At 38.8% G+C, this 889,412-nt stretch overlaps 3 protein-coding genes and 3 long non-coding RNA genes across 7 annotated transcripts; 5 read left to right on the top strand and 1 right to left on the bottom strand.

Annotated features, from left to right (window-relative positions):
- Positions 1-23,208: 23,208 nt before the first annotated feature.
- Positions 23,209-831,074, bottom strand: lrba (LPS-responsive vesicle trafficking, beach and anchor containing). Of its 2 annotated transcripts, none has more exons than XM_073042906.1 (56): positions 830,437-831,074; positions 808,269-808,500; positions 807,605-807,705; positions 802,866-802,961; positions 789,489-789,610; positions 785,334-785,460; positions 767,805-767,924; positions 766,467-766,613; positions 762,834-763,031; positions 761,315-761,448; positions 751,838-751,946; positions 748,551-748,703; positions 739,073-739,241; positions 732,326-732,405; positions 716,258-716,320; positions 713,461-713,558; positions 708,025-708,117; positions 707,655-707,763; positions 701,882-701,963; positions 695,388-695,511; positions 682,672-682,864; positions 665,613-666,674; positions 663,757-663,938; positions 663,403-663,556; positions 657,082-657,262; positions 652,993-653,120; positions 650,412-650,519; positions 647,844-648,012; positions 644,255-644,693; positions 633,622-633,749; positions 625,020-625,098; positions 624,539-624,672; positions 620,100-620,161; positions 576,859-576,923; positions 556,210-556,318; positions 517,791-517,957; positions 443,467-443,591; positions 382,163-382,309; positions 378,707-378,843; positions 293,821-293,938; positions 292,740-292,842; positions 290,712-290,827; positions 285,638-285,750; positions 225,877-226,017; positions 217,960-218,079; positions 188,781-188,933; positions 131,878-132,045; positions 104,281-104,370; positions 101,568-101,760; positions 100,919-100,981; positions 100,163-100,318; positions 67,991-68,158; positions 37,710-37,811; positions 34,449-34,645; positions 28,370-28,521; positions 23,209-24,523 (listed from the first exon to the last, which is right to left on the bottom strand). In XM_073042906.1, the coding sequence occupies exons 1-56, from the start codon at positions 830,710-830,712 to the stop codon at positions 24,433-24,435; spliced, it is 8,646 nt and encodes a 2,881-aa protein (XP_072899007.1). In that variant the 5' UTR covers positions 830,713-831,074; the 3' UTR covers positions 23,209-24,432. The 2 variants fall into 2 exon arrangements, with proteins under 2 accessions (XP_072899007.1, XP_072899008.1); XM_073042907.1 differs by having other exon boundaries at positions 101,568-101,745.
- mab21l2 (mab-21-like 2) lies at positions 373,195-374,972 on the top strand. The gene has a single exon (XM_073042905.1). The coding sequence runs from the start codon at positions 373,585-373,587 to the stop codon at positions 374,662-374,664; it is 1,080 nt and encodes a 359-aa protein (XP_072899006.1). The 5' UTR covers positions 373,195-373,584; the 3' UTR covers positions 374,665-374,972.
- LOC140726480 (uncharacterized) lies at positions 380,241-382,741 on the top strand. Its single transcript, XR_012098648.1, has 2 exons — positions 380,241-381,704; positions 382,194-382,741. It is a non-coding gene; the product is annotated as an uncharacterized lncRNA (long non-coding RNA).
- A 65-nt stretch (positions 831,075-831,139) lies between the features above and the next one.
- Positions 831,140-840,587, top strand: LOC140726478 (uncharacterized). Its single transcript, XR_012098646.1, has 2 exons — positions 831,140-831,176; positions 837,654-840,587. It is a non-coding gene; the product is annotated as an uncharacterized lncRNA (long non-coding RNA).
- Positions 840,588-846,588: 6,001 nt separating this feature from the next.
- On the top strand, positions 846,589-859,767 carry LOC140726479 (uncharacterized). The gene is made up of 3 exons (XR_012098647.1): positions 846,589-846,702; positions 851,455-851,514; positions 856,590-859,767. It is a non-coding gene; the product is annotated as an uncharacterized lncRNA (long non-coding RNA).
- A 3,425-nt stretch (positions 859,768-863,192) lies between these two features.
- On the top strand, positions 863,193-877,119 carry rps3a (ribosomal protein S3A). Its single transcript, XM_073042904.1, has 6 exons — positions 863,193-863,347; positions 864,219-864,322; positions 864,761-864,948; positions 866,279-866,487; positions 872,272-872,381; positions 876,969-877,119. Exons 1-6 carry the CDS (start codon positions 863,286-863,288, stop codon positions 877,091-877,093), a joined length of 798 nt encoding a protein of 265 aa, XP_072899005.1. The 5' UTR covers positions 863,193-863,285; the 3' UTR covers positions 877,094-877,119.
- Positions 877,120-889,412: the final 12,293 nt, after the last annotated feature.

The raw sequence follows: 889,412 nt of genomic DNA, 5'->3' as shown, positions 1-889,412 counted from the left end.
ATACCACAGTGGCAAGCTAGCACAAATAACTGCAGAGGTGCATTGTTACAACCTACATATATTGGGTGTCAGAGGAAACAGATGGACAGGGTTTTTGCAGACTAAATGAAGCAACTGGTGAAACAATTTTATACTGAGGAAGGGAAGATGGTGTCGTTTCGAAGAAAGGCTTTGAGAAGTGCTTGCCAGAGTGGAAACCAATCAGCAGGCTGATGAGAGTCAGGCTGAAAGGGAAGCAAGTGAACTTGACTGTGATCCAATGCTGTGTTACAACTAACGACAGCGACATTGAAGAAAAGGATGTCTTCTATGAAGAGCTGGAATGGGAGGTAGAGTTAACCCCATGCCATGACATAATTATTATGATCTAAATGCCATTGTGGGAAATAACAACTCACACTTCACTAGGTTCATGGACATGCACGGATGTGGAAAAATGAATAACAGCAGTGAAAGACTGGTGGAATTCTGTGCATGGGAGGGATACTCTTTCCACACCACGAAATCCACAAACTGACATGGTGCTCACCCAATAGATATGACAAGAACCAAATTGACCACTTGATGATCAATGGTACACGGAGATGATCCTTGAAGGATGTAAAGGTGAAGAGAGGAAGTGAAGATCAACTTTTTGTTGCAGCGATGAAAGCCAAGCTGAGATGCTTTTGGACCAGAACACATATACAAGGACGATTTGATGTTGAGAAGCTCAGGGATACCAGTGTGAGATCTGCTGCGCCATTCAGCTTCAGAACAGATTCCAGGCCTTACAAGACGATGACAAGAATGTGTCAGTAGACAAGATCAACACCATATGGAAACAGATTGCCTAAATCTTCAAGAAGAGCAGCAAGATTTGTCTAGGATATAGAGTTAGAAAAAAGAACAAGGAATAGATGCAGCAGGAAACATGGGCTGCCATAGAAGAAAGACAGGAAATTAAGGAGGAAATGTTAGATGCAAAGTCAACACGAATTAAGATGAAACTTTAACTAGCATACACTGAAGCTAACAAGGAAGTGAAGAGACTTCTAAGAAAGCATGAAAGAGTCTACATGGAAGATATGCAAAGGAGGCTGAACAGCAGCCAATCAAAGTGATCAGGAAAATATATACAAGATTTCAAAATTGGTATGTGGAAAGTTCCAGGCCAGATCCAGTGATCCCATAAGAGATAAGAATGGTCTGCTTTTGACAACTGACAAAGAGCAAGAAGTTCAATGGACAGAGAACTTCAGAGAATTACTGAATAGACAACTAGATGAAGAACCTGACATACAAGAACAGCAGAGGACCTCAACATCAGCACAGATCCATCAAAGAAAGAAGGGTTACTGATGTGATTAAATCATTAAGGAAGAGCAAAGCTCCAGAACATGACCATTTGAATGCTGGACTGTTCAAAGCTGAACCAAAAGTTGCAGCAGCTATCTTGCAACCACTGTTTACTATAATCTGGGAATGGAGACAATACCCATGAACTGGACAAAGGGAGTTATTGTTTGGATCCCCCAGAAAGGAGCACTAAGTGATTGCAACAACTGGTGTCAGTGCCCAGCAAGATACTTGCCAATGTCATTGTCCAGTGGATTACAGGTATTGTTGATGTGTGCTTGAGGAAGGAGCAAGCTAGCTTCAGGAGCAACAGAGACTGTGTCAACCAGATCATCACACGGTGTAACATCATAGAACAGTGCACAGAATGGCAGAGACAACTCTATGCAAATTTCATAGACTTTGAAAAGGCTTTTGATAGCATCCATGGGGAGAGCCTCTGGTGAATTTTAGATCATACGGGATCCCGTCCAAAATTGTCCAGCTTATTCAAAGTTACTATGTTAATTTTAGCTGTACAGTTGGGTACTGCAGTTTGAGCTTTGATGTCAAGACGGGAGTCAGGCAAGGCTGTGTGATGTTGGTGATATTGTTTAACCTAGTGATTGACTGGGATATGAGGCAAGCAATGAAAGACAACCAGAGAGGCATTAGGTGGACTCTATTCTCCACTTTACAGATGACCTCTCATCTCTATCACCTACACACCAACACACGCAAGAGAAAACTCGCCAAATGTGTACCATTAGTGGGCAGGTTGGACTCAGAGTCAACTCAAGAAAGACTGAGACTGTGACTCTCTGTGTAGAGTCTCCTCCTCCCATCAAAGCACATGGCATTAATTTACTCATCACCGGCAGATTCAGCTACCTGGGCAGTTTGGTGGTACCAAGGACAACATCCAGTGCAGACTCAGCAAAGCTAGAAGTGTCTTCAGATCAATGAGCCATGAACGTGATCAACCAACTACGGCATCCACACCATGGTGAAGCTGTACCACAGCTGTGTTCTACCACACACTTGTATGGGACAGAATGCTAGCACAGGACAGAGAGTGACCTTGCTAAGCTGTCATTATTCCATACCATAAGCATCCAGAAGATCCCCCATATTTTCTGGCCAAGAAAATCTCTAAACATGCCCTACTCCTTCAGTATCATCAAGAGGACATGGCCACAATCATCATGAGGAAAGGCTGGAGATGGATTGGGCACGTGATGAGAAGAGAGGCCAACTCCATCATTAAGACAGCACTTCACTGGACCCCTGAAAGGAGGAGTAAATGTGTGAGACCAAAGACAACTTGGCACCGTACCATAGAGGCAGAAATGAGGACTGAACCACACCTGGGGCATAATAGGGAAGATGGCCAAGGAGAGACATTCATTGCTGCCCTAAAGACCAGTGGCATAAAAGGACAGTAAGTAAGAAAGTCATTTCAGCTGCTTTGGTTGGAGAAGTTAAATTTCTAAGCAAACTGTTTGCCTTCCCATCTATTGCACTCAGCCAACCAGGTAGTCATTTCTTACCAGCTATCCATTGTTTTAAAGTACTGTTCAATTCATTCAGTATACACGATCCAGTAATCTGTTATGCAATCAAAGGCATCTATCTTTCCGATGTAGCCAGCCAGTTCTGCTTCATTTGTTTATTATTATTATTATTATTATTATTATCACCCAGTACTCACTGTTTATGAAGTGTGATTATGGTTGGGATGTAGTAATGAAAAGAAGTACAGTAACTACTTTGTCCAACAAATGGAATGTGGTAAAGACTGGATAATCTGTTTGAATGATGTTAATTGAACTATAAAGTTTTGCTACATTGCAAAATGTAACTTTCCACAGGATCATCTCACAACTCCCAATTCTGAGTCAAACAATCATCTTCAAAATTGGACTTGGAACACTGACAGAGCCAAACTAGCAGATTTTACAGACTACAGTAATGCCCAACTATTATCCAACTTTCTTTACATGTTACACAGAAATATAATAATTTCTCCAGTGAGTCTAAATAAAATACTCAAGCACTACAAACCCTGGCTCTGGCTGTAAACCTGTCTACATTCCTGACACCCATTGTTCCAGTTTTGAACCCTGAATGCAGCCACACACTGGGCTGACCGCGTTGACCCTGGCCCTAGCTGCACATCTTTCATCATTCCAGAGTCCTGACCAATGAGTGAGCCAGATCCCAAGCCATCAGAATCCCCAAAAGATTAAATGCCAGATTAATCAAATATTTTATCCTATATCCCAAAAGGCCAAGTGAAAATATAAATCCTTTATTCACAGTGTGAAAACAATTGAAATATTTAGTTCCATTTCTTCAATCATTGGTTTTGGAAATGAAGATTGGTGAACAATGTTTGTACTTACACCTCAAGAGAGCACAGGCTGACAGTACTTAGAACAAGCTTCGACTGTTAAATTTCCATTAGCAGCCTAGGTATACTAACTCAATTTTAAACATAAACAATGGACTTTCTCTAATCATTGCCTGACTTTCTGACCACGAAATACAAACTTGTTTCTATTCCTTAACCTTCAGCTAATTTCTTACATTTCTTTCCTGTGTTTTGCTCTAAATTCTCATCTCTGCCATCATTCTCAGAGGCTGCTCATCTAAAACATTGAAGCACATTTTAACATAGAACATAGAACAATACAGCACGGTACAGGCCATTTGGCCCACAATGTTGCACCAACCCTTAAACACTGCCTCCCATATAACCCTCCACCTTAAATTCCTCCATATACCTGTCTAGTAGTCTCTTAAATTTCAGTCTCTTAAATTTCACTAGTGTATTTGCCTCCACCACTGACTCAGGCAGTGCATTCCACGCACCAATCACTCTCTGAGTAAAAAACCTTCCTCTAATATCCCCCTTGAACTTTCCTCCCCTTACCTTAAAGCCAAGTCCTCTTGTATTAAGCAGTGGTGCCCTGGGGAAGAGGTGCTGGCTGTCCACTCTAACTTATTATCTTGTATACCTCTATCATGTCCCCTCTCAACCTCCTTCTCTCCAGAGAGAAAAGCCCTAGCTCCCCTAATCTCTGATCATAATGCATACTCTCTAAACCAGGCAGCATCCTGGTAAATCTCCTCTGTACCCTTTCCAATGCTTCCACATCCGTCCTATAGTGAGGCGACCAGAACTGGACACATTACTACAAGTGTGGCCTAACCAGAGTTTTATAGAGTTGCATCATTACCCCACGTCTCTTAAACTCTGTCCCTCTAATTATGAAAACTAACACTCCATAAGCTTCTTAACTACCCTATCTACCTGTGAGGCAACTTTCAGGGATCTGTGGACATGTACCCCCAGATTCCTCTGCTCCTCCACACTACCAATTATCCTGCCATTTACTTTGTACTCTGCCTTGGAGTTTGTCCTTCCAAAGTGTACTGCCTCACACTTCTCTGGGTTGAACTCCATCTGCCACTTCTCAGCCCACTCCTGTATCTTATCAATGTCTCTCTGTAATCTTCAACAATCCTCAACACTTTCCACAACACTACCAACCTTTGTGTCATCCTCAAACTTGCCAACCCACCCTTCTACCCCCACATCCAGGTCGTTAATAAAAATCACAAAAAGTAGAGGTCCCAGAACAGATCCTTGTGGGACACCACTAGTCACAACCTCCAATCTGAATGTACTTCCTCCACCACAACCCTCTGCCTTCTGCAGGTAAGCCAATTCTGAATCCACCTGGCCAAACTTCCCTGGATCCCATGCCTTCTGACTTTCTGAATAAGCCTACCGTGTGGTACCTTGTCAAATGCCTTACTAAAATCCATGTAGATCACATCCACTGCACTACCCTCATCTATATGCCTGGTCACCTCCTCAAAGAACTCCATCAAGCTTGTTAGACACAATCTGCCCTTCACAAAGCCATGCTGACTGTCCCTGATCAGACCATGATTCTCTAAATGCCCATAGATCCTATATCTAAGAATATTTTCCAACAGCTTTCCCACCACAGACGCAAGGTTCACTGGTCTATAATTACCCAGACTATCCCTACTACCTTTTTTGAACAAGGGGACAACATTCACCTCCCTCCAATCCTTCGGTTCCATTCCCATGGTCAACGAGGACATAAAGATCCTAGCCAGAGGCTCAGCAATCTCCTCCCTCACCTCGTGGAGCAGCCTGGGGAATATTCCATCAGGCCCCAGAGACTTATCCATCCTAATGTATTTTAACAACTCCAACACCTCTTCTCCTTTAGTATCAACATGCTCCAGAACTTCAACCTCACTCATATTGTCCTCACCGTCATCAAGTTCCCTCTCATCGATGAATACCGAAGAGAAGTATTCATTGAGGACCTCGCTCACTTCCACAGCTTCCAGGCACATCTTCCCACCTTTATTTCTAATTGGTCCTATCTTCACTCCTGTCAACCTTTTTATCTTCACATAATTGAAGAATGCCTTGGGGTTTTCCTTTACCCTACTCGCCAAGGCCTTCTCATGCCCCCTTCTTGCTCTCCTCAGCCCCTTCTTAAGCTCCTTTCTTACTACCCTATATTCCTCAATAGACCCATCTGATCCTTGCTTCCTAAACCTCATGTATGCTGCCCTCTTCCACCTGACTAGATTTTCCACTTCACTTGTCACCCTTGGTTCCTTCACCCTACCATTCTTTATCTTCCTCACCGCGACAAATGTATCCCTAACATCTTGCAAGAGATCCTTAAACATCGACCACATGTCCATAGTACATTTCCCTGCAAAAACATCATCCCAATTCACACCTGCAATTTTTAGCCTTATAGCCTCATAATTTGCCCTTCCCCAATTAAAAATTTTCCTGGAAGTAAAATCACAGGATTCCTAATTTCTTTCAGTTATAATTTCCTCAAAAGTAATCTAAAGTTAACCAGATAATAGCTTCTCTTCTATATTGACTTATTATGCAAGAAAGAGATACTGGAATCTGGAGCAACATGGTAGCATGGTGGTTAGCACAACGGTTTATAGTACCAGCGATTAGGGTTCAATTCCCACTCCTGTCAGTCAGGAGTTTATATGTTCTCCTGATGACTGTGTGGATTTCCTCCGGGTGCTCTGATTTCCTCCCACATTCCAAAGGTGCCCTGAATAGGGATAGTGAGTTGTGGGCACATGTTATATTGGTTCCAGAAGCAGAGTGACACTCATGGGCCGCATCAACGGGCAACACTCATTGGTGTTGGCCATTGACGCAAACACTGCATGCTTCAGTGTCTCGAAGTGGTAAATAAAGCTAATCTTTTTTTCTTGCAAACAAGATACTGGAAGAACTTAGCCAGCATCTGTGGAGGGAAATGGACGGTTTGGATGAAGGATCTCTAGTCAAAACATGGTTTATTTTTCAAGAGGTCTTTCATACTTATGATAATATATGCTTCCCAAGCAATCTCAGAAGGATTAAACCTTCATTTCAGAAAATCAGCCTTTCCATTTGACAGCACAACAGTTCATCAAACTATAGCGTTAATTTTGATGATCTTTCCAAAATAATATAATGTCTGATCTATTGACTACCTGTAGCATTCCTTTTTATATCAGATTTCCAGTATTTGTTTTTCTCAAAATTTCAGCATTGTTCCCCCACCTTCATTTGTTTAATCTTATTTCCATATCCTAACAGATCATTTGCACAAGAAGTCTTTGTCACACTCTTTCTATGACCACTAACGTTGTTAATCTTGTTCAGTTTCTTTCTCTTTCCACCTTATCTCATTCATCCCCTTTATTCTCTACATTCTTCCCCTACTCTACAAATAAACATGTATTTCATTTCTAGTCTTTCCCAGAACTGATGAAGCAACAACAACATGAAACATCATCTGTTTCTCTTTCCACAGATACTGCCTGGCTTGAAGATTTTTTTTTTAGCTTTTATTCCAGTTTCCAGAATGTACAGGCTTTAGCTTTTTGCTCGAAGAAGAATCACCCTTCAAAACATTATTATGTTTTTCTTTCCACTTTCCACAGGATCATCTCACAACTCCCAATGCTGAGTCAGAATTGGCAAAATAGAAATTGGGTGAAAATCATCAAACAGGATTATTACAAATCTGAGAGAGCCTTTTAATACTTCAGCCTTTGGTGTATAGAAACCCAGAGGCCTGATCTGAAAGTAAGGAGTGCTTTTTAAAGATTTAATGTCATCCAAGTTGTGGAAAAGATGATAATTGCCTTTATTAAGCACCATATGTGCAAGTTAAACACCACCTTCAAGAGTCCAAACCCTAGGGCACCGATATCATCCTCATTCACATTCTCCAAAGAAAACGTACTTAACTGACTGCTGAGTTCAGGGCACTTATGTGATGCCCCCCCCCCCCCCCCCATGCCAATGATTGGAGCAAAGCTGCCACTCCTAATCTGTGAATGGTTAATGTATTGTAGGAGATCAGAGAAAATATGTTTGAGAAGTTTGCAGATCCTTAACATTAAACACATGGAGAAGTATAAACATCTTAAAGATTAAAAAACAAAATCTGAGCCTTCCTTAGCTAAATTAAAAACAGTTGGTTAATGTTGCTTTGATGGAAATGTTACAGTATGACTTTGATCAGCTAAGTGAAGGACTTCTGAATGAATACAGTAAAGTTAGGCTTCAGTATGGGCAATAAAAATACCTGAAGATTAGTGAACTTAATGTACCTTAAATACATTCTTAATTCATTTATAATATTTTAAATAATAAATTATGAAATAGAGATGTAAGCACTAATTGCTATAACTAGCAATATTTTATATGTCTTTTCCCCTTTAGCTTGCTGATGTTGCTTGGCTGGACCCTTTAGACTGATAGGACAGTTGTCCTTAACTATAATCCAAGTGATGGATGTACGATGGCTCTGGTCAAACTATGTCAACTAATGAGAGAACATTCACTATAAAAGAGGGATTTTAATATTGCCAACAACTGTTGTTTACTCTTCATCACAGTGGTTTTGTATATTGTTGCCACATTCTACTACACACCCTCATGCCCAAGTTATTTAATTCAAATGTAAAATGGTCTGGCTGCATCGCTTAGAAAACTCGGAGATATTTTAAACAGAAAGGTGGGGGGGGGGGGGGTCAGAAGCCAGGGGGAGTACTAAATAGGAGAATTGACTTCAATCAGTTAATTTATTACAAACAATGGAGTATTATTCCAAACTAAAGTCTAAGCAAAATGAAAAAAATCCACCTGGTTTTAAACCGTAAGTCAAATAGAAAAGAACAGCCTGAGTGGAGACATTTATTTTCAAGCCTTTTTAAAATTATCTAAATGAAGCACGCCTGTTCATTCAAATAATACTTCAAACTTCTGTTTATTATTTATCTTGTATATAAGACCTTAAGACAATAAGATATGGGAGCAGAATTAGGCCATTTGGCCTATCGAGTCTGCTCCACTATTCAATAATGGCTGACCCATTTCCCGTCTCAGCCCCAATCTCTTGCCTTCTCCCTGTAACCCTTTATGCCCTGATTAATCAAGACGCCTGATGAAACAGTCATATAATGACAAAATGTATAAGACAAATACTGTAGACATCAAACAAAACAATTAACTGTTCATGGACCTTCAGAGACTGAACGATCTGCAGCAGAATATTTGTACAAATACCTACTTGTAGATCTAAAAACAATTATTAAAGAGATATGTGGTACAATTAATATTGTTGTATATTTAAACAGACATAAATTGTATTTAGTGTGAATTTCAAAACACAATTTGAAAAAGAGAGATAGTTAAAGAATATCAGAACTGAAGTAATAAATACAGTAAGCGATGGCAGTCTGAGTACGGGAGGGAAATGATTGCTGGGCAGATCTTGTAGATGTTTCAGCCTGCAGCTAAGAAAAGCTTCATCTACCTGATCCCAAGATGCACAGCTGACTGAAGATGACCCTAGAGAAAATGAAGATTGTTTTTCTATTTTTTTTTTAAAAGCATAGTTTTGGAATGAAATGCTACAAACTGGGGCCAGTCTGGTTCTCATACATGAAAGCTGAGATTTATCATATCAACATGCAGAAATCCTAGTTACAATATAAATCATATTTGCACAGGAATGTCATCACAAAACAGTTTCAGCTGATTGTCCTGGGAAACATATTACTTTAATTATTTTCTTCCCCAAATAAAAATCAACAAATGTTATCAATATCGTGTATCGCAGCACCTTTGATTTTTATGGCAAATTTCCCTACCCAGTTATGAATTATCTGACCAGATTCAATATGCAGACATTCATCATTCAAAGCTAGGACAAGCCTCAGTCTCTTGAATCATGCGTTTGAAACAGAGATGTATGCCCTGTTCTTTCAGTAGGAAACCAATTGACCTTGTGCAAAATCATTGGATCAAAGTTTAAAATAAAAAATTCAGCCTTTACGGTACCTTTGAGAAGCAAAAATAAAATTTAAATGGCATACTTAGATATCACTATTATTTCCTATTGCTACAATTAGTCTAGATTCTGTTTTAAATGTGAAATCTTGTTCTTCCCCTCTAGTATCAAGGAGTCGATTGTTTTTAAATACAGAAAAACAATGAAATCAAGTTCTATGGAAAATAACAGCAACTCTACCAAGTCCATTATCTTCACAAAGAAATGTCGGGTTAGACTTCTAATAAATATATAAGTAAATACATCTTAAGCATCAATGGAAAAACAAAGTCACCATTTCTGATCAATGCTCTTGCATCATGGCTGGGGATCAAAAACAAACCGTGTCTGAGGTACAGCGATAGGGACAAGGGAATAGGGGACAATCAAGATCTGTGATTGAGTGGAAGGTGGGAGAAATTAAATGAGAAAAAAGATGAGGCAACGAGGAAAGATCTAAAGCAGGAATATTGAAGACGGCATTAATAAACTATAATAGTACATTCATGATCTGAGATCACTAAGTTTGGAAGGTAAATTGTGCCTCGTTGGGTGTTTTATCTGAAGTTCACATTCACCATTATTAGTCTTTGAACCTGACAGGAGCTTTGGCATTTCTGTTTTTGCAGTTAAATGCAGCAGTCTTGTAGCGATTTGCTTCTTCTTCCCCTCCCCAGTCTACTCCAGCAGAACCGGAAAAAAAATTGAACTGACATGAACTTCATTAATGAATTAGTTCTATTATATTTACTGCAAGTCAAATATAGGGACAGAATTAATTATTTGAATTTCCCAGTGAGGTTTCCATCCCTGCCATCAGACCAAAACTATGTTGAACAAAGTCACAAATGACATCCTGTACAATACAATACAATACCTTGAATGCAACCTGGCCGTAGGTTGACCATACTTCTCAAGTTGTAGGGTGATATACATCTTACCTGCTTCAATTATCATCTATCCAAACTTCACCAAAGAATCCCCCTCACTGGCTTCTCCCTCTGCACTTGTATCATTTTTTCTGATGTTCCTGTGGCTCTATCTGTGGTCTGGTCTCCTCCTAATTTTTTTCTTATCTAACTGTTGATCCTTAGCCCCACCAGCTGAAAGCATGGCATCAGTTATCACATGAACCATAATGCCACCCGATTTTAACTCAGCACCGTTTCCCCGACTCTGATATTGCAAACTCATTCCCAATCATACAGTATGGAATGGATGGGAATGCATTGAAAAACATGATAATCACCTTTGGCTCACATCACAGAATCAGTTCACTAGTCATAGCTTAGAAGTTCTCTTCTGTTCCTATCAAAAGTCCGAAACTGAACCAAACATTTCAAGATCTTCCCGTCACATTTACCCCAAGATTCGTTTTGAGCCTCGTTTCTGTTCCAACGTGAAATGAGGCCCAAAATCTTCTACTACTGCAACTCTGAACATGTTGCTTTCATTGCTGCCATTGAGACTAGACTAATTCAACAAGACCGAATATCATAATTATATTATAGCACTGCTGCCTCTTTTCATTTGGCTCTCTGTGAACTTAATGTCATCCAAAATTAGTCTTACTTTACCTCAGATCATATATAATTCAACATCTCCTTTTGCCTGCTGACCTGTGTTGTCTGAGCATTAATTAAACTTTGAATTCACACTTCTGTTTTCAATTCCATCCCAGGTTTTGCCCCTATTTCAATTATCTTCTCTGGTAAAACTACCCTCTGAAATAGCCCTGCTCTTCCAATGGTTCCATTTCTGCCAGTCGTTCCTTAGGCTGCAACAGCCTCAACTGTGGAATACCTTCCTAGTTCTCTCTACTTTTCAAGGCATCCTTAGAAACCTGATTAAGGCTATATTTTCTAACCTTACATCTTATGCAGCTCAAAATCACTGTTTTCTTTGATGATGTTTCTGTGAATTATCTTGGATACAATTTTTTGATTTTCCTTCCTGTTCCATTGTGCTTGAGAATTTACTCCACCAGCTTGAAAGCATCACAGTTGCTGAACACCAGAGATTCTCTTGATCTGATGCCCAACAGCAACAGATGTTGGAAAAGGGGGATTTCCATCAAAATCCCTTTGTTTTTGTAGGAGCTTCCTTTGAGGTCAGTGGTGAGCACTATCGCTTTACTGCTGACTACAAAAACTTCAGAACAATGTTGAACCAATCTACTTGAAAGATGAGTTACTGATATCTTGACCATATACTGACTCATGTCTTGGTGATTCAAGTTGCTTGCCTTTTTAATTCTCCATCCAAATGTGACTCTTATGCTCTCAGCCTTCTGCACAGTTCTAATAAAATCTCAATGGAGATTTGAAGAGTTACATTCAGCATTAACTCAGCCCAAGAATTTCAGCTAATTCTGCACATGAATACCTCTTCAGCTTCCTTATTTCTCCCTCCATTTTGCACAATATGATCATCCGTTTTATTTAGCCTCTCCTGCCTCCTATCCTATCACATTCCCTTTCATTCTTTCTTTTCTTCTCTCACAGCATCTTTAAATTTGTTTTGCTTCAAATATCTCCAGTCTGATGTACAGTCATCAATCTGAAACCTTAACTGTGCTTCTCATTCCAAAAATGCTGTCTTGTCTTGAGTATTTCCAGCAGTTTCAGTTTATTTTCAGCAGCTGCGATGTCTTGTTTTGTTATCCTTTGAGCATTGGAACTACTGTTGTCTGCATGATGTTCCAGTTTGTACTCTTTTCCCTCCCCCCCCCACCTTCTTATTCTGGCTTCTTCCCCCTTCCCATCTGTCCTGAAGAAGGGTGTCGGACTGAAATGCTGACTGCTTATTCCCCTCCACAGATGCTGGAGCAATTTGTATGTGCTGCTCTGGATTTCCAGCAACTGCAGAGCCTCATTTGTTCATGTTCAAATACTTTTCATATTTAACAATATAAAACGTGTTTGCTTTTGATTGGCCTACCTGGAATATTCTTCCATAGATAGGAACTGTGCATGAATGCTTTGTTTTCAAAAGTGCAAAATTCTTGCTACCTAGCTTCCATTCACAGTACAAAATAGTTGTCTTCAAATCAAAACAGGACTGCACAAGGCTGCACTCGGAGGACGATTATCCCATTGGAGCAGGAACAAATTTCTATCACTTTATTTATTTATTCACAGAGTGCGGATGTTGAATTATGATCCATCCCCGATTGTCCCTGAATTGAGAGGAAAGTGTGAATATAGCATCACGTATGTGGAAGAATAGCATATTTCCATCCTTGAAGAGTATTAGTGAATTTATTTGGTCCAGGGGATGGGAACCAGAGTATCAGGTATGAAAGTAGAGCAATGGAGAGGAACGTAGATGTCAGGGCCAGTAAAACCAGGCAGGAGCAAAGTTAAAGATATGATGGGATGGATAGTTTGAAGTGTGTGTATTTTAATGCTAGGAGCATTATGGGTCATGGATCAGTACATCAAGCTATGATGTTATGGCTATTATAGAGACTTGGTTAAAAGAGAGACAGGAATGGGTGCTTAATGTCCCAGGATTATGATCCTTTAGAAAAGATAGAGAGAGAAGTGAAAGGGGTGGGGGAGTTGCACTACTAATCAGGGACAATATCACGGCTGTACTCAGAGGGGACATAATGGAGGACTCGTCCACTGAGTCAAGAAAGGGAAGGGAGCGATCGGTCTGATGGAATTGTACTGCAGACCGTGCCATAGTCACCGGGACATTGAGGATCAATGAAGATGAAGCAAGCAGATGAAAGAAAGGTGTAAATGAGGTCGTGGGAGTCTTCAGCTTCACTAATATACACTGGAGCCTTATTAGTGCAAGAGGTTTGGATGGGGCAGAATTTGTTAGGTGCATCCAGAGGGTTTTTAAAATCAATATGTGCTGGGTAAGGAGCCTGGCTGGGTGACTGAACTTTCAGTGGGAGCATAATTAGGGAACAGTGACCACAGTCCTTATGTATTAAGATAGCCATAGATAAGGATAAGCATGGACCTTGTGGGAGAGTATTAAATTGGAGCAGGACAAATTATGAGAGCGTTAGGCAGGAGCTAGGGAGAGTTAATTGGGAACAGTTATTTTTGGGCATGAGGAGGGTGTTTAAAGACTAGCTGCACAGAGTACAGGACAGGTATGTCCCAGTCAGAAGGAAAGACAAGGATGGCAAGGTAAGAGAACTTTGGATGTTGAGAGAGATGATGAATTTAGTCAAGAAGGAAATGGAAAAGTATAGTGCAGATAAAGTGAAAGTTTTCATGTTTTATAACATTGAATCACCGTGGATTTAATTTGGCTTCTTTTGACACTGATCAACAGAAAAAGACTCTTTTGTGACAAAATGAAAACAGATCTTTACAAAATGATCTGAATTAATTACAAATATAAAACACAAAATAATTGATTGCATAAGGATTCACCCTTTCAAGTCAGTATTTAGTAGATGCACCTTTGGTATTAATTACAGCCTTGAGTCTGTGTGGATCGGTCTCTATCAGCTTTGCACATCTGGACACTGCAATTTTTTTCCCATTCGTCTTTACAAAACTACTCAAGCTCTGTCAGATTGCATAGGGATTGTGAGTGAACAGCTCTTTTCAAGTTCAGCCACAAATTCTCAATTGGATTGAGGTCTGGACTCTGACTTGGCCACTCTGGGACATTAACTTTGTTGTTTTTAAGCCATTCGTGTGTAGATTTGGCTTTATGCTTGGGATCATTGTCTTGTTGGAAAACAAATCTTTTCCTAAATCACAGTTCTCTTGTTGACTGCATCAGGTTTTCCTCCAGGATTTCCCTGTATTTTGCTGCATTCATTTTACACTCTACCTTCACAAGCCTTCCAGGACCTGGTGCAGTGAAGCATCCCCACAGCCTGATGCAGCCACCACCATGCTTCACGATAGGGATGGTGTGTTTTTGATTATGTACAGTGTATGGCTTACGCCAAACATAGCATTCAGTCTGATGGCCAACATTTTGGTTTCATCAGACCATAGAACCTTCTTCCAGTTGACTTCAGAGTCTCCCATGTGCCTTCTGGCAAATTCAGGCTGAGATTTCATGTGAGTCTTTTTCAACAGTGGCTTCCTCTTTGCTACTCTCCCATAACTGGTGATGCACCCAGGCAACAGTCGTTGTATCCCATCTCAGTTGTACCTGTACCTCCTCCAGAGCTGTCATAGGCCTATTGAAGGCCTCCGTCACTAGTCCCCTCCTTGCATAGTCACTCAGTTTTTTGAGGACGGCCTGCTCTAGGCAGATTTACAGCTGTGCCATATTCTTCCCATTTCTTGATGATTGACTTAACTCTACTCCAAGGGATATTCAGTGACTTGGAAATTTTCTTGTATGCATCTCCTGACTTGTGCTTTTCAATAACCTTTTTACAGAGCTGCTCAGAGTGTTCTTTTGTCTTCATGGTGTAGTTTTTGCCAGGATACTGACTCACCAGCAGTTGGACCTTCCAGATACAGGTGGAATTTTACTACAATCAATTGAAACACCTTGACTGCACAGGGTGATCTCTATTTAACTAATTATGTGACATCTAAAACCAATTGGCTGCACCAGTGACAATTTGGTGTGTCATATTACGGGGGGGGATGAATACTTATGCAATCAATTATCTGGTGTTTTATATTTGTAATTAATTTCGATCACTTTGCTGAGATCTGTTTTTACTTTGAAAAACATCCTTTTCTGTTGATTAATGTCAAAAAAGCCAAATTAAATCTACTGTGATTCAATGTTGTAAAACAATAAAACAGAAAAACTTTCAAGGTGGGTGAATACACTTCGTAGGCACTGTAGAAGCTAGAATCAAACAGCGCCCTTGAGGTTTATAAAGAAGCCAGAAAAAGACTCAAGAAGTGAAGCTGGAAAGCCAGAGGGGCTGTGGAAAGACCTTGGCCAGTAGGATTAATGAGAATCCCAATGCATTCTATACATATTGTACATCAAGAGTAAGAGGACAGCTCGGGAGAGGGTGCGACCACTCAAGGATAAAGGGTGGAACATTTGCTTGGATGTGGAGGATGAGGGTCTTTAATGAATACGTTACATCAGTACCAAGGAGATGGATATGGAGGATAGGGAGATCAGTGTGGAGAGTATTAATAGCTAAGGTATTTTGATGTAAAGGAGGAGGTAGTGTTGGGTCTCTTAAAGAGCATTCAGGTGGATAAGTCCCCAGGGCTGACAGGATATACCCCATGTTGTTAAGACTGGCAAGAGAAGAGATTGTCTGGTCCTTGACCAATATCTTTCTGTCCTTTCTAGCCATAGGTGAGTCCTGGAGGTCTGGCAAGTAGCTAATTTTGTTCTATCATTCAAGAAAGAAAACTGGGATAATCTTGAAAACTATAGAATGGTGAGTCTCTCATAATGGTAAGAAAGCTACTGGAGAGAATTATTAGAGACAGGATTTATGAGCATCGGGAAAACCATGGCTTTGTCTTACTAACAATGGAGTTTTTGGATGAGATGATGTGGGTGATTGATGAAGGTAGAGCTGTGGACTTTCATAAGGAGCTTGACAAGATCCCTCATGGGAGGCTTATCGATAAGATTGAGATGCATGGGATCACGGATGAATTGGCCATTTGGATTCAGAACTGGCTTGCCCATCGAAGACAGACTGTGATGGTCAAGGGGATCACCCAGCATGGTGATTATGGCATCCTTGCCTTTATTAAAATGACCCTGGACAGATAGTAATGAGGGATGATGAAATGGCAGATGAACTTAGTAAGTATTTTGTGTCAGTCTTCACTGTGCAGAATGCTAACAGTATACTAGAAATGTGAGAGTCTCAGGTGACAGAAGTGAATGTAGTTGGTATTACTAAGGAGAAGGTGCTTGAGAAGCTGAAAGGTCTGAAGGTAGACAAGTCATCTGCACCTGATGGACTGCACTTCAGTGTTCTAAAAGTGGCAGCTGAAGAGATTGTGGAGTCATTAGTAACGATCTTTCAAGAATCAATAGATTCTGGCATGGTTCCAAGTGACTGGAAAATTGTAAATGTCACTCCACTCTTCAAGAAGGGAGGGAGGCAGAAGAAAGGAAACTATAGGCCAGTTAGTCTGACCTCAGTGGCTGGGAAGATGTTGGAGTCGATTGTTTAGGATATGGTTTTGGGGTACCTGGAGGCACATGATAAAATAGGCCAAAATTAGAATGGGTTACTTCAGGGAAATTTTTCCCTAATAAATCTTTTGGAATTCTTTAAAGAAATTACAAGCAGGAAAGGCAAAGGAAAATCGGTGGATGTTGTACACTTGGGATTTTCAGGAGGCCTTTGACAAGATGATGCACACGAGGCTGCTAAACAAAATAAGAGCCGAGGGTATTACAGAAAAGATTCTTGCATAGTTAAAGCATAGCCTAGCATAGTAGGAGAACAAAAGCATAGACTATTTTCTAAACAGGGAGAAAATTAAAAAATCTGATGTGCAAAGGGATTTGGGAGTCCTCGTGCAGCATTCCCTAAAGGTTAATTTGCAGGTTGAATCAGTGGTGTGGAAGGTGAATGCAATGTTAGCATTTATTTCAAGAGGACTAGAATATAAAAACAAGGATGTAATGCTGAGGCTGTATAAGGCCCTGGTGAGGCCTCACTTGGAGCATTGCTAGTAGTTCTGGGCCCCTTATCTAAGAAAGGATGTGTTGACATTGGAGAGGGTTCAGAGGAGGTTCAGAAGAATGATTCTGGAAATGCAAGGTTCATCATAGAAGCAGCAATTGAAGGCTCTGGGCCTGTACTCACTGGAATTCAGGTGATTGGGGGGTATCTCTGTGAAACCAATCGAATGTTGAAAGGCCTTGATAGAGTAGATATGAAGAGGATGTTTCCTTTGGTGGAGAAGTCTAGGACCAGAGGACACAGCCTCAAAATAGAGAGACATCCATTTAGAACAGAGATGAGGAGGAATTTCTTTAGACAGAGGGTGTTGAATCTGTGAAATTTGTTGCCACGGGTAGCTGTGGAGGCCAGGTCACTGGGTGCATTTAAGGCGGAGATTGATAGGTTCTTGATTAGTCAGGGTGTGAAAGGTTATGGGGAGAAGATAGGACAATAGGATTAAGAGGGAAATAGATCAGCCATGGTGAAGTGGTAGAGCAGATTCAATGGACCAAATTGCCTAATTCTGCTCCTATGTCTTATGGATTCATTATCCAGAACTCTGGATCATTAACAAAACTGCAATGTTACTATATCCAGTTTGATAATGGGATACCTCTGCATGTGACTCAGTAGCGCACAGAAGTTACTGGGCACGTGGTGCTCATTTTTGGTTTGACATGGTTTGTGTAAAATATTGTTCCATGTTTGAGGCTCATGAATGCTGCAGGACTCAACATACTGAAGCTCATTTTGAATGGAAGACCAAAGGCTGCTTTGTCCTTTATTAAAGATCTGTAGGGACGGCACAGCTGTGCAGTGCTATCAACAACTCAGGTTCAATTCCCTCACCATCTATAAGGGGTTTGTACATTCTCCCCCGACCATGTGAGCTTCCTCTGGGTGCACCGGTTTCCAACCACATTTCAAAAGGTGTATGTTAGTGTGTTAAATGGTCACATGGGTGCAATTGGGCAGCGTGGGCGCATTGGGCCAGAGGGTTCTATTACCCTGTTGTAGTTCTAAATGATTAGGTTAGGTTAAGATTCAATTAGATTAGATTGATAAAGGACCCAAGCCTAACTGGACCATTGCCACCTCTCCCTCTACCTTCCTTCTAAACTCTCAGTTCGGATCCAGCATTCAGCTCAAAATGTCAACCATCATTTTTCCTCCACTAATTCTGCATGACCCACTGAGTTAGGGTCATAAAAACAGGCCCTTCAGTCCATCTAGCTTGTGCTGAACCATTTATCTGCCTAGTCCCATAGACCTCCTTACCCATCTCATCCATGTTCCTATCCAAATGGATCCCCCATACACCACTCATTCCACACTCTCACCACTCTCTGAGTGAAGAAAGATCCCCCTCATATTCCAATTAAACATTTCATCTTTCACACTAACCCATGACCTCTAGTTGTAGTCCCATCCTACCTCAATGGAAAAAGCCTGCTTACACTTACCCTATCTATACCACTCAATTTTGTGTACCTCTGCAAAATCTCCCCTCAACCTTCTATGTTCCAGGGAATAAAGTCTAAACCTATTCAGTCTTTCCCCTTAACTCTGGTCCTCAATTCCCAGCAACATCCTTGTACATTTTCTCTGTACTCTTTCAATCTTATTTACATCTTTCCTGTAGGCAGGCGACCAAACCTGCACACAATACTCCAAATTAGGCCTCACCTACATCTTTTACAATTTCAACATAACATCCCAACCCCTGTACTCAATACATTGATTTATGAAGGCCAATATGCCAAAAGCTTTTCCTACAACCCTACTAACTATGACACAACTTTCAAGGAACTATGCATCTGTATTCCCAAATTCCTCTGCCATACCGCTCACGGTGTAAGACCTACCCTGGTTGGTCCTCCCAAAGGTCAACACCTCACACCTGCCTGCATTAAATTTCATCTGTTGTTTTACAGCCCATTTTTCCAGCTAGTCCGGATCCCACTGCAATTTTAGATAGTCTTACTCGCTATCCACTACACCCCTCACTCTTGGTGCCATTCACAAATTTGCTGATCCAGTTAACCACATTATCATCCGCATTGTTAACATGGATGACAAACAGCAACAGACTCAGCACTGATCCCTGTGGCACATCACTAATCACAGGCCTCTACTCAGAGAGGCAACCACCTACTACCACTCTCTGGCTTCTCCCGCAAAGCCAATGTCTAACCCAGTTTACCACCTCACCTTGAATGCCAAGCAACTGAATCTACTTGACTAATCTCCATGCAGGATCTTGTCAAAGACCTTGTTAAAGTCTCTATAAGACTGGATAGACATGACATACTGCACACAAAACTGTCTTGATTATCCTTAGGGAGAAGCGCTGCTGTTGTTTCGGGCCGAGACCCTTCGTCAGGACTAACCGAAAGGAAAGATAGTAAGAGATTTGAAAGTAGTGGGGGGAGAGGGAAGTGTGAAATGATAGGAGAAGACCGGAGGGGGTGGGATGAAGCTAAGAGCTGGAAAGGTGATTGGCGAAAGTGATACAGAGCTGGAGAAGGGAAAGGATCATGGGACGGGAGGCCTCAGGAGAAAGAAAGGGGGACGGAGCACCAGAGGGAGATGGAGAACAGGCAAACAACTAAATATGTCAGGGATGGGGTAAGAAGGGGAGGAGGGGCATTAACGGAAGTTAGAGAAGTCAATGTTCATTCCATCAGGTTGGACGCTACCCAGCCGGTATATAAGGTGTTGTTCCTCCAACCTGAGTTTGGATTCATTTTGACAATAGAGGAGGCCATGGATAGACATATCAGAATGGGAATGGGACGTGGAATTAAAATGTGTGGCCACTGGGAGATCCTGCTTTTTCTGGTGGACCGAGCGTAGGTGTTCAGCGAAACAGTCTCCCAGTCTGCGTCGGGTCTCACCAATATATAAAAGGCCACACTAGGACCACCGGACGCAGTATACCACACCAGCCGACTCACAGGTGAAGTGTCGCCTCACCTGGAAGGACTGTCTGGGGCCCTGAATGGTGGTGAGGGGGGAAGTGTAAGGGCAGGTGTAGCACTTGCCTTTTATTCTAACAGGAACATACAAACTCTACACTCTCAAAATTTCACTTATGAAGGCCTCGAATTTACCAAGTACACATTTGCCAGAAAACAACCTATCCCAATCAACACCACCAGATCCTTTATGAAACCTACAAAATTGGCCTTTCTCCAATTTGGAACCTTAACCTGTGGACCAGACCTATCTCTCTCTCCATAATTACATTGAAACTAATGGCATTATGATCACTAGATGCAATACTCTACACAAACTTCTGTCACCTGCTCTCATTTCCTAATAGAACTACTATCGCTTTCTTTCTAGTTGGGACTTCTATGTATTGATTAAGACAACTTTCCCGAACATATTTGATAAACTCTTCCCCATCCAACCCTTTTACGATATGGTAGACCAGTCAATACCTGGAAAAATTACATACTATCACAACCTTATATTTCTTACAACAGTCTGACATCTCTGCACAAATCTGCTCTTCTAAATCCCACAGACTGTTGGCAGTCTATAATTTCTTATTCCTCAATTCTACCACAAAGCATCTCTAGTCAAGCTCTCCAGTCTGTTCTGGGGACTGCCGTGACATTTTCCCTGACCGGTAATGTTACCCTGCTCCCTTTACTTCCTGCTCTGTCACATCTAAACAACAGAACCACAAAACATTGAGTTGCAGCTCCTGCCTCTCCTGCAACCAAGTCTCACTAATGCCCCCACAAGCAACACTAGAAAACCTTCCTGCTAGGATATTAGTCCCCTTCCAATTCAGGTGCAAACTGTACAGGTCTCACCTTCCCTGAAAGAGAGCCCAATGATGCAAAAATCTGAAGCCCTCCCTGCTGCACCAACTCACTAGCATGCGGCACGGGTAGCAATCCTGAGATCACAATCCTGGAGATCCTTTCCTTTAACTTAGCACCTAACTCCCAGAATTCAATTTGCAGGACCTCATCACCCATCCTACCCATGTCATTGGTACCGACATGGACCACAACTTCTGACTGTTCACCCTCCCATTTAAGAATGCTGTTGACTTGATCAGAGATATCCCTGACCCTGGTATCTGGAAGGAAACAAACCATCTGGGAATCTCATTCTCTTCCACAAAACCTCCTTCTGTTCCTCTAACCGATAAATCCCCTATCACTATGGCTCACCTCTTCCCTTCTGAGCCACAGATCCAGAGGCAGTGCCAGAGATCTGCTCACTGTGGCTTCTCCCTTGTAGATCATCTCTGCCCCAAAAGTACCCAAAGCAGTATTCTTATTCCCTTTCCTTCTCCTGACAGTCACACAGATACTTGCCTCTTGCAACTTAGGGGTGACTACCTCCCTGTAGCTCCTATCATCGCCTCAGCAGTTTGATTTTTGAACCATTGCTAACGATTATTCGCCAACTTTTTTCCCTCATTCATTTTTCCTTCCCCACCCACCCTCACTAATCTCATGCAGGGCTTTGATGTGAAATGTTGACAATTCTTTTCCTCCCACAGATGTTGCTCAACCTGCCAAGTTCCTCCAGTAGATTGTCTGTTACTCCGGATTCCAGCTATAGTCACTTGTGTCTCCAACCTCGTCAATCTCCTTCACCTCATCACCTTGTCAATCTTCAGGCATTCTTTTCAAGTCTCATCTCAAAGATCTCAACTCTTTTCCTATGACAGTGTTTTGATCACAAATACTTGCCCTTAAGTGATCTGCAGGACATTTTAAACCAGTCATTTTAATTTTGGTCTGTTGGCATCTCTTCACTTGACCTCTTGAATAATTTACTAGGACCAGTGCACAAGGCCTTAAGCAGAGGAATAATAGTCTGAGAGGGGAATTGAGATATTCAGGGAGGAGAGCAGTTTTTCTATTTTGATGCGGCTGTAGGAATGCATTTTAACTTACACATTATGTTTATTCCTTTATTAAACTGGAAAGGAAAAGTTAAACATTTTGGAACTGTCTTATGTGGAAAAACTGAGTAGCTATAAGTTGTGAAAACAGAGCAGAAATTAGTATTTCAATTTAGTGGCAATGAAACATTTTCAATAACTGAAACAAAAAAAATCAATTTCCTTTTGTCTTTCAGATTACCACTGAAATGAAGCTGAAGTTAGCTGTCCACATGCACAAACTCTACCCTTCGGGTAGATTTTCCTTTCATTTAGTTTGGAATTATCATTAGCTTTCACATTAAGGATAACTTTTTAGTTGGCTGAACTTAAAACATTTAGTTTAAAGTAGAAGATGTAATAGTTCAGTGTCTTGGGTCTAGTTTTCAGAGTTCTGGTCTCGATCAAAACAATCTTTCCAATTTTTGGCTCACCACTACAGCAGGAAAGTGTGGAGTTCATTGATAAAACAGCTTGAACATGCCACGCATCAGAGGCATTTGAACTTATTCTTGAAAATGCATAAATATTCATGTGAAATGAAGCTGTCAATTACAAATCAGAGAGTCCAGTCAGATTTCCCTTTACGAAGCTGGTGATAACTAAAATGCAAAAAAGATCTTTGCTGATCTGAAACAGTTAAATCCAAGGAATCTAACTTTTAAGCAAAGCGTTTGTTCTATAATTAACTTCTTACAAAGGCTGGTATTATTTCTCCAGCTGAGATTTAGCTGTCTTTAAAGAGCTACAGATCTGCAGTTGCATAGCCTCAGGTGACTTTGAGTTCTGTTGCAGAAAAGGAAAACATGATCCATAAGTCATGCAAAGTCACGGTTTACATGAGGTGCTTAGAGATTTACTTGATATTACGTTATTTAAATAAACAGCAGCTGATCTTAAGGTTGGATTGTTTTAGTACTGTCAGTCAAATAAAAGTCTATTCAGTCTCAAGGTACAAGAGAACTTTATTTTTAATCTCATTACACAAACTGAAATAAACTCATTCCAAATAATCACCAAAAAGAGCTTTTCTGAGTGAGGTCTTGAAATACAGTATCTTGGTCCCTCTAGCAGGTTACTAATGTGCAACTAGACACCCATAAGATCCAAATTGTAGAAATGTTCACCCAGAAAGATGGAATGTTTTTAGCAATCTAGTTTATGAAGGTCTGTAGGTTGTCCACAACATCCCAAATGTAGGATTTCACACACACACCAAAAGCAGGACGGGAACTCAAATAGAACTTCACAATTACAAAGAGTCATCAGAATTTAGTATAACAATGCTGAGATTATAAACATGTTGAACAAAGGCTATAGAAATGAAATCAATAGATACGATTCTGTGAAATGCACACATTAGTGGAGAACAGACAAAACTTAATACACTGCATTGATTTACGGTTCATCTAAACTTTGAGGAAAGATCCCTTTTCCAGCCCAGCAGCATGCCAATGACAAGAACACAGTTTCCAACACATTGTTATAAAGATAAAAAAAATCTAGATCATAATTTAAATATTGCTTTTTGTTCCCAGTAATATCAGTGCTAAGCTACCATAACATTTAGGGAAATAATGCAGAAAAAAGAACCATGCCTTAGAAAGGATATATACACTTCCACGTGCAAACCTTCTGTGCAAAGAGAATTTTTTTAAAAATTTGATCTCTGCATATGGAATAATTAAATCACAGGTGTAAATATATTGCTTAATTCTAACATAATTATGAACATCTGATTTAAAAATTCAGTTTTACATTCTTTTAAATCAGTCATTTATTCTTCTTACAGAGATGAAGGTAAAGAAATAGTCTTGTATTTCTTATGAATGACAATTTTATAAAGAATCATGTAAAGATTTGTTCCTCCTAAAAAATAGACATTTTGTATTTCTGCATCAGACTTATATCCTCTGGTGATTTACTAATGATATGTCAAATTCCTTGTATTCTACAAAAATAGCAGTAAGCATTTCAAAATACTCTGCTTTCCTAGAGACTTTTAAGTTACATTCAAATTTATTAATGGATGCCATTATATACAGTGACAGGATTGTATGATTCCATTGATTAAAAACTGTCATTGCACCAATGATGGCTGTTCTTTCTTTTCGATGAAAGTCTCAAGATCTCCGCACGTGGTAGTGAGTTCCTGTGCCTTGAATCCACTATTAGTACCTTGTTTGATACTCATGATGCCATCGATTAAAATCTATGTAAAACAGTACTATGCTTCCAGATGCCATCCCAGTGATGATAACCCTAAATTTAAAGACACACCATTAATTACACAGAAATAAAGATAATATTTGAGGTAACAATGCAAGACATCTACTTGTTCAAAAGTGCTAGACATTTGGTGAATAATAGCATCTATGTCTTTTTCCTCATTTTGTTTTCAAGCAGGACAGTACAGCGCATTGCACGTAATGACAGCTGTTTTAATAACATTTTAAAGTTAACACAATGAAGCTCTTAGATTTGCCTGTTATATGTTAATAGAGATTTAGAGAGCCTACTTGGACAAAATACCTAAAATAGCAATTGATTGGTGCTGTGGATTTGATGCTAATTTCCTTGTGGTATTTTAGTGTAAATGCATCTCTGGGCCACAGAACATACATCATTTCCATGCTGTATGGATTCTAAACTGACTTTGAACCAGTTCTTTATGGCAATGAAACTACTGTAAGAAACTTCTCCTAAAGTAGAAGTAAACTGTTATCTCAAAAGATTTTAAAGGAAACATTATATCATCTTGATTAAGTAATGTTGCGCATCTGCAGACAGGAATGAGGCACCCTGTTTACCAGTGTTGGTTAGAACATAGTTCTCTGCATATAACCATGCCTTGCTGGTAAGTTTAATATCAACCATACTTGTTTTAAATCAAATGTTTTTCCTTCAGGATTAACAATTCATGTTCTGATATGCTTCAAAATAATCTTACAGCTACATTAAACAAAGATATTTAAAAATAAAATTTTCAAACTTAGTTATTAATTTTTATGACCGAAGATTCGTAAAGAAAATAATCTTGGAACACAAGAAACTGCAGATGCTGGAGCAAAAAAAACCAAACTGCTGTATGAACTGTATGCTGAATGAAGGTCGAGAGGCATCTGTGGAGGGGTTGGTGGGGTGAGAGAAGAATTGTTGGTATTTCAGATTGAGAACATTGTTTAGCCCAAGTTGGTGCATGAAAAGTGCAGAATCATTTCACAAAATGACTGTAGACCACTTAGTGAAAATACAAAATTACAATCGCTTAAAGCATTCATATCTTGCACTTTCAATCTGAAACAGTACATTCAGCAATAACTTGCATTAGACTGCTTTCAAAGCAATTATCTGGAATGGTTTCTCTTATAACACTTGTATTCCTGCCTCTGCCTCAAGAATCTTTTCTTGGTTTCCTCTTCCTTCTCATCTACAAAGGATGTTTTTCTACTATATCAATGCTGCCAACGCCCATCTCCACTCATTGCCGAGCTAATGCAATTATAAACATCATATGAGTTTCAATCACATACCAAAAATCTTCTTCTAAACTTTCTCCTCCAGAACACAGCTAAATTCAACTTTTTGTTACCTTTGGGCTTTTCAGGTTTCCTTCTCCTACTCTTCAAGAATCTTTCTAAAATCTGCTGCCAATGACCTAATTAGCAGAATTCCTTAGATTTGTCAATCCTGTAGTTGCTAACTAACATGGGTATATGGTAAAGTAAAGCACTAGTTTGAAAATACTTCATCCTCTCCTTCTATCTGTAATTTCCTCTTACTCTGTAATATTCCAATATCATGGACTCTCCATCAACTTCTGGTGCATCCTAATTTAATTGTACTGCCACAGTAACCAAAGCTTTGTGTAAACAAAATCCTCAGTTTCTCCCTCAACATTTATTGTTTTGCTTTTTATACTGAGAATGCTCCTTAAACCTATCTCTCTCTCTCTGTTGCAATTAAAATCTTATTTTGAAAATGGGTATTTAATTGCAGCATGTATTAATAACATTTTATTTTAATCTTCTCTCTCCTTTACTCTCTCCCCCTTAAATGACAGAGTAAATTTTCAGTAACTGTTCAGGAAAATTGTCTTTGGCAACTGAAAATGAAGAGACTGTAAGGATGGTGGAGTTTTGCTTGCTTCCCACAACCACGCAGGTATATTCACATGGAAATGAATAATACTATAAATATATCCTGAAAAGAAGTTACCATAAAAATCAAATTGATTTTGTCAGTTTAGCTTGTAACTATCTGGAATTTTAATATTATAAGCTTGGCATGGGATTTGATTCTAAACTTTACATAGTGATTTTAATAAAACTACACGATTGCCACTTTCCAGCTCCATATAACAGGTAGTGCTTAATCAAAAACACAAGAGATTCTGCAGATGCTGGAAATCCAGAGCAACACACACAAAATGCTGAAGGAACTCAGCAGGTCAGGGAGCATCTATGGAAGTGAAGGAACAGTTGACGTTTTGGGCCAAGACCCTTCTTCAGGTCTGGAAAGGAAAGGGGCAGATGTCAAAATAAAAAGGTGGAGCGAGGGGAAGAAGGACTTGCTAGAAGGTGAAAGATGAAGCCAGGTGGATGGGAAAAGTAAAGGGCTAGAGAAGGAGGAATCAGATAGGAGAGTGGATCATGGCATAAAGGGAAGGAGTGGCACGAGGGGAAGGTGATAGGCAGGTGAGAAGAGGTGAGAGGCCAAAGTGGGAAATAGAAAAAGAGGGAAGGCAGAGGGAACAAAAAATACTGTAAGGAGAAATTGATATTCATTCCATCAGGTTCAAGTTCAACCCATTAAGTGTGAAATGGTTCATTTCAGTAGGTCAAATTTGAAGACAGAATATAATATTAATGGTAAGACTCCTGGCAGTGTGAATGATCAGCAAGATCTTGGGGTCTGTGTCCGCAGGACACTCAAAGGTGCTATGCAGGTTGACAGTGTTGTTAAGAAGGCGTATGGTGTCAACAACCATGGGATTGAGTTCAAGAGCCGTGAGGTAATGTTACAGCTATATAAGACCTTGGTTAGACCCCACTTGGAGTACTGTGTTCAGTTTTGGTCACCTCATTACAGGAAGGATGTGGATGCTATAAAGAGGGTGCAGAGGAGTTTTACAAGGATGTTGCCGGGATTGGGGAGCATGCCTTACGAGTTTAGGTTGAGTGAACTTGGCCTACTAGGGTAATTCTATGGTCGGTACAACATTGTGAGCCGAAGGGCCTGTAACGTGCTGTAGATTTTCTATGTTTCTAGGTTGGATGCTACCCAGATGGAATATGAGGTTGCTCCTCCACCCTGATAGTGGCCTCATTGTGGGAGAAGAGGAAGCTATGGACTCACAAGACACAGAAATGGGCATAGGAATTAAAATGTTTGGCCACCGGGAAATTCCGCTCTGGCAGATGGAACAGTGGTGCTCGACAAAACGGTCCCCAATTATGTTGAGTGGCATTAATGTAGAGGAGGCTGAACTGGGAGCACAATAGACGTCTCACCTGAAAAGTTTGGAGCCCTGATTGGAGGTAAGGGGGGAGGTGAATGAATAGAGGTAGCATTTCTGTCACTTGTAAGAATATGTGGCACGTGAGAGATTAATGAGGAGGGCTGAATGGACAAAGGAATCATGAGGGAACAGTCCTGCAGAAAGTGGGGTGAGGGGTGTGATATGTTTGGTGCGAGCATCCCGTTGAAGATGGCAGAAATTGCAGAGAATGATACATTGGATGCACTGCTCATGGGGTGGTAGGTGAGGAAAAGAGGAAATCTATCCCTCTTTTAAGGTGGTGGGAAAATGGGGTGAGCTTGGCTGTCCAGGAAATGGAGGAGCTGTGGGCAAGAGCATCATCAAAGGTGGAAGAAAGGGAATATCCTGGAAAGGAAAACCTCATCCTGTGAAGAGATGCAGCAGAGATGAGGGAGCTGAGAAAAGAAAGTAGTATTTTTGCAGGAGACAGGGTGGGAAGAGGCATAGTCAACATAGCTGTGGGAATTGGTGGGTTTATAAAAGATATTGGTAGACAGTTTGCCTCTACAGATGGAGACAGAGATATCGAGAGTGCTTAATCAAGTAGTTTCTTTATAATTTCTTACCTCTGATCATGGGACAAAGCCATGGACCTAATACCAGCATCACAGCCTGGGTAGGTCATCAGCTGTTTGAGGTCCCAGACCTGCCACACAGCCACTACTCCGCTGTCTCCCCCAGTGATGAGGTATTGCCCATCACGACTCAGTAGCATAGCCTGGAGAAGAACAGCACATATTACAACATAGCTCTCAGCTCATATCCACTTAGTCAACTGCTACCTTTGGCTGCATCTCAACAGCTGGTATTTTTAAACAAGCCTATATATTAACAGTATCACCCAGGGCTTTCTCCAAGGACATAATGTTCTCACTTCTAGCACTAAACTGACAGCTTTACTTTTCCTAGTATGTCAGTTTGTCACAACTGTAAATCATTAAGCACACTGTCCATATCTTACAGCTTATACTTACTTTTAGAAAACATGTCATTTTAGATTCTACTGGCCAACAAATCAAAGACATGTACATTAACAGTGGGTGAGTTTCTTCAGTCAATGGCTGAATTATTTGACAAATGACATTGTTATCCAAGTTATGTTCATGATACTGCAGTGAAATTACATAGCTGAAAGATGCATTTGTTAATGGGTGACACAATTCCCACTTCAATATTGTTTAGAAGATGTAGGAAGTCTAGTGATTATGCTTGTTTAAGACATACATAAACAAGCAGAATCTATTTGCCACTAACCACAGCTTTTGTAGATCAAGAGCCTCTGTTGGCTTTCTGAAAATCATGGGCAGAATTTCAGTAACTTTTGAGGAGACCAGAGAAAGCATTTTGCTTTCACAACACTACCAAATTCTTTGCTAAATATCATACAAATTTTGAAAAATCAGAAGAAAGCTGAGCTAACATGTTTATTTAATCATCAAACTATGTTTCAATTCAAATTCACATCAAATTTGTAAAAGGATCTAGTGTTTTCCTGGCATAAATGACAAATGATCTCTTCTCAGGCTTCTAGCTGGGTACAGGTATTGATTATAACCAATGTTTCAATGACAAACTCTGCATTCAGCATCATCCCTGATGAAGATGGCAGGGTTTGTCATCAAAACGTCAGTTATAATCGATACCTGTACCCGGCTGGAAGCCCAAGAAGAGTTTTTGTTACATCAGATTTCTTCCTGTAATTCTGAGCATCAGCATTGTCAGGATATAGTTATGATATAAAAATGCACATAGGCAGGTGCTGAAGAAAATGATTATAGGCATAAAAATTCAAAAATAATTCAAAGGGCACTGTTCATTGCTGCCAAACTTACAGCTACTGTCATTAGACATATAACAGTGTGTTACAGTGACATCATAATAACTGAGAAAATTTAAATATTTACTTGTAATTCCTTGGAGTAATGAGGGAAATACAAACCACCCGCATCTATGGATTTTCAGTCCAAAATAAGGAAGAAATCCACCTCTATATGAGAGTCTTGTGTTAAATATGATTTCTATTCCTGCTATTTTCAAGTCACATTCCAGTTGATATGAACTGCTAAAAACAATTTGTAAGCCAAGTATTTCAAAATCTTGACAACTGCTCAGATACTGTATACGTTTTGATCAGATCACTGAATTTTGGCGAGGATACTGAATCCAAAATATTATACAAAAGGAATAAATCAAGTAAGATCAGAACAATTGCAACGATGGCCCCTGTTGTTTTTTCGAGATTTACCATCTGGGAGTTTCAGCTAGATTGTATCATTATTTTTTCCCAGCACAACTAGTCCAAACCTGGAGAAACCAGGAAAAACAGTAAGGAACTTTAATCCCAGATTACACTGTGTACAAACTTTTCATGGTCAATTGTTTTAGTTTAAAAACACCATATAAGATGGATCTAAGCACAAAACTGGTTTCCTACCAATGTCTACCGTAATTACCTACCCTTATACATCTGACATTTCATAGAAAGAACATTTTCTCCAAAATAACAATTTTTACCTACTACAGGAAAATACAATTTCATTTTCACCTAATTTCAAAACAAAATGAATATTCCTCTTCCTATTATGTGCATAGCTTCTTGACAAGAAATAGTAATTTTACTTTTGATGTAAATAGTGAGCTTTACCCACAATGCAAAAGAAAATGAGCAACAGAAGCAGCTTAGGATGCCTCAAGACCATTAAAGAAGCAATTTCAATGTAGATACAGCAGCATTTCTCTAGTAGATTCTGAATTCAATAATATGCACGGAAAGAAAATTCTTAAAATGTACTTTATGAAAACAACACGCCTTAAAGCAGCTCTTTCCGTAGAAATGAATTGACTGCACAAGCTAGGGCAGTGTTATGCCACCATAAACTAAATAAAAAACAGCTGCAAAACAGAACATTTGGCCAAAAATTATAATGTTTCCTCATTTTATTGGCTGTTTACCTTTTGATTGTCACAGGAAGAGGTTTAAAGCTACACAGGAATGTTTCTCCGAAAGGACCAGTCGGGAATAAAAAACATCAGAAAGAGACTAAGGAAATAGATCGCATGAAGAGAGAGAAAATCATAATGCAAGGATAGATTTCACCAATGACTCTTAATTTAAAATAAACTAACTAATGTTATAAGTGTCAGACTGATAACTTAGGACAGAAATTCAGGTTGCAAATCAGGTTGCAACTGCAAATCCTTGGTGAAAAAGTACATATTTCACAGACAGAATGGAAGTTTGCTTGTAATCTTTCTTTGCCATGTAAGATAAAAGTGAATTTGAATCCTGTCTTATGCTTGAAGATTGGCAGTGTTGCAGTTGTCAGCATTCTGGTATTCCTTTCATGACATCTGAAAGGTATCTCAAAGAATTTCTTGTACACAGTCCAATACCCAAAGGAGTCTGCATTACCCGATGAATTCTCTTCATTTCAAATACCACCAAAAATGTCATTTCACAGTCTTTGAGCAATCATTGTTTATCTCAAATAGTCTTTAATCATATAATTTTATTTGGCTTAAAGCATGGTAAACCTCAAAAGCTCAAGGCTGCTCAAAGCCAGACTTTCTAAGGGCACATCTGCAGATTCCTTCACAATTACATAAAGTAAAATTTCCAAAGTTTAAAACACTTTAAATACTTAAAATATGCAAGATGCTGAAGAAATTCAATGAAATTCATTGTGCTTTTTTTTAAAATCAGCAGTAAATATATTTGAGCAAACCAAATCTTTCCCTTCTCAAGGTTCAATACTTAGGAAAAACACAAACTCCCTGCTGACAGGAGAAAGTATTCAATCATGGCAAAGGAATCTGAGCGATAACAGCAATGAAAATAAAATTAAAAATATGCCTAATGCTTAATCACTTAGGGAAGTGCATTGCTTTACTTTTATTATACATAATTATTTCAAGCACTCCTTGTACTAGCACGAGGAGCGTACTGTGCTCTGTTTATACACAAGATGAGTCAGAGGCTTGGCTTAATGTCGCTGAGGGAGAAAGATGCCAACTCTAGCCCTCGAATCTGACCACAATACCAAAACTCAGACGAATGCAACATAGTAAGTGGTGCCACATTTTGAATGAAATATCAAACTGAAGCCCCATGAATCAATATAAATGACCATAAACAACTTCAGGCAGAGAATACTTGTGCAAGTAAATATTCTTTCCAAAGCCATTAAAAACATAAACTTGAAAAGAGAAAAATACTGCAGATGTTGGAGATCTGAAATAAAAACATGCTAGCTGAGGAAATACTCAGCACTTCCTTCAGGCAGTCTTTGTGGAGAATTAATAGCTATGACATTAAAAAAGCAGGAAATCTAAACTAAATGTAAAAAATATCTGAAATATGCAGCAGGTCAGGCCACATCTGGAAAATGAGAAACAGAGCTAATGGTTAGGTCAACAATTCTTCATCTAGAATAGAATTGTTATCTGAAATCAATGTTGAGCCAAGAAAGTTGAAATGTGCTCATTAGAAACTGTTCTTTGAACTTATGTAGGGCTTCTTTAGAATGGTGTAAGGGGCCAAGTGCTGACTAACTAGACACTCATCTCTTATACTGCGTATGAAACGTAGCCTGTAAATTTGCCCACACAAGAACAATTGTGGCTGTGTTGAGGAAGTTACTAATTAGCTGTGAAACACTTAGGGATGTCTCAACCACAGGAAATATAAAACTGATATACTGATTTTCTCTTTTTTCTTTCACAAATCTTGATCACAAAACAGTTTTGACTTGGGAGATAGAGAGGAAAAACTTAACTAATTTCCCTCCATTCAGGAACTTTACAAGCCTTTAACTGGATTGAATGGAGAGCTTAGGAGAAAAATCTTTTCAGAAAATGTGTATTCAAAGAAATTACTGCACAAAACCTGTAAGGTATTGTTCATTGGTCTGATGTTCGACATGGGAGTAATTCTTCTGGTATTTTTAACTGTAAGTACCAGTAAATGTTTAGGACTTCTGCATAAATTCAGAACTTGGGCTCCACCACTATTTTCCAAGCAGCACACAACTTTTGGATACCTCAAGGAGCCCAACAATGGAGCATGAGCTTGCTCAGATTCCACATCAATGATCTTGCAAGGTCATAATTTTAAGTAAAAATTGTGAGGTGATTTAGCCCTGGAGCTTATCAAAATAGTTTGGCGATTCCATGAAATTTCAAGGCCCTTCAGGTAGCATTTTGTCTGAAAAAGCAACATTGTCATTGAGTTGAATGGACTGAATCACAGCCAAAGGGAAGCACAAGCTGCCAACTGCTTGTGGCTCAGCACCTCTTGGACTTGTGTGTGAGTGTGTGCTGTGAAAGCCGTAAGTTTGAGGTGAGCTGGAGGCTGGACCATGGTACATCCACCAGACAAGCTGCTATTAGAGTCACCATTATGTCCTGCAGCTGAAGAACGATATATTGACAAAAGGGACCAGATTCATCTGTGGCCCTGCCCTCAGCTTTATCCCAGGGAAGCATGTCAGACAAATGGAATAAATAAACCTGTGCTCAATTTTATTAATATTTTTTCCAATTATGTTAATATCTTAATGTATTTCAATTAACATTTTAAAATGTTTAAACATTTTAACCATTTGGGGAACCAAGAGGGTGTGGTGCACTGTTTTTAATTATTTACACAGTGTTTTTAATTTGGTGTGAAATGATTTTTGAAATTTTCTGATCTTTTTAGCTCAATGTTCTAAAAATGCTATGAAAGGAACATTGAAAGGCTTTGACATCACAATAAGGAATAAAGCCAGAGGCCGAGTCAAGCTATCCATCAAAGCTTTTCAGGGAAGTTTATGAAAAGAGCTGGCCTTGGCCTGCACACATCTCCTTACAGCAGTGGAGCTCCTGCACCATTCATAGTCTCTCGGCCTGACTCCAGGATATCTAGTCCAGGGAAATCAGGCCTCTGGACTCAGGAAAAGTTTGGTTGAATGCAAAACATGGGCAAGAGGAAAATGTAGATAACTGTAGATCTTTCTATTACTGTTACCAGTTTTAGAACCCAACTTAGTATACACAAAGTGTTGTATTTTTGTTCTGGTGCTTCTAACCTAGTAACTTAGTGTCATGATTCAAATCCTCATGTGAGGCTATTAATCATTTTGGCTAGCCCTGCTCTCAAATAAATTCTCAAATGTGACAGTCCAGGCACATTTGATCCTGAAATTTCTCCTGACAAACATCTGAAGACTGATGTCTTTAATTGGAAGTAGAATTTCATTTGCCAAGTGTAAAGTTCAACATAGTTAAATCCAACATCCTGGATTTCTTCACGACTATATCTGGGTATGACCTATTCTACCTGTGGAACAAGCCTATCTGAGACTCCCATGGAGAAAGTGAAAGGGATCAAGGGTGGAAAGAGGACAGGGAAGAAGTGACAGTGGATAATGTGCTTTGGTTATGGGATTTATCAAAACTAAAAGGAGATTCTATGAAGTTTCATGGTTCATCATATTAAGCAAAGCCAAGAAAACCTTGAGGACAATCACCAATCTTGTCCCAGTTTCATCTTGGCTAACCATGGACAAATCAATACTTCTTCACGTTTAATACTGCTTGGAGAAAGCATCAAGAAGGATAGGGCACACAAAGCACCTTGAGTTCGAAATATAAACAATTGGTTACCTTTGCCGAATCCTCTGTCTCCATCTTCGTTAGCAGCTTTCCATTTACACTGAAGACACAAAATTGTCCCTTTTCAAAATAAATAACGCACTGGCCTTCAGGGGACAACTGGATTAATTTGGGATGCAAGCAGTTTTCGGGGCTTTCAAGGGCCTTCAGCAAGTCCCCATTCATTGTGTGGATCAGGCATGGACCCTCTATGAATTCAGAAGAAAAAAGACATTTTGGTGAATTTTTCAAAAACATATAATCAACATTTCTTTCTATACAGCACATTTAAATCACTTATTTAATACAGGGGAGAAGGAAGCCAATTAATTCATAAGTGCATACCAATTGACAGCAATCCACTCTCCTTATTTCCACATGCTCTTGCAATTTGTTCTCTCACATGCCCATCAACCACTTACTTACACTAAGGGGTGGTTTGCAGTACCTTTCATGAACTAGCAAGCTTTGGGATGTAGGAGGAAAAGGACCACTTAGATTAAAGGAAGAATTGTGCAAACTGTGCATATACAGTGCCCAAAGTCAGGATCAAACTCAGGTTCCTAGAGCAGTAAGGCACCAGCACCACTTCAGTTTTACTTTTTGCCCTAGGATTCCACTGGTATTGTATGCATTATTATTTATCAACCCAATCTACATAATGTCCTTTCTAGAATTGTCTTCTCAAAAAGAACATACTTTCTCATTGTATTTTTAAAACTAACAACAGCTCACACTTTCTCTTAGTTTTTCTTTTAAAAAAAGGTAAAACAGCAAATATCATGTGCAAAGTAGTTACAGATTCAAATGTGTCGTTTCAACATAGCCAGAGCCAACCTGAGTTGGTATGCTCTGCATGTCACAGGTTGAATCTCTAAGTCTGACCCAATGATCATCTTTTTAGACACAATGACAGATTTTGAAAAAGTTACTCAATTAAATAGAACTTTGTTTGGGTCAGACATCTGGTAATTCTTTTATAAAAACATATTTTAAAGCCTCTGGGAAAAGGTAATAAAATTTTTCTGGAGCAAAATCAGCAGTAGGTAGAGTTCATTAAAAAAAGGTTTCTGTTTTCACAGGAAATCACAAGCAGTGCAGGGATTTGGGACATACAAGAGTGTAAGCAAGAGCATTCAGACTGAGTAACAATTTTAGGTTTTTTTTGCACAGTGACACAAAACAGGACCAACATGATTAGAGCCTTTTGTATTAAATGACTTCCAAGTTTTACCTACTTTGACATTCCACATGGTGTATTATTTATGCGATTCATCTTCTAAAACTTTAACTATCCCCTTGCTTTCTGTACAACTGATCCAGTACCTTAATATTACTAGTAACACAGCTCACAAGACATCTATAGAATACCTAGCCTCAAGTTTTTTTCTTTCCATCTAAGCATATAGAAATTTACAATACTCAATCCAACAGTCCAAGCAAGAATATTTTATACTTTTGAATCCAATTCTCCCATCCTGTGCCCGTACTTCCCTACCATCTAAATCTTTCTCCCTGGAGCTGTTATTATGACCTGCTCGGCATATTAAAGCTATTTGCTGTATTCTCTCTGGAACAGTGTATTCTACATTCCCATTAGTCCTTAATCAATGAAATTTCTCCTAATTTCTACATTTGCTCAGTTGGTACCTTATATATCTATTTTATCTAGTAATTAAATGCCAAATTTATGATATTCCACAAATCAAAAATAACAAAAAGAGAATGTGTATGAAGATAGGGCTGCTAAATGATGGACAAGATAAACTCACAAGTAACAACACCAACAGTTTAGTTATGTTGGATAATGATTTCCCAGGATAGTAAACACAGTGTATATACACTAGAAAAATAATTTTAAATAAATGATTGAAATAGGAAATGGGGGAGATAAATGATCAACTTATCCAATGATGGGCTGGTGAAAAGTCAAAGGACATGCAGATGCTGGAAATCGAAAATAAAAACAGAAAATGCTGGAAATATTCAACAGAGCAGGCTGCATCTAATGATTTAACATTTCAGATTAAAACCCCTACATTAGAACTGGATGGATTATATATGTGAATATTAAAAACCTAAGGCTGAGGAAGAACTACTGCCTCAGTAGTAGTTCTATTGTAACTATATATATATATGTGTGTGTGTGTATAACTACTGTATACTCATCCTGTTACATCATACAAACATGTAAAATATGTGTGCAAGCATGAAGTGTGCAATTTTGATTTTCAGAATTGTTCAGTAACAATTCTATCATTTTTTTCCATCACTGATAAGCTTAAGTAATATACAGTTGCCTAGTCCAGGCACACACACTTTTGCATTTTTGTGAGATGCAGCAGAATGAGTGTACAACAGTTGTGCAAGAGATGCAATATATTTAGCATTTCCAAATGGCCTTTGATAACGTACTAACAATAAGCATGAAATGAGGAAATTAGGTTAAGTAGCAAAATGGACAGCATGCTGCATAGAGAAAGGAAAACAGGAGTTTTCAGACAAGGAAAGGTTCAAATGAGGCATTCCCCAAGATGGCATCACTGCTAATGACAGTTTGCAGAAATAGTTTGAATTTGAGAATTTAATATTTCTGCCTCAAAGAATTAACAATGCTGGTTAATACCAGATCTCAATAAGATGAAATATTAGGAAACTTGTAAAAATGTGCACACAATGTGAAATAATTTTAATATTTAGTGTCTTTCCAATTTACCTTTGAAAAATTTTAAGAACTTTTCAAAGTCATCCTTTTCTTTCTTACAGAAAAGAGCCTGAGGCAATTCATTCTTTTCACTTCAGTATATCACCAGCATATCTGGTTAATCTTGTTTGCACCTTGGGAAATTCAGGAGAACCTCAATCACTCAAGGAATGATTAGAATGTGAAATGTGTTACAAGCAGTGGTTAATGTTAAAAGTATAGGTGAAGCTGGATAAATACATGGGAAAGAAAAAAAAGATATATAGACAGGTTTATACATTTTGATGTGCATCTCCCAATCTAATTATAATGTTATTTGTCATAGCTCTCCTCCAGATATTTATATTTTCCCCTCATGTTAGATTGCCACAACCGTTGCCTCCAACTCTTTCTCATGAAATGACTCTTTACATAACCAATCTGTGAAAAGCATGATAAAATTGTATTAATGTAGGAATCGGGGAGTTTTTTTTAATATCAAGTAGGAAGATACGGCCCCTTAAATAATGAATAATTGCACTTTGCAATAAAATATGACAGTTCAATAAACATCCTTTTCCCATACCTACCTTTAGAACCACTGATAACTAGACCAAGTTCTGCACATACTGCAGCACAGCTAATCTCAAAGTCATGACCCGTTAGGATTGCCCGAGGAGCAGCATATTCATCTGAAAAATAAGATGAGTGGGAATTCAGTTTAAAATAAAAGATTTTAATAATGTAGGACTTGATGTGTAAGGACTGGCGCCAGTTAGCATTTAATGTTGAATACTCAATTAAGTTTTCTTTTAAACCCTGCTTTTACAAGAATATATAACCATAATGCATCTCATTTTAAATTCTGACCATTCAGATGCAGAACATTCAGCGTTTTTAGCTATTATTTAAGTTGCTTGAGGAGATTACTGCTGGAAAATTGCAATGTAATAATAATGTTAGAAATGTACTCCGTTGGTAACATATACTAAATATTTCCTGTTCCTTGCAGTTCATTATGTCATCATTATGCTTGCATAAGACTCTTAAGTTCACTCTTTACCAATCACTTTCTGTCAGTTTGCTCACATCCACATTTCGTTAATCCATTCATTAAAAAATCATATAATGAGCTTTTTATTTTAGAAGAGAAGGAAAGGTAATATGCTAAAAATAAGTAATTCAGTCGAAAGATTCCTGTTCCCAAGCTCAAAATATATTTGGCTTACTTTGTTCAAGTTCAAAAGTTCAAAGTAAATTATTATCAAAGTATGTATATGTTACTATATACTAACTTAAGATTCATTTTCTTGCAGGCAAATAAATACAATAAAATTTTACAAAAGAACTATATAAACAGACAATGACTGACAAACCCCAATGTGCAAAAGAAGATAAAGACAAATAAAAATAATACTGAGAACACAAGTTATAAAGAAAGTGAGCCTGTAGGTCATGGAATCATGGGGATTGAAGTTATCCACATTGGTTCAGGAGTCTGATCGTTGTCGGGTAGTAACTGTTCCTGAGCCTAATAGTGTGGGACCTAAGGCTTCTGTACCTCCTGCCCAATGGTAATAGAGAGAAGAGGGAATGGCCTGGTTGCCCACTTCTTGTTACTCATTCACAAGAAAACACCATCCATCATCAGGGACAATTTGAAAATAGATACTGCTTTCCTGCGGCAATACTCCTGCAATTCAATGGTGGGGAGGCCTTCTCCTGTGATGGAACTGGTATGATTTGTAAATCCAAAACTAATCAAAAGGAAAACACAGGAGCCCAGGAGAACAAGTATGCTTAGTTTTACCGTAGTGAGGCACTCACTCATAACATGGTGATGTAATGACAAATGCTATTCACATACTTCTATATATAACCCATAATTAATTATATAGACAGCAAATAATGTGTAATCAAAAATGTATTTATAATATTACTGAATACTTTTGAAATATTAAATACACACACTCCTCCCGGCTTAACTATAAACTCCAACTCAATACACAATGCATTTCAACTTACAGATACAGTATATAGCTACCAGGTTGAGTACCCCTTACCAAAAATTCCAAATTCCAAAAACCTATGAATACAATTTTCTTTGAGTGCTGACATGACGTCACAAATGGAAAATTCCACAGGGTGCTGGGAAAGTTCCCAGGTGATGCACACCACAGACAGCTCTGAGAAGTGACCTCACATACATAATGAACAGAAGTTAATGAAAAATAGAACAACACTGCATAAAGTGAAAATTGAAGTTCTTGATCATGTAGCATCAGTGTCAGTGTGAATATGTGCCACTTAACAGTGTGCTGATCTTGAAACAAGCAAAGATCTATCACAACGAACTGGAAATTGAAGGTAATTGCGAATATTCAGCAGGTTGGTTATAGATCTTTAAGAAAAGGCATGGTTTAAAGCAACTGCTGATCATGAAAATACAGTAACAGAACAAGTCTATGATGCTGATTGTTTTCCAGAACAAGTCCACAATGCTGATTGTTTTTATATTGTACATAAAACCTAAAAAAAATGTAAAATACAAATACAGTGTACAGTAACCTTTTAATCAAAACACTGCATTGTAGGTGGAGACTGAAAGCCTGCTGTAGTTTGTTGTTGCTAACAGCTGATTCTGTTGGTAGCGAGGAAGACTACTCCTCCTCACAATGACCAGGTGCTGTGTCTTACTGTGGCCGATGAGAGGAAAACTCTATGCAGGGTCAACCCACTGAAGGCTGCTGGACCAGACAATATTCCTGACAGAGTGCTCAGAGGGTGTGCAGACCAGCTGGCAGATGTTCTCACTGACATCTTCAACATCTCCCTGAGCAGCACCACCATTCCAATGTGCTTCAAGGCCGCCACCATCGTCCCCGTGCCAAAGAAATCTTCAGTGTCCTGCCTCAATGACTACCGTCCCGTTGCACTCACATCCATCATCATGAAGTGTTTCGGGAGGCTCGTCATGAGGCACATCAAGACCCTGCTACCCCCCTCACTGGATCCCCTGCAGATTGCGTATTGTCCCAACTGCTCAACAGACGACACATTACCACCTGGATAAAAAAGACACGTACGTTCGAATGCTGTTCATAGACTTCAGTTCAGCATTCAGCACAATCATTCCTCAGCACCTGACTGGAAAGCTGAAACTGCTGGGCCTGTACACCTTCTTCTGCAACTGGAACCTAGACTTCCTGACTGTGAGACCTCAGTCAGTCCGGATCGGGAGCAGCATCTCCAACACCATCACACTGAGCACAGGGGCCCCCCAGGGCTGTGTGCTCAGTCCATTGCTGTTCACTCTGCTGACCCACGACTGTGCTGCAACACACAGCTCAAATCACATCATCAAGTTCGCCAATGACATGACTGTGATGGGCCTCATCAGCAAAACCAATCAGTCAGCATACAGAGAGGAGGTGCAGCGGCTAATGGTCCCCCAACACCAACTCATAGCCAAGAAAGCCCAGCAGCGTCTCTACTTTCTGCAAAGCCTAAGAAAAGTCCATCTCCCACCCCCCCCATCCTCACCACATCCTACAGGGGTTGTATTGAGAGCATCCTGAGCAGCTGCATCACTGCCTGGTTCGGGAATTGCACCGTCTCAGATCGCAAGACTCTGCAGTGGATAGTGAGGTCAGCTGAGAAGATCATCGGGGTCTCTCTTCCCCCCATTACAGATATTTACACCAAATGCTGCACCCGCAAAGCTAACAACATTATGAAGGTCCCCACACACCCCTCATACAAACTCTTTTCCCTCCTGCCATCTGGCAAAAGGTACCAAAGCATTCAGGCTCTCACGACCAGACTGTGCAACAGTTTCTTCCCCCAAGCCATCAGACTCCTCAATACCCAGAGTCTAGACTGACATCTACATCATTAATGATTATATTGAAATTTGGCCTCTACTGTGCCTATTGTCTTGTTTATTATTAATTAATTAATTATTGTACTGCCCTGCACTGCTTTGTGCACTTTATGTAGTCCTGTGTAGGTCTGTAATCTAGTGCAGGTTTTGTGTTGTTTTACGTAGTCTAGTGTAGAACATAGAATAGTACAGCACATTACAGGCCCTTCGGCCCACAATGTTGTGCCGACCCTTAAACCCTGCCTCCCATATAAGCCCCCACCTTAAATTCCTCCATATACCTGTCTAGTAGTCTCTTAAATTTCACTAGTGTATCTGCCTCTACCACTGACTCAGGCAATGCATTCCACGCATCAACCACTCTCTGAGTGAAAAACCTTCCTCTAATATCCCCCTTGAACTTCCCTCCCCTTACCTTAAAGCCATGTCCTCTTGTACTGAGCAGTGGTGCCCTGGGGAAGAGGTACTGGCTGTCCACTCTGTCTATTCCTCTTAATATCTTGTACACCTCTATCATGTCTCCTCTCATCCTCCTCCTCTCCAAAGAGTAAAGCCCTAGCTCCCTTAATCTCTGATCATAATCCATACTCTCTAAACCAGGCAGCATCCTGGTAAATCTCCTATTCGTAGTTCTGTGTTGTTTCATGTAGCACCATGGTCCTGGAGGAATGTTGTTTCATTTTTACTGTGTACTGTACCAGCAGTTTATGGTCGAAATGACAATAAAAAGCAACTTGACTTGACTTCTCCCAATGCTGCGGTACTGCTTTTGTTACCCTGCACACATTATATTTTCATTATATACTCCAAGATCCAAAACACTTCCGGCTCCAAGCATTTCAGGTAAGCGGTACTCAACGTGTACTATACAGACATCCACAGCAAATTAAACTTTAAATTATCACACTCAGAACTATATATTTAATCGCTGTGGGGGATTTCTTACTCTCGTGGGATAATGTCTTTCCTGACAAGGTGGGGGGTCACTCTGTTTGGCAGGAGAGACATATGACCATGAAACAATCTCAGGTTCCAGGGCCTCCTTGGAGTGGTTGTTGGAGTTGACTTCTGGACTGCCAGAGTGATTCTGACAGCTCTGGACATCTTTCTTCTCTATCAGTTGAGGACTTTGTTCTCCTCAACTGATAGATGTGTCATCTCCAGATGACATTAGACACAATCTCCATTGAGGGTGGTCCTTTTCTGGTCTTAATCTTTCCAAGTACTCACTTTTGATCTCTTCTGTAGTTCCTCACCAGGACTGCTCATCCAAGAGTGAATCATTGAAGCTCCCTGTTTGAAGAGCCCTTCAGTTTGTCTCAGTTGTTTGTCCTGCTTACTCCTTCTGAGTGGGTTTGAAGAGATCCAATTGTGAATGCAAGGGAGGACCTAGGAATTTCATAGCTGGTGAGTTGCTGTTTGTGGAGTGTGTTGCATTGCGATATTCAGGAATTTGGCAAGCTTCTGATTCAGTGTCACTGCAGTGCATTCTGCTGACATTGCTTGCAATGCATTCTTTACGTTATGAATAAAACTTTCTACCAAGCCATTGACTAGCTGTGTGGTAATATGTCCTATTCCATTCATTTTCAGGAATGACTGAAACTGTTCCACAACTAACTGTGGTCTATTATCACTGACTCAGTGTTCTGAAACACCAGTCCTTGAGAAGAAGCTTCTCAACACATCAACAGAGTGCAAGGTTATCAGACTTTTCATCAAAAGCAGATTAGTGCTCTTTTTTGAACTACAACTTGACTTTCTTTTTCTCTTCCCTGTGCAGTCCGTTTATTTTTTTCTGCCCGATAGCTTTTTGTATGCGTCCTACTTTGTCACAGTTACTGCAAGTATCATCTTTAAACCTGCATTGCTCTAGTGTATGTGAGCTCCTGCCACAATCATAACACAATTTGTTCGGCCAGCCAGGTTTCTGATTTGAGGCTGCAATTTTGTTCATGCTCAGTTTTATTCCTGATTGCAACTCAATTGTGCCTCTAGCTGCAGTTTTCATTTATATGCGATTTCAGCTGTTCTTTTAAATGTTGTGTTTCAGTTAGAAACCATTTTTGAATGCTTTCTTGTAAGATTCCACAAACTAAACAATTTCTCAGTGAATCATTAAGCCTATGCTCAATTTCTTCAAATCAGCTACATATGCTGAAACAGACTCCCCTTTCCTTTGATTCCATTAAGAACCCTAAAGTGTTCTAAAATCAACAGTGGCTTCATTTCTAAATATTCCTGCATTATGTTCACAATATCAGCAAAACTCATTTTGGCTGGTTTGGTTGGAATAGTCAAACTTCTAAAGAAACTGCATTCTCTTCCAACAATTGCACTCAGCAAAACTGGCACTCGTTTTTCATCTGCTTTTAAATATTGCTTAATTTGTTCAGTGTACATCACCTAGTTATCCTTTGTGCAATTAAACACACTTATCTTTCCAATATAGCCAGCAATTCCTGCTTTTTAAAAAAAATTATTACTTAGTACTCACTGTTTATGAACCTGTGAATTTTGTTTGTTTTTTGCCTTTTGTTTTAACTCAGCCGTCTTTCTCTATCCCTTCTGAAGGAAAAAAAATACATGCTGCACTTTTTTTTAAAAACTCAAATGTCTCTTTCTCCCCTTCCAAAGAAAAATTATGCTGTGGTCGTTTTTATAAACTCAAACATTTCGCTGTGCTTCAACAGGTAGGAAGTCATTTCGGGTTCATTTAAAGACTTACTTGTCACCACCATAATCTTTTGTAACTCCAAAACTAATCAAAGGAAAAAACACAGGAGCCCAGGAGAATGTGTACACTTAGCTTTACTGTAGTGAGGTGCTCACTTATGATGTATGCCAATCATGTACCTTTACATATAACCCATAATGAATTATGTAAACAAAGTATGCGTAATCAAACAATATGTTTATAATATTACTCAAATATTACTGAAATATTGAATATACAACATGCTGGGCTGTACCATCATTTTCTTGGCCTTTTCCGTTGCTGGATATTGGTGTTTCCATACAGGCCGTGATGACCTAATAAGGGTACTGTCCACTGGACATTTATGTTTGTCAAAATTTTTGATGACATGCCAGATCTACGCAAACTTTTAAGAAAGCAGAGGTGTTGGTGTGACTTCTTTGTGATGACACTTATATGCTAGTCCCAGGATAGATCCTCTGATATGTTACTGCCAAGGTATTTATAGCTACTGAACCTCTCCGACTCTGTTTCCCTAATGAGAATTGGCTCAAAGAAACACAGAAAACCTACAGCACAATACAGGCCCTTCGGCCCACGAAGTTGTGCTGAATATGTCCCTACCTTAGAAATTACTAGGCTTACCCATAGCCCTCTATTTTACTAAACTCCAGGTACCTATTTAAATGTCTCTTAAAAGACCCTATCGCATCCGCCTCCACCATCGTTGCCGACAGCCCATTACACGCACTCACCACTCTCTGAGTAAAAAAACTTACCCCTGACATCTCCTCTGTACCTACTCCCCAACACCTTAAACCTGTGTCCTCTTGTGGCAACCATTTCAGCCCTGACTATCCACACGATCAATGCCTCTCATCATCCTCTACACCTCTATCAGGTCACCTCTCATCCTCCGTTGCTCCAAGGAGAAAAGGCTGAGTTCACTCAACTTATTCTCATAAGGCATGCTCCCCAATCCAGGCATCATCCTTGTAAATCTCCTCTGCACACTTTCTATGGCTTCCACATCCTTTTTGTAGTGAGGCAACCAGAACTGAGCACAGTACTCCAAGTGGGGTCTGACCAGGGTCCTATATAGCTGCAACATTACCTTTTGGCTCCTAAATTCAATTCCATGATTGATGAAGGTCAATACTCCGTACACCTTCTTAACCAGTGTCAATCTGCGCAGCTGCTTTGAGCATCCAATGGACTCGGACCCCAAGATCCCTCTGATCCTCTACTCTGCCAAGAGTCTTACCATTAATACTATATTCTGCCATCATATTTGACCTACCAAAATGAACCATTTCACACTTATCTGGGTTGAACTCCATCTACCACTTCTCAGCCCAGTTTTGCATCCTATCTATGTCCAGCTGTAACTTCTGACAGCCCTCCACACTATCCACAACACCTCCAACCTTAGTATCATCAGCAAACCATGGTGGTTCATGGACCACCAACTTCTTCCTCCAGTAGTCAATAACTCAGGACAACAAAGATTTTGCTTCCTGAATACTTTTAGCTCTATCTTATGGATCTTGGGCTGTTGATCATGAAAATTGCCATGAAATTTCCCAATCATGCACCATTTTTTGAAATTGCCTATATTTGTTATTTCAGTTCATAATTCAAGTCAGAATAACTGATGCCAAGATTAAGGAAAGCATTTTTGTTGGTCCACAAATCAAATATGTCATCAATGACAGGCAATTTGAAGAACTTCTTGTGGGACCAGAGAAAATTGCATGGAAGACATTCAAGGATGTTGCTGAAAATTTTCTTGGCAACTACAGAGCACTAAACTACATGCAGCTGGTTGATAACATGCTTCAAGCATACAAAACCATTAAGTGAAACATCACTAAAGATTCGTTTTTTGCATTCCCATCTTCCCTGCAAATCTTGGTGCTGTCAGTGACGAGCAGGGTGAAAGGTTTAACCAGCATATTGCGGTCATGGAGAAATGGTGTCAGGGTAACTGGAATCCATCAATACTGGCGAATTATTGTTGGGCACTTAAGTGAAAAGCCTCAGAAACTGAGTACAAATGAAAATCATCAACAAAACATTTTTAGCTTATTTGAACTGTTGCAATCCATCAGCACCATTATGCAATTAAATGCATTATATTCAATAAAAGTTAATTTCCTGTTTCCCCAAATTCCAGTGTGATACAAGTAGTCTGAAATTATGTTTGTGGTCAGCTTCAAGTAAATCTGAAGAAACAACACTTTTAAAAAATTTGTTGTCGAAAGTAATCAGCTCTTTTGTTCTGGTGTGGAGCGAGAGGTGGTTGTTGCGGCACTGCTCAACCAGATTTTCAATCTTTCTCCTATATACTGATTACCTGCTGATTCATCACCAGCTTTGATTCAGCCAACAACAGTGGGGTCATCAGCAAACTTTAAGACAGCATTGGAGCTGTACTTAGCCACATAATCAAAAGTATAAAGTGAGTAAAGCAGGGAGTTGCATCTGTGCTGACAGTGAGTACGGAGGAGATGTTGCCAATCCGTACTAATTGAGGTCTGGCAGTGAAGAAATCAAAGATCAGGTTGCATAGGAAGATACTGTGACCCAAGTCTTGCAGCTTAGTGATGAGTTTCGAGGGGATGATAGTTTTGAATGCTGAGCTGTAGACAATGAAAAGCATCCTGACGTATGCACCCTTATTGTCTAGATGTTCCCGAGCTGAGTGAAGAGCCAATGAAATGGCATCTGCTGTTGACCTGCACTGATGATAGGCAAATTGGAGAGGATCCAGGTCACCCCTCAGGTAGGAGTTGATATGCTTTTGCTTCATAACCAACCTTTCAAAGCATTTCATAACCATGGATGTAAGTGCTATTGGATGATCATCATTGCATTCCTGCTGACTTAATATCTAAATATCAAATTATGCTGTAATATTCTAGATTAATTTATAAACTCAATCAAAGCTGGGATGAAAATATATCAAATGAATAGTACTTCCATAAAGATTCTTAGCTTTTTCATACAGAGGCCTTGCTGTCAAAAATTTGCACTACGTGACTACTCCACATCCTTGGCAGCTCGATGGTCATTGTGTATAATTAACTTCCAGCTAAAGCAGGTGTGAGAGATTGGTTGCATGGTATTAGACTTTACTGAAAGCCATTGTGAGTGAAGAACACTTTCCAAATGGAATGTAGAAATATGGGCTGTTCTTGACTGACAATTCTGTCAATAAGTAATTAAATAACAGCTGCCGATATTGGGTTTTGTGGGATATGCTAAGTTTCAATTCAAAGATTTGTGCATCCAACCACAATCCAAAATTGTACCTGCTGGATTCAATAAGGCTGGGATGTTCTATTTTTTTTGATATTCCTGGCTGCCTGCCTTGGAAATTCTTGCGAATTTCTTTGGGGCAGACCTAGTATTCACTGAACCAATATAAAAGCAGCTGTGAACCACAAGACATTTCCAAGAATTATCTGCACTGGATAACAAAATACCTACATCTTACTCTAGATGAATATCAAGAGGTTATTTCTGGCTAGCAAAAATTTTGAATAGTGTAATATAGACACGACTTTGATCAGCCTTATTTCTAGTGGTAATGAGACAGCCTACAGAGCAGAGGTTGACACCTTGACACAGTGGTGACAGGATAATGACCTCTCCCTCAATGCCCAAAAGACAAAAGAGCTGACTGTGGATTACAGAAGGAACAGAGACAGGATCACCCCAACCAACATCAATAGGACTGCAGTTGAGAGGGTGAGTAGTTTCAAGTTCCTCGGTATACACATCACCAATGATCTCACCTGGCCTGTACACACTGGCTTTGAGGCAAAAAAAAAAGCACAATAGCATCTCTTCCACCTCAGGTGACTTAAGTAGTTCAGCATAGGCCCCAAATCCCCTCAAGACCTTCTACAGGGCCACCACTGAGAGCATACTAACTGGCTGTATCACTGCCTGGTACGGGAACTGCACCAACACAGAGTGGTACAGACAACCCAGTGCATCTGTGAATGTGAACTTCCCTCCACTGAGGACATATATAGCAAAAGTTGCAGAAAGAAGGCCTGGAAGATCATCAGGGACACCAGTCACCCCAACCATCAACTGTTTCAGCTGCTTCCATCTGGCAAATGCTGATGCAGCATTAAAACCAGGACCAACAGGCTACAGGACAGCTTCTTTCTACAAGCCATTAGACTATTAAATTCACATGTCTGTACATTGCAACAGAGTCATAACGCAAAGATTTTTACTCCCTCACATTGTGGGATGGATGTGAGATTTAAATAAATTCTAATTGTCTTACAACTTTGTTTAAAATTGTTCTCAATCACTATCAAACATACACAAGTATTTCTATACAAGCTTTCCATCATTTATTTTTGGTTAGGGCTTTGTGGCAATTTGATTAGATAAAGGTCAGAAAAAAATACTATATAGTCAAGGATTAGAAACTATGAGCAAATAGAAAAAGCTACTTTACACATTTCCACTTCAGTAAGAGGTTAGGTATATTATAAATTATTTCATTGAAATCACTGTTTCAAGCAGCACTCCATGGAAGAGTGTTGAAGTGAGCGACCAAACTTAAGTTTATTAGTACAACCTACAACTTTGTATAAATTGCATGTATTTTCTCACTGCTACTGGAATACTGTTTATCTTATTCCAAGGGAAAAATATGTTACACATTGTATATTTAACAGTGTCAGAAATGGTTAGCCCTGTGTAAAAACAGGGTCAATTTGTCATTTCAAATTTTACACATGCAAATGTTCACTTGCGTGTGATTCTACTTGATGTTCACCAATACAGTGGTTCAAATGTTTAAATTTCTACCAGTACTTCCCTGACTGTCAGATAACAATCTTAGTGGTATTTCTTACAGCAATTATGTTTATTAAGAAATGACAGAGGTCCACATCTTTTAATATCAATAGCAAAAGTAAATAGGCTAGCATTGGTGCTACAATCAGGAAATCTAGTACAAACAACTTGAATGACAGAATCAAATATAATACACAGAAGAAAATTCTACAAACAAATAGTCCCTTACTAAGCAGCTTTCTGAAAGAGCTAGCCACAAGTTACCTTCCTCATCCTTTCAAACTTTGTTTTCTTGTATTAACTTTGACTTTTTACATTAACCATGCAACTGTTACACTTTTCAAATGAGATTAAGCCATTATATTTACCAACCAAAAAGTACTGAACAATGTTATATTTTAGCTAGAACTCAGTGGCAGCACACCTAAAGCCAGAATCATTTACATTAGAGGCAAGTATAACTCCAGAACTGAGGACAGAATTCAGGGTGCAGTACCTAGGGAGTGCTGCACTGTCACAAGTACCATTTTCGGGAATGTTAAATGACTAAAGGCCCTCTAATCTCTCAAATGAACACATAATAACCCACAGTTGTAAGTTATTTATGTGCTGCATCTAAAGTTTAATCCTCAATCATCACTATAAACGATATGATCATCACCTCAATGAAATTTTCCTAACATTATAACAGTGCAACATAATTGGTTGTAAGTGATTTGTACTATCTGGAGGTTCCAAAAGGTGTGACATAAATGCAAGTATTTAATTCTATGGCATTGTTACTTTAGGAATCAAGTTCTTATAATGTTGTCAATTAACACATTACTGTAAATAGAATCTATAATGATGGGCACATTATGCCTGGCAATGGTGGGTAAAAATACTTGGCGACCTTTCGATACTATTGATATTACCAATGAAATAAAGAACTCTGTATAATTTAACTTCAATAAATTAGAAGCACAAACTATTTCAAAGTTTGATACCAATATGTACAAACTAAAATTAAGCTGGTGGCTTAATAATTATATCTTTTCAAAACAAAATGCTGGAGGAACTCAGCAGGTCAGACAGCGGTCTTAATGAAAAATAAACAGTCTACATTTTGGGATGAGATCTTTCATCAGGACTGATATCTTGGAAATTTCTCATTTAATAAAAGTGGCCCAGATGTGATATTATCAGCTGTTCCCATAAGTACCAACAAGCTACAAATTCCTAGATACTTGGCTGTAAATATTGATGTTCAAAATTTCCAAGAATTTGCTGATAATTCTCCAACTGCAATTGGCCACTTGACTCCCACAACCAACAAGGAAACACAAAGTTCAACCAACTCTCTAGCATCATGAGGCCCAACAAAAGAACAAAATATCTTTAAATTCAGAAAAGAGGGACAGCTTAGACCATAAGACATAGGAGCAGAATTAGGCCATTCAGCCCATTGAGTCTGCTCTGCCAGTTCATCATGGCTGACCCCGGATCCCACTCAACCCCATGCACCAGCCTTCTTGCCATATCCTTTGATGCCCTGACCGATCAGGAAACTATCAACTTCTGCTTTAATATACCCACGGATTTTGCCTCCACCACTGTCTATGGCAGAGCTTTCCACAGATTCACTACTCTCTGGCTAAAAAAATTCCTCCCTACCTCTGTTCTAAAAGGCCATCCCTGAATTTTGAAGCTGTGCCCTCTAGCTCTGGATATCTCCACTATAGGAAACATCCTCTCCACATCCACATCTTGAGGGAGAAGGGTTAATCAATTCATTTGTATTTTTCTGAATTCTCCAAATTAATGTTTTTAGTAAGTATTTTAATTTAATTTAATTTTATTTTGATTATCAATGTTTAATTTTTAAAAAATATTTTGAGACCTCCACAAACATTCAAAGCTTTTGACATAGTGGCAGGTGAGTTGTTCTGGTCAGTCATACTAATGTTATAGAAGGTCTTATCACAAGAGTTGGTTTGAGGATCGGCATAGTCCATCCAGGAAACTTCTGCTAGAGAGGGCAAATTAGATAAGATTTAGTTCATTAACTTAAGAGAAATTCAAAAAATTCCAACTTAAGTCTTTAGCTTCTTCGTGCCTGAAACTAAATGATCCATTTTCTCTCCAACATTTAGTTTTTTCTATTCACATTACACCCTTGTCTTCAGAATAAGTATTAACTTTGCCTTTGAAAAGATGGTGCAGCCAACTCCATAGGATCATTATTTCTTCTGGCTTAGGTGGTAATACAGGTAGAATGGTTGCTTGGCTGCAAGTGAGCATTCAGTCTATACTAGCTGAGTATGTACCATCCACATGAATATCAGTAGTTTCCTTTTCATCATCTCCCCAGCCACGAAAACCAACGGCAAAATTAAGGCGTCTCTGTTATTCTTTGCTTGTTGTTGTAACATCCATTCTATATAGGCTGAAATGAACAGTACCAAGGAAACAGATATTGAAAATAAATGTATTTAAATTTTTTGTCTGGTTAATAGTTTTAAACCATGATTCTTATCTGAGCATTATTAAGAACATCTTAACATGAAGAGGAATGAGATTATTGTATAAACTGAAAGTTTTTTTCCAATTAATATGCAGTACTATACAAAAGATGTAGGCACATGAACAGCATATAGCTAGGTTGCCTAAAACTTTCACATGGTATTATAGTAATTTTATGTATTGCACTGTACTGCTGCCACAAATAAAAAAAATTCATGACATATTAAGTGATGATAAACTTGATTCTAATATGGGTCTCTGTTATGGACTGAGAGTGGGAAGGGGGCAGGGAGAGGAAAATCATAGTTGGGAAAAGAGGAAGGGGGAGGGGAGTGGGAAGCACCAGAGAGACATTCTGTAATGGTCAATAAACCAATTGTTTGGAATCAAATGACCTTACTGGGTGTTTCAAGGCTGGTTGTGTCTGCACCCATGCTACACTTTGCCCCTGGCACTCCTCCTCTGCCTACATCCCTTCTGTGGCACTCCACCCTCACCATTCCCAACATACTTTGCTTCTGCCAGATTTACAAATTCACTCTTCGGTCCATGATGACAATGACAGTACTGTGCAAAAGTACTAAGCGTATATATCTAGCCAGGGTGCCCAATACTTTTGTACAGTACTGTACATGCATAAGAACTCTGAACTGTAGCCATACAGGTCATTTGAGACACATGCAGACTGAAAATCTTGGCTCCATTCCCAAATTTTGGAACTTTAACATAAAATGAGAGAAACCTTCTCTTGCTTTGATATATCCAGCTGTTGCTCTGATTTTTATGAACCGATAAAATGTAAACTGGCAGCCACCAAGAAATGACAGCAATATTCATGTCTTAGCAAACGTTGTTGAGGATAGAAGTATGGGCACAAAATATTTTTGTCTGGTTTAATAGCTAGGTCAACTAGTGAAAGCAGAGATTTCCAGATCTCTGCTCCCATTAAAAACTAAAATAACACTGCACTAAAGCCTTGAATATACAGTTCCCCACCTCACAGGAAACACCCTGCAGTGTATCAGCTATCCTACAATGTAACAGAAACCATTGAAAAGAAATGACAGAAAAGCTGCAACTACTCACTTCCTCTCTCCCTAATGACACAAATCTCAACATGCTTACATTGGCGCAAAATTTTCAATGGGACAAAGTTCATTTTTTTGTGTAATTATGGGTCTGCATAAAACAGAAGCATTTATAAACAACTGGTTTCAAACTAAGGAAATCTACAAACTACACAAATTAAACACTTGATTCTCAGTTAGAAACAACTAGAAGTCCACAGCAGCTTGTTATTTTAACTTGCTTAGTCAAATCCGGGCAGTTTTTCCAGCACATAATTTAAGATGACATAAAGAATCACCTGAAAAATGTGTGTGCGTGTTTGTGGGTGTGCATGTGCGCGTGTGCTAAGAATGTGAGACTGTGCACCTATATGCAGGAGGAATAAATGAACTCATTCTTCTTCATACTTAAACCATCTAACTGATGGTGCAAAAAAAATCTTGTGATCCCAGCTGACAAAATTCTCTGCTGAGTAACCAAATAAAATTTGAGACAAACAGGGGAGAAAGAAAACAATTTAAAAAAAGTAATTTTTAGTTCTATTGAGACAGAGGATTATATCAAGGGCAAATTATTTTTAACTGAAATGCAAATTTGAAATGCTTGTAGAAGACAAAGCTGTTACAAAGATTATCCATTGAAACAGCCTTGATTTAGATGTGGCATCACACTCACTTTATGAACAATTTAACACAGTACGAGACACAAATGAATCTGCAGGTCACAGCAATGAATCCGAGTTTCTTAGCGTTAATCACGGCATTTCAAATTTATGTGTTGTAGCCTAAGGGTGAAATGTGTAGTCAATTGTCCCATTAACCAAAAAGATAAATAAAATTGATGAATTGTTCTTTTGCTTAACTAGTGTGCACATGGTACATATTAAGGTTGTACACAGTTAACATCTGAATACAATCCATTTTATTATTCCTGCTAGCAAACTTGGTGAAGGGATGTAAAGCAGTAACTACAGAGAAACAACTTCTTGCAGTCTGTACATACATTTTAAAAATGCCTTCATTTATATTCTAGTTATATTCCCTTGAATTAATAAACCATAAAATGCTTCTTCCATAAATGTTATGTTTCTTTCCCCCAAGGTACTGCTTGAATAATGTTCTGTTCAGTTGACACAGTAGAAACATGATGCTGGTACAACAATATTGCAGAGATACAATCATCACGAGGTGCTTGAACCAGTGTCTGCAGCAATGCAGAAAACCTTATATAAAGGATATTATTTTGGAACTAAGACTAAAAGAAAAGCAACATGCAACATTTGGACTTGTACATTCATTTAAACAAAAGCCTTATCCAGCTGTGCACGTTTTAAAAGATTTGGCAAACAAACCCATTCCAGATTGTAGAAAAATAATTAATTAGAAAACTCAAGGAAGTCTAAATGCATGCAGATTGATTCCAAACATAGCATTTTATTACTTAATTCAATCACAACTTGGCAATTTTTCACCATATGATATGAAAAACAGCACCATGAGGTGGCACCCTTTCTTGCATACTATAAACATGCTTTAATAATTGATTGGCGCTCAGCTGGATAACCACAAATAGGAGAACTAAGAAATCCTTTATTCTGGAACGAATCAAGACAATTTTTAATTCAATCTGCAAGAACTATAACCAAGTTTGTAAAACATGCTCCCTGATAGCTTCTTTATTTCATCAGAAACCAAATCATACACAAGGAAGTGTTGCATTTCACTTTCCACTCATTGTTGAATTAAATATTCTTAACAGGACTGCTGGCAGCAACTACATTTGGCCACAGTGTTAATGATGGAATGTTTAGAGATAAAACATTAATGATATGTTGACATATTGTAAATACTTTAAATGTATTTATATTTTTAGTTTAGTGAATGAAAATTACGTGACACCCTTTTTGCAAGCTTTTATATTTTTTGATTAAAATATATTTTGTAGGAAAATCTTAGATTAAATCAGGAGAAATAGGGTAGGGATCATAATCATGATAACTATGCAGTATAGGTATGCTTGAACCTTCTGAAATGAACTGACCTGCTAACAGCCATCCGGAAGGATCAAACATGAACTACAACCTCTTGAATGATGCACTGGAGAGATAGAGTAGCTCAGAAAAGGGATGGACAAAAGGTTAAATAAATGCTGTGAATTGTAAAACACATATATACTGTAGTTTCCTCAAAAAAGGTTGAATTACAAATTACAATTGTTTATACTACCCAGCAGCAGAAACAACAAATAAAGCTGGACCTCCTGAAAAAGTGGCGACTTCCTACTGTACCACCACAACACAAAAAGATGGGTTGATAGAACTCACATGGACTGTCATTATTCATTGGTTGGAAAGAGAATGCTTGTGCCACCATTTCCCCCCCCCCCCCCCACCACTTTCCCCAGTTTATAGCTTTACACATCTGCAATTTCAGCAACAGATTGCAGACACAAAAGTTGCAATTTGACTTTTCAATAATTGCACTGAAAAGCACCATGGAATGCTGATAGTTTTAAACTATTTATGCTTCAGAATATTGCACAATTCCTTCATGTAATTTCTCTATTCAATCTTAACAATAAGCACTGCATTTATTGTGAGTTTGTGGAAATTTTGTTTATTTAACAGAATAAAAGTTAAAATCTCTTACTGTAAATAAGCTCTTAGAATGGAATATAATGTTTGCTTTTTTAAATTTGTATGATGTAATTTAGTTTAATAGGAAACACTGTCACTCTCTTTGGTATGTTAGTTTACCGGTTGTTTGAACTAAGGATAAGCACTTTTTTGAAAGTACAATATATTTCAGTGTAAATATGAAACATCTTGACTGCAGTTCCAGAAGTAGGCAAGGGTGGATTTATATGCCCATAGCTGAAGGCTGAGAGGATTACTGGGCAGTCAAGATTGCTTCTGTTAACCCAAGGGGACAATAGTTTGCCTTACAGCCTGTAAACTACCATCAGCATTGGTTTTATTACACCCTTATATTAACTTTAAAAACAGGAAATGTTTTCACTCATTTTGTGCAGTTTATAGCCTGTGCTTTGCAACATAAGTAGGCAGCAGTCTGTTCTGTTGTCCTATGATTTTGTCTGCAGATGTCAATTAACGGCTTGTAGTGAAAGCTTCCCATGAAGGCTTTCGGGTAGCCATCTTTAATGCTTCTAATACAAGTGTAAAGTAAATTAAAAATATATACAGCATATTTGTCATTTAGTAGGTTTTTATGTTCTTGGGTTTCTTGATGATTATGTTGATTTCTTCCCAACTTCATGAGCATACCTATCCTCTTAAGTAATGCATTTCCAGGGTATCATCTACTCCACTTAAGGTGAACAGGCAACCTCCTGCATAATCTCTATTTGCTACCTTCTGAAGTTTACAAGAATCTGTGGAAAAATATCTGGTAATGACTGCCTATAAAATATTGTCCTCAGGACAAGTTCTTTGGCTTGGTAATAATGAGACTATTAACTCAGTAGCCAGCTTTAATGCAGACACGATGAAAAAATGATATTTTAGAAAAATTAGTTGTACTGTTGAACCATTATTGCTTGGCCCCATATTAACAGACATGATCTTTAGCTGTTGAAGTAATCTGTACAAGTCAGGCAGGTTGCACCTCACCAGGACTGGGACCAAAATATCCTCGTGAGTATGTTCACCTTTTCCTTTTCTGAATTTAAACAATTTTGTCAGGAGGATGAGAAGCTGAGCAAAGATTCAGAAAGGAGAAAAGCAAAACTGGAAATGGAAGCCATAATGCTACAGTAATTATAAAAGTAAGCTGTGCTGTGAACTCAGTATTGAATTCTACAACTTCATTATCTTGATTTCTTGGTCTGTATCAAACGTTAGCGGAGCATGTTTAATTTTCTCTTTAAAAAGTGGAGGACATATTCAGCCTGAACAGCCAAGTATGTCTGCTTGCTTTACATTTCACAACTCCATGCAGTCTTTTGTCTATCTTCTCATGTTCTAACAGTTCCCATTCATTCCCCATAACTTTGTTTACAACTTATCTGAATGGACATCCCAGTTTCATTCCATCAGAAACACTGCCCCCATACCAATAGCCCAAATGGCCTAATTCTGCCCTTATGCTTTATGTATATAATCTGACAAGTTGGGTGGAAAATAAAAGACAGAATTTAATTCTTGGAAGTATGAGGTGTTGTATTTGGGGAGGTGCAACAAGGCAAGGGAACACTCAATAAATTAAAGGATATTGGGAAATACAGAGAAATAGAGAACGTGGAATGTATATATATGCAGATCATTAAAATTAGAATATTGGTCAATAAGGTGATTATGTAAGCAAATAGGATGTTTTTCTTTTAAGTCAAGATATTATATGCAAAACCAAGGAGATTATACAAGATCTGAGCACAGCAGCAACTATGCTACAGTTTTGCTCAGGGCATAACACAAAATGTGAGGCCAGAGAATGTAAAGGAGATTTAAGATAATTTTGCCAAGACTGGAAAATTGTATCAATATGGAGAAATGAATAAATTATGATAATTTCCTTTGGAACCAAAGAGGCTAAGATGACTTAATTGAGATAAATTAAATAATGTGGATCCTGGATAGTATAAATGGAAAATGCTAGTTGCTTTATCACTGGGAAAAAATTTAGAAGGATAAGGGATATTTTTCATCAAGAGGTTGGTAACAGAATTGGAAGGCAAAAGGGATAGTAAAGGCAGGACCCTCATCTTATTTAAATGGCACATGGCAGTGTATTTGAATAGCTGTACTTGACATGGCTATGAACATTATGCTGGAAGGGAGGATTAGTTGGAGATCTCTTTTTGATTAGCACAGACACAATGTTGTAAATTTTGTAAGGTTCTTCATGTCACCATCTAAAATATCTGTGAGGCTAATACAATGAGTGACAAGCTAGTTACAGGCATTCAATGAAAATATTAAATATATTTTAAAATCCCTCAGTATTCTGCAACACAAATGCAACATGCAATCATTTTATAATTCAATGTAAAACACAAATAAATGCACTTACTCAGATTATGAAGTTGGAAAAGGCCATAATCTGAGCTAACAGTATGTAAATTAATGTGCAGACGAAGCTAGAACAGTTGTCAGCATATATGACAATCCTATAATACATAGGTTGTTTGCTTTGGGGATAGTATTTAAAATTTATATAAACTTAAACTGAAACCATCACTTTACAGTGCCAGCATTGTCCCTTTGGCACTGTCTTACAGAATGCTTAATCTTAAGTGGTTTTATTGGTTACAAAGTCAGACCAGAGCTTACTAATACAAATCCATTACTCACAATAGTGCCTATGGTTATTCTCAAACCTGCTTATCTAACTGTGGAAGCTGTAGCCAGCTCCAGCAGCTGGGTCTGAATAGTGGCAGAGCCTCAGAGGATCCAACAGTACACCTAGCAACCTCCATCCATACAGCCTTAGATAGCTGCTAATACCTTCCCCCCAACACAGCAAAAACTAAAGCTGCAAGGAAATCATAAGAGTTTGGCAATTCTCTAGCATAAATGTCAGTAAATCTCATCATGCTGCAGTCAGGCTACTGAACTCCAAAGGGACTTCAGTCGTGTAGCAAACCAACAAATTTGGTATTCCAAATCAGTCAGTAACTCCAGGACTTCTGTGTTTGATTTGATTTAATTCCATTGAAACAGACAAATACTGTTCACAACCACTAGAATACAGCAGCAACATATGACCAATACTTCTCTTAAAACAGTCTGGTAGTCATCTGTGGCCAACATCTCTTTCATTCCTTAAGGCACTTGTTGCTCCAGCTATCTATAAGCTACTCATCACTGCCTACATGTTTGTGAGGTAAAATAATGCTAGTTTGAATAAAGCTAAATACATTATCAATTAGGTGGCTTTATTTTGTGTCAGAGAAGTACAAGAACTCTGCTCAGGAGCTATATGCAATGGCATGAATGGAGCCATATACTTAGTGGATTGAAAAGTGCAGTTCAGATTTCAATCCCATCACTCTGGGACAGCATGCCACAAAGAACAAGACATCACTTGCATTTGTGGAAAATGGCATTGAACCCTAGCTGGATAAAGTCTCAGTGAATGAAACACGAGAGGACAAATGCTCAGCTTTCAGATGCTCTCTTTATTTGGAAACAACCTCATAGAAAATCAAGTTTTGAAAAAGGGGGAAATTTTCCCACCACGAGGTGCTTGGGTGCAATAATCAGTTCTGTCATTTGAAAGGTAAAGGCCGCGTTATCTGCATCTATTTATCTTGTATCTAATTTGTCACAAATGCAATTGACATCTCCATGAAAATTTTATTGGTAGAAATAGTCAAGTTGGTCAAGGGAGACGAACCCAGTTTATTGTTATATAGACGTGCTTGCACTGCTGCAGTGAAAAACTTGTGCAGCAGCATCACAGGCCAATAGCATTAGAGACACAACACTCACAAGAAAATTATATAATATTTTACAGGAATGAACAAGTAGAACAAAAGAAAACAAAGAAAATAGTAGTGCAAAGTAGTTACAGTGTTACTATACTCAGCTAGCGATACGGATGTACAGGAAGTAATGTTCATTGTAAATAAATTGTGTTGAAAGTTCAAAAGGAATGGAGAACCAGAATACATTACTGGTCATTTATTTTAAATGTAAAATTTATCAACAAGTATGTTAAAACAATTAATATAATTAATATATAATTTGTAACCCTTCCACTTTTACCTCTAGAATCCCAATGAATTCCAGACTAGTTCATCTTCCACACTTAATGAACTTGACCATATGCTAAGATTTGATTTCTTTACTCTAAATCAAAATGCTCAATGTTTTAGCTAACACACACCAATGCCCATTTAAGCAAACCTCCGTTTTAAGATTCAATTTGCTCATGGCTCAGCCCTTCCTACAAAATATCTCTCCACATCAACTCAACCAAAATATATCTATGCTCCATCAATTCATTTCTTTTGCTAATTTCTGATTATTAATTGCACCTCCACTGGCAATTATGCCTTTAGCTGCTGTGCCTTTTGAACACTGAAGAGCCTTCATAAACATTTTCATCCCTGTACCTCCTTCCGGGTGCTTCTTAAAACCTTCTCTCATCTGTCCTAACTTCTCATATGGCTTAACTTTGTTTGCTAATTCCTAGTGGGGTACTTTAGGAGTGTACGAGGTGCTTTGTAATCAGTAGTATTATCTTGTTGCAATTAGATTTGTATCGAATTAAATGTATTAAAATCTCAATGCTGTTCATATGGTCGTCACCTGGCAGCTTTGTATTAGTTCTGTATGGACACTCAATAGTCCAGGAAGGGGAAAAATCTGAATTCCACAAAGTTTCAATCTATTAGTCATAACTACAACAAATAATGAGAACAATTTCAACAAAAATTTAACTGGACTAACGAAGCATTAATGTTGGCTTTACATTTAAAACTTAAAGCTTTAAGAATTGTCCCAATATATGTATACAGTGACTATACATATGTTACAAGACAACTATATAAAGTTTCATATGAAATAAATCATATAATCTTAAGCCCACGCTCAGTGCTCATGATTTTGTTTCTCCATTATTTTCTTTGCATCATCTTCATTTGTTAAAATACACATTGTTCTCTATTTAATCACACACATGGACAATGATGGCAAGTATATGACAAATCAGTATTTCAGGAATATTTATTTTTCTCCTTTTATCATTTATATGTATTTGTTAATACTCAGACATTTTAGCAAATATCTCAGGGTTACCTGTTACCATGAAGAATGAAATATAAATATTATTAGTGACTGGTGTACAGTAGCTGCCAAGTCTCCAATTTTCTTCTGGTGGCTGAAATGCTAAATTTATGCATGTAATCTGACCAATTTTCAAAACTAATGTTGAAATGCAATTCTGATATGACTAACTGCTACAGGTCAAATTTAAAACATCAGTAGGAAAAATGCAAATGTGTAGATGATTTGATTATTCTAGTTTTACAGAGTGTCTTTTAATAAAATTGAAAATGGGATAAAACTTTAAGCATATTCAAAACAGCTGAATGGAAGTGCTATACCATTTGACTGCCCACGAGTAATTTTAACGGTATTTCCACCTCTTTGAAAGTAAAACAAAAAAAGTACAATTTAATTCTACATGCAAAATATTCAGCTTATTTTAGGATTTGAAAAGACAAATAGTAATACCTTAACATCAATTTTCTCATGATGTATACAAAGTCAGATAAATTGCTTTTGTTACATGACAATTCCACCAATTTACATGCCTAAACTACTAAGATAAAGTGTTATAAAATAACTTCTCCTTGTGTCCCTTGCAAGAATATTTAGTAATACTCCAATAAAGAGCTTCCAAGAAGAGCAGCTATATACATAACATACAAACAATTTTCTACTTCATTGTAAAATCAAATGACTTGGGTCAAGTTCTCTTTATTAAAAAACATCACCATCTACACTTACAACAAAAGTTAAAAAAAGCTGTTCCCAGTTAAAGAAATTTGCAATTTGACACCACTGAAAAACAATATAACTACAATTTAAATATTGACGGTATGTACATACAAAATGGGGGAAATAAGTTGTAGACCCTATTTGGTATACTTCTTTAATGACTGCGAGGAAGTGACAAAAATTGTTTTGTCCTTGATCCAAAAAGCTTCTGTTAAAAAAGTCTGAATGGTACCATGATCCTGCAGTTTGGGTCTTTGACACTAGAGGCCCTTCATGAAATGCTTAATTATTAAAACTCTTTCCAAAGATAATACTACAGTATTACAGAACTACAGTATTTTAATTTGTCCCACACATCTCATGGATTGAACATTAAGACGCAACAGGTGCTGAATTAAGAAAAGCATAATCTAGACCTCTGATCTATGAAACTTTCCATTTGTTTTGTGTACACTGGTCATCTTCAAAAGAACTTTATTTCAAGTCAATTAAAGACAATCAAGGGTTAAACTTCTAATGCAGAAAACATCAAGGCAAAGCTTCATCCCCATACTTATGCAGACAAATTCAAACCAGCTGCACACTCTTACTGAAATCAATATAATATTCAGCAGCTGTTCCCCAAACTAATGTTTTAGCACAGAAGAGTGTGAACCTCAGAATATCTTTTTTTAAATTTTATTTTATTTTGAGATACAGCACAGAATTGGCCTTTCCAAGCGTTCGAAACGGACTGCCCAACAACCCCCGACAACACTGATTTAAGTCTAACCTAATCACTGGACAATTTACAATAACAAATTAGCCTATCCGTTACATCTAAGGACTGTGTAAGGGCCTGGAGAAAGCCTATGTATTCCATGGGGAGGACATACAGAGATGCTGGGATTGAACTCCGAACTCCAATGCCCTAATCACTGCACTACTGTGGCACCTCAAAGTCTTCCCCTGTAATCTTCTGATAAACTCACAACTTCTGGCAGCCTGCACACTATAGCACCATATTGCACAGTCCTCCAGTACAGAAGGATCTGAATCTCAATCTGCAAAATTACTTCAAACTTATTCACTTCAGTAGACGATCATAGCTTGCAATATTTCACAAATAGCAGGATTAAAAAAATAGGATTAGCTTCTGTGCAAAAGCAACTGCAATGCCAGTAAAAAAAAAAGAGAATAATGGTAGCTAAGTGGAAATATGTTGAAGATTGAGAAGAGACTAAAGTAATTGATAACACGATATTTAAAAGCTAAAACAAAACTAGTTTCTGACAAAATTCCAAACATATTTTATTAAAAATCCGTGTTTAAATATATTTAGAGGAACTGAACTAACTAGCATTTATACACATAATGTGAGCAAATTCAGGACCTTCACTGCACAATATTGGAACTTGCTGCAGATTCTTGCCTGAAAATTAATCAGCATGTATTACTGTAAGACACCAGAGGGTCAGGAACATTGGCAAAAGTAAGGAAATACCTTTGTCATCTATCAAAGGCATTGACTGTCATTTTGAATATGGGAGCTTGTTCTGCACCATCCAATTTTATCATCACTCAAGATCTCACTAAACTGGATGTAAAAGCTTTTAAACCAGCAAGTTTTCTTCCCTGATAGTTTATGTATGGGCAACGAATAGGCTAATTTATGTGAGCTTTGTGCAGGTAATACACTATAGTCTGTGAAATTTGGTCTATAAATTCCATTTGAATATTTCACCATAAAAATTGCAAATATGAACTTATAATCGTGCAGTGCTACCACTTATTTAATGGAGAAAAAGTCTCATCAATCTTTCAATGGGTGATTTGTGGGAAACAAAGTACTGAGTTCAGGAGATGGGATGTTGGGTGGGGCTATAACTGGAGGTCATGGATTAAGGTTGAAAGATGAAAAGTTTAAGGGGAACATGAAGGGAAACCTCTTTTCTTAGAGGGTCATGAGAGTGTGGAACGAGCTGCAAGCACAAGTGGTGCACATATGCTTGATTTTAAGCTTTAAGGGAAGCTTGCCTAGGAACATGGATGATAGGGGTATGGAGGGCTCTGGTCCCGGTGCAGGTCAATGGGAGTAGGTAGATTAAATGGCTTGGCACAAACCAGATGGGCTAAATGGTATGTTCCTGCACTGTACTTTTCTATGACTCTAAAGTGGTTAAAGATCCCCCCTCATGTTCCCCTTAAACATTTCACCTTTCACCCTTAACTCAAGACGTCTAGTTGTAGTATCACCCAACCTCAGTGGAAAAAGCATTTACTCTATCTATACCCCTCATAATTTTGTGTACCTCCATTAAATCTCCCTTCTATCTTCAATTTTCTAGGAAATAAAGTCCTTACCTATTTAAGCTTACCCTGTAACCCAGGTCCTCAGATCCCAGGACATCCTTGTAGATTTTCTCTGTATTTTACCAATTGTGTTTTAAACTTTCCTGCCAGTAGGTGACCAAAACTGCACACAATACTGCAAATTAGGCCTAAGCAACGTCTTATACAATTTCAACATACAGTAACATCCCAACTTCTGTACTTAGTACATTGATTTATGAAGGCTAATGTGGCAAAAAATTTCTTTATGACCCTATCTACCTGTGATGCCACTTTCAAGGAATTATGAACCAGATCCCTTTGTTCTACCACACTCCTCAGTGCCCTCCCGTTCACAGTAAGACCTACCCTGGTTGGTTGTCCCAAAGTGTAACACTCACACTTGTCTGCATTAAATTCTATCTGTTATTTTGCAGCCCAGTTTTCCAGCTGATCCAGGTTCCACTGCAAGCTTTGATAGTATTCTTCACTGTCCACTTCATCACCAATCTTGGTGCCATCTGCAAATTTGCTACCACATTATCATCCAGATCATTGATATAGATGACAAACAACAATTGACCCAGCACTGATCCCAGTGGCACACCACTAGTCATAGGACCCCAGTCAGAGAGGCAACCATCTACTACCACTCCTTGGTTTCTCCCACAACGCTAAAGTCTAATCCAATTTACCACCTCATTTGAATGCCAAATGACTTAACATTCTTGATCAACCTCCCATGCAGGACCTTGTCAAATGCCTTACTGAAGTCCACGTAGACAACATCCATTGCCTTGCCTTTATCAACTTTCCTGGTAACTTCCTCTAAAAACTCTTAAGATTGGTTAGACACTACCTACCACCATGTTGACTATTCCTAATCAGTTTCTATCTATTCAAATATTTATATATCCAGGCCCTTAAGAGTATCTTCCAATACTTTCCCACTACTCATGTCAGACTCACTGGTCAATGATTTCCTGGCTTATTCTTAGAACCTTTCTTAAACAACGGAACAACATTAGCTATCCTCCGTCACCTCACCTGTGGCTAAAGATGTTTTAAATATCTCTGCTGGGAGCCCTGCAATTTCTGCACTAGTCTCCCACAGGGTCCAAGGGAAAACCTTATCAGGCCCTGGGGATATATTCACTCTAATTTGTCTCAAAACAGCAAACACTTCCTCCTCTGTAACTTGAGTTCATGACCTTGCTGTTACTTTGCCTCACTTCTAGAACTCGTGTGTTCAGCTCCCAAGTAAATACAGATGCAAATACCAATTTAAGATCTTCCCTATCTCTTTCAGCTCTACACATAGATTACCACTCTGATCTTCTAAAGGACCAATTTTGTCATCTGGTATTCTTTTGCTCTTAATATATCTGTAGAAGCCATTAGGATTCTCCTTCACCTTGTCTGCTAGAGCAATCTCATGCCTTCTTTTAGCCCTCTTGATCTCCTTAAGTAATCTCTTGCATTTCTTATGCTCCTCAAGTACCTCATTTGTTCCTACCTGTCTTTGCACCATGTTCTTTTTCTTAGCCAGGTCTTCAATATCTCTCAAAGACCAAGGTTCCTTAAACCTCACCTTTTATTCTGACAGGAACATACAAATTATGTACTATGAAAATTTCACTTTTGAAGGCCTCCCACTTACCAAGTATATCTTTATCAGAAAACAAGTCTCAATCCACATTTGCCAGATACTTACTGATACTATCAAAATTGGCCTTTCTCCAGTTTGGAATCCCAACCCAAGGACCACACCTATCGTTTTCCATAATTCGCTTCAAACTAATGGCATTATGATCACTAGATGCAAAGAGTTCCCTTACACAAACTTCTGTCACCTGCCCTGACTCATTCCCTAATACATGATCTGGTATGTTACTAGGCAAACACGAGGAAATCTGAAGATGCTGGAAATTCAAGCAACACGCATAAAATGCTGGTGGAACGCAGCAGGTCAGGCAGCATCTATAGGGAGAAGCGCTGTCGATATTTTGGGAAAATGCGAAATGATAGGAGAAGACCGGAGGTTTCACCCCACCCCCTCCGGTCTTCTCCTATCATTTCACATTTTCCCCTCCCCCCTACTTTCAAATCTCTTACTATCTTTCCTTTCAGTTAGTCCTGACGAAGGGTCTCGGCCTGAAACATCGACAGCGCTTCTCCCTATAGATGCTGCCTGACCTGCTGTGTTCCACCAGCATTTTGTGTGTGTTGTCTGGTATGTTACTGTCTGTGGTTGGAACTTCTCTGAACACACTGAACAAGCTCTCCAGTCTATCCTGTCTCAGCACTGACACGACATTTTCACTGACTGGTAATGTCACTCCTCCCTCTTTAATGTCTCCCACTCTATCACGTCTAAAACAATGAAACCTCTGAACATTGAGCTGCCAGTACTGCCCCTCCTGCAAACGTCTCACTAATGGCTACAATGTCATAATTCCATGTGTTGATCCATGCCCTAGATTTATCGAACAGTTCTCCTTGTACTAAAATATATGCAGCTCAGAACATTACTCCTACAATGCTCAGCCTTTTGGTTCCTGACTTTGTGTGCAGGGTCAACAAAATCTTTCTCTAGAACCACTCCACCATTTGTGCTGGAGTTCAGGTGCAAATCATTCCTTCTGTACAGATCCCAGCTTCCCTGGAAGAGAGAGCAATGACATAAAAATTGGAAACCCTCATTGCTGTACCAACTCCTGAGCCACATGTTAAATTGTATAATCTTCCTATTTCTGGCCTCACTAGCACATGGCACAGGTAGCAATCCTGAGATCACAACCCCGGAGGTCCTGCCTTTTAACTTAGTACCTAACTCTGTTACCTCCCTTTGCAGAACCTCATCACTCCCCTTACCTATGTCATTAGTACATGAACCACAACCTCTGGCTGCTCACCCTCCCACTTAAAAATGCTGTGGACTCCATCCAAGATGTCCCTGACCTTGGCACCTGGGAGGCAACATACCATCTGGAAATATCGTTTCGGTCACAGAACCTCCCTTCTATTCCCTTAACCAACGAATCCCCTATTACTACAGCTTGCCTTTTCTCCCCTCTTGCCGACTTAGTGCTAGAGACATGACCGCTGTGTTTTTCCTCTGCTAGGTAATTTGCCTCAACAGTATTTAAAGTGATATACCTGTTGTTGAGGGGAACAGCCACAAGGGTACTCTGCACTGGCTACCTATCCCCTTTGCCTCTCCTGACAGTAACCCAGTCATCTGTGTCCTGCACCTTAGGGATAGCTACATCCCTGTATGTCCTGTCTATCAACTCCTCAGCCTCCTGAACGATCTGAAGTTGATCAAGTTCCAGCTTCAACTTCTTAATAATGTCTGATGGAAGCTGCAGCTGGATGCACCTCTTGCAGATGTAGTCATCAGTGACACTGGAGGTCTCCCTGCCTTCCCACATCCCAGAACAGGAGCATTTCAGCATTCTGCCCAGCATCCCTACAGCTCTAAATGTGCAAAAAGCTCTGTTCGCCAAAGCCTCAACTCCCCATTCTAACACTGGTCCACTCACACAATGGGCACTTTGCTCAAACCTAACTTCTTCATATTGGACCTTGTCAAGTGCCTAATTATGCATAATCCAATGTCTTCTCAAGAACTGTGGCGCACAAAATGTGTCATCTGCCTTGCTTGCTGCTTTTGAACTTTCTCTTCCTCTATGCAATCCAAAGTCAGATATGGTATGTCACTTGGTACAGCTCTTCCAGAAGTGTGGTAGGGACAAAAATCTGAGCAAAGGACTTAAACACCGAATTCAAAGAAAAATGACTACAGTTTGGTAAGTAACAGTACATTCAAACATTATGGAGAGAAAAAGGATGGTGAAAATGGGGCTGTCAATTTTAAGGTTAGAATTGCCATATGTATTGGATTCTGAAAGCAGAAACAATGAACACATATTTGAAGCAAAGATGATTGAACACTGTGATTTAACATGATGATAAGGAAAGGTGAGTGGTAAAAAGACAATTAAAGGAGAACTTTCCCATTAAGTTTTGTGGGAAAGTGCTGGAAAATTTACTCGTCAGTTTGCTAGGATTGGAGGAATTATACTTGATCCTGCTGGCTTGTAAACAAATTGAAAAAAAAGTGACATCATAATTTCTCTAGGGCAATTAGCAAAGCACCATAAAAGCTAGTCCAATCAAAGATACACTTATCTTCAAATGAACAAAAATCTAGCCAATTTTGATTGCTGTTAATTTTTAAAATCTCATTTTAAATTTCAGAGGAAAATTAAGAACTTTGTTTGGGAGATGGTCAAGAACTTGAGAGGGAAATGCATGTCTTTATATAGATGACAGCATTCTCAGGATTCCTGTGCACATATCTGGGGTTTTGCCAGTCCCAAACTAGCTGGCTTTTTTCTACCTGCTTTATTCTGAGTGCTTGTTCCACATTGGACCAAATCCATCAGTGGAGTGAAGGTGTGGCAGGTCCCCACCATTTAGGCTGGAGAACCTGCCTATTGTGCTATGTTGGACCAAGTGCACGAACATGGACTACATTTACACAAATGGAAAGGATCAATGTACGAGGCAATTCACGTTTTATTTTCTAAACAACTGAGTTAGTTATTTTTTATTTGTTTTTAAAAAGTGTTCCCATTTTTCAAATTGCTGAAATGATTTCTTTGGTTTAGATAAACCTTCTGCATGTTTTTAAACAACATGATTTCAGACATTCAGAAACATTTTTCATTTTTTAGTCAAATTCAACAGCTGGTTTATGTTCATTGTTTAGCCAACTGTCAAAGTTCTTTTCAACTGTTTAGCAGACAAGTTCTGTGCTGCCCACAGTACCATCCAACTGCCCTTTGAAGCTTATCATAGCAATTCACAGATCAAGGGGATGAAGATCAGGCTGGGTTGGTTTCAAAGTGACACCATCAAAATATGATTTTTTTAATGCAAGCCACAGAGGCCCACAGTAAGCATGAGTAGCTTACTGTTGGGTGAAAATTCTAGGCTATAACTTTCCTTTAGCATTACTGCAACCGAAATTTGAGTCATGAAACATTAATTGAAAGCAAAACAACAGAAATATTATAGAAATGGAACTTTATATTATTTTTCCTTTACTTACTGTTTGGGTATCCTCCAATACTATGGTTTTTCCCGTTCCAGTACCAGAGAAGTAGAGTTGCATCACGTGACCCTGACAGGATGTAACAGTCACCTCCAATGTATGACTCAGATCTGGCTAAACAGGTTACAACATCCCAGTGTCCAAAAATCACCTGAGTTAGTTTACCTAAAAAGAAATTTAAAATATCACCATTAACTCAATTTTAGATGAATATATTGTATTTCATGACCTACTAATGAAATTTTATTTTATTAAAACAATATTCTGCACCATGTCCTGAGAAGATAATGAATGGATTTAATGATTTCTAGATACATCTTACTAACATTCACATCATATATGAATTATTAGAATATTAGATCTTCTATTATCCCAATACAGTAGTTTTTTTATCCTATCACATATTTAACATAGAAAGTGAGAGCTAATAAATTTTCAGAGAAAAAAAATCAAACAACTGGAGTAGATAGCTGTAAAGGATGAGATAATAAATACTCAAGTACATAATTCTTTGATTTGAGGAGATTAAAAAGATCGACAGTGCTTTGGGACCATTTCTGTGCAATGATTTTGACAAGCAAATATATCTTAGCCACAGCATCTGTAAAATAAATAATCTTTTAATTGCAAAAAGATCTTACTGATGTCACAGAAAATGTTACCGTGGTCAGTATCTGCAGCCTTTTATGTAGATGGAGAAATCTTGGCTATAACAGTGGATAATGCATGTTTTTAAGATTGAGGAAAAGGAAATGCTTTCCTTTGATGTTATGTTATTTTAACTTCCTCATTCACTGCTTTATATCCTACCTGTACATCACTTACCATCCAGAAAAATAAAAAGTAAATGGTTTCAACTACCTATGGTTCTTTCACTTCCTCTCTTCACTAGTGCCACTACCTCCCAAATGGCAGATGAGAGCATACACCAATCTAGAAAAGCATTTGTTTTCCTTATCTGTGATTTTCTTTCTTCTGGTGAATCACTCAACTCTAAATGGTGACCTCTATATAGTCATTGAATCCGCTAGTGGAGATTAAAAGATCCAAGTCACATTTAATATACTATATTTAGCAGTGAAATGAATTATCTTTTCCTAACAATCTTTTATCCATCATCTTCAACTAGTTCAATGGTGTCCATTCATTTTTGAGGCCTTACAAAATTCAAAATGTTATAGTCTTTAAAAGGGGGGCATCTGGTTTTACATTTCGTATATTTATATGTATTTGAAACAAGGGTTAAATAATGATTTCAATCCAATCAGGATGTAGAAAAGTGCTCTGCACAGGAATACATATCATTGCACACATGCATTCACTTAAATGCTACATATGATTTGTATATAACTTTAAAAAGACCAGTCTGGAATGTACATGCCTAATAATAACCTCAAAGGTTTCACAATAGAAATGTTTGAAGTCGAGCACTAAGAAACTAGCTATGTTCATTTCAAATGCTGACAAGAAGCACTGGTGATATTTAAACAAAGGCATGAAATGGTGGATAATATGCTGAATTATGCTAGACCAATACTTAAAATGATTGTTTGCAACTTTCAATTAAAAAAACATTAAATGGTAACCAAGGCAATGACATTAGTTACCTCTAAACACAGAACTCTACATTTAAGCATCCTTCCATTATGATATGGATTTATCTATAGGGCTACAAAGCAGATGTATACATTTGACGTCAAGTAACATTGCCTCACATTTGTGCATTTACACCGAGACTACACCATTGGCAACAATTAAGTGGCTCAGTTAATGGAGGTAATCTTTACAGTTCTAAGGATATTGCAAGGCTAGAGTCAGCAAGTCTTGACTGCTGCGATTAAAATAGGCACCAACTAAATGCTCTGCTAGTTCTGTAAAAGGAAAGTTTTCCAAAGCCAACTGTAATTTAATACAGCAGAATTGCAAGAGCCTTGCCAGTTTTTTCCTGTTTGTGATGCGTTTGAGTGAAGTTACCAATATTTAGGAGTCCACTAATACAGAATGAATTGTGGTAACATAGTAAATAACTACCTAAAATGTTCTTGTGAAAGCCAAGTGCTGAAAAATATAACAGGATATAACCAAGTATTGAAATGTCAAGTGCAGAAATTTTCTACTACAGTCCACTTTGTATGAAATTAAAAGCATTGCCAATGATTATATAATTTTATTCATAGCATGAAAATGGGCACATTCAACTTTTGATTCAAGTATTAGCTTTTCAACCAATAGCTTGTATTCTTTTATGTTTAAAAAGTAGGCAACTTACTGATAAATTGGAATGCTTAAAATATATTACGTTTCCAGATTATGAGTACAGTATACTAAAGTATGACATGCAATTTAGTGATTAATATTAAACAGAAGGATACATCTCATGAACACTGAAATCAAAGTACCATAGAACATTTTTCTATATTGTATATAATAGAAATTGACACCCATTTCATTTTTAGCTTTTGGGGAAAAATATTTTTCATTCTCAAATTACAAACACGAAATGTTTTACAGAACATTTAAATTCACTTTAGGTAGATATAATTTAGAAACTAATACATATTCTGTAGGAAAAGACAGAGAACTTTATTCCAATACAAGCACACCAAATTACCTACATTGCTTTACATTAACTTGATATTTGATATTGCATTTTCCCTGACATACAGAACTGATTAAAAGGAATTTGTGCTCCCAGCATAGAGCAAAGCCTGTACAGGAAACAAATTTGGGGTGCACAAACCAGTTTTTCAAATCAATAGAACATTTCAGGGGACTTCTCAGCACAGTTTCCTGGTGAGCAAGGATATGTACAGAGAATGAAGATTTAAGAAATTAATTATTGCCACTGATGTCTTCAGGGTTGCAGTTCCATTGGGATCTCTGTGTGACTCTGAAACTGCAGCTCTTTTTTGAGCTATCTGTAAATATCTGTCACCAAAGCCAAATTTTAGGCTTCCAGTAATTAAACTCAGACACTTTAGAGATTGTGATTATGCAAACGAGTGGCTCATCGGGGTGCTTCAGGAGGAAATAAAAATCAACTGCATATCATAAAATTGAATTTATATTCAGGACCGGAGTGTATTTGGTGGTAGCAGTCTATTCTGATTCCTTGATAAACAAGTTCAAGTTACAAGATAACCCACACATTCTGTTTCAATGCCCTTGCACTGGATTCTTCTAACACAAATACTCTCATAGAATTGTAATGGACCAATGACGCTATGCCGAATATTTGCTTCTAAATTCATTAATGAGAGTTTCAAACCTATGTCGGTTATTATTTGTACTTAAAGATCATTCATGTTGACCATAACCACTTTATCCGGTTTAAGATGGTGCTGCATTTTCTGCATTTTCATAAACTGTGGAGAACCTTGTCCAACACCTTCAAGTGTTTCTGAACCATTTTAGGAAACATGTTATTCTGATTCTATAGACTTGTTAGGATCTCTTGCACCATTTTGCCTGTACCTGAAAGCAACATCTTAGGGGCTGACTTCATCTCATACAGTAATCAATGCTTATGGTTTGTTTTCTCATGTAGTTATTAGAATCTTTGGCTCTTGATTTACTTGTGTATAGGCATGAGACAAATTGCTGGGGTATTATGGACCTGACTCATCTCCAAATCAATCTTGAATGGGGGATAAGGATATTGCACATCTTCAGTGGCTCCTTTAAAGGTCACTACTTAGCCCCAGAAGAATCTCAGAATTTTACTTGCCATGAAGATCACAACCAACACAATCACTTAATGTATCAAAACTGCTGAGATGAAGGAATGTCAGATCTGTACTGATGGCCCATTTTGTTCCATCTTTCACAGCTTCTCCTTCATCTATTGGTTAAGTGCTCAAGAAACTTATCTGGGTTGACAACAAATAGGCTTGCCTCTCCAATGATGCAAATTTGAGCTTCATTTGGACCATGTTGCTGCACGTCTTGTTGGTATTGTACCAAGGATCACAGTAAGACTTTGGTTGCCTCACTCTCAGAATGAATGAGAATCCAATAACAATGCAGTGCCCCATAAATAGTTTCTATCCATCAACAACGGTAATTTTGACCAGATAGACTCAATGACTGGCAATTGTTTTTCAATGCCCTCGCACTGGATTCTTATAACACAAATACTCTCATAGAATTGTAATGGACCAATGAAGCTATGCCGAATATTTGCTTCTAAATTCATTAATGAGAGTTTCAAACCTATGTCAGTTATTATTTGTACTTAAAGATCATTTATGTTGACCATAAACACTTTATCCGGTTTAAGGTGGCGCTACCGAAGACGGTTCAACAGCTTACTGGTACGTCATAAGGCAAGAGAATTGACTAAAAACATTTCTTATAACATCTTTCATGAAGCAAATTGTAGTGAACTATCACCGTAGATAGTGAGGAGGCAGGTGGAGGTGAGGCTGGCTTGGGGGATGAGCCATGCTGGGACATTGTGAAGTGCACACAGAGACAGAGTTTGTATTGTTGCCAGAGATAGTGTGCGCGATTTGGAGAGGAGTCGACATGGAAGAGTTTCAATGCCCATCCACCTAACCTAGTGCGAGGAAGTGCTGAGCCGATTTGGTGTGATCGAGAATGGCTCCGGGCGGGGGCGGCCCAGGCATATTAGGGCACCTGGATCTGGATCCTGGAACATGGCACTACTTGGTGCTTGGACAATTTAAACACCAGCACAGCCAGACTGAAAGCCTGAGTATCGGGACCGGGGGCAAGGATTGGGCAGATTTTGCTTGCTGTCCTGTGAATGTTCATTCCTTTCTCTGCTGCACCGAGGCTGTGAACTGAGCGAGCTGCTGTGCGTTTCTGCCCCACTGGTGTGGAAACTGGGGACTGAGGCTAGGCTTGGGCCTACAACTGTTCAGGGAGTGGATCTGGGACTCAGTCTGGTTCGGGATGCTGTTGGCTTGCTTCTATTGTTTGCATGAGATGTGTGTTATTTTTTCCCTCTTTTTCTCTGTGCAGTGGTTTTTGGCCTTTTTAAAAATTGGGTTACTTGAGTATTTTGCTTTGTTGCTGCCTGTAAGTAGACAAATTTCAAGGTGTATAATTTATACATTATTTGATAATAAATGTGGTTTGAATCTTTATCATCAAGTATTGAAAAACACACATCCACCTTAGCAAATTTTCCATTACTCCTCAAGATCTTATTTCATGCCCAATTTGCTTTCTAGAAAGGCACATCACCATCATTGCCTCCAAAAGATTACTCACAGATCCAACATATGTTCTGGGCAAAAGTGGCACACATTTTTAAGTTCCATTTATGTACCAGTGGATTTCTAACATACTTGCCTGAGCATCAAGTCTACAATGTAATTTCAACTAGTCCCACAAGCCCTCTATTAAAGCCTGAAAATTACACATTCAATGTGATATTCTTTGCCCATTTTTTTAACCAATGAATTACACACCAATTTGCTTTTCTAGTCCCTTCTGCATTTACCAAACCTACACATTTCAAAGATTTCTGACAGCATTGGATTGAAATGCCTTTTTAAAGTTTTAACTGTATCTTTGTACAATACCTCTATAGTCGCCCATAACAACACAGTAAACTCACAACTGTTTTGAATGACTGGCAGCAGCTGGACCAATTCTTTGCTTCGCACATTGTCATGTTTCTGTGTTCCATGTTCTCTCCTGCAACACTGGCTATAAAGTACATCTCCACTCTTTCTAGATAAAGGGAAAATAGCTGGGTCTGCACATATTTTGAGACCCCAAAATAGTGAATCATTTGCCCTGCTGTTCCTACAATTCCCCACTCCACACATGCCCTTTCTCAGAATTTTGCTTCCTTATTCCTTCACGTTAAAAGTGCTGTATTGAAGCACCAAACCATCTTTGTCACCAACTGTGCTATGCTCTTCATTCAAGCTGCTGCAATGAAGACACATACCAGTTAAGGCAGAGCCTAATCAGAATATCTCTCATTCAGGGAATCAACTAATTACAGAGTTTGGACAAAACAATGTATTAAAGTCATGCAATTTTACATACTTCAATTTATACCTCATTCTGTACATGGCCCAGCAAATAAAATGTAACAATATTTTATTGGTAGGCCATTCTATTTGGCAAACTGTTGTAGAAAAATCTATAAGAATACAGTCAGCCCTCCTCATCGGCGAGGGATTGGTTCCAGGATCCCTCGCAGATAGCAAAAAACGTGGATGCCCAAGTCCCTTATTTAACCTGTTTCACTACAGTGGACCTTATTTAACCTGTCCCAGAGCGGTGGTCTTTAGGACCCAGCGGAGCTCTGAATCCGCCGTGTTTCTGTTCACGAAAATAATCACGATCACGATTGAAAATAAAGTGGAAATAATAAAGTAATCGGAAAGAGGTGAAACGCCATTGGTCATTAGAAATGCGTTAGACTACAGTCAGTCAACGATCAGAACAATCTTAAAGGATAAAGTGAGAAAGGCCCTGCCCCGATGAAAGCTACAATTATTATTAAGCAACGCAGTGGTTTAATTATTGAAATACATACGTTTCTTAAGTGTTTTAATATGCATAGAAAGGTAACACATACTATTTTCTAAGACAAACGTTTGACTAACTGACGCTAAATAATACTGGATGTAGCTGTTCTGACTTACTTAGTAAGAGAACTTAAGATTTTTTAAATCTCGATCCACGATAACCACGCACATCCTCCCGTATACTTTAAATCAACTCTGCATTACTTATAATACCAAATACAATGTAAATGCTATGTAAATAGTTGTTATACTGCATTGTTTAGGGAATAATGACAAGAAAAAATGTCTGTACATGCTCAAACAACGAGTGCTGGAAGATCACTTCTGGGTTCGATTCGCGGTTGGTTGAATTCGCGCATGCGGAACTTGTGGATAAGGAGGGCCGACTGTATTCCTCTGATTGGCAAAAGACCAATATTGTCACATATAAATGGGACAGGATGGGTATTGTAAGTAAATTGAATTTAGAATATGGTCTTCTTTAGAAAGAGATTCAGACTGACAATTCAAAACACCTTTGAGTGCTACTTTTGAACTTCCACTGCCTTTCTGATTGTGCTCCATGGCTAGATTTCTCATGGATTTCCCAGCAGGTACACTGGGAAATATGGTTGCTAAATGTTTATCAAATGCATTCAATTTCAATGACAGGAATGTTTCCAAGATAGCCAATTTTCAGATCATTTCCATGTTTTCAATAAATGGATTTACAAAATGTATTAAAAGTACTCAATTATTTTCAGGTATTCTAATTGCTTTAAATGTACACTTATATGATTTAAAAACCTGTAGCTTTTAATAGTATGATATCTTTAAAACATTTTAAATGCTTTTGAATGTTTGTGAATGGCATTGTTTCTCACTGGAGGCACGGTTTACCCAGTTGCTAAATATCCAAAGGACCTTGCTGAATAGGTCTCGACTTCAGAGACTCAACTATTATGTTAGTCAGAATTTCTTCCTCACAAAGATCACCACCTTCATACATTAACCATCAGGGACTGCTTGTTTCATTACTACAAAACCAAAAGCAAATTAAATCGCATTAAGATAAATTTCAACATTGTTTTCTACAGAAGATGCTATAACTGTTCCATTACACTTTCAATTTCATATACTTTGACAATAGTGAAATTTATGGGCACTTTGACATATAGCTCCATTATCAGCAATGGAAAATGCAATTGTCAATCTGTGCTATGACTTCATTTCCTTTCTTTAATGCAACATGGAAAGGATTTACCCTGAATTAAAAGCTAAGAATCTATTTTCTTGAGCTAGTATAGAAAAATATCAACTCTCCAGAAAATAATCATTTTTGTAACAGTTTTCCTTGCCTCTTACAAAGGCATCCATGTATAAGCAAGGCTCCCACACCTTACATTTAATTATTGTAGGATGGTGATTGGTCAGCAGTTGGTCATGTGGTCAAGACATCATCAAGATGATTGGCAAGACTTTAAGAAAACCTGTTTTTTAGACTTCATTAAGGATAAGTATGGTTGATTTGTGATTGTTAAGGCTTCAATATATGGAAAGGAATATGGTATTCTCAATGTTTACTGTCCTCCAGCTCATCCTCTCAAATTCCTAATAGATGCTTTTTCCAAACTTACAAGCTTTTCAATACAAAACATTATTGTAGGTGGGAATTTTAATTGTCTCATGGACCCAATGATGAACAAAGTGCATAGTGGTCCCCCATTGCTCTCCTCACAGTCCAAACAAATCATGGGTTTATGTGGAGAACTAGGACTTGTGAATATCTGGAGGTTGTTACATCCCTCAGACAAAGACTTCACATTTTTTTCTAATCCACACAAGTATTACACCAGAATAGACTTTTTACTAACCCCCAAAACGCTCCTAGATTTAGTTGTATTCTGCACAACTGGAAATATCGCTATTTCTGACCATGCAGCAGTATATTTAAATATTACGTAAGCCCAAAGATAATTCAGCACGATCTAGACATTGGAGCTGAATCCTTTTATTCTAAAAGTTAATAAATTTATAGACTACTTTACTTCCAAAATCAAAACTTTCCTATCTATTAATTCCAAGTCAGCGAGTAGTCCATCAATACTCTGGAAAACCTATGGCCTATGCAAGGGGATTAATTATCACCTGCTCTGCTAGTAAGAAGCGACAAGCTGCGGAACAGAAGTGCCTAGTGGAAGCAAGGCTTGCGGCAGCTGAAAAGGATTATATTAATAAGCCTTCTGCAGCCAAGTTACAGAATATCACAGCCCTACGCTGCACACTAAACTCTTTACTCACACAAGCAGCCAAAAGAAAATTGACATTTGCTAAACGATTGTTTGAACATGGTGAAAAACCACATAGGTATTTGGCTTACTTAGCTAGAAAAACAAAATGCCTCTCAGACTATTGCTTCAATTGGGGATGGGACAAGAGCCCTCACTAGTAATTCTAAAATTATTAATGTTGTGTTTAAGAATTTTTATTCTAAATTGTATCAATCTGAGCAATGTAATGATGGACAATCTAGGATGGAGTTCTTTTTCAGGAATTTAGATCTCCTAGGCATTTCCTCTGAACAAGAGTCCCTCCTCAATGCTCCGTTATCTATACATGAGATACAGGAAGTTGTGAGACAGCTCCAAAGTGGGATGGCCCCTGGTCCTGATGGACTCACTAATGAATTCTATAAAGTGTCCACAGGGTTATTATCAGAGCCTATGCTAAACATGTTCAATCATGCATTTAATTGTGGTCTTTTCCCACCATCACTGAGAGAAGCTAATATCTCCATAATTCTTAAGAAAGGAAAGATCCCTGAAGATTGTGCCTCCTACAGGCCTATTTCATTGTTAAATGTTGACTTTAAAATCTTATCTAAAACCTTAGCGTTGCGATTAGAAACTATGTTAGCTTTTATCATAAAAGAGGATCAAACAGGTTTTGTAAAAGACCGTAGATCATCTAACAATATCAGAAGATTTCTTAATGTGATTCAGGCACGTCAGCAACAGGCAGTGGACAGCTTGGTGGTTTCCTTAGATGCAGAAAAGGCCTTTGATCGTGTTGAATGGCCGTGTCTTTTATTCCACTTTAGAACGATTTGGTTTGGGCAATAATTTTATTAAATGGGTGAAAGTTCTTTATAATGACCCTTTGGCTGACTAATGGTATTAGGTCAGATAATTTTAGTATTCTGAGGAAGGGCTTCCCTTTATTATCACTATTTTTCACATTAGTGATCGAGCCATTGGCTGAGGCTATTCAGCGAGATGCCAAAATATCTGCTCCAGACATAAGACTAAAGTCACATAATATTACTTTGAATGCGGATGATGTTCTAATTTTCTTATCAAACCCTGCTATATCAGGGTTATACAACTTACACAATGCATCAATTAATTTAGTGCCTTTTCAGGTTATAAAATCAACATAACTAAATCAGGGGCTATGTCTCTGGGAAATCTGCAGCAGGTACCTAACACCCAGGGTGTTTTCCCCCTTTAAATGGTTGCAGACAGGTTTTGTTTACTTAGGCATATTTATCACACCTGTTTGATCAATTGCTCAAAGCTAACTTTACACAGTTATTTGACAAAATCAAACAGGATTTTGAGCGATGGAGCACTCTTCCCATTTCTTGGCTTGGCCTTATATCCTTGCTCAAAATGAATATTCTTCCTCGTCTGCTCTACCCAACACGAATGATTCCAGTCATTTTTACCCAACAAATACTTAAAAAAATAAACAGCTGGTTTGTTTCTTTCATCTGGAATAAAAAAAGACCCTGTATTAAAATGTCTAAGTTACAGCTTCCCAGTAGTCTAGGGGGGTCTGGATTTTCCAAATATCAAAAAATATCAATTAAATTCCTTTTTATCTTATGTGGTCGACTGGGTTTGCAGGGACCCCTCCTCAATTTGGCTAGACATTGAAGCTTCACAAGCAAAATGCCCTCTTATTAATTTGCTCTTCCTCAATAAGATGAAACTAGTTAAGGAATATTGTCACAATCCAATAAATATTCCTGGATTTAGTTGCTTCAGGTGTGATAGAATAGGAGGGGCCAGAGGAGGAGGTGTTGCATTGCTTGTCCGAGAAAATCTTATGGCGGTGCTTTGGAAGGATAGATTAGAGAGATCCTCTAGGGAAACTATTTGGGTGGAATTGAGGAATGGGAAAGATGTAGTAACACTGATAGGAGTGTATTATAGGCCACCTAATGGGGAGCGTGAGTTGGAAGAGCAAATGTGTAAGGAGATAGCAGATATTTGTAGTAAACACAAGGTGGTGATTGTGGGAGATTTTAATTTTCCACACATAGATTGGGAAGCTCATTCTGTAAAAGGGCTGGATGGTTTAGAGTTTGTGAAATGTGTGCAGGATAGTTTTTTGCAACAATACATAGAAGTACCGACTAGAGATGGGGCAGTGTTGGATCTCCTGTTAGGGAATGCGATAGGTCAGCTGACAGATGTATGTGTTGGGGAGCACTTCGGGTCCAGTGATCACAATAGCATTAGCTTCAATATAATTATGGAGAAGGACAGGACTGGACCTAGAGTTGAGATTTTCGATTGGAGAAAGGCTAACTTTGAGGAGATGCGAAGGGATTTAGAGAGAGTGGATTGGGTCAAGTTGTTTTATGGGAAGGATGTAATAGAGAAATGGAGGTCATTTAAAGGTGAAATTATGAGGGTACAGAATCTTTATGTTTCTGTTAGGTTGAAAGGAAAGGTTAAAGGTTTGAAAACGCCATGGTTTTCAAGGGATATTAGAAACTTGGTTCGGAAAAAGAGGGATGTCTACAATAGATATAGGCAGCATGGAGTAAAGGAATTGCTCGAGGAATATAAAGAATGTAAAAGGAATCTTAAGAAAGAGATTAGAAAAGCTAAAAGAAGATATGAGTTTGGTTTGGCAAATAAGGTGGAAGTAAATCCGAAAGGTTTCTACAGTTATATTAAAAGCAAGAGGATAGTGAGGGATAAAATTGGTCCCTTAGAGAATCAGGGTGGTCAGCTATGTGTGGAGCCGAGGGAGATGGGAGAAATTTTTAATGATTTCTTCTCTTCGGTATTCACTAAGGAGAAGGATATTGAATTGTGTAAGGTGTGGGAAACAAGTAAGGAAGTTATGGAACCTATGACAATTAAAGAGGTGGAAGTACTGGCGCTTTTAAGAAATTTAAAAGTGGATAAATCTCCGGGTCCTGACAGGATATTCCCCAGGACCTTGAGGGAAGTTTGTGTAGAGATAGCAGGAGCTCTGACGGAGATCTTTCAGATGTCATTAGAAACGGGGATTGTGCCGGAGGATTGGCGTATTGCTCATGTGGTTCCATTGTTTAAAAAGGGTTCTAGAAGTAAGCCTGGCAATTATAGACCTGTCAGTTTGACATCAGTGGTGGGTAAATTAATGGAAAGTATTCTTAGAGATAGTATTTATAATTATCTGGATAGACAGGATCTGATTAGGAGTAGCCAGCATGGATTTGTGCGTGGAAGGTCATGTTTGACAAACCTTAATGAATTTTTTGAAGAAGTTACGAGGAATGTTGACGAGGGTAAGGCAGTGGATGTAGTCTATATGGACTTCAGCAAGGCCTTTGACATGGAAGGTTAGTTAAGAAGGTTCAGTCGTTAGGTATTAATGCTGGAGTAATAAAATGGATTCAACAGTGGCTAGATGGGAGATGCCAGAGAGTAGTGGTGGATAATTGTTTATCGGGATGGAGGCCAGTGACTAGCGGGGTACCTCAGGGATCTGTTTTGGGCCCAATGTTGTTTGTAATATACATAAATGATCTGGATGATGGGGTGGTAAATTGGATTAGTAAGTATGCCGATGATACTAAGATAGGAGGTGTTGTGGGTAATGAGGTGGGTTTTCAAAGCTTGCAGGGAGATTTATGCCGGTTAGAAGAATGGGCTGAACGTTGGCAGATGGAGTTTAATGCTGAGAAGTGTGAGGTTCTACATTTTGGCAGGAATAATCCAAATAGAACATACAGGGTAAATGGTAGGGCATTGAGGAATGCAGTGGAACAGAGAGACCTAGGAATAACAGTGCATAGTTCCCTGAAGGTGGGAGTCTCATGTAGATAGGGTGGTGAAGAAGGCTTTTGGAACGCTGGCCTTTATAAATCAGAGCATTGAGTACAGAAGTTGGGATGTAATGTTAAAATTGTACAAGGCATTGGTAAGGCCAAATTTGGAATATTGTGTACAGTTCTGGTCACCGAATTATCGGAAAGATATCAATAAATTAGAGAGAGTGCAGAGACGATTTACTAGGATGTTACCTGGGTTTCAGCACTTAAATTACAGAGAAAGGTTGAACAAGTTAGGTCTCTATTCATTGGAGCGTAGAAGGTTGAGGGGGGATTTGATCGAGGTATTTAAAATTTTGAGAGGGATAGATAGAGTTGACGTGAATAGGCTGTTTCCATTGAGAGTAGGGGAGATTCAAACGAGAGGACATGATTTGAGAGTTAGGGGGCAAAAGTTTAAGGGAAACACGAGGGGGTATTTCTTTACTCAGAGAGTGATAGCTGTGTGGAATGAGCTTCCTGTAGAAGTAGTAGAGGCCAGTTCAGTTGTGTCATTTAAGGTAAAATTGGATAGGTATATGGACAGGAAAGGAGTGGAGGGTTATGGGCTGAGTGCGGGTAGGTGGGACTAGGTGAGATTAAGAGTTCGGCACGGACTAGGAGGGCCGAGATGGCCTGTTTCCGTGCTGTGATTGTTATATGGTTATATAATTAATACAGTCAGGGCTTGGAGGGCGGTGCAACAAATTGAGGGCAAGGAAAATATCACCCTTCACTCCAATAACCAGCAGTCCAGATTTTCAGCCTGGCATAATGGATTCTGGATTTAAACTTTGGATATCTAAGGGTATTTTCTATCTAGGAGATTTGTTTGTTGAAGGAACAATGATGTCTTTTAGTCAAATAGTACAGAAATTTAACATACCCAACAAGGATATTTTTCGTTTCTTTCAGATAAGAGATTATATACAGAAAAAAACATCATTGTTAACTGGTTTCTATAGTTCTGACATAGAAAAGAGGGTGTTTTGTTCTAAGGGTAAAGTCTCCATTAGTACTTTCTACAGCATCCTGAGGGAATGTTCTTGTGGAGAGGCTGAGCAGCTGGGAAGGGTCTGGGAGGAAGAGCTGGGAGTAGAAATTACAGCTGAAACATGGGAGGACATCTGTGAAAATGCAAAGAAGATTTCAGTTTGTAATAGAACTAAAGCATTGCAACTCAAAATTCTGCATAGAGCCCACCTGACTCCAGATCGTCTCTTGAAATTTAAGTCGAGGGTTTCTCCAATGTGTTCTAAATGTAAAGTAAATACTGGAACTTTCACCCACTGTTTTGGATGTCCCAAACTTCAGGCATTCTGGAGTGATATTTTGGGTGAAATGGAAAAGATTCTGAAGATGGAGCTTGAACTGGACCCAGTGTCTTTTCTCTTAGGCTTACCCAGCAGTTGTATTATTAATGCACATCAGAAAAAACTTTTTAACATCCTGAATTTTTGTGCGAGGAAGAACATTTTACTTTGTTGGATATCCAATAAGGCTCCTGGATTTTTTGGTTGGCATAAATTAATCATGGAATAAATTCCTTTGGACTTTTTGACATGTATGGTACACTCAAAAACAAATAGTTTTCATAAAACATGGCAACCTTTTCTGCAGTATGTAGATGCAAACCTGCCTGCTATACTAATAAGGGCTTTTGTATAGGATGTTGTCGTGATGCCTATATTTTGATGGAAGTGTTCTGATAGCTGATATCTATGAAGGGAAGAAATGTAAGTGTAAATGTATCTGGAAATTGAAAGTTTTGTTATGCTGAGCAAAAATTTTTTTTAAAAAGAAACACTATAATATACAAGTAGCCTATCAGATCGAAGTCACACGAAGTTATTAACACTCAAGTCACACCTTTTTTTATTAATACTAGGAATATAAGAACTTCTTTGTCAAAACTCTATGACATTATCATGCATTTATATAATTGCTCATGATATTCAGAAGAGCATAATCAAAATGAATGCTGAACCAAAGAAAAGGATGTAAAAGCTTGGTCAAATGGATATGTTTTAAAAAGTCGCTTAACCAAAGAAGAGAGAATGGCAATCATTCCAGACTGTATTACCTACATGTATATACATTGAATAACAAATGTTGGGAGAACTATTGAACAGAAAAGAACATGAGTTATAAGTAACATGAGATACAAAGCATAAGCCTTATATTTAACATCCACAAGGCACAGGTCCTTTACCAGCTCTAGCTATTGTACTGGCCTCTGATAATAACTGGCAGAACCATGGAAAATATGGACCACTTTCTGCTTCTCAGGAGTCACCTCTCAGAGGTGACACAAGACAATAAAATTCATTTTCTTCAGTGCAATTAACTCAAAGAGAGTTTGAAGCTTAAGATTTCAGACCTGGCACAGTGATCTGTGTCCTCTTATACAGTTCTAACACTTGGACCATCTAAAACAGCCCAAGGCACTAGAAAGATATGACCAATTCTTCTTTACAAAATCCTCCAAATCTGTTAAAGGGATAAGGGCACCAATACTAGAACCTCCCCTAGGCCAACATATCCAGCATTGAGACCCTAATTACATCCAGTTGGCTCCAGTGGTTAGATCATGCCTATTACTAAACTCAAAGCACTAACCATCTTAAGACAGAAGTGTGGAATTAACTTTTATCTCAAACTTGGTGCATTTATTTTCAATAATTATTTACCATTATGGTGATATTCTCTTGTTTGACACAATAGATGATTCTTCATTAACATTCACTGTGTTATAAGAGAGTACCAGTTAGGGTAATTGTTTACACTTGATATGTAGTGATGATCACTGCAGTTCATTTCTACAACCTGTATGCTGTAGACTCATACATACAATCATTTGTTACACGAGATGTCCCTTGCAATGGAGGATAGTTTACACAAATCCATTATTTAAAGCAATCCAAAATTCAAATATTTTGGACCCTAATTTTTACTTTGCTAGTAGAGAAGCTAGTAGGGAAACTATCAGAAAGCCTAACATGGATTTAAAGTTACTTGGAAAAATATGACATATTCAATGTATGAATAGATAAAGATGTAGTAAGGATTAACTTCAAAATAAAGGCAAAGTATTAGGTAGGTAATAGGAGATAATTAGATACCCTAGGAGTACAGAGCTTGTTATATTGAAAAAAGCAAATGCTCTGTTGGACTGTTTATAGGAGTATTGCTTTTCACTAGTTTTATTCATAATTAAATGACGGTGAAAACTGAACGACCAATTAACTCATGCACATTACACCAAAATATACTGAAAAGAGTAACCAAAAATGTGTTATATTGTACACTGAATTTGATAAAATCTAAAAATATGTGATAGATGGTATTGAAATGCAGTGCAATATACTTGTAATGAGATGATCCCAGGCAATTTTATTTCCATTTTAATTGTGGAGTGGAAAGGGGCATACGTGGCAAGTCTGAGGTGATCTTTTCACAGGTTTGTATTGAGTGGGATGTATGTGGCTAGTGGGAAGCCAGTAGTTCGTTTGGGACAAAGACAGGATGAGTGAAATGGAAAGATTGTTAGCTTAGGAAAGCAGCTGAGAATGTTAGACCAGGTAAAGAAGAGAGAAATAATCAGTATCAGAGGAAATGGAGGCAGGATCACACAGGTTAGATTGGATCAGTGTGTGGGGGCCACATTGTCTAAGGAACTTCTAATGACCATGTAGTCCAAATTCTCTTGCAAGGACTGTCACATAGAGAATGACATCATCCCATACACCTGACTCAAAAATCATGCCAGAGCTTCAAGTGGCTGGTGGAAGGAGGCAGGAAATGCTTGGCCTTCAATTGATATAAAAAGGCTAGTATCAGCTTTTTGTCTGGAAAAAGATCAATTTTCAATTACACAATGCTGGAAAGTAGAGTATAATGCAATTATTTTCAGGCTTTCTAATTTACTCCTTTATTCTTCCCTAATTCATGCAGCAGTACTGTTCCATAATGATTAGCAGCTCTCTAGTGCCTCATCTAAATGACACTATGTCACGTAAAACTGCTATAGAGAATGTTGGCAGGCAGTTCAGACAACCAAAGTCCCCACAAATACATCTTCCAGAAGTCATCATTGGATAGAAACCAGAAATAAGGACTTTGGCTGATTTGAACAAGCAATTAATTCAAAAAAACTTCCTGTGCCTTCACAGAATAGAAAAGGAGCAGATGGCCAGTCTTTGTTGGAGAATTAAAAGAGTTGACTGAAAGTTTAGTTGAAGTGTTTTTTTAAAAGCTTTTAATGCTGAAAAGGAGATAAGTAACAATGAAGAGAAAATTCCAGGCTTGTCCAAGGTGGTTGAATGCCACACTACTGCAGTTAGGGGTGGAGAGCAGATCATTCAGAGAACTGATGCATGCAAAGGGAAATATGGTACTGGAAAGGGAAATATAATTGGGCATATCGACAAATTCAAATAGGCAAATGCTGGTCCAATAAGATGCTAATTGTTTTTGTTAACAATCAATTGATTAGTTACATGCATAAATACACAGCTAGTAAAGCCACTGCCACACAAGACCAGGATCAGAGGTTCAATTCTGATTTCAGCTCCATCCGAGCAGAGGTGCAGGTTCTCCCGTATTCATGAGTTTCCCACAGGCACTCCAATTTCCTCCCATATCCCAAAAACATGCATGTTGGTTGATTAAATGGCTACTGTAAATTGCCCTTAGTGCATAGGTGAGCAGTAGGATTTGGGGGGAAATTGAAGAGAATATGAGGGTGAAGAAAAAAAGGCAGGAACATATGATTTGTGTAAATGAGTGATGGATGATCAGTGGGGACAGGGAACCAGAGGACATGATTCCATACTGTAATTCAACAGAGGCATCAATTGCATTATGGCTCAGAAATTATTCATTTCTGGAAAAATTCATTTTGTGGGTAGGTGGTGTTGGGTCAACGTGTTTCTTTCAAGATTCTACTGTTGTAAAATTCTAATGATACAAGAGCTAAGGTACAATAAATTGTTTACACTTTATGCATTCAATCACCTTTCTTCTGCTTGCTCCAGCACATAAAGCAAAAAAAGTAGATTGTAGATCTGGGTCTTGTGATATATGGGAAGGTTAAGAAGAGTTGTGAATTGGTTGGGAGACTCGAGGGAGAATTCCTGAGAGATTTTTTTAAAAGTGGATTTACTACAAGACAATGCCTAGCATTTGATTTTATAGATTAGGATTCTCTCAGGCAGGTCCATTGAACATGTTGAAAAAGGTCTCACATTACATGATGGCCTGCTTCAGCAAGTGAGGCTTCTACTGTTCTGAGCCCCAGAGGCACAAATGAAAATAACAGTTGAGCGTTCATGCATGTTGCACACCACTGACCAGATCTATTGTAGGAGGCCCAGAAGGAAAATCATGGCTTCATTGACCTTACAATAAATCACTGATTATACTTTGCAAATGATTTCTAAGAAATTTATCATGGAATCATATACAATTAAAATTTCTAGGATCTAGTTTTAAAGGAGTCACAAGTTCACTCTCTAGTCAATGTTAATTGACTTTTCTGATAAACGAGGAGGTATCTTACTGACTAAATGCAGCAAAAACAAACAGATTTACCCTGACCTATAGGTAACCAAGAAAAAAATTAAATAACTTCCTTATGCAGAACTATCTTGAATTAGCAAGCAAATCATGGCTGAAGAAATTTTATTTTCTGATTTTTTTCTGCAGTAGGCCACTATATAAATGTAAAAGTGCACTTAATAACAATGACAAAACAAATAATTCACAAAATGCTTTCTTTTTCATAAAATTGCAAATTTCCTATTGGAATCAACGGTGTTCTTCCACGGTCTACACTTTGTATAATGCATAGAAATGCCTCCTAGGCTTTGCACAAGTACAGGAATGGAATATACATCACAGAAGTCTGACTCAGCATTCCCTTTCTGTGTACAATGCTACCAGTGAGGTACTCATTCTGAATAATATTTTTCCTACATCAATTATTTATTTACCAACAATAGCTACTTTCTATTAAGAAATAACAGCAATTACATTAGCTATTGATCTTTTGTTGATAGAGGAAAGGAACAGATTGACAAGGACAGACCAATTATTTAGCTACTTATCTTTAGCTTCATTAAAAATTTACAAAAAAGGCTCAATCATTGTTGAACTTAAAAATAACTAGGAAACAGCAATCAATAAATGTTTGAACATTTTACAACTTAATTATTTCTTTATTCAATATTATGCAATTGAAAAGTCACACATTTAACTGACTGGTATGGACAATATTTTGGAAAAGAGTGAGGTCCTCAAGAAAGATAAGAACAATTACAAAAGCAGAATATGGATCTGAAATTCAAAGACAGAAAGCCACTTTGAACTCATTACCTTGGATTGTCCTCCTCAAAATATTTAGGCTCAAACAATCATTAATGTCACCAGGTTTCACTCTATTGAATCAAATCATACCTCCACTTTCAACATTCTTTACAAAACTTGATTCTCAAGTCACGTATACACATTCTCAAGTGTATTCACAATATACCCTTCCACTTCTAAAAGTGCTCTAATGCTCTGACCTCACACCATGCTCTTTCTATTGTATATAGATCTCTCTTGACATTGCCACATAATGGGCCAAATTTAGCTTCAATTGCCTGGAATGGAAGCAAAGGACAGATTAAGCTGATTTTGTGTACTCAGAAAGTGTTAGGTAAGGTATTGGGGGTGATTAGGAATGGGGCAGTCTGCTGCTGAGAATCCACTCTAGAATGTCTAACAGTCAGGGATAGGAAACAAACTGGGGGTGGAGTTCTGCTTTTTGTCAAAGTCAGGACTATAATTCAACAGCTATTGCTGCAAATCTTTTTTTAAAAAAAGTATTGAAAATACAAAGTAAAACATTGAAATAATTAAACCATTAAAATAAAATAAAAATGGCCTGATCTTCTCTTAATATCCAAGCAGAGAGTCACAATTCAAATACATGAGGGATTTGATCCAAGTCAAATCTGGAGAGGTGGATTCTTGAACAAGATGAAGAGGTGTGATCTTTATACATGAGCCTAGTTATGACTATGAAGCTACTAGTTTATTGCTCTGAAAGCTCGACACCTTTCTTGAGAAGTAAGTATGATGGCCTGTGTGTAATTCTAGAACCAAGGCAATGTGGTTGTCTTTGTAACACCCTGGGGAAGGTTTCACTGCTAATGTAATGGTCTTTCTGTAGAAGCAGTGTTTGGGTTATGGTTAGAGATAATGGGTGCTTTGGAATGTGAGTCGTCCAATGAAGGAAGTGTGATTTTGTGTTGTGTTCCTGACACTGGTGTGTGAGCTGGGTCTTTTGTTCAGTGGGAGATGAAGGGAGAAAACACCGGAGAGAAGAGGTTGTAGGACTCGACCCAGAGTGGGGGCATGATTCGACGAAGCCCGGGGAGATCGAAGGCGGATCGGCAAAAGGGAAACCATGAGGTCAACTTGTGTACATTGGACTGTTTCATTAAAATCGACCCTTTTGTTTTTTTTTTACTAACCCATTAGTCAAATTAAGAATTATAAAGCTAAATCATTTAATTGTATAGCGATATACTGTCTGTTATTTTGTGGTACTTATTTGTAACAGTAACGAATCACGCAGCATCCACACAAACAGGGGGTTTCAGGGTGGGCTTACACCTCAATCTCACACATTTGGTGGGGCCGGACGTTGTCTTCCCTAGACTTGTGCAGCTGACGGAATCAGAGTGTTTCAATTGTGAGGGCTCTTCCAGGATAGATTTAGTAGGAAGTTGTGAGATTGCGCTGAACATTGATTCAGTAGGTTGTGTGTTTAAGTCTGTGCTAAACTATTGCCCGGTAAAGTGATTACGGCACATGGTTATGGATGCTGCTAGGGTTGAGTGGTGATGCAAATTCACAGGGTTACTGGTAACGAATGTGTGCTTGTTGAGTGGGGTAGACATTCGTATCCCTGATGCATTGTTAATTTGAATTTTAAGTACTGTTAAAGCTGTAGGAAAAGTTACGATTGTGGGTACTATCGAAGGTTCATGAAGTACTATTTCAGGCTGAAGTACTGGCCGGGAAGTAGGAACATTGATGCTGATGTTTTGTCCCGACATGCGCATGAAGAGCTGGACAGGGATGAAGAGTGGGAGAGAACTCCTGCCCTAGGAGTGAAAGCCATGTGCCAGTTTTCCACCAAGGTGAAGGCAGAGGGAAGGCAAGGGCAGGATCGAGCGGTAAATCAATTGGGAGCTTCTGATGATGCCATTCCACAAGTTTACTGTAACCTGACTGCTCTGAAGACAAACTAGTTACCGGAATTGAGTCCTGGGGAAATGGTAGCTGCTCAGCGAGATGACCCAGGCATTGGTACCATTTGGTCAGTGGTCAAAAAGGGAGACATGGCCCAAGTGGAGAAGACAAAACACATTGCGGTGCCTCCATTACTGAGAGAATGGCCCAGATTGGAGTTGAGGAACTAGATTCTATAATCGGGTCACATCGCCTCCAGAATGGCCTCAGTGTTCCCAGCTGATTCTGCCTGAGAAGAATCGGAGGATTCTGTTGAAGTCACTTCTTGATGATTTTGGACATTTGGGAGTTGAAAAGACCTATGGATTGCTCAGAGATCGGTTCTACTGGCTCCAAATGAAGCGGGAGGTCAAAGAGTACTGCAAGTCGTGCATTCGATGCATATGGAAGAAGATGCTGCCAATGAGGGCTGCTCCATTGTCCCATTTGCAGAGTGCAGGGCCCCTTGGCCTGGTGTGTATGGATTTCTTGTCAACAGAGTCAGATGCCAGCAACATGGCAAATGTCTTAGTCATCACGGATCATTGCACCAGATATGCACAAGCCTTCCCTACCAAGGATCAGAAGGCACCCACTGTAGCCAAAGTGTTATGGCAGAAGTATTTCATTTATTATGGCCTCCCCAGGCAGATAAACAGTGATCAGGGATGGGATGGAATTTCAAGAGTAGGCTTATACATGAGTTACTGAACATGCTTGGAGTTGAGAAATTGAGGACTACGCCTTATCACCCACGAGTGATCCCCAGCCTGAGAGGTTTAATCAGACCTTGCTAGACATGCTCGGAATCTTGGAAATCAGCAAAAACAAGTGAGTCAACATATTGGACACTGCTACAACTGTACACAAAGACTTATCTTACCAAAGATTTATCTGAAGTATGTGTCTGATATGAGAAGGGAGCTGAAAAAGGCTTATGAATTAGCTGAGGTCACGGCTGCCAAGCAGAATCAAGGAAGTAAGAGGAGGTATGATCATAAGGTTAGGTTCTCCCAACTCATGCCAGGAGACCGAGTCATAATAAGGAATTTGGTCCTATCTGGGAAACACAAGTTGGCTGACCACTGGGCAGCTATGCCCTATGTAATGGAAAGTCAGATGCCAAACGTAATAGTTTTCTGGGTGAAACCAGAAGATGGGCATGGGCCTGTCATGGTTCTCCATTGCAGCCACCTTCTGCCTCTGGGACAAGAGGTGTGGGTTGACCCAGAGTCCAGCTTGGAGCCTACAGCTAGAAAGATGACTCTGTGGCGATGCAGAGCGACTGAAGAACCAACAGCAAGAGAAGTTAGATTGGACCCCGCCCCTGAAAGGGTTACTGACTCGGAGGATGAGGAAATGTGGGTGTGGTATTTGCTACCTTTTGCCTACTCCCTACTGATTGAGGAAGAGATTTCCCACCCTTCTCACACTGAGTCAGGTGAAATCGAGGGGACTATCTGTGGATAGACTGGGTTTCAGTGGGACCATGAAAGAGATGAAGCAGGGCTCAGCCAAGTGGCAGAGGGGTCTGAATTGCTGGAGGGCATGAGTGATACACTGGAGAGGCCTCGCCATGCAAACCAGAAGCATCCCAAGGAGTGTCTGAACCTGAAGCAGATGATGGGGTAAGGAGGTCTCAAAGAATCAGCAGACCACCAGATAGGCTGGCCTATATAGCACTGGGGGAACAGAGTGTGGCACCTATTGCCTTGGTAAGCAATGTCACTGTCATGAGGACATGACTAATTTTGGTAGGGGGAGAGTGTAACACCCTGGGAAAGGTTTCACTACTAACGTAATGGCCTTTCTGTAGAAGCAGTGCTTGGGTTATGGTTAGAGATAATGGGTGCTTTGGAATGTGAGCTATCCAATGAAAGGAGTGTACTTTTGTGTTGTGTGCCTGACACCAGTATCAGCTGAGTCTCTTGTTCAGCAGGAGATGAAGGGAGAAGATGCCGGAGAGAAGAGGTCGTAGGACACGACCTGGAGTGGGGCCATGATTCGCCAAAGCCTGGGGAGATCGAAGGAGGATTGGTGAAGGGGAAACTGTGAGCTCCAACTTGTGCACATCAGACCGTTTCATTAAAATAGGCCCTTTTCTTATTTTTTTGCTTTTTCTTTACTAACCCTTTAGTCAAATTAGGAATTATGAAGCTAAATCATTTAATTGTAAGTGGTGTACTGTGTATTATTTCATGGTACTTATTTGTAACAGTAACGAATCATGCAGCATCCGCACAAACGGGGGGTTTCAGGGTGGGCTTACACCTCAATCTCACACGTTCGGTGGGGCTGGAGATTGTCTTCCCTAGACTTACGCAGCTGACGGGATCAGAGTGTTTCACTCAGAAATGGCCTAGTAGCTACCTCTGCCAAATGCCACAATAAATTCTCAGAAAACTCAAGCACTCGCATGGTGTACCCTATTTAACCAACACTGCAAACTTTCCTCATAGACATTTGAGGATGTATATTTAAACAGGATGACATTTCTTTCAAATTACATCCCAGCCTTTCCATCAGCTGTCCTGGCATTGCAGTGTATACTCAGGAGAAAACTGCAATTAGGGCATTCAATGTTGACTGCAAGGTTGCATTTAATCACATGGCATCAGATTATGGATGGGCATAGAAACCACTTACTGATTATCATCTACCATCCTCTAAACTGATCAATCAAATATGAGCATTACTTGGAAGGAACTCTAGAGGGGCAGCAGAATCATGGACTGGTGGGAAATGGAGATGGCCATCATCAGTTTGCTCAGGAGCACTGTGGCTTACCAAGACAACCCAATCTCAAAGGATAGAGCTACAAAATTGCACCTGCAACATATTATAAGATCAACATGAGGAGATAAATCTACTTGACTTCATTCTTACCAATTTATCTGCTGTGGATGCACTGCTTGTGAATGGTAGACACAGGCATTGTGGAGACTTACATTAAAGGCTACCTTCTTTTGTACTCTGTCTCACTATCATGGTGTTAAATGGGTGTCTTCAGAAAAAAACCCTGTTAGCTCAAAACTGAGCAGACAATGATGGGGGGCCAATAGCAGCAGTTGAGCTATAGTCTATTACAATCTGTAACAGGTCGGTTAGTATATTCCTCACTTCACTATTATTATCAAATCTGCAACCCAAAGAAATGTAGAAGTCCAGGGTGCATTTCCATGCCAAAATGTCAAACCAGATTGAAACTGATACAGCAGAATTATAAACAAAATTAAGCAAATGACTCCATTACAGGATTAAATCTAAAGTTCTGCAGTCATGAAAGATGATGGAAATGTATACAAAGGAGGAAGAAGCTTCATTAATATTGCCACTTCACTGATGGCAGAGCCTAAAAATTTATGCCTAAAGATGCTGAAAGTGGATGATCCATCTCAACTCCTTTGAGATACTTAGTTAAAAAAATAGTCATCAAGCAATTTACTGATATCAAGAAAATGACTGAAGGCAATGAATACAGCAAAAGCTATGGATTCTACCAACATCTGACTGCTGAACTAATGATGTGTTCCAGAAGTAGCCATGTCTCTGTCCATACTTTTCCAGTATAGCTGTAATGCTGGCATTTGCCAAGTATCTATTGACAAATGCAAATTTTTCTAGGATAATCCTGCCTACAGAAAGATAGTGAAATCCAAACCAACCATTGCCCTATTGACTCTCACTTGCCAGTAAAATGATTGAAGATATTGTTTTCTTGTGTGTTTTTCCTTAAGTAACCTGCTCAATGATAGGGATTTTAGCTTCTATCAGGGCAACCTAGCTCCAGAATTCATTGGAGTCTTGGCTCAATCATGCAATAAAAAATCTGAATTCTACAGATAAACTGAGAACAACTGCTTTTCATATCAAGCCAGTATTTGCATCAATCACCACAAACAAAATTGAAAACAATGGGAATTATTCAACTCTCAGTTGGCTAAAGCTGCAGGAAGCACACAGGAAGACCATTCTTTCTAGAGGTCTTTGCCCAGGATGTCAAATTAGATCCCTGGGACAGCTCTCCTTAACTGTTTCTCCTGCCACCAGAACATTCCTGGGAACGTCTACGAACAAATGCAGTTTTCAAACCTATCTGCAATTCTTCAGATAATGAAGGATTTTCAGTTGAAATGTAGGATGTCCTGGACTATGTTCACACCTGGATTCCTAAGTGACAAGTCGCATTCTCAACTCCCATATGCTGGGCAGTGACCATTTCTAAGAAAAACCTAACTGATTCTCTTGACATTCAACAATATTACAAATCCAAAATCCCTTGAGTCTGTGGAGAGCAGGGGGTATAAAATATAAAATAAATGAAATCCTATGTCATTCTTTGAAAGAAAACTCCTGGTCTTCTTAATCATTCTTGTTTCTCGTGTAAGGTTTTGAACATTTATTTATTTTTAAAACAGCTCACAATTTAGCTTATCTTCTTTGCCTCAATACCTTCAAACTTTTTCTTTAAGGCTATTGTCAATGTCTCAAGAGCACATGTTCTTACTGTCAGCAAATTCCCTCCAAGACAGAGTTAATAGCTACATCTGTGTGTTCTGAATTTGTGCACCTTATAGAATTTCCCAGCATATAATCTTGGATGTATGCTATCTGCCTCCTCTTATTCTGTGACAACTTGAAATTTTCTACTTTTTGTAAAAGACAAACAAACTACAGAAAAATTCTTAAAGCTTTATTTCAAATGAGACTCGTGCTCAAAATATTAACAATAGTTGCTTTTCTATTCTGAATTGTTTACTGACACACATGATTAACAGCACCTGTAGTTTCTTTGTTTTCATTTAAAGAACAAAACTTGAAACAGCTGAAATGCATCACAGTAAAGGTATAGACTTCAGCAACATCCCAGCTGTAGTGCTGAAGACATTGTGCTCCTGAATATGTTGCACCCCAAGCCAAGCTGTTTCAGTACAGTGATAACATTCCCATTAGTAAGCAAATGGAAAATTGATCAGAAACACAGAAAACAGGTCAACTCCAGTCCAACTAATTCCAGCTCTGTTAGCAGTAAAAGGAATCATCAATAGTATGGTCAAGTGACACGAGCTCAGTGACAGTCAGTTAAGATTCTGCAAAAACAGTTTGATTCTAGACTTCATTGAATGGTTGGACCAAAAAAGGATAATTGAGCAGAGTTCCAGAGGAACATGTCAGTCTTTGACATCAAGAAACACTGAACAAGTGTGCAGTAAGAAACCAAAATTGGTTTCACATGGTGGCATAAAGCAACTCACTTCATGAGAGGGAAACATATCAAAAATGGCTGATATTGTTAGAGGTTCTGGAATGCTGCAAGAGTTCTAGGCTGTAAAGCACACCTAGGTTGTAAAGGAAAACTCTACACTTGCCAAGATGTGCATGGCTGTAGCCACACAGTCAGACATACAAGGTCATTGTTTTATCATCATTAGGTCAAAATCCTGGAATCCTTTATTGAACAACAACATCAACAGTAGAACAGGGGATGGAAAATAAATGCTGAACACATAACACATCAGCAATGCTCACATCCTGAAAATGAAAATAAAATCCCTGTACAGCTTGTCCTCTTAATTCACTGTCTCATCGACTTGTGCCTAGTGAACACTATTGCTGAACTCAACCTTATTCTTCTCCTGATCAATTAATTTTCATTTTTACAGTTTACAAGCATTAACCAGAAAAAATTATTTTAAGCAACATAACGTTTTAAAATATAAATGTAATATGTCTGGAGGATGTGGACATGTGCAATAAAAAAAACTGGAGTTCAAAACATGATTAGAGTTACACACAAAAATTTCTTTGTGACTAAGATTTATAGAGCAAAGAGCAAATCATAGGCTGAGCAGAAACTCATGGATAAATTTAAAGGCATCGGTGAGATCAGTGGGCGTTGTGGAGAGTTCTAACTGACCATGAAAATAATAGCAGGGATGAAGAATAATGATCACAACTGATGAAAAGATTAAAAAAAAGGTCCCTGCATCAAAAAAGACCAATGCTACAGATTCCGTAGGAGTGATTCTTAAACAACAAAGGTGGTCCTAATCATAGTTGAAGGCTGCTGCATGATTAAAGAGCTTATTTAAAGCAGTTGACAAGTATAAAAGGTGTGGTTCTTCGCTAAACTTTTCATCTGTGGTGTCTCCACAACCAATGATTTTATTCTTAACACCCTATCCAGCTTTTTGCTGTTCCCCACTTCTCACCACCTATTTCCTTCACAGATGCATAGGTCAGTTAATACTAACCCACTGATCATGCCCACAACTTGCAGTTCTCTGCAATTTGGGAAACAGTGGCAGAAAAAATACCCTGTACATTTTGTACGTGCATGTATATGCACGTACATTTTAAACATAAGAGCTACTGAGTATCAGAACCCCTGGACTAAAACGGTGCCATTTCCATGCTCTGTATGAATGGAAGGAGCGGTCATGAGATGCCTAGAGAAGGACAGAGGAGTCAAACAAGGATTGCTGGGTTTATTGGGTTGGGAACAATAAAAAGACTAATATAGATGGAGGAAAGAAAAAAATGTAGTCACATGATGATGGAAAGAGTCAGTGGAGAATGAATGCAAGATTAAGGTGGGCGGGAACAAAAAGGAGCAAGAGAGGATTGGAAACGTGTGTCTGGCAGATGGTTAAAAACAAAATTGCTTTGTTGTTGGGGAAGTATTGTGAACAATAGCAGCAAGAGAAAGCATTTCTCATAACAAAATTTAGTATACAAAGAAATCTGTAGCAGCAACCATAGTAGGGAAAACAAATGAGAGGTACTTTCCAAACAGATGATGTGACCTTCTAGGTGGCCCTTTTCAATATTTCATAATAAATATCTTTCAATTGAAAACAGCAATAAGGTAACAAGAGATAATACAGAAAAGATTGGCTTACATAAACCCTCATGTATGATGTGAAAGGTATTGGATGTTCAAGGTAAAAATGAAGCATGTACTTCAACAGTAGCATATGCAGTTCATATAGGAAAATTTCCAGACAATTGAAAAAAATATGAGCTAGAACACCTCAGAAAAAATGCAACTGATTTTGTGATAAAATGAAAACCGCTTGCAAATGAACCTTTTTCTCTTTTTGACATCCATGAAAGGGTTAATACTTTAAATACCAAACAAATGAATACTTTTACTATTAATGTTGCAGTTAATTTATTACTTTAAAGCATGAATAATTACTTACATACACAAGGGGAACAAAATGCTCAAAACTTTTTAAGCAATACTGGTACCACCAGTACTGATTGACCAATACTGGAACCACCCATTCATCCTATCAGGTTCTGGTCTGTTATTAATTGCTCAGAGGGCAGGACAAAATTCCTTCAATTCATAAATACAAAATATAACAAGTTTGAACAACCTACCTGCAGCTAATATTTGAAAATTCCAGCCAAATTGCAGTAAATTGCACATATTTTATCCTGAGAAAATTGAAGCAAGCCAAAGTCAACTGAAGGGCTTGGTATGTGGTCCAGTTCTCAAGCAGCTGTCCCTAATCTGTTCGCCTCGGCAGAATTCAGGCCTTTTAGATTATCACAATTCATTTTTCTTTAGGTTCTAACTAACCCACAACCTGGTCAATTGTTCTTTACCCATTTCCTTTAGAATAACTAGCTAAAAGCAGTGTAGATTTTTAAAATAAGCTGGTCTCGACCAGTTAATTGGTGCGCACACCTGATTGTGGTTAACTGACTGAGCCGAGGGAAGAAAGTATACATATTTTATTCCAATTGTTTAATAACATACTTTTGTTAGGAGCATTATTTTCTCTAAAAACATTAATAATAACACAAACAATGAAACAAAAATGTAAACCAATTTCTACAGAAATTATAGTTGATAGAAACAACTATCAGTATTGTTCTTGGGATTTCTTTCTCTGACCTGCAACAAATAATTTTGTTTTCATGAATGAATCATTAGCAGCATTTAGATTCTTCATTTTACATAATGCAGAAAAAAGTGCACAATATTGGTATTTAGGTTTGTCCTCATTTTAGCTCTTTGCAGCTTTGAATACATTGATAAGCAGAAGTTCTAACCACTATTACAAAATTCTCTTTTTCATAATCCTTTTTGTACCCATGCAGATAATGTTCCACATAATTTTTAGAAAGGCTAATTCAGCCTGCTTAACTTGAGTCATTATCTGAGTTAACAATAAACAATAATGAACTAATTACCCACTGTGTGGCCATTCAAATGCTATAACAAAATATGATGCACAACTAGAATTATAAAGCTAACAGTTTGGTAAATCAAAATAAATTATTAGAACACATCTGTCCAATTGTATAACAGTGAAATGCTTCCAGCCAAACTGAGGACAAATGCTCTGGCTGGTTTCACTATAGTGCAAAGGCATCAATTTCATTCTTCAGAATAAAAATAATTTCATTATCAAAGTACATTCAGTATATATCACCATATACACTATGATATATATATATATATATATATATATAGAGAGAGAGAGAGAGAGAGAGAGAGAGATTCACTTTCTTGCAGGCATTCACAGTAAATCTAAGAAACACAATAGAATCAATTAAAAACTGCACTTAACAGGATGGACAAAAATCAATGTGCAAAAAAACAAAAGACAAAAAGAAAAAAATAATAAACAAATAAGCAATAAATATTGAGAACATGAGAAGAAGAGTCCTTGAAAGTCAGTTCATAGATTGTGGGAACAGTTCAATGATGGGGTAAGTGAAGTTGAGTGAAGATAACCCCTCTGGTTCAAGAGCCTGTTGGTCGAGGGGTAATAACTATTCCTAAACTTGGTGATGTGGGTCCTGAGACTCCTCTACAGTCTTCTTGATGGCAGCAGCAAGAAGAGAGCATGGCCTAGATGTTGGAGTCATTAATGATGGACTTTGCTTTCCTGCAACAGCACTTCGTGTAGATATGCTCAATGGTGGGGACAGCTTTACCTGTGATGGGCTGGGTCTTATCCACTACTTTTTGTAAGATTTTCTGTTCAAGGACATTGGTGTTTCCATACTAGGCTGTGTGCAGCCAGTCAATATACTCTCCACTACATATCTATAGAAGTTTGTCAAAGTTTTAGATGACATGCTGAGTCTTTGTAAACCTCACCTGTGCTGATGGAGATTGTGGAAGAAATGTTGTTGCCAATCCGAAAGGACTGGGGTTTGCAAGTGAGGAAATCAAGGATCCAGTTGTATATGGAGGTATCAAGGCCAAGGTCTTAAAGCTTATTGATTAGTTTTGAGGGGAAGATAGCATTGTTGATGAAGAGATACTACATTGATTGGCCTTATCTCAAGTAATAACGAGGCAGCCTACAGAGAAGTCATCACCCTGACACAGTGGTGTCAAGAAAATAACCTCTCCCTCAATGTTGCAAAAACAAAGCAGCTGATTGTGGACTACAGGAGGAATGGAAACAGGCTAATCCCCGTTGACATCAATGGATCTGGGGTTGAGAGGGTGAGCAGCTTTAAGTTCTTCGGCATACACATCACTGGGGATCTCGTGGTCTGTACATACTGGCTATGTGGTGGGAAAAAAGCACAGCAGCGCCTCTTTCACCTCAGATGGTTGAAGAAGTTTCATATGAGTTCTCAAACTTTAAGGACCTTCTACAGGGGCACAAGTGAGAGCATCCTAACTGGATGTATCACTGTTTGGTATGGGAACCGTATTTCCCTCATTCACAGGACTCTGCAGAGAGTGGTGTGGACAGCCCAGCGCATCTGTAGATGTGAACTTCCCACTATTCAGGACATTTACAGAGACAGGTGTGTAAAACAGGTCCGAAGGATCATTGAGGATCCAAGTCACCCCAACCACAAACTGTTTCAGCTGCCACCATCCAGGAAACGGTACCGCAGCATAAAAGCCAGGACCAAAAGGCTCCGGGACAACTTCTTCCACCAGGCCATCAGACTGATTAATTCGCATGGATAAAATTGTATTTCTATGCTATAGTGACTGTCCTGTTGTACATACTATTTGTTATAAATTACTATAAATTGCACATTGCACATTTAGATGGAGACGTCAAGCAAAGATTTTTACTCCTCATGTATGTGAAGGAGTAAAAATACGTTAAGGGTACATCCCTCCCCACCATCTGCAGTGTGCACGTGAGGCACTGCCTCAAGAAGGCAACATCTACCATCAAAGACCCTCATCATCCAGGCAGTATCATTATCTCACATCTACATTTCGGCAAGAGGTACAGAATCCTTAAGTCCCACATTGTCAGGTTCAAAAACAACTACTTCCCTTCAACCATTCAGCTCCTAAACCATCTATATAACCCTAATCATTAGTTCAGTATAGCAACACTGACCACTTTCCACTCCAATCAATATTTTGCTCTAATTGTGCTTTTCTTACTTAAACAATGTATATAATTTATGCATGTTTTCTTATGAATGCCGTGTACCTGATACTATGTGCCTGGGATGCTGCTGCAAGTAAACTTCTCGTTGCCCCATGCAAATAACTGTACTTGCACATATGTCAACACTCAACATTGACATCTCTCTAAGCCCACTTGTTTCCAACACCTCTGCTAAAGGGAATCAATCTTTCCTATTTATTCTATCTAGGAGCCTCAATTTCTTCACTTTTCTTTTACACTTAATTCTTCCCTCAGGCTCCTTTTTCTCCAGAAAGCAACCTTACCTTATCCAATCTTTTATCATAGCTACATTTTCTAGACCTGGAAGCATTTTCATGAATGTCCTACGTACCAGCATCACTGCAATCATGTATTTCCTGAAATGTTATGCTGAGGCTTATCTGGTGTTATGTACAGTACAACTCTCCTGCTTTTATATGTGTTGTGACTAATAAAGGAATGCATCCTGTACGCCTCGGAAAATTGTAAAAGCCAAACTCAAAAATTTGTAAATAATCATCCCAGAAACAAGAAATCATGGCAATCTTGGAATCACTCAGTGTACTTAATAGATTAACAATGATAGATGTTCTAGGAGATGCAACATTTCAAATTAAATCAAATAATGAAAGGGTAAAGTAGAAAACTTAAGATTTATACAGTACATTAAATATGTTATATAGATTCAGGACTTAATCAAATGAGATATTTTAAGTTTACAAAAGGGGTTGTTTGTAGGGTTAATTCAAGTTCAGAAAAGAGATACTTGCTTCCTTTGCAGAGAAAAAGAGCAGATGGTGTAATACTAAAAAGAGAAAAAAAAATCAGACCCTGACCCCTGTGATTAACCATAGACTATGTCTGGTTCAGTGAATGTGCAGAGGAAAATGGCAATTACCAGTGTCGGTGGAGTAGACACGGAAACTCTTATCCCAGAAGCCACAAACCAGGATGAAGCGGTTATCGGCAGTGATCACGAAGCACTGGGAATTGACTTGAATGCTTTGATCCAAGGGGTCAGTAATTTGCCTTCTGTGCATGCCAGTGTTATTAGCTTAAAGTAAAAAAGAGAAACAGCATTAGTATTCTATCAGTAATGGAGAAATATAGGTTATAACTTGTGCTTGGAAATGTTATATTACTGTAATTTAGATTTCTGAACAGCAGGCTCATAAAGCCAAGATCTGATCGCCTTAATGATGAAATCTTGGCATCAGTTCAATATTTTTCACCACTCAATGTAATAAAGAACTCTGCTGTTATTATGAAAATTTCCTTTGCAATGGGGCCACTACATTACGGGGGCACCAATTTATCATAACCCAGCTCATTCACACTCATCAACAAGTCCAAGTGATGAAACGATCCAATATTATCCTGACAGTGCTTCATGCGCATTCTCAATCGCACATTATTACAGCATCCATATTAATTTTCACTGACACAGGTTCTATCCCTGTACAAATTAGGCAAACCAACGAGGGAGAGTTGATGAAATACCAGTGAATCCACAGCTCATTGCATTCCAATTTGCATGCAAATGGTTTATCAAGAAAATTCCATTCCCAACCACCATGAGTGAATAACAACAGTAATCTCCACTTCAGTCCACCACACGGCATGTAATGAATTGCAGAAAGAAAAGCTGACAGACCTATCAGAGGATCGATTTCAACTGGCAGCTGGTATGGCTGTTCTTGCATAGATCCATGAAGGCCTAAAATTGTAAATAAAAATTAAATTAGATGTTGTAAGAGCAGCTCTGTGGGGGAAAAAGTTATATATTTCTCCCTTAGCTTTGCAGAGATGTGTTTTCATGAATACAGGTATGCAATTTTGAAATTGCATTCCTCGCCACATAAATTTGATTCCAGTTAAAGATTTTGCCATTGAACCAAAATACATTGAGTGTTTCCTGCATAGTTTTCTGAAGGGGTTAAGAATTATTTTGGATTTTCTCTGATCAAAGCATCAGTTTTTTGTTTCATTCAGCAAACCTCATCTGGTTTCCAGCCCAATTTTCTTTTCTGTCTATTGACTGCTATCACCATGTAGAATATCTTAACATATAATAAATTTACACCAGACCAAAATTTACAGTTTTTAAAAAATGTAGAGTACACGTAGAAATAAAAATTTAAAATCTACATTGTTCTAATGCTCTAATTTAACTGTGTTAGGGCTGTTAGTAAACAAAATATTCCATTTAATCATTGCAGATGTTAGAGCATAGCTGTCTTTTAACATGTCAACACTCAGAAAATGATAAATCTAGCTGTTGTCACTAACATCTCTGCACTCACCGGTAACATTATGCCACTTGTTCACAGCAAACAGCCTGCTCGCAGTTACTGTAATAATGGCTGGTACAGCCAGGCCTGGCTGAGTGTTGGCAGCAACATGGGTGACCGGGGAGTTGGATGGGAACTTAAGTACCATGATGACATCTTGCTGCATCTGGTCTGTGAACATCAGAGGAGTCTGCAGGAGGAGATACTGTTCAGTGGCAAAACCCCAAATCAAATACAAATCAAAACAGAAAAGGTATGGGGAAAGAGAAGGAAGCAAATAAAGAGGAAAAAAGTGACAAACAGGAAGAAATAGGTTAGCAGCAGAGAACAGAGCAAAGATACAACTACATCCCTTGCAAACCCTTTTGATATGAGGTTCTGAGCATCATTAAACATAGTGCTCTCATGAGAAAAACAGCTTTAATTGTTTTAAATAAAGGAATCCAATTTAAACCAGAACTGAGTTGTTTTAATATAAAAAGCACAAACTATAAACAAAGATTGAAAGAGTAAGATATTTGTCTTGTAGGGGGAAAAAGTGATTTCAAAGAAGGAACATAACAAATAGTGTAAATGCATGAATTATAATTGTAGAGAAATTGAAATAAATAAAAGGCATTTCCATTTGTCATAATGAAACATTTCAAGATATTCTGTGTAAAATTACAATATCTTCAGTCGGCACATTGCTGCATCAAAGCTACAACTAGAAAACAGCCACTAACGACAAAATAGGAAACAGAATTCAACCAGATGTCGTCATGAGACAAAGCAAGAAATATTGCACTGCAACCATACTTTAATTGTTGAAGCAGCAATTCGATTTTTGGAGCATAAAGGAAGGTACAAAAATAATAAGGTGGATAATAAGCTTCAGTGACACCCTTCTGTGAGAGTGGCTAAAAGCCAATCAATATTATGAGTTAATCTTCCCCAGACACTCATTCAATTAAAGGTGTCAGTAATGCCTCATCTGATGTAGCCTCAATTAAATCCAACTATCTGATCCACTGAAAGCACTTGGGGATAGGGCAACAGAAATCTCAGCAGACAAATATGTATTGTGCATTTGTCTGCTAATTACTACACCTGGCATAAATTACCACTGATGCACTTTGCACAGCATGACACAACCTTATTTTCTAAAATCTGTGCCTCATTTCGAAGGCTAATTTGCTTGGTGAAACTAAATTAATTTTTATTAGGTGACTTAAACAATAAAAGGAAACTAGAAGTTTGGCATGGGGGTGGGAAAGGAAGAAAACACTCCATCTTTATAACGCATTTTTGTTAAAATATTTTCTCACTAGCAAAAAATATAACAGGCTCTCACCCTCCTTCCCAGGCTCAGTGGAAGACATTTTTTTCTAACTTAATGTTCCTCCATTTTATGTTGTTCCACATGAAAAAACATATATTTTGATGCTTGAATCCTCCCCAGGCTGCTGGAACGTGACATTAAGCTCTTGCCATATAGGTTTCTGCAAGAACTTGTACCGGTCTATTGCATGCATAGAGCTAATGAGTTCACCGTCCGGTCTCTCGGTTTTTTTCTTTCCCCCACAAGGAATATAAGAAATAGGGTGAGAATTTTAAACATTTTTATACTTGCATTTTGCAAATAAGTTATTTGTTTGGCCTTGAATCATACATAAAGATAGCTAGCCCATATACTTCGCCACGACTGAGCTAAAACCAATGCTATCCCACACGAAACTAAATTTTAAACCTATAGTATGCTAACATTTTCCTACCATTTCCCCATTTATCTGCTGTTGTATCTCAGTGCAATATAGTGGCTATGAGCACCTCATTGACGCAGTTATCCTTATATGAGAGCCTGATGCTTGCTGGCCATTAATTTCAAACTTTGGTTATTCTCTCCGAGCCACCACCAACCTATCATTCCTGTAAGGAATCACGGCATAGTGATCACTGGCCATTTTCTACTACCCACACTCAAGGCAAAGAAGGCCAACCATATTGTCTCTACTGTGCCTCAGTGACAAACATAGAAAATCAGACAATCCAGTTAGCACTCCCCCACCATCACCCTCTATTACCTCAGTCACTGCTTTCCACTGTGAATATTTCAAACCACTTTTACAATGCTGTTTATATTATAAATATATGCCTTTATGTACATTTTATTCCATACCTGTAATTTAACTAACTTTATTTTTTATATTATTCTTTATAATTGTTGTATGTTGATGTTTTTGTTGTATGTCACGCCAATACACCACAGCAAATTCTTACTACATGTAAATGTATATGGCGAATAAAATTGATTCTTGATCCTTGATATCATCACAGAATGACTTTTACAAAATCATACACTACATTTACTCACTTCCACCAAGTTATCAAGAGCCTTTGGTTCAGCTTTAAAATCATTCTCAAAGCTTTTTAGGTGTGCGCCAAGAATATTGGATCATTTCCAATATCCATAGAGCCTAATTACATTATTTTCTTTTAAGTCAATGTAACAAAAAAGGTGCACATTGACGCCCAACTATGATTGAGTAAATGATAGAGGAATAAAGGGCCAGAGAATTTCTTTTGATATACTGTATTAAAATAATTACAAAGGCATTCAAGGGCAAAAGAACATAAATGATTAAGCAAGAAAATTGTCGGATGTTTGTTCAGAGTGTGAACAAAATGCCACATTTGGAACCAGATCTAAAATGGAAGTGGAAACAAAAGCATGCGACATACTTACCACTTGCATGGCAGAGCTTCTGGGAGGATGTGGTTCTATTAAAAGTTGAGAAGGAGTTTGGCCAAAACTTCGGATCTGGGCTTCAACAGCCTGTAGGAAACATGTAAGTATATGATAAAGGCACCGATCACAAGCATCAGAAACTAAATGGTCACCTGAAAATGTCATGCAACACGTCTGGATTGCATCATAGTGAAAATCAAGCCCGTATGTTCACTATAGTTGGGAGCTTGGCACTAACACCTAGGATTATCTCATCACTTAACTGTACATGTTATTTCCACGAAACACTCTTAAAACATTCTCATTCCCTCCATTTGATAAGAAACAGAAACTGGCTGCTACAGCCATAATTCTGACCTTGCCTTTGTTTTGTCTCTCAAATCGAGGAGCCTTCTGGTTTTGCATTTCTCAGTAAATAAAAGCAGAACTAAACTTAGACATATATTAGCATTTTCTGTGCTGGATGCCTAATTACAAAATAACTGAGTGTGGCAATAGTAAAACACTAAGCAGTCTATCAATAGTGGCATTCCTAGTCAATCATACGTACAAGTTAAAGGAACTTATTTTTGTATTTTGTTTAACTTCTGCATTGATTCATAATTCTCTGGCATGGTACTGGCTATTGTAAATCTGACATTTATTTCCAGAAATTTTTTAACCACTTCAATACTGAAAACCTTCAGGCATTTTTCATACTGCATACAATTTCTCAAAATGTAGTTTGAGTATACATAAAGCAATGAGTATTACAGCAGTACCAAAATATTAAAGACCTGAAATTCAAATTAAAGTGTCTGACTATTTTACCCACACCCACAGAGAACAAGATAAGCATAATTAAAAGGGATATAGTGGGGAAAACAAATACAGGATGAAAATGTGTCCTTCAAATGCTTATTTTTTAGTTTAAAATGTTATTCAACATTTTTGAAAAGTATGTAATTTTACTTCCTCCAATGTAAATTTAAATCCAACAAAAAAAAAATCATCCGGGGAAGTTAATGGTGCCATTGATCAAAAGGTTTGTGTTAGAACTGAATAAATGGAGGGGGGGGGGAGAGAGAGAGAGAGAGAGAGAGAGGAGAGAGAGATTACACAGAGCACAGTTGGGTTTATTTTCCAAGTACAATAATTTATTGGGGGGGGGGGAGAGGAGAGAGGGAGAGAGGGAGAGAGGGAGAGAGGGAGAGAGGGAGAGAGGGAGAGAGGGAGAGAGGGAGAGAGGGAGAGAGGGAGAGAGGGAGAGAGGGAGAGAGAGAGAGAGAGAGAGAGAGAGAGAGATTACACAAACCTCTAATGTTGGATTTTAAAGCACAGTTGGGTTTATTTTCCAAGTACAATAAGTTATTGGGAGTTTAAGTTGAATGTTTGCTGGACAGAAGATTATAAAGTGCATTAAAGATCTCAAACAAATTTTTATAGGTAAACAGATGATCTTAAGAACAGAGAAGAATAAAAAGATAGGATGTAACACTGGAACCTCTAGAGATAATAAAGGAAAGCACATTACTTTTGCTAACCCCAGATTTTATCCAAAATGTATGTCTTAGACTAAGCCATGTGCAATGGGTATTGATTCAAAACAAAATCTAATCTTAAGAACAAGCAACATGTAATGGTTATTAAATTAATTTCTTGAAATGACCTGAGAATAGCTGCTATGTATCTTAGGTACAAATAACTTAATACTGAAGTGAAAAGGATGACCTTTCAAAAATAGGCTCATCAGGAAAAAACACTAGTAACAGATGCTATTCCAAAATAAATTCAAAATTGAAAGACAGTGGGAACTGTCACAAGATCATATGAAATTACAGATTTATCAAAATAGCAGTGAAAGAATGAGACATTTAGTTACACACACACACACACACACAAAGAGAAAACCAAATTGTTCCTGATTCAAGGTCCATCCAGTTCAGGAATAATTTTCAATACCAGAGCAAGTTATTTCAAATATGTACTATTAGCATTTAGATTAATACTATGACTAGTTGTTGATCCGGGAATATGCTTGTGTTGAAATTATGGTAGAATCTTACATAAGGGTGCATATTCTGGCACAACAACAGAAAAATAAAAAGGAAGCAACCTCTCAATGCACTGAATGCAGTCCATTTACATTCAACGATCAGAACAAAATGTAAATTACTTATTTTAAACTAAAGCAAATGATGAAAATACTTATTGAATGTCATTTCAAAATGTTGAAATTTAAGTTGTTCAATTTCGGAATATAGTTCACTGAAAACATGCTGCTGTTCTCCAAAATGGTTATTATTAACACTCATTCTTAATATTCAGATAGAAGTTATATTGCTTTCAGATGAAATACAGGTGGTAAACTTTATTATACATCAAAACTGTCAATTGTACAGTAAGGATTGCTAAAGAAATACAGAGGATGGAGAGTTCAAGCAACAAAAAGAAACCTTTTTTCTCCACCTTTGTCTTTGCAGGATTTAACAGTACAATGTGTTTTACTGAAAGTGGACATGGTATTAGAAGCACTGTGAAAACTTTGCTCTTTGAGCTGCCAATCTGACAGACAGCTAAAACAGAACTCACCTAACTTCAGAAAAATGGTATAACCCAGACCTCATATCTGGAGGTCACCTCCTTCACCATACTGTCTGGACTACAAACAGTAGTAAACAAATTAAAGACCTTTTTAATGGCCAATAGTTCTGCTAACTCCAGGGGTTTAGGGAGAGAGACTGGATTTCTCTGTTTAAACAATTCACAAATTAAAACACTTTTACAAAATAATGTTCAGACAAGCAAATCTATTGCTAAGAAATTAATACTAATGCAGACATTCCTTAAATAAAAAATAAGTTACACACAATTACCTTATAAATGCTATGTTCAGAAGCCAAATAGAACTAAATTAAATTCCCAAAATGGAAGATTATGCCCCAAATGTTGACTCTTGATTTTGAATGATTCCAAGCTCAATCCCTCATAATTCTTTGGACATTCACCCTTGTCCTGATATCACTGAGATCTGAGATTCTCTGTCATAAATCACTGATCATTTCTATCTGCTCTTTTGCCGCCCCATTTTCTCCTACCTTTTCTCCAGATTTTTCTTTTACTCTGCAAATCACTTACATTGGTGATCAATGTCTTCCAGTTAGCTCACCTTCTACATCCCTCAAAACCACTGTCATTAAGCAACTCTTTGAAAAGAAATTACGTAACACTTCCAAATTCAATTGTTATTCTCTTTTGTTAATTTTGGAATACATTGGTTTGCATTTCAGATACATTCATAAATACCAAGGTCAGGAAGTTGCTGTATCAAGTGTTGTGTACTTAATTTATCAGTAATATTTGAATGTTATTGTAAATATATTGTTTAATTAAGCCTTCTTTGTTGTTTAAATAATTCATTATGCATTATATACAAGAACTACGTGAATGGCATATGTCATTACACCACCATGTCATATGTGCGCATCTTGCTAAAAGTAAAATAAAACTATGACATGCATCTCCTGAATCTGTAATTTTCTTTCAATGAGTTTCATGTTTCTGAATTACAAAATATAACACCAAGTTGCCCAAAAGTTTTGCTCTAACAGTTTCCCAGCAAAATTAATTGAACCACTAAAACAGGATGGCCAAACACAAAGGGAAGGCCATCCTCTTCTATGTGTGCATCTGTTATGCATATAAAAAAACCCATCAAATGGAATAGCACCCATTCCAATATGCATAAACATTGTTTACCTTGGAATAACCCTCATACTCTACAAAGACCATATTCAGATGATAAAAAGTAAAATCAATGTCCATTACATCATCACTTGCAAGATTACAAACTCAAAATGAGTGGCCAGGGCCCATCGATTACAGCTTTCATATTCACCATATGCAATCCAGTAACAGATAAGTTAGTCTGCCATAGGACTGCTCGTCCATACAATTAAACTGAAATTGTCATCACTGGCTGTCTTAAGCCAACAAAAGTCAGCAGCTTGTATATTCTCACTGGAATACTATCACCAGGTGTCTAGGAGTTGTGACCAGCCAAGGAAAAAGAAAATAATAATCTAAGAATATCAGATACCTTCTACGTTGTAAACCAGTGCAGATAAATGTCACTCAGGAGCTTTCTTATGCCAGGCAGTCAGCTTTATCACTGTATTTACCCATGATGGCTCAGGATAGATAAGACTTGCAAGGCAGTATGCGGGCTCAGCACGATTAGTAGGATGGCAGAGCAGCTCCCAAAGCGGGAAGAGGAGAACCACAAGCTATCTCTGAATCCAATGGACCAGTCAGGAACCAAGAAAGTAAAATGGGATTATGCCACAATATATGAGATCTGCAACTGTGGCAGGACACTACTGTGTCAGTTCACTTCCCAAGGAGAACCCCAGACACAACTGAGGATCCTGCTGAGACCAATACAAGCTCTACACTAAACTCATCCATGGAAAGTTTTTCACTTTTGTGGATGAACATATGAAGAACACAAGCCAGGGAAAGGTTGGAGCTTGTCCATTCAAGAGCAGACAAAGGTAGGTGAGTTGATTATTCTTAATTACAGCAGCTAATTAAGACCATGAGCATAATTAGGTCCTTTGGTCCATTGTATCTGTGCTGTCGTTTAATCACAGCTGAGTTATTTTCCCTCACAACCCTATTCTCCTGTCTTCTTCCTGTAACCTTTGATGCCCTTACTAAATCAAGAACTCATCAAACTCCACTTTAAATACACCCAATGACGACCTCCACAACCATCTGTGTCAATGAATTCTACAGAAACACTACTCACTGGCTAAAGACATTCCCCCTCATCTCTTTTCTAAAGAGATGCCCTTCTATTCTGAGGCTGTGCCCTCTGGCCTAAGACTCTCCCACTATTTGAAGCATCACCTTCACGTCCACTTTGTCTAGGTCTTTCAATATTCATTAGGTTTCAATGAGATCCCCTCATTCCTCTAAACTCCAGCAAGTACAGGTCCACCACCATCAAATGCTCCTCATATGGTAAATATCTCTGAAAATTTTATTCTACATACTTTAAGTCTCATTTCCTCAGATTTCAATTAATCTTTGAGATCTACCACAAAATTATTAAATGCTTTAAGGTTGTTTTCTTTGCTCTGCTTTCTTACCCAATGCAATCTAACCTTGTACCATATCATTTTTTGAACAATCTGGTCTGAAAAAAGTCAGAATTCCATTCCCCAATTAAAGAGATACTCAGTTTTTTTTTGTGTTTGTGAAAGGCCTAGATAGAGTAGATGTTAAAAGGATGTTTCCCATCATGGCAGAGTCTAGGACAGGAGGGCATAGCCTCAGGATAGAGGGGTGTCCATTTAAAACAGAGATGCAGAGAAATTTCTTTGGCCAGAGGGAGGTGAATTTGTGGAACTTATTACCACAGGCAGCTGTGGAGGCCAGGTCTTTGGGTGTATTTAAGGCAGAGCTTGATAGGTTCTTGATTGGACATGGCATCAAAGGTTATGGAGTGAAGGCCAGAAGAGTGGGGTTGAGGAGGAGAAAAAAGGATCAGCCATGACTGAATGGTGGAGCAGACTCAACAGGCCAAATGGCCTCATTCTGCTCCTATGTCTTATGGTCTAAGATCCCATAAAGAAGGTGATAACCACCTTTTGATTTCTAATAACTCTAAGTTCCAAAACAAAGAATAAAACTTAAGACCATAAGACACAGGAGCAGAATTAGGCCAATCAAGTCGGCTCTGCCGATGGCTGATCTCAGATTCCACTCAACCCCATACACCTGCCTTCTTGCCATATCCTTTGATCCCCTGACCGATCAGAAAATGATCAACTTCCACCTTAAATATATGCACAGGCTTGGCCTCCACTGAAGTCCGTGGCAGAGCATTCCACAGATTCACTAATCTCTGGCTAAAAAAAAAATTCCTCCTTACCTCTGTTATAAAGGGTTGCTCCTCAATTTTGGGGTTGTGCCCTCTAGTTCTGGACACCCCCACCATAAGAAACATCCTCTTCACATCCACCCCATCTAGTCCTGTCAACATTTGGTAAATTCCAATTCTTCTAAATTTCAGTGAGTACAGGCCCAAAGCTGCCAAAAGCTCCTCATATGTTAACCCCTTCATTCCCAGAATCATCCTTGTGAAACTGAGTATGATAAGTGCCTGGAATGCACTGCAGGCAGTGGTGGCTGAGGCTGACACATTACAGACATTAAACAGACTCTTAGAATGGCACATGGATGAAAGAAAAATGGGGGTTATGAGCTATGTTGGAGGGAAGGTTCAGATTGATTGTATATATATGTTAAATGGCCAGCTGATGGTTACCATAAATTCATTTTACTTGAGGTTGCAAGCATGTGCAATTTTTAAATTATCATTCCTTGGCCATTGGATGCAAAATCCAGTTAAGTGACGAATTGCTTTATCCAGTTTTCCTTCCTCGACGTTTAATTTATTTTCTTTCCCATATTACCATGCAGCTTTTCTTCTGATGCTCTTTTGCTTCGTTCTGAAATTCTTCCTTTTAACCATTTCCCTCCACTACTGCCCTTGACATCATAATCCTAAATAGTCACTGGTTTGAGTACACAATTAAAATATAACCTGAAGCCAATTTTTTTTCCACATCTGAATTAATCCAAATTAATTTGCTCAGACACCGCAGTGAGTCAGATGATGTCCATGTCTGAAAAAGCCTTGGTGAGATCATGTTTTCACTCTCCATGGCTAGGTGTCACCATCTGATCCTAGTGAATTTGATGCTGACACCCAGACAATGCTTTCTAATCTTAGCAGTGTTCCTTGCCAATTATCTGGCTAGATTTTACCATCTGACCAATGCATTGAGGCAAATTTATAACTGACACCAAACAAATCAGAGCATCGAATATGGTTCTATCTGTTCCTTGGTCAAATATCACAACTTGCTACCAGCACCAAGCCAAATTTGAGAACACCTCTAACAAGCTCCTTGACTTACCACCATCAGGAAGGAGGTACAGAAGCATCAAGACTAGGACTGCCAACTGGGTAACAACTTCTTCCCTTGAGCTGTGTGACTAATGAATACCCTGCCACCACTGAAGATGTTAGGACAGCGAGATGTTTACTGTTACTGTTCTGTTTACCTGTGTACATATATATAGATACACACAGACTTAAACACACACATATACAGTATCTTACAGACAGATGACAATACACTTGAACTTGAAGAAAATGCACTCCAAGCTCTGGATGAAGTTCTTTATTAAATCTTCATGGACAGTTGTAACGTGCAGAATTAACAAGGGGGAACAATTATCAGTGAATGTAGCATATCTGGATTTTCAGTTGGCCTTAAATAATGATTCCACAAAGGGGTTATTAAATAAACTTGGAACACAGGCTTTAAGGATAATATGTTGGTATGCAAATAACTTTTTGCAACAGTAACTAGCAGGGTAACATAAGCCTCCATGGTGTTGTCCTGGTTGTTCACAATTTATAATGAATGATTTAGATGAGCAGTCCAAGTGTAATATATCCAATCTGCTAATGATACTAGGCTGGGGGGAGGGGCAAAGCAAATTGCAAGGCATATAACAGAATAAGCAAACAGACAAAAAATAATTGATGGAATATACTGTGGAAAAAATACACTTTGGTAGAAAAAGTAGAAAGATAATATTTTTAAATGTTGCAAGATTGAAATATGTTGTTGTTTGGGATCCAAGTGTTCTCGTACACTGTAAGGTTAACATTCAGTTCAGGAAGCAATTATGAAAACAAATGATATGTTGGTCGGTGACACTCCCCTCAATAATAAGCATACCATTTTGGATACTGTTGTGGAGGATGACCTCCCAGGGGAATGCCATTGAGACCAGGATACAGGCACTGAGCATGAGTCTGTAGTGCAGAGGGACATCAGGGGAGTGGTAGTGATTGAGGACTCAATAGTCAGAAGAAGAGACATGAGATTCTGTGGCTGTGAACAGGACACTTATGTGGTATGTTGCATCCCAGGTGCTAGGATCAGGGATGCCTTGGATCGTGCCCACAGCATTTTGGAAGGGGAGTGAGAGCAGCCCGATGTGTTAGCCCATATTGGTACCAATAACATTGGAAGGAAAAGCAAAGAGGTCCAGAAGAGAGAATTTAAAGAGCTAGGCAGAAAGCTGAGAAGGAGGACCTCCAGGGTAGTAATTTCTGGATTGCTATGCACCAGTGATGATAGAAACATGATGATTTGGCAGATAAATGCGTGGCTGAGAAGCTGGTGCAGGGGGAAGGGCTTCAGGTTCTTGGATCATTGGGATCTCTTCTGAAGGAGGTATGACCTATAGAAAAGGGATGGGTTGCACCTGAACCCAAGGGGAACCAATATTCTCCCAGCCAGTTTGTTAGAGCTGTTGGGGAGGGTTTAATCTAATTTGCAGAGAGATGGGAACTGGAGTAAAGGGACTTGATAGATCGGATGGTAAAAAAGCAAAGAAAGCATACAGTCAGACTGTCAGGAAGGACAGGCAGATGACAGGACATAATTGCAGCCAGCAGGGTGAGTATCAGTGCATTAGGGATGCAGAATCAAAAAGGGTACCAAATACAGTACTCAAAGTGTTATATCTCAATGCATGAAATATAAAAAATAATGTAGATGATCTTGTTGCACTTTAAATATTGTCGGGTATGATTTTGTGGCCATCACTGAATTGTGACTGCAGGATGGTTGTAGTTGGGACCTGAATGTCCCAGGTTACACATTTTATCAGAAGGATAGGAAGGTAGGCAGAGGGATGGCGTGGCTCTACTGGTAAAGAATGGTATCAAATCATTAGAAAGATGTAGCATAGGATGGGAAAAGGTACCGAAGCATTCAGGCTCTCAAGATCAGACTGTGCAACAGTTTCTTCCCCCAAGCCATCAGACTCCTCAATACACAGAATCTAGACTGACATCTACATCATTTTTTATTATATTGAAATTTGTCCTCTACTGTGCCTATTGACTTGTTTACTAATTAATTAATTATTGTGCTGCCCTGCACTGTTTTGTGCACTTTATGTAGTCCTGTGCAGGTCTGTAGTCTAGTGTAGTTTTTGTGTTGTTTTACATAGTCTAGTGTATCCTTGAGTTGTCTCATATAGTCTAGTGTAGTTTTGTGTTGTTCCATGTAGCACCATGGTCCAGGAGGAACGTTGTTTCCTTTTTACTGTGTACTGTACCAGCAGTTTATGGTTGAAATGACAATAAAAACAACTTGACGACCTGGAAGACGTTGAATCCTTGTGGGTTGAGTTAAGAAACTGCAAGGGTAAAAGGACCCTGACAGTAGTTATATACAGGCTTCCGAACAGTATCTGGGATGTGGTCTACAGATTACAACAGGAACTAGAAAAGGTGTGCCAAAAGGGCAATAGGAGATTTTAACATACAGGTAGATTGGGGAAAATCAGGTTGGTAATGGATCTCAACAGAGAGAGTTTGCTGAATGCCTACAAGATGGTTTTTTAGAGCAGTTTGTTGTTGAGCCTACTTGATGATCAGCTATACTGGATTGAGTGTTAAATAATGAAATGGAAGTAATTAGGGAGCTTAAAGTAAAGAAACCCTTAGGAGACCGTGATCACAATATGATTGGGTTCAACTTGAAATTTGATTGGGAGAAAGTAAAGCCTTTCCATGGAGTAAAGGAAATTACAGTGGTATGAGAGACGAGTTAGCCAAAGTAAATTGGAAGGAGATGCTGGCAGGGATGACAGCAGAGCAGCAATGGTGTGAGTTTCTGGGAAAAAAATGAAGAAGGTGCAGGATAGATGTACTCGAAAAACAAAGAAATACTCAAATGGCAAAATAGTACAACCGTGGCTGACAAAGTAAGTCAAAGCTAATGTAAAAGTAATAGACAGGGCATATAACAAAACAAAAGTTAGCTGGAAGATAGAGGATTGGGAAGCTTTGAGAAACCTACAGAAAGCAACTAAAAGAAACATCAGGAGGGAAAAGATCACATATGAAGGCAACCTAGTAAACAATGTCAAGGTGGATAGAAAATGCTCCTTCAAGTGTATAAAAAAAATACAAGAAAGATGAGAGTAGATATAGGACCCCAGGAAATGAGGCCGGAGAAATATTAATGGGAGACAAGGAGGTTGCAGATGAACTAAATGAGTATTTTGCATCATTCTTTACTGTGGGAGGCACTAGCAATGTGCCAGGCGTTGAAGGGCGTGAGGGAAGAGAAGTGAGTGCAGTTATTATTACAAAGGAGAAGGTGCTTAAAAAGCTGAAAGACCTAAAGGTACATAAGTCACCTGGACCAGATGAAACACACCCTAGGGTCTGAAAGAGGTAGTGGTAGAGATTTTGGAGGCATTAGAAATTATCTTTCAAGAATCACTGGACTCTGGCATGGTTCCAGAAGACTGGAAAATTGCGAATGTCACTCCACTCTTTAATAAAGGATGGAGGCAGCAGAAAGGAAATTATAAACCAGTTAGCCTGATGTCAGTGGTTGGGAAGATGTTGGAGTCAATTGTTAAAGATGAGGTTATGGAGTACTTGGTGAACAGGACAAGATAGGACAAAGTCAGCATGGTTTCCTTAGGGAAAAATCTTGCCTGACGAACCTGTTGGAATTCTTTGAGAAAATTACAAGTAGGATGGATAAAGGGGATGCAATGGACATTGTATATTTGAATTTTCAGAAGGCCTTTGACAATGTGCAACACATGAGGCTGCTTACCAAGTTAAGAGCCCATGGTATTACAGGAAAGTTACTAGCATGGTTAGAGCATTGGCCGATTGGTAGGAGGCAGCGAGTGAGAATAAAAGGATCCTTTTCTGCTTGGCTGCCAGTGACTAGTGGTGTTCCACTGGGGTTGGTGTTGGAACCTCTTCTTTTTATGCTGTATATCAATGATTTAGATGATGGAATAGATGGCTTTGTTGCCAAGTTTGCAGATGATACAAAGATTGGTGGAGAAGCAAGTAGTGTTGAGGAAACAGGTAGGCTGCAAAGGGACTTAGATTAGGAGAATGGGCAAGAAATTGACAAATGAAATCCAATGTTGGAAAATGTACAGCCATGCACTTTGGTAGTAGAAATAAATGTGCGGACTATTTTCTAAACAGGGAGAAAATCCAAAAATCTGAGATGCAAAGGGACTTGGAAGTCCTTGTGCAGAACACCCTAAAGTTAACTTGAAGATTGAATCAGTGGTGAGGAAGGCAAATGCAACTTCAAGAGGTCTAGAATACAAGAGCAGGGATGTGATGGTGAGGCCTCACTTTGAGTACTGTGAACAGTTTTGGGCTCTTTAGCCCAAAGAAGAAGATATCTAAGAAAATATGTGCTGGCATTGGAGAGGGTTCAGCAGAGGTTCACAAGGATGATTCCAGGAATGAAAGGGTTATCGTACAAGGAACGTTTGATGCAAATACTTGCTGGACTTTAGAAGGATGAGGGGATGGGATCTCATTGAAACTTTTCAAATACTTAAAGGCCTAGACAGAGTCAATGTGGAAAGGAGTCTAAAACAAGAGGGCACAGCCTCAGGACAGAGAGGTGTCCATTTAAAACAGAACTGCAAAGAAATTTCTTTAACTAGAGGGTGGTGAATTTGTGGAATTTGTTACCACAGACAGTTGTAGAGGCCAGGTTGTTGGGTGTATTTAAGGTGAAAGACTGATAGGTTTTTGATTGGCCATGGCATCAAAGGTTATGGAGAGAAGGCTGGGGAGGGGGGCTTAGAAGACGAAAAAAGAATCAGCCATGACTGAATGGTGGAGCAGACTTGATGGACCAAATAGCCTAATTCTGCACCTATGTTTGATTGTCTTAATTGCAAAAGGTTTTGATAACAATAAAGGTTCGACAGATTTATTCTTAGCAAGGTGGTGGAGGATGTTTGCCTATAATTTAAGCAAATTGGATCTGCATGCTCCTGAGCTCAAGAGTATGCAAGGTGATCTTATTGAAATATACTGTTTATGGGGCTTGACAGAGTACATGTTAAGACAATGATTCTCCTGTCAGGGTTGTCCAGAACCAGAGGTTACAGTTTTTAAAATTACAGGATTACAGGTATTATAGGAAAGAAATGAAAAGCAATTTCTTTGCCCAGAAGGTATGAATCTTTGGGATTCTCTAACCAAGAAGGTTGTGGAGGCTCAGTCACTTGATACAATCAAGACAGAAACTGATGACTTTTTGGATACTGTGGGAATAAAGGGTGATGGTGTTAGTGCAGAAAATTGGCACAATGATGAAAGATAAGCTGCAATCTTAATGAATGGTGAAGCTAACACAAGAGGTTGAATAACTTATTTCTACCCTGTTTCATATGCTCTTACATTACCATCTGACTGTGTACCAGAGCAAACTTGAAACCAATAGCCAAGAATCATTGCCCTACATCCAGCCAACATTATTCATCCCATTCCTTACTGGGCAACACACCCACTGAAGTCAAGCTAAAATAACCTCTCATGAATAAGCTGAGTCCAGGAAAGCCTCCCCATCCATCTTTTCATACTAACACTAACAAAATGTCAAATTTGAAACTGACATCACAGAATCAGGTTTATCATCACCGGCATGTATTGTGAAATTTGTTAAGTTTCACTCTTCCATTCCCGGTCAAGTCCTTATTCCTTTCTGTGGTTAATAAGCACACACACTCGCTGACACAGAATCTAACTAAACTCGCTGTAGTAGTGTTAGGCCAGCTGGCATAATCTTGTCTGAGTTCGTTGGTAGAAAATAAACCTGTCAACAACCGAACCGTAACTCAATATGTGTCATTGGATTCAGGTTAGGGAATCTGGCACTATGCACACCTTCTAAAATGAGCTGACATATCCATCTAAACACACATTCAAATCCATAAGGAAACCTAAGCAAAAACAGTAAGGTCAAAATAATCAATAGTACCATCAATATTCAAAACAAATTACATTTTGCCATACCTTTACATAAATGAGACAAAATCTGAGATTTCAAAATCAGACACTACACTCTCTTCATGCCAATTAACTCATTACAGAAAGTCTGATTCTTATAACTGTGATGTAATTCCAAAAACAATGTCACTGAATTGGTATCATCATAATATATACATAAAAGGTAAACAAGAGATATTTTTTAAAAAGGTCTCAAGCAGGGGGTGGGGGGTGGCACACATGATGCAGCTGATATGATCTTTCTTGGAAACATACAAGGCACTTGAACAATGCTAGTTTAATGATGCATGTTTGGATTAGTTACACATGAAATGATCAGTACATTGCGAAAAAACTGGTTTCAAATACATTTTTGGCTTCTGGTTGATGTCATTTTTATCCAAGCACCAATGCAGCAAATAAAATTCCATTTGTAACATTGTGAATAATCTGTTTCAAGTGCAATACGTTGAAGCAAAATCTTCCTGAAGTAAATAATGATCCAGTTGGCAGGGCTTTTGTATAAATATTGAAGACACAAGTAAATCTTGCAATAGAATAAATAGATAGTGTGATATTTCTCACTCATGTACAAAATATTTAATCAGGAACTGCTGCTATTTTGGATTGGGTTCAACTTTTAGATAAGAGACTGAAGAGATTGGTATATTAAGGTTTGCCAATTGGCTACTTTTTTAAAGCTCCTGATTCATATAGAAAGCATTTCTTGGCAATAGAATTCTGCGTTCATCAAAACATAATTGTACCAAACTGTCAATTTTGGTCAATAAAGATAATTTTTTTTAACATATACTCTGAAACCAGGTCAAAATATGGCCTAAAATTACAAAAGAATGTTTTAAAAATTAAAATTGAATGTTCAAACTGATTGTGAGGAATAATAATATATAGTGAACTTTAAAAGTTGTGTTTCAAAATTAAACTGTCTAATTGGGACCTGACTAAAATGGATTAACTATTTTGCTTTTACAAAATATCTACACAATATATCAGATTCTACAACAAATTTCACTTTTTCCTGAGAATAGACATGAAAAAAAACTTTGCCTACAAATAAACTCCTGTTAGGTGCATGTTGATTGGAAATGCCAACCTTTCAAAAAGGCTCTAAAAAGAATAACACATGCTGGGTTAATTAGATTGTGACCCTTAAAATGAAAAAAACATATTCCTGATATAAACATTTTTAAGTGAACCCATCAACTTAAGAAAATGCTAACAATATTGTGGAAGCACGTGAACATTCAAAAGCAGATTCAAAACTAACCAGCCTTGTTGGTAAATTTTACAAGAAAATTGAGACCATCTATACTTAACAATATAAAATAGTGCAGTAAAATAAAACTTGTGTTCTTTATTTGTAACTTGCAGTAAGAAATTATATATTTTTAAAAAAATGTTGATATTTATATATTGGCCCTCCACTTTAAAGAGTGTAGGTAAATTGTCAAACAGAAAGGAAAGTCCCCACGGTCTGACCTGTTATTAGCACTACTCTATTAAACCTAATTTTTGTGGCTGCCAAGCAGAAAAACAGGAAATAATCATGGTCTGTAAAAACTTGCAATTGTTTCCCCACCAGGGCTCTTCTTACTAAAGTAATGTGAGGCAATACATTCCAAACCTATTAAAATGTAGACCTTGCCGGACATGCTCACTCTAGCTGCAGCCTTCCAGCTGTCTGTCTGCTATAATATATCCCAGCTGTCAATCCTGAAGGAAACCAGCCAGTTAGAAAAGAAACTATTTTATCCACAATTTTACAGACTTCTCCAGGTTTACAAATACATAGATAGTATTAGCAGGATGGGCTGAATCAAGTCTAGCAGGACAGTCAGAGGCAAATAAAAATTACAACCATCAGTTTGTTTCTGAAACTTTGAAGAAAAACAAACATTAATACTTCATGACAAAAGGTGTTTCTAGTCACAGGGAATGAAAGCAAAAAAGATAAAAATCAATTAATATAACATGAAATTTCATCTTTTCAAACGCTATATACAGCAGACCATGTTCAAAAAATTGAAAGGGCAACCTTCAGCATATAATCATTTCCTAAAATATATTAAGAGGATATAGACATAAGTACTGCCATTTTCGCATTTTGAATGCAAAATTGTGGAGTTTGGGCAGTAAATGGAAATATGTAGAATAAATGTAGAAATGTTAATGGTTTTTAACAGAGTGTACCTTGTCATAGCCAGTTAGATGTCCAAGTTATTTTTGATGAGTAAGATTATTTTTTTTTGGTTGAAGTACAACCATCCATTAATCGTGTGTAAAGTAGTAACAAAGCTTGACATACCCCAGTTCTTTCTTACCATTTTGGTTTAAAGTTTATTATTCTGCCCCATGCCTTAGAACATGCAGCCATCTGGACAACACTGATCCAGTAATTGTTTATAAATTCTACAAAGATTTCAGTAATCCCTATGATAGTAAGTATGATGAATTTACAACTCATTGACATTGTTTTCTAAATACTTGATTTCTATCTTTACTCTGGAGACTGCAACCTCGATTTCATGTCCACCTGTCCAACAAAAGGAAAGGTTCTTACATTGATGACACTTTCTAGAAGAATAAAAATTCATTGTGTTAATTAATTAAGCACTTCTATTCACTTTGATTTAACTTATATAATTCCAAGTTTAAATCTTTTGTATCAAGTTATGTCACACCCACAAATCATTACAAAGATCTCTAGGAACCCTGTCACATGCTCTCACAAAAACTTCTAATTATCTTTGATAACATGAATTAATAGCACCCAGGACCCTGGATTTTTGATCTGGGATCTCAAATCACACCAGGGCAGCTTCAGAATTTAAATTCAAGTAATAAAATAAATAAATTTGGAATTAAAAATCCAGGAACAATAACAATAGCCACAAAATTGCCAGATAATTATAATAACAAATATGCTTCAGAGAAGGAAATGTGCCATTCTCATCAAGTCTGGCCAATATATGATTCTATGCTGATGTGGCTGACTCTAACTACCCTCTGAAATGGTCTAACAATGCACTCAGTTCTGGAGCAATTAAAGATTAGCTTTATTTGTCACATGTATATTGAAAAATACAGTGAAATGTGTCAATTGCATCAAGGACTAACATAGTATAAGGATGTGCTGGAGGCAGATCACCAAATGTTACCATGCTTCTGGTACTAACATAGCATGCCCACAACTTACTAATCTATATGTCTTTGGATTGTGGGAAGAAACCAGAGCACCCAGAGGAAACACACGTGGCCATAGGAAGAACTTACAATTTTCTTACACATAGCAATGGGAATTGAACCCTGTAAAGCTACTGTGGACAATAAATACTGAGGTTGCCAGTGACATCCATATTCCATACAAGAATTAAGATAAAAGCAAAAGTCCACTGGAAGTAGTAAAACCCCAAATCTTGTAAAAGATGAATCAACTTACTAACATTCAGATTTTTTTTGGTGAGATTCAAAAATGGGAATCCATATACAGTTTGATTTGCATCATTAAGTCTACTAATTTAACAGTATGTTGTGTCTAGCAATCGCACCATGAAATTATTTTTGTTAAATATATGCTTTCTCTATTATATTCTCTATAAATGATTTGTAGTTCTTAATGCAATGAAGAGGAAAATAATTCTGCTTTGAAAAAAGACAAAGTAACTCTAATGTAACTAGCTCCTTTTTAAACTTAACCAAATATTATCATTTAAGATATACTTGATGATAGAAAAGATTCACTTCAGAATTCTAAATTATGAGGGAAAAAGCTGTCAGCTTAATCTTAAAAATTCTTATAAGGAAACTTGATTCCAATCATTTACTCAAGCCTGTTTCAACTGGGTTGAAAAGCAGTAGTCAATTTCCTGTAATTAATCTAATGTTGCTGATTACTGATCAACAATTGAGCAAATAGTTCAGAAGCTCATTTATCCAAGCATCATGATTGCTACCAAATGTTCTTAAGTTTTACTACAATGGTCAGAATCAGGTTTAATATCACCAGCATAAGTCGTGAAATTTAGTTTTACAGAAATAACATTATCAACTAAACTGACAAAGTTCTAACCAAGATACTCACAAAAGATCAGTAAAGAAATAGGAACAAAAAAGAGTAATCGCATTCAAGAATCCAGTTTCCAAAATATGGTTCAAAACATTTTGTTGCCTCTCTTTGTGTCCTGCATGCAGAAACTTATTTGTTTTAATCACACTAGAAATATGTGTATCGTCTTGCTCTGAAAATGGTACCTCCTGACTCTGTCAAGATACACACTTTAGTTTATAAAAGCAAAACCATTTTAATAAAATTGAAGCATCAGTATTGAGTTTATATAATTCTATATTTGAGGGGTTGTTTTGAAACAAAGTATATCAAAACCCACAAGGAAATAATAATGTTTCCTAGAATCTAGCCTTGAAGCCTCACTGTTTCTAATAGAAAAGCCATTAAACTGCAATTTGAAAAGCACTACATTTCTTCAAAGCCTATTAATGGAGTCCCTTGGAATAGGCACAATAATGGTTCGACTAGTTACTTCTCTGCTTAGCACAGTAACAGATTAGTAAAACAGTACATTCTCAGAAATTAAACCTTGCTCCCTGATGTAAAAGCCTTCTGATTAATTGAATTAGTGCAATCATCAGAAATAATATTTATATACATTCACATTCTGTCTTTTAGCTTAAACAACTAGCCATGTAGTACAAAATAAATACCTTCATTATGAAAAAGAGCACAGAAATGGTATATATGGGGCCCAAGCTAGGGGGAAGGAACAGGAGGCTCCAGCTGGAACCCACACTACAGAGTTCCCAGCTCACATCACTAATCATCCCCATCTTCACAGTATCAGCAATAGCCTGGGAATAGGGCAAGAGAATTTCTTATAAAAAGCATTGAACCAGTGACCTGAGTTGGGAGCAAGGCACCCCAGGCACTCTGTATGCCAACCATGCTGCCAAACAAACTCAGTTCCCTTGTACTTTCTTCATCAGTCTTCTCTAAATTTATCACCATTCTTATCATAGATGGTGAGAGAGAAGCAAAGCTAAATATGATAATTAATACCTAATAATGATTACAACAACTAATCAGCTCCTAGAGGCATCAAATAACAAAGTTGTTCAAATGGGAATTAACTCGGTGCATGGACCATGGGATCTGCCAAACTGAGAGTATCAGACTTTCTTTCAATGAATGGCTCTGAGCTTGGGCTAAGCATTCTCTGATATTCATTATGTCCAAGACCCAGCAATTCCTAATTGGTCAATAAAAAGAAATCATAGGTGCACCACTGACACTTTTCAACTTTATTTTGACAATCATTCTCAGTAGTTAGACACTGCAGGCAAGTCAGATATATATATTGTTTAAACTTAATCCACTATGGAAGATATTGGTGAGCCTTCATCTTAAAATGACAACAATTCATGTGTTCAAGGTATTTCTGTTATGTTATTAATGCAATTAACATACTAATAGCAGAATGTCTTTTGCAAATAAGGAGCTTGCTTACCAAGTAATGGAGATTGACACCATGCTTCTGTGGAAGAACAAAGCCATGCTTTGTAAAGTTAATGACATGTTAAGTGAAACAGAAATTACCCAATTTAACCCAACTTTGCAAGGGGTCTCAAAATAAAATCAGGGTAAAGCACGTTTAAGGAATATGCAGATTATTAAACTAGGCTACAAATTTAGAGTATAAAGACCAAATACTATAATTTTTTTTGTATTTTGTGAACTGGAAGTATACATTCAATATAAAAATGTTTAACAATTTTCATATTAAAAATCTCTCAAGTTGCCTTATGTTTGTTTTATTTATTTCTTTTAAGTGACAATGATTTCAAATTATAAATTGCTTCTTATCCTCATGATACAAAGTATAGACAATGCACTTTGTTTGGAATAGATCTTATTTCAGCTGGACTCAGGGATTAGTCATAGGCTCTTCCAATTTAAAATGATATTCACAGTAATAAAATTTGTCTATCTGGAGAAGACAAATATCAGAGTTGTATTGTATATGTATATTTTGACAAAATAAACCTTCGAACCTTTTGACCTTTCTTGAAGTAAATCAGAAAACACAGTGAAAATAAAAAGGAAAACAACAACTCTTGTGTAGAAAAAGAATGAAGCAGCAAAACTCCCAACTGCTTTGGATAATGTTAACAGAGGAGGTTTTTTGTACAAGCAATGTGGCTGTGCTCCTATCTCATTGTCCTCTATTCCTTCCAACTTCAAACTCTTAAATAATTCTTTTTTTTTTTAAAACTACAAATTTGACCTACTACCATCATACTGTCAGGTAGTGCATTCTACCACACTAGATGGAGAGATTTTTTTTAAATGTTCCTTTTAGGTTTTTTTGCCTATTACCTTAAATCATTGTTGTTTGCAACTCAATCCTCCCATCAATGGGAAAAGTTGCAGTTTATTTACTCAATCTAGACCCTGCAGGATTTTGAACATCACTGTCAAAAACTGCTCTTAACTTTTTCTGATCTTTCCATGTAGAAATCTCTCATCACTGGAACTATTCTCAGAAACCTTCATTGATTCCCTCTAAGGTGCTCAGAATGGAACACAATTCTATTGTTCTTTGCCAAATCAATCATTTCAAAGTGTCTCTTTACTCTTTGTACTCGATGCTGTTATTTAAAAGTTATGCACTCCATGTAAAACATTTATTTTCACAATGTAAGAAATGAAACAGTCGCATTTTTCAAACTAAAGAAGTGTATTATATTTCAAAATACAAAATATTACATTAAAGTTGTATCTGATATGCACATCAACATTTCTGCCATGAGCCACATCACCAACAGTGCACATTGTTGATCCTTATAGTAATATTATTTGTAGCTTACTGCTCCAGCTAATACTCTTTCTTAACAATAAGCAAGAGGAACAACACCACCTGCCCTATTTAGAGATTCAACTTCTTTCAGTTTAAATTTTGGCTAATTTATTATAGCTGTTAATGCAATTTTATAATCTGTTTAGTATTTTCATGGTTGTTTGAAACTGTGAAAGACTACAGTGTAGACTGTGCTGATTTTTTATTCCCCAGGCTTCAATTCAGTTTCTGCTACAGAGCAGAAATTTTGCATGTTTCGCCTGGGGAGAAAAAGCTTTTCTAGCAGATTAAGCAGAGGTCACAAAGGTGAGAAGGAGAAAAGAGAGTAAGAGGTAAAGAAAGGAAGGCAACAACTGTATTTGCCATTTTCTGCGGACACTGTATATGAAGAACTGTGTCAATTGAGATACCAGTGATTGGAAAACCCAAATTTCCCCATCATCAATAGTCCTACACTTTTTATCTTCATTCTGTCACCATCACATTGCCCATCTTGACCATAATGATAAAATGAAGAGTAGTGCAAATAAACATTGCAAATCAAGTTTCTAAATAATATCATACCACAACTGAAACAAATATATGCCCTGATTCCTCCCCTCTTGGAACTTCTACTTGCCTAAACACATGCAAAGCTACCAGCAATTGTGTCAGCATGGCAAGTGGAAAGATGTCAAATTGCGGAGATGGAAACTTCAGTTGACCTTGGAGAAGCATCTCTAGCAGTTCTGGATCTAGAGGCATGGCTTTATGTCACATCATCTTTGTATGAGCAGTAGTAGCCTTTGTTGTTTATCTCCCAGCTTAAAACGAGAGTAGAATGGTAGCAAGACAAAACAGAAATCTCAACAGAATACCTTTATACTCTCTGGAGCGAGAATCACTTATCACAATTTTACCGTAGCAATCCTAACAACCTGTGGGATATGTTGTTGAACTGCAGTAAAACTCTGACAATGTGTTGTTCTCCAAACTTATCTCCACATGAGATAGTGTTGGGACATGCCATGTGCTTACTGTTCACTCCTCCCCCTTCGGTCAAACAAATGGAAATCCATACTATGATAGGAAACATGTTGCAGTATTGTATAGCACTACTGCAAACTCTTAAAGGCTTCCATCAAAAGGTAACTGAAGGCTGAAAGTCATGATTGCTGCAGAGTGTGAACCCTAATAGTGGGGAGATAGGGTACTGGTGAGATCCCACCAATATAAGTGTTGCCTTGAGCCCCTGTGGTAAGACCCATTTCAAATTCTGCTGACCGCATATACTGCTTGAAGGTCCAAGGGAAGCTGATGTGATTCCATACATTGCACATTAAACCAGCTGGGCTACTAAATCATGAAACTGATCAAGAAAGACAATGACAATTGACTAACTGAATTATCCTATGATTACTGCTTGCAACTTTAAGTAATGATTATGAATTATAAGCTTTGGGTAATCTGTAGTCTTTTACTTAAGTATGGAATTACCTCATGGAGAAATTGGCTAATGAAATGCCAGTAGTGTTACGTGACATATACCAGGCCACTAAAGACATCACAGCTGAAACAGAGGCAAGCCGTACTATGGAACTTCAAAATTGATTAGCACTAGACTTCCTGTTGGCTGAGAAGGATGGTACTGTGCCATTATGTTGAATTTCCCCATGGGGATGAATAAAGTATCTATCTATCTATCTATCTATCTATTATTGGCCAGGAGTATTGAATGTACATCAATGATATTTATCTCAGAACACTGCATATTCAGTTGGAGCTGACAAGATCAGAAATATTAGGCAGGAGTTACATAGCACCCTATCTTCACCTTGGGGACCCATTAACTGGCTTCACTCCCTACTGGATTCCATTATACAGTAGGAAAGGGAGTTGTGATATTTGTTTTAATCTTGTTTGAAATTAATTTATGGGACGATAGCCCAAAGAACAGCTGCCTCCATTATAATTCAGCAACACTCCTCTCTTGACAAAGTAAATGACAGGGTCACTAAGGAGCTCCTTGTCACTAAAGAGCTTCAAAGGCTCTGTGCTATTGAACCTTGGCCAAGGCCCCTGTTCTTTGGAGGACAAAAAGGTGGGGGAGGGGGGGAAGAGCATGGAAGTTCAGTAAAGCAAGAGTCAAGATCACAAACTGACAGGGATGGTACACATACATAGTGTAGTCATCCAGCTAAACATGGCTTTTGAAAGCCTGACTCTCCTTAGTACAGTCTTCCTGTTAAAACCTGAGATGAAAGGTCAACAAGTATACCAAGATAAGATAAAGATGCCGAAGAAAGCTTGTTGACACTTGGTAGTTATTGGAGAGTCACTTCACTAATTCTGAAGATTGGCCTTTAATGCATAGATTTTATTGGCTATTAACACTTGTAATATGTGTTATGATTGGTACTTACATATGCAAATAATGGGATTTAGGTGCGCACAAAGTTTCTATTGGATCAATAGCTGTATAAAAATAGACAATTTTAAACTTGTTCATTTACAGACTTTGAACTGTTTTCCTTGAGCACAAGTAAGTGTAATTGAAGAATGAGTGCAAGTTGTCAAAGTCCTTTCTAATATTAACAACCTGAATTTGCATGACTACAGTACAAGGATAAACGGTGGCATCCATATTTCTAGTGGAAACTATCATTTGCTACCACAGAAGTGGAAACATACCATTCTCTAGCACTTTTGTGCTAAAACACAATGTGCTTCAAGTTTAGGTTAAATACCACAATGCCCCTCAGCATTTAATGCACCTAGCACTTCATTACTCGTACCTGACAGTTGGCATCTTTAGCTTGGTTTAGACATTCAGTGCAGGTCTGGATTGTTATAAACTGCTGGTAGGGGATTAATGAATTAAGAAACATGTGAGACCAGTGGTGTGATAATGCATCAAAATCCTAAAGCCTTGGCATTAACTCCTGTACGATACTAATGCGGTAATTTAGCAATTACTCTATTATCTCCATAGGGTGTTCACATGGTGAAGGGCTGGAGACCAAACAAGTGGCACAGTTGTCTGCTTTGTAATCACTGCTTATGACCATGCACTGTAATACCTTTTGAGTATAAACTGGATGGCTCTCTGGCCCTGTGGATAAAGTACACTATCTAACTTTGTACTTCTACTGAAAAATATTCTCTATTCTATTCTTTTATTATTATCTGAATGTTTGGTAATTTTCCTGATCATACTAGAATGAATAATTTCAAAATCAGTGACAGGATTGTATTGCATGATGAATCTGTGCCTTTTGATTACAAAACATGCTCCTTGACCAATTTGTGCTGCCTGCTCATTGTAATGGTGTCTGGGTGCCAACATGAACAGTGCAGTTGACTGGATGATCACATCAGCTGGAATCCAAAATCCTTTCAGTAGAAGCCGAACTGTATAATACTTCACCAACTAGCATGCCCCAGTGAAACCAGCTCTTGTCAAGTACAGTATCTGCTGGTCAAGAGAGCTTTTACCACAATAAGAAACAATGTGGGTTAGGCAGCAGCAAATGGGGAAAAAGTCATTGACAAAATCCTTACAGATGGTGCCATATTGAACTCCAAACTTAGATTGTAATAGACTTGAGCTAACTGCTATGCTATTGTGGCATCCAATTATTCAATAAGATAAAAAAAAGTTAAAATAAGTTTAACACAAGAAAATAATAGGGACTATTAAAGAACAGGATATGTAAATCATAATTAAAATTTACTTATCTACTTTCCTTTTCCCTAATTTACAGACTGATTATCCCCTTTTCTCATTAACAGAGTCAAAATTCCTACACCAAATCCAGTAAAATGTCAGGGCTTGTAAGTTCTCCACGTGACTGCATGGGTTTTCTCCAGGTGCTTTGGTTTCCTCCTACAGTTCAATGACATACCGTTTAGTAATTTAAATGGTCATTGTAAATTAGCCTATGATTAGGCTATGTTAAATAGATGGGTTGCTGTGTGGCTTGTTGGGGCGGAAGTGCCTGCTTTGCACTTTATCTCTAAATTGCAGAAACATTAAAAACTGCTGCCAAGCTTGGCAGACAGTGAGGCCCCCCCATCAGCTTCGTTCCTGTTGACAGCTGTCAGGGCATTTCAGGAGCAGGACCACAGCAGTGTGTTGCCTGAGCCTACTTGATGCCAGGGGTCAGCCTGTTTGGATTTTTGCCCCCAAGCCCAAGTTCAATGCTGGAATGTGGGAAGTAATGGCAGCAAGCCAAATCTGGCTTAATTTTGCACACAGAATTTAGAATAGTAAATTGTTCCAAGGTATATGACAGCAACGCAATAGTTAACAGCATGATTACGGATAAAATACAAGATGCCTTAGGCTGTCTGCTGTGAAATGATTAGATCAATACTCAGTAATTGTAATCAATGCTCCAAAACAAGCAAACCAAGAAAATACTAAGAGCATAATTTACCTCATTTGCTAATTTAAATACAAAATATGCATTCACTCAAATAAGTAAAAGATGGTTTGCATGAGGAACCAAAAAAAGTTAACTAATTCACTAATTTCAACCTGAAATCTTTATAACAAGATTTCACGTTCAAAAATTTTAGTTTTCACAAAATACAATTAACTAATTGATGTCAACAAAAGCTTTCCTTTTCCCCTCAAGATTATACCATTCAGGACAGAAGAAATTTCATAAAGAAAGCTTCATATAGCTTTTTCATTAATGAGGCACTCAATGGAAAAACATGGATATAGGAGAGAAGCCATTATTTTAGCCCCAGTAGGGCCCTATACTACTTATTGTACATATTTCCCAGTTCCAGTTTTACCAGGCATATGCTGCTGGGTTGCTTGAGAAACTACATGAAAACAAAAGTACTTCTAAGGTTAGGGATCAGTTGTGTTAACTGTCAGTTATTAGTTGGCAGGCAGTTTAATGTACAAGTCCAGTAACAATATTTAATGCTTAAGAAATTATATCTCCAAAGCCTCATCTCAGAGCTTCTGCACACGGCAAATGAAGCTTTCATGACAGACACAGAAGGGGTGAGAGGGGTGAGTGGCGTGAGAGGCAGGGGGGTGAGACAAAAGAGAATATTTTAGGAAATTTTACTATAAAGGGAATATGAAATGTGGAAAATTGACCTGAGATGCAGTTTTGCCAGTATCATGAGATTAAAACAGCTTTGAAATAATAACATATTTTTGATTTCTCTGCTTGTATAGAGGGCAATGGTAATTTAAAATGTTTTTCGAGATCAGGATTTTTTTCAAATCAGTTGCTGAACAGGTGCGTTCATATTCCCTTCCATTAACATGGACACATTCACTCCCCAGCAAGAAATTGAACAGGACTGCAGTTTCTGTAATCTGAATTTTAAAAAATGCTGTAAGAACTTACCCAGTCAAGCAGCATCTATGGAAAGAGAAACCACTTGGTGTTTCAGAACAAACATCCTTCATCAGAACTAATCATTTCTTTCCACACATGCTGGTTGACCGGCTGAGTTCTTTCAACATTTCTGTTTTCGATTTATTCAAACAACCCAACATAATTGTTACTAGTGAAACTTGCTTTGCATAATATAACAGTCAATTATATTAATCCTATTGCTTCTTTTTCAAAATACCAAATTAGTTGTAAAACATCCTGAATATTTTGAAAGGCATAATGTAGATGCAAATTCTGATTGTACAGCTAGTAAGAGTATTGCTGGGAACTGGCAGTACTTTTTCCATTTCAATCCTACAGCTGCATTTGTTACCAATTGTTGGATGTGATTGGAGCTGTTGTCTTCCTACTGTTGGCTACACAGTGCTCCCAGCCCAGAGGTTTCCTTTAGGTAATCACAACAGCCAGCAACCATAAAGACAGACATAGGAGACTGCAAGTGTTATAATATAGAACACCACACAAGATGCTGGAGTAACTCAGTGGGCCAGAGAAATGCTGTCTGACTGGCTGAGTTCCTTCAGCATCTTGTGTGAGGTCTTAATAGGCTTTAATTCTAGTTTTTTTTTGCATTTAAGAATCATTTTATTATAAATAAATGGTTCAAATCTTGGTATAATATTCACCCTATTGAATAAATTTAAATGCCTTGAATTACAATGTTTCAAGACACATGTAATTTTCTTTCTGGAACATACCCTTAGTGAAACTTGGGGTTTGATACTATTAACTCAATTGTGAATGTTACCTTTAAATTTATTAAATTTCTATGGCCCATCATACAGATAAATAAGAACATTGTGGAAAAATATCAACAATTGAAATAGCAGTGTAATATATCCAGTGGAGAACATTGTGACAAATGTACGAAAACAGCATGCATTTTTTCTTGCCTGCTGGATCTATTTTCCAAATGAACCCGAGGGCCAAAATGTCAGAAGGTTACCAAACTCTTAAAGAAACAGTAAAATCTATAATGGAAGATTAGAATAGGTTTCTCCACTATCTTTTTCTGTTCCAGTACTCAGTGCAGGTCCTTCCCAGTTTAAGAACACCTGACATACATACTGCCCATACATAAAGAGCAGGATTTTGGAAGACCAACTGGATGGATTTGTTGGCTGATGTGCAAGCATCTTTCGCTGAGTCGAGTGAGTTCAGCCATGATGGAATGGCATAGCAGACTTGATGGGCTGAATGACCTAATTCTGCTCCTATGTCTTATGGTCTTATTGGGGATCCCTGTTCATGGTCGCATTAGTGACTCGCAAAATGTCCTTGTTACAAACAGTTCACAGGAACGGAAACCTGCCAAAGGCTGAAAAGGACTTGAACTCAAAATGAGGGCAGAACGTTGAAGGTACTCGTGCTTGCAAAGGAAAACCATTTCCCAGATATATACTTAATTAATTTGATCTGCAAATTTTCCCTTTTGATAGATAATTAAAAACAAGTTAGTGGAAGTGGATGTTCTTATCCGGAATTTCACATCCTCGTTTTCCTCACTTGTCTAAGCCAGTTTTCTTTCAGGGACCAGCAATACTGACTATTGTTAAAAACGAGCAACAGGGAGAATAAAAACAAATAATGTTACTACTTTTAAAAAGGGTATAAAGTACTTAAACCTTCTCCTTATGTGTTTCAAAAACCCAGATAAGCACTTTAATAATGTGTTGGAGTACAGCAATCACAGATGTTGAAGTGTTACAAAGATTGTTAAAGCAGCTACCACAAGTAGTGTTTTACAGCTGAAATGACATTATATACATAAGAGCAGCATAAAAGTGCTTTGGAAGTTTCACTTAAAGAAAATGCATTAATGACTTTTTAGAACTTCTGGCAAGTCAACTACAACTGCTTAAGTGCATACAAACTGGTGCCTGGCTGCTGTGCATTGATATTTTTTCTGTCTCTAATATGGTTTCAATTATGAAAGATATATAGCTGCATGTTGAAAAAAAATCATTTGGAAGACTGAATGATTAAAAAGTTCCCTCTCTCATACTATGTTGAAGCCTGGTATGTAATGGTGTAGCTGTCATGCCTCATAATGTCTCTGAGGACAGTTAAGGTACCTCAGAAGTATCACCTTATGTACAGCAACTTGGCAGAAATAGATAATAAATCTTTTGGTGCTAGCTCTAATATTATTTTTGAAGCTATTACAATATAGATCCCACCATGAAAATATTTTAACTTTGATAGGGATTGGTAGCTTGGAACAAATAATCCTGCACTATGCCCAATAGGCTACTGAAAGTAAAATAGGAAAGAAAAGACAGATTATGCCAGTGACCCAACATTCTTGCTTGTTTCCCATGATTCCAGCAATTGCTGGTTCATTCAATGCTGCATCATGTCATCACATTTTGCCACTATTTACCTCTCTTAGCACTGGGTCATTGATGGAATTCAGGTTGACAGCTCCTTCATAGGTCAGGTAATAGAAGACATTGAGAGCTCGGACAGCCTCGGGGCCTTGCTGTTTATATCCAAAAATTAGATCAATCCACTGGTGAAGCTGGCAGGAAACAAACTCACTCTCCAGAGCCTATAAATCACAAAAGAAGATGAACATCAGTGCTGGACATCTTATCCAGTTTACTAAGGATTAATTTTACGTAACCCACTCCTAGGCCAAGATCCTTTTGGACAATCAACTAACTGGACAATCCATTATGCAAGAATTTATAAACTTGAATGTCCATTTTGCTTGTCTTTTCCTTGGATGATATCTAGTCTTCAAGTACAAAGGACACAACAAATGGAGTCAGCAACCTGTTATTTCAACTCTTTAAAACTTTTTCTGTCTCAGATTGAAAACAAAGTCATATAAGTAAACAAACCTAGACTGTCGGGGAGCCAAAATTTTAGCCACCACATTTCTAGCATAAAGTAAATGTCTTGAGTAAGAATTAAGTAGTTGCTTAGCCTTGAAAATCAAATATGGCTTGTGATTGTTTTGGAACTCTTTTGCTAGGCTATCAAGTGCAGTAACATGGGGAAGACTTCCATGGTGAACTCTAGCACCATAGATTTCCAGTTAAGTAGCACTAATCGTGACTTCGGAGATGATCACAGTAATGTACAAGATGTCCCAACTGATGAAAGTGTCATGGATAAAAGAAACCATGACAGCAAAATAGGCCAGCAGCCATGAGATTACATGAATAGTGACATCAGGTCAATTACAATATCATTGGCTCTTCAAAACATTGGAACAATTCACATATATAACTTGATAAAATTTGTAGTTTTTATTTAAAGAATTTTATGTTAGTTTACAATTTATTTATTATACACCTTGGTTATATGCTATTTGAAGTATATACTAGTACATTGCTTTTATGAATAAGGTACACTTCTGTTCACTCCTGACCCTACAAAGTTATTTCCTTTCAATGCTTATCAGAGTCCTTTTTAATCACTGCAATTGAGTCTAACCTCTCTGATTTTGACAGCACAGTGCCTTAAAAAGATATTCAGCCCCAACAACTATTTTCACATTTTACTGTCTTATTTTCTAAATTTGAAATATATTGAAGTAGGATTTTTGAGCTAACCTACAGAACATTGTGCATCAAGTAAAATCAAAAGAAAATTTCTAAAACCTGTTAACAATTTAATCAAAATTAAAAATAAAAATTGTAAGGCTGAAATGTATTCATCCACTTTGTAATTACTGCATTGACTTTCCTCTGTAGCAATATATTACTTTTCCAATTCACCCAATTTGTTGATGTAGAAAATTGGAGGATCACCTGTTTTCAAAGAATTCCAAAGAATACTGTAAATACCTCCTCTCTCTGTAAGGTCCAATAGTACAGTAGAGTTTCAACAGACCAAACCAAAATGAAGACAAAAGTACATTCAATACAAGTCAGAGAAATGATAATCAAGAAGCCCAAATCCCCCGGGGAAGGGTACAACATCTTAAAGACATTGAACATACATCAGAACTCAGTTAAGTCCATCATGAAAAAGTGGAAAAAACATGAAACCACACTCACACTGCCTAGGTCAGGCTGCCCCCCTAAGCTTAAGTTGCCGGAGAAGAATAGCATTTGTAAGAGAGGCTACTGTGACACCAACAGTCACTCTGAGTAAGCTGCAGAAGTCAGTGACTGCAACTGGAGATGAATTCATGGCTCCACAATCTCTAAGGGCTTGCACTTAAAGTATATTTATGGAAGAGTGGCAAGGAAGAAACACTGGCTAAAAGAAGCATATCCTTGCCCGTAAAGGCTTTGGAAAGCATCACTTAGAAGATATTGTATTGATGTAGAAGAAGGTCATGTGGTTGGATGAGACTAAAGTGGAACTTTTTGGCCTCAACACTAAGCAGTACGTGTGGTCTAAATTTAACTGCACATCAGCCAGATAACACCATCCCTACTGTAAAGTATGGTAGAAGTAGTATCATGCTACGGGGAAGGTTTTCAGCAGCAGGGACTGGAAATCTGGTCATGGTCGATGGGTATATGATTACTGCTAAATTCAGAGAGATCCTAGATAACAACCTGTTAGCGTCTGCCAGTAAGCTTAAACTGGGGAGGACGCTCATCTTTCACAGGACAATGACCCAAGCACACTGCCAAAGCAAACATGGAGAGGCTTCAAACAAAGACAGTTCATGTCCTTGAGTGGGTCAGTCAGAGTCCTGACCTTAACCTGATCAAACATCTCCAGCAAGACCTCACGACCTTTCCCCAACTAACTTGGCACAGCTTGAGCAATTTTGCAATGAGGAATGGGCAAATATTGCACCATCATTTTGTGAAAAGCTTATAGAGATTTACCCTAAAAGACCATTGGCTGTAATAACTTTGAGAGGTAGTTCAACGAAGTATTGAGCAGAGGGGGACAAATACTTTTGAACTGCTGACATTTCAGTTTTTCAATTTTTAGTTTCTCATGCTTTACAATTTCCCTGTTTTTTGCGGCCCTACTATGAGAAAAAGAACATGTGATTCACAAATAAAAATCCCCAGTTAAATTGATCAAAATCCCTGGTTGCAGTACTCATCTACGAAAACAAAGGACTGGGGGTTGAATACTTTTTCAAAGCTCTGTACGTTCCAGATTCCAAATGTTTCTTATACCAAATATGGTATGTTTGCAAATCAACTTCATTCCATATTCTTTGCTTCTTGAACTTCCAATTGAAAAATACAAACTGTTTCTTCCCATCTACTGTCTAGTTCTTCCAAGACATAAAATACTTCCATCTGATCCCCTCTCGGTATCTTCTTATCTAAGGATAACAATTACAGCTTTTCTAGTCCAATATTAAGCCAGATTTTCTGGGAATAACTGGGGTTCTCATTCAGTAAGGAGCCACCAGCCATCTAGCACTCCAGTTGTGCCAAACCTTAATAGAGTTAGGCCTCATCTCCTGTGATGAAAAGGCCGAAAGATCCCAGCTCCAGTGACAGAGTGAGTGACAGCCCTTGTCGAAGAATGGGCCAGAAGTTGATTCAGCAGGCTTTTCTGATGATCCAGCCAGTTTACAACTGGAAACGAAGACAAGTTTTGACAATACACAAATAATTGCTTGTTGGTGGGTCAGATCAGCTAGCCCATTCTCCTTAATCAAGAATGCCACCACTTCTTCACCTCCTCTCTCTGTTTTCTGAATAATGCCAAAAAAATTAAATTTGATTTTTTGCTCATTTTTGGCAAATCTCCATTACTAATACCTTATCATAACACTGTGGCTAACTGTATCTCCAGCTCTTCAACTTTGTTTAATATACTATGCGTTGATGCACATACACCATAAACCTTTCTTAGACCTTCCTGCACATTCTCCTACTCTGTCCTACATAAACCCCACTCTATGTCTTGCTCTAGTTTGTTATACCTCTCTTTCTTCCCTCCCTCCTTCCTTTCTTTATGGTTTTGAGTTTCATTTTTAATGCTACAATGGAGGAACTTTTTCAGCCAGAAGGTGGCTAATCTGTAGAAACTATTGCTAAAGAGGGTGGTAGAGGTCAAGTCACTGTGTGGATTTCAGGCAGAGATTGAAACATTCTTGATTAGTAAGGGAGTGAAAAGTTATGGGGAGCAGACAAGAAAATAGGGTTGATAAAAGCCATGCTTAAATGGCAAAGCAGAGCCAATAGGCAGAGTGGCCTAATCTGTTCTTATGCTTTATGGCTATATTCTGGTATTCAATGCCTACCAATTTAATTTTAACCCTCCTTCAAACAATCCCTGTCCTCTCCCCACTAGGAAATGCACTGAGATACAACATGTCCTGTTTGTACAGATATGATCTCTCACAGAACCTGGTCTGATGCCCTAAGAATTTAAAACTCTCCATCCAACTATGCACTCATTTGCAATGTTCTTCAATTACTATGCATACCAATATATTCCAAAGGAAGTAATCCAGAAATAACCACCTCAGAGGTCTTCATTCTTGTACTCTGTTCTGACTTCTAATAATCCCTCTACATGATCTTATCCCCTTTTCTGCCTGCTTTTGGTACCAATGTGTACTACAATTTTGAGGTCCTAACCTCTCAGCTTCCTCTGGAGAATGTCATGCATACACTCAGTTGTGACATTTCCTGGGAACCAATGAGATATAAACAATGTATGGCTTATTTTCTAAGCTGTTGGAATGACTACCTATGGAATTTCCTATGATTACTGCATCTCTATGCTTTGATGTTTCCCTTTTATATTCCTTTGTCCCATAATGCAGCATGAGCATGGTAAAAAAACTTGAAGACCTCTGTGTTCCCTGCTCTTTTGGAGGGCCATCCCTTTGCTACCCTAAATTCTTTGTTTACACGTAGCTACCTACACAAGTATCTATCCTCAGAAATTCTAAGCATATGCTCAACAGAAAACATAGTGTGTCCTGAAATTACCAAAAAACAGAAGGCAATAGGTCACAGCTGGTTGTATATGACCTATGAAATCTGGCATTTCTTTGCTATTTTCTTTTTAGAAACAATTATTATTAATTTGTTATCCTGACTGAACCAACATATGACCTAACAGCCTGAGTATACCACTTAGCTTCTAACGTCTATTTAGTTAGATCATGGCTGATCTGATTATAACCTCAACCATACATTCACATCCACCCTAGTAACATTTCATCTCCTTGCTTGTCAAGTGCTTATCTATTTTGCCCTTAAGAATATTCAAAAACGTATACTTACTTTTGAAAACAGAGCTCCAAAGCATCTTAATGCTCTGACAGAAGACTTCTCCACTTTTGCCTCATCCCCATCACGACCCAACAATGTTGGTTGTTTCCTTACTTAATTGCTGTATCTACTCTACTTGTATCCTTAATTTTCTTATGTTTTAATTTAAATTTCTGATGAAGTAAGCATACAGCACCCTTTTCACTGAAATGCATTTCTTTATGATTGGTAAAAGATGCACCCTGTGCATTTGCACTCCATGTACATTTACTTCATCAGCCCCAAAATCCTCAATCAGCCACCACTAATTTGCTATACCTGCCCATTCACCTCCTCCCTCGCCTCCATTCAGGGCCCCAAACAGTCCTTCCAGATGAGGCAACACTACCTGTGAGTTCTATCAGGGTCATCTACTGCATTCAGTGCTCTTGGTGCAGCCTTTTCTGCGTTGGTGAGACTTGATGACAATTGGAGGACTGCTTTGGCAAGCGCCTCCGACTGCAATAAGCAGGATTTCCTGGTGGCCAACCATTTTAATTCCAAACCCCATTCCTATTCTGATATGTTGGTCCATGGCCTCCTCCACTGCCATGACGAGACCACTCTTAGGTTGGAGGAGTAACACCTCGTATTCTGTCTGGGTAGTTTCCAACCTGACGTCATAAACATTGATTTCTCTAACATCCGGTAATTTCTCCCCTCTCCTCCTTCTCTCATTTTCCATTCCCTATTCTGGCACACTTATACCTATTCTCTCCTCATTTGCCTATCTCCTCCCTCTGGTAACTCTCCACCTATCTTTCTCCCATGGTCTACTCTCCTGTCCTAAAAGATTCCTTCTTCTTCACTCTTTTACCTTTTCCACCTATCACCAACCAGGTTCTCTTTCATTCCCCCTCTCCTATCCACCTACTCTCCCCCTTGCCCGGCTTCACCTATCACTTTCTAGCATGTACTCCTTCTCCACTCCATCTTTTTGTTCTGGCTTCTTCGCCCTTCCCTTCCAGTCCCAATCAAGGGTCACAGCACGAAATGCCAACCCTTTATTCCTTTTCCTGACCTGCTGAGTTCCTCCAGTATTTTGTGTGTGTTGTCTTCATAATTTCAGGAAACCAGTTCTATTTACAATCAAATAGCTTTATAAATGAATGCTGCTGTGCTGCATGCAAGCATTTGATTATTTATTTATTTATTTAGAGGTACAGTAAGGTAACAAGCCTTTCTGAACCAACAAACTCACGCCGCGCAATTACACCCATGGACAAATTAACCGACTACCCTGTACATCTTTGGAGTGTAAGAGGTAACTGGTGCACCCAAAGGAAACCTATGCTATTACGTGGACAATGTACAAATTACAGGTGTCAGTGGAATTGAACCCGAGTCACTGGCACTGTAATAGTGTTACACTAACCGCTATTGCTAACATACCTTGATTGATCTTACTGGGTATCCTGTAATATGTAACTCTCCACTTGGCACCCTAAACCCCTCCAATCACTTGCAAGTCATAAGTCAGAAATGTATCAGAATGTCCAACATGTCAAGAACTCTCACATAATCCAGGAAATGGCAGCCCACTTGATCAGCAGCCCATGACTGCAATGTGCACCATTTACAAAACGCAATACAGCATAATATGTAAAATAGCTATAAATTAAAATAAGAATATAGATTAAATATAACTAAATAAATAATGCAAAAAGAGAGCAAAATAGTGAGGTAGTACTCATGGACTCATAGACTGAGCAGAGAGTATGCTGTTCCTAAAATGTTGAATGTGTGTCTTCATGCTAGTCATGAGAAGAGGAAATGTCCTCGATGGTATGGGTTCTTAGTGATACACGTCCACCACTGCAGCAAGATCTCCTCTAGTTCATACATAGCTCGACTCCCTTCTTTGTTAATGGTGAAAGACGAAAGGGTTTTAAGTATGGCTGATATCCAGAAATAATGACTACTAAACATGAACTAACTAATAACTTCTCAAAAATTACATGTTTTAAAAATAAACATTAAAAATCAAAACAGAAATAATTAAAACTCTAAACAGAAATAATGTTAAAGAGGAACCTACTATCCCCCTTGTTCTATTACATTCAGCCCTACAATCTCCACTGACAACAATAATGGTCATGAATCATCAGCTTGGTTGAACCTGACATAAGATCTCCAGTGTAAATGCATTCTCAATCAGCAATTACCACCTAAATCTGGGCCTTTCATGACACATGGAGTTTTACTTCTAATAAAAAAAATAGTCTATCAGTGATCTTTGACTGACAACTTCAAATAACAATTAAGATCCAAAACATAGCCAGAGGATTCACTTGAAATTCTCTACCAGCTAAGTCATAAAATAATAATTAAAATAATGCCAAAGGTTCATACATTTTAAGCCTTCGATCATTGAATTAGTATCAGTTTAAATATGCTCAATGTTCTTCACTGAGTTTGTAATATTAAGAATTGATGTGAAGCAGTTTAATTGGGAAAAGTGCAACACATTCATGATTTAGTACGCGCTTAAAAACACAACCAATCTTTAATAAATGCTACCAGAATTCCAAACCGGTTCATTAAAAATAACATATTTTCAAAGGAAAGTGCAACACAACTAGATAGTACAATACAAAGTCACACAGAGGCAAAATTCCTTCAATATGTTCATATGAAGACAAGCTGTTTGATTGCCACTGCAGTCTCATGTCACATTAAAGCATGACAAACATTAAACCATACACTTAAATGGCAATTTATATCATTTAAATGTTTACTGCTGAAGCAGCTCATCATTCATTTAAATGTGACTTTCTGACAGCTAATTTCAGTTAATTTTCTGTATCCACTTAATTAGAACTTTCAATCAAGAAAGAAGAAGGGCTTGTAAATGTTTTGTGGATGGGATGACATTTTCTTCTTGTTACAATGAGACTGTGAATTGTAAACCTTTCCCCATAATGAATTATCAGATAGTACATCATGCCAGAGCAAAAACTGACCATATGGAAATGTGTTCCAATGATTCTTCTAGACATATGCTTTGGACAGAATTTTATTTATGTTCACATATAAACTAGAACCACCACCATTCCTTGATATTAACAGATAATTTACAAACCCAGTCCTTCCAACAATAATAATGGTGCAATGAACTATATTGAATGACAACAGAATCTCTGGAAGTAACATTACAGCATTAAAAATTCAGTTCTATTTAGATATAAGCTTAAAAATGTCTTCATTTTTGCACTGATGGATTTATTATGAGTAATGGAACAACAAAATAAATAGAAATAAAATAATAAGGTAGAACCTGGAAATTAAGTAATCTGCCTAAGTACATTGATCATCGCTCCAGGCAGGGACAAGCTGATTTGTTTTCTTCCTAAATAATCAGATAAAATTATCAATGTTATTTTTTTCATGTTTCCCAATGAACAGTGTCTGTTCTGGTATCACCTTTAACTGAGATCTGTGCCATCTAAGTACATCTTTGATGGAATACAGATTTATTACTCCATCAAAAATTGAGGTACAAAAACACTTTAAAAATGTAATTATGATGTTACATTTTCAACTTAGTTCATTCTGATGACTGTTCGACATAACATCCTTAATTTTGCAGTGAACATCCATCTTGGCTTTCATTTCTTGATTTATGAAAGGGATGTATTTCTGGAAAATGTTACATTAAACGAAACTTTGTAAAGCAAAAAAGGCAGATTGATGCTAGGGGTATTTTGGTACAGTATATTATCAGTATATTATCAGTGTATTGTAGTACACCATTCATTAATGCAAGAAATATATTTGAAGTTGCATACCCCAGAGTCAATGGCATAAAGCTGAAAATTTGTAACTGTGACATACATAAGTCAAGAGTACCTGTACTCTACCTACAATCAGATGCCCCAAACACTGCAATTAATTAAACAATCCACCCTTTGAAAGGGCAGTTGTGACATCTCCACACAGGTCCTGGAGAATGGAGGGCTTACAACTAGATTGAAGAATCAAGAGTACACCAGAAGCAGGACTAGAATATGTGGGCACTTGGTGTGGTTTGCCAGTCAATAAAATTCTGTACCTTGAAACGGCTTTCTAACCTGATTCACAAATCACCTGATTGTCCCTGTAATCTAAAATCCAGTAAAAGGTTAAAGCATACTCAATAACTGACTATCTACTGTCTGCAAGAAGTCTGGGCATCTGTACATAAGATATGGAGAAAACATCCTTTTGTTGCTCACTGCGAAATTTAGATTCATATGTTATAACCAGAAATATGTATAATCCAAGTATAAAATGTAAAAGACTTACTACATCTTTTATAAAAATGTATTCCTTCACTTATATTTATGCATTTAATTCTGGACAGTAACATTCTCAAATCTATTGTCAGGGAATGGCTCATTATTAAGTTGTGAGGTCACATCTCAAACATTCATCATAAATGCCATGGATGAAATATTCCAAGGGGACACGTAGTTTGAGGCCAAAAGCTTAGAAAGATGATTCAGGAGACCTGACAGAAATGAAATGGTTTCAGTTTCACAGCCTTATGAGGCCAATGCAAACAAAAAATCACGTATTCTTCAAATATGATTCCTGATCACCCTTCTGCCACTTTTTCCTCACACACATGCTTCTCTTCCCTTTCTCAACCCCTTCTTCCTCACTCTGTTCTCTCTCACTGGCCCCCACCCACCCTTTTTCTTTATTGCCCCCTACCCTCATAAAGGGACAACATCATACAGGATATTTGAAACTTTCTCACTTGCCTCTTGGCCAAATGCACGACACCATTCTATTTAACTTGGGTGACTTCTTTGCATATGAAGATGGAATGATAGAAAATGCTTGCTGCTCACTGGGGCCATCTTTGGAGCCATAGAATTGTGCAGCATGGCAACAGGACCTTCAACCCAAATGATCTATGCTAACCAAGAGGTCTACCTGAGTTGGTCCCTCTTATGTGCCTGTGTTTGCCCCACATTCGTCTACACCTTGCTGATTAATCATGCTGACCAAAGATCTTTTAAACATTATAAGTACAGCCACCTCTACCATTCTTTGAGCAGCTCAATCCACCTATCCACAACCTCTGTGTAGAATGGTAGCCTTTAAGATCCCCTTTAAATATTTTCTTTCTCACCTTAAACCAATGCCTTGTAGTGCTCTACCATGGACAAAAGAGTATAACTATCCTCCTTATCAATACCTTCATAATATTATAGTAAATCTCTACAAGGTCACCCCTTAGACTCCTATGTTCCACTGAAAACAGTACCAGCTTATCCAATCTTAAATAACTCAAGCCCTCCAGCCCCGGGAATATCCTTGTGAATCTTTTCTACACTTTCTCTAGCTTAATCACACCTTCCCTAAAGAATTGTGAATGTAATTGTACACAATACTCCATGTGCGGTCTCACCTGTGTCTAGTACAACTGTAACTGTTTCATTCAATTGTAATTTACACGTCAGCTACTTGCTCAGACACATTTCCTAACAGGAGGTCTACTGTTTTCCCTGTCTACAGGACCATCTACAATATTGCTTGATAACATACAGATATACAGCCCAGTCTATCACATGTAAAACCTTCCCATCACTGAGCACATCTATAGGAAACACTGTCGCAGGAAAGCAGCATCCATCATCAGGGACCCCAAACACCCAGGACATGCTCTCTTCTCACTGCTGCCATCAGGAAGAAGGTACAGGGGCCTTAGGAATCACACTACCAGGTTCAGGAACAGTTATTACCCCTCAACCATCTGGCTCGCGAACCAAAGGGGATAACTTCACACAACTTCACTTGTCCCATTATCGAAATGTTTCCACAGCCAATGGACTCACTTTCAATGACTCTTCATCTCACGTTCTTGATATGTATTGCTTATTTATTATTATTTCTTCCTTTTGTATTTGCACAGTTTGTTGTGTTGTGCACTCTAGTTATACACCCAAGTTGGGTGGTCTTTCATTGACTCTGTTATGGTTATTCTTCTATAGATTTATTGAGTATGCCTACAAGAAAATGAATCCCAAGGTTGTATATGATGACATAAATGCCCTTTGATAATAAATTTACTTTGAATTTTGAACTTAAATTGTTGCTACTGCAATATCACTAATATACTTTATCGATTTTACATTGCTGCTCTGCAAACTGAATATTCGTATTTACAACTATTAATTTTATCATGATGTAAGTAAATCCTGTCCTTGAAATGCTGAATAATTTCCTGCAGAGACCCTTTGTATTGTTTGAAATTCTATCAAATTATGAAGATGGAAGATATTCAAATTGTAAACAGACTTGAAAAAGTTAAAACAGAAGACAGGCTTGTTCTGAAAGCTAAGAGTCAATGTCAGTAGTGTGTTCTCCCTTTCTTTGAGCAACTGCAATGTCATTTCTCAGCATTTTAATGGCACAGCTGAGACTGGTTAGCACAGGGGATATCATGGTCACAAATATGCATCCAGCAGGTCACAATGCTAGTGTACCAGGGTGCTCTGCCTTGATGTGGCTTCCTTGCAAATTTTTCTTATCTTCTTTCTCATTTCTTCTAAAACCAATAAAAATTATCAATTGTGAAATCAAATGTAACACACCTGTCACAAGAATAAGACATAAATGCTGGTTATAGTTTAGTCTGCTACACGGAGCATTCTATTATTATGATTATGCTATGCAAGTCTTTCATTCTCTGATGTTCATATGTTAAGAACATGATTAAACCTTGTAAGTACATTTCCATGAAGCCAAAGAGACAGACAGGTACTGTCAGTTCAATTCACTGAAACTCAAATTAGCCTTGATAAAGCACCTGAATGCCAGCATTGGGTTCATTAACAAGATACATTGGTTACACACTTTAGAAAACTGTTGACATTTCTCTAAAAAGTATACAAGTTCATACACATCAAAAACAGCATTTGGTCAATAATTTATAATAGTTATGACTAAATGACCAATATTTTGAGAGGGTGCTGCAGAGAAAATTTTCTATACCAAACAAATGAAATAAAAACTAAAAAAAATCTTTAATATTAGTATGTGACAGAAATAGATACCTGAATCAATAAATGGTACTTTCCACTTGTTTAGATACACTAAGGTCTAAGCATTGTAATTAAATGAGATGGGACAGAAATGGATCAGAGCTTCAGTTTCATTATGCTTAAAGATTTCCAGACGGCTGTAGTGAAATATTCAGAATACACTGCCTTTAAAATGGAATTGACTAATTTTCATATTGTTGCTGCAGCAGTCCATGCTTCACTTTATGTACAGAAAAGTATATGGAATATCTTCACAAGTACTTGAGATAGCTGGAATATTATGTAATTCCTTATTTTCACTCAGATTTTTACCTCATACACCTGTGTAAATGTTGATCGCAGTAAAATGGTGCAAATAAAACTAAAATAAAACAAAAGTGAGCCTAAACTGAATCACAATGTGCAATATAAATTCAATACATGCTGTGTTCAATGGGTACACTGGTGCAGAAATTATACAGTCCTCAATTTTATCACAGGGCTAAAAACTTATTTTCAAAGCTCCACTGACACTGCAGAAAAATAACTTCTACATCTTCTGTTGGCTAACTTATAACCCTCATAATAAAACTTGTTTAGAGAGCTTTGACTCAGATAGCAAAACAGTAATTATGACGGGATTGAAACTGGCAATTATTTGATTCATAACCAGCTAATTTCACTGCCTCACAAATCTTTATTTCCTTGGGGATACACAGACCTATGTTACCTTCAATGAAAGTTTTGTTTTGATACCATCTTCACAGTATGCCAAAGTCAAATGGTATGTAAGCAAATCACAAAAGGTGTGATTGGAGGTCAGGGAATTTGCGTTTTTCTGAAACATTTTGATTATTTGGAAATGCCACAAATTATTAACTTTGGACAACTATATCTACATTGGACTCCATACAAGTATATTTAATAGATTTTCACCTTATAGTCTTCAATGCAAGGGCTTGAATGCTTGAATCAAGACAGGCATTTCCAGTGATGTGGTCAACACAAAGCAAGGATCAAAATTTATTTGATCTGAATAGTCTGATTTAAGCAAGCTTTTGTGTCCTCTCTTCCCAAAATACTAGCTATAATTATTGGCATGGGAACATAAGAATAATGGAAGGAAGCCAATTGGTCTTTAGTGCCTACTCTGCCATTCATTAACATTGGCTTAAATTGCCAACCGTTTGGTTTGAGACTTTAAGGGTTTTAGATATCCAGTCAGGAGAAGCTTCATCTCCGAATCTTCCCTTACGATTTGTAATCATAAGAACACTACATCAGCTTGCAGACGTATTCCAATCATAACTTTACAATCAACCTGTGAAGCCTGGCACTAGGATTAGCAAGGATCTGTAAAAATTATGCATTGAAGGGACTTTACCACAAAGTTAAAAGAGCTAAGAATGTATTATTATTTCATATAAAATTGTTCCAAACTGAATTAAATTAAATTAAATTGAAAATAATTGTGGTCTCAATATAAAGAGCTCTGGTTTTACAAAATGCTTTTCATTATTTGAGATCTCTGAAAATTTTACAGTAAGAATCTCTATTGCTGACATGCTTATAGTGTTGGTGAAAAATTTTGTACAGGTTTGGTGCCTTTGTCCGAAGAAGTATCGAGGAAGGCAATGAAGGTACAATAAAGAAACTCCTGTGAAGACAACATTGACCTATATGGGAAGATCAGGCAGAATGGAACTAAACCCTCTCATAGACTGAGAGATGATTTCTTGAAACATTAAATTCCTACAAGGCTTGGTAGGGTAGATAACGGACAATGCTTCTCCAAGATAGCAAGTCTACAATCAGGGTTCACTGAGTCAAAATAATACATCAGCAATTTATAAATGAGATGTAGAGAAATCTGTTTATCTACAGCATAATGAATGTTTGGAATTTTATATCTAAGAGGGGTCTGAAGGATCTGCCAGACTATGGTCAAGGCAGAATGTTTAAATTATTAAGAAAGAAAAGGAAATATGATTAGTTCAGCAAAAGTGATATTAAGGTTAAAAAACAATCAGCCATTATATAATTGAATGGCTACGTAAGACACACTTTTCCTTCTATTTCCCATGTTCTTGTATCCTTGCAGCTGAATTAAAACTATACATAACCACAACCAGATATCCATCATCCATACATACCATATTTTGTACAAATTAAAGAGACTAGCTTTATTTGTCACATGCATATTGATACATGTGTGTATGGAGTTGGAGGAGGTAACGGAGGTACTTAATGAATACTTTGCTTCAGTATTCACCAGGGGAAAAGACCTTGGCAATTGTGGGGATGAATTATAGTGGACTGAAATGCCTGACCATATAGACATTAAGAAAGGGGATAGGCTGGAGCTTTTGAAAAGCATTAAGTTAGAGAAGTCATTGTGACCGGATGAGCTACACCCAGGCTACTATAGGAAGCGAGGGGGGAGATTGCTGAGCCTCTTGTGATGATCTTTACGTCATCAATAGGGACAGGAGAAGTACTGGACAATTGCAGGGTTGCAAATGTTGTTCCCTTTTTCAAGAAAGGGAGTAGAGATAACCCAGGAAATTATAGACCAGGGAGTCTGACTTCAGTGGTGGGCAAGTTGTTGGAGAAGATCCTGAGAGGCAGGATTTATGAGCATCTGGAGAGACATAATCTGATCAGGGATACTCTGCATGGCTCTGTCAAGGGCAGATCTTGCTTTATGAGCCTAATTGAGTTCTTTGAGGATGCAATAAAACACCTTGATGAAGGTAGAGCATTGGATGTAGTGTATATAGATTTCAATAAGGCATTTGATAAGGTTCCCCATGCCAGGCTCCTTCAGAAAGTAAGGAGGCATGGGATCCAGGGAGATCTTGCTTTGTGGATCCAGAACTGGCTTGCCCACAGAAGGCAAAGGGTGGTTGTAGATGGTTTGTATTCTACATGGGGGTTGGTGACCAGTGGTGTTCTGCAGGGATCTGTTCTCCTCTTTGTGATTTTTATAAATGACCTGGATGAAGAAGTAGAAGAGTGGGTTAGTAAGTTTGCTGATGACACAAAGGTTGGGGGTGTCGTGGATAGTCTGGAGAGTTGTCAGAGGTTACAGCAGGACATTGACAGGATGCAGAAATGGGCTGAGAAGTGGTAGTAGGACTTCAACCCAGATAAGTGTGAAGTGATTCATTTTGGTAGGTTAAATTTGAAAAAAGAATATATTATTAATGGTAAGACTCTTGGCAGTGTGGAGGATCAGTGAAATCTTGAGGTCCGTGTCCATAGGACATTCAAAGCTGCTGAGCAGGTTGACAGTGTTATTAAGAAGGCGTATGGTGCGTTGGCATTCATCAACCATGGGATTGAGTTTAAAAGCTGTGAAGTAATGTTACAGCAATATAAGACCTTGGTCAGACCTCTCTTGGAGTTCTGTGTTCAGTTCTGGTCACCTCACTACAGGAAGTATGTAGATACTATAGAGAAAGTGCAGAGGAGATTTACAAGGATGTTGCCTGGCCTGGATTGGAGGGCTTATCTGATGAGAATAAGTTGAGTGAACTTGGCCTTTTCTCCTTGGAGTGACAAGAGGATGAGAGGTGACCTGATAGAGGCATGTAAGATGATGAGGGACATTGATTATGTGGATAGCCAGAGGCTTTTTCCCAGGGCTGAAATGGCTTACACAAGGGGGCATAGTTTTAAGGTGCTTGGAAATAGGTACTCAGGGGATGTCAGAGGGAAGTTTTTCATACAGAGAGTGGCGGGTGCGTGGAATGCACTGCCAGCAGCGGTGGTGGAAGTGGATACAAAAGGGTCTTTTAAGAGCCTCTGAGATAGGTAAAGCTTAGAAAAATAGAAGGCTGTGCGATAGGGAAATTCTAGGCAGTTTCTAGTGTAGGCTGTATGATCAGCACAACTTTGTGGGCCAAAGGGCCTCCAATGTGCTGTAGATTTCTATGTTCTGGACAACCTGCAAGTGTTGTTTTGCTTCCGGTGCCAATATAGCATCCACACAACTTACTAATCCTAACCCCATATGTCTTTAGAACATGGAAGGAAACTGAAGAACCTGGAGGAAAGCATTGGGGTCAAGGGAGAACATACAAATCCTCAGAGACAGCGGCTCTCATAGCATTACACTATCCACGACACTACAGTGCCGCCCTAACATGTGAGAAAAGCAAAATGTGACTTCACCTATAATGTAAACATCTGAATTGTTACTCAATCCAAACTTGTGTTAGGATCACTACCTCTTTAAAAATGGTCAGAACATTTCAAAGAGAGAAGTTGCTGGGAGGTCAAGAAATAAAATTAGAACCTGGTGATATAGCTGATAGGAATCAAGGTAGAATAGGAACCAGGTAGGAATAAGATTTAAACACCATTAAACAGAGTTGATAAGGCTAAATAATCTTAGGTCAGATTATCTGATGAATAATATTGAAAACAATCTGAGATATTTGTCTAGCCTACAAAATAAAAATGAAATTTAAATCCATTTGTGTTCAAACATTATTTTTTTGCAGAACCATTGCAAAACTGTAGAAAAATTATTAAACTAGTCAATATTTTTTCCAGAAACATTAGAAAAGATGACTATTTATGAGTTTGTGCTCAGCTCTCACCATTACTGACTAGCATTTTGGACATCAATGACTACCTGTGAATTTAGTCTATTACAGTCACAAACTGCCTCTACTACCCATTTCATTTCTTTCCTGACCATATATTGAGAAGTGATGAGCTACTAAATATTTTTGTTTCACACTTGAATTATAGACAGCTATGTGGCAGACAAATAGAAACATCACCATCACAAAGCTTTCCTCTAGGTCATACTCCATCTGAAATAGGGTACTGTTTGCTTATTACAGCTGGGACAAAGTCCTAGAATTTGACTAGACGAGTACCATCTCTATAAAAGTAGTAGCTCAAAGAGGTCACTCACCATTCTCAAGGGAAATCATAGATAGATTATAGGTGCTGGCCTAGCCAGCTAAGTCCACTTCACATGAATTAAGAGTAGACAACAAGCTGTCCATTATAAAGAAATATGCTCACATTAAAAACTTCCTAGGGGAAATCATTTATATTAAGCTTCTAATTCATTCTATATTTTTGAATTATGCTTTCACATTTTGATTTCCTTCTCAAGAAGTTCTATTCCAATACCAGAAGTATTTCAATGGAAGTTTTTTTTCTCAACCAAAATCTTTATTTAGTGTGATTAATTATGTGACATCAGGAAGAACATTCTGTAATACAATGCAAGAGATTAAAAAAAACAATTAGGTTGTGAAAAGTACATTATAAACTTGAATGTTTGGATTTTTAAAATATTTTTGTTGCATGTGATAGGAATAGTGTTTCAGAAAGTACAGTTCAGGATTCAGGTGAGCTCTCTGCCAGGGTCAAGTACTTGCATGGGAAAGCATCAATGATTAGGTAAGGAGGAGATTAAGGGAATCAAAATACCTTGAGGGAAGAAATGGAAAGCGCACTTTTCATTAGACTGAGGATATGAAAATATAGGAGAAATGCATTATGCAAAATGAAAGGGTTAACAAAAGAGTATCAAAAGATGCCAGGGGTAAAAGAAATAAGGTCAAGGTCAAAGTGCAGAATTCACTAATTCTGATCAGATTTTGACCAGCCTGTGTATAGTCATAATTATCTACCAAAAATAAAATTGATTTTTCTGAAAAACCATCAAAAATAGAACATAAAAAGTCATCTGAATGAACACTTTAAATATCAGCAGTAACGTTAATAACTAGGCCATACAAGTACATGATATTATCTGAAGATGTTTTATTACCTAATTAGAATTCTTGCAAGACTGCACTGATATTATTTCTATAGGATTCATGTTCTGTTAATCTCTTTTTCTAAATTAGAGAGTATCTTCAATATATTTGACTGAATGCAAAAACATTTCATGTTTCAGATCATCATAATAAAGAGGAAAGAGGGAACTTTTCATAAAGTAACCACTTTAGAGAAAGCCAATATGTATTTAAAAAGTTCGACAAATTATTTACCTTTAGAATTTGAATTAGAATCAGATTTCATTATCTTGACATAGGTTGTGAAATTGTCATCCTGCAGCAGCAGTAAAGTGCAAAACATAAAATCTAGTTTCTACAAGTGCAGACAGATTTCCTGCCATTTTCTAGGGGTATTCTGCTGCATAAATTGAGTGATGGAGGTAGGAGGGGGGGTTGGGTGTTGGGGTTGGATAGTTAAGTAATGCTTCAGACAAGAGCTCAAGCCAGGCATGGATAGGCCTCGCTAATGAGCCTCAAGTACCCTGCAGTGGTTTTAAAAGTTGATGGCTTCAAATGATGCCACCACATGACAGAATGTGGCCAGCAATAGGAGGAGGGTGATTAGAATAAATGACTGAAGTAATTAACTCTGATTCTAAACCACTTAACTGGAAAGAGAAGCCAAGGGCTGTTTAGCTGATGGTCTGCCATGAACAATCAGTACTGAAAGTAGTTTCTGTTGTGTTATGTTACATCTGTGCATACACACACACAGTCACATTACATCTGTGCATATTGTATATATAGATGTGTGAAAGAGTGTGTAAACAAATGCAGTTCTGAAAGAAAATTTAAGAGAAAATGGATTTCTTGACAGACATTTTGTTATAGACAGAAAAAACCTCTGTTAGCTTAAATTCAGACCTCATTGCTTTTTACCTCTTCAAAGACAGACAAAAATGGACAGTAAAAGGAAAGTGATCTCAAATGGAATACAGTTAGCAATAAATAATTTTAACGTACATTTTAATCACTTATTCTTTTGAAATTAAAATAAACAGCCACATAATTAAAAATGCTCTCTGCTCTTAAAATGGTAGATTAGAGGATGGGTTAATAGTCTAGCTTAAAGGCCTTTGTTTCTGTAAACTTGACAGGCCATTTAGCTATAGTGAATTTTGCAAATAATTGTGATCTATATTAATTCAAATTTCACACCTTTGCCAGTAGGGGTCACTGGATAGTAAATAGATATAACCTGATTTTATTTCAGAACCTCTGCAACTAAGAAATGCCATCTTCAAAATGGCCAAGATCTGAGCATGCACATGAATTAAATCTAATAAATTTCTTGGTCCTTTATGCTGGAACAGCATTTAAATAAAGTGTTTAGAAAATAATCAAAATGTTTCTAATTACAAACACTAGTAAAAGACACTGTAAAATTTTGGGTGTGTAAAACCTTTTTTTTTCATTGTTCAGAACGACAAACTGAAAAAAATCAGTTGAAATATATATTAATGTAGAAACAAACTCAACTTTAATTTGAAAATTAGGCAAATTAAATAAATTTTCATTTAAAACACCCACACTGAAAAGACAGCTATTTTATAGAGTAATGAACAAATCCTCCCTCCTACCTGCTGAGTTACAAGCAGAACCTTAACGGAAAACGCCTACATTTTGCTACGTAAACCTGAATTTATTATTTAAAATGGGCAACACTGGGGCAACTACAAAAAGTACAACACATACTATCATCTAAATGTTTACTTTTAACAAGCGATTTATTTGACAGCTTTACACCTTCAGGCATCACATAATTAAATGTTTTGACAACCAAACAAAAACTGTATAACTTTACAAGCTGTAACAGTCTGCAGGATTTTAAACAGAAGTAAAACCCTGTTGTCACTGAACTGTACCAAGGCAACACTTCTAGAATCATCTGCAATACAGACTGTGCTCCACATAAAAACATTTCAGTAACGTACTGCTACTCTGTACCCAACCACAGAGCACTATAGTACAGAAACAGACACTTCAGCCCATCTAATCTATGCCAAACTGGTATTCTGCCTAGTCCCTTTTAACTGCACCTGGACCATACCTCTTCATATCCCTTCCATCTATGTGGTTACCCAAATTTCTCTTACTGTTGAAATCGAACCCGCATCCACCACTTCCACTGGCAGTTCATTCCACACTCGCACCACCCTCTGAAAGAAGTTGTTCCTTCTCAGGTTTCCCTTACATATTTCACCGTAACCTATGACTTCCAGTTCTAATCTCACTCAACCTCACTGGAAAAAATCTGCTTGCATTTATCCTATCTATATCCATCATAATTTTGTATACCTCTATTGAATCTCCTCTCATTCTCCTATGCTCCAGGAAATAAAGTCCTAATTTATTCACTCTTTCTCTGTAACTTAGGTCTTCATGCTCCAGCAACCTTGTTGTAAATTTTCTCTGCACTCTTTTAATTGTATTGATATTTTTCCTGTAGGCAGGTGAACAGAACTGCACATAATATTCCAAACTCCAACCAACGTCTTATTCAATTTCAACATTACATCCCATTTCCTGTACTCAATACATGAAGGTCAATGTCCCAAAAGCTCTCTTTATAATCCTATCTAATTGTGATGCCACTTTCAAGCAATTATAGATCTGTATTACCGAATTCCTCTGTTCTACCAAACTCCTCAGTGCTTTACCATTCACTATATAAGTTCTAATCTGTCTCCCAAAGTACAACACCTCAAACTTGTCTGCATAAAATTCCATCTACCGCTTGTCAGCCCCTTTTTCCAGCTGGCCCATATATATCCACTGCAAGCTTTTGTAACCTTCCTCACTGTCCAGCACACCCTAAATCTTGGTGTCATCTGCAAATTTGCTGATTCAGTTTACATCATTATTATCAAAATTGCTGATAGAGATGATAAACAACAACGGACCCAGCACTGATCCCTGCGGCACACCATTAGTCACAAGCCTCCAGAGAGACACCTTCTAATACCATTCTCTAGCTTCTTTTGCAAAGCCAATGTCAAATGGAATTTACTCCCTCATCCTGAATGCCAAGCGAATTAATCTTCTTGACCAGTCTCCCATGCAGGACTTTGTTAAAGGCCTTGCTAAAGTCCATGTAGACAACATCTATTGCCTTTTGTTCATTAACTTTCCTGGTAACCTCCTCAAAATTGGTTAGACACAAACTCTCATGAACAAAGCCATGCTGGCTAGCCCTAATCAGGTCCTGTCTATCCAAATACTGATATACTCATTTGCTTAGATTTACCCACTACTGACATCAAGCTCACCATCCCCATCCCAATTCTACATCAGACATTTAATATTTTGCAGATTTAAGATTTGCATTGTTTTCTCTTACCAAAAATGAAAGGCATAATTTTAAACCTGATTACTCCAGAATGTGGACTCTAAACGGTTGCTTGCAATGTCAGTATGGTGACTGAATCAAATATATTTTCTAAATGAAAGGTGATTTTAATGTTGCCATGGAAAATGGGGAAGCACAATTTCCTTGAGTTCTACACTGAGAATTTTCAATGTTTTTTTCTTGTTCTTAAGCCTTAATCCATACCTTCAACCTGAGATAATAAAAAAATTAGGTTTTAAGGGGAGAAGCTATTGAAAATTAATTTGATGATCTGTTACAAGTTGAATAAAGTGAACCACTTTCTGAGATAAGTGTGGATACTTAATTGCACCAAACTTACTAGAGAAAGGTTCACTATATGCTGCATACAAGTCAGGAAACATATCATCTCCATCTTGTATCCAATAATAACATCAAACAATTGTATGTCAGAAGTTTTCCATTAACCATAGGTTTGAAACTGTAGAGGAACTACAACTTTATACAGTTTGATTCCGTATCTGTTTTCCTTTGAGTGCCACTGAATAATGCTGAACTTGTACCTCTTGATGCCAAATTTTATGCAGTTTTACACCGTTAAACTTACGTTAATTGAAAATTAGATTATAACTAGTCAAGATAATTTCACTTGTGACCTTTGGAAAACCACCATCACCCCAGATTGAATGTGAAGACAAAAGTTATGGCAAATTAATATTATTCAAATTTCCAACACATTTGCTTACTGAATTTCACTAACAAGTGTTGCAGAGTTAAATTAGATTTTTAAAAATTTAAATAGTTTTCTCTGGGAGAATAGAAGCAGTTCATGTTCATTTAATGCTAAGTTACTAGCATATTTAATTCCTAACCAAAATTTACATTTGATTAACAAATTAAATTTAACTGTGGGTGATGTATGCTAAAAATGCTCTGGCGGAAAAACAAATTTTACATTTTAAGAGTAAGCAATGACTATTTTAAATTACAAGTATCTTTGGTTCTCATGTTGGAACATCTGATAGTATTTAGTGTTTTAAGCCTTTTGACTTGTATTTCCTGCCATGACCAATGTTTAAAACTCAGAAGTTGTCAGAAGTGACCGAACAGCTAAAAAAAGAAAGTCTCCCATGAGGTCTACAAATGTAACTGTTAAATGTAGAAAACAAGCCAGGAAACTTGGAACTAACTATTGGTCTGTGCAAATAAACTTCTCAGAGTCAAGCAGTTAAACTATTCTAATAACCAATCACTACCATTTTCCTATTTGCCTTGTAGGGGTTTTTTGATCAAAAAGAAACTGCGAAAAGTCATAAACCTGACTACCAGCAGCCTATAGTTACCACAAGTTCTGTCCCTTTGGGACCCATATCTATGTTCCAGAGGTGAGTTCAATTGGAATAAAGGAGTCCTTGAGGCCACTGTCCAAAACAAATTAGTCAACATGTTTTTTGGGTTCATTTCAGCTAGTCATCTTTATTTCTAACCAATTACATGTATTACCCACCCGCTGCCTGCCAACAGTATAATTAACTTCTAAGAGGTTGAAACTACATTTATAGCTCACTAAACTACAATCAAAATTTGAATGATCTGTTAGTTAAAATTGAAGGCATACTTGTAACTCCTCCTTTCTCCCTCTGTCAAAAGATAACAGTGGATTATTTTTCCAAAGAGTATGCAGAAAATAATACAAAGTCAGTTTTCAAAAACAAAGTTCTGCTACAAATACAGTTACAGGGAAAAGTGAGCACCAAACTATACAAAATGAAGGTTATGTATTGCATTGTACAAAAGGAAAATGAAAAGATAATACCAGATGATCTATAAAACAAAGTTTCCTTTGCTAGTAATTTAACTAGGTTCAAAACTAATGAAACACTAATTCTTCAATGTAAAGGGAGTTTGTGAGTAATTGTGTAAACTATTTAAATATAATTCTAAGATGATTTTTCTATCAATTATGGTTAGTCCTAACCTGATTAGAGAATTGCAACAAGATGCACATGAACAAAATATAGTAACTTTTTTTTAAAGGAAATACATGCATATACATGGATATGAGGCTAAGTGCAATGAAGAAGTGGTTAAGTAATCAATAACAAAACGGCAGAACTCATTTTTGGTAGGACAGCTGAAATCTGTTAATCTGAAAGGGACTTAGATGTAAATAAGCCTATTTCACTTCATAGTTACATTGTTTTTTCATGAGAACATGGAAGTAAATTTCACTATCAAATGCATATTATTGCCTATGTTATTCTTTTTAAAGAATTATTTTACAGCACACAGAATTAAAACATTATTTTTTATATGTAAAACTGGGAACTTTACAAGCTCGCGCCTGTATTTTTCTGCTTTATTTTCACACTATCAGGGTAGATATGATAAAGTATGCATGTACACCATTAACCATTCATACATAGCTCATATTTCCAGAGCCCAGTATCTCATTACAAATTTCTTATTCTGCTCCAGGAAGCAGATGACACCAGATAATGCCAGTTATCAGTCATTACAGAGGCTCTACTGCCTGAAGGTCCCCGCTGTTCCTAGATTATTTTCTCTAAAGCCTGTTTTGTACAGCTGTGCCAGAGGTTTGAACTAACTGCTCATACTGTTGTCCTAATGTTGCAGGAAATACCAAGGCTGTTAACTTAAACTACATTTTAAATATTAGATTTTATTCATGACATGCAGTACTTAACAGATGCCATTTCAAGTGATTTAGTTTAAAGCTTTCTGTTAAAAGTCACATTCAGTATTTTTGACAAGAAGTTTAAACTCTGTGATAGGCTTCCTATTCTAGAAACAAACCAATACAGCAAAGAAATTACAATGACTTTTTTATACAAATAATCTGTTAAAATATTTATGATGAATTCACTTCCATCTACATTCAAATTGTTAAATTTAAAATGACTTATTAACAAACAATAATTACCATTCTGATATTACCAAAGCATTATTTGCCACCCCCTAACAGTACTTGTAATGAGTTTCAGCTCCATTATTATTTTAAACCTCATGGGAGTCTTACAGTAGCATCCAAGTTTCCCAAATTGTATCTTCATACACATGCAACAATCAGCAAACTAGAAAATCATTTATTCTTTCTACAGATTGGAGGGAGAGCAATGGCATGAGAGGAATTCAAGCTTCGGACAATGAACCCTGCTTAAAAACAGCACAGCAACCGTGAATTTATAATGAGGATTAGCTACATGACAAGTTAATACCAATTGATTCATTAATAATGCTAAATATATACAGAAAGTACAAAATGCTCTATAGATAATTACTACTTCAACCAAGATAATCAGTTTAGAAGAGAACAAGTCCCTTCCATATTAGCAATCAAAAAAAATTAATGGTCAAGTGATCCACCATGCTGGTGTTCAGCTGCTAAGACCAGCAGGAGTTTGTCCTTCTTGTTATTACACACCTGGGTGTACCTGATTTCAGTCAGGGTGTCTGCTTGATGGTAGGCAAAAGCAAGATTTGTGATCGAGGACAGGAAAGCTTATAGATACTCTATATGAGCAAATCAAGTCTCCTCATTTAGTAATACTGAATTAAGAGTAGACCATTCAGCTCCTTAATCATGTTCCACCATTCATTTATATCATGGCTGATCTGTATCTTAATTTCACTTCCAGTAGGATGGTGGCACACTTTGATGCAACAGCTATTCTGGGTCTGATCAAAGGTGCATTTGTTCATCTTATATGTCTTTATTACGACTGCAAATCACTGCTGGATACTAAGGACATCAAGTACTGTAGGTCTATCCCATCAGCGAGTTGATTGATAGTAATGGAGCTGGACTTACTGCATTCTGTTGCTGTGTTGTTGTCTGGACTTGTTATGTACCATTGTGTGGAGAAGGTGCATGGTGCCAGTGATTTTTTTTTTTGGGATGTTTTTATTGGGATCGCAAGACCCTGTTGGACATTGGTAATACAGAATACTGCAAATCTGGTTCATCTGGCAAGTCCAATAGCGGGGAATTGCATTGCCTTGGCACTGGCAAGAACTAGGCCCACGCCGCAGGGTTGCCTGTACAGCCGCCCAGGAGAGGAGGCACAGAAGCAGTGTGGGGTTGGGGGGGCTCTGTGGGGCATGCTGAAATCTATACTGAGTTGGTGCTGCCCTCTGGTGTTAGCTTGGTGGCAGAACAAGCTACACCAGGACAACTTAACATAAATTCACAGTCATGCCGCTCAGGGACTTATTTCTTTATTTATTGAGATATAGCATGGACCTGGGCTATATTATTTTTTTCTTCATGACCATGTATTTTTTTGAAATCATAACCCTATGTGTTATTTGTGCTATGTGCTGTTGGTAATGTGTTTTTCACCTAGGCACCAGAGGAATGTTGTTTTATTTAGCTACATTCAGGTGTGGCTGAAGGATAATTAAATGAAGTTGAACTTGCTCACGTGGTTCTATCAGCTTTAATGTTTTTGCCTAATAAATATCTATTTCAGCTTTGAAATTGTCAAGCACTCTGCTTCTCTATGTCTCGACTTTGGTGAAGCACTTTCAGACATTAGCACTCAGTGGTTCATCTTTAATGTTATAACTGGCCTCCTGTTCTGCACTCTTTCAGCAGAGAAGATAGTTTTATCTCATTCCAGCCAATCAACTACTTTAATTATGTTTATAGTCTAAACTAGACAATCCTTTAAACTAAGGAATCTTCTCCTACCTCATGCCCTCACTGATGCTCTGATCCTCAGTTTCACTCTTGGTGGCAATGCATTCATCATGTGCCAGATCTTCTGGAAAGCTCCCAGAATTCCTCCATCATAACACATTTCAGTATAGGAATAGATGATGTTCTCTGCAGTCCTCTTCTTGACTACAATCCTTACATTCAATATCATGAATTTTGAATGTGGTTACATTTTAAAATGCTGATATTTTCCAAGGTAGGTTGCTGCATTCTTATTATTGTTCACATATTTGTTCCTTTAAGTGAAATGTGTATTAATGGAAGCTTTTTTTCTTGTGTGTTCCATGCATTGTCACCTTACAGTCACTGTAGGTAAGAAAGAATATTCTTCTCAATCTTCCTGCACTCTAGCAGTTAGAATTGTGCATGTAGTTCTAGTACTCTATCTCTTCCTACCTACCTGAAGATGATATTGCTTGCTGATACAACTATATATGTTAAAACCCAACATATTGTATATTCCACACAGTAAAATTCTGATGCCAGTGACTGTAGCAAATACCAACAGTCACATAAATTCCTTATTATAGCAACTAAGAACTCGCTCGTTAATCAAGCACGCTTTCATACACACACTCACACAGACACAGAAATGAAGGAGGGAAACTAAATATCATCTCACAATTTTGTTTTATCTTTTCTAACAAGCATATAGATATATTCAATCAGCAACAATAAGATTTCAATGTCAATATGATTCACATTTAAGAACAAGTATTGTCAAGACTGATTAATTTCTCTAAACTGCCATATAATTTTACTTTCATGAAAACCTTAATGTAGTACTAAAGAGCAAAGAAAATAATAATTGACTGTCTAGTGTTCTAAAACTTATTACCTGGAAGAGTGGTAGAAGGAAATTTAATAAACAGCTTTCAAAAACAAACTCCAAAAGGATGGTGGATAAAGAGCAAATACTTTAGTACATCTTCAAATGGACAGCATAACTGAAAATGGTATGAATCATTTAGTAGCAGGAAGACTTGGTTTCTAAAACAAAAGAGGCAAGGTAGTTCTTTTTAAATAGCAAAAGAAGAATTGATCTATCTCCAAACCCCAACTATCCCATCTTCCATTTCATTGAGACACAGAAATTGCAGAAGCTGGAATCTGGAGCAACACACAAAAAGTTGGAGGCAGCATCTTTGGTGTGAGCCTCGAGTTGTCTGAGATGAATTGCTGGGGAATACAGAACTGTGCAAGTCCTAGGCACTTACATATTGAGCCAGGGTGCCAAAGACTTTTGCATAGTACTGTAATAATTGTATGTATTGCATTGTACTGCTGCAAAAAACAAGACAAATTTCAGGACACATGTGAGTGATGATAAACACGATTCTGATATGGGTCTTTATCTGAGAGTGGAAAGGAGGCAGGGAAAGGGGAATCATGGTTAGAAAAAGGGAGAGGAGAAGGAATAGGAAGCACCAGAGGGACATTCTGCAATGTTCAATAAACCAATTGTTAGGAATTAAATAACCTTGCCTGGTGACTTAGGGCTGGGTGTATCTGCACCTGCACTACCACCCTGGCACACCTTCTCTGCCACCTGTCCCACACCTCTCCCAGGGCACTCCATTCTCAACATTCCCTACATCCTTTGCTCCTGACAAATTTGCAAACTCGTTCTCTGCTCTACATTGACAGATACAGTATTGTGTAAAATTCTTAAGCACCCTAACTCTATATACACATACACACACACACACACACACACACACACACATATACACACCTAAGACTTTTGTGCTGTACTGTATGGTTTAGTGTGGTTAATAATTTAAAATCAAAAATGGGGTATTGTTTGCATTAGTTCCTTGCATTAGTAAGTAAATTGTTAGTCATTTGTTTAGTTAATGTTTTACACTATCAAAAATACCTGTTTAATCATGGTTAAATAAAAAAAGTTTCAAAGGATTGAGATTAATATTGTTCTGCTCACAAAATACTGACAACTGAACTAATCAAACTGATCCTTTAGAGGTGACACAGACATGTCGAACCATAAGGCCTTCTTTTGTGTTGTATGGTTCCATTAAAAACACTAAATTGTCCAAACACTACGTTGTTACAGGTGTCGATTTTAACCAAAGTTTTGATGACAAACTGCCATCTTCATCAGAGATGATGCCTGGGTATGTCTAGTCCAATGGTATACATACTCCCGTCGTCTGTCTCTCCTGATTGGTCAGTCCTCATTCAATAAGGTTTCCGCTATGCCACCTTGTTTACAATCAAATTCTAGTTCTTACTTTGAGTGAGACCTTCGTCTTTGTTAAAATTCTTCTCCAGTTTTATTTCAATGGCTTCCTTCATCAGGCAATCCCAAAAGCTATTGGCGCAGCACGGTAGTTTTGTGCAGTTGAAATCAATCGTATGGCCATTACGAATGCAGTGTTCTGCTACCACTGATTTCTCTGGGTAACCCAAATGGACACATGTTCTACGCTCCTTGACGTGTGTTTCCAATGTGTATCCTGTCTGGTCGATATATGCTGATCCGCATTCACAGGGAATCCTGTAATCACTAGCCATCCTGAGTCCCAGGTCATCTTTGATAATATATGCTGGGAAAGCACTAGATCCTTTTTCATTATATTGTTTTTTATTTTAGTGTGAAGGACGTTTGTGTTTCTCAGATCTTGTAAACTTCCAGTATCAAATATGTATTCAACCAAGTTACTAGCTGATAGATCAACCTACCATGTATGAATAGAAACAGAAATAATTCAAATGTGCAAGGCAAATATTTTTTCTAACACAGAAGCATTATACCCAGGTAATTTCAACAAATATCAAATCAGCAAAAATGCCACAAATATATTATATTACAAGTATTGAATGCAATGTTCCATTGCAAATTCATTCTAATCACTTGGCAAGTTCCACTTGTATCAAAACTAAGATTTAAAATTTATTGCAACTGAACAATGTATCTATGGTGTCACTGAAGAGGCAGCCTTATGTTAAAAATGTCACAGGTTACTGCAGCACTGTGTTCAATCAAATTGATTGACACACAAGGGACAAAGGTAACCCCAAACATTCAAAATAAATGAGCGCATCTAAAATAAATGTTTTAATTAACTTTTCTTCTAACCAGTAAGCATAACATATTGCTACACATTGCCAATTGCCCCTCTATGAATTTTTGATTTCCCAGAGCCTAAAGTCCAAATTTCATGACGAGGGCTACTAATAAATGCATACATCAGTCTGGTGAGCCCATATTAGGATTGTTGCTGCATCCTATTTCTCTCCAGATCCAAAGCTAAAAAACTCTGAGGAATTCATACGGCAGAATTTTTCGCCCTCCCGATAGACCTCTCAATGTATTTCTTCTTCCTTCCATCTCTTTAAGGAGCAGAGCCTCCTTAAATCTACTATAATTTGTGCTGCACTTAAGCAATCTGTGATCAGTCCCACCAACCCACCAATGTTTTCATCTTTCTTCTCAGCATATGCATGCAGTTGGAATTGCAGCTCCCACTCTCATTCTTTTGTTGTCTCATAAGACTGTGAACCTTGCATTCTTTTCCCCATTATCTTCCTGTCAGAAATCTGATTTCTTTTTGGAACAGCTCTGGGGTGAGTTATGAGCCTGTCCTAAACCCCAGCCTTTTTCTCACAAACATTATCCCCAATTGACAGACAAGAGCTTTGGATATTTTGAGCAGCTATCATTTAATAAAGACCATGCCAACACTAACGTCTAAGATGTTGGCCCAATTCCCATCCCTCTTTCTCTACTTCCTATTTCTGCCAACTACAAGCTTCTCTTCTTTTAACCCCTATCTTTTCACAATCTCAGTATAATTATTAATTTCTCCATTATCTTGGTATTATCTATATTATATTTGAATGCTTATGCAGTGACATAGGGGATTGATTAGTATTAAATATTACAATTAACTGATCATTTTGCACCTCTCTACTTAAACCAATATTTTCTCGATTAACTTTACACGTTTTGTATTCCAATTCAATTTGGATTTTCCTCAGAGGAAAAAGTAAGAAATACAGCTTTGGTAAAGAAAAAGAAATCAGAACTCCCCTAATAAATAAGCAGGCTAACCCACAAATCTAAAATATTTTGATATGGCTATAGAAGTAATCTCATTTGCATTTTGGCTTCCTCAGGACACTCTTCTGCCAACGAAGTCCTGAAATTCTACATAGAAGTGAAACAAATTTAACTTATAGTACTGTTAATTAAAATTCCTCTCAAAATGTGAACAGGCTTCAAAATGTTACCTTTTTTGTACAGCCCTTCTGTGTTTTATTTTTAAGAAACTACTAAAATCTACATTTTGTCCAATATTTCAAATATATGATCAAATATGAGGAGATGTAACAATAAAAGTTAACAAATAATATTTTTCAGACTCATGACATATACTACATTTTTGGACATAATGTTGGTGAATGTGAATGTTCTGTTGCAATTAGCCATTGTAACTGGGACTTCAATGTTATGCATAGCCTATTGAGGGAATTCCAGACATGTTTAACAAGCGATGGCAGGGCGTTTATCGATACTTTCTATATTTAGTCTGCTTGATCTGAGCTCCAATGATTTTAATGTGAAAGATGGTTTACGGTTATAAGATGCAAAGAAACGTAAGTCACTTACTTCAGTTTAGTTTAACATTTATAATGACTTAAAAGACTGTTGAGATATTTTCAGATAACTTCCATTTCTGAATTTTTCCCAAATATTTAATTTAACAACTTTAAAAAATAATTATAGATGTCTCTAAATTTCAAAGCTTGAAAGAATATTTTAGGTCATGACCTCTTTCCTGCATTGCTGGAGGTTCAGGCCCAATTGCAGGAGTCAGGGATATTCTGGCTTCAACAAATAGACCATGAAAGCATGGGTGTGGAATGATCCTAGGAAGTAGGCGTGGGCCAACAGATTCAGTCCCAACAATTTTACATTGAAAGAGGCACTTACATGTCATATCAGTAAAATGGAAACAAATATCATATTTTGTGATTTCATGGTTTTACATAAAATATTTAGATGACCTTTAATACTTCTGTAATTTGCTCTTAAACTATTGGCCCTTCCCATCAACAGACTGCAGGGGAAGAATACTGTAGAACACAAACAGAAAGATCAGCATGATTTCTCTCTGACTAGTCTTCATGTCAATCAAAAAGCACAAATGCAAACTTGGAACTGAAAACTGCTATACTGAGCTAGATGATTAATTCCAAAATATTTCAAACCCAAGATATAGCATTCCAAATCATGACAGCCTATTCCCTCCCTGATGGAAAACCTTGTGGAGTCATACTGAAACAGGAAAAGCTCTCCAGAGATAATTTAATGAACTTCTCTTTTAGGTATTTTCTTCAATCATTAGAAGATCATAAGGCTGATCATATGGAAGATCATATGTAAAGTTAGTAGATACTGAAGAATTCAGCACAGTATTTCCTACTAATTTATAAACATGAAATTTCAATTAATGAGATTTAGTGTAGCATTTACTTTTCACATTAACACATAGCCTTTTCTGCTTTGTCATTTTTTGCTTAGTACTATAGAAACCTCATTTATCCAAAATGAATACTATGAAGGAAATACTCAACAAATCACGCAGCACCTCTGTGGAAACAGAATCAACCTTTCAGATCAATAACCTCTTGTCTATAATGGTATAGTTAGAAGTGAAACAAAATCTAAGTTACAAAGGAAGAGCAGTGGAGTGGAGAGGACATTAAGGAGGTTCTGTGATAGGGTGGAGACCACGAGAGATTGAATGACATCAATGTGCATGACAGTTCTGGGTGGTAAAGGTGTATGGAGGAGGTACAGGGAGATTCAAGATAACTTAAATCCCAGAAAAGGAGAAATAAATAAAAAAACTGAGTTTAGATATGTGAGATACAAGGCAGATTTATGAAACTGCTGAACTCAATATTGACTCCTGAAGAGTAACACACATAGTTGGTAGATGAGGTGCTATATTTCTTACGTGGGGCTTCATTGGAATAGTATAAGAAGCCAAAAACAAAAAGGTCAAAATGGGATTAAGAATTAAAGTGAGAAGCAGCTAAAACCTTACAGGCCTTCTGTTGTCACCCAATTTGAATCTGGATTTAATAATTCAGAAGAGATTCAATTAAATTTCTGCTTCATTGAGAAGGATTATTACGCGCCCTTGGATAATGAAAGGGAGGAGAATAGCAGAGTTTTGTCAGCTGCAGTTGCATGACCTGGTGAGACAAAGATATTGGTAAAGTGAAATAATGGATCAGTATTTCAAGGAGAGTACGGTCCTTTCTGAAAGCTAAAGGTTGACGGCAAAAAGGGTGAGGAGGAGTACATGTATCTGGTGATGACATCATGTATCAGAAATTGTGAAAGATGACCTGTTAAATAAGAAGACCGGTGGGTGAAAAACAAGGATAAGTGGAACAATACTCATATTCTCGAGGACAGAAGAAGGGCCTGGAAAAGAAATGAATGAGGTGCAACTAATGTGTTTGTGAAATGTGATGAAAAAATTGAGCTTAAATACAGTCTTCCTTGATTACCATTAGATATTTTTTCTACGGACCAGACTACCAGACAGGAGCTTATCAAATGCCCTATTTAGATCCATATAGAACTGCTTTAGTCAAATTAGTGAAGCAGTATTTCTCCCAGCAGAACACCCTGCCAACAATCCCTGATTAGCCCCTATTTACCAAACATGATAAATCCTTTTACTTCAAATTTTCTCTAATAATTTCCCAACTACTGATGTAAGTCTCACTGCTGTGTAGTTACATTGTTTATCAATGCTTGAATAAAGGAACAATGTTAACTATCCTCTAAAACCTCTGGCACCCCACAAAAATGCAAAAACCTTTGTTGGGATCCCACCTATTTCCTCCTATATTTTCCATGGTAAAGCTCTGGGGCTTTATCAACCCTACTATACATCCTCCTCTTCTTGATTCTCTATGTACCAGTTACTCAACTCACTAACTTCCATGCCCTTTCCCTTGGTAAATAGAGAGAGGTTTTAACTTAGGATCTTACCTTATCATCTGGCTCCACACACAGATCACCCCTTTGGCCCCTAGGGAGGCCTACTTTTTTTCTGGCTACCTTCTTGCTTCAGATATACTTACAGAACATAAGGGAATTCTCCTTAATCTTACTTGCTGAGAACATACCATTTTAATTTACTCCTTAAGATATCCTCTATACACATTATATTCCTTATAAACTCCCTTGATCTCAGTTGACTATATTTGCCATATGTTTCACTTTCATCTCTGATTAAACCTTCAGTATCCTTTATTATCCAATGTTACCTAATTCTTTTCTTTTTGCCTTTCACCTATGCTGACCCTGGACTCTTACTTTCTCTCCTTTAAAAGATTTCCACTTGTCAGCTGTTATTTCACCAGCAAGCATTTGCTTTTGCCACACCCTCTTTCAAGCTATTGAAGTCAGCCTTTTCCTAGTTCATGACCTTATCAGAATCAGGTTTATATCACTGGCATAGATCATGAAATTACCAACCTTATCCCTTTCCAAAAGGACCAACCATAGCCTTTTCCATCACTATCGTAAAACTTACAGAACTATGGTCACTGTTCCCAAGTGCTTCCCCACAACACTTCCTCATTTGCCCGTTTCATTTGCTAAAATAAAGTCAAGTAGGGCACATCCAAAAGGGCTCTCTAGATTTAGTCTCAAAGAAAAACTTTCTTGGAGCCATAAGAACATAAGAAATAGGAGCAGAAGTAGGCCATCTGGCCCATCAATCCTCCTCCACCATTCAATAAGATCATGACTGATCTGGCCATGGATTCATCTCCACCTATCTGCCTTTTCTCCATAATGCTTAGTTCCCCTACAATGCAAAAATTTATCCAACCTTGTCTTAAATATATTTACTGAGGTAGCCTACTGCTTCATTGGGCACAGAATCCCACAAATTCACCACTCTCTGGGAAAAGCAGTTCCTCCACATCTCCGTTCTAAATCTACGCCCCCCAAATCTTGAGACTATGTCCCCTAGTTCTAGTCTCACCTACCAGTGGAAACAATTTTCCCGCCCCTATCTGATCTATCCCTTTCATAATCTTTTTATGTTTCTCACTCTTCTGAATTCCAGTGAGTACAGTCCCAGGTGACTCAATCTCTCCTTATGGTCTAGCCCCCTCATCTCTGGAATCAACCTGGTGAACCTCCTCTGCACCATCTCCAAAGCCAGTATGTCCTTCTTCAAGTAAGGAGTCCAGAACTGCACGCAGTACTCCAGGTGCAGCCTCACCTGTACCCTGGACAGTTGTAGCATAACTCCCTGCTCTTAAATTCAATCCCTCTAGCAATGAAGACCAACATTCCATTTGCCTTCTTGATAGCCTGCTGTACCTGCAAACCAACCTTTCATGATTCATGCACAAGCACTCCCAAGTCCCTCTGCACAGCAGCATGCTGCAATTTTTTACCATTTATATTATAATCTACTCTTTCATATTTTCCTTACAAAATGGAAGACATCGCATTTACCAACATTATACTCCATCTGCCAGACCCTTCCCCACTCACTTAACCTATCTATATCTCTCTGCAGACTCTTCATTTCTTCTGTGCGATTTGTTTTTCCACTCAATTTAGTATCATCAGCAAGCTTAGATACACTACACTCGGTCCCCTCTTACAGATTTTTAATGTAGATCGTGAACAGTTGTGGGTCCAGCACCAACCCCTGCAGCACACTACTCTCCACTGATTGCCAACCAGAGTAACACCCATGTATCCCAACTCTCTACTTTCTATTAGTTAACAAATCCTCTGTTCATGCTAATACATCACCCCTAACTCTATGCATCCTTATCTTATGGATAAGTCTTTTATGTAGAAACATAGAAAACCTACAATATAATACAGGCCCTTCGGCCCACAAAGCTGTGCCGAACATGTCCTTACCTTAGAAATTACCTAGGGTTACCCATAGCCTCTAAGCTCCATGTACCTGTCCAGGAGTCTCTTAAAAGACCCTATCGTATCCACCTCCACCACCGTTGCCAGCAGACCATTACACACACTCACCACAATCTGCGTAAAAAAACTTACTCCTGACATCTCCTCTGTACCTACTTTCAAGCACCATAAAACTGTACCCTTTCGTGCTAGCCATTTCAGCCCTGGAAAAAAAGCCTCTGACTATCTATACGATCAATACCTCTCATTATCTTATACACCTCTATCAGGTCACCCCTCATCCTCTGTCGCTCCAGGAAAAAAAAGGCCAAGTTCACTCAACCTATTCTCATAAGGCATGCTCCCCAATCCAGGCAACATCCAACTGGAATGTGGCACCTATCGAACACCTTCTGGAAAACTAAGTAAATAACATCCATCTGTTCCCTCTATCCACTGCACTTGTCATATCCTCAAAGAACTCCAGTAAGATTGTCAAACATGACCTACCTTTGCTGAATCCATGCTACGTCTGCCTGATGGATCTATTTCTTTCCAGATGTCTTGCCATTTCTTCCTTAATGATAGCTTCAAGCATTTTCCCAACTGCAGATATTAAACTAACTGGCTTATAGTTATCTGTCCTTTGCCTACATCCTTTTTTGAACAGTGGTGTGACATTCACCACCTTCCAATCTGCCGGGACCTGCCCAGAGTCTAGAGAATTTTGGTAAATTATCACCAAAGGCTCTACTATAACTTCTGCCATTTCTTTCAGTACCCTGGGATGCATTCCATAAGGACCATGGGATTTATCAGTCTTCTGGCCCACAAGTTTGCTCAGCCTACCTCTTTAGTGATAGCTACTGTATCGAAGTCCTCACCTCCCATCACATCCATAATATCTCTCTTTGGCTCTTGCTCCGCCGTGAAGATTGACACAAAATAGTCATTCAAAGCCTCGGCCATTTCTTCATTACTCAATATCAAATCCCCTTCTCGTCCTCCAAGGGACCCACATTCACCTTAGCTGCTCTTTTCCACTTTATATAATTATAAAAACTTTTACTATCAGTTTTTATATTTTGTGCTAGTTTATGTTCATAATCTAGCTTCCCTTTCTTTATGCTTGCTTAGTGGTACTTAGTTGCTTTTTTAAGTTTTCCGAATCTTCCAGTTTCCCACTACTCTTGGCAACTTCGTATGCACAAGTTTTTAGTTTGATGCTTTCTTTTATTTCCTCAGTTATCCCAGGCTGGCTCTCCCCACCCATCCTTACTGTCCTTGCTTTTAACTGAAATATACTTTTGTGTGCACCATGAAAAACCTCTTTCAAAGTCTTCCACTGCTCCTCAACTGTTCCACCATATAATCTGTGTTCCCAGTCTACACCAACCAAATCCTCCCTCAGCCCATTGTAGTCTTCATTGTTTAGACATAATCCACTGGTTTTAGATTGAACTATTGCATCCTCACCTATTTGTATGAGAAATTCAATCATACTGTGATCACTCTTTCCAAGAGGATCCCCAACTACAAGATCACTAACACACACAAAATGCTGGTGGAACGCAGCAGGCCAGGCAGCATCTACAGGAAGAAATACAGTCAACATTTCCCGACGAAGGGACTCAACCTGAAATGTCGACTGTGCTTCTTCCTATAGATGCTGCCTGGCCTGCTGCGTTCCATCAGCATTTTGTGTGTGTTGCTTGAATTTCCAGCATCCGCAGATTTCCTCGTGTTTACAAGATCATTAATTTTACCTGTCTCATTGCACAAGACCAGATCTAAGATAGCATGTTCCCTTGTAGGTTCAGTAACATGCTGTTCAAGAAAGCCATCACAGATGCATTCTAGGAAGTCCTCCTCAAGGCTGCCTCGACCAGCTTGATTCACCTAACCTATATGCAAGTTAAAGTCCCCCATGATAACTGCTGCTCCATTCTTACATACCTCTGATATTTCTCTGTTTATTGCCTGTGCCACTGTAATGTTATTATTCGGTGGCCGATAGACAACTCCCACCAGTGATTTTTTCCCCTTTACTATTCCTAATCTCTACCCAGATGGATTCAACATTCTGCTCCTTAGATCTGATATTGTCTCTCACTATCGCCCTGATCTCATCTTTAATTAAGAGAGCCACCCCACCTCCCCTACCTTCCTGCCTAACCTTCTGTATTACTTGATATCGTCGGATATTTAATTCCCGGTCCTCTCTACACTGCAACCACGTCTCTGTAATGGCCATAAATCATACCTCTTTGTACTGATTTGAGCCACAAGTTCACTGACCTTGTTTCAAATACTATGGGCATTCAAATAAAGTGCCCTTACACTTCACACTGCTTTTAAAATCTTGTAACCTTTTACCCTTTTGCGCTTTGACTTTTCTTCACTTCACTCTTACTTTTCGCATTTTTTTAACCTTTTGTTTTTTCTTTACCTTTATCCACAATTTTCTTTTTTTTAAAAACTTTATCCATACTTCTCCAGTCTGTTGAACCCATAACAAATTCCACCCCATTAAGTCCCTTGCAATAAGGCAATCTCAATCAATAATGGAAACGTTAAAATCCTCCAGTACGATAACGCTGTTACTCTTACATCCTTTTGTGACTTGCTTGCATAACTGTTCCTGCTGATTATTGGGAAATCCAAAGTATAACTCCAGCAAAGCAACTTCCTCTCACATATTCCTGCTGATTATTGGGAAATCCAAAGTATAACTCCAGCAAAGCAACTTCCTCTCACATATTCCTAAATTCCACAGGTATAGCCTCTTTGGAAGTTCCTCCAAGATGCTCTAAGTACTGCTTTTATATTCTCATTACTCAAGTAGTGCGACTCACCCTCCTCTTTAGCACTCTCCTCTGTCACATCTGAAACTCATGAGACCAGAAGTATTAAGCTGCCAGCCCTATCTTTCCTTCAACAATGTTTCTATGATTGCAATAACATCATAATTCCAAGTGCTGACCCATGTTCTGAGCTCATCTAATTTATCAATAAAGGTCCTTGCTTAATGCAATAAATGCAATTTGACATGCCTCTTTCTGGTCTAGTCAATGGGTTTGCTTGACTTATCACTTTTTCACTTTACCTGCTGTACAGGTTCAATACTTTCCAACCTCCTGCCAAACTAGATTAAACACTCCTCAGTAGTATGAGCAAACCCCCTTACAAAGATTTTGGACCGCTCCAGTTTATGTGCAACTTACTGTTCTTCTAAGGAAGGAAGGCAGATTTAATGTTATCAACAGTGAAATCAAATACATGATTTATCTTGGATTCCTCTATAGATTTCCATCATGGAAGCTAGTCTTCAACAAATTTTTGTCACTTCACATGATATCAGGAAATTGATAGGAGCTCTGGATACAACAATGCCCAAGGATCCAGGCACTATCCCAGCCTTAATATTGAAGACTGATGTTTCAGAACTTACTTTGCCTCTTGCCAAGCAGCTCCAGTGAGGGTACAATAATGGTATCTACTTAATGCCTACCTAGGTTCTACTCACAAAAATGCAGAAAAACATACAACCTATCCTACCTAATTAGTCCAGTCTCAACAACATTCAGTATAACAGTATGTGTTGCTGAGAGTATTATCTAGCAGCTTTAATTAACAATAAATATGAATGGTTTAAGATGGTATTCGTGAACCTCACTGACTTCTGGCTAGTGGCTAATGAAACAAGGATGACAACTAAATACTTTGTCAACTGTACTTTTTCAGGCAAATAATCATCACAAGGAATAGTCTGTAACTTCCTTTTGGGCTTGGAAGCAATTTGATGTGGCAAAACTGAGGCAAGGTGAGGTGGTGGGCCTGTCGCCAAGAGCTTGAAAGACCGGGCACTGGCCAAATCAAAGCTGCAGGGTCCAGGCCCCAGACCATATTGATGCGACTGAACGTGATGTTCGGACAGAGATTTACAGGCCGGATCAAGGTGGTGAAGTCCAGCATATCCAAGTGGCAGAACCCGTTGTTCAGACAGAGATTCAAGTGCTGGGCCCGATTGAAAAGGTCAGGGTGTTGAGGCCTGAGATGAGGTGGGCCAGTTAAGATTGCTGTTCCACGATGTTTTACTTGGCTCTGTGGTGAACTATGAAACTCTCCTTGCAGAATTCAGTTCAGAACAGTAATTACTTGAGGTTACGAGTGGCATCAGCGCCAGACTTTGGAGTGAAGGCTCCCAAGTTCGAATCTAGCCGGCTCCCTTGCACGCTTTCCATCCGTGCTGGGTTGACTGTCGAGCTAGCAACTCAGCTTCATAGAAATAAGAAAGCCAGCTAAAAAAACACCATCATGACGGCGTCTCAATGACTCCACTTGGAGTTAAGGGTTTTCTTCTTCTTCTTCTTCATCACTGTTTACATGATTTTTTAAATCATTGCACACTGGGTGTTCAACGGTCTTTTAAAAAGAGTTATTTTATTCATTTATTTTTAATAGTTTTTTATGGATATGATGTGGTTTTTAGTCTCTGTACACCTGCACTTTGGGTGTTAAGATTAGACGCACATACACACACACGCGCGCATATACTGTATATGTTTTTTGGATGTCTTTGTTTTGTGACTGCCTGTTAGGAGGCGAATCTCAAGGTTGTATAATGTTTACATACATCAATAATAAATGTACTTTGACTTTTGACTTGATAACCAATGCCTTGCTTGGGTTTCACCATAACTACATAGCTCCAGAGTTCATCTACACTCAATTAATGACAACAAAGAAAAAAGCTCCACAAGGGCAGAATTTCAGATAAAGTAAAAGTTACTGACCTTGAAATCAGGCAGTATTTGATTAAATGTGGCATAAAGGAAATCTAGTATAACCAGAGGGTATTAAAGGAAAATCACTCCAAAGGTTGGAGTAAGACCTTATACAAAGAAGATGGTCTGTGCTTGTTGTAGGTCAGTCATCCCAGGAGATCACTGCAGGAATTCCTCTGAACAATTTCCTAAGACAAAATATCTTTAAGCTACTTCATCAGTGACCTTCCTACCTTCTTAAGGTCAGAAAAGGGAAAATTTGAAAATAATCGTACAACATTTAATTCTATTCCCAACTCCCCACAGAATGTAGACAACCGTTGGATGCAGCAGGCTAAATAACATTGAGGAATGGAGCAAATTAACAGTTATGCCTCAGAGGTGCCAGACAATTGCCATTTCCATCTACATTTGACATTCAATGGCATCACCATCACCAAATTCTCTTCCATTAACAGCCTGGAGGTCACCAATCCAGGCATTCAAATAGACTAGTCACATAAATACTGTGGGTACAAGAAGACAACAGAGGCCAGGTTTTCTGCAGCCAGCTCTCATCTCCTGACATATCAAAATCTTTTCTCTACCACTCAAGAGCATGATGGAATTATTTCCACTTGCCCGGAAGAGTAGAGATCATTGAATACCATCCAGGACAAAGCAACTACTGGATTGGTAGCATTTCCATCCCTCAAACATTCCTTTGCTCTAGCACTGATGGAGAATGATCATCTATAAAATGCAGAGCAGTTACTCCGTCATGTAACAATAAATCTAAAACCAGTGACCTCTACCACCAAGAACTTGATGCACTTGGGAACACCACCATCTGCAGATTCTTTTCAAGAGATATACCACCTAGGCATTGAAAGCTATCACCAATCTTTCATCATTGCTGGGCCTGAATTCTGTAAGTTCCCACCTAAAAATACCATGACCAAAGGTGTGCAATGGCTCCAGTTGGCAACTTACAACCACCTTTCCAAAGGTATTTAGGGATGGCCAGCAAATGCTGGCATTGATAGAAACACTCACATTCCCAAAAATGAATACAGTCAAAATCAAATCACACAACCAGCCAGTTACTTTACAGTAGTCTCCCAACACTCAATTAATTACAACAAAGAAAAATGCTCCCCTACAATTCCATCGGGATCCAGTAGGACATATTTAGTGACTGCATGTTATAATGGTCCCACCCAGTCATCTAGCATGCATGTCGCATATTCTAAATAACAAATTAATGACATATGAAACTGTAACAAACATTTCCCAATCTTTAAAATACTGAGACCTAACAACAATTTCACCCTTCACATTGACCTGCACTCAAATTGACTTTAAAATAGATAAGATTCACCTTCGTGAAATTAAATATTATGAAGACAGTCCTTTCTATCTTCACAAATTAACACACCACCATCCAACTTAAAGTGAGTAGCAAATATCTACAGCTTAAAGCAAGGTAGCATTAGTACTCACATCCATATTCATATGTGTAAGTAATTTTAATGATTGCTAATTGTTGCCATACAATTAAAAAATATGTCCCCACTTTGTCTAACTTCCATCTTCACTGCCAAATCAATAGTTATGAGGTAACAAAATAAATGCTAACATTTTTAAATGAATTAATCCTGCACTTGATTTCCCAGCACGGCTTGCTTTGAGGTTGAGTTTCCCTTAGCTAAAGGGGCATCATAGAAGATAACCCCATTCCACATTTTCTCACCAACAAGCTGAGTCACTGGCAAAACATTTCAGAATACATTTTATAATTTCATATAAAATTAATTTACATTAATGTTCTCTCACTGGAATAGAGTGCATAAAATTTGAATGAAAAATATATTTGATGTAGAAAAAGAAAATACAATTGCATCATGCCTGAGCATTGCTCATTCAAAATGACCAGAATTGAAAACTTAACAACCCCATAAAAATAACCACCATGGAGAGAGACAAAAACTAAAGGACAAAATGGTTTTGGTTTTCCCACTGATAGCTTATTAACATTTATCTGGCTCTGAAGGAACCATAGATTTAAAAAGATAAAGAAGTTATATTAAAATAATTCATCTGATAAAGTTGCAAACCATATTCATCTCATTATAAAGTAAGATGTGTATATTTTATTAATAGCCGAATGGTACACTCCCAAGGTAGTTGACTAGAAGAAATAATTTACCTACAACATAAATTAAAACCATTAATATTAGAATTAAAACTGTGGGTGCACATTAACTATCTATAAACCCTGTTCATTGAACTTCACCTTAATACACTTAAATATACCAAAATCTGTTAAATCAATAGTTTGCTTGAGGTCTGGTATACAAGATTTGAAAAGAAATAACAGGCTTTTAAAAAAATAACATGACTGTCATTCTAACACATACTATCAACATGAATTTCACACAGCATGTAGTTAATTAATGTTGTGTGCTGCAGCTCTGACCCGGTGGTGTACAATCTATAATTATACATCCTCCTATATATCATCTGCTCTCAGCTATGGTTTCATACAGAAGACAGACAGCTGCAACACAATATCCCTACTCAACCTAAAGACCATCTGACTTTAATTGTAGACACAGCTTGATGTGGCTCTGGTCATTTGAAGCCAAAGTATCACACCGTAATAATCTATGCAGCAGGAGCCTGCCAAGTTGGGGCTATAAACACTGGCTTGGGCTGTCTGGCTCTGTGGCGGGCTCCAGGAAATATGATTAATGAGAGTGGTATAATGATATCAGGAACCCGATTAGCACCACAAAAGGTCATAGATCAAAGTAGTGTGCATTTCATGAACTGCAATCATTGTGTAAAATTTTATTGGCAGATAGAGTTAAACCAAAGAGTTAAACCACAAAGCTGCTTACTTTCCAAAAGAGGTAGCAGAAGATAAATACAAGTATTCTGGTTTTAACCAAAATGCTTAAACTTAGCAAATATGCAGTGCCTACTGATTTCCTTTGCCGCTCTCCACAAATGATAGAATACAATTTCAAATTAATACAACAAACATGAAATATAATAGGGACAGAAATACAATAACATGTTAGTGGCAGGTTGAAATTGTAAATCTTCATTCAATATTTAAACATTTTAACAGAAAATGCAGAACTTCCACCAGCTGTTTAAAATATGTATGCTTAGATAAGTAAGATCAGTAAACCAATGAATGCTGGAATGGCATTTTGGTTATGAAGATTAGTTTTATGTGTGCTATTTATATCAAATTATATAATTTCCAAAGAGGTAGCACTCCAGTTAAAATGCCATGACATTCTGAGGATAAAATTACTGCAACATAAAATGATTGTCAAAATATCCTCAGATGTCAATTTTTATACTTCTGCGTTCTACTGAATGGAAAAAATTCTATGGAGCCTAAGGCCATTTTTTTGTATTTAGATACTAGCCAATAGAGATGACAACATCAGGACAAGGAAGAAAACGTACTAGAATAAAGGAAGATTTTCTTCTCTAGCCATTTCTCAAACACACTGAAATATTTTGGCACCTAATATTGCAGCTGCAGTCTTTGGACCTTCCATCTTTGGCCAACCTCCGGGCAAGCACAGACATCCTGGTCCACAGAAGTGCCAGCACAGGCCTTTATCTCACTTAACTTGGGCTGAATCAGTAATTCAGTGTCCAAATGACAAACAAAGCTGAAGCAAAAGGGTGGACTGTGAATGCCTTTGTTGTATCATTTAAGTGCGTTCACCATGCTTGTATCTCCTCTAACTACAGGTCTGAGAAAACTGTAAGAAATTGCACACTGAAATTCTCGGCCTCTTCACTTTTTCTTGCATTGTGCCTATGAAACATCAACTTCTCAGATGTAATAAAGAGGAAAATCTGCTCTATGAAGTTAATTTGCCCCCAAATTATCAAAACATTCGAAGAAAAATGAAATTAACATTATATATGGACAAAACACAATAAATACAGCAGTTCTACAAAACATGTTTTATTAATATCATTTATTTTTGAAGTATTTGTCTCATATTGGGAACTAATTATTCCCAATGTTATTAGTTCTATGCACAATGTTACTTTTAATACCATAGTGCTTCAATAACAACCTTTTCATACTAGGGAATACACCCATTCTTTGCATCTAATGACTGACAAGGTAAAGAGAAAGGCTGTTAGGATATTCTGAGATCATCATGGGTAAAGACTGCACATAAGACTGGATTGCAAAGTGGTAGCTTGCAGATTCATTTCTTGAAATAACCCAGTCATGTGACAGTTATGTAATAAACATATTCAGAGAATTCCAGGTACTTTCCCCACAGGATGTGTACAAATTTTAAACAATGGGAGAAAGATAAAGAAAAAGAAACAATAAAGAATAGAATGAAAATCACAGTTAGACACAAAGCCAGTAAGAGAAAGCGAAGTGAGATCATGACGAATGTGGGCAAGAGTGAGAATGCATGTGAATGAATGAATCGTAATTTGGATAATGGTTTAATTTCTTCCAAAGGTGAATCTTAAATTTTCTAAACAATTCTAATGCAAGCAAATGTGAAGGGTGTAATTATTTTTTGATCAAACTACTTTGCAGATTGGAAGTTGATTGTTTCAACTGATACATCATTGGTATCTTACTTAGGAAAAGTGACTCATTCCAGACAGCTGAGAAGGACAATCTTAATATACAGAATCATTTGATATTTAAATATTGACAGGTAATTCTTTAAAAAAAATGTAGTTGAAGAGTTAGTAAGAGCTAATGCAGTAAGTTTTCTTTCAAAATCAGGGTCTATTCCTGTTGCAACTTCAAACCTTCGAACGCAATACTCTACCATTTCACCATTTTTTGGTGATAAAGCAAGAACAACTCTGAAGGACTTCACACCCATAGTCAACCACTTAAGCACCATCTCCAGAAATGCTTTCCATAGCTTTTTACCTAAGATTAAAATCTTCCTTCCATCTATTTATCTATCTATCTTTTTTATCCAATCAATCAATCATTTGGGTTTCAAATGTATAACTTCATCCTCATTTTAGACTCCTCAGCTATCATAAAGTCTTTTTCTTTCTATCATGCCCTCTCATTATTCAACCAAATCTCAGCTATTCTAACTGGATTAGCCTAGCTTTTTATGTATTTATTTAATTTAATTTTAATTCCAGTAATAAAAGCAAAATTTCTGGAAAATCTTAGCAAAACAAGCAGCATTATGGAAAAATAAACAATCTATGTTTTTCTCTATTTATCCAAATGCTACCTGATCTTCTAAGTATACACAGCAATTTTTGGTCACCTTTATTGTTCTCACTGGCTATTTGTGGGATATCAACACAAAGACATTTTCAAAGAAAATAAATTTGCATCCCTTTGCCTTTCCACATCACCTATTCTTGTTCCATTCAAGTATAAATTATTAATTTCATATATTTCCAACCATGCAAGAAGGCAAGAGAATGGAACAGAGGAAAAATAGATCACCAATAATGGAATGGTGGAGCAGACTTCATTGGCCAAATGGCCTAATATGGCTCCTATGTCTTATAATATCATATTCTGATATTAGGACTGTCAGCCTGAATATTTAAACCAGTTCCTTCAAGTCTTAATCCAAGTTGCTGACAACAAGGACACTTTCCAGAAAAGGTTCCTATAAACATCCTCATCAGGTTTCAACAAATTTGAAAAAACACTTTTAACCTCCGCTTTGACTTCATCTTTTTCAACTAACTTTTAATTTGGTGACCTTTAACAATCCATAATTTCCTGTGTACATTAACCAAACGTCCATATCTACTACATTTAATTCATTTCGCCACAAAATCTCTGTTATTTGCTGGTAATTATATTCATCTAGATATTTAAAATTGAAAGATCACATTGTTTTTGCTATCATGGGTATTAAGCAAAAAGACCAGTAATCAAATGAACTAGATTTCTCTTCCTATAGGAAAATGTCATGTTACTCCTCCCTAAGACCTAGAGCACAGCCTTTCATTAATTATTCTTCTCACTTTCAAAAAATTCTCTTACTTCTTATGAAAGAGTAATTAAATTATCCTAAAATATGACTTGCGCTGTTCCTTATGTCCTTAAGAATCCAACAGAATTTCTTCCCAAGTTCACTTAAGAACATTAGATCAACAATGGACATGGAGCACCTCATTCCTGTACCACCATTCAATTACAGCAAGACTGTCAGTATCCAGACTTTACTAAATTATTTTAACCCCAAACCCTTAATACCAATGATTATCAAAAGCTATCAAGATGAAAATTTCAGTTTCAGTGATTCATCATTGTGTGAACAAAGAAAGTTCTCTTCAACTCAGTCCCAAATTGCCTACCCCTAATTCTATGGCTTGCCTCTGGTTGTAGATTTCTCAATAAGGGGAAATATCCTCCTTCCTTCTACTCTTTTAACCCTAGGAAGAATTTTGTAAGCTTCAACTTCATTGTTAGTCTCTATCTTACAGAATCTTTTTCTCAATACATTAACCCTCTCTTTAGACAGTAATTCCTCCTTCACCAAGTACCACCACAAGTCTTCTTATATTGATTCTACAATTCTACCCTGTCTACAAAGTGACTTGAATTTTATTTTCATGCCAAGAATTGGATACCTTGAAGTAGAAAGAGAAATTATGCTAAAAGGGGATTCCAGAATGACTCTATTGTTCAGATATTTGGTCTTAGACAATAGAACAGTACTGCAATGGACAAGCCATTCAGCCCATGTGGTTGTGCTGATCTTGATGCCAATTTATAGTAAATGTTCTCCTTCTGCGTATCATCCATATCCCTCCAATCCCTTCATGTTCATTCTGTATGTCGATCTAAAATGTGCCCAAATTCCACCAAATTAATTCCACTATTACCTCTAGTAACCTATTCCAGGCACCTACCACTCTATTGATAAAAAATCTTGCCCCTCATGTTGGCTTTAAACTTCCCACCAGCTAATCTTAAAAGCAAGCCTTCTAGAATTTGACATTTCAATCTTGAAGAAAATATTCTGACTATAATTCTTATCTATGCCGCTCATTTAAAAACATCAAGTCTCCCTTTAGTCCCCAATGTGCTAGGGAGAACAACCCATTCCTTAGAGCCCATACACCTAATCCAGCCATCATCCTAGTGAACCTCTTTTGCACCCTTTCCATATCTTTCCTATAATGGGGTGAACCATTACTACATGCAATGCTTCCAAGTGTGGTCTGATTAATGTTTTAAATAGCTGCAACATGACTATCTTACTCTTATATTCAATACTTCTACCAATGAAAGCAAGCATGCTGTATACCTCCACTGCCTTATCCAGTTGTGTAGCCACTTTCAGTGAATTATGGATCTGGACCCCAAAATCCCTCTGTTCTTCAATAATATTAACTGTCATTAACTGTATCCTTTCCCCTTTCATTCCTCCCAAAGCAAATACCTCACACTTGCCCAAATTAAACTCCATCTGTCTCTTTGCTGCCCTTCTCTGTAACTGATCTACCATCTTCAGCTCCACCAATCATGGTGCCATTTGCAAATTGTCAATCTATCTATTCACATATTCATTCAAGTCATTGACACATATCACAAACACAGAGGTCCCAGCATTGATCCTTGCAGAACAGCACTGATCATGGATCTCCAGCCTTCCACCCCTACTCTGTCTTCTATGAACAAGCCAATTCTGAATCCAAACTTGCAATTCATTTTGGAGCTCATGTATTTTTATTTTCTGAATCAATCTACCACGAAGGACTTTATGAAATACCTTACTGGTCCAAATAGATAATGCCCACTGTCTTACCCTCATCAAGCTCCTTTGTTACCTCCTGAAAAAACTCAATTAAGTTTGTAAGGCAAGACCTGCCCAGCACAAGGCCTTGCTGAACATCCCTAAGAAGGCCACCTCTTTCCGAACAGACATAAATACTATCCCTCAGTGTCCTCTCCGGTAGCGCCCTACCACTGATGTGAGGCTCGCTGGCTTATAACTACCTTGATTATCCCTACTTCCTTTCTTGAACAAAGGCACAACATTTGCTACTCTCCAGTCCTCTGGAATCCCACCTGTTGCTAGTGAGGATACAAAGATCTTTGTCAAAGCTCCATGAATCTCCTCATTTGAGCCTCTCAGTGTTCTGGGAAAAAAGGTCTTCAGGGCATGATGACATCCACCCAATGCTTTTCAGAAGATCCAGCACTACTTCCGCTTTAATAACAATTTGTCACAGCACTTCAATATAGCAATGGACTCTCAGAACAAGAGCTGCCTTTGTAGTGGTATGAAAATGAATATCAACCTCATGGGTTTCTTCCAGATGTCAGCACTGCTGACCACCATCCAGCATTTTTATGATCCTGCCTATTAACCATACTGCTGAAGTCACTGCTGTAGAGTTATCATCCAAGCCAAGCCAATCATAGCTTATAGCTTCTTGAAAGTTTTGGATAAGGACATTGTATTTGTCCAGATTATCAGGAGTCATCTATCTCATTTGCAACTTCTTTGGTTCTACTTCTACAAAGCATTAGGTTATTCAAGGGTATAAGTATGCCCATACGAAGCAATTAGAGTCAGAGTAATACAGGATGGATACAGGCCTTTTGGCCTAACAAGTCCATGCTAACTACAGTGCTCACCCAGCTGGTCCCAAATTTCCCTTCCCCTCTCTGTATCTATCCAAGGCTTTATCTAACTTAACTATCTCATTCCATACACTCACCATCCTCTGTGTGAAAATGTTGCCCCTCAGGTCCCTTTTAAATCATTCCCCTCTCATCCTACATCCATATGCTCTTGTTCTGGACTCCCCTGCTCTGGGGAAAAAGAGTGTTACCATGCATCTTATTTATACCTCCCATAATTTTAAATAGGCTTAAGTCTCTATGAGATTCTCTTATGCTCTAAGGAATAAAGACCTAGCCTGATCTACCTCTCCTGATAACTCAGTTCCTCTAGTACTGGCAACAACCAAAAATTGGTTTGATATCATTAAGCAATAAGCAATCCTGGTCTGTCATATCTGCATTTTTTTTCTGTTGATGCCTGGAAACTAGGTAATGGTGGAATGAGTGACCTCAATGCAAATGAATCTGATGGAAGGTAGCAACATTCATCTGTAGCCTGTTGTTGGAGCACTTCTTTTAAGAACGATTATTGATAATTATGCTATCCTCCTAGGTGAAGCCTCTCAACATGGAAGCTGCTACTGTTCCTCTTAACCCTCTTCCTCTTGTGGTTCCTGACCTTGACATTCTGGCACAATTGTAGGTTGTAATGGTTAGTGATCTTCCACGATTGTCATATTGTGCATTGTGCAACAAAGTACAAATATAGCAGCAATCTCTGTCACCTGTTGACCAGCCAAGATATACAAAACTCTGCTTGAGGACCCCAGTGGTTTGCTTAATCAACTCTTCATAGCTAGACCACTCTCATTTTATGATGCTATGCTGGGGGATTTCCAGTGTGGCATAGCATTACAGACTTTGTCTTGTCTCCCAGTATGCAGACACATATATTATTTTTGGGTTCAAAGATCTGTGGGTCAAATCACAGACTCAATATAAATGCATTGCGACAACTCCCTAGATAGCAGACATTTACCAGAATAAATTACCTCTGGTTGTACCAGACAAGCTGTATTCTGAGAGAATCTTACTTTACCTGAACCCCTTCAAGATTAAATGTGTGCAGTCAATGTCTTTCTATACCATGGGGAAATCTCACAATCTGTCAATTTCTAGTGCTCTTTACCTCTGGGTTTCTCTGGCAAGAGGGAATGAAATATAGTCAGCCCCAGGAATGAGTAACACCCCAGAGACGTTCCTAATGCAGAAGTTTGCAGAAGATTGTAAGATATGCCTTGTATCACTCAAGGCAGTCTGGATAATTCCAGTACCATTAAAGTTAAATGCTACTGTGACCTTGGGGTTGCCACAGGCAATACTGTGTTGCACATCTGAGTCTTCTTTCCATGAGGTGACAAATCATTGTAATGACCTTCATGGTAAAGGACAGCTTCCTCATACATGGGTCAAATGAATGTAAGACTAGTGCTTACCAAATACTCTGAGTGAACAGAGCCTCCTGCTGAGACACTCTCTTCCTTCCAACTACTACTGCTGTGTTAAGGCTCATCTTTTCTTCTAAACTGCCATGCAGAATAAGCTGAATCCATATCAAGATTCCCAACACTGCCATTGTCCTGTTAAATGTCGAATACGCACACTTTTTGAAGCTGAGGTCCTGAGAGAGAGTACCGAGAAAAATGTTGATAGAGTGCTGAAATTCTGACAAAGCGTCCCAGAAAGCCTCCCGATGTCTCTCAAAATTCTGTTTCAAAAGCAATGTGGCTGTCGATCTCAATCAGCAAGCGTACACTGAAAGCTGAGCATGGCTGTAAGTGATGCTTGAAATACTCAGCAAGGACTTGTTTTATCCTGTCCAGCAGTTTAGAGAAATTGTTAAATTAAGTATTATCCACCAAAATGGGTACTGCCTCTTTAATGGGCTCTAGTAGACACTTTAATTGTCAAATAGTTCTTAATAATTTGCTGGGTGGCCATTCCTAGTGACGATTTCAACTCATTTGCCATCATGGGATTCTGAGAATCATACTTCTTTAACTATTCTGCATCTAAAGTTTTATCTAAAATGATCCTCCTAGCTTCTCCTTTCCTGCATTATATTTATTCCCATAAGGACTCTAAGTGGTTGGTCCCTTTGGCTCTTACCCCCCACCTACAATCACAATAAAGCTTATTGAATGCCATTTACCTTACAGTCAACAGACCTGAACAAAATGTATCAAAACAAGATCTTCTTAAATACTTCAAGCTGCAGTAACTGCACTGAAGTGCTGCCAACCCACATTCTAACAAAGCCAAGGTAAAGTTTCCATCACCAATATAGATAATCCCGACTGCCTTTGCTCTGGAAGCATCAGATATTTAATAAGCACTGACAAAAATGGAACAACTTGCATCCTTGAATTTAAAACAGATAAGTAATGAACATAAGTAAAATAATTATAGGTCAAAGTATATAAACAAAACTTAACAAAATTATTATGGTGATGGAATTCTAATTCCAATAAAAGCAGGAAAACTCTAGAATGCCTTTCAATGAAAGTATATTTTAAAATGTTTGTAGAACATCAGCCCAGATGCTATTGAAAAGCAACAAAAAAATGCCAGAAATTTGAAATAAAAACAGAAATTTCATATAAATTGTACTTTTAAAAACATATTGGCTTCTTTGCACAAAACAGCTTCCATATTCTATAAATGGACAAAAAGCAAATGCAAATCAGATTAATTTCCTCTTTGCTTGGGTTATTCATCAATTCTGAATTACTTTGTTTAGAATTCAAATGTGTAACACAATATAAACTAAAATATAACAGAAAATTCAAGAAATGTCAATATGAATTTGCCAACAGTACAACTATTGCTGGTATAATTTCAGATGGTGATGAGGAGGTAAACAGGAACAAGATGGATCAGCTGCTGAGTGGTGTCGCAATAACAACCTTGAACTTAGTATCAGTAAGACCAAAGAATTAATTGTGGACTTCAGGAAGGGGAAGTCAAGGGAATACACACCAGTTCTCATTGAGGGATCAACAGTGGAAAGATTGACCAGGTTCAAGTTCCTAGGTGTCAACATATCTGAGGATCTATCCTGGGCCCAGTATATTAGAGCAATTACAAAGAAGGTATGACACGGATTATACTTCCTTAGGAGTTTGTGGGGATTTGGTATGTTACTAAAGACACTCGCAGATATCTACAAATGTACCCTGGAGAGCACCCTTACTGGTTTGCAGGGACCACTATCTGGTATGGAGGGGCCACTGCACAGGATTGGAAAAAGTTGTAAATTCAGTCAGCTCCATCATGACCACTAGCCTCCCCAGCTTTGAGGACCCTTTCAAAAAGTAATGCCTTACAAAGACTGCATCCATCTTTAAGGAACCCCATCACCCAGGACATGTCCTCTTCTCATAGCTACCATGAAAGAGGGGTACAGGAGCCTGAAGGCACACACTCAACGTTTCAGGGTACAGCTTCTATCCTTCTGCCATCAGATTTCTGAATGGACAATAATTCCATGTACACTACCTCACTATTTTTTCTTTTATTTTTGCTCTCGTTTTGTTCTACTTAATATATTTCTTATTGCAATTTATAGTTTTTCTACAATGATGTATTGCAATGTACTGCTGCTGCAAAACAACAAATTCACAACAACTGCCACTGACACTAAACCCGATTCTGATTCTCATTCTCAAAAGTAGTATTCCTGAAGAGAAATACTTCAGATTGATGATTTTTTTAATCATCACATGGATGCAATGGGACCTGCAGAATATTTCCAGCACTTTCTTTCTCTAAATCAGATTTTCTAGCACTAACTGCAATTTTCCCTCAGCCCATTTCAGCCAAACACACACAAAGGCAGTGCAAGATTTTCACACAGTGAGTAAATTTCATCATTTCCTTTTCTTAAAGTTGAGAGATTTAATTTCTTCCAAGACAAAGACTGATCATGTTTGAAAACTAAGACTTTATTCTCAATTTTTAACCAGGTCTATTAGCTAAGAACTAGCATCTACAATGCAAAAGCCAAGTTCTTAGACTCCAAATATTAAATTGGAGATCACACAAAACATGATTGTACACTTCGGGATTTATATGTAAAGTGGTGATTTGATTAGAATTCCCAATCTATTAACAAGAATTTACAGAGTAGTTTAATTGTAGAGATACAGCACAGTAAAAGGACCTTCCAGTCCAACGAGCCTATGCCACCCTATTAAACCCATTGTGACCAATTATACGACTAACCCAAAGATTACATTTTGGAATGTGAGAGAAAACTAGGGAACCTGGAGGAAAACAATCTGGTCATGGGGAGAATATACAAGCTCCTTACAGACAGCGGCGGGGAATTCAACCCAGTTGTTAGCACTATAAAGCATTACGCTAACAACAATGCTACTGTGCTGCCTAGCAGATTTGTGATTTTCTTCCCCCATTTATTAGGGATTCAAACACTAAGAAATATGAATTTTTTTTAATTAGAAAATATTTCTACATACACAAATGCATAGATGTCCCTCACCTTTCTCTTTTGAAAAATGTAATCAGTGCAACTTCATCCTATAATTTTAAATTTAAGATTTATAGACTTTATTAACCAAAGCTATTAATTAACACAACAAAAGCATGCACATGGATATAGGTCAGCCATCATCTCACTGAATGGGGAAGCAATGACAAAAAGGTAAAAGCCTTCACCTGTTCCTACATTTGCTGTAATTATTTCTTTTCCTTATCCACCCAGAAAAATCCTTATTTTAACTGCTTTCACACTAATGAATCAGGTTCTTATGCAAAATAAATTGGAGATGGGAGATACCAAAAATAGTAGTTGGGTCACTTCAGTAAGGAAGGGTGAAGGGCAGGGTGTCTGAGGCACAAAGATCTCTGCATAATTAATTATGACAATCCATCCAAAATTACCTGGCCTATGTCCCTTTTCATCATCTACTATCTTGCATTGGGATATATCATCTGGCGTTTCAACTAGAGAATTAGAAGAACATTTTATTTTTCAAGTCAGTGAAAAATATAAAGGCCTCCTGACTGTTCAATTAAAGTGGAGATGTTTCAGTTTCAGTCTCAGCGTATTCCCATGAGGGCACAGGGAAGGGAAATTAAAGCCAGAACTCCACAGATGACCATAAAGATGGAGTAAAATACAGCAGAAAAAAAAAGAGGATATGACAGATGCCAGGTTTCTAGCACAAGTGGGAACCAGACTGATTACAGAATGTTTGGAGGGGAAGTTTAAAAAAATAGAGGCAAAAAGAAAAAAATTGACAGAAAATACAAAAGAAAGAAACCAAAAAATTCTGGCATGTGAACAGGAAGATTATTCTAAGAGGAAAAGTGGGGATAATCAATTAGACAAACTGGAATATAGTCAGAGGCAGGGCACAAATGAGGTACTATTTTAATATTTTGCACCGTTCTTTACCTGGAAGCTGCTGTTGAAGCTTCTGCAAAGGAAGATGAAATTTTCCTATCAACGGACACAACATTGATAAAGAGAACCGATCAGAAAGGCTAACTGCATTTAAAATAGATGCATCACATGATGAGAATGGGAAACATCTGACACTGTAAAGGAAAGGAATAAATTTCACAGCTCTGCTCTTAATTTTACCATCTTATTTAGGTTCAGTGTTGGTATTTAAGGACTGAAAATTGCTGATGTTACGCCCTTGTTCTAGAATAGGTGTAGGAATATTAACTAAGTAGTACAGATCTGACAGTATAATCTGGTGATGGGGAAAGTTCCAGAAACAACAAAGAGGGATGGAATTAAGAGATCTTTGGAGATGCAATGTTAAAGGCATATGTCTAACACAATTTTCTCAATGATTTGAACTAAATTATGGGGCACAATTTTCAAACATGGGGTATTTGTAACATGGAGGCATAGTGAAACATGGGGAGGATAGTAACGACTCAGGCTTGGTGGAGTGGTTGAGCAAGTGGTAGATGAAATTTAACTTTGAGAATAATTAAGAGTTACAGTTTGGCATGAAGGGTGAGGCTAGGCAATAAAAACACGAGGGCAATATTCGAAATAAAAGTGCAAGAACAGAAAAAGGATGGCATGGTAGTAGATCAGTAAGCAAGACTGCCTCATGCCTCGGGTGACCAATCTTCAATCTACCTAGGTATATGAAGTTTGTGAGTTCTCCCCATAGTCACATGGATTTCCCCTACAGCTCTCATTTTCACCCAAATCCCAAAGATATGCTGGTTAGTTAATTCACTACTGTAAATTATTCTTTACTATATGCAACTAGTAAAGGAATCAAAGGGTGTTGATGGGCCTGGAAGAAAGAATAAACTAGCAGGGCTACAGGAAAATAAGGAGAGGAATGGGAGGAACATCACCCATTGCCTGTCCTGGTCCAACCACAAAGACATCAAGTACAAGAAAGCTCACAAGTACTTCTACAGAAGGCTGAAGAATTTGACTTGTCCTCTTTGACCTTCACGGGTTTTTATTGATGCAGCCCATCTGGATACATCACAGCTTGGTACAGCAACTGCGATAACTCATGACCACAAGAAACTGCAGAGAGTTGTGGACATAGATCAGCATGTCACAGAAACCGGTCTCCTATCCATGGAATCTGTCTACACTTCTCACTACCTTGGTAAAGTGGCTAGCATAATCAAGCCCCACCCAACCTGGTCATTTCCTCTCCTCTTCCCGAATTCCCCACCCCCCATTGGGTAGAAAATACAAAAGCCTGAAAGCATGTACCACTAAGCTCAAAGACAGCTTCTATCCTACTGTAATAAGCCTACCAAAAGGTCCCTCCTGGTATGATAAGATGGGCACTTGAACTCACAATCTACCTCATTATGGCCTTGCACCTTATTGTCTGCCTACACTGCACTTACTCTGCGGTTGTAACACTTTATTCTGCATTCCATTACTGTCCGCCTTCACACTATCTCAATTCACTGTTGTAATGAAATGATTTGTATGCAAGGCTGTCTAAATAAAGATTTTTACTGTGCTTCAGTACATGTTACAATAATAAACCAGTTTACTGATGTACCAATTGATATTGCTCTGGTGGAAGCCATCATGATAGAAAAAAAGGCCTTCCTTCTATGTCTTAGTAAGTGGTGCAGCTAGCTGAACTGCAACATGGGTTAAGTCTTGACCTCTGGTGCTCTGCCTGTGGACACTGTACATTATCCCTATCACATTTGTGCCTTTCCTCCAGTGCTCTGGCTTCCTACCTCACATTATGGCTTGGTAGTTGAAATGGCCACTGCTGTCCTAGATAAGTGGTAAAATCTGGGGGAAGTTGATGGGAATGTGAAGAGAATAAGCTGGGTCAAGGTAGTATTAGAATAAAAATGAGTCCTTGAATGTTGGTGTGTTGTCAGTGGGCTAGAAGACCTGTCTCTATGCTCTATCAGTCACTCTCTGATTGTAACTCCTTCAGAAAAAAGATCCTGGTGTGTATCATTTTAGTTGGTTGAAAGTGGCAAAACAAGTTAATAACATGGTTAAAATTACATGCTGGATCCAGGTTTTTAAAAGTACAGTCACAAAGCACAGAAAAGGCACTTTGATACAAACTATTCATGCTATCAGCTTCCCATCTATAGTACTCCTATAAACAGAAATAGTTTATAACCATCTATGCCTTGGCAAGGTAAATGCTCACAGAAGCACACCATTCAAGCACAAGGAAATTATGATGAACATTTTGGTTCAGCCCCAAATGGAGCATTATATAGTATTTCTGTAAAGATGTGGAGAATGTGCAGAGATTCACCAAAAAATTGTCTTTAGTTATGTGGATAGAATGGAGAGCCTGAGGTTGGAGTAGATTAATTTTCTAAGAAATGTTTTAAAATTATTTAAAATAATGAAGGGTAAAGACATAAGATAAATTGTTCCAACTGGTAGAAGGAATGAAGATTAAGGGGACACAATGTTAAGTGAATGATAAAAGAAATTAAAATGATCTGAGTGGCCATGGTCTGGAATGTGTTGTCAGTAGTGGTGGAGGAGGTAAAATTCAATTGTCAGCTAAATCTTGTCTGCCCATATGATAGCTGTTCTATGATACAGTAAAATCCTCAGAAAAATACATCCCACAATTTCTATCTTTTAAGCTGAAGTAAAATAAAGCTTAATCAACTTTCCAGTTTGACAGAATATTCTGAAACTTTACCACTGTTATTGTATCTGATGCAGGTTTCTGACTATCAAATAACCTGACTTCCAACATGTATGAAATAAAAACAATTTATTATCTTTATCAAAATAACTTTTACATAAAGCTTTTATACCACTTACTACTACTACTTCTTGAAAACGTTAAACAGAACCAAGCAATTCACATAAAAATGAGAATTGCTCTAATGAGGCAATTTTGAATGCCATCTGAGTATCAAATTTCAGTCCCTTTCAGCTTTTTTTTCTTTGGTAGTAGGCATTATTATCTTTTGTTCTTATTTTCATTTACAGTTTTGGGGGTTTGAATGCTCTGATTTATATTTCCTACATTTCGCAGTGGTTGGTCTGGAGTTGGATTTTTTTTCTGTGGGGGGGGAAGGATACTAACTTTACATGACGTTATTTTGGGTGCTTTTTCATTATTTTGAACCATATTATTGTATGTTTATCTTGCACTGTATTAATCTTTATTTTGTAGTTGGGTTTTTGTCGTAGCAATTGTAGAAATGCATTAAAAAATTAATTTAAAAATGTCATTGTTACATATTAAAAATCATTATGACAATTTCATACCATTGCTTCTCAGAAGTGTTCTATCATCCCATACATTAAACTAGTTTCCTAAGTCACAAACCCAAAACATAACATACACGAAAGAAATAATTTAAATCTCTCACCAGTCTGTTTATGCGAACAAACTCTTCAGGAGTCTTGGCCCACGGTGGAAGCTCTACATCAGACACCACAGTGCCATCGTCCATTACACCCAAATTGTAGTTGTTGGAATTCACAAACATCTCCGGAAGATAATAAAATTCAGGAATCAGCTCCTATGTAGGAAATAAATCATTATCCATTTCAGAAAATAAAGTACTTATAGCCAGAGCTTCCTTTATCATATTCTACGAAAAACTCAGAAATGAGATGCATATACGCATACTTTACTCGCACTATTTTAATCTGCTAAAAATCATATTTGTCAGCTTCAGTGAACTATGTTCTGAGAAAGAAAGAATTCAAATATAGCTGCTATAGGATTAACCATCTCAGATTCAACTGCTTAAAAATATATTTTACAACCCAAGCACAAATCAGTTAACAATGACTAATGTATTCATTACTATTTGAATAAACAAGACCAAATTGAAAATAAGCTGCTGAATAATTGATTAATTCACCCATAACTAAATATCTGACAACACAATTCACAAAAAGACTTAAAGCTCATGATTTCTGAAAAAAAATCACTGCTCCTAGAGAGAAAATAGAAAGTAAATAAGGATTGAGGTTGACTTGCTTCATTCGAGTGGGGAGGAGCGGATGAGGCTTGTGCATGAACTGTTTTAACATTTGGTGGCCTTTACATATCAGGAGCCACAAAGAACATGGTTCTAGTCCATGATGAATGAAGACTAGGCTTTGTTGCACAACCAGCATACAAAAATACATATCCACTGAGGATATGCAGACTTATTCTAGCCTCACACACACAATCTTGCCATCACCTTTTCCTCAGCCATTCTTTTCCAACAGCTATGTTTGTTCTGCTTCCTCTTTGTATCTCCCTACCTCTGTCCCCCTTTCCCAAACTGCTTCTCTTGGCTACCCATTTCCCTTGGTTCCCTCAGGCACTCTAACTTACCTTCATTCCTCTAAGATTCTCTTCCCTTTAGAAGACATTGCTGTTTGCTCCTTTCCTTCCCCAAATCTTTGCATGTGTTGTGCACTCACCTCAAGAGAGAGGTTACCTAATGGCTGCTGCCACTCGCTTGGAAATCCATTCTCAATAGCAATCAACACCCTCATCATACAGTCACTACAACTATATTTCCTAAAGCCTGTGGCATACCAGAACAGCCACTTGTTCAGTACTGCTCACGTTGGCAGTATGTAATCTCCCAGCAAACTAGTTTGGTCAAGCAATAAACATTGTCCAGAACAGAAGGAATACAGAGGGATCTATTAAACATGTACTATCTCAACCTAAAAACTCCATGCCCAGTAATATAGCATTCTCTCAGTACTACACTGATGTATTGGCCTACATTATGATGCTTAGATATACAGTTATCCTTGAAAAAAACTTTTGAATCTGGAGGTGAGAGTGCTATCACTGAGGAAAAAAAAAGACAAAATACATAAGAAAATCATTCATCTCCAAAAAACATTTTAAATGGTATTAACCTGCTGCACTGCATTTGAGAGGAGCATTTACAATGTTCCTTGATTATGATCAAGAAGAAGGGCAAAATCCTGACAGGATACATGGGCCAGAGCTTCCCAACTGTTCAAAGATACATAGCTAGGAAGCTGGAAGGGGAATAATATGACTCAGATTGTTACACACAATTCTCCAAGGCTTCTGAATCAAAGTATAAGGATTTAGAGATATTCAGGTGGTGCAGCTGTTTGCCTCTAATAAGAACATTTTGTCAAAGTCATCAAATTACTAAAGAGAACATTTGTTAGTAGCCCTGGATCTCCACTATCTGGATGTACTTATCATATATTGTAACTGCTTAATATCATATTTCACCTAAAACAAACACCTAAGGTATCTGCCTCTGCTATCACAATATTTAGCTTCATAAAATACAACATAGTTTTTAAAATGAACTAAAACTCATGTGAACTGCTAAACTGTAATGAAATATGAATGCACCATGGAGAGAAATAGAGTGAATGCATAATTCTGATGAGTTAAAGAAAATTAAAACTAAGAGAGACATTTAAAAGACAGCTAAGCTGTTATTGAGAACTTTATCACGATAGGTCAAAATTATCCTCAAAGAAAATAAATGAAAGCCAGTGCTTCTTTGATTACCTTAAATATTGGTGAGATTTGTTATGTGCAGTATTTCTACATTCTGTTAGAAACCATTTAAGATTATCTATAACTAATGCAATGTACCCTCTGGTTACCAATTATCAAATACTTACATAAGTACAGAAAAGCAATCCACTTTTGTAAATAATTGCTCCCTTATTTTCCCCCTGTATTCCTCGGGCACTTTAAAACCCTTCACCTTAACATTTCCCATTTCATTCATGGTAACTTCATGCTAATTATCTGCAACATTATTATTGCTGGTTAAAACAATTAAGAATGCTGCAAGCTATTTTGGGCCCCTTAAACAAAATAGGGGTAATGCTTGTAATTAGTGCTGCAAAAAAAAATCACAGCAAGCGTTTGATCTAAAATTTGTCTATCTCTTAACAAGCACAAAACACACGGCATTTAACAAGCAGAAAAATATAGGCCAGTCTGATGGCTATTATGTGCAATGGCCCAGCACAGCCATGTCAAAATCAACTGGCTCTGATCTCAATCCCTTGTTCTTATGGGTCAATGGACCAGTGGTTCCCAGGCATCCCTTAGGGCCACTTTCAACAGCAGCAGCCTTCCATACAACTGACAGCAACTGAGCAGGTCATCAGATGCTGAGCAAGGTCATGTTGGAGCAGTCAGTGCAGAGACAGCAAGGATCAAGAAAGGAATTAAGATATTATCTCTTCTATCACCAAGAACAATGTAGTAAACCACAAAATTGCAGATCTCAACAGAAATTTCACTTTTGACTCACATGATGGAAAGACAAGTGTCTTCAGTGGAGCTTCGTTCATATTAGAAATTAATTATCAAACAAACACAAGATAATTTTGTTAATTTATAGAGTGTAAATGATACAAAGCAAATGCATGATAATTGTTAACAGATGATATAATTTCTTGAAATAATTTGGTCAGCTACAATCTCACAATATATTTGAGTTTATTTGAACTTAAGATATATGATTATTATTTTATTTTTGCCAACTCATGCTTATAAATTATCATAAATTTAAATTCTTCAAACTACTGTCCTGTAGTAATGTTTCCTTTATAATTATGTCCTAAAATGCAAAGACTCAAAGTTCAAAGTAAATTTATTATCCAAGTACATATATGTTACCATTACTTGCTTGAGATTCAGTTTCTTGCAGGTATTTACAGCAAAAAAAAACAAAGAAATACAAAAAAAGTATACATAATCAGATAAAGACTGACAAACAACCAATGTGCAAAAGAACAAAAAAAGTACAGAGAACATCAATTGTACAGAGTTTTTAAAAGCTAGTTTACAGGTCATAGTACAGATTCATACTTAAAGAGTAATAACTTCTCCTGAACCTGGTGGTGTGAGACCTATAGCTTAGACACTATCTGCCTAATGGTAGTAGTGAGAAGAGAACATGGCCTGGATGGTGGGCATCTTTGATGATAGATGCTGCTTTATTGAGGCAGCGCTCCCTGTAAAAGTACTCAGTGGTGGGGAGAGGCTTTGCCTGTGATGGACTGAGCTATATCCACCTCTTTCTGTAATCTTTTCCAATCCATACTGGGCTGGGATGCAACCAGTTAAGGTACTCTCAATCGTGCATCTACAGAAGTCTGTCAAAGTTTTTGATGAAGTGCCAGACCAATGCAAACTTCTACGAAAAGAAACAATAACATGTCTTCAATTTGATGACACTTATGTGCTGGTCGCAGGATAGATCTTCTGATATGTCAGGTACTTCTTACAATAAAAAATCACACATTATTTTATAGTCACCTTTGAAGAAATATTAAAATTTGAATTTCTACAATTTTTTTTCACAACCTCTATGAATCGCAAAGTCACTCACAAAACAAGATTCAAGATTGTTTGATGTCATTTCCTGTACACAAGTGTAAGAAGAATGAAATAATTGTTACTCTGGATCTGATGCAGCACAGAAAAAAAACACGATGGATAAAGATCACAATAATAATAATAAAACACAATAAATATAAATACAATGGGAAATAATAAAGTATTCATGGAGTTAGTGGGTGTGGAGGTGTTGATCAGTCTTACTGCTCAGGGAAAGTAACTGTTTTTGAGTCCGGTGGCCCTGGTGTAAATGTGACATAGCTTCCTCCCTGACGATAGTGAGACAAACAGTCCATGAGTAAGATAGGAGATCCTTCATGATGCAACTCGCCATTTCTAGCACCTTTCTATACACAAGTCCTTAATGACGGGTAGGACGGTGCCAGTGATGCGTTGGGCAGTTTTGACTACCCATTGTGGAGCTTCCTGTACACTCCAGTGCAGTTTCTGTACCAAGCAGTGATTCAGCTTGTTAGGATGCTCTCCACTGAGCATCTGCAGAATGAAGTCATTATGGATGTGCAAACACCAGCTCTCTTAAACTGCTTCAGAAAGTAGAGACATTGGTGAGCTTTCTTGACTGTGCAGGATGTGTTCTGGGACCATGAGAGGTTGTGTGTGATATGCACTCACAGGAGTTTGAAACTGCTTGTATTTTCCACTGCTGTGCCACCAATGTAAAAGGACATAAGAGAGGTGCAACTTCTCTTGAAGTCAATAACTATTTCCTTTGTCTTGCTGACATTAAGGAAGAGGTTATTTGCTTATCAACAGGCCTCAAACTCTTCCATTTCCTCTCTGTAGGCCATCATTGTTGGTGATGAGCCCCACCGCTGTCATGTCACCAGCAAACCTGAAGATGTGATTGCTTGGGTGTTTGGCTATGCAGTCATGTGTGAGCAGTGGACAGCAATAGGCTCAACACATAGCCCTGGGGGGCACCCATGTTGAGGATGATGGGAAGGGAGAAGCGGTTGTTCGTCCTGACTGATATCTGTTCTTTAGGAACTCCAACACACAGTTGCACAGTGGTGCATTTAGATCGAGGAATCAGAGTTTGTTCACCAATGTCTGTGGGACAATAGCATTGAATACCGAACTAAAATTCAGACACAGCATTCTGACTTAAGAGCCTTTGTTTTCTAGGCGTTTCAGGGTCAGGTGGATGGCAGATACAATGCCATCTGTCATAGAGTGGTTTTGTCAGTAAGCATATTGGTGAGTGTCCACTGGGGCAGGAATGGAGTTTGTGATATGTGCCATTATCAACCATTCAAAGGACTTCATGATGATTGGCATCAGTGCCATTAGGCAGTTGTCATTTAGTTCTAAAGGTGCACAGTTCTTTGGTATGGGGATGATGGAGGCTGATTTGAAGCAGCCTGGATGAGTGAGGTGCTGAAGGTGTCAGTGAGCTGATGCACACGCTCCCTGAGTACTTGGCCTGTGATGTTGTCTAGCACTGGTACCTTATAGGGTTTGACACTCTGCAGAGTCCTTCTCACACCTGCTGCTGTTACAAACAGTGGCTGCTCACCTGGGGGTGGGGAAGCGGGAGCTTTTATGGCCAGCGTTGTATTGCATGCCTCAAAGCATGCATAGAACTTGATTAGAGCATCAGAGAGGGAAGCATCACAGGTACAATCGATGCTCTTTTTCCTGGCGCAGTCAGTAATGTCCTTGATGCCCAGCCACATACACTGGGGATTGTTATCAGACAGGTGTTCCTGAATTTCTTTGTGTATAGGTGGTCTTTGCCCTCTTGACGCCTAAGATGAAGTTTCTCCTGGCTGCTCGGACAGATATTGTGTCACTGGACTTGAAGGCAATGTCCCGGGCTTTTATTAGGGGTGCACCTCAGCGCTCAGCCAGAGCTTCTAGTTGGGCAGTGAGCTGACCATCCTTGAGGTACCAACATCGTCTACAGACTTACGGATGTAGCCAATGACAGATGAGGCATATTCCTTGAGGTCTGCATCTATTGTGTTTGTGGCAGCCACCTTCAACATCTGCCAGTTGGTCCACAAATAATATTGAAGTTGAATTACTCTTGTAGTGTACAGAAACCCAAGAGTTAATTGGCATAGACCAAAATCCAATAAAATACAATGTGATGATGACCAATTGAATTGTTTCACTGATGTTGGTTGAGAGATGCATATTGCCCAAGACATGAGGAAAACCTGCACTTTTCTTCTTGAAATATGCCACAGGACTTGATCATTTCACTCACCTAAGGAAGAAGAGGCTCAGCAGAATGTATTAACCAAAAGATAGTGCAGCAATCCCTGAGCACTTTGCTGACACATCAGCCTATATTTTTTGTTCTGGTCTTTGGAGTGTAACTTGAACCCAAAATATCCACCTATGGAAGAACTGAACCTGAGCTAAGTTTCTAAATTCACAATTACTTTTTAAATAATTTTATAAACTGTTATACTATCAAAATTGTTAATGCCAAATCAAAAAGGCATCCTGGATTATTATGGTTAAAGATTATCAACATGTGAATCAATATTTTATATATTTTGTTCACTTTGAACAGAAATGTACTTTATCTGATATCTGAACATTCAATCGATGCTCTTCTGTGAATTGAGACATTTTGACTAAGGAGAGAAGCAGAAGAAACAAAGGATATGCCTTCACTACCAAAGCACAATAATACAAGCTAAATTCAGTGGTGATTTGTTTGGAAGAGATTCATAAAAATATAAAGAAAATATGTCACTTTTGATTAATGCCTTATTATCATGCACAGAGTAACATTTCACCTAAAGTGACTAAAATTAAATGAGTAATACAGGCAGCAAAGTGTTCTCCAAATTCTTCTACGAAAGTGAAACATGATGTAATGCTGACATTTTGACTTACAAAACACTGCCACCTCAACCAGTCTTGGAAATAAATATGCTTGTAAACTACTTTTTAGTATTAATTTTATTGTATTAATTTTTTTAGTGGCCCAATCAAATTGGCAAATAGAAAGGAGGCAACTCACAGCTCTATGAGTGAGATTTAGAAAAGGAGCAATAGTGGACTTTCAGTGTTTTCTGGTGGCCCAATCAAATTCCGATTCAATAGCAAGGGCAAACAAAACTAAGACAAGCAGAGCAGCCAATGTTAGAGTGGCATTGTGTTAGAGTGGGGAGGCTTTGGTGAGAACAGGCTTGGGCAAAGTACGTGTCTGGTAAATTTCTTCTTCATTCTTTGTTAGTACATAGTTAGAGCAGCATGAATGGCTCCATGGGCTGTGCTATTCTCTTTGTGTGAGATGTCCAGCCTCTTGGATAATCACACGTGCACCGAGCTGCATCCCCTCAGAGAACATGTTAAGGAACTGAAGCTGCAGCTCAATGACCTTCAGCTCATACGGGAAACTGAGAAGATAATAGATTGGAGCTACAGGAAGGTAGTCACTCCTAAGTTACAGGAGGCAAGTAGCAAGGTGACTGTCAGAAGAGGGAAAAGAAATAAGCAGCCAGTGCAGAGCATCCATGTGGCTGTATTCCTCAATAAGTATACCATTTAGGATACTGTTGGGGGGAGGGGGGGTGGCAGGGGTTGGGATGACCTATAAGAGGGAAGCCGCAGGGTCTGGGTCTCTCGCACTGAGTCTGGTGCTATGGTTCAGAAGGAAAGGTGGAGAAGAGGACTACATTAGTGATTGGCGATTCCACAGTTAGAGCAGAAGACACAAGATTCTGTGGATGCAATAGAGACACCCAGATGGTACATTACCTCCCAGATGTCAGAGTCAAGGACATCTCGGATTGCATCCACAGTATTCTAAAGGGGGAGGGTGAGCAGCCAGAAGTCTTAGCACATATTGACACCAATGAATGTAGGAGAAGGGAGGAGGTCCTGAAATGAGAACTTAAGGAGCTAGGTAGAAAGCTGAAAAGCAGAACCTCCAGGGTGGTAGTCTCTGTATTGCTGCTTGTGCCACGTGCCTGTGAGGGTAAAAATAGGATGATTTGTCAGATGAACTAGTGGTTGAGGAACTGGTGCAGGGGGCAGGGTTCCAGATTTCCGGATCATTGGGAACCAGAAGATGATCTTGTAGTAGATTGGCAGTATGAAGTTGTGGGTATCACTGAGTCGTGGCCGAAAGAAGATTATAGTTGGGAACTTAACATCCAAAGATGCACAGGCACACGGGCAGAGGGGGTAGTGTGGCTCTGTTGGTTAAAAAAAAGAGATCAAATGCTTAGAAGGAGGTGACACAGGATCTGAAGATGTAGAATCAGTTAAGAATAGAGTTAAGAAACAGCAAGGGTTAAAAAAAACCTTGATGGGAGTTATATACAGGTCTCCAAACAATAGCCAGGAGATGGGCTACAAATAAAGCAGGAGGTAGAAAATCCATGTCTAAGAGGCAATGTTACAATAGTCGTGGGAGATTTTAATATGCAGGTAGATTGGGAAAAGCAAGTTGATGCTGATCTTGGATCCTGAGAGAGAGAGGGAATTTGTAGAACGCCGTTAAGATGCAGCACGTGGTTGAGCCCACTAGGGGATCAGCTATTCTGGATTGGGTGTTGTGCCTTAGAAAGCAGTGATCATAATACGATAGAATGCACACTGCAATCTGAGAGGGAGAAACTAAAGTCAAATGTATTAGTATTACAATGGTAATACAGAATTACAAAGACATGAGAGAGGAGCTGGCCAAAGTGATTTCATGGGGACACTAACAGGGATGACAGCTGAGCAGCAATGGCTGGTGGGGTTTCTGGGAGCAATCTGGATGGCACAAGATAGATATATCCCAAAGCAGAAGTATACTAAAGGCAGAATGACACAACCATGGCTGACATGGGAACACAAAGCTAATCTAAAAGCAAAAGAGAGGGCATATAACACAGCAAAAATTAGTGGGAAGTTAAAGGATTGGGAAGCTTTTAAAAACCACCAGAAGGCAACTAGAAAGCCATCATAAGGAGGGAAAAGATTAAATATGAAGGTAAGATTGCCAATAACATCAAAGAGGATATCAAAAGACGTTTCATATATATAAAGCGTAAAAGAGATGCAAGAGTAGATATCAGACTACTACAAAAGGCTAATGCCCTTCTCTTGGACAACATCGATGGCGTGGAGAGAGGAGACTTGCAGCTTGGTCAACTGCCTGTCTTCCATTAAAAAACCCTGCTCAGGCTTGTGCCCTGGAAACTTTCCAAGGTGCAAATCCATGGTCTATCGAGACTAACGGAGGCCTACACTACACACAAAAGGACGCTGGAGAAGTAGTAATGGGGGACAAGAAATGGTTTGAACAAGTGTTTTGTATCAGTCTTCACAGCAGAAGACACTAGCAGTATGCCAGAAGTTTGAGAGTGTCAGAGGGCAGAAGTGAGTGCAGCTGGTACTACTAGGGAGAAGGTGCTTGTGAACCTAAGACACCCAGAGCAGATGGACTACACCCCAGAGTTCTGAAAGAGGTAGCTGAGGAAGATGTGAAGACATCAAAAATCATAAGATTCTGGCATGGTTCTAGAGGGCTGGAAAATTGCAAATGTCACTCCACTCTTCAAAAAGAGGGGGAAGCAGAAGAAAGGAAATTATAGGCCAGTTAGCCTGACCTCAGTGGCTGGGAAGATATGGAGTCAATTAAGGATGAGGTTCCATGGTACTTGGCGGCACATGATAAAATAGGACAAAGTCAGCATGTTTTTAAAAAGGGGAAGTCTAGCCTGACAAATCTGTTGGAATCCTTTAAAGAAATAACAAGCAGGAGAGACAAAGAAGAATCAGTGGATGTTGTGTACTTGGATTTTAAAAAGGCCTTTGATAAGGTGCCACACATGAGGCTGCTTAGAAAGATAAGAGCCCATAATATTAAAGGAAAGATACTAGTATGGATAGAGTATTGGCTAATTGGCAGGAGGCAAAGAGCGAGAATAAAGGGAGCCTTTTCTGATTGTCTGCTGGTGACTAGCGATGTTCCACAGAGGTCAGTATTAGGACTGCTTCTTTTTATGTTTATGTCAATGATGGCTTTTGTGGCCAAGTTTGCAGGTAATATGAAGATAGGTGGAGGGACAGGTGGTGTTGAGGAAGCAGGGAGGCTGCAGAAGGGCTTAGACAGATTAGAAGAATGGGCAAAAAAGTGCCAGGAAATATATGGTCATGCACTTTTGTAGGAGGAATAAAAGTGTAGACTATTTTCTAAACAGGGAGAAAATTCAAAAGTCTGAGTTGCAAAAGGACTTAGGAGTCTCCCTGCAGGATTCCCTAAAAGTTAATTTGCAAGTTGAGGTGGTGGTGAAGAAAGCAAATGCAATGGCAACTTTCATTTTGAGAGGACTAGAATATAAAAACGAGGGTGCAATGCTGAGGCTTTATAATGCATTAGCATGGGCTAACCTGGAGTATTGAGAGCAGTTTTTGGGCCCCTTATCTAAGAAAAGATGTGGGATGACATTGGAAAGATTCACGAAAATTATTCTGAGAATGATAGGCTTATCGAATGAGAAGTGCTTGATGGCTCTGGGCTTGTATTCACTGGAATTTAGAAGAATGAGGAGGGGATCTCATTGAAACCTATTGAATGTTGAAAGGCCTAGATAGAGTAGATGTGGTGAGAATGTTTCCTGTAGTGGGGAAGTCAAGGACCAGAATGCATATTCTCAGAATAGAAGGATGTCCATTTAAAACAAAGATGAGCAGGAATTTCATTAGCCAGACCGTGGTAAATCTGTGGAATTAATTGCCACAGACGGTTGTGGAACCAGGGCATTGGGTGTATTTAAAACAGAGACAGATAATTCTTGATAAGTCAGGATGTGAAAGTTTATGGGGAGAAGGTGGGAGAATGGAGTTGAGAGGGGAATGGCCAGCCCTGATCAAATGGTAGAGAAGACTTGATGGGCCAAATGGTCTAATTAAGCTCCTACGGTTTATAGTTTTATGGTCTATCTTTTGTTTCTGACTTGAATGTTCTTGCAACCAAATAACACCACCCATCAGTTTCTCTGCTTATTGATATATTTGTTTTAATGAAGAACATGTGTGAAGTGGCATTGTTTTGCTTGAGTGGAGTTACCAAGAAGTACAATCATTTGTTGGCACCATTGTCAATACATGCTCTGTTCACCACCACAATTTAAAATCTTAACCATTGGAACAGAACAGATGTCAACTAAAACTACTTGGCTTTGTGGCACCTGGAAATTTCCTATTATATCTGGTATGGATTTCACATAGTTACGGATAAAACTGTAAGCGTTGGTTGTGGAGAGACCCATAATAGTGCCCCTTTCTATTTTAGCAACTGTTAAAAACATGTTTAATTACATGAATGCTAAAAGTTGCTACCAGTTTTTACCGAATTATGATTTAACAGTGATCAGAAACTAAAGACCTGGGGATATATTTTGCTACTACTGGTACTTGTACATAGTAGGCTTTCTGCATGCTAAATGTGTTGGCTCACTTAGTCACTGCACCCCCGTTTGGCAAAGGATCCCGGAACACATCAATTCCAATGGGAATCATGGGGCTGACTGTGAGTTAGTAAGGAATGCAAGTTCCTTTCATTTCTAATCATTGTGCTTTACTTAATTGATCTTAGATGCTCCTAGTTAACTTTACTTATCTTTACTTCCAAGAAGCTAAATAATTTAAATTTTAAAAACACATCTTTACATATTATGCCTTTGGGTGTTTCTGAACATTAGAAGCATTTTAAGGTTTTTAAACTACTTTCAGAATTCTTATAGGTAGCAAAGCTGAGATTATGGCTGTCTAATGGTTAAAGATTTTGGGAGTGGAGCTTCCTCGCTGAAGCAAGAGATGTCCTGCTACCCCCAGTTCAAATTGTTGGAGTTTGTGATGCTTCATGTCAGCAAGCTCTGCATCAAAACCAACTCAGTACTCACATGAAGCACCTGAGGTGATGATGTCAGGTAGGCTAGCAAGATCTGTTCCAAATTTCATTTGTATATTGGAGACTATTTTAACTTGGGATATGAGATAAGCACAGCACTACAGAATGAGCAAGAACCTCATTTAGACTTGTTGGCTTGGGCTTTGATCATTTGAACTCTCCATTTTCATTAATCTTGCCAAACCCAGTGAAAGTGACACAAGCCCAGCAGATAGTATAATGGTAGGAGCCCAGGACCCCCCTATTTTATGTTTTAGTGCAAGCCTTTCTAAATTGCAATTGGTCCATTGAAATAAAAGGCACCAACCGGTAAAGAAAAGGCAGTGAAGGTGTTGACAAGGAGAACCCCAAGGTTTAAGCATAATTTCCTGTAAGTGTAAATACCTTTCACTCTTTGGCCATTAAAAATACTCTGCTCTATTATTTTTCTTACCAAAGTCAATGACCTCACATTATTCCTCATTACACTGCATTCCTCAACATTTTGCCTGTTCAAATGACCTGCCTGGATCCCTCCAAAGCCTCATTACCACCTAGTTATGCATTGTTTGTCAAGAAAATCACTGAAAGACTGCAAAACATTCTGGAGGGGGAAGGTGAATAGCCAGAGGTCATGTATGTATTAACATCAAAACAAGTAGTTTGAGACCAAAAAAGTCTCCTGGGTCGGGGGTCGGGGGTGGTGGCGGGAGAGTGTGAGGACTGGAGAGTTTTGCAGTTGCATGGAAAACATTATCTGACGAGCCAGATGCTGAACTATCCAGACTTCCAAATGATCAGATGGTAGAGTATCTGCATATTTACCGTACTTTGGTCTAATCCATTGATTATTAGATTTCTAAGTTGCATTTATTTCATGCTTAAAAGCAAAAGCAGTATGTGTACAACTTCACCAGCTTGACAACTAATCTTTAGGTCCATCTTACCCCTCTGCACATGCTCTAGACCACAAATGATCCACCCCAACCCATCTTACCCCTCTGCACATGCTCTAGACCACAACTGACCCGCCCCTGACCCCTCCATCCCCCAGTTTAACAGTAATAGTAGATTAAGTGATATTAGCGCATCACAAATCTATAAATTTAGGTGTAATTCTGTTGAAGCTCTTCATTGCCAACTTGTAGAATTTCAATAGGCTTACCCCATCTGCTGCAAAGGCAGTTTTGGAGGGCATATCGCCTTGGATCATTATTCACATCAAGTCAAGTCACTTTTATTGTCATTTCGACCATAACTGCTGGTACAGTAAATAGTAAAAATGAGACGACGTTTTTCAGGACCATGGTGTTACATGAAACAGTACAAAAACTAGACCGAACTATGTAAAAAAAAAACACAGAGAAAGCTACACTAGACTACAGACCTACACTGGACTACATAAAGTGCACAAAAACAGTGCAGGCATTACAATAAATAATAAACAGGACAATAGGGCAAGGCGTCAGTCCAGGATCTGGGTATCAGGAGTCTGATAGCTTGGGGGAAGAAACTGTTGCATAGTTTGGTCGTGACAGCCTGAATGCTTCGGAGCCTTTTCCCAGATGGCAGGAGGGAGAAGAGATTGTATAAGGGGTGCATGGGGTCCTTCATAATGCTGTTTCCTTTGCAGATGCAGCGTGTAGTGTAAATGTCCATGATGGTGGGAAGAGAGACCCCGATGATCCTCAGCTGACCTCACTATCTGCTGCAGGGTCTTGCGATCCGAGATGGTGCAATTTCCAAACCAAGCAGTGATGCAACTGCTCAGGATGCTCTCAATACAACCCCTGTAGAATGTGATGAGGATGGTGGGTGGGAGATGGACTTCCCTCAGCCTTCACAGAAAGTAGAGATGCTGCTGGCCTTCCTTGGCTATGGAGCTGGTGTTGAGGGACCAGGTGGGATTCTCCGTCAGGTGAACACCAAGAAATTTGGTGCTCTTTACCATCTCTACCAAGGAGCCGTTGATGTTCAGTGGGGAGTGGTCGCTCCGTGCCCTCCTGAAGTCAACAACCATCACTTTTGTTTTGTTCACATTCAGAGATAGGTTGTTGGCTCTGCACCAGTCCGTTAGCCGCTGCACCACCTCTCTGTAAGCTGATTCGTCGTTCTTGCTGATGAGACCCACCATGGTCGTGTCATCAGCAAACTTGATGATGTGGTTCGAGCTGTGTGTTGCAGCACAGTCGTGGGTCAGCAGAGTGAACAGCAGTGGACTGAGCATGCAGCCCTGGGGGCCCCCGTGCTCAGTGTGATGGTGTTGGAGATGCTGCTCCCGATCCGGACTGACAGGTCTCCCAGTCAGGAAGTCTAGGATCCAGTTGCAGAGGGAGGTGTTCAGGCCCAGTAGGCTCAGCTTTCCAATCAGTTTCTGAGGGATGATTGTGTTGAATGCTGAACTGAAGTCTATGAACAGCATCTGAACGTATGTGTCTTTTTTGTCCAGGTGAGTTAGGGCCAGGTGGAGGGTGGTGGCAATGGCATCATCTGTTGAGCGGTTGGGACTGTACACAAACTGTAGGGGGTCCAGTGAGGGGGGCAGCAGGGTCTTGATATACCTCATGATGAGCCTCTCGAAACACTTCATGATGATGGATGTGAGTGCAACAGGACGGTAGTCATTGAGGCAGGACACTGAAGACTTCTTCGGCACGGGGATGATGGTGGAGGCCTTGAAGCGCTTTGGAATGGTGGCGCTGGTGCTATGAAGAGAAAGATGTACTGGGATATTATAGCATTGTCAGGAAAGGAGACGTTTGGCATTAGAAATTACAGACCCTTCTTACTGTTTGCCAGAAGGAAAGTCATCTTCAGAACAGTCTCTTCTCAGTCATTGACAAGCTGCTCCCCGAACTGCAGTGTCCATAGAAGTAAAATTCATCTTCACTGCACAACAAGATAAATGCTGGGAGCAGCACCAGTACATGGCCTTTCCAACCTCATCAAAGCTTTTTATCACTTTTGATCATGAGGGACTGTGGAATGCCCTTTTGAACTACAGCTGTCCACAAAATTTCATTTTTATCTTATGTTTCCTCCATGATGGGATCAAAGGGAAAATGTTCAAACCTATGGCTACTACATTCCAGCACCAAGATCTCATCAACTTCAATGGCTGAGCTGCAGTATGCAGATGATGTTTCTGTGCACGTGCTTACAGAATAAGCCCCAAATCTTCATCAACACTTTCAACGAAACATATGAAAAGATGGGGCTTATAGTCAATCTCCATAAGACAAAGAACATCAAACAATCCACCATATCTCAGAGGCCACCCTTTAACAAAGGCAGATGCTGCTGATGAAAGTAGCCACCCACAAAAACACACCAGCTAGGTCTTTTTTTTGGATCAAAACAAAAAGGGTATTTAAAGATCAAGACCACAAACAAAGTTCATGGTTGATTGGCAGCAGTAATCCTTGCTCTCCTACATGCTTCTGCAATTTGAACTACACACATCAGTTACCTCAAGGCATTGGAAAAATATCAGGAATGATATATGTGAAAGTACTTCCAAGTTCACAGGAGGGAAACAATATACCAATATCAGCTTCAAAACTCTAGTTACAAACCTCTATTTGGCCAGGCCACACTATATGCATGGCTGATACCAGACCACTGAAAAAAGATGAGCTTCATTGTGGCAAGAGATTACTGGGTGTACAAAAGATTCTGCACTTCATCAAGGAGGCTTCAACTATGCATTTATGCAACTATGCTCTGGGCCATGACTGCTTAAAGTAAATGAGCAACATCCAGGATGGTATAAAAAAAACCTGTGTCCTGGCACTGAGTGTATACTGATGTGCTGCAGGCATCTCTTGCCCAATCAGTGGAAGTGTCTGGTGTTCCTATATTGCCTTCACTAACCACCTCAGAACCTGGAAAACCAAAATGAAAGCAAATCATCCTCAATCCTGTGGGATTCTCAATGTTTCAGATCCATAACCCTTCATCAGAACTCGGAAAGAAAAATGAAGGCAAGGGAGGGTACTATATGTAGATCAAAAATTATTATCACTAGTTGAACTGACTTACTGGCAGCAATTACTACCACATTAAACTTCTTGGCCTGTGTGATGAGTTCTTAATTGTAAGGCGGTGATACCAATTCAACAAGCTAGAAAATTGAACCCGATGATTAAAACAAGACATAGACAGTGGAAAATGTTGGAAAACCTAAGGAGGTCAGGCAGCATCAGTGGAAAAAGAAATTGTTAATATTTCAATAAATAGGCTTTGGTGATGTTGTACTGAACTCAATTACAGTTTCAGAATCAGAATAAAGTTTATTATCATCAGCATTTGTCGTGAAATTTGTTAACTTAACAGCAGCAGTACAATACATAATATAGAAAGAAAAAAAAAGTAAATCAATTACAGTAAGTATATATGTATATTAAATAGTGCAAAACAGAAATAATATATTAAAACAAAAGTAAGGAATTGGATGGCAGAGGGAAAGAAGCTGTTTTTGAATCACTGAGTGTGTGCCTTCAGGCTTCTGTACCTCCTTCCCGATAGTAACAATGAGGTGAAGGCATGTCCTGGGTGATGGGGGTCCTTGATAATGGACACTACCTTTCTGAGTCACCGCTCCTTGAAGATATCAGAGGCTGATACCCAAGATGGAGCTGACGAATTTTACAACTTTTTGTAGCTTCTTTCAGTCCTGTACAAGAGCACCCCACCAATACCAGACAGTGATGTAGCCTGTCAGAATGCTCTCCATGGTTCCTCTATAGAAGTTTTCAAGTAACAAACCAAATCTCTCAACTCCTAATGAAATATAGCTGGTGCCTTGCATTCTTTTTGTAGCTGCGTCAATATGTTGGGACTAGGTTAGATCCTCAGAGATCTTGACACCCAGGAACTTGAAATTGCTCACTCTCTCCACTTTTGATCCCTCTACGAGGATAGGTTCCCTCGTCTGACCCTTTCTGAAGTCCACAATCAGCTCTTTCATCTTACTGATGTTGAGTTTGATCTCTGTATCACCAAAAAGTATATTTCATTAGGAGGTAGTGCAGCATAGACATATCCTTGAAAAGGATTGACAGGTAAGACCACATAGTAATACATACAAAATGCTGGAGGATCTCAGTGGATTAGATCAAAGTTTGATTACTATGATGAGATTACACGTAAGTAGATTTGTTTAGGAGTTGTCTTTTTAAGGTACTTCCTTTTCCATAACTCCGCCATCAACCACCTTTTTATACTCATACTCATCTTTTTTTTATTTCCCCACTTTAACATCAACTCCACCTAGATTCTATCATTCATCTTTATACTAGGGACAGCTTACAATGGCCAGTCAACCAACCACATGTTAGGATGTGGGAGGAAAGGAGATGAAGCCCAGCGGTCACAAGGAGACAGAAACAGAAAATGCTGGATATGCCCAGCAGGTCAGAGTGGATCTGCGGGTTGCAATCTGACAGATGCAGCCTGACCTGCTGATTATTTCCAGCATTCTCTGTTTTTGCCTTAGATTTCCAGCACCTGCAATTTTTTTCCCACTTTAGTCACAAACAGCATCCCAAGGTCAGGACTGAACCCAGGTCCCTGGTGTTGTGGGGCAACAGCTCTAGTAGCTGCATCACTGTGCCACCCTTTGGGCACAACAGTAGTTATATTACTGGACTAGAAAGCTGAGTTACTTTTCACTTGGTAAGGATTCTCCACAATTTTCCTATTGTTTAATAGCTACCTTAGGAATGCTTTGTCCTTCAGTGGAATCTAATCACCTGCCACAATCTGTGCAGGCCTGTTGCAGCTTTGACTTTGAACAATAGCCTTGGACTGTGAGAGACTACAAGTGAGAGCTACTCAAATATGGAGGCTTAGCAGTATAAGGTAAAAACCTGGAAAATTAATAACTCTTTGCATGAACAAAATTTTTTATGGGCTTGGAAACCACATTTCATACACTAGATGTGATTCATAGCAGCAAAATTTCATGTTCATCTAAAACCAGCTGAAATAAATATCAAGAAAAGAATGTAGAAGATTAATTGTCAGGTCAGAGACTAGCAATAACTCTTTGGCACACAGAAGCAAATTCAGTCAGCATGAAGGTGGTTTAAGACTCTATAGATTAATGTTACTGCATATACCTCTGACCTCCCTTGTCTTTGCTCCTTCCACAACAAGCCAAAGTTTAAGTGAAGAGACTGGCATTATGTCAAAGTATTCACTGGAGTGGATGTATTCAACTTAAATAGGAAGCAGCTTGAGTAATAACATCCAAGGAACCTGTTAGAACGTCATTCAACATGGAAATTTTTCACTGTATCATGCAACAGGCAAGATGCTTTAAAATTCCATTATACAGTGCCCTGAAAAAGTATTCAGCCCCGACAACTATGTTCACATTTTACTGTCTCATTTTCTAAATTTAAAATATATTGAGGTAGGATTTTGAGCTAATCGACAAAACATTGTGCATCATGTAAAATCAGAAGAAAAATTCCAAAATCTACAAATTCTTTAAAAAACGACAAAACTTGTGAGGCTGAAAACATATTCATCCCCATTGTAATTACTGCACTAACTTTCCTATTTTACCAATTCACCCAATTTGTTGATGTAGAAAATTGGAGGATCACCTGTTTTCAATGAATTCAAAAGAATAAATACCCCTTTTTTCTGTAAGTCCCAACACTATGGTAGATTTTCAACAGATCAAACCAAATTGAAGACTAAAGAGCATTCAAGACAAATCAGGGAAATGATAATAGAGAAGCACAGATCTGAGGAAGGGTACAAGATCATCTCAAAGGCTCTGAACATACCTTGGAGCTCAGTGCAATCCATTGTGAAAAAACTGAAAACATGTGAAACCACAGCCACACTGCCTAGATCAGGTCACCCCTCTAAACTTTGTCGCTGAAGAAGAATGGCATTTGTGAGAGAGGCTACTACGACACCAACAGTCACTCAGAGTGAGCTGCAACTGGACATAAAGGTCATGGTTCCACAATCTCTTAGGCCTAGAACAAAAAGGGTATTCATGGAAGAGTGGCAAAGAAGAAACCCTAGCAAAAAAAAACATATCCTTGCCCATAAAGACATTGGAAAATATCACTTAGAAGATACTGAAAAGTTGTGGAAGAAGGTCTTTGTGTTTATTTTATGGTGGATGATGAGTTCCCGTTCCTGGAGCTCGTTGGCTGACCATTTTCCAACATTCTCCAGGCATAGCTTAGAACATGGTGTCTCCAGGGTGTGGCCTTAAGTTTGACCAATTCCAGGCAGTGTTGCTGACTGAGATGTCACTGGAGGTGGAACATCAAGATTTCACTGCAACAGATGTATGGAAAAGCAACACAGCAGACTGTAATATCATAACTGTGACAGTCAGTCTCCCCTTTCGCGGTGAAAATGGTTGATTTCTCTCTGTGCTTCGTAGTGAGAGAGAGCCTGAGTCATGTCGAACTGTCAAATAAAGAATAGTTTCTGTTAACTGCAGGTCATGGTCTCTCTTTGGGTGCTTTGCTGTTGCTTGGTAGGTGGTGGGTGCTGATGCTTTTTGCTGAAATGGACAGTGGGGAATGAGGAGGTTGGTGCTTGCTGCTGCTTGCACAGGGGTGGGGAGAGAGGGGGCTCTAACGTTTTCTGTAATTCATTCTTTTGGAGTTCTTCTGTTTTTTGTGGATGTCTACAAAGACAAGTATTTCAGGTTGTCTTCATACATTTTCTGATAATAAACAGAACATTTGAAGCATTTGGTTGGATGAAACTAAAATGGAACTTTTTGGCCTCAACCCTAAGCAGTATGTGTGACGTAAATCTAATACTTCACATTAGCCAATTAACACCATCCCTACTACATAGTGTGGTGGAGGTCCCATCACGCTATGGGGATGCTTTTCAGCAGCAAGGACTGGTAATCTGGTCAGGATTGATGGAAAGATGAATGCAGCTAAATACAGAGAGATTCTGGATAAAAACCTGCTAGCCTCTGCCAGAAAGCTTAAACTAGGGAGGAAGTTCACCTTTCAGCAGGACAATGACCCACAAGAGCAACCATGAAGTGACTTCAAATGAAGATAATTGATGTCCTTGAGTGGCCCAATCAGAGTCCTGACCTTAACCCATTCGAACATCTCTGGCAAGACCTCAAGATTGCTGTACATTGCTGCTCCCCGACTAACATGACACAGCCTGAACAATTTTGCAAGGAGAAAGGGGCAAATCTTGTTCCATCACATAGTGCAAAGCTATCAGACATTTATCCAAAAAGACTACTGACTGTCATAGTTGCGAAAGGTGGTTAAAGTAAGTACCAAGCAAAGGGGGATGAATATTTCTGAACTGCTGACATTTCGGTTTTTGAAATTTAGTTTTTAGCCAAAATTTTTAGTTTTACAATTTCCTCTGGTTTTTGGGTCAACAGTGAAAAAGGAAGCATATGATCCACAAATAAAAATTCTCAAGTTAAATTGATCAAAATTTTGGTTGTAATACTCATTTATGTGAACGAAGGGTTGGGGCTGAATACTTTTTCAAGGCACTATATTTGCAGGAGTGCTGCATGTTGATAAGACTGTAATTCAACCAAAAAGAAAACAACCATACAGCCATTATGCTTCACTGTAATCACAGGGACCATTAAATTAACTAAAGTGAGAGCCTAAATATAGCAAATTTTATTTTCGAGGATGAAAATCATGTTAGTTTCTATGTCAAACTTTCCCTGCTGTGAAGTATATTTTATTAGAAACTGATTATGTGTATTAGTACATGCTCGGTAACTAGCAGAATGTATTTTTGGTAGAATGGTAAAGTAGTTATGCTACAGGACGAGCAATCCCAGATCTGGTCTCATGATCCATAGGTACTGAGCTCAACACTATGACATCTGGGAGTTTAAATTAATTTACAAGGAAGAAAATGGATTTTAAAAGTTATGATTAATAATAGTGGTCAGTGCTTTTGCAGGCTGATACTCCATTGAAAAGAAAATCAGTGACACTTCTGTGGTCAAAACAAGGCAGGAGCCACTTGAAAAGAACAAGTCTTGTCAGGAGTGAGTTTTATTTAAGCCACTAAAAAGGAGGAGGTATAAGCAGAGTAGTCATTGTTGGAACAGCCATCATTAGTGTGAGAGGCTACGGCTCAACAGGCTTCGGTGAGCACTGGCAGAGAATCTAAGTAAGTTTCTATTAAGTTTTATTCGTTCTCTTTCTTTGTCTATTAGTACACTCATAGTGCACTGAGAATATGTCCAGTATTAGTGGTACGCTCTATGCGGGACATGTGGGAACTCTGGGAGACCACCAGTCTACCTAATAACTACATCTGAATGAAGTGCTTTGAGCTGCAGCTCCTTAGAGACTGTTATGGAACTGGAGCTGCAGCTCAATAACCTTCAGCTCATGCAGGAGAATGAGGAGGTAACACACAGAAGCTACAGGGAGGTAGTCACCCTTAAGTTATACGAGGCAGGTATCTGGGTGACTGTCAGGAGAGAGAAAGGGAATAAGCAGCCAATGCCATGTGCCAGAGAGGGTAAGAATAGGATGATTTAGCAGATAAATGTGTAGCTGAGGAATTGGTGCATGGGGCAGGGCTTCAGATTTCTGGATCATTGAGATCTCTTCTGGGGCAGGTATGATCTGTATAAAAAGGACGGTTTACACTTGAACCCAAGGGAGACCAATATCCTTGTGGGCAGATTTGCTAGAACTGTCGGGGGAGTTGAAACTAATCTGGCAGGGGGATGGGAACTGAAGTGATAGGGCTGAGGATGGGGCAGTTGGTATACAAGTAGATGCAGTGTGTACTGAGACTGTAAGAAAGGACAGACAGATGATAGGGCAAAACTGCAGTCAGTGGGATGTGTTGAAGTGTAACATCAGGGTAAAACCAAAAAAGGTGATCAATATAGGACTGAAGGAGTTCTATTTTAATACACACAGTATATGGAATAAGGTAGATGATCCTGTAGTGCAGTTAGAGCCCGGTAGGTATGACGTTGTGGGCATCACTGAGTTTTGGCTGAAAGAAGATCACAGTTGGGAGTTTAAGATATAAGGATACACATTGCATCAAAAGGAATGGCAGATAGGCAGAGGTGGTGGGGTGGCTCTGTTGGCAAAAAATGAAAGCAAATCCTTAGAAAGAGGTGACATAGGATCAGAAGATGTAGAATCCTTATGGATAGAGTTAAGAAACCGAAAGGGTAAAAAGACCCTGACAGGAGTTATATACAGTCCTTTGTTCAAATAGTAGCCAAGATGTGGGTTACAAATTACAAAGAGAGATAGAAGAGGCATGTAAAAAGGGCAATGTTACAATAGTCATGGGGATTTCAAAATGCAGGTAGATTGGGAAAATCAAATTGAGGCTGGATCCCAAGAGAAGGAAGTTGGAGAATGCTTACAAGATGGCTTTTAGAGCAGCTTATGGTTGAGCCAACTGGGGAAAAGCAATTCTGGATTGGGTGTTGTGTTATGAACCATATTTGATTGGGGAGCTTAAGGTAAAAGAACTCTTAGGAGGCAGTGATCATAATTAATATGATAGAATCCACCCTGCAGTTTAAGAGGGAGAAAATAAAGTCAGATGTATCAGTATTACAGCGGAGTAAAGGGAATTATAGAGGCATGAGAGTGCAGCTGACCAAAGTTAATTGGAAGGGGACATCAGCAGGAATGATGGCAAGACAGCAATTGTTGGAGTATCTGGGGACAATTTGGAAGATGCAGGAAAGGTACATCCCAAAGATGAAGTAGTATTCTAAAGGGAGGATAAGGCAACCATGGCTGACAAGGGAAGACAGACAGCATAAAAGCAAAAGAGAATGGACATAATATAGCAAAAATTAGTGGGATGTTAGAGGATTGGGAAGCTTTTAAAAACCAACAGAAGGCAATTAATAAAGCCATATAGAGTGAAAAGAAGAAATATGAAGTTAAGATAGCCAATAACATAAAAGAAGATACCAATATTTTTTCAGATATGTAAACAATAAAGGAGAGGTGAGAGTGAATATCAGATCACTGGAAAATGATGCTGAAGAGGTGGTAATGGGGGAGGGGAGGGGGGTCAAAGAAATCATGTACCAACATAGTAAGTATTTTGCATCAGTGTTCACTGTGATAGACACCAGCAGTATGCCAGAAATTTAAGAGTTTCAGGAGGGCAGAAGTGAGCGTAATTGCCAAGTTCCTTGGGAAACTGAAAGGTGTGAAGGTTGTTAAGTCATCTGAACGAGATGAACTGCTCTCAGAGTTCTGAAAGAAGATGAAGAAATTGTGCAGGCATTAGTAATGATCTTTCAAGGATCACTAGATTCTTTCACCAGATACTATACTGGAAAATTCCCACTCTTTAAGAAGGAGGAAGAAAAAAGGAATGTATAGGCCAGTTAGCCTGACTTCAGTGATAAGGAAGACGTTGGGAGTCCATTACTGAGGATGAGGTTTTGGAGAATTATGAGCCACATGATAAAATAAGCCAAAGTCAGCTTGGTTTCCTTAAAGGAAAATCTTGCCTGTTGGAATTCTTTGAGGAAATAACAGGCAGGATAGACAAAGGAGAATTGGTGGATGTTGCTGCCTTAGATTTTCAGAAGGCCTTTGACAATGTGCCACATATGAAGCTGCTTAATAAGATTATAGCCCATGGTATTACAAGAAAGATACTAGCATGGATAGAAAATTGTCTGACTGGCAGAAGGAAAAGAGTTGTAATAAAGGGGGCCTATTCTGGTTGACTGACTGACAAGTGGTGTTCCGCAGGGGTTAGTGCTGGGACCTCTTCTTTTCATGATGTGTCAATGATTGCAATGATGGAATTGATAATGTTGTGGCTAAGACTGTGAACGTTACAAAGATAGGTGGAGGGACAAGTAGTTTTGAAGAAGCAGGGAGTCTACAGAAGGACTTAGACAGATTGTGAGATAAGGCAAAGAAATTGTAGATGGAATACAGTGTAAGGAAATGCAGGATCATGCACTTCAGTAGGAAGAATAAGGGTATTTTCTAAACAAGAAGAAAATTCAGAAATCAGAGGTACAATGGAACTTGGAAATCCTGTACAGGATTCCCAGAAGGTTAGCATGCAGGTTGAGTTGGTAGTAAGAAAGGCACATACAATGTTAGCATTCATTTTAAGAGGACTTGGAAATAAAAGCAAGGATGTAATGTTGAGACTTTATAAGGCATTGGTCAGATCTCACTTGGATATTGTGAGCAGTTCTGGACCCTTTAAGTAAGAAGTGATGTGCTGACTTTGGAGGGTCCAGAGGAGGTTCACAAGAATGAAAGGGTTAACATATGAGAAGCAATTAATGGCTCCGGGCCTGTACTTGCTGCAGTTTAGAATAAATGAGGGGGAATCTCACTGAAATCTATAGAATGTTGAAAGGCCTAAATAGAATGCATGTGGGGAGGATGCTTCCTATAGTGGACGAGTCTAGGACTAGAGGGCACAGCCTCAGAATAGAGGGACATCCATTTAGAACAGGGAAAAGACAGAATTTCTTCAGCCAGAAGGTAGTGAATCTGTGCAATTCATTGCCATTGACAACTGTGGAGCCATGTCATTGAGTGCTGATTCAATGGGCCAAATAGCCTAATTCTATTCCTATATCTTATGGTAATGCGGTCAGCTTTGAAATGTACTCAATAGGCATTTCCAGATTCATATAAACTACATCAAATTATGACAATAAATCCAATAAGAATAAAAACCCGGTATCAACTTGTGCACTATACAGCCACTGAGAAAAGTAAAGGGGATAGAATAAGATGATTACATCGAATTTTCACCATCATCTTGGACTCCTGGGATTCTTCAATACTACGATGGACAAACGCCACACACTTCAGGTTTGGCAAAAGGCGCTGACAATGACCCTGGGAAATCTGGGAATTCTGCAGTTGACACTGGAAGCTACAGAACCATCTTTATACTCTATATTCCTTGAAGGTTCTCAGAGAGGCTTAATCTAAGAATTTATCACACCATCCACTAATCACTCTCTCGAGAACTAACAGGTTTTAGACCCCAAAGCAGCTGATGTGAGTAAGTCTTTACTACAACCACAAAGAGAAGCAGACTTTTACCAGGATCTCAAGACTATGGCTATTTTTGTCGAGCCTTCCTCAACCTGTGATCCTGTGTTGAAATTTGAGCTCAATATGTGCATGTCCTGGCTATGTGTTATACACTTGCTCCTCTGGACATGGTTCAGTAACAGAAGGATAAAAGCTTACCAACATAACTACATAACCCCACTAAGAATACATAAAAATATCTCCCACACTGCAACTATGGTGTCTTCAGTACTAATTTTCTGAAAACACATAGATAAGATGCTAACCAGATTTTGACCTATAAAAATGTTATTGCTTTGACCATCCACACAAAATCCATTCAGACGTTAAGCCACAAACTGTCCTTTCATTTATCACCAATAAATGGCCACTTTCATCAATGGAAACCACATCCAAACCGCACCAATTCTATTGTCTCAGTTTTCTATCTTAACAACAGCCAGGCACACTTCACTTTCAAACTGGATTATTCTTTGATTTATGGGAGACAGTTAACAATCTGAATGATGCAACAGTGATACTTCGAACTATTAAAAATATAATGAACTTTGTTTTATCTTCATATATTATATGAAATATTTGCAAACTTTGGTATCCTGGTGTTATAAACTAAACATCTTTTTTGTTTCACTATTTTTCCAGAAAAAGATGATTTAAAAAAACTGTAATTTGCTTCATTTTTTATTTATTAATTTTTTCTACATTTGCTTTTTACATTATTTTTGTTGAGGGAGAAGTGAGTTAGTTTGGCTCCAAGAAATTTACTAGTATTTTTTTTAAATTGTATTCATGTCTTTGGAAGACACCCACCAAGATTTAAAAGGAGGGATAGAGGAGCAAGACCTTTAAGTGTTTTTGTAATTTACAGCCTGAAAGCCTTAATATTCTCTATGCAGCAAATCAGAAAGTCCAACCCTCAAAAAATATAGTGCATTTCAAGTTTTAAAATATTGAATAAGTAGCTATTTTAAGTTAAAATATATATAACAAGGGGTCTCCAGTAAAATCATATGATAAATGTTTAGTAAATTACTGTAAATCAAAGCAGCTTTCAAGAAAATTGAGCAACACAAAAAATTATAAAAACAATTAATTTGAATTTGTGAAAAGACACTAATACTAGAACATTCCAATAAGTTCAAACAAAGGTTATATCCCAGTGCAGCCATATAAGGATTAGATGTTTGCTTTGATCATGAACCCCAAGGCTTTCATGGTACGAAGACATGAATTGGTTGTGACCACACATATGCTTCAGCTTTCTTCATTAAAGTGTGATACCTACTGGCATGAACTCCTCCTGCAGCCAATTCATGTGATTCTCTGCAATGTTGATTACCACTGCCCTCCAGGCAAGCCAGCTAACTGATACTTGAACAAATCAAAATAATCAATCAATCCACTAGCCAGGAAGGTTTTTTTTGAAATTAAAAAAGACCACAGAAGATTCATCCCAATACCCATCAACTTTACATGAGCTGGATATGAGTTTATTTCTGTACACCCAGAAGTAAACTGGATATGCTACGAAAGTTGCTCCATTGCTGTGCATTACGCATATGCAACTTTATTCTGTGATTAAAATACAGATAGATTTTAAGTACAAATGAACATGATAATTACCTCTTCAGACGGTTTATATTATATGCCTCTTTTTAAAAATTGTGTTCTCCATACATTACACAAAAAATCATTTGAAGTTTGCAGCTGAATGCAGTTAGAATACACAGAGAATATTAAATTGTTCCACCTTTTTAGTCCTGTTTCTCAAAGCAAAGCAAATTAATACCAAAAATATTTTGTCAATTAATGAGTAGAGCATTTTGCTGCTATTTTTTCTATGTGTTCTCCTAATTCCACCGAAACTTTTCTATTGGCCTAGGAAAAAATCTTATCTGGATTCTAGATGTGGAGAAACTCCTACCTTTTGTGCTTAATGTGATAGGCATCAGTAGAGAATTAACCCATATATTTTCATTACACAGTACAGTACAGTTTCAATTAACAGTAAAAAGTGCCCACATATTTGCTAAGTTTAATTGTTGCATTTAAGTAAGTATTTTTTGCTTTTTATTTCTGAAATATGAAATCTTCTCCTCAGGTGGTTACAGACATTTAATTTTCAACTGACAATTGTACGTTTTTCTTTGTTCCAGAAACATCATCAATAGTACTCAAAAGAAAAGCAAGCTGGATGGCTATTAAATGGAGCATATCCAGGAACATGCACAATTCATACGACATAATGTTTTAATTCTGTAGTCCAGAAATCTGAGATCTGCTGAATACTCCAGTATGTCAGCCTCTGTTGCTAGATTTTATCCAATTCATGTTCTGTAAAGCAAGTAGCATTGCTACAACAAACTATTTTACCCAGGGGAAAGAGAGAACATGGATGGTCCTTATAGCACTCTTGCCATTATCAGACAGATAGCAATACAATGGTAATCATCTAATCTTCGAAAGCACTAGGAAAAATTATAACAACCGTGGAAAATTTTAATGACTGCTGAAATTGATAAATGTTTTTGTGTTAAATCAATGATGTAACAAAATATGTATATTGTTTGAAAACTTGACAGAAGATTTAAAAAAACAGATAAATTCGAAGAGTAGGAATGAGAAATGACTTAAGTTAAGTTTGACAAGTGGATCTCAATGAGGAATCTGAGGACATGGAGGAAAACTGCAAGATTTAAGGGCAACTCCTTTTTGGATACAAGAAGAGAGGATAGCAAAAAATTAATACTATAAGGCTCAAATGTGGAGTGTGTGTAAGGCAAATCGATTTGACAACTGGCTGGAGAACATCATAAAAGCCAGAATAAAGTCATTAGGTATTTTGTAATCTAAGTTCAGAGTTCAAAGTAAAAGTTATTATCAGAGTACATACATGTCTCCACATACAACCCTGAGATTATTTTTCTGCTGGCATACTCAGCAAATCTTTGGAACAGTAACTGTAAATTGTAAACATCAGGAACTGTCAACTGTAAACAAACTATGCAAAAGCAGATATAAATAAATAGCAGTAAATAACAAACATGAAATAACAATATAACAGAGTACTTAAATGAGTGTACCTAATTACTTTTGTTCAAGAGCCTGATGGTTGAAGAGATGTAACTGTTCTTGAACCTGGTGGTATGAGTCCTGAGGTACCTGTATCTTCTATGTGATTGCAACAGTAAGAATAGAGCATGGCCTAGACAGCGAGGATCTTTGATGATGGATGTAACTTATGCACGGCAACATTTCATGTAGATGTGCTCAATGGTTGGGAGGTTTTACTCGTGATGTACTGGGTCGAATCCACTACCTTTTGTAGGATTTTCTGCTCAAAGGCATTGGTGTTCCCATACCAGGCCATAATGCAGCCAGTCAGCACACTTCCCACCACACACCTATAGAAGTTTGCCAATGTTTTTTTTTGACATGCCAAATCTTCGCAGACTCCTGAACAAGTAGAGACCACACAGTCATAGGTGTAAAGTGAGTAGAACAGGGGGGCTAAGTACACATGCCTGCGGTACTCCTGTGTTGATGGAGATTGTGGACATGTTTTTGCCAATCCTGATAACAAAATTTAAAAATAGAGTTCTTTGGAATAAGTTGGCCAGTGGTAGTGAGTGTGAATGAGGATAAAAGGCAAGCAAAATTAAGCACCACACATGAATATAATCACAATCAGGATGAGTTAGTATTTGCGTAATATCATAAAACTAGTAATATTAAGTTTGGCAGTGAGGGCAGTATGTGTGAAGATGTCAGCTGTTCTGAGGATGAGAATGAGTTGAAATTTCTAGATGAATATGGGCTATCTTGAAGATAGACTGAATTTTGGTTTCAAAGATAAGCTCAGTGTCTAAGTAGTCAACGAGACTACTGAATTCAGAATTGCCAAAAGGGAGTTTGGATTTAAACATGTAGGTGCACAATTTCAAGTGAGAATGAATAAGCCATTAGGAAGTCAAATTTTACTAATATGATTAAAGATATTTGCTAAACATCCAAAAATCCTGACTTATCCAATTTAGTAAATCTGAGATGAAGGCAATAGTTATGGAAATGATGATACAATACACAAATTAGAATATCTATTCTGGCCATTGAATTTATAAAATTTCATCATAATGAGAAACAGCAAAGGAAATTACTTGCTGTACAGTAGATATCTCCAACAATGCTTAAGACCTTCAATACATAATTTTAGAATATATAAACATATTATCACATACCTTTACATCAGAAGTATCACGCTGGCAGTTACGCCATGCTCTGGACACTGCAGAAAATGTTCTATCAGCATGATCAAATTTTCCTCCTTGGAGGTTTAGAAATAAGGTAGTAAACGGCTCCTGTATGGGAAATGATTAAATTAAAATTTTTGATGAAAAACAACAGTCCTGTATTAAAAAACACAATTAACCATAAATAGTTGGTTGATGGAACACAATGTAGGTAAATGCAAGGTCATCCACTTTGGGAGGAAAAATAGATCAGATTATTATTTAAATGATGAAAGATTGCAGGACGCTGTTGTGCGGAGGAATTTGGGAGCGCTTGTGCATGAAGCACAGAAGGTTGGTTTGCAGGTGCAACAAGTTATGAAAAGGACAACTGGAATGTTGGCTTTCATTACTGCAGGGATTGATTTTAAGAACAAGAAGGTTATGCAACAACTGATGGGGCCATACCTGGAGTACTGCATGTGCTTCTGCTCTCTTTACTTAAGGAAACATATACTGGCTTTAGAGGTGGTTCAGAGGAGAATCATCAAAATGATTCCAGGGATGAGGGAGTTAGCCTATGAGGAGAGATTGAGCCACATGGACTATACTCAATGGATTTGAGTATAGAATGAGTAAGAATGAGAGAGAATATTATAGAACCAGGTAAAATTATGAATGAAAGATAGAGGCAGGGAAGTTGAAGTTGTTTCCACTGGTAGGTGAGACTAGAACTAGGGGGAATTACCTCAGATTTGGGGGAAGAGATTTAGGACACAGATTAGGAGAAACTGCTTCTCCTAGAGTGTAGTGGATCTGTGGAATTCTCTGCCCAGGAAAGCAGTACAGGTTGTATCATTAAATCTTCTTAAGACAAAATTAGACAGATTTTTGTATAGCAGGGGAATTAAGAGTTATAAGACCATAAAACCATAATACATAGGAGAAGAATTAGGCCATCTGGCCCATGAAGTCTGCTCAGCCATTCAATCATGGCTGATCCTTTTTTAAAAATCTCCTCCTCAACCCCAGTTTCCAGCCTTCTCCCCGTAACTTTTGATACCACGTCCAATCAAAAACCTATCAATCGCTGCCTTAAATATAGTACATCCAACAACCTGGCCTCCACAGCTGCATGTGGCAACAAATTCCACAGATTCACCACCTTTTGGCTAAAGAAATTTCTCCGCATCTCTGTTTTGAAAGGGCATCCCTCTATCCTGAGGCTGCGCCCTCATGTCCTGGGCTCTCCCACCATGGGAAACATCCTTTCCACATCTACTCTGTCTAGGCCTTTCAACATTTGAAAGGTTTAAATGAGATCCCCCCCAATCCTTCTCAATTCCATCAAGTACAGACCCAGAGCCATCAAAAGTTTCTCGTATGAAAACCCTTTCATTTCTGGAATCATCCTTGTGAACCTCCTCTGGACCCTTTCTCATCACTGATTCAACCTGCAAGGACTCCCAAGTCCCTCTGCATCTCAGATTCCTGGATTTTCTCCCTGTTTAGAAAATAGTCTGCACATTTCTTTCTACTACCAAAGTGCATGACCATGCATTTTCCAACACTGTATTTCATTCGCCACTTTCTTGCCCACTTTCCTAATCTGTCAAAGTCCTTCTGCAGCCTGTTTCCTCAACACTACCTGCCCCTCCACCAATCTTTGTAATTTTGAAAACTTGGCACAAAGCAATCTAATCCATCATCTAAATCATTGATATACAGCATAAAAAGAAGTGGTCCCGACACCGACCCCTGCGGAACACCACTAATCACTGGCAGCCAACCAGAAAAGGATCTTTTATTCCCACTCGCTGCCTCCTACCAATCAGACAGTGCTCTAACCATGTTAGTAACTTTCCTGTAATACCATGGGTTCTTAACTTGGTAAGCAGCCTCATGTGCGGCATCTTGTCAAAGGCCTTCTGACAGTAAAAAGTATACAACATCCACTGAATCCTCTTTATCTATCTTACTTGTAATCTCCACAAAGAATTCCAACAGATTTGTCAGGCAGGATTTTCCCTGAAGGAAACCATGCTGACTTTGTACTATCTTGTCCTGTGTCACCAAGTACTCCATCACCTCATCCCTAACAATTGACTCCAACATCTTCCCAACCACTGAGATCAGGCTAACTGGTCTATAATTTGCTTTCTTCTGCCTCCCTATTTCTTAAAGAGTGGAGTAACATTTGCAAATTTTCCAGTCCTCTGGCACCATGCTAGAGTCCAATGATTTTTGAAAAATCATCTCTAATGTCACCACAATCTTTAATGCTACCTCTTTCAGAACCCCAGGGTACAGTTCCTCTGGTCCAGGTGACTTATGTAACTTAAGGTCTTTCAGCTTTTTGAGCACCTTCTCTCTTATAACAGCAACTGTACCCACTTCTCTTCCTTAACACACAACGTCAGACATACTACTAGTGTCTTCCACAGTGAAGACTGATGCAAAATACTCATTTAGATCATCAGCCATCTCCTTGTCCCCCGCTATTATTTCTCCTGCCTCACTTTCTAGTGGTCCTATATTCACTCTCATTTCCCTTTTACTTTGAAGATATTTGAAAAAACTTTTACTATTCACTTTGATATCATTTGCTACTTTGCTTTCATATATCATCTTTTCCCTTCTAATGATTTTTTTAGCTGTCTCTGCAAGTTTTTAAAAACTTCCCAATCCTCTATCTTCCCACTAATTTTTGCTTTTACAATAGCTTTGATTTCCCTTGTGAGCCATGGTTGCACTATTTTACCATTTGAGTATTTCTTCATTTTTGGAATACACCTGTCCTGCACCTTCCTCATTTTTCTCAGAAACGCATACCATTGCTGTTCTGCTAGCAGCTCCATCCAATTTACTTTGGTCAACTCCTCTCTCATACCACTGTAATTTCCCTTACTCCACTGAAATACTGCTACATCAGACTTTACTTTCTCCCTATCAAATTTCAAGTTGAACATAATCATATTGTAATCACTGGTTCCTAAGGGTTCCCTTTACCTTCAGCTCCCTGATCGCCTCCAGTTCATTACATAACATCCAATTCAGTATAGCTGATCCCCTAGTAGGCTCAACGACAAACTGCTCTAAAAAGCTTTATCTTGAGAACCATTACCCACTGATTTTCCCAATCGACTTGCATGTTAAAACCTCCCATGACTGCCATAACATTGCCCTTTTGACTCGCCTTTTCTATTTTCTGTTGTAACCTATGGTCCACCTCCCAGCCACTGTTGGGAGGCCTGTATATAACTGCCATCAACGTCCTTTTACCCTTGCAGTTTCTTAACTCAACCCACAAGGATTCAACATCTTCCGATCCTATGTCACATCTTTCTACTGATTTGATGCCATTCTTTACCAGTAGAGCCACACCACCCACTCTGCCTACCTTCCTATCCCTCCAATATAACGTGTAACCTTGGACAAACAGCTCCCAACTACAACTATCCTTCAGCCACGATTCAGTGATGGCCACAACATCATACCTGACAATCTGTAATATTGTAACAAGATCATCCACCTTATTTCTTATAGTATGCACGTTTAGATACAACACCTTAAGTACCATATATGCTATCCTTTCTGATTCTGCATCCTTAATGATTTGATACTCAGGCTACATCTCAGTCCCATCACTTGTTGACAATCTGACTGCATGCTATCTTTACTTTTTTACCATCTGTCCTATCCTGAGTCCCGTCACTCCAGTTCCCACCCCACTGCCAAGTTAGTTTAAACCCTCCCCAACAGCTCTAACAAACCTGCCCGCGAGAATATTGGTCCCCCTTGGGTTCAGGTACAACCCGTAACTTTTGAACAGGTCATACCTTCCCCCAGAAGAGATTCCAATTATCCAAGAACTTGAAGCCCTGCCCCCTGCACCAGCTTCTCAGCCACGCATTTATCGGCCAAATCATCCTGTTTCTACCCTCACTGACGCGTGGCACAGGCAGCAATCCAGAAATTACTACCCAGGAGGTCCTGTTTCGCAGCTTTCTACCTGGCTCTCTAAATTCTCTTTTCAGGACTTCATTGTTTTTCTTTCCTATGTCATTGGTACCAAAATGTACCAAGACATCTGGCTGCTCCCACTCCCTTCTCCAAAATGAGAAGGGAAAAGGCGGGTAGGCCAGATCAGCCCTGATTCTACTGAATGGTAGAGAAGACCCCATAGCGAACTCCTGCTCCTATTTCTTATTGAAAAGCCTATGTATGATAGTCATTAAGCTCCAGCACCATTAAAAAGTTACAACTAACCAATAAGACAAAATCTTTGGACACTCCCAGAAAATATGAAAATGATCAGCCAACTACTTTGTCATATTGGTTAGATGTGGTAACAGAGATGAGGTCAATAATCAGCCCAGAGATTAATTTTGACTTTAACATTATTTATTTGGGTAATGTACCAAATGGGCTCAAAAAACATGAAAGATATTTGTTACAAATACTAAACATGAGGAAATCTACAGATGCTGGAAATTCAAGCAACACACACAAAATGTTGGTGGAACGCAGCAGTCCAGGCAACATCTATAGGAAGAAGCACTGTCAATGTTTCGGGCAGAGACCCTTCGTCAGGACTAATTGAAAGAAAAGATAGTAAGAGATTTGAAAGTAGGAGGGTGAGGGGGAAATGCAAAATGAAAGAAGACCAGAGGGGGTGGGGTGAAGTTAAGAGCTGGAAAGGTGATTGGCAAAAGGGATACAGAGCTGGAGAAAGGAAAGGATCATGGGACGGGAGGCCTAGGGAGAAAGAAAGGGGGAACGGAAGCACTACTGTCAAGACGAAGGCACACTCAGGTCGGAGGAATAACACCTTATATACCGTCTGGGTAGCCTCCAACCTGATGGCATGAACACTGACTTCTCTAACTTCTGTTAATGCCCCTCCTCCCCTTCTTACCCCATCCCTGATTTATTTATTTTCCCCCTTCCCCTTTTTGTTCTCTCTCTGCTCATCACTCTGCCTGTTCTCCATCTCCCTCTGGTGCTCCCCTCCCCCTTTCTTTCTCCCTAGGCCTCCCGTCCCATGATCCTTTCCCTTCTCTAGCTCTGTATCCCTTTTGCCAATCACCTTTCCAGCTCTTAGCTTCACCCCACCCCCACCAGTCTTCTCCTATCATTTCGCATTTCCCCCTCCCCCTCCTACTTTCAAATCTCTTACTATCTTTTCTTTCAGTTAGTCCTGACGAAGGGTCTCGGCCCGAAACGTCGACAGTGCTTCTCCCTATAGATGCTGCCTAGCCTGCTGCGTTCCACCAGCATTTTGTGCGTGTTGTTACAAATAGTACTAGCAGCCAGTAAGAAAGCAATTATCAGGAAATGGCTAAGCAAAGAGTCTCCTACAGTCCTGGAATGGATAGAAATAGTTCAATAAATTTATGTTATGGAATGATTGACTTTCTCTCTGAGACATGCCACCAAAAAATTTGAATGATACTGGGAAAATTGGACATTTTATTTGAGCCTGAAATGACTTCTTCACTGTACATTTTTTATTTGGTTTGAAGAACTTTGTTTTATTTATTCTTATGAGGGAACCTGCAGAATGTACTTTAAAGTTAATGGATCTTAAGGTCCCCTGAGACTTTGAAGGACAATTATGGACATAAGAGTTTGGTTAACCTTGATACAGCAATGCAATCTGTTTGTTTTTATCCTGTTTGTTTTGTTATTGGCAAAACAATAAAAAAAGTTTTTTTTAAAAAAGTCAAAACTAATTTTATGCACTCTGCAACACACACAAAATGCTGGAGCAACCCAGCAGGCCAGGCAGCATCTATATCTGTACTTTTTTGTACAGTCAACATTTCTGGCCTAGGCCTGACTCCTGCTGAAGGGTCTCGGCCCAAAACGTTGACAGTACTTTTTTCCATAGATGCTGCCTGGCCTGCTGAGTTCCACCAGCATTTTGTGTGTGTTGCTTGGATTTCCAGTATCTGAAGATTTTCCCATGTTTATGTACTATATGCCTCTTTTGTATGTGGTTTTACCTGATCTGTTTTTAATTGGACTGGTTTGTTAAACTTTTGCAATGCAAAAGCCTACTCATAATTCATCAAATGACTTTCAAGAAATTATTAAAAAATCATCTTAGCTGATCCATGTCTCACTTCCGAAAATTCCTGATGTCTTCATGCTGAATGATCATGATAGATAAACAGCTGTTGCTAATGACATAATGACTGGCTGCAAGGGATTTTATTTGCACAGGGCAGCAGTGACAATGCTGGATTTTTTCCCTCCATAAAGAATGCATTGTTACTGCACTACTGCTCCAATTAGCAGTCTGATTGAGAACTTGCAAAACCTACCCAAAGAGAAGGGAAATGACTGAGTTGATCAACAGTGAGACGGGACCTATTCAAATTCATTACCAAGCTTGAACAATTAGTCTGGCTGATCAGGAGCACAGTGAAATCAATTTAATGCAATTGCAGGTTATGTAAAGGTGTGAATTACAGTAGGTAGCTACAGAAAGTCAATTAAGATAAACGTGAGAATATATTGTTTAATTTAAATTGATATCTTTATCTCTAATTAAATGATTATCACTGTCCGGTTAATACAAATAAGAAACTTGTGTGTCTCAATAAATTAAGAAAATGAATAATTTATCTCAGTAATTCCACTTTTGATCTTTCATTCCCTCTTTTCCAATGTTTAAATCTGCAGTGCAAATATATCCATCTGTACTTGGTCTATCCATTATTTTCATTTTTAACGCTATTTCTATTTCCTCTGTCCCCCATTAAAAAATTCCCTCATCATTTCTCATTTCCCTTTACAATTTCCCATGCATCTTTCTTCCCAACAAGCCTTTTCCTCTCAAGCTAATGTGTTGGAGTGTTGGGGGAGGGGAGAAATTAACCGGCATTCCCACTCTTGATCACTATGTTCTTATGGATTTTGGATGAGGTCAGGATCAGGCTCAGCTGTAATGCATGCCACAATAATTACCTCAAATTAGTCTACATATTGCTGACACTTGGAGTTTAAGTTAATAAATTTATGGCCACTTGGTGAGGCACAAAAGGGTGACCAGGACCTTTATAGGAGAAGGGTAGATGTGCAAAATGTTTGGAAAGTAATAATTTCTGTATGTTATAATATTAAATTTTTGACTCATTTAAGATAAATCAATACTCAAAGAAAAAAGGTGAAATTAAAAATAAGCAGATACTTTAAAACAATTCACATAATTAATGCAGGACAGAAACAAGACCACAAATATTGGAAATCTGAAATAATCATGGGAAAAGGCAGAAGATCTAATAGAGGTTGCATAAACAATGAAATAAACATATCTTTTATTTTCACAGCAGCTGTCCCATCATGATCAGCCTGTACATACATTTATACATACAGCAAATCCATATGTTTTTAGTTCAAGTATAAAATTTTATGTGTATTGGGGGGAGGGGGGATTGAGGTTCATGGAAGCATCGTTGGATTATAACAATTTTCATTTGTAATTCTCAATGCTCAACTCTAACATTGTGTGTAAAAATGCTCCAATGTAAATGCACCTCATATCATAAAGAAAGCTGTTTTTCACATCTTTCTATAAGACACCACATCATAGAGAACTTTATTAACTGTAAATTATTTTATGGTTATACTTTATTACAGTGTTTTCAAATTATCACCTAATTATCCCCAATCTATGCTAAAATCAAGCTATGAAATTGATTTTAAATGATCTTAAAATATATTCTGATTTAGAAAAAAAAATCAAGTGCAAGTAATTACCTGGAATTAGCCTAAGTACTCCAGTTTATGTGTAAGATTTATGTCTCCTTTGTGCTGCATTATCCTGCCTCAATCAAGGGACTTTTTTTTCAAAGGAAGAGACACATTAATGTGCTGACTGGATGAAGCAGCTTTAAATTTTACAGCCATAGTACTTACTATTCTTAACAACCACGCGAGAGTGAAGCTACTCGTCGAATAATGAGTCCCATAGTGGAAAGCAGGAACCTGGTCATCTTCCCAGCTTTCATGACGTTCCAAAAAAAAGGCAGCTCTTTTTGGGTTAAGTGCTCCAATAGGCTAAAAGGAAAGATCAAAATAATTAGCTTGAAAATAAAAGTGATTCAGAGACAATGGTAGAAGGCTACTTTGCCCCAGAAATAACTCACTGCTGAAGTCCTTATGCATCTGGTCTGGATGCATATCATTAACCAAAGGTTAGTTATTAATGCATTGGAAAACTATTGTTGAATAATTCTCCTTTCATGCATCACTCTACTAGGAACTTAAAAGTCATAAGCTTGATTTCCCTCTACAACAGGGGTTTCCAACCTTTATTTATGCGATGGACCCCTATCATTAACCAAGGGATTCGTGGACTCCACGTTGGGAGCCCCTGTTCTACAATGTCAGAAGAAAACACTGTAATGAGGACCTTTTAGCTACATTGACAACATATAACATTTATTTGTTGATAACATGCACAAAAGATACAAACTAGAATAGCATGTCACATGAAAAATGTATTGCAGCAACACAGTGTGAAAGAAACATTGCTAACAAACAATCTTAACATTCTTTAGGATCCTTTCAAAATTTGCATTTATAGCTTGCCATGGTAAAATAAACACTACGTACTGCAAATAAATTATTCACCTTTACAATTTCAACTTCCATCAGCTGTACAAGTGGTTTTTTTAAAAGTATGAAACTAGTTTCAATGCAAAAGAGCAAACCTATTGTTTGCAATAGTTCTTTGTTTCAAATAATGATGGTTCAGAAGCACAAGAATCAAACACAATTTTAACAATGGCTATTTCAAACCAGTTACTGGTACTTTGAAGCTTCATACATCTTTCAACTAATACAAACGATATTTCTGAAATAGAATTAATTTCAGAAAATGCTATTTCTGAAATAGAATTAATTTCAGAAAATGCAAGAAGCCTGGTTAAACTGCAGTATTCCATTGCAGTGGAATGGTTTATATTTGTGATGAAGATCATAGAACCAGAAAATTAATCCCTTCTGTCAGATAACTGATGATTATGGATCTTCAAATAGAATATGAATTGATACTATCAACTAATTAAAGTAGTAATTTATATTGAGGCTTATGATGCTCAGGTAAACCTTTGCTTTAAATAATGCATTGGACACTGATCACTGAAGTACAAGGGAAACAATTAAATCGGTGATTTGCACGAGAAGAGAGTATTAGGAGTGTTATTCATTATCTCAAAAGTCCCAGCAATGTTCAAGTTACCAAAATTCAAATGCTTGAACTTAAATGGTGCTAAATACAACTGTTTTTTTAGATCTGAAGTAAAAGCCAAGACATTTTTCATATTAGGAGCACCAGGTAACAAACAATGAAAAAAACAATAAAAGGTAAGATCAGGACTACTAATAGGAAACTTCACAACACATAAAAATAAATGGAACTATCGTTTTGTGTGAGTTGATGGGGACAAAAACATTGCAGTCATTCTTGAGGCTGGTGGATGCTATATGTCATATAAGGGGATGGGCTGTGGCAGAATGTAGATTCATTTAGTGACATGCTTTTATTTCTAATTTTTTTTGCTACCCATTAACCAACACAAAATGATAGTTTGATTTCTAATTTCCAGGAAATGTTATTTTCTCCTCTTAAAACATTGGTAAATAATACTATTTGTTTGATAGATACACATGTTTTCAGCACAAAAAATTTACTAGGACCACAATTGGGTCACTGGGCCACTCATACCTACTCCTCATTCAACAGCATTATGGCTGATCTGACTGTTATGTCAACTCCACATTCTTTTTCCACTAAGTAACTTTGCCTTATTTACTCTAATACATCTACAATTAACTTAAAAATATAAGACATAGAAAGAAAATTAGGCTCTTTGGCCCATTGAGTCTTATCCAACATTCCATCATGGCTGATTTATTGTCCCTCTCAACCTCTCCTGCTTTCTTCCTGTAACCTTTGACTCCCTTACTAACAAAGAACCTATTAACCTCCATTTTAAATATACCCAATGACTTGGTCTCCACAGCCATCTGTAGCACAGATTCATCACCCTCATCTTTATCTCTGTTATAAAGGGATGTATTCTGTGCCTGTGTCCTCTGGTCCTAGACTCATCCACTAAGGAAACATCCTCTCAATGTCCTCTTTATCTAGGCCTTTCAACATTCAATAGGTTTCAATGAGATCCGTCCCTATTTTTCTAAACTTCAGCACGTACAGGCCCAGAGCCATCAACCACTCCTCGTACATTAACCCTTTTCACTCCCGGGATAGTTCTTGTAAATCTCCTCTGGACCTTCTCCAATGTCAACACATCCTTCCTTAGATATGTGACGCAAAACTGCTCACAATAGCCCAAATGTGGCCTGACCAATGCTTTATAAACCACAGCATTACATCCCTGCTTTTATATTCTAGTCCTCTCAAAATGAATGTTAACACTGCATTTAGCTTCCTTACCACTGACTCAACCTGCAAGCTGATCTTTATGGAATCCGGGAACACAAGGACTCCCAAGACCCTTTGTACCTTTGACTTTTGAATTTGGTCCTTGTTTAAAAAATAGTCTAGCCTATATTCCTTCTACCAAGATGCATAAGCATACACTTCCCTGCACTGTACTCCATCTGCCAGATCTTTGCTCATTCTCTTAATCTGTCCAAGTCCTTCTGCAGACTCACTGCTTCCTCAATACTACCTACCCCTCCACCTATCTTTGTATCATCCACAAATCTGGTCTCAAAGCCAGAAATTCTGTCATCCAAATTGTTAACCTATAATATGAAAAGTAGGCGACCCAACACTAACCACTGTGGAACACCACTCGACACCAGTGGCCAACTAGAAAAGCTTCCTTTATTCCCACTCTTTGCTTCTGCCAGACAGCCAAACTCTGTCCATGCTAGTATCTTTCCTGTAATAGCGTGGGCTCTTATCTTGTTTAGCAGCCTCATGAGTAGCATCTTGTCAAAGGCTTTGAGATAATCCACGTAAACAACATGCACTGACCTTCCTTTGTCTATCCTGCCTGTTATTTTTTCAAAGAATTCCAATGGATTTGTCGGGCAACATTACCTAAATTATCTTTTCTTTCCTCATTGTTTTTTTAGTTGCCTTCTATTGGTTTTTAAAAGCTTCCCAATCCTCTAACTTCACACCAGTTTTTACTATATTGCATGCCCTTTTTTTTTTGCTTTTATACTGTTCCTGGATATACTTTTATGCTTTTTCTGGATATTCCCACAAGAGAAACCATCTTCTCCAGATCTACCTGCAAATACCCCTCTGGGATCTCATATGTTACAATGAAGTCTCTTGTCAGTCTTCTAAACCGCAACAGATATATGTATAGCTTGTCCAACTTTCCTCATAAGACAACCTGCCTATTCCAGGCTATTAAATGAAAATCAAAAGAAAAAGAGATGTTGGAAATCTAAAATATAGACAAAAAGTGCTGGAAATGCTCAGCAGGCCAGATACTGTCTGAGGAAAACAAAACAGTTAACCTTTCATCAGAAGTTGACACTGCACCTGCACTCAATTAAGATGAGAAATAGTCATCTGGGAAAAGGAAGCAATCACATTGGAAGATAGTTGAAGCCATGTCTACTCCACCTTCTCAGAACTACCTATGATGCTTTTCCACCCTTCCTTTCATACAGAGGCTTAGTTTTCTGCTCAACAGAGTACTGCAAATATGAACCAAAACCTCCCAACTTTTGTATTTAATTCTCTGAACAACAAAGACTAGCATTGGTGGATTTCTTTTTTATTTGTTATACTTGCACAATAGTCTTCTCTGAATTAGAACACCCAGATCTCTCTGCATCTCAGAGCTCTATAATATCTCACCAACAGCAAAATTTAATTCTCTTGTATTTCCTTGTCAAAGTGAACAATTTCACATTCTCCCCATTCTATTTGCCAATTGTATTTATGCCAATAAGAATGCTAAGAACTTTATTTTATGAAATATTCTGGAGCATTCCTTATGGTCAAAATTTAAGAATATATCATGGAGAGAGTACAGAGCTCAAAGTTCCATGATGCACACATAACAGAATACCTAACCTGGTCCCACAACAGCTCCTCACTAGTCAAGAAGGCACAGCAGTGTCTAAATCTTCTGAGGAGATTGAGATGTGCAAGGCTCCCTGTCCCCATTCTAACAATTTTCTACAGGAGCACCACTGAGAGTGTCCTGTTTGGTTGCATCATTATATGGTAGCTGGAAGCTGCAAGGTATCTGACTACCAGACCCTACAGACCACAGTAAACCCTGAGAGGATCATTGGGGTTTCCCTCCCCCGCCCCCCCCAGTCGTGACACTATCAGGAGCATTGCAGAAGGAGGGCCATAAACATTGTGAGGATCCCTACCACCCATCACACAATCTCTTTGAGCAACTACGATCAGGAAGGAGGTACAGAGCATCAGGACTAAGACTGCCAGACTGGGTAACAGCTTCTTACCTCAGACTGAGAAAGCAATGAATATAGGTCTCGACACTAGGACAGCAAGACGTTTGCTGTTTACCTGTACTGTGCTTTACTACATACATTTTGAATTAAATTTTATTAACTTATTTACAGCATAATATTTTGGTTTATGTGCTGTGTGTGATGTATGTCATATCGGTGCACCATGTTTTGAAGGAATGTTGTTCTATTTGTTGGTATATTATATAGCCAGATGACAATAAACTTGAACTTGCACTTGATTTACAACAAGGCCAAATTGAACAAGGTTCACCATCCCTATTCCCTGCTTAGCCACTCTTAGCTCAGATGCCTGTTATCAGATATTAGCTTAGAAACAAGCTAACTGCCTGCCCTCAAGAATCAGCACTTATCTAGCACTCTGTCCTACAGATCTATGCCTGAAATGATCAAAGAACCTTTGATAGGAAGTAGGGTGGGGTTGTAACTTTGACTCTTGTCAAATTCAGGCAGTCTTTTTTAAAATACTTCTGTAAGTATCCATGATACTCAGATACATATTAAAATTGCAGTACATTATTTAAAATGTTACTGTTTTAAAAATAAAATGAAAATTAAATACATCATTCTTACAAGAAATAATTAAAAATGCTAAAATAAGCAAAAATACATGATTTAATATAGCTTTCTCTCCCTTCATCTGCAAAATAAGAATTTTCTTCCAAATCAGTGGGGTCAACATTCTCATGCTAGGTTTGACAGCTGTACTGCGACAAATTCCTGGGCATTATGCTGGAAATATCCAGCACATTAGGCTTTGCCTCTGGACTCCATGAGGAATATACTACTGTCATTATCTTTAAGGACAGCCTTCCCAGATGCATGTAGATCTGCTGTACTTCAGGATAACCAGATTTGCAATCCTCTTAGTCTCCCTTTCTTCCTTTCCTCATTCCTAAACCCTCCCTGACCACCAAAGAAAGACTGGGAAACAGATTCAAAAGTTCTGATAGATGCACAGAGGAATGACAGATTGTTCTGCATCCATCACTCAATTGGGCCCCAATACAGTTCCAGGACTTGGAATCTGTAGACTTTGTTTACAGGCACTAATTAAACTGCGAGCAACCTCAAAATGTGTTTACAACATTAATGTCTTTGATCTAATGCAGGGCACTACATGCCATACTACCTTGTTACTAAAATAATGACCATCACCTTTTTAGTGAATAACTGTATGGATAGCTACTGAAGCATAAGTTATTTATCTTTATGCGTAGCTCATTTCTGTTACATGTCATGTACAAATTATGTAAAAGCACAATAATGACACAAAAGGTAGTCATTATCAGTGCAGAATGAAATTCTCTGATAAAGTACAGTACCTACAGGATCTTAATTCACTTCTGATTTACACATAGAGGGTCTACAAATCAATATAGTCAAGTTACGCAAAAGGACAAGAATATGATAAATGGAGCAAAACATGGGAAAAATATGAGCTATTTACTTCGGCAGTATATTGTAAAAATACAATATACTACAATTAGTAAGGGAGTAATGATGAGGGAACATATGCCTGGTGCTTTGTGATACAAAAAGATGAAATACAATGAAAAAGCAAATTATAAGGCAAAGGGTACATTGCCTTTATTTTGTAAGGGGAATGGAATATCTTATCAGGAGGTCTTGCAGCATTTGCAAAGACTTTCATGAGACCATTCCTACACCTGGAATACTGTGTGTGCTGTTGATGTAATAGATTGATTCCAAGGACGAAAGCATTGCCCTAGGATGAGAGACTGAGTAAGATTCGCTTATAATTACTGGAATTTAGTTGAATTAAAGATAATTTAAATGAATTATATTAGGTTCTGAAAGGATTGACAGAATAGGTTACTGCCTCAGATTTACGGATTGATTCTCAATTCATTCATCACGTTAAGCCACAACTTTAGTTCTCAATATGTTACATGGACCGTAGTTGAAAATTATTTTCCAAGAATACGTATAAAAATGGATTTGAAAAAATATAGTATGGTGTACTGTGGTGACTGGGTTGTACTTGCTCTTGGACTGGAAGGATTTAAGGAAGCTTGGTCTACTTTCAATAGAATTAGAATTAATCCCCTTGTGACATACAAGGTTCTGGTATATTTGAATAGAATTGATACTGAAAGACTCTGTAGAAAGACTCTCCAGAACAGTCTCAATATTAGCCACTTGAAGCCAATGGAAGGAGAATTTTTTTTACTTAGAAAGTTCTATATTGGGGCATTCCTCACCCTTACAGGCTGATGATATAAATATGTAAGACTTGGATTTTTGGACACAAAAGTAATCAAGGGACTAGACTACAAAAATAGACAATGTTGAAATTACAAATGAATGAAGGGGGCAACTGCCTAAAACTGCATCCATTTGTTGTGAACTTGAAGCAGTATTTTGACCCTCATTCTATTAACATTCAAATAGACTCAGTGTTAGGGCTCACTCACCATTTAAAGCCTTTTAAACATGTTTGCAATTAGCAGCAAAATAGATGTCTTCACAGACATTAATGCAGAATGCTCAATCCACTTTTCCTGTGCAAAACAGCCAAGCCCATTTCAAACGCACAGAAATTACACTTAATTATTACTTTAAAGCAGATCAAGTTCAAGTCTATCATTTAACCAAACATGAATATAGCTGAATAAACCAGCATTCCTTTGAGGACCAAGTTACAATACACATCACCAACAGCACACAGCACAAATGGCACACACTGTATGATAATGATTTCAGAAAAACATATAGTCACAAAGGAAAAAAAAGCTACAGTCCAAGTCCTTGAGTGACATGATTATAGATTTATGGTGAATTGTCCTGGTCCAGTTTGTCCTTCCATCGAACAAACAATGGAGAGCAGCACCGACAGGACCCATACTACCTTGATGTTTCCTCTCCTGGTCAGCTGCAACAGGTGACCCCATGGTGTGGGCTTAGTTCTTGTCACAACCACGGCAACGTCACTCCCTCACAGTCAGTCTCACCAACGAACCGGACTGGCAGTATTCTAAGTTATTAATCTCCAACAGGGTCGTGTGATTCAAATTAAAACACCAAGGCAACCACTTGCAACACCGTGCACCTTCTCAGTACAATGGTACATAACAAGTCCAGATGACATCACAACAATGGCATGCAATATGTCTAGTTCCATACCTATCAAACAACTCATTAATGGATTGTGTTTCAGTACTTAATGTTCTTGGCATCCAGCATTGACATGTGACAATAAAAAAGATGTACAAAATTAATAAATACATTTTTGATTGGCCGCTGCATCTGAGAGGACTGCCATCTTACCAAATTCATACCCTCAAAATATAAAAATACTTAATAAATACTGACCTTCTCTCCTTGAAAATTTTATTCCTCACTTAAAGACAGTGATTCATCTTGACGCATATTCATAATCCTATCATACCTGACCTAAGATTTTGATTTAAGCAGAGTATTTTAACAAAAATCAGATCTGAACTTGACTGCCTGACAGCTGCTGAAATTCTGCATACTTATACACCCTCAAGTCACCAGAAGCAATCTTTTTAAGAACCCTGGCTGGTTTTTCCTTCCTAGATTCTTGACACAATGTTGCTATCCCAAATGGGATCACCCAACACGGCACAAACTTAAGCATTCATAAACTTCACGAAAATCAACAAAGGTTATTTTCCTCTAGTGAATATGGGGTTACAACAATGATTTGACAATACCTACACCTTAGTGCTGGAAAGCTTTTGCAGCATTAATATGTAGCTCAACACCTATACTGATTCCCCATCTGAAAGATATCACACTGCTCCTTCATCTTATGTGCTCTACTTTATTGTTGAATTTTTCTTCTTCCTTGCATTCTGATTATCCATTTTCTTATTTGTCGACTTCCATAATGCATTCTATTCTAGCTGCAATTTGTGGAGTATCTAGATTTGACAAAATGTTTGCCAAATTACAGATATGTAATTTCTGTAACAAATTTCCAACAATACCTACTTCATCTAAGTAGAGCATGTTAAAAACATTCATAAAATCAATATAGAGCAACATATTTATGTAAAAAAATGCCAGATGCTGAACATTGTTACAATACATTACAGCACTCACGTACCCTTAGCGTAGCAAATGCCAGGTATGGTGTCTGACTCATATACTTAATTTATTCTATAAACTACAAATCCTTTTCTTTATTCTTGATAATTCTACCCTGAAGGTTAACTACGTTACTTTGTGAAATACTATGACTGACTGAAGTGTAATCCCTCAAACATTTCTGCATTGATGTGCCACCTGATCTTTAAGATTCATTGTTTGACTATGTCCAGAATGTTACAAAATTGGTTGTGTAGAGGTTATATATTTACAGATTCAGTGAATTTTAGATTAACCATAATTAAAAAAATACACCAATAATATCAAAGTTACACCTCTGACCTGTGCTGCATTTTATTTAGGTAAATAGAAATATTAGATTTACTTTACAAAATATTGTTTTGCAATAACATTGAGTCAAAACACTTCAAAAAGAGTGCATTTTCTATATAAATAATGCATCCAAAGCAGGGTATATGCCTACTGCTAAAATTCAAAGTAAAATTTATTATCGGAGTACATACACATCACCACATACAACCCTGAGATTCTTTTTCTGCTGGCATTCTTAGCAAATCTACAGAACAGCAACTGTAAACAGGATCAATGGACAACAAACTGGGCAAATACAAACAGATAGCAATAAATAACAAGATAAAAAGAGACCCTAAAGTGAGACCATCGGTGGTGGGATGATCAGAAGTAGACTGAGTGAAGTTATCCCCTTTTGTTCCAGAGCCTGATGGTTGAGGGATAGTAACTGTGCTTGAACCTGGTGATGTGAGTCCTGAGGCATCCGTACCTTCTGAGGCAGCAAGTAAAGAGCATGGCTGGGTGGTGAGGATCTTTGGTGATAGATTCTGCTTTTTTACACCAACCTTTCATTTAGATGAGCTCAATGGTTGGGAGGGCTTTACCCATGAAGTACTGGGCAGAATCCACCAGCTTTTGTAGGGTTTTGCGCTCAACGGCATTGGTGTTCCCATATCAGGCCATAACGCAACCAGTCAGTACACTTTCCACCACACACCTATAAAAGATTGCCAAAGTTTTTGATTACATGCCGAATCTCCACAGTCTTCTGAGGAAGTAGACGTGCTGTTGTGCTTTATATTTACATGATGGTTCCAGGACAGGTCCTCTGAGATACTGATACCTTGGAACCTAAAGTTACTGACCCTCTCCATCTCTGATCATCTGATGATTAATGGCTTATGGAGCTTTGGTTTTCCTGTGCTAAAGTCTTATATCAATTTCTTGGTCTTACTGACATTAAGTGAGAAGTTGTTATTACACCACTCAGCCAAGTTTTCAATCTCCCTCCTGTGTGTTGATTCTCACCACCTTTGATACAGCCTGTAACAGTGGTGACATCAACAAACTTGTATATGATGTTGGGGCTGTACTTAGCCACACAGTCATAGGTGTAAAGCGAGTAGAGCAGGGGGCTAAGCATACTTCCCTGTGGTGCTCCAATGCTGATGGAGATTGTGGAGGAGATGGTTTTGCTAATCAGGACCAACTGTGGTCTACAAATAAGGAAATCCAGGATCTAATTGCACAAGGGGGTATTAAGGCCCATGTCTTGGAGTTTACTGATTGGTTTTGAGAGGATAATGGTATTAAATGCTAAGCTGTAATCAATAAAGAGCATCCTGATGTATGCATCTTTTCTGTCCAGATGTTCCAGTGTTGTGTGACGAGTCAATGCCTTGGTATCAGCTGTAGACCTGTTGCTTCATTAGGCAAATTGGAGCCATCCAAGTTCACTATTGTAAACCAGGTCTATGTTCCTGAGGCAAAACATGCATATTATAAACTCAATCCAATAACAACACTGCCTTAATAAACATCTTTGTTTGAGAAAAAATAGTTTGCTTAAAAGCTTGCTCATACGTTGGTACATTCTTCTATAGTCTCATTTAATCCTGGGGGAAAAACTCGCAATTTAGTAAATAAGTAGCTCTTTCATGGTAGAAAGTATCAACAGTGCAGTTTTGTGACATGGCTTACTATCAGAATCATGAAGGAGCTTGCAAATTCATTCTGATTCCCAGTTGGAAAGGGATTTCTCACAATATCCTAATTGATACTCATGAACATAATGGAAGCCCAGGTTTTAATCATCTAACTAGCAGAATATACTTAAGATGTTGAGTCAATGATGAAAAAGACTGTCAAAGATTTCCTCTCCTGATTACGATTCAGAAATATCACAATGTCTAAATTTGCATAGGTTCAAATGCAATATAATTGTTTTCTAATGCCCTGCATTATTAGCAGTCACTGTCTCAGCTTATGAATGAAAAAAACATCCAGGTAAGGCACTGCAAGAGTGCTTGGGGCAATGGAACTATAACATGAAACAATTTTTTAAGGAAAGAGGAAAAACAGAAAAAAAATCATTATAAAATTATTACAAACAAATTGATTTAAACAAAACACAGAATGAAAAGCAATTGTATCCATGGTATTGAAATAGACAGAGAAAATAATGATACACACAACAAAGGTGTAAAATGGTTTTCAAATATACTTCTTGTAATTCCTTTGGCTCAGATAAATAGGATAATGGGAATACATTCAGGAAATACAATTTGAACATCAATTTTTCCCTGTGTCACATATGCACATCATAATGTTATACCAGTAAGTCTACAATGACCTTTTCTCTTTGAAAATTAAACAAATTCCTTTCAGCTCACATTCTGGATAGGCCTCGTGAGGACTGACCCAGTATCCCATTCCTGCACTGCATGTGAAGACACATTCACTGTGGGCTGCTGTTGCATCTTCTCTCCTCTCTCCTCCAGGTCATCATCAAAATGTAAATTACACACTAAGATCACCTGTTTTATTTACAGTCCTTTTTACAGTTGGACAGCCTACAGTGGGTTCTCACATCGACACTTCAACTGTCCATCTGTGCCTATGGTATTTTACTTAGTCTAACATCCTTTACTGTTAACATTACAACTTAGAATGGAATGCTTTGTTTTTCACAACTTATATCATTAACCTATGTTAGACAAGATTTACAATTTAAAACCATAAGCTATAGGAGCAGAATTAGGCCATTTGGCTGATCCCTTTCCTTCTCAACCCAACCTCTTGCCCTCTATCCATATCCTTCCATGACCTGACTAATCAAGAATCTATCAACCGTTGCCTTAAATATGCCCAATGATTTGGCCTCCACAGCCACCTGGGACAATGAATTCCACAGATTCACCAACTTCTGGCTGAAGAAATCCCTCTTCACCTCCGTTCTAAATAGACGTCCCTCTATCTTGAGGCTGTGTAGACTCCTGGTACTAGACTCCTGAACCACAGGAAACATCCTCTCCACATCCACTCGATCAAGGCCATTCAACATTCAATAGGCTTCAATGAGATCCCACAACCTCCCCCCCCCACCCCATTCTTCTAAACTCCAGGAAGTATAGGCCCAGAGCCATGAAATCTTCCTCAAATGATAAGTTTTCAATCCCAGAATCATTGTGTACCTCTCCATAGTCAGCACATCCTTTCTTATACAAGGGGTCAAAAATTGCTCAATTAGTCCAAGTGAAGCCTCACCAATGCCTTAAAAAGCCTCAGCATTACATCCTTCCTTTTATATTCTTGTCCTCTCAGAATGAAAGCAAACACTGCATTTGTCTTCCTCACCACTGGTTTGAGCTGCAAATTAACTTCCAGGGAATCCTGCTCAAGGACTCTCAAATCCCTTTGCACATCAGATTTTTGAATTTTCTCTCCAATTAGAAAATAGTCTACCTTTTAATTTTTTTCTACCAAAGTGCGTGACCATACACTTCCCGGCACTCTATTCCATCTGGCACTTCTTTGCCCATTCTCCTAATCTTCTAAGTCCTGCTGCAGCCTCTCTACTGCCTCAACATTACCTGTGCCTCCACCTATCTTTGCACTGTCTGCAAACTTTGCAACAAAGCCATCAATTCCATTATCCACATCATTGACATATAATGTAAAAAGAATTCGTCCTAACACATACATACCCTTGTGGAACACCACTACTCACCGGCAGCCAACCACAAAAAAAGTTCCCTTTATTCCCACTCTTTGCCTCCTGTCAATCAGCCAAAGCTCTATCCATGCAAGTATCTTCCCTGTAATACCATGGGTTCTTAACCTTTAAGCAGCCTCATGTGTGGCACCTTGTCAAAGGCCTTTTGGAAATCCAAGTATACAACATCAACTGATTTCTCCTTTGCCTATCCTGCTTGTTATTCGTCAGACAAGATTTTCCTTTAAGGAAACCATGGTGACTTTGGCATATTTTATCATATGCCTCCAAGTACCCTGAAACCACATCCTAACAATCAACTCCAATATCTTCCCTAAACACTGAGGGTGGATTAACTGGCGTATAATTTCCATTCTTCTGCCTCTCTCCCTTCTTAAAGAGTGGATTGAAATTTGCAATTTTCCTGTCCTTTGGAACCATGCCAGAATCTATTGATTCTTGAAATATCATTAATAGTGCCTCCACAATCTCTTCAGCCACTTCTTTCAGAACCCTGGGCTGTAGACCATCTCATCCAGGTGACTTATCTACTTTTTAGACCTTTCAGTTCCAAGCACCTTCTCACTAGTAATGGTAACTTCACTCACTTCTGTACCACCACCCCCCCCCCCCCCGCCGATACTCTCAAACTTCCAGCATACTGCTAGTGTCTTTCACAGTGAAAACTGATACAAAATACTTATTCAGTTCATCCACAATTTCCTTGTCACTCATTACTACCTCCCCAGTATCATTTCCCAGTGGTCTGATATCCACTCTCACTCTCTTTTACTCTTTATATATTGGTATTATTTTTTATATTATTGGCTAGCTTACTTTCGTATTCCATCTTTTCCCTCTTTGTAACTTTTTTTGTTGCCTTCTGTTGGTTTTTAAAAGCTTCCCAATCCGCTAACTTAACACTAATTTTTTCCTCAATTATATGCTCTCTCTTTGGCTTTTGGCTTTGACTTCCCTTGTCAGCAATGGCTGCATCATCCTGCCTTTAAAATATTATTACTACCTTCCAAATTGCTCCCAGAAATTACTGCTCTGCCGTCATCCCTGCCAATCAATTTTGGGCAACTCCTTTGTAATTCCCCTTTCACCACTGTAATACTGATACATCTGACTTTAGCTTCTCCTTCTCAGATTTCAGGGTGAATTCTATCATATTATGATCACACTCTCCTAAGGGCTCCTTTACCTTAAGCTCCCTAATCAATTTCGGTTCAGTGAATGACACCCAATCCAGAATAGCCACACCCCTAGTTGGTTCAACCATGAGCTGCTCCAAAAAGCTATCTTGTTGGCATTCTACAAATTCCCCTTCCAAAACCAACCTGATTTTCTAAAATCTACTTCTACATTGAAATCCCCTGTGACTATCATAACATTTCCCTTTTGACGTGCATTTTCTATCTCCTCTTGTAATTTGTAGCCCACATCTTTGCTACTGTCTGGAGATCTGTTTGTAATTTCATCAGGGTCTTTTTAAACTTGCAGTTTTTTTTTACTGTAGCTCGACCCAGAAGGATTCTACACATTCTGATCCTATGTTAGCTCTTTCTAAGGATTAGATTTCATTCTTTTTAGCGACAGAGCCATACTTTCTGCTCTACCTATCTGCCTGTCCTTTCAATAGAATGTGTGCCCTTGGATGTAAAGCTCGCAGCTAAAATTTTCTTTCAGCCATGATTCAGTGATGCCCATAATGTCATATATTTTAATAGAAATAGTATTAACAGATATCTAACTTGAACAAATTGCTGCATGCTTTTTTATTTCAATTTGTTCTAATTTTTTGTACTCTTTATATTGTCACTGCTGTAAACCCTCAGCCTGCAGAATGATACAAGAATAGAGCAGCAAACAAGGCATTCATCAGTTAGTGACTTTGGCAGGTTAAACAGCAACAAGGTGCACAAATACTTCTCAGTATGCAGAACTGTATATGGTGAGGTATAATTTGTTCAAAATAAAATGAATAAACCCTTCAAGGCTGAATCTTAAAAGTTTGTTTCATTTTAACATTCTATTTAATATCTCTGGAACAAACAGGCTCAGTTTTCTTGTTTTTTTGGGCGTACTTTGAGGTTACTGGAAATGCAGAACTACAAGATGATAACTCATACACATGATAGACAGCCACCTTCTAACAGAATGCAACACTAGCTATCTTAATCAAAAGAGACAAGCATCCCAAAACATAACAACAGTTTTCTCAAACAATGGCATCTCTGCCCTGAAATATTTTGTTTGCATCGAAATCTATCTTACAGATAGAGATTCAAACGAAATATTGTAGGGCGAAGGCAACAGAAGTACATTAATGAAAATCATTTAGAGCAGGTTTTTCTGAATATACCATACATTATTTTTCCCAATCAGATTATGTATCACAATGAGTGCATATCAATTCACGTGCCTTAGAAAATGCAACTGAATTTCAAGTAGATCGATTCGAATTAGTATTTTTTTCCTTAGGGCCATATAGTTAAAACCAATTTGAATTGATTTTTAGTTGTTTTCAAAAGCAAGTGTGCATAAATCTGTGAAGACAATGCGCTTTATGGAACTACTGCAGAGGGATAATGCAATTTAAAAATTAAACACGTGGTGCAGCATTCTCATTGTATCTTAAATTGTGTTTATTTACAAGCAAATTAAAGAACATATTTAGCTACCAAGTGGGAGAATAGTCTGGAGCATTTTTGAGCTCAGGGCTGACATTGATACACTGTCGGCTTATTCAGTGAAGTTACAGTGGGAATACACACATTGAATTATACATTACAAGTTTGAACTGATTTATTGCAGTAATAACATCCACCTCATTAAAAAAAATCCACTTGGCTGCAGTGAGAGCAATACATATTGTTTACTGCAATAAATTAATTGCAGTGCATGAAGAACCTTGTGGAAACCCTCTAACAATACATCTGTAATGACAGTGCTATACATCACAGCTTCCACAGCAGGTTTATGACAAATGAAGACAGGGTGCAGTATTTGGAGAATACATTTCTTAAAAATATGACCATTAGCTCTTGACTACTAGTCGGACAATGTCTTGACTCATTACAGTTCCATGCCATACGGCAAGATACTGTAGCGTAAAATATTGGAATGTTTCTTTCTTCCCTCCACGCAAGTACATAGATACATCTAATACTGCAAAATACAGACATGTTCACATGAAACAGATAATATTTCTATATTTTTGAAACATCAGAACTAAGCAACAGTATAACTATGGTTTAGGAAATACCTACCTAATTCCATTTAGTATATACCTTACAGAGCAATTTTTCAAGGATGTAATGATCTTACATTTTTTAAAATAAAGACAAAATGATTGTAAAAAGCTTACACTGTGACAGATTTCACAGCTGCTGCAAAAACAAACGACAACAAAAAAATTCTAGTGAGTATAATAATAGTATTGTTACTGTAGTAAAATATTCCAGAATCTTCACAGGAATTAGTATTTTATCAAATACAAGTTTACATTGGGCCAAACGAGATTATTGGAGGAAATGCTCAAAATTTGATTGATCATTCGGGTGAAAAACAATTCTGAAAGAGAAGAGAGATATCAAGAAGTTCTGAAAGCCTATGGTGGAGCAATTAAAACAAAGAATATGCAACACACCAAAATTGGAAGATATTATATATCTCAGAAGCTTGCAAGTCTTGGAGAGGTTACAGATATTGTGAGAGATGGGCCACTGGAGAATCTGAAAATAAGGATAAGAAAATCAAACATAAAATTAAGGCATTCCTGCACAGAGGAATGTTGAGCATTAAGGAGAGCTGTGATGGATGTGGGAGAGATTCAAATTAAACTGGTCAGGATTCAGATTACTCTAAGCAATAGTCTACTGAGTAACACCAGAAATTAAAAGTATAGAACTACGAGTATAGAACAGCCTTGGACATCCTCTAAGGTTCTTTGGGTTAAGCTAAAAAGCTAAAGAAAGTAAGTCCTACTCTTCCTCTGTAAATGCTGCCTGCACTGTTTACTTCCAACGTTTGCAGTTTTAATTTCAGATTTTGAATATTTGAAGTTGTTTTGCTTTTCAAAAAGTAATAATCTACTCTTCCTTCGTAAATGCTGCCTGCACTGTTTATTTCCAACGTCTACAGTTTTAATTTCAGATTTTGAATATTTGAAGTTGTTTTGCTTTTCTAAAGGTAATAATCTATAACTATTTAATTAGAACAAGCTTGATCTGCAAATATACAGCTTTGGTTCCTTATTAACACACTTCAGCAGAGAAAGTGAGGGTTGAGGTAATAGGAGCCAAAGACAACAGCAGATCAGTGGCAGTAGCAATATTTGAGAAAGAATCAAAGGGTAATTACTGGGTTTATAAGTGGTAATGAAGGGTAATAAGATCATAAGATTTAGGAGCAGACCTAGGCCATTCGGCCCATTAAGTCTGCTCTGCCATTCCATTATGACTGATTTATTATCCCTCACAACCCTATTCTCCTGCCTTCTTTCCATAACATTTGACACCCTGACTAATTAAGAAACTATCAACCTTGGCTTTAAATATAATCAATGACTTGGCATTTACAGCTGTTTGTGGCAATCAATTCCACAGATTTACCACGCTCTGACTGAAGAAATATCTCCTCATTTCTATTCTAAAAGGATGTCCCTCTATTCTGAGGCTGTGCCTTTTGATCTTAAGACTACCCCACTCTAGGAAACTTCCTTTTCATATCCACTCTGTCTAGGCTCTTCAATGTTCAATAGGTTTTATTAAGTTATCTGCTCATTTTTCTAAACTCCAGTAAGTGAAGGCCCAGAGACATCAAATGCTCCTCATGTAGTAACCCTTTCATTCCCAGGATCATTCTCATATACCTCCTCTAGACCCTCTCCAATGCCAGCACATATTTTTTTTTAGATAAGATTCCCAAAACTACTCTCAATACTCCAAGTGTGGTCTGACCAATGCATTATAAAGCCTCAGCATTACATCCTTGCTTTTATATTCCAGTCCTCTAGCAAAATTAAATTAATGCTAACATTGCATTTGCCTTCCTTACCACTAACTCAACCTTCAAGTTAACCTTTAGGGAATCCCACACAAGTCTCTCTGAATGTCTGATTTTTAAAATTTTCTCCCTGTTTAGAAAATAGTCTATGCCTTTATTCCTTCTATCAAAGTGCATGACCATATGCTTCCCTACACTATATTTCATTTGCCACAACTTTGCCCATTCTCCTAACCTGTCAAAGTCTTTCTGCAGACTCCCTGCTTCCTTAACAATGCCTGCCCCTCCACCTATCTTTGTATTGTTTGCAAACTTGGCCACAAAGCCATCAATTCCATCATCTAAATCACTGACATATAATGTGAAAAGAAGTAGTCCCAACACTGATCTCTGCAGCACACCAGTAGTCACTAGCCCCCTTTAATCCCACTCTTTGCCTCCTGCTCAAATCCCCAGATTATTAGCCAGACCCTACCAGATCATCTGCCTGGGTTCTTTCGCCAACCAATCCACTTATTCATCTCAGTAGCTTCCTACCTGCACTCCAACAGCTCATCCCACAGAATGCTTTCCCTGATACCACACTGCAATAATGGTCACTCCAAACCATTACCCCCATCCCTTCCTCTCCCAACGTCATCCTCTCACTCAACCACCTGTTGCAATATTCAATGGTACATGCAAATATTCTTGCAAAACTACAAAGAGCAGATCAACTCTACTCATTGCTGCTATGTTGCAAAGTCTGGAAATTAAATGGGACCCTACTCCATCATCCATCCTTTTTTGAATGCACTGTCTGCTATGATTACATGTCATAAAACTGTAGCTGATCATCAGTTCTGGCTGAAATATTCTAATTACACAACAAAGGCAGTGACAAACTATGAGCATCCAGTAACTTATCTAAGGTGTGAGTGTTCCACTTAATTTAATAAGGAAAGAGACAAAATAATCATATTGGTCATAGAGTAACATTAAAAGAATCCTTTTTGACTATCTGTGTCAATCACCCTACGAACACAGATTCTCAAGAAGCTCTGCTTATGACAATGCAGCTAATGAAAAATTATCATTGTAGCTCTATTAAAATAGCTTCATGTTTTCTTTGGTATACTCAACTTCCATCCCACAGAATAATGAGTGATTTTCTTCCCCATCTGGGGTGCAGAGAAGTGAGGTCAAATGCAACATTCCTTTGGAATCAATGCAAACAAACCAGAAACCAAGTATAGGACATTTCCAGTCCTTATGAGAGCATTAAAATATAGATGACAACTGAAGCAATTATTAGAGCAGACATGTTAAATTCCTATCAGCATTATTTAAATTTGAAGAATAATCAATTCCCAAATTGGAATCCAATTGGGCGTGTGCTTTCAATTAGCATTGTCATCAAATTTAACAATCAGTGCTAATATAATTTTTATTAAACCTATACAAAGTAGTAAGTGATGAATATACTTGATAATTTAAAAAGGATATTTCTTTAAATGCTACTTCATGACCAGCATGATTATTTTGTCTCTTTTCTCTGTTTTTAGTTCAGTAGAAAGAAAACCTCCAAATTCCATGCTTCAAATCACATTCACATGTTCTCATGTACTTCAAAGTCAAAATCAAAGAACTGCTGTCCAGGCTTCAGTGATCAAACTCACATCATATTAGTGGCAGCAATCTGAATATTACAGCTCTATGTACTGAAAAATCTAATCAGGCTTCTGATATAGCTGAACAAGGCAGTGAACCATCCCTAGTGCAATAAGCCATCTTAACTCTCTTGGGCAAGGGAGCTTGACTGCTTGCAAGGACAAGACTGTCAAAACACAGCGAAAAAGCAGCTATTTGTGTCATATTTGAAGCAGAGCATCGTAAAATGATACAGAAAAACTAAAAGAAATCCCAGACCGTGGAAGTTTGGGAATAAGATACATAAGTCTCTTATATTGCTAGCAAGTGATATGAAATGATATGAAAAACATCAGACTATTGAAATGATTCTCTAGATTTGTAAGAACTCTCCCATGTGGATTTGAAGTTTCCTCAAAGACCAAATTTGTAAATTAAACATTTTCCATGTGTTCTAATGGGAAGAAGAGTGGATGAGGTTGCTTTCCCACCCACCTCCCCAGCCCCACCCCACATGCTAAAATCACAACAGCCAACATAAGATGTCTTTAATTCAGAGGCCAATTAAAATAGTGTGCAGTAGTTTAAAGCAAATTAATACATAGATTGCATGTGGAAATTGTACTTATAAGAAGTTGGATTTGTAGTATCAAATGAGTTGTATAGTTTTTTCTTCATTCTGAAAATTTTCAAAGAAATTCCAAAGAGAAGAAAAATCTTCATCTTACACCTATTGTACTGACACAAAAGAATAGCATAAATCTAATACAATTGTTAAAGCTGTTCAGTTAAATACTAAACATGACTTTTTAAGTTTAACTGTGAAACCAATTTCCATTACTATACTTTAAACATAGGGTCTGTGGAAAAGAATCACTCTAGTTACTTTCCTTTAATGCCAGATCCATGCCACTTATATTTCTAGGATTTCATTTTTGCTGTATGCATTCTTTCTTTCTCTGACAACCTCCTTCTTACCATTCCATCTCTACTCTCAATTTTCCTTTCCATGTTCAATGTCTACATGCCACTTTCTCATTTATTGCATTTTGCAATTTCTTCCTTGCCTCTCCAAGTGCCTCAATACTAAAAACATTAATGTCATTTGATATCATTAAATCATTAGGAAACTCAACTAGGAATCTGTGGAAAACAATCTGCAGCAGTCAAAAAGGAGTGGATTGTATTCAGAGTATGATAGGACTAAGATATATTTTCTATGCTATGAGAAAGCAGGCATATCAATGTAAATTCTCTAATATGGAGATACAGGAATACATATATATCAGCAGGAGCAGATAAATATGATCTCTTCAAAATCTACAATCAGATTACTGTGGCATTTGTGAATAGAATGTTTCCTTGCACATCTTCAAATCCAAAATTAAATAAATCAAAAAACTAAAATTAAGAATAATTACATTGAATACCCTAAACACACTAGATATACCTACTTGAAACCTGGAACTAACTGATTGAAGCAGTGGCGAGGCAGGTGCTTTCAGAACATTTAGTATTTCAATGTCATAGAAGGTAATGGGCCAACTGCTGAGAAATGGGAGTAGTCCCAATAATACTTGATGTTGCCCATGAGCACAGTGGGCTGAAGGGCCAGATTCTGTGATGAATATTCATGTCTCTATATCTTAATAAGCATTCTCAGATCTCTGCACACATCCCAGCCTCATGAAGAAAGCACAGGTGGCTTTTCTACAGATACCAGTATTGCTCTTTTATAACAAACATCGACTGTACTTTTCTCCATAGATGCTGCCTGGCCTGCTGAGTTCCTCCAGCATTTTGTGTGTGTAGCTGTTTTAGATTCAGCCAACAAGACGGGCTCTTCTCTCCACTACCGTTTCACTCCTCACCTTTTAGGAATGAACTTCAGGTTTGGCACTAAACCAACTAAATATGTTTAATAAAAGATTATTTTTACTGAGGGCAAATTAATTTTTAAAAATGTAGCAAAGAATAAACAGTCTTATTCAGAGTAATGTTCTCTGCCAAGAGCAAAATGTCCAAAATTTCTACACTGATGTTACTGGTTAAATTAACTCTTCAAGTAATGTATGCTTAATTAGTTGTATGATCAAAAGATAATTTGGCAAATTTCCCGTTAGCCTCTAAAAAGGACACAAGAGAAAACAGTCATGTGGGGACATAAGAAATTATGGAGAATTGCAAGATGTTGCAAACGTTATATTCAATTCAAGTTTTTGATTGAAGAAGATGTAAAATTATTGAATAATGATAAACATGTCTGAAAAATTAGCTCTATCCATGTAAGGCAGTAACAGAGAATTGATTACAACTTACATTTGAATACATATTTTTACAAGCATTCAGACAAACAATTGAAGTACCAGAATTAGGGAATGAAATATCAAAGTATTTTTTTGAATTTGAAAATATACATTTTAGATTTCTAATACTTTTGTTACTACCTTAACAATAATTGCTAGCAGTAGTAATGTAAATTTAAGAGTCATCACTGCCCATCACTTAAATCCCCTGCTTCAGTCACATGACTTTTATTGCTCTGATTTAACAACCACATGGAACAACAAGCAAAACAGTACAGTGTGAGGACAAAACTGACAATTCTTGCTTTCCACAGGGATAAAGGCATAGTGGCTAGTTACTTATATGGCAATTCAAAGACATGGACTAATGATTCAGACACAAGTTCAGATATTGTCTTGGCTGTTGGGCAATATAAATTCATTTAATTAGATAATTTAGAATCAATAACTTGAACATGCTTTAATGCCCTTCAGGGAAGGAAACCAGCTGTCCTTTCCCAATATAACAGATTCCAAATACACATCTATGTCGTTGACTTTTAACAGTCCAACTCTCAATTCAAGGGAAATAGGCAGCAGAAGGAAAGTCTTGCAATGGAACTCAATTCCAGGAAGCATGAACAATCAGTCTGATTCTGTTTAATATATTTAAGCTAATTGGCTACTTTTTGAAAAGGAAAATATACAAAAATGTTCTATGGCAAAAGTAAAATTGAAATTTTAGTAAGTTAATGCAGCAATAAACCTATTATTGGTTTTTCATTTTTTTGCCCTTTCTGTTACAAATTTCCATTTTCCTCTTTATAGCATATGCCTGTCACCTGGAAGATTAGTTAAGACTAGCTTTCATAAGCAAATAAAATTATATTACTTCCCTATCTTTTACTACTGAATGCAAATAAAAAGTGTTCAGTGCTATTATGTTAGGATGTTTCTGAGGAAAGCTAAGGATTGCTTTTTGAAATATATTTGAATTTTACAAATGTGCTCTAAAATTTGCAAAACCAGATAACTTGCAGTACCACGAGGAATGCAACAGTTTATTAAACATTCAGTTATTTCACTAATTCTTAAGTTGTATTAGCCTTTGCTATATTAAGAATTAATAGGGCTAAATTTAAAATCAATAGTAAGCCATGTACTTTTGCTGCTGTCCTAAGCAAAAGAAAAACTCCATACTTCCTTTATGGAGTGTGTTTACCATGAACTTGCAGAGAAAAGCTAGCCTAGACCTCAGTACTGGGGCCTGACAAGAATACAGCCTTCCACAGTATACATCCCATTCTGAATAAAATAGAAACCCTAAGACACAGGAGCAGAATTAAGCCATGCAGTCCATCAAGTCTGCTAGGATATTCAATCATGGCTGATTTATTTTCCTCACTCAACCATATTCTCTTGCTTTCTTCCCATGATCCTGGACAGCCTTACTAATCAAGAACCTATGAACTTCCAATTTAAATATACTTAATAACGTGGTCTCCACAGCCATTTCTAGCAATGAACTCTACAGATTCCCCACCCACTAGCTAAAGAAATTCCTCCTCGTCTCTGTTCTAAAGGAACATAATTTTATTCCGAGTCCGTGCCTTATGGTCCTAGACTCTAATCCCCATCATCCAGGGTCAGAACAAGCCCTGCCCTCAAAACCTCTTAAAAAATGGGGACATTTAAGTAACACTGCCTTATCTGGCTGTCCACCGGAGGTACAGGAGGTACCTAATAAAGTGGCCACTGAGTGTATTTTCCATTAGGCTAATTTAAGCTATAACTAGACTGAATTCCTTTACTTCACACCCAATGCTCCTCCACCTCCTGAAATTTCTATGGTGCACACTAACTCCATACAAAGTAGGACACATGATCATGACACCTCTTTTGTGCTGCAAGTTGTCTGTTCTTGCAAATTTCAGAATACTTTTGTAAAATTCAAATACATTTGAATAAACAATCCTTAGTTTTCCTCAGAAACATCCTAACATAATAGCACTGAATGCCAACATCACCACTTCCAAAACATACAGAAATGAAAAAGGCCATCAAAATTCAAAGCAGAGATATGGTATGGTTATACAAAAGACATCACCTATAGATAAATCAGTGCAGATCAAAAACAACAGTCGGTTCTTGCAAAAAATAAGGCTGCTTCCACCAACTGCACACTGCAGATGTATGACAACTTACCTATCCCTCATCAAAACAAACCATTTCACTAATGATGCAATCTGCTGCACACTACCATCAAAAGTAGAATTCTTTCTATGTCAATTATGGCATATTTATTCAATATTAACAACTTGTCCTTCTATGAAATCATATGGTTATATATTTATGTCCTGTCAGTGAATTATTCTGAAATAAATTGATATTTGAGTTCTACGAATTTAATACTTGAAATTCCCTCAGGGAGAAAGATCATGACCAACATCTGTGGAATGACAGCTCAGAAGACATAATGGGGAGTATTAAAGCGCCCTCTGTGATTGTAATAAGCTCCATTACAACTAGATATCAAGAAATAAGTAGATTAGGAGGCATTTTTGAATTAAGTTACATTTCACATAACATGCATAAGCTGCCTTTTAACCAGGCACCAAGGGAAAAGTTTCAATGACACATTTCCAAAACAATTTCCACCTTCTGCACTACATCTGAGTGCCACACCCAGGCAATTGTTTCTGATTGCCATAGGCAATAACATTAAATCAAAACTAACCGCAACAAATCCCTCATAGGTATGTGTGGGTGTCAGAGTGCACAAAGGGGCACCACTTGGTGAAATCTGCATGTTTACAATCAAATATATCATGCTAATTACTCAACTGAATGAATTTCTGTGCCTAGTGTCCTTCAGTATTATATGGGAACAGAGAGTCTGCACAACTCCTTGAAAATTTATCTGATTTCCAGTAAAGCTTCATACAGATCCTTTAATTTATATTTTGTTGAGATCTCTGATTCTCAGGTATTTACTCCACAAATTAAAAGCTGATCATTACTCTGCTTCTGAGTTAAATTTACTGACATATATGCAGGGAAAGAAATAAATATATTCAGGGAAAGAAATAAATATCCTTTGCACATCCAAATAAATACTTTATTACAATGAACAATGTGTAATGCCACTACTCAGATTTTGTCTAGCAATATTCTGGTACAGAGTCAGAACTGATTTCATTGAGTTGTACTTTCGAAAGGCATCTAAAAAGACACCACACAAAATTTTAAACAAAACTATAGTTGACAGAGGCAATTTAATGTCAATGACTGACATTTGTTAATGGACAGGAACAGGTAAATAGAATTCAATGGATTATTTTTCAGGTTGGAAAGTATTTCTGTGGTGAAATGCTACAGGAATCAATGCTACAGAGACCCCAGCTTTTTGTAAACTGATAATCAATGGATCAAGTGCAACGTATCCAAGTCTGCAGGTGATAGAAAGCTAAGTGGCAATGCTTGTTATGAGGAAGATGCAGTAAGCTTCAGAAAAGTACATGCAGAAAATACTGATGAGCAAAGACATAAAAAAATTGAATTTAATGTGGAAAAATGTGAGATTTTCCATCTTAGAATAAAATAGTTTCAAATAATAGGTTGTTTATTCATGATAACGATGAGAAAAAATGTCTTCATTCTGTGAGTGGTGAATCTTTGGAATTCTCTTGCCAAGCCAGTTGTGGTGACTTAGTCATTCAGTATATTCCAGACAGGTGCTGACTATTTAGAAATCAAGGGACACGGAGATATTTGGCATACAAAAGCAACCATGATTTACTGAATTAAGAAAAATGTACCTATTCCTATTACTTGTTATCTCACTTCTAAGATGCATTTGTGTTCTAAGATTAATAAGCAAAAAGTATATTCACTGACTTGAATCTCCCATTCAGAAGTTATGCTTGAGGGAAACTTGGGTCAGAGAACAGGTTCTGTAGATCACTCTCTAATTCAAACTATTCTGGAGCTCTCAATCATTAAACGTATTTACACATTTTCACACGGTCTTAAGTCAATATTTAGGTGCACACAAATTTGGCTTCTGGTTAAACTCATAGATAATTTGTACTGATTGTGAATAAGACCAGAAAGCAAAATTTAATACTGGAGATTAATTAAAATATCAAAAAAAAACATGTGAACACGAGGGAATCTACAGATGCTGGAAATTCAAGTAACACACACAAAATGCTGGTGGAAAGCAGCAGGCCAGGCAGCATCTATAGGAAGAAGTACAGTCGATGTTTCGGGCCAAGACCCTTCGTCAGGACTAACTGAAAGAAGAGATAGCAAGAGATTTTAAAGTGGGAGGGGGAGGGGAGATCTGAAATGATAGGAGAAGACAGGAGGGGGAAGGGTGAAGCTAAGAGTTGGAAAGTTGATTGGCAAAAGGGATAGAGAGCTGGAGAAGGGAAAGGATCATGGGACGAGAAGCCTAGGGAGAAAGAAAGGGGGAGGGGAACAGCAGAGAGAGATGGAGAACAGGTAAGGAATGATTGTGAGATGGACAGAGAGAGAAAAGAGAGAGAGAAAAAAGGAGGTGAATAATAAATAAATAAATCAAAATGAGATGGGGTAAGAAGGGGAGGAGGGGGCATTAAAGAAGTTAGAGAAATCAAAGTTAATGCCAAAAAGCATGTGACTACCTGACAATTATAACAAAGTAGGCAGTGTTGAGATCGTCTTCAATTAGTTCCCTAATGATTGCAATACATCAGGCTGATGATCACATTGAACTTATTTCTTTAAACATTGACAGTGACTGCCCTAAGAGGCTAGAAGATTGAAATTCAGGATCTGAATCTGCATAAATCTCACCTGATTAATACATTTATACTTTATTAGGAAAGAGTGGCAGAGTGATCAAATTACACAATTGATGATGCAGAGGCCTCAGTTAACAACTCAGCAACATGATCTTAAATCCCATTATAGCAGCTGGGAATTTAAGACAAAAAAGAAAATATGTTGAAAGTACTCAGCAGGTCAGTCTACACCTATGGGTAAAGAAACAGAGTCAATGTTTCAGATAGGTGACCCTTTGTCAGAAGATGTTCACATTTGGGAATTAAAATTCAGTTAACCAAATAATCTGATTTTTAACAATAGTCTCAATAATAGTGTCTTAAAATTACCAGACTGACATTATAACCCTGGCTATTTAAATAATTTGCTGCCATTACCAATCTAGATTATGTGTGACTGCAGATCTCCAGACCCACAATGATGATATTAACTATAAACTTTGAAATAGCCGAGAAAGCCTCTGACTTGTATTAAAACTGCCATGTTAAAACAGGAGAAGAATGAAACTAGACAGACCTTTCCATTCTGAAAGCTTCAAATCCAGGCATCATTATCCAGTTTCATTGGGGCAGTAATATTGATCAAGGTAAGTTAAAAACAATGCCATTAATGGATTTCTGGTATTGCAAACTTACTGTAGATATTCCTTGCATTTACTTGCATTTGTATGTAAGCCAAATTCCACTTCTTCATTTATATTAGAATTAATGACTGGTGCTTGCCAGCACTAATCATATATATTTCATGAACTATATGCATTCAAATTCTAACTGGAATAGCTGATGATTTTTTTTTAAAGAGAGATAGCACAGAAAAGGCCTTTCCTGCCCCATGAGCTGTACCAGCCAGGAATCCACTTACCGGTAGTTAAGCCTAGGACAATTTACAATGACCAATTAACTGGTATGCCTTTAGACTGTGAGAGGAAACCAGAGCACCTCAATGAACAATATGGTGACATACTAACATTACACAATGCAACTCAACAATTTACTATGACTGAACATTTTTTACACTGCAGGAAATAATTTCACAATTCATTACGTCTAAATATTGCTGTTAGGAAATCAGGAGAAGAAACAAATCAATAAACAAAGAAATCACCAGTTCAATGAAAATTATTTTCATAGTTCCTCATGACCTTCTCTGATTTATGGGTTAAAGTAGAAATTTTAACAGTTAAAAATGACACATAATCAGTCCAAAGGTTTTTTTCAGTAAATTGAGGTACTTCTCAACCAATACAATGAAAGAATATTTATTTGAGAATGGTCCACAAAATTACTGTGGGCCTTTGACAGATAGAGCAAAATGGAAAATACTTGGTTGATTTAAGAATTTGCATAGATTTCTCAATCCTCAACTATAAACAGTGGCCACTTTCCTCTGTAACCTTGAATCTGACCCTTCTAGTTTTAGTTTTTCTTCGTAGTTGTTTCTTTTCTCTTTGTAGGCTTTCCAAATGTTGTAACAAGTATGTAGATAATGGCTGGAGGAAAGGTGGTAGTCAAAATCCTCCCTCAAAGAGCTAATTATGGACTTCAGAAAGGGTAAAATGAGGGAGCACAAACCAATCCTCATAGGGATCAGAAGTGGAGAGAGCAAGCAATTTCAAGTTCCTGTGTGTCAATATCTCTGAGGGCCTAACCTGATCCAACCTATTGATGTAGGTTTTAAAAAGGCAAGGCAGCTGCTATAATAGAACATAGAACATAGAATAGTACAGCACATTACAGGCCCTTCGGCCCATAATGTTGTGCCGACCCTCAAACCCTGCCTCCCATATAACCGCCCACCTTAAATTCCTCCATATAATATACCTGTCTAGTAGTCTCTTAAACTTCACTAGTGTATCTGCCTCTACCACTGACTCAGGCAGTGCATTCCACGCACCAACTACTCTCTGAGTAAAAAACCTTCCTCTAATATCCCCCTTGAACTTCCCTCCCCTTACCTTAAAGCCATGTCCTCTTGTACTGAGCAGTGGTGTCCTGGGGAAGAGGCGCTGGCTGTCCACTCTGTCTATTCCTCTTAATATCTTGTACACCTCTATCATGTCTCCTCTCATCCTCCTCTTTCCAAAGAGTAAAGCCCTAATTCCCTTAATCTCTGATCATAATCCATACTCTCTAAATTAGGCAGCATCCTGGTAAATCTCCTCTGTACTCTTTCCAATGCTTCCACATCCTTCCTATAGTGAGGCGACTAGAACTGGACACAGTACTCCAAGTGTGGCCTAACCAGAGGTTTATAGAGCTACATCATTACATCACGACTCTTAAACTCTATCCCTCGATTTATGAAAGCTAACACCCCATAAGCTTTCTTAACTACCCTATCTACCTGTGAGGCAACTTTCAGGGATCTGTGGACATGTACCCCCCGATCCCTCTGCTCCTCCACACTACCAAGTATCCTGCCATTTATTTTGTACTCTGCCTTGGAGTTTGCCCTTCCAAAGTGTACCACTTCACAGTTTTCTGGCCACTTCTCAATCCTATCAATGTCTCTCTGCAATCTTCGACAATCCTCTACACTATCTACAATGCCACCAACCTATATCTTATTAGGAATTTGAGGAGATTTGGTTTGTCATCTAAAACAATCAAAAACTTCTACAGATGTACTGTGGAGAGCATTCTGACTGGCTGCATCACCATCTGCTATGAGAGGGCTTCTGTTTAGGATTGAAGGAAGTTGCAGAATGTTGCAAAATTAGTCAACTTCATCATGGGTACTAGCCTCCATAGAATCCAAGACATCTTCAATAAGCGGTGCCTCAGGAAGGTGGTATCCATCATTAGGGACTCCCACCACCCAGGACATGGCCTCTTCTCATTGTTACCGTCAGGAAGGCGGTGCAGAAGCCTGAAGGCACACACTCAGCGATTCAGGAACAGTTTCTTCCCTCTGCCATCTGATTTCTAAATGGAACACTGAAGCCATGAACACTACCTCACTACATTTTTTTAACTTCTTTTTCTTGTGCTACTTATTTTAACTTAACTATTTTTTATATATACACACACACAAACTGTAATTCAGTCTTTTCTATACTTATCATGTATTACTGTCACAAAAGTTAACAAATTTCATGACATACAGTATGCCAATGATATTAAACCCAATTCTGATTCAGTAATACCACAAAGAAAATGATAATCCTGATAACCCTCTCTAGCAAAAGTCATGCATACTCATGAAAGTTACAACACATGTTGGGACAACTAAAAATAAAACAATTCCTTTTCAATTCCAAAGATAATTGTAAAATCAGAATGAGAAACAGGTTTATTATCACTGACATATGTTGTGAAATGTGTTGTTTTGCAACAGCAGTACACTGCAATGCACAAAAAAATTGCTAAGTTACAATAAGAAATAGAGCATAATAATGAGATAATGTTTATGATTCATTCAGAAATCTGATGGCACAGGGTAAGAAGCTGTTCCTAAAATGTTCCATATGCTCTTCATGACTCCTGTATCTCTGCCTAATGGCGTAATGAGAAGAGGTCATATCGTAGGTGGTGAGGGTCCTGAATTATGGATGCTGCCTTCCTGAGGCATTGCCTTTTGAAGATATCCTCAGTGGTGGAGACACCAGCACCCATGATGGACTCGCTTAGTTTACAACCCTCTGCAGCTTTTACCAACCCTGTGCATTAGTGCCTCCATGCTCTCCACAGTACATCTATAGAGATTTTCAGGAGTCTTTGATGACATACCAAATCTCCACAAATACCTAATTAAATAATTGCTGGTGTGCCTTCTTTGTAAATGCATCAATATGTTGGACCCAGGATATATCTTCAGAAATGTTTACACCCAGGAACTTGAAGCTGGAGATTACATCAGAGTATGATGCAGTCATAGAGTAAAGTCAGCCAATTACACGTCATCATCCAACTACCTCAAAATTCTGTGATGTTTTCAGTTATTGCAAGTGGGCAACTTGCTGTAAAAGTTCTGCTTAAAGAAAACCCAACATATAGCCCACGATTTGTTTAAGAAACCATATGTTTTACCTTGTAACTCTCTTTAAACTTTGTACTTCAAATCCTCTGTCCACTTGACATAACCTTGACCCTTCATTATCTTGAATATCTCATTAAATCTTCATAAATTCCCACATTTCATAATAGTTATACAACTCCACCTGCCTATTGTGATAGCTAAGAAATTTCAACCATGAATCTTGTTAGTATCCCTCCTCTGAATATCATTCACCATACGATACACACATTTTAAGTGAGACTGAAGTAATATTCAGCCATAAGAGCATAAGACAAAGGAGTAGAATTAGACTATATGGCCCATCGAGTGTGCATTGCCACTAGATCATGGCTGATTCATTTTCCCTCAGCCCCATTATTCTGCCTTCTCTCCATATTGCTCACAATACTCCAAAGTGCTCTGACCAATGTCTTGTAAAGCCTTAACATTACATCTTTGTTTTTATATCCTAGTCCTCCGGAAATAAATTCTATTATTGCATTTGCCGTCCTCACTACCTACTAAACCTGCAAGGTAACCTTGAGGAAATCCTGCACTAGGAATCCCAAGTCCATTTGCTCTTCCAATTTCTGAATTTTCCCCTTTTACTCCTTCTACCAATGACCATACACATACCTATACTTCATTCTATTAGATTCTTCTTTGACCAGTCTCTTTATCAGTCCTTCTGCAAACTCACTTCCTCAACACTATCTGTCTATCTTTTAATCATCTGCAAATGGTTGTTCTGTAAATGCTACAGTACTTTTTATTTTACAGTGGATAATTCTAACAATAAACCATATCTTTTCATACATCACCATGGCAATTTTCATGAACATTTTCAGACACATAATGACACTGTAGGTTTCTTTCCTTCAACACATTTTCATTTAACACACTTTCATTTGAAACACATGTTCCATATTATTCCCATCCAAATGTTTAACGCTACATTTCTTGTTATCTGCCAAATGCGGGCTCAATTTCCTACTGCTTCTAGTAAACATCATCAAGGCCAGCAATGCCTTGAGACTCTGTGTTTCTCCCAGAAATTTGTTTACCAAGGCAATCAGAATACTGTTGTTAACTGTCTGATACTGAGAATCAGTGTCGGTGCGAGCAGCGGAGCGGGAGTAAGGAGTGCTCGTGATCGACATACGACTGGAGATTGGAGGATCAGCCGTTGTAGGTAGGCCGAGACCCTCAGACCTACCTGGAGAATACCTGAGGAGGAAGGTAAAGCTGCGCAAGTGCGGGTGACGTCAGCGGCGAGTGCGGGCTTTAAAAAGCGACCCACTTTCAGGAGTGCGCAGTAGCAGAGTGCTGGGCTTTGGCTCAGCGGGCTTCGGCGCAAGAGGACTTCGACAAGAAGCCTGTTTTTCATTTATTCTGACTAATCTAGGATCAGGTAATGGGGGAGACAGTTAGAGCAGTGGTGTGCTCCCTATGCAGTATGTGGGAGGTCAAGGTCAACACAGTTGTTCCTGATGACCACACCTGCAATAGGTGCATCCAGCTGCAGCTCCTATCAGACCGAGTTAGGGAATTGGAGCAGGAGCTGGATGAACTATGGATCATTCGGGAGGCAGAGGCAGAGATAGATAAGAGTTATCGGGAGGTAGTCACACCGAAAAGACAGGAGGTAGGCAAATGGGTGACAGTCAAGAGAGGCAGGGGGAGCAGACAGAGAGAGAAGAGCACCCCTGTGGCCATTCCCATCAAAAATAAGTATACCGTTTTGGATACTGTTGGTGGGGATGACCTACCAGGAACAAGCTGCAGTGGTCCTGTCTCTGGCACTGAGGTTGGACCCTCGACTAGGAAGGGGAGGAGGGAAGAGAAGAGAGCGGTATTGATCGGGTTCTTGACAGATAGACCTCAGTATGTGCGGTTGGGAGACTGTAGGTCTGACACGGTGGTCAGCAGCACAGGAGCGCCGCAGGGGCCCGTGCTCTCTCCGGTCCTGTTCACCCTGTACACATCAGACGTCCAATATAACTCGGAGTCCTGCCATGTGCAGAAGTTCGCTGATGACACGGCCATAGTGGGGTGTGTCAGGAATGGACAGGAGGAAGAGTATAGGAAACTGATACAGGACTTTGTGATATGGTGCAACTCAAAATACCTGCGTCTCAATATCACCAAGACCAAGGAGATGGTGGTGGACTTTAGGAGATCTAGGCCTCATATGGAGCCAGTGATCATTAATGGAGAATGTGTGGAGCACCTTAGAAGGTTGGCGTCATTCAATGTTTGTAGTGAGATGCTGAAGATGTTCTATAGGTCAGTTGTGGAGAGCGCCCTCTTCTTTGTGGTGGCGTGTTGGGGAGGCAGCATTAAGAAGAGGGACGCCTCATGTCTTAATAAGCTGGTAAGGAAGGCGGGCTCTGTCGTGGGCAAAGTACTGGAGAGTATAACATCGGTAGCAGAGCGAAGGGCGCTGAGTAGGCTACGGTCAATTATGGAAAACCCTGAACATCCTCTATATAGCACCATCCAGAGACAGAGAAGCAGTTTCAGCAACAGGTTGCTATCAATGCAATGCTCCTCAGACAGGATGAAGAGATCAATACTCCCCAATGCCATTCGGCTTTACAATTCAACCGCCAGGAGTAAGATATGTTAAAGTGCCGGGGTTAGGACTCAATGTATTTAAGTAAACTACTTAAGAACTTTTTGAAAGCTATTATTAATGCTTTTTGAGAGGGTGATTTTAGATGCATATCATATTTTTACTGAGTTAAGTATTGTATGTAATTAGTTTTGCTACAATAAGTGTATGGGACATTGGAAAAAATGTTGAATTTCCCCATGGGGATGAATAAAGTATCTATCTATCTATCTAGTCAGGGGGGCGGATAGGAGATTTTGTGGGGAAGATTGGGAGTCTCGGATGGTATGTTGCTTCCCTGGTGCCGGGGTCCAAGACATCTCAGATCGGGTGCAGGTTATTCTCAAGAGGGAGGGCAAGAATCCAGATGTTGTGGTCCATGTAGGGACCAATGACATGGGTAGGATGAGTGAGGGGGTCCTGCGTAGGGAGTTCAGGGAGTTAGGTGCGAAGCTGAAGAGCAGGACCTCCAGGGTAACAATCTCAGGATTGCTACCTGTGCCACGTGCAAGTGAGGCAAGGAACAGGAGGATTATAAAGATTAATACGTGGCTGAGAGGATGGTGCAGGAGGGAGGGCTTCAGGTTTGTAGATAATTGGGCCTTGTTCCAGGGAAGGTGAGATCTGTTCCGAAGGGATGGTTTACACCTGAACTGGAGCGGTACTAACATTCTTGCAGGGAAGTTTGCTAGAGCTTCTTGGGGGGGTTTAAACTAAATTTGCAGGGGTCGGGGATCCAGAATGTGAGAGAGGATAGCGAGAGGAAGAATAAAGGACAGGTGGGGACTACACGGTTCCGGAATATTAAGTGTGTAGTAGAGGAAGGTGGGGCGGAACAAGTGATAAGGAGGACTCGTGTACAGAGGGATGGCCTGACGGAACATGGAGTTAAATATGTTGAAAGAATAAGTAAATGTAGGAAGGACAACAAAATTCTAGGGGCGTATAGCCCGAAGGGAGTTCGGGGAGCTGGGTTAAGCACAATAGGCAGCGATTCAAACAGAGAGAGGAGAAATGGGTTAAAAATTCTATATCTGAATGCACTAAGTGTCAGAAATAAGGCGGATGAACTTGAAGCCCAGGTGCGAATGGGTAACTATGATGTTGTTGGGATAACGGAGACATGGCTGCAGGGAGATCAGACCTGGGAAATGAATGTACAAGGGTATATCGTAGGGACAGAAATGTGGGCAGAGGGGGTGGGGTGGCCCTGTTGGTGAGGAATGAGATTCTGTCCTTTGCAAGGGGGGACAGAGTCAGGAGAAGTAGAGTCTGTGTGGAGGAACAGTAAGGGCAAAAGGACCCAAATGGGTGTTGTCTACAGGCCACCAAACAGTAGCATGGATATTGGGTGCAAGTTGAATAGGGAGTTAACATTGGCATGTGGCAAAGGTAATGTCGCAGTAGTTATGGGGGATTTCAACATGTAGGTGAACTGGGAGAATCAGGTTGGTGCTGGACCACAGGATAGGGAGTTTGTAGAGTGCCTACGGGATGCATCCTTGGAACAGCTTGTACGAGAGCCGACCAGGGACAAGTCTATTCTGGATTTAGTGTTATGTAATGAACAGGATTTGATAAGAGATCTCGCAGTAAAGGAGCCATTAGGAGGTAGTGATCACAATATGATAAGCTTTTATCTGCAATTTGAGAAGGATAAGGGCAGCTCGGAGGTGTCAGTGTTGCAGATGAACAGGGGAAACTATGGAGCCATGAGGGAGCTGGCCAAAGTTGACTGGATGGATAGCCTAGCAGAAAAGACAGTGGAACAGCAATGGCAGGTATTCTTGGGGATAATGCACAAGGTGCAAAATCAGTTCATCTCCCAGAGAAGGAAGGATTCAAAGGGGGGAAAGGGGCCACAGTGGTTGACAAAGGAAGTCAGAGATTGCATAGCATTAAAAAAAAGGAAATATGACAGAGCTAAGGTGAGTGGGAGGACAGATGATTGGGAAGTTTTTAAGGAACAACAGAACTTAACTAAAAAGACAATACGGGGAGAAAAAATGAGGTACGAACGCAAGCTAGCCAGGAATATAAAGGAAGATAGCAAAAGCTTTTTTAGGTATGTGAAGAGAAAGAAGATAGTTAAGAACAATGTTGGGCCCTTGAAGAATGAATTGGTGAAATTGTTATGGGAAACAGAGAAATGGCAGAAGAATTTAATGAGTACTTTAGATCTGTTTTCACTAAGGAAGACACAAGCAATCTCCCAGATGTATGGATGGGCCAAGGACATAGGGTAACAGAGGAAATGAAACAGATTGACATTCAGAAGGAAACGGTGATGAGAAGACTGATGGGACTGAAGGCTGACAAATCCCCAGGTCCAGATGGTCTGCACCCTAGGGTACTAAAGGAGGTGGCCCTGGAAATTGCGGATGCATTGGTAATAATTTTCCAATGTTCCTTAGATTCAGGATCAGTTCCTGAGGATTGGAGAATGGCTAATGTTATCCCACTTTTTAAGAAAGGAGGGAGGGAGAAAACAGAGAACTATCGACCTGTCAGCCTGACATCGGTGGTGGGAAAGATGCTAGAGTCCATTATTAAGGATGAAATAGTGGCATATCTAGATAGCAGTGATAGGATTGGGCTGAGCCAGCATGGATTTACCAAGGGTAAAGGTAAATGCTTGACTAATCTGTTGGAGTTTTTCGAGGATGTAACCAGGAAGTTAGACGGAGGAGATCCAGTGGATGTAGTGTACCTCGATTTTCAGAAGGCATTTGATAAGGTCCCACATAGGAGATTGGTGGGTAAAATCAAAGCTCAGGGCGTCGGGGGGAAGGCATTGACATGGATAGAAAACTGGTTGGCAGATAGAAAGCAAAGGGTAGCGGTGAATGGGTGTTTCTCGGAATGGCAGGTGGTGACTAGTGGGGTGCCACAGGGCTCGGTATTGGGACCACAGCTGTTTACCATTTACGTTAACGATTTGGATGAAGGCATAGAAAATAACATCAGCAAATTTGCTGATGATACTAAGCTGGGTGGCAGTGTGACATGTGATGAGGATGTTAGGAGAATTCAGGGTGACTTGGATAGACTGGGTGAGTGGGCAGATACTTGACAGATGGCGTTTAATGTGAATAAGTGTGAGGTTATCCACTTTGGGAGTAAGAACAGGAAGGCAGATTATTATCTGAACGATGTAGAGTTGGGTAAGGGAGAAATACAAAGAGATCTCGGAGTCCTTGTTCATCAGTCACTGAAGGTGAATGAGCAAGTGCAGCAGGCAGTGAAGAAGGCTAATGGAATGTTGGCCTTTCTTACAAAGGGAATTGAGTACAAGAGCAAGGAAATCCTCTTGCATTTGTACAGAGCCCTGGTGAGACCACACCTGGAGTATTGTGTACAGTTTTGGTCTCCAGGGTTAAGGAAGGACATCCTGGCTGTAGAGGAAGTGCAGCGTAGATTCACGAGGTTAATTCCTGGGATGTCTGGACTGTCTTACGCAGAGAGGTTAAAGAGACTGGGCTTGTATACGCTGGAATTAAGGAGATTGAGAGGGGATCTGATTGAAACATATAAGGTTATTAAGGGATTGGACAAGATAGAGGCAGGAAATATGTTCCAGATGCTGGGAGAGTCCAGTCCCAGAGGGCATGGTTTGAGAATAAGGGGTAGGTCATTTAGGACAGAGTTAAGGAAAAACCTTCTCCCAGAGAGTTGTGGGGGTCTGGAATGCACTGCCTCGGAAGGTAGTGGAGGCCAATTCCCTGGATGCTTTCAAGAAGGAGCTAGATAGGTATCTTATGGATAGGGGAATCAAGGGATATGGGGACAAGGCAGGAACCGGGTATTGATAGGAATTGATCAGCCATGATCTCAAAATGGCGGTGCAGGCTCGAAGGGCCGAATGGTCTACTTCTGCACCTATTGTCTATTGTAATAGATTGTGGTCTAGATATTGAAGTAAAAAAAACAGACATTTAAAACATCGGTGATGTTGTGAAGATTTACGGGAATATGTTATCGGAATTATTTTCAGATTTTTTTTTAATACTTTAATTGTCATCAACAGTACAACAGACAAGAAGATTAACAGCATACTTTTATGCAGTTTCTCATTTTTTGCTGACATTAAAAATTCTCTTTAGTATTGGCATCTGCTTTTCAAAGTGGTTTGTACTGATATTTTGTTATTGTTGGGTGTTCGCTCATTGTTATTTGCTTTCTTTTGTTTGATGCAAGTTTCCTTGGGTAATCAGGAACAGTGTTTGTTCTCAGTAAAAACCTGCTGACCCTCATTTACTCAGCTTGTATATGGGGTTCATATACATTTAATATAAGAGAACCATTTTTTCTTCAAAGTTCACATTTCCATTATAGAGGATTCTGGCTAATTGGGACACATTGGGACCAGTACTTTTGGGTTCAAATAAATGACTGCTCCAATTATCTGAAGTTTCATAAAAATAGTTAAGAAAGGTATATTTAAAAAAACAAACCACCATTCAAATGAGTAACAAATTATGTATTTAAATGAATACACAACAAATTAGAATACTACCAACATTACTACTGGACAATAAAACTATGTATTAATTTGTAATGTTTACTGACGGAGGAATTCATCGAGTATGTGCTTCCATAATATTTGATTGATAAACTATCTATTCTTAGACCCTCAAAGCATCAAGGTTTAGCACTTTTCTCAATAATTAACAATTTCTTTTTATCAGTTCCTGACATACTTGAACATAACACAGATATGTAAATATAGCTTTCTTTGAAGCTGATAGCATTGTACATTTGTAGTAAAGGGTACGGCATGATATAAAAGGTCTGTTTCATCGGCATTGTAGATATCACCTGCACAAAATTTTTTGAAGCAACTCAGGGAGTTCTGTAGATTTCAATGCTTCTGCACTTGCAGCATCAGCACCACCTTTCTTCGTGTCCTTTCTTGAATTTAATGCCCACACTTCCATCGAGGTAACTAACCATCTGTTGCTTTAAAATCTTCACGACCCAACTTCTTAGCTAGAGTCCTGACGAAGGGTCTCGGCCCGAAACGTCGACATCGCTTCTCCCTCTGGATGCTGCCTGGCCTGCTGTGTTCTACCAGCATTTTGTGTGTGTTGTTGTTTGAATTTCCAGCATCTGCAGATTTCCTCGTGTTTGTTTTTAGCTAACTCCTCTGACTTGTTTTGTTTTAAAACATTTTGTTTTAAAACAGGCACACCTCATCCAGTTGCAATGGAAAACCATTGAGGGCCTCTTCAACATCTGGATCCTTACCTTCATGCTTTCGTTTTTGGGGTGATCCCTGTTGTCCCTTGCATACTGGCCATACTCTTGCAATTTACCTTACTGATATATCAAGTGTGCAATTGTAGATTTTAGCTCTCCAGCTATCTCTGCCTGCTGGTGATGAGTGGCGTTAGGTGGATTGCTTTTAATTTGGTCCAGTAGGATAATTTTTTTTTGGCTGGTGTCAAATCTTTACAGGGTAAGGGACTCAAAATTTTTTAAGTCAAAATAACAAAAATATTAACAATCACTGCTTTTTGAATCAGTGTCCGTTGGCTCAAATGGATAACATAACAAGCACCCACCACTGATGCAACTGCTTGCTCCAGGAACAGTGTAGTGTCTAACTGCCACACAAGTGTACGGGACTGACCATCTCCTGCCCCAATTAAGTGACAGTGTCCAAATGAATTAGGGGAATCCCAGCTATTTTCTTAATTTGTTTTTGTTCTTTAAGAGTTCTCCCAAATCAGTGACCACCCTGATTAATTGATGACCCAATTAAGTGGAATCTACTGAATTTTATGGTCATGACATACATTTCCTCAAACCATCTTACATTTCTTCTCTCTGACATTTGTTCTTCTCATTTTGAGATATGGTTAATTTAGAACATTTACTTAGTAGAAAGATAATCTGTTCCTGGTAGACATATGTATTTTGCATTAAGATAATAAATTAAAATTTAAAACTATTTACTATCATTTTTCTTCTTGACTAAGGACTTCAACAAAATGAATATCGCTATTCAGAGCTGGATCATCAGATTCAACACAGATAAAGGTTTAAACTCAAGAACTCTTAAGCTCTACCAAGGAAGACAACTGCCTTCAACTAAATCAATACATTAAAAAAAACTCTGATCTTAATTTCTGTAATGTTTTTAAAAGGAAACATGTCCTGATATTCAGCGATATCATGGTGGCTATACATACTGAGTCCCTTGACTTCTAACCATGCCAGAATAAATATTAACTAAACTAGTATCTACTATTTCTAATGGTGAAGTATCTAGGCCTCTGGCCTCAATTTGAGATACAGTACTTTATTTAAAACCTTACTTGAATAACCCAACATTGATGTTAAGATGATGTTACCTTGTCCGAGTTTCCATCAGTAGAAACACTCTCTCATTGTCTATACTCTATCAATTCTGTACCAAATTGTAACAAGCTGTCTTGCTATTAAATGCGAATTATATAAGATTCTGTCCAAGACTATTACTGATTGAATAAAGTGTAATTGGAGGCAGGTGATTCATCCAACCCTGTCAATCTTTAACAATTTTTATCAATCAACCATAAAAAGGAATCAGATGTTTCATGGCATGGTATGGTAACTGCTCTGTCCAAGACTGCAAGGAACTGCAAATACTGTGGAGCCAGCTCAGCACATCACAAAAAACACTTCCCCTCATGGACTCTCTCTATGCTTTCTGCTGCCTCAGTTCAAAGGTGAAAATTCAAAGTAAAATTTATTATCAGAGTATATACAAATCACCACATGGAACCCTGAGTCTTTTTCTGCGGGCATTCTTAGCAAATCTATAGAACAGTAACTGCAAACATTAGGAACTATAAACTGTAAACAAACTGTGCAAATGCAGATAATAAATAACGAGCATGAAATAACATGATAAAAGAGTCCTTAATTGAGTGTAGTTATCCTCTTTTGATAGAGAGCCTGAGGTTGAGGGGTAGTAACTATTCTTGAACCTGGTGTTGCAAGTTCTGAAGCACCTGTACCTTCTACCTGTTGGGAGCAGTGAATAAAGAGCACGGCCTGGGTGGTGAGGATCTTTGATGATGGATGCTGCTTTTCTACGGCAACATTTCATGCAGATGTGCTCAATGGTTGGGAGGGTTCTGCCTGTGATGTACTGGGTCGAATCCACTACCTTTTCAAAGATTTTCCGCTCAAAGGCATTGGTGTTCCCATACCAGGCCATAATGCAGCCAGTCAGCACACTTTCTACCACGTTTATAGAAGTTTGCCAAGGTTTTTGACGACATGCTGAACCTCCACAGACTCCTGAGATAGTGGCATCCGGGAATTTAAAGTTACTGACTCTTTCCACCTCTAACCCTCTGATGATTACTGGCCCATGGACCTCAGGTTTTCCTCTCCTGAAGCATACTTCCCTCTCCTGCAGTTCCTTGGTCTTAGTGACAATGAGTGAGAGGTTGTTGCTATTATACCACTGAGGCAAATTTTCAATCTCCTGTACGCTGGTTTACCACCGCCTTTGATACAGCCCACAACAGAGGTGTCATCACAAGCAGCCATCATAACCAAAGAACATGCCCATCCTGGATATTCTCTATTCTCCTCTCTTCCATAGGGCACAAGATACAAAACCTGAAAACAGGCACCACCATTCTCAAGGACAGCTTCTACCCTGCTGTAATAAGATGACTGCACGGTTGCCCAGTACAAACAAACAAACGCTTGACCTCACAACCTACCTCGTTATTACCCTGCACTTTATTGTCCGCCTGCACTGTGCTTTCTCTGTAGCTGTTGCAGTTTACTCCACATTCTGTTATTGTATTACCTTGTACTACCTTAATATACTGTGTAATGATTTGACTTCTATGAAGAGTATGCAAGACAAGAATTTCATTATAACCTGGTACATGTGACATAATAAACCAATTCTGAGTCCTTGTCGGTGGTTTGGGCCTTTATTCAGCCCAACTCGTTTCCATTCATCCATAAATGTGCAGCCTACATTTACATACAATGTCCCACATTTTCTATTGTTCTCTCCATTATTTGATGGTGAGCTTCCAAAACCTTAATGTCAAATTCCTCCAGAACTCCACAGTACTGTGCAAAAGTCTTAAGCACATATATATATATATATAGCTAGGATGCCTAAGACTTTTGCACAGTACTGTATATTACCTCATAAGAGAGTACTCATTCCGTTTCCCATCCCCCCCACATCCTAATCCACTCTCTAACCATGTTATCCATTGTTTATCAAAAGCTTTTGGTACACCCCACCTAACTCACTCTAGTTTGCCTTCTCCACCTTGCTGTGTTCAGTGTGTCAAAACTTCCCTTCAGCCAAACCTTTCCCTTTACTACACAACATCGATACTTTTATAGCTCCATATTCTTGTGAGATGAATGATGTGCAAATACACATTTTTTAAAAATACCACATATTATTTAAAAGCCATTGATCAAATACAAAGATTACAAATAATCCTGATGAACGACACAAACAGAATGTTAAAATTAACACCCTCAGCCATCATTCAAATAATAAGCATACCAATGCAATTACCCTGGAAGTTTCTCTGCTCGGTTATTTGAGATCTTGTTACAGCTGAGGTTATAAAGCAGTGATTCAAGATTTCCTAAACAAATCACTCTGCTTTAAGGTAGATAAGAAGTTGCCCAATTTAAATTTTGATAACATGCTTGTAAATTAAAATCTGGTTCCAAGACATCGAAAATTCTATTCCATGATACTGGAATTTGACAAAATAAGCATTAAAGCCTCTCCTTGCAATTGGCCAACTAGGAGACAACAGTGGACTAGTTTGTATTGGGTCAGGCCTTCTTCTCAAAGAGTACGACTAACTGCATACATTTTATCTATTTATGGAGGTGTGACCAGACTAAAACTGGAAGTCAGTATCACCCCTCACCACCACTGAGTCCTTCTGTAAATCAGAACAACTTTAAATATTGTATCCCAAGTCTCTATCCTTCAATTATCCAAAATAGTCAATGAGATCAAAATCAAAGCAATAATGACCTGCCAACACTTTTAAGGAACATGGAGATTCACCATGAATTACCATTTCCTAAACAGGAATTTGAATTAGATTTGATTCAAATGAAAAGTATGTAAGTGGATCAATTAATATATAACTTAGTAAAAGAAGTTTCACTTAAATAGGTTAAAATAAAATAGCAGTCAAGGTAACAATGAAAAAACAACAATGACATCCATAAAAATACATTCTGAAGAAACAAATCCACTAATGCATAAGGTAATAAAAGCTTATATTCAATGAACATACAAGGGGTCAAAATGAAGGATGCACTCTCTATCTCAATTGATCAAGCTATAGCAAGGTTTAGTAAAGACTTCAAGGAAATGAAATGTAATATGACTTACATCAGTAATGTCAATGAACCACATTTAATGGAAGGAAGTCGTCAAAATACAAAATAGAAAATGACTACTAGAGGTCAAAAAAATGTTGGAAACAGATTTAGAGTTTTTGAAAAACCTAGTAGATGATTGATAGATACTGAGTCAGAAAATAATCAATATTAATCAGTTGATAAGTGTAATTTTATTGGGTAAATATATTATTTTTAGACCGGTATTACAGTTAAACACTTTACCTTTTAAAATGTTCTTACTGCATACAATAAATCTATGTACTTTTAACATAGTAGAAAAGAATGAAATCAATAGCATAATTAAATAACCATTTGTAAAACTGCCTTTTCAGAAGTCAATTTGATGAATTAAGCAACTGCCCCTTTCATGATGAAAGTACATTATTATAATTATTTATCCTATTATATCAGAAATAAAGTAAAAACACTTTAAATGTATATTATCCTCAACAAAAAAAAATCAAAACTTGCAGCATTTTGCCAGCATTTATTTTCATTGCCTGCAAGTATTGTAGGAGGTTTCTTTCAGTTGAAATATGACACAGGGCCCAGCCTTTTACATGGATGCAAAAAAAGTTCCATGGTCTCATTCAAAATGAAGCTAAAGAACTCTCCTGATGTTGGAAGTAGTTGGAAAACCAGATGATAAACCAGAAACTCTAGAAAAGTAGCTGCCCTTAAGGTGGATAAATTACACATACTGAATTTGAGGCAGACTAGTTTGCTGAGGAAAGTAAGAACAAAACACACAAAAGTGCTGGCTATAAGCTTTCAAATAACTTTAGGTAAGGCAGTGATGCCTGAAAAATGGAGAATTGTATGTCATAGTCTAGTTCAAAAGGTGTGAAAAATAAATCCAGGAGCAACACATTAGTCAAGTTAACTTCACCAGAAGTTAAAAAAGAAATCAGTTTATTGAGGTTGAAAGAGGTTATATAGAGGAGACTTTCAGAAATAGTATTGAGGGGCACAATCTGTAGTTGCTTAGACAGGAATGGATTGATTGAGGAAAGTTGTCAAATGCAAATCATGTTTAATAACTATGAAAGTATTTATAGATTATGTAATTGAGACAGTACAGGAGAAATATGCAGTTGATATTGTGCATACCCACTTTCAAATGGGATTTAATAAAATGACAAATAACAGACATAATCAAGACTGTAACTAGTACGATAGAAGGGACAGTAGCAGCATGAATAGAAAATTAACTGAGTGACAGAAGATGTGAGATTGATATTTTTTGGACTAGAATTGTACAGTGGTACTCCCTAGGGCCAGTACCAGAATAACTGATTTTCTAAATGTTCAATAATGATTTAGAATTGGGAATAAATTTCTGAGACATGATGACACATAAACATGGAAGTACAATTAACTGAGAGAATGACAGGAATAAAGAGAATAGAGAGATTGATGGAATGGAGAATTGTATGTTATAGTCTAGTTCAAAAGGTGTGAAAAATAAATCCAGGAACAACACATTAGTCAAGTTAACTTCACCAGAAGTTAAAACAGAAATCAGTTTATTGAGGTTGAAAGAGGTTATATCTTAGAGATGGTATATATAATTATCTGGATAGACAGGGTCTGATTAGGAATAGTCAGCATGGATTTGTGCGTGAAAGGTCATGTTTGACAAATCTTAATGAATTTTTTGAAGAGGTTACGAGGAAAGCTGACGAGGGTAAAGCAGTGGATGTGGTCTATATGGACTTCAGTAAGGCTTTTGACAAGGTTCCACACGGAAGGTTAGTTAGGAAGGTTCAATCGTTAGGTATTAATATTGAAGTAGTAAAATGGATTCAACAGTGGCTGGATGGGGGATGCCAGAGAGTAGTTGTGGATAACTGTTTGTCAGGTTGGAGGCCGGTGACTAGTGGTGTGCCTCAGGGATCTGTATTGGGTCCAATGTTGTTTGTCATATACATTAATGATCTGGATGATGGGGTGGTAAGTTGGATTAGTAAGTATGCAGATGATGCTAAGGTAGGAGGCGTTGTGGATAATGAAGTAGGTTTTCAAAGCTTGCAGAGAGATTTAGGCCAGTTAGAAGAGTGGGCTGAATGATGGCAGATGGAGTTTAATGCTGATAAGTGAGAGGTGCTACATTTTGGTAGGAATAATCCAAATAGGACATACATGGTAAATGGTAGGGCATTGAAGAATGCAGTAGAACAGAGTGATCTAGGAATGATGGTGCATAGTTCCCTGAAGGTGGAATCTCATGTGGATTGGGTGGTGAGAAAGCTTTCGGTATGCTGGCCTTTATGAATCAGAGCATCGAGTATAGGAGTTGGGATGTAATGTTAAAATTGTACAAGGCATTGGTAAGGCTGAATTTGGAGTATTGTGTACAGTTCTGGTCACCAAATTATAGGAAAGATATCAACAAAATAGGGAGAGTACAGAGAAGATTTACTAGAATGTTACCTGGGTTTCAGCACCTAAGTTACAGGGAAAGGTTGAACAAGTTAGGTCTTTATTCTTTGGAGAGTAGAAGGATGAAGGGGAATTTGATAGAGGTATTTAAAATAATGACGGGGATAGATCGAGTTGACGTGGATAGGCTTTTTTCATTGAGAGTAGGGGAGATTCAAACAAGAGGACATGATTTGAGAGTTAGGGGGCAAAAGTTTAAGGGTAACACTAGGGGGGATTTCTTTACTCAGAGAGTGGTAGCTGTGTGGAATGAGCTTCCAGTAGAAGTGGTAGAGGCAGGTTCGGTACTGTCATTTAAAGTAAAATTGGATAGGTATATGGATAGGAAAGGAATGGAGGCTTATGGGCTGAGTGCGGGCCAGTGGGACTAGGTGAGTGTAAGCGTTGGCGCAGACTAGAAGGGCCGAGATGGCCTGTTTCTGTGCTGTAATTGTTATATGGTTATATGGAATGTAAGAATATATGCCAGATGAAATGTAATACTGGAAAACATGCAGTCAAATTTTGATAGGAAGAATAAAAAGATGCAATTCTAAATGGGGTACAACAGAGATCTGGGCATATTTATCACTGAAAATGGCAGGGCAGGTTGAGAAAGTAAAGAGCAGTAAGTAAAGAAAGTAAAGCGTGCTTTATAAACAGCAATATTAAGTACAACACCAAAAAAAAGTTATGGGACTTTATAAAACACTGCTTTGACTATATCTATTCTGTCCATTTCGAGGAAATTTGAAGAAAGATGTGAAGGTTTTACATTAGGTGCATTAGAGATCTGCTGGAATGATTAGAAGGATGATGGGAAAGGGAAAATGAGAGTTGTTGTCTTGGAACTCATAAAAATGACCAAGGAGGAGGTATTGGATGTCTTACAGTGCATTAAGGGGAATAAACCTCAGAAGTCTAATTTGGTGCATCCTTGAACCTTGCAGGCAGCTAGAGAATAAACTGTGGAGGTCCTTGCAGAGATTTTGCTTCACATCTGACTACAGATAAGGTTCCAGAGGACTGGAGATTTGCTAATGTGGCACCTTTTTTCCCCAAAAGGCCAGGAAACTATAGTTTATTCCAGCAACTTAACTACCAATGTTAGTAGGTCCAACATCATGGTGGGTAAATTGCTGGAGGGGATTACTCTGAAGGACAGGATCTACTAACATTTGGTGAGACATGGAACAATTTGGATAGTCAGGTTGGTTTTGTACATGGAAAGACATATCTGACAAATCTCTTGAAGTTCTTTCAGACAGTAACCAAAAGGACAAATGAGAGTAGGGCAGTGGATGTTGTCTAAATGGACTTTAGCAAGGGCTTTGACAAGGTACCCTATAGCAGGCTAGCTTGTAAGGTTAATTGGCTCAGTGGTAGGAAGTAGAAGGTGATGTTTGAGGGCTGTTTCTCAGACTGGAGGTCTATGTCTAGTGGTGTCCCATAGAGGTCAGTGTTAGGACCTTTGTTGTTTATAATTTACATTAAAAAATTGAATGTGAATGCCCCAGACACAGTAAGATTGCAAATGATACTAAAATAGGTGGTGAAGATTGTGTAGAATACAAAAAGTTACAGAGAGATTTTGATTAGCTAGGTATGTGGGTTGATGATTGGCAACTGGCCTTCAATCCACATAAATGTGAGACATTGCATTTTGAGAGTTCAAGTCAGAGTAGACTGATATAGTGAATGGAAGGCCCCTGAAGATGATTTTAGAAAACAGGGGCCTAGGAATGCAAGTCCATACTTTCAGTCATTCTCATATTAACAAAAGATGTTATTAAACTGAAAAGAGTGTAAAAAAGGTTTACCAGGATGTTGTCTGGACTTGGGAACCTGAGTTACAAGAAGAGGTTGTATAGACTAGGACTTTACTTCCTGGTATGGACAAAACTTTGGGGAACCAGATAATGGTATGCAAAATCATGAAGGACACAAACAGGGTGAAAGCATACACTTGTTTTCCCAGAGAAGGGGTCCTAAAAACAAGAAGGCATAAATTTAAGATCAGAGGCGAGAGATTTACAAGTGGTATGCACTTCAAAGGGTGGTGTGTATTTGAAACGAGCTGCCAGAGATAGAAGTTGAGGAGGCCTCATTTGCAACAAAAGCCATCTAGATAAATATGTGGATAGGAGAGTTTCAGGGTATTATAGGCCAAATGCTGGCAGATAGGACTAGCTCACTGGACAACACTTTCAGCATAGACGACTTGATCCAAAAGGCCTGTTCCCATATGGTATGACTATGAAGCATTTTAATTTTGTGGGTAGACTGATTTCTCTGGAAAAAACATGCACTGAGGCCTAAAATTTAAGGCTAGAGTAGTGACATCCTCTTTTAAGTGTTTCCTTTACATTTGCTCTCACTATCTCCCACTACACCTGTTCTTGCTGATATCTACAAGGTCTACCTTGATTGAGAAAAGATTTTCCATGCCTTCTGGCCCAATCATCCACCTATACAGTCCACTGGTTCCATTATATCATCTGTCAGTCCAACTCTCCATCCCAGACTCTGCTCTGATTACATGTATAGTCAATCTCTCACATAACCCTAGCAGGATATTCGTTTGATAGGCCACAGTCCCAGATAGACAATTGCCTGCTTGATCAAATCATCTTGCCAAGTGTCTCTTTCTTCACCCAATCCCAACATCCAGTCTTGTCTAAGCAATCACTACCCAAGTAACCAGCCCTCCACCCACCTTTCCCAAATCACAGCTTATTCCTCATTTCCTTCCCAATATTGCCTCTAGTCCAGTGACACTCTCTCAACTCCCAATCTCTCTCTCTACAAACTACTAATTCTTTCAATACTGCCATCCGACCCACTCCTTTTCAATTCACAGGTTAACTGGATTTCTCCACTTGTTCTAGTGCTGAAGGTGAGATCAGCTACTCTGCTTTGGGGCTTGCACACGACTGGATTTTACTAGCAATGCACCTAAAACGAAATCCAGCCCACTTCAATCTATTTATCTTATGGGACATCTCATACTTAACATCAACAGCACCTTTCCAACAATGACATCTCTTCTACTGAATGCGAAGTAATGGTCTCAGCTACTTGACTACAAACCTAATTTCTGTGGATCACAATTCTGAATAATGGTTTATGCTTGGAAGTAAAAGTTGGAAAATATTTCATTTAAATGCTAATACTTTATTACAATTTTAGAAATCAAAACCATAGATACGTGAAAAGAAAAAGATTGGTCAAGACAAATGTAGGTCCTTTACAGTCAGAAACAGGTGAATTGATCATAGGGAACAAAGACATGGCAGACCAATTGAATAACTACTTTGGTTCTGTCTTCACTAAGGAGGACATAAATAATCTTCCAGAAATAGTAGGGGACCGAGGGTCTAGTGAGATGGAGGAACTGAGGGAAATACATGTTAGTAGGGAAGTGGTGTTAGGTAAATTGAAGGGATTAAAGGCAGATAAATCCCCAAGGCCAGATGGTCTGCATCCCAGAGTGCTTAAGGAAGTAGCCCAAGAAATAGTGGATGCAATAGTGATAATTTTTCAAAACTCCTTAGATTCTGGATTAGTTCCTGAGGATTGGAGGGTGGCTAATGTAACCCCACTTTTTAAAAAAGGAGGGAGAGAGAAACCGGGGAATTATAGACCGGTTTGTCTGACATTGGTGGTGGGGAAAATGCTAGAGTTGGTTATCAATGATGTGATAACAGCACATTTGGAAAGAAGTGAAATCATCGGACAAAGTCAGCATGGATTTGTGAAAGGAAAATCATGTCTGACGAATCTCATAGAATTTTTTGAAGATGTAACTAGTAGAGTGGATAGGGGAGAGCCAGTGGATGTGGTATATTTAGATTTTCAAAAGGCTTTTGACAAGGTCCCACACAAGAGATTAGTGTGCAAATTTAAGGCACACGGTATTGGGGGTACGGTATTGATGTGGATAGAGAATTGGTTGGCAGACAGGACGCAAAGAGTGGGAGTAAACGGGACCTTTTCAGAATGGCAGGCAGTGACTAGTGGGGTACCGCAATGCTCAGTGCTGGGACCCCAGTTGTTTACAATATATATTAATGATTTAGTCGAGGGAATGAAATGCAGCATCTCTAATTTTGCGGATGACATGAAGCTGGGCGGCGGTGTTAGCCGTGATGAGGACGCTAAGAGGATGCAGGGTGACTTGGATAGGTTAGGTGAGTGGGCAAATTCATGGCAGATGCAATTTAATGTGGATAAATGTGAGGTTATCCACTTTGGTTGCAAGAACAGGAAAACAGATTATTATCTGAACGGTGGCCGATTAGGAAAAGGGGAGATGCAACGAGACCTGGGTGTCATTGTACACCAGTCATTGAAGGTGGGCATGCAGGTACAACAGGCGGTGAAAAAGGCAAATGGTATGTTGGCATTCATAGCAACAGGATTTGAGTACAGGAGCAGGGAGGTTCTACTACAGTTGTACAAGGCCTTGGTGAGACCACACCTAGAATATTGTGTGCAGTTTTGGTCCCCTAATCTGAGGAAAGACATTCTTGCCATAGAGGGAGTACAGAGAAGGTTCACCAGATTGATTCCTGGGATGGCAGGACTTTCATATGAAGAAAGACTGGATCGACTAAGCTTATACTCACTGGAATTTAAAAGATTGAGGAGGGATCTTATTGAAACGTATAAAATTCTAAAGGGATTGGACAGGCTAGATGCAGGAAGATTGTTTCCAATGTTGGGGAAGTCCAGAACGAGGAGTCACAGTTTAAGGATTAAAGGGAAAGCCTTTTAGGACCGAGATGAGGAAAAACTTCTTCACACAGAGAGTGGTGAATCTGTGGAATTCTCTGCCACAGGAAACAGTTGAGGCCGGTTCATTGGCTATATTTAAGAGGAAGTTAGATATGGCCCTTGTGGCTAAAGGGATCAGGGGGTATGGAGAGAAAGCAGGTACAGGGTTCTGAGTTGGATGATCAGCCATGACCATACTGAATGGCAGTGCAGGCTCGAAGGGCCGAATGGCCTACTCCTGCACCTATTTTCTATGTTTCTATATGGATTTGGAAAAAAATCGTTTGTTATTTTTTGTTCAGATTCAGATTGAAGTTTTTAATCAAACTAAGTATCTTACAAAAACTATACATTCAATAAAATGGTAACTTAAGTTGCTTGCTTTTGTCCTTTTATTTTTTTTAATAGTTTTACAGAAATTGATTTTCGTGCATCAATCTCAGAAAGATGGACTATTATGAGACCATTTCATTTCTAGGGTTGAAAAAAATTTCCAACTACAGGCATAGGGTATGAGTTGGGTAACTTGCATTACTTTTCCATTGTGAAATTAGACAATAACTTAAATTAAAAATTTTGTCCACTGAATGTAAGGATTTCAAGAAATTTTATTATTTGTTCCCCAAAATAAAATTGGAAACTAAATTCATATAGCATTATTTCAGATAACTTTCAATCACAAAGACTTCAACCACTTCTATGCATAAGTTTCTAAAAGATTGATGCAAACTTCTTTGATAAATTTCAGCTACCACAAAGCTTTACTTTTCATACCATTACCTGCTAGCTTGTGCCCCTCTCCTTCCCCCTTCCTTTGTTATTCTGGCTACCACTCTCTTCCTTTCCAGTCCTGATGAAGAATCTCAGTCCAAATCATCTTGTTTAACTGTCATTCCCTTCTGGATGACATTTAGTGGTTATTTTTCCCCAACGTCTCAAAGTTCAACCTCTCACCCTTGCATTTAAAGTTTGCACTTACAACATAATTATTACAACCTTCAATCCTTACCCCTGATATCACTGAAGAATGCTTGCCCCTTCACCCTACCATTGCACTTCCCTGAATAATGCTGAATGCTACTGTATCAGAACAATGCAAAATCTAGTTTGACATTTTATGCACCACAGATCCCGAGGAGACATTGGATTGCATAGAGGAAAAGAGAGTTTAAAAGAAGTGAATGGGGGAAGTCAGTACAATTTGTGTGCCACATTTTCCAAGCAGACATTGATTGCATAAAAGCAGAGAGAATTTATTGGAAGTGAGTGGAGGTAGTCAGCACATTTTTGAATATCAGAGTTCATGAGGAGATGCTGGATTACATAGAAGGGGAGAGTACTTAAAAGAAGCGAGTGGGGGGTGTTGGCACTTTTTGTGTGTAACAGTTCCCGAGGAAACATTGAATTGTTCATAAAAGGCACTGGTAAGGACCAATGAATAGGAGGAAGGTTTAAGCGGAGCATCCATAGTGAGAGTGGGCCAGAGTTAGAATGGGGAGTTCAGGCATTGGCTCATTGAGGCTTTGGTGAGGAGACAGGACACAGTGGTATTTAAAATTTATTCTTTCTTTCTTTTTTATTGCACGCTTAGAGCAGTGGGGATATCAGGCAGGATAATGGAATGCTCATCTTCTGGGATGTGGGAAGTCGGGAAGACTTCCAGTATCCCTGATGACTACACCTGCACTAAGTGCATTCAATTGCAGTTTCTTACAAACTGTGATAAGGAATTCAAGCTGGGACTGGATAAACTCTGGAACATTCAGGAGGCAAAGGGTTTGATCAACAGGACATACAGGGAGGTAGTTACACTCAAGGTGCCGGACACAAGTATCAGAAAGGATCTGGCGAGTGTGGATTGGGATAGATAGACTGTTGTCTAGCAAAGGTGTATTTGGTAAGTAGGAGGCCTTCAAAAGGGAAATTTTTAGAGTATGGAGTTTGTATGTTCCTGACTGAATAAAAGGCAATGAAAACAGGTTTAAAGAACCTTGGTTTTCGAGAGATATTGAGGCCATGGTTAAGAAGAAGGAGGGGGGTAGCAGGAAAATGGAGGTAGGAACAAATAAGGTACTTGAAGTATAAGAAATACAAGAGGACACTTAAGAAAGAAATCAAGAGGATTAAAGGAAAGCATCAGGTTGCTCTAGCAGACAAGGTGAAGGAAAATCCTAAGGGCTTCTACAGATATATTAAGAGGAAAAAGATAGCTAATGACAAAATTTGGAAGATCAGAGTGGTAATCTATGTATGGAGCCAAAAGAGATTGGGGTGATCTTAAATGGATTTTTTGCATATGTATTTATTTGGGAGGCAGACACAGAGTCTACATAAGTGAGGCAAGACAGCAGCAGGGTCATGGACCATATGCAGATTATAGAGGAGGAGGTACTTGCAGTCTTGAGATAAATCCCCAGGGCCTGACATGGTGTTCCTTAGACTCTGTAGGAGGTTAGTGCAGAAATTGCAAGAGTCCTACCAGACTTACTTCAGGTCAAAGAGAGAGATTGAAAAAGGAGCATTCACAAGCTTTCGATGTTGTTTCAGCAGCCCAATCAAATCACGATTCATTAACAAGGGCAAATAAAAAATAAGTCAGGGATAAGCAGAGTGGCGATTGTTGGAGTGGACCAGTGTTAGAGCTTTGGCTCTATAGGCTTGGGCAAGGTAATAATCTGGTAACTTTCTTTGTTAGTGCATATTAGAGTAGTAAGAATGGGTCCGGGGGCTGTGTTGTGTTCTTTGTGTGAGATGTGGGAATTCTGAGAGATCTCCAGTCTCCCAGATAATCACATCTGCACCAGGTAGACCAAGCTGCAGATTGTCAGAGAATGTGTTATGGAATTGGAGCTGGAGCTCGATGACCTTCGGCTCAAACTGGAAACTGGGTAAATGGTACTTAGGCACTACAGGGAGGTAGTCACCCCTAAGCTGCAGGAGGCAGTTACCAGGTGACTGTCAGGAGACGGAAAGGAATTGGGCAGCCAGTACAGATTGCCCCTGTGGCCAGTTCCCCTCAATAATAAGTATACCATTTTGGATACTGATGAGGGGAACAGCTGAAGGAAGCTGCAGTGGCCAGGTCTCTGGTACTGTGAATGGCTTTTATGCTGCGGTACTGTTTCCCGGATGGTAGTAGCTGGAATAGATTGTGGTTGGGGTGACTCAGGTCCCCAATGATCCTTCAGGCCCTTTTTTCACACCTGTCTGTAAATGTCCTGAATTGTGGGAAGTTCACAACTACAGGTGTGCTGGGCTGTCTGCACCACTCTGCAGAGTCCTGCAATTAAGGGAGGTACAGTGTCCATATCCGGCAGTGATGCAGCCAGTAAGGATGCATTCAATTGTGCCCCTGTAGAAAGTTCTTAGGAATTGGGGGCCCATACCAAACTTCCTCAACCATCTGAGGTGAAAGAGGCGCTCTTTCAGCATTATGAAGGACCCCATGCACCCCTCATACAATCTCTTCTCCCTCCTGCTGTCTGGGAAAAGCCTCCGAAGCATTCGGGCTCTCACGACCAGACTATATAACAGTTTCTTCCACCAAGCTATCAGACTCCTCAATACCCGAAGTCTGGACTGACACCTTGCCCTATTATCCTGTTTATTATTTATTGTAATGCCTGCACTGTTCTTGTGCACTTTATACAGTCCTGTGTAGGTCTGTAGTCTAGTGTAGCTTTCTCTGTGTTGTTTTTTTTACGTTGTTCAGTCTAGTTTTTGAACTGTGTCATGTAACACCATGGTCCTGAAAAACGTCGTCTCATTTTTACTATGTACTGTACCAGCAGTTATGGTCGAAATGACAATAAAAGTGACTTGACTTGACTTGTGTCTTTTTCAGCACACAGCTGTTGTGTACAGACCACATGAGGTCCTTGGTGATGTGGATGCCGAGGAACTTAAAGCTGTTTACCCTCTCAACCCCAGATCCATTGATGACAATAGGGGTTAGCCTGTCTCCATTCCTCCTGTAATCCATAACCAGCTCCTTTGCTTTTGCAGCATTGAGGGAGAGGTTGTTTTCTTCACACCACTGTGTCAGAGAGATGATTTCTTCCCTATAGGCCACCTGTTTGTTGTTTGAGATTAGGCCAATCAATGAAGTGTCATCGTCAAATTTAATTAGCAGATTAGAGCTGTGGGTGGCGACACAGTCATGAGTATACAGGGAGTAAAAGAGGAGACTTAGAACACAGCCCTGAAGGGCTCCTGTGTTGAGAGTCAGATGGGTGGAGGTGAGGGAGTCCACTCTTACCACTTGCCGGTGATCTGACAGGAAGTCCAGGATCCAGCTGCACAAGGCAGGGTGAAGGCTGAGGTCTCTGAGCTTCCTGTTGAGTCTGGATGGAACTATGGTGTTGAACTGTAGTCCAAGGATAGCATTCTCACATAGCCATCCTTCTTCTCCAGATGTGTAAAGACAGTATGTAGAGCAGTGGCTACTGCATCATCTGCCAATTGGTTGTGTCAGTAGGCGAACTGCAGAAGTTGACATAATCCCAACATTTGTGCACCAACGAAAATTAACTGAAAGCAAATGGTGCCACCTTTTTCCTTACCAGAGTTTGCGGTTTGATTCATTCTGAAAATCGTAAAACCTTCTGGTCGTATCACTGAATCCAGTGTATCCGCATTTAACCAAGTTTCAGTGCAACAAGCACTTGAGATCTGCCTCATCTGCCTCTGATACAGCAGCCTTGCCCTGAGATAATCAAACTTATTTTCTAGTGATGGCCATTCGCTACCAAGAGGAGGTCACATCCCTCTATTCTTCAGCCTGGTTTGAATTCTGCTTCTCCTGCCGCATTTTTGGCCATGGCATTGACCCTTGAAGGCTGTAGTTTATGACTTTTGCTCTACACTTAACCATTGAATCTGTGACTGACGTAATAACAAGCAGGCTAGACAAAGGAGAATTGGTGGATGTTGTGTACTTGGATTTTCAGAAGGCCTTTGACAAGGTGTTGCACATGAGGCAGATTAGCAAGGTAGAAACACATGGAACTGCAGGAAAGATACCAGCATGGATGGAGAATTGGCTGATTGAGATGAGGCCAAAAGTAGGAATAAACTGAGTCTTTTCTGATTGGCAGCTGGTGATTAGTGGAGTTTGGAGAGGAGTTCGGGACTGCTTCTTTTTACATTGTATGTGATTGATTTGGATAACAGAAGTAATGGTTTTATGGCCAAGTTTGCAGATGATATGAAGATAGGAGGAGGAGCAGGTAGCATTGAGAAGCAGGGTGGCTGCAGACAGACTTAAGACTGGACAAAGAATGGAGAATGGACAAAGAAATAGCAGATGTTGGTAAGTGTATGACCATGTACTTTGGTAGAAAGAATAAAAGCATAGACTATTTTCTAAATCGGGAGAAAATTCAGTAATCTGAGGCGCAAAGATACTTGGAAGTCATCTTGCAGGGCTCCTTAAAAGTTAACTTGCAGGTTGAATCAGTGATGAGGAAGGCAAATGCAATGTTTTCTTTCAATTTGAGAGAACTAGAATATAAAAGCAATTATAAGGCACTGTTAAGGCCTCACATGAAGTATTGTGAGCAGTTCTGGGTCCCTTAGCTAAGAAAGGATGTGCTGACATTGGAGAGGGTTCAGAGGAGGTTCTAGAATGATTTCAGGAATGAAAGGGTTATCATATGAGGGATGTTTGATGGCTCTGGGCCTGTACTGATAATGAGTCTATAATGAGTCAACCTATAGCCAGGGAAGTGATGACCCCCTCCTGTTACTCTGTTTGAAGCAACTTATTTTTTATTCTGTCTTACACTCTTCTAATATTTGTTTATCTGTGAACTCGTAATGCTACTGTGATACTGTAATTTCCTTGGGATCAATAAAGTATCTATCTATCTAGTTGCTGGAATTCAGAGAACAAAGTTGGGGGTGGGGATCGGGAGCTGGATATCAATAAAACCTATCAAATGTTAGAAGGCTTAGATACAGTGGGTGTGGAGTGGACATGGGTGAGCCCAGGATCAGAGGGCATAAACTCAGAATGCAGTGACGACCATTTAGAATGGAGATGAGGAAGAAATTATTTAGCCAGAGGGTGGTAAATCTGTAGAATTTTTTGCCACAGGTGGCTGTGGAGGCCAGGTCATTAGGTATATTTAAAACAGAGGCTGATAGGTTCTTGAGTAGTCAAGATGTGCAAGGTTACAGGGAGAATGCAGGAGAATGGGGTTAAGAGGGAAATCATCAGCCATGATGAAATGGCAGAGCAGACTTGATAGGCTGAATTGCCTAGTTCTGTTTCAATGTCTTATGTCTTGTATTTAAAACATTCTTAGCCAGTGGTGAGGTGCTGGAGGATTGGAGGACAGCCAATGCTGTTCTGTTGTTTGAGAAAGGCTCCAAAATAAGGCAAGGTATTTTTGGCCAATGTGCCTGACATTAGTCATGGGAAAGTTATTGGAAGGAATTCTAAGGGGTCAGATATTTAAGTATTTGGATAGACAGGGGCTGATGAGGGACAGTCAACATTGCTCTCTGCATGGTAGGTCATCCCTAACCGATCTTATAAAGTTTTTCAAGGAAGTTTCCAGGAAAGTCAGTGAAGGCAAGACAGTAGCTGTTGTCTAATGGACATTAGCAAGGCATTTGACAAGATCCCACTTGGGAGGTTAGCTAAGAAGGTTCAGTCGCTTGGCATTCAAGATGAATTAGTAAATTGCATTAGACATTGGCTTTGTGGGAGAAGACAGAGAGTGAATCTAGATGGTTGTCTATCTGACTGGACCCCTATGATTTGTGGTGTACCATGGGGATTGGTGCTGGGTCCGTTGTTGTTTGTCATCTACATCAATGATCTGGAAGAGAATCTGGTAAACTGGATGAGCAAATTTGTAGATGACACCATGAGAGTGTAGTGGACAGTGAGGAAGACCATCAAAGCTTGCAGTGGGTTCGAGACCAGCCTAAATAACGGGTTGAAAATGGCAGATGGAATTTGATGCAGACAAGTGTGAGGTGCACTTTTGGAGGACCAACCATGGTAGGTCTTTGACAGTAAGCAGTAGGGCCCAGAGGAGTGCAGTAGAACAGAAGGATCTGGGAATACAGGTCCATAATTCCTTGAAAGTGATGTCACAGGTTGATAGGACTGTAAAAAAAGCTTTTGGCAGATTGATTTATGAAGGCTAATGTATTGAGTACAGGACTTGGGATGTTATGTTGGAATTTTATAGGATGTTAGTGAAGCCTAATTGGAAGTATTGTTTGCAGTTTTGGTCACCTACCTACAGGAAAGATTGAAAGAGAGCAGAGAAAATTTGCAAGGATGTTTCCGGGACCTGAGGACCTGGGTTATAGGGCAAGTTTGAGTAGATTAGGACTTTATTCCCTTGAACATAGAAGAATGAGGGGATACTTGATGGAAGTATACAAAATAATGAGGGGTGTTGATAGGGTAAATGCAAGCAGGCTTTTTCCACTGAGGTTGGGTGATACTGCAACTAGAGGTTAAGGGTGAAAGGTGAAATGTTTAAGGAGGAGCATGCGGAGGAACTTCTTCATTCAGAAGGTGGTGAGAGTGTGGAATGAGCTGCCAGCACAAGTGGTGGATGCAGGTTAATTTCAACATTTAAGATAAATTTGGATAGGTACATGGACGGGAGAGGTATGGGGGGAGCTGGTCCAAGAGCAGGTTAATGAAATTAGGCAGATTAATGGTTCAGCACAGACTAGATGAGTGAAGACCATGTTTCTGTGCGTTAGTGTTCTATGACTTCATATTACGAAATAAACTAACCTAGTCCTTCGAGCCTCTAGGAACTACCTCCCTCTTCCCGTTGTAATTAGAATTACAGAATCAAAGTCATTGCCTCATCAGCCCACTGTATCCAAACTGACCGCTTTCCTTCAGTTTTAGGACCCATCTTAATGCTATACTGTACTCCAAGTGTACCTCAATTCCAAAACCACAAAGAGCTCCTTCCACCCCTGAAATCTTCTTCCTGATAAATCTGGATTCCAAAACCTCTACCTCAAGGATTTCAGAAAGTATATCCCACTCCAAAATAATTAAAAATTTACAGTCACAGCTCAGGTACTGTCCGAGCAGAAATCACTTTACTATGACTGCTGGAACTAGGTGATGTCCTGACTGTTGCTAAATCTGCACTTCTAATACCATTACTTGTACTTGTACAACTTTCCTTAAAACACTTGAATTCTCGTATCAACCATATATATCAAGTATTATACTTGTTATCAAAATAAATACATGGTCAAAGAATGATGGCGGGTAAAACATCAAAACACAATCAATATGCTTCTGTTAAAAGGTCATCAATCAGAAACATTAATTCTGTTTTCAGCTCCACAAATATTACTTGACCTGTTGAGTATTTTCAACATCTTCTATTATTAGTTCAATTTCGAGCACTCCTTCAGAAATAAAACACTGGTAATTGCCAAAAAAAATTAATAACCAAAATGGTGGATAATAGGAAATCCTGGCATGTACATATGTTAAAGAATATTTATCGAATCTAAAAGTGCATACCTACCATACTTCCTCAACTTTTTTTTTCTTTAATCATAGATAAGAAACAGATCAGAATAGAAAAGAAGACACCAGGAAACAGTCAAATATTAAAATAACTTGTGAATCTTTACAAAATGGCACCTAAATTGGAAGTTATTCTTGAAACATCCTCCTTTCCAGCCATCTCAGTTCAACATTCAGACTGGACCGAAAATCCCCAAAATTCTAAAATATATCTTTCTTTAAGAATTGACAGCATTTATAACTGAAAACTTCAAGTGAGGAGGAAAGCTGATCTGAAAGTTTAGCAGTGAAACTTTTTTTAGCTAATCAATGATTCTAAAATCCCTGCTACTAAGAAGCAGGGAAGAGACAAAAAGTAAGAATAATTGGAGGGATGGAGAAGTGGTCCATGTGTGAAAGGAAGGGCTGACTCGGGGGTGTGAAGGACAGGAAGGAAAGATGGGGAGCATGATCAGAGAGAAGGGAGGGGTAGTGTGAAGCAGCAGAGTGGGAAGAAGTAGGTTGTGAGATTGGTATTAAGCCATGGGACAGGAAGAGAACAAAACAAAGTGGACATGGGATTCAGCAAAACAGGAGGGAGGTACTGGAGTACTGAAGAGAATAGAAAAATAAAAATTGATTTATTAAGGTTGTAAAAGACTATGGAGGTAACATGCAGAAAAAGGGAAAAGATAGGAACAATATGGGAAAGATGCAAATCCAGCAATTTTTTTATTATAAGAAGCACTTAATAAGAAGCCAATAAATCTTACAAAATTTAATGGCCCATTAAGTTCAAATACTTCCCAATGAAGCTAAGCTAAAAAACAAAACGGCCAAACTAACAATAAAAGTATCCATGCAACACACACAAAATGCTGGTGGAACTCAGCAGGTCAGGTAGCATCTATGGAAAAGAGTACAGTCGACATTTTGGGCCAACATCTTTCACCAGGACTGGAGAAAAAAAGATGAGTAGTCAGAGTAAGAAGGTGGGGGGAGGGGAGAAAGACATACAAGGTGATAGGTGAACTGGGGGGGGAGGGGTGAAGTTGATTGGTGAAAGAGATACAGGGCTGGAGAAAGGGGAATCTGATAGGAGACAACAGAAGGCCATGGAAGAAAGGAAAGGAGAAGGAGCAGCAGAGGGAGAGAGGGAGGTGATAGGCAGGTAAGGAGATAAGGTGAGAGGGAATGGGAATGAGGAATGGTGGAAGAAGGGAGGCACTACCATTTTTTCCTCCTCTCTCCCCACCTTCTTACTGACATTATTTTCTCTCCATTCCTGATGAAGTGTCTCAGTCTGAAATGTTGGCTGTAATCTCTTCCATGGATGATGCCTGGCCTGCTGAGTTCCTCCAGCATTTTGTATGTGTTGCTTAGATTTCCAGCATCTGCAGATTTTGTCATTTGTGATAAAAGTATCTATATTCAAGATAACCAGCTTACAGAGGAATATTTAAAGGTGGGATGACGCATGAAAAAAAATTAACAAAAAATGTAAAAATGAAACCCAGAAGATATTTGAAGCTTCAGTGTATCACTTGATTCTGAATGTTCTAACTGATAGCACTGTTAAATTTAAGAGACAATACCTTGGACAAATCTCTGAAATTGCTTGGCAGAGTCAGATCCAGTTCTTCTGATTCATAATTAGTTATCACCCACGGAAAGACCGGATACTGATTTAAGTCACTGTAGGTTCGACCTCAACAGGAAAAGAAACAGAATTTAGTTCATGAGCTGGATATGCAGTAAATTGGGCATTAAAGCTTCCAAGCAGTTAAATTGCACATGGTAATATATTTTTAACATATGAAAACAAATATATATAATTTCAGCAGCACACATAAAAATACATATATATTACATTTCCTAAAGGAAGCCAACAAGTGGAAAAAACAAGATTCAGTTCCACCACAGCAGTGGAAAATTGTTACAATTGAAGAGGAGAACTGGAAGATTTTAAGATAATACGGAAATCAAGGAAAATGGAACTAGTGCAGGAAACTGGTGCAAATCTGTCATTGATTGTGATTTTATTAAGAGATGGAACAACTCATTATCTCTTATTCCTATAACAACCTGTATCAAATTAATACCATTGATATAATAAAATGTCTCAAGTTTCTTGATGTACATGAAAGCAGTGAACAAGAGTATGAGGGATAGAAAAAGAGGATTGCATTTTAAGTCTGAAAGAAAGTTCTGACCCATCAGAGTCAGTGGAGTAAACATTAAGGGAATGTGTCCTCAAGAGTAAAAAAATAAATTGCATCAATTAAAGACACTGTTAATGAATGTCAATCAAAATGCTGATGCTGGAAATTTGAAATAAAATTGGAAAAATCTGGAAACATTCAGCACATTAGGCATCACCAGTGTAAAGAGAGTTAGTTAATGTTTCAAATCAGATACCTTCATCAGATCCTGATTTCCAACAAAGAGACCTGGACCTGAAATATTAAGAGTTTTTCTTTCTACAGATACTGCCTAACCCTTTGAGTATTTTATCCCAGTGTTTCCTGTTTTTATTTTGTACTAGTAGTGAAGATGGAGCAGCATTTACATAACTGAAGCTCAGAGCACTGGCTAAAATGTACGGTCATTGCAGATTACGGAAGAAGAAAGTGAGTAAGACATGGAAATTTAAATGTGTAAATTTATTTTGTTTTGGAATAGCAATTAGAAGCAAATTTGCTGGGTGGAGGGCAGATTATCAAGTAGTTGAACTATAAATGAATTGTGATTTTGGAAGGATGAACCAAAGTTTTCAGCAAATACCACTAGAGTCTTCAGGTAACTAAGACTGAGATAAGAGATGATGTGTGTGATAAACAACTAGAAACAAGGGTTGTTGAAACAGTACAATGTTCTGCAATGTATCTCTCTGTGCATGGGCTGGTATCTAGAGGTTGTGCTCAGCTGACTACTAGACAAGGAACCTCTGCCATGCCCAGTTATACTTCTCAATTGAGTTTACAAGTCAGTACACACTTCTGTGGATTCTACAGTTCTCCGGCTAGGAAATCCAGAAGCACAACTAGTACTAGATTAACCAGGCATCACGTACAACAAATCTATTAAAATAAATGGGTGTGTGTGTTTGTGTGCATGGTCTGAATACTAATGCTTTTAAAAATAATTTTTGATGTATCCAACTTTCAATTTAAGCAACACACACAAAATGCTGGTGGAATGCAGCATCTATAGAAAGAAGCACTGTCGACGTTTCGGGCCGAGACCCTTCGTCAGGACTAACTGAAAGAAAAGATAGTAAGAGATTTGAAAGTAGGAGAGGGAGGGGGAAATGCGAAATGATAGGAGAAGACCAGAGCGGGTGGGGTGAAGCTAAGAGCTGGAAAGGTGATTGGCAAAAGGGATACAGAGCTGGAGAAGGGAAAGGATCATGAGACGAGAGGCCTAGGGAGAAAGAAATGGGAAAGGGGAGCACCAGAGGGAGATGGAGAGCAGGCAGAGTGATGGGCAGAGAGAGAAAAAAAAGGGGAGGGGGAAAAAAACTAAATAAATCAGGGATAGGGTAAAAAGAGGAGGAGGGGCATTAACAGAAGTTAGAGAAGTCAATGTTTATGCCATCAGGTTGGAGGCCACCCAGACGGTATATAAGGTGTTGTTCCTCCAAACTGAGCGTGGCTTCATCTTGACAGTAGAGGAGACCATGAATAGACATATCAGAATGGGAAAGGGACGTGTAATTAAAACGTGTGGCTACTGGGAGATCCTGCTTTCTCTGGCGGACAGAGCATAGGTGTTCAGCAAAACGGTCTCCCAGTCTGCATCGGGTCTCACCAATATATAAAAGGCCACGCCGGGACCACCGGACACAGTATACCACACCAGCCGACTCACAGGTGAAGTGTCGCCTCACCTGGAAGGACTGTCTGGGGCCCTGAATGGTGGTGAGGGAGGAAGTGTAAGGGCAGGTGTAGCACTTGTTCTGCTTACAAGGATAAGTGCCAGGAGGGAGATCGGTGGGAAGGGATGGGGGGACGAATGGACAAGGGAGTTGCGTAGGGAGCGATCCCTGTGGAAAGCAGAAGGGGAGGGGAGGGAAAGATGTGCTTGGTAGTGGGATCCTGTTGGAGGTGGCGGAAGTTATGGAGAATTATACATTGGACCTGGAGGCTGGTGGGGTGGTAGGTAAGGACAAGGGGAACCCTATCCCGAGTGGGGTGGCGGGCGGATGGGGTGAGGATAGATGTGCGGGAAATGGGAGAGATGCGTTTGAGAGCAGAATTGATGGTGGAAGAAGGGAAGCCCCTTTGTTTAAAAAAGGCTTCCCGTTGGAGGTGGTGGAAGTTACGGAGAATTATACTTTGGACCCAGAGGCTGGTGGGTTTCAATTTAAGCATCAGGTTTTACACCCGTTGTCAGTGATGTTTTTGTCACTACAGCCAGCTATTTGCCTCAGGAAGAGCCCATGCAGAACTGCCATCTGGACCATAAATTCAAGGTAGCTCTGTTTAATGGACTCACCTAATTCACTAAGAATAAGGATCAGACAAGAATACTGAATTATTGGTTGGATCCTAACAAAATTGTTTCACTTTTTTAGCAATATAGATCTAAAAGGTTCTGCCTTGAACAAAGTAATATTGTATTGTTGGTAATGGACATGGTAGTGAAATCTAAACCAGAAGAATAACATGGCTGATAAACTTTGTAACTTTAATGATAGCAATAAAAGAAGTGCTGCCACTGTGAGTAGCAGCAGTGTTATTGTGGATGGGGTAAGGATGTCTGGGCTGGAGTAACAGCTGAAGCAAGAGAAAAACATTTCTTTTCTGAGGCATTGAACATAATAATTACGAAGAAACAAGCAAGCAGTTGAGGATAGATAGTTTATGATGGAGCTGATATCATAACTAAAGTTGATGTCATCTATGAACAGAAAACTAGAGTTGATGATGATCTGGAAAGTGGAATGGCAATTGTCTATGAGGTGAGAGATTGAAAGCAGACCGCAGGACATCTATATTTTGCGGTTCTAAATCTGTTGGATTTTTTTTAAATTAGGTAGAAGAAGCACAAGTTACACTCCAACAGTAGGATTGGAATATAAATATTCTTGAAGTATACATTTCTTCTTATATTAAACTACGTACATCTTTTTGTATTTGCTCCAATAAATTGGTTTACAACTTGAAAACAATGTGTAAAAGAACTTGCTGAAAGTGACATGCTAATTTAGAAAGAGATACCAACAGCATTTCAAATTCCGCTTAAATTTGAAAATCTAAACATATGCGAATAATGCACGATGGAAATCATCTTTTAAATTACATCTAATGAGATAAAATTAACATAAATATTTCTGCTGTTTGTGAACTGATCAAACTCTTCCTTTCCCCCATTTCTGCTTAAATGTTCTCATTTCTAATCAAAACATTCATGCAAACCGGCATATAAACAGACCACATGCTCAAAGCTCAAGTATATTTTAATATTTAATAAGGTCTGAGTACCAGTCAAGGAAAATAATGTTACATGAATCAGCTAAAAGGAGATGCATTATAATGGGAATACAACAAATAGAATTTCAACTCCTATCCATTTATTTTTCCCCACAATAACCAGTTGAAATGTTGACAAAGCTTATACTCCACATTGATTAGTCCATTGGTGCATTTGTTTCCAATGAGAAATCAAGCTGCACTTTGTTATTAATTGAATGGTTCAGTGTGTACAGTGATGAATAACTAACAGGCTTTCTTAAATTCTAAATAACATTTGCACACACATTTTATAATTTCACTATTTGAACAAAATTAGAAATTAAATATTTCAAACTTGCAACAAAATAAAATTGAGGCAATGAAGAAAATCAGACAAATTTTGGCGTATAAGAATTAAGAAAGGGCACAAATTCCGAGAGCTGTTAATGAGTTCACAACAATGATAAGGCCATAACTGGAAAACGTTATCTTCAGCAAGCATTGCAATCTAAATGATACTTACCTTGCAACACCTGAGCTACGGGATAGCTGGCCTATCTGAAATTTCAAAATGTTAAAAGGGTCTGTTAAACCAAATCCAAATGATGTGCTTGAGATTGCTGGAACTCAAGAAGCAGGGCAGTCACAGCCACGATTTAAATTACAGTAAGTGTGATGTACGGTATGGATCATCCCGGAAGGAAAGAGATAGCAATTTAAAAAACTATGGAGTAATTATTTATTTTGGAACATATGTAACTAATCTATTTTATCTGTTCAACCAAATGAATAACTTCAAATCCCATTTCTTACTTCAGGTTTACAGAAAATTTGAATTTGGTTAAATGGTGATGAATAATAAAACTAAATTACTCAGTCCAATTAATTGAAATTTGTTACATTTCCTAAATCAATTTAAAGTTCAGATTAATCTCCAATTCCCTCTTCAAATAGTAGATTCTCAGCTATTATTCCTTTACCATCATTATTTTCATCACTTGTATGCTAGATGTTTTCCAGTAGGCTTGCAGAATCTGCTTTCAGAATAAATATGACTCAAGACATAAGCTTGCACCAGGTATTATATCATTAATTCCCCTACCAGTCACCTGCATTGCAAGCTTATAGAACCTTTGTCTAATGCCATGTATTTACAATTACTAGTAAGTTTTAAACAACACTATCTAAAAAAAAAGCTTCAATATTCCTTTACCAGCAATTGTGTTGAGAAACATGAGGTATTCGAAGTTGGAAATTTCTCGTCTCTGCCAACGCTGCATCATATTAGACGCTTTAAACAGTTGGCGGGGATTAGCCAGAGTGATTCGTCTGTAGATCATGCACAAAAAGAAATTTTAAATGCTCTTATTATTATGTTACAATAAATTTATTGATTACATTATTAAAAGACACTGTATAAATTTTCAAGTACAGTGGATTGCGGTTAATTAAGTTAACTGAGGCAGCCGCTTATTTGGGATAACTCTTAAAGAATAAGAACTAATTGAGAAAACAGAAGGGATTCCCTTCATTTAGTTAGGACACTCTGCCACTTAATTGGACCAGAAGACTGATGCCAAATATATTCTAACTAGCGTCAGTCGTTTGCACGCCATGTATCCGTTAAGACACTACACCCTGCTTAGAGCAAAAAATTTTTAAATAATGCCAGTTGCATGTTTGTGTTCAAAAAGCAGCAACTTTGCCACTGGTAGTTGGCAAATAATAAACAGTACGATAAATCAGAACTGTTATGCTCACTGTGGTTTCAAGCATTCAAGCTTGGAGATGCCAGAAGCAGACGGGCATGAGAATGAAACGATTTCATTACTTCAACAAGTTAGGAATTATGAAGAACTTGAAGGTATTAACAATCATCTTGAATCTTTAAATGAAAATAAAGATTTGGAGGATTCAATCGTTGAAAGTACTGTCTGAAGGCAGTCCACTATTTGCACTACATGTCAGCGTTTATTTTGTTAATTTACAGTTAATCAAAAGAATACAGAAGCGTACACTGAATGAATTCCTCCATCGATTAGGAACTAATGCAGCTTTATAGTACTGAAGTAGTTTGATCGTGTTCTGATTTGTTTCGTTTTTCACTTGACTATGCAATTCATTATTCAGTTAACAAGTAGTTTATCATTTTTAAAACCTTACTATTTTCATGAAACTTTAACTAATTAGGGCAGCCACTTAATTGGGCCAAAATGTACTGGTCCTGATGTGTCCCAATTAACCAGAATCCACTGTATTTAAATAACAACATACAATTTAATTTTCACAGAGAACTAATACAACCACTACCCTACTACAGTAAGAGTTTTTGGCTCCTATCCAAGTAGTATATAGAAAACAGATTGTAGAGACTAAATTTGTGCTTCTACCTTTCCTTTAAAAAGATTATTCAAAATGAGCAACAGCCTCATATGCCTGCCTGTACTTTGCGCAGAAAAATAAAACTTCACTTGTCTCAGGGAAAGAAACTGTAAATCTATTTCACTGCTTCTTTGAGATTAAGTAAAATGTGACAGACTCACTACTCAACACAGTTAGCAAAGTGACCTAGTTTCTCAATGCTTTACCAACAATCAACTACAGATTCACCAGATTTGTGAATTCATGTTCACAATGTAAATGAGCTTAATGAAAGTACCACAAGAGGAAATCACTAGAGCTTTTCATGGTTTTGCTCATTCTGTTTAACTTTCCCCAGCAGAGTTTTAATAGTCTTTTTCGTGGCATCTGAAAACATTCAACACAAACAGAATGGGTCTGACAAAAATTATAGTTGACAGCAACTGGATATTGTCATATGGCATGATTTGCATTCTTCTTTACTTTTAAAAGCCAGTTTGCTCAGTTTCACAGCTGTGCTAGTTCAATTAGTTCAACAAGACCAAGTTGACACAATGCAGTGCCATTTTAGCATTGATTTATGGATTTAGCATTACTACACTATATGACAAAATAAATGCATGTTGCATTTTAATGAATGAAATTTTTTGAGTAACAGAACAGAATCCCAGGGCATTGTGTGTGTTAATAATGTTTAAAGATGAACCTGGAGCACAAAAGCTGCTTTGGAGTTGAGAGCTGAATTTCTTTTTGTAACAATGAAAACAGCATATTCTTCACTATATACAGTATGCTAAAATAGAATAGGTCGTGAAAACAAAATCTCTAAAAATAACATCTCAGGAGAATAAGGAACATTTTTAATAATATAGCTACATACCTAGTTTGGGGTAACCCAAAACCTGTGCCAACTCCAACACGGGGCAAACTGTTAACGACTTTCTTCACTGTGGCTTGGTCTGGGAAGTTGAACATGACAGCAGCTGGCAAAGAAACAAACAATAAAAGTACATTTTTAACATGACATCACCTTCTGTGATTTATATTGTAGTTTTTTTTGTTTAATAGAACATCTCTTTGCAATTAGATATATAACAGATGCAGAATTGCAAGTCCCTTTGTCCACACATAAATCACAGTTTTCAATGGGCAACGGGTTATTTCCGTTTCTCTGCTGAAATCCATTCCCAAAAAAAGATTTTCTGCTGCAAACATGAACATGGATTTAAACAAACTTTACCGCATGGACATCATCACAAAATTGGAGTAGTCTACATCAGAGATTTTGTGGAAATATGTGTCACAATTTTAACCCATGCTAGGACAGCAAATACATGAACCATTTCACAGAACAGTTCAGTTACAATATTGTCTTTTTTGTGGTATTCCAATGCATGTGTTTAGAATGAAATGTATAGAGTGCAGCAGTTTTCTCATTAATTTTGGAAATTTAAAGTACTTCAGATATTTTTGAAGAACATTTTGATTATTTTGAAAGAAAAATAGGAGCACATAAGGATCGAAAATTAAGGTAGATTGCTGGTTATTAGCAATTGTTACTTACTGCTTTTGGATTATAATTAACACACTACAATTTTCTAGATATCAAAGAGTTTTAACAACTGGAGACGCAAAGTGTTGCTCTGATTTTAACAATTTCTCTCTCTCAATTCAATAGTTCTAAATAAAATGATGGGATCAGAAATTGAAAAAAATCGTTCCCATCTCCAAAGTGCAGTTCTTAATGTTACTTCTTTAGCAGGACAATTTTTACATTATATTTACTGAAAATAAATATCTTTTCTGAGTAAAGAATATTTTTTTCATCATTCTCCAAATTTCTCTAACAATGCTGCAAAGTTTGTTAATATATTGTAATAACTTCACACAGGTTAAATAATTAAGCAGAAATATGCCAGCAAAATAACTAATGACCATGTATCATTAAGAGAAGTACTTACTCCGATTGGCAATAAAAATTTCTAGTGCAGTATTTTGCAGCAAGTAGCGCCTGGAGAAAATAGCACGGATTTCGCTGAACAGCCATTTTCCATGAAGTCCTTCAGTATATGTCAAAATCTATGAACAAAGATAGAAATAAATGGCTATTCTTAAAGGGAGGAAGCTTGTGTCTGCCCAGTTGGTGCAGTCTTTCAGTGATTCTATTATCATAATTGGATTTATTGAGTATGCCCACAAGAATATGAATCTCAGGGTTGTTTACAGCAATATATATGTACTTTGTTAATAAATTTACTTTGAACTTTAATGAAAACATTCCTATAGCTTAAAAGAATTTAAATGAATTGCATAATCCCTTTCAAATGTGAGCATTATCACAGAAATAAATAGTTAAAAGAACATGATTTATTGATAAAGCTTTCAAGAAATTGTAAACATGAAAAACATTTTGGAAATTATATAACTTATTAAACAGATTTGTATGCTCATGTGCAAAATATATACATGGTTTAAAAACCTGTTTTTATATACTGAAAAATAGAATTGATTATATCATTTTAATAACATTTGCAACATTTGTAAGAGGTAATACTAATCTTGAAAATATAGTGCAACAATACTCTTACATAAAATATATACTCTGCTATATGTATGTACATATTTTACCTGTAATTATTGAAAATTTACTGACTTACTAATAGAAAATAATATGTCACACACCTATATATTTTTATTATTGGTGCAGAATATTTCATACAGAAATTTTAAAACTGCATATGTGCATGAGGTGGAGACAATGTTTCCCAATGAACTATTAGAAGTGAGTCACATTGATACACGTAGATTAGTGCAAAGACTTTATTTATTAAGGAAAAGTTAAAGATCATACTTATTAATGCATCTGTATTTATCAGTAGCTCTTTCCTTTACTAAAGAATGCAGTATCTAAAATAAATTTTCTTAAATTGCTTTGAAGAATGAAAGGCACTAGATCCTTATACTGATCAAAACCTTTTAATCCCATATACAGAACCGTTCAAAGCAATACGCTGCCTATGTAAAAGGTTAAGTATCATTTTGTCAGCTAAACCTAAACAAAAAACTGCAAATGAACTCGGCATAATCTCTCCATGGAATTAGTGGTTGTCAGAGTAACTCGTTACAATGCCTGTCATCTCAGCTGACAGACACAGATGCTTAGTCTGCCTGCACAATTCAAACTAATCCTATCCTTAGCCTGAAACCACTTTGTGTCTTTGTTGCTCTAGTTTTGCCTTTTATTTTAAAGCCTAATTATGAAGGTGTTAAGGGACAACCGGATTGGGCCACTTTTCTGCCACTGTGTAGAAGACAGCATTAATCAAAAATATTCAAATAGGACTAACAGGAGAAGAAGGCTCATGATAAGAGTTTCTTAAAGTACTCATTAAAACAAGGTGACAGTAGTGAGGAACAGCTGAGGCCTGGCTAAGCAAATCTGATTCCTCTCTGGAATAGTATCTGCCTGATCTGCAGCTTCACATCAAAGTCTCTGGAGTTCAATTAAAACTGGATTAGGTGGAAGCAGCCCATCTTTGGGACTTTTAGGTCTCTGGCACTCTCTCACTGACAGTACCCCAGATGATGGCCTCTGCCTCCACTGAACCAGTTGCCATAGAAACTGCATCTCTGCCTTTGCTCTGCAATGGCATGCACAAGATAACCATTTGAAAGGTGCAGCAAAGGGGGAAAAAAGCCACAACTTTTTTTTAAAGCATTTTGAGTCAGGACTCCTATGCTTCTAAATGCAGTTGGTTGTTGAATTGACCTGAGTGCTTGCATCCAGTTCTGCAGCAACATATTTTGTGCATTGTATCACAAATGCAGAAATTCATAAAATGAGGCGGAACCTCTCAGTTGAATACATGCTATTTTATACAACAGCTAGTCAAAGATTTAGTCCAATCTAGCTTGAATATCATCTTCACAATTCAAAGAAGAATATAGGATTTCAGAATTTGGTTACCTTTTTTCCAAAAGACAGCACTTTATTTCCTTTAAATATCTTAGACAGAGGACATGAAATCAGATGAACTGCAACTCTGGATTTGTCATGATAAGAGTAGAAGAATTAAAAAGACCAAGAGTTCAAATTGTTTCCTTATTTGCTCTGCATGATGTTAACAGATTGCATGAAAAAGATCAAAAGAAGGTTGAATAGAAGTACCCAAAAATAACTCCTTTTTTAAAAATGGCTCTTAGTAAATCTGCATGTAATTACTGTGTATGTGTATCAAGTTACATACTAACCAAATACTTTTGTGATTTTAGATTATCTCAGTTATCTGATGATTAAAGTAGTGTTTACTAGGGAGGTGTCAAAAAGAGGACCAACTCAAATTATATTTTCAAAATTTAGTCATTTTAGCTCTACCATCCTAAAGATATCTATTACTGGACTACTCATGAACATTGGTGTTGATTTTGATTTTTGTGAAATTATCAATGCATATCATATAAACTAAATACAAGCAGTTTTTATGATATGTATGATCTATTACTAAATATATGGCACATAATAAAAATAGCAATTCAATGGAATGAATGCAAAGAAAATTATTATCAGTAGTATTTTTGACATTTTCAAAGATATCCTGCATTTCAGCTTTGATGAGATGCATTGTACTAAAGTATCTTTGGCATTTTCAGTTATAAAACAGGATTGTGGAAAATGAGTGAATGCCTCCCCAGGCACAGCTTAAGGGCTAAATATTCACAGCAAAATTATAATTAGGCTACAAACTCAATTTATCCAAGTAATTATTTTAATTTACTCTCTTTGTCCAGACTGTTCAATGTCAGAAAAGGTAAAAAAAATAAAAACAATGTGCCCCATTTCCTCATTATGTAACCATTTTTAAAATCTTGTGTTTTCTCTTTCAATTACTGGTGGTGATGATAAACCAGCAACAAATGATATATCAAGTCATTTTATCTTATCGCTTAGAGGCTCAGTGACAATGAAGTTCATATTTCACTGGTTTCATTGAAGATTGTGAAAATTACTTGCCCCTTTGACCTCAAATTTCACTCTAAGACAGAAATTTCTCTTCTGCAAAGTAATGCAATTTTTCAGATGTCAACCTTTAGCCCAGCTTTAAAAATTAATTTCATTTATATTAACCATGATATTGATATTTTCATGGGTTCCCTTAAGAACACCCTTTGATACATGAAGCAGTGACTGGCAATTTGATGTCTCTAGGACGACCAAAACTATTTTATTCAATGCTGCCACATCAGACAGATTTATGACAGTCTGAAATTCTTATTTTGTAATGTAATATTTGTACTGGACGGATGCACCTCACAGCCCTTGCCTGTAAATAATTTAGAACGCCACTGGCTGGGACTTCCCTTTTTGCTCTATGCCTTCGCTTGAAATCCTGCTTAGAGAAAAAAATAGCTTCTAAAATGTGAATGCCACAGAGCTGCACTTGATTTGCATTTCTATGAGCAAACGAAGCTGATAAGGTTTGTCAGACAAGGTTCTCCGGCCTATACAAATGAAGTTTAGATAAGTACGTAGGTCCCTTCAGAGCTACTTTCACGAGGATCTCTTAAATCTAAAATACTGTCATCTCATCTCCCTGTTGGATTTTGATTGATTGCACCTCTTCCTTATGTTCATTAATCTCATCACCTTATCTTTTATACCACTTCATTTTACCAGAAAGGTAATAATAAAACTCTCATCCATTATCCTTTTACTGATCTATTCATGTGGAAATGGTTAATAACATGTTACAAATTGAGCTTCAATCACCTAATTTTCTCCTTTGTCAAAGGGATATTAGCCTAAAAGAGAAAAAACACAATTGCTTCATGAGGATGAAGATCATCAATGATGACATATGAAGCGAACATTTCAAAAGTTGCTTATTAAAATTATCCAAATACTATTGCATCTGTTGATATCAAATCATAAACTTCAATTCGCCAGCAGGTTTTGAGCAACAGTCCTGTCAAATTTTTAAAAACATGCTCTATACAGTGTCTTTAACATAGTAAAAATATACCAAGGCACTTCTGTGCGTCATCTTCAACTAAAATTTGTTATAGAATTTAATAAAAACAAATGAAAAACATTTATAATCAAGGCTCTGCTGAACCAGGAGACAAATCAGCACAGCAAACATAAAGACACTGGGATGCTGGAAATCTGAAATGAATACAGAAAATGCCAGAGGTACTCAGGTCAGAGAACCCTGAAACATTAACTGCGTTTTTCTTAAATGCTACCTGACCTACTGGGTGTTCCCAACACTTCTGCTTTTATAAAAGAGGCAATGTGTATGCATGACTTACTGCACATTAAGGTCAGATGGTTGTTTTAAGGGCATGACCAGAAACTACCAAACCGTGTATTGGAATAGTCAGTTCCAGATGTAACAAAAACATGGATGAGAAATATCACAGGAGTAGGGAAATGAACCAGTACTAGATGAAAATAGGGTATCTAGAAATTCGATGGATATAGGACCATCTCTATCTATCTCAGTCCTATTGCATTAAACTAACTCATCACTGAACCCTCCTTCCTGGCCTCAGCAGTTAGGTTATATCATCCTTGACTTTCTTTCCTCAAACACTGCCCCTTCTCTTCAAATAGATCATCAATGTCCTTCACTTTAATTTTAATTTGGATGTCACTTGCAAAACCAGCATTTATTGTCCCTCTCTAAAATACCTGATAAATTGAGTCACCATTTTGAATTTCTTGTGATGGCACTCCCACAGTGTTGCTGCAGGATTTAGTCCAAGCTGCGATAAACAAGCCAAGATAGTGTGCAACTTAGAGAAGAATCTGCAGATTTTGGTATTCCTCTCTGGTCTCCACTTGGTGATCATGGCTGCAAATGTGGGAGGAGCTTTTAGAATAAGCAAAGAGACAACCTGTAGGTGGTATGTATTGCAGTCATGGAGGGAGGTTTAGCAATGTTGGAATGGGTTAAATGCTGCTTTGTTATGGATGGTGTTATGTACTCACCCACACTAGCAGATAGCATTACATTACACTTCTGACCTGTGTCTTGCCATATAGAAAGGACATTGCGACTTTAGGAGGTAACGCCTTGTCTAGGATTTCACTTTTTTCTATGTGGCTGATCCAGCCTCTCATAACTGGTGGCCAACACCACCCTCCATCATACACAACTTACCAACACAATGCACCAGGATATTAATTCAGGGAATTTTATGATGTCAATTCAGAGGCAGGTGGTTAGATTCTCTCTTGTTAGAAGTGGTGGGTTTTCAACTTGTGTGGCACAAATATTATTTGCCTTTTCTAATAAGACATTGAGGCACAGGCTGATAAAGGTTATTGTATGTAATCATGGACTGCTGAAGGGAATGGAATTATCAGTTATGCAACCACCAGGAGACACCCCCACTCCTGACCTTGCAAAGAAGCAAGGTAACTGATGAAGCAGCTGAAGATGTTTGGGCTCAAGACAAGACAGCGAGGGTTCCCTGCAGTTAAATATGAGACAAGCATAACCAACCACAACCATCCTCCTTTCTGTGATGCACAACTTCAACCATTGACATGTTTTTCCTTCACTAATACTCACCGATCTCTGCTTTGCTAGGGTTTCTTGATGCCACACTCACTCAAATACTGCTTTAATGTCATTGGCAGTCATTCTCATCTTACATCTAAAATTCAACTTACAGTCCATGTGCAGACCAAGACAAGATCAAGGTTTGATACTATATAACCATGGTAGAACCTAACCAGTAGGTTATAGATGACTGAGGCATCTGACAATGCTGAAAATGGCACCTTCAACCATTTTTGTTGATAACTGAGAATAAACTGAATGGATGACAATTAGCTGGATTAGATTTATCCTAGATCCTAGATTTATTTGTGTAGCAGCTCATAATTTTGCAATTTTCTGTATTGTTGAGTATACTTCTGTTATAACTACTGAGACAGCTTGGTTCTTGCCATGGCTAAGAACATCAATAGAAAGAGAGGGCCATTTGGCCCTTTGTGCCTAATTAGGTCATGTTTCATCTTTTTAACCTCTGCACTCCTTAATATTCTTTAATATCCTATAATTTATTAACCGCTATCTTCAATATACAGAATGCCAGCCTTGGCAGCCCTCTTGATAGATAATTCCTACTCCATAAGGGAAGAAACTTCTTCTTATCTCAATTTTGAATGGCTGATAAATCTATTTTGAGACCCTTGGTTCTAGATAAACCAGCCAAGGGGAACATCATTCCTGTATCTACCCAGCTTAATCAACAGCAATTTTGTATGTTTGAAATGAGATCCCCCAGTTATTCTTCTAAACTCCAAAGAGTGAAAGGCAAGTCTGCCTTAACTGAACTTCCTCCACTAGAAATATATCTTTTGTTAGGTAAGGAGACTAAACTTACAATATTCTATGTGTGGTCTTACCATGACTATGTTAAATTGTGGTAAGGTGATTCTATTTTTGTACTCAAGTTCCCTTGCAAAAAGCCCATGGGGGTGATGTATCCTGCAAGTAAAAAAAGAAAATGATGGAAATACTCAAGGAGTAACATCTATAAGATGAGAAACAGAATTAACATTTTAAGTGAATGACCTTGCAGCTGGTTTTGAATAAAGGTCATGGACCTAAAACATTAACTCTGTTTCTTTCACCCTAGATGTCTAGTGACTGACTTGGTATTTCCAGGATTTTCTGGTGTCATTTCAGATTTCTAGTAACTGCAGTTTTATATTTTGAAATACAATTTCCCAATTTAAATGCTGACTGTACCTACACATTCATTTTTCAATGATTCGCGCGTGAACATCCAGATTCCTCTGAACACAAACACTTTTAAATTTATCACCATTTAAAATGTACTCTGATTTTCTATTTTTCTGCAAAGGTCAATGACTTCACATTTTACCACATTATTTTTCCCATTCATTTTGTCTATTTGCATCCAGCCATGCCATTCTGCACCCTCTTAACAACTCCACCTCCCACCATATATCACAAATGAACCCTTTATGCAAATTACTAATAAAGTTTGTGAATACCTATAGCCCAAATAGTGATCTCTGCAGCAACCCAATTATCCAGCCTTTCTAATGGATCATTTGGAGTAAATCAAATTGGTTCAAAAGTGGCATCTGTAATGACAGGTTCTTAGGAAGAAGGTAAGATAGATCAACTGTGTGGTGCTTCTGGGCTACAAATGTATCAATTTGGCTTTGGCACTCATGCTGGGACCCAACTTTTGAGGTGGTGATTTTAATACTGTATTCTTAAAGATTCCTCCTTCCAATAACCATTTAATTCTTAATCAGTATCCACAAAGTGGACATAGCAGGTCTGCAAAGTTTTGATCTGATCAGTTAGCTGTGGGATTGCTTAGTTTAGCCTATTGCATACTACACTTGTTGCTCACTTTGTACATAACTCCAATTTGCAATTTACTCATTATATACACATTGTTTTTACCAACATGCGCTGCTGCACCTCATTGTATCAGAGTTTGCTCTCCGGCTTGATAATAATGGTAGAATGAGGGATATACTGGGGTGCGATGTGACAGACTGTAGTGAAACATAATTCATAGTATCTCATGCCAGTTTTGAGCTGAATGGCAATGCTATTCAAGGTGGTATGTATCTCAAGATAGTATATAGTGACGGATACGTATTTTGATAAAAAATTACTTTGAATGCCACAAACATGATCAAGTGTTTTACATGCAAAGATTAGACTCTCTCTGCTAATATTGTTGCCAATGCTGCCAAAAAAGTTTGATCCCTTGTAAACAACTATCTCATTACCAACATCTCTATGTCCAAAGTCCGTTAATGTTCTGCAGCTACCACAGGTAACCCCCATCTTTCCTTACTTGATTTTTATCAGTCAGGTTTCTATATTGAACAGCATCCTAAAAATATTCTTATCTAAGAATCTAAATGACTGCGACATACCATCCTCTCGCTCTTAAACCTTTTGAGTAGGATCATACTCTTTCCATTCTTATCTATTCAGCTGGAACAAAAAACTTTTCTAACTGCATCTGGCCCTTGCTGTTATTTTCATTGTCAGCCATGATCTATACTTGGACCTCTCCTATGCCACACTTTGTCTCCACTCAGCAACCTTGGCTGGGAAAGATAATTTTATTTAGTGATACAGCGAGGGATAGGCACCTCAGGCCCTTTGAGCCACATGACCCCAGCAACCCCACACCCCCAATTAACCTTAACCTATTCATGAGACAATTTACAACGACCAATTAACCTACCCAAGTACATCTATGGATTGTGGGAGGAAATCTGAACACCCGTAGGAAACCCACACGTTTCACAGGGAGGATGTACTGAGATTCCTTACAGAACGATGCTAGAATTGAACTCCGAACTCCAGAATGCCCTGAGCTGTAATAGTGTTACGCAAACCACTATGCTACTGTAGCATGAGTTTCAATTCTCAGACATACACAAATATCCAGTTTATTTATTATATTTAGAGCAGTGGCGAGGTCCTTCAGGCCCAACGTACCCCTCTGCCCAGCAACCCATTCATTTAACCCTAACCTAATCACAGGACAATTTACAATGACCAATTACCCTCATAACCGGTACATCTTCGAACTGTGGGAGGAAACCGACTTGCTCACGGGAAGGATGTACAAACTTCTTACAGAAGATGCCAGAATTGAACCCCAAACTCTGACGCCCTGAGCTGTAATGGTGCTGTGCTAACCGCAATACTACCTTGGTACCCAATGAAATAATTTGTACAGTTCTATCATACAAATCCATCTGTGGGCCCCTCACAGCCTGTAATAAATCATTACATGAATGTAACACGTATTATCACACAAGCAGAAATATCCTTCATTAAATATTAGCAAGTTTGCAGATATTGACTTCAGTCCCTGCTGCTAACTTTCCTAATCACTGATACTAGAAGATCAACAACTGTAGACGTGTAGTTTTACAGAATGACTACGTTTCCTTTGTGAACACTTGTCAGAAAATGATTAACAAATAAAAACAGTAACCTTCATTCATATATCATATTTGTAAAATAGATGTATAGGTGTTATTAATGGTTCAACACAGAAGGTATAAACAGAGTTTGCAGGTGCATTTTAAACAATTTTCTACCCCTTTCATTTGAAATCTAGCTTCTATTTAAAGACCACTTCTCTTAATTCCTTTTCATTTAGTTGGAACAAATGAACAACCATTTTTAATCTGCAAAATACTCACTGCAATATTGAATGTAGCATTGAGGTTTTTATATTTAATAAAAATTTAAAAAATTAAGTACATGTACTGCTACAACATTTGGCTTCAAGCGGTCAAGAAATTTCAAATAATAACAAAACATAGGGATTCAGTAAAGCTCTGAGTGTGGAAAATTTGCATTTTGAACCTGTCGGTGCCCTTTTGATCTGCTCAACAAGAAAGCATCAATATGTACTGTGAAGCCTCTCTAGAGAGTTTGTTAGTGCTGGAAACAAAATGCACAAAGGAAAATATTTTTGCAATTTGCCTTTTTCAGAGCACTGACCAGATAATTGGTCAGAAGGTTAAACAGTATCAGCGCCTGCTGCTTCATTACATGCAACAGCCTTTCACTCATTATGCCACGTTTTTATAAAGTAAAGAGTTCCTATGTTACAGATCATTGGTTTGGTGCTGAAGTAACTGCATCTTTATCTAGTGCCACTGAATGGCCTCTCTATACTCCATATGCATTTCTTTACAATCAGAAATGTCATTTCTCATCAGCAAATGAGTTCATCAATTTAATGAGCATTCACACAAATCTAGCTTTTAATGAGAGCACGTACTACTGTGGCATGGGCTCTGCCCCAGTGCTGCCAAAATGCAGTTGATGAAACGATAACATATATTTGAGAATACATTTCTCTTTGTGTGTCTCCTTCATCCAATTAATTCACTATACAATGCTCTTACACCCATGTTATTTTTGTACAATCACTTCAAAACAGGAGAACAGCAGTGTACCTATCTAACAATATCAGCAAATTACTTACTCAGCAAATGATCACAACTAAATAAATAGCAAATCTAATTTAAGATTCAATTGGTTGGCCTTTGTTTAAATTTCTCATAAATGTTTTGAATTAGAAAAATCAGATGTCTCAAAAGACTTCATGCCCCTAAATGTTAACTACAATTTTTTTTCAATACAAGCTAGTTAAGGAAGAACTATCAAATTGTCCAAAGCAACCAAAAGTGTTGCAAACACAAAGTGAATTTTATTCTTTAAACTGGAATCACTTGCCTACATATTTCAATTTACTTGACAGAAGAGAAATTTAGTCATTACTTCACAGTGCCATTTCTGAAATTAATTCCTACCAGGTCAGTTCAGGCATAAAGCACTGGGGCCAATATGTTTGAAATAATTTGTTTCACTTTTATATGTTTTGTAGAAGCACATTTGTGTTTCAAGGTTTCTACAAATTTTAGGCAAGAGAAAAGTTCCCTGACTTCCTGAAGAAAAAGCATACATCCATTCAGACCAGTAAGAGGTACACTGGTTACAAAAGCTTAATTATTACAAACAAAGCATATAACAAAATAAAAAAAACTAACATATCATTATAAAATGAACTAACCAATATGATGTGATAAAATTAATGATTTCATTTACATATAAATATACACAATATATTTGAGAACGTATTTTAATGCACAACTGCACTGTATAAAATGGAAAATTTATAGAAGGCAAAGATATATGGGGGATTAGCGGTAATTAACTATAAATATTACTTTTTTAAAAATAGCTCAGAATAATTTTATCATTTTCTTTTCTGAACACAGACTTTATAAATGATCTCAATTTCTCATTTGTCTGTATTCTCTTTTGGCATCTGGTCATTTCACATTTGTAAATCTGAACAACAAGTGCCAAAAAGCACTGGACAATAGGGGATAACTAATTTTAAGCCATATTTCATCTAACATCTACAAGCACATCCCCTTTCTAACATTCATTGGTTTAGATCAGTATTGGAAACCATGGATTATTTATTCTTTTCTCTGTGCCAACTGCTGTTCAACTGTGATCAACTGGCCTAACAAAGACAACAAACAGAAACCACTCAGACCTGGTAAAGTCTGGCTGCCTTGAGTTATTAGACTTCTATGACGGGCCAAGAGAACAAGGACATTTGAGACCAAGCTGGAAATAGAACTCAAGAAATGAATGGCTGCTATATTCCTCTTCAAACACTGGCAGTACAAAAACTCTGTTGAATTCTAACAGTAAGTTAAATGCATCTATAACTACTTAGAAGTTTTTTAAATATATTGAACCTTTCCATTTCTTGGGGAGTCAATGGGTGCTATTTAAAACAGCAAGATACCAATGACTTCACTCTGGAATTAAGATCAAGTTGAACACAAAGCTGGAAAGAAAAACAAAAATCAAGTACTTTTTCATTGCCATCCTAGGATGTGTCAATACATCACGATACACTATATGGACGAGTAGTTTAAAGGTGGACAGGGGAAATTATACGAATAAAAGCTCACACAAAATTTGGCAAAAATATTCCAACCAGAAATATGCATTATTTTGCCATAATGATGCAAAGCAATAATGGCAAATGTAATCCTTTGAAATCCAGTGTCATAACATTGTCATGTGCTTGAATGGGCTGTCACAGTTATAAAATGTGAAAGGAAAAATCTTGATTGATAATGCATGTGAAGCACTTCAAAACATTTTGCTGTTAAATGTAATACATAAAAGTGTGGATGAGCATGTGCCTGAAGAGAGATGGCATGAATAATGACTAATAAATAAAATTTATTTGGAAAAATTCACTGACATTGTAGATTAAGAGTGGCTATGGATATCATCTGCAGGCTTCCAGAAGTTACTTAATAAAGCTTACAAAAATGAAAGTTAGCAAGCTTGAAAGGCCATGAAATTGGAGGTAGCTTTGTCACACAAAAATTGTTTGGGAGGAAAGGGACAGAGAGTAGAGATAAAAGAAGGTTCTCTGATTGGAGGACTATGACATTTAGAGATCTTCAGCAAACTATTGATGCGTCTGGTTTTCATCTTGTATAGTAATGACATATATGAATGAACAGAGTTTCCACTTATTATGACCAGTAAGTTACAAAAAAGGAAAACAAACTGAGTAACCATAATCAAGTAAGAAGATAGAATTCAATGCTCAGAAAATCAAATTGAGATGGTTCCTTAATGTCAAAAAATGGGCAAAAACAAAATAATCGAGGTATCCATAAGTCACTGAAACTCAGCACATTGGTACAAAAAATATGAGCTATTAAGAAAAAAAACAACAGCAGGAGTAACATAGCTGCTCCACCCCTCATTGAGAATATTGCTGATTTGATCATGAATTCATAAGTTTCAATTCTAAGTTCCAATCTGCACTCGATAACCTCAATTTCCACCTCGTTCAAAAATTTATCTTCGCATTGAATATACATAATAGCTCACTATCAAGGGCTCTGAAAGATTCACCACCTGTAGAGAACACCTTCATTTATCTTAAATGGGTGATTCTTTATTCCAAAAACTAAGCCCAATATTCTAGACTTACTCAAAATGTCCTCATTTATGCTTTCCAACCCATTTACAACAATGTTCCATTTGCCTTCCTAATTATTCCATGCTAATTTAGTGTTTTTCTAGAAGGAGAACAATCCAATCTCTCTGAATGGCAATATCAATAGATATTGATCTTAATTGCCCTGCTCACTACATCTCTCATTGTTTAGCTGTTTGTCTGCTCAGTTGTGCCTCCCAGCTTCTGTAATTCCTTTTCTTTGACCACCTTTTTAAAAACCTTTTTTATGCTTTTATATTCTTCAATTTTCTCCTAAGTGAGTGCTGAAGAAAACAGGGCAGAAGTGGCATAGAATTTGGTTTCTGGGAATACACAGCCATACTCTTGACTTCAATGAGAGATTCTGAATGTGGCTAGGCAGGGCTCATTATGTATGGAAGTAATAAGAAAAGGGTACATAAAATTTGAAATGATCAGTGGATGATAGATACAGCAATAATTTTGAAAATAATCAACAAATCAGGTAGTATTGGTGAAGAGATTTAACATTTCAAATCATTGAGCCAGAGCATCATAGACAGCCACAGTATGGAAACAGGCCTTTCAGCCTACTAAATCCACATTGACTATCAACCATGCATTTTCACTAATTATCCATTAATTAAAATTGTCTTTAATTTTCTCCACATTCCCATCAACTTTCCCCCATTCTACCACTAATGCACAGCAGGACAATTTAGTGGCAAATTAAACTACCACAACGCACATATTTGGCAAGTAGGAGGTAACTGGAGCACATGAAGGAAATTTATGTGCTCATAAAATGTGTAAATTCCACATTAACAACAGCGATGATCAGGATTAAACCCTGATCTCTGGCACTGAGGAAGTGGCTTCACCAGATGCACCATCGTGCTGTTTTATATTGATGATCTATCATCCGAAAAGATGGCAGAGTATGCCATGCTTTTCATAAGAGAGTGAAAGTCAAGAAAGTGGAGAAGGATGCAGTTCATGTATGTTTTCTTTAACTGTTCCAATGTGATAAATTCTGCATTGAGGCTACTTGGAAAGTTAATTCAGAAACTGTCAATAAACCTGTATCACAGATAAATTTGCTACAATTAGAGTAAACTAAAATTGAGTAAAATTTTGAATATACTAATTTGAAAATGATAACTAACAAAAACAACAGTTTTTTATTCAAAATTAATGTTCAAACAAGATATTAGATTTGATAAGTGAGTTGGAAGTTGATGTATTAGGATTCATTTACACACACACACACATTTTGAAACATGTACATTCGAAAAATAAATCCACTAACTTGTTGTTATGCTCATAGATGCTAGGCACTTCAATATCTTACACTGTCAATCTGTATTCTAGCCTAAAAGCGTCACAAAATCTTTTTTTTGAATGAGTGAGTTTGGATTTAATTGGAAGAGAAGCAAAGCCTTTAATGGATTGGCTCATTAAGCATTAAGCCTAGTACACTATTTTTCATCTAAAGTTAGAAAACTCTAATGGGATTGAAGCAACAATATTGTAGTATCTTATTGAAGATGACTATCTTAAAAATGTACTGAGCTTTTACTTGTTTTTAAACACATTAACAAAATTTTGGAGCCACAAAATAGTCAAAATTGTCTAGCCACTGCATCCAATCAAGTCTTTTTTTATTATTGAACAGAGATTCAAAAGAATAGATTTCCCACATAAACTGATCATGTTTTATGAGAGGGTTTCCCCTGAGGTCAACATATGCATTTTAAACTTTTACATTCAAACAGTTTTAACCTCCTGAGCTGGAGGGCAACATTGGTCAATTATGGATAAATCAGAATAAAAGGAGGATAAAGGTAACATAAGTGAGGAGGTGACGACCGTGAAATTTGAGAGACATACGCAAATTGGGTTATCTTATCCTGGCCTTAACCTTGTGATCTGTGAAATAATCACCACTTTGTAGGATGAAGGAATTTCACTCACACTACTACTTCTTGGATAACTGCAGTAGAAATAATTTCATAAATTTCTCTACTATTAGGAATGTGAGTATCAGCATCTTCTTAATGTTGTTCACTTTTTATCTGTGCTCACTCTTGCTGTCAACATGGGTTGCCTTTCCCTCCTCCTCGAGTTCCACAACTCCTAATAAGTAAACTTGTTCTAATCCTTGTATTATTAAGGCTTTAATTGGATTGGAGCCAAGGTGGGGTATAAAATAGACTCTTTTCAGTCAACGGGACTGTAGTCTTAGAGACAAGAATTTGAAAAGTATTCTTGAAAGAAAATCCACAGGGATTCAAAGATTAAAAGAGGACTTCGCTGAACCCACCAGATCCTCAACTTGTAACAAATTGTTTCTTTAAAAAGGTAACTTCTGCAATAAATTACCTTTGCAATTCAATGTTAACTTGAGCTGGTGAATTCTTTGTAACCAGGGAGGAAAACTGGCTGATTACACAAAAGTACTCAAAAGAAAGTCTGAACAAATGTTATATTTACTTGTCACAGTTAATGATACCGATTGTCTTCAACCATAATACTCAACACCACAAAACTGTTCTTTAACTAATCCAAATATCAGCTGAAGTAATAAAGTAATTCAAAATTATTCTTAGATTGAGAGAAAAGTAAACAAATACAATAACACGTACAACAATGTGTCATATATAACACGTGAAGTCAAAACGTGTAAAATACAGATTTAACAAATCCAGAAGAATTTATCAAGAAACTCCACTTAGCAACTGATTTACAACAGAATCTATAAGCGAGTCCTGAACTGGTCCTTTCAGGTACAGCTCAGAATTCTGCAACAATTTACTTGTAAAGCAGGGAGGAGAACCACAGTGACTACATACTGCATCAACACACTGTTGTTCCTGTTACTTCAAATTCACTATTTTCTGCTTGAAGACAACAGTGTAGATCAAAGAGAAACCACTGGTCTCAAACGCAGGCCGAATTTAAATTATGGTAATAGAAACAATTCACTATGCAATCCAAAACTGGGGACCAGCTTGTACTGGGAAGATACTTCTGTCAGAGGATTAAACTACAAAGTTCTGTTTGGAATGAAATCCATACTAAATTCATTTCAAAAGGATCTTTATGCTGTAAATGAGGTGGCAAATATTTCAGATACTGACAGCTGCTTGACACTACAAATGCTGAGTATAAAATGATTTATAATGTACTTCAAATTTTAGTCTGCCCGCCCAATAAAACCCTTTATTTGTGCAAAGAAACATACAAAAAAGGTTTTCCATAATAATTACAAAATTACAAAAGATTTACATAGATTGGCAATAATTACAAAGATTGGCAGTAGTTTACAACCACTATTACCAGTATCTATCTTCTCTATTTTCATGAAAGGTGGTCAAAAGTAATTTGTAATTATCTCCATTCAAACATAATATTTTTAGGCAAAGAGTTAAAAATGTAGGTTGATAACATTTACTTGTAACATTTGAGCAATAATATGGACATGCATAAATAACACAATAAAACAAAATTGGGGAAAAGCTATGGATATCAGAAATAAAAGCAGAAAATGCTGGAACATCAGCAAGTCAGGCAGAAACTTTCCACACATGTTGCCTGACCTGCTGAGTGTTTCCTGTATTTTTGGTACTTTATTGTAAAACAGGTAAAAACCTAGTTCAAGTACAATGAAGAAGAGATCAAGGAAATGAAGATCAGAAACAATACTTAAAATTGTGGGGATATCTGCTAGACTTAGTCTGCATGATTACATAAACAGCCTTATTCATAACATAACATATAAGCCAGTGTTTTCAACTGCTGAATTTCATCCATTCTCAAGCACACAAAAATTGACTTTACTATTACATCAGTTTGCAAGACTTTGGTACAGCTGGAGCTTTCCCTTCCTTTCCCTTGAATAAACCATGTAAAACTTGAACTCGATGGCCTTATGAGTGGTCTTTTTCCCACAACAATCTCCAAACATAGCAGCCACAAAACCAGTGAGAGATTTCCCTCTCACTGAGGCTGAACATCACAATTCAATCAAGCAGCCATTGTGATGCAAAACAGTGTGCTGGAGCTTGATTAGGATGCACTAAAAATGTTGTAATTCAAGCGTATGTTGACAGGTTTCCCTTCCAGAGAATGGAAACCTCCATTTATCTAAATGGAGAGAAACTGGAAAGTGCTTCTGTGCGAAGGGATCTGGGGGTCCTGGTGCAGGAAACACAAAAAGTTAGTATGCAAGTGCAGCAGGTGGTCAAGAAGGCCAATGGAATGCTGGCTTTTATTGCTAGGGGGATGGAGTATAAGAACAGGGAGGTCTTACTGCAGTTGTACCGGGTATTGGTGAGACCACACCTGGAGTACTGCGTGCAGTTCTGGTGTCCATATTTAAGAAAGGACATACTGGCTCTCGAGGCAGTGCAGAGAAGGTTCACTAGGTTAATTCTGGGGGATGGGTGGGTTGATGTATGATGAGAGGTTGAGTAGATTGGGACTCTACTCATTGGAGTTCCGAAGAATGAGAGGCGATCTTATTGAAACATATAAGATTGTGAAGGGGCTTGATCGGGTGGATGCGGGGAGAATGTTCCCAATGATGGGTGAAACTAGGACTAGGGGGCATAATCTTAAAATAAGGGGATGCCGTTCCAGGACTGAGATGCGGAGAAATTTCTTCACTCAGAGGGTAGTGGGGCTGTGGAATTTACTGCCCCAGAGAGCTGTGGAAGCTACTACACTCAATAAATTCAAAACGGAGATAGACATTTTCCTGGATAAAAATGGCATTAGGGGATACGGTGAGCGAGCAGGTAAGTGGACATGAGGCTAGGTTTAGATCAGCCATGTGATCTCCTGGACCAGTTTTCGATAGCCTGGATGGGTCGGAGAGGAATTTTCCAGATTTTTTCTCCTCAATTGGCAACTCTGTTTTTTCCCCCGGGTGATCACATGGGTTTGGGCGGGATGAATAATAAAATAAAATGGGCTGCATGGTGCCCTGTTGGTTGGCACTGTTGCCTTGTGGGATTCGGTGAAAACTAGAGTTAAGATCGGATCAGCCATGATTTTGTTGAATGGCAGAGCAGGCTTGAGGGGCTGATTGGCCTACTCCTATCTCTTATGTTCTTATGCAACTAACACCTTTAAGTGACCAATTACATAGAAGTTTGAGGAAAATGATACAAGACAGTGCAAAAAAGAACCTGAGAAAGTGGGATATTTGTTCAATAAATTAATATGTGTCATGCTGTTATAACACAGGACCATAAGGAATAGATGCAGAAACAAAGTTAGTCCATTTGGCTCCTAGTATCTGTTCTGCCTTCAGCAGGATCAGGAGTTTTATCTCACTGCCACTTCAAGCACTGACCCCTCATCCCTTGATTGCCTTTTTACCTAAAAATACATCGATGTCTATCTAGAATCCAGATTATAGTAATCAACTTGAACCAGACAACCTCCTTTAATAGATAATTGAAAAAATCTACCACCCTCAGGGTGAAGAATCTCAGTCTCTTATGGGCAACCCCTTATCTTAATACTTTGATCCGAGTTCCAGGCACCTCACTAAAATTAACATCAACACTGCAACTCCTCCATTATGTTTCATTGTGATCATGTTATTCTTTTGAACCCAAGAGTATAAAACCAGTATTCTTCAACTCTCTTCAGAGCATAAGCGCTCCCATCCCACAAATCAATCTGATGAACCTTCATTGCAGTTTATCTATCACAAACAAATCTAAAGCCATTCACAATTCCAGGTGCAAATTCACTAAGATGTTTACAAATGTTAAAGGTATCATTTAATTGCACTCAGAACCTCTTGTAATAATGAACCAACTGTATTTATTCCTACAAAACTTCACTAAAAGATGTCTGTTTCCAACTGTAAATAATGTTCAATAGCTAGAACTACAAAGTTAAATCATGTAAATACATAGCTCCAGCCTTTTTAGCAAATAATTTTGTTTTCCTAATAATGTAAAAAACATTGTTTTTCAGTGAAGATAAGGAACAAAACCACAAGTTATTATATACACAGTAATTTCAAAATGACATATTTTGTACATTTAATAGTTCAGTTATATTTGAATGATATTGTAAATATATCATTTGAGTGAGCATTCTTTGTTGTTTACATAATTCATTACAGGTTATATGTAAAAGTAAATGAATGGCATATGTCATGATGTCACCATGTTACAAGTGCATGCCTTGCCTAAATTAGAAATGAAACTCAGATATTCATCTCCCAACGTGTTTTTCTTTCAATTAGTTTTATGTTTTGGAAGTGACTAGTAACTTTTAATTGAATTCAAGATTATTACCTACCTATTGAAATACAGCGAGATGTTCAAAGGTGCAGTATACTTTCTTCACAAGAGGAGATGACGCTCGAGTTTCAAATAAAAAGCAGAAAATGGACTAATTCACAGATTCATAAACAGTATGCATGGAGTGATAATAATCATAAATAAATTTTTTAAAGTGCAGAAATCTAAAGGTTCATCCCTTCTTCCTTTCCTCTGCACATAATTCCCTGACTTTCAGCATTCTCCGGTAAAATTCTACAAACTCAGACGTGTAAACATACAACAGTTTATGTGTTAGGAAAATACACCTTCTCTATACCAATGCAGCTCTGTGGGGATAAAGGTTCTGTTTCACCCTTTTTGCTCATGCAATGAAGTCTTGGAGGTGGGAATTGGGAGGGGTAGGTCAGGGCAGGGAGGCAACCAAAGCATGATTGTACTATGGGTGCATCTCTTTCATAGGTGTGAATTGTACATTTATGTACTGCACAAATCTCCTTTGTACTATGCTTTCTTGATTTAAAAAAACAAGAAAAAGTGCAGAAATGGCTGGCTACATTGGAAAGATAGACACATTTGATTACATAATGGATAACCACATATTCTATACTGAGTGAATCGAGCAGTATTTTGAAGCAAATGCAATAGTCACTGAAAAGTGAGTGCCAGCTTTGCTGAGTGCATTGGATGGAAAAGCATAGAAGATTAACTGCTCCAACCAAGCCAGCCAAAATTAGCTTTGCTGATATTATGAAAGTAATTCAGGAATATTTAAAACCAAAAATATTGTTGACTGCAGAATGCTTTAGCATTTTGAAAGCAGAATCAAAGGACAGGAGAGTCCATTTCAGCTTACATGGCTGAATTCAAGAAATTGTCTGCGCATTGTCAGTTCAGTGATGGGCTTAATGATGCACTGAAAGATTGTTTAGCTTGTGATACCTTACAAAATTATTCCAAAATGGCTCTTAACTGAAGCATAACTCACATTTATAAGAGCAGTTGAAATTGGTGTATCAATGGAAACAGCAGACAGAGACGCAGTTAAATTGCACTCATGAATGTAAGTGAGCGCAAACAAAATTGCAATGTCAAAACAGAAACATGCCTGGTTGAACAAATTGTTACCATTGTAGCAGGGGCTCACATACACCAGACCAATGCAGGTTTAAAGGTGATCGTCAATAACTAGTGTGCATTTTCAATCCACAGAAGGGTGTTCCACTAACAGAAGCAGCATGAACACAGAAATAGGCTCTGTTTCTTGAAGGACACAATTATAAGATTGAATTCAAGAGGACAACTAATCATGGAAATGCTGACGGATTGTCCTGTTTACCCTTGGAAAAGGAAATAACTGAAAAATTTACGAAAGAGGACATTCCTCTTCATTGAAAATCTCCCTATTACGGCAGAGATGAACCAAAGGGAAGCCAGAAAAGATCCCACACTATTTCAGGTCCACATGGCAACTCAAAATGGCTGGAATGTACAGCAGAAATTCAAGTCCCCCAATTTTACCAATGCTGGGATGAACTTACCCTTGATGGGGTTGCCTGATGTGGGGATTGAGAGTTGTACCATCCAAGCTGAGAGCTAAAGTTTTGGCAGAGCTACATTGCAGACATCTAGGCATGGTCAAAATGAAAGTATTGGCTTGAAGCTTTGTTTGGTGTCATGAGATAGATCATCAGATTGAGCAGCTTGCCATGCACAGTTCGAGATGCCAATGCATCCAAAAGATAACAAAAGCATCTTGGAAAAGAAAGAAGAAAGGTGTCCAGGGCCATCAGAATTACTTCCTGCAGTCCCAGAGTCAAACTCTAAAACCATCACGGAAGAGGCCCCAGAAACTGAAATTGTTCCACAGCAACAACTCTCACTTGCCAAGCAGAGTGACTCCTCCACCACCCCCCCCACCACCTTTGTCAGGCAACACATTATCCTACAAAAGTAGGAAATTCTCCACAGTGAGTAAATCTTTAGTACAGAATGGGAGCGATAGTTTAAAAATTATTTTGCTGTACATGTCTATAAGTAGTTGTATCATATTGTATAAACATGTATGTTGAGATGCATTTGACTTGGAGTTTAAAGCTAAGCAGAGGAGTGTTATGTATTTAATATTTCAGTAATATTGCAAATGTATTTTTGATTAATCATTTTTTGTTATTGAAATAATTCACTGAAGGTTGTATGTAAAAGCACATGACCGGCACACGTCATTACACCTACCACATCATAAGTATGCGCCTCACCTAAAGTAGAAAGGAAACTAAGGCATGCATCTCCCAGCTCTGTGTTTTTCTTTCAATTAGTTCTATGCTTTGGCATTACAAAACAAATGCCACAGAACTGAAGATACTATTGACAGATTAAATTACAAATGGAATATATACGCATTTGATTTTATTTCTGCAAGTCTAACATGTTCTGAAGGTTTAAATCAAATTTCCCAGCAGAAAATTATATTTGCTTCATATACGAATTATTTCTCTGAGCTAAGAAAATTCATGTAATGCATTCTGCAGAGTCTGTTGTAAGGAGACTGTCTGCTCAACAATGTTGAAAGCAATCCATTATGGAGCAATTTGTTTCCTTTATAATTACACCATGAATTCAAAATTACATTCATTCTTTCTTATAATATTTTACAATATCAACATAACACATCCTTGAATGGTGAATTAATTTTGCTGGTGACAAAATTTGTTTTGTCACTTCACATGGTTACATGTCTACACAAATGCTTTGGTGTGCAAGGATGCCAGAAAGTGGAAGGGAGCAAAAGCTTCATTCCTAAAGACACTGTCCTTTCACATTTTCACATGTTCCATTAGAAGATCTATTATCAACTGACAGCATTTTCAATTTATTGTCCATTAAAATGATCTATAGAAGTTCTTTTTACTGTTTGATTATCTCAACATGCAAATTGTTTCTCTGGCTTAATGTCATGCAAAGGCAAAGACTCCAGGAGAAACAACTATTTACTTATAGTGTACCTCTTCCAAGTTTATATCTGCTCAGTGGTTTGGACTATGTTGGAAAAGCCAAATAAAAAAATCTTATTAAACACTTTTGTTGAACACATTAGGATGACCCTGGCTCTTTATTTCCTCACCACTGTAATTTGTACCAAAGTCCAATTTAATTCAGACTCGTTTGGTTACTGTTGGGGGGATGACCTGGCAGAGGAAAGCCACAATGGTCAGGTCTCTGACACTGAATCTATCTCTGTGGCTCAGAAGGGACAGTGAGGACAGGGTGAGTGAGATAGTGATAGAGAATTTATTAGTTCGGGGAACAGACATAAGTGTCTGTGAATGTGAAAGATTCCCGGATGTTGCCTCCCAGGTACCGGGGACCAGGGGCACTTCATAGCATTCTTAAGTAGGACAGTAAGCAGCCAGAGGTCATGTCAGTACCAATGCCATAGGTAGGAAGGGTGATGAGGACTTGCAAAGTGACTTCAAGGAGTTAGTTAAAGGACAGGTCCTCCAGGGTAGTGATCTCAGGATTGCTATCCAGGGCATGTTCTAGTGAGACCAGAAATAGGAAGATAATACAATTTAACACATGGCTAAGGAGATGGTGTGGGCTTCAGAATTTTGGATTGTTGGGCTCTATCGAGGGAAGATGGGACCTGTACAGATGTAACAATTTGCTCTTGAACCGGAGGGGACTAATATCCTTGTGGGAAAGTTTGCGAGTGTTGTTCCAGTGGGGGGGGGGGGGGTGTGGAGGGGTGGAGATGGCAGTGTTTAAACTCAAGATGCCTTAGTTCACATAGCACCAGGTTTAGAAACAGCAATTACCCCTCAACCATCAGGCTCTTGAACCAGAGTGGATAACTTCACTCACATCAACACTGAACTGATTCCACAACCTATGGACTTCACTTTCAAGGATATGTTATCAATATTTATTTATTTGTTTGTTTTTTAAAATAATTTTTCTTTTTTGTTTTTGCACAATTTGATGTCTTTTGCACATTGGTTGTTTGCAGTTTGAATTAATTCCATTATGTTTCTTTGTATTAAGTGTGTATTTTCTACAAGAAAATGAAGCTCAGGGTAGAATATGGTGACATTTATGCACTTCAATAATAAATATATTTTGAACTTGAACTTTGAACCCAATAGTGGGATTTAGAGGGGCAAATTTGTAGAGAGATCACATGCAGTTGCAAGAAACATAAGGTTGTGATAATAGGTGATTTTAACTTTCCACATCTTGACTGGGACTCCCAAACTGTAAAGGGATGGAATAGAGTTTGTCAAATGGGTACGTTGTATGTTCCTGTCAGAATAAAAGACAAGGGTGACAGAATTAGAAAACTTGGTTAAGGAAGTGTGGATGCATAGCAGGTATAGGCAACAAGGAATAAATGAAGTACATGAGTATAAGACATGCAAGCGAACACTTAAGAGGAACATTAGGAGGGCTAAAAGAAAAAATGAGGTTTCTCTAGCAAAGATAAAGGAGAATCCTAAGGACTTCTACAGATATATTAAGAGCAAAAGGACAGCAAGGGACAAAACTGGTCCTCTTGAAAAGCAATGCATGGAACTGAAAGAGATGGGGGTGGGAGAGATTTTAAATGGAGCTTTTGCATCTCTGTACTTACTTGGGAGACAGACACAGAGTCTACAGAACTAAGGCAAAACAACAGTGAGGTTATGGACCATAATTAGGGTAGGGAGAAGCACTGTCGATGTTTCGGGCCGAGACCCTTCGTCAGGACTAACTGAAAGGAGAGATACTAAGAGATTTGAAAGTAGTGGGGGGAGGGGGAAATGCGAAATGATAGGAGAAGACCGGAGGGGGTGGGATAAAGCTAAGAGCTGGAAAGTTGATTGGCAAAAGGGATACACAGCTGGAGAAGGGAAAGAATCATGGGACGGGAGGCCTAGGGAGAAAGAAAGGGGGAGGGGAGCACCAGAGGGAGATGGAGAATAGGCAAGGCGTGATTGTGAGAGGGGCAGGGGAGGGGCATTAACGGAAGTTAGAGAAATCAATGTTCATGCCTTCAGGTTGGAGCTCCCGGTGCGGCCTTCTATATATTGGTGAGACCTGACACAGACTGGGAGATCATTTCGCTGAAACCTACGCTCTGTCCGCAAGAGAAAGCAGGACCTCCCACACATTTTAATTCCACATCCCATTCTGATATGTCTATCCATGGCCTCCTCTATTGTCAAGATGAAGCCAAACTCAGGTTGGAGGAACAACACCTGATATTCGGTCTGGGTAGCCTCCAACCTGATGGCATGAACATTGATTCCTCTAACTTCTGTTAATGCCCCTCCTCCCCTTCTTACCCCACCCCTTGTTTATTTATTTATTTATTTATTTATTATGTTTTCCCCTTTTTTCTCTCTGCCCCTTTCACAATCACTCCTTGCCTGCTCTCCATCTCCCTCTGGTGCTCCCCTCCCCTTTTCTTTCTCCCTAGGCCTCCCATCCCATGATCCTTTCCCTTCTCCAGCTCTGTAACCCTTTTGCCAATCAACTTTCCAGCTCTTAGCTTCATCCCTCTCCCTCTTGTCTTCTCCTATCATTTCAAATCTCCCCCTCCCCCTTTCAAATCTCTTACTATCTCTTCTTTCAGTTACTCCTGACGAAGGGTCTCGGCCTGAAACGTCGACTGTACTTCTTCCTATAGATGCTGCCTGGCCTGCTGCGTTCCACCAACATTTTCTGTATGTTCCTCGTGTTTGCGTTTTTAAAACTAAAGGTCATGGGTTAAGGGTGAAAGATGAAATATGTAAGGGGCACACGAATGGGAACTTCTTCATTCAGAAGGTGACAAGATATTGGATAAGTACATGGGAAGCATATAGAGGACTGTGGTCCAGGTATAAGTCAATGGAACTAGGCAGAATAATAGTATGGCACAGTCTAGATGGGCTTAAGGGTCTGTTTCTGTGCTTCCATGCTCTATGATTCTATGCCTATGTATCAATAAAGCCTCGCAGAAAATTGATCACCTTATCTTTTAACTGACTTCAATAGAGCCTTCCACATTAACTTAAGATCCCATTTTCTTAGACACCAGTAGCTAGTAACAGATCTATTGTTACAATATAAACTTTTTTTCAACCCATCATTTAATTTCTTTATTGCCTCATTGCTATTCCCTATTCCCATTCACACACACACCTCCCAGACCATCATAGTTCTTATATTTCCCTTCCTCTCTTTTTCTCTGGCTCTTTATTTCCTTACCATTTGATACACCTTTCATAACTTCCATTTTTGATGTCTTGAATGTTCTATTACTGTCTGCTTATATTTAACAATGCACTCAAAACAAAAGAACACAAAAGAGATTAAAACAAATAAATCACAAATAATTTTTAAATTAATCTGGAGCAAATATTTAATTGAAAAGTATGTTGTATCATAATTACTAGTTAAAGGTATGGAGATTACTGAAGTCCACAAAGTGAAGACTGACCATCATCTAAAAAATAGGAAAGTTTGATCAAAGGGAGAAATATAATCTCTCTTGTTCATCTATTTAATTTTAACATGTAATTGCTAAGTGCGTTATTGGTCACACAAAAAATTGAAAATTTATCTCAAATTGTCTATACCTTGATGCCTATTGCACAGAATACAATAGATTAAGCTATGATGAAACAGAAAGAACAGGAGAATGGTACTTAAGCACATGGAAGACATCATGGTCCTTTTATACACTGGCCCCCTGGTCAGGCTGAAACAACTTTCTTTTTGCAACATCAGGCTTAAAGTTCTCACCAAAAGACAAGACAGTGTTGATAGCACACCACATAGAAAAAAAACCCCACAAAATTATCACTGACTTCAAAGGAAGTATTTAATGGCCCAGATTTTGTTGTCAGGAGTGAGGAAAAAAGCTGTTATCTATACATGTCTAGCCATCTTTGAGCCAAGGACATCTTATAATATACAACTTTGTCCAACCTTAGTTTAATTCATTCCTGCTGCCCACCATTCAAGATATTATCTGTCTAGTTCATCAACAAAATATTGGTGCTCTCAGAGAAAGGAAATTATGAAACAATAGATTATTAGCTTTGTAGGTATGATACTGTGTGAAAAAATAAAGCAAAAACGGAAACGAAGACCAAAATAGCCTAAACATCAAAAATTATTTCAAAATATTTATTGAGAAAATAAAATATACACAATCTCACAAACATAAATACATTTTGGGTCAATAGCTTCAAAGCAGTAATTATGGCCTACAGTCCATTAAGAACATACTAAGACCTCTTGTAAGTATAAGATTTTCAGTATATTTTATCACATTATTACTTAATAAATAGCTAAAGTTGACCTCAGGTCACGTAATTTCAGTTTAATTGCAGAGAACTCTACAAGCTGCACATCCAGTGAAAGTATTCTGAATCACTGACAGCAATATCAGAATTTCTGAATTAAGCTACCTATATGAAAAACCCAAAGTTAGTGTCAGTTACAGAGAGTAATGGTGACGATATGATGACAGTTTCACCATCGTTACTACCACAAAATCCAAAGAAATAAAGCAGCCCAGATTTCTCTGTCAGCAAAGTGACAACATTTGCCACTGACCTCGAAGAAAGCTGCCCACAAAGGTCTCATGATCCCTGTGGTGTGGATGTCTATTCTCCCAACATCCTCTGAGGGAATCTCTAGGTTCCAGAAACAATTATGTCACCAATTAGGCTGAACTGCCAATCACATTGAAGAATCAATTTACAAAGTGCAAAACAAAGACTGGAAAGACTAATACAATTAAGACAGAAATTGAAATATCAAACTTTTAACAAAGTAAAAATATGCATCATTTCATCATTTTAAAATAACATTTTTGAATTACTTCTGCAATAAAGGCTACCTACATGTATAACTTGGTTTATCATAAAAAAAAGCTTAGCTACATCTCAAGCATAACATACTCAGAGATCTTTCCGACAGTACAAGTGACTTTACATGTTAATCTGTGCATTCAGCACTTAACAGAGTGAAGGTATGAAAGAGATATGCATCATAAATTACTAAAGGTAGTAATAAATGATGATTTATTTATACAATTTTTGGAATATGGGTAGCATTAAAAAGGCCAGCATTTACATTCCATCCCAAATAGTCCTTGAACATGTGGTGGTGGTGTCACCATCTTGAACCACTCCAATCCTTTTGGTGAAAGCACTCTGACAATGCTGCTAAGGAGAAAGTTCCAGGATATATATCTAGCAACAATGAAAAAATTGCAATACGTTTATAACTTAGAAAGGAACATGTGGGTGCTGGAGATCCTTGTCCTCCTTAGTGATAAAAGCAATGAATTGGGAGGCAATGTCAGCAGAGCAAAAGCAAGTAACTGTGTTACACTTTGTAGATGGATGGATGGCATCCGTTAGTCTCGCGAGACCATGGATCTGCGCAGGAAAGTCTTGCTTCAGCCTCTCCAGGATGCAGGCCTAGGCAAGTTGTTTGGAAGACTGGCAGTTGCCCAAGCAGCAAGTCTGCCCTCTCCACGCCACTGATGTTGTCCAAGGGCAAGGGCCGATACAGCTTGGCACCAGTGACGTCGCAGGAGTTGCCAGAACAAGGCTGAAGGCAACATTGGACTGCCTTAGGGACTCCAGCTCCAGATTTGTCCTTAGGGTTTACTCCCAAAGCCTTTCCCATGAGTGGGTATGGCCGCAAGGCAGCAGAGGGTTGAAATCAGAGTTTTCCCTCTCTAAGATGGACTGCCTTCCCAGGCTGATGAGCTCCATCTACCTGAAGCACTGATTTTAGGTGCCAAGACCCACCTTCCCCCCTTCTCCTGTCAGTAGAAACAGTTCCGCCAGGCTTAGAGGCTAAGCCACACGAGAAGGCCAGAAGTTGGACTTGGTTGTCAGAGGCTATTTGAGGCACTTGCCGTGAGGAGCACTTTTAGGTAGTGGGAGCTTGTCCCCACTACCACTCCTCAGCTTGACAATGGTACATACCATAACCATTATACACTATTGGTGAAGGGAACAAACGTTAAGGCTGGTGCATGGTGTACCATTTAAGAAGCTGCTTTAGAGACACAAGAGATTCTGCATATGTTGGAAATCTTGAGCAACACATACAAGGTGCTGGCTGAATTCTTCCAGCATCTTGTGTGTGTTACTTCAGAAGCTGTTCTGTCCTTGGTGATATCAAATTTCCTTAATGTTGCTGGAGCTGCATTCAAACACATTCCTTTTGACACATCTTTGGTTTCTCTACTTGTTGCATTATCCACATTTTTTCATGGTATCTTTGTCCCTTTTGAGATTTTATCATTATTACCATTCATTCTAATATTTATCTTCATTTATGTTATTTTTAAATAGAGCACAAAACGTACAATGCTGTTTACATTTACCTAAGGCAGATCAAACAGGAATCTGGCCTCCAAGACTGTAATTCCTCATTATGGGCCTTACCACCATGAGTGGTGTGACCTGCTGCCAGAAATACTCTACTGATCAAGAAAGCCAGACACACAGGACTACCAACTATCAAAATGATTGTTGAATTTCAACAAGTCTAACCTAGCACAAATTCAGAGCATGATGTCAGTGCCCTTTTGCTGGTCTCAATGAGTCAGAGCAAAGAATCGGAGCTCTCGTGAGGTTTGGTACTTTCAATGAGTGGCCTAAGCCTGTTGTTTTAGTCCTATTCAATGAAGTGATGTGCATCTTGGCCCATTTTTGGAATATTGTGCAGAGCTGAGCTATCGAGGGAATCCCACATCCCAGTTACTTCATTCAAAAACACTCCCTTGATTACTTTTTTCTTCCAATCCTTAATCTTGTTGAACAAAAGGATGCACTGTTTGCTTTGTGGCTCACCAAGGCTTCAATTGTCTTTTGCCCGTACTTTGATGTTGTCAACCATGCTCTTCTAACAACTGGAGCAAATCTATTTTGAACTGAAGAGCAGAGAGACAAAAACGTTTGAGGGGTCCTGGCTAACGTAGGCTGAGTATAACGCACAACAATGCTGGCAGCTATCATCCCCAACAGCTGTAGGAAATGCACATTCTTCCAGACAACTGGGAAGTATGTAGCCACACTCATGAATTGTATACTAACTGTGGAAATGCTACAAAGTGTCAGAGAAAAGTTACTCACTTAGGATACCCAGTTTCTGACCTACTCCTGTAGCCACAACATTTAAGTCGATGGTGCAGATGAGACTGGTCAACTGTGACATCCAGAATATTGATACTGCAGTTATGGAATCAGTCAATGTCTCTACTTCCAACATTTAAATGGAAATGGTGTTATTAATAAAGCAGCCCATAATGGTTGACCTAGGAAAGTGCCCTGAAGAACTCCTATGGTGATGTACTGAGATTGAAACAAATTGTCTTTAATAACAACAACTTTACTTTCATAGAATACCGATAACACAGGATGCCATTCAACCCATCATGATATCAATAGTCCAGCAACTGAAATATATTTCAGAGTCACGAGAGATTCTGCTGATGCTGGAAATCTTGAGCAACACCTCCAGGGTTTTGTATGTGTTACTGAAACATATTTCCTTTGATGCCCAATGGCTTGACTTTTATTAAACTCAGATGCTGCCTTGATGTTAAGTGCAGTCATTCTCACCTCAGATCATCCCCAAATTTTGTCTTACTGCCTCCTCTTTCATTATTTTCTTCTTCAACCCAGGTCTCAAAAAGTCCCCCATTTTTTAAACGTTTTTTTTCATTAATTGGATTGTATGTTGATGTCAGTGCTTAGGGAAGTAGAATTGGATTAAGTAGAGAAGAGAGGCACTACATTAGTATTTTAAAAAGTAGCAGGAATGAACTATTAAGGACCAGCAGGAAGCCATATCAAGAGTTGAAGAATGGTCAGGGGGCTAGGGAAAGGGAGAAGGAGGAAAGAAATTAAGATGCTGTATGACAAGAATTGAGTAGCTATTGAATACTATACCTTTTGTTTTCTCTTTCTTAAAGTGACTCACTTTAATTTACATTTCAGATTAAAATTGCAACTAAAATTAGTATTTTTATCCATTTTATTAACCAGACTAAACCTAATTTAAAAAATATTAATAAGCAGTTGAAAAACAAATAATAGTGACAAATGTGGCAAAGTAGGTAATGTCCTTGTAGAAAGTGAGAATTGACAGAGCCCACTGTGTTTCTCAGCAATCATATTTGGATCCAGTTTCTACATCTCAAAGATCTTTGGCTCATTTCAGCCATTCAAGATAATCGTGGCTGCACTGCCCCAATCTCAAGACCTCTTCTGTGCAGGTTCCATTTAGCACTCAATTCCCAATCTTTCAAAAATATTTCTTTTTAAATAGCTCCAGTGTTCAAGGTCCTCTGGGATAGAGAATTCCAGAGCTTCACCACACTGTCCCGGAAGAAATTCCTACACACCTTTTAAATTACTAGCTTCTTTTAAACATGTTATCAATCTAGACTCTCCCACTAGTCTCAATATCTATATGGATATCGTATAATCACTAAGCAAACATCAAGAACTTAAATTTCAGTAAAAGTAAGTACAGTTGGCCCTCCTTATCCATGGGGGATTGGTTCTGGGACCCCCCCCCCTCCCCCCTGCAGATACCAAAATTCACGGATGCTCAAGTCCCTTATTTAACATGTATCAGTGCGGTGGTCTTTAGGACCCAGCAGAACCCCCCGGACTTTATTTAACATGTCTCCGTGCGCTGGACATTAGGACCTGGTGGTGCAGCTCTAAATCCGCAGTGTTTCTGTTCATGAAAATAATCACGATCGCGATTGAAAATAAGGTGGAAGTAATAACGCGATCGGAAAGAGGTGAAACGCCATCGGTCATTGGAAAATCGTTCGACTACAATTGGTCAACGATCAGAACAATTTTAATGGAGCATATGAAAGGCACTGCCCCAATGAAATCTACAATTTAAGCAACGCAGTGGTTAAATTATTGAAATACGTATGTTTCTTAAGTGTTTTATATGCATAGAAAGATAAAATATGTACTATATACTAAGAAAAACGTTTGACTGACGCTAAATAATACCGGATGTACCTGTTCCGACTTCAAATCTGACTTAAAGACAGACTCAGGAACGGAACTCATTCATAACCCGGGGACTGCCTGTAGTTCTAAGTCATTTCTAGATTACTTATAATACCTATTACAATGTAAATGCTATGTAAATAGTTGTTATTCTGTATTGTTTAGGAAATAATGACAAGACAAAATAGTCTGTACATGCTCAAGCAACAACTGCTGGAGAGAGAACTTACGGGTTTTCCCGATCCGCGGTTGGTTGAATCCGCGCATAAGGAGGGCTGACTGTAGCTGAAAACTCACTGGAAGGAACTGTTTGTAGACCACATAAAAATAACTGTACTGTACAAATAGCATAAAACCTACCAAAATGATGGGTATGTGAGAAAGGTTAAACAGTCACAAATCAAATTAGTAGAAATAGTCTTGGGGACAATGCCATAGCTGGTCTGATGATACCTATTTGAAAAATATATTGCAGAACCAATCAAGAAATAGTCCATATTGAGAGGATTCTGGTTAATTGGGCCATTGGTTAATCAGGGCAGCTGCTTATTGGGGACACTCTTAAAGAGCAAAAACTAATTGAGAAAATAGCTGGGATTCCCTTCATTTATTTGGGACATTATGCCACTTAATTTGGCAGGAAACTGTTGCCGAACAGTTTCTAACTAGCGCCAGTTGCGTACATTTGCATGACCATTAAGATACTACATCATGTTTAGAGTGAACAGGTTTTAAATAGCATCAGCTACTTAAGTTTATTCTAAACAAGCAGTGACTTTTGTAACTGATAGTCAGTGAGAAATAAACAGCAAGACAATTCAAAACTGGTTTGCTCACTGTGTTTTCAAGTATTCAAGGTTGGAGATGCCAGAAATAGCAGAAGCGAAAATGAAATGATTTCACTACTTCAACAAGTTAGGGACTATGAAGAATTTGAAGGTATTGACAATCATCTTGAATGTTACAATAAAAATGAAGGTGCCATTGTTGAAAAGACTGCATGACAGTAGTCCAATATCTACTCCAGATGTCTGCATTAATTTTGCTCATTTACAGTCCATCAAAAGAACACGACAGCTTACACTGGATTAATTCCTCCAGCAACAACCATTAGGAACTAATACACAGTTGTATAGTACTGTAATAGCAGTGATAGTGTTTTAATTTGTTCTATTTTTCATTGAAATACATAATTTGTTACTCAGTTAAATGGTATTTTATCTTTTTATACCTTTTTAACTATTTCCATGAAACTTCAGCTAATTGGGGCAGCTGTTTAATTGAGCCAAAATATACTGGTCCTGATGTGTCCTAATTAACCTGAATCCACAGTATAAGACACCATTAATGAATTATCATTCGGTAAATGATCTACGTGACAAAAATCTAGAATGAGATGGAATACTCTCCAGTTGCCTGTATAAGTGCAGGTCCAACAACACTAAAAGAGCTCTTTACTGGACAAAGCAATACAGTTAATTGTTATTCCATTCATCACACTAAACAATCATTTCCTCACACTACAGTCACAATAGTATGTACCATCGCTCTTACCACACAGGAGGCTATTCAGACACCATTTTGCTCCAAACAGAGCAATCTCACCAGTCCCACCCCTTCTTAATTTCCAGTAGCTCTTTCTCACATGTTAAACAATTTACCCTTACTGAGGGGTAATATAGCAGCCAATTACCCAACCAGCATATTTTTGTAATGTGGGAGGAAATCTGAATGCAAAGCAGAAATCCACACCATCATGAAGTGAATGTGCAAACTCCTTACAGGTAGCATCCAAGATCGGACTGAATACATATCCTAGAAACTGCGAGGCATCAGCAGTAAATACAGGGCCATGCCAACAGTGTACAACTTGTGCTACATATAATTAACTATTCTACTCCATTGCATCTTCCAAAACCATGATGTCTGCCAGCTAGGCTTCAGACACATGGGAATGCCAACACCTGCAGATTCAACTCACACATCAAATTTCTTTGAAAATATATGCCATTCCTTCAATATTGCTAGCCCTAAGTCACACACTAGCCAACAGCATTGACAGTTAGGAAATCCTATAAAATTAAGCAGAGTAAGCATCATTTTGAGGAAGAGAAACCACAGTTGAAAAATTTATTGGAGTCCTTCAAGGATGCAAAAAGCAGGTTGGCTAAAGATGAACCAGCAAAGTTGATAATTTTTCTCTTGGCAATTTCTACTCATGGAGCAACAGGAAGAATTAGTTTTGTAATATATTCATATTTCAGGACATGAACATCATAGGCAAGGCCAAGATTGATTGTCTATCATTTGCTAAAACGAGAGGCATAACTTTAAGGTGATTGGAGTAGAGTATAGAGAGGTTTTTTTTACACAAGAGTGGTAGAACGATACATTATGAACATTTAATAGACTCTTAGATAGGCACATGGACAAAAGAAAAATGGAGCGCTATATGGGAGGGAAAGGTTAGATTTACCTTGGAGTAGATTAAGAACTTGACACATTATGGGTCGAAGAGCCTGTATGTGCTGTAATGTTTTATGAATCTGTCTCCTTCTACCCTATTGGCTGCTTGTGAGTGGGCAGTGTTGAGCTGTCTAGTCAAACTGTAATAGTCCTTCTGGTGGTAAAAGGTACAACCAATTGAATTGGGCAAAGAGTTCCAGTTTTTAGACCTCTGGCCCTGAAAGACCAGCAATATATTTAAGTGGATCAGCCTGGATCTGATCAATTGGCTGTGAGATTGCTTAGCTCTGTCAATAGTGTGTTGCATTGCAGCTTCACTAGATATGCTTGGATCTGCTCCTGGCAAGCACTTCTGCATTCCTCATTGAAACAGGATTGATCCCTTTGGTTTGATAAAAAAAAAATGAACCTGGCTCAGAGCTTACAAATTGCAATAGTGTACAGTTCTACTGCTATTGATAGGCCACACAACCTCATGTCCATTTTTTGAGCTGTCAGATCTTTTGCTGTAACAATTCTATTTAGTACATTTGTAATTCCACAGAAGAGGACTTTATCAATATTATCATGTATCAGGTAAATTGGCAAGGATGCCATCGTGCATTACTTTGGTTCAGTTCTTATTGTCCTGCAGATCTAGTTTAGCAGGTGTTTGATGACCTAACCAATTCTGTCAATGGCGAAACTACCAAACTACCCTTGGTAATGGACACTAGAGACTAAGAGTGCATTCTACGTTCTTCTTATTTTCAGATTTTCTTCCAAATGTTGTTCAATATAGATGATGGCAGAGAGTTGGTGGTACTCAGGAAAAGCTCAAGTTTACTGTAATCTGACTGTACATATATATAACCAAATGAAACAATGTTCCTCCAAATCATGGTGAAGCCAACAAAACATACATCACACACAGCAAATAAACCAAAATATTAACAGAAACAAATTAATCAAATATAATTCAAAATGCATTAGTGCTCAGCACAGGTAAACAGTAAATAGCTCTTGTCCTAGTGATGAGACCTTGGTAGTGGCAAGGTATTCATTAGTCTCAGAGCCTGAGGGAAGAAGCTGTTACTCAGTCTAACAGTTGTAGTCCTTATGCTTCTGTACCTCTTTCCTGATTGCAGTGACACATCTACCAAAAACAAGCGACATGTGGTGTTGAATCTCACTGTGAAAGACGGTGTGTGTTTGTTCAGTTGCAGACTAGAAAAACTTAAACGACAGGCAGCTGTTGGCTTTCGCGCAGGAAGATTTAAAAGTAAAAAAAAACAAATATTGAAGCGTATCAAGGCAACTGACAGGGAGTTCAAGGACAGTATGACCTGGCTGACGACGAACATTGAAAAACTGACTAACTCTGTTGCATTAATAAAGTACCTTGTTAAATGTGTAAAACACATCTGCATCAATGTTATCTTGTATTTCCATACAATGTTACATTAGGCTGTTAGACATCTATTGTCAGAGAAGTACTTGCATAAATAGGTAAACCACCTTCATACGAGCAAGAACAGAAAACATGGCAAAGTGAGTATACTTATTTATTCAGTAAGTTATGGATCAAAGTATTTGGTGAGTACATTTCTAACTCTTGTGGCTTCAGTCTCGTTGCCGTCTGTTCTGAAATTGTTAGGTTGTGTTCAAGAAAACAATGAAATGGCACGCTGCCGTCTGACAGCGTTTTCAGATTTCTCCGGATACCCCGTCCACACTGATCTGCCCGAGCAGCATCTTGAAAAATACCCACCCTGGAAAGCGTTTCTGAAAAGCTCTGGTTTCAAGGGACAAAAATGCCGTTTTAGTGTGGACGGAGGATAAAAACAAAGAGAGAAAGCTTCGGTTACGGATTTATCCCGTGTAGTGCGGACGTAGCCTGAATGGTTTTCGCAGGCTGTATTGAAATGATTGACTAATCAATGAATTAGAATGTACAGCACAGAAATAGAACTTTCTGCACACCGCAATTCTGTTGACCTCCTTTCCCATCACCACTAATCCCATTTGCCCACATAGGTGTCTATTATATTTAGACAGATATTTAAATAGGCAAGTCAGAGAAGGTATGCCCATTACCTTCTATGCTCTGCCTATTTAAATATCTGTCTAAATGTCTCTTAAATGTAGTGATTCTATCTGTCAACTATTTCCTCTGACAGTACATTCAACATACCAACTACTCTCTGTAAAAAAGCTTTCTCTTCAAATCCCCTTTGAATCTCTTATCTCTCACTTTAAAACCTATGCCCTTTGTTTTTGATATCTCTATTGTGGAAAAAATATTCTGACTATCAATACTATCTATGCCTCTTATAAATTTATGTGCCTCTATCAGACACCCCTCAGTCTCCTCCACTCCATGAGAAACAAACTCATGCTTTTAAGTCATTCACCATAACTAAATTCCTTCAACTCGAGCAATATCCTGGTGCAACCACATCCTTTTTTTTTACTGTGGTAATCAAAACTGCATATAGTACTCCATACAGTCTGACCAATATTTTGTAAGTTGCAAAGTACTGTTCCAAATATTATATTCTATGCCCCGGCCTATAAATGTAAAAATATACTATTCCTTTTCACTGCATTATCTACCTGTGTTGCCACTATAGGGAACTTTGCACTTGCACCATAAGGTCTTCTGTTCGCCCACACTCCTTGGTATACAACAATTGACTAAATTCCCTATCCTTTTTAACTACCCAAAATGCACCAACTGGCACAACAGGATTAAATTCCATCTGCTAAGACCCCACCAAACTTTCCATCTGATTGATATCCTACTGTATCCTTAAGCAAACTTTCTCTGCTATCCACAACATCACCACTTTCAGGTTATCCACAGACGTAATTTTCATCTCTCCAAGTTATTCATATATAGCGCAAATAAGAAATCGAGCACTGAACACTATAGTATACCATCGTTCACAGACTTCCAATCAGAAACTGTGTGATTGAAACCACTACTCTCTACCTCCTATGGCCAAGCTAATTTTGGATCTAACACAAACCTGCCTGTCCAGGTAGACCTATTGTCTCAACTTGTTCCTGCCTCACCGAACTCATTTCTGCATACCTTGACACTGTCTTATCTCCCCTTGTTCAATCTCTTCCCACTTATGTCTGTGACACTTCTCACGTTTTCAATTTTTTCAATGATTTTAAGTTCCCTGGCCCCCACCACCTTATTTTCACCATGGACGTCCAGTCCCTATATACCTCCATCCCCCACCCAGACGGTCTCAAAGCTTTTTGCTTCTTTTTGGATTCCTGACCTAACCAATTCCCCTCTACCACCACTCTCCTCCGTCTAGCAGAATTAGTTCTTACTCTCAATAATTTCTCCTTTGGCTCCTCCCACTTCCTCCAAACCAAGGGTGTAGCCATGGGCACCCGCATGGGTCCCAGTTATGCCTGCCTTTTTGTTGGCTTTGTGGAACAGTCCATGTTCCAATTCTATACGGGTATCCGTCCCCCTCTTTTCCTTCGCTACATCGACGACTGCTTTGGTGCTGCCTCCTGCACGCATGCTGAGCTTGTTGACTTCATTAACTTTGCTTCCAACTTTCATCCTGCCCTCAAATTTACCTGGTCCATTTCCGACACCTCCCTCCCCTTTCTTGATCTTTTTGTCTCCATCTCTGGAGACGGCTTATCTACTGATATCTACTAAAAGCCTACAGACTCTCACAGCTACCTGGACTATTCCTCTTCCCATCCTGTCTCTTGCAAAAATGCTATCCCCTTCTCACAATTCCTCCGTCTCCACCGCATCTGCTCTCAGGATGAGGCTTTTCATTCCAAGATGAAGGAGATGTCTTCCTTTTTTAAACAAAGAGGCTTCCCTTCTTCCACCATCAACTTTGCTCTCAAACGCATCTCTCCCATTTCCTGCACATCTGCCCTCACCCCATCTGCCCGCCACCCCACTCAGGATAGGGTTCCCCTTGTCCTCACCTACCACTCCACCAGCCTCTGGGTCCAACGTATAATTCTCCATAACTTCCGCCACCTCCAATAGGATCCCACTACCAAGCACATCTTTCCCTCCCCTCCCTTTCAACTTTCCGCAGGGATCGCTCCCTACACGACTTCCTTGTCCACTCGTCATACCCCCATCCCTTCCAACCGATCTCCCTCCTGGCACTTATCCTTGTAAGCAGAACAAGTGCTACACCTGCCCTTACACTTCCTCCCTCACCACCATTCAGGGCCCCAGACAGTCCTTCCAGGTGAGGCGACACTTCACCTGTGAGTCGGCTGGTGTGGTATACTGTATCCGGTGCTCCTGGTGTGGCCTTTTATATATTGGTGAGACCCGACGCAGACTGGGAGACCGTTTTGCTGAACACCTACGCTCGGTCCGCCAGAGAAAGCAGGATCTCCCAGTGGCCAGACGTTTTAATTCCACATCCCATTCCCATTCTGACATGTCTATCCATGGTCTCCTCTACTGTCAAGATGAATCCACACTCAGGTTGGAGGAACAACACCTTATATACCGGCTGGGTAGCCTCCAACCTGATGGCATGAACATTGACTTCTCTAACTTCTGTTAATGCCCCTCCTCCCCTTCTTACCCCATCCCTGACATATTTAGTTGTTTGTTTTTTTTCTCTCTCTCTGCCCATCACCCTGCCTGTTGTCCATCTCCCTCTGGTGCTCCCCCCCCCCCTTTCTTTCTCTCTAGGCCTCCCGTCCCATGATCCTTTCCCTTCTCCAGCTCTGTATCACTTTCGCCAATCATCTTTCCAGCTCTTAGCTTCATCTCACCCCCTCCGGTCTTCTCCTATCATTTCGCATTTCCCCCTTCCCCCACTACTTTCAAATCTCTTACTACCTTTCCTTTCAGTTAGTCCTGACGAAGGGTCTCAGCCCGAAACGTCGACAGTGCTTCTCCCTATAGATGCTGCCTGGCCTGCTGTGTTCCACCAGCATTTTGTGTGTGTTGTTTGGACCTAATTGCCTTTTAAAGTCCATGCAAAGTCTACACACTGGTTTCTTGAGTTTTCTTACTTGCCTCCTCAAAAAGTCAATCAAATTAGTGATACAGTGTTCCCTTGCACAAAGGCTCACTGAGTATCCCCTGCCTTTCCCAAATGCTATCCCTTCAGATTTTCACTACAAATGACATAAGGCTCACTGGCCTTCAGTTACCTGGCTTATCTCTGCTGTCCTCCTTATGTAAAGAACAATATTTGCTACCCTCTACTTTTCCCAAATCTCCTCTATGGCTAATGAAGATACAAAAATCTTAATTAGACGTTGATCATCTCCTCCTTTGCTTTTAAAGGCAACATGAGAGATTTATCAGTCCTCATGCACCCCATGATATCTAATGGTTCCTTCTTCTTACTGAACTGCTCTGGATCATTCACTGTATTCCACACCCTTCTCCTCAGTGAATACAGATGAGAAGTATCATTTAGAACCTTACCCACATTGCCTGACTCCACTCACAGCTTACCGCTTGTGTTCGCAAGGAGAATCCACTCTCTCCCTAACTACTCTCATTCTGAAAACACTTAAGAATGTTTTGGGATTGTCCTACATCTCACTTGCCAAGGAGTTTGTGAGAGCTGATTTTACCAACTTCAGCTAAATAAATTTATAATGTAAAATTGAGTACAAACATTTGCTTTTGCCATTTATAAATCATGCACCATTTTCAAAGAGAAGTCCATTTTAAAATGCAGACTGAAGAGGTAAGAGATGAACTTTTTACAGCTGCATTTTAATGATTGGATAGAGAAATACTGACTGATTCAGTGGCTTAAAGAGTTGCTGCTCAGTAAATCCTACCCCCCTGGGTGTTTTCCCTTCAATCAGACTAGATGGCTCATTAGGTGTAATTACCACACACTATGCTATAGAAACTGCTGTGCTTGGTCTGATCTGTTTTTCAGCTCTTAAAAGTCCAGTATCTGAAGTGATGACTGCTCAAATAAGATTCCTTTTTTCATATAAATATGAACAGAGCTCAATGTTTACTTTGATTACCGGCACAGTGTGAACAACACAATTACAAAATATATTCATGCGATTGCAGTTCCCACTACTCTTACTAAATTATGGGTTATATAATTATATGGTATTATTCTAAGTGAGTAAATCTGCAAGTAGATCCATGCAATCCAATATAAATAACAGCAGGAAATTTAGATTGAAATCTATTACCATCCACATAATTGCATACTACCCCTTAGGATACAAAATAGATGCCAATATGCTGACATCTGATAATGAAAATGATATCAATTCTTGTTAATTTGGCCAGTTTGATTTCTGTATCATGTCAACAAATAAACCTCATTTTACAAACTGTATGTGAAATGTTTATTAGTAACCAGATAAGAAAACCTTAGAATGTTACCGTGTTTAACATTGTAAGCCTAACTTATGAGGCAGGACACTGTGAACCTGGAATTTAGTTACCATATTTGTGAAGGCAATAACAGCATCACTGTTATTGAAGAACTAAGCCTGAACACATTATCCAGAGATGAGAACTTGAATCCCACCACCACAGTCAGGAAATTTAACTCCAGTAATTTAAGTAGTAACCTGGAATAAAAAGTTAGTATCAGTCAAGGTGAACATAAAAGTTTGGGACTGTGGTAATAACATCTGGTTCAACAACATACTTCATGGACAGAAATCTGTTGCCCTTTTCCAGTCTAGCTTATATACAAGTCCAAATCCATAAAATTGCTTCAAAATAAAAATAAAATCAAATGAACTGCTGCTTACACATCCAGGCATAAACAAATATGCCACATTCATGTATGGTTATTCCAGATTATGTCTTCTCCCACAAGGGAGAGAACCTGGTGTTACACAATCAGGGAAGAACTACTCTAGGATATTTTACAGACAAGGAAATAATCCACACATTCCTCAGCCAATGATTCAGTCTTTCTCTTCTGCCAACAAAGGATGAGGCTGACTTACAGGAATAGAGAATAAGAGCTCCTGGTAGAGGATTATAATGACAGTTACCAAGAGTGTTTTGAAGCCCTGCCACCTACTAATTGACTCTTGAAGAATGTAATAATCAGACCAGGTATGATGAGAATAATGAGATAACAAAAATCAGTTTGACTTTACTCTCACCAATCTGTCTTGCAAATGCAACTATCTATAACAACTTTGATAAGAGTAATCACCACAAAATCTTTGTGGCAGGTCCAAACATCTAAGATGAGGTATTCACAGAGCATTGTGTGTCATCAAACTGCAAACTCGTGCCTTTATGCTTAGCATTAGACATGCAAAAATAAAGTTAAGTTGGTAAAGCCACAATGGTATACATATTAACTAGCAAGCTATGAACTCACACTTAATGGATTCAATCAAATCTCTGCAGTTGTTACATCCAGTCACAAATAGCAATATCCATTAAACAGCTACTAGGAAGAGTAAGGACCATGAATATCCATTCTCAACAATGGCAAAGCTAATCACATGTACAAAAGTTAAGGCTGAAATGCTTGCAGCCTTCTTCAGCCACAAATTCCTTTTCATCTCCAAAGCCAGCCTTCAGCCATATTATTTTAATATACACGATGCCAAGACTTGCAATGGTTAAAATAAAGGTAATAATCATCAACAACATTCAGGCTGGAGGGATGAAGAATTTTGCTTAACTAGCTGTATTTTTAGCAGTTGTCCAGCAAATCATAAGTTATTCAGCCAATTATTATTACTCAAAATGTGAATCTATTCAATCTGGCCAATTTTAAATTCCCTCTAAATCAAAAATATAGTCCCAAAAGGTAGCTGCAACAGTGCAGACAAACAACACATTCTTATGAATAACATGCAAAAATCACTCTACTACAGACCTCTTCAAAATCTTGATTCAAAAATGAATGAGAAACTTTATTCCATAAGTAAGATGTTGTTTCTTCACGTTAAGCAGCAATGCACCAATTGATAGAGTGTGGTAGCAAGGAGCTGAATGAAATCATCTGCTGGCTAGATGAGACCCAGCACATCAGAAAATGGTTGTGACTGTGATAGGCCGATTATCTCAATCCCAGGACATCACATCAATTCTTCAAGCAATACCCTACATTACTAAAATCAGCTCCCTCAAGATCGTCCTTCCTTTCATCATTCAGTTATACTTGCTAATAATTGCAGAGCATTAACTTCCTTTGGCTACTCTTCAGAAAATCCAAAAGGCAGCCTCTACATGCAAGTTAAAGACTGAGCGTACATGCAAGACATCATTGGATCTAATGCTAACGTATAGAAAGATGGCATTTCTTTCATACAATGACCACCTCTGAAAAAAAATAGCAAAAACAATCCTTGTATTGATCAGGAATATTATTACCACTAAATCCCTCTTAAATAACATCCAGCATAGTCATCACTAACCAGAATTTTATTTAAACTGGGAACAAAAATATTGTTGTTATAAATAAATGCAGATCAGAGCCTAGGTATATTGCAAAGACTGACACAATTCTTCAATCCCCAAAACTTTTCCACAGATATAAGCAAAATTCAGGAAAGCAAGTGTCATGTTTGTAATTCCAGTAAAATTCAAAAACCCACACAATTTAGAAGAAAACAGTCCTCATAACAGGTAATTTCTGTCATCCAGAATATTCACACTGTCTACTGCCAGTGAGCTGTGACCAAACTACAGGATTCATTTGAGCTAATCACTATGATTAATTTGACACCACCTCTTAAATACAGGACATCTACCAACTAAAAGGCTCCAAGCAGAAGGGCCATTGGTATGGCACCAGTAACATTTCTGCCATGTCACTCACAGCTTAACATGCAAATAAATTGCCATTTATCCTCCAACATTGGATTAAAATCCTGGAACACCCTACTTAACAGCACTGAGCAGGTGATAGTTCAAGAGGCCACCACACCAATGGCAGAGGTCCATGTTGACACACACCAACATAAACACTGGAGAAATATCTCAAAGATCCTGCACCAGGTTAGACCTGATACTGGACCCAAGACTACATTGCTTTCAATGAAGATTGCAGAGCTATGAATACAAGAGGAATTGGCTTTGTTAATTAAAAAAAAATTATTTACAGATGTTTTGGTTTATTTATACACATCTTAAAATATAAATAATTAAGATTTTATTCATTTATTTCATCTTTGTTTTTAAATGTGCCTGAATTAATTTGAGGGTTACATTAGAAACACATAGAAGCCTATGCAATATACACACTATAAAAACAAAATTATTTTGTTTTTAAAACTTTTTGCTCCAGTTTGAGCAATAGTGTGACTAGATTCTTAGTTCAAAACTTTTTCAATTTATGTTTACATATATCTAATTTTCTCCAATCCTCTCCAAGAGATCAAGATACCATGCATACTTAGATGTATTAAGAATGCCTTCTTTTTTTTTGTCTCTAGCTACATCATTACGAAGGAAGATGGCATCAGTGACCAAACACAACTCTTGCAGACAGCTTACTGAATCACCATATACTCACCTTCTGCCAAATATACTTCTGAACTACGAATGATTACAGCCACTTATTTCCCTTTTAAGAATGTATTTATGGACCAAGTGAACTATCTGGACCTTCTGCAATCTCCTGGGGGCATTCAGTGAAGAGTGCAACTATGGCCATTGCTGGCAGTGGCCTCGATTTCTAATGGAATAACACAAACCCTGTGGTCAACTCCTTTACACCGCGTCGACTAAAGCATCGAGAAAGATTAAAATCGACGGGGTCGAGAACGGATAACAAACAGAAGTTCAGTGCTATCTGCCTGTTTTTGACCAGTCTTCCTCTTGCTGCTGCTAGCAGAAGGTGCAGAAGGCTTGGATCCCATGTTATAAAGTTTGATCACCTCAGCAGCACATAACTGTGGACTCACTTTCAGCTGCAGTTTGATGTTTGATGCGTTCAGCACTGAACATGCTTTACTATTTAAGCAATTTGATTGAAGCACTTTGGCGCAGAACTGGATCAGTAGTTGTGGCCTGCAACCATTAACAGGCAAAGCGCTGAACTGACTGAATCGGTGGCTGTGGCCACAGCCATCGACTAACTTTTGGGGACTCTGTGGTTTAATGGTCTGTGTGTTACTTGTTCGCATGATTTGTTCTTTGTTTTGTATATTTAATTGACTTGTGTGTGAGTTTTTCTTTAAACGGGTTCTATGGTGTTTCTTTGTTTGGTGGCTGCCTGCAGGAAGATGAATCTCAGGATTGTATACTGTACAGTATACATCCTTGATAATAAATGTACCTTGAACATTACTATACACTAAAAAGAAATCAGAACAGATATTCAAAAAGTCTTTTTAAGATGTATTGGCTGCATGCCTTGGCTCAACAAAATTAAAAGTTATATGACCTTTCAAACCAGCGTCAAGTGATGAGAAAAACACAAAGTTACACATCAAGTATCAAATCCTTCAAAAGTAGCTTTTTAAATGTAGCTATTGTCACTGACAGCAATTTTCCTATTGCAAGGATCCACCACTGCCGTGATTAATAGCTGTTTAATATAATTATTATAGTAATTGTAAAATCTTTGGTCTAATTTTATTAGCTTGAGCAGAATTTCAAGTGTTAATAACAATCCTACAAAAGCAGTCAAAGTAGCACTGCTTTCATGAACTAGAACAAGAGATTTCAACAAATATCGCAAGTCATTGATGAAGTCTTTAGAGAAGAATTATCTTGCAATATTGCACTCACTAACCTTACAATCTGTGCCTGCAAAGGTATGAACAAAATAATGCACAAATTGCTTTTAGTTAGATGAAAAAACAAATGTTTCTTTTTGTAATCTATATTATTCTATCTTAAAGGAGATGATATGCAATGTTTACATCTATTTTAAACGGCACATATTATTTATTCATCAACCTAGAAAGAAGATGCAGTGGCATTTTTAGCACTATATTTGGAAGATGGAAGAGCAAATTTAAAGTCAACATAAAGATTTGGCAAGTTACATGTCATTCTCAATCTGTGCAAGTTGAATCAAAATATATTCATATGCTAGAATACAGTGATTTAGAAGATACCCTTCATGATAGATATAAATATGTGTGTGCACATGTGTGCGTGTGGGTGCGCGCCCACGTGCGCATACTCTGTTTTCCACAGTTCTAGACCTTTAACATTGTGGACAAAATTACATTGAAACAAACGAGTCCTACTTTGAGATTACAGGAATCTCAAAGGATTGATTCAGCTAGTTGAAGTGCTGCAAATGTTCCACATTAATAAGTGTTACTTGAAAGTGACAATATTCATGTTTGCATGGACTGTGAAATCAGCAAGATAGCCTGTACACTAGAGTGACAGGACGCTATAACAGCTTGCTTGGTTGACCCTCATCTTATAAGGGCATAAGCAACAAAGGCAGTTAAAAACCTAGATGAAATTCAATTTGTAAATTTTAACAAGTAAAGATTGAAATTCATGAAATACTACCATACCTTATTGATATTTGAAAACTGTGGCTTTGCCCATAAAATCCAGTTTAAACCCTTAACCCTTTGCTATTTGGGGAAAGAGTATGAAATTTAAAAAAACAAATGGAATCTATTGCTATAGGAATGTCATTTGAGTTCTTTGAGGATATTTTTTCTTTGATTGGTTTAAAACATTAATATGTAAAAAAACACACAGGAGTTTCACAATCAAATATAAAGTAGGTAATCAAATGGCCATTTCCAAAGGGATTCAAAAATTGAAAAATACACAGCAACTGGAGTATGAAATACGAGGGGTGATTGATAAGTTCGTGGTCTAAGGTAGAAGGAGATGAGTTATACTGCTCTTGTTACATGCACATGGAGTTCAACTCTCTGAGTGATTATGCAGAAAGTTTGAAGTTAATAACTCATCGGGGTGATTGATAGGTTCGTGGCCTAAGGTAGAAGGAGATGAGTTATTAACTTCAAACTTTCTGCATAATCACTCAAAGAATTGAACTGCATGTGCATGTAACGAGAGTAGTATAACTCATCTCCTTCTACCTTAGGTCACGAACTTATCAATCACCCATGCTGTGGACACTTTCTGGAAGTCCAAGATCTATATGCTCCACGACTGTGTGTAAATGTAGGAGGGGACTATGTTGAAAAATAAATGTGCTAGGTTTTCTAAAATTGACTCCTTCTACCTTTGGCCATGAACTTATCAATCTCCCCTCATACACTAAATTAAACTTAGGTGGAAATGAAGAATGATGTAAATAGATTAAAAGAGATACAGTAAAACATAATAATTATTCAGTTTCATATCTGCCTCATCAGGGTCGGTTTCCGTTGGTACTTTAAATTCACTTGAGCCCTATACCCATACTATTATTAAAATTATCAGAGCCTCATTTACAAAATCTATTTTAACCTCACAGCTGATTCTGGCACACCTTTTGAATTCACTGGGGCCATTTTCCTACACTCTCTGTACATTCAGTAGGTTTCAAAAGGTGCATTTAATGTCAGAGAAATGGATACAATATACATCCTGCAATTCTTTTTCTTCGCAGTCATCCATAAAAACAGAGAAGTGTCCCAAAGAATGAATGACAGTTACAACATCAGATCCCCAAAGCCGCTCCCCCCAGCTCACTCCTCCCCCGCACAAGGAGCGACCCCCACCCCCGGAAAAGCATCAGCATCCTCCAAGCACTCAAGTGCACAGCAAAGCATCAATAAAGACACAGACTTGGAGTACCCCAAAAACTACTTGTTCACCTGATAATTCGACATACCCCAGGCTCTCTATCTCCCTAATAAGGGAAAAAGAGGTATCTCTGTTTCATGGATACACTGGGAAATTTATTATGTATAACATCTCTAACATAGCAAATTCAAAGTGTACTGTACGCTAACAGAAGTAACATGCAATAGTCTGTGTCTCTTCAAGTGGCACCACAAAGTACTACCAGTATGACATATTATTAAGAGTTTTACCATAAGTAAAAGGAAAACAGAGGTAAAACTTAAAACAACATGTTTCCAAAATTCCCTGAAAATATAAGGACAGGGACTCTATACTTGTAGCAGTGTCAGACAAATTAATGTTATATTAAACAAATATTATATAATTAAAAGGGTACTGGCATTATTAATTATTAGTTACAGATTTCATCACCTACTATGAAAATACAGCGATTATATTAAGTCAGGAACTAAAACACCGATTTTACTAAGTAGGGCAGCTCATTTTGTTCAGCAACATTTGGACAACTGCATATAACTATATTGCAACTCTGTGCCTGAAGATGCTATATGAGCAAGCATCTTTGCCTTCACCATTCTTCTGACAGAATGTTCCACCCAACTGTAAAGGAAACAGTTTACAGAATACACAGGCACAGCCAAGTATTCAAGCAGTTTACCCAAAGCAGTGATGACTTCACAGGTAAACTTGCTGGAGAATTTATCAGAAAGGCATTGAGATGCAGGTGGTGTAACAGACGACTCAGAAAGCTGAAGAGCAATCCAGTGATAGTTGAGTAGTTGGAGTTATCTCTGCAAGTAGACACAAATCTCTGCCACAACTGTCTACAAAGTTTTATCTTCACTAGACATTGTTCCCTGCACTTCAACAAAGTTTGAGGTTGGGGTTTTTGGTTTTCAATAGCTCAGGGAGAAGGGAATTTGTGGTCATAAATTTGTCTTTCACAAACAAAAGAAAATCCACAGATGCTGGAAATCAAGGTAACATATGCAAAATGCTGGAGGAACTTAGCAAGCTAGGAGCATCTATGCAAAAGAGTAAACAGTCAATGTTTTGGACCAAAGCCCTTCATCAGGACTGGGAAAAAAAAGATATCAGAACTCAGGATAAGAAGGTGAGGAGAGGAGTGTAAGAAGTATAAGGTGAAACCAGGAGAGGGGAAGGGGAGAAATAAAGAGCTGGGAAGTGGATTGGTGAAAGAGATAAAGGTCTGGAGAAGGGGGAATTTGATAGGAGAGGACAAAAACCATGGAAGAAAGGGAAGGTGGAGAAACACCAGAGAGAGATGGTTAGCACGCAAGGAGATGGAAAGAGAGGGAAATGGGAATGGGAAATGGAGAAGTAGCTGCCGGGGGGTGGGGGGGGGTGGAATTACTAAAATCGAAGTTCATGCCATTAGAAGAAATACAAGACATTTCAGAATGGGAATGGGAATGAGAAGTAGAATTGAAATGGCTAGCCAATGAGAGATCCTGCTTTTTCAGTCGGATGGAACATAGGTGCTTGGCAAAGCAGCCTCCCACCTATGTTGGGTCTCGCCAATATACAGGAGGCCACATCGTATATGCAGTAGATGACCCCAAAAGACCCCAAAAGACTAACAGACAAAGTGTCGCCCTGAATGGTAGTGAGAGAGGAGGTGTAGGGGCAGGTGTGGCACTTGTTCTGCTGGCAAGGATCAGTACCAGCAGGGAGATCAATGGGGAGGAACTGGATAAGGGAGTTGTGTAGGAAACAATCCCTCTGGAAAGTGAAGGGGGAGAGAAAGATGTGCTTGGTGATGGGATCCCATTGGAGATGGCGGAAATTACAGAGAATTATGTCCTGGACATGGAGGCTGGTGGGCAGTAGGTGAGGCCAAGAGGAAACCTATCCCTGGTGGGATGGTGGGTGGATGGGGTGAGGACAGGAAGAGATGCAGGTGATGGCAGCATTGATGCTGGAGAAAGGAAAGCCCCTTCCTTTGAAGAAGGGCATTAGTTCCGGAATAAAAAGCCTCATCTTTGAGCAGACACGTGTAGACAGAGGTATTGAGAAAAGGGTTGGCAATTTTACAAATGACAGGATGGGAAAAGGTATCTTTCAGTCCAGATGCAGGGTCTAGACCTGAACTGTCGACTGTTCATTTTCCTCCATTGGTGCTGCTTGACCTGCTGGGTTCTTCCACCCTTTTAATATGCTGCTGTGATTCTAGCATCTGCAGTCACTTGCATCTCCATGAACATTCCCAGCTCTCTTCCCTCAGGTTTCCCAGCCACATCTCAACTACCTAGCTAACTCTCCAGTACATCTATCACAGAAGCAACTATACTAACATGATTTTATGTGAGGAGGGGGGAATGGCAGTGGGCACAGCAAACCATCTAATTTGTTTAGGAATGACGTTCAGAATCACCAGTCAACTGAGTTTTCTGAGGAAGACTAGGGAAGTGAGCACAATGCATTTAATACAGCCTGCTGCACAGAAAGTATTGTTATAAAAACCCAAATATTTACTGTGAGTGACTGAACACTGATCCACGATGGAGCAACATAAACCAATTTCTCCAAATAAACAATGTAATGTATTGATTTCATTAGATGCTCACCCCATATAAAAATAGGACATTGGCATAAGCATGAATCCTGAGGAGAAAAGGCCAGACTAATTTCTGAAGTGACACAATTCAGTCATTAAATCCATTCTCTCACATTCCATATGCTACTGAAAAATTCAGTGCTAAATGACAAAATTTCCGGGCAACAGTGCCTCCCCTAGAAGGTTCATTTAATTGAGCCTTCACCTATGCTGTTTCCATTGCAATTATGAAAAGTTACATTTAGAATAAATTAACATGGAGTGTATGAAGTTATAATTAAATGGTGCAATATCACAAAATTAAAAATTCTGATTTTCAGCTTCCAAAATCCCAATATTAACCAGGAATTGCAGTATTTTATCAGTGACGTCTGGAATTGATAGGTAATAATCAACCCCCCCCCCCCCCCCCCCCGACTATTCAACCCTCACTATTTATTTTCCTTTGGCCCATTTTCTTTTTAAAAAAATCTCCTTGTACCATTATGAGGTTGATGTTCAGACTTCTCATTACGACCAATACGATAACTTTTCCATGCCAAAATACTGCACAGAGTAACCAATAAGGGACAATATTGACCTACTAGGAAAAGAATACACGGAAATAACGTACAGATCTGTAAGAGACAAAAAAAAATGCAGCTACAAAACACGTGTGAAAATAACATTTCAGTGAATAAAGCAAACATTAAAGATATTCTGGAGCAGTGTGAACTATTGAAAATACTGAGATCACAAATGAAAATAATGGAACAGCGGATATGTTAGGTAATTCTTTACACTCTTTACAGTAAATAAAAAAGGATAGCATGTCAGATGTTCCAAGGATACTAATAATGAATCAGGACACAGACCTGCCATAGATAACATAAGCAAAAGATCAGTGATGAAGTCAATGATAGTATTAAAGAAAGACAAATTCTCAGGATCAACTGATTGTCTATCTGGAGGTTAAAGGGATGAAATCACTGCAGATACCTTGAGTCAACATTCCTTTGATCTGAGAATGACTTTTTTCCCCATTGAAAATTGCTTATAATGACTTAAGAAAGATAAATCAGGATAGACCAGCTAGCCCAGTATCTATAATCAAGATATTACTTGTATCTGTAACTAAGAACAACTGAGAATTTTTATCTGTGATCACTAAAGCCACTCACACTCCTCTCCATTTTCCCTCTTTTGTGTCATTCTTGTAACCTTGCTTCTTTTGTTCCTTGTATTATTTGAAATGTTAGCATTCCCAAGACTACAACTTCATATCCTCCATGTTGAATTTGCATTTAATTTGTTCCTAGAACTGGCAAATTTGTATAAACAACATGTATGTGGACAACACACTTTATCTGCCCAGCTTGATTTTTTTTTCATTTCTTTCTCTTGCTTTATTCCTTTTACATCCTTTAGATTTGTCTTTACTTATTGTATTTTCACTACAATTTCACAGTGTTATTGCTATCTGCTGAAAGAACTCAAAGTTGAGCATTTAGAAAAGAGTGAAGGGTGGATAGAAATTATGGGTGATGGGTAGAAAGTCTCCATATGAACTCAAGTTGCATTTTGACTCAAAAACAGCATTTCCTCCCCCTCACCCCTGAATGCAATGAGTTCCTTCAGCCAACTGTTTGCTGCTCAAAATTCCAATTTCTATACTTTCTAGTGTTTCCATTCTTATAATCTCCTCTATTTTGCTTCTGAACTAACATTAAGTTTTAGTCTACTTGTACATACTATATTAATCAACTATACCTGGACTGAAAATCCAACCCAGTGCAGATACATGGTATTCAGAGCAAACATGTTCTGCTGCCTCAGTACAAGTGCCAATGTCTGATGGCTTAGAAGCTGCTTGGTCAATATGACCTGGACAAAAGGGGCAGAGTTACACCTGAACCCGAGGGGGGCCAATATCCTTGCAGGCAGATTTGCTAGAGTTGTTGGGGAGGGTTTAAACTAATCTGGCAGGGGAATGGGAACTGGAATGATAGGGGTGAGGATAGGGCTGTTGGTTTACAAGCAGAGGCAGTGTATAGTGAGAATGACAAGGACAGACAGATGATAGGGCAAAACTGCAGTCAGTGGAATGAATTGCAGTGTAAATGGGGGACAAAATCAAAAAGAGTGACAGATACAGGACTGAAGGTATTATATTTGAATAAATGCAGTATATGGAATAAGGAAGATGATCTTGTGACACAGCAATTGGATGTTGTGGGTATCTCTGAGTCGTGGCTGAGAGTAGGTCACAGTCGAAAGCTTAACATCCAAGGGTACATATTGCATCAAAAGGGCAGCCAGGTAGGCAGAGGGGATGGTGTGGCTCTGTTGGTAAAAAATTAAATCAAATCTTTAGAAAGAGGTGACATAGGATCTGAAGAAGTAGAATCCTTGTGGGTAAAAAGTTAAGAAACAGCAAGGGTATAAAATACCTTGATGTGAGTTACGTTCAGGCCTCTGAACAGTAGTCAGAATCTGGTCTACAAATTATAACTGAAGACAGAAAATGCAAGTCCAAAGGGCAATATTATGATTGTCATGGGAAATTTCAGTATGCAGCTCAATTGGGAAAATCAGGTTAGTGCTGAATTCCAAGACAGAGAATTTTAGAATGCTTACAAGATGGCTTTTTCAATCAGTTTGAGATTGAGCCCACAAGGGGGTCAGCTATTCTGGATTTAGCATTATGTAATGAACTGGATTTGATTAGGGAGCTTAAGGTAAAGGAATCCTTAGGAGCAAGTAATCATCCCTGCAATTGGAAGAAGCTAAAATTAGATGTATCAGTATTATCGAGGAGTAAAGGAAATTACAGAAGCACGAGAGGAGAGCTGGCCAAAATTGATTGGAAGAGGACTCTGGCAGGGATGACAGCAGATCAACATCGGCTGGACATTCTGGGAAAAATTAAGAAGGCGCAGGATAGATACATTCCAAAGAAAATGTATTCTAAAGGCAGGATGAAACAACGATGGTTTACAAGGGTAGTCAAAGTCAACATAAAATCAAAAGAGAGGGCATATAATACAGCAAAAACTAGTGAGAAGTTACATGAATGGGAAACGTATATAATCAACAGAAGGCAGCTAAAAGAGCCATAAGGGGGGAAAATGAAATATGAAAGTAAGCCAGACAAAAATATCAGAGAATACCAAAGTTTTTTTTCAGATATACAATATAAAGAGTAAAAGAGAATACAGAGTGGATACTGGACTGCTGGAAAATTATGCTGGAGAGGTAGTAATGGAGAACAAGGAAATGGCAGACAAATTGAATAAGTATTTTGCAACAGTCTTCACTGTGGATGACACTAGCAGTATGCCGGAAGTTCAAGAGTGTCAGCAATGAGTGCAGTTTTTATTAGTAGGGAGAAGCTGCTTGGGAAACTGAAAGGTCTGAAGGTAGGTAAGTCACCTGGACTATACCCCAGGGTTTCAAAAGAGGTTGCTGAAGAGATTGTGGAGGCATTAATAGTAATCTTTCTAGAATCACTAGATTCTGGAATATTTCCAGAGGACTGGGAAAGAGTAAATGTCAGTCCACTGTAAGAAGGGATGGTAGAAGAAAGGAAATTCTAGGTCATTTAGCCTTTCCTCAGTGGTTGGGATTATGTTGGGAGTTGATTGTTAAGAATGTGGTTTTGGGGTACTTGGAGGCACGTGATAAAATACATCAAAGTCAGCACAGCTTCCTTTAGGGAAAATCTTGCCTGATAAATCTGTTGAAATTCTTTGAGAAAATAACAAGCAGGATAGACAAAGGAGAATCAGTAGATGTTGTGTACTTGGATTTTCACAAAACATTGTACAAGGTGCTGCATGTGAGGCTTAACAAGATAAGAGCCCATGGTATTACAGGAAAGATACTAGCATGGATAGAGCATTAGTTGATGGGCAGGAGGCAAAGACTGGGAAAAAAAGGGAGATTTTTCTGATTGGCTGCCAGTGATTAGTGGTGTTCCACAGGGTTCTGTGTGAGACGGCTTCTTCTTACATTGTATGAATGAATGAATGAAATTAGTTAATTTATTTCGGTCAGTACAAACATAAGAAAAAGCATCGTTTACAAAGATGATTTCATAGGACAAAATTACAACAAAAAACATAGATATTCTTTAAAACAGACCGAAAGGGTATAGGCTGAAGCTACAGCTTATTACGCCTACCCCTCTTACTTATACAACAACATATTTAGCGTCAATCATCACATCAAAAACAAAAAGTTTCATAATCTTTTAACACAAAATCCAATTCCAAATATCATTTATTTACATTACTCCCATTCATTTTAAATCATGTATTTCATATTTGTTCATTAAATAATTTTAAAATAATTTTTAAAACTTGTTAAGTGTAGCGCATGTTTTAAATTCTTACAACTGTTCCATAGATTCACCCCTCTGACTGAAATACAATAATTTTTTACATTTGTTCATATCCTTTGTTTTTGAAATATACATGGTCCTCTCAAATCATGTTGACTTTCCCTCATTTTAAACAACCTTTAGATACTTCGTGGTAGCTGTCCATATTTTACTTTACACATAATTTGTATTATTTTAAAATCTACGAAATCTCTGAATTTTGAAGTGTTTAGTTGAATAAATAGTAGATTGGTTGGCTCATAATAACTTGTCTTATTTACAATTCGTATAACTTTTTTGGAGTAGAAAAATTGAATTTGTATTTGTTTTGTATGTATTTCCCCATACCTCTACACAGTCAGTCATGTATGGGACTTCAAGTGAACAGTATAATGTATACAAAGATTCCTGATTTAAGAAATCTTGGGCTTTGTACAGTATTGCAATAGATTTTGACATTTTTGCTTTGACATAATTTACATATTTATGGTTTCCAGCTTAATTTACTATTACCACTCCTAAAACTTTTGTTTCAGATACCTTGTATGTCAGTCATTTGGATGATGGAACTTATGGTGTTGTAGCCAGATTTTTGGATGATACAAAAAGAGATGGAGGGGCAGGTAGTGTTGAAGAAGTACGGAGGCCGCAGAAGAATTTGGACAGAGTAGAGAATGGGCAAAGAAGTGGCAAATGGAATACGGTGTCAGAAAATGTATGCTCATGCACATTGGTAGATGATTAGAAGAATGGACTATTTTCGAAACAGGGAGAAAATCCAAATACCCAAGGTGCAAAGGGACATGGGAGTCCTCATGCAGGATTGCTTAAAGCAAGGGTTTCCAACTTGGGGTAAACGGACCCCTTGCTTAATGGTATTGGTCCATGGCATTAAAAAGGTTGGGAACCCCTGCCTGAAAGGTTAATTTGTAGGCTGAGTTGGTGATGAGGAAGGGAAATGGAATGTTAGCATTCATTTTGAGAAGACTAGAATATAAAAGCAAGGATGTAATGCTGAAGCGTTATAAGGCTTGAAAATTGAATATTCCTCACTGGGGGTATTCTGAGCTGTTTTGGGACCCTTATTTAAGAAAGGCAGTACTGACCTTGGAGAGAGTTCAGAGGTTGACAAAATAATTCTGGGAACAAAAGATTTGTATGAAGGGCAACTGATGGCTCTTGGCCTGTACTCACCGGATTTAGAATAATGAGGGGGAATCTAATTGAAACCTATCAAATGTTGAAAGGCCCAGATAGAGTGGACGAGGAAAGGATGTTTCCTTATGGTGAGTAGTCTAGGACCAGAAGGCACAGCCTCAGAATAGAAGGACGTCTATTTGGAATGGAGATGAGGAGGTATTTCTTCAGCCAGGCACTGGTGAATTTGTGGAATTCATTGCCACAGGTGGCTGTGGAGGTCAGGTCATCTGGTGTATATTAGAAAGAAGTTGATAGGATGTTGATTAGATAGGGTGTGAAAGCTTACGGGGAGAAGGCAGGAGACTAGGGTTGAGAGGAAAATAGATCAGCCATGTTGAAATGGCAGAGCAGATTCAATGGACCGAATGACCTGTGGCTTATTATGTGATTAATACAACCCCGAAATTTTAATCTGCAAGTCTCAGCTCTCTAAATTAGCCCTGAGAACCTTCTAAACTTGATAATTTGCCTTCTTGTTTCAATGCTGTTTGCTCTAATATCGATCTTATCTCCCCCTTTAATTCTTTTAATCCAATTTTTTAAAAATCTATCACCTTGGCACCTGCCAACATGCAAGGTGGGACTCTTGATACAGTTTTAAAAATCCATCATCTATCCTGCAATCTATAACATACCAAATACCCATTAAAATGTCTGCAACGGGGGATGCTACGGAGACCAGGTTACTAGCACTGAGCATAGGTCTGTGATGCAGAGGGAAAGAAGGAGAAGAGGGAAGCTGTAGTGATAGCGGACTCAATAGCAAGGGGAACAGACAGTACATTCTGTGGAGGTGAACGGGACACCCAGATGGCCTGTTGCCTTCCAGGTGCCAGGGTCAGGGACGTCTCGGATCCTGTTCACAACATCTTGGAGAGAAAGGGAGAGCAGACAGATGTCTTGGTACATATTAATAAAAGCAAAGAGGTCCTTCCAAATAGGTAGACAGCTGAGAAACAGGACTTTCCAGGTAGTAATTTCTGGATTGCTGTCTGTGCCATGCACCAGTGAGGGGTAGGAACAGGATGATTTGGCAAATTAACGTATGACTGAGAAGCTGGTGCAGGGGGCAGGTCTTCAGGTACTTGAATCATTGGGATCATTGGTATGACCAGTTTAAAATTGACAGGTTGCACCTGAACCCGAGGGGAACCAATATCCTCATGGGCAGGTTTATTAATGCTATTGGTGAGGGTTTAAACTAATTTGGCAGGGGGCTGGGAACTGCAATAAAGACACTCAGGATAGGGTGGATGGTAAAAAAGCAAAGATAGCATGCAGTCAGACTGTCAGGAAGGGCAGTCAGATGATTGGACAAATTTGCAGCCAGCAGAGTGAGTATCAGTGCATTAGGGATGCAGAATCAAAAAGGGCAGCAAATACAGTACTCAAAGTGTTATATCTCAATGCATGAAATATGAAAAATAAGGTAGATGATCTTTTTGCATTTTTATAGATTGTCAGGTCTGATTTTGTGGCCATCATTGAATTGTGACTGAAGGATGGTTGTAGTTGGGACCTGAATGTCCCAGGTTACACATTTTATCAGAAGGATAGGGAGGTAGACAGAGGGGAGGCGTGGCTCTGCTGGTAAAGAATGGTATCAAATCATGAGAAAGACGTGATATAGGATGGGAAGATGTTGAATCCTTGTGGGTTGAGTCAAAAAACTGCAAAGGTAAAAGGACCCTGATGGCAGTTATATACAGGCCTCCCAGCAGTAGCTGGGATGTGGACCACAGATTACAACAGGAAATAGAAAAACCGTGTCAAAAGGACAATGTTATTATAGTCATGGGAGATTTCAACATGCAGTTCAATTTGGGAAATTAGGTTGGAAATAGATTTCAAGAGAATGAGTCTGTTCAATGCCTATGAAATAGCTTTTTAGAGCAGTTTGTCGTTGACCCTACTAGGGGATCAGCTATACTGGATTGGGTGTTATGTAATGAACCAGAGGTGATGAGGAAGCTTATGGTAAAAGAATACTTAGTAGTCAGTGATCACAATATGATTGTGTTCAACTTGAAATTTGTTTGGGAGAAAGTAAAGTCTGACGTAGCAGTATTTCAGTGGAGTAAAGGAAATTACAGTGGTGTGAGAAAGGAGTTAGCCAAAGTAAATTGGAAGGAGATGCTGGCAGGGATGACAGCAGAGCAACAATGGTGTGAGTCTCTGGGAAAGATGAGGAAGGTGCAGGATAGTTGTATTCCAAAAACAAAGAAATACTTAAATGGCAAAATAGTACAATTGTGGCTAACAATGGACTGTCGAAGCTAATGTAAAAACAAAAGAAATGGCATACAACTAAGCAAAAACTAGTGCAAAGACAGGATTGGGAAGCTTTAAAAACCCTACTTAGAGCAACTAAAAGGATCATTAGGAGGGACAAGATGAAACATGAAAGTAAGCTAGCAAACAATATTGAAGTGGATAATAAAAGCTTTTTCAACTATGTTAAAAAATAAAAGGGAGATGAGAGTGGATATAGGACCGCTAGTAAATGAGGCCAGATAAATAACAACAGGAGACAAGGAGATGGCAGATGACCTAAGTGAGTATTTGCAATAGTCTTCACTGTGGAAGACAATAACAGTGTGCCAGATATTGAAGGGTGTGAGGGAAGAGAAGTGAGTGCAGTTACTATTACAAGGGAGAAGGTGCTCAAAAAGACTGTAAGACCTAAGGGTACATAAGTCACCCGGACCAGATGAACTGCACCCTAGGGTTCTGAAAGAGGTACCGGAAGAGATTGTGGAGGCATTAGCAATGATCTTTCAAAAATCATTGGACTCTGGTATGGTGCCAGAGGAGTGGAAATAGCAAATGTCACTCCACTCTTTAAGAAAGGAGGAAGGCAGCAGGAAGGAAATTATAAACCAGGAGTCCTGCTGAAAGGTTTTGACCTGAAAAGTCGACTATTTTTTTTCAATAGATGTTGCCTGGCCTGCTGAGTTCCTCCAGCATTCTGTATGTGTTAGCCTGACCTTAGTGGTTGGGAAGATATTGGAGTCAATTGTTAAGGATGAGGTTTTGGTGTACTTGGTGACACAGCACAATGTAGGACAAAGTCAGCAAGGTTTCCTGAAGGAAAATCTTGCCTGATGAACCTGTTGGAATGCTTTGAGGAATTTACACATAGGATAGATAAAGAGTACGCAGCATATGTCGTATATTTGGACTTTCAGAGAGCCTTTGACAAGGTGGCACACATGAGACTGCTTACCAAGTTAAGACCCCATAGTATGACAGGAAAATTACTGGGATAGTTAGAGCACAGGCTGATTGGTAGGAGGCAGTGAGTGGGAGTAAAAGGATCCTTTTTTGGTTGGTTGCCAGTGACTAGTGGTGTTCCACAGGGGTTGGTGTTGAGATGCTTCTTTTTATACTGTATATCAGTGATTTAGATGATGTAATGGATGGTTTTGTTGCCAAGATTGTAGATGATACAAAGATTGGTGGAAGGATAGGTAGTGCTGAGGAAACAAGCAGGCTGCAGAAGGACTTAGACAGATTAGGAGAATGGGCAAGAGAGCGGCAAATGAAATACAATGTTGGAAAATGTATGGTCATGCACTTTGGTAGTAAAAATAAATGTGCAGACTATTTTCAAAACATGGAAAAGATCCAAAAATCTGAGATACAAAGGAACTCACAGAACACCCCAAAGGTTAACTTGCAGGTAAAGCCGGTGGTGCGGAGGGCAAATGCAATGTTAGCCTTCATTTCAAGAAGTCTAGAATATAAGCAGAGGGATGTGATACTGAGGCATTATAAGGCACTGCTGAAACCTCTCCTTCAGTATTGTGAACAGTTTGGGCTCCTCAGCCCAAAGAAGAAAAGATGTACTGGCATTGAAGAGGGTTCACAGGAGATTCACAAGCATGATTCCAAGAATGAAAGGGTTATCATACGAGGAATATTTGATAGCTCTGGGTCTGTACTCGCTGGAATTTAGAAGGATGAGGGGGGAATCTCATTGAAAGGTTTTGAATGTGGAAAGGTTGTTTCCCATGTTGGGGGAAGTCTAGGACAAGACCGATCACTTCAGGACAGAGGGGCGTCCATTTAAAACAGAGATGCAAAGAAATCTCTTTACCCAGAGGGTGGTTACTTTGTGGAATTTATTACCACAGGCAGCCATTTGGTTGGGTGTATATAAGGCAGAGCTTGATAGGTTCTTGATTGGAAACTGCATCAAAGGTTACAGGGAGAAGGCCGGGCAGTGGGTCTGAAGAAGGGAAAAATGGATCATTCATAATTGAATGGTGGAGCAGACTTGATGAGCTAAGTGGCCTAATTCTGCTCCTATGTCTTGTGTTCTTATTGGTAACTTCCTTCTCCCACCCACCAACTTACAACAGTCTCCATAATGCCTTGTCAGTAGTTTGGGCATCCTTTCTAGCACTATCATAACTTTGACTGTATCTCTGACATCACAGGGGACACATATATTGTAACTGTAGGAGAGGATCTGTGGATCCTTGCTCTTGATCGCACTCAGGTTATTCTTATTCTGTACGCTATCAGTTAATAATATTAATCCCATTAAAATCAAGCACCACTCTGACAGATGAGGTTATTCTAGAGTAAGTTGCTCTGACACTCCTGCCCTTTCCTCATGTATTCACACCATCTCAATGAGTTAGAAACATCAATCACTCAGGATACACTTGATGTATACAAGCACTCATGGAAGGGTGTTCTTGAGTATTTCTCATCCCTCATCTTTTAAACATACGCTATGGTTTCAACAGATCAGAGAGCTATGCATATAATAACATTAAAAAAATTATAAAATCCCTCAAGTACGATCTAAAATTCAGAACCTACATGGAGTTTACTGAATTATAGCAGGCAGAAAAGATAAAGAATTTCATTAGTTATTTTCCTATTTTATAGTGTTAACATCATATTTTTGTGCCACGAATGACTCTGAGCAGCAGTAAGACTGAATTTATCAGCAAATTGGCATACCTATTCAAAATTTGTATTGTAATCATATGATAAAGGTATCAAGAAGTATGGACCTAAAAGAAATTTGTTCCTGCTAAAAAAAAATGTGAACAGGAACACTCAAAATGGAGCTGCCTGCTTCCACAGGGTGAGATCATTAATTGCCAAATAACCAAATATCACAGTGTCTGATTACGTCACCACAGCAAAAACCTATTTGTATATTAGTAGAATGCAGTGGCAAGACCTAAATTGAAAAATAAATATATTGAACAACTGCTTTGGCTGAACGATATTTTCATATGTTGGACTGGGCAAAAAATTTTGTGTCAACATGTGCTTCATCCAAGGCATTAGTCATCATTAGTAGCAGCAAAAACATCAAGTCTAACTGCTTCCCCACAATGACCGAACAGCAATCATCTCTCCCTTCCTGACCCAGATAATAAAACCTTCCTTTCCTGAAAACTCAAGTTATCTTTTTAATCTAAAACCATCATTTTTGGTTTACATTATAGATATTGCAATAGGCAAACCAAAATTTCTGAAATTCTTTCAGTAAAAAATAGTCAAAGCTTTAGATATTTTCATATCAAAATCTAGGCAAGTACAAACAATAGCGAAGGTCGTCAAAAATACTTAAACACAAACCTAAACATGAATAGGAGATTTATTAAAATTCAAACTCATTTGAAAACATGCAATTGCTTAATACATTATCAAATCAATGGCAAGGTAATTTGTCTTTTATGCTGTCATCACCAAAACATTATTTGCATGGCTACCTTATGCCTCAATGCTGCATTTTCTTAAAAACCAGTGTTACGTCCGGAATTGCACGGAAAATCAACCTTCTAAAGAAAGACTTGCATAACTGACCATCCTTGCTAAAGTGCCAATTATCTGTAACAGCTTGTAGTGTGCAATTTTAACAAGATAAAGCATTTTAATGCACCTCACAGGAATCTACACCATGCCTTGGGCTTCATGCCCAACAGAATTTTGTAATGGAGGCCCATCCAGTTAACATACTGTGGGTTGGACAAAAGAGTATTGTCCATCTTGTGTGGCTTTCTTGATACGGAATATTTTCTAGACCAGATTTATTTTGTATAATGGGTAAGGCTGCTATAGAGGGCAAACATATTATTTCTTCTTATTGAAGGTTTGACTGTTTTTATTTTAGCAGCACACTCCGCCAACACCACTCTGATCAATTATGAATAACTGAATAACTATCTGGGAATACTCAGTCGCTACATAGGGAAACATCTACTTCAGCATTTCTTTGTGGCAATGTAGTAATTTACCACACAACATCCTACTGCATGAAAACTGTCCCCTTAAAAAGGACAAACCAATTGCTTTTAAACTTAAAATTTCAAAGTACAATTTGACACTAACCATTTTAGCTAAAGCATTTATTGAAAAAGTAAGAAACTTCTATTGACATATGAACAAAAAAAAATCAGTGATAACAATACTTCTGCATCAGCAGTTTTAGTATAAAAGTTTAAACTTTGACAGAATCTTATTGAAATGAACAGAATGATCATTTTCTCTTTGAGATACTTATAACACATTTTCATGCCATTTAAAGTAAAGCTCTCCATAACTTTACTTAGCATTAAATTGGCACAGGTGCAACAAGTTTACCAATTATCACTTGCCGTAGCTATTCACTTCAAAGAAAAACTGGAAGCTAATATTGTGGAAAATCTCTCAAAAATGCTATATACATCTTTCAATAAATACACTTCAAAAATGGATAATCTAACACTTTGAATATTCACTTAGATTAAGATTGACAAAATTAAAAATTAGTATGATTTAAAAGACCCAAGAAACATGTAAGAAAGTGATATTAGAGGATTTTATTCCATTTCAACATATTACAGTAACATTCTGTTAATCTAGTATGTTAGGAGTGTGCCTAAACCACAAAATAAATTCCAAAGTATTATTAAATAACAAAAAATCGAGGTTAATTTGTGAAAATATTACAGCTGATTTTAGATAAGATCTAATACTGCCAGAAATTTGCAAAATAAAATTTTTGGGAGCATTTAATAATTATTGAGAACAATACCAGACATAAATCTGCCAGTTACTCAGCTGGTTCTTAATTACCAAATGAGGAATTTTATTTTGCTCTTAAGTGTTTGATACAGGTTTGTAGCATGTGTAAGGAAAAGCCCAACTGTACTGACTGACATGCAAATGCTTAGAAAATGGAACCATTTTTTCTTGTGTAAATAATGCATTAGTCCAAGGAACAGCACCAAAAAATCATTCTTCAACATCACAGACAAAATTAGTCCAGGCACTTTTAAGTGCTATTCATTTGCACAGAAAATGAATTTTGGTCATGATCTGTGTAGGCAGGGATATTACCATTGTGTGTGAATTCCTTTTATTGTTTTAATGTCATAAATTAGGCTTTATGAGTGCAACTTGCCAGCTTTGAGATACACTCACCACATAACTGTGGGCACGTCACTCTACTATGATTTAAAGATATGCTGTTGATGTCGGAACATCTGAATGACCATTTTCAGAAATAAGATTGGGCTAAAAAATGATTCATAGCTCATGACTGCTAAAACACTTCTGCTGAATTTAACAGCTGAAACACTCAACCAATGGGGTTTCTGTAGCCACAGAAATAAATGCAACCCATTTCTAGCTGAATTTATATATTGGCCAAGCAGATGTGTGAACTGCTCTGGAAAAACTAATTTATGCCATGTTCTTGCTCTAGGATTGCTCTCTCTGTGGAGGTCAAGGACATCTCACCTGTTAACCATAAGATCTCAGTTATGTCTCTACATTTTCTGTTCTCTGCATCACTTACAGAGGTACTTTACTCACAGAAAAATGATTTGATCTACTATGATGTCAAAATGAAAGAGGTAACCTGTCAGGGATATCCAAGATTCTTACAACTGGTACCAGTCAGTAACTACAATTATTATCCACTGAAATCTACTCAACAAACCTGACCTTCACATCAACAGAAAGGGCTTCCATTCTTTGCGGTGGTTTTCAGAAGCAGCCATTGATGGTTAATGCAATGTATCCCGGCAACACCAACAGCACAATGATCCTCAGGGATGGGGGTCGGCAGTGCTGGGCATGTCCCAGTGAACTGACAACACTGGGATCCAATGGACAATGTAGATAATGACATGTCCTATTCACAAAAAGGGCAAATCCAATAATCCTAAATACCTAGGAACTTCATCATGTAACCACTCTGCAAAAATTGATTTGTATTTGGGTGCCCCAGCATATTAAAATAATTCTGAATAATGTACGTCTTCAACATATAGACAATCAGATATATAATGTAAATGCTCACCTCTCATTTCTTCCTTTACAGGAAGCTATGACTCTATACACATCAGTGAAGAGATGTATTACTCATTTACTGTAATGGCATGCTATAGAATCTGTGGACCCTATAAAACATATGACCTTCAGATGCCTCTGTCTCTCTGTGGTCTAAATCGTTTTCAACATTTAAAGCTCTTTGTACTGCTGACATGCATGAAATAATTAAGAACCAGAACATCCGCAGCAATAGAATAATGCATATAACAGCAACATAATCTGACTTGCATTCAAAGTTTATGAAAATGCTCAGAGGAGGTAACTTTTTTTTGTGATTGAAGTCAAAACTCAGGCATCAGTGAGATTCTATGTGAGGAAGCACTACATCATTTCAACATATGGAGTATCCGATATATGGAGAGGTGGTTGGGGGTGAATACAAATGGATACAATTGTGGAAATTATTGGAAACAACTTATCGAATAATTTTAGTAGAGCTACGCAAAACATTAATGTATCAGTTGAAAATGGTTGGTTCAAGGACACTTATGATAAATTTCTCCCGCAATGTCCTGGGGTAGAGTTGGTTGACCTTCAAAAATAAGATTCAGCTTCATTTGAGCAAGACACAACTCCAATGACAGGAATATTTTCACTTTTATCCCCTTTAATATACAAGGGGCGTCATTCTCAAATCAGTGCTATAATATTGCCCTTTACACCAAGGTTGCAATGTGGTTGAGAGTAGATTGATTCTGGCATAATCCAACTGAGAATCAGTGGGCAGACTACAGGTGCTGGGTCAATGAGACCTTCTTCGATTATTTTAAATCAGTTAGAGTATAGGGAGAAGGTGAAGATCAGTTAGATTAAATTTGTCTTGTTTTAATAGAACAAATATTTAATAGAACAAAATATATAGACAGTTTTGAGTCTTCAAGTAAGCTGACGCCGTTGATTGTCCCGTTGTCCTCCGAAATCCTTTGAAAGTCACTGACTGTGACCACAACAAAGGGGACTGTTCTTCTGTAGTGGAATTATTAACCCAGGCAAGGGTTGGACACACGAGTAACTCCCCACCGGTCACACCCTTTTCACACTGCGAGAGCCACTGATTGATTCTCCTGATCGATCCTCCAAAACCCACCTTTTCTGTGGGCACAACAAAGCTCATTCAGTGTCCAAAACCATGTGTCTGTAGGTCCATCAGTGGACCTCCTATTATCTCACCGTGCTGAACACCAACTGTCCATCAAACAGCTCCTCCCTTCTCTCTCTGTAAGAATACAGAAGCTGACAGCGTCCTTGCAAAAGTGTAAACATGCTTGCAGAGAAACCATAACACCATCTCCGAGCAGTCTTTGCCTCTCTCTCTCTCTCCCTTAATAACAAGATGTCCGGTGTTGAACAACAACTCCCTCTCTCTTTTCAAAAACACAATTCATAGGGGTAATTCAGGACCCCGTCACAAATGAATGGAACAACATGTTATCAAGATATATATGGAAAGGTGAAAGGCCTAGAGTTCATCTCAAAACTTTGCAATTAGCCAAGAAGAGGGGATGGGGCCTACCTTCTCTTAAAGATTATTATTTTGCAGCACAGTTGAGAGCTGTGATATGCTGGTGTAACCCATTATATGACGGTCAATGGAAAAATATTGAAGAGAGGATACTTCCCATCCCCATACAGGCAATTTTGGCTGACAACAACCTACAAACTTACATAAATACTATTGATAACCCATGGCTGAAATGGACTCTTAAAATATGAAAAACTATTATAAAAGAATATAAACTAGAGGTTGACTGGATGCTAGATTTAAGGACTGGACAGCTAAAGGAATAACAGTTCTTTGCAACATAATGAAAAAATGAAATGCTTAAAGAAAAACAAGACTTTTATTGGTATTTGCAAATACGACAGTATGTTAATAGGAGGGTTAAAAATGTAACCAAGGTAAGTACATGTTTGATAGAGCTATTTAGAGAAGTATATAATTCAAATAATGGTAGTAGAATCATTTCAAGCGTGTATAAGGGTTTGTCAAATCTTAAAACACATTCCACTTCATACATTAAAACAAAATGGGAGAAGGAAGGAGGGATAATTATATCTGAGGAAGAATGGACAATAATATGGAGGTATCAGTGAAAGTGTACCAGTTCACAGAAATGGAGGGAGTTTGGATGGAAAAACTTGATAAGATATTTTATTACACCCTCTCAGAAATCCCATTATGATAGTAACCTCCCTGTTTGCTGGAGAAATTGTGGAAATCAAAAATGCAAACAATTACCATATTTTCTGGGATTGTCCCGTTATCAAAGACTACTGGAGTGGGATACACAATGCCCTACAAGACATTTTTAAATGTGAAATACCCTTAGAAAGTAAGACCATATATTTTGGGTATATACCTCAAGAATGGTTGAAAAGAGATAAATATTTAATGAATATACTGTTGGTGGCTGGTAAAAAGACTCTTATTAGGAAATGGTTATCACAGGCGAGGCCAACCTTAAATGCATGGATGGAAATTACAATGGACATTTACAAAATGGAGAAGATAACAGCATCTGTTAATCATAAGTTGGAACAATTTGATTCATAATGGGAAAAATGGTTTAACTGCAGAACACCTCATAGGCCTGACTTTATTCTCACAAATCAATGAATATGTTGTAAAAAAAATCACTCCCTACTTGTACATAGTTTTCTCCTTTTGCTTGTTCTTTCGTTCCTCTTTTCTCTATAAGTGTATACTTATAGTAGTGAGCTGGCTATGTGGCCAGAGACCTGAGTTTTTTGGCCACAGGGCTTCGGAAAAGCAACACAACAGACTTTTAACACCATAAATGAATGAGTTCTTTTGTTATGTCTTCCCTCTTGCTGTGAAATGGGGACACCTCTTTTTCCTTTATTAGGGAGAGAGGGGGGAGGGAGGGGGAGAGACAGTCTCGAATTATCGAATTACCGGGTAAACGAGTAGTCTTTGGGATACTGTAGGTCTGTATCTTTATTGATGCTTTGCTACACGCTTGAGAGCTCAGTGGTGGTGGGGGGGGGGGATGCTTTTTGCTGGTTCGGGAGGGGTGGCCATTGCTTTGCTGTTGCTTATGTGTGGGAGGGGGGAGTTGGGGGGATTTGGGGGTTCTAACATTTAACTATCATTCATTCTTTGGGGCACTCCTCTGTTTTTGTGGATGTTTGCCAAGAAAAAGAATTTCAGGATGTATATTGTATACATTTCTCTGACATTTAATGTACCTATTGACCCCACTTGGAGTACTGTGCTCAGTTCTGGTCACCTCACTACAGGAAGGATGTGGAAACTACAGAAAGGTGCAGTAGAGATTTACAAGGATGTTAGCTGGATTGGGGAGCATGCCTTACGAGAATAGGTTGAGTGAACTTGGCCTTTTCTCCTTGGAGCAACGGAGGATAAGAGGTGACCAGATAAAGGTGTACAAGATGATAAGAGGCTTTGATCGTGTGGATAGTCAGAGGCTTTTCCCCAGGGCTGAAATGACTAACATGAGAGGGCACAGTTTTAAGATGCTTGGAAGTAGGTACAGAGGGGATGTCAGGGGTAAGTTTTTTTTATGTAGAGAGTGGTGAGTATGTGGAATGGGCTGCCGGTGACTGTGGTGGAGGCAGATACCATAAGGTCTTTTAAGAGGTTCCTGGATAGGTACATGCTTAGTAAAATAGAGGGCTATGAGTAACCCTACGTAATTTCTAAAGTAAGTACATGCTCGGCACAGCATGTATTGTGCTGTAGGTTTTCTATGTTCCATGTTCTATGTTCTATTGAACATGGCTACATATGTCTCATACTTGTCTTTGGTATTCAGATGCCATGCCCAGCAAGAGCTAAAGATTATGGGCATTCTTGAATTTTCCTCCAATTCTCCTCCTATTAGCTTTTTAATTTCTGGTTATTGCGATCCTTTGGATCTGAAACCATTTAATTTTGAATTCTCCATGCTCTTCACCACAGTTGTGCTGCAACTTTGCCAAGTTAGCACCTTACTTCCAAATATACTTCCAAATGCATCCTTCAACCCAGTTGTGAGTTGCCAGATATTATCCGAATCCATCCCATTTAACAGGGGGTGATGTCACACAATATAGATGTAGAGGTACTCTGAGTGAGAAGATTATCAATGCAATAACCAATTTGTTTTTCTTTTCTGTGGAGGATTTCAAAACTCATCACTTGTAAAGATAGTAAGTTTCACTTTCTATCTACAATATTCCATTTTACCCAAAGAATATCAATATAAAAAGAATCAACATTTATCAAAGAAGTATTTTGATCTTATGAGTTAAAAATATAGACGCTTTAGCAAACAATCAAACAAATTAAATAATAGAAACAACTTTATTGGGAATTCTTTAGATGCTATACAAAGAAGAAATATAACATTTGAATGGGCACCTTGGATGGCATCATTAAGTTCTGCCAAAGGACCTGTTTCCATCGATTAGAAGGACATGAGCAGGTTTTGTATGGCATCATCAGGTTATAAATCACCTGATATGGAATAGTTTTGTCATTCATTACCCCTGATTAAAAGTCCTGAAATGCCCTACCTATGCTTCACCTCAAGGAAGCAACTCACCAATTCAGGATGATGTTCAATAACATAATCTTAATTCTTTGGACTGAAATTAATCACAGGCTGTACCTGCAATGACTTGGATAGCTGATTATGATTGCATTCACTCATGATTGCTCCAATAATGCATCAGCAGTTGGATAAAAATTTGCAGAGTAAAACAGAACAAAGAGCAACAACAAGTGATTAATTGGGTTACTGTACAACTGAGTTAGGGAAAGGCATGATGGATTAAATTGCTCTCTTACAGCCAAAATTTATGCAAATAACTGCACTCAAAGGCAGTTCAATTCATTCAGAAATGTTCATCTGAAATCAATTACCAGCCTAACAACATTATTTTTTTTTACACTATGGATATAACACACTTCTTTTATTATTCAGGATTTGCTAAGCACATTTGGCTGAAAAGCTGAAAGCAAATGAATGAAGATTCAGTTGCATTTCATTCTCATCAGCCATCAGGGAAAAAGGCATATGAAAATATAGATTTTGTCCTTTAACTCTAGATTATTAAAATGTTGCTCAGCAGCTTTCATCTCTAAAGGATTAATGATCAGAAATCTTAGGAAAATACAATAAAGCCAAAGCCAAGGCCCTTTGGAATTCTGCATAGATATATCAAGTTACTTCAGTACCTAAACAGACAATGACCCTTAAAGTTGGTGAATGTTATCTACATACTTTATACAAAGCCGACAATTTTCTCCCTATACTAGTCCACCACTGTGTTAATGCAAGCAAAAATAGAACTATTAATAAAGGAATCAATCCAAAATCCAAAAAATACTTTAAAATAATTGCATACCCAGCATTTAGGCATAAAATTAACACATTCAGCTAAAAAGATCATCCTTTTTACTGCAGGCCACAAGAACCTCCCCCATCTTTCTTCATCTCATTCATCAACTTATCCTTGTACTGTACTCATTTATACCTCAGGCAAGTGCGATTAGTCTCAACTGCTTCACATTATGGCAAGTTCCATATTCCCATTGTTCTCTAAGGAATTTAAGTTTCTATTGAATTTATTATCAAATTGAATAATGACTTTTTAAAAATTCTATATGGTTTAGTTTTGGATTTACATAGGAGTGAAAAAGTCATTAATTTCATCCATTAGAATTCCTTTAGAATTTTGAAAGATCCAAATGGCCTTGAGACCATAATGATCATGTGTGCAGACCACTGAGAAAACTCTCTGAAATATCTACTTATGTTGCTCAACTGGCTTTCATGAGGTACAAATCACATAAGCAACTTCCTTGGACAACATAAAAACCTACTTTTCTTTTCAGTCAAGCTTATAGCCTCACCTCCACATGAATAATAACTCTTGGAATAAGGGGTAGATCACCCATACCAGTACCACTATCCCACGCCAGAAAGCTTTGTACCACTGTAATATTAACAAGACCAGAATACTTTCTTGAATACCCATATTTGTAAACAAGATTTAGATTTTGTGTGCTACAGAAAAGCTTCAATTATTATAGAAACTTTAACAGCAGATCTTTAATATGTAAATATATATTAGATGGACTTCCTGTTTTTCTTGAGCTTCTAAGTGTTTTCCCCTGATTATTACCAAATCAATCAAAATCAACTGTAACTGAGGAAGAAACCAAGTAATAATAGAAAATGATAGAAATGACACATCAGACTAACATATTTGTAGAGCAAAATAGAAATGTCATTTCAGGGTGATGACCCTTCATCAGAACAACTTGGAAAAGAAATAAGCTTTAATTTGCTGAGAAAGGACAGGACAAAGAGAACAAAATGGGGAAAACTGTAATAGGGTGAAGACCAGGTAGCAATGCTAACTGCTAAAAAATGCTATAGACCACTTATTAATCAAAGATATATCTGAGGGAGGTGCAAATACAATTCAATTAAAGAAATCCAAATTTACCAGGAGAGAAAAAAATAAGGGCTGGAAATCAGGTGTGTGGTTAGTGTGATTGAGTATTTAAAATGCTGAATTCATATGCCCAGCTGGAAGATGAGGTGCTGTTCCTCAGGATTAATTTTTGTAAAAACAATGTAGGAGGCCTAAGACAGATAGATGTGAGTGTGAAGGAAAATTAAAAGTGACATGCGATTATAAGTTCAAGATTATCCTTAGGCAGTAAGCAGACGTGTACTAAAAGCAAACACACAATCAGCTTTTGGTTTCTATAAAAAGTAAGAGTAGGTAGACTGGGCTATATTAAAGGTAGAAGCCAATGATTCACTTTGAAAGTGGGTTTGGGTGTCCGAACAGAGGGAGGGAAAAAATAAAGAACAACCATTACATCTCTTGCAAATGGATGGGGAAATACAATGTGAAGGGGAGTGGAATTTGGTGGAAGTAAAAGGGTAACTACAGCTCTGTGGAGGAAATTGAGTCTTTCTAACATTGGAAAGGGAGAGGGAGAGAAGATGTAGAAAGTGAAGATGGATTTGGTAATGAGAGAGTAATTGGTCACATGTGTACAGAGCATGGGAGAACACATGTAGCTGGAGAAAAAGTTTGCAGTAATTTGAAATGATGTTTGTAATCTTATGAAGAATTCCATTCAAGAGGACTGATGTGTTCAAACAAAATCACAGAATGGAGCTAAGTAACAGTATTTCCAGTGAAAATGTAATGTGCCCATAAATCACAAAAATTGGCAATTGTTGTGAATTTCTTAATGTTGCATTATAGATAAATATCTCATCTAATGTGAAACCAGTTACTTTTATGTGCAGAAAATATCAATTTGACAAATCTGATCTGAATATATCAACACTGGAGATCATTGTTATTACCTTACTGAGATTTAAGAAACTCAAGAATGAAGAAGTATTTATCAGAAATTTACACAAATCGTATCGTCTTGACTTCATAATGGTAACGTTGAGACCCAACACTACACTTCTGTTCTGCATCATATCAAAATAAAATTTAAACAAGTACCCATAGTGATCGGTTATTTTAGGAAGTTTTTCAAAACATTTGCTCTTCTGTTTCATTTCAATCTGTCTAAGTTTTAATATTGTCAGTACAGACTAAGCACACCATCTGGCAGTTGGTGTTACTTTTGAAATTTAAATCCTGTTCGTCCTTTCCAAGAGTAACAGTTCCAAAAAGATTTAATATCTTACACAAATGATTATATTCAGTAAGAGTAACTTATTTACTTGAACATCTTTAAAATGCTTTATTCAATTTTCCTGTCCTCTCACAAAACAATGGCTCACATTTTTGAGGAAATGCCAACAGTTCCAATTGAGAGCTCCAGCGTATCCCCACATAAGTGGCACAAAATTAGGATTGTGAATGTGTACACTAACACTGAAGTCCTGATCTTGATGGCAACTGTTCCTAACTGCACTGACTTTGGACTGAAGAAGACCAACAACAAAGCAAATTATAAAATTGCAACATGTGCCATATAATAATGCTCAGAAACACACCAAAACAATCTGTGGCATTTAAGTCTTGGCAAAGGCAGGGACCATATCTTCATTCATTTGAAAAGCATAGGTAGCAGAAGAGGACCACATTAAATAAGTTTATTTAATTTTCAATTGTCTTTAATAAGGAGTACAATTTTTAATTTGTTTCCATTTCTTTAAAAATGTTAATAATATAAACATGTTAATACTCAGGACATTTTTGAATGCATCAGAAAATAACTTGTTTAAAACTTTCAGTTTTGGGATTTTCTCCCAGAAGGTCCTAACACTACATCAGGCTGCATAATTGAAAAGGGAACTGGATTTGTCAAAGAACTGGCCTCAGGAGATCTACACCAAGGGAATACAAGTATTTTCATAGGTCAGTATTCAGTGCAAATGACTTGGTGCTGTCTGCAAAATCAGGCCATTAATTCATTAACAAAAGTTCAACATTCCAATTTCTCCTTTATGTCATTAGAACATAACCTGGCTTGTGCTCAAGTACAGAGAGGTTCCAGTTAACAGCCCTGCTTCTGGTTAGCATCTCATTTCAAATAGCGAAGTAAAGTTGCATGTTGCTTCATGAAAAAAAAATGCAGGTAAGGGGGGTCTGATTCACTTAATAACTATTAATAACTAAAACTGTGGCATTCTGGATCTGAGGCTGCAAAACTGGTCCTAGCACTGACAGTGGGGCATATAGTAATATGGGATGGGAAATATTACCAGAACTGAAAGCATTAAGCGACAAATGCAGTAGTAACATTGGATAAACACTTCCCCAGCCTAAAAAAAATGTTTTTTTAATCATTAAAACAATTTTTGTCATTTGCAGTTAAAATACTGCATAATTTAAGGATATTGTTCTGTATAAAAATTATCATTCCTCTAGTTATTATATTTGTGTATTCTTTTCTAACGAAAACAGCTTTGCAAAAAACTCAAATACTGTAATGAAAGCCATTTCGCCCTTTATTCTGTACCTCACTCAGACTTTCAAATAAAATGCATTTGGTATTTTTTTTATATGCTTGTCACAAAAAGGTCAAACAATTTATTGACCATCATTGGATACTCTATGTCAATGTTGAAGGAAATATGAGGGAAGGTTATGGCTACTGTTGTGGAGTTCATTGATAATGACATACCTGCCTTCAACAACCATTATCCATAGTACAAACTACTTAAGGATAACTGAAAAATCAATATCCTCGGAGCACTGGCTCCTGCCTTTATCCTGTTTGATTGTCAGCTCCTGTCTAGGGCCCAATCTGACAAGAAAGGGGCAGCAACTACATGATGCCTTCAAATCATCCAACAATATGGAGAAGAACAGTAAATTTTGCTTCCATACCCTCCTTATCAATTAGCCTTAGGTGAAGTCTGTCTGTATAGAGTATGCTCTCCATTTTAGAATGAATACATGCAAACTAAACACACCACTGCTCTCAGCAGTAAACCAGGAAATCCAGTGACAGTTTAAACAAAACAGAAAGTTGTAACTGTCATAATCTGCATCACACTTTCACGCCAACAAGGGTCTTATCAGCCAGGGCAAGCCCTGGAACACATAGCTCAAGCATCCCTGAATCACCCAGTCATAAATTTTCATGCAAAGTGTGATAAAACACACAAAATAGTAATGAATTTTCAAGTTCCTTGCAAAACACACTGCACTTGGAAGCATAAAATGAGGGCAAGAAACCACGAAAGTGCTCAGAATTCTTTTAACAAGCTGAAAAGTTGCAGTTTGTGACATCTCACAGTAATTTGTGGAAGTTACCTTGTTGAAATGCATCAGTAAAACTGACTTCGAAGAGCAAAAACTATTCCAAACAGCGTAATAACTTAATGACAACTTTATTTCCTATAAATAATCTAAAATTGAATGGCAGCTAGATCATAGAAATCTTTAAAATGGGAAGTTTTACTAAGTATAGGGAGGGTGAGCTCACATTTTGTAAAGTGGCACCAATTTTATAAATAAATTCAAGTTCTTGAATCAAAAATTAGGAGCCATAAAATAATGTTCTTTTATACTCAAGAAAAGGCTTGGTATTTTCTAACAATGCACACCTTGAGGACAAGGGCAAGAGGATTAGGTCAAAAGAAATTAAGTTCTTACTGGACTGACCCGAAAACCAGGTCATCTTCACCTAACCATCTTCAACAATGCATCTTCATGGATCATGATCAAACTGATAATACAGGTTAGAGCTTTGTTTTTAACTGTTCTGAATGCTATTCAGGAACCAAATTTACGAAATCTAGAATTAATAGCACTTAACTAGACCAGCAGTTCCCCCAGCTCAAATTCACAGAAATCAGTACCCAAAAGAGAAAAATATGGAGATTAATCATTTATGAAGATGAAGGGATCTGTAGCTGTCATCACTGAATGATTCTCCCACAAGTTAGGAAAGACAAAATGATGAGTCTCTATAGTCTGGGAAATAACAGCTTCTTTTTAAAAAAAAACTTGTATCAGCCGAGTACTCCCCCTTCATTCAGCAGCTAAACTAGTAATATTAAATCAAGCAGTATATTCTATAGATTTGCTAAGGAAGCCACAGGAAAAAGAATCTCAGGGTTGTATGTGGTGACATGTATGTACTCTGATAGTAAATTCAACTTTAAACTTTGAAGTTTTGAATATAACTTTTCATTGCTATAATGACTCCTTAAAAATATTCAAATTTTATCTTACCTTACTACAATAAAAACACCACGGAAGTGTGGAGTGAAATGCTAATATAATCATTAGAGACTTTCAAAAATTGTTTTTGCAGTTGCAACTTAATGACAGGCTACGCTTCTGTTAAAATGTCATGGCCTTTTGTGTGAATGTCTGATAGTTAAGGCTATGGACAGTGTCCAGCCCAGCAGCCAGATCAGATCATTCTGAAGCAGTCACAGCCATAGATCAAAGATTTTCCATAAACTCCAGAATTTAGCACAAATCCCACCTACCCAGGCCTCACGGAGCAGACAAGGAAGTCTGTATTAAATGAAAGCTTTTGAAATCTGTGGATAGTAAGGAAACCAGAAAGGCAAAAAATCTAGAAAAATGTTAACAAGAGCACTTGTAAACTCTGGAATCCTACAGTGAAGAAGCTGCCTAACTGTAAAACAACCCATTTAAAAACATATATTGGAAACTTTATTAACAATTTTTTTTCCCTTTTACAACTTATGCTGCTAAATATTTCTTCCTAGGAAAATACTTTGTTAGTATAAAACTATTAGAGAATATTTAAACCAGCTATAGACAACAATGAAAACTTGTGTGTATATTACATTTGCTAGTAGACGTAACTATTAAAAGAAATTATTCTTCAGAAAAAACTTCTTGTAGATTAGTAAATACTTTGTACATTTCCGTAACAGCAGCCCATGGTTTTATAAAAAGATTTAAATGCAAGTTTAAAATGATTACATAAAGATTCTGATCCTAAACAGAAAACAATTCTGTGACAATGAACAAAGTTCCAATACTATTTATACACGTCTAATTGCGTTTTGTCATCTCCTTATAAAAATTCAAAAACACAAAGACCTCTAACTTAATGTATTATCAAAAATGATTATATATTTCCCCTGCTGCAAATTAGCTGTTTACAATAAAAATAATATACATTTAAATTGTTTCCATTTTTAAAAAAATACTTACTTATTCCCAGGTTATATAAAAATTACATCCAACATGCAAGTACAAGTGAAGTGGTTAAATAGACTACTCACAAACTAAACCATCAGACCAACAGATGGTTGCAAATATAACATATAAAATGAAGTGATAATTGAGCCTAAATAATCTACTGAGACATAATGAAAATTTAAAAAATTGGAGATGCTGGAAGAAGAAAAATACAAGGTGCCGAAAAATTCTCAGCAGGTCAAGCAGCATCTGTGAAAAGAGAGATAGGCTTCACATTTCAGGCCAAAGGCTCTTCAAAACTGGAAAAAGGAAAATTTGCAGCTGATCAAGAGGTCAGAATTGCTAAGGCACAGATATCTTGGAGAATGGCTGATGGATGAATAGAACTAGATCAGAGTTAACACATAGATAGTAACAGGCAAAACAATGCCAAGTTTATATTGGATAAAAAGGAGACAAGCCAATGGAATGAGGGAAAAACAGAGGAATCAAACACAGACTTAACTGAGGTAAAATACAAGTCTTCCCTTTCACACACAATTCAAGCCAATTATTGATTTCACCCAAAAACATTAAACAACTTGAATATACACAGCCCTCCACAACAGAGGATTTCAAAAGTTCTCAAATGCTTCTCATAATTTTCTGATGGCCCCAGTTCTAAATTCTCTAAACTGAAGAAACAAGTCTGTCAGCTTCTACCTTGCCAGCCCTCACAGAATCTTTTGTTTCCATGAATTTGTCTGTAGTTCACTTGAACTCAGTTCCAAATCTTTCCTTTTAAGACAACATTCTAATTCAAAGAACTTAAGTGGTAAATGTATACTTTATTGCCAAGTATACCTTTTCTTAGGAAAGGAATACTCCATGTGGTGTGTAGGCATGGTCTCACCTAAGAGCTGTACAGATTTTGGAAGACTCCCTTACTCTTAAACTTCAGCTCATTTGTAAAAAAAAATGGTTAAAATATCTTTCATCTTCATAATTGCTTTATGTATATACATAGCTTTTTCCATTTTATTCCCAGATGCAGGCATAGATATAGCTATATTGATCTATAATGTTATCGAGAGGACAAAAGATGGTCCTGATGAAGGTGCAGTGTGGTGAAAGCATATTCTAAATTCTTATATGACAACAAGACTGTAAACAATCCAACTCAGATTCATTCAGCTGCCAGGGTAAGGGATTGAACTGATAAAGATCATTTGTGCTGTTGACCAAAGACAATGTGAAACAAGTTGTCAACAAAGAGGTAGCAAAACTTTAACTCAAAAACAAATTATTCATCACTCATCACAGCTAATGCTATTCCTATTTTTAGTAAATCTGCATAAGATTACTTTGTTAACTCCAAATAATATGAGATTTTGCTACAAACCCAAAGGATAAAAACAAAAAGGAGAAATTCATTGTTTTGTTACAATTATGACTGAGAATTCAAATACAATGAAGTAAATGATGCAGAATGATTAATACAAAGACTTTAAAGCATACATGCAGTGAAAGATGTTTTCTCTCGTTAAAGTAAACAGGATTACAATTGTCAGACAGAGGTATCAACTGAAACCATTAACCACCCTGTCAATTAAGGAATACTACATGCATTACTAAATAATTGTGTTTCAAATCTATATCTTCCTTCCCTTTAGCAATTTGGTTTTCATCACTAGTGAACTGATTTATGAATGTGACAGGCTGAGACAATAGCCTTTCTCCATACTATGATGTTTGATTTTATTGTCTTTGTGTGCATCTCTAATAGCCTTAAATATTCTTTATGTTTGTTAGAATTGATTTAGTTATAACACAACCTTAATACTCATGCATTTTAAAAACACAAAGCTAAACTTATATGCAAGTTCAGACAAAGCACCACAACTAACTAACTGAAAATTTGTTACAAGTACAAATGTTATGGAAGTACAATAATTTGATGCTTCATGTGAAATTGTTTCACATTTTTCCATCCATTCAATTGTTCTAATGTAGCTACTCGTACTATAAATTGGTGTATGAATCATTGTGCAAGTATACCGCCCATACGACAGCATTAAAGTCAAAGTAATGAATCATCATCACATAATGCACCCATATTTACCAAAGATTAAAGCAGACAGTATGCTGCTGTACTATAAAATATTAGAACAATAATTTCTTTTCTGGAGTATTCTCAAAAATTACATGTCAGAAGATTGTAGAAGTATTCATACAGAGGAACCAGCTTAATAAAATGAGCACATAAATTCCAAAACCTATAAAAACAGAAAAGCAAAAAGTTGCCTGAAAATGCAAGAAAATATTTGCAAAATTATTAATAAAAGACTACAGAAGTTAAATAAGGTTAGTTTAATCCAAAAACATTAAAAAGTTTAATCCATGATAAACAAGTAGTCACAGAATGCAAGATTCTGATTTAATACTTTTTATACCTACATTTGTTCAGTTACTCTTAAATTCATAAAAATAGATTAATGTGCATTTAAACTGGTAAACTGGAATAATAATTCCAAGTTTTAGCGATCAAAAATTCCCAATGAAAATAGGAAGTAGGAATTCAATATTTTTAATTTTTTTTCAACATCCTTACTGTTGAATAATGAAATATCTTTAAAACAGGAGTGGTTTTAAGGTGATATAGGCCAAATGATTACACCCCTTTAAGCAGCACCTCAAAACTATTTATACAACATACTTTTTAACTGTTAGAAGCCCAGGGTCACTGCAATAAAAACATTTATATTTCCAAATTAAATCCAAGCAAGGTTGTAGTCATATTATACTTGAAATATTTGCTCATTAAACAAAGATAAATGCCAGCGTTCAAATTTCCTTCAATGATGGTCAAAAATAATTTAGTGTCATTGGTCACTTTATATTATACAATGTCACCAATGACCATCATTGCTAGATTAAAATAGAGCAGAAAAACCAGTTAAACTTAAATAATTTGAGAAATTGAGTGTGTGTTTGTGTATTTATGAAATGTGTGGGTCTGAGCATGTATGGAAAAGGGTGGGAAACGATGAAAATAGGTAAGTTACTTTGTTTACATGTAGCTTCATCTCACGCTTCTCTGGATTTCTAAGCATTTAAAGGTGCTGCTCACCCCTGCTTTAATACACACCATAAACACAGGGTAAACTAAACAAACACAATGTCGAACAATCAGAGGAAAAAGTCCAGCCTACCATAATGCACTTACTGTCAGGGAGCGGACCTACTCACTCCTCCCCAGGCTTATTAGTTGAAGTATGATGAGAGGTGGTAAAGAGTGAATGCAGTTCAATTCACTGAGGGCTTTCAAGTACCTCTCAAGATGGAGAGATTTTTCTGCTTCTGTCTTCTTCACTCATTCTTTGTAAACGGAATCCGCTCCTAGCGGCCTGACAATTTCTATTTAATGCACCCTCAAGGAAGTGCTGATGGACTCAAAAACCAACATCACACTAAGAGTGGCAAAGCACTTCAATTACAGCTTCTGATAGGGTCGCCTTTAATTATTCATGCTAAGACTGCTTTCCTAGGATTTGTACCGATGACTGTTTCATAGCAATATGGTAACAGTTCAAAGGGCAACACACCTTTAAAAAAAGAGGTTCATGTTATCAATGCTTTAAAGTGTTTTTTTATTTAGTTTGACGCATCAGCGTAATTCCGTGAATTTGGGGCTATTAAATGAAGTGCACTGAGCGGAGCCATTTATGTACCGTGGAAATCTGTAATGAAAAGTGCGATTAAGGATGGATACGTTGGTTGAAAGGCTCTTCAATTAATTGACGCTTCAATGAAAACGTTGGCCTAAATCGTTTGGATGTTAGTTGCAGTATCATGAGTAACGCCCAAAAATCACTGCGGAAATAAACTACAGCGACTAAAGCAAACCAGTGTAAATAATTCGTAGCAAATTTTCTTTCGTGACCAACATTGTCTATTTTAAAGCCCGTAATCTCGCATTTGAGGTGCAATTGTAGACCATCTTTAAAATCGAAAAGCACCCTTTGAAATTATTCCGCACCCGTCACTAAATCTGCTCATTTGCAGCGTGGGTTCCAAGCACCGCCGACTGTCGTCAGCTGGAAACATTCCGCGTCGCATCTTGCAGAAACAACGTGGCTTGAAAATGTAAAACAAATAATTTTATCAAAACCTTCATGAAAACAAGTCGGTGGAAACGATTTCAGATAAATTGAGAGAGCAAAGACAAGGTGGTTAGAAAGCGAAGCCCGTCGACCTGTTCCGGGTTAAGGGTATAACGAGAAAGCGTGGTATCGTTATTACGAACAGAAGGTACCAGCCCATTCTGGAAGGGAACGGGAAAGAGCTCTGCTGGATTAGTAAAGTTTGACCTTGATTAAAGCAGCAGGCGCGTCTCACTCAGTTCACTGCCAATATAAAATTCGTCAATGTACACTTCAACCACAAATATAAATTTTGCCTTAAACTTTATTTTGATGCACCCATTATATATACTACTACTTCATTACCAGGTTCAAACTAAAATAAAACCTCAAGTTTAATGTCATATGTACGAGCACGTATTTCCAATTTTTAAAAAAACGTTAATTGTATTTTCCGGACTACACCGATATTCACAGTAAAAGATGTAAATTGCAAACCCATCCAATGTAGCTGTCTTACGTCAGTTTAATTTTGAAGTCTGTACAAAAGAGAAAACGTATTTCCAAACTACACGATACCGAATTTAAACTCTGTTTCGTCACGTTTTCATTTGCGGTCGCATTCACGATATTTAGGTACTTTAGAATTCAACGTTTAGCTTTGCTATCGATATTCTCAATTTCTACAATAATATATCATTAGGAATGTTCCAAATGCCTATGTGCAAAATAAACATTGGTGTAAGATCGATATAAACGAGTAAATAGAACCCGTTCCTGCCCTGCCTGCCCTTGCCCCAGAGTGCAAGATGTGGCAGTCACAGCGAGTTGCCTTTTTTTTAACCCGCTGTATCCAATCTCCGAGTCCGCAATACCCATTGGTTCCAATATTGACAGATCACCGCGGATTGGGTGAAAGTAATAGCACGTGCACGTTAGGTTCGGCCTCTCGGTGTTGAGAACGCATGCTCAGCCCGGCGGGGACCATTCATAAACTAAACTCTTACACACTTCCTGAGCGTGGGGAAAAGTGGCCACAGGAATAAAAACAGTCAAACTCGGACTGAGAGAGCGAGCATTAGAGAAATGAACGCTAACAGACAAATTTCTCCACTTTTATCGTTTCACTACAACGACAATCGCCTCTGATGTAAACAAGATATTTTGAAGAAACCAGTTACTGATTTCGGAGGATATTGGTTGACATTTGTACTTTGTCTTTCTTCACTTCTCTCTCTCTCCCTCTAACCAATTAAATTCAATGCACTTGTTTCAAATTTGCGCCAGTTAAAAAGTGGGTGCCCACGGAACACCGGTAAGCGTTGGATCCATCAACCTATTGCGAGACTCCGGTATATAGTCCGGACCTGAGTCCCAACATGATTGCGGCTCAAGCCAAGCTGGTCTATCAGCTGAACAAGTACTACAACGAGCGGTGCCAGGCTAGGAAAGCCGCGATCGCTAAGACCATCCGAGAGGTGTGCAAAGTGGTCTCCGATGTCCTTAAAGAAGTGGAAGTCCAAGAGCCTCGCTTCATCAGCTCCCTTAGCGAAATCGAAACGCGCTTCGAAGGGTTGGAAGTGATCGCTCCAACAGAATTTGAAGTGGTCCTTTACCTGAACCAAATGGGGGTCTTCAACTTCGTGGACGATGGCTCACTGCCTGGCTGCGCTGTGCTAAAACTGAGCGATGGGCGCAAGAGGAGCATGTCCCTTTGGGTCGAATTTATTACAGCTTCGGGTTATCTGTCAGCCCGGAAGATCCGATCCAGATTTCAAACCCTGGTAGCACAGGCAGTGGACAAATGCAGTTATCGAGATGTGGTGAAGATGGTGGCGGATACGAGCGAGGTAAAACTAAGAATCAGGGAGCGTTACGTGGTGCAGATCACGCCAGCTTTCAAATGCACGGGCATCTGGCCCAGGAGTGCGGCTCAGTGGCCCATGCCACATATCCCCTGGCCCGGTCCAAATCGGGTGGCTGAAGTTAAGGCTGAAGGCTTTAACCTTCTGTCCAAAGAGTGCTACTCCCTGACGGGCAAGCAGAGCTCGGCCGAGAGCGACGCTTGGGTTTTACAGTTCGGCGAAGCGGAGAACAGGCTCCTGATGGGCGGCTGCAGAAAAAAGTGCTTATCCGTGTTGAAGACTTTGCGAGATCGACACCTCGAGTTGCCAGGGCAGCCCCTCAATAACTACCATATGAAGACACTACTGCTCTACGAATGCGAGAAACACCCCAGAGAAACCGATTGGGACGAGTCATGCCTCGGTGACCGCCTCAACGGCATTCTGCTCCAACTCATCTCCTGTCTCCAGTGCCGGAGATGTCCTCATTACTTTCTTCCAAACCTAGATCTTTTCCAAGGAAAGCCCCATTCCGCCCTGGAAAGCGCGGCTAAACAGACTTGGCGATTGGCAAGAGAAATCCTTACCAATGCAAAAAGCCTCGATAAGCTATAGTAGATCTTGCATTCCCAGCAAACCGATTTCAACGATTATTGCAAGGCACAAAAAATGAACTTACTAGATGATTAAAACAAAATACTTTAAAAGAAGCAAACGGACTTGACGTGAAACAGATTCAAGGTACATTTTAAACTAAATGTGACTGTTTTGTTTAGATGTTGTCAGCCTGTGAGGAACCTTTATTTAAGTATGCACCGTCTTTTAAAGGCCAAGAAAATTTCAGTTGTGAAATGTATTTTGCGTGCCAACCCCGTTCCCCTAAAAGAAACATGTAATAATGGTAATAAAATTATTTACCCTTACCTGCACTTTTTGTCAGTTAATTAACATCCGAATAGATTTGTTTGGTTATACCAGATTTTATTGTGCTTCTGAAATGGTTATTTCAATTATATTTTCTCCCGCAACGTATCTAGGAAAAAATATATAAAATGGCCTCTCTCAATCTTACCGACTTTTTAACTCCAAGAATTTAGGGAATGTTAATGATTCGATTTCCTCCAATATCAATTAAATTAATGCAGTTTATATCTAATACAATAATTAAAATGTGTATAATAAACCTTTTATTCCTCTTTTTGATATGTGGCAACTAGTTATTTAGGAATTATTCCAGAAGTTTTACGCTATCGGTAAACATTATAGAACAACGGCATGAAGCAATAGTTAAAGACATCACTGAGGATTTACATTCAAGAGGCGTTAGGTCGCGACTGCGAAGATTTTAAAGCACTAGCTTTTCTTGTCCGAAGATAGTCAAGTAGTTTTAAAGTTGGAGCTGAATTAAGAAGGGGAGTCATCAGTGAGCCTGCAGCTGTACAGTTTGAAAAAAAAATCAAGATAAAAACACCCCACAACAGAGCCACTAAAACGGTTATTTCGTTGGTATTGAAATGCCGACGAAACTACAATATAGACAAAATAAGCATCTTTAACAATGGCGCCAGTGAACAAATACGATCAACAAGGCCGAATCCTTCTAGTTGGGTCTTTATTCTTACAAAAAGAGCCTTACCTTGTCGGCGGTTACACGGAAAAGTGTAAACATTAAGTATTTTTACTAAAGAAATGAAAAATGAAAACTAATTCACCACTATTACGGCGCGATGAGTAATTTGATATTACAGGCCATACAGGCGCGGCGAATTAATTCTAATGTTACAGCTCTACTATACTGTCCACAGGTGTATTGATTAAAAACATCGGACTACGTTCATCTCAAGGAACATCTGAATTATGAAACGTTGGCACAGTATACTAAGCGATCAAAATTACAACTAACCACGTTACAACCCAAATACTTATTTTAAATAAAGCAATAAATACACTGAGCTTATTAAAATAATTTACTAATTGGCGAAAGGTCGGGGATATCGTTTAATACGACAAAGTCCTAAAATGTTCGAGGTTTATAAAACGAAGATTCATATTGAAATTTGATCACAGCGATTACCGCCTTAAATTCGGGTTTCAAGATTTTTGACATTCCTACGTCTGACTAATTTAGGACTTCACATTAAAACGTTTACGATTTTAAAAACTGAGAAAGGGCAGTCTTATTTTTTTAACTGAATTATCGCAAAACGTTTCCCTGTGTCAAAGGATCAACAAATGGGTAAACTCCATGTCAGAAATGTGCTTATTTCATCTGATTTAATGGAAGTGTTGCTACACAAGCAAAGGCCGTTTTGTGGCCTTTCAAAAAAACGAATCATTGATAAATTCGGCCATTCAACAGGCGTCAGAACTTGTCTTATCCCAGTTACGCAGCTACTGTCGGTAATTAAAACACCAAACTGGTGTAAATGTGAAGCCTGAGGTTATCTGCAAATCTTATCAGACTTGGATCTGGTAAAAGCTTGTCAGTCTGTTTTGGTTTCTGGTGTTACAAACAACAGCCTTTTTTTTACATGTTCAAAACGTCACGGTGGTGAAGCAAGGGGACCCTGCTTTGCGAATGGGCTTCAGGACATCATAGTTAAATATTACAATTCAATTTTTTATATTGGTGTTCCATGAGTTTCTCCTAACTACAATGAAATTAAGCCATCTTGATGACTGTAAAGCAGGATTACTATTTTATTACGTATTTCAAGGAGCAGAAAGGGCGCTGTGCACTTCATTTTAAATATTGGCTATATGCATGATTGAAGCTCATCTTGCGTTGTTATGTAAATTTCATCTGAAATCCAATTTAGATACCAGCCGGAAGACAGAGAGAAAAAAAATATCAATTACAACCTATCTCTGGAGCTGAGTTGTTAACTTCTCTTTCGACGATATGAACATTAAATTTTAGAAACAAAGGAAACAAACGAATGTGTCACAAAATATATGTCCCACTATGAAAATAGAGTATTAACGGAGACGCTAGAGTTCTTTCAGGCTCTGAAGAATATTTCTACTTTTCTAAGTTGCACACGTACACGTCCTCCCTCAAACCTAAAGGTAAACGTTAAGCATCAATAATGATCTCTGTGACATTAGACCCTTAAAAACAGGTGTCATCTTAAAAGATTTTTCTAAAATAATAGCCACTTGTTCCAAAGAGTAATATGGAAAGATTTGAAAATTAGCTCTCTTCCCCAATAGTTTATACTTCAGCCAACGTGTTCTACTAAACATGCCAATTTATGTGTGTGTGTGTGGGGGGGGGGGTGAAATATGAAATACCACAACACTTAGGCCAAATCTCAAACGTCATTGCTCCAGCCGGTGCAGCGTACAAGCTAAATAATTAAATGAATTTTAAAGGTACTATTCTCATTATTTGAGGTAACATTTATCTTTATTTCACGAGTTAACAGACTCCATATTTGACAACCCCCAAAGTAGACAATAAGAAACTACCTGTAACCCTGCGTAATAAACTTAAACATTTCCGATAGAAGGGTGTTTTCTCCTAACCAAAACGATACGAGGTATAATTTTCAAATCTACAAACGTAAATGAAGCTCACTAGTTTAACAACCCTTCTCCTTCCAAAATTAAGCACGTTAAATACTTTAAAAAATCAATCATGAGACTGAGCACCACTAACATACCAGTGAATTTCAAATCGCTAAATCCAAGATGCTGTTTTGTTTCTAGAAAACTAAAGGAAGACACAAAATGGAATAGGACTCCAAAATGACTAGAAAAAATAATGCGCAGATGCCAACTATATTAAAAAAGATCCATTGTGCCATGCAGTATTTCGCATTTTCATAAACCATAATCAGTGCTCATGCTTTTACAAAATGGAATACTAATAATCAGAAGGTCGGTACAATAAAATTAATTTTAAATTGATATATTAGAAACACGCATTTTATTCTTGTCATTGTCAGTCTTTTCCCACCACGCCGTTTAGTTTTAAGTCAATGAACAGAAACAGGCTTAAAATAAGAAAGATGACATTAATATTTGCTAAGAATTAAAATATGTTTTCGCGAAACCACAGCATTTTATTGCGTTTGTTGTGTGCACAAGATTCCGGAGGATTCTCAGGTCTTTTAAGGATCGAAATGGTAACTATTGCTAAATATTAATGCAAGTAAAGTTTACAAACTCTGGATTTATTTGTCATTGGATATTAGACGATAAATATTTGTTTTTCAAATCAGTAATTTAACCCGTAAAACTTACGACCGGTAAAAAAGGCGTTTTTTTAAACCAAAATAAAAACTAACAATTTCACGCACTCCATTTTTGCAGACCGTTGAAACATTTGAAAGGTTTCAAAAACTAGCAAAAGTGACGATATAGACTTTAAAAGTTGTACATTTTACAGATGGAATAGACCGACGTGCGTGGAAATCAAAATATATTAAATACACCTTGCAGTTTTAACATGTGCACGCACGAAAACAATCTTACTTATTATTTAACAGCAACATTATTATTTCGAAAAACAATTGTTAATTTCAGTTTTGTTATTGATGAATAAATGTAAAATATTCTGCTCTCTGACGTATCTGTGACTACTCATGTTAAAATTTGGTATATTTAAGAGCTCTTTCTTAAACTCTTCCCAAATATATCTATGGCCCCTTACCTTGGGGTCCAGTTTTTTATAACTGGGATCTTCGTCGTCCACTTCAAAGTACAGCTCGGAAGAGGTGATTGACAACGTCCCCTTAGCGACTACAGCTGGAGCTATAAGTTGGGCAGCCGTGGTCAAATTCACAGGTCCTAGAAATAGGTGATCAAGATAGCTTACTAACATCTTTTGGTTTCATGCAGACCAAATGAATCAAGCTTAATTAAAATATGTTTTTCCAGCAAATTTAGTTAAACAGTAAGAAAAACATGCACAATCAAATCTGAAAATGAAACAAATTAGGATACACCTCTATTTGCATTGCAAGATTGATGTGTTAGCCATTAAACATTGTCGATGTCGCGCTGCTGGAATAGTTTCAGTTTTCTTTTCTAACGGAATTCGCTGCAATTATAATCACTTGGTTTACTCATTCTGGTTTAATGCCCCGCAGGATGATTAGTTACGAGGGTTTTCAAACGTTTACTCGTGCTCAACACTCGCGTAACTGCTACTAAAATTGAATTAAATTTAATATATTTTTTAAAAATCGTACATTCAAATAAAACAACAGAACAGCTACCGAAGAAAGTAATACTGTAATCCTTACTCCTGTATTTATGTATGCATGGATGTAATGCATGCAAGCATGCATGCAGTGTAGCTTTTATGAGAATTGCCGTTGTTTTGATGTACTGGGAATCCACATTGCACAGCTGCTCGGCTGGTTTATGCTTGACTGCATTTCGTTGTAACAATCACGAAGTACAATGGGATTTCGAGAAGGATTATCATTTCGCAACAAGAGCACTGGGGCATTAGCTGTAAACATACAAAACTGATGGGTTTTGTCTGATATGCTCCAAATGACATAACTATGAAAGTTATGTTAAAGAAACGGTGTCGGGAAAAGGTAGATATAATAATGGCAACCCAATTAGGTCAGGATTTTCTTTTTAGGTAGGAAGTAATTTACACGTTTACACACAATCGGAAACCACTATTTGGTCCTACGTTTATTTTTAAGCTTTGATTTAGGAAACATAAACTATCTCTGACTAAGGTGATTGATTTCGTGAAATTTAATGAATACAACTTTCCGTAACACTTTAATAGAAATTCACGAAATGAAAATGAACCACTTGTCATATTTCGACGTGCAGATTTCAGAAGCGCTAAACTTTACCACCAGGCTACATTGAATATTTACATACATATATTATATAAGCGACATCAGATCAGGTTTACCCGTCCAAGTGGTGGAGGTAATCATTCTGTGAGTAATTGCCAAAAAATTTTCAAATTAATTGTCATTTTCATTGATTGCTTAGACCCGGGTAGTCTTTAATCTCTCATCAATCTTAATGTATGCCACCTCGACAATAGCGGGCGATTCTCATGTGAGATTACTGCAGGATTTGCCCTCTATTCCCAGTCTACAATATACTTGGTTTGCAGATGGTCAGTAGAGAGATACAAAACCGCCTTGATTTCCCCAAGCTCTTTCAAAAGTGGATGGAATCACCATCTCGTGTTCTCTGCCGTCTCTCAGAGACCTTAATGCATTAACATGTAATACAGGAGAGAAATAACATTTTTCAATCATGGTGAGACATTCAATTACAATGAGAACACAGCAGCCATCTGCAATGATCTGGCAATGCGCACAGCCCATGGGCTCTTATAGGAGACCCCAGATAACTTTCAGTTAATTTACACTACAGACTTTATTAGAAAGGATTACTGCTTAATCCTATTCCCAATGTCAAGATTTCATAATTAAACTCTGATCTCTCTACACTGCTGCGAATATCTGCGCTGTACTAGGAAGCTAGCTACATCGCAAAACAATTTCACACTTGTTACATTAGACGAAGGAGGGACTGAAAGGTTTAAATGCTAAATGATGCTATTTATGGCAACATCTATAGGTGAAATAATTTTAAAAGAACATCTCCAAAATAAATTAACGTGGCCGTTTCTGTTCCTGCTGTAATATAAAGAATCCCAAGTACATATTCTTTCCAAGATACATTAAAGCGCAGCAATGCATTTGGTGTTTATTTTTCATTTAAATGTGAATGCCATAAATTTGATTTCAAGCATCGTTTTCACCATATATCAAAATGCTACTAAATTGATAACCCCATTAACGCTTTAGAAACATTTTCATCTTTACCGCATGACGCCATGCTCCCTTTGGTTCAGGATAAGCAGCGCCCAGCGATCCAGGCGTTTCCCCCGAAAAGAGTTATTGGGGACATTATCCAAACCCACTCCACCCTTTCCAAACAGTGACAGTAACCCCTTTCGAAAACCATTCTTGTTGACAGAACATTTCTCCTCCCATGTCCCTCCCTGCGGCGGATATCCCATTCTCTCCCCAGCGCAGTTAGTTATCCTCTCCAATTTAAATGCAGTGATGTACGAGTTTTCTCCTCATTCTATCGAGATAATAGGTAGCAACAATCGTCGCCAACAAATTCTGTGAGAGAAGCGTTTTGGTCGCCTCGTATGAAGGCACCTGAAAGAATGCGATATCGCTGGCATACTTAAAAAAAAACATCTTTTGTATTCCTGAGAAACCTTATGACCAACCTCGCATTTGTCCCAAGCAAATCAAGAAGCAACTGCATTAATTTAAACTCTATTGCGATCTGAACTAAATTATTTAATTTTTGACATTATTTCCCTTAATTGATTGGCGCCAGGTAGTTAAGACACAACTCCGTATATAACTGATGAAAATGACGAATGTTAAAAGACAACGCTCATCAGATAGAGGGAAATTTCAGAATTAAGGTATCAGTTTTGATATTAAACAGCGAAAGAAAAGAAAACTATGCTGGAATTAGGGTCCACCTGGATTTTACAGAGGATAACTTGCAAATGTAATTTTATAATCGATTTTAATGCTCACATTTTGCGGATTGATGGTTCTTCGCCATATTCTGAACATCAGATTTGAACAAAATTAATTGTACTTTACAGTGATTGATACCAACAAAGTGAGGTAAATATTATGTGCTTATATATGTACAATGTGTGAATCTGAAACTCGTACCCTTTTCATGAATTTTTTTGTAAGACTGCTCTTGAAAAGTTGACCTCAGCCCCAAACATAGACTTATATTATAGGCAGTAAGACGTAAATTAGTAATGTCGTTTTAGGCACTGGGAAAAAAAGAATCTTCATGTCAAGTCATTTTTATTCCAAACTTTTCAAGGTGGCTAGAAATGATGTGGAAGAAAACAAACTAAAAACACAGGAAAATGTGAAACGTCAAATGCTCATGTGATGTTGGAGTTTTTGATTCAATTTCGAGGGAAAATGGTATTTTTATTGGCTTCATTAGAATTAAGTCAATCTATCACTGTCTCCACAAAAGTCTCTGTACTGAACCAGTGAAATTATACAGGGAGTTTTAGTTGTAACGTTAGGCTGGTGTAAAGAAAGACAAATTATTTTACCCGCCATGTTATCAATCTCCTTCTCTTCCAGTGAAGTGATGGTATCATCGTCTCCCTCCAGCACCATTTCGCTCTCGGAGTTCTGGCTGCTCACTGCTGGAGCCCGAATGGACTGCCTGCCTTTAACGAGCACATCATCTTCAGAACCTGCCAACACACACACAGCAGAGAGACCGGTGAGAAACTAAGATCGGCCCGAAGAGGATCGCTGTTAAAAATCAAATACAGTGTGCTAAAGAAATTGCTTATAGGCGATTGGCCCAACATTTCCTTTTCACCATTCCAGTTTCATATAGTTACTGGAAGCTGCAAATGTTCTGCGCATTTTTACAACTAGTAATACTGATGTAAATATAAAAGGTTGCTCGTATTAGATGTTTAGTTTTCACTGTGGTATCTTTTATCGTATTTATAAACGCATTTAAATGTACAACTTGTAGCTTTCCATGGTTAAATCACAATGCATCTTCATTTCTTACAACCACCGATGCTAATGGACGTTCTTATAAAAATATAGGAGCATCAGTCGCAATTCGCAAAAGTATCAAGGCAAAATAAAGTGAGTAACAGTTATTTCATACATGCAGAAGTGCAACAGTATTTCCTATTTTAATTACATAACTTTATCTCTCTACTCCAGGTAATATTTAATGTGTACAACTAAAGCCAAGAGTGTTCAACTTCAAAGCTGCCCTGTAACAGGGTTCCTTGGAACAAATCACCAAAAAACAATGAAGACCTTTATTCCCGCAGTTATTTCCAAATTCATCAACTCCAGTTGTTAAGTTTATACCTTTTGGACTTCCGATTTCAAAAATAAGTAATAAAAACAATTCAACACTACGGATATTAAGGGGTAAAGTTCGCCGACAATATTTAGAGTGGAGCAATACTTAGCATTATTTAGTGCTCTTTTTGGCAAAATCTGAAATCAAACTTCTAACTTCTGTCCGTACTCAGAATGATGATCGGAATAATACTTTCATATTAATACGCGGAAGTAAACCCTTCTTGGGATGAATAATTTTACGTAGTTCAAAAGACGATTATAGTTAAAGATGTAATTCTCAACAACTACCAGAAGAAACTTCTTTTTCATTGATGCAATATGAGTGAATTTTTAATCGATACAAATAAATATAATTAAACATTTTATTACGTATTTAATACTTCAATGAATTATGTTCGTGCAGCATTTTTAACCAAATCTATTTAAATGCAGACTTGATATCTTTCAGTTTTATAAACCCTTGAGCTAAAAGGTGTTCAAAACATTTAGGTTTCACAAATTATAACTCATAATCAGGAATTAAAATTATGCTCCTAAAACATGGATTTCCCATCGATAGTTTAATGATCATGACTGAAATAACTATTTGGGTGCTTTCTTGTCTTTGAATTTGAAAGTTCTAAAAAAGTACTAAAAAGTTTGCTGGATATAGTTCAGAAACCCTTTATATGTCTGAATACACCCTTTGGGAATTTAGACACTCTTCTTAAAAAAGCTCACAATTTCAGAAATACAATTACCATAATTTGATTAACAGCACAACCACAAAATTTCAAAATTCATAAATACATCTATATTCTGTAATTGAATTCTATATAAGCAAATTTTACTTAATATCTGTCCTTAACCCCTAACATTACCAGCTTTTTATACATATAACACTTTATTTTTATATAATTCTTTATACTTAATAATTGTTGAAAATGTTTTTTTTTGTTGTATGTCCTGTCCTGATTAACACCACTTCAAATTCTTAATCCATGTAAGTAAATGTATACGGTAAATAAAGCGGATCATTGATCCTTGAAAGTGGGATGGCCAATATTTTGCAAAACTAGAACACGTTTCCACTTCTTTCAAATACTATTTTACATTTCTAAAGTCCCTACAATAATAATTTTCAAGGATGACATAAGAACAACAATTACATAATGAAACGTTTCAAAAATCCACAACACATATAAAGTTCTATTTTCCTCTGTATATGTATCGTTTATCAAGTTTATTAAAAGGCCTCCCTTCAATTTTACATTTAATGCCAACTCTTCTACAGGAACAAACACAAATGTTTCAGCATGACATCATGCAAGAGCTATTACACTCCTTGTTAAAATATCAAATATTTAGCAATATCTTACATATTGCTACTCTACTGCAAATTATATAAAATATAAGAACAATCAAAAGAATTAACTGCTTTCCAGTATGGGTTCTTGATAGACCAAGCACACTCATTAGAGAAATACAAGGCTTTACGTCTGTGATATTTGTCTCTCATTAGGTCATGCAGTATTCATATATTATTACAAACAAAAGATATGTATTTATCAGCATCAGATGGCTATATAATTATTTTAAAAATAAGCATAGTTAAATTATATTTTAATATTAATATTATGTTCAATCATGGATTCTCCATTATATAAAAAAAATATCACCCCTAATTTGATTAACTCCAGTTAAGTTGATGCATGGGATCAGTTTTTCAAATGATGTCAAATCACTTGTTGGAAAGCAAACTATTTCTAAAGTCAGCCATAATGCATTAATGTAAAATAGTTCTACAAAATCTTTTTTCTACTGAAAATGCAGTACTATTTTACCATTATGAAATAGCTCTATAAATAGGAAAGCAAATAATACAAATCTATTTTATATCAGTTATTCGACCTGGATAAAGTATTTTGTTACATAAGTGGCTGAATATTTTCTATTTCGAGCTAGAAATATGAATGTGTTATTACAATAATACAGTTAGCCCTTTAACTGCCTCTGAAACACAACAAAAATATATTAAAGCAACACACACAAAATGCTGGAGGAACTCAGTAGATCACGCAGCATCTATAGAAATGAACAGTCAACATTTTTGGTTGAGACCCTTCTTCAGGACTGGGAAGAAAGGGGAACTCCTTAAGCAAATTTTACTTAATATCTGTCCTTAACCCCTAACATTACCAGCTTTTTATACATATAACACTTTATTTTTATATAATTCTTTATACTTAATAATTGTTGAAAATGTTTTTTTTTGTTGTATGTCCTGTCCTGATTAACACCACTTCAAATTCTTTCCAGTTCATTTTGGTGTGGCAAAGCTGTAGCTATTTCACTCAAAGCCATGCTTACCATAAATAAACTAAATTGGATTGTGATCTCAGGAAACAAAACAATTCAATTATTTAGCATACTACAGTAATGCAATCCCTTGTGGCATGCTAAATCAGTCATGTTTCAAATTTGTTTTCAAGTACAAAGCAGTTCTTTTTCCGCAGTGCTTCACAGCTTTCAAGAATGTATTAGAATATGATCTGCCTAATTACCATCTTAAATTGTCTCCAAAAGTTTACTCAGTTGCAAAATTAGCAATAAAAAATTAAACAATTCATAAAAGAATCATCAAATGTCTGAGTAAAAAAGAGAATAAGGCCAAAACTCTAACCCAGAGGCATGAAACCAAACTGCTTAGTTTGTGCAGGGAAGACAAATCATCAATTATCTTTGTAAATTGTTAATACAAAGAAAAAAATACACACACACACACACATATATATATATATATATATATAGCTAACTATGGGAAAAAGAAATCCTGTACAAATATTTAACATGGTTTTCCTGCAATTAACCCTCCCTTGAGGTTTTTCCAACTAACAGTGGTATTACTGCATCCCATTACACACACCAAAGAGTGAGTTATTATTCACAGCCCAACAGTACTTTTAATATTTTGTTACTTATAAATCTTGACCCATTCAGTTAGTGCAGGTAAAATTTGAGTAAGAATTCAGCTTTACTGTTATCTTGTTGACAGAGTTACCATATTCAAATTCTGACAACTTATGCGAAATGTATTGAAACAATCATTTCAAGTTCTACCAAATGATGTCAGCTGCAGTATTAGATTTACCAGGATACACAGAAAATTCAAAAACATAAAATAATAGTTCATCAGAAGGCTTTTTAATTCCCATTTTAAAACAGCATTAAGGAACACAGAATTTGGATAGGAGTGAACAAAGTTTCACAAAGACTCTGCTTCGTTAATTAAATGGAAATCCTGTCTTAGTAACTTACACTATTATTGTTTAGAGATACCCATACCTATAGATTAACTACTGTGGAACCGAATTCAGCATTAAGCAAATTCCAAAACATATGATAGCTAGGAAATCAATCTTAAAACAGATTTATACTGTGTGAAAGAGAAAATGTACAACATGGATAATGAAGTACAAAAAGCAGTAATAGTTGCAATATAAAAATATCCATGCAATCATTTTTACCAGATGCCTTTAAAAGGTCTTAAAATCAGCCCTGAAATAACGCAATTAAATTGTCAGAATTAACAAATTTGTTTTTAACAAGAGAGTAGCCTCAAGTACAATGGTGGGTCTGGTATTGATCGGCAGCACAGCGAACATTACTCTTCAGGTATTTACTCTGCCACCTCTACACCAGAGGCTTCAGTCCAAATCAATTCCAAGAAAAGATGGCCTTTTCCAGCAATAAATACATAACTAGCCTCAGCAGAACTACATTGCTCTGGGACATTTTATAGTAAACTGTTTTAAAGTTCTAGCCTGGTTTAAACAATTGCATATGTCCCAGGTCTATAGAATGAAAGGAATTCTCTCTAAAACCTGTTGTTAAATGGAGAAAATGAATTATAAAGAAAATGGAAGTTCAAGAGATCTTTTCCCCATTATTACACACGGAAAACAGGGTCTTGTTTCAAATGTCATGATTTCCATATCTGCAGATGGCAATATACTGCAATTCAGATGAGAAAGTTTTGGGAGGGAAACTGAAATAGTTCCTCTTTTAGAGTCATTGATATATACATTGCACAGAAACAGGCACTCAGCCCATTCGATCAATGCCAACCAAGGTGTCTTCCTGAGGTAGTCCCATTCACATGCACTTGGTCCATCTTCCTCCAAAGCTTTCCTATCCACTTATCTGTCTAAATCTTTTTTTAAGCATTGTAATTGTACCTGCCTCTCTCATTTCCTCCCATAGTTTGTTCCATATAGCCACCACCCTGTTTGTGGAAAAACTTATCTCTCAGGATCCCTTTAAATCTTTCACATGTATTACGTTCAGTTCTGGTCACTTCATTATAGGAAGAATAAGGATACAGAGGAGATTTACTGGGATGCTGCCTGGATTAGAGAATACATTTTATGAAGAAAGGTTGAGCAAGCTAGGGATTTCCTATTTGTAGTGAAGAAGGATGAGAGTTGATTTGATAGGTGTATAAGATTATCAGAGGCATAGGTAGAGCGGATAGCCAGCATCCTGTTCTGAGGGCCAATACCAAAGGATATCCTTTTAAAGTGAGTAGAGGAAAGTTTGGGGAGATGTCAGGGGTAGGCTTATACACAAAGAGTTCTGCCACTGGAACACAGTGCCAGAGGTAGTGGTAGGGGAGACGCAATAGGAACATTTAGAGACTCTTAGATTGGCACATAAATGTAAGAAAAATGGACAGTCATGGACAAGTAGGAGAGGAGGGCTAGATTGATCATGGAATGGGTTACATAGGTTGGCACAACATTGAAGGCTGAAGAGCCTGTACTATACTGTTCTATAATTTTTCATCATAAACTTGTGCCTATTCACAGACTGCCCAACCCAGTGAAAAAGACTGTGACCATCCATTTTCCTAATCCTCTCATGGTTTTAGAAAACTTATCAAGTCAACCGCAGCCTTCATTGCTCCTGGAAAAGCAGTCCCTGTCTACTCAGCCTCCTCACAACTCAAGACCTCCAGAACCAGCAATATCCTTGTGAACCTTTTCTGTATTCTCTTTAACTTAATCACAGCAGTCCAATATTATAGTAATCAGGACTGCACACAATATTCCAGATATGGTCACATCAATGTCTCATAGAGCTATAATAATATGTCCCAACTCTTGTACTGCTTGCCCTATCCGATGAAACCAAGCATTCTTCACCAACTTGTCAAACTGTGTACTTGCACCCCTAGGTTACTCAGTTCTACAAACTCCCCGGAACCTGTAATTCACTGTGACTATTTTGTCCTGGTTTAAAAACTAAAAATGTATCACTTTATTGAGTTAAACTTCATCTACCATTCTTTGGTCCAAATTCCCAGTTACCTAGATCTGTTTTAGCCTTAGACAATCTTCTTCAATGGCCATTATACCACCAAATAATAGAATCATTTCCGTTTCAAATTCAGACGGTCACTCCAGTCTACCAGTACATCACCCAGGACTAAGGATGATATAAAAGTCTCAACTATAGCCCAAGCAATTTCTTCCCCTGCTTTTCACAGCCTTCCAGGATATACATAGGTCCAGGGATTTATCCATCCTTATTCACTTCAATACTGCCAGAAACTCTTCTTTCATACTGTCAGAATTTTTCAGGACATCACCTGTTCCCTTTCCAAAGTCTCTAACTTCAATGACTCTCTCCATACAGATGAAAAATATTCATTTACGACCTTGCATATTTCCTGTGAAAACACCAATCCTTAAGGGAATTTATTTTCTCCCTAGTTGCTCTTTTGTTCTTGATATACCATTGGTATCTCTTAGGATTCTCCTTTACCCAGTCTGCCATGGATATCTCATATATCCTCTTTCTGCCCTAATCATCAGCTCATATATAGGCTGAAACAGTCAATTAATTTTAGGGTGCAGATTTTCCTTAGTGGGGTTTTCTTGCCCTACCTACTTCCTACATTCATTTGAATGAAAAAATAAGATCATAAGACATAAGAGTAGAACTAAGCCACTCTGCCCATTAAGTCTGATCCACCATTTGATCATGGCAGATATATTTTCCTTTTCTTAACCCCATTCTCCTGCCTTCTCCCTTACTAATCAGAAACCAATCAACCTCTGTTTTAAAATAACTTGGCCACGAGAGTCACCTGAGGCAATTAATTCCAGAGTCGGCACACTCTAGCTAAAGACTTTCCTCTTTTCTCTGTTCTAAAGGGACATTCTTCTACTCTGGTCCTAGACTCTTCCACTATTGGATATATCCTCTGCATGTTCATCCTATCAATATTTGGTAGGAATCAAGGAGAACCCTGCTCATTCTTCTAAACACCAATGTCTAAAGGCCCAGCCATCAAATACTCATCATATGTTAACCCTTTTAACCCCAGGAACATTTTTGTAAACCTCCTGTAGACCCCCTGCAATGCAAGCACATCCTTTCTTTGATTAGGGGCTCAAAACTGCTCACAATACTCCAAATGTGGTCAGATCAACACCTTATAATGGCTGAGCATTATGTCCTTATTTATACATTCTAGTCCTTCATTTATTCGAAATGAATGCTAATATTGCATTTGCCTTCCTTAGTACTGACTCAAACTGCAAGCTAAACATTAAGGAATCCTACACTAGGACTCACAAGTCCCTTTGCACTTCCAATGTCTGAATTCACTCCCATTCTTGTCTTTTGCCTCCCTCCCTTCTTTAAAAAGTGGACTGACATTTGCAATGTTCTAGAACCATTCCAGAATCTAGTGATTCTTGTAACATCATTACTAATGTCTTCACAATTTCTTCAACTACGTCATTCAGAACCCTGGGGTGAAGTTCCATCGGGTCCAAGTGACTTACCTACCTTCATACTTTTCAGCATCCCAAGCATTTTCTCCTTAGTAATGGGAACCGGACTCACTTCTGACACTTTTGAATTTCTGCCTTGTTGTGGGTGTCTTCCATAGTAAAGACTGATGCAAGATACACACAGCTCATCTGCCATTTCTTTGTTCCCCAATACAACCTCTCCAGTCTTGTTTTCCAGAGGTCCAATATCAAACTTCTCTTTTTGTCTTTATATATCTAAAATCTTTTGATATCATCTCTTATATTAATGGCTATCTTATCTTCATATTTCATCTTTTCTCTCCTTATTGCTTTCTTACTTGCCTTTTGGTGGCTCTTAAAAGCTTCCCACTAATTTTTACAAAGTAAGCTCTTTCTTTTGTTTTTATCCTGTCCTTGACTTCCCTTATCAGTCACGATTGCCTCATCCTCCCTTGAGATTAATTCTTTTTTTGGGATGAACTGAACTAGCATCTTTGAATTACCCCCAGAAACTTCAGACATTGCTGCTCAAACTTCATCCCTGCTAGCATCCCCTTCCAATCAACTTTGGCCAGCTCCTCTCTCATGACACTGTAGTTACCTTTATTCCACTGTAATACAGATGCAGCTGATTTAGGTTCTCCTTCACAAACTGCTGGATGAATTCTATCGCATTGTGATCACTATCTCCTTAAGCTCCCTAATCAAATCTGGTTCATTACACACACACACAGTTTAGAATTGCCTTCTCCCTAATGGGCACAACCACAAGATGCTTAAAAAGTCATCTCGTAGGCATTCTACAAATTCCATCTCTTGGGATCCCACACCAACCTGATTTTTCTAATCTACCCGAACTTTGAAATCCCCATGACCTCTGTAACATGGCCTTTTTACATGTTTTTTCTGTCACCCATTGTAATTTGTACCCCACATTCTGGCGACTGTTTGGGAGCCCATATAGAGCTCCTATCAGGGTCTTTTTACCCTTGTAGTTTCTTAACTCTACCCACAAGGATTCTATATCTTCTGATCCTATATCACTTTCTAAGCATTTGATTTCATTGTTTAACCAACAAAGCCACTTCAACCTCTCTGCGCACCTATCTGTCCTGTGATGTGATGCACATTCTTGAATGTTCCCAGCTGTGATATACATTCACCCATGACCCAGTGATGCCACAACATCATACCTGCTCATTTCTAACTATTGTACAAGATCATCTATCTTATTTCATATACTGCATGCATTCAAATGTAACATCTTCAGTCCTGTATTCATCACTCTTCTTTTCAATTTTGTCTCCATGTTGCTTGAAGTTAAATTCTTATCCCTTTCTGAACTTTTTGTCTAATTCTTAATTCTGGGGACTTCACTCTCCTTTTCTTTTACTTTTTCCCTACTTTCCAAGCCATGGACCTACTTTTTAGTTTAAAACCCAATCCACAGCCCTAATTATGCAATTTGCTAGGACCCTTGTCCCAGTATTGGTCAGGTGGAGACTGCCCATTAGAACAGCTCTCTCTTTCCCCAATACTGTTGCGAATGTCCTACAAATTCAAATCCACTTCTCCCACATCAATCTTCGAGCCACACATTTAGTTCTCTGATCTTATTAACCCTGAGGCTCAGCTATCAATCCGGAGATTTTTACCTTTTTGGTTCTGTGTTTCAATTTAGTGCCCAGCTGCTCAAATTCCCTCATCAGAACCTCTTTTCTTGTTCTTCTCATGCCACTGGTACTCACATGGACTACAACAACTGGATCTTTTCCCTTTCACTCCAAATTCCTCTGCAGATCAGATGAGATGTCTCAAACCTGGGTACCAGGTAGACAGTACTGCCTTCAGGACTCTCAATCCTTGTTACAGAGAACTGCATCTATTCCTCTGACTATACTGTTCCCAATTATAAGTACATTTATCTTTTCTTTTCACTCTTGGAATGGCTCCCAGAACCATGGTGCCATGGTTCAGTTGCTCATTCTTCCTACGCATCCTCACAGGGAGCAACAATCTTAGACCTGTTGGGCAGGATCAAAGGCTGAGGCTATTCCAGCAGAAATTTTTGGATCCTCGTACTTTCTTAATGCGTAGTCAGACCCTCTTGCCTTGGTAACAAACTTAACTTGAAGTAGTTAATCTAACAGGTGTGCATGACTCCTGAAACAGTGTGCAGGTAACTCTTCCCCTCCCTAATGCATCACAGTGTTTAAAGGTCAGATTCCAGGACATTGTTTTTGAGCCCGAGTTCCTTGAGCAAGCATTGATTGCTACAGATGTGGTCATCAAGAATCATAATGGGCTCAACCAGCTCCCACATCATACAGCCACAACATATCACCTGATCCTGCATCCCCGCTTTATTTAATTAGCAGTAATTTGGTATCATTTTAGTTAACTACTATAAAAAAATTACCTGTTCTCACCTGCTACTCACCTGTGCCTCCTTGTGAAAACTCTTGAACCAAAGCCTCAGACACCTATACTGACACACTTACACAATGACCAATCCAAAATGGTCTCCAGATCCTTGGCCTCTCTCTTCTAGGTGAAGCCCTTGAGCAGTTCCCTGAGCTAACCCTGTCCACTCCCACAATGGCCACTCCACTTAAACCTCACTTTTTACTAGCCCAAGTAAAACTCATATGCTACAACCTTTTCAATGGTTCTCACTCTCCCTACTCCAAAGTGACAATAAGTACTCCTGCCTGAGTAATGTTTGGGGGTGGGGGGGGGGGGGGGTTGCCTACCTGGGGAAAGCAACAGTGGCCACGCCTCTGGCACAGAGTCTGGCCCTGTGGCTCAGAAGGGTAGGGAAAGGAAGAGGATGACAGCAGTGATAGGCGACTCTATAGTTAGGGGGTCAGGCAATTCTATGGATGCAGGAAAGAAGCACGGATGGTAGTTTGCCTCCCAGGTGCCAGGGTCCAGGATGTTTCTGATTGTGTTCGCAATATCCTGAAGTGGGAAGGAGAACAACCGGAGGTTGTGGTACATATTGGTACCAACGACATAGGTAGGAAAAGGGAGGAGGTCCTAAAAACAGACTACCGGGAGTTAGGAAGGAAGTTGAGAAGCAGGAACACAAAGGTAGTCATCTCGGGATTATATGCCACGTGACAGTGAGTATAGGAATAGAATGAGGTGAAGGATAAATACGTGGTTGAGGAATTGGAGCAGGTGGCAGGGATTCAGATTTCTGGATCACTGGGACCTCTTTCGGTACAGGTGTGACCCGTACAAAAAGGATTGGTTGCACTTGAATCCCAGGGGGACCAATATCCCAGCCAGGAGGTTTGCAAAGGCTATTGGGGAGAGTTTAAACTAGAATTGCTGGGTGGTGGGAACCGAACTGAAGAGATAGAGGAAGAGACGGTTGGCTGATAAAGAAGGGACGCATTCAGACCGATGGTTTGATATGTGTCCATTTTAATGCATGTATTATGAACAAAGTGGATAAACTTAGAGTTTGGATCAGTACTTGGAGCTATGATGTGGTGGCCATTACAGAAACTTGGATGGCTCAGGGGCAGGAATGGTTACTTCGAGTGCCAGGCTTTAGATGTTTCAGAAAGGACAGGGAGGGAGGCAAAAGAGGTGGAGGTGTGGCACTGTTGATCAGAGATAGTGTCACGGCTGCAGAAAAAGAGGAAGTCATGGAGAGATTGTCTACGGAGTCTTTCTGGGTGGAAGTTAGGAACAGGATGGGGTCAATAATTCTACTGGGTGTTTTTTATAGACTACCCAATAGTAACAGGGGCATCAAGGAGCAGATAGGGAGACAAATTCTGGAAAGGTGTAATAATAACAGGGTTGTTGTGGGAGATTTTAATTTCCCAAATGTTGATTGGCATGTCCCTAGAGAGTGAGGGGTTTAGATGGGGTGGAGTATGTTAGGTGTGTTCAGGAAGGTTTCTTGACACAATACGTAGATAAGCCTACAAGAGGAGAGGCTGTACTTAATCTGGTATTGGGAAATGAACCTGGTCAGGTGTCAGATCTCTCAGTGGGAGAGCATTTTGGAGATAATGATCACAATTCTATCTCCTTTACCGTAGTTTTGGAGAGGTATAAGAACAGACAAGTTGGTAAAGTGTTTAATTGGAGTAAGGGGAAATGTAAGGCTATCAGGTAGGAACTTGGAAACATAAATTGGAAACAGATGTTCTCAGGGAAACTTATGGAAGAAATATGGCAAATGTTCAGGGGATATTTGTGTGGAGTTCTGCATAGGTACATTCCAATGAGACAGGGAAAGGCCAGTAGGGTGCAGGAACCGTGGTGTACAAAGGCTGTTGTAAATCTGGTCAAGAAGAAAGGTACAAAAAACTAGGTGATGACAGAGATCTAGAAGATTATACGGCTAGCAGGAAAAGTTTAAGAATGAAATTAGGAGAGCCAGAACAGGCCATGAGAAGGCCTTGGCAGACAGGATTACGGAAAACTCCAAGGCATTCTATAAGTATGTGAAGAGCAAGATGATAAGACGTTAAAGAATAGGACCAATCAAGTGTGACAGTGGAAAAGTGTGTATGGAACTGGAGGAGATAGCAAAGATGCTTAATGAATACTTTGCTTCAGTATTCACTACAGAAAAGGATCTTGGCGATTTTAGGGATGACTTACAGCGGACTGAAAAATTTGAGCATGTAGATATTAAGGAAGAGGGTGTGTTAGAGCTTTTGGAAAGTATCAAGTTGGATAAGTCACCGGGACTGGACGAGATATACCCCAGGCTACTGTGGGAGGCGATGTAGGAGATTGCTGAGCCTCTGGCAATGATCTCTGCATCACCAATGGGGATGGGAGAGGTTCCAGAGGATTGAAGGGTTGCGGATGTTGTTCCCTTATTCAAGAAAGGGAGTGGAGATAGCCCGGGAAATTATAGACCAGTGAGTCTTACTTCAGTGGTTGATAAGTTGATGGAGAAAATACTGAAAGACAGGATTTATGAATATTTGGAGAGGCATACTAGGATTAGGAATAGTCAGCGTGGCTTTGTCAAAGGCAGGCTGTGCCTTACAAGCTTGACTGAATTTTTTGAGGATGTGACTAAACACATTGATGAAGAGCAGTAGATGTAGTGTATATGGATTTCAGCAAGGCATTTGACAAGGTACCCCATGCAAGGCTTATTGATAAAGTAAGGAGGCATGGGATCCAAGGGAACATTGCTTTGTGGATCCAGAACTGGCTTACCCAAAGAAGGCAAAGAGTGGTTGTAGACAGGTCATATTCTGCATGGAGGTCAGTGACCAGTGGTGTGCCTCAGGGATCTGATCTGTGACCCCTACTCTTCGTGATTTTTATAAATGACCGGGATGAGGAAGTGGAGGGATCGGTTAGTAAATTTGCTGACGACACAAACGTTGGGGGTGTCGTGGATAGTGTAGAGGGCTGTCAAAGGTTACAGCGGGATATTGATACGATGCAAAACTGGGCTGAGAAGTGGCAGATGGAGTTCAACCCAGATAAGTGTGAGATGGTTCATTTTGGTAGGTCAAATATGATGGCAGAATATAGTATTATTGGTAAGACTCTTGGCAGTGTAGAGGATCAGAGGGATCTTGAGGTCCAAGTCCATAGGATACTCAAAGCTGCCGTGCAGGTTGACTCTGTGGTTAAGCCAGCATACGGTGCATTGGTCTTCATCAATTGTGGGATTGAGTTTAGGAGCCGAGAGGTATAGGACCCTGGTCAGACCCCACTTGGAGTACTGTGCTCAGTTCTGGTCACCTCATTACAGGAAGAATGTGGAAACCATAGAAAGGTTGCAGAGATTTACAAGGATGTTGCCTGGATTGGGGAGCATACCATATGAGAATAGGTTGAGTGAACTCGGCCTTTTCTCCTTGGAGCGAAGGAGGATGAGAGGTGACCTGACAGAGGTGTATAAGATGATAAGAGGCATTGATCGTGTGGATAGTCAGAGGCTTTTTCCCAGGGCTGAAATGGCTAGTATGAGAGGGCACAGTTTTAAGGTGCTTGGAAGTAGGCACAGAGGAGATGTCAGGGGTAAGTTTTTTACGCAGAGAGTGGTGAATACATGGAATGGGCTGCTGGCGACAGTGGTGGAGGCAGATATGATAGGGTCTTTTAAGAGACTCCTGGATAAGTACATGGAGCTTAGAAGCTATGGGTAACCCTAGGTAATTTCTAAGGTAAGGACATGTTTGACACAGCTTTGTGGGCTGAAGGGCCTGTATTTTGCTGTAGGTTTTCTATGTTTCTGTGAAAATGTTGGCCAAAGTGAGTGACCTATAACTGAGTGGCAAAGCCCTGAGTGGTGACGTGGCTTGGAACGAAATAATCAAGTATTTTAGGGGTCGCTGGGGGGTGGGGGGGGTGGGAAGTCCAAGCAAGAATCATCCCAAAGCTCCTTCAGAGTCCTCAGACAATCCCTCACATTCAGAAAAATGTTAAAATAAATTAAAATACCTCACATAGAAAGTAATAAAACAATCAAATAAACTGAAAATGAAGTTAAACCTTATTTTTAGTTTTCTCCCCTTTGCTTATATGTACACTGAGAAAAGCCTGTATTTACATATGAATCTGCAGGCAAGACATAAAATCTAGCACTGTACTTTCACTTAATGATCATTATTTGAATCAAGCCAAAGTACAGATGCAAAATCTTTCTTTGATGTTGGCTCTTTACAGTCATGAAAAATTAATATAGGTTGTCTTAAATCCAACTCCTAGTGGATGTAAAACTGCAAATAACTCACTGCTCACTGTGCAACTCCACTCAAGACTACAAGGATATACTGTATGAGAGATAAACATATTTTGCTGACTGCCTTAGTTAAAAAGCAACTATAGAGGCCAAGAATGAAGAACGTGACCTCTTCAAAGTCCTAACACTTCAACGAACATCTGTTTCGGAAATCACAGTCCATATAATACTGTTTGAGGAATAATTTACAAATTATCCAGAATATCCCAATTAAAATTATAAATAAATATATAATAGCATTTTATTTTTGTCTTATAAAAGATTTGCTTTTAAATCTAAGCTGTTTAAAATAATGTCATTTAAAATGGATCCAGTTAAATTGCTTAACTATTTACAGGGCAATGGGAGTGGGTTTTATTAGATAGTTTGACCACAGAGTAAGCTTAGGTATGGTAAACCCAGTGGCCTTCACAATGATGTATCCAATGATTCAACAAATAGCCAATTTCTGAGGGAAGGTCAACTTTATCACTGTACAGTTAGAGAACAGTTAAACAACGTAAGGTATACAGAACACAATCTAACTGAAAAGAAACAGAAAATTTCCGGAGAATATAACATGCTTAAAAGTTAACCAAGGATTAACAAGACTGACAAATTAAAGTTACATAACTAGAGTAAAAAGACCACAGTGAAGCTAAAATTACCAAACAAGGTAATACTTTAAAACAAGAGGGAGTGCAGACACTGTACATGGAGCAAAAAAAAAAATCACATTACTGGAGGAACTCAGTGGGTCAGGCAGAATCTGTGGAGACTCAAGGATGGTCAATATTCTGATGTGAGACCCTGCATCAGGACTGAGAGTGAAGAGGAGAGGTTGACAGATGAAAGATGTGGGAAGGAAGAGAAGCTGGGAGGGAATATGTGGAACCAGATGAAGAGGGATATAATGGACAGATTGGCCAGCTTCTAACCTTGCACTGGAGAATACCAGGGGACTAGGAGGGATGGGTGCATAGTGATGAGTGAATGGGTGTCGCACAGAGTTGTCTCTGCAGAAAGCAGATAGGAATGGGGAAAGGAAGATGTGACTGGCAAAAATGTTGAAGGACGATTTGCTGGATGTGTAGGGTGGAAGGGTGAATGGTGAGAACCAAGGAGAGTCTATCACTATTCTGGTTTGGGGAGAGGCAGAGTGAAGAAATGGATGAGGCAGAAGCCACATTTCATGGAAAATGATGGTTCAATTGCCCTTGAAAGAAAAGCCTTGTCTTGAGAACAAATGCAACGGACACAGAGAAAGAGAGGGAAAAGGATGGCATTCTTACAAGGCTGGGTGATCGCTGATGCAATCAAGGCTGAGCACTGCCCAGAGCCAGAGGTGGTAGAGCTCAACTTCATATCAACAGCACATTTTGATAGGAGTTAATGAAAGTTGGAACTTATGACAGATTAATTATTCACCAATCAAGATTGATGAATAACTTCAATATATACCAATAAAGGCATTATTGGCGATGCATTGCTAGAACATATAGACAATTACCAACATATAAGTTTATAAGTAACTGTAAACATTACATTTCAAGAAATTTCAAAGAACAAGTGCAATTTTGATACCATCTACGTGTCAATTAGCATTTTAAATCAGCCATGTTGACAAGTACCATTTGTAGTGCACAACAGGCAAACATTAACATCTAAAATCTGATAGTTTAACCACATACCAGCCAATGACAAAACAGAGAATCCAGATTTCACAGAGATTGTTAACAGATTCTGCATTAGTTCTTTATGATTACAGTATATGCTGCATCAAATCCAACTGTAGTGAAGTTTCTACTATTTTGTCCCTTCATTGCTCTTCAAAATAAAGACACCATAGTACATCCAATATATTTGGAACTGTATAAGGAAAAATACCTGCAAATAGCAGAATTTAATTTGATCTGAAATTCTGATTCTCAAAAGGTGAAGCAGTAAATGCAACTTTACTGAACTCAGCAGATATTAGGAGTAGCCAGCATGGATTTGTGCGTGGAAGGTCATGTTTGACAAACCTTATTGAATTTTTTGAAGTAGTTACGAGGAATGTTGACGAGGGTAAGGCAGTGGATGTAGTCTATATGGACTTCAGCAAGGCCTTTGACAAAGTTCCACATGGAAGGTTAGTTAAGAAGGTTCAGTCGTTAGGTATTAATGCTGGAGTAATAAAATGGATTCAACAGTGGCTAGATGGGAGATGCCAGAGAGTAGTGGTGGATAATTGTTTATCGGGATGGAGGCCGGTGACTAGCGGGGTGCCTCAGGGATCTGTTTTGGGCCCAATGTTGTTTGTAATATACATAAATGATCTGGATGATGGGGTGGTAAATTGGATTAGTAAGTATGCTGATGATACTAAGGTAGGAGGTGTTGTGGATAATGAGGTGGGTTTTCAAAGCTTGCAGGGAGATTTATGCCGGTTAGAAGAATGGGCTGAACGTTGGCAGATGGAGTTTAATGCTGAGAAGTGTGAGGTTCTACATTTTGGCAGGAATAATCCAAATAGAACATACAGGGTAAATGGTAGGGCATTGAGGAATGCAGTGGAACAGAGAGATCTAGGAATAACAGTGCATAGTTCCCTGAAGGTGGAGTCTCATGTAGATAGGGTGGTGAAGAAGGCTTTTGGAACGCTGGCCTTTATAAATCAGAGCATTGAGTACAGAAGTTGGGATGTAATGTTAAAATTGTACAAGGCATTGGTAAGGCCAAATTTGGAATATTGTGTACAGTTCTGGTCACCGAATTATAGGAAAGATATCAATAAATTAGAGAGAGTGCAGAGACGATTTACTAGGATGTTACCAGGGTTTCAGCACTTAAGTTACAGAGAAAGGTTGAACAAGTTAGGTCTCTATTCATTGGAGCGTAGAAGGTTGAGGGGGGATTTGATCGAGGTATTTAAAATGTTGAGAGGGATAGATAGAGTTGACGTGAATAGGCTGTTTCCATTGAGAGTAGGGGAGATTCAAACGAGAGGACATGATTTGAGAGTTAGGGGGCAAAAGTTTAAGGGAAACACGAGGGGGTATTTCTTTACTCAGAGAGTGATAGCTGTGTGGAATGAGCTTCCTGTAGAAGTAGTAAAGGCCAGTTCAGTTGTGTCATTTAAGGTAAAATTGGATAGGTATATGGATAGGAAAGGAGTGGAGGGTTATGGGCTGAGTGCGGGTAGGTGGGACTAGGTGAGATTAAGAGTTCGGCACGGACTAGGAGGGCCGGAATGGCCTGTTTCCGTGCTGTGATTGTTATATGGTTATATGGTTATATTGTGGTGTCTGCTGCCAATAAATATATCTTCATAATCTAGACAATTTCACTCTTTATTAGGAGGTCTACAATTTAGACATGCACTTCTATGACAAAAAACAGTATTTTTAAATGAAACATTAAGTGAAAGCTAAAAGACACACTAGGCCCGACAAGGGTGAAAACAGCCAAGAATATCACAAACAATTAATGGGATGTACACAGCAACAAACATTGAAAGCCTGCTAACTACAGCAGAGCAAAGAAATGACTGGCCAGAATTTCCACTGATTTGAATTGAGCATAGTTACATTGACGGAAAGAAGAACATAAACCACAGTTTAAAGAAAGTGAGGGATCTAAGATAGGAAATGAATATTTCAATTTAACTATGTCAATGAGAGTGAGATGGAAACAAAGTATAAATGTTAACATTCAGTGTTGAGGTTTGAGCAATATAACATGCTGAGATGGAATTTGGTCTTTTTGGATCAAGTTTTTCCAGTTTGTATCAAAATTGCCCAGTTCTGATGTAAGACCATCAACCTGTAATATGTATAGCGTTTGTTTTCTCCATCTCATAATCAGGATGGCACAGTAGCACAGCAGCTAGTGTATCCCATTACATCACCAGTGAACCGGGTTCCATTCCTGTCACCGTCTACTAGGGGTTTGTATGTTCTCCCTTTGACCGCATGTGTTTCCTCCAGATGCTCCAGTCTCCTCCCACATTCCAAAGATGTATGGATTAGTCGGGGTTAGTACAATGTGGGCATGCTATGTTGGCGCTGAATGCTATTCCCACCTTTCAGCTTATTCTCCCCACTGATAAACACTCCACTCTCCACAACAATCTTAACCAAAACTCTGTTTCCAATACCCAAATTTGCACTGGGTTTCACTCTGTTAGTTGAGCTATATGGGATCTCAGACCAACATACGCAAGATTTAAGAGTAATATTCTAATTTCAAATCACATCATGGCCTCACCTGCAGTTTCTATTTCTTTTAGCACTACATTCCTCCAATTCTGCCATAAAAGTTTAAAAAAATATATAACTGCAGAGACTGTACATCTAAACTAAAACTTTACTTTATTGTCACCAAACAATTGATACTAGAGCATACAATCATCACAGCGATATTTGATTCTGCGCTTCGCGCTCCCCGAAGTACAAATCGAAGTAAATATAACAAAAATTTAAATTATAAATCATAATTAGAAAATAGAAAAGGGAAAGTAAGGTAGTGCAAGTCAGGTCTGGATATTCGGAAGGTACGGCACAGATCCGGGTCAGGATCCGTTCAGCAGTCTTATCACAGTTGGAAAGAAGCTGTTCCCAAATCTGGCCATACGAATCTTTAAGCTCCTGAACCTTCTCACTGAGGGAAGAGGGACAAAAAGTGTGTTGGCTGGGTGGGTTGTGCCCTTGATTATCCTGACAGCACTGCTCCGACAGCATGCGGTGTAAAGTGAGTCCAAGGATGGAAGATTGGTTTGTGTGATGTGCTGGGCTATGTTCACAATCTTCTGCAGCTTCTTCCGGTCTTGGACAGGACAACTTCCATACCAGGTTGTGATGCACCCTAGAAGAATGCTTTCTACGGTGCATCTATAAAAATTAGTGAGGATTAACAGAAAATGCTGGAAATGCTCAAAAGGTCATAACACATTAGTGGCACGTTGAAGCTTTCTGAACTTAATATTGAATTCAAAAACTTCAGGTAATAATTTTTGAGTATGTATCAGTCACCCATTTGAGATAATGGCTCAGTTTGTTTATTTTTTCCTCTTCGGGAGTGGAGACAATGCCCAGCCTTATCTGCTGGACGTTAACCTGCATTTTGTACTCCTACATACTTCTGTCTTTGTTTTCATTAAGTGTTCCTATTCACTCCTCACCCAGATGTACACTCGTTTATTGCTTAGCCATATGGTCACCCCAATTTTAACATATCGGATGTTTCCTACCTCCCTGCAGTTTAGTGAGCTTCTTTTGTTTACACACCAGCTCCATCAAAGGGTATTCACTCTAAAACATACTCAATCTGAAACATTAACTCTATTTCCCTTCCCACTGATGGACCCTGACTAGCTGAGTATTTCCAGTATTTCCTGCTTTTATTTTCAACTCTGGCTTTTTTGTGAGGTCCTTAATGAACTTACAAATCAAAATAAGGTTTTAGATTTAAATCTACTCAGAATCATGCAGCCAACACCAAAGACTGGTGTGATGGGTGAATGAGATTTGGGATGGGAGCAATCAACTTTTGATTAGTAGCAATTTTCTATTTGTGTACACGAAGGGGATTATTTTATTTATCTACTTATTTTTATGAGAAAGATAATGGAGAAGTAAAATAAGTTATAGAAGTGTGGACAAGTGTTTCAATTGGCAATAGTGTGACATCCAGACAGGGATGCCAATGTTACAGCAGTTTCCTTTATATGATATGTTTGAAAATGTAACACGTTCTTTTTCCCAACAAGAGAAAATCTGCAGATGCTGGAGATCCAAGCAATACATACAAAATGCTGGAGGAACAGTCCTGATGAAGGGTCTCGACCCAATATGTTGACTGTACTCGTTTCCATAGATGTTGCCTGGCCTGCTGAGTTCCTCAAGCACTGTGTGTGTGACAGTTCTTTTTGACAGTGAATAGCATGACTGAGATTGGAAAAGATACCAATACAAAAATCAAGTTTATTTTAAAGTAATTGAAACAAATGAGACCTATCATATGCACGAATTTTAATAGATGTTATTTCAGTTAGTTCAGAAGCCTACTTCCAGACAATGATTATTTTTCGGCATTTTCCAGTGTGACAAACAAACTCAAATGATAGGTCAAGTTCATCAAGGGAGTTTCAAAGTTAATATTAGTAGGTTCTCAAAAGATTTCCCAACAAGAACCTCTTTCAGCTGATGCTCAAAACAAGCAAAGGTTTTGAAAGCTCAACTACAAACACTCAGAACCAACAATGATGAGTAACATTGTTGTTGAAGATACGACTTTTTGATTCTTTATTTGTTATTACTGCATTCTTTCACCTTGGTCCAAAAGCTCATCTTTCATGGCTTCTACCTGAATATAGTTCTTCCTTTTGTATCCCACTCTGCATTTATCTTGACTTTTTAAGATATTTCCCTAACTTTACCCATTTCTGATGAAAGGCATCTTCTAAAACAGAAGAACTGATTGTGAATTTCAAGAAGAGGAAGGCTAGGGAACATGTACCAGTCCTCATCAAAGAATCAAAAGTGGGAAGGGTGAGCAATTTCAAACTCCTGAGTGCCAATATCTTTGAAGATCTATCATGGGCACAACATATTGATGCAATTATAAAGAAGGCAACAAGGAGCTATATTTCATTAAGAGTTTGATGAGATTTGGTGTGTCACCCAAGACATTTGCAAATTTCTACAGGTGTATCACAGAGAACATTCTAACTGGCTGCATCAGCATCTGATATGGAGAGGCCACTGCACAGGATCAGAAAAAGCTGCAGAGGTTATAAGCTCAGCCAGCTCCATCATGGGCACCAGCCTCCCAGCCTTCCCACCAACAAGGACATCTTTAAAAGGTGATACCTCAAAAATGGCATCCATCATTAAGGACCCCCAGACCCAGGACACGTCCTCTGCTCATTACTACCAACAGAGAGAAGGTATAGGAGCCTAAAAACACAAATTCAATGTTTTAGGAACAGCTTCTACCCCTCCATCATCAAATTCCTGAATGGATATTGATTCCATGAACACCATCTTACTATTTGCTTCCTTTTTGCACTACTTATTTAATATATATATATAGTAATTTTTATGTACTGCATACTGTGTTGCTGCCGCAAAACAACAAATTTCACAACATATGCCAGTGATAATAAAACTAATTCTAAATGTGATTCTAAAACTGTAATTCTGTATTTCTCTTCACAGCCGCTGCCAAGCCTGCTAACTATTTACATCTTTATTTCATATTTTCAAAATTTGCGGTATTTCATTTTTAAAAATTTAGAAGTTTCTCTCAGAGATCACAACCACTTACTGCTGTTGGGAGATGGTGGCAGCAAATTGTATGTGGGTTTTCAAACTACCACTATAGATTTAAGTTTATGTAATTAAACTTGTGGAAACAAACAATAATTGTATTCAGAGATTTGAATAAATGTAATATCCCAATGTTACCAAAATAGCCATACAGAATTATCTCAAGGCAGAGAAAGATCTACATGAACTTCGAGGAAAGGTACTTCTCAGAAACTTTATATAATTTTATTCATGTTCTTCAAGTTGCAAATTAAAACAAAGGGTCATTACTGCTAGGCAAAACTGCTATGTAGTTGTCAAGTAATGAAAGGACACTGCAGAATACCAAATCACCATTGCCTTTAAAGATCTTGGGGACTTATTCATTTGACTAGGGTGGGAATGCAGAGTGGAGATAGAACAGCAGGTACAAGCTTTAGGTATTTTGTAGCAGAAGGGTATCACTGAATAAAAAAAATTAGCTTAATTTGTCACAATAGTGAAATCCATTGTTTTGTGTCAAAGACCAACACAGTTCAAGGATAAGTTGTGGGACAATGACAAGGGTCCCCAAGCTTCCAGTACCAACTTAGCATGCCCACAGCTTATGAGTCTCAGCATTCTTAAGCATGAGGGTGAAAAGCCAGAGGCTGTGTTCCATGTAGGTACCAAAGACATGGGCAGGACGAGTGATGAGGTTGTGCATAGGGAGTTCAGGGAGGTCCGAGCTAGTTAAAGAGAAGGACCTCCAGGGTATGATCTCAGGACTGGTACCCATACCACGTGCTAGTGAGGCCAGAACTCGAACAATTATACAGGGGTTGGTGCAGGAGGGAGAGAATAAGATTTTGAATCATTGGGCTTTCTTCTAAGGAAGGTGGAACCTGTACAGAAGGGATGGTTTGCAACTAAACTGGAGGAGGACTAACTTCCCAGTGGGAAAGTTTGTTGTTGCTGTACGGTGGGGTTTAAACTAGAGTTGCAGGGGTATGAGATCCAGATTTGAGAACAGTTAGTGGAGAGGTTGTGGAGGAAGATGTTGGTAAGACATAAGATAAAGTGTATATTTTAATGCAAACAGAATTGTAGGAAAGGCGGATGATAGTACTATAGATAAGGTGGCTGGTTTACAAACAGAGGCAGTGTGAGTGAAGTGAGCAGAGGCTGCTGAAAGGACAAAATTGCAGTCAACAGGATGAGCTGCAATGCAAAAGGTGGACAAAATCGAAAAGGATGAATAGAGGACTGAAGGTGTTATATTTTAATAAATGCAATATATGGAGTAAGGTAGATGATGATGCAGCACAGTTGCAGATTGCATGTATGATGTTGTAGGCATCACTGAAATGTGGCTGAAAGAAGATTATAGTAGGGAGCCTAATGTCCAAGGATACAGATTGTATTGAAAGGAGAGGCAGAAAGGCAGAAGGGGCAGCGTTGCTCTGTTGGTAAAAAATGAGATCAAATCATTAGAAAGAGGTGACATAGGGTTGGAAGGTGTTGAAAGAACTGCAAGGGGAAAAAAGACCCTGATGGGAGCTGTACACAGACCCTAAACAGTAATAAGGATATGGTCTACAAATTACAATGGGAGATAGATAGTGCATGCCCAAAGGACAATATTGCAATAGACATGAGGGATTTCAATATGAAGGTAGTTTGGCAAAATCAGGTTAGTGCTAGATTCCAAGAGGGGGAATTTCAAGAATGCTTACTAGATGGCTTTTTTGAGTAGCTCCTGGTTGAGCCCACTAGGAGATCAGCTATTCTGAATTGAATGTAGTTCAATGAATTAGAATTGATGAGAGAGCTTAAGGTATTAGAACCCTTAGGGGAAAGTGATCATAATATGACTGAATTCACCCTGAAATTTGAGAAGGAAAAGCTAAAGTCAGGTGTATCAGTATTACAATGGAGTAAAGGGAATTACAGAGGCATGAGAGAGGAGTTGGCCAGAATTGATTGGAAAGGAACACTGGCAGGAATGACAGCAAAGCTGCAATGGCTGGAATTTCTGGAAGCAATTTGGAAGGCACAGGATATATATAGTGCCTATTAAAAAGCATTCACACCCCCTTGGAAGTTTTCATGTATATTGTTTTACAACATTGAATCATGGTAATTTAATTTGACATTTTTGACAATGATCAACAGAAAAAGATTCTCATGTCAAAGTGAAAACAGATCCCTACAAAGTGATCTAAATTAATTACAAATATAAAATGTAAAATAATTGATTGCATAAGTGTTCACCCCCCCACCCCCTTTAAAATAACACACCAAATAATAATTACCGGTGCAGCCAATTGCTTTTAGAAGTCACATAATTAGTTAAATGGAGATCTATTTTTGGAGACCTGTATGGAGTCAAAGTGTTTCAATTGATTGTAGTAAAAATACACCTGCAACTGGAAGGTCCAACTGCTGGTGAGTCAGTATCCTGGCAAAAACTACACCATGAAGACAAAATAACACTCCAAGCAATGCCAGCAAGAGGTTATTGAAATGCACAAGTCAGGAGATGGATACAAAAATATTTCCAAGTCACTGAATATCCCTTGGAGTACAGTTAAGTCAATCATCATGAAAAGAATATGACACAACTGTAAATCTGCCTAGAGCTGGCCATCCTCAAGAGCTGAGTGACCATGCAAGAAGGGGATTAGTGATGGAGGCCAGCAAAAGACCTGTGACAACTTCAGTAGATGAGATGGAAGAGACTGCGCATACAACAACTGTTGCCCAGGTGCTTCCCAGGGCTAGAGTTTGGCAGAGGGATGCGGGAAACTCTGAAGCCAGCCATAAGAAGGTTCTATTGTCTGATGAAACCAAAATTGAGCTTTTTGGCCGAATACCGCACATCATCAAAAAAAAAACACCATCTCTACTGTGAAAGAAGGTGGGGGCTGCATCATGCTATGGGGATATTTTACTGCAGCTTGGAAAGTTTTTGAAGGTAGATGGCAAAATGAATTTCACAAAATACAGGGAAATCCTGGAGGAAAACCAGACACAGTCTGCAAGATAACTGCGACTTGGGAGAAGATTTATTTTCCAGCAGAATAATGATTCCAAGCATAAAGTCCAAGCTACACAGGAATGGCTTAAAAACAACAAAGTGAATGTCCTGGAGTGGCCATGTCAGAGTCCAGACCTCAATCCAATCGAGAATTTGTGGCTGGACTTGAAAAGGGCTGTTTCCTCACAATCCCCATGCAATCTGCCAAAGTCTGAGCAGTTTTGTAAAGAATGGGGAAAAATTGCAATGTCCAGATATGCACAAAGCTGATAGAAGCCTATCCACACAGACATTTTAATTGCTGCCAAACGTGCACCTACATGATACTGACTTGAAGGGGCTGAATACTTACTCAATCAATTACTTTGTGTTTTATATTTGTAATTAATTTAGATCACTTTGTAGAGATCTGTTTTCACTTTGACATGAAAGAGTCTTTTTCTGTTGATCATGTCAAAAAAAAGCCACATTAAATCCACTGTGATTCAATGTTGTAAAACAATAAAACATGGTAACTTCCAGAGGGAGAGGGTGAATACTTTTGATAGCATTGTATATCCCAATGAGCAAGACGTATTCTAAAGGAAAGATGGCATAACCATGCCTAACAAGAGAAGTCAAAGCAAACATAAAAGCCAAAGAGAGGGCACATAATAGAGCAAAATTAGTGGGAAGTTAGAGGATTGGGAAGCTTTTAAAAACCAAAAGAAGCCAATTTAAAAAGTCATTAAGAAGGTAAAGATGGAATGTGAAAGTAAGCTAACCAATAATATTAAAGAGGATACCAAAAAATTTTTTTTCGGATACATAAATTGTAAAAGAGAGGCATGACAGGTAGTAATGGGGAACAACAAAATAGCGGATGGACTGAATAAGTATTTTGCATCAGTTTTCACTGTGGAAGACACTAGCAGTATGGAGGAAGTTCCAGGTGTCAGAGGTCATGAAGTGTGTGGTTACCATTACTAGAGAGAAGGTTCATGGGAGACTGAAAGATCTGAAGATAGATAAGTCACCTGGACCACATGGTGTACACCCTAGGGCTCGGAAAGAGGTGGCTGAAGAGATTGTGGAGGCATTAGTAATGATCTTTCAAGAATCACTAGATTCTGGTATGGTTCTGAAAGACTGGAAACTGAAAATGCCACTCCACTCTTCAAGAGGAAGAGAAGCAGAAGAAAGGAAACTATAGGCCAGTTAGTCTGACCGCAGAGGTTGGGAAGATGTTGGAGTCAATTATTAAGGACGTGGTCTCAGGGTACTTGGAGGCACATGATAAAACAGTAGTCAGCATGGTTTCAAGGGAAAATCTTGCTTGTCAAATCTGCTGGAATTCTTTGAAGAAATAACAAGCAGGATAGACAAAGGAGAATGGGTCAATGTTGTGTACCTGGATTTTCAGAATGTCTTTGACAAGGTGCAACACATGAGGCTGCTTGACAAGCTACGAGCCCATGATATTGCTGGAAAGATTCTAGTATGGATAAAGCTGTGGCTCATTAGCAGGAAGCAAAGACTGGGAATAAAGGAAGCCTTTTTTGGTTGGCTGCCAGTGACTAGTGGTGTTCCACAGGGGTCTACATTGCGACTGATACTTCTTACGCTATATGTCAATGATCTGGATGATGGAATTGATGGCTTTGTTGCAAAGTTTGCAGATGATATGAAGGTAGCTGGAGGGGCAAGTAGTTTTAAGGAAATAGAGAGGCTACAGGAGGAGATAGACAAATTAGAGATTAGGTAAAGAAGTGGCATATTGAATACAGTGTTGGGAAGTTTATGGTCATGCACTTTGGTAGAAGAAATGAAAGGGTTGACTATTTTCTAAATGGAGAGAATATACAAACAACTGAGGTGCAAAAGGAGTTGGGAGTCCCTGTGCAGGATTCCCTAAAGGTTGATTTACAGGTTGAGTCTGTGGTGAGGAAGGCAAATACAATGTTAGCATTCATTTCAAGAGGACTAGAATATAAAAGCAAGGATGTAATGTTGAGACTTAATAAAGCACTGGTGAGGCCTCACTTGGAGTATTGTGAGCAGTTTTGTGGTCCCTAACTAAGAAAGAATGTGCTGTCATTGGAGAGATTTCAAAAGAGGTTCACAAAAATGATTCCAGGATTGAATGGCTTGTCATATGAAGAACATTTGATGGCTCTGAGCCTATATTCAGTAGAATTCAGAAGAATGAGATGTGACCTCATTGAAACCTATTGATTGGTGAAAGGTCTTGATGGAGCTGATGTGGAGAGGATGTTTCCTATTTTGGAAGGGTCTAACACCAGAAGACACAGTCTCAGAATAGAGAGGATCCTTCTAGAATGGAAATGAGGATATATTTCTTTTGCCAGAGTGGTGAACCTGTGTAATTCTTTGTCACAGGCAGCTGTGGAGACCAAGTTTTTACGTATATTTAACGCAGAGGTTGACAGATTCTTGATTGGTCAGGGCACGAAGGGATATGGGAAGAAGGCAACAGATGGGTCCAAGAGGAAAGTTAGATCAGCCATGTTGAAATGGCGGAGCAGACTCGATAGGCCAAGTGCTCCTATATCTTATAGTCTTACTAACCCTAACCCATATGCATTTGGAATGTGGTAAGAAACCAGAGCACCCAGAGGGAAGCTAGGAGTTCCTATCATATCCTTGGATGATAACAATTCTCTAACTGCATAGCAGTCATCTATGCAGATGTATATACTTAGAAGAGCTATTTAGCACAGAACAAAAGATTTTACGAGTTACGTGAAATTAATATGATGAACTTGGACTTTTTCCACATGTGAAAAAGTTATTTTTACTTATTAAAACATCTCTCACCGAGGGCATTGTCAACCTTTGTCTGTAAAATCTCAGGTTACTTGCTGTTAGATTGAAATATAAACAAAGCAATGGTATTATTTTTTTTAAAAAAGAGGGTCACTGAATCATGCATTTAACTAAAATTGGGATTGAATCATTTTCTTATTAAGCATGCTTATTATCAAAGTGTTCAGTTATTGATGAACACTAAACTCTAATGTGTATACCTGGCATGAGCCCAGTATTTGCAGCACTCCCGAAGAAGGGTGAAATGATGCATCTATCTCTATTGCTATACATATTTCATTTTAAAGGTAAGACTCTCTGTAGATGTGACTGATCTCAAAATGAATCCTGATGCAAGTCAGACAATTCAGTTGGTTGGACCATGACCGAGGCAGTAGACAGTAAGAAATTATCACCAGTTTGGAGGATTATAGCTTTCACAGTCAGGATTCTTCTTTAAATAGAAGTAATGACCTTTGCCAGAAAAACAATACAAATCTATGCTTTGCCTTTCATTTCAAAGTTATAATAAAACATATTTTGTGTTTTAATATCATAAAGTTATATAGAAACCACAGAGTCTTAGTCTTCTCTACATTGACAGAAGAGATTCTGGGGAAATGTCAATTTTTAAAGTATGATGAAAAGAGTCAATATCATGAAAAAGAGAAAATGTCTGTAAAACTAAACCATCATTCTGAGCTTGTGGTACTGACTTATGTACCACAATGGGTTAGGGTTAGTAAAACTATTACTGACTCTGATCATGTACTTCACTGTCTGTCAAAAAGAAAATTACTCTTGAAAAGCCAAATAGTGATCTCAATAAAGATTGGGTATTTTTATATTCCATGTAATGTGCTACAAAATTCTGCAAATAAGAAATTCTGTTCCAGATTAGAGCAGTTCAACCATGAACAGAACAATTCATCACATTGAATGCAAAAGTAATAAAATTCACAATAGTATGTTTAAATTAGTACAGCACCGTACAGCAATGAAATTTTACCAGTCTACCTCTAGTAGTTTTATGTCCTATAGCTTTGGCCCACTTGAGCATTATTTTTGTACAACAAAATTTAAATAAATGTGGCCACCATACTATACCAGTTAGCTAAAGTTCATCTCAGCTATACTATTGGGACAATGATAATATTGAGTTAATGCCCATTTGAAATTTCTCACAGAATAGTGCAGTATTTTCAAACTTTAAGACATTTTTGGTTGCAGAAAAAATATTCTGAATTTTACATGTTAAGTGTATTCGGTGTTTCTGGAAAACTTAGCACATGGAAATTATCTTGTGTGGCAACACTTTGGTATCCTTGGAAAGTTATCACCTGATTACAGAAGCAAAACATTATATTATGCAATACAGATTGATTACCAGTAGAGGGCTGTGTGTTATATTGCTGCATAATCCATTTTACACGTGCAATAGCTGTCTACATTGGATTTAATCTTGTTGGCCATAGTCAACACTTCTGAAGGGAACTGCACATGTTCAGTGATTCAAACAGATACAAGTCCCAGACTAGGGATATGTAGAATCTAAGAGTAACAGCCAATTCTTAAGAGATTCTTCAGCATCATGCTCAAGATCTTGCAGACACCATCTCCAACACAGATTTCCAAAGGAACTGTAGACCAATAGTGAGAACATATAGGCTAAGGTCATTGAATTTTTAAAAATGATTTTAAATTATCTTTAATTATTTTTGTGTCTTAACATTTTTCAATTTTCAAAAAATTACTTATCAATTTACTTCTATTTTAATGTTTCTTAAACGTCTATGAATCATAAACACAACTGGAAATCACAAAAATGCTGCAAATGCTGGAAATCTTAAGCAACACACAAAATGCTGGAGGAAATCAGCAGATCAGGCAGCATCTATGGAAGGGGAATAAATAGTCAATGTTTCAGGCCAATACCCTTCATAAAGACAATGATGGAAATACTCAGAAAGTCAGGCCAGGTCTTTGAGAAGGGGAACAGTTTATGTTTCTGCTTATTTATGTTGCAGTCTTCTGGACTCAATATTGAATTATGCAGAACTTCAGATAACGATTTCTCGCTTTGTATTAATTGTCTAACTGTAATTTTGGTATTAGGCTTAAGGTTTTTGTTACGTTTTCATTCTGGAAGTGGAAGACATCCCAGTATGACCTGCTGAACACATCACCAAGTTCTGCATTTCATAACTCTTACATTCTCATTCTCTCTTCTCATCTATTTATTAATTGACTAGATGACCTTGTTTATATTTTACCTCCATAGTCACTCTGATCTACCTTATCAGATATCTCTTCACCCCCACCCTTCTGCAGCTTAACAAGCTTCTTTTCCCTCTTCCCAATGCTGCCAAAGGGTCTTCAACCTGAAATATTAACTCTGTTTAATTTCACTGATCTGCTCATATATTCAGCATTTTCTATGGAGAAAAATGAAAACTGTTAGAATCATCTGCACGTTTGACAAAAAAAGACAAACAAACCTCTGCCTCCAGAGTATTACAGGGGCAGGAACCCTCCATAATGCCATTAAACTTCAGTTATTAGCTAACTGAAAAATACGAAGGGCCAGCAACATCAGCAGCTTGTCAAGTTAAGTGCATGTGCATGGGTCTGGGCAGCAAACTGGATCCAACAAGAAGCAGTCCTTGGCAGCACTTGAATAATCCAAAGTCAAAAAATCTTTTAAATTTGAACATACATATCTACACACACACACACACACACACACACACACACACACACACACACACACACACACACACACACACACACACACACACACACACACACACACACACACACACACACACACACACACACACACACACACACACACACACACACACACATAAATAAAATCATAGCATTTTTAATAAGCCAGTGGCATTTTGCCCAAGTTTAAGGCAGATACCAGAAAATGGCATAGACAATGCTCTGGTGACAGTAGGATTTTGACTGTGATGCTTCAGCTTTGATAATTATTGAAACAAGATTTTACATGAACCAGATGCTCCCCTTCCCTCTCTATTAATATTATATATAGGTAGGTTCATGGTTCTACTGTTCTCAGTAATGTGCAGCCATCCCATCCATGAATATGGGATGTCCACATGTTACAGGACAGTCAAAGAAAATGCTAATCTGTTCACGCTATTTCAGTAGAAATAAATAAGAAGGTTAACTATTTGTTTTTTTAGTTCTCTTGTGTAATCCACTGATTAATCCCGATAAGCTTAAACTGATTAAATAGTTTTCACTGAATACATATGGACACTATTGTAGTGTTTAAGCAAAGGATGATAACTTGATACACATCCATCTGCATTTTTTATTCTACCCTCTTTAATGTACTTTGAAAGAGACTAGGTAAGCCTTATGCTCAGCATTTACAATATGAAGATTCTCTACCAACTTGCCTCTGCTGTCTCACACTACCCTCCGATAAAAAGATTGAGAAAGAAATACTGGACAATGGACCATTTCACATATTTCAGAGCCACAAATACAGATACCAGTGATGAAGTTTACCGCTGCCTTCATTATCCCAGTATAGCCTATTATTGATTAGGCCACTGGATATTGAAAGATCAAGAGCTGAGCCTGAGGTAAAACTCATGGTACAAGCAGCACTGATCCTTGCCATCCTCTGAACTTCTGTAACCCTAGTTACTGATACTAGACACTGAAAAAAGTACCAACAACACAGTATCTGCAAAGTCTTTTAAATTTGCTGGGTGTTGTGGTTCAGTCCGAAGTCCGGTCAGCGGGCTCCGGACTCCGGGTTTTCTGGCGGTCCCTTGCTGAGGTTGGACTTAACTAGAAACACCTGAGGCTCATATTGGAACAGGGAATATAAGTGGCCCTGGGATTGAGTGTGGTTGGGGGATTGTCTTGTCAAGATACTCATGGCACAGATGGCTGGTGGAAGGCTAGAATGGACTCTTGCCATCCTTGGGGTCGTGTTGGAGAACCATGTCTTCTGGGAGCCTTGCTGGTAGTAGTCGGAGTGGTCATTGCAGTATGGATTCAGCTGTTTCCCAGGCCAGCTGGGTGGCTGTCAGCCAATCTGAGCTAGGTAGGGATCCAGTTGCTTCTGTAGCCAGCCAAGGCTGTGGGTTGTAACGGCTACTTGGAGCTACCCTGATGCAGAGGTGGAACTGTCTGTTGCTCCTTGGTGTTTGTCTCTTCCTGTTCTCGCCCCTGTGGGGTAAGTCAGGCCGTTCTGCCGTTGCCCTGCGGGGGGAATCTGTCTTGTGTTGTCTTTGCCTCTGTTGGGTAGGTTAGGCTGTTCTGCTGTTACCTGAGGGATGGTTCTGCCCCACCTTGGTGTGGAGTTATAGATCAGTCCTGGCTCTATGTTTGTGTACTGTCCTGTTTCATGTCAGTGTCCTGTTAAAGATGAGTCCTGGCTTGTTGGAGGATAAGTCCCGGCTCCATGTTGATGTACAGTTCCTAGTCTGCTCCTAGCTCCAGCCTCTAGCCTCAAGACCCCAAGTCCCTAGCCAAGCCTCATCACTTCCTCGTCTGGGTTTGGGGGTCCGAGCCCGAGGCAAGACCCAGGTTCTGGGTCCTTGTCCAGTCTTGGGCTCGGAGTCCACCCCAGGCTCCTTGTTTCCAGTCCCTTGTCCTGGTCCTGCTTCCCCTGCCTAGACTCATCCTGTCCCGTCCTTGGGTTCTGTCTCGTCCTGTTTCCGGGACTCCAGTATCTGTGCCCTGCAGTTGGGTCCTGATTCAACACCCGACTTATGACATTGGGAGGATAAGTGAACCACCACTGTATTTCCTCCAAGGCCAACATCTGAGTATTAAGGTCAGAGGCTACTTTAGATAGCTAACATTATTTGTCTAGCCAATACCAAATTCCTGAAACAAGTAAGCTATTCTTAATTCTGTCACAGGCAGATATTATCAGGCAGAGAAAGAGGTTCAAGTATATACTCAAAGCTTCCTTGAAGAAATGCAATACCCCAGCTGATTCCTGATAATCTCCCGCCCTCAACTCCCCTAAAGGGAGAAATATAATGGCATCAAGAAACTCTTCATCAAGAACACACAAAGAAGTGCTGAGAAAGCAGCTGAAGAAGCACAACACTTTCCCATCAGGTGGTTCCTGTCCCATATGTGTAAGAGTCTGTTGCTCCCTCAATACCTCATCCATTACCTTGGAAATTATAAAATTGGAAGCAAATCATCCTTAGTCCCAAAGAGACCTGAATGGAAAAACAGCAACAAATGCTGTTTCCATTGTACTGAAGTTTGGACTTTTTACATGACCTACATTTTAATCAGAGGGCTAGAAAATAGTAACTAAAAAAATATGGACCAGGATGAAAAAAAACTTACACACTGTATTGTTTTTGTGCTTTATCAACAAGTGCTAAAAAAGAAAAACTGAGCTTTTCATGAGGAAACCTGCAGAAGCTGGAAATTCAAGCAACACACACAAAATACTGGTGGAACGCAGCAGACCAGGCAGCATCTATAGGAAAAAGTACAGTTGTTGAAACGTCAACTGTACTTCTTCCTATAGATGCTGTCTGGCAAACTGAGCTTTTTGCTTATTTACTTGGGAAAAGCAGCAGGAACATGAAGTGCTCACGAAGCCTGTTTAGCCAAGGGATTTGTTTCAGACTTAGCTTAAAAAAAAGCATTTACGCCCAAGTTACATGTTTGGAAGGTTTAAGCACCATTTCAGAACATTACCTCAGGTGAAATTTCAAAGTAACACTGCACTATAAAACATGCAATCTCTTAGATGAAATATTAATGAGATTACTTATCTTCTCAGATGGATCTAATAGATTCCACAGCCAATTCAAAGTTAGTGACATCCTAGCCAAAAAATTATTGCTCAATCCAAACCAATTAAATAGTCATTATCTCACTACCACTTGGAGATCCTGCTGTGTACATGGATATCCAGTTGAATCACCCAACGTTAGTGATTTTCCTTCAGAAAACAATTCAAAGGGACATAACAAAGTCATAAAACAGCTATACAAGTATATTATGCATTCTTGCTCAGGTTTCTAATGATATTCTTAAATATTAATTGATCACTCTAGGATCATAGGATTTGAAACTATTGAAAGCATATAATCATTAACTTAATTGATGTTGTACATTAAGCCCTGAATCTCAAGATTCACAAATTTGTCTTGCATATCTACTGTATTCACCCATCGCCAGCAGATATCATCAACCTGAATCATCGGACTAGAATAGTACAAGAGAAAAAAATTTAAACCTGCAATTCTCATCGTTTGAGGACACCTGGCATGCAATTTTTTATAACTCTTCTGCTGCCTTGGAGTTATCTCTGCTAGAGAGCTAGACCGTCTTCTCATATCTGTTCCATTATTTGCACCAGCCCCACTGCTCATGTCACCTGATTGTGATATACATTGCTGTGCATTTCATGGGTCTTTATCAACATGTGCTGAATAGGGTACCATACTCTGTTCTAATACTCTATACAAGGCCTGTTTAGGAGAGTTACTACCTTTCCAGTAAGGGAAGAATTTGACTTTTGCAATATTTATGAAACTTCTCTTGGCTTGTGCAGCTGCTCTAGCTTTTGGATTTGTGTAGGTGAAATAGCTTCTGATTTTAGCAAACCTGCCTCTGTATAAAGAGGCATATTCGTACTTAACTTGAAAGTGTTTTAAAATTTATTTTATTTGTATTTCCTATCAATTTATAAAGAGATCTTTTTTTGACCATAAAAGCCACTGCACGTGGTTTCCCTGAACTGAGTTTTCATTTGCTTATAATCACTGGTGCACTAGACTGCTGCGTGCACAATGTGAAAAATGGATGGTAATATCTGACAAAGTGGTTTGATTTTAATTCCTAAACCACCAACCTGAATTAGCTAGAAAGACAAAGTGAGCAGGTACATGGGAATACCACTAATTTCAAGTTCCAATCCCTACATAAATTCCTGATACGGAATTGTATTGCAACTACTTTGTTGGGTCAAAATTCTGAAAAACCCCACAAAACACTTTGTGGGAGTTCTTGCAGCTAAAGAACTGAAAGACAGTGTTCCAGAATTAGCTGCATCTTTATGCAAGCTGTTCCAGTACATGTGCAAAGCTGGCATCTACTAGAGTGTGGAAAATTGCCCAGGTTTCCTTACATACAAAAACAAAATGTAACAGATGCAATCCAACAAATTACCTTCCAACCAGTCTGTTCTCAAATGGTGGAAGGTACTGCTGATAGTGCCAGTCGACCGCCTAGATTAAGCTATGCCAGGAGAACTTGTCTTTAGGCCTATGCAGTAAAGTATCAGAGTTGGATTCCAGAGTGAGGTAACGATGGCTGTCCTTGACAGCAGGGCTGCATTTCACCGTGGCATTTCTAAAATGCTTGGTAAAAATGACATCATTGAGCATGAAGAGAAAGGCAGTTCAATGGTTCAAGCCACTCCTGGAAAAGAGGTAAGTAGCTGTGACTGTTAATAATCTACTGGGATATTGCTGCAGGAGTTCTTCAGAGTCTTTGGTATAATATTCCATCTCACTTTGTGGTACTACAAACTTTCAAATGTAATTGTTTCAGTAGAGATCTGTAAATGAAGCATCCATGATGCACCATGAATCAGCAGCAGAAGACACGCACACTACCACGAACTGTAATCTCATAGCCCTTGCTCAACTACCATCATCAAGCCAGGGGATCAACTCTGATTCAATGAAAAGAACAGAAGAGTATGCCAAGAGCAGCACGGCATGTTTAAAGATGTTAAGATGCTAACCTGGTGAAGCTGCAAAGCATGATTACATGCATACAACAAACACCAAGTGATCTCAAATTGAAGGGATCAGATCAAAGCTATGTAGTTCTACCACATCTAGTCATGATGGACAATTAAGCAGCTAATGGGAGGAGGAGGCACCACGGGAAGCTCCTAGGAGCAATAATGAGAGGCCCCAGCTAAAAGTTGGTCACAATCATGTTCAGCCAAAAGGGCCAAATAAATTATCTATCTCCTCTGCATCGGTCTCTAATCAACATAATCAACATAAGCCCCAAGGTGCTCAAAGCCTGTGCCCCCCAGCTATGTGGAGTACTTCACCATGACTTCAACCTGAGCCTGAGTCTCCAGAGGGTTCCTGTGCTGTGGAAGACGTCCTGCCTCGTTCCTGTACCGAAGACGCTGCGCCCCAGTGGCTCCAATGACTACAGACCGATGGCATTGACCTCCCACATCATGAAGACCCTGGAGAAACTTGTTCTAGAGCAGCTCGGGCCTATGGTTAGGCCACACTTAGACCCCCTCCAGTTCGCCTATCAGCCCCGACTAGGAGTTGAGGATGCCATCGTCTACCTGCTGAACCATGTCTACGCCCACCTGGACAAGCCGGCGAGCACTGTGAGGGTCATGTTTTTTGACTTCTCCAGTGCGTTCAACACCATCCGACCTGCTCTGCAGGGTGAGAAGCTGACAGTGATGCAGGTGGATGCTTCCCTGGTGTCACGGATTATTGATTACCTGACTGGCAGACCACTGTACATGCGCTTGCAACACTGTGTGACAGACAGAGTGGTCAGCAGCACTGGGGCTCCACAGGGGACTGTCCTGTCTCCCTTTCTCTTCACCATCTACACCTCGGACTTCAACTACAACACAGAGTCTTGTCATCTTCAGAAGTTTTCTGATGACTCTGCCATAGTTGGATGCATCAGCAAGGGAGATGAGGCTGAATACAGGGCTACGATGAGAAACTTTGTCACATGGTGCGAGCAGAATCATCTGCAGCTTAATGTGAAAAAGACTAAGGAGCTGGTGGTGGACCTGAGGAGGGCTAAGGCACCGGTGACCCCTGTTTCCATCCAAGGGGTCAGTGTGGACATAGTGGAGGATTACATATACCTGGGGATACGAATGGACAATAAACTGGACTGGTCAAAGAACAGAGGCTGTCTACAAGAAGGGTCAGAGCCGTCTCTATTTCCTGAGGAGACTGAGGTCCTGTAACATCTGCTGGACGATGCTGAGGATGTTCTACGAGGCTGTGGTGGCCAGTGCTATCATGTTTGCTGTTGTGTGCTGGGGCAGCAGGCTGAGGGTAGCAGACACCAACAGAATCAACAAATTCATTCGTAAGGTCAGTGATGTTGTGGGGGTAGAACAGGACTCTCTGACGGTGGTGGCTGAAAAGAAGATGTTGTCCAAGTTGCATGCCATCTTGGACAATGACTCCATCCACTCCATAAGGTACTGCTTAGGCACAGGAGAACATTCAGTCAGAGACTCATTCCACCGAGATGTAACACTGAGCATCATAGGAAGTCATTCCAGCCTGTGGCCATCAAACTTTACAACTCCTCCCTCGGAGTGTCAGACACCCTGAGCCAATAGGCTGGTCCTGGACTTATTTCCACTTGGCATTATTAACTTATTATTATTTAATTATTTATGGTTTTATATTGCTATATTTCTTCACTATTCTTGGTTGGTGCGGCTGTAACGAAACCCAATTTCCCTCGGGATCAATAAAGTATGTCTGTCTGTCTGTAATTCACATAAAGCCATACAGATGCCATATCAGAACCACTGGCGTATGTCATGAAATTTGTTGTTTTGTGGCAGTAGTACATAATTTTTTAAAAACTGGCAATTACAATAATACATAAAAATAAATTAAATAAGTACTGCAAAAAGACAGCAACACATAGTAACGTTCATGGGTTCATTATCCATTCAGAAATACGATGGCAGAAGGGAAGAAGCTGTTCCTGAAACACTGAGTGTGTGTCTTCAGACTCCTGTACTTCTTTCTTGATAGCTTCAATGAGAAGAGTGCTTATCCATGATGATGGAGGTCCTTAATGATGGATGGCACCTTTTTGAGGCATTACTTTTTGAAGGTGTCTTCAATGTTGGGGAGGCTAGTGCCCATGGCAGAGATGGATGAGTTTACAACTTCATGCAGCTTTTTCTCATCCTGTGCAATGGCCTCTCCATACCAGATGGTGTTTCAACCAGTTAGTATGCTCTCCAAGGTACATGTGTGGAAATTTGTGAGTGTTTGATAACATATCAAGTCTCCTCAAAGTTTCTTTGCAATTATTCACCATTCTCAAAGAATGAGAGCAAAGTAAATAGGAAAGGCTATGGGACCAGTAACCATCCCAACTCTGTTACTTAAAACCTGCACCTCAGAACCAAATACCTTCCAAACTCCATTCAGTCTATCCTCAAAGATCAAGAAAATGATGGAAGCTCTCATTAACAATATTAATAACCTATTCGCTTATATCATACAACATTTAGCCTAAACATGGGCTAAACTGATGAATTCCAGACTTGAGGCAAGAGTAACTACCCTTTACATCAATGCACCTTGATATAATGTAATTCAACAAGAAAACACTCCATTAGAGGAGCCATACCTTGTACAAAAAAGACCACTGTTGTGCTTACTGGAGATCAATCTTCCCAATCCCAGGAGCTTATCGTAGGAGTTCCTCAGGATAGTGCACTGAGTTCAACCATCTTCAGCTACATTGTCAATAGCCTTTCTTCTATGATAAGTCCAAAAGCAGGGATATTGACTGACAATTGCACTATCTTTAATTCTATTAATTCTGTTTCCAACTCCACAGTAAATTAAAGAGTTCATCTTTGCACGTGGCAAAACCTAAGTGACATTCGGAGAAGAGCTTTTAAGTGCAAGTAACATTTGCATCACAAAATTACCAAGCATTGACCATCTCCAACAAGAGGTAATTCTCCTTTGAGATTCTTTAGCATCATGATTATAGTTTACCCCACCATCAACATCTTGGTGGTCAACAATAATCAGAAACTCAACTGGACCAGCTACATCAATTCCATGGCCACAAGAGCAGGTCAGTGGCTGAGTGTCCTGCAACTAATCACTCAACACAAAACATTATAAATCAAGATAACAGAATATTATCCACTTTGCTTAATACCTGCAATTCCAACAACTATCAAACAACTTGACACCATTCAAGACAAAGCAGTATCAATCAACATGGTCAATATTCAGTCCTCTCACTAATGCAACACAGTAGGTAAAGTTAATTTCATCCAGGGAATTAACTGTAATAACCCACACAGATTATTATTCCAACAGCACCTCGTGAACATGCAACCTCTTTCACCAAAAAAGAGGCTTCAAACTCATGGAAAAACAATCATTTGCAGGTTTTCCTCCACATTCCATACCATCTGAACTTGGAAATATATTGGTCTTTCTTCATCTTCATTGCAGAAGTCTCTCTCTAACAGCTGTGTGGAAGTGCCTTTGATTGAAGGCTCACCATCACCTTGAAGGGCAACTGGGGTGCACAATATATGCTTGCTTTGTTAAAGAAGCCTTGATACTGAAAAGTAAATAAGTGGGGTTGGATGGGGAAGAACTAGAAAAACCCAACCCTTTCAAAGACAAAGGGAGATGGGCGTTAAACGATGATTATGTCAGTGATGTCCAGATGATAAGAGTGATAACAAAAGAATTAACTGGTGAAGATTCTTCAACCTGAAACATTCACACTATTTCTCTTTCCAAAGGTGGTGGTGGTGGACCTCCTGAGCAATTCCAGTGTTTTCTCTTTTTATTACAAATGAACATTAACACTAACAGATAAGCAGTAGTTCTATATAGTTGTCCTCCAGAAGTACAGAAGACTTATAGTACTTGGTCCATCCAGCAAGGAGTGATATGCATCTTATAGTGAACAACTGGGATTAAAATTTAAATTCACAAACAATCAAAATAAAATCAAGCCTTGGCACTATACACCCTGACAAATAAAAGTTAAATTTGAAATATAAATGTGAAACAAATTACAGACTTATGAAATCTCATCCATTTGTTGCTATCCACAAAAGTCAACAAATATAATCACATATCATGGGGGTGGGGGTGTCTCAGAATATATTTAACATCCCTAAGCTTCACCACGTGTTTCTTTTTATCATCAACTGACACCTTATTTAGCAACACCAACAAAGATTTCATACTATGCATATAAAGATTTGCTTACATGTTAGCGACTTACTACTGGCAGCCACTGATCCCAGGGGATCATAGGTTTGCACCACTGGTGGACTGGGTTAAGCAACATCTGCTGTGACTGTGGAGTCCAATGAGGGAATGACAGTCCTTGCCACACTGTGAACAGCAAAATGCTGAGGCAGCTCTGACATCTTGGGCAGCTTGGGAACAGAGCTTTCAGTGGGCTCTCTTTTCCTCTGCTTGCTGCATCAGAATGGTCTGATACCTCAAGAGACCCTTTTTCAACTCCTGCTTCCACGCACACCTGTCTGAGGTAAGTGACTGCCACGTGTTGGTGCTAATACCAAGGGCCTTGAGGTTGCACTTGCAGGTGTCCTTGTAACACAGCTGGGGTCTTCCTGTTGGCCTCTTTTCAGACTCCAGCTCCCCAAAGAGAAGGTCCTTCAGTATGCACCCATCTGCCATGCACAAGACATGGCCTAACTAGCACATATGCCTCTGTTTGAGGAAGGTGAACACGGAAGTGGTGCCTGCTCCCTCGAGCACTGTGTTGTTGGTAATCTTGTCTTCCGAGGTGATACCAAGTACGTGTTTGAGGCAGCATGTATGGATGCGTTGTTTTGTGCACAGGATCCAAGTTTCGCTGGTGGAGATAAAAGTGCTCAGCACACAAGCTGTGTACACCTGGACTTTGGTGTCTATGGTGAGCCTGTTGTTGGCCCAAATTCTCTTGGTCAACTTTGATAAGGTTGTGGCTGTTTCTCCGATGCGATTGTTGATCTCCCTTTCGTCTGACTGGTTATCCAAGATCGTGGAGCCCAGGTATGTGAATTCATGGACAACTTCCAGCTCATACGTCAACAATGTTAATGGATGGCTTGTCATCAACGTCTTGCCCCATCACGTGTGTCTTCTTTAGGCTGATAGTCAGGCCGAACTCTCTGCAGGCTTCCACAAAGTGGGTCTTGAGATATGTAGCTTCTGCTGTGAGTGAATTGCGACAGTGGTGTCATCGGCAAACAGGAAGCCTCTGAGGAGTCTTATTTGTGCTTTGATCCTCGTTCTGAGTCATGACAGTTCGTTCTGAGTCATGAAAGTCCGAAGAGATTTCTGTCTGATCTTGAACAGAGATACATGCCCTCAGAGGCCTCTCCAAAGGCGGACTTGAGCCGGATTGCAAAGATGCCGAACAGCGTTGGAGCGAGTACACACCCCTATTTTACCCTGCTGAGGAAGTTAAAGGACTCTGATGTGGAGCCGTCAAACACTATGGTCCTCTTCATTTCATCATGAAATGATCTGATGATACTGAGTGGGATTGGGGGGTAGCCAATCTTGGCATGGATCTCAAAGAGGCCCTTTCTGCTGTTACGTACCCCGTAACTGGGTGTCTTACCAGCAAAGATAGAAGTGTCCATTGGAGTCTGGTACTATTTTCAAAACAGTGTTTATTAGTAAAATATACAAATCAATATCAACAATGCAAATACACAGATAATACACATTAGCAATACCTAAACCTAAAAGTGTGGGTATAATAATAATCAATAATAAACAAGCTCTATCGTTGTCTAGGGGATAAGGAATTATCATGGGAAAGTATAAAGTTCAGTTCAGTTCATGTAGGCTGAGGTAGTTGTTGGTTCTTTTGTTGTAACCGTTGGAGAGAGAGAGCGAGAGAGCGAGCGAGCGAGCAAACAGTAACAGCTATTGTCTTGCAAACCTTCCTTTACGATCTTGATCCGTCGATGTGTTGTTGTGGCCATTCAGGTATGACCCCTCTGTCCTTTAGCTAGACCGTTCTTCTATGGTGGACTCGTCACCCAGGCAAGGGTGGACACACACACACAAGCCCCCGCTGGCCTCGCTATAAACACTGTGAGTTAAAATTGACCGATCCTTCGTTCGGTCTCCGATGCCCCACACTTCCTCATGGGTTCCAATACTTAAGCAGTGCTCACTAGTGTGTCTCTTGGTGCGTCTCCCGGTGTGTCTGAGGGGTGTCTCCCCAGACCTCACTTTTATCCCTACTCACGGGGTCTCAGGTGTCAATCAGTTTTGAATGGCTTAGCCCATCAAACCAGCCCACTCCGGCTGTCCACTGAGGAATTTTAATGAACAGAATCGTACCAAGTAAACAGCCCTCTCCGGAGCCATGAGTCTTACAGGAGTCATAATATGGTCTCTCTCCCCCGGTGTTATCTCGCCCTTGTCTGAAGCAAATGTTCCAGTCCCAGTATGTTTTGTTTCATCTCTTGCTCTCTCATTAACAGCCTGGCAACAGTAACGGTTTGTAATTCTCCCAGGGGAGGGGGAAACATGGGCAACTCTGTACCCTTCTCCCCATCAGAGTTGTTCATCCTTCGTAACACTGCTCACAGGGTTGAACGCCTTAGTAAGATTGCGGAAGGCCATATAGAGTGGCTTCTACTGTTCTCTGCACTTTTCTTGCAGTTGCCTGAGGGAGAAGATCATGTCAATGGTGGACCGCTCAGCTCTGAACCTACACTGAGACTTGGGATAGACCCTTCCTGCGCGCAGCTGGATTTCTTCAGGGCAATTCAAGCAAAAAGCTTCCCCTCTACGCTGAGAAGAGAGGTAGTTGTTAAAGTCACTTCTGTCACCCTTGTTGTTGTAGAGAGACGATGTTTGCATCCCTCATGCCTTGGGGTACGCTGCCTTCTCTCCATCTCTGGCAGAGGATTTGGCGCAGCTCTGGGATGAGGGTGTCATTGACACATTCTAGAACCTCAGCAGGGATGCCATCTTTTCCTGGTGCTTTCCCAAACGAAAGTGCTTTCAGTGCCTTGCTGAATTCCTCCGGTGTGGGGCCTACATCAAGTTTGATCAGGGTGGACAAAGGTCCAATGGTTTTCACGGCTTTTTCTGTAACAACACAAACAGCTCTGAGTAACGTTCTACATGGTAATTATCTTCCATCTGTTGTGCTCTGTCCTTCATGACCTCTCCCGTTGATGATTTTAGTGGGACAGTCTTGCTCTGTGATGGACCAGTGGCTGCTTAATTCCGTCGTACATTCCTCTGACGTTGCCACTGTACGCAGCCTCCTGGATCTTGGAGCAGAGCTGGAGCCAGTAGTCACTGGCACACCACCTGGCAGCCTGTTGAACTTTGTTCCAGGTAGACTGGAGCACTTGCAAGTCCTTCTCGTTAGGGGAGGACTTGTATGCTGTCAGTGCTTTTCTCTTCTCAATCAGAAGCAACAGCACTTCAGAGTGGGCCTCAAACCAGTCAGCAGACTTGACTGTCCGAAGGTGGATATCGTAGTATTGTAGATGGTGTCTTGCAGGTTTTCCCATCTCCTGTTGACATTGTTGTTGGGAGAGCCAGGCAGAGCTTCCTCCAGGGCTTGCACAAACTCGGGTATTTTTATAGGGTCACGGGTATTGCTAGTGTCAATGCCCTTCTGGAATGAGGAGGTCTTCTCAGCTGAAGTTTTACCTTGCTGCACACAAGGGAGTGGTCAGTGTTGCAATCTGAACTCTGGTAACTGCACGTCACCTTGACAGTTTGAAGACTGCTGCATCTTGCGTGGATGAGATCAAGTCAGTGCCAATGTTTGGACCTTGGATGTCTCCATAACACCTTGCTGAGGCTTGGTGTTGAAGGTGTTAGTGGTACAGAGGTCATGTTGGCAGCAGAGTTCAAGGAGGCGCTGGCTGTTTTCATTCATCTTTCCAGACTATAATTACCTTAAGTCTAGGTTAAGACCATAAGATATTAGAGCATAATTGGGCCATATGGCCCAAAGAGTCTGCTCCACCATTTTATCATGGCTGAACCAATACCCTCTCAGCCCCAATCTCCTACGTTAACCCCATAACCCTTCATGCCCTGACTAATCAAGAACCTATCAACCTCTACCTCAAATACAGCCAAGAGCTTGGCCTCCACACTTGCCACTGTCAGATTTACCAATCTGTCTAAAGAAATTCCTCATTATCTCCGTTCTAAATGGACGTCCCTCTATTCTGAAACTGCTTCTAGTCCTAGACTCCTCCGCCACAAGAAACATTTTCTCCACATCCACTCTATCAAGGCCTTTCAACATTTCTTAGGTTTCAATAAGAATCCTCCCTCATTCTTTTGAATTCCAGCAAGTATAGACCCAAAGGCATCAAATGCTCCTCATATGACAAGGCTTTCAATCCTGGAATAATTTTTGTTAACCTGCTTTGAACACTCTATGCTTTCTCAGATAAAGTGCCCAAAACTGCTCACAATTCTCCAAACGAGACCTCACCATTGCATCCTGGCTTTTATATTCTAGTCCTCTCAAAATGAATGCTAAAATGGCATTTGCCTTCCTCACCACCAACTCAACCCGAAATTTACTTTTGGGGAATCCCAAGTCCCTTTGCACCTCAGACTTTTGCATTTTCTCTCCATTTAGAAAATAGTTAATGCTTTTAGTTCTTCTAGCAAAGTGCATGACCAGACACTTCCCAAAACACTGCATTCCATCTGCCACTTCTTTGCCCATTCTCCTCATCCAAGCCCTTCTGTAGCCACTTTGCTTCCTCAACAATAACTGCTCCTTCACCTAAAAGCAAGCATAAAAGCCAGGACCAACAGGCCCCAGGACAGCTTTTTCCACCAGGCCATCAGACTGATACTCATTCTGACACAACTGTATTTCTACATTATATACACTATCCTGTTGTACAATGCTATTTATTATAAATTGCACATTTAGATGGAGACATAACGTAAAGGATTTTACTCATGTATATGAAGGATCTGAGTAATAGTCAATTCAATTCAAAACCCATCTTTATATCATTTGCAAAGTTGACCACAAAGCTAACAATTACAAATCATTGACATATAACATAAAAATAAGTGGTGCCAATACAGACCCAGCAGCCAACCAGAAAAGGCTTTCTTTATTTCCACACCTTGCCTCCTGCCAGTCAGCCAATGCTCTGTCCATGCTAGTATCTTTTCTGTAATACCATGGGCTCTTAACTTGCTAAGCAACCTCATGTATGGCACCTTGTCGTAGACCTTCTGAAAATCCAAGTAAACAACATCAACAGATTCGCCTTTGTCAATCCTGCTTGTTATTTCTTTAAAGAATTCCAACAGATTTGTCAGGCAAGAATTTCCCTTAAGGAAACCATGATGTTTCAACCTATTTTATCATGCACCCCCAAAACAACATCCTTAACAATTGCTTCCCAACCACTGAGGTCAGACGAACTGGCCTATAAATTCCTTTCTTCTGCCTCCCTCCCTTCTTGAAGAGTGGAGTGACATATGCAATTTTCAAGTCCTTTAGAACCAATACCAGAATCTGTTGATTCTTTAAAGATCATTATCAATGCCTCCACAATATCTTCAGCCATCTCTTTCAGAACCCTGGGGTGTAGACTATCTGGTCCAGGTGACTTACCTACCTTCAGATCTTTCAATTTCCCAAGCACGTTCTCCCTAGTAATGGCAACTTCACTCACTTCTGTCCCCTGATATGTTCTAACTTCCAGCTCCAGCACTATATATATATATGTGTACACACACACACACACACACACACACACACACACACACACACACACACACACACACACACACACACACACACACACACACACACACACACACACACACACACACACACACACACACACACACACACACACACACACACACACACACACACACACACACACACACACACACACACACACACACACACACACACAGTGGCATGCATGCAAAAGTCCGGGCACCCCGATAAAAATTTCTGTTGATGCGAGTAGCTAAGCGAGTAAAAGATGACCTGACTTCCAAAAGGCATAAAGTTAAAGACGACACATTTCTTTAATATTTTAAGCAAGATTACTTTTTTATTTCCATCTTTTACAATTTCAAAATAACAAAAAAGGAAAAGAGCCCAAAGCAAGAGTTTGGGCACCCTGCATAGTCAGTACTTAGTAACACCCCCTTTGGTAAGTATCACAGCTTGTAAATGCTTTCAGTAGCCAGCTAAGTCTTTCAATTCTTGTTTGGGGGATTTTCACCCATTCTTCCTTCCAAAAGGCTTCTAGTTCGGTGAGATTCTTGGGCCCTCTTGCACATACTGCTCTTTAGAGGTCTATCCACAGATTTTTGATGATGTTTAGGTCAGGGGACTGTGAGAGCTATGCCAAAACCTTCACCTTGCGCCTCTTGAGGTAGTCCATTGTGGATTTTGAGGTGTGTTTAGGATTATTATCCTGTTGTAGAAGCCATCCTCTTTTCATCTTCAGTTTTTTTACAGATGGTGTGATGGTTGCTTCCACAATTTGCTGGTATTTATTTGAATTGATTCTTCCCTCTACCAGTGAAATGTTCCCCGTGCCACTGGCTGAAACACAAGCCCAAAGCATGATTGATCCACCCCCGTGCTTAACAGTTGGAGAGCTGTTCTTTTCATGAAATTTTGCACCTTTTTTCTCCAAACATACCTTTGCTCATTGCGGCCAAAAAGTTCTATTTTAACTTCATCAGTCCACAGGACTTGTTTCCAAAATACATCAGACTTGTTTATATGTTCCTTTCCAAATTTCTGGTGCTGAATTTTGTGGTGAGGTCACAGGAAAGATTTTCTTCTGATGACTCTTCCATGAAGGTCATATTTGTGCAGGTGTCGCTGCACAGTAGAACAGTGCACCACCACTCCAGAGCCTGCTAAATCTTCCTGAAGGTCTTTTGCAGTCAGACAGGGGTTTTGATTTGCCTTTCTAACAATCCAATGAGCAGTTCTCTTGGAAAGTTTACTTGGTCTTCCAGACCTCAACTTGACCTCCACCATTCCTGTTAACTGCCATTTCTTAATTACATTATGAACTGAGGAAACGGCTACCTGAAAACACTTTGCTATCTTCTTATAGTCTTCTCCTGCTTTGTGGGCATCATTTATTTTAATTTTCAGAGTGCTAGGCAGCTGCTTAGAGGAGCCCAAAGCTGCTGATTGTTGGGACAAGATTTAAGGAGTCAGGGTATTTATAAACCTTTGAAAGTTGCATCACATGGACTTTCCTAAAGACGATTGTGAACAACCCATAGCCCTAACAAGCTAGTTAAGGTCTGAGACCTTGGTAAAATTTATCTGAGAGATCAAATCTCTTGGGGTGCTCGAACTTTTGCATGGTGCTCCTTTCCTTGTTTTCCACTCTAAAATTGTACAAAACAAAAATAATACACTAGTCTTGCTTAAAATGTTGAAAAGAATGTTTTATCTTTAACTTTATGACTTTTGGAGATCAGTCCATCTTCCACTTACTTAACTATTCACAGTAAGAGAAATTTTGACCAGGAGTGCCCAAACGTGCGTCTGCATGTGCGTGGTATCCTCTTTAATATTATTGGCTAGTTTACCTTTGTATTCCATCTTTTCCTTCTTAATGACATTTTTAGTTGCCTTTTATTGGTTTTTATAAACTTCCTAATTCTTTAACACCCCACTGATCTTTGGCCTATTATATGCCCTCTCTGGGTTTTAAGTGGCTTTGACTTCCCTGTTCAGCCACGGTTGCATCATCCTGCCTTTAAAACATTACTTTTTCTTTGGGATGTATCTATTCTGCGCCTTCCAAATTGCTCCAAGAAACTCCAGCCATTGCTGCTCTGCTGTCATCCCTGCTAGAGTCCCCCTCCAATTAATTCTGGCCAGCTCCTCTCTCATGCCTCTGTAAATCCCTTTACTCCACTGTAATACTGATACATCCGACTTTAGCTTCGCCTTCTCAAACTGCAGGGAGAATTCTGTCATACTTTGATCACCCTCCCTTAAGGGTTCCTTTACCTTAAGCTCTCTAATCAATTCCAGGTCATTGCACAACACCAAATCCAAAATAGCTGATCCCCAAGGAGCTCAACTATTAGCAAGTCTAAAAAGCCAACTAAGTAGGCATTCTATAGATTCTCTCTTGGAATCCCGCACCAACCTGACTTTCCCAATCTACCTGCATATTGAAATCACCCATGACCATCATAACACTGCCCTTTTGACATGCATTTTCTATCTCCCATTTGTAATTTGTAGCACATACCATTGCCACTGTTCAGATTATAACTCCATCAGGGTCTTCTTACCCTTGCAGTATCTTAGCTCCACCCATGATTCTACACCTTCCGATCCCATGTCACCTCTTTCTAATGATATGACTTCATTTTTTTTTAAACCAACAGAGCCACCCCAGCCCCACTGCCTACCCGCCTGCCCTTTCAATGCAATATTTATCCTTGGATGTTAAGCTCCCAGCTATAATATTCTTTCAGCCACAATTCAGTGATGTCCATAACATCATAAATGCCAACCTGTAACTCTGCTACAAGTTCATCTACCTTATTCTGTATACTGTGTGCATTTAAATACAACACCTTCAGTTCTGTATTCATCACACTTTTCGATTTTGCCCCCTCTTACATCGCAACTCATCCTGTTGACTGCAACTCTGCCCTATCATGAGTCTGTCCTTGCTAGTAGTCTCATTACACCTTGCCTCTGTTTATAAATCAATAACCCCACCCTCAGCCCCATCTCTCTGGGTCTTAGCCTAATGCCAAATTAGTTTAAACCCTCCTGAACTGCTCTAGCAAACCTGCCAGTAAGGATATTGGTTCCCCTCAGATTCAGGTGTAACCCGTCCCTTCTCTACAGGTTGTACCTTCCCCAGATGAGGCCCCAATAATCTAGAAATCTGAACCCCTGCCCCAGCTCCTCAGCCACACTTTTATCTGCCAAATGCTCGTATTTTTATCCTTCACTGGCACATGGCACAGGCAGCAATCCAGAATTATTCAGACACCTACACAAGATTTCCTTTCTTTTACTAAACCTGAGACTAGAAGCACATTACTGTTATCTCAAATTTCTTCAGTTTAAGTTTTAATTACTTTTTTTTATTTGCGAAAAGATTTCAGAATGACAGCTTTTCTTTACCAGCAAAAATGACTGAGTGCAGAATTTAATAATTCCACATTTGATTTTATATTTCAAAAGGGTGTACAATTTGTTTGTAAAGCTAACTTGATTAGATAAACAATGCTACAATTTTTTAAAAAATTAATCTTTGTCCGTTATGGGATTTTTATCTTATAGATTACTCAGCTCTATTACTTTGGTTTTAAATGCATCATCTTTTAAGAAAGAGCAAAATAGTGCTCTTAAAAGGGAATTTTTTTTTCTTTAAATACAATATGTCTGATAAGTTTATTCATGCCCAATATTGGTTAAATCTGTATTGTGATCAAGAGAAAAAACATAGAAGAACTATAAAAAAGGAAATGCGCATTTATCAAGCTTTTATGCAAAAAATATACTGACATCAGTGTAATCCTAGCACTTAGAGTACTTATCACACAACAGTTGCAACACTTAGCTAAAGAGAGTAACAATGGGTTCAGGGCAATGAGGTTCTACAGGGTGATTTCAATCAAGCATTTTTAAATGCTATTCAATTCTGGCTTTGACAATGTTGCATAATTCTGAAGAGAAGTGTATCAATTAAAAATGGTAAAATTTAACTGTTATTATATTGCTGTAATCTTTATCAATTTCAAACTGAAGGTCTGCAAATAAAGACATCCAGAAAATTTTGTTAACTTCTGTCTTTGGTCTTTGCTCAAAAGTAAACACACTACGGCTACTTACAGGTGTTAACAATCTTTGTGTATCTTTTGATGAGTTTGCCTATTATGAGGTTGTGATACAACCAATATTAATGGTAACATAAGACTTGAGTGAAAATTTTACATAACTTCCATGGTATTTGGATTTATCAATTGTTTGTTCCTGGATGTTCTGCAATTAATTACTGGGGAGCTAATTTTTTGTTCAAAATTTATATAATAATTTAAATATATATATAATACTGATAACATCTCAGCTTTCAGCTACTGCCTCAGACAAATTCTATCTGTAACATTACTATCCCAAGTGTCTTCAAGGCAACTGTCTGATCTTTTTTGCTCTGTCAGTTACGCACTTCAATATCATCCCTTCCCACCATTGTCAGAGTCCAATGCTGAAACACTCATCTGTTATTTTTAATATTTTTAAACTTGATTACCCTAGTGCTCTTGTGATTGGTCTCACATTTCCTTTAATGCACAAATGTGAACTCATCTAAAATGCTGACTATTCTTTTAACCTGTACACCTCCAACTTATTTTGAATTGTTGAATTTTTGAATTGGCACCTGTTGTGTTCTTTATATGTACCGGGGGGTTACTAAGAACAAACCATATTCTGGGAGAATTAAAACTGGAACTTTTATTTAACAGCAAACAGCAACCACATTTTCACTATACAAGCTTCTCGATCATTCTGTCATTTCTGTGCATGCTCTGAACTCTGTCCAATCATGTTCTTACACGTGACACATGATATCACCACATCTTCCTTTCCTTAAAAAGAAAAACAATTAGCAACATTAATCAAATGCATAATTTAACATGACTATCAGTCTGGGGGGGTTACGATCACAAGTAGACCTTCTAAGTGGTTCACACAGTTCTTGTGTTTTGTTGTTATTTTCATGTTTTGTCTGGTCTACATCAGTTAACTGAAACTTTGAAGTTGGCTCTTTCTTGACGTCTTTGCAATTTCTTCTTAACACTGTTCCTTCTTCTGTTTGGACCATGTATGATCTAGGTTGTACTTCTTCAAGCACTGTAGCTTTCTTAATTCCTTCCACTTCCCTTTGTAATGAAATACGAATCTTCTTTTCTTCATCTAGTTCATTCATTAACTTTGTAATGTCTTTTTTATGCTGAGACTTCACCATTTCAATAAAACTTCTCAATTCCTTCACTTGTGCTTCCACTTCTTCAGTTGGACCCTGAGTTTTATCACCCTTTGGCTTGAGATCAGTATTGTACTGTATCAGCAAGTTTGCTTTCTGTGGCAAAGCTTTGTCAGATGCTGGTAACAAAGGAATGGGTCTGGGAGCTTTCTTTATGACTTCTTTTACTTTTGCCACGTTAGAATCAAATACTGTTCTCTTTTGCTCTTTCATCAAATCACTGTATTCTGACTCTGTGCCACTGCCCAGGACTAATACTCTTTTCACCAAATTCAGTTTCTCACAGGCAGATAAACACAGTATTGACTGTACATTTTTTGGCACTACCACAAATGAAAGCGTACACTTGATATTTTTGTGTGATACTTTTGCCACACATGTTCCTCTAACTGGAATGTCTGCACCTGAATACCCAGTCACTTTTATATTTGTCTGATGTAACTTTGGTCTTGGCTTTAATGCATTAAATTCAAATTCTGCAAGAACATTTACTTGTGCTCCAGTATCCAGTTTAAACAGAATATTGTTTTGGCTCACTTGCAATGGCATAGTCCAGTCATTCTTACTTTGTCTTCACAAAGCACATCGATATAAAACTCCTCATGTTCATTTTCAAGCATTGCATTTACGTGTTTTATTTCCTTTCTACTTCTGCAACAGTGTGAAAAATGATTACTCTTACCGCAGTGATTGCACATTTTTCCATACGCTGGACACATTTTAGGTCGGTGCTCCCACCCACAGCGATCATAAAGTTTGTTCTTTCAGACGACATCTTGTTCTCTGTCGGTTTTGTTGCTGTTTCATTATTTTTTCTAACATGCTCGCAGTTATTCACAGCATGTACGCTGCAGTTCTCAATAAAAAGCTCTTTAGCCTGCGACTTCACAGTTTCTGAAACTTTGCAGAGAATCAAAGCTTTTTCCAAATTTACGTCTGGTTCTCTTAAGTCTTTCTCTCAGAGCATTATCCAGAATGCCGCAATAATTCTGTCTTTAATGAGAGAGTCCATCAATCCTGCAAACTCACATGTTTTACTGTGGTTTCTCAATTCCGTAACAAATTGATCGTTTGACCCGTTTTCTGCTTACTGTAAAGAATTTATATCTCTCGTACGTCATGTTGCGCTTTGGTATACAAAATGCTTCAAACTTGTCGATTATCGCTTTTAGATTCAAATTATCTCCATTTTCAAAAGTAATACGGTTATATACCTCAACTGCATCATCACCAGTCACATGGAGTAGAATACCAGCTCTCGTTTTTTCTGATTTTTTATCTGCTCCAATCGCCAAGAGCCAAAACACTCTTTAATTTTTTTCCAATTTTCAGCTACGTTTCCAGTCAGCTGAAGTGTTTTCAGCGGTTGCAACCCTTCCATTTGTAAGGCTGTTAGCAAACACCAAAACTGTTTACGCGCTCTTTTTTTCTTCAATTATCTTTGATTCTTACGTTTCCGTATTATTCTTCCAGACCGACTTCTGACACCATGTTGTGTTCTTTTTACGTACCATGGGTTACTAAGAGCAAACCATATTCTGGAAGTAAAACTAGAACTTTTACTTAACAGCAAACAGCAACCACGTTTTAACACTGCCACACTTCTCGATCATTCTGTCATTTCTGTGCATGCTCCAAACTCTGTCCAATCATGTTCTTACGCGTGAGACGTGCTATCACCACAGCATTAATGCCTCAAAATTTAAATTTCCCATTCTCATATTTAAGTAATACCATGTTCTCACTTTCCTAACTTCACCTCCAAAACAATGACTGTTCCAACTATATACAAACTCAACATTCATCTGTCACTGGAGTCTTGCGAATTCAATATGTCTACTAACCACACTGTTAACGGAGATGGACCTGCTAGATCAAAAAGCATTTCATGCATTCACTAAAGGGGCATTGTCAATAAATGTTATTTTGTAAAGATTAATAAAACTAACTAAACCAACAGAATGTGATTCTAGAATTCCTTTTTGTCACTTCTACTTTTTAAATAATCACCTTTTTTCTGTCTAATGACCATCATCTGTTGTAGCATTACATAAGCATGTTAAATCAGGCCTTGGTTATCTGGATACCTTTGCCCAAAATCACAGTAGTAGAGTGAGGTAAATGAAAAAAATGACTATACTTAGTGAGTATAATCTTTTGAAATAATTCTGCTATTTGAACAGTAAAATGAATTAAAACAAAAACTATATGCAAATCTGCTTAAAAAAAAGCAATGCTGAATTTTTGCTCTAATAACTCCAATAAGGTTACAACAAATTGACAATGATTTTGACAAATAGAGATGCTTACCATAACAAAACAGCTGGAAGAATAAAAATACTGGACAGATACATGAGCAAAAACAATACAAACAACTGTTACTCTGCAACATTAGAGGAAATCAAATAGCTCACTAAAGATTTTTTTCAAAATAAAAATTACAACTTGTAATGCAAAGCATAATATTCTCAAGCCAAAATTTTATTCGGCCTTTGTCCAGATTAGATTTTGATCTCTGTTTCTAATATGCATTTGCGATGCCTGACCTGAATAAAGCAGGGAACATGTTATTTTGAAAGGATCAAAATTTGGATTTAATGGGGCTCCAGTATTCTTGTTAGTTCAGTGATTCTTTTTGAAAAAAGTACAATACAGAAATGTGCATTGGTCTCATGGGTCATGTGTACAAAGTTATTATTTTAATATAAACTACCATTGTCTGAAGAGATTCAGTAACCATGTAAAGAACACACAATTGCTCACAGCAAGAGTAGTTTGGGATAGGGATGCTGATTATATTAATGGATTTAAAGAACACAAGAAGCATGGAAGTTAAGAAATAGTCAATTTAGATGCATCCGTAACTTGTGGAGAATAATTTCTGGTAATGAAGGGGAGTGCATAGTCAAAATCAGTCAGGTATGTCAGATGCTATGACTCCTATTATAAGTGAGGGGATCAGCACAAGACTGGAAAATTTAGGTAGATCTTGACTATCACAGAAAAATTATGTGGCATAATTAAGTTAAATACAGAGATAGCTCTGTTAGAAAGGTGTAAGAAGGGTGGGAAGTGGGAAATTGGAATATTGACAAAAGAAACCAGCTAAAAATTCAGAAATCGGGATATGTACAGATGCTAAATATCATGGGGAACAGAGCAGAAATTTAATTTGTTTCTATACTCTGTCAACAAAAGTTGAGTAGTATTCAAACAATTTGCCAAGTTCAAATGAGATTAGTTAGTTTGAATGATCTACAATTGGTGCTAAAGTAAAGGTATTGGTAATCCTAGATTTTGCAATTATATGCAAATCTTTCAAAATGTCTTAGTTTATTAAATAAAAATGAATTAGGGTAAAGGGGACTGGATATATGAGTACTTGGATAGACAGAGACTGATTAGGGATAGTCAACATGGCTGTGTGTGGAGTGAGGTCATGTCTAACCAATCTTATAGAGTTTTTCAAGGAAGTTACCAGGAAAATTGATGAAGGCAAGGCTGTGAATATTGTCTACATGGATTTAGCAAGGTCCCACATGCGAGGTTGGTCAAGAAGGTTCAGTCACTTGGCATTTAGGATGAGATCATAAACTGGATTAGGCATTGGCTTTGCAGAAGCCAAGAAGTGGTAATAGATGGTTGCCTCTCTAACTGGAGGCCTGTGATTGGTGGTGTCCCACAGGGATCAGTGCTGGGTCTGCTTTTGTTTGTTATCTATATCAACAATGTGGATGATAATGTAGTATAACTGGATCAACAAATTTGTAGACGATACCAAGACTGAACAGCAAGGAAGGCTATCAAAGTTTGCAGTGGGACCTGGACCAGCAGGAAAAATAGGCTGAAAAATGGCAGATAGAATTTAATGCAGAGAAATGTGAAGTGTTGCACTTTTGGAACACAAACAAGGGAAGGACTTACACGGTAAGCAGTAGGGCACTGAGGAATGCCATAGAATGGAGGGATCTAGGAATAGAGATCCATAATTCCTTGAAAGTGGTGTGATAGATATATAGGGCTATAAAGAGAGCTTTTAGCACATTAGCCTTCATAAATCGAAGTATTCAGAACAGGAGTTGGGATGTTATGTTGAAGTTGTATAAAACATTGGTGAGGCCTAACTTGGAGTATTGTGTCCAGTTTTGGTCACTTACCTACAAGGAAAGGTACCAAATAGGAATGAAATAGAGCAGACAAAGTTTACAAGGATGTTGCCAGGACTTGATGACCTCAGTTATTGGGAAAGGTTGAATATGTTAGGAGCACAGAATCGGGTGATTTGATAAGAGTATGAGGGGCATAGATAGAGAAAATGTAAGCAGGCTTTTTCCACTGAGATTGGGTGACACTGAACTGAAGGCCATGGATTAAGGTTGAAAGGTGAAATACTTAAGGGTGACATGAGGAAGAACAACTTCGCTCAGGGGGTGGTAAGTTTGTGAAATGAGATGCCAGCAAAAGTGGAAGGCGTGGGTTTGATTTCAACATTTAAGTGAAATTTGGATAGGTACTTGGATGGGAGGGGTATGGAGTGCTATGGTCCAGGTGCAGCTTGATGGGCCAAGGCAAGTTAATAGCTTGGCACAGACTAGATCACGGATCACCAACCTTTTTTGCACCGCGGACCGGTTTAATATTGACAATATTCTTGCGGACCAGCCGACCGGGGGCGGGGGGGGGGGGGTGTTAATCACAACCGGAATATAGCTGATAAGTCAACTATAAGTCACTTATAAGTGGCTAATACACTCAATTTCGTTTCTAAAAGGGTTTTTCTAACGAATTTAATATTAAACACACAGCGCATATTTTCCTCGCATAAATATAGTGAAAAGTCAATTATAACTCATTTATAAGTCAATAGCATAACATTTTAAGTAACGCTTGGATATTAAACACACAGCACTTATTTTCTTCGTATGATCATATAAAATCATTGCAACACACCAATGTCGCAGAATCAGTGGGAGCCCTGGGCTTGTTTCCCTGCAACAAGACAGTCCCATTGAGGGGTGATGGGAGACAGCGATACTCGAAGGGGGTTCCTTATGTCCAGTCTATTCCGCAATTTAGTTTTCGTGGCTCTCAGCACTTGCTTCTGTCCCGCTTGCTCATGTTTTTTCCGCTCAAAAAAATTCAGCGGAGCAGGGTGCTTGGACTCAAGGTACCGAAGCAGTTCTGAAGGCTTCATTACCTCATTAGACAGCCTCCGGGCCTGAACTCCAGCTTCCATAACGCCCACCCGCCGCCAGACACCTTGCCCAGGTGTGGCTGGTTGTGGGTGGGATGAGAGGACAAGGTAAGGGCTGGAGGTCCCCGTGCTGGGGCCTTGGCGGTCGCAGTCCGGAGTGAGCGACCGACCGAGTGAAGAGTGCAACAGGGCCCCCACTCCCCCCGTAGGTAGGTAGGATCTATCGGCTGACAAAAGTTTGGCTCGAGGGATGACTTTCAGTATATCGCAGCAAGGTAGCTGCTCTGCTATTTACAAAACCCTGAGCCCCAATTAGGTCGCCTGCGAATATTTTAGCACCAGGTCCCCCACGAACATTCGGTGCGCTAAACAGGTTTGGATGCGGTCCCCATCTGTCCGTGCTCCAGGCCAGTAGCAACGGAACTTCTCTCCAGCCGGTTACCTGACACCAACCAGTGATCCCTGGCGCGAGGGTATCACTGTGTTTAGGCGACTGATGGCCTCGCGTGCATTCAAATTCAACAGTGGGCGTGACAGGGAATGAGGAAAGGTGCAACTGACAAATAAATACTTTATTGTCACCAAACAACTGATACTAGAGCGTACAATCATCACAATAATTGTTTCTGCGCTTTGCGCTCCCTGAAGTACAAATCGAAGTAAATATAATAAAAAAATTAATTATAAATCATAATTAGAAAATAGAAAAGGGAAAGTACGGTAGTGCAAGTCAGGTCCAGATATTTGGAAGGTACGGCCCAGATCCGGGTCAGGATTTGTTCAGCAGTCTTATCACAGTTGGAAAGAAGCTGTTCCCAAATCTGGCCGTACGTATCTTCATGCTCCTGAACCTTCACCCGGAGGGAAGTGGGACAAAAATTGTGTTAGCTGGGTGGGACTTATCCTTGATTATCCTGGCAGCACTGCTCCGACAGTGTGTGGTGTAGAGTTCAAGGATGGAAGATTGGTTTGTGTGATGTGCTGGGCTAGGTTCACGATCTTCTGCAGCTTCTTCCGGTCTTGGACAGGACAACTTCCATACCAGGTTGTGAAGCACCCTAGAAGAATGCCTTCTATGGTGCATGTATAAAAATTAGTGAGGGCTTTAGGGGACAGGCCAACTTTTTTCAGCTTTCACAGGAAGTAAAGGCGCTGGTGGGCCTTTTTGGCAGTGGACTCTGCTTGGTTAGACCAAGTCAGGTCATTTGTGATATTCACCCCGAGGAGCTTAAAGCTTTTGACCGGTTCCACCTGCGCACCACCAATGTAGATGAGGTCATGCGGTCCGCTACTCCTTCTGAAGTCAACAACCAATTCCTTCGTCCTGCTGACGTTGAGGGATAGGTTATTTTCTTTGCACCATGCCACCAGGTTCTTAATTTCCTCTCTGTATTCAGACTCATCATTACCCAAGATGCAGCCTACAACTGTGGTGTCATCAGCAAACTTGTATATTGAGTTTGATGGAAACTTGGCTACACAATCATGGGTGTACAGTGAGTACAGCAGAAGGCTGAGTACACAGCCTTGTGGGGCACCAGTGCTCAAAGTGATTGTAGAGGAGAGCTTGTCCCCTATCTTTACAGCCTGGGTCCTGTCTGTGAGGAAGTTGAAGATCCCGCTGCAGATCTGAGTGTTAAGACCCATATTGTTTGACTCATATCGTTTCATATCGCCAAATCATATCGTTTCCTCGTAGCCCAGTGGTTGGGAACCACTGGACTAGATGGGCAAAAATGCCTGTCTTTATGTTGCACTACTCAATGACTCTAAAAGGACAATCTTTATTCTGTCATAGAATATCAAAGCATAAAACTCATTCAGTGGAGCATGCTCTCACATTTGGAATGGTCCTGACAGAACAATGGGACAATGTTTTAATGGCAACATCTTAATAGACCACACAGAAAGGGAGAAAGATTATTTACTAATGACAAGAATGGCTGGAAGAAAATGCGAACAAGAGGAATCCTGCCGTTGGCCTCAAAGAGAAGGGAAATTGCTTAAAATGTGGATAATGACTTTGAAACGATGCATTACCTTCTCTTCCATATCCACTGAAATTCTCTAATTATTCCATCTGGATTATGTAGGATATTGTTGGAAGCATTAAGCTCATGGCTTCCTCATTGTACTTCGATCAATTTCTTTGATTTCATTCAATAGATCCCAATATGTTTATTTCAGTCTGCTAAGTTAGAATTTGACTCCCAATTGTAAAATCCACAATTTCAAAATGATCAACTCAATATTTTATTCAATCTTTCCTTTTACCATTCATCTTCCAGTTCAGTAAAAGTTATTTGCTTCTTTCTGATTCATTTGGTTTTATTCTTTAAAACATCAGCAACCACCACTGGCCTTAATCTCTTCCTCAGTTGAATACCTATTGCATATTCTTAAGAATATGGGACTAAAATAAACTTACTTTTGGGCAAAACTTTGGAAGAGAATTGCTAGTGAACTGTTGTCTGTACCCTCCTGACTTCCACGCCTGCAGAATGCAATGTGGAAGCACAGACAGTCAGGTGCCAGCACAGTTGATACCCCATTCCGTGCTGGGTCTGGAAGCAAAATCCAGAGGTAGAACACAAATGTCCTGAGTAGAGGGGCTGGATCTAAAATACATCCAACACCTCAACTGTACCATTACACTGGCTGTCACATCTGGCATTTTCTCACTCATGTGAATAGGGTCACTAATATGAATGGAAGGATAAGTGAGGGCAATGTTTTCCATTTCAATTAATATTAATATATTAATCAATATACATAAAATAAATCATTATTACGCATTTAAATTTTTAACTCTTTTCAATTTATTATTTACATTGTTTTTTTACTGTTTTCAGATGACTCTGATGATGAACATAAGCCATTAAGTGGCCTTCAAGGCACTTCACTGGTGGGGCTCAAGTTGGATCACATGAATCAACTTTCTTTGCAGGCTGTGCTTCTGCAGTTCAGCCACTGCAGCAGGCCTTGAGATACTTTAGACCCACAGTCACAAAAAAGGTTAATGTAGCTATCAGGTTGAGAAAAAAGGGAATTTGGTCAACAACAGTTATGCCCACAATCATCTCACTTCTTGGAAAGTATAACCATCAATGTGGCAGAAATTATGTACTGTACTAAAGCATCAAATGTGATACACAGATATGTACCATTTTCAGTTGCTCTGCATTCCATCAATACTGACAAATGTAGTTGGAAATAGAAATTCCTTTTATTTAAGCAACGTCCTCCAGAGTTGGTGATGAATTCTCTGATACTGGTTGACCAAGAAATACTAAGTTAACAAACATCTTGATACCACTGTTCTCACAGAGACCTGTTGGACAACATTATCACCAATAAAAATAGGTTTCAAATGATTAAGTATATGAACACAATAAATCTTGGATTGACTCAGCCATTCTACACAATCACTGACAGTTGTCATTAAGAGCTCCTTTTATCTACCAGGCTTTTAAAAAAAGAACATGGGCTGTCCCATCCAATCAACAGATAAAAGCAGATTAACTTATTGCCTTCAGATTAGAATTAAAATTTTAATGTACAGGTGCACACAAAAGTCACAGTATCAACAAAACAGCCAGTAATCTTTCAAATATGTAAATAGAAACAGATAAATTACCTAATTCATGCAACATTGCTATGTAAGCCATTTCATTACTGCACTTAAACGCAATATCATGTATAAACAGGACTTCAGTTTGAACTGGAAATGATTGCAATGAATAATGTTATAAAGATACAAAGCTTGCACTTAAGCTCTTACTTTAAGCAGATATTAGTAACAGACTATAATTTAAATAAATAGTTATTTTTGTGGACCAGAACAAAGCCTGAATTCATATTGTGATTTATAAAACAAAAATATCTATGCAGCTAAATAATTATAACAAATTTCTCTTACAAATTACCTACAATAGAAGTGCCAGTGGTGTTTCATAGAGGCAGTTTTAAAATTATTGTTAAACTCAAGACGGGATTATTTACAAATAGCATTGTGCCTGGATATTTAATAAATTATATTCAGGTAGCCTTACATATCAAAAATTGAAACAATTAGATTGGTTCTGAAAATCACAAGGCAGTGTTGAAAAATTCAGGTGCACTTGAACAGAAGAAAGAATTCAAGTTGAAGTGCTTTTAGTAGAGAGTATTTGGCATGTGTTCAGTAGCCAGTATTGATGCATTTGTAAATATTGCTCTTGTCCACATATTAACTGAAAAATTATATGAAATAAAGAGGAAAAATGTTTTATCTATCTAAATATATTCTGCTAATAAGATCAGTGCACTACATAAAAATCCCTTTGGCAGAAGCAGCCCAGCTGTGCACTTCACCTATATGGTCTTGATCGAGTCTCTGAGGATCTCCAGATTTGGTATAGTTATTGCTTTTAGATCACATTCTTATTGACTAGTGTCAGCCTGGTCATTCATCTTGAGTACAGATGTCACGAGTGCAGTGCTATCTTGTGACATATTGTGAACATTTTCTTCCAGAAATACCTCTTTAAGGCAGGGTGCAATAGGTTAAACTACTAGACAGAAACCAAAATACAACTCATTGTGCTATTCTATTCCCTTTGTTAGAAATACTTCTAAGACTTGAAATTATAAACTACAGTAATAATCAATTTCCTAAGCGTATGCCTGTAAAGTGAAAAAGCTTAAAGGTGAACAATGATGTTCCCTTTTATTAAAATTACAGTAAAATTGACGTTAGCATCTGTAGCATAACATAAAATAATGCTCCAATATTTGAAATTCAATGATATTTTTTTCTTTTACACTTGATCTCTAAGAATCATTATCAGAAAAGATGCCTTCAAGAAAAGGGAGTAGAGGTCTTCAAATGCACCCCAATGCGATAAGTGTTATGAACTAGTATTTTGAAGCTTTCATTCAGGTCACTTTTATAAGGTAATCAATGCTGGTTAATTAGTTTTCACTGCAGTTTAAAATGACCAAGTGCACGATCAAGTTAAATAAATCTGTTTCTGTAGAAGGAACAATCAATGTTATATCTCATTAAATTACAGCTGCAGTCCTGTGATCATTATAACACCAACCATGGTTTGGGAAAGGGCTTTGGGAATGAGGAGGAGAAAACAAAGAAAATATATTTTCATTCCTTTTCAAAACAATTGGAAGACTAGCCTTAGTTGATTTTTTTTAAAAACTGAATTATTTTATCTTGTGTGCCTTTATTACAATACTTAATTTATTTTGTCTTAGACTATTTTTGCCTCATTAAATGGGATAAAATCATTGACCTCATTCTGCTCCATAGTAGTTTACTTCCTTGGCCATCAAGTAATCAGTTTTGGTATTAATGCTTGAATTTCCAGCATCTGCAGATTTCCTCGTGTTGGTATTAATTCTATTTTCTTGTATATCAAATGGTGATTTAATTTACTCCAGATGAAATACAAATTCATTTTAGGCATATGTATTATTTTTTGTCCCTGACTTTTGAATGGTAGAATGCTTACATTCAAAGGGCATAAACTTAAAAATGGAATGGATTCTAAATGGACAAAATGGTGTCAATTTGTACAAAATTAAAATTCTCACCTGAATGACTCCTTTTCATTTTATGTACTTTGCTGTGCAATATGCAGAATAATTATAAACCAATCTGGAAGCAAATGCAGGTATACAGATCTTTTCCTAGTGAGACTACATGGTGCTATTCAGCAAATAAGTGTTTGCACTTCAAAATTGGTTATTTGATGTGCAAACAAGTGTTGTAGTACAATTTAAGTAATCTAACAAAGGTAGCTCTAATTTTGTATACTCATTGTCATTAGAAAAAACCAATTGTCTATGAAACTAACCGTGTTCAATTGCTGCTTTAAGTGTGGCTTCAGGATGTGTTGATCCAAATGAGTTGCGAACGAACCGGCGGCGGCGCCGCAAGTCATCCTCCCAGTAGTCAAGGCGCCAGAACTCACGAGGACAACTGCAATGAAACAGAGGCAGCACATATGTTAGCAATTATCAAACAGCATGGTGGCACATAAGTGCTGAATAAAGATCTCCTTGTTTGGTTGGTCATTTTTGCAGTCTGCAATCCTTAAGTTAGGTTTGTCCTTGAAAATAACAATATCACCTTCCAGACTAAGAAACCCCTTTCCCTTTTCTTCTTGGAAGGTGAAATGAGCACTAAATACATCATTTTGAAATGAATTGCTGACAGTGTGATCAGTTTCCCCACACTCTAGTGGCATGTGCTCTGATTTCAGCCTCATTTCAGCCTCAGCAGGACACCTTTAGCTGTGACTGCATTTATAAACCAGAATAGGGAAAAGGCCATTATAAATATGGTATAGCATTACCTATATTAATCAAAGTCTACTCCTTCATCATTTTTCTTCCCAATTTGTGTGCTTTCACACAAGGTCAGTAAATCATACCTTGCGTTCTCAGTTCAGAAAGTGTTAACTTTAATGAACAGTACTGTTATGCGCGTACATGAGAGATAATAAAATATTACTCTATTTAGACGTGCAGAAATTTAATTAAAATAATCTCTTAAAATATTCATTACATTTAGCCCGAGGCATAGAGTAACATAAGAAAATGCATTTCCTTTCTTTTACTGATATTTTAAGACCCATTCCTAAGAAGGTAGAACAAGGTAATGCAGTATATTTAAAACAGATGATGTTTGATGTTATTTCATATTAAAATTAGGAGTGCTTGACATTTCTCCTCTTAACAGGACTTAAAATCTTTCCTTTAAATCTGTTCATGTCAAATTGGAAGGATGCTACACTGTAGAGAATAAAAACTCCCTCTCTTACAGCTTTTTTCAACATGGGAAGATTTGTTAAATCATCATATAAATCTTATTTGAAGACATTTCTTAGTCTTAATATTAGTCTCTGATTCTAACTGGTATTATTAGTTTTTACAAGAAAGACAGATGCATTATATTAAGGACAATTACTGTAATATTAAAGCATTATTTCAAACACCAAGCTTCACACATCATTTGCAGTCGAGCCCATAAACACACTACAGAGAAACAGAAGAATTACCTTGAATACCAGTGGGATGCCTCTGATATAAAAGCACTCACTTTACAAAATATAATCTAAACAAATTCTAGTATTCAGTAAAACGTGGACTATTCTGTGTCAGTACTTTGCATTTCCCAGTAGTAAGTGAATTTATGTGTATTGCTTCATCAATGTAATTAAGCCATTAAATCACTTGTGATACTAATTCACTAATATGGTCTTAATCCTATTGTAAAATCTCCTACGCATTTGCTTGTAGCTAATAATTAAGTTTTTATCACCAAATACACATGCATCCTCTGTTCTCTTTATTTTTACAATGTAGACAGTGTTAAAGTTCAGGCAAAAATAAAGCGTGCTCTAAGATCAAGCTCAATCAAAAATATCCATTTCTTCTTTTATTTAAAATTGCTGTCCCCCCAGCAAAAATGTGAACACTAGGTCCATTACTCGATTTTTAGCCACATGCGACAGACTGTTATGTGTTTGGCTGCGATAGCTGCAGTGCCAGAACAGGCACTTCATCATCCGAGCTTCCAACGTTCAGCTATTAAAATTATTATCAAATATCTACTGAGATCCAGGCGTGAATCATAGACTGCACCCAGTCTTCTGGGGAAAGATACAATGAAGGTCTATTCATCAGTATGGCAATCGGCAGAAGTAATTAGTTCCCAAGACCTAGATTTCTTACAAAGCTTATTTCACACACTGCCACAAACAACATATGAATGTGAAAAGCTAATGAAAGCCTGTAAAATGTGTTAACCTCTCCAGCCATCAATCGTTCTGCTACTTTGTGTTAATATTTTTTAAAGCCAATAAATTTTTAATTTCTCATCCATCCCCGACAGTTTTTGACAGAATTACGTGGTCCCATTTTCTTTGAGATAACAACAATTACAATTACAAAAGGAATCTGCAGTATTCATTTATACACCATTTGTGTAATTAGTTCTCCAGCAACAAGATGCCCCACTCAAGAGTAATCTTGACAGAAAGCTCATGTTGTCCGTTTGCTTCCTTCCAATATGATTTGTATAATTGTTGAATAATTGTATAATTGTGCATCTTCTGGAGCTCCCTGAAAGGTCACAATTGAAAAGTTTTTTTGTCTATATAAAACAAAACTTCTAAGTCCTAGTCTCTGCTTGGAAGTCAATGATGAAGGGGTATAATTACGTTCAGTGCCTGAACCTTTGAGCAAGTCTAGGCTTTATAAATGTATGTAATTTACCCCTGATTGATAGGAGTCATTAACAAGATATCAACTCCTGATTCAATATGCTGCACAGCAGTATCTTCCAGAAACCAGGGCTACTTTAGAAAAACTGGAAATCTTACCGGAAAATAACGAGAAAGGAGAAACAAGAAATGTAATAGTTAAATTACATACACTTAAAACTGCATACTAGGTACACCTTTATGGTAGATTCCCAACTATTTGAAAGCTTTTATATTTACAAGTATGTACGCATGCCACCATCAGCTTGCATCATGTGTACATTTAAAAGTGATACCAGGAAAGTAGAAAATTTTCAAATTGCAATAATTCAAGAAAATGAAACAAACTATATTGAACCAAATTGTTATATACAGTGCCTTGAAAAAGTATTCAGCCACCACCCCTTTGTGCACATGAATTAGTATTACAATCAGGGATTTTGATCAATTTAACTGAAAATTTTTGTGTGAATCACATGTTCCTTAATTCACAGAAGAGCCCAACATACAGGGAAAATTGTAAAGTATGAAAATCTAAAAATTCAAAAACTGTAATATCAGCAATTTAAAAGTTTTCACTCTCCTTTGCCCAGTACTTAGTTGAACCACCTCTCAAAATTATTACAGCCAATAGTGTTTTTGGAGAAGTCTCTATTAGCTTTAGACAATGTGATAGTGTTAGATTTTCCCATTCCTCCTTACAAAATTGCTCAAGCTCAGCCAAGTTAGATGGGGAGCGGCAGTGGACAGCAGTCTTGAGGTCTTGCCAGAGATGTTCAATTAGGTTAAGACCAGGCCTCTGACTGGCCCATAAATTTTATTTGAAGCCACTCCATGCCATAGTTGATCCAGCAGTGTGCTTTGAGTCATTGCCCTGCTGAAAGACAAACTTCCTCTCCACTTTAAGCTTCCTGGCAGAAGCTAGCAGTTTTTTAAAAATCTAGGATCCTTCTGCATTTAGCAATATTCATCTTCCCATCAATCCTGACACGATTTCCAGTCCTTGGTGCTGAAAAGCATCCCCATAGCATGACACTGCCTCCATCATTCTTTACAGTAAGGATGATGTTACCTGGCAAATATGCAGTATTAGATTTACGCCACATGTACAGCTTAGTGTTGAGGCCAAAATGCTCCACTTTAGTCTCATCCAATCACAAGACCTTCTTCCACATCTTTACAGTATTTTCTAAGTGACACTTTGCAAAGTTTTTACAGGCAAGATATGCTTTTATATTTAGCCAGGGTTTCTTCCTTGCCACTCTTCCGTAAATACCCTTTTGGTGCAAGGACCTTAAGAGATTGTGGAACCATGAACTTCATCGCCAGTTGCAGCCACGGACTTCTGCAGCTCACTCTGAGTGACCGTTGGCATGACAGGAGCCTTCTTACAAGTGCCATTCTTCTCAGGCAACTAAGTTTAGAGGGGGAACCTGACCTAGACAATGTGGGTGTGGTTTCATATTCTTTCCACTTTTTCCACAATGGACTGCACTGAGCTCAGAAGTATGTTCAGTGCCTTTGAGGTGGTTTTGTACCCTTCGCAGATTTGTGCTTCTCTATCATTTCGCTGACTGGACTTGAATACTCTTTTGTCTTCACTTTGTTTTGGTCTGTTGAAAATCTACCATATTGTTGGATCTTACAAAGAAAGGGGATATTTGTTCTTATTAATTCATTGAAAACAGGAGATGCTCCAATTTTCTACATCAATAGGGTGAGTTTCTAAGGTAATATAGTATCTTGCACCTGAGGAAAGTTAGCGTTGCAATTACAAACGGGATGAATATTTTATCAGACTCACAATTTTGGTCTTTAATTTTTAGTAGATTGTTGATAGGTTTTGGAATTTTTCTTCAATTTAACATGAAGCACAATGTTTTGCAGATTAGCTCCAAAAAATCTTACTCCAATATATTTTCTGGGTGTTATCATTTCAGAGGACCTATCCTGGGCCCAGCACACAAGTGCAATTAACGTAGAAAGGAGGGTAGCACTTTTACTTCCTTAGAGGTTTGGAAGATTCAGCATGACAACTAAAACTTTGACAAACATCTATAGATGTGTGGTGGAGAGTGTACTAACTGTCTGCATCACAGTCTGGTAAGGAAAATGTACAGAAAATCTTAGAAAAACTAGTGGATACTGTTCAGTCTATCACGGGTAAACCCCTCTCCACTTTTCAGCACATGTACGCAGAGCACTTTCACAGGAAAGCAACATCCATCAGAGACCCACAACACACAGATCATGCTCTATTCTCACTGCTGCTATCTGGAAAGTGGTACAGCAGCCTCAGGACTCACACCACCAGGGTAAGGAACAGTTGTTACCCCTTCATCCATCAACCTCTTGAACCAAAGGAGATAACTTCACTTGCCTCATCACTGAAATGTTTCTACAACCCATGGACTCACTTTCAAGGACTCTTCATTCATTGTTCTCAATTTTTACTGTTGCTTATTTATTTTTTCCCTTTTTTTTATTTGCACAGAACTTGATGTCTTCTGCACACTGGTTGTACGCCTAGTTGGTGCAGTCTTCCATTAATTCTATTATGGTTACTGGGTCTATCGAGAGTGCCTGTAAGAAAATAAATCACAGGGCTATATATGATGACATATGTACTTTGATAATCAATTTACTTTGAACTTTTAAATTTAGAAAATGAGACAGTAAAATGTTAAAATAGTAGTGGGGGCTGAATACTTTTACAAGGCACTCTAAATATCGGAAGTTCTTGATTTACAAATTCCTACGAGAATGTTATTCTCTATGAGTCCTTGATTTATGAATGTGTTCAGTGCTGAAATGCATAGCCACCCAGTAGAATGCATTGTACCAACATACATTTCACCTAGCCTTTACATCTTCAGCTTAACTGAAGTTTTTCAAGGAATGCATCCATATTCGTAAATTAAGGAATACTTGAAAAAAATTTTAGACTAATTAATAACAATTTAACACATATGCTATATTTAAATACTTAAACCCTCTGTTTTTTGAATTACAAATTATAACTCAAGTTAGAGGAAAAACCTCAATGAAAATTGATTGGTTAATGAAATGAATGAACGTACCACAATTACCTATGGATGTTTCAGTTTGGCTCAGTTTGAATAAGAAGGTTATATGCTACAACACTACTTGACAATTTGCAAATATTCTTGACAGACATTTCAACATTGTCAAGTCCAATATTATCTGAGGTGATATAGTCTGAAAAAAACCTGAATTACAATCCTTTATCAGATGTTAAAAAAACACATGGTTTAGAAGAACAGGAAGGGGAAGCTGAGGGAACACACACCAGTCGCCATTGAGGGGTCAGCAGTTTCAAGTTTCTGGGTATCGTCATTTCTGAAAAGCTGACCTGGACTCAACATATTTTTAAAATTGCCAAGGTGGCACATCAACGACTATATTTTATTAGTAGTTTGAGGAGATTTGATATGTCATCAAACACTTTAGAAATTTTTTACATATGTACCATGATTCTGAATAGGCTTATATAAAGTACCTACAGAAAGTACATGAATCAATATAATGCCATTTACCTCTTCTGTGAGATCTGACATCAAACTATATAGCTCCTACATTTAGTGACACAACTATTACTACTTCCTGAGGTACTTAAAGGGCTTTTGGGACCTACCTGAACAGCAATAAAGACTAAACTGTCACTTTAGGGATACTGCTTTCACATATTAATGTCAGTTACTCAATAAATTTTTTAAAAGTGCAGAAAACTAGAAAGGTACACATGAATACAGAACTGAGTTTCTCCACTTCCTAGGAATCACATTTAATCCCTCTCTGCTCCCTGTTATTATTGATGGTGAAGATATGGATGTGGTGAGGACCTACAAGTTTCTGGGGTGCACCTGGATGACAGACTTAAGTGGAGCACAAACACAGAGATTGTGTACAAGAAGGGCCAGAGTCACCTCTACTTCCTGAAGAGACTGAGATCCTTTGGAGTATGCAGGTCTCTCCTTCATGTGTTCTACTAGTTTGTTGTCACCAGTATAATCTTCTATGCGGTGATGTGTTGGGAAAATGGCATCAACATGGGTGATAACAGCAGGCTCAATAAACTGATTAGAAAGGCTGGCTCTGTTATAGGAGTCAAACTGGACACACTGGAGGCTGTGACAGAACAATGGACCCTCCATAAAATCCTGGCAATTCTGGACAATGTTTCTCACCCTTTGCATGCCATCTTGGCTGAACAGAGGAGCACTTTTAGTAATAGACTAAGACAACTGCACTGCTCCAAAGAGTGCAATATGAGGTCATTCTTATCTACGGCCATTAGACTCTATAATAAGTCAACCTATAACGGGGGAAGTGTCACCTCATCTGGAAGAACTGTTTAAAGCCCTGAGTGGTAGTAAGGGAGGAAGTGTAGGGGCAGGTGTAGCACTTGTTCCACTTGGAAGGATAACTACTATAAGGGAGATCAGTGGGGAGAGACAAATAGACAAGGGAGTCGCATGGAGAGCGATCCATGAAGAAAACAGAAAATGGTGGGGAATGGAAAGATGGTGGTGGGAAATGGACCAGGTAAATTTGAGGGCAGGGTGAAGTTTGGAGGCAAAATTGATGAAGTCAACGAGCTGCACATGGGTTCAGGAAGCAGCACCAATGCAGTCGTCAATGTAGTATAGGAAAATTTGGGGAGTGATAATGGTGTAGGCTTGGAACATAGACTGGTCCATGTAGCTGACAAATGGGCAGGCATAGCTGGGACCCATGCGAAGGGGGGGGGGAGTGAAAGCGAGGGAGGAGATGGGTGAGAGGAAAGATCAGGAGTGGAACAGAAAGGGAAAAAAGCACCTGCTGGGTGGAAATAGTGCAGAGATGGAAATATTTTAGACGGACGAGGGGTGATCTTATTGAAAGGTCTAAAATCCTCAAGGTGCATGGCAGGATAAATGTTGAGATTTTACCATTAGTGGAAGTGTTTCAAAGAAAGAAACATAACTCCAAAATGAGGAGTGGCCAATTAAGAATGAGGTTTGTTGGAATTTCTTCAAGCAAAGGAAGTGAATCGCTTATTCTCTACCCTGGAGGGTTGTTATGGCTAGACTACTGGAGATATTTAAAGTGAAGATATTTCTGAAAAGAATAGAAATTAAAAAAGGAGAAAAGATATAAAAATAAATTTTTATGCAAAGCATTACATTTCTTGGCCAACTCAAAATCCTTTAATGGTTGAATGTGGGGTGGAACTCACAAGATTCTGATTTAGAGATAAAACTGGTGCCACAAAGTCAAGAGCTCAGACAACAAATCCAAACGTCCTTTCTTAAAGTCTCATGTGAAATGGATGGAAGATCTATTTTAGAGCACTTTCTCACAGCACAAAAGAAAGCCACAACCAAATTTTCTAAAAAAGCTAATATTTAAAGTGAGGCACATTAATATCCATTCAAAATTATAAAGCATAATAGCACAAACTAATTTAAAAGGGTTATGCTGATAAAAACATATTTTCAACTTCTATTAAAGTTCACCAAGTAGCACAAATCCATAAAGAGCAAAATAAATGCATCTAATAAGGGCTTTTTACTAAAAATCAGTTTAAGATGGCACTGCTGAATTTCAGTGACTTCTGGCTGGTGGCTAATGAAACAAGGAAAACAACTAAATTCCTTGTTAATCATACCTCTTCTGGCAAATGATCATCGCAAGTAACTTCCCTCTGGATTTGAAGGTAATTTGATGTGGCAGAGGGCAAGACAGCAGCCCTTCACTGATAACGAGAAGGACCTGAGGTTTGATTGATCTAAGTGTCGTGCCCAAGGCCGAATTGAGGTGGCAAAGTTCAGGCACCAGAACATACCGATTCGACTGAACTCAACGTTTCAGGACACTTACAGCAAAAGGTGCATAAGTAGGGCCCGATAAAACTGGTGCTACAAAGTCAAGAGCATTGGAGACTCGAGTCACCCCAACCACAAACTGTTCCAGCTACTACCATCCAGGAAATGGCACTGCAGCATAAAAGCCAGGACCAACAGTCTCTGGGACAGCTTCTTCCACCAGAACAGCAGACTGATTAATTCACTGACACAATTGTATTTCTATGCTATTTTGACTGCTCTGTTGTACATCATACTATACAAATTACTACAAATTGCACATTGCACATTCAGACAGAGATGTAACATAAAGATTTTTACTCCTCACACACATGAAGGATGTAAGAAATAAAGCCAATTCAATTCAATTTAGACAGAGATTTAAGCGTTGTGCCGAACTCGAAAGGTTGGTTATAGGCAGAATTGGGGCGGTGGGGACCAGGCCCCAGAGCATATCGAGGCAATTGAACCTTATGCTTGGACATCGATTTAGTCGCTGAACCAGATTGAAAAGGTCAGGGTGTCTGGGCACAAGGCAAGGGACGGGCCGGTTCAGATCGCTATTCCATGAGGTTTAATCGGTTCTGCACTAAACTATTGAATTCTTTTGCGTACTTCAATTCAAAACACTACTTGCTTGCGGATTTATTTTTCACCGCATTTTTTTTGTTACTATGGGTTTTAACATTTTTTTAATGGGCTGTTTTTTTATGGGCATGATGTTTTTTTTCCCTCTCTGCACATTGGGTGTTCTGACATTTTTTAAAAATACACCCTATCCTCGTTATATGCATTTTCAGACTATGCGGATTCACAAGTTATGCGAGGAACCTATTTTTACCAATGTCTCCTTACATGCACCCAAAACTCAGAGTTATGTGAGGAGCACTGCTTTCCCGCCAATACAAGTCACGTGCGCATGCCTCACAGTCTCACTGTTGGGATGAGAAGCACCACTTTCCCGCCAATACAAGTCAGGTGCACGCGCCTCACAGTCTCACTCCTGCCAGGCTTGCATTGGTTTGGGCAAGGTGTGGATGTGCGATCTCGCGCTCTTAAACTTTTGTTGGTTTTACCTAAAGTGCAGTGATTTTGTGCTTGAAATATTTAACTATGCCTCCTAAGCGTCCGATGTCGCGTTCTGGGCCATCAGCCGAGCGGCAGAGAACCGCTTTAACAGTTGAAAAAAAGTTGGAAATTATAAACAGCGCGGCATCAGGTGATGGTAACACAGCTCTGGGACGCTACTGCCGGGAACAGAATCTTGTCTTTAAAGTTCTTTTGTTGCTTGACAATGCGTCAGCCCATCCTAAACATTTGGACAGCATTTATCCTAATATAACAGTGTGTTTCCTACCACCTAACACATCACTGATTCAGCCACTCGACCAAGGTGTGATCCACATTCAAGGCGTATTTTTCTTTACGGTGAACTAACTTCTCAGATGCTGCAAGTAACAGATGATTTTGAAAATCCTGGGAGGTTACCAACGGTGAGGGAATGGTGAAAGTCGGAACACTTGGCACAAATGGTGATGGACATGGACCCAAGTTTAGAACTGAGTCAGCATTTCAGTCGTTCCCTGCCGTCAACCCTTCTTCCTTACAAGCAAATTTATGCTGAAAAACAAAATGCTGCCAAGCAAACAACCCTCACCACTTTCTTCAAACTGCTGCCGGCAGTTCTAAGAGTTCTGTGAGTCTTCCTTCACCCCTTGCTGTGCTTGCTATGATCCTGACGACCACAACCATCCATGCACCTTATCCACATAAAGCTGCCCGACACCACAACAACCACTCATCTCCTGGAGCAAACACACCTGCCACTGTTGGTGAGTACTGTACACCCTAGTATGTTAACTTTCTATAATTTATTACATTGAATATTACCTTAAATTGATGACATATAATATGAATGTGCCTTGTGGTACTGCTTTTGTGTCATATTGGTATGAAAATGTGAATAAATTACAGATAAAACATATTTAGGAAGCCCTCTGGAACACATCCCTATTTTCTCTATTTAAATAATTATTCACATTATGCGTTGACTGCGAGGAACGTATCCCTTGCATATAACGAGGATAGGGTGTATGGGTTCTTTGGGTTTCTTTGTTTTGTGGCTGCCTGTTAGGATACAAATCTCACGGTTGTGTAATATATACATACTTCAATAATAAATGTACTTTGAATTTTGAACTTAAAAACTGCTTCATAAGTGAAAAATATGCCTGTAAAATTGCATGTTGTAGTTACTACTTAAACATGTAACACACATTAGGTTTAATGAAATGAAATAAACAGAGAAAACACTCAGGTAGCTGTGCAGCCTTTTAAGAAAGAGAAATAGTGTTAACATTTCAGGTGAAAATTCATTCATCAAATGTAAGTCATAATGAAGAGTCTTTATCTCTGGGGTGGCAAGGTAGCACAGCAGATAACACAATTCTTTTACAGCATCAACTGTAAGATTGGGGTTTGATTCTCACCGCTGTCTGTGAGGAGTTTATATGTTCTCCATATGATCACATGGGGTTCCTTCCAGTGCTCCAGTTTCCTCCCACATTCCAAAGATATATGGTTAAGGTTAGCGAGTTGCAGGCATATTGGCACTTGAAGAGTGGCAATGCATGTAGGCTGCCAGCACAAACCTCACTGATTTGATTGACCGACCAACACACTTCAATCATGTTTCAATGTACATGTGACAAATACAGCTAATCTTTAATATTAAATTTATTTTTTCCCCAAGAACCTGTCAACCTTATGAGTATTTGCAGCAACTTTTCTCTTTGATTTCTAGTATCTAAAATATTTGATTTTAATTTTCCAAAATGGAAATCATCATATTCTCAAGTATATTGTCTACATTATGAAAGAATTCCCCTAACCATGCAATAAATACTGAGATTATATCTTGATTTTTGTAATTTATAAATCTGCATTAAGATGCCTGTCTAGAAACAATAACTGTAAATAGAAATGGATAGTGAATAGTGTATGGATAAACAGGGTTTATCACATTATAAACTTTATAACATTTTAATCATTGATTACTTCAAAGAACTAAATTAATTAATTTAAAACATGATTGCTTTTCAATTATTTTGGAACTATTTAAAGAAATTTCATAAATATATATCATACAATACTTCAATGTAAGACACAGTAATAGTAATAAACAACAGCAGAATCACCAACTTTGACTGGTCATCTCTGATGAAAGTCTCCCATAATGCTTTACTATTTGCCTTTGTAATTCAGCAATATCTCTCCAACTAAAGTATTTCCTCAGATTCAGAGTTTCTGGACATAAATCTCTACAAAGACGTTTGTTTTATATAAGTTTTACATCTCAGCACTAAATACAAATTGATGAAAGCAATATAATGTACTGTTAAATTTAAGTTCAATTGTGACACTGATAATTAATACTATTCATTTTCAAATACATAACAACAACATAAAGTGGCATCAAAAACACAAGAAATTCTGCAGATGCTGGAAATGCAAAGCAACACACACATAAAATGCTGGATAAACTCAGCAGGTCAGGTAGCATCCACGAAAATGAACAGCCAGTCAACATTTCAGGCCGAGACCCTTCTTCAGGTCTGGAAGGGAAGAGGTAAAATGAAGGATAGCTGGAAAGTGATAGGTGAAGCCAGGTGGGTAGGAAGAGTAAAGAGCTGGAGATGAAGGTATCTGATAGGAGAGAGGAGTGACCACAGGAGAAAGGGAAGGAGGAGGGGTTCTAGCAGAGGTGATAGGCAGGTGAGAAGAGGAAAGGGGCAGAGTGGGAAATAGAAGAGGAGAGAGGGAGAGAGGGAGAGAGGGAGGGAGGGAGGGATTTTTTTTTTACCGGAAGGAGAAATTATATTCATGCCATCAGCCTGAAGGCTACCTAGACAGAATACAAGGCGTTGCTCCTCCACCCTGAGGGTGGTCTCATTGTGGCACAAGAGCCATGGATGAACATATCAGAATGGGAATCAGAATTAAAATTTTGGACCACCAGGTAGTTCAACTCTTGGCGGATGGAGTGCAGGTGCTCGACAAAGCAGCCCCCCAATTTGCGACAGGTCTCAGCAATGTAGAGGACACAGTATTTGGAGTACTGGATACAACAGACAACCCCAGCAGATTCACTGGTGCAGTGTTGCCTCACCTGGGAGTACTGTTTGGGGCCCTGAATGGAGGTGAGGGAGGAGGTGAATGGGCAGGTGTAGCACATTGGCTACTTGCAGGGATAAGTGCTGGGAGGGAGATTAGTGGGAAGGGACAAATAGACAAGGGAACCATGGAGAGAGTGATCCCTGCTGAAAGCACAGAGTTGGGGGGTGGGGGCAGGGTAAGGTAAAGATGTGCTTGTTGGTAGGATCCCTTTAGTGATGGTGGAAGTTGCAGAGAATGCTATGTTGGATGTAGAGGCTCAGGGGGTGGTAAGGACAAGAGAAACTATACCTCTTAAGATGGTGGGAAAATGCGGTAAACACAGATGTCCAGGAAATGGAGGCATATTGTTTAATAATTGTGAAACACCAGGAAGTTTCATTCAAATGATACGTTACTTTACAGAAAATTGTACAGTGTTGCATTTGTCTTTGAATACATTTATACCTAGATGACTTTAGGGTTTGATTATTTTCTGTGTAAGAAAAACATACATATAAACAAATAACATTTTGAATAAACAAGCAGTCAAAATTCTTTACCACTTGTTACCATTGAAAAGATCTCTCGTTAGTAATGATCAAACTGGCTAGAGTTAATTCTTCCTTATAAAGAAGAATACTGAATGTATGAATAACTTTCAGATTTAGCTTATTTTAAATCTTCAACATACTTTAAATTGTAGTAAAATTATTACAACCATTTTCCTTTTAAAATAAAAAAGTAAAATATCTACTTTGTCCACTGCAGAAATCTAAGTTGTACCTTTCCTTGCAGACTGATTCTGAAGTCACTCTTAATTTTAAACAGTCTGAAACTGATGGCTGCAAGAACATGCCTGCAAATGGTATTTATTTCCAATTTGGTTTCAACTAAACAGCCTGACAGTTCATTTTACAGGTGAAGGGTCAACCACTTTGGCATGGGACTGGAGACTCAAACAAATGAGGCCAGGTAACCATGACAGGTTTCCTTGGGAAAAGAACATGAAGGAACCAAATGCAATTTTCCTTCTTTTAAACTCAAACCATCTGGATTGTTAGTCAAAGTTTCTACTTTGCTTGTCTAATATTGCAAGCATTATATGATCATAACTGGTGTCTGGTGAACATTTCAAACTTCACTGAAGAGTTAAGACTTTATAAAGATTTGGAAATATTTGAAATAGAAGAATAATCCATCAAGTCCCTTGTACATGCTCTATCAGTCAATAACACCATAGTTGATTTTTTTTACTTGCTGCTCACATCCCTTGATTTCCTTAAGATCCAAAAATCAATTTATATCTTAAATGCATTCAGTTACTGAGTACTCTTGGGTTCAGCATTCTGAAAAAACAAAATCACTTCCCTCAATTGAAGAAATTTCTTCTCATCTCAGACTACTTATTTGGAGACTGGTGGCTCTCCACTCCAGAAAAATTATTCCTGAAACCATCTGACAAATTTCAAAACCAGTCAACATTGTTCATTTGATGATCCTTTTTACTGCCCTTCCTTGGCATCACAGAAATTGACTTAGTTAACCAGTGTTGCTCTTCCTTGAATGCAAGCATGTCCTTCCTTTAATAGGGGGATTGACCTGCATACTGTATACTATGAATAGTGTCACCAGAGCTATATAAAACTGCAGTTAAGACAATTCTAGTATTGTACATGGAACACTTTTGCAAAATGCCACTTCTTTGCCTTCTAATTTCATATCATACAGATGACTCACAGATTACAGGGATATTTCATTCTTACAAAACAGTCCATAGCATGATCTTCCATTAGGCAAAGCATGCAAAAAAAATCATTTATTTACTTTTTGCATAAAATACAGGAGCGCGCATTTTATTTGATATCTCAAATTCTGGGTAGAGATTTGTGAAATCTGTTGAGGCAAATTTCCATTCTGCACAAGGCTGCTATATGCAGTGGGGAGAGTGGTGGTTGTTGGTTGCCTGTACTTATTGGCTGACTTTGCAAGGAGTCCTGCAACCCTCTGATTGTCAGCAACTTTCATTTTGCATACACATTATGCCTTATACTTTGCATGGATATTTAGCTGTTCAGAATGCAAGATTAAAGTAACCATTTGGTAACACTAGAAATCATAATATCATAAAAATTTCCATTAAAATCAATCCAGCAATTATCTTTGTGGAAATCTAAGAGAGATTTACTCAATTTCTGAATTCCATTTTCTTCAACTATTTCTGCACAGCTTTGTGTAATGGGAATGTGATAGCACATTAATAGTCCTTTCTACATGCATGAAAGATGCTGCCTCCTGCCATAGTTAGCTTCGAATGGAAAGCAAGATCTTCATTTGCATATCTAATGTCCATATCCTATTGGAAATTAATTTGTCAATGTTTTCAGCATTTTCAATTTATGACAGACCAGTAGGTCAAAATAAGTGACTTTGTCCCTCTATAGTTTCTTTGTATTTTCCTTTTTGTTTAATGTAAGAATGGACTGAAGGGGCTAAAGAGTACAATACTACTATGAGTACAAATATGATTATGATTAACATCTTGTCAAACCAAAAAATATGTTGGCTTACATTTGCATTGTAACATTCAACCACTTCAATTCTAAATTACTCACAAAAAATAGATGTTCTTCACTTTGCATATTTGGAACATAAAAATTCTGTTGTTCTTCCAAAAAATCCTACAATATATTATCATATTATTAGGGAATCTTGCTCAGAGATTTTGACCTTGTTTTGTGAGCAAGAAAGGCTATATAATTCGTTTAAAAAAGCCATCAGAAATTATACTAGCTTGTTTTTCCACACTGCTATTAAGATACTCCAAAAAGACAGAATACCATAAGTAAAATATTTAGGGAATTTTGTATGAACAGTCTTGAAGGAATTCAAATAAAATGAAGATTCATGGAAAAGAAATTTGAAAAATTAAACTAAACATCTGCTTGAATATAATTGTTTGCCAATACAGTATTGGTTCACAAACCATAGGAATGCTATGCAAGTCTTACTATAAACAATAATAGAATCTAGATATTCACATTATGGTTAATATTTGATCTGATACTGAATTTCATAGCTCCATCATAGATTTTGATTACTCATTAGTCAGTTCACTAAGCAACATTTTACATCAAATGTAATAGCTTTCAATAATCAATTTCAAGCTGAAAACAATATAGTATTACATCATTTATTTGTGATTTATAAAGCACAAATTCAGCAACTGTTTGAACATTAAGAAACAATATAAAGCTGCATTCAGTTGCTAACATACAAATTATTTGCATTTAGTACAAATTAATATTATTGTAATTACCATATTAAGATGCAACCTCATTCAAGAGAATCCCCAAAATATTTTCATTTTAGGTACTTTGATAATTTTAGGAAGTTTGATGACAATATTATTTCATTGTCTGATTTTCTTTCTTTTTTGACAAAGATAAATGATTGCCATCAATCTTGATCCAATCAGCAATGCACAATCTCAAGGAAATGCATCACTCTTTATACTAGTTTTTCCAGTTCTTCATGGGAACAGTACTTCAATTTTTTATGTAATGAATAAAAATATTCCAGCCAAGAAATATGTCATTCACACCCACTGCAAAATTAAATATCATAACTAATGATTGTATTTATCTTTAATGCATGAGGCATTATATTAGGGACAGGATCCTTTTTATCTCTATTGAAAATAAGGTAAATATTAGAAATTAAAGCTTCAGTGGGAGAACTTCCACCATATAACCAGTTTAATGGGAATTATTACATTTCCTAGAAGTAAATTAGCAAATTAGTTTAAAGAAAACTGATGATTTTTTTCAGCTATCTTTTCAAGTGAATGTAATGGACAGCCATTCAAAAATCAAACCTAGATGGGAAAATTTACTTACTTAAAAATGGATAATGAAAGGAATTAACCAGCAAGAAAGCCTGCAAGTTACAGCCTGTTGCTCATTTCTATTTGGATAAAACAAAATCTAATTAAAATCAAACCCACTTTCTCCAAGGTTTCAAATGTGCAATTCCTTATGTTATTCATGAAATTACTGCAGTCAAGGATGAATTTTTTAAAAACTTGAGATGACAACAAAGTTTCACAACAATGAAAGTCATGAAAAATGTTGAGACACAAGCTAAAAACTGTTTAGGAACTCAGAAAATATCATTTTACATGACTCGTCAGTTGAGAGTGCTTCATAAAAGCAGAGTATAATACTCTTGGACTACACAAATGTTGCTTGAAGAATGCATACTTTTAAGCATGATATAATGCCAAGTAAACAGTTCCAGAATTATTAAACTACATCATGAAGAATATTATTCTTTGTGATAATTAAGTGAAAGAACACTAAAGAACCAAATCCTAATGCAGGATTCTCAAAAGGCAAATTTAGGTTTTCAGGTCATTGTGATTTAAATTTTTAAAAATAGCATATTTTCCAAAGCACATCAAGATATTATACCAAAGAATTACAATGCATTCTTTTGTCACTTGCAGACATGGATACAAAACCTGAGTTTAACAACAAAAGCAAATATGTACATTTTACTCCAAATACTTTTATAATTTTGAATATCTTCTACTCTTTTTACAATGTGAAAAGAAAATCTCACTAAAACAATTACAATGATTTTTTATTTTATTCATTTATTAAAGGAGTCTGAGTTGTTAATGAAAAAGAAAATCAGAATCAGGTTTATTATCACCAGCATGTGACATAATATAGAAGAAAAAACAAAACAAAATTAATAATAATAAATAACTATATCAATTACAGTATACATTTTCAATAGAGTAAAAATTGTGCAAAAACAGAAATACTATATAATAAAAAAAGTGAGGTAGTGACCAAGGGTCCAATGTCCATTTAGGAATCTGATGATGGAGGGGAAGAAACTGTTCCTGAATCGCTGAGTGTGTGGCTTCAAGCTTCTGTACCTCCAACCCGATGGCAACAGTGAGAAAAGGGAATACCCTGGGTGCTGGAGGTCCTTAGCAATGGACGCTGCCTTTCTGAGACACCGCTCCTTGAAGCTGTCCTGGGTACTTTGCAGGCTAGTTTCCAAGATGGAACCAACTAAATTTACAATCCTCTGCGCAGCTTCTTTCCATCCTGTGCAGTAGCCCCACAACACCAGACAGTGATGCAGCCTGTCAGAATGCTCTCCACGGTACATTTACAGAAGTTTTTGAGTGTATTTGTTGACATACCAAATCTCTGGACTCCTCATGAAGCATAGTCACTATCTTGCCTTGTTTATAACTGCATTGATATAGATAGATAGATAGATAGATAGATACTTTATTCATCCCCATGGGGAAATTCAACATTTTTTCCAATGTCCCATACACTTGTTTTAGCAAAACTAATTACATAAATTACTCAGATATGTTGGGACTAGGTTAGATCCTCAGAGATTTTGACACCCAGGAACGTGAAACTGCTCACTCTCTCCACTTCTGAACTCTCTCTGGGGATTGGTATGTGTTCCTTCGTCTTACCCTTCCTGAAGTCCACAATCAGCTCTATCATGTTACTAATGTTCAGTGCCAGGTTGTTGCTGCAACACCACTCCACTAGTTGGCATATCTCACTCCTGGACGCCCTCTCGTCACCACCTAAGTTTCTACCAACAATGGTTGTATTATCAGCAAATTTATAGATAGTATTTGAGCTATGTCTAGCCACACAGATATGGGTATATATAGAGAGTAGAGCAGTGGGCTAAGCACATATCCCTGAGATGCACCAGTGTTAATCATCAGTGAGGAGGAGATGTTATCACAAATCTGCACAGATTTGATCTTCTGGTTAGGAATTAGATGATCAAATTGCAGAGGAAGGTACAGAGACCCAGGTTCTGCAACTTCTCAATCAGGATTGTGGGAATGATGGTATTAAATACTGAGCTATAGTCAATGAACAGCATCCTTTCATAGGTGTTTGTGTTGTCCAGGTGGTGTAAAGCTGTGTGAAGAGCCACTGAGATTACCTCTGCTGTTGACCTATTGTGGCTATAGGCAAAATGCAATGGGTCCAGGTCCTTGCTGAGGCAGGAGTTCAGTCTAGTCATAACCAAACTCTCTAAAGCATTTAATCACTGTAAATGTGAGTACTACCGGGTAATAGTCATTACGACAGCTCACATTATTCTTCTTAGGCATTGGTATAATTGCTGCCTTGTGAGGATTCACTCTCTTTAAATACAGTCTAACATCGGCATCTAAGACAGAGATCACAGGGTCATCAGGGAACTTCACAGCTGCAGTTGTATTCTCCCTTTCAAAGTGGGCATAGAAGGCACTGAGTTTATCTGGTAGTGAAGCATTGCTGCCATTCATGCTATTGGGTTTCATTTTGTAGGAAGTAATGTCTCGCAAACCCTGCCAGAGTTGTTATGCATCTGATGTTGCCTCCAACCTCGTTTGAAATTGTCTCTTCACCCTTGAAATAGCCCTCTGCAAATCAAACTTGGTTTTCTGGTACAGGTCTGGGTTGCCAGTCTTGAATGCCACAGATCTAGCCTTCAGCAGATGATGTACCTCCTGGTTCATCCACGGCTTTTGGCTTGAGAATGTACAGCAAGTCTTTGTAGGCACACACTCATCCTCACAGGTTTTAATGAAGTCGGTAACAACTGCAGCATACTCATCCAGGTTCGAAGATGAATCCCTGAATACAGTCCAGTCCACCCATTCAAAGCAGTCCTGTAGGCGCTCCTGTGCTTCCCTTGTCCATACCTTCTTAATCCTTACTACTGGTGCTGCAGTCCTCAGTCTCTGGCTATACTCAGGGAGTAGAAGTACAGCTAGGTGATCAGACTTCCTGAAGTGAGGGCGTGGAATAGCACGATAGGCATTCTTGATGGTGGTGTAGCAATGGTTCAGTGTGTTGTTTCCTCTGGTATTGTAAGTGATCCATTGATGCTAATTGCTTAGTGATTTTTTCAGACTGGCCTGGTTAAAATCTCCCAAAACGATGGTGAAGGCGTTAGGATGCACTGTTTCATGTGTGTTGATCCCATTGCTCAGATCATCTAAAGCCTGACTGACATTGGCCTGAAGTGGAATTTATACTGTTACCAAAATGACCCCAGAGAACTCTCATGGTAGGTAAAAAGTACGGCACTCAACTGCTGGATATTCCAGGTCTGGTGCACAGAATTGGGACAGCATTGATATATTTGTGCACCAAGAAGAATTTATCATGAGGCATACTCCTTCACTTCTGCTTTTGAGAGACTCTATAGATCTATCCTGATGGTGTATAGTAAACCTATCGATCATAATCGCTGCATCCGGTACAGAAGGGGTTAACCAGGATTTTGGAAACAAAGGACACACGCGGTCCTAATGACCCTTTGATTCAGCACCCTGGCTCTGAAATCATCGATTTTATTCACCAGAGACTGCACGCTTGCCAGCAAGGTAGTCGGTGTTGGGACTTTAAAACCCCGCTTCCTTAAACACACTTGCATCCCCGACCTGCAACCACATTTCCTACATGGAATCCTATGTGGACCCTTCCATCCACAATCAGTGTTGTTTCTGTCAGTTTTAAGTAGCGATAATTTGTTTAAATACATTAAGACATCTTTGTTGATTGTACTAACCTTGGAAGCAGTTGTGTGTTTTAGCTGTATCAGGTTGAAATGAGAATATATAATCGCATCCATTGAGAGTTCTACTACTATTTGAGTCACCCCAAGGCACCCCAATAAGGGTAAAACAGTGTGACTTTTGTACAAATCATTATGCAAGTACTTAAAATGATAAGTAATGGAAGTAAGAATGTATATCAAACCTCTGGAAGGTTGAAGGCAAAAGTACAGTATCAGAGCATATTTATCATTCTCAGATTAACAATATTCTGGGAATGTTTGGTTCTGACAATGAATGCCCAAAATGCAAAAGAAAAATCAAATTAATATAAATGTCCTTCATAACAAGACAAGCAAAAATCAGCATTCCTCAAATGGAAAACATTGACAAAGCTGTATTAGCTATAATCATGATATGAAGGAGGCTGCAAAGTGGTGAAAACAACCAAAGGAAAATAGTCTGTGAAATGGCAGAATTTAACGCAGACAAGTGTGAAGTGTTGCACTTTGGGAGGACAAACCAGGCTAAGACTTATACAGTGAATGGTAGGACTCTGAAGAGGGCAACAGAACAAAGCATCCTGGGAATACAGATCTATAATTCCTTAAAAGTGACAGCACAGGTAGATAAGGGTGTAATGTGCTTTTGACACATTAGCCTTTGTAAGTAAAGGCATTGATTACACAAGTTGGGGTGCTGTTGGGCCAAATTTGGAGTATTGTGATTCAGATTTATTTATTACATGTACATTGAAACACACACTGAATATGTGTCATTTACGTTAACAACCGACACAACTAAGGATGAGCTGAATGTGTTGGCACACATTCCAGTGTCAACATAGTATGCCCACAATGCTTGGCAGAATAATCAGAATTCGGTTTATTATCACTGGAATGTGACGTGAAATTTGTTAACTTAGCAGCAGCAGTTCAATGCAACACATAATCTAGAAGAGAAAAAAAATAATAAAATAAAAATAACAATAAATAAGTAAATCAATTACAGTATATATATTGAATAAATTAAAATAAACATGCAAAAGAACAGAAATACTGTATATTAAAAAAAGTGAGGTTGTGTCCAAGGACTCAATGTCCATTTAGGAATTGGATGGCAGAGGAGAAGAAGCTGTTCCTGAATCTCTGAGTGTGTGCCTTCAGGCTTCTGAACCTCCTACCTGATAGTAACGGTGAGAAAAGGGCAAACACGAGGAAATCTGCAGATGCTGGAAATTCAAACAACACACACAAAATGCTGGTGGAACACAGCAGGCTAGGCAGCATCTATAGGGAGAAGCTGCCTATAGCCTGCTCTGTTCCACCAGCATTTTGTGTGTGTAGTGAGAAAAGGACATGCCCTAGGTGCTGGAAGTCCTTAATAATGGACGCTGCCTTTTTGAGACACCGCTCCCTGAAAATGTCCTGAGCACTTTACAGGCTAATACCCAAGATGGAGCGGACTAGATTTACAACTTTCTGCAGCTTCTTTTGGTCCTGTGCAGTAGCCCTTCATACCAAACAGTGATGCAGCCTGTCAGAATGCTGTCCATTCAGATTCAGATTCAGTTTATTGTCATTTATAACCACAAATGCAATGCAGTTAAAAATGAGACAACGTTCTCCGGAATGATATCACAAAAAAGCACAAAACAGACCACACCAGAAAAACCACATTACGTTTGGTAATCCCCAATCCAGAGTCCGGAGAGGCTGCTGCGTATCGATATCGTGCTACTGTCTTAGCACGTTCCCCGGAAAGGAACTACAAACCCATCAGACAAAACTAAAGCTACAAGACATACACAAAACCATATAGTTACATATAGTTATAGTTAACATATAGTTTTAATAGTGCAGACAATACCATAATTGATATAAGACTAACTGACAAAAGACCACATAATTATAACACATAGTTTCAACAGTGCAAAGCAATACCATAATCTGATAAAGAGCAGTCCATAGCACGGTTTAAAAGAGAGTCTCAAAGTTCCGACAGCCCATCATCTCACGCAGATGGTAGAAGGAAGAAAAACTCTTCCTGCCATGAACCTCCAGCGCTGCAGCTTGCCGATGCAGCAGTTTGGGAGCCCCGACGACAGCCAACTCCGAGTCCGTCCGAAAACTTCGAGCCTCTGACCAGCCCCCCGACACCGAGTACCATCTCTGCCGAGCGCTTTGACCCCGGCATCGGCCGCCAAGCAACAGGCAAAGCCGAGGATTCGGGGCCTTCGTCCTGGAGATTTTTCCGATTGCACAGTAGCAGCGGCAGCGAAACAGGCATTTCAAAAGTTTAACCAGATGTTCCTCCATGCTTCACAAGTCCGTCTCCATCAAATCAGGATTGTACACGGCATCCTACTTGACATATTACAGATACTCATTCCAAAGTGGCCGCTGCGCGTTGCATCGCGCCGCCATCTTGAAGTCATCCATGGTACAACTATAGAGGTTTTTGAGTGTATTTGTTGATATACCAAATCTCCAGACTCCTAATGAAGTATAGGCACTGTCTTACCTTCTTTATAACTACATCGATATGTTGGGACCAGGTTAGATCCTCAGAGATCTTGACATGCAGGAACTTGAAGCTGCTCACTCTCTCCACTTATGATCACTCTTTGAGGATTGGTAGGTGTTCCTTTGTCTTACCCTTTCTGAAGTAATCAGCTCTTTCATCTTACTCCACCCCACACATGGACAGTCCTCCAAGCTTTGGCCATCAGGCTATGACTTTCGTACTTTGATTGACCTTCTGAATTCCATCAATGGTATTGTTATGCCGTTGGCCCCCTCCTTTGTGAAAATCGCAAGAACTCTAGTTAAGGGGGGTCAACTGACCCAAGAGAGAGAGACGTGCGGAAGACCACGTTCTCCCAAGAAGCAGAATAAAGGTGACTTTGACTATTGTCTCATGGAGACCACGTGAAAAGCCCTCGGGCAAAGTGGGCTGGTTGAGAGAGAGATTGCATTACCTGCAACTTGATTGACACCTGCGATCCCGTGAAGAAGTATAAAGGCGGGTCTGAGGGGAGGACCCTCAGACGCACCCAGTAGACGCACCCAGGAGACACGAGATCGATTCCCGTGGGAGTGGGACGCCATTTTGAAGGAAGCCACGTGTGTTAGATTCCGAATTTGAATCTGTGGCTAAAACCAACGAAAGACTGCTTTTAAATAACAACGGGGAAGTCTGCTCCCCTGATTCCAAGGATTTGCTCTGCCAAGACGACGGGCAAGTGTGTATCTTTTCTAAATCATCTCTTTCTCTCTACAACGTAAAACAAACCCCAGCGGGTTCCCAGAAAGGAAAAGCCTGCAAACTTCTGAGTGACTCTTTATACTTCCGTTGGACTCAGTATTACCCCCTAGACAATTGTAGAGCTTATTTCTGATTGATTATGGTTACACCGGTGTTTTAGATTGAGTTTTGATGACGTGTATGATCTGAATGTTTTGTATTAACCATACGTTTGTGCCCTTGTTGAATAAAACGTTTGAAAATAGTAGCATCCGACTCAGCTGACCCATCTATCTTTGCTGGTAAGTTACCTGGTTACGGGGTTTTCGTAACAGTATCAACCCCTGGACTAGCCAATGACAGGTCTCTATGGCTCGAACTCCATGCGTACTGACTGACCAGCTCTTGTGCCTCCTCCTTGCATGGACATGCACCAACCTCAGATAGCCCAACAACCACAGATGTCCTTTGTCGCCATGCCCACGTTGCTAGACCATATGTGAAGCATAGATCTGGACTCTGGTTATCCTTTGTCCTATGTCCACATCACTGGCCTTCCCAGCGCAAAAATTTGGCTTGGCTCCGGAAGTCCTTTGTCACCAATCCACATCACTGGCCTCCGCAGCACGGAGTGGGGGCCTGATCTCTAAATCCTCCGCACTCCTGTCCCTAAACCCTAATCTGAGCTCTAACTCCCTACATCTCTGTCCCTAAACTCCACTCTGTACCTAAAACAATCCCTACAAACTTACCACTGATTCTGAGCCACAATCTCAACGGAGACCACAGTTTGGCACAATCTTGTGCAGTTCTGATCACCCAACTACAGGAAAGATATCAATAAAGCTTGAAAGGTTGCAGTAAAAATTTACATATATTTTGCTGGGTTTTCAGTACCTGAGTAATAGAGAAAAACTGAAAAGGTTAGAACTTCACTCCTCAAAGCATAAGAGAATGAAGGGACATTTGACGGTGGTATATAAAATTATGATAGGTATAGATAGGGTGAATGCATGCAGATGTTTTCCCAATCAGGATGGGTGAGAATAGAACAATAGGTCATAGGTTTAGGGTGAAAACAAGTACAGTGGATTCTGGTTAATGGCCATTTGGGGCAGTCGCTTACTTAGGACAACTCTTGAAGAACAAAAACTAATTGAGAAAATAGTTGGAAATATCTTTGTTTATTTGGGACACTATACCACTTAACTGAGACAAGAGACTGTTGCCAAACAGTTTCTAACTAGCATCTGTTGCATGCACTTGTGTAGCCGTTAGACAGTACACAATGCTTAGAATGAACAGTATTTAAAATAGAGTCAATCACGTGTGTTTGTGTTCAAAAATCAGCGATTTTTGACACTGATATTTGGCGAAAAATAAACAGACAATTCAGAACTGTTTTGCTCACTGCAGTATAAAGCGTTCAGGCTTAGAGATGTCAGAAGGAGCTGGGAGTGAAAATCAAGCAATTTCGCTACTTCAGCAAGTTTGGAACCATTAAGAACACTGGACAACAAAGATTTTGCTTCCTGAATACCCTTAGTGTATCTTATGTATTTTGGACTACTGATCATGAAAATCACCACGAGATTTCCCTATAATGCATAATTTTTAAAAAATAAACTTACGTTTATTATTTCAATTCATAATTCAAGTCAATTAAAATGTTGCCTACAATGTAAGCTGGAAAGTTTCCTATCTTGTCCAGGCAGGCTTAGGCGGCGCGGCTGCTGCACGGCAGGACAGGTTTTAGTAATAATTATTGGGTTCAAGACTGTAAGTATGGAATTTGCTATCACCAGGCACAAAAATTTCTATGAAAGATTTTGATATTTAAGACAGATGCTTCCCAGAATAACTGATGCCAAGATTAAGGAAAGCATTTTTGTTGGTCCACAAATCAAATAAGTCATCAATGACAGGCAATTTGAAGAATTTCTAGTGGGACTGGAGAAAATCACATGGAAGGCATTCAAGGAAGTTGTTGAAAATTTGCTCAGCATCTACAGAGAACCAAACTACATGCAGCTGGTTGAAAGCATGCTTCAAGCATATAAAACCATGAAATGCAACATGCCACTAAAGATTCATTTTCTGCATTCGCATTTAGACTTCTTCCCTGCAAATCTTGGTGCTGTTGGTGACGAGCATGGTGAAAGGTTTCACTAGGGCATTGCAGTCATGGAGAAAAGATACCAGGGCAACTGGAATCCATCAATGCTGGCGAATTATTGTTAGACAGTTAAGCAAGAAGCCTCAGACACTGAGGACAAATGAAAATCATTAACAAAATATTTTTAACTTAGTTGAACTATTGCAAAAATCTGCACCATTATGCAATTAAACACATTATATTCAATAAAAGTTAATTTGTTGTTTCTCCACATTCCTACGTGACACAAGTAGTCTGAAATTATATTTGTGTTCATCTTCAAGCAGTCTATCATAAATAAAAAAAATTCTGAGGAAGCAACACTTTTGAAAAAAATTGTCATCCAGTGAAATTTGACAGTATTGACAAACATCTTGAATATTACAACTAAAATGAAGAATTAGAGGATGCAATTGTCAAAGCATTGTATGAAGGCAGTCCATTATCTGCAAACAAGAGAAAATCTACAGATGCTGGAAATCAAAGTAATAAACACAAAATGCTGGAGGAACTCAGCAGGTCAGGCAACATCAATAGAAAACAGTAAACAGTCGACATTCTGGGCTGAGACCCTTCATCAGGATCGATTACCTGCACTCTGTGTCTACACTGAATTTGTTCATTCAGTTAATTAAAAGAATATGGCAGTGTACACTGAATGAATTCCTCCATCTACAACTATAAGGAACTAATACACAATGTTATACTACTATCATAATAGTGGTAGTGTTCTAATTTGTTTTGTATATCATTTAAGTACATATAACCATATAACATTTACAGCATGGAAACAGGCCATCTCGGCCCTTCTAGTCTGTGCCAAATGCTTACTCTCACCGAGTCCCACCTACCTGCACTCAGCCCATAACCCTCCACTCCTTTCCTGTCCATATACCTATCCAATTTTTTTTAAATGACAAAATCGAACCTGCCTCTACCACTTCTACTGGAAGCTCGTTCCACACAGTTACCACTCTCTGAGTAAAGAAGTTTCCCCTCGTGTTACCCCTAAACTTTTGCCCCCTAACTCTCAACTCATGTCCTCTTGTTTGAATCTCTCCTACTCTCAATGGAAAAAGCCTATCCACATCAACTCTATCTATCCCCCTTATAATTTTAAATACCTCTATCAAGTCCCCCCTCAACATTCTATGCTCCAAAGAATAAAGACCTAACTTGTTCAACCTTTCTCTGTAACTTAGGTGCTGAAACCCTGGTAACATTCTAGTAAGTCTCCTCTGTATCCTCTCTATTTTGTTGACATCTTTCCTATAATTCGGTGACCAGAATTGTACACAATACTCCAAAGGCCTCACCAATGCCTTGTACAATTTTAACATTACATCCCAACTCCTATACTCAATGTTCTGATTAAAAAAGGCCAGCATACCAAAAGCTTTCTTCACCATCCTATCCACATGAGATTCCACCTTCAGGGAACTATGCACCATTATTCCTAGATCACTCTGTTCTAATGCCCTACCATTTACCATGTATGTCCTATTTTGATCAGTCCTACCATAATTTGCAATTACCATTCCTACATAATTTGTTATTCAGTTAAAAAGTAATACTTTTAACTTTTTAAATGTAATTACTTTTTAACTATTTCCATGAAACTTCAGCTTATTGAGGGAACTGCTTATTTGGGCCCAAATGTACTGGTCCTGATGTGTTTCAATTAACTAGAATCCTCTGTATTTAAGGGGAATCAGAGGGAGAGCTTTTACACTGAGAGGATGGTGTGAGTGTGGAATAAGCTGCCAGTGGAGGCAGCAAGTGCAAGTTCAACTGCAACATTCATGAGAAATCTCAACAGGTTCATGGTTGAGAGGGGTATGGAGGTCTATAGCACAAGTGTATGAGACTAGGCAGCCCCTGCCAGAATGCATCAGAAGAACCATAGGGCCTGTTTCTATGCAGTAGTGTTCTATGATTCTAATTGTAATTTTCATCACTGCCAAAGGGGAAATGATGACAAATGTCTATCAGTATCTCATTTGTATAATATTAACGGGTTCTCAAACTACACTACAGTCAAATACTGACAGTTGCCACGTCCACAAGAAGATGCATAATGAATTCACATTAACACATATGGTATATCTACGTTCTTGATACTTCTACTGTACCTCTTCATTATCTCAGTGACATGGTCTGCAGTTCCATTTCTTCACTATATTTGGTGATTTGACAACAATAATTTTTCATTATTTGCAAGGTTACAAACTTGAAGAATTTTTGAACTCTATAACTCTTCTCTAACTTTTGCTTCCCTTGTTCCTAATCTGCACCCACCCATCCCCTCCAAACTTCACCCCAATTGATGCCATCCAGCATTACACCTTTTGCTGGGTTTTCATTGTTCCTTCTGATTATCACCTCTTTAATTCTTAATATTCAGCAATCAGCAGCGGCCTTGGCTTCTTTCCACCATATCCATCTCAATTAATGATGTGGACCTATTCTGCAAGCATTCAGAATCAATTGTAACACTATTATCAAACTGACAAACAAAACAACACTGTCTGCTGAACTGACTTTTACCTGCAGATGTTGAGAGGCAACATTCTCAATATATGCTTGTAAATTTCATTGGACCTTGCCCCCACAATATAGCTTGTTTTATTTAATCTTTGCAAAGAACCGTTTGGAATGTCATGGTAGATACATTGTTTCAGAATGTTTTTGATGCTACTAACTTCCTTCTTCCTGTCTTCCTAACTTGAAAATAATGCTTTTCCCTTCATCCAGTCACATGCCACTTACAACTGTGTTACCATCTGTACTGAGTTTTCTGGTCCCACATGGCTCATTTTTACCAAGCTCATCCAATCTCATTGCAACTTCAGGTCAAGATGCTGCCTACGTACAATGCTGCTTGAGTCAACATCTTCTGGAAAGATCATGAAACCATACATTTCTTTGATGTCTTTTCTGTTTGGTTTGTCGTCTTGAATGAGATTCTGGAACTGTTGGAGCCTGTGATTTTCAGTTTGGAGATCACTTGGGTGTCTCAGTGCTTAGTGCAAATCCATTTCACCGATTAAAGGTTCCATTGTTTACCAATAAAGTGACGAGGGAGATTGAAATATCAAGAAGAATGCAGAAGGTGAGCACCAGCTGCCTGCCTTTTTGGTCGTTGGGAAAATTGCTCTGCTACCAGAGAGGAGAGACTGCCTTTTGGTCTCTGGTGGATCGCTTTGCTACCGGAGAGAGGGGACTGCTTTTTGATCATTGGGGTATTGCTTTGCTACCAGAAAGGGGAGATTGCCTTTTGATCACTGGTGGGATCGCTCACTGCCGGAGAAGGAAAGACCTGTTGGTGCGCCCAGAGAATGTTACCCAATTTTGCTGCAGTTTTCATATGCATTTGGACTAGACTTATTTTTCAGTGTTAAAGTTTTTTGTATTGTGTTTTTCACCCAATCTTTCTCATTTTTTGTGTGCAGGGAGGACGAATTTGGAGGTTGATGATAGTTCCTTTCCTGGTTACATGGCTATCTCGAGAAGACGAATTTCGGAGTTGTGAGATATCCGAAGTAATGTACATCTTGGCTCTTCCACCAACTTTTTTTTGGATACAATGACAACTACGTTGCCTCTGCACAGATCCTCCATTTTTCCAATACATAAACCAGTAACCATGACATGGCTGCTTATACCTCTGAGAAAAGCCTTAAGATTCTTCACAGTGTAGTCCTGAGTCAGGTTCTCAAGTCTCCTGTAGTTCAAGCCTTCCAGATCCAGAATATATAAGCTGATTGACCAACATCTGTTGGTGACTGTTGTGAGCAGTCAGCCAGATCCAGCCCAACTATTTCAAACAATAACATGAACTTTCTCATCTGGATTTTTAATATTTACCCACATTTCTCCACATTTACCTATTTTAACCCTTTTACAATTTTGCACATTCTTATTAAAACTCCTTTCAACTTTATCTTCTCCAAGAAAGACTCTGTATTCCCTAATCTATCCTTATTCCAGAAATCCAGATCTTTGGAACTGAACTAGTAAATCTATTGAGCCCATGCAGCTTTCTTTAAAAACAGTGACTACAACTGAAGGGTTACTTGGGTATTAAATTTAAAACATTATCTAAATGTAGATGCATGATTATCTAAATGCACAGCCTATAAAAATCCAACTGCAAGATCTACAACGTTTGAGAGAAAATAACTCACCTCACATTTTCTTATATGAGTGCCCCCTTATTTTTAAACAACGGCCCTAATTCTAGTTTCACACACAAGACAAATAAATCCTCTCCACATGCACCCTGTCATAGCTCTCATGACCTTATATGTTTCAGTTAAGTCAACTCTCACTCTAAGTTCAGCAGTTAGAGTATGGGACTTGAGCCTAGCCTGTCGAGCTCAACTCTGCCCATTCATGTATTAGTCCAACTTTGACCTGAAATATTGGCTGCTTCTTTCCCCACAGATACAGCCTGACTTCCTGAGTAATTAAAATATTTTATATAATATATATAATTATATATTATAATATATATTATATAAGTATATATTATCACATATTATATAATAATATATTATATTTTTCTACAAAAAATGTTATCGGAAGTGCTTCCATTGCACTTAAATCCATCTTGATACAAGGAGACCAACAGTAGATACAGTATTTAAATATGGTCTCACCAATGCCTTACACTAAGTTTCAACTTCTGTATTCAATTCCCCAATCAGTCGGCAATAATATTCCATTAGCTTTCTTAATTACTCTCAGTATCTATATACTAGCTTTTTGCAAATAAAGTATTCAGATTTTCAGCATTCCAACACCATTTAGATCATCTGCTTGCTTTTTAGTGTTTCTGTCAAAATGGACAATCTCACATTTGCCCACATTATACTCCATTTGCCAGATCTTTATCCACTTCTTTAAACTATCTAAACCCCTTTGTAGCTGGCATCCCCTCTTTATAACTTACTTTTCCTACTACTTATCATCAGCAATATTAGCAACCATTCCTTCTTCAGTGCCTTCATCCTATTATTGACATAAATTGTAAAGAATAGAGACCTCGACACCAATGCCCAGATATATTTTACCAATCAGAAAGAAACGTGCCAGCTCCCACTTTCCTAATAGCTCCACAGTCTACTCTCTGTGCCAATATGTTACAAAATACACCATGAATTTTCCTTTTCTACACTAAGCTTTGGTGAAGCAATCTGACCAAATGGTTTCTGAAAATCTAAGTGCAGTGTATCAAATGGTTCCCCTTTGTCCATAGCATAATACTTCTTCAAAGAGGTCCAATTAATTTTTCACACGTAAGTTTGATTTCACAAAACAATATTGATTTTGCCTGATTTATTTGATTTTCTGGACTTGGAGTTTCAGAAGGCCTTTGACAAGGGGTCACACATGAGGCTGCTTAAAAAGCTACAAGCCCATTGTATTACAGGAAAGATTCTAGCACGGATAAAGCAATGGCTGATTGGTAAGAGGCAAAGAGTGGAAATAAAAGGAGCCTTTTCTGGTTGGCTGGCGGTGGCTAATGGTGTTCCATAAGGTTCTGTGTAGGGCGATTCTTTTTACTTTACATGTCAATGATTTGGATGATGGAATTGATGTCCTTGTTGCAAAGTTTGCAGACAATAGGAAGATAGGTGGAGGGTTAGGTCGTTTTGAGGAAATAGGGAAGCTACAGAAGGATTTAGACAGATTAGAAAAATGGGCAAAGGAATGGCAGATGGAATACAGTGTCGGGAAGTTTATGGTCACGCACTTTGATCAAAAAATTGAAAGGGCTGACTGTTTTCTAACTGAGGTGCAAAGGAATTTGGGAGTCCTTGTGCAGGATCCCTTAAAAGTTTATTTGCAGGTTGAGTCTGTGTGAGGGAGGCAAATGCACTGTTAGCATTCCTTACAAAAGGACTAAAATATAAAAGCAAGGACGTAATGTTGAGATTTTATAAAGTTCTGGCGAGGCCTTACTTGGAGTACTGTGAGCAGGTTTGGGCCCCTTATCTTAGAAAGGTTGTGCTGAAACCGGAGAGGATTCAAAGAATGTTCACGAAAATGATCCAGGATTAAACAGTTTGTCTTATGAAGAGCATTTGATGGCTCTGGACCTGTATTCATTGGAATTTAGAAGAATGAGGGGTGACCAAATTGAAACTTATCGAAAGGTTTCATAGGCTCCCACCTGGAAAATGGAGTCTCATATGCCAGACTGTTGTTAATAGACTAGTTTGGCGTTTAACACTATCATACCCTGAAACTGGTGGGGAAATTGTCCTCATTGGGTCTCAACAACCCCCTTTGCAATTGGATATTAGATTTCGTAACAGAAAGGCCAGTCAATTAGTGTGGGTAGCAATGCCTCTAGTCCCATTATGCTGAGCATTGGCACTCCCCAAGGTTGTGTGTTCAGCCCACTTGCTGATGCATGACTGTGTCGCAGGATTCAGCTCCAGCTGTGTCAAGAGAGAAAGTTGAGCAGCTGGTGAATTGCTGTGAGAAGATCAACCTAAGCCTAAACATGAAGACCAAGGAAATCATTGTGGATTTCAGGAAGATGCAGATGAACCACCCCCCTCTACAAATACATGGCACCTCCATAGAGAAAGTTAAAAGTACACCAAGCTCCTGGGAGTTCATATCATGAATGACCTCTCCTGGTCCCATAGTATCACCCTCCCAAACAAGACAGCACGGCAGTGCTTCCACTTCCTGAGGAGACTGCGGCAAGCAAGGCACCCCACACACTAGCTTATCTGCATTTTACTGTAGCACCATTGAGAGCATCCTGACAAGCTGCAATGCCATCTGGTATGGAAACAGGCAAGCATCAGTCTGGAAGTCCCAACAGGGGACTGTGAGAACAGCTGCAAGGATCATAGGGGTCTCCACACCATCCATTGGGGACACCTATCAGGAGCACTGGATACACAATGCCCTTAGATTAAAGATCCCACCATCCATCCAGCACCCTCTGACTTTTTACCATCAGACTTTCTCTGATGCATAAAAACAAGAACGGACAGGATGGGAAATAATTTCTTCCTTCAGGCCATTAGGCTTCTGAAAGTTAGAGATACTGATGTTCCTGGTATCAGGTTGAAGCAAATACGATAGATAAGAGGTGCAGCTCCTCCGACCCACATCCAGCCTCAACATGGAAGTAGGGGAGGCTGTAGACATACACATCAGTGTGGCAATGGGAAGTGAGATTAAAACAGGTGGTGACCAGGAGATCATGGCTGCTGTGCTGTTGCTTCACTTCTGCCATGTGCCCAGGACCGTACAGTTTTCTTACATGCAGTCAGCTCCAACAGGCTCATAATAACTTCCCAGCACACTTCAAACATAAAAATAAAACACAATGGATCTTTGGATTCACAAGTGCAACTAAAACCCAGTATCAACAGAAGTTGGTTTATTAAGGTAATATCCTCTGGAGTAGGTTCAAAAATTGACCATAAGAACATCACAAATAAAGTGGCTGATCAAGCCAATTACACCTACAGTATCTCCAACCTGATGTCATGAGCAATACCTTATATTCCATCTGAGTAGCCTCCAACCTGATGGCACGAATATCTATTTCTCCTTTCAGAAAAAAAAGACTATTTCCTCTGCCTCCCCTCTTCTTCTAATTCCCACTCTGGCCTTTACCTCTTCTCAGCTGCCTATCACCACACCCTGGATCCCCTCCTCCTTGCCTTTATTCAATGGTCCACTCTCCTCTCCTACCAGATTACTTCCTCTCCATTCTTTTACCTTTCCTCCCCACCTGGCTTCACATGTCACCTTCTAGCTAACTTCCTTCCCTCCTCCCATTTTTTATACTGTCATCTTCCCCTTTCTTTTCAATTCTAAAGAAGTGCCCTGGCCCAAAACATCAACTGTTTATTCATTTTCATGAATGCTGCCTGACCTGCTGCGTTCCTCCAGCATTTTGTGTGTGTTGCTTTGGATTTCCAACATTTGCAGAATCCTCATGCTTTATGTTAGTATCTGATAATATTGGTTGCCAAGAAATAACGTTAAACATAAATTTAAATATATAATATACTATTCCAGCACTAAGGTTAAAAGAATTGAATGTTGCATGCTAGAAAAACTTAGGATCCAATTATGTATAGGACAAATCAAACAAAGCATCGATGAACTAATCAGAGATAATCCTGTTACACAAAAAAAGAAAACTGAAACAAAATGAATAAAGTCACGTCTCTGTAATATCAGTGACTAAGTAGGATTTGAAAAATCCCGAGGGAGAGGATGAATAAGAGCCTTTCTCAATATGAAGCAAACCTGTCGGAAAAATGCAAATGGTTTCCTAATTATCTACAGGCTATTAACATGAAGTTCCAATTACCACCAATTAAAATCTGTTTAAACATTATGACAAAGTTTATTGAAATGTGGAGGGGGGGTGGAATAATATGCTAATTATTGCACAATAAAAATGCTAAGTGCCTATTTTGACTAGCAGTATAATAAATAGAAAATTTTATACATCTTGAATTGGTAACAGGCTATTCAACGCTCAGTCTAATTTGGAAACAATCCCATAGGTATCTGATGCACTTATGAAGACAGAAGGTTTATGAGCCTTCATTTTTAAAGAAAATCTGAACAGATTATTATCATTTATATTTCTAAAAATTAAATATGCTAACATTTGATTTGTCACAGCTAATTCTGCTAACAGTACAAGAGCAATTTGTTTCCACATTAAGCTCAATAATTTTTATACCAGATTTTATTTAGACCCATCTTTGAAATTTAATAGATAAGAAAACAGGTCATGATTTTGAAGGTACTGTGCTTTTGAAGGTATTTTGAAGGTATCTATCAACTACCATCAATCTAACAACTTTGATTCTAAGGAATTAGATAGTGTTTATCAGTTCACTGCAGACGGAAATGAACAATTTCCACCCTCTATCTCATTTTTAAAAGTTTTCCAAGTTTAACAAATTTCTAATCTTTTAAACTTTGTCGTTCATGTACAACTACATTTTTGAAACCAATCAATAACTCTACAATTTAATCAGAAATGTTTGTTTTACATAAACAGTGATCAAAATATAGTGAAAACATTCCCTATTCAATTGTTGCATTGACTGTAACCTTTCTATATATTGCCAAGTAAAGCTACATATGATGTCATACCAAATAACAGTTCAAATGGAGATCTAAAGTATTATTCTTGCATTCCACACCTACAGGGCCTGAAAATTAACATTACATACTAACATTTGAATTTTTTAAAAATGCTGTAATGAAAATAAATATAAATACAAGCTAGATTAAAATTTTCCTCAAAGCAAATTTGGATATATCTATCAATATGAACTACTTGCTCAAAATTTGGATGATATGAAGATGATACATGATGCACTTCAATTTTCACTTTGGAGAAGTGAGAACAAGATCTGTGCTAGAGCAGGAGCCATTCAAAAGAGTAAGCCTCGTGTGAATTTCATTTGGCCCAATAAAAAAAAGTTTGATTTAAATGGGACAGCCATTATAGGGGCAACCATTAAAGTGGACAAAATTAGAATGGGGAACTGAGACTTTGGCGAAAAGAGGCAGAGGTAAAGTACCTTGAGGCCCTTTTGGATCTGCCATTATGTGAGTGGGCCAGTCTAAGAGTTTGAGGTCTGAGGGTTCAGCTCAAGAGGTTTCAGCAAGGAGGCACAGGTGATAAGAAGGTATATAGTAGCTAACTAAAAAGATACCAAATAACAACAAACTAAATAAAACAGGGATGTAGAATCAGGTGATATGTTATAGCTACACGATGTGGGAGCTGGTGGATCCCATTGTTGTTCCTGGTGACCACATATGAAGCAAGTGTTGGTTGTTCGAGCAACTTGGGCTCAAGATGATGACCTGGAATCTGAGCTTTAAACACTATGATGCATTAGGGAGGGAGGAAGAGTTACATGGATACTCTATTTCTTGAGGCAGTCACACCTGTTAGATTCACTACTTCACACTGGTACGTGGTCAGATCAATATTAGAGAATGTGACTGTGAGGGAAGCAGGTAAGGGGATTCAAGAGGCAGTGCTGGAGGACTCTCAATGCTTGACATTGCCCCAGGGGTCTGAGATTGTTGCTCCTTGTGATGATGAGAGTGGAGGCTGTAGAAAGGATGAGGTGAGAATGTTGCGAGAGGACAAATGTAGCTGTAATCGGGGTAGTATAGTCAAGGGAAGAGAACAAGGATGTTACAGAGATGGAGAGTCCCGAGGACTGTACTACCTACCTGGTGCCCAGATCGGGATATCTCATCTGACTTGAAGAGGATTTGAATTCTTGGGACATTGGTGCCAGTATTCGGGAAGGAGGGAGGAGTTCCAATGGGATGGGCAGAACCTGAACCATGATAATGCTAGGACAAAGGACCTAGCAAACTGCATAACTAAGACTGTCAATACAGCTTTAAACTAAATTGTAGAGAAGAATGAGTTCAAATACTGGGAAAAGTAGGGTTCAAGTAAAGGGGAAGGAGAGGTTCCAGAATAGAGATTAAAACAAAAAGGTTAAAAAGAGATAAGAATTTAACTTTAGGCAAAATGGATATACAACTGAAAACAGCAGTGAATACAGGACTGAATGTTTTACATTTGAATGCATGAAACATAAGGAACAAGGTAAAATGACCTTTAGATTAGAGGCTTACAGCCAGGTAACTAGCCCTTCCAGCCCAACACCACCCAATTATATCCATGTGAGAAATAAACTTGTGAACCACTGCGCCTTCGGAATGTGAGAGGAACCCGAAGCACCCAAAGGAAATCCACGTGATCACAGGGAGAATGTACCAACTTACAGGCAGCAGCAGAATTGAGCCCGGGTCGCTGGCACTGTGATAGTGCTCTGCTAACTGCTACACTACTATGCCACTGATATTTGTAGCACATTTATAAATTGGCAGTTATGTCATTATGGGAATCACTAAGAGATGGTGGAGAGAAGATCACAGCTTGGCATCCTAGGATACACATAATATCAAAAGGCCAGGCAAGTGATCAGAGAGGATGTGGTGCCTTTGATGGTTAAAATAATAAAATCAAATCCTTAAGAATTGACATAGGATCAAAAACCTTGTGAGTAGAGTTAAGAAACTGCAAGGATTTTAAAAAGCCATGATAGAAGAGGAGATATTTACAGTCCTTCAAACAGTAGCCAGGATATGGGCTACAAATTACAACAAAAGGTAGAAAAGGCATGCAAAAAGGATGCCAAGTGATGATGGTCATGGGGGATTTCAACATGTGGGTGGATTGGAAAAATCAGATTGGTGCAAGATCTCAAAAGAAAGAATCTGTAGAATGCCTATGAGATGACCTTTTAAAGCAGCTTGTGGTTGAGCTCATTAGTGAAAAGACTAATTTGCATTGTGTAATGAACCAGATTTGCTTAGAGAGCTTAAGGTAAAGGAACCCTTTGGAAGCAGTGATCATAATATGGTAGAATCCATCCTACAGTCTGAAGGGGAGAAGCTAAAATCAGAGGTACTGATTCAGTATCGGTATAGTATTACAATGGAGAAAAAGCAACAATAGAGGCATGAGAGGGGAGCTGGCCGAGGATGACTGGAAGGGGACAATAGCAGAGAAGACGTAAGAGCATAATGGCTAAAGTGTCTCCGATTAATTCAGAAGTCCATTCCAAAGAAAAAGTAGCATTCCTAAAGGAGGATGATATAACTGTAGCAGACAAGGGAAATTTTAGATAGTACAAAGGCAAAAATGAGGTCTTACAATATAGCAAAAACATAGTATGTAGTTAGAGGATTGAGACATTTTAAAAAGCTAATGTAAGACAACCAAAAAGCAATAAAGAGATAAAAAAGATTAAATATGAAGGTAAGCTAGCCAATAATAGAAAAGAGGATATCGACAATTTTTTTTCATATATATAAAGAGTAAAAGAGAGGCAAGAGTCGACATCAGACTGCTGGAAAATGACACTGGAGAGGTAGTAATTGGGGACAACAAAATAACAGAGGAACTGATTTAAGTATTTTGAATCAATCTTCACTGTGAAAGACACCCCCCTGTATTTACTACAATTACAACATCATTGACAAGAAAAAAAATCAGTTGTAAAATCAGCTTCTCCATTCCCCAAAACCCCATAAAAAGGATTAAAATTTCATATGCCATGTGAGAAGGCAGCTCCAAACATTCACATCATGGGCACAAAACTGCATGGAATTATGGAACAGAGTATCAATAACTAATCACTGAACCTACAACAGAGATCCCTAGCTTTGACACCACCATTTAATTGAAGATCCTTCTTTCCTTCCTCACCCTTCCCACCCCCACCCCCCAACATTTTCACATCTCCAAGTACATGCAGGTTAATAAAATTCCAAGCTTGGCAAAGACCTGACTCATTGACAACTCATTGTTCCTCACTCATTTATTGTCTGAATTTCTATCCATGGCATTCTCTGTTCAAAGTTTGAGCGCAACATTAGTTTTGACATTAATTGTGTAATCTCAGTTTCTTCCTTATTCCAACACTTTACTATTTTCCTCATCACTAAACTCTTTGAATTTCCTTCTGTTCAATTCCTATTTCTGATTTATGGTTTTGGCTTGATAAAGTATTAATCATATTTACCTATCTATTTGTTTAAGATTGGTGTGAAAACAACCTTCACTAATTCCCCAAAGAACAGCCCACACCATATCAGCTATGAGCCAACTTTAAGACAAAGTTAACTGACCATACAAAATTCAGCTTTCCTGCAAACATTTAAATCAAAGTCCTCAAAAGACATTAACAGCACTGGCAAAAATGATATTCTCTATGGCTAGAACCAGAGAATGTCACTGCCCCTCATCTTGTCCAATGTATTTGAAGGTCAGTCAATTGGCTTACCCTCTTTGTTTCAAGTACTGCCAATTTGTGATAAAATCTCTGTAGTTGTAGTGCCAAGTGCAATATAGATTCTGATAATTATCAGTTCTGCTGTTTGCCCAACTTTTATCAATGTTGTTTATTGATTATAGGTCAGTGTTCAACACCATCATCCCTTCATTACTAATCAACAAGCTTCAAAACCTGGGCCTCTGTACCTCTGCAACTGAATCCTTGGACTTCTTCAACAGGAGACCATAGTCAGTGCAGCTCAAAAATAATATCTCCTCCTTGTTATCAATCAACCTGGCGCACTTCAAGGATGCGTGTTTAGCCCACTGCTCTACTCTCTCTACACCCATAACTATATGGCTAGGCACAGCTCAAATACCATCTATAAATTTGCCAACAAAACTGCTGTTGGCAGAATATCAGAAGCTGACAAGGAGATGTACAGAAGTGAAAGAGATCAGCTGGTTGAGTGGTGCCCAACAACATCCTTGCACTCAGCATCAGCAAGGCCAAGGGATTGAATGTGGACTTCAGGAAGGGGAAGCCAAGGAATTCACTCAAGTCCTCATTGAGGGATCAGCAGTGAAAATGGTGAGCTGCTTCAAGTTCCTGGCTGCCAACATCTCTGAAGTTGTATCCTAGGCCCAATATAGTGATGCAATTACAAAGATGGGATACCAGTGGTTTTATTTCATTGGTGTTTGTGGAGATTTGGCACATATATCACCAAAGACTCAAGCAAATTGCTTATTGATGTACCATGCAGAGTATTCTAACTGGTTGCAACTCCGCCTGGTCCTGGAGAGGCCATCACACAGGATCAGAAAAAGCTGTAGAGGTTTACAACTTAGCCGGCTCTATCATGGCACTAGGCTCTCTCAAAAAGGTGGCAATCATCATTAAAGACTACCATCACCCACAACAGGCTCTCTTGTTATTACTACCATCAGAGGTGGTTCAGGAGCCCAAAGACACACATTCAATGTTTTAAGAACAGCTTCGTCCCCTCTGCCAGATTTCTGAATGAACAATAAACCAATCAAAAAACACTAACTCACTGTTTTTGCTCTCTTATTGCAGTACTTAATCATTTTAATATACATTTCTTATTGTGATTTATAGTATTTTTATGCATTGCACTGTACTATTGCTGCAAAGCAACTAATTTCACGACATACGTACGTTAGTTACAATAAACCTATTACTGACTTTACAATCATCTGTCTTGTCAGAACACTAATCCAACACTTAATCACGGAAAAGACAGCTTTCTTTCTACTTAAAGCCGAGCGTCATGACAACAAGTGGGCATTTTAAGGGTAATGGGAGAGGCACACTGAAATATATCAAAGTCAAAGTACATTTATTATCAAAGAATGTATAAATTATACACCTTGAGATTTGTTTGCTTACAGACAGCCACAAAGCAAGGCACCCAATGATTTAAAAAAAGGCCTTAACTACAGTGCTGAGTGTTATGCCTGCAGCCCCCTCCTTTGTGAGAATCGCAAGATCACTATTGGGTTGGGTCAGGGGACCCAGGAAATGAGAGAGAGACGTGCAGAATGCCTCGTTCCCCGGCGATGTAAAGCCACGGGACATGGCCATTGTCTCTTGGAGACACATTTGTGGATTGAGATGCTATGCTACGTGAACGCCCTCAGGCAAAAGTGGGCTGGGTGAGAAAGAGATTGCATCACCCCAACCTGATTGACATTTACAACCCTGCGAGTCAGGATAAAAGAGGGTCTGTAGGAACAGCCCCTCAGACGCACCAGAAGGAATGCTAGCGATCCCGTAATAGCGGGAAGCCATTTGAAGGAGGCCACGTGCGTTCAGTTCCGCTGCTTGGGACTGGTGGCTGGAACCACGGAAAACAGCCTTTAGCTAGCAACGGGGAAATCAACTCCCCCGACTCAAAGGACTGGCATCATAAAAGACCTGGGAAAGTTTAAAACCGTCTCTCTTAAACCCAAAGAGCTGCAGCTTGAATGACAGTGACTTTTATATTTCCATTGGACAATACATTATCCCCTAGACAACGATAGAGCTATTTCTTATTGATTATTATTATACCCGCGCTTTTAGAGTTAGTATTGACGAAGTATATTTATCTGTATGTTTGCATTAATATTATTTTGTGTCTTTTTATCAATAAATACTGTTAAAAAATAGTACCATCAGACTTCAACAGACCTCTCTATCTTTGCAAGTAAGTGACCCAGTTACGGGGTACGTAACATGAGAAAGAAGAAAACGCACACATCATGCAAACAATAGGAGAAAACAACATCATTCCGAACCAGATTGAGTCCTTAGAGCCGCTCCCTGGAGCAGCCCAAGTAGGCCCAAGCCTCGATCTCAATTCATCATACAAGCGAGGCAAAAACACCACAAAGCACGCAGTTTATAGCCTCAGCACTGGAAAAAGAGAATGAATGTTACAGGAGAGCATGCAAAATCAGCCCAACCCTTGCCTCCGGTCCTGGCACTTGGGCTTTCCAGTCTAACTGGACCAGCATTTCAATTGTCCAAGCACTGTGTAGTACTTCGCTATAGGACCCAGATTCTGGTGCAGCAATATCTGAGTGGATTTGTTTTACTTTAGTTTTGCTAATGTTTCAATTCGGGAATAGACTGCCTGGTGTTCAATTGATTGGCATAGTTCTGGAAGAGTCCAACTTCAGTTCTCAACCATCTGTGCTGAGTTATCTAATTTCAACCTAATTGACCTAGTGCCCCAAGTGTCCTTAAGGTAACAGAATAAAAACAGAAATTAAAGTACCACTCATTATTATATGCTTAAATACTTTGAAAGCCCATATAGAAACTCAGCAGTTTTCAACAATCTGAAAATATTTCCTGCATAGGCTCACTTCACTAAGGTAATGAAGGGTGACCAGTCTACAGAACAGTTCCCCTTCAGCACTTAGTATCATTGGGAGAAAATGGAAGAAAAAATAAAATTACAGAGAACTCCATTTGTCTGAATGACAGAATATGGTTCTTTCATAAGAAATTCTCCAATTCTCCACTGATACAGGTCTCTGTACAGAGAAATGTGCAGTGGAATAATGTTAATCATCAGATACTACAATTCTTTCTTTCATTAGACAGTTGCTCAATTTTACATTCACTCCATTCACTGCAAGATAGACACAGAAAAAGATAATTTCCAGAACTCTCAATTCAAGCTCTAAAATTACCCACACAATCAACCCGATCAAAAATACACAAAACCTAGAAGAAACCCTATAGTTACAAATACAAGTGTAATTTGGTTTATAAACTCTTCAGTAAAACTAATACTATAAATGCAAGATCAAACTGATGAGTCCTTTTCCACCCCCACCCCATTTCTTAATGTGTAGCCTGTCTTAAAATGTCATCTAAATTCAATTGTTCGTTTATAGTAATATCTGGTGAGTATTGATCCTTTGGTCCAGTAGTTAGTCAAAGGCTATCTCCTTTGACTAACCTTTTCCTTGGTGTCATCCTTCTTGTGATGAATTGTTACAATCTCAGCTAGCGTAATTACATACAAGCAGAGTGGGTCATTCATTTCTTCAGCTTTGCCATTTGCCAAAAAAAATCCTTTTATCTGTAGACCCAAATCTTCTATTTGCTGTGAAAGACAAAACAATACATAACAAAATAATGCCCTGCAAGCTGTCTGAACCCATCCAACTGCAAAAAAGCAACCAAATACTTCATTATTGGATGTTTTTAAAGTAGGATTGAAATAGAAATGGCCCTTAAATTGATTATCAACGTTTGATTAAATAATTATTTTTGTAAGTACTTCGATACACAATCTATCAGTACAAATTAACTTCATTTCTTTTTGATACAAAATTTACTCTGGCTCTGCGTTTTCTAGATGTATTACTATATCTACACATAAACATTCACACACACTCACATTTCTCCAACTAAAAGCAGTTCTTGTATAACAACACAAAATCCCACTGACAAATCAACTATGCTCATGGACAACTGGGGTAAATTAAATCCAGAATTTCAGAATAGAACCCAGAGCAAGGCAAAGTTCCCTTGCATTCTAACAAAGAAAGGTTACAGAGGTACAAAATTGTTTCAGCAGTGGTATTACAGTAAGAATACATACAAAGTAGTTGCATATTTGCAACAGAATCCAGGAAAAAAACATCAGATCAATATTATTTATCTATGTTTCAGTCTCAACACACAGAAATAGCCAAGGTCTAAACAAAAAGATCCAGATATACACATTTTGTACTCAAGCACAGAAATACAGAATTTGCTACAAAATCATAGCAAGATTTTCCAAACTGTAAGTGTGCAGTGCCTGAACTCCTGTGGACATCATTATCTGAATACCATTAATAGTGGACAAATGCCCTCAAATATACCTGAAGGTTGACATTAATGTCCACCCATCACCCAAGGGTTAACATGATCTGAACTGACATACTGAATCCTCTCAATTCCTCTCAAAGCAATGTTCTAAAAGGTAATGAAAGACTAACTGTTTTTGAAAAGGCAGAAATAATTATTTTGAAGAGGATTAGAATAGAAATAATCCAAATAATATTAAGGGCATATGTTTATTAATTTTTCATTTGTATGGAGGGGAATAGTGAAGTGCTCAGGGATTTTGTCTGCACTTGTTTAACTTGTTCAGGAAATTAAATCAGGGAGCCTCATGTTAAATAACATGCAAGAGGAAGTAGACTCAATGTACTAAATGGCCTCCTTTCATTGCATTATGTACTTAAATGAAATTGAAGAATGTGCTATTTACATCAGAATGTTTCTAGTAAATTGACAGGGGCTAAAATTCTTTTGGCTAAGATTGTGCCCAGAGTCAGGTAAAACACAAGTAATCAGCTTAATGTTGACAGACACCCAGATAGAACGGACATAACTCAGATGTCTGTCTTTTTAAAGAAAGCTACGTGCAGCTTTGGAAATATAATAATGGGGGAGGAGATTCTTCAAAAACTCAGTTGATGCAATTGAAAACCACTTAACTAAGTGGTCATTTAAAAGCTCAGGTATCAAACCTAAATATGAGCACCATTCCTACCATCATTCTATGTCTCCTTATTTTGGCTGTAACAAACAAGAGGAGGTGACACATCACAAGGTTACATGGGACATCCTCTTCATGGGGAGTTCATGGTCATATTTATCCCTCTTGCAAATCCCTGTGCAATCTCATGAATCTCTGTCCCTGCAAACTTTTCAGCTTTTCCAATGAAATCTCACCAGCAACGCGGACTGCAAAAATTTATAAATTAAAGCAAATGATAACGAATAACAAAAATCTATTATTATTGCTTTGATCTGGCTTTGCACTATTGGAATTTAATTCATAATGCATATTTTCTTTAATTCCCATTTTAATTTTGAATTCAAAGTCCATACCCATCTGAAGAATTCTAACTTTGCTGTATTCCCTACTTGAGAAAATATTCTTATTGTATACTGATTGTCCACTGTCTTAACATTCCCCACTTTCTTTAAAACATATTTGAAGTAAAAACAACAAAATGCATTCCATTAGTCAGCCCTCCTTATCCATGAGTTCTGCATGTGCGAATTCCACCAACCGCGAATTGAGAAAACCCGGAAGTGCTCTCCCAGCACTCGTTCAAGCATTGTTTGCCTTGCATCTCGTTCGGTCGCTACTTTGTTCCTGTGAAAAAATGGCTGCTAAAAAGCAATTACATGGTCAAAGCAATTCCTCAAAGGCAAAAGTAAAGTGCTATCTCTCGCCAAGAAAGTAGAAATATTAGATTTTTTGAAAAGTGGCATGTCGCTTTCTGAATCAAGCATTCGCACAATAAAGCAGAAAGAAGCTGAAATTCGTGTAAGCGTTAGTGCTGCCCCTACAACTGCAAAAATGGTCTCTCTGGTTCGTGATAAAGTGCTTGTGAAGACTGAGAAAGCATTAAGTATGTGGCTAGAAGACATGTCACAGAAGCATATCCCTGTCGATGGCCAAATTATATGTGAAAAAGCTCTTAGTCTCTATGAGCACTACTGTGATGGGGTTGATGACAGCAAGGGAAAAGAGTTTAAGGCTAGTAAGGGATGGCTGGCTGGCTATGTAAAGCACTACAGCCTCAAGAACGTAAAGATCATGGAAGAATTGGCATCTCGCTCATTCGCTGCTTGTGTTGTGAGTGAGAGGAACATGTACAGTTTTTTTTTGTCAACATTCCCTAAACAAGACAGCGTAACAACTATTTACATAGCATTTACATTGTATTAGGTATTATACGTAATCTAAAGATGATTTAAAGTATACGGGAGGATGTGTGTAGGTTATATATCCAAATACTACGCCATTTTATATAAGGGACTTGAGCATGTGCAATTTTTGGTATCCACGGGAGGTCCCAGAACCAATCCCCCGCGGATAAGGAGGGCCAACTGTATTTGTTAGGTGACTAATATGAACAAATATGAAAAAAGGCTGCGTATAGCATTAATGATATGGACCTGCATTTACTCAAATTTAACACATAGACAACTGTCTAGAAGTAGAAAATTCCAAAGGTCAACAGTGGATACCTCCATTGATTCTTAATGGAAATGAGGGTGAACTGTGTGTCCTTTTGGAGACTGGGCTGGAAGAAAGTTGAGTGTACAAAATGTGATGCTATACTTAGCTAATTACAATATCTGTGAGAGGGAAAAAAAGAGTAACATAGGGCAATAACCAAAGAGGACATCCCCAAGAAGAAAATAGTAAAGACAACTATGGGAAGTTGTAATAATCAACTTCCACATAGTTTGTTGGTTGTTTCAGAATATCACTGACTGAGCATTAACAATCCTGCATTCATGATGAATAATGCTAAATCTAGCAATTACAATATAATAACAAGCTACACAGGAAAAGAATGCAATTTTTTTGTTGAACCACAAATCATTAATGTAGTATTTCAAGCAGGCAAACCCCAGTCATTCTTTGAAGGGAAATTAAGAGTACTGTATTAAGAGAAATCAAGAATTACTGAACTATATTTGGCATTTAAAAATCTGACTAGAAATGAAGTCAGTACCATACAGCAAGAGTAAAGATACATGCATTATCACAAAATATTACAAAACAAGGTTAACAAACTTATTAAGTTTGTGATGGGAATTTCCTAAATTTAAGCTTCAATCAATTCCATAATCCAGCTCACTACTACAGATTTCAATAATCCTTTTTTGTAACCTATGTAATTCTAATTTAAAATAATTCATGGGCACAATAATGTAATATGCAGAATCCTAGCTTCTGAGCATTTACTCTGTAAAAACATTTTTCCAGAAACTCTTAACAATATTCATTTTGTCTCAAAATAAGGCTATAAGACCATAAGACACAGGGGCAGAATTCTGCCATTCAGGCCAATTAAGTTTGCTCCGCCATTCCATCATGGTTGATTTATTATCCCTCTCAACCCCTGCCTTCTCCCCATAGTCCTTGATGCACTGACTAATCCAGAACCTATCAACCTCTGCTTTAAATATACCTAATAACTTGGTCTCCACAGCCACCTGTGGCAATATATTCCACAGATTCACTACCCTCTGAGCCATCAGATTTCCAGGTGGATATTGAACCCATGAACACTACCTCCCTGCTTTTTTATTTCCTATTTTTTTGGTCCCCAAAAATGCTCACAATACTCCAAGTGCGGTCTGACATATATCTTATAAATCCTCAGCATAACATTCTTTCTTTTATATTCTAATCCTCTTGAAATGAATGCTAAAATAGCATTTGCTTCCCTTACCACCGACTCAAGCTGCAAGCTAACCTTTAGGGAATCCTGCACAAGGATTCCCAAGTCCCTTTGCAACTCAGTTTTTTCAGTTTTCTCCCTGTTTAGACAATAATCCACGTCTTTTTTCTTTCTACCAAAGTGCATGACCATATACTTCCCTGTAATATATTTAATCTACCACTTATTTGCCCATTCTCCCGAGGTTTTTCCTATCATCTGTAAATGTGGCCACAGAGCCCTCAATTCCATCATCCAAATCAATGGTATTGGGACTACTTCTTTCCACATTATATGTCAAACAGCGTGGAATATCACGAGTCACTGCAGACTACCAGAAATGACATTCCCCTTCTTTACCTCCTGCCAGTCAGCCAATCTTCTGTCCGTTCTAATATTCTTCCTGTAATATCATGGGCTGTTATCTTACTAAGCACCCTCATATGTGGCATCTTGTCAAAGGCCTTCTAAAATCCAAGTATACAACATCCACTGACTCTCCTTTGTCTATCTTGCATGTTATTTCCTCAAAGAATTCTAACAGATTTCTCAGGCAAGATTTTCCCTCAAGGAAACTATGCTGACTTTGGCCAACTTTATCGTGTGCCTCCAAGTACCCTGAAACCTCATCTATAATAATAGATGCCAACATATTTCTAATCACTGAAGTCAGGCTAACTGGCTTATAATTTCCTTTCTTTTGCCTTCCCTCACTTCTTAAAGATTAGAACATTTGAAATGTTCTAGTCCGCCAGAAAACTTCCAGAATCTACTGATTCTTGAAAAATCATTACTAATGCCACCACAATCTCTTCAGCCATCTCTTTCAGGACCCAACAGTGTGGACCATCTGGTCCAGGTGACCTTCAGGCTTTTCAGCTTCCCAAGCACCTTCTCCTTAGTAAAAACAACTACACTCACTTCTGTCCCGACTCAAATTTCTGGTATACTACTGGTTTCTTCTACAGTGAACACTGATGCAAAGTACTTATTCAGTTCATCGGTCATGTCTTTGTTCTCCATTGCCATTTCTCTATTGTCATTTTCCACCTCTCATTTACTCCTTATACATATGGAAAAAAATTGTATCCTCTTTTATACTAGTTAGTTTACCTTCATATTTCATCTTTTCTTTCCTTATGACTATTTTTAGTTGCCTTCTGTGGGTTTTTAAAAGCTTTCCAATCCTCTAATCTCCAACTAATATTTGCAACATTATATGCCCTCTCTTTTAATTATTTGTTCTCTTTTACTTCCCTGGCCCTCCCTTTAGAACACTTCTTCTTTGGGATGTATCTATCCTGCATCTTCCAACTTACTCCTGGAAACTTCAACCATTGTTCTGCCATCATCCCTGCTAGTGTCCTCTTCCAATCAACTCCTTGTTCATGCCCCTGTAATTCCCTGTACTCCACTTATACATCCGACTTTAGCTACTCCTTGTCATACTGCAGGATGAATTCTATCATATTAGGATCACTGGCTCCTTAGGGTTCCTTAACCTTAAGCTCTAGAATCAAATCTGATTTGTTATGCAACACCCATTCAAGAATGATCTTTTCCCTAATGAGCTCAACTGCAAGCTGCTCTAAAAAGCAAACTTGTAGGCATTCTACAAATTTCATCTCTTGGGATCCAGCAACAACCTGATTTATCCAATCTACCTGCATAATGAAATTTCCCAACACTATTGTAATATTGCCCTATCTACATGCCTCAATATCACCAAGACCAAGGAGATGGTGGTGGACTTTAGGAGATCTAGGCCTCATATGGAGCCAGTGATCATTAATGGAGAATGTGTGGAGCAGGTTAAAACCTACAAGTATCTGGGAGTACAGTTAGACGAGAAGCTAGACTGGACTGCCAACACAGATGCCTTGTGCAGGAAGGCACAGAGTTGACTGTACTTCCTTAGAAGGTTGGTGTCATTCAATGTCTGTAGTGAGATGCTGAAGATGTTCTATAGGTCAGTTGTGGAGAGCGCCCTCTTCTTTGTGGTGGCGTGTTGGGGAGGAAGCATTAAGAAGAGGGACGCCTCACGTCTTAATAAGCTGGTAAGGAAGGCGGGCTCTGTCGTGGGCAAAGTACTGGAGAGTTTAACATCGGTAGCTGAGCGAAGGGCGCTGAGTAGGCTACGGTCAATTACGGAAAACTCTGAACATCCTCTACATAGCACCATCCAGAGACAGAGAAGCAGTTTCAGCGACAGGTTACTATCGATGCAATGCTCCTCAGACAGGATGAAGAGGTCAATACTCCCCAATGCCATTAGGCTTTACAATTCAACCGCCAGGACTTAAGAACTTTTTAAAAGCTATTATTAATGCTTTTTGAGATAGTGATTTAGATGCATATCATATTTTTTTTTTACTGAGTTAAGTATTGTATGTTATTAGTTTTGCTACAACAAGTGTATGGGACATTGGAAAAAAGTTGAATTTCCCCATGGGGATGAATAAAGTATCTATCTATCTATCTTTTCTATCTCCTGTTGTAATTTGGATCCCACATCCTGAATGCTGTTCAGAAACATGTATATAACTCCTATCTAGGTCTTTTTACCCTTGCAGTTTCTTAATTCGAGCCACAAGGATTCTACACCTTCTGATCCCATGTCATTTCTTTTCAAGGATTTGATTTCATTATTTTTACCAAAAGAGCCACTCCACATCCTCTGCCCACCTGCTTGTCCTTTCGATACAATGTGTAGCTTTGAATGTTAAACTCCCACTATGATCTTCTTTTTATCATGACTCAGTAATGCCCACAACATCATACCTGACAGCCTCTAAATGTGCTACATTATCATCTACTTCATTTGGTACATTATGTGCATACAAATACAACATCTTCAGTCCTGTATTCATCATCCTTTTCAATTTTGTCTCCATGTTAAATTTCAACTATTCCCACAGACTGCAATTTTGCTCTACCATCTGCCTATCCTTCCACACAATCTCAATGCACACTACATTACTTGTATACCAGCTGCCCTGTTCTCAGCCCTATCACTCTAGTTCCCACCCCACTACCAAATTAGTTTCAACCCTCACAAGCTTAAATGATTTCACATAGCAATGCAAACATTGCACCATTATGTTATTTATCATTCAAAAATCTTCAACGACTGTCATGTCACCAGTTAACCTTCTTAGTTCAAGTGAAAGAGGTACTTCCCTTCAAGCATCTCTTCACAACTGCAAAATTTCACACTAATAGATATACAATACATTTTCCCTATTGATTCCTTATTAAGACCACAAGATATAGGAACAAAATTAGGCCATTTGGCCCATTGAGTCTGCTCTGCCATTTCATCATAGCTGATCCAATTTGCCTCTCAGCCTCAATCTCCTGCTTTCTCCCTGTATCCCTTCCTGCCCTGACCAATCAAGAATCTATCAACCTCTGTCTTAAATATACATAAAGACTTGGCCTCCACAAAGAATTCCACAGATTCACCACTCTCTGGCTAAAGAAATTCGTCCTCATCTCCAATCTGAAAGGACACCCCTCTATTCTGAGGCTGTGTCCTCTGGCCTTGGACTCTCCCACCTTAGGAAACATCCTCTCCACATCCCCTCTATCAAGGCCTTTCACCATTCGATTGGTTTCAATGAGGTCACCCCATATTATTCTGAATTCAAGTGAATACAGTCCCAGAGCTATCAAACACTCTTCATATGACAAGCCAATCAACTCTGGAATCATTTTTGTGAACCTCCTTTGAACCCTCTCCAGTTTCAGCACATCCTTTCTAAGATAAGGGGCCAAAACGGTTCACTATATTCTAAGTGAGGCCTCACTAGTGCTTTATAAAATCTCAACATTACATGCTTGTTTCTCCTAATCTGTCTAAGTCCTTCTGCAGCCTCTCTGCTTCCTTAAAATTACCTGCCCCTCCAGGTATCTTCATATCGTCTGCAACTTTGCAAAAAGCCATCAATTCTATCACTCAAATCATTGACATGGAATGTAAAAAAGAATCTATCCCAACACAGACCCCTGTGGAACACCACTAGTCACCAGCAACCAACCAGAAAACACCCCCCCTTATTCTGAATCTTTGCCTCCTACAAATCAGCCACTGCTTTATCCATTCTAGAATTTTTTCTGTAATACCACGGACTTGTAGCTTGCTAAGCAGCCTCACGTGTGGCACCTTATCAAAAGGTCTTCTGAAAATCCAAGTACACAGCATAAAGCGATTCTCCTTGTCTATCTTGATTGTTATTTCTTCAGAAAATTCCAATAGATCTGTCATTCTTGCCGAAAGGTGTCTAAAGGTACAGCTAAATCTATTTTAAAACAAGTGAAATACAACTGAAGGAGCCTGATAAATAAAATCAATACATGAGAAAAAAATCTTGATATTCTGGTGCAAAAAAACAAATCATGAAGTGGGTATAGGATGAGCTGGATGGGTTAAATTAACTTGTAGCCTTGGGCTAAATAACACATAGTTGTAGCATATTAAACAAGCACAGTAATAAATTCAACATGACATGCATCGCCCAAGAAAACATCTTAAGTATGAGAAAGTTTCCACGTGATTATAAAGGATAGCGCCAGTCTTAACAATAATGACAAAACAACCCAGGAAACAAAGGGCCTTCCATTTGTGCCATGGGAAATAAGGAAAACACACTGAAGAGGCCAGTCAAGTATTATTTTGATTGCTTAATACTTAGAGTAACTAAACAACCAAATTAGTTTGCAAGGTGATCTTTCTGCAGATCAAATTTATCACAAATACACTGGACAGCAAAATTCCCAGTGATAATTCGCATGATGTACATGTCAGGGATCCATGCATCATCATTAATGGAACACAAAGTTACAGGAATCCAGATATAATAACTTTGAAATAATACATGTCATATAAAGAAAGCAAGGTACACAGCCATTTTTGATGGTGTATTTGCTGCCTCAGTAAAGCAGCCAGCATAATCAGAGATTCCACCCATCCCAATCATTCTCTCTTCTCCTTCCCCCATTCCATTCAGCAAAAAATACAGAAACCTGAATGTATGTACCATGTGCAGTTTCTATCATGCTTCAATAAGACCATTGAATGGTACAATAAGATGGACTCTTTATTTCACTTTCTATCTTGCACCTTATTGTTTACATGCACTGCCCTTTCCCTTTGGATGTCACACTTCTTTCTGTAATCTGTTGTTTTACTTTGCTCTACCTCAATGCATTGTGTAATGATTTAATTTGTATAAACAGTACACAAAATAAGCTAGCTTGTACCACTCTGTAATTTGGTACTTGACAATAATAAACCAATTCCAATTACAAAAATTTTGCTGAGATTTTACTTTGCAATGGTCAAACCACAAGGAGTTAAATCAGAACAAAACAAAAAGAAATGCTAGAAATACTCAACAGGCCAGGCCTTATCTGTGGGAAGAAAAATGGAGTTAACATGTTGGATCAAAGATGAATCAGAATCACCCTTTGTAAAGAGAATGAGCGAAGACAGAACTCATCCGCAATGCAAAGTGGCAGCATGCAGAAAAGGCAGAACCAGTAACAGTTTGACTTCATGATGCTTTTAGTCTGGAGAATTTCTGATCAATAATGCAGCAAGTGCCCCTCTAAATTTTCTGGCCTTCCAGATAGGCTAAAACATAAATGGCTAAAATATCTTCACTATTTATGCCAAGACACCATTCTGTGATTTGAGTCACTACAGTTCCAGAGAAGACTGGTGGCTAGAAATTCTACCCAGTCACACTATTACGGAAGAGATAGTTGCAGTAGCACTTTTCATTGCAGACCATTTGAATACACCTCAGCAAGTATTGTTTTATGTTTCTCACACCGTAACATTACAAAAAAGAAATCATTCTACACAAAAAAGAATTACATCCAATGTGACTAGAGACGTGACAAAATACTGACCTTCTTTGTCATTTTCATAACTATTTTAAAGTCACCGCTGCTTCCTTATATTGTAACTATCATTGTTAGTGATAGTATAAAATGACTTGATCTAATCCTGAAAATTTCAACACAAGAAAATAACATGATAAATTATTTTACAATCTGCTTGTTTGACCAAGTTTTATGATTATGGAATCAACAGAAACAATGGTAACCAGTAAGGCACCACATCTGATAACTGTAATATCTAAGATTCTGATTGTGTCTTGATTAATATTTACATTTATCTTTAAAGATTAAGTATTATAAGCACAGTTTCAGTTTTGGGTAGCTACTGAACCTAAAAATGTGGTAATTTTGCCAAGTCTTTTCCCCAGACCTCTACAAAGTAATTTGCCAATTGCCACATGTGAGAGAAGTCATGAACAAGCATTACTGGGTTAATTTAAGAAAGCAATTTTAAAATAATTTTTAAATTTATTTTTAAAATTTAAGAATGCCACATTAGTGCAGTTGATTAAGAGTTTTAAATGAGTTAATATAAAAAGGGTACTTACTTCAGAATATGATCTACCTTGAGGAACACAATTTTAAATAACTGAGGAACACAATTTCCTTGAGGAACACAATTTAAAACCTGTACTTGGCTGGAAGCCCGAGAAGTTTATTCATCATGTTCTATTTTACTTTAAAAGAAATATATGGAAATATCTGATTCTAATATCTGGGTGGTCAGTTTGCAGAAAATTTAAAAAAAGCTTATATACTCCAGCTTTTAAGAACAGACCTGATACCCAAACAAACTTAATTTAAACCCTCTGCAAAGATTTGCAAAAAGTCCAATCAGCAGAATGTGGATATTATTATTTTGGAATTGCCAACAGTTTTGTAAGCAAAATTTGCTACAAGCAGGTTTTCTTATGTGTTAATGCAGTCTGGATTGGACCTAGAAGGCACAGATGAGGCCACAAATTAATAGTTTTCATCAGTATTCACAAAGGAAACAGACTATCACTGGAGAATTTAGTGAAGGGGTAGATGAAAGTCAAGAGCAGGTCTCTAGATAGAGGATTTAAGGTTGGATGAGTCTCCTGAACACAGTGGGATTTATCCCAGGTTATCATGGGAGTCAAACAAATAGATTCTTTGTGCTCTGGTTGCAATTTTTAAATCTTTGCTGAACAGAAGTGAATGGATGAATGACCTCCAAATGACTGGAGGACAGTAACTATGGTCTTCCTTATCAAGAAAGGTATCAGAGAACAACCTGGTAACCAGAGACTTGAAAGTGTAATACCAGTGGTAGAAAAGTTGCTGTAAAAATTCTGAAGGAGAGGATTAACAATTACTATGAAAGGCAGGCACTAGTCAGAGGTAGCCAAAATAGCTTTCTTAAGGGTAGATCCTGTCTGCCCAACTTGATTAAATACTTTGAATAAGCAACAAAGTGGATTGTTGAGGGCAGGGAAGTAGATGTTACTTTCAAGAATCTTAGAAAAGCTTTTGACAAGGTTCCATTCAGCAAACTGATTCAAAATATTACAGCCCCTGGGATGTCCTACTATCAAAGCAGTTTTGAGCCCAGTAAGCCAGAGGATGATGGTTGAGGTTACTCTTGTGATTGGATGCCTGGGTCTAGTGGTGTCACACAAGGATTGGTACTGGTGTCCCAATATATGAATGACTTGGATGTGTATGTAGGAGGCATTATCTGTAAGTTCACCAATTACACAAAGATTGAAAGAATTGACAATAGTGTGCAAGGCAGCCTTAGGCTGCAGAAATGCATCAATGTGACAGTGAAATGGGCCACAAAACCAGGTGAAGTTTAATCTAGTAAAATATGAGGTGATGTACTTTGCACCTACTAATGAGACCATAAATGGTAGGGTCTTAAGCAACATTGAGAAACAGAGGAACCTAGGACGCAGATCTTTGAAGGTGGCAAAACAATGGTAGATAATGTAGCTACAAAAGGTATATGGAATACTGGCTTTTCTTTGCTGGGGCATCAAAAATAGAAATAGTGAGGTTATGCCCCATTTCATTAAACCTTGAGCAGATGCCAGACAGAGTGCTACATGCAATTCTGGTCACCATGCCAGAGAAAAAACACTACAGCACTAAAGGACGTAGGGGAGATTCAGCAAGATGTTACCTAGGACAGAACACTTTAGTTATGAAGAGAGGAGAAGCTATACCTGTTTTCTCTGGAGTAGAGGCTGAGAGGGAACTTACTGAATGTAAAATAATGAGTGGCATAGATTGTGTAGACTATAGGAAACCTTTCTCTGGAGCAGTGGTAGATAAAACTGAAGTACATGGGTTTAGGGTAAGGTGGGAAGACATTCAGAAGGGATATGAAGGAGGCCTTTTTAAACAGAGAATAGTAAGCACGTGGAATGCATTGTCTAAGAAAGTGGTCAAAGCTGGGTTACTAAAAGATGAACATGTGAATTATCTAGGCATAGATAGCTAGTGCTGGGAGATGGGATTGATGCAGACAGTATTTAATAGTCAGCATGGATGAGCAGGGCCATATGGCCTATTCCCATGTTGTGCAATTCTATGACTCTAACAACCTCTTTCTGCACAAAACGCAATACACATTTCAAATCCAGTGATTCTTTATACTGTTTTGACAAATTTGCGTGAAATGCATGGAGAAAACTCGCACAACCAGGCAGTACTCTTCCTCAACAACAAAAATATTCTTAACTGTGTACTCAATATCAAATCATAAAATCAAAACTATGTACTTTCTGGGTGCAACACTGATTACAAGCAGGAGATTATAAAATGCATTACTAAATGTCCCATTATGAATATCTTGGAGGGTTAATGTCATCCAGAAATTTAACTGGACCTACGAAATAAATTGCTAGAAGAGCAGACCAGTGGTTGGTTACCTTGGTACAAATGCTGCTCTTCCCCAATTCCCTTGCTTTGCAAACCTCACCAACACATACAATTTATATCAGGAGTACGGTGTAATACTTTCCACCTGCCACAATAAGTAAAGTTATAACATCACTTGAGAAGCTCAATCCACTTGAAGATGAAACATACCACAATGCTGGCATCCCATCTACCACATTGAATATTTACTTGTTCCATCACTGGCACAACATGCTGCAATTTTTTCAATTTACAAATTCACAAGACTTCTTCCCCACAACCTTCCAAACCCACAATCTGTACCACTTAGGAAAAGAAATGAAAACACATAGGTACCCTACCAGCTTCAACTTGCAACACACATCACACAGTTTCAGACTTGAAATATTTTGCAGTTCCTTCTGGCTGTTGGGTTTCAATCATGGAATTCCTGACACATCATCATCACTAGAGTACTTTAACCAGATCAGCTGCAGAGGTTCAAGGAGTCAACTTACTATTATTTTCTCAACAGAAATGAGGGGAGTCAATAAATTTTAGCCTTGCCAGAAGTGCGTACTTTAGGCATTTTGGACAGTAAAAGAATTTGCAAACTGCCACTTAGAATTTGAATTTACCAGTTCTGAATTACTATCGAGTGAGATAAGCAATATGGTACAATGCCAATAAAATATTACTGATTTTCTAACACTCCAACAGAACTCTGAATGCTGAAAAATCAGAGGGAAACATCAGTTCAATGCTTTACTTCAATGATAGCACTTCCAATAATGCAATACCCTTTACCTTGTCTCCACAAATTAACACGGCAATGATCCCATACTGCACTTTGGCATTAACAAAATAAACCTCTAATGCTTTATCACATTGGGCATTGAACCATTCAAACTTAGTGGCCCCATGAAGTGATTACAAAAACCTATACTGATTTCAGGATTACTTTAAAAAGAAAATTCATATGTAATTTATATTTAGGAGCAACTTTATTGCTACTTTTAAATAGCTGCTTTTTCATTTCTTAAGATTTTCATCAGCTTATCTTAAGTACTTTAAAATCTAAGTGATTTTTAAAAAATTAATATTCAACAGCTGTAGAAAGATTGATGACAAATCTTACTGTGGTTTGCGGTCCATAAGACTTTTGTACTAACATGGAACAATGCCAAAAATTTCCCAAGGCATATCATTAAGCAGCAAAAATGTCATGCTACCCGCAAACAGAATTATTTTACATTCTTATAGAGGTAATTATTGCAATGTGCAATCACCACACAATTAAGCCAAATATACTACAATTTAATATTTACCAGGAAATTGTGCTTAATTATTGCAATCAGAATGTCTGCAATCATTGATGAAAAAGCCAGTGCGGCTTGAAGCTTAGACTATTTAATCATTCATTTAGCACTTTACGCTGAGCAGAAACAAAGGAATTTATTACCTAATGTCCGCTGCCACCTCCAATTTCACTATCATTTCATTGTATTTAATGAGCAAAGTATAACAAGAATAATACATTTCATGCTGAGGTAAGGATTTCTAAGAGTAGTTGATATCTGATGTAAGAAAAACTCAAAAAGGGAGTGAAGGGAATGTGGGATTGATATGTTATATAGTTCTGACACACACACAAAATTATGTTATGCTTTATCCAGGAAAGCAAATCACTAGTAACCCACTAATATGGCAATAAAATTGATAAGTGACACAACTTTTCAAATATATTCTAATCTTCTGTCAGAACAATTAATAATTACCGTAGATTCCGGATTATAAGCCGCTACTTTTTTCCCACATTTTGAACAGCTTTGAACTCTGCGGCCTTTAATCCGAAGCGGCTAATACATGGGTTTTTTTTCATGCCGCCTCGTAAACATTTTGCCTCGTAACAGTAGACCAATAAAATTGATGAGTAGTTCACAGAGGTCCAATGAAATTGTACGATAAATCAAGCGCACTTTCACAATTAAATTATTGTAAATCAGTCATTTGTACTCACCCTCATCAACATGGAAAATACTCGAAGAAAAGCAAGACCCGAGCGCGTCAGACCCGATTAGACCCGATTAGACCCGATCGCGTTACGCAAGCGTGTCAGACCCGATTAGACCCAATCGCGTTACGCAAGCGAGTCAGACCCGATTAGACCCGATCGCATTACGCAAGCGCGTCAGACCCGATCGCGTTACGCAAGCGCGTCAGACCCGATCTCGTTACGCAAGCGCGTCAGACCCGATCGCATTACGCAAGCGCGTCAGACCCGATTAGACCCGATCGCGTTACGCAAGCGCGTCAGACCCGATTAGACCCGATCGCATTACGCAAGCGCGTCAGACCCGATCGCGTTACGCAAGCGCGTCAGACCCGATTAGACCCGATCGCGTTACGCAAGCGCGTCAGACCCGATCGCATTACGCAAGCGCGTCAGACCCGATCGCGTTACGCAAGCGCGTCAGACCCGAACGAAAACGCTGCTTTTAAGTTAAAGGCTCGCAGTATATATATTTTTACCAGTCGCTAGGAGATATTGGAATGTTGTTCGTGCTGTTCAGTAAAAAAGTATATGCAACGTAATTTGTGTTACCAATACGTATGTATATTTAAAAGTAGCGGTGCGGCCTAAAATCCGGTGCGGCCTTTACAATTAAAAAATTGATTTTATTTCTAAAATTAGAGCCAGCGGCTTTTAATCAGGTGCGCTCTGTAGTCCGGAATCTACGGTACCTCTTTCTGTTAACTAGCTACTTGATTTTTATAAAACATTTTGTACAAAATGAACCTTGGGGGGTAACAAAACTCAAAGCACCCAAATAGACCACAGCAACAATTCCATTAGATATGTGATCACAGAACTGAGTTAAACTCTGCTGGTAGTTAAGTAATAAATATCAAAAATGTACTTCAGTTTTAAATCAGGGAAGTCTGAATACCAGCTGTTTATAAACATGTTCAACATTGCAATACAGAAGAAATTAGTTCAAAGTTACTTGTACATCAGAAAATTTGATGCCAAGATCAGATATAAAGAGCAGAAAATAAATTGGCATATTTGAAATATTTAATTTCTTCCACCCCCCAATAAAATTCAGAAAACAAACAAATGCTAAGATTGTATAATTATTCTTGAGCCCTTTGTTGTGGCACACAGAGGATACTGTTGTGATACATTTTGATATAATATAGCAATGTGTTCCATATAGAAGGCCATACTTGCACTCACTCAGTTAATTCGATCATTTCTTTCCAAATACCTTCAAATAAACAAGCTTAAGTAGCAGGTATTTTTAATTAGTCTTTCTGGCTACACAATAATTATAATTTTTTTTGTACAGGGAATAAAAGCAATACTATTTTACATATTATATTTAAATTTCAAGCCATACATTCATATCAAACTACTTGGTTCTAAAATGATATACTACCAGATAAAATAGTAATGCTAATATTGATAGTTTGTCCATTACAGGTCAGCTAACTGTCCACTGGAACAGTTACAAAGCTGTTAGTTTCGATTTCACAAGGCCAATCAATACGAAGGCATACTGTTTCAATTTTGCCTGCATTGATTTTTTTTTGTAACACCCCAACCTAAGAGCATTCATCTTTCTGAAGGAAGGAAGATTTGATTTACTGAAGAAAAATTGGAGAGAGCATCACAAAGATTTTGCCAGCAAGTCTGTGACACAGAAAAAGATGAATGTCCCCAAGGCAAGGATGCCTTTTGCTTAAGGGCATCCATTAGAAAATATCCATGTATGCTGCAGCAGCCAAAATGTGCATTTAAAATCGAGCTACTCTGCTAGCTTAATTAGAAAAGAACAATGTGTAAATTCTATTCTGCAATCATATTTTCACAAAACTTAGCATTTCTCAGAGATTCAGAAAACATATTACATGCCTAAGTCATGAGGTAGATGCTGCATTTTTTGGAGAGCAAAATGCCAGTTTTCTCAATACCTAGAGCAAATTTCCATGGTACATTAGTCAGCCTATTAGAATGCAATGAAGGACGATATGAGAAAAGGGGAGTATGTCCTTAGAGACTTGCATCCAGCATTCTCCATCATCTCTCATACATTCAGCCACTTTACCAAGTGTCATCAACATGAAAGATGATTTGTCTCCTGACCCAAATAAACACAATGCCTGCTCTGTGCACAGCAAAAAATTACTTCTGCCACTCTGCTCATTTACAAGCCCCTTTTGCTATTTTCGTATTTTCTTTAAAGAAGCTTTCTGGTTTCACCTGGATCTCATCACAGGTGACTGTGTGTTACAAACAGGCATTTGTTCACCTGTTTAGTCCCTGAAACCTTCTGGAATTTGTGAAAGCAATGACAAAGGGGACCATACAGTAATATTTGCAGAGATCCTTCCCCTTGGCTACGGCAAGTCTCTGGATATCAGAAATGCATAAAAATGTTTTTTTTTTGCAGTGGCAACTGGCTTAAACTAAATAAAAAGCACCAATTTCATTGTGGCAGATCTCTGGGTGTCAAAAAATATTCCGTGTCTGCTTGTAGAAACAATAACTCCTATCTGTTTCACAGAACACAATATTTTCATTTTCTGTTTTATTAAAAGAAACTTCTGGGAATATGCTTATACAAGGGCCACCAGAGGTGGCAAATGTAGTACGTTCTGAAGGTTATGATCAAGAAAGCATGATCCATAAAAGGCAAATTTCAGCTTGTTTAAAAGGTGGAAATTGGATTCTTCCATCCTACCAATAGTTATGATACTGTACCAGATGTTTCTCAAATGCCACATGCTGGGGCTCCTACACAGAATGCAGCTTCTGACCTTCTGCATAATTGACGAAAAATATTGATGTAATGACACTAGTCTGATTGTGATTTATTAAATCCACTGGCAATCCCAGGCAAACTGCCAGCATCACAGCCGAGTGATCGCATGGCATTAGGAAAGTCATCAATATCAAAGCAAAAATAAATAACATTAATGGGCAAATATTAGAGATTCAAAATCGAGTTCTAAAGAAGATGAGTTCTGCATGCATGTGCACCACCTGTACAACATATATTAATTCAGCAAGTTTTTAATTTAAACATGCAGCATAAAATATGTATGCAACATTTGCTACTGAGCAAGTATACATAATATAACAAAACCTATAAAACTACAATAGGTTGCAGACCTCAAATTACTATTGCCTCTAATTATTCTCAAATACATAGTACTTTCTTATTTCAATGGTAATCATAATACAGTCAAGAACCATTTGTAACTCACCACTCTCTAGTAAATGAACAATATACAGTGTATTCCGGTTAATTGAGCCATAGATTAATCGAGACAGCCACTTATTTGACCCAACTCAAAGAACAGACACTAATCGAGAAAATAGCTGGGATTCCCTTCAACATACACAAAATGCTGGTGGAACACAGCAGGCCAGGCAGCATCTATAAGGAGAAGCACTGCCGTCTCGGCCCGAAACGTCAACAGTGCTTCTCCTTATAGATGCTGCCTGGCCTGCTGTGTTCCACCAGCATTTTGTGTGTGTTGTTTGAATTTCCAGCATCTGCAGATTTCCTCGTGTTTGCTCTTGGGATTCCCTTCATTTATTTGGGACACTATGTCGCTTAATTGGGGCAGGAGAATGTTACCGAACAGTTCCTAACTAGCATCAGACATATGCACTTGTGTCGCCATTATACACCACAGTGTGCTTCGAACAGACAATTTTTAAACAGTGTCAGTGGTGTGTGCTTGCATTCAAAAATCAGTGATTTTTGTCATTGATAGATAACTGGTGAGAAATGAACAGTAAGATGATTCAGAACTGTGCTGGTCACTTCAGCTTTAAGCATTCATGCCAGAAACTGATGGGAGTGGAAATGAAATGATTTAACTACTTCAACAAGTTAGGAACTATGAAGAATCTGAAACTACTGACAAATATCATGAATGTTACAATGAAAACAATGATTTGGAGGATGCAGTTATTGATAGTATTGTATTAAGGCCATCCATCATCTATGAAAGGTGTTCTTACTGATTTGGTTCACTTATAGTCAATCAAAAGAATGCTGAATTCCTCTGTTGATAACCATTAGGAACTGTTTTATAGCACTGTCATAGTATTGATAATGTTCTAATTTGTTCTATATTTTATTTAAACACATGATTTGTTACTCAGTTAAATGGTAGTTTGTCTTTTATGTACCTTTCTAACTATTTCCAGTAAACTTCAGCTAATTGAGGCAGCTGCTTAAATGGGCCAAAATGTACTGGCCCTAATGTGTCCCAATTCACTGGAATCCACTGTATTTGGACTTGAATTCACAAACATCACTTGAAAAGTAACCATTAAGTATTTAAAGGTTCCTCTGCAGACAGAATGTGAGTGTGATCTTTACAAATGGCTCTGCATAGCATTACTTTTTCATTAGGGGTCTTAGCCTTTGACCTACTCCAGGAAAAGACTTTCCAGGAGGCTCCTTCAATCGTAAATAGAACAGTACAACATAGAAACATATCTGTTGGCTCATAACATCTCTGCTGAATGTGATGCTGAATTTAAACTAAATCTCTTCTGCCAGAATGTGATTCATATTCCTCCATTCCTTGCCTATTCATTTATCTACCAGCACTATCATATGTGTTTCCAGCCCATTCTACCAGCTCTACTTTTGACAGCCCATTCCATGCACCTACCATTCTTAGTGTAATAAAAATTCGCCCCAAACATCTCATTTGAACTTTCACCCCTCACCTTAAATGTATGTCCTTTGATACTCAATACTTCTATCCAGGGAAAAAGATTTTGACCATCTACCCTACCTATTACACTCATAAAATTATACACATCTATCAGTTCATTGTTCAACCTCTGAGAAAGCAAACCAAGTTTGTTCAACCCAGCATTCTGGTAAATCTCTTCTGCTCCCTTTCTAAAGCCTCCATATCCTTCCAAAAATGGGGTGACCAATGAAGGAAAGCATGCCATATACATTTCCTAACCACTCTACATATTTGCATCGCCAGCTTCAGTGAGCAATGGGATAGGACCTCTGTACATCAATGCTATTAAGGAACCTGCTGTTAAATGTATACTCTCCACTTACATTAGACCATCCTAAGTCCAACACTTCATACTTGCCCATCTGTCATTTCTTCACCCATACTCTATATTCTGCTGTATCTCTTGACAACATTCTACACCGTCCGCAGTTCCACCAATTTGTGTTGTCTGTAAATTTACTAACCCACCCTTGTTTGTCACATGGTGTGAGCAGAATCATCTGCAGCTTAATGTGAAAAAGACTAAGGAGCTGGTGGTGGACCTGAGGAGGGCTAAGGCACCGGTGACCCCTGTTTCCATCCAAGCGGTCAGTGTGGACATGGTGGAGGATTACAAATACCTGGGGATACGAATTGACAATAAACTGGACTGGTCAAAGAACACTGAGGCTGTCTACAAGAAAGGTCAGAGCCATCTCTATTTCCTGAGGAGACTGAGGTCCTTTAACATCTGCCGGACGATGCTGAGGATGTTCTACGAGGCTGTGGTGGCCAGTGCTATCATGTTTGCTGTTGTGTGCAGGGGCAGCAGGCTGAGGGTAGCAGACACCAACAGAATCAACAAACTCATTCGTAAGGCCAGTGATGTTGTGGGGGTGGAACTGGACTCTCTGACAGTGGTGTCTGAATAGAGGATGCTGTCCAAGTTGCATGCCATCTTGGACAATGACTCCCATCCACTCCATAATGTACTGGTTAGGCACAGGAGTACATTCAGCCAGAGACTCATTCCACTGAGATGTAACACTGAGCATCATAGGAAGTCATTCCTGCCTGTGGCCATCAAACTTTACAATTCCTCCCTCGGAGTGTCAGACACCCTGAGCCAATAGGCTGGTCCAGGACTTAGTTCCACTTGGAATAATTTACTTATTATTTAATTATTTATGGTTTTATATTGTTATATTCTACACTATTCTTGGTTGGTGTGACTGTAACGAAACCCAATTTCCCTCAGGATCAACAAAGTATGTCTGTCTGTCTGTTATTTTCATCCCAGTAATTGATATATATCACAAACAAATGTTAAATTCTTTCTCATCTGTTAACTTATTGTTATATGATTGAGATATGCATAGTTCATTTGATATTTAATGATTAATAGTGCCACACATAGACGGACCTTGGAATGCCTTGGTTTATTATAATATGCATTTTAAATACATAATTGATATGCTTACAAATCAGAAAGCAAAAGCGACTTAATCAAAAAGTACCCCGAGCAGTAAAATATTAGTGCTATATTGTCTGCAAATTGTCTATAACCATTGTAAACTTATCAAAATAATTTTTTTTAAAAAAGCACTTTATAACGAATTATCAAAAGTAAACTTGAGCTAATCTTTGTTAAAAGGAGTCACAGATACACAGTAAGGTTCAAAGTTTCAATGTAAAACAAAGCATCAGTGCAGTTCTTACCAGATGTTGCTGGACTTACAATTCAGAGGACTGGGGTAAACTCCTAGCAAATGTAATTACAAATCCTAGCAATCTTTTGAGAATTTGATTTCATAAATATTGAACTGTTCAGCACAGAAATATGGAAGAATAGCTAAGATTTGGCTGAGATGAGATGAGACAAGGACTTTTAAACTTACAGAACAAGATAATGTTGAAAACAATTTGCAAGCAATATAAGCTTTAATAAGACACTGCTCACCACTGCTTGTGGTGGTTAAACTGAAGTGGAGTAATTGGAAAGAGAAGGTTGTTAGCTAGACATTCTTCCTATGGAATAGGATGGAAGCAACAAAATATTATGAGGCACCTGCCAATAGCTTTGTAACAACAAATAGGAGAGCCACCATGTCAGAGTAGGACGCTTTTACCAAGGCAATGAAATGGTACAAACTAATTCAGAAATTTAAACAGAAAATAAACATTGCAGAAAAGTACACATTTCACCTGAAAGTCAACCGGGAAAGCCAAAGAACAGTACAAATTTCACCTGAAAGTCAACCGTGAAAGCCAAAGAACAGCTGCTTAATTATGGTTGTAGAAAAAAAAGTCACGGCCTGCTCCATAATGAGGGAACTTTGCTTGAAGATGTAAGAAAAAAAGAACAGAATTCAGCTATGCATCCTCTCAAGATTGCACTGTTATTCAATTTCATTTTCCTACCTGATTTCCTAAAGTCTAAAACTATATTACAGCCTTGATTATACTTACCGACTCCGATTCCTGCTGGGTAGAGAACTTAAATTCTTCACAGCTTTTTAAGTGAAGAAAATATCCCTCAGAATCTTATATGGGCAATTTATGAAGAGCTATATTTCTCCAGATCCAAATTTGTCATTAGAGGAAACATCCTCGCTGCATCTAATCTGGCAAGCTTCCTCATAATCCTATACATTTCAATTGGATCCCTCTCATTTTTATGAATTCCAGACCCAATCTGTTTAATCTTTCCTAAGATCATCTATTCATATCTGAAATAAATATGTATCCGGAATAAATAAAATGAACCTCTTCTGCACTAGGTCTATGGAAAGAATTTCCTACAATAAGGAGTCAAAACTGTCTGCCACAGCCTAGGTCTGATTCCAAAGATTTTAACTATTGTGCCAGAACTTACAGAAGTTACCACACGTTGTTTTGTACCCCATTCTCCTGCAACAAAGACCAACATCCCATTTGCCTTCAGACTCGTAATCCTCGTACACCAGAATCAAACCAAAACCAAAATCACTGAACACTAGTTTCAATTGTTTAATGCCATTTACATGGTATTTTATTATTCGATCACACATTTTCACACCTTCCATATTTCACCACACTGAACTCCTTATTACTTTTGCCCACTCACTCAATCTGTTCATATCCCTTTGCAAACGTGTTTCTTCTCACAACTGATTTTCTTTACTTCTATGTCATTAGCTAACCTTAAAATTATACAGCCAATCTTTGTATCCAAATCATGAATATAGATTAAATTGTCTTAGGCCAGCACTGATCTCTGGGGCTCTTCACCGGTTACACTTTGCCATTTTGAAATAATTTTGCTATTTCCCCTGTTTTCTGTCAAATAATCAAGCCTATTTTCACACTAATATATTAACCTTAATACCATCAGCCTTTACCTTGCACAGACATTTCCTATATAACAGCCTATCAAATCTATTATGAAAATCCAAATACACTATATCCACCAATTACCCACCAGCTCTTAAGCTTCATTGTGTAGAAAATTCTAAAGGTTCCTAAACTATTAAGAATTGCTCCTCTTAAATTAGCAACTTAACCAGATGTATGCTCCCCTTGATCAAGATTTTACCACTAAAGGAAACAACTTCTGATTATGTCATTTTAAACCACCTCAGAATCTTGAACCTCATTGATTAGGTATTGTATGATCAAGCTGTGTTATTACACTTCTTAATGACTGAAGCCAGCATTTTCTCAATGATAATGTTACAATAACTGGACTATTGTTTCCCCAAATTTTCTTTTCAGTTTTTTCTTGAATAGTAGTGTTACTTCTGTGGTTTTCACATCCCTGGTAACAATCAAGATTCCATGCAACTTCAGAGGATCATAATCAATGCTCCACCAAATCTGCAGCCTCTTTCATTCAGATGCAGGCCATAATCAGCATTTGTCCCATGATTTGCCAAATACATTTTGTTCAGTAACAGAAACACCTCCTTTGCCCCGAATATCAAATTATTTTTTGTTCTTCTTCTGTGAAGACAGGCTCAAAATATCTAGTTAAATATTTTTGTCCAATGGAATTCAAGGCTCAGCTAGAAAACAAAATACGTTTGGCTGATTTGGAGGAGCGTAGCGCTTAAAAAATTAAGAACATATATTTCTACATTATTAATATTAAATATACTCTTCAAGAATTTCCAAAATCACAAATTAAAAAGTATAAAATGCTATACTTCAATATCTTTCGTTTCAGGAGAGAATTAATAGAATATTAGTAAAAGCTTCATCTGAAGTCCTGACAAGTTCATACCCTAATGCACACACATTCTAAATATACTTTTGTTATTATATGAGAGACCACCAGTTATGAGATTTCATGATAAAAGAACAAACTGAAACACAAATCCAATAAAAATCATAAAATCCATTGTAATAAAAAGGAATTTCACTTATTCTGTCACTTTGTGGAGATGATCTTGGACACAGGGCTTTATTCAGAGCAGCTGTGTGGCCTTTTTGTGTTATCAGCTTTTTTTGTGGTTGAGTCAGCTAGTTTAAAATTATAGTCAGACTTTCAGAGTTTAATAGTTTGGTGCATATAAAACTATCGAACTGGTAAAATATCAGATCAACAATTCTGTGGGATTTTAATGACCAACCATTTCACTTCATGCATTCTGAGTTGTGGTTACCACTTTTTAGATTGCATTTACAAAAATCAAACCATTAAACAAGTGAGTACAAAAACTATAAGTGTGTGGAAGGAGCTAGATGCTAACACATAGTACCCTTTTGCAAATTCTTGCAAAATGGAGTTTGCAACGAGTTCAACATGTGGATTAAAGGTTAGCAAATGTGAACACAGTTTAATAAAGCAATGAGAGAAAGAGAGTTAATTGGGACTCATTAGCCTAGTAACAATTGTTGCAAAATGCTGAAATCTAATTAAAGATGTAGTAACTGGATATCTTGAAAAAAACACACAGGAAAGAGTACAGTCAACAAGGAGTTATGTAAGAAAAAAATGTTTGACTAATGCAGTGGAATTCTTTTCAGATGCAACTAAGATAGTTAAGGACAAACTAGATTTTTCAGAAGATTTTCATTATTTGTTAACAATTAGAACATATGGTATCAGAAGTAACATACTGACATGGATCCAGAATTACCGGTAGTTATTAGATGGAAAGTAAAACAACTGGAATCAACTGGATTTTTTTCAGGTAGCTAGGCTGTTACTCAGCTGTAGAGGTCAGTACTTAGGCCCCAGATACTCACAACCTGTGCCAACAATTTTGCTAGGAAGAGGTGGGATCTCATATCTCCTAGTTTGCTGACAATAAAACCTCGGTGGGAATTTTGCATACAGAGTTATAAAAGTGGCTACGGTCTGATCTCAGCCTGTGCGGATCGGAAATAACATTTCCACTTTGCTGATAATCAACACTGGCGGACTCCAGGGATGCATGCTTAGCCCATTTCTGTACTCTCTCTTCACCTATGACTGTATGGCTAGGCACAGTTCAAATGCCATCTATAAATTTGCTGACAACACAACTATTGTTGTCATTGTTTCAGATGGTTACAAGAAGGAGCAAGGTACATCAGCTAGTTAAGTGGTGTCACAGTGCAGCAACAACCCTGCACTCAACATCAGTAAGACCGAAGAACTGATTGTGGACTTTAAAAAGGGCAAGTCAAGGAAACACACACAAGTTCTCGGAGGGATAAGAAGTGGAAAGAATAAGCATTTCAAGGTCCCAGGTGTCAACATCTCTGAGGATCTATCCTGGGCCTAACATATTGGAGGAGCTGGCCAGCAGGTCAAAAGAGCCAGATTGGGTTCTGAGGAACTGCCTGCTACTAGTGTAACCGTGGGTGATTGTCTTGGATATTTCTCTTGCTATCGCAAGACCCTATTGGACACTGATAATGTAAAATGCTGCAGGCCTGCTTCCTTGTTTGGTGAGGCGACAGACAGAGGAAAAGCTGCGTAGCCTCAATTGTAGCGAGGAGTAGGCCTGAAACTGCGGGCTTGCCTGTTGCTGCAGTCCAACAGAGGAGACGTCAGAGGTGGTGCAGTGAGGCATCCATGCTCGTGGGTTGGGGGGGGGGGGGGGGGAAGCTGGGACTATACCAGCAATTTGTGGGATATGTTGCTCATGGTCTTAAGCTATAAATGTGTTTTTTTTTGAGTGACTATGTATTTTTGCTCACTATTTTGAATGAGCTGTGTATGTTTTGCACCCTGGCCCTAAAGGAACACCATTTCATTTGGCTGCATCCACGTATGATTGATAATTAAACTTGATTTGATTTGATTTATCATGGAGACTTATAGCAATTGCATTATGCCTTTGCAAGATTTACCAGGCTACAGTGTATAGCTTTGGTCTCTTGGTTTGTCAGAGAGAAAATTCAATAAGGATTCAACAGACTGGTTTCAGCATTAGCAAGATAAATTGAGTGAGATGGGACTGTACTCACATCAAAGCTCACAGCAATGTTAAACAGCCTGACAAATTGTATGCTATGAGGATGTTTCCCTTGACCAAGGAGTCTAGGACCAGGGGAGTACAGTTTGACAATAAGAAGTAAGCTTTTTAAGACTCACTTCACTTAAAACAACTTCACTCAGACATTAGTGAACTTTTGGAGTTGTCTGCCCAGGAGAGCTGCATAAGCCCAATCTTATGTTCATTCAGAACATAGATTGTCTTAATATCTATAAGTTACCAATCAACAGATATGACATCTCTGCTCAAAATTGTGCTCAAGCCTTTGTGGTCACTTAAATTCATGGCTAATTTGATTGTAATCTCATCTTCGCATACCTAGATTATCATTTTACCGCCTTGCTAATAAAAAAATACCTACCTTTGCCTTAAAGTATTTAAAGAATTTGTTTCCAACAACCCTTTGAAGAAGAGTTACAAAACCTCACAACCCTCAATTAGAGACACCTATATTAGACTCACTGTTCCCTCTAAGCTGCATGGGTGAGCAGCCACACAGTAACTGAAATGCTCCCACACACATAGCTCTTCACTACTTCACTTGCTTACTTATTTTGGTGTCACCAGCTATCTGGGTCATAGTGTGTCAAGATTGCAATAGATACCACCTCTCTCGCTGTGAAGGCTGTATCGTATCCTGAGGGCAGGGAAAGCAGAATCTGATTTATTATCACTGACAAATGACATGAAATTTGTTGATTTTCAGCAGCAGTACAGCACAAAGACAAAAATACTATAAATTATGAAGTAAATAAATAGTACAAAAAAGAGATAATAAGATAGAGTTCATTGATTCATGAACTATTCAGAAACTGATGGTGAATGGGAAGAGCAAACACAAGGAAATTCTGACTAAGGGTCTCGGCCCGAAACGTCGACATCACTTCTCCCTATAGATGCTGCCTGGCCTGCTGTGTTCAACCAGCATTTTGTGTGTGTTGCATAAATGGGAAGAACTTGTTTCTAAATCACTGAGTGTGCGTTTTCTGTCTTCCATGCCTCCTCCCTGTTGGCAGTAATAAGAGAGTCTATTCTGGATGGTGAGCATCCTTAATAATGGATGCTATCTTTCAAGATGTTCTCAATGGTGTGCCCATGGAGCTGGTTAAGTCTGCAACCCTCTGCAGCAGCTTGTAATCCTGTGCCTTTGAGATTACATGCAAGGCTGTAATGCAACCAGTCATAATGCTCCCAACCATACATCTACAGAAATTTACAAGAGTCTTTGGAGACATACCAAATCTCCTCAAATTCCTAAAAAAGAAAAGACACTGACATGTCTTCTTCATGGTTGCATCAATGAGCTGATGCCCAGGAACTTGAAGTTGCTCACCACTTGCACTGCTGACTGATGTGTGAGGACAATGAGGACTAACATGTGTTCTCCTAACTTCCCCTTCTTGAAATCCAGTTTCTTGGTCTTGCTGATGTTGTTACACCACTCAACTATCCAATTTATCTCAGCCCTGTAAGCCTCCTCTTGCTAGCTGCAAATTTATAGATAGCATTTGAGCTGTGCTTAGCCACACTGTCATGACTGTAGAGACAGTACAGTAGGCTGTGCACACATCCTTGAGCTGCACCTGTGCTGACAGTCAGTGTGGAGGAAATGCTATTACTGATCTGCACTGATTGTCGTCTCCTATAAGGAAGTCAAGGATCCAGTTTTTGAAGCCCAGGTTTTGGAACTTGGTTATTAGCACTGAGGGTATGACCATACTGAATGCCAAGCAGCAATTGATAAACAGTAGCTTGATATATGTCTTGCAATTGTCTAGGTGCAACAAAGCAAGAGTGAAGAGCCAGTGAGTTTCCATCTGCTGTACCAACTGAGGCAGCAGGTGATTGGCAGGGGGTTGCTTGCTCAGGCGGGAATTAATTCCAACTATAACCAACCTCTCAAAACATCGTGGGAGAGGTCAGTTTGGATAGAGCATTGGTGGGAAGGTGGTGGCCCAGGGGTCATCTTCTAAATAACAGGTGGCATTGCGACAGTAGAACCTCTCATATTTATCAATCATGTCCTAAATCACAATCCTGGCAAACTGGCCATTTTGCCCAGAAAGAGCGCAAACATTTATGAAAATATTTCCAGAAGTTAAGATCCTGAATTATAGGGAGAGGTTGAACAGGCTAGCACTGTATTCCTTGAAGCATAGGAAACTAAAGGGTGACCTAACAGAGGTGTATAAAATCATGAGTGCTATAGATAAGGTATAAAGTCTTTATCCAAGGAAAATGGAATTAAAAACTAAAGGACACAAGCTTAAGGTGAGAGGGAAAAGATTTAAATGAGACTTGAGGAGCAATTTCTTCACACAGAGGGTGCTGCCAACATGGAACAAGCCGGTAGTGAAAGTAGTTCAGCCAGGCATATTGCAACATTTGGACAGGTATATTAATATGAAAGGTTTAGAGAGGTATGGGGCAGACACAGGCAAATGGGACCAGGTTAGGTGTCAAAGGGCCTATTACCATGTGTACTTACCTGGACAAACTGCACCACAAAACCAGATTCAACTTTTATCAGTAAAGTCCTACCAGACAACCAGTAAACATATACCCACAATCTTACTGACTTTCAAAATGCTTAAAATTAGAAATCCCATGACTTATTCACAAATATTCAAAAATCTTTCAAAAATATCATTTTTCTAAACATTTAAAAATTACAGTCCTTAAAACAATGTAAAGTATAAGGTCAATTCAATAGATTTAAGTCACCTCAATTCAAAATAGCATATGTTGCTCAAAACTAACCTCAGTCCCTCAAACAAGATGAATCAAGTTCACTGTCAGTTTCCAATATATCTGATGAGAAACATCAGGAAGTTAGCACCTGCATCTGGACTCCATGAGGTGTTCAAAGTTAAAACACAGGCAGAACAACAAAAAAAAGTATGCTACAAGAACATCAGATTTCCACGTTCATACATGCATTCCACACATAACTGCTATTTTTTCCTCAAAAATAGTTGGGTAAATTGAAATGATATCCAGGTATCTTAAAAGCTCCTTGAGATTTTTTTAATGACTCATTTTGCTCACATGAAGATTATATTTTTATTCATTAAAAGTAGACTTCTTGCTTAATCACATAGTGTACATTTGTAACTCAAGCCTGAGGTTTATTCTTTTTTCTAATGCAGTTTCAAATTCAAATTAATTTAACATCAAAAAATAGTACTAAAGCACATTAGGCTAAATTTCCACTAACAGCAAACACAGAGACAAGATCTGAATGAAGATATAAGCAGAGACAGTCTGTATGCATACATTATCAAGTAATAAATCTACACTAATGGCATATTTACTCTGTAGAACAGTTCCCTCTAAAAGCAACCAAAATAAAAGCTGGTTAACATTCGTCTTACATACAGGTAGTTGACTTTGTTAGGAAGTTTCTTAAATTCCTTTATGAAAATACAGTTATCACTTGCATTTAATGCCATATTCTCAAGTACAGTGGACACAAGTCACCTTCCAGAATCATAATGTTACGGGTTGGAAGCAAACATACTGACAATGAAGAAACAGTGATCTATTTCCACGTCTGCTGTGCAGTGGTGCAGGTGGTGGCGTTCAAATGCACTTGCTGCCCTTATCCTCCAACATTATAGAGGTCATTGGTAAAGTAGATGTTAAAGCAGACAAGTCAATTAAATGATGTGAATTTTGCAGATAGTAACATTGCAGCTACCGCATGCTCATGGAAAAGGGATTACTTAAAACTGATTGTTTAAAAACTGATGAAAATATAACAGCTTGGTTTGAGTTATATAATGTTGACATCTTGAGTGAGTATTGCCAGACCTACTCGTGTTTTTTCCAATCACACTGTACCTTACATAAGAGGTTAGTCACCTGTATACGTCTGGGCGATTGGTCTATTTTGTTACTTTATTGATGCTTTGGAACTCAGTATGACTAAGCTACTGATTGTAAAGGTAAGATGGTCAGCTTTTCATTTGCTGTAGATAGTGTTACCTTGCATTAAACAGCCCTTCCCTAAAGATTAAGGTTAGCTGCATTCAAGCATGAACTGAATTGAATTGAATTTCAGTTTATTGTCATTTAGAAACCACAAATGCAATGCAGTTAAAAAATGAGACAACGTTCCTCCAGAATGATATCACAAAAGCACATGACAAAACAGACTACACCAGAAAATCCACATAACGTTTGGCAATCCCCAAATCCAGAGTCCGGAGAGGCTGCTGCGTATTAACTGCCTCATTTTCAAAGGACTTTCAAATGGAATTGAAGATTAGACAATCAATAGCAAACATTTATTTTTGTGACTTTATGAAGGTGGACTTGAAGAGGTCTTGCCCTAGGTACTGGCCAGAGCAATTTTTGTAGTGGGATCCTAGGAATGAGATGGTAGACTTCCATCAACTACAATCAACTTGTTTTGTTCAAGCTAATACTCCAATTAATTAGTGTTATATCAATGATGTCTGATTTCATCTGTGCTGGAACTCTTTAATACCAAACTTCATGAAATTACACCTTGATAACCTGGACAACCACCCTCCTCAAAACTCTGGATTTCAGTTCTTTGATCCATGTCTAGACCAAGGAGGTAACTAGAGCTGAAACTGAGATATCCTGGGAAAACCATTAGCAATTAAGTCCTACTTGGTCACAGTCATCAACTCTTATCATTGTTGATTGAAATCAGCCATGTCTGGTATGAAGGGTCGACCACACAGGACTGAAAGAAGCTGCAGAAGGTTGTATATCTAGTCAGCTCCATCTTGGGTACTAGCCTACAAAGTACCCAGGACATCTTCAGGGAGCGGTGTCTTAGAAAAGCAGCGTCCATTATTAAGGACCTCCAGCACCCCGGGCATGCCCTTTTCTCACTGTTACCATCAGGTAGGATGTTCAGAAGCTTGAAGGCACACACTCAGCAATTCAGGAACAGCTTCTTCCCCTCTGCCATCCAATCCTAAATGGACATTGAATCTTTGAACATTACCTCACTTGTTAAAAAAATATACAGTATTTCTGTTTTTGCACTTTCTTTAAATCTATTCAATTTATGTAATTAATTTACTTGTTTATTATTATTATTTTTTCTCTGCTGGATTATGTATTGCATTGAACTGTTGCTGCTAAGTTAACAAATTTCATGTCACATGCCGGTGATAATAAAACTGATTCTGATTCTTTACACCCCTAAGCAATCTTCCACATTAATGGGCAGATACTATTGCAGGACAGCGAGATATAGAAGTAATTCAGGAACAATTAACATGTTGCTTGGTCCTAAGGCCTATACTGTACCCCACACTCTTGGTTACTTTTTTTCCTATTGTGTGGAGGAATCAGATTGGATGAAGACTGTTTTCTGTAATAGTAGGGACCCAAGTAGGAATCAAATAGATTGTAAAAGTCCTGATATATCTGACTGAAGATGGTTTTAAAATCTTCAGCCTCATTTTTGGCATTCAGTGACAGGCATTCCATTCTTGTAGATGCAGTTGATTCGGAATTCTCTCTTTAACTTTATACTAGTACTCGTGACTAGATGTGATAGGTTTATAGAACTTTGCTCTGACTGCTGTTTTTTGGATTGCATGCTGTTTACTAAGGATGTGGTCATGTCTGGCAAATCATTCTAAAGTTTGCCCAGGTGCTGCACACAATACATTCCTCTACATGAATCATTAAAGTCGGGTACATCTCCTGTTGGATGGTAATGGTAGGATGAAAGAATTCTGATACATGGGGTTACAGATTGCAGTGGCTCATAGCCCACAGAACCTCAATGATCCCCAGTTTTGAGCTTTCCCAACTGGTGCAAAGGTAGCTCCAAACAACACAAGATAAGATTATCTCTACAAGAACGATGCAATAGTCACTCCCACCAAAATTGTCACAGACAGCTGCAAACTGGCAAAATACAAAGTTTAAAGTAAATTTATTATTAAAGTACATATATGTCACCATATACAACCCTGAGATTCATTTTCTTGTGGGCATTGTCAATAAATCCAATAACCATAACAGAATCAATGAAAGGCCACACCAACAGGGTGGACAACCAGTGTGTAAAAGACGAACTGTGCAAATACAAAAAGAAAGAAAGAATAATAAATAAATAAGCAATAAATATTGAGAACACAAGATGAAGAGTCTTTGAAAGTGAGCCCACAATGGTTCAGTGATTAAATATTTGATCTTTCCTAAATTTTGAATATAAAACCAATGTTCTTACCTTAATGAAGAGCTTCCCCAAGCACCATGCTTATCTGTCAAAATGTTGACAATCTTCTGTATCAACTGGGTTGAAGTCACATGATCGCGATACTTGGCTGCTCTTATTAGGTGATCACACATCTTTTCTTCTTCACGTCTTTCCGCCGAATACTGGGCACACAGAGACTGTCAAGAAAAGAATTAATGTATTTTTATTTACAATGTTATCATTTTTACAATCAGGCACAGCACATCAAAAGGGCTATGGAGAATTAGACTATTTTTAAGTGTCTTCTTAAGAGACTATCATCTTTCACATGTTTACTGCAGCACTACTAATATTATCAAACGATGAAAATCAGAAGCCTTGTCACTATATTTCACTTCCAGCATGTGGGACATGTGTAAGACTGATTCACATCAAAGCAATCTCCTGACCACCATTGACTGTTAATTGTTAAAATTAATATTTAGTAAATTTCAGCTCTGGAAATTTATGGGTAATAATTGAACTCTGATCATCAACTTGGACTAGTCTGCAGTATGGCAATATTGTACCTATTTTTAATTATGTCTGCATGCTTTAGGAAATTCAAGTCCAAAGTTTTTGGTGATGTTTTCATTTGTTCTGGTATATTGTTTCCAGATGCAAGTCTTCATCAAGTGACATTAATAGCAGTGTAATATTCATAATTCTTTATTAGCATAATCTTCAACCTCATTGGTCTAAAAGTGCAGGTTCTTAAATTCATAGAAGAACCAGTTTTTATTAAAATTGTTTCTATTGAAATCATGGTACTTTGGAAGCCAATACTGTAACTGCATTCTGTGCCTTTACTGAGATTTGTGAATTCAAACACATGTGCATGTGCTTGGACTGCTTTGCCTCTGGAGGAAAGTTATGGTCACTCTCAGCTCTCTCGCTATAGGGTCATTTCCAAGATTAAAAGGAGAAAATGTTAGAAACACTCAGCAGAAAGAGAAACAGTTGAATGTTCTAGGTTCAAACCCCTTCATTAGAACTAGTATTCAGTGCTTATGAAAGGGCTCAAGCCTGAATTATAATTGTGTTTTTCATTCCACAGATGCTGCCTGGCAAAGTGAGCGTTTCAAACACTTTCTGCTTTTATTTTAGCAGTGTGGCGACCCACTTTCTGCGCAGGCGAAGAGAAGGGGTGGACACCAGGCACCGCTACAGCGGCCGTACGGGGAGCCGTTCAAAGTGATCAACAACAACAGGTCCACGTATGTTCTGGACATTGGGGGGAGAGAGGAGGTTTTCATGGTGGACCGACTCAAACCAGTCCATGTGGACTTGGCGCAGCTGGTCAAGGTTCAGGCACCGCGGCACAGAGGCAGACCTCCCAAACAGAGGCTGATCCAGACTGTGGACATTGGGGGGTGTATTGGGGGGGGGGGGGGGGGGGAGGTTATGTGGCGACCCACTTTCTGCGCAGGCAAACCGGCTTACAAATAGCCAGCGCGCGGGGAGAGACTTTGGTAATGCACCTCTGATGTCATTTCCGCCCGGAGAGGGCAGGCGCTAGGGATTAAATGCCAGCGCCGCGAAGTTTGAATAAACTAGTCTCGAAACGACTTACCGACTGCGTGTCGTCTCTAGCTCTGTATGTAGTACATCGCTACAGCAGTTTAAAAAAAGTATTCTCACAGTTTGCTATTTACTGCTGCATTGGGGAAGGTATCTAAACTCCACACTCAACTATTTTTCCTTTAAGCCACAGAACTAGGCAGAGCAGTCTGAGGAATTGCTAGAAAATGTTGGTATTCCTAAATTGTATTCCTATGATATTACTCCTTACAAAGAACACCCAGGCAACCTCTTGCCTCAAATAGTCTCTGTGGACCCTAGTTAAAAAGAACATACTGCATCATCACAGTTGACCATGACTCAGCAAGAATTTGTGGCTGCAATATACCATGTTTGCATTCACCACATAATCATGAATGACCACGCCAGGTCATTCCCAGGTGATTGCCATGTAAATCTATGGAGGCAGTTATTAGATTCATTGATTTTTAGGACTGGGAAGAGCTTCGATACTATACTCCAAATAGGACAAAGCTGTAAAACATCAATGTCAATCTTGTGGGAGAATGGGGTACATTGCAAAAATAATCACACAGCTAGTTTTAATCTCTTGTTTGAAGCTTCGCTAACAGTGCACGTGACAGTTACCACCCTACTCTCCTCCCCAAAGACTCTTCTCATGTATTCTCCCACAAGCCCCCAAAATAATTGTATCTAGCAGATCTATAAGGCTAGATCCCACCTTTCTTGGAAATTACTCCCATACCCTAAGTCAGAATGAGCCAGAATTCCTGTTCTTCCCAATCTCCCATTCAACATACTTGCCAATTAGTGACTCAAATGCACTAAAAAATGAATATGCAGCTTGGATCACTGGGCAAAGCAGGGTGTGCGTGCGTGTGTTGGTGGTCATCATCAACACAGACTGGGAGATTACAGAACCAGAGTATGGCAAGGTCCTCAATTTGCAGATGAGTTGGTGGGCTAACATTTAATCTACTGACTCTTCTCAAAGACTGATCTATAGACGCTTCTCATTCAGTACTTCTAAACAGGTGAAGTAATAATGATTATTCCTGTAATTGTCAATCAATATATGCTCAAACTGTCCCATGGGCACTATTCTTCAACAGCTTGTCTAGGTCCCTCTGACCTACTGGGGTAACTTCACCTACCATCTCCCCCAGACCCTCTTCTGCAACAGGAGGGAGTTTGGATGTTCTTCCCATGAACATGTAGGTTTCCCTTCTGTGCTTTAGCTTCCTCCCACATTCCAAAGATGTATGGTAATGGGTAGTGAGCTACGGTCTTGCTATGTTGGTGCCAGAAATGTGGGCAACACTTGCGGGTGGTCCCAGTACATTTCTCATACTACATCGGTTGTTGATGCAAAACAATGCATTCCACTGTAAGTTTCAATGTTCATATGGCAAATAAATGTAATCTTATCTTTTAATCCTTCCATCACCACAGCAGCCTTTAGGTAGCATGAACCACACCTGCCTCCTCCACTCTATCCTTATAGAAGTTTATAATGAGCTACATCCAAGCTGCCAAGACTGCAGCTGCCAATCCAAATGCCAGTAGCTATAAGAATTAACACACACAGAATGCCGGAGGAACTGAGAAGGTCAGGTAGCATCTACAAAGGAAAATAGTTTACATTTCAGGCCAAGACCTTTCATCAGAACCTGAAGCTTTGACTGTTTGTTTTCCTCTATAGATGCTGCCTGACCTGCTGAGTTCTCCAGTATTTTGTGGGTGCTGATTCAGATTTCCAGCATATGCAGTCTCTTATGCATCTTAGTAGCTATAAGGACTTGTTTATTTATTATCTGTGTTTACCTCTCTATCTAAATTGGAGGAAATCATGGGAATTTATCTAAATTTCAGGCCTTAAAGTAGTTAAATTGTAAAATACCTGAATATCATACACTTGGGTACATGATTCTACAGTGGGTATTTAATAGCGTACTAAGCCTTAATTACTGACCTGAAAAACTAATTTCCATAAGCGTTTTAAAATTTCTCTGAAATATTTCAAGCCACATGAGATTTTGAAAACTATTTTTGTCATGACTTTTGATACACACACACACACACATACATATATATAAATACATACACATATACACACACATATATAGACACGCATACACGTTTTGAATTTGACTTTGTATTTTGCATGTTTAAGATGCTAAATGATGTGCATTTTGGCTCTGGCTAGATTGCCAATGAAAGTTACTTGATGTTGCTGACAGCTCAGCAAGCTCTATGCAGGGGTGTCAAACTCATTTTAGGTCACGGGCCGGATTGAGCAAAATGCAGCTTCAAGCGGGCCGGATCAGTCGGACGCGTGCGAACGCAGCTTTCGTTGCCTCCGTTTTTTCAGCCTGCTCTCATGTGTCTCAGTCTCTGCTATAACTACAAAGTGTTTCACTTTACAAATTCTTTTTCTTATGAAGAAGACTGCCGAGCAAGACTGCCGAATAAACACTAAAAATCCTGAAAACCTGGTACCTGGTACCAGCATTAGCCACATCATACGCCATAGGCGCTTCGATTACGGGGGCCAGCTTTAATAGTAATTAGATATTATCTCGCGGGCCAAAGATAATTCCACTGCGGGCCGGATTTGGCCCGCGGGCCTTGAGTTTGACATATATGCTCTATAGCATTACAGCAGCTGGTAGCTAGGGATTCCTTTGAAGCGATGCCTGATCATACCAACTGTTGGAAAAGTAGAAGTCCTCACAAAGTCACCAGATCTTTGGAGGAAACTTCTTCTAAGGTCAATAGCATGCACTGCCTCTTTGCCACTAGTCACAAATTCTCGTTCTATACATTATTTACAGATATATGGTATTCAGCACCTATTTTCTAACTTTATTACATCAGAAAACTAAATTCATTTAAGTGTTTTTCTTTTATTCAAATACATGCCAATTTCAAGATCTGCTTAATATATTTTCAATTTATTTGTTGACATAGGTATATTATGGAAATATGGGGACAGGAATTAAAAGAAATGTTGAAAACAGGTGAATGGAATAAAGTGTTAAGTAAATGTTTTAAAGTACCCTATAATTTACAGTTAGAACCTCCTCCACAATTTAACCATTAACTTTTCAAGTCCGACATATAATCTATAGCTATAAATCATGTTAACAAGTTACGCTTTCCCTTTTATCAATCTCTGTCTCCTTAAAGAGAAGTTTCACTTTAAACATGTGATCAAAAGGAAATCAAACAACACTTAGTAATGACAGATGGACTTGCATGTGCAAATGGCAAATCCAATGAGGAAGTGGATAATTGTGCCAGCATAAAATTACAAATATGAAGTTATTGTATTTTAGTCAACTTATTTTATATATTGACAGCCTCTACTGAGCCTTGATTTCATAAACAGGTTTAAAGTCTACCAGTGTTGTCCTTTAACTTAATTGTAAATGTGTAAATGTATAAATCCATCAACTTACAAATGAGTTAACTTCCAGCAAAAGGTTACATTAAGCAAAAGATCAAACACTGAAAAAGCAGTTTACATCAGTTTAAATGCAAAGGCTCCTAATGTATTAAAATATTAATGCAGGTTTCAAAAAGTGAAAGGAGATTTGATTGAAACATGCAGGATCCTGAGAGTGCATACGAAGAGGGTGTTTCTTGCAGAGAATCTAAGAAAAGGGTATCTGTTCAAAAATATGAGGATTGCCCATTCATGATAAAAGTGAGGTGAATTGTTTCTCTCAGTGCCATCAATCTTTGGAAATTTCTTCTTCAAAGCAAGGGAGAAGGCAGAAGGAGACAGATTCATAGAATATAACAGCACAGGCCAGGCCCTTCGGTCCACAATGTAGTGCTGACCTTTTAATCTAATCTGAGATCAATCTAGTTCTTCCCTCCCACGTAGCCCTCCACTTTTCTATCATCCATGCACCTAACTAAAAGTCTCTTAGATGTCCCTAATATATCTGCCTCCCTCACCACCCCTGAAAGCACATACCATGCACCCACCACTCTATGTTTTCAAAAAACTTACCTCTGACATTCTCCCTATACTTTCCACCAATCATCTTAAAATTATGCCCCCTTATATTGGTTCTTTCCATCCTGGGAAAAAGTCTCTGGCTGTCCACTTGACCTTTGCCTCTTATCATCTCGTACACCTCTATCAAGTCACCCCTCATCCTTCTTCACTCCAAAGAGAAAAGCCAAGCTTGCTCAACCTATCTTCCTAAAACATGTCTCCAATCCAGGCAGCATCCTGCTAAGTCTCTTCTTCATCCACATCCTTCTTATTAGAGATGATCAGAAATGAACACAATATTCTAAGTGTGGTCTAACCAGGGTTTTATAGATACCCTCATGATAAAAATGCAAAAATACCTCATGACATAATCCTGACTAATGAAGCACTACACATCATATGCCTTCTTAACAACCCTATCAACTTGCAGAATCAGAATCAGGTTTATTATGACCGGCATGTGACATGAAATTTGTTAACTTAGCAGTAGCAGTTCAATGGAATACATAATCTAGTGGAGGGGAAAAAATAATAATAATAAACAAGTAAATCGATTGCGTATATTGAATAGATTAAAAAATGTGCAAAAACAGAAATACTGTATATTAAAAAAGTGAGGCAGTTTCCAAAGATTCAATGTCCATTTAGGAATCGGATGGCAGAGGGGAAAAAGCTGTTCCTGAATCGCTGAGTGTGTGTCTTAAGCTTCTGTATCTCCTACCTGATGGTAACAGTGAGAAAAGGGCATGCCCTGGGTGCTGGAGGTCCTTAATAATGGACGCTGTCTTTCTGAGACACCGCTCCCTGAGGATGTCCTGGGTACTTTGTAGGTTAGTCACCAAGATGGAGCTGACTAGATTTACGACCTTCTGCAGCTTCTTTCGGTCCTGTGCAATAGCACCCCCATGCCAGACAGTGATGCAGCCTGTCAGAATGCTCTCCTTGATACAACTACAGAAGTTTCGGAGTGTATTTATTGACATGCCAAATCTCTTCAAACTCCTAATAAAGTATAGCTGCTATCTTGTCTTCTTTATAACTACATCGATATGTTGGGACCAGATTAGATCCTCAGAGATCTTGACACCCAGAAACTTGAAACTGCTCACTCTCTCCACTTTTGATCCCTCTTTGAGGATTGGTATGTGTTCCTTTGTCTTGCCCTTCCTGAAGTCCATAATAAGTTCTTTTGTCTTACTGACATTGAGTGCCAGGTTGTTGCTACTGCACCACTCCACTAGTTGGCATTTGAGCTATGCCTAGCCACACAGTCATGTGTATATAGAGAATAGAGCAGTGGGCTAAGCACACACCCTTGAGGTGCGCCAGTGTTGATCGTCAGCGAGGAGGATATACTATCACCAATCCACATAGATTGTGGTCTTCTGGTTAGGAAGACGAGGATCCAATTGCAGAGGGAGGTACTTAGGCCCAGGTTCTGCAACTTCTCAATCAGGATTTTGGGAATGATGGTATTAAATGCTGAGCTATGGTTGATGAACAGCATCCTGACGTAGGTGTATGTGTTCTCCAGGTGGTCTAAGGCCATATGGAGAGCCATTGAAATTGTGTCTGCCATTGACATATTGTGGAAAAAGTCAAATTGCAAAGTTGCATTGCAACATTGTGTGATCTATTAATGTGAACCTCAAGATCCCTGTGTTTCTCCACATTGCTAGGAGTTCTGCCATTAATCCTGTTCTCGGACTTCAAATCTGACTTTCCAAAGTGAAACTCCTCTTTACTGGGTTAAATTCCATCTGTCGCTTCTCAGCCCAGCTCTGCATCCTGTCAATGTCCTGTTGCAACCCAATGACAACCCTCCACAAAATCCACAGTACCATTAACCTCGGTGACATCTGTAAACATACTAACACCTCCACTTGCCTCATCCAAGTCATTTATAAAAATCATAAAGAGCAGGAGTCCTAGAAGAGAACTCTACAGAACACCACTGGTCACCAACCACCAAGCAGAATACACTCCATCCACAACCACCTTCTACTTTCTGTGGGAAAACAAATTCTGTATTGAATTGAATTTACTTTATTACTTACATCCTTCATATACACGAGGAGTAAAAATCTTTACATTACATCTCCAATTAAATGTGCAATGTGTAAACTTATAATAATTATGGCGTACAACAGGATAGTCAATATAACATAGAAATACATTTGTGTCAGTATGAATTAAGCAGTCTGATGGCCTGGGGGCCTGTTGGTCCTGGCTTTTATGCTGCGGTACCGTTTCCCAGATGGAAACAGCTGGAACAGTTTGTGGTTGGGTGACTTGGGTCCCCAATGATCCTTTGGGCCCTTTTTAAGCACCTGTCTTTGTAAATGTCCTGAAAATTGGGATGTTCACATCTACAGATGTGCTGGGCTGTCCACACCACTCTCTGCAAAGACCTGCAATTGAGGGAAGTATTGTCCCCATACCAAGCAGTGATGCAGCCAGTCAGGATGCTCTTAATTGTGCCCCTATAGAAAGTTCTTAGTATTTGGAAGCCCATACCGAACATATCCATACAAGTTTCCTGGATCCCCTGCCCCCTCACTTTCTGAAAGAGCCTACTTTATCATGCACCTTACTAAAATCCATATACACCACCACGTCCATTACTCTACCTTCTTCAATGTGCTTTGTCACATATTAAAGAATTGAATCAGGCTTGTGAGGCATGACCTACCCCTCACAAAACCATGTTGATTATCCCTATTATCCCTGATTATCAGACTATGTTTCTCCAAATGCTCATAAATCCTCTAAGAATCTTCTCCAATTATTCATCCACCACTGAAATAAGACTTACTGGCCTATAATTCCCTGGGTTACCCCAAATTCTTTCTTGGACCAAGGAATAACATTTGCTATCCTCCAATCATCTGGTACTACTCCAGACGCCAGTGAGGATGCAAAGATCATTACCAAAGATGCATCAATCTCTTCTCTCACTTCCCTTAGTAACCTGGGTAATATCTTGCCTGGCTCTGGAAGAATCATCTATTGTACTGTTTTTCAAAAGTTCCAGCACATCCTCTGGAACTCAATCCCCCAAATAATGAAGGCCAACACACATTATTCTTTCTTAACAACCCCATTACCTGCCCAGCAACTTTAAGGGACCTATGTATGTGGATTGGATTATCCCTGTTCTTCCATACTGTTAAAAATCCTGCCATTAACCCTGTATTCTGCCTTCAAATTCAACCAAAGAGTATGATTTAAACTTTTCTGGATTGAACTCCATCTACCACTTCTCAGCCCAGCTCTGCATTCTATCAATGTCCCACTATAACCTCTGACAACTTTCTACACAATTCACAATACTACTGATATTCATGTCTTCTGTAAACTTACTAACCCACCACTCCACTTCTTCATCCAAGTCAGTTGTAAAAATCAAAAGAGCAGGGGTCTCAGATCAGATCTCTGTGGACCACTAGTCACTGACTTCCATGCAGAATACGCTCCATCTACAAGCACCCTTTGCCTTCAATAGGTAATCCACATAGCCAATTTTCTCTGGATTCCATGCCTCCCCACTTCCTGAATGAGCCTAGCATAGGAAACCTTATCAAATGCCTTACACCACATACCTTAAAAATGCCTTAAAAATCCATATACACCACATTCACTGATCTACCTTCATCAATATGTTTTGTCATATCCTCAAGGAATTCAATCAGGCTCATGAGGCATAACCTGACTGTTACAAAGACGTGCTAACTATTGCTAATCAGACAATGCATCTCCAAATGTTTTTAAATTGTTCCTCTAAGAATATTCTCCTATAATTTGCCCACCACTGAATTAAGAGTCACTGTTCTATAATTTCCGAGGTTATTCCTATGCCCTTTCGTGAACAAAAGAATAACATTTGCCACCCTCCAATCATCTGGTTCAACTCCTGTAACCAATGAGGACTCGAAGATCATCACAAAAGGCACAACAGTCTCTTGCCCTGCTTCTCATAGTAACCTGAAGTATATCCCATCCAATCCCAGGGCTCATCTATCCTAATGTTTTTAAAAGTTCTTTTGTCCTCTTTATTAACGTTGACATGTTCTGGCATATCTTCGGGTTTTATGCTGTCCTCATAAATGTCAAAGTAATTCCTGATAAGCAAGGTAATGTTGACTTAACACTGCTAGAAAGAAACTCAAAGTTTTTAATACAATAAAATCAGCCAAGTTGTTAAATAGTGGAGCAGGCTCAAAGGGACAGCAGCTTATACCTGCTTCTAATTTGCATATTTAAACAAAAGTGAGAGCAAAACATCAAATGACAATTGTTTGGCTTTTGGAGACTGCTGCAAAATTGAATGAATACTAGTCTATTTCTGATAGTCAATTGTATCAGCAGTCAATTATATCAATAGATTGTGATTTCATTTAATAGGAAATCACATCAGTGGTTTGTTCAGTTAAACAGCTGCATCAACAAAGATCACTGCCCACTTGTGGGGGGTAGCGATCTCTCGACATATCCTGACATCCCAATTGCCAGCTATGGCTAATATGAAGGATTACTCATTAAAACAAAAAGGGTTCTTCAATTGCTCTGCTTCTAGAGGCACTGTTTGTTTTGTATGCAATTCATTTTGTACAAACATCACTTCCTGTTTGTAAGCTGTTTATCATTTCCTGTAGTGGTTCATTTGGACTTCAACTTGGAGTGGTTCGTCCATCATCATCGATGAAGACATCGACACCATTAGTCACTTGGAGACTGGCTGCGGTGTGTCCGAAGATGACTGGACAGGCCAATTCGGGCATGAAATGTCCTGGCACATGTTGGGCAGACATGTGTAGTCACTGCAGTTGTTGTGCTGGTGGCTCCGAACTTGCGCAACTCGCGCTTCAGCGATGCGCCTTGCTTCGTAAGCTTGACAGCCCTTGTGGATGAGGCCACGCCAGGTAGGGCGGTTTTGTGCCAGCGTTTCCCAGGTGGTCGTGTCTATGTCAAGCGACTTCAGGGAGGCCTTTAATGTGTCTTTGTAAAGTTTCTTCTGCCCTCCATGTGAGTGTCTTCCAGCAGAGAGTTCTCCAAAAAGGAGCTGCTTGGGTATGCGCTCATCCGGCATACCGATGACATGACCTGCCCACCGGGTCTGTGCTCTCATCAGCAGTGCGTGGACTGATGGTAGACTTGCTCTAGAGAGAGCTTCAGTGTCTGGTACTTAGTCTTGCCATCTGATGCCTAATATTCTGCGAAGACAAGGCATGTGGAAATGGTTGAGCCGTCTTGCATGCCTTCGATACACAGTCCACGTTTCACAGGCATACAGGAGGGTAGTAAGCACCACGGCTCTGTAGACCTTCAGTTTTGTTGCTGGGCTGATTCCTCAACATTCCCATACAGTGGAGTGCAATCTACTGAAAGCAGAACTTGCCTTTGCTATTCTGCAGTTAACTTCTGTATCAATAGTCACTGCTTGGGAGAGGGTACTGCCAAGGTAAGTAAACTGGTCAACTGTCTGTAGTTTCTGTCCTTTGATTGTGATTTTCAGTTCTGTGTATGGTGCACGACTTTGGTCTTTTTGATGTTGATGGTGAGTCCAAAGTTGTCATAAGCCGTGGAGAATCTGTCCATATTGACTTGCATCTCTGGCTTTGAGCCAGCATACAGGGCACAGTCATCGGCAAAAAGGAAGTTTCTCAGAACAGTCTCCTTTACTTTGGTAATAGCTTGAAGTCTCCTCAGGTTGAAGAGCTTCCCATCCACTCTGTACTTAAGACTGACTCCAGTGTCACTGTCCTGGAAGGTATCATTCAGCATGACAGTAAACATCATGCTGAACAGTGTGGGTGTTTGACACCGCTGGTGAATGGGAATGCCTTAGAGGATTCTCCACCATCCAGCACTCTGGTCATCATGCCATCATGGAACTGGCATACCATCTGAATGAATTTGGTGGGGTAGCTGAACTTTGACATAGTCCCCTACAGGCCTTGTCAGCAGACAGTGTCGAAGGCTTTCATAAGGTCAACAAAAGTTGTGTAGAGTTGCAAATTCTTCTCCTGACACTACTCCTGAAGTTGGCATGCGGCAAAAATCATATCAATAGTCCCACGACCTTTGCGAAAGCCGCACTGTGAATCTGGCAACAGGCCCAGCTCCAGATGAGCGACCAGACAATTTAGCAGGACTCTTGCAAGACTTTTTCCTGTGATGGAGAGCTGCGAGATTCCCCGGTGGTTCTCACATACCTGTCGATTGCCCTTCCTCTTGTTGAGGTGTATGATGGATTCATCTTTAAGTTTCTGAGGAATGGATCCTTGCTTCCAAAAAGACTGGAACAACTCGGTGAGCTTCTCTATAAGTACAGGACCACCGGCTTTGTAGATCTCTGCAGGTATGGCGTCTGCCCCTGGGGCTTTGCCACTGGATAGCTAGCTGACAGCTTTCGTGACTTCGGCTACTACTGGTGGGTCATCCATGGCACTGTTGATGTCAAGCTGGGGAATCCTTTCCATCGCCTCATCGTTAATAGATGATGGTCAGTTGAGGACGACTTCAAAGTGTTTAGCCCATCTCTGCAGGATCTGAGCCTTCTCTGTAATGATAGTTGTACCATCTGTACTCAGGAGGGGGAAACTCCCAAGAGACTGTTTATTCAGTTTATTCTGGACTGGAGCACTGGTAAAGGTGTTTTTCTTGGCAGCTGATGATGGGTCGTTCTGATGGGCATCATGAAGGTGGTGCTTTTCAACAAGTAGAGCCTGTATCTCCTCATCATTCTCATCGAACCAGTCATGCTGCTTGCGGGTAGAGAGCCCTAGCATCTTCAGTGCAGATGAATGGACAGCATCCCTGAAGCGATCCCAATCGTACACAGTGCTGCCTGCAAGGTGTAGGTCAGCAAGTTTGGTTTCTAAGTCTTCAGTCAGTGCTGAAGCTATACTGGGGTTCTTCAGCCTGGCCACATTGATTCTTTTCATAGCCTTGCTTCCTTGTGGTCGCCTCGAGTCTGATGCGGAGCTTCATTTTGGAGACAATGAGCCTGTGATCTGTCCAGCAGTCAGCACCACACATGGCCTTGGTCACTCTGACATCCTGCCTGGCTTTTCTCCTGATAATGACATAGTTGATAAGATGCCAATGCTTACAGCGGGGGGTGCATCCAGGAGGTCTTGTTACGGGTAGGCAGGCAGAAATCTGTGTTGGTGATGAAGAGGTCATGTGCTTCACAGGTCTTCAGTAAGAGTAGGCCGTTACTGTCACATTTGCCCACTCCATGTCTCCCAACGACTCCCTGCCAGGCTGCAGAGTCACACCCTACTCTTGCTTTGAAGTCGCTGAGCAAAATCAGCTTGTCAGTGGTGCTCACTGCTGATAGTAGTGTGTCTAGTTTTTCAGAGAACCTGTCTTTCGTCTCGTCCGGGTTGGTCATTGTGGGAGCATAGGCGCTGATCAGGGTGGCTTGACTTCTGTTCTGTAGCAGAAGCTGTAGTGTCATGAGCTGGTCGTTCACACCCTTGGGGAGACTGGCAAGTTTCCGAACAAAGAGACTCCTGACAGCGAATCCAACTCCAGCATCACGACACTCATCACCACTGCGACCGCTCCAGAAAAAAGTGTATCCACCTCCAGTTTCAGTCAATTGACCTAAGTTGGCAAGACGAGTCTCACTCATGGCTGCAATGTCAAGGTTGTATCTTGCAAGCTCTCTGGCAACTAAGGCTGTTCTTCTCTCTGGTCTGTTTGCTGTGGGGTTGTCCAATAGCGTGTGTACGTTCCAACTGCCAATGGTGAGCGGTGTCACCTTGCGTTTTGTTGAGTTTGTTCAACTGCCAAGATGGGATCCCCTCCAGCCACGGTAAACTGGCCAGGGTGTAATGAAGCAGGCAATGTTTAGGGCACCTTTTCTAGCCTTTTCCTCATACTACAGAGGTGAGCAGTGCGTTCCTGAAGAGGGCTGCTCAGTCACCCAGGTAGATGCCGAATTTCACTGCTTCTCAGGTCAGTGAAAAATGAACATTAGACCTGAGCTGCCTGTGTGCAGGTCCATGACTACAGCTCCCAGTGTATCCACACCTGCTGGGGATGCATCTGAGCGCCATACGCTACAATGTCAGCCTCTGACCCCAGCAACGCCAATTATCGAGCCCTGGAAGTCAGGTCAGAATGCAGTGCATCGATCGCTTTTTGCGACACTCAAGTGAAACCATAGTTGGCATACCACAGCAAGAGCCTGCACCAGAACTAAAACGACAAGAATGAGGGCACTGTATATTAAGTGAGAAGTTGAAACGCTAATGGAAAAAGCTTGTATAGACAGGGAGAAAGCAAACACAGATATGGAAAAAACTATAGAAGTTTCACTGAGTGCATTGAAGGAGGAGCATGAAGCTGAGGCTTCCTTAGCAAAGGCAGTGTATGAAGACACAGCTGACTGAGACACTGATGATCATCTCTAGAAAGGTGATGAACAGCTGACCATTGGTGCAAGCCCTCTAATACGACATGGCTGCTCACCAGAGGATGAAATCAAAGCAGCTACCAAAGAAAGGAACCAGCTTCACACTAAAGTTTTACCCAGTCTACCTCAATGCACAGCCCTTGCTCATCAACCAGGCAATAGTGATAAAAATCACCATTGGACAATAGTTTGAATGATATGCTAAGTCTGACCCAAGGAGCCCTAAGGCAGAGTCAGTCTGAATGTGGACAAGACAGTCATGCAAATAGTGGTGGGGAATGTGGGGAGGATTGCAAGGAGAACTGGAGTAACAATATATTGCAGAACACAGAGGGACAAAGGGTACCAAGAAACTGAGCCAAGAACTTATTGACACATCAGGAGAGTTAGACCCAGATACAGCTGCAAATTCAAGGCCAGCACTTTGGGCGAATGGTTCCAGCACACCCACAGCATAGCATGGCAGGCAGCCAGTTGAACATCCATTAAATGTAGCTAATTCCCTATACATTCTAAAGACATGTTCTGGAAAATCAGAAGCTACCAGAAGTAGAGCCGGTGGATTTATCACACAGTCAACGGGAGGGGTTTACACCTGGGAACTCTCATTGGCTGTGGCCATATTCCCAAAAGCAGGAATGAAAAACCAAATCCTGAAGCTGCACTCGGTCATTCATATCTTAAGGACATAGATGGCAAAATCCTCACACTCGACTCTTCTGCTGAGACTCTCCTGTTGCTTGGCAGAGACACCATATGTGCACATAAGGTATGCAACTTACGCCCAATGACTGCACCTGGTTTGGGTCATAGTGGATAAAGTCTGCCTCGATGGTGTTCATCAGTCCACCGTTAGGATATTTAAAACTAACATTCTGAAGAATAGGCAAACAAATCATTTCAGATCCAGTGAGAGTAAGATCTATATGAAAGTGAAGATTGTAGGACTAGCCAAAAGCAGACTTTGCAGTGGTTGGCACATTTATAAGCAATCTCTCAATGCAGACCAAATGAATTGGGCAAAGATTAGAATTATTCTTGTTGTTCAAAGACTGCGATATGCAGAGGAAGTGCAGTGCATCACAAAGCAGGAACCTCTTCCAATCCAAAGTTACCTCAGTGAACTTTGTTTATTTCTTGATCCTGTGGGGCTACAGCAAGTTAGAGGATGTATTAAGAAGGCACAACTCACTTCAGAGGTACCTCACACAATCGTCATTCTAGGTGAGCACTGTGTCACCAGTCTGTTCATCAGACATTAGACAATAGGTGCAGAAGTAGGCCCTTCGAGCCTGCACCGCCATTCTGAGATCATGGCTGATCATCTACTATCAATACCTGGTTCCTGCCTTGTCCCCATATCGCTTGATTCCCCTATCTAGCTCCTTCTTGAAAGCAGCCAGAGAATTGGCCTCCACTGCCTTCCGAGGCAGTGCATTCCAGACCCCCACAACTCTCTGGGAGAAGAAGTTTTTCCTTAACTCTGTCCTAAATGACCTACCCCTTATTCTCAAACCATGCCCTCTGGGACTGGACTCTCCCAGCATCTGGAACATATTTCCTGCCTCTATCTTGTCCAATCCCTTAATAATCTTATATATTGCAATCAGATCCCCTCTCAATCTCCTTAATTCCAGCGTGTACAAGCCCAGTCTCTCTAACCTCTCTGCGTAAGATAGTCCAGACACCCCAGGAATTAACCTTATGAATCTACGCTGCACTTCCTCTACAGCCAGGATGTCCTTCCTTAACCCTGGAGACCAAAACTGTACACAATACTCCAGGTGTGGTCTCACCAGGGCCCTGTACAAATGCAAAAGGTTTTCCTTGCTCTTGTACTCAATTCCCTTTGTAATAAAGGCCAACATTCCATTAGCCTTCTTCACTGCCTGCTGCACTTGCTCATTCACCTTCAGTGACTGATGAACAAGGACTCCTAGATCTCTTTGTATTTCTCCCTTACCTAACTCTACACCGTTCAGATAATAATCTGCCTTCCTTTTCTTACTCCCAAAGTGGATAACCTCACACTTATTCACATTAAACGTCATCTGCCAAGTATCTGCCTACTCACTCAGCCTATCCAAGTCACCCTGAATTCTCCTAACATCCTCATCACGTCACACTGCCACCCAGCTTAGTATCATCAGCAAACTTGCTGATGTTATTCTCAATGCCTTCATCTAAATCGTTGATGTAAATCGTAAACAGTTGTGGTCCCAATACCGAGCCCTGTGGCACCCCACTAGTCACCACCTGCCATTCCGAGAAACACCCATTCACCGTTACCCTTTGTTTTCTATCTGCCAACCAGTTTTCTATCCATGTCAATATCTTCCCCCCAATGCCATGAGCTCTGATTTTACCCACCAATCTCCTATGTGGGACCTTATCAAGTGCCTTCTGAAAATTGAGGTACACTACATCCACTGGATCTCCCTTGTCTAACTTTCTGGTTACATCCTCGAAAAACTCCAATAGATTAGTCAAGCATGATTTGCCCTTGGTAAATCCATGCTGGCTTGGCCCAATCCTATCACTGCTATCTAGATATGCCACTATTTCATCTTTAATAATGGACTCTAGCATCTTCCCCACCACTGATGTTAGGCTGACAGGACAATAGTTCTCTGTTTTCTCCCTCCCTCCTTTCTTAAAAAGTGGGATAACATTAGCCATTCTCCAATCCTCAGGAACTGATCCTGAATCTAAGGAACATTGGAAGATGATTACCAATGCATCCGCAATTTCCAGAGCCACCTCCTTTAGTACCCTAGGATGCAGACCATCTGGACCTGGGGATTTGTCAGCCTTCAGTTCAGTCCCATCAGTCTACTCATCAACGTTTCCTTCCTAATGTCAATCTGTTTCATTTCCTCTGTTACCCTATGTCCTTGGCCCATCCATACATCTGGGAGATTGCTTGTGTCTTCCCTAGTGAAGACAGATCTAAAGTACTTATTAAATTCTTCTGCCATTTCTCTGTTTCCCATAACAATTTCACCCAATTCATTCTTCAAGGGCCCAACATTGTTCTTAACTATCTTCTTTCTCTTCACATACCTAAAAAAGCTTTTGCTATCCTCCTTTATATTCCTGGCTAGCTTGCGTTCATACCTCATTTTTTCTCCCCGTATTGCCTTTTTAGTTCAGTTCTGTTGTTCCTTAAAATTTTCCCAATCATCTGTCCTCCCACTCACCTTAGCTCTGTCATACTTCCTTTTTTTTTAATGCTATGCAATCTCTGACTTCCTTTGTCAACCAAAGGAAGTCAGCGATTGCATAGCATTAAAAAAAAGCATTACAATAAGCAAGTATGCCATCAAGGACTCCAAGAATGGTTAGACTGTGCAGTAAGACTGTTTACAAGACCAGACTCTGAGACTATCATTCTTTTGCCAATGACTTAATGAAATAATTACTTGAGCTTTAGTTTCAGTAGTTAAGTTTGACAATATGGCTATCAGGCGTGGAGTGTTCTGCCTCTAAAGGTGCTGTTCGTTTGTATGCATTTTGTTTTGTACCAACATCACTTCCTATTCATAAGTGCTTTTTTTTTTACATAATTTCCTGCACAGGTTAATTTCGACTTGGAGCAAACACAGTAGAAAGGCACCCACCTCTATCCACTATTTATTTGTCATTAAGTGGCAATATCTGAGTCTTAAGCTTTCCTAATATTGGTAGATATTTAGTAAATGCACTTTGAAGGAAATGTTTATCGTTCATTGCTATTAAGCCATCATTGCACCACGAATTCACACTACTCCACAACACAGCTATAGAATTCTGCATGTGTTTATTACCTTGTTTAACACTGGTCGTGAGAATAATCGATAATATTCAGGCAAGCGACAATTCTGTATTGAATCTAATGCACGTTCTACTTAACCTTCTGCAGTTTCACAAAATTTTCACATTAAAAACCCTGAAGAAAGCATCCAGCTCAGTGATTTTTGAGAAGGTACTTAACTGCCTGGCTAGCTTTGTACGCAACACACTGACGGCAGTAGATCGATCAAAGGCACATACCCTGAGGTCAACTGCATTATAGCAAATGTTAATAAACAGCATGTTTGTAAATAAAGGGATACTTTAATTATTCTAATGAAAGTAAGGATTCCAATATACCAAATGGAAAGATTTCTCACAATGGAATAAAACATAAATACATGAGCTAATCTGAAAACCTTGGGTACTAAAGCCAGCACAAGGATCCCTGAATATAGTTACTTAGATGTATCATGAATGCTCCAATTAGTCTTATACATGTCACCATGCCATAGAAACACAAGGCTTCACAAAATTTTCCTGAATAAGTATAGCACAGTAATAGTGTATCCATGGACCAAAATATATTGCAAGAAACATACAGGATTAAATGCCACACCACAATTTCCTGGAATAATCATGCACACTGTTGTTTTACGCTTACAATCTACAAATAGTTAAATATTGCAGATGTATCTTCCCACTAGATCCAATACAATTATTGCTCTTTGTAATTCCATTTTATTATCATGGGTTTGACAGCCAGGCCAGGAACTTATTACTTCTAAGTGCAAGTGCAGCAGTGTCAGTTATCATAATGCCAAACTATTGCATCAATTTACACAAAATAATCTGCTGTTTGAAAACATCGGAGCAATCTTGGTGGAAAACTAAAAGAATAAAGGTCATTCTAGTAAAATGGGATAAAGAGTGGCAGATCAAATTTAACTTGGAGAAGTGTGGGATTATGCATTTTGGAAAGTTATACCATAACTGGCTATACACAAGGCCAGGGAAGTGTTGTAGAATAGAGAGACTTCATACAAGTACATACTTCCCTATTCCTGACAACACAGATAGACAAGTTGGTGAAGATGATGTATGATACCTTTGCCATCATCATATTGGCATTGAGTACAAGAGTTGGGATATCATGTTACAGTTGTAGAAGATGTATATTAAACACATGAATCTTAGTAATTCCAATCATGGGAATGGAAATGGATGAGAACAAAAGATGCTAGTGCAAATATTTATGCAATTGCAAAGGTAATTCTGAAGGGAGAAGCCATTGTACAAATTGCTCAAACTATAATTGCAAAGTCAAGCAAGCATAGACTCACTGAACTAAACAATGGAGGAAATGCTTCAGAAACCTATGGTATAATTAACCATAATAAAGTCTGTACAGAGGTTGGGGGCTGGGGGAAATGAAAGGAATGTAGCATACCACTGTAAAAGAAAATATCATGCTGCGACAGGGATGGAAATGTGGTTGGATAAATTCTACAACAGTTTTCAGAAATACAGTTTCTAAAGCTAAGAAGACAACTGAAAAAGGAATGACAATTAACAAGGACAGCTTTGAGAGCAACATGGATAGCAAGGAGGAAAAAGAATCATTAAAACTGTTATAAAGGATTGACACCCAGGAGGTTGTCACTAATTCCATGCTAATAAAGTCAAATTACCAGGATGAGGCACCATGAGAAGGATTGAAGGATAAGAAGAAAAAATAAATTCAACAGGTCATGACAAAAATCTGGTAGTAGAATAAAAGCAGAGAAAGCAGTTGTTACAGATCGTCTCAAGATTAGTCACAAAAAATGAATGACAAAGAGACTAACATGATTTCTTGAAAACAGATAAACAATTTGCCGCTTTCTTTCAACCATCAGGCTTCTGTCTAGCCATGGAACCACATTCCCTACAATTCCAAGGTCTGGATTACTCTTTACCCACCTTGTTGCACTGGCTCTTGAATTTGAACGGCAGAAAGTTAGGCAAGTGTTCCGGCACACATGGAGAAAGAGGTGCTCAAAATGGTGATAGGTCAAGAGACAAATTCTAATATCTCCCCTGCAACACTTTGATGCCCTTGTTTCACCAGGAAAATTGGTTAAACTACAATATTTCCTTTTCATGTAAATCATAAATGTAGACTCTAAAGAACAGAATGATCTTTTTGGCACCCCTCTGTACAATTTGCCCATTTGAACAAATAATTATTTGTCCTCAAATTGTTTATGTATCTGTTGCCCTACCTCATATATCAGTTTTCTGCTGTCAATTCTTCATCTATTAATCTGGGCTAGGTTTCCTTTCTTAACATTATTAACTCTACAATACTATCACTTGAGGTAACATTCCCGATTTCCATTCTAGAAATCCATGTAGTTAATCTAGCTACTCGTGCAGAGGAATCATGAGAAGCTTTCAGATGAAATGTTAAATCCAAGACACTGATTGCTCTTGAACAGATATAAAGGATACTATTCATGCACCGCACATTCAACTGAAAAATTGCCAAATGCTTGAACCAATAATATGAGGGCTTTATCAGGACAACAGTACAGGACAGAAGGACAGGAGAACATATGCAGTGTCCTGGCTAATACATCCCTCAACTAACATCACTTAAAAGGGATATAGAATCACTGCTGTTCATAAGTCCTGTGGACAGATCAACTGCCACGTTCAAGGGTTTGGAAAACCTTGTGGTAGTGAAAGGCACTCCATAAATGCAAGCTCAAATAAAAAACCTTGCATTTGCCAAGTTTTCTTGGATTATGTACTGTAGTGCTCCAGAAGTTGGAACAAAAGCACACCAGCTGCTTTTTGCATGTTGGAAGTTTTAATATTCCCTTTCCAAGCTGAGGTTTGAATACATAACTAACATAGATCATTTTCAATTTGTGGAACTTAAATCTAATCTTCAACTTGAATTATCAATTCATTTAAAATCCATCAACAAAAACCATTGATTAAATCCAAATATGGTTCTCACAGAAATGCTCTGTCTCCCACCTTAAACTATGAACTTATGTTTCAATCTAGTTAAAATTTAATTAAAAGATTACTACACGCAAAAAAATTGATGCCTTTTAAAAGGAAGTAGTTAAAGGGAACCAACTGTATCATGGAAATGTGTCTGGAATGGACTGATATGGTGCCACTTCAGGATTTTCTAATCAAAGACACCACTTAATAACAACAAACATATTTCATTGTTAATGAAGCACTATAAAGGAAGGTTCAATTCTTTCCATCAAAGTATCAAGGAAAATCACACAGAGCAACAGAGGAGCATCAGTGGAGGATCTCTTTCACATTAAGAATCCCATTAGAAAGAAAACACTAAAAGGTAATTGAATTTCCTTCAGTTATCTTCATCTCTGTCAGCTACTGCTACAATAACTTACTCTCCAGAGCAGAGATAACTCAATTCTTTCCAGCAAGCATATGTTATGAATCTTTTAAGCAAACTTGTCTAAATCATTCTGGCCCTCTATCAGGTTCCATGTGTATAGGAACCCTGGCAAAGTGCAAACATAAATATATTTTTATCTATTTGATAATTCACCCTCTTTCATGTTTTATTTGAAGGTTCACTGGACATTCATATCACTCCTGATAACTGCTTTGTTACAAATGTTTTTGAACTAATACAACATAGAAGCAATGCAATATTTTATCTCAAACAGTTAACTTTATTGGTTTACCATAATTGTCAGCTAGTTTTGATGCTAAATCATCAAAATTTGATGTACAATTTCAGTACTTAATTTTTGATGTTTACTTGTTGGTAACAATTGATGACAATATGATGCACAAAACATTAATAATATGTGACCAATGTACATAAAATGAAAAGAAAGTCATTATTATTGCAATGTAAAATTATGTGCAAACAAGCTAAATTCACCTAAAGCCAAGCAATAGATGAGCCTCCATTACTACTTCCAACATTTTTATTACACACTTAAAACAAATACAGTGGATTCCAGTTAATGGGACACATTGGGACCAGTATATTTGGGCCCAATTAAGCAGGTACTCCAATTAGCCCCAGCTTCATGGAAATAGTTAAAAGGGTATAAAAATACAAACTACCATTTCACTGAGTAACAGACTGTGTCTTTAAATGATAAACAGAACAAATTAGAACACTATCAATATTACTACAATACTATAAAGCTGTGTATTAGTTAGCAGTTATCAATGGAGGAAAAAAATCCAGTGTACTCTATCATGTTCTTTTGATTAATGGTAAATTAACAAAATCAGCACAGACACCTTGTGTAGATAGCAGCTGCTTTTATACAATCCTTTTGAAGATTGCATCCCCCAAATCTTCATTTTCATTATAAAATTGAAAATGATTGTCAATACTTTCAAAGTCTATGCAAGTCATAACTTGAGGAAGCAGATTAATAGTTTCATTTTCACTCCCAGCTGTTTCTGGCATCTCCAAGTCTGAATGATTGAAAATGCAGTGAGGCAACCAGTTCTGCTTTTTGAATACAAACACAAGCAAATGACACCATTTAATAACTCTTCACTCTAAGCATAGTGTAGTGCCTAACGGCCACGCAAGTACACATGACTGACGCTAGTTAGAAACTGAACTGCAACAAACTCCTGTCCCAATTAAGTGGCATAGTGTCCCAAATAAACAAAGGGAATCCTGGGTACCTTCTCAAGTAGCTCTTGTTCTTTAAGAGTTCGTCCAAGTGGCAAAATTAACTGGATGGCCCATTTAGCCAGAATCCACTGTACCTACATTTATACAACATTTTAGCATATTCCTGATGGAACAGAGTGCAATAATTTAAACAATCAAACAAAGCAGTAATCTTGTGTCATTCTAAATGTTAAGAACTCCAGTCAGATAATAACCAGTTCTGTGGTTTATACGGTGGTTTAATTAGACCACTTTAGTCAAAACTCTGTCATTTTCTTTGAATAGAAACTAAAGCATTAGAGAGGACCTTTCGGTTTCTGGCACCTATGCTTGTTCTATGAAAGACCCAGATTATATCTTATTTAGTAAACCCACGTATTTCTTGTTCTCAAGTACACCTCAACTCCCCTTTTAGAATTTTTATGAAATCATCTTTTACCATTCCTACAGATGGTATTCAAATTCCACATAGTTGGAATCAAAGGAACTGACGGCATAGAAAGGAGGCAACTGGTCCATCTTCTCCACGCTGGCCATGAAAATGTTTGTTTTGTTTAAGTCTCACTTCCTAGCTCTTAGTCTGTAGTTCTGTAGGTTACAGGTCTTCAAGAGCTCATCCAGATATTCTTACATGTGAGGAGGGCTTCAGAATTCACTACCTTTTAAGACTAGAGTTCTAGACACCAATAACATTTTTTTGAGTAAGCTATTTCTTCAATATTATTCCAAAATCTTCTTCCAGTAAATAAAATCTACATCCCCTAGTCACAAGCCCTCCAAGGAAAAGAACTTCATCCTGCTTATGCTTTTTTGACACCTTATATTGACCTCAGTTAAATCCCCCTCAGTATCTATTCCAAAGAAATCACACCAGTCTTACCAAATTCTCCTCATAACTGAGATTTTTCAAGACCTGGCAATACATACTACAGCTGCAGCCAAACAACTGTTTTGCACATTTCTAGCAAGACCTTCTGTATCCCATGCCTTGCCTAAAAAAGACATATAACCCACAAGCCTTACTACTGTCTTGATAGATTAGTACTGCTACCTCTTGAGATGAGTGGTCATATACTCAAGATTTTAGAGTAACTATTTTTACACAGTTTTCATTGCCAAGCCATTTATGGATCTATTTCCTTCCCAAATCTATGATCTCACACTCCTAACTGAATTCCATTTGCTACATTTCTCTATCTAATGAGCTGAGTGAAGTTCTTTTGCATTTTATAACATCATTGTCACCATCAACCACACTGCCAACTTTTGTGTCATCTGTACAATTCTTAAATCCAAATAAATGATGTATACTTCAAAGGAAGGAAGAAACCCAAAATTGAATCTGACAGAGCCCATCCAGTTTTAACACTTCTGATAACCATTACCTTCTGAGGGTATCCCACTGAGCCAATTTTCAATCCAGTTTTACTTTCCCTTGGTTTCCATGGTCTTTTACCAGATCAAATGTACTACCATTATTGATCTTTGTTACCTTCTCAAAAAAATTCCATTAACAATCAATGAACTTCCCTTAAGCCACCCATGCTGACTTTAGAGAAAAAATACCTCATCTCTCTTCTAGATGGTTTGCCAATAACTTTCAATGTCTGACTGATAATTAGTGACCCAGTCACCAGAGGGAATAATATTTTTCTATCTACTCTATCAAACCGCATCTTGAAAAGCTCTAATTAAGACAGCTCATTTATGTTCAATATAGCTCTCAGACAGCAACATGCCATTTGTGGTATTCTGACTGTCAGCCTCCATACTATCACAGAAAGTTATACAGTTCATCACACTACTCCACCCTCTCTGCAATGAAAATGTGTATGATATCTGATGTGCAATTTCTCATGAAAGGTCATATACCTGAAATCTCATTTCTGTTTTCTCTAACAACACTACACAAGCAAATATTTTGAATAGATGGTGACATGGTATAAGATCGTATCCAAAAATCAGCACCTCTGTCAGTGTAGCTTTCTCTCAACACTGCACTGGACTACAAGACCATACAGCCGTGAGATACAGGAGCAGAATTAGATCACTTGGCCCATTGAGTCTGCTCCGCCATTTCGTCGTGGCTGATCCAGTTTTCCTATCAGCCCCAAACTCCTGCCTTCTCATCGTATCCCGTCATGCCTGGACCAATCAAGAATCTATCAACCTCTGCCTTAAATATCGATAAAGACTTGGTCTCCACAGCTGCCTGTGGCAAAGAATTCCATAGATTCATCATCCTCTGGCTGAATAAATTCCTCAACCCCGTTCTAAAAAGGACACCCCATATTGAGAAGCTGTGTCCTCTGGTTTTAGACTCTCAAAGGTAACATCATCATATGATAGGTTTTAATGAGGTCATCCCTCATTCTTCTAAATTCCACTGAATACAGATCCAGAGCCATCAAACGCTCTTCATATGACAAGCCATTCAATCCTTGGATCATTTTCCTGAACTTCCTTTGACCTTCTCCAGTTTCAGCACATCCTTTCTAAGATGAGGGGCCCAAACCTGCTCACAATACTCCAAGCGAAGCTTCACCAATGCTTTATAAAGTTTCAACATTATATCCTTGTTTTTATATTCTAGTCCTCCTGAAATAAATGCTAACATTGCATTTGCCTTCCTCACCACAGACTCAAGCTGCAAATTTACCTTTAAGGAATCCTGCACAAGGACTCCCAAATCTCTTTGTACCTCAGTTTTTTTATACATTCTCTCCATTTAGAAAACAGTCAACCTTTTCAATTTTTCTATCAAAGTGCATAACCATACACTTTTGGACACTGTATTCCATATGCCACTTATTTACCCATTCTCCTAATCTGTCTAAGTCCTTTTATAGCCCCTCTACTTCCTCAAGACTACCTGCCCCTCCATCTATCTTCATATCGCCTGCAAACATTTCAACAATGCCATCAATTCCATCATCCAAACCATTGACGTATAACGTAAAAAGAATCAGTCCCAACACAGACCCCTGTGAAACACCACTAGTCACTGGCAACCTGTCAGAAAAGGCTCCCTTTATTTCCACTTTTTGTGTCCTGCTAATCAGCTACTATTTATCCATGCTAGCATCTTTCCTGTAATACCATGGGCTCATAGCTTGTTAAGCAGCCTCATGTGTCACACCTTGTCAAGGGTGTTCAAAAAATCCAAGTACACAACAGCAACCAACTCTCTTTTGTCTTTCCTGTTTGTTGTTTCTTCAAAAGAATTCCAACAGATTTGTCAAGCAAGATTTTCCCTTGAGAAAACCATGCTGACTACTGCCTATTTTAACATGTGCCTCCAAGTACCCTGAGACCTCATCCTTAATAATCGACTCCAACAGCTTCCCAACCACTGAGGTCAGACTAACTGGCCTATAGTTTCCTTTCTTCTACTTCTCTCCCTTCTTGAAGAGTGGAGTGACATTTGCAATTTCCCAGTCTTCTGAAACCATTCCAGAATCTAGTGATTCTTGAAAGATCATTACCAATGCTTCCATGATCTCATCAGCCACCTCTTTCAGAACTCTGTGGTGTACACCATACGGTCCAGGTGACTTATCTGCCTTCAGACCTTTCAGTTTCCCAAGAACCTTCTCTCTAGTTACAGTAATTTCTTCATGTCCCTGACACCTGAAACTTCCACCATACTGTTAGCATCTTCCACAGTGAAGACTGACACAAAATACTTATTCAATTCATCCTCTATTTTGTTGTCCCCCATTACTACTTCTCCAGCATTGTTTTCCAGTGGTCTGATATCCACTCTCGCCTCTTTTTTTTACACTTTAGGCAACAAACACTATTATTGGCTAGCTTACTCACGTATTCCATCTTTACCTTTTTAATGATTTTTTTTTAGTTTCCTTTTGTTGGTTTTTAAAATCTTCCCAATCCTCTAACTTTCCACTATTTGTTGACTATTATATGCCCTCTCTTGGGCTTATATGTTGGTTTTGACTTCTCTTGTTAGCCATGGTTATGTCATCTTTCCTTTAGAATACTTCTTCCTCTTTGGGATGTACACTGTGCCTTCCAAATTGCTTCCAGAAATTCCAACCATTGCTGCTCTGCCATCATCCCTGACAACGTTCTTTTCCAATCAATTTTGGCTAACGCCTCTCTCGTGTCTCTGTAATTTCCTTTATTCCACTGTAATACTGATACATCTGACTTTAGCTTCTCTTTATCAAATTTCAGGATGAATTTGATCATATTATGATCACTTGCCCCAAGCTTTTCACCTCAAGCACTCTAATCAATTCTGGTTCATTGCACACACCCAATGCAGGATAACTGATCCCCTAGTGTGCTCAACCACGAGCTGCTCTAAAAAAAACCATCTCATAGGCACTCTAGAACCACCCCCCCCCCCCATGAAATCCAGCACCGACCTAATGTTCCCAATCTATCTGCATATCTAAGTCCTCCGTGATTATTCCCTTTTGCCCTTTTGGCATGCATTTTCTATCTCACTTTGTAATTTGTAGGCTACAACCTTACTACTGTTTGGGAGTCAGTACACAACTCCCATCGGGGTCTTTTTACCCTTGCAGTTCCTTAGCTCTATCCACAATTATATAACAACTTCTGACCTTACGTCACCTCTTTCTAATGATTTTACTTCTTTTTTTTTTAACCAACAGAGCAATGCTGCTCCCTCTGCCTTCCCTTGCTGTATGCTGTATCCCTTTGATACAATGTGTATCAGAGTGTCAGCCTGGACTGGTTTACCCTCAGTTAATTAAACCATTGGACTCAGAAGAGTATTACAAACTGAACTATGTTCCACATTTTGTTTGTGAATAATCCTGGTTAAATGCAGTGCCATGCATATATGAACATGGTGAGTGATGAAGCTATGTATAACCTTCAGGGGAAAGTATTAAGGTAGATGGAGCTCTAGGACACAGATCTTTTAAGGTTAATGAACAAATCAGTGAAGCAAGGCCAGAGTGAATAGTATGTTAGGATGTATTTATAGTACCATTTACAAGAGAGTGCATAGTTTTTCATCATTGTCTGAGACCTTGGTACAGCTTCAGCTCTTATTTCCTCATTTGATGGGTCCCATATTTAATAGTCCCATATTAAGGACTAAGACAGTTGATGGACCAATTCCACATTTAAAGCAATTTCATGGACTTAAAAATACTGAATCATTGCACCTTACAGAAGTATGGGCCCAACATTTCTAAAGGTGTCACTGAATTTCCGGTCAGCAGCATAATATTTACTCTCACTTCTGACCCATAAAAAGATTGCATCGATCTTGTCTATTTCCTCCTGACAACTCTAGTGAAATCAGTAAGATTCTTGCCAGAATGGTTATGCATGGTAGAAGGTAAATCCCATCATGTAAGAAATTGGCAGGTGGTGGGGGTACAGGGGCAGGTAAACAAATCTTAAGAAGTTCAGTGTGCACACACCAATCCTTATTGAAGGGTCAGCTGTGGAAAAAGTGAGCAGTTTCAAGTTCCTGGGCATCAGCATCTCAGAGGATCTATCCTTAGCCAAACACATTGACGCAATCATGAAAAAGACATGTTCTGCTTCATTAAGAATTTAAGGAGATTTGGTACATCAACAAATTTCTACCAATGCATGATGAAGAGCAATCCAACTGCTTCCATCACTGCCTTGTATGAATTCCAATGCACAAGATCGAAAGAGACTGCAGAGAGTATAGGCTTAGCCAGCTCTACCATGAGTACAAGCCATTGAGGACATCCTCAAGAAGGAAGCATCCATCATGAAAGACCACGGAACATGACAGGACTTGTTCTCATTATCACCATCAGGAAGGAAGGTACAGGAACTTGAAGAGGGACACTCAATGTTTTAGAAACAACTTCTTCCCCTCTGCCATTATATTGCAGAATAGTTCATAAACACTGCCTTATTATTCCCCTTCTACACTATTTAATTATTACAACTTATAGTATTTTTTATGTCTTACACTTTACTGCTGCAACAAAACAATTTTTATGATACAAGTCCGTGATAATAAACCTGATTCTGACTTTTAAGCCCTCTGGCTTAGCCAGCTGTTAATGACTTTTTCAACATCTCTAGCATTCAGAGATATTCGTACGATTACAAAACTATTTACAAACTAGTTTTACAAAGGAAAAGTACAATACCTCTTGTTCTGGCATTTTTCTCTGACCATTGAAATCAAAGTTGCTAAATTCACTAAGCCGGATCCCACTTAGTGCAGGTTGCTCATTCAGCTTCCATAGCAATGTGGAGGATTACTGCAGATTTTCACACTGGATTCAGAGTGTAGTTGGCAAAAGACTTTTAAACAAATGTCAGCAAGTTTAAGATATCCCTATTTTCACTTTCATGCAAGGAAATCCTGAACTTAGCTACTGGCAATTCTTTGGGATCAAAAGTGCCAGAAATAGTTCAAATTGATAATCAGTTCCAATTAAATGGGTTAGAGAAAACTAGGGTCACCATGATGTAATTTTAAATTCTGTATGATTGTTTTTCCTCATACATGTCAGGTGAAGGGCATTATTCCCAGTGAATGACAGACCTAAGGTCAAGGCAGCTTGCATGTTGGATAGTTATTTGCAGAATGCCTTCCAGCAAAAACTGGACCCATTTCTGCCTGGGGTACATATAATCTTTCCATTTTAAAATAAGGCAGGTATTACAGAAAAATATCAGTGACCATTTGAACTGGTTTCAAAACTCACTTGAGTGGTTAGGTGGCTGTGGGTTATAGGAGCAGGATGATGATAATGATCAGAGAAAAATCATCCAAACTTTTCTCTGCAAAAACATGTTCAAGAAACTATTACATTAGGTGAACTGTGGAGAATGTGGATGACTACTAAAAGATATTAGGCAGGATTATCTGGAGGCTTCTTCAAATTAAACATTTTTCATTTGTTTTGGAAAATGTTACTGATTTCTCCTCATTCTCATTTTTATCTTACTTTTCCTCTGGAAACTATCTAGTTAAACTAACCTTGTTCACAAGATTTTTTTCATATTAATTTTTTTTACGAGTTTCTACAGTACAACTACAAAAAAACCCCATCGACAAAATAGAGATAAATACAGTGCAAAACATATCTAATATATAATTCATAGCAATAAGGAAAAAGCACCCAAAATAAAATCATATAAAGTTAGTATCCTCCCCACACTCCCACTACGAAACTCAAGGCTAACCATTACAATATGTAAAAGATAAATTAATCGGAGCGTTCAACCCCACAAAGCTAAAGATAGATATATATATATATATATATATATATATATATATATAAAAAATAATGCGTACTACCAAAACTATAATGTAATTCCCATCAAAAAAACCCATAAAACTTATGGGAAAAAAAGCTGAAAGCAAGGGATTATGGTACAGAAAAAAATTAAACTTAATCTAAAGAGGAGTTATGAAAGTATTCAAGAAAAGGTCCCCACACCTTATGAAACTTTATCTCCGAATTAAGAAATGAATACTGAATCTTTTCAAGGTCTAAACAGGACACAAGATCACAAAGCCACTGAGCATGAGTGAGTGAGGCAACATCTCTCCACCTGAGGAGAACTAAGTGTCTAGCCAAAAGAGAGGCAAAAGATGGTGTTCGACGTTTAGTCGGACTCAAGTGCACGTCTGCCTCACCCAAGGTGCCAAAAAGAGCAATCAGAGGGTTAGGTTCTAAGTGGCAATGAAGAATATGGGATAAAGATAAAAAAAACTTCTCTCCAGAATTTCTTTAGACTAGGACAAGCCCAGTACACATGAATAAGAGAAGCCTTGCCCCCTTTACACTTGTCACAAATAGGACTAATGTCAGGATACCGCAATAATTTAGTTTTAGACATATGAGCCCTATGTACAATCTTAAACTGCAAAAGGCAGTGGCAAGCACATAAAGAGGTTGAGTTAACTGACTTGAGAATTGAATCCCAAACCGCATCAGATAACGAAATATATAAATCATGCTCCCAAGCAGTTCTAATTTTAGCAAAGGGGGCATGCCTCAAGGTCACTAACTGATCACAAATATAAGATATTAAGCCTTTACCCAGTGGATTAATACAAAGAAACAGGTCCACAACGTTTTTCTTGTGCATCTCAGGAAAATTTGATATTAAAGGATTAATGAAATGTCTAATTTGAAGGTATCTAAAGAAATGAGTATTAGTTAAGTTAAACTTTACAGACAGTTGTTGAAAAGTTTCAAAACAATTATCTATAAAAAGATCTTCAAAGCACCTAATGTCCTTTCTATACCAATCATGAAATGTTGAGTCTTGCATAGGTAAAAAAAGATGATTGTATAAAATAGGACTAGAGAGAGAGAAACCATGAAGGCCATTATATTTTCTAAACTGAGCCCATATTCTCAGAGTATGTCTAATAAGAGGATTAACAATTAATCTAAGCAAGTGACAAGGAAGTGCAGATCCAAGAAGTGCAGAAATGGAGAGATCCTTAGTAGAGTTCAACTCCATTGCCACCCATTTTGGGCAGTCAGACTGATTATGAAAGAAGGACCAAAAAGTAAGGCAACGAATATTGGCTGCCCAATAATATAAATGGAAGTTAGGCAAGGCCATACCGCCTTCCTTTTTAGACTTTTGAAGGTGAGCTTTATTAAGTCTAGAACGTTTGCCCTTCCATAGATAGGACAAAATGATAGACTCTAACGAATCAAAAAAAAGCTTTAGTAATAAAAATTGATAAAGACTGAAATAAGTATAAAAATTTAGAGAAAGGATATACATTTTAATAACATTAATTCAACATACCAGAGACAAGGATAAGGGTGACCACTGTGTCAAACACTTGTTTCGTATAATTTAAAAGATTAGCAAAATTTTCTCGAAAAAGATTCTTTAAGTTCCTTGCTACTGTAACACCAAGGTAAATAAGTTGATTATTAACTAGTTTGAAAGGGAGGCCATGAAATACTAATGCTTGGGCTTCTCTATTAATTGTGAAGAGTTCACTCTTGTGTAAATTAAGTTTGTAACCGGAAAGCTGACTTAAGAAGTAAAAACATTGGGGTAAGGAAGTAGACAGATTTGATGTAAAAAGTAAAAGATCATCGGCATAAAGAGGAACTTCATGCTCAACACCTCCCCTCCAAATCCCCGTCAATTCAGCACAGCTATGAAACGCAATCGCCAGTGGCTATGTGGCCAAATCAAAAAGTAAGGGACTTAAAGGGCATCCTTGACGGGTGCCACGTTTAAGGCTAAAAGACTGGGATTGCTGAGAGTTAGTCAAAACAGAAGTGGTGGGACATGAATATACTGTATATTCCGGAGTATAAGCCGACCCCCCATTTTCAAGATTTAAAAAATGACATTTTCATGTTACCTTTGTATAAACCGACCACTTTTGTAGAGGTTTTTGATTTAACCAGAAAAGATCACAAGATCTCACATGCCGGTACTCAGCTTTGCTGGATCCAGACCATGGAAATTTTGTGTACCAGTACCTGCTAAGAAAACAGGCCTACACATTGTAGAGCATTATAGGAGAATTCTTAATAAATAGATCAGGCAGAGAAATTTTTAGATTAGGTTTCCAATGGAAAAGAATCCTCTGAAATGTAACCCCTGTGAAACCATTTAGCATCCATAGTAATCTTATTAAAACATAACACGGGGTGGCGGGATCAGTACGTGTACTCAGTATTGGGTTTGCAACCACCATGTACAAAAGATTAAAACAAATGCGATATGATCCTGGCTTCAAGCGAAGGTTGTTGATTTTGCTAAAGGAACGAATAATTCTGCAGCTGCTAAGAAGTTTAGTGTAAATGAGAGAGAGCGAGCGAGTGGAGAAAGGCAGAGGACACGCTGAGGGAAATGCTAAAGACGAAATGTGCAAACTGCGGGGAAGCATGTCAGTGGCCAGAACTGAAAGAAAAAGTTTTAGAGTGGATGATTCACCAGCAATCGTCTGGATACATTGTTACCAGAGAAATGATTCGAGTTCAAGCGTTGAAATGGGACGAAGAACACCCTGAGGTCAGCAAAAATTTCAAAGCTATGCGAAGATGGTGCACCCGATTTATGAATAGACGTGATCTTGCATTGAGACAAAAAAACAAAGATTGCTCAGAAAATTCCCACGGGGTGTTGTTTACATTCAAGAACACTGCTGCATGGACGAAGCGGGTTGCTTGAAGTGGGTTAAAGAGGTGTGGCGTCGATGTCCCGTAGGTGTCAGGAAAGAAGAGTTGCCATTTGTCTGGGACATGTTCAAAGCGCACTTGTCAGGTGAGACAAAATCAGCATCGAAAGCTGAAAATACAGACACTGCTGTCATCCCTGGTGGTTTGATGTCCATGTTCCAGCCACTAGATGTGAGTTTAAACAAACCAAAGAATTCATGCGTCAACAGTGGAACCAATTTGACTCAAAAACAGCCAATAAATACGACCTGTCTTCAATGTATTCATTTTTCCAAAGTCGGCACCCTCTGTATAAGCTAACCCCCTAATTTTAGGACCAAATTCTTGGCTTATACACAGGAATTTACAGTAACAATTTAATCCATGAATCAAATTTTTCTAAAACCGCAAAAAGTTAATTCCACTCCACACGGTTGAACGCTTTCTCCGTATCAAGAAAAATGACACATTCAGGAGTCCTAATAGACAAATACAACAAAACCTTATGTTCTTTATCTCCTCTCTTAATACCAAGAACCTTATTGGGGTCCCGAAGAGCAATAGCAAGAGGTTCTACAGCCAGGCAACCCTGAGAGGGCAACCCTGCCGGGTACCTCTATATAACCTAAAGTAGCAGTCGCCAACCCATCGATTGCGATGGACTGGTCAATCTTTGAGACTTTCCCAGTAGATCCCGAAAAAAAATGAAAAATACACAAATGCTGTTGAGAGATTGTTTCCGGGTTGCGGGGTTTTAGTTCCATTCTTTCTGCCCAGTGCGCATGCGTGTATCTCCCCTGCCACACGCTGGTCCCCAACCACCGGGCTGCAAGGAAATTATGTGAGTCAGCTGCACCTTTCTTCATTCCCTGTCACGCCCGCACACTGTTGAACTTGAACGCACACGAAGTAATCAGTTGCCTAAACGCAGTGATACCCTCACGTCAGGGATTACTGGTTGGCCTCAGGTAACTGTCCGCTTCGTGCAGCCGGCAAGAAGTGCCGTTACTACCGGCCTGGAGTGCAGACAGATGGGTGCCGCCTCTAAACCTGTTTAGCGCACCAAATGTTCGTGGGGAACCCGGTGCAAAAATACTTGCAGACGACCTAATTCGGGCTCAGGGTTTCGTTCGTAGCACAGCAGCTACCTCGCTGCGATCTACTCAAACAAATTTTTGTCGGACGATAGATCCTACAAAAGGAGCTGACGTGTCCTCTCGCACTCCTTGCTCTCTCTCTCCGGACTGCGACCGCCGCGGCCCCGGTACGGGAACAGACACAACTGGCCAAGGTGGGGGGGCGGGCAGGCGGGAGGCTGGAGCTCGGGCCCGGAGATTGTCTAATGAGGCAATGGAGCTCTCAAAACTGCTTCAGTACCCTGAGTCCAAGCACCATGTACTTAAATACAAACCCGCTGAGTTTTTTTCCAGCGTTAAAAACGTGAGCAAGCAGGACAGCAGGTAAGTGCTAAGAGCCATGTAAAGTAAATTGCAGAATAGACTGGACATAAGGAACTAAGGAACCTGCTTCGAGTATCGCTGTATTCCAGTCGTGTTTAACACCCCACCTCACTCCCCCCCCCCCCCCCAGCCGGTCCGCATGATTATTGTCAATATTAAACCGTTCCGCGGTGCAAAAAAAGGATGGTGACCCCTGGTGTTCATACATTATTTCTACTTCCAGGTTGCGGGGTTTTACTTCCGGTCTTTTCTGCCACATGTGTGTAACTAATCAATTTGGAGTCGATCTTGCCTTTCACTAAGGCAGAGGTAGGGGATCTTGGGCTTCACAAGGTTGGTGACCACTAACCTAAAGTAAGAAGATTTTTGATTATTAGTTATAACTGCCGCCATAGGGGCTTGAGAAATCAGCTTAATCCAGGAAATAAAACTAGGACCAAAATTAAATCTTTTTAAAGCCTGAAATAAATTGGGCCATTCTACTCTATCAAAGGCTTTCTCTGCATCAAGAGAAACAACACATTCAGATTCTTTAGATGGAGAGGAATGAATGATGTTCAATAATCTCCTAATATTAAAATATGAGTATCTAATCTTGATAAATCCAGTTTGGTCTTTAGAAATAACCTTAGGTAAAACATTCTCAAGCCTATTAGCCAAAATCTTAGAAAGAATTTTAGAATCCCCATTTAATAAAGAGATTGGTCTGTAAGAGGCACATTCAAGTAAGTCTTTTCCTTTTTTGGGAATTAATGAAATTGATACCTCATAAAAAGTTTTCGGGAGCGTCCCAGAGGATATAGATACAATGAAAATTTGGCATAGATGAGGTGTAAGAATATCTGTAAACATCTTAAAAAATTCTACCGTAAATCCATCTGGTCCCGGAGCTTTGCTAAGATCCTAAGAAATCTATTCCTGCTATGTTATCTGTATTTTCTGAATTTTGTAGTTTCTCTGGATATAAATGAATTTGCACAAAAGCGAGTTATTTCCGAATAACAATGATTTTGATCAGTATGACCAAATTCCTCATAACATTGCTAAAAATAACTTACCTTGCTATTAAAATTACTAAAAATATCAATGACTTGTATAAATATAACTTCCTTCTATTAATTGAGTACACACAACAAGTAATTTCTAAATGGTCTCATATGACATTATCATTAATTGGCCGTATTAATGCTATTAAAATGATAGTGTTACCGAAGTTTTTATATGCATTTCAAGCAATCCCCTCCTTTGTTCCTAAACTGGTTTTTTTTGATAGATTAGACTCTAAAATTTTATCTTTTATTTGGAATAATAAAAATCCTAGATTGAGTAAACCTTTATTGCAGAAATTTAAAAAATTTGGAGGTATGGCCTTGCCAAACTTTTGAATGTACTGGAAAATTAATATTCGTTTTATTTTTTCTTGGATTTATTTTTCAGATATACATGACTGTCCCTTATGGGTAGATTTGGAGAAAAACTCGGTGAAGGGGTATTCTTTGGCCTCTTTACTGGGAGCTCCTCTTCCTTTTTTGCTTTCTAAGATTGGTAGCCGAGTCCTTAATCCTATTATTAAACATACATTAAGAATTTGGTTTCAGTTTCGTAGATCCTTTGATTTTAACAATTTTGTTCTTTCTAGTAAAATTCATCTTAACTTTTTTTTTAAACCTTCAATTTTCGATCAGATCTTTTCAATTTGGAAATCCAAAGAGATCGTCAGGCAATACACCAGACTCATATATGCCATTGAACAGTTCAAAAAGAATATCTATGCCCAAATCTTCTAGGGCTTGTATCATTTCCACTGCAATTCCATCAGGTCCGGTGGCTTTATCATATTTCATGCTCTTAATTGCTATAGTTAACATGAACATGAAAAATTATTTCAAATTTTCACTAAACTAGACATTGACGGAAGGGACCAAAAACTGCTTCAAAATTTATATTGGAATCAAATGGCGGCGATAAAAATTGTTGATAATATAAGCAGCTGGACTAAAATTCAAAGAGCAGTTAGACAGGGATGCGTTGCCTCACCAAAATTATTTAATATCTATAGCGAAATGATTCTCAGAGAAATAGAAGACCTACATGGAATAAAAATTGGAGGTTTAATGTCAACAATATAAGATATGCAGATGATACCACCCTAATAGCAAGTACTGCAGAAGACCTACAAATCCTCCTAGACAAAGTAGTACAAACAAGTGCAGATTTTGGTCTAACCATCAACTGTATTAAAAAAAAAATCAAATGTACGGTAATATCACAACAGCAGGATACTACCAACTGCCAATTGTACATCAGTAACCAAGAGATTGAACAAAAGACCGGCTGTAATTACCTTGGAAGCTTTATATCACAAGATGCTAGAAGTAAAGTAGAAATAAAAAGAAGAATTGCCTTTGCCAAAACCAACTTCCAAAAAATGAAACCCATTTTTACCAACAGACACATTTCTATGACAACAAGGCTTAGGCTACTAAAATGTTCTATCTGGACAATCTTGCTGTAACATGGTTTCCCCAGTCCTGATGCTCATGATCTACTATATCTACAAATTGCCTTCCAAAGTTTCAAAGACTTGTTTATCATTAATTTTACAACATTGGTTATTCATTAGACATTCCAGCTGACACTTCATCTATGCGAGATAATTCATTTAGGATTCAATTTAGATACATCAACTCTACATTTTAAAAAAACCAGCAGACACTGTGCGTCAGCAGACACAGGACTATAAAATCTTAAGACTGTGAGCATAAAAATGTGGATCAAACACACTTTGGACTGAGAAAACTTATCAGTGCAGTAACATACATGTTACTGATGACTTCTGACTACATACAGAGACAGGCACATACTTTTCTTTATGTATTCTTTACCCCACATCCATCCTTGGCAAAAAAAAAGTTAAAGAGTGAATCAAGAAATTAAGGGGACAAATGTAACATTAATTAAGACATTCATAGCCCATACATGTTGGATTTCTCTGAAAGTACCGTAGATTTCGCACTACAGAGCGCACCTGATTAAAAGCCGCTGGCTCTAATTTTAGAAAGAAAATCAATTTTGTACTTGTACAAGCCGCACCGGATTTTAGGCCGCAGGTGTCCCACGTTGTAATATGAGATATTTACACAGAAAGATATTACACGTGAGGATTTTTTAACTTTTAATTAAATCCGTATGGTAACATAAACAAATACATATTGCAAATGCCTTTAACTTAAAAGCAGCGTTTTCGCTCGGGTCTAATGTGCTCGGGTCTAATGTGCTCGGGTCTAACGTGCTCGGGTCTAACGTGCTCGGGTCTAATGTGCTATCGCAAACTGGTATTTCCCACAAGACGCGGCAAAACCGGATGTGATGTCATAGTATCCCGGGATGTACAGAAAACAAATAGATAGATAGATACTTTATTCAACTAGAAAATACTAACAAATGAATTACTAAGCGAAAATATTATAAACTAAATAACTGCCATAAAGGCAGCACAATGCTTTTCTTCGAGTGTTTTCCATGTTGATGAGGGTGAGTACAAATGACTGATTTACAATAATTTAATTGTGAAAGTGCGCTTGATTTATCGTACAATTTCATTGGACCTCTGTGAACTACTCATCAATTTTATTGGTCTACTGTTACGAGGCAAAATGTTTTTGGCGGCATGAAAAAAATCATGTATTAGCCGCACCGTAGTAAAGGCCACAGTGTTCAAAGCTGTTCAAAGCGTGGGAAAAAAGTAGCGGCTTATAATCCGACATCTACGGTACATGTTTGATTAGCAACATTTCAATAGTTCCACAAGTCATATACTTCGCTGCATTCTTCTGTTACAGATGAAAACAAAGTATGTAGCTTCCTTTCATGAAGCCCCATCAAAGGCTTCATCATGTCTATGGGATGCCTATCAAACTTACCTTAATAAAGAAAGACTGTATGCACTGTAAATTGGAAGTAGAAATTTCTTAGCAATAAGCAAAATATTGCACCTTTAGCATACATCTCCAAAGTTAGACTTTTCCTCATGTTTTAACCTCTACTTTCACTACACTTTAGAACACCAACTTGAAAAGATTTAGCAAGGAATATTCAAAGTATATCAACTTAGTTTTTTAAAATCAAAGGACATCACCTCAAATTGCCTCTAACTTCTTTAAAATAAAACAAACATAACAGCACAACATTTCAACTTTGCAAAGCAAATGGTCTGTTGAAGCACTTTAACCTAAAATGTTGACAGGTTTCTCTTTCCACAGATGCTGTTTGATTGCCTCAGGTAATCCAGCATTTCCATCTTTGTTTCAGATTCCAGCACCTGCAGCTTTATTAGTTTTCCATTACAAGCAAAACTCAGCTTACCTCAAACTCAGCATGCCTATGTATGTCTTCTGCCCGCTGTCTGCTCAAGATAAACTCAGCCTCATTTGCAACCCTCACCAGGTGATCTTTCATAGTATGACACAGGAGTCTATGAAGGAAAAATGCAATTAAGAAAAAATTCAAAAAATAAAAATATACTTTTATTCAATACTCCAAGCATGTACTGTAAAATAAATAAGCAACATTCCATGACATTTTCCATCTTACAACCCATAAAGGCAAGATTTGGATAAGGGATAAGGAAATACATTCAGATTATTTTATTCTGCACAAATTATTTTCCTGCTACAAAGACAAAAGAACATAAATCCTTAACATAAAAATTTATACAATATGTCTGAGGAAACTTTTAACAATACAGCAACAGTTAGCACTCATTAAAAATACTAAATTCTTAAACTAGGTACAACATGATTGAAAACTTTTAACTTTAAAAGGTACTTCAGTGAAACAGAATTGAGTTGCAAATGTTTTCAACCACTGAAACTTATTACAAGCTACATTGCTTAAAAAGATAAAAGCCTTATAACCCTTTCACATAAAAGCAAAGTTAAAGCATTCAAAAACAAATTATCTCAGCTGCTGGATAAAATAAAACAGAATATTATGAAAAACAAAAAAGCATCAGAGAGTGGGAGTTCAGTAGGCAAAAACACATTGTTAATGAAAGAGGTCAGAGGACAATGGCCAAGCTGGTTCACGCTGATAAGAAGGCAGCAGTAACTCAAGTAACCACATGTTACAGTGATGTGCAGAAGAGCATCTTTACACACACAACAGGTTAAACTTTGAAGTGGTTAGGCTATACCAACAGTGTCCATGAGCATTCACCTAGTGGCAACTTTAATAGATAAAAGAGGTACCTAACAAAGTGTCCACTGAATGTAGAATTAGAAATTAACTTATACTGTCAAATTAGTTTCACAAAGTAGTGTAAAACCACCAGAATCATAAATAATTAGTCATGCAATGCATTAGCACAAATTATTCCAAGACACTTTTTAGTTTTGCAATGTTATTGTTCAAATAGCTATTCAAAATATTTTGAACATCTTTCAGAATTGACAAAGTGTATTGTCCCACCAAATGGCATTTGTTGCCATGGTCAGTATTCATAGAGTTGAGTATCATCAGCTCAGGAATACTAAGTGACCTTCTCATTCCATCAGTGGTACATTTTTAGATAGCCAAATTTTAAATGCTGTACTGATTTTAGCTTCACTGGCTGAATTGTTTAAGTAATTTAGATAGGCCCAATAGTTTGTTCATTCTTCTCAACAAAATTCATTTTCCAGGAAAAGCTATCCAATGAAAATTCCATTCACCTGCTTTTTGCCTGCTGCCCAGTACTTTTTTCCTTTCAGGTATTCAGAATGAGCATCCAATAGTTTCACCAACATTGTCAAAACAAAAGCTTCATAAGTTCTCTTCTGAATTGCCATGCTCTTAATTTTGTGCTATTGCCTGGATTACTCTACCTATAAAATTCAATTTAAATTATCATTTGATTGCCTAAGCTTCTCAATTTAAGAGAACAGAATCCTAGTTATAACACATTATACAGCACTAAAATGGTCATTTAGCTCAATCAGTCCATGCAGATGCTTATGTTCATTTAGGTATTCTTTATTTCCTTTTCTTGGCTACATCATCTCCTTTCCCTTAACCCTCATATGCTAATCTGGTTTCTCTTAAATGCATCTATACCAAATAACTGTCACTTCCTGTAACACAGTTCCAAGTATTTATCAATCTCTGGAAATAAAAGGTTCCTTCTGCATTCATTATTTTACTTCCCCAGCCTCTTGTCTCTCAACTAAAAGCACTACCTGTTTCAACTCAAAACGTGGTTCTAAATTGTTTTTGTAAAATGATGACAAGAATAGTGCATAACACAGCAAGTACAATTTCTTGCTTTAGTTTCATCCTTATATCAACCTTGGTGTTTGCTTCTTTTTATAATGGTCAATTAATTTGCTGCTTTGTTTACTGGACTGAATACTAGGTATAGTAAGCTTTCTGGTACTATAGTAGTGACAAAACTGTCACTGACTTTGGGACTTCAATGTATGCAGAATTTAATCCAGAAATCACTGTTATATTCTCTAAGGAGTGTATAATTTTTTAACCTTCTGCACCATAATTAAAGGAAATTAGTAACATGTTTAACATTTAAGAGTATTTTACAGTGTGAATAGCTTGCGAATGCCTAAATCCCATATTATACTGTTTTACATAAAATGTGAGTGAGATTCTCAAACTTGTGGACATGGATTACAATTCCCTTAAACATTGCAAAATCTAATGAACAACCCTTCCCCCCCCCCCATTTTCAACCTTAATTTTGTATATATTCCAATCTATATTTTGTTCTCACTGGAATGTTTAAAATATTAAAACTTAAGCTTCATATTTTCCTAATTTCTGGCTTGTTAAATTTCTTAATTTGTTTTTCAGTTCAATCAGTTATTCTCAGTTATCAGCTAACTGATACTCGATGGTAACCAGTAATGAAAGGGAACATACATACCACCAAAATCACAGACACCACACATACAGTTGAAGTCAGAAGTTTACATACACCTTAGCCAAGTACATTTAAACTCAGTTTTTCACAATTCCTGACATTTAATCCTAGAAAGCATTCCCTGTTTTAGGTCAGTTAGGATCACTACTTTATTTTAAGAATGTGAAATGGCAGAATAATAGTGGAGAGAATGATTTATTTCAGCTTTTATTTCTTTCATCACATTCCCATGGGTTAGAAGTTTACATACACTTCGTTAGTATTTCGTAGTGTTGCCTTTAAATTGTTTAACTTGGGTCAAACGTTTTGGGTAGCCTTCCACAAGCTTCTCACAGTAAGTTGCTGGAATTTTGTTCCATTCCTCCCAACAGTACTGGTGTAACTGAGTCAGATTTGTAAGCCTCTTTGCTCGCACATGCTTTTTCAGTTCTGCCTACAAACTTTCTATTGGATTGAGGTCTGGGCTTTGTGATGGGCACTCCAATACCTTGACTTTATTGTCCTTAAGCAATTTTGCCACAACTTGGGAGGTATGCTTGGGGTCACTGTCCATTTGGAAGACCCATTTGTGACTGAGCTTTAACTTCCTGGCTGATGTCTTGAGATGTTGCTTCAATATATCCACATAATTTTCCTTCCTCATGATGCCATCTACTTTGTGAAGTGCACCAGTCTCTCCTGCAGCAAAGCACCCCCACAACATGATGCTGCCACCCCCATGTTTCACGGTTGGGATGGTGTTCTTTGGCTTGCAAGCTTCACCCTTTTTCCTTGAAAAATAACGATGGTCATTATGGCCAAACAGTTCAATTTTTGTTTCATCAGACCAGTGGACATTTCTCCAAAAAGTAAGATCTTTGTCCCCATGTGCACTTGCAAAGTGCAGTCTGGCTTTTTAATGGTGGTTTTGGAGCAGTGGCTTCTTCCTTGCTGAGCAGCCTTTCAGGTTATGTCGATATAGGACTTGTTTTACTGTGAATATAGATACTTGTCTACCCGTTTCCTCCAGCATCTTCACAAGGTCCTTTGCTGTTGTTCTGGGATTGATTAGCACTTTTTACGCCAAAGTATGTTCATCTCTAGGAGACGGAATACGTCTCCTTCCTGAGCAGTATGATGGCTGCGTGGTCCCATGGTGTTTATACTTGCGTACAATTGTTTGTACAGATGAACGTGGTACTTTCAGGCATTTGGAAATTGCTCTCAAGGATGAACCAGACTTGTGGAGGTCCACAACTTTTTTTTTCTGAGGTCTTGGCTTATTTCTTTTGATTTTGTTTGTAAACTTCTGACCCACTGGAATTGTGATATAGTCAAACACAAGTGAAATAATCTGTCTGTAGACAACTGTTGGAAAAATTATTCGTGTCATGCACAAAGTAGATGTCTTCAACATCTTGCCAAAACTATAGTTTGCTAATATGAAATCTGTGGAGTAGTTAAACAATGAGTTTTAATGACTTCAACCTAAGTGTATGTAAACTCCTAACTTCAACTGTACGCCTTGTTGTTGAGGCCAAAGAGTTCCACTTCAATTTCATCTGACCACAAGACTCTCTTTCACATCTTTACAGTATCTTCTAAGTGACACTTTGCAAGGTCTTTATGGGCAAGGATTTATTTCTTTAGCTGTATGTGTGGCATATATCTAATACTGCACATTAGCCAGGTAACACCATCCAATTGTAAAGTATGGTGAAGGTCACATCATGTTGTAGGGATGCTTTTTAGCAGCAGGGGCTGGAAATCTTGTCAGGGTTGATGGGAAGGTGAATGCTGCTAAATACTGCCAAATTTCTGCCAGAAAGCTTAAACTGGGGAGTAAGTTAATCTTTCAACAGGACAATGACCCAATGCACACTGCTAGATCAACCATGGAGTGTCTTCAACTGAAGAAAATTGATATCCTTGAGTGGCCCAGTCAGGGTCCTGACCTTAACTAGATTGAACATTTCTGCTAAGACCTCAAGATTGCTGTCCACTGCTACTCCCCAACTAACCTGGCATAGCTTAAGCAATTTTGCAAGGAGGAATGGACAAATCTTACTCCATCACATTATGCAAAGCAAATAGAGACTTATCCAAAAAGACTATTGGCTCTAATAGCTGTGAGAGGTAGTTCAACAAATAGCTTTCAACTGCTGTCATTTCAGTTTTTGAAACTTTAGTTTATCATGCTTTACAATTTTCTCTTTTTTGGACACTACTATGAAAAAAGGAGCACGTGATTCACAAATGAAAACTCAGTTAATATCATCAAAAGCCCTGGTTGTAATACCAGGTTGTGAACAAAGGGTTGGGGACTGAACACTTTTACAAGGCATTGCATATTAAAGAATTCAATAAGACTGCACTTACTGAAATCCATGCTGATTATTCTGTGTCATATTTTGCTTTCAATCCATTTTATTTGCTTTAGTAGCGATTCCATTATTTTACCCACCACTTACAGTATACATTCCCTCTCATATTTCAAATACAGGCATTCAATTAGCATTGTGTGATGTCCCTGATATTATTCTTTTCTAACATATTACTGAACATGTGCAATAGGGTCTCTACTTACTTCTTCTCTCAGTTATTGGTGACAGAATGGGTCACTGTGGGATGGAGTCAAAGGCACTCATATCAAGGTCACTGCCTGTGTTACTTCCACATAGGGCAAACTATCTGTCCTTGATAAGTTCACTTTTCAATAAGCTGATTCTTGAGTGCCTGATCTGTAAGATGGCTTGACAGTGCTAAAAAAAATCTACATGTTAGATTATCAGTGACTGTTCTTTAGGATATAGGTTTTCTCCTGTACTTCAGCCTAACAGGTATCTGTTTTTTCTCTGAGGAATTGTACGTTTCCAATCCAGAAAACACTGTGGTTTATCACAAACAAATTAACAAGTAATAATGTGCATATACAAGTTAAAAAAAAAACACTGTAGCGCTGCTGGTGCTTCATATATGACAGCAGGGAGCTCAGTAGTCTTACGGCCTGAGGAAAGAAGCTGTTTCTCATCTTAACAGTTCTGGTCCTCCTGCTAATAGTACTTCCTGTCTGATACTAGGAGTCAAAGAAATTGTTAAGACAGATGGGAGGGATCACTGACAATGCTACGGGCCCTGCGTACACAGAGTTCCTGATAACTATCTCTAATGGGTGGAAGAGAAATCTCAATGATCCCCTCATTGGTCCTTACAATCCTTTGTAGGGACTTTGGATGCCTTGCAATTCCTGTAGTGATGCAACTAGTTGGGACACTCTTGGTGGTGCTCCTGTAAAAATTGGATAAATAGAGGCAGCTGGGAGCCTTACTCACCTCAATCTTCTCAGGAAGCAGCGATATGGCTGAGCTTTCTTGACCAAAGAGGTGGTGTCGAGGGACAACTTTAATGTTTTCTGGTTAGGTTGAGAGTGAGCGACAAAAGGCTATTCAGTCTTCCTACTACACTTAATCAATGTGATACCATTTAAAGAAATGGCAAGGTCTTGAAAGCAGACAGTAGCACTGTGAGATTTTAAAACTCAGCAATGAGGAACTCTAGTCACAAATCCACAACCTGGGAGATTTCATACAGAGATACCATACTCATAACCACCTTCAAGAGAGGACAGTAAATACAGAAGAGTATTTTGCCAAAGGCAAAGTTGTTTTTGCCAGGGTCCTTAGTTGTCTCCACTCAGTGACCAAAAGGCTACTCCCCAAACCACAGTGTGGATGCAAACCACCTGAAGGCACAGTGGACATAACCTTCATAGTGAAATAACTACAAGAGAAACAAGAAGAAACTGTGCCAAACACAAGACATAGCCTTTATTCAACTTCAATAAAGCCTCCGACTTTATTGATTTATCTGACTTAAAATCCTGAATCTATTTCCATTCTACAGCCAAAGCCACCTCAAGATGAATAGTCGAGCTGCAATACATAGAAAACACTTGTGTCTGTGCACACGGCAATACAGACAGTTAAGTAATTCTTGATTCATTCAAGCGCAAGTATGAGTGGATGGAACTAAAGCTCCGTAAACATACAAATCCCATTTCCAGAAAAGTTGGGATATTTTCTAAAATGCAATAAAAACAAAAATCTGTGATATGTTAATTCACGTGAACCTTTATTTAACTGACAGAAGTACAAAAAGATTTTCAATAGTTTTACTGCCAACTTAATTGTATTTTGTAAATATACACACATTTAGAATTTGATGGCTGCAACACACTCAACAAAAGTTGGGACAGAGACATGTTTACCATTGTGTTACATCACCTTTCCTTTTAATAACACTTTTTAATTGTTTTGGAACTGAGGATACTAATTGTAGTAGATTTGCAATTGGAAATTTTGTCCATTCTTGCTTGATATAAGACTTCAGCGCTCAACAGTCTGTGGTCTCCGTTGTCTGATTCTCCTCTTCATGATGCGCCATACATTTTCAATAGGAGATAGATCTGGACTGGCAACAGGCCAATCAAGCACACACACTCTGTGTCTACAAAGCCACGCTGTTGTAGCACGTGAAGAATGTGGTCTGGCATTGTCCTGCTGAAATAAGCATGGACGTCCTGGGAAGAGACGTCGCCTTGATGGCAACATATGTCTCTCTAAAATCCTAATATATGCCTCAGAGTCAATGGTACCTTCACATACATGCACCTCACCCATGCCGTAGGCACTGATGCACCCCCATACCATCACAGATGCTGGCTTTTGCACCTTTTGCTGATAACAATCAGGATGGTCATTTTCATCTTTGGCACGGAGAACTCGACGCCCGTTTTTTCCGAAAACTTGCTGAAACGTGGACTCATCTGACCACAGCACACGGTTCCACAGTCTTTTGGTCCATCTGAGATGAGCTCAGGCCCAGAGAACTCGCCGGCGTTTCTGCATAGAGTTGATGTATGGCTTCCTCCTTGCGTAATACAGTTTCAAGTTGCATTTCTAGATGCAGCGACGGACTGTGTTAAGTGACAATAGTTTTCCGAAGTACTCCCGAGCCCAGGTGACTATAATTGTCACAGTAGCATGACGGTTTCTTAGGCAGTGCCGCCTGAGGGCTCGAAGATCACGCACATTCAACAGTGGTTTCCGACCTTGCCCTTTATGCACTGAGGTGTCTCTGATTTCTCTGAATCTTTTCACAATATGATGTACTGTAGATGTTGAAAGACCAAAATTCTCTGCAATCTTGCATTGGGAAATGTTCCTTTTGAACTGACTAACAATTCCCTCACGAATTTTGGCACAAAGGGGTGAGCCACGACCCATCCTTGCTTGCAAAGACTGAGCCTTTGATGGACGCTACTTTTATACCCAGTCATGATACCTCACCTGTTACCAATTAGCCTGCTTAATGTGGAGTCTTCCAAACCGGTGTTACTTGAATATTCTGTGCACTTTTCAATCTTATTTTAACTCTGTCCCAACTTTTGTTGAGTGTGTTGCAGCCATCAAATTCTAAATTTGTATATATTTACAAAATACAATTAAGTTGGTCAGTAAAACTATTGAAAATCTTTTCTTTGTACTTTTGTCAGTTAAATAAAGGTTCACATGAATTAACATATCACAGATTTTTGTTTTTATTGCATTTTGGAAAATATCCCAACTTTTCTGGAAATGGGGTTTGTAGGAATTCAACCAATTTCTGCACCAAACTATAGTATTTCAATAACAGAGTTCCCAGCAAGGCACTGGTAAATGTGGATGACATGCGGAGAGTCATCTCTCAATAAAGACAGCATCAGTGATAAAATTCATTATCAGGACAAGGACATTTCAAGCTCACGTAAAACTCATAGATTATGGGACATAATTTTCCTCGTCATATCCAGCTTTTCATGTAGCCAGCCCTCAAAGTTTAACCTTTGAACCCAGATACCTTGCATCAATCGGCTGCACTTGTTCTCAGGCAAATATACCAGGAAAGCAAACAGAACAGGAAATAATAACACATGGGCTGTAGATGATACTAAGTAACACTGATGAATGCAGAGGCCATGCACCAAGAGCATACAGAAGCCCACCATAACACATGGAAGGAACACAGTGCCTCCCATACCACTGAACCACCAATTTCACTAAATAGCTACAGCTTGATCTACAAAGTCCAGAGTTCTAAAATTGGCTCAGAACCCACTGAAACCAAGTAATTTTTCAGGCTGGGAGACTACTGAAGACAGAAATTTTGTTTCGTTCCTAAAAAAAATCCATGTTTTTCTTTGAATTTGATGATATTGCAGAGGCGCTGGCAAAGGCATTTAAAATGTCTTTTGGCTTAGGTGAGGTGCCAGAAGATTGGTGGATAGCTAATGCTATTCCATTGTTAAAGAAAGGCATTAGTATAAATACATATTTAGTGGTCACTGCAGAGTTGAAGAACCAAAAGGTTATTCTATGCCTATCTATAAAAATGAAGGTTTTTGAAACTGCCCTGCCTAGAAGCTGTGCAATTAGAGGAAGACAAAAGTAAAAAGAAACAATACTGGAAATACTCAAGAGGTCTGGCTCAGCAGAAGAGAAAGAAAATTGAGTTAATACTTAAGGTTGATAACCTTGCATCAAAACTAGCCAAACTCTGGCATACATCGGAAAAGGGGGTTATGTGAAAATGCAGAATTCAATGTTGCATCTTGAGGGTCAGTACCTGATGAGGCAAAAGATCAGGAACAGGTTCTAAAATTTGCATTCGGTTTTGTTGGAACAGCAAAGAGGCCAGAACCAGAGGTCAGAGTGTTAGTAGGAAGGGCATCTTAGTTGTGAATGAAAGTGAATGGAAAGTTAATTAAAATACTGAAGAAAGCACTAATCCATTCTGCAACTGGTTTGCCCCATTCAAAGAATGCTACATTATGAGTACCAAATGAAATACTCTGAATTGGAAGTCAGAAAATATTTTTGCTTTATCTGAAAGTGTTTCTTCTATGGATTAAGGGAAGGGTAAAGGTAAAAGGACAGCTGTGGCATCTTCAGAAGTTGCATGGGAAGGGTCTCTGAGAAAAAGAGAGATTATTTGTAAAGATGGAAGGATTGTGGAACAAACAGTTCCTTCCTAATGTTGCAAGGTAAAAATAGGTAGCAAAAATGATGAAAAATGTATGTTCTTTACCAAAACAGAAAGCACCACAGTCATCAATGCAACAAAAGGTGATTAAAAAGAGGCTCAGAACCTGACTGAAGCAAGTTTATTTTCAGATATCCTTCAAGAAACTTGTACGGCTTGGTCCCATAAAGGTTCCTACAGCTACACTTATTATTGGAAAAAGTAAGTAAAGTTCATCAAGTGGTTACTGAATTTGAAAATGAGTTAAGCCAAGTGGAGGAGAATGATGATAGAGGGATATTATTAGGCTTTCATCAAGGAAAGAGGCAAAGGTCCCTCCGGCCATCTTGACGTACGGGAGAGATGCAGAGATATTGGATATACAATGGCATGCAAAAGTTTGGGCACCCCTGGTCAAAATTTCTGCTACTATGAATAGCTAAGTGAGAAGGAGACGAACTGATCTCCAAAAGTCATAAAGTTAAAGATGAATCATTCTTTTCAACATTTTAAGCAGGATTCATGTATTATTTTTATTTTGTACAAAAAGGAAAGGAGCATCATGAAAAAATTTGGGCACCCCAAGAGATTTGAGCTCTCAGATAACTTTTACCAAGGTCTCAGACTTTAATTACCGTAGATTCCGGATTTTAAGCCGCTACTTTTTTCCCACATTTTGAACAGCTTTGAACTTTGCGGCCTTTAATCCGAAGCGGCTAATGCATGATTTTTTTCATGCCGCCTCGTAAACATTTTGCCTCATAACAGTAGACCAATAAAATTGATGAGTAGTTCACAGAGGTCCAATGAAATTGTACGATAAATCAAGCGCACTTTCACAATTAAATTATTGTAAATCAGTCATTTGTACTCACCCTCATCAACATGGAAAACACTCGAAGCATTGTGCTGCCTTATGGCATACTTAGTTTATAATATTTTCGCTTAGTAATTCATTTTCTAGTTAAAGTTAGAAGAGTTTTAACTATATTTGTTTTCTGTACTACATCGTGGGATGCTATGACGTCACACCCGGTTTCGCGGTGTCTTGTGGGAAAATGCCGGTTTGCGATGAAACGGGACGGAGGGAGGGAGCGCATTACGCGAGCGGCTTTGGATCTGAGCGAACGCTGCTTTTAAATGCCGTTTGCGATAAACGGAAAGGAGGGGGGGAGCGCATTACGCGAGCGGCTTTGGATCTGAGCGAACGCTGCTTTTAAGTTAAAGGTGATCAATAACTTTTCCTGGTAGGCTGTAGTATATATATTTTTTACCAGTCGTTAGGAGATATTGGAATGTTGTTCAGTAAAGAAGTATATTTAAAAGTAGCCGCGTTACGGGCACGGTTCGAAAAAAAGCATTTGCAATATGTATTTGTTTTTGTTACCATATGGATTTAATTAAAAGTTAAAAAATCCTCACGTGTAATATCTTTCTGTGTAAATATCTCATATTACAACGTGGGACACCTGCGGCCTAAAATCCGGTGCGGCCTAAAATCCGGTGCGGCCTTTACAATTAAAAAATTGATTTTATTTCTAAAATTAGAGCCAGCGGCTTTTAATCAGGTGCGCTCTGTAGTCCGGAATCTACGGTAGCTATGGCTTGTTCACAGTCATTGTTAGGAAAGGCCAGGTGATACAAATGTCAAAGCTTTATAAATACCCTGACTCCTCAAACCTTGTCCCAACAATCAGCAGCCATGGGCTCCTCTAAGCAGCTGCCTAGCACTCTGAAAATTAAAGTAAATGAAGCCCACAAAGCAGGAGAAGGCTACAAGAAGATAGCAAAGCATTTTCAGGTAGCCGTTTCTTTAGTTCATACTGTAATTAAGAAATGGTAGTTAACAGGAACAGTGGAGGTCATTGAGGTCTGGAAGACCAAGAAAACTTTCTGAGAGAACTGCTCGTAGGATTGCTAGAAAAGCAAATCAAAACCCCTGTCTGACTGCAAAAGACCTTCAGGAAGATTTAGCAGACTCTGAAGTAGTGGTGTACTGTTCTACTGTACAGCGACACCTGCACAAATATGACCTTCACGGAGGAGTCATCAGAAGAAATCCTTTCATGCATCCTCACCACAAAATTCAGCGTCACAAGTTTGCAAACGAACATCTAAACAAGCCTGATACATTTTGGAAACAAGTATTGTGGATTGATGAAATTAAAATAGAACATTTTGGCTGCAATGAGCAAAGGTAAGTTTGGAGAAGAAAGGGTGCAGAATTTCATGAAAAGAACACCTCTCCAACTGTTAAACACGTGGGTGGGTCGATCATGCTTTGGGCTTGTATTGCAGCCAGTGGCACGGGGAACATTTCACTGGTAGAGGGAAGAATGAATTCAATTAAATACCAGCAAATTCTGGAAGCAAACATCACACTGTCTGTAAAAAAGCTGAAGATGAAAAGAGGATGGCTTCTACAACAGGATAATGATCCTAAACACACCTCAAAATCCACAATGGACTACCTCAAGAGGCGCAAGCTGAAGGTTTTCCCATGGCCCTCACAGTCCCCCGACCTAAACATCATCGAAAATCTGTGGATAGACCTCAAAAGAGCAGTGCATGCAAGACAGCCCAAGAATCTCACAAAACTAGAAGCCTTTTGTAAGGAAGAATGGGTGAAAATCCCCCAAACAAGAATTGAAAGACTCTTAGCTGGCTTCAGAAAGTGTTTACAAGCTGTGATACTTGCCAAAGGGGGTGTTACTAAATACTGACCATGCAGGGTGCCCAAACATTTGCTTCGGGCCCTTTTCCTTTTTTGTTATTTTGAAAATGTAAATGATGGAAATAAAAAAGTAATCTTACTTAAAATATTAAAGAAATGTGTCATCTTTAACCTTATGCCTTTTGGAAATTGGGTCATCTTTTACTCGCTTAGCTATTCACAGTAACAGAAATTTTGACCGGGGTGGGTGCCCAAACTTTTGCTGTACATAATGAAAATGAACCAAGACCAAGATAAAGGAAACCATGAAAGTCTGTAGAACATCAAGGGTATCATGGATGCTAATGTGAAGGGATTGGGAAGGGGGAGAATAAAGAAGAGCAAGAAGAATTAAACTCTGTGCCAGAAGAATTGATTTAAGCATCATACAAGAGAGTCTGGGGAGGAAGTGGAAGGAAGCCATCCCTGAAGCTCAACAATAGGGAGGGAAGGTATCCTAAGGAAATAAGACACAAGACCTGAACAGAATTAGGTCACTCGGCCTTCAAGTCTGCTCTGCACTGAATCATGAAGTTACTATGTCTGAAAGATAGTAGCTTGATTGTTCAGAAAGTGGCATGAAGTGTTTTTATAATTCATTCCAAAAATGTGGACTTCACAGGATTTAATTGTCTAATTTCTGCAGTCCTTAAGATGATAGTGGTGAGCTGTCTTCTTGAAGTGCTGCAGTCCTTGAGATGTGGATATGCCCACAATGCTGTTCGAGAGGAAGTACAAAGATTTTGAGCCAATAACAGCGAAGGAATAGCCATGTATACTTCCAAGTCAGGATGGTGTGTGGCTAGGAGGGCACCTTTCAGTTGGTGGTGTTTCTGTGCTTTTGCTGTCTTTGCTCTTCTAGCTAGTAGAGGTCATGGATTTGGAGTAAATGAGTAGATGTGCATAGTGTGCCTATCAGAAGGGCTGTAATGTCAACAATTCTGGGCCCAGTATATCGCCAGACTGTGCTGGATGTTGACGCAAAACAGTGGATTTCTCTGTATGTTTCTATGTTTCAATGTTTTGACAAATAAAGCTAATTTTTTCTTGAATATTGTTGGAGCTGCATTCATCCAGCCAACTCCATCACCCTCCTGTCTCAGGTTCAAGAGGTGGACAGACTTTGCAAAATTTGTAAGTCGATCTTGTACTGCAGGACTCTAACCTGCTTCATAGCCACATTATGTATGTATATGACCACTTCATTTCCTTTTCAATAGTAATCCCAGATTACTATTTGAAAGTAGTGGTAATGTGACTGAATGTAAGGAGACAATAGATTGTTATTTTTCTTGTTGGATGTCACTGAAAGGCAAATAAGTGGCATGAATATTCCTTGCCACCTACCAGTCCAGTCCTGGATATTCTCCAGGTCTTGCTGCATTTTGTAGTGGACAATTATCTGCAAACATCCCTAAATCTGACCTCATGACTGAAAGAAAGTTTATGATAAAGCATCTGAAGATAATTTGGATACCTCTCTGAGGATCTGCTGCAGTTAGTCTGTGGTTGAGACTAAGTGTGCATCCACCACAACCATCCTACTTTCGTGCTAAGTATGATTCCAACCAGCTGAAGGCTTTCCTTCTGATTCCCATTGAGCCCAATTTGGCAAAGGCCCCTTGATGGCATACTCCATCAATACTGCCTTGACGTCAAAAGCAGCTCCTCTCACCCGACCTTTTGGACTAAAGCTTTAAAGAGGCCTGAATTGCCAGTACTGATGCCAGTGTTGCAGCTGTACTGGAACGGCTTAGCCAAGAGTGTGGCAAATTCTGAAACATATCTGCAGAAATGTTGTCAGGGCCCATAGCCTTTGCAGTATTAAAACTTCATCCATTTATTAATATCACATGGAGTGAATCCATTTGGATGAAGAGCGGTATTTAAGGTGCAAGGGACCAGTGGAAGAGGCCGAGATAAATTATTGACTCAGCACTGTTGGCTGAAAATTCTTCCAAATGCTTCAGCTTTCACTCTTGCACTGATGTGCTGGACTCTCTCATCAGTCATAATGTGGTGTCTGCTCCAGTAAGATTTTTGATTATCAGAATCAGAATCAGGTTCATCATCGCCAGCAGCTGACTTGAAATTTGTTAATTTAGCAGCAGCAGTTCAATGCAATACATAATCTAGCAGAGAGAAAACGTAATAATAATAAAAAACAGAATAATAAATAAGTAAATCAATTATGTATATTGAATAGATTATTAAAAAATGTGTGAAAACAGAAATGCCGTATATTAAAAAAGTGAGGTAGTGTCCAAAGCTTCAATGTCCATTCAGGAATCGGATGGCAGAGGGGAAGAAGCTGTTCCTGAATCGCTGAGTGTGTGACTTCAGGTTTCTGTACCTCCTACCTGATGGTAACAATGAGAAAAGAGCATGCCCTGGGTGCTAGAGGTCTTTAATAATGGATGCTGCCTTTCTGAGACACTTCTCCCTAAAGATGTCCTGGGTACTTTGTAGGCTAGTGCCCAAAACAAAGCTGAGTAGAATTACAACCTTCTGCAGCTTCTTTCGGTCCTGTGCAGTAGCCCCTCTATACCAGACAGTGATGCAGCCCATCAGAATGCTCTCCATGATACAACTATAGAAGTTTCTGAGTGTATTTGTTGACATGCCAAATTGCTTCAAACTCCTATTAAAGTATAGCCACTGTCTTGCCTTCTTTATGCCTATATCAATGTGTTGGGTTAGATCCTCAGAGATCTTGACACCCAGGAACTTGAAGCTGCTCACTCTCTCCACTTCTGATCCCTCTATGAGGACCGGTATGTGTTCCTTCATCTTACCCTTCCTGAAGTCCACAATCAGTGCTTTCGTCTTACTGACGTTGAATGGCAGGTTGTTGCTGTGGCATCATTCCACTAGTTGGCATATCTCACTCCTGTACGCCCTCTTGTCACCACCTGAGATTCTATCAACAATGGTTGTATCATCAGCAAATTTGTAGATGGTATTTGAGCTATGCCTAGCCACACAGTCATGTGTATACAAAGAGTAGAGCAGTGGGTAAGCACACACCCCTGAAGTGCGCTAGTGTTGATGGTCAGCGAGGAGGATATGTTATCACCAATCCGCACAGACTGTGGTCTTCCAGTTAGGAATCGAGGATCCAATTGCAGAGGGAGGTACAGAGGCCCAGGTTCTGCAACTTCTCAATCAGGATTGTGGGAATGATGGTATTAAATGCTGAGCTATAGTCGATGAACAGCATCCTGACTTAGGTTTTTATGCTGTCCAGGTGGTCTAAAGCCATGTGAAGAGTCACTGAGATTGCATCTGCTGTTGACCTATTGTGACGATAGGCAAATTCCAATGGGTCCAGATCCTTGCTGAGGCAGGAGTTCAGTCTAGTCATAAACAACCTCTCAAAGCATTTCATCACTGTCGATGTGAGTGCTACCAGGCAACAGTCATTAATGCAGCCCACATTATTCTTCTTTGGCACTGGTATAATCATTGCCTTTTTGAAGCAAGTGGGATCTTCTGCCCGTAGCAGTGAGAGGTTGAAAATTACCTTGAATACTCCCGCTAGTTGGTTGGCACAAGTTTTCAGGGCCTTACCAGGTACTCTATCGGGACCTTCTGCCTTGCGAGAGTTCACTCCTTTTAAAGACAGTCTAACATCAGCCTCTGAGACAGAGATCACAACGTCATCAGGTGCAGCTGGGATCTTCACAGCTGTAGTTGTGTTCTCCCTTTCAAAACGTGCATAGAAGGCGTTGAGTTCATCTGGTAGTGAAGCATCGCTGCCATTCATACTATTGGGTTTCATTTTGTAGGAAGTAATGTCTTGCAGTCCTTGCCAGAGTTGCCGTGCATCTGATATCACCTCCAACTTTGATCGAAATTGTCCCTTCGCCATTGAAATAGCCCTCCGCAAATCATTCCTGGTTTTTTTTTAGTACAGGCCTGGGTTGCCAGACTTGAATGCTACAGATCTAGCCTTCAGCAGACAACGTACCTCCTGGTTCATCCACGGCTTTTAGTTTGGGAATCTACAGTAAGTCTTCGTAGGCACACACTCATCCTCACAGGTTTTAATGAAGTCGGTTACAACAGCAGCATACTCATCCAGATTCCAAGATGAATCCCTGAATACAGTCCAGCCCACCGATTCAAAGCAGTACTGTAAGCGCTCCTGTGCTTCCCTTGTCCAAATTTTTTTGGTCCTCACTACTGGTGCTGCAGTCTTCAGTCTCTACTTATACTCCGGGAGTAGAAGTACAGCCAGGTGATCAGACTTCCTGAAGTGAGGGCGTGGAATAGCACGATAGGCATTCTTGATAGTGGTGTAACAATGGTCCAGTGTGTTGTTTACTCTGGAATTGCAAGTGATCTGTTGACGGTAATTGCTTAGTGATTTTTTCAAACTGTCCTTGTTAAAATCTCCCAAAACGATGAAGGTGTTAGGGTGTGCTGTTTCATGCACGTTGATCCCATTGCTCAGATCATCTGAAGCCTGCTTGACATTAGCCTGAGGTGGAATGTAAACTGCTACCAGAATGATCCCGGAGAACTCGCATGGTAAGTAAAAAGGATGACACTTTACTGCTAGATATTCCAGGAATGGTGAGCAGAATTAGGACAGCACTGGTACATTCGTGCACCAAGAAGAGTTGATCATGAGGCATACTCCTCCACCTCTGCTCTTGAGAGACTCTATAGATCTATCCTGACGGTGTTTAGTAAACCCGGCGATCTGAATCGCTGTATCCAGTACAGAAGAGGTTAACCAGGATTCCGTGAAACAAAGGGCACACGGGGTCCTAATGTCCTTCTGATTCAGCACCCTGGCTCTGAGATCATCGATTTTATTCACCAGAGACTGCACGTTCGCCAACAAGATCGTCGGTATAGGGAGTTTAAAACACCATTTTCTTAAAAGCACTTGTAATCCTGATCTTTCTCTGAGGTTTTCTCCATGGGCCCTTCCGACCACAGACCGTATTGTTTCTGTTGCTTTTAAGCAGCGATAGTTTGTTTAAATGCATTAAGACATTTTTGTTGATTGTATTGACCTTGGAAGCTGCTGTGCTTTTTAGCTGACCTGTACCTGGTACTGCTCTTTGTATGCCACCCTGAATCCTTTATTGAACCAGGGTTGATCCCAAGCATTACAAATAGCTAGTCCTGAGCGCTTACATCTCTCCACGGACTGCCCCATTTAATATGATGGTAGCCCCAAACAAAACAATGAAGCACATTTTCACTGTGAATGTGGAATTTCATTTCCATAAGGCCTGTACAGTGGTCAGTCTGACAAATGTTATGAAGAAATGTATCTGTGATAAATAAATTGATGATAAGATCATGTAGGTTTTTCCATCTTGTGGTTGCTTCAATACCTGCCACAGACCCAATCTAGCAGCAATTTCTTAGAGTTCTTGTTTAGCTTGATCAGAAGATGTGCTACTGAGTTACCCCACCCAGAGTACATTCTGCATCTCTGCCATTCTCAGTGTTCTTTATCAAGTGGTGTGCTGTATGGAGAAGCATTGATTCATCAAGCCAGGTGGGAGGGCAGTCAAAAGGCTTTTTAGCCAAGTTTAACCAGGTTCTATGAGATTTCATGGGATCTGGAATCAATGGTGAGGACTCCCAGGACAGTTTCCTCCACTTAAATACCACTGCACATCTGCTTTTTCTGCCCTGCCGGGGACAGACATAACCAGGAATGTAGATAGTGGTGTTTGGGACATTGATTCTAAGGTATGATTCTCTGAGAATGACAATGTCAGGCTGTTACCTGACTAGGCTGTGAGCTAGCTCATCCAGTTTTGGCCCCTAGATGCTAATAAAGAGGACATTACAGGGTCAACAGCGCAAGTTTTTCCCATTGTCATTTCCAGTGCCCAAGTTGAGTTCCAGCATTTTGTCCAATTTCATCCCTTCAATGCAACTTAAAACATGCTCATTTTCTGACTTTTTCCTCATTCTACTGGCAGATAGTATACATCAAGAACAAGAGGACAAAGAGGGAGAGGATAGGACCACTCAAGGATAAAGGGGGAACATTTGCTTGGATGTGGAGGAAGTAGGTGAGGTCCTTAATGAATACTTTACATCGGTATTTACCGAGGAGATGGACATGGAGGATAGGGAGATCAGTGCCAAGCATATTAATATGCTAGGGCATTTTGAAGTAAAGGAGAAGGTTGTGTTGGGTCTCTTAAAGAGCATTAAGGTGGTAAGTCCCCAGGGCCTGATGGAATACCCTAAGCTATTGGGAGACGCAAGAGAAGAGATTGCTGGGCCTTGACAAATCTTCATATCCTCTCCAGCCACAGACATGGTCCCGGAGCCCAGTATTCAAGATAGGAACCAGGGATAACCCTGGAAACTAGAGACCGATGAGTCTCACATCAGAGTTACTGGAGAGAGTTCTTATGGATACAATTTATGAGCATTTGGAAAACCATGGCCTGATTAGGGAGAGCCAGCATGGCTTTCTGCGGGGCAAGTCGTGTCTTACTACCTTGATGTGAGTTTTTTTGACAAGGTGACGATGGTGATTAATGAAGGTAAAGCCATAAATGACGCTTATATGGATTTTAGTAAGGTGTTTATCAAGGTCTCTCATGGAAGGCTCATCCAGAAGATAAAAATGCTTGGATCCATGGTAAATTGGCTGCTTGGATTCAGAACTGGCTTGTCTATAGAAAACAAAGGGTAGCGATCGAAGGGACCAAGCCTCATCTTAGCTGAGTTAGTGCATTTAACACCTTTCCAAGTTTAAAACTCTAAGCTATCAGCTGTTCTTAGTGCAGCAAAGCCTATTGATTCATTTCCCCATGCAACTTGTTTGCAGCTGTCGATATAGATTCAAAAAAATTCAAATAACATCCTTTTAACCTTCAGTGATTTTGTGTATAAAACAAAGACAATTATACTATTGTCTTACTTAAAAGGATTTAAGTATAATCCACTCAGAAATAAATAAAACGTCATAGTCAGTCCTGATATTTTCTCAATACAGATGGGTTATTGGGAAGAAGCTGCAGGAAACTCTAACCTTAATGGTCAACTGTGGATTGTTAAACTTAATGAGTAGTTTATTACCAACATCATAAATGGACCATTGCAATTTAGGTGTTTGGTGGATAATAATGAAAAAAATAATGGTTGCCTCTTGAATTACATGGGCACAAGGACAATAGCAAATACAAGTTCACCATATCATTTCCTCTCAATTTAAGACTGACTATTCTCCATCAATATGTGAAGTTCAGAATAATTATGGGATCACTCTATTAGTTTGGTTAAAATAATTCCTGATTGGATTATTTAACCACATGAACTTAGTGGAAGACCTTACAGTACTCCCTCAGCACAGCTCATCACAAAAAACATGGTTGGTAATTGTTTACACTTCTTCATCACTAATTGATTAGTTAATGATTAACATCTAATCCAGATGGACCTTACCAACTCACTTATGAGCTCAGAACCTTCATGTTATCAGTGCTCATAAAACATTAATCAAGGGCCAAATTCTTTTGCAAAAGGTCAAAACAGGTCAAGACCATATAATGAGAAATAATAACAGGCCAGGTCTTCATAATGTAATCCAAAACCCATGTCACTTTACACTGGCCACTAGAACAAATTGAAAAGCAAACCCCATAGCTTCCCTCCTATCCTATCCCAAGCTCTCTAACTTCCCACACCCACCCCCGCCAAACTTACAATAAAACAGCTTCACCCTTCCACAATTTAATACATTTACATGGTCTTGTTCCATGCTAATTTTTCTAATTGGAAATAAATTTACCCAAAATGATTTTGTACAAAACTCAAAACTGACATTACATAAACATAGTAAAAACTTTTTTTTTGAAAAAATGTTTTTTCCTTTGGACAGGGCAACCACAAAATAATACAATTCACATGTATATTCCATTTTATATATAACACTAATTGAGAAGTTTAGGTATCAAATACTGTAGATGACTAAGAGATCTACTTTTTTTATTCGTGTATTCTTAAAAAGTAATTAGAAAATAAAGCCCAAAAAGTAGTTCTGCTTTTTGTGAACTGAACACAGTGTCATAACTCAGGAAATAATATTTGCTCTGTAGTCTGGCCTGGCAGATATTTAAGGACAAACTTTACTTTCACTGATGGAGTACCTGGCAAAAGTTACTATGAAACTATGAAACACATTCATTAATTTCTAATAAATGATGCAGATGTTATTAACTATAAAATATATAATCTACCAGCAGTGTCCTCAAAATACAAGGATGTATCTGAATATCTTGCAAATCCTTTATTAACCATGAATGAACTTTGCCTAGTAAAGATCTGTACTTAATAATTAAACTACTTAAAATAACCTTACCTTCCTTCATTAACAAGTTCGATAAATGCCAGACCGGCATTTTTCTGAATTGAGTTCTGCCATTCCTGTAATAAAATTTAAAAGAAAGATTAACTTCCAAGTGAAGCAGACAAGAATAAACCAAGTTACAGTATAGTCCAGTGCCTTCACAACACAGCTGCTAAAGGACTGACACCTACAATGAAATTTTACTTTATAATAAGTGAAGATAAAAAAATGCCAGAATAGAGAAGAAAACATATTTATTATGCTAGGGTTTACTGTTATCTATTTCACACACAATTATCGAGGTACACTCTCCAAATAAGCCTCAACTGAATCAACTCCTAAGTGAGTTTTAATAGTTCCAAAAACAGCTTAATCATCAATATCTTTCATAACCAATTTAATATTTCAACACTGCATATTCAGTGAACAATACAACAATGTGTGTGCAGGGTATGGTCTGAGATAGCCATTTCCCAGTGGCATTGAAAAAAATAACATGCTAAAAGCCTCAGACCTGACCACTAATGCTTCTAAAGTGCCGGAAATCATATTTTAGCGCTTCAAAGAGACAAGCTGTAAAATGCAATTAACTCAACCAATAAATTCTTAGCCAGTCCTAAACTGTACCCTAATGTTTTACAGAGATATTTCAAATAATATTTGCATCACATTCTATTCCTGTTAGAGCAATGCATCGTAAAACGCAGGAACACCGATGACTGGTACAAGATCAAATTGAATCATTGTAATAAAGGAACGTGGAGATTCTGTTTTCCTTGCACCTTGTTAATTGGTCACATTTTGTAATCAATTCCTCCAGCTACTCAAGATTAATGGAATGGTGACACTTTCTGCTGACCCACAAGACCATGGGCTCCCAGACTGGACAAGCAACCTGGACTTGGCATTGTCAGAAATGCCATCTTTTGGATGACATGTAAATTCAAGCCCCTATATAATATCATGATGAAAATCTATAAAATGCAATGACATCAATCAAGAGCAGTGCACACCTCCCAAAATCTTAGACAACTTTTATTAAATAAAACATGTTATATTTACTTGTTTTTAATCATTATCTGTGAACTTGCTCTGGGCAATTTAGCTACTGTGCTTCCTCCATTACAACAGGGTCTACAAATCATACATACTGTACTTTGTTAGCAATAAAGTGCTTGAGCACATTTTAAGATCATGAACGATACTATTTATATAAAAATATTTTTATACATGACAAAATAGTTTTCAAAAAGATAGAGCTCCAAATTCAACTTATGATCCACATTAGTTAATAAACCTCGGTTTAACTGAAGGAAATTAGCTGACTAATCACAAGCACTTCAGATAGAATACAAATTGTTTTACAAAGTTTGCTATGGAATTGGGACAAATATGAAAGCTTTTCTGCACAAAGTTGGATTATTTTGTTAAACTAAAGCCATTATAAATAAATCCTATGACAGGGCTCAAGCTCCAACATAATCAAAATGGTTGACATAAATGCAGCATTAATACAGAAAAAATTACTTCCTGGATTTTAATTCCTATGTACTACCTCTCAAAGGAGGGCAACTAACATAGGATTTCTGAGAAACAAACCATCTGTTACATATCATTTCCAGCTAAGATATCTCATGCATTTTTAACATGCATTCTCAAGTAGCAGCAGTTCATGGCCAAGTATTGTTTTTGTAAAGTTATTTCCATCAGTTGAATATCTAACATTTTACTCAGTGACTTTTTTTTTATTTACCTCACCATCTCCTTTCAGTACTCCATAAGAGGTTACCATTTCAGATTAACTGGATTGTTTGCTAATCCTTTAGCCAATTAAACCTGAGCTAAGTTACTGATTCCATATCCACTCCATCACAAAGAGCTTCTGCTTCTTCTTCTACATTACTAGCCAAGTGACCATGTTAAATGGTACTTAGGTCCTATGAACCTACACAATCCTAATTGAGAGAGTGGAGGATGACTCAGTGAACATATGTTTTGTGATTTTGTATGAATCCCATGCCCCAGGAATGATAATTGGTCTGCTCAATGGGTAATTGTAAGGGCAATGACTAACATCAATATTTTCACTATTAACCTCTATCAATTATATTAAACTAGCATGTTTTTGGGTGAGAGCACCAAATACTTTATTTATCACTGTGAATTTAAGAAAGAAACCTTTGAATTTAAGAAAGAAAATTCAAAGTGCATTTATGCATTCCGTAAACTCTAAATTCCGTAAAGTAAAAGATTAAAATGATCACATCAGCAGATACATACAAGCCCGTCTGCTTACTCAGAAAACCCCCACCTGCAGGTTCTAAACAAACCATCCACACTCAGTTGCGTATTAACTGCTTCAATTGATGGCTGTGCCACATTTTCAAGTAACTAGAAGTAGGACTGTTTTACGATCATCAGGATTCTTCCAACAAGATCCCCACAAATGAAGAACATTGCAAACACAAGTTGGCCTGACCTCAAGTAATGGTTAAACAAAAACAAAGTGTTACATGCTTCCTGCTGCAATCCCACATCTCAGAATGACCCCAGCCACTCTGTCTGAGGTCAAATCCTAATTAGCTGATGAGCAGAATAGAAGACTAGGACTAAGTTACTCTACAGTAAATTGTTGTCACCCAAGTTGCCATGTGATTCCATAAGATCAAAGATATAGGAGTAGAATTAGGCCATTTGGCCCATCAAATCTGCTCCACCATTTCATCAGGTCTGATCCATTTCCCCCTCAGCCCAATCTCCTGCCTTCTCCCTATAACTCTTTATGGCCTGGCTATTCGAGAATCAATCTTTGCCTTAAGGCATTAAGTATACCCATTAACTTCACCTCCACAGATTCAACACTCTGTGACTAAATAAATTTGTATCTCCATTCCAAATGGACATCCCTCTATTCTGAGAATGGTACTACACTCCGCCACAATAGAAAATATTCTTCCACATCCACTCTATCGAGGCCTTTCAACATTTAATAGGCTTCAATGAGATTTCTCCCCCCCCCCCCCCCCATATTCATCAAAACTCCAGTGAATAGAGACATCCCTAATATAAGCCTTTCGATCCCAGAATCCTTTTCGTGAACTTCCTTTGAACCCTCTCTAATGTCAACATATCCTTTCTTAGATAACGGGCGCAGAATTTCTCACAATACTCAAATTGAGGTCTCACCAGTGCCTTATAAAGCCTCAACATTACATCCTTGCTTTTTTATTCTAGTCCTCTAGAAATGAATGCTAAGATCACATTTGCAATCCTCACCACCAACTCAACCTGCAAATTAACCTTTAGGGAATCCTGCACGAGGACTCCCAAGTCCCTTTGCTCCTCGAATTTTTTCAATTTCTCTCCATTTGGAAAACAGCCTACAATCTTCTACCAATTTGCATGACCATACACTTCCTAACACACTATTCCACCGGCTACTTCCTTGTCCATTCTCCTAGTCTGTCTAAATCCTTCTGTAACTTCCCTGTTTCCTCAACACTACCTGCCTCACCATCTACCTTAGTATCATCTATAAACTTGGCTACATGGCCATCAATTCCATCTTCCAAATCATTGACATATAATGTAAGAAGCAGTAGCCCCAATACAGACCCCTGTGGAACATCACTAGTAAATGGCAGCCAACCAGAAATGGGTCCCTTTATTTTCACTCTTTGCCTCCTACCAATCAGCCAATGCTCTATCCATACAAGTATCTTTCCTGTAATACTATGGACTCTTAACTTGTTAAACAGCCTCGTGTGTGTTCACAACATCCATCCTTCATCAAACATGGTTGTAATTGCTTCAAAGAATTCCAACAGATATGTCAGGGAAGATTTTCCCCTAAGGAACCACACTGACTTTGGCCTATTTTATCACTTGCCTCCAAGCACCCCAAAACCACACCCCTAACAATTGACCCCAACATCATCCCAACCACTGAAGTCAGACTAACTGGCATATCATTTTCTTTCTTCTGCTTCTTTCCCTTCTTGAAGAGGAAAGTAACATTTGCAACTTTTCAGTTCTCTGGGTCCACATCAGAAACTATTCATTCTTGAAGGATCATTATTAATACCTCCACAATCTATTCAGCCAGCTCTTTCAGAGCCTTGGAGTGTATACCATCTGGTCCAGGTAATTATTTAACTTCAGACCTTTCAGTTTCCCAAGCACTTTCCCCCTAGTAATGACAACTTCACTCACTTCTGCCCTCTGACCCATTCAAACTTCTGACATACAGCTAGTGTTTTTTACATTGAAGACTGGTGCAAAATACTTCTTTAGTTTGTCCGCCATTTCCTTGTCCTCCGTTACTACCTCTCCAGCATAATTTTCCGGTGGTCCAATATCTACACTTGCCTCTTTTTCTATTTATATATCTGATGAAATTCTTTTATAATATTGACTAGCTACCTTCATATTCTGTCTTTTTCATCTTTATGAATTTTTAGTTGCCTTCTGTTGGTTCTTAAAAGCTTCCTAATCATCCATCTAAACATTTATTCTTTACGACTAGTTCGTACTGATTGCAGTTGCTTGCCAAGATTACTCCAACAGCAGCTTCCATACCAGGCACCTCGATCACCAAATAGGGCAGATGCATCATGACCATGAGAATGCTATCACCTGCAGATTCTCTTCAAGTTGTATACCATCCAGATTGGAAATAAATCTCCAGTTTGTCACGTTCATTAGACTTAATACCAGATTCACTGCTCAAGAGCACTGGCAGAGTACCATCTCCAGAAGCACAGTGGCAATTCAAGGCAACAGCTCACTGTCACCTTCTCAAGCTCCATTAGGGATATGTTATAAACAGTGGCCTTTCCAGTGGCCACTAGTTCCAAAAAAAACTGTTAAAAGTTGTGTCTGCCATAATCCTGCATAATTGCAGTGGTGGCTGTCTGTGGAATGATAATACAAACGCCTAAGCAACAAACTACTTTTTTTTTTAGTTATAAGAGCATTTTCAGTTTGCTGTTCCCACTCTCCTTTAAAAGGACTCATATATTGATGTCTATTGGAGTCATTCCAGTGAGGATGTGCAAGCTGTAGTCATTGGTTAGTTTAAGGCAGCTAGTAACAAGCTTGCAGCTATCATTCTGCATCCTATCTTTTTGGGTTTTTTTGTAGTGTGTTTCCACCCAGGACACCTTTAATCACCATCAGGGCAATTTAAGGTGTGAAGGAAGTTCTAGCCAACAAAAGATAGGCCCAGATTTTAACATGCAAAATTACAGATAAAGCTATTTTGAGCACCATCTTTACTTTTCACATGGCACTTGTACAGAGTGCTAAAGATTCAGGGTTACTGACGAAACCATTTTTGGTGTGAGTGATGAATTTTGTTCCAATTACTGCTTAGCTTTTTACTTATATGATGAATGCACAAGTGGAAGAGACTCTACTACTTGGTGAGAAAATAAAGACAGAGAAAGATGGCACCTATCATAAAACAGCAATTTTTATACCCATGAGGTAAGAAAAATTCCATAGAGAAGAGAAAATCAATTAGAAAATACTTATTCAATACTGTAGTAAAAAGTTAACCAATGGGGAAAACATTTATTCACTTAATGCGGTACAGAGCTTCCAGAATTATACTTTGTACAGCCATTAAGAATCATTGTTAGCAGTTACTTGTAAATTACTGTACAATAGTCTTCAGCACATGTAAAAAAAACTAACGTGAAGATGCTTTCAAAAATAATGAAATAAAAGTACCTAAATATGAATAAATTTACTATGAGTAGTAACAGTAAGAAACTAAATGAAATCAACATTTAGTGTGATCACCCTTTGCCTTTAAAACAGCATCATTTCTCTCAGGTACAGTTTGAATGGAAAACTCAGTTGGTAGGTTGTTCCAAGCATCTTGGAGAATTCCCACAATGCTGCAGATTTCAGCTGTATCACTTCTTTCTGTCTCTCCAGGTAACCGCAACCGCATCAAAGATGTTGAGACCACGACTCTGTGGCGGCCATAACATCTGTTGCAGAACTCTTTATTCTTCTTTTTGTTGAAGGTAGTTATTTATGACCTTGGTCATGTGTTTGGGATCATTGTCCTGCTGAAGAATGTAGTTGGGACCAATCAGATGCCTCTCTGATGGTATTGTGTGGTGGATGAGAACCAGCATTGAGGATTCCATTAAATCTGACCAGTTCACCAGCTCCATTTGCAGAAATGCAGCTCCAAATCCACAAGAAACATTTGCTCTGTTTCACCGTTAGCTGCAGACATTCATCCACGTAGCACTCTCCAGCTCTTCTGCACACACACTGCCTCCTGTTTGAGCCAAAAATTTCAAATTTTAGCTCATCAGTCCAGAGCACTTGCTGACTGTGGTAAACTATGTATACCTGTCTGGACACACACCTCTGCTGACTGCTCCTGTGGCTCCTGCCACAGACTCCTGTATAAGTCTGTATAAAGGCGATTGGGGCACTGCTCTTCCCTCAGGCTTCGAGATGTCGTGCTCCCTTTTTGCTGTTAATAAAAGCCTATCATTCACTTCCAGTCTCCTAGAGTTATTGATGGTGCATCACTGACATTGCTCAGCACCCTAGTCCTAGTGTTTTTCTGCGTAGGTTTCTTGGCTTTGTTTCCACTTTACAGCAATAGCTTTTTGGCAATAGCTCTTTCAAGAAGACCACCTCTGAAAAGACTTATTGTTTATTTTTTTGCAGAATAGGACCTTCCAGCCTTTTCAGCTGTGCTGCCCAGCAATCTCCAATTTAATCCTAGCCTAATCACAGGACAATTTACAACGACCAATTAACCTACCAACTGGCATGTCTTTGGACTGTGGGAGGAAACTGAAGGACGTGGATGAAGCACACGGTCACAATGAGAACTTAGAAACTCCTTATAGGCAGTGGTGGGAATTGATCCCGCACCACTGGTACTGAAAAGCATTGTGTTAACCACTATGCTATTTTGCTGCCCTTTACCTACAAAATAATCAAGTTTAGTTCAGAAGTGGTCTTTTACTTAGTATGTTGCTTCCTTCAGCAAAATACAAAAAATTCTATAATGTTTGGAAATCTAAAATTCGCTCTTTTCTGCTGACACACTAATGTAAAAGTACTGTATACAAGGGTGATAATTGTTAAATGGCAAACAAGATAATTAAACAGACAGATCTAACACAGGACTTAAGAATTTTTTTCAAGTTTTTTTTAACCAAATGAGCCACCCCACCCCCTCTGCCCACCTGCCCTTCCTTTCAAAATAACATGTATCCTTTAATATTAAGCTCCCAACTGTGATCTTCTTTCATGACTTCCCACATCATACCTGCCAATTTCAAACTGCGATGCAAGATCATCTACTTTATTTTGTATACTGCGAGCATTCAAATATAACACCAACAGTCCTGTATTCATCACTGTTTTCCATTTTGTCCCCATGTTACCTGAAGTTAAAATTCATAGTCCTTTCTAAACTTGTCTGGCTTGTATTTTAGACACTTCCATAACCTCTCCTGCACTCTCCTTTCCTTTCACTTTATCCCATTGTTGAACCCATTCACCCCTACTACTTCATTTAAAGTTCTTTCCACAGCCTCAGTTAGGCGATTCGCAAAAAACCCTAATCTTAGCAGGATTCAGGTGGAGCCCAGCCCATCGGAACAGCTCCTTCCTTCTTCAATACTGGTGTCAATATCCCATCGATTCAAATAAACTCTTCCCACACCTATCTTGAGCCATCCATTTAGACCTCTGATCTTATTAAACTAGTGCCAACTTGAATGTAGCTCAGGTAACAATCCAGAGATCACTACCTTTTTGGTTCTGTGTTTTAATTTAGTCCCAAGCTGCTCAAATTCCCTCAGCAGAACCTCTTCCCTAGTTCTTCCTACATCGATGTACCCACATGGACCACAACAAATGGATCTCTCATCTCTCAATGCAAGTTCTTCGGCCAGTTAGATGAGATGTCCCAAACCCAGGTAACCAGGCAGACAACACAGCCTTCAGACTCTCAATCCTTGTGACAGAGAATTGCGTCTATTCCCCTAACTATACTATCCCCAATTACAACTATATTTCTCTCATCTTCCCCATCTTAAATTGCTCCCTGAAACACAGTGCCACGGTTGAATTGTTCATGCTACCTACAATTCCCACTCTCATCCTCACAGAGAACAACCATATCATACATGTTGGGCAAGCTCAAGGGCTAAGACTCTTCCAGAACTACCTCGTGGATCCCCATACTGTACCTGCCTCTCTCTGTCATGCCCTCTTGCCCCTGGCCACCAGCTCCCACGTTGTACAGCTACAACACATCAGCCTATCCAGCATCTCTATGTTACTTAATTTGTTGTAATTTGGTATACTTTTTAGATAGATAAAGCCAATACATTATAAAAAAAGTTTAAAATTTTCACCCAGCTTTTCAAATTTTGCATGGTCTCAGCCCAGTGCTGTAACACACTTTAGATATGGAACCCGCACAAATCATTGTATGCCTCCAAGTATGGACTTTGGTGCATTCACTATTTTAATTACTTTACCATACCGCAGCTCTCATAGACTACCTACTCCATAGACCCTCCATTTTTCTACTTTTTTTTCTTGAAAATGTCTCTTTGACAGTCCTGGTCGTCTATCCTGTCTCCTTCTGTGGCTTAGCATCAAATCTTGCTTGATAAATCTAAAGAACTTAGCAGTGAATTACTGTGTTAAATGAGCTAATATCTAACACTAAGCTGGGGAACAAGATGTCACAATTGCCACAATATCCAGGTTTAGAAACTGTGGAGAATAACAGAATCCTTTTGCACACGTTGCCACCGTTATGGAATTTAAGTAAATTTGTTATTCAGAACTTTATTTTAATCTAATTCCTTGGACCCAAGAATGATTTCTGAAACATGTTTGTTCTTTCAATCCTGCAGATTGTTTATGTAATACCTGAATAAATGAGTAGGTTTAATGTACATACAATGGCAGACACGATACAATGGTAGAAAGAAACATGAACAGGTTAGTAAGGGTTGTGCAGTATCAGACTAGGAAAAAAAAAGATTGTGTAGACAGATGAAGCAGAAGGTTTCATACAAAGGCAAACAAATTGTGGAGAGACAGTCTGCAAAATTAGTTATTGCAAGACGTGAGTAGTACAACTGGGGCTCATAGATAAGGAGAGAGACAGATTGGTATTAAAAATTGGAGAGATTGGACAAAAAATGTTTATTTTGGTACTGTAGGTAGAGAAGATTATAAAAAGGGGGAAAATGGACAGACCAGGACAGAGGTAGATCCAGGACAGCAAACAGGAAGACTGCAGGAAGCAGGTGGACAGTGAACAAAGTCACAGGGGATTAACTTCTTTACTGCTCATGAATGCAAGTACTTTACTTAAATTTAGAGTCAATAAAAATATTCCATCACTCAAATCATTCATACTTTGGGCTGCAGAAAAAATAAACTATGCAAATAATTTCTCTGAATTTTACTTCAATATTCTGGCACCAGTCAACATTAATGGTTTATTATTTTCCCCATCAGGGCCAGAAAAGCTATTTTGAAACAAATGCAATTAATGGAAAAGTTTTATCAATAGGTTTGTATATCTTAAATGACATGAATCATGTATAATGAACATTTCTTCAATCATCCAGAATTTTAGTATAATGCTTAAAAATACATTTTATACTTTCTAAACAGAACACTGACAGTATGAAAAATATTCTCAATGCATATTATTGAACATATATGAACAATTTGTTCCTTTATTGAAGAAAAAAACCTTGCAATTTCACTTCCCAATATAAAGTGTAACTTAAACTACATGAAATCTTGCTAATTAACAAGAATGCATCATTGTGAGCTTTAAAAGAATTTTTGGAAGAGGAAATGAATGAGTGAGATCACATAAGCAGACTATCTTCAAGTCAAATTTGATTCTGTTGTGACCAGCAAAACTTATACTCTGCATTTGTGATACTCTATGCTGTAGGGTATAGAGTTGCTCGTGAGCACAGATCTGCCCAAACTACACCCCAATTTGTCACGCATGTAGTTAAATGAGAAATAGTAGCAACATTATTCACACCGATAGGTTAAGGATTATAATGGGTTAAGTTAGAATATCAAGTCATAAATCATCATTCTCCAAATGACATTCTATAAAATTAGTTAAAGTTGTAATTTAGTATCTATGGGGTGGTTATTGTAAATACTGATAAGTAGTAAATACAAATTTAACATAAACCAATCTCTTCCACATAATGAACCCTCAACACCTTGTAAAATGATTCTGAATTAACTTGAAGTGACAGATTTTAGGACAGTTAAGTGCTTTTGTGATCAATTTGATTTCACTGTGGGTGATAAAAGCGGCTCCCTTCTGCTACTCAGTACAAGCTTAAAACAGATGATCATTAAAGCCTCTCCAATCTTGAGTCTGTGTAAATGTGTTCTATTAGTCCACGGTCTGTCTGTTTGGCAACTCTAGCCCTGAAGACAAATGGCAATTGCTGCCCCGAGAGGTCTGAAGTCAAGTCAATAGGGAATCTCAACTCTAACTTGAAAAAAAAAGATGCCTGCTCATTATAGATTGCTCCAGGGGAAAAAAGCGTGCAGCCATTAGGACCATTAAAAAGCGCTAATTATTTTCATATTACTTTCAAAAATTACACTCAAGTTACACAAAGGAAGACAAAAGAAAGTCAAAATGAATTAAAATAAACTGCAGATGCTTAAAATAAAATGAAAACAAGTAAAAAGCTATAGAGATTCAGCTAGTCAACATCTGTGAAAAGATTTAATTATCAGTCCTTTTGTACACACTTGAATCAGAAGTAGAAAATACTTCAACAGATTTTAAAGTGAATGAGAAAAAACACACACTGATGAAAATACACAAATTGATCTCAGAAAAACTTAAAGTGAAAAAGGACACTGTTAATTGGCAAAAATTGTACTGGCCTGAGACAAGAGAGGCAAAGTGAGAGCAAACAAAAGTTAAGTGCTATTTATGAGACAGAAAACACCTAAATGAGAAGAATTGCACATGAATACCTAAAAGTCAACATTGGTCTATATCATGACAATTACTGAAGAAAAAATATAATTCACACTGATACTATGGGCGATGCCCTATACCACAATTATCACAACTTTTCCCCAATATAGACATACAAGTGATGATTTATCACTTTAATACTGGAAATGATTTGTTTCACTTAATTGTACCAGAGTACAATACTGGGAAGCTTCATGATTATGTTTGCTTCAGGTACAAGAAAGTATAAAGCAAGCCTGAAATGATTAATCCAAACCTTTCAATGTGTTTTTCCACTCCTCATCCAGAGTATTAGTGAATTGAGAAATCCACTGTCAATTTCTTCCCTCACTAGCTCACGACTGATGTTAAACTTCAGCTAAGATTCAGCAATAATTTAAACTGGGAATTATTGTTTATAGACCAGACTTTTCTTCATTTTACATATGGATTTATACTAGTCAGAACTAGTGTAAGTTACCACAAAAATAAAAACCAGCATTTCAAATCTCAACAAAGCAAACTGCAGAGGCACATGTGAGGTGGCTTTGGTAGTATAGGATACTACGCTAAAATAAACAAATGATGGCTATCATTTAGAAAATGTATTGCTGGCAACAAATAGACACTTAGTTGTCATTTTATTAGGTACTACTGTTCACCCGTTCATCAATGCAAGTAGCAGCTAATCATATGGCAACAACTCAATGCATAGAAGCATGCAGACATGGTCAGAGATTCAGTTGTTCAGATCGTGGAATTATTGTTGGTGCTACTCAGGGTGATTTGAGTATCTCAGAACCTACTGATCTCCTGAGGTTTCCACGCACTATAGTCTCTAGAGTTTAAAGAGAAAGGTGTGAAAAACAAAAAAAATCCAGTGAGCGGCAGTTTTGTGGGGAAAAACACCTTGTTAATAAGAAACACACACAAAATAGTGGAGGAACTCAGCAGGCCAGGCAGCATCCATAGAAAAGTATAGTTGATATTTCTGGCCAAGTTACTTCATCCAGGACCTGTGGGTCTCAGCCCGAAACATCGACTGTACTCTTTTCCACAGATCTTGCCTGGCCTGCTGAGTTCCTCGAGCATTTTGTGTGTATTTCTTGGATTTCCAACATCTGCATATTTTTTCTTATTTGCAATTGTTAATAAGACAGGTCAGAGGAGAGCCAGACTGGTTCAAGCTGACAGGAAAGCAACAGTTACTTAAATCATCATGCAGTACAACAGTGGTGTGCAGAACATCTCTGAATGCACAACATGTCAAACCTTGAAGCAGATGGGTTACAGCAGAAGACCATGAATAAAAACTCAGTGGCCACTTTATTAGGTACACGAGACAAAATAAATTGACCACTGAGTATATTAAGATAAAACAGAGGGGAAAAAGCAGCAAAAGTTGGATTTTATGTTAATTAACAAGAAGCTGAAGAAAGAATCATAGCAAAGGCTCATCATGGTAATAGCAAGATCAATAAGTCTGGAGTCAGAATTCCACATAGAAGGATAAATGAGGGAAAGGGAAAGCAGAATATAGGAATCATCTAGCAAGAGGTACTAGGGGCAGTAAAATCCTATAAAATAGTATAAGGGAATAAATTAGTATAAGTTAACACAGGTCCTATACAAACTAAGAGTGGAGTAATTGTTTCAGACAATAAGAAAATAGAACAGAAATTAAAATGTTTTGCATCTACCTTCATGGAAGATATGGAAAGCCTCTCAGAAATAGTAAAGAAAAATGAGCTGAGACTGGACAAGGCAGTTGCCAGAAATTAGTACGACTGAAAAAAGTTATAGGATTTAAGGCTGATAAATCCCCAAAATCCTATGACCTATATCCAAGGTTTCAAATGAGGCAGCTACAGATGGAGATGGTGGATTCAACTGGTTACCATCTTTCAAGTTTCCACTGATTTCAGAACATGTAAGGTACAACTATAACTCTATTGTTTACAAAAGGAGGTGATAGATAAAAAAAAATGAAGTGCAGAACCAGATAAGTCAGTGGAAAGGTAAACATTTTAATTCATTTAGTAAATTATTAAATGATAATTGGATAGTTAGAAAATGAAATGATTGGTCAGATTCAATGTAGATTCATAAAAGATCACAGATTTTTTTGATGTTATATCCAGCAGAATAGAACACATAACTTGGACATACAATAAGCCTTCATAAAGAGGCACAAAGAATGTTATTTTACACAATTTGAGCAAACAGGATTAAGGGTAATATATAATTATGTCAACTGAGGACTTGTTAACAGACAAAAGAGAGTTGAAATAAATAACTCACTTGTGGCTTACAAGTCTGCATCTACCAAGGAGCATTTGTATCAATAGTTTGGATGAGGAAAGCAAATGAAATTAAAAATGGGAAAAAAATCTGCCAAGTGCTGAAATGTGAAATAAAAATCACTGATGATAGAAAGCTGGGTGGCAGAGTAATGAGGAGGACTCAAAGATTTCAACAGTTATGATCTTATGCCCTTCAGTTTAACTTTTATAAACCTGATATGTAGTTCAAAAATTTTGCATAAGCTTAACTGTCTCATCAAAAAAAAGAACAGGATCGACAACGGCGATCCTTATTTCCAACTACATCAGCAAAATGATTCCACTGTCCATCTTCTAACCCATCTCAGATTACTCATTGTACAAAGACAAACAAGGAAATTTCCAACGGGATCAGTAACAGTCATCTTTCAAGAATCACTAGATTCCAGAATGGTTTCAGAGGATTGAAAATTTATACATGTCACTCTACTCTAAGACGGGAGGAAATAGACAGGAAATTATAGATCAGTTTTCCTGACCGTGGTTGGTAAGATGTTGCAGTCCATTAAGGGTGAGGTTTCAGGGTAGTTGGAGCCATATGATAGAAAAGGCTAAATTCAGCATTGCTTCCTTAAGGGGAAGGAAACCTTGCCTGAAAAATCTGTTGGAATTCTTTGAGGAAAAAACAGGCAAGACAGACAAAGTAGAGTCAGTAGATGTTATTTATTTGGATTTTCAGAAGGCCTTTGACGAGGTGCCGCAATGAGCCTATGGTATATAGAAGATAGACTGGCAGGAGCCAAAGAGTGGGAATAAAGGGGGCCTTTACTCGTTGACTGCCAGTGACTAGTGGTGTTCCACAGGGATCGGTGATGGTACTGCTTCTTTCACATTATACTGTATGTCAATTATTTGGATGATGGAATTGATAGCTTTGTGATCAAGACTGAACAATAAAAGGAAGGTGGTGGGCCAGATAGTATTGAGGAAGCAGGGAGTCTGCAGAAGGACTTAAATTAGGAGAATGGGCAAAGTGACAGATGGAATACAGTTTAGGGAAATGTAGTCATGCACTTTCGTGGAAGGAATGAAGATAAAGAATATTTTCTAAACAATGAGTAAATTCAGAAATCAGCTGCAAAGGGACTAAAGGTTAACTTGCAGGTTGAGTCGGTGGTAAGGAAGGCAAATGCAATTTTAGCATTCATTTTGAGAACATAAAAGCAAGGATGTAATGCTGTGAGTTTATAAGGCATTGGTTATACCACCTTTGGAATATTGTGAACAGTTTTGGACCCCCTTATGTAAAAGATGCACTGACATTGGAGAGCATCCAGAGGAGGCTCGTGGAAATGATTCTTGGAATGACAGTGTTAATGTATGAGGAGTATTTGGTGGCTCTGTGCCTGCACTCGATGGAGTTTAAAAGAATGAGGTGGGAATCTCAATAAGAGCTCTCGAATATTGAAAGATCTAGATAGAGCGGATGTGGAAAGCAGGTGTCCTATAGTGTGGAGTCTTGGACCAAAGAGCATGCCTTTGAAGGCAACCCTCTAGAATACACCCATTTAGAACAAAGCTGAAGAGGAATTTCTTTAGTCAAAGGATGGTAGATCTGTGGAATTCATTGGCAGAGACTGTAATGGAGGCCAAGTAATTAGGCATACTTAAAGAGAAGGTTGACAGGTTCTTGATTAGTCAGGGTGTCAAAGGGTACAGAGAGAAGGCAGGAAAATGGGGTTGAGAGGGATAATAAATCAGCCATGATAGAATGGTGGGAAAAGGCTCAATGGACCAAATGGCTTAACTTGCTCTTAACTTATGGAAAAGTGCTGTCCTGTATCAGTTCAAGCCGCACAAGAGGACAAAGCTGTCCATCCAGGGTCTGCCTAAGCATTTGCAAAATCTAAATGAAGAATAGCTACAAACAGATAGACACACTCAGGTATTCTTGAGCATGAATCACAAAAGGTTAGCAGCCAGCTGCAGCAGCAAGGTGTTAGGAAGACAGATGGCACTTTGGTCTTTTTGCTGCAGGTTTGTGCTTAGAAATAGGAACTGTTACTATTGTATAAGTTACTGTACACACTTTTGGTCCATTATTTAAGAAATGATGTTAGCTTTGAAGGTAGCACAAAGAACTATTCACTAGACTAATTCTGAGTAGATTGCTGTATCACAAGATCACAGCAGGTAAAGTTGGATCTGTATCCTTAGAGTTTAGAATGAGAGCTAATCTCAATGAAACATTTAAGATAATCTCTGGAGACAAACTGACAAGCAACTTTTTTTTTTAATCAACTTACTGATTCACACAGTTATCTTGACTAGATCTCTTCCCACCCTATCTCCTGTAAACATGCTATTCCCTTTTTTTAGTCCCTTCATCTCCACTGCATGTCTTCCCAGGATGTGACTTTCTGTTCCAAGACATCACTGATGTCCTCCTGGTTCCAAGAATAGGGTTTCCCTCACTCCACTATTGATGCTATCTACTCCATTTCCCAAACATCCGCGCTCATCCCATCTTCCTGCCACCTTAACAGTGCCTCCATATCCAACACATCATCCTCCACAACTTCTACCATCTTCAAAGAAACTCTATCACCAAACATATCTTCACCTCCTCCCCAGCTTTCTGCAGGGATCACTCCCTCTGCAATTCCCTTGGCTATTCATCCCTCCCCACTAATCTCCCTCCTGGTATTTATCCCAGCAAATGGCCTAAGTGCTACACCTCCTCCCTCACTTCCATTCAAGACCCCAAGCAGTCCTTGCAGATGAGGAAACAATTCACCTGCAAATCTATTGGGATTGTCTACTGCATATATGTCAAACTCAAGGCCCGCGGGCCAAATCCGGCCCGCGGTGGAATTATCTTTGGCCCGCGATATAATATCTAATTACTATTAAAGCTGGCCCCAGTAATCGAAGCGCCTATGGCGTATGATATGGCTAATGCTGAATTTATTCAGGTACCAGGTTTTCAGGGTTTTTAGTGTTTATTCGGCAGTCTTGCTCGGCAGTCTTCTTCATAAGAAACGGAATTTGTAAAGTGAAACACTGTAGTTATAGCAGAGACTGAAACACATGAGAGCAGGCTGAAAAAACGGAGGCAACGAAAGCTGCATTCGCACGCGTCCGACTGATCCAGCCCGCATGAAGCTGCATTTTGCTCAATCCGGCCCGTGACCTAAAATGAGTTTGACACCCCTGGTCTACTGTGTCCAGGGCTCCAGATGCAGCCTCCTCTACACTGATGAGACCCGTTGTAAATTAAGGGACTTCTTCATAAAGCACCTCCACCTTCATCTGCCACAAGTGGAACTTACCAGTGGCCAAGCGTTTTAATTCTAATTCCCATTCTGACATATCTGCCCATGCCCTCCTCTTGGGCCATGAGGAGCAACACCTTATATTGTCCGGTTAACCTCCAACATGAAGGTATGAATAACGATTTCTCCCTCTGGTTAAAAAAAAAATCCCTCCCATTCCCCACTCTAACCTTTTACCTCTTCTCATCTGCCTATTACACCCCCGAGACCTCTCCTCCTTCCTTTTCTCCTATGGTCCACCCTCCTCTCCTATCAGATTCCTTCTTCTCCAGCCCTCGACTTTTCCCACCCACTTGGCTTCACCTATCACCTTCCAGAGGCTTCTTCCACTCCCACCACATTTTTATTCTGGCATCTCCCCCCCACCTTCCTTCTCAGTCCTGAAGAAGGGTGTTGGCCTGAAACATCAATAGTTTATTCATTTCCACAGATGTTACCTGACCTGCTGAGTTCCTCCAGCATTTTGTGTGTGCTGCTTTGGATTTCCAGCATCTGCAGACTTTCTTGTGTTTAGGACATAGTAGATGTTGAGATGCTTCCAAGATATAGGACTACCATTTAAAACAGAGATGCAAAGAAATTTCTCACAGACAGTGGTGAGTCTCTGGAATTCTTTTCCAGGAGAGTTGTGGAGCCAAGATCATTGGAGGCACTTAAGGGGAGATAACATTTTGAAAGACTGGGGAAGTGCTTTGAAAGCTTTCTTGTGCTGAGAATCAATTCCAGCCTGAGATGTGACCTAGATCTGCTTCAATTTGACAATATGTCAACAGCAGATGCGATTTCTGCGGCCCTTCACTCTGCCCTACACCATCTGGACAAAAACTCATACGTACATTGACTACAGCGCCTCATTTAACGCAATCATCCCATCTAAACTCATCAAGCCTCTACAACAGGTCTGTGCGTCTCTCTACAATCGGATACTCAACTTCATCAGCACACCTCAGTGAGGAGTGGTAACAATGGCTCCTCCTTGCTGATTGTCATCACAGGTATACCTCAAGACAGCATGCTTAGCTCTGCTTTACTCTTTATCCATGTGATTGAGTGACTAAACTGAGCTCCAGTGCCATCTTCAAATTCTCCAATGACCCTACTGTTGGATGAATCACAGATGGTGATGAAATCAGTATACCAAAGCAAAATAGATAACTTGGTTAAGAGATGTCACAAAAACAACCTCTCTCAGTATCAGCAACTTGAGCGAACTATTGACTTCTGGAAGGAAAAGGAAGACATACATGCAACAATCTTTATTAGGGGATCAACAGCGAAGAGACAGAGACAGCAGCTTTAAATTTCTGGGTATTAGCATTACCTGCCCTTGGCCCAGCAAATAGATGCAATGACAAGGAAAGCATACTGATATCTTTGCTTTCTTAGAAGATTAAGTTTATCACAGAAAACTAGCAAACTTCAACAGATGTACTGTTGAAAGTATCCCGTCTGTTTGCATCATGGTCTGGTACAGCAATTTAAATGCACAGGAATGTAAGCAAAGAATGCATGGAATGCAGAGTTGTGGTCTCTGCCCAGTACATCATGAGCACAAGCCACCATCAAATATCCCCTCCACCTATCATCTTTTCACAGCTACCATTGGGCAAGATGTGCAGCAGCCTGAGGGGCCACAAGAGCAGCTGCTTCCCTCCAACTATTCAATTCTTGAACCAAGCAGCAAAACTCTACAATCAATTTCCTTTAGTCTTTTATTCCACTGTCCTATTAGACTATTTTTCCTTCAGCGCTTTACTTTCTTCTCATCACCTCCTAGATTCTTACATCATCCATCCCTCCTATCTTACCCCTCAAGTGGTCTCATCTATCATCTGCCAGTTTGTACTACTCCTCCTCCCCCCATCCATTGATGCTGCTTGATCTGCTGAGTTCCTCCAGCATGGCTGTTATTAAAGCTTTCCAGTATCTGCAGCATCTCTTGTGCCTATGATCATTTTGATCACTTTGCAGTAAAATGGGGTCTTTCTTCTAATCGTAGTTTGCAGTTTTGTGTAATATATATATTAAATATATGTAATACATATAATATATATAAATATATATCATTATATATGTTTTTCTTGTTTAATGCTGCTTATATGATGTTATATGCTTGTGATGTTGCTGCATGTTTTTCATTGTACCTGTGCACACATATACTTATGCATGTGACAATAAAACTGGCTTTGAACTGAGAGGTAGGAGTAGTTGATGCTCAGGGCAAATCATGTTGAATTGTTGAGGGCAGATGGCTTACTCTGTGGGCCATTTTCTTTTATGAACTGCCATGCAGAAATCTTGGCAATATCCATGCCAAATGCAGGGAGAGCTCACAAATTAAAGGCTCATTATTGATTTTAAGTTTTGCTTCAAATAAAGGCAAATAATGAATCATTGTTATAGTAACATACAAATTATAGTGATTTGGCTCCCTTTTAATATCTCAATATCCATGGTAACAAAATAAAATTAAACCTACTGATGATCAACTTAACTGTTAAGTCTCTCTCCTCCCCCCACCACCACAAATGCTGCCTGATTACTGAGTATCCGCAGTATTTTGTTCCTCTCTCCAAACCCCAAATTTCTGCCCATTTCACCACTCATTTTATATTCTGCTGCAATCAGGATCTTTTTCACTCATCACAATATTGTGAAGTTTCTCCTCACACACAAATTTAGAAATTGTACCTTGCAGTCCTCCACCTTAAGTTCCCATTATCAACCTAAAAGCAAACTAAACTAAACTTGATCTGGTGTTGGAAATGAACCTAGTCAGGTGTCAGGTATCTCAGCAGGAGAGCATTTTGGAGATAGTCATCGAAATTCTATCTCCTTTACCATAGCATTAGAGGGGGATAGGAACAGACAAGTTAGGAAAGTGTTTAATTGGAGTAAGGAGAAATATGAAGCTTGTGAGCATAAATTGGGAACAGATGCTGTCAGGGAAATGTACAGCAGAAATGTGGCAAATGTTCTGGGGATATTTGCGTGGCATTCTGCAAAGGTACAGGAACCGTGATATACAAAAGGAGTTGAAAATCCAGTCAAGAAGAAAAGCTTACAAAAGGTTCAAAAAACTAGGTAATGATAGAGATCTAGAAGATTATAAGGCTAGCAGGAAGGAACTTAAGAATGAAATTAGGAGAGCCAGAAAGGGCCATGAGAAGGCCTTGGCAAGCAGGATTAAGGAAAACTCCAAGGCATTCTACAATTATGTAAGAGCAAGAGGATAGAATGTAAGAGAATAGGACCAGTCAAGTGTGACAGTGGAAAACTGTATGGAACCAGAGGTGGTAGTGGAGGTACTTAATGAATGCTTTGCTTCAGTATTCACTACGGAAAAGGACCTTGGTGATTGTAGGGCAGATTGAAAAGCTTGAACATAGAGATATTAAGAAAGAGGATGTGCTGGAGCTTACTGAAAGCATCAAGTTGGACAAGTTACTGGGACCGGATGAGATATACCCCAGGCTACTGTGGGAGGTGAGGGAGGAGATTGCTGAGCCTCTGGTAATGATCTTTGCATCTTCAATGGGGAGAGGTTGCAGATGTTGCTCCCTTATTCAAGAAAGGGAGTAGAGATAGCCCAGGAAATTATAGACCAGCGAGTCTTACTTCAGTGGTTGGTAAGCTGATGGAGAAGATCCTGAGAGACAGGATTTGTGAACATTTGGAGTTTGGAGATGATTAGGAATAGTAAGCATGGCTTTGTTAAAGGCAGGTCATGCCTTACGAGTCTGATTAATTTTTTGAGGATGTCATTAAATACATTGATGAAGGTAGAACAGTAGATGTAGTGTATATTCATTTTGGTAGGTCAAAAATGATGGCAGAATATAATATTAATGGTAAGACTCTTGGCAGTGTGGAGGATCCGAGGGACTTTGGGGTCCAAGTCCATAGGGCACTGAAAGCTGCTGCACAGGTTGACTCTGTGGTTAAGAAGGCATATGGTACATTGGCCTTCATCAACCGTAGGATTGAGTTCAAGAGCTGAGAGGTAATGTTACAGCTATATGGGACCCTGGTCAGACTCCACTTGGAGTACTGCGCTCAGTTCTGGTCACCTCACTACAGAAAGGATGTGGAAACTATAGAAAGGGTGCAGAAGAGATTTACAAGGATGTTGCCTGAATTGGGAAGCTTGGCTTATGAGAATAGGTTGAGTGAACTTGGCCTTTTCTTCTTGGAGCTACGGAGGATGAGAGGTGACCTGATAGAGGTGTATAAAATAATGAGAGGCATTGATTGTGTGGATAGTCAGAGGCTTTTTCCCCAGAGCTGAAATGGCTAACACGAAAGGGCACAGTTTTAAGGTGCTTGGAAGTAGGTACAGAGAAGATGTCAGGGGTAAGTTTTTTTTACGCAGAGAGTGGTGGGTGCATGGAAAGGGCTGCTGGTGACGGTGGTGGAGGCAGATATGAGGAAATGTTTTAAGAGACTCCTGGATAGGTACATGGAGCTTAGAAAAGGAGGGCTATGGGTAACCCGGGGTATTTCTGAAGTACGTAAATGTTCGGCACAGCATTGTGGACTGAAAGACCTGTATTGTGCTGAAGATTTTCTATGTTTCTTATGTATATAATATATTGAGTACATGCACACTTCTAATTGGGAATGTAGATGAATCTTGGCAAAGCAGATGCAGGTGCATGCACTTTTAACAGTCTTCAAGTGGATGTGCATCATTACGCAGTATGCAATGCAATTTTGATAGCACCATTTCCCAGTCAATGTCTTCTTAACATTGCACAACAGAATACATTAACTGGAATGAAAGATTTTAAATGGACACAAATTACAGGTCAGTTGCAGATATAATTCTTTGCATTTCCCACACTTCAAGTGATTTGGATAGTGCTTGAGTAGTTTACACATTAATAAGTTCGTTCTGAAATCAAGTCAAGTGGAGTTTATTGTCATTTAACTACAGGTAGTCCCCGAGTTACGATCGTCCGACTTACAGACGACTCGTACTTACGAACCGAGGAAGGAGAACGCCGTCCGCCATTTTAAGTAGATGCCACTGACACTGTGTTGAGTGTTTAACTTTGTATTTGGCCTAAATTTTTCTTAGTAAGATTCGCCCTGACCCTACCTCATTCCAGACAGCTGGTGGCGCAATGAGATCCGTGCCGGGCTCGAGGACGGAGTTTGATTTAGTGACAGACCGCTCCCGTGCCGAGTTGATGTCGATCCAGTGACTCCCGTACCATCCGTGCCGGGTTGATGTCGAGCTCACAACTCGACCTCGTAAAAAAACATACTGCTACCTCCAGTTTAAATTCCCACACGGAATATTATGGAGGATCAAATACCCAAACCCAGCACAGCCCCCACTTGTCTCATTTAACCGGTCTCAGTGCGGTAGAGTTTAGACCCGGGGAATTCAGTGCGGTGGTCCTTAGGACCCAGTGGACCTCGGGAGCCGGCAGAGCTCGGGACCCACCACCCGCAGTGTTTCTGTTCCATTAACAAAAAGCGATCACGATTGAAAATAAAGTGGAAATAATAAAGCATTTGGAAAGAGGTGAAATGCCAATGGTCACTGGAAAATCATTAGGCTACAGTCGGTCAACGATCGGAACAATTTTAAAGGATAACTGATAAAGTGAGAATAATGGAGCATGTGAAAGGCACTGCCCTGATGAAAGCTACAATTATTACTAAGCAACGCAGTGGTTTAATTATTGGAATACATACGTTTCTTAAGTGTTTTATATGCATAGAAAGGTAAAATATATACTATATACTAAGACAAACGTTTGACTAACTGATGCTAAATAATACACGATGTACTTGTTCCGACTTACATACAAATCTGACTTAAAGACGGACTCAGGAACGGAACTCGTACGTAACCCGGGAACTGCCTGTACATTCATGTATATAATGTAATGTATATAGAAACATTTCTTCGAACCAGGGTGTAAAGCACATAACACATGATAACTTACAATGGCAAGGATAAAATTTACAGATGAATCACACATAATAACAAATTAAAGTCCATTAATATTAAATATTGTAAGGTACAGAACAGATTAACACTTTGAATGCAATGCCGCTGGGAGTTCAGAAGCCTAATGGCCTGGGAAAAGAAACAGTTTCTCATCCTTACTGTTCTTCTTTTTATGCATTAGTATCCTGCCTGATGGTAGAGAGTCAAAGAGGATGCAGGATGGATGGGTGGGATCCTTAATAATACCAAGGGCCCTGCCTATGCTGTACTGCTGATAAATTTCCCTGATGGATTGTAGGGAGACAACTATGATCCTCTCAGTTGTTCTCACAGTCCTTTCTTGGGACTTCCAAGTCCAATACTTGTCTGCTCCCATACCAAATGGAGATGCAACATGTCAGGATGCTCTCAATGGTGCTCCTGTAAAACACAGTTAAGATTAGGGTGGGAGCCTCAATCTTCTTAGGAAATTGAGTCGCTACTGTGCCTTCTTGTTTAGGGAGATGATATCAAGGGACCAGATGAGGCTGTCTGTGATGTGAATTTCAGGAACCTGGTGCATTTAACTTTCTCTACAGAGAAACAAGATCCTTCAAATAAGAGCTGAGAAATCTTTCTCTTGGAATTCAACATGAAGGGCAGAATGAATGGACCTGGAAATTTCTCATTTATTTACAAAATAGAAGGAAGGCATCCTGCACTTCCAGGATTTCCCATCAGTTGCATTCCTCCACTTACTTCCCTGTAACTTCCTCTCTCACATGACCAACTCCCTTGATATTCCCACCACCTACCTGCACCAGGACATCATTAGGAAGTAGAGAAATACTAGAGTACTTGAAGGAAACCCAGAGATCATACAAAGAACTTACAACCTATAGTCAGCAGGAAAAAAATACCAAATCCAGTTGCTGAAATCTGAGGCAGTGGCATTACCTGCTGTACCATTGTGCACTCAAATCAGGGCAAATAATGAGTGCACGAGTGGGCACAGAGAATTCTTAAGAAGCAATAATAATGTGTTCAGAGAACAATTTCACTGATCTTAACTCTGTAAAGAGGAATAACCTTGGAGACGCCTTCATTTAACAAAGCAGGTTTCGACTGAAATTGCTGCAGCCACAAGCAGATCAAGCCAAAGAAGGTGAGAGGAGGGAGAAATGAGTTGCAAGGAGGAGGATTACGAAAAATGGAAAAATACTGTATTTATGGAACAAATATCCCAGCTGTTGCTGGCATCCTTCTTTGAACCAGGGTGGATCCCCTTGCTTACAAGTAATGGCATAGTGAGGGGCATGATAGATCATGAGGTTTAAATGCTTCTGGGTATCTTCATTTATGCATGTGTTTTGTCATTCTGAGATCTTGCTCTGAGTGTGCAAGACCCCCCATGTGTAAAAGGAAGTCAGGTACAGTTATCTCTCACTTCTCAAAACTCCTTGAAGAGGAATTGAGTCATCTTTGAATCTGAAGGTCTTGCTAAGGATAGCAAAACAATGACTACAATATTAAAGGGCTTTCTTGTCCTCTTTCTTCTACCTCCCTGTTGCTGCTCATTGACACTCCAGGGCAGCATGTATAGAGGTTCACTGAGAGTCACAGAGCAATACAGCATGGAAGCAGGCCCTTCAGTTCAATTCTTCCAAGCTCACCAAAGTGCCCATCTAACCTAGTTTCATTTGCCCATGATCTTCTACCCTATCCTATGTACTGTTCTCTGCCTCAACCATTTCTACTGGCAATTCATTCCATATTCACACCATCTGTATTGTTGCTAAGTCTTCTTTAAATCTTTCTCCCTCACTTTACCTTTTTTGTTTTTATTTTAAGAAACGAGATAAAAGCTGGGTAAAATCCTGTGTGCCTTCACTCTTTCAATGCCTCTTGTGATTTTCTTAAAGTCTATAAGGCACCTCTCAATCTCCTGTGCTTTCAAGGAATACAGTCCTTACCTTCTGCACCTCTCCCTAAAACTCAGGTATAGGATTCCTGGCAACATTCTCTCATGTGACCATTAAGATTTTAATACAATTGCACTCACTTAGCACAAATGTTGTAGAATGGAGTAATACATTTTGTTGGTTGTCTTCCTCCAAATGCATCCCTAGTCATCCAGTTTGAGGTGGTGAAACTCACTCAGCCAGAGACAAAGTCATTCAACAACCAAAAACGTTAGTATGTCACATATATCAGAGAATATCCACCAACACAAAGATCTGTGAGTTCCATCTTCTAACATGTTCATGTTACTGAGTGCAGGTAGCTATTACCATAACTGAGACAGATACTCTAACAACATTAAGTTTTTAAACAAAACTTGAATTCCCAACACAGATGGATATGGACAAAGTGCTGGTAAATGGCTATATGAATTTGACTGTGGACCTGGAATAATTGGCTGAAGGACCTGCATCTACTATATGAATTAATTACTCTAATTGCTGGTCAGATTATCCAGGCCCTTGTACCTTGTGAAAGCATATAATCATATGCTTCAGTCTCAGGGCTGCCATCTCCACAATCACATTTGAACTCTATACCAACTGCTGGGATATTGTTTTTCCTCCTGCCCTATATCTGTACCTAGCAACAAAATGTTGTTCTTTCTATCATACCCTCTCTACTCAACTATCACCCTTCCCCTAGCATTGATATCCCTCTCCTGGCACCATTGCCTTCTCAGGCTCTGAAGGAGCTATCATAGAGAATCCTTCTGTTAATCATGGAAAGCAGCTGTTATACAACATGGTGCAATGACATCAATTTTGTCCCAACCAAACAGAAACAATGATCAATCAAATAATGAAAGCTTCTTTCTGAAAAACCTAACAATTATTTTCATTCTCCCCTATAACTCTTTCATCTATAGCCAATGGATTTCAATGTTTTTTTTTTCCAAGTTATTGGGCCAGATCATTTAACTTGACACATTAATGCAGAGGTATACTTGAGCTGCTCAACTTTTCCAGTACTGGCAAGGTCCTAAAACTGCAATGGCAACAACTTCCCTGCTGCTGCTGCTGCCAATGGACTCCTTGTGGAATTCATCTTGACAGCATGAACTTCTTAAGATTCTCCAGCACCGGGCTGGCAAGTCTGCCCATTGAGCCTGTGCCAGATTAAACATGCTGCAGATATACCAAGTGGCCTGAATCAAATGAATGGAAGAAAGAAATGGAAGGGAGAGTATAGCTTTTTTAATATGTTATCTTAAAAGTTTTTAACCATAAACTGTGCTTACAAACTGTTACTAATTTAACTTAAGATGTTTTTAATAGGTCACAAGCATCTTCACAATCAATAACGTGACAACGTTGCCATTGTTGTTCTGAAGGCATACAGCAATTTGTGCTGCAAAACTCAGAACGTGCACAAAGCCATCATAATAAACTGATGTAAGGTTCCCAACAGAAGACTGCAGATCAGATTGAAGAAACAGAACAGCTCAGCAGCAGGCGGTAATCACTCACGGGGTAGCAAATTCAATCTGTTTCCATTGCATTTTAAACCAATACAATGAAGGGCATAACATCACATAAAAATATTTCTCCTTTGCCATCTTGGGTTCATAAACCAATCCTCTTCAATCTGCATCTACTAGTTGCCAACTCTTCTTCCACTTAAAACAGTTTCTCTTGTACGTATATCTAAACCTTTGTAATTTGAACGTCACCTTAAATTAAAATTTCTCTTACTGAACATCCTTAGCTTCCCTATTCTTCCTTGCAACCATGGTGCTATTTCAGTAAAGTCTACCTATAAACTCTCTATAGCTTTGCTATTATTCCTGAAATGTGGCTCTCCATCTTAAACATGATTTAAAGAGGTAACATTATGCTCTATGCTTCTCTTTATAAAAGCAAGGATTTCATTTAGCAGCTTAAAACAAATTCTTCAATTTGTTATGAAAGGCTGGAGAACATCTCTAAGATTTCTCTGTTCTTGTTCCAACTTTAAAAAAGTACTATTTGGTTTATCTTGATGTTCCTTATTCTTCCCAACCAAATACATCGAATTCCACTGCTTTAATTTAAATTATTTTCCTTCTTATTGTTAATTATACCTTTATTCCTTTGTTAATCTAGGATCACTTATCACCAAGATGGAGTACAACCAATATAGTACATTGAACAGCACAAAATTGTACAGGCCATTCAGCCCATATGTTTTGGGACTTTAAAAATTATGTAACTGCTCAGTATCATAATTAATATCTATCCCTTATCTACTTTCTCTGAAATTAATCTTTAGGCAGTATGATGCTGCTGTGTGTCCTTTTGTGTAAAATAGCTACCATATTTTTTAAATACTTCATTGACTGTAAAAGTTATAGGAATGAGAGGTCATGAAAGTTACAATACAAATACAGGTGCTTTCCATCAATGTAAAATGCAGGATGAGCCTTAGTTCTAGATTATCCTCATTCTCCATGAAAATATTCTTTTTTGGCTGATGTACTTAACTCTGAAAACATCCCAGAGTGTCTAGTCTTAGAGAACACGGAGGATTCAAATGTTTTTCCACAATCCTTGCAGTGTTAATTCAATAGCTAATATTTTAATAATTTAAAAACTTGCTGGGTTAATAGCATTGTCATGAAAGGCAAATACAAAATGTTTTGTTTATACCTGTAATGTCTAAAGACTCTTTTAACTTTAAACTACTTAGAACTACATTTTACAATGCTGTTTACATTGTAAATATTATACCTGCTGGTTTTAATGTATCTATGCACATTTTATTCCATGTCCTTACTTTAACCTCTAACTTTATTTTTATACAATTCTTTATTCTTTATAATTGTCGCAGGTTGTTTTTTTTGGTTGCATGTCACATGAGCACACTACAGCAAATTCCACCCCCCCCCCCCCCCCGATCTGTTCCCAGGACACGGATTGGTGCTGTCCTCATCTGCATCTCCTTCATTTCCTATACATCTACACTCACCGCATCTTCCTGCTGCCTTAATAGTGATAGAGTTCATCTTGCCCTCATCTACTACCCCATCAGCCTCTGCATCCAGCACATATCCTCCACAATTCCCGCCATCTCTGAAGGGATTCTTCCACTAAACTTATCTTTACCTCCTCCCTTCCATTTTCCACAGGGATCACTCCCTCCACAACTCCTTTGTTTATTCATCCCTCCCTGCACTTATCCCTGCAAATGGCCTAAGTGCTATACCTGCCCATACACATCCTCCCTCATCTCCATTCAGGGTCCCAGGCTGTCCTTCTAGGTGAGGCAACACTTCATCTGCAAAGCTGCTGGGGTCATCTATTGTGTCCAGTGCTCCCAATGCGGCCTCCTCTACGTTGGTGAGACCCGTTGTAAATTGGGGGATTGCTTTGTCAAGCACCTTTGCTCCATCCCTCCCCACATTTCCTCTATTCCCCACTCTGAACTTCTACCTCTTCTTACCTGCCAATTACTTACCCCTAGGTCCACTCTCCTCTCCTATCAGATTCCCCCTTCTTCAGCCCTTGACCTTTCCCACCCACCTAGCTTCACCTATCACCTTCCAACTAGCCTCCTTCCAGTTATTCTGGCGTCTTCCCCCTTCCTTCTCAGTCCTGAGTAAGGTCTTCAGCCCAAAAAGTTGGCTATTTATTCACTTCCATAGATGCTGCCTATCCTGCTGAGCTCGTCCCACATTTTGTATATTGATCCTTATTCCTTGAACTTTAGGTTCTATGAATTCATTAAATATAGTATATGTTAAAAGAAAGTATTGATTTCATTGAAGTTAGCCCATATGTGCTTTGCTGCATTATTTTCTGCTGCCTTCCACAATATCCAACAAAAATGAACTTGATCTGCAACACCTATTATAAAGCTGGCAACTTAAATCACTAACCACAAATAATTTCTTATATTTAAAAAAAAAGCAGCACTGCATGCTTTCCAGATTAAATAACTCTTCCTGGAAATACACCCTGAGGCAACTTGACATCACTTTCTTACATTTTTCCAAACTGTTTTTTAAGCCTCTCAATTTTCCCTGAAAAGCTTTACTTGACAACAATTTCAGATTTAGATGATCAAAAATAAAAATGGATTAATTTAAATAGGCCAAAGGTTTTCAAGATCCTCCTAAATCCAGTTTTAATTCCTAGTTCAAGCAGTTATCCAAAAGCAATCAGGACAGCAATCAGAAAACTATAAATATCAAGAAAGGCATGCAAGTTTTCTTGTTATAAACTTATTAAACTAAAATTGTGGAGCATTAAGGTTATTTGCCTCTCCTCAAACTACAATTGGATATTCTCCAGGTTTTGTTTAATGCTAACATGAACTAGTTCATTAGCTCAGAAACTGCCAAGGGATGTTGCATCAAGCACTGACAGCCTGGTTCCTCAGCAAGACAACTGAAGTAACTTAAAATTCCTCTTTCATTGCCTTGGAATTCAAATAATTCATCTCCAATGATCACAAATATCTTCATTTCTGTCAAAAATTATTCGTTTTCATCTGACTCTAGTGTTATAAGTTAGAAGAGATACCTTTCATCAAAATTCTACTCTACCTTAACAGTTAGTCTTTCAACTAGCTTTTAGAATTCATTTAGACCAAGAGCCCCAAGTCAGGTGGATATGTTTTTGGCAAATAACTACAAACTAATAACTTCAGTGCAATATTGCTTATAATGGGTGGATGATGTCGAAGTTAGTAGACTGAGATATGTCCAAAGCACTGAGTTATTTAAGGATGACATGTGCAGAGACATTAACAAGCTGAAGACTGTTTTCTGTGATGGCAAGATATCAGCATGAAGTCAAAATGGGAAACATATATCCCTACAGAATCTCTTCAGTGTTCAAAAGACCACAATCTAATCAACACACAGCCTTCAAACAAGTTGTACCCTCATTTTAAGCCCTAAAAGCTTGGTAACTCTCACTGAATTGTGCTATACCTAGCCAAATGCCAATGTATCATTGTTTGCAAAGACATTGGCTTTCACCTTTGCATTTTCACACTGAGCCACACCAAAGAGGATGAGTTCATTCATGAAGTAACTTCCTTCCACAATATGATTGTTCAATGGCCCACCACAATAGTTCCAAATCAAACTATGTTTTTGCACATTACAGTCAATGACGTCTATAATTTATTTCTGCGTTTTCAACCTTGAATGTCTTCAAAATTGGATAACAAACATTCTTTTTTTTTTTTAAAACATTTTTTATTAGTTTTTCAAAACATTTTACAAATTAAAAACCCCAAATCCCAATGAGGAGCATTAATACAGTGCAAAATTAAGCATACAATAACAATATGCTACAAAGGAAGAGAATTTAACAAAAAAGCACCTAAATTAAAGACAAGTAAGCTTAGTGTCCTCCCCAAGCCCCAAAACACAAGATAAAAAACAACAACAACTCCAGACCGACCACAACACAGTATAAAGAGTATAGGTCAGGACAGTCAAACTCCCAGACTGTGAATACACTTAGCAGCAGAGGATAATAATGCCTACTACCAGAAAAAAAAAGGGAGCTGAAAGCAAGGGACCGAAAAGAAGAAGAAAAAAAGAAAGAAAAAAAACCCTAGTCAAGAGGAAGGTTATGAAAGTACTTGATAAAAGGTCCCCAGACCTTATGGAACTTTAGATCCGAATTGAGAACTGAATAATGAATTTTTTCGAGGTCCAAGCAGGCCATAATGTCGTTAAGCCATTGCGCATGAGTGGGCGGGGCAACATCTCTCCATCTAAGGAGGATCAAGCGTCTAGCCAGGAGAGAGGCAAAGGATAGTATTCGGCATTTGGTCGGACCCAGACATAAATCTGTCTCGCCCCAAAAACCGAACAGAGCAATTAAGGGGTTTGGTTCTAGGTGCTGATTCAGAATACCCGATAATGTAGTGAAGACATCTTTCCAGAATTTCTCCAAGCTAGGACAGAGCCAGTACATATGGATGAGAGAGGCCACGCCCCTCTTGCATTTATCACAGAGCGGGCTAATGCCAGGGTAGAATCGAGATAGTTTAGATTTAGACATATGGGCTCTGTGAACAATCTTAAACTGTAAAAGGCAATGGCGAGCACAAAGAGAGGTTGAGTTAACCGATTTGAGAACTGAGTCCCAGCTCTCCTCGGATAAGGAGATATTTAAATCCTGCTCCCAGGCTATTTTAATTTTATCCACAGGGGCCCGTCGTAAGGCTGCTAGTTTATCTCGGATAATTGATATTAAACCTTTACCTAGTGGATTAATGGAAAGAAATAGGTCCATAGCATTTTTCGCAGGCATTTCAGGAAAGTTAGGAATTAAAGGAGCAATAAAGTGTCGGATTTGGAGATATCTGGAAAAAGTGAGCGTTAGGCAGGTTGAACTTAACAGAGAGCTGCTGAAAAGAAGCGAAGCGATTATCAATGAAAAGATCTTCAAAATGTCTAATGCCCTTCCTATACCTAACATGGAATGCTGAATCGTACGTAGTAGGTAAAAAAAGGTGATTATGTGCGACAGGGCTAGAAACGGAAAACCCCTGGAAACAATAGCATTTCCTAAACTGAGCCCATATACGCAAAGTGTGTCTAACAAGAGGATTAGCTATTGATCTGGGCAGACTGCTAGGGATAATTCTTTAGTGGAGCTCAACTCCATTGCCACCCAGTTAGGGCACTCGGGTTGGCCGTGGAAGAAAGGCCAGAAGGTAGCACAACGTATATTAGCTGCCCAATAATATAAGCGAAAGTTAGGTAAAGCCATGCCACCCTCTTTTTTAGATTTTTGGAGGTGGATTTTATTAATTCTAGAGCGCTTATTCTGTCACAGATATGACAAAATAATAGAGTCTAAGGAATCAAAAAAAGATTTAGGAATAAAAATTGGGATAGATTGAAATAAGTATAAAAATTCGGGGAGAACATACATTTTAACAACATTAATACGACCTACCAAAGACATAGATAGAGGTGACCATTGTACCAGACTCTGTTTTATAGCATATGAAAGGTTGACAAAGTTTTCACGAAAGAGATCTTTAAACTTCCTTGTGACTGTAATTCCAAGATAAGTAAATTGATTATGGACTACTTTAAAAGGGAGATCACGAAATATTAGTTCTTGTGCTTCTTTATTTATTGGGAAAAGTTCACTCTTATGTAAATTAAGTTTATAGCCAGAGATCTGGCTAAACTGGTCAAGAAGTGAAAACATTAGAGGTAAGGATGTAGACGGATTTGAGAGAAAGAGTAATAACTCATCAGCATAGAGAGAAACTTTATGCTCAACACCCCCTCTCGGATAACATTCAATAAATTTAATAGAAGCATAGAACATTACAGCACAGAAACAGGCCCTTTGGCCCTTCTTAGCTGGGCCAAACCATTTTCCTGCCTCGTCCCAATGACCTGCACCTGAACCATATCCCTCCATACACCTCTCATCCATGTACCTGTCCTAGTTTTTCTTAAATGTTAAAAGTGAGTCTGCATTTACCACTTCATCTGGCAGCTCATTCCACACTCCCACCACTCTGTGTGAAGAAACCCCCCCCCCCAATGTTCCCTTTAAACTCTTCCCCCTTCACCCTTAACCCATGTCCTCTGGTTTTTTTTCTCCCCTAGCCTCAGTGGAAAAAGCCCGCTTGCACTTATTCTATCTATATCCATCATAATTTTATATACCTCTATCAAATCTCCCCTCATTCTTCTACGCTCCAGGGAATACAGTCCTAACCTATTCAACCTTTCTCTATAACTAGGCTTCTCAAGTCCCGGCAACATCCTTGTAAACCTTCTCCATAATCTTTCGACCTTATTAATATCCTTCCTGTAATTAGGTGAGCAAAACTGCACACAATACTCCAAATTTGGCCTCACCAATGTCTTATACAACCTCACCATAACATTCCAACTCTTATACTCAATACTTTGATTTATAAAGGCCAATATACCAAAAGCTCTCTTTCTGACCCTACCTACCTGTGATGCCACATTTAGGGAATTATGTATCAGTATTCCCAGATCCCAGATCCCTCTGTTCTACTGCGCTCCTCAGTGTCCTACCATTTACCTTGTATGTTCTACCCTGGTTTGTCCTTCCAAAGTGCAATACCTCACACTTGTCTGCATTAAACGCCATCTGCCATCTTTCAGCCCATTTTTCCAGCTGATCCAAATCCCTCTGCAAGCTTTGAAAACCTTCCTCACTGTCCACTACATCTCCAATCCTCGTATCATCAGCAAATTTGCTGATCCAATTTACTACATTATCATCCAGATCATTGATATAGATGGCAAATAACAATGGACCCAGCACTGATCCCCGAGGCACACCACTAGTCACAGGCCTCCACTCAGAGAAGCATTTCTCCACTACCACTCTCTGACTTCTCCCAGTGAGCCAATGTCTAACCCAATTTACTACCTCACCATGTATACCTAGTGACTGAACCTTCCTAACTAAGGTCCATGTAGTTATGTAAGGTCCATCTACATGGACTTACTGAAGTCCATGTAGACAACATCCACTGCCTTCCCTTCATCCACTTTCCTTGTAACCTCCTCGAAAAACTCTAATACATTGGTTAAACATGACCTACTACGCACAAAGCCATGCTGACTCTCCCTAATAAGCCCGTCTATCCAAATACTTGTAGATCCTATCTCTTAGTACTCTTTCCAATAATATACCTACTACTGACATCAAACTTACCAGCCTATAATTTCCCAGATTACTTTTTAGAGCCTTTTTAAAACAACAAAACAACATGAGCTATCCTCCAATCCTCTGGCACCTCACCTGTAGATGCCGACATTTTAAATACATTTGCCAGGGCCCCTGCAATTTCAACACTAGTCTCCTTCAAGGTCTGAGGGAATACCCTGTCAGGCCCTGGGGATTTATCTACTCTGATTTACCTCAAGACAGCAAGCACCTCCTCCTCTTTAATCTGTATAAGTTCCATGACCTCACTATCTGTTTTCCTTATTTCCATAGACTCCATGCCAGTTTCCTTAGTAAATACAGACACAAAAAACTCATTTAAGATCTCCCCCATTTCTTTTGGTTCCATACACAGCCAACCACTCTGATCTTCAAGAGGACTAATTTTATCCCTTACTATCCTTTTGCTCTTCATACACCTGTAGAAGCTCTTGGGATTATCCTTCACTTTGACTGCCAAAGCAACCTGATGTCTTCTTTTAGCCCTCCTGATTTCTTTAAGTATTTTTGGCACTTTTCATACTCCTCAAGCACCTTATTTGCTTCCTGTTGCCTATACATGTTATACATCTCTCTCTTCTTCTTTATCAGAGTTCCAATGTCCCTTGAGAACCAAGGTTCCTTATCCTTATTCACTTTGCCTTTAATCCTGACAGGAACATACAAACTCTGAACTCTCAAAATTTCTCCCTTGAAGGCCTCCCACTTAAACAATCATATCCTTGCCAGAGAACAACCTGTCCCAATCCACGTTCTTTAGATCCTTTCTCATTTCTTCAAATTTGGCCTTTTTCCAGTTTAGAACCTCAACCCGAAGACCAGATCTATCTTTATCCATGATTAAGTTGAACCTGATGGTATTATGATCACTGGAACCAAAGTGCTCCCCTACACACACTTCCATCACCTGTCCTAACTAATTTCCTCATAGATCATCTAATATTGCATCCTCTCTATTTGGTACCTCTATATATTGATTTAGAAAACTTTCCTGAACACATTTTACAAACTCTAACCTGTCTAGACATTTAACTGTATGGGAGTCCCAATCAATGTGGAAAATTAAAATCCCCTATCACAACTTTATGTTTCCTGCAGTTGTCTGCTATCTCTCTGTAGATTTGCTCCTCCAATTCTCGCTGACTATTGGGTGGTCCATAATACAACACCATTAATGTGGTCATACCTTTCCTGTTTCTCAGCTCCACCCACATGGTCTCAGTAGACAAGCCCTTTAATCTGTCCTGCCTGAGCACTGCATTAACATTTTCTCTGACTAGCAATGCCACCAACAACCCCCCCCCCCCCACCCTTCATCCCTCTGCCTCTATCACGTCTGGAACATTATGCTGCCAGTCCTGCCCCTCCTGTAGCCAAGTTTCACTCATGGCTATAATGTCATAATTCCATGTGTCAATCCACGCCCTCAGCTCGTCTGCCTTCCCCACAATACTCCTCACATTGTAATAGACACAGCTCAGAAGATTATTACCACCGCACACAAACCTTCTAATTGTGACTTTGCATGAACTTTTAACATCATTTATTTTTACCCCTGCTCCACTATCTGTTCTGTCACTCTGGTTCCCTTCCCCCTGCAAATCTAGTTTAAACCCTCCCCAACAGCACTAACAAACCTCCCTGCAAGAATATTGGTCCCCCTGTAGTTCAGGTCCCACCTGCCCCAGAAGAGGTCCCAATGATTCTGAAATCTGAAACCCTGGCCCCTACACCAGTTCCTCAGCCACGTGTTCACCCACCAGAGCATCCTACTCTTACCCTCACTGGCAAGTGGCACAGGTAGCAATCCTGAGATTACCACCCTCGAGGTCCTGCTTTTTAACTTCATATCAAGCTCTCTATACTCATTCTTCAGGACCTCCTCACTTTTTCTTCCATTCGTCATTGGTACCGATGTGTACCATGACATCTGGCTGATCACCCTCCTACTTCAGAATGCTGTGCACGCGATCAAAGACATCCCTGACCCTGGCACCCAAGAGGCAACAAACCATCCAGGAGTCTCTGTCACAACCACAGAACCTCCTGTCTGTACCTCTATCAAGTCTCCTCTCACTACCGCTCTCCTCTTCTTCCCTCCTCCCTTCTGCACTGCAGAACCAGACTCAGTGCCAGAGATCCAGCTGCTGCAGCTTGTCTCAGGTAAGTCATTCCACCCCCCCCCCCCAACAGTATCCAAATTGGTGTACCTGGTGTTGAGGGGAATGGCCACAGGAGAACCCTGCTCTGCCTGCTCCTTCTCCCTCCCTTGCCTGACGGTAACACAATTATCTGTGTGCTGTTCCTTTGGCTTAACTACCTCCCTGGAGCTACTATCTATAATCTCCTCATTCTCCCAAATGATCCGGAGGTCATCAAGCTCCTACTCCAGTTCCCTAATGCTGTTTGTTAGGAGCTGCAGCTAGATGCACTTCCTACAGGTGTCGTTGTCAGGGACACCGGACGTCTCCCTGACTTCCCACATCCTGCAACAGGAGCATTCCAACATCCTGTCTGGCATTCTCTCTACTCTAAACGAACAAAACAAAACTTACCGTAACCTACCCTCGCCTTTGTCTGTTCTCGCTGAAGCCTGTTGAGCCAAAGCCGCCCTACTCTGCTCCCTCTCACTCTGCTGCCCGCTGTACATGGTGGTCGCCTTTTTAAATCTTTGGCGCTCTATATCACATGTCTGTGCAGTCTAGCCTCTTTTCCCCAAGCAGGTAAAAATAAAGTCTTCTCTCCGAGATTCCTTACACCTTCACTCTCAGCCTCTTGCTCCGATAATGATAACATCTTTCACCCTGTTGCCACCATTTCTGCTGTGACTTAATTGTGCTTCCCTAGGAGTGCCAGTGTTTACTTTTATCCTTTCACTATTCTGATAGAGTTAAATGTTTGCAAATTTAAAATACTTTTATACATACTAGATTCAATTAGCTTACATGGAATACCAATCAGAGAACATTACTTTGTCAGAGATAAAGTGAGGGGATTAATTTCTTGATCAGTGCTGTGTACGTCCTACTGATCTATAGACCAATTCCAAGGGTTTTCTTTTCCACTAATTTCTTGTCCAAAAGTGCAGACTATTGTCGAAATAGGGGAGAAGGTTCAAACATCAGGGGTGCAGAGGGACTTAGGAATCCTCGTGCAAGACTCCCAGAAGGTTAATTTACAGATTGAGTCTGTGGTAAAGAAGGCAAATTCAATATTGACATTTATTTCAAGAGCAAACAAATGTAAAAGCAAGGAGGTAATGCTGAGCCTTTATAAGACATTAGTCAGGCCGCAATTGGGAGTATTGTCACCAGTTTTAGAGTTCATATCTCGGAAAGAATGTTTGTCATTGGAGAGAGTCCAGAAGAGGTTCACTAGAATGATTCCAGGAATGAAAGTGTTAACATATCAGGAGTGTTTCACAGCTCTGGGCCTGTACTCACTGGAATTTGGAAGAACGCGGGGGGTGGGGTGGGAAATCACATTGAAACCTACCAAATGTTGAAAAGACTAGATTGGATTGATGTGGAGAGGATGTTTCCTCAGGGTATCCAGAACTAGAGGGCATAGCCTCAAAATTGAGGAGTGATCTTTTTGAACGTCTATGGGTATATTTAAGGTGGAATTTGATAGTTTCCCTATCAGTCAGGGCATCAAAGGAAATGGCGAGAAGCCAGGTGTATGGAGTTGAGTGGAATCAAGGATCAGCTATGATGGAATGGCAAAGCAGCCTAATTCTGCTCTCATGTCTTATTGTCTTACGGTCTAAAATAAAGCAGAAAAAGAAATTATACCCAATTCAGGCATATGACAGAAAATTTTTGAAGGAAAATCTATTTTGATATCTCATTGACCACTATTTGCAAGGGTGGACTATGTATCAATAAAATTAGGTGACTATATTTTCAGTGGAAGTGTTCCTCTGGTACAGGGAATCTTGAAGTTATTTTGCCATGCCCCAGCAATTCTTCTTTGTTGTTCTGCCACACTCCCCAGCAATTCTCCATTCTAATTTTCAACACAAAATAAAAATAGTTTCATCTCCACATCAAACATTACCTAGCTCCATTTTGGCACTCAAAAGCAGATTTCCAAAGATGGAATGAATCCAAAGTTATTTCCTTCATTAATATAGGAGGAACAGCAGTGCTCCCTTTAGAGATTTAAACCTCACTATCATGATAATTGCTCTACATAACCATCTGACTTCCAATGGCATCCACTCAATTTAAAAGCATCTATTTTTCCTTCCAATATTATACAAAATGGAGCCAGAAGATACTCTTTTTGGTTTGCCTTTCTAACCTACTAATTGCAGCTTTCTGTACTGATAACATAAATTAAACTTTGTTTGGACCACACTTGGACTACAGCATGCAATTCTGGTCATTCCATTGAAAGAAGGATGCAGACTTTGGAGAGGGTACAGAAAAGATTTATCAGGATCCTGCCTGGATTAAAGAATAGTAGCTATAAGGAGAGAGATTGGACAAATTAGGATTCTATTCTCTGCAGTAATACAGACTGAGGGGAGACCTGAAAGAAGTTTTAAAAATTGAGGCATAAATAGGGTAGAGAAACAGAATTCTTTCCCCATCCCAGGGTAGAAATGTCAAGTACTAGAGGCCATAGCTATAATGCAAGAGGGGCAATATTTAAAGAGGGTGAGTCGGGAAAATTTACTTATTTTTACACACAGATGATGGTTGGTGCCTGGAATAGGCTGCCAGGGACAGCAGTGGAAGAGAATACAATAGTGGTGTTCAATGTTTTTAGTTAGGCAAACAAATATGCAGTGAATGAATGCATATGGGTCATATGAGGCAAAGGGGTTAGTTTAATTCTGGTACCATGTTCAGCACAGACATCATGGGCCAAAGTACTCGCTCCAGTGCTGCACTATTCTATATTCCATGTATTCCAATCCTTGAAACAACAGCTGAGAAAGTTAACTTTTAACTCTTCTTTGTACATGCTAAATTATTTAGCTCTCTCAAGTCGAGTTACTAGTTTCATAGAGTTCACTAAAACTGTGATATATCTTTGCATAAAAAAGATGAACTCAATTCCTAATACTGAACTTCATCGGCTACATTTCAGCCTATTCACTTAATCTATCATGTTTCATTTGAAAACATCAGTTCACTTTGCACAACTACACTTATAACATCAACAATCACAAGTTGTATCTGAATGAAAACAATAATCATGACAAATGTAAACATATTGCAGTTGTATTGCAAAAATGATGCAAGTTTCTTTTCTTGATATGATCTCTAATGCCATTTTTGCTGGAGTTTTTTTTTGTTTTGTTTGAACATCAAACAAAAACAATGAAAATAAAAGAATATTTATATCTGAACTTCAAACTTTAGAAGGTCATGACTACTAAGTACTCCACTATCTGGTCAAGTCTGTAGTTGAGCCAAAGGACCTGTACCCATGTTGGATTACTCTATGACCCTAAGACAATCTCATGAAACGACAGCTCTTTAACATAGTAACATTATATATCCAAATAGTTTAAACTGCCCATTATATTAACAGACACCATTATTAGTTTAAGAAAATGAAACAGGCACACGTCCAGTGCAAGTAATGAAAACAAAATACCATTTCTCAATCAATCTGGTGAATATAAAAGCCTCCACAGTGCTGAACATATGCAGCATTTTTTTTTCAGTTCACACTTCTGAACTCCCTCAAACCTCCCTTTGTATAGCAGATCAACTGTCATTTAATACACCTAGTCTGTCTGGAATCTAGCACTTTAAAGCTACATTTTTAAGTGTGCAGCATCCGCTTCTGATAAATGAGAAAAGAATAGATGACCTGGCAGAAGGCTCAGACAATAACATGTGATTTACAGGACATGAATTCAGCTACTATAAGATTTATCTGACAGGCCTCTCCGATAGTGGACTGTTCAGTATCCGATGGAATGATTTCTAGTCTAGGAAATCAACTACTGAGTAGCCATATACATTATTTATTTATTAGATGTTTTGGGTTGAAACCATTTTTAAATGATGCACTTCAAAAACTGCAGCAATAAATACAGCTTTAAAACTGGAATTGAGGTAATGTTATTGGAATATGTGTCAGACTGAATTAGTATGGGGCCAAAAGGACATTGATAAAATGGCCTTGAATGGCATGACAATGGATTAAGAAACAACTTACCCCAATAAGCTCAGGATACTTGAAAGAAAAACACTAATATTTAAAATAAATTGTAGCAAGGATAATAGCCGAGAAAAGATCTATACAAATGTTGCACACATAAATGTACACCTTCTTTACATTTTACACTCACATATCACTTTTTGGTCATTTCATCTCTAATTCTGCTTATTATGCTATAAACCTAGAAGCATTCACAATGCTTTTGTATAACAACCAGTGATGCGATAATTGCAAAACAAATTGTTGCCTCTTTTAAAATAAACATGCAAGATCACATCTTCTTTCAAAAATGAAGTCATCTGACTTTGTTGTGTGTTTATTTCAGATTACTTGAATTAAATGAAACAAAACAAATAGATAACAGACATATATTTTATTTGTTTATTTGTAACACTTTAAAAGGCTTAGATTCTTCTAAAACTATGTAGAAAATCAGACAATTCAGCTTGGAATGCTGGAGATCTAAATTTTTGAAAGTATTTGTTATATGCAACAATAATACATCATAGTTATTGATTCTGTGAACTATCTGGATTTCAAGAAATGCATTGTAAAATAAAATAACGAAGGTCTCACATCAGGGTATGTGAATATTAGTGAGCAAGCCACCAAATCATGAAAATTTATATTTTGATGGAAAAGTATAAGAAACCTCACCAGTTTTTTAAAAAATGAAGTCATACTGCACAATGAAAGTATCAATTATTCTATTTTGTTCTGTGTCATAATAATAGAACCAACATATTCAGCTATTAAGTACAGAAGACTAATGTTTATGTGATTAAAATCATGATTTTATGACCTTAGCTTTTTGAACTTTGACACTCATCCTACTCCATCTACCCTACAAAATTAATTAAGATTTTAAAATGAAAATACCACATCCCATCCCATCTCACCACTGAAATTAATCAACCACAGTTTATCCGACACCTATGTCTTCAAAGTTTATCTCAATTCTTAGCTCACATCTCACGCTTTCATTTCAACAAGACCTGGCCTTTTAATTTTGAAATTAATTGCAGTTGCAACCCCAGTTTCATATAATGTGATGCAAACTTTAAGGAAAATCATATTTTCAGGTTCAAAAAAGTTGTATTTTGTCGTCAATTCATCTGAACATTCTACTATAAAAATGTTGCCAATCCATCTATATCCCACCATCCTCCAACCAATGTAATGAACTCTGGAGATCAATCTCCCCGACCTCCATGAGATTAGAGTGGCATTAAAACACATCTATGACATGTATGATAAATAGGAGCATCAGGCTTCGTAACCTATTAATATAACCCACACAAGTTGCAGGTCAGTTAAACACGGTACAGGTGCAAAAATAATTCTAAGAACAACTTTGCAGGTGCACATGCAAAATTTGATTTGCCAAGACTGTATGGAGAGGGAGGACTAGGTGGACCTGGGAAAGAATGCATCAGAAAGGATGGTGTGGTGACAGAATGAGAGGGAGAAAGGGTAGCAGGGAAGGGAATAAAGACAAAGGCAAAAGATAAGTGAGAAGGCAAATACAGCAATGAAACTATAATATTTAACCAATATTCTCCAAATTTATAGCATTATAACTGTACTGCCACCTGTGCATACAAACATTCCCAGCTCTGCCAATTATTTAATTCAATAAATGTATAGAGTTGCAGCTGTATTAGCTTACATGAAAAACAACTGAAAATCGGTTTAAATTTCTCTTCAGATTTAACCATAAATAAAATTTTAATGCAATCATTTTGCCAAATACACAATATCCATCTCAACTTCCTCTTAGATTACTAGTAATTTATCTTTCACAATCTCTACACAGTGATTTAAATATATTCACAAATACATAGCTCTGCTTAGTGGTTTATTCCAAGATCTATTAGGTGTGATAGTAAATGTGCTTATTGCACCATATTGACAACATGTAGCATTGACTTTTCACACCTTCTATGATTCTTTCATTTATATTCATGACCTATCCGTCAGCACAGCCTAAATAAATTTGGCAACATACTCACTAAAATGAATAAATCGATGCAAAGGAACATTAATGATGCATTATCCTTATTTGTCAACCAAGTAAACCTTTAGGTTGTAAATGAAGGTCAAAAGCTTTGAAAAGGGTCAGAACCCATGACCTCTGAAGCCTCATTCTCACCAGTTACAGCTTTTGCTTTATTCATAGTTGCAAAGTAGTACATTGAAAACTTCCAAACACATAAATTAATTTCCAAATCGGTTCAAAAGACCCAAATAATGATCCCCATTGGTTTACCTAAAAAGTCTATATATTTATATTTTCTCACATGCTTATAATGTTAAAGCAAAATTAATGACCCCAAAAGGAAAGTAAGTGCTTCTTTCTTATCACGCAGTGAACAAATATTGTTTGGGATTTTTTTTTAACTCACAAAATAATCCAAAATAATTTTGCTGTTCACTTTCTCAAGTGCTTCTAAAGTTCACCAAGCAGGCTAGAAAAAATAGTTTATTATGTTATTATAAATCAGTGATGCAAAATATAAATGGCCCCCAAGCTACATTCAACCTACATGATGAACAGTCTCAGATGAACAGCAAACCATTGTACAAGAACCCTGTCCATGCAAGAAAGTCTTCATGTCCAAAATTGTTGCTGGGGATGAAGGTTCTTTCAATACTTCACTGGATTTTCCCCAAAGTAGGGAGATGTACTTTCATGTTACAATCAAATAACATGGGTACTCACTAAACAAATATATTCTCTTTTGACACAATGAACTCAAACTAGCCCGACACATTCAATTCAATTATTCCTTAATACTTAAATAATTGGCATAAGACCATAGACAATGGAGTAGAATTAGTCCATTCAGCCTATCAAGTTTTTTTCTGCCATTTGATCATGGCTGATTTATTTTCCCTCTCAACCCCATTTTCCTGAATTCTCCACATAATCATATCCTTTGATATCAAGTTTCATTAAGACTTTTAAACCAAGTTCAATGTCAGGTTTGTGAAGTATTCATCACTTTACTATCATAGAAACAATTGATTCTAGTTCTAAATATTTCAGCAGATTAAAACAGGAACTCTGTATTCAAAAATGCATGCCCTGTCCTGAGGAATGCATTGACAAGCAATTAAACCACCCCACCCAAAATAACTGTGCATCGAAATGGTCAAAGGACTCTGAATGGCACTGATACAAATAAACTATGAAACTTGAACAAAAGGAAAAACCAAATGCAATCCTGCTGATACATTTAAAAACACTACAACAATAGAATTAATATATTTAAGTTAATTCAATTAATGTTAAACTTAAAATACATAGTTTATATACTTCCTTTGATGCTTCGCCAATCCACTAAGCTGAGTGAAGTCACTAAACCTGCACTGGATATCTCTGAGCAACAGCCCAGTAAGTACAGCAAGATGACACTCCACCACTGAACTACAAGGGTTTCAACCATCAAGTACATTCAGAATGACAGTGATAAAAGCCTCAGGCGAATAGGAATTTCTACAATAATGAGCGGCTCTCAGAACTGAACTCAACTTTCAATCTGGCCCATCGATAAAAATGTTATGCCCCATTGTTGTGAAATGTTCTAATTCAGCACATTGCACAAAAAGGTGTGGGGGAAATGATTCAATTAGCACAGTAAAAGCTAATGCTGTCCAGAGAAAATGTATATTGTTTATTTTACAATTTCTACATATTAATTCATAGTTTAGTTAGTGAAATAATCTGCCATAATATTCAATTTTTTTGTGAAATCAATTTGTGATTTGCAGACATACCTGGGAACATAGTAACATGACCAACTCCACAACAGAACTGCTGGATTTCATACAAACCAAGCCTGAAAGGCAAAAAATATACCTCATTACAATGCATTTTTAGAATTAAGAAAGGAAAATTTGTATAGTACAATTGTAAGAATTATTTGGAGGTAGAATGGGACTGCATTGGTTTAGAAAGAGCCTGTGCTAATTGGGCCAAATGACCTGATCGCTTCTGTGCTGCAACAATTCACTGAATCCCTGCAAGTCTTAAACAGGACACCACTGTAATTAAAACATTTCAAGTGACCTTAAAGAAACAATACTATCAAGCAAAGCTATATACCATTCAAGAATGTATTCAATTTATATGATACATTACCTTACCAGTTCATGCATGTTGCTAACAGTTAATATTGTCATTATGAGATCAAAAGAGCATTGATACAATTCACAAATGATCAGAGTGACTTTTTGAAAAATAAGATAGGATTTTAAATCTATAATTTTTTTAAATGTTGAACCAGATTATTTATTTCAGTGATGCTAATAGCCATAATCTACGATATTAAGTATTCTGTATTTTACTATCCATTGAAAATGTAAAACTTAAATTGAGATGGTCTCCAAATGCAAGAAGTCAAACTATTTTTGGGGGCTAATTTTGTTTGCTCAACTGAACAGAAGCTTTAGGACAAATGAAATGAAAATGTGTGCATATAAATGCACACTGCAAGCAGCTATATATCAGTTCCTGACACTGTAACACACAGTTGTCTGATACAGGAGTCTATTTTTTTCTGCTTACTATAACCATCCCAGTGACAAGGATTCTTCAGGTGACTGATCACTATTCCCTATACCATTACAATAAATGATTATGAATGATGCAGAATTGTTAACAGTCTTTAATAAACTGCCCTGATGCAGTTTCCCTTTTCTGATGTTAGGTCATTAGAAAATGCAGTGATAAGTTTACATGATTACTATGCTGAATGCAAGAGCCATTAGGCTTCTCGACTAAAATGTAATCTTTACCAACACCACCCACCCCCCCCCCCCCGCCCTCCCGACCCAGTATTCAGGAAAGCTGTATTGTGCAAAGCTTGCACAGCTAAAAAGGCATTTGTTTACTGTTTAAAGATTTCAACTCAGTTTAATGCAAATTTGAAGAGGGAATTATCCAAAGATTAATGAGTCACAAAGGCAGCTAGTAAGACTAATGTTCTGTCTTCATACACTAGAATAGAATATTTATATCATTTTCCATAGAGAGGTTGGTGACATACATAAAAATGAAAAGGTAAATATATTTTATTCACATAACTAAAAAATGCCTTTTTAAGACTTAGCAAAAAGCAAAATAAGGAATCACAATCAGTGTGTTCAAGTTAAATAACTGAATGAATTTTCTCATAATTCAGTAGCCCAACTGAACTACAGGGGATTTTGACACAATGCTCACCGTTTCTGTTTTGGGTAAATTGAGTACTGTATCATTGATCACCCATTTTTTGTGGTTAGCTATATTTCCTTTATCCACAATTGCAGGGTCTCCATTTCAATGCTACAATAACCCATATATTGTGTCTTAATACAAGTCCAAATGTGTACAGCATATGTCATATTGATCCACAATATCTACATTTTGCTATCCTTACCATGCAGGTTATTATATATGCAGAAAGGGGAACTGGCTCTATGACCTTTGCTTTCTCTGTTACTCTCTCCCTTCAGCCCTCCAGCTATCAATCAAGTTTCCATTTTGTTTTCTGGCAGCAGACATCCCAAACACTCTTATTAGTACTTTGACCCTTGACCCCCTCTCTGTAAACCTAGCAGAAGCAAAAGCAGTTTTAAAAAAGGCACTAGATACTTTATGGGTTTCATGGGATTACAAACGGCTTTTATGAATATTAAAATGACATCTTAACTTCATTTTGTTTCCTATTCACTTCCTTTTGCAAAGTGATCAAACAAGGTTAACATGTTTGAAAGCATCATAAGGAAGTCTGCCCTCTATCAATAAATTAGCTAATTATATAATAATGTAGTTGTCAAAGTAAAATGAACCCTCCATTGTTTTTGTGAAATGTAACACTGCAAGAAACTGTGAATATGTATGCAGATGAAAACTAAATGGGCAAGACTTCAAATCTATTACCAATTTGTTAAACATCCAGTTTAAACTCAGGCAAACAAATATAAGCATCAAATAAAATTTAGCCAGGATGCATTAAACAGTGGTATGCAAAAGTTTGGGCACCCCTGGTCAAAATTTCTGTTACTGTGAATAGCTAAGCAAGTAAAAGATGACCTGATTTCCAAATGGCATAAAGTTAAAGATAACACATTTCTTTAATATTTTAAGCAAAATTACTTTTTTATTTCCATCTTTTACAGTTTCAAAATAACAAAAATGGAAAAGGGCCCGAAGCAAAAGTTTGGGCACTCTGCAAGGTCAGTACTTAGTAACACCCACTTTGGCAAGTATCACAGCTTGTAAATGCTTTCTGTAGCCAGCTAAGAGTCTTTCAATTCTTGTTTGGGGGATTTTCACCTATTCTTCCTTGCAAAAGGCTTCTAGTTCTGTGAGATTCTTGGGCCCTCTTGCATGCACTGCTCTTTTGAGGTCGATCCACAGATTTTCAATGATGTTTAGGTCGGGGCACTGTGAGGGCCATGGCAAAACCTTCAGCTTGCACCTCTTGAGGTAGTCCATTGTGGATTTTGAGGTGTGTTTAGGATCAGTATCCTGTTGTAGAAGCCAACCTCTTTTCATCTTCAGCTTCTTCCAGAATTTGCTGATATTTAATTGAATTCATTCTTCCCTCTACCAGTGAAATGTTCCCCGTGCCACTGGCTGCAACACAAGCCCAAAGCATGATTGATCCACCCCCGTGCTTAACAGTTGGAGAGCTGTTCTTTTCATGAAATTCTGCACCCTTTTTTCTCCAAACATACCTTTGCTCATTGCGGCCAAAAAGTTCTATTTTAACTTCATCAATCTTCAGGACTTGTTTCCAAAATGCATCAGGCTTGCTTAGATGTTCCTTTGCAAACTTCTGACACTGAATTTTGTGGTGAGGATGCAGGAAAGGTTTTCTTCTGATGACTCTTCCATGAAGGTTATATTTGTGCAGGTGTTGCTGCACAGTAGAACAGTGCACCACCACTTCAGAGTCTGCTAAATCTTCCTGAAGGTCTTTTACAGTCCAACGGGGGTTTTGATTTGTCTCTCTAGCAATCCCACGAGCAGATCTCTCAGAAAGCTTTCATGGTCTTCCAGACCTCAACTTGACCTCCACTATTCCTGTTAACTGCCATTTCTTAATTACATTACAAACTGAGGAAACAGCTACCTGAAAACGCTTTGCTATCTTCTTATAGCCTTCTCCTGCTTTGTGGGCATCATTTATTTTAATTTTCAGAGTGCCAGGCAGCTGCTTAGAGGAGCCCATGGCTGCCGATTGTTGGGACAAGGTTTGAGGAGTCAGGGTATTTATAAAGCTTTGAAATTTGTATCACCTGGCCTTTCCAAACGATGACTGTGAACAAACCATAGCCCTAACAAGGAATTAAGGTCTGAGACCTTGGTAAGTGTCATCGGAGAGCTCAAATCTCTTGGGGTGCCCAAACTTTTGCATGGTGCTCCTTTCATTTTTTTCTAAAATTGTACAAAAGAAAAATAATACAATCTTGCTTAAAATGTTGAAAAGAATGTTTCACCTTTAACTTTATGACTTTTGGAGATTAGTTAAAATGGTTAATTATGACTTGTTCTGAATAAATTCCTGTTGCCATGACTTAATTAATACATTTTCCTCCAGGTGACTATTAATCCTATCTTGGGTCAACATTTCTGAAAGCTTTCCCATCAGGGTTACACTAACAGGTTTGTCACTGCTGAATTTAATTTTATTCCTTTTATTTTTGAACAAAGGAATAACAATTACTACTTTTCAGTTGTCTGATTCCAGCCTCCAATAAATTTGCAATTATGTAAAATAAATTGGGCAGTCAAATAAAAACAAAGAAATGTTTAAGGAAGTTCATTACAGGCTATGAGTGAAACAGTTATAAATAAAAAATGATGAAAACAGTCAGCACCTGTAGAAACTCTAACCTGAAAAGTTAACTCAATTTTGCAACATTCTCTCGAGTTCAGACTTTCTAATATCAAGTTTCTTTGATGCTCAGAGAAACAAATTACGTCAATAACCTACACACTAAAACATCAACCCTGTTTTCCTCTCTACAAATGGTGTCCAGAGTATTTTTAACATTTTCTTTGTTTTCATTTCAATTATCATTCATTGTATGAAACTGGTCTAAAGAAGAACTGAAACAGAGATAAAAGGATAGATAGATACATAGGCTGTAATCATTACTCATCTGTTAATCAAGTACAGTTCATAGGGTGTAACATGTGCCTTAAACCATAATTGAAAACTTACTTGTACCCTCGATGAGCAACTCTTGCCCATGGCTGCCCAGAAGAGTACGGGAAAGAAAGGGAGCAAAATCCACAAAAATCTCCCTTAGAAGAGGTGCAGCCTTCTCTAGTGCACGTTCAAGCCTGGCTGTAATACTAAATAATTAAAACAAAGTTAAATTTTAAAACACTGCAATAAAGGACCAATGTATTCTAAGACATCAAATTAATCCGATGTGATTTTAAGATGGAAATTTGGCTGCAATTCATGTAAAATCATGGATTTACCAGAACGTTTCTAAATGTAGCAGACATGCATTCTATCATTATTACATTTATAAATGGCTAGTTTAGTAATGCAGAAATTGAGTCTCAGTAAACAGTTTGTAACTCTTTTCATAAGATCGGGTAACATTTTATTTCCTTTAGAGATACCGGGAGAAAGGGTAAACCAAAACAAACAGCATATAAGATCTCTATCAAAACTTAATAAAAGATATTACCTCATATTTGCTGCAGAGTCCTCAGGCATTGGGGACACAGTTTGAACAGATGGCAGTTTTGAGTTGGAAGGTCCATCACCTAAGAGAGTTCAAATAATAAATTTATTAGCAAAATAAACCCCAACACTCTTCTATATTCAAGAAAAATGGTGAACTTCCCAAATTGTTCAGTCAGAACTATTTCATGTGTATTAAAATATATGAGCCTTTAAGATAGCTTGGATAAAGCTTTTCTTGAAAACAAGACTGCAGAACTTTAGTAGAAATATGGAATTCATTTTCAGAAAAGGGCTTCCAGTTTGCATTTGAAAATGAAAATGGCTAATAAAATGAATAACAACTTTACATTGTGCTTCATCATGGAATTGTGCTTGCTATCACAAAAGCCAAAGACTATGCAGCTGGGTTTTTGAATGGCAAACTAGTAGAGAAATAAATCATTTATTCATATTTAAAGTCGATCAATTGAAATATTTATCTAGCTCTTCTAATCAAATACTGATAAACTATTTATAGCAGCTTTTTATTTCAGAGTTACAACATATTTTGCTTTTGAAACAGACTTTTTTTTATAAAGTGGAATCTCAAATGTTAACATTTGCAAGACATTTATGGGTACTTCATTACTTTATGTTTGCTTGCAAAATAGTCAGGCAAAAATCACCACAGTGGATTCCAGTTAATTGGGACATATTAGGACCTGTACATTTGAACCAATTAATCAGCTGCCCCAATTCGCTGAAAATTCCTGGAAATCGTTAAAAGGGTTAAAAAAAAAACAAATTACTGTTTAACTGAATAACAAATTATGTATTTAAATGAAATATTGAACAAATTAAAACACTACAAATATTTCTACAGGACTATAAAATTGGTGTATTAGTTTTCAATAGTTATCGATGGAGGAATTCATCCAGTATACATGCCATATTCTTTTGATTGACTGTGAATGAATAAAATCAAAGCAGACACCTAATGCAAATAATGGATTCCTTCATTGCTTTCCTACATGAAGTAGTGTCGTAATCCAATAATACATTTCCTGGCATCCTGTTTAGTCACCAGCTAAAGATTAGATGTGTCATCTTCAACAATTTATGTACCAAATTACCTGGATTTCTTCTCCTTGGTTAACCTTTCCTCTTCCCTTACCCACCTGATACCATTTGCTATTATCCCTCACTTAATTGGTTCTACTTATTAGTCTCTGTCTCAACCACTTCCCTCCCCCACCCAGTTCTATCTGCCTAGTGTTTTTTCCTCTTGTAGTTCCCATCTTCTGCCTGCCAGTCTCACCTCTCCCCCTCACTTCTACATATAGGCCATCTACTTCCCACACTCTGATCCAGAGCAGGGTCTCAACTGGAAAAGACCATTTCTCTCTCCCCCCAGAGTAGCTGCTTGGCCCACTGAGTCTACCAGCAATTTATTTTTTGCATAGACATGGGATGATAAATGGCATGTGCATGACACTTCGTATTTTCAAGAAAAGAAAGAAGTTTGAACAAGTTTATCATAGGCTAATCCTCTAACCTCAGGGGCACCACAGACCAGAAGCATAATTGTTCTAACTATACAAGTACAGGTTGATCTTCTATAATCTGGCACCATTGGGACCTGAGGAGTGCCAGATTAGTGAAAATGCCTAATTACAGAAGGATCACATTAAGCAATAGCTATTCTGCCTCATCATACCTTTATAATATCATGTAAATCAGTACAAGTTAGATAATAATGAAACAGATATTAAATGAGTAGCAAGTGAAATTTTAAAGTAATATACTGTACAGGCACAGATAAAATAAAGGGTCCAGGTAAATGTACAGGAATTAACTTATACAAGACAGTTGAGCACTTCCACTTCTAAAGTGAGACGTTTAATATACCTTCAGGCAAAGTTACATGTCTGCAAGTGTGGGGTTGTCAGGATCATTAACATCTTCATCTTGAAAAATGAGTGAAGCATGAGGAACTGGTGCTGAAACTGGCACAACAGTTTCTTCAAAAACTGTTGATGATGGTGGCAGCACATTTGGGTGTGCAGAAGCAGAAGTCGGAGAAAGGAGGTCTTCCATACGCCATATTTCACGTGACCACCAGGCGGCCAGGGATTCGGCACTGGGCTCTTCCCTCTTCACTCGCAGTTACTGAGGGAATCCTTGTTAGTTTATTTTCCTCCGCTTAGTAATATGCTTAAATTCAGCGGGTCGCCATGTCTGATCTGAGGTCGTAGCAGAAGAGAACGGAGCATCGGCCGGGCGACGCTGAAGGGCAGTGCGCGAATGCCGGCAGGTGGACCAACCCAGTGCGCACCAGCTCCCCCGCCACTGGCGGGTGAGACAGACAGGTGCTGGGTGGCCACACCTCACGCAAATATTATTAATAAATGCAGGAAGACAAGCAGGAATCGCCTGTCTGTGCTTACAAGAGCGCACCAACACGTGAACAGATCTAGCGCAACCAAAACAATGCGCAGCAGATTGGTATGGTGGCCCAAGAAATTTGAAATTACAGTTGTGCAGAAAATGTGAAATCAGTGCCGGATTATCGAAGGAACCGGATTACAGGCAGTCGGATTAGTGAAGGTCGACCTGTACTGTGACAAAAAGAACAAGCTAAAGACTACAGAGGCGTTCGAGAGATACTAAGGCTTGCTTAAAGCAGGTTTAGGCAGGTGGGTACAAATTAGGTACTTGAATACAAGAAATACATGAGAACACTTAAGAAAAAAATCAGAAAGGCCAAAAGGAGGCACAAGTAAATTCAAGCAGACAAGATCAAGGAGAATCCCAAGGGCTTCCTACAGAGATGTTAAGCGCAAAAGGATTGCAAGGGACAAACTGGTCCTCTGGAAGATCAAAATAGTGTACAATGTACTGTGTATGTTAATCAAAATGGCTTCTTTGTTCTGTTAAGAGTAGGAATGCTTCTTTGTATGATAAGTGCTTTCTCTCGCAGTTGTTTAGCATTGGACTTGCTGATATCTGGATTGTATTCATTTGTTGACCAATGGGGAATGTTATTTTGTCTTGTGAGGTTGGGAGCTTGGGGGTTTTCGCGGTCTTTTCAGGGGAGTCGGGAAGAAGACGCCGAGGAAGGTGGACGTGCGCCACACTGCTCAGTCAACCACCCGGGTGGTCCCAGGTGCAAGGACGTGGAGGTCTGAGGAAAGTGACTAGGGGTCGCATGGTTCGATGGTTGAGCTCCAACGATGTGCACTAAACTGACTGAACTTTGATAAGTTGGCGCCTTTATTTTATTTTCCTTCATATATATTGTATTGCATAGTACTCTTTTAGTTTTAGTAAAATCTTTAAAGTGTATTCCATAACGGTATCTGGTGTGAGTTTGATATGGTGTGTGCGCATAGCATAAACTTGATTCTCACAGCACCTGCGTGTACGGGAGGTGGGGTTGGTGTGTGGCTGGATCTCCTTTTCCCCTAGACATATACCAGCCTGGTGGGTAAGTGTTACAATAGTAATCTATGCATGGACCCAAAAGGGATGGAGAGATCTTAAATAGATTTTTTTGCATCAGTATTTACTCAGAAGACAGACATAGAGTCCATGAGGCAAACCAGCAGGCAGGTCACAGACCATATAGAGACTACAGAGGTAGTAAATGTAGTAACTACCTCAATGTAGTGAGATGTTTGCTGCCTTGAGTCAAATCAGGGTGGACAAATACCCAGGTGCTCCCTTGGAACCTATAGAAGGCAAGTGCAGAAACTTCAGGGGTATTTAAATCATCCTTAGCGACAGGTGAGTACCAGAGGATCGAAGGATAGCTAATGTTGTTCTGCTGTTTCAGAAAGAATAAACCAGGAAATTATAGGCCAGTGAGCCTGACAACAGTTGAGGGGAAGTTATTGGACCAAATTAATGAGTATTTGGATAGATAGGGATTGAATAGGGATAGCTATCATGGCTTTGTGCTTGAGGCCCAAGTTGAAGTATTGTGTGCAGTTTTGGTCACCTAACTACAGGAAAGACATAAATAAGATTAAAAGGGTATAGAGAAAAATTACAAGGATGTTGCAGGGACTGGAGGACCTGAGGAAAGACTGAATAGTTTAGAACTTTATTCACTAGAACGTAGAAGATTGAGGGGAGATTTGATAGAGGTATACAAAATTATGAGGGATATAGATAAGAGAAAATGCAAACAGGCTTTTTCCACTGAGCAAACACAAGGAAATCTGCAGATGCTGGAAATTCAAACAACAACACACACAAAATGCTGGTGGAACACAGCAGGCCAGGCAGCATCTATAGGGAGAAGTGCTGTCAACGCGGCCCGAAACGTTGACAACGCTTCTCCCTATAGATGCTGCCTGGTCTGCTGCATTCCACCAGCATTTTGTGTGTGTTTTTTCCACTCAGGTTGGGTGGGACTGCAGCTAGAGGTCATGGGTTATGGATGAAAGGTGAAAGGTGAATATTTAAGGGGCACATGAGGGGAAACTGCTACACTCAGAGTGGTGAGAGTATGGAACAAGCTGCTAGCACAAGTAGTGGATGCGACTTCGATTTCAACAAGAACTTTGAATAGGTAACACAGATGGGATGGGTTTAGAGGGCTATGGTCCAAGTCGATGGTCGATGGGACAAGGCAGTTTAAATGGTCCAGTACAGACTGGATAGGATCAACGGCCTGTTTCTGTGATACAGCACAAACAAGCCCTTCACCCACCGAGCCATGTCCCCCAGCAATCCACCTATTTAACCCTAGCCCAATCACTGGGCAATTTACAATGACAAGCTAGCATACTAGTTGGTACATCTACATGATTTTACCTAGTTAATTTGGACTGTGGAAAAGCGGAGGACCTGAAGGAAACTCATGTGCACATAGAAAGAACATACAAACTTTCTTACAGAGGATACTGGAAATTATTTCCAATGCCCCGAGCTGTAACAGCAATGTGCTAACTGCTACACTATCAATGATTATGACGTTATTGTAAAGGATACTGTTGCACAGTTCTTCAGAAGACCAAGCCCTCGCTCACATAAAAGACACCAGTCATTATGTTTGAGCTTTGTACTGTTACACCTGTGCCCCCTCCTTTTTGAGAATCGCAAGATCACTATTAATTCAGGTCAGGAGATCCAGGAAATGAGAGAGAGACGTTTGGAATGTCTTGGTCCCTCGGCGATACAAAGCTACGGGAAACGGCCATTGTCTCTTGGAGACGGAATTGTGTATTGAGTACAGTGCTATTTATTTGAAGCCCTCAGGGAATGACCAAAGGTGGGCTGGTTAAGGGGAGGCATCCCTCCACCCTGATTGACATCTGAGACCCTGTGAGTCAGGATAAAAGAGGGTCTGGGGGAACAGCCCCTTCAGACGCACCAGAAGACACGCTAGAAATCCTGTAACAGCGTAATAGCGAAAGCCGGTGGAAAGTCCACGTGCGTCCTTTTCCATTTGCCTCGGGATTGGTGGGCCTTGCCACGGAAGGACGGCTTTAGCTAACCACAAAGGAGAAATCAGCCCCAACGACTCTCGAAGGATTGACATCATAAAAGGAATGGGCAAGTTTTAATCTCTCTCTCTTGACTCCAACCAAAGACTGCAGCCGGCAGCTTGAATGAACTTGAGTGACTTTTATATTTCCATCGGACAATACATTATCCCCTAGACAACGATAGAGTTATTTCTTATTGATTATTATTATACCCGCGCGTTTAGATTTAGTATTGACGACGTATATTATCTGTATGGTTGCATTGATATTATTTTTGTGTATTTTTATCAATAAATACTGTTAAAAATAGTACCATCAGACTTCAACGGACCTCTCTATCTTTGCTGGTAAGTGATCCAGTTACGGGGTACGTAACAGTACAAACATACTTACTTGCAAGTAATATATCCAGCACTGCAAAACTGGACATCCTGAGGGGCAAGTCACAGTTGACTGACAGAAGTACATGCAGAATTGTACACACTACTGTACATGTTTTGCCAACTTAAAATCAACTGTGCATTTTTTCCTCTAACACATTAAAGATAGATAGATAGATAGATAGATAGATAGATAGATACTTTATTCATCCCCATGGGGAAAGGCAGATAGTTTACAGCTGTTCTAAGCTCAAAGCAAGGAACAACAAACTTCCAAGCCCATGATGCCCTGCTTGTTCAGACTTGAACAACTCTATCTTTTGTTGTATGTACAATTTAGATTTCCTCAATAAAATTGTGAACCATCAACAAAAAATATTACCGAAACATGCAGAATGACAGCCCAAGTATCATTTAGGAAGCAAACCATGATTATAATTCACAAACCACCTGACTAAACTATATTGGAAACATTTGATATTTTGAAAAATGAATTAAAAAAAATTAATACTACACCTCTCTGATGACATCCAAACTTCAAAATTAATAACATTATAATTATTTTGTTTTAACTCTGTTATGTTGTATTTCATTTAATCTGAGAGTCACTGGCATTGGTGTGGCAAACAAAAACAATATGACATGTCAATACTTTGGAAAATAAAAGTTTCATAATCATTAAGCAACCTAAATTTTTATATGCATAAACATTAAGATATCCCATGTTTCCATTTTGAAATCAAAATGAGTTCAGTAACATTCAGGCTGACAAAAAAGTCAGGTAAATCTGGTTTGGGGCAGGGGCAGATACAAAAGCCAACAAACATACAAAACCTACTTCACTTATCCACTTTAATCTCTTACTGATAAACTGGCTCCCATTAAATGACAGTTTAACAGACTCTGGTGGAGACTTGAAAGAAAATGCAAATAGATCATGCATCTAGCATACTTCTGGTGAAAGTCTATTGTTTATACAACTTCACCACAGCCAATACTAGTGTAAATTAAAAACATAAAGCTTTTACTTATTAGATTTTAAAACTGTGATATGATTTTATCTAGTTAATGTCAAAGATTTTTGTGTAAAACAAATGCAAATACTAAATATATTTTAATGATACAAACTCAAAATTTTCAAGAGTGACATTTTGCTTAAAAATAATAAAAGCAAAAATGTATGGTTATTGTTTCATTTAAGGAATTAGATTTACAGTTCTACATGTAAAACTATGTCAGGTTATATTAAAAAATCAGTTTTATTCAAGATAATTCAAACAAACTTAATATCAACATTTTACAAGCAATTGCCAAAATAAAATTCTATTAGCCATTTATAATCTATCAAAACTTTATACTATAAATATCCACATGATAATTAGATTTTAATAATAGTTTCCACAAATAATCTACAGATAGGAAAATTATTAAACCATGAAATATTTATTACCATATCATGAGAGGGTCATTTATTGGAGTGGGCAAAGTGCCTCTCAATTATCTTTGTTATATTGACTAAGATTTAGGTCTTCCACCTAAACTCACCACCAGGAATCCCCATTTTCCACTGATGGTCAGAGCATCCTGAACCCAATCAGGAAGAACCAGTGTTACAAACAATATTACTGAATCACTGGAAATAGCCCAACTAGTAAAATATCCATCCCCAACATTTGAAAGCATTAAAAAAAAGGTAATGGAAAAATCATTGCAAAATCCCAAGTAGCCAGAAATGTATTGTGTTAAATAACATTAAACAAGTGAAAGAGCTGCAGTGTATATGACACAAGTTCCCAGGCCCTGACATACAATTGAGACACACCTAACGTCCTATCATGTCCCTAAACCAATGTACTTTCATAAAGTCATGTTCATAAAATTGGCTTTGCAAAAAGTTGCATTCATATTTCATCTTGTCCCTATTTCCCCCAGTTGTTGTTGCCACATCTCATATTAATACATTAATTGGCAAAATCTCACAAACAAGGCAAGTAGTTTTCAGATATTTTAATTAAATATTATTGGTTAATTTACATTGGCTGAAAGTAGTTTTTTTTTACTATTTTATTAACTATTTCTAAATATCTCTGATCAACAGAGGCACTTAGAAAAAATGGAAATGGACTTTTGGCAATGCAAACAGGACACGGGGAACTCTGCGGCAGTTATAGTGTGTGCAACTACAGGCACACTGTAAGAGGCAAATATCAATCATGAGCTAGAAAAAAACATTACAACAAAAATAATCAAAAAATAAAACAACTTACCTTCTTCCTCCTATCTTCTGGCAAGTTGGGGACTTGCACATTTGGATAAGCATGTGCTAAAGTCTCCATGTTTTCATTTTGAGCATAACGCTCTTACTTTTTTACACTTTCTTAAAATTCATAAAAGGCAGCTAAAGGGTATTTTTAAAACCACTTCACCAAGGTCAAGCAATTAAATTTATGGAACCGACATAATTTACTAGTAATACTTAGCCCATTTCTATAATATTCGTTAGTTTCAGAAATTCCTTTGATATGTAAAGCAAATAATTTTAGCTTTACAAAATATTGTAGCCACTGAAACAGGGAAAAATGTTTGAGCAAAAATCCCCAAGAATCACTTAACCAGGACATATCTGCAAACAAATGTTCTAATCTGATGATAACTATTGCAGATATGTTCCAAATCAAAAGCTTTGTATCATTTACCCACACAATTTATTAATCTACTTTTTCATATTGATAAAACTTTTGAGAATTACCAGCTGTTTCAACAGCAGCATCTTCTGCAGATTCCATAGTAGAAACCACACTGACAGCATCCGTAGGAGGAGTAACAATTTCACCTCCAACAGCAATCAGAGGTTTTTTTGGAGCAACCACAACACTCCTAAAAAAAATAAATTGTTAACAATCAATCATACAGAAGTAATTTGACTGATAACTTACATAGTATAACACAAAAATATCCCAAGAAATTCACACTAGTAATTTTATTAAGCATTTAAAAAATATTTAACCATTGTACTCCTTCATGCCTGTTCTACATTCAAAGAACAAGACGCTCAAGCTGGGTGCAAACACACCATTCAAGCATAACATCCTGTTCAACTGCTTTTGAGAAATATGCATGTTGAATGGCAAGTGTGTATAATATTGGTAACATTCAAACAATACTTTTTCACAATCATAACAGTGAAAATTGATGTATTTCAGTCTCCCATATTGAGTGCTATGTGCAACTGAAGCAGCAGATATTTTGCTTCCATTTGACCAGTTGTTTAGTGTTACACTGTAATAACACACAAAATACAGCCTTCACATTAATTTTTGTGGTGGAAAGAACAATTTTCACTTCAACCTCAATTAATAAAATTCTTCAAATATCAGAAATTGAAATACATTTATTACAATATTCTAGAAATAGAGATCACTCTGCATAAAAGTCTGAAGGCTAAAAACTTCAGGTATCATGGTCAATCTCTACATATCCAAATGTTTTTCCTATATCTCAGCTTCCATCATTTCTTCCTTGTAGACCAGCCAAGATGAGGGTCCAATCAGTTGGCAAATTTTTAAACATACACCTTCCTACTGTATAGTTTTCACAACTAAAACAGCACAGAAATTTATCTATTGGTAACTCACTTTCAGAAAATGTCAGGTATTTCAAGACCAAAAAAAGTGCAATTTACTACCTAGGATTCTATATTATGCCAGATAAATAACTAGAGTCATCCAATTGCTTGAGACTTGCAAGCTCATTCAGAACAGAACAAGTACCAAATTTTGATAAGGCTCCACCCATCGGTGGTTAAGGTAAAGGTAAACTGCACAATGACCTTTTTAAAACATAGTTCAGTTCTATAGTTTGTATCTATGTAATTATGTTAATAACTGCCATTGTATTTGCACTGTGTACTCAAGACTATGGCTTCAATCCCTCCAGTATTTAGTGGGAAAACAGAAACAATGAACTTATGGCAAATCACAAGAGGCCGTGGCACAGCAGAGCTGCATATCATCAGTACACATGTAAAAACTGATGCTGAGTTAGTGGATAAGGTGCTGAGGATGAGATACTGGTAAGCAATTTAGAGAAACTTTAATGGAAATTTGTCATCAAAATCCATTGATTTGTGCTTATCAGGGGAATAAAAGAACAACACACCTAAGAGGTAAAACCATATCACATTTCTTTTTTTTTTAAAATGTTTTAACAAGTAAGAAAATCAAAGTTTCTTGTTTTAAATGCAAAGTTTATTGAGACACAAAAATCCAGCTACCAGGGGAAGTCCTTAAAACTGATAAACGTTTGACGCCACAAGTGCTCATGGTTAATCAGAATTTAATGCACGTCTAGACTGTATTTGAATCCATTTATGCAGTTTCTACTTCCACAAGTAAAAATGCATAATCTCATTGTAACATTCATTTCATCAGACTTGATTGCTGGTTTAAAAAGATAGCCTGAAATTAATGACTAGCTACAATGTCTAGACAGCAATTCTTGTGCAACTTGTAAGATTATCAAGTCATGGATAATACTTGCTAAAGTTTCAGACATCTTTCGTAATCACAACTTTGTTTTGGTTGTCTCTCTTAATGAAAAATAGAAAGGTCATATCATAACAGTTGTATGAAAAGAAACAGTATGAAAGATATTACGAAATGTATTAGTAACGCTTCCTAAATTTATATTCCTAAGAAAGAGCAACTAATCTTTCAGGAATCAGGGTAACTATCTAAAGTTACATAGTCACATGTAACTATGTTACATAGTCACATGTAACTATTTGCACATGTGAGGAACCTAAAGCATTACAGACCATGCATATATGTGGCTTTTGGTGTGACAATAACCACAAGTAATTCCTCACAAATTGCATAAAGAATGTCCTTAAACATTGTAAGTAATAATAATGCATAAATAAATGTCCCAAGCAAGAATATTGAAAATTAAAAATATACATGAAGTTGGTTAGCTATAATACAATACTCATCCCATAAGCTTCAAGTAGTTTTGAGAATGGGAAGGGAAGAGCAGAAATTATTGGCTTTTCTAATTGCAAAATTTCCAGAAACACTGAACTGCAGAACAAGTTACACTATGTACTTCAAAAACAAGGCATTTCCAGTGAGAATCTTATCTGTATAGATAAGATGAAACTCTAATCTAAAGCAATGGAGACAAATTTTGAGCTCTTGAGATTTTGGTTTATATACTCTATCAGCCATGCGTCCAAAAAAATGTGCAACACAAATAATTATTTGTTTATTTCAAAATTAATTTGAACGAAACACCATTTGTAAGGCCTTATTAGATACAAACCTTTAAAGCAAAATAGTTTACCCTTCATATCTTCTGATGTTATTTTTATTCTAAAATGATTGTAACAGTTCTGTCCTTAAATCATCTGCCCAGCCTCCCTTTTAGTCAGACTCCTGGTCTGGTACAATGACAAATGGGGTAGACAGTCCATCATGAATATCTCTGTAGCACATGCTGCATAGGAAACGCAGGAAACAGGTTGTTTCACTGCTTTTTATAAGAATAGATTTCATAAAAAGAAAAAAAATGAACGTCAACCAGGTTGCTAGTCTATAGAATTAAAATATTATAACAGCAAAATATTAATAAGCCCCTCCACCAAAGCCACGTTTAATCTAAGTATTTGACATCATGAAGTATATGCCACAATCCCTACATCTTTCCACATGAATTAAATTAATTATTTGCCTGTTGGCTACAACATTACTGTAAAATGGTAATCCTTGTATGTCAATAAAGACTTGAAATTTAACTATATTGGCAATTTAATAGATATTTTGTGGTATTGGTAAATCTGTATCAGACCAATTACAAGTTCTACTAATGAAATTTTAAGTTTAAGTATTATATACTGATTATAGGAAATAATTTCCTGTTAGAATTCTTTCATGTTTAGAGACAAGCCTAATCGACAAAAATAATCATTAACAGAATTATATAATGCAATAATATGCACAAGTGACCAATCTTTGCATTTGGTCTGCTCTACAAGGTGGGTAAAACTAAGAACAAGCATACTTTTAATTTAAACACAAGGGAAGATACAAGTTTCCATCAAGATAACAACAAACATCCAGAACCTACTCACCAATGATGTGAATTCTCCATATCAGATAACAAAATTTTGCCACTGAATTGAACCAAGATGCACCTTGTTTAAAAGTCTACAAAAATGCGACACTCAGCAGACAGCACTCACTAAGCTGTTACTGTATGTTTTCCAGCTATGGCTGGCAGTAGATGTTGATAATCCTTAAGATATGAGGAGAGTTCAGATTTCTGACATAGCATTCCTTAGATAAATAGAGGATCAGAGAGATGTCTTGAAATTCCCATAGATACAACACTGCCAGGCTATTGAAAGAAGTCTGCATTTAACTAGGTGTCTTTTCCATAGAGACATTATAATTTGGCGAGTCAGCAAGTTAATGCTGGTCCAACATAATGAATTAAATTTAAAACAGATTTAAAACCTTCTATTCACATTACCAATATCTAAGCATGGAAAATAACAATTACAAAATCTCCTAAGTCCCTACAGTTAGCAATTTCTCCATTTATTCTTTAACAATTTAAACATTTAATGTAAATGTCTGCCATTGTACAAGGAAACATTTTCCAACTAAGATTAAACCTTAAAGTAGTTATTCACCATTATAACACAAGTACTTAAAACTTCCTCAGTGCTCTAATACTGGGAACAAGATTTGTCCAAAATCAAGCACTCTAATTAAATCATTGAGTCAAATTGCACTAAATGGCAAACAAGTAAAGCAAATATATCCTTAAAAAAGCACTTTAAAGAATATTTGTCTTCCCCTTGTTAACTTCTCTATTCACATTATACCAATGATTAGAAGAATAAATTTGCTTTAAAGGCCTCAAACTTGGGAAGTTGTTTTCCTCTTGCAGCAACAATCTTACTGGTTCATGTTGAGGTATGCTTCCAAGAGAGGAAAAAAAGTAAACATCCAATAACCACCCAAGAGATTGGGTCCACTTTTGATCTTTGATAATAGGTATGTGCATGCTATTCTATGACAAAGGCATCTTTCTTTCAACTGATGTCATCGGAACCATGGCATTTTCTTAACCCAAGGACACAATGAGAAAGTTGCCACCCAATAATTGCTTTCACATAGATTAAATATCCAAAATAAACCACAAAATGGGCCTTGCATTTCTAGATCTCAAAAGTGAAAATAGCAGAAACATTAAGCAAGTGAACCAACAGCACTGAAGTCAATATATCAGTGAAGTTATAACATATAAGCATAATAAATGTCCCATTATCATCTCCTACCCCAATATTTATAAAAATTCCCTGAGAAGCACTGAATGTTGGCGAAGCATTATTGCCACTGAAAATAGGAGGATATTGGCTGGAATTACTTTTAGAAGACTTTCATTCAGAAGGTTGAGGGCAAATGTAAATCACCTTATTCTGAAGAGTTTTGTATCCTGATAATATTTTAGTTCAGCAGGGTTTTTTTTCCATATTATTCCCTTGCATCTGTCCAAATATTTCTTTGATCATCAGGCAGAAGGTACCATAGCAATACCACAAGAACTGTTAGGATGGGAGACAGCATTTTTGCCAAGGCTGTAAGACTTCTGAACTCCCTGCCACTACCCAGGTCTCATCACTTATAAAGCACCAGTAGCATTATATTGTTTACTGTTTAAACTTGTAACAATTCACCTTATTATTTAAGTTATTTGGGGTAATATTACTTTATGTTAAGTGTGTGACTTGTATGTACTGTGCACCTTGATCCAGAGGAACACTGTTTCATTTAGTGGTCTATATGTATACAGTTGAATGACAATAAAGTAAACCTGGACTTGATTATGAATGGAAACATAAATTCTGCAGAACCATAAACTGATAGCATACACAAATCATGGTGTTGCATACAGGCAATGATAATTTAACTAGCATAAGAATCCAAACCCCCAAACATTTTCCTTATTATGACCTGAAGATACATAAACTAGCAGCTTTTCAATAAATACCATTGCCCAGATGTGATCCCAAAAAGACTTTCAGAAACTAGCGAATGAGGGGAAAACTGATATTCTTCATTTCTGTCTTGGATGAAGGATTAGTAGAACCTCCATTTCTGGATTGTAATAATTCATGTGGGATGCCTCACTAAAATTTATTGGCTATCAAAGTCTAAGTGAGTGATCCCCAAGCAGACAACATCCTTGCTTGAAACAGGCATCAATATTTTGCACAGTCACATCAACAGACAGGTTGGGCGGGTGAGGGGGGGGGGGGGGTGGAAGAAGAAGAGCTTTATTTTAGGAAAGTATACAAAAGCAGTTGTGATCTCAAGATCCAAGAAAAAAATACCGTAAACCCCTTCTGACAAAGGTTTGTTCCACTTGATTTTCCTCCTGTTTCTCAATTCTGGAAACTATTCACAGCCAGACAAGTTTCCTAAGGTCTTAATCAATAAGCCACATTGATCCATCTGGAAACTGTAGCTCATTATTATTAAATAGACAAGTCCAAGACACAATTACCAATAAGCCTGTGGCTGATGCCTTCAGGTATGCTTTCAAACCAGAATGGCTATTTCTTACCAGTTACCCAGCATTATAAACATTTCTCTTATTTTTGCAGTTGAAAGACTTGCTAAAATAGATAGTGGTCTATCTAAATCCGCATTCACCAATTCCAAACACAACTCTGAAAAGCAAAGGAACTGAAGATGCTGGATATTTGAAGTAAATTTTAAAACAAAATGCTGGAAATGTTCAATAGATTGGGGAGTTAAAGGAGTAGAGGAATTAAATTTCCCAAATATTATCTGGCGCCACTTTAGTCTAGTAGCCATAGTGGGAATGGAGGTCTTACAGTTTATCCAGTAATGTTTGCTGAGCCAGCATGTAGATAGATCAACTCAGAGGGGGTAACAGGACCTATTCTAAGGAATTTAGCCACATAAGTGGTTGAAGTGGCAACAGGAGAAATTGGTGTTGTGACCATAGTGCTGCAAGCTTCAAGGTAGTTATGGAAAGGGGTAAGTCGCATTTTCAGTCTGTATCATGTCTTCAGCTTCCACTGCAAGTTATTCATCAGGGATATTATCTCAGTTTCTCTTCATCAGTATAGCTGAAGGGAGATATCATACAGTTTCATAATATCTTTACACATTCCTTTATCTAAATTCTACATTGCCCCATCAAACCAAAAACCATTTCCACAACAACTGGGTCCTCACCCCATCAGATATGTCTTTTATTCCATTCAACTCTTGCTCATCCCCTCTGCAGCTTAAAACGAACTTCCTTTCTCTTTCCCAATTCTGACAGAGGGTTGTCAATCTCAAATGTTAATTCTATTTTTTTCCCAGTGCCCTTCCTATGAGGGATTTCCAGCATTTTTTTTAAATTTCAGATTTCTCATAGGAAATTGACAACATGAAAATTTTAAAAACTATTTCCCCCTTCTGCCTTAATTAGTGGGGTCACATTTATTACCCTCCAAAAACCTCTTCACCTCCACAAGAACCTTTTTGGAACTTAGTGAATTGTGTACGTGTTTGGACTGTGAGAAGAAACAAGGAGGACATACAGACTCCAAATAGAACAGTGCCGAAATTTAACTCCAGAATGCTCCAAGCTGTAAAAGGGTCAGATAATCGCAACGCTACCATGGCACCATATTTTGTTGTGTCCATATGTAATTGCATTAAATAAAAAGGAAGCAGAAAGCAGAATATGTTGATGCAGTTACAGAGACAGTGCAGTTCAAAGGTACAAAGTACAAGGGCCACAAAGTAGTAAATAGGGAGATCAAAAGTTCAAGAGTTCATCTTTTAACATACAAAAGATCTGCTCAGGAGTCTAACAACAGTGGGACAGAAACTGCCCTTGAGTCTGCTAATTCGTGAGCTTGGGCTTTTGTAATATCTGCCAAAACCACGATAGAGAATGACCAGAGTGGGGCAAGTCTTTATTATGTTAGCAGTGGGAAATACAGAGTAAATAGGAGGAAATAAAATTATTTGTATGATAGACTGGGCCGAGTTAACAAATGTCTGCAACTGTTTGCTTGTTTCTAAACTTTCTCAAATCCATGTTGCAGTAAAGATGGAGAGAACAAAGGATGGAAATGAAGAGAATTTGAATGATAATTATATCCAGGTAGGACTTTGGAGTTGTTTTTTTCGCATTTCATGTGTCTGCATTGGGAGATGAATGAATGAAAAACATCAATGCTGCAACTTCAAGAAACTATATAGTTGTTGCTAGAAACATGAAAGAAAATTCAGAAAATACACATCAAGTCAGACAATACCTGAGGAAAGACAAAAAAACACATGACAAATTAGTGACTTTATATCAGAACTAGCCAGTTTTGACAGAAACTGGAAATCATAGATGAGTTGGTTATCTGAAACTGTTGAATTACATGCTGTCTTCTTGCTGCTACTATCAAGGAGGTGGTACAAGACCCTTCAATTCACAATGACTAGGTTAAGGAACAGTTACCCTCGAGCCATTGGCACCTGAGCAAGCGCAGGCAACTTCTCTCACAACACTGAATTGATCACTGAAAAAAGTTTAAAATTAATTTATTATCAAAGTACTTATATATCACCATATACAACCATGAGACTCATTTTTTTGTGGGCATACTCAATAATTCCATAATAGAATAAAACTCACAACAGTATCCATGAAAGACTGCACCAACTTGGCATTCAACAAGCGTGCAAAAGACAAACTGTGCAATTACAAACAGAAAGAAATAATAATAATAAATAAGCAATAAGTATCAATAACATGAGATGAAGGGACCTTCCGAGTCTATTGGTTGTGGAACGTTTCAATGATGGGGTAATTGAAGTTGAGTAACGCTATCCCCTTTGGTTCAAGAGCCTGATGGCTGAGGGGGTACTAACTCTTCCTGAACCTGCTAGTTTGAGTCTATGGACAGGTACGTGGAGCTTAGAAAAATAGAGGGCTATGGGTAGCCCTAGGTAATTTCTAAGGTAAGGACATGTTCTGCACAACTTTGTGGGCCAAAGAACCTGTATTGTGTTGTAGGTTTTCTATGTTTCTAAGGCTCCTGCACCTTCTTCCCGATGGCAGCAGTGAGAAGACAGTATGACCTGGATGGTGGGGGTCTCTGATGATCGATACTGCTTCCCTGCAACAATGAGAAATTCAAAGTTGCAATAATACTGAGGAATTCAAATTTGCTGACCCCTTCCATCTCTGATCAGTCGATGAGGACTGGTTCATGGACCTCTGGTTTCCTCTTCCTGAAGTCCATAATCAGATCCTTGGTCTTGCTAACAATGAGTAAGAGGTTGTGGTAATGGCACCACTCAGCTAGAATTTCAATCTCCCTCCTATATGCTGATTCATCTCCACTTTTGACTCAGCGTACGACAATGGAGACATCAGCAAATTTGAATATGGCATTGGAGCTGTTCTACGCACAGAGCAAAGCAAGTAGAGCAGAGGGCTAAGCTCACAGCTCTGTGGTGCAGCGGTACTGAGAGATCATGGAAGAGATGTTGTTGCCAATCCAAACTGACTGGGGTCTGCAAATGAGCAAATTGAGGATCCAAATGCACAATAATGTATTGAGGCAAAAGTCTTGAAACTTAGCAATTTTGAGAGGATGATGGTATTGAGCTGTAGTCAACAAAGAGCATAATGATGTATGCATTTTTGCTATCCAGATGTTCCAGGGTTGAGTAAAAAGCCAATAAAATGGCAAATGCTGTGGAACTGTTTCTCCGGTAGGCAAATTGGAGTGGATCCAAATCGTAAGAGTTGATATTTCATGTTTTATCACCAACTCTACAATTTATTTTCTCGGGACTGTTTATTTATTTATTGTTGTATTTGCACATTTTGTCTACTTTTGCACATTGGCTGCTTGTTACTCTTTGTGAGCAGTTTTTGGTTGATTCCATTGTATTTGTTTTCCTGTGAATGTCTGCAAGAAATTGAAACTCGGTAGTATTTGATGACATATATGTACTTTGATAATAAATTTACTTTGAACTTTAGTTTTGAGTGTCGAGTGCTGTAAGATGCTTAAACACCATTTTTTGAGCTTGTGTTGCTTTTGCTAGAAGATTTAAGGAAATATGGTCAGAAATGTCAGAGTAGGAGTGTCATGAAGAATTAAACTAACAACTGGAAACACTAAAATTTAAATGTTTAAACTTAGTTCAGTACATTAACATTAAAGTTTAACACCAATACTGGGAAATGTGGAGATCTAATCTTATTGCCTTTGGGGTATATTTCATGTATTAAACGTGCCCATGTTCAGACTTGTTTTTTTTATTCATTTCATTTGGATTGCATGATGATAGCTGGTTATTTGCAAATTAGAAGTTCCACAAACCATGAAGGACAGAATAGGTAACAAATCATACTGATAATCTCAAGTGGAATCATAAATTAGTTTTTTTAAAAATTTAACTAGCCTGTTGGTTCTACAGCAACACACACAAAATGCTGAAGGAACTCAGCAGGCCAGGCAGCATCTATGGAAAAAAGTGCAGTCCATATTTCAGTCTTTTGAGTGTGTTCCTCAGATTTCCAGCATCTGCAGATTTTCTCTTGTTTGTTGGTTCTGAGCATAGTCAAAACAATCATTTAATCACCAAGTGCTTTCCAAGCAGAAAGCCAACAGAAACACATGTTAAGCAATTGCACAGCAGTCCTATCTTTAAGTATTTGTTTCTCAAGCAACTGATGTCCACCAGGAAAGATTAATAGCAATTTCAAATGTAAATCACTGAGTAATTTGGGGCAATTCACAAGATGTTGGCTGCTCATTATAAATTGTCAGGAGTGTGGTAATCAGGAAAGGAAAAGGTTGCCACATTTACTTAACCTCATTTGTTCCTACATCATTAACTTACATCCTTAGTGGAGTATTTAGTGAATAAGGCAAATTTTAGAAGCTTTAGATATCAATTTTAGACAACATATTTCATGCAATAATTATCTGAATCAATAATAGTGACTTTTTTTTGGTTGACAGACATTATTGGCACAGATGATTTGATGACCCTGGTATTCCTGGGAACTTAGTTTCTGGATACAAGTAACCTCTGACATTTGAATTTTTTCCCCAAAGAAATAGTCATTAAAAACATTTGAAATACTTTATACTTCCATTGTAAGGCAACAATCCAGTACTACAGTAATGTAATTACTTCGCCAAGTTAAGGTTTCTGGAGATGCTTTTTGCCCATTTATGAGGTAAAATTTAAAATAACATTTATGAACTATATGCAATAACACTTAATTTTAAAGCAAACAAAAATCACAGAAATTGTCATCACCATATTTACCTGTCAAAAGAACGGAACTGAACAGATTGCTCTCCTAGTGCATCCCCAGTAACTCCCAAAAAGGATGGTCCTAATAGTGCCATATCTACTTCAATATTATCTGTTGGTGCATTCACCAGGCTTCTTAGGATTTCCTTCACGGTGACATTTTTCCCTTGTGATGCAGTTGACACAGTAGAAGTACTTTTATTTTCAGAATTACTTCCATTTTCACCTTTAGTTTCTTGTGAATGTGACTTCTTAACCTCTGAAGACAGAGTTGACAGAAGTTCACTCATTGCATCTGGACCAGTGCTGACAGTCTCAGGTTTACTAGTTCCTAAATTGGAAATCGTATTTAAAATCTGTTCTTCTCCAATACCAGAGTCCCTTCGAATTGGTGCATTGGATGCATCAGCATTTGCTGCTGGAGCAGCCAAACCTAATGAATCTTTTCCATCTAAAAAAAAATAAATTTCAAAGTTAACATAAAAATGGCTATAAATTGTAATATGACCCAAATTTAATCTGTATGCACTGACAACCCCCATTGACAGGCAGTGCTAGAGAATGGTCAAACTCTTAACTGCATTTTCACTATGCAGAAATATTCATAAGTGACTCAAGTCCTGGATGATTACCAACCAAGCAGAGCCAAATTTCATAGTCTATTGTATCATTGCTAGTGCAGAACAACTTGCATTTCAAAAGAAAATTGTACACTACTAGCTCTCCCAATAGCAATAACATAGTAGAAGAAAACACCTGGCAGTGAGTGGTCCGGGTAAGTTTAAAGCTGCTTGCATTAGAGACAAGTTCACCCCATGAAGAGGATTAATCCTTCTTTTAACCAGAATAATCAAACACATTACCTACCCCACAACATTCCCAAAACCTATCTCCAGTTCCCTCAACCAATTATAGCTAAGCACTTTTGTATGGAATAACAAACTCCAAGTTGCACAATGAATTTCTAATTGAGCACCAAATAGCATGGAGACCATCTCATGGGTCCTCAGATTCTTACTATCAAATTAATTGATTTCAGTGGTAAAATGGTCCATTTGGTAGGAAAAGATGGAACACAACCCTTAAGGAAATCAAAATCAACTCTTCATAAAACCAGAGCAGATTTCAACCATTTGGCCCATCAAGTCTGCTGTTATTTAATCATGGCTGATTCATTTTCCCCATTTGTCTGCCTACGCCCTGTAACCTCTGGTGCTCATACTAATCAAGAACATAGCACTTTCTGCTTTAAATGTACCCAATGCTTTGGCTTCTGTAGCTTTCTGTTGTAATGAATTCCATAGATTCACCATCTTCTGACTGAAGAAATTCCTACTAAATGGACATTCTTCTATTCTAAGGCTGTGTCCTCTGGTCCTAGACCACCCTGTTATTGGAAATAATCTCATATCCACTCTATTTAGGCCTTTCAATATTCAATAGTTTTCCATGAAATTCTCTCCCTCACCGCCCCCCCCATCATTCTTCTCAGTGATTACTGACCCAAAGCCATCAAATGCTCCTCATGCATTCACCCTTTCATTTCCAGAATCAATCTCATAAACCTCCTCTGGACTCTCTTCAATACTGTACATCCTTTCTTAGATAGACAGCCCAAAACCAGTCAGACCACATTTGGGGTATTTGAGAAATGCCTTGTAAACTTCGGCATTACATCTTTGCTTTTATATTCCAGTTCTCTTGAACTGAAGGTTAACATTGCATTTGCCTTCCTTACTACTGTCTCAACCACAAGTTAACCCTCAGGAAAGCCTGCATTAGGTCTCCAAAGTCCCTTTGCACCTTTGATTTCCCTATTTGCTCCCCATTTAGAAAATAGCTGATGCCTTTATTCCTTCTACCAAAGTGCCTTTCCATACATTTCCCTACGCTGTATTCCATCTGAGACACATGCCCATTTTCCCAATCTGTTCAAGTCCTCCTGCAGGCTGGCTGCTTTCTCAATTCTACCTGTGCCTCCAGCTACCTTTGTATCACCTGCAAACTTAGCTACAAAGGGGTGAGAGGGTTACCAGGATAGGGAATAGGAAAGAGAAGTGGGAGGGAGAAGAGATCATCAGAAACAGAAGAAATCAATGTTCATGCCATCGCATTGGAGGCAATCTAGACTATGAGGTGCTGTTCCTCCAACCAGAGTTTTGGCCTCATCATGGCTGTAGAAAGCCATGTCGTAATCCAAATGGTAAAGCAAATTGAAATGAGTGGCCACCGGGAAATCCTTCCTTTTGCAGCAGTGTGATGATACTCAACAAAAGCTGTCCCACAATATGTGTTGAGTCACACCTACATAGAGGTGGATGGACCAGATACAATAAATTAAAAGAGGACATCTCAAATGTTCTAGAATGGAAAACCTAACCCTGAGAACAGATGCTATGTAGATGGTGGAATTAAGAGAAAGGAAGAGTATTTTTAACAAGTGATAAGGTTTTGTCAACATTTTGGTCTGAAAAGGAAGAGTTGAGAAGCCACAATAAGAAGGATTGGGGAGATGGAAGAGAACAAGATGGTAAAGTAATAGATGAGACCAGGTGAGGGGGAAGGCTTTCTCCAGCATTTATTCAAGTACTTAAGTTCCTCCAACGTTTTATGTGTTTTGCTCAAGATTTCTATCATCTGCAGATTTTCTCATGTTTATGCTACCTTCCTTTGTATACTGTGTGCATTCAAATATAACAACTTCAACTCTGTATTTACCACTCTTCTATTCAAATTTGTCTCCATGCTGCCTAAAGTTAAATTCTTATCCGTTTCTAAACTCTGTCTTTATTCTGGAGATTTCTGTAACATCTCTTGCATTCTCCTTTCCTTTTTCTTTATTCATATTTTTCCAAGCTTGTTGACCCTATTACTTTCTTTTGGTCCTGTGTTTTCAGTATAGTACCAAAATCAGCATGATCTTTTAAGTAGTGAAATTCAGACTTATAGTTCAATTATACTTGCATTCTTCTCACAGTTAAATACCACCAATTTGATGGCAAGCATTAAGGATTTAAAATTCAACTTGTCCTTGGTTGAACTATTGTATAATTGCTACTTTGATTAATTTAGGAACTGTTTCCATAAATTTAAGGTCTAAGTAACATCTACAAAGTATAAAGTTTACAGATAAAATATTTGGAGTACAAATCTGGTACCAGTATTCTTTTATTGCAAACCTTTCATTTAAATACAGTTAGTCTTACTCTTCAAATGAACCAGCTTTTAAACACTCAATGAATTGAAATGAAATATATCTGGCTAGCCATGATATGGTGACTGGAACAAATTTTATCAACTTAAAAGGACTCACTTGCACTTGTTCACAATCCATAGAAGTTAAGAAGGGGGATCTCAGCATTAACAAAAAAGTTACAGTAACTAAGAAATGTTTTCCTCAAATTACTTGAAATTGATAAAGTGCACATGCTTTGGGGAACCTGCTTGTTTGCATCTATGAGCAAGAAAATTGGTGAAATTGCTCCTGTGATTCTGAAGCCTGATTGATCTGCCAAATGTGCAAATATCAAACTGTGAAAAATGACAACAAACAGCTAACAGCTTGAAATTATCCCGAATCTAGGAAAGCAACAAATCTAACCTGTGCTTGAGGTAGCCCCATTTACGTTGTCAGTACTTCTGACAGACTGACAACGAGATACCTTTCTTTCCTTTTGAGGTTCCAGAATTTCTCGATACTTTGATACCATCAGTACGGAGATGAAGTAAACCACAGCCAAGGCAAGAAACTGAGCCTGCTTGCTGTCCTCCTATAAAAAGAACAATTTATATAAAACATAATTTTGCTTAAGTCACTTCAATACAAAGCAGAAAAGAAATTACTCAGCAAATTACACAACATTAAAAATATTGGATAAGCAATACTATTTCTTAAATACCTCAAATGCAAAATAATTGAATTACATTCATTAACACTATTAAAACCACAAAAGTCCCTTAATATAGCAAAATGTCTGAAGACAAGAATGTTATTGAACAAAACAGCACGCCACTAAGGAGATATTGACTCAAAACCTATTAACCCCATCATTCCCAGAATCATCCTCATGGACTTCTTCTGGACTCTCCAATGACAACAGATCCTTTCTGAGATATGGGGCCCAAAACTGTTGACAATACTCCAAGTGCAGCCTAACTAGTGTCTCATAAAGTCTCAGCATTATCTCCTTGCTTTTACATTCTATTCCCCTTGAAATAAATGCCAACATTGCACAGATTCAACCTGTAAATTAACCCTCTGGGAGTCTTACACAAGGACTCCCAAGTCCCTCTGCACCTCTGATGTTTGAACCTTCTCCCCATTTAAATAATAGTCCGCACTGTTGTTCCTTTTACCAAAATGTATTATCATACTTTTCCCAACACTGTGTAAGTCTGCCTCTTTTTGCCTCTAATTTGTCCAAGTCCTTTGTAATAACCGCAAACTCTGCCACAAAGCCATCAAATCCATTATCTAAATCATTGATAAACAATGTGAAAAGCTGTGGCCCCAATACTGACTGCTGAGGAACACCATTAGTCACCTGCAACCAACCAGAAAAGGCCCCTTTCATTCCTACTCGCTACCTCCTGCCTGTCAGCCATTCCACAATCCATGCCAGTATCGTTCCTGTAATGCCATAGGATTTCATCTTGGACAGCAGCCTCATCTGTGGCACCTTATCAAATGACTTCTGAAAATAACTTAATTAACTTCAAGACTTCCATGATTGATTATGCATGCAAGGAAGTTCTTGAAATGGTACTTATTATCATTTAATTACCAAAATTCCCATGATTCTGATCTACAAGAACTGAAGCGTTTGGACAGTATGGTCAAAGGTAGCTACTCAGGAGCATTTGTTACTTGTCATATCTTCAGCTTCCAAGTCTTAAACTCTGCAATTCCCTTCCTGAACTTCCCAACCTCTATCTCTCTTGCCTCAATTGAGTTGCGCATTCTTCCATTAAGTCAAGCTAATTTATCTATATCAGAATTTTGATCATCTTCCCTCTTTATGTGCCTCAGTAAAACTCCTCTGAAGAACCTTGTGACATATGGTCATAGTTTATAAAATAAATGTGTTCTTTCCCCCATAATGTGACTGGATCTACAGAATATGCCCAAATAAATATTAGTTACTTTCCAATACCATAGACAGGTGGAAGCCAAATCATTGAGCATATTTAAAGCAGAGTTTCATAGATTCTTGATTAATAAGGACATCAAAGGTTACAGGGAGAAGGCAGGAGAATGGGTTTGAGAAGCATAATAAATCAGCCACAATGGACCAGCAGAGAAGACTTGATGGGCTGAATGCCCTAATTTTGCTCCTATGTCTTACAGTCTAAAAGACTTGTCAGAAACAAATGCACAAGGAAATTTCTTTAGATTGAAGTGGAAAAAAAAGAATTTGCAATTTACAGTTTTAGGTTGTTATCCTGCAAAGGGGCTGAGACAGCAGTGTAGAGAGGCAAAAGAGAGGGGTGAGCTGGGAACTGGTAGGTGATAGGTGGAACAAGGAGAGGTGGGAAATGATGGGCAGATGGATCCAGGTGCTGGAATAGGGGGCAGAATGAAGCTTGGAGACAAAGGCTGCTGGTTATAAGCAGAAACAGATAAGGAAAAAATTAATAACTAGGTATTTGGAAAAAATGGGGGGGGCAAGAGAGGGGATAGGATGGATAGACCACAGAATAAGAAATTCAGGTGGATAGGCACGTTGGTGATGGGTAGATGGAACCTGCTGGGGAGATGAAATCAGCTAATGCTGAGCATGGAAATGGAAACAGTGAACAAAGGTATAGAGAATCTTGGTGAGACAGCAAGACTGTGGGTTACTTGTAACTGGAAAAATGAATGTCAACCTTGTTGGACAGTAGCTGTGCTGTTCATCTAACTTGCGTTTGGTTTCACTGAGGTAGTGGAGAACGCCAAGAGCATATAGGTTGGGTGGGAATGGGGAGGGGAGCTGAAAAGACATTCCACTAAAAGATTAAGATGGCCACCGCAATTACAACAACTTCCCATTGAACTTGCAAGATTTAGCCTTTAATGGGCAATGAAAGAAATATATTAAAACAAGCAGCCAACTCCTATCAGTGTACTTGATCCATAAAATGAATAGGCAAAATAGAACTAAATACAAATCACAAATGCAAAACTTACAACATCTCTGAACACAGCAGCTCGAAGACGATTAATATCCATATCTTGCAGCAAACGGTCAGGATCTCTTATTAGAGAAATACCAGCTGGTACAGAATTGATAGAGCTCTAAAGAAAATAAAAACACAAAGAACAAGTAAAAGCACAATAGCGTTAGAATTATTAACCTTTCTTATGTCAACCAAACAAAACAGTTTTACATTTTCACTATTTTAATTTTCTTTTCTTTCCAAGTTACAAACTGGGTGGAGGAGTCTGGTAGAACTTTAACCTTCTATTTCAGGATATTGGTTTAGATCCAAGTAGTAACACGAAGAATGGTGGAGTAAAATTTCAACATCCTTCATGTTTGTTAGAATTAATTGAGTAATGTAACTAAAGTAAACAATTAAATAAGAATGACAGAAATCATCCTACTAGTGCACCAAACTTGGCAACCAACCAGACATTCAGCATTTATTCCAACTGCTTCACAACATGCAATTCAATGAACCTTACAAATAATATTATATCAGTAGTCTCACTCTAAGAGTTCAAATCACAGCAAGGTACCACCTAAATTTCACTTGTGTCTTACATCATCATGTCTCAATATACATCTCAACTACCCTTTATCAGCTTAAAAACATTAAAGTTTATACATCCCATAAGTTGCTCTTTGTTTTGACCTAAACTTATTTACATCAACAAGGCCACAAATGGAAATTCATTATGTTCAGATAGTACATTACAGTCAAGAGTTTGATGTGGAATAAATACAAGAACAAAAACTGACAATCATTAATTTACTTTAATCATACATTAAGTTTTACTGTGTACTTATCCTCATCCAAAATTCATTTGTATGGAGAAGTAGAATGCTGTAGCCTATTTCCCATACATTTAAAACTATTATATCAATGTTAACATTAAAGAAAAGATCATAAGGAATGGAAGCAGGAATGGGTCATTTGGTCCACCAAGAACACAACTGATTTTAACCTCAATGTCACTTTCCTGCATTAACCCAATATACCTTTCTCTAATATCCAAAAACTTAATCTTCATCTTGAATATACTTTGTGACTGAGCCTCAAGAGTTCTTATAAAGAAGTCAAAAAGTTCACCAAAATCAGAAAATCTAACCTTTTATTTTTCCTTAGTACTATACACCTCAGCCAGGGAAATTGTCAGATCTGAAACCACACTGTCAAGTCGCAAAGAAATTTTGTACCTTTCAATTAGATCAACTCTCCTGTTTGTAAATTCAAATACAGTACAGGCAGTCCCTGGGTTACATACGAGTTCCGTTCCTGAGTCCGTACTTAAGTCAGATTTGTACGTGAGTCGGAACAAGTACATCCGGTATAATTTAGCGACAGTTAGTCAAACGTTTGTCATAATATATAGTATATATTTTACCTTTCTATGCATATAAAACACTTAAAAAACATATGTATTCCAATAATTAAACAACTGCGTTGCTTAGTAATAATTGTAGCTTTCATCGGGGCAGGGCCTTTCACATGCTCCATTATTCTCACTTTATCCGTTATCCTTTAAAATAGTTCTGATCATTGACCAACTGTAGCCTAACACTTTTCCAGTGACCGGTGGCGTTTCACCTCTTTCCAAACGCTTTAATATTTCCACTTTATTTTTAATCACGATCGCTTCCCGTCAATGGAACAGAAACACTGCGGGCGGCGGATCCCGACCTCCGTCGGCTCCCGAAGTTCGCTGGGTCCTAAGGACCACCGCACTGAGACAGACTAAATGGGAAAAGTGGGGGCTGTGCAGGGTTTGGGTATTTGATCCTCCACAATATTCCGTGTGGGAATTTAAACTGGAAGTGGCAGTGTTTTTTTTTACGAGGTCGAGTTGCGAGCTCGACATCAACCCGACACGGATGGTACGGGAGTCACTGGATCGACATCAACCCGGCAAAGGAGCGGTCTATCACTGGATCAAAGTCGGGAACTTCCGTTCTCCAGCCCAAATACAAAGTTAAACACAACACAGAGTCAATAGCAATGACTTAAAATGGTGGACGGCGTTGCGATCCGACTTAAAATGGTGAACGGCATCGCAATCTGACTTAAAATGGCAGACGGTGTTCTCCTTTCTCGGTGCGCAAGTACGAATTGTCCATAAGTCGGACGATCGTAACTCGGGGACTTCCTGTACTACAGTCCAAACCTGCTTCATCTTTCTTCATATGACATACACTGCATTCCAGAAATCAATCTGTTGCATCTTGGTGCACCAAATGCTCAGAAACTCTGATTCTGATTAACATCACCTATAAGCAAGCTAGACCATGACACTAGATGAAATGAAAGAAATGTCAGGGCATCTAGGAATGATGATGAGTATATCCATATATTAAAAGCAATTTTATTGCTTAATAACGTTCCTTTAATTGCCTCAAATCATAAAATGAAGCTGAGCCTGTAAGTATACTTTAGCATTTCACATTTTTGACATTTTTCCCCTTCATAGCTTACAGCTTTATGACTTGCAAAACTTAGTGATCATGGGACCAGATCAAAGGTTTTCCATTTATCTGGGTATCCAATCTATATGTGAATCAAACACTTGCCTTGGATGTTAACTTCCCACTTCCAAGAAAGCCATGCATAGTTTTTTGAGCCTTAATGTTATCAGCACCAGACTTAACACGGCATACTTGCTGACATTCCAAACAGTTTCTCACTGCCACAGCACACACTGCAATTGGAAAGAAATCAAATAATCAACTTACAGACAAATCATCTGGCAGAAAACATTCTTTAAGTATGAATCTCAAAATATCTGGAGAAAATCATTATCACTCAAACAAAAGAATATAGAAGTTATTGTACAGTATCAGCTTCTGGGATTGACTTTTACTCACAGTAAAGTCAAAGGATAATTTACAATACTGCACCAAATAATTTTCTGCCCCCTTGCCCCTTCCCAAACCCCAATTCTTATTTTTAATGCATCTCACAAAATGCTGGAGGATGTCAGCCAACATCTATGGAAATGAATAAACAGTCAACATTTCGGACCAAGAACCTTCAAAAAAGATGGGAAAAGGTGAAGAACATCCCTCAATTTAAAACAAGTCTCACCATTATGGAAGAAATTCCCAGTGGCCAAACATTTTAATTCCAATTGCCATTCCAACATGTCAGCCCAAGTCCTCCTCTTGTTCCACAATGAGGCCACCCTCAGTGTGGAGAGATAACACCTTATATTCCATCTGAATAACCTTCAACCTGGTAGCATGAACATCCATTTCTCCTTCCGGTAATTTTTTTCCCTCCCCTCCTCACCTACTCCCCACTCTGGCCTCTTACTTCTCACCTGCATGGTACCTCCATCTTGATCCACTCCTCCTTCCCTTTCCCCTTTGGACCTTCTTCTCCAGCTCTCTACCTTTCCTACCCACCCAACTTTGCCTATTACATTCCAGCTGAACTCCTTTCCCCTCCCCCACCTTTTATTCTGGCAGCTTCCCCTGTCCTTTCCATTCCTGAACAAGGGTCTCAGCCTGAAATGTCAACTGTTTGTTTATTTCCATAGATGCTGCCTGACCTGTTGAATTCCTCCAGCATTTTGTGTGTGTTGCCTTGGATTTCCAGCATCTGCAAAATTTCTCATGTTTCTTATTTTTTAATGTTAGCCAAAATTTACTAATGATTCAATTAAACCTTCAAAACCACCCTACATGCATCTCTATTAAAACTATCATCCTAGTATCTAATATGGAGCACTTCCAGAGAAGGGAACATTCTCAACCTTCCATGCACTTAAACTAGTTTAATCCTCAAAATAGACATATCACAGACCTGCATGAGAGAAATTAGGAAGCACTTGATAGCACAAGGATCAAGTGCTTTAGTAGCACTCTACAAACAAAACAAAAAACTTGGAGTAAAGTTTGAGAAGAGTTATAAAGCAAATAATGAAATGTATTCTTCGTAAAGTTTACCAATTTCAGAGTTTCAATACTCTATTTTCATATTGTGAGCATCTACAGCAGAACCATGGAAACAAAATACTACACTAGATTCATGCTTTTCAAGGAAAGTTACATAATGTCAAAACTGACAACCTCCCTATGAATTCCTTTGAGAGTCAACTGTGCTAATCTTCTCCATAATAGATCTGTACAGCTCACTTTTATAGGAAATGTCTCACACAATCATATTACCTGGGGATGATACAAAAGTATTCTCTTGATATTTGGATGTCTTGTGCAAGTAATGTTCTAATCTCTCAAAAACCAGATTAAGTTGACATCAGCCACCTGAGTTCCTTTTATCAAGTATTTTACCGCTAAATGAAGGCAAGAGGATATCTTTACAGTCACTTCAATCAAAATAATATGATGAACTAAAACAGAAAGGGCACAGCCCCAAACTGCTTTGATGAGAGCTCTTATTTAATCATTTCAATCTGTCTTCTGTCCTTCAGACCTAGGGACTTTTGCTAATGGCTTATTCCATGTCTGTTTCCCTATCCAAAACTTTATTCACACACTAACTTTTACTGATCCTGCCAAACCCACTTACTCCCTCCTAAGAGCAGAGCCCACAAGCTTTGCAATGCCCCCTATTGAATCCAGATATATCAGTCCATCACAAGTATATCTTTCATTTTTCATCCCAGATTCTATTTAGGACATTTACTTGGAAGTTGGCAGTCACTGTGGCTCCTCCATTAAGTTGTCCTCCTCAATAGTATCTAAAGTTGGATAATTATTATTGAGGGGAATGGCCACAGATGAACTCTGCACTGGCTGCACATTACACCTCCTTCTCCTAATAGTCACCCAGTTGTGTCTCTCCTGCAATCTAGGGATGACTACCTCCCCGTAGCTCCAGTCTACCACCTCATCAAACTGAAGCTCCAGTTCCTTAATACGTTAAAAAATTCACAATGTGGTTACATCATATCTAATCCTCACCTATGTCACATCCACTTAATCTGTCCACCAAGCAAATAAACAGTCACTTCCTTACATTTCTGCCATTTTTCAATAGCTGCCTATGATATTTTTCCTATCCATATTTCCAATCCTCCAACAGCTAAGAAGGTTTAAGAGGGCAGTGTGGTAGATGTGGTCTTCAGTAAGGCTTTTAATAAATTTCCATGTGGTAGACTCCCCCAGAAGGTAAGTTTGCATGGGAAAGCTGCCTAATTAGATAGGTGCATTTTATTTGTAGTTCTTCAAAACATTGTGATTTTGATTCTAACTTCCTTCTTTGCCTTCTGAATTTCTTTTTCTGACTACCAAGGCTTGTGTTTTCTCACTTGTCTGATTGACCCGTAAGCATGTTAGATTATTCAGATTTATTAAGTATTTGTAAAATAACACATTTTTTAAAATTACAACTTAGGAATACAAGAATTGCTGTATTTCACATTATTTTAAACTGCAACCCCAGTAACACATAACTCATCCACTTTTGTCGGTAAGAGATTGTTGTCCATATTTTATTCCTCCTTTCTAACACTCACTTTTCCCCCTTTGTCTTTATGCATCCAATGCTAATCAGTGTGCTTTTTTCTTTAAAAATAACCATAATGCTTTTACTTTATGGACTATTGCATAGTCTTCAACTTATATTCTACTGTCATTCTACATCATAAGCAATATGGTCTGTTCCGATTCCCTTAAATCTATTGTCTTGATTTTATTTTTTCACATGTTTGCATCCTTCTCTATACCGTGCATATACACTGTGGTCACTCTTATTAGCTCAATTGTGCCCATTTACAGTAAATTTACTATTAGAGCTCCACTTGGAGAACATTATCAATTTTGGCTTAAGATTTCATTAAATAATAGATTAGCAAATTTATTCTTGTGATACGTATACGTTAATTTTATTAACCCGTTTTTCCAGCCAAAACATTATTTAGCAAGGAAGCTAAGGTTTGTCTCTCAGTAGTGAGCAATCCAAGGACATGGAGTGTTTATCAAAATAAACAAAACATCGTTACTGGACTTCACATAAATTTCTTACCAACATAAATGAACATCAACTATTCTACTGTATAAAACGAAGTACCAAAGTATGCAAGTCAGAATTTTTGCATGCTACTGGGGCATAGTTTAAATAATGTAAAATACAGTAATTCTTATATTCCTAAATACTTGTAATTTTTTTTTTGAAAAGGTGTTATTTTGCAAATACTCTGTAAATCTGAATAATCCAACATGCTCAGTGCTTTGATAATGCTACACTGGCAGATTTCCAGTATAGAGGATGGTCATTACCTTCCATACTTAATTTTTTTTTTTATTCTTTAGTTATTATTATATTAAGTATTCCAGCGAAGCAAGAAAAAAAAACTAGAAGTGAGCATAGGAACGAGGTCCCAGCAAGTTAAAAAAGATCTCAGGAAACATCTGCAGGCAAGTCAGATGCTGAATAATTGAAATTCCTAAACAGTTCAAAAATGGATTAGAGGTTCACTGCAGCACACTTAAAATGTATAAACAAATTTAAATATTAGGTTAACTTTTTTGAAATAATATGACAGCCTCTATCTTTTAAAAGAACTCAAAGTCTGATCATGCAACTTACATTATTTCACTTGTTTCATAAACAACCTACTGAAAAATTAAGAATAAGTTCTTGGGTTGTAATATACGAGGCACACAGCACTACACTGTACTGCTTAATATACTCACCAAGTCGAAGACATTGCCTTAATATTCCTCCAGAAGACATGTTCTTTTCAGCCTCTATTTCAGTGAAGCTAAGGGAGCTGGCAAAAATCAGCACATCAACAAGACCTATTAGCCTCTGAAGAAAGGTCACAGAGGCTTCGAATGAAAGACCTTGAGTCGGTTCTATGTTTTCCAATTCATGCTGTGGAGGTTTTATTTTAAATCATTACAAATGAATATGAATTAATGACATTTCTTACATCACTGACCACACAAAATTATTCAAACTGAACATCATCCACACACCAAACAGGAACATCTCCAAAAGGCAAGCCTCATTCAACCCATGAGGGATGGTACACTGTCCATAATTTGTTTTAAAGTGATTTTCACAATATAGCATATGCATTCTAATACTGATATTGCAATTAACTTTTTTTGTTTATACTAATTTACAAACTCAATTTTCCAACATTGAGATTTCTGTTAGCTTGTTGTAGGATTTCAGAAATATTTACATCTACTCTTTTTAAACCCCTAGGATAAAATTTAAAGGAAGACATCCGGTCCTTTGGACTCATTACTCTTTAAGGTGTTAATATTCATTCCATTATTCTTACTGCCAGTATTTGATTAATTTCAACAAGTTTCTATCCCTTATTCAATGAAATACCCACCACACTAATCTTCTAATGCAAGTTCTATTGCAAAGTAATCACTCAACATTCTCCATTTCATTTACAATTATCACTATACCCATTCAGGTCTTTGCCAACCTGCATTTACATTTTTAAAATTTGTACTCTGATTACTTTGTATTGTTCTTTGTCTCTCTCCCAAGATATCATGACTTGGGATAAGACTGTAAGACTCGGGGTAAGATTGTTCTTACTTCTTCACATGTACTACCACTTGTCATACTTCTTATTCATTCATGATTGTTTGAAAAATCTAAGTCTTTCTTCTTAGTATCATAAACAGATTCTACCCCATTACATTCTTTATCCTGGATAACTCACTGAGTTGTAGCTTATCAAAGTCAGTCTTTGTTTCATTAGATAGAAATCAACCTTCTTTAAATGTAAAATCATAATATCTGTTTAACATTCCTTCCTTTCAACTATAACATTGAATTCAATCATGTTACATCTGCCCTGTTAACTCAAACTGACTTATTACAAATTTTGACATGGTCTGCCATCATGCCCCTACACATATTGGAAGCAACACATACAAAATGCTGGAGGAACTCAGTGAGTCAGATAGCATCTATGGAAAAGAACAAACAGACATTTTGGACCAAGATTCTTCATCAGGACAGAGTACGGTTTACTCTTTTCCATAGATACTGCCTGACCTGCATTTTGTACATGCTGTTTTGGATTTCCAACACATTCTGCAGATTTTCTCGTTTGTACCCCAACACATACCATTGGCTCAATAGCATATTGTTGCTTTAATCTACTCCACACACAATCTAATTTGTCTCCATCTTTCTGATGCAAGCTTGTCTGACCCCTTCCTTTATAAAAGTTAAAATTCCCCATTACCATCTACTGTCTTTTTTTTAATCTGGTTGTCGTGTATTTTGGCCTCCCAGTAGCAATAACTCTGTCACTTATTCCCCCACCCACACACACATTTAATTGCCTACTTCTCCATTGTTAAATTCTCGCACAGAAATGACAATCCAAAATCCTAATAACATTTTTCTTGAAAGTTTCCCAACATTTACCATATTCCTTATATTAATGCATGATTTATCACCTCCTCATCCTGTTAACCGAGCAGTCATATCAGAAAAATGGCAACCACAGCCTATCCTTCAAGTTAAGCAATTCATTTGTCTTATTCTCTATATTTGACATTTGTATGAAACATGCCTTAATCTGCCCTTCATGCTCTAATGTTCTACATTTCTTTCAAATGTTCTCTCAAATGAACAATTACTCATGTTCAGCTTATCCCTCAATGAAAAACTTGCACAATTTTGGGTATGGCTGCTCCACCACAAGTTCATAACAGATGGCCATAAATTATCATTATTTTAATTTTGAATGACTCCCACTTGTCAAATGTAGATCTATCCACAAGTAGCTGCTTCTAGTCTACTTTTGCAAGGTCCTATCTTACAACATTGAAATCAGCCTTCCTTCAAGTCAGCATCTTATTTCCTTGGCCATCCTTACTCATTTCCACAATGACCTTAAAACTTGCAAAGTTATGCTCACTAAATCAAGATGCTCTCCCACTGACATTTCTACCACTGGTCCAGCTACATACCCAATACCGCAGACTAGGCCCAGGACTGTCCATTCTGGGCAGTTATTCAAGTACTAGACTAAAATATTCTCCAGGATGCATTTTAAAAATACCTCACCTTTTGGACTAAATGGTCCAGTTAATCTTGGTAAAATTGAAATTGTCTACTAATCTTGCTGTGATTTATTTGTCTTTTTGATCTCCTTCTGGTTGTTAGAAGCCTGTAACATACTGCAAGCAAAGTGATCACCCCAACTTCTACTCCTAAGCTTGACCCATAAGGCCACATTTAAGAGCCTTTTTAAATATGCTCCTCTTTACTATCATAATGGACTCCTTAACAATACTGCATTGCAGCTTCCTCTTCTGCATCAAACCCCCATTCCACCTTAAGTCTCTATACCCTGGAATGTTGCATTCATAGTCTGCCTATACTTCTCATTGCCTCAGTAAAGCAGCCAGCACAATTAACAACCCCACCCACCCCAGCATTCTCTTGCTTCTCCTCTCCCATTGGGCAAAAGATACAAAATCCTGAAAGCACGTGCCACCAAGCTGAAGGACAGCATCTACCCTACTGTTGTCAGACTCTTGAATGGACTTCTTGTATGATAAGATGGTCCCTTGGCCTCACCATCTACCTTGCTATGATCTTAAACTTTACCGTTACCTGCACTGCACTTTTTCAGTAGCTTTTACATTTGATTCTGCATTATTATTTTACTGTGCTCTAGCTCAATACACTATGTAATGAGTTGACCTTTATGAACAGCATGTAGGACAAGCTTTGCACTGTACCTTGGTACATGTGACGATATTAAACCAAAAGGTTTACCCTTCATTCGAGATTGATTCTGTGAAAGCTACAATATCAAATTGTCATTTGGCTACTTTCTTGGCCAGTCTCTAATTGTTAGTGAGCTATTTTCATGCTACATCTCTCTCCTCCTGGCATAGTTATCTTTAGCCCAATCACTTTTTACTGTACTTCTTCCCTTTTTTTGCACTTTAAATTTCTTGCCACTGATACCCAATCATTCCATCTTACTTAGCTTAAAGCTCTTCATGCCTCCCAAATTAATTATTTTGCTAGAATTCTGTTCTTGGCATGATTCAAGTGAAATCCATCCCAAAGGATCAGCTCCCTCTTTCCCTTGGATTTATTCCAGCACCGCAAACAGAATTCCACTTCCATACTAATAATTAACCCAAGCATTCAACAGCCTAATTTGCTTATGGCTCGGGTTATGACACAGATGATTACCTTGGTGGATCAGCTTTTTAAAATTAGTCCCTGGCTAGTCTTGTTCTCTCAATAAAATCATGGTGCACACTGATAACTGGAACCTTCTTGCCCCAACCCACGTTGCTCTCCAGCACAGGGAGATGTCACTTACCCTGGCAAGAGATAGGCAACATAGCCTTTGTGTCTAATATTGGTGATTGTATCCCCCAATTATATTATCTGTTGACTGCTTGCAACTACAACCACATTTTAAGCTCCCTCCCACCCTTCTGCTTGAGTGATTGTTCCCACTTAAGGTTTGCAAGAGCCATGAATCTGCTGGACATGTGCAGGGGCTGCAGAACTGATGCTTTCATAATAATGTCCTGGACCCACATACCTAACTCACTTCCTGTCATATTCACTTATCCTTGACCCGACAGATCAATTCCAACCTCTTTATTCTGTGGGGCACAATATCTCCCAGAGTAAATGGACTAAATAACTTTCTCTCCATATCTACATCTTATACTCCAGCACCTGCATTCTTTGAGCTGCAATATGGTTGCCTTGGACAAAAAATATTCACAAGCTCCCATTTATAATGAAAGTAACACATCTCCTGTCTTTCCTCACCCCCCCCCCCCACCCCCATTCTATTTAATGAATAAGTTTAGTGTTAATCAATTCGTTTAACTCACTCAACTTTAAGTAAATGGTTTGGTTGCTAGTAGTACTACTCTGAGTTAACTTAGTGTACCATCACTATTATCAAGCAGTAATGCAACACTGCTGATTTATCTTGTAGCTTTCAAACCACTGCTGGTCTCACTGTAATGCATTCATAGTGACCACTCTCATGAACAGCACATCCTACAGCCAACCCAACAAGCCCCGCTGCTCAACTCATGTGACCAATTAACCGACTAGGCCATATGTCTTTGGAATTTGGAAGGAAACCAAAGCATCTAGGAAACCCACCCGGTCACAGGGGAACATACAAACTCCTTACCAACAGTTGCAGGAATCGAGCCCAGGTTGTTGGCACTGTAAAACTTTACACTAACCACTACGCTACTGTGCTACAGGCCTCCAAATAGTAGAGGCATTAGAAGTACAAATGATAATGAGGTATTTTAATTTACAAATAAACTAGCCAAAACAAATTAGCAATAATACCATGGAGGATAAATTTGTGGAATGTGTGAAGATTTTTTTTTTAACTTGAGGAGCCAGCTAGAGAACAGGTAATCCTGAATTGGGTACCATTAATCTCGCTGTGTAGGGTCTGTAGGGAAGATTGGCCATAACATGATAGAATTCTACATTATGATTCAAAGTAAAAATGTTTGATTTGAAAATACAGTATTAAACTTAAATTAATGGGAAGTACAAATACAAGAAAGATTGAGTTGACTATGATAGTTGGAACAGAACCACTGTAATTGATTGAAATTACTAACATTTATGGAACAGATTTAAAGACTACAAGAGCTTTACCTTCCTCTCTGCAACAGTAATGCAAAAAGAAAACTGAAGCAACTATGATTTATGAATCATAGTTAGTTAAGAATCCAAAGAAGAGGCATATATTGTGCCAAAAAAGAGCTTAGAAATGCACAAAAGTTTGTTAAAAAGAGAAAAGTTGAATAAGGGTAAATTAGAGTAGAGGATTACAACATCTTCTACAGGTACATAAAAAGATTTGAAAAGAGATCCTTTACAGTCAGAAAGTGGATAATTTATAAAAGGGAAGGGAAAAAAACAAGACAAGACATTCCTTGCTTTCTGTTCTCATGGAAGATAACACAAAAGGCATCCCAGAAATGCTTGGGAAACAAAAGGTTAATAGAAAGAAGAAATTAAAGCAAAATAGTATTAGTTTAAAAACAAGACTGGGAAAATTTAATGGCACTCAAAGCAAGACTTGAGGTAACTGCGGCAACTACTGATACAATGGTTGTCATCGCCCCAAATTTTATAGATTATTGAACAATTCTTGCAGATTGCAAGGTGGCAATGTAACCCACTATCTAGAATAAAAAGGGGGGTGGGGAATAAAAACCAGTGAGGTACAGACCAGTTAGCCATCAGTAGGAAAATGCTAGCTTATTATGACGAATGTGATAATAAGAGATGGAAATTGCACCAACTTTAAACAACATCAACTTAGATTTATTATAGGGAAATCACATCTTACAAACATACTGAATGTTATTTTTAAGGATGCAGCTGGTAAAATAAGAGGCGAACCAATAGATGGTGTATTTGCATTTTCAAAACTTGGGATAATAAAAGACCTGGATCAAAAATTGGCTGCCAGTCAATGAACATAAAAGAATGAATAAATAGGATCTTCTCAGAATAGTAACCAGATACTAGTGGGGACATTTAGAGGAGTCAATGCTTGGGTGCTGGCTATACACAAATTAGGAATGTTGCAGTGTTGTTTCCTTCTCTGACGTACTGTATAGCTGTGTAATCATTGTAATCAATAAGTTGTTCAGTATAAGTAATTTAAATTCAAATCTTTGTCTTAAATACTTTGATTCTAGCAGAAATACAATATTAGTACACAAGTCTTCACAATAATATTTAGCTTTTTTTTTACTATGTGTATTTTACTTCAAATACTCAAATGTATCAAATCATTGACAGAGACCATTGGCCCAATGAGATTTTTTCCAAACACTGATTTAGAAAAAGCTGTCAAGCTACAAAATTTGCATCAAATAAGAAAACATCACAGTTAGTACAAAGCAATTACTATGTATATCACTGAATACAAAAATAATGTCCTTTCATTTTAAGAAGCAAAGAGAGAGTCACTTATTAACAAAATATTTCATACTCACTGTAGTAGATGTAGCTGCAGAAAGAAGTGGGAGGATCCCACCACAAGACATGATGATATTATCTACCACTTGAGAGACAAGATGAATGGTGTTGTGGACAAAAATGACATTTTCACTGCTGTTAACAAAATCCATCACTGTTTTTGTGCTATGGCTTTTCAAAGGGGGAAGAAGAAAGCATGGAATTACAACTTTTCTCAATTCAATCAGATCCTCTACATGCATACATGTACACAAAAATATTCACTATTAAACCAATATGAAATAAATTGCTAACTGAAAAAACATATTCAGCAACATTAAACAGTGCTAAGTTTTAACAAATTGGGTTGGGGAATAATATGCTTAACTAACCTTCTCCACATCTGAACATCTGTTTCTATAGAGAACAGCAAGTCATTTAGCAAACGTTGGTGCATTGCAGACCACTTAAATTCTGGTATACGAAACATGGTGGTGCGTGCTGAAGGATTAGACCCTCTGTTCTGTCCATCAGACACAAGACCTTGCTGATTTACAAGCTCCGATTGTGATATCTGGAAGAAATGCAGAAAGAATGGTTTAAAATCCCTGTGAAAAAGTTTGCAGCAGCATTTAGTGTTTCTTGTTAAATGAGAAGGACAGAATATAAAATATTAGAATTTTCAGAAATGAGATATGCGCAAAATTTCTTGAAACTTGGGCTACACTTTTAAATTCAGTGCCCTAACAAAAAATAATCAAATTTTAAAATGGTTTAATCAACTTGGCATGCTTTGAATTGTGCACCCTTATGCTTCACCTAAATTTTCCTTTTCTCACAACCTAGAATTCTTCAGCCATTCCATTTCCAACAGCTCCCCATTTAAGTGGAGATGTAACTTCTCCCTTCTAATCATCTAAAGCAACAAATACTCCATCAAGGTCCAGTTGTACTTCCTTCAATTTACCTTACTATATCCTTAAACTGAAGTCCAAAGCTGGATTGCCATTGCAATTTGCTGAATACCACTGTTCAATCCAAAAAATATGACCTACACATTTACCTGCCAAGTCAATTTTCTGAATGCACCTTATGCTTATAAAACTTCTAAGACTACTTGAGCATCAGCTAAGCTTCTTACATTTCAAATATGGAATTTACAACCTCAAAATTTGATTTCAAGAAGTCAGACCAGAATTACTGTTCCTAATTTTAAAAAAGTAACATTGGAAACTGATATGGTCTTACTGCTTCAGTTTACTTTTCCATACCCAATGTTTCTTTATCTTTGCAATTACCATCCCATAACTACTCATTATCCATTATACTAGATCACTTATTCTTCCCTTCTTCTGCCCCTTTCTAACACCCACTATCAATTTTTCTTCCTTTACAGGCTTCTTAAAAGTTGGAACACCTCCAAGTTCTTATAGTTTTGATTCCAAATAAACATCTTGAAGCTAACATCTCTACATAATTGCAGCTTGTTACTGTTCATTACAGCTTTGTATGTTTGCAGATGACATCAAACTTCAACCATCAGTGCAAACCTTTTAACAATTGGAATTTTTTTGTCTACAATAAATATTGTTGGAAATATGATTCAAACCTGTAATACAATTAACAAATGTCCTTACAATCTAAAAAACAGACCATCTAAAAAATTGATAGTTGTGGCAAAAGAATAAAGTCGCAATAACCTGCTGATATTTAATGGGAACAGAGATGTTCCCACTCTCTTCACTTCCTACCAATTGCCGCAAAATTCTAACATACTACACTCTGTCTGTAATAGATAATGCAAAAGAATAGAAAAATTGATCAATCTGTTTGGCCAATTTCAACCCACTGCAATTTGTAAATACTATAATTACCAATTCATTTTTACTTTCTACTAACATGACACCAACCTTTTGGCTTAAAATCACACAGCTTTGAAACTTGCCAATAGCATTTTCATTTTAAATCATATTCAGTACTATTCCCGCAGCATCAATTCAAGTCATTATCTAGAGATCAGTAATTTTCCATGGCTTTAAACCACAGTTAAAAATAATGCAAATCCATTAAAAAGATGAATTATGGATATAATTTTTTTTATCAAAGTACAGAACATTGCAAGGCAAAGCCACCTTAAACAAAACCAAGATTTCGCCATGCTAATACCCATCAAGGAAAATGTAATTTTTTCCCCACCTTATTACCTAAAGGTAACACTTTATTTATTAATAAGAAAAAGGGTCATTACCTGAGTTGGCAGCTTTGGTGCATCTGCAGAAACTTGACTTATACTTGATCGAAGCTCCAATCTCTCAGTATCAGTTGCAACACTGGATACATCCAATCTAGCCATTTCCTTTGCAGTAGGCACTCTTAATTCTCTTGTTTTTGGACTAGTTATTCCAACAATTTCATCCATGCTGTCAGAGTTATGAGTGCTATTTACAACAGTGTGACTGCTTGCTTGATTTAATGAATCAGCACCCAATTCTGTTTCCAATTTTGCCATCTCTTGGCTCTCTTTAATCATCTCTTCCTGTGGTACAGTTTCACAGTGACTTGAAATTGCTTCCAAATGGCTTGCATCAACTTTAGATGCAGAAGTCAAAGTGCTGCCATCTAGTTCTTGAGAAGCAACCTGAAGTTCTTGGGCACTGTCCTCTTCATTATTATCTAAAGTGCTTTCATGCTGCTCATTGCTTGAAGATTCTACCTCATTAGCTTTTGAATCACATGGGTCTACTGCAAGAATCCTTTCTTTTTCATTTTCAGTATGTCCTGTTGCCATTTTCTCTTCAATTGATTCAGAAGGAGCTGAAGTAATTTCCTCAAAAGCTTGTATTGTACCAGTTGAGGTAGTTGAATACTCTTTATCTTCCTCACACACTTCAGATGCTTCTGTCTTCTCCATTTTGGAACTTCCTGAAGAGTCTAGTTTATTTGACATCTGATCTACTTCTGTTGCACATTTTTCTGTATCAGTACTGTGAGATGGTACAGTTGCTGTTTCTGTTTTGTCTAGCTGTGCCAAATTTACTGCCTGTATCTCTGTACTTAAAATCCCAATCTCCTGGTCATTTTCAGGTTGCAATTCAAGTTTGCAATCTTCTGTTTTTTCCAGTTGCATACCAACATTCTCAGAATATGTTATATGCTTACTCTCAAAATCATCTTTCTTAACAGAGACTACTTGCGCACTGCTAATCTCAGAAATAGTACGAATGCTTGAAGCTTGCTTTGTATTCTCATCTCGGCTTTGGTATTCTTCATACATTTTGGCCATGTTCTCCTTGTGTATTTCATAAGTGACCTTAAAAAATCAACAAAGAAAAACAAAAACATTTTTAAAATTAGCTGAACTAACAAAACATAATTCTGTAATGAAATATCCAAATTTGGCAAGCACAAATCAGATTTTTTTGAATTAAAAATAGACGCATTTCAGAAGCACAGAGTCCTTCAAATACATTTTCATACAACTATGTGGTCACATGTTAATCCAGATGTTGCATATTTTTCCTGATCAGATTTCAACCTGGAGTTCAGTTTTATAGTTTGACATGAGGATTTAAGAGTTATTAGCATAGTCCATATAAAGTTGCAGTTTCAACTGGTAGGACACAAAACTTCAAAGATATGACATGACGATTATAATTTGAGAGCAAGAGTAGGCAACTCATCTCTACAGTTGTTGTTTTAATGTTCCACTGGATCATGATTCATCTACTCTTCAATTCTGTTTATACCATTTCCCTTGTATACAAAAAAAGATGAAAATTTGTGATGAAAACTTAAGCAAACAAAGTGATAGTGAGAGGTTAAGTGAATAGTCAAAGATCTGGCAAATGGACTATACTCTGGGAAAATTTTGAATTGGGCTATTTTAGCAAGAGAAATTTTTAAAAGTATTCTCTAAATAGTGAGGGATTGCATTATTCTGCCAGGCAGAGGGATGAGTGCCCTAGCAGACTTATCAAAACATCAATATATAATTGTTGCAAACAATTAGGAAAGCAAACACTATTTATTCCTATGGGAATTAAATACAAAATTAAGGAAATTATACTTGAGATAAAAAGTAATGTATAATATTGGTCTTATTTGTGGAAGCAATTAATATTTTGGAAGCAATTAATACATTGGAAGCAGTTCTGTTTTTATTAGACTAATATATGGAATGAGTGCATTGCCTGGAACTAGGTTTCAGTGTTTTAAGCTAGGTCCCTATTTAAAATAGGGTGTGACAAAATAATTTCTCAGAGGATTGGTCATCTTCGGAACTTCCTACCTCAAAGAGTGATGCATATCTTTAAGCCAGAGAGATTGGGCATCAACATCTCAGAAGATCCATTCTCGCCCCACCATATTGATACAATCATGATGAAGGCATGACTACAGTTATACTTAATTGGGAGTTGACTAGATTTGGTAGGTCACCCAAGTCTAGCAAATTTCTACAGATGCACCCATACTGCCAACATTCTCAATAATGAAGGTATTTCATAGAACCACCCATAGGAATGACAAGAAATAGCAAGTGAAATTTCAATAAGTAGCCCAATGTACATAATTGAAAAAATAATAATAGCTTAAATAGAGAATTTTACAATCAGCAGCATTAGGAAAAGATCTGCAAGTGACTCCATGTTTAAAAATGTAGAATATAAAAGGAAAATCAAGGCCCATCTGCAAAAACACACCAGAACCTACAGAGAAAATAATATATTAAGTGCACCCACTTGAACAATTTTTTATAATGTGGATCTACTACAGAAAGAGCATCTGAATTATTGGGTTTATAATACTGTCAGCCCTCCTTATCCGCAGATACTGCATGCGCAGATTTAACCAACTGCGGATCGGGAAAACCCCGAAGTTCTCTCTCCAGCACTTGTTGTTTGAGCATGTACAGACTATTTTTTTCTTGTCATTATTCCCTAAGCAATACAGTATAACAACTATTTACATAGCATTAACATTGTATTAGGTATTATAAGTAGTCTAGAAATGACTTAAAAGTACAGGCAGTCCCCAGGTTATGAACAAGTTCCATTCCTGAGTCCATTTTTAAGTTGGATTTGAAGTCGGAACAGGTACATCCGGTATTATTTAGCGTCAGTTAATCAAATGTTTTTCTCAGTAAATAGTACATATTTTACCTTTCTATGCATATAAAACACTTAAGAAATATATGTATTTCAATAATTAAACCATTGCGTTGCTTAGTAATAATTGTAGCTTTCATCGGGGCAGGGACTTTCACATGCTCCATTAAAATTGTTCCGATCGTTGACCGTCTGTAGCCTAACGCTTTTCCAATGACCGATGGCATTTCACCTCTTTCCGATCACTTTATCACTTCCACCTTATTTTCAATCGTGATCGTGATTATTTTTGTGAACAGAAACACCACGGATTCAGAGATGCGCCGGGTCCTAATGTCCACCGCACTGAACATGTTAAATAAAGTCCAGGGTTCCGCTGGGTCCTAAAGACCACCGCACTAAGTCAGGTTAAATAAGGGACTTGAGCATCCACATTTTTTGGTATCCGCAGGGGATTTCAGAACCAATCCCCCATGGATAAGGAGGGCCGACTGTATATACAACATTAATGACTATTTAAAGAATGGTGTTTTCATCTAAGTAGTTCTTCTCTGTCTTATTGCCCAAAAGGATGAAGCCAGTACCTGCACCTAGGTGCCTTTTAAGGTGCCTGCACCTAAATGTAATCTTCCAAGATACTATATGCAGATTTAGAAGACATGTCATTCCATCATCAGTGCCAAACCTAAATACTGGAACTAAATAGAAACTAGTAGCTCTACCACAAGAAGTGATCTAATGTGCAGTTCAATGCCACCTTCAAAAGACTGTTAGTGATCACCAAACAATCATTCAGAAAACGCAATCTGCAGGGAAAAATAATGTGATTATGGTTTGAAAACAAGGACACCAACATTTTAAAATGTTAAATGTACATTTAAAAATATGTAATTTTCAACAGCCAAATCACTGCCATTTAACTTGAGTTTTCAATCTCTCTTCCAAAAGCCTCAGACTGTTACTTTAAAAAAAAAGTAGAAAACAGGCTGATTAAAACAATACTTTTTAAAAAGCATGTCAATAGCTGGTTTAGACTTCTATTTCTTCACTATTACAGTATAAAAATTACAACATTACATACATAAAGAAAACAAATATGACCACGGCAAAAGCAGAGTATCCACTGCAAGGACACTGGGCCTTATTAAAAAAATAAAACATATGTGTACAAGTTACCTTCCAATACCAAGCGAGTCTACAGAATAAAAATTTAACTAGTTTGAATTAACTTTTTTCCTAGCCAGTTAGTAATAAAAAAGATATTAATTAATTATAATCAGATACCATTCTAAATTACTTAACTACATAAGGAGTCATTAATCTTCCCCTAACCATTGACTATAAATTCATAGCTTTCTGCATAGCACAGTTATGTGAATGTACAAGCAAATTAAATCACATGCTAAGAACGAGAAATTTTTGGTGCTTTATCAGCCTTAATACTTAAGGTAATTTGATGAACATTTATTAAATAGAAAGTAATTTTAAGACTTTCTTCAAAACATCACATTTTGTCAGTGAAATCTATTATTTCTAAACACTAGTTTAACTCATCCTTTTGCAACTGTAAACAACCTTGTTTTCTCACTTCTTACAGTTCAGTGAAAAGGCCCTTCTCTCAAAACCTCAATTTTGTTTCTTCCACCACCCCCCGCCCCGCGCTGTCTGGCCTACTAACTGCTTCCAGAGTTTTCTCTTAGTCCCATAGTGGTAAAAAATTGATTTAATCAGCAATTATCTACAGAGTTATAAATGCAGCTTGCATTGCTTAAAACACAAAACTCCATTTTCTCAAGCAACACTGGCGATAATGGAAGATGGATGCAGTAGAGCCATTGGAAGTGGTCCTTCTTGAATGTCTCCATCACCCTGGCAGTACATTCCAGGCAGCAACAACTCTGAAACAGCTTTCTCCACACACCTCTTTTGAACTTGCCCCTCACCTTAAAAGCATGTTCTCTGGTGTTAGACATTTCAACCCTGGGGAAAAGGCACTTGCTATGCATGCCTCTCATAATCTTACAAAGATCCAGTAGATCTTTCCTTACCCTCTGCTACTCCAGAGAAACAACCCAAATTTCTCCAACTCCTTAGCACATGCCCTCTAATCCAGGCAACACCCTGGTAAGCCTCTTCTGCACCCTCTCCAAAACCTCAACATCCTTCCCATAATGGGATGACCACAACTGAATGCAACACTCCAGATGCAGTCTATTGGAATTTTATAAAACTGCAAAATAACTGTCCAACTTGAACTCTATTCCTCAACTAATAAAGGCAAGCATACCACCCTATCAATCTGTGTGGACATTTTCAGGGAGCTATGGACTTGGACCCCAAGATCCCCCTGCACATCAACATTTGCCATTAAACAGTGTGCCTCTTTATACTTCCCTTTGCTTTCATCCATCCACCACCCACCCATATCCAATCTACAAACTTTCAAGCGCTGGAGACTATTCAACTATTGCAAAGAAACTCTTCTCATAAACAAGTGACTTAATCACAACACTTTGTTGTTAGGGTGAACAAATCTGTTGCCTCTGGCTGCCCATATATATTTAGTGTACAGTGGCGAATGACTGAAATAAATCAAGGCCAACATGATGTGTATGTACAGAATATCCAGCTTGGGTTAAGTTGTGTTCAAAAATATAAATCAATGGAAAACCAGCAACAGAAACGCATGCTTGTGTGTGTAACTCAGCTTTAAAACTTAAAAGTTAGTTTTAAACCCGGTTTTACAGTAGTAAAAACATTTTTCCAATTGAAATAAAAATCTATGGTCAAAGCTTTTCAAAAGCAGTTCAGCTTCTCCACACCTTTGTTAAATGTTCTAGCATCAGTCTAGATATATGAAAAAGGGGAAAAAAACTGCAATGCTGGAAATCAGAAGCGGAAATAGAGAATGCTGGAAATATGTAGCAAGCAAAGCAAATTGTTTAAGAGAGAAATAGAATTAACTTTTCAGAATGTTGATCTTCCATTTCCCAAAAAAGTCATAGCAAGAAACTTCAGAAAAAAGAATTGTAGATAAACAAAGGCAACATGGCTTTGGTGAAAAGGAAATGATGTATGACAATTTTATTGGAGTTCTTTAAAGAAGTGTTAGCGATATTGACAGACATTAAGTTGGACAAATCTCTAGGGTCTGATGTAATCTGCCCCAGAGTATTATGGAAGCAAGACAGAAGATTGCTTATGGTAAACACAGGTGATTCTACAAATGCTGAAAATCTAGAGCAACATACACAAAATGCTAAAGGAATTCAGCAGGTCAGGCAGCAGCTGTAGAAATGAATAAACAGTCAATGGTTGGTTACCGGGAAATCACACTTTTGGCGGATGGGGCTGAGGTGCTTGACAAAGCTGTGCAACAATTTACATCAGATCTCACCAATGTACAAGAGGCCACATCGGGTGCGCCAGATACAAGAGTATTTCTGTCACTTGCAGGGATACGTACCAGGAAGAAGATTAGAGGGGAGGGGAGGGACAAATGGACAAGGGAATCACAGAGGAAGCAATTCCTGCAGAAAGCGAAGAGTTGGGGAGAGATAAAGATGTATTTGGTGGTAGAATCATGCTGAAGATGAGAAAAGTTGCGGACAATGATGCAGAGGCTCATAAGGTGTTAGGCAAAGACGAGGAATTCGATCCCTGTTAAGGTGGCAGGAGGATAGGACAAGAATGGATGTTCATGAAATAGAGGAGATGCAGGTGTGGGCAGCATCAATGGTAGGGGAAAGGAAACCCAATTCTTTGAAGATGGAGGACACCTCTGATGTCCTGGAAAGGAAAGCCTCGTCCTGCGAACACATGCAGCTGAGATGAAGAAACTGAGAGAAAAGAACAGATATTTTTAAATACGAGAGGCGGGAAGAGGTATAGTCAAGATATCCATGGGAATCAGTAGATTTATAAAAGACATCAGCAGACAATTTGTCACCAGAGCTGGAGACAGATGCCAGAAATGGACCAAATGAATTTAAGAGCAGGGTGGAAGTTGAAGGTAAAGTTGATGAAATTGATGAACTCAGCATGGGCGCATGAGGCAACACCAACACAGTCAAAGGCAGGAAAAGTTGAGGAGCATCAGCAGGGAAGGCTTGGAACATGGACTGTTTTATGTAACCAATGAAAGAGGTAGGTATAGCTGGGGCCCCTGTGGGAGCCCATAGATACCCCTTGGGTTTGGTGAATGAGGGAGGAGCCAATGGAGAAATGATTAAGGGCAAGGACTGGTTCTGCCACATGGAGGAGGGTAATTGTGGAGAGGAACCACTTGGGTCTTTTGTTGAGAAAGAAGCCAAGAGCTTTTAAGGCCTTCTTGATGGAAGTGTATAGGGACTGGACATCCATGGTGAAAATGAGGCAGTCAGGACCAGGAAATTAAAGTTGTTGAGGAGAACAAGAGTGTTTAAAGTGTCGCAGATGTAGGTGGGAAGGGACTGAATCTAGGGGGAATAGAATGGAGTCAAGTAAGTAGACACAAGTTCAAGTGGGGCAGGAACAGGCAGAGACAATGGGCCTACCAAGACAGTCAGGTTTGTGGATCTTGGGTAGCAGGTAGAAACAAGCAGTTAATGAGTTAAGGGAACTATGAGTTTGATGGCAGTGGGTGGGAGTTGATATAGCCATTCAAACTCCATAAGGCTGCTTATGGAGTTGCTTGCATTATCTTTGGCCATTGTTAAGGTACCAGAGGAGTGGAGTGTAGCTAATGCATGGCAGATGCAGCACAATGGAAAGTTGCCCACTTTGGCAGGAAAATTTTAAAAATTTAACAAATTAATAGATCACCCAAATGGTACAGGGTGGCTTGGTGCATCATTATTAAAGGAATACTGTTTGGTAAATTGGTTTATTGTTGTCACATGTGCCAAGGTACAGTAGACAAACTGCTTTGAACATTCTCCATGCAGACCATTTCATCACAGTGCATTGAGTTACTACAGTAGAAAGCAATAATAGTATGCAGAATAATGTGTTACAATTACAGAGAAAGTGTAATGCAGGTAGGTAATAAGGTACAAGGCCATAACAAGGTAGAATGTGAAGTTAAGAGTCCATCGTTATTGCATTAGAGCATATATGTCAAACTCAAGGCCCGCGGGCCAAATCCGGCCCGCGGTGGAATTATCTTTGGCCCGCGAGATAATATCTAATTACTATTAAAGCTGGCCCCAGTAATCGAAGCGCCTATGGCGTATGATATGGCTAATGCTGAGTTTATTCAGGTACCAGGTTTTCAGAGTTTTTAGTGTTTATTCGGCAGTCTTCTTCATAAGAAACGGAATTTGTAAAGTGAAACACTTTGTAGTTATAGCAGAGACTGAGACACATGAGAGCAGGCTGAAAAAACAAAGGCAACGAAAGCTGCGTTCGCACGCATCCGACTGATCCGCCCGCATGAAGCTGCATTTTGCTCAATCCGGCCCGTGACCTAAAATGAGTTTGACACCCCTGCATTAGAGAATTGTTCAATAGTCTTATAACAGCAGGATAGCTCATACAAAATGTAACTGTTAATTGCAAGGGGATTAGAATATCAAAATAAGAGGATTATGCTTTAGTTAAAAAGGGCATCTGTCAGACTATATCTGGAGTACTGAGTTTAGTGCCGGCTTTCTTATTAAGGAAGGGCATTAATGTGTTGAAAACAGTTCAGATTTTATGAGATTACCTGGAATTGGTAGGTTGCCTGAAGAAAGATTGGACAGACTAGGCAAGTTTAGAAGAATAAGCAGGAATTTAGACTGAAATGCACAACACCCTTCAGGGTCTTGACAACAAGGATGTGGAAAGGATTACAATAGGTTCCGGATAATTGGGCCATCGGTTAATCAGGGCAGCTGTTTATTTGAGAGAACTCTTAAATAACAAAAACTAAATTTAGAAAATAGCCAGGATTCCCTTTATTTATCTGGGACAATACGCCATGTCATTTGGGCAGGTGTTTGTTGCCGAACAATTTCCAACTAGCAGCAGACGTGTGTACTTGCATGGCTGTTAGACACTACACTATGCTTAGAACAATCAGTTTTTAAAACATCATTAGCTGTGTGCATTTGTTTACAAAAAGCAGCAACTTTTGGATCTGTTTTGTTCATTGCAATTTCAAGCATTTAGGCTTGGATCTCAGTAACAGTAACAGCCTGGAGTGAAAACAAATTTCACTACTTTAACAAGTTAGGAATTACAAAGGAAATGACCATCATCTTGAATGTTACAATAAAAATTATGATTTGGAGGATGCAATTGTCTAAACTTCATTAAATGGACTAGGTGACCTCGCTGAATTTGTTCATTTACCGTCATTCAAAAGAACAGCCGATGAATTCTTCCATTGATAACTATTAGGAACTAAAATATCGTTTCTTTAAGGACCGTGGAGGCATTTGTAGTGCTCTAATTTGCTCTGTATTTCATTTAAATACATAACTTGTTACTTAAGCTGCAGTTTGTCTTTTTTATTCTTTTTAACTATTTCCATGAAGACTCAGCTAATTGAGGCAGCTGTTTAATTTGGGCGAAGTGCACTGGTCCCAATCTGGCCCAATTAACCATATCATGCTCTAGTAGCAGAATCTAGATTTAGTGTTCAATCTTTAAAAATATGGAATCACTAGTTTAAGCCAGAGAAGCAACCTGCAACCCCCTCCCCAAGGGTTATCATTCTTTGGAATAGTCTTCCACAAGGGGCTGTGGAAGCAGAATCTTTCAATTTTAAGGCAGAGGCATGTACACATTTTGATAGACATGGTGGTAAAATGTTACAGGGATATTCAGAGTTAATATTAGAATTAGATCAGTCATGATTTTATTAAATAGCCATATCACTTACTGCTGCTCCTAATTTATATGTATGCTTATATCAGAACTGAAGAAAAGTTAGAAATCAAAAATGTCCAGATGTGCAGAAAAAGAGTAGGAAGCAAAAGGCTTAGGGAACAAAAATAGGCTTGTTAGTGGAGCAAATACAAACAGGAGATGAAAAAAAGCAGCAGAAAGTGGAAGAAAAAAATATTAGCACTGAGAAATTAAAACACAGCAGAAACAAAGCAGTGCATATCCTGAAGGACAGAAATTAAAACAGCAGCACTGGAAATATTCAGATGAGGCAGCATCTGTGGAACAAGAACAAAACAGTGCTTTAATCTGCTGACCTTACACCAGAACTGACCAGTACTGATGCACAATGGAAAGCTTGATTATTTGAAATGCATTCATATTAATTAATAATGACTATAATGTACCAAATCAGAAGCTTATAACCTTCCTCTAGCTTAAATTGGTTTTTGCTGAAACAGTATTTGAGAGGCCAAACACAGAAGTCAGAGTGGGAATGGAATAGAAAATTAATGTTTCTTGCATTCACTTTTTAAACATCCTTTTTTGAAAATTGCTTTGGACTAAACAATCTTTCATTAGAGTTAACTGGAACCTGTCCATTTGTAGCATTTCATCCGTTATCTATTAGAATCAAAATATATGGCTTAAACAATTCACTGATCATCTACATATTAAGCCAAAAATATGTTAAGTTTTTCTTCCTTTTTTCATTCCAGAATATTAAGATTTTAACGATTAAAATTATGCTACCTTATTCTCAGTCTCTTCTACAATAGAAAATAGTTTCTGCATTCATTTTACAAAATTATTTAATTTTTGAACAGCATTACTCAAAAGGAATACAAGCTGTGCACAGTTTTTCCAATTGTATTTAATAAACTCTAATATTCTGATGAATTTCTTATGTTTAAAATAATGTATTTTTAAACCTCAGTATTGCATATTGTTCATATAGATATTATTGTCTTAATTTTAAGCTTTAAGTAAAAACAGCTTTGCATTACCAGATGCTCCAATGCTTAATCTACAACTAAAAATGTGGAATAGTAATTACATCCGAAGATGCTGTTGGAGAAGCAACAGGATAAAACACTCTCAAGATCTTTACATGCTAACTACTGGAAATTATATAGAAAAAGAGAACCGTGCAGAAGTGTCAAGAAAGCCACCATGCATTAATGAGTGTGATGTAGCTGTGGGAGGAGTAGAATACAGTGACAAACAGCTTAGCTGCTTCAAAGGTGGCAGGAAATCTATCAAACTGTACAATAAAATTGCAATCATGTTTCTTTGGCTTTTTATAGAAAATTCACAGATCCTGACGTTCAACACCACAAAACCTTTCAAATTTTTGAGCAGTTACCACGTACATGATTAGTTTGAATGCCATGCAACACAGAAAATTTTCAAGATATACTGGAGATAAATAAAATCTCAAGAAGGTCAGCTGTATTTCAAATTTAATTTTCTGTTAATTCTACTTGTAACTGCTTGAAAGAAAAATCAAATAATCATGTAGTTCATGCAAAACTTTTCTTCATAAAAGAACACGTCCAATTTTCATCAGCACATTTTCACACCATAATAACATTTGAGAGAACACTGTACTAGTTGAATACTTCCTTTATTGCTCCCCAGTTTCCTGGGCAAGAATTTTAAAAGAAATATCAGTGATAGTGATTGTGAAGCTACTGAAATGATGTAAATACCCATTTGATTCACTTACTGGAAAAGACTGGTGTCTTTTTTCCAGTCTGGTGTACATGTGATTTCCAAAGCACCACATGGCTAACTCTTAATTGCCCTGTGAAATGAGCTAGCGAGCCACCCATTAAAGGTGCACGTGCAGATGAACAACAAAATGCCAAGCTTGCCAACAGAGCAGATCATATGAAAGAATAAAAAAATGTTAAGACCTACAAGGTCATTTAAGTACAGGATAAATGCATTTTTGGATCAGTACTACAGGAATTGCTTACAACTTCATAATTATTAAAATTATTGCTCATAAAATATTGTTTCTTAATTTGAAAGTAGCCTACTTACTTTCATTAGCAGCCCAAAGGGGGGGATAATATGTTTAGCAGTTTAAAAAAAAGACCAGAAAAAGAACACAGACACAGGAATTCCTTTGGGTAAAGCTGGGGTACAAACTACATGCTCCAGATCCAAGCCTGAAGCTAGTACCAACTTCAAGTAATCAAGTCCACATAATAGAGATGGTATTGATAACACATAACAATAACTGGAAGAGCTGGCCAAGTTATTCTAGGATACACAAAGATCAATCCTACAAACCTCAGCTCTTCCCTTCTCAGCAGTCATCATGCACCAAATTCAGTGTGCAGCAACAATCACTGAAAATCTCTGACGGATCCCATTGCCCCAGCCCTCAGTGGAGTACCGTGTGTGTTGATAAAATGATGGGAAGATGCAACTAACAAGATCCATGCCTGTATAATGATATCTTACATTCACTACATGTTCATTTCCTGTCACTAAGTTGCTACAGTCCGAACTGTCACTTCAGCACTGCAGGGCAAAGACCTTAATGTGAGAAATGGAATTTGGCATCATCAGCAAACAAGTTCCTTTCTATAAATCCTACAGTCTGCACACCTGGCTTGAATATAACCATGCTTGTCAAATAGGTTTTGGAGAGGGCAAGACAGACTGCAGTTATGACAAAGTACACACTCTACCACATAAGGTTGATGAATGGTCACATACAAGAACTTCACACTACTACACTAAGGACATTATTCCACAGATCTACTACTATGAATGTGTTACATAAACACATTAAATTAAGTTCCTCAGACATAAGCTACTCTTTATATATCAAAATAGAATGATTTTGGTGCTTGAAATCAGTGAGATACTTAATAAATTAAGTATATTATGAATGTGGAATAACAGTGGGAAATTGATGTAGGTGACACTACCTAGATAATATAGTAAAGCAACCAGAAAATAATTTCTGCAACACATACAAAATGCTGGTGGAACGCAGCATAGATGCTGCCTGACCTGCTGTGTTCCACCAACATTTTGTGTGTGTTGCTTGAATTTCCAGCATCTGCAGATTTCCTTGTGTTTGCCTAGAAAATAATTTCTATTTCTTTATCTATCCACATGCATTGCATAATCTTTAGCTCATAAACTAATGTATATTACTTTCAACTTTTTATGTAATTTATATTTTTAATGGATTTGAATTACTTATTATTGCAGAATTTCAGTTCATAGATAACAAAGGACGTCAAATTAAAGATGAGTGAATTGGTTTATTATTGTCACAGGCACTGAGGTACAGTAAAAAAACTTTGTTTTGCACGCCATCCATACAGATAATTTCATTATGTCAGCATGTCGCAACAAAACAAGGCAAAAGCAATTTCAGGCATATAATGTTACTGTTGCAAAGAAAGTGAAGTGTAGGCAGATAATAAATAAGGTGCAAAACCATGATGACATAGCTTGTGGGGTCAAAATTCCGTCCTGTTGTACAAGAGGTCCATTGAATAGCTTTACAACACTGGGACAGAAGCTGTTCTCAGGCCTAGTGGTACATGCTTTCAGGCTTCTGTACAGTATCTTTTCCCCAAATTGGGGGGGGGGGGGGGGGGGGGGGGAAGAGAGAAAGAGAGAGAAAATCCAGAATGGGGAGAGGAGAGAAAGTCTGGATGAGGAAGATGGCTATTTTACAAAAGGCGGCAAGAAGTAGAGTCCATGGAATAGTTTGCAAAGCTGCTTCTAATTCCTATAATTATTGAAGTGGTGCTACAGCTACAGCAGTCTAAGAGTAAAAACATTTAAGAGTTCATAACAGAACCTACCCAGTGAGTAATAATTGCTTGCCATTTCTAGCTCTCTTTCTAAGTCCTGAATCTATCCAATGTTAATATACAAGACTGGACTGCTAATGTGATATTTGTCAATAAAAAGGGGAAAAGTAATGGACTAACTACAAGCTAGTCAGTCCAATATTAAGTATAGATAGCTTACTGGAAAACATATTTTTCTTTAAATAAAAAATGGATTGGACCCTCTGAAGAGGGACTCCTTGCATTTCATGCTATAATTCAAAGTAGCAAAAATGATTGGGAAGTTTGCAGAAGACACAAAAATAGTTGTACTTTTGATGATGAGGAAAAAAGTTCTAGGCTGTAGGGAGCTATCAGGTGAACATAAAAGCATCAAATGGAATTCAACAGGGAGATGTGTGATATAAAGTACTTTGACAGAGCAAAGGTGGCAGGGGAATAAAAAACACGATAGAATCCTCAATTGTGTGAAGGAAAAGAGAAGCCTTGCCTGCAGACAGATGGGCAAGATTATAAAGGCAATGTACGAATATGTTATTGATGCATAGAATTATTTTTTAAAAAAGAGATTATACTCAAAATGTAAAACACTAGCTATATCACAACGCACGGAATGTCGGTCAATACACTACAAGAATCAACTGATAGTACTAGAAGGGATATAAAGTTAAATTCATGAGCAAGTTAACAGAATTGGACAATTTTAGTTAAGCTGAAAAGTTTGGCTAAGCTGCTTGCATGCAGACTTGTAAGGAGTATAAAATTACAAGAGGCATAAACAAGAGATGGAAAAGACATAATTTTCCTTGTGAAAAAAGTCAATAACTATGGTTTTAATGTAATAGTAGAAGCATTAGAGGGAAGATCACTAGAAATCTTTGCACCAGGCATGTATTTGTGGTCTGGAATGTCATGTGATCTTCTACTTGATCAAATATATACCAGACACAGACATGGCTTCCCTACTCAACAATAGGTTATATTTAACAGTTTGAAAATCATATACTTGTTACATAGGTTGTTTAGGCCAAAGGCACAAAGGGTTCAGGTTACCAGTGATCCTCTAAAGAAATATTTCTAATCACAGTTAGTCAATCTGTTCTTATGTCTGTTCAACCAATTGGCCAAGTTCACACAAGTTTGCCTTCACAGCTAATCCTGAATTTTTGTTTTACAGGTACATTTTAAACATAACCCTCACCACTACGCTATAAACCATGATCGAATTTTTGAATTAACCTAGCTCCTTTGACAGGTAGCATAATCACACAGAACACTCTTACAGCTGGTTCAAAACCTGAAAGCTGACCTTTTAGAAATAAAGGCTGAATACCCTTTATCAGTACTGAATGCAAGGAAACCTTTAATAATATATATTAGTTAAGCACTTTAAAATCACATATCATCACTATTCCTCTGACATTCTATTAAAATCCCAGAGAAATTCATAACTTAAGAAAGCAACCGCAACCAATCTGTACACAGCATACATGACCTCACCTGAGAATATACCCTTTGTGTCTGTTAAATATCAGTCCATTTATAACAGTAGGTGTCTAGGGTACTTCTCCAGTACTACGCATAAATGCAATGCAATTATGCTAGTTTACAGAATTTAAACCAAACACTGTTGCAAATCATGCACAGATCGCCCATGTTCTTCAACAGATGCAAATGGAATGGTATTATTTCCTGTACAACATTAATATTTTCCAACAGTGTAACTTGAAGCCCAATTCTAAAATTCAATTTGGATTGTACCTCTGAATTAATTACTGCACTTCCTCCTATATTAAGCCACCACTCATAATTGTTATCACCTCTATTTTTAATAACACCCCATACACCACCTCCTTCACTCCACTATTGCTATTTGCCAAACATGATAAACAACAACCCAGAAGTCTCCCCTACACATCTGAACACCATCCTCCCCCATATGTGACGGGCACGTTTTTTTTTTTAAATCACAGGTGGGTGCCTGGAATACACTGCCTGGGGTGGTGACAAGAGGCATATACATTAGGGACTTTTAAGACAGGTCCATTAATGTGAGGAAATTGAAAGATATGGACATTGTACAGGCAGAAGAGATTAATTCAGTTGGCCATTTGATTACTAATTTAATTGGTTCAGCACAACATTTTGGGCCGAAGGGCCTGTTCCTGTGCTGTACAGCTCTATGTTCTAGTTCTAGATGTAGAATATTAAATCTAAAAAAGTGATGAAATATTGTTTCTATGGGCAGTAAGTTTGAAATTGAGATTCCTTGTTCTGGATATTAATTGATGACTGCAGAGGTATGTTAATCGGTTTCTATATAGAATGTTGGTATGGGTCTGCTGTTTTCAAATTCTGTATTGCCCAAGTTAGTATTACTGAACTGACCAAAGTTTTATGTATTATCTAATGTCATAATAGTATCTTTCTCTTGAGTTTGGATCCACCCCCACTCTCTAGTCCACTCACTGATATCAAATTTTCCCTCCTAATCCAGGATCCTTCACTCTGGGCCCAGCATCTATTTCCCTAGACCCAATCAAAACTAATTAAACAAAAGAAAGGCGTTCTTCTGGTGTAAAGGCTATTGAGTACAGCCAATTTCAATGTAAATAGTATTGAACACAGTAAGTACAGCAGGTCACTTTAGACCCAACACCTTCCCTTCCAGTTGATGTTTTCTCAAGTATTTGGAGTACTTTTCATGAAAAGAAACTAGCAGTGCTCACACACTCATAACACTACAAAACCTTCAAAATAATGCAATATACATCAGGTCAAGCTGTCTGAATTTTCACATTAAAAGCTGGTGTGAAAATCACTAATCACCTGGTTTAGATGCAGAACCACTTTCTTTTAAGGGTTCATTTTAAAAACATCTTGTTACTCCATTAATAATTGATATTTCTGTATTTTAAAACTTTCAAGTAAATCTTGGTATAAATGAAAAATTGAATTGTAATGAACACAACATGAAAGCTGAATCCCCAATTTAAATTCTGGCTAAACTTGGAAATATTGAGGTCAGCTGCTGAAAACCAAAAGCAGCTCAGAAAAGTGCCTAGGCAGATGCAGTACTCACTACTGCTGCTCAAATCTCAAATTAGTTAGGTCTTAATTAAAAAAAAAGTGCCAGCCATTCCACTGAGCCACTGGTCAAATACAGACCACAATATAATTCCATTGTCTGACTCATGCCACTGCTCCTCATTCTCATTGTGCAATTGCTCACCACAAAGATCATGTCTGCCTCCTTGTGGTTTAGAAATTAAAAGCAATCAAGCAACACGCTTGAAAACTTCAGCAAATGCCTATTAGAAAGATAATATAAAAATAAATTTTGATCATGCAATTTCTCTTAAAAATTGATATACACACGGCTCAGCTTGTAAAGTCCACTGCTTAATTTTGCTCCTTATGCACTAGCAATGACATAGATTGGACAGCTAATTTGACATAATTACCAGTAAAATGTTTATGCACGTATTAGTTATTGTCTAGATTGTTAATTAAGTCTCACCTTTGAATGTGTAATTGAGAGTGTATCCACCCAGACTCTCCAGCCACCCCACTCATACTTTACTGCATGATAAAGCAATATCCGGAAGATAGCATACACCATCTCTGTCAGTTTTTGCTCTTCAGAATTCTTTGGGTTGACATAACAAAGAGACAACATCCACTCTTGCCACACTGAGCACTGCAGCAAACTCCTGCAAAACAACAATCATCATTTTGATTGTTAGTGAACATAAACAAATCCAAGTATTAAAGGCAGATGCAGAGCAGAGAACAAAAAAAAGCATAAATTTACTTTATTCAAATACCACAAGGAATATTGGCTACACACAGTGCAAGCTTAGTTTGTTACTTTGAATAATTAATTAGGTGTTAAGTCATATATTTTTAAAAGATTCAGCAGTTTCCAATGAAGTTGGAGCAGGCTGAATGATATGAATGATTTGCTGAAGAAATTCTAAAACCAGAGAGGTCTTCACAACTGTACAGGGTGCACAAATGACTGACGAACCATTAATGAGATGCAATTATTAAAACCATTCAAATATATTTCTTAAAGGAAACAAACACAAGACAAAAATAATTGAATTAAGTTTATTTAATTTGCATATTTTGGGCCATTTGCTGTGCAGCTTGGTTGCCATATTTGTCAACATATTAAAATACAAGAGCACATTTTAACTTTGAAGCATATTGCAATATCCCATCATGCATCTTATTTTTTAAAAAGTTGTTTAGTTTCACTATGCCCTTCAGTAGTTCAAGTTATTACAGCAATACTAATTTGCTCACGTGATCAGTCAAATATTAGATCTAGTGACTGCCTGAAAATATAAACACCAAATCAGTTGTGAAAGTGGTAGGAATTGTACTAAGATTATATTTTTATACTCAGATTCACACTTTAGAATAAATCACTAAAATGACAGGTCTTGATTTCCTTCCTAATAAACTGTGCTATAACAATTTTCTTATATTGTAATTTAATTGCTCAACAGTTCAGAGAGCCAGATCTTATTCCCACAATCTCCACGTCTTCCTATACTCATAATTACATTGCAAATAGCTTTTTACATTGGCCTGAGTAGAAGTTCTGTGCTGAAAGCTTTGACAACCAGTAAAACCAAGAGTTCAAAGTTCAAAGTAAATTTATTATTAAAGTATTCATGTGTTACCATATACAACCTTAAGATTTGTTTTCCTACAAGCATTTACAAGAAAAAAAACAGAATTTTATGCAAAACTATACATACACAAGCACTGACAATCAATGTGCAAAAGATGACAAATTGTGCAAATAAAATAATATTAAGAACGAGTTACAAAGAGTCCCTGAAAATAAGCCTGTAGGTTGTAGAACCAGTTCACAATAGTGAATGAAGTTATCTGGACTGGTTCAAGAGACAGATTGTTTTAGGCTAATAATTGTTCCTATGAACAGGTCCATGTATACATATGGTGCTCTTTACTGACTACAGCTCAGCATTCAATACCATCATCCCCTAAAAACTAATCAACAAGCTCCAAGATCTGGGCCTCAATAACTCCTTGTGTAATTGGATCCTGGATTTCCTCATTTGGCAACAACATTTCCTTTACAATCTCCATCAGCAGAAGTGCACCACAAGGCTGTGTGCTTAGCCCCTCCTCTATTCACTTTACACTTATGACTGTGTGCTAAGGACAGCTTCAATGACATATTCAAGTTTGTTGATGACATCACTGTCGTAGACAGAATCAAAGATGGTGATGAATCAACTTATGGGAGGGAGATTGAAAATCTGGCTGGGTGATGTTAAAACAACCTCTGACTCAATGTCAGCATGACCAAGAGGGTCAACAACTTCAAATTCCTCAGTGTTATTATTTGGGAGGACCTGTCCTGGGCCCAGCACACAAACTCAGTTACAAAGAAAACACAGCAGTACCTCTACTTCCTTAGGAGTTTGCGATATTCAGCATGACATCTGAAATTTTGACAAACTTCTCTCAATGTGTACTGCAGAGCATACTGACTGGTATGAAAACACCAATGCCCTTGAATGGAAAATCCTACAAAAATAGGCGATATGGCCCAGTTCATCATGGGTAAAGTCTTCCCAGCCATGCACAAGAAACAATGTCACAAGAATGCAGCACAATCATCAGCAAACCCCACCACCCAGGACATGCCTTTTTCTTCTTCTTCTTGTTTTACAGTGGTTGGCATTTAGCTTAATGGTGCATTACCGCCACCTTCTACTCCGGAGTGTGGATCAGATGATAGACTTACATTCTAAATCCCTTCACCCATTTACTTTCCCTCCCTCCCTCCCTTCCCCATCCTAGTACCCTATTCCGGTTTATCCATCATATCCTATTAAAAAACCCATATACCTTAAGAAAGCTGAAAGCACCCTGACCTGTGCTGTCTCACCCATGCCCAGTAACCCTTCTAATGTGAATTACTGCACTCCCAATTCCCTTAGATTAATTCTCATCATCTCTCTCTGTATCCCATACTTCCTGCAACTCAGAATTACATGTTCTACTGACTCCTCTTCCTGACATTCCTCACACAATCCTGTCTGGAGCTTCCCTATCATTTTCAATGTTTTGTTTAGTGCATAGTGCCCCAGCCTTAACCTAGTCCACACAGTTTCCTCTCTTCTGTATCCACTGCCTACCCCTAGTACCTGTAACACCCTTTTGAATTTGATATAAATGCCTCCCATTCTCCTCTCTGTCCCATCTTTCTTGCCACATTTGGATGACTTTTCCCCAGATTGCACACTTAGCCTCTGCTTTTCTGATACTAACGTGCATTTCTATATTTTCTCTCTTTAACGCCCTCTATGCCAACTCATCCACCCTCTCATTCCCCTTCACCCCTACATGAGCTGGAACCCATAGAAATTTTACCTGACTTCCCTGATTTGCAACTCTTGTGACTGACTGAAGGATGTCATAAAGCACATTTTGCCGGCTGTTAGAGTGAAAAGACCTTAAACTAGCTAGAACTGAGGATGAATCTGAGCATATCAACACTTTGACTAGTCTAGCTTTCTCCACCCATCTCAACACAACCAACACTGCCAACATCTCCACTGCTTACACCCCTAACTTAGAAAATGTTCTTCTGCTGATTCCAATTTCTTTTGCTGGTATAGCCACCCCAAACCCTGTCACTCCTGTTCCAGGTTCCTTAGCACTCTCCGTATAAATCTGAGTATAATCACTATACTAATCACTATGCCCTCTTCTCACTGCTGTCATCAGGAAGAAGGTACTCACACCTCCAGGTTCAGGAACAGTTACTACCCCTCAACCATCAGGTTCTTGAACCAAAGGGGATAACTTCACTCAATTCAACCAATACTCACTTTCAAGGACTCATCTCATTTTTATTGCTTATTTATTATTATTGTTTGTCCTTTTTATATTTGCAGTTTGTCATTTTCTGCACTCTAGTTGAATGCCCTAGTTGAATGGTCTTTCATTGATTCTGTTATGGTTATTATTCTAGGTTTATTGAGTATACCCACAAGAAAAAATGACTCTCAGGGTTGTATATGGTCACATATATGTAAACATAGAAATACAGAAATCTACAGCTCAGGAGGTCAGAGATGAGAGAGATTATAAAGCTAAAGTCAAAAATCTCAGGAACAGTAGTTATGTTGACTATCATAAGCATTGTGTAACATTTGTTTTTCTAAAGCAATCAATGGTAATGCTCCCTACATTGTGGTAGACGTCAGGCTTATTTGTAAATACATTGATTCTTACACAGAATGTGTACAGGATGCCTTAACCTATATATTCTAGTGTATGGGATACAATTTTGGTCACCAAAGCCACAATCTGTGTAATTATGGAAGTATCAATCTAGTTTTATAATTACAAGACTCGAGGACCATTGAGATGAGTTGAATTAATTTTTCTGGATATTATTTTTATTACATTTAGTTAATAGCTCTGTGAGGATAAACCAGGAATATATTTTTGTTGACTAGCTTCTACTAATTGTGATAAATTCCACTTGCCTTCAGTTCAAATCACTTCTACTGACCTCCCCATGGAAACTTATTGGTGGAAGATGAATTGGAAGAATCATTTTTCCTAAATAAACTTAACATTTCTGGTCAATTAAAGTACACTGGAAGAACTTGTAATTAAACATCTGAAAACACACATTTATCATTCTGGAAAGGGTACACGGTATCTAATATTGTGGGAGAAATACTTGACCAAGTGGAATATTTCAATGTTTAAATAGTTTTTACTTACTAAAGCTAAAGAAACCTATTTTCACAGAGTGTAATATGGTTAGTCAGGACTCTGTTCCAAAAAAACCATTCAACATAAACTGTGAAGAGAAACAGTTCCGATGAAGGTTGTTCAACTTAAAATATCAATTCTGCTTATTTCCACAGATTCGGCCTGATAATTCCAGCAATATATATAAATAAATAACCAATGTATCCCAAATAAAAGCTCTTCAGATTTAATCAATCTACCTCAAAAACAATACAACAAAAATCTGTATTTGTAATTTCAACATACAAAAACATCCCAAGAGGATTTACAGATGTAGAATCAAACAAAAATGGACACCAACTTAAAAAGGGCCATCCATAACAGAGACAAAGATAAAATTAATAGGAAGAGAATTCTGGAGAAGATGTGGTCTAGTCAGAAGAAAAAAGAGCACTGAGGTTAAGGGAACAAGGATTGCATAGAGATGACAGAGTTTTGTATAAAATGAACACGTCAAATGGCAAGTCAAAAAAAGAGAATATTCATCACTGACGGTAACAAAAGCAGCAGATTTAAGCCTGTCACTAATTAATGTGGGGCTAAATCAGGGTTTCTCAGCTGGGGTTCCTAAAGGTTCCACAAGAGGTTGTGATATAAAAAACATCATTTTTTGAACTTCATGAACGCGTGATGCTAGCGCTCACAATGGTGGGTAGTGACTGAGCAGCCCCATGAGCAATCTTGTTAAAGGTCTCTCAGCCCAGTATGGCAGTGTGCAGGAGGACTGTGTTTATTTGGCTGAGTCCATTCACAATTTCCGACATGAGATAGGGGAGGTCATTGAAAACTGGTGAGCACAGTACTGCACAGAGGTGAGGATGGTAAACTGACAATTGGTGAGTGCTGTTTTGCATGGAGAAGGGCCAGTAGGCTGATGAGAGCAAGAAGTACGTTATCAGAGCGTTGAATGGTCTCACCCAACTTGGGCTTGTCATTAGCCTCTCCCTGCTGAATTAAATCCCCAACTTCCCCTTAAGGACTGACTTAAGGAGCAAACAAGCTCTACTGTTGTAGCAGAAAATTGGAGGGAAGTTATCATTCTAAAGAAGGAATTTTTATGCACCTGCAACTCAGCTGCTGGCCTGCCGCTTTGCTACTGTAAATGTTGCAAAAGGTGAATTTTGCAGGCTAGTAATGAATTGTATTGTGAAGTTTTCGTATTTTAGTTATTTATTCTGCTGCTCTTTTTTATGTTTTATTAACCCCTGTGTTAAGACAAGATGTAGTACGAGAAATAGAAAAGATTTCACTCTCAAACAGTACGACAAGTCGACATATTGATGACATGTCACATGATGCTTAAGAGGATTTGTGTGTAAACTGAAAAACAACAAATTCTCTAACCAGGTTGATGAGTCAACAGATTTCACCAATAAATGTCATGTTGTACCATTTATAAATAATGCTGAAAGTCAAGAAAACTTTTCTGTTGCAAAGAGTTGCCCAAAACAAGCAATGGCCAAGATATAATTAATGTTTTGTCTTCATATCTGGAAGCAAAAGGTCTGTCTTGGAGGAACTGTGTTGGTATTGTTCTGATGGTACTCCGTCAGTGGTTGGCTCCATGAGAAGTTTCATTTCTCTTGTAAAAAAAAAGAGAAACTTTCTGACATTGTCACAACATGTTGCATTCTTCACAGAGAAGTGCTGTTGTCAAAAATCTCTTGGAGGTGAAATGAAAAAAATTCTGGATGGTGCTACAAAAAAAAAGGTTAATTTTATTAAACAAAGACCAGTTCACTTGAGAATGTTTAAGGAACTGTGAAAACCTGGACAAAGAGCACACCAATCTTCTGCTACGTACAGAAATCCAGTGGCTTAGCAGAGGAAGAGTTTTCAACAGGGTGCTTGAGCTGAAAGGTGAATTGCTGGAGTACTTTCAAGAAAATAATAGGACAGATTTTGCTGAATATCCCCATTTCAGCCTGATACAGCTAAAAAGCACAACTGCTTCCAAGGTCAGTACAGTCAACAAAGATGTCTTAATGTGTTTAAACAAACATATCGCTACTTAAAACCAATGGAAACAATGTCAGTTGTGGTTGGAAGTGCCCACAAAGGACACCTCAGAGGAAGCGCAGGTGTAGAGTAGGGTTACAAATGCGTTTAAGGAAACAGGGTTTTAAACTCCCTATACCGACTATCTTGCTGGCGAAAGTGCAGTCTCTAGTGAATAAAATTGATGATCTCAGAGCTAGAGTGTTGAATCAGAGAGACATTAGGATCGTGTGTGTCCTTTGTTTCATGGAATCCTGGTTAACCACTTCCGTGTCGGATGCAGAAATTCAGATCGACAGGTTTACTACACACTGTCAGGATAGATCTCAAAAGCATAGGTGGAGGAGTATGCCTCATGATCAATTCTTCTTGGTACACAAACATATCAGTGCTGTCCCAATTCTGCTCACCAAACCTGGAATATCTAGCAGTAAGGTGCTGTCCTTTTATCTACCACAGGAGTTCTCTGGGATCATTTTGGTAGCAGTTTATATTCCACCTCAGACCAACGTCAAGCAGGATTTAGATGATCTGAGCAATGGGATCAATATGCACAAGACAGCACACCCTAATGCCTTCACTATCATTTTCAGAGATTTTAACCAAGCCAGTCTGAAAAAAAAAATCACTAAAGCAACTAGCATCAACAGATCACTTACAATACCAGAGGAAACAACACACTGAACCATTGCTACACCACCAACAAGAATGCCTATTGTGCTATTCCAGATCCTCACTTTAGGAAGTCTGATCACCTAGCTGTACTTTTACTCCCAGAGTCTAGGCAGAGACTGAGGACTGCAACACCAATAGTGAAGACCAAGAAGATATGGACAAGAGAAGCACAGGAGCAACTACAGGACTGCTATGAATCAATGGACTGGACTGTATTCAAATATTCATCTTCGAATCTGGATAAGTATGCTGCAGTTGGTACAGACTTCATTAAAACCTACGTGGATGAGTGTGCGCCCAGCAAGGCTTACTGTACCAAACCAAAAGCCATGGATGAACCAGGAGGTACGTCATCTGCTGCAGGCTAGATCTGTGGCATTCAAGCCTGGAGACCCTGGCCTATACCAGAAAGCCAGGTATGATTTGCAGAGGGCTATTTGAAGGGCGAAGAGACAATTTTGAACAAAGTTGGAGGCGATATCAGATGCACGGCAACGCTGGCAAGGTCTGCAAGACATCACTTCCAACAAAGTGAAACCCAATAGCATGAATGACAGCCATGCTTCACTACCAGATGAACTCAATGCCTTCTATGCACTCTTTGAAAGGGAGCTGTGAAGATCCCTGCTGCACCTGATGACCCTGTGATCTCCATCTCAGGAGCAAAAGTTAGGCTGTCTTTAAAGAGAGTGAACCCTCGCAAGGCAGAAAGTCTCAATGGAGTACCTGGTGAGGCTCTGAAAACCTGTGCCAACCAACTAGTGGGAGTATTCAAGGACATTTTCAACCTCTCACTGCTATGGACGGAAGTTCCCACTTGCTTCAAAAAGACAACAATTATACCAGTGCCTAAGAAGAATAATGTCAATCCCCCAAGTAGCACTCACATCAACAGTGATGAAATGCTTTGAGAAGTTGGTCATGACTAAACTGAACTCCTGCCTCAGCAAGGACCTGGACCCATTGCAATTTGCCTATCGCCACAATAGGTCAACAGCAGATGCAATCTCAATGGCTCTCCACACAGCCTTAGACCACCTGGACAACACAAGCACCTACGTCAGGATGCTGTTCATTGACTATAACTCAGCATTTAATACCATCATTTCCACAATCCTGACTGAGAAGTTGCAGAACCTGGGCCTCTGTGCTTCCCTCTACAATTGGATCCTCGAGAAGACCACAATCTGTGCAGATTGGTGATAACATATCCTCCTCACTGACCATCAACACTAGTTCACTTCAGGGGTGTGTGCTTAGCCCACTGTTCTACTCTCTATACACACATGACTGTGTGGCTAGGCAGAGCTCAAGTTCTATCTATAAATTTGCTGGCGATACAACCATTGTTGATAGAATCTCAGGTGGTGACGAGAGGCGTATAAGAGTGAGATATGCCAACTAGTGGAGTGGTGCCACAGCAACAACCTGACACTTCATGTCAGTAAGACGAAAGAGCTGATTGTGGACTTCAGGAAGGGTAAAACGAAGGAACACATACCAAAGGCAACACGAGTGAATCTGCAGATGCTGGAAATAAATAAAAACACAAAATGCTGGCAGAACTCAGCAGGCCAGACAGCATCTATGGGAGGAGAGAGTGACGACGTTTCGGGCCGAAACCCTTCATCAGGAACACATACCAATCCTCAGAGGGATCAGAGGTGGAGAGAGTGAGCAGTTTCAAGTTCCTAGGTGTCAAGATCTCTGAGGATCTAACCAGGTCTCAACATAGCTAGTGTTAGGGTTAATGTTAGGGTTAATTCGAGACTGCCATTACAGGTCAGGAGTGGCTCACGTAATATTAGGAGACCGGAATGCGAGGGAGAGGGGGGGAAGCGAAACTGGGGACTCCGCTACACCGAAACTACTAGTGTCACGCGATTCAGTAAACAAAAGAAACAGGTAACTCATGAGTGTATGGCATCGGGCCAATAAGATGGACACAATTGCCCGATATTACCTAATATGTAGCAGGGGGCTGTGCTGGGGGGAAAAGGGGTATAAATAAGAGCAGATTGTAAGGGGAAGTCGGAACGCGCCTTCTCCAGCGACTCCGTGGATTCGCTGTGCCAGTTACGGATTCTGCAATAAACTCAAGTTTTGTAATATTCCGGTGTTGGTTGTCTCTCTTCCTAAACGAACACAGGGCAGAATTTCAAGCCCAACATTTGGTGACCCCGACGTGGGGAGGGAGAGACAACACAGGCTGGCGGGTCCGACAGCAGACAACTTGCGGCCGCAAGCTCGACTAAGGTCAGGAAGTGCCTGTTATATCGAAGACTTCCACTAGATAGTTAAATCACTGAGTTAGATCTTGTCTGCTGACGGATCCTCACCAACCCCAAGTTACCCTGGGAGAGATCATTCCCGGTGCAGAATCGTGACTGGTAAGTACTAACTCTTATCTGTTTTTAGGAAGATCCTCCGCCCGTGGAAAAGTCTTCTGAGTGAGGGTACCCGCCGCCCACGATGGGCATAAAAGTCTCAGGAGTGAGGAGAAAAGTGTCGCGGTACACCGTAGTACACAGGGATACTGACGGCGCCTACCTTAGACTGGTTGTTAAGAGGTGAAATCTCCCACGCGAAGGTCAGGTTTTGAAAGGCGACCGTCCCACATTTGATCCTCTCTCTGTACTAGGGAGCCATGGAGCACTTCAATTTCGAGTTACCAAAACTCAGACATTTGCGTGTTGAGTAACAGAGTATATGAGAGTTTTTAGAAATATGGTAAAATTGATAACTGTGCGAGTTCAATAATCTAACAGTGAGCAGCCGCAGGGGTCAGACACCACCAAGGTAGGAGTGGAAGTGTTCCTCCGAGGCCGGGGAAGCTCACCTGGAACGGAAAACGGTGGCATGGTCCATACTCTGTCACCGAGGTCTCCAACAGGGCATTAAAAGATAAGAAGGGAGGGGGACAATAACTGGCATCATTTTCTACTGGCTAAATAAGACCTCTGGCAAGTGGGGAGCGTTTCTGGGACAGTCGGCTCTAGGACTGTCTATTTCAATTGCTATCTTTATCACGTGTGGTTGTTGTTGCATACCCTGTATCAGGACCCTAGTCATCCAGACTATAGATCGAGCCTTGACCGAAAAGGATGGACCTCCACCGGCGTACCAGGCACCCTTGTTCCCGGTGGAAGGGGAGGACACGGCCCTCCCGGAAAGCGGACGCGCTATGGGAGGACACGGACTGAAATGGACCATGGCAAGGGGGGGATTGTGAATTTGTTCTTGAATAAGTTTTCTGAAATGTTGCATGCTACTTGTAAAAATTGCGGATGTTTAGGGAACCCCTACCCATATTTTGTGGCCCTAGGTCGGACAAATCAGGATAAGCAAATAGGGAGGACACGCCAAAGAGTGCCGGGGGACGCTCACCTCCCTGCCTGATCCCGGCAGCCGTGGAAAAGATTGTAAGGGATGTGGCCTCTGGGAGGCCAAGGGAAGGAGTGTTAGGGTTAATGTTAGGGTTAATTCGAGACTGCCATTACAGGTCAGGAGTGGCTCACGTAATATTAGGAGACCGGAATGCGAGGGAGGGGGGGGGAAGCGAAACTGGGGACTCCGCTACACCGAAACTACTAGTGTCACGCGATTCAGTAAACAAAAGAAACAGGTAACTCGTGAGTGTATGACATCGGGCCAATAAGATGGACACAAGTGCCCAATATTACCTAATATGTAGCGGGGGGCTGTGCTGGGGGGAAAAGGGGTATAAATAAGAGCAGATTGTAAGGGGAAGTCGGAACGCGCCTTCTCCAGCGACTCCGTGGATTCGCTGTGCCAGTTACGGATTCTGCAATAAACCCAAGTTTTGTAAAATTCCGGTGTTGGTTGTCTCTCTTCCTAAACGAACACAGGGCAGAATTTCAAGCCCAACACTATGTAGTCATAAAGAAGGCAAGACAGTGGCTATACTTCATTAGGAGTTTGAAGAGATTTGGCATGTCAACAAATACACTCAAAAATTTCTATAGATGTACCATGGTGGAGAGCATTCTGACAGGCTGCACAGGACAGAAACAAGCTGCAGAAGGTTGTAAATCTAGTCAGCTCCATCTTGGGCACTAGCCTACAAAGTACCCAGGACATCTTCAGGTAGTGGTGTCTCAGAAAGGCAGCATCCATTAAGGACCTCCAGCACTCAGGGCATGCCCTTTTCTCAATGTTACCATCAGGTAGGAGGTACAGAAGCTTGAAGGCATACACTCAGCAATTCAGGAACAGCTTCTTCCCCTCTGCCATCCGATTCCTAAATGGACATTGAATCTTTGGACACTATCTCATTTTTTAAAAAATACAGTATTTCTGTTTTTGTACTTTTTTTAAAAAAAAAATCTATTCAATATATGTACACCATAATTGATTAACTTATTTATTATTATTTTTATTTTATTTATTATTATTATTATTTCTTTTTCCCTCTGCTAGATTATGTATTGCATTCAACTGCCGCTGCTAAGTTAACAAATTTCACATCACATGCCAGTGATAATAAACCTGATTCTGACTGAGTGCATTGAAGATAAGAATAGCTGCAAAAACTAGCCTACTTACCAGACTTTTTTTTAAATCATATGAACCAGATGAACTCTGTAAGGCCCTGAAGAAAATGTTTTGACTTCAAATGACAAGGTTCTTGGATTTAAAAGGAAACTGAATCTTTGGAAAAATCATGTTGCAAAAGAAAATCTTGAAATGTTTCCACTGCTGCTTGGGCTTGAGAATGAGGAAGGATATCAGAAAATCTTAAATTTTATTGAAAAAGAAATTTATTATGTTTGCTTTAAGAGTTTTTAAAATTTATGAAAGGGAGAAAAAGACTACTTTCAAGAAAGGAAAGCCAAGCTCTCTTTTTTCAAGAAAGGCTGGCTAAAAATTCATTCTCTACTTGAAAGAGCAATGACAATTATTTTTGGATTACATTATCTACAACTTACTGAACACGCTAACGTGAGCTGAAGATATACTTTTTTTAAATTATCTTTTTTTTTTTTTAAACGCAAGGGTTCCCTGAGGCCTGAAAATTATTTCAAGGGTTCCTCCAAGGCAAAAAGGTTGATAAATGTAGGGGTAGATAATGACTACGTTAATAAGATGACATGATGTCAAAAGCATAATCAATGCCTCTTTTGCTGATGAACCAGTAACCAAATCGGTTGATTAGGTTTTTTTTTAAAAAGCACTTTTTCATACCTTCTACTCATATTCATTTGAAAAAATTTTTTCCAAAACTCTCAAGGAGTAATTACTGACACAGCACACAATTCAGGATTTTTTTTTCTAAAAGTACCTTTATATAGATATCAAAATTCACCAGGTTTATTGATAAAGGAGGCAGGGCAGCAAGAGAAGAGGTGTAAGACAGATTTCTGAAGAATTCCGGTTAGAGCTGGAAAAAGAAGTCATGGCTGGAAATGCTGCTCGACTCTAAAGGGAACAAGTGCACATAATCTTTTGAATAGTAATAATTATAAGTTCTGCCTTTACCATGGAAAGAAAACACCTAAAATATTCTATTCCATCAAGATACATGCAATGCCAATATGCAATATTAGCATTGTCAGAAAACCTGAACTGCAGCAGATAGGTGAGCTGAGAGAAATCTCAGAAGTGATTAGTAGTTATAACCAAATTATTGGTCAAAATCAATCTAAGTTCCAAATTTAAATGCATTGAAATGTACGTGTTTAATTCACTAAACTGAATCGCAATTAATAGGTTTTGCCAACGCACCTTCTATTTTCTCGGCTATTGTTGAAGAGTTTGATCATGTCAGATAAGAAAACACGAGAAACCTCCATTGTTTCGAGAAGCTGAGGAGAATTCCTCAAAAGTGCTGCAATCACTTTCAGAATTTCTGGAAAAAAGCAACCATAAAGTTAAAAGGGGCAGAATTTTTAAAGAAATATCTAACCGTTTCGCTTTGAATTTTGAACTGCAGGGTATCTACAAACCTCCACAAGTTTTATAGTGTTGCCATAAAATACAAATATTTGTTAAAATTATTACAATTTACATATTAAATGTGCGCATTTATGTCCAGTAGCAAAACGTGCAAAGCCAACTTCCATTGTAGTTGATAGTATTAATTTAAATTGAGATGATTTTGTATTGCTTGAAGAGGAAATGTAATCAAATTATCTGAAGAACTATCTTTTAACATTGTTCTGGACTGTTTTGATCTAGAGCAGGGGTCCACAAACCCCTTGGTTAATGGTAGGGGTCCATGGCATAATAAAGGTTGGGAATCCCTGATATGGGGCAACATATTAAATCTCACAATCACGTGCAACAAGACAGTGTATCTGAAGTGGATTCCAGTTAACTGGGCCATCAGTTAACTGAAGCAGCTACTTAGTTGGGACAACTCATGGAGAACAAAAAGCAATCGATAAAATGGCAGACTCCTGATGAAGGGTTTCGGCCTGAAACGTCGTCACTACCTCCTCCCATAGATGCTGTCTGGCCTGCTGAGTTCTGCCAGCATTTTGTGTTTTTAATTGATAAAATGGTGTCCCTTTGTTTACTTGGGACCTCATGCTATATAACTGAGGCTGGAGAATGTTGTCAAACAGTTTCTAACCAGCTTCAGACTTGTACACTTGCATGCCCATTAGGCACAACACCATGCTTAGAGCAAACAGTTTTTAAATAGCATCAGTTGTATGTTCTTGTGTTCAAAAAGCAGTGACTACTGTCACTAATAGTTGGAGAAAAATAAACATGAAGACAATTCAGAACTGTTTTGCTCTCTGCAATTTTAACCATTCAAGCTTGAAGATGTCACAAATGGCTGGGAGTGCAAATAAAACTATTTCACTTCTTCAAGTCAGGAACTGTGAAGAATTTGAGGGCACCAATAATCATCTAGAATGTTACAACAGAAAAAAAAGATATGGAGGATCAAATCATCAATAGCATTGTATGAAGGTAGTCCAAAATCTATATTACATGTTTGTGCTAAACCTGTTTATTTACAGTCAATCAAAAGAAAGTATACACTGGATAAATTCCTGTAACAATAACTATTAGGAACTAATACAGTTTTATAGTACTGTAGTAGTATAGATAGCATTCTAACTTGTTCTGCATTTCAGTTAAATAGATAGCTTGTTACTCAGTTAAACAGTAGTTTCTCTTTTTATACCTTATGCAGACCTGGGTAGGTCTATAGTCTAGTGTAGTTTTTTGTGTTGTTTTACGTAGTTCAGTGTAGTTTTTGTATTGTTTCATGTAGCACAATGGTCCTGAAAAACATTCTCTCATTTTTACTGTGTACTGTGCCAGCAGTTATGGTCGAAATGACAATAAAAAGTGACTTGAACTTGATATTTTTTTTAACTATTTCCATGAAACTTCAGCTACTTGGGGCAGCCACTTAATTTGAACCAAAATGTACTGGCCAATGTATCCAATTTAACCTGAAATTACTGTATTTAAATGCTGGGCATTATTTACATACGTGCTAATCCTACCAACAAAGAAAATAAACAATGCAACACACACAAAATGCTGGAGGAATTCAGCAGGTCAGGCAGCATCTATGGAAATCAATAAACAGCAGATGTTTCACATCAAAACACTTCATCAGGACTGGAAAGAGGAAGATGCCAAAAAAGTGGGGAAGGGGAAGGAGGACAAGCCAGAAGGTGATAGATGCTGGGTGGTGGGGGGGGGGCGGGGGAGGATGAAGTAAGAAGCTGGGAAATGATGTGGAAAAGGCAAAGGACTGAAGAAGAGAGAATCTGATAGGAGAGGAAAGTGGACTATGGAGAAAAGAAGTGGGAGGGGCACCAGGGGAAGGGCAGGAAAGTGAGAAGCAGGAAGAGGCCAGAGTGGGGAATAGAAGAGAGAAGCGGGGGGTGGGGGAAATCATCAGGAGAAACTGATGTTCATGTCATCAAGTCAGAGGCTACCAAGATGAAATACAAAAAATATGGCAAAATAGGGCTAACATGTCAGAATGGGAATGCAGAGAGGAATTGAAATGATTGGCCACCGGGAAATTACACTTTTTGGAGGTGCTCCCACAATTTACATCAGGTCTCAGCAATGTAGAGGAGGCCACATAGATGACCCAGCAAATTTGCTGGTGAAGTGTTGCCTCACTCAGAAGGACTGTTTGAGGCCATGAACGGAGGTGAGGGAAGGGATGGATGGGCAAGCATAGCATTTCTGTCACTTGCAGGGAGGGATACACACCAGAAGGCAAAGTGGTGGGGAGGGTCGAATGGACAAGGTAATCATGGAGGGAATGATCCCTACGAAAAGTGGAGCTTGGGTTGCCGGGGGTGGCGGGGAAGCAAAGATATGTTTGGTAGCAGGATTCCATTGAAAATGGCAGAAGTTATGGAGAATGATGCATTGGATAGAGGCTCACAGGGTGGTTGGTGAGGACAAGTGGAACTCTATCCTTGTTAAGACAGTGGGAAGATGGGATTACCAGAGATATCCCGGAAAAGGAGAAGATGTCAGTGAGGGAGGCATCAATGGTGGAAGAAGGGAAAGCATGCATTATACTTTTAGTAGAAAGGCAACAATACAGTCTCAATAAGTCAGGGAACCTGAATGTAAATTTAGGCAATGAAGATAAGTTACTAAATCTCAAGACTCACTTTAACTTGAATTTTTTTGTGAAGCCTAAATGTTAATGCTCCTATTAGTGAAAAAATGTTGATAACAAATAACAAATGTTATTTTGTCAGTGTCACCCACTGATCTATTGTGGTAGGACATTTGAGATAATTTCATATAACAAGTTTCAGGCATAGACATTGATTTGGAAGCCAGTTCTCAGTTAATCAGCAAGGCAGGTGCAAAGTTTCACACAGTGTTAGAGGCTGGTTACACTGACAAGATAACTTTGACAGTCCTTGGGTTAACCAAATATCAATGAATCTTATATTTACAAAAACTCACAATGACTCGAGATCTAATATTAGAGCAAAAATATTAAAAAGATCCAAAGCTATTTAAATATTAAAAGACTAAAATCTCATACATACAGTATACAAGTGAAACATTTAAACTAATTTAGCCCATATATAAAGTTCTGCTGACCTTTCTCTCAGCTTTTATTTCAATAGTGATGGTCTACTTTTGCACTAATTTAGCAGACCAACTTTCTAGACTTAGTTACAAAATCTGCAGAAGGTTGTGCACCAACATTAGACCGTATGTTGTGCACATACTCAAGAAATGGCCCCAAAAGTAGCCTGTACAACCATAACAATAGTTCTCTATGTCCAAGCTCCAACTCTCCATCATAAAATTTAATATCTGTGCAAACCATGATGTCAATATCTTCCTGCATATGATCTCTATCTATATCTCATTGCACTTTTACAGATCATTGGGTAGGATGTTGTGACCATCACTGAATCATGGCTGAAGGATGGTTGCAGTTGGGAGCTGAATGTCCAAGGTTACACATTGTGTCAGAAGGATAGGAAGGTTGGCAGAGGGGGAGGTGTGGCTCTACTGGTAAAGAATGGCATCAAAGCATCAGAAAAATGTGATGTAGTATTGCAAGATGTTGAATCCTTGTGGGTTGAGTTAAGAAACTGCAAGGGTAAAAGGGGTCTGATGGCAGTTATATACAGGCCTCCAAACAGTAGCTGGGATGTAGACCACAAGTTATAATGGGAAAAAGAGCAATGTTATGATATTCATGAGAGATTTTAACATGCAGATAAATTGGGAAAATCAGGTTGGTAATGGATCTCAGGAGAGTGAATTTGTTGAATGCCTACGAAATGGCTTTTCAGAGCACATTGTCATTGAGCCTGCTAGGAGATCAGCTATACTGGATTGGGGGGTTAAGTAATGAACTGGAGGCGATTGGGGAGCTTAAGCTAAAGGAACCCTTAGGAAGCAGTGATCACAATATGACTGAATTCAACTTGAAATTTGATCGGGAGAAAGTGAAGTCTGACATAGCAGTATTTCAGTGGAGTAAAGGAAATTACAGTGCTATGAGAGGGGTGTTGGCCGAAGTAAATTGGAAGGAGATGCTGACAGGGATGATAGCAGAGCAGCAATTGTGTGAGTTTCTGGGGAAATGAGGAAGGTACAGGACAGATGTATTCCCAAAACAAAGAAATACTCAAATGGCAATATAGTACAACCGTGACTGACAAAGCTAATGTAAAAGCAAAAGAGGGGGCATGGAACAAAGTAAAATTTAGCAGGAAAATAGAGGATTGGGAAGCTTTTAAGAACCTACAGAAAGCAGCTAAAAAAATCATTAGGAGGGAAAGGATGAAATATGAAAACAAGCTAGCAAACAATATCATAGGGGATGTAGTGGATGTTTTATATTTGGATTTTCAGAAAGCCTTTGACAAGGTGCCACACATGAGGCTGCTTACAAGTTAAGAACCCATGCTATTGCAGGAAAGTTACAAACATGATTAGAGCACTGTCTGATCGGTAAGAGGCAGCGAGTGGGAATAAAAGGATCCTTTTCTGATTGGCTGCCAGTGACTAGTGGTGTTCCACAGGGATCAGTGTTGGGACTGCTTCTTTTTATGCTGTATATCAATGATTTAGATGGAACAGATAGATTTGTAGCCAAGTTTGCAGTTGATACAAAGATTAGTGGAGGAGCAGAGTGTTGAGGAAACAGCACGGCTGCAGAAGGTCTTAGCAGACTCAAAGATAGGCAAGAAAGTGGCAAATGATATACAATGTTAGAAAATGCATGGTCATGCACTTTGGTAGAATAACTAAATGTGCAGACTATTTTTTAAATGAGCAGAAAATCCAAAAGTCTGAGATGCAAAGGGATTTTGGATTTCTTATTCAGAACACCCTAAAGGTTAACTTGTAGGCAGAGCCAGTGGTGAGGAAGGCGAATACAATGTTAGCATTAATTTCAAGATGTCTAGAATGTAAAAGGAGGGATGTGATTCTGAAGCTTTATGAGGCACTGGTGAAGCCTCAACTTGAGGTATTGTGAACAGTTTAGGGCTCCTTATTGAAGAGATGTGCTGGCATTGGAGAGGGCTCAGACGAGGTTCACAAGGATGATTCCTGGAATGAAAGGGATATCATATGAGGAACCTCTGATGGCTCTGGGCCTGTGCTCGCTGGAATTTAGAAGGATGGGGGATGGGGGCTGGAATCTAATTGAAACCTTTTGAATGTTGAAAGGCCTAGACAGAGTGGATGTGGAAAGGATGTTTTGGTGGTGGAGTCTTGGTCAAGAGGGCACAGCCTCAGGATAGAAGGGTGTACATTTAAAACAGATATGCAGAGGAATTTCTTTAGCCCGAGGGTGGTGAATTTGTGGAATTTGTTACCACAGGCAGCTGTGAAGGTTAGGTCATTGGGTGTATTTAAGGTGGAGATTGATAGGTTCTTGATTGGACATGGCATCAAAGGTTATGGGGAGAAGGCCAGAGAGTGAGGCTCAGGAGGAGCAAAAAAAAAATCAGCCATGATTGAATTGCGGAAAAGACTCGGTGAGCCTTATGGTCTTTTTTTCTCTCTATTCCCTGCCTCTTCATTTGCCTATTTAAATGGTTCTTAAATATTGCTGATTTATCTAGTTCCACTATCTCCCCTATCGACAAGTTCCAGGAACCAATCACTCTCTATGTCAAAACTAAATTCCCTTACCTTTAGTATTTAACCTGGGAAACGTCAATCTACCTTGTCCATGCCCCTCAATTTCATATATTTCTAACAGAATGTATCCAATACTGCTGTTCACATGGCCTGTAGACATTAGTCTGCAGAGCATAAGGCTGATCATAATCAATGTTCAAGAAAACATCGAATATGCAGTACCTTCATTAACTCATCACATATAAAGAATTATCTGTGTGCTATGGTAGCCCTGTATGGGCACATCTGCTTCTCAGATCTCAGCACAAAATTTGTTCTGTTATTTCTTTTTGAATAAATATACACACTTGCAGTCTTACTTTGCTGGCTCAAAACTCATGAGAATATCTCATAAATTACAACAAGCTTCTTCTAACTTATCAATTACTTCCTCGCATTGTGAAATGATGCCATCAGGTGTGTGCCTTTTCCACTTTAAACTCCAGCAAAATAGTTTAAACTTTCTGTTCTACAATTTAATTCAATGTCATAAAGCAGTTTTCTTTTTAATGCTATCTTAGAACTTACTGTTTTATAGAGTTTAAACAAGGAAAGCCACCTCATAAGGAAAGGTCGAGATTCTAAGAAATTTTTAACTAAACATAAGTGGTGCTTACGTGGGTTTTGGATCTTCACTGATGAATCTGGGTCAGGATGCTGCTTGTGCACAACTTGAGTACAAATTTGTTCAGTCAGGATCTTAAAAATTTAAAGTTCAAGTATAAACAAATTGTTAGCTAAACTAAACCATCTTCAATACACTTTATCTTCAGATTTTATACTCTATATAAAATTTCCAAAATGAGATCCTTGTAAATAATTCACTTTTAACTTTTATCTGGAGAACAATATCATTATGTATAATGCTCATGAACAAAAGGGACAACATGAAGTATTAACAAGAGATCAGGGAATTCTGACATAATAATCATGAACAAATCTGAAAAACTACATCAAATTTCAAATAACAGCAAAACTGATTCATGATCATATTCATCCCCATTTTTCTACAGTGTTGTATATCAAAAAACAATAAACAAAGCTCTTAGTTTTCCACTAACACCAAATATTTCACCTACAACTAAATTAAGCATACCTTTCCAAAAAATTTGCCAATCACAAGTTTGTTACTTCCTAACATACAAACAAAATAGTTGCTAAGCAGTGACATACCAACATACACAAGACCAATCTAGATTTGTACTCGTCACTTTTTCAGATGTGAAGCTTTCAATTTTAGCCATACTGCCAAAGGCACAAAACAAAAACTGTGATCATCTATTTAAAAGGCTATTAAATTGAAAGGAAAAATCATTTCCGAATCGTATTTTACATTTTTATAAAGAGATATTGATGACAAATGGGAATCGGGGAAATAAGAGGAAACAAACAAAACTGCAAAATATGGTATAGAAATATGGGAGACACAAGAACATAAGTAACTAGATCTTAACTTTCTCCAAATTCCTTATTCTTGGTATCTGCAAATTTAAGATTTAATGGCCACAGATCAGAAACACAACAAGACTTGCCTGGTTTTCCAAACTTTTTCTATCATTTAACAATATGCCACTTCCCCCAGTGCAACTTTAATAGCCATAACTAAAGTAAATGTGTTCAACTTAGAGCCACAGTGTACAACTTACAAAACTCATTATGGATCAATCTTTAAATTGATGAAAATCGAGCAAAACAGATGATACAAATACTTCTCAATATAAATGCACAACTCATGACAAACTCACAACCCACCCACGTAAATTCAATTTACGGTACAACAAACTTCTATTATTAACACTGTGTGGTCAACCAACAAGAGCACACTGAAAATATAAAAACATCAATAACATTAAAGTAAAATAGGATAGTGCATGATTCTCCCAGGGTTATTTAAATACCATATTGTAGCAATATGCTACACACAGCGCTGAAATAACAACACGCAATCGGAAAGTCGTTTCGAGACTAGTTTATTCAAACTTCGCGGTGCTGGCATTTAATCCCTAGCGCCCGCCCTCTCCGGGTGGAAATGACATCAGAGGTGCATCACTAAAGTCTCTCCCCGCGCACTGGCTATTTGTGAGCCGGTTCGCCTGCGCAGAAAGTGGGTCGCCACATAACCCCCCCCCCAGAACCAGCAATACACTCCCCAATGTCCACAGTCTGGATCAGCCTCTGCTTGAGAGGTCTGCCTCTGCACCACGGTGCCTGAACCTCGACCGGCTGCGCCAAGTCCACATGGGCTGGTTTGAGTCAGTCCACCGTGAAAACCTCCTCTTTCCCCCCCAATGTCCAGAACGTACATGGACCCGTTGTTGCTGATCACCTTGAACAGCCCCTCGTACGGCCGCTGTAGCAGTGCCCGGTGTCCGCCCCTTCGTACAAACACAAACTTACAGTTCTGCAGGTCTTTAGGTACATGTGTCGGGGTCCATCCGTGCTGTGAAGTTGGTACGGGGGCCAGGTTGCCGAGCCTTTCACGTAGCCTGTCCAGGACAGCTGCGGGTTCTTCCTCTTGGCCCCTTGGGGCTGGTACGAACTCTCCTGGGACGGCCAGGGGCGCGCCGTACACCAACTCGGCCGACGAGGCGTGCAGATCCTCTTTGGGCGCTGTGCAAATTCCAAGCAGGACCCAAGGAAGCTCGTCCACCCAGTTAGGTCCTCTCAGGCGGGCCATGAGAGCTGACTTCAAATGACGGTGGAAGCGTTCCACTAGACCATTCGACTGTGGGTGGTAGGCAGTAGTGTGGTGTAGCTGCGTTCCCAACAGGCTGGCCACAGCTGACCACAGGCTGGAGGTGAACTGGGCGCCTCTGTGGTAATGTGGGCAGGTACCCCAAAGCGTGCTACCCAGGTTGCGATCAGTGCTCGGGCGCAGGATTCGGCAGATGTGTCCGTGAGCGGGACCGCCTCTGGCCACCTTGTGAACTGGTCTACCATAGTTAGGAGGTACCGTGCTCCTCGGGACACTGGTAGGGGGCCCACGATATCCACATGAATGTGGTTGAACCTCCGGTGGGTGGGTTAGAATTGCTGCGGCGGGGCTTTAGTGTGCCGCTGCACCTTGGCTGTTTGGCACTGCGCGCACGTTCTGGCCCATTCACTGACCTGCTTGCGAAGTCCGTGCCATGCGAACTTGCTGGAGACCAGCCGGATGGTTGTCCTGATAGATGGGTGTGCCAAACCGTGTATGGAGTCGAAAACTCGCCGCCTCCAGGCTGCCGGGACGATGGGGCGAGGTTGACCAGTAGCCACGTCGCACAAGAGGGTCCTCTCACCTGGGCCTACGAGAAAGTCTTGCAGCTGCAAACCCGAGACTGCGGTCCTGTAGCTGGGTATCTCGTCATCCGCCTGCTGCGCCTCCACCAGTGCTGCATAGTCCACCCCCAGGGACAGGGCCTGGACAGCTGGTCTGGAGGGTGCGTCCGCCACGACGTTGTCCTTTCCCGAGACATGCTGGATGTCCGTCGTGTACTCGGAGATGTAGGACAGATGTCGCTGCTGGCAAGCCGACCAGGGATCGGACACCTTCGTGAACGCGAAGGTCAACGGTTTATGGTCCGTGAACGCGGTGAACCCGATTCAAGAAGTACCTGAAATGCCAGATTGCCATATACAGTGCCAACAGCTCCCGGTCGAAAGCACTGTACCTGAGTTCAGGTGGTCGTAGGTGCTTGCTGAAGAACGCCAGCACCCCTTGATGAGCCGCTCCAGCACCCCACCGACTGCTGTGTCGGATGCGTCCACCATGAGGGCGGTCAGAACGTCCGTTCTGGGGTGCACCAGCATCGCGACATCTGCCAAGGCTTCCTTGGCTTTAACTAAAGCGGCCGCAGCCTCCTCGTCCCAAGTAATGTCCTTGCCTTTACCCGACATCAGGGTGTACAAAGGGCACATGATACGGGCTGCTGAGGGGAGGAAACGGTGGTAGAAGTTCACCATACCAACGAACTCCTGCAGGCCTTTGACCGTGTTGGGCCGGGCAAAGTGGCGGATCGCGTCTACCTTGGCGAGCAGAGGTGTTGCCCCGTCTTTCGTAATCCTGTGGCCCAGGAAGTCAATGGTATCGAGACCGAACTGGCATTTGGCTGGGTTGATCCTGAGGCCGAAATCACTCAGGCGGGAGTAGAGCTGGCGGAGGTGGGACAGATGCTCCTGGCGACTACTGCTGGCTATAAGGATGTCGTCCAAATAGATGAACGCAAAGTCCAGGTCGCGTCCCACCTCATCCATTAGCCGCTGGAACGTCTGTGCGGCATTCTTCAGGCCGAACAGCATTCGGAGGAACTCGAACAGGCCGAACGGGGTGATGAGTGCTGTTTTGGGGATGTCTTCAGGGTGCAGTGGGATTTGATGGTATCCCCGGACGAGGTCTACTTTGGAAAAGATTCTTGCCCTGTGCAGGTTTGCTGCAAAGTCCTGCATGTGCGGCACTGGGTAGCGGTCTGGAGTTGTAGCCTCGTTCAGTCTGCGATAGTTGCCGCATGGTCTCCAACCCCCGGCTGCTTTGGGCACCATGTGCAGGGGGGAGGCCAATGGGCTGTCGGACCTCCGTACAATCCCCAAGTCCTCCATCCTCTTGAACTCCTCCTTCGCCAGGCGGAGCTTTTCCAGGGGGAGCCTTCGTGCGCAGGTGTGGAGGGGTGGTCCCTGGGTCGGGATGTGGTGCTGAACCCCGTGTCTGGGCATGGCTGCCGTGAACTGTGATGCCAGAATCGATGGAAAGTCCGCCAGGATTCTGGTGAATTCCAGGATTCTGGTGAATTTGTTGTCTGACAGCGTGATGGAGTCCAGGTGTGGGGCCAGCAACTTGGCTTCACCCAGGGAGAACGTCTGGAAAGTCTCGGCATGTACCAGTCTTTTCCCTTACAAGTCGACCAGCAGGCTGTGAGCTCGCAAGAAGTCCTCCCACAGGAGTGGTTGGGCCACGGCGGCCAGTGTGAAGTCCCACATGAACTGGCTGGCGCCGAACTGCAGTTGCACTGTGCGGGTGCCGTAGGTCTGTATCGTGCTGCCATTTGGGGCCCTCAGGGTGGGTCCTGGCTTCCTGTTACGGGTGTCGTACCCTGTCGGGGGCAAGACGTTGATTTCCACTCCGGTGATGACCAAGAAGCGGTGTCCCGACTGTTTGTCCCAGGCGTACAAGAGGCTGTCCTGGTGGCCAGCCGCCACAGTCATTAGCGGCAGCTGGCCCTGGCCCTTGCAGGGCGGGCGACAACGGCGGGCTTTTGTGCCCCACCGCTGGTGGTAGAAACACCACTGTTCACTGTCTTCTCACTCCTGCCTCTGTGTTGTGTGCGCCCCCCTGATGGGCCTGGTCTGGTCTGCTGTTGAGCACGTGGCCTGGTAATCTGACCAACGGACGCCACGCTCTCCCTCTTGGCTTTCCACAGCACGTCTGCCTGGGCCGCCACCTTCCGGGGGTCGCTGAAATCTGCGTCGGTCAGCAGCAGATGTATGTCCTCGGGCAGTTGCTCTAGGAACCCTTGCTCGAACATGAGGCAGGGCTTGTGTCCGTTGGCCAGGGCCAGCATCTCGTTCATCAATGCTGACGGTAGTTTGCCTCCCAAACCGTCCAGGTGAAGCAGGCGGGCACCCCGCTCACGCCGTGAGAGGCCAAAGGTCTCAATGAGCAGCGCCTTGAATGCTTCATATTTGCCTTCTTCCGGGGGCGACTGTATGAAATCCCCAACCTGGGCGGCCGTCTCCTGGTCAAGGGCGCTCACCACATGGTAGTAACACGTGGAATCAGAAGATATCTGCCAAATCTGGAACTGAGCTTCTGCTTGGCTAAACCACACGCATGGTCGCAGTATCCAGAAAGTTGGCAGTTTCAGCAAAATTGCGTGAACAGATGAAGAGTCAGTCATCTTTGGTCCAAATCCCGTTTGGACCGTCGGGGTCACCAATGTAGCGATGTGCTACACACAGTGCTGAAATAACGACACTAGTTTCGAGACTAGTTTATTCAAACTTCGCAGCGCTGGCATTTAATCCCTAGCGCCTGCCCTCTCTGGGCGGAAATGACGTCAGAGGTGCATTACCAAAGTCTCTCCCCGCGCGCTGGCTATTTGTGGGCCGGTTCACCTGCGAAGAAAGTGGGTCGCCACAATATCATCCTACTTCAATTTGTGAAGAATGATTATCCCATGTTAAAAAAAAATACTGCTAAATGGAGTTGAAAAGAAAATATAATGCACAATTCATTTACTTGTTATAGGCGCATTAACAATGCATTTGTTTAACTGCATTTTATCTTTTAAAACCAGCCATTCATTAAAAAACTCTGGCAAGAATAATTAAATTGATATTTGCTATTGACAAAAAATTTAAATCTATTCCAAGTACGTCTACATTATTCAAGTATTGCTTTGATTAGTTGATGCTCACCTCAAATAAAGCATTATATGTTGTCATGGTAATTATATTGGTGTGCAACATCAACCTCTCTGCCAACAAAGAGAACAAACCATGTCCAAGCATGACTTCAGCCTTGCGCCTAGAACAGAAAGCAATTCTCTTAAAAGTCACAGAGCTCCAGTTAAAAACAGTCTCAGCCTAAACATAAATCTCTCTCAAATTCCTAAGATTAATGGATTATAATGCAAAAACTGAATAGTGGACAAAGTTATTTCAAAAAACAATAAATCCTATCCAGATTGTGGAACGTAAACCATTTTTGAAACAGGCTGAAAGGATATACAGTATTTATGACCAATTAATTGAGTAAATAGGTTAAATAAAATTTACTTTCACGTACTTTGGGGCAAGATGTTTTAGAAAGTAACCCATCACTTTCAATGCTTGCACTCTTATCCCTTCATTTTTTGAAGCCAGTAGTTTATAGATGATTCTGTAAAAAAATGAAAGAATCACAAGTTAATAGAATTAAAATCAAGAAATCATCTTAAAATCTTGGCCTTTCCTAGATCAAAATGTTTTCAACACTGCATCATGTTAAGGAGACATTAAACAGTTCCTTAGAGGAAGAGAGAGCTGGAAGACAAAGCAAACACTGAAAGTTTACAATGGTGGTGTAACTGAAATCATAAAAGCACAAGCAGTCATGACTGAAGGAATGTAGAGATCTAGGATGATTGTCAGGATTGAGGAGGTTACATAAATTTCAGGTTTGAGGATAGGGGATGATGCAAGGCAGCGGAATTATGATAATATACGAAGAAAATTCTCAAATCAATTCACTGCCAGACCAGAAGTCAGTGTAAAATAGCTAGCAATACGCAAGCTCAATTATACCTGTTAGGACAAGGACAGCAAAGCATTGATTAATTACAGATTTGTTGGCCATCCTGCTATGAAGAGAGATGCCATTCAGAAATTCGTGTTTGTGATCTGACCTGACATTTCAGTGCAGTAATAAGAGAATTCTAAAATGACAGGAAGTATACTGAGATACTGAGCTAATGTAAAGTCATCACCAAATGAACACAGTACAAGTACACTCAGACCCTGCACAGCGCTGATTCGTTGTAACACAGTTATTCATTTCTTTACTGGAATTTTTAAAACTGACAAAATCATTCTAAACACTTAAAAGTTCTCAAGAACATTCACCATTACAGCAAACACTTTACATACGGTCTGAGCCACTCACTGCCTCCCCCATGTGCGTAAACGTTCTTACTCCCTCACCAATTTATTCCCTTTTTCTTTTCACCCAAAATGTTTGGAAAATCGCCTGCAACTTCCAGTGAGGGTAATACATCTAAGATGTCTCAAAAATGCATTAGCATGGATGTGATTGCGATATGGCGTGAGGATGTTAATAATGGTGATGTTCAAGAGTTATCTGCATTCTCATGGTAACAGCCTTAATAATGTAGAGCAATGCATCCTGGATGAAACTCCATCCTGGATGGAGAAAACACCAGCAAGAAACCTCATCACAAATTCCTCAGCACTAGCATCACCACGATCACACAAATCATGGACCATGCAAAGAGGCATTTTCAACATGATTTCCTGCTACCGAGGACTGTTTCACGAGAGGAAACTTAAGAAAAGGTAGTCAAATATTGATGCCTGCTCGAAGCAGCTCACAGCCTGGTCTGTCCTCTAAGGCATAACTGCCACCCGCTTCACTCCGCTGCTGCTGCAATATATTGTTGCTCCATGGATGTATAGGTTAGACCTACTTACATGTTTGTCACTCCATGAATTACTGTGTATATATAAAACATCATGCATCTCAGGTTGGATTTTTTTAAAATCAGGCATTCATGTCCATTTACATAATGTTATAATAATCCCACATAGCGCTGATTTACATAGCACTCCACCTCCAAGGAACTCATCCTCAGCATTAAGCGGGGATCTGAATGTAGTTTCCCTTGAACTAAGTTAAAAGTAAATTTATTATCACCTATATGTCACCACATACAACCCTAACATTCATTTCTTGCAGGCATACTCAATAAATCCACAATAGAATAATAACAACAGTATCAATGAAAGACCACACTGACTTGGTCATTCAACCGAATGTGCAAAAGACAACAAATTGCAAATATCAAAAGAGAAAGAATAATAATAATAATAAATAAGCAATAATTATCAAAAACATGAGATCAAGAATCCTTGATAGTGAGATCATAATTTGAGGGAATATTTAAATGATGGGGGCAAGTGAAGTTGAGTGAAGTTATCCCCTTTGCTTCAGGAGACTGATGGTTGAGAGGTAAAACTGTTCCTGAACCTAGTGATCCAGGTCCTGAGGTTCCGCTACCTTTTTCCTGATGGCAGCAGCGAGAAGACAGCATGGCCTGGGTGGGGGGGGAGGGTCTCTGATGGTGCTTCCTGCATTTCGTGTAGATGTGCTCAATAGTGGGAAGGGCATTACTGGGTCAGATCCACTATTTTTTGTAGGATGTTCTGTTCAAGGGCATTGGTGCTTCCAAACCACACTGTGATGCAGCAAATCAATACACATCTACAGAAGGTTGTCAAAGTTTTAGATGTCATGCCAAATTTTTGGAAACTCCGAAGGAAGCAGAAGCACTGCTATGCTTTCCTCATAATTTCACTTTCATGCTGGGTCCAGGACAGGTCCTCCGAAATAATAACACCCAGGAATTTAAATTTGCTAACTCTCTCCAACTCTGATCACCCGAGCTTGTAGACCTCTGAAGTCAATAAACAGCACCTTGGTCTTGCTAACATTGACTAAGAGTTGTTGCTATGGAACTACTCAGCCAGATTTTCAATCTCCCTCCTATATGCTGTAATGATCTCCACCTTTGAGTGAGCTCACGACAGTGAACTTGAATATGGCATTGAAACTGTGCTTAACCACAAAGTCATAAGTGTAAAGTGAGTAGAACAGGGGCCTAAGCATACAGCTTTGTGGTGTAGCCACACGTGGAGGAAATGTTGTTGCCAATCTGAACTGACTGGGGTCTGCAAGTGAAGAAATCAAAGATGCAATTGCACAAGAAGGTATTTGAGGCCAAGGTATTGAAGCTCATTGATTAGTTCGAGGGAATGATGGTGGTGACTGATCAATGTCATGTCGTCTGCAAATTTGATCAGCAGACTGGAGCTGTGTGTGGCGGTACAGTCATGGGTGTAAAGGGAGGGACTCAGGACTCAATCCTTGGGGGCACCTGTGTTGAGGGTCTGAGGGACAGAGGTGAGGGAGCCCATCCTTACTTCCTATTGGCAATCCAATAGTCTCCAGCGGTGATGAGACAGCCTACAGAGGAGAGGTTGACACCCTGGCACAGTGATGCTAAGATAACAACCTCTTTCTTAATGTCCAAAAAAAAAATCAAAAGAGCTAATTGTGGATTACAGGAGGAATGAAGACAGGCTCGCCCCAATCAACATCAATGCATCTGCAGTCAAGAGGGTGAGTAGTTTCAAGGTCCTCAGTATACACATCACGAAGACCTCACCAGGACTGTACACACCTGCCGTGCAGCAAAAAAAATACACAACAGCGTCTCTTCCACCTCAGGCGGCTGAAGTAGTTCGGCACATGCCACCAAATCCTCAAGACCTTCTACAGGGGCACCATTGAGAACATCCTAACTAACTGTATCACCGCCTGGTTCGAGAACTGCACAAATCTTGATCACTGAGCACTGCAGAGAGTGGTACAGACAGCCCAGCGCATCTATGGATGTGAACTTCCCTCCACTGAGGACGTTTACAACAGCAGGTGCAGAACAAAAGCCTGAAGATCAGAAGGGACACCAGTCACTCCAACCGTAAACTGTTCCAGCTGCTTCCATCTGGCAAATGGTACGGCGGCATTAAAGCCAGGACCAACAGGCTACAGGACAGCTTCCTTCTACAAGTCATGAGACTTCTAAATTCATGTGCTTCGAGTTATCATGCGAAGATTTTTACTCCATCACATTGTAGGATGGATGTAAGATTTAAATAAATTCAAATACTGAATGCTGAGCTGTAGTCGATAAAGCGCATCCTGATGTATGCATCTCTGCTGTCCAGATGTTCCAGGATTGAGGGAAGAACCAATGAGATGACATTTGCTGTAGGAGGATGACATCCAAGTGATCTGATTTACTGAAATATGGTCTGGACATGGAAGAGTAGGCATTTCTTATCATAGCATAGCAGCGATCTAGTGTGTTAAGATGTCTGGTGCTACAGGTAACATGCTGATGCTAACTGTGCAGGACTTTGTTCAAACAAATCTGGTTGAAAGTCCCAGACTATGACTTGAAATGTGTCAGGATGGACTGTTTCTTGTTTGGAGACAGCATCATGCAGTTTCTCAAGCACTTGATTATAGTTGGTCATTGGCTTATTATTGCACATAAGTGTGAGAAACTATCAATGAACAGGATTTTGTGCAAGTTAGAATATAGAAAGAAAGGTTTTAGATGAATCCATGTGTTTAAAGGGTAGAAGATGAGAGGAAAGTATTAGGTCACCTCATTATAGGAAGGATGTGGAAGCTATGGAGAGGGTGCAGAGGAGATTTATCAGGATGTTGCCTGGATTGGAGAACAAGTCATATGAAGCAAGGTTAGCAGAGCTGGGACTTTTCTCTTTGGAGCGTAGAAGAATGAGAGGGGACTTGATAGAGGTCTCTAAGACTATGAGAGGCATAGATAGGGTGGATAGTCAGTACCTGTTCCCAGGCACCAATAACAAACACCAGAGGGCATATGTATAAAATTAAGGGAGGGAAGTTTAGGGGAGACATCAGGGTTAAGTTTTTTTTTTGTTTTAAACACAGAGGGTTGTGAGTGCCTGGAATGACTTGCCAGGGATGGTGGTGGAGGCTAAAACATTAGGGGTATTTAAGAGCCTCTTGGACAGGCACATGGATGAAATAAAAATGGAGGGTTATGGGGTAGTGTGGGTTTAGTACTTTTTTTAAGGATTATATGTGTCAGCACAACATGGAGGGCTGAAGGGCCTGTACTGTGCTGTAGTGTTCTATGTTCTAGAACTTCAGATCTAAATATAGTTGAAAATGCCACAATATGGCTGCACAGAGAGATATTCGTTATCTCCTTGAAAAACACCAAATCATCCAAAAGGAAAAGAGAATTAGTGAAATTGTTATTTAATACTCAGGAAGTCATTAAAAATACACTTTTTAAATATCATAAAAAGATCTAAAATTCACTTCAAGAATTTTCCTTGGAACAGTTTGAGAAGTCTCTTTACATGTTCACAGACTGAAGACTGAATTTGTATTTTAGGAACTTAAAACAAAGCTCAAAAAACAAAATTAAAAATTTTTATCTCTTGTATTTTTTCTCACATTCAAGCAAAGAAAACTGCAGTGGCAAGAAGAAGTCTAATTATCCACAATTCCTGAGCATAAACCAATTTGGTCATACCCTGACACAACCTGAGAAGCTTTAAGAAGAGAAACCAATTAAACAAGATTCAAATTAAAGATTTCTCTACTTTTAAAATGACAGTAGATGACAAAAAATAGCAAACCTCTCAAAATATGTGTCAATATTCAATTCAATAATTTACCAATACAACACTCTGCAGAATAAGGATTAAATTCTTAAATAAAACACCATTAACAGAGGCAAAGTATTAAAATAAAGGATCTACTTTACTTCATACATTGCCTGTTTAAGATATACTGCAAGCTACTACAAACATAATTTCAATCAACTATAAAATTCCAGCTCCTTTAATTATTTTGCAAGATTCAAGATCATGCTTAATCTTTTACCGTATTCCATTCCTCTGATCAAAAGCAGGAATCATAGAGCCTGGATGTTCAGACATCAGAGCAACAAGCAATTGCAGAACGTCCATCAAATTATCATCCTGAAGTAAAAGGCAAAATTATAAAATGTACTACAAAAAGTTAACAATTAAGTCAGTGAGAAGTATCCCTTTTGTAAAGGAAAGTTTGAAGGGTATGTTTTGAAAATTAATGTATAGTACTGTGCAAAGTGTTAGGCATATAAATAGCTAGGGTCCTCAAGACTTTTGCACAGTACTGTAGTAATTTTATGTATTACACTGTACTGCTAAAGCTAAAAAAAAATTCATGACATATGAGAGTGATGATATGGGTCTCTATTGTGGACTGAGAGTGCAAAAGGGGTAGGGAGAGGGGAATCATAGTTGGCACAAGGGAGAGGGAGAGAGGGGGAGGGGTGGGGGAGAGAGAGAGAGAGGAATCATAGTTGGAAAAAGGGAAGGCAGAGGGGAGAGAGAGAGAGGGGGGAGGGAGCAGGAAGCACCAGAGAGACATTCAGTAATGATCAATAAATCAATTGTTTGGAATCAAATGACATTGCTGTGCATCTCAGGGCTGGGTATATCTGCACCTGCACTACTCCCCCCCATCCCTGGCACTCCTCCTCTGCCACCTGTCCCACAACCCTCTTCATTCCTAACATCCTTTGCTCCTACCAGATTTACAAACTCGCTGCCCGCTCCACATCGACAACTCATGTAAAAGTCTGACAAAGCAGATTTAACAGTGTAAGGTTAAAAATTATGTCTTGATATCTTGCACTACATGATGCATAAAGAATTATTTTTGATAATCAACTTGTAGTGGAGGGGCGGGGGCAGGGGTGAGAGAGGAGGCGAGGGGGGAGAGGGGGTGAGTTAGGCCATTTAATTCTTGAGAATTTAAGGAAGTCAAGAAGGGACTTAGGAGGACTTGAAGGGAACACAAGAAGGTCTTGATGAGTAAGATCAATATAAACTCCAAGGTTTTCTACACACACTGTAGGAGGATGATGAGTGAGAATAGGACCACTCAGGGATAAAGGGGGAAAACATGTGTGGAGGCAGAGGAGGTTCTCAATATATTGTTTCTGTTCACCAAGGAGAGGAACTTTGACAAATGTGCTGGAACATGTTGAAGTCAGGAAGGGGCAATGTTGGAGCTTCAGAAAAAACAATAGACAAGATCCCAGAGCTAGACGGAATGAACCTCAAATAACTACAGGAAGTGAGGGAAGTAATTGCTTGAGTGTTGATTAAAATCCTCCCCGGTCATGTTGTCCCTTGGCACAACATCATGGACCAAAGGACTTATATTGTGCAATACTGTTCAATGTTGTATTTATGAAAGAAGTTGCCATGAATTATGAATGCTCCTGCAAATATCAGGTTAAAACTATTTCAAATAATATTAATCACATTTTAATGTTTGCATAATGTATGAGAAAATCATCAAGCAATTTGATAATTTAGTAAGACAAATCAGATTTCACAAACCAACTCAAGTAGTAAAGATATAACCAATTTGATGGTTTCATGTTCATTTAATGCAGTAAAATTGTAGCTCAATACCAATACAAAATTAGGACACTGAAATTGTAATTAAGCTATTAACACATGGATTCAAATTCCAAGTTCATATCAGCTGCTGTTATATTACTAATGGTACAAGGCTTCAACACGGCTTACTCCAGTCCACAGTCTCTTGAATAATTCAAGAGAGAGCAGCAAATGCTCATAATGCAATTGACAAAGAAAGAAAGACTGATGCAGTTTGTTTTTAAAATCCTTCATATAATGCACAATTATACAAATAGGAGAGAAAATTGAGGAAAACATTCCCAAGAGTCTGGAATAGCCCTTGTTAATCAATGATTAATGTTTTACATTATGCTTTGTGAATATCTTACAGTCTGTTACTGCAAATAATGAACTCAAACTCACAAAAGCAACAGAAATATCCATGTGGAACTGATTCTTCCATGGCAGGAATGAAGTTTGAAGTTTATGGATTAATGCACATTACTTCTTCATAATTACTTAGCTTTAACAAATTTACCAGCCAATCAAGTGAACAAACTGGTGAGCTGGTACTGAAAGATCAATTCATTTATTAGGATTTTACCAGCCTTCTTGAAAAAATGACACAATAGTTCCTTTAAATTTTACTTAAAATTCTAGCTAACCTGCCATCTTGTGGCAATATGTGAGCCACTACTTCAACAAATTTGTGTAATTCTTCTTCCATATTAAGACAACTCAGACTGAACCAATTTTATTAATGATTCACTTTAAAATTTATCATTAAAACTTCAAGTTAAAAGTATTTCAGCATTTCAGATGTAAAGAAATTACATTAGAAATGATGAATATTTTTATTAAGTAATAGGTATAGAGGCAAGTCACATGAGACAGATTAGATTACTTAATTAAACTTTCTACTTAAGAGCATTTTGCCTTACCAGTGACTGTTTACCTTCACTATCATGATTATCTTCAGTTGAAGCAAAAATTAAGCAGAGTGGTAATTCTGTTATGACTGAAGAAGACTACTGTATTTCCACAGATGTGCATGTTAAAAATGGTTGAAATGAACAACTGTTAAGTCTCACATCATGCATTTCTGATACTATTAACCACAATAAAGCAGTCATCTTATGCTCTTTACATTTAAACATTCCCTGGCCTGCAGATCCTGCTTTCATGAATCAAGCATTTTGCTTATAAATTGTAATTGTACAATACATTAAAAATTTTCAGTCCAAGTGTTTAATTAATTTTACCTCATGCATGGTGAGAAGATAGTTCTGAATACTCTGCAGCTCATCTTCCTTAATGCCGTGATCCTTTGAAAAAAATAATTACTCATTAAATATTAATTCTTTAGACAATTTTCCTCAACGGCATTAAATCTGCTAAATTGATCAAATGTGTCAATGACACTTCTATATTTTCTTAAAGAACAATGGGCTGGCTATGGTTCTCAGCTATTCCCCAGCAATTAAAAAAATCATTTAACTGACACTTATTAGCCATCCTATCTCAGACAAAAACATTACAAATGTTAAGATATTTAAAGAAACCAAAAACTATATTATAATTGCAACATTTGAGAGAGGGGTTAAAAATTAGCAATAAACTGAAATTCTCTTTTCAAAATATTTTTAATTTTATGGCAGAAATATACATAAATTACATAGTTAACGAATCAAGTTGAAAATTGTTACAGATCTCCTTTACAGATTAGCCATTATTTAAATGATTACTTAGAAAACTATTGTAGATAAAAACTTCTTTAAAAAATTGGATGAATTGAAAAAATACATGCCAAAAATCTAGAACAATCTTGAAACTTAAGCAACATACACAAAACATTGGAGGAAGTCAGCAGAGCAAACAGTTGACCTTTCAAGCAGAGACCCTTCAGACATGATGAAGAATCTCAACTAGAAATGTCAACTGTTTGCTCTTTTCCACAGATGCTGCCTGATCTGCTGATTTCCTCCAGCATTATCTGTATGGTTGTTTGGATTTCTAGCATCTGCAGATTTTCTCTTGTTTGTAACCATGAAACCTATACTTTTTCCAAACGGTAGCATTAATCAAAGCCCAAGTACTTACTGACGAATTTACAAAAATATGGGTTGAAAGCTCAAATTTTCATCTCCTATTGTTCATTATGCAATATACTTCCTGCTTACTGACATCCTTTGGGAAAAAAATGCTTGTATGCAGGGCTGTTGTTACTTCAGGTTAAGTTCAGAGTTTGGTTTTAGTTTTGATAACTGCTTGATAAAGTCATTTAACTTCCACGCTAAAAAAAATTCAGTCAAGAGATGCATGAACCTTTGGTCTCTTATAAGGACAATGTACTAGATGTGCCAAGGACATTTCCATGTAATATTTCTAGAGGAAATGCAGTCTTGCAGGAATGCCATGTTAACCATTAAAGTATTCAACCCATTTTTCTTGTAAATGAAACAAAATATCATGTACTTCATGTATAAAGAAAAATGGGCAATATTTCTGTAAAACAAAAATCCCTCACCATACTTTCAATCACAAGTATTTTTCATGAAAACTCAAGTAATTTGAGTGACAATTCTTGCTGCTGGCACTCTTTAGGAGTACTTTTAAATGTTATTAAATAAATACAACTGCCCATTTATTTGAGTCCACTATTGCCTTAAGAAATTGTGTTCTAACTGTGATATCCCCTTCTCCTTCATACTTTCTTTTTGGTTACACTTTCTATAATGGATACCTTTACTGCACTAAAATATTAAGAATAGGTTCTGGGTTTCGGCCCAAAACACTGAATCTTTATTCTTTTCCCTAAATGCTGACTGACCTGCTGAGTTCCTCCTGAATTTGTTCGTGCTACTATTAAGATTTGAAACTTTATCTATGTGCAATGCAGAAAGTATTCCAAGTCTACCAGGTGGTTTTGCTAGTAACCACCGAAATGACAATTTGACACCATCTATTATAATTCAAGTTTCTCCAAAATTTTAATCGCCTTTCTCCTTATTATATATAGCTTTCAATTCTTGACACATTGCTACCATATTTGCCCCCATTATTAGGCTTATGTTCAGCACATATCATTGACAAATGAGATTTTGTCTTTCTATACACGTGTAAAACAGGATGCCACATTAAATAAAGCAAAATACAAAGTCTGTGGGGTTCACATTTAAAGGAGACATGCAGTTCTATCTAAAAAAAACTTTTTTCTTTGTCCATTACAAAGAAAATTATCTGTAAATTTACATCATGTAAATCAACATGAACTGCATTGTTAGTTGCTCTGTAGTACACCAAGAACATTTTTTGGTTAAAGACTTGATTTTAAACACCTTATTTTCTCCATCTCAAATTGATATTTTGTCCCTTTTTGTCTTGTCCTTTTGTCGACTCAACTTCTCTCCCTTTCATTCCTCCTTTAACAAGCACTACCAGAACCATCCCTTAGCCATCTGCCCTAATATACTTATGTGGATCAGTATGAATTTAGTGAAGTGTCTTGGGAGACTGCTGCATTAAAGACATTTCACAAATACATTAATGTAAATTTATTTGTAGCATGTCCAGTTATCAAGTTATTACAGCTTTGGTACTTAAAGTAAATAAATGGAGTTAAAATAATTGAGAAAATGTCCTCCAATAACAGTAACACCTACATCCCATCGCATTTTCAGGGAAAATGCTTCAAAGAAATGTACAGCATCTTACCAGTGTGAGAATCCTTCAGTTGTTCTTTTTATTTTTAAAAAAAGTTATAGAATGAGCTCACTTCTGCATATGATTTACTCCGGACCATAATTGTCCTTCAGAAGATAGTGGATAGCATCTTTCTTGAATGAATGCAGTCCTTCCCAGAGTACTATTAGATAGGGAGATTCATGGGAGATTCATGATTTAGGTCCAGCTAAAATAAACAAGTACCAATATATATCCACAGCAGAATGCAGTATATTTTGCAAGTGGTGCAGCCTGGGGCCATGGTGTACTGGTGACAGAAAGAGGAAAATGTTGAGAGTGGCAAATGAGATACTTAATCAAGCACACTGCTGTGCTCTGGATGATGGCTTGAGATTATTCAGCATTGCTGGGGCTACACACATCTAGATAAAATTACTACAACATTATTTCACCCTAGAGAAATTTCCTTTATTCCTGTCATTGTCCTCCCCTACTTCCTGTACGACCTAGACTAATTTGCTCTTTCTCTCCCCCCCTCCCCCACCAGTTCTGATGAACAGTCCCAGTCTTGAAATGTTAACTCTTCCCACAGATATTGCTTAACATACTGAGTTTTTTCCAGCAAGGATGTAATAAGGCATTTGAAAAGGTCTCACATAGAAGGCAGATCCAAAAAATTAAGGTTTAGGGACCAAAATGACTTGGTAGTTTGGATTCAGAATTGGCTTACCCATAGAAGACAAGGTAGTAGAGGAAAAGTGCGATTCTGTCTGGACGTCTGTGACCAGTGGTGTTCCAAAGGGATTGGTGCTGGAGCCTCTACTGTTTATGATATATATACACACACATATACATATACATATATATATACACACATACATATATATATATACATACATATACACATATACATATATATACACACATATATACACACACACATATATATATACACACATATATATGTGTGTGCATATACATATATATACATACATATATATATATATACACACACACACACACACATAATATATACACACACACACACACAAGCTGCAGAGGACTTGTTGTATCCATTCTGGGCCAGCTTCCTCACCTTTGGCCCCAACCAGACTCTCAGCTCTTGTCTGTGGCTCCAAGTAGCTGTTTACATGTGACAGCAGTCACACCTCTACACATGAACACGAGAGTGTAGTCTGCAGACTCATACCCTGATGAGATAAGGACATGTGTGTCCAAGCATGCTAAGTCAGCTCCAGCAGAGTGGGCAGATGAAATCTACGGTGAGATCCAATAGCCACGAAGGTGATACTGCAATACTCCATGTACAGCGAAGGTCATGACAAAACACAGAAGACATCAGAGTCATCCACTGCAACCAAGGAAATCCCCAGGTTGTGATGCTCGTTCATACCACTGGACCCAGATTTCTGAGGTCGAGCGTGTGGAACAGCCCCAGTGAAATAGTTTTTCCACCTTCGTCAGAAACAGATCACCGCTATACCCATTTTTATTTCAGATATTGGAATGTATAATGAGATGGTTTCAGATCACCATTTCTGATTTTGAATTTACTATTGTAAGCAGTTTTTGTCTTAAACGTGTTATGAACTTAACAGTAAAAATTACTACACACCATTAATATAATGAAAATATAATGTGTACAGGGCAACAAAAGCAGCACTGCAGTATTGAGAGAATACCTGAATCAGCTGTTGAACAACAAACTACAGCAGGCTTTCAGTCTCCACCTACAATGCCATGTTTTGATTAAAAGGTTACTGTACCCATATTTGCGTTTTACTTTTTTTTTTAAACTTTTTTTTATGTAAGGTATAAAAACCAATCAACATTGTAGACTTGCTCTGGTGCCAGATTTGTGATCAGACACTTAAAATTTAATGCCATGTCTTTTCATAAATTTCTGCAATGTGCCTGATGAGTATTCACAATTATCTTCAATTTTCAATTCATCATGATAGATCTTTGCTTTTCATGATCTGCACAACGTTAAACAGCATATGTTCACTCCAACACCGACGAATTCATTCTTTCAATACATGATCGATTTCTTTATTCTGCATTTCTCTATTTTTCATTAACTTGTTCATTACTCTTCAAAACTGTTTAGTGCACAGAGACCTGTGCATTGCCGAGGAACTTTCCCAGTGTCTTGTAGAACTTTCCATTTATGACATCATGTCAGCACTCAAAAAATTTCAGATTTCAGAATACATATGAAAATGTAAATGATCTGGATGAAAATGTCAATGTGTGGGTTAGTACACTTGCAGATAACACAAAGATTGGTGGAGCTGTGGGCAGAGTAAAGGGCTGTCAACAAATACAGCAGAATATAGATCAGTTTCAGAACTAAGCTGAGAAATGGAAGATGGAAGATGGAGTTTAATTCAATTAAATGTGAGGTATGCACTTTGGGAGGTCAAAAATAAGGAGAAAATACATAGGACCCTTAAAAACATTCATGTACAGAAGAACCTTGGGATCCAAGTTCAGAGTTCACTGAAGGTGACCACATAAGTAGAAAGGGTGGTAAAGAAAGCATTTGGGATGCTTGCATTCAAAGGTCAAGGTGCTAAGTCGAACAGTGAAAAAGTCACATTGCAGCTTCTTAAAACTGGTTAGGCTGCACTTACAGGGTACTGTGTGCAAATCTGGCCACCCCATTACAAAGAGGACTTTGCAAAGGGTGCAGAGAGATTACCAGGATGCTACCTGGGTTAGAAATTATGAGTTACAGTATATTGGAGAGGTTTGACATCAAAGGCTAAGGGGAAATCTGATAGAAGTTTATAAAATCATGAAAGGCACTGATCTTCACTTCCCCGTGTGGAAATATCAAGTGCAAGAGGACATACAATTGAGGCGAGTGTGAGGAAGTTTAGACTCCGCCTTCCGCTCACGGACATGTAAGACATAGTTTCTTTCTGTCTGCCTTTAATCTCTCCCTTTTCCGAATTAAACTTTGAAATTTCAACTTTATTCAGTCGGATCTGTAGAGCAACAGTTATAATTATGACTACCCTAAGAACCACCAAAAGGAATCCGGACCCAGGCAACGGAAAGCCTAAAAAAGCTGCCGAGTTCTTGGAGGAACCCCCTTGGGTGAAGAGATTAGAGTCTCAAATCAGCTGTATCGGCACTGAAATAACTCAACTAGAAGATAAATTTCTTCCTTTTGAGGAAAAAATTAACTCTCCGAGGCTCGATCTTAAAGAAGTTAGTCGAAATGCGGCTGACCTTTCTTCTCATTTGGAAAAGGCTCAACAACAAATCGTCGATCTGGAAGCGCCGTCACATCGGAACAATATCCGAATTGTTGGATTAAAAGAGAATTCAAAATCTGCCGACACACTGGATTATTTTGCTAAAATGTTTCAATCTTTATTTCTGGAGGCTTGTTTGCAACTGCCGGAGATTGAAATGGCTCACAGAATCAGTGCTTTAAAACTTTGGGACCAAGATAAAAACAGACATATTTGTTGTGCATTTTCTTCGTTTTAGAGACAAAGACCGCATTATTAAACTTGCAAGAAAACAAAGGTTGTTTCAATTTCAAAGTTCGGAGATTCGCTTTTTTGAAGATTTTCCACACGAAATTGTTAAGAAGCGTGCTGGATTTGCCTCAGCCATGCGTTTGGCTTACCAAAATAAGCTCTATCGATCACTTCAATATCCAGCTAAATTAAGGCTTTTTGTCAAATATTCTGGGGCTCGTATTTTTGATGACCCAGCCGAAGCATTGCGTTTTATTAACTCTTTGCCTGAAGTTTGAATGATTTACAACTGTTTGATTGTCTCGTGACGTAAGGAGTGATGAAATCGGAAGATTTGATGGTTATAGAAAGTCTTTACCTTAAAATGTATTTTTATCTCTGAAAAAGACTGGTTTGGATGGTTTTAACCTCAGAAGACATAGCGAGAGAACTGTTGAAAGACTGTAGATAATTTTGAACTATCTAGAATTTTTTCCTCTGTTTGAGAAAACCAGTTAGTTCTAATGAACTAATTGTTTTTTTTTTGTTCCGTATGCTTTTGTAAATATCTTCTAAGTAATTATCTGGATTTCCTTACGTTTTAAAGATAGATTGGATAATTTAAAGATGGCAATTGTTTTTCTTTTGTGCAAATATTTCAAGAATTGTTTTGGATGTGTTTTTCTTCCCTTATCTAATATTATGAAGGTTACTCTCAAAATTGAAGGTCGTTTTGTTTTACAAAAATAACACTGTTCCTTCCAACCTAATTATATTGAGTTATATGTTGACTGTAACGAGTTTTATGTCCGGTAGAGGGAGACAGATTAATTTTTTCATTTTTTTTACTTATTATTTAGATAGGTGGAGTTTATGTTCGCTTTCTATGCTTTCTTTGGGGCTTGCGTTGATTGATATCGACTTATTTCTGGGCTTTGTAGTTTGGGTGGATTTTTTTCTTTTGTTTTCTATTTGTTATCCCCATTATGGAATTCTGGAGCATACGCAAATTATTATTATTGTTGTTGTTCATCTCCGCCATTTTCGACTACCTTATCCTGACATACGTCTAACTATTCTGTTTAGATACAAAGTCTCATGATGATATCTAAACAGTTAAATGTTTTAAGTTGGAACGTCCAAGGTTGGAACCATCCTATTAAGTGCAAGAAAACATTTAAAATTATTAACCGAATCCAACTTGATATGATCTTTGCACAAGAGACGCATATCAGGTTATGTGATAAAAATTGACTTTTTAAATTTTGGAGGGTCCTCAGTTTCATGCAAACTCTCAAAGTAAAATTAGAGGTGTTTCTAATTTTATTGATTCCAATATTCCTTTTAATCAGGAGGATATTATAGCTGATACCAATGGTAATTTTTTGATTGTTAAAGGAATAATTTATAATAGGAAAACGGTTTTGGTTAATATTTATGGACCAAATGTTGATGATCCCTCATTTTTTAAAAGCTGTCTTTGCTTTATTACCTGGTTTACATGAATATATGTTATTAATGGGTGGTGATTTTAATACTTGTCTAAATCCTTTAATGGGTAAGTCAACATCCAAACTTCTACTCCCTAATCGTTCTGCATCACTTATTAATTCCTTTTTAATTGATTATGGCTTAATTGAAGTTTGGAGGCATATGCATCCTAGTGATAGAGAACATTCTTTTTTCCTCATATGTTCATAATAAATATTTGAGAATAGACTATTTTATAGTTGACCCTCGACTTCTATTTAATGTTCAGAAATGTGAGTATGATGCAATTGCTATCTCTGATCATGCTCCTTTAAACCTAATATTTGAACTGAAAGATGTTGCTTCTACCAGACCATTCTGGTGTTTTCCAGAACTTTTGTTACAAAGTTCAGAATTTGTTGAGTTTATTGAAACTCAGATAAAAGAGTTTTTTTCTCTTTAATAATACAGGAAACGTCTCAAAGTTAGTAATCTGGAATACATTAAAAGCCTATTTACATGGTCAGATTATTTCATATATAGCTAAACTGAAGAAACAAACAAGAATGGAATTAGATAAAATCTCTAAACAAATTAAAGAAATAGATAACATCAATGCAACCTCTCCAAATGTTGTTCTGTTTAAAAGAAGAGTAGAATTACAATCACAATATAATTTATTATTAACTTATCCTATTGAAGGATATTTGCTTAAATTGAAAAGTCAGTTTTATATTTTTGGGAATAAAAATAATAAGCTCTTAGTATCCCAATTAAGAGCAGCTAGAGCTAAAAGACAAATTTTAAAGATTCACAAAAATAATGGAGATATAGCAAGTAACCATGAAGACATCAATAATATTTTTCAAGATTTCTATTCTGATCTTTATAGATCTCAATTTCCTGCAGATTCCTCCAAAATGAAGGCGCTTTTTTTTTAAACATATGATTAAATTTCCTCAAATTTCTGTTGAAGATCAACAGATGCTTGATGCTCTAATTACTGAGCATGGAATTCAGAAAGCTATTCTATTAATGCAATCAGGTAAAGCTCCTGGACTTGATAGTTATTCGGTAGGATTTTACAAAAAATTTGAAAGATTACTTTCTCCGTATCTTTTGGAAATATTTCATGAATCCTTTGAGAAGGGTAGTTCACCTTTTTATGAAGCTTCTATTTCCTTAATCCTTAAGAAAGATAAAGATCCTGCTGAATGTTCATCATATAGATTTATTTCGCTATTAAATGTGGATGCAAAAATTCTCTCTAAGAGAATGGCTAACCGCTTGGAATATATTTTAACTAAAATCATCTCTATGGATCAAACGGGCTTTATTAAAGGCCATTACTTTTTCTCCAATGTTCGGAGATTGATGAATATTATATATTCATCACTATCTAAGCAACCCCAATGAGTTATCTCTCTCAATGCAGAAAAGATATTTGATAGAGTTGAGTGGCCATATATGTTTAAAGCATTAGAAAAATTTGGTTTTGATAATAATTTCAATAGGTGGATTCAAATGATTTATAAGAATCCTATTGCCACAGTTATTACTAATAATTTCAGGTCCTTTTTTTTTCCACTTTCACGTGGTACTAGACAGGGATGTCCATTAAGCCCTTTATTATTTAATCTCGTATTGGAGCCTTTGGCCATAACACTCCGTGAAGCTAAAAATATTCATGGTATTTCTATGAATGGAACCATTCATAAGACTTTTCTTTATGCAGATGATCTTTTGGTTTTTATTTTGAATCCTGAGGAATCAATTCCTAATCTTTTGGTGTTATGTCCTTGGCCCCCTCCTTTGTGAGAATCGCAAGAACCCTAGTCAAGGGGGGGTCAACTGACCCAAAAGAGGAAGAGACGTGCTGAATAGACACAGGAAAATGGGAGAGAGAGAGAGAGAGAGACCACGTTCTCCCAAGAAGCAGAATAAAGGTGACATTGACTATTATCTCATGGAGACCACGTGAAAAGCCCTCGGGTAAAGTGGGCTGGTTGAGAGAGAGATTGCATTACCTGCAACTTGATTGACACCTGCGATCCCGTGAAGAAGTATAAGGGAGGGTCTGAGGGGGGGGAACCCTCAGACGCACCAAGGAGACACCAAGGAAGCACGATACCGATTCCCGTGGGAGCGGGAAGCCATTTTGAAGGAAGCCACGTGCGTTAGATTCCAAATTTTGAATCTGTGGCTAGAACCAACGAAAGACTGCTTTTAACTAACAACGGGGAAGCCTGCTCCCCTGATTCCAAGGATTTGCTCTGCAAAGACAACAGGCAAGTATTTATCCTTTCTAAATCATCTCTCTCTCTCTACAACGTGAAAACCCCAGCGGTTCCCAAAAGGGAAAAGCCTGCAAACTTCTGAGTGACTCTTTATATTTCAGTTGGACTCAGTATTACCCCTAGACAACTATAGAGCTTATTTCTGATTGATTATGGTTACACCGGTGTTTTAGATTGAGTTTGACGATGCCTATGATCTGAATGTTTTGTATTAACCATACGTTTGTGCCCTTTTTGAATAAAACATTTGAAAATAGTAGCATCCGACTCAGCTGATCCATCTATCTTTGCTGGTAAGTTACCTGGTTACAGGGTTACATAACAAGTGGGGGCTCGTCCGGGATTTGAAACCAAACGGGAGGGTCAGTGAATCGGGCTGTAAGTCCAAACTTAAATCTGGTTACGCAGGTAGCCAGACGGGAAACCAGCAAAGATGGATGTGGATGAATTTATGAGAAACCCAACGGTAGAGGCGCTAGGGAAGGCTACAAAATCAGACTTGGTAAATTTGGCGTAGGCGTTAGACCTCACAGCGGTGAAGCCAGCAATGAAAAAGCAGGAAGTGCGAAGGGTCATACAACAGCATTACGTTGGGAAGAAGGTGTTTGCAGCTGAGGATTTGGAAAATATCCCCGAAAAGAGATTAGCGAGTGGGACAGATCAGTTAGAGTTGGAGAAAGCAAGGTTGGACCACGAGCTTAAAGTAAAGCAGCTAGAAGCAGCTGAAAAGGCGGCGGAACGAGCTGAAAAGGCTGCGGAAAGGGAGCATGTGTTCAGACTAAGGGAATTAGAGATGAAATGGGGTCGTGAGCTCCAGCTAAAGCAGCTAGAAGCAGAAGAGAAAGAGAAACAAAGGAGCCATGAATTGGAGCTGGACAGGCGAAGGCAAGAGTGAAGAGCTCAAGGGGGAGAGAGAGGGCAGGGGGACGATTTAGCCAGAGGTAGGATTTCGGCAGCCATGATGCCGACCCGCTGACCGGCGAGTACGGTCTCCCCGCCCCTAGAGTCCCAAAGCTATCGCGCATGCGCGGTCACTCGCAGCCTGTCGAGAAAAGCAGCTGAGAACCAGAGCAGTTTAAATCGGGCCAGTAGTGAATTGGCCAAGACTTTTTTACCGACCCTATACCACGAGGGTTCCGAGGGTGGTAAAACGGAAGGTAGTAAAGTAAAAGGGGGTAAGGGCGAGGAGATAGCCCCCCCCCCCTTAGTGAAGAGAAAGGTCCTAGAGGTAGGAAATAAAGATGAGAAACGGATAAAGCTGTTAAAACATCCAGAGTTGGACGTGGTTGATCTGTCTGGTTTGGCAGAATTGTTTGGAGAAGTTGAGAGTTCTAAAGGTGTTCTCGATGGTCCCAAGAGTGAAATGAGGGCAGTCTTAGAGGAGAAGGGTATCCTTGCTGTGGAGAAGTCAGCTGAAATGGCCGAGGAGGTTGTTTCAGCTCGCAGGGTTGCACCTTCCCCAACAGGGGGCTACCTACTGAGTAGCTGGAAGGATCGGGGGACGTTAGAATTTGAAAAAGGTACGGGTGTTGAAAGCCTGGAAGAGGCCAATGTCCCGTTTGAGTGTGTCCAAGATGGGGATGCACGTGGTGCTGAACCTAGTCACGGAGCTCAGGAAAAAGTGGAGGTATTTGACTCAGCTGGACGAGACGGCCGTCCTTTTGGATCAGATAGACTTGGTTCGGAAAAAAAAGGGTTACCCTTGGGAAGTGCGAGTTCCCAGGTGTTTATGCTCGAAGGTGGGTTACAAGTTGGTGAGGTGAATATTAATATTGAAGGAAAAGGGGAATGTGTAGTTCCCAAATTGAATGAAGAAAATTTAAAGGCTGGACTGATATCAGAAGCAGCGACCAGGCTACAGAGACAATGGCTTGGTACCACAAAGCCTGTGAATCAATTACAGGTTGAGTTGGAAGGTAAAGGGGCCCCACACGCTATTGTTATTCCAGAGTGTGGTGTGAAAAGGCAGAATTTGAAATGCTGTTTGAACAAAGAGTTTAAACTGGAACACATCGTTGATAAAATAACTCCTATGAAAGGAGCGGGCGAAAGCCTATTTCGCCAGGGTGCCCAAGATCACCACGAGGGAATTAACCAGAAAAGAGGCGAGGGTTAATGGGGACGTGATTTTTAAATAGCAGAAGCCGGTTTTAAGGGATTTTGACAAAGTATGTGAATAATAAAGACAACACCCATGGAAGCTTGACTGTTAAGTTTGAAAATAACATAAAAATTAGTATTTTGCATGAACCTTTGTAGATGTATGTAAGCTAAGATCACACCTCCTTAGTTATGTTGCTGAAGAAAGCAAATAAATAAGGTGGTTATTGAGCTGAAGTTTGATGCTACCAGGCGTTAGTATGGCACGTGAGGTTAAGGTATTAAAGAAAAGGGGCACTGTACTTGTTACCTGTTTAGATACTGACTTGAATGTATAACAGTAGTACTCTGTGAAGAGAAAAGCTTGTGTAGTATGTAGATTCAAAAAAAAATCCTGTACCAACCTGTTTTTAACCGCTGGTTAAAAACCCGTTATGGGGGGAGGTGTTATGCCCTTGGCCCCCTCCTTTGTGAGAATCGCAAGAACCCTAGTCAAGGGGGGGTTAACTGACCCAAAAGAGGAAGAGACATGCTGAATAGACACAGGAAAATGGGAGAGAGAGAGAGAGAGAGAGACCACGTTCTCCCAAGAAGCAGAATAAAGGTGACATTGACTATTGTCTCATGGAGACCACGTGAAAAGCCCTCGGGCAAAGTGGGCTGGTTGAGAGAGAGATCGCATTACCTGCAACTTGATTGACACCTGCGATCCCGTGAAGAAGTATAAGGGAGGGTCTGAGGGGGGGGAACCCTCAGACGCACCAAGGAGACACCAAGGAAGCACGATACCGATTCCCGTGGGAACGGGAAGCCATTTTGAAGGAAGCCACGTGCGTTAGATTCCAAATTTTGAATCTGTGGCTAGAACCAACGAAAGACTGCTTTTAACAAACAGCGGGGAAGCCTGCTCCCCTGATTCCAAGGATTTGCTCTGCAAAGACAACGGGCAAGTATTTATCCTTTCTAAATCATCTCTCTCTCTCTCTACAACGTGAAAACCCCAGCGGTTTCCAAAAGGGAAAAGCCTGCAAACTTCTGAGTGACTCTTTATATTTCAGTTGGACTCAGTATTACCCCTAGACAACTATAGAGCTTATTTCTGATTGATTATGGTTACACCGGTGTTTTAGATTGAGTTTGACGATGCCTATGATCTGAATGTTTTGTATTAACCATACATTTGTGCCCTTTTTGAATAAAACGTTTGAAAATAGTAGCATCCGACTCAGCTGATCCATCTATCTTTGCTGGTAAGTTACCTGGTTACGGGGTTACATAACATTGGAAACATTAAAAGATTTTGGTAAATTTTCAGGATATCAACTTAACTTGAATAAAAGTGAATTGTTTCCATTAAATGCCCCTGTTTTTATATATAATGATACTCCATTTAGAATTATTAATTCTTTTAAATATTTAGGTACTATAATTACTAAAAAAAATAAAGATCTTTATAAAGCTAATATAGTTCCTTTAATGGACTCCATGAAACAACTATTTTCTAGATGGAATCCACTTACTCTCTCTTTAATAGGCCATATCCATGCTGTGAAAATGATGATTTTACCTAGATTTTTATATATTTTCCAAAATATACCTATCTTTTTAAACTAAAAAATTTTTTGATCAAACTGACTTTTATTTCGTCCTTTATTTTGAACAATAAGAAACCAAGAATTAATAAGTATCATTTACAAAAATCTAAAAAAGATGGTGGACTTGCACTTCCTAATTAAAGACTATTATTGGACTGTTAATATCAGACAATAGTCCTGACGAAGGGTCTCGGCCCGAAACATCGACAACACTTCTCCCTATAGATGCTGCCTGGCCTGCTGCGTTGCACCAGCATTTTGTGTGTGTTGCTTGAACTTCTAGCATCTGCAGATTTCCTCGTGTTTGAATATCAGACAATTATGTTTTTGGTTATATTGGCTCGACAAAAGCCAAAAACCAATTTGGGTTGATTTGAAATTAAAAGCTATTAAACAATTTCATTTAACCTCAATATTAGGAGCTCCATTACCTTTACAGCTCTCTAAAATTCCAAATTTATATCTTTACCGTTATTAAACAGTCCTTACGGACTTGGTTTCAGTTTCGCAATTTTTAAAATTTTAAACAACTTAAATTGTCTAGTTCTTTATATCGAGACTTTTTATTTAAACCTTCAATAACCGATCCCATTTTTCTCCTATGGAGAAATAAAGGGATCCATTCTTTTACAGATTTATTTTGTGATGGTCGATTGATGACTTTTGAAGAGTTAATTAACAAATATTCTCTCACTCATACACACTTTCTGCAATATCTTCAGGTTAGACATTTTTTAAAACAATATTTATCTAAGTTTCCATATTTGCAAGAATCTGATTTGTTGGATACCATTTTGAATTTGAATCCTTTAGCGAGAGGTTCCATTGGTAGAATTTATAATTTATTTTTACTAAAAAAAGAACCTCTCATTAAAGATTGAACTAGATTGGGAGAGAGAACTTAATATGACCTTTGTTAATGAAGACTGGGTTTGAAATTTGAAGAAGTAAATTCTTCTTCTATATGTACCAATCACTGTTTAATTCAGTTTAAAATTATTTAACAAAGGAGAGACTATCCAAAATATTTCCTAGTATAGATAATTACTGCGATAGGTGTAAAACTGAAGTAGCTACTTTGTCACATATGTTCTGGTCATGTTCTTCATTGAAATCTTTTTGGAAAATCTTTATTTTCAACAATTTCTAAAGCTCTGAATATTAATTTACAATCTAATAGATTGACTTCTATTTGGAATAGTTCCGCATCATGTTCAGGGTTTTTCATCTTCAGATCAACATGTTCAGATCAGCATTTGTTACATTATTGGCAAGAAGGGCTATTTTATTAAAATGGAAAGATACCTCTGTCCCTACATTAATTAAATGGTTTTCTCAACTAATGTTATGTCTCAGTTTGGAAAAAATTAGAAGTAGAATTTTTGATCCTCGATTCAATTTTGAGAGAAGATGGGGCTCTTTTGCCAAATATTATCATTTAATTTGATTTATTTTATATGGTTTCCTTCCAATCTTATACCATATAAACATGAATTGGTTATTGATGATTCTTTTTCTTTATGTATATAGATGATGGTAAGACATATTGCTCCGGGGGTTGATTTCTAATGGGTTTTTTTTTCCTTTTTTGTAGTCAGTGGGGTTCCCCCCCCCCCCAGTTAGTTGGGGTTCTTTTTTTTCCTTCTTTTCCTTATATATAGTTTTTTTTTCATTTTCATATATTATGATCAGCTTTTTTCTTCTTCAGCTTTATTAATTGTATAAATATCAATTTGTTGAAGTTTTGTATCATTTTATAGCTGTAGAAGATTATGTACCAATAAAAAGATTCTAAAAATGAAAATGAAATGAGGAGGTAGGTGCCAAGAAAGGACTGCGAAGGATAGTGGTGAACGCAGATTCAATAGTGGTGCTTAAAAGACATGAATATACAGGAATGGAACGATATGGATCTTGTACAGGTAGAAGAGAATGAGTTTAATTCAGCATCATGTTCAGCACAGATATTGTCTTCATGTACTCTACTGCTCTGCATTTGTTTTTCTATATTGATTAGACTTTCAGCATCCATAGGTTTATTTTTATTTTCACACATCAGACATTGCTCTCAATGTTTTAAGGCAGAGGCAATTGATTTTCAACAACCATAACCATCTTCCTTTGTGCCAGAGAGGGTTTTGACCTTCATTCCCAATGAACTCAGTTTTAGCAGATCTCATTGATTCCACACTCAGTCAAATGCTGCAACTCAGATATTTTTATCCATAACTTAGGTCTAGCATGAAGACAATTGCTGAGTAAATGCCATAGTCCTCTTAAAAAAATCATTTTGCTGATAATATAATTAATGAGAGAATGGATCTGACCTGCCTTCTGGATGCTTGAGCAAGTTTCCACATTGTTGTGTAGTTACTGGCATTATAACTATACTGGAACAATTACGGTAAAATAGCACACTTGCCTCCAACATTGTCAGGTCCTGAAATCTTAGCTTATTCTGATATTTTAGCAATTACTTTATATCACATTAAACAAATGGAACTAGCATCAAATTACTAAGATATACCTAACAAGATAACCAAATACATTTCTGGAAATTCAAAGGAGAAATAGCTCGATAATGAATATACAGCTGGCAAGAATAACCACAAGCCAAGTAAATCAGGATAACACCACACTATTCATGATGAAAATCTGCATTACAATTATAAATTTCAGATTCTCACCTTCATTATCAACTGTTTCACAAATAGCAACAGGAACGCCCGCAAAGAAAGAATCTCCTTCTGGTTTGGTCTGGGGCCATCTAGGAGGTAAAGAAATGTAATTTTTTTATATTAGCATCAAGTAATTACAAAGTTACTCATCTATGCTGATTATGCTTCTTCACAAATAGGAAGCAAGTCATGATTTAGATGAGCACATCTACACACAGTATTGCCGCAGGAAAGCGGCATCCATCAACGGGGACGTCCACTACCAAGGTCATGCTCTCGTCTCGATACTGCCATCAAGAAGGTGGTACTGGAGCTTCAGGACTCACACTATCAGGTTCTGGAACAGTTATTAACCCATCAGACTCCTGAACCAAAGGGGTTAACTTCACTTAATTTCACTTGCTCCATCACTGAAATGTTTCCACAACCGCTGGACTCACTTTCAAGGACTCTTTATCTCATGCTCTTGACACTTTTGGCTTATTTATTTACAATTATTATTTCTTTCTTTCTGTATTTGAACAGTTTGTCATCTTCACACTAGTTGTACACCCAGTTGGTGCGGTCTTTCATTGATTCTATTATGGCTATTGGATTTATTGAGTATGCCGGCAAGAAAATGAACCTCAGTGTTGTACAAATGTGTATATAGTGACATATGTACTTTGATAATATACAGCTTCTTTAAACAATGCACAATATTGAACTGAAATGTAGAATTCTCAGTTTAGATTCCTAATTTGTCCCAAATCAAATTTAATTAGACAAGAAAGGATACCACATGTAGCTGAGTGGTACGTGTGCACCTGTGCACATATGCATGGAAGAGGGGGATGGTGGAATGGCAATTTAAGGAGGAGAATCTCTGCCTCTGTCTGTATATAATATTCACCAACGGGAAGGGAAATCATCAAATTCATACTTCAGACTTGCATCACTGTGCTCTTTGACATGACTAATGACAGAACACAGCAATTGTTCTCCTTGGCAAAATGAACAACATGGCTAGTGGGGTTGGAGTGTATGATAGCAGCATAAGAATAAGGACAACATAAAATCAGGGAAGGGAATTGGGAATGATTGCCTGAAGTTGTCCATCTTAAATAGTGTAAAACGGGATTATCTTGAAAGGGAAATTCACTGCAAACCTGGGGGAAAAAGTATTACATCACTTGCCTCCAATACTTGCAGCGGGTCTAAAAACTAAGAATTTAACGTGAGTTTCCCTTGAGCTTTGGTGGTTTAAAATAATTCACTAGTGAATTAATTCATCATTGAAGTTCAGCATCTTAAAAACTTCAAAAACCACACTAAGAAGATAGTCAAGAAGATTAACACAAGGATTAACATGATTCAGAAAATAGCAAGCTTACGTGCTGTGAACAAGATCAAGATGTAATCAGAACTAATTGTAGATATTCAGTTTAACACCATAATGCAATATTTCAGAGCACAAGTTCTCTCCAACATCTTGGCCTCTGTGATGATTTACATCATTCTTCCATCCATAGCACCACTTTGGAGCAGCAGAACACCTGCATCTCCAGTGCCACCTGTTGGAAATCTGCAAGTTCTTCTTGTGACCTCTTTGTTTTCCCCCCTTCAGTGTCCATTTCCCTCTCATACCAAAGAAAATGTTTTGGTAGCTTATTGGGCCACTATTAATTGTTCCTAAAGTTCAGGTAAATTGTAGAAACTGGAAGGGGTCAATGAGAAAGGGAAAATAAAGTGCTTTAACTGTATTTTTTGACAGTGGGCACAGAATGAGGTTAGTGATCCTGTGATGAAAACTGAAACTCAGGAAAATAAACACTTTACCAGGACCTCAATACCCAACCCCCACCGGCACCTGTGATCACGTAAACCCTGCAGATACATCCAGTCAATCTCTAGCAAGGCAATTTCGACATTGAACCAAGTTGGGAAGACAAATAGTAAATAAAGGTAAAAATAAGCACCTTGTGGAGAGGCATCCAGGGCTTTGTGCTCCCTTGTTTATTTTTTGTTATTATTAAATCACATACACATGAATTTTGGCAGGTGTACGGCTCGGGAGGGGGAGTTATGAAACTTCTAGGCAGGAACTTGGGAACATAAATTGGGAAAAGATGTACTCAGAGAAATGTACAACAGAAAAGTGGCAGTTGTTTAGGGACTACTTGCATAAGGTTCTGGATAAGTTTGTGCCTTTGAGGCAGAGGAAGTATGGTAGAGTGAAGGAACCAAGGTTGACAAGAGAGTGGAATATCTAGTCAAGAGGAAGAAAAGTTCAGAAAGCAAGGATCAGACAGGGCTCTACAGAGCTACAAGGTAACCAGGAAGAAGTTTAAGAATGAACTTTAGAGAGCAAGGGGGAATGCAAAGACATTGGTGAGTAGGATTAAGGAAAACCCCCAGGCATTCTACATGTATGTGAGAACAGGAGGATGGCTAGAGTCAGGAGAGGACCAGAGAAAGAGCAGGAAACACATGCCTGGAGACAGCGAAAGAAGGGAGGTCCTTAATGAATATTTTACTTCAGTTGTCTATGAGAGGGACCTTGATATTTGTGAGGGCAGCATAAAACAGGCTGACATGCTAGAAGATGAACAAGGTTGCACTATAACTTTTGAAAAACAATACTACAAATAAATTCCCGAAGCGAGAAGGAATATACCACAGGTTATGACAAGAAGCAAGAGAAGAAATTGTTGCACTTCTAGCAGTGACTTTTGCATCCTCACTGACCACAAGAGTAGTAATAAATGATTAGAGGGTGGCAAATGTTAATCCTTTGTTCAAGAAAGTGAGTTGGGATTACCCTGGAAATTATAGACCAGTGAATTTTATTTCAGTGGTGAGCAAATTATGGGAGAAGGTTCTTAGATACAAGATTTACGAGTATTTGAAGAAGCATAGTCTGATTAGCAATAGTCAGCATTACTTTATGAGCAGTATTAACAAAGGTAGAACAGCGGATATTATTAGGGCACTTGGTAAGGTTCCCATGGTAGGCTCATTCAGAAAGAATATCTGTTGCACATTCCAGCCATTTTGGGCAGCCGTGTAGACCTGACAGAGTGTGGGGGCTTCTCTAGTTTCCCTTTGGGTCATTTCTGCCATAATAGAGAGACTTTTGATTTGCATTAATGAAATACATCAAGAGGAGTGTCCCCTTTTGTAAAGTTTCAGGTATTTCCTTTTCCAAGAGTAAACAGAACAATCCATTAGCATTTCCATGATTAGTTGCTTTCTTCAATTTGATCTTCTAACTGTCCTCCAAGCAACAGAGCACATCTCTACATTCGTGCTGCTCTTGTTGGTGGAACACCCTGCCATGTATTGAAAATGGACACTAGTTGTTGATAAACAGTGATGAAGGTAAACTTTCTCTCCCATACAAGTACTGGTTGAAACAATTTGCACCTGAAACCAGACTCAAGGCCCCTCTGTCAATCTGTGCTTAATTTTTCTCTGCAGCAGCAAGGGAACGGGATGAAAAAGCTATGGGGTGTTCATTTCTATCACTCCTAACATATGACACGACTACACCTATACTGTAAGGCAAGATGTCACAAGGAAGTTTCAATGGACAATGTGGATCATAATGTGTGAGGACAGTGGTTGACCTCACATTTCCTTTGTCCTTTGGAAATCCACCTCACACGCCTTTGTCCATTGCCGTTTCTTCCCAATCGCTAGTAATGAGTTCAAGGGGTGGAGTACAGTAGCCAAGTTTGGCAGGAACCTGTTATAGAAGTAGAGAAATCCTGAAAAGGGCCACAACTGTGATACATCCTTTGGCCTTGGGGCATCCACCACTGCTTGAATTTTCTCAGCGCACTTGTGTAATCTTATGCGTCAATGATGTGCAAGCAGTAAGTGATGCTTGGTTTAAATAATTCACACTTATTGCAACGTGGTCCAAGTGCATACTTGCCTAATCTTTTTAAACACTGCTGAGATTTTGGATATGCTCCTTGTCATCCTCGCCAGTAACAATGACATCATGCAGGTAATGCTGAGTGCCTCGGCAGCCTTGCAGCACCTGGTCCAAAGCTTTCTGCCAGAGTGCAGGTGCAGATGCTACTCCAAAAATAAGCCTATTATAGTGATAAAGCCCTTTGTGAGTGATTATACTGAGAGACAGCTTCAGCCAAGTCCACTTTGCTGAAGTATTTCCCTCCAGAAAGGTTTGCAAAGATTCCCCTACCTTGGGCAGTGGGTATTGATCTACTTGCAGTAGTAGGTTGCTGGGTTGATGGTGGCCTTAAAAATCACCACAGATCCTGACAGGCCCATGCTTCTTAGCTTCTGGGATCACCGGCATTGCCCATGGGCTCCACTCAACTTTAAAAGAATTCCTTCAGCCTCCATGACATCCTGCTTACTGGCTACTTTATCACAGATGGTATAAGGAATCAGGCAGACTTTGTAAAGCTTGGATGTAGCATTTTCATTTAACACCATTTTCTTTAATATATTTCAGTTTTCCAGTGTCAACCTTGAACACTGCTGTGGCATCATCCAGTACCCCTCTCAATTTCCTTTCAGTTCACTTGATTGTAAGGGATATGGAATGCAAATGGTGGATGGATCTCCAATCAAGTTGCAGTCGTCTCAGCCAATTACAGCCCCACAATGCTGGCCCTTCTGTTTTTACCGCATAGAAGACAATATGGCTTGTTATTTGTTGTATTTCACTATTATGAATGTCATTCCCACTGGAGTTTCTTTCCCCCCAGTATGGTTCTTAGTTGCATATCTGCAGGCTTCAGTTCAGTACCTTTGAAATACCATTCAAACTCATTTTGTGAAATGACTGAAACAGCTGAGTCAGTATCCAATTCCATTTTAATTAATTTGCTGTGCATTTCAGGTGCAAGACATATTGATCATCTTCTGTTAGTTTTCACCTTGCAAATCTCAAGGCTACCCCATTCTGTGTCACTCTCATTGTTATCAGATGTTTCACCAACAGCAGACAGATATAAGTTAACCTTTCAAAAATAACATGATGTTTTATCTTTTTCTCTTCCCTATGCCATCCATAATTGTTTCTGCCCAACATGCTCTTTTGTATGTGGCCTACTTTATTGCCTTTTCTGCAAGTTTCACCTTTAAATCTGAATTACTCTGGTGTCTGTGTGCCCTTGCCACATCAGTATCACAATTTGTTTTGCCAAACAAGTTTCTGTTTAGTCACTGCAATTTTGTTCAGTCGCTTTCATTCCCGATTGCAACTCAATTGTGACTCTCGCTGCAGTTTCCATTGATACAATTTCAACTGCTCTTTTCAACATGAGCTGTGCTTCAGTTTGGAGCCTGTTTTGAATGTTTCTTTATAAGATTCCACAATCTAAACAATCTCTCAATGCATTATTAAACCCAATGTTCAGAGAATTACTTCAGTTCAGTCATGTAAAAAAATTTTAAACTCTAATGTGCTGTTCTTTAACAGGTAGGCAGTTGTCTTGGGACCACTTTAAAACTACCTCGTTGCCACTGTTATATTTTGTAACTCCAAAACATAAAAATTGTTAAAAGAAAAACACAGGAGCCGGGGATGCAATTAAGCTAATAGTTTTACTTTGTGAGATGTGCACTTATGACATACATGTCTGATATTCATGTACTTCATACATATAAGCAGTAATGAATTATGTAAACAAAGAATACTTAATATGTTTACAATATTACTCAAATATTAAATACACAACAATCTTCTCACAGCTACCATCAGACAGGACAGCTACTCCCCTGCAACCATACGGTTCTTGACTCAAACTGCACAACCCTAATCACTACCACAGTTTAGCAACAGTGTGACCACTTTGCACAACAATGGACTGCATTTTTTGTTCTAATTGCGTTTACTGTTGGGGGGGAGCAAAATATACACATATTTGTTATGTGATGATATGTGCCTGCAATGCTACTGCAACTAAGATTTTCATGCATCAAATGTTCTTGTGCATATGACAATAAACTTGACTTTGACCAATACTTTGTTTGTAAAATAAATTGACCCAGTACATTGGATTGCAATTGTTCTTCCATTGTTTAAACTCCTGTGTTTAGCTTTACACCATCTTTCACATTAGTTGCTAACCATTATTAATGAAACAAATAGAGCTTTTAATTATTAGGGACCTGTACTGACTTTGCCTCATACCATAAACCACTTTAAAATGCTTCCCATTATTTTCCCATTAACAGGTTAGACCATATTTTCATTGTTGACTTACACTTCCAAGTTTGTCTCATTCTCCCATTAAATTCAATGTTATGGCTATGATTTCCAAGCTACTCCCTTCACTAAAGCAGGTGCTTGGACAGCTTTATGTTCAGCAGCATGCTGGAATGAATCCCAAACCAAAAGCTAAGATATCCCTGTAGAATACCATAAACTGCACATTTAAAGTCATATTGCTTTCTCACCTAAAAATCTTCCATATAGCTTTGGAAAGACTCAATAACTAAAGATTCAAATCAATCTTTTCCAAATTCATTGCACTGTCAGCTAGAGTAATCAAATGCAACAATCTTGAAAGTTTTATTTGAAGCTATGTTTCTGCTTAGCTTCCAAATAAGATTCTCTTCGCTGATTGACTATGCTCCAAATTGATTTGATGTACCTGCACATGCAGTGGTGCCAATTTACATGGAAATGTAAAGATTAGGTTCAATATTTATTGTGCATCTATGGAATATAGAGAATAAAATAAATCAGCACAGGTGAAATTACTTCATGAATTATTGGAGGTCTCATCTTACCCAAGCCTTTGGGAACAACTCCACTACGATCTTGAGGATTCACCACCCAGTAATAGTATTTCAGCGTGTGCATTATCTGTAACACAGTACCAACTCTTCGAACTGCATTATAAATAGTAGCAGTGCTGATGAACTCAGTAGACAAGTAAGTGTACAACTGTAACTGGACCTGGATTGAGACAAACAAGAATGACTAAATGATTTATGTTCAGACCCAATGACTTAACCATTCATGAACAGAAACTGAAATGTATTAACTTTGCCTACATGCTAACTTCATGCTTAAACTGAAAGAGCTTAAAAGAAAACAAAAACCTGCATGAAGATCAGTGCATTTAAACTTCTAGTGTGAGAAAAATTCCAGTGATTTGGGTTGAGCAGGGGGTAAGCAGAGGGAGAGGGAGTGGGAAGTGGGAGTACACGCACGTGTATGTGGGTATGTACGGGCAGATGCTCGTATGTGTAGGTGCAAGGACTTTGGAATATTTAACTCTTCATGGCAGAGTTAGGACCCAAATTTTTAAAAAGAACAGCAAGCGAGGTTCCAAGAGTCATGTCATGAGATAACAGGTACATGATTGGCCGGTGTGAATTAATTCTTTTTGTAAAACAGAGACTAGGAAATTATAGACGACTGGATTAAATTTTACTTAATAACTGCAAATCATCAATAATTAAACACTAAAAGTTGAACACTGGAAGAATACGGGACTGATGCACAGTCTAAATTCAAGAGGTCAATATAAAACTTTTGACCCAATGAATGCTGCTTGACCGAGTTCTTCCAAAATTGGATCTTTTTCCCCAAAACCCACCATGTCTCATGTCTCGATTAAAGACCAACTTGTTACATAAATAATTTCAGAGTTGTATACTTTGATAATATGAACTTTTGAAATATCATAATAAACCATCTACCACATGGCAGCAGTTTGTGGAAATTTATAAATGGAAAGATTTCTTGAGCTCCAGCACAGAAACAGGCCCTTTGGCACATCTAGTCCATGCCGAACTGTTATTCTACCTCGTCCCATCAGCTCCCACATGGACCATAGCGCACTGTAACCCTCCCATCCATGTACTTATCTAGACTTCTCTTAAGTGTTGCAATCAAACACTTACACTAGTAGCTCTTTCGACACGTATAGCACCCTCCAAGTGAAGTTCCACCTCAGGTTCCTTGGAATATTTCATCTACTATCCTTAACCTACGACCTCGAGTTCTAGTCTCAAATAACTTCTAGCTGCACAGGAGATATATCCATCACAAATTTCTCTAGCTCAAAATCAGTGTGCTGGAGAGAGTGTCTGAGATACAAACACAGATAAACGTTTGGACAGTTTTATCCAGGATAAGGCCATGAACCACAGGAAAGCACAGCTACTGCCCAACAGGTACAATATACAAAAACCAGATAACGCTGGAAGAACTTCACCAAACAAACAGCCACTGTGGAAAGAAAAAACAGTCAAAGACCCTTCACCAAAACATTAACCTGAAGCATTAGCTGGTTTCCACTGATGCTGCTTGACTGGCTGAGTCCCTGAAGCATTTGTTTTTGTTTCAGAGTCCGTTACCTGTAGTTATATTTTTTTTCCCCCAGATGTGCTGTAATCTGTACTTATGAGGATAAGCAGAAAAACTACAGAGTAGACAGCCACAGTGCACTCCTATTATAGAAGCTAATTATCCCATCAATCAGTACAACCTTCTGAAGGAGGCTCATGCAATCACAGTGAGAAAATGCAAACTGCAAGTCAGCACTGAACCTGACTGCTGCACTTGGAAGGCAACAGTGATAATCACAATGCTATCAAGCTGCCAATGTAATGCCAAGATAAATGGCCTAACTGTGTTCAAAGCTAGAATGATAGGAAGCTATTGCAATTGCATTCTTAAGAGGGAGGCCGAGCAGCCAGAAGTCGTGATACATATTGGCACCGACAACAAGGTAGGAAAAAGGATAAGGTCCTGAAAAGAGAAAACAGGGACCTAGGTAGGAAGCTGAAAAGCAGAACCTAGAGGGTAGTAATTTCTGGATTGCTGCCGTAACACATGCCATTGAGGATGTGGATCATAGGGTCTCTTCCAGGCAAGGCTGTACAAAAAGAATGGGTTACACCTGAACTTGAGGAGGACCAATGTTCTCGCAGGCAAATTTACTAAAGCTTTTGGGGAAGCTCTAAATGAGTTTGGCAGGAGTGTGGAAACCAGAGTGACAGGTCAATTTGTATACAGGTAGTGCACTGTGGAGAGATTGAGGCAGGATAGGTAAGTTGACAAGGCAAAACTGCAGTCAGAAGGATGCATTGAAGTGTGTCGATTGCAATGCAAGATGAATCAGGAACAAGGGTGATGAACAAAGAGCACAGATCAGTACATGGAACAACAATGTTGCAGCTATTACAGAGACTTCATTGTCATAACAGCAGGAATGGCTGCTGAATGTTCCAGGATTTACATTTTTCAAAATAGACAGGAAGGGAGGTAAAAAAGATGGGGGTGTGGCATTGCTAATCAAGGACAAAATCACAGCTGCAAAAGGTTTAGATGGGGCCCAGGAAGGATTCCTGATGCAATATGTAGACAGGCCAACTAGATAAGAAGACATACTGGATCTGTTGCTACGTAATGAACCAGGTCTGGTGCCAGCTCTCTCGGTCAGTGAACATTTCAAAAACTCCGACCTTTACTACTGCCCTCGAGAGGATGGAGTAGATTATATGGGAAAGTACTTAATTGGGGAGGAGGAATTAAGGTGCTATTAGGGAAAACTAGGGAGCATAAATTGGGAATTGATAACTCAAAGAATTCCACAAGCATGTGGAAGACTTTTTAGAGAGCACTTGTCTGGGGTTCTGGATAGTTTTGTCCCATTAAGGCAGGGAAAGGATAGTCGATAGTGAAGTTACCACGGTTGACAAGACATATAGAACATCTAGTCAAGAGGAAGAAAGAAGCTTACTTAAAGTTTACAAAGCAAGGACCAGACAGGGCTCTACAGAGTTATAAGGTAGCCAAAAGAAGGCATTCTACACGTATGTGAAGAACAGGCGGACAGCTAGTTAGGGAAGGGCCAATCAGTGACAGAAAAGGAAATCTGGAGTCAGAGGAGGTAATGGAATTCCTTAATGAATATTTTGCTTCAGCATTCACCACCGAGAGACCCAAGCATTTGTGAGGACAGTGTAAAACAGGCTGTGACAGATGATTGGAGGGTGACAAATGTTTAAAAAGCAGAGTTGGGATAGGCAACACACACAAAATGCTGGTGGAACGCAGCAGGCCAGGCAGCATCTATAGGGAGAAGCACTGTCGGCATTTCGGGCCGAGACCCGTCGTCAGGACTAACTGAAAGGAAAGATAGTAAGAGATTTGAAAGTAGGAGGGGGAGGGGAAAATGCGAAATGATAGAAGACCGGAGGGGGTGGGGTGAAGCTGAGAGCCAGACAGGTGATTGCCAAAAGGGATACAGAGCTACAGAAGGGAAAGGTTCATGGGACGGGAGGCCTAGGGAGAAAGAAAGGGGGAGGGGAGCACCAGAGGGAGATGGAAAACAGGCAAAGTGATGGGCACAGAGAGAAAAAAACTAAATATATCAGGGATGGGGTAAAATGGGGAGGGGCATTAAAGTAAGTTAGAGAAGTCAATGTTCATGCCATCAGGTTGGAGGCTAGCCGGTATATAAGATGTTGTTCCTCCAACCTGAGCGTGGCTTCATCTTGACTGTAGAGGAGGCCACGGATAGACATATCAGAATGGAAATGGGACGTGGAATTAAAATGTGGGGCCACAGGGAGATCCTGCTTTCTCTGGCGGACAGAGCGTAGGTGTTCAGCAAAATGGTATCCCAGTCTGCGTCGGATCTCACCAATATATAAAAGGCCACACCGGGAGCACCGGATGCAGTACACCACACCAGCCGACTCACAGGTGAAGTGTCGCCTCAGCTGATAGAACTGTCTGGGGCCCTGAATGGTGGTGAGGGAGGAAGTGTAAGGGCAGGTGTAGCACTTGTTCCGCTTGCAAGGATAAGTGCCAGGAGGGAGATCGATGGGAAGGGATGGGGGTGATGAATGGACAAGGGAGTCGTGTAGGGAGCGATCCCTGCGGAAAGCAGGAAGGGGGGGGGGCGGGAAAGATGTGCTTGGTAGTGGGATCCTGTTGGAGGTGGCGGAAGTTACGGAGATTTATACGTTGGATCCGGTGGCTGGTGGGGTGGTAGGTGAGGACAAGGGGAATCCTATCCCGAGTGGGGTGGTGGGCGGATGGGGTGAGGGCTGATGTGCGGGAAATGGGAGAGATGCATTTGAGAGCAGAGTTGATGGTGGAAGGAGGGAAGGCCCTTTGTTTAAAAAAGGAAGACATCTCCTTCGTCCTGGAATGAAAAGCCTCATCCTGAGAGCAGATGCGGCAGAGATGGTAGAATTGTGAGAAGGGTATAGCATTTCTGCAAGAGACAGGGTGGGAAGAGGAATAGTCCAGGTAGCTGTGAGAGTCTGTAGGCTTATAGTACAAACCCCATTTCCAGAAAAGTTGGGATATTTTCCAAAATGCAATAAAAACAAAAATCTGTGATATGTTAATTCACATGAACCTTTATTTAACTGACAAAAGTACAAAGAAAAGACTTTCAATAGTTTTACTGACCAACTTAATTGTATTTTGTAAATATACACAAATTTAGAATTTGATGGCTGCAACACACTCAACAAAAATTAGGACAAAGGCATGTTTACCATTGTGTTACATCACCTTTCCTTTTAATAACACTTTTTAATCGTTTTGGAACTGAGGATACTAATTGTAGATTTGCAGTTGGAAATTTTATCCATTCTTGCTTGATATAAGACTTCAGCTGCTCAACAGTCCGTGGTCTCTGTTGTCTGATTCTCCTCTTCGTGATGCGCCATACATTTTCAATAGGAGATAGATCTGGACTGGCAGCAGGCCAGTCAAACACACGCACTCTGTGTCTACAAAGCCACGCTGTTGTAGCCCGTGCAGAATGTGGTCTGGCATTATCCTGCTGAAATAAGCATGGACGTCCCGAGAAGAGACGTCACCTTGATGGCAACATATGCCTCTCTAAAATCCTAGTATACGCCTCAGAGTCAATGGTATGATGCTGGCTTTTGCACCTTTCACTGATAACAATCAGGATGGTCGTTTTCATCTTTGGCATGGAGAACTCGACGCCCGTTTTTTCCGAAAACTAGCTGAAACGTGGACTCATCTGACCACAGCACACGGTTCCGCAGTCTTTCGGTCCATCTGAGATGAGCTCAGGCCCAGAGAACTCGCCGGCGTTTCTGCATAGAGTTGATGTATGGCTTCCTCCTTGCGTAATACAGTTTCAAGTTGCATTTCTGGATGCAGCGAAGTACTGTGTTAAGTGACAATGGTTTTCCGAAGTACTCCCGAGTCCAGGTGGCTATAATTGTCACAGTAGCATGACGGTTTCTTTGGCAGTGCCGCCTGAGGGCTCGAAGATCACGTGCATTCAACAGTGGTTTCTGACCTTGCCCCTTACGCACTGAGATGTCTCTGAATCTTTTCACAGTATTATGTACTGTAGATGTTGAAAGACCTAAATTCTCTGCAATCTTGCGTTGGGAAATGTTCCTTTTGAACTGACTAACAATTCTCTCACAAATTTTGGCACAAAGGGGTGAGCCACGACCCATCCTTGCTTGCAAAGACTGAGCCTTTGATGGACGCTACTTTTATACCCAGTCATGATACCTCAACGCTACCAATTAGCCTGCTTAATGCGGAGTCTTCCAAACCGGTGTTACTTGAATATTCTGTGCACTTTTCAATCTTATTTTAACTCTGTCCCAACCTTTGTTGAGTGTGTTGCAGCCATCAGATTCTAAATTTGTGTATATTTACAAAATACAATTAAGTTGGTCAGTAAAACTATTGAAAATCTTTTCTTTGTACTTTTGTCAGTTAAATAAAGGTTTACGTGAATTAACATATCACAGATTTTTGTTTTTATTGCACTTTGGAAAATATCCCAACTTTTCTGGAAATGGGTTTTATAGATATCAGTAGATAGGCCGTCTCCAGAGATGGAGACAGAAAGATCAAGAAAGGGGAGGGAGGTGTCGGAAATGGACCAGGTAAATTTGAGGGCAGGATGAAAGTTGGAGGCAAAGTTAATGAAGTTAATGAGCTCAGCATGTGTGCAGGAGGCAGCGCCAATGCAGTCGTCAATGTAGCGAAGGAAAAGAGGGGGGCAGATATCCGTATAGGCTTGGAACATGGACTGTTCCACAAAGCCAACAAGAAGGCAGGCATAACTGGGACCCATGCGGGTGCCCATGGCTACACCTTTGGTTTGGAGGAAGTGGGAGGAGCCAAAGGAGAAATTATTGAGAGTAAGAACTAATTTGGCTAGACGGAGGAGAGTGGTGGTAGAGGGGAATTGGTTAGGTCTGGAATCCAAAAAGAAGCGGAGAGCTTTGAGACCTTCCTGGTGGGGGGATGGATGTATATAGGGACGTCTTCCTTTTAATGTCTTCCTTCTTTAAACAAAGGGGCTTCCCTTCTTCCACCATCAACTCTGCTCTCAAACACATCTCTCCCATTTCCCGCACATCTGCCCTCACCCCATCCGCCCACCACCCCACTCGGGATAGGGTTCCCCTTGTCCTAACCTACCACCCCACCAGCCTCCGGATCCAACGTATAATTCTCCGTAACTTCCGCCACCTCCAACGGGATCCCACTACCAAGCACATCTTTCCCGCCCCCCATTTCTGCTTTCCGCAGGGATCGCTCCCTACGCAACTCCCTTGTCCATTCATCACCCCCATCCCTTCCCACCGATCTCCCTCCTGGCACTTATCCTTGCAAGCGGAACAAGTGCTACACCTGCCCTTACACTTCCTCCCTCACCACCATTCAGGGCCCCAGACAGTCCTTCCAGGTAAGGCGACACTTCACCTGTGAGTCAGCTGGTGTGGTGTACTGCATCCGGTGCTCCCGGTGTGGCCTTTTATATATTGGTGAGATCCGACGCAGACTGGGAGACTGTTTCGCTGAACACCTACGCTCTGTCCGCCAGAGAAAGCAGGATCTCCCTGTGGCCCCACATTTTAATTCCATGTCCCATTTCCATTCTGATATGTCTATCCGTGGCCTCCTCTACAGTCAAGATGAAGCCACGCTCAGGTTGGAGGAACAACATCTTATATACCGGCTAGCCTCCAACCTGATGGCATGAACATTGACTTCTCTAACTTACTTTAATGCCCCTCCCCATTTTACCCCATCCCTGATATATTTAGTTTTTTTCTCTCTGTGCCCATCACTTTGCCTGTTTTCCATCTCCCTCTGGTGCTCCCCTCCCCCTTTCTTTCTCCCTAGGCCTCCCGTCCCATGAACCTTTCCCTTCTGTAGCTCTGTATCCCTTTTAGCAATCACCTGTCTGGCTCTCAGCTTCACCCCACCCCCTCCGGTCTTCTATCATTTCGCATTTTCCCCTCCCCCTCCTACTTTCAAATCTCTTACCATCTTTCCTTTCAGTTAGTCCTGACGAAGGGTCTCGGCCCGAAATGCCGACAGTGCTTCTCCCTATAGATGCTGCCTGGCCTGCTGCGTTCCACTAGCATTTTGTGTGTGTTGCTTGAATTTCCAGCATCTGCAGATTTCCTAGAGTTGGGATAAGTCTGGGAACTAACTACCAGTGAGTCTTACTTTAGTAGTGGGCAAATTATTGGAGAACATTCTTACAGATAGGATTTACGAGCATCTGAAGAAGCATAGTCTGATTTTAGTAAGGTTCCTCATGTTAGGTTCATTCCCTTGGCTGTGTAGATTCAGAATTGGCTTGCCCATAGAAGGCAGAGAGTAGTTGTGTTGGAGTATATTCTGCCTGAAAAGTCAGTGAGCAGTGGTGTTCCCTAACAACATGTTGTGATCCCTGTTCTTTGAGATATTCATAAATGATGGATGCGGAAGTGGAAGGATGGGTTAGTAAGTTTACAGATGACACTATTATGGAGTTGTGGAGAGTGTAGTTTGTCGTAGGTTACAAAGGGACATTGACAGAATGCGCAGAGCTGGGCTTAAAAGTGGCAGATGGAATTCAACCCAGAAAAGTGTGAAGTGATTCACTTTGGAAGGTTGAATTTGAAAGGATAATACAGGATTTATGGCAGGATTCTTAGTATGGAGGAACAGAAGGATCTTGGAATCTAGTTCCATAGCTCCCTCAAAGTTACCACACAGATTGATAGGGTTTTTAAAATAGGTCTGTGTTGACCTTCAATAATCAGGGAATTGAGTTCAAGAGCCGCAGGGTAATGTTACAGCTTGATAAAACACTTGGAATATAATGCTCAGTTCTGATCACCTCCTTTTAGGAAGGATAGGAGCACGGTAGCATAGTGGTTTAACCAGTGTTGTATCTCAATAAATTCAAAAGAAAATGTGGAAGCTTTAGAAAAAGTGCAGAGATTTATCAGGATGTTGCATGGATTAGAGAAAATGTGTTATAAGGATAGGCTGAGCAAGCTAAGGTTTCTCCTGTTTGGAAAGAAGGAGCATGAGAGGTGACTTCCTGGAGCCGTTTAAGAGGCACAAATTGAGTGTAAGTGTGTATACACGTACACACACACACAATGGTGAGTGTGTAGATGCAGGAACATTATGGGCATTTAAGAAACTCTTAGATAGCCACATGTATGATAGAAAATTGGGAGTGCTATGTAGTTATAAACCATTAAATTGATCTCAGAATAGGTTAAAAGGTCATTGCAACATCATGGCCAAAGGGCCTGAACTGTTCCACATTCTTTGTTCTAATTGACTCTGGTTTGCAACTTCAAATTATGAGGAAATAGGCAAAGTCATTGCATCCTGTGCACTTCTGTCAAGAGTCACTCAGTAGTTATTCCATCATGAATAGATATACAATGGACAAATACATTGCACATCAAGGTACTCAGTCATTCCTCACATCTAAAATGACACCATTGCAGAGAATAACTGTACATCTTTGATTTTGTGCTTGGAAACACATGACAATTCTGTACATAATAGCAAGGGATCAAGCTGGTAAGAATCAATATGGTACTTTGTTAAAAAGCAAATCAAAATTAATAGCAATATGAAAAACAATTTGTTGAATGGCTAATGATCCAGTTTTCCCAAGGAACCCAATTTGGAATGGCATACACAACTTTAACTTATTTTTATTCACATAGCAAATTTAATTCAAAATGGATCAATTTAAGGTACGTACATCGTGTTTTTTTTTATTCAGTTTTATTTCAGACTGGAGTTTCTCAGATATAGGTATTTTCCAGAAGCTGGAAATTGTGTTTGTCTTCAATATTTTCAACCAATTATGTTTGAATGATACTCAGCTTAATGCAGATTTTTTTTAAAAGAGTGGTATATTAGTATCATTGCATAATTCTCTGCCTTTATAAAATAATCCTAAACAAAAATGCAAATATTCACCTTGGCAGGAGCATGGATCCAAATAGCAGGATTCAGAAGAATGTGATCACAAAGTTGTTTAAGTAGAGGACCACCATTCTGCAAGTTACTCAGATATTTAGCAAAGGCCAAACATAGTTCCAGCACTTCTCTGGTGATGTGAACTTTGGAAGACTGTAAAAAGAGTGTGATTTCAGATCTTTATGTCTCAATATTTAAACAATTTAAGCATGAAAATGCAATTCTATAGAGAACAAGTCTTATTGATTTCACTTCTAATTTATCAACAAGTTAGGTATTAACACAAAATTAGAACTCATACCATATTGGTTACCTTGAAACCACAAACTATTCTTTAGTTTAGGGCATGCATTTGTTACACTCAATTCAAAACATTATTCAACCTTCCTTAAAGAGCCATGGATAAATCTGGTTTTTGAAAAACTGGTTTCAAAAAACTGAGCTTACAAAGTTATGCAGGCCTGTATCTGAATTCTACTACTTGATTCTAGATGAACTAAACAGCTCTTATTAAAAATACCTATAGCTCACTAAATCACAAAAATGTCACAATTTAGAAAATGGTGCATGCAGATTATTCATTCAGCTAATTCAAAACAAAAAAGTTGTCCAATTGCCACAAATGGTTCTAAATTAAATAAACAACAAAACAGTACAGAAGACAGAAGACACTGCTAACCAGATAGATATAGCTCGCCTTCTGGGAGTCTTTTTTTAAAAATTGCATCACTCACCCAACAACAGACGACATCAATTTTCATCCTAACCACTAGATGGGGTATTTCACCCAAGGAATAAAACATGACCAAATAGAGTAAACTGACCATTTACATCATAGTTTAAAACTAATCTTTAATATAGGTCACAAGAATGCAATGAAACAGGAGTAGGAGTATACAACCAGACCACACAAGCCTGCATTCATGCTTCAACTATACTGGTCTCAACTCTTCTCTGAGCCAGTTCCTCATAGCCTTCAATTTCTCAATCTTTCAAACATTTGCCCATCTTCACATTAAACATACTCTGAGACACCACTCTCCAGATATTCACTATCCTTTTCAGGTAGCCAGTTTCAAATGACCAGCCCCTTACTTACCAGCTAAGTCCCCTTGTTTGTGATTCTCCTACTATATAGAACACCAACCCTGTTAAGGTGACAGAGAATCTTCTATGTTTGAGTGCATTCTTATACCCGTCAATTTTCTATAACTCCAGAGAATATAGACCCAAATTGTCTAGCGTCACTTGACAAGACATCCCAGGAATTAGCCTGGTGAAGCTCCTTTGTTCAACCTCCACTGCAGCTACATCCCTTAGGAAATGGCACTAAAACTGTACAAAGTCTTCTAGATGTGGCTACACAAACACCTTGCACAATTGCAAACAAAAAAATCTTACTCTTAAAATCCAATCTCACTGCAACAAAGGCAAACATGTTGTTCACAATCATTAATTACCTGCTGGACCTGCCTACTAACAGTGAACTAGAACTGCTTTGTCAAGTGCCTTTGCTCTGTCTACCACAAAAAGCGCGATTTCCCGTTGGCTACCCATATCAATTCTACTTCCCATTCCAAAATGTCAGTCCATGGCCTCCTTTACAGTCACGAAGAGTCCATTCTCAGGTTAGAGAAGCAACACTTCATATTCCATCTGGGCAGTCTCCAATCTGAAGGCATAAACATTAATTTCTCTAACCGTTTTTTTCTATCCCTTCCCTGGTCTTTCTCCATTCCCCATTCTGGCTTTCCTCCTACCCCTCATCTTCACCTGCCCATCACCTCCCTCTGGCGCCCCTCCTTCTCCCTTTTCTCCCATGGTCCGCTGTTCCCTAATAGATTCCCCTTCTGTCATTTACCTCTTCCACCCATTACCTCCCAGCTTTTTGCTGCATCTTCCCTCCACCAGTTCACCTGGTTTCACCTGCCACCTGCCAAGCTTGTACTCCTTCCCTTCCCCCCACCTTATTTTGGTTTCTTCTCTTTCCAGGCCTGATGAAGGTTCATGGCCCAAAACTGCTTATTCATTCAATAGAAGCTGCCTAACCTGTTGAGTTCCTCTAGCATTTTCTGTGTCGTGCTCTGGATTTCCAGCATCTGCAGAATCTCGTGTGTTTTCCATTTAGATCATCTAAATTATTGATTATTTTTACAAAAACGCAATACCTCACACTTCACATTAAACTCCATTTGCCAGATTTTCACCCAACATACACCCTGTTGCAGAATCAACATCCTCATAACAACATGCCCTTTGGCCTACCTTTGTATCGTCAGCAAACTTGGAAAACTTATACATCATTCCCTCAATCAGGTCATTAATATAAAAGACAAATATTTAAATCGAGGGCCAAGAATTGATGCTTGGGGTATTCAATTAGTTACACCCCTCCAGTCTGAAAAAGACCCAACAGGTTTTCTCATAAAACCCACCATTTCTGCAGCTACTTCCTTTTGAACCTTGATTCAGACCATCCAAGTCCTTGTGATCTGTCTGCCTTTAACCTGCGAGTTGCTGTAATAATTATCTCTTTTAATTAAGATTTTTTAAAACAAGTTCCTTCCTGTTTTTAATTAGTCCATGTTATCTTTGATATAATTGTAGTATCCTCCATGGTGAGGACCGGTGCAAAAAAAAAGTAACATATCCATCAATTCTTTGTTCCCTGTTAGTAATATAACAACCTCATCCTCAGGAGGTACCACTACCTAGCTTCCTTCTTCCAATCTCTATACCCATAGAAATTGTTTGCTTTTGATATTACTCAAAAATACTTTATTTTCTTATGAGCATTTTACTCTTTAGCTGTTGAATCCTAAAATAAAATAAATCTCAAAGTAGTATATAACAGATAAATACTTTGACAATATGAAGTTTATATCTAACAAAATAGCTAATTTTGCCTAATGGCAAGTAATAATTTTTTCAGATACAAGCATATGCAAAATAACAACCTGAAATTCCACTTTTGAAATATTTTCTCAATACAAATTTACCAGTTTCCTTATTATGAAGCCATAATTAGCAAGTACCAGAAAGGTAGTCATTGGGTCATGTAGACTAAATCATTCAGGCTTAGTTTTCAATGAAGCCATCCTACAATTTAAAATATAGACTTTGCAAATGCTAAATATAGAGTTAAATTAAAACACTAATTTGGTATAACTTGAATTTTAACATACTTTGCTCAATATGACTCACTTGGTTCAGTTTAGCTTGTTTTAAATTCATTAACCTGGATGATTTAAGGAAGTACACTCAAGCTAAACTATTGTAATACTTACCTTTTCAAGGGTATAGCCAATGACAAGAAAACCCTTACAAGAGAGTATTTGTTCTTGCATAGCCACTGAATTCTTCAGCAACTCCATTATAAATGCCAACAATGTGGAACTGAAATTTTAAAAATATTAACATTTCAATATTTTACACATAAACAAGGAGAATTTTACAATACAACAGTGTGGAACTCAGCATTTATTTTAACTGCAAATATCAGCATTATCTTATATGTGCTTTTAAACATCCTTCACGCAAAGCTTCCTATACACCAAAATTTTAAACGCCAACCAAAACCACAGGTTGTTGAATATCTCCAAACTATCTGGAAATAATAAGTAACCATCAAGTTACATTGTGTCTGAAGATCCTAACTAGATGATGACCAGGAGGAAAAGCCTTGGGAACATGTATGATTTATGGGCCCAATACAGAAAAATCAATTACCCATTTTATGCAGAAATACAAGGAGCAATGTAGCAGAATATCCATCTCACGATAGACAAAATCAAACAATTGAGCTTTCCTTGACTTTGTCAAGTAACTAGGCTGGTGAAGGCTTGGTTCACAGGTACTTGACTAGCCAGCAATTCAGTGGGACAATGCCAAGAGACAGTTTCCAAGCCAAGTAAAGAACAACACTAGGGAATCTCTGGACTGACCTAGGGGAGCTACCAAACAAACATGGGATTAATCAGCATATTTATTTAACCAGCATCTATAAAAGCCTGGCACATTCTAGATAATCCAAATAATTACGGTACATTCGGCAGAAGTCAACAGCAGAAAGGTTAGGAAAAGCACTAAAAATTGGCACCTGTGCACAATTTTAAAATCCACACAAGTCACTACAACGTGCAGTGGATTCTGGTTACTTGGGACATGTCAGGACCTAAATGTTTTTGGCCCAATCAAGCAGCTGCCCCAATTAAGCAGCGGCTCAATCACCACAATCCACTTATTTGCACTGGTACCTGAAAATACAAGAATATTAAATAAGTATATGATATGTTCTCTAGATTACTTATTTATTTCTGCAGTTTTCTTCAGGAAATGTAGAAAACATTGCATTTTCAAGTTCCAGATTGTTTTCATGTATTTAATAAATCTGCAATCAATTTTTTAAAGACATTATGAACACATGGATAGAGTTTGGTGGAAACTGCCTCGAGTGCTGTACCCAACGGTAAGAATTCGTCCTTCTATCTGTACAACATATGCAGAGGACCCAGACTTGCTGGGGATTCTAATTGGGGTTCTGCCAATGTGCTCTGAAGTTAAAGAGCTCATGATTTCCATGAGTCCACCTGCCTGTAAATTTTCCTTCAAATATGCAGAGAGCAGTGGACACAGCACAGCATGTCATGGAAACCAGTTTCCACTCCATGGACTCACTGCCTCAGTAAAACAACCAACATAATCTAAGTCCCCATTCATCACAAATATTCTTTCTTCTCTCCTTATCCATCAGGCACAAAAATAAAAATGCCTAAAAAGCATGTACCATCGGATCAAGAACAGCTTATAACAGTATCTGTTATAACAGTTATAACAGTATCTGTGTACATTTAAATAGTTTAGAGACATTAGACTCTTCCTAAGACTAGAGATGGACTCTTGACTTCACAATTTACCTCATTATCGCCCTGCACCTTATTCTCTACCTGCCCTACACTTTCTCTGTAGTTGTTGCTTTATTCTGTGTTGTTATTGTTTTATCTTGTTCTATCTCAAAGCATTGTGCAATTATTTGATCTGTATGAACAATATGCAAATCAAGTGTTTCCACTGTCTCATTATATGTGCAATAATAAACCAACTAAGTGTTTTCAACCACTCACAAAGTCCTTGGGAAAAAAATCTATGATACCCATTGCATAACATCATCTTTCTGTTCATGTGTCCCTATGTAGTATATATGCACAAACTTCAATATGAGGCAATCTTCTGGTTAGAAATCCACTCGAGCAGATATCAAACAAGCAAAAAGAAAGTGTTTCAAATACATTAAGGAAAAACGATGGAATAATGATCTTAGGGCAGCAAGAATCAAATGAAGAGCGAAAGAATTTATCTAGAAGATTTACACACACATGCAAACAAAGTCCAGAAATTCAGAGATAATAGGGGTTTCAAGGCTTGCAAAAGAATTGGTGGGGTAATTATGCACTGAAAGAATTAGCTCCCTTCCTGCCAGCTGGATTCCCAGTTGCCAAGCTTCCCAACCGCTTCAAATTCCTATGCTTCTTGAACTATTGGGGCCCCAGTTCTATACTCTCTTCAAACTTAACTGTGTCTCCTTGGAACTTACTGGAGAACATCTTTTTAAAAAGTAAATGAGAAATTCACTGTAATATTAATAAAATAACATCTGACAATCAGGCAGATCTGCTGGTTTGAGATTGAACTCTTGAGCATGCTGGATTAATAGTTTTAAAATGGTTTCACAGCCCAAACTTTCATCTTCCCCATGCCCTACTGGTGTTTTGAAGAAAACACTAGCTATTAAGATAATGCTGTATCAGATTCCAGCTATAATCAAGCTACTAGCTCAATAATTTATTATAATTTTACTTAACAGTGGAGAGGGAGAGAATACCAGAAACTGAATACCTTTTATAAAAAGTTAAGGGTGTAAAGTTTTTTTGACCAGAATTCTGAACAAACTATTTCTAACAACCACTCTCAGACCTTTCTGGGCAGAGATCAGTAAGACAAAAGATAAATATTCACACTCTTTCAGTCTATAGCCATGTAAATATACATTGCCTCTTCTATATTTTTGTTTCTTCCACATTGCAACCATGGTTCTGACACAAAAATAAAAGCTAATCATAAGTCTTATTGATCACCCAAAAAACTCAGATCATAGAGACATTAAAACAAAATATTTTAAACAGGTTTTTGTACCTAAAATAAAAGCTGAAAATGCCAGGAACTTTCATTTTGAAACCCCATTGTCAGAAGAGTCCCAGACTTGACTCTAACTGCTTCTCTTTGCACATTAGCTGTCTAACCTGCTGAGAGTTTCTAGACTTTTTAGTTATTATTTCAGATTTTAATTTTTAAACCTAATGTTCACAAACCACAGGTGCCACTGCAATTTGGAAGTATAACAATGAAACTCAAAATAGGGATCGTGCACCAAGATTGAGCCACAAATAAACAAAAGGGAACAGAATAGAAAAGCAGCAAGTTACAGTATGACTGCTAGGTGCTTCAATATAAAATAGATGCCATATCCTGGAAGACATGGCAATATTATTTTTTTTTAAATCAACAAAACTACTTCCATGAGGAACAGTACTGCTACAGATACATGTAACCTCTACAGCCACCTCTTAAAAAAATGGAAAACCATGTCAAAATTTACAAGTATTTCTGATTCAGAACTCTACAAGATCATAATAAAGAGTAAACTATCTAATTACTGTCTCAACCTTGTCTATACCACACTTTAAGAACTCTTAATATAAGTGTTTTCAATTCTGGCAGAATAATTGTTAACACATTCCTTGAAGCTGGAGTTTTTCCCAGATGCCTTCAAAATAGCAGCTGTCAAACTCCTACTTAATAAGCCAAGTCTTGAATGTGAGGTACTAGCTAACTCTAGGCCTGTATCAAATCTTCCCTTCCTGGGCAAGATTCTTGAAAAGGTTATTTTCAACCAACTCAACAATTTTCTGAATGGGAACAATGTTCTAAAAAAGTTTTAGTCAGGTTTTAAAGCAAACCACAGCATGGAGACGGCTTAGGCCCAGCACTGATGCCAACAGTCTCAGTTCTAATTCTTCTAGATTTAAGTGCAGGCTTTGACACACTTGACTACAACATTTTCCTAGATTGCCTTGAGAACTAGGTTGGCCTCTCTAGTAGTGCCCCAAATTTGTTTCGTTCATATATTTTGAGACCAATTTTCTAGGAGATACAATGTACTTTCTGGTGTTGCTCAGGGAAGCTGGCTTGGTCCCCTACTCTTCTCCTGAAACATGCTCTCCTTAGGAGACATTAGACAGCTTAAACTTGATTGCCACAGTAATGCAGATGACACACAATAGTACACCTCGGTCAAGCCTGACAATGATAACAGCCTATCGTCTCTGACTTCTAGTATGGCTGCAATAAACAAATGGATGAGCAATAATTTCCTAAAACTAAATGAAGATAAAACTGATATTCTTTTGGTAAAGCCAAAGAGATAAACTTATTGAAAACTTTGGGAACTTGGCACCTCTTATAAAATCAAGAGTAACTAACCTGGGCATTATGCTTGATTCAGATTTGAATTTTAAATCCTACAAAGTAACAAGAACAGCATTCCTACACTTTTAATAATTGCAAAGGTACATTTGTTTCTGTCATTTATTGATGCTGTAAAACTAAATTACACCTTTATATCATAAAGACTAGATTACTTGAATGCATTTTTAACGGCTTCAAAACAATCCATTAAAATAAACTTAAACTCGTTCAGAGTGCCACTGCTAGACTTTTAACCAAAACCAGGATGAGGGAACATATCACTCCCATACTAGCTACTCTGCATTGGCTTCCTGCATCTTTTAGAATTGACTTTAAAGTCCTCTTCCTTACTTTAAAGTTTTTAAATGTTCTGGACCCCAAGTACATCACAGAATCATTTTCATTTTATAATCCTGCTTGAACTCTCAGGTCTTCTTCCACCTGCCTCTTGAATTTAAACAATCTCCCTCAAAAAAATAACTGGCAAGTCAGTTTTTTTTGGACTACACTCCTAAACTGTAATTCAATTCCTAAATTGAACTTGAGAAAGACTATAACAGCATCACACACACACACTCTGTTCTAGGCATTGAGTTTACATGTACAGTATACTGGCCTACGATCACATGATCTACACATACAGGATATTGTGTGTACTCATTATGATAAAGTAATTGTATTTTCAGAAGTACTTGTGATAGCAAAATGTCTTGCCAATGTTGCAACAGCCATGATAGTTTCCGTTATTATATTTGTGGCAAGTATACACTTAAATCTCAAAAACGGAACATGATTCAACTTATTAAGAACACCTATGAGCTCAACTTTGGGTGTAAAATTGGTGACCAACACAAAGCCTGGACTCCTCACATTCGTTGAGCAATATGTGCTGTCTTCTTGAATCAAAGCCACCAGATACATGGAGTTTAGAGGGAGGCAGACGAAGATGCCTCGATGCATGAGCCAGGAATAGAAAACGACATAGATACTGATACGGAACCTGAACCCTTTATGTTGAGTGAGCCTCATCCAATAACTCAGTCTGAGTTAAATAATCTAGTCAGCGACTTGGGTTTGTCAAAGGCAAAAGCAGAATTACTGGGTTCAAAACTGCAAGGATGGAATCTGTTGTCACCAGGCATAAAAGTTTCCGTGAAGGATTTCAATATTTAAGACAGTTTTCCAGAATAACTAATGCCAAGATTAAGGAAGGCATTTTTGTTGGTCCACAAATCAAACAGGTCATCAATGACAGGCAATTTGAAGAACTTCTAGTAGACCAAAGAACAAAAAAATAGAAATAAATCACATGGAAGGCATTCAAGGATATTGTTGAAAATTTTCTTAGCAACTACAGAGCACCAAGCTACTTGCAGCTGGTTGACAACATGCTTCCTGTTAAAACATGTCACTAAAGATTCATTTTCTGCATTCTCATTTAGACTTCTCTCATGCAAACCTTGTCACAGTCAGTGATAAGCATGGTGAAAGGTTTCACCAGAACATTGCAGTCATGGACAAATGGTAGCAGGACAACTAGAATCCATCAGTGCTGGCTGATTACTGTTCAACACTTCAATGAGAAGCCTCAGACACAGAGTACAAATAAAAACAAATATTTTTAGGTGAGTTGAACTATTGCAAAGTGTCAGTACTTTTATGCAATTAAATGCATTATATTCAATAAAAGTTAATTTCCTGTTTCTCCAAATTCCTACATGGTACAAAGTAGAAGGAAATTATATTTGTGTTCAGCTTCAAGTGGTCCATCATAACCAAAAATAAATTCTGAGGAAGCATCAATTTCAAAAAAAAATTTGTTGTCCAGCATTATCATTATTATTATTATTATTATGGATCATAGCAAAATATACATTTATTTGATTGTAAAGAAAAACATCATCTCTGCTCAATTAAAGTGATTAAATACATATTGTCTATTTTTAATAGATAGCATTACAGGATTTTTTTTTAAAGTGCAAAACAGTGAGAGGAATAAATGTTTTCTCAATTGAAAAGATAGGTTGGCCTGGAAATGCTAGTGATTTGCTTCTTGTAGCAAGATAGGTTAAGAGACAATTTCACAAAAATGTAGAAAATAATGGCAAATGTATATATGGCAAAATACAAAAAGCTGTTTCCAGAATTTTCCAGATGGTTTGAAAATCTAAATATGGAATTTGAAGTGGCAGGCATAATTGGAGTTGTGATGGATTCAAGTAAATTCAAGGCAGGTATTCAGGTAAAACTCCAGTAATCTGACCTCCTCAGGACTTGATTAATGCCAGACTGGAAGTTTTTCATGACTCTATATTACTTCACATTTAATTTTGTTATTGATGATCCACAGCAATTTAACAAAATCTCCAATGAGCCAGGCAAGCTTAAAAACGGGAGAATGGGAAAAAGAACCCAGTAGGCCAACGGCAAACCATGAGATAGCTGGAAAAATAAGATAGTTGATAAGTGCTACTGTATCCTCAGCTTGCCATCTATAAAGAGGCAGAAACCCAAGTCATTTTGGACTTTTACAGATATCCAAGAAATAATAATTTACAAAGATAGGAGGAGAATACGACTGATCTCTCAAAAGCTAGGGGGGTTTTGATGAGAGGAATGGTAGTCTCCTGATTTTGTTTTAAAGTTAAGAGGGGACTTCAGCTAAAGGTGGTTAAAACTATACAGATATACTTGATTATTGATGTAAAGTAACAAAAGAGATATTCAAAAGTTCAAAGTTCAGTTTAGAAACAAATAATCTTCCCAGTTAACCATTACTGGTTAAAACAGCTAAAATGTCAAAACCACCATGACTAAACTTTAAGACACAAAAGATCATTGTCAAATTAGATGTAGAAATAGAGGTGGGTGGTGGAAGTTGACATGTTTTTTTTTGACTAAAGCCTAAGCTAAAATAAAATAAATTTAAGGCATATAGACATGTAGTACAATAAAAAGCTACAAAACAGCCCACTTACCTATATTGTCCAGAAACTATGTTCATGTTAAATAATGAGTATGAGACAGAGTGGGAAATGGGTTTGCATTTTACAAGCCCTCAAGGATCAGGAAAAAATGTATTTTGATTACCCCAAAAAAAAAGTCACAGGTAATCTTACAACAAAACATTCAGAATTCTACCAGTTTCATTGCCAAAAATTTGGAACCTTACATTTATCCCAAAAAAGAAAAACATTCCTCACAAAACTTAAGCAATGTGAAATTTTGTGTTCTAGCTACTTCCAATTCACTATTATTTATTCTTTAAAAAAAACCTCATTAACAATTTTAATGTTTACCTAAAATCTGTTTTGATTTGTCAATCACATGTAGACACACATTGTTATTTACTAATCAATAGTCCATGCACTGATAACCTTAGATATTAAAACAAAATACAAAAGGCAGATGCCTATAATGCAAATAATGGAAGAACTTTACTGAAATTAACCACTGTAGTGTAGTATGTCAAGTCCTGATGAAGGGTCTCAGCCTGAAACATCAACGTTTTACTCTTTTCCGTAAATGGTGCCTGGCCTGCTGAGTTCCTCCAGCATTTTGAGAGGTCAGGCAGCATCTATGGAAATGAATAGACAGTCAACCTCTTTTCAAATAAAAACTTGATTACATTAAAGATATATAACCCAGCAACAGGTGCTAATGATCAATGACATGTTAAATGAACTAAAATGATTAACTGAAACAGGTGTAGAAGGAATCAAACTGGGTGAAAAACAACCAAACTAAAAGATGAGAGTGTGGCAGATGTGACAGTTTAATCTTCAAATCATCGATCCTTATACCATGGCAAGAGTGAGCATACCCTCAAGACACAATGAGGTCATCCTGCATAAGCAAGCTCTCTCCAAAGCAGAAACTTAGCAGCAGACAGGAGTCTCGAGATGTGTTGTCCAATTCAGTGATCAGCTATGGAAACTGAGTGCAGCAGACGAGAGATATATCAAACTGATGTTGGCTCTAATCAGAAGAAATCCAGCACTGTTATCAGCTCTGAACTCACAGAAACCACTGGAACCCAGATACACCTCTCTACAGTCCAGAGAACTCGTCAGGAGTGGTCTTCATGGAAGAGCTGCTGCCAAAAGGCCATTCCTTGGAAGTGGAAACAAAGACAAGAGACTCGCGTGAACACAAAAACACAAGGAATGGGGTGATGAACAATGGAAGCAAGTGCTCTGGACTGACGAATCAAAATGTAAAATATTTGGCTCAAACAGCAGGCAGGTTTGTCTGTAGAAGAGCTGAAGAGTGCTACATGGATGAGTGCTTGCAGTCATCAGTAAAGCATGGCAGAGGTTCCCTGCAGGTCTGGGGCTGCATTTCTGCAAATGGAGTTGGCGATATGGTCAGAATTAACAGAATCGTTAATGCTCAGAAGTACAGGCAGATTTTCATCCACCACATCATGGAGGTATCTGATCAATCCCAACTTCATTCTGCAGCAGGTCGGTGACCCCAAACATACAAACAAGGTCACAAAGAACTATCTTCAGTGAAAAGAACCAGTAGTTCTGCAACAGATGGTATGGCCTCCACAGAGCCCTGATCTCAACATCGAGGCTGCCTGTGATTACCTGGAGAGAGAGAAACAAGCAAGACAGCCAAAGCCTGCAGAAAAACTGTGGCAAGCTCTCCAAGATGCTTGGAACAACCTACCGGCCAATTTTGTTATAGAACTGTACAACAGGGTACTGAAGAGAATTCATGCAGTTTTTAAAGGCAAAGAGTGGTCACACTAAATATTGATTTGATTTAGTTTGTTACTACTTACTGCTCTTTATAGTAAATGTTTTTTTGTATTTAGACAACTTTCATTTCATTTTTAAAAGCATCTTCACTTTTCAGATTTTTTTTGTATGTGCCCAGAACTTTTGCACAGTACTGTAGATACTGAGACACAAGGTGCTATAAAGGCAAGCGGAAAGATACAAGTAGAAAATTTCATGGTCTTGGCAACTGAAAGCATTGTTGCCAATGGCTGAGCAATTCAGCTCAGAGAAGCAAACATCTCAGTGATGCAGGACTAGAGAAAACTGAAACAGAGGGGCAAGTGGGATTTTAAAACAAGAACATTCAAATCAGAACCAGAAGCTATTGTTTGTCAGCAAGGACAGGGTGTTGTGGGTGAAGGGATTGTTCTTTAAACTTGTTAATCCATCAACAGTATCCTATTTACAAATCAATCAACCAGTGGTAGGAACATCATGAAATTCACTTACCACACAGTACTGTCTACTTGGTCCGAAGAATGCTGACAATAGTCAAGCTGTGCAAACAATGGAAAAAGCACCTGAACACCACCAATCGAATGGATAGCACTTTGTACTGAATGTGTTACAACAGCTTTCACATCCTGTTAAGAAAAAATTCAAAGCTCAAATCAAAATTTTAGAAAGATAACCTCTGACTTAACTCAACATACACCTCAAAAGCAGAAAAAAAGAATTTAAAAAATTGTAAAACTAAATGAAATATTGAAAAAGCAATTATATTTTGGCCACATTTACTCTCAATCTTTCTAAAGCAAAGGCAAGTGGCAAGTGTTATACAAGCAAAAGCAATACATCTTTTATCCCCCAAAAATCCACGTTATTCACATAAATTAAATCCAAGTACAAAATCTACCTTACTTTCACAATTTAACAGGCTTAGCTTCAAGTCAAGAAAGAAAACATGATAGTGCAGAGTCACTTGCAAAGAGTTCCTCTGTTACCTGTCAAGGTTGCTTGGATTAACCGTAAGCATCACTTAGGTGCGCCTGAACAGGGCGTGGGATGGCATCATTTAGGTGCGCCTGGATGAGGCATGCAAATGGCATAATATAACAAATGAGGGTAGGCTTTTTCTATTGAATTCGGGAGGTTTCTGAAAATTTCTGCAGCTAAGCGATGCAACGGACTGTGAGTTACCAGTGAGAGAGAGTTGAGTTGGTTGAAGAGTTCACTACAGCAGTGGGCGTTCCCAATATTTCTCCGTGTCCAGAAGATAGTGATCATTTGCAGCGCACAGTGCATATTGGATACGTGACTGTCACTTTGGATGATCCATACTCGGATTTTTGAAGTATTCTGTGGCGACCACTTTTTGTTAAACCATACATGGATTCGGGTGTGTTACGTGGCGACCACTTGTGTTAAGGAATATTCCATGACCGTCACCTTGTGATATCCCTATGTGGAATTTGGAACTTAGGCATCACTTTGTTATCCCTACGTGGACTCTAATATTTAAGTGACATCCACTTGACCTCTGGAATCTTCTGTGACAGTCACTTTGTTACCCCTGCATGGATCCAGTGTGTTACGTGATGATCACTTGTCCTGTGGAATTTTCCGTTATCGTCATCTTGTGTCATTTCTGGATTGCCATCCTAGAACTCTGTTTGAGTAAGACACGGGAGGAACTGTTTCCAGACCTCCACAGTTTGTGAGCTAAAATGCATTGCACTGTTAATTTCTGGTTAGGGGACCAACTGTTTTAATTGTCTATATTTTGGGTAGGTATTGACAATATATTTGTTTAACCTTAAAATCTGTGTCTATGATCTATGGCTGCTGGCACGTAACACCTCAAGCACCATAGATGTATAAAGCCATTTAAATTTGAAGAGAACTTTACTAAATTTAACACATTCTTCAATTAGAGATTTGTCAATACTTCAAAATATGTTTTAGCCATTAAAAATAATTAACAGGAAAACATACTTTTTTTTTAAGTGCAAAACAGACCATCTCTTACCTGTAGCATGAGAGCATGAGGAGAATGAACAAAAATAGATGGATTATCCTTCGGGGATGATTCTAAACACAGCTGAGCATCTGTAGCTTTTGGATTGTATGTGAAGGCAATGCTGCTGGAGAGCTTGCCATCATAAAGTAGTGACTTGTGATGTTCTGCTAGTAGGAGATCACTTTCTGCTTTAAATTTGAAAGCACCCTAGAAAAGTACAAATGCTTCTCATCAAAAATGAAAGTTGAGATTATTTAATAGCACAAAATGATTCAATTCCACAAATGACAATCTTCGAGGCTTTTGGTGCTGAAACCTCAAAAGTGTGGACTTCGAACTTCTTCTGACAAACATTTGCCTTTCATAGTCATTGTCTGGTTGTTTATCAATGCTTGATGTATATTCAGCCTTGGGAACATCACAAATTTCAGTACATGTCCTCTACTTTGAGGATTCAACATGCAATTTCTCCTGCATGACTCATTTACTTACAAAATATACACATTACAATCATTTCTGCCATGACTTTCTGAGAAAGCATTATTACAACTTTTAACTTCTCAACCTTATTTTAATAGTCCATTACTACCTCTCCAAATTTCAGCTTTTAAAAAAAAACCTCTACAACCCTCTTCTCCCAATTCTGCCCTCTTGAACAAACAATTTTAAAATCACTCAACTACTAAAAGTGCCTGCTATGCCAAGGGCTCAAGGTCTGGAATGCTCTTCCTAAATATCTCTGCTTCTCTTTCCTAATTTAAAACACTACATAAAACTTACCCCTTTGACCAAGCTATTAAAAACTTATTATCTACTGCTAAACATCAAGATATTTAGTATCAAATGGTTGTCTGAAGTATCTTGCAATGCCTCACTGTGTTAAAAGATGCTACACAACTACAAGCTGTTGCTTTCTACTGTATACCAAACACCACTTCCAACATAGCTTAAGCACTTAGACATGTGCTTGAGTAGTCTCCATTCATATGCTGGACCTTGGACGTGCGTCACATTCTTCTCAAGACAGTGGGCAGCTCATCTGTAAAGCTGCAAACCTGGCCTCTGCTGCCCTCACAGTTCAATCCTCCGGTGATGACTGTAAGTTGGCACGTTCTCCCTATAGCCTCAGTGTTTCAATTTTCCCCCAATCCCAAAGAGATGGTCGGTTGGATATTTGACCACTATTAAGTTGCCCCTTGTGTAGGTTGATGTGTAATCTGAACAGCTTGGTAGGAGAGGGGTGTTTGATGGGAATGTGGGGAGAATAACTTACTAGAAAAATGAGCGAGGGGGGTGGGGTGGGAGTGCTCTGCAGTCCATCACTGACTCAATGTATCAAATGGCCTCTTTTCATGTCATAAGGAAATATAATATAGAAATCCTGTAGAATACAATTATGTTGATGTTTTTCATTTCACAGGTATCAACAGCATAAACATTCAAGGATGAACACCTGTAGCACAAGTAAGTTATTTATCATATTAGCAGATTTACAAGATAAACTGCCAAGAAATGAAAAATCTCTTTTGATCCATCAAGGTAAAACTCTCTCCCAAAATCCAAATTGTCAATTATCTTTAAACTACATTTTTGTTTTTAAAAAAACTTGAAATACTCAGCATATCAAGAAGCAACTCTGATGATTTCATATAACAAGTCAATGACTTCGACAGAATTGAAAAATGCTAGCATTTCATTCACAAAATGCTGGTGGAACGCAGCAGGCCAGGCAGCACCTATAGGAAAAAGTACAGTCGACGTTTCGGGCCAAGACCCTTTGTCAGGACTAACTGAAAGAAAAAGATAGTAAAAGATTTAAAAATAGGAGGGGGAGGGGGAAATCCAAAATGATAGGAGAAGACAGGAGGGGGAGGGGTGAAGCTAAGAGCTGGAAAGGTGATTGGCAAAAGGGATACAGAGCTGGAGAAGGGAAAGGATCATGGGACGGGAGGCCTAGGGAGAAAGGGGGAGGGGAGCACCAGAGAGAAATGGAGAACAAGCAGAGTGATGGGCAAAGGGAGGAAAAAATAGGGAGGGGGAATAAATAAATCAGGGATGGGGTAAGAAGGGGAGGAGGGGCATTAACGGAAATTAGAGAAATCAATGTTCATGCCATCAGGTTGGAGGCTACTCAGACGGAATATAAAGGTGTTGTTCCTCCAACCTGAGTGTGGCTTCATCTTGACAGTAGAGGAGGCCATGGATAGACAAATCAGAATGGGAATGGGACGTGGAATTAAAATGTGTGGCCACTGGGAGATCCTGCTTTCTCTGCCAGGTAGAGCATAGGTGTTCAGCAAAACGGTCTCCCAGTCTGCATCGGGTTTCACCAATATATAAAAGGCCGCACCGGGAGCACCAGGAACAGTATACCACACTAGCTGCTGTGTCGCCTCACCTGGAAGGACTGGAAGCATCTACAGATTTCCTTGTGCTCACATTTCATTCATCTTTTTACAGGTCCTAAACATAACTTTGGTTACTCATGAGCCTTTACTGCTGCTGGACAATAAGAACTACAGTCTTCAAATCAGCTCATAGGAATGAGGTGAGAGCAGTGGAACTTGACAAAGCAAAAAACTTTGTTTTTGCCAATGTGGTTGCAGGAATGGAGTCAGCCATTTTGTGAGATTGTTCTTGCAGGCACCATTTTGTGAGATTGTTCAGTGAACTGGTTCTTGCTTAGGGATAACTTAAATGTGGATACAAGGAGTTTCTGCTGATGATCTGCTAAACCTGAGACCGTTCTCAGATAGGAAGCTATTTATTATGTTAAGTGGCAGGTAAGCAGAAAGAATACCCTGCGATCTGATTCACTGGGTCCAGCTTTGAGCCAGTCTGAGACATTATCCAGGTCAAAATGCTGAAGGCAGAACCATAAAGCAATACTGCTCATAACCTTGGGACACATCCAATTAGAAGCTAACACAGGTTGGTCGGATTACCTTGAGCCAACTAAATTGAAACATCATAGATTTATCTGATCAGGAAAAGAATAAGAATGGATTATTTCAGGAGCACAGACAGTGACAGCTCTGTGGAAACCAGCCACTGCAGAAGGGAATGTCTCCACATCAGAAATATGGAAATTACATTGGAATCAAGAACATTCCTTAACCAGAGTAGATTCCTTTTACTGCTTCTACTGGGTATTACCTTTTCTCTTCTTTGACTGTTGGGGGGGGGGGGGGGGGAGGGAGGGAGGGAGGGTTGGAGGGGTGGAGGTCAGGGAAATCTGGTCAGTGTTCACTCAGGTATTCAAGTTTTGTAAATTCATGTGTTTGCTAAATGAGCCCAAAAAAGTGACTGTCAGTAAATACAGATTCTCTGTGCCTAACTGATTATTGAGGGTTAATACTTGAGTTCATCCTTGTAACACTGCTATCTTCAGTCTATCACCACTTTTGTCATTCAATATCTTCTATCTTACAGTCGCTGAGTTTCTATTTATCCACCCCATCTTTCTCTGCAACTTACAATTTGTTTCAACTCTACCAAAACCCAGCTCTGATGAAAACCTATTACCACAAAATATTTCTCTTCATGGATGCTAACTGTACTATTGAATATTCCTAGCATTATCTGTTCCATTTCAGATTCCCAGCATCTTCGATATTTTGTTTTATCTCTGCTTTACAATACCTTGTATCCAGGACCAAGTTGATATATTGCAAATATCTGAGCTGCATTGAGAGCCTCAGCGAACACATAAACTGCTCCAAGTTGCCCACAGAATACTCGATTTGCATCTGCTGTTTCTGAAGATCCCAGGAAACATTTGTCAAATGTCTAAAAAGATCAACAAATTATTTTATGTATGTTATGCAATTTTATTATGTCAAAAATTTGATTTCTTAACCAAGGTAATAGAATAGATTAAATTTTAAGGTAATTTCTAAATGCTATTAATGTTCAATCTTGAATTTATCTGTCCTTCACCACTTAAAAGAGCCTTGAGCTAGTGCTTATAACAATGTTAACATATAGGTGACAAATGCCTCTAGTATGAAGGGTACAACCTTCAGAAGACAGCAGCCTGGAAAATAATTGTACTCAAAATAATCAAACTCGAAAAAATTTATTAAGCCTTCATGTTTTTAAGCTAAGTAATGCATCATCTGAGAAAACAGCAAAACAAAACTAACTCTGAACAAAAATGGGAGAAGCATGCAGTTTATCTTCTCGGTTATAGTGATCTGTGGAAAATATGCAAGATATTTTAATTTCTAATCAAATATGTTATGGCTCTACTTTAAACCTGAAAATGAAATATGAATACAAAATATAATGAATAATCAAATCCTTCAAAACTCTTTTTAAAATTCTCCAATTATGTAATTGACTATAGTTCCGATTCAATACTTCCAGGCTACATTTAGCAGAGAATTAAGATACTCTCTAAAATGACAGAAGTGCTGGTCAGTTTCTGCAGAGAAACACAGTTCAATCTGAATAACTTTCATCATAACTGTAAATGAATAGCGAACCAGATTTTAAAATATAGAGTGAGGAAGGGAAAGAAATCAGAAAGGAAAGTCTCAAAGCATGAGCAGGGAAGTTTAACTGACAACTGAGAGGCAAGGGGCCCATGTCCCTTTCCCCTCACTTGTAATAATATTGTTATATTTTATATATAATATATATAATTATTACAAAACTTGTTATAATATTCCATCAGGAGATTCTTAATTACCAAATGATTTTAATTTATAAAAAGCATTGAGAATGGAACAAAGATGCCACAACAAGAAAAAGAGATGCAATATATAAACAGGATCTATTCCCTCAAATTTTGCAGAAAAGAACTTGAAAGTTTTAATCCATGATATAATTTGTAAATATAAAAAAAGGATTAATAAAGATCAATAGTTATTTAAAGATACATTTTCAGGTCAAGGAATTTAACAAAAGGTAAAACACAGGCCAAAATATTTATAAGGTGTACAGTATTTCAAATTTTCACCTTGTAATTCTACTTACATCACTGGTATTCACAAGCCAGGTGATCTCCCCAAAAGATGCCAGTTCACCGTTCACATAGCAGCGGATCTCACTGTTCTTCCAACGATGATAGATATGTACAATGGTCACCATGTACCACTGCAACAAAGGATTATTTTAATTCTACTATGTTTTAAGAAACTACATGTAAACGGTTAGATATTATGACAAAATACCATGGTCTAAATTGCATTATGTATTTTCTTCTTTTGAAAACTTAATCACAACAATAAGTATCTTGCTAGGTTCATACACGATTGTTTTTCTCAGCTACAATCTTTAAAAAACAACTAAGAATGGTCTACAAGCTGCAAATATGAACCATTTCACTACAGTTAGAAGGAAGAAACTAGATAAACTAGAAATGTCCAAGCTTTCAACATGGTAAGCATTTCTGTATCTCAAAACAATCTTCCAAAGTTCAAGATGACTTTTAATTCAGGATTTATGCTTTTATTCAATTGTTAATATTTTAAGACAATCTTATTTATTATCAAATTAAATCATACTTTCCTATTGGTTGTCTCAGAAATAATAATTATCAAAATGTATTTATCACTTCCATCTTTGTTTACCTGGACTGGCATCTGGTAACACAAGTGCCTCACATATTACATTTTCAGTACCACCATCCATCTCTACATTCACCTCATACCCTACAATCACCCACTCACTGATTCTCTAGATTCCTCATACTCTAGCATCACACATCTTCCCTCCCTACAATCGACAGGCAAGCTCATTTTTAAATTTTACAACTAAACAATCCTCTTTTTAATTTAAAACATTCAAATATCCCAACCTCTCTTTGATTGACTCCTTCTTTATTCACTTTTTATCTGCTTTAATCCCCAAAGCAATAGCTAATGTTTGGATATTGTCACAATATTCCTTGCCTAAGTAGTCCGTGTTCATAAACCAGATTAATAAATGTTGCAAACCTTTTGTTCCATCATACGGCTGCTTATGATACACCAATATATGTAGTGCTTGTGCAGCAGGAGACCAGAACAAGCAGCAAGACAATCCTCAAACTAACTATCCTAGCAGTAAATTATATAATTCCCACCAGCAACTAATTGGGACCAACACAAGATTACTTTAGGACTCTCATTTAGAAACTGAAATGCAAAAAAAAAGGAATATAGGCATTTAGCTTTCTTGAGGTTGCTTCACCATTCAATATAGTGGATAATCATAAAATTCAGTGTCCTGTTCCTGCTTTTGTCCCCCCCCCCCCCCCCACCCCATACATCAGCCCTTCATGTATTTATGTAGTGGTGATTTTGCTTCTGTTGTTTCATGGAAGGCTTACCTCATCTCAGCCTTAAACTGATTACCTATTATTCTTATATTGTGACTCCTATTCCTGGACTGCCCTGTCTTCAAGAACATGCTCCTGCATCTTGTCTGACTTGTTCTGATAGAATTTTGTACCTTTTTATTAGAACCCCTATCATTCTTCTCAACACTACCAAAAATAAGGCCAATCTGTCAACTCTCATCAGTTTTGCCATCCCAAAACAGCAGATCTCACTGACTCCCTCCCTCGCGCACACCTCACTCCCTCAAAAATGAGAGCATGCATTTTTGGACAAAGCTATAAAAACTGCATACAGTACTCAAGGTACAATCTCACAAAGGTTCTGTGGAATTGCAGGAAGGCATCCCTCAACCTTATTTGAACCCTCTCACGATGGTCTTATGGTCTATGAAAGCCAATGTATTTGCCTTCCTAATCATTGCGTGCCATACATGCATGGTCACCCATTTTCCTTTTCCCAGTTAATAATTTAATCTTCTTGTTATTAGCAAAAGAAATGCCAAAACCCATATTTATTCATTACTATGCCTGTCCACTATCTCAAAATATCCTATACAATACTAGAGCCCTTCCGCATTCTCATCGCGGTTCACAATCCACAAAGATATGTGGGATAGGCAAATTTGGAAATATTACATTTGGCTTCCTCATCAAAACCATTAACATATCCAATGAATAGCTTAGGTACCAGCTAGTCCAGTACATAATCTTTATGTGAGCGCTTATTGAAAGCCTTAGGCAAATCCAGTTACACCAGCCATTGGTTCTCCCTCATCTAACCTCGTAGTAACATTCTCAAAAGAGAAAAATAACAGAAGATTTCACAAACAGAATTTTATTTCATAAATCCATGTTGCCATTATCCATTTATTCCCCAAGTGCTCTGCTGTTTGTTTTATATAATGGACTTAAGACATTTTCCACACTCTGAAAGTCAGGCTAAACAGTCTATAATTCCCTGCTTTCTCTCTACTTCCTTTCTTAAAGAGTTTTCCTTGGCTTTCCACTAATCTTCTGGAACTGTTTCAGAGCTAAAATATTTTGGAAAATAAAGGTCAATACACCCACTAGGGCACTTTTCATTACTTTGCAGCTTCTCAGGCCCAAGGATATATCAGACCTTTAAATTTCCCCCTACTATTACCTACTTTGTTCAGCCTTTCATTTTCATTAGACCCCATATTCCCTGACTTTGAGGTTATTTCTGAATTTCTTTGTGAAGAAAAATGGGTTTGCTGGCTCCTTGTTTTCCCAAAATACACTGTTTCTAACAGTAGACACGTTTCCATTATTTGAAAAAAGTCACTTTTTAATATTCTCTGAAAGCTTACTTTCCTTTCATCCAAAAGAGCTAGCATCATTCTAAAGATAGAATGAAGTAACCGTGGCTGATGCGGGAAGTCAAAAATAGCAATAGAGCAAAAAGGTCATGCAATATTTCAAAAACTAGCATTAAGTACTAGGATTGAAAAGCTTTTAAAAACCAGCAGAAGGCAACAATAAAAAGCAATAAGGAGGAAAAAAAAGATGAAATTCAAGTTAAGCTAGCCAATTATAAAGGAACATCTGTTATCTAAAACAAGAAAGAGAAAGGCAATGTGGACATTGGACCACTGGAAAATGATGCCGAGGAGATAGTAATGGTGAACAAAACAATGGCAGGTGAACTGAACAACACATACAATAAATGATAGATGAACCGAATAAGTATTTTGTACAGTTTTCACTGTGGGAGACACAAGCAACATCCCAAAAATTCAAGAGGAACATGGGGCAAAGGGGAATGTAGTCACTTTTACTAAGGAGAAAGTGCTTGGGAAGCTGAAAGGTCTGTAGATGGATGTCACTTAAGACCAGATGCACTACACCCCAAGATTCTGAAAGAGGTACCTGAAAGGACAGTGCAGGCATTAGTAGTGACCTTTCAAGTATCATTAAAGTCTAATTGTTCCACAGGATTAGAAAAACACAAATGTCCACTCTTTAAGGGAGGCAGGCAAAAGACAGAAAATTATAGGGTGTTTTCCCTAACTTCATTGGCTGATAATATTTTAAGAGTCCATTACTAAGGATGAAGTTTCAGGGTACTTAGAAGCACATGATAAAATAAGACCATAAGACATTGGAGAAGAATTAGGCAACTCAGCCCATCAAGTTTTCTCTGCCATTCCATCATGGCTAATTTATTACACCTTTCAACCCTTCCTGCCTTCCTTATAACCTTTGACACCTTAACCAATCAAGTATCCATCAACTTCTACTTCAAATATACTCAATGACTTAGCCTCAACACCAGTCCATGGCAAAGTATCCCACAGATTCATCACCTTCTGACTAAAGAAACTCCTTCTGATCTAAATGGATGTTTCTCAATTCAGGCTGTGCTCTCTGATCCTCAACTCCCCCACTATAAGAAACACATCCATTCTATCCAGGCCCTTCAATATTCGACAGGTTTCAATGAGATTCTCCTACCTCCATCCCCATTCTTCTGAACTCCAGCGAGTACAGGACCACAGCCAAAAGCTCCTCATGCATTAACCCTTTCTTCCCAGATTCAGGCTCATGAACTTCCGTTGGACCCTCTCCAATGCCAGCACATTTTTTTTTTTAAATAAAAACGGCCCCTTAGAAAAATTTGACCTCAGTCGAAGTTTTATTTCTTGGATCAAATTGTTATACCCATGTCCTATCACTTCTGTTCTGACCAACTCTCAGCACTCCCAGTCGTTCAGCCTTAAACGTGGCACCTGTCAAGGATGCCCTTTAAGTCCCTTCCTTTTTGATTTGGCTATAGAGCCACTGGCGATTGCATTTTGAAGCTGTCCTGAACTGACAGGGATCTGGAGGAGGGGTGTTGAGCATGAAGTTTCTCTTTATGCCGATGATTTATTACTTTTTCTATCAAATCCGTCCACTTCCTTACCCCCAATGTTTTTACTTCTTGATCAATTCAGCCAGTTTTCTGGCTATAAACTTAACCTACACAAGAGTGAACTTTTTCCAATTAATAAAGAAGCACAAGCATTAACATTTCGCGACCTCCCTTTTAAAGTAGTTAACAATCAATTTACTTATCTTGGTTACAAGGAATTTCAAGGATCTTTTTTGTGAAAATTTTGCCAATCTTTTGAACTCTACAAAACAGAGTTTGTCACAATAGTCACCCTTATCTATGTTTCTGGTAGGTCATGTTAATGTTATTAAAATGTATATCCTTCCTAAATTTTTATATTTATTTCAATCTATTCCAATTTTTATTTCTAAAACCTTTTTTGATTCCTTAGACTCTACTATTTTGTCCTATCTATGGAAGGGTAAGCGTTCTAGACTTAATAAAGCTTATCTCCAAAAATCTAAAAAAGGTGGCATGGCTTTACCTAACTTCCGTCTATACTACTGGGCAGCTAATATTCACTGTCTTACCTTCTGATCCTTTTTTCATAGCCGGTCTGATTGTCCTAAGTGGGTGGCAATGGAGTTGAACTCCACTAAGGATCTCTCTATTTCTGCACTTCTTGGATCTGCACTCCGTAGTCGCTTGCCTAGACTAACTGTTAATCCTCTTGTTAGACATACTCTGAGAATATGGGCCCAGTTTAGAAAATTTAATGGTCTTCATGGTTTCTCCCTTTCCAGTCCTATTTTGCATAATCATCTTTTTTTTACCTTCTATGCATGATTCAACATTTCATGATTGATATAGAAAGGGCATTAGGCATTTTGAAGATCTTTTCATTGACAATCGTTTCGCAACTTTTCAACAACTTTCTGCTAAGTTTAATCTTCCTAATGCCCAATTCTATAGGTACCTCCAAATTAGACATTTCATTAATCCTTTATTACCCAACTTTCCTGCGATGCCTGAGAAAAACGTTGTGGACCTGTTTCTTTCTATTAAACCACTGGGTAAAGGCTTAATATCTTTTATTCATGATAAATTAGTGCCCTTACGGCGCGTTCCCTTTGATAAAATTAGAACGGCTTGGGAGCATGACTTAAATGTTTCTTTATCTGATGCAGTTTCGGACTCAATTCTCAAGTTACTGTTACTGATTTATTTGTTATGCGGGGTGCCGTGCACAATCCTAATCTGATGAAAAACGGACGTGGGAGCACGGAGGAACATCTGGAAATCTCCAGGAAGGCCTTCTTCGTTGCTGCTGCTGCGAGGTCCAGGTCTCTGCTGAGAAGAACAGGCCCCCAGTCCTCGGGGTCACGTAGCCAGTGGCCATTGGCAAGGGCGTCTTAATACACTCGGCAGAGCATGGTGCTCAGAGAAGCTGTGCCGGAGGGAATGGTCGGAGGCTCAGAGGTTCGAAGGACTCGGAGTCCGCTGCGGTCGGGGCGCTTTCCACTGTGTGCTTCATCTGCGAGGCTGAGTCCAGCGCCGTGGAAATTCATAGCTGGGGTATTCCCTTCTGCCGCCTGCGTGGGATGACGAGTCTATCAGGACCCTGAGGACTTGTGGAAACTGTGTGGTGGTTTCTTTCGAACTTATAGTCTTTTAACATCTTAGGACTATTTTTACTGTGCCCATGGTCTGTTTTTTTAAATCAATTATTCAGATTCAGTTTATTGTCATTTATAAACCACAAATACAATGCAGTTAAAAAATTAGGCAACATTCTCCGGAATGATATCACAAAAATGCACAAAACAGACCACACAAGAAAAACCACATAACGTTTGGTAATCCCCAATCCAGAGTCCGGAGAGGCTGCTGCGTATCGATATCACACTACAGTCTTAGCACGTTCCCCGGAAAGGAACTACAAACCCATCAGACAGAACTAAAGCTACAAGACCTACACAAAACCACATAGTTACATATAGTTATAGTTAACATATAGTTTCAACAGTGCAGACAATACCATAATTGATAAAAGACTAACTGACAAAGACCACATAATTATAACACAGTTTCAACAGTGCGAAGCAATACCGTAATCTGATAAAGAGCAGTCCATGGCGCGGTTTAAAAGAAAGTCTCAAAGTCCCGACAGCCCATCATCTCACGCAGACGGCAGAAGGAATTAAAACTCTTCCCGCCATGAACCTCCAGTGCCGCAGCTTGCCGATACAGCATTCTGGGAGCCCCGACCACAGCCAACTCCGAGTCCGTCCAAAAACTTTGAGCCTCTGACCAGCCCTCCGACACCGAGCACCATCTCTGCCGAGCGCTTCGACCCCGGCACCAGCCACCAAGCAACAGGCAAAGCCGAGGATTCGGGGCCTTCCTCCCGGAGATTTTTCCGATCGCACAGTAGCAGCAGCAGTGAAACAGGCATTTCAAGAGTTTCACCAGATGTTCCTCCGCGCTTCACACGTCCGTCTCCATCATATCAGGATTGTACACGGCATCCTACTTGACAGATTACAGATATTCATTCCAAAGTGGCCACTGCGCGCTGCGTTGCGCCGCCATCTTGCATCTTGCATTATGCTATTGTTTGCACTGTTGTAACTATATGTTGTAACTATGTGGTTTTGTGCAGGTCTTGTAGTTTTAGATTTTGGTCTTGTTTTGTCTGGTGGATTTGGAGCTCCTTTCCGGGAAACGCGCTAAAATAGTAGCGCGATATTAATACGCAGCAGCCTCTCCGGACTCTGGTTTGGGGATTGCCAAACGTTATGTGTATTTTCTGGTGTAGTCTATTTTGTTATGTGCTTTTGTGATATCATTCTGGAGGAATGTTGTCTCATTTTTTAACTGCATTGCATTTGTGGATTCTAAATAACAATAAACTGAATCTGAATCTGAAGTCAATTAATTCAACCTCTCTTTGCGCTCACCACTGTCTTTTACAGTTTAAGATTGTACATAGGGCTCACATGTCCAAATCTAAATTGTCTCAATTTTACCCTAACATTAGCCCTGTTTGTGATAAGTGTAAAAGTGGCAAGGCTTCTCTTATTCATATGTACTAGGCCTGTCTTAGTCTAGAGAAATTTTGGAGAGAAGTTTTCCTAACCTTATCCCATATTCTTAATTGCCAATTAGAACCTAACCCTCTGACTGCTCTTTTTGGTACCTTGGGTGAGACGGATATACATTTGAGTCCGACTAAACGTTGAACATTATCTTTTGCTTCTCTTTTGGCTAGACGTTTAATTCTTCTTAGGTGGAGAGATGTTGCCCCACCCACTCATGCTCAATGGCTTAATGATATTATGTCCTGTTCAGATCTTGAAAAAATTCACTACTTACTTCTCAATTCGGACATAAAGTTTCATAAGGTGTGGGGAACTTTTCTTGAATATTTTCATAACTTCTCTTTAGATTAAGTTTTTTTTTCAGTCCCTTACTTTCAGCTTTTTTTTCCTTGGCAGTAGGCATTATTATCTTTTGTTCTTATTTTCATTTACAGTTTTCGGGGTTTGAATGCTCCAATTTATATTGTTACGTACCCGTGACACGTGACAGTGGTACCCTTGTCACGTGACTGGGGTTGAAGTTATACTGGACATGAGGTAATGGTTTTGTGATGGTGGAGTGATGTCATTTTCCCGCCAGTAGAGGTCATGTGACAGGTTTTTTCTACAGGGTATAAAAGGGAGACCCACCCTGTCAGGTGGGGCAGTTCGTGGCAGGATTTGCCAAAATGACTTCATATCACTGTGTGATTTAATGTGATGATGCAGTTTAGTTAAAAATGAAGTTTTATATAATGCCTAAAGTTTAAAAGGTCAGAGCCAACGGTTTCTTTGCTAAGGGAGAGTGAAGTTTGGAAAATGGAGATCGAGAAAAATCGATTTTCGATGGATTGACTTCGACCTTGTGTGATCCTCATTCGGAAGGATTTCGTTTACTATTCTCATGATAGTCTCCGCTGGAAAAAGCGAGAGATTGAGAATATTGTGGAAGGAAGGTCAGTCACTTTAAGCTGTTATATTTAATAAAATTCGACGTGGGAGTTCGACGCTGGGAATCGAAGGACATCGACGTGGAAGAGAATTTACATCGCTTTAAAAAAGTCTCTCCTTTTAAAAGTACCGTGAGGTTTTGAACTGTCGGCATATCGCTTTAAAGAACTCTTTTTTTTTCAATACTGCTTTAAAGACTGTTTGGGACTGCAACGCTATTAAGGACTGTTTGAGCAGCTGAGCTCGGATCATTGTTTGGGTTTGTTTACATTTGAAGGGGGTTTGTTATCAGTGTTTAATAAACGTGTTATTTGTTATAAAACCCTTCGTCTAACTCATCTATAATTATTGTTGCCTGAATACGTAACAATATTTCCTACATGTTGCAGTGGTTGGTCTGGAGTTGGGGGTTTTTTCTGTTTGGGGGGGTGGATACTAACTCTACATGACTTTATTTTGGGTGCTTTTTCATCATTATTTTGAACCATATTATTGTATGTTTATCTTGCATTGTATTAATCTCTTATTTTGTAGTTGGGTTTTTGTCGTAGTGATTTATGGCATAAAAAAATTAATTTAAAAAAAGGGGCCCAAAATTGCACTCAATATTCCATCCAATCTGACCAATGCCTTATAAAGCCTCAATATCGCATCCTTGCTCTTATATTCTAGCACTCTCAAAATAAGTGCTAACATTGCATTTAACCTAGTTAACCTTTAAGGAATCCTGCACAAGGACTCCCAATTCCCTTCACACTTCCGATTTTTGAATTTTCTCCCCATTTAGAAAAGACTGTACACATTTATTCTTTCTACCAAAGTGCATGACCATACACTTCCCTACACTATATTCTATCTGTCACTTCTTTGCCCATTCTCTCAAACTGTCCAGGTCTTTCTGCAGACTCCCTGCTTTCTCAACCTGTACCTCCACTATCTTTGAATCATCTGCAGACTTGGCCACAAAGTCATCAATTCTGTTATCCAAATCGTTGACACACATGAATAGAAGTGGTCCCAATATTAACCCCTGCAGAACACAAGTCACCGGTAGCAACCCTTTATTCTTACACTTTGCCTCTTGTCAGCCAGCCAATACCAAGGGCTCATATCTTGTTAAGCAGCCTCATGTGCAGCACATTATCAAAAGCCATCTGAAAATCCAAGTAATCAACATCCATCTACTCTCCTTTGTCTATCATGCCTGTTATTTCCTCAAGGAATTTCAACAGATTTGTCAGGCAATATTTCTCTTTAAGGAAACCATACTGACTTTGGCTGACATTTTTCAAGTGCCTCCAACATCTTCCCAACCACTGAAGTCAGACTAAGTGGCCTATTATTTCTTTTCTTCTGCTTTACTGCCTTCTTGAAAAGTGGAGTGACATTTTCAATCTTCCAGGCCTCTGGAACCATTCCAGAAACTAATGCTTCTTGAAAGATTATTACTAATGCCTCCACAACCTCTTCAGCTACCTCTTTTAGAACCCTGGGGTGTAGTCTATCTGGTCCAGCTGACTTATCTACCTTCAGACCTTTCAGCTCCCCGAGCACACCTCCTTAGTAATAGCAACTACACTCACTTCTGCCCAACATTCTGCAACTTCTGGCATATTGCAAGTGTATTCCACAGTGAGGACTGATGTAAAATACTTTAAGTTTGTCTGCCATTTCTTTGTTCCCAGTTGCTACTACCCCAGTGTAATTTTCTAGCAGTCTGTTATCCACTCTACCTCTCTTTTCTTCTCAGGAAGGAGTTGTGCTTCATCAACCTCTGAGTTACTTGGATTCACACCAAAAAGGCTACCATCACAAAAGGTCAACAGCAGATGACATTTCATTCGTTCTTCACTCAACCCTGGAACATCTGGACAGTGAAGATGCATTCATCGAAAGCAGCGCTGCATTCAACACAATCATCCCCTCAAAATTAATCAATAAAATCCAAGATTTGGAGTACTGTGCTCAGTTCTGGTCGCATCACTACAGAAAGGATGTGGAAGCCATAGAAAGGGTGCAGAGAAGATATACAGGGATGTTGCCTAGATTGGGGAGCATGCCTTATGAGAATAGGTTGAGTGAACTTGGCCTTTTCTCCTTGGAGTGTCAGAGGATGAGAGGTGACCTGAGAGAGGTGTATAAGATGATGAAAGGCATTGATTGTGTGGATAGTCAGAGGCTTTTTCCCGGGGCTGAAGTGGTTGTCACAAGAGGACACAGGTTTAAGGTGCTAGGGAGTACTACTGGTACAGAGGAGATGACAGAGGCAAGTTTTTTACTCAGAGAGTGGCGAGTGCGTGGAATGTGCTGACGGCAACGAAAGGGTCTTTTAAGAGACTTTTGGATAGGTACATGGAGCTTAGAAAAATTGAGGGCTATGGGTAAGCCTAGTAATTTCTAAGGTAGGGAAATGTTTGGCGCAACTTTGTGGGCAGAAGGGCGTGTATTGTGCTATAGGTTTTCAATGTTTCTACCTAGGCTTCATTAACTCACTGTGCAACTAGATCCTTGATTTCGCTACTTGCAAACCATAGTATGGATTAGCAATGACATTTCCCCCACAATCACTATCAGCACAGGTGCACAAGTCTGTGTGCTTAACCCTCTGTTCTACTCGTGTTATACTTATGACTGTGAGATTAAGCAATGCTCCAATATCATATTCAAATTTGCTGATGACACCTCCGTTGCGGGCCAAATCAAAGGTGCTAACGAATCAACATTTAGGAGGAAGATTGAAATCTGGCCAAGTGGTAGTGCCACAACAACAGCAACTCTTCACTCAATGTTGGAAAGACCAAGAGCTGATTATTGACGACAGGAGGAGGAAACCAGAGTCAGTTCTCAGAGGATCAGAAGTGCAGAGGGTCAGGAACTTTAAATTCCTCAGCGTTAACATTTCAAAGGATCTGTCCCGAGTCCAGCACATAACTGCCATTACAAGGAAGGTACTATAGCCCTTCTACTTTCTTAGAAGTTTGTGCAGATTTGGCATGTCATCTAAAACATTGCCAACCTTCCAGAGATGCATTGTACAGAGTATACTGAAGGGTTGCATCACAGCCTGGTATGGGAATACCAATGTCCTTGCACAGAAAAACCTACAAAAAGTAGTGGATACAGCGCAAACCATTACAGTTAAAGTTCTCCCCCATGATTGACCACATTCACAAGGAGTGCTATCCCAGAAGAGCAGTATCCATCAAAGAAAGGATAACTTCACTCACTCCAGCACTGAACTGATTTCACAATCTATGGGCTCACTCTTAAGGATTCTACAATTGGTGTTCTCACTATTTTTCTTTTTTTTTGTATTTGTACAGTTTGTCTTTTGCACATTGAATGTTTGTCCATCTTTGACATGTGTAGCTTTTCATTGATTCTATTGTTTCTTTGTGAATACTCAAAAGAAAATCAATCACAGGGTTGTGTATAATTATGTCTCTTCAGATACCTGAAGCGTAAAAGATGAGGCGAGAGTGAATATTGGACTGCTGGAAAATAATGCTGGAGACGTAGTAACGAAATAACGAACAAACTGGCTATTTTGCATCAGCCTTCACTGTGGAATTCAAAAGCAAAGTGGTGGAAGTTCTAGGTGCCAGGGGCACGAAGTGTGTGAAGTCACTATAAATAGAGAGAAGGTTCTCGGGAAACTGAAAGGTCTGAAGGTAGATATCACTTGGACCAGATTGTGTACACACTAGAGTTCTGAAAGAGATTCTGGAGGCATTAGAAATGATCTTTCAAGAATCACTAGGTTCTGGAATGATTCCAGAAGACTGGAAAATTGCAAATGTCATTCCACTGGTCAAGACAGGAGAGACACAGAAGAAAGGAAACTATAGGCCATTTAGTCTGACCTCAGTGTTTGGGAATACGTTGGAGTTACTTAATAAGAATAACGACCCATGGTACTTGGAGTCACATGATAAAATAGGGCATAGTCAGTATGGTTTCCTCAAGTGAAAATCTTACCTGACAAATCCGTTGGAATTCTTTGAAGAAATAACAAGCAGGATAGACAAAAGAGAATCACTTAATGTTGTGTGCTTAGATTTTCAGATTGCTTTTGACAAGGTGCCTCACAAGGCTGCTTAACAAGCTACAAGCTCATGGTATTGGAGGAAAGATTCTAGCATGGATAAAACAGTGGATCCTTGACAGCAAGCAAAGAGTGGGAATAAAGGGAGTCTTTTCTGGTTGGCTGCAGTAACTAATGATGTTCCACAGGAGTCTGTGTTGGGACCAATTGTTTGTACATTACGTGTAAATGATTTGGATGATGGAATTGATGGTTTCGTTGCAAAGCTTGCAGATCATATGAAGATAGATAGAGGGGCAGGTAGTTTTGAAGAAGTACAGAGGCTACAGAAGGACTTAGATTAGGAGAACAGGCAAAGAAATGGCAGCTGGAATACAGTGTTGGGATGTGCGTGGTCATGCACTTTGGTAGAAGAAATGAAAGGATTGATATTTTTTAAATGGAGAGATATACAAAATACTGAGCTGCAAAGGGGCTTGGGAGTCTTTGTGCAGGATTCTTTAAAGATTAATTTGCAAGTTGAGTCTGTGGTGAGGAAGACAAATGCAATGCATTTCAAGAGGACTAGAATATAAAATCAAGGATGTAATGTTAATACTTTATAAAGCACTGGTGAAGCTTCACTTGGGAGTATTGTGAGCAGGTTTGGGCCCCTTATCTTAGAAAGGATGTGCTGAAACTGGTGAGGGTTCAAAGGAGATACATAAAAATGATCCCAGGATTGAATAGCTTGTTATACGAAGAGCATCTGATGGCTCTGGGTCTGTATTCACTAGAATGCAGAAGAATAAGGGATGACCTCATTGAAACCTATTGAATGGTGAAAGACCTTGATAGATCTGGAGAGGATGCTTCCTATGGTGAGAGAGTCTAAAACCAAAGAACACAGCCTCCAAATAGAGGGATATCCTTTTAGAACAGAGATGAGGAGAAATTTCTTTAGTCAGAGGGTGGTGAATCTGTGGAATTCTTTGCCACAAGCAGTTGTGGAGGCCAAGTCTTCATGTATATTTAAGGCAGGAGTTGATATATTTTAATTCGTCAGAGCATGAAAGGATATGGGGAGAAGGCAGGAAATTGAGGCTGAGTGGAAAATTGGATCAGCCATGATTATATATAGTGACATATACAGTACTGTCCAAAAGTCTGAGGCACCCTAGATTTTTTAATATGGTTTCAGATGGTATGGCCTCCACAGAACCCTGATCTCATTGAGGATGCCTGGAATTTCTTGGAGGGACAGTCAAAATCTGCAGAACTAAGGTGCTTGGAACCTACCAATTTTCTTATAAAACTGCACAACAGTGTACCTAAGAGAAGTGAAAGAGTTTTAAAGGCAAAGGATGGTCACACCAAATATTGATTCAATTTTGTTTTTTTTTTAAACTGTTTACTATTTTTATAGTAATATTTTTGCTATTTAGAAACTTCTCATTATTTTTCAAAGCATCTTAGCTTTACAAAAAAATTTTCACCTGTGCCTAAGACTTTTGCACAATACTGTATGTACTTTGATAATACATTTACTTTGAACTTTGAAGTTTCCTCATGATACAAAGATAGACAGAAGGACTGCTAGTGTTAAGGAAGCAGGGAGTCTTGAAGGATTAGATAGGTTGGGAGAATTGGTAAAGAAGTGGCTGATGGAATGCAGCGTAGGGAACTATATGATCATGTACTTGGTAGAAGGAAGTAGGCAAAAAACTATTTTCTAAAGGGGAGAGAATTCAGAAACTGGAGGGGAAAGAGACTTAGGAGCCCTAACGCAGGATTCCCTCAAGGTAAACTTGCAGGCTGCATCAGTAGGAAGACAAACGCAATGTTAGCATTCATTTTCAGAGGACCAGAATATAAATGTAAGGATACAATGCTGAGGATTTATAAGGCATTAGTATAGCCATACTAGAGGTATTATGAGCAGTGTTGGGCCCATGTCTAAGGAGGACATGCTGGCATTACAGTGTAGAATAGATTTATGAAAATTATCCTGAAAATGAAAGGGTTAACAAATGAGCAGTGTTTGATGGCTCTTGGCCTGAACGCACTGGAAAGAAGGATTGGTGGGGGGGGGGGGGGGGGGGGGTGATTGGAAAGTGCACAGGGGAATCTCATTGAAACCTACCAAATACTGAAAGGGCTGTAAAGAGTGGATGTGGCAAAGAATAGTGGAAAGCACAGCCTCAGAATAAAAGGATATTGCTTTCGAACAAGGATGAGGAGGAATTTCTTTAGCCAGGGGCTAGTGAATCTGTGAAACTCATTGCTGGAGACTACTGTGGTGGCCAAGTAATTGATACATTTAAAGCAGAGGCTGGTAAGTACTTTATTATTTATTTAGCGGTGCCCAGCAACCCCCGATAAATCTGATTATCCCCAACTTAATCTCAGGACAATTTACAATGACCAATTAACCTACTAACCGGTATGTCTTTGGACTGTGGGAGAAAAGCAGAACCGCATCATGCAAAATGCTATGCTAAGAGAGTGAAAGGTTACTGGAATAAGGTACAAGAATGGGGTTGAGAAGGAATAATAAATAAGCAATGATCAAATGGCAAAGCAGACTTAATGGGTGAATGGCCTAATACTACTCCTATGTCTTGTATCCTGTTTTCCACTTAATCAATGTCTTTGTCCTCTTTTGCTGAATTGATAACTGTTCACAATCCTCAGGTTTACACTTCTTTATTGATCCTCAGATAACTCACACTTAAGGGGTGGCAATTCTGTGGAATTCACTACCCTGCAGGATTGTGCAGATGGATCACCAAAGAAATTTAAAGAGGTGGAGGATCCAGTGAATTGAGTATGGGGAATTGACACAGAAAAGGATCTGAGGCACGTAACAAATCAGCCACAATCATATTGAATGGCAGAACAGGCTTTACAGGCCAGTTAACTTATCCCTGCTCCTATTTGCTATTGTTATGTCTTGTTATTTTTTTTTCCTGAGTCAGTTAAGTCACTTTTCCAGTTTTATTTTTTGCACCGGCCAATAATAAATAGTCTTTGTAATTCATCCCCTGATATTAACAATTAGTCTTATAACATTCCCTACCTTATCACAGCCAATCTGTCCTCATAACTTCATAGTTTTCATTATTAGATAGGGCCTGACCTCAAAAAGCAACTCCCCCCTCTCCACCTTAGTGAACAATTTTAATTATGTGATAGTTGCTCTTCTCCTAGAGATCCCATACATTACACTTATATATTTATTACTCTTCTCATTATATAATACCCATTTTAGTATGGCCTGCCCTCATGTAGTACCCTTAGAAGTACTGATGAAAAAAGCCACAAAGAGTACGCAGGAAATTCCTTCTCTGCTGTATTATTTCTCATTTGGTTTGTCCGATTGACATGCAGATTTAAGTCACCCATAATTTTAGTTGTACACTTAGCATGTTTCACTTATTTCTCATTTAGTTCCATCACTTACATTGGTAATATTGTATGGGGTTCTATACACACCCTCCACCAAAGTTTCTGACCCTGAGATCCAGATTCCAGAAAGTTCTTGGAGTTAATTTTTTTTTTTTTTTTTTTTTTATAAAAACACTGCTATTCCACCCTTTTGCCTGAATAACAAGTACCCCAAGATATTCAGGTCCCATCCCTAATCACCCTACAGCAATGTCTCTATAATTTCAAAAATATGATACCTTCTTACGTCCATTTGTGAAGTTAATTCATCTATCTAGTTCTGAGTGCTCCACATGCTCAGACATATCTTTCAGTTATAATCAACACCTCCAGTTTCCTGAACCTCCATTCCCAGTCCCTCTCTCCTGGTCCTTAACTTCCATCCCATCAGCCTCCACATCAACAGATCATCCTTTTCAATTTCTGAGCTCCAAGATTCCTTCACCAGGCACATTCCTTTCCAGCTCCTTTCAGCATTTTGAATAAAAATTTTTGTCACTTCCTGGGCTACTCTTCTGTCCCTACCTCCCACGAAGGAGGTATAACACCTGTCCTTTCATATTACTCCTTTTTCTTATGCATTTTTGGCAATTTAAAATAACTATATCTTTGCACTGTACAGCTGCTGCAAAATGAATGTTATTTTATACAAGTTAGTGAAAGTAAACATGATTCTGATGTAGCAGTGACTCACTTGCACTTCTTTCAATCTAGTGTAGTGCATTTAATGTTCACAATGTTGCCTCCTCCACATTGGAGAATTTGAAATTAATGTTCTGCAAAGTGATCACCAAACCTGCAGGAATGATGAGTTTCTCGCTGCCTGCCACTTTTCCTCATGATCGCACTGTGTCCCCTACAGGAGTGTTACAGTGATATCCAATGCAAGATTGAGCAACATCTTCCATTTAGGCACATTGCAACCTGCTGAACTCAGTATCAAATTCTCCAACTTTCGACAACTCACTCTTTCAATTTGTAACAGAACTTGCTGTTTCTGCCCGTCATCATTATTCTAACTCAATTTTTCTTTTTGCTAGCTGGGTCCAGCATGTCCCATACTTTGTAGTTAGCAACAAATTACACAGACAAAGAAATTTAACCTGACCTTAACTGTACACTGCAGAGAAGAGACTACAGACACTGAAATCTGGAACAAAAATGCAAGCTGGGGGAACTCAGTGGGTTGAGCCGCATCTGTAGAGGGAAAGGCATTGCATCAGGATTGCTCACTAACTGCCACGTGGCAGTCACTTCCTGACCCTCTATGCTATCTAAAACTAATTTGTTTTTTCCTCTTTCTGGATTTCCAGGATGCAAACCAAAAACATGAACAATGATCCCATCCACAGATACTGCATGACCTACTGAATAGTTCCAGCATTTTATATTTATGCTTTTAGGCTTGTCTTTTTAACTTTCTTCAGCATTTCAACGTTATTTCACAGTATAGACTTGCTTACTTCAAAATTTCTTGTCATGGGCATGAAAACAGAGTTAATGAAACACTTGCCATGTCTCCACCTCACAACTTTGCTTTTTGTTTCCATCTTAATTTCTATCCTCATCTCTTTCTTGTTTGCAGCCAGAGTTGAGCCAACAATGCTACCTTATGTGATGCAGTTATCTCAATGATATTGTAAAGTTTGCAACACTTCTAACTTAAATTAAATGTTTTAAGTGGATAACAAGTTATGTTAAAACAATAACAAATATCAGAAAAATATTTTTTAGAAGTTTATAGATAATTCATTCACACAAGCAGATTAAGCAACTTAAAAATGATTCCTTAAAAATAAATTTTTCACATCATAACCTAAAAGGATATCAAATGGTGAATACTTGCCTTTTGTGGCTTGAAGTCATATTTTACACAGTGCTGAAATCCTTTTCCTTTTGATTTTATTGATGTCACAATTAGACAACCACCAACAAAATGAGCAGAATATCCAAGACCTTTATTGGTACGGAAGCTAGTGGAAGAAATAAGCATCTTAATGAAGTAATTGCAGCAATAATCATCAATTCCCCTGGAAACATCAGAAAAACTAAATATTTAAATGAGCAGATCCAAGCTAATGGTTGATTTCCTACAGTACAGTGAACCAAACATCACACTTTTACAAAACACTGGTGTAAGAGGGTGGGTGTAAACCACTGATATAATTCTGACAATGAACTATTTTTAAAGTGGAAAATAAAATGGATTTTTTCCTTCCACCCACCAACCATTAACGACCCCCCCTCCCCCAAGAACAGCACTGAGTCAAACAAAGCTATCATGTTTTCAAAGGGGAACAGTGACATACCAGGATGCTAAATGCTTCAATCTCCTTCAGGTTGCTCCAGAACAGCAGTGTACAATTTGTTTCAGAGAGCACCAAAATAATAAGTTAAATTACTTCACTCATACAAAGGTCAACATCTCAAACATATTCCCATCATCATCATTCCATGTGAGCTCCAACCTTTCTCTATGTTTGTGAAAGTCAAGAGACATTCACAGACACTAACCTCTGAAAATAAATCTAGGTACATAGCTAAACCAGGTTCCAAAGCACTTCTAGAAGTGGTTTCTGAAAGACAGCTAAAGAGTCCGTTACTGCATTATTAGTCATCTTTCAGAAACCACTGGGTTCATTCCAACTCTATGGAGTACAACTCATTGGGTATATTTAAAGCAGAGGTTGATGGGCTCTTGATTTGTAAGGATGGGAGAAGTTTCAGAGGATTGGAGGGCTGTGAATGCTGTTCCTTTATTCAAGAAAGGGAGTAGAGATAGCCCAGGAAATTATAGACCAGTGAGTCTTACTTCACTGGTTGGTAAGTTCACGGAGAAAATCCTGAGAGGCAGGATTTATGAACACTTAGAGAAGTATAATACGATTAGGAGTAGTCAGCATGGCTTTGTTAAGGGCAGGTCGTGCCTTACGAGCCTGACTGATTGATGAAGGCCAATACACCGTACGTCGCCTTAACCACAGAGTCAATCTGTGCAGCCGCTTGATCTCCATCTGCCACTTCTCAGCCTAGTTTTGCATCCTATCAATGTCCCGCAGTAACCTCTGACAGCCCTCCACACTATCTACAACACCTTCAACCTTTGTGTCATCAGCAAACTTACTAACCCATCCCTCCACTTCCTCATCCAGGTCATTTATAAAAATCACCAAGAGTAAGGGTCCCAGAACAGATCCCTGAGGCACTCCACTGGTGACTGACCTCCATGCAGAATATGACCCGTCTACAACCACTCTTTCCCTTCTGTGGGCAAGCCAGCTCTGGATCCACAAAGTAAGGAGAAGTGGCAGATGGAGATCAATCCAGATAAGTGTGAAGTGGTTCATTTTGGTAGGTCAAATATGATGGCAGAATACAGTATTAATGGCAAGACTCTTGGCAGTGTAGAGGATCAGAGGGATCTTGGGGTCCAAGTCCGTAGGATGCTCAAAGCAGCTGCGCAGGTTGACTCTGTGATTAAGGCGGTGTACGGTGTATTGGCCTTCATCAATCATGAAATTGAATTTAGGAGCAGAGAGATAATGTTGCAGCTATATAGGACCCTGGTCAGACCCCATTTGGAGTACTGTGCTCAGTTCTGGTCACCTCACTATAGGAAGGGTGTAGAAGCCATAGAAAGGGTGCAGAGAAGATTTACAATGATGTTGCCAAGATTGGGGAGCATGCCTTATGAGAATAGGTTGAATGAACTCGGCCTTTTCTCCTTGGAGTGACGGAGGATGAGAGGTGACCTGATAGAAGTGTATAAGATGATGAGAGACATTGATCGTGTGGAGTCAGAGGCTTTTTCCCAGAGCAGAAATGGTTGCCACAAGAGGACACAGGTTTAAGGTGCTGGGGAGCAGGTACAAAGGGAGATGTCAGGGGGAAGTTTTTTTACTCAGAGAATGATGAGTGCGTGGAATGGGCTGCCAGCAACGGTGATGGAGGCGGATACGATGGGGTCTTTTAAGAGATTTTTGGATAGGTACACGGAGCTTAGAAAAATAGAGGGCTATAGGTAAGCCTAGTAATTTCTAAGGACATGTTCTGCACAACTTTGTGGGCCGAAAGGCCTGTATTGTGCTGTAGGTTTTCTATGTTTCTATGACATAAAAGATTATTGGCAAAAGGCAGGAGAATGGGTCTGAGAGGGAATATAATGGCCTAATGGCCTAATTCTGCTCCTATCTCTTATCCCATGCTGACCAAGGTTGCCATCTAAGGTAGTTCCATTAGCCCTAATTTGGTTCATGCCCCTATATGTTGAGACATGATATCTTAAGTGGAAACTACAGTAATTTAGATAAAATTAGAGCAATATGATTAGCTTTGAATGCGCCAAAAAAAATGCAAGTACATTGAATTCTCCAACCAGAAGTTACTGAAGCTATATATAGCAGATCTTACTCTATTAAGGCAGTGTAGTACCCCATGTCAGACATGATTTGACATTATTTTATAGAGCACGGTTTCTCAACCAGGGTTACGTGAGAGGTTGCTAGGAGTTCCATGAGAAACCTTGATTTAAAAAAAAAACACCTTTTTTGAACTTCACATAATGCACGAAGCTAACACTCGCAGTGGTGGGCAGTGATCAAGCAGCCCCATTAGCAATCTCGTTAGAGTTCTCTCATTCCAGTATATCAGTCTGCAATATAACCTTGTTTATTTGGTTGAGTCCATTCTCAGTTTCTAATGCGAGATAGGGGGAAGCCATTGATAATTGGTGAGCGCTGTATTGCATGGAAGAAAGGACAGTAGGCCGATGAGGTTTTTTTCATGGTTTTCTCATTTACTTATTTATTATGCCACTCTTTTTTATATTTTATTAACCCGTGTTTTACAGACATGTCTGACAGTCCAATGTGGTGATTTGTGAAAAGATGTGAGATAAAAGAGAAGGATTCTAGTCCAAGGCCGACAGGCAATTCTGATCAGGTTAATGGTGAAGAATTACAATCTTCTGAAACATTTCACTGTAATAGTGTAATAATGGACACAAAGGAACCCAATTTACAATGAAAGCTTCTAATCAATTTACTGGTGATCTAAGTTGTCCTATTCCATTCTGCCTAGTCTATGGCAAACAACTTACATATGTAGTAATGGCTCCAGCAAAATTGTAAAACATTTATCTACAATTCACAGCCATATCACGCATAAAAGTGCTGATTATTTTAAACAGCTATTGGAATCTCAAAACAAACAGAGTAAAGTTTTTATTAATAAAGTCACAGTCAGTAAAGAGATTCTGGATGCAAGTTAGCGAGAAGCAGAACTTATTACCCAGAAAAGGAAAAGTCACACAGTTGGTGAGAATCTAATAATGCCAGCATATAAAATTATAGTGGGTAAAATGCGAGGACAAGATACAGAATGAGAAACTAAAAAGGTTTCACTCTCAAACAGTTAATCTATTATGTTTGCCTTATAAGTTTTTAAAATTTATCAAAGGGAAAGAAAGACTAATTTCAAGAAAGATTGATTAAAAGTTCATTCTCTACTTGAAAGAGCTTTGATAATTATTTTTGGGTTTTCCGAGTCCTGAAAATTATTTCAAGGGTTCCGCCAGGGCAAAAAGATTTAGAAAGGCTGTTCTAGAGCAACAATTCCAGCTATGAACGTACTTAAGCACCACAATGTTGCGAACTTGCATACAGCTAATTAAAAATCCACTTCAAAAATAGCTATGCACAACGTATAGATATACAGCTAGTCTTCCTTATTCAGCTTCATTTATGTTTTCACAAATATAAATAATCTTGTGACAGGTCTACAGAATTAAAATTGAACACAAAGTTCCAAAGACAACACTGAAAACCTCCTGGTATTTTTATTTGGTTTACATTTTCTGAAAACTCCTCTAACATGGATTTATTTATTTTTTTACAAAATACAAGTCATTTTCTGGTTATTTTGCAGCACTACATATAACCATGTAGTGAATAAGCAATAAGAAATATCAGTAGAAATGGAATTTACATTTCTATACACTTACCAGTATAAATAAGGTTTGTCTTTATCAACATTGATATTATTTAAAGGATCCATTCTGAGCCATGTGTGAAAAGTGAAACCATTCTGGTAAGGCCATTTAGCAATTGGAGGTAGAGCTATAGCCTGAAACAAACAAAATCAATCCATAAGTTCTTTCTTGCTGCATTCTGTTGGGAATCGTACTTTCTCCTCAGTTATTCATTATCAAACATTAGTCTTCAGCATAAAGGAAGAACATGGGGCCAGCTTTCCCATCTTCTTGCATCCAAAAGTAAATACATTGCTATGGTTAAAGTTCTAAGTAAACTTGTTCCCAAACATTTCACCTTCACTTAAAAAAGGATAATCTGGTTATCAATAAGAAATTGTAAATCAAAATTGTACTACACAAAGCCTATTTGTTACCTCGTCACAAGGATGAAACATTGTTTTCTGGGAGGGGGAGGAAGCCCTTGCATATTCTGTAAATTGGTCAACAAATAATTGTGCATGAAAGCATTCAAAGAGAGAGTAGGGCACAAACTGGACAATGTTCTTAAAAACAAGCAAATAGGCAACTATCATTGAAGGTAACAAGATGCAATTGTTGTTATTGACCCAAGTTCCAAAAATATCATTAAGTTGGTAGGTTGCAATTGCATCACTTTCCATCCTTAGATAAAATCCAAGAGCTGACCAGAACCACAATTTAAATTTATAAGCACCTCTTAAACACTATAAGCAGTGATCACTAAAAGCAGTAATGATTCAGTTCTTGAATGAATGGAGAACTCCCATCTAGATTTAAAAAGTACAAACCAAAACATTCAATGTACTGTTCAAATACCATTTGCTCAATGCAGAGTTGTAAACAAATTGCAACATTCCTAATAATTTCCTTGAAGAGGCTGCACAAAATCTAGCATCAAAACAAGCATGTTTAAGTTCAAGTAAGAAGAAAATTAAGACATTAGGTCAAGAAAGGTTAAAGATGCAAAAGAAATCCAACAGCTCAAATCTGAACGAACATGAAGAACTTTGGGTTATCAGCAGAATTGGATTCCATCCCAATTTGTGACCTCATAGCAAGGTATATTTTCCATTACAATCACAGCAGAAATTAACCCTAGTTCTATAAGGTAGAAGGACATGATGGGAGCAATACAGCAACTAAAACTGACATGTCATGGTTATAGATGGAACATTGGACTACAAACACAAATAGCAAAAGACCATACAAATAGAATCAAACAATTGCACAGATCAAAGCTCTATACTCCAGCCACATCTACTCTTCAGAGTACAAATAAACAGCTAACACAAGGCAGCATCTCCAAGAAAATCCCCATCAATGATGGAAGTACGATAAACCTGAAACATTCCAGCAATCTTCAGGCAAAAGAGCCTGTGGGTCTTGCAAACATAAAAGCTTGTCTTCAGCCATCTCAAATCACTCCCTGCAATCTATTTATTTATTTTAAATAGCTGAGAAAGTTATGGAAAAGGCTACACAGCATCCCAAGCTAACATGCTGAAAAAAAAAATAGCCCTTCACACCAGCTCACCTCTAGCCATAATTGGCAACTGGTTCATTATTGATATCTGCACCAAATTATAGTGTAAAACTTCATATAGATAATTACAAAGAAAATTGCATCCAGGTAGTACAATGGAAAAGCAATACAGAATAGTGTTACAGTTGCAGAGAAAGCACAGTACAGGTAAGCAATAAGGTGCATGGGCCATGATGAGGTACACTGTAAGGACAAAAGTTCATCTTTATTGTACAGAGGTCTGTTCAAAAATCTTATAACAGAACTGACACTATCCTTGAGCCCAGGGGTGTTGTTTTCAAACTTTTATATCTTATGCTTGATGAGAGTGACTAGAAGAGTGCATGTCCAGGATGGGAGTAATCCTTTATTATGTTGCCTCCCATCCCAAGGCAACCAGTTGGCAACATCCCAACAATAACACTCCTGAGACAAGCTCTGTTATCCACCTCCTCAGTTACTCTACTTCATCATGATGGAAGATGTTATCAAGTGCCTTCAAGCAGTTCTTTGACTTCAGAATTGAAATTAGTTTATTATTGTCGCATACTCAAGGTAAAGAACAGCTTGTCTTACTTATTATTCATACAGATCAAATCATTACAAAGTGCACTGAAGTACAACAAAGTGGAAAAAATAACAATGCAGAATAAAGTCTAACAGAGAAAATACAAGACAGACAATAAGGTGCAAGGTAAATAACTAAATAACAAGGTACATTGTGAGGACAAGAGTCCATCTCGTCATACTAGAAGTTTTATAAAAGCAGGTCTGTGATCCGCCATTTTGCAGCGCATCGAGTAAGTCGCATTCCACAGCAGCTCCACTTTTCTTTATATTTTATATCCCACTGACAGATTCCTTTTAAGTTTGATGATTTATTACTTCTACTGAAGGATTTACAATTTAATTACAATGGCCAAAAGAAGTCGTTCTGGTATTGAACTGAGAAGCGGCAAGACTTTTCCTGAAACGGAACAAACAAAGAAAGCGGAGGAACCTGTTACTTTAGCAGGAATATTTTCTTCAATACAGGACATGAAGTCGGAATTCGGATCGCTTAACACTAAGGTTGATAAGCTGACGGACTCCAATGGGAAGCTTGAAAAATCTATCTCTACTGTTCAAGATTCTCTGAAGAATTTGGACTTCCAACTTCAGGCGCTTAAGCAGACTACAAATCAAATTGAGAACGAACATGATCAATTCAGGCAAACAGTTAAAGAACAAGGAGTGAAGATGTCTTCGATGGAAAAGAAAATCAATGAAATTACCTCGGAATTATCTAAAATGAAGAAAAAAATGGTTGATTTAGATAGTAGAGGGCATCAGAGGAATTTGCATATACTGCCTGAAAATACTGAAGCTGGCAATCTGTTAAAGTTCTTCTCAGATATGTTGTATTCACTTTTTAGTGAGACTCTGGAAGCTAGCCCTTTAATTGAGTCCATAGAATTCCATTTTCTCGGCATTCGTCTGAATTACATCCTTGACCAATTGAACTTTGTATTATTATACAACCAAAGAAGCCATACTTCGAGAGGCCAGAAAAAAGCGAAAGATAATCTTTAAATCAACAGAAATTCGTATTGTTGAAGATTACCCCCGAGATCTTTGCCGAAAGAAGGAAATACCGAGAAGTCATGAGTGAAATGTATAAATTTACACCCCTCTCTTCGGTACCCAGCACGGTTGATAATTTTTCCTGAAGGGTCTAAGTCACTGAGAATCTACTCTCCCCAGGAGGGATGGCAGTACATTAAAAATTTTAAAGTTAAGCCGATTACTGAATAGGCAATTCTGATGTATGAGATGTTTTTAGATATCCTGAGCCAAGTTTATTCTATGCTTTTTAAGTCTTTGATATGGGATGTGGCTGATTAAACTTTTTTTACTCATTAATAATTAGTGTGTATATATATATAAGAACTGTTTTGTAGAGAACTCTTACATTATACTATAAAGGTCCATACAGGAACTGTCGTGTATTTCTCTTTTTTTGAGAGAAAGAACTCTAATATTATTTGCTTGGATTTATTTTTCTTTGAATATGTGATTAATATACTTTAGACGAATTTAAGATGGCCGTCACCAATTATATTTTTACTACTGTTAGACGTAACATTGTAATATTTGAAATCTGTTCCTTTTATTATGTCTGGTTTGGATGGGATTAATATTTTAAATTTAATATACATAGCTGCAAAATGGAGGATAGGGTCAAGGGTTATTTGTTTAGCATGTGGCCAGTTTATTGGTTACTGTCTTTCTTGCTTTGTGCGGGGGGGGGGGGGGGGGCAGGAAGGCCTATTAGAATAGTGTTTTTTTTTACTCGATTGGGTGGTTCTTGTGATGGATTTTTTTTCCCGCAAATACGTCACTCCTTCCAGTTGTACCTGTGCCTTTTGGATCAATCTGTGCTTGTGTAATAGTTTTTTTTTTATACAATATTAAATTAAATTTTAAACATGGATGTTAATAAAATTAATATAATCTCTTGGAATCTGAATGGTGTGAATCATCCTATTAAGCGTAAAAATATTTTTAAGAAATTAAAAACACAATGCAGATATTATTTTTGCACAGGAAAATCATATATGGAAACAGGATGAGGACAGATTTCTCAAATTTTGGAAAGAACCTTTATTTCACTCGTTGTCGACTAATAAAGTTAGAGGCGTATCTATTTCTGTTAACTCCAAAATCCCTTTTGTACATTTTAATACTATTACTGATTCGATTGGAAGATATTTAATTGTTATTGGTTTATTATGGGAGCAAAAGGTAGCTCTGGTATGTGTATACGCACCTAATGTAGATAATTCCAATTTTTTTTTAAAGCAGCTTTTTTCTGAGCTACCGAATTTGAATGAATATAAGTTGATCATGGGCGGTGATTTTAATTGCTGTTTGAACCCAGCGATTGACAGGTCATCAACCAATCCGTCGCTTCCTAATAAAGTGGTGGCATGGATTAATTCTTTTTTACTAGAATATGGCCTGGTCGATATCTGGAGATATAAACACCCTAACGACAAAGACTTCTCTTCCCCCCCCCCCCCCCACACGTTCATCGTAAGTATACTAGAATTACTTTTTTTTTTAGATACATGTTTGCTACACTCCATTGCTGAGTGTGCGTATGACATCATCGTGTTGTCGGATCACACGCCTTTGAAGTTAACCCTGAAGCTCTCGGATAGCTTTCTGAAAATGTCACAGTGGAGATTGAATCCTGTATTGTTACAGGATCCAGCTTTTGTTAAAGTGCAAATTTCTATATTTTTTGAATTTAATACAACTGAAGGAACATCAAACCTGGTTATATGGGACACGATGAAATCTTTTCTTAGGGGACAGATAATTTCATACTCAGCAGCTTTAAGAAAGAAAACTAAAGCGGAATTGTCAGTGCTTACAAATAAAATGAGAGATAGATAAAGCGTATTCAGTTAAACCTACTGAAGACCTATATAAAGAAAGGGTCGAACTTCAATCGCAATACGATTTGCTTTTGATCTTTCCCATTGAACAGCAACTTCTTAAATCTAAAAGTTTATTTTATATACAAGGAGATAAATCTGGTAAACTTTTGGCGAGTCAGTTAAAGGCTGGTATGGTCAGACGACAGATCTGTAGACAAGATAGAATTGAAACCTTAGACCCTTAAGAAATTAAGATATTTATGGATTTTTATTCTAATCTTTATAAATCTGAATTCTCTGATAATACTATTATGAACAGATTTTTGCAAAAGTTAAACATACCCAAAATTTCGACTCAAGATGCTGATATATTAGATGCACCTATCAAACAAGAGGAGATAGCTAAAGCTATATCCTCTTTGCAATTAGGGAAAGCTCTGGGACCTGATGGTTATACAGTGAAATTTTATAAGACTTTACTTTAAATGCTTATACCACGTCTTCATCAAACCTCTACTGATTCTATACCCTCTGGGAATCTTCCAAAAACTTTTTGAGGCATTAATTTCATTGATTCCTAAAAAAGAAAAAGACATACTGCAACGTACATCCTTATAGACCCATCTCTTTGTTGAATGTAGATTTTAAAATTCTAAGATTCTAGATAATAGACTTGAGAATATTTTGCCTACTCTTTATCTCAAATGATCAAACAGGATTTATTAATAATAGATATTCACATTTTAATATTCAAAGATTTTAAAATATCATTTATTCCCCCTCAGTCAAAGAATCTGAATGTATTGTATCTCTGGATGCAGAGAAAGCTTTTGATAGGGTGGAGTGGCCTTATTTGTTTCAGGTTTTTAAGAGGTTTAATTTCGGTCCGGGATTTATTTCCTGGATTAAATTGATTTATCAAACCCGGGTGGCTGCGGTTATAACTAATAATCAAAAATCTCTTTCTTTTAGATTATATAGAGGAACCCGCCAGGGTTGTCCTCTCAGTCCTCTATTATTTAATTTGGCTTTTGAACCACTTGCTATCGCTCTTAGGGATTCTAAGTCTGTGCAGGGTATTAAAAGGGAGGATAAATTACATAATGTTTTGTTATATGCGGATGATTTATTAGTTTATATTTCAAACCCTAGGAAATCTATCCCTTTTATGTTATCTATATTTACAGAATTTACCATTTTTTCTGAATATAAACTTAACTTACATAAAAGTGAATTATTTCCTATTAATAACTATTCTGATTATTATGATCAAATACCTTTCAACATTGCTAAAAACTATTTCACTTATCTTGGTATTAAAATCACTAAAAAATTTTTAAAGACTTAAGTATAATTGAATATACTCAACAAGCGCTTTCTAAATGGTCGCCTATGTCGATGTCATTGATTAGTCGAATAAATGCTATAAAAATGGTTATTTTACTGAAATTTTTATATACATTTCAAGCAGTTCCTTCTTTTGTTCTGAAAATATTTTTTGATAAGATAGATTCTATGATTCTGTCTTACATTTGGAATAATAAAAATTCTAGAGTGAATAAACTTTTATTGCAAAAATCAGAAAAAGATGGAGGACTGGTGCGACCAAACTTCAGATTTTATTATTGGGCAATTAATATTTGTTATATCACCTTCTGGATTCATGGTATAGATAACCAGGACTGCCCATCATGGTTACATTTGGAGGAGAATTCGGTAACAGGGTGTTCTTTAGCTTCTTTATTAGGAGCTCCCCTTCCTTTTTCCCCTCTCCAGAATAGGTAGACAAGATCTCAATCCTATTGTTAAACATACTTTAAAAACCTGATTTCAGTTTTGTAGATTTTTTTGAATTAAATAATTTTCTACTCTCTAGTAATATCTATTCTAATTTTTTCTTTAACCATCAACTCTAGATAAGGCTCTTTTAACATGGAAAACTAAGGGAATAAAAACTTTTTTAGATTTGTTTTCAGAGGATTGTTTAATGTCTTTTTCACAGTTAATGGATAAATATGATATATCTAGTACACATTTTTTAGATATCTACAAATTAGGAATTTTTTACGTGATTTTTTACCGAATTATCCCTTGGCTTACCCATTAAATTTGGTTTATGCTATCTTTCAGCTTAAACCATTTCAAAAACGATTAATAGCTATTATTTATAAACAGCTATTGAATGCTCGCCTGTTGCCTAATGACAAGGTTAAACGCACTTGGGAAATACAACTTCAACATTCACTTTCAGATGATCAATAGAATAAAATTTATTATCTAGTTAATAATTCATCTATCTGTGCATGTCATTCCTTAATTCAGTTTAAGATAGTACACAGGGCCCATATATCAGAAGATAAATTAGTGTATATTTTTTCTAATATAAGCCCTATTTTGTGACAGATGCAACGCAGAGGTGGCTACTGTAACTCATATGTTTTGGTCCTGTGTAAACTTGAATAATTTTTGGAGGGATGTGTTTAGAATATTATCAAAAGTTATAGGTGTGGATTTACAACCCAATTCACACGGCAATTTTTGGGATTATTCCAGAGGAAACAGGTAGAGTTTCTGCTTCCGCTCAACGTGTGACAGCCTTTTCAACTTTACTGGCTAGGAGAGCCATCTTGTTATACTGGAAAGATTCTAATCCACCTACTGTTTTTAACTGGCTCTCTTCTATTATGCCCTGTTTAAGTTTGGAGAAAATTAGTAGCCGGACCTTTGATACATCTTTTAATTTTGAGTAAGTCTGGCGACCCTTTATTCAATATTTTCATATGATTTAATTTTTTGTTTTAATTTTTTTTTTTAATTTATATAAGGAAAAACTTTTCCTTATCTGTGAAGGTTCGGAAGTGACTGGAAGGATGTTTTTTTTCCTTCTTTTTTCTTCTAATTTTATCCTCAAATGGGCTGCCCAATCTTTTTTTTGTTTCAGGTTAGTTTAGTGGGAGTTTTTTTATTCTTCTTATACAATAAAATTTCCAATCTTTTTTTTAAAATGATTTGTCAAGAGAAGTTGTGGTTTCTTGTTTATATTATATATACAACAGCATAATACTATACCTAATTGACTTTGACAATATATACTTTTTTTTTGCTGTTTATACGTCTTTTGTATTATGTGTTTGTTTTAACTTCTCCTCTGATTTGTAATTTTTTCTTTACTGGAAAATCAATTAAAAAATTGAAAATGAAATGAAAAGCAGGTCTGTTGGTCTGGCAGATGAGGATCCAGTTGCAGAGGGAGATGCTGATTCCCAGGTCTCGATGAGTTTACTTGTATTTGTAGCATTGAAGGTAGAGTTGTAGTCAATTAAAAATAGTCTAACATAAGTGCCACCATTGCCCAAATGGCTCCAGAAATGATTGTAGGGCCAGGGAGATGTCATCCACTGTGGACCTGTTTCAGTGGTAGGTGAATTACAGTGGGCCAAGGTTGCCTTGGAGACCAGAGTTAATGTATGCCTTGATCAACCTTTCTAGGTATTTGATAATGGAGTACTGAGCAGCAGTCATTGAGGCATGTAACCTTGTTCTTCTTGGGTACCAGGATGCAAGTGGTCTTCTCAAAGAAGGTAGGAACCTCAGATTAAAGCAGGGAATGGTTAAAAATGTCTGCAAATAACCCCAACAGCTAATCTGTTTTTACTCACCAATAACTGCTGAGTAGGTCCAGATTTTAACAGAGCTTTGGTCCAAACATATACAGGGGACCTAAATTCTAGAGTGATTTGAAAGTAATGTTATACTTACCTGTGATATTCTCAGTCCATGAATGAGCTGACATAAGAAAGCGAACATAAACATATTTCAGTTGCACTAAGTACAACTAAGCACAGCCATTTCTTGATTATTAAAAATTGAGATTACAAAATTGTTGGATTAATTTGCTTAAAATGCGATCAACAGATGAACAGTTCTTTCAAAAACTTCTACACTCCTGGAACATAGTGCACAGACATTTCAAATCATTTTGAAAGCTGGTTTCAGAGCAAGGATCAACTTCACTATCACAAGACTTAGAAACCAGGACAGGGTGATTTTAATAACAGTTCTCAATAGCACAGCATCTTAGTCCCTATTACAGCTGCTTATCAGCAGTCATTAAAACAGATTAATAAGTGATTCATGATTTGTTCTCTGTAACAAACTGAACTGGAACATAAAGTGCTGGTAATGCTCAACAGTCATACAGTATCTAATATGAGAGAAACAACTTTAAATGCTTCCTATTGATGAACCTCCATCAGAACTCAGAAAAAAAGAGAAACAATGATTTGGGTTTCATAGAAAAGGGAGTTATGGGAAAAAAATGCCTAATATAAATTAGAGAACAAAAAAAGATTAAACGACGTAAATGATAGTGGTCACTGCAGAGCATGTTGAAGCCTCATTAATTGCATCGAATTTGCCTGCAGATTAAAAACAAAAATAAGGACGGGGAGGTTAAAAAAAATGTTAGTATTGGGAGATATAAAACATTGAGTTTGCTGGGCATTTAAAATATGAGAAAGCTGGAAACTTACTTTGAGGTTACTTAGAACAGTGCAGGAAGCCAAAATGGAGAGGTTAGAGTGGCAATGCACTGAAGATTTAAAAGTAATGGGCAACTGGATACACATGGCCATTTTTGCAACTGAATGAGAGCAAATTACAAAGCAATCATCAAATCTGCATTTGGTTTCTCCCACGTAAAAGAACCATACCAAAAGTACCAGATGCAGGATTTTGAAACTGTGGAAGTGAATCATAGTTTCATATGCAAAGTTTATGGGTCCTTAGATGATGCAAAGCGAAAAGGTATAATCTCCTGTAGATACCATGAGATGAGAAGTGGGTGTTGATGGATATGGTAAGAGTAAAAGTTTCATTATAACATCTGTGATTAGGAATTCAGAGGCAGTAACAAAAAGCAACTTGAAATAGAATGGAGAATGAACGCAAACTAAACCAGTTCCTAGAATCAGAAAGAATAATGGATGGGGGGGGGGGGGGGGAAAAAGAGGATTTTCAAGACTTTGGCCATACGTGAAGTCATTTTATGACCATGATCTGCAACAAAAAAAAACATTCTGAGTGGCAATATTAGAGAATGCTAGAACAGTGGCCACAAACATTGTAGACAACCGTTTACTACCAACCAGTAAAATGAGGTTTCAGTAATGCAGTTGTTATTGATGCTACTAGAATGGAAATGGCTGGCACAATTTACCTGATTATAGGGGACCACAGGGTACAGAGATTAGCAGAGACTAAACAAGAGGAAACTATTCTCAGTAACAGCAATAATACATACTATAGGGATAGATGATAAATTATGGAACTGGGATTTGAGGAAGAGAGAGAAATAATAAATCAAACTCAGTAGCTCCCCTAAAGACTTAAAACAGAAAAAACAAAGTCCAAAAATAGCAGGACAAGCAACTTCTCTACAGAGACACAATCAAAATTTCAGGCAAATAAGCTTTCATCATAATGCAAAGAGCTGGAATTAATAAAGGTAGAGACAAAGAAAGGAGGGGAAAAGGTTGACTAATCAGGTGATAACCAAGTGAGTCTAAATGACCTAAATGTAGGATAATAAAAATTGCTGATAATGGGACAGCTGAAATAAACAAAAAAGGTGGATCAAGAGGTTTACATGCAGTCAACAGACCATTTCCTGTAACGTGCAATTGAAAGGCAAGTACAGTTATTGAGTTTTACTGCAAAAACGCTCAAGACTCAGAAACAGACATTGCCTTATGGTTTCCTCCACTCCCCTTTTTTTCTTACAGCATTTATCATCTCTAACATTTTGCTAGTTCTGATGAAAGACTGATGAACTCTCTCTCGGTTTCCACTGGGTTGTTCTGTTTTAACAACATATTGTTTCCTGGAATTCAGTTTTAGCAAGATCATTCCTTGGAATTATTTGCACAATTGCAGAGTTTAGAAGATTCTAATATGTCTAGTCAAAAGACGAAGAGCTTACATTTCAGCTTCACTGGAATAATGTTGGAGGTTAAGAACTGAGGATGGGAGTGCTACAGAGAATTATGTGACAAACAAAATAAACTCAAAGTCATATCTGCCCACCCAGCAAAAGTATTTCACAAAGTCATCATCCATTCTATATTTGGTCTACCATATGTAGAACCTATGGCATCTTGAACAGTTCCAGAAGACAAAATTGAACAAAGACAAAGTTGCTACTCCAGCTGTAAACAACTACTGAGATCCTGAATAGCTGAAAAAGGTTAAAAAGTAGGGTACTGCACAGAAATCAGAATGCAGAAAGGACAGGGAACTTGATAGACAGAATGAATATGGAGACCTGTGAGGTGAAAGGTTAGGACAGAAGGAATCTTATGGTGATTCTGAAAAGGGCGAAACAAGAGGAGAAAAAAAAGGAAAATGGAATGGACACGCCATTGCTTCCTAATAGTTAAGGCTGGTGGCAATCCATTTACTGAGGACATAATCATATAAGCATCATTAACATGACAGCACTGTCAGCACAAATGCAGCAGAGATGGTGAGTAGATTTAGGGAATAAAACAGTGAGAAGCTTAGCCACATGGATGAGGATACTCTGAGAAGTATCTATGCATGCTGAACTGCCTCAGCACACCTATAGTGACAAGTAACTCACTGTTTCTTGACTTTGTTCCTTAATGGTTAAAAAGGACAGGAACTGGAATTTCAATTGCTTTATATCACATGTACAAGGTATGTACAGTGAAAAGCATACTGTTCACACAGATCAATTTATTATACAGTGCATTAAGATAGTACAAGGAAAACCAGTAACAGAATGTAGAATAAAAGTGTAACAAAATGCAGTACAAGTAGACAATAAGGTGAAAAAATGATACAGGTTAAGAGCTTAAATCCATCTTATTGTATTAGAGAATCTTATAAAAACAGGGTAGAAGCTGTCCTTGAGCTTGGTGTTAAGTACTTGCAGGCTTTTGTATCTTTTGGCTGATGAGAGGTGGAGAAGAGAAAATGTCTGGGGTATGTGGGTCATTGATAATGCTGGCTACTTTACTGAGGCAGCCAGAAGTACAGTCTCCATAGAGGGGAGGTTTGTTTCCATGATGTGAATTGTGTACACAACTCTGTATTTTCTTACAGTCACAGGCAGAGCAGTTGCACTACCAAGCCATGATGCATTCAGATAGGATACTTTCAACGGTACATCAATAAAAATTCTTGAGACGATGGGAACATGCCAAATTTCTTTAGCGCCCTGAGAAAGTAAAAGCGATGGTGAGCGTTCTTAGCTGTAGTGTCTACGCAGTTGGACCAAGACAAGTTTTCGGTAACGCTCATTCTCAAAAACATGAAGATGTAGACAGGAGCACTGACACCATCCCATTTCCTGAAGTCAATGGCCAGATCTTGTGTTTTGCTGACCATGAGAGAAGTGTTGCCATGGCGCTATGACACTGTCAAGCGAGTATTATCCATTGGCACACCTATCCTTTAGCCATTATTCACTGGCAGACCAATCCAAAACAGTTATTTATGAATATTGAAAGTAAGTATAGCCAACAATACTATGATTAGGTTCCTACTAAAGATAAACTGGAAAGCAAAAACTTAATATACGATTGCTTTCACTGGACACTAAAAAACCCAAAAGTGGACAAAAGGACACATTGTTCATACACAAAACTGCCACTTTTGATACTTATTTTGATAGTTCTCAGATTTTACAGATCACTTCCCAAATTTGAATGATCAGGGTTGAATAAATGCTTGGCAACAAACAGCAATTCCATTGGGGGCATGGGCTATCCACTTGCATTTTGTTTTTGAAAACAGCTTAAAATCAATACATTTTGAAACAAATCAATTTAGATTGCAAAACTTCTACAAATTATTAATGCACAAAGCTAAAATCCAAGTTGAATGCTAAAATTGTGAAAACTCACTTTCATAGCCTAAAAGACCTGATCACCTGATGAGTTAATAGAAAACAATAGTTGCTTTTCAATTTAACAATCTGCAACATTTTAAATCCTGAGTAAAATTCAATTTTTAAATCAATTTTCCTAAAACGTAGTTATAAATGAGGACTATAAAAAACAATTCAGAAAGCAAATTGAATAATTATATTTATTGCAGGCAAAGTAATTCCATAATAAAATTTAATTTAAAAATAATTTACCCAGTCTACTTAAAATAAACTGCTGTACTTGTGCACTTCTAAAGTTAATTTTTAGAAATCCTGAGAATAGAACATGTCAACTTTATAGAGAAACAACAATTAAAAAGTGTAACTAATCTTCACAAGAGTAATTTTCATTTAATTTATTATTGCTCATCAATATCAGTAGGGAAACAGCTTTCTTATAAAAAGTAGAATATCTTTCAAGTAATAACTAACAATGCATGCAAATTCTGAATTGAATGCCTAACACTTACTGCAGCACTCTTCCCAGGAAAGCTGAAGAATGCATCTGGACCTGGCTTTGGTGGAACATGATTGAAAATGGTCAACAGTTTCACTGCATGCAGTGGCTGCAAAGAAAATTATTAAAAAGAAAATAGTTAACAAAAATTTATAAAAACACTAAAAGACAATATTGTCTACATCCATGCATTAAGAAAGCTTTCAAAGTTTTGTCTTGTGCCCAACCTTAGTAATTACAATAGTTAAAGTCAATATGAAATTTCAAAAATTGCATTAACAGTCTTCGACTTCCCCAGCAGGCTCTTCCCTTTCTCCCGTGGTCCTCTTCCGCTAACACTCGTTGCTCTGACATGACAAGTGAGCTCAGACCCATGCCATGCTCCTCCTGTGAAATATGGGAACTCAGGAAGGCTGACAGTCCCTGAAGACTACATGTGCAGGACATGTGTCCAGCTGCAGCTCCTGATAGACCGCATGGCAGCACTAGAGCTGCGCTTGGACCCACTTCGGAGCATCCAAGATGCTGAGAATGTTGTGGATAGCACATTTAGTGAGTTGGTCACACCGCAGTTTAAGGATCTAAGGAAAGATAGGGAATGGGTGACCAACAGGAAGAGTAGTCACAGGAAGGTAGTACAGGAGTCTCTTGCAATCATCTCCCTCCAAAACAGATATACAGCTTTGGAGTCTGTTGGGGGAGATGGCTCATCAGGTGAGAGCAGCAGTAGCCAGGATAAAGGCACCGTAGGTGGCTCTGCAGCTCATGAGGGCAAGAAAAAGAGTGGCGGAGCTGTTGTGGTAGAGGATTCCATGATAAGGGGAATAGAGAGGAGCTTCTGTGGCCGCAAATGGGACTCACATATAGTGTGTTGCCTCCCGGGTGCAAGGGTCAGAGATGCCTCGGAGAGGCTGCAGAGCATTCTGAAAGGGGAGGGTGAGCAGCCAGCTGTCGTGGTGCATGTAGATACTAATGATATAGGAAGAAAGTGGAATGAGGTCCTACAAGCTGAATTTAGAGAGCTAGGAGATAAATTAAAGAGTAGGATCTCAAAGGTAATCATTTCAGGATTATTACTGGTGCCACGTGCTAGTCAGAGTTGGAATAACAGGATAGCTAGAATGAAGAATATGTGGCTTGAGCAGTGGTGCAGAAGGGAGGGTTTCAGATTCTTGGGGCATTGGAACCGCTTCTGGGGGAGGTGGGACCAGTACCATCCGATCAGTCTACATCTGGGCAGGGCCAGGATCAATGTCCTAGGGAAATTGTTTGCTCGGGCTTTTGGGGAGGCTTTAAACTAATATGGCAGGGGAATGGGAACCCACTCAGAAAAGAAGAAGGAAGTGATGCAAAGACCAAAGCTAGAATTAGTGAAGAAAAAAGTAAGAGTGCATAAAAGTAAAAAGCAAAATTCACATAGGCCACTAAATTCTAAAAGGACAATTAGCATAAGGGCACTTTATCTAAATGCCCGTAGCATTAGAAACAAGGTTAGTGAACTTGTGGCACAGATCAGTACAAAGACATATAATTTAGTGGCCATTACAGAAACCTGGTTGCAAGGTAGAGATGACTGGGAATTAAATATCCAAGGATATCAGGTAATATGGAAAGATAGCCAGGAAGGCTGAGGAGGTGGAGTAGCACTCTTGATTAAAGATGAAATCAGGGCAATTGTGAGAGATGATACAAAATCTACAGAGCAGAATGTTGAGTCCATCTGGGTAATCTGGGTAGAGATTAAGAACAGTAAGGGGGGGAGGGGGAGAGAAAAATCACTGGTGGCTGTTGTATTAGGCCACCTAATAAAAATATTGCAGTGGCAGAGCAATTAACCAAGAAATTACTGAGGCTTTTAAGAATGGAACAGCAGTTGTCATGGGCGATTTTAACCTCCACACAGATTGGGTGAATCAGGTTGGTCAAGGAAGTCTTGAGGAGGACTTCATAAAATGCATCCGTGATGGCTTTCCTGAGTAGCATGTTAGTGAACCTACAAGGGAAAATACTATCTTAGATCTAGTCCTGTGCAATGTGACAGGTAAGGTGAACGATCTTGTAGTCAGGGATCCTCTTGGAAAGAGTGATCATAGTATGGTTGAACTTCGCATTCAGATAGAGCATGTTATAGTTTATAGATCTAAAACTAGTGTATTATGACTACAGTTTACAGACTACAACGGGATGAGGGAGGAGTTGGCTACTGTGGATTGGAAGCAAAGACTATTTGGTAGGACAGTTGAGGAACAGTGGAATACTTGCAAAGAGATTTTTCACAGTGCTCCACAAAAGTATATTCCAGTCAAAAGTAAGGACAGTAAGTGGGGAGAGCCAGCCTTGGATAACTAAGGAAATAAAAGATAGTATCAAATTAAAAGCTCGTGTACAAAGTCGCAAAGAGTAGTGGGAGACTGGAGGATTGGAAAAACTTCAAAAAAACAGAACAACTAAACAAGAAATAAGGGAAGATAGAGTATGAAAGTAAATTAGCATAAAATATAAAAACAGATAGCAAAAGTTTTTATAAATATATAAAGTGGAAGAGGGTGGCTAAAGTCAACGTAGGACCCTTGGAAGACCATAAGGGGAAATTGATATTGGGCGATAAGGAAATGGCTGAGGCACTGAATGACTATTTTGTGTCGGTCTTCACGGTGGAGGACACGTCTAATATGCCAAAGAAGGATGTTATGGACGAAATGGGAGATCGGGACCTCGATAAAGTCACTGTCACTAAAGAGTTAGTGATAAGCAAACTGGGGGGCCTGCAGACAGGGAAGTCCCCTGGTCCTGATGGAATGCATCCCAGGATGCTGAAGGAATTGGCAGAGGTTATAGTAGACATGTTGGTAATCATTTATCAAAACTCCCTAGACTCTGGGCAGGTCCCAGCGGATTGGAAGACAGCAAATGTCATGCCACTTTTTTTTTTTTATATAAAAGGATGTAGGCAAAAGACAGGCAACTATAGGCCAGTTAGCTTAACATCTGTAGCCAGGAAAATGCTTGATGCTGTCATTAAGGAAGAAACAGCAAAACATTTAGAAAAGAGTAGTTCCATTAGACAGATGCAGCATGGATTCAGAAAGGGCAGGTCCTGTTTGACAAACTTACTGGAGTTCTTTGAGGACATTATGAGTGCAGAGGATAGAGGGGAACAGGTGGATGTCATATACTTGGATTTCCAGAAGGCGTTCAATAAGGTGCCACACAAGAGAATGATAAGATACAGATGCACGGAATCGGAGGAAGTGTATTGGCATGGATAGTGGATTGGTCAACCAATAGAAGGCAGAGAGTTGGTATAAATGGGTGTTTCTCCAGTTAGCAGTCTGTGGTGAGTGGGATGCCGCAGGGGTCGGTGCTGGGCCCGCAGCTGTTCACCATTTACATTGATGATTTGAAGAGGGGACTGAGTGTAACGTAACAAAATTTGCTGACGACACTAAACTGAGTGGAAAAGCAAATTGTACAGAAGATGTGGAGAGTCTGCAGAGGTCTAGATAGGTTAAGTGAGTGGACCATGGTCTGGCAGATGGAATACAATGTTGGTAAATGCGAGATCATTCACTTTGGAAGGATAACAGAAGAGCAGATTATTATTTAAATGGTGAAAGATTGCAGCATTCTGTTGTGCAGAGGGACTTGGGAGTGTTCTGCATGGATTGCAAAAAGTTGGCTTGCAGGTACAACAGGTTATTAAGAAGGCAAACAGAATGTTGGCATTCATTGTTAGAGGGATTGAATTCAAGAGCAGGGAGGTCATGCAGCAACTATACAGGGTACTGGTGAGGCCGCACCTGGAGTACTGTGTGCAGTTCTGGTCTCTGTACTTAAGAATATAATGGCTTTGGAGGCAGTGCAGAGGAGGTTCACCAAGTTGATTCCAGGATAAAGGGGTTAACCTATGAGTAGAGATTGAGTCACCTGGGACTATACTCTCTGGAGTTCAGAAGAATGAGAGGGGATCTTATAGAAACATACAAAGTTTTGAAAGGAATAGACAAGATAGAAGGAGAAAAGTTGTTTCCATTGGTAGGTGAGACTAGAACTAGAGGACACTGCCTCAAGATTCAGGGGAGAAGATTTAGGACAGAGATGAGGAGAAACTGTTTTTCCCAGAGAGTGGTGAATCTGTGGAATTCTCTGCCCAGGGAAGCAGCTGAGGCTTCTTCACTAAATATATCTAGGAAACAGTAAGATAGCTTTTACATAGCAAGGGAATTAAGGGTTCCGGGGAAAAGGCAGGTAGATGGAGCTGAGTTTACGGACAGATCAGCCAGGATCTTATTGAATGGCGGGGCAGGCTTGATGGGCCAGATGGCTACTCCTGCTCCTATTTCTGATGTTCTTATGTTCTTATTATTCTCAAATCAGTAACTTACATCAATTACCACCATTGTTCAAAAGAACCTAGCCTCAATTAAGTGCACAACTATTTGCTGCACTGATATTCTGCATATTATCAGAAGTTCAGCCACTAAACAGGGAACCACAATTTGCTGAATTCCCCTTCAGGAAAGAAGAGCACTCCTTTAGAATTGTTTCATATCTTCATATTTTGCACTAAAATAATGAAGGCTTTAAGCGATCAATTTTCTGTTAAAATAACAGAATTTTAATTGATTCCAAAAACTACTAATGTTTCTGAATGTCCTTAACAGTGGCACAAAGTTTTAACCCATTTTCATCTAACCAAAGTTACAGCTTTTGACTATTCTTAAAAATCAATTAAAAAGAGCAGGAAATTACCCATTGTCCTTTTTCTCCTTGCACTTTGCTGACCAGTAGTTTTAGTTCACGGACACTAATATTGTAGCTAGCCAGCACTCCCAGCATATCAACTAGCAAATCTGTAAGTAATGGGATAAATTAGTTTTTTTAAAAACTACGCTCAAACATGCAATATAAATTTATATTAAAAGATAAGAGAAAAATATTTAATGGATTTATTAACTCCCAGTAAGGTCTATCACCCTGGTGAACCTATTAAACAGCAAAGTAGGAGCAAGCAAATGCATACTAATGAAGACAAGAGCAATGCTTTTACATGCTGGAACATATTTTGTCACAAGGCAGTTTTATGTCAAAACTGGTTATATACAACCTCATTATACACTATTTTTCCAAACAAAACTTGTTTATTCAACTACTAACAAAGACATCTATGCTACTAAAAACTCTTCCTCTGCTAAAATATTCAACCATTTAAAACAGAAAGATATTTATTTCAGAACAACATACAAAAAATATCACTAATCTATATGAGGTGGTAGTCACCTGTTTATAAAGAGAATAAAGAATTAGATACAACAAGCTACATGCATCATTTGAAATTTTAATAAGGTTCTTAATTTCTTACCTCAACAGGTCAGTTGACATTTTGAAATAGAACATCACAAAAAGCAAATCTTACCTGCTATCATATTATTAGCTCGATCGATTCTCTTCAGAACAAGTTCAATCAAACCAGCAACTGTGCAGGCCTGTAGATTGCGAACACTTTTTTTCAGAATAGCAATGAATATGCTCCAAACTTCAGCCTGGCAGGTCACATCACAACTGTCCAATAGTTCCACCATGCAGCAAACACTTTCCACTTCTTGGATGATAAAATTCATCTCCAAATCAAACTGTCCCCCTACAAGCTTTAAAATAAAAAGAGAATTAATATACGATACGATCCAACTTCCATGAGGAAATATTAATAAAAATTAAGCATACCTGTTTTCATACTACTTGTATGCTATAAACCTTACCTGTTAAAATGAAATCATATTTGATAAAATTCCATTAAAGCAACAGACTTGGGACAGAAGATTTCCTGGAATATCAGACACCAGTCCTATTAATATGTGAGCACATTTGTGTTTTTTTTTAATGTTACAAATTAGCAATACAAATTTTCCCAAAAAATCCTGTGAATTTAGAGTGAAAATACATAGACACTTTTCACCCCGTTATACCACAAAACTTCTCTTTATTCCTGATCCCTGGTATTCCCTAAACCTGGCCACACTCACCACTTGCATTCTGAACCCAGCTCACATTCCAAACTGGAGTCACCCACATTTTGGAACATCAGGATTTCCAAACAATCTGAAACTAGAGGATCAGCTTTATTCTGCTGAAAACAGCCTCAGAAACTACAGCACAATGAAAAATGTGAACCATTCTTTGCCTCTTTCTTTGTCTACATTAAGGGATACCGGGAGAAGGCAGGAACAGGGTACTGACTGTGGATGATCAGCCATGATCACACTGAATGGCGGTGCTGGCTCGAAGGGCCAAGTGGCCTACTCCTGCACCTATTGTTCATATTGTCTATATTTTCCAAAACATTAAAATTTCAAGATTTAAGGCATCTAAACAGATGCTTACATAAAAAAAATTACAACTGATGAAGATATCCAATGACAGATATGTGTTATGCAATAATAATATTTTTCAGGAAACAGTAAATATGTAACTACAGGCAGTCCCTGGGTTACATATGAGTTCCGTTCCTGAGCCCGTCTTTAAGTCGGATTTGTACGGAAGTTGGAACAAGTACATCCGGTATTATTTAGCATCAGTTAGTCAAACGTTTGTCTTAGTATATACAGTAGTATATTTTACCTTTCTATGCACATAAAACACTTAAGAAACATATGTATTCCAATAATTAAACCACTGCGTTGCTTAGCAATAATTGCAGCTTTCATCAGGGCAGGGCCTTTCACATGCTGCATTATTCTCACTTTATCCATTATCCTTTAAAATTGTTCCGATCATTGACCGACTGTAGCCTAACGATTTTCCAATGACCAATGGCATTTCACCTCTTTCCAAACGCTTTATTATTTCCATTTTATTTTCAATCGCGATCGCTTACCGTCAATGGAACAGAAACACAGCCGGCGGCGTGTCCCGAGCTCCACCGGCTCCCAAGGTCCGCTGGGTCCTAAGGACCACTGCACTGAATTCCCTGGGTCCGCACTGAGACAGGTTAAATGGGACAAGTGGGGGGTTGGTATTTGTTCCTCCACAATATTCCGCATGGGAATTTAAACTTGAGGTGGCAGTGTTTTTTTTTTAAAAACGAGGTCAAGTTGCGAGATTGATATCAACCCGGCACGGATGGTACGGGAGTCACTGGATCGACATCAACCCGGCATGGGAGCAGTCTATCACTGGATTGAACTCAGGACCCTCTGTTCTCGAGACCGGTGCTGACCTCACTGCGCCACCAGCCGACTGGAACGGTGGGGGGGGTCAGGGTGAATCTTACTTAAGAAAAATTTAAGCCAAATACAAAGTTAAACACTCACAGTGTCGATGGCAATGACTTAAAATGGCCGACAGTGTCACGATCCGACTTTAAAAGGCAGATGGCGTTCTCCTTCCTCGGTTCATAAGTACGAGTTGCCCGTAAGTCGGACATTCATAACTCGGGGACTACCTGTAAGCTGGAGGATCTTTTAGGTCAGCACCACAATGCACTAAACCAAGACTGGTTTAATATCGAAAAATCTATTGGTCCAATTCTCAACATTGTCAACAAATGAGTCACTGCAGCCTACTTGAATTATAAAAAAGCTTCCCCCTTATTTTAGGAATGTGACCCCTGGTTCTCAGTACCCCAGCCCATGGAAACATTTTCCACATCGAGCCCCACAAGGAAGATGTACATTTCAATTAGGTCACCCCTTACTGTTAATCCTTGTACTCCACAAAGTAATCGCCATTGCACTCCCCCTCTCATAAGCAACAAACACAAAATGCTAGGGGAACTCAGCAAGTCAGGCAGCATACATGAAGAGGAATAAATAGTCAACTTTTCAGACAGAGGAAGGGAGCAATCACTGTATTGGGAGTATTCTACAGATCCCCCCCAATAGCAACAAAGACAAAGAGCAGATTGAGAGGAAGACTTTGGAAACATTTTAATTTTGCTAATATAAATTAGCACCTCGTTAGTAAAAAACAAAAGATTTAGATGGGGCAGAATTTGTTTAGTGTGTCCAGGAAGGGTTCTTCACACAATATGCAGACAGTCCAACTGGAGGAGAGAACATTCTGGATCCATTACTTGACAACGAACCTGGTTAGGTGACAGATCTCTCAATCTGACATCCTTTCCATGCCTCAATGTGACAAGCATATCCAGAACCCCATGCAAGTGCTCCCACAGCAACTGCCACATTTCCATTATACATATCTGCAAAAACGTTTTGGAGGCAGTAACCACGCTCCCCAAGTTCTCACAGTACTTTGGACAGGGAAAGGAGCAAACAATATTGTAAAGTACTTTTTTGAGCAGGATGAATTATGATACTATTAGGCAGAAACTTGGAGCTGTAAATTGGGAACAGATGTATTCAGGGATACATCTGAGAGGGTGCAGAGGAAATATAATAGGATGCTGCCCAGTAAAGAATTGAATTGAATTGATGTTATTACTTACATCCTTCACATACATGAACAGTAAAAATCTTTGTTACATCTAAGTCTAAATGTGCAATTATAATAATTTATAATAAATTATATACAACAGGATAGTCAATATAACAGAAATACATTTGTGTTAGGATGAATTAAGCAGTCTGACGGCCTGGTGGAAGAAGCTGTCCCAGAGCCTGTTGGTCTTGCCTGTTAAGCTGCGGTACCACTTCCCGGGCGGGTAGCGACTAGAACAGTTTGTGGTTGGAGTGACTCAGATCTCCATTGATCCTTTGGGCCATTTCTACACACCTGTCTTTGTAAATCTTATAAGGCAAGTCTTAGGAGGATATATTGAGCGAACTGAGGGTATTCTGTTTGGAGCAGTGTTATCATTTTGGAAGGCCTTCCTGGGCCCAACACGCAAATGCAATTACAAAGAAAACACAAATTTGCATCTATTCCTTAAGAGGTTGTGAAGATTCGGCATGACATCTAAAACTTTGACAAACTTCTATAGATGTGGGGGACAGAATATTGAGTGAGAAAGGGTATCAGAAAATCTCGATTTATGCTTCTGCTTAGTATACTGCGCCATAGCCTTCATAAGTGGCCTGCGCCGTTGTGAGCATTTATACCTGAGAGTCGGTATGTCTGCGTCGCTCTACAATTCACCGTCAAAACGCTAGTTGGTGGCAGGGTTTCTAATGGCGACTGAGCACATCATGTTGGAGTTGGAGCTAATAAATGTTGAACAATGGTTACTTTTATTGAAATTACTGCAACACAGTAAAGAGAGATTACGTTGGAGGAGATGGTACGTATGACCATTGAACGGATTGAGGCAGAAGGAGGGTGAATTTTCTGTGCTTGTCCAGCCACTGAGAGACATGGACGAGGAAATGCATTTCAAATATTTTCAGATGTCAGCAGATAAATTTGACGATTTCGTTCATCGTCTCCAACCATTTATTTCACATCAGCGTACGCACAGTATGCCTATAGACAGGAGGAAATGCGATGCTACCAAGCGGACCAATCACAGTTGTTGTGGTCTGTGTCACCATGACATGCAGTTACATTTTTGGAGAGGTGCGCGTCAGGCTATGGCATATGGTACAGTGTACGGCTACGCCATACCTACAGCATTAATTTAATGCAGAAGTATAAATCAGCCTTTATTGAAAACCACTTGGAAGAAGCGTGCGGTGTAAAGTGAGTCCAAGGATGGAAGATTGGTTTGTGTGATGTGCTGGGCTACGTTCACGATCTTCTGCAGCTTCTTCCGGTCTTGGACAAGACAACTTCCATACCAGGTTGTGATGCACCCTAGAAGAATACTTTCTACAGTGCATCTATGAAAATTAGTGAGGGTTTTAGGGGACAGGCCAAATTTCTTCAGCTTTCTCAGGAAGTAAAGGCACTGGTGGGCCTTCTTGGCAGTGGACTCTGCTTGGTTAGACCAAGTCAGGTCATTTGTGATATTCACCCGAGGAACTTAAAGCTTTTGACCTGTTCCACCTGCGCACCACCGATGTAGATAGGGTCATGCGGTCCACTACTCCTTCTGAAGTCAACAACCAATTCCTTCATCTTGCTGACGTTGAGGGATAGGTTATTGTCTTCGCTCCATGCCACCAGGTTCTTAATTTCCTCTCTGTACTCAGACTCATCATTATCCAAGATACAGCCTACAATTGTGGCATCATCAGCAAACTTGTATATTGAGTTCGATGGAAACTTGGCTACGGAATCATGGGTGTACATGAGTACAGCAGGGGGCTGAGTACACAGCCTTGTGGGGCACCGGTGCTCAGAGTGATTGTAGAGGAGAGCTTGTCCCCTATTTTTACAGCCTGGGTCCTGTCTGTGAGGAAGTTGAAGATCCAGCTGCAGATCTGAGTGCTAAGTCCCAGGTTCTGGAGCTTAGGAATCAGTTTATTTGGAATGATGGTATTAAAGACAGAGCTGTAGTCAATGAAAAGGAGCCTTACATATGCGTCTTTATTCTCCAGGTGTTCTACGGAGGAATGTAATGCCAGAGAGATGGCATCTGCCGTTGATCCATTGTTCCGGTAGGTGAGTTGCAAAGCATCGAGGTTGACCGGTAGTCTATGGTTGATGTGTGCCATAACCAATCGCTCGAAGCACTTCATAGCAATTGATGTCAGAACCACAGGTCGATAGTCATTCAGGCATGCCACCTTGCTTTTCTTCAGCACCGGGATTATCGTTGCCTTCTTAAAACACGAGGGGATCTTAGGCTGAAGCAGGGAGCAGTTGAAGATGTCTGCAAACACTTCAGCTAGCTCGCTTGCACAGGCCCGGAGAACCCATCGCGGGACGCCATCTGGGCCCGTCGGCTTCCTTGGATTTATCTTCAGGAAGGTTCTTCTAACGTCTTCCTCAGTGGCGATGAATCTTGATGCCACCAGGTCTGGTTCATCCAGAGGGGGCGGGACGCTCCTCTTCTGTTCGAATCTTGCGTAGAATACGTTAAGTTTGTCAGGAAGAGAAATGCTACAGTTATTGATATTCCCAGCCTTTTCTTTGCGCCCAGTGATCTCATTTAGACCTTGCCATAGTCTACTGGCATCCTTCTGGTTAGCCTGTGCTTCGAACTTGGCTCGATATTGCCTCTTGGCGCCCTTAATGGCTTTCCAGAGTTCACGCCTGGATTCCCAGTAGCGACTGGTATCCCCAGACCTAAAAGCCACAGCTCTAGCCTTCAAAAGGGACTGGATCTCATAATTCAGTCAAGGTTTCCGGTTAGGGAATACCCGGATCGTCTTGCGAGACACAGTCCTCTCTGCATTTCCAGATAAAGTCCATGACAGCTGAGGCATACTCAGAGGTTAGCTGCCGAGTCCTTGAATACTAACCAGTCCACCGATTCAAAGCAATCACAGGGGACCTCATCTGTTTCCTCTGTCCAACGCGACACCACTTTTGACACCGTGACCTCCCGCTTCAGTTTCTGTTTGTAAACCGGGAGTAGTACGGCCTGATGGTCTGATTTTCCAAAGTGAAGTCGTGGGACGGAATAGTAGGCATCCTTTACTGCTGTGTAGCATTGGTCAAGTATATTCGGGCCTCTAGTGGAGCAGGAGACATGTTGGTATAAACTTTGGCAGCACTTTTCCGAGGTTGGCCTGATTAAAGTCCCCCGCTGTAATGAGCAAAGCCTCCGGATACCTGGTCTCAAGTTCACTGATGTTGGCATACAGTGTATTCACAGCACACTCCACATCCGCCTGGGGGGGGGGGAGTAGACCGCTGTCAGTATGACCGAGGTGAATTCCTGTGGCAGATAAAATGGACGACACTTCACCAACAGATGTTCCAGGTCCGGACTGCAGTAGCTTGTCAGTGCCACTGTGTCCAAGCACCACGCAGTGTTGATCAGTAGACAGACACCACCTCCCTTCGTCTTGCCCAAAAACGCCGTGCAGTCCATCTGATGGATCGAAAATCCCTCTGGTCGGATGGCACAGTCGGGGGTGGCAGGGGAGAGCCAGGTCTCTGTGAAACAGAATACACAGCAGTTCTACATCTCTCTGCAGTAGTTGTCTCCCTTTAAGATCATCTACCTTGTTTTCTATGGCTTACACATTAGCTAGTAGGATGGTGGGCAGAGGGTCCCTAAAGCCCCTCCGCTTCAATCTGACCAGCAGCCCAGCTCTTTTCCCACACTTCCTCAGTAAATAGTGCATCTTTCCAGGTTTCCATCGATGAGAGAAGAGGAAGAACTTTGCACGCTGCATTCTTATCATGCACTCAAGATGAGATTTACTTAACTGCCCCTGGACAAGTTCTGGATTTCTGTGAAAGAGCATCCTGCCATGCATAGGAAAACAATGAATATTTTGCTGCAGTTTTCAACTTCTTACAAGTGTGAGCAAGCTTTTTCTCGTTTAACAAATTGAGCAAGGATAGAAATCATCTCATTTCAGATGAAGGTAAAATCCATGTGTGCTTATTTCAATTTGGACCTAGAATTGAGAAATTTATTATGTTTCCGTTATGTTTTTAAAATTTATGAAAGAAAAATGATTTTGAGAAAGGTAAGCCAAGCTTAATGAGCAGCTCCCCCACTGAGAAAGGTTGGCTAAAAATTTATTCTCTGCTCAAAAGAGCGTTGACAAAAGTTGAACAGAGGAAAGTATAGGGGTAATTTATCAGAAGTAATTTTTTTTAAAAAAACAGTTAGTGGTAAGTGTGTGTGTGTGGAATGCACTGCATTTGTGGTAACACTGGCAGATACATTAAGGACATTTAAGAGACTTGGACAAGCTCATGGATAAAAGGGAAAAGGAGGGCTAAGAGGGAGGGAAAAGTTAGATTGCATTTGAGTAGAGTTAAAAGGTCGACATATCAAGGGCCCAAAGGATTGTACATTTCTATGTTCTTTCATTCTCCTTACTTAATCTATCTTGTTTGTACCTTTACAAGTTTCCTATTCTCTGCCAAACACAAATTAGATATTTTTTAATCACAAAATTCTCTATCACTCATGACCTTGACTTTCAGCTCATTACCATCTTGCAAATCTTATTATATACATTAATAAACGTACTCTCAATTTCTTCCTCTAGTTGCTAATCTCTCCTTCACCAGTTTCCCTTTCCATCTCTTTCACTGCTGGATTCTGAGCCAAATATAGTTGGACAAGGATCCATGGATACTGAGACACTACTTGAATTAAGGAAGAGAATGAGGAAAGTGTCTTTCTGGAATTGTTTTTCATAATGTTATTGAATAGCAGGGCATGCTCAAGATGCTGTGTGTATATGCCTCTGGCTCTCATTTTTTTAATATTTTTTTTCCTCCATGTTCGTGTCCCTCTTTTTGTGTCCACTTCTGCTTCATTGTCTCATTCACCAATATTACGTTGTTCCTCTAGCCTTCTCTTACTTCCCCAGCTCCTCAGCTCCTTTCCTTTCTTGTGCCACCACCACTTCACCTTTCATTATCTATATCCACTCTTAGCTCCATTTACTCTATCTTCCCAATACCTTTTGCATTCTTCTCTTCTGTCTATATAGCCCGAAATTTTCCATGAGAAAAATAGGATTCCAAATGAAGACAGGGTGTTGTTGGGAACTAGAATGGTTACAACAGTAGTCTTTTACAGGGCATTTTATCTTCAGCCAGATAGCTTAATTACTATAAATGTGGAAGTCCAAGTTAGGAAGAGAACAAGAAAACATTCAGTTACAAAAGTCACCATAGCAAAGTTTACAGGAAGCAAATATTTCATAGGAATTGTGCACATTAAAAAGAACATTCACTTCCTCAGGCATTCAAGATAACAATTACCGTAGATTCCGGACTACAGAGCGCACCTGATTATTAGCCGCAGGCTCTAATTTTAGAAATAAAATCAATTTTTTAATTGTAAAGGCCGCACCGGATTTTAGGCCGCACCGCTACTTTTAAATATACATACGTATCGGTAACACAAATTACGTTGCATATACTTTTTTACTGAACAGCACGAACAACATTCCAATATCTCCTAGCGACTGGTAAAAATATATATATTGCAGCCTACCAGGAAAAGTTATTGATCGACTTTAACTTAAAAGCAGCGTTTTCGATCGGGTCTAATCGGGTCTGACGCTTGCGCAATGCGATCGGGTCTAATCGGGTCTGACGCTTGCGCATTGCGATCGGGTCTAATCGGGTCTGACACGCTTGCGCAATGCGATCGGGTCTAATCGGGTCTGACGCTTGCGCAATGCGATCGGGTCTAATCGGGTCTGACGCTTGCGCATTGCGATCGGGTCTAATCGGGTCTGACACGCTTGCGCAATGCGATCGGGTCTAATCGGGTCTGACGCTTGCGCATTGCGATCGGGTCTAATCGGGTCTGACACGCTTGCGCAATGCGATCGGGTCTAATCGGGTCTGACGCTTGCGCAATGCGCTCGGGTCTAATCGGGTCTGACGCTTGCGCATTGCGATCGGGTCTAATCGGGTCTGACGCTTGCGCATTGCGATCGGGTCTAATCGGGTCTGACACGCTTGCGCAATGCGATCGGGTCTAATCGGATCTGACGCTTGCGCAATGCGATCGGGTCTAATCGGGTCTGACGCTTGCGCATTGCGATCGGGTCTAATCGGGTCTGACGCTTGCGCAATGCGCTCGGGTCTAATCGGGTCTGACGCTTGCGCATTGCGATCGGGTCTAATCGGGTCTGACGCGCTCGGGTCTTGCTTCGAGTATTTTCCATGTTGATGAGGGTGAGTACAAATGACTGATTTACAATAATTTAATTGTGAAAGTGCGCTTGATTTATCGTACAATTTCATTGGACCTCTGTGAACTACTCATCAATTTTATTGGTCTACTGTTACGAGGCAAAATGTTTACGAGGCGGCATGAAAAAAAAACCATGTATTAGCCGCTCTGGATTATAGGCCGCAGAGTTCAAAGCTGTTCAAAATGTGGGAAAAAAGTAGCGGCTTATAATCCGGAATCTACGGTAGTTGCACAATTACACAGTAAATTCAAACTATATTGGGCTATCATGGCAAAATGCTGCACTTGCGTTAGAAAATATGCTAATGAAGTTGATAGCATTACGTATGACCTTGCTGTGCTGGACTCAAGTTCAATAAATTTAACAATTCCTAGGGGGGGGGGAAGAAGAGAAACAAAAATGTGTATTGGGAAAGAGGTGGAATTATTGTTATTATACCACAAGCATTAAAGAGGTGCACTTTAAAAAAAAAAATTAGAAGAAAACTCAGTTTGACTCTTCTCTCAAAATCAGGTCAGGAACTAACCTAACAAAGACCTGAGAGCAACTCATCCATGATTTACAATCCTAGACACTCAAATAAGTTGCGGGGGGAAGGGAGGAGAAAATTAGGCCAACTGAGAAATGCTATCTGAAACACTTGCTCCTCCCAGTAAATTAAAAACCATTATAAATACAGACATGATTGCAATGTTCAGTGATCTACTTTCATCACAACCAAGAACAGAACTCTTTCCGATGACATAATTTCTAAATAATTCTATTAAAGCATTTCTGAAAATAACTGTTACATTCTACAATTGAATTAAGTGGAATTGGTTACAAAGAGTAATTCAAATTTCATGTGACATCTATAAAGTGAAACTATCAAATTAAAAGCAGCATTAATAATTTCTCAAGTTCCAAAGTTCTATTTGTCTACTACTAGCCATTTAATTTCCTTAAACAAATACAAACTAGAATCTTGAAGAAGGATCTAATGCTTTCCCAGCGTACATGATGAACAAACTCTTCTTGGGCTTCAAGCTGGGTACAGTTATTGACTATAACTGACATTTAGATGATAAACTCTGCAATTTCACTGGGGATGATCCCTGGGCATGTCTAGTCCAGTAGTATCTATACCTCTGTAGTCCATCCCTCCTGATAAGTTAGTCCTCATCCAACCAGGTTTCCACTCTCCCACCTTGCTTTCTATTGACTTCCAGTTCTTAGTCAGAGCAAGTCCTTTGTCTTTGTTTAGATTCTTTTCCTCCAGTTTTATTTCAATGATTCCCTTTACCAAGAGGTCCCAAAAGCCATGGGCATTTCACAGTAGTTTTGTGCTGTCAAAGTCAATCCTACAGCCACTGTCAATGCAGTGTTCTGATTCTGATTTCTCCAGGTAACCCAATGGATAAACCTCCAGTGCTCTTTGATGTGGGTTTCCACTGCGCATCCTGTCTGGCCAATGTACAGAATGCTGTTCTGCATACTGTAAACGACAGCCAGCCCAAGTTCCAGGTCATCTTTGACCCACATAAGTTGTGTTTGGAGTTTCCTTACGGGTTTGTAGATGATATTAATCCAGTATTTCTTCAGGATTGAGGCAATCCTTCCAGAAACCATTAAAAAGACAGGTGGTAAGCAATGGATTCCTCCTTGTTTAGTTTCCTGGTTTTCCTGTCAGCCCTTTTAAGAGCCCGATTGATTCCCTTCTCCTTGTATTCATTTTGTAGGAACATCATGCGTAATCATCTTATTTCCTCAGGGAGACTCTCCGGATCCAAAAGAGTTTACACACGGTTAATCAAAGTAGAAGGAACCACTCTACATAGGGAAGCGTGATGGTAGCAGTTAATATTGAGTTACAAGTCTGTGCGAACGGGTTTCCAACAGACACCACGTGCAAGGCTACCGTCAGTTTGTGTCATATTAATGTCCAGGAACAGGAGTCATCCATTCTTCTCTATCTCCATTGTAAACTGAATGTTTGGGTGCATACTGTTCACGTAGTCATGGAATGCCTGGAGGAAATGAGGCCACACTATGAGGTGTCATGGACATATCTGAAGCAGCATTTGGGGTGTATAGGCAATGAATTCAGAGCCCTCTCCTCAAAGTCCTCCGTTTAGAAATTAGCAACAGATGGTGACAAGGGCAATCCCATGGCCACGCCGTCCTTTTGTTCAAAGTAGTTCCACTTAAAGAGAAAGTATGTTGATTTAAGGGTGTTCAAAAAGGTCACTGGTACCCTTATCAAACCTTAACCACAGGAGGACCAAACTGTCCTTAATGGAAACTCTCGTGAACAAGGACACCACACCAAACCACACCACACATCATTATGTCCTCCTGGATCAGCTGGATGCTTGACGAAAGGCCTTAAGGGAGAATCCTCCTTGTGCGTCTTAGGGAGCCCATAAGGTCTTGGTGGTACCAGTGCCTGAGGAAGAAGTGTCTTGCATACGTCTACTAGCAATCCAGATTTCTTCAGTAAAGCAGAGATCATCCTCCAAATTGAATCCATGGGATCCTGCTTAGAACTCTGTAGGTGGGATCATCCAGAATCTGTTGGACTTTCCTGTGATAATCCTCGGAGAACATCAGAACTGTTGCATTTCTTTTGTCCACTGGTCACCTTGTCGATGCTTTGCCCAGTTTGATTGAGGACAATCCTTTCTGGGTCCAATGGTGGGATGGCTGCACTTTATTTGGATAGTTTGTCACATTTCTTGACCTGCCTCGCAGTGTTCCTTCAGGAAACTAGTTCATCTTGGGTAGTGATGGACCTGTCAATATACTCCTAATCACTAGGAAACAAGAGGGCTGACAATTCCAGCTGAAGAGATAGTAATCTGTTCGCATTGACATCCACGGAGGATCTCATGTAATGGACGTGCTCCCTAATCAACGCTCGGCTAGCTCATCATAGAATGCATTTACCCTCCGGAGAAACTACCACAAAATGCAACCTTACGAACTTCAGGATAATGTCCTTGCCCCGGCCTTTCAGAAGGAAGCACAAAGAACGAAGAGTAGAAAGTGACAAATGTTGTGGTGAACAAATGGAAATAAGTGAAATAAGACAATTACGCACGATGTTCCTACAGAGAGAGAAAACTCCGATTTTAAACCTCCGCTGACTTGCAAGCATACCCACTCATGGGAAAGGCTTTGGGAGTAAACCCCGAGGACAAATCTGGAGATGGAGTCCCTAAGGCAGTCCGACGTTGCCTTCAACCTCATTCTGGCAACTCCTGTGACGTCACTGGTGCCAAGCTTCCCTTGGACAACATCGGTGGCGTGGAGAGGGGAGACTTGCTGCTTGGGCAACTGCCGGTCTTCCATACAACCTTGCCCAGGCCTGCACCCTGCAGAGGCTGAAGCAAGACTTTCCAGGCACAAATCCATGGTCTCGCGAGACTAACAGACGCCATCATCCTACAGAATGGCTACAAGGTGAAGGAAATCAATTGGGCCTTTTAGAGGGCTAACAGAAAAACCAGGAACCTGGCGATCCTTCCAGAGACTGTTGAAATATAGACAAGACGTGTGCCTCGTTGTGAGGCACACGTCTTGCCTACATTTCAACAGTCTCTGGAAGGATCGCCAGGTTCCTGAAGAAATAACGGATTGACCCATAAGGAAGCTCAAATCACAACATATGCAGGTTAAAGATGACCTGGGACTTAAATCGGCTGGCATTTCCAGGATTCCCTGTGATTGCAGAACAGCATACTATATATCGACCAGATGAGATGCGTGGTTAAAACCCACATCAAGAAGCACAGAAGGCGTACCCATTCCGGTTACCCAGAAAAATTGGTGGTAGCAGAACACTGCTTTGGTAATGGTCATAGAATTGACTTTGACAGCACAAATCTACTAGGCTGTGCCCATGGCTTTTGAGACCGCATGGTAAAGGAAGCCATTGAAATAATCTTTGTTAAAATTCTTTTGCCCTGGTTTTAAGGTCTCACTCCAAGTAAGAACTGTAATTTGATCGCAAACAAGGCAGGAGAGCGGAAACCTGGTTGGATGAGGAGTAACCAATCAGGAGGGAGGGTCTACAGGGGTATAATAATACCACTGGACTAGACTTACCCAGGAATCATCCCTGAAAAAGATGGCAGAGTTTGTCATTGAAATGTCTTTCATAATTGATACCTCTACCCGGCTTGAAGCCCAGGAAGAATTTAAACTATAATCTTCTCTCCTGAACTACAGTCAATTGAATTCTTTGGGACCTTTAATTTTATTTTCAAGTCTTCTGGACTTGCTTAATTTTCTTGATATTAATGGTTAATTACTCTTACAAGTTAAAGTTGAAAACTTCAAAGTTTTCTCACCACTTTGTGACATACCTGTTTTTTCTCTTTTAGAAACAATGTCTATAAACATTTTTGACACAAAAACAAAATACAGTTGAAATTTTCATAAAACACATACAAATTAAAATACACAATATCAGAACAACACGCTTGCATTATGAGGGTACAGAAAAGATACAGCAGGATGTTGCCTGAGACAGGATAGGCAGGTTTTGGTTTTTTTTCCTGGAGTGGAAGATGCTGCAGGGTAGCTGATGAAGTCACACAAAGGACAACATTCCTTAGTTCCCTAGTACTAAGATGAACTTCTCACAAATCTACCTTGCACTTTATTGTCCACCTGTACTGCACTTTCTCTGTAGTTATACTTTATTCTGCATTGTTATTGCTTTACTTTGTATTTTCTCAATGCATTGTGAAATGAATTGTACTGTATCAACAACACGCAAGACAAGCATTTCACTGTACCTTAGAACATGTAACAATGATGTACCAATTCCAAGATTATGACAGACAATAGGAAACCCTTCCTTATAACATGTGTGTAAAACTATAAGTCATGGGTTTAGGGTAAGAGGCAAGAGTTAAAGAGGGGATCTGTGGAAGGCCTTTAGCACTCAGTGGGTGGTTGGATTCAGGAACACATTGCCCAAGTGGGTGGAGGCAGATACTCTCACAATTAAGGATCTAGACAAGCACTTGAAGCACAAGGCACTAGGCAAGCACAAGTACAGAAGGATATAGATCAGATGCTGGTAAGCAGGAATAGTAAATATGGCTACTTGATAGTTTAGATGAACGTGTTGGCCTAAAGACCAATTTCATCGCTGAGTGACTGCATGAAATAGTTTAGTATTATTTATCACAATACAAAAACAATTAACAAGGTAAAACAATGATTACATTTTTCTTTCATGGACATAACAATTGTTCAGCTGGACAAGAGTAATGATGCCAGTAACACAGGATTAAAAACTAAGCTTGAGAGTACTAAAGTGTCAATGGAAAGGATACTGTGTTTGTGTCTGCAGGCCAGCTTGATGTGTGAGAAGCTAGAGACAAGGGATCAGAGCTGTATAGAAGGTATCTCAAAGCTCAAAGTAAATATTATCAAAGTACATACACATCACCATATACAACCCTGAGATTAGTTTCCCTGTGGGCATACTCAGCAAAACTATAGAATAGCAATTTTCACAGGATCAATGAAAGATCAACAAGAGTGTGGAAGACAACAAACTGTACAAATGCAAATATAAATAAATAGCAATAAAGAGAACATAAGATAATGAGATAAAGAGTCCTGAGGATCTCTAATGATGGATGCTGCTTTCCTATGACAGTGTTTCATATAGATGTGCTCAATGGTTGGGAGGGCTTTACCTGTGAAATACCGGGCTGAATCCACTACCTTTTATATGATTTTCCATACCAGGCCGTGATGCAGCCAGTCAATATAATCTCCACTACACAGTTCTAGAAGTTTGTCAAAGCTTTAGATGTCATGCCGAATCTCCATATACTCCTCAGCAGAGGTGCTGCCGCACTTTCTTTATAATTGTATTTACATGCTGAAGAGAAATGTGTATTTATGGGCAAAGGAATGCATCAACTGCTGTCATCAAAGCAAACAGAGGATCAGGGAGTCAGTAAGTTGAGACAAAAGGTATTTATGGTCCATCCTTGCTCACCAAGACATTTCTGAAACTTTTTTTTTGCAAAGTACAGCAAGGCCCTGGAGAATAACTTGTTGCCTAGACAATGAGAGGCAGAAAAAAGTAGTGATACAGACACAATCCTGTTCAAGAGTAGGGGGCAGGAGTAAGGTTTTGGCAAGGAGTTGGAAATTGAAAAGTTGAAAAAGGATCCAGGGCAAATCAACAGCCATAAATACATTATGGCAAATTAATCCCTTGACAAGTGCATTTCCAAGCAGTAAGCTAATTGGGGATGTTCCTTAATTTTTTACACTTAAAATTCAGTTCTATATTTGCTAATACCCCAATTATGCTTCTGAAGTACAAGGTCAAAAGTTAACTATTGTTTTACAGTCTTGGTTCCTACTTGGAAGGCAAAATTATTTTTAGCATTTGTTTTATTTCAGATTTCAAGCATATGCACAATGTTGATTTTGGGGATGTCAGTCTGGCTTTCCAGTTCTGGTAGCTGACACTTCGGAACAAACATCAGGTCAATACTGAGGGACTCCTCCTCTCCAGGCCAAGCTTAAGGCAGCATTGGAACACTGGAACATTGATTGGTAGATTGACAAATAGCCCATGGAAAAAAATCAATTGATTATTTGCAAGTGTGGTTACTGATGCATAACGGAATGTATTATTACAGTTACATTAACAGACTGTCATGCAAACTCAAAGCAGGCACAGGTCACCAAGCCCCTGCAGCCTGCTTTACAATTAAGTATCATTACTAATCTGATTATACACTCAACTTTGTTTTCTAGTTTACTTGCAGTAACATTTCAATTACTTACCAAATTGTTCATCTGATACTGCCTTAGAAATATTTTAAGATTGTTTTCACTGACCTATATGGAAGATTTTCAGAGAAATTCTGCCCATCATAAATTGACGAGCAATTATTTTTAAATAATTACCCCTAGCTTATGCTTCTCCCACAACAGGAAATATTCTATCATCTCTCCTTTCAAAACCATGCAGGATGTTCTATGCTTCAACCAAATACCCTCTCATTTTTCAAATTCCAGTCACAAACACTATAAACCTAACCCTTTTGGGCAGATGTCCAGTAAAACTTTTCAGAACTGTTTACAGTGCCTTAACATCCTGCCTTAGATAAGAAAATAACATACACAGTAACCCATTGATGATGTGTGTTTTGTATCTCTTAAAACATTTCAAAGCACTTTGCAACCAATGAATTACTTATAAATATAGCATATATATGCCTGGTTCCTCCAGCCCCTACCCACCAATCTGTGGCACTCATGATTTTTAAATACAAAAATTTTAACTTGAAAATTAAATACAAAACTAGAATCATATCAAACAAACTTAGTATAGTGTTTGGCAACTTTATGAAAAAGAATTTATGATACCTTTCACAATCTCAGGAAATTACAAAATATTTTACAACCAATTAACTTTCAGTCCTGTCTCTCAATACATAGTCCTACAGATAAAGATACAAAAAGTATATTTTGATCCAGACAATTGCTTAAAAATGTAATTATAATGCCCAAGTCAGCTTACTATAGAAATTCCATTGGCTTTCTGCTCACTCTGTATAAACATGCTGTACACACAAAGGGATGTTCACCACTTGCCACATCCACAGTATTTTCATGCATTTTGGCAAAACCAAACCGCAAGTGCTCCCACATCAACCAAATTGCTTCATAGCTGCATGCTGTTGCCTATCATTTTGGTTTTATAATTAAGATAACAATCACTTGTAAAAGTTACTAGGACACCTCTCGCTTCTTCATTATTTAAGACATTCAGCTAATTAACCAGGAGCTGTGCTGGTCTGCTTTATGACCTTAATTTAAAAAAGCAAGGGGGTCATGGTGAGGCATATCAGGATGAACTTAAAGTCATATTTCACTCACTTACCAAGTCCTTTGAAAATGTGGTGGAATAGATGCAGGGTAATCAATGGTACTGGTACTTTACTGCCACGTATACCATGATACAGTGAAAAGCTGGTCTTGCATACTATTTATAGAGCACAGTGCATCGAGCTAGAAGACGGCAAAATGATAACAATACAGAATAAAAGCGACTGAAAAAGTGCAGTGCAGGTAAACGATAAAGTGCAAGATCATCAAGAGTGAGAATTAGTCCAAAGGTCCATCTTATCGTACAAGAGAGTTTGACAACAGTGGAATAAAAGCTGCCCTCAAGTCTAGTGGCATTTACTTTAAGGCTTTTGTATCTACTGCCTGATGGGAGTGGGGAGGAGAAAGAATGGCTAGGCTGGGTAGGGTCTTGCAATTATGCTAGCTGCTTTACTGAGGCAATGATAAATATAGACACAGAGTCCAGAGTGGTGGCTGGTTCCCATGATGAACTTCTTCTGGTCAAGTTGGTACTAGGCTGAGGTCTTTTAAGTTGGTCGTAAGGTTCGTGGGAAGAGCCAGGGTCAAGTTAGGGTTTCAGAACGGGGGGGGGGGGGGGGGGGGAGTCAGAAGTTAGGCCAGACTCTAGGTCTCCTCTTCAGTTTCAACGGCCAAAGACATGGACATGTGATGAAGCACATTCGTTGTCAAATGCCAGGCCAGCAGACCAGTGAGAACAAGGGATGCTATCCCTCACCACCCCAGGTGAGTCATCAAGTCCTGGGATCAGAGTTCCATGCATGCAGCAGGCACGAATGCCATTGGCCCCCTGGTATGTGAATTTGCAAGACTGGAGGTCAAGACCTAGTGTTTAGGATCCTGTCATCAACAAGTCTGGAGTTCAAAATCCTCATTCATCATCACTGGAGAGTCCTAGGATTGATACTGAAGATCAAAGGTTAATCTGAAGTCCAAAGTCGAGGCCCAACTGCCGAAGCCCCACTCCCACCCGAGTCCGAGAATCCACTAGGGAATTCAAAGCCCATGTCTGCAAATCTGAGAGTCCAATGGAGACTGGAAGCTGAAGACTGGAGAATGTCCTGGGGTTAGAGAACTGTACATGAGTAGGAGGGAGGAACATGGCTTGTTTTACTGTTGTTTTGATGCTTGTTGTGTTTTTTGTTGTTTGCTTTTTTGCATTCTGAGTTATTCTGCCAAGCACTCTGGGCATACAACACTGGGTCTGAAATACATGGCAACACATCTTTGGGATCCCCCCAGCACATCCACAGGTTGTGTTGATTCTTAACGCAAACAACTCATTTCACTATTTTCATGTACATGTGATAATCTGAATCTGAACTGCAAGATTTTCAAACTTAATAGCCATATACAATAGTTGTGTTGTAAATGAAGGTTGAACACGTGGATTGGGACCGGGGGTGAATATACCAGGACAGCAGAAAAATTGCTTAACATTCATAAATCAAAAAATAAGAAAAAATTGCTCTTAAGCTGGCACACTGTCACAAATGTTCCAAGTTTGCCGATGTTCTGATGTTACAAATCTAACTGGGATTGCAAGATGGCAGGACGATACAGGTAGGTGTGTCTGTGAGAGATAGAGAACAAAGCATGCGGAATATAATGTGGAAAAACGTGTAGTCATTCAACTTCACATGCAAAGCAGAAAAGCTGAATATTTTCAGAATCAGGTTTAATATCACTGGCATACTATATGTAGTGAAATTTGTTGCTTTGCAGCAGCACATCACAACACATAGTAATAAAAAAAACTATCATTTAAGTATATATAAAAAAATGTTAATAAGCAGTGCAAAAAGAGGGGAAAATACAGAGGAAGGGTTCATGGTTCATTGCCCATTCAGAAATTGGGAGTCAGAGAGGAAGAAGCTGTTGCTAAAACATTAAGCATGTGTCTTCGGACTCCAGAACATCCTTCTTGATGTTAGCAAAGAGAAGAGGGCATGTCCTTGGTGATGGAGGCCCTTAAATATGGATGCAGCCTTTCTGAAGCATCACTTTTTGAAGGTGCCTTGGATGCTGAGAAGTTAAAGGAGTCTAAAGCTTTCTGCAGCCTTTTCCAATCCTATGCAGTTGTACAACCAGTTAGAATGCTCTCCACAGTACATCTGTCGGAAACTGCAAGATCTTTTGTGTCATACCAATTCTCCTCAAACTCTTAATAAAATATAACCACTGTCATATCATCTTTGTTCCTGCATCAATATGTTGGCCAAAGATAGATCCTTAAAGATTGTGATACCCTGGAACTTGAAACTGCTCACCCTTTCCACTGCTGATCCCTCAATGAGGACTGGGGTGTGTTCCCTCGACTTACCCTTCCTGAAGTCCACAATTAATTTCTTGGTCTTACTGACATTGATTGCAATGTTGTTGCCACGATACCACATACCAGCTGACCTATCTACTTGTACACCTCCTCGTCATCATCTGAAATTCTGCCAACAATAGCTGTGACATCAGCAAATTTATAGATGGTGTTTGAGCTGTGCCTAGCCACAGTAGCAAGAGTAGAGCAATAGACTAAGCATGCATCCCCGAGGTGCACCAGTGTTGATTGTCAGCGAAGAGGAGTTATTTCCAATTTGAACACAGTGTGCTCTCCTGGTAAGGAAGTCAAGTTGCAGACAGAGGTACAGAGGCCTAGGCTTTAAAGCTTTTTGATTAGAACTAAGGGTATGACTGTTTTGAACATTGAGCTGTAGTCAATAAACAGCAGCCCGACTCAAGTATTACTCTTGTCCAGGCCAATTGCAGAGCCAGTGAGATTTCATCTGCTATAGACCCACAGTGGTGGTAGACAAATTGCAGCGGATCCACGTCCTTATTTAGACAGGAGTTTAATCCAGCCGTGACCAGCCTCTCAAAGCACTTCATCACAGTGGATGTGAGTCCCACTGGGTGATATTTGTTGAGGCAGCTCACCCTGCTCTTCTTGAGCAATAATAGGATTTTTTCAAGAGAATGTAAAATATTGAACTTCAAGGGACCAGATCATCCCTGTACACTGGTGAAATAAAGCCAATACATATGTGCAGCAAGTCAAATACAAAGCAAATGGCATGTTGGTGTTTTTAATGAAAGGGTTTGAGTACAAGAGTCAAGAAGTCTTTCTGTAGTTATATAGGATCTAAGCAAGATCACACATGGTGTACTCTATATAGCATTGGGCTTATCCAAGTACAGATATACTTGCCAAACAAAAAGTAAAACCAAGCTTCATTATACTTTCTGGCTTCTAATGTGGCTTGTTTTTCATACTAAGAAATGAAAGTCAAGGCCTGTATTCCCCAGAGTTCAGATGACAAATCTGATGGAAGCAAGTCCTTAGAGGGCTCACTAGGGTGAACATGTCTATCCAAGGAGTATAGTACGAAGAGTCACAGTCTCAGAATAAGAGAAAGGCCATATAAAAATAAGATGAGGAGAAATGTCTTCATTCAGATCTGTAACTGCTGCATCTCATCCACGTTTGCTTAATTGTCTGAAAGCTCAACATCTCATTTCAGCATTCTTTTTGACAAATGACAAGCACAAATTTGAGTCTCACTACTTAGACATCACATCAGGATCATGAACATAGTGCGAGCAGTACAACTTAACATATAATGGATGTCCACATTGTGATAATGTAGCCAAAAAATGCATCTACATTACAAGTGTACCCTAATAAATAATATATCCCCCTATGCTTCAACATGAACTCCATTTGCAGGCTTGCAGTTGGGATTCACATCATTTTAAAAAGTTACAATGTAGATATATTACAGTTTTAACATTTTGCTCTGTTGTCACCCAAATACTGTGCAACAATACTTAAATTAATACTCCTAGCTAACATGTCACATTAGCAAAACGGTATCAAATCTTTAAACAATATAACTTCTTTTTAGCTTTAGTTAGCTTTATTTTGACTGATATTTGCTCAGAACTGGTAATAAGGGAAATTTCAGCACATTCTTCATAATTTGTGTTGCCGTATCAATCCAGGGGTTTATCCTACCCCCAAAAAGAAATTATTAATTGCTGGGAAGTACTGATAAAAATTTGCATTGAGCAAAATCAATTCAAAACCCATAACAAAATAAAATTACTATGGCACAAGAAAATTCTCATACATGCAATTATATTGCACATTTCAAAATATTGGCATTAAGGTGCCACAAAATGTTGAATCAATGCACAGTAGTTAAGTTACCAGGCAAATAATGGAGAGATCTAAACTGACAGTCCAGTTCAAAGCCCACCATAGTCTACTAAATTTAAAACAAATTAGAATTTAAAAGAAAATTAGCCATTAATCATGATCATAACTTCAGGATTGTTACGAAAAACTATTTGGTTCACCAATGCCCTTAGGCAAAGTGCATGGTCTTGTCTCTATATGACACTAGACCAAAGGCAATGTAGCTGACTAACATAAATTCTGAAATGGCCTAGTAAGCCACTCATTCAAGAATTAGTAAGTAATTACTCTGACAGCAACATGAAAAAAACTTTAAAAATCAATGAAAAAAATAAGAACTTAACAATCTGATCACCTTCCTTTTCAGACTGAACCTACACGTAACAACCCGATATTACCTACTTTCAATAAACTCAAGACTTGCACATCGTGGTGCGATTTGGAATTTCACTTCCGCGTCTATAGTCCCACAGACCTCAGCACGATGCCAAGGATAAAACCTTATTTAACACGCGACCCATCCTTCAAATATACAAAGAATGCAACCGGTGAACTCAATTCACAAAAATATAAACGTTGTACAATTCCTCATCTCGCTGCGCTATGCAACAAGCAAGCGTCTGCATGAGGCTCCTCCAAAACTTTCCATCGCCAATATTTCATCAGCACAAGCGAATAACCAAAATAAAACGCAGCAGGTTCCTACGTTTTCAACTGGAAATGTAAACATGGAAGAAATGCATGTTGTAAACGTCCAAGTGGATAACTATGTGACCAATTGGGGCTGGGGGGGGGGGGTCATACTCTCTTACCAGGTTAAATATGGTTTCCACGATATCTCGGTTGGTCACTTCACCGGCCTTTAAGAGACTTGTCAACACTGCGAATTTCATCCTGATCCCACGAATAGGTAGAGAAGGGTTGAGGCCCAAGGAAGCAGCCGCGTCGGCACCTGATGAGATGTTCCTGCTGGTGTGGGGAAGAGTGACTTGCCTCTCGTCCACTCTCTGCTCCCCGGACACGGCTGCAAGTGTCGACTGGCCTCCCCGGGAGTCGGCGGGCTGTGAACTGCCGAACACATTCGACATGACGATCTACTCAAAGAACAGGTAGGCAAGTGGATGAAGGGAGAAGACTGGAGACGCAAGAGAACTGCCACCGGTGGACAACTTCGAGGCGCACGGCGAGCCGAGCTCGGCTGCTGCCCCGAGACTGCTCTGCAGCGCTCCCCGTCTGTCTCGATCCGGGCCCACTCACTCGCTTTCCACTTGGGCACCTCACGGCTCTCAGGCTGATACACGCTCCGGGTCAGATAGTTTTAAAAAAATAACACACAAAGTTTTTTTAAAAAGAACTTCAGGGACGAAACAGACAGATTCTCTTCCTCGTTCCTCAACCTAGTGCCGCCATGACAGCGTCAAAGCATCGGCTCCAGCTTCCGACGACGCGCTCGAGGTAAAGGCGCGCGGGGCGGGAGGGAGGGAGTGCGCCTGCGCACGGAGTCTGGATTGGCTGGCCAGCCGCTCAGGTGTTCCGACAGGTAAAGATGGAGGTGAGTGTAGGGGGTTGGGCGCTGGAGGTGGCAGCTGAAGGACTGCAAGGACAGAGTGGCCGTGAGAGCAGAACCCGGCGAGTGAACAGGAAAGATAACAGGGGAAGACCGTGGCGTTCACGTACTTGTCGCGGCAAGTCAATCGCAGCGCCATCTGCTGCGCTGGGAGACTTTCCAATCATAGACTCAATTTGGATAGTAAAGTTAGCTCCAATTATGCATAGGGCATAGGTAAATGTTTTGTTTTTTGCTCGTATTTGGAAAGCGAAGTTCAAAAAAAACCGGAAAGGTGATCCATTTTAGAGCTGTCAGTATCAATGAAGATAAAAGGAGTTCAATGTTTCGGGTTTGGGGTCATTCATCAGAGGTGATTTGAAGGACTTTGGGAGGAAGGTTGTTGGATGACATTTATAAACAACATTTCGACTTCAGTAACAAATTCAATATTAAGATAGTGGGAGCCAATGCATATTAACGAAATAAGCGGAAAAGAGCAGACAGAGGGAATGTAGAATTGGATGAGCAGAATTTTACAGACAAGTAGGCCAGATAGTTGGAGGTAATAAAAGTGTAGCAGCACTTTATACAACATACCTGAATGGTCTTAATTCATAGAAACCCAAAATACTAACTTCTGCTTTTTACCCCCACAGAAGAAGGCTATTTCAAAAATTCAGAGTACTTTTATTGTCAATGTATGCAGTATACAGCCCTAAGAATCGTCTCTCCCACCCCCCACCCCCCCCAGACAAACAGAAAACAGAGAAAACCATGGAACCTGTTCAGAGGAAAACATCACCCCCCCCTGCACACAAAAAAACAAATTGAGCAAACAGCAACAAAAAAGAGCAAAATACACAATATGAAACACAAAATCAAAAGAGTCCAGACATATTCAGTCCAGCTCAGTGTTCGTTATCTGCAGACCACCCCAATTCAAAATCACCAAAAATAGCAACAAAACAGAGTGACCAGAAACACATCATAACATGAACTACAGAGTCCAACCCACAAACCGCATTGATTAAACCTTGCCCAAGACCCAGAACTCTGGCACCATCCTCTGACAGCATCGAGGAGGACCATCTCCAGGAGCAGGGAGGGAGAGAGAGAGAGAGACTGAGATTGGCTGACTGACACACACCTTCTGCGGCAGCAGAGTGAGAGGCTGCTAGATAGCAATTAACACCCCTTTTTTTTGCACTTGCCTCAATGATTTCAATCTTCCTTGGCATTTTAATGGGCAAGATCGATGAGAAATGGAGTCGATTGTGGGCTTGCACCCCATCTCCAGGCTGCTGGGCCTCATGGAATACCCTCAGAAACAGACATTGGGTTCATGCCAGCTCCCAGGGGAGCAATTCCATTCACCTCATTACTCTTTCCTTGTTTCTCTGTTCTCCAGTGACATTCTCTCACACATTCCCATTGTCTCCCCTTTGACTCTTCACCATGTTCCTATAATAAGGGGTAACTTAAAGAGTTTATTTAACTTCTTAGCACATTTTTTGTGATGTGGGAGAAAATCAAAAGAGCCAGAGGAAACCCATACAGTCACAAAAAGAATGTGCAAATTCAATCCCACAGTTGTGAAGCAACAACATTGATGCAACACTAGTCTCTAGCCTTATTCAGTAACATGGATTAATATTTAAAAACCTTGCATCTATTGTGAATATCTTTGGTAATTAAACCTTCCTGACCCTCATGTGGAAAGTTCACTGAAAATTCACTACCTCTGAGTGAAAAAAATTATTCTCCTCACCTCTGTCATAAATGCTCGAACCTGTACTTTGAGACTGATCCCTAAAATTCCAACCTGAGGAAACATTATCATTTGTCTGCTGCCAAGCCTGATATTAATTTTGTATGTTTCATTGAAATCACCTCTCATTTTTACTAAACTAAAGTGAGTATAAGCTTAATACACCTAATCTCTCTTTGTACAACCATGCCATAACAAACATACAGATTAAGAGAAGGAGTCATCTACTTTACTGCTTGAGCTTGCTCTGACATTTAATAAGATCATGGTTGATCTGAGTATAACCTCAGCTCTGCTTTCCCAATCCAACCCCCCCCCCCCCCAACCCAGTTGTGAAAGCACATTCATAAGGGCATGGCTATCTACAACTTTGAATTGCTGTGACAAAATCCCTGTGACCTTAAGATGACTCATTGACTTCATGTTATTTTGTTCTTTTTAAACTCACCTTTATGTACTCATGATAGAATAAGAAAATATACTTTTACGTAGCAACAATTTTTCACTTATACAGCACCTTCCAACAACTCAAGGCAGGGAAGAGCTGAAGGGATAAGACAAGACAAAACCAACTGCAACGGCTGCACACCTCCCCTTAAAAGGTGTTATATGGTTAGATGGTAATGTGGCTTGCCCAAAGAAATACTGAAAAAATACCGAACAAAAAAAAGTAGCTTCAGTGGCAAAGTTAATAAAAACAGGCACTTCAGAAAGAAAGAACAACAAACTGAATAGGCCAGCAGAAGTATTACCCAATAATATTTCTTCAGACCACAGTGGTTACAATTCAAACAGATTTCTAAGTTTGGCAGTTAGAATACTGCTGAACCTCTATGTTGTTCCCATGACAGGAGGCTTCTGGTGATTTTGTTGATATCATAAGGGTAACTTTTGTCTCTTTACCAATCAATTCCTTTTGAAAATCAGGGCAGCAGGCCAGTCTTTTCTCTGAATAAGTGTTTGTATTAAAGACATTTTGATAATCTGGTAGCCTCGGGACTTTGGTGGACTGGCATATTTTCCAGACTCTTAAACATTACTCCTATTCATACATAAAAAGACTTTTGATTGTTTTTATAGGTGTTACACTGTTGCATGATAAATATTTTGTCAACCAAGTGAGTTTAAAAGGAGCATGAGAATGACGTCCCAGTGAGTTTGAATGGAATGTAGGAAATAGAGCATCAGTAAGTGTAAAAATAGCATAGTAACAGCATCCAAGTGACATTAAAGGGATCCATGGGAAATGCGTCCCCATGAGTTTAAAAGGGCATGTGAAAACAAGGTCCTATTGAGTTTAAAAGCAGTGTGAGAATGGGGTCCCAGTGAGTTTAAAGCATGCATGGGGAAAGAGGGCTCCAGTCAGTTTAAAAAGAGCATAGAAAATAGGGCACCGGTGAGTTTCAAAGGAACAGGGAAATTGAAGCTCAAGTGAATTTAAAAGAAGAACAGGAATCCGGGCCGTAGTGACTTTAAAGGGAGTGTGAGAACCAGAACCAGCTTAACTATCAGGATTTCTGAACAATGTAAGAAAACAGGTTATCATAGTTTTGTTCAAAAGATTGCTTGAAATCTGTCAACTTAATTCTTGTCTAATTTGAAATGGACAACCAGCACTTCAATCCAAATCAGGTAGAAAACATAATAAAATGGATCCTAAAGTAGTCCGGCCTTGGTATACTTTCAGACTGATAAGCAGAACTGGATGTAACATAGCTTGTCCTGCAGCCCATAGAAGGTGACTGGAGACACTCCCAAACAAAAATAGTGCTGTTTTTTGTGTGTGGAATTGCAAATACCCCACTTGCATTCTAATGAACATTGAAACATGCACATTAATATAGTGCAATAAATGTGGTTCTTAACAAAGGTGGATAGAAAATTATTCTGATCTTCCTGTGTTCAAATGGATAAGAAATTGACGGCCAAAAATATTTTTTTTAAAAGACTTGGGTTTATATGCAACCTCTGTACATTCCACTCCATGTTGTAGAAAAGGATTTACTGCAGCTGTACAGTCAGCATTATAATTCAGGAAAGCATTCACAAAATTATGATAATGACCATTGGATCCAAAATTGGCATAATGATAGCAGGCAGAAGATAATGGTGGTAAGATGATTTTGTGATTGGAAAGTGGTGTACAAGGATTGGTGCAGGGACCTTTGTTGTTTGTGATATATATTAATGACTTGCATGTCAATGAAGGAGCAATGTTAAGTATTTAACATTTAACATGCAGATGATACAAAAATTGGTGAAGTTTGGTTAGCGAAGAATGTTGTTGAAGGCTACAGCATGACATAGACTCAAGAGAGTCTGCAGATGCTGGAAATCCAGAGGAATACACAAAATGCTGGAGGATCTCAGCATGCTGCCTGACCAGCATTTGTGTGTTACAACATGACATAAATCTGTTGGAAAATTATGCAGGATATTGGCACTTGGAAGTCATTCCCAACAAGTACATAGTAATGCATTAAACCATAAGATATAGGAGGAGAATTAGGCCATTTGGCCCATTGAGTCTGCTCCACCATTCCATCATGGTGATTCCACAGATATCTCTCTCAACCCCTTTCTCCTTTTTCCCTGTAATCTTTGACACCCTTACTAATCTAGAATCTTTCAAACTCCAATTTAAATATGCCCAATAATTTGGACTCCACAGCCATCCAGGACAATGAATTCCACAGATTCACCACCTTGTAGCTAAAGAAATTCCTCCACATCTCTTTTCTGAAGGGACATCCCTCTATTCTGAAGCTGTGACCTCTGGTCCTAGACTCACCTACCATAGGAAATACCTTCTCCACATCCACTCTGTCCAGGCCTTTAAATATTTGATAGGTTTCAATGAGATCCCCCATCATTCTTCGAAACTCCAGCAAGTACAGCCCCAGACCCTTCAAAGACTCCTCATATGTTAACCCTTTCGTTGCCAGAGTCATTCTCATGAACAACATTCCCGCTAATTTTATTTACAGCTGGATGGACCAACATCACTCTGAACAAGAAATTTTTACATGGCCTGAAAACTGCACAGCACTTTAAATTTTTTTTTTTAAATATGCATACTATGAATATTTAGAATGAAAGTTGAAAAATTACAGTTTTGATTTCATTTATTAATTGAAGGGTATAATGAAATACAGTATAACAAAGAAAATCTTTCATGTTTTGTGAACTTTTTCTCATTATAACAAATCCATTGTCTATAAGCACTGTCCAGTTAATTTCAAATGCAGATAAAAGGTGGATCTTAATTCCCTTTAGATTATCCAGATGTTCCCCTTCTAGTCTGTTTCTAGATTTACATCTGATTGAATTCATAGGACTAAATCCACATTTACAATCAGTACTAGAAGCTTAAAATATACCAACAAGAAATAACAGTTCTTCAAATTCTTTGTTTCTAAACTCATAATTCAACATATCTCCAGTCTTAACTTTCTCAGAAACAACACATTTAAAATCAAATTATTACTGTGATATTTTTGAGGCAACACTTTCATCATAATTCATGATAGTAGCTGAGTATTCTTTTGTCAGTCATACAACATTCTCTTTTCCAAATTCAAAAATGGTTGCATTTGAAACAGGGTCAAAAGCTTGCCATTCTCTTGAAATCTATTATCCAAGTGAATACACACACATTGAATGAATCAAATAATAGATGCAATATCAACATTAGAACATACAGGTGCAAGCAGATCTTTAACTTCATCACTCTAATAAATGGTATGGCTGGGATACTGTGACCTTAACCGTGTACTGCAGTGATTCAATTGTATTCAAATAGCCTTTCTGAAGGAATTTACAAAGAAATGGCAGATCTTCTAAAACATCGTTATAGGACAGTTAATGCTGCTTGATATTGTGAATTGGTCAGAATCTTAATGTTGATTGGATAACTACATTAATCAACTTGCTGTTTGCATTATTTCAAAATTATATTAACATTATAGAAAAGAAAATTCCCGCTGCATGACAACAAAGCTAGGTGCATGAGAGTAATTCAGTTACTGCGCAGCCACACAGCTTGGAGGGAACAGTGCTTGTGGACATCCTCTGAACCCTCTCGAGATTAGATCAGTGGAAAATATAAAATCCTCCTTTAGGATCAATCATTAAAAATAGTTTTTTGTAACTAACTGGTAGGTAGAGATTATAAAAGAAGTGCGAGCTTTATTTTTTTTTATCAGTGTGAGTAGTAAGCAAGATCATTGGACTTCTCTCCTTCAACCAGAATCGCGATCAGTGCCAAGGACCTCTGAGATTCTCCAGCCAGTCATAAATTGAAGTGCTCAGTGAGCAGAAGGGATTGAGGCTTGCTATTGTATGAATTATTCTACTCTCTGTTTTAGATTTGTTGTCTTGTTAATCATTTGCTAATCAAAAGTCTTGTTCTTTTTCAATTATTTTACATAATCATCTTAGACTTGGTATTTTGTATATCCTTTTATGTGTTTCTTTATCACTTATTATATTCTTTTTTTAAAAAAAGAAAATACCCTGCAGCAACCCTGAAGTGTTCCTTCTCCCTCAGTGACCTGAATCCTCAAAGCTTGTTTATCTTTCCCTTACATGGGCTGAAGGGATCATTTCTATGACACAGCACACACCTGTGTCAGGTGCAGTTTCAGGAGTAGTGCAAGAGAGCTGATAAATTGTCTTGACCTAAAACATTGACTGTCCATTTCTCTCCACAGATACTGCCTGACTTGCTGAGTTCCTCCAGTTTTTGTGTGTTGCACCAGATTTTCAGCATCTGCACTGTTGTTGTAGTGTCTGATTTTCTGTGTGACTTTTTGCCTGCTGTGAACTTTCAAAGCTGCAGTTCTCAATGACAACCACAGTTAAAAGTAATCAATCTAAATCAGCTGACCTCGCCCTGAGAGGAGTGGGATAGATATCAGATGTCATAACAATGGAAGTGGACACTCAGACAAAGATTGAAGTGGCCCATGTAAGACGGCAGCCTTACTTGCAAAATTGGTGAATTGGAGAATTTGCTGTTTCTTTTCTGCTGGACTCCACATTAATGTTTCAGGTATGGACCAAATCTTTAAGTAATGCTCCAGCAAACTTGCATTTGGAGGCTACTTTCCTGGTTAAGGGCCACACATTTACATTCACAAATGTGTGCTTCTCTATTCAAAGCAATCTAGGTGCTTTGTATGTTGATGCACATCATCATTGCATGCAGTTAAACTCTCTAGTTGTGGACATTATGTAATCCAAAATGTCAATTTGGTATTCTCTTGCAAAGCTCACCCCCACCTCCCACAGCTGACCTGCATTTTGCACTTTGATCTTCCCATAGTGCACACCTAAACTAACCATCTGAGGGATATTCCAGAGCTGCTTAGACAGCTGAGCTGATTTTGCATACCAAAAGCTTGTTTGATCAGTTAGTAGTTACCAGGTCTTTGGATTTAATTGGTCCTATTCCAAATGAGTATTATCTGCCAAACCAGTCCATCAGAACTACTTCACTGGCTGTTAAACTGCTGTGGAAAGTCCTAAAAAGGGAAGTGAAACTAGCAATATAAACACCCACCTTTCTTTCTTCTCACAGTACCATTTCATTACATAATCATGTTACAAACATTTGCTTCTTGGCTGTCTTAAAATGGACCCTTGATGAAGAGCGTCAGCAAGAGCCTGCTTCAAGCAATCTGCATTTGGATGGCAGAGTGTGGTGCAGCTCACAGAGACAATACCTGTGGCAGAAAGTACGTAGGCAGAACCTGAGTTTCCTTTCCATCAAAACAACAATGCCATTAAGAGGCTCTGGTTATGTCAGATAATATATACAGTACGTCAGCTATTTCCCATAGGAACACCTGTTCCCTGCAAGATCTGATTGCTTCACATTACCTGGGGATATCCAGGTCACAAATGCCTTCAAAATCTTTTGACTCTGGATTTCTTAAGACTCCACTGAAGGTATTTCTGGGGTTTTCTGTTAAAAGCCCAAAATTGTATTATCTATTTAACTGATGAGCCTTTTGACAGGAAAACATATTTATTAAACTGATTTCAATAAAATGAGCAGGTGCTTGCATTTCCATCAATGGCTGGCTCAGTACAGACAGAAGCAAGGCATCAGTGACGATGCAGATATGACAATACACAAGGGCTTCCATGTTATCAATGTGCACCTGGTGTACAAACACAAAATCTTATTTATACTGATGTGCACAAGATTCCACTACAACTGACATGAAGCTTTCATCCCGCAGGGTGCTTCACGTCTTGGAGACCAGGGATACCCAACAATATTACAATGAATGCCAAGTGACCATCAAGTATGTGATAGATCAAGCAAAGGGCATCGGGAAGATGCACTTTAGATATCCAGGTGGTTACAATATGCAATGATCCACACAACATTAGGCAACAGCAGGTTTGGAACTGCAAAGAGCAGCTGGGAGAATGATTCTGTAGAGGAGGAAGATAATGGGAATACAGTGAAAGCTGCTTGCAATATTTCAGTGAGTCCTCAGATGTAAAGTTTACTTCAGTCATGCCAATAGACCACTTTTAAAAGCACTAGCAATGCCCAGTCTCCCATCAACCCCTCCATCCTATGTCATGATCATAAAGTAATCATGTCAGCAACCAACTCTTTAACATTAGTTTATTGTCCACATCTATTCACTTTTCCCTTTCAACATAAAATTAGTTGAAAGGCAACCAAGAATTGGTAAGATGGAAAAGATGAAATAGTAAAATTTATGGGACTCTATTCAGGTAAAAAAGTCCCTTCCATTTTCTTTGTTTCTAACTTTTGCTCAAAGCTTTCGGATTAATATAAATGTTGGATCCTGAGCAATGGTGGACGTAAATGCTAAACCCATGTACATTGAGCTATTTCTTGTACTTCCTTGGATGTTGCAAAGGTAAAAAAGGAAGTCCTCAACCCTTACATCCAATGTTCCCTTTAAGGTGTGTGCATGCACACATCTTTTGCTACTAGCGCCCAAGGAATTTAAACTGCACACAAAAGGTTGTCACCCTCTACCACGTTTGCATGTTAAGTATATTTCATGATCGTACACAATCACATTTCCTTTTCTGGTGTGTGATGCGGAAAGTGTTGACAATATGGAGTCTGTCAATTTTAGAACTGGCTTATTTACTGTATATTGTTTTTATTGAAGAAATTATTGATTCACTGTGTTGAATTGCAAAGAAGAAAAGGTTATGAAGCACAAAAGAACTGCTAGTTTATTTTAAAGCAGAATAGCTTAATGAAACAGTAGAAGCTATTGCACCAAAAGCTTATGAGATCAGGAACTTGCAGCATGAGAAATATTTATGCACACAGTACAGAGACTTGTGTTACCTTCATGTATTGTCACAATGCAAAATTTGCTGGAGAATTTACAAGTGGGAAGAAGTGGAGTGATATTTGGAAGCTTGACTTTTTAAAGTGTCATTTAGCAAGCAAATCTCATATGAATGGTGTGCAATATTTCTGGTGAGAAAATCTTTCATTACCTGCTACAGGCCCGCTACGTATGTTTTGTGAGAGTGCAGATGAACCCAGAACGGAAATAATCAAATCCAGCAAAGATCAAGTTTTTTTATTGACGCTGTTTTGCTAGCTGTTAAAATAAATACCTTTATATATAAAATTCAGTGTGCACATGTTATTGTCACTGGGCAAAAAATTGTAAAGCTCAAGAATTTTATGCACACTGGTCATTACAAATTAGAGGGAACATTGCTTGCCATAACAAATTGAGTATCATTATAGTGGAGCTAAGAGGAGAGTAGTCATTGTTGTCACAAGTCATGGTCCAGTTCATGACATATTTTGAGAACCTAACTAGAACAGGGAAATAAAGCAAAGTGCTTATTTGCTTATATCTTCTAGTCTGACTGCAACAACCAAACTTTATCTTGTCAGTTATATTACATTCATATCAATCCATTAAATTCCAGCAGCATTGAACATTGCATTTTAATGTTCTTTTTCTCACCTTCTTTCAAATTCCTTATGTAATATGACACCACGTTAGTCAACACTCATTCCTACCCCCACTTTCAACACACCTCCTCAAAAGCTTCTTGGTACCACTTTATAAGGCATTTACCTAATAGTAAACTTTGATACAAACGGGAAGAGAATGCAAAGTACAAGGAAGAAGGAAAGGGCGCGAGAAGTTGGAGCTGCAAGGCATGTAAGTTTTCTCAGAACCGAAATGTTGAGATGTGTACTTCATTGCTACAGGATGTCACAATTAATAAAGAAAACTTAACCGTAAAATCATTTATTTTGAGTCAGGTTTAGTGTTAAAATAATAAAAATCTCAAGCCCAAGTGCAATCTAATTTGAACCTATCATGCTACCCAATGGGCAACTGTTAATCTTTTTAGAACTTGAGGGGAAAATGTTTTTACATTTTCTGATGGCAAAATTACACATCGACTGCTATTTGCAGCAATTAGCAAAGTAAAGGATAAGTTAGCCTTTAAAATGAGTGATTTGAGTACTGGATTAAAGATGCCTCATGCAATTATATGGAATCTATTTGTGAGACCACATCTGGTGTACAGTTTTGGTGAAGGTATATTATACAGGTTCTAGCATGGAGGATTTGTTGTATGAGGAAAGATTTAATAGACCAGGTCTAAACTCTGCAAGAATGAAAGAACATCTCATCGATACTGAGAAAAATCAATAAGCTCAATACTGAATGCAGGGAGGATTTTATTTTTGAAGGAGCAGTCCACAGCCAGGGATTGATCTTATCCATTTAGGATGAGATAAGGATGAATAATCTTAAGAATTCTTTGTCCCAAAGGCCTGTGCAGGCTCTTTTCTTGGTTTCATTCAAATCAAGAGACTAATACATTTATGGATATTAAAGTAATTGTAAAATAAACGATAGTGCAGGAAAATGTAATTGAGAGAGAAGAACATCTATGGATAGGGTAGACAGAAGGGCCAAATGGTCTTTTTTCTACTTCTATTTCCTATGCTCTTATTCATCAGACAATCATGGGACACATAGTACTGTTAGGTTTGATGTCACCTGCTGATTACCTCTGTTATTAGTGAAGAGTAGAGAAGTAGATGGCATCTGAAGCAATGTCCTCTTCAAGTTATGTTCACTCAAACAGCTATACTGGGAAAATGCTGACTCCCATGAAAAGGAAAATGATGGAGGGTCACTAAGAGTTGTACAGAGTACCAGAAACCCTATCAGACAAAATTTCCATAGTTTTATGGAGAATGGAGAAATTCAGCAAGACTGACAGTTTAAAGTAAATGCAAAGGTGCCATTTATTGAGGAGCAGATACTTATGTAGAACTTGAAATATTGTGCATTATGTTAAATGGCAACCCTGCAAGCTATGAATTTCAGCAAATTACCTTTTTATTTTACCCATGGAATTGCAAGCTATCAAAGTTGTTGTGAAGTTTTCATCCAAAAGGTTACTCTAACATTAATCTCTTGGAGACGAAGAATACCCAGCAATAATGGCACCCAACAATATGATGATGAATGCTCAGTGATTACCAAATATGTGACAGAATAAGCAAAGAGCACTGGGAAGATACATTACAGGTGTCCAGGTGATTACAATGTGCAATGCTCCACATATTATACAACACCAGAACAGCTAGGTACAGACCACAATCATCAGTGAATGATTCTGATGATGAGTAAGATAATAGGAATACAGAGGCAGCTGCTTGCAATGTTGTTCAAAACTGTCCAAATCTGTTCTCCCATAAAAAAAGAATGAATGATGGGCCAGGAATTGAAGGTTTGTAAAGTGAATGGGTGAAGGATGACCAGAAAGGAGAGGGAAATTGAAAAGGTCCAGGGAGAAGAGTGGAATGCTCTAGTGAGGCTAAAATGAAAAGATTGTACTTTGGGTCAAGGAGAAAAGTGGAAGAAGGATGAATGTGAAATTTTTCTTACAAAATGTTCTATATCTCACCTTTTTTCATTTTCTGTCTATCCAATTAATATACAGATCCCAAAAAAAAAACAAATAAAACAATCACATTCACAAGGAAATCTGCAGTTGCTGGAAATTCAAGCAACACACACAAAATGATTGTGGAATGCAGCAGGCCAGGCAGCATCTAAAGGGAGAAGCATTGTCGATGTTTTGGTCCAAGACCCTTTGTCCTGACGAAGGGTCTCAGCTCAAAATGTCGTCAGTGCCATAATCACATTCAGCTGGCTGCCTTTTGCCTCCTAATTAGCTACTTGCTCTCTCCTGCAACATTCATGGGCAGAACCAACAAGTGCTCCTCCTGAGAATCATCTTCATCAGAGGACACTACCACTTCAGCTGAAGCATTATACTATGGTGGTGTACTGGGGGGAGAATGATAAAGCTTTGTACTGAATTCATGGAAAGCATGTGGATGTAATTGAAAATAGATGGTCAGTTTAAGTTCATTTTGTCACTTGTAATTTTTGCTGTCGCCAGTCTTCCCTATTCTTGAATGATAGACACTGATGGGTATTTCCAAATGCTTGGTGCTTTAGGTGAAACCAATGGATAGTTACTGGATTGTTTGTGTCAGTGGATTGGGAGAGGAAATGCAGTACATTAAGTTGCCTTGCTCCAATGTAAATGACTATTTGAAACTTTAAATCATTAAGATATGACTTTCTGACCAGTCGTGCAGATGGTTGGTCTGGCTTTAGGGATCTCATCTTTGTCCTTCTCTTCCATGGAATCCCCAAAAGAACAGAAAAGTTGAGGAACTTGTTCTTCCTACATTTTTCGTCCTTGCTGCTGTGGTATATTATAAAGAATACACCATACATTGATTAACCTGAAGATAAAATACCCTAAAAGGACTCCCTTCAACTTACTCATTGACATACCATGGGGAATCTATATAGCTGTCAGCTCTGGCAAACATCTGTTACATGTCTTACATGATTATGTCCAGCTGACTACAGGACCCTTGGTATGTCTTTGGTATCAGAGGGAAGGAATTGAGGCTTGGTGATGCACCATCAATAACTCTCGAAGACGTGAGGCAAGATAGGCTTTTATTAGCTGGAAGAAAGCACTGCCAGCAGCAAGAGACCATCACACAACATCCTGGAGACTGAGGGAGGAGCAGTGCCTCCAATCGCCTTTATACAGGGGTCTGTGGGAGGAGCCACAGGAGCAGTCAGCAGGGGGGCGTGTCCAGACAGGTATATGTAGTTCACCACACTTGGTAAGGCTGAACATGGGTCAGGTAAGTAACCAGTCCTTTTGGGAGCTGCTGCTGTCTATTTTATTTTTATGTTATAGGCCCTTCCAGTCCTTCAAGCTGTGCCACCCCAGCAACTTGTATTTAACCCTAGACTAATCAGGACACAATTTGCATTGACCAATGATCCTGGTAACTGGTACCCCTTTGGACTGTGTGAGGAAACTGGAGTATCCGGAGAAAACCCACGCATTTCCTGGGAGGATGTACAGATTTCTTATAGGTGATGTCGGAATTGAACTCTGAATTCCGACACCCCAAGCTGTAATAGCATCACGCTAACTACTCATTTCCATGACGCACCAATAATCTGAAAGGATAATTACAGCTTCAGTAGCACCTGTCATCTGAGAAATTATGGCAGCCAAAGCTCCATTTGATGACCATGCGATACTGCTTCCTGATCTTGACCCCTGGTAAGTACCTCCTTCCTTCCTTTTTTTAACTTACCTTCACAGCATGCTACTGATACCAGTTGTTTGTCTTTATCATCCTAAGTCAAGCGCAATTTACAATGTTATTTCTCTGCACAAACAATAGTAATGGTGTCATCACTTGCATTTACAATATGCCAAGAATTTAACTACCGATAGTTAGGTAAAAGTCCCAACTGTGAAGTTAATAAATGACAAAGAGTACTGAATTTCTTATACTGCGATAAGAATAAACTCAAAATGGCACTGGCACAGCAACATTCATCTCTTTCTCTTTATCATGAGCTGAGATGTGCTTACTCATGTTTGTTTTGGGGGTCAACCACCGACAATTGAACAATGCATGATTTTTGGAGACTGAACAAATTATACATCTCACCACTGCAACCATTGACTCAGTGATTCATGGGTTCACAACTGCTGGTAACCGGCCAGTTAACTACTGCAAGAAGGTAAAGAAGGCTTACATCATGCTTGCCTTCATCAGTAGCAGTGTTGAATATAAGATAAGGAAGTCAGCTATATAAATCTTCAATCAGATTGTTCTTGGACTATTGCCTGGTTGGCCCATTATAGGAAGGATATGGAAACTGTGCAGAAGAGGTTCACCAGGATGCTGCCTGGATTCAATGATATATGCTACAAGGATAGGTTGGACGAACTTGGATTGTTCTCCCTAGGGTGTCAGTGGCTGAGGGGAAACTTAGTAGAGGCTTTTAAAACTATGAGAGGCATAGCTTGGGTGAATAGTCAGAATCTTTGCCTCTGGGTAGAGATCTCAAACACCGAAGAATGTGTCTTTAACATTCAAGCGGGGATGCTTTTAATGCAGAGAGTGGTAGGTGCTTGAATAGGTTACGAGGGGTGATGTTAAAAGCAGGCAGTTTGGAGGAGTTTAAGGCTTTTATATGGACAAATGAACTTGAAGACAATGGGGGGGCATATGGATAACACACAGGAGGAGGACTTAACATCAAGATCGGCACAACATCATGGCCAAATGACTTATACTGTTCTACATATCCTTCTCAGGCTACAATACACTTATGGCTAAGATTTACTTTTAAAGAAAAACCACACTGGATTTAAACTGCTGTTAATAGATTTTGTGTATTTAATGTTCCTGTTATAATTGAATAATATTGTGTAATGCCCTGGTAAAGGGTTCACTGCTAACATCATGGTCTTCCTGTAGAAGCAGGGTTTGGGTTATGGCTAGAGATAACAGCTGCTTTGGAATGTGAGCCATCCAGTCAGGGGAGTGCGGTTTTTTTGTGTGCCTGACACCAGTGTGAGCTGGGGTCTTTGTCTGGCAGGAGGCAAAGAGAGAGCCAGTCATAGGATTCGAACAGTGGGGGACCGTGATACGATGGAGCAGGGTGCGCAGGTCTACCGGTGAATATAATTTTTGGAAGAGTTGAGCTCCAACTTGTGCACACTTGACAGTTTAATTCTAATGGGCTCTTATTGTTTTTTCTTTACTAACCTTTTAGCTAAATTAACATTCATGAATGTAATTCCTTTATTCATATGCAGCGTACTGTCTGTTATTTCTTGGCACTGAGTTGTAACAGGGTAACAAATTACACAGCACTCACACAAACCGGGTTTGGGGTGGAAGTGCTTTCTCAGTCTCACAGATTTGGCAGGACCAGAGTGTGAATTCCCTAGACTTGCGCAGCCCAAGGAAACCAGGTTTCAATTGTAAATATATGTATTGTTTAATCAAGCATTCTCTGTTGTTTACATAATTCAATACGGGTTATATGAATATAGTACATGAATGGCATAAGTCATTAGACCACCATATTGCATGTGCATGCCTCACTAAAGAAAAAGAAAGTAAAACAAAGTAGACATGTTATTCCCAGCTCTTGTGTTATTCTTTCAGTTAATTTCTGGAGTTACAAAACATAGCAGTGGTGATGAGGAAGTTTTCAACCGAACCTGATGACTATCTTCCTGTTGAAGCACAGCATGTTTCTTTCTTCAGATGGGGAGAAGATGATTCAGCTTTTTTTTAAAAAGCACAGCACGTGTTTCTTCAGGAAGAGAGCGAGACATTTGAGTTAAACAGTGAGTACTGGGCAAAATAATAATAAATTTTAAAAAAGAAGAAATGGCTGGATACATCAGAAAGACAGACACATTTGATTGCACAACAGATAGCTGGTTGATGTATACTGTACGAATTGCGCAGTATTTTAAAAGGGAATAGCTGATTGAAATGTGTGCTGAGTGCAATTGATGGAAAAGGTTTGCTGAGTGCAATTGATGGAAAAGTGTACAGTTTGCTTATAGGTTTGACTGCTCCAACCAAACCAGCCAAACAGCTTTGCTGATATTGTGAACATTTAGAACAAAAGTTATTGTTGATTGCAGAGCACTTTAGGTTTCATAAGTGGAATCAAAAGGAAGGGGTGTCCATTTCAGTTTACATGGCTGAACTGAAGAAATTTCCAGGTAGTGTTAGTTCAGTAATGGGCTTAATGAGAGATTGCTTAGTTTGTTGAATTTTAAAAGAAAACATACAAAAATGACTCCTCACTGAAGCACAACTCACATTTAAAAGAGAAGTTGAAATCATTGTATCAGTGGAAACAGCAGCCAGAGATGCAATCGAATTGCAGTCAGGAATGAAAGTGATCATGTCCAAAATTGCGATGTCAAAACTGAAGCCTGCCTGGCCAAACACATTGTGTTGCCATTGTGGTGAGCACTCACATACACCAGAGCAATGTAGATTTAAAGGTGAAACTTGCAGAAAATTCAGCAAAGTAGGACACATTCAAAGAACATATTGGGTGGACAAAAATAAATGGACTGCACAGCGAAGAGAAAAAGAATAAAAGTCAAGTTGCAGTTTCAAAAAGAGCACTGATCTCCCTACTGTTGATGAAAATTCTGATAATGATGAGAGTGACAAAGGACCAGTTGGCCCTGAGATTTACAATGTGAAAACTAACAAGAGACAAGCAATATGGCTTATACCAGAAGTGAACAGCAAATTAATTGAAGTGGAATTGGACACTGGCTTGGCTGTTTCAGTCATTCCACAAAGTGAGTTTGAACAGCGTAACAGCATTTCATAGATACTTAACTGAAGCCTGCAGATATCCAACTAAGCACTTAGACTGGGGAAAAGATAACTCCTGTGGGAATGACGTTCATAACAGTGAAATACAACAATCAATAGGCCACATTGGGCTTGTATGTGATTAAAAAAAACAGGAGGGACTGTATTGTGGGGCTGTGATTGGCTGAGACAACTAAAACATGATTGGAGATTCATCCACCACTTTCATGCCACTTACCCTGCAATAGTGTCAATTGCAAGAGAATTAAGAAAGGTACCGGATGATGCTAGAGCAGTATTCAAGGACGGCATCGTAAAACTCAAACATATCAGGGGGTAAAATAGTATTAAATGAAAATGCCACACCCAAGTTTTACAAAGCCCATCTGTTCCTTTTCCTATATGTAATCAAGAAGCTAGTGAGTTAGATCACATGGAGGCTGAAGGAGTTATTTCTAAGGTAGCATAGAACCCATGGACAACATCAGTGGTCCCAATAGCCAAGAAGGATGGGTTTGTCAGGACCTGTGATGATTTTAAAGTCGCTGTCAACCCAATACTGAAAGTAGATCTATACTCTTTATCCAGTGTAGAGGATATCTTTGCAAATCTTTCTGAAAGGAAGCACTTCAACAAAGTGGACTTAACTGAGGTCTACCTACGGATGGAGAAGGAAGAAGAATTTGAAGTGTTTCTCACCATAAACACTCACAGAGGGCATTATTGCTATAATAGGCTTATTTTTGGAGTAGCATCTACACCTGCACTCTGGCAGAAAGCTTTGGACCAGGTGCTGCAAGGCTGCCCAGGCACTAGGTGTTACCTGGAAGGACAGAATTGACCATTGTTACCTGTAAGGATGACAAGGAATATCTCCAAAATTTCAAGACAGTGTTAAAAAGATTACAGACAGACATATTTTATTGATTCCGAGGGAAATAGGGTTTTGTTACAGTCACACCAAACAAGAATAGTGAAGAAATATAGCTATATAAAACCATAAATAATTAAATAATAATAAGTTAATCATGCCAAGTGGAAATAAAGTCCAGAACCAGCCTATTGGCTCAGGGTGTCTGACACTCCGAGGGAGGAGTTGTAAAATTTGATGGCCACGGGCAGGAATGACTTCCTATGACGCTCAGTGTTACATCTCGGTGGAATGAGTCTCTGGCTGAATGTACTCCTGTGCCTAACCGGTACATTATGGAGTGGATGGGAGTCATTGTCCAAGATGGCATGCAACTTGGACAGCATCCTCTATTCAGACACCACCGTCAGAGAGTCCAGTTCCACCCCACAACATCACTGGCTTTACGAATGAGTTTGTTGATCCTGTTGGTGTCTGCTACCCTCAGCCTGCTGCCCCAGCACACAACAGCAAACATGATATCACTGGCCACCACAGCCTCATAGAACATCCTCAGCATCATCCAGCAGATATTAAAGGACACAAGGTCTCCTCAGGAGCTCAGGGCACAAGCTAACAAGTGTGAATTCTTTAAACCAAGCAACACTTACTGTGGTTACACCATTGATGCACAAGGATTTACACAAGTGTGCTGAGAAAATTCAAGCAGTGGTGGTGGCCATAAGGCAAAAGGATATATCACAGTTGTGGTCCTTTTTTGGATTTGTCAATTACTGTAACAGGTTCTTGCCAAACCTGCCTACTGTATTCCACCCCTAGAACCCCTAGAGATCAGGAAGAAATGGCAATGGACAAAGGCAGAGTGAACTGGCTTTTCAAAAGGCAGAGGAAATGGTAACATACACTGTATTCACACATTATAATTCACATTGTCCAGTGAAGTTTGCCTGTGACACCTCACCTTATGGTATAGGTGCAGTCATGTCACATGTTATGAGTGATGGAACTGACTGGCCCATGGCCTTTACATCATGTTCCCTTACTGGTACAGAGAAAAAACACATGCAGATTGACAGGGAAGCCTTGAGTCTGGTTTGGGGTGTAAAATGTTTCAACCAGTACTTAAATGGGAGAGGGTTTATCCTCATTACAGATTATCAAACTGTTGGTGCCCATTTCCCATCCACAGAAGAGTGTTCCACCAACAACAGCAGCACAAATGCAAAGATGGGTTCTATTTCTTGGAGGACACAATTACAAGATCAAATTCAAGAGAACAACTAACCATGGAAATGCTGATGGATTATCCCATTTACCCTTGGGAAAAATAACACATATTACATCTACACTCTACCACTCAGCTTCAAATGCCTTGGCAGAAAGATTTGTCCCGAGTCAAATGCACTGTGAGCAATGTCAGTAGAACACACTACACTGACGCTGAATCAGAAACTTGCCAATTTTCTCCTTGCATATCACAATGCAGAAAACTTCACAACCAACAATTCGCCAGCTCTGCTGTTATTGGGTCATCTCTTGCGCTCACACTTGGATCTCTTCAAACCCGATCTCAGAAAGTGTATACAGGACAAATAGCTGAGACTAATTGAGGACTTCTCCAACAAGTAGGTTCGATGTTTCACTCCTGGACAAGCAGTCCTGGCGAGGGACTACAGATCAGAAGTGGGCACTTGGAAAGGTTAAGGACAGAACTGAAGAATGAAAATATTCATTTAAGACTTTACTGATGTCCTCTGGCTCCACTCAGTTTCTCTTTTTAGTCCCAGATCGACCCTACAGTCTCCCTTATTAACCTTTTGCTCTAAGTACAGTTCTGAAATGATTTGGGAGTTTCCTTCATTTTATCTGCCAGTGGTAATTTTTGACACCTCTTTGGTCCCCTGGTTTCTTTTTTAAGCAATTTCCTGCACCCTGTATACTGATAGCCCTCCATTTATTACTGTGCTCTGTATCCATTCATTTTTTTAAAAATCAAACCTTGATATCCAAGTTCCCTGCACTTATTGTCCTTACCCCTCAACCTTACAGGAATATGTTGGCACTAAACTCTGTGTTTCATTTTAAGAGGACTCCCACTTATCAAATATTAACAATTCTGCACTTTTTAGGCAGGATGTTTTCCAAATCAGTTTCAAATCTGCATACTACTGTTATTTAAAAAATGTTAATTAAATACCTTCTGAAGCAGGTCACTTAGAGGACCCCATTTCATGGTCATAAAATTCATACATTTTGGCAATATTTTCATAGTTTGAAAAGAGAGATCTGGTCATTGATGACAAGCCAAGTATTTATTGCCTACCCCATGTTACCCTTAAAGAGCTGGTGGTGAGCTGCCTCAGTCTTTCTAATGAAGATGCTTCCACATAGTTCATGAGGAGTAAGTTTCTGATGAAACTTCATGATGATGAAAGAAGAGCAATGTCATTCCATTGCTCAGATACTGGCTTTCAGTTACTGCAGGTCCAGTGTGATTGGGTTGTGATTCTCTTGTGCCATGAACATATGAATAGTCTCAGCCAGTGCATCACAGGAGTTAGTAACCTAATTCATCAAATGCTGCTAAAGTGTCATCCTAACACCATGATTTCTGGGATATGTGTGAGATGGACTCCACTCTGCTCAGACCTACCTTGTGCATTCAATGTAATAGATAGGCAGGCATTTCTTTATGCACCTTTTTTTACCTGAATGGTTGGTTCTCATGGTCTATGTCTGATCCCTTTAAGGTAGTATAACTGTATGAAGTCTCTCTCTGACATACATAATCACATAGATTTCCTTTCTTTGATTATAGCCACAAATGCCAAGTATTTCCTCTAATAGAACATTCTTTCTAATCCAAATTCTGCCTTTACAGTGCCGACATGTGAGCTGGTGAAAGACTCCTGCTTCTCCTCTTGAAGGACATAAAATTTCGGTGGGTTTCACGCTGGTGTCACCCTTGACTTAATGTACAGCATAACTTTTCTACCTACATTGCTCCTTTGGGTAAAGTATCCTGTAAACTTGCAGACCTTTTTTAGATAGAGATGCAATCTCAATAGGGAGTGTAGTGATTTAATTTTTCTGCATGGTCATAAGTTACTCAAAGAATCAAGGCTTAGCATTTTTGGGGGGAAGGGAGATTCACAAAAACAGACAATGATCACAATCATTGCAATATAATAAGACTACAATATAGTAATATTGTAAAAGATGAGACAATTCCCTCATTGGTTATTCATACAATAAATTTAAAAGCATCTACTATAGGCTTCAGACATGGGTAGCAACAATCATTTTTTTCTCAGCCTTCTCAAGCTAAGCAAGATAAGACTAGCACTTATCCTGCCTTGAAGAGATCTTGTTAACTGGCGGCATTTTATCCTTCAAAGGATTGACAAATGCTCCCTGTCCATCATCTCTTTAAGTATCTTAGCCTATGTATAAACTCTTTAGAAATGAACAGATAACCCGACAAGATGTTCCTTGGTTGTAATATAATTCTGACCCTACCTCATCTCAGTTTTAGCATGTCATGTTCAGACAATCCTTTCACTAAACCTATTCTGATTGCACCAACTTAATTGGCTCAGCTGTCTCATATATTTAGTATTTATTTTATTGTCAAGTAGGAAATCTAACCTGACTTTGTGACGGAATCAGGGTCGCAAGCTGTTCCTTTTATAACTATGTTTAAAAAATCTTTTGAAACCTTTAAGTCTAATCACTCTATTTTTTTCCTTATATGTTTTCCTCCCTGACTACAACGCTTTGACTATATCACATTGTGTAGTTAATTTTTTGTGCAATGAATAACTATATTCCTATATTTTATAACCATATTTTAACTTGAACATATTATAGATATTACACCAAAAGCTCTGTAGGAAGGAGTTGAAGCATAACATTGTTACTTTTCTAATGAAATTGCATTCTCCTCTAAGGGCCTTATGTTATGGCACTTGGATATCCTGGTGTACACCAGGACAATTTTGCCTGCTCTCTTGCACCAGAAATATACTAATCTCAAATATTCTCCTGAATTCATGCCCCCCTCCCCTTGTGCTAATAGCACCAGGACATCCAACTGCCATGACACAGGTCCTTCAGAGGAGACAACAATCTCTCTGGAAAACAACAGAAACATAACACGATTACAGCACCAGTGACCCGTGTTCAATTCTGCCGCTGTTGATAAGGAATTTGCATGATCTCCCCATAACTGTGAGGGTTTCCTCTGGGTACTCCAGTTTCCTCCCATATTCCAAAGACGTATGGAGAGGGAGGGTTAGTAGGTTAATTGGTCACATGGGTGTAATTAGGTGGTGCAGGCTCATGAGGCCGGAAGGGCCTGTTACTGTGCTGTATCTCTTAAAGTAATGAAGTCTCCCTACTCTATAGCTTTTGCACCCTGATGCACCATCAATAACTCTCAGAGACGGGAGGTGAACGATAGCAGCAAAACGGAGCACGGCATCTCGGAGACTGAGGGAGGAGCAGTGCCTCCAATCGCCTTTATACAGGGGTCTGTGGGAGGAGCCACAGGAGCAGTCAGCAGAGGGGCGTGTCCAGACAGGTGTACGTAGTTTACCACATTCACCCCCCCCCCCTTTGTTTTAAAAGAGAGTCCCCACGGGGCGAAGTTTCTTTCAAGTATATTTACAGGTTAAGTCTATCAGGCGGTCGAGTCTGTGGCTGTGATCTATGTAGCACCGGTGGTGATTGCACCAGTGCTGGTGGTTGTGCTGGCTCCGGCCTGACTTGAGGTGCCAGCCCGTTAGGCGTCAGTAATCCCTCATGCGTGTGCATGGCACCCGGTATGGGAGTGTCGTGAGGAGTCTGTGTAGGGCTTGGTGTGCGCGGTGTCTCATGGGTATATACATCGGTGGGTACGGGGTTCATAGTCACCGTGGAGTGTTCGGGGTAGGGGTCTGGTGCTCCTGCGGGCGCCAGGTCGCAGACGGAGACCGTGTCCTCCCGCCCATCAGGTAGACCACGTAGGCATACTGGGGGTTCACATGAAGTAGGTGAACCCTCTCGACCATCAGGGAGTATTTATTGCTCCTTGCATCATTCCGGAGCAGCACTGGCCCTGGGGATGTCAGCCAAGCCGGTAGAGTGGTCCCAGTGGCAGACTTCCTGGGAAAAGAAAAGAGTCGCTCATGAGGGGTGGCATTGGTGGACGTACATAACAGGGAGCGGATAGAGTGGAGTGCCTCGGGGAGGACCTCCTGCCATCGAGAGACCGGCAATCCCTTTGACCTAAGGGCTAAGAGTGTGGCCTTCCACACTGTGGCATCCTCCCTCTCCACCTGTCCATTCCCCCAGGGATTATAGCTTGTGGTCCTACTAGTAGCAATACCCCTAGCCAGCAGGTACCTGCGCAGCTCGTCACTCATAAACGAGGACCCTCTATCACTGTGGATATAGCAGGGATATCCGAACAGAGTGAAGAGCTGGCGCAGGGCTTTTATGACGAACGTGGCAGTGGTATCAGGGCAAGGGATGGCAAAGGGGAACCGTGAATACTCGTCGATTACGTTGAGAAAGTAGACATTGTGGTCGGTGGAGGAAAGGGGGCCCTTAAAGTCGACACTCAGTCACTTAAAGGGGCGGGTGGCCTTGATAAGTTGTGCCTTTTCAGGACGGTGGAAGTGTGGTTTGCACTCAGCACAGACTTGACAGTCCCTGGTCATCGTCCTGATTTCCTCAAGGGAGTAAGGCAGGTTCCGGGCTTTCACGAAATGGTAAAATCGGGTGAACCCCGGGTGGGAAAGATCTGCATGGAGGGCGTATAGCTGGTCGAGCTGCGCGCTGGCACACGTTCCCCGGGATAGGGCATCAGGGGGCTCATTGAGCCTTCCAGGCCGGTACAGGATATCATAGTTGTAGGTGGAGAGTTCTATTCTCCACCTCAAAATGTTATCATTTTTGATTTTGCCCCGTTGTTGGTTGCTAAACATGAATGCAACTGAGCGCTGGTCAGTCAGCAAGGTGAACCTTTTGCCGGCGAGATAGTGTCTCCAGTGCCTAATAGCTTCCACTATGGCCTGGGCTTCTTTCTCCACCATGGAGTGCCGAATTTCAGGGCCTTGAAGGGTACGAGAGAAGAATGCTACCGGCCTACCCCGAACACTCCACGGTGACTATGAACCCCGTACCCACCGATGTATATACCCACGAGACACCGCGCACACCAAGCCCTACACAGATTCCTCACGACACTCCCATACCGGGCGCCACCCACACGCATGAGGGATTTCTGACGCCTAACGGGCTGGCACCTCAAGTCAGGCCAGAGCCAGCACAACCACCGGCACCGGTGCAATCACCACCGGTGCTACGTAGATCGCAGCGACAGATTCGACCGCCTGATAGACTTAACCTGTAAATATACTTGTAAGAAACTTCGCCCCGTGGGGACTCTCTTTTAAAACAAAGGAGGGGTGAATGTGGTAAACTATGTATACCTGTCTGGACACGCCCCCCTTGCTGACTGCTCCTGTGGCTCCTCCCACAGACCCCTGTATAAAGGCGATTGGAGGCACTGCTCCTCCCTCAGTCTCCGAGATGCCGTGCTCCGTTTTGCTGCTAATAAAAGCCTATCGTTCACCTCCCGTCTCCGAGAGTTATTGATGGTGCATCAATTTTATTAGCAGCAAAACGGAGCACGGCATCTCGGAGACTGAGGGGGGAGCAGTGCCTCCAATCGCCTTTATACAGGGGTCTGTGGGAGGAGCCACAGGTGCAGTCAGCAGAGGGGCGTGTCCAGACAGGTATACATAGTTTACCACATACCCCAGTGTCATTTTACTACAAATTCGTTGGTCAATTTCTTCCTCACACAATGACTCGCTAATCGTCTTCTATCTGATTGGTCAGAAATCCCAGTGTTTGACATCTGGCTGACCATACGTATTCCCCTTAACAACAGAGCTCCCTGGTCCCAGGTTCCCTTTAACACACTGAGGCCCCAGTTCCAGTGCTCCCTAGGACTCTGTTTCTTGCACATGTTCTTACCTGGTTCTGTTTGGAAAATATTATTCTACAATGCAATATCTAAAGAAAGTATTACAAATTTTTGGAGTATTGATTAGAACAACAATCAATCCTTCATAAATTCTGCCTGTCTAGATCACCAAAGTTCCAAGCATTTTGCTTTACTAAAAGTTTTATCGTACAGAATTAGTGTTGACTCTTTTCTCTTAGCAGGGAGATTCAGACCTTGATTGTTCCAGGCCATTTTCTCTCTCCAGCCCTGTAATGTTCTCCTGAATCATTATTGCCACTCCCCTTCCTTTTTCCCTTTCCAGAACATCTTGTATCCAGAATTATTTAGTGTATGCTCTTGCCTCATTTTTAGCCCAATCACTGTTACTTCCAAAACATTGTAATCTGATATGGTTAAATCCCTCTTTAGCTCACTGACCTTGTGTATCATGCCTCCTGTGATTCCATACACACATGGTAAATCCTTACCTCTTTGGGAGGATCTGGAGCTAAGGTGTCACTGTTTTGAATATAAGATGTCAACTGGTTAAAATAGGGATTAGGTATCTTGGTTTTAATCTCAGAGGGTTGCAATTTTTTGAAACTTCCTTCCTCACAGATGTTTGAATATTTGTAAGATAAAGATAGGTAGGTAAGTTACAAGGTTACCAGAGTCAGACTGGATTTCAGAATTGAGATAATGATCACATCATCTTATTGAATAACTGAGCATGTCTGAGGGTTGAATAGCCTGCGCCTGTCCTAATTTGTATTTTTTATGGATCAAATAATTTTAAAATTGAAAATGAATTTTTATTTCCTTTGATTAGGGAATTCTTTTTCTAAAGATGTACTTTATTCTGAAATATTTTATCTTGTATATCATATTCCTATGTTTCTATATGTAATGCAGAATATATTAGTTCCATTGATTTATGATATACCAGTTTAACAACTTTTTTTTCTTTTACACATATTCTCTGAGTGTTAAGTTCAAAACATTTTTAATGCTGGTTTCAGCCTTTCAACGTGCAACGACAGGAGGGCCATGAACAATGACCTTTCACCACAAATCTGTATTCACCACAATGGCTGTATTAATCTTCAGTGCATCCCCTGACATGTCATCTTGGGTCTCAATGTGTGTCAATCTGCAACATTTGGTTATAGATTACTTTTGCTCCAGAAGTTTTGGCAAAGCAAAATGTGACATTTTCCAGCAGCATTTGATGTTTGCTTAAGTGTGCAATCGTAGGAATAGACTGCGAAACTGTGTTCTGTGTGACACAGCTTTTCAGAATAAACATCGAGACAATTACCTCTCTTTCCAGACCGCTCTTGCTTCAAAACCTGGGATTTCTTGTGTCTTTTAAGCTCATCATATTTTTTCTTAAGTCAAAGAGAGAAATGTAACAATTTTATGGTGGAAGGAATGTCTGTAAAAATTGATAGTAATTGTGTTGCTACAGTATTATATAATTAGTTATACGTAACACCTCCCCCCTTCCAGGAACATCCGTGAAAAACGGAAATATTAGGCATTCACAGGACTTCCAGACTGCCTTTGATATACTTCTGAACTGATAACATCCTAAGGATTTAATTGATGGATCAATCAAGACAAAATAAAATTAATGACAAGTACATAGAAAGAACATTATCTAATGAAAACTATACAAGAAAAAAGTAAATTTTAAGGAGAAGTACTTCAGAGTTTGATGAGATTTGACTGGCCAAGAATTTTACTTGTTAATAGCTGAAATCTCCTGATAAAATGTCCCGAGGTTTTCTTTTTCTGTAAGTACTATTAAGAGTAAGTTTAACTTTTTTGATAAAAATACTAATTATCACATCCATAATAGATCTGAATGTGCACCTGTCCAAACTTTACTGACAAAATTTTCTGCTTAAGAAACAAAAATTTGGATATTTTGAGTAAGATTGGGACTCCAGTTGAATATGGAAGTCCTGAATATCCATGCAACTGAACAATACTCTCAGAATAACTGTGCTTGTGACATTTGAGCCCTGGAGGAAGCAAATCTTCCATTGAAATCTCAATTAGCCTGCTCAGCTGCCATCTGCCTGACAGATAGTGTGATCTCCTAAGTCGAGTACAATGTTCTCCTAAGAAGTTGTCTATTGATGGGTGTTCAGTGGCTGTACAGACTGAGCCAAGATCCACATATCCAGAACGTTAGGATGGATTCCGTTAATGAAGTACGCCTGTGCCTGACTTTGTTTTAACATACAGAGGCTGATGCACGACAGCCGCTACGTGATCCTTGACAGATCAGGGTCCAGTGACATGGAATGCAAGACTGGGTACCCTTCATTGCTGTGGCCTTCCTCTGCCCTCACTGCCATCATAAGGTGTCATCATCCTCTGCCAGCTCTACCACTGATGGCTTGGACGGTTCGCTCTTTGTCTGGAATCTTCCCCCTGACCTATTGCCCTGGGTGACCCTACCAGGAACCAAGCACCCCATGGCTAAACTCCAGACAGCATCATCTTCAGCATCTCAGAAACTCAGAAGCCTCTCCGTCACAGCAAGGTGACGATCCTTGGAGAGGACTATCTGCTACACCAATGCAACATTCTCTTCAGCAACTGCCCATCGATTTCTCCTCACCTCAGTATAGGCATGTCAGCTGCATCCTTAAAGAGATGGTTGCATTGACCGTTCATTATGTAATAGCAGCCAAAATATTTCTGCTGAAAAATACGAGATAGTATTTCAAAAAATGGTGGTTTCCAGTCAAGTAGTTGGTAGATCTGTAAGCAACAGGACAGCAGTGTTGTCCCAAGAAAGCAGTGCAAAGGGAAGTGTGCCTGACTATGTCTGAACAGTCAGACACATGTAAGAACAAATGCATTGCATCCTACTGAATACTGTTTGAGAAGAATTACCTAAATTTGAAGTTGTGTCCCACTACTCAGTTTCTCCTCCCTCCCTTATTCTTCCAAACTTCCATGCTTCTTTTCACCGTTTTTTCCCTCCCCACTCATGTGGTCTCATTCTGATCCTCCTCACACTTCAATTTCCACTTGACACATCCTTCCCTTCTCTCCTTTTTAACCCAACCTTCCATGTATAAAGGAGAATAAAGACTAAGATATTGAAACTCTTAATTGTTAATGTGAGATGGCTCAGTTCCTACTTTAAATATTGTATTTATGGAAGTGGGCCATCAGGGATCAATAAATATTATATTTTAGTCTCAATGATGGCACCAAGCAATGCTATATGCTGCTTTTCACTAATTAGCTCAAGGCTGAATATTCCTCTGAGTTGTATTCAAAACTCATAGGAATAACTTCTGTTGTTTATAATAATCATGCTGGGAAATCTATTGCCATGCCTGACAAGTTGTTTTTCACTTGTACTGTATGTGATTAAGTAACCTGATTTCCCTATACCATGGTTATCTCTGCTACTTCTGCAATTTCAGACATCTGTTTATGTATTTAATGAGGGGTGAATATGACACGATTGTAATGCAATTGTAAGAAGAGTGAATTTAATAGTTGAATTATAATCTAAGTGTATTACCTTGATGACAGGTGATTAGCATTTTGTTTCTCACATATGGTGCACAATCTTGAAAATTATTGTGCACTGGTTAAACAGATCTAATGTTCATTGTGCTATCCACAGGGTCATTAATTTAGGAATTGTACAATGGCTACTGACAAGAGCAAATACTGTTTTGATAATTCCAACACACAAATATTCTTCCCTATATAATATAATTCAAAAGAGCAAAATCTTCACAAACAGTGTTACAAAAGCAAAGTGCCATTTTTAGGATTTGGGGACCTTGTCCTTACTTAATAGTCCTTAAGAAAGTGATAGTAAACTACAATCTTAAAATGCTACAGTCTTTTTGGTGAAGATTCTACCAGTGTCACTGGGTTGAGAATTCCTTGATTTTGAACCAATGATAAAGAAATAATGTATTTCAAAATCAGTATGTTGTGTGATTTTGCTGGGAGTGTAATTACTACAGTTTAACAATGTTGTGACCACCTTGGTCACTTTGCACTAAAATTGACTTTATTTTTTGTTCTAATTGTGTTCTTTCTTGTAAATAGTGTTCTTGTATTTAATTTATGTTCTTCTTGGGAATTATATGAGGCAATATGCCTGCAATGCTGCTGCAAGTAAGTTTTTCTTTGCACTTTGCATCCATATACTTGTGCATATGACAATAAACTTGACTTTGACTTTTTAAATTTGACTTTGGTGTTCCTTTGACTCTGAAGCCTGTATCTATCTAGATCAGGGGACCTCCACCTTTTTTATGCCATGGACCAAAACCATTAAGCAAGGGGTCCGAGTGCCCCAGGTGGGGAAACCCTAGTCTAGATGATAAAGGTTGCAGATTTGAGAGACATTTTTAAGTAGCTTTGGGAGGTAACTGTAGTGTGTTTTGGAGAATGGTAAGTATTGTGATATTGGTGCTCCTTGGTGAAACTGAGCTGGACTGATAGTCAATGATGCAGAGTGCTTTATTCCAGATGGTGCTGAGCTTCTTGTGTGTTGGTAGAACTGCACTCATTCAGTCAAATGGAAAATACTACCTGACACCCGTCTGTTAGGTCAAAGTTCATTTAAAAAGTTCAAAGTAAATGTTATTATCAAAGTACATATATGTCACCACATAAAACCCTGAGATTCATTTTCTTGCGGGCATACCCAGCAATTCTATAGAATAGTAACTGTAACAGGATCGATGAAAGATCAACCAAAGTGCAGCAGACAACGAACTGTGCAAATGCAAATATAAATAAATAACAAGAACATGAAATAACAGGAGTCCTTAAAGTGAGGTCATTGATTGTGGGAATGGATGGGCAAGTGAGTGTAGTTATTCCCTTTTGGCAGAAGGATGAGGTTCTACTAAAATCTAATAGTTCAGTGAACATCACTCCTCCAGATTTATTTAATTAATTTAAATTTCTCATCTGCCTGTGAGAGGAAACCATGCAACCACAGTGAGAACGTAGACAGCACAGGTGGTACATAATGAAACTGGATTTTGGAGGCATGGGAATGCAGCTCTACAAACTATATATACTGTGCTGCTCCCAAATATTTTATATCTGTCTTAAACAACGTGGAGGGTGCTGCTGAAATCTTGGTAGATAAAAAGGATGGAAAAGTTGATAAGAAGACAGTACTTGGAGGAAAGGAGGTGAGGAAAAACATGATCAACAGGGAGAGGAGAACTGAAAACCTACAGTCATGTTTTCAGGATTAGAGAGGAAGTTAAAGAAAGGATGTTGAACGTAACAATTTCTGTATTTCTCCCAATACCATCAGCTTAGACTGGATATGATTAAAGTAAATAGGTCACCAGGTCCAGATGTTATTTATTTATTTATTGAGATACAGCTGGACATAGGCCCTTCTGGCCTTGTGAGCCACACCACCCAGTAATCCCCCAATTTAATCCTGGCCTAATCATGGGACCAATTAACCTACCAACTGGTGTGTCTTTGGACTGTGGGAAGAAACGGGAGCACCAGGAGGAAACCCATGTGGTCATGGGGAGAACATACATACTTCTTATAGGCAGCGGCAGGAATTGAACCTGGGTTGCTGGAACTGTAAAGCACCATGCTAACCACCACACTACCGTGCTGCCACAAATGCATCTTAAATTCCTAACAGAAGTGATGATAGAGAAGGAGGGCTTTCCCTTCCTGAGATACACCAAGTGTCAGAAAACCAGCTTTAAAGATACATGGACATGCCCAACACGTATAATGACAGCTAGCTTAACCTTGGTGGTGGAAGCTTTCAAAAAGTAAAAACACAAGGCATTCAGAGTTAATGAGTTAGTAAGTTAATAGCTAAGTTTCAACCTGATTGGTTTTGTTATATGTAGTTCAAAAGGTGTACAATTGAGTGCCAGCTAAAATAATTTTAGATGAAGAAGAGGCTTGTGGAATAAAGGGGTGGATGACAGGTTGGATAAAGTAACAATCTTCAGTGTGGAAAGCAAAGTATTGATAGCAAGTCCTCAGACTGGAGGACAATAGGCAGAAGTGTTCCCTGGGTCAGTTTTATATATATTAATAGCTCAGGAAAAGGCATAGAGAGTAATATTTCAAAGTGTACAGATATCACCAGACTTAGAGGTGTGATATAAAGAAATGGTAGCAATATATTATAAAAGGGAGGGAATAGATAAGCAGATTAGGCAGACAAATGACAGATGTAATAATGCAGAGTAATACCTTTTCGCAGAAAGAATGAAAGGGATACGATGTAGATTAGTTGGTACTGTTGAAAAGAGTATGCAGTAGTTGAGCTGAAAATATGCATAAATACTTGAAAATGGCTGGTCAGGTCGAGAAAGTGATTAGTCCAATGGTTGGAATTCTGAGATTTATAAATTTAAATATGTAATTCAGTAGCAAGGCGTTTATAGTGAACCACTGTAAAACTCTGGTCTGGCTACAACGAGAATCTTACGTTAATAATCAAAGACTGTTCAGACATGGGAGATGGCATATCCTCCTCCTCATCAATACCCCAGAGCTCCTTCTGTGTGAAACTGCAATTACTGAAGTACCTCCAGTTAGTCAGACTGCATTTGGTGCTCATTGAGTACATTCCTCTTCACTGGAGGAAGCAAAAGTAGAGGGGGGGGGGGAACCACGTTGTATGACAGTTGTCTGTCAATTGTTCACCCCACCCCTACTCAGATTCCTCTGTCCTACATTGTTCTGTTGACCTCTAACCCAATGTAAGCTGCAAGGACAACTAGGTTTTTTTTTACACAATATTCAGGATTTCACACTTTGCAGTAATTTCAGATAATCACTCAGTGAAGAGGATGGAAAGTGAGGAGGGAGGTAGTAATTACAAACTGTGGGTGGGTGCACATGCATGCCAATAAGCACATCAGTAAATCTGTTACTCCTGAAAAGTTTACTTGTGCGTAAACACACACATACACATTAAAAAAATAATTTCATGCTTTTTTTGCGTTCTGGTATAAGGAGTATCACATAAGCAGGCTCTGTTTTAATTGATAAGATTGCGTTAAGTAGTAATCATGTATAAAATTAAGAGTTAATGCCGCTCTAAAGTTTAAAGTGGCACAAGAGTGCAGGTGCCAGAATTTGGATAAACAATAGTAGGTTGCTTTTGCATTTCAGGCATTAAGCTAAAGTAGCCCTTGCTCGAAAAATGGCTGTCCTACTGCACTGCCGACGTATCCAAAGATCTCATTTAACAGATTGGCGGGTGCAAAAATGCCGTGGCAAAAGTAGGATCAAAAAATTAGAGAGCGTAGATATTCAGTGCACTGGCAGTGTCCTCCACCCCGAGTTCTACACGGAAGAAAACAGCTGGGGAGAGGAAATACGATGTCAACCTCATCAAGAGATTATCTGTACAGCTGCGAATCTCCGGGCAAATTCAAAATGCAAGAGGAACTCAGCAAGTCAGACAGCTGAGTTACGTGAGTTCCAATGTCCGCAGAAGCTCCAGATCAGAAGATTCGCTAACCCATAGTAGGTACAGTACTAGGCATTCGGACAAACTGCAGTCCAGCCTCAGCGTGGCAACTGGCAATGCCCCGCAGTCCCTCGCCCAACCCGGCTCCCATTCGAGGTCTTCCTGTGACGTAGGGCAGTACGCTCCGTGACTAAATCTCGCGGGATCGCCTCCTCTTCCTTTTTCCAGCTCCTCGGGCGACATGGCTGTCGGTAAAAATAAGCGGCTGACCAAAGGAGGCAAAAAGGGAGCCAAGAAGAAGATGTAAGCCACCTGAGAGCGAGCCGCAAGCGTCGCGCTGATTATTCTCTGCGCAGAGCTGGGGTGAAATCGGAGAAAGTGGGACGGATGGCAGAGATGTTGAGTGGATTATGAGGGCGGGCGGGGAAAGGGAGAGCGACGCCGGGCCTGGGCCGCTGGCTTAAAGCCGCGGCATGCGGGTCTGTAAACGCGGTGAGGCTGAGCAAAGCACACAAAACGTGCAAAGCAGAATCTCAGGGCTGTTGAATTCGGGCTGCTTTTGGACTCGGAGCCGGGATACCCTCTGTTGCCTCGGAGCTAGGCGGCGATGGACCAGCCTAAGAACGCGGACTGTTAGAATTTGAAGCAGTAGTTGGTTGTTCGTCACGGCCACTAAAGAAATTCGGAGCTAAATCTTTATAACAGTGTTTCTTAGCCTGCACTAAACCGTGGTTTTCCTAATTTCAAAACAAGCCTATCTGTCTTGGCGTATTCCAGACTTAACAGTCCTTCGGACTGGTCTCAGGCCTGAAGGACTTCTCCCTTGTTTTGAGCGTCTGATCACTAGTATTGTGTACTGAGTCAGGGAACGTTTAATTATATTTATCTTGTTATATCCTATAGGAATTCTTTACATTTCGATTAGGATCGTTTTGTGATCCTTTATGAGTACAGGCCTAGTCTTCATTTGACAAAACTAGGAATTATTCTGAGGCATTACCATCTATCGTAATGTTTGAACAGGGATATTAGGCCCTGTAAACAGTATTTCAAGTGCATTAGTCTTGGTGATCTGGGTGCTGAACAACGAATGCTATTTTCACATTCCTCTCTAGATTGTAACCTGATTGTACCAGTTACTTTTATGAAATCTTATTCTAATGTCTCTCCACAGTGTGGACCCTTTCTCCAAAAAGGACTGGTATGATGTCAAGGCTCCAGCGATGTTTAACATTAGGAACCTGGGTAAAACCTTGGTTACAAGGACCCAGGGAACTAGTAAGTGTTCTCCAGTATGCATCTTCTACCTGGCTTTGATTAATTAATCAGAACATAAGCTGTAAGGCTTAAAAGCAAAGACTTATCTCTAATGTTATCTCTAATGTACCAGTAGGTTAATGTAGTTAGTCAGCCAGCTGCTTTGTTATGTTTGAATAGTACTTGGCCTTTATGTTTAAAATCTATTTTAAATCTTGTACAAAGAACACAAAATGCTGGAGGAAATCAGCAGGTTGGGTAACATCTACAGAGGAAAATGGACTATTGGCATTTTGACTTGTGAGTCAGATCTCTTGTGTTTCTTGTACAAAGCAGCTATTGTTTAGGCCTTTTGACATTCCTGTTGATATCTAATTGAAAACTAGATAAGTAAAAATTGATTGTCAGCTTTATAGAAGTTTTGATTTTCCTCATAAGTAATTTCTGTTTAATATGCAGAAATTGCCTCAGAAGGCTTGAAGGGCCGAGTATTTGAGGTGAGTCTTGCTGACTTGCAGAACGATGAAGTGGCCTTCCGCAAATTTAAGCTGATCGTCGAGGATGTTCAGGGCAAAAACTGCCTGACCAACTTTCATGGGATGGACTTAACACGTGACAAGATGTGCTCAATGGTCAAAAAATGGCAGGTAAAGTTATTGAACCGTTGTCCGTGATTTGAGTTGTGAATTTTGCTTTTGTATAATTTTGAGTGAATTTACTTGTTAGTACCTAATTATCAAGCACCTAAGGTAACAAAATTGGTTCTTAGTATAAGTAGCCCCATCAATTATGTTGTCAAATTAGGAAGGTATAGAATAAAACTGCAGATGTTATAAATCTAAGTGCTGGAAAATCAGCTCATTAGGCCACTCCTGTGGGAAGATCCACAATGCAGCCTGACCTGCTGAGCAGTTACAGTAATTTCTGTTTTTATTTTTAGTAAGGAAACTGCATGGGCTTTGATTTGTTCCTTAACTTTTTTTTAATGTACTCAGTTTTCTAATACTGCATTCATTTCTTTCATAAAGAGATGTTGCACAGGAAAGGCCCTTCAGCTCCGAGTCAGCATCTGTTTTTACACTAATCCATCTCTTGAATTTTATTTTCATCAACTCCCCCAACAATCGCCAGGCTCTAACGCTCAGTCACATACAATGGCCAATTAACCTATCAGATGTCTCGTATTTGTGATGTATGGAAGAGACCAGAGCATCCATCAAACCCATTGTGGTCACAGGGAAAATGTGCTGGTTCCCCTCAGCATTGGAAGTTGGGATTGAACATGTGTTTTACTGCTTTCATTGCTGTCTTTCTAAGTGGACTTGCACCACCACAGAGCATGGTTAGGCTGCTTCAGATAGTTGAATATCTTTAAGATATAATCCGGTCTTATTTAGATATCCAGTCAGTGGCCAGAACCGCTTGCAGTTCATCTCGCGCAAAAGCATCAGTGTTCTGTATCTATTTTCTGCCAGGAATTTCAAATCTTTGTTGAACTTTGATTAGCAGGATCTTGGAAGGTATCCGGTAGAATGGAGCTCCATAGACATACAGTATTTGTTGTCTAACTTGATGCTTAATTGAATCTCTGAAACTGCTGGGAAGGAAGTATGAAAGGTTACCATTTTAAACTGCATCTCTGGCTGATTTTTTTTTTTGGTAGATGCAAATTATTCTGAGGTGCAACTTGAGTTGCTATTTTTCAGTCTTATCCACACCAAAGAATTGATAATGTTTTGGGACCGATCTTAAAACAAGACCCTGTCTGCTCTACTGGGTGAAAGTTTACATGGTGCTGTATTGAAAAGTAACTGTAAAGCTATTCCTGTTGGCAAGTCTTTTCTGGTTACCTTGACATCATTATATTTATTTTAGTGTGAGGTTTTTGCTCTGTTTCATACCTCGATGTGTTGAGGACATCATTTTTTCTTGCTGATTATAATGGTTTTACCATTTGTTCTCCGATTTCCATTGTAGACTATGATTGAAGCCCATATTGATGTCAAGACTACAGACGGGTACCTTCTGCGCCTTTTTTGTGTAGGCTTTACAAAGAAGCGCAACAACCAGATCCGTAAAACCTCCTATGCTCAGCACCAGCAGGTTCGTACGATCCGCAAGAAGATGGTCGAAATCATGACCCGTGAAGTTCAAACCAACGATCTCAAGGAGATAGTCAACAAGTTGTGAGTAATCTGAACTGTCAACGTTCCTATTTCTCTTAACGCTCCAATATTTTGCATTTCACTAAAGCATGGTTGAAGTGAGCTTGTGCAAAGTGGCAGATGCTAGTAAAATAATCATGTATATACTAATGAAATGGCTGAAGGAACTAAAAATAAATACAACCCTTGAGTGAGCGATGGTTAACTGGAATCATAGGTGCAAGTGCACTGTCCTCAAGGATATACTAGCTTTGGAGGTGGTGCAGAGGGGCTTCAGGTTGATTCCACAGATGAGTGAGATTGAGGAGAGATTGGGTCACCTGGGATTCAGAAGGATGTGAGGAGATCTTATAGGAACAAAATTATGAAAGGGACGGGAAAGTTATTTCCACTGGTAGGTGAGACTAGAACTAGAGGACATAGCTTCAGGATTCGGGGGAGTAGATTTAGGTTGGAGATGAAGAGGAATTGTTTTTCCCAGAGAGTGGTGAATCTGTGGAATTCTCTGCCCAATGAAGCGGTGGAGGCTCCCTCAGTAAATAAATTTAAGACAAGGTTGGATAGACTTTTGCATAGTAGAGGAATTTAAGGTTATGGGGAAAAGGCTTGTAGGTGGAGATGAGTCCATGGCCAGATCAGCCATGATCTTATTGGATGGGGTACAGGCTCGACGTACCAGATGGCCTAGTTCTGCTCCTATTCCTTGTGTTTATAGATCCTGGATAGTATCTGCAGTTTTACTCAACAAAGGATTTTAGCTGAAAAGCTCTGTATTCCAAGAGATGGTGGTCTTTTTCCAAATCCTAGACTGACTATCCCATTAAATACTTGAATTCAAGTATAACATCCCCTCAGACCACTTGGGCTGAGATGCTCCAGCATGTTTTAGTTATTACACAAAAGCCTTTGGTTACTGTTGTCACTTTGGCCTTAGATCTCCTGAATCTGAACGCTACTATTTTTTATTTAAATTATTAATACATTTTACAGCACTCGGAGAACATCAGTGTCACTGATATTGAATGTCACCATTTAACCTGTTCATGAACTAGTGACCCTCAAAGGCAAACTGTAATGTAAGACTTTCTCCACTAGTGCTCTCTCCCAACTCCTATATTTTCTGTCACTGTTACCACCTCAAGGATGCACATGGCACTGATCTCTCGGGTCCATTCTTTTGACATTGTTGCCAGCGGACCTTATTTCTGTGCCATTTTTTCAAATTCTTGGGTTCAGTCATGTCGACATTTAAAGCTTTTTCATTATGGACATTTCTTCTGAATTTCCTTCCTCATTCAGTGGCCACTTAAGCCTGGCTGAACTTATTTTGATCCTTTGACTCCACTCACTTTTTTCAAATAAGGCCCAGGTAGAGTGAATAGAAAGGGCCAATGCCCCCTCTAGTTGTGGACAACAGACTTAAAGTAAATGGTGGAGGATGAGGGTAAGTGATTTTCACTCATGGCGGCATGGATCTGGAACTGGTTAGAAATTAATCACGCTTTGCCAGTACTTCCATATGTGCTTGAAGATTAGTGGCGCATCAGGAATAGGCTAGATTGCTCTTGATTGGAGCAGTCCTGTTAGTGCAAATGGACTCCTGTGATGCATGTTTTCCCTAATTCAAAGTGGGAGACTGCGTGTATCCCTTTGCCGCTCTCATTCTGGGCTTCCTACTTTGTAGCACTGATGTTTTGATTTGTGCTATTTATAAGTGCATAATTTTGTCCATTTTACAATTTCTAATCTTGCCTGTACCTTGCCTTTGAAAAGTTGCTTGTCATTTCTTTGGAGTAAGTTTCAATCAATTCCTGATATTGTTAACCTCTTTCAGTGTTCTTTAGATAGTACCTTCTCACACCATGCCCTTTCAGGGCCAGTGTTCCTCCAAATCGTAAGTTCAGAAGGATGCAACATTTCAATCTAATGCTTTTTCCCCCACCTTAAACCTAGTGTTCCCCAGGTCATTGGTCACATTTTGTCCCAGTTCCTGGACTTTGGTTTTTGTAACTCTTCATGAGAAGATTTCTTTTTCTTGCCTTCTGTTCCACTATCTATATTCAGTAGATCAGGCATTGTAGCATCCACGAGGTTGGTGGTTTTGGTAATGATGGGGTAGTCTTTGGATGCAGGATATTAATTAGTTGGTAAAATGATCAGAGCAATGACAGATTAAATTTCATCTTGCTAAGTGTGAGATGATATATTTTGGAAGATTTGAAATGGGTACTATTGAGGAGTAGAGATGAAGATGTCCAAAGGATACTAGAAGATGGTTAAGGCGTAGAATGCAAGATCAGGGAGGTTATGGTACAGTTTTAGTAATTATCAGGTCACAACTTGATTGTCATTTGTAGTTCTGCTCACCACATTGGAAACACTGTGAGTGCACTGGAGAGTATGTAACAGAGATTCACCCAAAACTCTTTAGAATGGAGTGTTTCAGTAATGAGACTGGATTTACTTTCCTTGCAATGGAGGAAGCTGAGGGTGGCCCTGGTTGGGCTATACAAAATCATCAGATGCATAGCATTAATCATAAAAACTGTTCACCTACTGGGTGTCTAAAACTAGAGCCAAAGATTTGGAGGGGATATGAGGAGTTTTCTCCTCCGGGTTTGTGAGTTTAGTTGGGAATGCATTATCTAGGGAGTTGGTGAAGAAGAAGAATTTTAACTTTTATATATTTATAAGTAGTTGAATTAAACCATAAAACAAGAGCAGAATTAGGCCACTCAGCCCATCATAGCTGATTTATTATCTCTCAACCTAATTCGCTTGCCTTCTCCCTCTTATCTTTGACATGCTGACTAACCAAGAACCTATCAACCTCTGATTTCCAAAGTCAATGACTGACTTCCACAGATGTCTATGGCAATGAATTTCACAGATTTGCCACCCTCTGGCTAAAGAAATTCCTTTTCACCTCTATTCTAAATGAAAGTCCGTCTATTCTAAGGCTGTGCCCTCTGGTCCTAGACTCACCCTCTATAGGAAACATCCTTCCCACATCCACTCTGTTCAGGCCTTTGGATATTCGATGTGTTTCATTGAGATCTCCCCTCATTCTTTTCAACTCCAGCAAACCAGTAAACCCCTTGTTTTAATTCCACAGTTTCTGGCTCAGTTTCTTCCTCTTATTTTTCTTCCATCTTGACATCAGATATTGGTGCTCAACTAGAGCCATCAAATGCTGCTCATATGATAACCCTTTCATTCTCAATATCAGTCTCATGAACCTCCTGTGGACCATCTCCAGTGCTAACACACCCTTTCTTGTATAGGGGACCCAAATCTGCGCATAGTACTTCTAAGTGCAATTTGACCAATGGCTTAAAAAGCCTCAGCATCATATTCTTGCTTTTACATTCTAGTCCTCTTGAAATGAATATGATATTGCATTTGCCTCCTTTACCACCAACTCAACCTGCAAGTTAACCATCAGGGAATCCTGCACAAGGACTCCCAAGTCCTTTTGTATCTCTGATATTTTTTGAATTTTCTCCCTCCTTAGAAAATAGTCTACACCTGTATTCCTTTTACAGAAGTGCATTCCTTACACTATATTTCATCTGCCACTTTTTCCCCATTCTCCCAGTATGTCCAAGTTCTGCAGACTACCAGCCCCCTCCGCCTATTTCTGTATCATCTGCAAACTTGGCTACAAAGTCATCAATATCCGTCATCCAAATCGTTGATGTAGAAAAGCAGTCCCAATACTGACCCCTGAGGAACACCAGCAGCCAACCAAAATAGGCCTCCTTTGATCTTCTATCCACATGAGCATCTCTTACGTAATATTATAGGCTCTTGCTAAGCAGCCTCATGTACAGCACCTTGTCAAAGGCCTTCAGAAAATCCAAGTAAAAAACATCGACCGACTCTTTTGTCTATCCTGTTACTTTCTCAAAGAATTCCAACAGATTTCTCTTTAAGAGAATTACACTGACTTTAGCCTATTTTATCATGTACCCTAAAACTTCAGCCTTAATAATGGACTCCAACATCTTCCCAGCTATTGAAGTCAGAGTTTCCTGTCTTTAGCTTCCTGCCCTTAAAGAGTAGAGTGATAAATAATTTTCCAGTCCTCCAGAGCTATTCTGAGCACTAGGGTGTAGTCCATCAGGATCTTCAGACCTTTCAGCTTCCCAGCCAACACCACCTTATTAATACCAACAACACTCACTTCTGCCCCATGACACTCTTGAATTTCTGGCATATTGCAGGTGTCTTCTGCAGTAAAGTCTGATGCAAAATACTTAGTTCGTCTGCAATTTCTTTGTCCCCCATTACTACTACTACATCATTTTCCAGTAGTCCAGTGTCCACTCTCACCTTGTACTCTTTTGTACAGTATATCTGGGGGGAAAAAAGTATCCCATGATAGTTTTGGCTAGCTTACCTTCATATTCAATCTCTTCTCTCCTAATGTTCTTTTTTGTTGCCTTCATTTGGTTTTTAAAAGCTTCTCAATTCTTTAACTTCCCACTAATTTTTCCTATATTATTTACTCTCTCTTGCTTTTGTGCTGTCTTTTACTTCCCATTTCAGCTATGATTGCCTGATCCTCCCTTTAGAATAAATAATTTTTGGGATGCGCCTATCCTGCATTTCCAAATTGCCCTCAGAAGCTCCGACCATGTCCCCTTCCAATCAACTTTGGCCAGCTCCTCTCGTGCATCTGTAATTGCCATTACACCACCAAAATACTGATACACTTGACTTTATCTTAAACTGCTGGGTGAATTTTAACATATTATGGTCACTACCTCCCAAGGGTTCGTTTATCTTAAACTCCCTAATCAAATCTGGTTCATTACACAAAACCCAATCGAGAATTTCCTTTGCTTTAGTGAGCTCAATCACAAGATGCTCTAAAAAGCCAACTCATAGGCATTCTGATTCCCCTTTTTTGGATTCATCATCAACCTGACTTTCCCAATGTATCTACATATTGAAATCTATATTCCACATCCTGTCTACTGCTTGCGGGCCTGTATGAAACCCACAAGGGTTTTTCACCCTTGCAGTTTCTTAACTCTATCCACAAGAATTCTACGTTGTGGTGGCATAGAAGGCTACAGTCTGAACTGTGGTAAATGGTTGTAGTATGGATGGGGGCTGCATCGTTGGCAGCTGTGATGAGTCAAAGGATCTGTTTCTGTGCTACGTGACTGCAAACCACTGCCAAATTACATTGAACTCTTGACATGCACTTTTTCAGGCATCCTGGTTCTTTCTTTAAATGGTTACTCCCTTTTCGGTGAAAACTTCCTGCACAGGACACAAAATGCATTCCACTTTGTTCCTTTGTTTATCCACTGTCACAGGGGTCCAAAAAAGTATTCCTGCCATTTTGTTGTTTTAAAATTAGTATTTCCATAGTATATTGGGGAAATTAAAATAGACTGCTTTGATGGATGCAGCCTTCACTCTACGCATCTGACACTGAGCTTTGAATGAGCTTTAATTATCAGACTGAATCTATTTATCCTTGGTTTGCTGTACTATTCAGTTGGGATTCATTGGATTGTAAAACAGGCCTTTGACCAGACACTTATTTTCTCACCTGTGTTTTCATTTCTGGCAAATCATATGTGATGGTAGATCATCAACATTTGACCAAGGATTGTGGCCAATTTTATTTGAATACTGCCATTACTCCAGCAAAGTAAGTTAATGGAGAGGATAGTTGCTAAAGTCCTTTTGGCTGACCCTGCAAAAGAACTGATTTTGTGAGGTAAAGTTCGAGAAACTTAATATTCAAGTCCCTATAATCATAGCATTCTACCATTCACTTCTTAGGATACCAGACAGCATCGGAAAGGATATTGAAAAAGCTTGCCAGTCCATTTATCCGCTCCATGATGTGTTTGTCCGGAAAGTCAAGATGTTGAAAAAGCCCAAATTTGAATGTAAGTTCTGCTTCTAGATGCCTTTCCACATTTGAAACTTTGTGTTCTAATTATATCAGTGTCAGTCTGTGAATGCTGAAATTCAAGAATGAGAATATGTTGATTGGTATTTAAGGATTTGTTATTTATTGCACTGTGTTTTGTGTCCATCTATTGAAGGTTCCAGTCCTGCATGAAAATACTTTGAACTGGTCAATAATTAGATCTGAATACTCTTTTGATTATTAAGTGAAGAACAAACTTGAGGTGACTATAATTGGGTGGAGCTGGAAGGGGTTAATTTTGAGAACCCACATAACTTGAAGGGCTGCTGCTTAGCATGGAGCATCAATGCTTGGGACATTGGGTAGCTAGTAGATGTGAAAATGTGTGGTAGGAAACCAGGGTGTGATATTTTGCAAGGGAGTTAATAGTTTAACTAAGGATGGCATCAGTTTATCCCTGTGCCATTTACAAACACCATGCTGTAATTGATTTCAGCAAGGTAAATGATGGTAAGAAAGTTGAGGGTGAGGTTAAATGTTCTTAACAATGCAGTATAGAATTTAAGCCTGAAAGAGGCTACAAATATATGATATCCTCTTGATTTGATAAGACAGGTAGTCTTATAGTATAAAATTGTAAAGATTTAGCTGCCTGTTATCAATATCTTACTAAGCTTTGAGGACAATTTTGGACCTTGCTAACTATGTTTCAAATAATCAATCTTTCAATGTACAAGTGAAATGCTGACTCAACTACTAATTAATAACCCTAATAAGTTTTAAATAAAATATAGGAATTCATTTTTGGTGAAATTGTCTGAATTCTCAAGGCAATAAGCTTAGAAGAAAGTATCCAATTTTTTTTATAAATGCATGCTTGAAGTGCAGTATGTAACTGTACCCTTTTATTAAAAACATTTTTCAATCTTAGTTGGCAAGTTTGTAAATATTAAATCAGTTCATCTGGAAATGTCTGAGGTGGTCAAAAGGGTTAATAATGCAGGGACAGATGTGTTCATCTGTCCTTCATTCCTGCTGTTCAAGATCAGACTGATCTACCTCAGTGCCAGTTTCTTGAATTAATCTGGTATGTTCTGATTCTCCTAAAATTTGAGCAGCTCTCAATCTTAAATATACTGAGTGTATGAGGCTGCACGGTCCTCTTGGGTAGTGAGTTCCAGCGACACTTTGTTAGTGTGAAGTAATTTATTTACACTTGTCCTACATGGCTGACTTTTTTTTTACAACTTTTGAATCCCACTCTGGGTATTCTGGAGTAGTGAAGCATTACTCTGCTTCTGTGTTGCAAAGCCCCATTAATATTTTGCGTAAATTGAGATCACCTTTTATTCTTTCAAACTCTGAGCCCAGTTGGTTTATTTATTTTACAGCAAATTCATCCAAAGAATTGGGTTGGTATACCTTTGCACAATATTCAAAATAGAGTCTCACCAGGGATCTATAATAATTGGTGCAAGATGTCTCTACTCACTTGTGAACTTGTATTTCCAAATGCTTGATAAACCTCCAAGTAAATTCTTCAATACACTGTGATCCTTCTGAACACGAGAGCTTTCTAATCTCTCGCCTTTTTAAAATATACTTTGCCTTCCTATCTCTTGCACCAAACAGATGACTTCATGTTTTTCCTCATAATGTATCCCATGCCTATTCATTTTATCTACATCCTACTTGATTTTCAGAAGACATTTGATAAGGTCCCACATAGGAGATTGGTGGGTAAAATCAGAGCTCATGGCATTGGGGAGAAGATATTGACATGAATAGAAAACTGGTTGGCAGATAGAAAGCAAAGGGTAGCGGTGAATGGGTGTCTCTCGGAATGGCAGGTGGAGACTAATGGGGTGCCACAGGGCTCGGTATTGGGACCACAGCTGTTTACGATTTACATCAACAATTTAGATGAAGGCATTGAGAATAACATCAGCAAGTTTGCTGATGATACTAAGCTGGGTGGCAGTGTGACATGTGATGAGGATGTTAGGAGAATTCAGGCTGACTTGGATAGGCTGGGTGAGTGGGCAGATACTTGGCAGATGACGTTTAATGTGAATAAGTGTGAGGTTATCCACTTTGGGAGTAAGAACAGGAAGGCAGATTATTATCTGAACGGTGTAGAGTTAGGTAAGGGAGAAATACAAAGATCTAGGAGTCCTTGTTCATCAGTCACTGAAGGTAAATGAGTAAGTGCAGCAGGCAGTGAAGAAGGCTAATGGAATGGCCTTTATTACAAAGGGATTTGAGTACAAGAGCAAGGAAATCCTTTTGCATTTGTACAGGGCCCTGGTGAGACCACACCTGGAGTATTGTGTACAGTTTTGGTCTCCAGGGTTAAGGAAGGACATCCTGGCTGTAGAGGAAGTGCAGCGTAGATTCACAAGGTTAATTCCTGGGATGTTTGGACTGTTTTACACAGAGAGGTTAGAGAGACTGGGCTTGTACACGCTGGAATTAAGGAGATTGAGGGGATCTGATGGCAACATATAAGATTATTAAGGGACTGGACAAGATAGAGGCAGGAAATATGTTCCAGATGCTGGGAGAGTCCAGTACCAGAGGGCATGGTTTAAGAATAAGGGGTAGGTCATTTAGGACAGAGTTAAGGAAAAACAACTTCTCCCAGAGAGTTGTGGGGGTGTGGAATGCACTGCCTCAGAAGGCAATGGAGGCCAATTCTCTGGATGCTTTCAAGAAGGAGCTAGATAGGTAGCTTATGGATAGGGGAATCAAGGGATATGGGGACAAGGCAGGAACCGGGTATTGATGGTAGATGATCAGCCATGATCTCAAAATGGCGGTGCAGGCTCGAAGGGCGGAATGGTCTACTTCTGCACCTATTGTCTATTGTCTACTGAAGACCAATTGTATCCTCACCATAGCCTAGCTTCATCAGCATGTTTGAATACATGATAGTTGATCCTCTCATCCAATCATTGATATAGATTGTGACTTTCTGCTCTTTACAACTTTAAACAATCCCAGCAGATTTATTTCTATTTCCTGTTATTTTCTTTATTAAATGATAGACAGGGGTGTCAATTGTTTCTTGATTTCACATACCCTCCTTTCTTAAAAAATAACATTTAATTTGCTACCTTCCAGTCTGTAGGAACCATCTTAAAAATCTGGTTTCAAAGATAGTGGCTAGTTTGAAGCTGAAGCTGCCACCTTCAAAACCCTATGATCCAGGTCGATGTGTTCTGGGGATTTGTTTTCCCAATACTAATTTTTATATATTGTTAATTTCTTGGTGCTCATTGACTCTAGACTGTGATTCTCCACTATTTAATGGTTAAAGAAATGTGAAATGAAAATTCTGGAGCAAATTTACTGAGAATTGAGTATAGAAGATTGTTATTGTTACTTATGTTGATACAAGGGAAATGGTGAGCCAGCTGAAAGGTTGGGTCACATTTGTGGACTATTTGAAGGTGTTTAGCAAAGCAGAAGGTAAGACCGTCACATGAAGATGGAAATTTTGTTAGTGGAGGAACCAAACGATTCAGACTTGAAAAGAGAGGGATTAATCTGTTTAGGGATACCAAATTACAGAGGAAGATCCATTTGATGGGGCCTTGGAGTGGAAGTTGAAGATGGAGGGAGTTCATTAATGCTTGGGAGAAGAACAGGTGACAGCAGAAATATCGGAAATGGAACAGATGTAGTTAAGGGACCTTTGACTATGAAGAAGAGGAAGCCAGCTTTGAGAGGAAAGTAAGACTTGTCAGAAGCAGTTGCAAGTAGCATTGTTACCAGATGAGGCAAAGATCAACAGGGAGAATCTGCCAATTGAAAGTAGTATGGAGAAGGGTGCAATGAGGATACTGTAGAATCTACATGCTGAAAAATTAACTATTTCCTTGAAAGCAGCAGTTGCTGAGGGTTTGAGCTAAGCAGGTATTGACTTAGTTCAGTGAGAATCGGAATTGGCTTATTGTCATGTGTACCAACCTTTGTTTATTTGAGACACTATACCACTTAATTGGAGCAGAAGGTTGTTGCTGTACAGGTTCTAACTAGTGCCATTTGTGTGCAAAAAGCACTATTTTTGTCACATAGTTGGTGAGAAATAAGACAGTTCAGGACTGTTGCTCACTGCAGTTTCAAACTTTCGGGCTTCAGGAATTATTCAGCCTGAGGAAGAATATGTGACAGGAAAATTGGGTTTCTCCAGTGACAAAATGGAAATAGGCCTTGAGGATAATAGTGAGATCAATCATGAAAATAAGGTGCCAGGGAACTGTTGCATTTCTTTTGATGATTGGGATTATGAAAAAAAAACTACTGTGCTGCCCTTGTTAGAAGGTTTAAAACAATATTGCAGTTAGTGACCCAAGTGGGAGAAGAGTTGGGATGAACAGAGTAAAATAACATGCAACAAATTTGTGATTTGGGACAATTAGCTGTGTTAGTTCAAAATTCAGTTTCCTTTTATTCTTGGGTCAAAACAAAGCTGATTGTAGTTGTAAGGCTGGATCAACAAATGTTCTGGCCAAAGTACTATGTTGTAATTGTCCTGTTGTATGATTGGCTGAATTGTTGTGATGTTTCATTAAAATTAATGGAAAATCTTCTGTTGTAGTGGGCAAACTGATGGAGCTGCACGGTGAAGGAGGAAGTGGCGCAAGCAAACCATCAGGTGAAGAGACTGGTGCTAAAGTAGATCGAGCTGATGGATATGAACCTCCTGTCCAAGAAACTGTCTAAATATGTATAATAAAACATCTCTTTTATGACGGCTTTATTGTTTCATTTAGTTTACTAATTGGAGGCTTAAGTAAATAGGCAAAGTTGTCATTCTGGACCATAAGGGGAGTACTTGTATTAGAATTTGCATCTTATCCAGCCTTTTTCAGCTATACTGGAAAAGTTTGTGACACTGGTCTATTAATCTGATCTTGTTTGACCAAGGAAGTCTGGTGAAGCTCAATTCACAAAGGTCCAAATACTAAAGATTCAGCAATCAATCATTTCAAAATTCAAGGTAAACTTATTATCGAAGTATGTGTCACCATATACTACCTTGAGATTCATTTTCTCAAATGCATTCATAGTGGAACAAAGAAATACTATATAATAAGTGAAAAACAGTTATTCATAATGGTTGAAGAGTAATAAATAATCCTGAACCTGGTGGTGTAGTGGAGGCTCTTGTACCTCCTTCCTCTTACCCTCTTGGACAATACAACTGAAAATCTTACAGCAGCAAATGGATAAACATCTAACTAGATTAAAGTTCTTGTAACAGTTGATAGTTATTTTAATAAATTAACTGCTATTAGAATAGGATCTTTTATTTATATAATAGTTTTTCAAGAAATGAGGCGGGGTAGATGTGTCAACATCCTAGGTATAGTAATGACTAAAGTTAGAAATTCTATGATTGTGCATCAGTTACCATTTGACTTCATGCTAACATACACTACAAGATTCACAGAAGCTTTAAACCACTACCAGCAAAACTGGAATGCTATCATCTAGGTTATGTTTTATTTGAAACCCCATGTGTCATTAATTTTTTTTGTGCTAGGTTGGTGGCTCAGTGTTGCATTGCAATCAGAAAATTTGGGTTGTTACATGCCCAGGTTTTTAAATAGTTACTTATACAAACTTGTGGTTTTTATCATAATGTGCTTCCTTGCATTATGTGTTTCTTGCATCACCTAGTTCTAATCTGATAAGGGAATTACTTGATTGTCTCTGGCTGCCTCAGTAGCATTATCTTGTAGCCATTGGGCAATTTCCAAACTAACACCTTTGCTCTAAGAACAGAGGAGAGTCCATTAAGCTGACTAGGGATGAGAAGCAAATGCTGACTTTGTCTTGCATCCTGGAGACAATTTTGAAGATAACTGAACTGTGTGTTTCCAGAGAGTCATTTTAAGATCAAATCCAAATTTACAGACAGACATACTTTATTGATCACGAGGGAAGTTGGGTTTCGTTACAGCTGCACCAACCAAGAATAGTGAAGAAATATAGCAATATAAAACCATAAATAATTAAATAAGTTAATCGTGCCAGGTGGAAGTAAGTCCAGGACCAACCTATTGGCACAGGATGTCTGACACTCCGAGGGAGGAGTTGTAAAATTTGATGGCCACAGGCAGGAATGACTTCCTATGATGCTCAGTGTTACATCTCGGTGGAATGAGTCTCTGGCTGAATGTACTCCTGTGCCTAAACGGTACATTATGGAGTGGATGGGAGTCATTGTCCAAGATGGCATGCAACTTGGACAGCATCCTCTATTCAGACACCACCATCAGAGAGTCCAGTTCCACCCCCACAACATCACTGGCCTTACGAATGAGTTTGTTGATTCTGTTGGTGTCTGCTGCTCCAGCACACAACAGCAAACATGATAGCACTGTCACCACAGCATCGTCCGGCAGATGTTAAAGGACCTCAGGAAATAGAGACGGCTCTGACCCTTGTAGACAGCCTCAGTGTTCTTTGACCAATCCAGTTTACTGTCCCTTCGTATCCCCAGGTATTTGTAATCCTCCACCATGTCCACACTGACCCCTTGGATGGAAACAGGTCACCGGTGCCTTAGCCCTCCTTAGGTCCACCACCAGCTCCTTATGCAGGCTTTTGAGTGAGTGAATATACTATAACATCTCTGCATGTGAAAGTCATGTCTAGGAAGATTTGGACTCAGGACTTGTAATGATCACAGTTGAAACTGATCCTCTGAAATGCATAGCTGTACTCTATCTGACATTTTTGGCAGCTGCTTAGTGGGTGTGTAGTAAACGATATGGGAAATACATCTTTCTATTGTTAGTGGGACTGGGCAAAAGAAGCTAAGGAGAAATGGGAACTTGGGCCAACTTGTCACTCAAAGGGTGGGGTGGGTATGGCCAGATCTCTGGGTGGGCTTAAGTTGTATTAAGTACTGATTTACTTCTACAAGTTGAAGTTACTTTTATCAATGTTTTGTTTACTGTCAAACCTAGTTTGGCTTGGAACCATACTAAATCAAATTAGGTTGAAGTAAACAGAAAATGCTGGAAACAGAACCAGCAACAATTTAATCATCAACTGTCAACAAGCATGACTGACAATTCGGTCATCTGACTTTATCTCACAGGAGGTCAAATGTCAGTTAAGATACTGTGATCTCACAACTGAGCATCAAGCCATTGTCTCCCATACATAGACCTCATTTCCTCAGGAGACACCTCCAAAAATTTCAGCCTTTTCACCCCAAGTCAACATAACCCGATCCTACCTCCTAATCCACAAACAGGTGTTATGTTCCCCAGTAACCGGGTGACTTACCAGCAAAGATAGAGAGGTCTGCTGAAGCCTGATGATACTATTTTCAAAAGTTTTATTTATAAAGGGGCACAAACGTATGGTTAATATAAAACATTCAGATCATATACATCGTCAAAACTCAATTTAAAGCACAGGTATAGTAATAATCAAAAATAAGCTTATCGTTGTCTAGGGGATACTGAGTCCAATGGAATATAAGAGTCACTCAAAGTCTGCAGGCTTCCCCGTTTCGGGAACTGCTGGCATTTCACGTGTTGGAGAGAGAGAGAAGAAACACTTGCCCGTCGTCCTTGCGAAGCAAATCCCTGTTAGTTAAAGCGGTTTTTCCTTTTGGTTCCAGCCACAGACTCCCGATCCGGAATCTAACGCACGTGGCTTCCTTCAGAATGGCCTCCCGTTCCGACGGGAAGCGCTATCGTGTCTTCTTCGTGTGTCTCCTTGGTGTGTCTGAGGCCCCGGCTCGGCAGCCCACCTTTTATCTGGACTGGCAGGGTTGTAGATGTCAATCAGGGTGGGGGGTGAGGCAATCTTTCCCCCATCACCCATCTCACATTGCCCTGAGGGTTTGCACGTAGTCCAGTTCCTTATTCCACAAAGGTGTCTCCCAAGACAATGGCTATGTCCAAGGCTTTTGTCTGGCTGAGCGGCCAGCCCACATTCCAAACCGTAAGGCTCTCTCTCTCTCTCTCGCGATTCTCACAAAGGAGGGGGCTGGGGTTATAACACAGGAATCTTTAATAAACTGCAAAATTGGATCGAATGTTGGCTTAATCATGACTAACTGAGGGCAGTTGTGGAGGGATGATTTTGTTTTTTGACTGGCGGTCTGTCATCGTTACTCCACAAGGATCTACTGGACCTCTAGCTGCACAGTAGCATAGCGTTTAGTGTGACACTGTTGCAGCTCGATGTTCCAGTTTAATTCTGGCGCCAATTGTAAGAACTTTATTCTCCATGTGACCAAGTGGTTACTTGGCATAATTAACTTATTATTTAATTATTTATGGTTTGATATTGCTATTATTTCTACACTATTCTTGGTTGGGGCAGCTGTAATGAAACCCAGTTTCCCTCGGGATCAATAAAGTATGTCTGTCTGGATTTCCTTTCGGTGCTCTGGTTTCTGCCCACAGTCTAAAGTCATACCAATTAGTAGATTAATTGGGAATTGTAAATTGTCCTGTGGTTGCTAGTATTAAATAGATTGGTTGCTGGGTGATGCAGCTTATTGGGCTGGAAGGGCCTGTCCAATGCAGTATCTTAAAAAAAAACATTATTGAATTAGGGATTGTGAGGAAGGTTGTCAAATGAGAAGTAGGATGTAGATCAACTGCAAATTTGGGTGACGTGATAATATGTTTACAAAGCCAGCACCCCGGTTCAATTTGGCTGTCTGTAAAGGAGCCTGTGACTGCATGGGTTTCCTCTCATTTCAAAATGTACGGGTTAAGTTAATTGGATGTAATCAGGAAGCATAGGCTTGTTGGGCTGGAAGGGCTTCTTCCCTTGCTGCATCTCTAAATAAAAATAAAAGACATGGCTAATGTGATGAAATTTGGTGGGAGGTTAATTACCAGAGGAAATGGCAGGACCAATAAGAGCACTGATGAACAGAGGGATTGTACAGTATAAATCTATAACTCACAAAGTGACACCACAAATGGATACCATTAAGACCTATGAGCAGAATTGGCCCATTGAGTCTGTTCCACCATTCAATCATGGATATCCATTTTTCCCCTCCTCAGTCCCGCTCCCTGGCCTCCCTGTAACCTTTGTTGTGGCCAATCAAGAACCTATCAATCTCTGCCTTAAATATGCCCCATGACCTGCCGTCTACAATGGCATGTGGTCACAAATTCACCACCCTTTGGTTGAAGAAATTTCTCCACATCTCAATTTTAAATGGACAACCACCTCCCCCCCCCCCCCCCATCCTGAGGCTGTGCCCTCTTACCCTAGACTCCCACACCATGGGAAACATACTTTCCACATCTACTCTGTCTAGGCCTTAAAGCATATATGTCAAACTCAAGGCCCGCGGGCCAAATCCGGCCCACGGTGGAATTATCTTTGGCCCGCGAGATAATATCTAATTACTATTAGAGCCGGCCCCAGTAATCGAAGCGCCTATGGCGTATGATATGGCTAATGCTGAGTTTATTCAGGTACCAGGTTTTCAGGGTTTTTAGTGTTTATTCGGCAGTCTTGCTCGGCAGTCTTCTTCAGAAGAAACGGAATTTGTAAAGTGAAACACTTTGTAGTTATAGCAGAGACTGAGACACATGAGAGCAGGCTGAAAAAACGGAGGCAACAAAAGCTGCGTTCGCACGCGTCCGACTGATCCGGCCCGCATGAAGCTGCATTTTGCTCAATCCGGCCCGTAACCTAAAATGAGTTTGACACCCCTGCCTTAAAGCATTCAAAAGGCTTCAAAAAGATCCCTCACCCCCATCCCCACCCCATTCTAGCAAGTACAGAACCAAAGCCATGAGACGTTCCCCTTTCATTCCTGAAATCATCCTTATGAACCTCTCCAATGCCAGTGTTATCCTTAGATAAGGAGCCCAAAACTGTGAGGCTTCACCAGTGCCCTATAAAGCCTCAGCATCACGTTCCTGCTCTTGTATTCTAGACCTCTTGAAATTAATACTGACATTGCATTTGCCTTCCTTACCACCATCTCAATCTGCAAGTTAACTTTTAGGGGTTCTGCACAAGGGCTCCCAAGTCCCTTTGCATCACAGATTATAGAATTCTTTCTGCATTTAGAAAATGGGTCTGCACATCTATTTCTACTACCAAAGTGCATGACCATGCATTTTCCAGCAACTTTCTTGCCCATTCTAATCTGTCTATGTCCTGCAGCCTGCCTGTTTCCTCAACACTACCTACTCCTCCACCAATCTTTGTATCACCTGCATACTTGGCAATAAAACCATCTATTCCATCATCTAAATAATTTATATACAGCATAAAAAGAAACATTCCCAACACTGACTGGTGGAACACCATTGGTGGGCAGCCAACCAGAAAATGATCCTTTTAGATAGATAGATAGATAGATACTTTATTCATCCCCATGGGGAAATTCAACTTTTTTTCCAATGTCCCATACACTTGTTGTAGCAAAACTAATTACATACAATACTTAACTCAGTAAAAAATATGATATGCATCTAAATCACTATCTCAGAAAGCATTAATAATAGCTTTTAAAAAGTTCTTAAGTCCTGGCGGTAGAATTGTAAAGCCTAATGGCATTGGGGAGTATTGACCTCTTCATCCTGTCTGAGGAGCATTGCATCGATAGTAACCTGTCGCTGAAACTGCTTCTCTGTCTCTGGATGGTGCTATGTAGAGGATGTTCAGAGTTATCCATAATTGACCGTAGCCTACTCAGCGCCCTTCGCTCAGCTACCGATGTTAAACTCTCCAGTACTTTGCCCACGACAGAGCCCGCCTTCCTTACCAGCTTATTAAGACGTGAGGCGTCCCTCTTCTTAATGCTTCCTCCCCAACACGCCACCACAAAGAAGAGGGCGCTCTCCACAACTGACCTATAGAACATCTTCAGCATCTCACTACAGACATTGAATGACGCCAACCTTCTTAGGAAGTACAGTCGACTCTGTGCCTTCCTGCACAAGGCATCTGTGTTGGCATTCCTACTGGCTGCCTCCTACCAATCAGCCAGTGCTCAAACTAAGCCAGTAACTTTTCTATAATACTATGGGCTCGTAACTTGGTTAGTAGCCTCGTGTGGCACCTTGTCAAAGGCCTTCTGAAAGTCCAAATACACAACATCCACTGCATCCTCTTTATCCTACTTGTAACCTCCTCAAAGAATTCCAACAGGTTCATCGGGCAAAAGTTTTCCCTTAAGGAAAACTGCTGACTTTGTCCTGTGTCACCAGGTATGCAGGTGTTTCCAACCAGTGAATAGCTACAAGGCTCTGGGACCGGATGGCATCCTAGAGTAGGTTCTCAGAGTGTGCACAGCACAACTGGCCGTGGTGTGTTTGCAGACATTTTTTAATCTCTCCCTCTCCCAGTGTAGAGTGCCCTCCTGCTTCAAAACATCCACCATTGTCCCCGTACCTAAAAAGACAAAGGTAACATGTCTGAATGACTGGCGTCCCATCACACTCACCTCAATAATAAGCAAATGCTTCGAGAGGTTGGTCAAGGACTACATCTGCAGCTTGCTACCACCCAAACTGGACCCCTACAATTCGCCTACCGACACAACTCCACACACCATCCTTACTCACCTGGAGAGGAGGGATGCTAATGTGAGAATGCTGTTCTTGGACTACAGTTCAGCATTCAACACCATAAATCCCCCCCAGGCTCAACAAGAAACTCAGAGACCTCAGCCTTCACCTTGACTTTTGCAGCTGGATCCCAGACTTCCTGTCAGATCACCGGCAGATGGTAAGAGTGGACTCTCTCACCACTGACCCTGTGACCCTCAACACAGGAGCCCCCTGGGCTGTGTCCTAAACCCCCTCCTTTACTGTCTGTATACCTATGACTGTGTCACCACCCACAGCTCCAATCTGCTAATTAAATTTGCAAAACAATATTACATTGATTTGTTTATCTCAAATAATAACAAGACAGCCTACAGGGAAGAAGTCATCACCCAGACACAGTGGTGTCAAGAAAACAACCTCTCCCTCAATGTTGCAAAAACAAAGGAGCTGGTTGTGGACTACAGGAGGAATGGAGACAGCTCACCCCTATTGACATCAATGGATCTAGGGTTGAAAGGGTAAACAGCTTTAAATTCCTCAGCATCCATATTACTGAGGATTTCACGTGGTTTGTACATACCGGCTGTGTGGTGTAGAAAGCACAACAGCGCCTCTTTCACCTCAGACAGTTGAAGAAGTTTGGCATGAGTCCCAAATCCTAAGGATTTTCTGCAGGGGCACAACTGAGAGCATCACTGCCTGGTATGGGAACTGTACTTCCCTCAATCGCAGGACTCTGCAGAGAGTGGTGTGGACAGCCCAGCACATCTGTAGATGTGAACTTCCCACTATTCAGGACATTTACAAAGACAGGTGTGAGAAAAGGGCCCGAAGGATCATCAGGGACCTGAGTCACCCCAGCCATGAACTGTTCCAGTTACTACCATCTGGGAAATGGTACCGTAGGATTAAAGCCAGGACCAACAGGTTTCAGGACAGCTTCTTCCAGCTGGCCATCAGACTGATTAATTCACACTGACACAATTGTATTTCTAATTTATATTGACTGTTCTGTTGTATATATTATTGTACATACTATTTATTACAGATTACTATAATTTGCGCATTGCATGTTCAGATGGAGATGTAATGTAAAGATTTTTACTCCTCATGTATGTGAAGGATGTAAGAAATGAAACCAATTTAATTCAAGGACTCCATCACCTCATCCTTAACATTTGGCTCCAACATCTTCCCAACCACTGAGATCAGGTTAACTGGTTTATAATTTTCTTTTTGCTGCCTTCCTCCTTTCTTAACAGTGGAGTGACATTTGCAATTTTCCAGCCCCCTGGCACCATGCAAGAGTCCAATGGTTTTTGAAAGATCATTACTAATGCCTCCACAATCTCTTTCAGAACACTAGAGTGCAGTTCACCCAGTCTGGCTATCTTATTTACCCTTAGGTCTTACAGATTTTTGAGACCTTCTTCCTTGTAACTCGCTTCTCTTCCCTCACGGCCTTCAACATCTGACACACTGCTAGTGTCTTCAACAGTGAAGACTGAGGCAAAATACTCATTTAGTTCATCTGCCATCTCCTTGTCCCGTTATTATTTCTTTGGCATCATTTTCTAGTGGTTCTACATCCACTGTCATCTCTCTTTTATTTTTTACATACTTGAAAAAGCTTTCACCATCCACTTTGATATTGTTTGCTAGCTTGCTTTCATATTTCATTGTTTCCCTCCTCATGATTATTTTAGTTGCTGTCTGTAGGTTTTTAAAGCTTCTCAATCTTCTATCTTCCCATGAAGTTTTGTTTTGTTGTATGCCCTCTCTTTTGCTTTTACATTAGCTTTGACTTCTCTTGTCAGCCACAGTTGTACTATTTTGCCATTTGAGTATTTCTTCATTTTAGGAATACATCTATCCTGCACCTTCCTCATTTTTCCCAGAAACTCACGCCATTGCTGCTCTGCTGACATCCCTGCCAGCAGCTCCTTCCAATTTACTTTGGCCAACTCCTCTCTCACACCACTGTAATTTCCCTTACTCCACTGAAATACTGCTACATCAGACTTTACTTTCTCCCTATCAAATTTCATGTTGAATTCAATCATATTGTGATCACTGGCTCCTAAGGGGTAAACTCCCTAATTGTCTCTGGTTCATTATATAGCACCCAATCCAGTACAGCTGATCCTGTTTTAGGTTTAACAACAAACTGCTCCAAAAAGGCACCTCATAGGTATTCAACAAATTCACTCTCTTAAGATCCATTACCAACCTGATTTTCCCAATCTACCTGCATGTTAAAATCTCCCATGACTATCATAACATTGGCCTTTTAACTCATGTTTTCTATTTCCTGTTGTAATCTGTTGTACACCTCCCAGCCACTGTTGGAAAGCCTGTATATATCTGACATCAGACCCCTTTTACCCTTGCAGTTTCTTAACTCAACCCACAAGGATTCAACATCTTCTGATCCTATGTCACATCTTTCTTAGGATTTGATACCATTCTTTATCAGCAGAGCCATGCCACCCCCTCTGCCTACTTTCCTATCGATCCAATACAACATGGAACCTTTTGCAGGAATGGGACCTGGTCTCGGGGTTTCACAAATGGCCATTATTTGGCATACCAAGAGCGCGGTCTAAGAGCTCAGCTCATCTTCGCAAGGCCAAGATTTTGTGATTCTGGAGTCAGGGGGATTGGAGTTCAGTGTCCGGGCAGGAGATTGGTGTGTTTTGGGAGATGGAAGATCTAAGGCTGTGTGCCCAGAGACCTGAGATCTTTGGGCACAGAACTTGTAAAAAGTGATGCAACAGACTTTAACTTTGTTAACCAATGAGTTGTTCATTATGTCTCCCCTCTTGCTGTGAAACAGAGATCCTTTTTCTCCCTTATTAGGGAGAGAGAGTGCCTGTGCTATGTTGAATTACCAGGTGAACGAGTAGTCTTTGGGGTACTGCAAGTCTGTGTCTTTGCTGACGCTTGAGTGCTTGGTGGTGGGTGCTGATGCTCTTTTTCTGCCAGTGGGGGAAGGGGGGGGGTTGTTGTTTGCTGCTGCTTATGTGCGGGAGGGAGGAGCTGGGGGGGTACTAACATTTAACTGTCGTTCATTCTTTGGGGCAGTCTTCTGTTTTCGTAGATGGTTGTGCAGAAAAAGAAATTCAGGATGTATATTTTATACATTACTCTCACATTAAATGTACCTTTGAAAACTTTGACATTCAGCTTCCAACTACAACCATCCTTCAGCCATGATTCAGTGATGGCCACAACCTGACAATCTGTATTAGTGCAACAAGATCACCCACCTTATTTCTTATACTCTGTGTATTGAGATATAACACTTTGAATACTGTATTTGTTACCCTTTTTGATTCTGCATCCCTAATGCACTGAAACTCACCATGCTGGCTCCAGTGTTGTCCTATCATCTGCCTGCCCTTCCTGATAGCTTGTCTGTACGTTTTCTTTGCTTTTTTAACCATCTGTCCTATCCTGAGTCCCTTCACTCTGGTTCTCACCCCCCTGTCAAATTAGTTTAAACCCTCCCCAATAGCTCTAACAAACCTGCCTGAGAGAATATTGGTCCCTCTCAGGTTCAGGTGCAACCTGTCACTTTTGTACGGTGGTAAAGAAGTGGAATTGTATGATTTTTTTTCTGATTGGTCAGGTCACTGAGTACTGAAATTAAGCAAGACATTTGCAGCTGTATAAAAGTTTGTCACATTTTGATTATTGTGTGCAGTCCTGGTCAATGTGTTTAAAGGAAAGATCAAGTCTCTCAAAAGCAGAGGTGTATGCCTCTTGATCAATTCCTCTTGGTGCTCAAATATGCCGGAGATGGCTCAGTTCTGCTCACCTGACCTGGAATATCTCGCAATGAACTGTCGGGTTATTCTACCTGCCAGGAGATTCCTTAACTTCTTTATAGCTGCATCAATATGCTGGGACCAGGTTAGATCCTCTGAGATCTTGACACCCAGGAATTTGAACTTGAAATCGACTATGGTCATATTGAATGGTGGGTGAGGTCAAATAGCTCATTCCTATTCCTATTTTCTATGTTTTTATCTCTATCTTTCTCAGATAGCTGTCCAAGTGATTTGCATATTTCTTGCCTCATGCAGCAAACGTGTACGACTTAAATGGATTAGGAGAAAGGGACCGAAGGATTAGTTGCTCGACTCTCTGGAAGGACCCAGGCATTTATTGCCTTTCTATCGTTGCCTTTCTGAAGGTGGTAATGAGTCTCCTTCTCGAGCCAGTGAAGGTGATAGTGACCTGCTAAGTATTTCCAGCATACTCTTTCCAGAATCTCTTTTTTTTGGGGTTTGCTTTTCAATTCCCAAAGTGTGTTTGGCAAGGAGTTTTACCATCTACAAGATCTCCTCCGGCTCACATATGATCCCAGTCCTTCATTGTTGCTGCTCTAATTCCTGGAAACCCCACCCAACAGCATAGGAAGAGCACTTTCACTAAATGGACTACAGAGTTTCAAATACAACTAGCTTCTGGAGGGCATTTAGTGATTGCCAATAATATTCTTGATTCTGATGCCCAAGTGCTAAAATAAAAATTTCTTTAAAAATAGCTTGCTTCCACTTTGGTTCTTACACTTTCCTTTAATACTACATACTGATTTAGTTTTCCAAGTTTAAAAATCAATTGAAGTACAGCAGGCTCAATATATTAAACCTGTGCTATGCACCTCTAACTTCACAATGACCTGAAATACCGTTTTGAGGTCTATGTACATCTCTCACCCTTTCTCCTGATTCTACTTCTGGATTTCCTGAGCTGAAGTTCTTTCTCTCCACTGCCCTTTACCACATTCTGAAATATCATAGTGACCCTGCCTCATTAATAAAAATTATAAACAGAACATATTGGAAACACTCAGCTACATAGGCACCATGTGCAGCAAGATAACAGAATTAACGTTTCAGATTTAAGGTTCTGTTTTGAAATGTTCTCTTTCCACAGGCACTGCTTGACCTGCTGAGTGCTTCTAGCATTTTGTTTTCATTTCAGATTTCAACTTTTTTATTCCTTTACGCTTTTAATGTACAGTATATTTTATATGTGTGTATATACATGTCACTTTGTGTGTGTGTATCACGTGATAGGACTTTTGAAACATCTTAGTGTCATTCATTTTAGTAGACAGTGCTGCTCATCTGCACTAAAGAATATTTTGTTCACTTGCTTTATGGAATAGCAATATTCAAGCACTTCCAGACACTGCAGTTTCCCTATCATCATCTTTATTCACTGGTGTTATCTGTTTCAACTCTGACCACTTCATTTGTTATAAGGATAAGAGATCTGGCTTCATTACACACTTAAAGTCATAGAAAAGTACAGCATAGAAACAGGCCCTTTGACCCATCTAATCTATGCCAAAACCATTTAAACTGCCAACTTCCATTGAACTGCACTGGGATCATAGCCCTCGATACCCCTACTATCCAGGTACCTATCCAAACTTTGCTTAAATGTTGAAATTGAGCTCATTCCAC

This window comes from Hemitrygon akajei, chromosome 4, assembly GCF_048418815.1.
Source record: "Hemitrygon akajei chromosome 4, sHemAka1.3, whole genome shotgun sequence".
In the NCBI taxonomy this organism is placed as follows: Eukaryota; Metazoa; Chordata; class Chondrichthyes; order Myliobatiformes; family Dasyatidae; genus Hemitrygon; species Hemitrygon akajei.
The sequence above is the reverse complement of the archived record's forward strand: the minus strand, read 5'-3'. Positions and strand labels throughout refer to the sequence as shown.

What these genes read in the sequence shown, in the direction of transcription:
- mab21l2 (XM_073042905.1), top strand. Translation starts at nt 373,585, where the DNA reads ATGATTGCGGCTCAAGCCAAGCTGGTCTATCAGCTGAACAAGTACTAC.
- lrba (XM_073042906.1), bottom strand. Translation starts at nt 830,712, where the DNA reads ATGTCGAATGTGTTCGGCAGTTCACAGCCCGCCGACTCCCGGGGAGGC. An exon ending in GATCAGAGGAATGGAATACG is followed by an intron (nt 708,118 to 713,460) that starts GTAAAAGATTAA and finishes ATTTTTTTACAG; the next exon opens with AATCATCTATAAACTACTGG. An exon ending in GCTTTGTCCCATGATCAGAG is followed by an intron (nt 24,524 to 28,369) that starts GTAAGAAATTAT and finishes CTTTAAATTTAG; the next exon opens with GGTTATCATCACTGGGATGG.
- rps3a (XM_073042904.1), top strand. Translation starts at nt 863,286, where the DNA reads ATGGCTGTCGGTAAAAATAAGCGGCTGACCAAAGGAGGCAAAAAGGGA. An exon ending in AAGGAGATAGTCAACAAGTT is followed by an intron (nt 866,488 to 872,271) that starts GTGAGTAATCTG and finishes TTCACTTCTTAG; the next exon opens with GATACCAGACAGCATCGGAA. An exon ending in GAAAAAGCCCAAATTTGAAT is followed by an intron (nt 872,382 to 876,968) that starts GTAAGTTCTGCT and finishes CTTCTGTTGTAG; the next exon opens with TGGGCAAACTGATGGAGCTG.